The sequence below is a fragment of the Podarcis melisellensis genome (assembly GCF_964234715.1).
Source record: "Podarcis melisellensis genome assembly, chromosome: 10".
Taxonomy (NCBI): Eukaryota; Metazoa; Chordata; class Lepidosauria; order Squamata; family Lacertidae; genus Podarcis; species Podarcis melisellensis.
The window spans coordinates 17,429,350-18,582,782 of record NC_138542.1 but is presented as its reverse complement, the minus strand read 5'-3'; the positions used below and the strand labels follow the sequence as shown (position 1 = coordinate 18,582,782).

Here is a 1,153,433-nt window from a genome sequence, read left to right as displayed (position 1 = left end):
CAAGTTTTCATATTCACAGCTCCACACTGATTCTATGTAGACAAACTCGTAATCGTCTGATTATGTAGTGGACCACAAACAGAGAACAGGATGAACTCTGTGTGAGATGTCAGGTTGATTCGACAAATAGTTATTAATAAAACAACCAGCCATAAGGCTCAGCTGTGTGCATCAAGCCAACTGAAGTTATTCTGCAGAGCTAAATGCAGAGGCCACTAATTTGATTATGGTGCTTCTTGCTGTTATTACTTATGGGGAGCTCTGCTCCTGTCTCAGTGCACTGCCATTTTGAAATACCATTGAAATACGTCTCGCTTAAAGACGCATGGGCGTTTTCTGCTAAGCTTGTTTGGGTATCAAATGGTTTTAAAACTCCCTACAGAAATTAAATACCCCTTTTGGCTGTCAGAAAAAGCACTCATTTGAAACATCAAGCCAAGCGAATGATTTCTGGAAATTTGCGATATTCTTTCCATTTCTTAATGGGGAACATGTGGGAGATGGTAAATTATTTTTAAAAATCTAATTTCCAAAGCAGACCTGAAACACTTTTGGATACTCAAAATGGCTTTAGGACTGACCTTAGAGATTTGGGTCAGATGCAAGAAAGAAAGAAAGAAAGAAAGAAAGAAAGAAAGAAAGAAAGAAAGAAAGAAAGAAAGAAAGAAAGGAAGGAAGGAAGGAAGGAAGGAAGGAAGGAAGGAAGGAAAAACTACTTTTTGCATTTTATTGCTATACTACACCTGGAAGTCTTCTCTCACTGACATTTTTCTGAGCCCTGATGTCTTGGCCAAAAGTAGCATGTACTGGGATCCAATGGTGAAATGATGGTGAGATTGCTTTAATTGCTTTCAATGCAATAACATTTTTGCGAGTAACATTATCAAAAGCATTAGGGCTTGGAATGCATCACTTCTGAATATTGTTAGCATAGCAAAACACCCATTTTTAAACTGAATGCATGCTCAATCTACTGTAAGTTTCATATTTGAAATGACAGGTGTAGAAAATGCCGAGTGAACTCAGTGAGCAGTTTAGGGCAGTTTACATCTTTGGTTAAAAATACCTTTCCAGACTACTTATGTACTCATGAGTTTATAAGAAAACTACACGTCTCAAATGGATGATGACCCCAAACTTTTTTTTATTTCTTGAAAGCATTTATATTCATGGTGTATATGCTGTAATTGAAAAGAAATCTGCAGGGTGATTGTGTGTGTGTTTTGGAGGGGAGAGGGGAAAGATGATAAAAGGAGGAAATGATTAATTGGGGAACAAATAACCTTATTTAATGAAAATGCTAATGAGTCCCTAATTTAGTACATTTTTTTCCTGGAGGTTCAGGTACAATTAGCCATATTACCTATGCTTCCTAATTAAAAATGATCCAGTCTACCTGAGATGTACGTGTGAGACAGAATATGGTTTAAGGTTCCTAAATATCTCTGCATGGATAGCTTCAGGCTGATAGGAAGCTATTCCTTTTTAAAAAAATAATTTTTATTGAATGGTTTTATGTAACAAAAAACAATACAGCCATACTACCACTAAATATAATTAAGAAATAAAAATTACATACATCAATATTTAGTTTGTTATTTGTTATTTACCGTCTTATTTCCTTCCAAACATTGCATACAACAACACACATATATGCAGACACCCACACACCCACACCCGCACAGAAAATGATAATAATGAAAGTAAATGGTTTTTTTCCCCTTTTATCTTCCAAAATCTTTTCTTCAACTTTTACTTCATGTCAAGTCCCTTTGCATATATTTTATCTTACATTTGAATGTACACAAAACAATAAACCTTTCTATATAATGTTTCTAATACATTCTGAAAACATAATAAATCCTTAATTGTTGTCCACCTCCTTTTAGTTCCTTTATCACTCGAATGCTAGCACGGAAGCTATTTCTATGGCAATGTAACTTCAGTGAGAAGTTTTGAATCAACTTTCGAGACATCATTTTATTATGAGCCCAGATTAAGGTGCTGCTCTGATTCAAACAGTTGTCTGAGAAAGGACTCTAGTCCAGGAGGGACACTGTTGAGGGCCTTGGTTCCAGGTGGGTGAAATACCAATCAATTCCACAGCTAGGGTGGAAGGATTAGGTCAAGCTATGGTCAAATTAAAGCAATGACAAACCTAGACAGCATCTTAAAAAGTAGAGACATCACCTTGCCAACAAAGGTCCGTATAGTAAAAGCTATGGTTTTCCCAGTAGTGATGTATGGAAGTGAGAGCTGGGCCATAAAGAAGGCTGATCCCCGAAGAATTGATGCTTTTGAATTATGGTGCTGGAGGAGACTCTTGAGAGTCCCATGGACTGCAAGAAGATCAAACCTATCCATTCTGAAGGAAATCAGCCATGAGTGCTCACTGGAAGGACAGATCGTGAAGCTGAGGCTCCAATACTTTGGCCACCTCACGAGAAGAGAAGACTCCCTGGAAAAGACCCTGATGTTGGGAAAGATGGAGGGCACAAGGAGAAGGGGACGACAGAGGACAAGATGGTTGGATAGTGTCTTCGAAGCTACAAACATGAGTCTGACCAAACTGCGGGAGGCAGTGGAAGACAGAAGTGCCTGGCGTGCTCTGGTCCATGGGGTCACGAAGAGTCGGACACGACTAAATGACTAAACAACAGCAATGGTCAAATTCTGGAAAGGCAGATCAGGGGGAAAGCAATCAGATTCTAATATACAGGGTCAGGTGCAGGAAGAAAGTCAGGTTGCACGCTAGCAAACAAAGGAGAGGTCATAGAAAGCACAGGGGATCAGGGCCGTCTTTACCTGGGGGTGCAAGGGGTGCGGGGCACCCGGGTGCTGAATTCTGGGGGGCACCAGGCGCTAAGCTCTTAACCTATCTACCTGATATGAAATAATAAATAATTTTGATCAAGCTAGAAAAACAAAACACATATATAGGTATTACCGTTTCACTAAAGGACTTTAGACTTTGTGCGCTCATTTACCAAAGACGCACTGCTTGTCCTTCAGAACGGCGGCACTTGTCAGACTCAATGGCACTGTGCATGCAGAATTAACTCTTTCATCAAAATATTACGTTACGTATTATGTTATGTATTGTATTGAGCTGCTATGTGGCAGCTGGGTCAGCGGCACCTTTGACACGACTGATCTCGCTACCAATGTTTCTCCTAAGTAGGTGCCTAAGCAATACTTACAAGTTTAAGTGTGGTGGTGTTGTATACTTAGGTATAAGTGTATTGTAAATAAATGCGCAAATAAAAAAGTTTATTTTTCCTCCCTTCTTTTGTAAACAAGAGATCAGGTGTAAGCGTAGTGTCTGCCATAAGCATAACAAAAGTTAATTTGGGGGCTAAACTAAATTTGGGGGTGCTGGGCGGATCTTTGCACCCCGGCGGCGCATATGTTAAAGACTCCCTTGCAGGCGATGACTCATAGGGGCAGTTTCAGCCCCCCTAATATATACCGTATTGCCCCAAATATAAGCCGCACTTTCCCCCCAAATTCTGACCGTGAAAAATTAAAGTGCAGCTTATATTCATGACCTTACGGCAAGCAGCCAGGAGCGCAGGGCAAACAGCGCCAGGAGCGCAGTGAAGCAGTGCCTTTGCTGTGCATAGTTCCCTGTCCTCTCTCCCAAGGTCAGGAAGACAGAGAGCGAGGAAGGCAGGGGAAAGGCTGCCAGCAATGCAGCACGACCCCCCCCCCCCAGTATGCAGCAAGCAGCTTATATTCAGGTATTTTTTTTTCTTTATTTCTCCCCCCCTCCAATTTTAAGGGTGTGGTTTATATTTGGGCCAATACAGTTTATATATTTAGGAGGAGGGTCTCAATATTTTTCAATTTCGTTGTTCTGTTTAGGACAATGACAATAAAGATTATCGTATTCAGATGTGTGTCATCAGGTGTGTGACATCAGGACATTGTGTGACATCATCAGGATGTCGTGCAACATTGTGGCAGCCCCCTCCGTCCTCTGGAGAAGCGGGAACCTCTAACAGGAACATGGTCATGCAAACTCGAGTTGTCATAGAGCAGAGGTCAGCAACCTTTTTCATTCGTGGGCCGGTCCACCGTCCCTCTGACCATGTGGTGGGCTGGACTATATTTTTTGGGGGGGAAATGAACGAATTCTTATGCCCCACAAATAACTCAGAGATGCATTTTAATTAAAAACACACATTCCACTCATGTAAAAACACCAGGCAGGCCCCACAAATAACCCAGAGGTGCATTTTAAATAAAAGTACACATTCTACTCGTAAAAACACACTGATTCCCGGACCGTCCGCAAGCCGTATTGAAAAGGCGATTGCACTTGGATGTGCTTTTGAACTGTTAGGTTGGCAGGAGCTGAGACCGAGCAATGGGGGCTCACCCCGTCGTGGGGATTCGAACCGCCGACCTTCTGATCGGCAAGGCCTAGGCTCTGTGGTTTAGACCACAGCGCCATTATGAAAGAACCATTATGCAGCTATTAGAAGGCAATTTTTGTGCACATTTCTTTGACCACTTCACCTTGGACATTCTGAAATGCTTTTACTACGAAGCAGAAAATTAAGCATTTATTAGCTGGTTGAGAACGTAACATTCCGAGGGTAATCAGTCTCAGAACAGTGTTGTGTCACAAGATCATCCATTATGCTGCACAGAGCTTTTGGAAAATCATGGGTTCCTAATGCATTCTTTATCCCATCTACAGGCTTTGCATCATTTATTTTTGGGCTCATCTTTCATACTTCTGCCCCCTTAACTCTTCTGGATTATTTTCCGATGAAAAATACTACAGATATATTTTGTTGAGTAGTACCTTTACTGATGCATATACAACCACTTGCAATGATTTGCAGTCTAGTTCTGCTGTTCTCTTATAGCCACAGTTCCCACAACTCAGTTGGCCGTATATATTTACATCATAGACTGATGCAATTGGCTGCTTATATATAGCAAAGATTGATTTGATTCTCATGGTCTTCTATGATGGAAGTTATAACATGAAAGAAGGCAATGGGAAATTTGAGTTCTATCATCATTGATGTTGTTGTTGTTGTTAATTTCTTACCTGACCCTCACCTGACCCAGGGCAGGTTACAAAAATGCAAAGTTAAAATCATTTTAAAAGATTTACGACTAATAGAATAGAGTAGGTCCTAAAATATATATCTGTATCTATTTCTCAAGTGTCAAAGGCTAGGGTAATGAGATGTATATTCAGCATATGATGAAAGAGTCAGATGCATCTCTGTGGGGATTGAATTCCACAATTTAGGGGCCATCACAAAGAAATCTTCTCTCCTGAGCTCCCCCCCCAAAAAAAAGAACCTTCAAAGGGTGTAGGAAATACCAAGAGGAACCCCTTTCTTGATCTTAACACCTGACAGGGTCTGTATGGAAGAAGGTGACCATTCAGATAATTGGGGTCTAAAGTGTTTAGGTTTTAGGACTAATGTAAGTGTCTTGAGTCTTCAAGGCCCAGTTTATCCATTATTTGAGTTTGAAACAGTGGTACAATAAAAAAACAACAACCAGAAGGTAGACGTGTAGTATCAGGAACAAACAACCTTAAATGCCACAAACGGCCATTCAGGCTGCAGTCCTATGCATAAATTGTGTTGGGTTGGATTCAGATGGAGACGGCATACATATAAAGTACATTTAAAGCACATAATTCTTCCCCCAAAGAATCCTGGGAACTGTGGTTGCCTTACAGAGCTGCAATTCTCAGCTCCTTTAACAAGATTCTTTGAGAGAAATCAGTTGTTTTCAATGTGTGGTGTAGCCTGAGCTAGCAGAGCTCAGCTCCCACTGTAATCAATGGGACTTTGTTTTATTATTACTAACTTTTCACATTGATTTCAATGGGACCCAAGTTCAATTAACTTCCTCTGGATCCATCCCTCTGGGATAAGTGGAGTTTGCTTTTGAATAAGTGTGCATAGTTTGCAATGTTCACTTGTTTCTGCACATACATTTCTACTTGTAGAAATGACCGACCTTCTCTTGGTCCCATAGAATTCGTTTCCAAAGAAAGGTAAAGGTAAAGGGATCCCTGACCATTAAGTCCAGTCACGGATGACTCTGGGGTTGCAGCACTCATCTCTTTTTACTGGCTGAGGGAGCTGATATTTATCCGCAGACAGCTTTTCCAGGTCTTGTGGCCAGCATGACTAAGCTGCTTCTGGTGGACTAGAGCAGCGCATGGAAACGCCGTTTACCTTCCCGCTGGATCGGTACCTATTTATCTACTTGCACTTTTGACGTGCTTTCTGTTATGTACTGAAGTTCTCACCCTGGGCCAGCAGGGGTATACTGTAGATAGTTTTTACTCAGGTCCACATATGCAAATAAGGGATCGAAAGTGACGTTCAGTGATTGGATAGTTACAGAAAGTTGTTACAGTTACGTTGTACTAGAGCTCTATATAAGCAGGCTGGCTGAACCCTTCAGTTCAGTTCGGTTCTCACCTGTGAATAAACAAGAGCTGTTTGGAGAATCGCTGTGTCGTCTGATATGTTCACCCACAACTTAACACTCTCGAACTGCTGGGTTGGCAGGAGCAGGGACTGAGCAGCGGGAGCTCACCCCGTTGCAGGGATTCGAACCACTGACCTTCTGACCTAGGCCAGCCCTACGCTCTGTGTTTTAGAACTCAGCGCCACCCGCATCAAAAGAAAAATATGGCACAATTACACACAGCTCATTAGTACTTTCTTTTTGCAAAAACACACAAGAAACTTTCCCAGACAGATATGCAAACTCAGTAAAATAAAGCAACGTGCTTTATACCAATTCATTTTCTATGGCATTAACAACATTGTGCAACAAACAGTGTCATTCCCCATATATATTGTAATGCATACAAACGACCCTCTGATGACTTCTTCTGAAGTTCTTGCAGCGCAGGGCTAACTGGGATATAAAATGAAATCATGCATAGACAGCATAATGGATTAATCATTAGCACAGGGTGAATCATCACTCTATGGGAAAAAAGTTATCTTGGTTGGTGTGCTCAACACTGCAACGGATAAGTTCAAGGGAATGGCTGTGTGCTAAGCCAATGAAAATTAAGGGCAGAAGATGCCATTGGAAAGCCTACTTTTGAAACTTTACTAAAAAGGGGAAAAAAGAGATAAAAGAATAATTATTCTTTTAACTAACGTTAAGCCAGGTTGCCTACTGGAAAGCGTTGCTTAAAAGGTCTGACTGAATCAATGCATTCTTGGAGCAGGGCTTTTCTTTAATGCATGCTGGTGTGTGCCACATGGATTCATCACACACATTGCCATGCTGAGTTGTGCAAAACTTTCATCATTGCTTCAGGAGCTGTTTCAACACCTTTAATTGACCATTAATTATTTTATGGCACAAAGGCAAGCCTCTATAATAATAATAATAATAATAATAATAATAATAATAATAATAATAATAATTCATTTATATCCTGCCCTCCCCAGCCGAAGCCGGGCTCAGAGCGGCTAACAACATTAAAATGATACAACATTCTAAAATCATTTCATTATAAAATCAATTCAAATCAGATTAATGGCAACCATTGGGCTAGAGTTCTGTGCGGATTGCCAAAGGAGGGGGTCAGGCTGTGCCCTGGCCAAAGGCCTGGTGGAACAGCTCTTGTCTTGCAGGCCGCGCGGAAAGATGTCAAGTCCCGCAGAGGCCTAGTCTCTTGTGACAGAGCGTTCCACCAGATCAGAGCCACAGCCAAAACAGCCCTGGCTCTGGTTGAGGCCAGCCTAACCTCTCTGTGGCCCAGGACCTCCAAGATGTTTTTGTTTGAAGACCATAAGGTCCTCTGTGGGACATACCAGGAGAGGTGGTCCCGTAGGTACGAGGGTCCTACACACACACACACACACACACACACACACACACACACACACAGCAGGATTATGGACTGAACCAGAGGCCTATCCACCTCCTGGCAAGTGACCCATCTGCTAAGCTACAGTGGAGTGGCTCCATCCAACTTGCAAGCCATTTCTGAGTACCTTAATTAAGTTTCTCTTAATTCTCCTACGTTTGCTGCCATCGCCTCTGCTCACTTCTCTTCCTCCGTCCTGCCCATCTCCTCCTATGCAGCCAGGGGCTGACTCAGAGGCTGCAGGCTGCAGCCAAGCTACATGATCTATCACTTCCTGGATCATCACCTTGTTGTGGTGAGTGGGCTTGCATGTTCCTATGACCCTTGTGAGCGAAGCCGTCGGGAGCCTCGTACTCCCAGCAGGGTCACCCAAGGCGTTAAGGTCAAAGGGGAGGAGCTACACAAAGAAGGATCCAAAAAGTCCCCAACGGCAGAACAGGTGGACGATAACAAGTAGTATGTTGCAATGGCTGTGAAGGCAGATGAAGGCTACAGCAGATAAGAGTCTACTGGTTGTTGTGATTTACTCATGCCATTGAAATAGAGCTTACTGTTGGTCACCATGCACTGATCTACACACATAAAGCAAATCCACACACAGGCATCTTCCAAAAAACCATCCCAAACCCAATCCTGCATGGAAACCTACGTTCCCACTGTGGAAAGGTGTTTGGATCCAGAATTGGCCTCCACGGTCACTTACAGGCTCGTCTTTAAAACTGTGTTTATGGAAGACAACCTTACTCGGCTACGAGCAATCGCCAAAGACGAAGAAGACATCATCGTTGGTCCAGTTGTGTTTACACCAAGATGTGTTAGATCTAGTGAAGTACAGCAGTTGAGGCTGTTCCTGACTACGTCCCGGCAGTTAGGCAGAGGTGGGCTGTTGCCTGACATGCCAAACTGGGATCCAACCCACTATGATTTGTATTATATTGTTTGTGCTAAGTCAGGCCCTCCATCATGGAGGGCACATGTTGTGGTGAGATCACCAGAAACTGCCTCCCTGTTGTGGATCGGGACCGTTTGGATGGCCACAACACCCCATTGGTTGCCCCTCTGTTGCTGGGGCAGAAATTTGGTAAGTTGGGTTGGCTATTGGCTGCCGAGGGGCTACTTAAGCTGCTGCATGTCGCTGGAGAGTTTCTCTTTCTTGTGGCACGCAGTGGAGCACCTGCCCTCCTCTCCCTATATTTAGGGTTGCTATGCCTGTCTAGGGGTCGTCTGTTTTGGAGCAGGGGCCCGGTAGGAATTTTGCCATTGTGCTGATTGGCTGTTGCCACTTGGTTTTTGCCTACCATGTAGCAAATCTTCACAACTTTGTAAGGTTGGCGGTTAGGCATTTGGTTCAGTGTTTTGGGGAGGGGACGTGGTTGGCTGTGCCTGCCCCCCCATTGCTGCTGCTAGGGAATTCCGTTAAAGGAATCCAGGAGCTCTCCTTGCTTTTGTCCGAACCCTGTCAATGGGCTAGGGCCACGCCAGAGCCCCTGGGAGCATCTGGGGTGAGCTGCGAGATCGAAGTCAGCTTCTTGCTCCCCCCAGGTTGCTTTCCCTTACAGACATATGGTGGTGCCCAGTGTTAGTCCAGTTCCTGCCTCTGTGCAGGTTCAGGTAGTCTGGAACCAATGCCTAAGCAACCGCTCACATGCTGTAATCAATAAAGTTGTGCCCAAAATTTAATGCCAAAAACCTTAAGTTAAAATCTGTGTCTTTTATGTCTTCATTTGGGGGTGGTTTGGGGGGGGGGTCTTCACATGCAAGTGGGATGGACCAGCTGAGAGTATCCTGTTGCGGTCCTCTGCCTTAATTCCATGCTCCCTTTCATCATCATCATCATCATCATCATTTATTATTTGTACCCCACCCATCTGGCTGGGCTTCCCCAGCCACTCTGGGCAGCTTCCAACAAAGATCAAAAATACATTAAAATGTCACACATTAAAAACTTCCCTGAACAGGGCTGCCTTCAGATGTCTTCTAAATGTCAGGTAGTTGTTTATCTCTTTGACATCTGATGGGAGGGCATGCCACAGTGCAGGCGCCACTACCCAAAAGGCCCTCTGCCTGGTTTCCTGTAGCTTTGCTACTTGCAGTGAGGGAATTGCCAGAAGGCGCTCGGCACTGGACCTCAGTTTCTGGGCAGAACAATGGGGGTGGAGACGCTTCTTCAGGTAATGTTAAGCAGGATGTTGACCAACCATGGAAGCACCCCCTCATTTCCCTGTAGTCTAGGACCACCTCCCCCCCCCCCCAGCAACGAGGGCAGCAGCGGCAATTGCATTTCACATGAATCATATTTTGATTTAAGAAGCAATTTTCTTTTAAAGTTTACAACCATAAGAAATATTGGTCTTTGAAGGCATAGCCATGATTAAGATGCACTGGTGCCATTTATATAGACAATTAATGATTCCCATTTTGTGTTATCTCCTCCAGAATTATTATTTTTAATAAAACATAACCTGTACAAATAAATATCTTTAGGATATGTCACTTAATGTTAAAAGCAACGGAATTGAATAATTGGATGCTGTAATTAATCAAAATGCTATTAGCTTCAGAATGCATAGAGTTATTGCCTGAATGCCTGTAATTCTTCACCACAATTTTTAGTTTTATTTGGAGCAGGTTATACACCCCACCACACACAAACACCATATTATCAGCTGACACTCGAAAAACTGAAATGTTCTGAAGACCAAAGAATAAAACATCAGCTATTGATTTCAAACTAGAAACCTGAAAGCCAGAGGCCACTCTCCTATTTCAGGGAAAAAGAGCGAAATGAATGAAGCATAACAAGGGATATTGACTTCGTGACTGGTCTGCGGGCCATGAGAGCTTAGTGGCTTTTAATTCAAGCCCCAGTGCCATTGGTTCTATTGGCATCTAATCACAGTTCCGCAAAGAAGCAAGAATTCGGTTTTAACAGGTGTACATCAGTTGTTAGGGGAATACCGAAGTCACCGAAGGTGAAATGAAGCTGCACTATGCATTAGATTCTTTAAAAGAAGAAATTTTCTTGATGTAAAGCTTCAAACACTATGTCTTGGATGTTTTTATCAGTTTCAGCTGGTATGTCATCTGTGGCTATTCCTGGACTCTCCAAAGTTTTCCAGGGACAGACCTGAATTTACAGAAGCCATCCTGGTTTCTGATTTGATCCCAGAATGCCCTGCTTTTCCTTAAAGGTAAAGGGACCCCCGACCATTAGGTCCAGTCGCAGATGACTCTGGGGTTGCGGCGCTCATCTCGCTTTATTGGCCGAGGAAGCCGGCGTACAGCTTCCGAGTCATGTGGCCAGTGTGACTAATGCTTTTCCTTAGGACACCCCTATTTTCTTTGGAGAAATGTTGGAGGGTATGGGATACCTTGACAACCGTAGTACTGGCATTGGGCCAGTCTTGGAATATTGCAATGCACTCTTTTTGGGGTTTCCCTTGAGCTTGAAAACTCCAATTAGTGCATAATGTCGCAGCACAGTCGCTGACAGGAGTGAGATGCTATAAAAGTCCGGACTGACTGCTGATTTGTTATTGGGCCAAAGTGTTATTATTAGTATATAAAGCTCCCGACAGATCAGAACCAGTTTTCCTGAAGGATCGCCTTACCCTTTATGTCCATTTGACATGTAGAAGCGAAACTTTTACACGTACTACATAATAATTTTTACTACATAATGATATTACACGTACTACAGTCGGCACTTGCAGACCAGAACTGAACTTGGGGGCCAAAAGGAGAGAGAAGAGTTAAAGAGAGAACCAGGGCTTTGCACCTGATCAGCAGTGTGGATGGCAACATTTGGCTTGCCCACATATTACAGTGAACACAGGCACAAGCTGCCTCTACACATGTCCAAGTGTTTCACTTGAAATAGTGTACACCGCTGGATATCTATAGCTCACCTATTGTATGCACAAGTAGAGAGATTGTACACTCAGTGAATGTTACATGTGACGTTTACAAATCAGCTACATGTATACCCAGGTACACAGATTCTGAACTTGCTGAATGCAATGTTTGAACACATCTATTGTCGATAGATAAAGAGATGGGCACATACATATTTTACATTGCAGTCTGGTCAGTAAACCTCAAGGCGCGATGCTTTTATGCAGAACAGGAATGTATACAGAGTGACAGCACCGAAAAAAAGTATTCAGAAGGAGGTAAAGGATGAACAGAATGCATTTTGTGTGTTGTGTGTGTATGTGTGAAAGAGAGCTTTCTCCCCACATTAGATTTCCAAAAAGAGAAATGAAGACATTTTCGACATCAACACACCTATTCTCATTGTTTTCTCTGAAGTGAATCCTTTTGAATTTGGCTATGTTAACTTTCAAGATAAGCATGCTTAGGTTTGCACTTGTATTCTAATTCAAAGTTCATGATTCAGTTCATATATGCTTCTGAAAAGTGCCTCCCTTTCAAGTCACTGCTGGATTCTAGCAACAGGGAGGCAGGCAGCGAGCTACTTGTCTGGGGTTAGTTGTCCCCTTGTCCCTTTCTGGTACCACTTATGCATATACAAGATAAGAAGCAAATGATCCAGTCTCCACAGTCACTATCATTATGCTGTCTTTTGGAAAAAAAAATTCTATGCCAATTTAACACCTGTAATAGTTTCCAGAGACTGCTATTGTGAACAGGCCATTCTGTTCTTATCTTTCATACGTTTCGGTTTTGCATAAAAATGTCACAGACCTACCACAATCCATTGCATTTTATAGCCCTTTGCCTCTGTGTTTACAAAAGAAAGACTGCTCTTACATAATACTACTTTTGTATCACCTACCCCTTTCTTTCCATGGATATTTCCATCTTCCTACATGCTGGCATCACATGTTCAGAGCATTTATCGGCGGAAACAGATACGCTGTTTTCACAATGTAGCTCCAAAATCATTGTTCGGCATCACATGGAACTTAATTACCTGTGACAAGCTTAAATGCACATTTTTATCCGATTTACAACAAAGCACCTCTCTTATCAGTAAAATGCAGATCTGAATCTCCGTTGTACATTGAATGCACAATTGGATTTATTTGCCACCGTCTTGTAGAGACTGGACCTACCTGGAGGTACAAGGGAGTGAATCTGGAACAGAGCCATAGTCTCCTCCACTTGCCCCTTGCTGATCAAATTGTTCATCCATGACATTAGGAAGTAGCAAGTTGAATCAGAGTAATGGCTTGTCTAGGACTGCCTTTCTAGAACATTCCATGATGATGATGATGATGTGTGCAAGTTAGCAAACAAAAGAAAAATGGCTGGTGCCTGCTCTTTAAAACACAGGACTTGCACATAAAGATCATCAGTAGCAGAGTATGAATCCCTTGTTAGGCAGATTTAGTGAAGCATAGGAACAGGCTTTTAAACCTTCTTTTAATGTCTACCAGCTACTTGAGGCAACTGGCCCTCTTTACCACTCCTGCAGAGAAACAGTCTACACACTGAAGTAAGTTTAAAATATACTTTACTTACAGTTATGCATTGTCCTCAGCAGCAAATGCAGGTAAATGTTCATAGTTGAAAAATACAGCAAGGGCAGCCTTAGACGTATGTCTGAGGCAGAGAGATATGTTGAGGCATGCCTACCTCCTACAGGAAGAGAGAGAGAGAGAAGAACAGGAAATAAGCCTCACTTCCTCCCTCTCAGGAGAAGAAGGGATGTGACATCAGTAAGCCTACTCTAGCAATTCAAAACTCTGTGGTCCTTAACCCCTTCACATACTAACTAGCATTGGTAGGGTTGACTGGAAATCTCTCACACATGTCAAAAGCCCATTCAAACTGGATTTTCAGCCCATGGCACTGACTTTCTCATGGCCTGCTGTGCACATGTATCAGGGTGGCTAAAAGCTGCTATGAGCTTACTCAGAAGTGTAGCTTAAATGGCTGAGACAAATAAGCCTTCCCTATCAGCACAGTGTCTTCTTTTACCCATACTTAATAACGTAAGGCCACAACTGATGGGGCACAATTAGCAATCAACCACTTAAAACCTCCTCAGCCCATTGAATCGGAATCATTTAATGTTCCAGAACATATCCCCTTTCTTGACACAAGCTGAACTAATCTCATAACAGACTGGTGGATGGTTTGATGAGTACATTCACCACGGGTGCATCTCAATAGCTGCTTAAATATTGATCAAGATGGCCAGAACTTGGTCCAAACCATCAGCATCTTCCTTTAATTGCAGCACTGCACTTTCTTCCAATAACAGCTCTGAAAGTGAGATAATGCCTAATAGTGGTGCTGGGAAACATCTCTCGTTCTAATGAAAGGTCTGCAGACGAGATAAGCTAAATCTTCTCTCTCTCTTTCCCCCCCTTTTAACACCATTCCTGGCAATAATAATAACCACAAATCCCCAATGTATGTTGAATCAGATTTAATTTGTACTAAACTGAAATAAAAACTATTTACCATTGCCCCCTAATGAGTGCAATTTCCTTGCAAACTGTTACTTAACAGGCATTGCACACTGTACCTTTCTAAGCCTGCCTTCGCTGCATTTCCCAGCTTTTGAAGCCCACGGGCTCTCTGTGTGCATTTCTAATAACTAAATACAAAAAAATGGGATTTATTTATTTTTCAAAATGAAGAAACAAATATGAAAGACAAGAGCTGCCAGGTGTTGTTTTTTCTCCACCCCACAATCTTGGGTGGAAGGGATCTCTATTTATTTTCCTGCCCTGGACTCGGTTCCCAATATGTGTGGCTAACAACCAGATTACAGAAAACTACATATCACCCCCATCTCCCCCGCAGTGCCACATAATTCTATCAGGGTATTTGCACCAAACATGCAAACCATCAGACGGCTGTTAAACTGCTCATTTGCAGGGAGAGCCAAAATAGCTCCATTATGATTCCAAGTCGCTGATCTCTTTGCTGCCAGATGGTGCACAAATTGATCCGATCCCGGCGTTACAGATGTCACAGAGGCCTCGCTTCCTTCGCATTAGGAAGCCACATCCTTGCTGGGGATGCAGCTTCGGCGGCCTCCCACACTTCATCTTGAATTCACCCATCAATATATATTGAACTCCAGTCCCACAAAACAACAACAACAACAACACCCTGCCCTCGTTAGCAAATCAAATGAGCGTCTTTTTGTCATCACATGAATGCCTGGCTTCCGAGCCAGCAATAAAGCATGTATAATAACGGAGGCTATGTGTGAGTGAATGCTCATTGGAAATTAGATTAGCTGCCTTGCTCCTTTGATGACAGCAAGGCGAATTAGGCAGAGATGGCTTTGTGGAATCCGCTCCTCTTGGGCTTTGCCTCCAGCTGCAAACATTTGTTCACCGCGTAGGAACACTGAACTAATCATGCCAAATGGACCAGGATAAAAGATCAACACATTCACTTCTAATTGCTGGCCGTGCATGCTCTCCTCATCACCCACGCTCTTGGTTTCCATGACTTTTAAAGCTTCATTGAGTAGCTATTGGGGGAAATTTAAGAAGGAAGGAGACGGCATTAAATAATCAGGTCCATCTAGTCCAGCATCCTGTACTCACAGGGGCCAACCTGATGCCTGTGAGAAATTGAAATTGAAATACTTTATTGTCACTTGTACAACTTGTATACAGTGAGATTACACGAGCACCCCCCACTCAGCTCTCTTAGTCTTAATTCCCCTCGTTTACTGACCCACATCCACCAAACCTGAAAGTCAGTTACCCTGTTGTTATCTTTTCATTCAGCAGCCTAACAGCCCACAGATAGAAGCTGTTCTTTACCCTGTTGGCACGACTAATCATGCTTCTATATCTTCTGCCTGAGGGCAGGAGATCAAGAAAATGCCGGCCAGGGTGTGAATCATCCCTGGGAATTTTTCATACTCTTCTGAGGCAATGTTCTTCCGCTATTTCATCCAGCGGATTCACGGGACAGCCCACAATATCTTGTGCTGTATTCGCCACCTTCTGTAGGCACTTCCTATCAGTTGATGTCAAACCAACGTACCACACCGTGATGCAGTATGAAAGGACGCTTTCTATTGTTGACTGACAGAAGGAGATCATCAAATGTTGATTGACATTGTTCTTCTGCAAGACTCTGAGGAGATGGAGTCTCTGTTGGGCTTTCTTAACCACCTGGGTTGTATTGATTTTCCAAGTAAGGTGTTCACTGAGATAAACTCCTAGGAATTTAAAGGAAGAAACTCTCTCCACACAGTCCTCCCCGATGTACAGCGAGGCTAGTTCTCCTCTCTTCCTCTGAAAGAGAAACCAGTAAACAGAACATGAGCCCAAGAGCTCTGTCCTTTCTCATGGTTTCCAGCAACTGGTATTCAAAAGCATTGCTACTTCCAAATGTGGAGGTAGAGCGTTGGGCGTAGCCATTGATGTAAGGGGTACTAAGAGATGGTTCTTCTCCTTAAAGCTGAAGTCTCTTGGACTGAAGCTTAAGAGAAGTAGGGTTTTTCTTTTGTTTTCTTCCTTTTTTCTTAGCAGAATTTAGCAGATGGGGGGGAGGGGGGAGACTCTGTGCAACAGGATATTCTGCTGAAAAGGAGTTTTGATATTTCAGATCAAGTGTGGGAAACCTTTGCCCTTCCAGATGCCCATCAGACCTAGAGAACATGGGCAATGGCCAGGTATGATGGAAGATGCAGCCCAGCAAACATCAGGCAGGTCAAAGTTACATCACCCCTATTTTAAATGCTATATTTCATAACAGAGGTATTCTGATGCACTAAGGCAGGCTTCCTCAACCTCAGCCCTCCAGATGTTTTGAGACTACAATTTCCAGCATCGTTGACCACTGGTCCTGCTAGCTAGGGATCATGGGAGTTGTAGGCCAAGTTGTAGGAGGGCCGAGGTTGAGAAAGCCTGCACTAAGGGAATGCCCGCATAAATGAGACAACAGTGTTGGGGACACAGTGAGGATGTGTACACTAAAATGTGCCTCCACCAACACTGAAGTGAATAGAAACGTTCATGTTCAGAGAGGAGCATTGCATTCTCAGTGGAGCTTTCTGGCATTGAAGTGTTTAGGCTAGGAGCATGTTGTTGTGTGTATACAGTGGTACCTTGGGTTACATACGCTTCAGGTTACATATGTTTCAGGTTACAGACTCCGCCAACCCAGAAATAGTACCTTGGATTAAGAACTTTGCTTCAGGATGAGAACAGAAATCACATGGCAGCGGCATGGCAGCAGTGGGAGGCCCCATTAGCTAAAGTGGTGCTTCAGGTTACGAACGGACCTCCGGAACGAATTAAGTACTTAACCAGAGGTACCACTGTACAAGTAATGATATCTGCAAGTAATATAATAAACTGTGAAACTGAGCTGCACTTCTGACAGCCAAACAGCCACCTCTCTCTCCGTTTCATTTTTCTCAAACTTACCTGACAGTGGGGCAGACACGGCAATGATAAGTTTATTGACATATCTCCTTTCTTTCCAGTCCCAACACGCCCTTTTTGCTATTCTGTGTTGGTGGCAGGGGCCCAGGTGCATGGATTCCTGTGAAACTGAATTTCCCCAGGACCCTGTTGCACAATTCTAGATACCTGAAAGAAGGAAGGAGAGAGGTTTAAAGACTGTGTCAAGGCAAATCTAAAAAAAAATAGTATAAACACCGACAACTGGGAAACACTGGCCTGCGAGTGCTCCATTTGGAGAACAGCCTTTACCAAAGATGTCATGGGCTTTGAAGACACTCAAACTCAGGACGCAAGGGAGAAACGTGCTAAGTGGAAGGCACGCTTGGCAAATTCACACTGTGATCAGCTCCCACCTGGAAACCAATGTCCCCACTGTGGAAGGGCATGTGGGTCCAGAATTGGCCTCCACAGTTACTTACGGACTCATTGTTAAAACCGTGTTTATGGAAGACAATCTTACTCGGCTACGAGTGATCGCCAAAGAAAGAAGAAAGATAGAAACCTCCAGAAAAAGAGGAGGGGAGGGGAGAGGGGAAAGGGTGGAGAGAGAAAGAGATGGAGACAGAGAAGGAGACAGAGAGGTGGTTAGTGGAGTAGGTGTCACTCATATAACTTCCCAACATGGTTCTTGCTAGTAACGGACAAAGTAGCGGCAGGGTGGTTAGTGTGGTGTGGGTGCAGTGGCAGGCATGGACATAACCAGGATATTTTTTTTGGGGGGGGACTGGCTTTATGGGGGCAGAGCCGAGTTATCTGTGACACAATTGGTCAGTTAATTAAGTATTTTCATTTATTTACTTGATTTAGGAGAGGCAGCTGCCCCTCTGCCCCCTGGCTACACCCATGATGACAGGAGTGTCACATTTGTTCTACTGCTGTGCTTACATTGCACCAACCTCCCATGATTTTGTTCTCATTTACTGGCAGCAAGCTCCACATTGGGAAGCCAGGTGACCAATGGCACCCTGTTCTGTTGACCACTACTTAGAGACAGAGATCTTTCCATTATTGCTACTGCCCCTCCTCCTCCAGCTGTGGCCCTTGCGAGTGCTCAAAAAGATTCAAGTTTTGCTTTTCCACCACTCACAAGGAAAGAACACATTAAAAAAAGGACAAGAGGAAATTGAGATGCATCTAGGGGAATTCACCCATCACTAATACAGGCTGAGGTTCTGCATATAGCCAGAATGCTAGGTGTATACCACAGGAACAAGCCTGGTGATATAAAAATTTGGTTCCATCATCTAAACATGGATGCAAGCTCTGTTTAGGCTTCAGAGAAGATCTCCTCAGCAAAGCCAGTAAAATTGTGCCTGGCACTGACAGCAACTTCTTTTCCACTTGAAAATTATTTATGCCTTTGATTAATAAGCTACATTTCTGCAGCTCTAAATTTGAATTATTGCATTGTTGTTCTGTGATTCTTCAGCCTATTATATTAATTTTTCAAAGGTATTAGAATTTAGTGTGCTGGGTCACATTAGCTCTTAGTCTTTTTCTAGACTTGCGGACTACTTTTAATTAACTTATCGCTTGTGAGCAAGTTAGGATTTACAATGTTATGGGCTGATTTAGATAGTGTCAGTAAAGATAGAGCTGGGCAATATTTCCTGCACTTCCACGTGTGTCACAGCCAAAAGTAATTCATTGATATAGTTACCTGGAGAACCAACAGGCTGCGCAGAGGCAGAAGAATGACGGAGCAGGACCATCACAGAGGATCAGCCATAAATGTCACCGTTGAGAGCAAATCCTACTATCCTATAACTTGAGATGGCTTGACCAATCTAGTTCCACTCGATGTCATTTTCTCATATAGTCATTCATAAATCCTTTCCTTGTTATTTCCATATATGCAAATGCATGCAACATGAAAATTCATATTAAGAACAACATTCTTGTAATTAATAGGTAAAGGTAAAGGGACCCCTGACCATTAGGTCCAGTCGTGACCGACTCTGGGGTTGCGGCACTCATCTAGCTTTATTGGCTGAGGGAGCTGGCATACAGCTTCCGGGTCATGTGGCCAGCATGACTAAGCCGCTTCTGGCGAACCAGAGCAGCGCACAGAAATGCCGTTTACCTTCCCGCTGGAGCGGTACCTATTTATCTACTTGCACTTTGACGTGCTTTTGAACTGCTAGGTTGGCAGGAGCAGGGACCGAGGAACGGGAGCTCCCCTTCTGAGTTGTGCAGAACTCCTGAAAGGAACTGCTTGTGCTGGACTGTCTTTCTTGCCTAGAAAGCTGTAGGTTGGACTTCATTTCTCACTGGAGTTGATTTGAGAAGATTGGCAGTTGTGCCTTTGGAAGCTTTTATCTGCCATCTTATCAGCGGAGGTATTGTAGTTATAAATCATTTAAAAGCTTAAAAACTTCCTTCGCTGAGAAGTTCATAGTGTTACCTCCAAAGTTTGCCTAAAGCAAAATTCAAGGCAAATGTGGAGGTGAAAACATCTAAGCTATTGCTTGGGAAGCTAAAAGTGTTTTGATAAGACTAGGGACATTTCTCAGAGGACTTTCACGCCAGAAGCTCTTTAAGTACATAGGTAGATGTATGGAAGTTTCTCCAGTTAGTTCTTTACATCAGGTATGGGGAACCTTTGGTCAGGGATGGTGTTGCTGAACTCCAGCTCCCTCATCCTCCTTGAGCTTGTTCTCATGCTCCCAAAATCAAAATATGACCACCACCACTCCAGTACTAGATGTTCTCCACTGGGGCTGGCAGAAGGCGATTCCACCAATGGGATTGCAACAAGGAGCAGCAGACGTCTATCTGGTGGGTGAACTGGGTAAAAATTGGAGATGGCCAGAAATGGGTATCTCACCCAGAGCCTCCTAAGCTGGTCCCATCTAATGCAACCATCATTGCTTCAAGCCAGAGCTCTGCAGCTTGTTTTTAAACATCATGTGATGACTAACTGGCACAGTTTGAGGTATTTTGTACCTGTAGCAAGTTCAAAACTCACCCAGGTCATGGGGGTGGGGAATGGCTTTCTGAATCCTCTCTGGGAAATCCCCAATGCAATGTCGCCCCCTGCCCCCCAGAAGCGTGTTTTCCGTTACTTGACCAACCGCCCAAATAAGAAGATTTGTCAATGTGATTCACTTCTGCATGACTAAGCTTTGACTAAATCTATAGCGAAGCTTTGGAAGCGCGAATGTTTAACAGTTATAACCCTTCCATCATTTTGCCCAATGCATGTTCTCTCTTCCATTTTTTTAACACCTCCTTTAGACTTACAACCCATCTGTAAACATTTTTTCAAACCTAAATAAAACACCCTTATAACCATTTCTTCCTGCTGCTTAAAATCAATGTGTTTAACTTTTTTTATCTTCCATGCTACATAGCTTATCTCTTAAATCTTTGTTGATCCTCCGTAGTTCATAAAAACAGTTACTGTTCATAGTGAGGGATGGGGATTTACTGTATATAGGGTTACACGAATTCAGAATACCATCAAGACCTTAGCTCATATTTCTTCATACTTTTTACTCTGCTCAAGTGTTAGTCATGCATGTGTTGAATTTCTTGCACAGCCTGAAGTAGGAATTGCCACTTCCAAAAGCTCTGTATCAGCACTCCAGCCCTCATGAAGACTCATGATGCCTTTCCTTGTCTGCAACATTATAATGGCAGCAGGTGTCTTGCTGTGAAGAATAGCAGCAGCAGTAAATAGGTGGGGTTTGGTTTATAATGTTTTCCTCCCTCCTTGTATTATCCTTCTGTATTATAGTGTAATCACTGCTTCCCCGATATGCTCTGATTCCTCTGTATGTGGATGGATTGCTAGGTTGTTGTCTGGGAAGAAAACTAGCAATATCTGCACCTTGTGGGAGATGGCTATTACTGATTACCTGCCATAATATCTAGCACTGGCAAAATAGCTGCGAGGTTGACTTGATATATCTGGAGATGCAAGATCTGGGGGGGGGGGGGGGAGAGAGAGAGAGAGAGAGAGAGAGAGAGAGAGAGAGAGAGAGAGAGAGAGAGAGAGAGAGAATGAATCAAATCCCAAAGAGAATTATTATGGAGACAGTTGCAAGATGTCATTACTTTTTGGCCGCAATTTCCAATAGTTTCCAGTGCCCAAAGGAGTTATTATAACACCCAAATCAGGCTTACAAAGCGTGGGTGGATTCACTCTGCTGTAATCCACAATCTAGTTGCACTTCAACATTGTTTGTTCATCTATCACAATTCTAGCCCTGATTAAATATCACTGAAATTATTGAATGAGTATGGCAATTTATTAAGTGTGGTTTTATATTTGGTGCAATCATTTTAAAAAGACAAGCAGCCACCAAATATCAGTGAGTTGAGTTGTACATGGCTCTGTTGAAAACCTGTCATATTAGCGACTGGGATAAGTTTAAACTGCTAGTTTGGATGTATAAAACTCTATAGGTAAAAAAGGTAAAGGACCCCAAGACGGTTAAGTCCAGTCAAAGGTGACTATGATGTTGCGGGGCTCATCTCACTTTCAGGCCGAGGGAGCTGGCATTTGTCCACAGACAGCTTTCGAGGTCATGTGGCCAGCATGACTAAACCGCTTCTGGCACAACAGAACACCATGATGGAAGCCAGAGCACATGGAAACGCTGTTTACCTTCCCATCACAGTGGTACCTATTTATCTACTTGCACTGGTGTGCTTTTGAACTACTAGGTTGGCAGGAGCTGGGACAGAACAACAGGAGCTCACCCCGTCGTGGGGATTCAAACCGCTGACCTTCCGATCAGTAAGCCCAAGAGGCTCAGTGATTTGGACCACAGCGCCACCCAAGTCCCTATATAGTTTGGGATCAGAACACCTCAAAGCTCATTACACCCCTTATATAACCAGTGCAATACATGATACACTTAGTTGCAAAATATAGTAAAAATTAAAATAAATTGAAAAATATCAAGAAATAGAGGAAAAAATAACAATCCCCTGATTCGTGAGGCCTAAAAATAAGATGCAAAAACACCACCCCATGTTTATATATAAAAACATAAGCCCATTAGCAAAAATAACTCACCTCCTAAATTAAATCTTGACCCCAACAAAAGCTCTTAAGCAACACTCCACTCCAATAGTCTCCAGACACCTTGAACAGTGCTTTCCCAGATTCACAGCAAAATGGTCTCTGTAATATTCAGCACAGAAAGGTTTTGTAACCAGGATCAATCAGGATCCTGCCCTCCCAGGCCAGGTATGAATAGGCCAGCAAAGCAGGAAGTTGATCTTGCAGCTCTCACAGTCAAGAAGGAGAGAGGTGCCAGATTTTGCTCATATCAAAATTTAAAGCAAATTTCAAGGTACCCCCCCCCCGAAACTAAACACCTGGGATGGGTTTTAAGGGAAGGCAAAGTAATTTTGACAACTTTGTGGGTTTGCAGAGAGCTGGATAACCGCCACTCATCCTCTATTAGCCTCAGCTGTGAAATTGGCAAGAAACAGAGTAAATTCTTGGGCATGAAAATGGGGTGTGGGGGGAGGGAAATCCTGCTGAGTTTTTGACATTTTCCTGAAAAGAGTGACCCTAGAGAGGCAATCTATGGGGGGCTGGGAGTATCACCGTTTGCACCTAATCCAACACACGTGTTTCATTGACATGCTCAGCTTCCTAATTTGTATTAATTAAATATGTTACGCTGTATAATTAATGCAAGCTAATTTCTGGTACAGTGGTTTCTTTGAAATCTTCCATGCCGCTATTGTTCGCTGCGTAAAAGCGTAGGAGTAATAGATGTGCTAACCATGATATTTGAATAACTTAAAGAAAGAAAGATGTCGAAATCGCAGACAATTGGCTCTGTTGTTCTCGTCATGCTACCTTTTCGTTCCTGCAGTTTAGGGATTTGTGAGATAAAAGCTTGCTTCATGTTAAGTAAATATGTGAAAAAGCAAGGGGGGGAAATAGGTCAGCAATGTGGAGTTAAGTGTGTGACAAGGGGATTTTGAAACAGAAGCATGAGAGAGAGATTGAAGAGCTAATGTCGAGTGAGATTCATTCATTCATAATTACCATGCTTTTCGCTCTATAAGACGCACCCGACCATAAGACGCACCTAGTTTTTAGAGAAGGAAAACAAGAGGGGAAAAAATTCTGAATCAAATGCTGTTGAAGAGGCTTTGCGCGGCTATCGCTGAAGCCAGAACAGCAAGAGGGATTGTTGCGCAGCTCTCCCTCTTGCTGTTCTGGCTTCAGCGATAGTTGTGCAGCCTGCATTTGCTCCATAAGACGCACACACATTTCCCCTTACTTTTTAGGAGGGGAAGTGTGTCTTATAGAGCGAAAAATACGGTATATTTGTATGCCACTTTTGCACAAAAAGAACCATGCTTGAAGTGGCTCGCATAAAAGAAAACAGGAAGAAGGCATCTCGAAATCGAACAGTGCAAAAACAATTTCATAATAATAGACTAACAGCACAATGGCTTACAAAGTACAAAGTAACAACCTTTCAACATTTTAAATGTAGCAAGGTTACACTGAAAACACCCAATAGCAGAAATAACAAAGGCTGTAAGAATTGTGGAGCGTTTTTGACCCTCAAATCACCGTTGGACCTCAACTCCTATTAGCCCCAGGCAGCATGGCCAATGAACAGGGAAGATGGTAAATAGCAACATGGAGGGGTGGGTGTGTCATACCCATTTGGCACATCATGTTCCCCTTGAACTACCCTCTAATCTTCTTCTTTTTTTGAATTATTTTTTATTCATTTTACAATACAAAAATATAAAAACACATAACACAATTTTTCACAAATACATTTTTTTTGGAGTTCTCTCAGCTCTTCTGCAAACCCTCCGTTTTAGTCCTTCTTCCGCATTTCTTAATCTGATATTGCATTTTATTAAAAACCTCCTCCCTCTTATTCCCTTTTTTACAATATTTATGATATTATTTTCACAGAGCCTCTTGCAAACCTACAAACGTTAATTGTTCATCGCAAATACTTTTCAAATAGTCTCGTAGGCCTCGGGTCCTTCCTGTTAGTTTATCAAGTTCTGCGTATTCCATTCACTTCATTCTCCATTCTTCCATCGATGGTAATTCTTCTTGTTTCCATTTTTTGGGCTAGCAGTATTCTTGCCGCTGTTACTGCGTATAGAAAAAGCTTATAATCTTTTCTGTTTATTTCATTTCCTACCATTCCTAACAAAAATGCCTCTGGTTTCTTAACAAATGTATATTTCAACATTTTTTTCAATTCGTTAAATATCATTTCCCAGAAGCCTTTCACCTTCTTACATTCCCACCACATATGATAAAAAGTCCCTTTCTTTTCTTTACATTTCCAACATTTATTACACACTTTATACATTCTTGCTAACTTCACTGGTATCTGAAGAAGTGTGCATGCACACGAAAGCTCATACCAAGAACTAACTTAGTTGGTCTTTAAGGTGCTACTGGAAGGAATTTTTTTATTTTGTTTTGACTATGGCAGACCAACACGGCTACCTATCTGTAACTTCACTGGTGTTATATACCATCTATTGAACTACCCTCTAATCTAATTTCTCTCCCTCCCGTCCTACGCCCTGGCATCAGATGCATTTTTAGACAGCTTTAAAAATCCCAACCCAAAAATCCTCATTTTGCCCACTCTGCAGTACCGCTTCTCATACGCTGAGATCAATCTAATTGAAATGGTCATCTGCAGGTTTGAACAATTCACTCTGTCTTTCCCAAGTCATTAATGAATATTGTAAAAAGTGCAGGTCCTAATTTCAATCCTCGGGGCTCTTTTGTGTCCTAGAAATTTTAAATCAATTAAAATTAAATTAATGCTAAGACTAAAGCTAATCTACATTTAATGGGCACCCCATTAATAATATTATACCTTAATGATTGTCACCTTTATCATACATTAGCACAGATTTCATGAGGGCACCAAGATTCTATTTTTCTCAGGGTGGTGAATGTCTTGAAGCTTTGACACTTCTTAATTTTAAAAGCCGTTTAATAACATCTGTTAGTTGTCCTTTCCTTCCAGTGCTGCCATTAACCATCTAGATAGCTTTTTGCAGTCTGATGGGCCCGAAATTCGGAAACTGTAATGTGAATGAGTGGGAGCGGATGTGATCGGGAGTTAGGCTGCAATCCTAACCCCAGTTATCTGGGAGTAATCCCCACTTAATTAAATGGGACTTAAGTCTGGGTAAGAACGATTACAGCCTTAGCTAATTCTTTTTTATCAGATGAGCATATCTTCACCCACCCAGTCCAAGTGAGGGCGCAGCACCAATGCTTGTGGATTCTCACAGGATTCCACCCCATTGCCACGTTCAGGCACTCCACAGGCAGCACAAAGGAATATTACAAGCAGTGGTGTAGCGTGGGTTGCCAGTGCCCGGGGCCACGCAGAGGTGTGGGTGGGATGGTGTGAAACGGATAGAATATGCATGCATATTAAACTGCCTAATGGCATCCAGGGTATCGCAGCCACTGAGATAAAAATAGAAGAGTTGTTCTGCTGTCTGGAGAGGTTACTTCTTGGGTCGCATGGAGAACCCCAGCAATGGAAGTGCACAGCTGTATTGAGGCAGCCCCAGGTGGTGAAATTTTGCACCCCTAACAATTTTGCCCCTGGGGCAACTGCCCCTTTGGACCCCCATGCTATGTCACTGATCATAAAGGATGGGAGATCCATGTATTCATAGTGTCATCTAATTCTATCCCTCTGCACCATACAAGTAACTTCAGATAGAGCCAAAGCTATTTGCATGGTGTGTCTCTAGGGAGAGATGGATCTGAGAGGTCCTCGCACACCAATTTTCTGCAATGGTCTCTTGGGCAGCCTCTGGGCGTCCAAGCACGTGCCTGCATGGAGGAAAGGAATCAGGGCTTGCATTGAGCCAGCTTGTGTCTATATTCAGTGGCAAAGTTTTTACGGTGGTTGCAAGGACCAATGATCCCTATATTCTGAACAAAATGCTTGTTTAACCTGGAGGTAGGCTGTATGAATTGTGTATTGCTTTGTAACAATTTGTTGGGTCTCTGGACCATAATAAAGATTGTTGTTGTTGTTGTGACTTGCGATCTTGATCACACACAGTCTGTAGTCCGCTGGCAGTAGGAGTACAATACGGGCATGTCTTTAAGTTAACATCTTACATTAAAAACCTGACAGTACCAAATTATCGAAGGCTTTTCACCAAAGCCAGACTAAACGCCTTTGCTTCTGCAGTGTTGGATGGCAGGTTGAGAGGAGTTCCCTACCAGGACAGACTTTGCTCGTGTGCTCAAGACATTGATTCCATAAAACATATTTTGTTGCACTGTGCAAAATATGAGCAAGCCAGGGCTGAACTGATACTACCCTTGCTGGTACCTTTCCTGGGAAAATCAGAGGCTCACTATGTCAGGTTCCTATTGGAAGACCGGACAAATGCTAGAACATTAGCAGTGACCAAGTTTTTATTGGGGGTTGCAAGAACCAACAATCCCTATATTGTGAACGAAATGCTTGTTTAACCTGGAGGTAGGCTGTCTGAATTGTGTATTGCTTTGTAATGATTTGTTGGGTCTCTGGACCGTAATAAAGGGGGCGGGGCGGAATGTTCAGAAGGGATATACTCTTCAGAGTGTGGAACTGGGTTGGCCAAAAAACAGGTGCTCTCAATGAATACTCAGATGTGCACTGAACAAGAGAAGAGAGTGGGAAATCTCTGGCATTTCCTTTCGCCTCTTTGGAGATATTTATAAAGCTACACTTTGGTTTTAAATGTTGCAAGGGCCTCTTTTGGAAACACTACACACATTAGGTATGCCATGTTTATGCTTCCTTGAGTTCTTTCAACAGGTTCGCTCTATCAAACTGACACACTGATGTGCCTTTTTCATGCTTAACTCACTCCTCTTTCTTCTCTCCCTTACATGGCCCACAGTGTTCCATGCACAAAAATATTGATATGTTTTCCTTTGAAAAAGCTCGTGTCTGGCATCCCAACGTCCCATTGTTGAATTATAGATAGTTTATGGATTTTCCTGGCATCTCACCTCAGGCTGTGATCTTGTCTGTTCTCGCACAAAGTTAAACACCGTTGTTACTTACTATTTGACTTATTTGCCAGCTGTTGCTCAGCCGCATAACGCTGGGAAGTGGTGAGGGGGTATTTGGATAAAATATTTCCAAGGGCAACCAAGGTACAGTAGGAAAACACACTAGATGTTTTGCTTGATGTTGCAATCCTATACTCGGATCTGTACACAGTTACTGGGAACATATGATCGCAACCTCAGTCTTTTATCCTCCACCAGATCATTTGCTCTAGCTGTAAGAAGGGGTGGAAGGATCTGCCAATTTCAGTTATCCCCGTTTTTCATCATTCAGTCTTAAATTCAGTTCTCTACATTGCTGTAGCAATTTGGATTACTTGATTTTTTAAAAAGTGTCCTCACAGAAATGCATCCGCGTTTTAGTGTGAATTTCTCCCAACATGGAGGGAGGGCAGTTTTGACTAATGCACACATCTACCCCTGATTTGTGTTTCTGTATGTTGTTTCCCATGGACTGCAAGAAGATCAAACCTATCCATTCTTAAGGAAATCAGTCCTGAGTGCTCACTGGAAGGACAGATTGTGAAGCTGAGGCTCCAATACTTTGGCCACCTCATGAGAAGAGAAGACTCCCTGGGAAAGACCCTGATGTTGGGAAAGATGGAGGGCACAAGGAGAAGGGGATGACAGAGGACGAGATGGTTGGACAGTGTTCTCGAAGCTACCAGCATGAGTTTGACCAAGCTGCGGAAGGCAGTGGAAGACAGAAGTGCCTGGTGTGTTCTGGTCCATGGGGTTACGTAGAGTCGGACATGACTAAACAACTAAACAACAACAACACCATGCCTTCCAATGGCTATGACAGGGGTCTGCAACCTTTAAGACAAAAAGAGCCACTTGGACCCGTTTCCAAAGAAAAAAAAACTGGGAGCCGCAAAACTCGTCATTATAAAAATAACTTATTTGTCACTTTTTTATTATTTCTTTGAGGAGGAGAATTACTCCTCCTCATAGAAATAAACGTTAAATTAACAAGTTACCTTTTTGTGTGTGTGTATTCTTCACTCCCCTTCAAAACAGTGACCAGCATACATGCCCCCTTTCAATGCAGTGACCAACGTACATGCCCCTTACAATGCAGCGGGCGGGCAGGAAGGTGACGTCGGGACGGTGCGTGACTAACACACACACTGCCCCCATGCGACATCACAGCCAGTAAAGCACCCGCCACAGTGGGGAGTGTTGGGGCGCACAATGCGCCTCCTCCCCTCACTAGTATCTGCCCCAGAGCCGCGGCAAAGGTGTAAAAGAGCCACATGCGGCTCCGGAGCCGCGGGTTGCAGACCCCTGGGCTATGAGATAAGGCCTTCTGTTTCGGGGAAGGGTACAAAGGTGCCTACATTAACTGAGCATTGGGGAAAATGTTGGTGGAAGACAGAAGTGCCTGGTGTGCTCTGGTCCATGGACACGACTAAACGACTAAACAACAGACAATGTTGTTTTCACTAATCTATTCTTTTTAATTCACACTTTCCCCTATTACAGTCATACCTCGGGTTACAGACGCTTCAGGTTGTGCGATTTCAGGTTGCGCACTGCGCCAAACCGAGTAGTACTGGAACAAGTTGCTTCCCGGTTTCGGCACTTGCGCATGTGCAGAAACACCGAATCGTGACCTGTGTGTACACAGATGCAGTTGTGGGTTGTGGACGTTGCAAACATGCTTCCCGCACGGATCACATTCGCGACCCGAGCGTCCACCATATAGGCATTTTGGTAAACATTTGCTGTTTGGAAAACTGCACCATAAAATTCAGGTAAGTGCAATTTTTGAAGGATGCATCTGTTTTAGTTCACATATTGTTCCAGAAAGTGCAAATTCAATAGGGTAATGGGAGAGAGAGGGCAATGGGTCTCCCTGAAGCCAACTCTGAGAAAGGGCAATGCTTCCACTTCTTGGAAATGATATATAATGAGATTTAAAAGATGTTGAAATATACATTTATTAAGAAACCAGAAGCATTTTTACTTGGCATTGTAGGAGATGATATAAATAGGATTGTAAGTTGGTTTTTATATGCAATGATGGCAGCAAGAATATTATTGGCACAAAAATGGAAACAAGAAGAATTACTGACGAAAGAAGAATGGAGGATGAAACTGATGGACTATGCAGAGCTAGATAAACTAACAGGAAGGATTCGAAACCTGCGGGACCAGAGATTCTCAGAAGACTGGAGTAAATATATGAACTATTTGAAAAGTAATTGTAATGAACAGATTACACTAGTAGAATTGCAAGAAGTTTTGCAAGGAGGATTATTTGAAATATTGGAAAAAAGACTATGAAGAGAATTATTAGTTAATGATAATTAAGAGTAACAGAAAAACTAGGAAATGCAGAATAAGTGATAAAAAAATGGAAAATCACCAAAGGAGCTGATGGAAGTCACAAAATATTGTATAAGATAAGAAATTATGTTATATGAATGTTGGAAATGATATGTTTAAAAAAACCATATATATATATATATATATATGGAAAGGGCAATGCTTCCTGAGCTCAGTTTGGCATCTTGTGGGTTAAAAGGGGTGCCCAGAAAAGGGTGAGGGGGCATGGTTGCTGCTTGGTTGCTCAGTGCTTGGTTGCTCAGTGCTGGCTCAACTCTTGACTTCTGATTCTTCCAGTGTGGTGTAGTGGTTAAGAGCGGTAGTCACGTAATCTGGGGAACCGGGTTCGCGTCTCCGCTCCTCCACATGCAGCTGCTGGGTGACCTTGGGCCAGTCACACTTCTCTGAAGTCTCTCAGCCCCACTCACCTCACAGAGTGTTTGTTGTGGGGGAGGAAAGGAAAGGAGAATGTTAGCCGCTTTGAGACTCCTGAAGGGGAGTGAAAGGCGGGATATCAAATCCAAACTCCTCCTTCCTCTTGGTTCACCTCTGACGGCTGCCAACAGCTTAACCTTTGCCAAAACATGAAAGACCTACGTATTTATATATAATATATTCAAGGTTTAGAAAACAATACCTAAATTGTGTGGTTCTTTTCAGAGAGAGATTTTTTATTATTTTTGCTTTATTCATGAATTCAGAGAGAGAGAAAGATAAAGAGAGGGAGGGAGGGAGGGAGGGAGGGAAAGAAAGAGGCTACTTCTATTGCCTCAGATTAATTAATTAAAAATCTGGAACTGCAAAGAATAGGATGGAAATTAGAGACACAAATAAACAGGCCACAAATAGCAATGTTTTGATCCTGCAAATCAGTGAATCACCAAAACCTTCCTTACGGTTCACCCATGAAGCATTCATTCCAGAATGAGCACCTGCAATTCAGAAGCCCTTGTGAGAAGAAATATGCTAGATGGGGGGATTTTTTTTTTTTTAAGGAGTCATTGGTTTCAGTGGGATCTGAATTCTCATCCATTTAAAATGGCAATGTCTTGGAGCTTTCCTCCTTACAGCACTGGAGAGAAAATAGGAAAATGTCAGTGAGAGAAAATGAGCCGCTCCTATTATTGCATTTGCATATGAGGAAAATGTTAATACCCTATTATCTCCTCTTCCCTCTGAATCTGTGGAAATTCCATAAATCAGATTACTTTCTCTAATCTGTGTTAGCAGGAGGCTTTAAGGAAAATAGATAAAACAAGGGTCTTAAAGTACATCCTTCGTGTGGTCCTGAATTCTTAAAGCAAGTGCTCTCCAGGCAGTGATCAACTCAGTGAAAACTTGACAGAATATATATATATATATGCATGCTCTTAGCAATCAAATGAACGTATCAGAGATTTTTGTAATCTGCAAGCACTTCAAATCTGTACAAAGGGATTAATGTCTTTATTTTTATGGACTTCGTCGAAATCAAGGGAGCTTCTTTTAATATTCCCAAACACTCCTTCTCCCTTCCTTTTCCCCAATTATTTGCTCAACTTTGACAATCTGTGTCACAACCAGCTATAACTGCTACTTCGATGGTCTTCGAAAATGATTAAATAATACTTGTGGGGGGAAATGTAAATTGCGATTTGATAAAGGCATTGTCCTCTGCTTTCATCTCTTCTTTCAGATACAGGGAAATGGACACGCATTGTAAGCGGAGGGAAGATCAAACTCTTAAATCTACAATTTTCTTGTCATCTCTCGCACAAATGAATCTTAGAAACATATTAGTCATCTGACTCATTCGGCTTCCCTCCTTGGGAAGAGGAGGGAAGCCTTTTATCAACATATTTGTCTTTCTAAAAAGGAATGTTTGCCATTTTAAATGTGGTTTTTAGAAAACAGAAGTTTCGAATAGATTCCTAGTTGGTGGTACTGAACTCCTCCCCGAATGCACACAATGGAATGTAAAATTCATTTTTAAAAATTAACAGTGCAAAACATTTTCCCCCAACTTTATTGGCAGAAAGGGTATGTTGATTATGCCCACCTTTGTGGCTTCTGTTCAGAACCTCTGGCCTTGCTCTTGTACTTTGAAATTTGACTTCTGGGCTCTGTGCTTGCATGTCAGCTGAATATGTGGCATAACTGTGAAGAGAATGTGTCCCCTTCAAGTTCTGTTTTATTTATTTTTTAAAATCAAACCTTATTTCCTTTAAGCATGTTACTAGCAGCCTTTGCCCAGGGAAAAGCTTAATTTGGCATGCAGAACATGACCCGTTTTATCAGGCACAGTTAAATACAACGAATAATCCGTTTTTTAAAAGTGTGATTGTTCTTTTCTTACCCTCATTTCTGACTTACTCTGCCTTGAGCATAATACAATATCATAATTATTGTTAACAGCAAAGTCAGGATTTTCCAAAACACAGCTTTGGCACTTCTGAGCTTCAGACTTTTTACAATATTAATTAAGACTTTCATCTGTAACCTCCTGGGTTCAGGTCTCTTGCTCTGACTGAAACTAGGTTAGCAGTAATGAAATTTTGGTTGGTAATTTCATCTTTGAAGCATCCTGGTTTTTTAATAAAGCAGTGATTCACCAATGGTGGCTTGAGAAGGAACAGTCAGGCACATACAGCTTTATCAGTCTAACCCAGGATTCTAGTGCTCCTGGGGAAAGGATGCAAGCCCTTGGGGTGTACAGAGGAACAATGTAGAAACCAGGTGCTAGGGGGTGGAAGCAGGTGGCGCTGTGGTTTAGACCACAGCGCCTTTTGGGCTTGCCAATCGGAAGGTTGTAGGTTCAAATCCCCATGACTGGGTGAGCTCCCATTGCTCTTTCCCAGCTCCTGCCAACCTAGCAGTTCGAAAGCACACCAGTGCAAGTAGATAAATAGGTACCACTGTGGAGGGAAGGTGAACAGCATTTCTGTGTGTTCTGGTTTCCGTCACGTTGTTCCGTTGCACCAGAAGTGGTTTAGTCAGGCTGGCCACATGACCTGGAAAGCTGTCTGTGGACAAACGCCGGCTCCCTCGACCTGAAAGTGAGATGAGCGCCACAACCCCAGAGTCGCCTTTGACTGGACAAAGGGATCTTCTGAACACAGGACAGAAGAACCCTGTTTATAAACATTCTCCTTAGAAGACCAGCAGAATGTTAAAGAATAAATTAGGTTGAAAACAAAGATTTTAAAAATTAATTTGCTTGGCAATATTATTTTATACTTGTGGGCAAGGTTGATAACTCATTAATTTGCCATTTTACATTCTATTGACTATTTTTTTTTAATTTTGTATTCTGTGTTGTGCACTGCTTTGGCTAAAATGTGCTATAACAATACATTTTGCCTTACTAAGACATGTAGGGGAGGCTGCTTGCTTCCTTTTTTAAAATAAAAAATATATGTAATGTGCTTAGCTTTTTTTCCTGTAGTTGTTGATTCCATTTCCTTTTAATTTTGAGATAGCAGAATGAACATTCTGGTGTGTATATTTAAGACAGCATTCTGCAGCTCAAGCAGAAAACACAGCTTGACCTTTGCACCGGCATTCAAGACAGCCGATATAGATGCAAAATACAACGCAGCGCCTCATTTAAAAAGAAAGTCTTCAATGCATGTTGGTTAAATTATGAGTGCATGGTGATCTAAGTGTCCGTGTCTGGACCTGGCTTAGTTACCCACTGGGGTGTTTTTGCATCCAGATAGGTCCAGATTTTATGACTGAGACATTGAAAACTCATTGCCAGAATGATTTTCATTCTCATAATGAGATGCTGTAATTATCACTTGGCCAAAACTAATTCTCACTGGTGAACCAATTAAGACCATGTTTAATCGACTCGTATGCGAACCTGTGCCTGGTAGAATATTTCATACAGTAAATCCCAGCCACATGGTACACTGTTGACAAGCATCATGATGTAGAGAGTCACCATATGGAAGCCTTTGGCAACAGTTGCATGGGAGCTTTGTAGCACAATCCTAGGCATATCTACTGTACTTACAAGTCAGTCCTATTGTGTTCTGTGGAGCTTATGCCCAGGTAAGGTAAAGGTAAAGGGGCCCCTGACCATTAGGTCCAGTCGTGACCGACTCTGGGGTTGCGGTGCTCATCTCACTTTACTGGCTGAGGGAGCCGGTGTGCAGCTTCCGGGTTATGTAGCCAGCATGACTAAGCCGCTTCTGGCAAACCAGAGCAGCGCACGGGAACGCCGTTTACCTTCCCGCTGGAGTGGTACCTATTTATCAACTTGCATTTTGACGTGCTTTTGAACTGCTAGGTGGGCAGGAGCAGGGACCGAGCAATGGGAGCTCACCCCGTCGTGGGGATTCGAACCGCCGACCTTCTGATCGGCAAGCCCTAGGCTCTGTGGTTTAACCCACAGCACCACCCGCGTCCCTTTAGGGATGGACAAATTTGCCAATCACAGTTTTTCATTTTTCCCATTCTTAAGTTCAGTTCACCACATTTCCATTCCACCTCAGTTTGTTTTTTGTAAGCAATATAAAATTTCCTCCCTGAAATTCATCCACATTCAGCATGCATTTCTCCTCAAAGGCAGTTTTTAAGCATTTCCCCCCTAATATAATGTGTTTCTTTATGCTACTTTCACCAATACATTGATTTTTATGCACACTTTCCCCTAACACAGTTTTGTAGACATCATTGGTTTGGAGAAAGCTTGTTCTCCCTCATGGAGAGCACGTGTTGTGGTGGAGGATGACAAGACACCTCACTGTTGCTGGGCAAAAGAGTTTGGCCATCTTTAAGCAGGGGCGGGCTGTTACTGGGGAGATTTATATGTTGCCATTTAATTGATTGACAGCCCTGTTTGTTAAATACACTGCACACAGTGACGAACTTCCTCTTTCGCTGCGTGCTTCGGATCACCCGCCCCCCCTCCCTATATTTAGGGTTGTTCGCTTGACCTTGCTATGCCTGTCATGGGGTCGTCTGCTTTGGGGCAGGGGCCTGGTAGGAATTTTGTCCATTTGGCTGATTGCCTGGTGCCATTTGGTTTTTGCCTACTGCGTAGCAAATTGTCACAACTTGTAAGGTTGCGGTTAGGCATTGGTTTGGGAATTGGTTGGTGGAGGGATATGGGTTTGGCTGTGCCTGCCCCTCCAAAATGCTGCTGCTGCAAGGGTTTTCCATTAAAGGAACCCAGGGGCTCCCCATGCTTTTGTCCGATCCCCCTGGCAAGGGGCTAGGGCCACGCAAGCCCCTGGGAGCATTCTGGGGAGAGGTGAGGCATGGTTCCCAGTCCCGTCTCTCTCCCCAGGTGACTTACCCTTTCTGACTTCGCTGGGGGCACGAATGTCAGAGCTGTCCCCTTGCGGGGTCAATTAGTCGCTACCAATGCCTAAGCAACCACGCACATTGCTGTATTTTTAATAAAGTTGTGGCCAAAATTATGCCAAAAACCTTAAACAAAAATCAAGTGTCACTGTGTTCTTATTTGGGGTGTCTTGGGGACCTCAATGTGCAACTGCATCGCAACATTCAGAGGCGTGTGAATTTTAAAGCCTAGTTGCATTTTGGTGCATGAACTGTTTGGGGCAGTTAGAATCAGGAAGGGTGGGATGAAAGGGTGAGCCAAGCTGAATTTGCCCCCTGACCCCTGTACTGTAAGTGGGTATAGGATTGCAGCATTAATGTTTGTGTTTTCACTGCGGCATTTGGTCTGGAATAGGAATTTGGAGACAATTACCAGCTTGCCATAAAAGGGCATGCTGTGCCACATTCTGCATTGTCCGACTGCCGCTGTTCTCTCTGCACCCTCAAATTTGTCGGCCTCTGTCTTTCTGATAATGGAGTGACAGAATCGCAAGCATGGCATTTTCAAGGCTCTGTTGCCATGACAATAAAGGGGGGGGATTCTCTGCAATCTTATGAAAATATTAAGAATCAGAAGTGCAAGTGCCTCCTTGGAAATGTAGGTTATTTAAATTTCAATGGCCCAGTTAATATGTTAACGTTGTATTGCTAAAACTGTGTCCATGTGGCTTGAATCTGTGCAACACTGGTGACCTGTGAGCAAGGTGAGTTTCTTCGCAGGCCACTACTGTGATTCTCAAAAATTGCTACAGAAAGGAAGGATGGACATGACTCAGCCGGTCGAAAGAGTTTGTCTGTAAAGATCTTAGTAGTGGACACATTTCATACCCTGTAATGGAAAATTATGATGTTCTTCCAACTTGTTTGATTTCAAGGCTTACCGTACGAAAAACGACAATCTAATAGCTCCAATTAATATCATGATCATTAAGGTAAAACACATGGGCTACACTGCAATCCTAAACCAACTTACCTGTATGAAGTCCTATAGGTAAAAGTGTACTCAAGACCATCTGAGCAGACAGCTATGCTGTAATATTGAATTATATAGAGCATGTGCTTCTCCAGTGCTTATATTATAGAGACATCCGTATTAGCCTCATCTCCCCACTCCTCCATAAGTACCCAGGGCGCATGGCGCTGTGGTCTAAACCACTCAGCCTCTTGGGCATGCCGATCAGAAGGTTGGGAGTTTGAATCTGCACAACGGGGTGAGCTCCTGTTGCTCTGTCCCAGCTCCTGCCAACCTAGCAGTTCAAAAGCATGCCAGTTCAAGTAGATAAACAGGTACCCCTGTGACGGGAAGGTAAATGGCATTTCAGTGAGCTCTAGTTTCCATCATGGTGTTTCCATTGCGCCAGAAGTGGTTTAGTCATGCTGGCCACATGATCTGGAAAGCTGTCTGTGGACAAATGCTGACTCCCTCGGCCTGAAGCGAGATGAGCACTGCACCCCATAGTCACCTTTGACTGGACTTAACAGTCCAGGTGTTCTTTAACTTACCAAACTCAGGGTGCACAGGACAATTCTATACCTCCCTCCTGCTTTCAGATAACAACCCTGTTACAAGATGCAATGTTGCCAGGTTATTCATAGCAGTGTTCAAAATTTGTTGGTTGGTGACCTGCCCCACAAACTAGATTTAATGAACACTCCTATCAGAGTGTTTTGTAAATTGATAGTCATAGCCTTTTATATGCTCACCTTTTATGATCTTCCACATCCGTTTAATGCTCCTAACCCTTCTTTTAGGTTTTTAAAGCTTTTAGACTCTTATAGTCTTTTATATATACCTTCTGTTTTAATAATTTTAGCTTTCCAAAAAGGTTTTACAGATTTTAAATGATTGTACCCCACCTTAATTATGCTGGTCTCTGACCATAATAAAGATTTGATTGATGATTGATTGAGTTATAGTTATTATGCCATAATTCAACACCATAAAATCCAATCCATGCAAGAATATCTTCCAGAAAAAAATATTCAGGCTCTGGCTTTGGCAAATACGCAGGGGGGAAAAGGTAGGTTGGGCTACGCGAAAGCCTCTCAATGTGCCCTGACAGCACAAACCTAACACAGAGATGGCGTAATCTAGGGCAGGAATAGTAGGCCTGTGCCCCTTCAGACGTTGAACTTCAAGTCCCATCATCCCCAGCCAGCAAGGTCCGTGAGAAGGGATGGTGGCAACTATAGTCCAATAACTTCTGCAGGGCCACAGGTGACCCATCCCTGATCTAGAGACCTTACGCATCACACTGGATCACAAGAGCTTAAACCCCCAAAGTCCACAAATTCCCGTGTTTTCACTCTTGCACTTGCCTCTTCTCCATTCCACATGGTTCAGGAGGAGCCCCAAAGCCTCTTGAGAACCTTTCTGGATTCATAGCAGGAGGCAGGAGAAAGGTGTGTCTAGGTAACTCTTCTCCTTTGCTCTTCCGTTAAGTTAGTTCATTTTAGGATCCAAGTCTTTTGTAAGTTCAACATCATAAGACACTCCCTTTTCTAAACAAAATAAAAAAAAAAAATCCTTCCAGTAGCACCTTAGAGACCAACTAAGTTTGTTATTAGTATGAGCTTTCGTGTGCATGCACACTTCTTCAGACACACTGAAACAGAAGTCACCAGACCCTTATATATAGCGAGAGGGTGGGGACGGGTATTACTCAGAAGGGTGGTGGGAATGGGTGATTGGCTGATCAGTGTGGTAAACCCGTTGATGACTGTTAACGACTGCAGTTGGTCTTACAGGAAAAAGCAAGGGGTGAGATGTCTAAAAATAGCTATATCATGTATAATGACATGAGAATCCAATGTCTCTGTTCAGACCAGGACTCTCCATGGTTTTAAGTTTGGTAATAAGTTTCAATTCAGCAAACTTCTCTTTCCAGTCTATTTCTGAAATTCTTTTGTAATAAGACAGCTGCTTTGAGATCTTGTATAGAATGTCCTGGGAGACTGAAGTGTTCTCCTACTGGTTTCTCTGTCTTGTGATTCCTGATATCAGATTTATGTCCATTTATCCTTTGGCGTAGGGTTCGGCCTGTTTCTGAAAACATGGAATCTTTCCTCAAGTCAGGCCCTTGCTTCAGCATTATTTTGGACATCTGATCTCTGGAGTCCCTCATAGATTTTTAGATAAGGGTTGATAACTCTTGGAAGAAGAAATCTGGCTCCAGGTCATGGGAGAGACAATATCAAGACAAGTCCAGTGACGAAAATAAGGGACAGAGTGAAATAACTCATGGTGAACCCAGTAGAGGGGGTCGAAAGCAATTTTTTCCTTTCCCTAAAATCTACTGCTTTGGAAATTCATTTGCTACTCACCAAATCCAAACAAGTAAACAAACCTATGAAGTAAGACGACTCTGAACCCACCCAATCTTGTTTCCCCCCTGATATGTTGGCAACCGCAGCCTACATTTGTGGCCCCAATTTTCTTTAAATGGAGTAGAAAGAGAAAGAGTCTGCCTACACAGCTCCTAATAGCCTAACCTTCCTTTATCACAGCCACTAGGCTTGCTAATGATATCTATCTAGCTGTCCATTATTTCAGTAAGGCTTTTTAATGCTCTGTTGCTTTTCAAGTTCCGTCCCACTGAATAGTTGTATTTCAGTTTATTTTGCCTGAGCTACATTTGCTTGCATTTTTAAAGGATGAGCGATTCTCAATTTGTTACTTCCAGTACATATTTAAATTATGGTCCATTTAGTTCTCGTTGCGCATTATTTATATATATATATATATATATATATATATATATATATATATATTCAGTGCCACACAAATGGTTCTGTACCTTTTGAGAACATTCTTAATTGTTTCTTTCTCCCCGACTAATTATAATTTTAACAGAGGCACCCTGCATCATTGATCCTCCGCAAATGTCACTGCTCACTTCACGGGCTCTGAATTAGGACGACAGACTTCTAAGATGCCCTAAATCAGTTCCTTCTTCCAGATCCAGCTCAGGGGTATTACAGGAGTCTGTGTGTCTAAGAAGACGACAAGTGCAGAAAGTTTATGTGAGCTCGGGAACTTGATTCCACCATCTCCTTGCACATCACCTTTCGGCCCTCTAAGCAGAGAGCCAGTATGCCCTGCTGCCACTTAATCACTCTGTTAAAGTGATGAAATACACAGCTAGCTTGGGAATCACAGGTGAAGCCTCTTTCCTGAGTTGAACAACTCCACAGCAGGCTAATAATAATAATAATTTATTATTTATACCTCACCCATCTGGCTGGGTTTCCCCAGCCACTCTTGGAGGCTCCCAACAGAATATTAAAAACACGCTAAAATATCAAACATTAAGATCTTCTCTAAATAGGGCTGTCTTAAGGTGTCTTCTGAAAGTCAGATAGTTTATTTCCTTGACATCTGGTGGGAGGGCGTTCCATAGGGAGGCACTGGCAGAGGAAGAGGGGGTGGGGGGAGCGCAATCCTGGTAGGGTGCCATCGTGGCTGCCTCCCCGCACTGGGCACCACACTGCTACAGGTGGTGAGCCACGCCCCCGGGACCCATGCCATGCCCCCTGGATGTGCACCACACCCATGTGGGCAGTGTGCCTAGCCTCCGGGGTGCACGTCATGCCCCCAGGACACGCGCCAGCCACACCCCCGCCTGCTCTCTGCCCCCGGAGAGTGCTGCCTTCAGATGTCTTCCAAAAGTCAGATAGTTGTTTGTTTCCTTGACATCTGAAGGGAGGGCGTTCCACAGGGCTGGCACCACTACCGAGAAGGCCCTCTGCCTGGTTCCCTGTAACCTCACTTCTTGCAGCGAGGGAACCGCCAGAAGGCACTCAGAACTGGACATCAGTGTCTGGGCAGAACAATGGAGGTGGAGACAATATAGCTTCATGACCTTGTGGAAGATTAATTTTAGATGATGATGATGATTTAAAGGTATTAGAAGCTTGCTCTGGAAGTTCTTACTCAACTCCCTTATCGCTTTTCACCTGAAGCTTATGGTAATTGTTCAATCATTATACTTGGGCATTAAAGTTGATGGTTTATATCCAAGACACAGGCACACAGCTTCACACAAGCCCATAAAGAAGCTGCAAAAGTGACTTTTATTATCTCCCAAAATAGGACAGTGATGGTGATAACTAAAAAAAGAGGCCTGCTGGATTAGCTCGATCTAGTCCATCTAGTCCAACTTTCTGTTCTTACAATGGCCTATGGGAAACCAGCGAGATGGATTTGAGTTGAAGCCAACAAGGTTGGTAGCCAACATTGCTTCCTGTGGGAGAACATTCCATAGACTAACTGTGGGATTTATGAAAAAGTACTCCCTCTCCCGTCCTCAGTCTTGCAATATTCAACTTCACTGGATGTTCATGAGTTCTAATGTTATGAGAGTAGAAGAACTTTTCTCTATCCACTTCCACCAGTCAGACCCCAGACCCAAATACGAAAACTGGGGCACAAGACTATGAGAACAGTCTTGGCCTACTGTGGGAACAGTGAACGCCTTCTGTTCTTATGCCTTAATTCTGGATTTTAATTTTAATTTTAAGAGTTTGAGGACCCCAGCTGACAGTTGCAGCTTGGCACCAGCATACAGGTAGCTTCTCTCTCTTATTTATTGTTCAAATTCACTCAGGCCCCCTATTGAAGTTCCTGAACGAAAAAGAATATCATAGTCTCTAACTGACGACTTCATTTTCTGCTTTAGAATACTTCATCTGTCTGGAGCCAAAGGCACCTCATAAGTGCGTGCAATTTCAACTGTTTTCAACTTCAGCGCTCAAAAATCTTCCTTTTTGTCAGGCACATAACGAAATCTCAAAGACAGCCTCTTTTTGATTTAATATTGTATCAGAAGTCCTTCCATTTATGCGGCGCAAGTATTCCTAAATGGGCCTATCTGAAAAGCACATTTTGACAATAGATTGATCCCAATTGCATTTTAAATTGTCGGGTTAGGTGATGTAGGTTTAAAAATTAAAAAGACTCTCATTGCATGCTCACCAAATAGAGTTCAGTGCTTCAGGCATTTTAGCTTGTCTGAAAATGGTATCTGTTTGCTGAATGCTTTTCATAATAGAATGCTGAGTCGTGGTAACACAAAAGAAAAGGAAACATATGGAGAACAATAAAAAAACACAAAAGTTCATAATAAGATCAAAGCATTTTTGCAAAAAGCTTCCACCTCACAGAAGGGAAATATTATGTAAAGCCTGACCTCTTTTTCATTCCATGCATATTTTGTTTTGTTTCGTGTGGCAGTTTATTAGCAGCTTTTTAATTTTTAGACAATTTGCTGGGAAACTTTTGAAACAATTACCATGCCATCAAATCGAAGTGTGCTGTTATCTCTTTTCTCTCTTTCCTTGTGTTTAATTTCTTTTCTTGGCTGGACAAATTATCCGCTGGTCCCCTCAAGCCAACTATAATAATTTTCACTGACTGTCGTAATGGGGCCAAAACTGATTAAATGGAGGCTACCCTCTTTCTCAACTCAGCCAAAAAGCTGCCTTTCAGAGGCCTCCCCCCCACCCCCACCTTTCAGTAAATGAGAATTTTGTGATCTGAGCTTTGTCTTCCTGTCAAAAGCTATACGGGCAGAATAATTATCTTCAGAGCTGCTAATGGATGCTTGGGTCAAGACACCGACTTGAAACAGCTACAGCGGAAAGTGTGTCTGAGGAGAAAGAATCTTTGTATCTATTTAATCTTGTTTGGAAGGTTAGCTGCTTAGTATGATAAAGGATTGCAGTGTGTACAAAGCAGATATGTGAAGGACCAAGACCTTCTGCATAATCGGGGCTGCTGAGAAAGGGAAAAAAATGGGAAAAGATGCAGTGCAACCCTACACAGGTCTATCAAGAAATAAATCCCATTGAGTTAAGGACTGCAGCCTTCAGCTCATTGTGTGTTAGGAAGACATTTTGGTGCCTAGGTCTTCATTTATTTTAGGTTGAATCAATATAGTTGAGTTCAGCGGGTCTACTCTAATTGAGATGAAGTCTGGATCCAACCTTTTATGTATTTATTTCTGATTGACATATTATTTCCGATCACATATCTGGAGCTCAGAGCTATAATGAGAGCTGTTGCTTCAGCAAGGAGAGACTGAGCAGTTCCATCCCTTCCTGTCTCTCAATCAGGCCCTGATCCACATCAGTGTTGACATTTCCATTCCACCTTAAGGAGCAGATGTGTGGAATTGTTGAGTGTTACATGTCTGTTTATATTCCAGCACAGCTTGCTGGGTTTTGTTTTTCCTGTTCTCTCTGAGACAACGAGAGAAAGAGAGACGACATATTCCTTTGTCCTGATTTATGTTTAATAAACCTGTAGTTGTAGAATGCTTCCAGAAGCCTCACGCCTATTCTGTGTGCGCAGTTCAATCTGCTGATAGTGTGTCCTGGCTTTGAAGCCCGGGTAGCTGATTTACGTTGGAGCAGAGGTGGTAGTCTTCGCAGCGGGATGGCTGGAAGGGAACGGCCCAGCCTAGGGTAGCCAGCTAGCCTTCCGGCCCTCTGCATGTCGACAATAAGTGTTTCCAGAAACTCCCCACCTCCACCCCATCCATGAGTAGCTTCACTAACAGCTAGGCAGGCACTTCAATGGTGGCTCTGAAGTTCCTACCTGGGTCACCATCTCCTCTAATCCTGTGGTTTTGGAGGAGATGAATGGTGGTGATCTCAGAGCTGTGTGGGAAGCCAGGTCACTGGTATGGGGACCTCTAGTCCTGGGGAAGAAATGTCCAGATTTGATCCTCATGATCATTGGCCGATGGAGAACTGCCAATTTCCCACACAGGCATCTGGTTGGCCACTATGAAAAGAGGAGGACGTTCCACAGGGTGGGCGCCACTACTGAGAAGGCCCTCTGCCTGGTTCCCTGTAGCTTTGCTTCTCGCAATGAGGGAACCGCCAGAAGGCCCTCAGTGCTGGACCTCAGCGTCCGGGCAGAACGATGGGGGTGGAGACGCTCCTTCAGGTATACTGAAGATATCTTCTGTGATGGATATGCATCCCCTTGTCCCCACATACAAAAACTTGACGTGTTTTTGGTATAGTTCTGTAAACTCCTTGGAGTGAAATCTCTTTTATTGCTGAACTTCCCACTCCTCTCAATATTCTGGGATGTATCTGCATTGTTTTTAGTGATGCAGAGTATTTTGAATCACGTCTCTGGAAGCATCCCTTGAAATTCCTAATTTCACCAGAAGAGAAATCTCCCCACCCCACAATTCACTTTGGTTGCGGGTGGTGGGTCTTTCATATAAACAGCGACTGAAGACACCTCTGCTGTTAAGTCGCAGGGTCCTGGCAGAGAAGCAATTTTTTTAAAAGCAATGTGCGTGCTTCTGAAGCTGGTGTGGGATCAAACTTTGCAGGATGTGTGTGGGCGTTCTGCTGGGAACATGTCTTGCTTCAGGGTGTATAGTATATACTCCCTCTATTCACTGTCAAACCACTGCTGGCCATATCTCAAGAATGCTGACGGATGAATACAAGTCAGCATCCATAACGCTCAGTGTTATTTTACTTCTTCTTAAAGTAGTATGTGAGATTTCTGCTCCTGCTGGGCTCAGGGTGTCACTTGAGTTTAGACACATATTAAATATGGGTGCTTGTTTTTTTTAAAAAACAACAACTCCGTGATGCAGAAATACATTTTGTACTAGCTGGCAAAACACTTTCCTGGCCCCCTATGTAGCAGAAGTAGGCAACATAATCCATTATTTTATTTCCACCACCAGGGTGAGAGTGGAGGAGTCACACATGAGCTAAGGAAAGGCAAATACGCCTAAATAAATATAGCAGGTGAAGCCTCTCAAAAACAAAGAGGGAAAGAGAGAGAGGCTGAGAATTTGGTGTTGTTGATTTTTTTTAAAAAGGACAGACCATATGGCCTGTTTGTAGAGACGTACAAGGTCTCGCTGTGTTTTGCTTACAGCAAATAGTAACTGTTGTGTTTTGTGCAATGCCAGATGTCTAGTTAATCAGACAGCCTAATTTTTCTTAATAGGGCCAGACTAAAAATGGACAAAACCATGAAATATGACATCCTTTACAGAATAAGCGATCGAACCTAGGCCTTCCTCTTGTGCCAGCTAAATATATTGTATTTCATGCAAACACACACAATTGACTACCTCATATTCTTTACCTGTGCAAAAAAGTCAAGGTGGCATAGTAGTTAGTGTGTCAGACTAGAACTTTGGAGAACAGGGCTCAAATCTCCAGCTGGCCATGAAGCTCATTGGGTGACCGTTGGCTGGGCATAAAATTTCAGCCTAATCTACCTCACATAAATTTGAAAGTGTTACTTGAAGCTTACCTTTAGTCCTGCTTTTGGATTTTCAGCAAAGGAACAACCACGTTCCCAGTTTAGCTCCCCCTTGTTCCTCTGAAGCCCCTTCTTACCTGCTGCACACCTGATGTCATGTACGCCCAGTTTGGTCTGTGGTCCAGAGGTTCCCCACCCCTTGTGTATCCAGACAGTACGCTCATTGACCTTTGCATGCCAAGAATTGTATGAGGAAATAATAACATTTATTTATTTGTTTATTTATTTATACATACATACATACATACATACCCCTGCCCATCTGGCTGGGTCTCCCCAACCACTCAGAGCAGCTTGCAGCAAAATATTAAAATACAATTATTCATCAAATATTAAAAGCTTCCCTTAACAGGGCTGCCTTCAGAGAGTTGTTTATTTCTTTGACATCTGGTGGGAGGGCGTTCCACAGGGTGGGCACCTGCCGAGAAGGCCCTCTGCCTGGTTCCCTGTAACTTGGCTTCTCGCAGCGAGGGAACACCCAGAAGGCCCTCGGCGCTGGACCTCGGTGTCCGGGCTGAACGATGGGGGTGGAGATGCTCCTTCAGGTAATACGGATACACAAATGTACTGAGTGTACACTCGTTGAATGTAATGTACGAACATCCCTAATGTGAAAACTGACCCTTGTTAATTTGGTAAAGCCTTTGTTCCTACCTTCATGAAAATCTACACATGCGGCAACTGGGTCCAATATTTGGGGCTGTAAAGCTGAAAAAACCAAAACATACCTTACTAAAAACTAGGGTTGTCATATGTCTGGAATTTTCCAGATATACATGGTATACAGCAGTCGAAAGCAGTGTCCAGACGGAAATCAGTTATATGTCCGGGAAAATCTGGATGTACGGCAACCCATGTCGGCAGTGTCATTTTTGCCAATTTTCCTCAGAAATAGCAAAAAAAAAGGGTCCAATTTCTTTGTGATTTTGAAAAAAAAAGCGCTCAAGAACTTTGGCCAAAAGGAAAATGAAACATTTCAGGATAAACTTCCTGAGATTTACAATAGCCTAACCTATAAATCAAAAATCTCCAGCAGCATTAGGACATTACACACACACACACACACACACACACACACACAAACGAATGACATGGCAAAGATTAAGTTCTGTTTCTAAAAAACAAAACAAAAACAATCCTGTATTTTTCTTTATAATATAAATTAAATGTACTTGTGATGTGTGGCCTCCAGCAGTTTTTTTTAAAGAGATAGAATAATATGTAGATGCAAACATGCATACAGTGGTGCTGTCATTTGTACACAGTATGATGCTTGAATGAAAAATGCAAGTTATACAGCTGTGGATGTTCACTTTGTAGCCTGCCTCCAAGCAAATAAATCTCGTAAGTAACACCTTTCCATAACCCAGGCTGAAATCAGATAGAAATAAAGAATCGACTGGTGCTGTCTGAGGCACACTCTTTTTACTAGTCATTTTAAAGATTCCAGTTACTATTGGGAAAACATGTAGTTTAGCAGCACAGCCTGCACCTTGCAAGCAGACGGAAACAGTGTCTGGCCAACACCTTTTTCACTTTTTGAAACATGGCGACCCTGTTGGGATACTGCCAGGGAGACATAGGCCATCACTGCCTCCACGCTGACTCCGGACTCCGGGCGTCTATCAACCTCCCGTAGATACAGTATCAGCAATTAGTGACATGAGCTCCAGAAAATAGCCTTCCACATTCCAGAACTGATGCACGCTCTATCAGCAGATAATGCACAGCGAAAGTTGCACTCAGGAGAGCATTATTTAGAAAGTTTATTCAGCGTTTGGTCAGAACAAAGAAAAGATGTTAGGATATTTCCGTTCCACCTTAAAAGGGAGCAGGCTTTGTGAGTCACAGAGTCTGCGTGACTCACAAAGCCTGCTCCCTTTTAAGGTGGAACGGAAATATCCTAACAGACCCTACCTTAAAGGGACAAAGATTCGAAATGGGAATCTCAAGGTAGCATCCATCTTCTGAAAATTACATTGCAAGAAAATAAATTCCAGATTCAATTCTAAGCAATGGTTAACTCCTCTTTTCTGAGTCCTTAAAAGGTAAAGGTAAAGGACCCCTGGCAGTTAAGTCCAGTTGCAGACAACTCTGGGGTTGCGGTGCTCATCTCGCTTTACAGGCCAAAGGAGCCGACGTTTGTCCGCTTCTGCAGACGGTTTTTCCGGGTCATGTGGCCAGCATGACTAAGCCGCTTCTGGCGAAACCAGAGCAGCGCACAGAAGCACCATTTACCTTGCCGCCGGAGTGGTACCTATTTATCTACTTGAACTTTGATGTGCTTTCAAAGTGCTAGGTTGGGAGGAGCTGGGACTGAACAACGGGAGCTCACCCTGTTGCAGGGATTCAAACCGCCAACCTTCTGATCAGCAAGCCCAAGAGGCTCAGTGGTTTAGACTACAGCGCCACCTGCGTCCCCTCTGAGACTGCTAAAAAGAATGATTAAAATATATTTACAGGAGTAGGGAAGCAGCTACTGTTCCTTTGCTGATGGTATGCATTTCTCAAGGAGACAATGTAAAAATATTTGACATGTTGGCAAACCTACCCCCTTTCATGAATACCACCCATATTGTGTTCCGAGCTGTAAGGCAATATGGGTGAGCAATTTGAAATTACATATTTCAAATGCAGAACAGAAATGTCACCTTGATTTTGTAAAACTCCCCTCTCCAATTAACAAAGCAGGGAATGTTTGAGTGGTTAGATTTGCACCTGCATTAATGCTACAACTTACAATTTCTTGAAAGTTTTTGAAAGCCTATGAGAGACGCTTTCATTTTCCTGCCCCATTCTTAGGACACTTCAGAATTGTGTTAGAATTTTGGTGGGCTTTGGGCTTGTCTTGCAGACTCCCTGCCTGCCCATGCTTCTGGATCTGGAAAAGCCACACGAGAGGAGGTACCTTAGGACATCTTTCCTGGGTTTTAATTGAAGCTTGGGCAGCCAGGAAGGCTGATAACATTTGGGCTGGATCTACACAGAAAGAAAAAAATTGCTATAAACTAGTCCTGAATTAAATCGTTATAACGGGAAAAGACACACTATGTAAAATCTCATGGAAAAGTTTTGTGCTCTGCAGTGTCATCTGGTGTTGCTTGTTTATAATGCATTCAAAACGCTGTTTCTTTAATATTGTTGTTGAGTCCTAGAATGCATTTTTTTTTTTACTCATTAATTGATAGAGAATGGTTGGGGGAAATGCGAAAAAAACTTTCAACACAGTCCTAATCTGCATACTTATCTAAACATTGTGTGTGTGTGTCTTATTATCTATATCTATATCTATCTATATATATATATATATATATGCTTTCGTAGATTTTCACGGGTACAGGAATGCAGGTTTTGGTGTCCTCGGGTGTCTTCCCGTGTAAAAGTTGGGGTGTCTAGGCGACGTTTCGACGAGGTCTCACTCGTCATCTTCAGGCTGGTGCTTTCGGCTTCTTGTTACTGGAACAGAGCAGGATCTCAGTGTTTGAGTTCCTATAAATACTGTTGAGGGGGTGTGGTGTATAGCCTCCAATGTTCTGGGCAGAGAGGAAGTTCCCAGGCCACAAAACCACAGCTCGCCCCTATACACGAAGCCAAGCCAGAGCACAACTAAGTGCAGTACAGCCATCTTCTCAGAAAAACTCTTCACAAAGTTCAAGAGGTCAAGACACAAAGACTTTAGCAACTAATCCACACCTAATGACCCACCTAAGTGGTACTCAGGATATCACTCAAGAAATCACTCAAGATATCCCTCAAGTAATTAAGGAACAAAAGAAGAAAAGGCACACTAGCCTGGGAACTTCCTCTCTGCCCAGAACATTGGAGGCTATACACCACACCCCCTCAACAGTATTTATAGGAACTCAAACACTGAGATCCTGCTCTGTTCCAGTAACAAGAAGCCGAAAGCACCAGCCTGAAGATGACGAGTGAGACCTCGTCGAAACGTCGCCTAGACACCCCAACTTTTACACGGGAAGACACCCGAGGACACCAAAACCTGCATATATATATATATATATATATATATATATATATATATATATATATATTTGCTTTCGTAGATTTTCACGGGTACAGGAATGCAGGTTTTGGTGTCCTCGGGTGTCTTCCCGTGTAAAAGTTGGGGTGTCTAGGCGACGTTTCGACGAGGTCTCACTCGTCATCTTCAGGCTGGTGCTTTCGGCTTCTTGTTACTGGAACAGAGCAGGATCTCAGTGTTTGAGTTCCTATAAATACTGTTGAGGGGGTGTGGTGTATAGCCTCCAATGTTCTGGGCAGAGAGGAAGTTCCCAGGCTAGTGTGCCTTTTCTTCTTTTGTTCCTTAATTACTTGAGGGATATCTTGAGTGATTTCTTGAGTGATATCCTGAGTACCACTTAGGTGGGTCATTAGGTGTGGATTAGTTGCTAAAGTCTTTGTGTCTTGACCTCTTGAACTTTGTGAAGAGTTTTTCTGAGAAGATGGCTGTACTGCACTTAGTTGTGCTCTGGCTTGGCTTCGTGTATAGGGGCGAGCTGTGGTTTTGTGGCCTGTGTCAGCCAGATCTGTGTAGGGATTGCAGGGGGGTGCAGCATCCGGAGGTGCCACCATGGTTTGGCTACTGGATGGTGTCTGTAATTTATCTGTGGAGAGGGTCTGGGTTTGGGTCTGGTGTGGTTGATTGGTGATGGCGTTCTGTGTGCCTCTGGATCTGGTGTCAGTTTTTGTGGGGAGGGCTAATTTCCAGATGTCTGGCAAGCGGGATGTGTCGTCACGCTTGTTCATGTTGTGAGGGTGTTTCTCTATCTTGATGGCTTCCATGATTATTCTCTTGTGGTGATGTTCCATGTTAAAGAGCAATTTGGAATCTGCAAAATTAATTTCGTGTCCTGTTTCTTTCATGTGTTGGAAAAGAGAGGAAGTTTTTTCTTCTTTTTTGACGGCATTCTTGTGTTCTGCGATACGTGCATTTATTCGTCTGTTTGTTTGTCCAATGTACGTGGCTGGGCAGACTTTGCAGGGTATTTCATAGACCCCTTGGTTTTCCAACTGGATTTTATCCTTGGGGTTTCTGAGGATATTGGCTATTTTTTGGTTGGTGCAAAAGGCTGTTTTGATATTGTGTTTATGGAGGATTTTGCTAATTTTATCTGTAGTGCCCTTGATATAAGGAAGGAGGGCCATGCCATTGTTTTCTTCTGTGTCTTGGTTTTTGGGGGGTGTTTCTTTTTGGATTAGCTTCGTAACCCTGTTTTGCTGGTATCCATTGGCAATTAACACATTTGAGAGATTCTGTAACTCAGTTGTCAAGTGGTCTTTGTCAGCCAGGCGTTTGGTTCTGGAGATGAGAGTCTTGGCTACGGAGTTTATTTGTGCAGGGTGGTGGTGTGATTGTGCATGTAAGTAGCGGTTGGTGTGTGTTTCACACACCACACCTAATGACCCACCTAAGTGGTACTCAGGATATCACTCAAGAAATCACTCAAGATATCCCTCAAGTAATTAAGGAACAAAAGAAGAAAAGGCACACTAGCCTGGGAACTTCCTCTCTGCCCAGAACATTGGAGGCTATACACCACACCCCCTCAACAGTATTTATAGGAACTCAAACACTGAGATCCTGCTCTGTTCCAGTAACAAGAAGCCGAAAGCACCAGCCTGAAGATGACGAGTGAGACCTCGTCGAAACGTCGCCTAGACACCCCAACTTTTACACGGGAAGACACCCGAGGACACCAAAACCTGCATTCCTGTACCCGTGAAAATCTACGAAAGCATATATATATATATATATATATATATATATATATATATATATGGGTCCAAATGCAGAGAACATTTAATATTTTCTTAGAAGGAGTAGGAAATAAATATCATAATTTAAACTTTCACTTTTCGTGTGCAGGAATGATCCAGAAAATTCTTTATTTCCTACACCCTTATAATATTTTTACAGCAGAGCATGCAAAAACATGCATAACAAATGCATTGCATGGTGCAATCCTTCCTGTTTCCTGCCCTTATATTTTCTTACAACAGCTTTCTTTCGACACCTGCAACCCCAACGGCACTTAAATAATGTGTGTGAAACTACAAGAAATCCCAAGTTCTGACAACGTTAAAGGGAGAATTGATTAATCTTTATGATTCCCATATAATATGCATAAAGTTATACAAGCGGAACGCAGTACATGACTTTGCATAAAGTTAGCAGTAAATTTAACTTCCTCTTTTTCTTCTCTTTTTTAAACTTTTTGAAGCCCTTTTTTTCATCCTCCTGAAACGTTGCCAAAGAAATCCAAGCAACTTAACTGCTACTGGGGCATTTACCATACAGCGATGCAGCTCTCATCTGGGAATGCAGAGCTGACAGGAATGGGGCAGTGGCGAGATTTGGTCTTTGAGATATACTGAGAGGGTAGAATTGGATTTGCAATCAGTCACACAACCAGTTAAATCAATAACAGCAGCACCAATAATACGTAGCCTGTACTGTCTTTTTGAACTCTCATTAGGAAATTTTAATTGTACTTGCAAATGCCCTGTTTTGATTCATCACCGTGGAAGATTCCTAAGAGCCAACTTCTCCAATCCTTTCAAGAAAACAAATTCTGCCATGGATGCATCTTACATCTGTTGTTGTTGTTGTTGTTGTTGTTGTTGTTGTTGTTGTTGTTGTTGTTATGTAACCTTCCATGGAGGAACTCTGGTTGTTATATGTGAGAAATGCCATGTTGCATTCGATTCCTGATTGCAGTGACTCAATGGGGCAATTTGAAACAAGGCATTATGAAAGCTTATACTACAATAAAATCTTGCTTCTCTCCCAGTTTTTTATATAATCTTTCTTAGGGAAGTCAGTAAGGATCACACACACAGAGTACAGTGGTACCTTGGTTCTCAAATGCCTTGGTTCTCAAATGCCGAAAATCTGAAAGTAAGTGTTTCGGTTATTGAACATATTTTTGGAAGCCAAATGTATGATGCAGCTGTCAGCTATTGTTTCCGGGGCGCCTGCACCAATCAGAAGCTGCGCCTTGGTTTCCGAATATTTCAGAAGTCAAACGGACTTCCGGAACATATTATGTTTGGCGCTTTCGTTTTTGCTATTTATTTTGCATTTTTGTGACTTTTTCGTTTAATTTGTTTTTGTGACTGTGTGGAACCCAGTTCAGCTACTGATTGATTGATTCTGTAACGTGGACATGGATAAAAGCCCCCCATTCAAATGATGAGTATCATCAGTGCAGGTAAGAAAAAATAATAATTTAATAATTTTATCATCTACAATACTGTCTTATTTATTTTATACTACAGTACATTGATTATTGCTTTCATTTTATGGATCAATGGTCTTGTTAGATAGTAAAGTTCATCTTAAATTGCTGTTTTAGGGGTTGTTTTTAAAAGTCTGGACAGATTAATCTGTTTGAATTACTTTCTATGGGAAAATGAGCCTTGGTTTTGGAACGCTTTGATTTTGGAACAGACTTCCGGAACGGATCAAGTTTGAGAACCAAGGTACCACTGTACTCACAGTGTAAGTTTTGGCTGCTCACAGGTCTCAGTTTATTGTGTGACAAGCCTGTTCTACTCCGAAATACTCACTAATTATGAGGTGTTTTGAGTTAATGTCCCATTTTGGAGCCCACGTAGCACTTGTTGGTGTGTATGCTCAGAACAGATCCTTTGACCACTCACTCAACTTCACAGAAACCACATTTCCTTCTTTTAGACAGATTTTTAACTTTAGAATCCAACAACTCCATCTCCAACTTAGATTTTTCGGAAGCAAAACCATTTTTCTTATCTAGTTTATACAATTCATTAATCTGGTGATAATGTAGCTGTTATGGTTGTGAGCGGTTACTTGTGCGTAACCTTACTTCAGTTCAGTTAGTTTGCTTGCCCAACCATGCTTAGGGTCGGAGCTCGCCCTCCGTGACCTGTTAGTCACTTGCAGAATCCGAGAGTGGGCGTCTCTTGAACCTCTTCCAGCATAAAAGCTGTTTGACCCCGAGTCTCCTCCTATGTTCTCTGCGCGGAACGCGTCTGCGCAAGTAAGGGGAAGGCAGGGGCGTCCCAGCGCTCTCTCCACTAGATTCGGGGGAAGGGTCTTGGAGCCCTGTCACCAATTCCTCCATCTCCCCCTCTGCTCTATGGGTGTTACGCTGAAATCCTTCCCCCCTGCTCGTCCCCTCTCCGGCATCGCTGGGTAGCCCTGCCTCTGTTTCTTGCTCTGATGGCAGTTCCCTGACAGTATCCAATTTAACTTATCTTAGCCCTTTGAATATTTGGATATGGCTATCGTATTTCCTCTCAGTCTACTCTTTTCCAGGCTAAACATCTCGAGCTCCTTCAACCATTCCCCAGAAAGCTTGGTTCTAGATCATCTTTGTTGCCTTCCTCTGCACATGTTCCAGCTTGTCAGCATCCTTCTTAAATTGTGCTTCCCACAATTACTATAGATCTTACTATAGCTTTCCATATGTTGCTATAAAGATGATCACCCATACCTGTATAACATAAGAAGGTAAAGGTAAAGGCACCCCTGCCCGTACGGGCCAGTCTTGCCAGACTCTGGGGTTGTGCGCCCATCTCACTTAAGAGGCCAGGGGCCAGCGCTGTCCGGAGACACTTCCGGGTCACGTGGCCAGCGTGACATCGCTGCTCTGGCGAGCCAGAGCCGCACACAGAAACGCCGTTTACCTTCCCGCTAGAAAGCGGTCCCTATTTATCTACTTGCACCCGAGGGTGCTTTCGAACTGCTAGGTTGGCAGGCGCTGGGACCGAACAACGGGAGCGCACTCCGCCGCGGGGATTCGAACCGCCGACCTTTCGATCGGCAAGCCCTAGGCGCTGAGGCTTTAACCCACAGACTGCAAAGTTGTACCTTCCATTTCATTACCACAGGCCAAAATTCCAAATCTTTATTTCTTTCTCTGATTTAAAATTGTGACGCCCAGAACTGGCATGTGTCTGCGTTGGAGAAAATGGATGCCCTTTATAAAAGGAAGTGAAGCAAACATAGATATTTGGGAAGTGAATAAAGGGCTTATGTAGGAGTTCGATATGCTTACAGTATTATGTAGACACAGGGGTATGTTAGCTAAATTGAGCCATTCTGTAAGTGCAAGTCCCAATCAACCCGATATGCTTTGTATGGCATAAACATGCAAAATGGGCATATCTGTAAACTTCTGGGATATGACACAGCCAGTTCCAAAAGAATCTCAGAGAAGGGTAGAAGTGATTGCTCTGTGTATGGATGGATGTGTTTGGGGCTACCTTTGAAGTGACCCGGAAACTACAACTAATCCAGAATGCAGCAGCTGGGAGTGGCCACCAATACCGTATAACACCAATCCAGAAAGACCTACATTGGCTCCCAGTATGTTTCTGAACACAGTTCAAAGTGTTGGTGCTGACCTTTAAAGCACTAAATGGCCTCAGCCCAGTATACCTGAAGGAGCATCTCCACCCCCATCATTCAGCCCAGACACTGATGTCCAGCTCCGAGGGCCTTCTGGCGATTCCCTCCCTGCAAGAAGTGAGGTTATAGGGAACCAGGCCTTCTCGGTAGTGGCACCCGCCCTGTGGAACGCCCTCCCATCAGATGTCAAGGAAATAAACAATTATTTGACTTTTATAAGACATCTGAAAGCAGCCCTGTTTAGGGAAATTTTTAATGTTTGATCTTTTATCGCATTTTTAGTATTCAGTTGGGAGCTGCCCAGAGTGGCTGGGGAAACCCAGCCAGATGGGTGGGGTATAAATAATAAATTATTATTATTATTATTATTATTATTATTATTATACACAGCATACCTACATTTGATTAATATTCAAATCAGTCTTAAATTATAGGTGTAGTTCATATACAGTGGCACCTCGGGTTAAGAACTTAATTTGTTCTGGAGGTCCATTCTTAACCTGAAACTGTTCTTAACCTGAGATACCACTTTAGCTAATGGGGCCTTCCGCTACCGCCGCACCGCTGGAGCACAATTTCTGTTCTCATCCTGAAGCAAAGTTCTTAACCCGAGGTACTATTTCTGGGTTAGCGGAGTCTGTAACCTGAAGCATCTGTAACCCGAGGTACCACTGTATTATGGAGTACAGGAGTCAGGAAGGCAAGGGAGCTATCACCTTTCCTGTGTTTCAGATCTCAAGTCATTATTCTCTGGAAGCATCTATTTCCCCTGTCGGGTTGGAGATCTCTGGGTTTTAAAATGCATTCCCCAGTGGTGCACTTCACTGAAGATTATTTTCAGTCTGCATATATGCTATTGCTTACATTGTCACAAAGTAGTAGAATTGCGATATTAAGACTAAAGAGCAAGTCAAGTAAAATAATGCCAAGAGATAGAAAATAAAATGCATGGAAAAAGAGGGCTTGTCAAAGATGATATAGGGTCTAAGTCAACAGCCCAGAGAAAAGAATGGGAGGCACTTTTATGCTGAAGAACCTTAAGGGAGGAATCAATCAAGGTCGCTTGGATGCTAGAGGACAATGCAGCAGATCTGATAATAGGGATGACTGAGGAATGTGCCAAATGGTGAGAATGCTCTTTCTAATCGACCAGCACTTAAGAGTGTAGGAGCAGCTCTAGTATTACTAAACCTGGTTTTGAATTGTAGAAGCATCAGGTTACTAAAAAAAATTACAAAGCCTTCTGGAATGGGCGATGTCACTCTACTTCAGAACAGGAGAATAGTCTTATAGACATGAATCAGTGTCCAAAACCAACAGAGCAAAACAAGTGTTGGGTGCTTGGAATGCAATCATAACTTGTTCACTATTCAAAAAGGTAACAAGTTAGAAAAAAAGTAGCTATAGATGCATCTTGAGGCCACGTAGCAAAGTTTAAATCTGGCCTCATTCCTCATTCTGTTCCTATAGGGCTGCCATGTTTCAATAAGTAAAAATCAGGAAATAACAGTTGTTGAAAAAGTTGTTTAGCTTTTTTTCAGGGAAATGAACCTCAAAGTTCACGCTTCCTGGTTCTGTTGTTGGCAAAAACCCAGACATTTGGCCATTTTTTAAAAAATCCCCCCCTGACGCTAATTTTGCCGTTTGAATCCAGGAAATGTCCAGGAAAATCCAGACGTATGGAACAGTTTTCCTTATCTTTAAAGATCGGAATACATCTCAGCAGATTTCATTTATTGTTGGCCATTGAGACTGTGTTATTTTTTTCCTTAATAGAGTACGTTTATTGTTGAGCATTAAAACACAATAATTCTCTTAAGAATTAAGGTTGCAACTCACTTACCTGGGCAGAAGCCCTGTTGAATTTAATTTGACTTAGTTGTGAGTATTCATGGTTAGGATTGTGTTTGATGGCAGGAGAGGGATAAATCATTACATGGAATGAGAGAGGGAGATGTGGGAGGGGGTGCGAATCCTGCACTCCCAGCTTTCTTAACCATTTCCTAACCATTTTATAGGGTCACTGTGAACATCTTCACTTGTCAAGGGAGGAGCAGAAATAAACCAAAGTGCAGCAAGAAGAATACTGGTCTGGCTACACAGTAAATATCAAGATTACCCACAAATAATATAATACAATGCAAACTTTTCCAGCTTAATAATACATGGAGAAATTACTCAGAGATTGAACTCCCTGTGGTAGCTATTCTAATATACATTTGGATGATTATATGAGTACATATTTGCCATGTGGGGAGATGAAGCAATATATCCAGTCTTTTGGTTATGGCTCAGCTTTTTCATCAGCTGAAAGAGAGAATCAAAGAAAGGGAGAAAATGAAACATAAAAGCGAGTCCACTTCTCTTTGAATCATTAAGTGCAGATGCAGAGCTCGTATACGGCAACAGATGGCCAACCTCTACAAACAAATTAGCCTGTAGACAACCATTTTCAAATTCAATTAAATGTGAATCAAAATATTAATTAGGGTTTAAAAGCAGAAGCTTAAACACAATAAATAACATAGCATTGGAGCGCTGTGAAATCTAATTGCCGAGCCCAGAGAGCTCCAGTCGCTTTGATATGAGTGAGTTTTCCAAAGTCTTCTTGGCTTCAACTCAGAAATGATTTGAGTTCTTCTCATTAAACATGCTAAGAATCAGGATCATTTCTTTCAGCCAATTGGGGGTTTCAGAAAAATGCTCCTGCCCAACCCTACCAGCTGCCAAAGCCTTCTCTGGAAACCCTAGCTCCCCAAAAGTCACTTTCCCATTCCTTTTGTTTTTTACCTGTCAAGTGACAGCAGAAACAACATTTTAAAAGGAATAGAGAGATGGCGGGGGCAGATACAAAGGTACCAGTAACATCAGGCCTTGCTCCAGTTGAACTCCCCTCCACAAGGCCAATTGACACCATTTGCTCTGTGGGAAGGAAGAAGAGTGCAAGGAGATGGGCAAAGACAACATCTGGGCCTACCCCAATCAGACTGACCCCATCCCATCGCAGGGCTAAAGGACACCATCTGCTGTGTAGGAAGGAACATCTGGCACCAGCTCGTGCTTCATTGGGACTGGTTGTTTTGTGAGCGTGTGGCTCTTAGTGTATCTGTTGTGTCTCATAAATGTTGTTAATTAGCACCTTTTGGGACTCTTGCTGACAAGCAGGATCTAAATCTACTAAATAAATTTCCAAGGAATTGGGAGACTAGGGGTGGGGGGCAGCCCCAAAAGTGCAGGGATGTTGCGCTGTTCTCTTCCTCATGTTCATCAATGTAACAGGGCAAATAGCAGCACACTGGACACAAATCCCGGAAGGCTATAGGACAGGTAGCCAGTGGAATAGCGTGGGGGGGTACAGGGGTGGTTGACCTGGCCGCAAAATTGTTAGGGGCACAAAATTTCAACACCCAATGCTGCATGCTTCCATTGCTAGGCTCTGTTGAAAACGGCCTCTCCATACAAACCAGAAAGTGACCTCTCCAGACAATGGAATGACTCTTCTTTTCTTATCTCTGTGGCTGGGTGATGAAGATGCCATTAGGCAGTTGAATGTGCATGAATATTTCATCCATTTCCCTCCCTCCCACCCACCCCTCCATGTGGCCCCGGGCAGTGGCAACCCATGCTATGTCACTGGATTTAGCTGTTTCAGTGGCTGCTGCAATGGTTTAACAAAACTGAATTATAATCTCGTCAGGAGAACTTTGCTGGCATCGCTACAATCACATGCTTATACAGAATCACATTAAAGGTGAACTGCCCTGTGTGAACTGATTAGTATTAAGAATGAAGTGAACTTCAGCCAGTTGGCTGGAGGTCAGCTTCTCAACTGGACCAAAAGCAGCCAAAGGCAAAAGGCAGGGAGCATGGTCATGGACAGACCAAGTCTGCCTTACTACTCAAGCAAAACCTTGCTCAAATCAAAGAACTAGCTTGGGAGGAAAGGTTTTGTAGGGTCTCCTGTGTTTCCAGTGGCTTGTGAGATAAGCACACCATCTTCAAGCTGTGGGGGTCACCTGACAGCACACAGATGAGTGCATTGGTGTCTCAGGAAGTACGGAGCTAGCTTCTGGAAGTCCTGCTTTGAACTTGCCCAGAGGCTTTGCACAAATATGTTCTTCTCTACATGGTAAGAATTCCATCTCAAACAAATATGTAGTAGGGGCTTTATAGGGTCCATAACTGCTGAGAGCCACATTGTAACTGTGTTAATCCTGGTGCTTATCTCTGCTTGTCCAGATCAGGAGATTAGCCGAGCCGCATTAGAGGTACAGCACATACTAGGGATTATTCTGGGATTGTTAGATGCAGTTTTACCTTCCCCTGTCCTTTTCCAGGCACTTCTTCAGGTACAGCCAGCTCAGTGCTACACCACATAACTAGTTGGCACCTACATAGAGCCACATTATACAAAAGTTTTAATGTATTCTCAACTAAATGAAGGCAGCGATTTCTCTTTGTTCAGGGTGCTCCAGCAGAATCTAATAAATGCTTCCCGAATACTATATTTTAGTCAAGAACAAATCAGACGTGTTTCCCAAGACTAATGCTTCATTAAGCACTACATTAATTTGCAGAAGGGTAAATGGCAGTTTCCTCTGGAGTAGAGGCACAAACTATGATGTCTTGGCCACATTCCCAAGTGGTAATTACAGCCTTCCTAACTTCATTCTCTGTACTGATTACATGGCTGTGCGAGAGCGCATGTGTATTATGGTTTTGCACCGACCATGCAATTTGGCTTGGGCTCCAATTTGACAATTTTTATAAAAGCTCAATTTGGCTCAGAGCCCTTCAGCATCTGCCCAATTCGACTCAGAGAGGTCTGAGTTTCGCTTGGTCACCTCAACCCTTGATCATATGGAAGGGGGGAAACTGCTAAATATCTTTCACCCCTTCTGACAGAAGTAACCCCTCCAAAATAGAAAATACCTGTATAAATCACAGAGTTTTCATAGATTTCATAGAATCAAAGAGTTGGAAGTGACCACGAGGGTCATCTAGTCCATCTAGGGTTTCATTTCATGCCCACCCAATAAATGGTCAAGATAGGAAGTTTAGCTTTAACACTGATGTGGGGACTTCCTTTATAATTTCATTTTATGGGTTATTTTTCAAATCAACCTAAATGTAAATTTGAGGTCTGGATGTATGTTGTAATGAATGCTGGCCTGGATGTATCTTTTATCAGGCAAATTGCTTGTTAATGGCCAGAGAAGAAAGAAGGAAATGGGGGGAAAAACCTTGTAGCTTGAAAGATAGATTCAGAAGCAGACAGAAAGAATTTATGGCTGGAAGGCATCCTGGGGTGATGGAATTTCTCTTTGAAGATTTGTAATGGGGCAGTAGATTTGCTGTTTGTAGAAGTACTGTGCTATTTTTACTTCTATACGTATTTGCAAATCAAATATTACAGAAACAGCATACATCTCCAGCAATCTGGAAGAAGGGCTATAGCTCAAGGGTGAAGCATCTGCTTGCTTGCAGAAGGTTTTCCCCAGCATCTCTACATAGGCCTGAGGATGCTCATCAGCTGACACCCTGGAGGAGCCACTAGCACTCAGTTTAGATCAGAGGTAGCTAATGTGTGGTTCTCCAAGTATTTGACAGCATGGCCAAAAGTCAGAGATGATGGCAAACGATAGGACCATTTTCCAAGAACAGTCCCAGATTTTCAGAAGCCATCCTGGTTTCTGATTTGATCCCAGGATGTTCCTTTTTCCTGGACATCGGTGAACTAAAATGGATGGGAATGGGCGAATTCAGTTCGGATGACCATCCTATCTACTACTGTGGGCAAGAATCCCATAAAAGAAATGGAGTGGCCCTCATAGTCAACAAAAGAGTTGCGAGAGCTGTACTGGGATGCAATCTCAAAAATGATAGAATGATCTCAATACGAATCCAAGGCAGACCTTTTAACATCACAGTAATCCAAGTTTATGCACCAACTACTGGTGCTGAAGAAACAGCAAACTATGGCAAGTTCTTAAAGAAATGGGAGTGCCTGATCACCTCATCTGTCTCCTGAGAAATCTCTATGTGGGACAAGAAGCTACAGTTAGAACTGGATACGGAACAACTGATTGGTTCAAAATTGGGAAAGGCGTACGGCGAGGCTGTATATTGTCTGCCTGCTTATTTAACTTATACGCAGAATTCATCATGCGAAAGGCTGGGCTGGATTAATCCCTAGCCAGAATTAAGAATGCCGGAAGAAATATCAACAACCTCAGATATGCAGATGACACAACTTTGATGGCAGAAAGTGAGGAGGAATTAAAGAACCGCTTAATGAGGGTGAAAGAGAAGAGCGCAAAATATGGTCTGAAGCTCAACATCAAAAAAACAAAGTTCATGGCCACTGGTCCCATCACCTCCTGGCAAATAGAAGGGGAAGAAATGGAGGCAGTGAGAGATTTTACTTTCTTGGGCTCCATGATCACTGCAGATGGTGACAGCAGCCATAAAATTAAAAGACGCCTGCTTCTTGGGAGAAAAGCAATGACAAACCTAGACAACATCTTAAAAAGCAGAGACATCACCTTGCCAACAAAGGTCTGCATAGTTAAAGCTATGGTTTTCCCAGTAGTGATGTATGGAAGTGAGAGGCTGATCACTGAAGAATTGATGCTTTTGAATTATGGTGCTGGAGGAGACTCTTGAGAGTCCCATGGACTGCAAGAAGATCAAACCTATTCATTCTTAAGGAAATCAGCCCTGAGTGCTCACTGGAAGGACAGAACCTGAAGCTGAGACTCCAATATTTTGGCCACCTCATGAGAAGAAAAGACTCCCTGGAAAAGACCCTGATGTTGGGTACCAGCATGAGTTTGACTCCAGAGTAGCACCTATTTATCTATTTATCTACTTGCACTTTGACGTGCTTTCAGACTGCTAGATGGGCAGGAGCTAGGTGGGCAGGAACTCACCCCATAGTGGGGATTCGAACCGCCAACCTTCTGATTAGCAAGCCCTTGACTCTGTGGTTCCGCTTTTCCATAGGGCATCCCTATTTTCATTGGAGAAATGTTGGAGGTTATGCAAGTTAGCTAATTGTCTGGCTCATGTAGCTTTCTTTATTCCTACGATTTCTCCTTCTAGAGAAATCACACCTGAGGAAGCACTTCCCCTGGAAGCTCTCATCATTTGGGGAAATGGAGAGCATGTAATAAGATTATATAGTGCAATTAATGCCACATTATAGTGTAATGAGGTTGGGGAAGAGCTTTACCTTACTGCCAAGGTGTCTGCTTTGCATACAGTCAGGTTCAGTCCCTGGTATCCCCATGTAAGGGCAAGAAATATCTTCTGTCTGAAGCCCTGGAGCACTGCTGCCTATCATTGTGTAGGCCAATGATCTGACTCAATAGAAGACATCTTCCCATGTTCCAATGGCATGGAGTACATGTGAGGCATAGAGTAGATTTTGCAAATAGAAATGTTAATTCCAGGCTGAGGGCCTTCACAGTTGTGGCGCCCGCCCTGTGGAACACCCTCCCACCAGATGTCAAGGAAATAAACAGCTATTTGACTTTTAGATGACATCTGAAGGCAGCTCTGTTTAGGGAAATTTTGAATGACAGATGTTTTAATGGATTTTTAATATTTTGTTGGAAGCCACCCAGAGTGGCTGGGGAAACCCAGCCAGATGGGTGGGGAATAAATAATAAATTGTTGTTGTTGTTGTTGTTGTTGTTGTTGTTGTTGTTGTTGTTAATTCTACCATATTTTCATGCTGAAATATACTGGTTCACCTCAGCTCTAAATTGCGCCATGATCTGAAATGTTAAGCACATGTTTTGCACTGCACCTTGACTGAAAGTGATATTTCAGATGTATTTTTAGAACTATGTTTTACATATCTCTAGATGAAGGAGTTGTTGTTGTTGTTGTTTAAAAAATCATTCCCCTGATGCTTTGCTTCTCCCCTCAGTTAAATTGAACCACATTTTCTTGAGTGCAATGGTTAAACTGTACAATTATTCAAACTGGGTTTTGTGATAATCAGGTAGAAAATCTGTAATTGATTTGTATTTGGTTTACAGACTCCAAATAAACCCACTGCATTCTCTCGGTGTCTTTCTGCCTCACATTTTGTGTGTGCATTTTCTCCAGCCATTAAAGAGGCTATTGCACTTAAGTGGAAAATCAATAGGAAGCCAGAGGAAGAAACACAAACCAGGTGGAAGACAGAGCTGTGGAATCAATTTATGCAGCAATCTTTTTCCCTTCTTGTAGAGATGCAGGGATAGGAATGTCAAAGCGCGTTGGAAAGATCTTCAGAGATGCCTATACTTGCTTTTAATCCAACCAGCAAATGAAGGCACAGCATAGTCCTCTGTGTGTTTTACTCAGAATTAAGCTCCCACAATTAAATAGGGCTTGCTTCTAGGCAGAGGTGTGTGTTTGTGTGTGTATCTCAAGGATTGTAGCTGGGACTTAGCTAGAATGGTGAACCAAAAGCGTTTTGTATGAATTGTATATGCGATATAACACTGTGACACCAGATGGCACTGTGGAGTCCCCTCTTTCCCTACCGGATTTCCCTGTATGAGTTTGCAACGCGCTTAATCCGTTCCACTTCCCAGTGGGGAGGGGTTGTGGTGGACCACGTGGCCACCCACTCCCCACCGGGGGCGGGGGATGAAGTCCCACATCCCCTGGAGGTTCTCAGCCATGTCATTTGCCTGCCAGCCAATCCGCTGGCTGGAGGGCATGGCCGGGCTCCATTTAAACTGAGGCGCAAGCCAGAGAGCTTCCTCTTGGCTCACTTCCTTGATCTCCCACCCTCCCTGCCTATTTTCAGGTTTCGAATTTGGCCTTGCTATGGACCTCGGTTGGTCGCCGTTGAGGGGCTTGGTAGGAATTTTTCCACTTGGCAAACTGGCTTGGGCGTTTTGGTTTTCGCCTACCTCGTACCAATCATCACAACTTTGTAAGGTTTGGCGGTCATGCATTGCTTGATCTTATGATGGGAGAGGGGAGGTGTGGCCATACCTGCCCCTCCAAGCTTAAGGGTATTCCGTTAAAGGAATCCGGGGGTATGGATCTTGTCCGGGGCTGGGCTAGGGCCATGCCATGATCCCATCGGGAAACCCGGGATAGCCCGAGTTGGTTTGCATCGATGGGGCTCCCCCTACCGGTGGTTGACCCTTACTGACTCCCTGCATGTCAGACAGGAGTCAGATATTGTTGGGTCAATTCCAATGCCTAAGCCAATACCTCTCACATTCTGTAACCAATAAAGTTGAGGCCTAAATTTGCCCAGTAACATTAACCTAATATCTGTGTCCTTGTGTCTTATTCATCAATGAGGGGGTGGTCCTGGGGTCTCGATACGCAAACTGAATCGCTTCTTTGACGTGTCTAGATCCAGCCCTGGTGTCTGTCACTAACATTGGTTGAGTTTTGCTTATGAGACTTGGAGCAAAATGTAACTTACACAACCTGCAAAAATACTTTTAGTGCTGCAGAAATTCAGTCTAGACTGCTGTGAATTAAAGACATAACTCCAAAAGGAACGAGTGTGGGTTACAGAGGTTGCCAACTTTTATGGATCAGTGGGCACATTTGGAATTTTGAGAAAGGGTTGTGGGCTCCATTCATAAAATGGCTGACTTGGAGAGGGTATCATAACATTGTCGTGCCCACTGGTTTCCTCCTGCAATCACCACATGGCACTTCTCTTGCAATGTGTAGGCTTGCCCTTGGTACAATCCTCACTAAAGAAGTCCAAGAGTCAGCAAACTTTTTCAGCAGGGGGCCAGTCCACTGTCCCTCAGACCTTGTGGGGGGGGCAGACTATATTTTGGGGAAAAAAATGCCCCACAAATAACCCAGAGATGCATTTTAAATAAAAGCACACATTCTACTCATGTAAAAATACCAGGCAGGCCCCACAAATAACCCAGAGATGCATTTTAAATAAAAGGACACATTCTACTCATGTAAAAACATGCTGATTCCCGGACTGTCCATGGGCCGGATTTTGAAGGCGATTGGGCCGGCTCTGGCTCCCGGGCCTTAGTTTGCCTACCCATGGTTTGAACTCACAGTTCTTTAATTTGGGGTGATGAAATTCAGTGCTGCCATTCCATTCAGGGAACAGCTTTTGAGTCAATGGAGGCATCACGTAATGTAGAAAGAGAGGAGGTGATTTTCTCCAGTCCTCCTTTACTACAACTCCCCTGTTCATCCTGAAAATCAGTTACAGAGTTTTGAGGGACCCTCCATAACAGCATAAGAGGTGTTCTGGGGTCTGCAGAGGGAATGGAAGATAGGTACTCTCATCTCCTCTTATGTTAGCTAGGGATGGGAGAGAAATTCAATTTTCTTTTTTATTTTAATAACAAATGACTATATTTGTGCTTCTCGAATCAATATGGTAGCCAAAACACAATTATTTTTTTATATGTACACTTCTCCAATTTTTGCAGGGTAGTTCTCCAAACAACTGAAGTCTGCAAAATTCATACATTGAAGGGAAGTGGGCGTGAAAATGCATACATTAGTGAAAATAACATATAAATATGCATTACATTACGTAAAATTGCTTGTGATTATTAAGTCAAAAGTGCATATGAAAATACATATAAGGAGAAATGTAAACACTAAAATTCCAGCCAATTTTCATGAGGGTTTAGAAAAACAAACATGATTTTCAAATCACTGTAGAAATGTGGAGAAATGGATTTAAGATGGGGAAATAATAAACTGAAATCAGCAGACTTGTCCACCCCTAATGTCAGCATAAATACCTTTACTGGATCAGAAACCATTCCACAAATGGGATGGCAGCATTCAGTTTCACAGGCTGAGCCAATTTCATTCAGCTGGGTGAAAAATGTGTCAGACATTATTGATGAAATTGTGGGAGCTGCATGACGCAAAATATATGTGCAGGAAGCTTTCAGAATTGTATTTGATTCGGAATTCTACCTGACTATTTCTGGGGAAAGAGTCCTCCATGTGGAATTTCTTCCATGTAATCACAGGTTTGTAGGTTATGACTGAGGAAAGTTTGCTATAAGAAAGGCTATTTCCCCTGTCCCTCTCAAGCTAGGCGAGATGGTCTAGAGAAAAGTTTTGCCTGCTTCTTTGAAAATTGTTCTAATTTTCATTTCTATCTCTCAAATGAAAGAAATTGCATAAGCGGTCAGGAGCAAATGACACACAGAAGTGGCCTGAGTGAAAAAGCTTCATTATTTTAATGGCAGCTATACTGATGTGGGCATTCACACCAAAAAAACGTTATTCAGTGATCGCTTACATGGCAGTAATCTCTCGAAAGTCAACTGAAGTAAAAGTAATCTGGCTAGACAAGCATAAATACTGATTTGAAGCGGCCCTTAAGAATGTTGTGTATGCAATAGGGCTATTAGACATACTTCAATCCTCCATGATTTTTCTTCTAGAGATTATGCCCTCCACAGAAATAAATGGGCACAGGGGCAAGGTCCAATATTTTGTTGAAAGGTAGGTCATCCAGGGCTGTACCACTGCATTCGTCAACATGCAATAATGAAAGATCGTATTCCTGTCTCCATCATCATGAGGAATGTGGCAAGGGTTTCTTTTATTGCAGTTACTGGAAAATTTAGGTTTCAGGTCATAGCACAGCTGATCTGAAGACTTAGGGGTAATTCACATTTTACTTCCTGTGAGACCTAACTGCAAAATAATGCACAGTGTATCATTTGTGAATGATGCGTGCACATTGAAATTGTAGCTTTCCTCTGCAATAAATATGCAGAGTGGAGGCCTAGTCTTTTTGTATTCATTATACTGCAGAGAAAAGTGGTCATTTAAAAGTTATATTTGATGCTCAGCATGTGGACTTTTTATTCAGACATCCATACGTGAATACATGAACTGAAGTCTGAATCAGCTCAAAGATTCAAGGTGGTGACTCTCAATATTTTGGATTCCACCTTTCTTCTGTAAGTTTCTCCTGCTTCCCCCCGTAAATGCTGGACAATGTGTACAAATGTGTTATGTATTTATCAGCACACAATTTGCTTTGTTTTTCTTACTAGTTCCCAGAATTGTTCTTCTTAATATCTTACAGGCCATTATATAATTGTGAGTGGTCTTTGCATACTCCAAAAAAATTTACACATCACTTGGGAAGACAGGCGAACTAATGCCAGTGTACTGGAAGAAGCAAAGATCACCAGTGTCGAAGCAATGATTGTTCAACACCAACTTCGTTGGACTGGTCATGTTGTGCGGATGCCTGATTATCGTCTTCCAAAGCAACTACTCTATTACGAACTTAAAAATGGAAAGCGTAATGCTGGTGGTCAACAAAAGAGGTCCAAAGACTCTCTCAAGGCAAATCTTTAAAAAATATAATATAAACACTGACAACTGGGAAACACTGACCTGCGAGTACTCCAATTGGAGAACAGCCTTTACCAAAGGTGTCATGGGTTTTGAAGACTCTCAAACTCAGGACAAAAGGGAGAAATGAGCTGAGAGGAAGGCAAGTTTGGCAAACCCTCACCGTGACCAACTCCCTCCCAGAAGCCTATGTCCCCACTGTGGAAGGATGTGTGGATCCAGAATTGGCCTCCACAGTCACTTACGGGCTCACTGTTAAAACTGTGTTTATGGAAGAGAATCTTACTCGGCTACAAGTGATCGCCAAAGAATGATAATAATTGTGAGTGGTCTTTGCATACTGCACAATGAGCATTACAGTGGTACCTCGGGTTACAGACGCTTCAGGTTACAGACTCCGCTAACCCAAAAATAGTACCTCAGCTTAAGAACTTTGCTTCAGGATGAGAACAGAAATCCCATGGTGGCAGCGGGAGGCTCCATTAGCTAAAGTGGTGCTTCAGGTTAAGAACAGTTTCAGGTTAAGAACAGACCTCCAGAACGAATTAAGTTCTTAACCACTGTATATTCATAATTTGTGCATTGCTTCCCCACCCCTCTCTCTGCTCTGGCGTTTGGTTGTTAGCAGTATCGAGTCTGAATCATTCTATTCTACAACAAACACTCCTCTGGCTTTGATCTTAGGCCAGAGATGGGGAATTTGTGAGCCTCAACATGCTGGCCAACAAGTTTCTTTATCACCATGTCGCTCCGGTCTGATGTGATTTAGAGTCCAACAGTATCTCTAGAGTGCAATAAGTCCCCTACTGCTCTCTTTGGCACTTTAGTTTGGGCCCTAGAATGAAGCTTCAATTTAGGTAATAATTTCTTCCTCACTTAACAAGGTACCGTATTTTTCGCCCCATAGGACACACTTTTCCCCCTCCAAAAATGAAGGGGAAATGTGTGTGCATCCTATGCAGGCTTTCGCTGAAGCCTGGAGAGCGAGAGGGGTCGGTGCGCACCGACCTCTCTCACTCTCCAGGCTTCGCGCAGATCTCCGCAAGGCGTGGGAGCCTGGCGCTAGGATCCCACGGCGTGCGGAGAGTTGCCTGTTCCGGGGAATGGGGTCGGGGGAAGCTCAGGCTTCCCCTGTCCCAGCCCCGTGCCTGGAGGGGGGGGGAAAATAATTTTTTCCCCTTTATTCCCCCCCCCCCAAAAAAAGAAACTAGGTGCACCTTATGGGACGGTGCGTCCTATAGGGCGAAAAATACGGTAGCCACTATTTAGCATGGAATCCTTGTTGTTTATCCCCAAGAGTTGCCTGCAGATGCCAGTGATATGCACCTTCCTAGGTTCTCCTCTCAATTATTACAGCAGATATTTCAGGCTGTGTTCCTTCATGTGTCATGATGATGCTTAATGTACTGTATGTGCAATGCTTATGTGCGTGTCAACTTGTGTGTGTCATGCTTGTGTCCTATTCAACAATACCACCCCACAGCAGAAACAGAACCCAAAAAAAATTACGTGTGCACATTTCACATATACATGATTCTGGCCATCATGAAATACTTTTTTATGCCATTCTGATTTTAAAATAAATACTGATTTTTTAAAATAATGCCTGTACATCACATTTGGTAAAGGTCTCTGCGTTCAAAAAGAATATTCTTATTGTAACAGAGGTAAATGGTAAAATGTACAGTCTTGATATATTGTCATGGTGATGGGGTCAACGTTGGAGATGATTGTGTGTTTCTATTTAATAACCTCAGCTACATCCCAAGAAAAGTCCAATATACGTAGAACCAGAGAGATTTGGATACTTTACTCCTTGTCTAAATTGCGACAGCTTTCCCTATATCAGCAAAAAGCAAGCTGGAGTGAACTTTGGCTCCAGGATAATTGCTTTTGTTAAGCTTTAAGATGCCTACAAACTTGAAAATATTTTTTTTTAAAAATGTTTTCTTTCACATGGAAAAACATAAAGTGATATCAGTCAGTTTAGTCCAATTTATTTTGATAAGTATGATGTGTTTCAGACTACAGTACATAAAATACTACAGAATTTGGAACAGACCTGTTTGAAGCTCAAATGAATTCTTTTTTGAAATCTGCTTTGCCCCAAATAGTTTTCTATAAAAAACAACCCAACTGCCCTTTTATATTCCAGCCAGTTGCGTGGGTGTGGCCATTTATTCAATGTTATAAATTGTTTTCCTTAAGTAATGGGCTCAAAGCCTCTGGGCATCAGTCTCACTGTAAAAAGTGTTCTGTAGTTGTCTCAGACTATACCAGTATGACTGTACCTGTGCATGTCTTTGGATGACCAAAAGTAGCTTTTTGGACTGCCAGATATGACATTTATAATGTCTTGACAAGGATCAGCAACAGCACTGGTGCTGAGTGAGGTAGGGACCTCGTACATGCATTTTTGGAGAATGCAAACCATAAGCCCTTTAAAGCCCTAAACGGCCTCGGTCCAGTATATCTGAAGGAGCGTCTCCTCCCCCATCGTTCTGCCCGGACACTGAGGTCCAGCTCCGAGGGCCTTCTGGCGGTTCCCTCACTGCGAGAGGCCAAGTTACAGCGAACCAGGCAGAGGGTAGTGGAGCCCGCCCTGTGGAATGCCCTCCCATCAGATGTCAAAGCGATAAACATCTACCTGACATTCAGAAGACATCTGAAGGCAGCCCTGTTCAGGGAAGTTTTTAATATGTGACATTTTAGTGTATCTTTCATCTTTGTTGGAAGCCGCCCAGAGTGGCTGGGGAAACCCAGCCAGATGGGCGGGGTACAAATAAATTATTATTATTATTAGCACACGTTTCTGAGTCGTATTGTCCCAGAGGACACCCAGCTCAAAAATCTCAACCCAAACTTCACTTTTCCAAGTGAACTACTGTTTGTCAGAGCTGTCCTGAGACATTTCCATGCAATCTGCTTACTGAGCATTCATTCAAGTTTGCACAAAAATTTGCATGATGCTTATACAACAACGGCTGTTGGTTGAGCATTCATCTTGAATGCGCACTCCATTGTCTCCCGAGACAGACAAATGCAGCATATTGATTGCTTTGTGTGGAGGTTATGCAGCTTCCCATTAACTGATTGGAAGCAACCATGCTTATGAGTACCAGTTGCTGGAAACCACAGTGGATTTCCCACTGGCATCTGGTTGGCCACTGTGAGGACAAGATGCTGAACTAGATGGGCCATTGAAGTGATTCATCAGGCTCCTCTGATGTTCTGATGATTGCCACCCCTCTTTCAAGTGCATTTTCTTACTGCGAAAGACTACCAGGAGGGATGGGGAAGGTGAGGTTGGTGTGGTGCAAACACACCGGTGAAGCTAATCCGGCACTCCAGCTGGTGTGCTTGCACTGCACCAACCTAATCATGTCCTCTGCTCTCGGTAGACTACAGCAATGCTGGTGACCTGCCCTGCCCTGCCAAGTGGCTTTGTCGGACTCCCATGTTTTCCTGCTAATGTAGCCTATGTGAAGGGATGGAGAGAAACCAAAGGAGAGAAGACATCAAGAAGAGGAAAAAAAAGAAGGGATGAAATCTGGAAAATGCACAACAGTCCGAATAATAATAATAATAATAATAATAATAATAATAATAATAATAATAATAATAATTTTATTTATATCCCGCCCTCCCCAGCCGAAGCCGGGCTCAGGGTGGCTAACAAAAAAAATAATAATTTTATTATTTATACCCCACCCATCTGGCTGGGTTTTCCCAGCCACTCTGGTCAGCTCCCAACAGAATAATAAAAACACAAGAAAACATCAAGCATTAAAAACTTCCCTAAACATGGCTGCCTTCAGAAGTCTTCTAAAAGTGAGATAGTTGCTTATTTCCTTGACATCTGATGAGAAGGCGTTCCACAGGGTGGGTGCCACTACCAAGAAGGCCCTCTGCCTGGTTCCCTTTAACCTCACTTCTCGCAGTGAGGGAACCACCAGAAGGCCCTCGGAGATGGACGTCAGCTAAGCGATGGGGGTGGAGACGCTCCATCAGGTATACTGGGCTGAGGCTGTTTAGGGCTTTAAAGGTCAGCACCAACACCTTGAATTGTGTTCGGAAATGTACTGGGAGCCAATGAAGGTCTTTCAGGACCAGTGTTATATGGTTTCAGCGGCCACTCCCAGTCACCACTCTAGCTGCCAACTGGCCAACAATCTAGATGTTGTGGTTCCCCAATAAAAGGTTCTGGTGGATGGTGTACACGATTCTAAAATGTAGTATATCATTTTATTTCACACTTGTTAAGATGACAGACTTTCCTCCTGAAGTGAAGAGCAAATGTTAAAGCTTATTTGTGCTCTCCCTTACATTCTTTTGTTTAAAAAAATCTTCCTGAAAGCTCAGAGAAAAAGCTTCCCTTGACATGTGGCTAATGAACGAACATAAATGTTATTCCTGCCGAAAAGAAAAGGGATTGGAGGGAATCTAAAATATTAGAGCAATAAGAGCCAAATCAAATATTTAAAGTAATATGACAGTTTCCCAAGGAGTTGTAAAGTTGCCCACGTTTTAAACAACTCTTGGGGTGTGTGATTCATGTTAAATAGGCAAGCAGGAAAGGAATCACAGCACCATTAAAACAAACCCCAACTTTTAATAAATAAATTCATCTTGAACTTTTGTTCAAATTCTATTCCTGTCAAGGATGAGCCATAGATATATTCAAACTGTCTTACCTTATTAAAGCAAAGCCTAATTTGTCCTGTATTATATTTCCATCAGAAGCCTGTTAGATGCCACACATTGCTTGAAACATTTTTTTTATTAAGTTTTGGAAAAATCTCTGTCAACCTTGAGAAAATGTTTGGGGAGGGGGGGGCAGTTCACACACACATGTACATAGGAACACAGGAAGCTGTCTTACACCAAGTTAGGCCATTGATCCATCTAGTTCAGTATTGCCAGCACTGACTGGCAGAGGTCTCCAGGGTTTCAGACAAAGGTCTCTCTCAGCCTCACCTAGAGATTGATCCTGGGACTTTTTTGCATGCAAAGCAAATAATCATAGAGTTGGAAGGAACCACAAGGTTTATCCAGTGCAGGAATCTTTCACCCAACGTGGGTCTTGAACCCACATCCCTGAGATTAAGAGTCTCTACCACTTGAGCTATCCCTCTATGCTACGGAGCTACAGTCGTTCCTCATAGCCACTTCCTTGCTCAACACTTCATGACTTGCAGGTGAAATGAAAACATTCATTACATTCCCACAGGAGCCCATGACAGGGGCAGTGAGTGGCAGGAAGACCCTGGATGACTGTAACAGCTAACAATCCCAAGAGCTAGACTGAGAGTTGCAGGAAGAAATGGAGAAGTTTGAAGAGTGCAGTGACTTCCTTATTCCTCTCTTTCAGGGGACTGCCATCAGAACAGGGGAAGGAGGCAGGGAGGCCGTTAGGATACAGAGAGCCTCCAAAGCTCCTGAGGAGCAGCTCCTCATCCAGTGGTGGGAAAAGCCACATCTCCAGTGGAGAAGAGAGAGAAGGGGCCAGCCAAGCGAGGAAAGGGCTTGAGGATGCTGCTCAGAGCCCCAGTGCCTCACCTCGTCAGGCTGGCCAGGAGGGACCCACGCCCCTTCTGTCACCCAGCTTGCGCAGAGGGGTGAAACTCAAAGAGGGGGGGAGGAGGCTTGGGGTGCTGAAGTTCTTATGTTGGGGGAGAAGCCGGAAGGGGTCACTCTCGGATTCTGCAAGTGACTAAGACGAACATGAACTTTGTAGGTCTGCACTGTAAATATTTTGCACAATAAAACCTGTAAAAGACAGGTCGGAGTCCTTCTTGGTTACTCATGAGCAACCACCAGCAGCATTTGACACTCTCTGTTGGTCTGTGTCCAAGAAGAATCAAGCCCAATTTAGTCCAGCATCCTGTTCTCACAGTGGCCAATGAAATGCCTGTGGGAAGTCGACATGGTGTATATTTAATGCTGTGAACTGTCCTGAGATCTGTGGGATGCCCTCCCTTCAGATGTCAAGGAAATAAAGAATTACACAGTTTTAAAAAGACATCTGAAGGCAGCCCTGTATTGGGAGGTTTTTAATGCTTGATGTTTTTATTATGTTTTTAGATATGCTGTTGTGTAAGCCATCCGGGGTGGCTAGGGAAACCCAGCCAGATGGGTGGGGAATAAATATTTAAATTGTTGTTGTTGTTTAGTAAAGGTAAAGGGACCCGTGACTGTTAGGTCCATTCATGGACGACTCTGGGGTTGCGGTGCTCGCTTTATTGGCCAAGGGAGCCGGTGTACAGCTTCCGGGTCATGTGGCCAGCATGACTATGCCGCTTCTGGCGAACCAGAGCAGTGCATGGGAACGCCGTTTACCTTCCTGCCGGAGCGGTACCCATTTATCTACTTGCACTTTGACGTGCTTTCGAACTGCTAGGTTGGCAGGAGTAGGGACCGAGCAACGGGAGCTCACCCCGTCGTGGGGAGTCGAACCGCCAACCTTCTGATCAGCAAGTCCTAGGCTCTGTGGTTTAACCCACAGCACCACCCACATCCCTGTTGTTTAGGGTGGTATACAAATTTAATAAATAAATAAAAATGGCTTGGAGAACATAGAAAGGCTATAACTCCCTAAACTAGCCTACTGACCTCTGATGCAGTGGAATGTTTTACCTCATAGCATTGTTTACAGATAAGTCGGCAATTAATCTCCCCCACCCCCAGGTATACAATATTTGGAATCATTATTTCACCACTTTGGGGGATTCTGCTGTGAAACTGAGGTATTTGCACAGCATTTCAAAGTGTAAGCCCATATTCGAAAGTTCTTTTAAATTGAAACAGCAGTAGCAATGAAGAACAGCTTTCATATATGAAGCAGGCAAGTAAACACCACATCAGTAATCTCAATTTCAAGAGTGGAATACTGACCTGACAACACAAACCTATGCATGTCTAGTCAGCTTATGTCCCACTGGGAACTCATAAAGGTTTACTTCTCTAAGTAAACATGCTTAGGCTTCCACTGCACATTAGAATTTTCCCTTGGGCTAGTCTCACAAAAGCAACATCCTTCAGTGTTTACCTTTCAGGAATGCGTGTGAGGACATGGCTAGGGCTGCTTGAGAAATTTGTTAGTTCTGTATCTGAAAGTGCATGTTCCAAAGTAGAATGCACCTCCCAGGCTAATGCTGTTGTTGTTGTTTAGTCATTAAGTCGTGTCCGACTCTTCGTGACGCCATGGACCAGAACATGCCAGGCACTCCTGTTTTCCGCTGCCTCCCACAATTTGGTCAAACTCATGCTGGTAGCATCGAGAACACTGTCCAACCACCTCGTCCTCTGTTGTCCCCTTCTCCTTGTGGCCTCCACCTATCCCAACATCAGGGTCTTTTCCAGGGAGTCTTCTCTTCTCATGAGGTGACCAAAGTACTGGAGCCTCAGCTTCACAATCTGTCCTTCCAGTAAGCACTCAGGGCTGATTTCCTTAAGAATGGATCTTCTTGCAGTCCATGGGACTCTCAAGAGTCTCCTCCAGCACCATAATTCAAAAGCATCAATTCAGCCTTCTTTATGATCCAGCTTTCACTTCCATACATCAGTACTGGGAAAACCATAGCTTTTACTATATGTACCTTTGTTAGCAAGGTGATGTCTCTACTTTTTAAGATGCTGTCTAGGTTTGTCATTGCTTTTCTCCCAAGAAGCAGGCGTCTTTTAATTTCATGGCTGCTGTCACCATCTGCAGTGATCATGGAGGCTAATACGCAACTCTAAATGTTCTCGTTTGGAATCTGCTCTGACCTAGTTTTATAAAATGCTCCAAGGGCTGCTGTGCAAGTGGCTGAACTGGAAGGGGGAGGTGCTGCAACGGACTTGTCCTCTCGGTAACAGCACTGCTGCTGTGTACCGGGGTGGTGTGGTGGTAGGACAGGGTGCCAGCCGGGTTAGGCTGGTGCGGATGTACTGGGAGATCAAGTTCAGTGCTCAGACTGGTGTGTCTACTCCCATCGTAGTATGCAAGAGCAACAATGGTGCCAGAAGGTGTTCATTTGCTGAGATTCCTGCATTGCAAGGAGTTGGGCTCTAGGGTCCCTTCCAACTCTCAGATTTCTATGAAAGCTGATCTCTTCCCTATTGGACACTTCTTTGGTGGGGAATGATGTCACTCCTATTAGGAACACAATTAAAAGTGTTGGTGTTGACCTTTAAAGCCCTAAACGGCCTCGGCCCTGTATACCTGAAGGAGCGTCTCCACCCCCATCGTTCAGCCCGGACACTGAGGTCCAGATCTGAGGGCCTACTGGCAGTTCAATCACCGCGAGATGTGAGCTTACAGGGAACCAGGCAGAGGGCCTTCTCGGTGGTGGCGCCCACCCTGTGGAACGCCCTCCCATCAGATATCAAAGGGATAAACAACTATCTGACATTTAGAAGACATCTGAAGGCAGCCCTTTTTAGGGAAGTTTTTAATGACTGATATTTTAATGCATTTTTAATCTTTGTTGGAAGCCGCCCAGAATGGTTGGGGATAATAATTCATTCATTCATTTTGTTGTTGTTGTTGTTGTTGTTGTTGTTGTTGTTGTTGTTGTATTGTATGGGTGGTGGTGGTTGGGAAGAGGCTGCAATGGACCATAAAACAAATGAATCTGAAAGTGACACAAACTGGTATGAGACTGATTCCTCCATCCCTAGACATTCCACTGTTCCACCTGTCAGTTGTTCAAATGCACAAAGCCCAAAATAAAATTGTTAACACTTTGCCGTTGGGGACATTCCTCCCCCACCACCCGAGAAGTATATGGCTTGCTTTTGTCAAAAATAAACTCCTTTTGATTCCCCTGAATTAACTAGGTGCTTCACTTTCCTGTTGAAATAACGGGACTAAAGCACTAATGGGTGCTTAAGGAACCTATTTCTGTTCCTTTGTCCTTGCACAGAGTGTGTTCCATGCAGTTAAATGCATTAACTGATTACAGTGGTACCTCTGGTTACAAACTTAATTTGTTCTGGAGGTCTGTTCTTAACCTGAAACTGTTCTTAACCTGAGGTACCACTTTAGCTAATGGGGCCTCCCGCCGCCACCGCGTGATTTCTGTTCTCATCCTGAAGCAAAGTTCTTAACCCAAGGTACTCTTTCTGGGTTAGCGGAGTCTGCAGCCTGAAGCGTCTGTAACCTGAAGCGTCTGTAACCCGAGGTACCACTGTATAGTTAATAATCTGAAGATAGTAATGTAACATAATAGGTCAAATGCATAATTCTTTAGACTGCTGGCTGATTAAACCAGCTCTTGTTGGCGACGTTACAACAGTGTGTCTGCTTTCCACACATTTTTGCTCTCAAAGAGAAATGTTAAAGTTCATTTTTATCCCTTCCCATTGTAGTGGGTGGGGACAAAATATTATGGTTCGGATCCAGAGTGTTCCTTTCATGAACAAAAGGACTCCTTGGTGGTAGGGTCTGAGATTCAGAGGGTCACCCAGCTCTCTGTAGTAGATTTTCAGGGCACACAGGTGAGTTGCAAGGGAAAAGAGAAATGGGGGTGGAATGACTTGCCCCCATCCTTCATGTGAGCACCCTGTGAGCAGACTACAGCTTATGGGAAGTCTGGATGCAACCCGATGAGAAAAAGCCCACGGTTAAAAAATACTGTACCTTTCAAGAGAACCCTAGTCAATAAAACAATGCCTGAATGACGGATCCGAGGTCTCAAAAAGAGACAAAGAGGCGATCTCAAGTGTCTGACCATTTTTTGGTCCTCCCGTTCCCATGTATGAATTCCCCTTTTGTTCATTTGCTCGGCTTTCAGAAATAACTCTGAATACAGGCTTTGGCCTAAAGCTGCTCCCTTGTCAGGTTCCTACACTTTATTTCTGTAAAAGAAAAAAGGGAGGAAAAAACTTATCAGACAGCTGCAGCAGTTCAGCTTGCAGAAATGAATAATGTCATTTTCAAGGTAGGTCTGCAGCTGTCTTGCTGTCACTTAAAGTTTTTAAAGACAAGTCTAATTAAATGTCTACCTAAAAGGCTGACAGAATAATTCGGAGCATGCTAATGAAATTTGTCACAAGGCAGAAAAAAATGTACAAAGTGTGCTGGTGCACATTGCTCCTGGGTAACCTAACAATCAGAAGGCATTGCTGTACTCCTATCTCTCTCTCTCCAGATACAGACACAGATACACAAACGCTTTTTTGACCTAGGCATTAGTCTATCTCTAATTAAACTATGTTTTAGTTTTACTTCTCCACCATTCCCACAGCCTAACTGAGCATCCCTCAAGAATGTAAACTATCTAGGGCACATCTGAAAGAACTGGTTCTAAGGAGCAATGCACATGAAACATGGCTCCTGGGGAGGCTGTTTTACATTTGCTTTAAAGAAAAATGTATTTGAAAGCTCAATTGCATAATGCTTATTTGACAAGATAAAATGCCTAAACATGTTTCATCAAAAGTGAAATATGAAATATATATTAAACGATTAAAATTATTGAAATATTAATTGTTAGCATACTTTGTGGGATCCATAGTTATTATTAACATTAACATTATTTCTTGCTTGTTGTGTTTCAGGAACAAATTTCAAGGACCGTGGGTCAGGTAACAATCTGGTTCTAGGTATGGGGCCACCCATATCTATGCAAAGGATACGGGTGGAGCTGTGGTCTAAATCACTGAGCCTATTGAGCTTGCCAATCAGAAGGTCAGCGGTTTGAATCCCTGTGACAGGTTGAGCTCCCGTTGCTCTGTCCCAGCTCCTGCCAACCGAGCAGTTTGAAAACACACCAGTGCAAGTAGATAAATAGGTACTGCAGTGGCGGCAAAGTAAACAGTGTTTCCATGCACTCTGGTTTCCACCGTGGTGTTCCATTGCACCAGAAGTGATTTAATCATGCTGGCCACATGACTCAGAAAGCTGTCTGTGGACAACACTGGCTCTCTCAACCTGAAAGCAAGATGAGCGCCGCAACCCCATAGTCACCTTTGACTGGACTTAACCGTCCAGGAGTCCTTTACCTTTTTTACCTATCTATGTAAACAACATGGCACCATTGCATTATGATTCATAGTTGCAGCTGGACATCAAATGTGGATAGAGATTTTGGAGTATCAGAGTGTGTACAATACTTGCCTTGGAGACTATATACAGACCAGGCAAAAGTTGTCTGACTTGACAAACTTGTTGTCAATCTCTATTCTATACAAGAACGTTAAATTAGAAGGAAGTCGTGGGGTGGATGGTGGGAGAAGTGTTTTTTGTGACTCTGCAGTCTAGCGATAACACAACGGCTACAGGATATAAGCTACTTAGCGATGAAAAACTAAGAGCAGGTAAATGGAGTCTTACCCTAGCTAGTGCTTGGAGAGTTATTTAAAAGAAACCAGTGGCAAATTTAACAGCTCAGATTACTAGGAGGATTACTAAGGGAACAGCTCTACATTGTCAGCATTTTGACAAAGTTCACCTCAAATTCCCCTGAAACCCTCATGGGCCAAGAGATTCTTTTGCATAGAAAATAATTTTTTTCCCAAAGAAAAGAAGATGCTGATAACTTGGGAAGGCTTTAAATCCAGCCCTGAAGTATGGAGTTTGCATTGACTGTAAAAGCTCTGTTGCTTATCTAAAGGAATACCACCGGATTTGTGAAAGCTTTTGCACAAAATGCCTTTGGGAATTTTACACCGCACTTCGTTTAACTGGGTTATAATTGCTAATACCCTGAAACAAAAGGCTTAATGTAAAACTTGAACTGTTGCTACCAGACAAATGAAAGTGTCATTGAGGGCATGCAAATTGCAATTATATAGGCTTTAAATTTTAAAGAAGACAAATAATGGCTACATTGCAGAAAAATCACATTATTAACACCTTGGCATTCGCCGATTTGACTACCTCCTGAAATTACACATGTACATTTAACTCAAACACTTAAATGCTCACATGTCCGTAACTCACGTTGTAACTGTTACCATTCTGAAAAGCGCAATTCGGAAAAGTACCAGTATGGGTCATAAATAATTTCATTGCTGAACAAGATAATGGAAGCACAAAACCCAAATGCAAGTTGATAGGTGTCATTTAACAAAGCAGCGCAAATGATACATTCACAAAGTCTGCGTAAAACACTCATTTCTCTGCAGAATCCACAAGGAAGCATTGATAATTTCAAGTTAGGAGCACCAGAAAACTTATTTCCCTGAGTCAGAGATATTAAACTTCATTCTCTCAATCCTCCTGCAATAAATAAACAGAGTAAAAATAATAATACTCCAACTTGGGTTTCCCCAGCCACTCTGGGCAGCTTCCAACAAAGATTAAAAATACATTAAAATGTCACACATTAAAAACTTCCCTAAACAGGGTTGCCTTCAGATGTCTTCTAAAAGTCAGATAGTTGTTTATTTCTTTGACATCTGATGGGAGGGCATTCCACGGGGTGGGTGCCACTACTGAGAAGGCCCTCTTCCTGGCTCCCTGTAGCTTCACTTCTTGCAGTGAGGGAACCGCCAGAAGGCCCTCGGAGCTGGACCTCAGTGTCCGGACAGAACGATGGGTGTGCAGATGTTCCTTCAGGTATACAAAACAGAGGCTGTTTAGGGCTTTAAAGGTCAGCACCAACACTTTGAATTGTGCTTGGAAACGTACTGGGAGCCAATGTAGGTCTTTCAGGACCGGTGTTATATGGTCTCCCTCACTTATTCCTTATGACAGGTTAGTTGGTGGCATTACATGGCATTCCACTGGGTGGGTGAGGGGCTCCATCTGAGGTGGTATTTGCCTGTGTGTGTCGCCCTCTCTCTTGGAATCCTTCCCACAGGACATTTGATAGTAAATGGCACTGTAACATTAGGTTGGGGCATGGGAGGAATGAACATCTGAGGAGGTCTTCATCTGCCCCTGTCTTTAAGAACTGTTAGATTGATTCTAAAAAATCTCCAGCTTGGCTTCTGAAAGTCCATAGGGGTGGGAAGGGGCCTAGTGTTAGAGGACACTGTCTTATACCAAGTCTGCCTGCCTCAGGAGTGTCTATTCTGATGTCATGAACTGGCAGGACAATGGGGAGAATGAAGGGGAGGAAAAGGTGAGGGATGCAACTGGGATTGGGACACAGTGGGGCAAGCAGGGGATGGAGAAGGAAGTACTCACAGGTTGACAGGGGATGGGGGTCCATGCACAGGAACAAGACCAGCAAGACACATCACCAGAACCAGAGGGACCCCTGTCTCCACAAACATGGCGGGTTCTGAGGCATAGGGGGCAGGGTGCTCCAGGAGGCTGAGACAGCCCAGGGCCCACAGCCCAGCTCCCTAGCTGACCAGGTTGGGCTCACTAGCTCTGGGAGAACCCTGAGTCCTCAGCTGGAGTAGCCTTGGAACAGCTGAGGGTCACCTGCCTCATCAAGTACATATGCTGCAATCAGCATGGAAAGTACAAAAGGGAAGCAGGGCTGAGATGTTATGTCTGCTCAACTCCCCATGTTGATGGACCTCAGCTTGGATGCTACAGGAGCTCTGTGGGACTGGGCTTTGGTATGGACTTTGGACATGTGGATTGAGCCTCGGACTGTGGACTTGACATACTGATTTGCTGGTCTAAACAAAGGCTACAGGAGGGGCCGTTTCCCTCGAGGAATAAAGGACATTTTGGATTATCATATGCGTAAGAGTTGTGCTGGGGGAATTCATGAAAGAAAGCAAAAAAAGAACATTTGGAGGGCCCCGCTGAGATAATATGCTTGTATCTGAGACACGAGGTTCACTGAATGTGAAAGTGAGTTTTGATCAACCCCTTATTTTTTTCGTGGTATGATTACCTAGCAACAGGATAACCCTGGAGTAGTTGGTGTCTGAAATAATTGGGGCTGCTTTTGACATCGTAGCCATTCTGTGCTGTTGTCCTTCAACCTCTTTGTTCTTATACATTTATGAACATTTGTTATTCTCTGCCTTTTTTTTTTTTAAAAAAATGCCATTTTCTCTGTTCTGAAAAAGGAACAGAGGAAGCACAGGAAGCAGCTTCATAAATGCAATCCCGTACCTCGTACCTGAAATGGCACCATTTTAGTAGGCTGCAACTTTCCTAACTGGACAAATAAATGAATAGATTAAGCTGCTTTATACAAAATCATCATCATCATCATCATCATCATTAGTCCAGAGCTACATCAGCACCTGGTCTCCTTAGACAGCTGGCAGGGCCCTAGTGCTCTGACAGGGCCCATTGCTGAAAACTGCCTCAGGCCACCGTTAAACCCCCTGCCCGCAAAGTTGGCTAGGTCTGATGACCATTTAAGTTCCCATAATGCCCTGGAACAGAGGTTCCCAAACTTCTTTGGCCCATCACTCCCTTTTCAGAAAAGAAACCTCAGTGCCCCCTGGAAATCAATCTTCTTTCAGGGAACAAACAGAAAGGCGCACTGACAAATTTGCATTCTTTTACGTATCCATAGTTCTACCCACATCCTGAGGGCAGAATGAGGTTGCTGGTACGGTACTTGCCCTAATGAAAAAGTCTCCATGGATTTTTCCCAAGTCCAGGAATTGAATTGTTGGCCTGTTCTAGATGGAGTTGTGCATGGTCTGAAGGAGTAGGTAGTCTGGGTTTCAGATATTTCTTTGAGATCCTCTCTCTATACCACCCAACCCAGAATAGAGTCCTTCACATTGTCCCACCAGGTGGTTGTATGAGTGGTGGCAACATGGGATTGAGTCATCTGTGTGATGACACAATGACTGTGAAGTTCTTTCTTCCTTTAGGTGCAGACTTTAGGTGCAAATGTCTCAACTTTGATGGGGTTCAAACACCAGGATAAAACACGTCTAGAGCAGCCTTATTAATTTACACTGTATCTTGTTGCAACAGACACACTGAGTGGTTTCCACCATGTTCGTTTCAATATTCATAATGTTCCATCTTACTTCATCATCTCTCACACCCCTCCCTTAGCTCAGGCGACTGCCGGAGCCCCAAGATTCTCTGACTTTAACTGAGACATCCTGTTGAATCCTTTCTTCCTGAAACAGGAAATTCAGGAGCCCTCTCATCAGGCTTATGCTCACATAACAGATTTCTCCTCTAGACCCCATTCCTGAATCAAAAGAGCTGGCTTCATTCCTGGAGTTGAATGGAGCAAGTTCAAGGTTTTCATGTCCCCATTTCTTTCTCATCTTCCCAGCAGTCATTGTGTTCTGAGTCCTCCTTGAAGCTGTCCTTTCCGGTAAATGTAAGTACGGCACCAGTTTGCTGTGAGCACCTAACTCTGACCCTGACCTACTTGTGTTTACCTCTGCTTGGTTCAAAGACAGAGCAGCATAAACACCAGCAACTTCTGCCCTGTTATAATAATAGAAATCATATTTTCAGTGTTTTAGATATTAAGCTTAGTATGAAGACTGAGAGACAATATCACTAATCAGAATAGGCAGGATTAATCTACAGGGGCCAATGGCTTTATTCGCCTTATGTTAATATCTTCATAGATTCATTTTTAAAACAGACAATATTTTATGTAAGAGGCAGAACTCCAACATGTTAGGTGGGTGTAAGATCTCACATTGAAATTATAGAAATACTCATTTATCGTCTTGGATGTTCTGAAAGAAAGTGAGTCTCTAAGAGGTGCTGAGCTTTCCTGGCTTAAAAATATTCTTTGCAAAATGCCTCTTTTTAGAAGAAAAAAGAACACTGTGTGCAATTTAATGCTTTTTAATCATTTCTGCTGAATTTCAGGTCACTATTATGCTTTGGCAGTGTGTTAATCATACTGGAGCTATAATGAGCTCCTGTATATGCTTCAGCTTTGACTGTGGACATGTAAATTACAAAGACAAATAGACATGAGCAGATTTTTTTTTATCATCCAACTTACTCCATCTCCCCGAGTTGTTTCAAAATGGAATAGGGCAGGTGCTATGTAAAGGCTGACCCACAGCCATTGTGTTTCTACAGCACTGCAAAATCAGCAATGGCTTTTTGCCTCTTACGAAGTCATGCAAGAGTACCAAGGCCAGAACTACAGCTGAGTTGCGTTTCCCACGTTTGAACTCATTCAAGGACAGACTGCAGCGTAAGAGAAGCCGATAAAGGGAAGAGACCAAATGAAGAGGTATGAATACGGCACATCAAACAATGCAATGTGAAAAATTGGACGGCTCAAAAGCATGAAGTTGGCTAGTAAAGCATGCCAAGGCTCCCGGTGGTTAGCAAGAAAGAGAACAAAGGAAGGTGTTCAGCAATCTGTCAAAATAAAAGGAAAACTTCAAACATGTTGCTAGAGAAGTTACAGTTACAGTTAAGATAAAATCTAAGCTGAGTGTAACAATAAGCTGGTCTCACTCCATTTAAGGTGATAAGGTAGAAAGGAAGGACTACTAAATCCCGTCCTTGTTAAAACGAATGGTGCATTTTATATACTGTTAAAAAAGTTGGGTGTCTCCCCCTCTCTCTGCCAAGTGGTGGCAAGAGCCCATGGGATTCCAGGCACTCGCCCAGATGAGAATCAAGACAAGGTGGAGATTGTCGTAGCTTTAAGAAATATGCTTTATTCACCTATTAACACCTTCAGTCTTTGTGAAATGAGCCCAGATCTTACAGCACGGTCATTTCAAGAGGGGCTTGTCCCCTACAGCAGTGCGGCCATGCCGTCCAAGGCATCTCTCCCAGCCTGCCTTCAGCCAACCAGCCCAAGATGGATCCCAGTCTTTCTTCTTCCTCCTTCCCAGCACACCTTGCTCAAAAACTCTTTACCCGTCACCGCAAACACATACCCCACCACCTTGGCAACATCCGTCTCCCCGGGCCAAAGGGTTCCTCTCAGATGGCCCATCAAGCCCTTTTGTCAGGTTAACAGATGTGCTCTTCACTAGGCCAGCCAGATTGATTTGCATAAGCCGGCTCAGGGATTCCCTGTCTGGCAGAGCTTGTACTTTCACCCATATCCCAATTAATCAAAATCATGCCATTTCTTAATTTCTAGGGTTTGTAATGGAATGAAGATCGCCCTCTTCAGTCACCTGGCTAGGAGTGGGAAGGCAGTTGATTAGGAGCTTAGATCTGCTTAGCAGTGGGTATAGGCTCCTGGTAGGGTAGGTAGGTTTTCCTGAATATGTGACAGACAAAGGAACCCTTATCAGAAACATAGCAGAGTTATATTGCATGACCAGAAGGCGACAGCCGCAGGGAGCATTAGGAAGGAATAAAGACTCTGACAACGTGTTATGGAATTAAAATTAGGCCACAACTTTATTAAACTTCTGAATGTAGGAAGACCTTGGCTTAGGCCTTGGGCATGTATCCCTCCCAGCCCTCCAGCCAGGAGAACTGGGGCACATCAGGATGAATGGGATATTGGGGTGCTCTGTGAGACGTATGTGTAGCAGGCAGCCCAGCCCATATCCCCACATGCAAGTTAGCTCACTGACAGCCTTTCAGTGTATGGCCAGTGACACCCATTATATAACCCCTTTTAAGAGGAGACCCTGGAATTGCTGCAGGGGGATGAGTCACCATTTTATGCCCCCCCCTTATAGGGAAGAAAAGACTAAAGGATTCCACCTAAAGCCATAAACTGCCAAAGTTGTGATGCATTGCTACGGGGAAGATAAATCTGCCAATGCAGGAAAATTTCTTCCCGGTCGTTTAATGGTAACCAGTCAAAGACCACAGCAGTGCCCGCTAAACAGGAAGAAAAAGTTAACCTGCAAACAAGAAAACATTAAACTAAGGGAGGGGAGGGTGGGTGGGTGAATCTCCTGAGCCAACTGCCTGGCTACTGTCGGCTCCACCCCATATATAAATGGGACTGGCCCTGCCTCCCAGCAGTATAACTTGTCTTCTGAGGCTGGGCGTGAACCTCCAAATAATAACACTGAGAGGCAGGCCAGCCCCTGTTTGCCATTAAGTTCCCTGGGAACTGTAGCACCATGCGCAGTCCCACAAAGGGCACCCACAATGTAAGGTGTGGGTGCTCATTATTGACATCCCTAAGCTTTGCCCCTTTTCAAATAGACACACCTTACAAACCCTGAAGGAGGTCCTCCTCACAAAGGAAGGGGCAGCAGGACCATGCTGCTTTTACTCCCTCCAGAGACCCAAAACTGCCTTCTCTATGCCTGCACATTGAGTGTCAATGTCAAAGAATCAGAAGCTTTTGCAACTGGCGACTTTCTAGACACATAGTCTAGGATGCTGAGCAGTTGACGTTCTAGATCCCACAGGCACCAAGGCCCTTGCCCTTTCTCAGAAATCCATGGATGTCAGCAGTGGGGCGAGGAAGCTTTACAGTGGTACCTCAGGTTACATGCGCTTCAGGTTACAGACTCCGCTAACCCATAAATAATACCTCGGATTAAGAACTTTGCTTCAGGATGAGAACAGAAATCGCAGTGCAGCGGTGCGGCAGCAGCAGGAGGCCCCATTAGCTAAAGTGGCGCTTCAGGTTAAGAACAGTTTCAGGATAAGAAAGGACCTCTGGAACGAATTAAGTACGTGACCAGAGGTACCACTGTATATGCATGAAACCCATGAAGCAATTAACATGTGAAGCGGGCTTCTAATTTGCATTCAAGATATACAACGAATATTCTCTTCTGTGCGCAAATTCAGACACACAGCTGAATCTAGGTACCCAGAAATTTTAATTTCATCTCTATTGTGCGTATTTTATAATGCCCTGAATATGAGTTATGTAATAATATGTTCCACATTTCATAAGCCTTTTCATTGTCGTCATTGCCCGTTTTCCAACAGTGTGGCTTACAGGAAGCTGAAATCTCTGCAGATGTACTCAACAGTTAGCTGGTTCTCATTATTTTTTTGATGCTTTTGAATTATGGTGCTGGAGGAGACTCTGGAGAGTCCCATGGACTGCAAGAAGATCAAACATATCCATTCTGAAGGAAATCAGCCCTGAGTGCTCACTGGAAGGACAGATCGTGAAGCTGAGGCTCCAGTACTTTGGCCACCTCATGAGAAGAGAAGACTCCCTGGAAAAGACCCTGATGTTGGGAAAGATTGAGGGCACAAGAAGAAGGGGACGACAGAGGACAAGATGGTTGGACAGCGTTCTCGAAGCTACAAACATGAGTCTGACCAAACTGTGGGAGGCAGTGGAAGATAGGAGAGCCAGTGTGGTTAAGAGCGGTAGTCTCGTTATCTGGGGAACCGGGTTCGCGTCTCCGCTCCTCCACATGCAGCTGCTGGGTGACCTTGGGCCATTCACACTTCTTTGAAGTCTCTCAGCCCCACTCACCCCACAGAGTGTTTGTTGTGGGGGAGGAAGGGAAAGGAGAATGTTAGCCGCTTTGAGACTCCTTAAAGGGAGTGAAAGGCGGGATATCAAATCCAAACTACTACTCCTCTTCTTCTTCTTCTTCTTCTTCTTCTTCTTCTTCTTCTTCTTCTTCTTCTTCTTCTTCTTCTTCTTCTTCTTCTGGTCCATGGTGTCCAACAACAACAATGCAGCCAGTGTTCCATATGTGCTTCCTCCCCAGAATCTTTCCCTTATCTCAATAAGCACTAGATTGCACTGCTACTATCTTTTTTTTAGCCTAGAGAGTGGAATTCGCTTTACAATATTATTTGTTTGTTTTCTCAGGCTATAATGGTTCATTATCTAAAGGACTTTCTACTATTTTTTGCATATGGGAATACGTGAGACAAAGTAGCTCATATTGGGTGCACCATCATTAATTTCTACTGAGATCCATGAATTTAACATTAAATCTACAATGGGGAAAAATATATTTTGAATGCACAGTGCTATGGCAAGGTCCCTCTTACCTCTTCATTTTTATTGGTTGATTTCTTTGTTTTTACGCAGGTGTATGGAGTTTGGTTTGTCACAAATTAAAGCCAAGGGCATTTTTTCACCAGGTAGAGTGGTACCTCTGGTTAAGAACTTAATTCATTCCAGAGGTCCGTTCTTAACCTGAAACTGTTCTTAACTTGAGGTACCACTTTAGCTAATGGGGGCTCCTGCTGCCACCATGGTGCCGCTGCACGATTTCTGTTCTCATCCTGAAGCAAAGTTCTTAACCCGAGGTACAATTTCTGGGTTAGCGGAGTCTGTAACCTGAAGCGTCTGTAACCTGAAGCGTCTGTAACCAGAGGTACCACTGTATAGCGGAACCTATACAGCCTGCACCACCTTCCATCCTGTCTGGGCCAGCCAGATAGGTGACTATTTCAGGCATCAGAGGAGGTGAAGATTAAGCAGTCCCCCTCCAGTCATTCCCCCTGAGCCCCCCAATTTTCATTGAATCATAGAATTGTAGAGTTGGAAGGGACCCCAAGGGTCATTTACCTCAATCTCCTGCAATGCAGGAATGTCATCTAAAACATCCATGACAGATGGCCATCCAACCTCTGCTTAAAAACCTCCAAGGAAGGAGAATCCACAGCCTCCCATAGGGGATTGTTCCACTGTCAAACATCTCTTACTGTCAGGAAGTTATTCCTGATGTTTTGTCAGAATCTCCTTTCTTTGTACCTTGAAGCCACTGATTCGAGTCCTATCCTCCAGAGCAGAAGAAAACTAGCTTGCTCCATCTTCCCTGTGACAGTCCTTGATATATTTGAAGATGGCTATCGTATTTCCAGTCTCTTTTCCAGGCTAAACATCCACAGCTTCTTCAACCATTCCTCAAAAAGCTTGGTTTTTAGACCCTTGGTCATCTTGGCTGCCTTCCTCTGCACACGTTTGAAGCTTTTCAACATCCTTCTTAAATTGTGGTGCCCAGAATTGGACGTAGTATTCCAGGTGTAGCCTGACCCAGGCAGAATAGAGTGGTACTATGACTTCCCTTGATCTGGACACTATACTTCTGTTAATGCAGCCTAGAATTGTATTTCCATTCTTCTAGGCTGGCATTGATTCTTTCTTTTTTGTAGCAATATGTTGGAGGGTAGAACTGTCTGCACATCATGTCCTTTCCTGCACCCCCTAAGCCAGCCTGTTGCCCCAAAGAATTCTTTTGTATTGCCAGAGTTGATGCAAGCTTCAACTGCCACTCCAGCTGGTTTCTGTAAATGGTAAGAGTGGGCCTGACATCTTGATATTTCCTTTGGGCAACAAAGTTTATTGGGCAGATGTTCAAACAATAGACACCAGGCTCAACAATATCTGTTTCTCCCCCTATCCTTATTGTTCTTTGTTTTGATTATGGAAACTCCTGATTAACACAAAAGCTTGCTCTGTTTTTGGTGAGCCTTATTGGGACCTAACAAAGGAATTCTGGTAATGTTGCTTTAAATTCAGAACTCGAAAAACTGCATTAATGCAATCCATAGACTTGCTGTTTGCTCTTCAATGACAGTGGAAATTAGATTAGAAAAGTTGTAGGTTGTTTTCTTTTTATTGGGGGCGGGTATCCAGAGATTAACAAGCATAATATTTGCTTGTATAATATGTGTGTTTTAATATTCTTGAGTAAAAAGAGAAAAAAGAAAAACAGGAAAGGGGTGGAACATGTATAAAATGAGGAACATACAGATGAGGCAACTAAAGAGCTTTTCTTTAAAACTTTTCTGGGCATATTCATCACTCACTGTCATTCTAACTGTGTTTGCAAAGATCCCTCTGGGTTGTATTGAGATATTTAGTTATTTACTCTGCGGCATTTCAAAACCGCTTAGCAGTCTTGTATAAGAATGGAAAAGTTTTACGTCTGTCACTTCTGAGTTACACATTGCAAAGGTGTGTGAAAATGCACTTGTCTGGCAGGGAAGAGACAGACAGCGGCCAAGAAGAAACAGGAATCTTTCCAAGGAGGTAAATCACAGGGTTGGCTTTCTGAATAAAGACCATTTAGGCAGGGAGAGCCAAATTTGATTTAGAATAATGTGAGTAATATTTACAACTTGAATGGGCTATGAATTCTAGGAAGGAATTGGATAAACCAGCAGAAACCAACATGACGTCCTCCATATTTTGTGGACTACAGTTCCCATGAACTGCAGCCAGCAATGGATCATGAAGTTTGTAGTCCATCATTTGGAGGCCACCATGTTGACTATCCCAGGGATTTTGGAAAGGGACTCACTATTGTTCTAAAAGAACATCTGTTCACTAAGAATCTAGGGATGTGTAGATATCAATGAAAATATTTTGGCTTTGCTTGAAATTTTCCCATTGCTCAGCTAGCATAAATACAAGACAGGTCGGGGGGGGGGACTGGGCGGCTTAAAAATACTTTACCTGATGCAGAAATGACTTCAAAGCAATCCATTGAAATGGCACACAGGTGTTACAGTGCTTTCTTCTCCACCAGACGGAAGGGAACTGGAACAACCTCTCTCTGACTATACAAAAACTCTCTCCTGAGTCTCCACTGGACTAGGCCCATGCAACCCCCCTCTGACTCTGAGTCTCCATCTCCGGCCCACCTAAAATCCCCTCAAGAAATGGAATTGTGGATTTGTCCCACTTCTGAAGCCCACTTCTACACTATACTTCCGTACATATCTTCTCTTCCCTTGCCTGCAAAAGAAAAGGCATGAGCCACAAGCTAGACATCTATCGTGCGACATGCATTTTACATCTGGTTATTAAATGAAATGGGTTGTGCAAGCATTGTTCTTTGTGGATCCTCTTAAGACAGCTTTCGCAAGGAAGAGCTGCATGGACACAGCTGCAGATGAAATGTTTGCAATTTGCAACACCCTAACTTGTACCAGATGTTTTGGGGTTAGGCAGCAATACACAGATAATACACCATCCCCAACTATACCAAATACAGCCTGCATTTTAATAGACAGTTTTCTAAGGTAAAGGTAAAGGTACCCCTGCCCGTACGGGCCAGTCTTGACAGACTCTGGGGTTGTGCGCCCATCTCACTTAAGAGGCCAGGGGCCAGCGCTGTCCGGAGACACTTCCGGGTCACGTGGCCAGCGTGACATCGCTGCTCTGGCGAGCCAGAGCCGCACACGGAAACGCCGTTTACCTTCCCGCTGGTAAGCGGTCCCTATTTATCTACTTGCACCCGGAGGTGCTTTCGAACTGCTAGGTTGGCAGGCGCTGGGACCGAGCAGCGGGAGCGCACCCCGCCGCAGGGATTCGAACCGCCGACCTTTCGATCGGCAAGTCCTAGGCGCTGAGGCTTTAACCCACAGCGCCACCTGCGTCCCTTTTAGACAGTTTTCTACAGGATGATAAAAAAAAATGTCAAGGATGAGTCTGAAGTGCTTTGTACTTCAAGCTTTTCAATATCCCCAAGTCACAGTACTAGCTCAAATTACAAGTTACAGTACTAGCAAACTCAAATTTGAGTTACAGTACTAGCTCAAATTGCATGTTGCTGAGCACACTTTATAATACTTTTCATTGATAGATTTGAAAAGAAGAAAGGTTGTTCTTATGGTTCTTTTGGTTTCCACCTGCTTCACTCCCAGTTGCATTATTGATTATGACAGGAGTTATGATATAATAGATCCTACATCATAAGTTGAAGGTAGGAGATGGTGTATAAAACAGCAGTGCTACATTCTGAAAATGCCTCAACGTTTATTTGTTGAAATGATTAGGTACTTTTATGCTTATCTATGACACTAAACAATCCAAAGGCCATCATTTCCAACACTGGAAGTGGAAGCATCTCTCGTAAGTAATAAATAATGGTAACCTCATTAGTACTATCGTTAAAAGGGATTTCATGGAATCAAAGTTTCCTCACCGTTCTAGGTCAGCTGTACTAGAGGGAACAGAAACGAAGCCATTTGATATATTATTGTGTAGGATCTGCTGCACATGGCAAACCATAAGATGCACATTTGACACATGGAAAAACCCCAAAAATATCAAAGGGTTCTCTCTCTTTTGTCTTTTCCATTAGATGATTCCCATTTTATATGTGTGTTTACACCTATGGCACATAATAATAATAATAATAATAATAATAATAATAATAATACATTTTTATTTATACCCCGCCCTTCCCAGTTCAAAAACCGGGTTCAGGGTGGCTAACAACAAATTTAAAACACTTGATTGTAAAAGCAGCATAAAATACAGTATAAAAACATGAATAACAATAAAATTCAAAGTTCAGAAATCTATTTTGGGGAAATCCATCTAATAAGCATTAGATAATCCCCAGGGCTAGCTGGCTGAATTGGTCCTACTTGGGCCAGCGAGGAGGCCAGGGGAGAATTAGCTGTGGGGTCTCAGAGCGGGTAATCTTCATAAAAGGGGAGGGGGAGGGAAGAGAGGGGAAATAAAAGATCAGGCTGAATTCAAATTAAAGGCCAGGCGGAATAGCTCTATCTTACAGGCCCGATGGAAGGAGGTTAAATCCTGAAGGGCCCTAGTCTCATGGGACAGAGCATTCCACCAGGTCGGAGCCACCACTGAAAAGGCCCTGGCCCTGGTGGAGGATAGTCTGACTTCCTTAGGGCCCGGGACCTCTAAACTATAGCTATTCATGGACCTTAAGGTCCTCTGCGGGGCATACCAGGAGAGGCGGTCCCGTAAATACGAGGGCACTAAGCCACATGCCATACATGTGATCTCAGTTACAAATCTAGATTGATGGTCCTCAAACTACCACAGTAATAGTGTTGTATTGGCATCCATTTGTCTCGAGAGACAGTGGAATGTGCCTCCAGGGGCGAAGTCAAACCGCTGCTTTAGCAGCACTGAAGTGATCTCCTTGGGGGTGCAAACCTGGGGAGTGTGCATGGAGGTCTTGGGTTGCCCAGACAACAAAACCTTCCTCTCAGCCTCACTGATGTGGTCCAGAAGACAGCAGAGCAATACATTTGGCAGCAGCTTGGCTGCAAGAGTTGACAGAAAGAGGCATCCAACCACCTTAGGGACTCCACCCCAGATTTGTGTAGGGTTTCCTCCTTAGCCTTTTCTTCTCTTGAAGATATCCCACAAGGCAGTGGAGGTTTAGGATCAGAGTTTTCCTCCTCCTAGAAGGGCTACCTTTCTGGGTTGATGACCCCCATCTGCCCCTCACTTCCCTCTACAGCACTTGTAGAAACTGCCTTCTTGATCATTGGACCCAAAATTGATCTCTTCTGCTCAGTCCGCCAGAGCCTCTCTTCAAATGCAAAGGAAGTCCCTAACTCACTAGGGTTTGAGACCCGTCGGCTACCCTAACTTGGTTTAGACGCCCAATTGAAGTCATTTCTGAGGTGTGGCTGATGTTGCATGCTGAAAGCTTCTAGGAGCCACTGGTGATAGCTGAGTGCATGGTGGGGACCAAAGGGGACCAAACTATTCTAGAAGGAGCATGACATATCCCTCACCAGTGGTACTCCCCCTCTCTTGACACCCCATACACCCCACTCCAGTAATAGCTAACTGAACAATTGCCATGGCACAGCTCAGAAGCGACAGTGCTTAATCTTACACAGGCTTCAGCTTTTACCAAGTGTGGAGAAACACCTGATGTACTCTACTCCTTAATATGTGATTCTCCTCCTGTATCCTTTTTGCAATATGAATATGAAAAGTTCCTGTAATTGACCATATTTGGTTGAGAGAACTCCAATAACGCTTTTAATCTAAAAGTGTGCTTCACAGAATTTCTGGGCATTGCTACTTATTCAGCCTTAGGATTGCTTTTCTTTTCTTATATTTAAGCACATAAAAATATTAAAAGACCTTTGGAGCATAGTCTTTGTTTGCCAAGCTCTGATGAAAGAAATAAACCTGCCAAACAATTAAAATTGTTATTCAAGAAGATTAGGCTCTTTTCTTCTTTTCATAAGTTCCGTTGCCTGCTTTAGTTTGGCTTACCCTTTAGTTTTTATAGATAGTTCTTTCGGCTGTTATAATTAAATGTATCATTTATTGCCATATCTGTTCCTGTTCCTGTTTGGGGAACATTAAAATTTACATTTTGCACTTCTTTGATGAGAACCCTGCCTAATAACAGTGGCACAAGCTCATTAAGGTGTCTATGCCTCTGATATGAAATGAGTCACACTTTGAGGTACAGCTATGGGGGAGATGATACTGGTTTTCAATTCCAAAACACTGCAGAAGGACTGCAGAAATGCAAGTCTGCCGTTTAATTTTTAAGTGTGGGTACAATGATTGTGGTTCCTCCCAGTAGGAGTTTTGATGATGATGATGATGATGATAAACCAACTCTGGGCGACTCCCAACAGAATGTTAAAAATGTGACAAAGCATCAAACATTAAAAACTTCCCTAAACAGGGCTGCCTTCAGTAATCCAAGTCAGTAATCCAAGTCTTCTAAAAGTCAGAGAGTTGTTTATTTCCTTGACATCTGATGGGAGGGTGTTCCACAGGGTGGGCACCACTAACAAGAAGGCCCTCTGCCTGGTCCCCTGTAACCTCACTTCTTGCAGTGAGGGAACCACCAAAAGGCCCTTGGAGCTGGACCTCAGTGTCCGGGCAGAACGATGAGGGTGGAGACTCTCCTTCAGGTATACTGGGCCGAGGCTGTTTAGGGCTTTAAAGGTCAGCACCAACACTTTGAATTGTGCTCGGAAACGTACTGGGAGCCAATGTAGGTCTTTCAGGACCAGTGTTATATGGTATCGGCGGCTACTCCCAGTCATAAGGAGATGGTAGGTCACAAAGATAAGAAAACACCTAGCAAGCTACCTTGGCCCTATTCAGTTGTTTTTGTCCTTGTGTGCTTCAAGGGAGAACAGAGATGTACTTGTGCACTCATGTATTCCACAAGAAGGTTGCACACCTTCCATGCACCATACTTGTGCACTTCCAGGCTCCTGAATCACTCCGTCAGGTTCACCACTGAAGACTTATGCCATCCTACGTGTGAATCCCAACTAGTGGAACCCCACTCTCCCCGTATGCAATTCTAATTATGCATTGAATACGCAAGCATGGTGCTCTTGTTTTCTCTGTATCCATCAAATCAGATTATGCCTTGGTATTCATCCAATTAAATTGTTGCCTATTGTTATTGATCAATTGTCCTCCCTTCCTCCCAAAGGAGCCCAGGGTGGCGTAAAATTATATATAATCCCTGAGATTTAAAATGTTACTCTCCATTGTATCCACAAAAATTAATTGGTGAGGACAAAAGCATCCACACATTCCAGTTAACAGTGCTTGGAGAGAGACATTTTCTCTACCCTATGCTTTCCTACCCTATGGTCTCTGCCCTGCCCTGCCCTGCCACACACACCTTGTTTCCTTCATGATTCCCATTGTATCTGCCCCCAAACAGTAATGTCTACCCTTGTGGAAGAACCACTTTAGCTGTCATTCTGAAATTTGGCCTGCTTCATCTCCTCAGAAGCAGTTGCCATGCCTGCAAATTGCATCAAATTTTAAAAGTGCCAGTACAACCCTTCCCCACCCAGGATGTTAAAAAAAAAAAGGTAAAGTAAAGGACCCTTGGACAGTTAAGTCCAGTCAAAGGTGACAATGGGGTTGCGGCACTCATCTCACTTTCAGGCCAAGGGAGCTGGCGTTTGTCCACAGACAGCTGTCTGGGTCATGTGACCAGCATGACTAAACCGCTTCTGGCACAAAGGAAACACCGTGATGGAAACTAGAGTGCACAGAAATGCTGTTTGCCTTCCCGCCACAGTGGTACCTATTTATCTACTTGCACTGGTGTGCTTTTGAACTGCTTAGGTTGGCAGGAGCTGGGACAGTGCAATGGGAGCTCACCCCATCACAGGATTTGAACCGCCAACCTTCTGATCCACAAGCCCAAGAGGCTCAGTGGTTTAAACCACAGTGCCACCTGCGTCCAGAATGTATGCACTTCCTGTTTGGTAGGCATATTCCAATGAGAAAGTGTTGTCATGCTTGTAAATTTCATCTACTTCTGTGAAAAAAAGTGGGCAGTGGTGGTGGTTACAGCCGTTTTAACTTGTGCATTAGAGTGAATTTGGGGTAGATGGGACAAAGGTTTGTTTTCAAATTTGACCCCAAATAGCGAGTCAAATTGGAAGGGTGCTGAGTTGCTCTGAAACAGCTCAGACTGCATCTCAAAGCAACAGATACAGATGCAAGTCAAATCTTGTGGCCAGTGTACAGCCCATTGTAGCCATGGGTCCTGTAGTGAATTCTCCTTTAAAGCCAATCTAAGTCCTGATCCAAGCCAGATTGCTGCTTGTTTGTATTTTAAAACAAGAAGCACCAGAAGGATATTGTCGGGGACGTTGCTGAGGAGGGCTGCACAGATGGTGGGAGCCTCTCCCTCCCCCTGCTCGTGATCCAGATCCTGAATCTTCCCAGGAGTAGTGGGACAGTATAGATTTGGAAAAGCGGTTTGCAGAGGGACATAGTTCAGAAGACAAAAGTTGGGATGAACTGGGTGGTGAACAGCTACGAGAAGAAGAACCGGGAGAGAGTGAGTTAACAGTCTCTGGTTCACTGGAAAGTGTCCAGCTGATCAGTCCAAGATCACGGAGAATAGATAAGGCAGCTGCAAAGAAGGCCCAGTGGTTGCGAGATCAGGTTGCAAGACGAGGAAGTGACTTGGGGGGGGGGAGTGGGGGAAAACCTTAACTGGGAGCACCTTTACTCAAGAATGGACTCTTTGTTCTTTTGCTGTGATCATTAAAATCTCTTTAAAAGGTAAGAGACTATTTTTGCTTTCTTCAGCTTATCCACAGCCAAAGGGAGGGAGGAAGCCACTTCCCCGAAGCCTGCCAGATATACATGCATTCATGACAGACAATGCGAGCGTTTTGTAAAGATGTATCTGTGGAGAAGTCCTGAGGAGCAGCCCATTTCCCAAGAAACACACAAGAATGATTCAAAATAAACTAGAACAATGATTTCTGGTTTGCTTTCAGGGCAGAACAGGGTACCCAAATTATGTTTTCAAAAGCTGCTGTATGCCTTAATGTTATGTACTGAGTTGAATAGGATCCAAAAGGCAGCATTCTGATTGGTCCTAGAACAATAGGGTCCAGCATGCAGCAGTCTGATTGGTCCACAGGAGCCACCCAATCCAGCTCCAGGTGGAAGTGAATCTGCAACCTGATTGGCCTACAGGTGAATCCCGGAATTAGCCAATCACGTGGGGCCCATTGTGTAAATAATGTATATAAAGCAGACATACTGGGGGAACTTCCATTCCTCCTCACCACTATGAGCTGAATAAAGAGCATGAAATCCACTCTCAACTCCGAGTATATTTCAATTAATTTCCAGGCCTGCCATGTCATGGTATCAAGTGCTCTGGAATAATTCAGATGCCCAAATTAAAGTGCCTATATTCAAAATTCTGAAGATTATTGGGATTGGCAGGTGGATCTTATGTCCGTGCTGGCAAATGGACAGACTCCTTTATGTCATCCGAGGACACAGGCTAACATAGGGGGCACAGACCCAGGCTGCCTGGCACATACATCTGACTCCCACCAGAGGGGAAAAAATGGTGGGCAAGCACAGGAGGAAAGGCTGGGAGCTGCTGCCACTGTCCAACTGCATCTACCACCTGAGGCAGATCTGTACCTACTGTACATCTACCTTCCTCACCCTGACTGGTAGCAGGACTGACCTCCCTATTTGCTTGCCAGAATTTCTCCCTGTTCAGTTTTGTGCCATCTCTTTTAGGGTTACGTTGGCTGGTCTCTGAAAAGTTGGCCAATGCATAGGCATGGCAATGGCAGCTACGGCAGTATTTACATTGTACTTTGCTGGGAGATAATGTATCCCAAATGGTTTCAATAATAACCTTTATGGGTCCAGCTGTCACGTTATGGTGGCAAGCTTGCAAGCTGCTCCAGGGGAGGGGAATATTCTGTGCAGCTGAAAAACTTGAAATGGCACCAGCCTAGCTGGCTTTTATAAGAGTTACAATCTAAAGCAGTGGTTCCCAACGTTTTTCCACCACTTGAAAACGGCTGAGGGTCTTCTCAGGCCACTTTTCTGCCTTTTGTAGCAATTATAATGCACTGTGCTATATGCTGTATGATTTACAATTGAATTTTTATTGCTTCTTTTATTTGTTGTTACTTCTTCTGTTCCTCTCTGCCTGTCTTTCTGGTTCCTAATCCTTCCCACTCCTTTCAAGTCACTTCCCCTTGCTCTGTATTTTTGTGCTCCTAATCCTCTCTGCTCCTTTCAATTGCCTTCTCTCTCTCTCTCTCTCTCTCTCTCTCTCTCTCTCTCTCTCTCCTCCATCCTGCCACAGCTCCTTTCATCCTTTAGACTTGCTGGAGACTGTCCGAATGAAGTTCATGGACCACTCGTGGTTCGTGGACCACAGTTTGGGAACATCTGATCTAAGAAATACTTACAATCTTGGAAGAATACTGTAAAGAAAGTCTGCTGGGTCAGTTCAGTGACTCATCTAGTCCAGTACTCTGTTTTCACAGGAGTCAACCAGATGATGACCATGGGACACCAGTAAGCAGAACCTGAATACAGCAGTGCTTATCCCACCTGCAATTTCCAGAGCAACAGGCAATTCTATTTATTGTTATTTACTAAATTTATATTCCGCCCTATACCTGGGAGTCTCAGGGCAGTCCACAGAATAAAAGCAAGTTTTAAAACCACAAAATACATAATAAAAATAAAAAAAAAAACAACCCAATAGCCCCCCAAAAAACACATTTTAAAATGGCATAGGATGTCAATCAGATCAACCAAAGGCCTGGTTAAAAAGGAATGTTTTTGCCTAGCACCTCAAGGTGTATAATGAGGGTGCCAGGCAAACTTCCCTGGGAAGAGCATTCCGCAGAAGGGGAGCCACTGCAGAGAAGGCCCCGTTCTCATGTTGTCACTCTCCGTATCTCTCGAGGAGGAGGCACACGAAGGAGGGCCTCAGAAGATGATCTCAGGGTCTGGATAATCAGAAAAACTGGTGTCCAACAGTGGATGTAGAGAATTTAATGTGAAACTTATCTGCAAAAAATAGGGTTGCCATGTGTCCTCTTTTTCCAGGACATGTCCTCCTTTTTAATGGGTAACATTTCTGTCCTGGTGAATTTTTAAAAATCTGCCAAAATGTATTTGGCTATACTTTCTGGATGAGACATAGACATAACTGGTGGCTGAAGACATGCTTTTTCCTTTCTTTTCTCCTGCCCTACTCAGCAATATATCACAGCTTCTATAGCCTACATATAGTAGGGGTATTTAAAATTAGAGCCATCATAGCGTCTTCTTTTTTGCTGTTCAAAATATGGCAGCCCTAACAGCCCTTACACTATCCAACGAACAGCTCATTCCCTACCACACACATACACCTACTATCCAATTACCTTCCTTTTGTGCCCTACACTTGGGAAAGGATAAATTTCGTGTGTGATTTGATCTGTTTTCCTTATATTGAACAATATGTCAATGTTGACAACCTTAATCTATTCCATCCCTTACCATTATAGGTGACTTATCTCAATTTATTACCTAGATTTTCTGTGTGACCCAGCAATATCCCCATCAGATTCAATAGATCGTGTCCTCCCTAAAAGAAGGCACATGTTGCGGTGAGACCTGGAGACTGATCACCTGTGTGGGTAAGATTGGTCAGCCACAACACCCGAATGGTAGGTCCCTTGATGTTGGGTTCAATCTGGACAATGGAGGGCAGTCCAAACAGATTGAGGGACCTACATATGCCCATGCACGTAACACAGAGCTTCCTCTTTCGGCTCGTGCAATCAGAACACCCGCCCACCTCTCCCTAGTTTAGGGCATTTTGTGATTGACCTTGCTATGCTGTCGTGTGTCGTCTGTCATTGGGACAGGGGCACAGCAGGAGTTTCCCCACTTGGCTGATTGGCTGTTGCCATTTGGGTTTCGCCTGCCGCATAGCAATTTGTCACAACTTGTAAGGTTGCGGATAGGCTCTGGTTCAGGTGATAGGGATGGGAGATCGCTCTTGCCATCTCTAAGTGAAGGGTATTCCGTTAAAGGAATCAAGGGAATCAACTGGTTTGGTCAACCCCTGTGAGGGAGTTGTGCCCGTGCCTGAGTCCAGGGGGGCATCTGGGTGGTGAACATAGTCTGTTCCCGGCTTTTCACCTACCCAGGTGTTCACCCTTGGCTGACATATGCTGGTGCCCTGGGTCAGAGCTGCCTGCAAGGGTGCAGGGAGCTAGTCAAACCAGAGTCTATGCAACCACTCACCTTCTGTAATCAATAAAGTTGTGGCCTAAATTCTGCCAAAAACCAAAACTAAAATTTGAGTCAGGTGTGAATTTATTTAGGGGGGAGGTCTCTGGGGCTGAACATACAATACTCGATTCCCATTTATAGTCTTAAGGATTATCATGCCTTGTATCTGATAGTTCTTCATTCCTGGGCAAGACTACCAAGTATGAAGGAACCCTGCTTAAATACTAACAGATCTTCAGCTATCAGTTCACCCCACATCTGTTAGCATCCTAGGCGTATGAAAAAAAGTGTCCTGTGCAATTTAAAACTTGACACCATACCAGCACAGATGGTTTTAGGAAACCCACTGGCTTTTATCACCTACCAACTTTAGGTTCTGACTTCCCTGGGCTCACCATGGCAACTGCTTCCAGAATCCCTTTTTGTGTTCAGCGGCAGGCAGTACCTTTCCTGTCAGTCAGAACCAGACACACTACACTAAGCAGCCATCTAGCCATCATTTGACTACAAGAATGTATTTGATACTCTTTTAAAATTAGGGGTTGCTGATTGCCAGGGATTTCATTCTTCGAGTGGGAGAAGAGGTTATTGAACTGAATGTAATGTGGAGAGACATGATTTGGGAGAGATCAATGAACTCATTCAGCCGAGCTCACTTTGTCCTTGTGAAGATTTTATGCTAACCTCCTCCATCACGGTCTGGGAAACTGTAGCTGGAGGTCTGCAGAACATCACCCCAGGAGTGGCTGCATTTATATCTATTTTTAAATGGAAGGATGGAGGGAGGGGAAAGCATTCTCAATTATACAAGTCTCAAGAGTGCTGGTATTCATTAGAAGGGCTAACTTCTCCTGTCTTTGCCGTGAGTATCTAAAAATACTCGTGTGGCTGGTTCACAAATAAGCCAAATGACATAAGAGATGTAGTCTGTGCAGAACCCAATTAGCAAACAGTTTGATGTGTAGCAGAGCGTCAGGAAGCCGAGCCAGAAAATGAGTTGCAGGAACAGATGGAGCGGCGATTCGCGTATGTTGTAAAGACGATCATCGCAAGGAAAACATGAATGAAAATAACAGCAGTGAATGTCAAGCTAAACAAACTCAACCAAACAGCAGTGAGTTTCAGACAGAGCATTTCGGAATACGGGAAAGTGTGCAGAAAGAACAATGGAAGAGTGCGCAATATCATGAATATGAATGATTCTGTAGCATCAGGCACTCATACCAGTATCCAGGGAAAATTGGATTGGTTGCTTGACTCAAAAGTGAAGATGTTGTGCCACTTGTTGATGTTTATGCATGCCATTATTTTTGGTGTGCTTAGACCAGAGGTTCCCAAAGTATTGTCCATGGATCACCAGTGGTCCCTGAGCTTCATTCAGTTGGTCTGCAGCAAGTCTGTAAAGAGCAGTGGCAGGATGTGATAAGTGGGGAGAGGAGAGAGAAAATTCACTTAAGAGGAGCAGGGAGGAGCAGGAGCACAAAAATACAGAGCAGGAGAAAGTGACTTGAAAGGAGTCATAACATTCACAATAGGTACACTTCCCCAAGCATTTCAGCAAAGCAAAATGTCCTCTCTCTGACCCTGTGGAGTCAGAGTTAGCTGCCTGGGTCTATTTTCATGTGAATACTTTGATTCTATATGATTTTAACGCTTTAGTGTGGCTCCCCCCCCCCCCCGCAAACTGTTTTGGGATCCTAGTCCATAAAGTGGTCCATAATTTATTTTAATATTTATAAACAAATAGCTCATCATAAGCAGACCCTAAAAAAAGCAGGCGCTTTAAAAATTCCATGCTTTTAGTTCTTAGAACTATTTTGCCTTCTCCTCGCTCATGTTTAAGTGCTACCTACTCATTTTATGCTGGAGTAAAACACTGTGTTTTATTAATTTTGTGCTAGTGTCACTATTATATATGGGATATTTTTAGGACTGTTGATGATATTTGCATTTTATTGATTTCAAAATTATAAGCTGCCCAGAGGACAGAGTTGATTGGGTGGTAAAGAAAAGCCTAGATGATTAAATGAACCTTGCCATGTGAGCAACATTGTCAAGTCTACCTATATTTCTTTTCTTTAAAATCCTTTGGGCATGTGTGCAAAATATGGCTCTGGATAAGTATTGGCTCATCAGAGCTCTGTAATTCAAATAAAATATTGATTTGATATGCTTGACATTGGCCCTAGGCATGTCAGGAGGTATCTTCTCACCCCTCAGGACTTTACAGGTTCCTACATCAACTTAAATTGTCCCCCTGGGCCAATAGGCAGCTGCTGGGAAACCTAGTATGACTCAAGTTGATTCAAATCTCTTCACTTCGTGTCATGAGTGTCAAAATCTGCTTTATTTATGCTGTGAACATATTCTCATTGCTTCAACCATTGCTATTCCTCTTTGCCTTCACTGTCACCTGCCTCATTTGCTCACCTTGCTTGATTTCATCGTGGCAATTTTAAGGATGATGACCATGTGAAGACATCATGGCTGCTTGTAATCATGTGGGCAGAAGGAGCAGCCTATTCATTCAAAAAACACATGAATGGGATTCACTAGCATCCTGGTTCACCTTGTTTCCCTGTCCAGCCTGATCTGAATTTCTTCACCCCACTGACAGGTTTTGTTCTATTGCAGGGAGCTCTGGCCTTGTTTACAGGGTTGCACATTCTGTCTGAAGGTAACATATCTTGGTATCATGCATCCGCATGTGGATCTCTCTGATACTTGGAAGTGCTTGCCAGTGATTTCTAGAGACTATTGCTAAAAACAATAGTTTCTATTTCCTTTGCCAGCCACCTCTAAAATAGAGAATGAGAGGTATTGCAGCTAACCATTCTCCTCCAATTTATAAGAAATGTAAGACCATTCAAAAATTACTCAGGAAACCTGTGTGGAACAATTTTTGAATTGTTCTTCTGCAACGTCTCTCCTGATTTGAACCTACCTGGACTCTTAGATCTTTACCTGAGGGAGGCTTAGAGTGAGAGAACAACATATAGGGCCTTTTCAGTTGTATCCCTCTCTGTAGAATGCTCTGCCCAGTGAGGTCCACCTGTCCCTTTCATTAACATATTTTTGGTGTCAGGTAAAGGTTGACCTTTCCCCCCAGGACTTTGATGGCCTGAGCTGATGAGAAGAAATGCCATGGTGCATCTGCACTAGTGAATCTGAATGCTCCAGCCACAATAAACCACATCTCTCCTGCATTGGTCTCTACAGCCACAGGAGGCACTATAAGTTGCCAATGGTTTGACTTTACCCCCAATGTCTCACTTTCCATTGTCTCTCCGGACAGACAGATGCCAACATGATAGCAGAGTCATCTTGTTCTTTGACAGAACATATAATTTAAAATTAAATTATGACATAATATACAGTATGCATATTGTTATAGGAATCTTCTTAGACATACAGTGGTACCTTGGGATGCGAACGGGATCTGTTCAAGAGCCCCGTTCGCATCCTGAATAGAGCGTAAGATGTGACAGCGCATGATGTCATTTTGACCGTCTGCATGCATGAGCGGCAAAACCCAGAAGTAACACGCTCTGTTACTTCCAGGTTGCCGCAGAGCGCAACCCAAAAATACTTATCCTGAAGTATATTTATCCCGAGGTATGACTGTATTCAAATGGAACACATTAAATTTTATTAGGAGGTTTCTAATGGATTTCATGCTCCACTGTAAAGGTAAAGGATCCCTGGATGGTTAAGTCCAGTCAAAGATGACTATGAGGTTGCGGCGCTCATCTCGCTTTCAGGTTGAGGGAGCTGGCATTTGTCCATAGAAAACTCTCCAGGTCATGTGGCCAGCATGACTAATCAGCTTCTGGTGCAACGGGACACCATGATGAGTGCCAGAGCACATGGAAACACTGTTTACCTTCCCACCACAGCGGAACCTATTCACCTGCGCTGGTATGCTTTTGAACTGCTAGGTTGACAGAAGCTGGGACAGAGCAACAGGAATTGACCCCGCCACATGGACTCAAACTGCTGACCTTCTGATCAGCAAGCCCAAGAGGCTCAGAGGTTTAGACCACAGCACCACCTGTGTCCCTTGCTCCACTTTATAGTTAGCTTGTGGTGTAAAAATCCGTTCCGGTTTTTCCTACTGACCTCCTGCTTTCTAGAGGCCTACATTCTCCTTCTTGCAATACTCCACTCCAACAGAGGACTGAATAATATTAAATTTCATCATGTTGAAAGCAACTAATTATAATTCCGATCTCTCTGGGTCACCCACGGTTTGCATAAGTCCTCCAGTGTCCATGTTTGCTGCCCCTCCAATTTAGCTGTCACTGGAAAATTTAATCAGAGGTGATTTTCTACCTTCCATTAATGGGAGGGAAAAATATATCAAATAACGTTCTGTGTGCTGGCCCCAAAGTGCACCACAGAGAACTTACCATAAATGATTATTCTGTACCTGTCACTTTTTAATCCATGCCATGATATTTTTATCTGCTTTGGACTTAGTCAAGTGTTAAAAACGAGAGGTACAGTATCAAATGCCTCACCACGTTCTAAATATATCCACCGAAAAGAAAGTATCAGCCACAAAGAGTCTTGAACTCTCAATCTCCTGCTCCAAAGTCAGAGGCCCTATCGATTAGTCATCAGACAGTGCACACTGGGGGCATAATCCTGCAACCCTTCTGAAAGTGCTGCTATTGAAGTCATTTGTTAGAAGGCGATGTTACTTCCCAGAAGACCCAGGCTATTTTCTTTTTATAATACAGTGCAGTCAAATTTCTTCCAAGCTTCACATGCATCTTTTTGGGGGGGAGGCTTAAAAAAGTGAATCCTCCACCAAACATTAGGGAATAGTAAGAAGGCAGAGGATCAAACTATGGCTCAGCAGAACTCCAAATCTTCCAGCAGCTGTCAGAGCACTCGGGACACAACAGAGTGGCGTACCAAAGTACAAGTTCTAATGAAGTGTGCCATTATGCATGCCATCTGTTTAACCTTTCACAGATAAATGCTCCTATGGCTAATAATAGTGGCATGGTTCAAAATCAGAAGAGACTATATAGAAATGGAAGTTTATGGGCCAAATTCTGCAGGGCTTATGGTGAGCTTCGCCTGAGTTGCAATTTCAAAGCCAGTCCCAAATGGCAGGGCAGTTACCAAAGTAGCCCTGCCTTCCAAAATGGAAAGACAAAGAACTAAAGATGAATGGCTAGCAAAATTAAAGGATTGTGCTGAAATGGCAAAATTTGCTGTAAAACCAAGAGATCAAATGATGGGCTGTTTATGGAAAATCAGAGGCCTTTTTGGATTACCTGTCAAAGTATTTTAGCGATATGAAATTGTGAGCAGTATTTGAGATATGAGCAGTGGGGATGGGGAGAAAGAATGACAAGATACAGTTAGGGAGTTTAGTAACAAGTACAGTGGTACCTCTGGTTACAAACTTAATTTGTTCCAGAGGTCTGTTCTTAAGCTGAAACCGTTCTTATCCTGAGGCGCTCTTTCGCTAATGGGGCCTCCTGCTGCATATGCACCTCTAGCCCACAATTTTCGTTCACATCTCGGGGCAAAGTTCACAACCAAGAGCAGCTACTTCCAGGTTAGCAGAGTTCATAACTCGAAGCATGCGTAACCAGAAACATTCGTAACCAGAGGTACCACTGTACAGTCGTACCTTGGCTCCCGAATGACTTGGGAGTTAAACGTTCCGGCTCCTGAACGATCAAAAACTGGAAATGCATGTTCCGGTTTCTGAACTTTTTTTGGGGAAGCCAAGCGTTCTGCATGGCTTCCGCTATTGTTTCCAGCATGCCTGCACAATTGGAAACCAATAGGAAGCCACGCCTTGGTTTCTGAATGTTTCGGAAGTTGAACAGACGTCCGGAACAGATTCTGTTCAACTTCCAAGGTACGACTGTATAATGCAGCAATTAAAATCATTGGGGTGGGTGGTCAAAAAGAAAAAATATAACTGAATGATATATTGTATGTGAAGTAAATTTGTTAAAACCTCTGAAAAATCTAATGGAAATTAATATTAAAGCAAAGTAGCTCTGTTTTCCAAAAAAATGAAAAAGGCTTCTCTGGCTTCTGGCTTCTCCTTTGTTTCCTTGAATTTTCAGTGTAGATAACTGCAGAAAAAAACACAATCCTTAATGACAAATTTAGCAACCAAAATCAGAATTCAGGGGAAATGTGTAAAATAAATATTTTCATAATAATAGGTGAAAACACAAATCTAAGGGGTAAGCAACAGAAACCTAAGACCCTGCACAAACCCAAGGGGGGTGTCAATGGGTTGTGCTTGTGCTAGCCTTCTCCAACCTTGTGCCATTGTGATGTCACTTAGATACAACTTGTATCATCCCCACCATTTGCCTTGCTGGCTGGGGCTGATTGGATTTGTGGACCAAAACATCTGGATGGCACCAAGTTGGGGTACACTGTCTATTCTTTGCTACAGATATATCTAATGCAAAACATTCTGTAGATCCGCTAAGACATTTATTTCCTCATTTATTTGCATATGAGGTGGGTGAGCTTTCCTAATCTCTTTGGGATTAGGAATCTGTCATCTTCAGAGGGTTGGGGAACTCACATCATCAGTAGTCCTCAGGCACCTTGTGAGTCGGTGAACTCAGCAAATTGGAATATTCAGTTTGTTGTGTCCATCTGTCAGGCTTCAGGGAATCCAATCCCCCTCTCTCATGTCAGGCTGCCAGTAATGGAAAGACATAATGCTTTTACCAATGTCTTTTATTCAATATTCACAGAGAGAAGTGTAGAAATGCAGCCTCTCTGGTAATGGCGTTGCTTCAAGTAATCTCCTCCCCCCTTCCCTTCTCAGTCATCAACAGCTCCACACCCACCTTTATGGTGGCTGCCTAAGGCCAATTGTCTCATAGCCCTCTGCTCTCCTACTTCCATCACTCGCCGGGTACTGGGAGAAGGGGGGTCTGGAATGCTCTCTACTGATAACATGTCAGCAAGCTGTTTCTGCTCTGCTTCTCCCATTATTTCCCAGCTTTGCCCCTCTTCTATCTCTGAGCTGTGATCCTCTGCAAACCACCGTTGTAAATCTATACCGTCCTCTTCTTCTCGGGAAGGTTCAGGAGAAGGGGGAGGCAGTCTCCAACATTCCTCCTGCAACATCCAGTCCCTGACACCATCACATGGAATATATTAACTTGGCTGAAGATAAATAAAATAACTATGAGATAAATTCAGGTATTCAGAGGCTATGAGAGGCAATATAGCCATTAAAACTAGTCACAATTTATAGCTGCCTTGTCCACAAATTTATCTAATTCCATTTCTAAACTGATTCAACTTTTGCTCAAAGTTTATAAGAACCCCTACTGCTCAGCTGTCTAATAGATGTTCTGTGCAGACTACCAATTCACAATGGATTTTAGCATGGATTTACTCTAAGAATAAAGACGAATCAGCCAGATCCTCCTTTAATGCTATGTCTAGCCTACAAAGGACCGGAGAAGGTTCATAGCTCTTTCTCCAAAGGGACATTGGGCATGCCCAATGTCCCTTTTGCTATTCTGGATCACATATTTTTTCAGATGACCAAACTGGGACAGGGGACTGTTGGTACACAGAGAAAAAAGTGAAACAGCGGAACAGTGAAAAATTGAAAACAACAAAAACTATTATGTGAAGGCAATAGGGGTTACTTGCTTCCGTAGAGTAACATAGATTTATTGTGATGTTGAGGAGGAAGTGAACAGATCACACTGTTGACCAACTCTTTCTTCAAAGTATCTGGCGGCAGCTTTCAGTGTGGTGTAAGCGATACCATACACTGCCAGGCATTGTAGAATACACTTCTGTCATGCAATAATCTGCCAATTGAGATTTATCAAAGGAGAACATAAAAATTGAGCTGAAACTCATCTTTATTGTATTAAATTGAAAGCATTAAAATATCAATTTTTGTGACATTTTTATGATGAACAAAATATAGCTAAGTACACACAAGGTGTTCTCGTTTATTACTTGCCGAAAAACACAGCATTTACGTGGTTTCCTGATAGTAAACGGGGAGAGGTGCGATTTATGCCAGATGGCTAGACTAGTACATTCAACAAATAATCTAGCAAAATTTGCACTAGATTATTGCAAGATAATGCAGAGACATCACCTTGCCAACAAAGGTCTGTATAGTTAAAGCTGTGGCTTTCCCAGTAGTGATGTATGGAAGTGAGAGCTGGACCATAAAAAAGGCTGATCGCCGAAGAATTGATGCTTTTGAATTATGGTGCTGGAGGAGACTCTTGAGAGTCCCATGGATTGCAAGAAGATCAAACCCAACCATTCTTAAGGAAATCAGCCCCAAGTGCTCACTGGAAGGACAGATCGTGAAGCTGAGGCTCCAGTACTTTGGCCACCTCATGAGAAGAGAAGACTCCCTGGAAAAGACCCTGATGTTGGGAAAGATGGAGGGCACAAGGAGAAGGGGACGACAGAGGACGAGATGGTTGGACAGTGTTCTCGAAGCTACCAGCATGAGTTTGACTAAACTGTGGGAGGCAGTGGAAGACAGAAGTGCCTGGCATGCTCTGGTCCATGGGGTCACGAAGAGTCGGACACAACTAAATGACTAAACAACAGCAACAACATTGCAAGATGCTGTAAATTTGGCTGCCTTTGGAAATGTCTCTTGGTGCAAAATGCAATGGATGGACTCTTAAATCACATGGTCCATAGCTTGCCACCGTCAAGGATGCCCCTATTTGCATTAGAGAAATGTTGGAGGTTATGCAGTGTATCTCCAGTAGGTTCTTTAGAAGTGCTGGTTGCAACCTTTTCAAGCCCTTTACTGTTCCAAGTGGACATCCTACGGCAGGCGTATGTAAACTCAGCTCTCCAGATATTTTGGGACTACAACTCCCATCATCCCTAGCTAATATGACCAGTGGTTAGGGATGATGGGAATTGTACTCCCAAAACATCTGGAGGGCCGAGTTTGTCCATGCCTGTCCTACGCCCATATGGGTCAACCTAATAGTTAAAATATTTGAGGGCTTCTCTGCAGAGATTAGATAGGTGGAGACTGGGGACAGGGCCTTTGGTGTGTTGTTGTCTCAGTTCCCCAGGGACATTTGACTGGAGTCAGTTTTGCTGAGCACGGGTGGCACTGTGGTTAAACCACAGAGCCTAGGACTTGCTGATCAGAAGGTCGGCGGTTTGAATCCAAGTGACAGGGTGAGCTCCCGTGGCTTGGTCCCTGCTCCTGCCAACCTAGCAGTTCGAAAGCACATCAAAGTGCAAGTAGATAAATAGGTACCGCTCTGGTGGGAAGGTAAACAGCGTTTCTGTGTGCTGCTCTGGTTCACCAGAAGCGGCTTAGTCATGCTGGCCACATGACTCGGAAGCTGCATCCCAGCTCCCTTGGCCAATAAAGCGAGATGAGCGCCGCAACCCCAGAGTCGGCCACGACTGGACCTAATGGTCAGGGGTCCCTTTACCTTTTTGGATGCCACATGGACATGCCTTTATTTGCCTGGGATTTTAATGAATAATTCCCCTCCCCAATGTTGATTTTACTGCTGCTTATGATCTTTATCTGCTTTATTTTTCTTTTCTTTTCACTTATGTTTTTCTTAACATTTTCATGATGTTTCATACTGACCTTTTAATTGGTGGCTGCCTTGAGAATTTCATAAACCAAAAGACAGGTCATCAATATCTTAAATGTATATATTATAAATAAACCTATTTTTTTTTGCGGGTGGGAAGTGGGGGCATCAGAAATCTCCAGCAGTCTCTACTCAGGAAGAAATAGGCCCTATAGCAACTGCCTCAGAAACTTCCTACCACTTTGGGAAGTTGAAAAGCCTTTCCCCCCAAAATTATATTCTGTCACAGATGACACCATGTTGCTAATCTATATAACCTGGATCATAGGCTGCTGTACTTGAGAGAGGGGCAGGGATATTTTCATATGTATACAATTATTTCCTAACCTGCCAAGCCTTTATTTTATTTTATTTTATTATTTTATTTTATTTTATATTCCACATAATATTAAGATAGTCTCTATAAATAGTTTGCAAAACAACAAATACCATATGTATGTATAACAACCAACAAAACTGAAAAACGGCGGTATAATAGAAAACTGCAAGGCAATATAAAACAAGCAAATCCCCGAAGAGTGAAAACATAGCAGCACACATTGAAAAGATCATTTTAATTAATTAAAAAGGGGTCCAACAGAGCTGGTTTTTCCAGACTTATGAGGAATTAAACCTCTTTTAGCATGCCCCCAATTGCTGCTCTCTAAATGTATGAGCTGGCATGAATTCTATTAAACCAGTAACAGGAGCAAATATTTGATGGCTTCAGACACATTCCTGTGTATTCACCTTTCAGAATGTTTAAAAGATGCTTTGCTTAGATGCCTCCAAGATAGGTAGGTTCAGGTGTAGATTTATCTACAGCTGTCTTCGTTTGGGTACATATCTCAAACCGCATTCACATTTAAATGCATGCTATCTAGATGCCATTATCATTTTTCGACAGCTTAAGAGGACAGAACTGACACTTCCTTTATCCTAAGGAATGTATTCAGCTTAGGATATTTCCTTCAGTTTGAGGCAGTTTATTCTCTCTGGCTGTAGAGTAGCCATTTAAAAGAATTTCTGAAGAGCACGATGGAATTCTGCACCAACTAAAGAACCATTTCTTTCCATGAAAATGAAAACGTAATCGGGCCAAGAGCTTTTGCCCCCTTCCACTGGAATGGCTTTCTGTCATGGCATCGTTCTTTCCTTTTAAAACAACGTTTTGCATACCTCAGGCTCTCTCTCTGCTCAATGGGAAAACATTAAATAAGGAATGAAAAGACTGGTCTTTTAAAAAAATTCATCAGGGTTGCCATGAGTCACAATACAAAGAGAACCATTTCCACTATTCTCATGGAAATATATAGCCCATCAAAAAACACACATTTATAACCTAAATTTTAAAGTCTCTGGTGTCTGGATTAGCTGATGAAGCCAAGGAACTGCTGTTCTTGTTGTCGTTCCACCCATCAGAAATGGCTTAACAAGAGCCACTATGGTAGCTTTTTGGCAGACTGGTCACTGTTGCTTACCAGGAGGGAGATGTTCTGGGACAAGACTGTGGCAAGATTGGCATGGTGCACATGCACTGGTAGAAGCACCAGATTATCAGGATGCTGTCAGTGGCTCCCAGCTGGTTGCCCAGGAAAGTATAAAGACTATGAAAAGTTTCTAGCAGTCCTTTTTTATTTCAATCTTTACAGAAATAGGCTATAGAACCCAGCCTCTAGGATAATGGGATTGTTCTGAGTGAATCTCCACCCCCTTCTCTCCCACTTCCTCATTCATAATTCTCATCACCTCCTCTATGGGTGTGGCTACATGTCCTCTGTCTTTGAGCTCTTTGCTCTCCTATTTTTAAGGCTCGCCGGGTTCTGGGAGATGGAGGGTCTGGAATGTTTTCTAGTGACAACTTGTCAGCCAGGTGTTGCTCTGGCTCTCCCATGATTTCTCAACATTCCCCCTTGTGGCGATCACACAGGGTCCCCGGACGTTTAACGGTCTATTGATCCCTGTGCCACCACTGTGCTCGCTTCCCCACTGCGACCAACCCGTTACTCTCGGGTACACACTGAGTCCAGACAGTTGTTAAAATTGAACCAAATAAACAAGTTTATTTTATAAGTATTAACAAGTTTATGGTTTCTCAGATAATATTCTTGTCAGTTTCTTAACTTTAGTTTCTTTACCGGCCTATACCTTCCTAATACCTTCTGACTGATTAGATCAACTGTTTGACTGACTCCTCTTAACAGATTCTCTCACTCTCCAACATCAGACTAGCCCAACCCACAGACTTATCCTCTCCGTCTCTAACTCCAGACTGACTTCTTAACAACTCTAACTCCTCCCCTTGGGTTCCTATTGGTAAGTCATTTTACAATTAGTTAACCCTTTCCTTATAAACCCAGTATGATGTCACACACCTAGGAGGGCAAACGCCACACCCCTCATCTGCTTCTGGTCTGCAACCTCCCTCAAACCCCTGTAGTAAATCTATACTGTTTTCCTCTTCCTCCTCATTGGAAGGGTCAGGGTGGGGAGGTGGTCTCCACTATTCCTCTGCCCAGTCCCTGACACAGATTGATTCTACTGTTTACAGATAGGTAGCCGTGTTGGTCTGCCATAGTCAAAACAAAAAAAATTCCTTCCAGTAGCACCTTAAAGACCAACTAAGTCAGTTCTTGGTATGAGCTTTCGTGTGCATGCACACTTCTTCAGATACACATGTGTATCTGAAGAAGTGTGCATGCACACGAAAGCTCATACCAAGAACTGACTTAGTTGGTCTTTAAGGTGCTACTGGAAGGAATTTTGTTTTGTTTTGATTCTACTGTGCATTTGCACTGCACAAACCCACCTGCTGCTTTCCCCCTCACAGTGAGCAACAGTCTCCCATTAACCAGCAATCTAGTGTAGCAGCTCCCCTCTATTCTGTTGGCCATCAGTTTGTCATCCCCTCACTCGCTGATGATGACTTACTGATGTTCAACAGATACCTTATGGACCATGTTTCTGCCAGAAGGCTGTTATTTCTGAGCTCTTGGTAGCTCCAACTGGTCATCTTATTGCAGGAGCCTCTACAGGAACAACCTAGGAATGAACCTATTCCACCTGGATTTCATAATCCTCTCATTGGGTTTTTCCTTTTCCAGGACACGTTCTCTTTTTCAGGGGTAAAATTTACGTCTGGGTGGATTTTTTCTTTATAAAATTTGCCAACATGTTTCTAGCTATACTTTCTGGATGAGACATAGACATAACTGGTGGTTGAAGACTTGCTTTCCTCTTCTCTTCTCCTGCCCCCCTCAGCAACATATCACAGCTTCCACAGCCTACATACAGAGTTACCTTTGGTCATCCAAAGGCATGCACAGGTACAGTCATACTGCACAGGTACAGTCATACTGGTACAGTCTGAGACAACTACAGAACACTTTTTACAGTGAGGCTGATGCCCAAAGGCTTTGAGCCCGTTGTTGTTGTTTAGTCATTTAGTCGTGTCCGACTCTTCGTGACCCCATGGTCACGCCAGGCACTCCGGTCTTCCACTGCCTCCCGCAGTTTGGTCAAACTCATGCTGGTAGCTTCGAGAACACTGTCCAACCATCTCGTCCTCTGTCGTTCCCTTCTTGTTCCCTCCATCTTTCCCAACATCAGGGTCTTTTCCAGGGAGTCTTCTCTTCTCATGAGGTGGCCAAAGTATTGGAGTCTCAGCTTCACGATCTGTCCTTCCAGTGATCACTCAGGGCTGATTTCCTTAAGAATGGATGGGTTTGATCTTCTTGCAGTCCATGGGACTCTCAAGAGTCTCCTCCAGCACCATAATTCAAAAGCATCAATTCTTCAGCGATCAGCCTTCTTTATGGTCCAGCTCTCAGTTCCATACATCACTACTGGGAAAACCATAGCTTTAACTATATGGACCTTTGTTGGCAAGGTGATATCTCTGTTCCTACATACAGTAGGGGTATTTAAAATGAGAGTCATCATAGTGTCCTCTTTTTAGCTCTTCAAAATATAGCAACCCAGCCCAGTAAGGATTTGGGTAAGAGAGAGAGATGGCTAGGAGAGAGGGTTTGGTCATTTTGATAACTGTGAGTCATCCCCAAAAGTGAATTGAACGACAAGTGGAAATTTTATTTTCTTAATTACAGAGATGGACTTATAGGGGAACAAATGTGAAAGTGACAATGCCAGAATTGTGAGTAAACAAATGTAATAATGATGTAGACTGGAAATGGACCAATTTGGCTGTCCCTTACTAGTAGCACTAGTGTCAACCCCATCCAGATTCTTTAGCAGAGCATTCAAGTAATTGCAGCTCTTTACTTCTAAGTTCAGAAAACACTTTCATCTTTCTCTCTTACTCGGTTGTTATCAAATAGCTTTTTTTTTTTTTACAAGTGTAAATATGGAAGGAAATTTGAAGGATTCTGTAATTCATGCAATGCAAGAAAATCACGGGGTTCTGATTTTTATTCAAGCCATCTTCTAACTCTCTTGTTCCCAGCATTCACCGTGCCCCTGCACCTTATTCATACTTTTTTTTTGAAAAAAGGAAGAAAAATCATTAGGAAGCTGCCAGCTGAAAAGCACCATGTGAAGCGCTATTGTCAAGATATTCTTATGAACTATGTGCACACAGTTGATCCTCCACTTACACTGCGGGAGGTAGGAGAGATGAATGAAGTTATTAAGGATTTTGGACCAGCTACATCAACATATTGTCAGCACTTAATGCTCAGCAAATTAGTCACACTTTCTATTTAATTGCTGATGTTTCATAAAAGTTTACCATGTAAATCCATGTGTATTATCATTACAGAATTGTAGGCAATTTCGTATTAGTACTGTATTCTCATTAATCACCATTCTTAGTTGAGGATTATGATTTGCTGGATTTAAATACTACCCGGAGGGGAGGGCATTAAACAGGCTCATTAGAACAAAGTCTGAAATATTACTTTCTGTTGTCAATGCTTAGATTAGCATTCAGGTAAATTGGTATTGAATGTCCCACTATGGAACAGGACAGAGATCTTGTGTCAACTCTTTTCCTACCCAATGTACAAAATCCCTTCTTGAGTGGAGCCTTTTAAAGTGCTGAATTTGCACTTCTCATAGTCACCATAGACATTTTGCTCGCTTTCTTCTGCATTTTTCCTTGTAGATGAACCTGGTTAATTCGTGATTTCATATCTCAAGGTCTGGCCACGCTTTCTGGCAAAGTGAAGGCGGATTTATTTATTACTAGCAGCTTCGAACTTAGGGCCACTCAGGAATTCTAAAATACAAAATACAAAGAAAGAAAGAAAAGAAAACCAGTGCAGTTTTGAAATCAGTGGTTCTAATCAGTGCAGTTTTGAAAGGTTTCGTCCGCCATCTTGATTCAAAATGGCACCCGGATATTATCCGAACATAGATTGAAACCTGCTTCTCAGTCTCAGGACTTAAAAAATCATCTCATCCCTTATATACCCTGCCACTCACTGGACTCTGTAGGAGATGCCTCCTGCAGATACCATCTTATTGAAATACCCATTATGCACACTACAGTGGTACCTCGGGTTACAAACACCTCGGGTTACAAACACTTCAGGTTACAGACTCCACTAACCCAGAAGTAGTACCTTGGGTTAAGAACTTTACCTCAGGATGAGAACAGATATTGCGCATCGGTGGCGCGTCGGTGGCAGTGGGAGGCCCCATTAGCTAAAGTGTTTCCTCAGGTTAAGAATGGTTTCAGGTTAAGAACGGACCTCCAGAATGAATTAAGTTCATAACAAGAGGTACCACTGTATAGGAATCGGGGCTTTAGTGTTGCAGCACCTACCCTTTGGAATTTAGCAATCCACCTGCGAGGAAGCTAGCATGACAATCCAGCTCCACCCACCAAGCTGCTTCTGACAATAATCGAGCAACGTCTTCAGATGAAGTTCTTGCAAGAGGCACTGCTGCAGTGGCCAGTTGAAACATTAGCAGCCCTATTTTCAGAATCATAGCAGCTGGAAAGTTGTTAAGGTAAAAGGTAAAGGGAAAGGGGCCCTGGAGATAAAGGACTTTCAGGACGAGGGAGCCAGCGTTTGTCCACAGAGAGCTTTCCAGGTCATGTGGCCAGCATGACTTAACTGCTTCTGGTGCAACGGGACACCGTGATGGAAACCAGAGCGCACAGAAACACCGTTTACCTTCCCGCCACAGAGTTACCTATTTATTTACTTGCACTGGTGTGCTTTCGAACTGCTAGGTTGGCAGGTGCTGGAACAGAGCAACAGGAGCTCACGCCGTCATGGGGATGTGAACCGCCAACCTTCTGATCGGCAAGCCCAAGAGGCTCAGTGGGTTTAGAGCACAGCGCAGCCTGCATCCCTATAGGTATAGGTATGGGTGGAATTCACAAAGGTTCATACTGAGGCAGAGAAAGAAAAAAAAGCCAATGTGTAAGTAAGAGTGCAGCTCTGGATTCAGCCTCTCTTATATCAAAATTCAAGACGTCTCCTAATAGGCAGTCTAATGACATAGTTTTCTTTCATGACAGGCACTCCTCTGTCCATTTGTGATAGAATACAAACCACTTTATTACAGGTACTTTGGAAGCTAGCCGAGCATGCAGGTATCCATGGATGCCAATATTTTGTTGCAGAAATGTGAGCCTTAGCATTTGTGAAGAGCTAGCATGAACACAGTAAATTGGACTCTCTCTGCCCAGCACATGAACAGGAATGCATACAGATACTGTTAATTCCCCCCCTCCCCACCCCTCTTTTTTGGTTTCTTACTATGAGGTAAAGATTATGCATTCACTCACACCCCACCCAGTGCATACGGAATCTGAAAGGATAAAACTCCTGATTGGCATTAGAAAGTCTTCATTCCTGAGACTATTTAGAATGCAGCCAACATCTTAGTTACATTTTAACTTCTTTGTGGTAATTTCTTCAGTGGTTTGTTAAACTTATTTGCATGAGAAGGAAAGGCGATAAACTTAATAATCAGGTTCTTTCTGCAAGATAGCGGAGAAACTTAGACTTTATAGATGCATTATCATCGATGTTTTCCACAGTCATTTCATCTCAGCTTTTTACAGCCTATACGAAACGGTTCCTACCTGTCTGAGCTGCTGAAGAATTGAAAATTATATACACATTTTAGCTATAAGTTGTGGCCTTAATTTCATCCAGTTGCCTTGGCCATCCCGTCTTAAAATTCAAAGCTCAGCACAGATATAAAATATGATATTGTCTATTTTATCTTTATTAAGAATGTATTGGTCTTCATGATACACACTATATTTATCCCTATTACCAAAAGTAATAATTGATCAACAAAATACGGTAGGTAAATTTGAGTGGCAAGGAGAGAGGCTGATGCCTCATCTACATTCTACAGTGGAAGGAGTATCATACCACTTTAAACAGGCATGGCTTCCGCCCGAAGAATCTCAGGGACAGTAGCTTGTTAAGGGCGATGAGTGTTGTTCAGAACTCTGATTTTCCCCTCACAGAATTGCAGTTCTCAGAGTGGTTTCACAGTTAATCCCACTTCCCGGGGAACTCTGGGAATTGTAGCTCCATGAGGGGAACAGAGGTCTCCTAGCAGCTCTAAGCTCCAATTCCCAGGATTCTTTGGGACCTGCTCAACAGAATGAAGATCTGGGGAGCAAATGCAGCGGGGCTGATTGCATTTTGATGCAAGTGTAGCTATATGTAAAAGGTAAAGGGACCCCTGACCATTAGGTCCCGTTGTGACCAACTCTGGGGTTGTGGTGCTCATCTCACTTTACTGGCCGAGGGAGCCAGCGTACAGCTTCCGGGTCATGTGGCCAGCATGACTAAGCCGCTTCTGGCGAACCAGAGCAGCACACGGAAACGCCGTTTACCTCTCCGCCGAAGCGATACCTATTTATCTACTTGCACTTTGATGTGCTTTCGAACTGCTAGGTTGGCAGGAGCAGGGACCGAGCAGTGGGAGCTCACCCCATTGCAGGGATTTGAACTGCCGACCTTCTGATCGGCAAGCCCTAGGCTCTGTGGTTTAACCCACAGCGCCACCCGTGTCCCTTCCAATGACCATAGGGATGTCCTATTCCAGAATTAATATTATTAAATTATTATTATTATTATTATTATTATTATTATTATTATTATTATTATTAAATTATTATTATTAACAACCATTTATGCCCCTGTCCATCTGACAGGGTTGCTGCACCCACTCTGCGAAGCTACCATCATATATAAAGCATAATAAAACATTAAAAAACACACCCTTCCCTATACAGGGCTGACTTCAGGTGACTCGGGGGTCAGATAACTGCATACCCTCCAGCATTTCTCCATTGAAAATAGGGATGTCCTACCATAGCCTCCAATATTTCTCTGATGAAAATAGGGACATTCTAAGTAAAAAAACAAAAAACAACAGGGGACATTCTGGGATCAAATAAGAAAGTAGTACGGCTTCTGTAAATCCTGCACTGTCCTTGGAAAATAGGGATACTTGGAGGGCCAGGGATTAGAGTCAGAATGCTGAAAACTAGGGCCTGATTAGAAGTACAGTGGAGTTTTATAATCTTTATTGGTTTCTGCAAAGAGGCAAGTGTGCATTTTTGTTTTATGAATAGATCTCCAGCTGTAGGTGTTGTGGAATGGGTGCTGACTAAGAGATGGAGAGGATCTGTTGCTGTTTTAAGGTCAGAGGCCAAACCAAACTATAAATTGTTTTCTTCCAGAAGCTATGGCTTTGTGGGCTTATTCTGCTTTCAGCATGATCATTGCTTCAGCACTGAGCAATAAAACATCATCTTTGGGACCAGAGCACTGACATGGCACTCGTATTTTGCACGGGAGTTTGCTCTTTGGAGTATCAATTTCTTCTTTATTAAAGGGCAGAAGGGGGGAAATGGTGGCGCCTTTCATCTTCCGAAACATTATATTTCCCATGCAATTTCTTGCTGCCTGCAGGATAAAAAAAATCCCCCTCATTGTTCAGTCACTTGAAAAACTGTGTAGGTAGCCTTAGGTTAGGAGGGATTGAAATTAGGAAGTGGATAACACATTAAAAGTGTCCACTGATCTGCTGCTGCTCTCGACTAATTTGTAAAGTTTGAAATAGGTATTTTTTCATAATGGCAAGAGGATTTCAAGGTCACGGGTAGAAGCTCCTTGCTTGAACACGAGCCAGGTGGCATTTGAGAACAGTTATAAATAAATGCTTAGGAAAATGGGATGAATCCGTTATCCATTTTGGAGAATAGAAAGCTGAGAAGTATATTTGGAAATCTGAACGGGTTGGCAGGCGGATTATCCACAGAAGTACATAAATAATACAGGCTGTAAACTTCGAAAGAGGTTTAATTTGATCAATGGATGGCTAGTTCCTCTTATAAATGATGGTGCTGTGGTCTAAACCACAGGGCCTCTTGAGCTTCCCGATCAGAAGGTTGGCAGTTCGAATCCCCATGATGGGGTGAGCTCCCATTGCTCTGTCCCAGCTCCTGCCAACCTAGCAGTTCAAAAGCACATCAGCGCAAGCAGATAAATAGGTACCACTGTGTCGGGAAGTTAAACGACATTTCTGGGCACTCTGGTTTCCGTCACGGTGTTCCGTTGTGCCAGAAGTGGTTTAGTCATGCTGGCCACATGACCCGGAAAGCTGTCTGTGGACAAACACTGGCTCCCTCGTCCTGAAAGTGAGATGAGTGCCGCAACCCCATAGTCACCTTTGACTGGACTTTACTGTCCATGGGTCCTTTACCTTTTTCTTTTTTAAAAATAAATGATCATGTACTTTAAATAGTGGATTTCTTTCCTTGAGTTGAGATCTGTGGCCAGCATGTGTGTCTGCCCCACTCCTCCATCATGTATTCAGTGATTGCACAAGGGAATCTTGTCTAAGAAGGACTTGATTCTCCACACCCAGGGCTGTCTTTAGCATATGTGCTGCCGGGGTGCAAAGATCTGCCCAGGGCCACCCTCTATTCAAACATTGATAAATTATATTTAATCTGGTCCGCACAGCATCACCAAATTTAGTTTAGCCCCCAAATTAACCATTGGAAGAGGCCAGCCATGCCCCACCGCTGCCCCTCACCTGCCCCGCGCCTCCTGCCCCACAGACTTGTGTGGCGCCGGCAGCCAAGCCGCCAACACCATGGCACCCAGCCGGCCTAACCCTGTCGCTGCGCTCCACTGCCAGACGCCGGGCCCGAGGGAAGTGTCTTCCTGCTCCAGCCATGCCAGCAAAAGGCAGTGATCTCCCAAGTTTCACCTTTGAGGGGGAGGCCAAACTTCTAAGGGGGTCGGGAACCTGGCAGGGTTTGTTTCCATGGCAGCAACATTGCATTCTCTTGTGTTGCCACCAAGGGGTTGCCATTGCAGTTTTCTCATTTGCTCCTCTCAGCAGCGGGCGCCCCTCAGAATTTGGCACCTGGGTGCCCGCACCCCTTGCGCCCCCAGGTAAAGATGGCCCTGACCCCACCCCACATTCAGTTGTGTACAGTGGTACCTCGGGTTACAGATGCTTCAGGTTACAGACTCCGCTAACCCAGAAATGGTACCTCGGGTTAAGAACTTTGCTTCAGGATGAGAACAGAAATCATGCGGCGGCGGTGCGGCAGCAGTGGGAGCCCCTATTAGCTAAAGTGGTACCTCAGGTTAAGAACAGTTTCAGGTTAAGAACGGACCACCAGGAGCCAGTGTGGTGTAGTGGTTAAGAGCGGTAGATTTGTAATCTGGGGAACCGGGTTCACGTCTCCGCTCCTCCACATGCAGCTGCCCATAACCTTGGGCTAGTCACACTTTTCTGAAGTCTCTCAGCCCCACTCACCTCACAGAGTGTTTGTTGTGGGGGAGGAAGGGAAAGGAGAACGTTAGCCGCTTTGAGACTCCTTCGGGTAGTGATAAAGCGGGATATCAAATCCAAACTCTTCCTCCAGAACGAATTAAGTTCTTAACCCGAGGTACCACTGGATATAGAATAGCTGTACATGCTCGAATGGACCAGCCAAAATGTTGGCTATGGGCTTCTAGTTTCAACAGTATTACTAGTAGTGGGACTCCTATTTGTGTGCAGGACCTCCTGACAATATGACTCCCTTCAACTGATGGCGCATAGCGGCCAAACCAGAATTTATCCCGAATAAGTCTTTTCATTTTGCCTATTCATCAGAACAACAATCAGAGCCTCTTGTGAAGATATTAATGACATATGGATGAATATCTAGCGAGAAGGTTGCGTTTCCACCCTCCCCACTTCCCCAGGCTTAGGATAATGCGGCAACTTCTAAAGTCAGAGATTACAGATTTTCTGAATTATTAAGGAACTTCATCAGTACAAGTGTAGCGTTGTTCAAACACACTGACAATAAGCATTCCCTGTTTTTTTTATTATTATTTCCATTTCAATTAGCTTTGCAGCTCGCTTGCTTGCTTTTTAGCGAGATGTGCATTTCTGCTGTATTTCTAAGACACAAAATAAATGAATTAAGGAGATGCTTGGGTTTCATACTGGGTTGGGGATTTGCATACCAAAAGCCTCCTGAAATATATAAACTCCCTTTCATACCAGTGCGTAGCAATTATTTTTTATCCCCACAATTGTCCTTTAAAAGGGGGAGGGGGGACTGTCCGGTTCCATATCTCATTGTTTTGAATCAGATGAGGCACACATTGTGGCTCTGCTATATCATGACACTATAGACTATTTATCTGTGCATGTCTTTCTTGTTCTATGGTATATACTGAAGGTCCATTAATATGGCTTAGTTACTCTGTAATACCATGGGTAGGCAAACTAAGGCCCGGGGTCTGGATCCGGCCCAATCACCTTCTAAGTCTGGCCCATGGACGGTCTGGGAATGAGCGTGTTTTTACATGAGTAGAATGTGTCCTTTTATTTAAAATGCATCTCTGGGTTATTTGCAGTGCATAGGAATTTGTTCTTTTTCTTTCTTTCTTTCCAAAATATAGTCCGCCCCCCCCCCAGGTCTGAGGGACAATGGACCAGCCCCCTGCTGAAAAAGTTAGCTGGTCCCTGCTGTAATACTATTGGATGTCAATATTTTATTTTATTTTATTTATTATTTTATTTTATTTATTTTGTAAATAAACCCCATATGGTTAAAGTGAGACAAAAGCTTGCATTCTTTTTATTCTTACAGTGCAGCTAAAGTGTGAAGCACTTTACATCTGGAAAGCCTGATCCACAAACAAACAAACAAACAAACAAACAAACACCTCTGAGTCTAGGAAATGGAAGGGGCAAGCAGAATATAAAATGGAAGAATGGTATAAAGAGGTGGGGGATATAGTGATTAATGATAAATTAACATGTGCCATTAAGGTAAGACAGGGAATAGGCAGGAGAAATGATTTTGAGGAGATATGAAGGGTGTTTGTAGAATGCGTACTGTTAAAACGGAAAGGAGTCAAACCATCACAAGAGGTGTTGAAATTTTGGAAAGTTAGATAGTTACAATGGAATGGTCTTGGAGGTGGGGTGCACATTTTTATCCTTATTTATTTATTTATGATTATTACTTTGTCAAAAAAAAAAGTGAAACCTCTGGGTACAGAATTTCATATATGCTGCAGGGTGCTGTAGGGATATTTTATGCCTTTGCTCATATCCCTGTTGGTAACATGGTGACTGCATTGTTCTGTCATCAAATCCCTGATTTCAACAATATTTTGTGGCATCCTGACATAACACCAGTCCATATTGTAATGGTTCTAGGGGTTGCTCGTGCGTAAGTTGCCGCCACTCCTGGCTAGGTTACCTGGTTGAACCCTTTCTGTCTGGACAGCCTTTCACTTCATGGCTGTCTCAGTCGCTGGCAGAATCCGTCAGTGGGCGTTTCTTGAACTTCTTCCAGCAAAGAAGTTCTTTGACGCCAAGTCTCCTCCTACTCTCCCTGCGCGGAAGTCTTCTGCACAGGGAGGGTGTGGGCAGCGGAGGACCCGTGCTCTCCCCGCTGGTCTCCTGTGAAGAGTCCTGGAGCCTCCTCTCCGATTCCCCCATCTGCCCCCCTTCTCCACTGGTGTTACGCTGATTTCCTTCCCCAGCAGATGGGCTGCTTCTCTCCCTACTGGGACCCTCTCCGGCATCCCTCTGGAGCCTTCCCTCCGCCCCTAGCTCCGATGGCAGTTCCCTGACACATATGATTGGAACAGTGACGACTCTCAATCTCTCTCTCTCTCCTCTCTCTCTGTGTGTAATACATTATATAAATTTTATTAGATTTTATAAAGAGAGATACAAAGATTATTATCAACTATCCTTTTTGTCCAAACTAAAACATTAATCTTGATAAAATAAAAACATAGAATGAGAGGAAAAGAAAGAAAAAAGAAGGGGAAAGAGAAAGTAGGAAAGATAAAGAGAGAGATAGAAGAAGGATTAAATGGAGAAGATAAGAAACTAAGGAACTTCTGATTCTTTGTCAGCTGTATAGAAACATTATTCAACTCATCCACTCCAATATAGCACCCAGCACAACTACGTTCTATAAACCAACATTATCTTCAACCTTCAAACCCAAATGTCATTATTTCATTTTCTTTTCCATGCAAAATGTCTATGAGAGGCTTCTAATCTTCTGTAAATGTTGACAATGATTTTTCTCTGATTAAACATGTCAATTTTGCCATCTCAGCTAAGCCTAACCATTTTAACAACCATTCCTCCATCGTTGGTAATGATGAGTCTTTCCACCTTTGTGCGTAGAAAAGTTTGAGACCCGTCAGCTACCCTCACCTGCTTTAACCAGCCAGTAATTATTTTTTACTCTTCACCTCTTAAAGCAGGGATGGACAACCCGGGGAACCTCAGGACAAACACCCCCCTGAGGCACACTCTTCATGAAGCCCTACTTTGCACCTTCCATGAGTGTTTTTGCCAGGCTGGAATCATCCTTGTTGATAGATGATAGATAGATAGATAGATAGATAGATAGATAGATAGATAGATAATATTAATAAATTTTATTTATATCCTGCCCTCCCCAGCTGAAGCCGGGCTCAGGGCGGCTAACAACAATAAAATTATACAACATTCTAAAATCATTTCATTATAAAATTAATTCAAATCAAATTGATGGCAACCATTGGGCTAAAGTTCTGTGAAGATTGCCAAAGGAGGGAGTCAGGCTGTGCCCTGGCCAAAGGCCTGGTGAAACAGCTCTGTCTTGCAGGCCCTGCGGAAAGATGTCAAATCCCGCAGGGCCCTAGTCTCTTGTGACAGAGCGTTCCACCAGATCAGAGCCACAGCCGAGAAAGCCCTGGCTTTAGTTGAGGCCAGCCTAACCTCCCTGTGTCCTGGGACCTTCAAGATGTTTTTGTTTGAAGACCGTAAGTTCCTCTGTGGGACATACCAGGAGAGGCGGTCCCGTAGGTACGAGGGTCCTAGGCCGTATAGGGCTTTAAAGGTTAAAACCAGCATCTTGAACTTGATCCTGTACTCCACCGGGAGCCAGTGCAGCTGGTATAGCACCGGGTGAATGTGATCCCATTGAGGCATCTGATCAAGGCCTGTATTTTAAAATGAGCTTAAAGATTTGCAAATGTTTTTATGCCAGGCAGAAAACCAGCTGGCTAGGGACTTTGGCAGATGTTTATCCTCCTGGACAAGGGCCCCCCTGATTTATAGCAGGAGCCAAAATTCTCAAAGTTGTAAAAGGGAAATATAGGCTGGGAGCAAAAGGTTATTGACCCTACATATTAACAGAATACAATCAAGCTGCAAAAACACTAATTAAGAGTTAGTAAATAGTAGGATTTATTGTTTAACAGAAAATAATGCCATGTGCCTCCCATTAGAGGCTTTAGCCACATTTTCCTAAGGTTAAAGGGCAAGAGCTAATGGAAAAAGCAGCTGGCCAGGAAAGGGCGGTGTAAATTGAAGAGGTTTTACTTTGAAAAGGATCTATGTTAATGTATGAGATTTGTTGGCTTAAATGTAATGATGCAAAGAATTTGGAAAGTAAGAAATGTTAGATTCTTATGTTAGATTCTTATTTCATTGATGGTGTGTGAGAATGTGAACCCAAGATCTCTGATCTCTGTTTAAGACAGAATGAGCCATTTGTTTTAGCCATCTATTTTGGAATGGAGGGGCAACAAGGGCAAAAGGTGATCTGGTAATTAAGGTGCCTTGTTGAGGCAAATGTAAGATATATGGCTACTTGTTTGCCATTTATAGATAGAAGGAAATATGGCTCTTTGTCTCCCATAAAAGGTAATAGGAAATGGGTGTATCTTTTATGATTGGTTCTAGCAAACAGCCAATAGGAATTTCAACCAGGCTGATTGGACAGAGGCAGCCAAAGGAGGAGCAAGGGGGCTGGGTTGAGGAAATATAAGTTCTGGCCATCAGGGCTGGAGCATAGGCAGAGCTTTGGTAACCATATACCACTGTGCCTATCATTTATTTGTCTGACAAATAAATTATTATTTTAATTTCTCTATTGCTGCGTTGAATATTTCATTCCAGCTAAGCGTTAACCACAAGCAGGGTGCTACACCATGGCAAGGACCCTGTAAGAAGTCTCGCCGCGGCATTCTGCACCCGCTGGAGTTTCTGGGTCAGTCTCGAGGGCAGCCCCACGTGGAGCGAGTTACAATAATCCAGTCTGGAGGTGACTGTCGCGTGGATCACAGTGGCTAGGTCAGGGCGAGAGAGGTAAGGAGCCAACTGCTTAGCTTGGCGGAGATGAAAAAATGCTGCCTTTGTTATAGCTGCAATCTGCACCTCCATGGAACGATAGATAAACTTTATTCGCATTAGCCAACGGCCATAGCAATATAAAACAAGCAATATATACAATTAAAAAGATAACAATGGGTAAAAAGGGCCTTCAAATGACCAAGATTATAGTTCAGATCTCATTGCAGCCTCAATAAACCTAGCAGCCTTTGCTGTTGTCTGATCATTTTGGTCTGATAAAAGAAAGAACAATGTGGCCGCAGATGGGCGGCCTGGGATGGTAAGTAAGAGTGGGGTGATGATCTCATTCCTCAGATCTTTATAAAGGGGGCAGGACAGGAGAACATAAGCCTTGTTGATGCTTCGTAGTTGGTTGGCTGAATGGCAGGGAGGAGTGTGTGACTGAATAAATTATTTTTGTGTACAGAGGTACAAAACCAAGCCTCCATTTTTCTCTCTAGTCCCACTCACCTCTGAGATTTGGCCCACCCCCCAAGCCCGTCTTGAAACTGCTTTCATGTCAGGATCTGAAGCTCGTTACCATTTAGTCTGCATCAGGCACAGAGTCCTTTCTCCATATCTTTTATTATAAAATTGTACAGACTATAAGTTCCCATGGACTGCAAGAAGATCAAACCTATCCATTATTAAATCAGCCCTGAGTGCTCACTGGAGGGACAGATCCTGAAGCTGAGGCTCCAGTACTTTGGCCACCTCATGAGAAGAGAAGACTCCCTGGAAAATACCCTGATGTTGGGAAAGATGGAAGGCACAAGGAGAAGGGGACGACAGAGGATGAGATGGTTGGACAGTGTCCTCAAAGCTACCAAACTGCGGGAGGCAGTGGAAGACAGGAGTGCCTGGCGTGTTCTGGTCCATGGGGTCACAAAGAGTCGGACACGACTAAACAACAACAACATAGGTTCAAAAACAACATGTCTTCAGATGTTCTTGATCTCTCAGATTTGTTAGGTGATTCCTGTGATTAGCCACACCACCAATTTCTCTGCCCTTATCAAATGATCCCTTGATGGTTTCTAGATATCATGTAATGGTACAGTTCTCTACTTCCTATTCTAACTCTCAAAAATATGTCCATCATACACTTGCAGGGATGTAGGGCTGTGAAGGGAGGCTCAACAAAATGTTTCGAAATTGTTGAACCAAAATACAGCATGATTATCTGTGTTCAGGTAAAATGTAAATTTTCAATGCAGTAATAAAACGTTCAAAGCATTGCAGCGTTATTTGGTGGAATATCACATTTGCTGTACAACGGAGTGCTTAGCTTTGCCACTGAGCTATTGAGAAAGTGAATGAGTGGATTAAGTATGTCACATCCAATAGATTTATATTTAGCCTTCCTGTCTAAAGTTCTAAAATGAATGTTCTGGAATTGATTTGAATGAAGAGTTGGAATAAGCATTGGTACTATTATCCTTTTTGTAACATTCTTTCAAATCAAGGACAAGACAGATACCAGTGCTTAGCCACAAGAATCTTTAATGGAAATCAATTGGTTCTTTTCTGTTAAAGATCACCCACATAGAACTTTTTAACAAATGTAGTTAGCACATAATTATGAGTTTGGCATCCATGTCCTGATGATGGCAGAACAAAAGTCACCTTTGGTCTCTTAGTGACTTATTCCATTTTTAGCCATTTCTTGATGCCTATGGTAAAAAGAGTTTTAATCCGAAACACCATCTCCACTGTAGCAACAATTACTGGGATGGGCCATAGCTTACTGCCAGAGCATCTGTTTTGCATGCAAAACAGTTTTAATCAGGTGTAATCTAAACGGCCTCGGCCCAGTATACCTGAAGGAGTGTCTCCACCCCCATTGTTCGGCCCGGACACTGAGGTCCAGCGCCAAGAGCCTTCTGGTGGTTCCCTCACTACGAGAAGCGAAGTTACAGGGAGCCAGACAGAGGGCCTTCTCAGTAGCGGAACGCCCTCTCATCAGATGTCAAAGAAATAAACAACTATCAGACTTTTAGAAGACAACTGAAGGTAGCCCTGTTTAGGGACGCTTTTAATATTTGAAGAATCATTGTGTTTTAATATTTTCTGCTGGAAGCCACCCAGAGTGGCTGGGGAAACCCAGCCAGATGGGTGGGGTATAAATAAATTATTATTATTATTATTATTATTATTATTATTATTATTATTATTATCTCTGGTATCTCAAGGTACAGCGATACTGTAGAGCTGCTGACGGTCGTTATACTGAGCTAGATTGACCAATGGTTTGACTTTGCATAAACTGTGAAACATCAAAATAAACAAATCTGTCCATCTCCATATAGGAAATATTCTCTGTATCAGAAAATAGAACTAAAAACATTTGGATTTCATTTTGATTGGAGAACTTATTTCAATGTACGAAAAAGCAAAGGTATGAAGCATACCCCTCAACTGTCCCGGTTTTGGGTGCTGTCTTCTCGGACAAGATTGTGGCCCTGAAAGAAAAACATTTTTTGGCAGCATGCTCTAGCATGGGTCATGGGTCTTGCATGGGAGTGCAGCCCATGCATTACAGTTTTCCTCTGGGAAATGTTGGAGGATATGATGAAGTGGTGCTGCTACTGAGGAATGTTTCAGGTTTTATATAGTTGCACGCATGTGCTGTACTTCTGACAGTCAGTTTCTGGGAATGAACAACACAGAACAGCTATTCTACCATACAGTGATACTTTGGTTTCCAAACGCCTTGTGACTCGAACATTTTGGCTCCTGAATGCCGCAGGAAGCAGGGGCTTACGAAGCCCCGGAAGCAGGGGCTTACGAAGGGGGATCAGAGGGGGTGGGCCACCCCAGACACCACCCTGGGGAGTGACAAGATGGCCCACTGCCTCCCCCCAGCTGTAGAGCGACGGAGGGCGTGCACACAATCAGTGTGGGCGCTGCTTGCGCCGTGGCCACACTGCGTCCGTACACGCAGCCCTGTTTAGGGAAGCTTTTAATGTTTGATGCATTACTGTATTTTAATATTTTGTTGGAAACCGCCCAGAGTGGCTGGGGAAGCCCAACCAGATGGGCGGGGTATAAATAATAAATTATTATTATTATTGCACGGTGTTCATACGGGCTGCCGCAGGTGTGCAGTCCGTACAGACATCACGCATGCATCACCAGGCAGTTCGCCCAGCCCCTCGGTGTCCCACCCCGGGTGATGGAGAGGGTTCATACACCACTGCCCGGAAGTGAGTGTTCTTTTGCAAATGTTCTATGGAACCTGAACGTCCAATGTGGTTCCGCGGCTTCCAATTGGCTGCAGGAGCTTCCTGCAGCCAATCAGAAGCCATGCCTTGGTTTCCAAATGTTTTGGAAGTTGAACGGACTTCCAGAATGGATTCTGTTCGGCTTCCGAGGTATGGCTGTACATTGCTTGTTTCCTTCCTACAAGCATCTGGATACATTGTTTGATAGAGCACTCTAATCTTCATGTGTTGTGAGTTAGGGAGGTTCACCTTTACATATGAACTCCATCAAATATATCCTCTATCATCCAGCTGTATCGCTGTCTTGTTTTAGGAAGTACAAATTAAATTTGCCTTTAAATGGGAACTGATCCAAAATTGTCCAATCATCCCACATTTTCCTTCTTTTCTATCCATAGCATCTTCTGCCTTTGTTGCCCTCTCCTTTCTTGAAATTTATATTGTTAGCTCCTTTAGGCAGGCCTGGTCTTTCTGGCTGATGGTTTTGATGCCATTGCTACTCGTTCATACTGCAATGTGTTGAAGGCAGCTGACATCTGAAGATCCTATAGTAGTTACTCCAACCTTCTGTCTTTCTCAGGGGTAAGAAAATGAGTAAAGCGGATCACTTCCAGAGTCAGAATGTGGAACAGCAGAGAATTGTAGCAAACTGGTGTTGCTCCTATAATCTAAAGCCTTGATAAAATGATTCCTCTTAGGCCAGGTAGCAATTGTCCCAAGCAACTTCAGTAACTTGAATTCAGTCACATCTATAGTCAAGAAGTATTTTTTAGACTGGTTCCACAAACATTAATCCACCTGGGGTTTTTACAAAGATGACACAGTTCTTGTGCTTAGCAGATTTTCATTTGCTCTCTTCTTAATCTCCTTTGATGGAAGGTGTGTGGCCTTTGGCATTGAGTTCATTCTGTATCAGGGAAAGAAAACATCCTTGCATGGTTGTGATGACTGGATGCCGAACTAGGATAACACTGGACCAGACTGCTTTTTGTTTGTTTGTGAAGACCATTCTTACAGAAAATGGCATATTTAAGTACTGCTCAGGCCATGATAGAATTCTCTTCTAGCTGATTCTGGGCATAGCCATTTCCTACACCAATAGCCACTAAATGTGAAGATTGCAAATATAAGTATCAGATACAACAGAACTAGTCCAATCAGTTATTGAATTGTTGGAAATATTTTGAGTAATAGTCAAGCAGTCTTCATTCTTGATAAGAATGGGACACCACTTAATACGGCAATTGGAAGCACATAACTTGTCTGTTACAGGAATGTTTTTGGAGTGTGTATGTGTTTTACCAGCTCCAGACTTCTCTGAACAGCATGCCTCATGAGTAACAGATAACATTGAGAACCTGGCTTAACTGCTTTTGGGAAATGATATATAATGAATTGAAGAAAATGTTTAAATACACTTTTGTTAAGAAACCAGAAGCGTTCTTACTTGGTATTACAGGGAGTGAGATAAATAAGAAAGAAAGGAAGTTATTTTTATATGCAGTGACTGCAGCAAGAATATTGATGGCACAGAAATGGAAGCAAGAGGAGCTCTCCACACTAGACAAATGGAGAATGAAGATGACGGACTACGCAGAACTTGATACAGTGGTGCCCCGCAAGACGAATGCCTCGCAAAACGAAAAACGCGCAAGTGTTTTTCGGTTTTTGCGTCGCTTCGCAAGACGAATTTCCCTATGGGCTTGCTTCGCAAGACGAAAACGTCTTGCGAGTTTGTTCGCTTTTTTCTAAAGCTGCTTGAAGAGGTGCAGTTGCGACGGACCGTGCTTCGCAAGACGAAAAACATCGCAAGATGAAAAGACTCGCGGAACGAATTATTTTCGTCTTGCGAGGCACCACTGTAGATTGATGGGAAGGATCCGAAATCGACGAGATCAGAGATTTATAGAAGATTGGGTAAAGTTTACAGAGTATATGCATAAATTAAGTGATAATCAAATAATGCTTCTAAGCTTTAATGAAGCTCTGTAAGAAGAAATGTTAGAATGTGAGCAAAATAAGACTTAATCTATAAAAATAATGGAAGTAAGGTTTTAGAAATGTGTAAGAAATTAAGAAGGGAAGGAGTATCAGTCAACTTGAGGGAAGTCAAAAGGAGAACGGATATAAAAAAAGATGTATTAATTGTATAAATTTTGTATTGGAAAAATTGAATAAGAATATTTTTTTTTAAAAAAAAAGAGAACCTGGCTTAACTGAGAAGCTACATAAATATATTCTGGGAATGTCAAGAAAGGAGGTTCAGAACCACCCGAGATGTTTTGTGACCCTCATCAAAGCTCATATGGGCTGTCTCCAAATTCATTAGATCTTTCAGCTGAGCAGCAGTAATTATTTCACTTTAGGTGAAAATTCAATGATAACTCTATATTTAAATGTGGTGCAAAAATGTCCATGGGGAATCAGTTTTGAGCAACACTGCTGTGATATATTTGCTTCTTGCACAAAGGCAAATGGAGGGAGCAAACCATGGTTTGCAGAATTATATAAATCAGCCCACAGCACTCCCCCATTTTTTGTAGTACAGTAGTCTAAGAGCTAGTATACATTTAAAGAAGCAGAGAAATAAAATTTATGATTCGCATTTATTTCTCCATGTGAACATCACAACTCCATCACAACAATTATTCCAGAACGTTACACAAAATAATGATGATGATGATAATAATAATAGCATCTTCTTGACACATTTTCATCTTTCCTTCCTTGCAATAGAATGCTTATCTGAGATTCATGTGAACTGATCCTGAAAGGTATGCATGAGAATGATCCACCTTTACCTTGCTAACTTAGAGGGTCCTGCTTTGCAGTGCAGTCAGAGACAGATGTGTTCCCCTGATTTATGGCAGTAATTTAGCTTTGTTCTGCAACATGACTTAGAGAGTTCTGTCAGAATTATTGGTTTTATTTTCAGTTGGCTAACTTAGTTGTTCATTAGGTCTCAGGGCTTAAAGGTGACCCAAAGGGTTGTTATTTTTTAGCTGCATTAATTCCAGACCCATGTCTTCAAATTGTCCGTGATGTGTTTAAAGCATCTTCTGTGAAAATGTCTGTTTGTAATACAGGGAACAGACAGTAAGGGAGCCTCCCCTCTTTTCCCTATGGAAAATAGCCATGGTGGAATAATTTCCCCTCTACTAGGCTAAGAAACTGAAGAGGCAACAAGCTCCGCTTCCAAAATACTGAAAAAATGTGTCTAATTTGAGGGTGCACAGCAGGTACATTGACATTTACTGGTAGATAACTTTCAGTAGATCAGTCAGATTTTCTGACTCCTAACTGCTTAACAATAGCAGAATTCAAATGACCCCCCACTGCACAGAGACTTCTGCCCCAAATGACTAACTGTTGAACCGAAAAAAGCTGGGAAAGCTAGAGGTATATTTTATGCATAGGAGGACGGTGAGCTCCATTCATTTCTGTGCTAAGAACAAACTTCTGGGCTCAGAATTCTTTGATTCTAACTAAATGTATTTTATTCTTGGCTCTGGTTGGTAGATCTGGAGTTTCTGGGAGAAAACAAATCAGAACTCCACAGCCAGATCTTTGCCCACCCCTGGTCTATATCACAATTTAGCCAAGAAAATACACGGCTTACAAAGACCCTCTACTACATGTTTTTAAGATGTTGCTGTTGTTTTATCACTTGTTTGCCACCCTGGCATGGCAGGCCCAAGGTACCAAAAGTACTGCAGATTGCTATATGGGCATCTTTAAGTAAAATCACCTCAGCTAAAGAGAATGAACTTGGGTAGGCGCTTGAAATAACAATGTTCTTCGGCTCCATTCTGCAGGCAGCAAAGTCACACCTCTTCTCCTTTGACTGCTGTGAAAGGAAGAGCACATTACACAAGAAATTCCCCTCACTAGGCTGAATATCCAGACTCAGAAAGCCAGTTAAAACACAGAAGTTATCCTTAACTGCAATGCCAAAAAAATAAAAAAAAATAAAAAATTGCTCCTATCCAATATCAGTGGGAGGATATAATAGCCATGCTGTTTTTCAGACCTAAACTTCAGAGCTGGATCAAGAAGCTTTCATTTTCTCTTGAACTGTTAACAGTTGGTAACAAAAGACCTGAAAACTCCTGCAAGATTAAATTTGTGTTAAGATGAACTGAAATATTCTGTATATCTACCCACCTGCACTGTATTATACCTTCTCTTATATTTGCTATGCCCAGATATTAGACAATCTTAATAACTTATCCATAAAGATAATAATGATTTATAATCAATTATCTAAGAAGGGAATCATTGTATATTATTAGTAAGCTGTTCATAATATTTGAACTTCTGGGTACTAAACACAAAACTGTTTGGTTTTCCCCTCTGAATATCTTAGCATACTACTATCATTCCCACATCCTCACTAATCAGTCACATGTGGATGAAACTCTTTCAGGAATTACCTTGGTGTAATAGGATGAAGCAATAGATTGCCATTACTGGATATTGCATATAAAATGGGATATAAGATTTCGGCAACTATGGATGAAGATCTTGTAATGGCTAAACATAGAATTTTATTGCTACCTCATCTACTTCTTGAATTCTTCTTAGTCCCTATTGCTGCTGCTGCTGCTGTTGTTAAAATTTGTATATCGTCCTTCATCTGAAGATTACAGGGCAGTTTACAATATAAAAACACAAAAATACATAACATAATAACAAACAGAAACAACACCCACCCCCAACAGAGTTTAAAAGGCCATAGTTTGTTCAATTACTCAAAGGCCGGGGTGAAGAGGAATGTCTTTGCCTGGAGACAAAATATATTTAATGAAGGCACCAGGTGAGCCTCCATTGGGAGGGCATTCCACAATCAGGGAGCCACTGCAAAAAAGGACTATTCTTGTGTTGCCACCCTTTGGACCTCTCACAGAGGAAGCACAAAAAGAAAGGCTTCAGATGATGATCACAGAGTCTATTTTGTACCTTAAAATAATTAGGATGTGGTCTAGTGGTGTGCGTCCTGCTTTGCATAGTTTTAAAAAACTTTGCAGCTTCACGGGAAATGGTCTAGATGAACTTTAAATATGGATGGATGAATATGTCATTCTTAGCAATATCTGAAAGATGTCAGGTGGGGGAAAGCTGACATAAAGAATAGCTTTTGCTCCAGCATTTGATGTGGGTCACCTCAATCCTGTCAGTTTCCCCATAACTATTTGCCGCATTTCAAACCTCAACAATGCGCACTTATTTGTAGAGTGTAGCTGCACTTGTAAATTTCAATAGCGCACTGATTGAGGTCCCCGCAGCCTGTGTTGTTTCCCCCTCACAAAGTATTTTGTTATACTTCCCCAGGGGACTTCTTGGCGGATATATTGTATTGCTGCTCTGTCACTATTTTGTAGTGAACACCACAAAATGCTCTCCAGTACTTTCCCCAATGCTACTAAGAGTCTGAATCTAATCAGAATCAGAAATATTGAAAATGAACCGGCATGGAGACAGGAGCATATTGTTATTTCCAGAGGGTGGGAGGGAAGTCTGAGGCACAGAGGTAAATTTAAAGTTGGAAAAAATGTCTCTGACATATTCCCAATATCTAAATCTCATGTATTATGAATATGCCATTTCATTTTCTCCCAGCAATTGTTTATGGTAGCATCGAGAAGGGTTTGCCTTCATGTCTTGTGGGTGGGGGGAGGCATAAAATGGAAGGTTCAAATAATAGTCTTGCGACCCCAATATCTGAACTGTGCAAGATTCCAGATGTTCCAGGGTTTGGTTTCCTCGGAATGAGAGACAGTGGAGACTGTGGTGTCTTTAGGATTTATGGTTTATTTAAACATATATACAACCTGAGCAAGGGGACGCAGGTGGCACTGTGGTCTAAACCATTGAGCATCTTGGGCTTGCCAATCAGCGGCAAAGGAGGAGGAGGAGAAAGGAGCAGCCCAAAAGGACCCTCACTCGAGTATAAGCCAAGGGGGGCTTTTTCGGCATAAAAAATGTACTCGAGTATATACGGTATGTTATTATTCAAATCAGTAGTTTTTTATCTAGAATTGCATGGTGGCTTAACAAACACTTCCTACTTGTTGAGTCTATTTAATCTGAATCCCTCACCCCAACCCCAATTTCCCATAAGAAAGTACAGTGGTACCTCGGGTTATATACGCTTCAGGTTACATACGCTTCAGGTTACAGACTCTGCTAACCCAGAAATAGTGCTTCAGGTTAAGAACTTTGCTTCAGGATAAGAACAGAAATTGTGCTCCAGCGGCGCAGCGGCAGCAGGAGGCCCCATTAGCTAAAGTGGTGCTTCAGGTTAAGAACAGTTTCAGGTTAAGAACGGACCTCCGGAACGAATTAAGTACTTAACCCGAGGTACCACTGTACAAAGAGCTGGTGATTTCTTCATGTCTTAAATGATCATAAATGATAAAATAGTGTGTCAAAATGAAAGCAGGCTGAAATTCTACAATTCCTTCTCTTCAAGGTTCTTGAAGCCTATCACATATTCTGCATCTGCTTCTTCTATAGTGGCTCTCTGGAGTCAATGAATATTGTTATTTCCTCTTCAGAATGGCCATGGGACGTAGTCTGCAAGTTAAAACATTGCCAGAAGATCTTTTTTTAAAAAAAAAAATATCTGTTGATAAAAAGAAACACATTTTATCAGCAACATGCATCATGGTGTGTCCTGTCTAGCTTTGCAGAAGAGTATAACATCTGACAGTGACTCAGAGGGTAACATAGATTAATGGATCTGCTTTTTGCACCAAGGCTGTCACAAAGAGTGCTATTACTGGAAAACACAGCTGACTCCTTTTACTCCTCTTTGTCATCATCATAGTGAGAAAGTGAGGAGGAAAAGGAAACATCTGTGACCAGCTCACTAATGGACTACCAGAGCGCCTATTTATATACTGCAATTGTTCACTGTGGAAATGTGTTTCTGTAATGAAAGTTTATTATTTAATTTAGGAATCTTTATTTTGTTTTGCACATATCAAAACAATCCCCAAAATTCTTCTCACACATTTTTTCAATGAACATGGATGGAACATATGTAGAAGTCTCTCCTCTCACAGTATAATTCCCCTAATAGCATCCAGTGTTTCTGGAAGATGTTGTGTCCAGAATAGATTCACCAGTGCTATTTTTCTAGAACTCACCATGAACACCTCCCCTGTTCTCTTATAATGGCAATGGTGCCCACCTCAGAGGTGCCAGAACTGAGTTCTGGTGAGTTCTAACTGAAAGAAAAAAGCCCTGGGATTCACACCAAAGTGAAAACAGACTTTGTCACTATTCCACTATTCCACTATTCCATCAGGAGCCATCTTGGGTTGTAGTCAGTACTTACATGATAGCTAAACTATGCTGGTTTTGTGCCAAACATTCCTGTTTGGTTATATTTGCAGTATGCAGTTAAAAAAATAGCAAGCAAAAGAAGATGAGGAGGAGGAGGAGGAGTAATTTGGATTTGATATCCCGCTTTATCACTACCCTAAGGAGTCTCAAAGCGGCTAACAATCTCTTTTCCCTTCCTCCTCCACAGCAAACACTCTGTGAGGTGAGTGAGGCGGAGAGACTTCAGAGAAGTGTGATTAGCCCAAGGTCACCCAGGAGCTGCATGTGGAGGAGCGGGGATACGAACCCGGTTCACCAGATTACGAGACTACCGCTCTTAACCACTACACCACTCTGGTACAAACAGTATATGTGCAATATTCAGAGGCATTATGACAGTAACGTGTATTGATGGCATGAGTCGATCCCAGAGAATATATAGCCATTGTACCTTCTTCAGAGCATAGGGTGACATTGCTTCCCATTTTACAGAGGACAACCCTCCATTTGCAAACATCCTCTATTTGAAAGGCTGTCTAATCCAAGTTTCACTTTAAAGATAAATAACCTTAAGAAGGGAGAACAGGGTCCCAGAAGATTTCCTTCTGCAGTTACCATGCAGGCAGCAGGTACAGGTCACTGGGCCCCAGACTTTCCCAATCTGATGAGACACACTGTCTTTCCATTTAAATTATGTGATTTGTTTCTAGAAGTTCATATTTAAATATAGCATAGCATGCATGCATTTTATGCAAATTGCCATCCTCTTTTGTCTTCATTTGATGTAATGCATTTCCTTTTCTTTGACAAAGCGCAAGTGCCCATCCTAAAATGCCACCAGCTGCCTCTTTGCTGCTAGGTTCAGTCTGAGGTGTGGATAGCAATCTCAACACAAAATGAAAGTGAGCCAATGGCAGTTGTTGACAGTGTGGTGAGAGACTGCCACTCATCTGATCTCTTGTTGACAGTGCCGGATTTACGTATAAGCTAAGCAAGCTATAGCTTAGGGCCCCACTCTCTTGGGGGCCCCAAAATTGTTTAGAGGGGGGGACTGGATACTTAATTGTATTTCAGTTCAACAATTACTTTGATAAAATACATATTTTGTTATGTGCAAATGGCTTTAGATACCTCTTAGGTTATAGCATATATTCAACACAAAAAACATCAACAATTTGTTCTTGACAAAGGACAGCTGGACATATAAAGGGCCCCATTACCTTCAGTAGCTTAGAGCCTCATCAAACCCCTAAATCCGTCCCTGTTTGTTGATCATGTCACTGCTGCTTACTAGGAGGTAGCAGAGGAAGCATGAGGTAGGCGCAGTGTAAACGCACCAGCAGAGCTAATCCAGCACTCCTGCCAATGGGCTTGTACTGCACCAACCTCCTTGTTGCCTTGCCCCTCTACCTCCTGGTAAGCAGCAATGACAAAACCAACTGGTGATCAGGCAAATAGCAGTGTCCCAACATGTCTTCTGCTACTTACTACTAGTTGATATAATCAGAGGAAGCGGCCACGTACCATAGGATGGTCCATGAGAGCCCTACTTTGTATTTCTTTTCATAGACATATTAAATCTTTATTCAGATTGACAGTTACGGACGCCATGTGATATAATTTTTCTTCTATGTATAATCTTATGAGCAAGATTTATAATTTTATATTCTTTAAATGCATTTTTTTATTGTTAGCTGCTTTGGGCTTCTGTCAAGAAGAAGGAAGGGGATATAATTATATACAAATTAGCATGAATAATAAACTCTATTCATCCAGGAATGTTTCAACCTGGGCTAACACTTCTAGGCGCGATACTTGCATGCAAATGGCAAAGAGCCATCAAATTTTGATGAAACATTTAGAAACAACTCGATTAAGCTGTATGCCAATTTGAAGGAGTAGACAAGGAAAGGATCACAACCACCTCTGAAACAAAATACCCTAAAGTAATTAGTAGCAGCTTATCTAGTGAATTGATTCTCTTCATTTTGACTCCATCCCTATTTATTTCCATCATATAGACCATGCAGACCCACTTAACACAAGGGTAGAGGTTATTCTTATCCCCCATATTGAGGATGAGTGACTGTGTTGGACTGGGACTTGGAACCAGAGGAGTCTCAGTCCACACCAGATCCTCTGCCTCAGGTGACATCTGAATCTAGTCTGGAGCCTGATTTTGAAGAGCCCCAGTCTGCACAGGTTCCCCCTGCCACAAGCACCAGCTGGGCCAAGTCAGGGGCCTGAGCCTGCCCTGGCTCCAGATGCGGGAATTACCACGTTGCCCTCAGCTGGTCAATCACTTACAGCTGCTCCACTACCAGTTGGGTCAGGAGAGGCTGAGGCGGCCTCAGGGTCTAGTAACCGACTGACATCTCCCGAGCTGCAGAGACTTAGGTCGGAGAAAAGGTGAGACCTGAGTACTCGCAGGAGGAGTGCTTGCCTTTGGGTGAGACAGGGAGGTGAGTCACTGGGGGATCAGGACCAGCCGTTACCCTAACAGAGAGAAAAGGCTGTCGGACCCTGCCCCAGGTTGTGGGAGCAACATTGCTGTTTGTGAGAACCTGCTGGAGACCCTGTGCCTGACCTAGCCTGGTTTCCTGCCTTGGCCCTGTCGGATTGATGCTTCACAAAATCCTTGGATTCGGGACCGGACCTGGACTGCATTGCTTGGGTTAATCCCCGGGCCCAGCACAGTGACCACCACTCCCAAAACAAATCAAAGCAAAATTCCATCAGTCAGCCTGCACCGTATTCCACCTGAGCAGCATCATGTGACTGCCACTGAAATTTGCTGAACTTTGCTTGAAGAGACTTTTAGCATACTACAACTGCCAAAATACATACATTTACTAGAATTGAGGTTGTCTTGAGCTTGGTTTTCACCAGCAGCAGTCAGGGCCTAAGTGGGTTGCGTATGATCGACACATCCTAAAGGACCAAATATTTGGATGCTATTGTTCTTTGCCATACAAGATATTGCAAAACTCCTAGTCCTACCTCTGAGCGCTTCTCTACTTGGAAGACAAGCACTGTTAAATAACATGTCACCCTGAACACTGGAATATACCCCAGGGCATATTTATCACCTGATTCAGATCACATCATTAAGAATCTGGCTATCTGTCAGGTTTGGGAGTCAGGCTAAGGTATTCAAACTTTATGTATGATGAAATGTGAAAACCAGTGCTGTTTTTTCTAGAAAAAGAAGTGCCGGAACTCAACATGAACACTTCCCTCGTTCTGTTAGAATGGGAATGGCGCCCACCTATGAGGGGCCAGAACTGAGTTGGGAAAAAAGCCCTGGTGATAACCATGAAAGCACACACATATAACTAGACAAAAATAATGTAAGCCATACTAAAACGGTTGCTGAGTTGCATGTTGTTTCCTTGAACAGAGTTAATTCTACTGACAAGAGAGCCCTGTGTCTTCTGTGCTGACCTGAGTCTGAGATCATGACATCATGTGCATATACTACCACCTCGTGTCCCATTCTTTTGCCATTCCTCCCCACCATCATCCTGAATGTACCACCATTGGGAGCAGGGTCAAAGGTTTGGATCAACTCTAATTTTATTACATTGTTACTTTATTGCAATGGGTCAAGCATTGCCCTCCTTCTTTCCCTTCAGTGAAATTTCTACTGCCAGTAATTTCCCCCCATGTAACACCAAACCACACATCTTATCATTAACCCGTCAGCAATAACTGAAATGATACAATATGCAAGAGTTATTTCAATTAACCTTTTTTTCTCTGTGGCTTGACAGGGCCCATTGTATCTTCTCCAAGGGCATTGTAAGCTGCTCTTTCTATGTCATGGTTTGCCGGGAATGACCTATCAGATACTAATTGGAGATCTGGAGATAATGCTACTCACTCTACATGGGGCTGTCCTTGAGACTAACTCAGAAACTCCAGTGGGTGCAGAATGCCGTGGCGAGACTCCTTATGGGGTCCTCGCCATGGGATCACATTCACCCGGTGCTATACCAGCTGCACTGGCTCCTGGTGGAGTACAGGATCAGGTTTAAGGTGCTGGTTTTAACCTTTAAAGCCCTATACGGCCTAAGACCCTCGTACCTATGGGACTGCCTCTCCTGGTATGTCCCACAGAGGACCTTACGATCTTCAAATAAAAACATCTTGGAGATCCCGAGCCACAGGGTGGTTAGACTGGCCTCGACCAGAGCCAGGGCTTTTTCAGCTGTGGCCCCGATCGGGTGGAACAGTCTGGTCACAAGAGACTAGGGCCCTGCAGGACTTGACATCTTTCCGCAGGGCCTGCAAGTTGGAGCTGTTCCACCAGGCCTTTGGCCAAGGCACAGTCTAACCCTCTCTCTCCTTCTGTAATCCTCATAGAAATCTAGCCCAATGGTTGCCATTAATTTGATTCAGAATTGATTTTAGAATGTATTTTAATTAATTGACTGTGTGATTTAATGTACACTGTGCTATTTTTACTTGTTAGCCGCTCTGAGCACGGCTTTGGCCTGGGAGGGCTGAATATTAAAAAAATATTATATTATTACTACTACTACTACTATTATTACATGTGAACTGGGTGGGAAGCAGCCCAGAACGAGTGAGCTGTGCCTATATGTTTATAGATGAAACAGCTGCACTAATACCATTTTGAAACCTCTTTTCAGTAGACACACTGCTCCAAATGAAACAAATGAAGCAGACTTCACTTTGGAAGCAGTGTGACATCATTTCATGTGATACAATATTTCAGTATCACGAAAATAACCTCCTGATCCTAGATTGCTCCATATTGACCTTGTCTAATCTCTCCATGTTATCCTTCAAAATCCCTTCCTCTTTATTTCTCTTTTTATCTTTCATTTTTTTATCTCACTTTGGCAACTTTAAACATTTCCCCCATTTTCCTGCCTTATATTGAGTTAGATCATTGGTTCATCTAGCAGTGGGGTGTATGCCTGTGCTGCCGGGGGGGGGGCGTGCTCCCGAGGGGGGGCTGCGGAGGGTGCCCTTCCAGGTGCGGGATAGTCGCTCGGGTGCCCCGAGCCGCGTGCACACCCTGCAGCCAGGGGCGGAGCAAGCCACCTATGGCGGACATTCGGCACACCGCCCACCTGCGACTCCCAAGCCTCCCCCAAACTGTCAAAACGAAGGGGGAAGGGGGGAATGCCACAGGCAAAGTGGTGCAGCTCCCCCCTTCCCCCGGCGGGTTGGGAGTCATGGGCAGGTGGTGCTCCAAATGTCACCCCCCCTCAATGAGGGCACCTGGGGTGGACCGCCCCCTTCCTCCGCCCCTCGGTTCATCTAGCCTGTTAGTGGCTCCTCTGGCTGCCAGTGGCTCCCCAGGGAGTCAGAAAAGGGTTTCCGAACCTCGCTATATAACATGCATCACCTCCCCAATGCTCTCAAAAATAATGAAGCATCATCACATACTGTCACTCCCACAGACAATTGCACCTCATTTTCAACACACATGGTTGTGGTGTAAGAGATGATTTCCAGCTCTACATTTAAAAAATGATTATTTTTTTTAAAGCAGCCTTCAGATCTCCTCTTAACTGTAAGCTTTTTACAGGAACTTGCCCACAAACATCCCCCTCAAATGCTCCCAGTCTTTACATCGTTTGCGCCCTCCCTGCAAAAACCCACATTCTTGAGTTCAAGCAGAATTGTTCAGTTGCATCCATCGAGAGAAGGCCTATTATTTTTGATGATGATGATAATTTATTATTTGTACCCCGCCCATCTGGCAGGGTTTCCCCAGCCACTCTGGGCGGCTCCCAACAAAGATTAAAAATACATTAAGATGTCACACTTAAAAACTTCCCTAAAGAGGGCTGTCTTCAGATGTTTTCTAAATGTCAGGTAGTTGTTTATCTCTTTGACATCTGATGGGAGGACATTCCACAGGGCAGGTACCAACACCAAAAAGGCCCTCTGCCTGGTTCCCTGTAACTTCACTTCTCGCAATGAGGGAACTGTCAGAAGGCCCTTGGTGCTGGACCTCAGTGTCTGGGCAGAATGATGGAGGTGGAGATGCTCCTTCAGGTATATTATTTTTGAAGGGAACCCAACCTTCCTCCAGCCAGTTCATCACACCTGACCAGTACATGAGGGTTAGCAGTGCAGGGCAAAGTGGCCCAAGGGCTTCTTAATTTCTCATTTTTTCTGTGAAAAAGGGAACTACACCAACTGCGTGCTGATATCAAGAAGGTCCACTTTCAGGTCTCCGCCAAGCAATTGATGGGGATGAGAGAAACAAGGGTTTGCAAGCTACAGCTTGGCAGCTTTTGCTTGAAAGATGTAGTTTGTTTCTCCTATCCCCATCAAGTGAAGGAGACGGAAGAATCAGCCCTGGGTTTTGCAGACAAAAGCAGCAAAGTCTCTCTTGCTGCTGTTGCATGTGAATAGCCAGAACAAGCAAGATCTCTATTCCTTTGCATCAATCAAGGTGTGTGTGCAGGATCCTGCTTAGTGCTGGGGTTGGGTGCATGAAAGAGCTCACAGCAACCACATGCACCCTGGTCCAGCACTTAGCAGGATCAATCTCCCTTCTCACTGGCTGATGAGAAGGGAGAGCAATCCTGCTTAGTGCAAGGTTCCAAAAGGGCTGTTTGAAGCATCTGCCCCATTCGCCTTTTAAAGGAGTGTGGGGCTTCGGCTGCTTCAAACAGCACTTCTCAAAAGCACTGTTTGAAGCACATCACATGCTTCTTCTGTGAGCAGGCAGGCAGCTATAGTGGGGAGAGTCTTCTTCCCCACCCCCTCTGCTGCCACCGCTACCAGCTGGCCTGCAGGAAAAGTGCAGAAGCTGCTTCAAACAGAACTTTTGAGTAGGATTGAATCTACATTCATCAGTAGATGAGTAGAAATTGAACCCTGCTGCCTTGGCTGCACAAGTTTGTTCTGATGTCTGATGATGGGCAGGTGGATGTGGGTTGAGTAAAATGGTCTCATGCGCCAAATTGAACCCACTGGCAGGTCAAGACTGGCCCATGGGCAAGAGCTTCCCCACCCTTGAATTAAGGGTTGAAACCTGTATTAAATAAGTGATCAGAACAATGGGGGAAGGAGCCACCCACATGCACCTATTTCCCCACCCATTGCTGCTAGACCAACTCCTTTATGGCGGTTTCAGATTACTCTGGGTGGACATGATCTGACTTACAGTGATCCTAGGCTGCCTCAACAACCTCCAACTGAATGTCCAGTTGACCCAAATTGGCCTGATTCTATTAGCTATCTGGGATTCAGCCAGAGCTGGTGCATAGCCCTAGTTAAGCTAGTGCTTTGCATCACAGCCAGAAACAAATTGGAAGCCAGCGAAAATGAGGAAGAGCTACTGTAATATGTTCTGAGAAGCAAACACCCCAAGCCACCCTGATAACTGCATTTTGCATCAGCTGCAGATCCTGAAAGTTTTCCAGGGCAGCCCTTTGTGGAACACATTGCAGCAGTCCATTCTGTATGAGATCAGGACCTGAATGAAACTGGCCAAAGTTGCATGATCTAGTAAAAGGTGCAGCTAGGTCCATGAACATGGGACGCGGGTGGCGCTGTGGTCTAAACCACTGAGCCTTGGGCTTGTCGATCAAAAGGTCACGGTTCGAATCCCTGTGATGGGGTGAGCTCCTGTTGCTCGGTCCCAGCTCCTGCCAACTTAGCAGTTTGAAAGCACTCCAAAAAAGTGCAAGTAGATTAATAGGTACCACTCCGGCGGGAAGGTAAATGGCGTTTCTGTGCGCTGCTCTGGTGTCGGTGTTCTATTGCACCAGAAGTGGCTTAGTCATGCTGGCCACATGACCCAGAAAAACTGTCTGCGGAGTGGACAAATGCCGGCTCCCTCGGCCTGTAAAGCGAGATGAGTGCCGCAACCCCAGAATCCTTCACGACTAGACTTAACTGTCAGGGATCCCTTTACACTTTACCTTTAGGTCCATGAGCATTCCCCAAATGCAGACCTGATCCTTCAAGAGGAGTGCAGTCCAAGCCCTGATCACCCATCCTACTGCTGACCAACAACACTTTTGTCTGGCCTGGATTAAATCACAGTTTATTAGCCCGCATCCAATATTAAAGCTTCTTGGTTCATTAAATGAAATCTCTGCCTATAAAAAGTCCATGTCTTCTTTATGCATCAACATATATCCAAGGCCTTCATCTTTTAATGGTTATGTCTTCCCTCTGTTAATGTGTTTATTATGTTGTCAACATTTTGTATTTATAAAAGATCTGTACATTGGAAACAACTGCGTTTTACTATATGTATTAAACTTTACATAAACGGCTTGTTTTATGGGATGTAGTTATAGATTTGCTACTCAGTGTTGCAGAGAATCTTTGCGTGGGGAGCTTGTATCCAGGCAGATTTCTCGAACGTGTTCCTTTCTTAGAAATTCTAAATGCCATGTGGTGTCAAGAGTTAAGCGCTCCAGGGCTAAAGGGAGGATTAAGATGTTGGTGTGAAATCAGCGCTGTTATAAATCACCTGCTCGCTCTGGAATTCAATATAAAAGGTCTAGGAGGGACTTACAAAACCAAAATGATGGCATTGCTGTGTCTGAAGATGTGAGCCATATCATATTGGTCTCCCTTTGGGCCACGTAGTGTTATCCCAGGCACGCTAATAAAACATCAGTCTTTGGAATAATTGGGAATAATTCTGCCACTGGAAGTCCATGCAGACAAGTAAGGCGCAAAGGTTTCACATGCAATCATACATGCGAAGATCGTGATATGAAGATCAAGCCCAGGATAAGCTCAGACTCCTACTGGCATTAGACACCCATTCTCCCCATGTGGATTTTCTGCAGCCTAAAGGTAATTTTCAGGCATTTACCAGAACATCAAAACTTTGTACCAGGGAGGAAGAGTGGATACACAAGTCCCAACATCCTTGTGCATGTCATGTACTTCCTCAGTCCCTGATTATTTCTGTGTTGAGTAGGAAGGTCTGCAGGGGACTTCTGGACATAATTACTTGAACATGAGTACAATGCAATTATTTATTATGATTATTATTTATTAAATTTGTATATGGCCCTCTACTCGCAGCTCTCAGGGCAGTTCAGTGATGCCATGCATAATTGGAGACACTTTATCAGGGCTTCCAATCCTGCAAAGGGTTGAGCAAATGTGAGTAGAAGCCCTCTGCAAATCTCCCCCATTCAACACAGAGATAGTTGCAGACTGAGGCTGCACAAGCCTAGGAACATTAGGACTTTGGCCACCATCCATAAATAAAAAATAGGTCACATGGTCAAGCAAACTACTGAAAATAATTATGCCCTCTATATAACCTGTAAGTCTGTGTCTTCTCCCTGGAACTCCCCCCTTCCTTCTCCTTGTTTTCGGAACTCAGGCTTCTACTTGGCTGCTCCTCCCTCATTCTGCATTCCTGCCTAATTACCTGCTCCTATCTCTCCACGCTTGGACGTAGGTGGCACTGTGGGTTAAACAACAGAGCCTAGGACTTGCCGATCAGAAGGTGGGTGGTTTGAATCCATGAGACGGTGTGAGCTCCTGTTGCTTGGTCCCTGCTCCTGCCAACATAGCAGTTCAAAAGCACCTCAAAGTGCAAGTAGATAAATAGGTACCGCTCCGGCGGGAAGGTAAACGGCATTTCCATGTGCTGCTCTGGTTTGCCAGAAGTGGCTTAATCATGCTGGCTACATGACCCGGAAGCTGTACGCCGGCTCCCTTGGCCAATAAAGTGAGATGAGCACTGCAACCCCAGAGTCGGCCACAACTGGACCTAATGGTCAGGGGTCCCTTTCCCTTTACCTTTATCTCTCCACGCTCTCCTCCTCTGTCAGCAATGGGACACAACTGACATAGGGGTTGTTTTTAAAAGTCTGGAATGGATTAATCCATTATGCATTACTTTCTATGGGAACGTTTGCCTTGGTTTTGGAACACTTTGGTTTTGGAACAGACTTCCAGAACGGATTAAGTTTGAGAACCAAGTTACCGCTCTATCTCCAATAGTTCCATTTTTCTCTTCCTTCCCCTCTGCCTCTCTTTCTTCTACTACTGCAGGGATGGAGGGCCTGCATCAAGGTCAGATGTGGTTGGAAAACAACTCCCACCATCCCTGCTGGCTGAAACTGATGGAAGTCAAAGTCCAGCAACATCTGCAAAGCCACAAGTTCTCCATCCCTGTCCTAAAGTTAGGATGTCCTGGTGGCCTCAGAGGTAAGAGCAGTAAAGCTCATTTCATTTGCAACCCTGTGAGCACATCAGTGGCTTGTTCCATCTTCCACCCAAAGGCAGTGACTTTTCAGGAGAGTAGCTGCAGCAGAAGCCGGTTGATCAGAAGATCAGAATGTGCACCTTCAAGGTTCTGTGTTATGCACCCCTTGTTTCTCTTGTTTCAAATGTCTAGCAAGATTTTCATAGCTGTGGGGCAGTGCTCTCTGTTGGGTCTGCATAGTTTCAGATCACAAAACTCACTCACACTTCTCAGCCCCTCCACACAGCTCCAGTCATCATAATCTACTTTCTTTTCTGCAGACAACTCATTGCTGGTCTTAAATCAAACATCAGGGCAAAGGAAAAACACTTTCCAAATTAGGAATATTTGATTGTAAAGCGCAGGTGCATGTTAGTTCAGAGAACAATCCCAAATGAATTGAGAGTGCTCCTTGATTGTAAATGGTCTGCAGTAGACATTCTCTTCAGAGAGGTTTTTCCTTGACTAAAGTAATGCATCGATTAAAAGTCATTAAACCTGACAAAATTTGATTAAACAGACGACGGAAAAGGAGTGTGGCAGACACCATGCATAATTAAAATATTCCTTCATCCTGCACCAGAGAATCTGGCAAAAGGAAATATGAAAAAAATAATTGTCCTCCCAAACATTTAAGTGGTAGATCCTGCCGCCAAGTTCAGGGTCAATCTGAATAGAATGTGATTGAATTCAAATCCTACAATCGAGCTGGATTTCTGCAAAAAGTCATAGGAAGCAAACCAATAAAATAACAACAAACTCATCCACTGGTGATCCCGCCCCCCCCAAAAAAGTATAGTAGTTTCTATCTTTGGTGAACTGGCAATAGCCTTGTGTCAGGAAATATTAACAATTCATGACCATCGGTAATTAGATCCACTTTCTTCAAGTTGTCTGCTGTAATCTCTCAATGTCTCCCGTATAAGTGAAAATGGCATACGCTGTACTATTCAGACTGCTAATGGCTTTCCTCTAGGGAAACTCTGTAACATCTTTCTAAATGTATAAGGCATCTATAGACTTTCCATATGTATAGGAGCTGTCAGGATCCATTTGAAAGAGGCCCACAATTCTGTTTTTCCAAAAAAAAAAAAAATGACAAAGCAACTCAGAGGGCTTTGATGATTTTGCTGCATATGTTAAAGACTATGGCCAAAGTCATAAGCACTTCCAACCCTATCCTGAGTTTTGCAGCCATGTGATGACTACATTGCACTGCAATGGCAGACATTAAAATCACATTCTTCTGCATATTTCTGGTTTGTACCTAATACAAATCACTTTCCTCTGTTACATTCTGCCTCCCATTGTGGCTGGTGGGGCAGAATACATTTTGCCAGCATAGTACTTGTTACTTCAAGGGAAAGTAAATGTGCTTAGGCCTTCCTGCTTGAGTTAAAGCCCAATTTCCTTTTCCAGAGTTTATTTGAATCTGTCACAATAACAACTTGGTTGTTTGCAGGGAGCGACATCTTGAGAAGGAGCTCCCGTTGAGGCATGCTAGGGGTATTCAACAGGCCCCTGACAGAACAATGAAAAATTAAACTGTTTGGCCTGTAATTTGTTGTTACCTTGGAAAGTTTGTGTGTTAGTCATCTCGCTACAGGGCAGAAGCATATTTCTGGGGAGATTAACAAATTAATTCCAGGTTGGCAATTGAACTGAGCTGACAGAAAATGTGAAATGTTAAGGGCATTTCATGCATTTAAAAGGACAGGTAATGGCTGCCCTTGACTCTTCAAATTTTATAGGCATTATGAGTTATTCTTTCCCTGAGAAGACGGTGGCAGAGGTTATCATTCTGTCCCTAAGCACATAAATACCCATTGTCCCGAAATGCACCAAAAATAATACTCCAAGTCAAAATTAATTAAATGTGCTAGCATGCTAACTTTCTGTGTCACTTGTGGTTGTGGTTACAAAAATAAAAAATAAATACCGTACGTTGCTGGGTAGTAGAGAAGCCATTTTGTGAGTCTGGTTTCTTGTGAACATACAAAACAAAAACAGCACCATGCACATTCATGGGGGGAGGGGATATCAGTGGGATTGTCTGCAGAAAAACAAATATTTTTTGACAGGGTGGATGACCCTGGGATGGGAGAAACTCCGAAAACAGCTTCATGAGGACTAACCATGATCAGTGGCCACATAATGCTGACAGGCTCTTGGGGGTAGGGCTGAAATACCTGGTGAGACAGGAATCAAACAGAGCGTTGCGGAGGAGCAAACACTGTAGCTGACTGACTAGAATACAGAACAAGGAGACTTAACATGGCAGCATTTTCTTGGTGGGTTCACCATTGTTATGAACCTAAAATGCCATTGCAGTGGTACCTCGGGTTACAGATGCTTCAGGTTACAGACTCCGCTAACCCAGAAATAGTACCTCGGGTTAAGAACTTTGCTTCAGCATGAGAACAGAAATCGTGTGGCGGCAGCGGGAGGCCCCATTAGCTAAAGTGGTGCTTCAGGTTAAGAACAGTTTCAGGTTAAGAACAGACTTCCAGAATGAATTAAGTTCTTAACCTGGGGTACCACCGTACACAAATCTATGGTGTGATCACATTTTGAATACTGTGTAGGAATACTGTTGCATAGCAGCCAACTGCTAGGGGCCTTCACCCCCTTCCCAATAAAATATTTTAGGGGGCCAGGGGCTATCAAAGTTGATGGTCATTGCTATTCAAATGGGTGTGTGTGTGTGATCAGTTATGTGAGTTGGGGCTTACCTACCCTCCCCCCATATTTTGTTCAAGTTGGCCCCTTTGTCTGGTTGCCTCAACTTAGAAAGACTATTGAAGAGGTAGGAAAGGTTGAGGAAAGGGTAACCAAAAAGATCAAGGGGAAGGAACAACTCCACTATGAAGAAAGGTTGCTGTGTTTAAACCCCAAATGGCATTGGTCCTGTATACCTGAAGGAGCATCTTCACCCTCATCATTCAACCCCAACACTGAAATCTAGTTCCAATGGCCTTCTGGCAGTTCCCTCACTGTGAGAAATGAGGTTACAGGGAACCAAGCAGAGGGCCTTCTCAGTAGTCACACCCACCCCGTGGAACACCCTCCCATCAGAAGTCAAGGAAATATACTCTGGTTTCTCTTCGGATCGTATAAACCTTTCACCTTTTACTAGAAGTCAATGAAATAAACAACTATCTGACTTCTAAAAGAGATCTGAAGGCAGCCATGTATACAAAAGTTTTTAATGTTTGATGTTTTATTGTTTCTGCAAATGCTGGAAGCTGCATGGAATGGCTGAAGCAACCCAGTATTATTATTATTATTATTATTATTCTTCTTCTTCTTCTTCTTCTTCTTCTTCTTCTTCTTCTTCTTCTTCTTCTTCTTCTTCTTCTTCTTCTTCTTCTTCGTGACATGATAGAAGTATAAAATTATGCTCGAATCCTGGTGCTCAAATCCTTCTTGTGAGTTTCCCATAGGCATCTGATTGGCCAGCGTGAGAACAAGATACTGGACTAGATCAGCCATTAGCCTGAACAGCCATTGGCCTGATCGTCTTATGTTCTTATATTATGCGAAAAAGAAGACCATTGACACGTAGAGAACCAGCCAAAGAGGCAACTACCATACTCGGCATCACATCTGAGAGCTCCCAGCATGTTATGGCTATTTGTGCACAAGGATGCTCTGCAATTTTGATCAGCGAAATGGATCTGTGTACTAGAAGTGCATGCCAAATCATAAATATTCTTGTTTGTTTGTTTTTAAAGAGATGCCCCCGGCAGAATTCTAAGTAATCCCTATTGGTGAAATGTTCGTGAGATGGCAGCCTGTGTTAATTATATTATTAGTTACTATAGAACAGTCACGTCCAACACGTAGATCGTGAGCTACTGGTAGATCACTGGATGTCTGTGGTAGATCACTGGTAGATCACTGGCTCCCCCCAAAGAAGCTCAACAACTTTGGCTCCCTAAAAAAAGCTCAACCTGACCTGAATCAACTTTGACCTGAACCCCCCAAAAGGGGGTAGATCACTGACAGTTTATAACTCTGTGAGTAGATCGCAGTCTCTTGGGAGTTGGCCACCCCTGCTATAGAACACCCATAGAAAATAATAACAACACAAGGTCTTAAAATCATTTAATTTTCCATGAGTTGACTTTGAACATATGCAAGTCCAGCCTGTCAGGCCTTGCTGAATGGTGTGTTCCTGAATTGTACATGCCTCCAACTATTGTATTCTCTTGTTTCCCACTCCACCCCTGAACAAAACAACAATGGTGCTCTTCCTTTGGTTTAGGAACTCAGCTCCGGGCTTAATAAGAAACTCGGCTCTTTTATGTCAAATCTGCAAGCATATAGATCCGGTATTCTCTAGCTAGCTGTGTGCATAACTGCCGATTTTCAACTTTCTTGCAAGCCAAAACCTGACATTATTATAAACACTAAACTTTAGGGCCTAAAGAGACTGATGAAGCCTACACTTGGGTTTTCCAACTGTATCGCTTCTTTAGTATGTTTTAAGTATGGACAGCCTCGAGCCAATTGATGCAATAAACCTGAGCTTTATAAGGTCCCAAGAAGACATAACCAATTTGATTTACCACTGAGGCCCTCCTTCATATCGCATGCCCTTGTTACCAGCTCAGGTGATGTAGCTTTCTAATGCACAACAAAGGAGTCAGCTGTTCATAATAGGTCTTACAAAATTTCCAAGGTCTGCAATGAAACCAATAATTTTGTTTCAAAATATTATAAAATCGGATGAAGTCAAGGGGCGTTTTATATCTCGGAGCACTTTGCTGCGGTGGCATTGACACTTTTATAATCACCCAACGCTCTCCTTTATGCATCCTCCTGCATTTTTAACAGAAGAGGTTAGCCGAACCAGAAGAGCCAGCACTTGATTTGTGGCTTTGCCTGCGCTACATCCCATAAAAGATAATGCACTCTCAATTACCCCGGGCTTGTGTTTCATTATTTAAATGAACCAAATCATTGCTCTACCATGAGATGCTAATACCACGCCACATGCTCCTCCTGCCATCAGGTCCCATCAGCTGGCCTGCTGCCCATTTGCAAAGCACCATAAAAGGTTCTGATGGGCACCTGGGAGCTCTCTTTGTAGCTTCTGAAGTATGGTTTTCATTTAAGCACTTCAATGTGGGCTTTAATGTTCTCTGAGCAACACTGCTGTCATGTAAATGGGCAAAAGCAATCACTGTGGATGACCAAACGTGCCTGAGGATCTGTTATTACATGGGGACTGTCACAAAATGTGTGTCTGTAGAGTGATGGCGGGGGGACAATCTAAGAAATACAGATTAAATACAGATCATTCTTCCCCCCGTCTCTCCTTTCTCTTTTCCCCCAACCGTATAATGCATAGGACAACAGTGTCTCATACCAATTATAAACAAACTATGAAAAAGACTCTTACAAATCGAAAGTGGAGACACTACAGTGGTACCTCGGGTTAAGTACTTAATTCGTTCTGGAGATCCGTACTTAATCTGAAACTGTTCTTAACCTGAAGCACCACTTTAGCTAATGGGGCCTCCTGCTGCTGCCGCGCCGCCAGAGCACGATTTCTGTTCTCATCCTGAAGCAAAGTTCTTAACCTGAAGCACTATTTCTGGGTTAGCGGAGTCTGTAACCTGAAGTGCATGTAACCTGAGGTTCCACTGTATATGTACTTTTCTTTGTTTATTTGTTCGTCTGTTACACAAGAAAATATTTAATAAAAACTTTTAGAAAGTTAATTGTTCAGATATGCAAATTTTCGGAACTTAAAATTGTAACCCCCCCATTGTTTAAATTAAAAATCCCCAAATTATAATATTGTGGTTATGATTTAACAGATAGAAGATAGCGTGCAGCAGAAGTTACGCAGCTTCTAGTCTAAGACATTCCAATTAATCTGAAACCATTTAGAGCTGTCAAGTGTCCATATGAAAGATGGGCATGTTAAGTATTGGGTTTTAAACCTGAGGATTGGAAGAGTCTCTGAATAACACCAAGAAAAATGTCACCTTTATGTACTTCCATATTTCACTCGTTGCTGTTTTCTGGGCTGCTGTTACGTATGCCTGAGAAAATAACTGCACTGATTCATTCCCACCCTTAATTTGTTGCAAGAGGAGCACAGTGATGGACATGAAAATGAACCCGTCAACGTTTCTTTCATATGTTGTACAGCTGATTTAAGTGAGTTTCATCAATAGAGCCCTGATGAAACTACCTTATTCACCCCTGTACAGAAAACTCATGGGAAGGTGACAAGGGGACAAAAATTGTATCTTCATGAAAAATAGGATTTCTAACGTTTTATACTATAAGGAATTAGAAATCCTATATTTTATGAAGCTATCAAACTCCCCGCCTCTCTTAGTGCGACTTAGGACAAAGAACCACACTGTGGATGTCAAACCCGTTTAAAGTCATTGACTGGCTTGAAGTGAAAGGGATGCTCATCAGCTGAAAGTGAACTACGTAAGGAACACTGAGCTGACTTAAAAATAGTGAAAGGGTTCATGGATATCTGGGGCTGATAAAGAAGAGAGAGCAGGGACAGCAGCCCCATATATTTTAACGTAATAATTATAATTATGCAATATCATATAAACTGTTATACAACCCACGTGCGGTTTGCACCCAAGAGGAAAGCTAGAAATAGGCTTATAAATAAACCAATATATTCTGCCAGATGCTGTGACCCTATTTTAACCAGGAGTTCCTCAGAATATTAGATTTTGAGTACACAAGTACACACGTACTTGAATTGCGTTCACGAGCAAGGCAGAGGGCACTGATATTCAGGAAGAACTCATAGCTCAGCGATGGAAAACAGGAAGACGCGAGTCCATGCTTATTTTTAAATAATAAAAGCCCCACTGCCCTAGTTTCCTAGGTGACTCCTCCAACAATTGTGAATTTCACTCCCCTTCCCCACAAAAATAATAATCATAACCTGTTAAAGGAGACAGCCCTAGTCTGGGGCAATGTAATGAGTCTCTCTGCAGTTACTCTCTAAGGATCTTTCAGATGTACAAGTCATATTTTATATGGTGTTGATTTATCATACAATGGGCCACAGTATTTTTCAGTGAAATCAGTTCATGCTAGGGATGGGGGCAAAATCTGATTTTCTTTGCATCTTAATGTGAAACCACTAACCTGCACTTCTCGAACCAATTCATGAACCCAAAGCATAGCTGTTCTTTGAAATTTCACTTCCCTGAATTTTGCAATGCAGTTCTTCTATCTATCTATCTATCATCTATCTATCTCTATCTATCATCATCTATCTATCTATCTATCTATCTATCTATCTATCTATCATCTATCTATCTATCTATCATCTATCATCTATCTATCTATCTATCATCTATATCTATCTATCATCTATCTATATCTCACTTATTGAGGGAAAGTAGGCATATATATAGATGGAGACAACATACAAAAATACATTATAGTAGGGGAAATTGCTTGCAGAAATGTGCACATTAGTCAAAACTGCAGACGAAAATTTATCTATCAGGAGAAATTCACACACACACACACACAATAATTTTCATGAGGGTTAAAAAAAATGCAAATTGCTGTTGAAATGTGGAGACCTAAGTTTAATATTGAAAACAATGAGAAACAGAAGAAAAATAGACCGCCCCTAGTTAACAAACTCATGAAGTATTGCATGTACATATGTGAACAGACTACAAATTTCAGTGAATGTGAATGTGCATTGGAGACTTAGTTTCTATAATCTAGGAAATGATCACAAAAAGGCTGGCCAGCACTGATAAGATTTTCATTTGTGCCGCTATGTTCAGTTTTGGATGGTACATTTCACAAAGGAGGATGGAAGCCTGCTGAGGGTAATATAAAAGAAATCATAGAAGGCCAAAGGAATCAGACACGCTTAGCCTACAAAAATGAACAAGGCTGAACATGTTGACAGCTTCCCAATACATAGAAGGATGTCAGAAAGACAAAGAGGAACAATGGCTCACCTTATCAACTCAGGACCAGGCCAGACCAATGCTTTCTAGTTATAGGATAGTAGATTTGGGATGGGCAGTTCTAATAATATCTTCCTTACTGTGACAACAAGCTGTTGAGGGAGACTGTGATTTTTTTTTGTTCTGGGACATTTCACACAAAAGCTGCATGGTAGCACTGTGAGAGGTAGCGGCAGTTGTTTCAACCTGCACCTCAGAACTGCCGCCACAGTCTCTTTGGCCAGCAATAGAAGCAGTATTTATAGAATCATTGCTGCGGCCTCATTCTCCCACTAGAAGACTAGAAAGAAATTTAGATTTCCCCCGGGTCCTATTCCTCTGCTCACACAGCATGTGTACAGCAGTAGAAACTAGGCTTTTGGGGTCCATAGGAAGTTACTTTACAGTGGTATCTCGGGTTACATATGCTTCAGGTTACATACACTTCAGGTTACACACTCCGCTAATAAAGAAATAGTGCTTCAGGTTAAGAACTTTGCTTCAGGATAAGAACAGAAATTGTGCTCCAGCGGCGTGGCAGCAGCAGGAGGCCCCATTAGCTAAAGTGGTGCTTCAGGTTAAGAACAGTTTCAGGTTAAGAACGGACCTCCAGAACGAATTAAGTACTTAACCCGAGGTACCACTGTATACTGAATCAGACCATTGGTCCACTGAGCTTAGTATTGTCTACTCCAAGGGTAGGGAATCCATTTCAGTCCCAAAGCTATATTCACTTCTGGTAGAGCCAAAAGTAAAAATGGATGGAGCAACACAGGCAAGTCTTACCTTCATCCAGTAGGTTGCATTTCAGCCATGTACACACCAGCCATATCTACACATACATGCACACCCCTCTGTGTCAGTTTGTATTTCTTAGTGCATAAAGTATTGATCTTTCCTGTTATGGTTGATTCAGGAGGGTTTCGGTAGCTTCTCTGTGTGAAAGAAACAAGCAGAAGGTTCATGATGTTTGGGTTATTCCTTCAGAGAAGCTTCGTACAGCTGGCATAAACCGGTTCTGTTATCTTTTTCTGTCAAGGTCATTCTGACTATAATAGTGAGGCCAGAAGGAGCCTGGGCCTCACTTTCTCTTTCTATCTCTCTTCCTTCTGGTGTGGCGTTCTGTGTATAGTGTTAAAGTTTAGTCTTACTATAAGTTATTGTAAGTTTAAATTAAGTCTGCTGCAACTGGATTTCTTATGGCTAGTGCCAATCCTGAATGTATTAGATTTGTGACCATTGTGCTCATTTGCCTTCGGTAGCAGTAAAGCTCTGCTGGATGGAATACAATTGCCTCTGGTCTATTTTGGAGGGAATCCTGAAATGTGTTTAAATTTTGACTCTGCTAACTATACGTGGGAGTTCTGCTCTGGATCAATAAGAGTAGAATTTCATGACATTCTGTACTCCATCCAGGCATACAAGGACCTATTAAGAGGTAGGCAGCACAGGCCTGGTGAGGGGTGTGGCATGGAAAAGTCATGTGAGCCACATAGAGTGCTTTGAGAGCTGTATTCAGCTCTCAGAAGTTGACTAGTTTCCCCACTCCTGGTCTACCTTGACTGGCAGTATGTCTCCAGAAAGGTGTCTCCACCACCACCCTTCATCTTTGGCTGGAGATGCTGGTGTTTGAGCACAGGACCTTCTGCAGACAAATTGGTGGTTTAAGCTGCTGACCACTGAGCTATGGCCAAGGCAAGGATGCAGTAATTAGCCTGTGTGTGTGTGTGTGTGTGTAAGAGAGAGAGTATTTGAAAAAAAACTACACCTGTTAAAAATGCTGAAAAATTTCACTATGCTATACAGGACACTATACACTGGAAGGAAGGGACAAGCAAGCCAATTACACCATAGTTTCCATCAAAGCTCTTTAGTAAATCTCTAGCCTCTTGGAAATAGCAGGCCACTTATTTTAGTAGCTTCATGTAGCAAACCAATGGGGACAGCTCCTTTCAACTTGGACTTCAATGGCTGTTTTGCAGAGACCTTCTGTGGAGTGCCTAAAATAGATCCGAGAGCTCTGGCTTTAAGCAAGTGGAAGGAAAGCTTGCCTCATTCCCTGCATCTAAAAAGAAACGCAGGGGAAGAGTATTGGACTTGCGATCTCTGCTACTGTGCTGCTTCCCCTTTCAACATAGTCTGTAGCAGTAGTCTGCTCCTCAGGGCCACTAAGGGCTGAACTTTATGCTTATTGAGTCTCTTGACTTTGAATCATTATCTGATTCTGGGTGGGATATTGATTTGGTCTGAACCAGCTGAGCAATATATCACCGGTCCCTTTTTGTTTACTGCCTGAAAGCACAATGGTTCTATTTATCTCTAAAAGAGGTTTTAGTCTTTGTCATAGACCTTTATCCTTTGGAGCCCACAAACACACATCTTCCTAACATGAATCCAGACTTTCAGTAGCTTTCGGGGGCATTGTGCTGGCGTGACGCAAATGGAGTGGTAAGGTAAAGGTAAAGGTACCCCTGCCCGTACGGGCCAGTCTTGCCAGACTCTGGGGTTGTGCGCCCATCTCACTCAAGAGGCCAGGGGCCAGCGCTGTCCGAAGACACTTCCGGGTCACGTGGCCAGCGTGACATCGCTGCTCTGGCGAGCCAGAGCTGCACACGGAAACGCCGTTTACCTTCCCGCTAGAAAGCGGTCCCTATTTATCTACTTGCACCCGAGGGTGCTTTCGAATTGCTAGGTTGGCAGGCGCTGGGACCGAACAACGGGAGCGCACCCCGCTGCGGGGATTCGAACCGCCGACCTTTCGATCGGCAAGCCCTAGGCACTGAGGCTTTAACCCACAGCGCCACCCGCGTCCCACAATGGAGTGGTAGTCTTTCAGTAATTCACTTTTCTAAAAGCAGAGAAATGTATGAGATTGCAAAAGAGGCAGTGATGAGGACGTTAAATAAGAAGTCATGATTAGAGAAGGGCTTTTGCACGAACCCCCCCATACATTGAAATACTTTGACTAGCCCTGTCCCTTGACATCACCCCATTTCTGTGGGTTCAGCTGATGTCAGATGGGGTTCTACACACATATGGGTAGAGCTCTTCCCTGTAATGAGACATTAAACCAAACAATCTGTGGAACGCATGGATCTTGCGGGAGTGAACAGAGCTAGTCTGCATTGCAACAATCATGAATGGGGCTGGACTGCATTACACCCTCTGTGCATTCTTCCAAAGCATGGAGGACTTTATCTAAACTTCCCTACAATAGAACATCTTGGATATATATTAGGAACAAGAAAAAGATTTATAAGTTTTGGAATGCAAGTTCTGATGTTGTACTGTGGCATTACAATTAATAAGTATTGTGAATATTTTTTTAATGCATCTTATATAGTTCCAGTGAAGGAGGCTACCCATCTTTTCCCTAGGTAATACAGATTCTTTAATAATCAGTTACCACTGTGTTCATTATTCTAAGTCTAGACAGGTGAAAATGCAGCGCTGCAGTTTTTAGGGAGGATAAAAGTTGAGACACACCTTGCTTTTCAAAGCATCCAGTAGCGCTAGACAGAGCAGCCAGCTGTGGGCGAGATTCTCCTATTAAAATTATTAATATTGGGACATTCCACAAGGGACACACACAAGGATGAGCATCCTTGTTCTGCCCCCCTGCCTTTCATCCTATGTGAATTGAAAGGCAGCTGTCAGAGGTGGGGAGCCCCTACAAGTATTGCTGTTGTTGTTTAGTTGTTTAGTCATGTCCGACTCTTCGTGACCCCATGGACTAGAGCACGCCAGGCACTTCTGTCTTCCACTGCCTCCCGCAGTTTGGTCAAACTCATGCTGGTAGCTCCGAGAACACTGTCCAACCGTCTCATCCACTGTCATCCCATTCTCCTTCTGCCCTCAGTCTTTCCCAACATCAGGGTCTTTTCCAGGGAGTCTTCTCTTCTCATGAGGTGGCCAAAGTATTGGAGCCTCAGATTCAGGACCTGTCCTTCCAGTGAGCACTCAGGGCTGATTTCCTTAAGAATGGATAGGTTTGTTCTTCTTGCAGTCCATGGGACTCTCAAGAGTCTCCTCCAGCACCATAATTCAAAAGCATCAATTCTTTGGTGATCAGCCTTCTTGATGGTCCAGCTCTCATTTCCATACATCACTACTGGGAAAACCATAGTATAGGGCACTTCAAACAGTTCTTATTATAACATTCGCAAGGCAATAGGGATAGGAAGCATAGCTATCATGCTCATCGCCCCCCCATGTATGAAATTTCCTGATTAGCAGAACACTTGGAAAGGGCATATGTTGCACCTAGTGTAGCACATTCCGAGCATACAGAGATCAGCTCACTATATTTTCTGCTATAGCTCTAATGGCGGTGATGGTGAATGGTGATTGGAGAGCTAAGAAGAACACACAGCTAAGATAAATGTGGCTGGCCTGTGTTATGACAGTGTTTCCATAGGTGCAGCTTGAAAATATAGCTGCCTTTATTTTGAGCTAGAAATATTGGGCAAGAAAGGCCATAGTAAGCATCTTTCACAATAATCTTGAGCTTGATAAGATAACCTCACCTGTTGCCTGATTAATGAAAGTGCAGCATAGGTGTGCTTCCCAAATTAGTCTTCCTTGAACCTAGTCAATGTCTATTGAAGTCAACAGAAAAGCTTTCATTGATCCGGTAAAGTGTCGATTCAGCCCCCAAGTCTCTGGAGCGGCACTTGGCATAGTCAATGGAAAACTTAACAGACTTTAAAGGGGATGGTTGCCCATCTCTCAAGTGTAAAACCAAAATGGCTGCTTCGAAACAGGATATTTTTGAAAAGTGTTTGTGATCGTCATTCAGAGTCTAATGGTATAACAGAGGCATAGATCTGAAAATGTATGAATGATTTTTTTTGTTTTGTTTTGTAGTTTCCAAAGGAAACCCACCCGTTAATGAGATGAAAAATGAAAATTGCTCTTTTATGGAAGCACTGCATTCCCCCCTCCCCTGCAAAAATAAAAAATAAAATAAAAATGAATTTGGTAATATCAGCTAACTGGTTTCCACTAGAATAGTTGGCAAGGCACAAAACAAAATGGAGAATTAAAACCTGAATAAAATGAAAACCTGGAGAAATAAAACCAACATCACAAATCAGTACAGTAAATGATACCACCCTGGCTTTATCTTTTGTTGTTGTTTTTAATTACAACCTGATCATGAGTAGGTAGCTCAAAAGTAGAGATGGAAGAGAAATCCCTAATCAGCACTTTTCAAAACAAGATGCTAACTAAAACACCACCATCCCTCAAAATTCACACTTACTGAATTTTGCAATGCAGTTTTCTAGCCACATAATGTGTTTGAAAAAGCATGTCCCAGTGAAAATGACTCACAGAAATGCATCACATTTGGGGAAAGTGGTTTGCAAAACTGCAAATATTTGGCTAAATTACAGACAAAAATGTGTATATTTGGAAAAATGTGCACTAAACTGATGATGAATTTTCATTAGGACTTTTTTATATTAAAAAATGCAAATTGAGGTAGAAATGTACGTAAAATAATGGCCTCTGACATTACAAAACAGTTTTGTTGATGAAAAGTTGAGTAAAATAACAGTGATCTCTGGATCACAGGAGAATATTATTCGGGGGGGAAACTTTAATACCTTGAAGGGCAAAGTTATGTTGTTTATCTGAAGAGCACTCAGGGTACAAGTAAATTGAAAAGGTAGCTTAAGCCACATACCCTGCAGCCTAGATCTAAGCCAAGTTCCCTGGATTTTTCATGCATATTGGTATAGCATAAATATTTAGCTCCTGCTGTAGTTCTGGCTTTCCCCCCTACGCTATTGCGAAACTCGAATTAAAGATAAAAATGAGGCTCTGCATTGGGTTGGTGAAAATTGCTGCACCCTCCATCCACGGAAGCAATTTCACCTCAGTGATATACCAAAAGAGGTGTGCATTATATAGCAATGATGGTGCTGCAAATAGTCGTCCACGTGGTGCTCATCTCCGTGTAGCAGGCCTTAATTTCAAGTGCCATAATCATATCATGATCTTAACAGAGTCCCATTGCTCTCATAGTGAAGAAAGCAGCATTGTAAACTAGAGGCCATCAACTGTAATAAAGGAGATGACAAATTATTTTAATCAATTTTATTTAACAACAACAACAACAATTTATTATTTATACCCCGCCCATCTGGCTGGGTTTCCCCAGCCACTGTGGGCTGCTTCCAACAGAACACTAAAATACAATAACCTATTGAACATTGAAAGCTTCCCTAAACAGGGCTGCCTTCAGATGTCTTCTAAAAGTTAGGTAGTTATTTTTCTCTTTGACATCAGGTGGGAGGGCATTCCACAGGGCGGGTGCCACTACCAAGAAGGCCCTCTGCCTGGTTCCCTGTAACTTGGCTTCTCGTAGCGAGGGAACCACCAGAAGGCCCTCGGCGCTGGACCTCAGTGTCTGGGCAGAATGATGGGGGTGGAGACGCTCCTTCAAGTATACTGGGCCAAGAAAGTTTAGGTCATTAAAGGTCAGCACCAACACTTTGAATTGTGCTCGGAAACATACTGGGAGCCAGTGTAGGTCTTTCAAGACCGGTGTTATATGGTCTCGGTGGCCACTCCCAGTCACCAGTCTAGCTGCCGCATTCTGGATTATGATCCCCCCCCCAAAAAAAACCCCACAACCAAGGCACTTTAAATCAAATTTCTACCACGATAACTAGACCCATTCTCTCTCTATATATGTTCCATTTTGCTGGGTATTTGTTCAGCCACTGCCTGAACCATTTGCACAGTTGCACACCTTGGATGTGTAGCTATACCATGCTTATAAGTCTGGCTGTGGGCCAGGCATACTGATTGTCTTCCCTTTCCCCAAGAGCCACCCAACTTGCTACGCTTGTAAATTTTATTTGTTCTACTACATTAAAATCAAGTTCTTTTTATACTCGGCAAATGGATAGCATATGATTTGCCTTATTTAATTTGTTGGAATTTATTTATATAATGCACAATGCTGGCACTTACTTGATATACAGAACTTTCTCAATGGTAAAAAAATATACATATCTGTGATGCGGTAAAATTGTAAAACAGAGATACTGTACTATGAATCAATACATCAGTGCACTGTGTATTTTGTGTGTGTGTGTGTGTGTATATATATATTTAAAAAAGCAAAACTGATCTGTTGCTGCGTATTTATTTAATACTTGTAAGAATATCTCACTTGTACATTTGAATCAGAAATAAATGGAACAATGGCTTAGTGTAGATTTGGGCAGTCATTTCCCTTTCATGAAGAATTAGGAATGGCTTGAGTACATTACTTTCCTGCTCACACTTCTATATAGACTAAGTATCTATATCATGTCCATCAAATATCCTCCTTTTCATTGCTTAAAATGTGTTTTGATAAAGCTAAACTGTTCACTGGGATGTAAGGCACCTTAACCAATATGGGCGCCTCACAATTACTTCCACATCAACAGGGATGCACGTAAATATATGTTTTACTTGCTCATGAGATTCTTCACATTGACCTGCGTTTACATACAATACAAGAGGATGACCAGTTCCCTTGGTGATTCCTTTGTTTGTGTTGAATATATGCCCTGGTATAATTCATGAATCACATGGATGGATGCATTTAAATGTTGCTCACCCAGCGTGGGAGCAAGTGCAGAGACAGTAACGCACATACTCTTAGCAGTATGTGCCAAGAGAGGGGAGTCCTTCAATTTACTGGATTTGCATGGTTATTACTGACCACTTCCCACATACCCAGAGAAAATCCATAATCCCACACCCAGGGATAGGCAAAAAATACATGAGTTCAGAAAGTACGTTGGCATAATTAACTGGTTGGACTTTGACTGAGGAGTCAATGAGTTAACATCCCTTATGCTTTTACCTGGCTGGAATGTGTCATTCAACTGTGATAATGCCTCTTACATGCAGAAACTTCTAAGCTTTGTGTGACTGGGATGTACAATGGAAAGAGTCACATCCATTCTCCCAACCATGTTGGTCTTTGGCCTTCTCATCATTGCCATGTAGCCCATGGATGGTTCTCCACAAAGAAATAGGCCGAAAAATAACTATTGAATAATTTGTTTATCTGGATAACCTAAGGAGCATCTTCATCCTCATAGTTCAGGCTCGACATGAGGTCTAGTTCTGAGGGCCTTCTTACAGTTCCTTCATTGAGAGAAGTGAAGTTACAGCGAACCTGACAGAAGGTCTTCTTGGTAGTTTGGCAAGTTTTATGGCAAAAGTCCATCTTTACACTGTAGTGCCATTACAGAGTCAATGTAGCCACGAATCAAAGGTCAATGTGTATGCCAGTTTCCAGTTGTAACTATCTTTGCTCTAACTAACAACTAATCCAGAATGCGGCACCCAGACTGGTGACTGGGAGCGGCCGCTGAGACCACATAACACCGGTCTTGAAAGACCTACCTTGGCTCCCAGTACGTTTCCAAGCACAATTCAAAGTGTTGGTGCTGACCTTTAAAGCCCTAAATGGCCTCGGTCCACTATATCTGAAGGAGCGTCTCCACCCCCATTGTTCTGCCTGGACACTGAGGTCCAGCACTGAGGGCCATCTTGCGGTTCCCTCACTGCAAGAAGCCAAGTTACAGGGAACCAGGCAGAAGGCCTTCTCGATAGTGGCGCCCTCCCTGTGGAACGCCTTTCCATCAGATGTCAAAGAGAAAAACAACTACCTAACATTTAGAAGATATCTGAAGGCAGCCCTCTTTAGGGAAGCTTTTAATATCTGAAAGACTATTGTATTTTAATCTTTTGTTGGAAGCCACCCAGAATGGCTGGGGAAACCCATCCAGATGGGTGGGGTATTAAGAAGAAGAAGAAGAAGAAGAAGAAGAAGAAGAAGAAGAAGAAGAAGAAGAAGAAGAAGAAGAAGAAGAAGAAGAAGTTGTTAGACATTTCTTGCTAAACTTGATGTGTTCTCAGTGTTGCCTCTTTCCTATATAAATCACCCTCAACCGCTTTCTTACCTTGGAGTAGCAAAATGATTCTTGACAGCATCTAATGTGTAATCAAACAGCATACCTTCAATACTCACAGTTTCTCCCTCACAATAATTGTCACCTTCTGCCACCGCCCCCCCTGTTTCCATTCTTACAGTAAATTTCACAGTATTTGCATCTGCATTTCACTCATTAAAGCAAAACAAAACCCTACCACATCTCCACAGTAGGAGATGATGATTGAATAGCCTTTTGTATTCTTTGTATTTCTATTGATATTTGCAATTGTTGCTAATTTCCTTTCTTCTTGGCGCTTGCCTGGTGAGCCCGTTTACCTAACATTGGATCATTCAGAGGATTTTAAATAAGGATGTGTTTTAAGACTGGGAGCGCAAGTGTTTTCATAGATGCCCCACGCATTTGGTTACAGCAATTCTTTGCTTCTCAATTGATTAAAGGGACAAAAATGCGACATCAAATTTAATGCATTTGTGGACAAATTATTATTAGCAGCAGTACTAAATTTATTGCCCACCCTGCACCAGCAGGTCCCAGGATGGATTATAACAATTTAAAATTCTATCTTTAAACAGATTAGAATCACTGGATAGGGTGGGCCCTGCAAACACATCTCAGGTGTCAAATGCCATGGGACAGAGGTGAATGTTCAGTGTCTGCCAAAAGCTGTATAGTGAGAAGCCAGGTGTACCTAGGGCTGCCATATGTCTGGAATATTGACCTTGAAAATCACATCTGGGGGAAATTTCCAGTTCGCAACATAATGTCTGGGGAAACTTTGGCGTATGGCAACACCACTTTTTAATATTATTTTCAAAAAGCTCCCAAAGTGGTGAAAATAAGCTCCACAAAAGGCAGACTTGCCCAAAGGGTTTAGCGCACCTGTCGGGTGGTGGGGGCTGAGGCGAATGGCAGGTGGCGGTGTCTTGTAGGGAAGGGGCTTTGGGGGTGTTGGAATATTCTAGAAAGAACTTGAAATTGGTCTTGAACAGGTTGCTAGGCAACAGAAAAATCTCCCCAGGAACAGGTGCCCTTTTTTAAGGGCATGTGGTCAGTGAAGGTCAGTCAGTGTGTAAATAAACAGAAGCGTAAATGAGTTGAGAGTAGATGATCACCCGCCAACATTTGACTCTGGAGGGTGAGAATAGATAGGTAAGTGTCTGGTCAAGCAGTGAAAAACACCCCCAAACAACAACAACAACAACAACAACAACAACCATACCCTCAGTTTCTCTGGTCTGGGGGAGAGAGAAGGTGTGCCGAGCTCAACTCAACTTTCACACTTGGCTCTCTGAAGAAGGTGGAACTACCAAGAGGGTCTTTATGCTGATCTTGATACCTGGGAGGTTCTCCAGGGTAGGATGTAGCCTTTCAGATATGTGGGGCCTAGGCCATTTAGGACTTCAAACACTAACACAAGCACCTTAAATTGGGTCTGGAAAACCAGCAGCTAATGCAGCTGTTTTAGAACAAAGGTTGTATGCATTCCAAAGGTATCCCAAGCCAGTAATTTATACTCTGTTCTCTTGGCAAAGATAAGCTTGTGCCTAGGCTATGGCCAGCACCATACAGATCAGGTCCTCCTTGCTATCTTCATCCCCGGGGGCAATCAAGATATTAATTGGTGAGGATGGTGGTCAAATAGTCACACAAAGATCGAAGTGTTCTTGGAAAACGTTATGTAACTGCTGGACATGGCTTAAGGACATGGCTTAAGGATGATGTTCTACCTATCTTTCTGAAAAAGGTCCTTTCTGAAAGACATCTCCTTTGGATGCAGAAGGTCCCATGAGTAATCCCTGGCATCTCCAGGTAGGGTTGGGAGAGACTTTTGCCAGTCAGTGTAGACAGCTAGATGGAACAATGGTTTGACTCAATATAATGTTGCTTCATATTTTCCTAAAAGGATAATCTTTAAATCAGTTTAAATAGTTTCCAATTAGAGGAACAGGGTGGGTCCATATATTAGGTGTTTGAGTCCATGTTAAAGAGATGTATCTTCAGCATATGATGATAGCTATAAAATGAAGGGGATGCGGGTGGCGCTGTGGGTTAAACCACAGAGCCTAGGACTTGCCGATCAGAAGGTTGGTGGTTTGAATCCCTGTGACGGGGTGAGCTCCCATTGCTCAGTCCCTGCTCCTACCAACCTAGCAGCACATCAAAGTGCACATAGATCAATAGGTACCGCTCCGGCGGGAAGGTAAATGGTGTTTACGTGTGCTGCTCTGGTTCTCCAGAAGCGGCTTAGTCATGCTGGCCACATGACCCGGAAGCAGTACGCCGGCTCCCTCAGCCAATAAAGTGAGATGAGTGCCACAACCCCAGAGTCGGCCACGACTGGACCTAATGATCAGGGGTCCCTTTACCCTTTACCTTTATAAAATGAAGGTGCCAGACTCAACTCTACTTAGGGTATAATAGACGTTTTGAAACCTCTGATAAGACGTTCTAGGGCCCAGTTAAAAACACACAAAGAGATGAAGTTAAGGAACTCCAGAGACTAAACCAATACATCTTGATTAGGTCAAATACCTTAATGAATATTCCATAGTAATGCTCACACTGCCCTATTCATTCTGAGAAGCGTTCAGTGGACTGCTCATGTCTGGCAATCACTCATAGAGCCTTGACACTGAATTGCATTCAGGGATGGTTACCTAAACAGAGATTCTGTAGTGTTCTCAAGGTTTTTCTAAGTAGCTGAAGCCTTCAAGAATGAGCAATTCTGAGTACAGCAACAGAATGAAGCTGAGGAAAATGTTAAAAGAATATTTTTGTTTTTTAAAAAATAAAAGGAAAGAAAAACAAAATATAACACTCAAATGGAAGATGAAAACTATTGACAATATACCTAAATTTGCCATGCTGAACACTGCCTGAATGAAGATTAATCTCTCCACCTTGCACTGTGTTTGAGTTAAGAAAAGATTTTTTCAGGATAAAATGAAATTCTTCAGACTAAAAGTATAATATAGTTCATTGATCCTAGGACGGGACAGCAATGTATTCATGAGCTTACATTGTATTAGCATTTTCTTCTTCTCTGTACAAAGGATGCAGGACAACATCTGAAATATATATATCTCCCGATAGGAGACAGGGACACTTTGTATCCGTCCTGCCCACGGAAAATAAAATAATGAATGATCAGAGAACATGGTGCTTTTCACGGAATACATAATTCATTTATAATTTATACTTTGATTTCCTTTGCCACTGCTTTTATTGCACAATAATATTCACTCCAGCAGACATTATTCAACAGTTGCTCATGCATGGAAAAAACTAAATGATCTAAAACATTGAAGGTGTTTCCATTTCTTTCTCCCCCTCCCACTCATAATTTGCCTTTTACAGTGGAATTTATTTTGCTTTCCTAACCACAGGTATAAAAAAGGAAAGCAATTTCAAGCAGCATAATATCTTTGCATTAGGCCAGATCTTCTCTCCTGTCTTGATTTTTATTTAATGGTTACCAGAACAGACAAGCTTACATCTCTCTCCCCCCCCCAAAAAAAGTCCATTTGACAGCTAGTCGTGTTAGCCAAGTACTTCTCTGCAGCTTTTCATCTCAACATTGATTTTCCCCACCATCCCTGTCAATGGACAGTCATTTCTGCCTCATAGCCAGAATGGATTTATCACCTTATAAATCTCCTCTGGCGTTTGTTGTAGCAACAAATATACATGAAGACCGACATCAGGTGTAGCGTCCTGCCATAAGTTCTCTCTGCCAAATTTGGTATGTCCCCTTCCTCTGGAAGTGCCCCACTTTTCTTTCCCAACATTCCAGAAGATTCTTCAAGTTGCTCTTTGTTCCATACCATACCAAGACAAAAATTTAATCAAACGCATACCCTCCAACATTTCTCTAGTGAAAATAGGGGCATCCTATTCCATACCCTCTAACATTTCTCCAGTGAAAATAGAGAGACCCCTTCCAGCATTTCTCCGATGAAAACAAGGATGTCCTTTGGAAAAGCGGGACATTTTGGGATCAAATCAGAAACCAAGATGGCTTCTGTGAATCTGGGACAGTCCCTGGAAAATAGGGACACTTGGAGGGCCTGCAAACAAACATAGTTGTGCTTTGTTGACACACCACTGCTTCAGTTCTATAATCTTGCTTTGAGGTTTTGGTCAAATGGGAGGGGGGTGTCAGTTTTTGTTCTTAAAAAAACAACAACCCTGTTTATTTCTGGAAAAATAAGAATGGTGACGGCTATGGTCAAAACTCCCTTCCTACCATCACACTGCACCACGAGCAAAATAGCAGGGCTTTTTTTTTTTATCCAGAACTCAGCAGAACTCAGTTCCGCCACCTCTCAGGTGGGTGCCATTGCCATTATAAGAGAACAAGGGAAGTGTTCATGGTGAATTCCAGAACCTCTTTTTCTAGAAAAATACCACTGGGTTCAAGAGAGAGAGAGAGAGAGATTTTTCTCTGTTGGCCAAGCAGACCATGCTCCGCTACACGCATCACAATTTTGTCCTCCTTAGTTGTTACACCCATAAAAGGGCTACACAACTTGAAAAAGTGTGTTATGATGGTACCTTTAGTGCCGCCCTCATTGCCATGTGACTCTTTCTGACATCCCCATGTTCTTCTGCAATGGGAAGCCTTTTCTGTTTATGGAGGTTCTCCGTATAATGAAGAGCGGTACATAACCAGGATTCTAAGTTTCACAGAGAGCCTTCACAAGTACAGAAGTCTCACTACTGCATCCTGCAACATCTGGAAAGATAAGGATCTGGGCACTGTGAGGCGACAAAGCAGAGAGCCAGTGGTCTTATCCCCACCCTCTTCTCTCATAGGATGAAGATCACATGTTTCTAAATGTCCAAGGAGAGCTTCTGTTTATGCTTGATCTTTCCTCCTTTTGTTTTCTTTTTGAAATTCACTGTTGCAGAGGTGGCAACCCATGACCCACGTGTCACTCTGTCTTTTAACTGCACCTTCCTTCCTTCCACCCCGTAGCAGTATCCGGACAAAGAAAGTAACTGCCATTCTTCTGGCAGACAGAAGAATGGCAAGCAAAATTAATGGACTACACAGAATTGGATAAAATGACAGGAAGGATTTGAAACCCACGGGACCAGAGATTCACAGAAGATTGGAAGAAGTATACGAATTATTTGAAGGGCAACTGTAATCAACAAATTACGTTAGTGGGACCACAAGAAGTTTTGTAAGGAGAAATAGATGAAACGTTGCAAAGTAGAAAAAGGTATGAGATTTAAATGCAATAGGGAATGTAAGAAACGTATACTAACTTATTAGATTGGAAAATTTTCAGATGTGATTGATGGAAGTAAAAAAAATTGTATAAGATGTAAAAGTATGTTTAATTACTGTTGAAAATGATATGTTAAAAAACATATATATATATATATATATATATATATATATATATATATATATATATGGAAAAAGAAAGTAACTGGTCTGGCAAGTAGGCTCCTGCAGTGGCGTAGCATGGGTTGTCAGCACCCGAGGCAAGGCAAGTAATTTGCGCCCCCTAACCCGTGGATTTGCGCCCCCTAACCCTAACCCCCAGATGTTGCGCCCGGTGCGCCCGGCCCCCCCTGCACCCCCCACGCACCCCACTGGGCTCCTGCTCAAATTCAGAGCCCCAACCACAGTGGAAGGCAATATCCACCTGTCTCCTTGTCTCTCCCAATCTGGTCTGCAGTTCTTGAGCCATGGCAAGATATTGCACGTATGTTAGATGGCTGGTGGGTGTTTGTGAGTGTCCTTTTTTTTTTAATTCTACAACTCAGTTCTCCGGTGATCTGCCCTCTGCCTGAGCTTGCAGGACAGCTCATCCATGGTCACCATGGGGTTTTGAGGAAGTGGCTGAGAGGGTTGAAGACTTCCGAAGCAATAATGGAAGAGACAAACAGAACCTGGTCAGAAACTGAAAATATAAAAGATTTTGTCAAGCATCCTGAAAAACAGGCAGAAGAAGTCTCTCCCAGCCTCCAGGACAGGATTCAGGACAGCACTAATTTTGGCTCTCTGTGCAGCTGTTAAAGGAACAGAGTTTCCTCATAGGAAAACTGCTGTCTGTGGTTTATCACATCGGTTTGACTTCATCTAATCTATTGGATTTCCTGTCCAGCTGTGAATCGCAACAATAGGTATCCCAATACTGCCTCTGTTTCTGGTTTCTATATTAAGCTTGACAATTGACTCCTCTGCAGTGTTCTTGCCTGGCTTATACCAGGACTAAATATGACCCTGAAATATGGCAGTGAGGAGAGAGGGAGGGTGATGTTGCCAAAATCACTTGATTTAAAGAGCAAGGATTTTATCTGAAGGGCTGGGGTAGGGCCTTTGACTGTATAACAGCTCCCATCTTGCATTTATAAGGGAACCTTTCCCGAGAGCATGAAGAAATAATTGGCCTTGCCAAATAAATAAGGCGTTACGTGATAAGCAATGAAATGAATGAGAGTATCTGACCATCTCTACAAATAAACTTGATTAAGAGCCTGTTGGGAGGAAGCAAAATATGTCAAGACAATATCGGCTTGGAATTCATGTCGAAAGAGCAGTTTATCTCCAGAAGAAACCTGCTGGAGGAGACACCTATTCACACTGAAAACCTACATTGGGGAAAGAAAACAGGGGGGGGGGGGACCCGACCTCTCATATCCTGATTGCTTTGAAGCTTCCTTTGTTTATGTCCCTTCTTCTGAGACAGGCTTATGCAACGATTAGCTGTGGACTGCTAAAACAAATACTCAGAAAATCCAATTAATTAGATTTACTAATGTGCCTGGTAAGGCGTTGTGCTGTTTTCTACCCGATGCAGAGCGTACCCACCGCCACTCATCCGTACTGGCTGCTTGTATTATCCTACAAAGCCCTAAACATTTGGGTGTTAATAATAATAGTTAATGCAATTCTTCTCCTTTTTGTTTTAAGTCCCAAGGCCTCTAGATTTAAGAGATGGGATAAAAGAATCCACATTTTCTGCAAATACTTTCTCAATGCTGCTGATGTATGCCGTTTGGCAATTCTTCAGCATTTCCTTGGCAAAAGGAAACCCCCATATTCTTTGACATTGCACTCGCTCCCACTTGCCCCTCAGTGACCAAACTGATGGGTGAAATAGCAATGTGAAATCTCTCCTATCATTTGGGTGTAATTACTCCTCTAAGTAATTTGGGAAGGAAAGGAAAGCTGAAGCCATTGAATCATTGTGGCAGCTAGACTGGTGACTGGGAGCGGCTGCCGAGACCATATAACACCGGTCCTGAGAAACCTGCATTGGCTCCCAGTACGTTTCTGAGCACAATTCAAAGTGTTGGTGCTGACCTTTAAAGCCCTAAATGGCCTCGGTCCAGTATATCTGAAGGAGCGTCTCCACCCCCATCGTTCAGCCCAGACACTGAGGTCCAGTGCCGAGGGCCTTCTGGCGGTTCCCTCACTGCGAGAAGCCAAGTTACAGGGAACTAGGAAGAGGGTCTTCTTGGTAGTGGCACCCGCCCTGTGGAACAACCTCCCACCAGATGTCAAAGGAATAAACAACTACCAGACTTTTAGAAGACATCTGAAGGCAGTCCTGTTTAGGGAAGCTTTTAATGTTTAACAGACCATTGTATTATAATACTTCGTTGGAAGCTGCCCAGAGTATATATATTATTATTATTAATTGAACTGTAGAGCTGGAAGGACCTCAAGGGTCATCTAGTAAGGCTGCCATATTTCAAGAACTGAAAATCCAGACACAAAAGTTGTAGAGTCAGAAATTTACAAACAACAACAACAACAACCCCACAACATTTCCAATATGGGCTGCCATATGCCTGGGTTTTCCTGGACATTTTAACTGGCTTCCGAACATTCTGCCCAGGTACCATTTTTGATGGATGAATCATACCTATGACCCCTACAACCAAGGGAGGTGGAAGTGGCATAGAAAGAAAAGGAAAGTGAGACAATTGTCCTGACAAAAATGTTAATAAACATAGAAATCATAGAGTTGGAAGGGAACCAAGGGTCATCTAGTCCAACCCCCTGCAATGCAGGAATCTCAACTAAAGCATCCATGACAGATGGCCAACCAACCTCTGCTTAGAAACCAACCAAGAAGGAAAGTACCACCTTTCATGGGAGTCTGTTCCACTAATCTAAGTGTTCTTTTCTTCAGAAATAGTTTCTACCAGTTCTGTGTCTAAACCTGTTCTCTGATTTTTTTGAACTTTTGCTTTCCCATGAAATATATCCCTGTTTGGGAATTTGCATTTTATTTTTCTTTGCAAACTTCTTGCCTTCTTATGATACAATAATCTTTATTGTCATTGTCCCATATAGAACAACGAAATTGAAAAAATCTACATCAGACATTCAAAAACCAACAAGTCTGCTATCCCAACTATCCCAGCCTGGTTAGCCCCTAAAAACTCTGATACCCCATAATTGAATACAATATACTCCCATAGAGACTCCGTACACTGTGTTTAAAACCAAAATCTCATTTGGATAGAAACTGTTTCTCAGGTGGCTAGTCCTAGTCTTTAAAACCCTGTACCACCTTCCAGAAGGCAGAAGCTGAAAGAGATCATTTCCGGGGTGCGCACTATCCTGCACTATCTCTACAGCTTTCTTATGACACCTGGAAGCATAGATTTGATCCAAGGTGGGAAGAGTGCACCCAATTATTCTCTCCGCAGTCTTTACAACCCTGGACAGCATTGTTTTTTCCCTGACCGTGCAGCTCCCAAACCACACACACAGACCATAAGTTAATACACTCTCAACAGTTCAATGGTAAAATGCCATCAACAGGTCCTTTGAGAGATTATTTTTCCAGAGGATTCTCAGAAAATATAACCTCTGCTGCGCAATCTTCATCAGGTCTTTGCTGTTTTCTCCCCAGGTTAGGTCATCTCTCAACTCCATTCCCAGAAATCGAAACACCGAGACCTGTTCCACGCACTTCCCTTCAATAATAAGCGGCTGGGGGGGCCACCAGGGGGCGCATTTGAAGATGGCCGACAATAACATCTCTCCGACCCACACGAGGTAATTAAGAGGCTCATATGGGAGTATGCAGCCTCCCTTGCCCCCCAAGGGAATGGGGGGCACTGCCTTGTCTGCTGTGCCCATAATTCACCCCCAGATTCAAAAGAAGGGGGTGAGGGCACTAGGCACGAAGCGCTCGGGTGGGGTCGGCTCTCCCGGACGCTGTCTCTAATCGCGCACTGGTTTGCATCAGCTCGAAATATATAATTGGAAAAAGAAGCAAATGCAGATACTTCAAGTGAAGATCGGGAGTAAAGACTGATGATTAATGGGATCTCTGTGATGCGGAGTGATGGGCTGGACAATAAATTAAGTGAAGACTCATCATTAAAAGATCAGTATGTCGGAGCGAAACGGAAAGGGGGGAGGGAAAAACTTTTCTTTTTTTGTCTTATGTGAGTACCCAATAACCCTCCCCCCCCCCCGAGAGAAAGAATCGTTGCAAATTACTAATCACAAGCAGGAGATTAATAACTGTGTGGAAATGAATTACTGATCAAAGAGAGGACTGGTGGGAATCATCGGGAATGGAAAGAAATCTTTGTGACGCAGTTACAAATGGAGATTCATTAAGACAGGCCTGCCCACAGGAGGACGAGGGGGAGGAGGACCATGGTCATCGGAATGTGAATGTATGGTTATCGGAATGTGAATTTGACCTGGCAGGGTCCCCTGAGATACAGATTGGCAGGCCTGTGGAAATCAGCGGACAGACTGTGGGAATGTTCTTTACGGAGGTGTGGAAATGGCATCTGTCCTTTATGTGATATGACTCTTGGAGAGTGTAAAATCCACACAGGATATGTTTGTTTTCAACCCGCTTGTGAAGATTATCAGAGATCACAAAGAAAGGAATATATGATAATAACAAGAAGATGAGGAAAATAACAAAGAGACTATCTGGACAGAACTGGACAGAACTGTGTAATTAAAGCAGCAGCAAGAGTGATGTTCGGATCCCTTTCAGAGCTCGAAGTATGGGTACCCCCAAATTTTTTTAAAAAAATTTGGCTGTGTAATTTGGAACTAATGTGATTTGGAATTAATGTGATTTGATTGGCCTGTTAATAAAAAATATTTTTTAAAAAATAATAATAAGTGGCTGAATATTCGATTTACATTTCCTAAAGTCATGGATTCTGGCACCTTATCCATTGTTTGTGACCTGTTCAAGTTTCACCCACTGGATTCTGTTTCACATTCATCAAAAATCCATGCATTTAAGAGCTGAGAGTTTCCTCCTTATTGTAAATTTTGAATCTAAGGTAAGAATTCTATCTAGATCTAGAGCTTCCCTTCTGGTCTCTTCATTCTTCTTTTCTCTCCCCTCAGTCTTCCCATTTTTTTCCCCTCCCTCCTTCTCCTCTCTCAAAAAGATGGTTGCCATGCCACTGATGCTACTTCCTCTTGGGAAGCCCATTGACCGAAGAGCCATTGTCATTAGAGTCATTATAGCTTCATAACTTCTGGACCGGAATTCTGTAAGTGGCTATGTAAGTGTGTGAAAATTGACTGTAGTTGATAATACAGTTTTGTTGCCTGCATCCATTTTTTCTTCCTGCTTTTGTGATATTTCTGTGCTAGGGACTTGGGAATAGCATAGCTGAACATCCCAGAGGCATACTCAAATCCTTCATTTCAGGTCTTGGAACATTAGCTTATTTCACAACCAGTTGCATATATATACCAGATGGCAGGGGGGAGGGCGGAGGGAGGAAATCTCTTCTTCAACTTCATCAGCTGAAAAACATTAAAAGAATGCTAACATTTTAGCAATGCTAATTTATGTAACTCCATGTTGTCTGGCAGATGGATACCATGATCCTGTCTGAAAATAATTACGTGAGGAACTGCCAGATAATAAAATAGGAACTTAAGCCAGGAATAGGCAAAGAAGTACCCTCCAGCTGATGACCCATATCTGGGTTATAAACTAAGAGAGATTCAAAACAAAAAATAAAGTTTTTATTTTCAATCTATTTTTTTTTCATTATTATTTTTTTACTTCTCCCATTCAGTCCTTAACATGATTTCAGCAAAAGCACAGGAAGGAATTTTTTTTCAAATTATTTTTTTGCAGGGCCCCTAACATGAAAGCTGTGCCAGCAACCAGGCTCTGTTCTTTTGTGTGCTCACTTAAATATATGGTAAGCTACTTGTACCCTTCTGCCATACTTGTAAATTTTTTTATTCCTCTTTAGCTGCTTGATTTATCTCCACACCCACACAGATCCCCTTTATAAGAATTCCCATTGACTGAAGTGATACTTACTCATGTGAGCCAAGCTGATAAACTGCAGGCCCAGCTACTGCTGGGTGTAATGCTGTGATGATTATGACGCCACAGATGTTGTTTTCTTTGAGTAGGCAAAACAGGCTTAAAAAACAAAACAAAAAAACACACGACACAGGCCTTCCCTTTGATCCCTCCGAGGGTCCCTGCAGCCAAGTGGCAGCGATTCAACATCAACAAAGCAAAGCAACTCTGGCTTTTTGCTTGGTGATAAATCACTCCTAATGGCCGCTATTTCATCTGACTCAACTTGATCGAGAAAGGCTACCTGCTTCATATGGAACAGGATGGCAAGGTGCAGGTTTGTTTTCGGGATGACATAAAAGGTAAAGGTAAAAGGACCCCTGACCATTAGGTCCAGTTGTGGCTGACTCTGGGGTTGCGGCACTCATCTCGCTTTATTGGCCGAGGGAGCCAGCGTACAACTTCCGGGTCATGTGGCCAGCATGACTAAGCCGCTTCTGGCGAACCAGAGCAGCGCACGGAAATGCCGTTTACCTTCCCGCTAGAGCAGTACCTATTTATCTACTTGCACTTTGACGTGCTTTCAAACTGCTAGGTTGGCAGGAGCAGGGATCGAGCAACGGGAGCTCACCCTGTTGTGGGGATTCGAACCACAACCTTCTGACCGGCAAGTCCTAGGTCCGTGTCTGAGCATGGAAAGATAGGAGGAGGTAATTAGGCAGGAATGCAGAATGAGGGTCATGAGGATTTGAACTGCCAACCTTCTGATCAGCAAGCCCTAGGCTCTGTGGTTTCACCCACAGCGTCACCCGCGTCCCTTTCTGGATGACATAAATGGAAGCAAATGAAGTTCATTCATACAACTTTCCTGCCTTACAACAAAACTTTCCTGCCTTCTCCTTCCACCGCTGTGCCCCAGTGAACCCCCAGAACAGATTTAGGAGGGGGACATCAATTAGCAATAATCATGCCTTGGATGAATCTCATTGGCTCTGATGCCTATGGAAGACTTTCTACAAATGTTACTGATTGGGAATTTCTCTTTCTCTCTTTCTTTGGAAAAAAAGTATTGGCTTAGATCTTGGGCATCCTTTAAGGGAACTACCACTAAATGAAGAAGGGGATGTGATTTTTCACCAATTCTTCCACATCCAGAGAGCCTTCTCGGTAGTGGCGCTTGCCCTGTGGAATGTCCTCCCATCAGATGTCAAGGAAATAAACAACTATCTGACTTTTAGAAGACATCTGAAGGCAGCCCTGTTTAGGGAAGTTTTTAATGTTTGATGTTTTTTCATCTTTTTATTAATTTTTTGCAAGTTGACCAGAATGGTTAGGGAAACCCAGCCAGATGGGTGCGGTATACATAATAAATTATAATTATAATCATCCTCAAGATTCCCTTTACCTCCTGAAAAGCTGTTTTTTGGGGGGACCCTCTGTTACCTGATCTGCTTATGTGTCTTGTGAGCACATGCATGCAAACACATATCTTTCATTTGTATTCACTGAAAAGCTAATTTGGGGAGATTAGCAATACTGTTTTGTTATTACTAATATTTATTAAATTTGTATACCATCTTTCCTCTGAAAAACCTAGGATGGTTCACAACAGAAAAATACAAAATGAGAATACAAAATACATAATATAACGGAAACAAAAACCAACCAATACTGCTCCTCCCACAAACCATATTATCCTTGGGAACTTTACCTGAGACAACATCACACATACTGCATGGTTTGTGTTGGCTGTGATTACATTGCTTACTTTGGGGGATTAAACAATTGTGTATTAGAAAACAACATCTCTGTTGTTGTTTAGGTGCTTGTTGGAAACTTTCAACAAGACTTCTAAATAGAGATCGTTATGCCAGTTGCTATTGTATATGAAACTGATTTTATATATGAATCTGCTGTTTTTAAAATTGTTTCATATCTATTTTTGCTTTAAATTTTGTTTATACCTGCAGTTGTTTTAGCTGTTCTTATGTATGCAGTTATTTTATATGTGCTTTTATTGTAGATTGCTTCAATCTACATTGAAGCATGCAGATTCCATGTGCCTCACAGGAAGCGATTCATAAATGAAATGAAATAAGTAATAATAACATCAATGACTAAAACCAACACCAATAACACGGAAATATTATTTATGTGCTTCCTCTGGAGAGCTAAAAATAAACACTCCGCAGTTGCAATGACAATATTTCTTTATGGAAGAATAATGACTTGAATGTAAGAACTTCCCAATATAAAATGATATAAAAGCAGCAAAGTGGCTTGACAGCTTGAAGCACCACCACAGAAAAAAGACATAATATGAAGGGTTAATAATGCAGTAAATGAACTAACCCATCCATACATTGCCTGCAACATATGCTTAGTTACTATTTCAGGAACAGAGGGAAAGACTAGAGGCAGGAATTGCCTTAAGGTGAATTCTAAAGCCTCAGCTTTGCCATGGAGGAATGTGGAAGAAAGAGAACACTATTATATGAGTGAGATCATGGAAACAGAATACAGGGAGAGGTAAGGAGAGTGAGATGCATTTCTCCCAGTGAGGAAGGGAGAGAATGCTAAACCCAAGTTTCCAAATTTTTCAGTGACAAGTGGAAATACCATCACACTAAGCTTAGATACTTTGGAAAGGAGGAACTAGTTGATCAAATTAATCCTTCCACCTGTCAGAAATGGCAGGAACGTCTAATCAGAGTGGCCAGTTATCTGATCCTGTGGCAACTTCCCCAGGTTCTTGTGAACCCATCAAATCATCAGCATTTTGAATAAAAAATCTCCCCTTCCCGAAAAATACTTGTGGGTGCCTTCCTGATTGCTCCTGAAGCAAAATAACAAATATGGCTCAGAGGGAACAGGGACAGCCAGAGAAATGGAGAGTGTAGTGGATTTAATAAAAATCTCTAGAAATATATAAGAGCCAACTCCCATGGCCATCCGTGGAATAGAGTTCCTGAAAAAGCAGTACAACAACAACAATTTATACCCCACCCATCTGGCTGGGTTTCCCCAGCCACTCTGGGAGGCTTCCAACAAAATATTAAAATACAGTAGTCTATCAAACATTAAAAGCTTCCCTAAACAGGGCTGCCTCCTTGTTATTGTATAGAGTTGCCTCCTTGTTATTCAAAAAGTTGACTAAACCAGGCATGCAAAATTTGATCTGAATCTGAAAGAACGTTTTTCCGTAAATATCCAGGCTTGGACCAGAATGCCATTACTTAGCCAGAGACATTGGTGGTGAGTTCCTCAGTCTTGCCTATTAAGTGTCATGAAGAAAGGGCTAAAGCAAAGTCAGAAGAGCGTTTCCATCTATCCAACAATCTTATTCTAATAAGGGTATCTCACCCTTGGTAATATAACAACAACAACAACAACAACAATCCAGTTGCTCCAGCCACTCTGGGCGGTTTCAACAAATTAAAACACAATACAACATCAAAGATTAAAAACTTCCCTGAACAGGGCTGCCTTCAGATGTCTTCTAAAAGTCAGATAGTTGTTCATTTCCTTGACATCTGGTGGGAGGGCATTCCATCAGGGCGGGCGCGACTGCTGAGAAGGTCTCTGCTTGGTTCCCTGTAGCTTCACTTTTCACAGTGAGTAAACCACCAGAAGGCTCTCAGAGATGCATCACCAGGTCTGGGCTGAACAATGGGCGTGGAGACATTCCTTCAGGTATACAGGGCCAAAGTCGTTTAGGGATTTAAATGTCGGAACCTTGAATTGTGCGTGGAAACGTACTGGTAAATATTTCTATAAGGATGAGCTTGGATCTTTCAAGAAGTACAATTGTATGAGTTTAATTAAGTCAGGTTATGCTTGTTGCTGTCCCCATTCATTCACCCAGGATGGTTTTACTAAAAGCTGTTGCTCCCATTAGATGTGGCAATGAATTATAGAATTAAATAGGGCCATTTCAGCCTTCTGTTTGTGACTGGCACATTGGGACATGCTTGTGACTTGTACCAAAGGGACTTTCCCTAATTTACTACAATGTGGCATAAAGGTAAAGGTAAAGGGACCCCTGACCATTAGGTCCAGTCGTGGCCGACTCTGGGGTTGCAGCGCTCATCTCGCTTTATTGGCCGAGGGAGCTGGTGTACAGCTTCCGGGTCATGTGGCCAGCATGACTAAGCTGCTTCTGGCGAACCAGAGTACCACATGTAAACGCCGTTTACCTTCCCGCCAAAGCGGTACCTATTTATCTACTTGCACTTTGAGGTGCTTTCAAACTGCTAGGTTGGCAGGAGCAGGGACTGAGCAATGGGAGCTCACCCAGTCGTGGGGATTCGAACCACCAACCTTCTGATCGGCAAGTCCTAGGCTCTGTATTTTAACCCACAGCACCACCCGGGTCCCACACTGTGACATAGTTGAGAGCAAAACCAAATAATGCATACAGATATGGAGCATGTGCAGAGTTCCAGTTGAACTGAGTACAGTGTGGGAGAAGAGACAGGTGGGCTGCAGTGGGAATTGGCAAAAATCGCTTCCTCCAGCAGGAGCAGTCACTGCACCTAAGTCCGTTCCACGAGTGGAAAAAGCCATTCGTGAAAATGGCTTTCTAGACTCAATCTTCTCTGAATGAGTTTAATACATGGGTTGTTTTCCCACTATACTCAGAGTAGAACCACTGGAATCAATGAACCTGTTAGTCATGTCACATAATGCCAATGGGTCTACTCTGAGCAGGACTAGCATTGGCCACAACCCCACAGGTTGTATTCTGCTAATTTTACTCAGAGGAGATCCACTGAAATTAATGAACATGTCTAAGATAGGTCCATTAATTTCAAGAGGTCTGCCCTGATGAAACCACCCTATATATTTAAAGGCATGTTTAGAGTAACGTAATTATTTTGCATGGGATGCGGGTGGCACTGTGGGTTAAACCACAGAGCCTAGGACTTGTTGATCAGAAGGTTGGCGGTTCGAATCCCTGTAATGGGGTGAGCTCCCATTGCTCGGTCCCTGCTCCTGCCAACCTAGCAGTTTGAAAGCATGTCAAAGAGCAAGTAGATATATAGGTATCGCTCTGGTGGGAAGGTAAAAGGCATTTCCGTGCACTGCTCTGGTTTGCCAGAAGCAGCTTAGTCATGCTGGCCACATGACCCGGAAGCTGTACGCCGGCTCCCTCGGCCAATAAAGCGAGATGAGTGCAGCAACCCGAGTCAGCCACGAGTGGACCTAATGGTCAGGGGTCCCTTTACCTTTACCTTTAATTATTTTGCAGTTGTTCCACAAAGGTTTACTTCTCATGAAAATACTTCTCTTACTTCAGCAAGAATGCTGTCATATAGAAAACATTTTCTTGGGTTGCATTTTAATACTGGCAATATTACCATTAGGGAAATGTAAAAAAAAGTGTAGTAGCAAGATATTAGGCTGTGCTGGACAAAAAGCTTCCTGTCAATCTTGTATTGACAAGTGAGATGTATTGATCAGTTAGGTCTTTGCAGAAGATTAAGCTGCCAGAGCAGAGAGTAGGGGCACACACACACACACACACATTGCCATTCTTTTCCAAATTTATTTAACAAACTAAAATGATTAGCCTTTGAGACTAAAATCTCTCACAGTGCCTCTAAAATTGAAAACGTATCTGCGAACAAGTATGAAAACAGTTCGATCGCTTGGCAAATTAGCTGGTAGCAAGTTACCGTATCTTTGTGTGTATAACACGCCCCCAGTGTATAAGACGCCACCTATTTAGGGGGTTGTCTTTTTTTTGGAGGGGATTGCCCACAGTTTTTTAGCTGGGGGGGGGGTTGCCTAAAATCGCTCACCGGCCTGACCAACGATGACAACTGCACGGCCACCAAATGCACCAATCGACTGCCCACTCACTGCCCACTGACCGCCAGCCGCCACCAATCAACCGCACTATTGCTGCAGAGCCAGTCTATCAACAGCACCCTTGCCGCAGCCACAAATCACCACACTCATGGCAGCAACCAATTGTCAGTCCACCCTCTACACTACCTGTGTATAATACGACCCCAAATTTTTAACATTTTAAAATTAAAAAACCCTTGTCTTATACATGGAAAAATACGGTAGCTACCAGAATCAACGGTGAAATTTTCAGCTGTTCCTCCTCTTCCTGGTATATTCGCATTATAAATTATTTCTTTGGAAAGCTAGCTTGAACTTGGATCCCATCAATTTTAAGGCCAAACTACACATTACATTGGGACACAGGTGGCGCTGTGGGTTAAACCACAGAGCCTAGGACTTGCCGATCAGAAGGTTGGCAATTTGAATCCCCGTGACGGGGTGAGCTCTCATTGCTCGGTCCCTGCTCCTGTCCACCTAGCAGTTCGAAAGCATGTCAAAGTGCAAGTAGATAAATAGGTACCACTCCATCGGGAAGGTAAACGGCGTTTCTGTGCACTGCTCTGGCAACATACAATGTACATATTCTGCCTTTTGTTTTCCTGATAATAAGAGGCTCCCTTCCTCGTCTTGTTCCCTCCACACTCCAGGCAGTGGTGTTGACCTAGGTTCCATTTTCTGTCCTCTCAGTCCAAGACTACTCTCAGTCACTGCATTTTGGATCATAAAAGTTGGTTTCAGATTTTCAGACTAAGAGACCAGAGGCGACCAGGTGAGTTTTCATTCCAAAATTTTATATTTATTGATGGCATATGTGTGTGATACTGTTTTGAGCCTGGAGCAAAAACCTAGCAAAAACCCCTGCATTTTTCTTACCCTTTGAAATTGTACATATATGTTTCCTGGGATCAAACAAAGGTGAACAGTGATGAGCAGATCACAGTAGAGGGCCAAATTTAGGTGATCACATAAACAATGGAATTTCATGGAAGCTGCTGGATGAATAAAAATGGACGCTTGTACTGAAATAAAAATTATCCAGTCCGAAAACATGGCTCAAAACTCACAGAACTTAACTTCAATAAACAATAAAAATTACATTCGGTTAGTTGCATATTTCTTACGCTGATCCCAGCATAAGGCAAAATAACTTAATTGTGAATATCTTGTATTGTGAGCTAAAATCAAAGCTCTTCCTCTTCTCCATTGCAGCCGCTATAAGCCTCAGGCTCTTTGCTGGAGGCAGAGAGAAAACACATCCATTCTCTTCAGGAGCTTAGAACAAAGAGACACCACACCCAACATGGATGCCTACCAGATTAGCCTATGCATAGACCTGTGATACTACCCTTTTCATGTGATTCTGAGATAATCACCTTGTGACTGAGCCACAAAGATAGAGTCCCCTGATACAGCCCCATTATGATTAGCCTGGTAGGCTCTTCTTCAACAATACAGGAACATCATATATTTCCCATCTCAATGGACATTAAACAATTATACTTAACATAGACTGCGTCCTTGAAGTCTGACGATGCCTCTGCCTTGCTTGGAGGGTTGATTGAGAAGGGAATGGTGTCTAGGCATTTCCCTGCATGTCTGAGAGAGCTCTTGCTTTATTGCTTCAGCTAATGCATTAGATGTGGATACTGTTGTTGATCAAATGCTTGAAAGATACTTTGCTTATTATCAGAGTGATGAATGTTAAAAAGAAAAGTGCTGAATAAGTCTAGCAGGCCTCCAAGTGGTAATATTTCTCTCTCCTTCTGATTACTTTGAAAATATTAGAGAGGAGCTGAAAGTTCTCATGCACCTACAGGCATTGTTAGTAACCTCTGTTTTCAGGTTTTCTTTGCAGGTTCCTGTAAATATAACTTCAAAAGTCATCCATTTATAAGCTCCCTATATTTCAATTCATTATTATTATTATTATTATTATTATTATTATTATTATTATTATTATTAACCTCATCATCTTTCCAAGCTGAACTGACTAGTACATAATCTTTTTTTGTTCCTTATAACAGCTGAAGTCAAGTTCAGAGCCTGTGTAGTCAATAAATGGTGATCTTTGAACCATATTTTGAAGCACAAACAATTCCAATCTGTTCATGAAATTGCCCCATGTTTACTAGGCACTGAGTGAATAGATGTGCCAAAGAGGAAGAGGGAATATTGTGAGTTGTTTGAAGACGAATACTAGCTATGTGATAACGTTCCAGTATTGTTATTTCCATGCTGCTGCAAACTTACATTTAAGAGTTTACGGCAATACAGTAATTATTGGGATCTATGCATGGTGGGTTCGTCTTAACTCATACTGGACGGGGCTCTTGCATTTTAACTGGTGCTGTGCTGAAACTTGTTTTGACATTTCTTGTTGGTTCAGTTTTATGTCACACAATCCTATAACTATATCTTTGCAAGGTTCAAAATCCTGCATAACCCCCCCCCAAAAAAAAACCAACAACAACAATTGATGCAGAAAAAATGGAATGCAACATATTCACAGAAGCACAATATCGACCACCTTCAATAGAAGACTTGCTGGCACAACCAAGTCTTAAGCTATAGCCTAAATTGCATTAATGATGGGGCCAGCCTAACCTCAGTAGGCAAGAAAGCTCCATCATCTTGGCACCACAACACTTAATGCAGTCTTTTCAGTTGATAGCATAGCATTACAAGGAGCTGTCCATGGTACCTTAGTTATATATTGTAAAGGTCAGGCAGGGTATCACAGGTGAGCCTATCCTTGAAGTACTGCCTCCAAGTCTGAGTTATAGGATTTTGCCAATCTCCCTTCCTCCTTACAGCTGTCCCTCCTCCAGTGCACTGAGAGAAGAGAGGGCAAAAAACTAAGATACTCTGAGCCCGGCTTTGTCTGGGGAGGGTGGTATACAAATAAAATTTTATTATTATTATACTATGGAGGCATGGGTAGGTGTACTCAACAAGTGAGAGGCATGGAGCTTTGGGATGGGTGCTGTAATTTGGAAGTTATTTACTGGATTTGCAATAGTGGACTGAGGTAAGGAGAGGAAGAAAATGGAGGAGCAGTTGGTGCTTCTTTTGATTTTTGCATAACATATTTTATTATTGTATAGGATATTCCTCATATTTTGCATGGTGTATTGAAATGGTGTTCAGCCAGTGGATGGTGGTTGAAATTTTGGGCTGGAAGGTGGGGAAGGGGGAGGTGGGGAAGAGTCATGGAATGTTGTGGTATGAGTGTGTGAATTGTTAGTTGTGTGGCTTATGGGAATGTGCTTGCTGAGGGTTGCCTGAGCTGAGTGAGGTGTTGTTGTGTAGGATATGGAACCGAGCCAGAAATAAGGCATGTGTTGTTGTTGTTGTTGTTGTTGTTGTTGTTGTTGTTGTTGTTGTTGCTGCTGCTGCTGCTGCTGCTGCTGCTGCTGTCAGATTTATATACAGCCCTTCATCATAGAATCTCAGAGTGGAGCAGTTCACAAAATAAAATACAGGATAAACATGGTAACATGGTTTGGACACATGGCCTTTTAAAGTTACCGTATTTTTTGCTGTATAAGACTCACATTTTCCCTAATAAAAAGTAAGGGGAAATGTGTGTGCATCTTATGGAGCGAATGCAGGCTGCGCAGCTATCCCAGAAGCCAGAACAGCAAGAGGGATCGCTGCTTTCATGGCGCAGAGATACCTCTTGCTGTTCTGGCTTCTGGGATTCAGAATATTTTTTTTCTTGTTTTCCTCCTCCAAAAACTAGGTGCATCTTATGGTCTGGTGCATCTTATAGAGCGAAAAATATGGTACATTTTGAACTGATTGTCAAAGCTGTTGGATTATTTTTTTATTTTTTTATTGCTGTTATTGTATTTTCAACAAACCGCCTTGAAATATTTCCATAATAGTCTTGAGAGAGTTTGAAAACAGGCAGTATATAAATATTTAACTAAATAATAGTAAAATAGATAATTGGTGAATGAATATTCAGCAGAGCACTAATTTCAGCAAAGATTTCTTTCTGGTGATTTTGGTCGTGATCAGTAGCAGCTGATGTTTTTGTTTTTTTAAAAAACAATCTTTTCCTGTAGCTGATTGCACTGGTAATGACGCTAATAGGATTACTCTTAAGGGGCTCACTGTGCTGTGAATGTATATGTACAAAATATAGTTCAGTGACAGAGTGTATGCTTTGCATACAGAAACTCCCAAGACCCAGTCCTTGATGTCTCTAAATAGGGATAAGAAATACTTAAAACCCCTGGCCAGCTGCAACCAGGCATTGCAGGCAACCTTGAGATAGGCGTGGCTTGTAGAAAGAGGCTTCCCATGTTCCTAAATGTCAGGGGTGGCAAATCTCATGCCCAAGACATGTCTAGGCCTCTCTGTTGTAGCCCCATCAGAGTCCTGTTGCTGAGCAAGCAAGGGCAAGGGTCTCTGAGGAACTCTTGACTAAGAGCAGAATCCACATACAAAGTCAAGCCAATCCAGGGGTCAGGGAAAACAGATTCAAGGGTCCAGTCTCGAGATCAGGGAATCCAGATGATTACAGAACCAAGGGGTCCAGTCCAGAGGCCAGGGCTGGAAATTACAGGTGTTGTTTCCAGTATTTCACTGCTGCTGAGAGCTCTATTCAAGAAGCCCAGAGCCGGTTCTCATCAGTGCCAGCTAGTTCTCATCCGTGCCTTCTGTTCTGTGACCTTGAAGGCTGATCAGGTGCAGGTGGAGTCCCTATGCTGTCCCCCATTTTCTGTTCAGCAGGCAAAACTGACTCCTGGCTCATGACACACTCTCTCTGATCCCCAGAACTCTCCCCAGGACACACACCTCACTGGACCTACTTTGCGCCACAGGTGTTTCTGGCTGGCTGGAATGTGTCCTTGAACTTTGTTTTTTTTTTTAAAGAAAATTTATTAAGGTTTTTTAAAATACAAATGCATAAATAACAACCAACTTCATTTACATAACATACTTTCATCATTTATTTGGACTCCCTCACGTCTCCCGCACTCACTTACATCGTAAATAAATTTTTTTCAAACAAATTATCATCTTGTTTAGAATCTTATATCCCTTCATTTCAATACAATCTAACAGTTCTCTAACAAAAGAGAATATGTAATCTTCTTAATCTCACTTATCGTCAATTTAAAATCTAATTTAGTGGTAGACAGTTGTTTATGATCAGCATCCTTCTTAACATTCAGCCAAGTTACAATGTTTTTGTAGGTATGTCTTGAATTTCTTCCAGTCTTCTTCAACCCTCTCTTCTCCCAGGTCTCGGGTTCTGCCAGTCATCTCAGCTAGTTGCATATAGTCCATCAGCTGCATCTGCCATTCTTCCAGTGTGGGTAGATCTTGAGTCTTCCAATTCTTAGCAATAAGTATCCTTGCTGCCGTTGTTGCATACATAAAAAATGTTCGATCCTTCTTTAACACATTCTGGCCGACAATGCCCAGAAGGAAGGCCTCTGGTTTCTTGGTAAAGGTATACTTAAATACCTTTTTCAACTCGTTATATATCATTTCCCAGAAGGCCTTCACTTTAGGACAAGTCCACCAGAGGTGAAAGAATGTTCCTTCATTTTCCTTACATTTCCAACATTTATTGTCAGACAAATGGTATATTTTGGCAAGTTTAACTGGGGTCATGTACCATCTATATATCATTTTCATTATATTTTCCTTCAGAGCATTACATGCAGTGAAGTTCAACCCAGTGGTCCACAACCTTTCCCAGTCTTCAAACATAATATTATGCCCGATATCCTGAGCCCATTTTATCATAGCCGATTTAACCATTTCGTCTTGTGTATTCCATTTCAACAGCAAGTTATACATTCTTGAAAGTACCTTAGTCTTAGGTTCTAACAGTTCTGTTTCCAACTTCGATTTCTCCACCTGGAACCCTAACTTTCTATCATTTTTAAAAACTTCCTTAATCTGAGCGTAATGTAACCAGTCTTGCACTTTATCCTTCATTTTCTCCAAACTCTGCAATTTCCAATTGTCTCCATCTTTTTCTAGAATTTCCGAATACTTTGGCCATTTGGCCTCCATATTGGGTCTTTTTCGGGCCTTAGCTTCCAGAGGTGAAAGCCACCTTGGAGTTTTATTTTCCAATAAGTCTTTATATTTTGTCCAGACATTAAACACAGCTTTCCTGACAATATGGTTCTTAAAGGCCTTATTGATCTTAACTTTGTCATACCATAAGTATGCATGCCAACCAAAAGCATTGTTAAAACCTTCCAAGTCCAGTACGTCAGTGTCCTCGAGAAGTAGCCAGTCTTTTAGCCAGCAGAAAGCTGCGGCTTCATAATACAATTTTAGGTCTGGCAGGGCAAAGCCCCCTCTTTCTTTCGAATCAGTTAATATCTTAAACTTAATTCTGTGCCCTTGAACTTTGGTATTGCCCTTCCAAATGGAGAGCCTTCCCCAGATGGAGAAGGCTGTGTGAGTATCTGTATTTTGCCTACCATAGAAAGGCAAAAATTACATTTGTTGCTCCATCCCTGGCTCCCAGAAGAAGAAGAAGAAGAAGAAGAAGAAGAAGAAGAAGAAGAAGAAGAAGAAGAAGAAGGAAGAAGACGATGATGACAAGGAGTTTGGACTTGATATCCCGCCTTTCAATCCCCTTAAGGAGTCTCAAAGCAGCTAACCATCTCCTTTCCCTTCCTCCCCCACAACAAACACTCTTTGAGGTGAGTAAGGCTGAGAGACTTCAGAGAAGTGTGACTAGCCCAAGGTCACCCAGCAGCTGCATGTGGAGGAGCAGGGAAGCGAACCCGGTTCACCAGATTACGAATCCGCTGCTTTTAACCACTACACCATGCTGGCTCAGAAGGGAATCTGTCCCTCAGGCTGAAAAGGTTCCCCCACTTATGTGGATCCACTGCATTGATGTTGTTGAGCTAGGCAATTTCAAGGCAGGCCTGTGACCCACTGTGTTATGGGTGATGGAACTGTTAAATTCCCCTTTGACCAGAAGTGGCTTATGGTATGAAATGGAACAACTACACTAGCTTTCTGGCAGGTGGGTCACTGTTGCTTCCTGAGAGGGAGAGGGGAAGGGGGCAAAACACAAACCTCCCCACTGCCTCACTCCTCCTCCTCTCTCTCCAAGGAAGTAACAGTGACCTATCTGCCAGGAATGTGGTCATTCCACCCAATACAGCAAGTCCCTTCTGCCTTTTACAAATAAATAAGAAAACCCAACATTGCTCTGGCCCTGGCTTCCATGCAAATAGCTCATTGCATTGGCAGTGGGCAGAACTGTCCTATCATATTTTGCTTTCCAGACACAAATGTTCCTTCACAGCTGTGACATAGCAAGCCATTGTTTGCACAACTGAAACAAGAGCAGATGGTTGCCAGAATTTCGTAAAGGCTTCATGGAAAGAGAATTCAAGTTGCTGTGCACATAGTGATTTCCTTTTGCTTTCTTATGGGAGAAGACATAATATTGCACTGGATAGATAATAAATTAGGTTGAGGAACTGTTGAACATATGGGTCGGGGAATTGTCTCCATAACCTTCTCCTCTTGTGTTCTGTAAGTGCTTTGATCTAAGCTCTGTTAATGTTTTATTTCCCTTCTTCGTTGTCGCTGATGGACAGCTGTTTCTCCATAAGGCCCTCTTAGCTCTAATAATCAGGATGGGGGTGTTCTGGCAGAAACCCTCTACAGCATCTGACAACGATAGCACTAAGGTTGGAGCAGCTATGCAACAAACAAAATCTGTGTCACAAAATGTATCACCAGCCCATCAATAGCAATGTTAACATTAAACATTCAGATGAAATCTCTCAAAGCTTTAGATGTCACCATATGGGTTTCTAGCTATGACGTGGAGTATCAAAATAGGAACCTCGGAAAATTCAAATACAATTTCTGCCTATCAAGGTTGAGGACCTCAGGAGATTGTGGAAACTACAACACACACACATAATGAATGCTACCTACTTAAATCCTCACTTTGTTTACTTGTGGATAGTCCTTAGTTATTTTATTTTTCTCTTAGATGTGACTGCATTTCCTGGCATACTTTTCAGCTTCTTTCATGGTTTCAAGAATGTCCATGGGGTCTGGGGGGTAACAGGAGCAAGCCCCTTCCCCAATATTCTCACACCCAGCAAAATATGGGAACAGATCCTAAGTATACATGCATAGGCTCATCCATTCAATTGAGAATCCTTTTTTTAGGGCAACCGATAGTAAATATATACCCCATGGACATTCAAATTGTACATAAGTAGGAGTGATTGTAGACTACAACTCCCATACTCATTGGTCAGTGGCTGTCTTGAATTGATGGAAGTTGGAATCCAACAGCATCAAAAGGGACAAAGGTTTTCCATTTTTGTGTAGAGCAGGCATGGCCAAACCTGGCCCTCCAGATGTTTTGGGACTACAACTCCACCATCCTTAGCTAACAGGACAGGTGGTCAGGGATGATGGGAACTGTAGTCCCAAAACATCTGGAGGGCCAGGTTTGGCCATGCCTGGTATAGAGCCTGTTAACTAAACATCATTAGAATCATAGAATCATAGAGTTGGAAGAGACCACAAGGGCCATCGAGTCCAACCCCCTGCCAAGCAGGAAACACCATCAGAGCACTCCTGACATATGGTTGTCAAGCCTCTGCTTAAAGACCTCCAAAGAAGGAGACTCCACCACACTCCTTGGCAGCAAATTCCACTGTCGAACGGCTCTTACTGTCAGGAAGTTCTTCCTAATGTTTAGGTGGAATCTTCTTTCTTGTAGTTTGGATCCATTGCTCCGTGTCCGCTTCTCTGGAGCAGCATTAATGGAATAGATGTAGGTTAGGAGTGAGACTGGGTCATATAACCCCCCACCCCACCTTGCCCATACGTATTTACTTACTCTAAATGTGATATGAAAAGATCTATAACACCTGATGTACCCACACACCAGTGTTATGAATCCATGGGATCCAGCACTGCTAAATCACGGGGGAAGCCATTTTTAGTGGCAGCTAAATCAAGACTGCAGTCTCTTGTAGAAAAGAGAGAGAAACATCAGGTCAAGAATAATGAAGTTCAAATGAAACTTTGATGTTTACACGGTCTCATAAGTTAGCCATCACCTTTAAAGAAATCAAAAGTTGGTATAAACATAAATAAAATACGATTTTAAAAGTATTATTTTTAGATTTACCTTGTAAAATGCATATACATTTTTTATTTTTATTGCACGCATAATTTTCTCATCAGAATTATCTCTAATACAGCTAGCTTCTTTTTCTCAAAGATGATCATTTTGACCTTTTATAAAGCTTTCACATGTAATTGCAGAACATCGTGATAAATATATACTATAAATACTGAAGAAACGAAGTCCTTATCATATGATTGCATTAGCTGTTGCCTTCTATAGGAAGTGGATTATAAAGAGTGTCACTATTTGAATATGACATTTTCCCAATGGCTGTCTTCACTATATCATGTTCTTTTCAGCTTGCAAATCAAATGTACTTGACATGAGGCATGTCACTTATAGGCATCAAACTACCTTTCTTTCCTTTATCCATCACTGCCAACATGGGCAGATAACTAAAGAAGAGAAAAAAAGATCATGATAATAACCCTCTGTATTTCTATAGGAAAATATATTCATTTTCAAAAAGCTATCTGTTGCAGAGGTTACTGAGAATGGGAAACTCAATTATTTTGACTTGATTGAGACTCGCTTCAAAATCCTACAAAAAGAAAAGAGAAAAATTGGTGTCACAGACGTTGATGTAAGACACCCAGAATTGAGAGGAGTCAAATCCATGAGTTTTATTATATAAATTGCCTAAGCAGTGTAAATAAAAATATACCCCCAAAATACGATGATGCAGTTGATGAGAAAGAAGCATTGAGGTTTTCTTTCATTTTCTGTTTTTAACACTTTCTAGTCTCTTGATTGCTCACTGGAAGGACAGATTGTGAAGCTGAGGCTCCAATACTTTGGCCACCTCATGAGAAGAGAAGACTCCCTGGAAAAGACCCTGATGTTGGGAAAGATGGGGGGCACAAGGAGAAGGGGACAACAGAGGACGAGATGGTTGGACAGTGTTCTCAAAGCTACCAGCATTAGTTTGACCAAACTGTGGGAGGCAGTGGAAGACAGGAGTGCCTGGCGTGCTCTGGTCCATGGGGTCATGAAGAGTAGGACACGAATGAACGACTAAACAACAAGAACAAGTCTCTTGATTAGGGACGCAGGTGGTGCTGTGGTCTAAACTACAGAGCCTAGGGCTTGCCGATCAGAAGGTCAGTGGTTCGAATCCCCATGACGGGGTGAGCTCCCGTTGCTCGGTCCCTGCTCCTGCCAACCTAGCAGTTTGAAAGCACGTCAAAGTGCAAGTAGATAAATAGGTAAGCGGCTTAGTCATGCTGGCCACATGACCCGGAAGCTGTCTGCGGACAAACGTGGCCTCCCTCGGCCTATAGAGCGAGGTGAGTGCACAACCCCAGAGTTGTTCACGACTGGACTTAACTGTCAGGGATACCTTTACCTTTAGTCTCTTGATTGTCCTGTTTTTTCGGATGGAGCCTACATTTCTCTTCATTCTCTCTGATTGAGGACTTGAACCCCTCATGGCTTGCCTTGTAAACATCTAGCCCAGCAGCATAAGCATAAGTTGCATTGCGTATTAGCAATTCAGCCACACATCTCTGAAATATTGCTCTCAGCATCAGACACTAGCATCATCTATGTGACTAATGAGCATTTAAAACAAATCGCTATTGGCCCGTGATTAAAATTCCCAGTATGAATCTGTTTTCAAGATATACAGGACGTCCCACGTTCAATCTCTTGTTTGGCAGAGTAGCTAAATTACAGCTAGGAAGCCAGATCATGTGTGATACTGACTCTTTTTTTGAAATTTAAAGAGCGTCCAAACACTTGTTTAAATATTAAAAAAACCTTCTACTTGCAGAACATATAGCTACATTTCTCTGATGAAAATAGGGATGTCCTAAGGGACAGTGGGATATTCCAGGTTCAAATCAGAAACTGGGATGGCTTCTGTAAATCCGGGTCTGCCCTGGGAAAATAGGGACACTTGGAGGGTCTGTATATTACACATTTTAAAGAGCAAACATGTGTCCAAAGTGCTGCTATCACTCTTTAACACAGGAATCAATGAAATTATAAGTAGTAAGATTTTTATTGACTTTTGAAAAAGTACAAACTTGTTTTTTTAAAAAAAATAATCAATGAAAACCAAATGCAACTCTACAAAACTAGAGGCCAACAAAACTGTCAAACAGAAAAAAGGAAACCTATCTAAAGAAACTAAAAAAATATAATTTCTTTAAGTATTGCAGAAGCATGACACCAGCCAGTGGGACTGTTAGATGACAGAGGTGTAAAAAGAACATCAAGGGAAGGTGGGGAAATTGCCGAGAAGCAGAATTAATTATTTTCATCTGTCTTCACAGTAGAAGATGATGGAGAGAGATACAGACTTGAAGCAGTTGTTTTCAGGTGGTATATCTGATGAAGTGTCACAAAGAAGAAAGAAGATAAGAAGTTTAATAATAGGTGGTGAATTAAAAAGTAATGCATTACCACAGCTGGGTGGCATTTGCCTGGAACTTTGTAAAATGCTCAGACGTAAACTTGTAGAACCAACACATTTAATACCAAGGAGTATTTAATGCCAAGGAGTGTGGTGGAGTCTCCTTCTTTGGAGGTCTTTAAGCAGAGGCTTGACAACCATATGTCAGGAGTGCTCTGATGGTGTTTCCTGCTTGGCAGGGGGTTGGACTCGATGGCCCTTGTGGTCTCTTCCAACTCTATGATTCTATGAATACCAGCTGAAGGAAGGAAGGAAGGAAGGAAGGAAGGAAGGAAGGAAGGAAGGAAGGAAGGAAGGAAGGGACCGCCTTCCTCATTTTCTGCCACTCCGCAAACTGGCTCCTGCATCAGCTACTGCCATCATCCCTGGGGCAATAGCCAATGGCGAAAAACACACCAACCTCTAGCACTGGTCCAGCATGGAGGTTGTGGTCAGTTCTTATTTCTCCATCTTTCCACCCCCTAAGTCCTGGGGTTGCTTCTTGCTTCCTTCATTGCAGGGGTGCCAACCTGAATAAAATATGGGGGAGCAGGTAAGCCCCACCCCACATAACTGATCACATGATGCAGCACACACACACCATGTGAATGGCAATGCTCATCAACTTTTTTGGGGTGCTGGCCCCCTCAAATATTTTATTGGGGGGTGAAGGGACCTTGGCCCCTAGGAGTTCATTGGGGTCTCTATTTTCTTTGCAACTCCTTTTCAAGGGTCTGCTTCTGTAGCACATGCCTTGCTGGTAATATGCTGGCGAAGCAGACTGCTGCAGCTTACAGGATTGAACCCTCAACTCAACAGACTGAGGTTACAGTGGAACCTCGAGTTGTGGATGTAATCTGTCCCAGAGGCATGTTCACAACTCAAAGTGTTTGGATCCAGAAGCACTGGATCTGCGCATGATTTAGTGCTTCTGCGTATGCACGAGAAGCCAAACCCAGAAGTAACCTGTTCCGGTACTATTGGGTTGCCGCAAGACGCAAGACGAAAACACGCAACCTGAAGCAGACGCAACATGAGGTATGACTGTATACAAAAGCTTATACTCAGAACAAACTTAGTTAGTCTCTAAGGTGCTACTGGACAATTTTTTAAAAATTTTATAATTTATTTTGACTGCGTCAGACCAACACGGCTACCTACCTGAATCAACAGACTGAGGTTCTGCTCAGTCTGATTATGTATGCTGGGAACAGGTACACATAGTTAAAGCATAGTGCACAGGCTGTGAGAAAGCCTCTTGCAAATATATTCCCTGTCTCCAGTTCCCCTTTAGGACTTCAGAACTCCACACAACTGAATCTCCCAATGTCATTTGTGCCATCTGTTGATTGACAAGTGGGTAGCTCCGCCTACCCATCAAATTTGGCCCACAAGGCAGATTCTGATATGGATCGGGCCTGTGCAGCCAAAAAGGTTTTTCCACCCATGCTGTGGAATTAAAAACCATTCATATGGCATCATATATATATATATATATATATATATATATATATATATATATATATATATATTTGTCCCACTGCCCATCCCTATTTGAAGATGACTGAGCTTATGAAAGTGGCCACATGTTGATTGCCCAGAAGTGCACAGCCAGCCACTCCAATTATACAAGGAGCTAGTCGACTTGGTTACTGTCTTGCCCAGGGATGAACAAATCTTGATCAGAAATGGTCTATATTGTGATACAAATTGTAACAAATGGGAGAAAGCACCAACAATTGGTGCGGGGGGAGTAAAATCTGAAAGGTGGACAGCAAAGAAGGTTTATTGCCTTTCAAAGGGGGCAGTTAGATGCACAGTACTAGGTTTCAATGATGTCCTGCTGTGTCTTTGGACAGTCGCAGTGCTGTGCATCAGCCCCTGAAGAAGAATCTGCAAAATGAATCTTTTTTTCCCTAAGCACCGCTGAGATTTTATTTTCTTCCCACCACCTTTTGTCTTATGATAAAATTCACCACACCGTATGGCCATGCAATAGGGCCTTCTTAAAATAAGCTGCCACCACATAGCAAAGGGTTATCTGCTCTTTTCAGTGGGGAGGGAGGGAGGGAGGGAGGGAAGAAGGAAGGAAGGAAGGAAGGAAGGAAGGAAGGAAGGAAGGAAGGAAGGAAGGAAGGAAGGAAGGAAGGAAGGAAGGAAGGAAACCATACTTCCTGTTCCTCTGTGCTATTTTATAAATGACTTGATGCTCCACCACAGGAAAGCAACCCAGCCCAGCAGATGCTGGGGCCAATGGGAGTTGAAATCCAAGAACATTTGAAGACCTCAGGTTGCCCATCCCCTGATGTATCATATACTGACAGTAGAATCTTATAATGCCTTCTTAGAAGTAAATGCCATTGAGTTCAATGGGACTTACTCCCAAGAGTATGGGATTGCAGCCTGATTCCTTTGCTGTGAGCTTTCGGAGGAATCGTGTTTCTATTTTTGCCGGGCTGTAATCCACTCTATCAGGGACACTGGTGGTGCTGTGGGTTAAACCACAGAGCCTAGAACTTGCTGATCAGAAGGTCGGCGGTTCGAATCCCCGTGATGTGGTGAGCTCCTGTTGCTCGGTCCCTGCTCCTGCCAACCTAGCAGTTTGAAAGCACGTCAAAGTGCAAGTAGATAAATAGGTACCGCTCCGGCGGGAAGGAAAACGGCATTTCCATGTGCTGCTTTGGCTCACCAGAAGTGGCATAGTCATGCTGGCCACATTACCTGGAAGCTGTACGCCGGCTCCCTCGGCCAATAAAGCGAGATGAGCGCCACAACCCCAGAGTCGGCCATGACTGGAACGAACAGTCAGGGATCCCTATACCTTTGCCTTTTAATCCACTCTATCAGATACATTAAGGGTTATTCTGAATTATAAGTATGGGAGGGGTTGGCAGGGGGGGGATATAGCACATTACTTTTTTAGGGGGGATATTGTAAAAAGTGAGGCCAGAGGAAAATGAAATTCAGAAAATACAGACTGCGATAATTGCATAATTATCACTGCCTGTACTTTTCGGCATTTTGTTTCCATCACTCACTGTACTTTTTCTGCATGTCATTTCTTCCTGACCTCACTTTTTACAATCCCTCCCCCCCCACCCCACCCCACCCCCATGCATCTGGTGACATCGACTGTACTCCATGAAAGCTGATGCCATAATACATTTGTTCCCTTTCCCAGCAAAAACGAAGAAGAGTTTCATGGCACCTTAAAGACTACAGCTACCCCTCTGGGAATTAATTCATGTAGTATTCATCGAGTCTCTTTTTCTTTATCAAAGAAACTAAGCAGTTGATTGTGGTGTGTCTGAATACCAGGCTATGCTCCTAAAGTAAGCTTTTCTTTCCCTTCTCCGTTTTGGTGTCTATTATTCATTCTGTCTCTCTCTCTCAAAGTGATGCTGGGAAATAAAAAAGAATTTCTGTTCAGTATTTAAAACTGCATTTCTTGTTAAATTATCTCAGCTGAACACATGAGAGGAACAGAAATGTGAAGATTTAGAAAGCCTTAGTGTAGTGAATGGATTACTTTTCATATAAAGAACTCCATAAATTCTGCTTGCAACCCCCTTCTTCCAGGTGCCAAAAATCCCATTGATTTTTATAAAGATGGATTACCATCCTGCAATGACTTTTCATTTTCACCATGATTTCACTAGTGGCAGGACTTCCGCCTCCAACAGATAAAGAAAATGATTTTAAAACCTAATGAATAGTAATCAGATCAAGCAGCTCTCCTTTTAGCCAGATTCTTGTCTGTCCTTACCCCACCCCCCTTAATCTCCAATTTAAATGGAAAGGTGTTCGTTATTTAAACGCATTGCCTTCCTTTTGGTAACATACACAAGTCAAATACAATTGCAGCCCCTTTGCAGAGATCGCATTGTGGATTTGCCAGACACCCATAGAGAAGACTGCAGATGCACAAAGTATAACAAATTTTAGGATCTGCAAAAACAATCAACTGGATTAACAAAATCATAGGAGTCTGGGAAGGTGGGTTATCCAATAATAAGGAAGGAGATGATCCTCCTCATATTCTAGGCATATGTTCAGCCACAGACTGTGGCCACACAGCAAAGGACTGTAAGGAATTTCTCCCTCCTTGCTACTTAAACCTTAGGTATATGAACCTTAGCCTGACATAATGTGGAAGGACGTGTGGATCCAGACTTGGCCTCCACAGTCACTTACGGACTCACTGTTAAAGCTGTGTTTATGGCAGACAATCTTACTCGACTACAAGTGATCGCCAAAGAAGAAGAAGACAATGGAGGCATCAAAGTATGCCTTCACTGCTGCTAGGAGATTTCTTTGGTTACTTCAAACCTGTCATCAGTGCCAATCTGTCAGTGGAAGCTATGAATAACTTGTATATGCATATGGAATGGGTCCTCATCCCTGCAACTACCTTCCCCATACATGCCTTGGTTTCTACGTGTTATTTTACTTACTTTCAGAGAGCCCTTTCTGGTAATTTTCAAACTCTTGTTATTGATTTTAATTATTTGCATGTGGATGGGGAAATGGTACAACATATATCAACCTCTAAATATTCCCAGCACATTTCTCCTGACTTGCAAAACACACACCAGGAGAATAGCCCCGCAGCTTCGTTAGTAGGAGATCAGTACTGTGGTTTCCCCCCCCCCCCTGTTTGTTTTGCATATCATAGCTGCAGTTCTTAATGATCTGGGTCTGCAGTTGTGCTAAGGCATGAGATTAAAATAAAATAAAAGCCACAACATGATTCCTTCCCATTTATTGCCAGCATCCATATGATGGCTAAAGAAGCTTAACGTCGCCGCCACTTGCTGGCAGCTAGTGATGCAGGATAATCAAAATTAGCTCCCATTCTGTTTGTTTATTAGCCACATGTGTTGATAATAACTCCTGCATCTGAAGTGATTCTGGCTGCAATCCTATCCACAGTTGATACCCTTGTACAGCTCATTGAAGTCACTAAGATTTATGCAAGGCTCACTGAAATCACTAAGATTTAGTCACAATCCTTATGTAGGATTTCCAATTTGTTTGTAGTGATGAAAAGCTTGCATCTGGCAAAATGTACAAAAAACAAACAAACCCTTAATGCTTTGTTGTTCTAAATCACAGTTCTGTGGTCCTTTCCATGTTGGTTTCCCTTGAACTAATAGGTCAAGCCAAGTGATTGGTGTGGGATACGTAAATACAACTGTGCCAATGTGCCATTCCATAATGTAATATGACTTGGGAGTGGCCATTGTTTCAGGCCACAGTGTGTTTCAGGCAAAATGCACCCATGCAAGTGTGGAAGTAAGGGTAGCAAAATTGCAGCCAAGAAGCTCAGATCATATATATGACTGATTCCCTCCTTTGGAAATTAAAGCAATGTCCAGAGTTTAACATTCAAAAGCTTTACTTGCAGAATCTTATAGTTATAGATCAATTAAAACATATTTACAATCGCATGCTTATCCAACCATGCTTACAGTCTCTTCTTCTAAACTTCCAAACAACTGTATTTTCCTCTCTTTCCAGAGCTCAGCACTCAGCCTTATGTATTGAGATTAGGCTGTGTGCTGAGGTTAGGCCAGGCATAGGCAAACTCAGCCCTCCAGATGTTTTGGGACTACAATTCTCATCATCCCTGACCACTGGTTCTGTTAGCTACAGATTGTGGGAGTTGTAGTCCCAAAACATTTGGAGGGCTGAGTTTGCCTATGCCTGGGTTAGGCCATGCCTTGCATCTCCTATGAGAGATTTCCACTTTCACCTTCTCCTGCAGTTTTGCTCTCTTTCTCAGAGAAGTTGCACTCCACCACTCTATTCAACATAGCAGTATTCACAGTGGATTCTAAAACACAGTCATCTTGCTTCGCATAAAATGGAAACCTCTCCTTCCCTAGATATCTCCCAAGTGATGAGCACTACTAGAGAACCCAATCAAATTTAAACACATAGTAATGCATACAAATATTTACAGTTTCAGTGAATTAAATTACTATACTTAACAGCAAGTGTTTAGTGCTGAGTGTGAAATAACTACACTCAATAGGTGTGCATGACTTGTAACTTAAAAAAAGTTTAGATAGTGCTCTTGAGAGCTTCAGATCCTTGGAAGGCTAAGCTGTGGCCTTCCAGATGATTTTGGACACCAATTCTCATCAGCCCCAGTCAACAAGACCAATGGCAGGGATACAGATCGACAACAGAGTGAGGCCCCTAGGCTCCACATCTCTGCAGGAATAATTGCAATACAATTTAGTACTTTAGAACACAAGAGAAACCATTTTACATATTGGAAACTTTTTTTAAAAAAATAATAATTCTTGTTTAGAAGCTGGAGTTCAATGTTTTTTAAACTAATCTTTCATTAGCTGAAGTAAAACAGACAGCCCCGGTTGTGGAGAACAATCTTGTCTTAATGACATACGGAGTGCATTAAGTACACAAGCCAATTACTATCTGTTACAGGCATAATAGCAAATAACAAATGAGAACATCAAGCCCTTGTAGTGCTGTAATTATCTGAATCTTTCCCGACCCATGCAAGATAAGTTACATATAATTCAGAGTTGTTTTGTTTTTCTCCTGTGCAGACAAGATTGAGGCAAGCCCAGAGGGAACAGCTGAACTAACCAAACTCACTTCCAACAAACTTCCACTGATATGAAACTCCATTGAAAGGTCAAGTTATTAACACCACAATACCATACGTATCTGCTCAGAAGTACGTCACACTGAGTTTCATAGGGTCTACTTCTAAGGGAAGTGGGTGTCAGGCTGCAATCCTATGTACTCATACATCAAAGTGGGATGAGGGGGCTTCTTTGGTGATTTTAATCCAAACCTACATAATCTCCACTTCCTGAACCAATGCATGAACAACAACAACAAAGGCCATCCTTCAAGATATACACTTTTCTGAATTTTGCAATGCAGTTGAACTGAGCTAAAGGTAAAGGGAGCCCTGACCATTAGGTCCAGTCATGACCGACTCTGGGGTTGCGGTGCTCATCTCGCTTTATTGGCTGAGGGAGCCGGCGTTTGTCCGCAGACAGCTTCCGGGTCATGTGGCCAGCATGACTAAGCTGCTTACCTATTTATCTACTTGCACTTTGACGTGCTTTCGAACTGCTAGGTTGGCAGGAGCTGGGACCGAGCAACGGGAGCTCACCCCGTCGCAGGGATTCGAACCGCCGACCTTCTGATTGGCAAGTCCTAGGCTCTGGTTTAACCCACAGCGCCACCTGCGTCAACTGAGCTACTCATGAGCAAATAGAGTATGGGCCACAGCTTGTTCCAGATTAAGGTAACAATACCCACAAATTTTTTTGTTTCTCTCATGTTTTTGACAAATGCATCCTTACTTGGCTTCAGGCATATGGCTCATTATCTGTGGGTAGATGGGTAAGTTTTGATATATGACAGTATTTAACTTCTGTGGCCTTTTGTGGCAACTTTTAAACTCCCGGCGAAAATGTTTCCATTTCTGTTTCTCCCTTATACTGCTTTAATGCTGTTTGGGGAAAAAAAAATATATTCCTTGACCAGTTTAACTTCACCTAACTGAAAGTGCTGGACACATCTATGTTTGATGTTGAGTCATGATCCCCTTTCTTAGGCATATTTCTGTTCCATTTTACTGCTAAAGTAACTCAGCAGATCGCCTTTGTTAATGTGGAAATAGGAATAAAATCCCACAATGTATCCTCAGACTATTCCTCACATTACCTATAAATAATACAGGTATCTGGGTACTCAGCAACAGTGCTACTTCCTAGTCAACAATGTTCTACAAAATGCTGGAAACAGCTATACAAAACAGCATTTTTGGGAAGAACTATTAAGCCCTCCAGGAAATTCTATAAATCACTCTGTCCACTGATACACCTACAAAAGCTGATTGCAGATGGTAATGGACAAGTGATATGGAAAAAACATTAGGGGCTGCTGGGCGGCGGCGGGGGGGGGGGATGATAAAAACCCTGGAGGTATCCAAGTGGGAATGTAAACAACTTTCTCCATTGTGGAACATGAAAAGCAATTAAAAATATATTCTACCTTATCTATATCACCTTAAGTGCAATTAACTAAGTTCAAGTTCAGTCACACATATTATTTGTGTTTATAACTTCTGCAAGTAGATTCCCTATCAACAAATCAGTGTGATTCAATCTAGCCGTCTCATATTAGAACAAAAAACATCCACTAATTTCAATTATTTCCAATAATGATGTTCTCCATCCATTTTTTTCATCAAGACACCTGCCTTTTCTATATAAAGTTGGCATCTAGGGTTGGATTGAACACTATGGGATTTGGTTTCCTCAAGTTTAATTGATAAACTGTTTGTTAAGAAAATAATCTTTACAATGTTTTGGTGTACAAAAACAACCAAGATAAACACCAATTAAAATCAACCATACATAATAATAATAATGATGATGATGATGATGATGTCAGTATAAAAATATCCATCCTGTCCAAACATAAACTCAGCATGCTCTCAGCAGTTTAGAATTTTCCTATCTATATATGAGCCTCCTAGATGTATAAAGTACAATTTAAAATAAAATACGATGCTATCCTTTATAAGTTTCCACTCTCCTTCCAATTCCCTTGTTCCTGGCAGGACTAGAAATTTTGGTCCCATAACAGCAGAAAGGGAATTAAATCTCCTGTCCTCCTATATTTTGTCAAGTTATCAGATTTCACCTTTAAAAAAAAACCAAACTGCATCAATATAATGCCTATGTCCCCGTAGCCATTTTTAAGGAAGGATTGGTCTTTGAAAATGTAGCAGCATTAATTCTGCATGAATATATATGCACATGAAAATTTCAAAAATAAATTCAGAATACTCAATATGCAATTTGAAACTAGCAAGCAAAGCGTGATCACAGCATGAAAAATTAAGGAAGCGAGGTGCTACTTTATCCCTTAAAGTAATTTAACATGTACTGCGGCAGTGGGAGAAATGACAAATTCCATGTTATGGATTATTAGAAATGGGACAAAAAACAAGATAGTGAGGATCATAATGTTGATGTGTGTGTGTGTGTGTGTGTGTGTGTGTGTGTGTGAGAGAGAGAGAGAGAGAGAGAGAGAGAGAGAGAGAGAGAGAGAAATATATTTGGAATACTATACAGTGGTACCTCAGGTTACAGACGCTTCAGGTTACAGACGCTTCAGGTTACAGACTCCGCTAACCCAGAAATATTACCTCGAGTTAAGAACTTTGCTTCAGGATGAGAACAGAAATCGTGCGGCGGCAGTGGGAGGCCCCTTTAGCTAAAGTGGGACCTCAGGTTAAGAACTGTTTCAGGTTAAGAACGAACCTTCAGAATGAATTAAGTTCTTAACCCGAGGTACCACTGTATACAGTTCTGGTTTTCTCATCTAATATTTACACACATAAGGTCCGTATAGTTAAAGCTATGGTTTTCCCAGTAGTGATGTATGGAAGTGAGAGCTGGACCATAAAGAAGGCTGATCGCCGAAGAATTGATGCTTTTGAATTATGGTGCTGGAGGAGACTCTTGAGAGTCCTATGGACTGCAAGAAGATCAAACCTATCCATTCTTAAGGAAATCAGCCCTGAGTGCTCAGTGGAAGGACAGATCCTGAAGCTGAGGCTCCAATATTTTGGCCACCTCATGAGAAGAGAAGACTCTCTGGAAAAGACCCTGATGTTGGGAAAGATGGAGGGCACAAGGAGGACGAGATGGTTGGATAGTGTTCTTGAAGCTACCAGCATGAGTTTGACCAAACTGCGGGAGGCAGTGGAAGAGAGGAGTGCCTGGCGTGCTCTGGTCCATGGGGTCACGAAGATTCGGACACGACTAAACGACAACAACAACGTTTACACACATACATACTGCAATTATGTTTACCTCCATGCCATAGCATACCTCCATCCCATAGTCATCTGCTTGAACACTGTGAAAACAGGATGCTGGACAAGACAGGCCAATGGCTCGAAAAGCTTTATCTCTTGATTTTTTTTTTTTGCACACCAAACCACTGTTAAAAGCAGAGAAAAGAGGCCAGGCTCCTTAAGAATTATGGAAGGAAAAGGAGAAGGAGAAGGAAAGCTTTGAGCAACAGCACAATCCCGTGCATGTTTTCTTGGACTGTGTTCAATGAGGCTTACCTCCAAGTAAGGGTGTAAAGGATTACATACAGCTGGAAATTACTTCCAACTAATTTCTCGCTGTGCTTTGGGTCACCCTAATTTGACTAGAATGAATGTTGAAGTAAAAGATGGGGAATGGTGCTTTGCGATCCATTGTTGTCTCTGATATGTGTGCGTGCAAATGAATTAACTGAACTTAAATGCATAATTAGGCAACTAATAACACTGAAAATGCTGTTGCATGCTTAAATTGATAATTGTACCCCCAGGCACAACCAATTGTTCCTGAGCTGGCATGTATTAGTAATTTCATTGCTAATAAGTAGCAGCCACAGAAAGTCATGGAGCCCTTTAAGAAGTGAATTTGAATCACTGGGACGACTCATAGAAAAACAGCCCCTTCTGTGGGCAGTGCTGCTCGGTAATAATAATAATAATAATAATAATAATAATAATAATAATAATAATAATTTTATTATTTATATCCCACCCATCTGGCTGGGCTTCCCCAAACACTCTGGACAGCTCCCAACAAAATATTAAAATACAATAGTCCATCAAAGATTAAACAGGGCTGCCTTCAGATGTCTTCTAATAGTCTGGTAGTTGTTTTTCTCTTTGACATCTGGTGGTAGGGCATTCCACAGGGTGGGTGCCACTACCAAGAAGGCCCTCTGCCTGGTTCCCTGTTACCTCACTTCTCGCAGTGAGGGAACCACCAGAAGGCCCTCGGCGCTGGACCTCAGTGTCCGGGCTGAAGAATGAGAGTGGAGACGCTCCTTCAGGTATACTGGTCCGAGGCCGTTTAGGGCTTTAAAGGTCAGACCAATACTTTGAATTGTGCTTGGAAACATATTGGGAGCCAACGTAGATCTTTCAAGACCGGTGTTATGTGGTCTCGGTGCCCGCTCCCAGTCACGAGTCTAGCTGCCACATTCTGGATTAGTTGTAGTTTCCAGGTCACCTTCAAAGGTAGCCTCACATAGAGCACATTGCAGTAGTCCAAGTGAGAGATAACTAGAGCATGCACCACTCTGGCTTGATCCCGTTCCATTTAATGTTCTGCGGACGGGGCTCTGTATCATAGTTTCGTAATGGAAAAAAGAGTAGGAATTTCGAGGGCTTAGGATTTCAGCTCACGGGGCAGCCTATAAAGGCCCAGTCGGCTGCTCCCCACCCACATGTCCTCCATGGAGGGAGGAGTTAGCACAGGGCACAACAGCAGCTGCAACAGCAAGGGCAGAATGAGCACAAATGGCACCTTATTCCATTCATTTATTATCACGTGGCTTTGAATGCTTGAACAGAGCTAGTGTTAGGAAGGAAAGGTGATGTAAGGTCAGACAAAAGTTGCTTTGTGTAGTGAGAAGGGGATGGATAGATCCACTGCTCATTTTTCTTTTTTAAAAAATGTTTAGGGGGTTCTCTCATTTCATAGCTGTCAACGTTTTCCTTTTTTTAAAGGGAAATTCCCTTATTCCGAATAGGATTCCTCGTAAGAAAAGGGAAAAGTTGACAGCTATGTCTCATTTTGAATCAAGAAAATCACCATTTTATAGTTCAAATCGAGGGAAATAAATACAGTAAATGGACAAAAGTACAAAGATTCACAAAATGTTTAGGGGTATGCATAGCCCTGTATCCCCCCAGAAAAAAAGCACTGGGTAGATCAGTCTACTTCAGGCCTGCCCCAAATTTGATGTCTTCATCCATAAGTCTGTTCCATCTTATTTCTGTATCAATCAGTGTAAATACATACTTATATAATATTTTAGTTTAGTTTTTGTTCTTTTGGGGTTCAGAGGTTGATGAGTTCTCTAGAATTTGCCTGGGATCATCCCAGAAATCACCTGATCTTTTCTTGGGAAGGGAGAGCAGGAAAACTCAGGTACAGTGGTGCCCCACAAGACGAATGCCTCGCAAGACGAAAAACCCGCTAGACGAAAGGGTTTTCCGTTTTTCAATGCGCTTCGCAAGACGAGAACGTCTTGCGAGTCTTCCGTTTTTCCCCACTTCCCCCCTTTTTCTAAGCCGCTAAGCCGCTAATAGCCTTTTAGCCGCTAAGCCGCTAAGCCTTTAATAGCCACTAAGCTGCTAAGCCGCTAATAGCGCTAATCCGCTAAGCCGCTAATAGGGTTGCTTCGCAAGACGAAAAAACCGCTCGACGAAGAGACTCGCGGAACGGATGATTTTCGTCTTACGAGGCACCACTGTAGTATTATCAAGCTGATCCGAAAATACTGAACAAAGCCTTCTTTCCTCAGCCATGCAGCCCTTAATTTAAAAACAAAACACATATTTAAATATGCATTTTGTCACAAAACACATGTTTCAATGCATGTGTCCCCCCCCCAATGTACACATTTCACAACATATTTTACTCCACAATACACATTTTCAATGCATTTTGGTACTTTTCTGGGCCAATAACTACATTCCAACATTTAGAAAGGTGCAATTTTTAAAAAAAATATATCTGAGGGATAATTTTGTTTTTGTCTGCACATTAGATGCAAATCAGGCTGGTTGACATTGAAATTCACAGAAACCAGATTCCTCAAGCATCCCCACAAAGAAACAGATATTCTCTTTGAAAGACAAATGGAAGAAAATGTGTTCCTTAAGTCTGCAGAGTGATGGATCTCATTTCTGTCATATAGTGGGAATACTTGTATGTATCTGGTGCCACCTCCTTGGTATTGTACCCTAAGCAATATACAAAAAGGTTATTGAATCCATCAGTTGCGCTCTGGGCAATAATTCACAAAAGCTATTTATTTCCTTCCTTATACCCACATCATAAATTTCATCCCTATGGATTTTCTCTGCAGTTTATAGGCCAAAATCTATCATTAATGTTTAAGCAGGCTGCCCAATGAAATTGATAGGGAACATGGATTAATAATGGATAGATATGGATTATTATTATTATTATCCAACTACATTATTTCCATGTTACATGTAAGGTGTTTTCTGCGGCTCACTTTTTCAAAGACAGAAGACCTGTTTTCTCCTGACACCAATTTCCCTTAATGAAGTAATTTGGGATAGAGAGGTTGTTTACCCTATCAAACTTACCTGTCATTCCTTGTGTTTGAAAACAAGGTGGCATTTTTAGATGTCTGCCATTTTAATTAAAAGCAACTTAACTTTCAGCTAAGCAGTGCCAGCTTGTCCATTAGGACAATAAAACATTCTTAACACTAAGATCACAAAAACCAATTGCTAATGGCACAATTTTATCAGGCATCCTCTGCTTGGCAGCGCTATAGTCCTGTTATCTCCCTAGGTTTGTGTCTTTTGGGGTGGAAAACAACAACAACAACAAAAACCCCAAACCCATACATTCCAATTTGCAAGCCAATTTTTGAGAAGGGGGGCAGAGCTTGGACTTTCCCCCTTGAGAATTTGCCCAAAAGCTTGCAATGTCCCAGTTCGTGAAGTTGCTTCACTGCTGCCAGCCATCCTTTCTGGTATGCTGGGTTGAGGCTGTTTAGGGCTTTAAGGGTCAGTACCAACACTTCGAATTGTGCTCGTAAACATACTGGTAATTGTGTCAGCATGAATTAAACAACTGCATACAGAAGCTTGTGGCAGCAACGGACACCTCAAGTATGCTCAGACGTTCCACCTCTTACTGTATACATCTGAATAACAGGAGCTGGAAACTTGAAAACACTGTTGCCCTCAGGACCTGTTCCCAGCCATCCTATAGACATCTGGTTGACCACTCTCAGAACAGGATGCTGGACGAAATGGGCCTTTGGCCTGATCCAGGAGACTCATCTTATGTTCCTAAGGTATATTATTTAAATCAGAAGTGAGGACTTCTGCTTCTTACTGAGAGAATGTGTTTTGTCCTTCTCTCACTGGGCGATAGGGATAGGTTTGTCCCCTTCCCATTTGCATGACATTCACAAACAAAGGAAGCATTGCAAACATATGTGCTCCTTGCATTTGCACATATTTTGTGCAAACAACTTAGATATTTATTATTATTATTATTATTATTATTATTATTATTATTATTATTATTGTTGTTGTTGTTATTATTATTTGGTAGATGCACCCTCTTAATAATTAATTATTATTATTATAGTGAGGCATTTGATAAACTTCCTGCTGTTGTACTGAAGGCCACTGGTAGTTTCTTTATTTGTTAAACGACACTGAATATTTTACATAGTGGTGTTATTACAATATTATTTTAAATAAATAAAATTAACAGGAGCTATAGCTGGCACCATAAAGGAGCTGGGCAACACATAGAGTTATTTACCAAGCACCTCTAGAACTGTTAATATGCAGAGGAATAATAATTTGGAGACTACTTTTTTAAAAGTCTAATACAAATGACGGCAAGTTAAGGAAAAATGGGTCATGTGTTTTAATTAAGCTGCTTATGAGAAAGGGGAGCAAATGTAGATTAAATGACTATTAGGGATATAGATAATAGATTAGATAGATAGATAGATCAGGGGTCAGCAAGGTTTACCTCGCCTGGGCCGGTTCACTCTCATGGAGATTACTCCGTAGGCCGAACTGCATCTTCGCAGACGCGATTTTCGGTGCCGTGGAAGCGAGTTCCCACTCCGCTGGTTTTGCGCGGCATGCGGGGACTCGCCGAGCAGGCGGCTTGGTTTGGGGGAGGCTCGTGAGCCGTTTAAATGGCAGGTTGCCGACCCCTGATATAGATACACATAAACAAACACAGTGGCACTAGGTATATGGGGCAGAGGGGACTTCAGCTCCCCCAATATTTTTGCCAGGGGAAGTGCCCCCCCCAATATTGAGGGGCTTGTTACCCCCTACTCCTGCCAGGCAACCTCTGCATGCCCCAGCCTCTGCCCGGCAGTGCAAGAGCTAGGTGGCAGCTGGGACAAGTGCAGAGAGTGATCTCTGCACTATCTCATCCCAGCCACAGCCCAAGACCCAGGATCTGGGTAGCGGCTGGGGCGAGTGAAGCAACCATCTCCTGCACTTGTCCAAGCCTCCAGGTGTCCCGCCAGGCAGTGCCATGTGACTCATCACAAGACCATGCCCCCTCAATGGGAGGGGCAAGTCAGCACCGCTGAACACACACATGCACACACACAAACACAAGTTTTTCACATATCCTTGATTATCAAAAGAGCATGTCTTTGATGCTCATGTGGGATGCGGGTAGCGCTGTGGGTTAAACCACAGAGCCTAGGACTTGCCAATCAGAAGGTCAGCGGTTTGAATCCCCACAATGGGGTAAGCTCCTGTTGCTCAGTCCCAGCTCCTGCCAATCTAGCAGTTCGAAAGCATGTCAAAGTGCAAGTAGATAAATAGGTACCGCTCCAGCGGGAAGGTAAACGGCATTTCCGTGCACTGCTCTGGTTCACCAGAAGCCGCTTAGTCATGCTGGCCACATGACCCGGAAGCTATACGCCAGCTCCCTCGGCCAATAAAGTGAGATGAGTGCCGCAACCCCAGAGTCGTCCAAGACTGGACCTAACAGTCAGGGGTTCCTTTACCTTGATGCTCATGCTGAGTGTTATGCATAAGATGCACAGCTTGCATCACTTCCGAGCCATGGATGAAACTTTATTTGCATCAGCCATCGGCCATAACAACAAAAGAACATTGTGATATACAGAGAACAAAATAAAAAGTCAAGTATATAAAAGACAGTTTAGGGTCCTGAATGAGCAGGCGAACAGTGGACCTTATTCTGATTGCCCCAGCTAAGATCCTTGCAACCTTTGCTGTCATCTGCTCCTCTTGATCTGCTAGGAGAAAAGACACTGGGGCAGTGGTTGGGTGACCTGGAATGGACAATAAAAGAGGGGTGATAATCTCATTCCTCAGAACTTTGTAAAGAGTGAATGCGAGGAGGGCATGCGCCACTGATTCGGTACTGCCATGGACATTTTTTGTGTGGTATCTGTTGGAATCGTCTCTCAAGTACAGCCAAGGGCAGTACATTCAGTCTTGCAAGGGTAAAGGCATGTCTATATTTTGGAATTGCTAGGTTATGCAGATAGGGTGCCAGAGAGTTGAAATGGGAAGGTGGAAAATAGTCATACCATGGGCAAAATTTCCTTATTGTGGCCAGGTTGTTCTGATGCTCGATATCGTTTAGGCGTTGGCAAATTAGACTGTTTGCTTTACTGTAACCTACGGTGAGTAGCTGCTGTGGGGATAAACCACAAGAGTGAAGTTTTTGATCGACAATTTTAGACCAGGCACTCCGAGCCATGCATTGAATTTTGCATACATAAAGCTATGTCTTTTAGCTGCATTGGAAGATGTAGAAATGACTTAATTGTATGTTCTCCTCCCATGTAGCTCCTTCGTAAAAAAAAGAATCAATGCATTATTCAAGTGTTGCTAAATAAGGATTTTTAATGGCTTTTGTGGGGTATGAAAATTTTATGTCTGTATAGAAGGAAAGTACAGAGAGTACAGCAAAGTGTTATGTATCCAACACACTAAGAATGCCAAGTGTCAAAAGAGCCAGAACAGAGACTCTTCTACAATTTGAATCTTAGACCGACTGACAAGATAAAAATATATTTTTTTATTTTTTACAAAAATAATCTCTTGAGGAAAAGCACCTATTAGTTGCAACAAAGAATCAGTACATTACTAAAAGGGGTGTTGATCCTTGAATAGGAAATAAAACCTTCGAATGCAATTTTCTTCAAGTCAAAGTGGCTCCAAATATTGTCTTCTAAATCAGTGGCACTACTACTAAAAATAATCTCTTTTCATTTAGGCCATCTTTTCCCATATTCAGCTGGCATATTGACAGCCATAAACCAGTAATTAAAGTCTCTATATTATTGTTCATAATTGTCTGAAATGTAGCATAGTGCCATACAAAGCAGTGCAGAAGGTGATTTTTATTTTAATGTGATCTGTAGAGCTTGAAGGATTCCTAGAGTCAGATCTTCTGTAGAAAATATTAAGACAGCATATTCACAGCATGGGATATTCTTCATGCCACGAACCCTACAATCTCATTATGCAAATGAGCCTGCTCATGTTATTACATTTCCACATTCCAAGCTCAGTAGCACAGATGTTATCCTGCAATCGCATCCAGCTCAGCTTCTTCATTTTTTGCTGCCGCCTTCAGAATAGCCAACTTAAGGCATTATTATTTCACTCCGCTTTTAACAATCATGCAGTCTGTTCAGACTGCTTCTTTGCTGGAATGCTAAATCATCGCACATGTGACCTTTGACATCAGGTAGCAAATACTGAAATTAAACAGGATCAAGTATAGGCCTCTCTACCTGTCCTTAATTAAACAAAACCCATACAATTGTGCTGCACTGTAATATTCCCAAATGCCACAGCGAGTGAACTTGGAACTATGGGAAGAGTATGAGGGGAAAGGTATATTGCTTCCCAACCCTGTGTTGCATTATAAGTCATGGGGAAATTGTTAACCAGAGTGTAAAAAAAAAGAAAAGAAAAAAGCCCAAAATGATGGGAGCTAGTGAAGTGTTCTCCCCACATCTATACAGCTTTGTCTTTCCATTAAAAAAAAATCCTCTCACAATGTAGAAGTATGCAAAACTGGGAGTGACATTAGATGGGGAATGGAAGACTCTTTGGAAGTGAGTTTTGTAAAAACAGAAAAGTAAAATAATTATGAGGGGAAGTTACAGAACTCTGTTCTTTGGTTGATGTTCAATTGCTCCTACAATTCTTTAACATGGCATACTTGGAATTCCTTTTCTCCCCGCATCTATAAGCTTGACTTCAATAAAAGAAATCCTCTCACAATGTAGAAATAAACAGCACCTTGGGATGGATGATCTAAGGGTTTTCCCCCTCCTGAAAGGAGTTTTCCTGTAGCAGAGAAAGCCCTTTCATCCATAGGAGGTCTCCTTCTACCAAAGGAAGACATTTTCTATTGAAGCAGAGGAGCTTTGAGATCCAACATATTGATAAGAATCTATCTCAATGAACCAACAAACACAGACAGTTTCTTGATATGGTCAATAGTTACATGTTACTGGAATTGCTTATGCCAGACTAACACTATTGATTTGTGGCAGATTTATGGAAAAACCAGCACACAAAATCACTTTTTCCAACTCATTTGTAGTTCTTAAGCACCTTTCTCACCCAATTTGCCATTTTATGAGTGCTGAGTGGATTTTATAAAACCATCTATACACCAAGTAATATTTCATTTGGAAATCTATCTTTCTAGTGTGACCCACTTGGCTGTTATCATGATAATCAGCAAATTATTTCACCCCCCATTCTGTGATCCAGAGCACTCTGTCCCCAGGTTTTTATGTAGTGTAAGTATAGTTACGCAATCTCCCTTTACAATCAATTATACATGACCAAACACTGCTGAACAGACCCAAGTTTGGGTTTTATGCAGATATTGTCTTCCGGGGCAGATCCTGTTTTTAAGCTCTTATCTACTTTATCTTAGTTTATAAGACGTTCAACTCCTGAGAAAGCTAAAGGCTGGGCCTATTTACTTCATGGTTATCTCTGAAGAAGTAATGAATAGCGCAGGCATATTGGTGTATAATTAAGCTAGCTGATGGGTTCCAAAAAACTGTTTACAGTCTTATAAAATGGTGCATATAAAAATAAATGCAAACCGATCAATTTTATGTAGGCCTTGTAAAATATACTTCTTGCCTTTCAACTTACTGAGTTGCTAGTAGCGATAGGTTTTTTTTTTTACTTTTTCTTTTTTGGGTAGCATATTTTACACAGGGAAAAGCTTCTCTTTCCTTTTAGAATTTTAACTTGTTTCATCGAACAGCAATAACCGGAGCCTGGTTGTTTAACAATCCATCTAGGAATAGGATTGCTGCAGCCTTTCCAAAGTAGATTGGCTTGCGTGGGGATTATAAAAAAAAATGTTAATGTTAGCCTGCCAGCTATAAACAGATTTCATTATTAATTTGAAATGTCACATTATCTCAACTAAGTTATATACGTGTCATTAACTCAGAGAAGAGAAGAAACGTGCAAGTTTTACGATGCATTACCTCAAAATATTTCCACTATATACAGTGGTACCTCGGATTACATACGCTTCAGGTTACATACGCTTCAGGTTACAGACTCCGCTAACCCAGAAATAATACCTCGGATTAAGAACTTTGCTTCAGAATGAGAACAGAAATCGTGCTCCGGCGGTGTGGCAGCAGCAGGAGGTCCCATTAGCTAAAGTGGTGCTTCAGGTTAAGAACAGTTTCAGGTTAAGAACGGACCTCTGGAACGAATTAAGTACTTAACCCGAGGTACTACTGTACATAGATGGGAACTTTGATAAATAATTTTGCTATTGGTTTGTGGGGTGCCTGGAATGCTCTCCCCAGGGAGGTTTGGTTGACACCTTCATTATACACCTCTAGGCGTCAGGCCAAACCATTCCTCTTCAACCAGACCTTTGACTGATTAAGGAGAGCTTAGGGTGGAGTTTTTGCAGTGATGTTGCAGTCTGTATAAGTCTGCAAGCTGGGGAGAGGCTCAGAGGCACATTTTGGAGCATGTTTGGTTTTCTTTTTGAATCCAGGTCTGTGCAAGGAGGGAGTTCACAAATGGGGAGGCACCACAGAAAAGGCCTGTTCTTGTGTTGCCACCCTCCAGACCTCTTAAAAGGAGGCATGTGAAGAAGCCCCTCAGATGAAGATTGAAGGGCCTGGGGGTTCTCTGGCTGTCTCCTCTCTGTGAGGTCCCATACCCTTAAGAGCAAGTTAGTAGTGAGGTTTCCTTTAACAAGAATCTTCTAGGAGCCACAGGTGAGAGCTGAGTGCAAGGTGGACACCAAAGGTGGACAGACTACCTCAGAAAGAACACGACATGTCCCCCTTCATAGGTACGGATCCCTCCCCATACACCCCAAGCAGTTTATATAAAATATAATATATATATTAAAATTATGTAGGTTCCAAAATCTACATACAGTGGTATGTCGAGTTACATACGCTTCAGGTTACATAAGCTTCAGGTTACAGACTCTGCTAACCCAGAAATAGTACCTCGGGTTAAGAACTTTGCTTCAGCATGAGAACAGAAATCATGCTATGGCGGAGCGGCAGCAGCGGGAGGCCCCATTAGCTAAAGTGGTGCTTCAGGTTAAGACTAGTTTCAGGTTAAGAACGGACCTCCAGAATGAATTAAGTACTTAACCCGAGATACCACTGTATAAATATCTCTGCTTCAGATTGTCACTTTCCACAAGTTAGAAAGAAACGGAAGCAGCAATGGAGGGCATGCATCTAGAAACCCATACCTGGGTTTCATGGGTTTAATGCCTTAGTCCTGCGATGTTGACTATCTCCCAAGTAAGCACCATAAGATTGTAGCCCTGAGTGCTGGTTCTGATACATATCTGCTTGAAAGAAAACTCCAGTGAGTTGACTGTAACGCATTCAAACAAGTAAGTTTGTACATATACATCAGCCTCTCTTTTTAACAAGGAGACATAATTGCAGAAGGGTTTTAAGGTAAAGCGTGTGTTAGGTGTGTATTGCTAAGCTCTTGTCAGTATTATGTGTTTCAGGAGAGACTTGTTTTGTTCTCTTTGTTACAAAATGAACATGTAAAATATGCTGTACCTTTTAAATACGGCCTGTGTTTCTCTAGACTTCATTAGAAGTGCGTGAAGTCTCATTGCTAAAGAAACTGTAAGGCTGTGTATTTTTTATAATCATTGTTTAAATGAGTGTTTAGTTTGCAAAGCAATTCCCCCCCCCCTAAAAAATAAGTACAAAATATACATTTTCCTGGAGCAAATGAAAATGTCCTTAGAATATATCTCCCATTTGGGGGTTAAACTAATTAGCTGGTTTTGTAAAATGTTTTTACTCAGGAGAACACAACACATTCAGGCGTCTATTCCAGAATAGTATTTAAAATGGATTATATAATCTAGAAACAGCCGAAGAACCATTTTTTTCAGAAGGTTAGAAGGGGAATGAAATGAAGAGGAGTTGCATTATCCCATTACATTATGTAACGAGAAAAAAGTCATTATGATAAAGTGTTTTGTACGGAGGGGTGGTGTATTACTTTTGCGTGTGTGCGCGCACACACACACATACACACACGGACGCAGTGTATGTTATGTTGTAAGAATCTAGGGTTGCTGAGTGAAAATCCAGGAAGTGTACACAACAGTTGTGTCACTGACACTTACCAAGACAGTATCGCAACAGGGCAGCAAGCAGAGGCAACTGAATGCCCCAGCAGAGACAACCCAGTGTAGGCACCACTGTGCCATTGTTGTGGCAGAGTCTCAGCCTCACTGGTGCTGTGTCCCTGCACCATGCAGGTAAGCCACCATGAGGCCATTTTGGGAGGGCAGCAGCATAGCATTGCGCCGCCATGCCGGCTGCTCTTGACATTTCGTCATCTGTTCTCCCATGTAGGGAGCATGGAATGGATAAACAAAGTTTCGCCGGATATGTCTCTGTCCTCTTCGACTGCTGTCTTTCTGCACAGGGGAAGTATGAAACAAAAACAGCCTGAATTGTTTGCAGTCCACTTTGCTGTGGAATATGTTTCCAGCCCTGGTGAAGGGCCCAGGCAGTACTACAGGGGTGGAGTAGGGGGGAGGACAGGAAAGGTTCGATTCTAGACCAGAACTCCAGGGGGGGGGGGAGAGAGAGACTCAGTGACATATATTCAGGACCCTAGCAGACTTGGAATACTCAAGTCTCAACTGGCCATTTTCTACTACCTGGGACTATTTATCACAGGCCTCCCTCCTTTGATGAAGAGGGATGAACAATGGCTACTAGCGACAATGACTATGTTATGCCTCCATGGTCTGAGGCAGTAATGCTTTTGAATATCTGTTGCTGGAAACCACAGGAGGGAAAGTGCTATTATATTAAAATCCTGCTTGCTGGTTTCCCAGAGGCATCTGTTCAGCCACTGTGAGAATAGGATGTTGGACTGACTAGGAATAATATAATAATAATTTATTATTTATACCCTTCCCATCTGGCTGGGTTTCCCCAGCCACTCTGGGTGGCTTCCAACTATTAAAATACAGTGGTCTGTTAAACATTAAAAGCTTCCCTAAACAGGGCTGCCTTCAGATGTCTTCTAAAAGTCTGGTAGTTGTTCTTCTCTTTGACATCTGGTGGGAGGGCATTCCACAGGGCAGGTGCCACTACTGAGAAGGCCCTCTGCCTGGTTCCCTGTAACTTGGCTTCTCGCAGTGAGTGAACAGCCAGAATGCCTTTGGCGCTGGACCTCAGTGTCTGGGCAGAGCGATGGCGGTCGAGATGCTCCTTCAGGTATACTGGGCCGAGGCTGTTTAGGGCTTTAAAGGTCAGCATCAACACTTTGAATTGTGCTCGGAAACGTACTGGGAGCCAATGTAGATCTTTCAAGAGCGGTGTTATGTTGTCTTGGCAGTCACTCCCAGTCACTAGTCTAGCTGCCGCATTCTGGATTAGTTGTAGTTTCCAGGTCACCTTCAAAGGTAGCCCCACGTAGAGTGCATTGCAGTAGTCCAAGCGGGAGATAACCAGAGCATGCACCACTCTGGCGAGGCAGTCCGTGGGCAAGTAGGGTCTAAGCCTGTGTACCAGATGGAGCTGGTAAACAGCTGCCCTGGACACAGAATTAACCTGCACCTCCATGGACAGCTGTGAGTCCAAAATGACTCCCAGGCTGTGCACCTGGTCCTTCAGGGACACAGTTACCCCGTAGATGGGCCATTGGCTTGATCCAGTAGGCTCTTCTTATGTTTGTATGATTTCTTACCTGTGTGTTGTCTGCGTTGGTGAGAGAGGACTCAGTGGTGTATGAAGCCCTGGGGAAGAGGATGCCAGTTCCTTGATTCAATCTAACTCAAGGTCTGTAGTAGCTGGAGATCCAGGCTCAGTAGAATCATGGATGTTTGTATTGGATCAGGGTTGAGGTTCATTACCAGCTCAGTGTTGAGCCCTGAACTCTCACCCTCTGTATCTGTAAGACAGCTGAAAGTTGGGGCTACGACCATGAGAAGCAACTTCAGGAAAGAACAAGCGCGGGTACGGTAAATGAGCAATCTCTACATGCCATTTTGAAAATGCAGATGAAGAATCTGCCGGGTTTGAAAATAAAATTACTGCATATAATAGACTTCCTTCTGTCAGCTCTGGGAAAGTTGTTCTTTCAGTCACTTAAGTAAAATGCCACCCACACACTGAAAAGACAGACTTTTCAGGGTGAACTGAAAATAAGATCCTGGCATTTAGATTTTCATATGAGAAGAGAAGCACTTAATGGCATTTCTTGCCTGTCAGAAGACTAAAACAAGCCCTTGAACTAAGCCTCAGTTTGCTTGTACTTGAGCTACAAAATTATGCATCTTTTAAATGAAAAAAGTTTTGGACTTTCAGACCCAGAAGATAATCTTTTCCTCCGCTTTAATTTTTTAATATCTACATGGTGATTAAGTGCTAAAGTTTACATTGTTCCAACTCAACGAAACCATATATAAAGTTATAAACTAACAGATTGCCACACTGCTTAGATTCCAAGTATGTGAAATCTCTGTAATTAACCAAAACATTTGAGAGTTTTGTCAATTAGCAGCAGCAAGGAGAGAGATCAACCCACATCCAGCCACAAATTAAATTGTCTATTTTGCTAAAAAGACCCCAAACTCCCTTGGAGCAATGCCTCACTGAGCAATCACTCGTTAAGTGCCCAGTGTCTAGTGCATCATGCATGTCACCATACCCCATATGACATCAGAGCAGGTCAGCCAATGGCATCAAAGCTCAAATCATATACAGTGGTACCTCGGGTTAAGTACTTAATTCGTTCCGGAGGTCCGTTCTTAACCTGAAGCGCCACTTTAGCTAATGGGGCCTTCCACTGCCGCGTGATTTCTGTTCTCATCCTGAAGCAAAGTTCTTAATCCAAGGTAATATTTCTGGGTTAGCGGAGTCTGTAACTTGAAGTGTATGTAACCTGAAGTGTCTGTAACCTGAGGTACCACTGTAATAGCTCTCTTCAGGGACATGAAAATGTCTTGTAGGTGTGGGACCATGGGCACCAGTCTTGCACTGTCCACCTCTGGTCTTTGCGCATTGAGTGGCAGTGTCTGAAGGGGGCTTGTAAATGAGCTCACTTGAACACACTCCGAAGCTTCCCTGTGATCAGGAACCTTGATCAGGTTGAGTTGTTAGGAGACCCACTTCCCCAGAGCTACCATTCCCAAGGTTCCCTGGGAAGAAGGATTGGTTGTTTGAGAATGGGCTTTCAGTCTCTTCTAACGTCCAAACAATTGTATTTTCCTCTCTTTCCAGAGATCAGCACTTTGAGCCTTCTGTATCTCAATTAGGCCATGTTTTGCAGCACCTATGAGAAATTTCCACATTTACCTTCTCCTGAAGCTTTGCTTGCTTGCTTTCGAGCAGAGACAAAGCACCCCAACCCTCTATTCAACTTAGCAGTGTTCGCAGTGGATTCTAAAACAGTCATCTTCCTTCATATAAAATTGAGTCTCTCCTTCACTATGTGCCTTCTATGTGACCAGTGTTAGCCAATCACATGAGAACTACTGTAGAATTCAGCTACCAACCAACCAAATTTAAACAAGCATTGTTTAGTAATGAATACAAGCATTTACAATTTCAGTGAATTAAATTACTATACTTAACATGGCAGCACAGTTATATATGATTCTCTTTCTTTACGAAGCAGATAATAAGATTTATTACAAAAATATTTCCCAACTCAGTACAAATAAACATTGGCCATTAACATGCATTTTAAATACTCCTCTTTATAAAATAGCTATTTCAACCACAAGCCTTCCTAAGCATTGTAACGCTGATGTACTGGTATATCCGGTGAACCAAAAAATCTTGCTTATATAATTAATTAATTAAAACGAGGTTTTGAAAACCAGATGTACTTCTGGCAAGTATCATTCTGCCAATAATCTATGGTGCAGCCTGGTTGAATTTATTTCTCCCGTGGAAGAAATTTGTAAATGCCAATTACAATCTGTTAAGGTGTCAGTTCAAGCTCATGTACTACAAAGCTCATTAATATCAGCCGTTTCACAGATTTTAATGAAAAGGTCCACTCTGTCAATTTCACAAAATGAGATGTTAAATCACGCTGAGAGGGAAGTAACACACATTCAACACAATATGTGAAACACCTTATCTTCGCAGATCGCTCATTGCCTGCTTGACACCCATTCTGAATGTGAGAGAATGCGAGGAATGCAATGAGCTTGGCGAAGAAAAATAAATTTGTGTCTGCACATTCATACTCACAGAGAGGGTTGCAAAGGACAGGCTAAACTTTGCAATGGGAGATTCTGCCCCCCTTTTTTTCAAAAGGTCTAATTAGCATGTTGAGATTCCTTGGCAAAAGAAGGTCATGTTATGACAAATGCCTGTTATCATCGAAGGCGCATCTGTGAGACTGAGCGTCGCAGCTGGGGCTATCACAGAAAGTTGCATAATGAATGTGACTTTGTAGAACAATCTTAAAGTCAGCTTCCTGTGAACTAGCTTGATTAATGATTTTTATTGATTGGGAAAAAACACACAAAAAACGCTACTGCTATGATTCTTCTATAAGGTCATGCCATGACATTATTTTGTCTGTATCTCAATGAAAGTAAAAATAAATAAAATGGGAATGAAGCTAACTTGTAGGAACTGCTCCCCAGAGACGGCAGCTTTCTACTTGCCATATATTGGAAGAAAACATTATCCAATCATATTCGCTCCCCCATCGCATGAGGCGTTGGCCCAATTAAAACGGGGGAAGAGGTTGAGGACTGAATCTAATTGCTCTGGCACATGCAGATAGGTTATCCCAGATTCAATCCCTAACATCTCCAGTAGGGCTAGGAAAAATTATGTCTCCTTCCAGGCAGCTTCTTGTAGTCTTATATAAGGATACAGCGCATTCTGTCAGCTCATGTGTAGTGAAGTTGGGAAATCTTTTTTATATATATAAATATTTTATTAAGGGTTTTCTTGTTTTACAGAGGTAAGTGTAATGTCTCGTATTTTTTTTCTCCATGTAACATTTTTACAAATCCGTTTCATTTGTTGAGGCATTAGGGGGAGAAGAAAAAAAGAAAGAAAGAAAGAAAAAAGGGGGGTAGAGGGAGGAGAGATGGATGGGGGTGGGGTCGGGAAGCGGTGTTTCTATTATGCTTAATGTATGTAGATTTTGATGTCGGCGTGCTTGCGTTGTTCACTTGTGTTCCTTTGGTGGTGAGAGAGGTTGGGGTTGGCCTAGGGTGTGATTGTTTGTTTGTGATTGGCTGTGGTGATCTTTGTTTTCGTGTGTGAGTGAGGTGGGTGGGTGTTTTGGATCAGGTTAGCCATATTGATTTGTATGCTGTTGGTGGATTATTGTCATTGTCCTGTTGGGCTGTGTATGTGATAAAGGGGAGCCATACCGGGGTGAAGGTGTCTTCTTCTGTTTGTCCCCGTGTCAGTTTCAGTTTATTAGTTAATTTTTCTAGTAGGGCTGTTTCCCATACTATTTGGTACCATTGGTCCATGCTTACTCCTGACAGGTCTCTCCAGTCTCTGTTTATGGTGTTTCTGGCTGCTGAAGGTAGGTGGGTTATGAGTTCTTTGTGGTGTAAATGGGCATTGTTGTCTTGGAGGATGTTTAGTAGGGCCAATTCAGGGGTGAATTCTAATACTTGCTTGGTTATTTTACATATTTCTTGTATGGCTGTTGTCCAGAATAGTTGGATTTTGGAACACTCCCACCACATGTGGAGGTATGTGCCTGTGGAGGTGCACCCTCTCCAGCATTTTGGTGAGGTTCCTGGGTGTATTAGCGCTAGTTTCCTTGGTGTTAGGTACCACCTGTAGGTGAGTTTCAGTGTGAGTTCTTTTCTTTTTGTTGATATGGATTTGAAGGGGGTTTAGACCACATTCTGGTCCATTGAGTGGGGTTAATTTCATAGCCTATGTCATTCTCCCATTGTTTTTTGATTGCGTCTAGGGGATTTGCAGGATTTTGGAGTAGTATTTTGTATATTGCGGATACGGTCCCTTTACCGTTTCCCTTTGTTGTTAGGAGGAGGTTTTCAAAGGTTGTCAGGGGCCTAGTTGCTGCTGATTTTACTGTTGGGTTGTTTAAGAGGGCATGTAGTTGGTGTTGTGTTAACCAGGGCATTTGGGTGTCTTCTAATTTGTCTTGTATTTCTTGTGTTGACAAGGGTTTGTTATTTTTATAAAAGTCTATTAGGCGATATAAGCCTTTGATCACCAGGTTTTTATCTGGAGGTTTTGTGCTGCATGGTGGAATAATGGGTGGTACGCCAGGGGAATTAGTGGGGATGGGGTTGGGGATAGTTTGCCTATTTGTGTTTTCCATGCTTTGAGCATGGTCTGTGTGTACCTGTTATGTGTTGTGGGAATTTTCTTTAGTTTGTTTGGGAGGAGTGGGTATGTTGTGGTGCAGGTTAAAACTTCGGCTCATGCTGAAGAAGAGCATTGTGAAAGAGTCAAATATTGGAGAATTCTGGGAATGTGTATTTGCTTCTTAAAATTGCAGACTTTCGGTCTTTAGGTCTTTAAGCGTGTGAATAGGAATCTGAGAGAAAGGGAGTTTCTAGTTGATTTGTGGTTCTTGACACCTGGCTGTCCCAGACGTGGATTCAGTGTGAATGGGTTATCTTGTTAATTTACAACTCAAAGAATCTGGTTGTCTGTGGGAATGCTTTAATCTTCAAGGCCCCTCTGATAAACAGGATTCAGCTGTGGAGTCCACTAACAAGTTTGAGTTTTGGTTCGGCCATGTAACCACTGGCGAATTGCTAATTAATCTAAAGAACTGATTGGCTTTGGAGTTTTGAATCCACATGGGTTCAAAGGGGATAAAACCTTAGGGAACCAACTTGCAATTCGATGCAGCCCTTCTTACCCAGAGGACCATCTTGCCAAGCAGCAGCCACCTCACCTACTCTACTCTGAAATGTGAGACCTTTGTCATGCAGAGAGGGCCTGCCCTGATGTCGAGGGATGCGGAATCAGCATGTACTAATTCTTCTTTTCGTTCTTGTTGTGAGTATGTTTTGTAGCAAGTGATATTATACAACATTTTTATTTTCTGTTTGGGATTTGTAAGAGATGTGCTAACTTTTATGTTTGAACAATCTTGTTTGTTTGTTTTTTTAATAAATTCTGGAAAGAGGACTTTTTCCTGTTTCTGTCTTTTGTGCCTTCTGCCGGGGAAACTAAACCAGCACCTGACTACTTAGTCGCCTACCAGACCTGTTGGATTTCTGTCTGTGCCACGGTAAAGTGACGCAGGACGGGGCAGCCCAGTACCACTGAAGAGTAATCTCCTTCCTTAGGTTACTTTTCTGGGCTGTTCTAAGATAAGTGGTGGCAGCAACTACGGTTTCTGTTTGTTTTCTGTTCTGAAGAAAGCTTCTGAACACCCCTCTCTCAGCTGGGTCCTGCTGGACTTGGAGGGCAGGTGGGGGAGTGTGCACAAATGCTACATCATGATTCTGCTGTATAGGTGGTAAAGGACTTAAATCATTGGCTTTATTGCAGCCCGCAATGTTATTTTGATGCTGAACAGGCAATCCTTTTGGTTAGGCAAATTTCCAATGAAGTTATTTTTTTAAAGTGGCTAACCAAGTAAAAGTAAAAGGTAAAGGACCCCTGGATGGTTAAGTCCAGTCAAAGGCGACTAAGGGCTTGCAGCGCTCATCTCACCTTCAGGCTGAGGGAGCCAGCGTTTGTCCACAGACAGCTTTCTGGGTCATGTGGCCAGCAGGACCAAACCGCTTCTGGCACAATGGGGCACCGTGACAGAAGCCAGAGTGCATGGAAACACCGTTTACCTTCCTGCCACAGGGGTACCTATTTATCTACTTGCACTGGTGTGCTTTTGAACTGCTAGGTGGGCAGGAGCTGGGACAGAGCAATGGGAGCTCACCCCGTCACAGGGATCCGAACCGCCGACCTTCCAATCAGCAAGCCCAAGAGGCTCAGTGGTTTAGACCACAGTGCAGACAAATGTAGGACATTTTAAAAACAACAACAAAGGTTCCTGCTGCTACAGATAAGTTTCATGTTCTGGAGTGGCCCCCATTCATTTCAGTGGAGCAACACTCTTGAATGAATCGTACACACTCCTCCACAAAATTTCTATCCCCTTCTAAGTCCCCTACAGAGAAAAAATGTTTCCAGCAACACATGTCTAAAAGTCAATCTGGTTATTTTTCATATATCCTTCTGAGGAATAAGGAGCAGTGCAATTCTACACAAGTTTACTCAGAAGCTAGCCCCATTGGATTTACTCAAAGCCAAGTAGGTGCAGGATGGAAGTGTAAGAAAGCAATCCTAACCCCGGCCAGGCGTTTTTCTGGCCAGGGGCATGATGGAATGCAATAGCTTCCAGGCGACTGTAGCTCCACCACTCACATTGTGTGGGGCAGAAGGTAGGGGGCAAGGGAAATCATGTGCCGTCCTATGTCAGCTAGTGCTGGCACAGTGATCAGGCCCATATTAGGCTTGTTACCATCAAGTTGCCATCATTGCAATGGATCTGGTTCAGGATCCAGTGGATCACTGGCCAGCTCAACCCATCCCTACACTGGAACAATCCCATCTGGGGCTTTCTTCATACTATTGAGAGTGGAAATCCTGACAGTAGTCCTGTTGCCCACTTGTATCTCCAGTGGGCATAATGCAGACCTCCAGGCTGGATGAGTGATGCTTCAAGAGGGTTATTTTCAATATTTCAAGGCCTCCTATTCTTGAATATCTGTCCAATCTGACTCAAAAGAACTCCAATGAATTCTTTTGCCCTTCAACGGTGCATGGACCGCAAACTCAGCAAGCCACAGTTTTCCGGGGTATGGAAATATGAATTCCTATTTAAATTATAGTAATCAGTTTGCGTGTGTACATTTAATTAGTTTGGGTTCTGTGGGTTTTTTGGGGGGATTTCCCCCCCTTTCTGCAATACACAACTAGCCACCTTATTCAGAGACCTGTGGCAACTGCCAAGAATGACTTTGCCTGTACAACAAGCTGATCTTACTCAGGACCAAATAAAACTATGTGAAACTGTATATGGCCGCTGCAGAGCTGTGTGCAGAGGTGCATCTGCCATTGAATTCCCTAGAACAATGATTTTTAACCAGTTTGGCATGGCACCCTGGGGTGCCTTGAATGATGGTCATGGGTGTCACTGGTCTCTCTCCTTCCCTCCCTCTTCTGATGGCCTCTCACGTCTCTGCCTCCCAAAGGATTGCACAGCTGCTTGTTGCAGCAACTCTGGCTACAAGCTCCACAGGCGAATGGCGTCTCTGGGGCTGGTCAGGGGGTGCTTCCCAGGCCCTTGTGGGGCAGTATGAGGAGGCACCTCTCTTTGGGGCAGTGAGGGCAGCTCAGAGACCAGGGGAAGCAGCTGAGGCTGCCCAGAGCACTTCCAGGGGAAGGGGAGGAGAGAGGAGGCTAAGGGAACACAAGGGAGCGTGTTCAAAAAAGCATGATAGGCTGCCAGCTCTACAAGCAGTGGGGTGACAGAACTGAGCTACTGAGCCCCACAGGGGTGCCACAGAAAGAATGCAGTTGGTCAAGGGAGCTGTGGACCCAAAAAGGTTAAAAACCTCTGCCCTGGAAAGTAATTAGAGCATTGGAGACAAACAACTAAAATATCTGCCCCCCCCCCAATAAAATGATCTTAGGGAGAAAAGCCATTGAATGGAAGGAGGACCCTGTTTCCTCCTGTGGCCTATGCTGTGGTTAAAAACATCCTTACACCCACCCCATTTTGTAGGGAATTATCCAGGTCCGAATTGCATCTTGTTGTCATCACAACCAATAGCATCCTTAAAGGCAGACATTGACTTGACATCTACTGGTTCAGGGTATACTACTGTTGCATACATTCTAACTCGAGCCTCATTGATAAAAACAAACATTCTGAAGTTATCCTGGGACCGTATAGATTTCTGCTTGGTTTCACTGTACTGGTTGAAAAGTACCATGGTTGAACTTAAGATCTCAGTAAAAGGAAGCCTGGGGGAGAGAGATACAAATGGAAGGTCATAGCCATTGGCACTAATACTATAATACTCTACAATAACCATTTATATGGCAATTTAGCATGCAAGTATCCTTAGTTGCCTTACATGAAATCAATAGAACCAGCTGTGGATTACTGTCCTGCCTAAGGAATTTCTTCTAAAAACTACAACAAGAAACAAACAAAAAAAACAGTCCAACCCCAGGTTTAATATGGTCCACTGAAAAGTTAGATGCTGTTTTTGCAACATTACAAGAAAGACCACCCTTTGAGGTGCACAATAGTTTGGCTGTGTATAGAATTAATTATTTTAAAAGCTGAACAAAAGAGGAATGTTTCACGCTAGATAGCTGTTAAATAATAGCAAGCAGGTGTGCCAGGCTCTGAGATTTCAAGGATGTTTGTTTTGCTGAAATGATGGATCAGTGCTTGATACTCTTTTATATTTGAATTTAAAATGCACTGGTTTATCATTACGCAAAGTCACATTCTTGTTCATATCACAAGCATTGATGGAGGTGAGTATTCCACAGACTCTGTAAGCAGCATCGGAAATGGAGACCACAAAAGGGAAATGAAGTTTTACTGCATACAAATATAAATGTGTATAAACTCGATGATGAAATGCTCATTATATGGTGCACTGCTTGAATTCCTTCATATATGTACAGTCAGTTAATCAATCAAAAATACAAAGCAATCAACGTGTCCACAAGGCTACCACACACCACTTCAATCCAACTGTCCACAAGGATTCAACCACAACATGGTATAGAATTCAGTGGTGGAGGAAGGGGGGCGGCCACCCTGGGTGCCATCTCTAAGGGGGGGGGTGACAAGAAGATACCCCACAGGGGGCTTGCCCCGCTGACCCCAGCTGCAGCAGCGGCGGAGAGATCCCAGTGCCGTCCATATGGCGCTCAAGCAGTGCCATTAGCAAACCACCCCATGGCGCAAGCGTGGCGCCGCTATGTACTGTGCATGTGCATGCACATGCACAGTACGTAGCAGCAGCGTGCATGCGCCATAAGTACAGCGCACATGCATGCACTGCCAGACAGTTTGTCCCGCCTCCGACACCCTGCACCGGGTTCCATTTAGCCTTCCTTCGCCACGATAGAATTACCAGTGCTATACCAAAGTACAGTGGTACCATGGTTCCCAAACAGCTTAGTTGTCGAACAAATTGGTTCCAGAATGCCACAAACCCAGAAGTGTTCCAGTTTGCAAATGTTCTTCGGAAGCCGAACATCTGACGTGGCTTCCGTGGCTTCCAATTGAATGCAGGAAGCTCCTGCAGCCAATCGGAAGCCGTGCCTTCGTTTCCAAACAGTTTTGGGAATTGAACTGACTCCCAGAATGGATTAAGTTCAAATACCAAGGTACCAAGTATATCCTCTAATTTCTCAAAGGATTTCATCTCTTGCAAAAAAGAGGCATTCCGTTTTTTCTGCCTCATTCTTGAGGAACTTTAGAAGTTCTTTCAAATTTCTGTGGCTGTGGACTTTTGATGGTAACATGTTTCTTTTTCATCCCAATGAATGTTTCATCAGCACTCTGCAGCTCCCCACAGCTGCCCACACTTCCTGATCTGAGAGAAGCCCAGTGGGAGGATTTCCCTTGTGATGCCTTCCCCTGGGCTGTAGCAGAAGTGTGTTCACCCAGGGAGGCAGCTGAGTGCCGACGACCAGAGAGGTAAACTTTCTGAATGAGAAAAAAGACACAAACACACCTCAGCCACCTCGAACATAAGCAAAGTGTGGCAAAACGCCTACAGCCCACCCATGAGAATTTAACCCAACTCCTGTTTGATAACTTTTTAATGTAATCTATCTTCTCATTAATTGATGGAGGGAGGAAAAGTGAGAAGAAACATGTGTCCAGCTGATGTGGCTTTGCAAATAGGTCTGTGTGGGTTTGCTTTTCAATTGGTTATTTTCAAGGATTTTCAAGCATTTGGGTGAACATTTTGTAGCAGCAGATGTGAGGTCCCAGCTTTAGCCCTTAAAACTTTAAGCAAGATAGTGCAGGTGAAAAAGGCTACTTCCCAAAAACTGCTTTCCCCCAAATCATTACCTCTTTGCTCCAAGTCCTCCCCCTACAAACACTCCCTGCATCTTCCATCTCCCTCATTTAATAATAATAATAATAATAATAATAATAATAATAATAATATTTTTATTTATATCCCACCCTCCCCAGCTAAAGCCAGGCTCAGAGCGGCTAACAACAGTAAAAATAGCACAGTTTACATAAAATCACAGTCAATTAATTGAAATACATTCTAAAATCAATTCATTCTAAAATCAATTCAGAATCAAATTAATGGCAACCATCGGGCTAGAGTTCTATGAGGATTACAGAAGGAGAGAGGAGGTCAGACTGTGCCTTGGCCAAAGGCCTGGTGGAATAGCTCTGTCTTGCAGGCCCTGCTAAAGATGTCAAGTCCCGAAAGGCCCTAGTCTCTTGTGACAGAGCATTCCACCAGATCGGGGCCCCGGCCGAAAAAGCCCTGGTTGAGGCCAGCCTAACCTCCCTGTGGCCTGGGATCTCCAAGATGTTTTTATTTGAAGACTGTAAGGTCTTCCGTGGGACATACCAGGAGAGGCGGTGCCGTAGGTATGAGGGTCCTAGGCCGTATTGGACTTGAAAGGTTATAACCAGCACCTTACGTTGGTGCAGTGTGTCCCTTTATATTCGCCATCACCCTGACATTCCCCTTCTGACACACCCATCTCTGCATCAGGGCAACCTCTGAAAAGGACAACACAGCCTCTAGCTGCTGGAAGAGGAAAGCCCAGGCTTATGGCTTGCCATTGGGGTCACTTCCACCTCTACAATTTTATGATTCTATGTCACTGTGTAGAGGTGGGTAGGTGGCTAGATCTTACATGAGCAAGCAAGTGAAGAAGAACCAAAATGAACTTCAGGAGGAAAAGGACTGCTTGAAACCAGTAGGTTTTAAAACCATCGAATGCAAAAATAAATCTTGGGCATATTGAAATTCGCCATAACCTTCCTTGGGTGGGTAATTTTGCTGACTGATTTTCATTCTCCTGGGTATGACATGGGGATAATAAGGATTAGGCTCACAAGTTAATTGCAAAATTAAGCAAACAACAACAAAATAGAAAGCATTTTGGACCCACTGGGTCAAATTCAACTAAATGAACTATTTCCTTGGTCCTTGAATTTTGGGTGGAATTCCACATAGTGCTAAGGGAATTAGTGCAAGCATTGCTGATTGCCAGATGGAATGATCTCCCCTCTGTGCTGTTCTGGGTGGGTCTCTCGATACTTTCTTTTTTCTTTTTTTGGTCAGTGTGTGGTGATAGGAAGCCTTGTTGTACTATCAGGAATCTTTGTGCTAGCTTCTGCAAGTGGAATGGGTTAGTGAATGTGGTCCAAAGCCTACATTTATAAGCATACCTTCAAGCAAGTAGGTCCCACGGTTAGGCTCACGCCGTGAAATGGTAGTTATATCAGCATCATGTTCATTATCATAAGCCACAATATGGTCAGCATTTACCCTTTAGAATCACATTTTGTCTGTCTCCCGCGTAATATTTAATATTCACCGAGCAACACTTTGATATTCTTATTAAATGGAGCAGCCAGATACAGTTAGAGAAAGGGCATATGCATAAGGGAGCTATCAGCAGCCTTTTGTGAACAACTGAAAAACCAATTAATTTGACACTTCTTTTACTTCTACTGTGTAGTTATCCAGACAAGAATAGACAGTATATTCAGGACATCGTAAAGATTAAATATTCCCAAACAGGTTCTGCTACTGTCTTCACAAAAGGATTTAAGATATGTTTGGCATTTCCAGTTAATTGTTTATGTAAATCAAAATAAAAGGAGGCTAAACTCTTGAAGAACTTCATTGTTTGGCTTACTGTAGTCAAACAGGGGTTTTTTTTTAACAAATACTGATGGATTCCTCATTTGTCACACTTCACACAGTATTTTAGCTAATGATCTAATTCCCTCCTCACCATTTCTATCTGTTTCTGATATGCCACCGTAGATTGAGTGGCAGATGTGGTTCAATGGAATGAATTTCTGCATTCAGTAAAAGGTATGGATTTATTTTTTCTGCTACTGATGCTCACATGCACAGTTCCTCTTTCATACATTTCACAATTCACCTGATAGTCTTGCTTGCCTTAACTGCATTATTTAGCTCCCTTTCAGAATAGAGTAAAACTTATTTACACTGTTGAATTTACCTTAATGCTGCCAATGTTTTCAAATGTACACAATTCCCCGCATATATTCAATAAACGTTTTCCAGTCTTCTCTAAATGTATGTTCTTCTTGTTCTCTTGTTCTATATTTAAGTCCACAAGCTGCGCATATTCCATCAGCTTAAGTTGCCATTCTTCTTTAGTTGGGACCTCGCTTGTTTTCCATTTTTGGCCTAACAAAACACGGGCCGCAGTAGTGGCATACATAAATAACTTTTTTTGACACCTGGGAATTTCCGTCTGAATTATCCCCACCAAAAAGGACTCTGGGTTGTTGTTTTTTTGGATTATTTCCCAATACCCTTTTACCCTTTTACAAGTCCTCCACATATGAAAGAACGTTCCCACAACCTCATTGCATCTCCAGCACATATCTGATTCAGTCTTATACATCTTAGCAAACCTGAGTTCTCAACACATAGAAGGGGAATGGAGATAGAAGAAATGGACACTTCCCTGTCACACACTGTTTTGACCAAGATGAATGACTGAACAGGACTTTTAAGTGTTAACCCCTATTTGAAAATGAAAGCTATCTGGGCATTAGTCATACCCATCTGTAAATTGCTTTTGGAGATAATAAAAGTACCTGGGGAAAATAAGTTTTTTTTTCCAGGTCAAAAAATATATGACTCATTGAGTGCAATTAATCTTCATTCAGTTGTGCTTTCACAACAGTGTGAAAAAACCTGGTGTTCCTGAAAGTTCAAAAGATAACAAGTACTTCTCACTCTTAATGAATTACAAGAGATATTGGCAAAATATGTGTCTAGCAGCAGTTGTCAGAAGCAATTTCTTTCAAACACATTTTGCAGTTTAATCATGCCGCAATGTGTGCCTGAACTTTTAAACTTCTGGACCAACTAATATGAGCATGGCTTTCTATAATAAGAATATTTCGGGGGGGGGGGGAGAAACTAGAGCAAGATTAATTGTCACACATTAAGGCAGTGAATGGTACTTATGTCTCATTCATTAGTGTAGGTCTCAGAGTCCTTCAGGGAGTATCAAATCATCCCACAATAACCCCGAGTAATGAATCTGCACTCAGTGATCTGATTTAACCAAAACGCTTCATATCAGTTAATCGACATGAATATCTTGACATTTGCAAGGAGCAATTATGCAAGACAGCCTTCGACATGAAATCACACGATGTGCCACTGGTTGGTACCAATTTCTGCTCATGCAGCGTTGGAGATCTCCCTCCTATTGGCACCTATCAAAGTCCTCTCCAGTCCCGGTGTTAATTGCCACATGCAGGGGATGAGCAAATCTCATGGATATGGTCGCTGGGGAGGGAGTGATTAAACCTCCCCTCCCTGTGATCTCAATAACAATGCCTTCCCATTACAAACTATCATGTTCCATGAGTTGGTGACAAAAGGATGGTGAAGTTGAGGGAGGTAGCATCACAGAGTTATTGGATCTCACCCATGGAAGTGGCTTTAAGGCCCCATCTTCACTATGCAGTTGCCCAGGCAGTTACCCATGAGAGCAGCAAAATAACCAGACTGTACAATGGTGAGGGATTAAAATCAAGCCAAATCTTTATTGACAGCAGCAAGCAGGCAAGGGTTGGCATGGCATTGGGTCCCAGGATCAGTTCATCATTCCACAAGCCCCATGTTGATGGAATGGATCCTCTGGGATTGGATTACTCCAAACCTGTATGACGAAAGTCTGCCAGTGTTGAACCTTGCCATGGTGCAAGCCAAGGAAGCTATTTCTGTGCTCAAACAATGTTCTTCCACCTAACAAAGGAAAGCCATAATTTCGCTGAGGGAAAGGCAAAAGAAATCCCAACCAAGTGCCAATCAGGTTGAGAGAAATTTCTGGCCCTTTCAAACAATGACCCAAAATTGCTGTGTAGGCTCTAACCTGATAGTGGGCGGATGGGAAGCTCTCAGAGCAAAATGTCTGTGAGATCCAAGGAAAGCAACCTTATATAGGCTTTCCTGTCCCCTCTTCAGCAAGGGCTCATGGGACAGCTTTTTCCCATGAGCCCATCACACAGAGAAGATACTGGGCAAAACTTTGCGCAGTATTTTGCTGCAATCTACGGACCACAACGCCACTGGGCAAAGGCGTCCTGTGCTTATTGGGCATGGAACGGGTCTTAAAGTGGTGTTATACAGTCATGGCCTTTCCCCACAAATCCAAGGAACTGTTAGGATACCCCGATTCCCCCTCAAAGAGCTACAGTTCAGAGTTCCTTGGGCTGAGGGGTTGATTGTTGAACTACTGTGGGACTAGAAAATGACCCTTCTCTTGGTTTACTGCCAGACAGGATGGACAAAAAGGGAAAACAAAATTTTGGATAGTCTAAAATTAGTCCAAGCATGTGTTTTCATAGCTCATTTCTATTGGATGGAGAAGATATTCTCAAGGGAACAGAGGGCTAGGGCTTTGTTCTCTTCCATATGGGTGGGACTCATGATTAGATCCTAATATTCACCTTGGTGTAGTGGTTAAGAGCAGTGGACTCATAATCTGGTGAACCGGGTTCGTGTCTCTGCTCCTCCACATGCAGCTGCTGGGTGACCTTGGCTAGTCACACTTCTCTGAAGTCTCTCAGCCTCACTTACAGAGTGTTTGTTGTGGGGGAGGAAGGACAAGGAGATTGTTAGCCGCTTTGAGACTCCTGAAGGGGAGTGAAAGGCGGGATATCAAGTCCAAACTACTACTACTACCACTCTTCTTCTTCTTCTTCTTCTTCTTCTTCTTCTTCTTCTTCTTCTTCTTCTTCTTCTTCTTGTCTTTTTACCTAGACTGGGAGAACACAGATCGTATTTTAAACCTGTGAAAAATTATACATAAAATACAGTGAAATATTTCATTAAGACAGATATCTGTAAACAATTTACTACTGGTTATTTAGGCTATCTTTCACTGAAGTTTTTTTTTTTTTTTTTAAGAAAAAAATGGAATAAAAAAACCCCTCCCTTTCCTGCTTTCCTCTCCTTTGATTCCATGGTGCTTTCACATATAAAACACTTATCTGTCAGCATTCAAAAGTCACAGAGGTATTACAGGATCTAGCACTGGGAGATAAGATGTGACATTTAGGATATACAGGGAGAAACATGCTACCCATCCCCTTCCCTCCCACCCCAGCATTTACAGCAATAGCACAATGGCAAAATGGCAAATCAGTGGTAAATGAAATGAAGAAAAGGCAAATATTCAGCCCTGATGCTCAAAGGCTGAGCCCTTCTATTAGCTACCACTTTATTGTATGTCCTGCATTTCAACAGGCAGAAGTAAATGGGCATAAACTCTGTATTTATGTCTCATATTTCTCAATTCTCCATTAGGCGAAGGACTAGGGCTCCGTAGTTAAGTGCCTCCTTGCATGCAGGCTCAGTTCCTGGCATCTCAGGTAAAGCTTCAGGTAAAGCTGGGGAAGGCTGTCTGTCTGAAATCCTGGACAGCTGCTGCCAGTCACTGTAGAAAATACTAAGCTAGATGGACCAAGGGTGTGACTTGGTATAAAGCAGCTTCCTATATACTTATGTAGGGATGCGGGTGGTGCCTAGGACTTGCTGAACAGAAGTTCGGCGTTTCGGTCCCTGCTCCTGCCAACCTAGCAGTTCGAAAGCACGTTAAAGTGCAAGTGCAGTTCGAAAGCACGTTAAAGTGCAAGTAGATAAATAGGTACCACTCCGGTGGGAAGGTAAACGTGCGCTGCTCTGGTTCGCCAGAAGTGGCTTAGTCATGCTGGCCACATGACCCAGAAGCTGTACGCCAGCTCCCTCGGCCAATAAAGCGAGATGAGCACCACAACCCCAGAGTCGGTCATGATTGGACCTAATGGTCTGGGGTCCCTTTACCTTTACCTATATACTTATGTGAATATTGCACTATTCAATCAATATATTCCATTATTTGCAGTTCGTTCAGAATGCAGCTGATGTCTACAAACACTGTATGTTTTCTCTTCAAAGATGGACATTCCTGACTTATCAGGCCCTGAAATCTGCGAGGCCACACAGGAAGGCTCCATAACTGAACCATGGGCTGATAACGAAGCCATGCTTATTAGCAAATAATTCATCTTTTTTTTTTTCAGAGCAGGCATTGCCCTTTTGTTCCGACATCCAATATAATTAAATTTATGAGTAAATAAGCTTATTCAAGGCTTAATTAAAATGCAGGCATGCCCTCTGTCTCATTTATTCAATGTAAGTAGGCTATTAATTATCCAGTTAGAAAACAACTTAATGGCTACTGCTCTCTTTCAAAGTTAGCAGTTAGTACAAACAAGTGGGACCCACAACAAAGGTCTGGGGATTTTTGTCACTCCATAGCAGGAGTCCTCCTTTTCAGGGTTCAAACCGACCAACTAGCCACAGTTTCCCACAGGATCCTACATAAGTTCCTAACACCTCAAGCAGACCACTTCATTTCCCCCTGCTCCTGATTTTTCATTTTTTCTTTTCAGATCCCAATCTTTCTTATTTAGTCAAAGGTCATCAGTTGTGCAAAAAATTCTGGAGTGTCACTCAAACCACAGCTAAACCAAAATTAGCATAATCTTCTGCAATATCCAATATAATATAAAAACTACTCATTCCGAAAGAGGCAGAATACTAGCATTTATAATTTAACTCAGCACTTTGACACAAAATTGGTAGCTTCCAACTTGGCATTCTCCATCCACTTTTTCATTTTTCTAAGTCGTGCTGGCAGTCAATGATACGGGATTTGGCTTGTGTGTGTGTGTGTGTCTATACATCGAGAGAGAGAACTGCAACTAGGAAACCAGCTAGGTCAAATATAATCCTGTGTGTCTGGTTGGTTGACAAAAAGACAAATATATCCTCTCCTACCCAATTCCTTTGACTATAGTCTTCAGCAGTGCTTTTTTTCTGGGGAAACTCAAGGGTACGTAGTACCAACACCTTTCTTCTAGAAGAAAAGGTAAAAAGGTAAAGGTAAAGGACCCCTGGACAATTAAGTCCAGTGAAAGGCGACCATGGGGTTGTGGCGCTCTCTCACTTTCAGGCCAAGGGAGCCGGCATTTGTCCACAGACAGCTTTCCGTGTCATGTGGCCAGCATGCCTAAACCGCTTCTGGTGCAATGGGACTCCATGACAGAAGCTAGATTACACGGAATTGACTTTTACCTTCCCCTATTTATCTACTTGCACTGGTGTGCTTTCAAACTGCTTAGGTTGGCAGGAGCTGGGACACAGCAATGGGAGCTCACCTCGTAGTGCGGATTTGAACCGTTGACCTTCTGATTGGCAAGCCCAAGAGGCTCAGTGGTTTAGACCACAGCGCCACCCGTGTCCCTCTAGAAGAAAAGCACTGGTCTTGAGCGACTATATAACGGAATTGCAACACTCTAGGCTTGTTCACGTGTTGCACTGAACACAAGTGTAAGCTGGCTCTACAAATGTACATCTATGTGTCTGAAAGGGTGTACAGTTGCTTATTTGTACTGCTCAACTATTGCAGCCAGTGTGGTGTAGTGGGGAAGAGCGGTGGACTTGTAATCTGGTGAACTGGGTTCGCTTCCCTGCTCCTTCACATGCAGCTGCTGGGTGACCTTGGGCCAGTCACACTTCTCTGAAGTCTCTCAGCCTCACTCACCTCACAGAGTGTTTGTTGTAGGGGAGGAAGGGAAAGGAGATTGTTAGCCACTTTGAGATTCCTTAGGGTAGTGATAAAGCAGGATATCAAGTCCAAACTCTTCATCATCATCATCATCTTCATTAACAGCTACATAGTCTATAAATTCATTGAGCAACCCTTACATATTTAAGGGTTTCTGCAGCTGGTTGTCCACACTGACACAATTGCTTCTCCAGAGGAATCCCTCTAAACCAGCCTAACACAACTACAGAGGGTGAAGAGAGCCTTTGATATCCTATCTTGAGTTCAAGGGAGATGCTCTTTGAGCATTAATCTCTGCCAAGAACTTGTGAAAACCCAAACCCAAAATATGCTGCCTTACCAGATTGAAAGCTTTCTTTTCTCCCTGCATTTTGCAAAAAATAAAATAAAATATCAGATAAAATCTTATCACAGCTATTCATTTATGAACTGATTTAACCCAGCCACTAACTGAAACACGCTTTTCAAACTGACATCAACATCCTATAGCTCCTGAAGACCACTGAGTATGCTCAGTCCCTGCTGGGCTGTTTTGTGTCATTCTCTTTCTTTCTTCAGCTCAGAAGCAGCTTAGTCATGCTGGCCACATGACCCAGAAGCTGTCTGCAGACAAACACCAGCTCCCTCGGCCTATCGAGCGAGATGAGCACGCAACCCCAGAGTCGTCTGTGACTGGACCTAACGGTCAGGGGTACCTTTACCTTTACCAAAGCATTTATTTCTGTGTGTCCCAGTCCTTTCCCAAACTAATATACACTAATCACTTCAGTTTGTTATTAAAAGGAACCAGTGAGGCACTGCAACAACATGTTGCAGTGTGGAATGCTTCTGTTGAGTATTCCACCCCCTCCCTTCTCTGCTTTCTCTACCTGGGTGTTCCTGTCCCCCTTCAAGAAAAGCAAAGTCAGTCATCATTGCAACTGTGCATGCTCAGGCCCCATAGAACTTTGACTTGCCAGTTCTTCAATTTTTTCATTGATTTCTATGAGCAACTATCACTTTCTGTCCATGGGCATATTTTAAAATACCATGTGAATCAGGATATGACCAATCTAAACAATTAGATGACTCTCTTACCCCTTTTATATCAATGTATCTCTTCCTCCAACTTCCATTTCCAGCCACTCCATCCCATTCCTCCTTCTAGAGAGCCAGTGTGGTGTAGTGGTTAAGAGCCGTAGTCTCGTAACCTGGTGAACCGGGTTCGCGTCTCCGCTCCTCCACATGCAGCTGCTGGGTGTCCTTGGGCCAGTCACACATCTTTGAAGTCTCTCAGCCCCACTCACCTCACAGAGTGTTTGTTGTGGGGGAGGAAGGGAAAGGAGAATGTTAGCCGCTTTGAGACTCCTTAAAGGGAGTGAAAGGTGGGATATCAAATCCAAATTCCTCCTCCTCTTCCTCCTCCTCCTCCTCTTCTTCTTCTTCTTCTTCTTCTTCTTCTTCTTCTTCTTCTACTACTACTACCTGGTTTTCATGATTACTATTATGAAATAGTAATGGTGTTAAATGAGTACTATTATTTTGTATTTCTGAAAATGTCACGGTTCTTCTAAATTTGCTGATATACCCTTGTTTGTGACTGTGGCAGTTTCGGCTACAGAAGCAACAGCACACCAGGCATTGAATCAGAATGAGACTATTTATTTATTTTATTTTAAAGCATTTCTGAACTATGTAACATTTAAAAAATCTTTAAGTGGAATACAAAGATATGCCATAAAAACAATAAAACAGTATCATAAAAACAGAGGTACAACATAAAAATCAGTAAAGCAATATTATAAAAACAGAATTTCAGTAATAACAGGGTTCAAACTTATGGATCAGGGAGAGCCTGGGCAAAAAATATGTCTCTATAAGACATAGTGGAAGGCATTTTATAATGCAGGGCCAATATAGGATGGTGTGTTTTGTGGGTTCAATATACAGCAACATTATGGAGGAAAATGTAAGTGAAACATAATGAATGTGGTCTACTTCCATCTTGAGATTCCTATCAATATCATAGCTATCTTCAGGTGTTAGGAAGAGAGCCTTTGGGTCATAGCTCAATGATATAAAACCTGCTTTGAATGTAGAAAGTTATAGGATAAATCCCTGGTATTTCCAGGTAGAGTGGAAGAGAAGTCCACTGACAGTGGGCACATATCTACCAAGCCTTCTGCCAGCAGGATGCTTGGACTCTTAGCTTCCTTTCTGTTTTAAAAAGTAAGTCAACTGGACATCACTAAATACTGAGCCCAATGAGCCTATGACCTGACTCGGTATACAACAGTTTCCTATGTTATTGAACATGGGAGGAAGCAGTGGCAACTGTCCACAACAATCTGCACAGGCTCCTCATGTAGTTTTTGAGCACTGATTTTGTAGGGTTCAAAAATGTTTGGGGAAGCCTCCATGGATGTGGAAGTCTCCCTGGTGCAGACAGTTTTCATTCATGAAGCAACAGAGAAGCACTGACCAACTGACTTATCCCTGCTGCCCTTCCTCAAACGTTCACATAACCTTCTTCGTAATTCTGGAACAAGACTCTTGTCATTCTGACATTACTATTATTATTATTTATACCCTGCCCATCTGGCTGGGTTTCCTCAGCCACACTGGGTGGCTCCCAACAGAGTACAGTGGTACCTCAGGTTACAAACACCTCAGGTTACAAACACTTCGGGTTACAGACTCCGCTAATCCAGAAGTAGTACCTTGAGTTAAGAACTTTACCTCAGGATGAGAACAGAAATTGTGTGGCAGTGGCACAGCAATAGCTGGAGGCCCCATTAGCTAAAGTGGCACCTCAGGTTAAGAATGGTTTCAGGTTAAGAATGGACCTCCGGAATGAATTAAGTTCATAACCAGAGGTACCACTGTATTAGAAACACAATAAAACATCAAACATAAAAAACTTCCCTAGACAGGGCTGCCTTCAGATGTCTTCTAAAAGTCAGATAGTTGCTTATTTCCTTGACCTGCGATGGGAGGGCGTTCCACAGGGTGGGCACCACTACCAAGAAGGCCCTCTGCCTGGTTCCCTGTAACCTCACTTCTCGCAGTGAGGGAACTGCCAGAAGGCCCTTGGAGCTGGACCTCAGTGTCCAGGCTGAACGACGGGGGTGGAAACGCTCTTTCATGAATTCATGAACATCCCTTTATTTACCCTAACCCTCGGAGTGTTTCCGGAGGTGGCAGAGAGATATTTCCAAATTTGTCTGGCAGGGCAAAAAGCCCCGAATCAAGTTTAAGATATTAACAGATGCAAAGGAAAGAGGGGGCTTTGCCCTGCCAGACTTAAGGCTGTACTATGAAGCCGCAGCTTTCTGTTGGCTAAAAGATTGGCTACTTCTCGAAGACACTGATGTGTTAGATCAGGAAGGCTATAACAATGCTTTTGGTTGGCATGCATATTTGTGGTATGACAAAGCTAAGATAAACAAGGCCTTTAAGAACCATATTGTCAGAAAAGCAGTGTTTAATGTCTGGACAAAATACAAACTTATTGGAAAATAAAACTCCAAGGTGGCTTTCACCCTTGGAAGCTAAGGCTTGGAAAAGACCCAATATGGAAGCCTACTGGCCAAAATATTGGGAACTGTTAGAAAAAGATGGGGATAATTGGAAATTGCAGAGTATGGAGAAAATGAAGGATAAAGTGCGAGACTGGTTACACTACGCTCAGATTAAGGAAATTTTTAAAAGTGACAAAAAGTTAGGATTCCAGGTGGAGAAATCGAAGTTGGAAACAGAACTGTTAGAACCTAAGACTAAGGTACTTTCAAGAATGTATAATTTGCTGCTGAAATGGAATACACAAGACGAAATGGTTAAGTCGGCTATGATAAAATGGGCACAGGACATTGGGCATAACATTATGTTTGAGGACTGGGAAAGGTTGTGGACCACTGGGTTGAATTTTATTGCATGTAATGCTTTGAAAGAAAATGTAATGAAAATGATATACAGATGGTACATGACCCCAGTTAAACTTGCCAAAATATACCATTCGTCTGATAATAAATGTTGGAAATGTAAAGAAAATGAAGGAACATTCTTCCACCTCTGGTGGACTTGCCCCAAAGTGAAGGCCTTCTGGGAAATGATATATAACGAGCTGAAAAAGGTATTTAAGTATACCTTTACTAAGAAACCAGAGGCCTTTCTTCTGGGCATTGTCGACCAGAAGGTGTTAAAGAAAGATAGAACATTTTTCATGTACGCAACAACAGCAGCAAGGATACTACTCGCTAAGAACTGGAAAACTCAAGATCTACCCACACTGGAAGAATGGCAGATGCAACTGATGGACTATATGCAACTGGCGGAGATGACTGGCAGAATCCGAGACCTGGGAGAAGAAAGGATTGAAGAAGATTGGAAGAAATTCAAGATTTACCTGCAGAAATATTGTGATTTAGTGGAATGTTAAGAAGGATGCTTGGTTATAAATAATTGGCCATCACTAAAATAGATTAAGAATTGATGATAAGAGAGATTAAGAGAAACAAATTTGTAGGAGAATTATTTTATTGTATTTAAGTAAGTGGTTATAGATTTGGAAATAAGATGATAATTTGCTTGACAAAAATTTATTAAAGATGTAAATGGGAGCGGGAGACGTGAGGAAGTTCAAGGATATTATGAAATTTTGTTAAAACAAAGCAATAATGTTTATTACTATTGTATTCTTTTTTCTAAAAATTCTAATAAATATTTATATATATATATAAAAATATTTACCCTAACCCTAACCCTAACCCTATTAATGCCTTGTGAAAAGCAAATATGATCCTCAAACCTCTGCTCTGCAAATGTTGTTTTGAATTTTCAGTCATTCTTTGAATTTTTGATATCTGCATTTGACTCCCCTGATTTGCTGATTTCCACATCTCATATTATTTTATGGTGGAACATGCAAAGGAATCTGAGCATTTCACCATATTTGATGCCTGACAGGCAGAAGTATTCAGGAGAAGTCATTGAACTCCATCTACGATGTGGTTTCTGCACTGTTTGAGAATCTTAATTGACTAGCTGGTGTTTAAAAACCTCCCAGGCTTTGATTGCACAGTCATACTGAATGGGGGTCAAATTTTATTAGCAGATATACAGGTCAATAGGAACTACGCTCCTGTAGCCCACACTAGAATTAGTCCCATAAATAATAAATAGCTATATATGAGGGAACAGAATTAAGAAATACAAGGAAGGGAGAAAAAGCTTTGCCCTTGGCTGAAATGAAATGGAAAAGCAATGAGGCAGAGAAATAGACAAAGACCATCACTATCCAAAGTGAGAAGTGTATAATGCATTTACTTGATGATATGTCTTCTTCAGGCATATATAGATATACCAAGTTCTACATGCGCACCTCATAATATGTAGTATAACTTTAATTGGGTCTTTTCATCGTTATGCTGAGCATATCCCCGAATCCACAACTGGCAGCCATAGATGCTGAACAGTGGCAGCCATTGCTGCCAGGCCATGTAAGCTGTACTATATGTTACAAAGGAGGGGGAAAATCTGACATAGGGCAACTATTTTGAGTGAAAGGCCTATATTTATAAGTAGTTCTGCCCCTATAGTTAAGGGGTTTTGCAAGGGGTCTAGAATGTTTTCTAAAAATAGACACGCACACAGACACATCTGGGCTGGCCTGAACCATTTTGGCACTTGGGGCAAACCACAAAATGGTGTCCTTCTGTCGGGGAACAAGGTGGGAGTGAAGATCTACAACAGGAATAAGAGGCAAGTGGTGGTAGTAGGAATCAAAGCAACCTTACCCAACAGTTGAAGGAGAATCAAAGGCCATAATGGAGGTGGAGAAGGGGTCCTCTCTGAATCACACTGGGCAGGTGCAAAAACCCCAGAAGGCAATGTCTACCATTTCCTCCATAGGCATGGGAGGAGACCGGCAGTGCCTCCTAATTGCCAAGAGGGTGCTGTAAAGGCAGCATGGCGGAAGAGGCACTTCTATGGAAGTGGCAGGTTCGGCTTTCAAGGAGTGCACTGCTGCCAGTGCTGCAGCTACGGTGGCGGTGGCAGCTGATGCATTCATTGGAGGCTGGATCTGATGCCCCTGTGGACCCTGCCACCCGAGGCGGTTGCCTCACCTTGCCTCAAGGGTGAGCTGGCCCTGCCTGTCCCACAATTATCTCTCTCCTTGCTGACCTTGCTGGCTGTCAGATTCACTCACATCTCCTGCCCAAATCAAGCACTTACTAGGCTTTGGGAAGAGGGTGGGAAGGTGTCCTGTCCCAGCTTGGTGCCCTGTCTGGGAGAACCAGTCACACTGCCCTAAATCCACCTCTGTGGGTGGCATGATACTCATGAGGAATCCATGCTTCCTCTTTTCAAGCTTGTGAGGCAATAGATGAAGGGGGAGTAGTATGATGGGAATGTACACATTCCTTCTTCATAGATTGTATCAGAATCACAAAAGCCTATGTCAACCTCACTTCCGTTGCTCAGAGGTAGAGCATCTGCTTTACCTACAGAAGGTCCCAGATTCAAATCCCAGCATCTCCAGGTAGGACTGGGAAAGACTCCACCTGAAATCCAGAGAGCTGCTGTCAGTCAATGTGAAGAATGCTGAGCTAGGAGAATCGCTGGTCTGGCTCAGTAAAATGCAACTTCCTATGTTCCTTCTAGCATCCCCTGCTTGTTTCTGTCTTGTGGATTGGCCCCTAATCTAAAATCTGTAGAGAGCAGTCCTGTTTCCGTCACCAAATTAGTACGACTGCCATTCAAGCTGGTCACAAAAGGTGGGCTGCTCATTGAAAAGACATTGCCATTCTCAGGGTCAGCATCCTTCTCAAAGGCCACCTGTGTTGATTAATCTGTAATAGCCATGTCAACTCAGAATAGACCATGGATCAGTGGTAAAGGACATGCTTTGTGCATAGAAGGCCACAGGTTCGATCTGTGGTATATTTATTTAGGACTGAAAGCTCTTAACAGGAGCAAGGCTGTAAGAGATTGCCTGCCTGATATCTTAGAGATTTGCTGCCAATGAGGGAGCCAGATAGATCAGCAGTGAAAGGGCTGCTGGTTGTAGCCACAAGACATAAATTAGGGCTATAAAAGGAAAGGTTTTGCTTCTGGTAATCAAATATTAAGACACTTACCTATCTACATTATGAATGTTGTGTTTGTCGGGGTCACCAGATGTAGGAATGAAAATCACGGGAGACGAGTAGTAGGTGTCATGTGAGAGGCGTCTGCCGGGAAGTCCCGGGAACTCTCTTTTATTGAATATCACAAAGCATTGCCACAGGTGTCCTTGTGGCTGATTGGTTGTTACAAACACAAAGAAACTCATTGCCTATTGGTTAATGCAAATGCAAGGCGGGAATTACATGTGAGGGGTGGGAATTACATGTGAACATTTATCACTGGTAGATTAAAGGCTGGGAAACAAGGTTGGGACTAGACAAGCATGAAACCTCCTAATTAATTATAACTAAAGATTAATATAACACAGACAATTACTAATGATTGATCATAACATGAAAGAATATAATAATCAAGTTCTATAGATGTGGTCAGCTATGCATGGAGTACAAGTCACCATGAACTTGAGGTGAACTGAGCGATGAGGGAATGTCTTGGTGTTTGGAGCAGGTTCGTACAGTGTGTGCAGAAACAGAGAGAAGATTATAACGAGACTTCCCAGAATGCAAGAGGAAAGAAGCAAGACTTCCCATAGCAAGACTTCCCATAAGGCCACAGTTATGTGTAGAGGGAAAGCATATGTGCAGAAGGAAAACTTCCCTTTAGTCATCCAACCCATTACTTCTTCAGGAGGCATCTACTGATACATTTGGGATCTGCAGCAATCTGTAATCAATTTCTAATAAAGAGACATTTTTATTGCTTTATAATCACACAGTGTTATTGAATCATAAAACAGCTAATTAGTTTGGTGAATTTAGAATGCTGTGTTTGCACATGAAAGCTAATTAGTCATTATATCTGCTCCTGAATCATATAACCACTCTTCTACTTTACTGGTGACTGTAAACCTAAGTTCAGGAGTGCATGGTGGCCTTTTGACTCAAGACACAATAAGATGTTCTCATTTAGAACTTTACAAATAGTTTATTGGCTCTATGCCTGAACACCATTCATTGTTCACATACAGGAGGGAATAATTAGGACCCTGGAATGAATAGCACAACTAGCAAGTAATCGTCTCATAGGTTGCCTGATCCATCTTATGAATAATACTTTATCTGTATTCTCAGCGTAAAGTTAACTCAAGGGAGACCCATAGCTCAGTGGTAGAACACATAATTTTTATGTAGAAGGTCTCAGATTCAAACCCTGCCATACGTGGCTAAAGGGATCAGGTTGCAGGTGATGTGAAAGTTCCCTAACTGAGATCCTGGAGAACTGTTACCAGAGTAGACAATACTGGTCTAGATGAGCAAATAGGCAGACTTGGTATGACAGCTTCTTAAAGGTAAAGGGACCCCTGACCATTAAGTCCAGTCGTGGCCGACTCTGGGATTGCAGTGCTCATCTCGCTTTATTGGCCAAGGGAGCTGGTGTACAGCTTCCGGGTCATGTGGCCAGCATGACTAAGCCGCTTCTGGTGAACCAGAGCAGTGCACGGAAACGCCGTTTACCTTCCCACCGGAGTGGTATCTATTTATCTACTTGCACTTTGACGTGCTTTCGAACTGCTAGGTCGGCAGGAGCAGGGACCGAGCAAAGGGAGCTCACCCCGTCGCTGGAATTCAAACCACCGACCTTCTGATCGGCAAGCCCTAGGCTCTGTGGTTTAACCCACAGCGCCACCAGCACCCCTTGACAGCTTCTTACATCCCAGTAAACTCAATCCTGAAGGATATTCTTGTAGCGCCAGAGGAAACTAAAATCGAACCTCTGGGTGACATTATAATGTATTTAAGAACAGAGAAAATCACTTCAGTGATTCTGCTTCCACCAGCACTGATAGGAAATGATGTCATCTAGTTATGGGGTTTGGAACAACCATGTATTATTATCCTAATTATTATTATTATTAATCAGCAACTTTATACAAAAGAAAAAGTCTCAGAGCAACCTGACAAGCAAAAATACAACAAATGGACAAGAAAAAAATAAAACAATGAACAAAATACATAAAATATTCACCTAGTAGCAAAGCAATAAGGGCACGTGCTACTCACCCCACTATGATGATGAGCGCCATTGTAGGAGGCAACCAAAGGGTGAGTGAAATAAATAAAGAAATATGCTTTTCATCTACTACTGTAGTTAACCGGTGCAAAGCTCAGCACAGGGATTGATACAGTTTCTGGGTGGATGGAAAGTGTCAGAATGAGTAACTCAGTCCTCTTGACCTTTGATAACCTATTTGACAGCATCTTATGAATTCCTCTGTATAAGTGAGACCACCAACAACATAGTGTACTGTAGATTTGAGGTTTCCTCCCGCTCCATTCCATTTCCTTCTCCAACTCAGTTTTCTGGATTTTTTGCCCCATGAGCTCTGAGCCTGCTTAGTCCTCAGTGGGATGGTTTTGGGGGTTCTTCCCCTTTCAGGGTTTTATCTAAGGGTTTGTATTACTTCCTCACATCTTCCCCAAGTCTGCCAATATCTCCCCTCTTGTGTGTCGATAGTGCCAATTTGGCTACATAATAGTGTGCACTTTGAGAAATAATTCATTCCCAAGTTTTGAGCCAACATTTTGCTAACGTGAAGTCCTTACTCATGATGAGACTCTTCTTAAGAGCTTTGAAATATCTGATTAGATTCTCTGACCATGTTGGCTTCAGCCTAGTGTGCATCTTTTCCATTTGAGTCCACTGTTTCTTGAAAACATTTTATGTAATTGTAGCTCCCTATCCAGCAATGTAATCCTTTTTCTAGAGGGATGCATGTTTCAGGATGTGATTAGAATTTCGTAGCAGCTGTCCAGCATGCCTGGGTGCTGAAAAGGACCATTCTCAAAGGGGTAATATGATAATTCTGACATCCAATACTGTGGATGTCTTAGGGAGGAGAAAGGTCTCCCTGCCCCTTTGCTGAGAAAGCTCATAATTACTGAGCTGATTCCAAATTGAGCTGAGAAGGAATTTGTCCATCACTAGCTGAAGGTCACTTAACCCACAGAGATGTGTTCCAAGACACTAGTCCGATCACCCTCCTCTACACTTCAGAAATGCTGGTTACAAATCAAAGCGGAACAGTTTTTCTCACTACATTTCAGAAAATCAACAATCCTTCAAGCTGAGTCTGGCAAAATTGCTTGTGTAGATGTGTTGTAAAAATACATTAGACAAGAGAGGGAGGGGGGCAGGAAAATCTCATTTGGTGTCAGCATAATAGAGTGAAGCCACATTGCTCCTGAAAGAGTGATTGGAAAAGGCAGGGTTCCAAAGAAACACCGCCCACATCTGAACTTCAGCCATTTCAATTTTGCCATAGTGTAATAGATTCAAGCTAAAGAAAGCAGCACAGGGAATGAGATTCTTAGAGAGGTTTCCCCCCCATTCATAAATAGCTATTAGATTCATAGCGCTGTATTTGTATGTAATAGCAAGCAGACCTTTGTTCACATCTTTCACAGGAGGTCCCAAGATTGTCTTAGCATAGGGGTGACGACTCTGGCCCTAGACAGCAGACTGCCATAGAAGACAAAAACTGGGTGAGATGGACAAATAGTCTGAACTGCTCTGAGGTAGTTTCCAGTGTTCCTCCATGATGTCCACCTGCCCTTTCTCCTCTTCCAACTGCTGTAGAGCAGAACTCCATCATAAAGCAACGAGTTCAAGGAAATTATTGGTGTAACAAACCTCTCTGCGGAACACCTCCATGCTCTAAAGAAGTTAAGTGTTAGGAGATATTGAAAGATGAAGACATTAAATACGTTTTTCAGATCTGCTCGGGACCCACTTCAGTTACCTTTCTGTCAGTCCCAAGCATCTACAGTTGAATCACTGTGTTCAGTTATAGTAAATATCCCACCATCATAATGTCTTGACATAGAAACTGGTGCTAATGGTTTGTAGTTGTGTTCATCTGAACCTTCCATTGGTTAATTTTTTTCAACATTTGATGAACTGAAGACATGCGATCAGAAGGTTGGTGGTTCGAATCTCCGCAACGGGGTGAGCTCCCATTGCTTATTCCCTGCTCCTGCCAACCTAGCAGTTCGAAAGCACGTCAAAGTGCAAGTAGATAAATAGGTACCGCTCCGGTGGGAAGGTAAACGGTGTTTCCGTGTGCTGCTCTGGTTCGCCAGGATTGGCTTAGTCATGCTGGCCACATGACCCGGAAGCTGTACACCGGATCCCTCGGCCAATAAAGCGAGATGAGCGCCGCAACCCCAGAGTCGGCCACGACTGGACCTAATGGTCAGGGGTCCCTTTACCTTTACCTTTACCTCCCTTATAATGGCAGTAGAGCCCACCTGAGAGGTGCCAAAACTGAGTTCCTGCAAGTTCCGGCTGGAAAAAAGCTCTAATTGTGAGCATTTGGAAAGTTTATGACATGAAGCCAGCAGGACATTTTTTTTAAGAGTAAAAATATAAATGTTGCAAATGTTCTGAAATATGTTGAATCAGTGGCTGAAGACAGCTAGTGCTTTGCAAAGTGAGCAGATGATGCTACAGGATGCAGAACTAATGTGGGCACATATGTGTTGTGATTACACATATTCACCTTGATACTTAGCAAGACAGCAACTCATTTATTTCTGTATTTTGCAGAAGATGTGTGACTATTTTCAAACTCTATTGCATTTCCACTGGACTTCATGATCTAGTTTGCCAAGGGAAGGATTCTATTAATCTGTTCCTTCCATGTACACAGGCAGGCTTGTTCTTCTCATCCAATGCCAAGGCTGCTCTTTGGAGAGCACAGCTGCCCCATTCCCTTTCCACCAAACCACATATTGCTCAGACAACCTAGTTATTTATGGACATTTTTTAAAAAATTACTAAGGTGTATCATGTTAAGCTAAACTTCTTTATTGCAATTTAATTATAAATATTCAAGAGTAGAGCTTTGAACCTTGTGACATCTCCTCTTACATTTCTAATGTTTGATGTTCTTATTATATTTTTAGTTATGCTGTAAAGTGCCCAGAGTGGCTGGGGAAACCCAGCCAGATGGGCGGGGTGTAAATAATAAAAATATTATTTATTATTATTAAACGCTCTTGCCTGTCCATGTATTTCAGCATTAAATGACACCCATATCCATTGCACAATTAAGACTGAAGAGATTAAACCCAAACATTGTACATATTAAATCTAGACATTGCCATTCAGATGAATTAAGGACAGGTCCCCAGTCTAGGTTACAAACTCATTCCATGAGGAAAAGACTGAGGGTAAATTACAGATCATACTTGAGTGTTTTTATGTAAACGTATCTCCTATGTCCAGATCTTCTATGCTCATTTGATGTGATTTGCTGAAGGCCAGTGGTGTGTGGTGAATTTTTTTTTTGTAGGGGAACAGTGAGGGCCAGAGGTGCCAACTTGCGAGAGCAATGGAGGGGGGGTGTTGCACGTGTGATGTTGCATGTGTGAGCATTGTGCCTCCCTTCCTAAGCGAGGCAGGGAGTTTTTGGAAGGAGGCCCAAGGGGAACATTTAGGGTACTGGCCTAGTCCCCCTAGTCCACTGTGTTGAGAAGTCCATTCCTCCTGAGCTACAGATGTGTGTGTGGGATTGTCACATGTCTGTTTACATTCCAGCACTGATTGTTAGAGTATTGTGAGAGGAAATTAAGACACACTGTTTCTGCTCTGTATAGCTTTTGCTTTTGCAGTTCTCTCTCCGAGGAAGAAAGACAGAGAGAGGGGCCATATTTTCTTTGTTCTGTTACGTTTGATTCAATTTGTAATAAATGAGGCTTAGATGTTACTCCTCAAGGCTGAGATTCTGTTTTGAACTCTGCTTGTCGGGTGCTCATGTCCCTGGATATGGGCCGCATCAGCATGAGTGATGAATCCTGGGTGACGCTGCATTGTGGGGGAGGCACCAGGCCTCGGTGTTATCGCCCAACACACTGACCACACGCCACTGCTGAAGGCAGTGTTTCAGTAGCACAAATAACATTTCCAAAGTGAGGTACAGGGTCAGAATACTGAGAGAGAGGCAGAGAGAGTTCTTGTATGGAAAATCTAGGGTTGTGGTGTGTGCATGAGGTGTCTTCATGGAAGTGTGATCGTGATAGATAAAATGTCATGAATGAGACAGCTCCCAGTGAAGGTTTGCAGCCAACTGAAGAAAGCAGCCAGGAACAGAGAGAGTTAACTGTCATTAGCCCCTTTGAAGGAAGGGAGAGAGAAGGAAGTAGTCTGTCAGAACAGGCAGAGATTGGAGCTGATCCAATCCCTCCTAAGAGTAGGCTAAGGGGAGGGCTGTTAGACAGGAAGCAGAACAAGAGACATAAGATACACAAGTTCAATATCTTCTGCAAAACCCAGAAGAGGTCTTCAGAAGGGTCATCTTGAGTAATGGTGCCAGAGGCTTCGTTAGAGCTGTCCAGAGCTATCTGTTTGTTTTTGCAATAAAGCCTCCTTTTTAATGAGCTACACTTACTGTGTTATCAAGCTGGGAACCTGACATAAAAACACAACACTGACATGTATTAGAGCTGTCCATCAACACAGTGTGAAGGCTGAATAACAAGGGAATTGGGGTGATGGGAGGTTGACCTCTTCCAAGTCAAAGCACAGTGTCAATAACCCCCACATCCTTCACAAGGCCTAGAGGTATCCTTATAAGGATGAGTCCCGAAGCCAGATATTCCTAGCCTTGTCCCTTTCTTTTCTAAGTATTATGTTCCTCATGATGTGTACCCCCTGGAAACAATATCACAAACGCAGTTTTCCTTGCAGTTTTCATCCTGAGATGAAACACTGGGGGGTCCTTGATACCGTCAGATTCTGAAAACCCAAGGCAATTAAGCTTTGCTCAGTCCACTTACGAAGGACGGAGTGAGAAAATGTGAGGCACATTTATCCCTGAAGAATGAAGGAGACTGAGCTTCCCTTTTATTGTGCCATGATTGGGACTATAACATCCAGCTGTGCCTCATCATACATGAAAGGAAATATGTTCAATTGTTTGTGTACAGATTCTGTGCACGCTGAGACACACCGTGATAGGATTTTCCTCTCATTTTTTTAGTGTTCATTTTTAGAGCCCCATCCCTTAAGACCTCTTTGATTTATCTCACATGGATTTTCTGTTACTGTCTCCACCCCCTTTCCAAGATTTGTTTTCATGTATATTTATAGTATCCTGCCGCTGAATGAATTAACGGGGTGGTGTGGGGATTGCATGGTCAAGGAATACGGAAGCAGTTGCCAACAACAGGCGAGATTTTCAAAAAGTGATGGAACTTTCAAATGACTCGTAGGCAATCGCATAACAATTCCAAGGTTATGAAGAAAGATTACAGCATCTGGGGCTTTTTTTTCATTTAGAGGAAAGGTGAGTAAGATGTGTCATGAGAGAAGTATATAAAATTAGGCACAGTATGGAGATGGTGGATAGAGAAAAGTTTTTCTCATAACACTAGAATTCATGGGCAACCAGTGAAGCTGAATTTTGGAAGACTCCGGACTGCTAAAAGAAAGTAATTCTTCACTCCCAGAATAGACAGTGGTGCCAACCAACTTGGATTGCTTTAAAAGAGAATTAGACAAATTAATGGAGCATAAGGTTATCCGTGCTTATTAACCCTAATATCTATATTCTTTTTTTGGGGAAAATATTTTATTAAGTTTCAACATTTTTAACATATACGGTCAAAACAAAATTTCATCTTTTCTCTTATTTTTGTCAGCTTCCCACCCTTTCCCATAGAGTCCTACCCGTTGTTGTTACATACTGTCAGGGAACTGCCATTGGAGCCAAGAGTGGAGATAAGGCTCCCTAGCGATGCAGGAGAAGGGCCCAGCCGGGAGAGACGGAACACTTCCTCGGAGGAAGGAGATCAGCGTGACACCAGGAAGAAAAGAGAGCCGGGAAGGACGCCGGAGAGATGGCTCCAAGACTCTTCCACAGAGACCAGCGGGGAGAGCCCAGGACCTCTGCTGGCCACACCCACACTGCGCAGAAAACTTCCGCGCAGGGAGGCTAGTCGGTGACTTGGTGTCAAACAGCTTTTATGCTGGAAGAAGTTCAGGAAACGCCCACTGACGGATTCTGCCAGTGACTGACACAGCCACGGAGAAAGTGCTGCTCAGCCAGGGAAAAGTTTAGCCAGAGAACGTTGCCAAGAGCAGCGGCCACTTACTCACAAGCAACCCCAATTCCCTTTACACATACATAAAAAACTTTAACATTTTTTGTGTGAAATTTCTGACCCTATAATCCCTAACAGAAATGCTTTGGGCTTTTTAAATATATATATTCATTTTAAACATCTTTTTTATCTGATCATGTATCATTTCCCAAAATATCCTCGCTTTCTTGCAAGTCCACCACATGTATATATGAAAGATCCATTTACCTGTTTATACTTCTAGGAATCATTAGGAACCTTCTTATGCATTTTAGATAATTTGTTTGGTGTTAAAGACCATCTGCCCAATACAGGGGTTGGCAAGGTTTACCTTGCCTGGGCCAGTTCACTCCAGCGGAGATCCCTCTGTGGGCTGCATTGTGCGCATGCCCACAATTTCTGCATCTGCATCTGCGTCTGCGCAGGTGCGATTTCTGGCGCCGCAGAAGTGAGTCCCCGCGCTGCGCTGCGCTGCGCTGCGCCATTTTAGCACAGTGCGTGGGGACTTGCCAAATGGGCAGCTCGGTTCAGGGGTGGCTTGTGGGCCAGTTAAATGACCCCCATGGGCCGCTTGTGGCCCATGGCCTTAGGTTGTCTGCACCTGGCCTAATGGCTATGTTCTATCTCTATGTTCTAATTCCAAATATGAGTTGATGGAAACCACAGGAGTGGACTTTGGGCCTTCTCACAGACATCTTGTTGGCCACTGTGGGAACAGAGCCCTAGGTTGGATCCAACAGGTCTTCTACTTTTTCTACTTATTTTCTTAATCATTTGAAAACATGGAAGGGCTAATCTTGGTGCACACACTGGGTGAGCGCTGCTGAAAATGACAAGAACTGTGGTTTCCACATAAAATGGTTTGCATTCCTAGCTCACCGTGTCAAACTTTCTTGCAGAAAGGCTTTATTTGGAAGTGCATAGACACCTTCCTTTCTCATAATCAGAACCGGGGGGGGGGGGGAGTGGTGTTGAATCACAATGCCTATTGACCTATTCTGCTCCGCTACAATCATTAGGCTCTATTCTTTAGCCTGCAATCTCTAAGCACGCTTGCTGAGAAGCAAGCCCCATTGAAATCAATAGGATTTGCTTCCAAGACAATGGGGGAATATTCTGGGAGATGATCTATAATGAAATGAAAAAAAGTATTTAAATATACCTTTCTGAAGAAACCAGAGGCCTTTCTCATGGGCATGGTCGGCCAATTGGTGTCAAAGAAGGATAGAATTTTCTTCATGTATGCTACAACAACAGCAAGAATACTCATTGCAAAGTATTGGAAGACACAAGATCTACCCACCCTGGGAGAATGGCAGATGAAGGTGATGGACTATATGGGATTGGCAGAAATGACTGGCAGAATCCGAGACCAGGGAGAAGAGTCGGTGGAAGAAGATTGGAAGAAATTTAAATACTATTTACAGAAATATTGTAAAATTAATGAATGTTAGAATGATGTCGGAATGAAGTTAAGTGGTTTTTAGCAGTGATGCTATAAAAGAGCATGTGAAAATGGATTGTTAACAGGCGAGAAAGTAAAGTTATAATATATTAAGATAAAGGATTAAGATAAAAACAAAGAGGGAAAGGATTTGCTTAATTAACCAACTGAACTGGAGTACAAAAAAAGGGAGGTGTGAGGAGGTCAGGGAAACAAGTAAATGAAAGACAAGTTATGGAAAGATGGATTTACTTTTAATTGTTTTTATTTTTTCTGTATTTTGTATTTCTTTTTTGCTTCTTTTTTCTATCTTTTTCTTACTTTTGTAACCTTTTTTGAAATTTCAATAAATATCATTTTTTTAAAAAAGGACAATGGGGAAATATTCATCACTGTGCCAATGTAACTGTGATGTTTACATCCCGGGAGTTGCACGCCATTCTTTATGTATAAATCCCATGTCAACACATTACTTTATGGCAGGGCAATTTCAGGTTCATTCAGGAGTGGAGCCAGGGCAAGCCTGCCCATGGGGTGGGCTGGCACAGCCACATCGCATGGCAGGATCCCAAGAGGCGGCATGTCCATGGGCACCATACCTGCCCTGCCTCTGCAACCACCAGCAGAGAAGCGCAGTGGCGTCTGCTTCCAGTAGGATTGTGTGAGATCTCACTGAAATGTTGTGAGATCCCATGGAGCACATGAGCTCTCAAGAGATTTCATGAGATCTCAGCAAGATCTCAGAAGACCTTGCTGAAACCTATTGCTGCACAACTCTGGTAAGGTAGGCTACAGCAGTGGCAGGGTGGTGACAGCAAGGTGGGGGTGACACCTTCCCATTTTGCCTCAGGCGGCAAAACAGGATGCACCGCCCCTGAGTGGAGGCATAATCTCAGTCCTGCCCCTAACATCACACCAGTTTCCTTCAGCAACCACACGTTCCATCTGGTTGTCTATAAAGGAACTGCAATGTGCAAGCTCCTGTTCATGTGTAACAGCTCTGTGCAACTGAGGTAGCCGCCTGTGAAATCTACTGTGGTGAAATAATTTGTAAAAACTGCAAGGGGAAAATGAGTTTTAATGAGATTTCTTAGGAGAATCTACACACCTCTGTTGTTTTGTTGCTGGAGAGATGAGAGGGCCCCAGAAGCAATATCTGGCCTAGAGCACATAAGCAGACAACTGTCCAAAAATGTGGGGAAAAATCAGCCACATATAATATCTTTAAAAGAACTCCCAGGCTGAACTCATTTGCTGTTGAAGTTCACAGTCCTGGAATTATTTCTGCAGTAATTATGAAATTGTTCACTGAGTTTAGATTAACTAATCACAGTTTTATTAATAATTTGGCATTCTATTCATTATGTAAATACATCGGGGTGGCTGTTGGTGCGGCACATGAATTTCTAATAGGTCAATAATGAATTGAAGCTGCTCTCGAGATTGCTTGAGGTCAACATGCAACATCAACTTTGCCAGAACAAACATTTCAAATTATCTTTGGGGGGGGGGGGGAGAGAGAGAGAGAGAGAGAGAGAGAGAGAGAGAGAGAGAGAGAGAGAGAAACATCATGCTGCTTTTTAGGACTGGTGATGCAGTTGAAGCTTTCTAGCAGGGCTAAGATCTGAAAAATCAGGGAATTGGTAACCTCTTTGTGTTGTTGGACTTCCAGTCCCATCAGTCCCAGACAGCATGCCCAATAGGATGATGAGAGTTCCACACAGGTGGCGCTGTGGTCTAAACCACTAAGCCTCTTGGTCTTGCCAATCAGAAGGTTGGTGGTTCAAATCTCCACAGTGGGTGAGCTCCCATTGTTCTGTCCCAGCTCCTGCCAACCTAGCAGTTCAAAAGCACACCAGTGCAAGTAGATAAATAGGTACCGATGCAATAGGAAAGTAAATGGCATTTCCGTGCACTCTGGTTTCCGTCATGGTGTTCCGTTGTGCGAGAAGCAGTTTAGACATGCTGGCTACATGACTGGGAAAGCTGTCTACCTGAAAGTGAGATGAGCACCAGAACCCCATAGTTGCCTTTCACTGGGATTAACCATACAGGGATCCTTTCTTTTTTCTTTTTTACCCATCAAGATGAGAGCCCAACACCATCTGGATGCTGATTGATTAACCATGCCTGATTTATTCATTTATTTGAAACAGATTTTTAAATATTTTGGAAGCTCATAATGGTGTTCAATTGCTGTTCTAAATTGTATTGTTTTATTCCTTTAGTATTCGCTTCCCTTAGCTCCTTGGAAGGAAGAGCGAGAAATAAATAGAAAGGATAGAAAGGGTTGTCACATGGAAGATGGAACAAGCTAGTTTTCTCCTGCTCTCAGGGTAGGACTCAAAGTTTCAAGTTACAAGAAAGGAGATTCTGACCTAACATCAGGAAAAACTTTATGACAGTAAGAGCTATTCAATAGTGGTACGGACTCCCTTGGGAGCTTGTGGGCTCGCCTTCCTTGGTATCAAGCAGCAGAAGAACCAAGTCCCATGACAGATTGCCAGGAATGGACAAGACAAGGGAAAGTCCTTACCATCTGCTTTTATTCAGTATTCACAGAGAGAAGCTTGGGGATGTGGCCTTTCAAAATAAAGGCCTTGCTGAGTCTCCACCCCTCCTTCTCTCCTGTTCATGCATAATCACTATGGGTGCTGAGAAGTGCCCTCTGCCTCTGAGCCTTCTATTCTCCTACTTTCAATGCTCACAGGGTTCTGGGAGAGGGGGGTCTGGAATTCTTTCTAAAGACACTGTGTCCATCAGAATAGAATAGAATAAAATTTATTATTTATACCCCGCCCATCTGGCTGGGTTTCCCCAGCCACTCTGGGTGGCTGTTCCCCCTCTGGTAGTTATTCTTCCTCCTCTCCCATTATTTCCCAGCTTTCCCCCTCACCTGCCTCTGAGCTGTGATCTCCATCAAACCCCTGTTGTAATTCTGAATTCTTCTTCTTCTCTGGAAGGGTCATGCTGAGGATGTGGTCTCCACCATTTCTCCTCTCCCCAGTCCCTGACACTTGGAGGCTTTCAAGCAGAGCTTGGGTGGCCATCTCTCATGGATGCTTTAGCTGAGATTCATGCATTGCAAGGGGTTTGGAATCGATGACCCTTGGAATCCCTTCCAACTCTAAAATTCTATGATTCTATGATATGGAGAAAAGGAAGGAAGGGGAAGAAGGAAGATAGTTAGATTGGTTTGTGTTTTAACAGCACATGCTATCAATGGCTTCTAACCATGATGGCTTTGTTCTGCCTCCACTGTCTGAGGCAGCATGCCTTTGAATACCAGTTGCTGAAAATCACAAGTGCTCATGCCATGTTTATGGGTCTTCCATAGTATTTAGTTGGCCACTGTGAGAACAGAATTTTGGATTAAATGGCCCTTGGACCTGAGCCAGTAGGGTTCTGTTTGTGCTCTTCTGTCTGCTATTGATAGAAAGAAAGAAAGAAAAAATCAAATATTATACTAGGTATGTGAAAACACTTGGGTATCTCCGAGGTACCTTTCTTTGACTTCTTGCCTACGTCTTTCATGTTTCCATAACTGAAACCTGCAGTTCTCTTACTGCAGACCAGTAACTTTCCCAGCATCATGTATCCTGGGAACTTTGGGCTGAAAGGGTTTTCCTGATGATTCCAGGCAGCCACATACTTTATCCTGGCTGCATTTCGAGTTTCACTGGCTAACTCCACAATTACACTTGGAAATGAAAATGTAAAGCTATATCTCCCTGAGCTCATGGTGGGCCTGCTTCTTATTCACTAAGTCCTCCTTTCCTTTTTTGCCCAGATAAGAAATAAAACTGGGGCTTCACATTGCTTAACTTGTCATATGTTCTTGCTAAATTCCCTGATCAATCAATTTAGCTTCTCTCTCTGGAAATTTCCCCCCTCCTTCCTGCTGGCTTCAGCACCACATGTTTATGCTAATGGATATGTTTATCTTCTACCAAAGTCAATTACTCTTTTTCACTTTCCTCTTCTAGGGATACATATTATCTACACAGCCTATGTAGTTACTGCATGCGTACGCACACCGGGCTGCAGTGCTGCCAGCAATTGTTTTCGCAGGGAAAAAGCATCTCAAAGAAAGGCTTTCGCAGCACTGTGCTAATACACGCTTTGTGGTGAGCAGTAACCCATAGTCCCACTCCTAATAGAGACTAGGATGCTTCAGATCAATGACTAACGTAAGCCTTATTGAGTTCGATGGAACTACTCAGAGAATGACAAAGACTATATCCAACCCAACGACTTGTACTGTCAGGTGTGGGAGATTCTATCCTCCCCCAGTAGCCTCAAGGATCAAAGAAGAAACGAGAAAGTTCGTATTTATGGTTTCATTCAGTGATCGTGATGTGAGACAAGAATCCAGTCCTTAACTCCATAGTGTCATTGCTCACTCTGAACTCCTCCCCTTCTTTCCCCAGCAATAGCCTGTGGCCCTATAGATGGCCTCAGGAGTCAAACGTCTTTGAACCCTTTGCTCTTGAATTCTAAGTGAACGTCAAGTATGAGGGAATGGTGGCACTTCTGTGCTTTCCAAGGACATCACTGCTGGCAATTCTCTCACTTCCCCTCCTTCTCTTAATACCTCATAACTTGGCAGCTCTGGGTTCTGCTGCAATTCAAGCCTGTCTCCCTCTTCTCTTGAAACTACTGGAGATTGGGGGGGGGCATGAACCCCACTTCCCCTTCTCCCCCGAAGGAAGCAAAGGAGGCGTAGGGGGTGATTCCCAGCCTTCTCCTTCAGTCCAGTCCCTGACATGTACAGTGGTACCTCAGTTTAAGAACTTAATTCGTTCTGGAGGTCTGTTATTAACCTGAAACTGTTCTTAACCTGAAGCACCACTTTAGCTAATGGGGCCTCCTGCTGCCACTGCGCCACCGCTGCACAATTTCTGTTCTCATCCTGTTCTTAACCCGAGGTAATATTTCTGCGTTAGCGGAGTCTGTAACCTGAAGCATATGTAACCCAAGGTACCACTGTACTTACTTTATTTTCTTTTAAATATATGTCTCAAACCATCACTTGAGTGCACTTGAGGTATTTGGATTTGATCTTTGGAAAGGTTTCCCTAGTCTCAAAATTTATGCTCATTCAAAGAACTAATATGGCTTCTATTATTATTATTATTATTATTATTATTATTATTATTATTATTATTAATTTATATACTGCCCTTCATCAAAAGATCTCAGGGTATCCCTAATGAGGCATTCTTAAATTTCATCTGTGCAACAGAACATGAGGCATGCGTACCAGCCCTGCTGTGTTGATTGGGAAACTTTGGAAATTTCAGGCATGCTTGTATGACCAGTTACAAACTTACCATACTCACTGTAATCAACAACTCTGATTGCGCAGCACTTGTGATTACAGGGACCGTAACTGTGTTCAGCTGAACAGTTAAAAGGTAAAGATAAAGAACCCCTGGATGGTTAAGTCCAGTCAAAGGCAACTATGGGTGCAGCGCTCATCTCGCTTTCAGGCCGAGGGAGCCAGCATTTGTCCGCAGACAGCTTTCCAGGTCATGTGGCCAGCCTGACTAAACTGCTTCTGGCACAACGGGACACAGTGACAGAAACCAGAGCGCATGGAAACGTTGTTTACCTTCCAGCCCCACAGTGGTCCTATTTATCTGCTTGCACTGGCATGCTTTCAAACTGCTTGGTTGGCAGGAGCTGGGACAGAGCAACGAGAGCTCACCCTGTTGCACAGATTTGAACCGCCGACCTTCTGATCGGCAAGCCCAAGAAGCTCAGTGATTTAGATCACAGCGCCACCTGCGTCTCCCTCAGCTGAACAAACCCCCTGTTGAAAGTGAGAATCAGGGTGGAGAGATAAGGCAGCCCCACATCCCCTCTGATAGAAAATGCATGAATATGACTACGATCTCATAGATATTTGGTTTTTAAAATAGAAACATCACCACCTGACCCCACCCCCAGCCATCTTCCACCCCTCTCCCCCTTTTCTTCCTAATGTCTCAACAAATGAAACTGATTTGCAAAAATGTTACATGGAAAAAATACAAGAGAAAGACATTACACATACTTCTGTAAATCAAGAAAATCTTTAATAAAATTTATTTTTATTCTAGTTATTTTAAATTTATATCAATTATTTTAATCATGTGCTTCAAGTAGAATCATCCAGACCAGCTAACACTTTAATGATTTGATGTACAGTATACAACCCTAACAGCCACCAAAGAGATGTGTATAGGAAATCCAGCTCATATATATCTATATTTTTGTTAGGGTAATGTAAGTGACCTAAGCATATATATTTCTTATCCAGTATGGTCTACAAGATCCTGGGCAAAGAAACGAGGTTTACATCTTCATCTGTGCAACAGTGAGCTTGCTATCAGCACCTACTAAATAATAATAAGAGGGTTCTGTGTGTAAAGCAATTTACAGGCAAGTAGTAAAAGTTTAAATTTTATGCTCTGCTTAACAGGCAAGCAACCATCCTGTAGCTGGATGAGTAAAACTAAAGTGGCTGGCTCTTTTTTGTGTGTGTGGGCTGTTGATCAGATACAAGCCAGCAATCTTGGCCATATTTCTCTCTTGAATGCATGCAGGACATCTTGTGTACGAACATGGCTGTTCTGATTCCATTATCCTCTTGTTGTCTTAGGCTGCTACAAACTTATTCCCTAGTAAGTACATCCCAAAAATGTAATAGGACTTACTATTGAGAAAAGTTTCATAGGATTTGACTGTCGTTCGCAGCACACTTTTCCCATCACTAAAGTATCCTCTCCCACATTCGCTGTCTGCCACTAAAGCAATGTCTGCCATACTATTTCCAATCACTGTTGATCAAAGATGCGCTTCCCAAAGAGAAGTTCAGAGCAGCTCTGAGAGAATGAACAATGAAATAGTTCAGGGTTGTACATGAAAAGGTAGATGCATGTCATCACAAAAAGTAGACACATGCCAATTGCAATAAATCCCATTGGGAAAAATGTTCAAAATACATCAGCCAATTAGAGCAATCATTCATGCCATGTGATGTTCCTAATCTACCACCTAGGATACTTTAAGAGCTGAGCTGTAATCTATTCAAATAAAGCACTAGGTGGCAACGTCTGCTGACAAGTGTGTGAGCAAGATTTCCAACTTCAAAACGTGCCGCAGACACTGTAACAAATGAAGTTCTCTCATAGCCAAGAATGAGTCCCAAACTGAACTCTGTGTAGGCCTGCCTTAGGCTGAATACATGGTGTGAATGCTCAATCAGACCAGCAGCAAACACAATTATATGGTGCCTCTTGCATAATGAGAAGTACAGAATCCAATGCATTGTACTGTTTAAAAGCTGGATTTTTAATGGGTTGTGTCCGGCTCTGTTAAGTGCATAGCCTATACAGTCCAAGGAGGCTAAGGGGGAACCGCCTTGATTTCCCAAGTCTTTGGTCAATGGGAGGTTTGGTTCATCCCCCAAAGACTCGGTGTCCAGCCCTGGGTCAAGGAAGACAGACTAGCTCAGTAGTGAGCCCAGCAGAATCCACTGTTTCTGTTAGGATTCTTGCTCCGTGTTTGCAGTTATGAGATTCTTGTCTATCACATGACGGTGAATGTTTTTATTCCAGAAAGTGGGAAGTGATGGCCAATAAAGCAAGATGAGTGCCTCAACCCCAGAGTCATCTGCGACTGGACCTAATGGTCAAGGGTCCCTTTACCTTTTTAAGATTACTTGTAATTTTGTTGTGCGTCGAGGTCCCCAAGACACCCCCCCCCCAAGAAAAACACAATTGACACTTAATTTTTGTTTAAGGTTTTTGGCATAATTTTGGCCACAACTTTATTCAAATACAGCAATGTGAGTGGTTGCTTAGGCATTGGTAGCACTAACTGCCCCCGCACGGGGACAGCTCTGACATTCACACCCCCCGCGAAATCAGGAAGGGCAAGTCACCTGGGGAGAGAGACGGGACTGGGAACCATGCCTCACCTCTCCCCAGCATGCTCCCAGGGGCTTGCGTGGCCCTCACCCCTTGCCAGGGGGTTTCAGACAAAAGCATTGGGGAGCCCCTGGGTTCCTTTAACGGTAAAACCCTTCTGCAGCAGCAGCATTTTGGAGGGGGAGGCACAGCCGAATCCATACCCCTCCACCACCAGCAGCATTTTGGGGGGCAGGCACAGCCGAATCCATACCCCCCAGCAACCAATTCCAGACCAATGCCTAACCGCAAACCTTACAAGTTGTGACGATTTGCTACGCGGTAGGCGAAAACCAAGTGGCACACACTAATTAGCCAAATTGGAAAATTCCTACCGGGCCCCTGCCCCAAAGCAGACAACCCCATGACAGGCATAGCAAGGTCAAGCGAACAACCCTAAATATAGGGAGGGAGGGCGGGTGATCCGAAGCACGCAGCAAAAGAGGACGTCCGTTGCTCCGTGCCTTGTATTTAACAAATAGGGCTGTCAATCACTAATTGGCAACATCTATATTTCCCCAGTAACAGCCCGCCATTGCTTACAGGATGGCCAAACCATTTGCCTAGTAACAGTGAGGTGTCTTGTCAGCCCCGCCCACAACCTGTGCTCTCCATGAGGGAGAACACACTTTATAAATGGGTAATAGGGATTTAAATATGTTAACACATGCAGTATGTTGATAAATAATAGAACCAAGGAAGGGATTAGAGGGAAGTTGTTTTGTTTTTGTATTGCTGTTGTTTTTATTTTTGTTATTTTTGGAAAATCAATAAAATGTAGTTGAGAGAAAGAGAAGAAATGCCATGGTGCATCTACAGCAGCACAACCAGACACCTTCATTTGCCCCAGCTGCAACAAAACATGTCTCTCCTGTATTGGTCTTTACGGCCACAGCAGGCACTACAACCTTCCAACAGTTTGACCTCCTCTTCCAAAGGCACACCCCTCATTGTCTCTCCCAAGACAGAAGGATACCAACAATCAGTATTGCATCCATCCTAGCAGTGGACCTCCCTGTTCTTAAGAACTGGCTACTGTTGGGAAGGAATTTCCTAGGATTCTGTCATTTCACATACGCCAAACTATACATTTACAGAATACATTTGCACCTGTGTTAATATAGTTTCCCATGTACATATATGTATATAGTTGAATAGATGAGTATATATGCACTATATGATGAACAGCAGAAAGAGACGTTGAATTATTTCTAAGCACGCAGCTCGATCAAGTGTATATCATGGAGGCACATAAACATTATTTGCATGCCTCTTTCACGCTGTGTTGCTTTCATATCCCAGCTATGTCTCCATAATGCCGATATCTTTCACAGCAATAAGAACAGCCCAGATAACGTTTCCTTCTGTGTGGATTTCATTTTCAGCCATTCTAGCTGTTAAAACAGTGATGCTCTCCAAAAGCCCTCCAGAGAAGCAAAATCCCTGTTCAAATAAAGACAAGCTGATTTACTACATCCAAGGAACATGAATGATGCAATATGAAACATCCCTCCGAGGCTACAATCCCAAACATGAGTGCCTTCCTCCTGTGCTAAATACATATATGGCTAGATAAGAATTGCATATGGCTGATTTTCAAAGTCATGGGAATAAGCAATCTTAACTTCTTATCTCATCTAACACACGCTAGTCTCATTAATTTCATTTTACCTGCTGTGATCAGATTCTCTGCTATGTACGGAAACGACAGGAGATATATACGGGCTATTAGGAATGAATTATTAAATTAGATGGATAGACAGACAGACCCAGCCGCCCTCAGGCATTAATTCTTAAAAACATCTTGCATTTTCAATCAATATATACTAAAGCAATGGAAAGGAGAAATGCACACGAGCCACTCCCTAGAGCAGTCAGTAAAGTTAAGGCTGATTATTTACTACTGTAATGTCTGTTCTTATGAAAGTCAACAGGTCTTTTTTTAAAAGAATTGGGGGGGGGGGCAAACAAGGGTGTGTGTGCTTTTTTAAAAATTGTAACTACATAAAATACCTTTCACCAGGTAAATAGTTGTGATAAAAGGGCTTTTTCATTCTGGAAGATTTGTGGCGGAGAAAGAAGCTGTAGTAATCTAGGTAAAAGGTAAAGGACCACTGGATGGTTAAGTCCAGTCAACGACGACTATAGGGTGCGGCACTCATTTTGCTTTTAGGCCAAGGGAGCCGGTGTTTGTCCACAGACAGCTTTTCAAGTCATGTGGCCAAGATGACAAAACCACTTCTGGCACAACAGGACACCACGATGGAAACCAGAGCGCACGGAAATGCCATTTACCTTCCCGCCGCAGTGGTACCTATTTATCTACTTGCACTAGCGTGCTTTCGAACTGCTAGGTTGGCAGGAGCTGGGAAACAGCAATGGGAGCTCACCCCATCATGGGGATTTGAACAGCTGACCTTCCCATTGGCAAGCCCAAGAGGCTCAGTAGTTTAGACCACAGCGCCACCTGTGTCCCTTGTAATCTACCCGCAGAACACACTCAGCCTCACTTGAGCAAAATGCTCATCTGTCCTGACAACCATTTATGGTTACCCTATTTTCAGTAACATCAGCTGCTTCTTCCCATTGACGTGGTGAACCTGTATCTGAACTCTACCATGTCAGATTAGAGGGGTGTGTGATATTAAAAACAACCAGGGATGGGGTACCCATAGCCCTCCAGAAATTGCTAGACTCCAATTCCCATCAGCTGCTGCCAGAATGGCCAATGGACAGGGTTGATAGGAGGTAGTCTAGCATCATCTGACCTTGGTTCCCTATCCATGATAAAACTGAATGTGCCTCCCATAAAAATGAAAACAACAACAACCCACCTAATCTGCATATGATATGTATCCTATTTTACTAACATTAGCTACTATTAGCTCTTTTATGGATAAAGGTTATTCGCAGTTTTATTTGCAGAATAAAGAGAACAGAAGCATTTTGTTTCTATTTTTTTCCACAGTAATGTAAGTCTCAAAAGCAATCCTGATGGCTTTCTTTCCCCCTCCCTGCCACCACTGTTGATGCTGGGGGTGGGGATCGTAGCACGGCAAGCTGGTGGCCATGATTACACCTTGCAAATTCCATAGTATAACTGTGTGCTGTATAAAGGAGTACCGTATTTTTCCGTGTATAAGACAATATTTTTTCCTTAGAAATAATAGGTAAAAATTGTGGGTCGTCTTATACACAGATAGCAGGGGGCGGGGCGGGCAATTGGTGGCAGCAGCCAGCAGGAGATTAGCCGCGTTGATTGGGCATGTGATTGGTTGCTGCTGCAAGGCCTGTTGACGATTGGCTGTGGCTGCGGCAATTGGGCGTGCTATTTACGGCAGCGGCGAGGGGTGTGTGCAATTGGCTGTGGTTGCGTTGAGTGTTTAGGCGGTGAGCGTGCAGACAATTGGTGGCCACAGTGATGTGTGTGATTTGCATTGGCTTGCAGACTGTAGAGTGATTGTCAGCAGTGCACCCCCCCCCCAAAACTCAACTTTTCGCATTCCTCCCCCCCCCCATTTTTTGTTGCAGTCCCAAAAAATAGTGGTTGTCTTATACATGAGGGATATACATGGGAAAATACAGTACTTTCTTTTGTCTGTTCTGCATCTTCCAACATGCAGCTTCACTGAATGGCTCCAATTTTAGTGTTTATTAGAGAGGAAGACAAATGTTTTCCTGTCTAATTTTATCTACACGGTGCATAATTTTCTACACCTATATCATGTCCCCCCCCCCAACTCACCTTTTTTTCTAAAGAAAAATTTCCACATGTTGCAATCTTTCCTCATGATCCAGGCCCTTCACCATTTTGGTTGCCATTTTCTTTTCTTTTGAAGTCAGATTTTATTTAGACTTTTCATAATATGTTACAATAATAAAACAAACTAATTTGAACAAAAAGAAAGAATTTAGAGAGAAAGAAAAAATGAATATATAGTCCTTCTTCACAGGTAGGGCTTAACTTGTTCCATACAGAGAAAAGTGAGCCTTCCCTGCTCTCACCTACAATCATCTCCTAGCCTGGGAAATATCTTCCCTGTCTCTCACACAGGGTCAGTCAACAAACCACCACTTTCATCTGCATGCTAACCACTCCTTAGGTAAAGATAAAGGGACCCCTGACCGTTAGCTTATAGGTAAATCTGCCACTGGTGAGAAGTGAAGTTACTGGGAACCTGGCACAGGGACTTCTCAGTAGTGGCGCCCACCCTGTGGATCACCCTCCCATCAGATGTTGATGAGATAAACAACCATACGACTTTTAGAAGACATCTGAAGGCAGCCCTATAAAGGGAAGTTTTTAATGTTTGGTGTTTTATTCTGTTTCTGTATATGCTGGAATCCACCCAGATTGGCTGGAGCAACCCAGTCAGATAGGTGGGGTAGTAGTGGTAGTAGTAGTAAAAGGTAAAGGTAAAGGGACCCCTGACAATTAGGTCCAGTCGTGACCGACTGTGGGGTTGTGGCGCTCATCTTTTTTTATTGGCTGAGGGAGCCGGTGTACAGCTTCCGGGTCATGTGGCCAGCATGACTAAGCCACTTCTAGCAAACCAGAGCAGTGCACAGAAACACTGTTTACCTTCCCGCCAGCGTGGTACCTATTTATCTACTTGCACTTTGACGTGCTTTCGAACTGCTAGGTTGGCAGGAGCAAGGACCGAGCAACAGGAGCTCACCCCATTGCGGGGATTCGAACCTTCTGATTGACAAGTCCTAGGCTCTGTGGTTTAACCCACAGCGCCACCCTTGGTTGCCATTTTCTGAAACTCTCCCAGCTCTACAGTATCCTTTTTTTGAGCTGTGCTGACCAGAACTGCACTCAGTGCTCCAAATGTAGTCACATGGAGAACCAACCATGTCTTCTTCCTTCTCTGTACAGTAGGCCCTGGTTTCTATTATTATTTTGCTGTTGCAATGAGAAGCAATGATGGCTGCTGCAGATCACTAGCAGAATTTTTACTGAAGCCAACTCTTCCATTGAAGCTGCTAGCAGAATATTTACTGAAACCAAGTCTTAAACCAAGAGCCCCATGAACCCTTTCTGCAATGCCTCAAAGCACAAAGAGACACATTCTGAATCTCTTTCCATAGTATGCCTGCGTAAGCATCCTGAGAAATCTTGCACTTGATAGTAGTAATGTTCATCTAGGGCAGGTCACTATCAAGATCTCAGGAAGTATTCTACTATAATGCCAACAGAAACCCCAGGGTGTTCTTAACTCTGGTCCGGCTAAATAAATCTTCACGGTTGCAGCTGTTGCTTTAATTGTCTGTCCTAGATATTGTAAAACTCCTTTTCATCATCTTTCGAAGCTCCTTTGCCAGATGCAAAATTAGATGCTGTCCTACATCCCTGTGGCCCCATGTTCCAGAATTGTGGACCCATAACATTCAAACTCTTCCAGATGAAGCCAGGAGATATTGTAGCACCTCTGCTTGTGGTTAACGCTTAGCTGGAATGAAATATTCAACGCAGCAATAGAGAAATTAAAATATTAATTTATTTGTCAGACAAATAAATGAGAGGCACAGTGGTATATGGTTACCAAGCTCTGGCCTGGCCTCCTGCCATCCTGGCCAGCACTTATATTCCCTTAATCCAGCCCCCTTTGCTCCTCCTGTGGCTGCCTCTGTCCAATCAGCCTGGTTGGAATTCCTATTGGCTGTTTGGTAGAACCAATCACAAAAGATACACCCACAAAAGATACACCCATTTCCTTGCCCTTATAAGGGAGACAAAGAGCTATATATATGACATATAAGTAATAATATATCTTACATGGAATCTTAATTACCAGCTCACCTCTTGCCCTATTGCCTTCTAAAACAAATGTTTAATCTTACATTTTTATGTTCAACAGATGTCAAGGATCTTGAGTTCACATCAACATTGAAAGATTTCCTTCATTTAAGGTTTCTAAACAAATGCCTGACAACTATATATCAAGAGTGCTTGGATGGCGTCTTCTGTCTGGCAGGGGGGCTAGGCTGGTGGCTGACTTAATTTCAGGATAAATACAACTCTTACAACCATATGAAATAAGAATCTAGCATTCCTTAAATCCTTTGCATAATTACATTTAAGCCAATATATTTAAGCTAATATATTTCATACATTATCATAGGTAGCCTCTTAAAAGAATAAAGCTTCTCAAAGTAAAAAGGAAGGAACTCAGTAAAAAACAGCTTTTAAAAGAAGCCTCTTTAGTTTACACTCCTCCTTTCACCCCCCTTTCCAGCCTAAAAATAAAGTAGAAAGAAGCTTCTTCTCCAGCCAAGCCAGTTGCCTTTCCCCAACATTTTATTGCCCTTTTTAACTCTCTCAGTTTGAGAAAGAAACAGCTTTAGAAGATTTCCTAAAAATGTTCTCTTTTTTCTGTCAGCTAAATGTTTTTCCCATTTGCTTCTGGCCTTAGAGAATTCAGCTCAAGGTTTAACGTGAGGCCCATTGGTATCATTTTACTTATTTACCCATTCTTAATAGTGTTTTTTCAGCCTTGGGGCAGCATATGTAATTCTCCCTTTTTATGACTTTGAGAATTGTTTTTTCTACCATAAATCAATGGGGCCCTCTTGTCTTAGGAGAAAACCTCTTGCCAAGGTTTTTTCTGCCTGGCATGAAACATTTTGAAAATCTAAGCCCATTTAATTTAGGAACCTGATCAAGATATAAGCCAATATAAGTCTTGATTAAAAATGCAGTCTATATTCAGATGCCACATTCCCCCCTTTCAAGCTCAAGGACCTTCATCCCAAGTGTCCTTGATAGCTTGACCTTCATCATATTCCTGAGGTAAAGCTCTGTATAGGGCCATGATATGAGGTAGAGTTTCATTTGAAACCATCTTGCTAATTGTACTTCTAAAACATGAAATGATACATGGCATCATACATAAAACCATTACCACTACTGTCAAGAAAAACAAGCAAGACAATAGTATCCCTTTAAGTCCTGTGACATTAGGTAACCAATTGGTGAGCCATCCCATATCCCATCCTTCCCATGTTTGTACTGGGACATGTGCTATATTCTCCATCTTTGTAGCCAACACACGGATTGCCTCACCATTATCTGAAATGTTAAAGCAACAGGCATTCCCTGTCAAGTTCAAGACTCCACATAAGCCTCCCTGCCTGGCAAGTACATAATCCATTCCCATTTTCAGCTGCAAAATGGCGGCTCTACTTTCATCCAACTGTTGTGCAATAAGTCTCAAACTCTGGGCCGTTGCATTGGTTACAAGTTCCACTACTGCTTGCAATCGAATTATTCTATTTAGATTATAAATAGGATCCCGTGCCCCTTGTATGAGCTCACCAGGATTCCAGGAGGCAGGATCATAATAGGCTATAATGCGCTCTGGCGGCCAATCATCAGTACCGCTCCAACTTTGGGTACTTCCTCCTGCTATATGAGAAATATCAGCGTTTCTTCGTGTACGCTTGGCCGAACTAGTGGGCATAATCCACATTGGTGGTAATACCCAACCCAAGAAACAAGTCCCACTCCATTTGGAAGGGAGTTTCTTGTATGCCCATTCTCCACATATCCACCACAACCATCGGGTCTGAGGTTTTTGGTACGTGGAGTGCATAAGGCGAAATATCAAAAGGGGTAGAGAGTTCACAGTGCAGTATGTTAGATTGCCTTTTTCTGTCACAGTTATGTTCCACACCACTTTCCATGCATGAATAAAAGGAGGTGCACAGGGCAAGGTATTCCGAGTTCGATACGTAGTACCGTTTGCCCAGGTTTGACTATTCTTAATATAATCCCAAGTATAGTGGCAATGAGAAGAGCCTATCATGGTAGGATCAGCTGCATCTGATGATTTATGCACACAGATTTCCCCTTGCACAGGTATAACTCGTATTGGTTTAGTTGAGTTCCATCCGGGGAAATTCTGTACTTCTGTTTGGTGTGGCATTTCGCTTACCATACCAATGGCACTTAATGGTATTGGTAATAAGGGCATACCTCCCTCTGAATCATCTGGCCCAAGAGAGCAAACAAGGCAATTAGTCCTATTTGCAACATTGGCTACCATCTCAGCTAAGCCTACCCACATATTGTGGTCATGGCGGAATCCATATTTAGCAAATTTGGTCAGATTCATGGACCCTTCCCCTTCCCAAGGGATCAGGATTAATAATGAAATCATGTTGATGTCTAGCATATGCATTCCTTCCACAAAAGATTACCTTATTGTGATAGCAAATAATTATTAGCCCCAATATAATTCCCCCAATGACAGAAATGGCGAACCACCAAGACCAAAACATATATCCCGAGGATCCCCAATGAGTAATATCACTTATAATTGTTCCACAAGGGGGCAGTCAATCGATTGTATAAGAGAATCTTCCCGTTCACAATCGCTGGTTTAGACGCTCCTCAAGCTTCAGGCGTGCGCAGGTCAGCCAGCTTCCAGGTTGTGGCTGCAGCAGGCCGGTCGTCAAATGTTGCCCGTGACCTAGCCCGTTCCCGGTAGGGCTAGATACAGGGGTTTTTGGAGAGAGTTAGTTTTAAAGGATTAGAGGGGTCACCTTTGCATGTCCAACTGCCTTCGGACTTCTTCAAACGAGAGTGATGAATCCAGGGGGTCACCTCAGCTACCTTCACCGCTGTTGGAGTAGAGAGCAAGACGGTGTAAGGTCCACGCCATTTAGGTGCAAGTGGATCGCGTTTCCACTCTTTCACCCATACGCTATCGCCAGCCTGGAACTGATGAATCGGCTCAGCAATGCTGCACGGCGTGCGTTCGAGGGCCCACCTGTTAAGAGAAACAAAAACACGGGAGAGAGACTGCACTTGTCCCTGTGTCACATGGTCTCCTATTTGTTTAAGGTCAGCTGGAATATCCTGAACAAAGGAGGGCGGTCTCCCATACAGGAGCTCAAAAGGTGACAACTTAAGTCTTTTTGTGGGTGCACACCGAACACGAAACAGTGTTATGGGTAACACATCTACCCATCCCAATCCCGTTTCCTGGGTTAATTTTGCCAATTGGGTTTTCAGAGTCCGATTCATTCTTTCAGTTTTCCCTGAACTCTGAGGCCTATATGCTGCATGCAGTCTCCATTTTACTTGTAGGACTCGACATACATCTTGTACTACTTGATCAATGAACGCTGGCCCATTATCACTTCCAATGCATCTAGGTAATCCAAACCTTGGGATCAATTCAGTGAGGAGTCTCTTAGTTACCTCTCGTGCTTTTTCAGTTCGGGTGGGAAAAGCTTCAACCCATCCGGTAAGAGTATCTACAAACACAAGGAGATACTTGAATCCCTTAGAAGGGACCAGCTCTGTGAAGTCCACAATTAGGCTTTCCATGGGGACGTATCCCACATGCTGAATTCCAGGAGGTTGTACCGGTCCCTGCCTGGGATTGTTTTTAGCACAAAGAACACATTTCTGTGAAATGCAAGTTGCTAATTGTGATAGGTTAATAATATACAACTTCCGACTGAGACTCTCTCTGGTTGCAGTACCGCCAAGGTGAGTAGATTCATGATAATTTCTTACAATTGTGCCTGCTAGATGATGAGGTACATAAATCCTATTGTCCGGCAGGATCATCCAACCGTCCTTCACAACCGCTCCTTCCTGTTCAGCCCACTTCCTCTCTTCTGGGGTATAGTGAGGTTTAACTTCTTCTGGAACTACCTCTGGTATGAGGGCTGCTATAAATCCTCCCACAGGCTTTTGGGCTGCCTCTCGGGCTGCTTTGTCAGCAGCATGATTTCCTCTGGTTATTGGATCCCTTCCTCGTCCATGACCTTTGCAGTGCATTACAGCAATCTGTTCTGGAGCCCATACTGCTTCTAACAGGATTTCTACTTCAGGTCCATATTTCAAGGCCTTCCCGTGGGCTCCGATTAGACCTCTTTCTTTCCATAGAGCTCCATGTGCATGCAGGGTTAAGAAGGCATATTTAGAATCAGTATAGATGTTTGCCTTACATCCAGCTGCCAACTGCAGAGCTCTAGTTAAGCCTATAAGTTCAGCTTTTTGTGCTGAGGTGCCAGCAGGCAAAGCTTCAGCTTCCACAACTTCCTCATTGGTGACCACAGCATATCCTGCTCGTCTGGCACCTTCATGCAGGTAACTGCTACCATCCGTATAATATACAACATCTGGATTTTTCAATGGCTCATCTTTCAGATCAGGTCTACTGGAATAAACTTCATCCATTATTTGGAGACAATCATGTGATTCTTCATCATCTACCTCTGGTAGGGGCAGCAAAGTCGCTGGATTGAGCATATTCACTACTCGTAGATGAATCCTGGGATTTTCACACAATAGGCCTTGGTATCTAGCCATCCTTGGGTTCGTTAGCCAATAACTACCCTTATATTCCATGAGTGTCAGAACAGCATGAGGTACATTCACATACATCGTCTGGCCAAAGGTAAATTTATCAGCTTCTTTGACAAGGCTCGCAGTGGCCGCTACTGCCCTTAGGCATGGAGGCCATCCTTTTGCTACTGAGTCCAATTGTTTAGACAAATAAGCTACTGGACGGTTCCAACTTCCTAGTCTCTGGGTCAGGACTGCCGCTGCAATCCCATTCTGTTCATGTACATACAGCTGAAAGGGTTTTTCCGAATTAGGCAATCCAAGGGCTGGTGCCTCCATAAGTCGTTGTTTGATAACTAAAAAGGCTTGTTTCTGCTCAGGTCCCCATACGAATGGGTCCTTTTCTGCACCTCGAGTGCTTTCATGTAAGGGCTTGGCCAGACTGCTGAAATCAGGTATCCATAGTCTACAAAACCCTGCTGTTCCCAGGAATCCTCTAAGTTGTTTTCTTGTGGTAGGTTCCTTGATAAGGCAAATAGCTTCTTTCCTCTCTGGTCTCAATGCTCGTTGTTGGTGTGAGATGTCAAAGCCCAAATATTTGACCTTTTCTAAACATAACTGTGCCTTTTTCTGGGAAACTCGGTAGCCAGCTTCCCAGAGCAAGTGGAGCAGTTCCTCTGTCCCTTCTTTACAGGTATCAAAATCCTTTGCCGCTAATATAAGGTCATCTACATATTGCAGAACCACCTTTTCTCCCGGTATTGAGGGGTAACTTGTTAGATCCCTCGCCAAGGCAGTGCCAAATAAAGTTGGGGAATTTTTGAATCCTTGGGGCAATCTTGTCCAGGTTAGCTGGCCTTTTGTTCCTGTTAAAGGGTCTTCCCACTGGAAGGCAAATATAGGTTGGCTCTGTGGTGCCAGCCGGCAACAGAAGAATGCATCTTTCAAGTCCAATACAGTAAAAAATGTTGCTTCTGGTGGGATCAAACTCAGCAAGGTATATGGGTTTGGTACATTTGGGTGCAAGGTCTCGATAGCCTGGTTTACGAGCCTCAAGTCCTGCACTGGCCTGTATTCATCTGTCCCAGGTTTTCGAACAGGCAAAAGGGGTGTGTTCCATTCTGATTGGCAAGGCTTAAGCAGACCATATTTTAATAGGCGGTCCAAATGTTTCTGGATGCCCTCTGCTGCTCGCCGGGGTAAGGGATATTGCTTTACAGATACAGGGGTAGCCATAGGTTTTAGGGTTACTACAATTGGAGCTATATTCTTAGCCATTCCTGGTGGGCTATTTTCGGCCCATACTCCTGGTGGCACCTGTAGAGTTCGGAGGAGCTTGTTTAATTCGGTATCCAATGTGGGTTGGACTTGCAAGGCTGACATTAGGCGCCATGATTGTTCCTTAGGTACTGAGAGGGTAATTATTCCTGCTGCTTTTGATGGCAGTTTCATTTCTGGACCTCGAGGAGTGAAGGTGATTTGGGCCTGCAATTTGGACAGCATATCTCTGCCTAAGAGAGGTATTGGACACTCAGGTATATACAAAAACTGATGGGTTAAACGATGTCCCCCAATCTGGCATTCCAAAGGTTGGAGGAAAGACCTCTTAGCTGACTGTCCAGTGGCACTTTTAATGACTACACTTTTGGATGCCTTTTTCTGCAATAGTTCTGGGAGTACTGAGTATTCAGCCCCAGTATCAATCATAAAGTCTATTAAATGGCTCCCTAATTGAATCGTGACCGTGGGCTCCTGGAAGCCTAACTTTATGGAGTCCGGTCGTTCCTAGTCTTGGGTAAAATCCTCTTCTGCCAGTCCAATAAAATTGTCTCTACTCCGTCCCTGTCCTGGTCTCTGATATCTTCCATCTCGGATCATTCCCCGTCCCCGTCCCTGGTTTCTTGGGCCGGAGCCTGGGCCTGGGCCTGGGCCTGGGCCTGGGCGTACTTCTTCCAACCTCAAGGGTTCAGGACACTCCCGCTTCCAGTGACCCTCCTTCTTGCAATTTGCACATTGATTCCTTCCCAATGGTGGATTCCTTCCTCGCCCTCTCCCTCCATTTAAGGGGCGGTGGTCTTGCTTCACTGCTGTGGCTAGCATCACCATCTTTTCCTTCTGCCACTTCTTCTTCTCTTGTTTCTCAGCCTCATCCCTATTCCGATAAACTCGGCGTGCAATGGCCATAATTTGGCTCATCAGCATCCCTTCCCATCCTTCTGATTTCTGAATTTTCTTACGAATGTCAGAAGCACACTGGGCCACAAATGTAGCAGTAATCATTCTGCTGTTTTCAGGGGCTTCAGGGTCAAAAGGTGTCCATATACGATAGGCTTCCTGCAGCCTCTCTAAAAAGTCTCCCGGACTCTCATTTGGTTTCTGTTCTACTTCTGAGACTTTAGACATATTAGTGGGCTTCTGGCATGCCCTGCGGATACCTTGCACAAGCGTCTGGCGGTAGGTGGTAAGTCTGGCCAGGTGAATTGCATTGTTTGGATCCCAATTAGGATCTTCCAAGGGAAAGTTGTCTTGGAGATGACGGTCAATATTAAAAATATTTCCCACTCTGGCCTGCTCACGCAAATATATCTGTGCCTTTTCAATTATGTCTCTCCTTTCCTCAGTGGTGAAAAGAGTATTTAGGAGCTGGCGACAATCTGTCCAAGTAGGGCTATGAGTATTTACTATTGAAGTCACCAAGTCCATCATAGCCTGAGGTTTTTCTGCAAAAGATGGGGTGTGTGTTTTCCAATTCATCAGATCCGTAGTTGTGAATGGAATGTACTGCAGGGTCGAAGTTCGAGGTGGCCGTGGTCCGGGTTGCCCGTTAACCAGCGCAGGCTCCTCAAGTGCATCAAATACTCTTCTAAGAGGGGCTACTACGTGACCTTTCTCTTCACTTTGCTCTAGGGGCCTCAAATCATAAGGGATGGTATCTGTTCCAAGGCGTTCTTTTAGCAGCTTTATACGCCTGGCTGTATTGCTTGCTGACCGATTAAGGTCTCCCTGTAACTTCTGTAATATTTCTCTGGGACTTGGATGTACAGGGGTTTGGGGTGGGCAATCAGTTGTTCCACTAAGGGAGACTGTAGATGGAGGTCTATTAGGAGTCACAGGTGGAATAACCACTTCTGCTTGGGCTTTATTATAGGACTCCAATGCCTCCTGAAGATATTTATCATAATCTATCAAGGAATCAAGCTCTGTGACTCCACCCCCATTATTCATTCCACTTTCTTGCTTCGGGGTTACAACTGGTGGAGTGTTTGGATTAGGCTCCCTTCGATGTGGAGCATAGGGGGGAGGTGGAAGCACCTCTTCCTCTGGTCCCTCAAAAATGGGTTTAAGTTTATTTGGCAAGATTCCTTTCCTAGCTTCAGCTTTTACAGCCAATAATTTGCATCGTTGGACTTTGCATTCCCTTATCCATGGAGGATTTTTATTTAATGTGCTCAGCCAGGAATCTATATATGGAAATTGTTCTGGGCACCCTCCAGTTTCTTTGGCGATATCAGACCAAAGTTTGCTTACTAAATTTATATCAAAGGTTCCCTGGGATGGCCATTCAGTATTTTGTTTTGGCCATTCTAGTTCACATAACGTTCTCAAGCGCTCTGGCGTCATTTTGACTCCATATGCCCCTGAGAAGGCTTTCTTAAAATTATTTAACATACACTCAAGAGGTGTATTTTCCCCCTTTGAACCCCCAACTCCCATTGTATGGCCCTGTGAAGTATCCACTCAGTCACTCACAGACACGCTTTGTGGGTTTCCTTGCCTAGTGAAGTCGCCTTACTAGGAACCGAAGTACTGCCCACTCCACACTCAGGTCAGCTACAGATTGCTCTGTACTTTCTCACACATACAATGCGCTGGATACTTCACCACACTCTACCTCCCAATTTTCCCTTTTCCTCCACCAGACCACCATCTGATGTACCCAACCACCTAGCGTACTCAGTTTCCCCTTACTGAGACGCAGAAGTTTGATCAAGACTTCTCTTCCTCCTAATTAATTGGAGGGCCAAAAATCCCTTTGTGCACTTACCCTTGGTTGGTTCCCTGTTTCCCCCGGTTCCGTCGCCGCCAGTGAGCAGGGTATCAGACAGACGAGTCTTCTGCGTTCCCCCTGGAAAAATTTACCAGTGCGCGCTTTGGGTAAGCAGTTGTCCTCTCTCTTGTACCCTGCCCAGTAGGGCGAAGGGGCTGCGTTCCAGCAGACCACTTATCCGAGTCACAGGGCACCATAAAATGTAGCACCTCTGCTTGTGGTTAACGCTTAGCTGGAATGAAATATTCAACGCAGCAATAGAGAAATTAAAATATTAATTTATTTGTCAGACAAATAAATGAGAGGCACAGTGGTATATGGTTACCAAGCTCTGGCCTGGCCTCCTGCCATCCTGGCCAGCACTTATATTCCCTTAATCCAGCCCCCTTTGCTCCTCCTGTGGCTGCCTCTGTCCAATCAGCCTGGTTGGAATTCCTATTGGCTGTTTGGTAGAACCAATCACAAAAGATACACCCACAAAAGATACACCCATTTCCTTGCCCTTATAAGGGAGACAAAGAGCTATATATATGACATATAAGTAATAATATATCTTACATGGAATCTTAATTACCAGCTCACCTCTTGCCCTATTGCCTTCTAAAACAAATGTTTAATCTTACATTTTTATGTTCAACAGATGTCAAGGATCTTGAGTTCACATCAACATTGAAAGATTTCCTTCATTTAAGGTTTCTAAACAAATGCCTGACAACTATATATCAAGAGTGCTTGGATGGCGTCTTCTGTCTGGCAGGGGGGCTAGGCTGGTGGCTGACTTAATTTCAGGATAAATACAACTCTTACAACCATATGAAATAAGAATCTAGCATTCCTTAAATCCTTTGCATAATTACATTTAAGCCAATATATTTAAGCTAATATATTTCATACATTATCATAGGTAGCCTCTTAAAAGAATAAAGCTTCTCAAAGTAAAAAGGAAGGAACTCAGTAAAAAACAGCTTTTAAAAGAAGCCTCTTTAGTTTACACTCCTCCTTTCACCCCCCTTTCCAGCCTAAAAATAAAGTAGAAAGAAGCTTCTTCTCCAGCCAAGCCAGTTGCCTTTCCCCAACATTTTATTGCCCTTTTTAACTCTCTCAGTTTGAGAAAGAAACAGCTTTAGAAGATTTCCTAAAAATGTTCTCTTTTTTCTGTCAGCTAAATGTTTTTCCCATTTGCTTCTGGCCTTAGAGAATTCAGCTCAAGGTTTAACGTGAGGCCCATTGGTATCATTTTACTTATTTACCCATTCTTAATAGTGTTTTTTCAGCCTTGGGGCAGCATATGTAATTCTCCCTTTTTATGACTTTGAGAATTGTTTTTTCTACCATAAATCAATGGGGCCCTCTTGTCTTAGGAGAAAACCTCTTGCCAAGGTTTTTTCTGCCTGGCATGAAACATTTTGAAAATCTAAGCCCATTTAATTTAGGAACCTGATCAAGATATAAGCCAATATAAGTCTTGATTAAAAATGCAGTCTATATTCAGATGCCACAATATCTCTGCCTGCTGACATAGTAAACAACAGCCTCTAAAGCAATTTCTTTCTCCTGGGTGTTGGCAACTTCTGCTTTATTTATCCTTCGCTGTTATGGCACTCACCGATGCTTCTTTGGCTTCCCAGCTAGAATCCTGGCACAATCTTTCCATATATATTTTTCTCTCAAAGCACAGCAGCGTGGCCTACAGCATTTGTTAAACCTCCAGGACATCATGCTGCCTTTTGTAATTGTTTGGAAAGGAATTAAAACAACAACAACTTGGATTGGGAGGTGGTTGGGATGTGAATGGCAGAACTGGCACGATTCATCTCCTTGATAATCACAGCTTTGGGGCTGTCCCCGTCCACAGTAAGAAACTTAACAGCTCCATTAATTTCAAATCGCAAAATCTGGTGCCGTCCCCCTCAAAAAAAACCTTGCCAGAGTCTTGTGCCACTAATCTCCAGTGCAAGTGTGTGTTGACACATCAAATTGGGATTCATAGTATGCACAGAAATGGAAAGAAGAAGTTCCAAAAGAGGAGTGGACTTAAAACTATTGGACTATACGAAGATGGTGAAATTGACGGCAAAAATAAGCAACCTAAAAGAAGAAATTCTTTTGGAAGAGTGGAAACCCTTTTTGGACTATCTGAGAAAATACTATAGTCCAATGAATTCACAGGCAGGGCTTGAGATATAAGCAAAGGGGTGAGAATGATAGGGGAATGTAATGTAGGATATATGTTATAGGGGGGGGAAATGCATTTAAGGCAGTAGATCAATGATTTGAACAGAAATGTCATGGAAGTAAGGATGGGAAGTCAAAATGTCAAGGGAATACTGTATGGAAACTGAATTGAATTTGTTAAATTGTTGAAAACCAATAAAAAATTATTGTGGGGGGGGGGAGAGACTGTTAATCTTAGGGTTTGAGCCCCATGTTGGGCAAATCGTGTCCTCCATCAGGGAGGGCACGTGTTGCGGTGAGATCACCATAAACTGCCTCCCTGTTGTGGGGCAGGACCGTTTGGATAGCCACAATACCCCTTGGGTTTCCCCTTGGTTGCTGGGGTAGAAATTTGGTTGGCTGGGATGGCTATTGGCTGCTGAGAGGCTATTTAAGCTGCTACAAGTCACTGGAGAGTTTCTCTTTCTTGCGACGTGCAGCTGATCATCCACCCTCCTCTCCCTATATTTAGGGTTGTTCTTTGTCCTTGCTATGCCTGTCTAGGGGTCGTCTGTTTTTTGGAGCAGGGGCCCGGTAGGAATTTTGCCATTTGGCTGATTGGCTGGAGCCACTTGGATTTTGTCTACCATGTAGCAAATCGTCACAACTTTGTAAGGTTGGCGGTTAGGCATTGGTTCAATGTTTTGGGGAGATGTTGGCTGTGCCTGCCCCTCCATTGCTGCTGCTAGAGAATTCCGTTAAAGGAATCCAGGGGTTCTCCTTGCCTTTATCCAAACCCTGTCAAGGGGCTAGGACCACGCCAGAGCCCCTGGGAGCATCTGGGGTGAGCTGTGAGATCGAAGGCGTTCTCACACCCTCAGGATGCTTTCCCTTACTGACATATGGTGGTGCCCAGTGTCAGTCCTGTTCCTGCCACTGTGCAGGTTCAGGGAGTCTGGAACCAATGCCTAAGCAACCACTCACATGCTGTAATCAATAAAGTTGTGGCCAAAATTTAATGCCAAAAACCTTAAACAAAAATCTGTGTCGATTGTGTCTTTATTTCGGGGTTGGTTTTGGGGGTCTTCACACGCAAAAGATTTCTGCATTGGAGGAGGTTGAAATAGATGACCCTTGTGTTCTTTCCAACAATACAATTCTGTGATTCTATGATTCTGTGACACATTCCAGCCAGGCCAATGCAACTGAAGAGGGGTGTGACCTGGGAAGAATCCTGAGGGCCAGACAGAAAGTCTCAGGATCCGCATATCTGATGTAACGATTGCAACTTAGTAATGTACCTAGAGGAGGAGGAGGAGGAGTTTGGATTTGATATCCCGCTTTATCACTACCGGAAGGAGTCTCAAAGCAGCTAACATTCTCCTTTCCCTTCCTCCCCCACAACAAACACTCTGTGAGGTGAGTGAGGCTGAGAGACTTCAGAGAAGTGTGACTGGCCCAAGGTCTCCCAGCAGCTGCATGTGGAGGAGCAGAGACGCGAACCCGGTTCCCCAGATTACGAGTCTATCACTCCTAACCGCTACACCACCGCTGGCTTTGACCATGTGGCAGGCTGGCACTGTTAGCTAATCAGAACGTCGTTTTGATTTCTAAAATTGTATTGAACTTCACTCAGTCAATTACATCCAATACCACATATATAATTTTCTCCCTCCACCCTCGAAATGCTGTTTTCCTGTACGTTAAGTTGTTATTTACCTGCTCCCTGTAAAATAAATGTCTGGGTTATGTTTATACACACTGTGTGCTCTTATAAATCAACAACTTCAGTTTGTTCAGGGCTAGTTCAACACTGTTTCCTGACATTTCATTTATTTCAGGGACAAAACTCCCAGTTTTAACAGAACATTGCCTTATACCATTCTCACCTTTTCCTTTCATTTCATGCTGCCTTCCTCCCTCACCCACCCACCCACCCCTACAACATTACATTTTGTAAAAAGTGTGCCATCTCTTGGGCTGGATACGGCTGCAACCGTTCGGAAGAATTGCAGCCACGTTATCCACAATAGCTATGAAAATACAAAAACATATCCTTGAAAGATAAATGCCTTCCAGTTCATAATAATACAAGTAGCTGTGTGCCTAACTACACCATTCAGAGGAGACGATAATCTGAAATTCAGCAAGCAACAAAGTGAAAATGGCAGATAAGTACTGAAATCAGTATAAAGTTAAGACCAATTGCATCGTAAGCAATTTCACATATGCATTTATTTCATCCATTGCCTCCCTCTCTCCCTGCTTTGTAGTGTTGGTTTTGAAAGTGCCTTTTTCACGAGCCCTCTTGCAGTGCCAGATTTATGTATAGGCTAAGTAGGCTGAAGCCTAGGGCCTCTAAATCTAGGGGGCCTCGCCAACCCACCCGCTCCCCAGCAGGCAGTCTCCCCTCTCCCAAAATTGTAAACCCAAGACTTCATGCAAGGGCAGGGCAACTCAGACCCACCGACTATAAGACACAGGGCTAGCCAGTGGGGCCCAATTTGAAGCAGTGGGGAGCAACTTGATTTTTTTTTGTAGGGCGCCAGTTCACAGCCGAAGTGCGAAATCTTATAGATATAAATAAAATCCATCTAGATTGCCCTGGTGCGGGGGGGGGGCTTAGGAGCGGCACGTGGGGCCCAATTTGGCCCAATTGTTCCAATTGCCTTAAGGTCAGCCCTGATGAGTCTGTGCAGGGGTTGGACTCCCGCCCCCCAGGTCTTTACACTGCATATGCTTAAGACAGCCCTGCATGATGGCCTGACCCCTGGCTCGCAAGAAGGGGTCAAAGGGGGCTGAGACAGGCCTTTTCCACCTCAGCCCTGTTTTGCTCAGGTTGGCGCTATGACCTCCTGGCACATGTGGGGAATGGATTCCCCATGGAATTAACATATCACAACTTCTAGGGCAGCTTCCCCTTCTTCACTGTGCCACAGCAGCCGCTGTGGCCTGCCTGTCTTAGGACCTGGGAGACAGAAAGGAAAATAAAAAACAGAGGAAGTAACCAATCAGTTATTCACAACAGAAAATATCATCTGGGGACCACAGCTGAGGACCTGCCAAGCTATCAACAGCTGTGGACAAGTCAAGCTAGGGAGCCAAGCCACATGCACCAGTTTGGTTTAGTGGTTAAGAGTGGTAGATTCGTAATCTGGGGAACCAGGTTCGCTTCTCCATTCCTCCACATGCAGCTGCTGGGTGACCTTGGGCTAGTCACACTTTTCTGAAGTCTCTCAGCCCCACTCACCTCACAGAGTGTTTGTTGTGGGGGAGGAAGGGAAAGGAAAATGTTAGCCGCTTTGAGACTCCTTAGGGTAGTGATAAAGTGGGATATCAAATCCAAAGTCTTCTTCTTCTTCACCAGTGATGGGTGACAATAATAATAATGATGATGATGACGACGTTATTTCTATGCCACTCATCTCCTCTGGGCCTCGGAGCTGCTCCTACCTTCAGAGTTCCTTTTCATGGTCACTGATGGGCACTTGGTCCTACTGATGGACTAGTGATCCTGAAGAGCTGCCCAGCCCAGCTTCAGGTCCCCCACCAAGTGCCTCCCTTCTAGAACCTCAACCGACTCTCACCTGCCTCCCCCCCCAACATTCACTCTCACTTTCCAAGCCTCCTCCAGTCTTCTCTCTCCACCAGAATTCCCTCTCTCTCTCTCTTCCCCCCTCCCTCCCTGCTTGACATTCCCTTGGGAATTCTAATAGAATCACCTTAATTACCCTACTGCAAAAACAGAGGAAGAGGTTACAGATGGGAAATGTCTGGGGATCCCAAAGCCTGAACTCATGGACTGGTTTATTATGTCTCCCAGGAGGACTCAGGATCTAACCTGGAACTCAACCTTTCTCTGCCCCCTCCCTGTGTCAAATTAAAGATTGTAAGCCCCTCGGGGCAGGAACCTCTTTCTCAAGGGTCATATGCAGCAATGGTGCAAACAAATAATACAAAATAAATCTCGCTACGCTCCTGCCCCATGCAAGCTGAAGCCCGCCAGATGCCTTTCCCTGGAAACCAAAGGCTGTGTACACACCATCCATTTAGGGCTCATCCAGCATGAAAAGGAGCTAAGTCTGTAGACCTGCATTGCTGAGAGGCAGGGACTCGGACCTTAGAAATACAATGGGCAGAGAGGGCTCTTTGTGAGATCCTTTCCCCTGCTCTCCTGGAGAGAAAGGAGCATATTGCACTGCATGTTCCCCTCACTCGTCCTTTGACCCGCGTTGGATGCAGACCTGCCTCTTCCGCATGTTATCATGTAAATACCAGTCTTGTTACAAAAGTTGGGTGCCACCCCTACACTCCGCAAGATGCCGGGTGGGTGGTGGTCCAGGCACTCACCCAGGGTCCATGTTCTTTTGGAGAATGGGAACATGGCAGAGGCTGTCGTAGCTCTAAGAAATACGCTTTATTCCCCTATTGGACCTTTCTGTCTGCATGGAGGGAGTCCGCATCTGACAGCATGGTCCTATCAGGAGGGCAGCCCTGGAGTCCCAGGCATCTCTCACAGCCTCTCCAATGGGCCATCGACCCCTTTTGGCATGTTCCTGTCTCTATCCCAGGTGAGGCCCTGGCTTGGAAAGAAATCTGAGCTTGCACTTTCCCACTGACTTCCATCTTCCTTTCAATACTCCAGATCCTCAAAATCCTACCATTTATTACTCTAGGGTTTAGGGGTGTCCCCTGCAAATCCACCCCACTTTTTGCCTGCATAGTTTTTACTGCTACTGTTGCTATGAATCAACACGTGTGATAATAAAGTAAGGAAGGCTTGTTTTTAAAGTTCTCAGCTCACTGCCTGATTCTTTCTGAAGTGCCCTAAGAAGAGGGAAGGCAACTTTCTTCACAGCTGGACTTGCTGAAATCAGGTTTCACAGCCTAATTCCTACACTTTTAGTTTTGATGCCAAGAAGGGGATTTTAAAACTCTGTTCAACTCACATTTGTGGGTATCTGGAGGGATAGATTTCAATCAACGTATACTCTCCTTCCTGTTAAGACCCATCTCACACAGTGTCAAGATCCCAAAATTGGGCGGGCCATCTTGTATACCTCCAGCCTGCCCATGATAAGGTAAAGGTAAAGGGACCCCTGACCATTAGGTCCAGTCATGGCCGACTCTGGAGTTGCGGCACTCATCTCGCTTTATTGGCTGAGGGAGCCGGCGTACATCTTCCGGGTCATGTGGCCAGCATGACTAAGCCGCTTCTGGCGAACCAGAGCAGCACACGGAAACACCGTTTACCTTCCTGCCAGAGTGGTACCTATTTATCTACTTGCACTTTGACGTGCTTTTGAGCTGCTAGGTTGGCAGGAGCAGGGACTGAGCAATGGGAGCTCACCCCATCGTGGGGATTCGAACCGCCAACCTTCTGATCGGCAAGTCCTAGGCTCTGTGGTTTAACCTACAGCGCCACCCGCGTAAGCAATTCTTAATTATTGTGATTTTACAGAAGCATCTTGCTGGGTGGGGTGGGGCCACTCTGTTAGCTTCCTAACAGGTGGGAAAGGGAGAGGGTTGAGGAGGTACAAATGCACCAGCAGAAACACTGGATTGGCTCTGCTGGTGTCTTTGCACCGCACTGACTGTCTTATTTTTTATTTTTCCTTTGACACCATTTTCAAACTTTTATTCACTCTCTTGGATGACTATAAATAAGTGTTTCCACTATAGAAAAGAAAGTTTAGCACAGTACATTTTCATGACTGGGGAATGGATTTTTTCTGAAGATCTCTTCAAAAAGGGCAAAAAGTTAGCGGGGGGAGTGAATGTTGTAATACAGTTCTTTATAAAGTCCCTTGTAAAAATTAAAAAATTAAGAAGAAAATAAAACACAAGGCCCAAGATGATTTATTGCTTTTCTTCAATTTTCTCCTTGACTTCTTTAACCGATTCTTTGATCTCCTTTACAGAAAGTTCTTCTAGTTTCTCGGCAACTTTATCAGCACTATCATTTTTTTCTGTTCCTGCTCAAATTTATCAGTAATAATGAAGCACCTGGAATCATAGAATTGTGGATTGGAAAGGACAAAAATGGTCATCTGTACCAAGATCAATTGAAACGGACTTCCACAAGCAGGGAAAGTGTTCACAACATCCTGGATTACTCTAGCAGGCCTGACCATCTTGTTGCCTTCGAGCTCTCTCTGGGGAACAACAGAGCAGCTTCACCCCACCCGCCAAGTCACTTTTGCATATTTATTGTCATGAATATTCAGAAAGATCATGTCTAGTGGTGGCTTTGCACTAGCAGGATATTCTCCTTCCAGGTAAGAACCCGTTTCATCAATCTCCTTACTTACAGAAGCATTCCATGCTCCGATTCTTACTATTGCAGAAAACCCACAAGAGCAGAGAGACCCCTCAAGGGCCACTTGTGATTTAAGGAGGAGATGGGTGATCCACAGGATACATCCCAAGAATACTATTGTTTTTATAAGTTCAGACATTGCTTGAAATACTGGGAAAAGTTCAGCCACAGTGAAACATTTCCCCCTGCATTGCTTTGGGAGTGGGGAGGAAATAATAATGTAAAGATAATATAAAATATAATCAATTGTTTCCCTAAACTTGGAGAACAGAAGTTATAGTAGATTATTCTGCTACATTGCCTTCAGGAAAGAAAAATCTTCTGGTATAGGTTTTATAGCTCCATCAGTTATATTAATACAAATTGCTATATTGATTGTGGTAAATGGGGTATATAAGCATAGATAAAGAAGTCATTTCAACATCTTTAAAGCTAAATAGAGTCTGGGTGGAGCCAGATTTTTATCTTACCATAGCAAATGAGAAGACAGCCATTTATTTTTTTAGCAGATAAGCACAGCTATAGCCTTTGTGTATGCAAAGATAGTGCCAGAGGACTTTAACCAGGGATGGAGAACCAAAGGCCAGTGGGACTAGATGCGATCTTCTCTATGTGGGCCTCATGACTTCCCCCAGGTCACACATCCTCCTGAGCCACACCCTTCCCCAGCTGTGCTTTGCCTGCTCCTTGAATGTTTTTGTTTGGATGGAAGGTGTCCTTCAACCCTCATAAGGCTTCATATTGTCTAGATGAAGGAGAGAGAAGGATGGGCGAGTATGTGGAATGTACTATGCAGTGGTACCTTGGGTTACAGATGCTTCAGGTTACAGACTCCGCTAAGCCAGAAATAATACCTCGGGTTAAGAACTTTATTTCAGGATGAGAACAGAAATCAGAAATCGTGTGGTGGCAGTGGGGGGCCCCATTAGCTAAAGTGGTACCTCAGGTTAAGAACAGTTTCAGCTTAAGATCGGAGCACCGGAACGAATTAAGTTCTTAACCTGAGGTACCACTGTACTGCATAAATGTAAAATTCACATTTGTCCAGGCTGGTGTATTATGTGACCCATGACAGCAGCAAAATAGCCAGACAACAACAGTGGTGGGATAAAATCAGGCCAAAAGTCGAAGCAAAATAGCTGTAAACTCCAGGGGAAGCAACCTTATATAGGCTTTCCCCTCCCCTCTGCAGCAAGGGCTCATGGGACAGCTTTCCCCCATGAACCCATCACACAGAGAAGATACTGAACAAAACCTTGCCCAGTATTTTGCTGCTATTTTCGGGCTACAGAGCTGTCAGGAAAGGCATCTCCTGCTTATTGGGCATGGAACAGGGCTTATTGCTCTGACCACACTTGCCTCTGGCCCTGCCCATCACTGGCATTAAGCCCCTGGAAACATTGTCCAGAAGGGAATGTGTCCCTGGAAAAGTTTCCCACCCCTGACTTTAACTTTTCTTCTCATATTAAAGATGGGCATGGAGAAGACAAGGCTACCAAGTTTAGCTTTTTGGACACACCCATCAATTATTTAGCAGTTGACAGTATTCTGTAATGGATGCATTTCATTCTTGGGTGAACACTCATTTCAAACTGGGCATTGGCCAGGACTATTGCATATCACCTTGTCCTCTTGTGAAATTAGGGTGCAGTTTATAGTACCAACGCTTGAGGAGTTCAGCTACAAGCTGACCTCATCTGTCCCTCTTGGAACAATGCATAAATTGGAGCTCAATTTCCATAAGCATTTGCACTTCCTGGATATTCTGACGTCGTTCTCAGCTCAAAGTGCATTTTGAGTGAAAACACATTTTTAAATACATATTTAAATGCAGTGTGTGCGTGAAATGTTTTAAAAATTAAGAAACAGGATACAACAGTTCACGAATGAACCAAGGGACATGGACTGAAAATAGATTGATTGACTCATCCCTACACGAGAGAAGACCAAACATTCTTGGGAAATGCCATGTCTTCCAGGAAAACATGTCCATCATTACTCATCTTCTCATTGACTCGGTCTTGAGAAGGAACCCCAGGATTTCCAAGAAAAGTGTTTGAAAACCCTGATCTAGAAAATTTAGGTTGCATCATGGACCATTTCCTTAGTATGAGGAGGGAGAAACTGTGACTCTCCAGGTGTCAAACTTCTATCGACCCCAGCCCAAATGGCCAATGCTTAGGGATGGTGGGAGTTGTATTTCAGCAGGATCTGAAAGGTGACATGTTCCACATCCCTCTCTAGGTATGTTATTTTTCTGATTATTATATTATGCTTCTTAAATTATATTCTGTACTGTGGTACCTCCGGTTACGAACTTAATTTGTGCTGGAGGTCCATTCTTATCCTGAAACCGTTCTTAACATGAGGCGCGCTTTCGCTAATGGGGTCTCCTGCTGTGCGTGCCTCTGGCACACGACTTCCGCTTGCATCACGGGGCAAAGTTCACAACCAGGAGCACCTGCTTCTGGGTTAGCGGAGCTCGTAACCCGAAGCGTTTGCAAGGAGGACGGTTCATAACCAGAGGTATTACTGTATATTATAGCTGTATGCTATTTTTAAGGAGTTTCAGTTACTCATTTACTGCAATACTTCAGATCTGGAATAGGTGGCATTATAGTTACCTAGAACCCAATATTCTTACAGCATGAAGAAACAGGATTTGTGGAGCAGTTACCGTATTTTTTGCTCCCTAAGACGCACTTTTTTCTTCCTGAAAAGTAAGGGGAAATGTCTATGCGTCTTATGGAGCGAATGCATGGTCCCTGGAGCTGAATTGCCCGGGGGCAAAAAGCAGATCATGCTTTTTTTCTTTTTTCTTTTTGAAACGTGGGTGTTGAAACAAAGCTGCTGATCGGCAAGCGATGAGAAGTGAAATCAGGGGTGCTAGCAATAAAGGAGGCTGCCTGGGAGAGGGGAGATAAAAGCCCATGGATCCTCAGGTTTTTTGCATTGGGTCACCCCAAATTCACCATCAGATCACATAGCATGTCCATGGCTACAGCCTGCAGACACACACACAAAAAATGCATCCACTGTTTTGTGGGGCTGCAGTGGCGGAAAAACATGGTTGCAAAGCACGGATCCACATGGATTCTCAGGATTTACCCCAAACTCACTGTCAAATCACATGTCTGTGGCCACAGCATGAACCACAAAAATCATACATCCACTGTTTCATTTAGAATATTTTTTTTCTTGTTTCCCCCCTTAAAAACTAGGTGCATCTTATGGTCAGGTGCATCTTATGGAGTGAAAATCTACATTAAATAATATTCCATTGCCAAAAAAATCTGCCGTGAAAGGAAGTAAGGACATATGGACATAAGAGCCTGACGGATCAGGCAAATGGTCCATCTGGTCTGATATCCTGATCTCAAGGTAGCCAACCAGATGCCTGTGGGTTGACTAGCGAGTAGAACCCGACCACAAGAGCACTGTCTACTCCCATGGCTTCCAGCAACTGGTATTCAGAAGCATGCTGCCCCTGACTGTGGAAGCAGCACATAGCTATCCTATCTATCGATAATCTTATCTTCTATATATACATTTCACATACAAAACTAAATATTCAGAACAGCCCTTGCAAATAAGTGCTAAGACCTGTTGTGTTACAGTGTGCTGGGCACCTTGGATTGGGGGGGGCAGGGAAGGGTTTCGGTGTGTGTTCAGTCCCATGTTTAAGCATCACATCAACATGGCTTCAGTTAAAAGAAAAGGGGTCAGTTTTAGCTAAACATTTAGATTCAGCTTTATTTGCTATCTCTTCCACTCAGTCGTATCGATCTACTGATGGCCGATGCAAGAAAGGTACTAAAATGGCAATTGGTTAGGCTGTTAAATCACCCCAATTTTCTGCTGCTCCATATAATCCCATTCTCTACTGCTGAGTTAATACCTTAGTTGGCTGTTCTTCTGAACTGTCTGTCAGATATAGATTTCTATATGTTTCTGCCAGGATTTAGAAGCTAATTGTTTTACTTAAAAGCAAACTTGGATAGGGCGTTGCAGCAATTTCCCCTCCCACCCCTCACCACATGTGAATTTATCACGCACAGCGGCACAGCCATTTCATCTGAAATATTGGGGGAGCCCTGGCCCCCTGCCCCCCCACTCAGCGCCTATGGTCAAGTATACTAGCAATGTAGATAAGTGAGGTGCAGTGTGGTGTAGTGGTTTAGAGCAGTAGACTCGTAATCTGGGGAACCGGGTTCGAGTCTCCGCTCCTCCACATGCAGCTGCTGGGTGACCTTGGGCTACTCACACTTCTCTGAAGTCTCTCAGCCCCACTCACCTCACAGAGTGTTTGTTGTGGGGGAGGAAGGGAAAGGAGAATGTTAGCTGCTTTGAGACTCCTTAGGGTAGTGATAAAGCGGGATATCAAATCCAAACTCCTCCTCCTCCTCCTCCTCCTCCTCTTCTTCTTCTTCTTCTTCTTCTTCTTCTTCTTCTTCTTCTTCTTCTTCTTCTTCAGTGGACAGTGGTGGCAAACTGAGCGAAATGCCACCCAGAAGAATGAACAATTATTCATTAAGTTGTAGATTTTTCTTTTTCCTTTTAGTAATTTGGATGTGTTGAATATGTGCTAATTTTAAAGTGATTACCCAAATTAAGGAGTAGCAAAATACACACACGCACACCAAATTTAAACATGGAGGCCACAATATAGAAGGAAATTTGGAGCACTTAACTCTATAAACCGAGGCCCTCCAAAATTGATGATGGATTGAGAGTGATGAGATTTAGATAAAAAACAAACGCTTTAAAATGAAGGGTCAATTGCCACTTCTTAGAGTATCCTGTAACATTTCATATCTGGATTACTGGTAGATGAGGACTATAGCCGTAAGATGTAAATTGGCTTGTAATACAGTACATGAGCTGGTAGTTAGTAGAAACCACTATTTCCCTCTGGTTTTATTGACAGCTTAATAACACACCCACAATGCTATAAAGCTGATATACTGTACTTCATATTATTTTCAATAATGACATGAGGAAGTGATGAGAAGAGTGCAATCCAGGGAAAACTGGTTGTGTTTTAAGTTCCATTGTAATGAATAAGTATGTGAGAAGACATTAAGCATACTTGTGTGGAGGGAAATTTGGTGTACATAACATGCATATTATCTAAAACTACTGGTAAGTACTTCAATGGGCACTTCAACAGCAGTTATTATTGCCTTTCTCTGTATGCCAGACTGAAACCCCAACATTTGCAGCAGTTAGTTAAACATGTGAAATCTTCTGTATTCTTTATTTTGTCGGATTCACACAGATCGGCTGGAATTAATCTATGAATGAATAGGAGCAAAAATGTTCCTTGGCCGCTCTAACCCCATAATAACTGTGTTTAAATAGATTCCTCACACATGAAATGGAAACCGCAAAGTGAGAACCACTTCCCTGTGGAGTGACATTATGCTGCTGACAAATTGGTGTGAATATTCTGCCCTCATGGGTTGGGGAACAACCATGTTGGGTGCCTTTCATGCAATTGGCACCCAACTGTGAGCTAAAATGTTGATGGAGGCCAGATGGAGGCCATCAGCTCTGTCTACACAATAATCACATACACACATACACAGAAAAATACGCATATGCAGCGCAGCAAATATATATAAGATACTCCACATAGAATTGTTCACTACATGGTTTAGTAAGAAGAGTTTGGATTTGATATCCCACTTTATCACTACCCGAAGGAGTCTCAAAGCGGCTAAAATTCTCCTTTCCCTTCCTCCCCCACAACAAACACTCTGTGAGGTGAGTGGGGCTCAGAGACTTCAGAGAAGTGTGACTAGCCCAAGGTCAGTAAGTATGCAAAGAGCCCCTACATTTCATAGATCACTATTTTCAGACAGGGCTTAAATTTGGGCTTCCTGTGGAAGACAAAAAGGATGTCGTACAATGGCAACATTATATTTCTTCACAAACTCAAGAACTTCTTTGGATTTCTACACTGTAACTATAGGTGGCAGCTCCCTTGGGCCCTGGGTGCCCAAGAACCCAAAAAAGTTTCCCATGAAGGATCCAGGCACTCACAAATTTTGGTGCCAGGGCCATGCACGCTGCATGGTACCCATGGCCCTGGGCAATCATGGTCACATGGCCAAGCTGACACTGCTGACTGTAACCAATGACCAAAGTCCTTTAAGTAAGAATGGAGAAGTTTGGTTTGGTATGTATGTACAATACAAAATCAAAGTGCAACTATTTCCACTTTGCTGAATTTTGCAATGCAGTTCTTTAAACAAACAAAATGTCTGCCAAAATGCATTTGTCAGGGATAGTGTGCATGGAAGTGCTCATATTAGTGAAATAACATACAAAATACAGTGCATTAGGGGGAATTGTGTATGTGAGAAGCAGGGCCAGATTTAGGTTTGATGAGGCCCTAAGCTACTGAAGGAAATGGGTCCCTTTATATGTCCAGCTGTCCTTTGTCAACAACAAATTGTTGATGTTTTTTGGGTGTTGAATATATGATATGTGGTAATTTATGGACCTAATAGGTATTTAAAACCATTTTCATGTAACAAAATATGTATTTTATCAAAGTAATTGTTGAACTGAAATACAATTAAGAAGTATATTAATAGTGAAATACAATTAAGAAGAAGTATATGGGGGGGCAAGAGAGTGGGGCCCTAAGCTATAGCTTGTTTAGCTTATGGGTAAATCTGCCACTGGTGAGAAGTGAAGTTACTGGGAACCTGGCACAGGGCCTTCTCAGTTGTGGTGCCCACTGCAATTAATCCAGAATGTGGCAGCTAGACTGGTGCCTGGGAGCGGCTGCCGAGACCACATAACACTGGTCCTGAAAGACCTACATTGGCTCCCAGTTCGTTTCCGAGCACAATTCAAAGTGTTGGTGCTGACCTTTAAAGCCCTAAACGGCCTCGGCCCAGTATACCTGAAGGAGTGTCTCCACCCCCATCATTCAGCCCAGACACTGAGGTCGAGCTCCAAGAGCCTTCTGGTGGTTCCATCACTGCGAGAAGTGAGGTTACAGGGAACCAGGCAGAGGGCCTTCTCAGTAGTGGCGCCCACCCTGTGGAACACCCTCCCATCAGATGTGGATGAGATAAACAACTATACAACTTTTAGAAGACATCTGAAGGCAGCCCTATATAGGGAAATTTTTAATGTTTGATGTTTTATTCTGTTTCTGTATATGCTGGAATCCACCCAGAACAACCCAGTCAGATAGGCGGGGTAGTAGTAATAATAACAATAATAACAATAATAACAATAATAACAATAATAACAATAATAACAATAATAACAATAATAACAATAATAACAATAATAACAATAATAACAATAATAACAATCTCTCATGTTCATAGTCTGATAATGTATTTTAGTCTTCAGCATGAACTACCTACTGTTCATGAGAGCCAGTGTAGTGTAGTGGTTAAGAGTGATAAGACTCGTGATCTGGTGAACCGGGTTTGCGTCTCTGCTCCTCCACATGCAGCTGCTGGGTGACCTTGGGCTAGTCACACTTCTCTGAAGTCTCTCAGCCCCACTCACCTCACAGTGTGTTTGTTGTGGGGCAGGAAGGGAAAGGAGAATGTTAGCCGTTTTGAGACTCCTTCAGGTAGTGATAAAGCGGGATACCAAATCCAAACTCTTCTTCTTCTGGATAAGTTTTAAATTGATCAGCAGAAAAGAACATATCACAGCTTGACTAAAAAAAAACACATAAGGAGGATGTGCAGTGCAATCCTATATTTATTTACTCAAAAGTAAGTCCCACTGTGTATATAGCATCAAAGCCTAAATGGAGATGATATAAAAAGCTGTAGGCAAAGTGTCCCTGTGCTGAATGCTCTTAATTACTCAAATTATGCTGGAGTTATATAATAACAATTACTGGTTATTTTGCTATTTTTTAAATTTTGTTTAGCCTCACAATATTCAATTAGGATTGTTAACTCTGATATATTGTGATTACTGTTGTAATCACTCATTAGAAATAAATTTAAGAGCCATCATCTTTATTGTTGGCTTTCATCAAAAAGTTTATAGAAAGGCCTATACAAAGGATACCATTCAATGAAAGGATACCAAGGTATTACAAATAATTTAAAAATGGGTGGGGTAAGGGGAGCAACCCCCCCCCACAGGCTGCCCAAAATCTGCTCCAAAATGTCCCTCAAGAGAGCTACTATCCTTCTTTACAGTATTCACATTGCTGTGCCAAGTGCTGATGACATGCACTATGGTATATCTTAATATTGGTGCTATTTTCTAGAAAAAAAAAGGTACCAGAACTCACCATGAACACCTCCTTCGTTCTCTTAGAATGGCAATGGCATCCACCTGAATGGTGCCAGAACTGAGTTTTGGTGAGTTCCAGCTGAAAAAAAAGCCCTGTTTATTACCTTGTTATTTTATTCTGCATAACCTGTAGGACACACTTGTCTGAAGTTCCCTGCCTCATCTGGCCTAACTTTCTCATTTACTCATTTATTTACTTCTGGCTGTACTTCTTATGTCGGTGTGTGTACATGTGCACATTAACACACTCAAACGCATACAGATGTGTTGTAGGCTCCAAAGCATGAATTTGTGCTTCTGTACTTTTACTACCAACTAATTTGTTAGTTGCAAAGCTACATGATTCTTTGTTTTTTCCCCCTTTCTAAATGTTTGCACAATCTGCTCGTGTGTGGCTCAGGAACTTCAGAGAAAACATAGCTACATAAATGAGAAGTATGGTTAAAGAAAATAAGGTAAAGGTAAAGGTACCCCTGCCCGTACGGGCCAGTCTTGACAGACTCTGGGGTTGTGCGCCCATCTCACTTAAGAGGCCAGGGGCCAGCGCTGTCCGGAGACACTTCCGGGTCACGTGGCCAGCGTGACATCGCTGCTCTGGCGAGCCAGAGCTGCACACGGAAACGCCGTTTACCTTCCCGCTGGTAAGCGGTCCCTATTTATCTACTTGCACCCGGAGGTGCTTTCGAACTGCTAGGTTGGCAGGCGCTGGGACCGAGCAGCGGGAGCGCACCCCGCCGCAGGGATTCGAACCGCCGACCTTTCGATCGGCAAGTCCTAGGCGCTGAGGCTTTAACCCACAGCACCACCTGCGTCCCTAAAGAAAATAAGAAAGCAACAAAAAGTGTATTTGTTACCGGGGAAATGGGATTTTGCCTCTGACCGTTGTGTGTCAATCTTATCTTTCGTTTTGGCTGGTGTGCAGCTGTGCATTGAGTACATGAATGCACCACTTAGGAATGTGGTGTATTTTTGCTTCAAAGCTTGATATGGACATCTTTGATTTATATGGCAAATCAAAGTGACAATGAGTAAAAGTGTCAGTGGCAGAGGCTGCAATCATTTCAACTATTCAGGTCCCATTTCAGCTTTGTATTTTAGAATCTTTCCCCATACTTAAATAAATCCCCCTTTTTCTCTCTGCTTGAGAGACCAGTTCCCACAATTGGTCAATACATGCAATTGGCAGCAAATAAAAAATAAAATAAAATCCAGTTGTTGTATTATCCAGAAAACTAGGTCCCTGGTTTCTGAGAATTTGGTGTGGAAATCTATAGTAGTTGAGGATGCTGGCTGCTGAAATCAGCTCCAGGGAGGGGAGCAAATATATTTGGAGTGGGGGGCCCCAAATGTCCCAAAAGCATGGAGGTAAAGCACAGAGTTGAGTGTGGTGCAGCTTCAGTGGCTGACTCCTCTTGCTGCTGCTACAGAATGGAAGGAGGGTTGAAGCAGTCTCTCACTGGTGGTGGCCCAGGAGAAGCTGCTGGCCCATATATAATGGGACGCGGATGGCGCTGTGGTCTAAACCACTGAGCCTCTTGGGCTTGCTGATCAGAAGATCAGCGGTTCAAATACCCGCGATGGAGTGAGCTCCCGTTGCTCTGTCCCAGCTCCTGCCAACCTAGCAGTCCGAAAGGATGCCAGTGGAAGTAGATAAATAGGTACCTCTGAACAGGAAGGTAAATGGAATTTCTATGCGCTCTGGTTTCTGTCACGGTGTTCCATTGCGCCAGAAGCAGTTTAGACATGTTGGCCACATGACCCAAAAAGCTGTCTGTGGACAAATGCCAGCTCCCTCGGCCTAAAAGCAAAGACGAGCTCTACACCCCATAGTCAAATTCGACTGGACTTAACCATTCAGGGGGCTTTTACCTTTACCCTTTTCCTTTTTTTACTCAGGGCGGTTCACAAGATAAAATGACAATATAAAAACACAAAATGCATAATAAAGGTGTAACAGAAACAACCGAATAACCCCCCCCCCCAAAAAAAAATCTCATAAAAACATATCAATACAATTGATAACATTTTTAAAAATTTAAGAATACTTAAAAAGCTGTTTGAAGCTATGCGGCTGCCATGTTTGTCCCCACCCCCTGCTCTTCCCTGGGTCCTGGCACCATCTGTGTGCTGTCAGGACATCAACATTGCACACACGATGTTGGCGCTCTCAATCGCCTGTGTGAGCTGGCACTTCTGATACTGGAAGTTGCTTGGATGAGCCGAAGACAGGATAGTTAATGAGAGAGGCCTGTGGCATCCTTTATCTTTTTTGTGAGATTTACTAGGATGATATTTTAAACTGACACTGAAACAATAGGGAAAAGTAGGTCTCCAACTCTTTGGCATTAGCAGATATTGATCAAAGGATTCTCAGCGTCTTGCTCAGACAAAACATATTTGAGAGTTAACGTAACTGTATATAAATATACAGGGAATTGTCACTTCAGGATTGTTGCAATGCAGAATAATGGTGTGCATCTTCTTGGGTACACATCTTAATAATCGGCATTTGAGATCCGTGTAAATCATTCACCACTGAAAGACAGAAGCAGTTAATATTCAAATTAAGAATCAGCCCCAACTCCCATTGGAGCATCCAGTTTAGCCAATAGGTGGTCAGATGTTGACTTGGGCTGTAGCCCTAACTCACCTGGGTGGTTGGCTAAAGAAAGGAAAGTGATTGGCTATAGTCTGAAACTTGCCCAGTACAAGGTGTCTGGCTGACTTTGTCCTAAATAAGGCTAACATTAGTAAACTAAGAGAACGGCATTTGGTTGCAGAGAGTCTTGCAACTCAGGAGCAGCCCTCACCAATGCACTGGCATGACCGCCCCACTTTCTGGTCCAGTTTCAATATTTTCATAATGGCTTCTTCACGCCCACGTCCCATGTGGTCAAATGTGGTCAAAAAGCGGCCACGATTATTGGAGGACAGTCATGGCAGGCCTGAAGAAATTAGCTGTTCTAAACAGAAGAGCAGACACAGGTGTTTCCAGCACCAAACAAAACTGGAGCTGGTACAGCAGAAATTGGGATCATGTTGCTGTGGTTACGTGTCCGGTATGTTGCATCACCTGCCTGAACAGCACAATTGCACATTTGACCACATGGGAGACCTCCTCTTCAGCCTGACCCTTCCAGAGAAGAAGAAGACAGCTCAGAATTACAACAGGGGTTTGAGGGAGGACACAGCTCAGAGGCAGATGAGGGGGAAAGCTGGGAAATAATGGGAGACGAGGAGGAGGCAGAGTCGGAGCAGCTGACTGACACATCCCCACTAAAAAGCATTCCAGGCCCACCATCTCCCAGAACCCGGCGAGTCTTAAAAGTAGGAGAGCAAAGGACTCAGAGACAGATAGTCCCTTACCACCAACTGTAAGGGTGATGGTGCTGTTGCCGAATAAAGAAAGGGTTGGAGATTTACTCGGAGCAATGCCATTGTTCCAAGAGGCTGCATTTCTAAGCCACTCTCTGTGAATATTGAATAAAAAGCTGTTGGCAAGAACTTTCCTTGTCTTATCCGTTCCTGGCAACATACTGTGGGGGTTGGATCCTCTGATGCCTAGGAGGGGAGGGGAGCCACTATATTTCCCTCCTGGCATGTGGTTACTTACTGATGCTTACTGGGAGAGGGTAAGTGGCAAGGAGGACGATACAGTGGAAATATAGCATGATTACCAGATTGGTACTGCAGATGCATTTGTACCATGCCAACCTCCCCACCTCCTTGCTCCCCACTTCCCCATTCTGGTAAGCAACAGCACTCCCTCTTCCAGGAAAGTATATCTAAAACTGCAAGCAGCTATTTTGTTGTTTAGTCGTTTAGTCGTGTCCGACTCTTCATGACCCCATGGACCAGAGCATGCCAGGCACTCCTGTCTTCCACTGTCTCCCCCAGTTTGGTCAAACTCATGCTGGTAGCTTCAAGAACACTGTCCAACCATCTTGTCCTCTGTCGTCCACTTCTCCTTGTGCCCTCCATCTTTCCCAACATCAGGGTCTTTTCCAGGGAGTCTTCTCTTCTCCTGAGGTGGCCAAAGTATTGGAGCCTCAGCTTCAGGATCTGTCCTTCCAGTGAGCACTCAGGGCTGATTTCCTTAAGAATGGATAGGTTTGATCTTCTTGCAGTCCATGGGACTCTCAAGAGTCTCCTCCAGCACCATAATTCAAAAGCATCTATTCTTTGGCGATCAGCCTTCTTTATTAGACTAATAAATAAATAAACAAATCATCATTTGTGCAAAGTGTTGGCTTTTCTCTTCCTTTACTGTTTAATCTAAGGAAGACATTGAATTTCATATACTGCTACTGATCCTGGTGTGCTTGTTTGAAGTCAAGCAGCTAATTTAGAGAAGGAATTGATTAAATGGTCACACAGTAGAAATAATATGAAAGCATTTTCTCCTCTCATTTTCCCTAATGGTAAAGTTCTAGCAATGATCTAGGATGACACATTAACACTGAATAAAATAATCAATTGTGGGTTTTTTTATATAAAAAAAATACTTTCATCTTCCCAGCTTTGCCTTTTATAGTGAATTCTTTGTAATCTTATATTCTGCAAGGGGTTGACCTTTTATGGTGCAATGGCAGTTGGCGATTATATCATATGACAGATTAATATGGTCAGCACAGGAAATTAACATCAGAATCACAGCACACAGAGAGGTAAACAGGCAGACATATGACTGGAATATTGGACAGAAATACAGGTGCATACGTTTACCTTCTAGACCATTCAAGATATATACACCACATGCTTCATGTTTGGAAGATGTGAGACAAGCTTATGTTTCCATCTGCTTGACTTAGACTTCAACAAATAATAATAAATAGTGACATCACCAAGTTTCCTAGGTCAGAAATGTGAATCTCTGGGGCGAATGGCGCTTTCATCAAATATGAAGCAGGCATTACAGACCTCTTATCAATTTTAGACTTATCAATTTTAGATTTATTGGCTCTTAGACTACATTGCTTCTGCTGATACTGAATAATGCTATGATGTCCTTTTACACAGTTTCAGGTAGGACCCAATGATCAATGACTTTGAGTTGCCTTTATCTCTGCCAGTCCATTGGTCAACAGCTACAAACCAATGAGAGCCAATACAACATTAAAAAGCCTAGCCTATTGAAACTTGACTTTTTGAATCCTATTGTCTAGCGTAAACTGCAATGGCTGACTTACATTTTTGGGGCCCTGAAGCTTGAACTGTTATGGTGGGAGGCTTCGCAACCAGCAATGAGGCCTGGGTAACCATGGTTGCCTTCTTCAATGAGGTTGAGGAGCTAGGGCCATGACAGGCCTCTGGGAACACTGAGGAGAGCTACAGGAAGGTTCCCCCGATGTGGCTTCCTCTTTTGGTGGTTAACCCTTACTGACTTCCTGCATATGGGGCAGGAGTCCGATAAAGTCCTTTGCCCAGTGGCGTAGCGTGGGTTGTCAGCACCCAGGGCAAGGCAAGTAATTTGTGCCCCCTAACCCGTGGATTTGCGCCCCCTAACCCGTGGATTTGCGCCCCTTAACCCCCAGATGTTGTGCCCGGTGCGGCCGGCCCCCCTGCACCCCCCACGCTATGCCACTGCCTTTGCCAGTGCCTAAGCCAATGCCACTCACATTTGCAGTAATCAACAAAGTTGTGGCCTGAATTTTTGCCCATTAACATTAAACCAAAATTCTGTGGCAGTGTGTGTATGTATATATATATATATATATACACACACACACACACACACACACACACACACACCTAATTCTATATACTTGTTTTATCTTTGTGAAATTCTGCAGGCAACTGTTCACTTCCAGCCATATAATCTATGATGGACTATATCTATGTAATCTCATATTTTAGCTGTAAGTGTTTGATTTTACTCATAATTTACAAATCCCTTTGGGGAAATGTCTCAGAAATTGTTGGCATTCTGACATTCTGACAGCTAGGACAACTCCATTACATAAGACAATTCTCAAATTTAGGGCTGGTCAACGGATCTAAAATTGACAGCATAATGTCCAGTTCCTTGTAACCGCATTGGCAGCTTGTTATGTGCTTCATTTAATCCCCTCTAAAATGCTGCAAACCACTAAGTGTACTATACTTTGCATGCCATCACTATTAAACCCAGAAATGCTTTAAAAAGCAAGTTCAATAAAGGCAATTGAAGCATTAAGTCTCTCAAAGTTCATGAAGCATTGTTCAACATACTTAAAAAACCCAAAACTAACAGGTTCTTTATTATAGGACAGGCACATACATGAGTCATTATTGATCAGATCACATACTTCAAAAGCAAGGCTCCACCAATGGTGGACTGTTGATTCACAACCAATTATTATGCAAGTCTACCAGTTTTTAACCACACCACCATAAACTGCCGAAGAAAGGATAGTCAGCTATGATTTCTGTATGGGCTGTTTGCTTCATTAGAGTAATCAAAGGGTTTCAAGTGCTCCCAAGTTTTTTAATGACCTCTATATCTCAAATAATAAGTTGATTAGGAAAAAGCAAGCTGCAAGCAGCAGCATACAAGTTGTTCAATACAGCACAGAATTGTGTAATTTCATTTGACTCATTTAGTTGAATTAAATTGCTCCTGAATTTTTCTGACTTAAAACAATTTGCACTCGGTTTTATAAATGGGCACAATTTAGAATTTGTATATAATAAAGGTAGTGAACAGTGAGCACTACATAGCTAGGGAAAAAAACAAACATTTAATGGTTTTCAGCTTCTTAATGATGTGAGCTATTGACAGAGTGATTACAGTAATCACCTAGAACGGCTACATTTAAAGATAATTCCACATTTGAGAGATGGGTAACTTACTCCAGGCAACACAAACTCTAATTTCTGCCCATTACTTGGAAAGCCTTTCATGATTTAATTAAGTGATGATCTGCTATAGTACAATTGTGATCTGTAATTCTGAAATTTTAATCAGATAAATCTCTATTTGCCAAAACATTTTTGACTAATAAACTGATTGTTGCCAAAAGCTCATTTTCAGTAACCTGAGTCCTCACCAGGGTATCTTTCAGAATGTCATTAATTTGAAAAAGGTCAAGTAAAAACACAACACAGTAGAGGAATATAACAAATCACTGAACCAAGAAGACAAGATCAACGTGAAATGTTGGCGCTGACTCAATGACAGCAAACGATGCGTCTGCAATAATCCCATACTTTATGAGTAGTTGTTGTTTTTAAAAAGAGATTGGTTTGTTTCTGACCAAGTGATACTCTGAATAGGCCCATTGAAATCAATGTACTTAAGTTAGTCATTACTAATTTGCAATCCCATACATGCCTACTCAGAATTTCTGTTGAAGCCAATGGGCTTACTCCTAGGTAAGTAGGTCTAGAATTGTGGCCAAACTTGTCAGTTGATTTCCATGGGTATATTTTGAGTGTTATTTGCCTGGATACAACTGAGCAAGTCTGTCAGCACAAAAATGTCTCCAATTGCTACTGGAGAGTGCAGATAGTGGGTCTGTGTACACAACCGTAGCCAAGCTATTCCAATTCAGGAATTGCCGTAGCTGTCCTACCAAGTGAAGTTCGAAGAAGACGTTCCCAACCACCAAAGACATCAGTACCTCCAGTGACAGAGCTTTAAGTAGGAAAGCTCCCAAATTTGCTCCTTCAGGGAGATTGTGACCCCATCAAGGGTAGGTAATTTACCAACTTCCTGGACGTGGGAATCATTCACCCACAGACCCTCCATCTTCCCAGAGTTCAGACTCAGACTCATCCAGCCCAACACTGCATCCGGACAGATGCAGAGCCTGCTCCGCCATTCCCGATTCAGTTGTTACAGAGAAATAGAGTTGGGCATCATCAGCATACTGATGACACCATGCTCCAAAACTCCTAATGCCAGCTCCCAACGGCTTCATGTAGATCTTAAAGAGCATCAGACACAGTATAGTGCCGTGCAGGAACCCATAGTTCAAAAGCCAAGTGGCTGAGAAGCACTCTTCCAGTGCTTCCTTTTGGAAGCTAAGACTCGAACTACTGCAGAACAGGGTCCCCAGTAGTCATCTCCCATAGATGGTCCAGGAGGATACCATGGTTCAAGATATCAAAAGCCGATAAGAGAACCAGTAAGAGCAACAGAGTTGCAATCCCCATCCTCCTGATAAAGGTCATCCATCAGGGTGACCAAGGAAGGCTCAGTCCTGAACTTGGGTTTGAATCCAGATTAGAATAGGTCCTCCAGGAATACCTGTAGCTATATGACCTCAGAATCACATATCGCAGATGCTTCTATTTTAACTTGTGGTTTTGTTTTGTTTTAAAAGCATTAAGTACAAGTATGCCCCCTCTCTCACACACACTTTCTCTCTCTATACAAACACAGCATTGCCTATTATTTTGCCTTTTACATCCCCAACAGATGGATTAAAGGCATATCCACCTATAGCTCAGTTCACTGAAGACAGGCATTCATCCAGGGTGAGAATGATTTTTCACACCCATCATTTTCAGAGTCATATAATTTAGTCACAGCTTCTATTTATTTACAGATATAATAAGCTTGACTTCTATTTAATGCAGCTCTCTGTGTTATGTATCTTTAAGAATCACTCACATTTTCTTCTGTGAATTATCACCCAGTGTTTGGGTAATGAATGGGTAAGAAGTCTAAGAACGACTGGGGGGTAGAGCTTGCATGCCTTGTGTGTGGCTAGTTAATGCAAGCTGAGGGGTTTTTTGAATGCTGGATGCCATTTTGTTGCACGTGCTCTTGCAAACTTTGCAGTGCAAAGCCAGGCTGGGGAGCCATCTTAAGTTGAGGCTGCATAGGCCTTGTGGTGTATATGATTCAGATTCTATTCAGTTGAACCTCTGGTTACAAAGTTGGTTGGACAGTGTTCTTGAAGCTACCAGCATGAGTTTGACCAGACTGCAGGAGGACAGGAAGACTGGAGTGCCTGGAACAGGTGAGGCTGCAGGTCCTTTATTTTGACTGCTGGTCCCTTATTTTCAAGGCTGCTGGTCCCTTATTTTCAAATCTGTAAGTTGACAGCTATGATTCGTTTAGAAATGAGGTGGTAGAACTCCCTTGTTCTCTTATAATGGCAATGTCGCCCACCTGAGAGGTGCCGGAACTGAGTTCCTATTTCAAGATATACCATATGTTTGGAAATAGAGAGCACATGCTAAAAGCAAAGATTTAGCACAGACTGGGCACCTTTTATGAATCCAGAACAAACCTTGAAAGCAAACATTAATCTGCAAGAACCTCTGCAGGATTTTAGAATTCATAGAGACACTGCAGTTTAGTTGCCATGTGCATCCTCAGACATCAGCAGACAAGCTGTCTATCAGATCATTTTTATCCAGGAAGACTTCACAATACAGGAGATCCTCTTTCTGAATCAGGAAACAGAGATGTAACTTGATATCAGTGTCAGCCAGTCAGTCTGCTAAGAAAGATATTTTCACTAATTCTGGAGACCCAAGAGAGAAGTTTTGAAAAGTGTCTGTGGGAAATGCTGAATCCCACAATTATAATAGAATAATAATAGTTGTTATCAGAGTCAGGTGTCACCAAGTCAGCAACTGGTCTTCACACACTTTTTAACACCATGCTAGGGAGAGGGCAGGGACGTGGGTGGTAGAAGAAGAAGAAGAAGAGTTTGGATTTGCTATCCCACCTTTCACTCCCTTTAAGGAGTCTCAAAGCGGCTAACACTCTCCTTTCCCTTCCTCCCCCACAAAAAAACACTCTGTGAGGTGAGTGGGGCTGAGAGACTTCAAAGAAGTGTGACTGGCCCAAGGTCACCCAGCAGCTGCATGTGGAGGAGCGGAGACGCAAACCCGGTCCCCAGATTACGATACTACCGCTCTTAACCACTACACCACACTGGTTAAACCACAGAGCCTAGGACTTGCCGATCAGAAGGTCGGCAGTTTGAATCCCCACAACAGGGTGAGCTCCTGCTGCTCGGTCCCTGCTCCTGCCAACCTAGCAGTTCAAAAGCATGTCAAAGTACAAGTAGATAAATAGGTACTGCACCGGCGGGAAGGTAAACGGCGTTTCCGTGCGCTGCTCTGGTTTGCCAGAAGTGGCTTAGTCATGCTGGCCACATGACCCAGAAGTTGTCTGCGGACAAACGCCGGCTCCCTCTTCCAATAAAGTGAGATGAGTGCCGCAACCCCAGAGTCGGCCACAACTGGACCTAATGGTCAGGGGTCCCTTTACCTTTACCTAGGGAAAGGGCAAAACAAATCTAAGCCTAGCATAAAAATAATTATCATTTGCTGCCACCAATTTTATACTATCTTAAAAGATAAAAGGACCCCTGGCAATGAAGTCCAGTTGCGAATGACTCTGGGGTTGCGGCGCTCATCTCGCTTTTAAGGCTGAGGGAGCCGGCGTTTGTCCGCAGACAGTTTTTCCAGGTCATGTGGCCAGCATGACTAAACCGCTTCTGGCAAAACCAGAGCAGTGCATGGAAACGCCGTTTACCTTCCCGCCAGAGCGGTACCTATTTATCTACTTGCACTTTGACGTGCTTTCGAACTGCTAGGTTGGCAGGAGCAGGGACCGAACAACGGGAGATCACCCCGTCACGGACATTCGAACTGCCAACCTTTAGATCAGCAAGCCCAAGCGACACAGTGGTTTAACTCACAGAGTCACTCATAGGTAAAGATATTCATAGGGGTGTAGCAATGTCTGCCAGTGCCTGGGGTGAGTGTGAGCATACATGTGCCTGATGGTGGCAGAGCGCACTCGCCCAGCCTTCATTGCCGCGCAGGCACTGTGCACAAAAGGTCCTTTTCACCCTCCATGCTCCCCAGCCATTGTTACTGCCAAACGGGCGCTCATGCAGAGGGTGAAGAGCACCCTCTGCACCCCCCAGCCCTTGTCACTGATAGGTGGGCACTTGCATGCTGGAGCTCTGTGGGGGGCGCCTGGTTCACACATACCACAATGTGCGTCCAGGGCAACACCCTTCCAGCACTCCCTACACTACAGCACTGAAGGGCACATTTGTCAGGGACTGCACTGAGGAGGGCTGTACTGAGGAAGAATGCTGGTAGCCACCACCTCCCCCGATCCTGATCCTGAATCTTTCCAGGAGCAGGAGGACAGCATAGATCTGGAGCAGTGGGTTGCAGAGGGGCATAGTTCAGAAGGCAGAAGCTGGGAAATACTGGATGGGGAACAGGTAGCAGAAGAAACACTAGAAGAGTTAACAGATCCACAGTCTCTGAACAGCATCCTTCCCCAAAGTCTCGGAAAGCTCAGAAAGTGTTAGAACAGAAAGAACAGAGGCTACAAACTCAGATTAAAAAACGTAGGAGTGACGTAGATTAATAGGGATGGGTGGGAGTGAGCCTTAATTGGGAGCACCACCATTCTGGTTAGATGCTTTCTTTTGTCCTTCCCTGTGTTTATTAAAGAATCTAACTGGTAAGACATTCCTTTAGTTTGATCTCCTGGAAGCCAACGTGGTGTAGTGGTTAAGAGTGGTGGACTCGTAATCTTGTAAACCGGGTTCACTTCCCCACTCCTCCACATGCAGCTGCTGGGTGACCTGGGTGACTCTGAAGTCTCTCAGCCTCACTCACCTCACAGAGTGTTTGTTGTGAGAGAGGAAGGGAAAGGAGATTGTTAGCCACTTTGAGACTCCTTAAGGGGAGTGAAAGGCGGAATATCAAGTCCAAACTCGTATTATCATCATCGTATTATCATCATTATTATTATTTACTGCCACGGGGGAGGAAGCCAATTCCCTGAAGCCTAACAACATTCTTATACTTGAGGGAGACCATCTGAGGGACCACAGGATTTGGCAAAACTGCTGGCACACTTCTGGAACTGCCGATAAATTACTGCCATGAATTATTTATTTATTTGATCTTGAAACTGGTTTATTAAAATTGTTGGTTGGTATAATCAAAAACGTATTAGGAGATAATTTGTGAGAGAGCCCCCAAGATTTCAACTGCCTAGGGGTCTCCCACAGGGTTTAATCCGGCACTGCACCAAACTAGATAGACAGTAAGGAAATGATGATGATGATATAATATGAATGCATGCATATTGTATCACAAAGGATTAATCATATAGAAGAGGAAACATCATACGTTAATACACTGTGTATTTTGTGAAATTACCTCTCAGCAGACAAGCTGCCAGTATTTTCTAGAGTTCCAAGCTATGAAAATGGGTTTCATGGAAATATGAAAGGTATAGAATCTGATGGATTTTATGTCATCCATCAGGCACTAAAACATTTTCTGCCTGATATTCTTATAGGGTATTTTCTTTTTTTACGTACTGTACTGTGTCTGGTTGTAAACTTGGGTGATGAAATGGTGCGTGAAATTCCTGTTCAGCACACAAAGAATAGACATTATGATCACTCTAGTGCCATAGTGTCAGATTTGAGAGACTCCCAATTTCACATTGACAGGCTAAACACAACATATTCTTCGTATGGAACAGAATAAGGTAAGTCTGAAATATTGTGTAGCCTTGTTGATCTAATATATGCTGAAGGAAAAGCTTGCCAGGGTGAGCCAGCTTGAAAAGCCAACAAAAGAATCAGAAAATCATCCTTCCAACAAAAAAGACAGAGAGGATCATCTTTGGGAGACCTCTGTCAACATTCCACTTCTTCTTAGCTGTAGCAAAGCCACACAAATATTCTGCAACAGATGTGTAGCGCAGATAGGCTTTATGAATGTTTACTGGCATCTCAGCCTTGTATAACCAATGTGCTTTAGTAACAGTTTTGGGAGCTGTTCTTCTGCAATATAAGGAACTATGCAAAAAATGACAACAGTGTTAATAAATTATGTCTGCAATCTTGTACTCACTTACCTGAGAGTAAGCGCCATTGAACTCAAATGCATTCACATCTGAGTAGACATGCACTGTTAGTCATTAGTTGGGAATTTTTTACATGGCGAGTATTTCTGTGCATAAATTGCACAGAAGAAACTTAGTTGTGCACAATTAGAAACCTTCCCGTGACTGGGAACTCATGTCAGCCTCCATAACATATAGCTTTCCAGACATTCTTGGGTTCCAACATGCATCCAACTTCGCCCCAGCTAGCAAAGCTAATGGTCAGAGATGTTAGGATGCTTTGAGTTGTAGTCCTGCAATAAGTGGAAGGCCAAAGGATACCCCTGGTTTAGATAGTTGACCATGTCCATAAGATTTCCAGAAAGGAGAAACAGAGCTGAGACTTAACCCCGAAAATGATCCTTATTAAAAGGCAGTAAGGTACAAAACCATAGTCAAGTTACTGAAGACTGTCTCAGAAAGGAAGAAGGAAGAGAAGTGGTCACAAGCCAAGGACAGCTGTGCTAATCCTTCAGGAGAAAATGAAGAGCAGAGGAGGAGGAGGTTGTGAGTGGAAGGTATCCTTAGCTTGCTAGAATGAACAGAAAGGAGGAGAATGAATTGTTATTGGTAGATCAAATGCAACAAGAATAAATGACCAGCTATTCTCAGACCATGACAGTGCATTCACCATGTATAAACTCAGGAACTCTGAAGAACCAGATTTCCCCTCTGGTTAAAAACATTGCACCAAGATATAAATATAGGTATCTGGCTAAGAGCTGAGGGATAGAACCCTCAGCTCTTAGCCAGGGAGAGAACTATGAGAAACAGAGACTCTCCCAAAGGCACCAAAAACCTAGAATAGTCAAGTATCCCTAAGCTGTGGTAGGGCTTCCACAAGACAGGAGTGAGAGATGATGGATGGGCACCTCATGGGGAGTTTCAAGAACAGCCAGGCAACATGGCTGTTCCTATAAGTGCTCTGAAAAGCAGCTCAGGGGTCCAACAGCCTTAGTCCAGGGGTTCAAAAACAATTCTACTGTACTGCTTAGAAAACAAAAACAATGGGTTCTACTGGACTTATGGGGGACAAAAAGCGGTGGGGATAGTGGGGATACCCTCTGAAAAGAAGGCAACAGATGCTGGACCTCTAAGTCACAAAAGTGCTCCAGGCTTTTTATACTGTCAATCAACAAGCACCAAAGTGTCATCCTGATTGCATTGTGATGGGATTGCATTGTGAGACTGACTTAGCACATGCCAGGATTCCATGGCCTAGGGCATTCAGCTCTGGAGTTTTTCTCTTTCACTTCGATGGAGGGTGGAGGCTAGTCCTGACAGTCAAGCACCTTCGCCATGAGCTATTATCCTTTGCTTGTGAGAAGCAGAGAAGAGGAAAGTATGAGGACAAAATGGAAACGAGCTGGCAGGCTGTACATCTACAATATACAGTGGTACCTTGGGTTAAGAACTTAATTCGTTCCGGAGGTCCGTTCTTAACCTGAAACTGTTCTTAACCTGAAGCACCACCTTAGCTAATGGGGCCTCCTGCTGCTGCTGCCGCGTCACCAGAGCACAATTTCTGTTCTCATCCTGAAGCAAAGTTCTTAACCCAAGGTACTATTTTTGGGTTAGCGGAGTCTGTAACCTGAAGCGTCTGTAACCTGAAGCGTATGTAACCCGAGGTACCACTGTATACAGGCTATGAGTTCTGTTTTACAGAGTTGATGTTTAGTCAGAGAGGAGGTGTTGGGAACATGGAAATCACAGACTAGAGGAGACCATAGTCAGAACCACTTAAAATCTTGGCAGATATCCTTGAAACACCTGTCCTCTGTACTCCTCATTCAGCCTTGGACTGCCTCAATGGGATTTGTAATTTGTATGATTCACATGAAGAAAGAAGAATTGCTTAACTAGGGTGGTTCTGAGGAGTGGAAGAAATAGTCAAGTATTTTATAATCTCTTGTGGAAAGGAGATATTTAAATTTTGGGCAGAATCCATTGTGTAGTAATTGATGTGACAATTAAGCACATAATTAGCAGAAATGGACTGCATATACACATTTAAAGCATCCCCCCCCCTCCAAAAAAGAGAGGATAAAGCGTGTTCTCCAATAAATGAGAGCACGTGTTGCGGTGTGGGCCACCAGGCCAGGCCTATTGTTGCTAGGCAGGTTAATAGTTGTTGCCTGGCATCATGATTGGGTAACTGGGTTGCTGGGGCAAATTGTATGTTGCAAATTGGGTGGGTGGGACCATAGTCTTTAAATATTGGTGCACTCTGGTTTCTCTTTCTCTTTGCAGAGTGCATCGGATCACCCGCCCACCCGCCCTCTTTCCGGTTGACCTTGCTTTGCCTGTCATGGGGTCGTCTGCTTTGGAGCAGGGGCCTAGTAGGAATTTGCCATTTGGTGATTGGCTGTGCCATTTGGTTTTGCCTACTACTCAGCAATTCGTCACAACTTGTAAGGTTGCAGTTAGGCATTGGTTATAATATGCTGGTGGTGGAGGGGTCAGGCTGGGCCTGCCCCTCCTATTGCGCTGAAGGGAATTCCGTTAAAGGAATCCTGGGGCTTTCCACGATTTCGTCCAATCCCTGTTATGGGACCAGGGCCACCCAATCCCTGTTATGGGAATCCTTGTTATAGGACCGGGCAGGCAAGCTTTCGGGGAGCTGCTGGGGTGAGCGGCGTGGGTCCGACGCTTAGCTCAAATGACCCCCCAGTTTGACTTTCTCTTCTACTGGCTACCGATCGGACCTCGGGATGTCAGTTCTGTCCCAGGCGGGGGGACAGATAGTCATAACCAATGTCTAAACAACCACTCACTGATTTTGTATTTTAATAAAGTTGTGGCCAAAATAGTGCCCAAAAACCAAAACTAAAATTACGTGTTATGTGTGAAGTTATGGCCTGGGGACCTACACACGCAATGGAAACTGTAGAGATACAGTTCCCAGCACTCTTAACAAACTACAGTTTCCAGGATACTTGGGTGTGTGGGTTTTGCTTTAACCATTTCTAAATGAAAAAACAAGAGTTTTGTGAATATTCAACAATATGGGCAAGTGGCCCTGTGGTGAATTCTTTTCAGTTGCAGTACTTGGTATTGTCTTTTCAGTTGCAGTACTTGGTATTGTTTCAGTTCCTTAGGTACTATTAAGCTGTGGGTTCAAATAAGCACCATTTTTTCCGGGCACTTGTTCTCTGCTTATGGAATGTAGCCATCTGACATGCATAGAATGACATGCGAGAGATGATGATGATAATGATGATGATTTATACCCCACCCATCTGGCTGGGTTTAGGAGCTGCCCAGGGTGGCTGGGGATTATTATTATTATACTATTATAATATATATTATATATTATAAAATGGTTTCAAGCCCACCTTCACTGTACCCTCTGCCTTATTATTTTTAAGAAAGTTGTGATAGGGTGATCAATGCTGCAACGTATATTTATTTAGATATATTTGCACATGAGAATAGTTCTGTGACAGAGAAATGTTTGGCAAGCACGGCATCTCCCATCATGCATTCGGAAGAAAACCCACTACAACCACATTTGCTTTTACCATTTAGTTTCTGGAGGCCTGGGGGTCCCTTCAAGCCCAGGTGTTACAAAACCTGCTTAGAAACGGCACGGAAAATAAGAGCCACGAAGCAAACAACTCCTTTTAAATGAATTTGGCAAAGGAGGAAACACTTTATTTCATAGATACAGAAAAGGATGTTGCCCCACACTAGGGTCACATGAATAATTAAAGCCCATCTTTGTTCAAGAACACGAACAGAATGTGAAATAGATGCAAACTGGCATGTTATCTTTACTTCAGACCTTCATCCGTTGGCACGGTTTAACCACCGAAATGAGGTTTGAAGACGAAGAGAAGCACCTCTGCTTTTAATCTTTAATAAGCCATCTCCACTAGCGGAACTGTAATTCAGCAGGTTGAACCAAGCATGGCTCCCACTGTAAGACAACATTTACTTATTTCCAAAGAAAGCATTGCAACTAAAGAAAAAGATGAGCTGTCCAGATTATGTAAGGAGAAAGTATAATTTTACTTTATTTCAGAGGAATGGGCCTAGTACTAGACTCTAAACTAGCAATCCTATCTAGAATAATTGGGTGCACTCTTCCCACCTTGGATCAAATCTACGCTTCCATTTGTCATAAGAAAGCTGCAGAGATAGCGCAGGATAGTGTGCACCCCGGAAATGATCTCTTTCAGCTTCTGCCTTCTGGAAGAAGGTACAGGGTTATAAAGACTAGGACTAGCTGCCTGAGAAAAAGTCTCTATCCAAATGTGATTTTAAAAGCAGTGTAAGGTAGTCTCTATGGGAGTATATTGTATTTAATTATGGGGTATCAGGGGTTTTAGGGGGGTACCCAGGCTGGGATAGCTGGTATACCCGGCTTTTTGGTTTTTGAATGTCTGGTGTAGATTTTTTCAATTTCGTTGTTCTGTATGGGACAATGACAATAAAGATTATCGTATTATATCATATCGTATTATTCAGAACTTTGCATCTTCTTCTGGAATGAAGGGTTACGGCGACATCCAGCAATACAATACAATTTTGTTATGAGGGGCTCATCTTTACAACCATTTTATACAGTTCCCCATGCGAAGGCCTCACAGATCCTTGCAATGTCAACCTGGAAAGAGTCTGTCTCTGGTGCTTCCCTCTCACAGGTTACAAGAGTTGGAAACTTTGTGATAAAAATGGAGACAGATAAGCCTGTTAAGTGTCAAGCAGAGCATTGTGAAACTATAATATATAGCAGGGTAGGGAACTATTGTCAACTGAGGGCCGCATTCCCTCATAGGGTATCTTTGGAGGGCCATACATGCCAGGGATAAGTGGGGCAAGCAGCAAAAGGGGGCAGGGCAGTGGACACAATTCTTTCCTTTGTGACCATAGACTGCATCCCAGTCACGCAAAAGTCTGTGGTTTTGACACCTGCATACACCTTTTCCTAAGCGCCGTCCACACAAGCAAGAGGTGTTATCACAGTTCAAAAACACAGTTCGGCCAGGCAACAACACACGAGTGTGGAACAAGGAAATTGAGGAGCATGGTGTGTGTGTGTACTAGAAGGGCCATGTGCTAAGGAGTGTCCTGAAAGCCTGTTGCAGATATTGGGTATTTTGAAGTGAGCAGAACAGACTCCTTTGGAAATGAAACATTGTCCAGGCCCATGAAAATATTATTCAAACTTTTACCGGCAGAATTAAAACATCAGAAATATCTATGGGGTCTTGTGCTGTCCAGCACAGGCTCAACAACTTTTAAAATATTTCCATGTTCACTCCACTAAGTTTTGGAGACAAAGACTCAGAGGCAACTCCTTTCAAAATAGGTGAAAGAGGAGAGCGCAAAATATGGTCTGAAGCTCAATATCAAAAAAACTAAGATCATGGCCACTGGTCCCATCACCTCCTGGCAAATAGAAGGGGAAGAAATGGAGGCAGTGAGAGATTTACTTTCTTGGGCTCCATGATCACTGCAGATGGTGACAGCAGTCATGAAATTAAAAGACGCCTGCTTCTTGGGAGAAAAGAGATGGCAAACCTTGACAGCATCTTAAAAAGCAGAGACATCACCTTGCCAAGAAAGGTCCGTATAGTTAAAGCTATGGTTTTCCCAGTAGTGATGTATGGAAGTGAGAGCTGGACCATAAAGAAGGCTGATCGCCGAAGAATGGATGCTTTTGAATTATGGTGCTGGAGGAGACTCTTGAGAGTCCCATGAACTGCAAGAAGATCAAACCTATCCATTCTTAAGGAAATCAGCCCTGAGAGCTCACTGGAAGGACAGATCCTGAAGCTGAGGCTCCAATACTTTGGCCACCTCATTTGAAGATAAGACTCCCTGGAAAAGACCCTGATGTTGGGAAAGATGGAGGGCACAAGGAGAAGGGGACGACAGAGGACGAGATGGTTGGACAGTTATCTCGAAGCTACCAACATGAGTTTGACCAAACTGCGGGAGGCAGTGGAAGACAGGAGTGCCTGGCATGCTCTGGTCCCTGGGGTCACGAAGAGTCAGACATGACTAAATGACTAAACAACAACAAATCTCTCACATGATCCCAGATTTAAAACCCTCACATGTTAGCTACCAGAGAACAACTATCAGTTAGTTAATCATTAACTTTGCAAGGAGCTCAGAGTTCTTTAGAAAACAGTTTTGTGTTAGCAGTACACATTTAGCCATTTTCCATGTTAAACCTTCATTAATGCACAAACATTTATCATTTCTGTGTGAATGAAACTGTTATACTTAATGGGGCCAGATAGAAAGGCTTGGGTCCTGGACTTACACAAATAAACACAGACACAGTATATTGATAATATTTCTTTATGAAACTAAGCAGTTGGTTAACAAAAGCACTAGGAACACTGAATTCTCAGAATGTTCTTAAATATTTAAACATTTACAGGAAAACAGTATTGCATAACTGCTTACAAATGCTGATTAAACTAGAGTGTTTATTTTGGGAGTTTTTGAGACAAAGTTTCACATCTTTCATATTTCAAAAGTATGTCTTTCAATTCAGAGATATATTGTTGAGTCAGATTTCCATGTTAACTGGCACGAAGAATGAGTTAGGCAAAGGCTAAAGTAAATTAGAAGATAGAGCAGATAGGAAATAGAACCTTAAAATGAGGTTCACACTAATTCCCATTATCTGTCAAGTTCATGTTATACAGACCTATTTCTTCATTTCCAGTGCAATACCTTGTAATGTCCCGCTGAATTTTCACTTTTAAAAGTCTGACAAAATGTAACGTGTCATATATAAGAATATAAATGGTAAGCTCCTGATAAGAGGGTGAAAAAATGCTGTTCTTTTTATCATTTCTTTTTTAAGCTGGAAGCCCTGGAGACGTACACACAAGTCAGTGGAAGCATTTGGAAGGCTGTAGGAACTAAAAGGAGGGGGGGGAACCATCAAAATGAAATCTGAAAGGAAAGATTTAGGAATTCTTAAGCTTCTGAACTTCTGGGAATCTATTTCTTTTATAACTTGCAAGTTTCACAAGAAACAGGAACAACAAAGCCTTGTGGCACCTTAAAGACTAATATATTTATTATGGCATAATATTTTGTGGACTACAATTCACTCCATCAGATGCATGAAGAGTTTTCCTGAGATGTGTGTATGTTCATGAGGTTTTTGGAGAATGGGGGGAAGGGTCATAATCAAGACAGAGGGAAATTGAATGCAGAAAAGTAAAGGTAGTGATTCACCATTGATGACACAGGCATCCTGGCATCGGGAAGGCAATGAATACATATAATGTGCTAAACATCCTTTATTTCAGCTTGCAAGTAATGGCATAGACATTGTTGGCACCCATCTATCTCAGGAGAAAATGGAGGAGTGCGCCTCTGGGGGTGAGGTCAAACTGTTGAAAAGTTACAGCATCTGTGGGGAGACATGTATTGTTGCAGCTGTGGCAGATGAAGGCATCCAATTGTGCTGCTCAGATGGTGTTTGTTGCCTCTGTGCTCCTCCCAGTGTTCATAGCATGAGAAATGGGAAATGTGATGGCAATGTTGATAGAAGGGGTGGAGTTTGTATGCTCTTCCGCTTCATTGTTTACTTTCACCAGGAATGCTGTCAATCTTGTTCCTTCTAGTTTTCAAAAGATCCAAAACTAATAATCATCATAGGATACAGAAAAACTCCTAGGTACAGATTTATTTATTTTTTAAGGTAGAAAATTCTACATGATTTCTGATTATTAGTTTTGTTGCTTCCATGTGTTTCAGTTTCTATGGTAATTTGGTGTTGCTTTAAGATGAGTTTTGAGATCATGTACCTCCTTTGTTTCTGAGCACAACAGATAATCATTTAATTGCTTGTATACTCTCCACACCTCCACTCATTTTTGTGTCTTGTAGGAGGGCAATCTGTTTCAGAGCTGAAATCTTTTGCTGCTAATTTGCGTCTGTTTCAGAATGCCTAACTATTTCATAGTATAAGCTTTCTGTACACACAAAAGCATAGTTCTAACTATAGCCCCTTTCCACAGGCAGTCTGCTTTTGCTTGAAACGTATTTCTGAAGTGGGGTTTCATGAGCTGGTTGATTGTATTGAAGGGGAGGAAGATAAACACAGGGTCTAATGGAAATTAAACTACAAACACAGAGTATATTTCATGTAAGATGAACTAAGAGGTGGTTCACACGAAGCCCAGACTTCTGTGTACTGTAGGGTGCAGAAGCAAATGCCAGGCTTTCACACCCTCCACAACAATGGTGCCCATATACATACCATACTTTTCCATCTATAAGACGCCCCCATGTATAAGATTCCCCCTATTTGGGGGGACTCAGATTTAAGAAAATGGGGTGGGAGATGGCTCGGTTATTGAGCCTTTTTGGGGTGGGGGTTTGCACAGAGTTGTATAGCTTTTTTGGGGGGGGGGGTTGCCGAAAATTGCTCACCTGCAGCTCCCATGCTGACTACCACCGGCAGCCGCCAACTGACCACCCACTTCCCACAGTGACAGCCAGTCACCAACAGACCCTTCCACAGCTGAAAAGCACGGACCCGCCTGAGAAAAGCTATCCGCTGACAATCGCACGCGTCCCAGAACATCAGCCGCCAATCGCGGCAGCGGCAGCCAATCCAGAGCAGTCCTTGCTGCAGAAACCAATCACCAACCCAAGCAGCAGCAGCAGCAGCCAATCCAAAGAAGCTCTTCTAGCAGACAACAATCACTCATCAAATCATCGCTGACTAGCTCCTGCTCGCAGCTGCAGCCAATCACCTGTCCACCCTATTCGCTAGCCATGTATAAGACGAGGCACGTTTTTGAACATTATTTTAGAGTAAAAAAAACACACCTCGTCTTATACATAGGGAAGTACGGTACGTCGAGGGTAAGTGCAGGGCCAGAATGGTGAGGGAGGCAGAAGGCTGAATGCAGGGAAACCCCTTTCACAAAGAGAGGGAGAATTTTGTCTCATGAGAGTGTATGTGCCCCTCAATCCCTAACCCTTGGCCTGTCCTTTATTTTGCCAGCCCTGGCCTCCATTTTGCCCAACCAAAGGTGGCAAACCTATCTGGTAGCTTCCAATTGTTTTGGACCAGAATACCCATAGAAATTCAGCAATATTAAAGTGAGCTGAACTTTACCATTTAAATTAATGGGCCTCAAATTAAAAATGCTTACATTCTGCAGATTGGTGCCTTAGTCCCCCCCCCCCCCACACACACACCCTTAAGCTACAAACAACATTTCTCCTAGATTTGTCAGGCGTAAGCCAGGAAGTATCATTATCAAATTTCTCCTACAACATTCACGCATAAGACTAACAAATCTGTTTGTTCCCTTTCTTCATTTCTTTCTTTGCTGTTTTGCAGCGTGCTAGAGACTGAGTTACAAAACCGTGACTTTATTTCATGTGATAATTAATAGGCGCTCCTGATAGACACAGACCAGAGACGGAATGTACAAACAGTCAAGTTGTAAATTGGATTGTCAGGACTCATAAATCTGTTACCGTCCAAAGTGTGTACGTCGCACTAACAATGTTTTCCATTTGGGGTCTCAGGCGCAAAATTTACTTGCCAATTTGTCACGAAGGGAGTGGGGGATGATGTGCTGTCATACACTGATGGGGCTAATGAAAGCAATGGAAGACCTAGATTTGCTGCATGTTTATAGCCCATGCAAACTAATAATTATTAGTAGGTGTTGTAGTCAAAGGCATAATAGCACTTAAAGCCTGCACTTCGCCAAATGGTCCCAGGGCACGTTACAAAAATCACAGTGAAAACAAGTACAATTTATATTAGACAGGTAAAATAAAGCCAGCTCACCATGGTTAATTTATAATGCCCCTTCGAACCTGAAGAACTTGTGAATTAAAAAAACATTGGGTTTATGAACAGATTAGTCCTTATGGTAAGGAGTTCTACCTTCTTCCAACAAAGCATCTCATCCACCCATCAGCTGTCCTGGGAGCAATTATCACAGTTACCTTTGTGATTATTGGCATTAAGAAATAAAATATTCACTAAATAAATTATAAGGTGCAATGGTACATCAGGAAACAGAAATAGAATCAACACAAAGAGGACATTTTGTGTGTTTGTGTGTTGAGAGGAAGGAAGAATGGAAACTGCCATCACTGCCTGATAAGCCTTTATAACCCAAAGCCATTGTGGTGTAGGCATTAGAGTGTTAGACTAAGACCTGGGAAGCCAGAATTCAAATCCCCACTCAGATCTGAAGCTCACTGGGTGATCTTGGGCCAGTCACTGCCTCTCAGCCCAACCTACTTCACAAGGTTGTGGGGGTTAAATGTGAAGGCGGGGGGCAGGGAGGGCCAGGTGACCACCTTAAGCTTGTTGGAGGAAAAGGTGGGATATAAATGTAATTTCATTTCATTTCACTTTTAATTCATATACCACCTTCCTATATTACGATATATGGGGCTGAAGAAACGACAAAGATCCCTCAGCTTATAACAATCTGATCCAGTACAAAAATGCCATAATAAAAACATAACTTCAAACTGAACAGCCTCTATCAAATAAAGTAACAGCCAACAATCCATTAGAATGCAATAGCACACAATAAAATTAAACATCCACAAATAATAATTAAACAGAAATACACTCCTAATAACAATTACAGTAAATAATTTCTAAACTATAATCAATACAAATAACAGCAAGTCACTGCACATAATGTTACACAATACAAACTGAGAAGCAAAGACACACAACTTATAAAATTATTATTTTTTAAATCCCTAAATGCAAATAAATAATTCCCACCCACCCTAAAAATGTGTACAGGGGTTTCACACTCCCTCTGGCCTGTCCCACCACCTCCTAGATTTTGGCTGATTCCGCCCCCCCCCCCCCGGAGAACTTGGAAGCTTGAATCTAACATTACACTTTGCAGAACCACTGACTATGCTCATAACATTGAGTCAGATGGGGCACTGAGGCGACCGAGGTGCTCTAAAATGTGCACATTTCCATAAATCCACAAGAAAAGAAACATTTTCCTGACCTACCATGATGTAAAGCAACAACAACACTTCCCCCATATAAAATAGATTTCCTCTTTGGCTTCCAATCAGTTAGATCTGCAGGAATGCCAAAAGGATTACACCTTGACAGGCTGAGAGAAATTGCAGATAGATGCAGGCTACAGAGAAGAGATTTGACCTAGCAATTCAGCTGACAGTGAGTGAATTTTACGCGTGGAAGTCTGCTGGCAAAAATCATGCCGCTACAGAGTTTACATAAAACACAGCTCAAATCCTCAGACCTCTTATTCCTCAGTAATCCTATTGATTTATTTATGCCCCGAGCCGCATTGATTACTTGTAAGTAAGTGCCTTGCCACCAAATTGTTTTCCTCCAGCAACAATGGGCATGGAACATGGCTGTGGCATGGCTAGATACAGGGTGCCGGAGGAGTGATTAAAGGGAAACAATTATATGAGAATAGATAAAAGAGGAACAACAGTAGCAAAACAGTAAACAGTGTGAAAAATTTCTTTGCTTCAGCAGAACTGTGCGCGGGTGAGTGCAAAGACATCAATTAAGCTACCTCTTAAAGAGTTGCCACAGTTTTAACCTGATAAAGGCAAGAGCAGCATTTTTCAAAGTGATTAAACTAAGGTTTAATATCTTATGCTTCTTCCTTGGAAACAGCAAACAGCCGTAACAATCGTGTGTGAGGTTAACGCACCAAAAACCAAATCAAAACCTCACCCCTCCGTTTCTTCACTTGTTGGGACAGAGTGGACGGTCTGTGAATCTCATCTCTGGTCTTTTTAAACATCAATGCGTATAATAAGAGAGGAAAGTGATCTGGATTATTGTAGGGGAATGAGATTAGTGAATGGGCACTCATGGGGTCCTCTTGTTACTTAGGCCCCAATTTATTTATGCTTTTAAAGGCAAGCACTCTTGTTGTGCTCAGACAGAACACTTGCAAGTGGACAGTGCGTTTCATCGGTACTGTGGATTGTCTCCACCTCAAAATCCAGCCTACCACACTTTTCAGTATCTGAGATGAAAGTTTGCAGGATGGTGAATCTCTCATCTTGCCTGGGCTTGTTTGGCTTCCTTTCAGTTCACTTCAACCAGACCCTCCAAGTGTTCCCATTTTCCAGGGACAGTCCCAGATTTACAGAAGCTATCCCGATTTCTGATGAAATAGAATCATAGAACTGTAGAGGACCATCTGAGGACCATCTAGTGCAACCCCATTCAGTGCAGGAATATGCAGCTGTGCCATATGGGGATCAAACCTGTGACCTTGGTATTATCAGCGCCATGCTCTAACCAACTGAGCTATCCAGCTATTTTCATTGGAGAAATGCTGGAGGGTATGGAGTTATGCAGCTCTTGAGCCAAGGAGATAAGTAAAAATCCAAGCTTTAGAAGACATCTGAAGGCAGCTCTGTATTAGGAAGTTTTTTTTAATGTTGAAATTTTATTATGTTTTTATATATGTTGGATGCCTGAGTGCCTGGGGAAACCCAGGCAAATGAGTTGGGTCTAAATAATAAAATTATTATTATCATCATGGAATTGTTGTTGTTTAGTCGTTTAGTCGTGTCCAACTCTTCGTGACCCCATGGACCAGAGAACGCCAGGCACCTCTGTCCTCTACTGCCTCCCGCAGTTTGGTCAAACTCATGCTGGTAGCCTCGAAAACACTATCCAACCATCTCGTCCTTTGTCGCCCCCTTCTCCTTGTGCCCTCCATCTTTCCCAACATCAGGGTCTTCTCCAGGGAGTCTTCTCTTCTCATGAGGTGGCCAAAGTACTGGAGCCTCAGCTTCACAATCTGTCCTTCCAGTGAGCACTCAGGGTTGATTTCCTTCAGTATGGAGAGGTTTGATCTTCTTGCAGTCCATGGGACTCTCAAGAGTCTCCTCCAGCACCATAATTCAAAAGCATCAATTCTTCATGGAATAGGATGTCCCTATTTTCATTGGCCAGTAGTGATGGAAGTGAGAGCTGGACCATAAAGAAGGCTGATCGCCGAAGAATTGATGCTTTTGAATTATGGTGCTGGAGGAGACTCTTGAGAGTCCCATGGACTGCAAGAAGATCAAACCTCTCCATACTGAAGGAAATCAGCCCTGAGTGCTCACTGGAAGGACAGATTGTGAAGCTGAGGCTCCAGTACTTTGGCCACCTCATGAGAAGAGAAGACTCCCTGGAAAAGACCCTGATGTTGGGAAAGATGGAGGGCACAAGGAGAAGGGGGCGACAGAGGACGAGATGGTTGGATAGTGTTTTCGAGGTTACCAGCATGAGTTTGACCAAACTGCGGGAGGCAGTGGAGGACAGAGGTGCCTGGCGTTCTCTGGTCCATGGGGTCACGAAGAGTCCCCGACTAAACACGACTAAACGACTAAACAACAACAACATTTTCATTGGAGAAATGATGGAAGGTATGCTTCAATGACTTGTGTACTCTTTAGCATATGAAATAATACCACTTCAGATAATATACGTGACTGGTATCTCTTTTGAGATGAGTTCAAGTTCCCGTTTCTGTGGCTCATCTTCTTCCTCCTTCCCTTACCCCTCCCTTCCTGGAACAGTGTCATGTTTGAAAGGTTCTCCTGGGTCAATTTAGCCCCCTGAGCTTTTTTTCTGTTTGCCTTTTACGAATTCTCTTTTAGCTAGCTGCAGCTAAAGCCCCAATGGGTATTGTTAAAGTCTCGTAAAGGGAATTTTAAATCATTACAAATACATTACACTAAATGTTGCCACATTTAGCTTTTATTAGCGTAGGGTTTCATTTATCTGCTGTTTTTTGTGTGCACATAATATTGTGTAAATGCATTTCTGACACTTCTGTTTCCAAGCATGCTACATGTTTAGCTGTCTCTGAGGTGTTGATCTTGCAACGCAGGACAATGTTGAGTGTTTATTTTCATGATAATGGTTGCCATATGAAAGGGCTCACAACCACACCGCCACCATTACCTAGGATGGATGTGGAGGAGCCTTTACAGGAGCCAACATCTGTATTTAATTTTATCTATATGTATGATATTTATATCCCACCTCTCCTTCAAGGAGCTCAAGGTAGCACACATGGTCCCCTATCTCCCCATGTTACCCTGACAACAATCCTGTGAGGTAGGTGAGGCTGAGCGTTTGTGATCCAAGGTCACCCAGTGAGCAGAGTTTCTGAATGAATGAATGAATTTACTTTATTACGGTCACAGACCAACATGAGCAAAACATCTAAACAAATAGCATAACAGTATCTCTAAGCCGATGATTATTTAATAAATGGGAGCAAGAACCAAACGTAGATTAAAACATATACATAGAATACTTGATTAAACATAGGTAATGGATGAGTAAAAACTGATAAGAGAAATTAAAAGAGATCAGTTAAAAACAGCAGTATGGGGTGGGGCTTCAGAAGTGTGGATCTAACAATATGGGCCTTCAATTTAGGACTGATTTGTAGCATAGATCACCCTTCGACGGATATCTATCATGGCAGCGCAAAATCTGGCAACTAAATATGTGACAGGGTTTTGTCCTGTAGTAATAGGGAGATGTAGTATTGTTCTGAATGCCCAGGGAACTCATATAGGATAGGCTGGATAAACCTGGCTCGAATGTCTATGTAATACTGGCAAGGAAGAAGGGCATGCTCCGTTGTTTCCTGCTGCCCAGAGCTCCATGGGCATTTCCTCTCCTCGTATGGTATCTTCCTATAATGGCCTTCCTGGACTGCTGAAGGGAGGGCCTGACATCGGGCCAAAGTGAAAGCCCTTTTGGTATTTCAAGGTTAGCTATGTATGGCATTTGGGAAGTCAAGTATCTTCTAGGTTTTTGAACCGTTGTCCTCCAGGGTGCAGCGTCAAGCAGTCCTGCGGACAAACTTAGATAGGCTTAGGTTTTTCCCAAGCAGATCCCCATCACGGTCTCTTCCACAAATAATTTTGTACTGAGCAGAAAGAACAGCTTGAATGCTTATTCTTAGGGCATGAAACATACCTGGGCCATTCTTGGGTGACTCTGAGCACTGCATAAAATGTTTGAAGTGCTGGATTTTTGCTGCACTGACCCATAGAACAGAATCACCCTATAAATGCAGAAGCAGTAGCTTGTGCAAATCAGACTGTTATAGTGCAAGTTGAGCTCTAATTAAAGCAGTTGATTTGTGTGAAGCATATGACCTTGTCATTATTACAATTATAGTTAGCTGCCTTTCCCCCCACCCTCTCCTGTGTGAAACCCCCTTGCTTTGAAATATATTAACTAATTTGCATTTTATTCCGGTATCCTGATATTTGATCCTTCATGTACATATTTTAACTCCCACAGCAGACTCTACCAGATAATACAGGATCGTTGAGTCAGCAGCATAAAGGTAGCGCAGCATGTAATTACTCCGTTTCCTCTTCCCGTTTCTACTGGGGCAGACATCTGCTTTGTAGGCATGGGAAAATGACTCATACAGCAACAAGGTAGACCCCTGGATCCTCAGTGTAACCTCTGTACAATTCCCATTCTCAGCATCAGTATAAATGTTGTACTTGTAGGAATGTTACAGTCTGCTTCTCTGACAGTCAGCTCTATTAGGGACACTCGCACAGATTATTCATTCATAGATGAAACCTGGTTAGTCCGCTCCACTTCCTTGTGGGGAGGAGTTGCGGTGGACCACATGGCCACCCACTCTCCCCAGGGGCGGGGGACAAAGTCCTGCGTTGCCCTGGGGATCCTGGCCACGTCAACACTCAGCCAACTAATCAGCTGGCTGGTGGGGGCGTGGCACGAGCCAGAGGGCTTCCTCTTGGCTCGCTCCTTCAATCTCCCACCCTTCCTCCCTTGTTTGCAGGTTTTCATTGGCCTTGCTATGGACCTTGGTTGGTTGCCGTTGAGGGGCCTGGTAGGAATTTTTCCACTTGGCAAAATTGGCATGGGCCATTTGGTTTTCACCTACCTCGTAGCAATCGTCACAACTTTGTAAGGTTTTGTGGTTTGACCTTATTGTTTGCATTGTTTGACCTTATGATGGGGTAGGGGAATACCTGGGGGAGCTTGAGGTGGTCTGCATTGACAGGGCTTCCCCTTCTGGTGGTTTACCCTTACCGGACTCCCTGCGCAGTGGGCAGGAGTCAGATATAGTCAGGTCCATTCAATGCCTAAGCCAATTACCGCTCACATTCTGTAATCAATAAAGTTGTGCCCAAAATTTACCCAATAACATTAACCTAATATCTGTGTCCTGGTGTGTTTTATTCCTCAACGAGGGGGTGGTTGCGGGGTCTTGACATGCAAAATATGTTTCCTTGCTGCAGATTGTTTCTTTTCATTATTTGTTACTTTGTCATCACAATCTCGCAGTTTCTTCCATGGAGCTTCACAGCTCTTCCACCACTTGCAAGGGGCTCCTTTGCTGAAAATCATTCCTATACTTTGCAGAAAATAAGTCTGTATGTGGATTCCTTTGCATGCCCAGGCTTCGTTGCAATTAATCCATAAAGGTCTATAGAACTGGGTGAATATATATCAATGTTCCATTTTGCATTTATGAAGATTATTGTTTGCTTCTCTGTATCAAAACAAAACGAAACCTGTCCCATATACGAAGACTACGTCTTGGCATCATTTGTTCACTCACTTTTTTATAGAGTCCCATTTATTGTTCTGCCAGTTGGGCTCCATTCACTTCCATTTTCCATTCATTCCAAAACAAACACACATTGAAAGCAACCCTTAAATAAAAAAACTACAGAGTACACCAACATACAGAATATTTTAATAAAAATATGACGGGAGGACAACTACTTCTTCACTTCAGGGATGTGGGTGGGGCTTATAATCCCACATATCACTGAATCCATTTGGGAGCACAATCTTACATATGTGTCTAAGGAATGCTTTGTTGCTGAGTGAGGATCCAATACAGTGGTACCTCTGGTTACCAACACATCGGGTTACAAACATTTCGACTCTGCTGACCTGGAAGTAGTACCTCAGGTTAAGAACTTTGCCCCAGGATGAGAACAGAAATTGTGCGGCGGCAGTGGGAGGCCCCATTAACTAAAGTGGAACCTCAGGTTAAGAATGGTTTCAGGTTAGGAATGGACCTCCAGAACAAATTAAGTTCATAACCAGAGGTACCACTGTATAACTTTCCCATTAGAAACTTGCACTGGAAGCAATTAGTTAGACTTCTAACTTGCATCCAAGGTTTGTCCTACAGAAAATAGTTGCTGTGAATCTACTGGATTCCTTTAAACCACTTTAGACACATATTTAGACGATGTTGGAGACGGAATGACTATGGAGATAATCTTCTCTTGCCTTCTGTAGAGTTGTGTGGTGATAACAACCCCTTTGGGGAAAGAAGTTGCAGCATGCATAAATATTACTTTGAAAATGTCCCTCTCCTTGTCCATATTTTAAGCTTTGTTCCTAGCAGTCAAAACACCAGTTGGCATGGTTTCTAAGAGCTCATTTCCCAACCAAGGGCATTATCCTAAAACATTGGAAGTCCTCCATTACTCCTAGCACTGACCAACGGCTGAGGGATTCATTAGACCAAGCAGAGGTCTGCTCTAAGCAAGATAACTCTGGGAAATGTCATGCCATTTGGCAGAATGTTCTGGATTTGTATGGTGACTGGACTGTGTGGCTGTGAAGCTTACTTGTGTGCCTCGTTGATCGATTTGGCAACTGAACTGGAGTTTTATTTGGTTTTCAATCCTCCTTTTTCTGTCTTCCTCTACTGCATATTCACAACTCCCAACTAGAGAAATGAGTGTTGGGGTATAGGGAAATTGGGAGAATAATCCAGATATAGTACTCTGAAGAAGCAAAGACTCAGAAATACAGTGGTACCTCGGGTTAAGTACTTAATTCGTTCTGGAGGTTCATTCTTAACCTGGAACTGTTCTTAACATGAAGCACCACTTTAGCTAATGGGGCCTCCAGCTGCTGCCACACCGCCGGAGCATGATTTCTGTTCTCATCCTGAAGCAAAGTTCTTAACCCGAGGTAATATTTCTGGATTAGCAGAGTCTGTAACCTGAAGCGTATGTAACCTGAAGCGTATGTAACCCGAGGTACCACTGTATGCCATTCTGTCAGGGCTTCTTTTCAGCCAGGACTCACCAGAACTCAGTTCCGGCACCTCTCAGGTGGGTGCCATTGCCATTCTGAGAGAATGAGGGAGGTGTTCATGGTGAGTTCTGGCACCTCTTTTTCTAGAAATAAAACACTGTGTACTATCCATGTCTGTCTTTTACGTACAGATAGGTAGCCGTGTTGGTCTGCCATAGTCATAGTTTCTGACATCAGGAATCATAAGACAGAGAAACCAGTAGGAGAACACTTCAATCTCCCAGGACATTCTATACAAGATCTCAAAGTAGCTGTTCTACTACAAAGGAATTTCAGAAATAGACTGGAAAGAGAAGCTGCTGAATTGCAACTTATTACCAAACTTAAAACCATGGAGAGACCTGGTCTGAACAAAGACATTGGATTCTTATCTCATTATACATGACAAAGCCATTTTTCACCTTTTCACCCCTTGCTTTTTCCTGTAAGACCTGTTGCAGTTGTTAAGAGTCGTCAACAGGCTCATCACAACTATTACCCATTCCCACCACCCTTCTGAGTAATACCCCTCCCCACCTTCTCACTATATAGAAGGGTCTGGTGACTTCTGTTTCAGTGTATCTGAAGAAGTGTGAATGCACACGAAAGCTCATACCAAGAAATAACTTAGTTGGTCTTTAAGGTGCTACTGGAAGAAAAAAAAAATGTTTTGTCTTTTACGTACTTACACTTCTACACATGCATCTGTTGTGATAGGACCTAAAAGCAGTGGGAATGGAGAATAGATCCCCAGAAATCTTTGAATGAATGACAGTTTAATCCGGTACACACAGAGCATGATTGTAGCAACCGCAAACCTGCAACAAACTAATAAGAACTGTAATTATCCAGTCGATACACTATTCTTGGTATCCTACTAAAATATGAATGGTTTGGAGTGAAGGGCACGGTTTTATCATCCATCCTAATTACTGAAATTACCTTCGGTTATCTAGGTGTATTATGCAAAACTCACCATAAATTCTCATTATGGAAGATGCAGACTATGGAGCTGTGTGGATGAAATTACATCCGGAACCCCTAAATCAGAAAATATGAGTTTTCTAACCTCATTACTATGAAGTATGTTTCATCCATCAGAGAGGTATATTGGCAGGCAGCCATATACCTTTTATTCCATAAAAGCAGGGGTGACTACCCATTGGGGCTCCAGATGTTGCTGTACTACAGCTCTCATCATTCCTATTGGTCATGCTGGCTGGTACTGATGAGAGTTGGGAGTTCAACAACATCTGGAAGGCTACAGGTTAGCCATTCCTGCCTTATACAGTTTATCAGCTGTTCAGGGATAGCCTGTCTCAGCTGAACTCTTTGATTCACCTGGATTTTTCCATCATTTTAGAGTTTCCATGGCTACAGAACCCATTCCTGGTTCTGCTGAAGCTGCTTGCTATGGAACTTGTGAAGCCTTTAACATTCACAGAATGTAGTTACAGAGAAATGACACATCACAGCTAAGTTTTTTCAGAGTTGGCCCAGGCTCCATTTCCTTCTCTCTGCAAACTACCTTTTGTTCTGCTCCGTGGGACAAACCTATGGAGGATTTTTAATTCCCTTCCCACAGCATCACAAACTGCACGTCTCCCTGTCACCATCATGAGCTGGAGAGAGGGGAATGAAGGAGATAAAATCTAGAGGAGGTGGGCAAGTTGTGAGGAGATGGGAGACTGGGTGAGCTGCAAGCTGAACAGGAAATGTAAAGGGAAGGGGACCCAGCAGGGTTGGGGTGGCAGAGGCTGGTAAGCAGATGGGGTTGGTCAAGCTCATAATAATAGTAATAACACATTGTGTGGCGAGATCCCGCCTCCCCCAGGAAGAAATAAAGACACAGGACACCAAATATTAAGGTTAATGGGCGAAATAGGCCACAACTTTATTGATTACAGGAATGAGTGGTATTGGCTTAGGCATTGGTTCTAAAGACTAGCCGGCTTCAGCCCAATTGCATGAAGACCGGCAAGGGTTAACCACCAGTAGGGGGAGTCCTGCTGAGGCACGTCAACACCCCCCCCCCCGGAGTTGTTTATTGGACTACCCTTTGCTGTGTGGGGGGGAGACGATGGTGCTTCCTCGCCCCCATACTCTTAACCCTCCCTTACCAATGCCTAACCAACAATGCCGAAGTTGTGATGAGTTGCTATGAGGTAGGCGAAAAACCAATTGGCTGAATTTACCAATTGGGGAAAATTCCTACCAGGCCCCTTTTGGCGACCGACCGTAGTCCATAGCAAGGTCCAGGCGAGGCGAAAAGAGGGGGAGACTCGGCCGCGCCAGCCCTAAATAGGCTAGGCCACGCCTCCCCCCTCTATCATTCCTCAAATACAGAAGCTGATTAAAATGGTGACATAACTTGGGGGTCATGTGATAGCTGTTACTTTGCATACAAATAAGTACAATAATGTGTTTATTTACTGTGAAATATTTTCCTCCCCCGCCTCACCCTTCCTGGGAAAATGTGTGCAACGTTCCTATGAACTGGAGCTGGGTTTTATTTGAAGTTGGGGAAAAGAGATATGTAATCTTTCCTTTTGAAATGAATCGCAGAGGCACCAAGGTCTATTTGAGCTGAACCTTGACACTGCTTTGAAGTGGTGCAAAGCAAAGTGGAACACAAACACACACACACCTATTCCACTGGTTGGGAATGATATAGACTGTTTTGTGATGAATGGTACTGGCAAGCCATTGACTCAAAAAATGAGCAGCGGCTCCTGTGCTTTTTGATGGCAAGGGAGAGACTCACTGTTTGCCATCGGGGATGGCTGTTTCCAGCTGCCTTGCTCTGCCCTCCAAGTCCAAGAGCCTTCAGGTGGGAGCTGCCTCTAAAATAAATGTGAGGGGCGGGTGCCACCACACAGCTGGCCATGGAGTCACTGTCATTTCCCAGGTGGAGGATGAAGGAAGAAGAGGAGGAGGAGGAGGAGGAGTTTGGATTTGATATCCCCCTTTATCACTACCCAAAGGAGTCTCAAAGCGGCTAACATTCTCCTTTCCCTTCCTCCCCCACAACAAAAACTCTGTGAGGTGAGTGGGGCTGAGAGACTTCAGAGAAGTGTGACTGGCCCAAGGTCACCCAGCAGCTGCATGTGGAGGAGCAGGGAAGTGAACCTGATTCACCAGATTACGAGTCCACCACTCTTAACCACTACACCACACTGGCTCAGAAGCACCACACCAGATACACTGGAGAGAGACTTTTTCTTTGTCATCAGGCTGTTTCCACTTTCCTTGCCCTATCCTCCAGCCATGGGAGCTTTCATAAATGAGCTGCCTCCAGGCATACTCTGGGTATAACAATCCCTGGCAACAAATTGGCTAACCAGCAGTAAGCAGAGTCCCGTCAGTTCCAGATAGCTTTACAGTGCTACCTCGGGTTACATACGCTTCAGGTTACAGACTCTGCTAACCCAGAAGTATTACCTCAGGTTAAGAACTTTGCTTCAGGATGAGAACAGAAATCGTGCAGCAGCAGCAGGAGGCCCTATTAGCTAAAGTGGTGCTTCAGGTTAAGAACAGTTTCAGGTTAGGAACAGACCTCCAGAACGAATTAAGTTCTTAACCCGAGGTACCACTGTATTTACAGAAACATACAGAGCAGAGCTTCGCACTCCCTCTTAGCAGCAATAGATCTAATCTGAATCAGAGTTCCGCCTCCAACAGGAATGACGCCAGAACCTCGTATTTCTATCCTTCCCCTTCAGCTCCTCTTTGCTGCGGTTCCAGCGTCGAGACCTAGAACTAAAAGCTTGGACCAGCCCTTCCCCACTGTCAGTGGACAGAGTTTTCAAGCCTCTCATATCTGTTTGCAGCCTGGCCTCGCTTTGGCCGTCTTCCAGCTCTCCTCTTCATCTGAACTAGGAGCATCTACCTTGTAAAGGGAGGGCCATAGGCTGTCAACTTTGGAATCTAGCTCTTCTCTCTCATCAGGATAGTCAGCCTGTGGACTGCTAGTTCTGAAGTTTAATCCTTCTGTTGGGTCCTGGGGGGACATGTTCCTGACATGTTCTGGGCTTTGGGGTTGACTGCCTGCTGAGGGCCTGAAGGGCCCCGCCCTTGCCTCTTTCCATCTGGCTTCAGGTGGACAGGCTTCACAAGGACTGTGGCTGCTGCTTAGCACCGAGGACTGCCCTTTTAAATTGTTTTTAATTTTTATCTATGTTTTTTTAAATGAGACCATCTTGGCTGTCAGCCCTGGAAGACCTGCACCCTGCCTTACTGGCCTTTTCCCATCTGATCTGGGAGAGTGGAGTGCTGACTGACTCCAGCTACAAAAGCTGAGGCTGTTGAACAGATTATTGGGCTGGAATATTTGTTACAGGGGGTTGAGAGAGCTGTTGCTTTTATTGTTGTATCTTTAGTTTTAGATCTTATGATTTATGCAGAAATTGTTTCCATTAGGTTGTGTACTTTTTGATGTGATTTATTTATTGTTTATGACTTCTGTTATGTCTGTAATTATGAAAATCTTGTCATGTTGTGAGCTGCCTTGAGAATAGTTTCAACTATGGAAAGGGGACATACAAACAAAATGATGATGATGATGATGATGCATAAAAGATGGGGGTAATGCTGGGTACTAATGTCAGCAACATTTTTGTTACTTTTCGATGTGAAGGTATTGGGTATTTTTATTGATCTATTGATGGGCTTTGTGCTCACATGAATGCTGATGTATGTTAAATGAACTTATAATTTGAGAGTTTTTTTAGTTTTATGTTGTAGCAATATAATGATGTAGACTGTTTGTTGCTTATATGAACCATTCTGACCATATTTGTAGAAAACGTCGTATGTGAATAAATTGATTTTGACTATATCTAATGTGTATTTTGAGGAATCAGAAACCTGGGAATGAGCCTTGAACATGAAGGAGTAATTCTAAGAACATCTTTGCTGGAATCAAAAGGACTTATTTATTAATTAGTCAGATAAGCTCACAAAGAGACTGTTTCTAGGGAAATCATACGATTCAGAGAATTAGCCCAAAAAACCCACAACTTTACATTCACGGAAACATCGTTCTGTGTATGACAAATACACTATTCCTAATTGTTCACTAGAGCATTTTTAGTTTATTGTGTGCATCAAGGTTAATAGTATGTTGATATTATGCTTCTTAAATATGTGGCATAGGCATTTTGCGTATTATTATTTTTTAAATAGTGACACCCAGCTTTCTATGCAAAGGGAAACTTTTTTGTATGGACTTCTCATGTTAACTCCACCCAGTGCTATTTTTCTAGAAAATGAGATGGTGGAACTCACAATGAACGCCTCCCTTGTTCTCTTATAATGGCAATGCACCCACCTGGGAGGTGCCGGAACTGAGTTCTGTTGAGTTCCGTCTGAGGGGGGGGGGGAATCTCTAACTCCACCTGTAATTGGATATGGTACATCTTAAACAAACGTTTATTATCCCTCAGTGGATGATAACCCTGAAGGTGTGATGCAAGTCAGTTAAAACCAATGGGAAGAGATTGTCACAGTTTTTAAAAATGGCAAAACGAGAAATTTAGCATCGAGGAAATGACAAACTAAGAAATTGTGTGTGTTCTCATGTTCAGTCCAGGCACATGTTTACCACTAGAGAGCCATAGAGTGTAACGCTTTGGATTAAGAGTTGAAAAGACCATAAATATTGGCTGAAGACAGCAGAAATTGAAACATCAATTTGATATATGGCCATGAGCTGGAAGACTTGTGCCCTCTGCCACAATAACAAAAAAGAGAGAAAAGGGTAGGATTGGGAAAAGCAGGGAGTGAGCGAAAGACTAGCCAACAAAACTGATGTCCTGATCTTGAGTGATTAGAAAGTAAGAACCAATCAGAATGTTTTGCTTATCTGCTTCAGCCTTGTGCAAAAAGGCCTCATGAGGTAGCCTGGCTATTGGTGGATAAGTGCAAGTAAGTACCGTACTGTATTTTTGCACCATAACACTCACTTTTTCCTCCTAGAAAGTAAGGGGAAATGTCTGTGCGTGTTATGGAGGAAATGCCTACGGGTGGCATGCCTACGGATTTTCCTCCTCTAAAAGCTATGTGCGTGTTATGGTCGGGTGCGTGTTATAGAGCAAAAAATACGGTATATACAGTGGTACCTTAGTTCTCAAATGCCTTGGTACTCAAACAACTTGGAACCCAAACATTGCAAAAGCGGAAGTAAGTGTTCCAGTTTGAGAACTTTTTCCAGAAGCCAAATGTGCTCCATTTTGATTGTTACACTTCTGATTTGAATGTCATACTTCCATTTTGAGTGTTACGCTGAGGTCTGTCTGTTTTTGCTTTTTATTTTGTGTTTGTTTTGTGGCTCTTTTTTTTGTTTTGGTGATTGTGTGGAACCCAGTTCAGCTACTGATTGACTGATTGATTGTGTGACTGCAGTACATTGTTTATTGCCTTCATTTTATGGCTCAATGGTCTCGTTAGTAAAATTCATGTTAAATTGCTGTTTTAGAGCTTGTTTTTAAAAATCTGAAACGGATTAAACCATTTGGGATTACTTTCTATGGGAAAGCGTGCCTTGGTTTTGGAACACTTTGGTTTTGGAATGGACTTCTGGAACAGATTAAGTTTGAGAGCCAAGGTACCACTGTACTTGGAGAAGAGATTTGTTTCTCATTTTTCAGGTTTGTGAACAAACCAAGAAGTAACTTAGGAGAGAGAGAGAGAGAGAGAGAGAGAACGAACTCACACATGACTTCAATTTTCTACCTGAATTTTACTTAGGAGGAGAGAAGCAAAGATAATTAACACATTTTCAAAATGTGAGAGAGGTGGCAATTTTGAAACCAAATGCAAATTAAGTACTCTTATGTTGCTGTTGTTTTTCTCATGGGAACACTGTAATGGCCATCTCAGCTCTAAGAAGATGTCAGACAGGCTGCATTGGTGGGCTGCCATAATTTTTTTGCTACATCTGGAAAGTTTGCATCAGAGCACAGAAGGGAAATAAAGGCATATCCTATCTTGCACATTACTTAGCTGGAGAATTGCACTGCAAATTTCGGAGAAGTGCAAGTTTTGGAAGATGTCTGGGTTTCAGTTTGCATATTAGTTCAGAAAGTGCAAATTAGGGAGGTTTGCCTTTAAAAGTGAACCAATTGAATCTCCCCCTCCCTACTCTTGGCTCATTTTTCTCTCCTCTTCCTCCATTGACTTCCCTATGCTGATGCTTCTGTTGTGATCTCAAGACAAGGAAAAGTGCCCCTGAACTTCATAATGCATTGTGTGCATTGATCACGCAACACATTTCCTGTGCATGTCTATTTGGAGGTAAGTGCTACGGAGTTCAATGAGGCTTATTTCCAGGTAAGTGTGTACTAGATTGTAACCTACATAAGTCAATCAATCAAACAATATTTGTTCCTCATATTTGTGATCCCACTAGGCAGGTACTGCATAGCACCGTTGCTTAAGGTTGAAAAGTCAAAACCATCTTTACCATTCCTATGTAGTGTAGAAAATGTTCGGTTCATAAAACCTTTCTGCTCAGAGTCTGGGACTTAAATATATACTAGTGTAACCCAAGCGCTAATATGTTAAAGTGGCAACTTGTGTTTGTGACAAATGACTCAGAAAAAAATCATAAATGTCACCCCAAAATGCATCAAGCACAACCAAGGGGGGGAGGAATGTAACAAAGTATACTGTATAATAAAAGAACTATTAAAAAGTATTTTATTTAGTTACATCCCTTTAAAAAAATATTCATTTTTCTTTTTCATTCATTACATACATCTCATATCCATAACATTTACTATACATTCCTTCCCCCCTCCCCTCCTGGGCTTCCCCCAACTTCCATTTCTTGTTTATTTCTCCTTTCACCCATTTTGCTACCTCCTAAAAGAAAAAAAAAAATACTAATAACATATTTATACAGTAACATCAGTAACAGTAGCTTCTGCACATGTCCATACACTAAAAATCATACCTGTGCAGAAGTGATTTGCGGTGTCTGGACATTCACAGATGTAACTTCCAGTATCTGCACGTGCACAGAAACGATTTTACGGCGCCGTTCAACGAGTCCCCGCGCCGCTTTTCACTGGTTTAGTGAGGCGTGGGGGACTCACGGAGTGGGTGCTCTGTTGGGGGGTGGCTTGTGGGCTGGTAAAATGGTCTTTGTGGGCCGCATCCAGCCCATGGGCAGCACGTTGCTGACCCCTGATGTAAACCTGTGGCCTTCTGGATGCTCAGCTCCATCTCCCATCATCACAAGATGGCTTTGGCGGACAGTAGCTTGAGTCCAAGAACCCCTGAGGGCTGATTGTACTCAGGCAGTAGAGGAAATTATCAAGAAAACAAAGAATATAGTACACCGGCAAAGAAAACAACCTGTGTCTAGACAGGTAATTTTTGTTCTGTATGCTAGTAAATGCAGTCACATTTCCAGCCATCGACAGTGATCTATTAGGCAGCTCTGTATCATATCAAGCACTGAATAAAAAGAAAGAAAGAGGCAATTTTGCTGTGCTTTTGGAATTTAATATTCAGGTTAGTGGACTCCAACTGAAAACAAAAAAGGCAGGCTAGTGGATCTGATTGCAGAACTAGAGGCTTGCAGTGCACTAATGAGTGAGTTTTCTAGCCAGCGCCTCACAGGCTGCTTTGTGGTCTTCTCTGATTTCTCATTTCTTCCTGGCTCGCAGCAGCCTGCTTTCGCAAAGCAGATCTGATTGAGTCACGTGTCAAACCGATGGGTCTTTGCAGAAAGCAGTGTGGAAGTGTTTGAGACTGAGCATGGGGATTGCAAAGGCTTTGATGAAAGATGCATTGTGAAAGAGAGAGACCGAGATGTTATGCTAAAGGAAAAGAGCTGCTGGCTTGGGAAGCAAGCTGCTCTTTTCCTTTAGCACAGGGTGGAACATCATCATCATTTTATTATTTGTATCCCACTCATCTGACTGGGTTGCCCCAGCCACTCTGGGCAGCGTCCAACATATATAAAAGCATAGATAAAAAAAGTCAAACATTAAAAACTTCCCTATACAGGGCTGCCTTCAGATGTCTTCCAAAAGTCGTATAGTTGTTTATCTCCTAGACATTTGATGGGACGATGTTCCACAGGGTGGAGGCCACTACCAAGAAGGCCCTCTGCCTGGTTCCCTGTAACTTCACTTCTCACAGTGAGGGAACCACCAGAAGGAGCTGGACCTCAGTGTCCGGGCTGGACGATGTGGGTGGAGACGCTCTTCCAGGTATACAGGGCCAAGGTTGTTTAGGGCTTTAAAGGTCAGCACCAACACTGGATTGTGCTCAGAACCATAGTGGAAGCCAGTGCTGATCCTTTAGAACTGCTGTTATGGTCCTGGCAGCCACTCCCAGTCACCAGTCTAGCTGCTGCATTTCATGAAACCAAACAGAGGGCCTTCTCGGTAGTGGCGCCTGCCCTGTGGAATGCCCTCCCATCACATGTCAAAAAAATAAGCAACTATCTGACATTTAGAAGACATCTGAATGCAGCCCTGTTTAGGGAAGTTTTTAATGACTGGTGTTTTAATGTATTTTTAATCTTTTGTTGGAAGCGACCCAGAGTGCCTGGGGAAACCCAGCCAGATGGGGGGGGTATAAATAATAAATTATTATTATTATGACTATAGTGTGATCCACAAAGTTAATTGTGAGGACTAATGGTCTCTCAATGTACATGTACACCAGGTCTGAACGTCATTAATGACTCTGACCTTGTTTATGCCAAAAAAAGAAATGATGTCTTCATCACCAAACCTGCACTGGCCATTTGAAATAATAGAATTAAAAATGATAAAGTGGTTTTTCTTTTCTAAGCTACTCTAGAAACTGAAGGAATGTTTTGCATGTAGTCCAAACAGCTCAGAGAAATAGAAGAAATGAGGGGGGCTGAATAAATGGACAGATGATAAGTTAGTAAGTTTCCTCTGTGTGAAAGGGGCATTTGAATGAAAAATGCAGGCAAAATATTCACCTAGAAAATATTCAGGCCAAAGGGGCAGGTTATGCTTCTACAAAAGGTTATTTGTGTTGTTCTCTCCATTGCTTGATCACAACTCCATCATTCCTCCTTTGTCAAAACTGAAAGCAAAACAGGGCCTTTTTTTTTTTTTTTTGCTGAGGTGATTCTAGCCAATCATATAGGCTGTGTGATGAAGTCACTTCAGCTGGGAGCCAATCAGATTTTGCAATGCTATTATGCCACAAAATCACCTTGGTGTAAGATCCATGTTTCTTCTTCTGTTGCTCTGAATGGATAAACAGCATCATGCCATTTGGAACCATGGCCGGCTCCTAAAAATTACAGTTCTCTGCATTTCAGAGAAGCTTTTCATGAAAAGTAACCCTTGTTTCAGCTCAGCCCTTGAGATTAACTACCACTGTCCGGATCTAGGATATCCCTCCCTCCCCCCCCCCCGTGTTTTCTACTTTCTCCCCCTCTTTGCTTCACAGTTACATTATTCTTGTTATCTGAGCTGTTGATCAGATTCCGCAGTCCATTCACCCTTATCTACCTATGTTTGTCTGTGTTCTGCTTTGTACCTCTGCTGTTCTTCTGCTTTTCTCTCTCAATGCAACATCCCAGGATGCCTAAAAGCTCTTTGAGTCAACTTCCTCCCCTGAGCTCCCTAACAGGAGACTGACACTAATCTGCTTTGAACAGTGAGAAGGAAGGCACTAATTAAGGAGGCGGTCAAAAGCCTAAAGAGATTGTGTCAGAGATTATCTTGACACAAGTATTACATATTAATGACAACATAGACTTTCATGTCATGGTACTGCTATGTCGATAGCATTTACACAAAATACTGGAATTGATTTTTTTTGCTTTCTTTTTTTTACATTTTACACCATGTGTGCACTTATTGGTGCAATTATTTAGGAAATCTGCTTCTGAAGGAAGAGGAAAACAATTGAAACAAGCAAAACGAAACCATTTTCAGCACAGTTCTTGAAAGCAGGAATGTGGGATTGTCTAACAGTGGTTCTCAACTGACATTAAGATTCCCATTTGTGGAATTCAGCCATTTCCCATCCCCTGCACTCCCCTAAATCGACAAAATTTTCTTTCCACTCCATTCCACTGATGGAAGGATCAGTGTCAATTGTATGCTACTGTTGGATAGAACCTAATATCTCAACCCATAGGATTGTATCTAATGTAAGTAATACTTAGAGTAGACCCACTGATATTAATTAACACAGCTAACTTACATCTATTGATTCCAATGAGTTTACTTCAAATAGAACTTTGTTGGATACAACTCAGAGTCACTAACAGAACAATCCTATACACAACTACTCAGAAGTCCAACTTATTACAGTTAGACTTACTCCCAGGTATATGTGTGAAGAATCACAGCCTAAGGCGCAAATCCCATGCAAACTTGTCAAGGAGCAAGTCCCATTCAATTCAATATGCCAGATAGGACTGCATAGAATTGCATTGTCAGATTCCTATGTGAGAAGTAAAGGGTCTGTATTTGCACAACTGAATATCTCCCTGGCTTTCCATGTATGCAAAGGCATATGAAGAAAAGCAGTCTCTTTTGTGGCTGTTCTAGAATCTTGAAAATAGAATTTCTGTAGTGTTAGAATATATTTGTCTAACACATATGATTGATCACCAAAAGAAATGCCCTTTTTATAATTTGTCCTCAAGTAATGAAAAACAATAGCTGGGGATGTGCGATAGAATCTTTGATCTGATCAAAACAGAATAATTCTGACATTAATGAATGTACTTATACGCTGCCTGCCGTCAAGGAAGACATGAAATATTTAAACCGTCGTTGTGATACCATCGCTAGGCCACTGTAGCCTCTTTTCTAATATTGTCTCCGAGTAAATATAGAGGAAGTTAATGAGATCAAATTACCGAAATGATAAGAACACGATGGAAATTCCTGCAGTGAAAACCAATTTGTGTTTCTTCCCCTTCCACTAGAAGGAGGGGCAAGGAATTTGAAAATGGCAGGCATTTATTGTAGTGGCAAGCTAAACAGTAATGCTGAGCCACAGAAGTGGTGGTGGTGCTGAATTCACTAGCTTTTGTAATTTCAAAACTAAAGCATTCAAGGTGGCCACCCGAATTCAAACCGCCTTTGCACAGAGCTGAGAGGTACAGCAACTCCTCCTGAACTTCAGCAACTCCTGCTGCCAAGCTGGCAAATGTATTGCTCTGCTTTCCTTTGGACCACATGAGGCCACATGAGGCTATGAGGCTTGTTGTCTGGGCAGCCCAGGACCTCCAGAAACTTGCACCCTGGAAAGGTCACTTCAGTGCTGCTAAGACAGCAGTTTGACTTCATCCCCAGAGGGACACTACATTGTCTCTCGAGACAGATGGATGCCAACAATCTTATTATTTTTATTTTTATTATTGTTATTACAGTGGTACCTCAGGTTAAGTATTTAATTCGTTCCAGAGGTCCGTTCTTAACCTAAAGCACCACTTTAGCTAATGGGGCCTCCTGCTGCCGCCACGCCGCTGGAACCCGATTTCTGTTCTTATCTGAAGCAAAGTTCTTAACCTGAAGCACTATTTCTGGGTTAGCGGAGTGTGTAACCTGAAGCGTATGTAACCTGAAGCGTATGTAAGCCGAGGTACCACTGTATTATTATTGATTTAGTTGAGAGGCAATGAATTGCATAGTGTGGGGAGAGACAAGTGAGCATTAATGCTTTGTTTCTTAGGTAGGCATGAGGCCACAATCAGCATGTATACAGTGGTACCTCAGGTTACAGACACCTCGGGTTACAAACACTTCAGGTTACAGACTCCGCTAACCTGGAAGTAGTACCTCAGGTTAAGAACTTTACCTCAGGATGAGAACAGAAATTGTGTGGTGGCGATGCGGTGGCAGCGGGAGGCCCCATTAGCTAAAGTGCTACCTCAGGTTAAGAAAGGTTTCAGGTTAAGAACGGACATCCGGAACGAATTAAGTTTGTAACCAGAGGTGCCACTGTAATGGTTGAATGTTTTGGACACTCCCCTTATGTCATATGGCCCCCCCATGACATGGGTCATGGGGAAAAATGAATGAAAAGAAAAAAGAAAATAAAAAAATACATCGCCATGCATTAACATACAGGTATGTATATTCTTATTATCCCAATACAAACCTGATGAACATGTGATTAACACTAAATCAACCTGACAGCCTGGCAGTTGAAAAGATATGTACTTTTGAGAACCAGCTCTTCCTTGATGCATCTGACCAAATGGTTGCTGTCAACTGCCCCGTGATCTGGCTGGATAAAGGGCAGGGTGAAAATAAAACTAAATTAAAGTGCAGCCCCATATTTTCCATCTACAGAGAAGCTAGTCATTCTGCTATGTGTCATGGTGCCCCTTGCTGCGTAGATAGGGATGACCACCACTGCAAAATAAAAAATATAAAATTCCAACCCTGCACTGCAATGAATCTGTGCAAACGCAGAATTCATCAGTGTTATGAACTGGCAGAGGTCTATTCACTGGCAGAGGAAGGCAGTGCGGTGAATGCAGCCCAACCCAGGTGTCATCACTGGGGGGTGTGTGACTGTCAGGAGTTCATCCTACACTTAAGTAGGACCCTGGTAGAGACACATGCCCGATTTGCATGTTCTCTCCCTCCTGGTTGATCGTTCGGGAGCTTCAAAAGCTTTCTTCTGCCCGAACATCACAGCGACTGATGCCAACAGACATCAGCACACTTAGGGATCTGCAGAGTCTTCACAGCTTGCATGACAGACCTCAGCAACTCAGCATTTTGGCTAATCTACTTTATTTACATATAAACACACACAGAGCACAGCAACATGGCTCCCTCTCTCTCTAGCATCAGACAGCAAAGAGGAAAAGGACAAAGGACAATAATCCCACTTCACGGAAAACAGTAACACAAACATCCTGTCTCAGTCACTTCCCACTCTGTGGAGTCAAAACATACCATGTCATGTGAAAGACAACAATTCCATGACTGCAATCACGGAGCAGGAATTCTAACAGTGACATCGCCCCCCTAGGACACTCACAGTGGGCAGCGCCCCCCTAGGACACTTGCCCCGCCCCCATGGGCAGTTAGCCCTGCCCCCGGGTGCACAGCATGTGTGCTACTCCGGGTGCCAGATCCAGCTCTGCCACTGGATCTGTTCAAAAAGGAATAACTTTATATGAGTTTTGTCTATGTTGAGATGGAACAAATCTGTTCCAGTTTTCATTTAGCAAGATTTATATCCTTGCGAATAGTAATAAAAATGAATAAGCATCTTAATATATAAAACAGTACTATAACATATTCATTAAAAATATTGATAATAGCCCTAATGACATTATCAAAATACAGATAAAATCAACAAGCATACATAATAAAATTAGGCATCTGGGTAGACTCACCTGGGCAAATCTTTTAGCTGGCATTGGAAACAATGCAACGAAGGTGCCTGCATGAGATCAAGAAACAGGGAGTTCCAGAGATTTGGGGCTGCCAAAAAATCAATTCCTTGCAAGTGCAGAGCAAACACTATGTGGGCACTTGTAGAAGTGAGAATAATAATACTAATAATAATACTAATAATAATTTATTATTTCTACCATGCCCATCTGACTGGGTTTCCCCAGCCACTCTGAGCGGCTTCCAACCGAATATTAAAAACAATACAGCATCAGACATTAAAAACTTCCCTAAACAGGGCCACCTTCAGTTGTCTTTTAAAAGTAAAATAGTTTTTTATTGCCTTGACATCTGCTGGGAGGGTGTTCTACAGGGCAGGCGCCACTACCGAGAAGGCCCTCTGCCTGGTTCCCTGTAACCTCACTTCTTGCAGCGAGGGAACTGCCAGAAGGCCCTTGGCACTGGACCTCAGTGTCTTGCCTGGACGATGGGGGTGGAGATGCTCCTTCAGGTATACTGGGCTGGGGCCATTTAGGGCTTTAAAGGTCAGCACCAACACTTTGAATGGTGCTCAGAAATGTACTGGGAGCCAATGAAGATCTTTCAGGACCGGTGTTATATGGTCTCGGCGGCCACTCCCAGTCACAGGTCTAGCTGCTGCATTCTGGAGTAATTGCACTTTCCAAGTCACCTTCAAAGGTAGCCCCATATAGAGTGTATCGCAGTAGTCCAAGCAGGAGATAACTAGAGCATGCACCACTCTGGCAAGACAGTCTGCGGGCAGGTAGGGTCTCAACCTTTGTACCAGATGGAGCTGGTAGACAAGTGCCCTGGACACAGAATTGACCTATGCCTCCATGGACAGCTGTGAGTCCAAAATGACTCCCAGGCTGTGCACCTGGTCCTTCAGGGGGCACAGTTAACCCATTCAGGACCAGGGAGATGATAGGTTTTGCATTGTTACTTTTAACCAAGCATTTCAGGAAAAACCAGGGGGGACCATGATTCATAACAGCTGGTGTTTGTTTTGAAAGCAACTGGATGGTGGAATCAGGGTGCAGTTCATGGGGGAGTAAGTCAATGGGAGTTTAAAGTGAGAAAAATAAGTTTGTGCCTTCAAGCATCTCACACAGCTACCAAGAATGAATGAATGTAAAGTCAGCTTGACAAAATCTTGGGAGCACGAGATAAACTTCAGTTGATGACCTGTCATAAGAATATTCCTTTCCACAGTAAGATGTTCTTTTGAACCTGATAGAAAGAGATTAAGGTGATGGGTGATGACACATGGATTAAATAGTTGCAGACCTTATTTTTCTGGTCAAACATATAAAACACAAAGTCATTTGGAACTTTTAAGTAAAAGTACACGAAGCAATCATTTACATGGCTGAGACCTTGGATCATATTTCATCAAAATTCAAAACACTCCCACGGTAGAGAAGTCCATTTCTTTTATGTTCTGTGCCAAAGTAAGAACACAGTTCATCTGAAGTTATTTGAAAACGCTATAAATTTCTGAAACTGTTCCACACAGCAGTCATACAAATTAGCTAATAAGCAGGGCTCCCCCCCCTTCAGTTTGAACCTACCAGAACTCAGTTCTGGCACTTCTCAGGCAGGCGCCATATAAGAGAACGAGAGAGGCATTCATGTTGAGTTCTGGCGCCTCTTTTTCTAGGAAAATAGCACTGCTAATAAAGTCTACTTAATCACCTTGCATTTTTGTCTTATTTTACTTTTTTCTCTTTTTAAAAAACAAGATATTGAATCCTTTTCACTCATTCCCCCTCTCTGTTTCAAGAAAATAAGTGGGGGGAGATTGGAGAGTACCTGTTGGACCTACTGCTATTGTGTGGTTTATTGACTCCATCCCAATAACCACGGGGTACCCTAAACACATAAATCTGTTTGTACGTGGAGCTCCACAGGACTGGGAAAGTACCTGTTGGACCTACTGCTATCGTGTGGTTCATTGACTCCATCCCAATAACCACGGGGTACCCTAAACACATAAATCTGTTTGTACATGGAGCTCCACATGATTGGGAACCCAACACGCTCAGGGTTTTCATTAGAATGGTGCAGTTCTACAGCTTTCCCCAGCCCACCTGAACATACTCACCTTCAGAACTTCATCCACCCCTCCCCTTCACACCCCATTAAATTAATCCACTTACTCTTTCTATAAATAATTGAGTTTTTGAAAAGAGATAACATCTAGACAAACCCACCTTTTCACACACACACAGCTACAGCAGGGTGCAGAAGGAGATTTCTACTGCTGCTACAGATAAAGCTATGGCATGAATATATATATTCTCCCATGCACTAAAATGTTTTAATTAACTAAAGAGAAGTAATCTGCAATGGAAGAACCTGGCATGTTCAGTGTCTTAGGATAGCTGGCTGTTGTTCTCCCGGATTAAATGTGCGCTGTAGCACATATCTTTTGTTTCCAATGCCATTTTTTGGTGGGGTGGCATTTGTTCTTTTTAAGTATTAATGAAAATGCAGCCTTGTGAAGCCACACGAAACTATTTACTTCTAGCACTGCAAAGGATTGTTTTTCTCTGCAGCAACAGCTGTACTAGGGCTGACATAAGTTCAGAAAATCCTGGACATCACCAGGATTTTGATCCCAAAAATGGCGTCTGGGCAGAATTTGTAACATCCACTTTAATGTCCGGGAAAACCCAAATGTATGGCAACCCATGTTGTAAGTAAAAACTTTGAACTTTAAGGTTCCCTGGGAAGAAGGATTGATTGTTTGAGAATTGTAGCTCTTTGAGACAGGTAAGAGTCTCCTAAGACCTCTCAGCATGCTACAGGTCCCAGAATTCTTTGGGGGGAAGCCATGGCTGTTCAAAATGGTCTTCTTGTGCTTTAAATGTATGGTGTAAATGTGGTCAACGAAAGATAAGCACAGCTGTTAAGGAGAAGCAACACTTTCTTCTCACACGGCTTCCTAGGCAAATGTGAACATATGGTCTATTAAAAAGGCACAGTGTGGATTTGAAGTTTCAGTTCAATAGCAAGCCTGGTTAGGTTTTCAAACTCTGAGTAATATAAATTAAATTGGTCACAAAGTGCAGAATTCCCATTTCTTCCAGGTCCTTAGAGTTTATTATTACTGCACTCTTGTCTAGCAGGAAATCCTCTTTGAAGCCTGTTGTCAGGATTCCTGCTACTTGAAACACAGTTGCTTCGAAGATGCTCATTGGGGAAGATATAAAAAAAGCCCCCACAAAAATTGGCTGAAATTAATTCCCATTTTTACATGATCCTTGGGGGGTCATAGGTGAGATAATATCCATTCATTAACAATAAAGTTGATTGTGTTGCCTTAAAGTGGGGAGCTAATACAGTAGGATAATATTTAAATAAAATTATTGATATAGTTAATGATGACAACACCAATGTTCCTCAGTCCTTGTTGGACCATCTATCCTTTCAAGTGCTGTTTACTCTTTCCACTTGACTTTACATCTGATTTCTTATCTATCATAGTTTCTGTTGTTTTTTTTTAAAAAGATATTTATTAAAGTTTCAAAAAATTATATAAAAACAAAACAACAATACAAACAAAACGCAAACAAAAACAAGTATAATTTCAATCCCTTATTTTCTTATAATTTACTTCCCCGACCTCCTCATACCTCCCCTTTCTGTATTCCAATTTCTAATTATTAATTCAGCAAATCCTTTCCCTTATTTTCCATTTAATTTTTAACCTTTCTTTTCTTTTTACTTAATCATTACAGCTGAAAACCACTTAATTTCTACACCAACGTCATTCTAACATTCATTAATTTTGCAATGTTTCCTAAAATAATCCTTAAATTTCTTCCAATCTTCTTCTGCCGTCTCTCTTCTCTGGTCTCGGATTCTGCCAGTCATTTCTGCCAGTCCCATATAGTCAATCACCTTCACCTGCCATTCTTCCAAGGTGGGTAGATCTTGTGTCTTCCAATACTTTGCGATGAGTATTCTTGCTGCTGTTGTAGCATACATAAAGAATGTTCTATCCTTCTTTGGCACCAATTGGCCGGCCATGCCCAGGAGAAAGGCCTCTGGTTTCTTCAGGAAGGTATATTTAAATACCTTTTTCATTTCATTATATGTCATTTCCCAAAAAGCCTTAATCCTTGGGCACGTCCACCAAAGGTGAAAGAATGTACCTTCATTTTCTTTGCATTTCCAACATTTATTATCAGGCAAGTGGTAAATTTTTGCAAGCTTGACTGGGGTCATGTACCACCTATAAATCATTTTCATAATATTTTCTCTTAGGGCCTTATCTATCATAGTTTCTGGTTGTCATGTTTCACCACTGAGATTTGTTTAAAATTTAGGCTATAATCTCAGTTCACCTCACCCCTTTTTCTGCATCACTTTGCCATATTTAAAGTTCACATGAAAATTCAAAATGTGCGTATTTCCCCAAATGCATGCAATTTTGTATACAATTTTGCCCAGCCTATTATTTCTCCAAGCAATTTATCCAAATACAATGCATTTTTGTGCACGGTTTTCACCAGTGCATGCATTTTGGGTGCACACTCTTTGCTTGGAGAATGTCCTCACAAAATTTGGAGAAATACACTTTAGCTGTGCTTTGGTTTGTTTATTGGTTCAGAAGGTGTGAACCATTAAATGTAAACCCAAATAATTTCCCTCCCCACATTGCTAAAGGTAATCCCGTATTACTGATCATATTACAAGATGGGAAAGTGCAGAGGCTGAGAGAGAGATTGACTCAGCGAAGGCAGTTTATTGAATAAAGAGATTTGAAGTGATCATTCTCCATTTGCACCTGATTCCTTTTGGCACAGCTCTACACCATCTGTCATTTATCTCCATCCAATCATGTTTCAGCCACTGAGTTCTGGCCCCTCCTCTTCCTTTTCCTCCTCAGCTGCCCAACTGGGAAAGCTGTGATTGTGAAAAGTCGTGAACGTTAATGCTTATTGACAGATCATTTGATTGAACATGAAGCCATAATTGAACAGAAGCTCACAACAGCTGTATAGTGCGCATTTCTGCGTATGTGCCTATCCACTGGTATTACAGCACATTGGACGTCAGTGCGTCCACATTCAGCAAAACGAAACAGAAAAGGAATCAACATAAATTATGGACAAATTCCAAACCGTTTGAGAAAATCATCTTTCATGACTTGTTTCGAAAGAAAGGTTTGCCTGCCCCCACCTCTCCCTTTATTCTCTGTGGTGGACTTTTCAAACATTCTGTTTTCTGTGATCCTTCTCAATAAAAATGCAAGGAGGCATTTTAAATAAAACATGATTTCTGCCACGATTGGCTCTCCGAGATAAAGTGTTTTCTGCGAAGAGAGAGGCTGCACAATGACAGTTGAACCTTCGAGTCACAAAGGAGACGTGCGGCACTCTGCCAGGCAGGCAGTCCCTGATGAAAAAGAAAAGATTGATATCCTTCCTGACTCCAGTGCTCTGAACCCTTCAGGTATTATAGGGAAGAGTCTCATAGTAACTTACTTCAGCTGCGCTTGGAATGACCTAGACGCTATCTGCTAGTCTGATAGAACAAGCCATGATGTCAGGATTCTAACAGCAGCCAGCATTGCAGCAGAATTTCAATTAGTCAGGTGACAATCAACTGCAGCCCCCGAGGAATGAGCGACTGGATCAGATGTAGGGGAGCCCTTTAGCACTGGCCCAGGAAGCTTAATTGTGACACCAGTTACACTGATGGGCAGTGTGCTCTCTGTCACCACTTGGGGTTACTTCTTATATATTTTTGATTTCCCATTGCTGAATTTTTATTTCAAAGAAACGGCTCCACTGGACTGTAAATCGCTGAGTGTGATTTAGTTACTCTGCATGGCTGTAAACAAAAGAACGAGGGGAGATGCACTAGGACTTGACAAAACAGATCAGGAGGCAGGAGACTCATACATGCTGCCTTTTCTTCTTTGAAATCTCAAAGCAATCCTTTTGTTTTTTCATAGCATAGAAACTCTTGGATTTTAGAACTTGGGGTCTCTTTGGGGGCTTGTGTTTGCCCCTTGATCCTCCATAGGGTTTAACTCCATCTATCCCGGTGAGTTTATTCATTTGCCGGCCATGTGTCAGGGATAAATTCATTTACTCACCCCTGTATTTGTATGGAAGGGAAACCTGTAGTTGTGTCCAGTCTCTTCCTGCAGTGTTTGGACCCTCTGTGGAGGAGCACTGAAAAACATACTTAGGATGGACTATATGGAATTGGCGGAAATGACTGGCAGAATCCGAGACCTGGGAGAAGAGTTGGTGGAAGAAGACTGGAAGAAATTTAAAGACTATCTGCAGAAACACTGTAAAATTAATGAATGTTAGAATGATGTTGGATTGAAAATAAGTGGCATTAGCAACAAAGTTAATAAGAATATGCAAAAATGAATTGATAATGGATGAAAATATAGAGTTATAATATGTTAAGATAAAGAGTTAAGATAAATGAAAGAGGGTAAGGATTTGCTGACTTGATTGTGTAAATGGGAACACAAAAAGGGGAGGTGTGAGGAGGTCAAGGAAACAAGCTAATGAGTTTAAAGTTATAAAAAATGGATTTGTTTTTAATTTTTGTGTGTGTGTTTTTTGTCTTTTGTCTTTTTATTTTTTATTTTTTGGGATTTTTGTATTTATGTTTTTGTAAAATCTTAATAAATATTCTATAAAAAAAAGAAAAAGAAAAACATACTTAGGGCTCGAACCTATGGCTTCGAGTTACAAGGAAGGAGATTCCGGCTAAACACCAGGAAAAAACTTTCTGACAGTGAGAGCTGTCCGACAGTGGAACGGTCTCCCTTGGGAAGTTGTGGACTCTCCTTCCTTGGAGGTTTCAAAGCAGAAATTGGATGGCTATCTGTCTTGGATGCTTTTGTTAAGATTCCTGCATTGCAGAGGGTTGCACTAGATGACCCTTGGGGTCCATTTCAGTTATAATTCTATGGTTCTATTGATAACTTAGGCCGATTCTCTAAGTAAGGATGCATGAAACCTTGACACTTTCTTTAGTGCAGGCCTAGGCAACCTTCAGCCCTCCAGATGTTTTGGCCTACAACTCCCATGATCCCTAGCTAACAGGACCAGTGGTCAGGGATGTTGGGAATTGTAGTCTCAAAACATCTGGAGGGACGAAGGTTGCCCATGCCTGCTTTAGTGGGTGGCTTTACCTCCAAAATGGGACGCGGGAGGCGCTGTGGGTAAAAGCCTCAGCGCCTAGGACTTGCCGATCGAAAGGTCGCGGTTCGAATCCCCGCGGCGGGGTGCGCTCCCGTTGCTCGGTCCCAGCACCTGCCAACCTAGCAGTTTGAAAGCATGTCAAAGTGCAAGTAGATAAATAGGTACCACTCTGGCAGGAAGGTAAACGGTGTTTCCATGTGCAGCTCTGGCTCGCCAGAGCAGCGATGTCACACTGGCCACGTGACCCGGAAGTGTCTTCGGACAGCACTGGCCCCTGGCCTCTTGAGTGAGATGGGCGCACAACCCCAGAGTCTGGCAAGACTGGCCCGTACGGGCAGGGGTACCTTTACCTTTACGTTTTACCTCCAAAATGTTATTGCATATACCTTCAAGAGCAGATTGCAGTCTTCACAAGGGTACATAGGATGTTTTGGATGTGTAGTTATTTTGCATGATGGTGATTGTTGTTTATTGTATCCTGGTGTTATTTTGCATTTCCCCTCCTTTGAAAGACACACTGAAATAAGAGCTTGTACTTTTCACAAAAATCAGCCCTGAGTGCTCACTGGAAGGACAGATCATGAAGCTGAGGCTCCAGTACTTTGGCCACCTCATGAGAAGAGAAGACTCCCTGGAAAAGACCCTGATGTTGGGAAAGATAGAGGGCACAAGGAGAAGGGGGCGACAGAGGACGAGATGGTTGGACAGTGTTTTCGAGGTTACCAGCATGAGTTTGACCAAACTGCGGGAGGCAGTGGAGGACAGAGGTGCCTGGCGTTCTCTGGTCCATGGGGTCACGAAGAGTCGGACACGACTAAACGACTAAACAACAACAACAACAACTTTTCACACAGGGGCACACATCCTTCCCACTATTAAAACCTTAGAAAATTGCATAGGGAGAGATCCTTCCTCTTTAAAGATGACAGGCTAGCGATTTCACAATGCCCTGCTATGGCTGGTCTTTGTCCTCCAACAAGGCTTGCATTATAAAAGGCGCCAACAATCCCTGTTACTGCTTCCTCCCCCCGCCCCAGATCTGCAATAACCTTTCAGATCTGTGCTCAGGAGGCTTATTCACAGCTGCAAAACCACAGCAGTGATTTTCACCCCTGAAAACAAACAAAAACACACCATGCTATCACAAATATTTGTTATATCCCTAATCCAAGGCAAACATACTGGGAACTCTGCATGGGCTCAGTAAACTCATACAATGAATCTGTTGCTGGACTTTAATACTTTAGGTAGCATTTGGGGTTATAGCACAGCCTCCTAGCTAACCTGTTGCAGGTTTTTGTTTTTCTAAAAAAATGTGCAGGAAGGTGTTTCCTTGTGAGTTTTTTCTTCAAAGAAAATGCAGGGAAGTTTAAATTTTCATAATGCCCACCATCTGTACTGTACACATGGAAAAGGTTCAATTAATACACTCTCCTGAGCCCTTAAAAATATCTCTCGGTTGTCACCTTTTATTTTCTAGTTTTTCCACCTGTGTGACAAAGGTCCCTTACCCTGGGCCGATGGAGATGCCATGTCACAAAGCTCAGACCCAAGAGATTTGGGCTGAGGCTCACATGACTTGGAGGATCAAACACACAAATCAGTCCCTTTCCCTGGTTCCACAAGATTCAAATTATTTGAGGAGGTAGTGGCAAGCATTTTTCCTGAACATGTCACATGAAGCCATTGGGTATCTTCTCCTTTTGTTTCCCATCTCTTCACAGTGAGACAAGGGCAGCCACCATTCTCATGGGCCCTTTTTCCATGTGAGTGAGATGGCAGTGCCCTGAGCCCTAGATGGCTTGGAAGGGGTTCTGCTCCATGCAGCTAGTCACTTACTTTTTTATGGCTTATGCTATCTTTCTGTAGCCTTACTGCCATACTGCTTCATGACCTTCAAGGGAGAAGCATGGATGAGGCAATGGCCCTGTGACATGCCTTTCTCTCTCCTCCTCTAATTCTGCCACCCTGCTTGCCCCCTTCTCTCTACCATGAGTAGGGGGGTTACAGATAGGTAGCCGTGTTGGTCTGCCATAGTCAAAAAAAAAAAAATTCCTTCCAGTAGCACCTTAAAGACCAACTAAGTTAGTTCTTGGTATGAGCTGAAGTATCTGAAGAAGTGTGCATGCACACGAAAGCTCATACCAAGAACTAACTTAGTTGGTCTTTAAGGTGCTACTGGAAGGAATTTTTTTTGTTATGAGTAGGGGGGTATGCCAGGCCACCTCTTCTTGCAGTTTCAGGATGATTGCCACCTAATAAGCACAGTGACACCCACACACCCTACTGTTTGTTCCTCTTGGGGCTCAGGCATGAGGATGAGACAGCTGTGCAAAATATGGCAGACCTTCCTTCCCCCTTCCTTTGGCCTTTCCCCTCACCGGGATCAGCGAAGAGCGGTAAATTTCTTCTGCCCAGTGGCAGCACTGCCATAAATACACCTCTCTTGCTGTTAACTGTGTCAAGGGGATATTGAGTTGAATGGGTTTCCAGGGCCACACTGCTAGCTCCACCCTAACAGCATTCAAATTTTGCAGCCCCATCCCTCCATGTGCACCCATTAGGCATAGATGTTCCCTACATGGGAATATTATATGTGGGGAACTGGAACTCTGATCATTCAAGGTTCCAGTTCCTGCAAAACCCTACATTCATAGAGGGTACATAGACTTCCTCAACCCAAATGCAGATGTCAGGGGCAGGGAAATTGCAAGCCATCATCAGGGGCAGGGAAATTGCAAGCCTAGGACTTGCCGATCAGAAGGTTGGCGGTTCGAATCCCCACGACGGGGTGAGCTCCCCATTGCTCGGTCCCAGCTCCTGCCAACCTAGCAGTTCAAAAGCATGTCAAAGTACAAGTAGACAAATAGCTACCCCTCTGGTGGGAAGGTAAACGGCATTTCCGTGAGCTGCTCTGGTTCACCAGAAGCGGCTTAGCCATCCTGGCCACATGACCCGGAAGCTGTGCGCCGGCTCCCTCGGCCAATAAAGCGAGATGAACGCCGCAACCCCAGAGTTGGTCACGACTGGACCTAATGGTCAGGGGTCCCTTTACCTTTACCTATTAGTGATTAATCTGTTTTTCTTATGACACACATGCCTTTCCCTTCTTGTTATACCTCTCCTTCGTTGATCTTGATCTTGACACTACAACAAGCAGCAATCCTCATAAAGGAAGTTGCTGGTTTGAACTGCATGCAGAGCCTTAGGCTGATGGAATGATGGATGTGGAGAAGGGCTGTGTTGTGGCGACAAGAATTTCTGAATACGTACACCAATTCGAAAAGAGGATGTGGGCTGTAAATGTTCTCTCCCATAAAAGACCACGAAATGCAATGTTTGTCAAAGGGAATGAACGAACACATTTGTCTTGTGATTTTTATTTTTTTTAAAAAAATAAAAGCAACGCTAAATCCAACCAATTTTCAGCGATCCGCATGACATAAATTTGAGCTGGAGCAGTGAAGCAAATAAGCAAATATTTTAAGATCACTCATGAAAGGAAATGATTAGACGCAAATTGAAAAAAGGTTCCTATTTGAGCTACCTTCAGCATTCGTAAATGTTTCTGTAATGAGCCTGGAGCACCTAATTGGATCAGACTTATGGTCCATCTAATTCAGTGTCCCATTTTCTACCACAGCTTTCCCTGTTTTTTAGTTCTTTTGATTATGGGGACTCCAGCTAGCTACTCGGACTAATGGCTTTTTCTAGACTTCTCTCCACAACTTTGTCCAATCCCTTGTTAAAGCCTTCTAAGTGACCATTGCCACATTTCTGAGAGTGAAATAAGAGGAGTGAATGAGGTATAATAATCAGCACTATGATCAACATAAGGAGCATGGCAATTGTCAGGCTCAAGGGATCCTCTCTAGCATCAAGTATCAAGGATCAAAGCAGAAACAAGAAGGTTCGTAATTATGGTTTTATTCAGTAATAGTGGAGCAAGGCAAAGAATCCAGCCTTTCAATCCATGGTGACATTGCTCGCTCTGAGCCCCTCGCCTTCCTTTCCCCGCAACAGCCTGTGGCTCTACAGAAAGCCTCAGCAGTCAAATATCTTTGAGCCCTTTGCTCTTGAATTCTAAGTGACCTGCGTGTACGTGGGGAGGGTGGTGGTTTTATGCTTTCTAAAGCTGTTTCTGTTGGCAGTTCTCCAACTCCCCCATCTTCTCTAAGATCCAGTGCCGAGGGCCTTCTGGCAGTTCCCTCACAGTGAGAAGTGAGGCTACAGGGAACCAGGCAGAGGGCCTTCTCCGTAGTGGCGCCCGCCCTGTGGAACACCCTCCCATCAGATGTCAAGGAAATAAGTAACTGTCCTATTTTTAAAAGACATCTGAAGGCAGCCCTGTTTAGGGAAGTTTTTAATGTTTAATGCAGTATTGTGTTTTTAATATCTGATTGAGAGCCACCCAGAGTGGCTGGGGAAACCCAGCCAGATGGGTGGGGTATAAATAATAAGGTAAAGGTAAAGGGAACCCTGACCATTAGGTCCAGTTGTGACCGACTCTGGGGTTGTGGCGCTCATCTCACTTTAATGGCTGAGGGAGCTGGCGTACAGCTTCCGGGTCATGTGGCCAGCATGACTAAGCCGCTTCTGGCGAACCACAGCAGCGCATGCAAATGACATTTACCTTCCAGCCGGAGTGGTACCTATTTATCTACTTGCACTTTGACATGCTTTTGAACTGCTAGGTTGACAGGAGCAGGGACCGAGCAATGGGAGCTCACCCCATTGCGGGGATTCGAACCGCCGACCTTTTGATCAGCAAGTCCTAGGCTCTGTGGTTTAACCCACAGCACCACTCGCGTCTCGGTATAAATAATAAATTATTATTATTATATTCTCCCAATAGCTCATAACTTGGCAACTCTGCATTCTGCTATAATTCAGACTGGTCTCTCTCTTCTCTTGAAACCATTGGGGAAGGGGGAGGGATTCTTCCCACTTCCCCGCCTCCCCCAAAAGAAGCAGGGGGGGAGGGGGCGATTCCCAGCCCTCCTCTTCAGTCCAGTCCCGGACATTAATGAACTGTGGTGATTTTGAGAAGGGGTATAATAGGATACAGTCCTGGCCCATCCCAGCTCAGGAAGGCACACATCTGCTAGTTAAGTCTTTATTGATAGCAACTCCTGCAGTGCTTTAGATGCACCTGTACGCACATGCTTCTACCACTAAGCAGCTGTCCCTCAGATCTATGCTCTGGGGTGCATAGCAACAGTGAGAACCCACCCTTCTGCTGGTTTATATACCTTCCTCTGTGTGCCTGCAACTTGAGACTTTTCCTGCATAGAGGTAGCCTCTGCTCTTCCCAATTCAGGCCCCTCCTGGTTGCAGGAGACAGCAGGGCAGTGGAAGGCGGGGAGTCCATCAGCAGAACAGCTGCTGCTTCTTCTTCTTCTTCTTCTTCTTCTTCTTCTTCTTCTTCTTCTTCTTCTTCTTCTTCTTCTTCTTCTTCCACCACATCCTGCATGCCTTCCTCCATCTCAGACAGTCCTGACTCTTCCTCCTCCTCCTGCCCCAACTCCTGCCTCGTGGGAGGCACCAAACCCTATAAATCACTGGTCCCCTCTCCAGAGTCACTTCCCTGGTCCCTTCTTCAGAGCCCTTCCAGTCCCTAACAGGTACTCTCATTCCCAGCACTTGGCACAGAAGAGGCAGGGAACAATTTATATCTTTGGTAGCCATCAGAGGTAGGAATGGAAGGCTCTGCCCATTTCAGTTCTCCCCATTTCACTTTTCCTCCTAGTCTTGAAATAATTTCATCACATTTTGCAGCAATTTATGAATGTGGTTGTGATTATGGTTAGCAGATTTTTTTCAATGAATCTGGGGACACCTTTTTTTTTTTTTTAGCTGAGTTGCAATAGGGAGTCAGTAGTGGGGATGGTGAGGCAAAAGATCCTGGGCCCAAGCACACATGCATATTGTATAAAGGTGCACCCTGTGAAACATAAATGCGCAGAGTTTTAAAAAAACTGGGCAACAGCCACCCACCTGCAACTCCCGAGCCTTCCCCAATCAGTCAAAACAAAGGGGGAAGGGGCAGGAGATCTATACCGCCGGACATCCCTGGTTCCCCTTCAGCAGTGGCAGCAGCAGTGGCAGTCAGCAGCCAGGATCCAGCCTGGTAGTGCAGTTGGCTCTGGCTGGCTTCTGGGGCTGCTTGCTGCTTCCTGCCATGGCCCCTACCAGTTTGCCTCCTGGAAGTCCCCATACAATGTGTCTTGTGCGCAACACATCATATGGGGACTTCCGGCAAGGAAAAATGGTGGGCGCCATGGCAGCAAGCAGCAAGCAGCTCCTGAAGCCAGCCAGAGCCAACTACGCTACCAGCCTGCTGAGGCTGCCACTGCCACTGCCACATTTTTCAGGGACAGATTTGCAAATCTGGGGACATCTGAGGATGGAATTTGTCCAGGGACAGATTTGCAAATCCGGACACTGCCCCCAAGAACCAGGGACATCTGGTAACCCTAGTTGTGATGCAAGGCTAGATCACATCATAATGGGTGCTTGATGGCTTCCAAATGAAGTGTGTGTCAGGGAATGGTTTGGATCTGAAGATTGGGGAATGCAGTCGCAGGTAGATCAGCTCCTCTCAGAAGAGGAGGCGAAATATTTGGGGGGCTATGCCTCCAGCATTTTCAGAAGCAGAGAGAGAGTCAGCTTGCTGTACAGAAGCTGAACAGCTTGTAGAGGAGTTAACTAGCTGCGAGATAAGGACAAGACAACCAGAATGGAGGGACAGCTAGGAGATATGCCAAATGAGAGTGTGGGGGACCCCCCTCTCCATGGACTCGGCAGTCTGAACGTATCAGAGAACAAAGGAGGCAGAGGGAGGGAGGAACTTGCTGTTGGCGCTTTTCTTGCTGCGGAAGTTGGAAGGAGGGTTTAGAGTAGGAAACTCCCCTCCTTGTGGAGAGCTGTGTATTTTGTGCTTGCAATATGAAGCTGTCATAAAAGGACTATAAACCTATCAACTGCTTGTTAGTTCTTATCTGTGAAGTTACCAACATGAGGGGAGGACTCTCCGAGCTTGGCAGTCTGTGACTATTAAACAGAGGTCTTTGGCAAGAGCCAGAGGTTCAAGGAAGGTGACTCACACTTTCCAAGCCCCCATGATGGGCAGGGAGGGTTAACTAAGGGCAGTGTGTGCATATGAGCGAGAGATAGCAAGAAGGAAGAAATGAAACCCAGATCTCAATATTTAGGGAACTGGATTGCTGTATATCATCCTGTTTTGCGTATATCATCCTGTTTTGCATCCTGACATTTACATGCTTGTATATTTTGTGAGCCACACTGAGCTATTTGAGAGAATAGATAGGTCAAATCAAGCTACTTACACACTGGAGCTGTGCACAGACTCTGCAATCTGGCACTACAAAGTGGCCCTGATCAAACGCTGGATAATTCGCAGCCAACTCAACTGTACACAGACCTCCAAACCAATTTGAGGACCTTGCAGAGTCATGCAGCTGGAAGGGGAAGGCAGGAAACTTGCCTCTCCTTCTAATCCTCTCCCGGTAATATATTTGATCAGGAATTTAAACCTAGAATAAATATGTTTTTGTGAGAGGAGAGAATGAGACGCATACAGGCTACTTGGGCATCTCCTCCTCCTCCTCCTCCTCCTCCTCCTCCTCCTCCTCCTCCTCCTCCTCCTCCTCACTGCCAAACTGTTCTCCGTCTCCTTTTGACAATGCAATAATGCTTCAGGTGGCAATCCAGGGCTGCCTCAAACCTCATCTGGTCAAGTCCCAGATCAGTCCAAATCTTTGCAATCTGGCTTGGGATCAAAGATCTGGCCAGACCCAGTGAAAGCCCTTTTAAACACCCTCTTTCCATTATATGTTGCATTCATAGCCATTCCAATCACTACAAGTCTAAATTGAGATAATTAGGCTGAGTTAAAAATAAATAAATCATGCCAATCTATCCATGCATTAAAATGTTTTGGAAACTGGTGCTGTTGTTAGGTTTTGTTTCTTGGAGATTTCTCATGCTTGCTTAATGAGAAATTATAAATTATGAATGCAATGCTCCATGGTCACATTTGAATTATTTCCTTTTTCCCTTGTACTCATTATTAGGATGACAATAGGTCATGTTGTTCCATTTTGTGTTCTCATGGCAATTGATCAGAGGAACACAGCAGAGTTTTGGACTGTCAATGCTTAAATGTCTCTCTTCTCAATTAAAAGAGGTAGATCCTTTTATTCAGATTCCATGAATTCGTTCACTGGTTATTTCCATTCTCATTGCCATATAATAGCAATAACTTGCTTGGGGAGGATAGAAAGATTAGATTCAGCCTGTAATCCTTGTTAAATGTGATGTGTAAACACCTCTAATGAGATTGACCTCAGAGTGGATGATCTGGTATTGGCATCAGAGAGGTGTTTTCCCATGACCTGTCATTAGATAGAATATGGTCAAATTGACTTGCGCCAGTCAGGATCCTGGCAACTTTCTGAATGCTTTTCAAGGGCTGGGCCCTTGCAGAATGCCTTACACTAGCATAATCTCTAGGTAACATTAATGCAGGGCAAACAACTACTCAAATTATTGTTTTAACATGCAAATCCTTTTTTCTTATTATAAATTGTGTGACCAGGCCACAACAGCCCCAGCCTCCATGGACCACAAGAAAGGAATAAAGACTCTGACAACGTGTTATGGAATTAAATTAGGCCACAACTTTATTAAACTTCCAAATGTAGGAAGACCTTGGCTTAGGCCTTGGGCATGTATCCCTCCCAGCCCCCCAGCCGGGAAAACTGGGGAACATCAGGGTAAATGGGATATGGGGGTGAACTGTGAGACGTATGTATAGCAGGCAGCCCAGCCCATATCCCCGCATGCAAGGTAGTTCACTGACAGCCTTTCGGTGTATGGCCAGTGACACCCATTATATAACCCCTTTAAGAGGGGACCCTGGAATCGATGCCGCAGGGGGTTGAGTCACCACTTCAAACCACCACCCCCCATTATAGGGAAGAAAAGACTAAAGGATTGCACCCAACTGCCAAAGTTGTGATGAATTGCTACGGGGAAGCCAAGACCTGCTAATGCAGGAAAATTTCTTCCCGGTCCTTCAACAGCAACCAGTCAAAGACCGCAGAAGCACCCGCTAAACAGGAAGAAAAAATTAACCTGCAAACAAGAAAACATTAAACTAAGGGAGGGTAGGGAGGGTGAATCTCCTGAGCCGACTGCCTGGATACTGTCGGCTCCACCCCCCATATATAAATGGGACTGGCCCCACCTCCCAGCAATGAAACTTGACTACTGAGGCTGGGTGTGAGCCTCCAAATAATAACACTAAGAGGCAGGCCAGTCCCTGTTTGCCAGTAAGTTCCCTGGGAACTGTGGCACCGCATGCGATCCTGCAAAGAGCACCCACAATGTAAAGTGTGAGTGCTCATTGTCTCTAAATAATGCACTAGCATAGCTTCTGGCTTATTTTGGATGCCCCCTGACACCAGTGCATTGCTTCTGCCTCTAGCGAATACATTTTGCAGATTTGATAGTGCTAAAAAGAAAGTAAGAAGAGCTTATGATTCAGGGAGCATTCATCATACCTCTAGCTAAGATCCATTTCTGCAAGCATCAATCATTTTGTTCTAAGACACACATTCTGAAAAACTTGGCAGCTGAAAGACAACTTTTTTATATACTGTGGAAATTTGTATAAAGTCATCTCATCCAATCTTTAAAAAAATATTTCTCTGCAGGTGCTGTGCTTTCATCGATATTGGAAGAATTGTTACATGCAAATAGCATCAAGCCTAGATTATAAACTCCCACATAGCCCAACTGGGAGGCTACCATCTACTTCCAAGCCTATAATTTCTCCAGATAACTGCAGAAAATTAACCTGTGTGTGTTTCTTTCAGTTTGGGAAATGGGCATGCAGGGTGTTCCAAATGATTTGGCTCTGCAGATTCAGCTGTTTGAAAGAACATATTCTGTTTCTTTTGAACCACGCGGCTATATCATAAGCAACATTCTACTTGGAGCTATGTCAACAGTGAAGAATAGTCAGGAATCAGAGAACTGCTGTTGTTTAGTCGTTTAGTCGTGTCCGACTCTTTGTGACCCCATGGACGAGAGCACGCCAGGCATTCCTGTCTTCCACTGCCTCCTGCAGTTTGGTCAAACTCATGCTGGTAGCTTTGAGAACACTGTCCAACCATCTCGTCCCCTTCTCCTTGTGCCCTCCATCTTTCCCAACATCAGGGTCTTTTCCAGGGAGTCTTCTCTTCTCATGAGGTGGCCAGCTTCAGGATCTGTCCTTCCAGTGAGCACTCAGGGCTCATCTCCCTAAGAATGGATCAATTTGATCTTCTTGCAGTTCATGGGACTCTCAAGAGTCTCCTCCAGCACCATAATTCAAAAGCATCAATTCTTCGGCGATCAGCCTTCTTTATGGTCCAGCTATCACTTCCATACATCACTACTGGGAAAACCAGAGCTTTAACTATACGGGCCTTTGTTGGTAAGGTGATGGGTTCAGTTGCAAACAGGGGTGCGAACTTGAATAAAATATTACAAGGGCCAAGGTAAACTCTGCTCCGCAGAATCGATCACATGACATGGCACATTTGAATGGCAAGGTCCACAAACTGTGGAAGGGGCTGGCCCCCTGAAATATTTTAGAGGGGGCAAAGGGACCTTGGTCCCTAGGCATTGGCTCCTATGGTTGCAAAATATGGACTCGAGTCTGCAAGTTGTTGGGAATGCTATGCTGCTCCTTGAGGTGCTAACTGTTCTTTCTGGAAAGCTTCCATTTGATGCTCTCGCTGCTGCATCCTGGGTTGTATCAGGATATGGGTAGATAAATGCCCAGAGTAAAATGCTCCTTCGCTGTCAGTCTCATGTGTAAGCTCTGTAAGTAATGAAATAGTATTTTTTTAAAAAAATATGTTAAATCCCCCTCTTCATTCACATTTCCCCCCCCATATTTGAGCACAAAGGAAAAAGAAAAAGAAAAGACACCTTTGATTATTTCAGAAATTGAATTGGATAGTTTGCCGCTCTGAAACAATATGAGGCCTTTACATTTTTTTAAAAGCCTCATCCTATAGATGTATAACTGCAGTATTGGGAAAGAATTCTATTTTATTGTGCAGTGAAGGATTTTTCCCGCTGACAAAGTGAAGGAACAATTAATTTCACTACTAATAGCATATTCTAAATTCTGTTCCAGCTGAGCCACTCTGAAATAGCTCATTCTCATCAGGTGTTAAGTGCTCATCCTTCTTGAATTGTCAGCTGGCATATGGTGGGATATGCATCACCGAAATACCTGAATGCTCAGTTGAAAGGCATCTTTTATCAGGTTCTCACATGAATATTTTCTTCATGGAAGACTTAAGAAATTCTACTCATTTGGCCCTGCATTTCAGCTCAAGTTTTTTCCCACTAGAATTTTAATTTGGAAGCACGCTGTCCAAAGTTGGCCGAGGTGCAAAGATACCAAATCTTGACTTGTTGCTTCTTTTTGCTACATTGACTTTGGCTGAGACTTCTTATTCTTATGAATCCAAGCATTGTCTCTAAGAAGAGTGAAGGAAAAGCAGCCAATGTGTGGATCAGCTTGAAATAGAGAGGGTTGAGTTTCAAACAAAAGTGAACAATTCATTTGCAGTTTGTACAAAAGGGATGGAGGAAAGAAAAGTCTTCACTTGCCAACTTTTAAATTTATGTTTCATTGCTTAGAATTAAGGTAAAGGTAAAGGACTCCTGACAGTTAAGTCCAGTCGTGAACGACTCTGGGGTTGTGGCACTCATCTCGCTTTACTGGCCAAGGCAGCCAACGTTTGTCCACAGGCAGTTTTTCTGGGTCATGTGACCAGCATGACTAAGCTGCTTCTGGCAAAACCAGAGCAGCACACAGAAATGGCATTTACCTTCCCACCGGAGCGGTACCTATTTATCTACTTGCGCATTGGCGTGCTTTCAAACTGCTAGGTTGGCAGGAGCTGGGACTGAGAAGCGGGAGCTCACCTCATCTCAGGGATTTGAACCGCCAACCTTCCGATCAGCAAGCCCTGGGCTCAGTCGTTTAGACCACAGCCCCACCCGCAAATTAAGGTCACAGCAAATTTCCATCCTGTTCAAGAATGAAAGAAAGTGTGTTGGTAGTGATGTGTTGTATCCATTTGGTATCCCTTGAGGAAAGACACTTTGATCCAGTAGAACCTTTGGTCAGTGGAAGAGGAATAGGTATGGTATCTGGTGATTCCTCATCCCCTCTTTAGCGCTCGACAGCACTTCACATGCTATTCCAAAGGGTCCTCCAACACTTTGGAGAAGATCTGGAGTCATGCAGTAGGTGTAGGTGGGAAGAAAAATCAATTCAGTTGCAAAATAAGCTTGGGATGTGTTGAAATTTCTTGGAGAATAATTTTCTGACACATTTTTGAACATTTTCTTTTTTGAGTTCCTCCAGAACAGTTGGAGAAATCCACAATGGAGAATATTCCATTAAATGTTCTCTGCAGTTTTGCCACCCATGAATCCAGTGCTTACATTGTTTCATATTATTTCAGTAATGTTGAAATAGCCATGGGCTTGGCCTCAACTCATTTCAAATCTCCTTTCTTATCACATCACTTCCTTCATCCACCACTACAAACTAATCAAGTTTCAATTCCATGTTAAATGAGCCCAAATTTCTCAGATGGAAAGAGGGTTTTTTAAAAAATAGAAATTCTGTTAAAAAAATCCTCCGGCCACAAATATTTATCAAACTGTCCATCCCTAGAGAGCAAATAAGTTTTCCTTTAATCAGATCAAACTCTAATTATACCGATTGTCCAATATTATCTTTAAATTCTCTCTGGTTTTAGTTTCTTGTTGCTGTTGTTTTAGCAATTGTCTTTCTGTACATAAATCAATTTGAAGTATTACCCTAGAAGAAGACTGATATTTTTATTTAAGGCTTATCAAATTCTTAATGCATTCAGGTCACAGTTAATAGTGTTTCATCAGCCATCCACCTAATGAAAGAGTCTTCAAAGTCCCTCCATTATATCATGCGAGTGATATAATCTATGCAGACCTTCAGACTCAGGGCTAAAGTCTGTGACTGATAAGTAACACATGCTTTACATCAGATGATTATGAATGCCAGATTACCTTCCTGATTGTTTTCTTCTTCTTTAATTACATAAAGCCATGAAGAACCAAAAGATGATTGTAGCATGTTGAACGAAGCAATAGTAGTAATTACTATCATTTGGGTTTTAACGTGACATATTTGGAATCATTATTTGCAAAAGCTGCATAACTGAAGCAAGAAGGGCAAGGTTATTTCACTTTTATGTAAATTACAAGTGGATTAGAGAGCTGCAAAAGCAGAGATGCCAAATGAGGGGCAAGGTCTGTTAAGAGCAGATAGACTTCCTTCCAACAGGGGGAGCTACAGCAAAAATATCCCCTGATGACCAATATTAAGATTTGCAAAATAGGTCAGGAAACTGAGGGAGGATATAAAAGTCAGCAGAGTCTGTAGCATGCCCAAGCTTAAAAGTCCAACCTGGATGATGGGAACAAGCCTGTATGCTGACCAACCAGGACACTGTTAAAATTGGTGTGTTAAAAGGAATAAGTTGCATGGTCATTTTGTTGCAGAATCCTTCTTGCCCTCCTCCAGCTGACTCTCTACTGCACACATCACACCAGCCATCATTTCCAATAAGAGACCAGTAAGGAGACCACAAGTTGCTCCTGTCAAGTTGCTCCTGTCAAGTTGGTACTATACAGTGGTACCTCGGGTTACATACGCTTCAGGTTACATACGCTTCAGGTTACACACTCCGCTAACCCAGAAATAGTGCTTCAGGTTAAGAACTTTGCTTCAGGATAAGAACAGAACTTAAGCTCTGGCGGCGTGGCAGCAGCAGGAGGCCCCATTAGCTAAAGTGGTGCTTCAGGTTAAGAACAGTTTCAGGTTAAGAACGGACCTCCGGAACGAATTAAGTACTTAACCACTCTAATATGCAACTTGTCCCTCAAGTGTGGAGAGCACTGTCCTGTTTACAGGCTTCCCAAAGTTATTTGGTTGGCTACTCAGAGAAAAAAATGCTAGACTCGATAGGCCTTTGGCCTGATCTACTACGGCTCTTTTATCTTAAAGTTTATTTGCTAGAAGATAATTCCATACAATTCTGGGCTTTCAGGATGAAACACACTGCGTTCTTCTAGCTCCTTGATTAAAGTGCAACTTTCTGTATGCCCAGATGAGCATTTCTCTGAAAGTTCAGCTAAATGTCATTTCATTGTACGTATGAAATATCTTTTGTTTCCATCAACATATTTTCATTTCATGTTGGTGGAGATATAAGGCTTGTCTTAGCTTTCCATATCTTAAGAACTTCCCTTGGCAAGTTAGGGGCCGTCTAATCAACAGATGGTAGACATTAATGCCTCCATTCTCTATATATTTGAGCAAGCTCAATTCAATGTTAGTTCTTCTGGAGTTGATGTGTAAACTGGGTATCTGAACCATTTGGTACAGTAGTATTTATTTAGGGAATAGGAATGACATCTGCACATTAACAAATAAAGGAGGATTCTGCTCTCTCTCTAATCCTTGGTGTCGTATTTTCTCATGCATTCAGAAGCATCTTTGGAACTTTCTCCTACGTTCTTCTAATCTAAATTTATCAGCCTCCTCCTTGACAATCTGCAGTGGCTGATTCATCCAGCTATGCCTAGTCACACAACAATTATACCTGATAATAGAATTCAATCTTCTCATAGACTTAATAGGGGCGATACATACATCGTTCTTTTTTATCAGACCAACTCCTGAGTCACATCTGATTTATTTTGGGTGCCTGGTGCACTATTTCCTGTCTCTTTGTACTTCTGCAAAGAGAACACATTGAGGGAAAACTCTTTCAAGCTATTAAGAGGCCCAAGACTTTACCCAAGAAAATGGATTTTCAGAAAGCTACAATTGGATCATTCTCAGCACGTGCACAACTGATGAATGAACTTTACATTCACTGATATTTAACTGCATTAATAAGTGATAGTTCAGTTGTGTTTGACTGTTCACATTAAGTCCTTTCACAAACACATACCTTTGTGATTAAGGTGCAGATATTTTGCCCCTGATCTCTAAGGGTCCATGTACCCATAAGGGCAGATCTTGACTTGGCACTAATGCAATGGTATATTCAGAGAGGAACAAACAATATTGTTTTGCACAGCTTTGCCTCACAACGGTATCTAAGAATTTTACAAGAATGAAATGGGGAAGCAGGACAAAGAAAAAATAGCAGCTCGTTCTAAGGATGACTGGAATGACACATCCAGCCCAATGAGAGAGAGCTTTTCAATACGTATATGGATAGAGTAGGTGAAGCAATGGGCAAATCAGTCTCTCTCCAATCCAAGTCACTTCCACACATGTTTTGTCTATAATTGCATGTGATAATTTTGCACATGAGTCTGTAATTATCATTTCTTTTTTTTAAAAAAAAAAGTGGGAATGTTCAGGGTGGCGGGAGATGATATATTGTTTATTAATATCCTTCCTAACTTGCGCTAGCAAGTTCCTTTACTTAGCAGAGTTACATTCCCCTTTTTACATGCACAGCAGATAGCTGGTTGCAGGCTTATGTAAGCCTCTCACTATTATACAGTTCAATCTGTCTTAGATTGAATTGTACGTTCCTGGTAAGTTCCCTTGAATCCCTCTTAAAAGAATAAAGACACCACAATCTTATTCAAAGTCAATAAAAGAAGTTTACTTAACATCAGTTCACCCTGAAGGCAGACTTAATTACAAATATGTACATGTGGAAAAGACCCTGATGTTGGGAAAGACTGAAGGCACAAGGAGAAGGGGATGACAGAGGATGAGATGCTTGGACAGTGTTCTCGAAGCTACAAACATGAGTCTGACCAAACTGCGGGAGGCAATGGAAGACAGGAGTGCCTGGTGTGCTCTGGTCCATGGGGTCACGAAGAGTTGGACATGACTAAACAACTAAACAACAAGAACAACAACAACATGTGGATCTACCCTATAAGGGGTGTGTGTTTGTGTGTGTGTGTGTGTGTGATCCCAGTGCTTCTGCTAGCTGAGATCCTAACAGAGCAGTCCTAGCTAAAAGATGGTCAAACGAAGAAGGAAGTGAAAAATAGGAAGGTGTGCTGCATGACTCGTCCTTTTGTTACATGGACAGGTAAGGTCACACCCGCCTTTAGTCACATGCAAAGGAAGGATGCTCCAGCCAGGAGAAACAGGAACTTTCGACTGGCTGGACCAAACATTTCCCTGCATGTCTTCTCTAGCATTACTAGGAATGTTGGACTTGACTGCTCCCATTGGATTACATCCCACAAAAAATGCATCAAAATCTGCATTTAAAATCCTAAACATACCTTGAAATAAATATATATAGAGAGAGAGCAAACCAAGGAATGCATAAAAGAATACAGGAAGTGTGAAAGCCAATGGATAACTAAATTCCAATCTGTCAGTCATCTTTACAATCACCCACTATCTAACTCTTTTTCAGTAGCAGGGATTGAAGCTCGATGAACACAAATAAGAGTTGATGTATTTATGGTATAATGTACTCTGTCACAGTGCTGTGGTTCTTCTAGAACAGGCATGGCCAAACTTGGCCCTCCAGATGTGTTGGGACTACAATTCCCATCATCCCTGACCATTGGTCTTGTTAGCTAGGAATAATGGGAGTTGTAGTCCCAAAACATCTAGAGGGCCAAGTTTGGCCATGCCTATTCTAGAAGAACCACGGCACTGTGACAGAATACATTATACCATACAGTGGTACCCCGCAAGACGAACGCCTCGCGAGACGAAAAACTCGCAAAACGAAAGGTTTTTTCGTTTTCGAGTTGCCTCGCAAGACGAATTTCCCTATGGGCTTGCTTCGCAAAACGAAGCTTGCCCAGGGAACAGCGGGTCTTCTCTTTTGAAGCAAGGGGCAGCGGGGAAAAGCGATCTCCCCGCAGCCCCTTGCTTCAAAAGAGGTCCGGGGACAGCGGGAAGCGCTTCCCGCTGCCCCCGGACCTCTTTTGAAGCAAGGGGCTGCGGGGAGATCGCTTCTCCCGGTGCTCCGAAGCGGGGCGGGGGGGAGGGAACACCTGCCCCCACCGCCCGGCTTCGGAACGCTGCTCCGAAGCGGGGCGGGGGGGCGGGAACACCTGCCCCAGCCGCCCCGCTTCGGAACGCTGCTCCGAAGCGGGGCGGGGGGGCGGGAACACCTGCCCCAGCCGCCCCGCTTCGGAACGCTGCTCTGAAGCGGGGCGGGGGGGCGGGAACACCTGCCCCCGCCGCCCGGCTTCGGAACGCTGCTCCGAAGCGGGGCGGGGGGGCGGGAACACCTGCCCCAGCCGCCCCGCTTCGGAACGCTGCTCCGAAGCGGGGCGGGAACCTCGCACCCCGCCGCCGGGCATCGGAACGATGCCCCGATGCCGGGCGGTGGGGCGGGAACCTCTCCCCCCGCCGCCAGGCATCGGAACGAGGTCCTGGACCTCTTCTGAAGGCAGGCGGGGGCAAAAGTCTTTGCTCCCCCCGCCTGCCTTCCCAGGACAGCGGAGACTTCTCCGCTGCCCCGGGCGATCTTAAAATGCTGGCGGGCGGGAGCGAAGCGTTCGCTGCCGACCCCCAGCATTTTAAAATCTCCTCGGGGCAGCGGAGACTTCGCTCCCGCCCGCCAGCATTTTAAAATCGCCCCGGGACAGCAGGGGCTTTTAAAATGCTGGCGGTCGGCAGCAAAGCCCTCCTGTCCCCGGAGCTTGCGGGGCGGGAGGTGGGAAGAAGGGCTTTTCTTCCCACCGCCAGCCTTCAGAACAGCCTTCTGAAGGCTGGCAGTGGGAAGAAAAGCCCTTGTCCCCCCCCCCAGCCTTCAGAAGAGGTCGGGGGACAGACTGTCCCCGGACCTGGTCTGAAGGCGGTTTCCCTAGGAACGCATTAATTGATTTTCAATGCATTCCTATGGGAAACCGTGCATCGCAAGACGAAAAAACCGCAAGACGAAGAGACTTGCGGAACGAATTAATTTCGTCTTGCGAGGCACCACTGTACTTATATATGCCTGTTCTATAATCAGATCATACAGAAACCTTGCTCCAGTATAAATTACATTCAATAGGATAAAGTGATTATAGTGAACGAGAGGATTGAACTCTATTAATTTTTAGCACTGATTTCATCCCACATTGCTTTAGAGGAAATGTATGTAACAATGGTGCTCAAGTATTACAGTTCCAGATTGCTGTAATCAAGATAGGATGCAGTTTGAGCTAAAAACAATTAGTTTTTCTTAATTTCCCCTTCAGTTATGAGGCAGTTAACTTGATGGCTAGGTTCATATCCTCTTCATTGCCCCTTCTAGGGAAAGCTCTCATTAATTGCCGAATAAACATTGAATTTAGTTAATGAAATATGCAACATGGTTAGGCATTCATCAGGTACGCATGAATGATCAAATAACCTGTCCTAAAAACTATATTGTTACAGAGCTCGTCTTGATTTCCAAATGAGCCACTGTACAAATATATCTGCCTGACACAGTTTTCCTGAGGTATTACCACTCAGCCATTTGAAATGTATCATTTTTATTATTGCTTACACAAATCATTAATAAATAATTGCTTTAAAATGAAATACAGTCATTCCAAAACAAACATTAATCCTTATAAGCTGTTGGGTATAAAGTCATATCAACACACTGCAATTCTTTGCAAAGTTGAGCAAGCCTAAATCCATAGATTAAACTGACTAATTATATTTAGCCAGGACTGAGCTGATGATGTAAATGCACAAGTGTTATTCTGCATTAGAAAGTGGTACATATTATCTTTGTGCCCCTCTATATTTTGGGAGCTCCAAAAGCAATGATATAAGTATGTGGAGAGTTATCACACTTGGAAATGATGCTTCATTTCCATACTTTTAAAAATGTGCATATAGCAAAATCAAGCATATGAAAATTCATTACCATGACTTTTAAAAAGAAAACTTTCTGCATTGCTTCTATTATTTCGGCTGTGAGTCCCAGAAGACCTGCTCCCAGTCTTGCAGGCCTTTTTGTACCTGGCCAGGGTGGGCAGGGCCCTGACTGACACCAGCTAAAAAAAGCTGAGGTAACAACAACAACAACAATTTATTTATTTATACCCCGCCCATCTGGTTGGGTTTCCCCAGCCACTCTGGGTGGCTCCCAACAGAATATTAAAAACACGATAAAACACCAGACATAAAAAACTTTCCTATACAGGGCTGCCTTCAGACGTCTTCTAAAAATCAGATACCGTATCCCCCCCCATCTCCCGCAAAAGCCCACAGGAGCCGCACACCCTTTAAAGAGCGCGTGGCTCCTGGGGGCTTTTTGACCGAGCCTGTGGGGCTGGCGGTGGGGAGAAGTGCTGCTTTTCCCCGCTGCCAGCCTCAAAACCAGGTTGGGGAGTAGTGCGAGGGCTGCCCCCGAGCCTGTGGGGCTGGCGGTGGGAGGAAGTGCTGCTTCCCCCCACCGCCAGCCTCAAAGACCAGACTCTCCTGGCTTCAGCGAAAGCAATGCAAAGCCTCTGGAGCCTGCATTCACTCCATAGGATGCACACACATTTCCCCTTAATTTTTGGAGGGGGAAAAGTGTGTCCTATAGAGCGAAAAATACAGTAGTTGTTTATTTCTTTGACATCTGATGGGAGGGCATTCCACAGGGTGGGCACCACTGTTGGGGCATTGATTAGGGTGGGTTGCTGAGGAGAGGGATTGTTGCTCACCGATTGGAATTTATTTTAAAATGTACAGATATGTGGTGAATCTTACCCCTGGTCTGCATGCCTAGTGGTGAGCCTAGCACTCATTCTGTCCTTTTCTTCTTCATTTGTTTTGTGGCTATGATGAGATACCACCACATTCTTCGCCACCCGCGTCCCTTTTATCATAAGTAGGCAAACATATATAAATGCCTCTGGCTTTATTTTACACGGGAGTCGTTTCCCATGACTGAAAACCATTGAGCTGCTTGAAGCCCTAAGTTATTTCAAAAGTACTCCATTTGAGCAACAGTCCGGCTTTGAAAGGGCAGAAAGATCTCAAGGCCTATGGTGCAAAAGGAAGAAAAGGCCTATGCATCACACTTCACCCAGAAGAAAACATAACAGTAGAACAGGCAGGCAGGAAATGAAACTATTTGAAGATATCAAGTAAGATGACACAGATGGATTATTTAAGGACTTCTGTAGATAACCAGCTTCTTCTGCCAGATGACCATTTATCAGAATAGATTGGCTGAGTTTATAGAGCTCATGTTGAATATAAGGCAATGACATATGGGCCAATATACTGAAAAATGAGGCATACAATCAGAGTTTGATGCTCCCCTTGGGAGCCAGGAGATGGCATTTGTTTAGCTTCTCTCTGTTATTTTGGAAGTGTTTTGTCACAAAATCATTTGCTGGAAGATCGCTTGAGTTTTCAAGTGTTGATTGTGAAGAATAACATTTATTCAGTTGGATTGTCTTGATCCTTTGGTGTACTCCATCTATTTCAGTTTCTGCAGGTCAACGAAATACATTTTCTCCAGCAGTTTTGCATTGCAAGTAAAAACCAACAGCCACACACACACACACACACACACACACACACACACACACATTTTGTTATTTGCCCTGTGAATAACTCAGGAATTTTTCTAAAATATTTGAAAGATTGATTTGGAAAAGCTTATCAGGGCTGGTGACCAGAGGCCAGGGATGAGTCCTTGGATTACCAAGCAAGGAAGAAAGAAGGCAGCTAAGTGGGTGAAGAAGTATTTCAGCCGGAATTTGAGTGACAGATTGCTTAGATTGAGGAACAGGCCAGATGGGACCTTACTGGCTCTTTATTTCACCTGATTTCTGCTGTCTGGAAGCTATAATACTAGCTTTCCTAGCCATCTACAACAGCAGCCAGCAATACAACTGAGATCAGGCTAATGGCTTCAACTCTTCACAAGTTTCTGTGGGGCTACAAGGGAGTAAGGTGCTTCACTCCCGCTGCCATATTCCTTATTTTAGAGCTCTTGCGTCTTGCAAAGCTGAGGGAAATACTAGCAAGACAACAACTAATAACCATTATACCCCAATTCTGCTGTGGGATTCAGGGGAGAGAGAGAGATTCAAAGATCTGCTTACCGTGATGATGACTACTGATCTGGACACTGACTCTGCTAGTCTAAGAATTGCCAGTGGTATTTGTGCAATGAGGCTCTATCACCCCCATATAATAAAAATGAAGGTGCAGCATCAGTTGCTCATGCCATTGTGTATTCACACCCAACTAGGGCCAGTCTTGCCATAGAGCAGAGTGAGTCAACTTCCTTCATATGGCAGCATGTGGGAAGGGTAGGTGAAGTCAGAAGTTGGTGCCTGAATGGTGCAGCAACATTTGTTCTAAGTATTGATCCTAGCAGTGGTTGTGGTACCATGAGGGCTCTGCTTCAGGCAGCATTATATCTTAGCTGGCAAAGCATCTGCTTTATTTCATTTTTCCTGATTTACAAAAAAAAAAAAATGTAGGTCAGTAAAACATAGCACAATCAATGAGGGAGAGAGGGAGAAAATTACTCAGTGGAAGGCCATTGAATCAAATAGGTCCTTAAGGCCTTTGAAATTCCCTGAAGTGTATCTACTGGAACAAAGGAAGTTGGAGAATACCAAATCAGACCATGGGTCTGTGTGATGGCCTGGGAATCTGATTCAGAGGCTGAACCTGAGGAATCCCAGCCTGCCAAGGAGTCCCCACCTCCAGGGCCAGCTGAGCTGGGGCAGGGGCTTGAACCTGAAGGGCCCTCACCTGTGCCAGATCCTCAGGAGCAGACACCAGCTGAATCCGCTCTGGCTCCGGAGGTGATCGAGGACCCATTGCCTGCAGGTGCTCCTCTCCCAGCCCTGTCAGGGGAAGGTGAGGTTGCCTCTGGGTCCAGTAACCCTCCAGCCTCTCATGAGCTGCAGAGGCTCAGGGCAGAGAGGCAGAGGGAACTAAGTTCTTGCAGGAGGAGTGCTCGCCTCCAGGCCAGGAGAGGTGAGTCACCTGTTGCCCGGGGCCGCCCTATGCCTCAGAGGAGATAAAGGCCAGCCCGCCCAGTCCCAGGTTGCGGGAGCAACATCGCTGGTTACCTGTTCCTGCCGGCACCCTGTCCTGCTTTCTGCCAGAGTTTCTGACCACGCCCGACTCCCTGCCTTGGACCCCGCTTCAGCCTCGGACCGGACATGGACCACGCTGCATAGTAACCAATCCCCCCACCCCCGGGAGCAGCACAGTCTGTTAAACTAAGTACAGTGGTGTCTCGGTTTTCAAACATCTCAGAAATTGAACGTTTCAGTTTTCAAACGCCGAAAACCAGGAAGTAAATGCTTCCGTTTTCGAACGCGCCTCAGAAGTCAAACAGCTTCCACTGATTGTTTCTCATTTTTCTCAATTAAATTTGGAGACCGTCCTTTGCATCTCAGTTTTAGAATGTTTCGGAAGTCAAACAGTCTTCCAGAACAGATTACGTTTGAAAACCAAGGTAGAGCTGCAGGATTTCAGACAGGGATCCCACCCAGTCCTGCCTGGGCCTTTTGCATACAAATCAGATGTTCTACCACATAGTTGCTGAGCTCCCCTTTAGAAGGGAGTTCTAAAGTTGTGGGCCCAACATGGAAGACATTTTGTCTTTGTGGGCGCCAACCTTACAGACCTCAGAGCAGAAGCAGATTTAGGGAAGGATGACTGGTTTGGCCCTGGAGGCACCACAACTATGATTTAGAATGGAGCGAGAGAGACAAGGGGAGGGCGCTCTGAAATTTGAGACCCCCAAGCTCCCACCACTGCTCAGAGGTGAAATCAGCAGAGAGAATTCAGCAGAGATCTCAGTGCCCAGGAAGGACGGTACAGCCCGCCCAACATATAACTCAGCTCTAAGCTGTTCAGGGCTTTAAAGAGTTTAAAACCAGCTGTGTAAATGTCTGTGGTACCATCATTTCACAATACTACTGCATGCTGTGTCAGAAGTCCCTTTCGAAAGTCTTGAATTTCAGGAGTCATCACACAGATCGGGTTAAATGGATCTCTGTGTTCTGCACATCCTCTGTGGGCATCTGTAGAAAAGTATACATACTACATTTCTGGACGTGAAGCACGAACTCAGGTGTTTTGGCAACTTTTATACCAACATGCCTCTTTTGCTTCTTTTCCTTTTCTTTCAGTTAATTATAATGAAAACTAATTAACTATTAATTAACACTATTAATGAAAACCATATATTATTTGGATTTTACTGCTTCCCTGGCAGTGCACTCTTTTCATTATCAAATGTGCACCTACAGAGTTCTTTGCTTGCTTCTTTTGACTGTTTTGTTTATGCAAGACACCAAAAAGATTGTAATTAACATCTTCTCCACTCATTTCCTTTCATCTTGAACAAATATATGCAACATGGCCAGTGTAATCAAAGCCCAATTTTCCACTTACGTTTGACTTTTCATCTATGCCCTTATTTGTTATCTTAGAGACTGAATTTGTTGTTGGTGGTGGTGATTTTCTGCATATGCATATGTGTGCTTATCTGCTTTATTCTAAGAAAACACATTCCTTCTGGCTCCCATATTGCTAGGGTGAAACTTTAACGTCATCCCACCTCTTTGACATTGCTCATTAAAAGAACTTTGCACAAACAATTTAGGCTTGGGGGAATTGAGAAAAGTGTGTTAATCTTTGTATGCAGAGATGCAAAACTTGCTTTTTGAGGAATCCCTTGTATGTGACTATGTGTATTAATAGCAAAGCATGCACAGTGCCCCCACATTGTTGATCATGCCAATGGATTGAGGTTCAAATTGTGTGGCAGAACATCTAGTCTTCAGTAATAAATAAAATAAAATATGATGAAATGATAATCCTTATCAGTCATTTCATTGAAAGAATCCTCACCTCTTTACCACCACCTAATGGGAGCAAGCACGTTCTAATTATTTTTATTCTATTTTGATTTTTTTTAGGATGGAGTGGTTAATGATTGAATTGAATAGGGGTAGTTCACTAAAAGGAAATGGATTTGGGGGCAGGATATGGATCACTAGGAAGGTGAAATTAAATAAATAGAACCTGATTTGGGTGATCTACGGCAAGCTGCCAATTAAAAAACTGTGGTGATTTGGATGGGATATTAAAATTCTGTGAGATTTAAATTCTAAGAATTACATTGACTGATAAATCAGCTTATAGAAATTCAGTGAAAATTGCAGTCCTCTTTTGCTTTTAATAGCAAGTATCTCCTTTTGAATTATGGTGCTGGAGGAGACTCTTGAGAGTCCCATGGACTGCAAGAAGATCAAACCGATCCACTCTTAAGGAAATCAGCCCTGAGTGCTCACTGGAAGCACAGATCCTGAAGCTGAGGCTCCAATACTTTGGCCACCTCATGAGAAGAGAAGACTCCCTGGAAAAGACCCTGATGTTGGGAAAGATGGAGGGCACAAGGAGAAGGGCACGACAGAGGATGAGATGGCTGGACAGTGTTCTTGAAGCTACCAGCATGAGTTTGACCAAACTGTGGGAGGCAGTGGAAGATAGGAATGCCTTGTTGGTTTCTGCTTTCTTCTCTGTGCAGCGAAGTGCTTGTCACGAGACAGGTTGTTTACATTCCACAGAGTCTGTACTGTTGGAGGTTTTCTCACGGGAACGGGAGACTGGATATGACGTACACTGGTTTCCTGTTTTTCACTGTCTCTTTGCAGTTTCAGTTTGAGATTCTCTCCGTGCTTTAGAGGAGAGATGACGCTTTCTCTGCTCCGGCAGAGGGAAGATGTTTTTCTGTAACTTACCAGCTTTGAACTGTAAATAAAGTAGTATAGAGCATGTTGGCACATGCTTTTCATCATTCCGCTGTGCACTGGACACTGCTTATCCCCAACATTTGGTTCCGGGCCCAGAAAAACGCAGTGTTTTGAGGATGGACTCCAGAAGTCGGGCTCCTGGCAAAGGAACAAAGGAGCAAGAGACGAAGTGCCGGCAAAGCATCGGAACAGCGGCAGAGGCACGGATCGCAAGGTATCTGCTCTACGCGTCAAAATGATTGATGAAGGTATGTGCTACTGCTCCGGGCAGCCTGCCAGCTTCTAATTAATGGCTTTAAGGCTGGACTTTGAACTTTTAATAGCCGGTTTTGCCGTGGCACAGGCAAAAGGCTAAAAGAAAAGGATTTCCTATGCTGGGGGAAATCGAAAGTAACTTTTAGAAGTGCTGTTGTTTCACAGCAGCTGCAGATGTGACGCAGCAAGAATTAAAGGGCAACATAGAGAAAGCACTTTCACTTTTGAACTTGCTTTTGGAATGCAGTTTGAAGCAGCTGCAGATAAGCAAAGCAAATAAACAGAAGAGCGGCACAGGCTCATAGGCAGAGGCTGTTTTGATTTTGCTTTTGGATTGAAGCAGCTGTACACAAACGCAGCATGTATAAAGCAGTCTGATTTAGAGCAGCAGAGATGATGCAGGAGGCAAATGCCAGGGTCATGATGGCTAGCTGCAGAAGGCTGGATGAAGCAAGTGGGGGATTTGATACCACTGATCAACCAAATGCTCAACTCACAGTAGCCTGTGAAACTGCCATGATTCAGAATGAAGCAGATCGGCGGGGTGCTGGCTGCATGGGAAATGGGGAGACTTCACAGTCGTCATCCCATAGTGCAGTGGAACCACCAGATGGCGCCAAAGCTTTGAAGGCAGTGAAATGCTACTCGTGTGGACGTCTAGGCCATATGAAGAGGGAATGCAAATATCCCAAGGCCACGACAGAGCAGCGCAGCGAAAGCTCATCGCGTGGAAAAGGCCAGGGCAAAGGCAAAGGTCCGGTGTCCAGGACAACGCAGCACAAGGCAATGGTCTCACGCTACGCTCCAAAGGTTGCAGAGGTTGCAGAGGTCCAGAAGACGTCTAGATCTTTCTTCGTTGTTGATTCAGCTGCAACGCATCACATGTGCAACGATAAGAGACTGTTCGTGTCTTTTACACCGCAGGAAGGTGCGATTCACCAGGCGGATGACCACACCATCCCCAGTAAAGGCTACGGAACTGTTGTTCTTCACAGTTTGGACTTATCGATACAGGATGTGCTTTATGTGCCGGACGCCAAGCATAATCTGCTCAGCGTTGGACAGCTGGTTGAGAAGAAGATTGACGTTACCTTTAAGAACAATAGATGCATCATCACCAAGAAAAATGATTATCAATTGTATGCTGAATTTGTTGGTCGTTTGTTTGTTTTGTATTATGATGATGTTGTGCAGGATGACACTTGTTGCATTGCAGGTTCTAACAAAAGTTTGCATGCAGAATGTATTCACGATTTTCACAGGAAATTTGGTCATTTGCATTTTGAGGCAGTATCTAAAATGCCTGCCTTGGTTGAAGGTATGACTATTAAACCCTGCAGGTACCACATGAAGTGCAAGGCATGCGCAGCAAACAAGGTGAAAATGGCTGCGAAAGGTAAGGTGTCTAGTAGGCAAGCTACAGAACCATACCAAATTATTCATGCTGATTTGGTTGGACCACTAGCGCCCTCTTTGGGTGGAAATAGGTACTTCATGGTTCTCCTTGATGCATTTTCCAGGTATATTTATGTGTACAATCTCAAGCAGAAATCAGAGGCTTTTCCTAGGTTCAAGGAATTCTGTGCTTGGTTGGGAAATGTGCATGGTAAGAAGATAAAGATTCTTTTCACTGACTGGGGGGGAGAATTCACTTCTCAGCAGTTTGAAGCTTTTCTGGCTGAGAAAGGAATTCAACACGATTTGTCTAGTCCTCGCTCGCCATGGCAGAATGGACTTGCGGAACGAGCAAATCAGACATTGCTTCAAGGGTTAAAAACCTTGCTGCATGATGCAAATCTTCCAGAGAGTTATTGGGCCGAAGCTCTCTCATGTTTCACTTACAGTTATAATCGCAGGTTATCTTCAGCGATTGGTTGTACCCCCTATGAGAAGATGTTTGGCAAGAAGCCATACATCAAACACATGAAAATTTTTGGTTCGGACATGTGGGTTCACTCACCACAAAACTCCAAGTTAGACAAGCGTGGATTGCATGGTATCTTTCTAGGTTATCAGAAAGGGTCTTACAGAATAATGATGACTGACTCTAAGGAAATTAAGCTCACAAGAAGTGTTGAGTACAATGCCAAGTGGGGGGAGAATGTGGGAATTTTCCAATGTTATCCTGATGACAGTGATGAGACTGAGGATAATCAAAAGCAACCGCAACAACCCACACCCACTGATGAAGGTTCTGATTCTGAGTCTGAAACTGAAACTGAATCGGGTGATTCAGAGGATTTCAAGAGTGCGAAAGCCTCTATGCGACCCTCTGAAAGCTCTGATCAAGAATTGGAGGAACCATTGTTCACAATAGGTCACTTTTCTCCTAAGAAGGAAGAGGAGAGTGTTGAAGACTTAAGGCTAATTCGTAGGTCACAGAGAGCCACAAAAGGCAGACCTCCAAAGAGATTTGCTGATGAGTTTGCCAAAATAGCAGTAACAGCTGTTAAAAGCTCCAAGAAGGTTTTTGAACCTTCAAGTTTCCAAGAAATCCAGGATTTGGATTCAAAGGAAGCTGAGCCATGGTTAAATGCCATGAAGGCTGAGCTTGATTCCTTGGAAAGGAACAAAACATGGGAACTTGTTCCAGTAGTTCCAGGAATGAAATTGCTTGGAAGCAAATGGGTCTTCAAAGCGAAGACTGATCAAAATGGCAAGATAGTCAGACACAAAGCCAGATTGGTAGCCAGAGGATTTGCTCAGGTACCAGGTGAAGACTATCACGAGACCTACTCACCTACAGTGAGGTATGAGAGCATTAGGCTTATGCTCAAGCTAGCTGCAGAGGAGAATCTACACATTAGTCACCATGATGTGAATACAGCTTTTCTGTACGGATCTCTAAATGAATCACTTTATATGCTTCCACCTGATGGCGTACAGGTAAAACAGGGATTTGTTTGTGCTCTGAAAAAGTCAATTTATGGTCTCAAACAAAGTGCACGGTGTTGGCACACAAAACTCACTGAAGTATTGTTTTCTCTAGGTTTTAAGCAAGGGAAATCTGATCCATGTGTATTTGTCAAAGAGGAGTGGCAAAAGAAACTGTATTGTTTGTTTTATGTTGATGATCTTTTATTCTTTTGGAAAGATGTCACAATGTACAATAACGCCCTAGCTCAACTGAAAGAGCACTTTGACATGAAAGATCTTGGTGAGGTAAACAACTACCTATCTCTGGAAATAGAGAGAGATCAAGATGGTAACATTCTAGTACACCAGTCACGGAAAATTGCTGATGTGTTAAGCAAACTAAACCTGATGGATGCTAACCCTGTAGACACACCGATGATAACAGGTTATCAGGTAGAAGACACTGAAGAAGCATTTTCTGACACTACACTGTACAGAAGTGTGCTAGGCAAGCTAAACTTCATTGCCAGATGTTCAAGACCAGACATTGCTGTAAGCTGTAATTTGCTAAGCAGACAAGTCAACAATCCTACTGTTAAGGATTGGAAAGCTCTGAAACGCATAGCGCGGTATTTGAAAGGCACTATGCATTACAGACTGAGATTTAACAATCAGAAGTCTGGTGGTCTTGAGATATTTGCAGATGCAAGTTTTGGAAGTGACACTACAGACAGGAAAAGTACGTCTGGAGTTTGCTATAAGTACAATCAGGGTCTATTTGATTGGTCATGCAAGAAGCAAACAACAGTTAGCTTAAGTACTTGTGAAGCTAAACTGAATGCACTGTCTTATTCACTTAAAGATTGTGAATGGTTGTTACAATTGTGCAAAGACATGAAAATTCCTGTCAAATGTCCAATCCAGGTTTACCAGGACAACAAAGCATGTTTGGCTTTGCTGAATTCTGAAAGTTGTAAGCAAAGCACAAAGCACTTGCAATTGAAATTGCAACATGCTAGGGAACGTATTCAAAAGGGACTCGTAACGGTGTCCTATATGCCAGGTAATGAAATTCCTGCTGATGTATTGTCCAAGATTGTATCAAGGGATCAACACTGTACCTATGTGCAGAAGTTGGGTTTGTACTGATATTGTACGAACACGCTGCCCAGAGATGTTCACAGAAAGGGGGAGGATGTTGGTTTCTGCTTTCTTCTCTGTGCAGCGAAGTGCTTGTCATGAGACAGGTTGTTTACATTCCACAGAGTCTGTACTGTTGGAGGTTTTCTCACGGGAACGGGAGACTGGATATGACGTACACTGGTTTCCTGTTTTTCACTATCTCTTTGCAGTTTCAGTTTGAGATTCTCTCCGTGCTTTAGAGGAGAGATGACGCTTTCTCTGCTCTGGCAGAGGGAAGATGTTTTTCTGTAACTTACCAGCTTTGAACTGTAAATAAAGTAGTATAGAGCATGTTGGCACGTGCTTTTCATCATTCCGCTGTGCACTGGACACTGCTTATCCCCAACATGCCTGGCGTGCTCTGGTCCAGGGTGTCACGAAGAGTCGGACACGAATAAACAACTAAACAACATCTTCCTGTTGGCAATGTTTAAGTGGTCACCCTGCCTTAGATTGGCCTAGTGACAAAGCAAGTTGGGTTCATTTGTTTTCAAAGAACTTCACAGACTCAGTCCACACCTGGATCCATTCCAGATTGGACCAAGACATCTGAGTCTGGGATTAAACATAATTTATTGCCAGTATGCAGCAGTTATTTGGGATATTTCCCCACTGCCTCGCTCCTGTCAGTTTTTCAAATTGTCTTTTTTCCACCACTCCTTAAAAAAGAAGAAAAAAATGCTTCTAGTTTCCTGGTCTCCAGCTAACACTGCCAACATCAATATGACAAGGAACCATTTTAGCACAGATGACTAGTGCAATTCTAGGAAATCTGCATCCCACAATCCTGTATTGAATTTAAGACTTGTGTTTTGTGACACAATTGTTAGAGCGTGCATTTCTAGACCACTAGTTCCGTATTAAACAAATATATAATACTGGCCACTCTCTACCACCAGACCTCATTAAAATGCATATCTGTTGGAAATTGCATTAACATATCTAAATCTAGACTTAGTGAAGAGCTCAGCACTGTAATAAGAAAAATTCCCTTTAGCAACAAACAGTTGCTCAAGTATTAGAATGACCCCCCCAATTCAATTTAAGTTCTGAAAATACAAATAAAGAACTAGCTTGCTTATGTCTTAAATACACTGTGAGAATCAATCTAAAATCTGAAAGAAAAATTATGTAATCTTATTAGACAGAGGGAAATGAAAATGAAATTATTGGAATACATCAGGGAAACTAGTTGGAACTGCCTGGGCAAGGGTAAAATAATAAAAACAATATTTAAACCATGTCCTTGTTGCCTGGAGCTCCTTAATAAATGCTTCACTATTCAATTCAGTTGCACCCACAAATAATATAAGCAATTCTCGACCGGCCAAAATTTCAGCTTCATCTGGCCATTCTTGGCATTTTCAATGCTTGTTCCTTGAACTGCAATAGAAATTCCAGCCATTCTCCTCATTTGTGGAATGCTCTTCCTAGGGAGACTTGCCTGGCACCTTCTTTACATATCTTTAGGTGCCAGGCGAAAATGTTTCTCTTCAACCAGGCACTCAGCTAATGAACATTCCATGGCTCAAAAATGTGTTTGTGGGAGAAGGGTTTATTGACTTAGTTTCAGTTTGGTTTAAGCAGTTATCTTGTGTTCTCATTTTGTATTTTCAGTTGTGAACCACGCTGGGATCTTTGGATGAAGGGCAGTATCCAATTTCAATAAATATTAAAATAATAATAAATACTTTCCTCAGGTCTGAAGGATTAGGACACCACTGAATAAATGAGTCTGGATGACAAAGGTCTAGGCAGGGAACCTGTGGCCCTCCAGATGTTGAATACATCTCTCATATTTCCTGAACTTTGGCCATGCTGGTTGACTGGAAACCAACAACATCTGGAGGGCCACAGTGTAGTGCAGGGTTTCCCAAACTTGGGTCCCCAGTTGTTGTTGGACTACAGTTCCCATCATCCCTGACCACTGGTCCTGCTAGCTAGGGATGATGGGAGTTGTAGTCCAACAACATATGGGGAACCAAGTTTGGGAAACCTTAGTCTAGCAAATGGTCAGTGGTTCGGGACTGGCACGGGGATATATACCTGCTGGTGTTATGGAACAAATAAGTATATATACAAACACTTAACCGTTGAGGACATTAGTATAGGAGGCCATGGACATGAGTGTTGAGAAAATACCCTGAACAACATAATCTATGAAGAGGTGGCTTAAGATATTGCTAAATATTTAAATGCAACCATTGGCTATATTGTTTAACTTTGGTGAACCCATTAATTAGAATTCACACATTGTTCTGCTGATCTTGCTACATAGCTGACACCAATAGGTTGGTTTACTGACATCACTAAAATGTTTGGATGAAGTCAGTTTTTCAGACCAGCAGGACAAGCTGTATCTCCTGTACAGGAAAGCCAGTACAGTGGTACCTCGGGTTAAGTACTTAATTCGTTCTGGAGGTCCGTTCTTAACCTGAAACTGTTCTTAACCTGAGGTACCACTTTAGCTAACGGGGCCTCCCGCTGCCGCTGTGCTTCCAGAGCATGATTTCTGTTCTCATCCTGAAGCAAAGTTCTTAACTCGAGTTAATATTTCTGGGTTAGCGGAGTCTGTAACCTGAAGCATATGTAACCTGAAGCATATGTAACCCAAGGTACCACTGTATACTAAGGAGCAAGTAGCAGAGAGACACCTCTAACAGAGAACAATCTATCACAATTAACTCCAGCTACACTGATTTAAGACAAGATGATACTTAGGCTTTCAGAAAAGACTTCTTGGTTGGTTAATTCCAGAAAGGCCTGCCTGTTCCATTGGACTGACCAGAAAACGTCAGGGTTCAACTTTTGCCTGAAGATCAGAGGAACTGACTATCCTGCTTGAGTGAAGATTTCAAGAAGGTGCAGTGAAGCAAACGATTGCCATTCTGCAATGTTTATCCCCTGCTGTGCCAGTAATCTAGTGCATGAATTTATTGTAGTGAAGCATTAATAATAATAAATTTTATTTATACCCCGCCTTCCCCAGCCAAGACCGGGCTCAGGGCGGCTAACACCAGGTATAAAAACAATTGATTAAAATACAACATGAAAACAAGATTAAAATACAACATTAAAATGCAGCCTCATTTCAGTAGAAACTCAAATCAAAAACTTTTTGGGGATGAAAATGTCAAATCTTCACCAAGGCCAACTATCCAGACTGGTCCTACGTGGGCCAGAAGAAAGCCAGGGAAGTCCCCAAATAGGAGTTCCATCACAGAAGGAGAAAGGAAAGAGGGGAAGGGGATCAAGTTGATTCCAAGGCGAAGCATAAGATGAGTCCTGTGGGATCAGACCAAAGGCCTACCAGCACTCTGTTCATGGCCAGTCCAAAAGCAGGAAATGAGCACAACATCACTCTCCTTGTTGTGATTCTCAGCAACCAGTACTCAGAGGCTGAGGTATAATCTAGCCATCATGACTGATAGCCTTATTCTCTCCAAATTTATCTAAAACTGTTATAAAGCTGTCCAAAATTCTAGCTATTACTAATAATAAATAATTTTTTATTTATACCCTGCCCTTCCCGGTTCAGAAAACCGGGCTCAGGGCAGCTAACATCCAATTTAAAACACTTAATCGTAATACAACAAAGAAGCACATAGAAGGTACTACATCTTGAATTCCCTTTGGTTGGCTTTATTAAATCCATAACTGGTCATGGCCTATGTATGTACTTACAAGCCCAGCTGGATATCACTTCATAGAGCTGTCAGCACACATGAAATGCATTGATAAAATAATTGGGTTTACTTCTCCCCCATTCCTTATCCCATTGTTTACTTTTTGGTCTATCCTCCATCGACAGCATTCAGAACTCAAGATTTGCCTAGTTGGAAGAAGGGGGAAAGCAGGAGATAAAGAAATAAGCCATGGGGTATTCTGGAGGTACAACTTTGTCAGACTTTATCACAACCTGAAATAGCATTTTGGTATTTCCCCATATTTTGAAAAAGAAAAAAACAACAACCCTGGTTTGTTTAACCCTAATCTATACCATTTGTAGTCTCACAGACCACAGTTCTAATTCTACATTCGATTGTACACTTCTGTTAACTTCAGTTTTATAAGTTACTCGCTACTTTAGCAGTGCATCATCTGAATGCAGATGTTTTGTTGAGATGCAAGTGATAGTGGAAGAAAAAAAATTGTTTTCAGTGCTGGTTCAAAATGTTCTGCTGTCTGAGTCAGAGCCCAAATGTTGCTATCCTTTGCATTGTCTGTAGCACTTGGAAAGGTCTTTCTGCATGATTCAAGCACCAGTTTCTGCCTCCATCTATTTTCCCGGCTGCGTCCCAGGTGGCTATCCCATCTTCCCCAACAATACGTCTGGAACAGAGAAAAGCAATACATTTGAAACGGTGACTGTACTCAGCAAGCTATGGTGAAAACAAAGAAAATATTCTGAACTATCCACACAGCTCTTGAAAAGTGCTGCTCTGGGGTGCTCATAACCTCAACTGAATCCTATGGCAGTAGCTGATTAAAAGCAGTTATAAAAGCAAATGTCATATCATGAAATGATTGCTACAGTTCTTGAGTTGTGATTGCTCAGTGAATCATAATTGGTTAAGCAAAACGGCAAACATTGTTTGGATTTCCAAAGATGGGAGAACTAGATCAACTCTGCAAAACTGAAGGAATGAGTCAGTAAGAATTCTGGCAGATGTTTGACCTTACCAGCAGGATCATCTGCTGAAATGATGACTTACTCTTCATTACATATCCAAACTATCCATTAATAAGCTACCCACAGGACCATTACCTCTGGGACACTTCCCTCCCCCCTCCCCCTGCCCGTTCTGTCTCATTTCCTGTGTGTCAGCAATTAGCAGATTCACTGACAGAGACTTTGTAAATAAAGAGAAGCTCTTGTAATCAGCACAGCTGCTCTGGAGGAAGGTAGATGTGACAACCTCATATTAATGAGCCTGCGCTTTTGGTTTGCAAACATTAGACCCTTTGACGCATTCATTACATGGAGGGAATGATTGTTTTCAGGTTACGCAGCACTTGATGTGTTTTCAATGTGGACCAGTGCAAAATTAAGAAAATGGAATGCATTAGACAAGGAAAACAGCAGCTTAATAATTCAGACACCCTGGAGGATTTTGAAATTGCCTACAATCCAGATCAAATGTGTGATAGTGCCACACATACAGCAGATAAGCCAATTTACCATGTTCCAGGAAAGCAACAGAAATCAGTTAATGCTTTTCTGGGTTCTTGTTGTTTTTGAGATATAGCCATAATACTCCGCATGTGAAATTCCTTAGCATTTGATCACATTCTAAGTGTTTCACAGATATTATATCAGTAATCCTTACCAAACTGCTGCCCTGCAAGCTAACATAAACATAGCCATAATTATAACTAAAGCCTGTAAGCTTATATTCACTTACTTGGACTGTGCCCCACTGTAACCAACGTCCAAATTAACAATATTCATTCGTGTATTAAGATTGCTTACCTAACTTCACAGTAAGGTCCTTAGGTGGGTTACAAGAAGCAGGTAAAACTGTTCCAAATGGAATAGCACAGTATAGATTCAACATAAGTGAAGGGCACATAGGATTTGGCTGTAAGGCTATCTTGTCACCAAGTATCTATCAGTGACTACAGTGGTACCTTGGGTTAAGTACATAATTCATTCCAGAGGTCCGTACTTAACTTGAAACTGTTCTTAACCTGAAGCACCACTTTAGCTAATGGGGCCTCCTGCTGCTGCCACGACGCCGGAACACGATTTCTGTTCTCACCCTGAAACAAAGTTCTTAACCTGAAGCACTATTTCTGGGTTAGCGGAGTCTGTAACCTGAAGCGTATGTAACCTGAAGCGTATGTAACCCGAGGTACCACTGTACTAGTATAAGGCTGTCAAAGGCTACTAACCATGATGATTAAGTTTTGCCTTGACTGTTGCAGGTCATATGCCTTTGAATACCAGCTGGTGTGATTTGCAGGTGGGTGAGTTCTGTTGCACTCATGTTCAGCTTGCAGGCCTCCCAGAGGCTGGCCACTGTGAAAACAATGTCGGACTAGATGGGCTTGGTCTAGCAGGGCTATTAGTATTCTCTTACATAGCTAAACTTTTAATATGTGGTGGACCTGTAAAAGGGAAAAAGAGTATTGGGAAATAATTTATAATTATGTTTAAAAGCACTTTTCCAAAAGAAAAAACGGAGTCCTTTTTGTTGTTGACAATTCAAATGGAAATTCCCAGGTGTCAAAAAAGGGTTATTTATGTATGCTACTACATTGGCCCATGTTTCGTTAGCCCAAAAGTGGAAAATGAGCAAGGTCCCAACCAAAGGAGAATGGCAACTTAAGTTGACAGAATATGTCCAGCTTGCAGACTTAACATATAGAATATGAGAACAAGAACATATGTTTAGAGAAGATTGGAAAACGTTTATTGAATATATGGGAAATAACTGTGTACAGCTGTAAACACTGGCAGCATTAAGATAAATTCAACAGTGTAAATAAGTTTTGATGGATGCAATAATGGAATACTGAATGGTATAGTTTATATAAAATATTCAGGGATTTATGCTATGCAGAATGAACCATGGAAAGAGAAGAAGGGAAGTCACTGATATTTTAAGGTTGTTTAAATGAATATACTAAATTGTAAAACAGAAAATTTAATAAAAATTATATATATATATATAAAAATGTAAATAAACTGATAATTGAATGGAGTATTTTCCAACTCACTTACCAAAATGGCACTGTGCAGTGAAACAGAACACTGGTCCATCTGCTGTTTACAGTGACTGGTAGTAGTTCAGACAAGGGACCTTCCCTGAAGATTATGGTGATTGAACCAACATTTCGTTTTGCATGAAAAGCATGCACTTTTCATGACCTTAAGCCATGGCCCTCCACTCACTAGCCACAGCATGACAACAGCTGTTTATTAATAGTGCCACCCATCCTAGCATGTCATTGGTGGAAGGCTCTTGGCAGCACTAGACTGAGTACCTTACTGAATTGTTCCAAGTTGGACCAACATAAATGTTTGTGAATTCAGGAAGCAATACAACAGGAAAGGAGAACCTCCAGGTATTGTTGGACTCCAGCTTCCATCAGCCCCACCCAGCTTTGCCAATAGTCAGGTATGCTGGGGATAGTCGTCCAACCAGCTCTGGTGGACCTCATCTTCTCCATTCCTGAAATACAGGGTATCTAAGCCCAGGAGTGGCTTGCTTGGCAGGGCACAGCTGTAGCAATAGCTTGCTGGCAGCTGAATCATGGCTTCCTTCTGCGTGGGTTGAGAAGGCAGTGAGGTCAGACCAGTGGCAGCCATCCTACTCTCCTGCAGGTGCATCCATGTAACTCCTGACCTTTCTGCTGCCTGGAGCCTCCTGGTAACTAAGGCTATTGTTGCAGCTGCATCCCATGGGTGAGTTGCTCCTGTGTGAGTCTTAGGCCTCCTCATTACTCTGGAGGAGAAAGAAAACAGTAGTGGGGTGATTATGACCTTATGCAGAACTTAATCATGGGCCTCTTTTTATGAGATCATAGAATCATAGAGTTGGAAGAGACCACAAGGGCCAACGAGTCCAAACCCCTGCCAAGCAGGAAACACCATCAGAGCACTCCTGACATATGGTTGTCAAGCCTCTGCTTAAAGACCTCCAAAGAAGGAGACTCCACCACACTCCTTGGCAGCAAATTCCCCTGTCGAACAGCTCTTACTGTCAGGAAGTTCTTCCTAATGTTTAGGTGGAATCTTCTTGTAGTTTGGATCCATTGCTCCGTGTCCGCTTCTCTGGAGCAGCAGAAAACAAACTTTCTCCCTCCTCTATGTGACGTCCTTTTATATACTTGAACATGGCTATCATATCACCCCTTAACCTCCTCTTCTCCACGCTAAACATGCCCAGATCCCTTAGCCATTCCTCATAAGGCATCGTTTCCAGGCCTTTGACCATTTTGGTTGCCCTCCTCTGGACACGTTCCAGTTTGTCAGTGTCCTTCTTGAACTGTGGTGCCCAGAACTGGACACAGTACTCCAGGTGAGGTCTGACCAGAGCAGAATACAGTGGCACTATTACTTCCCTTGATCTAGATGCTATACTCCTATTGATGCAGCCCAGAATTGCATTGGCTTTTTTAGCTGCTGCGTCACACTGTTGGCTCATGTCAAGTTTGTGGTCAGCCAAGACTCCTAGATCCTTTTCACATGTACTGCTCTCAAGCCAGGTGTCACCCATCTTGTATTTGTGCCTCTCATTTTTTTGCCCAAGTGCAATACTTTACATTTCTCCCTGTTAAAATTCATCTTGTTTGTTTTGGCCCAGTTCTCTAATCTGTCAAGGTCGTTTTGAAGTGTGATCCTATCCTCTGGGGTGTTAGCCACCCCTCCCAGTTTGGTGTCATCTGCAAATTTGATCAGGGTGCCCTTGAGTCCATCATCCAAGTCGTTGATAAAGATGTTGAATAAGACCGGGCCCAAGACAGAACCCTGTGGCACCCCCCTAGTCACTCTTCTCCAGGATGAAGAGGAACCATTGATGAGCACCCTTTGGGTTCGGTCAGTCAGCCAGTTACAAATCCACTGAGTGGTAGCATAGTCAAGACCGCATTTTACCAGCTTCTTTACAAGAATATCATGGGGCACCTTGTCAAATGCCTTGCTGAAATCAAGGTAGGCTACATCCACTGCGTTCCCTTCATCTACCAGGGTTGTAATTCTGTCAAAAAACGAGATCAGGTTAGTCTGACATGACTTATTTTTCAGAAATCCATGCTGACTATTGGTGATCACAGCATTCCTTTCTAGGTGCTCACAGACTGTTTGCTTAATGATCTGCTCCAGAATCTTCCCTGGTATTGATGTCAGACTGACTGGGCGGTAATTATTTGGGTCCTCTCTTTCCCCCTTTTTGAAAATAGGGACAACATTTGCCCTCCTCCAGTCTGCCGGGACTTCGCCTGTTCTCCAGGAATTCTCAAAGATGACTGCCAGTGGTTCTGAGATCACATCTGCCAGTTCTTTTAATACTCTTGGATGCAGTTCATCTGGCCCTGGAGACTTGAATACATCTAAACTAGCCAAGTATTCTTGTACTATCTCCTTAGTTATTCTGGGCTGTGTTTCCTCTGCTGAATCATTTACTCCAAATTCTTCAGGTCAGGCATTGTTTTCTTTATCGGAGAAGACTGAGGCAAAGAAGGCATTGAGGAGTTCAGCCCTTTCTGTGTCCCCTGTTTGCATTTCACCATCTTCTCAATGATGCATTGATTACTTAGAATAGCAGCTACAGTCTTCATTTTCTCTCCAGACCCAGATACCATTTGGCTTTTCTCGGCACAATTTCTTTCCTCCCTCAAGCTCCAGTTCCATTTCACCCTGGAGAGAGAAAGAGACTTCAACCCACTTCCATCCTGATACAAGAGATAATTGAATTCACAGTTGTATGATTCCACAATAACTGACCTATAACTTTATGCAGCGTTAAAGCACCTCACACTGGGATGACTCAACGGGGTCCTCACATCTGTCACACCACCATAGCGAGCGTATATGAAGCACTGCTGATCCATAAATAATACCACTGCTGCAGATTACCCAAGTTAAAAGTCCAATTTTGCTGGGAAAGGTCTGTAAAGAAATTTCTGTCATATCCAGAATACAGAGTCTACAAGTCTCCCTTTGGACCAGCTTGCTACCAGCATCATCAATTTTACAAGCAACTATCGTGGTGACCTACAGTGTCACAGTTAGAGCAGGACAAACAGGTTCAAGTCATGCATCTGGCTGTATGGCTGAGGGAGAAATTCAATCCAGTTCACATTTAAAAGCAAACCTAACTAATTTGCACTTTCTGAAACAATGCATGAAGTGAGGCACAGCTGTCCTTCAAAATTTGCAGCTCTCTGAATTTTGCAGTGCACTGAATTTTGCAGTGCACTGAATTTTGAACTGGGGCAAAATGTGCATAAAAATGCACATATCAGTAATATACCAAGCAATTTCTAAAACACACACACACATAGCACACTATGCATAAAGGTAATAAAATATGATCAATTTTGATTACTGGGGAGGAAGTTTGAGACTTGTGAATAAACATTTGGTTGTTAGCTTATCAGCAAATTCCTATGTCTGCCATATTGTTAATATAATTCCCCCCAGAGCCCTCACAATAAGATATAAAACTGTTGGGTTTTTCATAACCAAGGTCAAGGTTAACCTGTCATCACTCATAGGAATTATTATCCATGAAAATCTGTCAGAAATATGTTTCAGGTTTTTATTTGCCCCTCCTTCCCATTTTAATCAATACTAAATTTCTCCTTTGTCACATCGTTGCTATTCCCTACACTACCCTCAGTGTGTCAGGCTATATGGATGATCCTAGAATAGCAGAAGTGGAAGGAAGATCTCTTGAGGTAATAGAAATGTATGAAGTGCCCACAACTGTCCTCTTAAGCGTGATGGTACAATCAAAGAAAGCAGCAACACACTGAGAACAACTTGATACGGCATTACTAATGCAATCCACAAATGTTCTATAGAATTTCCTTCAATTCACAGGGGAAATGCACTGAAATAACCCCAAAGGCTGCTTGGCGAATGCTTGATTCAAGAAATTCCCTTTCTGTTGGAAATGGTTTCAGTCTCCACAGAAGGATGCATGCAAACCACCTGAGGCCAAATGGTGTGTACTCTGGGTTTATGAACAAATTACTTTTTAAGGGCATATCTAGATTTAAACTGGTTTAATTGTCAGGCCCTGTCCACAGGAAAGGGCCTCTCCACAGCAATGGCGGGACAGGACTGGGAGAGGTGTCCATCTACCTCAGAAAGTGCTACTGAACTTGTGACTGAATAATATTCCCTGATTTCTTGGACATGCAAAAGGGAAAAAGAGTATTGGGAAATGATCCATAATGAATTGAAAAAAATGTTTCAAAGTACTTCCCCTCCCCCCAAAAAAACCAACAGAGGCCTTTCTGTTGGGGATAATTCAGACTGAAATCCCTAGGTGTCAAAAAAGGTTATTTATGTATGCAACAACTGCAACCTGTAAATGGAAAATGAGCGACGTCCCAACCCAAGAAGAATGGCAACTTAAGTTGACAGAATATGCGAAACTTGCAGACTTAACATATAGAATAAGAGAACAAGAAGAACATACGTTTAAAGAAGATTGGAAAATGTTTATTGAATGTAGGGAAAATAACTGGGTACAGCTGAAAACACTGGCAACATTGATAAATTCAACAGTGTAAGTAAGTTTTGATGGATGCAATAATGGAAAACCGATTGGTTTGGTTTTTGTAAAATATGCAGGGATTTAAGATATGTAAAATGAACCATGGAAAGAGAAGAAGAGAAGTCATTGATATCTGAAGGATATAAAACATGTATTTGAAATGGTAAGACAGAAACTTTAATAAAAAATTATAAAGCAGAATGGTATTCCCTGATTTCCCACAACATTTTACCCACCATATTGCTAAGTGAAAAGAGAGCAGCAATACATTGCTGGACTATGATAAGCACATTTACATCTCTGATAGACCATGTGTAACTATTTTGTCCCCACAGATAACAAAAGCAGCTGTTGTTGCTAGTTACATTCTGATGTAGAGATATTGCTGTGAATATAGAGAAAGCAACCCCATTAGTCCTATGGTTGCTGTTGATAACAGTTGTGGTCATTTTATAGTGGCCCTCGCTGAGCTCATTCATTTCCAGCATTTAATATTTATAGACTGGAGCTATTAGCATGGGTACTTATCTACCAGGATCTTGCCCTTAGCTCTGGATTTGCTAGGCACATAAAGCTAGCAGATGGCTAATGAAGTGCATCCTTGTTATCTTTAATGAATGATGTGGAACTGGTGATCTCAAAATTGAGGATACTGCTGTTTTTTCAAGGAGATGGGTTTGAATTTGGAGGGAGCATATTTTTCAATGGTAATTTGGGAAGTTTCCCTCTAACTCTGCAAATATTCAATCTGTTTAATTTCAATTTCTCAAATGCTGTACACCACACATTTCTGCCATTTTGCAGAGGGCAAAAAGAAGTTGCTACTAACATCCCATGCCCACAGAACTATTTTTACTGGTGTCCTCATATATGCCAGACTTTTTTGATTCTGAATTAAGGGAGATATGTCAGCATGTTAGCACACCCAAATTCCAAGGAAATAGGCAATATTATTTCACTAATATGTCAGCAGTCTGAAGAATTATGCAGAACAGAGGATTGAGATTTGAATTTCTGAGGAAATGGATCTTGCCAACTTTTCTGCTATAGAGCAGTTAAGATCATACTCAGTTTTAAAGTTTTGTGATATAGCTGTCTGCATCTAGATACAGTGATTTCATTGTGTACAGTAAATCCATGTTGTATTCCTGCACGTGGACCATGTTAAATGCCAACCATAAATTTCACTTGTGCAGCAAGTTGCAAATTGGCCCAAACATGAATTTCAGCTTTCAGCCATTTGAAAAAGTGAAAGCCATTTTTTCCCCTCCTCCCCTCCTCCTCCTCCTTCTTTTGTAAATTTTCTAGAGACTGCCAGTGTAGGAATCTCCTATATATACAGAAATTATCCACCCATCTATCTATATGCACACCTAGATTCTCAATAAGATCACTTTGGGATTTAATTTTAGTATGCAAACCTTCTGACACCCATATGTCAGCACTGAGGTCTAATATATATCTGTAGATCAGCCCTCAGACAGACACCTTCAAGTCCAAGCTTTTCTAACAGATTCATCTATGTAATGTTTAATACATATTTATAGTATGCTACACAGAAATAAGGGATGTGGGGGACGCTGTGGGTTAAACCTCAGAGCCTAGGGCTTGTCGATCAGAAGGTAGGAGGTTTGAATCCCCACAATGGGGTGAGCTCCCATTGCTCAGTCCCTGCTCCTGCCCACCTAGCAGTTTGAAAGCACGTCAAAGTCCAAGTAGATAAATAGGTACCACTCTGACGGGAAGGTAAACGGCATTTCCGTGTGCTGCTCTGGTTCACCAGAAGCAGCTTAGTCATGCTGGCCACATGCGAGATGAGCGCCGCAACCCCAGAGTCATCCGCAACTGGACCTAATGGTCAGGGGTCTCTTTACCTTTACACAGAAATAAAAGGCCCAAAGAGCACTGGATCAGAGATTTCTGCAGGTAGATAGTTCAAGCTAAGAATCTGTGTTCATGTGTTAGGCAAGATCAAAACTTAGTAGGTAATCTGACCCAGGAGAAATGTTCCCCTAATCCTAATTATGCTGATTAAATAAAACCACATCACAAGCTCTATTCAGTCCATTTGCTCACAGTGAAACTAACTTTCCTGTCTTGTTTCATGCAGATCCCATACATCCAGTGGTAGCTGGTGCCCATTGTGAGTGGTAGGGCAGGACACAGGGAGATCAACATTAGGTAGCGCCAGATCCAATGATAGAGGAAGCCAGAGCCAACGTAATACACAGCTAAGTAATTCCAGTTCTGTCCTTGTCCCCCTCCCTCCTTAGTTCTACAAAGGGAACATTGAGACGAAGAAAGATGAAGGTGGCACTCCATGCTGGTTGTAAGTAAGAAGGCAGGCAGGTGGGGGCCAGCTGAGGGCAGCCTGACATTATGGAGAGGTGCCCCATATGCCCCAATCCAGGCATCCCCAAACTGGGCCATCCAGCTGTTTTGTGACTACAGTTCCCATCATCACTTACCACTGGTCTTGTTAGCTAGGGATGATGGGAGTTGTAGTCGTAAAAAAGCTGGAGGGCCAAGTTTGGGGATGCCTGCCCTAATCCACCCATTGAACAAATTCGTGTCCTACACAGGCAGTCACCTAGTTCAAATGTCTCATCTCCTGTCCAAAGGACTATGTTTTGTTGGGTCAGAAATTTATTCATTTCCCCATTTCATTGTACATTGTACAATTTCATTGTACACAGATTGTACATTGACAATAAAGGCATCATTATTATGTCTGACTTCATGATTTAGTAAACCAGATTGCCATGGTTTCCCAACAGGAAAACTGTAGTTTCGGTACTCACAACAAAACCAGGATTATAAACCATGATTCATTCCTGATTTGCAACCCTGGTTTTTGTAGGAACTACTCATGTAACAGTGTCCTACTTCTGAAAGCAGGTGGGTGTTTGGAGTGTTCCTGAAAGAACAAAGTATAGTGTGTTGGACCAAGAATTTTACTTGTATGAAAATATAATGTATGAATAAGCTCTTAGGTTTAGGGTACAAAAGCAGGCCCTAGCATATACACACACACCGTCCACCTAATTCAATTTTTTCACAAGCTGACATCTTTAATGGCTCAGCAGAAATGCCTATAGCCTTCCTGTCTTCAATAGGCCACTATCCAAGCAGTCTGATGTCTCTCATGATGGAAATGGTACTGCCAAGTCCACAAATAATGAAAAGTGGTTTGACCTTTATTTCTTGCTAGTTTCAGGGGTGATTAGAAGATAGTGTTGAACAAGGGATGCGGGTGGTGCTGTGGTCTAAACCACTGAGCCTCTTGGGCTTGCCGATCCAAAGGTTGGTGGTTCAAATCCCTACAATGGGGTGAGTTCCTGTTGCTCTGTCCCAGCTCCTGCCAACCTAGCAGTTCAAAAGCACTCCAGTGCAAGGAGATAAATAGGTACCACTGCAGTGGGAAGGTAAATGACGTTTCCATGTGCCCTGGTTTCTGTTACGGTGTTCCATTGTGCCAGAAGTGGTTTAGTCATGCTGGCCACATGACCCGGAAAGCTGTCTGTGGACAAATGCCAGCTCTGAAAGCAAGATGTCGCCTTTGACTGGACTTAACCATATAGGGGTCCTTTACCTTTTTTTAAAAAAAAAAAATTAGGGGTATGTGAAATGCCCACAAAAAAATAATGGCTCTTCTTTAACATAATTTGGCTTCCCTTGGTCCCTAAAGTGAAACATCTAAGAAAGTTTGAGGAAAGTCCCCCCAAAACCCACACCTAAAAATATTTTGAACCACAAAGACTAACAATATTTTTCAAGGGTGTAAGTTGCAAAAAAACCCAAAAAAACCTACATAGCCATTCGAATGTGGAAAATGTTGAACAACTTATTTTTAAAGCGCCTGCTACGCTGAAAGCAAAGGATAGAAATATGTGTGTCATATTGAAAATTTACATTTTGCTGTGTCTGGATATATCTTCATTTTTAATTCAGCCTTTCCAGCCCTAAATCAACAATACTGTATTGCATCTATGTTCTCCGTTTCATTATTATGGATGCAGAGTAGTAAATGTAAAAAGAATTGAGGCTATAAAAAACCCTGAAGATTTTATTTTCTGAATAGAATAGAGGGTTTTGCCTGTATCTGGAATGAACACTATCTGTCAAAGTGAAAAGGGAATCCAAATCAGTCGGAAGCAGAAGCCTAACAACAAGAAATACTGTTGAGGATAAAGCAAAGTGATAACAACTGACCTGTAGTTAATGAAATCGGGTGTAGGAAAAATAGCAAACAAAGGAAGAAATATCACTGCTCCATATACAGAGGTTCAGAAATGAGATGGAAATGTTCCGTCTATTCATCTTCGTGTGCATGATAAATGCAGCATAAACTAATATTGTAGACAAAAGAACAATATCTCCTAAGTTCTCCTCTGGGATGCTATGCATATCCATTATTTTCTACGCTATCTGTTTCTGTGTGCACGCACATCTTTCAACTTGCGGGTAAGTGTCTCAAATAGGTAGCATGTCTGCCAATGTTAACAGTGCCATTGCAAAGAAAGAAGCAGCTTAATTATGCAATGTAGCCGATTGCAAAGGTGGCGCGCAGCAGTACTTCGGAACTGGATCAATGTACACTGCTACTTGTGCCTTAGCATGAGAAACAGATTGCAAATAATATAGCCACATAATGATCAAATGATGTGGATCTGCTTTGCAGAAATCACACACATCCGTTCTTGAAGATGAGTGTCCTGAACAGGGGCTGGCAGTGTGCAGGGAGATGGAAAATCCCATGCTAATCAAGAAACCGGTTTTGTATATCCATAATTTCCCAGCGCACACAAGAGTGGCTTTTCTTGTATGTACATTGCTCTGGTTTGTCAAATTAATTGTTTCCAAGTGTCAACCACCCACGCTTCAAAGACAGATGGCTTTAGGGCAGTATTATCACAAGGCTAATCTGCTGAGAGTGGAGGTTTGGAGAGCAGGGGGGAAGCGGTGTTTTCTACCCCAACAGCTGATATGTTCATCTGTTCAACTGGGAAAGAAAAAAGACTGGAATCTCCCCGTCCCAGCCTAACTGACAAGCATTGCCATGCTAGATTGCCTACAGGTGGTGCTGTCACAGTACTGATGAGAGCTGGACCGAATTCAGACGTCATTTCCCCCAGCAGTATTGTGATCCTTGGCTAGATGAGATGGATGGCATGCTTATCAGATGATCAGCATGCCATAATGCAGTGATACTGTCCCACTGCTGGTATTCAGAAGTATAATTACCCTAACCCTTAGGGGAAGTAGCATGAAGAAGAAGCATGGAGCCTTGATATGTCATCTAGCCGACTGGAAAGGGGATGAGTAACCAGCCTTGAAAGGCAAGGGCTTCTCCCATATTGCAGCATTTGACCGGCAGCAGCTGTGCCCAGAAACCCTCAAAGTCTTGCAGTATAGCTTTAGCCAGTCGCTGTTAGGCACTGAGTCAAAGGTTTGGAGGCTTTTTCCAAAATTGGGCTGTTTTTTACCTGCCTTACACAGCAGACAATTCCTGGCTAATCCCATGAAATATCTCTGAAGGAACGTTTCCACCCCCCATTGTTCAGCTCCGAGGACCTTTTGGCGGTACCCTCACTGCGAGAAGTGAGGTTACAGGGCCCTTTTGGTAGTGGCGCCTGCCCTGTGGAATGCCCTCCTATCAGATGTCAAGGAAATAAACAACTATTTGACTTTTAGAAGACATCTGAAGGCAGCACTGTTTAGGGAAGTTTTTTATGTTTAATGTTTTATCACTTTAACAACAACAACATTCTGTTGGGAGCCACCCAGAGTGGCTGGGGAAACCCAGCCAGATGGGCGGGGTATAAATAACAAATTATCATCATCATCATCATCATCATCATCATCATCATCTTTGGGCAGATTGTGTGGGTTGGCACATGGACAAAGGTTTGGTTTATTGAAGGGGTGGGCCTTTGACAAGCAAGCCCTCATTGGCTGCATTCCTGCTCAAAATGGGCAGCATATCCATTGCCCTCTCCTCTTTCCCTACACTGAAGATTGGGTGTGGAGCAAATGTACCCCTTGCCCAACAAGCAGGAATGGAGAATAACATTCTGCTCCAATTCTCTTCACTATTTTTTAAACAATTTCAACTCAGATATCTAACATATCAAGAGTATCATAAAGCTTTCTGCATGCAAAGGTATCTGTATTCTGAAAATTGTTAAAATGTGCTTTCCTCTCCTTTGTGTGAATAATTAACAATTGCATCGTGCCCACAGCAGACCTTCTCGGAACCTGACTAGCAGATCAGACTATAAACAATTACTTTGGTGTGTGGATTTCTGCTGTTGTGTAATTAAGGCAGCAATCTTGGCGTAATGATGCCTCTCTCTGTACAAAGGGTTAGGCTACACTTGAGGGACGTATCTCCTCTATAATTCGACAGGTGTTTCTCCTCTTTAATTCTATGGTTAAAAAATGAAGCAGAAATAATACAACTCGAACAACTTTTTACTTTTTCCCTCAAACCAAATTGATTCCACTTCTTTTGTAAAAACAACAACAACTGATCTTTTCTAACCTCTTGTGTCTTTGCAAACTCTGTTGTGAATACAATCACAATGGATCCTTTGGAAAGTAAGTTTAGAAGCAGGGTGGACATATCACAAAAGTTGACTTGGCTGTAAGAGCAGCCAATTTGAATTACCACCAGCAGCAGGCATAGACACTGAAATCCACATGGCTTTAATGTCGTATGGTCTTGGTGATATTACATCGGGATTTGAGGAGTAAATGATTTCTTGACACAGGGAACATATGCTGTCACCAGGTGTATAAAACTTTCAATAGATGCTAAGATTTTAAACAATTTCTGTGACAATACTTGCCCCAGTGGCTGCTGGGAAGCTAATAAAATTGCTGATGGAGCTGTCTTTTACATGCCTACTCAGTAGAAAATCCCATTGAATTCAGTGAGGCTTCTTCAAGGGTAAGTGAATATTTGATTACAGCCTGAGGCTGATATCCGAACTAACTTATAGAGTAGAACTGTCTCCTCTGATTTCAGTGGGTGTGTTCTGAGTATGACTAATTTTGGATACAACCCTGAATCTATTAAACTAAATCAAGGGTAGCTAATATAATGTCCCCAGCCAGCATTACCAATGGTTAGGGATGGTGGGAGATGTAGTTCATTATTTGTTTTCCATTTTTACATGGCAGTCCATGGCACCATCATTCCATAGTTAGTTAAGTATAATGGGGAGAGTGCTGAATGTTATTTTAAGCCTCTCCCCATCTCTCTTCTCAGCTTCACCTGTCTCCCAGCTGCAGTATGAATAAAATATATTCCTTCATTTTATGTTTTTATTATGTGTGTTCCCTGCCCTGGGATATTGCTGGGGGTGGGGTGGTTTATACATGTAAATAAACAATTTAAATATTTATGCCCCACCTTCCCTATGAAAGTTTGAGGTGGCTCACATGCAACCTACTATTAATTACAATATAAAGAGGATTCAGAAATCTAATACAAAAAATCAGAGTGACCTAAAAGAACAGCCAGAAGCAGCTCATAGCGAAACTAACCTCCTGGTAGGTACACTGCTGCTGCCTAATGAGAGAGATAAAGTGATGGAGAGGGAAGGGCAGGGCAAGTACGTAGGCAGAGCCAATCTGGCAGTTTTGCTGTTGTAACCGCACCCCTTCCAGTTTATAAGTGCTAATGAATTTCATGCCACGGAGCTAGCATTGTGGCTCCACACCATTGGGCAAGCCACATCTGGGAACAACAGATTGAGAAACAAACTTTTTTTAAAAAATTATTCAAAATTATAACAAGACATATTATCCAAAAACATATCATCCTTGTCCCCCCCATTTTTCCTCCCCCCTCCCACAAAACCCACCCACCCCCACACTTCCCTCAGTTCCAATCTTTGGTTTCTCTAAGAGTGCTGTTTTCTGCATGTTACAAAGTTGTATAGATCCTCAAACTATTTAGCTGATTATTATCAATAAAAGGTTTGTGAATGTTTATTCAAAACCTGCCAAGGAGTCCAGTTCGCTGTGTTGCATCTTCAGATACTTTGTAAAGGGTTTCCATTCATCCTTAAAGTCACAGTTATCCGTGTCCTGTAGCTTATACGTCAGTTTTGCCAGTTCTGCATAGTCCATCAATTTTTCTTGCCTTGATTCTTTAGTTGGGGAAACAAACTTTTTTTAAAAACAGGAGCAATCAAATACTACAAAACCCATCACTTCCCCACCACGAGAGTCTTAAAGGCCAAAGGCTTTTCTAAACAGCATCTTTTAAACACCAGGGTCAGTTCTTTTCTTTTCTTAGAAAAAGAGGTCCCAGAACTCACCATGAATTGTTGGTTGGGAACCTTGTTCTCTTAGAATGGCAGTGGCACCCACCTGAGAGATGCCAGGAACTGAGTTCCAGTGAGTTCCTGCTGGGAAAAAAGCTCTGGTTAATGACCAATAAATAGGATGGGAAGCAGATCCCTCTGGGAAAGAACATCTGAAGTCTGGGCGCAACAACATGAAAGGCCATCGCCCACATTCCCTGCATGTTTTTAACTGAAAGGAACACCTCTACAGGCGATATTCATGTGTGGGAAGGCTCAGTAATGCTAGATTATATTTCATCTACTCTCAGCAAAACACCACCCCTCCACAGCCTGTCTTTAAAGCACAAACCTATGTATATTTCTAGAGGGAAATGTGACAGAGTTAAATGGTCTGTTTCTTCCCCATTTTGATGTATCATTAAATCTCTTACTCCACCTCAGAAGAGGCAGTTCCCACAGTCCCTTGCACAAGCTAACACTGTCCTACATGAGTGGAAGAAGAATAGGTTTCCACACTTTCTCTTCTGTGCTCTTCTGTCGGGAATCTGCACTCACTGCAAAACTCTACCCTCCCCTTCGACTCACAGAGTCTATTTGAGTCAAGCGGGTATCCGTTTTTATCATGTATTCCCCATCTAGACCCTTCCCCTCACCTTCCTCCACAGTTTCTCACATGAGAAGTATATAGGGCAATTCAGAATAGTCACATAAAATGTCAAGCCATTTAAAAAACATCACCTTAAAGAAAATGGCTTCCCCTCTTACACATCTAGGAGTCTTTGTTAATGCTTTTGGTGCAGCAGTGTAGTGTCGGTTGTCAGTGCCCGGGCCAGGTGGTGTGTGTGTGCTAGCTGGGGGGGGGGCAACACAGTCGATGCTACCAGAGTGACCCCACCCATCCCGGCAGGCTGACACAGCCCTTGGTGGACAGGCTGCACTGTGCCAGGAGACCTGCATGGGGGTGTCTGGTTCACACACATGCACACACAAAATTGTGTGCACAGGGTCATAGCCCACCTGGCACCCCCACAGAACCCCCTGTTTTGATGCAATATAAATTTGAAGGTATTCAAGATGGATCAAGAGGCACAGGCAGCTGTGGAGCAAGCTGATCGGGTGCCTGGGTTGGTGTGTGTGCTTTGAGCCTAGGGGCACAGCTAGCCACCCACGGGGTGAGGCAAGCCAAGACAGGATGTTCCGCGGGGCATCCAAGGAGTCTGCCTGCCTCCTCCCACTCAGCTGCCCTACAGCTGAGGAGGAGGTGGAGGGCGGACCATTTTGGGCAGCATGGAGCCTGCGGGCACCCAAGCCACCGCGTCCTTCCAAGGAGAGACACGTGGCTTGGGCGTGCTGCAGGCCCTGCGGTGAGTGCCGCCCGGCATTTTGTCACCCCCCTCAGTGGTGACACCTGGGGTGGACCTGTCAGGAGCCCAGCCTACACTCGAGTAGGACCCTGGCAGAGACACATGCCCGACTGGCACGTTCTCTCCCTCCTGGTTGATTGTTTGGGAGTGTCAAAAGCTTTCTTCTGCCCAAACATCACAGCGACCTATGCCAACAGACATCGGCACACTTAGGGACCCGCAGAGTTTGCACAGTTGCGTAACAGACCTCAGCAGCTCAGCATTTTGGCTAATCTACTTTATTTACATATAAACACACATGAAGCACTGCAACATGGCTCCCGCTCTCTCTAGCATCAGACAGCAAAGAGAAAAAGAACAAAGGACAATAGTCCCACTTCACGGAACACAGTAACACAAACATCCTGTCTCGTCACTTCCCACTCTGTGGAGTCAAAACATATACCATCATGTGATAGACAACAATCCCTTGACTGCAACCATGGAGCAGGAATTCTAACAGGACTGCCCCCACCGCACCCCCTTCCTCTGCCCCATGGCACAGGTAGCTGCCTCCCAAAATGGGTCATGTGCTGCTCCATCTCTTGTCCTTGACAGTCACTTAACTCTCAGTAGAACCTATTAAAACACCTGTGTCTGGACTGAACACGACATCCTGTCACAGTTGTGGGGAAAATTTCTGCCAGTTATTTCCTATGTCAGTTTGCTCCATTGTATTGGTTTTGTCCGCTTATTTCATTTGAACTGCCCTATTCTGGATAGATGAAAGTAGGAAGTAACTATCGGGAGTGGCTCCCACATTGTTAATGTAACATAACAGGCTCTGAAGTCATTTGTCTGAAAGTATAGAAAGATCACTAGCAAATTGTTCAGGAAATCTCTTCTCTTCTCTTCTCTTCTCTTCTCTTCTCTTCTCTTCTCTTCTCTTCTCTTCTCTTCTCTTCTCTTGGGGATTGGGAACCGGGACCTGAATGCCCAAATTTAGACTCACCCACATTGAAGCCTTTCCTATTCTGCTGTATATGGTTCTGCCAGAAGTCCTGTCATTAAGTTATATTAAAAAATTGTTTCTTTTTAATTTCCCCCACCAGGTCTTTTTATAGCCATTTCAGCTTTAGCTAAGCCAGCTTTGCCAATTAGTGACAGACCATTTCCTTCTCTAACGGCTAATGTTGATGGAAAGCAAAAATCACTGTGCTTTCTCTATCCACTGACATAAATGGCCTACAGTATTTAAATGCTACGTAGGTTTCTTCGTGCTTTGCTGGCAACTGTTCACTGTGCTCCTTTCTGGTGGTTTATTGATACCGCCGCACCTGCCTTGGTATCTATTTATATGCTTTACGTCTCACATTAAATGAATATAGAGAAGTCTGGGCATGTTTTGTATGCGCTACAAATAGACTTCAGGTATGGCATAAAACACCAGGCCGGTGTTCCTGCTGGGCTTCTGCTCATGTTCACATTCATGGAAACATTCTAGGGTGGTGTTCACACTGCTGAAAATGTAACTTTGCTCTATTGAATTCTTTGCTGGTTTTTTTTTGGATCATGTCATGTACTACCTCCTCACGGGGAGCCCCAGTACATTCACTGCCACCAGTTTCAGTACACAAGGAAGCCTCACAGAGGTTGTCAGAGGTGAATGGCAATATGGTTTGAGCATTTTTTTAATAGTGGATTTTTCTACTTATGCTCCAGGTGGCTCAGAAATATTGCTAGTATTACAAATATAATAAAAAGGCTCTGGGTTCCTTCTGACAGCGCCAGGTTCATAGATCACTCTTGGAAACAGCCTACAGTTGTGAAATATTTATTTATTTTTATTTCCCTTTCATATCCTAGCTTAGAACATTCTTATAATTGGATATTGCTGTAGATGCTTAACAGAGTTCCTATAATATGAATTCTGATAGAAATCCATCTTTTCGCCTCCTTTCTTTCTTGCTGTATGTATTTTCTTTTTCTTTTTAAAAAAGGAAAGTCTTTTCAATCTGCTTCAGTATTCAGTCACCCTGTGATTGAATTTGCCTGACTTTTGCAAAGAAACAAGGCCACGTTTCTTGCTATCACGGTAACACTTGTATGTGGAATATAAATGAGGTGAAGGATCTGTCAAAGGCGCTTACATGGACAACAGGCAAATGAGAACCAGCCTTTTCTTATTGATGTGAATTCCAAAAGACTAATGCTTTTATGTTTTCAGTAGTAGCAGTATCAAGAGCCAAAGTTACAGCTAGATCCTGCTTTTCTTCTTCATTGAGGGGGGAAATATAACTATGAAAATATGCAGTTCAAGAATCAGCCTTATCGAAAAGGAGTTATTTCAAGTGGAAGTGTCTGAGGATGTGTGTATGCAACCCCTTTGCAGTGCACTGAAGTTGTTGTTGTTTTGGTGCATTTAACAGCTCTTTCCACCCTAACTGTTCCCAGCAGCATGATTTCAATAGTGTCAAATTTGTTTCTGGTTGTGCAGACACTTGCTCTAAGGAAGACACTGGGAAGATGAAGTCACTCCCCTCTGAGATGGTGTCCACATCTTGGCTAGAGATGAATTAGGAATTGCTTAAGGACTGCGGTCGGTGTGCAGCTGATTTGAGAAACAGCATATCAAACAATAATATGTTGTAACCAAGTACAGGGTACTTCTGTTCTCCACTATTGGATAGTCTGGCAGTTACGATTGAATTTGTTCCATTTGGCTTTTCTTTTCTTTTTATAAAAGAGGCTTTGGAAGATTACAAAAATAAAGGGGGGGAAAGAACAAAAAAAAACAGAAAAATAAAAACAATTTAAAAAAGACAAATCAATCCTTCCATAACTTATCTTTCATTTGCTTGTTTCCTTGACCTCCTCACACCTCCCTTTTTTGTGTTCTAGTTCAATTAGCTACTTCAGCAAATCCTTTCCATCTTTGTTTTTATCCTAATAATTTATCTTAATATAATGTAACTTTACATTCTCACCTATGAACAATCTATTTTTACGTAATCCTTTATAACATTTCTGCTGAAACCACGTAACTTCATTCCAACATCCTTCTAACATTCCTTAATTTTACAATGTTTCTGTAAATAAACTTTAAATTTCTTCCAATCTTCCTCCACCGACTCTTCTCCCTGGTCTCAGATTCTGCCAGTCATTTCCGCCAGTTCCATGTAGTCCATCACCTTCATCTGCCATTCTTCCCGGGTGGGTAGATCTTGTGTCTTCCAATACTTTGCAATAAGTATTCTTGCTGCTGTTGTAGCATACATAAAAAAAGTTCTATCCTTCTTTGGCACCGATTGGCCGACCATGCCCAGGAGAAAGGCCTCTGGTTTCTTCAGAAAGGTATATTTAAATACCTTTTTCATTTCATTATAGATCATCCCCCCAAAAGTCTTAATCCTTGAGCACGTCCACCAAAGGTGAAAGAATGTACCTTCAGTCTATTTACATTTCCAGCACCATTTGGCTTTTCTTTTTTCTTTTTTCTTTTTTGTCCTGCTGCTTTCCTCTGCAAAACCTCCTGTTTACTGCTGGATTGGAACAAGCGTCAAAGTTGTGACTCAACAACAACAAAAACCCTCTCAGACCATGACTGGAATATCTCTGGATAAACCTAAGTGTGACTGGGCCCTTACTCCGCAGGTGAAGGGGGAAGCAAGGCAGTGGAACAACTTCCCAAGTTGTACAATTGATAACAATTGTTGATATGGTTACAAAAGGGACACAGGTGGTGCTGTGGCCTAAACCACCAAACCTCTTGGGCTTGCCGATTGTAACATCAGCAGTTCGAATCCATGCGATGAGGTGAGCTCCCATTGTTTTGTCCCAGCTCTTGCCAACCTAGCAGTTTGAAAGCATACTAGCATAAGTAGATCAACAGGTATTGCTTCAGCGGGAATGTAAACGGTGTTTCTGTGCGCTCTGGCACTCGTCACAGTGTTCCATGCACCACAAGTGGTTTAGTCATGATGGCCACATGACCCGGAAAAGCTGTCTGCAGACAAAACACCGGCTCCCTCAGCAGAAATGAATGCTGCACCCCTAGTCTAATTTAACTGGACTTAACCGTCCAGGGGTCCTTTACCTTTACCCTTTAAAAGACATGACTGTTGTGACTGTTACTCTGCTACTGGTTTGCTGTTGTTGTTTTACCTGCTCATTTTAAAATTACAATTTGTACTATATTTAGTTTTAGTCATTCCCCACCTTGGGATCACTTTGGGATGAAGTGCAAATTTAAAATACTGTATTTTTCTGTGTATAAGACTATATTTCCCCCCAAATTTTTAAAGTTTAAAATTGGGGGTCGTCTTATACACGAAATGTTGCAATTAAATATATAAATAAATTTATTTATTAGTTTTGGGCTCAAAAAATAGGGGGGATTCTTATACCTGGGGTCGTCTTGTACATGCAAAAATACTTTAAAACAAACAAATAATCAAGTAAGGGCCCTGAACTGATGTGGTGGGGGTGTTTCATCAGAATCCTTATGCAAGACTGCCCTGCTCCCTGTCATGTTGGGTACAGGGCTGAGGCACAAAAGTTCACCTCCTAAATTTAACTGTCAGCTCTATAAAACAGGCTAGATGAATGTTCAAATGACTTTGGAACATAGTCTCCACAAACCTATTCATCATTCAGCCTTATGGAATGCCTAATATAACATTTCCTTAACAAATATAACACTGTCGTAAAAATGAATGGTGGCTTACACTCTTCCTGGCATTTTTTCTTTTCTCGTTTAATTTAATGGACCCAGTGTCCTCAATTCATATCCTAAAGTTTGTGGTGCTCAAGGGTAGAGAGAGTGAGGACAGGCTCTTCTTTCTCAATATAATGCACATCCCATTAGCTATTTTGGTACAGAAACAGGGGCAAGGCCAAACTGAAGAAGCCATTTTAAAACCCACCTGTATTCTTTTTTGATACAAAAGTGTGCTCGTATCAGGGCTTTCATTGAGCCTCAGGCATAGCCATTAAAAGATCGTCAAAATAACAATAAACACCGTTCCCTTCTGTAAAATGGGAATCAAAGTGTCCTACCTACCTCAGAGTTCTCTTATGAAAATAAATGAAATCAGGAAATATTGCCTGCAAGGCCAATTATCCTGATTAATAATACTCATGGAGTCAGATAAATGAATGTCACTATAGCAGGGTCTGGCTGCTAATGATGCCATGTATCAAACTCAAGTCAATTTCCCTGCAAGAAGCATTCATCAGACCCAAAAGACGAAAAGTAGAGTGGATCCTTAAGAGGCAATGGTTGTTTCATGCATATATGTGTTCTTCTTAAATCACTTCTGATAGAAAGCACTAGGAATGTGCACAGCCACCTCCCTGCTTGCCTACAGCAGTTGAGAGGAGCATTGATGGTGGGAAAGTCCCAAGCTGACTGGGAACCAATCCCAAGTTCTAGGCATGGGTGAATCTGTCAATTTCTGTGTCTCCCAGTTTCTCATTCACTCCCCCCATTCTGCATTCAGCTCTCCAAATTTCCTTATCAGTACACAATTTTTTTTAAAGTCATCGTGAGAATTCATCAGCATCTTAGTGCAAATTTCTCCCAATCAACACATTTTTTTTAGTGTGAAATTTTGCCTAATAATACATATTTTGCAAAGCAATTACCCTGAACATAATGCATTTTTATGTACACTTTACATCAGTATCTTCTTCTTCTTCTTCTTCTTCTTCTTCTTCTTCTTCTTCTTCTTCTTCTTCTTCTTCTTCTTCATACATATTACTTGCTCGGAGAACTTCATTGCAAAATTCAGAGAAGGGCAAATTTCCAAGAATGGCCACATATTCATTTGCTTATTGTTTCAGAAAGTGTGAATTTGGCAGATTTGGATACAAACTCAGTTGAATTTCTGTCCCACACCTACAAAGCCCCCCCCCCCCCCGTGTCTGGGTCAGGGTTGTCTACCCTTTCTATGCTAGGACTACGTCCTTAGGGCCAGATATACACACAAGTTGAAGAAAAAAGTTTCTCTTCAGAATTGACTTCTCTGTCTTTAATAAATCTGTTTTTAAACTACACTAGCAGCTTTCACCTAGAAAGACAATTCATTCTATTTTTTTCCTAGAGGTAAACAATTCTCTAAAGCTTATTAATGCATAATCTCATTTTTGTTGGGGGGGAAACAAACCATACGTGATATCTTGAATTTTCTCACAGCAAGAACTGGTATATCTTGGGTAGCCTTAAGTTTCATTTAGTGGATTTTGATAATTGCTTTTCATGTTCCCAGGCTAGCCTTACAATCTATCTTTGGAGATTAAAATAATAATAATGAAAGCTCTTTGAACACGAGCACAACTTGAAAGTTCAGGTATTCTAGAATTCAGGAGCTTCTATGTATTTATTTTTATAGAAGCATTATAACTAGCCTGGTAAAGAAAAGACACAGTTCCTTAACAAAATAGATGCATTATCATCACAGCTTTCTTTGAAAAAACTTTTCTTTCCTACTGTATGAAATGAAAAGCACGAAGACATCCTGCAGACCTGTAAGCTTTGTTATGAGTAAGCAGGTATGGAATTGCACTGCCAATGTGACAATTTCCTGTGTGAATATCATTCCCCTCAACACCACATTTGTGACTGTTTCACTATATGTGCAATTGTAGTGTTAAAAAAAGTGTAACATTTGCACAAATCACACATTGCATATACAGTGGTACCTTGGGTTATGGACTTAATTCGTTCCAGAGGTCCGTTCTGAACCTGAAACTGTTCTTAACCTGAGGTACCACTTTAGCTAATGGGGCCTCCTGATGCCGCCGCACCACTGGAGCACGATTTCAGTTCTCATCCTGAAGCAAAGTTCTTAACCCGAGGGACTATTTCTGGGTTAGCAGAGTCTGTAACCTGAAGCGTCTGTAACCCGAGGTACCACTGTACAGGTCTGACTTTGGATGTCTTCTAAAGGTTGTATAGTTACTTATCTCCTTGGCTCGCGGGTCATATAACTTCATACCCTCTGACCAAAATAGAGACATCCTACCATACCCTCCAACATTTCTCTGCTAAAAATAAGGATGTTCTAAAGAAGAGCAGGTCATTCTATGATCAAATCAGAAACTGGGACAGCTTCTGCAAATCTGGGACTGCCCGTGGAAAATATAGGGTCTGCTGCTGTTTTAAAGCTGAATAACTAGATAGAGCGGTCATTTGAAAATGAAGCAGGACTCCTGAGAAGGTTTGGGGAATGCTGTGAGCAAAGTGATGGACCTATCTGACAATGATCCCTTCTTAACCCGAGGTATTATTTCTGGGTTAGCGGAGTCTGTAACCTGAAGCTTCTGTAACCTGAAGCATCTGTAACCCGAAGTACCACTGTACACACAATCTGTATTGGAAGCCTAGGCCTGAGGGCTGAAGGCCTCTCTGCTCAACCTCCATGACTATCCATGAGTCAAGTCAGTCCATCCATAGTTCAGGGAAGGGGCACATAGCTCTATGGTAAAGCATCTTATTTGCACACAGAAGATCTCAGGGTCAACCCCCAGCAATTCCAAATAGGGCTGGAATACCCTCCATGTGTCAAGGGACAGTCCCAGAATTATGAAAGCCATCCCAGCTTCTGATTTGATCCTGGAATGTCCCTGTTACCCCGCCAGTGCTGCTGCTGCCAAGCTCAGGGAGGAGGAGTAGGAGGCGGTGCTTGTCTCAAGTGACAAGAGCATCCCATTGTCTCTCCAGGGCTGACACTGCTGGCCTCTTCTCTTGGGCCACTCATAGCAGCTGCTGGAGAGAGGGCAAGGAGGAGAGGCTGCTGTCACTGAGGTCCAGCCCCTTTTGATTCACTGGCTCTGAGGCACAGGGCAGACCCATCATGGGCAGGATGAAAGCGGGAGCAGAGTGGAGCACAAGGCATCTAGTTTTTAAACAATAAACAAGAAACAAACCCTTTGTGAATCCACATCCAATCTGGCACATTTCTAAAAAAATATTTAATGCTGTGTGTTTTTCTTTTTGTAAATCTACCAAAGAATAAAAATTTAAAAATGGGGATGAAAGGGTTTTCTGAGGATGGTGGAGAAGAAGAAAAAGAAGAAGAAGAAGAAGAAGAAGAGGAGGAGGAGGAAGAAGAGTAGTTTGGATTTGATATCCCGCTTTATCACTACCTGAAGGAGTCTCAAAGCCGCTAACATTCTCCTTTCCCTTCCTCCCCCACAACAAACACTCTGTGAGGTGAGTGGGGCTGAGAAACTTCAGAGAAGTGTGACTAGCCCAAGGTCAGCTGCATGTGGAGGAGCGGAGACGCGAACCCGGTTCCCCAGATTACGAGTCCATCGCTCCTAACCACTACACCATACTGGCTCTCCAGTGAAGGGTGTGTGTGCTGTGTCCTGTTTGTGTAGTGGTGGTGACATTTGTTCCACTTCTGACATAGGGTTGCCATACATCCTAGATATATCCGAAATACTGCAGTCGGCAGCAGTGTCCGGGCAGAAATCGTGGAAACGCCTGGGAAAATCCGGATGTACGGCAGCCTGTGTCGACAGTGCCGTTTTTGCCATTTCTCCATAAAAATAGCTCAAAACAGCATTTCTTTTCAGCGCTTTTGTCAAAAGCTCAACCACTTTGAAATATGGCAACCCTATCTGATAGGAAATGCTCTGCAAGGAGGGTACAAAAATGGGCGAGGTTGGTTGGAGGGGGAATAAGAAATGTCCCTATTTTCATCTGCCTGAAACCCTGGAAAGCTGCTTTTATCAGTCAGTGTTTTTTAAAACTGAGATAAATGGGCCATTGGTCTGACTCTGTATACAGTGGTACCTTGGGTTAAGTACTTAATTCGTTCCAGAGGTCTGTACTTAACCTGAAACTGTTCTTAACCTGAAGCACCACTTTAGCTAATGGGGCTCCAGCTGCCATCGCGCTGCCAGAGCACGATTTCTGTTCTCATCCTGAAGCAAAGTTCTTAACCCGAGGTACTATTTCTGGGTTAGCAGAGTCTGTAACCTGAAGTGTATGTAACCCGAGGTACCACTGTAATGCCATTTCCTATGCTCTAAGCCCCCTCCAACAGTCCACTGTGTTTTTCTACAGGAAACAGTCCTCAGCAACCTCTTCCTCGAGTGCTTTGAACTGTGCTAATGTCTCTTGCTTGTCTTGATGGAGGTGAGTGTATCTATATCTGCACGGCTGGAATGTAGCCTACTGTGCAGGATATTGGCATATAATCGTCCCCTGTGAAGTGGCCCTAATTTCAAAGTATGTTACATTATCTCCGATTATTCTCGCAATTTCTCATTGCCAGAAGGGAAGAAAGTTGAACTTACCTAAGGGCGGACTGATTTCCTCTGTTCCATTTCCTAATTTGGGGTTTTGCCCAGTCTTCTGTTCTCCTTTGCCTGTCAAACTGAAGTGGAGAATTTCTATAATTAATTTTGGAAACAACACGCACAGTTTGCAACACTTGCATTTTCCAGCTATGTGGTCCTTTAAGTGACATATTCCTCTCTTTCCTATTTAAGTAATACATGTGTAGATTAAAAAAAAAAGATTGTATTTTATTTAGTTAATAGAAAACTCCAGATGCCTTAGTTCAAAGGCTATTGAGAATCCTACTATATTTCTAGCTGTGAGAGACTGGCTTTTACCACCATTGGCTGTTGAAGTCCAATGTTATTATCTCTGTACAGATAATAACAGGACAGGAGATAATGTTGAGTTTCAGAAACAGCAGCTTCTACAACCCCCATATTCCAGGGCTGGGGCAGATTGCTTTAGGCTAGAATCCTGTACTATCTCCCATAGCATAAACACATTGCAAAAATGAGTAAGTTTTAAGAAAAGGCAGAGGATCTGTGAAAAGGAATGCAAAGCAAAAGCTAGAAGCAACTAATACTTTTTAATCATAGTCAGTGAGATGGGTTACACCATGTGTGCATGGGGAGAATAGTGGGGGGATTAAATTTTTTTCTACTAGTTGCAAAATTTGTCATCATAAGAATCCTAAATTTGGTATGGGACATTTTTCTAAGTTAGGGCGATAACGCTGTAGGAATCCAGCACAATGGAGTGTGGGTTATTCACCTCTGCAGCTGACTCATAGATTCAAATGCACACAAAGGCAAGTAGCACAATGAAAAAGAAGCAGCGTGCGGAGCTATCCATAATCGGAGGCAACAGGTGAACAGTGGGCTATTAATAATAGTGGAAATCCACATCATCCTGTACACTTCTATTTATTAGGACCTGGATTTTGGATACCCAGAGATGGCTGGTGTTGACAATTCTGCTTAGAGAAGGTAGAGTTGGCATCTTTGATGCCTCCCTTTCCATGGAGGTGCAGGTTGCAGCCACAGCAAAGGTGGCATTTTCCCATCTCCGCCATATCAAGCAGTTAGTCCCTTGCCTTTCTCGCCCTGATCTGGCCACAGTGATCCATGCAATGGTCACCTCCAGGCTTGATTATTGTAACTCGCTCTTCATGGGGCTGCTCTTGAAGCTGATCCAGAAACTCCAGTGGGCACAGAATGCCACGGTGAAACTCCTTACGGGATCCTTGCAGTGGGATCACAGTCATGCAGTGCTTTACCAGCTGCACTAGCTCCCGGTGGAGGACAGGGTCATGTTTGGACCGCCTCTCCTGGTATGCCCCACGGAGGACCCTAGGGTCCACAAATAAAAACACTTTGGAGGTCCCAAGCCACAAGGTGGTTAGATTGGTCTCAACTAGGGCCAGGGCATTTTCAGTACTGGCCCTGACTTGGTGGAACGCTCTGTCACAAGAGACTAGGGCCCTCAGGACTTGACATCTTTCCGCAGGGCCTGCAGGACAGAGCTGTTCTGCCTGGCCTTTGGTTTGGACTCAGTCTGACCCTTATGTTTCCTTCCCCTTATGGTTTTGATTTATGGGTTACTATTAAAATGAGGCTGCATTTTAAATTGTAATTTTACCTGTATTTTAATAAACTGGTTTTGTTTGTTTATTTGTTTGTCCCCCCCCCTTAAGTTTTATTGTAATTTTATTGGTGTTAGCTGCCCTGAGCCCGGCTCTGGCCGGGGAGGGTAGGGTATAAATATCATCATCATCATCATCATCATCTTCAGCTTAGGTCCCTTGGTATTGTATCTAGACATCTAGTGCAACTAACTAGACACCTGACAGATTTAGAACTGAATTTTAGTGTAAGGTATTCTGAGGGGAATCCTGAACCAAGGTCTGCAGCAGCAGGCATTATGCCCTGCAGCAACACCATTCTGGATCTTCAATAGTCCACACAGACCTGGCCTTAGGGGAGGCTTCCTCCACTCAGTGCCATCCAGATGTTTTGGAATTCAACATGATCAACTGTGGAGAAAGGATTGTCCTCTACCTTGCTTGAAGAGAGCCAATCGTTCTCCTTCCCTGAATACTGTCAGCTGTCTCTCCAAGTCAATTGGGACACATCAGGCCCTGTAGATGTCCTTGCCGTCAAACAGCTTTATTGATCTGAGGTTTTCAGTAGCTTATCAGTCTGCAAAACTTGTCTTGATTGGGATGATTCTGCCTATTGCTTATTTTCCCCTGACTTCTATCTTGGATTGCAGCCTCATAGCTGCTTCTCTTTTCTTCAGCTCTCTAATGCTGCCATAGAAAACAACAACAACAATAACAACAATTTTATTATTCATACCCCATCCATTGGCTGGGTTTCTCCAGCCACTTTGGGAGGCTTCCAACATAAAAATTGTCAAACATGAAAAACTTCCCAATGCAGGGCTGCCTTCAGATGTCTTCTAAAAATTGTGTAGTTCTTTATCTCCTTGACATCTGATAGGAGGGCGTTCCACAGGGGGAGAGCAACTGCCAAGAAGACCCTCTATCTGGTTCACTGTAACTTCACTTCTTGCAGTGAGAGAATTGCCAGAAGGCCCTTGGAGTTCAGTGTCCGGGCTGAATAATGTGGGTGGAGATGCTCCTTCGGGTATACTGGGCCAAAGCTGTTTAGGGCTTTAATGGTCAGCACCAACACTTTGAATTGTGCTTGGAAACATACAACCTGGATCCCAGCTACAGCCCATTGCAGAGTTAGACCAAGGCCTGCATATTAACAATGGCAGCAATGGAGCATTTCAGTAAGACAGCACCTTAGACCTCACCTATACAGTGGTACCTCGGGTTAAGTACTTAATTCATTCCAGAGGTCCGGTCGTAACCTGAAACTGTTCTTAACCTGAAGCACCACTTTAGCTAATGGGGCCTCCTGCTGCTGCTGCGCCGCCAGAGCACGATTTCTGTTCTCATCCTGAAGCAAAGTTCTTAACCCGAGGTACTATTTCTGGGTTAGCGGAGTCTGTAACCTGAAGTGTATGTAACCCAAGGTACAACTGTACATTCTTCTAAAGTATGGTTCTTGTGCTGCCCCTGTATGCCTGACATTTTCACTCATGTAATTCGGACAGTTGACATGGTTGTGTACTATACAAGCTAGACATTGCTACTGTGATGAATACAATCACACAGGGCACATTACCTCTGGAAGCATACAAATTTTATAACCAGGAACTGCTGGGGGGGAGCGTAACCATTGGTGCTTCTAAATATGCCTGTTAATGAAATGGCTCATGATTCAGAAATCTTGGACAGAGGTCATAGGTTAAAATGCATAAGCATGGTGTCAGACCTTGAGGTGATGGGTCTGTGTTTCAGTGACTTATTTCCACTCTACCAAGCTAGGGTTGGCTGGGCAGGCATTTGCTCTGCCCAGGGTCTCCTGAATTGGCTCTGGATACTTTACGCTGGTGCTTAAGATTGCTCTGTAACACACCACGTATTCACAGTGCAGGTGAACCTAATATGCTAAGTTTACGCAGCATGGGAGGCAGGGAACCATTTTATTTGGTTGGGGAATTTTTATAGAACTAGCAGAGGCTGATGGCTCCACATAAGTAAGCATCAAAGATATAAATCAATATATATTTACTGAAGCCACAGGGGGGACAGAAAAGGCGCAGTGGCAAAATGCCAGCCTCTCTCCTGAGAGAGCAGACTGTTAAATTATTGTTTAATGTGGGAAGAGGGGAAATTTGAAGAAATTAGTTAACGGCAGCATAACAGGAGGAATGGACTGTAGGGTGTCACCATGCAAAATAAAAGGATTACATATATTAAAACACTAATCTGTTGTGGAACTGGGATAAAGGACCCCTAAAGTCGAGGACAGAACTGTTAATCACTCTGATGTCTTCCTGGAAGCAAAGAAAGAAATGCATAAGAAAAACCAACCAACCATTGAAAGCCATGGTTCAGTCTTTCTCCTTTCACACACTACCACATTAATACATTTTCAGTGACTGGGGGGCTTTCCAGATACTTCTGTCCATCTCCTCCGCTTAGCCAATCAAAAGATAACTCACAGCAGATCCCATCCCCATCTCCAGGGAGCACAGGAGTCGAGTGGCACCCAGTCTTGGGGGATAGGGGCTGCATGTGATGTTACCATATATGCATGTGATGACTGTCACATTGGAATAGGCTGCCCAGCCATAATAATAATAATAATAATAATAATAATAATAATAATAATAATAATTTATACCCTGCCTATCTGGCTGGGCTTCCCCAGCAACTCTTGGCGGCTTCCAACAAAATATTAAAATACAGTAATGCATCAAACATTAAAAGCTTCTCTAAACAGGGCTGCCTTCAGATGTCTTCTAAAAGTCTGGTAGTAGTTGTTCTCTTTGACATCTGGTAGGAGGGCATTCCACAGGGCGGGTGCCACTACCAAGAAGGCCCTCTGCCTGGTTCCCTGTGACTTGTCTTCTTGCAGTGAGGGAACCACCAGAAGGCCCTTGGCGCTGGACCCCCATGTCCGTGCTGAACGATGGGGGTGGAGACACTCCTTCAGGTATACTGGACCGAGGCCGTTTAATGTAACATTTGCATGCCTGGCCACACTGGTCGGCCCGGGCTGACTTCATGCCAGACCAGGCTGCATTGGGGCAACATTCCACCAGGCCCCCTCTTCCCCCTTCAAGATTGGATGGGCTGAGCCCCATCCCAGCGGACATTGTGGGAGCTGTAGAGGCCTCAGCCCTGTAGAGTTGGTGTGTCTATCAGGGAAGGAAAACCCCTTTTTAAAAAACAGAATTCATTGGAGTTGGTTGGGAGCAGTGATTTCCCATTCCTCAGCCTTTGTTTTTAATCTCAGAAATGAGTATTAGGTATATTTGCCTCTAAATGCAAAGAGAATTGAATCTATCCCCACTCCCTAATCTTTTTTTTTTAATAGATATTTATTGGAATTTTTAGAAAAGAAATACAATAACAATAAACAGTGTTGCTTTGTTTTTACAAAATTTCATAACATCCTTAGACTTCCTCACGTCTCCCGCTCCCACTTGCATCATTAATAAATTTTTGTCAAGCAAATTATCATCTTATTTCCAAATTTATAACCACTTATTAAAATACAATAAAAAAATTCTCCTACAAATTTTGTTTCTCTTAATCTCTCTTATTACCAAATTCTGATCTATTTTAGTGATGGCCAATTATTTATAACCAAGCATCCTTCTTAACATTCCACTAAATCACAATATTTTTGTAGATAAATCTTAAATTTCTTCCAATCTTCTTCAATCCTTTCTTCTCCCAGGTCTCGGATTCTGCCAGTATCCCCACTCCCTAATCACAGCTTCCATCACAAATAACCCCACAGGTTTCAAATGGATGGATGAGTTGAGGCTGGAAGCCATTCAAAAATATAAAAACAGTTTAAAAAAAGTTAGAGAAAACGCAGATGTGAGACAAAGATGTGCCTGACAGAAAAGGTGACCATGAGCCCCCTCAAAAATGATTATGTAATCAGCGCAGGCTTTGCTTTTAGACATGCAAAGTTCAAAGTAGCAGGTTGCCGCTACCCCATGAGGTGCATAAATTCAGATATTTGTGCAGCTATTTGCCATTTTGGGGAACATGTGTCAATGAAGGTATTGACCTATTTCAGATCAAGTCCTGCGGGGAAACAGCTGCCCTGAAATACTCTGGGATGACTGTTAAAATCATTAAAATATACTGCGTGCCTCCTTTTTTTGTTGATTTTCTATAGAAAATGAGTGAAGAAAAAGAGTGTCTTCTTTCTTGAAAGTGTGAAGACCACAATGATCATTCTCAATGATGCTCAACAGCAAGAGAAATTTCCTGGGGCTTATTTACATGAAAAAGAGAAAAGTGAAGCTGAAGGAGGCAAGTCCAACGGACTGGATATAAAAAAGAGCAATAAAAGAATGCGCTATTGTAGTATTCTATGCAGAATAATGTAACCTTCAACAAGTCCCTGCAATATTAGGGGAGCTGTGAGGTGCACCATATTGTTGAATGAAATAATTATCATTTGCATGTTATGTAAATTATTATATTGTCTGTGTAAGATAACAACACAAATTGGTTCTCTATTTGATGCAATACAAAAAAATAAAAGGAAGGAACAAGGAAAACAAGAAGATTTAGGCACCAACTCTAAATGTACGTAACGTTACATAGAATCAGAGAATTGTAGAGTTGGAAGGAACCCAATTCCTTTGCACTGCAGGAATAAATCTTACAATAGTCAGGTGGGATGGCCTCCTCAAGATGGATTTTTTTCAGGTTTTTGTGTGGTTGGAACCAAACTACAGTCCAACCAAGATGATTTTTTGCCTTCTTCGCTCTCCCTCTGAGGCATGAAATGGGATGAATGATCACTAATAATTTAGGAAGAGGAGTCAAATGGCAATTTTTTTCTCAGCTGACCCAGTGGAGTGAGCTTTTCTGTTTCACCTCTCTGAAGCTGCCACAAGTCCGAGGTGAATGGCAGTCAATGGAAACAAGAGTTCTGTAGAACAGAGCTTGCTTAACCTGTTGATAGACTGCTGGACTGATTTGCATGTGTTGAATCAGAGTATACATGGGTTAGCCAGTGTGGTGTAGTGGTTAAGAGCAATAGACTTGTAATCTGGGGAACCGGGTTCGCTTCCCCACTCCTCCACATGCAGTTGCTGGGTGACCTTGGGCTAGTTACACTTCTCTGAAGTCTCTCAGCCCCACTCACCTCACAGAGTGTTTGTTGTGGGGGAGGAAGGGAAAGGAGAATGTTAGCCGCTTTGAGACTCCTTCGGGTAATGATACAGCGGGATATCAAATCCAAACTACTCCTCCTCCTCCTCTTCTTCTTCTTCTTCTTCTTCTTCTTCTTCTTCTTCTTCGCCCAGGTCCTGATTAGACTCAATATATCCTAACAAATCTTCAAAAGCTGGTACATTGAGTTATGAACTGGGTGTGCAACAGAGCATATACAAGACCAGTCTATCACGTTAAAAGCTATGGAAAAACTCGGCATAAGCTGGAGATGAAGTGATCAAGCACACTGGCCTTTAGATGCAAGAAAATGTCAAAGCAGTAAACATGTTTATCTTGAATGCAGTGTAATGTTCATTCACAAAACAGTACCAAGTCGTTTATGAAACTCATCTGCCAATCTAGCAAAATGTATTTATTTTTATTTATTTGATTTTAGTCAAAATCATGCGGAGAAACTCACAAGATCTTACCATCCTGTCAGGAATCGGACTGTCAGAGGGTGAGATGGAGGAGAAGGAATGGTGGAGATCTCCTCCTCCTCCTCCTGATTCTGCAGGAGAAGAGACAGCCTTGATTTACATCAGGACTTTGAGGGGTTTGAGGAAGGTCACAGCTCAGAGACAGAGGAACAGAAAAGTTGGGAAGTGTTAGAAGAAGGGGGGGGGACTGTGGCAGGACAGCCAGGTGACATGTTGTCACTGGAAAGTATTTCTGATCCCCCTTCTCCCAGAATGTGGTGTTCATTAAGAGTACAGGAACAAAGGACTCGTAGACATTTGTCCACCAGTGGCCACCATAAGGGAAGATGCTGTTGCTAGGGAGGAGGGAGGAGGAGCCCAGTTTGGAGCAATGCCATTGTTAAGGCCTGTTGGTTTCGTTTGTCTCTCGCTATTAGGGTTGAATAAAACTCATTAAAAGGACTCTACCTTGTTTTATCTGCTCTTGCTGCAACTGGGGGAGTAATAGCTTTCCCAAAGCCTTGACACATCCACAGCCATAAATCCCATTATGTGGCCCAAATGCTGCCATTTTCAGGTCCCTTGAAACCTCCTTGAATGCAAGTTCATAGGATTATAGAAGGGACACTGCCCTAGAGTTGGAAGAGACCCTGGGGTTCCCTGCAATGCAGGAATCTCAGCTAAAGCATTCATAGACAGCTGGTCATCCATCATTTAGAGCAGAGGTGCCCTCTGTATTTATTTATTTTTGTACTAAAACTCCCATCAACCCCAGCCTGCATGGCTACCACTCAGGGATCATGGGAATTGTAGTTCAAAACAGCTGGATGGACCCTCAGTGGCTGCCCCTCATTTATGGATTTCTCCTTATATGATTCAACTTGAACTTTATATGGTTGGCAGCTGTTACCAGAACAGATTTTTTGTATCAAAAGAGGCAACTGTGTTCTAGAAGCTTTGCGGTACAAGTTAACAGGAAAGGTTAAGCACAAGGATTTAACAATGTTGCTAGCTAACGTCATGTTTGTTATTGCACACCCTCAATATTGCAAAGGATTCTTCCCAAGGCAATGCTAACTGCTGATTTGGAATGGCACACAACTGACTTAAAAAATAAGAAAATAACATCAGTCAACACAAGTGACCTATGCACTGGGAATCTGAAATTTGTGAGGCAAATGCTTTTTGCTTCAGCAGGCATTCAGTGTATCACTGAAGGACACCGCCTAAGGCTAGTGTGGGAAGCCAAAAACACATGTGCTGTAAATGTGAATAGCAAAAAGAACTATTAGCAAAAAAATATGTATAACTACCCCATTTAATAATAAAATAAAATTTCATCCTTCTCTCCCTCTTGTTGATTGCATATGTGACATGCAGCGTATATAAATATTCAGCGATGACTTGTTCAAAGAGAAGCAATTGCTTTAGATAATCAGATAATGAAATCCATCATCAAAAATCTGCATTTTGATGATTATAAAATATGTGTCCCTGCTCTGAAAGAGGAAGCTACGTATTGCTAGCATTATCCCATGCCTTTCACGAGGCTGCCCATTATAAGCAGCAATAATAAATCTGGTACACAGACGTGTTAAAAGCATCATGATAGGGTCAAATGCGAGTAAAATGTCAGGGATACTCTTTATTATAGCCAAAAGATTGTCGCTTGTGTTCAGTGGCATATTACAGCGGTGGTCAGTCTTCTTCATCAAGGCTGTGATGGAATACTGATCAAAATGCATTTTAGTAGCAGGTCTATTCTTTTTTCTTTGTACAGGAAAACATTCCGTGTCATAGAAGCAGACCTCTACTTCCTCTCCTCGCCCCTTTCAGCCCCCTATTCTGCTCTGGTGTTCTCCCCGACCCTTCAGAGCAGATTTTGGGGCTGTGGAGAGACTGCAGGAAGAGTGGCGAATCTATTCCATGAATGGTATCCATTCTGGTGATGAACAGAGACGGCTCGCTTTCACCCATAATAACTCTGATAAACATTTTAGAGGTTCACCATGCCAGGACAAGAAAAAATTAGTTATTTATTTGTTTATGTATTTATTCCATAGAATCTTAGAATTGGAAAGGTCATATAGCCCAGGTCTCTGCAATGCAGGAATCTCAAGTAAAGCATCCAAGACATATAGCCATCCAATTTCTGCTTAGAAACCTCCAACGAGGGAGCGCCTACCACATCCACTCACATATAGGTAAAAGGTAAAGGACCCCTGGATGGTTACATCCAGTCAAAGGTGACTATGGGATTGCAGCACTCATCTCACTTTCAGGCCTAGGGAGCCGGTGTTTGTCCACAGACAGTTTTGCGGGTGATGTGGCCAGCATGACTAAACCACTTCCGGTGCAACGGAACACCGTGACAGAAACCAGAGCACATGGAAACACCATTTACCTTCCTGCCAAACCAGAACCTATTTATCTACTTGCACTGGTATACTTTCAAACTGCTAGGTTGGCATGAGCTGGGACAGAGCAACGGGAGCTCACCCCATCGCGGGGATTCGAACAACTGACCTTCCAGTCGGCAAGCCCAAGAGGCTCAGTGGTTCAGACCACAGCACCACCCGCGTCCCAGCTTCTCTCACATATTGTACATATAGCAATATCTTTCTGCTTGAGCTTCTGAATCAAGGAAATGCATGTTTACACAATATTAGAATGGAGTTAATTGAGAGTATGAGAAATTCTGGCTGTCCAGCATCAACATACGACCATAATTTAACAGGATAGTGTGAACCAATAACATTTCTTATGAATTCAGCCCTTGTGAGTTAAAAGATTTAAAGGTAAAGGTACCCCTGCCCGTACGGGCCAGTCTTGACAGACTCTGGGGTTGTGCGCCCATCTCACTTAAGAGGCCAGGGACCAGCGCTGTCCGGAGACACTTCCGGGTCACGTGGCCAGCGTGACATCGCTGCTCTGGCGAGCCAGAGCCGCACACGGAAACGCCGTTTACCTTCCCGCTGGTAAGCGGTCCCTATTTATCTACTTGCACCCGGAGGTGCTTTCGAACTGCTAGGTTGGCAGGCGCTGGGACCGAGCAGCGGGAGCGCACCCCGCCGCAGGGATTCGAACCGCCGACCTTTCGATCGGCAAGTCCTAGGCGCTGAGGCTTTAACCCACAGCGCCACCTGCGTCCCTGCATTATAAGATTTAGCATCACTTATTTGAAGGCATTTGGGCTCTGAATTGAGAAAGATCTTTCCACTGACTTTAATGGTAGATGTGCTATTCAGGAAATATGAGGATAAAACCTCCCCAGTAAAATCTTAATGTGGTCTTACATCCTAATTCATGACCTAAAATAAAAGGTTATAACATAGTTCATTGAATGTTTATGTAGTAGCATTTTATTTTATTCCAATAGTGGCCAATATTTTCATGATAATATGATTTTGCTGGTGACAAAGTTGCAAGTGCATTAAACCCCATCACACCCTCCCCAATTCAGCAATCTAAACTAGTGCAAGCAGGATGGGCTTTAAAAAGGGGGTGCATTGAGAAACTGCAAGTGAAATCCTGCTTCTCTGTGTTCCTGAAAAAGCAACTGTTGTTCTGAAAAAGTATCCCATTCTTCAGTATCCACAGTCACACAGAGAGGCGAGGGTGGGGGGGGGAGAGAAACTGATATTCTTTTTGTCCCAATCAGTATGTGTATTCAAGAAGACAAAGAATGATACACAACCATTGCCACAATCATAACATTCATTCATGGAAAGTCAAAACATTCAATTCAAATACTGAAAACTAATTATGCATGGCGTTTTGAAGGGGGGCATACCCTTCAATATTTCAGTGATGATGATGATGATGATGATGATGATGATGATTTTATTATTTATACCGCGCTCATCTGCCCCAGCGCTCATCTGCCCCAGCCACCCTGGGCAGCTTCCAACACATATAAAAATATAATAAAACATTAAATGTTTTTTCAAAATTTCCCTATACAGGGCTGACTTTGGATGTCTTCTAAAGGTTGTACAGTTACTTATCTCCTTGGCTTCTGGGTCACATAACTCCATACCGTCTGACCAAAATAGGTACATCCTACCATATCCTTCAACATTTCTCTGCTGAAAATAAGGATGTCCTAAGAGCAGGTCATTCTATGATCAAATCAGAAACTGGGACAGCTTCTGTAAATCTGGGACTGCCCCTGGAAAATAGAGAGTCTGCTGCTGTTTGAAAGCTAAATAACTAGATAGAGTGGTCATTTGAAAATGAGGCAGGACTCCTGTACCTTTAATAGTTGTGATTTGCAGAAAAAATGAGAAGCTTCAGCAAACGTAGCTTTACCCACAGCCCAAAGTCTTAAAAGCCAATGAGTCTGTCCTCCCTAGTTAGAGAAGGCTTGCGGAATGCTGTGAGCAAAGTGATGGACCTATCTGACAATGATCCCTAGTGAGTTTATGTGGCTGTGGTGTCAGTACTTTGAGAGGCTCGATCTAGATAATTCCCACAATGTCCCAGAGCAATATTGGGCCATAAGCATTGTGGGAAATTCAAAAGGATGGCTCGATCCATCCAAATGACCCTACCTGGAATGTTTAAAGGGATAATATCTTGGCATAGAGTCTATGCTGGGGATGTGTCTGTCAGGCTGCAGCCATAATAAGATTTAAAAATATATGCTTCAATAATTCTTTTTCTTTGGCGATCACTTGTAGCCGAGTAAGATTGTCTTCCATAAACACGGTTTTAACAGTGAGTCCGTGAGTAACTGTGGAGGCCAATTCTGGATCCACACATCCTTCTACAGTGGGGACATTGGTTTCCGGGCAGGAGTTGATCACGGTGTGGATTTCCCAAGCATGCCTTCCTCTTAGCACATTTCTCCCTTGCGTCCTGAGTTCGAGTGTCTTCAAAGCCCATGACACCTTTGGTAAAGGTTCTCCAACTGGAGTGTTCGCAGGCAAGTGTTTCCTAATTGTTGGTGTTTATACTACATTTTGTTAAAAAAAAATTGTCTTGGGAAAGTCTTTAAACCTCTTTTGTTGACCACCTGCATTACACTTTCCATTTTTTAAGTTCAGAATAGAGTAGTTGCTTTGGAAGATGATAATATTGTCGTATGAAATGGCAAGCTATTTATTATAGTATTTATTTGATTATTTTACATTTATCTCTCACTCCCTGATCTGGAGCATATAACAAAGCATTAAAAAGAGCATATAAAAACTGACTAGACTATCCCATTACAGCAGAATAAAATTCTATCCAACCAAAAACACATTAAATGCCCTGTAACAAATCCCTATATTGTATCCATTCACTGTACCATTTTTAATAGGTGAGCTTTCGGGTTTCGGTTGATCTCATTGTGAAATTACGTGCCAACATATTTGTTTTCCTGTTTCCTTCTTTCTCTCACTCTCTTAAGTATTGCCTAATGGTTCTTAGTTTATACAAGTCGACAGGGATGTTAGGTAGGAAAGCTACTCTGGTTTTTGTTATAATCAAAAACTTTCTGAATAAAACAGATTGTATATTGTATATTCACCTGATGCGGAAGGAATTCGTCCATGTCTCAGTGTGGAAATGTCTAAACCTGGCTCTTCACTCCTGCAAACCAGAAAGTGACTATAACTCAGGAAACATGAACTAGCATCCCTCTGGTCTCTTGGTTCTTCATGGTGAAACCTACATTTTGCTCACCGCTCTGGGACTTATTTGTTCTCCAAATGTTTCTTTGATTAAACATTTGAACTTCTAACAATAAGGCGCCACTGTCAAGAGAGGGCACTTATATAATGACTCCACACAACATTTTAATGTTACCACCCCATTACCATTTGTCAGCCAGTCATGTTCATCATCCATGTCAGGGTGGTTAATCTGTAGCCCGTCTGGTGCAGCAGCGCACCAACTCTCTATTTATTTATTTTTATTTTGGTTTGGTTTTTCAAATTAAAATTTTACAGAGATCTATCAAACATAAATAATAAAAACAAGATTCCAAGGAATCTCCTGGACTTCCATCCTCCCCTTTGTGGGTTCTATCAATAATCATTTTCTCCTGCATCTTTTATGATCATCTAAATATTTTACATCTCAATTGTGTCCAGAATTCACCATTAAACTACAAGCGATCCTACTAACGATTTTAACTGCTTATAATGGTCTTTAAGATAAGTTATAAATTTTCCCCATTCCTTATTAAAATTTTGGTCTTCCTGATTTATGATTCTTCCAGTCATTTTAGCCATTTCAGCATAGTCCATCAACTTCATCTACCATTCTTCTCTGGTAGGAACTTTATCTTATTTCCAGCTCTGGGCCAATAATATCGTGCAGCCGTGGTCACATCCATAAATAGTCTTTTCTGCTCCCTTAGGATTTCGGCACCAGCAGTGCACCAACTCTCATCAGACCCATTCAGCATGGCCACTGGTCAAGGGTGGTGGGAGTTGTGGTCTAGCAAAATCCAAAGAACCACAAGTTAGTCAACCCTGCTCTATGGGATTGGGTTAATACAATAACATAGATATTTACATGGGCTCACCACTATATGGACATGTTTTCGACAACCTCAGTATCAGGGCTAGAATGTGAAAATGAACTACGCATTAGAGCTATACAGGCTGCCTCTTGGATCACATCCACATCATGCATTTAAATAATTAAAGGTAAAGGGACCCCTGACTATTAGGTCCAGTCGTGATCGACTCTGGGGTTGCGGCGCTCATCTCGCTTTATTGGCTGAGGGAGCCGGCGTTTGTCCACAGACAGCTTCCAGGTCATGTGGCCAGCATGACTAAGCTGCTTCTGGTGAACCAGAGCAGCGCATGGAAACGCCGTTTACCTTTCCGCCAAAGCGGTACCTATTTATCTACTTGCACTTTGACGTGCTTTCGAACTGCTAGGTTGGCAGGAGCAGGGACTGAGCAACGGGAGCTCACCCCATCGGGGGGATTCGAACTGCCGACCTTCTGATCGGCAAGTCCTAGGCTCTGTGGTTTAATCCACAGTGCCACCCGCGTCCCATTTAAAGAATTGGCTTTTCCCCTAAGAATCCTGGGAACTGTATTCTGTTAAGGATACTGGGAATTGTAGCCCTTTAAGAAATAAATTGTGGCTCCCATGATTCTTTGGGGGAAAGCCATGCACTGTAAAAATACAGGGTTGATGTCACCTTAATGACATGGAGGAAACGTGGTTGATAGGATAGCTATCTGCTTTATTTTGATGCACTTCACTTCTGCTTTAAATAAATAGTTGAAGTAAATAATATTTTGCCTTGTGATTTAAGAAAAGCAAAAACTCTGTCTCACCTGACCTGCTCAGTTTCATGCTCAAAGAGTTGGGTGCACTTGTTTGAAAATATCAGTGATTATATACCACTTATATGACAAAATGGTGTCTAAGTGTTTACAACTATAAAATCAAATATAATTAAAATACCCAAGAACTATTCTGTCAGAGCATTAAAATGTCTTAAATCAAAATATACATAAAACAAGTCAGGTACTGTATAAAGCACAGCATTTAAAATATTTGAAAGAACAGTAAGATCAGTAGTTCAATTCAGGGAATCCTTTGCTAAAGAAGTGTGTTTTTAGAAGCTGGCGGAAGGCCAGTACAGATGGGTCATCTCACATTTCAGCAAGAAGGGCATTCCACTAAAATGATAAGTCTATATTATCCGCTTGCTAAAGACTCACCTCCCTGGAAGAGAGGGGAGTGGTTGTGGGTGGGAGCCCGAGCTCCGCCCCTAGCAGGGGGCGTTAGCCCCCTGCCTCCTCCCCCTCACCTGGCTGGTGCCCACGCCCCTCAGCAGGCACCCAACCTGGTGCCTCCGAGGGGGCGTTCACTGCAGCCTTTTGCTGCGGCGCCAGCCTCTCCTCGGCCTCATTGTTCTCCGTCATCCCGCCGAGAGTCACCCACCCTCCACTCCCTTTAGCTCAGGGTTTTAGTTCATTGGCCTTGCTATGGACCTTAGGTTGATCACCCTGGTTGTCCAGGGGGCCTGGTAGGAATTTTTCCATTTGGCATTAGGCTTTTTGGTTTTTTCGCCTACCTCATAGCAACTGTCACAACTTTTGTGGTATTGGTGGGTAGGTTAGGCATTGGAATAATGTGTTGTGTTGTGGTGTGTCGAAGTGCTAGGTGTGGCCATCGCCTATGCCTTCAATTTTTGGGTATTCCGTTAAAGGAATCTGGCGGTCGTGTACTCTGTCCGATGCCTCCTTGGCGGGAGGCCATGGCACGACCCTCGGTGACGTCAGGGGAGAGCCTATAGTTGGATTAGCATCAACAGGCTCCACCTACTGGTGAATAAACCCACTTGTTTTGGACATCCAATGCCTAAGCCAATACTTTTTCACTGCTGTAATCAATAAAGTTGTGGCCTTTTCATGCCCATTAACCTTATATCACATCTCCTTGCGTATTCATTTCACATTGCGGGGGTCGGGTCCTCGAACCACAACTTCTGGTTTTTCAGAGAATCCTGAGGCTTCTCATAGAACAGCATGAGCTTCTGTCTATTAACAGAGATGCCATCACAATTTTACTTTAGCATATGGACAGCACTATTAAAAATACCCCACTTCCTTCTCAATGCTCCGTCAAGATCTTTACAATTAGTTAAGAGTTTTTAAGTATATTAGGCTTAAGCCATTAGTTTGCAGGGAAGGGTTTTTGGTTTGTTTGCTTTTTTACAACAACAATCATTGTCAGCTATATTCAGTAACTTCATACATATTCCCTATTTATCAGGGTGTAATATTAGATCAAGGTTAGTTAACAAGAAAGGGTTACAGCATTTATGAATTTGTCCATAAAGGTTGTTTCATCTTCAGAAGACTGCTGGAAAGTCAAACTACCTTTGGCTGGGCTCAGGTTAACTGTGAGAAATAATTAAATTGGCCCAAATCTTGGGAAAATAGTAAGTTCAATGATTAGGAGTCACAGAAGCTTTGTTAATTAGGAGAGCCAAGTTCTTTGCCATTTATTTTATGTTTGGGGACATGCATGCTAAATTTTCAAATTAAACAAGAAAGTTGGGGATTGCTTGAATGGTGCTTCACAAAGCTCAGAATTCTGTGACTTGTTCAACATGTTCAGGAAAAGAAATACATTTTTTTTAGATTGGCAGAGAGATAATAAAAACTGGGAAGATGACCAGTGATAAAAGTCCTGCTGTTGAAACCAAGTATTTCTACAAAAACTATCTAGTTAAACCATTGACCCAGGGAAGGGAAAATATGGTCTGTGTTAAAGTAGGGGGGAATCTATTTTACTAGTAGTGAAAATATGTGCCTCTGTGAATATGTTGTTTGCTTGGTTATTTAGTAATAATATTTCTTAACCGGGCTTTACCTCAAAGTGGTTTACAACAATAGGATATGATAAAACAATTACAATTATAAAACTATCCCAAAGAGTGCAAACCAAATATAAATTTAGCATAAGAGGTGGGTCCCACAAAACAACCGGAACCCTTACATACCTGGGAGTCCACAGCCCACTTGTGTTAGGAGAACAGAACTAAAGAGGCAGAATACATGCTGGGGGTAAACTTGTTGTTTAGTCGATTAGTCATGTCCGACTCTTCGTGATCCCATGGACCAGAGCACGCCAGGCACTCCTGTCTTCCACTGCCTCCCGCAGTTTGGTCAAGATCATGCTGGTAGCTTCGAGAACACTGTCCAACCATCTCATCCTCTGTCATCCCCTTCTCCTTGTGCCCTCAATCTTTCCCAACATCAGGGTCTTTTCCAGGGAGTCTTCTCTTCTCATGAGGTGGCCAAAGTATTGGAGCCTCAGCTTCAGGATCTGTCCTTCCAGTGAGCACTCAGGACTGATTTCCTTAAGAATGGATAGGTTTGATCTTCTTGCAGTCCATGGGACTCTCAAGAGTCTCCTCCAGCACCATAATTCAAAAGCATAAATTCTTCGGCAATCAGCTTTCTTTATGGTCCAGCTCTCACTTCCATACTCTCACTACTGGGAAAAACATAGCTTTAACTATACAGACTTTTGTCGGCAATGTGATGTCTCTGCTTTTTAAGAAGCTGTCTAGGTTTGTCATCACTTTACTCCCAAGAAGGAGTCGTCTTTTAATTTTGTGACTGCTGTCACCATCTGCAGTGATAATGGAGCCCAAGAAAGTAAAATCTGTAACTGCCTCCATTTCTTCCCCTTCTATTTGCCAGGAGGTGATGGGGCCAGTGGCCATGAGCTTCAGACCATATTTTGCGCTCTGCTCTTTCACCCTCATTAAGCGGTTCTTTAATTCCTCCTCACTTTCTGCCATCAAAGTTGTGTCATCTGCATATCTGAGGTTGTTGATATTTCTTCCAGCAATCTTAATTCTGGCTTGGGATTCATCCAGTCCAGCCTTTCGCATGATGAATTCTGCATATAAGTTAAATAAGCAGGGGGACAATATACAGCCTTGTCGTACTCCTTTCCCAATTTTGAACCAATCAGTTGTTCCATATCCAGCTCTAACTGTAGCTTCTTGTCACACATAGAGATTTCTCAGGAGTCAGATGAGGTGACCAGGCACTCCCATTTCTTTAAGAACTTGCCATAGTTTGCTGTGGCACTTTATTGCTAGGGCCACTTTATTAACTCCAGTGTAAGAATATTAGAACTTAGGACCTCATCAATTTCTTGCTTCTGCATAAGGAGAATGAGGCCATGTGTCGGAAGCCATCAAAATGCTCCACCAGGCTTCTACGCCTCTTGGAACTGAGCGAGACTATCCTGCAGGTACTTCTCCCAGCCCTTATTCCCCCTGTCACACTCTTAATGTGAGGAAGGAGGTCTTCCTGATTCATGTCCCCTCCAAGCCACCAGATGATAGAGTGAGTAACACAGGTTAACCTCAGTGGTGACCCATGTCCTACCCATGGAGCACGAGGCCTGTGAGCAAGCCCCTGGAACCACCAATTGCCTGAAAAGTGCCTCAGGGTGCTCACCATTTCCTGTTGAACTTACCCCCTCTCTCCATTCCCACCCACCCACCACAGAAGATGGGCAAATCTCTGTTTAGTCCTGTTTCCTTTCTCCCCCTGACTGCTTCCAAAGCATCACTCTCATCCCCTTATGCAGAACCACCAGACCACCAGTAAAATAATAATTTCCTCAGCTGGATTCCATCTGGGTGATAGATATTCATCAATATAGGAGAGTCACTTCCCCCCTTATTGCAATGCTTTTCTTTTGTCCATAGAGCTATTAAATATAGAAGAGTACAAGGCCAGGTGCTGCCTTTTCTAGAGTAGGAACGTTGGCAACTTCTTATAAAAACATAAGCAGGCGTGGGAATTGCATCTGTTTACTGATTCATCCAATGCCCAGAATGGAAATCAACCCACTGGATATGATAGGTATTCACTGTTGTTGTTGTTGCTTTCTGTATGCAAACAATGCATAATTTATTATGCTTTTTCTCCCCATTTGAATTGCATCTCCTTTGCAACGAAATGAATGGGATGGAATACTGTAACGACAACATAACTTGGATGTTTTACGTAATGAATTGCATGCGTTAAGTAATTTAACCACAGTGGGCCGGAAGACGGATAGTGACGGAAAGATGTAGCTAATGGCAAAAAGATGAACTGCAGTGGAACAAAAGCAGTGCTGCATGTGACAATTACAGACAGAAAGAAAAGGATTACATCCCTAATCTAGAGCCCTGAGCCCAGCTTCTTTACTCTTTATCCACAACTAGAACTCAATCCAAGGAGAGACCATCCTTCTGCACCTCTGCTTAGGTTTTGTATACATTGAAAGCAACATGATCCTAATTCAAAGGCATTCCTCCAGGGTAATAAATTCAAGAAGTCAATCCCGCTTAGAATATATTTAAACACTTCCCCATCTAAACCGTTGATGGTGTACAGTGACCTTGAACCATCTTTGCACTGTAGAGGACAGGAGAAAACAGCTACCAGCTTCCTGTTCCCTAAAGTCTTAAATGCAGACTGGAGAAGGGGTTGTTATAGCGCCGAGCTGTAGTAAGTAACCTCCTACCTTATGCTGCTCTAATTGTAGGCTGCACAGAAAATTGCAAAATGCATCAGATGTTGTCATGTATGCCCCGAAGAGAACTGCAATTCAAATAAAACCGATATCCATCGGGTGGATGAGCCTGTCTCACTCTAAGGTAATGCTGAGATAAAAGTGTCTGAATGGTTCCCAGCAGATGCTAAATGGCATCTGTCCCACTCAAAAGGTACCCAATATAGTAACGGTACAATAACCACTAGATTGTGTTTGCTGCTAATGTACATTACTTGCACATGTGCAACTCCAGTGTTTAATTCCCTAACACAGCACCTTTGCTGGCTGAGGCATCTTTGTAACATAATGATCATTTTGCAGTTTGGTAATATAAAAAAGATTAATTGTCAGCAATAACTTCCTGCAGATTGGCAAATCATAAACACCAGGGAAGAAGAACATTAGAACTATGCATTGAGCCATGTAATGTATTTACTAATGTCTGGTGGCTCCTGGCAATGATTTTTCTTTATACATCAGTTACATGTGTACTTTCTGCCTGGCTTAGCTCAAACAAAACCAATGATTAATATGTAAGCGCACTAGTGCAGGTATGCAAATTCACCTTTTAAATAACATATATGGTGAAAACATCTTTCTCATTCTGCCTTTTTTTATTCTGATCCCAAAGCAAATGTGGAAGGAGAGAAATCAGCTTTCCTTCTCAGTTCCAAATCTATTATTATTATTATTATTATTATTATTATTATTATTATTATTATTATTATTATTATTATCCCTTCACCCTAAGAACCCAGAGCAGGCTGCAACAATTAAAACTAAAAAGTTCAAAGTATGTAAAATTTCCTACTGACTCCGTTTTTTTTCATTCTCAGAAGAGCAATTGTCTTTAAATGTTTCATTAAGTTAACAACCATGCAGCTAAGAAGTAGCAATCATCAGCAGCAGAAACTCATCTGTGCCCAACAGGAAGCTTCTAAGTAAAGGCACAGGAGCCTGGTTAAGTGGTTCTTTGCCTATTCACAGTGGACGGAGTGGAACAATAAGCGCATCTTTAGTGGGGGTGGGGACACACAAATCAGGTCTGCAGAAGACTGGGGAACAACACAGTAAAGCACTGGAATTTGATGGCCTCAATCTGGTGGGCTCAAGGGGAAAAGCTGTCCCACGAGCCCTTGCAAAGGGGAGGGGAAAGCCTATATAAGCCTGCTTCCCCTAAAGCTCAGGGCCATTTTGCCTTGAGAGCTTTCCATCTGCCAAACTTCGGATTAGAGCCTTCACTGAGCAATTTGGAGTTGCTGGTTGACAGGGTTGAAAATGACCCCCCCCCACCACCCGTGTGCCTCTTAACCTGATTGACACTTTCGCTGGGTGGTGTTTGTTTGTTTGTTTTGGTCTTTCCCTCAGTGAAATTATGGCCCTCCTTTGTTAGGTGAAAAATGTTGTTTGTATAAGGGCAGAAAGAGCATTGGGCAGGAACAACATAGTATAGGGGGGCCCCATAAGGGCCCTGAGGGGAGGACTGACCTGTCAGGAGCTCAGCTACACTCGAGTAGGACCCTGGCATGTTCTCTCCCTCCTGGTCGATCGTTCAGGAGCTTCAAACGCTTTCTTCAGCCTGAGCATCACAGCGCCTGATGCCAACAGACATTGGCATACTTAGGGATCCGCAGACTTCGCAGCTTGCATGACAGACCTCAGCAACTCAGCATTTTGGCTAATCTACTTTATTTACATATAAACGCACCCAGAGCACTGCAACATGGCTCCCTCTCTCTCTAGCATCAGGCAGCAAAGAGAAAAAGAACAAAGGACAATAGTCCCACTTCACGGAACACAGTAACACAATCCTGTCTTCGTCACTTCCCACTCTGTGGAGTCGAAACATATATTGTCATGTGAAAGACAACAATCCCTTGACTGCAACCATGGAGCAGGAATTCTAACATGACTATGGCACCCTCAAGCTCAGTGTTGGGATATCTGCCTGGTAGGAATTTGCACCCTGGTCACCCAGTCAGACTCAGCTTGCACCATGGCAAGGTTCAACGTTGGCTGGCTCCCATGGAACAGATTTGGGGCAGTCAAAACCTGGCAGGTCCATTCCATCAACACGGAGCTTGTGGAATGATGAACTCATCCTGGGACCCGATGCCATACCAACCCGTACCTTGTCTGGTGTTGTCAATAGAGATTTGGTTTGATTTTATCCCGTCACAGTTCTACAGACTTGTTATTTTGCTGATCTCATGAGTCACAAAATGTGCCTGTCTGGGCAGAAGATGAATCTTAAACACTGGCGGGGTCACACATAAAAATGTACATTTTTTTTGTTTTAATTTTTTTATTAAAGATTTTCTCATATTTTTTTCCATGTAACATTTTTACAAATCTGTTTCATTTGTTGAGACATTAGGGGGAGAAGAGCAAAAAAGAAGGGGTGGAGGGAGGGAAGATGGGTGGGGGTGGGGTTGATATGCCAAAAAAGAAACTTTGATCAATCTGTTTTGGTGGGAACGGTGGGATGTGGTTTTTCTGTTTTGTTTTGTTTTACGCTTCCCATATCTCCCCATATGTCGACATCTCCACCCTTTTTAGACTTTTATCTGTTTTGCTCTGAAAAATAATTTAGATTTCCCTGCTGACTTTTCTAGTTATCTCTCCTTTGTTTGCCTAGAAGAGATTCAATAAAACACTGTGGATATTAATTTTCTCCTTTTATGGCAGTTGAGTTGATTCTAAAAATAAAATGAAGGCAATCTCACATAGCCACTTCCAGGAAACATCTATTTGTTTTAATACCACCACCCCTTGCTCACTAGCTACAAGAGAGCCCTTTTGCATTTGAATTCTTAAACCTAGATACTAAACGTTATAATCTCTGATCACTGTTACACACCTGTGAACAGCTTTCATTCCACTAAGAAAACATTGTGCATGCATTGGCTGGTAGAGAAGAATATCCTGTAGCTCTGCTTGGTATGATCTTTCCACTCCCCCTTTGGCTATATTTCTAATGTGCCCACCAAGAATACTTGCAAAGAGAAATTTCAGCTTATTATTATTCAGATAAGGTCACAGGCGCCCCAGTGCAACCTTGTCTGTTTTAACCAAATTCTTCTCCTCATCGAACAGCTAGGTTTAGACAAGAGACAGTTTGCATACCCTCCAATATTTCTCCGTGGCAAATAGGGATGCCCCATTCCATAATGATAATTTTACTATTTATACCCCACCACAAATTATTTTTTCCCCCAGGTGTGGGGCTGGGGCGGGGCAGGCCCGAGCTTCCCTCAACCCCAGCCCCCAAACAGGCAGCTCTCTGCAAGCCGTGGGAGCCCAGCGCTGGCTCCCACTGCTTGCTGAGAGGTCCACGAAGCCTGGACGCGCTGATCTCAGCGCACGCAGGCTTCGGCATGCAGGCAACTCTCCGCAAGCAGAGGGAGCGCTCTCGCTGCTTGCAGAGAGGTCCGCGAAGCCTGGAGAGCGAGTGCGCACCGACCCCTCTCGCTCTCCAGGCTTCAGCGAAAGCCTGTATTCACCCCATAGGATGCACACACATTTCCCCTTCATTTTTGGAGGGGGGAAAGTGTGTCCTATAGGGCGAAAAATACGTATATAAAAACATAATAAAACATTAAACTTTTTTTTAAAAAGGAGATAAGTAACCAAAAACCTTCAGAAGATATTTGTAGGCAGCCCTGTATAGGGAAGGTTTTTATTATTATTATTATTATTAGTGTTTAATGTTTTATTATGTTTTTATATATGTTGGAAGCCACCCAGAATGGCTGGGGCAACCGAATCATATGGGCAGGGTATAAATAGTAAAATGATGGTGGTGGTGGTGATGATGATGGAATAGGATGTCCCTATTTTCATCGGAATAATGTTGGAAGGTATGCAAATCTGTCAATTATGGTTTCTCGGTTTCTCATTTTTCCAACCTTAAGTTCAGTTTGACACATTTTCTCATCAGTTTGCTTTACAAAAAACCCCAACCCTCATTAAAATCCGGCAGCATTTTAGCATGAATCTCTGTATGCAATTTTGCCTAATATACACATTTTTGCTAATCAATCTTCCTTAATATAACACATTTTTACATGGCATTTTCACTATCATGGATATTTATGCACTGTATAACCTAGTGTTGGCATTATTGAAACACGTTACTTGGCTGGAGAATAGCATTGCAAAAGTCAGAGAATGCTAATGCTGGGTGGCTGTTGGTTTTCTTATTATTCTTAATATTTATTAAATTTGTATACCACCTTTCATCCAAAGATCATCAGATGGTTCACGACATAAAAATACAAAATGAGAACACAAAATAAATAATGAAAAACCCCAAACCACTAACACACACACCCACCCAACAAATTTAAAAGGCCACAGAATGCTAATCAGCCAAAGCCTCTCCTCCTGCAATTGAGGGGAGGGGTTGTGGGCAGGAGCCGAGCTCCGCCTCAAGCAGGGGGCGTTAGCCCCCTGCCACCCACTTACCTGGCTGGTGCACCATGCCCACGGGCAAGCACCCAACCAGGTGCCTTGGAAGGGGCGTGGACTGCAGCTTAACTCGCTGCTGCGCCAGCCACATGGCCCTCACTTTTTGCTGTCCCGTCACGAGTCACCCACCCTCCACTCCCTTAGAGCTCAGGGTTTCAGTTTTCTCTTGGCCTTGCTATGGACCTTAGGTTGGTCGCCCTGGTTGTCCGGGGGACCTGGTAGGAATTTTTCCATTTGGCATTAGGCTTTGTGGTTTTTTCGCCTACCTCGTTGGAATTCGTCACAACTTTCGTGGTATTGGTGGGTAGGTTAGGCATTGGAATAATGTGTTTGTGATGTGTGGAAGGACTAGGTGTGGCCATCGCCTACACCTTCAATTTTGGGTATTCTGTTAAAGGAATCCGGCGGTCATGTATTCTGTCCGATGCCTGTGTGGCGGGGGGGGGGCATGGCACGACCCTCGGTGACATCAGGTGAGAGCTTATAGTTAGATTAGCATCAACAGGCTCCACCTACTGCTGAATAAACTCCCCTTTTAGACTCACCCCTCTCCGAGTGGGTGGAGTCAACTGACGTGATCCAATGCCTAAGCCAATACCTTTTCACTTGCTGTAATCAATAAAGTTGTGGCCTTTTCTTGCCCATTAACCTTACATCACGTGTCCGTGTGTTTTCATTCCACTACGCGGGGATCGGGTCCTCAAACCACAAAGGTCCAGTTGTAAAGAAACATTTTTGCCTGGTACCTAAAAATATGTAATGAAGTTCAAGGCAAGCCTTCCTGGGGAGAACATTCCACAAAGAGGGAGTCACCACAGAAAAGGCCTACTCTCGTGTTGCTGCCCTCTGGACCTCTCGTGGAGATGGCACACAAAGAAGGGCCTCAGATGATGATCTCAGAGTCCAGGTAAGTTCATATGGGGAGAGGTGGTCCTTATTCTTTTAGATAGATAGAATTAGATAAGGTCACATTTAAATGCAAACTGAATCTAATTTCTTTTGCATCTGAAAGTGACAGGCAATGTGGCTAAACCAATGTTTTCCAAATTTATGCTGACAGCAAGCCAAATTAGACAGGAAAACAAAACAGAGGGATCAATTTAAATGGGAGATCAAAATGTGCCAATGATTTAAATAAATACGCTCTTTTCATTAGAGACTGGCTAAGTTTAATACAGATGTAGACAAGATGCATGATGGTAAACTTGAATGGAGAATACCTAAGTTTACGTAGCCTGGTTTATTCTTCAACTACAACTAGATTTATCTTCCCACTGTCATTTTTCTTTTACACCTTTCTTCCAGTGTCTGTGTCAAATATAGCTGCTGAGCAACTTTATCAGCTTTTGTGTGAACTCTGCTGGAAGAGCTGAGTAAGAATTCCACTTTATCTAGTTTCTCGTAACAGATTTATATTAATTTATTTTTGTGTAATTATATTTTCCGTGTGTACGTCTCGCATTGGAGCATATTTTTCACAGTAAACTAGGACATGACCCAAGACAACATTAAACTTTTATTACTATGTAAATAGAACTGTTAATTGCTTCTCCAGGCACCAACTTAAACTTGCTTGTAAGGTCATAGCCAATTTTGTCTATAAAAGTTTGGCACGGTACAGAAATGGCATATTGATGGATTGTACGCCAAAGTGTTTGTGACAAATGTGTGCAAGATTTTTTCCATTTGACTTTGCTTTACTCAGAAAACAGCCAAAGAGAGTTAGCTATTGATAACACAAATACTTCCCCTTATATACTCAAATTTAATGATGCACAGAGATTTGGAAAACACCACGAGAGGCAGTCATCACTTTGGCAAGTCATTCTCTTGGCTACAAATCATCCTTTTGGCTACAGTCAGGACATCAAGGGGAGGGTTAGATGACAGGTTTTTGTTGCACCTTGTATTTTTTCTAGCCAGCAAACAATTGCTTAAATATCAGATTTATTATTACTATTGTTATTCTCTTGCCCTTCTGTTTATTCACCCTCATCCAACACATTACTGATTTCCAGCACCAATTTGGGGATTCCTCTGACTCACTGGGAGTTAAGCAGATGGAAATGTGCAATCGACTGTCAACAGCATGGTGATGTTACCGTACTTCAAATCCCCTGATATGCAACTCCAGTAGTTTCATGTAGATGATATAAAGCATAGGGGACAGAATGGAACCCAAAAGCTCCCATATGGTAGAACAGAAATCCCTCGGCATCACCTTGTCACATCTACCTGACAAGGACAAAACCATTACAAAGCAATGCCATGTACTCTGAAGCAGGTGCTACAGACTGACGGAATCACAAGCTATTGAGATGTCCAGCAAAATCAACATGGGTACATTTTCCTTGCCTCTCACTGAAGGACATCATTCAGAGTGGCCAAGGCAGTTTCATTTGGAGCTCTGACACCCCCTGAAGGAAAATATATTTAGGAAATGTCAGTTTGTGGTATAGTGAAGATGAAGCAGGCTTGTCCTGTTATTTATGGAGCTCTTGACTACCGATTGTCTCTTTCTCTTCTCTACTGTGAGTATTGTTTTGTCCTTGAGGGAGAAGAAAAGCCGTGTTGGATCAGACCAAAAGCTAGTCTCTTTTATAAGAAATGTAGAAAAGTCTTAGCAAAAAACCGTAAATGGACATGTGATGTGTAGGAAGAAGGGATGAAATTTTGAAATGAAAGTTGAAAATGTTATTGCACTGGAAGCAGCAAAGGAGTGAAGAAAATAGAAGGAACATCGCTCTCTCTGTGTGTGTGTCAGATTTTAAATTTGCACTAATTTTGTAACAATTTGTAAAAAGATTATGGAAAATCAATTTTAAAAATTGTGAAAAAGACCCATCTAGTTTAGCATTTCCCATGGATGTCTACAGGAAGCCCAGAAGCAGAGTATCAGGACAATAGCCATGTCCTGCTGTTGCTCCCCATCAAATGTCATTCAGATGCCTCAGATGGTTTTGAAGTGAGAATAAACAAATTCATGGAGGATAAGGTCACCAATGGTTGCTAGGGATGACGGCTGTATGCAACCTCCAGAATTAAAATTGATGACCAACAGTCACAACTTGTGGCAGCAAATTCCATAGTCTAGATATCCACCATGGAAGACTTTCTGTCCTGAATCTTCTACCACTCAGATTCATTGAATGACTCTGGAATCTACTATTGTAGAAGTGAAGTAGAGTAGATGGCAGAGTAAGATTGGTGGGTGCAAACAGAATTGAGACATTGGTCCTGGTAGCAGTGGTCTGAGTCTGCCTAAGGATTCTAGTCATAGCAATTTGAACCGGGGTGCTTGCGTAGTTGAACAAACATACCCTGAATGCTCAACCAATCAATCCCTAGAGATTGCCACACAAAGTTCTGCTAGATATGCTTCTAGTTGAGGAATTTGCTTTCAGAAGTGGATTTCTCCAACAGGCCATGGTGCCCTCGAGATGGTCCCTCGAGATGTTTTGGGCTATAACTCTCATCAGCCCCAAAGCCATGAACACCTCAACTACCACTTATAAACGCCATAGGAGAAACATGCTAAGAGGAAGGCACACTTGGGAAATCCACACTGTGATCAGATCCTACCCAGAAACCAATGTCCCCACTGTGGAAGGACTTGTGGATCCAGAATTGGCCTCCACAGTCACTTACGGACTCATTGTTAAAAATGTGTTTATGGAAGACAATCTTACTCGGCTATGAGTGATTGCCAGAGAACCAGAGAAGAAGAAGTATCTCTCTGTTATTCAGGGCAACAACAACAGCAACAACAACAATAATAATAATAATAATAATAATAATAATAATAATAATAATTATTTATACCCCACCCATCTAGCTGGGTTTCCCCAGCCACTCTAGGCAGCTCCCAACAGAATATTAAAAGCAGGATAAAACATCAAACATTAAAAATGTCCCTAAACAAGGCTGCCTTCAGCCTTAGTGCTTCTGTGCTTTCAGGATCATGTGATGTGACTAACCATTTTCACTTGTCTGTCTTAATATTTCTCATAGGTGCATGGCTCCAGAAATTTAGTGTGTGTTAGATAGGTTTTATACAGTTGATGGGCCTTAGCTTTGTAAGGTCCAGTCTGTGCAGCTGAGTAGCCCTTTCTGTCGGTATTCTAATACAGTGGTACCTTGGGTTACATTCGCTTCAGGTTACAGACTCCGCTAACCCAGAAATAGTGCTTCAGGTTAAGAACTTTGCTTCAGGATGAGAACAGAAATCATGCTCTGGCGGCACGGCAGCAGCAGGAGGCTCCATTAACTGAAATGGTGCTTCAGGTTAAGAACAATTTCAAGTTAAGAACAGACCTCTGGAATGAATTAAGTACTTAACCCAAGGTACCACTGTATCCTATTTGCACTTGCTGTTCCAGATGTAATAATTGCATCCCTTTGCCATCACTGATGGGAATTTTCGGGTGAGGAAAAACTCCCTTTTCTCACCATCAACTCTGCTGAGCTCCAGACACAAGATGAAGCAGTTTCCTTTGAGGAAGGCATATGGCTTCTGGAAGAAGATGGAGTAAGATCATACAGAGGGATGAAGAGTTGTTTGGTGATACGATTAGAGCCATCTGCCCATTTTATTAAGATGAGAGCTGTCCATCTGTGGCAAGGACTGATAACTTTGTTACTAGTGAGCTATTAATGTAGTGGTTTTCAAATCTAAAATATTTGCTTCGTGAAAAATGACCCTCCTGTCTCCAAGGAAAATTCATTTAGAGCATCTGTGACGTGCAGGGCATGAGAGGCAGGTGTGCTGGAGAGGGAGCGGAAATGAGGGGTCTTTAATAAGAAACCGGGGGGTGACAGACAGGTCCAAAGGGATTTTAGTGCAGTATGCTATTGCTCTCTTTTCTTTGTAATGGCATATGTTCATTAACTATCGTCAAACAAACTGGTGATTCAGGCCTCGCCTTTTAGGGCAATTTGTCAGACGCTGTGGAAAAAGCAAGATATGATGAGAGCAAAAGAGAGTGCACTTCGCTAACGAAAGTAAAACCCAGAGGGTGTCCATTAACACTTCAAACAGCTTTTGGAATACGAAGCAAATATTAAGGAGAGCTAGTCTCACTCCGCTAACCTGGATGGCCAAATGTGCTGGTCAGCATCTTCAGGAGTGCCTTCTCGTTGAGCACGGTTTCATGTCATTCTTCATAGGCTGTCTGGCTGTGACTCAAGAGCACTAAAACAGTGGAACATATTGTGTTACACCAGTGCTCTGGAATCGCCTGGTTTTCTGTAGACTTTGAGGAATCATTCCTGGTTATTCATGCTCCAAAGAGCTGAAGTGCGCAATAAAAAAATGAGGGTGTGGGGCTTTACACCAGTGTGGTGTAGTGGTTAAGAGCGGTAGTCTCGGAACCGGGGAACCGGGTTCACTTCCCCGGTCCTCCACATGCAGCTGCTGGGTGACCTTGGGCTAGTGACACTTCTCTGAAGTCTCTCAGCCCCACTCACCTCACAGAGTGTTTGTTGTGGGGGACGAAGGGAAAGGAGAATGTTAGCCGCTTTGAGACTCCTTCGGGTAGTGATAAAGCGGGATATCAAATTCAAACTCTTCTTCTCTTTATGGTCAGATAGAAATTAAGACAGGGGAGTCCCGTCCCCCATTTCCATCTCTTTGGCCTCTGTGAGAACAGAGTGCTGGACTAAATGGTATGATCCAGCAATGTTCCCCCCCCCCCAAAAAAGGGGTTGATTTCCACCAGTTCTGGAGCTCCTGGGTTTAGGGATATGTCAGGGGGCTGGGAAAACTGTGGGTGCTTTAGACCCACGCCGTTTTCAGGTCTGCCGCTGGCTTACCCACAGACCTCCCTGACACCCTTGTTGGCCCTTCCAGTGTCAGAACTCCCAGTGGCCATAGTATTGCATTCCTCAGTTTAGGAATGGGCCAAGGCATTGTGTTGCCTGAAGGGGAAGAAAAAATCCTTCCCTCCTTCCTACAAAACAAAGTGCAGTATATAGTATCCAAAGGTGGCCATGTTATTTTGATTCCTAAGAAAACCCAGAAGTCCATCTCCCTGGGAAGTAAAAATGCAATAATCGTAAATGAGAAACTTCTCGCTTCCTGCCCTTTCAAAACACTCCAAATCAGCCCCACTTTATGTAACAGTAGGGCCAAAGGGACGTGGGTGACACTGTGCTCTAAACCACTGAGCCTCTTGGGCTTGCCGATCAGAAGGTCGGCGGTTCGAATCCCCGCAACAGGGTGAACTCCTGTTGCTCAGTCCCAGCTCCTTCCAACCTAGCAGTTCAAAAGCACACCAGTGCAAGTAGATAAATAGGTACCACTCTGTTTCCGTGAGATGTTCTGGCTTTGGTGTTCCATTACATCAGAAACGGCTTAGTCATGCTGGCCACATGACCCAGAAAAACTGTCTGCAGACAAACGCCGGCTCCCTCGGCCTGTAAAGCAAGATGAGCGCCACAACCCCAGAGTCGCCTGTTGACTGGACTTAACTGTCCTTTACCTTTACCCCTTTTAGGCCCAAACAAAGTTCAGGGATTTTGGGTGTTGTTGCAAAGAAACTTGTAGAAGAATTTACTCTGAAAATGTATTCTTTCTGGCTACTCAAACATATATGAAACTCCCTTCACTTGAGAACTTTGAAGTCCAAGTCCTGACTTTTGTTTAAGGTTGCCATTTGATTCCCCCCCCCTATACTTTAGTGTGCTTTTACTGTATATTTTTGCAGCTTATACCCCTGGACTGTCAGGTTGGAGCAGGCTAGGAATCTAAATAATTAACAGTATGTATTCCCACTTGGCATGAGTTCCAGAATAGTGCAGAAAGCAGAGAGGACAGACATTTCCTCAGGGTAGTGGCATAATAGACTGATGCAGTAAGCAGTCTTTGCCCCCCCAAATAGGTTTATTTTCTTTCTGACACTAGCAAAATAGTGACTGAACTGTACAGGGAAAACACTGTCCTGATTTGGTATTCCTTAAGAATAAAACCTCAGCAAGATCTCCATAAATGCCTCTGTGCAGATACAAGCGCTGGCTCATTAAATATCAAACAAACATTCAATATTAAACAAACATTTGACACGGCAAGATTGTGGCTCCCCTCCAATGTTGTTCAACTCACATCTCATTACGTATCTGCAACAAACTAGATCATTCATGTGACCCATCACCATGCACTCACCACAGAGTGATGGGGGGAATCTAGATAATGAAAATTTTACTGCAGTTTGAATTACAATGTCTACATTTCTATGAGAGTCAGAACTGCTGGTTAACCAACAGAGATGCCAATTTTCCAAATGGGATGTAAAACATAGTAGCCCCAACATTTTATCAACAACAACAACAACAACAATTTTGCTATTTAAACCCCACCCATCTGGGTGGCTTCCAGCACATATAAAAACATAATAAAACATCAAACATTAAAAACTTCCCAATACAGGACTGTAATTTCAAATCAAAGCATAAATATTGTGTGTGTGTGCGTGCACACACACACACACACACATATCTGAATAATAATGTTTAAGTACACAACAGAAAACTGGCAGAAATTAGGTACAAATTCTTACAAGTTATTGTGCAAATAGTATACAGTAAATTTATATAGTATATGAACTGAGGCACATCTGTGCAATATCTATGGTTTATTATGCAAATAAACTTATGGTAAAATATTGATTGTGTTTCATATCCCCTTTAGAGCATTGACCTCTCTATTGGTCAACCAGCAGTTCTGACTCTGGGCATTGTTATTCCGTCAAGAGTCTGGTTGGAAAATACATTCTGAAGAGCACAGCTTTCTAAGACCCCAAGGATCTCAGTGTCAGGCCTGTGCTGTGGGCAACAGCATAGTGCAGGGGTAGGGAGCTTTATGGACAATCTTCTGAGACCCAAATACCAGTGGCAGTCATGCAAACGTCAGAGTTTCTACAGACACCACACATCTCTCCACCCTCCTTCCAGACAAGCAAAGGGCATCATCACAATTCAAGGATACTTTCCGGCCATGCAAAGGCACTCAGGGATGGTGAAGTCTGTGGATAGGTATGATCTGTGAAGCATTCCAAGGCTCCCCACCCCAGGTCAAGGATGAGCCAGGAACTATGGGACCAGCCAGTAGTTTGGACCAAACATGAAGCCAGGACTGGAGGACATATCAGGGGAAGGATTGAGGAGCAAGACAGAAGTCACGACCAAGACTACAGGAACACATCTGAGCTCAGGGTGACCTTGTTGTTTGAGCAAGTTACAAATGGAACTATAAGCACTCTTTCTCTCTCTCTCTCTCTCTCTCTCTCTCTCTCTCTCTCTCTCTCTCTTTCTTTCTTTCTTTCTTTCTTTCTTTCTTTTTCTCTTCCTCCTGTCCTGGAGGAGCCTCTGTTTGGTTTGTGTGGAAGAGTCAGTCCATGAGCTGGAGACAGTTCACTGAAAGAGATCAGATTTTCATCACATGGGATCTAGCAGCTCCTAAGTGTCAGTGGACTCTAGAGTGGCATTTCTGGTACTAAAGCAATGTGAACACAGTCAGTGATCTAATACCCAACACTAATCAAATGAAGCTTACACTATAGAGATGCAAGTGTGGATGATGCCAAATTTGCATTCGTGGGCCATCCTAGCCAGTAGTGACTTTCTATTCACTACTAGGAGTTCACAGAACGCACCGCTCTCTTATTTTTCTTAACTGTGCTAAGAAGGCAACGTGCAACTCCAGAACTGCCTATCTAGCTCTGAACATAGCACCACCTTCTGCTGGAAGAACAACATTGCTCCATTAAAGGTTCCCATTATCCTTTTATGTAATTTCAAATTAATGTTGCTCTTGTAGCTGAGCATCTTTAAATCCTAGCCTTAACTCTCTCCTGAATGTTTTATCCTTATTGGTGTCTTTGCTGAGATCAGTGATCTAGCTCAACACTCAAACCCAACTTTCATTTTTCATGCCGTAATATAACTCTAGAAACTTTATTTTAAAAACTACAAAGCATTTGAAATTTGAGTCACATAAAATGAAAGCCTTTGATCAACTGCAGTTCTTAAGTCTAACTGGATACAAGGCGTAGATAAAAGTCCAGTAATATGCTGTTAAACACAAAGAGCCAGGTAAGTTGAAAAATGCTCCTTAACATGTCTGGTCAAGTTATATATAGTTCTCTCAGAAGATTCGTAAGATGGAAGAATTCCTTTTCATTCTAGCAACTACTTTGATTTCAGTCACTTAATGTGAAAAACCTTCTTTTACGTTAAATATATAGTATTATTTTTCTTATCTAGAATTTGGTCTACAGTCCCTTGGAAACAGGAAGGTGTGATTAACTGCATGCATGCATGTATATATGTACTAGGGGGATGTAAATTTCCAAACTGCTTTAGGAATCAAAATGCAACTTCCATACAGAATCATGTTTTTACCATGTGAAAGGAATGCTAATCCAGTGGCGTAGCATGGGGGGTGCAGGGGGGCCCGGCCGCACCGGGCGCAACATCTGGGGGGTAGGGTTAGGGGGCACAAATCCACGGGTTAGGGGGCACAAATCCATGGGTTAGGGGGCGCAAATCCATGGGTTAGGGGGTGCAAATTACTTGCCTTGCCCTGGGTGCTGACAACCCACGCTATGCCACTGTGCTAATCATGACAACAAACCGTTAATCAGACCCCAGGTCCCTAATATTCTTTGCAGAATTTGCTTAGCTCCTGGTGAGTCTCATCTACCTGTTGTTTCTTTCAAATTTGCTGAAGTTACCCAGAAAACAGAGCTGTAGTTGCTTTAACTAAGTTAAAATATTCATTAGCATATGTCTCAATGTAAATTGTGTCATGCAGTTAAATCTTATGTGTGTTTACCTGTAAGTAAACCCTATTGAGTTCAATAGCATTTATTATAATGAAAGGGCACATAAAGCTACAGCTTCAGATTGCTATAAATGTAGTGGACACAGATGCTATTTTTCTTTGGAGTATGTCAGCTTATTATTTTCATGAGAGAGAACACAACATAAGCCTGTCACAGCCTGAGAAATTATTTTTTATTATTATCTCAGTTGAAAAAGATATGCCAAGGACTTCTTCTCCATCAAAAGATGCAATGAAAATAGTCAATGAACTAGGCCCTTTCGAATCTGCCAATAACTTGCTGTAGCATATGGTTTTGAGAATACTTTGGCCCCAATATCTGAGCTTACGCCTGCTTGAAAGCAAAACAAAATGGGTATGATTTGATGAGTTGGAAGAGCTTCACCCAAACACAAATCTTTTTGGTGGGCTATGTTGCTACAAACATCCCTGAAAGCTAGTCTATTGATTGCTCTGTCTTTCTGGAGAAAATCCAGAGCCGAAATAAATATTGAGCTCGAACAATCCCAAGAAAATGATCCTCTACCATTTGATCTCTTCATTTCATCAACCTTAAGTATGGAATTACCAACACAGTGCTCTGCAGATGCAAGCTGGGGTTCTTGGGAGTTGCAATTCAAAAAATATGGAGGCTACCACATTGGGTAACCCTATCTCAGGTAGTATCATGATACTGATGTACTAAAATTCCCCAGGAGTCCCCAGTCTAAGTACCATCCCTCTGAGAATTAAAGTGAAATAAGAATATTCAGTGTGATTTCCCCCATTCTGGCCTATTCATGCAGCAGAGTGGAGTGATATTCCTCAGGCACCATTGTGACATGGGAAAGGGCATACATGTAGGCAGGAATTTGTATCTGAATGGTGTCACAAGACTTTATCATGATCTGTCTCTAATTGGAATGAGGACATCATTTGGTCTCTATTTTAGGCAGCAAAATGAATTGGGCCAGTATGCTCTGAATCTCCATTGTTGAGTATCACAGGTGGAGAGAGTGTGATTTCTCATTCTTATGCCAGAAACTTCCTGTATTCTTTCAGAAGCTGTTGCATCTTTGTTTCATCTTGCTTGAACTAATTGGAGCTGGAGTACTTTTAACAATATTTATCTTGCTATTGTCTTGTTGTTTTGAGAGTTTTAAAGTGGAGTGTTAACATCATGTCCTCAACTGCCCTGAGTTTCCATTAAGAAAGAAAGGCAGGATATAAATTGAAGACGGGGAATACTGAATTAAATCCCAGGCCCTCTCCCCAAGACTAGAAGTTGTTTCATGCCTTAATGAAGGACAAAATTGTCTCCGATATGGAATCATAATTCACAACTCATTGTGTCTCTCCATAATAGGCCCAACTTGTGGGGTGGCTGCCATCATGGCCAAGGAAGGAGCCAATCCTCCTCAGGATCTTGAAGGGCCTCACAATCTCACACAGCCCTGCAAGATTTCAGAACAGGGGCATAGGAATTGTGGCTTGATTTCCTAGCCCTCCCTCTTGGTTTTATAGTTTTCCATTGAGGCATTATGTGGCTGCTGGCTTACAGGGCAAGAAAGAGATTTTACTCCCAATCACAACTGGCTCTTGGTTTTCACCTTGGATAGCAGGTTATTATTACGTATTTAACCAGTAATTATTATTATTCTATTGTCACAAATGGGGAAGAAATGACATTGGCCACCCTCAAGAAATTGGGGTCTTGAGGGGACACACCAGCTTCTGGCCCAACTCACCTCAGGTTGCCAGTGAGATTCTAGTTGCCAGTTGCAGTGTTCTGCACCACTCTTAGTCCTTTACATTGGTTAACTCCCACTGGTTTTCCCACTGGATGGACTGAGATGGTATATCAAACTTCACATCAGACGTATGCAGATTCCAAAATAATTCTAACATTATTCTTCAACCAGCATCCATGTGTGTGTACAAAAAGTAGAAGTATACTATGGGCCAATAGATGCTCAGACACATATGAAGGTATCAAAAAATGAGAGCAAACGCAGATGTGAAATGCCTGTATTGAGGACATTCTAGAAATGGCCAGCAAAGTGTGAAAATTGCAGTTTGCTCAAAACCAACGTAGAAAATTTCTAAATTGCGCATCAGCACATTCCAAAATGGAGTTTCTAACTTGCATGAAGACCCTTTCCCCCAGCTACCTGGAAACCCCTTAATGACAAGTGGTACTTGGCTTAGTGTCAAAAGTGCCATCAGCTACCAGGGCCAGCTGTTGCCCTCCTGTGTGTAAAGGAATTATAGCCAACATCTGCCTACAGTTTGAACACACACTCCCTTTCCATTGTGGGGATATATAACCGACAAAGCAAAAGATCTGGCCTTGGTCCTCATTCTGCTCAAACACCTCAGCTGAAAGCAATTAGTGATTTTATGCTTCTTAATTAAAAATTATGGCACATACCTTGTGTGCCTGCCAGACAGGTTGAATTAGGAATAATGTATTAATGATCTAACAGTGTATAATTACTGTTATGAAACCAATGCAGTACACTGTGTAGGAAGTGAATGCCACGGAATACTCACCCCTTGTCTCCCCTCCTTCTAAAACAAAACACTGTCAGTGCTTATATTGTGGAAATGGTCAGCTTCCCTCCTACATATGGATAGTAGTAATTCTTTGCTTGCATGACACACAATTGTACTTCAAGCAATCTAGAAAAGTGGCCTGTGCATTATAATGAAATGAAGTGCATTGATGCTGCAGAGAGCAGTGTTCTTGTCAGGGTCTGGGCAGAGACTGCCTCCCTAGCCTTAACCTTCCAGAGAAGAGGAAGACAGTTCAAAATTACAAATGGGATTTCAGGGAGGACACAGCTCAGAAGAAGATGAGGGGAAAAGTTGGGAAATAATGGGACAGGAGGAGGAGGCAGAGCTGGAGCAGCAGCTGGCTGATATATTGTCACTAGAAAGTATTCCAGACCCACCACCTCCCAGAACCTGGCGAGCCTTAAAAGTAGAAGAGCAAAGAGCTCAAAGACAGAGGGCACTTAGCAGCACCCGTAGAGGAGGCGATGATGAGTGAGGAATAGAGAGATGTAGGAGGTGGAGATTCACTCGCGACAATGCCATTATCCAAGAGGCTGTGTTCCAAAGTCTCTCTCTGTAAATATGGAATAAAAAGTGGATGGTAAGAAACTTTTCCTTGTCTTTGTACGTTCCTTGCAACCGGCCATGGGAGTTGCTTGCAGTCGCCTGACAGTGCTTTACGTTGGTGCCATACACCTTGCAGTTTAGTGTAAGCCAGAGAAAGAATTAAGTTTAAAAGCAAGGATACTGAGATCCAGTGCTGAGGGCCTTCTGGCGGTTCCCTCACTGCAAGAAGCGAAGTTACAGGGAACCAGGCAGAGGGCCTTCTTGGTAGTGGCGCCTGCCCTGTGGAATACCCTCCCATCAGTTGCCAAGGAGATGAGTAACTATGTGCCCTTTAGAGAAGCTTTATAATATGTAATGTTTTATTATGTTTTTATATATGCTGGAAGCCGCACAAAGTGGCTGGATAATAGATGGACAACAACAACAACAACAACAACAACAACACAACTATCTGTAATGGTTTCTTTGAGGTAAGAGACTTTTTAAACCACTTTTTTGGACAATTGTCTCACAAAGTATAATCAATGAAGAACACCAAATTGGTTAATGCAGCAATAAAATCCTTCTCCAGTTTCGGTTGGTATCACCACCATCATGGCAACTTGGGCTTTCCCATTTGATGGAGAGATTAGATGCTCACTCAAGGTGTGGATCTGAGCAATTAAGGATTCACTAAATGCCACTGTCTGAAACTGTCACTTTCTTCAGTGCTCACAACACCTCTGTCTTATTTGAATTAAGTTCCAGCTTGCTTACCCTCCTCCAGCCCAGAATACCCCAGGCACTGGTTCAAAAGCTCAACAGCTTCCCAGGGACAACCCGAGCTGAGTGTCATGGACATATTGGTGACACTTCAACCAAATCCTCTGGATGACTTCTCCCAGCAGTTTCATGAGGATGTTAAACATGGGGGACAAATCTTATGGCATGCAATAGGTCAATGACCCTCCTTCATGGATCCCTGTCTTGTGGTGAAGGGGCTTGAATAACTCAGACAAGCTATGAGCTATGCTGTGCAGGGCTACCAAAGATGGACAGGTCATAGTGGAGAGTTTGCAGTAAATGTGATCCACCTGGAACAGGAACAGGCAAGCCATTCCAGTATCACTGCCAAGAAAACTCCATGGACAAAAAAAAGTAGTGATGTATGGAAGAGCTGGACCATAAAGAAGGCTGATCGTCGAAGAATTGATGCTTTTGAATTATGGTGCTGGAGGAGACTCTTGAGAGTCCCATGGACTGCAAGAAGATCAAACCGATCCATTCTTAAGGAAATCAGTCCTGAGTGCTCACTGGAAGGACAGATCCTGAAGCTGAGGCTCCAATACTTTGGCCACCTCACGAGAAGAGAAGACTCCCTGGAAAAGATCCTGATGTTGGGAAAGAATGAGGGCACAAGGAGAAGGGGACGACAGAGGACGAGATGGTTGGACAGTGTTCTCGAAGCTACGAACATGAGTTTGACCAAACTGCGAGAGGCAGTGGAAGATAGGAGTGCCTGGTGTGCTCTGGTCCATGGGGTCACGAAGAGTCGGACACAACTAATTGACTAAACAACAACAACAAGGTCAAGGACCAAGGAGGAAAACAGAGATCACCCAGCACCATCATCTGGATTTGATCCTGCAGGAAGGACCTGTGCTACCTGTATGGGAAACACGCCTGAAGGCATATTGTATATGGAGGAGCTGTAGTTGCCTGTCACAATTCATCCTCCATGCCACTGACATATAAGGCCTTCACTGCTCTTTTGGGCAGCAGCTGTTGCTAAACAGCCTCAATTTGCTGATCATGTGTCTTGTTCATTTGCCAGCCTATGTATCTACAAGAGATAGCATACGGGCTGTACCATCTTGGGAACATAGCCTAAATACTTGGGAGAGATAGCAGCAACTGTACATGAGGAAGATCCCATGATTAATGGCACTGAAGGCTTATTGTTGGCAGCTGTAGCCCTAATCATGCGGTCTACCCCAGGTGTAGGCAATATAGTAAAATTTCACCAAGTCATCATGAGGTAGGTAATTAAGCCTATAAACCTCAGGGTTCAGACACAAGGGGAGCTTCAGCAGGGGCCTGCAGCCCTGGGGTGCTGTGTCACTTGGTGGCTACAGAGGGGCCCACTCCGCTGCTGCATTTTTGGGGCTCCTGGCATCTGTATGGAGATGTTGCTTGCTTGGTATGGTATATTCTTATGTATAAGTCCACTCACCTTTTCTTTCTTTTTTAAAAATCATTTTAATTAATTTTCCAATAAAAACATCCAATTAATATATCCAATCATAAAATCCAATTAAAATAAAAATCTAAAATAAAAAAGACCAAATTATAATCCAAATTATAATTTTTCTGAGCTTCCCACGGTCTGGACCTCTGAAGCTTATCTCCACATCTCAGTCCTGCCTCTCCACGTTGTTTCCATATTTCCACATCTTGATTTTAACACTTTAAATTTCTCCATCCCTAGTTCCACGATTCTCAATCATGTCAGACATCATATATCCTTTAATCCATCGAATACAGCTTTATTTTTATGTATATATTTTTCCAATTGCCTTTTTACCAGCACAGCTTCCTCTGACTCCATTCCAATCCAGGATGCTATACAAGTCCATGATCTGGAGGTTAATGACGCAGCAACTCCCAGTCATTAATTGTCCAAACCTTCCTTTTGAGCTTTAATGAACCAGTACCTTCCACGTTATCCACTCACCTTTTATCAGTGGGTGGTGTTGTGGCCGGGCAGCTGGGTCACAATAGAGCCCAACTTAGGGATGGAGGGTTCCTTCTTCCTCCTATATCATGCCAGCCATGTCATCCTTGCTGGGGGATCTGTGCCCTGTAGGACAGCCCCCAGCCAATCAGCTTCAGGAGTAAATGTGACCACAGGAGATTTAACCCACGGTGCTATCAGCCATCACCATCTCACTCGCCCCATTGCCGGATCCGAAAGGACGGTTCCATTGTTTGGATCCTTGTTTGCTGTGTTTTGCTTTTGTCCCTTTTTAAAAGTGGATTTTTGCCTCTGTTGTTCTCACAGTAAAGCCACAAGGACCAGCTGGACTGCTGCACCCCTACTTGCAGTGGCAGCAGTGATATTTGGCTTAATGACATTTCAGCGTGCATTAGAGATTGGTTGTAGGTGTTAGGGTGTTGGCTGTGAGCTGCTTAGACTCGAGTGGCTGTTAGGTATTGGGTAAACATTTGTTAGATTGCGGGGGAGGTTGTAGCCTCACCTGCTGCTCCTCAGTATCCTGTTAAAGGGATCCAGGGTGTGAATGTTGTCCGATGCTTAGACATGGGCTAGGGCCATGTCACAGCCCCTACAGGGACCCATTGGGATGCCCCTATTTGATGTAAGTCATAGGGTGCCCCCTATGAGTGGTTTACCCTTAAGTGGACTCCTTGCAGATGTGCAGGAGTCAAAATACAGCCTGGCTTCACCCCAATGCTTAAGCCAAACTGCTCACATCTGTAACCAATAAAAGTTGTGGCCTATTTCAACCCATACGCTGGTGGCGCTGTGGTGTAAAACCACTGAGCCTAGGACCGGCCGATCAGAAGATCGGTGGTTCGAATCCCCGTGATGGGGTGAGCTCCCATTGCTCGGTCCCTGCTCCTGCCAACCTAGCAGTTCAAAAGCACATCAAAGTGCATGTAGATAAATAGGTACCGCTCCGGTGGGAAGGTAAACGGCGTTTCCGTGCACTGCTCTGGTTTCACCAGAAGAGGCTTAGTCATGCTGGCCACATGACCCGGAAAAACTGTCTGTGAACAAACATCAGCTCCCTCGGCCAGTAAAGCGAGATGAGCGCCGCAACCCCAGAGTCGTTCATGTCTGAACTTAACTGTCAGGGTCCTTTACCTTTAGCTTTTTATTTCAACCCATAAACCAAAATACTTTGCATCTGGGTCTTTATTGTTCTCCTGGAAACTTTGGGGCTCGGGTGCCTTGGCTCACAATCTGTCTACTGTCTAATAAATCTTAAAACTTCTCAACCACTTGTGTTTCTTGCGCTGCTTTTGAATCCCAGAAAAAGAACCTCCTTGGCTTTGGCAAGACCCCACCATAGCACCGTGCATCTGATCCTCCAAGTTGCCCGAATCCAGGCAACTAGTTTAGTGGCTATCATGGTTGATGGTATACTTCAGAGGGAGACATGTTTTCCAACCAGACTTTGCTTCAGGTTCTCTGTCTTGGAAACTTAACCTGTCTACAAGTCAGAATCCACCATCTATTGTGACATTCACAGGCTATGCTGAAGATCACTTATAATTCAAACTTTCATTGCCTAGGACAAAGTAGGCTCGATGCAAAACTTGGTGATGTTTCTCCTACAGAGTCATATCCTACCTGAGGACAGTGTCATTTCCCATTGACTCCATTTCTTAAAAACACCAGACAGTCAAGCTGTGAGAACAGCCAGAGACTAAAAAAACACAGACGACACACTGCACTGAGATGATTCCTAGGTTAACTGCCATGGCTTTTACATTGCTGTGCCACTACTGATACTTTTCACAATCGTCTACTCTTGGTGTTGCTTTCAGTTTTAGGCAGAATGGTGCCTGTTCCTTGGATGGAAGACAACATGACACTGATTGTTAAAAATGATTGGTCTCAAAAGCCCCTTTTCAATGCCTCAGCTGACGTGTTCACAATAAATGAGAATGGGCTGGCTAGGTGAAAAACAATGATTCTGTCATTTGGCTTTTTAGGCCAAGCAAGAGGAAGCAGGTGTGTGTGTGTGTGTGTGTGTGTGTGTGTGTGTGTGTGTGTGAGAGAGAGAGAGAGAGAGAGAGAGAGAGAGAGAGATACTATGCATGCCTTCTCAGCAGCAACCCCACTGAATACAATAGAATTTACTTTTAAGTAAATGCACAGTCTTAGTTTTTAACTACACATTTTTAATCAAAAGTAAGTCTGTTTGACTACAGTGGTGCTTACTCCCAAGTAAATGGATAGGCCTACAACAATCCTATACTCATGCATCTGACTGTACATAGCAAATGACAAAAGATGGTGTATTTAAAAGAAATTAATCTTTATCACTACGTGGTAGGACAGACAGGTAAGTCCAATCGAATTCAACTATGGGGTGTGGCACTCATCTCCACTTTCAGGTTGAGGGAGCTGGCATTTGTCCGCAGACAGCTTTCTGGGTCATGTGGCCAGCATGACTAAACCGCTTCTGGCACAACAGGACACCGTGACAAGTGCCAGAGTGCACGGAAATGCCATTTACCTTCCTGCCACAGCGGTACCTATTTATCTACTTGTGCTGGTATGCTTTCATACTGCTAGGTTGGCAGGAGCTGGGACAGAACAACGGAAGCTCACCCCGTCACATGGCCTCGAATTGCTGACCTTCTGATCAGCAAGCCCAAGATGCTTGTTTATATTTATACAATATAAACTCTTCCTTATCAAGCGAATGCAATATAGACATAGCTGGGGTGATTTTAAAGTCTTCCTCCCACGCAACTTTCATTAACCTAAATGGGCAAGCCTTCAGTGGATTCTGACTTCTCAAAATAAGTATGAGTGATGATATAGTGAAAGCTGCTTCCCACATTGCATTTTGCAAATGCAGAATGCTCACTTCCATATCTCAAAATGTGCAAAGATGTCTTTTACAAGAATGAATATTGCAGCCGGCTGGCTTTTCCATTGATCTAAGAATCCATCAATAAGCTTTCTAGAACTTCACACTTATAGGGTGTTCCTATCATTTCCCATCTTGTGATGACACATACAGGGGTTTTTTCATCCTGTAAAAATGACCACTGAAACTGCCAGTTCTAAGGCTACTAGATTATTGAATGCAGGCACTTTATGATTAAGTTGTGAAGTCTTGAGCTTTCAAAAACACAGGAGCCAAGTGACTCAACTTTTAGTAAGTGCTTTACATGATGAGCACAGGAGAATGGTCAGATGTGTGGGGGGGGGTTATATTATGTAGATCTTCTTCTTCTTCTTCTTCTTCTTCTTCTTCTTCTTCTTCTTCTTCTTCTTCTTCTTCTTCTTCGGCAATCATTCGTAGCTGAGTAAGATTGTCTTCCATAAACACGATTTTGACAATGAGTCCGTAAGTGGCTGTGGAGGCCAATTATGGATCCACACGTCCTTCCACAGTGGGGACATGGTGTGGATTGGCCAAGCCCTCCCTGTGGAACACACACCTTCCATCAGATGTCAATGAGAAAGCTTTAGAAGACATCTGAAGACAGCCCTGTATAGAGAAGTTTTTTTAAAAAAAAAAGTTTTAAATTTAATTACATTTTTATATATGTTGGAAGCAACCCTGAGTGGCTGGGGCAACCCAGTCAGAACAGTGGGGTACAAATAATAAATTGTTGTTGTTGTTGTAAGGCAAAGAAAAGAACAGTGGAGGACAGGAGCTGCACAACAAAATTTGGGGCATTAGTATTCCATTAGAACTGAAAAGACCCACTCAGATATGGGACCAGAATCTCACTCACACATGATACGGATATTTGAGAGCCAGAGATGATTCACAGAGCTTTGTATGAGACTGTAAATGTCTAAGAGGCTCCAATACCAGGAACAGTACAAAATGCTTAAACCTGATTTGTTCAAAAATGCTCCAGACTCTAAGGGCATATGGATAAAAATAACAACTTTGGCCTTGGGGAGACCTATATCTAAAGGAGTAGGCATGCAGAAATTGCTTTCTGAATTATGTTCCTGTTCTTTTCCTCTGACCTTCAAACTGCCCATCTCTGGACATAGTTCACAATGTCAGCCTCCTTGTGTTTACTTTTTGAATCCTCTCTCTCGCCGAGGCTGAGTACAAGCTTGAACCACTGTTTAAACTCTTCTAAACAAAAAAAGTGACCCTTCTAGCAAACGGAAATGTTATGGGAGGGCAGATAATCTAATCTGATCCCCCCACCTCATCACTGTCCCGGTCCTAGCTACAGTATAACACAAAGTATATCTAACCACATCCTTAATTAAGATGCTAAGCTAAGAATCTTCCGTCTCATTTTCCTATGTTAATGTTGTGTAAATAACTACACACATCCTAAGTAATAACATATCCAGGGACCAGCTCTTAAATACCAGAATACCCTTGCAAATGACTAATGTGTGTATTGGTATTATTAAAAAATCGATATTCATTCACTCCCCTGTACATTGCTGTGCACTTAAAACATGATTACTACAAAACAATATTTGTTTTCAGGAAGAACAATACCACGTGAAATAATATATTAAATGGGAGAGATCAATACTTTATCACTGGTACAAAAGCATTAAGTTGTCAAGGTACTGAGAAGCAAATGATACAAGGCAGTATGCCCTCTGCGTGCATATTTGAAAACACACAAACGCATACACTTAAGAAACATAGAATCTCCCCGGTGTTTTGATTGAATTTACTTTTTTCTGTATCACTTTGTGTCGAGGGATCCATTAATTTATTCAGCTGAACTTGCAGCAGTCAAGCAATGAGTTGATGACAGGGATGGGGAATCTTTTTCAGCCCCAGGAAAACCTTCTACCTTCTGAGGGCTGTGTGTCAGGCGGGTGGGGACAGGAGCAAAACTGGGCAGAGGAATTAATGTAAATGTTACCTTGACACCATAGGCTATTTTCTACACCCATTCATTCACCTCTCTTTGTCCTCCAGTTGGATAAGCAACAGGTATTATCTGAGTTCAAGACACACTCTCGCCAGGTAACAATGCTTGGGGTGCAAAGCTGGACCAGTGAGGTCTGTAGCAAGGAGAAATAAGCTGTGGTCTAGGAGGAACTCTGAGAGCCAGATGGAGAGGACTGGAGGGCCACATTTACCTCCCAGATTCCCCAGAGAAGATGTCACCAGGCTGACAGGAAGTGCTAGGTCAGGAAAAGGCTGGATGCTTGGAACGCAATTGACTTTTATTTGCAGAAAACAATGCAGCAATGTCTTCCTGGATCAACTCCTTCAGCTTGAGATGTTGCTGGAAACTGAGTTCTGGTCCCACCTTTCCCCTCTAGCCCCTCTTTCTTGAGCCCTCCCCAATGGAGACTGTGATGAGGGTGAACTCCTCCTCTGGGTCTTTCTGGCCCTTTGCTTGACAACATACGGGGTGTGAGAGGAGGAGAGCCAGCAGGATCGAGACTGTCCTGTTGTGGAATGGCAGGTGTACACTCTGGTTCCTCCCTGTCTGTGTCTGTGCTCACACTGAGATGATCATCCTCTAGCCATGTCCTGGAAGGGCCTTCTATGTCTGATCCTCTTGATTGCTCCAACCTCCTGGTCCCAGCACCTTCCAGCTCATCCCTTCCCCAGATTCCTCCAGCACCACCAAGACCCAGGGTCTAAGTCCTCATTTTCCCTGTCCTCCTCCTCATCCAGCCTGTCCCAGACAGAGGCTGGATGCTGTATTGCACCAAATGCTGGTGCTATATTGCACCAAAGCCATTTGTTCTCATGATGTCTAACATAAGATAATAGGAAAGTAAAAAGGGACGCGGGTGGTGCTGTGGTCTAAACCACTGAGCCTCTTGGGCTTGCCAATCGGAAGGTCAGCAGTTCGAATCCATACGATAGGGCGAGCTGCATTGCTCCATCCCAGCTTCTGCCAACCTAGCAGTTCGAAAGTAGATAAATAGGTACCACTGTGGCAGGAAGGTAAACAGTGTTTCCATGCACTCTGACTTACGTCACGGTGTTCCATTGCACCAGTCATGCTGGCCACATGACTAAAAACCTGTCTATGGACAAACGCCAGCTCCCTCGGCCTGAAAATGAGATGAGTGGGGGTGTCCCCATAATCGTCTTTGACTGGACTTATCCATCCAGGGGTCCCTTTACCTTTTCACCTTAGCAGGCAAGTCATGAAACACCAGAAGTCTCCCAAGAATGCCTGCTGCCAAATGACCTCAGGCCGTCGATCAATGTCTATTTACATGAGAATAAGCTGAGCATGAGAAAATCTTCTTCACTTGATGCTAGACCAGTCTTTCTCAGTCTTGGGCCCTTAGATGTTGTTTGACTACAACTCCTAACATCCTTAGCTAGCAGGGCCAGTAGTAAGGGATGATGGAAGTTGTAGTCCAACCTTGCCACCACTGCAGCCCTCCTCTTCTCCATTCTAGGATGCTGCAGAAGCTTAGCCAGTTGGAGGTCACATAAGCATCACAATGGCACCACACCATCTGCTGTAGGGGCAAAGTGTCATCAGTGCACTGATGATATGCAGTTCTATGTTCCCCTAGCATGTGAGCCAGGAGAGGTTGAGCATAGTGTGGATCATTTTCAGGATGCAGTTGTGGAATGAATGAGGGCTACTAAACTGAACTTGGGAAGAAAGGAATACTGCTGGTGAATGATTCCTGTGTCTGGGAGATTGGCCATTTGCTTTTTCTGGATGTGTTTGTTCTCCACCTGAAATATTTGTAGATTTGTAGTTTGTTTGGTGCTCCTGGATCCATCTCTTTCACTTGAGATGCAGGTAGCTTCAGTGACTAGGAGTAGGTTTTGCCAGCTACAGCTGGTACTCTAGCTGTGGCTATTCTGGGACAGAAATAGCCTGGTCACAGTGATTCATGCACTGGTAACCTCAAGGCTTGATTATTGCAATGCACTCTATGTGGGACCACCTTACACTTGAACCAGAGGCTCCATCAGGTGCAATATGCTATGGATAGACTGCTGGCGGGAACAGACTAAGACCAACACATAACACTAGTGATAACAACAACTTGCACTGACTTCCCATATGATACCAAGACAGGTTCAAGGTTCTTGCATCAATTTACAAGGCCCTTAAGAACTTTTGTCCAGGATATCTTATCCCTTATATCCCTGCTGAATTACTAAGATAATTGGTAAAGTCTCTGTTAGCCATTTCCCATGATTCAAATGTATGGCTTGCAGCCAGTGTTATTTTTCTAGAAAAAGAGGTGTTGAAACTCACCATGAACACCTGAACACCTCCCTTGTTCTTTTATAATGGCAATGGTGCCAACTTGAGAGGTGCCAGAACTGAGTTGCAGTGAGTTCCAGCTGAGGAAAAAATTGTCCCAGGAAGTGAGATTTGGATAGTGTTGCTTACCAGAAGCCACACATTTAGTATTGTGGGTCCAATCTTATAGAACCCCTCAGGGTCTGACCATCTAGAACAGATTTCAAGGGGTCACTGGTGGCCGCGAAAACAAATAATCTACCCTTCTCTTTTGTAAGCAGATGCCTCCATTGTCGCAGTAGTGCATTTATTGCGATCAAGTCTGCCATGTGAAATGTCCTCTTAATTGCTTGGTATCAAAGCAAATAGGTCAAATGTTTTCAAGAATAACCAGTAAATAACGAGGCACAAGCTAATCTCACATGTGTGACCTTGAAACGTAGCACATTTTGTTCTGTCCTCCATTATATTGTAATTTTCAGAAACAGTAGAGTTGTGTGCGGCACTTGGAAGGAATCATATCTTGGTATCAGCCTGGATAAAATGTTGTTGCTGCTGCTGTTGTTTTCTCCAAGTACGAATCGCCAAGTGATTAGAGGCTAAAAGGCCTGCAGTGATACTGAAAGTTTTTTTCTTTTTTCAGACTGACCCTGGTGAATCACCTAACGTTTGGCAGATTTTCAAATAGCATATTGACTTGTTTTATCCAAGCGTTTTTCTCCCTCTTGCCTGGTGAAAGTCATCTACGAGTCAGCCAGAGCTGTTTTTCAATTATAATATGACACCACTCATTAGAGCATCTGAAAACAGCAGAGCAAACTGTGTATATTAAATGCATCATAAATTAATTAAAAACAAAATTCGGGAGTTGGGGGACACAATGATATTAGCCTGAAGACCATAGGTTTCAGAAGCAGGGTTTTTTATATTTAAAAAAATGCACTGTAGTTGATTTGCTTTTGAGACAATGAAGAGAAGATAGATGACTGGATATGCAGTCGGATGCTTACCTAATTTGCAGTTACAGTTTCTGTTAAGTGCACAGATTTCCTTCTCTGCGTTAGGGAAATTAAACTTCGGATTTTAAGAACTCTTTCAAAAATACATTCATACAAAATACATCCCTAAAAGAACTGCTTCATGATTCTTAATACTTTGCATCACTATGATAAATTTGACATATTATTGGCATGCTTCACGTCATCTTTGCAGTATGTGAAAAATTCAGAGAACATCTTCTACACGTTTACCTAAAAGTAAATTCCTTCAAATTCAATGGAGCTTGCTCATTAGTAAGTGGAGACATAGAAAGACAATAGTTGCCCAAGAATCTGAGACTTCTTTTCCATTTGTCATTCTCTTACAAGGGGAAAAGGCAATTCTTGAGTTCTTGCCTTACTGAAAAGTTCAGTAAGTAATAAATACTGGATATGAATATTCTGTATTTGAAATACATCCTAGTGTTTGAAAATACATCCTAGAGAGATTAACAAAGGCAGATGAGTGTTAGTTACCCTCAGTTATGCATTTGGTTGAAAATTAGGTTTATGTTTAAAGTTCCTGATTCAGCAATTGAAACACACCTGGAAGCAGATGGATCTTCTTAACCAGATTCGGATGTAACTATTGCTGCTGGTTTTCTCTTTGCTGATAGGAAAAGGTTGAGAAAAGCCAAAAGTAAGCTAACCTTTGATGATTGACCAAGTAAGACTGGATCACTCAAATTTTGGTTGTCTTGTTCATTTCTAAAAGCAGAGACAAGGGCTTTTATTTCCAGAAGCCATGCTGATTCTTTCCCAGCAAGGCTTGTTCTTCCATATGGTTAATAATCCTATCTTTAATAATGTTTCCTACTAATTTAAGGAGCAGGTGCCATGCAAATATGCCTATAATTTGTTTGCTTGTTTTTTTTTAAAAAAAATGTTATCCCAATGGCTACCTATGGCAAGCTGGTTGGCTTCAGTAACAAGTTACATATTTTTTGTAGAAGGTCAAGAATTTCAGTTTCTAAAAATTGTTGGGTGTGTGCCACCTTTACCCATTTTTAAAGAAAAAATTCAATGATCTGTCTATTTTCCCAAGAACTTTGTATCTTGTCACTTCTATCTGACACAGTTCTTCAGATGCCCTTCCAAAGAAAAGAAAAGATGACTCAGGTATGATGAATCTGTTCAATATATTTCACAATGAAGACCAATTTAAAGAACTCATTGAGCCTTTCTCCTACAGTAATTTTTCTTGCATTTGTTCTCTACATGGATAGTGCTGGTTTGTTAGGACCACACACCCAACACCACCCAGGTGGGCCTTCCATGGAAATTAAGACTGCTGTGGTTACTGCAGTTGCCTCACTCAGATTTCTCCGGTGGGCACTGTGCTCAACACCATCCTTGCCATCCCTTTCTACAGCTCCCTCCCTCAATAAACATACCAGTTCAACAGCAGGGTGGGCAATCGTGCTCAGCCTGACATTCACTCCAGATGTACTAGGAGAAGCAGCCACAGAAGCTGCTGCCATCTTTATTACCACAGAATGTCTCTGAGCCCCATGTGCAGAGCTGAAGGACATGCTGAAGTAAGATAGTGATGAAAAAGCTACCATTCGAGGACAAACCAAGTAAGTATTTTATTCTTGGAGGAACTCTGGTATGGCAAATCTGCATCCACACTAATAATAATAATAATAATAATAATAATAATAATAATAATAATAATAATATTTTATTTATATCCCGCTCTCCCCAGCCAAAGCTGGGCTCAGAGCGGCTAACAACAGTAAAATGATACAACATTCTAAAATCATTTCATTCTAAAATCAGTTCAAATCAGATTAATGGCAACCATTGGGCTAGAGTTCTGTGAGGATTGCCAAAAGAGGGGGTCAGGCAGTGCCCTGGCCAAAGGCCTGGTGGAACAGCTCTGTCTTGCAGGCCCTGTGGAAAGATGTCAAGTCCCGCAGGGCCCTAGTCTCTTGTGACAGAGCGTTCCACCAGATTGGGGCCATGGCCGGAAAAGCCCTGGCTCTGGTTGAGGCCAGCCTAACCTCTCTGTGGCCCGGGACCTCCAAGATGTTTTTGTTTGAAGACCGTAAGGTCCTCCCTGGGACTTACCAGGAGAGGTGGTCTCTGTGGCCCGGGACCTCCAAGATGTTTTTGTTTGAAGACTGTAAGGTCCTCCCTGGGACTTACCAGGAGAGGTGGTCCCGTAGGTATGAGGGTCCTAGGCCGTATAGGGCTTTAAAGGGTGGGAATGGCAATATATTCTCTACATATAGCACAATGTCAAACATGGGTCATTTCTGATCTTACTTGGGGGAGCCAGCGATTGCGTTCAAAGCAGATGTTCTTTTACTGGGCTACAACCCTTTCCCAACTTCTCAAGTTTAAGAATGACAGAAAAGGACAATTCCTCTATTAGTATAGGCTGCTCATGGAATTTCATGGAACCCACATGTTTTGGACGTAAAAATATTTTAGGATTCTAGCATGCTTTAAAATGCCACATTGCTTCTGTGTAAATTTCAGATTTCCTTGATATGCAGACCAGTATCAGTACCAAATCAGTATCAAACTTTAACTCGGTCACAGACAGGCATAAGATAAAGCATACAGATAAATTGAACACCTAAGACTTTAAACAGGTAAGGAATAAAAACTAGTAATTAAAAGGTGATTATATGATGCATACTTAAATAGATAGACACAGGGACCAGAAATCATGCTTCTTACAGGCAATCGAAGCAAAAGGCCGATATGGACTTACAATATGTTTTCATATACACAAGGATGGGACTCAAGGAGACAAAAGAACAGTGATCTAGGTATTAGCTTGCCAGAATCCTATCTCTCTTTACAGGTAATCAATAAAAAAGGCATACTGGATCCTGAAAGCAAAGTTATAGAAGGCTTCCCTAACTCTTTTCTCAAGGCACTTTTCTCTCCACAAGGAAGATTGATCATATTTTGCAAAACTCTGTTTGTTACATTACTCCATGTCCATATTTCAGTTTCAGTAGCAAGGCTAAATAGACAGTAATGTCTCCTAAGAACGTAACAACCACAATCAGCCAAGCCATGCATACTGAAGAATAATAACTGCAAATAGCCTAGAACTCTCTGAGACATCCTCATAACGTTTATGGACTCCAAGAGTAATTTTATGAATATTATTTCTTTGTAAACATAGACAACGCTACATCTCCGTTACATCCTACAGTGAAAGAGCCAATAAACTTGGCAAAGCAGGTATTTAGAGTAGGAATAACACCTGCTCCTGCATGGACTTTAAATTTGCTTTTCCACCCAGGGAAGATGCTTGCATGGCCACCCTAAGGTGTCTGAAATGTAATAATATCTGCATGTTAGACATTCGCACCCCAGGACAGAGGAGCATCATCTCAGTATGTTCTTAACTGCATGCAGAAAGCAGACTGTTTCTTCTTAATTACTGCAGGAGAGGATTATTTTAAACCTCTTCCCTCACATATTGAAAACACTACAATTGCAACCAACACCTGTAGTAAAATGAACCTTCTATTTTAGAAGTCTTGACTCATAACAAATTCAAATGGATTTCTAGGGCCTTCAGGACAAGACTATGATGGAAAAACTCAGCTCCTTCAGATGTTGTGGGATTCTAATTCTCATTAGCGCAGCAAGCATGGCCAATGGTCAGGGATGATAAGAGTTCTAGTTTCCCACCCTTGCCTGAAGGACAGAAATAGGGTTCTGTCCTACAGCCCTGCCTACTTCTTGAACAACCAAGTGAAGTAGGATGGCATGAATAGTAGTGAGTTAGGCAGAAAAAGGCTTGGTCAGCTGGTAGGCGTACACGTCACCAGTGATGACAAGCGAAGATCTGCAGGTAATTCCTTCATCAAGGAATACATAATGGCTACATGAGGTGTCCATGCATTTTATCTGTCAATGTCACCTTGGATTTTTTTTTAAAATGGTAAAGTGGGCTGTAAATGTAACAAGTAAATAAACAGTTTTGGAACCTCCAAACCACCTCTTTATCACTTTGTTAAATGTACAGCTGGATTGTTCTAGAAAATCTGGCTTTTGAAAAATGAAAAGCAAATATGATCCCGGTAATTGGCGGTCAAGTGGGCATTAACAAAGCAGCCAGAGTTTGTTGGCTCTTGGAGTGTGTGTGTTGAGAGAGAGAGAGAGAGAGAGAGAGAGAGAGAGAGAGAGAGAGAGAGAGAGAGAGAGATATGGATGCAAGGCATTTGCTTTCTTGAGAATTCTTCTCCTGGGCCCTGTTCAGTGCTATATGGGAGGCCTCCAGACTGTCAATAATCTTCAGAAGGGATTCACATTCATACCAGGTCTTTAGGTTTCCGGATGTAAAGTAGGTGAAAGTGCTCTGTCACAGCAAATACACTTTTTTTAATGGATTATTTTTTATTTTTTTGCATTTTGGGAAGTGGTAGGGAAATGCATTGAAAACTGTGGGGTGGGTAAATGGTTAATGGGAAGACGTTGCCCCACAAGCAAATCGGGAATAATGCTGATTGTCATATAACTGCCCCATAACTGAAACAGGAAAAATGCTCAATAATGACTAGACATAGCCTGCATAAACATTACCATTTACTCTGCTTCTAGTGTGCCCCCACCACTGGTGTTTGAAGCTATGTATACATGGCATGAGCCACAATCCATATCGTTTATAGTTTCTCGAGAAATGCTCATGTTTGATGTGTTTCCCCTCAAAACGGCTTCCACCCGGTTTTGAAAATGTGAGCCACATTTACTGAGGAGTTGAGCTGAGGTGTGTACATTTGCAGATAATAATAATAATAATAAAAATAATAAATTTTTATTTATACCACACCCTCCCCGGCCAGAGCCTGGCTCAGTAATATTACAATAAAAACATAATAGGGGAAGGGAAAAAAACACAATTTAAAATATGGGTTAAAAATAAAATTTAAAATGCAGCCTCATTTTAATAATAGCCCATAGATCAAAACCATAAGGGGAGGGAAACATAAGGGTCAGACTGAGTCCAAACCAAAGGCCAGGCGGAACAGCTCTGTCTTGTAGGTCATGCGGAAAGATATCAAGTCCCGCAGGGCCCTAGTCTCTTGTGACAGAGCGTTCCACCAAGTCGGAGCCAGTACTGAAAAGGCCCTGGCCCTAGTTGAGACCAATCTAATCACCTTGCGACTTGGGACCTCCAAAATGTTGTCATTTGTGGACCTTAAGGTCCTCCACGGGGCATACCAGGAGAGGCGGGGTTGCAGGCAGAGAAGAACCAAACAAGTAATATGCATAGATGAAGATATCCTTGCCTGCTCTCTGGTGTGTACAGCAACATGAGGATGTGTCTTGAAATGCAACAGGGGGACGACAACAACCACCACCGCCTCACTTCACCTTAAGCCACTAATTTGTACATGGCCCCAGTCTAACCACTGTTTAAGCTTTGCAAAGGAAAATAGGGTGATTGCTGAGTAAACAGGCCCTCTGGTGAAGCTCTGACTTTTCAAGTTTTCCTGCTGCTCTTAAGGAAAACCTTTGAATATAAGCACAGTTTTTCTCACATTCAAGAGGAACAGTAGGTGGGCGATGGTGTAAAGATGAATAAAGAATAACTTCTCATTATGTATGAGACGTAATTCCCGAGATTAAAAAGTCAATTTCCATTCTGATGTAGTACTTATTTACTATATAGACTCCAGACTATTTTCTTTTGTTTGCGTAAGTGCTTTGAGGTCTGCAATCACAAATACATCAGCCTGGAAAGAGTTGATTCCTCGCTGTTTGAAACTTGCGATTATTTTCTGGCAGAGTCTGAATTGTATTTTACCATCCCCTTCTATACCAGAGGTTTACATGCACCCAAAATATATAGTATTTAAGTGTTCATGTAGGGCAGCCATTTTTAAGCTTAAAATAAGCATTTATTATGGTTATGTGTCGGGCCTTTTATTTCTGTATAAGAAAACAGTATTATATGGTCAGTATTTCAGTGGGAACAAGTACAGTATGCGAATATTGCAGGTGATTCAGAGCCACCTAATATACAAATAGCAGTGGTTTGGCATTGTAAAGGTCTCCTGATCCAATATGTTGTGTTCGGCTAAATGTTACTCAGAGCAGAACCATAGAATTTAATGGACATCACCAGTTAAGGCCACTGGGTTTGAGTATGACTTAGATACAACCTTGCATGTACAGGCAATGACAATTTGTGCTGGTTTTTGTGTGGGGGGGGTGTTCTGTTCTTGGCTACCGTATGTGTTGGCAGAGTGTGCATAAGTCCACCCCGCAATGTCCCATTACACCCAATTACACCCCAGCTCAACCCCCATTATGCCCCGTCCCATTACATTATGTTCCACCACTGTCCCGTTCTGCCCTCTTCCAGATCCAAAAGGACTCGCACATCAGCAGTCATGCGTCAATTGAACACACACAAAATGGTCACCGCATAGATTATGAACCACACAAAAATAACCGCTGTTGGATATACTGAGCTGGACGTACCGCTAAAGGAGATCTATAGATGAAAGGTCGTATAAAAAATTAAAAAGAAGGAAGGAAGGAAGGAAGGAAGGAAGGAAGGAAGGAAGGAAGGGGTAAGGGTGGCAGACAGACAGAGAGAGACAGAAAGAGACTCTTCAATGTGCCACAAGATTATTTGATTTTTGTTTTTCAATAGCAAATAGTAATGGGAAAACTTCCATTAAGGATAGGAAAGGAATATTGCAAGCAGTGTTTCCAAAGCAGACACACTTTTTAAAAAATCATTTTTATTAGATTTTAAAGACATAAATTTATAACAAAACCACAAATGGCCTCAGCCCTGTAGACCTGAAGAAGCGTCTCCACCCCCATCGTTCAACCCAGACACTGAGGTCCAGCACCGAGGGCCTTCTGGCGATTCCCTCCCTGCAAGAAGTGAGATTACAGGGACCAGACAGAGGGCCTTCTCAGAAGTGGCGCCCGCCCTGTGGAATGCCCTCCCAACAGATGTCAAGGAAATAAACAACTATTTGACTTTTAGAAGACATCTGAAGGCAGCCCTGTTTAAGGAAGTTTTTAATGACTGATGTTTTAATGTGTTTTTAATCTTTTGTTGGAAGCCACCCAAAGTGGCTGGGGAAATCCAGCTAGATGTATAAATAAGTAATTATTATTACTATTATTACATATACATATACATAGATTTCTCTGAATCTCAAGACTTCCCCCATCCCCTCCGTGGGCCTATTGTCAACATTTTCAACTGCATATTATTTCATAATATATATTTTATATCAATCCATATTGTCCATGGTATTTGTTACATTACAAGTGAGATTAAAATCCTGCTAACACACAAAGCAGACACACTTGATCTTGATCTGCCAAGATGAATGTGGGGATCAGGGAACGGGTTCACTCCAGACTATGGGTATTGGTGGATTCCTACTTTCTTGTGAATTACCACACAAGCAGGTTCAAGGAATGTCTTTCTTCCTTCTTTAAAAAGTAACTTCAGCGGTCGAGGAGGCTAACCAGCATGTGCTGTTCCTGCTGCTGGGCACACCAAAATCAATTTTGCAATGGGCCTTGATGATACCAGCGTGGTGTAGTGGTTAAGAGTGATGGACTCATAATCTGGTGAACCGGGTCTGCGTCTCCGCTCCTCCTCATGCAGCTGCTGGGTGACCTTGGGCTAGTCACACTTCTCTGAAGTCTCTCAGCCTCACTCACCTCACAGAGTGTTTGTTGTGGGGGAGGAAGGGACAGGAGGTTGTTGGCTGCTTAAGGGGAGTGAAAAGCGGGATATCAAGTCCAAACTTCTACTCCTCATCGTTGTCCTCATCCTCCTCCCCTCCTCCTCCTCCTCCTCCTCCTCCTCCTCCTCCTCCTCTTCTTCTTCTTCTTCTTCTTCTTCTTCTTCTTCTTCTTCTTCTTCTCCTCAGTGAGAATGTTACATAATTGTGTACAATTTATTCATTTTACATACATTTTACATATTTTATGTACAAGTCTCCCTACAACTCTAACAGGGAATTAAACATAAAATATGCAATATGTACATAACATGCCCACTGAGAACGATAGTTATCAAGAACCATGGCTTTCTTGGTTTCAAAGCCCTCCGTGCTGGCTAGCCACTCTTAGGTAACTGAAATTCCCTTTGAAAAGAAAAATGACAGGTAGCCTTCAAAAATCTCTCAGTGGTGTACAGCATAAAAACAACAGACAATATTATTAAAATGTGGAAATTGTTCAATTTGGTTGTGTACTTTTTGATGTGTTTTATTTATTGTCCATGACCAGTTTTGTAATGAGCATGGCTTTAACTCTGGGAAGCATGCAAATAAAGTGCCATTGCAGATGAAATCATGAAGGGGCTACATATAATGGTTTTGTTTATCTTCCAAGGCCCTGAGCTTTGTCTGGAAGAACTCTTTTGTGTTGGATCTGAAACTGGGTGTTGTTGATATGCTAGAATTCAGATAACCTGTTTTCTTCTAACATAGTCAGTACTTGTCCTAGTGTGACATTTGGCATACATACATTTACTGGTCATTCCTGAGATAGATATTTCTCCCGGGCGGTTCCTCTAGGGAACCGGCTTGCTGTGGCAACTGTCTATCCTTGCAATTTCATGTCACCAAGCAAGCAAACCAAATCTTCTCTCTCCCATTCCTTCCAAAGTAATGAAGCGTGCAGGCAGGCAGTCTGGTGACTTGTCTCATTAGTTATATCGTATTGCAGGAAACAGAAACACCAGTCGCTCTGTCTCTAGCTAGTTGCAATTTATCGAACAAGCCAGCTCTATGATGTCAGCCACACAGCTGTCCCTTGGATGCCAGTGTTCCTTGCTGAGAAGTTGTGAAAAGGACAATGCACTTTGGAGAAAATAACAGACGGAGGGGCTTCTTCAAGAGCAAGGCTGTCATGTAAACCAGTATCTCCTAACAGCGGATATTACTGGAGCCAATTCACCCATGCATGTCATCACTTCTTCTTCTTTTCTTTTTTGACTGTAATATGAAGTGATCACTTGACTCTCTAAATTACCCAAATTATATGAAAAATAATAATCAACATAGATAGCACCATCAAGTGATAGATGTGCATGCATGGATCTGTCCTATTAGCATTTGCCCTCTAAGGCTAAGCAAAATGGCATTTGATGGAATGTCAGAGAATTTAGGGGGCAGAGACACTTAGATACATGTTTGTCCTGCTGTTGTGACTCTTGTATCATTGCTTACTTTATTGTGTTTTTAATATACTGATAAGTTGCCTTGAGAACTTCGGCTAGTACGTAGGGTAAAAATACTCCTAAATAAATAAATTGCCAGGGTTCCAAAAAACCACTCCCCCAACACTATTGTCTGGACTTTGCCCTATATGCAGGATGTCTGCCTAATGTATAAGAGCTCCAGGGAAGTCAGGAAGTAGCCAACAAGAGAGAGGATCACATACGTCCCAGACAGCTATGAACGGTAGTTTATCAACTCCCCCTTGCTGTGAGAATGACAGGAATGCAGAGAGTGTGCTAGAGAGAAATCTGTGTCACATACACAGGTGATGTCAGAAGGCGGGAGGGAAAGCAGTTCCGCCCCGGAAGGGGAGTTCATTCATCCAAGGAGCAGACATATGGGAAAGGTCTTAGATAGAAAACAAAGCCAGAAATGGATATTCTGCCATACCCTGAATTGTCCCCCAGAAGGGTCAACTGACAAATCACGGACGTGCAGATAGGCTGAGTGTTTGTATTGCAATAAATCTTCCAGCTAATTACAATTTGCTTGCTGTTTTATCAAGACAGCATCTTGGCTCCTGAAATAGGATCAGGATCACTGTAAAACAATGCCCCCAATACCCACCCCAAGGCACTGATCCAGGAGGCTATAACGATCAATGGTAATAAATACTCACAGAAAGATTGAGAAAAAGGAACCAAGTTGCACCTCCCTTGCTCCACTCTCAATAAAGATCACCCATGAGGGCAACCAAGGCCAATTAGATCCCATGATCACGAGTGAACTCAGAATGAAATGGGTCTAGATCAGGGTTTCCCAAACTTGGGTCTCCAGCTGTTTTTGGACTACAGCTCCCATCATCCCTAGCTAGCAGGACTAAGGGTAGGGATGATGGGAATTGTAATCCAAAAGCAGCTGGAGATCAAGTTTGAGAAACCCTGGTCTAGATAATCCATATCATCCAAGGATGCCTGTGGTTGCCCCACCATGACTCTCTCCACCACTTCCCTAAAAAGCAGTTTTGGTTACTGGAGATGCCAGGGATTGAACCTGAGACCTTCTGCATGCAAGGCAGATACTGTACCACTGAGCTAGGCCTCTCCCTCTCCCCACAAAGCATTCAGGAACCCTTTTGGTTCCATCAGTCTCTGCAGCGCGCCATCTTGTGCAGGCTTCAGGGGGAATTATTGCCATCAGATCAAACTTCACCAGATGGTGGTCAGATGGTTTCGGAGAATGTGGATTTAGTTAGTTAGTTAGTAAGTAAGTAAGTAAGTAAGTAAATAAGCTTTATTGTACTAGCCAAAAGCCATGACAAAACCACACAGACACTATCAAAGGGGGTGAGGAATCTATATTTCTATATATCTACATATAAAAAAAGAACCTCTGCCTAAACCATCATAAAATGCAGGTACATGCATAAATTGAGGGTCTCCACACAGCCTTGAATATTTTTCTATTTAGACCTCTGAATCTCCCTTTCAGTTTACTGGTGGTCAGGTGGTGTTGGAGAGTGTGGATGTAGTTGATTCACCTTTAAATGTGAACTGAATCTATTGCCTCTTCCATCCCTAGACTGGGAACAAAGAGAATGGTGCCTGTTGCCATCAGTGTATTTTTATTACTCATTAAACAGACACACTTTTTTCCTTTTAACTAGCCTCACTTGTCTCTGGAGACAAATCTCCCCATCACAAGTGCTCCTAAATGTAAATGTTGCTTCCTAAGAAAATGGACAAAATAAATTTGCCTGTCAGGAATGGCTGGCAGGGATAAATATGCACATTGTATACACATTCAATATGCTAAAAGAATCGAGGTGGAGAAAACTGCAGAAATTGCATAAAACCAACCCTTTAGAGGTGATGAGGAACCACATTTTCCCCCTCTGGTCAGGGCATAGTTGCAAATGTTAGTTGCCCCTGGAGATGGATTATATTATAGGTCACGTACAGACTCAGGCAGCATCTGCAAATGTCACCCTGCTTTAAACTGGTTTAATTCTTCTGCAGGAAAAAGTCTGTGAGACACCAGGGGATCTGAAAACTGCTCTTCACCCTTAGGAAACTGCAGCTTCTGGGATTCCTTGTGGCAATCTGTGAGAGATAAACTGGTTTGAAAACAGTTCACAATTTTGGAGCAGTTGGAACCTCAGTCAACAGTTCTCTTCACACAGTTACACACATGTCTTATTGATTTCGTGTGCCCAATTCTGCATATTGCCGAATAAGAACTACTCTGATTCACTTCAGGAAGATCAAACGCAAATGTAACATAATAAAGATGAAATCACAAATTTATTGGGCTTGTGGGATAATTAGCATGCTCAAGGAATGAAAAAGAATAATAATTACCTTGCATTTTCTTTGGTATCAGCTGCATACAAACTTCAGATAAACCTTATCTAAGTAATACAGTGAAAAACATCCTGATCCATTTATATCTAGCCACAAATAACACAATGAATATTGTAATGAAATATATGAAGTTGAAAGAGGAATTCCTTTTTTTAAAAAAAATCACCCAAGACAAACAAACAAAACATCAAGCTAAAAGTAATAATAAAAACATCATAAAAGCAAGAAGAATAAAATTACAAGGCAATAAAATGAAAATCATAATCATCACAGAGAGCTTTAAAATGAATTAGTGGTGTAGAAGATATTCCATAGTAGAATATAAGGTTCATACAGTGGTACCTCGCAAGACGAATGCCTCGTAAGACGAAAAACTCGCAAGACGAAAGAGTTTTTCGTTTTTTGAGTTGCTTCGCAAGACGAATTTCCCTATGGGCTTGCTTCGCAAGACGAAAACGTCTTGCAAGTTGATTTCCTTTTGATTTTCAATGCATTCCTATGGGAATCCGTGCTTCGCAAGATGAAAAATTCGCAAGACGGAAAAACTCGCAGAACGAATTAATTTCATCTTGCAAGGTACCACTGTATATGTACCACTCATACCAAATACAGACCCTCTGAGTGTCCCTATTTTCCAAGGACAGTCCCAGATTTACAGAAGCCATCCCGGTTTCTGATTTGATCCTGGAATGTCCCTCTTTTCCTTAGGATGTCCCTATTTTCATCAGAGAAATGTTGGAGGGTATGGAGTGGCCAAGGAGATAAAAAACTATACAACCTTTAGAAGACATCTGAAGGCAGCCCTGTATAGGGAAGTTTTTTTTAAAAAAAATGTTTACTGTTTTATTGTGTTTTTATATATGTTGGAAGCACTCAGCCAGATGGGCAGGGTATAAATAAGAAAATTGTTATTATTATGGAATAGGCTGTCTCTATTTTTATCAGAGAAATGTTGGAGGGTATGCAAGTAATCATGAATGTTGCCCTCTTAAACCCTCATATTTAGTGGAAATGTGATTTATATGTCCAAACAATCTCATTGCCACCGAAGGAGGAATATTTGATTCATTTCAAAACGATGCTGTTTGAATGATACCAGCCCAGCTTCTTCCTGTATTAACACCAATTCTGAATGTTTTTAGTTCAAACGCTGCAATTCAGCCGCACTTTCAATCAGCTTGAACTCTGTGCTCAGATAGTAGTGCAGGCAAGCCCTTGGGCAATCCCTGCACATCTTTTGATCCAAAGACTTCTGCACTTTCAAAATAAACAAGAGGCCTGTAAAGGTCAAGCTTCTTCACACACACCACACAGAAACAAGAACTAACATCTCTGGTGTTTGTTGTTAAATGATCACTACAGAAGACACTTGATAACAGATGAGGGCAGAGTCATGGAAGACAGAAAGAGGGGAATGTAAATGCATATCTTGCCCTCTGATTCCATAAGTTTGGGGCATTGCAGCCAGCTTAAAATGCTGCAAGCGAAACCTGTGCAATTTTGTTGAAATATTTTTTTGGGATCTTCACCTTTGACAGCCTATTCATTCTCATGAACAGCTCTACAACATGTCCAGTCCTCTTTTCTCCTTTCCCCAGAATAACAGCAGGGATCATGACTCCCAATTGACCCTATTAGGGAAAACCAATAGACCTCAGCCTTGGTTTCTCAAAGCCCACTTGCCTGCCTTCTCAAAGCCAGAGGTGGAGATTCTTGGGCCCAGGGAAGTTCAACGTGGAGGTCAAAATAAGATATTCCAGTTCTCAATTCCCTGCACAATCACTTTCCTCTGGTGATTTTACCTCGTGGTAACAGGCACTTGAATTATGACCACTCTTGTTGCCTGGATGGAGGCTAGACAGCAGGGTGGGTCTGGTATGGACAAATTTGATTCAGGTCACATTTTAAGGTGAAACTGCCTAGTTCACACTTCCTGAAATAAAATGCAGACCAAAATGCAGCCATTTGTCAAAATTCACACTTCTTTGAATTTTGCACTATGGCTCTCAAAAAGGCACTATGTGCCCCAAAAGGCATTTTTTGTGTGTGTGAAAACAGCATACCGACGCATTATAAATAGAAAAAGTGCTTTGTAAAGATACGTGTGTTTGGTAAGACTGCATACAAAAATGTGTACATTAGGAGAGATTTGCAGGAAAATGCTGCTGAATTTTCACAAGGATATATATATATATATATATATATATATATATATATATATATATATATTTGCTTTCGTAGATTTTCACGGGTACAGGAATGCAGGTTTTGGTGTCCTCGGGTGTCTTCCCGTGTAAAAGTTGGGGTGTCTAGGCGACATTTCGACGAGGTCTCACTCGTCATCTTCAGGCTGGTGCTTTCGGCTTCTTGTTACTGGAACAGAGCAGGATCTCAGTGTTTGAGTTCCTATAAATACTGTTGAGGGGGTGTGGTGTATAGCCTCCAATGTTCTGGGCAGAGAGGAAGTTCCCAGGCTAGTGTGCCTTTTCTTCTTTTGTTCCTTAATTACTTGAGGGATATCTTGAGTGATTTCTTGAGTGATATCCTGAGTACCACTTAGGTGGGTCATTAGGTGTGGATTAGTTGCTAAAGTCTTTGTGTCTTGACCTCTTGAACTTTGTGAAGAGTTTTTCTGAGAAGATGGCTGTACTGCACTTAGTTGTGCTCTGGCTTGGCTTCGTGTATAGGGGCGAGCTGTGGTTTTGTGGCCTGTGTCAGCCAGATCTGTGTAGGGATTGCAGGGGGGTGCAGCATCCGGAGGTGCCACCATGGTTTGGCTACTGGATGGTGTCTGTAATTTATCTGTGGAGAGGGTCTGGGTTTGGGTCTGGTGTGGTTGATTGGTGATAGCGTTCTGTGTGCCTCTGGATCTGGTGTCAGTTTTTGTGGGGAGGGCTAATTTCCAGATGTCTGGCAAGCGGGATGTGTCGTCACGCTTGTTCATGTTGTGAGGGTGTTTCTCTATCTCGATGGCTTCCATGATTATTCTCTTGTGGTGATGTTCCATGTTAAAGAGCAATTTGGAATCTGCAAAATTAATTTCGTGTCCTGTTTCTTTCATGTGTTGGAAAAGAGAGGAAGTTTTTTCTTCTTTTTTGACGGCATTCTTGTGTTCTGCGATACGTGCATTTATTCGTCTGTTTGTTTGTCCAATGTACGTGGCTGGGCAGACTTTGCAGGGTATTTCATAGACCCCTTGGTTTTCCAACTGGATTTTATCCTTGGGGTTTCTGAGGATATTGGCTATTTTTTGGTTGGTGCAAAAGGCTGTTTTGATATTGTGTTTATGGAGGATTTTGCTAATTTTATCTGTAGTGCCCTTGATATAAGGAATTTTATCTGTAGTGCCCTTGATATAAGGAAGGAGGGCCATGCCATTGTTTTCTTCTGTGTCTTGGTTTTTGGGGGGTGTTTCTTTTTGGATTAGCTTCGTAACCCTGTTTTGCTGGTATCCATTGGCAATTAACACATTTGAGAGAATCCATCTCTTCACACGTTCCAAACTCCTTCCAGTTCATAGAAACAATAAAGAAGCAAAACCTACATCCTAATGACCTACTTGTGAGCTTCGATGTTGTATCTCTCTTCACACAAGTGCCCATTAATGAAGCCTTGACAGCCATTCAAAACAAATACAATCCCCCCGAATACATCTTGGACCTGACCAACCACTGCCTAACCAACACGTACTTCATCCACAATGGACAAAGATACAAACAGATAGAAGGAGCACCTATGGGATCACCCCTCTCACCGGTCATCGCAAACCTGTACATGGAACACTTTGAAACCAATGCTTTAGACAAGTCAGAACACAAACCCAAACTTTGGCTCAGATATGTTGACGACACCTTTGTAATTTGGCCACACGGGAAGGAAAAACTGGATAGCTTCCTCACACATCTCAACAGCCTACACCCCAAAATACAATTCACTATGGAAATAGAAGCCAACAACCAACTTCCCTTCCTTGACGTCCTAATCTACAAAAAACCTGATGGCTCCCTAGGACACACTATCTACCGGAAAAAACACACACCAACCGCTACTTACATGCACAATCACACCACCACCCTGCACAAATAAACTCCGTAGCCAAGACTCTCATCTCCAGAACCAAACGCCTGGCTGACAAAGACCACTTGACAACTGAGTTACAGAATCTCTCAAATGTGTTAATTGCCAATGGATACCAGCAAAACAGGGTTACGAAGCTAATCCAAAAAGAAACACCCCCCAAAAACCAAGACACAGAAGAAAACAATGGCATGGCCCTCCTTCCTTATATCAAGGGCACTACAGATAAAATTAGCAAAATCCTCCATAAACACAATATCAAAACAGCCTTTTGCACCAACCAAAAAATAGCCAATATCCTCAGAAACCCCAAGGATAAAATCCAGTTGGAAAACCAAGGGGTCTATGAAATACCCTGCAAAGTCTGCCCAGCCACGTACATTGGACAAACAAACAGACGAATAAATGCACGTATCGCAGAACACAAGAATGCCGTCAAAAAAGAAGAAAAAACTTCCTCTCTTTTCCAACACATGAAAGAAACAGGACACGAAATTAATTTTGCAGATTCCAAATTGCTCTTTAACATGGAACATCACCACAAGAGAATAATCATGGAAGCCATCGAGATAGAGAAACACCCTCACAACATGAACAAGCGTGACGACACATCCCGCTTGCCAGACATCTGGAAATTAGCCCTCCCCACAAAAACTGACACCAGATCCAGAGGCACACAGAACGCTATCACCAATCAACCACACCAGACCCAAACCCAGACCCTCTCCACAGATAAATTACAGACACCATCCAGTAGCCAAACCATGGTGGCACCTCCGGATGCTGCACCCCCCTGCAATCCCTACACAGATCTGGCTGACACAGGCCACAAAACCACAGCTCGCCCCTATACACGAAGCCAAGCCAGAGCACAACTAAGTGCAGTACAGCCATCTTCTCAGAAAAACTCTTCACAAAGTTCAAGAGGTCAAGACACAAAGACTTTAGCAACTAATCCACACCTAATGACCCACCTAAGTGGTACTCAGGATATCACTCAAGAAATCACTCAAGATATCCCTCAAGTAATTAAGGAACAAAAGAAGAAAAGGCACACTAGCCTGGGAACTTCCTCTCTGCCCAGAACATTGGAGGCTATACACCACACCCCCTCAACAGTATTTATAGGAACTCAAACACTGAGATCCTGCTCTGTTCCAGTAACAAGAAGCCGAAAGCACCAGCCTGAAGATGACGAGTGAGACCTCGTCGAAACGTCGCCTAGACACCCCAACTTTTACACGGGAAGACACCCGAGGACACCAAAACCTGCATATATATATATATATATATATATGAAACTCATGTGGGAATGTGCAGAACTGATGACATGAGAGAAACTGAAATTGACAGATTGTATGTGGCCCCTGGAAGTCTGACCATGAAGCAATGTGGCCCTTAGCCTGAAAGAGCTCCTCACTCTAAGCTTTACAGTGGTACCTTGGGTTACATACGCTTCAGGTTACATATGCTTCAGGTTACAGACACCGCTAACCCAGAAATAGTACCTCGGGTTAAGAACTTTGCTTCAGGATGAGAACAGAAATCGTGCAGCAGTGGCGCAGCGGCAGCAGAAGGCCCATTAGCTAAAGTGGTGCTTCAGGTTAAGAACAGTTTCAGGTTAAGAACGGACCTCCTGAACGAATTAAATACTTAACCCAAGGTACCGCTGTACAAGGATTTCTTCTTAGCCTTTGGAATATGTGTTCCCAACATTGAGGGGAACATATACATGCTGAAAATCTGCTTTCTTTGGAGAGGTTGAGGTATAAAATAGTCAAATAACTCACTTGGGCTTTCATGTTGAAACCAACTCCTCAGTGCAAGGGGTACTTCACTCTTACGATTTGGCTCCATGTTCTTCTCATTTCTCTCTTCCTGGGTAGTGCTTTGTGACCTATGGAGACCCAAAAGAATTCATTGAAACAGTTTGCCTCCTCTTTCTGTTTTTCTTGAACAGCTTTTCAGTGCTGCAGAAAATAACCAGAAGAAACTCTTCTGTGTTTAACATCCCACTCTTCCCGTGGCATCCCCTGCACCGCTGCGCCTCTTGATACCTGTTGGTGCAGAAACTTTAATCATACCCAGCTGGTTATTGCTGGTTGGTTCTCACACTGACTTGACATACTCTATCAAACGTTCTTTGAAGTTGTCCATCTTTCTCTACAATTGTGTGGCGGACAATAACTCCACTCCATACCACAATATCCTCCCTCTTTTCTCAAACATATGCAGAAGCAAAGCTACAGGGAACAGGCAGAGGGCCTTCTCGGTAGTGGCGCCCGCCCTGTGGCATGCCCTCCCATCAGATGTCAACGAGATAAACAACTACCTGACATTTAGAAGACATCTGGAGGCAGCCCTGTTTAGGAAAGTTTTTAATGACTATTGTTTTAATGTACTTTTAATCTTTTGTTGGAAGACGCCCAGAGTGGCTGGGGAAACCCAGCCAGATGTGCGGGGTAGAAATTTTATTATTATTATTATTATTATTATTATTATTATTATTATTATTATTTCATTGCATTCTGCATATTCTTTTACATTTGTTGTTTCTAGTTCTTTTACAAGCAAAGCTCTTCGATTACCAAACCAGAAATCAATCAATTAACGTGTCAGGATCTGAAGGCCCTCTCTGAATATGTTGTTTGATAAAGATATACACCCTGTTCAGCTGTTCCAACCCCTGCACAATTATTTTCATGTGAGGCAAAGAGTGCTCTCTGGCCCCACCCACTCTTTTGCATAACTATTACCATTCTTCACATGTGCACACGAGCTCACATATGCTTGTGTGGTTGGATGGCCATCTGTCATGGATGCTTTAGCTGAAATCCCTGCATTTCAGGGGGTTGGACCAGATAACCCTTAGGTCTTTTCTAACTCTAAGATTCAATTATTCTATGCCTCCTCTTCTTCCCCAGGGAATAAATTCTCAACCTTTCCCCACCTACTCCATCTAGCTGACCATTCTGGGTTATGAATTAGCAGTAATCTTCCCAAGGAAAGGAGATGCAGTTCATCCAGTTGGATGGAGCTGCAATCCTATTCTCCCAATGACAGCAGAGAGGTTGGGGCTGTGTAGGTGGACCAGCAGAGTCAATCCATGGCTTTCCTGGTAAGTGACAATGGAAGGGATGCTGGGAGGCTAGCATTGTGTGTCCTTCCCACTGGTTGAACTCTTTCTGAACACAAACAATGGTTAGCCAGTAATGAAAATATGTTAGCTATTTTACATTCCGGTTGTTGACCATATCCAAATGCCAGCAGAGCCGTTTCCTTGCCACAGGAGGAATCGTGCAGTGGCTTAAACATGCATCTGATTCATTTGAAGGGTTCTAACAAACAATCAAGCAATCAGCTTGTGTAAAACATCACATTGCAACACTATAATTAGTTTTAGTCTTGCCAAAACGTGACAATTATGCAGCGGGAAGATGAAAACTGTGTGTCACATCTCAGAAGTGCATAAATGTAGGTAAATTTGACATTCATGAGCAAGGAATCATGACATTCTCCTTCCCTGGGTACCATATATTACCTAAAACAAGTGACAAACGAACTGGTAGCTCTGCTTATCACTAAAGACTTCAGACATCAAATACTATAGCAAATCAAATTATTTTATGGAGCACTCTTCAGGCAGGAATGTGCACACTAGGGCTGTGTGCTGGATTCAGCAAAAGCCTGTCACCTGAACTGAATTGCGCCGATTTGGATGCTTCACTTGAGATTCCTGAATTGCAGAGGGTTGGTCTAGATGACTTTACAATTCTATGATCTGGGCTTGGGCCAAGTCATGTTGAGACAACTACATATAGTCCTGGGTTGGGTAAGGCTGCCCAGTGTGATCTGAGGCTGCCAAGGTGTGGGAAAGGCTGCAGAGGTCTCCTTCACCAGTGTATTCCCCACAGTGAATGTGCTGGGAAATTAGGACCCAGCAGGATGAAATTCTCCACTCACCCACTGATAGGTGGGAGCATTCTCAATGTTCAGATCTAGCCTAACACAACCTTTCTATCCCTGCTGTAAGTGCTATGATGTTTCGTTGACAGTGCCCAGCAAGTGACACATACTCAAGTGCAGAGTAAAATTTAACAAGGTATATCCATCAATTATGGCCTTATCACTGTCCAAAGCCTATGAGAGTAAGCAAAAACAAAGCTAGAAATGAGTTAGACATGCACATCTGGAATGGGAGAGAAATTGAGCTTTAGCAGAGAGCAGGTCTGAGTTGCATTGCGTTTGGTACCAGCCAGAATTCCATGCCAGTTCCCTCCATATATCTGAGCTTTTTTGTGAATTGTCTGAGATAGCCTGAAAAGAAAAAGAAAAACTATTTCAATTGCAAGGAATCTGGAGAGGGAGATTTGAAGCATCCATAGTGGTGGGGAGATGGGGTTCATCCACTCATTGTTACTGCTAAGTGTATCTCTTTGTTTTCATTTATCCATCTCTCTATCACCAGCTTTCATCTTACCCAAGTATTTTGGAGAAGAGGAGATGAGAGTCTCTCATCTCTCCATTCCCTGTAAGGCCATAGCGGGGGGGGGGGGGAGAGAGACAGCCTTGTTTGTAATAATTGGTTTTGCTGCAATTTGGCTTGGAGAAACTTTCCCTGATAAATAAAGCTGCAAACCTACGCCAGCTCTAACGCAATAACAAAGCTCTCTTGCTAATGATGATTGTTCCTTCAGTAATTGTATGTATAGCTCCTGTAATTAGAACTTTATTTATTATGTTAATTTACTACACTATGCACACTAATTAATTATAAATGCGATCAGAGTGCTTGATATTTTCGGCAAGTGATGTAGCAAGACATGATGTAATCCATGTTTTAATTAAATCGTGGCATCTTGGCACCCATCCGGTTGGAGCTTTTAACTGAAATGAGCTGCTACTTGCCATAAAGGGATCATTTAACCCTCACAACACACATTTTGCCCCAGATTGTGAGCTGCGAAAATGGCCTTGGAGTCGCATTGCCATGTTGATCCTAGAAAACGAAAAAAGAATAAAAATCGTTAAGGTGGAAGTTACCGGATCCTTCTTTGTTGGTGATAATCCCTAAGCTTTCAAGCTCCATGGATAAGTTCATTTCACATAATTGTATCTCATGTTCAACATAATATAATAATAATATAGCTTCATGAGCTAGATTTTTTTTTTTAAAAAAAGCAAGATGTTCAATCCAGGACTTAACTATATTTCTGCTTTCTATATTTGCCCACATGCAAATATGGGCTCTGCCTCTGGGTCCAATCTGCCCCATAGAATCATAGAGTTGTAAGGATCCATGAGAGTCATCTATTCCAACCCCTTCAATGCAGGAATCTGTTGCCCAACATGGGGCTCAAACTCACAACCTTGAGATTAAGAGTCTAATGCTCTACCGACTGAGCTATCCCAGCAGTTGTTGGCAGATGAGGTAGTGTCCAGTACAACTACTGTTTCCCTCTCATAATGTACTGCCTCTTACTTTCTGAGCAAGACAAGAGTAGTTAATCAAGTGACAATTGTAGTATCATCATTATTATTACCAAGGACCAAAATACAACGGGGCCAGCCCTTGTTGGTTTGGCAGCAGCCAAATGACCTGAGTCTAAAACCATCCCCGCCATTCCTTACTACCAACCAGTCTGGGCTGAGAGATCCCCAGTACCGTACCTTAATGTTCATAGAAACTTTAGCTAAAAGTCACTCAAGAGTTTCAAGTTCACAAAGTTACTTAGCAGCAAAGTAACTTAGGAACTGAATTCAATACCTAAGGTATTATCCAAAGAAGCACACCCAGAACAGATGAGGTAGATTTATTCTAAAAATATTGAAAATAGCAGCATAAAAGGGAGTCCTTAAAACAGCGAGAAATACAAGTAAAAAGTGTTAGAATTCCTGCTCCATGATTGCAGTCATGGGATTTTTGCCTATCACATGCGGTGTATCTTTTGACTCCACAGAGTGGGAAGTGACGGAGACAGGATGTTTGTGTTACTGTGTTCCATGAAGTGGGACTATTGTCCTTTGTTCTTTCTCTTTGCTGTCTGATGCTAGAGAGAGAGAGGGAGCCATGTTGCAGTGCTCCGTGTGTGTTTATATGTAAATAAAGTAGATTAGCCAAAATGCTGAGTTGCTGACGTCTTTTACTCAAAGTGTGCAAACTCTGTGGATCCCTAAGTGTGCTGGTGTCGGTTGGCATTGGTTGTTGTGATGTTCGGGCAGAAGAAAGCTTCTGAAGCTCCCAAACAATTGACCAGGAGGGAGGGAACATGCCAGTCGGGCATGTGTCTCTACCAGGATCCTACTTGAGTGTAGGACAAACTCCTGACAAAAAGATGGCCCTGTTAACAATGGTACCAGGGCAACCTCCGGGCCCAATTCAAAATGCTGGTTTTGACCTATAAAGCTTTAAAGAGCTCAAGGCTGCAGTACCTGAAGGACCAGCCCTCCCCATATAAACAGTCCTGGACTCTGCATTCAACATCTGAGGCCCTTCTATTGTGCCTCCTCCATGTGAGGTCCGGAGGGTGGCAACATAAGAACGGGCCTTCTCTGCAGTGGCTCCCCATTTGTGGAATGTTCTCCCCAGGAAGGTTCACCTGGAGTCTTCATTACACACCTTTAGGTGCCAGGAAAAAACGTTCCCCTTCAACCAGGCCTTTGACTGATTAATATTCTACAGCCTTTTAAATCTAACAGTGGTAAGGGAGTGTTATTGTTTTGCTGTTTTGTTTTACTTATTTACTTGGACTACTGCAATGTGCTCTACGTGGGGCTACCTTTGAAGGTGATCCGGAAACTACAAGTAATCCAGAATGCGGCAGCTAGACTGGGGTCGGCCGCTGGGACCACATAACACCGGTCTTGAAAGACCTACATTGGCTCCCAGTACGTTTCTGAGCACAATTCAAAGTATTGGTGTTAACCTTTAAAGCCCTAAACGGCCTTGGTCCTGTATACCTGAAGGAGTGTCTCCACCTCCATTGTTCTGCCCAGACACTGAGGTCCAGTGCCAAAGGCCTTCTGGTGGTTCCCTCATTGCGAGAAACAAAGCTACAGGGAACCAGGCAAAGGGCCTTCTTGGCAGTGGCGTCTGCCCTGTGGAACACCCTCCCATCAGATTTCAAAGAGATAAACAACTACCTGACATTTAGAAGACATCTGAAGGCAGTCCTGTTCAGGGAAGTTTTTAATGTGTGACATTTTAATGTATTTTTAATCTTTGTTGGAAGCCGCCCAGAGTGGCTGGGGAAACCCAGCCAGATGGGTGGGGTACAAATAAATTATTATTATTATTATTATTATTATTATTATTATTATTATTATTATTTATCCTATATTTTATTCTGTAAATCACCCTGAGATCTTACAATGAAGGACGGTCAATAAATCTAATAAACGAAAAACTGCATCAGGGCATGCGCTCCGCAAGCAGGGAGCCACAACCAAAAAGGCCCAATCCATTGTCACCATACTGCAAACCTCCCTCAGAGTAGGTACTCAAAGGAGGACCTCAAATGAGGATCAGGTAAGAGGGGAAGCAGGAGTTGTGGCAGTCAGCAAAGCTTTCCACCCCCCGAGATGTGGGTCTTAGGAGGTGCCCAACAAGGATGACCCTTGGTGCCCACCATAGCTCAAGGACATGAAAATACTCCACCTGTTCTACCTCAATTGACCACAAGCACCCAGTTTGCATCCCTCCATCATGGGGTACCAGCTTCTTTGCTTGTTAGTTTTTTAGTCTTCAAACTGCTGCGAGGAAGGAAAACTTGGGATATCTATGTAAAATAACCATGAAGCAGGCAACATCCTTTTTCAGTGACTAACTCATTTTGTAACCGAACCGTTAATCCAAAGGATCGCCAGCAGATTATGAGGAACAGCAATAGATCTGTTTATTTTCTTTAAATACTTAAACACGTTCTAGTCTTTTGGAGATCACCTTAAGCCTTTTTTCCTGTGGGTTTCCTGAAGTGTTGACAATGTTCATCCATCGTATGCTATTATCACTTTAGCATAGTTGCTAACAGCATTTGCTTTTTTAAGGGCTTCATTTTTCATTTTCGAAATAAAGGGACCCGTTAAGACCGTCATTCAGAATATGAACTGTGAAGGGGGGGGGGGACATTTTAAAAGAACCAGAGAATCGATTGTGTCTTCTGCTTGCTGGCTTCAGCACATTCTTCAAGCTGTCAGCGTTTGGGTGTCCTATGGAAAGCACAGGCAAAGCCTCAGAAAGCAAACCTCCTTGGAAGGGAGAATGAGTTATAAAGAATGTATGCCTTTTTGATGCTGAAATATGAAGCCGCCGTTATCCAAATAAATATCTAGATGCACAGAAGCCATTTATCAAGATCAAGAGAGTGCTTTTTCAAAACCCCAATGAAATGGTCTTCTGAAATCTGCCTCTCAAGTTAAATCTGTTTTAAACTTGTGGTTAGTGGCAAGAATTCAAAGAGCAACTTTCTGCTGCTTCTTGCTGTTCCAGTACAGGAGATTTCCCAGCTCATGCTATTAATTGCTTTTGGAATGTAGCAACGTAGGAACAGATCCTCCAATCGTCCCTATTTTCCAGGGACAGTCCCAGATCTGCCAACCCTGCTGGACTGACACCAGCCCCAAACAGCATGGCTGTTGCACCCTCCTTGCGCCAACCTGCCCAGATCTGACCTTTGCAAGGCTGCTCAGGGAGGGCAGTGTGGGGATGCACCCCTGGATAGCCTCACACTATAAGAACCTCAGTCAGTCATACAATGGCTGCTTCACCTTGGTTGTCCAATACTCATTCATTCGTTCAAAGCATTTATATATCCTGTTCTTTAGTTAGAAAAGCTCCTAGAGCAGATTAAAGGTAAAGGTACCCCTGACCATTAGGTCCAGTCGCGGATGACTCTGGGGTTGCGGCACTCATTTTGCTGTATAGACCGAAGGTCATGTGCCAGCATGACTAAGCCGCTTCTGGTGAACCAGAGCAGTGCACGGAAATGCCGTTTACCTTCCCGCCAGAGCGGTATCTATTTATCTACTTGCACTTTTATGATGCGATACAATACAATATCTTTATTGTCATTGTCCCATACAGAACAATGAAATTGAAAAATCTACATAAGGCATTCAAAAACCCCTAAAAACTCTGAAACCCCATTTAAAATACAAATATAGTCCAACAATATCTAGCCACCCACAGGTAACACATCCATGTTGGAAGGGGTTCTGGAGGCGCCTACTCTCACTTCATTCAGGGACACCCTGTTGAGGAGAAGCACCAGGTCTACAGCTGCAATGATGCTCTATGTTTCCCAAACTTTCTCTCCTCCTAACCCCATGGACCACTTTAAAATTGTTGATGTTCTTGGTGGACCATTTAATGATTTTTCAATTGTCATAATTTGACCATGCTGTGCTAGGTGGTATATTCATTTTAACTGTATTGTTTTATTGCTGCTTTTGTTTCTTGTACACGGTATCTTATTGTATGGCAATTTGCATTCAAATTGTAATACATCAAAATACGATACGAGAAACAAAGCAATGATGATACGGCTGAAAATCAAGATGAATATTGAATGAGAAAGTGCCATGGACCACCAGAATGAACCTTGCAGACCACTGGTGGGAACCCATGTTATGTGGGATGTGCGTCCAAATTAGCACAATGGACATGTTTAATTTCATCTTGTGTGTGTGTGTGTGTGTTTGTAAGGAACTAGCAGGGGAGCACTAATTGGGACATGACAGCATATGCAGTGCAGCTTTCACAAGCTATTTGCATATAGACAGTTACAAACAGCTGGGGTAGACATAAGTAGCCAATTAGTTAATTACTGACCTCAGAATTATCACATAAAAGAGAGATTGGTCATTTAAGTGTCTGATTAGGGTCTATTCTCTTGCCGGGCTAAGATTTGCAGGTGTAAGCTGCCTCATGGGGGGGGGGACCACCTCATTTAATTCTATACATGAAATTAAGCAAAATAAAATAATGGCAGAAGCATATTGATAAGCAGAGGGCAGAGAAACATATTGATGATTTACTTAATGTGCTCAGTGATTTCTTTTAAATTGATTCATTCAGTATAATTTGTTGCAATCCATGAGTGCACATGATAGGGAGCTCTTCAGTGAGGTTTTTTTAAAAAAATAATAATAATAATAGCTTTTTTCCCATTTTCAAGGTTTCTAGATGTTAAACTAATTCTAAAAGATGCCATCCTGACACTTGAAAGCAGTGCAATATCCTGAATTATGTGTGCATTTAATAGCATTGCGTGTCAGTCACGAAAGACACAACCATGAATTGAAATATTTGACAAGGAACATCTAAGGCCAATGCACATGGCTACTTATTGAATTTCTGTTCAGCTCGTGCCAACCCCTTTCCTCTCCATTGCAGTGGAATGAGCACATGGGGTCAGTTCACACATTAGTCAGATGCTTCCTGATTTCTCCCTGGCACCAGGTGCTTTTGTCTACAGTCGGTAGGAAATGGCAGCTGATGCCAGAAACAGCGAGGAGTGAATAAAGCCTGGGCTCGAGTCTCCTTGCTTCCTTGCAGCAAATGGAAGCAAGTTAAGTTTCCATTGAGTGGAAAAAAATAAAGGTAGCTCTCTCCTTCCAATGAACTTCAAGCGAGAAAGAGGGCTAAAATGAGCCTCTCAGCTATGAGCTCCTGTATTGGCTACATGGACTGGCAGCAACTACAGGAACACGGAAGCCTCTGTGCAGATAATATCTCCTCTGAAGGCAAGCATTTGAACTGATCCACCCCAAACCCCACCACACACCAAAGCACAACTTACTGTACGGCTATCAATAATGTGTCTAAAGTGCTAGTTAAGCAATTTAAGAATTCAAACATTACAGGCAGAAGGGATTCCCCCCCCCCCATATGTGGTGGACTTCTGAGAAATGATACATAATGTATTTTAAAAGATATTCAAAATCGCTATTCCCCCCAAGCCTGAAGTATTCTTATTAGGAATAATAGGATTAAAAGCCCCAAAGGTGATGGTCAAAAGATTCCAATGCGGTGTACTGTGGGAATGTTCAGGGTGGCAGGAGAGGATATATTGTTTATTAATATCCTTCTTCTTAACTTGCGCTAGCAAGTTCCTTTACTTAGCAGAGTTTACATTCCCCTTTTTACATGCACAAGCAGGTAGCTGGTTGCAAGCTCATGTGAGCCTCTCATTGTTATACAGTTCAGTCTGTCTTCAGATCGAATTGTACGTTCCTGGTAAGTTCCCTTGAACCCCTCTTAAAAGAATAAAGACTCCACAATCTTATTCAAAGTCAATAAAAGAAGTTTACTTACATCAGTTCACAGTTGGACCCCTGACAGTTAAGTCTAGTCGCGAAAGGACCCCTGACAGTTAAGTCTAGTCGCGAATGACTCTGGGGTTGCGGCACTCATCTCGCTTTACTGGTCGAGGGAGCCAATGTTTGTCCACAGACAGTTTTTCTGGGTCATGTGGCCAGCATGATTAAGCTGCTTCTGGCAAAACCAGAGCAGTGCATGGAAATGCCATTTACCTTCCCATCAGAGCAGTACCTATTTATCTACTTGCACTTTGATGTGCTTTCGAACTGCAAGGTTGTCAGGAGTTGGGACCGAACAACGGGAGCTCACCCCGTTAAGGGGATTCAAACCGCCAACCATCCGGTCGGCAAGCCCTAGGCTCAGAGGTTTAAACTACAGTGCCACCCATGTCCCTCCTGAAGGCAGACTTAGTTACAAATATGTACATGTGGATCTACCCCATATGGGGGAATAATCCCAGTGCTTCTGCTAGTTTAGATTTAGCAGAGCTGTCCTAGCTAAAAATTGTTCAAAGGAAGAAGGAAGTCAAAAAGAGAGAGGTTGCTACATGACTTGTCGTTTTGTTACCTGGACAGGTTAGGCCATGGCCACCTTCTATCACATGCAGAATGAAGGATGCTCCAGCCAGGAGGAACAGGAAGTTTCGACTGGCTGGACCAAACATTCCCTCGCCTGTCTTCTCTAGCATTTCAAGGAATGTTGTACTTGACTGCCTCTCATGGATCACATCCCTCATGTACAACACAGGAACAAAAAAGTCCTGTCTGCCAATGTGGCAAGGTGAAACAATTGCCTTAGGGCAGCAGATACAGGCCTACTCACCACCCAATTCCTCCTCTGCCACTGATTCCTTCTCCTCCTTCACGCCACTGACTCCTCCCCTCTTTTTCAGCATCCTTTCTCTCCCCTTTTTATGTGGATGGGGGCAGGGGCAGGAATCAGTGGAGTCAATGGATCAGGGGAGGAGAAAGCAGAATTGTGGGGGGGGGGTATTGAGGTCAGGGGAGAGGCAGCCATCTCCAATCTTCTGCAGCAGCAAAATGTGCTGGGCCTGCCCTGAAAACAGTATTTTAGCCTGGGGTGAAATTGTGCTAGATTTGTAATTCACTTAACATTATGAGCTGGACAAATTCATGTTCTTATCCTGGAAATTGTTTCCTGATTTTATTAATAACGTAGAACAAAATCCACAGGAAAGCTTTGGAAAACACAGTTCAGAGCATATTTTTACACTCGAAAGGGAATGGTTGGTCTGAGCTTAGCGGTGATATCCTGAGTGGCAGGAGAGATAAATCACATCCTACTTCTGTAATTGCCTCTGAGAAACCACGGGAAAGAAAGGTTTTTGGCTTTAGAATCCCCAGTTTTAAAGTAAAATAATAATGCACAGTGCTGTTTTGTCTGTGTTGCAAAACAGAGGAAGAGAAGGGTGGATTGAAATATTTACGGTCATTGCTTAAGGAATATTATAATTGGTACCTTCTCCTGTGGTTTCATCATGGATAAAGGAACAGAAATCTAATAAATAACTTAACTGCTCATGACAGAACTGTAGGCCCAAACTACAGCTATTGACATAATATAGTGCTACAAAATAGGGATATATGGCAACGATGTTTCTTCAAAACACATTTCAGAGGAAGACCCAGGGAGCAATCATATGAGGCCAGGACAGGCAGATTTGAGACTCTAGGATGTCATGAAATTCCTTCTCCACAGGAAAGACTGTGGTCCTAAAAGGAGGTGCACAATTACATCCCTCCTCGTTGCAGTGCCAGTTCCATCATCAGTGCTTTGATACTGGAAAAGACAGAGACTGGGCATTTTAGGGGTGGATCAGAGGCATCCACAGATCTACAGAACCCAAAACCCATCCATCCCTTAAACACACTTTCAAACCATCAAAAAAACGACAACCAGCTATGAAGCTGGCATGGTTACTTTCCCCCCATTGCAGCTAAAAATTAGTATCTGGCTAGTACTCTTTACACTTGCATAAAGAAAAGGCAACCAGAGATACCAGCAAGAGATATTGGATTATAAGTGGCTACCCTCACTTCCTGCCCTTGCCCATGCAAATTGACAGGGCTTAGAAGGTCTCATGGACCAGATCATTGGCACATCTAGTCTAGCATTATGTTCTCATCAACCACATGCGTATGCCATGTCCACAAGCAGGACACTGACACCCCTGCACTCTTCCCTCCTGCAGTTTCCAACAATTGGTATTCAGAAGCATACTGCCTCCAACAGAGGAGGCAGAACGTAGTCATCAGGGTTAGTAACCAGTGTTCTGAATATAATTCTTGATCTTTGAGACCAGCTGGAATGTAGAGCTAGTTCATGGATGGGGGACTTGAATGGGGCCCTCCATCAGTCCCAGCCAGCAGAGCCAATGGGCAGGAATTATGGGAGCTGTTGCTCAACAAATATCTGAAATGTCACAATTCCCCCAACCCTAAACTGGATGACCTATGGAACTGACCCAACATGTCAATTAGAATGGGCCAAAGAGTAATCAACATTCTCACAGAATTCGTCCACAGCCTGTCAGATTTTGAGGTTGATTTCATTATCTCAAAAATCTGTACACACAATCCAGGTGGCTGTTGTTTGGACTCCTGAAGTTTGTAAAGACCTTGCCATCTACTTTTCTTAGACGTGCTTCTGCTCTTTCCTTATCCGGAAGCAAGACTTCTGAAAGAGCAAAGCCGTTGTCATCTTCAAGCTGCTTTAAAAAGCCTTCCCAACTTTCTGCTCCAGTTGAAATCTCTTCATTGGTACATGACTAAGGTGAAGTGACTGACACAACCCAATGTGGCACATCACAGAGCGACTCGACTCACGGGAAATTTAAAATGACAAGAGTCCCCAGACTCCGCAGTGAATGAAAATGCACTTTCAGTCCTAGCCAAGACACTTTTAGAAAGCAGTGGTCCCCTCCCTTCGTACCTGTTACCCCTACACCTGTGTTTAAATAAAAAAAGCCAAACATGAACAATTAGGGATGGCTACCAAGAATCCTGTGTTCATAGTGGTAGAAGATGCTTCAGATCCTCAGCCCTGAAGCATGCCCTGTTCTTCAATGAATGATTATAAGTGAGAAGCCAGCTTAATTGCAACATACATGAACAGCGATGGTCTGGGGTGATGCTTTAAATCATAGCTGAACTCATTCAAAAATGCAATTGTTGGCAAGACACTGGAAGAATTGTTGTTTAGTCATTTAGTCGTGTCCTACTCTTCGTGATCCCATGGACCAGAGCAAGCCAGGCACTCCTGTCTTTCACTGCCTCCTGCAGTTTGGTCAAACTCATGCTGGTAGCTTCGAGAACACTGTCCAACCTTCTCGTCCTCTGCCGTCCCCTTCTCTCTTTCCCAACATCAGGGTCTTTTCCAAGGAGTCTTCTCTTCTCATGATGTGGCCAAAGTATTGGAGCCTCAGCTTCGGGACCTGTCCTTCCAGTGAGCACTCAGGGCTGATTTCCTTAAGAATGGAGAGGTTTGATCTTCTTGCAGTCCATGGGACTCTCAAGAGTCTCCTCCAGCACCATAATTCAAAAGCATCAATTCTTCGACGATCAGCCTTCTTTATGGTCCAGCTCTCACATCCATACTAGAAGAATATTCTAGTCTAAATCAGTATGATCTCTTTTATGGGTGTAGTTAGAGCACAGAACAGTTCATGCTGTTCCTATGAACACTGCATATTGTTACGATGTGATGGAAATGACTGGACTCCCCCCCCCTTTTGCCCCCAGTCTTAGTTGCCTACTCCTACAACAGACTGATCTTTAATGAGCCACCAGGCTCCCATTGGCAAGTAAAATCTCCAGAGGAAAGCTGTGATGACTTAGACCTGGATTTGTGTAGTCCAGCATCTGCATAAGCCTAGCCCTTTAAATATGCATATTCTTAAAAGAACATTGAACTCTGCTCAGTTATCAAGTAAAAGAAACAGCCTTCCCGATTCCTTTGGAAAAGGTTCCAATCAACACACAGTAAATTAAGATAACACCAAGTAAGTGGATTGCCTGTGCTCTGTGAGTGTGGTCTTTGTCTGTGGAAGGAGCTGCTCTTATCTCCTTTTTATTTACATTTCCACTTTGTATTTACAGTTCCTTGCCCTGGGGCTGCGAAAGGTATGCAGTGAATTCTAATGTGCTGTTTGCAAAAGTTACAACTGTGTTAGCAAAAAGCCATCTGGAAACTGCCTTTAAAGTATGCCATCAGCTGTCAGCATCGTAGGGTAACCACTAGGGACCCAGTACCTCAGTAGGGCCTACCAGGATTGGCCCTGGCCCCTGACCCTCCCCATTGGGCAGATCGGTCTGTGAGCCACCACCTAAACTTCCATAGAGATCCAGAGTGACACTATGTCTGGCGCTCTGAATCACTGAAGAAAAGTAAAATGGCATCTCTCAACTGGAGAAGGATGAAATTAGTCTATTATCTGGTCCATGCCAGTTTCATATGTGCTCATTCTTAAATATCTTCTATCCCCTTTCCACAGCAATTTGTGATATTTTTAAAATATATATTCAAAATTTCATTTTTATATAATTTAAATATGTAATGCATCAGAAAAAAAAATTCAAGATAGCAAAAGAGTTCTGGCAAAACATGGCTCAAATCAGGCCTGGGGGTGGGGGAGAGGAGTGGAAAGAGGACATGAATATTCACCTAGAAAGCCATGCATGATATTGCTGCAAATAGCTCCCAGTTTGTGCAAAAAGTTGTCTTTGTTTCATTTTGGCACACTGGAATCGGTGAAAGGACTCAAGTAATGATTGGCTTTTGTTCTATGCAAATGCTGTTTATTGTTGTTGTTTTGCTTGAGTTGTTATGCGTTTTAAATACTGAAAGCCACGTTAAGCAAGATTAATGAGACAGTAGGATAGAAATACTGAAACTAAAATAAGCACAATCATTTTTGTCCTATATGCTCCTTTATGTTCATTTTGAAGTTACATCAAAGTAAAATTAAAAAGCGCATGTCTATATTCGGTTCGGTTTTCATTTATTTAACTTTTAACCTTGTAAAAGTAGAACTCCAAAACAGTGGGAGGTTTAGCCTGTTTCCCCCAATAAGGTTTGAAATTAGATCCTTTTTTAAAAATGACTTTTTAAATTCACATGCATATAGGCCATTATTTTTTTAAATATAACTTTTCCATTTGCAAGGCTATCCTGCATAATTCAACAAGGTGGTTTTTATCACCCTTTAGTTGGTAAAGCATAGCAAAAACTAGGAAAGTTATAGTGAGAGCTGAACCCATAACTATGGGAAAGTAGCAAAATGTTCATTTGGCCATCCTGCCTCCCAGTATACAGCAAGTAGATAAAAGTAGCCTGGCTAATGAGTGGCAATTTGGGCAGATTTAAACGGAGACTGATAAATAGATCTCGTTATAGTTCCTCCTCCAAGTTGCACCTCTGTTGGCTTTAATGGTGTTACTGTAAATTTATTTCATTGTAAATCAGAGCTGCTAATAGGCTCAGGTTTCTTAGTTTTGTATGTTTTATACCTTTTGAGCAAGAAGGCCCTGGAGCTTTAATTCTGAATGAAGTGGTTGGAATTGTGCCCAGAAAACACGCTTGCTAGTCTCATTAAAGGCAAATATTTCTGCTCTTTACTATTACCAAACTCGAAAGCCTATTGTGGGATGCAAAAGGGGCTGCCACTTCCCCTACAAAATGACTGAATACATTTCCAGCAGCTTATCATCCTTCTCTGAGGGTTCACTGAAGAACCTAAGACAAAATTATCGCAACTACTAGGTTCAGATAGCAAGGAATAGCTTACCCCAAAGAAGAGGGGGCAAATAATAACTAGGGGTGATGATCCAAATACAGCGGTACCTCGGTTTATGAATTTAATCTGTTCCAGAAGTCCGTTCTTAAACCGAAACCGTTCTTAAACCGAGGTGTGCTTTCCCTAACGAGGCCTCCCACCACCAGTGCCCTTCCACCATTCGGCTTCCGTTCTTAGACTGAGGTAAAGTTTGCAAACCGGGACACTACTTCCTGTTTTGCGGAGTTCGAAAACCGAATCATCTGTAAACAGAGCTGTTCTTAAACTGAGATACCACTGTACTTGAAAGGTAACGAATTTAGTAGAATTGCTATCAAAATTTGCAGCGCCTTGTGTTGTGTAATTTGTGTTGTGCCTTGGAAGCTCTTTTTGGTGGGTAACAATCTTCAGCTGCAATATTCAGCAATATTCCTGGTTCTACTCACCTCTGCCTTAGTGTGGTCCCAAGATGATATTCAATCACAATCTGATGCAGAAATATGAAGAACTGAACTTAAGACTTGCGGGGGAAATGAGAACCCAAAACTGGCAGATCTCTCTCTCTCTCTCTCTCTCTCTCTCTCTCTCTCTCTCTCTCTCTGATATTGGTTGAGATGACCCAGGTTCTGCTTGGAAATTATCACATGAGACTGATATGAAGATAAAGGCAATCAAGCCAGCACATCTTAGTTCTTCATTTGGACTTCAAAATGAAATGTTAACGCTATCATGGTTTGGCTTTGGGCAGAAGTTGGCTGCCTCTTGCAAGTGAGCGAAAGGGCAGGTTTGAGTTTGCAGGCTAGGAACATAAGACAAATCATTAGCATTTGAAGCATTGATCATGAAACAGTCCCTTCTATATTCCCATCCTATGGGTACACAAAGAGATGAAAATGTTGGGTGACCATTCAGTTGGCTATTTGCATAACTAACCATATTACAGCTTCAGGCTTTTTCTTTTTAAAACCATTCTTTCTGTGAAGGTAATGACTAGCAGTGTCGCAGCAGTTTTTGCAGAATAACAATCAATCCTGGATAGGTATGGTTCGTGCAAGGATTTTTGTCTCCCAACTGCAACATCCAGTGATGACCTGTATTTGTGAAGAAAGCAACAGAGACATAAACAGAGGCAGATTTTTTCATCTTTATTTAGTTATTTGCAGATTGATGCAGCTGAGACTCAGTGCTTTTGGGTGAAGTTCACACGTCCAATAGGCAGTCATGTAAAGAAATCAACTGAACAAGTGTGATATACAGCAAGCCCTGTACTGGAACATATTGAAATGCAGTTTATTTGGAAAACAATTGTATGTGGCATTTGTTTCATGTGCCCTATGATTTCTTTTACCACATCTACTATAGAATTCCCAGCAAGGCCAAGTATCTTGCTGCAAATGTCATAGGATTATCTAAAGGGCAGAGCTAGTCTTAACGTTAGGCAGAGTGCAACAGCTGCCTCAGGCAGCATATTTTGTGGGATGACAGTATGGTATTGGAGGAGAGGGCTATGTGTGGTGCATGCCTTGCCCTACCCCCTGTTAAGCTAGCCTGCTTCCCTGAAAGGCAGTGGAAGACCCCAGGGCTGTGCAATGGATTTGGCCAAATCCCAACTTCTAAATAGAAATAGACTAAACTGGGGGGGGGGGGAGTGGCAATAATAATAATAATAATAATAATAATAATAATAATAATAATAATAATAATTATTTATCATTATTTCTACCCCACCCATCTGGCTGGGTTTCCCCAGCCACTCTGGGCAGCTTCCAACAAAAGATTAAAAGTACATTCAAACATCAGTCATTAAAAACTTTCCTAAACAGGGCTGCCTTCAGATGTCTTCTAAATGCCAGATAGTTGTTTTTTTCTTTGGCATCTGATGGGAGGGCATTCCACAGGGCGGGCTTTACTACCGAGAAGGCCCTCTGCCTGGTTCCCTGTAACTTTGGTTCTCGCAGTGAGGGAACTGCCAGAAGGCCCTCAGAGCTGGACCTCAGTGTCTGGGTTGAACGATGGGGGCGGTGACACTCCTTCAGGTATACTGGACCGAGGCCGTTTAGGGCTTTAAAGGTCAGCACCAACACTTTGAATTGTGCTTGGAAACATACTAGGAGCCAATGTAGGTCTTTCAAGACCGGTGTTATGTGGTCTCGGCGGCCACTCCCAGTCACCAGTCTAGCTTCCGTGTTCTGGATTAGTTGTAGTTTCTGGGTCACTTTCAAAGGTGGCCCCACGTAGAGTGCATTGCAGTAGTCCAAGCGGGAGATAACTAGAGCATGCACCACTCTGGCGAGACAGTCTGTGGGCAGGTAAGGTCTCAGCCTATGTAACAGATAGAGCTGGTAGTCAGCTGCCCTGGACACAGAACTGACCAGCCTGGGCTTAGCTTGGGCTAAGTCAAGTTGAGCCAGCACCAGATGTTAGAGTTGCTTTAAGTGGAATCCCTGATGTGGACCTTGTACAGAGCAGAAATGAATTTTCTGTCCACTACAAGAATGAGTTTCAAAGCTTTGCTGCAGAACATTCTTAAGGCAGTTACAAATAATCATTGCAAGATACAAAATAAAACAATGCTCTTAAACAGGCAAGTTAGTCCCAGCTCCTTTTTAGTCCTCAGTTTTGTCCAAGAACTTTCCTCTCTCTTGTCCCATAGAGATCCTAAGCAACTTGCTTGTATTGCTTAGCTATTACTGCTACTGCTGCTGCCTCCCTCTGAGACAAGGATACATTGTTCTCAAGTTTCACCTTCATGCCATGAGACATATATAGCTTGGGTTTCCAGGATAAGTCATCAGTTACTCCAAAGACTGAAAAGAAACACTCAACCATTTGCGCGTCAAGGCCCCGCACACACTCCTTTGATCAATAAAACACATGGACACCAGTATTTTAGGTTAATGGGCGAAAAAGGAAACCACAACTTTTATTGGTTACAGAATGTGAGTGGCATTGGCTTTAGGCATTGGACCCAAACCAACTATATCTGACTCCTGCCCACCATTCAGGAAGTCTTACATGCATTACCCACCTGTAGGGGGAGCCCTGCTGATGTACATCAACTCGGAGCTCCCCCAGGGTCACTGGAAAGGTTGTGTCATGGCCCTAGCCTCCACCCGGGCTTCGGACAGGAACCACGACCCCCTGGATTCCTTTAATGGAATAGCCTTAAAGGGGAGGGGTAGGTGATGGCCACAACCTCCCCTCCCCTCCCATAAACCAAGCTTTTCCAATGCCTTAACCGCCAGAGGAGCAGCTTTCTGCTGCATTTGCCAGAGTGAAACCTCCCATGCCTAATGTAAACATATCTTTGCAAAATGTTTCAAACCCAATGCATTCAAACATTATATATTTTTTTTGCATATTCGGTTTATGCCTTTAACACCAGATCACTTCTGGTCAGGCCACTCAAGGTGATCTAGGGGTGTAAAGGGGCAGGGGAAGGCTTCAGGGAGGCATCACTAGCTTGTTCCCTGAAGAGATTGTGCCTGGGAAGCAAACCCCTTGCAGGATTGAATCCTCCATTTACCAGCTGGTGAGCAGATTTAATATTGTGAGAGCTCCTTTGAAGTGAGTGGCTCAGCACAGGCACACCTGTTCACCTAAGCAAAACCACCATCGGAGCATAAGCCATTACTAGTTGCAAATAACTAATTTCTAATTAAAAGCAGTATTTTGAATAGATGTTAAACTATTGGCAAAAAAGGTGGGGAGCTGATCAAGAGGAACAGGAAGTAATGCATATGATGTTTCATTTTATTACTTGTAAAATCCTTCTGAGATTATTACAATCTCAGCCCCTTATGCACTGACATTTGACTGTCGCTAGTACTTGGTCTCCCTAATCATGTGCTTGCATTCTTACACACTGCCTGAAATTCTCCTGCTTATTTTCTATATAGAACAGGGATTAGGTAAACCTTTGCTTGAAAGCATGACCTTTGTAGAACATACCTAGAAACTATTTTTATTCTTCTTTGGATTTAACCTTTCAAACAAAACCACCTTCTCCCCCCCAAACACCTTGGTAGCAAACATTCTTTACTAAGGGTTGCATTGTTTATGCCCTTTTCACATATGCTATTTATTATATAGATGGTTAGATTATTAACTAAAAATGCAGCAGACAGTTTCATGATGTTTCCTTTACTGCCCATCAAGGAATTACCCATTCTTTTTCTGAATGTTTACCTTCTGAGATAGAAAAATGCACCTTGCATGTCAATAAAACTTCTCCTTCCTTTTCAGATGTGCTGTTTGAATACATAGTAAATTTCCAAGAATTCCCTTCCCATCAGAGATAAAGCAGGACTATCAGGAGTCATGCTGTTGCTGTGGAGCTAAAAAAATTGATTCCATGCCCTTTACCTGGACACTGATTCTCAGCCAGAAGAGGAAGTACAACAGTTTCAGACCTCAGAGCCAAGGTGGCATTGGAAGGTACAGTGTACAGAACAATTTCTGCTGCTCCTCAGAGAAGGAAGAGACGTGTGGTGGTTGCAGGTGACTCCCTACTGACGGGAACAGAGGCAGCAGTGTGCATAGGAATGATTCACACTTTCAATTGTCTCTACCTAAATGCACAGAGTATGAGAAACAAGCAAGAGGAATTTGAGCTCTTAATACAGGTTGGAAAATATGGCATAATAGGCAATACTGAAACCCTAACGCAATGAGACTCATGAAAGGAATATAGAAATGTAAGGGCACAGCCTGCTCAAAAGTAATAGATGGAACAGAAAGGGATGAGGAGTAACATTATGTTTAAAGGATGTGGACACTTGTTGAGAGATCCATGACTTGGAGCACAGAAAGCAGATTGAAAATATATGGGTAAAAATTGTAGGAGAGGGAAACAACAGTGATCTTACTGTGGGTGTCTGATATAGATTTCCAAGCCAGACTGAAGACTCGGACGATGCCTTCCTACAGCAGATTACCAAACATTCAAAAAGGAGAGATATGGTAGTTGTGGGAGACCACAGGTAGCCTGATTTCTGCTTACTCTGCTAACAGTGTAAGGTCCAACAAATTCCTCAATTGCCTTGCTGACAACATTTTCCAGAAGGTGAAAGAAGCAATAAAGGGATAATCTGTCTTGGACCTGGTCCTCATCAACAGGGAGGAACAAATTGACAAACTGAAAGTACTGGGAACCTTGGGAAGAAGTGATCAAGTCCTCTTGGGTTTCCTTATACAAAGGCAAGGTAAAGTTGAGTGCAGTCAGACACACATAAGCTCTGGACTTTAAGCTGGTTTCAAAGAGCTTTAGGAAGTACTGCCAATAAACTCTGCCAAGAATGTAAGGTCCAGCAAATTGCTCAATTGCCTTTCTGACAATTTCATTTCCCGGAAGGTGCTGAGAACCAGGTCTAAGAGAGATGACCAGCTTGTTGCTGGTAAAATATGCACACACACACACACACACACACACACACACACTGCAATGAAATCATCTTTAAGAGACTTGCTGGATCAAACCCAAAGGTCTATCTAATTAAGCATCTTGTTTGGTACAGTGACCAACCACAGTCTCTGGGCAATCCATAAGAAGAAGATAAAGGCAATCATCTTTTTCATCTGCCACTGTTCTGCATGTTGTGACGTGGGGTTTGTGATTTCAGCTGTCTTGACATAATATGCTGGAGACAGTTCTCTAGTAACACTTCTTTATTAAAGCAAACAAGACTGAGACCTGAGGAGGGGAGAGCTACATTTATAGGGACAGGGAACTAGCTAGAAAGGATACATTTTTGAGGGAACAATATCAGGCAATCACAGTCCTGCCTTTTGGAGGAAACCAATAAGACAGAGGATCCAAATGCAGCAGCTTAAATGAACGAATAGTAGCTGTACCCTCTGGAACCAAAAGGCAGTTACTTTACCCTAATGCACATACAGACAATAATAATACAGATATAAAATCCTTTGACTCAATACACAACACAGCATTTGGTATTTAATGCCAAAGTGTTTTTGAACTGGAAGTTCTGTCCCCATTCTGCCCCTTTTCCTCCCCCCGTTCTGCTCTCTTCCGGGTCCAAAGGACCCACATGTCAGCAGTCGAGCATCAGTTGAACGCACACAAAATGGTTGTCGCTTCTATTTATATTGTTTCTGATTCTCCTGCTGAGCTCATTCCTTCTTTAAACTGGTGGATTCCAAGACAACAGTTTGAGTCCCTCTCTTAAGAACTTGTTCAATATTTAGTAGGGAAAGCTAACTTGTTCTGTAACCATAACTAATTACAGCAGAATTTCTCAGTGTTACTTTGTAGGCTGCTTACAATTTTCAAAGCATTTCCCACCATCCAAACATTTAAAGAAATCTGTGCCAGTCATCAAACGGTGCGCCTTACAAAATGATCTATGTAATCTATGGTAACTTTGGACGACATAGTTTAACTGGAGCACGCAGAATCTTTTAACAGCATATGTCGCACCAAAGCCTTTGATTCCTCATCCCTAGGAATAACAGGATAAGGGCATCATCAGAAATAAGCAGAACAGAAACCTCGGAAAAGATGCCACAAAGCCCTTTTTTTTATAAAGATTAGAAATATGCAGAACAGCCTAAGAGGCGATATTCTAAAAGCAAAATCACTGGAGACAATTCGAAAACAATCACAGGAGATGGCATTCTGAAGCTTTGAAAAAGAAATATATCTTGATAGACCAAAGGTATGTCTAGGCCTAAACTTCATTCTCAAAACTGATTGTTTTGAGTTGACCTGGGAACACAGGAAATTGCCTTATACCAAGTCAGGCCACTGATCTATTTAGCTCAGTATTGTATCCACTGACTGCTAGTGGCTCTCCAGAGACAGAAGTATTTCCAAGTACTTTTAGAGTTGCTGTGATGGAACCTGAGACCTTCTGCATATAAAGAGCTGTTCTCCCCTTTAGGTATTCTGAAGTCTTGGAAAAGAAATAGATTATAGTAAACAAAAATGTGTGTAGGCCTGAAATTCTCAAAATTCTATTTGCATATATGCAGAATACAGAAACGGGAGCACATGAAAGAAGACCCCACATGTATGTAGCATTATTCTTTCTTAAACAAGTTTCTTGAAGATGAAACCAGTTTCTTGAGGTGAAATTCCATCTCCATAAGAATGAAATTGCACCACAGAACTTCCTTCTCTGTGAAAGGAACCAAATGTCTTCAGAACACCTCTCTTGAAATAACAGCTGTCCCCCCTCTTCATTAAATTCTGCCACATGGATATAAATTAAATATTGGTTGTTTGTGGAGCAAAGGAATTTTTTTTATCTCTAGCACTCTTCCAATTAAAAAGACACATAATTGCAAAGCATGTGTGAGATATTTTGAGTAAGGAAGATCTGGCACAAGCAGAAGAGAAGATATACCCATGGCTGAAAGGAAAACATTCCATTTGATTTTGTTTGTCCTTTTCAAAAATAAATATGTTCCCTAATTGTAGAAAAATGCCACAAGGGAGGCAATAAAGGTGTTGTCACTGGCTCATAGGAACAAATGCCACAAAAACTAGGATATGAGTGCCAATAAAATACATACCAGTGGAGCAGTGGGAAAAGATCAGTGGAAAGGTTAAGATATAGAGTAGTAGAGAGCAGAACTGGCTTAATATTTTTTTGTGGGCACTCAGAGAAAGGGTATCTTGACCCCACAGTTATAGTTTTCTTCCTCTCTCTCCATCTCCACACATCAAGGCTCCATTCCATAAACTTCCTTCACCATCTGTCAATTTATTTATTTCTTTCCTTCTTTCTTTCTTTCTCTCTCTCTCTCTCTCTCTCTCTCTCTCTCTCTCTCTCTCTCTCTCTCTCTCTCTCTCACACACACACACACACACACACACACACACACACACACTGCTTTGTTCCTCCAGAGAAGCCAATGAAATAACCAGCAATCTCTTGATGAGAATAAAACCTAGAGGAGACAGTGGTTTGCCCTCCATTTATTTCATTGCCATGAATAGGGACATCTTCAAGAGTGGCACTTACAAAGCACTTTTTACGTGGCTGAAGCGATGGCTCAGTCGGTGAAGCATGAGATTCTGAATCTTAGGTTCATGGGTTTGAGCCCACTGTCCCTCAGACCTTGTGGGGTGCTGAACTATATTTTGATAAAAAATAATAAACGAATTTCTATGCCCCACAAATAACCCAGAGATGCATCTTAAATAAAAGGACACATTCTACTCATGTAAAAACATGCTGCTTCCCAGACTGTACGCGGGCCAGATTGACAAGGCGATTGGGCCGCATCCGGCCCCTGGGCCTTAGGTTGCCTATGCATGCACTAGGAGCTAATTAAAACACAAAGCAGAGCTAAGCTGATCTCAAGCTCTTTGAAACTCACAAAAACGGGATGGACAACAGGTGGTGTTTACAACAAGGATTGTGAAAAAGCACAGACGAGGCCAACAATCTCGAATAAGTCTTTGGCCCTTTCTCAGCTGAATGTACCGAAAAAAGGAGGCAGAAAGACAGGGGGAGAGAATCTTTCAAAGCTAATCAAACTCAGGTTTCTCTACCTCCAAGGTACGCTGTCCATTGGACGGCATCATTTTATCCCCCGTCATAGTGTAGCTTGTAACAACACAGATGTCCATGCAGCGATAAACTCCGAGAGGTTGAGGATGAAAACATAACACTGCTTTAGTATTCATGGCATGGAAGGGTGTCTAAAAATCGAAAGATCACAGGGCTCTCCATAAAGCCCAATGTGCTGGCGTGCAGTGCGTTTTCTAGCCATGTTATGGATGGTATAACTTTTGTGCCACTGCATTACTTCCCCCCTCAAAAACTAGTGAAGTTATGTTTGTGATCCTAAAATCAATATGAAGTAATTAGGGATCTTAAAAGCAGGGTTTTTAATGCATCTCCACCTAAGAATGAAGCTTACAGAACAGGAAAGGTCTGTAGCAGTCAGGGAACCTGCTGGAAAGAGTCATAGCCATGCTCTGGTTTGTGATAACTCTTTGAGAAGAGGTTTAAACCATACTAGGCAAAAACTCCTGGCAAATAGAAGGGGAAGAAATGGAGGCAGTGAGAGATTTTACTTTCTTGGGCTCCATGATCACTGCAGATGGTGACAGCAGCCACGAAATTAAAAGACGCTTGCTTCTTGGGAGAAAAGCAATGACAAACTGAGACAGCTTCTTAAAATGTAGAGACATCACCTTGCCAACAAAGGTCTGTATAGTAAAAGCTATGGTTTTCCCAGTAGTGATGTATGGTAGTGAGATCTGGACCATAAAGAAGGCTGATCGCCGAAGAATTGATGCTTTTGAATTGTGGTGCTGGAGGAGACTCTTGAGAGTCCCATGGACTGCAAGAAGATCAAATCTATCCATTCTTAAGGAAATCAGCCCCGAGTGCTCATTGGAAGGACAGATCCTGAAGTTGAGGCTCCAGTACTTTGGCCACCTCATGAGAAGAGAAGACTCCCTGGAAAAGACCCTGATGTTGGGAAAGAAGGAGGGCACAAGGAGAAGGGGATGACAGAGGACGAGATGGTTGGACAGTGTTCTCGAAGATACCAGCATGAGTTTGAGCAAACTGCGGGAGGCAGTGGAGGACAGAAGTGCCTGGCGTGCTCTGGTCCATGGGGTCACGAAGAGTCGGACATGACTAAACGACTAAACAACAAGGCAAAAACTCATCATTTGGTGGGAATGCATAGAGAGTGGATGTGCTGTTGCTCATGCTGCTGTATGCTCACATTTATTCTCCGCACTTGGCTGTCAAGCCAAATATCTGTGGCAGTCTGCACCCCTTTTCTTAATTCATGGTAGTATATGGATAGGTAAGATTGCTTCCTGGCATGAAGGAGCCCTTGGCAAATGCCTTCTGGTGGTCCCTCATCAGAATGGTAACTGCCACATCAACAGATGTTGAGATTTTGGTTTTCTAGCAGCTTTTGGAGTGAACAATTAGTGGGTTGGCAACAAGCCAAGTTAAACGGCGTACGTGAGAAAGTCTGCTTGCAGATAAGGAAGCCTAGCAACAGGTGGCGATTGGCTAAGTTCTTCCTTATAAGCAGAATGACAAAGCAGTTTTCTTATTGGAGTGTTGAAGTTTGGAAAGAAGTTTGGATCTAGTCTGTGTATATAGCGACTTGTACAAAGCTATGCTTTACTCTGCTGTATATAGTAAAGCTAACGAAAAATCAAGTTACTAGTCAAGACAGTTCCGTTCCTGTTTGTCATCCTGGAATTGTACGATTTGACAGCTGGTAGCAAGAGTTTTGATTGAGATCCACCAACAACAGATACATGCAAAAATGCTTACAGCTGTATAAAAATGCATGTATTAATATGATTATACAATTATGCTGCAGATGTAAAGCACAGTGTGAGGCTTGACTCATTTATGCTTATCATAAATATGACAGACATAATTTTGAATATAATTTTGCATATAATTAACTAGGCTTCCCCCACCTTTTTTAAACTGTACAATGTATGAGTGACTTTGACATAAATGGACTTTCAGTGGAAAGGTGCCTGAACAGTTAAGTCAAGTCAAAGGCAACTATGGGGTGTGGCGTTCATCTCGCTTTCAAGTCGAGGGAGCCAGCGTTTGGGCATAGACAGGTTTCTGGGTCATGTGGTCAGCATGACTAAACAACTTCTGGCACACGGAAGACTGTGACGGAAGCCGCAGCACATGGAAATGCTGTTTACCTTTCCGTACCTATTTATCTACTTGCACTGGTGTCCTTTCGAACTGGTAGGTTGGCAGAAGCTGGGACAGAGCAACTGGAGCTCACCCTGTCATGTGGATTTGAACTGCTGACCTTCCAATCGGCAAGCCCAAGAGGCTCAGTGGTTTAGACCACAGAGCCACCCATGTCACTGCAAGAGGTGGCCCAGTGCACAAAATGCTCAGTAAGGCTGGAGCAGCCGAAATCCATGTATGAATACCTTTAAAGCATCTCTACACACAGATGCTGCGCGCCACGCCTCCAGCCAACCAGAATGGTCGGCCTAGGGTGCGGCGTGGAGGGGACTCCCTATGACGTGGGGGCAAGCCACACCCCCACACAGGGGGCGGGATCATGTCCAGCCCGCAACTCCATTTCCCCGGGAAAGGGAAATGGCTATACAAAAGGGCTGGCTATGTGTAAACTGTGCTTGAGAACAGCTGTTCTGTTGGTATTGATTTATAAGAACCTAATAGAAACCTGATGGAACAGGCCAATGGCCCACGTGGTCCAGCATCCTGTTCTCACAGTGTTCATCCAGATGGTCCATCCCATAAGCAGGACCTGAGAGCAAGAGCATTCTTCCCCTCTGTGGTTTCCAGCAACTGAAATTCAGAAACATTACTGGTTATGATCATCGAGGCAGAGCATAGTCGCCATGGCTAGTAGCCATTGATAGGCTTATCCTCCATGAACTTGTCCCATCCTCTATTAGGATAACTCCAGATAGTGACCATGACTGCCTATGGTGGGAGCAAGTTCCATACTTTAACCATGTGGTATGTGCAGAAATACTTTCTTTTATCTGGGATTCCACTTTGTTGGATGTGCACAAAATCTAGTGTTATGAGGTGGGGGGAGCTTTTCTTTACCCACTTCCTCCATTTTATGCATAATTGTTTAAACTTCTAAACAACTTTCCCCCTCATCTGCCTCTGAGTTGTGACCTTGCACAAACCCCTGTTGTAAATCTATACTGTCTTCCTCCCCCTGCCCCTCCCCCTCACTGGAAGGGTTAGGATGGGGAGGCAGTTTATACCATTGCTGCATCCAGTGTGGTGTAGTGGTTAAGAGCAGTGGACTCGTAATCTGGTGAACCGGGTTCGCTTCCCCACTCCTCCACATGCAGCTGCTGGGTGACCTTGGGCTGGTCACACTTCTCTGAAGTCTCTCAGCCTCACTCACCTCACAGAGTGTTTGTTGTGGGGGAGGAAGGGAAAGGAGAATGTTAGCCACTTTGAGACTCCTTAAGGGGAGTGAAAGGCGGGATATCAAGTCCAAACTCTTCTTCTTCCTCCTCCTCCTTTGCCCAGCCCCTGACACCTACTTTACACCACTAATGTGGCATGCATAATTGTGCCTATTGTGAAGTTTGGGTTCAAACTATAGATATGGTGACAAGTAACCCACCCAGCTAGCATGTCATTAGTGTTTATCTGCACAAAGGAAACAGGTGACATTTTAAGGTTAACAAGGCTGAGGATGAGCCATTTGAGTCAAGTGTGACTGATTCATTTTGATTTCTTTTAATGCAGAGAATGCTCCTTTCTTAGATTGACCTAATTGTTAAGTGCCTGAGTAGGGAAGAGCTTTGATCTCTGCATGTATCTCAGAACACAATTATTATTTACATAGTACATCAGAGAAGAAAGGAGGAAAAGGATACCTGTAGGCAGATCTGACTAACAAATTCTTTTTGCAAGGGGGGACAACAGAGAACAAGATGGAGAATCGGAAATTACAAGAATAGTATAATGTATGTGTTTCTTCAATTGTGTGTGTTTGTGCGTGGAATACTTTGAAGTGAGTCCATCACTAGTATAGAGTTGAAAGATGAATCTAAGGCTGGGCAGACTTAACCAGAACAGACATCATAATGAGGAATAAGGTAGGTTTCACCCATTTTCTCCAAGTTGTCCTACAGTGCAATGCTATACATGTCTACTAAGAAGTAAGGCCCTATGAATTTAGTGGATCAGACCAATGGGTTCTCTAGTCCAGATGTCTATGTGAAGCCTGCATGCAGGTAAGATAAAGGTAAAGGGACCCCTGAATGTTAAGTCCAGTTGCAAACGACTCTGGGGTTGCAGAGCTCATCTCGCTTTACTGGCCGACGGAGCCAACATTTATCCGTAGACAGCTTTGCCGTGTCATGTGGCCAGCATGACTAAGCTGCTTCTGGCAAACCAGAGCAGCGCACGAAAATGCCGTTTACCTTCCCGCCGGAGTGGTACCTATTTATCTACTTCCACTTTGACGTGCTTTCGAACTGCTAGGTTGGTAGGAGCTGGGACTGAACAACGGGAGCCAACCCCGTCACGAGGATTCGAACCGCCAACCTTCTGATTGGCAAGCCCTAGGCTCTGTGGTTTAGACCACAGCACCACCTGTGTCCATTATAGTCCAGATGCCTATGTGAAGCCTGCATGTAGGACATAAGCACAATTGCCCATCTGTGATGCCCAGCAGCTAGAATTGAGAAGCATGCAGCCTCTGATACTATGGGTACTATAGCCACCGTAACTAGTACTCACTGATAGACTTACTCTTCATGAATATTATTCATGAAAGCCATTCAAGTTGGTGGCCATCGCTACTTTGAGGTACATGTGTATAGGATTGCAGCCTCAGGCTTCTGAATCCTAACACTCACAATCCTTCTAGCAGACCATTTTCAAGAATGCAGGGTGAGTGTATCAACCCTGGAACCCAGTGAAGTTGGTGGAATATGTTGCCAAGGGAGAACCTGAATCATACATTCATTTTCAAATGAAAAAGCTATTTGTTCCTTTCCAAAAACTTGTTTGAAAGAAAAAACCGAACTGTTCCGCAATTTCACGTTTAAACAATTGAGCAGCTTTACCACCTTCTAGGAATTCTTTCTCTGTCTCCTTCTCTGCTGAGGAATGCCTGCTTCTATATCACAGCTGCTGCAGAGGATCCCGGGGGCATTTTCTAGTGTGTATTCTCATTTCCTGCAGAGCTCTGGATCTCCTGTTAGATTGATCCATGGCACTACAGAAATTGTGAACCAGGTATATATTGAATTCTGGTTTTGAGAGAAAGGACAAGGAGTAAGAAAAAAGAACAGAAAAATGCTGAATCTGCACCATACATCCAAAACACTATCATGCCACTGTAAACAGTTAAGCCCCCCCCCCCCAAATCCTAGGAATTGTAGCTGAGAATTGTTAGGAGACCTATATTCCCCTCACAAAGCTGGTTTAACCACCAATCGCTCTACCCAGGTAACTCTGGGAATTGTACCTTCATGAGGGGACTAGGGGTCCCCTAAGATCTCTCAGTACCCTTAACCAACTACTACAGTTTCCAGGATTAATTCCAGGATGGTATGGCTTTTTAATTTATGTATGTGTGATAGTGCTTTAAATGTATGGTGTGGACATAGCCAAAGTGGAGAAAAATGGAATGGGGAGAGGAGAATAAACACATGAAAAATATACAAGATGTGTCTGGAAAGTTCGTTGAATGGTCACAGAAATAGGACAGTGAGAAATATTTGAACATACAATCGGTATCGGAAACCCACAAAATGCTCACAATTGTGTACGGAGATGAAGCTATAATTTGAAAGACAGTGTGTGAGTGGTTTAAGCATTTCCGTGAAGGGCGGCAAACCATTGAAGATGATCCTCAGTGTGGCAGACTGTCGACGAGCAGAACTGTGGCAAATATTGACAGAGTTTGTGAGTTGTTGACGTAGAATCTGTGTTTGTCCATCTGAATGATGGTGGAAGAATTGGATATTCCACATGAAATCGTTACTGAGGTTACTGAGTTGTCCCACCCTCCATATTCTCCCGATCTGGCCCCACTGGATTTCTTTCTTTTTCCAGAGCTGAAATCTGCCCTGAAAGGGCACAGATTTTCCAACATTTCGCATGTCCAAGCTGCTGTGATGAGGGAATTGAACGCAGTATGAAAAGAGGACTTCTCCAGAGGTTTCCAACAGTTCTACGAATGTTGTCAACGGTGCATTGTATCAGAGGGGGGCTACTTTGTAAGGTCTATGTTCGAATATTTCTCTCTGTCTGATTTCTGTGACCATTCAACGAACTTTCTGGTCATACCTTGTATATATATTGTGTGCTGGGTTAAAGATAAGTTCAGAGACTGAAAAGGCTGAAGACCACAGGCCTAGAACATAATTTAAAACTCTCTTAAGAGCTAGACTACATAAGCTTGGAAGCAGGGTGGACAGATGCAAAAGAGGACAAGACTCCTGCCCCTTTAATAGTTGTGCAGAAGAGTTGTGCGACACAACAAGACACACGAGCTGATATTCCATCTTCTGTAAAGTAAAGGTAAAGGGACCCCTGACCATTAGGTCCAGTCGTGACCGACTCTGGGGTTGCAGCGATCATCTTGCTTTATTGGCTGAGGGAGCCGGCTAGGTTGGCATGAGCAGGGACCGAGCAATGGGAGCTCACCCTGTCGTGGGGATTCGAACCGCCAACCTTCTGATCGGCAAGTCCTAGGCTCTGTGGTTTAACCCACAGCACCACCCGCGTCCCTTTCCATCTTCTGTACAACCCCTAAAAGTGCAGAAGTACTGTCCTCTCTCTTTTCCTTTTTTTACCGGGCCATCCTAGTTGGTAGCAATGGGCTCACTGCAGTTCAGGGAAGTTTGGTTGCATTAATGATCTGCTCCCTGAGGGTCGCTGATAAGCTTCAATGGGATATTAGAATTCCTCAGAACACAGTATAAAAGCCACTGAACACAAGGTCTTTCCCCACTGATAAGGTAATTAACACTGTCATAATATCAAATTAAACTCTCCTGCGAGCACTTCCCTAATAAGTGGTTGTTGCTGTTACTCTACCTCCTTCTTACGTATCCTGCCTGTTGGAAGGAATTAAGAGCTAGCTTTCTCTCTTTCTTTCTTTCTTTTCTGAATCACCATCATTCTAAGCTATATCTCCAGAATATACTTTCAGGGCATCTGTCCAAAACATTCCCTGCTTTAGGCAATAAACTACTAGCAGCCAGGCATTTGAAATAATCACATTTTTGTTATTTTATCTTGCAAATTGTGCACTTCATAGCTGCCATTCGGAGAAAAATACCCTGAATTTTAGATAAAACTAATCATCCTGTCATTCTCGGTTCAGTGTCACAGGAGAGATGATAGTGACAGATGAAAATCCACACAAGGAATGATAACCTCTGTATATCAAAATGACTGCAACTTGTTTTGCATTGTCAGATAACGGTGGTGACTATGAAATGAAGAAATTAGCATTTGGCAATAAGAAAAAAGAGATTCCCCTCCCTTACTGGTGAGTTACTAGAGGCATGTAGAGCCAGTTGAAAATAAATAGAGGCCAGGTGTCAAAGCAACCTTTTCTGAGCCTTCAAATGCCTGCCATGTGGCATCACATATATCCATGAATTTCCACATCCCGGACTGAGAACTTCATAGCTTCTTTTACAAGGAACTATCTGGAACATAGAGCTGATCTGAGTTTATTTTCACAAAACCCACAGAGTTTGTGAGTAAGAATGATAGTTGCCTGGTAATGATTCTGATCTGCTCTGACTCCTTGGTCCTTTCCGAAGTTCAATGACCAGTTTCAAGCTCTGGTTATTATTTGTTCGATTCCGTTTATGAATCCTTTCCTATAAAACATCCTGGAGCAATCTAACAATGAAAACACATCTAAGACCATTTAATATGCAAAAAAGCACCTTACCTTAAAGTATATATAAATATTCCTTATATAAATACCGTACTTTTCCATCTATAAGACGCCCCAATGTATAAGTCACCCCCTATTTTGGGGGACTGAAATTTCAGAAAATGGGGAAGATGGCAAAAAGAGGTTGAGCTTTTTTTGCGGAGGATTGCTCAAAGTTGTTGAGCATTTTTTCGGGGGGAATGCTGAAAATCAACCCGGGCATCACAAAATCCCCCTCCCATCTGTTCCCTCACCAGCAGAAGCTGCCAACTGCCCGCCCAATTGCTGCAGCATCAGCCAATCAACAACAACCATTGACACAGCAACCAATAACACGCACAATAGCCGCTGACAGCCATGGCAGCAACCAATCAAACCTACACCCAAAGCGCTACCCATGTATAAGACGACCACCACTTTTTTGCATGATTTTTAAGGGGGGAAACCTAGTCTTATACGTGGAAAAGTACAGTAATTTATTTATTTATTAAAAAATAAAATCCAGTACAGATGCAGACTGTGAGAATAACATCTCCATTTAATAGGCTTTTAAAGTCAGAGCTATTCCACCTGCAGGGTTTATCTTCTCCTGTGGAGAAGTCCCTTAATCCTGTCTATGCCCCCAGAATGTTTGAAAGCCAATACAGTACTATTAATGGGGCAAAGGGGTTGATAGGACATCAGTTTCTTACCTCCAGTACATTAGCAGCACACAGCTTGAATGAAACACTATAAAAAACCGCAAGTATTTGCAAAGCATTGAATGCCAATTGTGAACCCCAAGTTTACACACATTTGCTGCCCTGCAACTGATGCTTCAACATGCCACAAGTTTGTGTTCACCTCACATCTGTCTTCAGGCTCAGATTCCTTCTCAAAAGCCCTTAACCCTTCCATTCCCATCAAAAGGATCTGCCCACTTTATCTCCTGAGTAGCAAGACTGCTCAATATACTCTGATAGCATTCACTAAAGCTCAGAATTTGTCAGTGTTTGAAGAACGCAAAGGTTCTGACCTCCTTTTTTACTTCTTTGCCTTGTCCTCAGACCTTAGTTGCCACAAAAGGGTCTTTGAGAAAGTGTATTCTTGCAGAGTATTGCTGCTTTTATTCTTAAAAAGTCTTCTCTGCGACCCATCCCCTCTGCAGGGAGGTGGGACCGATTCGGATGGTCCGCCCCCGCCACTTAATGGATCCAAATGGTTTCCAGAGAGTGGTAGGGGATGCTTTATCCCATGTTGATGGCCTTTCAGCCGATTCCCTGGTGGCCCGCTGGAATGCGGAGTTAACCAGGGCTATTGACTGTTTGGCTCCGAAGCGCTCTCTCCGATTGCATGAAGCCCGGAGAGCCCCGTGGTTTTCCACAGATCTGAGGGCAATGAAACAATCGTTGAGACGGCTAGAGCGCCGGTGGCGGATAACTCATTCTGAATCTGACCGGACACGGGTTAGAGCTCAACGTCGAGCCTACCAAGTGGCGATAGCGACGGCGAAGAAGACTTTCTTCACCGCCTCTATTGCATCTGCAGAAAACAGCAGCAGGAGACTCTTTCAGGTGGTTCACAATTTAGCGGAACCACCTGTAACATCGGGGCCCAGTACGGGCCACATGTTCTCCTGCAATGATTTTGCAAATTTTTTTGCAGATAAAATCGCTCAGATTCGGGAAGAAGTAGACTCCACCGTGGGAGCAGGGCCAGGGCGGGAGAGTGCTAGAGTCCTGTCTGGTCAAGTTGTGTGGGATCAATTTCAATCTGTTACCTCCGAGGATGTGGACAGGCTGCTTGGACGAGTGAAGCCAACCACCTGTCTCCTGGATCCTTGCCCATCCTGGCTTATAAAAGCTAGCCGGGAAGGACTGGGCGATGGGCTTCGTGGGGTGGTGAATGCTTCCCTCCGTGAGGGAGCCTTCCCAGACCCGCTGAAAGAGGCGGTTATCAAACCGCTTCTTAAAAAACCATCTTTAGATGCGGCCACGATGGCCAATTATCGCCCAGTCTCAAACCTTCCATTCTTGGGCAAGATGATTGAGTGAGTGGTTGCTGAACAACTCCAGGCACGCCTGGAAGAAGCGGACCATTTGGATCCCTTCCAGTCGGGATTCAGGCCTCATCATGGGACTGAAACTGCCTTGGTCGCACTGGTTGATGATCTCCGGCGGGCTAGGGACAAAGGTGAGAGCTGTTTCCTAGTTCTGCTGGATCTCTCAGCGGCGTTTGATACCATCGACCATGACATCCTTCTGAACCATCTTGAGGGGCTGGGAGCTGGGGGCACTGTCATACAGTGGTTCCGCTCCTTCCTCCTGGGCCGTGTTCAGAAAGTGGTGGTGGGGGATGAGTGTTCAGACCCCTGGCCGCTCACTTGTGGGGTGCCTCAGGGTTCTGTCCTCTCCCCCATGCTTTTCAACATCTACATGCAGCCGCTGGGAGGGATCATCAGGAGGTTTGGGCTGGGTGTTCATCAGTATGCAGATGATACCCAGCTCTACCTCTCTTTTAAATCAGAACCAGTGAAGGCGGTAAAGGTCCTGTGTGAGTGTCTGGAAGCGGTTGGAGGATGGATGGCGGCTAACAGATTGAGGTTGAATCCTGACAAGACAGAAGTACTGTTTTTGGGGGACAGGAGGCGGGCAGGTGTGGAGGATTCCCTGGTCCTGAATGGGGTAACTGTGCCCCTGCAGGACCAGGTGCGCAGCCTGGGAGTCATTTTGGACTCACAGCTGTCCATGGAGGCACAGGTCAAATCTGTATCCAGGGCAGCTGTTTACCAGCTCCATCTGGTACGTAGGCTGAGACCCTATCTGCCTGCGGACTGTCTTGCCAGAGTGGTACATGCTCTGGTTATCTCCCGCTTGGACTACTGCAATGCGCTCTACGTGGGGCTACCTTTGAAGGTGACCCGGAAACTACAACTAATCCAGAATGCGGCAGCTAGACTGGTGGCTGGGAGCGGCCGCCGAGACCATATAACACCGGTCTTGAAAGACCTACATTGGCTCCCAGTACGTTTCCGAGCACAATTCAAAGTGTTGGTGCTGACCTTTAAAGCCCTAAATGGCCTCGGTCCAGTATATCTGAAGGAGCGTCTTCTCCCCCATCGTTCTGCCCGGACACTGAGGTCCAGCTCCGAGGGCCTTCTGGCGGTTCCCTCCCTGCGAGAGGCCAAGTTGCAGGGAACCAGGCAGAGGGCCTTCTCGGTGGTGGCGCCCGCCCTGTGGAATGCCCTCCCACCGGATGTCAAGGCGATGGACAACTACTTGACATTCAGAAGACATCTGAAGGCAGCCCTGTTCAGGGAAGTTTTTAATATGTGACATTTTAGTGTATTTTTCATTTCTGTTGGAAGCCGCCCAGAGTGGCTGGGGAAACCCAGCCAGATGGGCGGGGTACAAATAATAAATTATTATTATTATTATTAATTATTATTCTCCAACCACGACCGACAGCTTTTTACACACACCAAACGCAACCAGCTTTCTACCATCCAACCAACCCAACACCCAATGCTAACATTGACCACTCTATACATACAGGTACAATTTGGTGAAAGGTTGCATGAGTCATTTGTAGACTGCTGACTTGTGCTTACTTATTTCTTTTAGCATTAAAGAAACAGCGGCCAATTTTTAGTCCTCGGGCTGTGTGAAGTTACCGTATTTTTCGCTCTATAGGATGCACTTTTCCCCCTCCAAAAATGAAGGGGAAATGTGTGTGCGTCCTATGGAGTGAATGCAGGCTTTATTCCCCCCCCCTAAAAAATAGGTGCGCCCTATGGTCCAGTGCACCCTATGGAGTGAAAAATATGGTATATAGTAGATGTATGACAGCTAGGTTTTTGGGGGGGTTTTTAATTATTTTTTTAAAAAAATAAACATTTCTGTAGATCTTTTACCAATACATGACTTCATTCTCTACTTCTGAGAATGTGAATATGGGACACTGGGAGAAGTAGACAAAAACCCTCACCTCCAATGCCTGTGATTCCATCAAGAAAACACTAAATAAATAAATATTAGTACAGTGGTACCTCAGGTTAAGTACTTAATTCGTTCCGGAGATCCGTTCTTAACCTGAAACTCTTCTTAACCTGAAGCACCACTTTAGCTAATGGGGCCTCCCGCTGCCGCCGTGCCACTGGAGCACAATTTCTGTTCTCATCCTGAAGCAAAGTTCTTAACCCGAGATACTATTTCTGGGTTAGCGGAGTCTGTAACCAGAAGCATATGTAACCTGAAGCGTATGTAACCCGAGGTACCACTGTAAATACTTTAGTATCAGTATACTGACTTGTGTTACTTTACATAGTCAACCAACCATAAGGTTCAGTATAGACCCCGGCTAGTACTTCATGAAACAGCTTGATTCAGCTTCAACCAACTAAGAGGCTTCTTGATTTGGTTGTCGTGCTAGCAATTTTCAGATCAATTACCCACAAAATATGTTGGGATGGATGAGAAAGGAATCACTTCATCCAGAGAAGTACAGCAGCTACCATGTGTTGCATCCCAGTGATGTTACTTTTAGATATTTTCATTTGTTTATTCTAGTTGAATAGATGCTAAAAAATATGATCAGTGGATGACTTTAAAAAAAAACGCCTAGCAGCCATAAAGGGTTTCATAAAATTAAAAAAGAAAAGAAAAAAAATATCAATTTGTGTTGGGGAAATTCAGTTTATAATTAATAATGTATGCTGCACAATAAATAAAAAAGAATCACCTAGGAAAGATATATTCTCTACCTCACAGCAGGTGGTGATAATTTCAACTGAGGACACTCTCCCTGGTGACTCTGAAAGGGTTGCCAGATGTTACTAAATAAAAAGCCTGACAGGAGCTCATAGTCTCTAGACTTTCACAGGGAATACCAATACACTACAAACATGAACGGTTCAGTCAAAACCAGAAACCTCCAGGTCCTCTCTCTCTAAAAAAAATGAATATTTAGAAGTTTCTGGAACTCATTTGCCTTACACTCAATTTATAGCTATTTATTCCAGTCTAAAATAAATTGTTGCTTGCTTCTGTGTTGTGCCTCTAATATATATATTGGAATATATATGTGCCTCTAATATATATATATATTGGAAATATGTTTGTTTATCTGTCTTCTCTATCTTTCTGTTCTCTGTGCATTTAAACACCTGTTGAAATATGGTCACCTAATTTGGCATAAAAATTCCTGAGGGGGAAGGTCTAGTTTTTTTCTATGTTTGAATGCTGTAGGAAGCCATTTTGAATCAAGATGGAAGATGGAAAATTCACCAATTTGGATGTCCCTGAAGATATTGTCACCCAATTTGACATAACAGTTCCCAAGATGGAAAAGTGGGTTTTGGCCTATGTTTTAATACTGTCAGACACCATTTTGAATCCAAATAATGGAACAAACTGTTCCAAACTGTGCTGATTTGGATCCCTCTGCATATATTGGCGTGCTGTTTCCTGAGAGTGAGGAGTAGGTTTTGGTCTACATTTGAATACCGTCAAGTGCCATTTTTAATCTAGATGGAAGTCCAAACTGCTCCAAACTGTTTTCTTCACTTTCTTTCTGTTTTTTCCTTTGTTTTCTTGTCATGGTTAAACTTCAGTCAATTTGTCAGCCGCAGTACCTGTTTCATGAGTCATTACGTTTCTCAGGCAGAACTGAGGAAAAGGAGCTGTTGGGGTGATGCCAGACTGTTTTCCGTCTTATATTCTCCTCTCTTTTATTTTCACAAGTGTTTGCAATTAAAAGCTCTTTACATACTTTGCTGTATATCATGTGAGTTCTGACCCCCTCCCAAAAACGATATCTTACATCTGATTATGAGAAACCAAATGTTGTGAATCTTGCCCAATTTGCCAACATTGTTGATTTTGGCTTCAGGGGACCCTTCTGCTTGTCTTTTTATTTCTGTGTGCCACCTTCTGAAAAAAGCATACTCCTTGCAGCTAACCACCTGCTATCACACTCAACATGCCAACAAATCAGGTATTTGGTTCAGTTTCTTCTTTGCTGATTGAGGAGCACAAAAATATTTTTTATCCCAATCTGCATCAGTCTTGGATCTTGAATTATTTCGTATATGAACATGTTTTAGATATGCTTATATTGTCAGATGGTTTTGATACCTTCCATTGGAAATGTAATGCCTAAAAAGCCCCATATTGTTACAAAATTCATAGTTCTGACGAAGAATTTTGCAGAGATGCTTTATGTACTGAGACATCTGTATATTTCTTGCACAACTGATTTCTCTGGACCCAGGCTAATTGCGCTCTTAATTTCTCAGATGATTTCTTTGGCAGAAGATCAGATGTCTCATTTAGTATTGGTCTTCCCATTGTTAAACAGAAACATCACCCGCATACCTATTTCATGGCATGGGTACTCAACATGGTACCCTACAGAGGTTCTTGGACCAGAACTACCATCAGCCTCAGTCATTGTGGTCAATGTTCAGGGATGATGGGAGTGGTTGGACAACTCCTGTGTTGTTGGACTACTAGGAGGGCTCAGCATAAAATACCCTTGCTTCATGGAAAAGGCAAATACTCCTTTACTGCTCGGATATTCCATAAGCGATGCAGATTCCAAAGTCTGAAATGGGAAAAATAAAAAGGGAAGGAAAGAAGACCAAAAACTTTCTCTCTCTCTCTCTTTCAAAAAACCAGTGGCGCTGAACCCAGAAAACATTATTACCCCAGTCAAGAGAAAATAAGTTCTACAGTCAGTGGGTTGGAGAAAATAGACTACAGTGGTTCCTTGGGTTACATACGCTTCAGGTTACAGACTCCGCTAACCCAGAAATATTACCTTGGGTTAAGAACTTTGCTCCAGGATGAGAACAGAAATCGTGCTCCAGCAGCGCAGTGGCAGCAGGAGGCCCCATTAGCTAAAGTGGTGCTTCAGGTTAAGATCAGTTTCAGGTTAAGAACAGACCTCCAGAACGAATTAAGTACTTAACTTGAGGTACCACTGTACTCCCTATAAATATTTCCCTGGTGCCTCCTCTTCAAAGCCCAGGAAGCGTTCACCCAGCTTAGGGAGGGAGGAATGATACTCTGACAGGGCCCAGGGCCCGCTCAGCTTTAGGAAGGAGGCGGGTGGGCTCCAGCATGCTGTCAGAGACCTAGCGCCGCTTTCCCAAAGCCTGGTCAACTTCTGCCTGGCTCATGGAGGTGGGTGCAATGCTCACATGTGCAATGTCAAGGTGTTGCGATATCACCCACAATTGCCCTCACAATGCAGAGAGATTGCTTATCTGGAGAGGCAATCCGCCTGTGACTCTGGACAAATAGAAGCAACTGAGCATGTGCTTCGCCAGTGTCTTTATTAGAGAAACATTCGTACGAGCCTCATCTTACCATTACTGCATAAGTACCCATGGTGCACTGGACAATTCTATACCTCCCTGCTGCTTTCAGATACCAATCCTGCTGCAACATACAATGTTGCCAGATTCTGCACAGCAGTGCTCAAAATTCATCAGATGATGACCTGTGCCACAAATCAGATATAATGAGCGTGCACTGTAGACTGATAAAAAGGTAAAGGTAAAGGACCCCTGACAGTTAAGTCCAGTTGCAGATGACTCTGGGGTTGCAGCGCTCATCTCACTTTACAGGCCTAGGGAGCCGGTGTTTGTCCGCAGACAGTTTTTCTGGGTCACGTGGCCAGCATGACTAAGCTGCTTCTGGCGCAACGAACACTGAAACCAGAGCAGCGCATGGAAATGGCGTTTACCTTCCTGCCAGAGCGGTACCTCTTTATCTACTTACACCTCTCTTTTTTTGGTGTGCTTTCAAACTGCTAGGTTGGCAGGAGCTGGGACCGAGCTCACCCCATTGCAGGGATTCGAACTGCTGACTTTATGATTGGCAAGCCCAAGAGGCTCAGTGGTTTAGACCACAGCGCCACCCATGTCCCTTTTCTGTAGCCTGATAGCTGTGATCTTATATATACTAGCCTTTTGCACTCTTTCACGCTTGTCTCATGTTCCTAGCCCTTGTTTTAGACTTTCTTAGCGTCTTTTGGATTCTTATGCATATATATATATATATATATATATATATATATATATATATGCAGGTTTTGGTGTCCTCGGGTGTCTTCCCGTGTAAAAGTTGGGGTGTCTAGGCGACGTTTCGACGAGGTCTCACTCGTCATCTTCAGGCTGGTGCTTTCGGCTTCTTGTTACTGGAACAGAGCAGGATCTCAGTGTTTGAGTTCCTATAAATACTGTTGAGGGGGTGTGGTGTATAGCCTCCAATGTTCTGGGCAGAGAGGAAGTTCCCAGGCTAGTGTGCCTTTTCTTCTTTTGTTCCTTAATTACTTGAGAGATATCTTGAGTGATTTCTTGAGTGATATCCTGAGTACCACTTAGGTGGGTCATTAGGTGTGGATTAGTTGCTAAAGTCTTTGTGTCTTGACCTCTTGAACTTTGTGAAGAGTTTTTCTGAGAAGATGGCTGTACTGCACTTAGTTGTGCTCTGGCTTGGCTTCGTGTATAGGGGCGAGCTGTGGTTTTGTGGCCTGTGTCAGCCAGATCTGTGTAGGGATTGCAGGGGGGTGCAGCATCCGGAGGTGCCACCATGGTTTGGCTACTGGATGGTGTCTGTAATTTATCTGTGGAGAGGGTCTGGGTTTGGGTCTGGTGTGGTTGATTGGTGATGGCGTTCTGTGTGCCTCTGGATCTGGTGTCAGTTTTTGTGGGGAGGGCTAATTTCCAGATGTCTGGCAAGCGGGATGTGTCGTCACGCTTGTTCATGTTGTGAGGGTGTTTCTCTATCTCGATGGCTTCCATGATTATTCTCTTGTGGTGATGTTCCATGTTAAAGAGCAATTTGGAATCTGCAAAATTAATTTCTATCTACCGGAAAAAAACAAACACCAACCGCTACTTACATGCACAATCACACCACCACCCTGCACAAATAAACTCCGTAGCCAAGACTCTCATCTCCAGAACCAAACGCCTGGCTGACAAAGACCACTTGACAACTGAGTTACAGAATCTCTCAAATGTGTTAATTGCCAATGGATACCAGCAAAACAGGGTTACGAAGCTAATCCAAAAAGAAACACCCCCCAAAAACCAAGACACAGAAGAAAACAATGGCATGGCCCTCCTTCCTTATATCAAGGGCACTACAGATAAAATTAGCAAAATCCTCCATAAACACAATATCAAAACAGCCTTTTGCACCAACCAAAAAATAGCCAATATCCTCAGAAACCCCAAGGATAAAATCCAGTTGGAAAACCAAGGGGTCTATGAAATACCCTGCAAAGTCTGCCCAGCCACGTACATTGGACAAACAAACAGACGAATAAATGCACGTATCGCAGAACACAAGAATGCCGTCAAAAAAGAAGAAAAAACTTCCTCTCTTTTCCAACACATGAAAGAAACAGGACACGAAATTAATTTTGCAGATTCCAAATTGCTCTTTAACATGGAACATCACCACAAGAGAATAATCATGGAAGCCATCGAGATAGAGAAACACCCTCACAACATGAACAAGCGTGACGACACATCCCGCTTGCCAGACATCTGGAAATTAGCCCTCCCCACAAAAACTGACACCAGATCCAGAGGCACACAGAACGCCATCACCAATCAACCACACCAGACCCAAACCCAGACCCTCTCCACAGATAAATTACAGACACCATCCAGTAGCCAAACCATGGTGGCACCTCCGGATGCTGCACCCCCCTGCAATCCCTACACAGATCTGGCTGACACAGGCCACAAAACCACAGCTCGCCCCTATACACGAAGCCAAGCCAGAGCACAACTAAGTGCAGTACAGCCATCTTCTCAGAAAAACTCTTCACAAAGTTCAAGAGGTCAAGACACAAAGACTTTAGCAACTAATCCACACCTAATGACCCACCTAAGTGGTACTCAGGATATCACTCAAGAAATCACTCAAGATATCCCTCAAGTAATTAAGGAACAAAAGAAGAAAAGGCACACTAGCCTGGGAACTTCCTCTCTGCCCAGAACATTGGAGGCTATACACCACACCCCCTCAACAGTATTTATAGGAACTCAAACACTGAGATCCTGCTCTGTTCCAGTAACAAGAAGCCGAAAGCACCAGCCTGAAGATGACGAGTGAGACCTCGTCGAAACGTCGCCTAGACACCCCAACTTTTACACGGGAAGACACCCGAGGACACCAAAACCTTCATTCCTGTACCCGTGAAAATCTACGAAAGCATATATATATATATATATATATATATATATATATATATATATATATCTGTTTTTAACTCCTATTAGGTTTTTAAAACATGATTATACCCCTCTCTCCTTATGCTGGTCTATGACCATAATATGGTGGTGTTGTTGTTGCAATTGCCTTCACAAGCTGGTGCCTCTGGCCCTAACTGTTCCCCCATGAAAAAGTTCACTGCATGCCACTGTTGTACATGATTGGGAAAACTGGGGTGACTGACTAAAACCTCCTTTGTTTCAATAGGACTTAGGTTTAGCCTGATTTGTGGTTGGTTTTAAAACAAGTGCATACCACTAGATCTGAGTTGTCCTTGTATATTCATACAGGTGCACTGATCTGTGCACTATTCCCAACATGAATTGTGTTCTCTTCCAGACTCGATTGTGACTCTCATGGTACCTCAGACAATATGTGCCACTGAGTTTGGTGGGACCAACTCCCAGGTAAGTGTGTATAGCATTGCAGCCTTAATCCATGGCTGGTTTTCAAATATCCTCACTGATACTAACACTACTGCTGCAACCCATTCCATTCATCTAACTCTAGCTTTCTCTGCTTACTGTAAATTTCCTTTCCTGTGTTTGTTGTTATTCACTCTTAAGAGCAAACCTGAAGGCAGAGAGAGAGAGTGAGAGAGAGGGAGAACTCCCTTGAATACTTCCCTATATAATTTCTTGAAAAAGAATAATAATAGCCTGACCCCATCAATTATCCTTTGTAGCTCTTGTGAAGTCAGGGCAACTACAGAGCTGAGAATTGGATTTCCAGAGTTTCAGACTGCAGCCCAAGGAAACAAGGCTAATGCCAGGGCCATGATTAAGTTTTGCCACATTCAATTTTGAAGAGCTTGATGTATGCAGATCCCTACTTGTTGTTCTTAATCTGCCCCCTGGCATGCATCTTATTTGCAAATATGGTACCACATCAAGCAATCTTTCTAACTTAATGTCCAGCACGATAGCGAAATACGCCTGTCATATATGTGCACTTTAAAATCAGATCACAGTGATGGAACACAATAAAACAGGCATTTGGTGCCCCCACATCACACAGCGTCCACGGCTTTCTCATCTAGATTGCGAAATGAGGGATACATATAAACAAACAAGGTGAATGCATTCTGATTCAATAAGTCTTGCATAGTGGAAGGTTCGGAAATAATGTCTCCAGACATTTCTATGCTTGGGTTCATAACAATACCTTGGGTAGCTATTTGTCATTGTTTTTAAGCTATTGAAGTGCAAAATGGTAGTGAGTTGCTTAATAAAAGCTTAAACCGTTTTAACACAGCGGTCTCACAAATCTTTCAGATTGTGGCTTTGTGTCCAGATGCATTGCCATTCATTCAAGCCCAGGATGTATGGATGAACTGGTGGACATTCATGTATGGAATCCAATGGAAGTTGGCAGGCTGGAATCAGGAATGAAGTTGCCAGGCAGAAGCCTGGGTGATGCTGGCAGGTGGTAGTCATCCACTTCCCCATGCCTGCTTTTGCCTTGGAAGCTGGCAAAGCTTTTCCCAAGACACCTGTGAAAGTAATGAAGAGAACCGCACAACATAAGCCACCTTCTAATTCTAAATAAGTGTCTTTCTAAGTCAGGCTTCCTCAACCTCAGATGTTTTTGGCCTACAACTCCCATGATAATAATAATAATAATAATAATAATAATAATAATAATAATAATAATAATTTTATTTATATCCCGCCCTCCCCAGCCGAAGCCGGGCTCAGGGCAGCTAACAATAATAAAATAGTACAACATTCTAAAATCAATTCATTATAAAATTAATTCAAATCAGATTAATGGCAACCATTGGGCTAGAGTTCTGTGAGGATTGCCAAAGGAGGGAGTCAGGCTGTGCCCTGGCCAAAGGTCTGGTGGAACATCTCTGTCTTGCAGGCCCTGCGGAAAGATGTCAAGTCCCGCAGGGTCCTAGTCTCTTGTGACAGAGTGTTCCACCAGTTCGGAGCCACAGCTGAAAAAGCCCTGGCTCTAGTTGAGGCCAGCCTAACCTCTCGGTGGCCTGGGACCTTCAAGATGTTTTTGTTTGAAAACCGTAAGTTCCTCTGTGGGACCTACCAGGAGAGGCAGTCCCGTAGGTACGAGGGTCCTAGGCCGTATAGGGCTTTAAAGGTTAAAACCACCACCTTAAACTTGATCCTGTACTCCATCGGGAGCCAGTGCAGCTGGTATAGCACCGGATGAATGTGATCATGCAGCGAGGACCCAGTAAGGAGTCTCGCTGCGGCATTCTGCACCCGCTGGAGTTTCTGGGTCAGTCTCAAGGGCAGACCCACGTAGAGCGAGTTACAATAATCCAGTCTGGAGGTGACCATCACGTGGGTCACAGTGGCTAGGTCAGGGCGAGAGAGGTAAGAAGCCAGCTGCTTAGCTTGGCGGAGATGGAAAAACGCTGCCTTTGTTATAGCTGCAATCTGTGCCTCCATGGAAAGGGGGGTGTTGAAGATTACACCCAAACTCTTAACAGATGGTGCTGGCACTAATTGCACCTCCGCAAGAGATGGGAGTTGCCCCCCAATCCCATATCATCCCGTCCCAGCCAAAGGACCTCTGTCTTCGAAGGGTCTAACTTCAACCGGCTCCCACGTAACCATCCAGCCACAGCTTCCAAACATCCCTAGCTAGCAGGACCAGTGGTCAGGGATGATGGGAATTGTAGTCTCAAAACATTTGGAGGGCCAAGGTTGAGCCTGTTCTAAATACACTCATGGCACCTGTTCCCTCAAGATGGATAATGGGAAGCAGGCTCAGTAGAAGGAGAAGACAGCTTAGGGGAAATTGGGGCAGGCAGGGCCAGCTGGAGACCCAAGAGAAATCTGAGTTGACTGGCTTTTGTCTGCTTAAGTTGCCCACATTTTATGGTGAAAACCTGGGAAGAATTGTCTGGAATATCAAAAATTTTTGAATACCAGTGATGGTAGAGAGTTTGAATGATGGAGAGCCCCACGAGCAATTCAGTCTCAGGGAACTGGCAATTGAGGGCAGTAGCTACGTTGCCAGAGAAGGAATTTATAAACACAAGATATGACAGAGTATCCAGTAGATTTATGCCAAAAGGAACAGGGATTACTTTTTGTAAATAGACTTTCAACCTTCTGCAATTTATAAGCACTAGATGGTGAAAATATTTGTTCATTCAGACTGAGGGCAAACCCTCATACATCACCTGTGTTCTTTCACTACCATTCAATTGCCCTTACTCTCAGCTGGCCTGAGTAACATTATTACGTAGCCAGCTTGGACTGACAACATAGCGTCATGATTCTGCGTGATCCCTTTTTTGCTTGGGATCTATTCAGCAATAAGCAGTGCTTTTTTTCTGGGGTACTCAAAAGTACACAGTACCAGGACCTTTCCCCTTAAATGTTAAAAGTGTAACAACTTCATGGTGAGTACCGGCACGTTCCTTCCTTCCTTCCTTCCTATTAAAAAAGCACTGAGAATAAGTCTTGTAAAAGTTGCCAGAGCAAAAAGAAAGCAGTTGCTACAAACATCTTTGTGCAGAACTAGGAAAGAAAAATGGTAACATGTTTGTTTGCTGTGTGTGTGTGGGGGGGATTCCTGGGAAAGCTTTGATCACATGTGAATAGTCAGGGACAGTTCTAGGCCACACTGAATGGAGATGAGTATTTTTAGAATTCTAGATACTACAGACACACTCATCCAAACAGGTGGGGTATTTTTAGTGAATTTTGTGTGTGCTTCCTGGACATCTACTTTTTTGAATTTAAGGTGCCTCTATTGCTGTACCGCCATTGTATATTATTATTTGGTTGTGTGGAGTGTGAAGTTCTACTCTGAATGCAGAAGAGGCTTGACATATTCTTTTTATGATAGTTCATTAATGCTACACCTGTATTGGTTAATTTGGTTATTTAAAAGATGTATTCTTAGTTTTGATGAACAGTTATCTTGTGGCTGCTTGGCTTAAGTCTCTGGAAACATCTAGGACTTTGTGCATCTGCTTAGTATGACGACACTGGGTTCAGTATATGATTACCAGCCTATCAGGGTATCCATACATTCAAGACTGACAGCACAATCCTGTCAATGTCTACTTAGAAGGAAGTCTCATTGAGTGCACTTGGGCTTTCTTCCAAATAAGTGGGTATAGGATTGTAGCCTAAATACAGCCTAGCTTGGAAATAAGTGAATTGGATTATTTTTCATTCATTTTATAGATGGCAGGAAAAAAAGTGTCTAATATCCCAAAGCACACACTGACAGCCTCTATGCCAATCCAAATATTTCCAGCAACTCTGTATCTCCTTGATCTTAATCCTATATCAATACAGACAAGGAGGGAGGCAGTAAAATGAAGGACTTCTAGGCTGAAAGTCATTCTCTGTCTCTGCCTCCCTGTTGAAATAATTTGTTGATCTGTTTTGCTGGCTTTGGGGGATTTACAATTAGATCAGTTTCACAAACAACCTGGATTTGCACCTACCTTTTGAAGTAGGTGGGGACGCGGGTGGCGCTGTGGGTAAAACCTCAGTGCCTAGGACTTGCCTATTGCATGGTCGGCGGTTCGAATCCCCGCGGCGGGGTGAGCTCCCGTCTTTCGGTCCCAGCTCCTGCCCACCTAGCAGTTCGAAAGCACCCCTAAGTGCAAGTAGATAAATAGGTACCGCTTTATAGCAGGAAGGTAAAAGGCGTTTCTGTGTGCTGCACTGGTGCTGGCTCGCCAGAGCAGCTTCGTCATACTGGCCACGTGACCCAGAAGTGTCTCCAGACAGTGCTGGCCCCTGGCCTCTTAAGTGAGATGGGCGTACAACCCTAGAGTCAGACACGACTGGCCCGTACGGGCAGGGGTACCTTTACCTTTACCTTTGGAGTAGTTTATAGTAGTAAGGGTGGTTGTGGTTGGGTTCCACCCCTCCTTCCATATTAACTTCAGCAATAAAAGTTGTGTGCTTCCTTTCCTTTCTTTGTGGCTGAGAGCTGAATTAAAAGCACTGATACCAGTAGCTAGTTGAACTATAGCTCACTTTGGCCCATGTAAACATAAAGAGAACCAGCAGAGGAAAAGCTATCAGTGCAGGAGCTAGATAACCAAATTTCAGGCAAATGCCTACAGGTATGCAAGTGGTCGAGGGACGTGGGTGGCACTGTGGTCTAAACCATTGAGCCTCCTGGGCTTGCTGATCAGAAGGTCGGCGGTTTGAATCCCCATGACAGGGTGAGCTCCCATTGCTTGTTCCCAGCTCCTGCCAACCTAGCAGTTTGAAAGCAAGCCAAAAAGTGCAAGTAGATAAAGGGGTACCTCTCTGGCAGGAAGGTAAACGGCATTTCCAAGCGCTGCTCTGGTTTCAGGGTTCCGTTGTGCCAGAAGTGGCTTAGTCATGCTGGCCACATGACCCGGAAAAACTGTCTGCGGACAAACGCAGGCTCCCTCGGCCTGTAAAGTGAGATGAGCGCTGCAACCCCAGAGTTGTCTGTGACTGAACTTAATTGTCAGGGGTCCTTTACCTTTTTGTGCAGTTAGTCAGTTCCCGCAAGGATGGGTAGAACCAATTCTTCCTGCTCTGAGGGAGAGGAGGGAGGCATTCCTGCATGCCTCAACTCCAAGGGGATGAGGAGGTAAGATGGCCCTAATTCCCACCACTGGGTCCTGAAACCCAGGAGCTGCCCATCACCACCTGCTCAGCTGACCTACTTCTTCCCTGCCTGCCAAAGTAACCAGTTTAACCAATCTACTATTTAGCAGACCACCATCCAGTTCCATGCAGTGTGGAGTAGTTGACAAACACCAGTCTTCCGGGCTGACCAAAATTTCTACTATGCCCAAAGGTCACCACCATAGCCGCACCACGAAAGAGGAACTGTTGATGGGTGCAACCACCAAAAAGAGGTAAGAGAGTGGGAGCAGCTTGTACCTATATGCACTCAGTTACCTCGCTCCCCAAGTTGTCACACAGAGCACAGTGTGTCTGAGGGGAGCCCGCTTGCCCTTTAGGCAGGTGGCAGATGAGGTTTCCACCCTAACTCTTTTTTGGAAGGGGTGGGACCAGGCGGGAAAGGATTATTGTTATCCTTCAAGGAAGCAAAGTGTGATCTCTTCCAGCTCTTCACAGATTATAGCATCCATCTCCAGCCAACAGCTTCTAGGGACACTGGGGCAATTGACCAGTGAACTTATTTCACCTATTGCCCTATACCAAGCATGTTTGTGCATACCATCCCAAGAATCCCACCTGATTCTACAGTCTCCCACATTACAGCTGCAATTTCCCTAGCACACAATATCTATCCCCTTCACTGCAGGGGGGGGGGGAATTCACACCAGGCATTTGAACGCAGCCCTCAAAATGGCAACGAAACAAGTCTCAACATTTGCAAAACATTCCTTTATTAATAGAAATAAATTATTTTGTATAAAAATTTGCATGCGTCAACCATTGCATTTATCATTAGCACAACGCAGGGCTTCAATTCAGTCAGCCATCTTCACAAGGAACAAACTTCATCTTCTTATACAAGTTGAACAAGTGTGGAACGGGAATGGAAATTCTCACAATCACAAAAAAGTACTTACAAGTAGAACATCAGACATGGTTTTTTTTTTTTATTTCAACAGCATTTTTTTTTCACAAGCTAACATTTTTTGTTTTCCTTTTGTGATTCACCTTCTTTCATGAGTAAACAGTTTGGACATTTGACACACAGTCATATAATATATTTCTGGGCGATTTCTCTCCCAACCCACCCGCCCCTCCTGCTTTGGGCTCAAGGTTAGTCGTTGTCCTTTTACAGTTTAGACTATGGTCTAGAGACATCTCAAAGGCTGAGTTCTCATGATGCTATAGTCAACGTTGTTCTTAAGTTCGCATCCTGCAAGTCTTCAGGTATGTTTGGTTTCCTCACTCAGTTTCCATGATTGCTGTAGCTGACATAAGTCGTCTTGCTGGAGGAAGCTGCGGGCAAAAACAAGCAAAGATCAGCCAAACAGAGAAAAGCCCTTCTTATGGATACGGAAAGAAGCTTAACAACCCTGTGAAATGTTTCGTGCTGGTGATGTGCCATGTCTTCAAAGAAACCGAACAGAATTAGGCATGGGCGTTAACCAGGGCTGCTGACAGACACAGCAGACAGGTTGTTCTTTTTGCTCAAGCTCAGGGATCACAAAGACATTCTGGTCTCAGCAAAGGGCATCACGCAAACCCATTTCAACACAGTACTTGAACCAAATACACCTAGCATTGTGGGGCATTCCCAACAGTGGTGTCAGGGCTGGTTACTGTGGTGGTGGAGTGGTGGGGCAGGGTGGTGGTGAAGTCAAGGATGTAGCAATGTGTGGCAGCCACATGGGTGGAGCCAAACCAGCACTCCTGCTAGTATCCTGACCACATTGCCTTGGTAAGTGGCAGTAGCACCCCATCAGGAAGATGGCAACACAGCACCCTGATGACCACTTCCACCTGAACAGATCTTCCAGAAGTGACCTGGTTCATCTCAGGAAGTTCCACCAGTAGGGAATCTATGGGGAGAGAGAGCCTCATTCTGCTTCCCTCCAGCCATACTCCGTGGAATGGCTTGAGAGCTATGGGATTTGACATTACTCCCAATTAGGGTTGGAGGAGAAATTTGATTCATTTGCCATTTAAATGCAAATCTTTCAAATTCACACTGTCCAAATGTAAGAACTGAAAAACGGCCATCTTTAAAAATTCGTACTTATCTGAGTTTTGTGCTGCAATTCTCCAGCCAAGGCTCACAAATATTTTATTATTTAATTTATTTCATAAAGTTTATATACTGTAAAAAAAAAAGCAAAACTCAAAGCGGTTTACAAAAAAAGTATGCATTAGGGAAAAGTGTACCCCAAAATGAATATTGTACATTGGTACCTCAGGTTACATACGCTTCAGGTTACAGACTCTGCTAACCCAGAAATAGTATCTCGAGTTAAGAACTTTCTTCAGGATGAGAACAGAAATCATGCTCCGGTGGCGCAGTGGCAGCGGGAGGCCCCATTAGCTAAAATGGTGCTTCAGGTTAAGAACAGTTTCAGGTTAAGAATGGACCTTCAGAACGAATTAAGTACTTAACCTGAGGTATCACTGTATACAAAAATGCATTATATTAGGGGAAATTGCGTGCAAAAATATGTAGTCAAAACAGCATATAAAAACGTATTTCATAGGAAAGAGTTGCACAAAGATGATGATTAATTTTGATGAAGATCAAATAGAGAAAAGCACACCACTGCAGAAATTTGGAGAATTGAATTCAAGATTGGAAAAATGAGAAACCGAGAGAACCAGAATGAATATCTCAGGGTACTCCCAGAAGCAGCCAGCAGGGAGCTTTGCAGAAAACGGTGCACAACTGCAATCAGTGCAGGACATTTTTAAATAGTTAAAAAGCAAGAAAAATTGGAAAGCACTTCGCCACATTATAAAGTATATGTGAGGTAAGCAGCAACCTTCTCCTGAAAATTATAGAGAAATTTCTCCATCTTGGGATTTTTCAGAAAACTTAGTTTAACTCCACTTACCCAATGAAGGAAATTTTCTGCACTGCTTGTGTTCAGTCTTTCCATTTAAAATGTTATTTAAAAAAAGATGTAACAAGTCCTCCTGAGCCTATGGCTTCTTAGGGTAGTAATGAGCCTAAATTAACAGTACTCCTAAGAATTTGTGTGTGATATCTGAAAAGTTGCTCACATTCTTGTCAATTTCATTTCGCGGTTTTAAAAGGGAGATGAAGAAAACACTGACTACCAGTGTACCCAGCTTTCCTCTTCTCTCTTTATTTCATGAACATCTTCTCAAGCATCATCCACAATTTACTATAATGAGCTTACTGCTTCTGTTTGGGGATTTGAAAGCCTCAGCAGCTGGTATCTTGGTTTTAAAGACTGTGGGCAATTCACAGTTGAAATACGAATCACACTTGGCAAGCATAGGTGACCAGAGATGGCTGTATATTTGGCACAATAAACTCGAGGAACTAACAGACTTTTAAAAGATCCGTTTAGTCCTTTGGAATAATATAAAGACAAATCAAAATGACATGCAGCTCTCTTGAATTGAAAGCAGGCATTTCAATAATCAGGCTGTCTCCCTAGCAAGTGGGTAATAGGGGTGGTAACGAAGTTTTACTCAAGAATAGACCCATGGAGCTAACTTAGTAATGTTCCTTAATTTGAGTGACTCTGCTTTGAGTAAAGATTAGTTGAATAGCACCCTACGATTGCAGTCAGTGAATTGAGAACTTTATATATTGTACAGGAGTGACTAACTTGTAGCCTGCCAGATTTCACTATACTACACCAGCCCTAGCTAACATGACCACAGGTTCGACTTTCATGGTATAATATAGCTCATCTACACTTAAAATACACAGGGTGTCTGTTAAAGATATAAGTTTAATATTCATAAAATGTAATGTTTGTATGCACTGATGTTTGAACAATTCATGTAAAGCTTTACATTTGCAAAGAGAATTTTGCATTAAGGAGGAGGTTTCACTCTGGCAAATGCAGCAGAAAAGGGTGGATATTTCAATTTCAGGTTAATTGATGACTTATCCTAGAAAACTGCTGTAAATAAGAGTGTATGAATGGAGTCCCCTGCTTAATCAGTCAGACACCACAGCAGGTCAGGCCAGATTTCTAACAGAATGAAACTACTACTAGAACACGTTAAACATGTTGGCCATTTTATACACAAGAAAATCACAGGCCCAGTTTGAAGCTAGGGCTCATTGGATGCAACCATAACTGTTAATTAGTTCTGCACCCTGCACCTTGCTATTTCACCTACTAACTGCTTGAAAACTCTAAGAAAAGAAAAGAAAACCTTAGCCTAACCTTTTTGGAGCATTTACCTGTTGTCACTGTTCCGACAATGATAACAATACTATGAAGAAAGCAAGGATCCTCATGAGTTTGGAATAATCCCAGCCTCACAAAGCAGTTTGGGGAGGGCGACATGAGAACCTTTGATCCCAGCCTTGTCCTCAAGGAGCTGGGATCGAAGGGTGCATGGGGTGCTCACAGGCCCTCCACAGGCCACTTTGCGAGGCTGGGATCTGATCAGAGTCCAGCCTCGCAAAACATCACAGGGCTGGTTCAGGGAGGGTGGTGTGAGCAGCGTCCCCCCTCCCAAGAAAAATGTGCCCGGGGCAATCACTATGGCAGCTCCCCCCCCCCATGCTACAACCACAGGCAGTGGAGCAACTGTTGGGCCCAAGTGGTCTTGTGGGCCCCAATGCTAACTGCTTCAGGGCTGATGAAAATTAAGAAGATAAGGAGTCCAGCTGGGTCAGACCCATTGAGTCCAGAACCCTGCTTCCTGTTATTGGATTCCCCCACAAGCAAGACATGAAGGCAACAGTACTCTCACAGTGTTGCTCCCTGATGGAACTTAAAAGGCCTCTTTAGCAAATAGTTAGCATGTGGGCTGGGAAGAGCAAGGGACCAGTTGAACAACTGATCCAGGGTTTAGAGCTAGATGAGTTTATATCATAATCATCACTGCTCAGGGAGAAACACTGAGTTTCAAAGCAATTTCAAAATGCACTACATTATAAAAATGCATTGTAAAAGTGCTGTTGTGCCCTTTAGGTCGCGAGAATCACGACAGAGTCAGGAACTGAACCTAGAAGTCTGCTTAAGCACACCTATGTGCAACTAAGCCCCAATGCTATCATACCCCATTGAGATCATATTCCACTATAGACATGTTCTCAACCTGACTGTTGAGTTTCATTCCCTCCACGGCACCACGCTTCCCCTCGCCCCGTCATCGCAAATGATGTCATTGCCGCACAATGCTGTGACTGCCACTGCAAAAGTAATTTGAGACCTGAGGGTCGCCAACTGTTAGCAAGAAGGAATATTTTCTAGATGGTATTCTGAGTACTATTACAGCTAGCTGGTTTCAAAGAGCAGCTTTCAAGAAACTCAGCGATAAGTGTGCTGGTGCCTCTAAAAAGTTTCCGCAAATTATTTTGGCAGCAGGGAGTAAAGTTAAGATGGTCTAATAGCTACAGGATGACTTTTGAAAAAAGCAAGCGCCAATTCTGAGTTGCCTGTCTTTCAGCCAAGACAGCTCAATTACACCATGAAGGGGGGGGGGGGACTCCCGAGAATGGGGATGTGTTGCCTTTTCTAATCTTCCTGCTTCTCAAGCAGTAAACAACGAGGATCAACACCCTGCAGGCAGGCACTGAAGATGAGCTTTAAAATCATATCAATGTTTTGGGGCTGAAGCCAAGATAAGACTACAGTAAAACACAAAAACACTTTGCTGCTCATCAAGCTACTGGATGGAATAGGTTTGCTTCCAGTTGTCACTCAGAAATCACATTTAGAGAGTGCTTATACTAGATTCAGCCACTCCCATCTAGCATGTAGATAGGTAACTCGCTCTCTGAGTGTTGGTCCTCATGAAACCAAAACAGCACCATTCACACACAACAGGAAGGCTTTTAGAAAACTTGGGGCAATCGTAAGGTTTGCAGAAACACTCATATAATTTTTTTAAATAAAAATAAAATAAACCCAAGCCTTTAAAAAAAAGCTTAATAAGGATGGAGCATATTCAGGGGGTGTTCAACACTGACAGGCGGTCTCTTTTCCTTTGTATTCATTCTGGGCCTCTGAGACATTTCTGAGAGAAACCGAGACATTTTTACCTTCCCATACTGGCATATGGAATCAAGAAAGCTTAATGATTAGCAAGCGCATTGTGATTAACTGATCAATATTGTTGGGTTTCCGATTGCCTTTTCTTTTAAAAAGCAAACTGCTTTGAGGGTGGCTCCCCCCACAAAATAAAACAGTGGCCATTATTTTGATGAATAATAATAATGAAGATAAAAATCCTTTGCCAAGCATTGCTAGTTCCCTTGTTTATCTTTGGTGTCTGTAATTCTTCCACAGCATCCAAATGTCTGGAAGGTACGGCTGCTTCCACCATAGTGTACACATCCTACATTTCTCCCTGCCATGCAGCCATTGAAGGAACAAGAGCAAACTTCAAGATCTGCTGTTGCCAACTCCATTCTCTCTTTAGCCATTGCTCCCCCCCCACCGGCAAAACGCAATGGTAAGCAGCAGCACTACCATATTTTGTGGTGGGAAGGAGGCAGGAGGGCTCTCAAACCCCATCAGAGCATCGTGCCTCCTTCCCCAGGCCCTGGAAGCGTTTGGCCAGCTTAGGAATGGGCTTTGGGAAGGTGGATTGAGGGCTCTCAGACCCTCTCCTTCCCCCAGCCTGGGATTTTTTCCCCCAGTTTAGGAAAAGGGGCGCAATGCTCTGACAGGATCCTAGAGCCCTGCTGCCTCCATCCATACAGGACCGCCTCTCCCGGTATGCCCCGCAGAGGACCTTAAGGTCCATAAATAGCAACACCCTAGATGTCCTGGGCCCTAAGGAAGTCCGATTAGCCTCAACCAGAGCCAGGGCCTTTTCAGCACTGGCTCCGGCCTGGTGGAATGCTCTGTCTTATGAGACCAGGGCCTTGCAGGATCTGATTTCTTTCTGCAGGGCATGTAAGACAGAGTTGTTCCCCCTGACCTTTGGCTTGGAATCAACTTGATCCCCTTCCCCTCTTTCCTTTTTCCTTTTTCCTTCTGTGATGGAACTCCTATTTGGGGACTTCCCTGGGTTTTTTTTTTCTGGCCCATATAGGACCAGTCTGGATAGTTGGCCTTGGTGAAGATTTGACGTTTTCATCCCCATCTGGGCTTCCACTGAAATGAGGCTGCATTTTAATGTTGCATTTTAATCTTGTTTTTAAGTTGCATTTTAATCAATTGTTTTTATACCTGGTGTTAGCCACCCTGAGCCCGGTCTTGGCTGGGGAGGGTGCGGTATAAATAAATTATTGTTGTTGTTGTTGTTGTTGTTATCATCCCAAAGCTGGACAGGTCAAAGCCTCTTCACCTGGGCGGCAGCTCCCCAGTAGGTGGGTGGATAAGGGAGCAGCAAGCAGCTAACCTGCTCTCACTGCCCAGTCTTAGTATCAGGCCACACCCCTCACCCTCCCTTGACTACAGGAACTATATCTTTTTTCTAGAAAAAAAAAGCACTGTCTTTATCTGGTATGTTTATGGCTCATTTAAAAGAAAGATCATAATAAACATTATAATTCATGCTTCATGCTTCCATATCTGAAATACCGAGGGCTGTTTACTTTGTTTCAAAGCATATCCTTTTCTCATATCAAATTATGAGTCATTGCTAAGCCTACAAAATCCAGAGAACCGGAATTTTCAGATTTTACCAATAGCCTTTTGTGATTTGGGGATCGACAACACTGAATAATTTTTTTGTTGCTCTGACATTTGTAAAAGCATGCTATCGGAAAGAAACCTTTTGCATTAAAAAATACTTTTTTTTTCCTTTTATTTTTCTCTCTTTTACCAAGCATGCAACAAAACGCAGACTTCAATGTGGTGAAGGCCAATTCATCTTTTGTATTTAGGCCTTTGACTTTGCCCAGATCTATTTTGCCTTTTTAGATAAGTATGCAGGCAAATAAATGTCATATAACATGCTATGACAACATGCTCCCATAGAGTGCAATGACTAACCTACTTGAAAGAGTTATTTCGAGATGTGCCACGATTCATGAACCAATTCCAGAAGGGGAAGACTCAGTTTTCTAATTGCATATTTTGCTAGTTGGTGATGAAATTTGCATATGAGTACTTAGAAAATGGGACGCGGGTGGCGCTGTGAGTTAAACCACAGAGCCTACGACTTTCCGATCAGAAGGTCGGCAGTTTGAATCCCCGTGATGGGGTGAGCTCCCGTTGCTCGGTCCCTGCTCCTGTCCACCTAGAAGTTCGAAAGCGCATCAAAGTGCAAGTAGATAAATAGGTACCGCTCCAGTGGGAAGGTAAACGGCATTTCTGTGCACTGCTCTGGTTTTCCAGAAGCTGCTTAGTCATGCTGGCCACATGACCCGGAGGCTGTATGCCGGCTCCCTTGGCCAATAAACCAAGATGAGTGCCGCAACCCCAGAGTCGGCCATGACTGGACCTAATGGTCAGGGGTCCCTTTACCCTTTACTTTACTTAGAAAATAGACAACAGATGAATTTACAGATAGTCCCTTACCAATTGTTAACTTGAAATGGTGTGTGAATGTGATCACTTGGGAAGTTGGTTTTCTGTGTTATCCTACCAAGCTTTTAGAATTCCTCTGCTTCTCAAGATTTTTTAATCAGTTGTGGAACTGATTAGTCAGTGCTAGCCTGAAGGGAAATGCCTTGCTCAGCTGTAGTTTCCAATAGGTAATGGGAAGTCTGACTGAACAGTGTCACCAGCTCCATGCTGAAAACACATGAGTAAGGCAACATTCTTCAGACTAGTGTGTAGCACCATCAAGAGGGTTGATCTTGCATCTTTGTGTAATAACAATGAATGCCTGAAGGAGCATCACTTAGAACAGTGATCTCCAATCTTTCTTCCTAACACACAACACTTACAAATTTATGAGGGTCTTGGTGGGAAACTTAATGATTTTTATGTCTATTGTAGCAACTGTAATGTTCCATGTATGATTTTTAATTATAGTTTTGTAGCTTCTTTTATACCGCATTATATTCTAATACAGGCTTCCTCAAAGTGTTTTTGGCCTACATCTCCCATGATCCCTAGCTAGCAGGACCAGTGGTCAGGGATGATAAGAACTGTAGTTTCAAAACATCTGGAGGGCTGAGGTTGAGGAAACCTGTTCTAATACAATATGAATTCCATAGAATATATAAGAAATAAAAGAAGTTATTAAAATACAATTAAAATGTGAATGCTTCATGTGATAGATGTGCCATCTCCCATCTTCAACCACAAATCTATAGACATACTGTGGACCACTTGAATGAAGCTTGTAGACCACTGGTGGTCTGAGGACCACAGCTGGGGAGCCCCTGACTTAAGGAATTCTTGTTGGTCTTCATAACTCACTAAGCCAGCATTTTTCTTGTCATAGAAAGAAAAAAACCAGCTACTTATTGCAACATGGTGAAACCAAGGTTGCACTTAAGATGGTGGATTGAGGGAGGGGAAGATGATGCTCAAATTTTAGAATTTTTAGAAGGTCATAAAGTGACATTACCCACACAGACTTGTAAAACATATATGTATGGATAACACCACCAATAAATGGAATATTGGAATTTGAAAAGCTCTAGAGGGCGTTTGCAATAGTGAAATAAGAAGCCCATCATCATGATATAATCAGATCAAGATTAAAGCTTTTTTTGAAGTGGAGTTTTTTTCCTAAAATGGTCATTTTTAATTTCTTTTGTTACAGATTTTTTTTAAAAGCACCTTAAAAAATGGGTACATGACTTTTGGCACACCTCTATGTTCATGCAGGTCAAGCCAAGAAAAAAATGTGGTTTATTAAACATTCCTGTGAACGTACATCTATTAGGAAGTGCTGCCACTCTTGACCATGGTTAAGTCTACGGATGACTTACTGTTGGTTTCAAGACTTTCACAAAGTTCAGTTTTGACCTCGCCATTTGGTCTGTCGTTTCCCTTTTGGATCAGCTTGCTTTGCATTGTGGCTGCTGTGACTACAGCTTTGAAACTCCTCTTCCTTTTCTGAACATTTTGCTCTGGATGAAAAATGATAATATAAACCTTGGGCATGTAGAGCATGCCTAGAGACACAGAAGCACTTAAACTCATGGATATTGTAAGTGTCGTTGTCTGGATGTACATCTAGAAAAGAGAAAACATGATACAATTAGTGCCAGTTGGGCTAACAGAGGAGACAGGGAAACACAGAATTGTTCATGGGAGAAGACACTCCAAAACAAAACCATACAGGCCTAATAAGGTTAGAAAGTAGCACTCAGGTGTTATAGTGCTGCAATTTCATGGCATTGCTCAGATATTCTGCTACTTTCAATAAAAGATATTCTGCAGCTGTTCAATAAAAAGGAATGCCTTTAGGAGTCAGAACAATTTAACCTCTTGCCAGAAGCTCAGCTCTTCCCTCGCAGGTCCTGGAAGGAGCCTTTAGAAAAGTCCCGTACGCTCAGAGACTTTGCACCTGTCCATTGGGAGAGATAGGAAGCCCAGAACACTTGTTCTTTAGATGTCCCTTTTATGAAGAGGCACGTAGTAAGATCATTGATCCCCTACTGGTGAGGCTCGCAGACCTCCAACAAAAGCAAAAATTTGACCTTTTCCTGTTAGGCAAAGATCAGAAGATGACCTGGATGGTTGCCAGATTCTGTGTACAGATCTGTAGGCACAGACCATCTCCCAACTCAAACTAGTCCGTTAAGAAAATCCCCAAACTCAGTTCCATGGGTGACTCTGGGTCAACTCCCTGCGATAGTTTATTGTTGTACATTGTTTTAATTGCCTGTTTTTCTTCTGTGTCTGTACCCCCAAGTGTGTTTTATGAGCTGGTCTCCGACCGTAATAAATTATTTTATTCTTAACCTCTCCTTCGGCATGGGGCTCAAACATTTGTCATGAATTATTGCATAAATCAGACAGTAGAACAAGATAGATGCAATAGTCTCAACTGGTCCTAAACCACAGCAACAATACCTCGCTGAATATGGGACCTTTGAGAACTGCAGATGACATAACGTTAAACCTTGCAAGAGAAGAAGCTCTATGTTGGAGAGGATTGTGTAGGTGATGTGAGTATGGAGTGGCCAAACAAAAGTAGGATCCCTAACCTCAGTTGGGAGCAAGATTTGTTGGCTGTGCTACTGAGATTTCGAAATTCAATCTCTAGAAATCTGCGCTTCATTGTCCGGAATGCTTACAACAATGGGAGCATATGTAACGAGTCCAAAGATAGGCCAATGGTTTTAATTACATCTCAATGCAAGGTAACCATTGGGATTCCAATGAAAAATTAGGGAAGAGGGATCGGACTTGAAATGGAGACGTAGCCGCAATTTTTATAGTAGTGACGCATGGAAAACATTAAGGTTGAAAATACTCATTGTGTGTTGCCTCATATTGGAAACTTGTGACGTCACACCTTTAATTGACTATATTAGAGTTAGTATGGCATGGTTGTTAGATTGCTAGAATGACTTGGACCAGGGAAATCAAATTCCCACTCAGCTATAACTGGGCCAGTTATTATTTTTCAGCATAATCAACCTCACATTTCTGTTGTGTCCGTAAAACAGGGAGCGGGGAAAACCATGTATGCCACCTTTAGCTGTAATTTTGGACACCTCTCTCTAAGTGCAGAGGGGAAAACATCATCAGGGCTACCTCATGTATGTGGGTAAACACTAAGACTGTATAACAATGCTGGAATAAAAGTGGTTTAAAGCCATGCAGGCATCACTCTCCTTTTAAATTGTATAATTTCCTGCTGAATAACTTTTGCGATTGTAACTCATTTGGCCCCTTCTGTATCTCTTTATCCATGCACAATATTGTTTCAGTATTAGGTTTGTCAATGTTAGTTATTGGCGGCCGAATATTGATAGGTAATTTTGGTTCAACGTGTATATTTAGATTTACCTTGACATTTTTTGTTCATTTGGTAAAGCTATGAACCCCATTCACTCACTCTTCCCTTTCATCCACCCAATATTCCAGCTGACCAGGCGTATCTACCACTGGTACAACAAAGTGCTACTCATCTCATCCTGAATCACACGCTAGACTTGTCATTGTGTGTTGCTAATCATAGCAGCAATGAAAGAGCCAGTTTGAAACCACACAATTCTGTTTTATAATTATTTTTCACAGCTAGAAATGATGGAACATCTTACTATGGCTCTGCATGACTTAAGCAGAACTCCCTTAGAATTTCTGTATACCCTGTGAGTGAAAAGGAGGGTTATCATGAAAGCCATTCCATGCCCTTATTGATAAGGTCTCAATGATATTCTATCTTGTCTACTGTGTTTTATGGCACAATGAACACTCACACAGTAACCTAAAAGTGCTTTGTAGAGATATTCTGTCAGTAATAATCCCAAACCTTCTTTTCAAATGCTTTACTGGAGCTGGTGCTCTGTCAAAGTTAGACCAGAAAGAAAGATGAGGTGATAAAAGGTGTAATGTAACCCGAATAACAGTACATTTTTTTAGTGCTCTTTGTTGCAAGATGAACAGTTTTCAATTTCATATTTTATTTTTCATGACTATATAGACCAGGGTTTCCAGACTACGACTCCCTTCATCCTTTGTTAGCAGAACCAGTGGTCAGGGATGGTGGGAATTGCAGTCCATAAACAGCTGGAGACCCTGATATAGACCATTAGCAGATGGCAAGATGGGGCACTACTGCTCACCTGATCTTCGTTTGGTCGCCTTGCTGTTGCTTATTAGGAGGTAGAGAGAGAGGGAGAAGATAGTGATGAGGGAAGCGCAGTGCAAACACATCCATTTGTTCCGTCACTGCATTTGCACAGCGCTGACCTCACCACCATTCACCTTTCCCCCTCTGCCTCCTGGTAAGAAGGACAAACCATAGCTGTCAACTTTCATATTTGAAAATAAGGGATCAGCAGCATAGCTGTCAACTTTCGGATTTGAAAATAAGGGATCAGCAGCCTCACCTGTCCCGGAGACAGTCTACGGGATATCTAACAATCCGGGATAGCAGCAGGAAGCAGCAGGAAATGGCGCTGAAATCAGGGAATTTCCCACAAAAAAAGGGAAGGTTGACAGCTATGGGACAAACCTAACCAATCAGAGGTCAGGTGAGCAATGGTGCCCCAACACACCTTCCACTACTGTTACAAAAAAACAATACTTCTCATTTTAATATCTTTAGGTAGAAAGTCTTAAGACACTATAGTTTCACACATAGAGATAACCACTTACACACACATTCTCAACAGCTTCGGCACAGAGAATATGTAGATGGGCCTCTGCTTAGGTAAACTGCTGTGTGCTGAAACAGAATTGGAAACAGGGTAGCACTGGAAACGAAAGGAAGCTGTCACTTTATATCATGTTCTTTCCTTTGTAGAAAAACCTTTGCATAGATGTTTGTACTAGAAAGTGGCTTTCCTTAGCAGCCTGATGCAAAGTACCATGTAATTTGCTTTTAACATTTGATTGAATTTGTATCCTCTTTGATTGTTTTCTACCTGGCAGATGAAGCCAATGTTATGTTTTAAGCTTTTTTAATTACTTTGCATCGTAGGTGGTTTTTGTGAGTGCCTGCCTTAGCTTTGAAAATAAACTGTTTCAGCAAATAAGGTGGTTGTTGTTGTTTATAAAAGCAAAAAATCAATAACCTCAATGCACAAAGACAGTTCTATTTAATTCACTATTAAGCTCTGAATGACACACTCTGAATTAAGCTCCTTGCTGTGTCATACTGTACTCCATAGGCAGTAGGGTCATTGCTTAATTGAAACCAACCAAAATGTTGCAAAATGGTAAGCTAGCAGACCCTTCCTCAGCCAGGGTGTTAAACTAAGACAGGAGTAGGCAAACTAAGGCCTGGGGGCCAGATGTGGCCCAATTGCCTTCTAAATCCGGCCCACGGACAGTCCAGGAATCAGCGTGTTTTTACATGAATAGAATGTGTGCTTTTATTTAAAATGCATCTCTGGGCTTTGAAGGCACCTGAACTCAGGACACAAGGGAGAAACGTGCTAAGAGGAAGGCACGCTTGGCAAATCCACACCGTGATCAACTCCCACCTGGAAATCAATGCCCCCACTGTGGAATGATGTGTGGATCCAGAATTGGCCTCCACAGTCACTTACGGACTCATTGTTAAAACCGTGTTTATGGAAGACATTCTTACTCGGCTATGAGTGGTCACCAAAGAAGAAAGAAGAACACTTCGTGGTGTGAGTGGACCGCTAGATTGGCTCTGGCATTATGCCTGCACTTAAATCCCTACTATCTTCCCCCTCACAGAAAGCTCATCAAAGATGTTGACCAGCCGCTGACTAAAAGTATAAAGTAAAGGATTGGAGCTGCAATAGACTGCCTCAGGAGGTGGACTTGTCTTCAGTGAACTTATTTAAGCAGAGGCTGTCAGGGATGGTGTAGCTGCATCCTGCACTGGAGATTCTGCATCACGCATGGAGTTTGATTGGATGACCTCCAAAGTCCATCCACTTCTCTAATTCTATGAATAGTTTGAGACAACTTCACCTTGCCTTCGTATAATGAGACCCAAGAGGACATGATCACTTCCTCCCAATACTTCCACTTCATTGATTAGTTCCCCCTTGTTGTGAGGACCACGTCTAAGACAGATTATCCCCTTATTGCTTCTTCCACCTTCTGGGAAATGAAATTGTCAGCAAGGCAATTAAGGAATTTGTTAGACCTTACATTCTTGGCAGAGTATGCGTTCCAACAGATATTGGGGTAGTTGAGGTTTCCCATGACTATTGTATCTCTTCTTTTTGAATGCTTGGTAATCTGCTGTAGAAGGCATCACCCAAGTCTTCAGTGTGGCTTGGAGGTCTACAGCAGACACCCACAGTAGGCTCACTGTTGTTTCCTTCTCCTACAATTTTTACCCATATACTCTCAATCTGCCTTCCATGCCCCAGGTCCTAAACTAATTAGGATCTAAATAACAAAATGTACCCTCTGCTCATGTGAACCATCCTACCAACTTTTCGTCATTTTCTCAGGCCTGCATGAGATTTAGTTAACTGGCATGGAAATGACAGGGCCTTCTTACTAGTGGGACCCAGGTTGTGGAATTCCTTTGTCCAAGGCATTTGGAAGAATCATAGAATCATAGAGTTGGAAGAGACCACAAGGGCCATCGAGTCCAACCCCCTGCCAAGCAGGAAACAAGAACCTTTAGCCACTAAGAAATACTGTGATTTCAGGCCATTTGCTCTGAAATGGTTCATCTGTTTGAAGACATCTTCGTGTTGTTATTTTTTGGGTGCTTTAGTGTGTTTGCAGTTCTTATGACTAATTGCTTTGTTTTATTATAAATTTTGCATGACTGTTATGAGTAATAGAAGCCCTGGGGGGCTTCAGTTGTAGAATTGAAAGGCAGGGTATAAATATTTTAATAAACACAGAGAAAATGAGAAGAGAATTCCTCAATTACTCTTAGGGTTGTTCTTGTTGCTGTGTACTTGTCAGGGAAAACAATTAGGCTCAGATATTATTTCCCACTTAATACTAAGCAATTTACAAAACTTTTAATAGAGGACACTAGTTCTAATCTGCCCACATTCACATTATTAGCATGAACGTGTCCAATAACAATGTGAATTAATTACATTATCATTTGAGATTTTAAGCCAAAAATGCATTTGTACCCAATACACACTGTTAATTAATCCAGTCTGCAGGTACATGTGCTGAATGCTAATTAAAAGTGTTGCCCACAGAGTAAATCAACAAGGAAATTTGGCAGATGGGAAGCCTCTCAAAATAAATTCAAATAGACTGGCGAATCTTCAAATGCAGTGCACCTAAAAATAAGGGAGCTAACTTTTTGGAATATTCAAAAGCTGGGACATCAGCCTGGAAAGCTGTAAATTGTTGGTTTCATATTCACAAGCTAAAAAATATAGCTTGGACCTGAGATGCATTAATAAAATGAAGTTGGTGTAGAGTTTGGTTTCTCTGTATCCACATTTTTAAGAACATTCTTGTTGAATTTCATGGTTATTAATGAGTGCAATCTCTAGTAGTAGTGAAGGTAAAGGTGAAGGTACCCCTGCCCTTACGGGCCAGTCTTGCCAGACTCTAGGGTTGTGCGCTCATCTCACTCTATAGGCCAGGAGCCAGCACTGTCCGCAGACACTTCCGGGTCACGTGGCCAGCGTGACAAGCTGCATCTGGCGAGCCAGCGCAGCACACAGAATGCCGTTTACCTTCCTGCTGGTAAGCAGTCCCTATTTATCTACTTGCACCCAGAGGTGCTTTCGAACTGCTAGGTTGGCAGGCGCTGGGACCGAACAACGGGAGCACACCCCGCCGCGGGGATTCGAACCGCTGACCATGCGATCGGCAAGTCCTAGGCGCTGAGGTTTTACCCACAGCGCCACCCGCGTCCCAGTAGTAGTAGTATTGTTCAATTTATTATCCATCCTTCACAAGTAGGTCCCAGGATGGGTTACAGCAATCTAAAACTCAGCATTAAAAACAGTTAAAAGAAATCAAATTCAGAAGAATAGGGTGAGCCCCCAACATATCTCAAATGTCACAGGTGTGTGTCTTCACCATCTGATGTGCCAAACACACCTCTGTGAGATAGACAGCAGTTTCCTTCTTTAGCTATAAAACTTATGCATCTTGATTGGAAATGCTTTTTTAATATTCACTCATCTTTGCTTGTTTCTTACAAAGGCCCCCACATTAATATTAACTCTGTTTTTCTTCTCCAAACACTTTACCTGGGAGGAAATCCAGGAATGAATAATAAGGGCATGTAGAATACTAATACTATCAGAAACATCCTTTCAATTCTGTACTCATTAACCTGATAAGAGCTTTGGTTTGATGTGATGTCCTTGTTTATTTATTGCATGTTGCACTAGTGTTAAAGTTCAAGTGCTTGATATTGTATCCTATTAAATGAAGTATGTTTTTTTCACTTGGGAGGGGTAATTTTGTTGAGCATCTTCATGGCATAATTAAGCTGCTCTCCTGTGCAAAACAATGGAAGCTGAAATCAGTAACAGCCGGTTATCCCAACGGCTGGGTAAATGCAGGGCAGCTTCGCATTGGCAAAGCTGTGCAAACACAGCCAATATACTGTGTTAATGGTCATGGCGTCAGGCAGAAGGAAAAAAGCAGCTAAAATCAATCAAGAAAAAGAAAAACAAATAACACCCTTTGGCATTCTTTTCACTTTCAGTGCTCCCAAAGATCATGCTTAATTGCTGTTTTGGTGGTAAAGGAAGTGCTAAAATCACCAGTAATTTAAGGAAAGTGACAATGCGGGGAAAAGCAATATGTTTGTTCATATATGGTTCTTCTGACCCCCACCCCAGTGATGGATCTAGAACAGGGCTGCCCTCTGATTTTCTCTTCCAACTCTATGATTCTATGATTCTATATGGTGTTTCCTGCTTGGCAGGGGGTTGGACTCGATGGCCCTTGTGGTCTCTTCTAACTCTATGATTCTATGATTCCTCTCCAGATGTTGGTACCCTCCAGATGTTGTGGACTACAACCTCCACCGTCTTGGACTATTGGCTATGCTGCCTGAGGCTGATGGGAACTGTCTTAGAAAACGTCTAGAGCAAGCCTTTTGGGGGGGTGGGCTGGTTGACCGCACCACAAACCTCCTAGTGGGCTGGAGTGCGTAAGTGTGTGCACACATGCACACATGGCAGAGGGGGCTTCTCTCTCCCCCTCTCTCCCCCAGCCCCTTCCGTCCCCCTGCCTACTTAGGGTGCTGCTGAGAGGCAGAGGCTCGTGGCGGCAGTGGCGGCGGAGGAACGAGCAGCGCAAAAGGGCTGCTTTTGGGCTGCTCGTTCCTGCTCCTCCTCCGCTGCCGCCAGCCTCTGCCGCTCACAAGGGCAGGCACAGGAGCAGAGCTGTCAACGTTCCCCTTTTTAAAAGGGAAATTCCCTTATTCTGAATAGGATTCCTCGCAAGGAAACAGAAAAGTTGACAGCTATGCACAAGACCCACGCTTGGCAGAGTGGTGGCATGGGCGGTGGCGGCAGTGGCAGTGGCAAACAGCTTGCTCTGATGAGGAGCTGCTGGAAATGCACTTGGCCAGCTCAGCCCAGCCCTCTTCCTCCTCTCGGCCATGTGCAGCCGCCGCTCTCTCATTGGCCAGGGTCTCAAACCTTAGCAGGTGATTGGCTGGCAATCTGCTGCACCAGGAGGGAGGAGGTTCCGCCACGGTGGGGGGGGGGGAATGTCACGGGGGGGAGGAGGTGCCAGCACCATGAGAAAACAACAATCACTGAATCCCCACGCTGATCCACAGAACCGGCCATGGGCCTTAGGTTCCCGACCTCTGATCTAGAGGGTACCAGGTTAGCTACTACTATTCTAGAAACTTTGAACACCTTAAAACTCTAGCAAATGATGAAGATGCTATGTTGGATTGTTTCCTATGGGAGGGTTTGCAAAAAGTCTCCAGAACATTTCTTCAGAGTCCCGTCTCAGAGAGTTACACCAATAAAAGAGTCTGCAGGACAAATATTTGCCTATTTTTGTGCAGCAATCACTGATCACTTTAACGGCCCATTTAAAACAATGCTTTTGGCATTTCACACGCTCTTAGTCCAGGGTTTCCCAAACTTGGGTCTCCAGCTGTTATTGGGACTCCACTTCCCATCATCCCTGACCACTGGTCCTGCTAGCTAGGGATGATGGGAGTTGTAGTCCCAACAACAGCTGGAGACCCAAGTCTGGGAAAACCTGTCCTTGTCTTTTTCCTCTTTCCACCCATCTGGAAATTGTGTAGAATGAATGTGTGGATGAGAAGCACACACTTCTCCTGTCTCAGACCTCCCACACAGAGCTGATGAATGCATTGGAATTAGGTAAAGGCATGGATGCGATCCAATTCCCCTTCCACAAATTAGATGTGCACAGTTTCCAACCGTATGGGAAGGTCTAGTGCAGAGGTTCTCAAACCGTTGTCCATGAACTGCTGGTGGCTCCATCTGTTGGATGGTGACCAGCTCCATCCATCAGCACCAGATCTGTGGGAAGTTTGCAGAACAGTCAAGAATAACTTCTTGGCTCTCCACTTGATTCATTTTCTCCACTGCTGATTCTGGTGCTGATGGAAGATAGCTAAAGATAGCTGAAGGAGCTTCCCCACCCCCATCATTCTACTTAGACCCTGAGGTCCAGCGCCAAGGGCCTTCTGGTGGTTCCCTCACTGTGAGAAGCCATAACAAAAAAAAATTTCTTCCAGTAGCACCTTAAAGACCAACTAAGTTAGTTCTTGGTATGAGCTTTCGTGTGCATGCACACTTCTTCAGATACACTCACCTTAAAGACCAACTAAGTTAGTTCTTGGTATGAGCTTTCGTGTGCATGCACACTTCTTCAGATACACACCTTAAAGACCAACTAAGTTAGTTCTTGGTATGAGTTTTCGTGTGCATGCACACTTCTTCAGATACACTCTGAAGAACATGTGAGAAGCCATGTTACAGGGAATCAGGCAGAGGGCCTTCTCATTAGTGGCACCCACCCTGTGGAACGCCCTCCCACCAGATGTCAAAGAGAACAACTACCAGACTTTTAGAAGACATCTGAAGGCAGCCCTGTTTAGGGAAGCGTTTAACGTTTGATACATTACTGTATTTTAATCTTTTGTTGCAAGCCGCCCAGAGTGGCTGGGGAAGCCCAGCCAGATAGGTGGGGTATAAATAATAAATTATTGTTATAAATTAATATAATCAAGGTTTGGTCAAAACAGCCTTTAATGGGATAATAAGACCCTGTTCAAAGTAGTTGATTTTCACAACACACTACTGGTTTCTACAACAGTGCTTATCAAATAATGCTTATCAAGTAGTCCACTGAGAATTACTTGCAGGTGAATCTTGTGTAATGCATGTTACTGAAAATCATGTCAGGAGGTGGTCTATGATAAAGTGTTTGAGGGTGGGCTTCTTTTGGACTTAACATCTCAACACGCTTTCTTAATTATATTTATAACTTAACTTAAATAACAACATCTCAACATGTTTTCTTAATTATATTTAAAATGATATAGAACACATAAATGAAATGAAAATTTGAAAAATTTGAAAATGAAAAAATGGGTCCTAGGTTGACATTTCATTGAAATTACCCATATGCTAATGTTTAAAATGTTCATTTGAATATTTTCTATCCTAGTGGATTCTTCCTAGTAAGTTGATTCTGAACCTCATTTATCCATCATGAAACGCTGTTTCTAGAACGTATCCTGCACATCTTTGTTAAATAGATACATGAATTTCATTTTAAATGGTCTACGCGATGGAGACCTCTTAAAAAGCATGAAGCACCCTCTCTTCAACCTTCTTCCAGTTCAGACAAAGAATGCTTCTATCTGCCCTTGGTTCTGTGACTTTCTCTGTTATGCAATTTGTTATGATGCTCCACAAGTAGAACTTTTCTGTCAGGATTAATCCATCACAAAAGACTCAATTGTAAAGTGTCGCCTTAGTTCTTGGGCAAGCAAATCCATTGATTTAAATTGGCACTTTGGTTGAATAATTACTTTAGAGCTGAGCTTGTAGTTTTCTGAATATATTGTACATAAAAAGGTAAAGGTACAGGACCCCTGACCGTTAAGTCCAGTCGCGGACGACTCTGGGGTTGTGGCACTCATCTTGCTTTACTGGCTGAGGGAGCCGGCGTTTGTCCGCAGACAGTTTTTCTGGGTCATGTGGCCAGCATGACTAAGCCGCTTCTGGCGAAACCAGAGCAGCACACAGAAACGCCGTTTACCTTCCCGCCGGAGCAGTACCTATTTATCTACTTGCACTTTGATGTGCTTTCGGACTGCTGGGTTGGCAGGAGCAGGGACCGAGCAACGGGAGCTCACCCCGTCGTGGGGATTCGAACCGCCGACCTTCCAATTCGCTTCTGGCGAAACCAGAGCAGCACACAGAAACGCCGTTTACCTTCCCGCCAGAGCAGTACCTATTTATCTACTTGCACTTTGATGTGCTTTCGGACTGCTGGGTTGGCAGGAGCAGGGACCGAGCAACGGGAGCTCACCCCGTCATGGGGATTCGAACCGCCGACCTTCCAATCAGCAAACCCTAGGCTCAGTGGTACTAGGGAAGAAGCTACAACCATACTGAAGGAAATGACTTCTCATGGGAAAACAAGAGTACTTTTTAATCAGAAGCTTAACATTTAAGACAGGCCTGAACAACTTGTGACCAACAGCACAGAATGCCAGCCTTATATAGCAGATCATCAGAAGTAGGTTTATGGATCTCCTGTACTGTATTATTATTTTTACTGCCTAGGATTGCAATAATAGAGGATTCATCAAACACCAAAGACCACAATAATAGAGGATCTATCAAGGCCACAATGCAATGTCCACCTTGGCAGGTTACAAATTATGAGCATCTGGTTACAGGTTTGTTCTTTACCACATCCCATCACCTGTGAGTGAAAGTTGCTCATTCATAGACTTCTGTGCTTGAATGAATATATTTCTTAGACTGCTATAGAACTGGTAGGGAACTCTGACATGATGCTAAGTACATGACAGTACAATTGCAAGTCTAATGGGGATAATATGTCATTATAAATAATTAACAGTTATTAGAATGAGTACTTGCAGTTCTAAAGGAGCTTTACAAGGAATTTAAAAAGCGCTTTTGTATATTGCATCTCGCCTTTGAAGTTAGCCATTTCCCCTCAAGCAAACCATTTTCTCTCATCCAAGTCTTCTGTCTGCATTCTAGATCTTATAAATATGATTCTTCAGATTTATAAACCACCGCAGCCTGGTGTACAACAATATAGGAAAGTATGAAATACCAAAGAGTCAACTCTAAAAAATAAGATAAAATGCAGCTGATATCCCATAAATGGCTGGGTCATATTTCCGGGAAAGCCATATTAAACTACCAAAAAACTATCAAGACAACTGGCACGTGTCGGATTTCAGCAGGAAACTAATTCCAGAGGCTTGGAACTGCAACACCCAAAGACCGCTATCTAGAGCAAAGTAAGTACATTTTTAGAGCATGTGGTACCCATGACAATAACCCATCAGAGGAGTGCAGTTGCTGACAGAAATATATGGGGAGAGGCAGCCCCTTAGGTAACCTGAACCCAAGTTGTTTAGGGCTTCAAACACTAAAAACAAGATTTGGCATGCCCCGTCAGCAGATAACCAGACAGCACACCAAAATTCAGCTAAGGAGTCAGTCTTTCTTCATAGATTTCATCATAGCAGTTAAACTGCTATGCATGATCATTCACAATGCATAATAGTATTTCCCCATTTAATTATTTGTTATTTAACAAAATGTACCGGTATATGCTGATTGAATAGATATGAAAACAACCCTCTAGGACAGCGGTTCTCAACCTGTGGGTCCCCAGATGTTGTTGGACTACAACTCCCATCATCCCTGAGTTCAGGCCTTGCTAGCTAGGGGTGATGGGACTTGTAGTCCAACAACATCTGGGGACCCACAGGTTGAGAAAGGCTGCTCTAAGAGGTTTACAATATAAAATAAAACAAACAAATCTCCGTGCAGTCAACTAAAGACAAGCAACCACGCCCTGCCCCCCAACCTCTTTCACTGCCAAGGGAAAATAATGAATGAATAGAAAAAGAACCTACCCAAGTGGTGCTGAGGCAAAAACCTCACACATACACTAAGGAACAGAATGTAAGTTTACTACCACTCCTCTTCCCCCCCTCTCTTCTCCCCCAGCTTTATATTCTATACAACATGGATGTCTCACATCGGATGTACAGTGGTACCTCAGGTTACAGATGCTTCAGGTTACAGACTCCACTAACCAAGAAATAGTACCTCGGGTTAAGAACTTTGCTTCAGGGTGAGAACAGAAATCATGTGACGGCAGCAGGAAGCCCCATTAGCTAAAGTGGTACCTCAGGTTAAGAACAGTTTCAGGTTAAGAATGGACCTCCAGAATGAATTAAGTTCTTAACCCGAGGTACCACTGTAACTGATCTGTAGACCTGAAAATAGAGACGATAGCATGTACTTTTGTAACTCAAGAAAATCTTTAATAAAATTTGTTTTTTTAAAAAACTGTCAATGAAAACAGTTAAAAACAGGTATTAAAAATGATTAAAATCAACAGTAGCTTTTTAAAAAACAAACTGGCACCCGATAGTGTGGTGAAAAGGGAAGAGCTGTTTGACTTTTCTTTTTACAGCAGCAATGATGGTGACATCTTCTCGAATGCCCGGGATAACTGATGGGCACACCTTGCTCTGGCAACTGTATGTTGTAGTGAAAACAAAGCTCTCGGGTGTTAATGCTGTTTCTGACAGGTTAGCATAGAGAAAATGTTGGATACTTCTTTCACTTTCTTGTTTCACATTCTTATTTCTTATTTCATGTTATCAGTTACATGGCAAACCTTCTATGCAAGGTTGTTTACATTTATTAATTAAAAGCTCAAGGTGACATTTCAAGGGGCTGAGATCTTACATGGTGTGAACCTCTACAGCCACAAGTGAGCACTGAGGTCAATGCATCTGATTCCCAGTAACAACGCAAAGGATCGCATAATCATTCAGATTCTAATAAATTGGACATTATGCCACAGTGTATGTGGGGGCATGGCTACAGACTCTCAATGTGGGTGCAGATTTGTGGGCTGTTGTGATGTACTCCTGCACTTCAAAATGTGCTACTACACCACGGATGGCAAATAATACTCTGGTGCCACTGATTTACTGGCAGGTTCACACCTACTTTCTAGAGCAGCAGTATCTCCCAGTAAATTCAGCAACACAGTCATTCATCTCAGTACTATAGACACAACAAAGTGAACAGGTATTATTGACTGAACTGGCAGTGCAGGCAAAGCAGATAAGCAATTTACTATTAAAGTTACAGCTAGGGTATGCTATTGCTGCTTTGAGACTATGAAGGCATCTCACACCCCAAAACCATTCACTTCTGCTTTGCATGGTTTTGCTTAAGTTTCTTTTTATGTTTTATGGCAGAGTATGTTTTACCATTACAGTACCATGTGCAAACTGTCGTCTAGGTTATCACATGGTACATTGGACATTCTTTCATCTGAATATAAATTATGTGTGTACAGTGGATGCTCGGGTTGCGAACGTGATCTGTGTGGGATGCACGTTCGCAACCCACAGTGTTCGCAATCCGCGTCTGCGCATGCGTGGGTTGTGATTTGGCCTTCTGCGCATGTGCAAAGTGCAATTTAGTGCTTCTGTGCATGCGTGACCACTGAAACCTGGAAGTAACCCGTTTCGGTACTTCCGGATTTAAGTGGTCCGCAACCCAAAAAAACGCAACCTGAAGCGGCTGTAACCTGAGGTATAACTCTATTGCATTATTTGGGAAGGACATGCATGCACAACAATCACAGCTTTCCTTTTCAAAATACTCACAAGTAGTTCCAATTCCTGGTGCCACTTATATGTATTTTGGAGGCAGAAGTCATAATTTATATGCATGTGCACTTCTCTTAACAGATGCAATATTATATATAGACTATGAAAATTGGAGTCTGAATATAGTAGGTCACAAGAAGCAAATCCCTTAGTGCTGCTTCTGTAATTATAAAGCAGTCTAAGTCTAGAACTAGATATCTTTGAGATGGGACCAATTCAGACTGTGGGTGGGGTTAATATGATGGATTGCTTCTCACCAACACATTAAAATGCTCCTGAACATTGAAAACTGGTATGTGAGGGGAAGGCGAGAGAGTTCAGAACCATTCCCTCTGACATTTTGTTTGTTTGGGCAACCATTCAGTCATGTTAACCCCCAAGATATCCCAAACACAGATTTTTAACTTCTGCAACAGCTCTCGAATTCATTATCCCTCCGTTGTTCACACAAGAACCGCAAAGCAAAAGGCTATTCAAGAAGTTGAACGGAAGACATTTGGGGTGCAAGATGCATGCTTGCCAGGATGTGTGAGATAATAAGATTTGGGAAAGAAGGCTGGGGAAGAAATCTTTCAGAGCTACAAGCAACTGACAACAACAAGACAAGCAGATGCTACAAAGAACAGTGTCCATTACCACAACCAAGTCTTAAATTGACACTCCTGGGATTGTTGGACAACCTTCACCCTTTTAAGGGGGAGAATAAAAATAGATTTTCTCCGGCTGAGTTGAATGGAATCGTGCTAAGCCCATCTCCCAACTAGAAGATGCTTTATGTCAACTTTATGCTAAATTCTTCCCTGCAAAGCCTTACTAACTCTCTCTTACAGCATTACTTCATCTCATCCTTAGTCATGCTGATCTTTTTCTTTGAAAAAGAAAGAAAAGAAAAGAAAATCAATAGATATTAAATTTAGACTGAAAGACACACAGACCGAACATTTGCCTTCCAATGGAATAATGCTGCTTACTCCAATCCAGGCTAGCAATAAACCCAGTGAGCAAAGAAATGCCATAGCTGGATTTTACTAGCTACTTTAGTATAAATATAGTACAGAACAAATTGTTTCAAGTATCTAAGGAGTGACTGTTCAATGTGATTTAGTGCACTAATAGTTTGTAAAGCAATGGAAAAAGCAAATAAATCAAACCCTCTGGCAAACTATACCTGCAGATCTGTAGGGTAATATTTAGGATTTTAAAAATGTAGGATGTCCTGTGATAAAATATTTTACTGGTACAACACAGTTTATAAGCATATCTTGCCTGGCCTACCAGGTTACATTAAGAGATACTAGATGGCCCCTAAAGCAAGCATTAGTCCCATTGAGTCCAAGGCCTCCCCACAGCCTCGATTTTCAGGCATAATCACATAAAACCTACTTAAAACACAACCCTTACTGATCCCAGATGTCTTTTGATGTATTAATATTGTTGTGCAAGCTCCACTTGCATGAGTGGTGAGAAGTTCCAGGGGCAGCACTTGTCAGGTTTTGTTTCCTTTGGATGAGAGAGCACCGAAGACTTATGTTATCCTTGTAATATTTACAAGCAAGAAAAAAGTACAAGCAGAGCATCAGTAGAGACAAACAGGATACGCTGGAGATCTGCTATGCCACAGATCACTAGAGAAAAGCTCTTCTCCTTCGAGGTGCTTTTAACCTTCTAACACAGCTAGGGGAGGGTAGATGTGACCATTTCTGTTTCTCATTTTTCCAGTCTTAAATTCTGATCTCAGTTTGCAATTTTTTAAAAAAAATCCTCATGGAAATTCATCTGCATTAGGGTGCAAATTTTTATCCTAATATAACCACATTTTTATGCATTTTGTATGAATTTATCCTAATATGCACTTTGTTGTTCAATTATTCCTAATATTCACATTTTTGCAAAGTGATTTCCCCTAATATAATGCTTTTTGTATGTAAATTTCACTGGTATACGCATTTCTACATACATTTTACCCATGTATATGCATTTTTGTACACATTACTTGCCTGGAGAACTGTACTGCAAAATTCAGAGAAGCACAACTTTCAAAGGATGGCCACATTTTGATTTATTGTTTCTGAAAATGTGACTTAGGTAGGTCTACCTACCTACCTACCTAAGTACCTACCTACGGCCATCTATTCTGATTTGTTTGTGGAAAAGTCATCTCACACTTTCTGGTACATTTTCAAGTCCCTTTCGTTATCGTAAAAGGTTGAAACTTTGGGAGAAGTGCTTTTGTTGTGCAAGAACTCCCAATTAAGTATAATGAAGTGCCCTGATTTTGCAGGTATGTGATAGAATCCATCCCCCAAATAGCGATAGTCTAGAAGCACGCTCTGTGTCTTCCAAACATCAAACTGCTTTCCTTCTCTTTCTCTATCTGCATTTGGCCTTCCCTCTCATCTGGCGAGTGTGCTGGCATATCACCATTCCAAAGCTCTGATCAATATTTCATTCAGACACGGAGAGGTTTCAACAATCTCAGTTCTCCACAGCAGATCATTTTGGAGTATTAACCAGCAATCTGCCTGACAAAAGGGAAAGCCACCCAGCAGCTGTAAGCATAGTAAACGGGAGTTAAATCGTTCTTCCTCAGAATGCCCTTTCCCACATTACCCATATGCCCTTCTTTCTTATTTTTCCATTTTTCCCCTCTATCCAGCACCTGTGCAATTTGATTTCTATACAATGTAATTTGCCTCTTTAGTCACATGGTGTGGGCTCTGTGACGGAAAGCAAACCTGGCAGGATTCTTTCTTTCTCAAAACCCTCTGATTTTATGCAATTAAGGAGCAGCTACATGGGTCTTTTCTGAAGAACGGTTGCTAGCCTGCTCTAATAAACTACTGGTGGAATGTCTTAGACATTGGTCTGATTCAACATTGGGGGGCACTTGTATTAGCCAATGTATTGAACAGGTAAAGGTAAAGGGACCCCTGGCCGTTAAGTCCAATTGTGGACGCCTCTGGGGTTGCGGCGCTCATCTTGCTTTGTTGGCCGAGGGAGCCAGCATACAGCTTCTGGGTCATGTGGCCAGCATGACAAAGCCGCTTCTGGTGAACCAGAGCAGCACACGGAAATGCCGTTTACCTTCCCGCCGGAGCAGTACCTATTTATCTACTTGCACTTTGATGTGCTTTCGAACTGCTAGGGCAGGAGTTGGGACAGAGCAACGGGAGCTCACCCCATCTCGGGGATCTGAACTGCCGACCTTCTGATCGACAAGCCCTAGGCTTTGTGGTTTAACCCACAGCACCACCCACGTCCCATTGAACAATTGAACAGGTAGGTTGTGCTAAATCTTCCCATTGTATGTGACTCTTATCCTTGTATTTGTCTCTCCATGCTCCCCCCCCCCAGATGAACTCCAGTACGAAAAGTGAACCCACTTGCAAGAGGCATTATCAAGAGGCTGTTTTGTGGAAACCAATCAGGTAGTGACAGTTCAGGGTGGTGAAAGGGAGAGGTCAGTGGTCCCCTGCAGATAAGCCAATTAAAACTCTGGCTGCTACATTTTGTACCAGCTTCATTTGCCTTGACTATTTGCAGTGTCGAGCAAACAACAGTAGTCCGGCTGAGAGTTGCGTGGGCAGAGATAACTGCACTCAGGCTATCTCAGACCATATAGGTGGCGAGCTGCTCATTGTTGGAAAAAGGCTCTCCATGCCACTGAGGCCACCTGACAGAGTCAAATCCAGAAGTATCCCCAGACAACACATCTGATCTTTCAGAGGGAGTGCAGGCCCATCTATAACAGGCTGCCTTTCAATTTCCTGAACCTGGGAACCACCAATCCACAGTCCTGTCAAAGTTCATCTTCATTTTATTAGCCCTCATCCAACCCATTACTGCCTCCAGGCACTGGTCTAACACCTTTCCAGGTTCAATTGACTCAGAAAGCAAAGATAAACAGAGTCGTGACGTCTGCTCATTGATGAAATCTTGCTTCACATCTCCTGATGGTCATTCCCAATGGCTTCATGCAGATGTTAAGAGCACAGGGGACAAGATGGAACTTTGGAGGACCCCACAACACAACTCCCATGGGACCAAACAAATCCCACCATCTCTCAGCTGCTCTTTGAAACCAACCCTACGGATAGCAGTGGAAGCAATGAAAGAATGTGCCTCCAATGTCCGATCCACAGTTGATCAAAAATAACGCAATGGTCAAGCTTATCAAAAGGCACTTATGTAGGGATCAAAGATTACCAACAGGGTTGCGGATTGAAATGAGTTGAGGTAATCCGCTTTCTCTAGGCATGCCTGAAGTTGGACAGCTGCCACCACCTCTAAATTCTTGGTTTTGTAGTAAAATCATTTGTATTTAATACTGTCATACTGAGGATACAGATGTACTCTTCTCCAAAGAATGAAAAATTGTAATAGTACTCTTTACTAGCACTGGGTAATATACTAGGGTCTTATAAATGAAACTTAATCAGTTGAGCAAGCAAATGAAAAAAGCAGCATTGAACATGAAATGTGTTCTATTTCTTCCTAGGAAGAGACAGCAAATCACACTAATGCTTGCTGTCAAATGCAAACGCTGCAGGACCAATCTTTATGTGTAAAGTAAGAAAATGGAAATGAGGTGGCATTAAGAGGTATTTAGGTAAAGTGCATCTGGTAACAAGAATGGCATGATTTACCTATCTGCAATATTTACCATTTTCATTCCAGGGACAAAAATGATCTGGGATACATCTATTAACTGTTCACAAAAATGCATAAAAACAAAAAGAAAGAGTGTTGGAGATGTGAAACAGAAGGTACGTTCTATCATATGTGGTGGGATTGTAAGAAGGTAAAATCCTACTGGGAAATGATATACAATGAATTGAAGAACATGTTAAAAATAACTTTTGTAAAAACAAACAAACCCAGAAGCCTATTTATTAGGTATTTTAGGTCAAGACATACCAAAAGAAATGAGGAGTTTATTTATGTATGCCAATACAGCAGCAAGAATGTTGATTGCACAAAATTGGAAGACTGGAGAAATACCAACTAGAGAATAATGGTAAGAGAAGTTGATGAACTATGCCGAACTGGCAAAAATGACAGAAAGACTAAGAGAAAAAGACAACAGAGACTTTGAAAAAGATTGGGAACCATTCATATTATATTTGCAGAAACAAAGAAAGGCAATAGACTTGATGGCAGGATTTAAATAAACGTCCACATTATAAGCATCAGAAAATGCTTGGAAGATAGTGAAATAAGATGATGTATTTAGTTTTATTTTTATGTTTTTAAGGTTTGACGTTATGTTATTAATAACTTTTTCTGTTGAGAGATAGCAAAGCGAGTGAAAATGGAAACAAACCAGAAACACAAGTTGGGGGGAGTCTTGAAGGGGAGGGAGGGAGGAATATATAGTAAACGTTAAGAATTTGAGATGTATGAAAATGAAAAATGATTATTTATTTTTTTTAAAAAAGAAAGTGTAGCATCATGCTTTGCTTTAGAGAAAAGGTAAGTGGGGGGGGGGAGGGAGGGAGATATACAAACAGAACTATATATAGTTATTTATCTCTATCTCCATAAAGAGCGCCGTCGTTAAACTGCTGATGCCACAACAATTATGTCAAATTAGAGAATCTTACCTACTGTGGAATTTAAAAACCTCTATTACGGATGAGAAGTCATGCATTATGCATTTAAGAAGGTATCAAACACGGTGCCTTGCATGATCAGATGAAAGGAAGGTGGCAATTAGGAGAATCAAACCTGCAATAACATTCCTTAAGAGATGCCTTTGTTGGTATGCAACATGATGCAGGTCTCCTTGACTAAGAGAGCAAAACCATGGAACACCTTCAAGGAGGACCACCAAACAACTTCCTTTATTCCAAATATAGGCAAGGGATTTCTACACCGCCTTGATCTCATCAAACAGAATAACTGAGTAAATGACCAGAGCTCACATTTACAGCACACATTGCACAAGCAGATGGCACCTAAGTTGACAAGGACTGTGTGCATCAGAAGGCTGATCAGAAGCACAAAAACGGCAAGAAGCTGCCCCAGAGGCACATCGTTGTAAGGGCATGCTAATGTGAAGAGTGCAAGCAACCAGCAACACAGCAAAGCACACAATTACAGCATTTAAACACAGGGCTTTCTTTCTTTTCAATCCACACTAAAAACAATCTGTTAAAACAGCTATGCCTGAGGCACACACACCCCCCTTGGACTGCAAATCTGACTGCAAAGCTGAATGGATTTTTGGTTTGGTTTTTGGCATGTCTAGGGCTAAAAAAACTGGGGGAAGGACTTACTGTATAGGGATGGGGGAAAATTAATTCAGTGCGCATTTATAGGCAGGGCTACATAATTCACAAGTAGATAAATAGGTACCGTTCCAGCGGGAAGGTAAACAGCGTTTCCGTGTGCTGCTCTGGTTTACCAGAAGCGGCTTAGTCATGCTGGCCTCATGACCCGGAAGCTGAACGCTGGCTCCCTCAGCCAGTAAAGCGAGATGAGCACCGCAACCCCAGAGTCGTCCGTGACAGGACCTAACGGTCAGGGGCGTAGCGTGGGGGTGCAGGGGGGGCCGGCCGCACCGGCCGCAACATCTGGGGGGTCGCGCTCGCACTCGAGTGCTAAAATCCACGGGTTAGGGGGCGCAAATTACTTGCCTTGCCCCGGGTGCTGACAACCCACGCTATGCCACTGGTCAGGGGTACCTTTACCTTTACCTTTACATAATTCACAGCTTCTGAAACAACACAACAAAACACAGCCATCTTTCAAAATTCTCTGAATTTTGCAAGGCAGTTCTTCCACCAAGTAATGTAATGTGTCCTTCCTCTCGCTCGCTCTCCACACACACACAAAAGTGTGCACAAGAATACATTTATTCTGAAAACAACATATAAACATGCTGTATTAGGGGAATTTGCCTTGAAAAAATGTGTATATTGGGGAAATTCCATATAAATTATGAGAAATCACACAAAAAGCTACTGAATTTTCAGGAATATTTTTTTAAGGCAAATTTATGTGGAAATGTGGAAAAATGAGAAACTGAACAAAACAAAAATTGGCAGGTTTGCTATCCCTAGCAAGGGAGTCAAGAACCTGGCAGTCCACAACACTTTACTTATGGGCTGTGTTTGTCTTGAATAGTCATATGGGGGTGACCTGAACCAAAATATTAACTGCTCACCTCAGTTTTAGAGAAAACAAATGGAATTCCTCATTTACAGATATATACATTTGGATGAATCTATTCCTAAGGTTGTTAATACATTGTTTGGGAACTCTGACAGCTACATTTTCCTGCTGTAATAATGGATTATGTGTACACCATGTAGATTTATTATTCAAATATAACAGCTAGTGAGAAGCCACATTACTCCACTCAGACATTTTCCAGCATTGGGGGAGAGGAGTGTGGTAATGCCCAAACTCAATTTTCAGGGAAGAGCTTTCAGAACTTCAGATCAGGCTTGAGGACAAGGTAGATGAATTCTTCTCCATTCCCACCCTTGTAATAGAAAACTTCTTTTGGGGCATTAGAGACAGCCATCTTTATTACCCATGAGCATCTGTGAAAACAATGCTATGCTGTGATACATAGCACAGTATCAATGGGACATTCTGAAATGAAAAGGAAGTATGTGTCGGGCATGTGTCTCTGCCAGGGTCCTACTCAAGTGTAGGTTGAACTCCTTACAACTGAACTCCTAACAACTGTGAAACAATCATGTGGACCATGAGGCATGGCAGAGACGGTGACCCATTGGGAGACAGCACAGCTTCAGAGCTAGGAAAGGGAGCTGACTTTCACTGCTGCTCCAGGCAACCTGGTGGGGGCTCTACCCGTGCAGTGAACCCCCCCCCCGGATGCTCCAAACAGTCCTGGCTGTCCCTTCATAAGGAAGGCATTGGGTGAGTGGTGATGGGGCTGCAGTGACGTGGGTCTCCCCTCCTGGATGAGTTCAGAAATACTGAGCAGCTCGGAAGTTTGGCAAATCTGAACCTGCCAGATTACACCATGACAATGCTTCTCACACTGCCTAGATTGGTGGTGGGTGGAAACAGTGGGAAGGACTGCAAACAATGGGAAACCTTTTCCCCCACACCAACAAAAGGAAACACAACAGAACAGGGTGAAAAGCAAAGGGCAAAGATGCAACAACTGTGTCTGAATGCTGTAAGGGCACAGCTTATTTTCCAGATGTGTCTGGAGCGGCAGGTTATGGTTCAGTGCAATGTCTTTTCTTCTATCCTTGAAAAGCATTCTGCGAACAAGATGGATGCACTTTAAGCCATGGAGAGACTGCTTTCTCCTTCTCTCAGTCAAACAGAGTACTGTTGTTCCACACCACTCAAAAAGTGCCCCGGGGGTTACTCAGAAGAACTTAGCATGAAGTGTGGCAAACACACACCATTGGCATTGTGTTTGCTAAAGTATCAACAAGATGCAAACACAAATAGATAAGCAGAAAGTTTGAACTTCAGAGTAGAAAGACCAGGTAAGATGTATTTTCTAGAATGCAGCTATTGATTATCACCCCTCCTGTTTTGAATAAGTATTGTGCAGACGTCAGACCAGGGAGAGAATGCTAAAGAGTCAAGCACGGTAACGTTTAAGAATTTCACTTTAAAAATAAAGCAGCCAACCAAAGTCAGGGACACACATTCATTCATTTTCAGCCCCGGGTTTTAAAGCGCTGAGCTGCAATTGTGCCATTTGTTTTGTCAACTCTCTGTAGCCGACTAGGAATGATCATGTTCCAAGGCCACCGGATTTAAATGACAGCCATGTACTGCAACAAAGAATGACCTTTTAGCAGTTGACTACTAAATCTCTTTAGTGGTCCCCAAGTGTTCAGAAATGCCCTAATTTTTATGCACCCTTCAAGCTATGCAGCATCTGCTACGACCAGCCAAACTAGCAGTTCATATGGCTGTCTAAAATGGCAGAATTTGAGGACCTTTAAGCTAATTGAGGCAATGATTGGGAATGAGACATAAATACCATCATACCATGCCCTTAGGAAGACATGTTCCGAGGTGGTGAAATTCCTAACCAAGATTTGAATCAATTTCACCTACATTTTTAACTGATGCTAGCAAATTATTTTACTGGTGAATTTTTTTAAATAACAGTAACAACAACAACAATTCTCTAAACCAGTGTTTTTCAACCTTTTTTGGGCAAAGTCACACTTGTTTCATGAAAAAAATCACGAGGCACACCACCATTAGAAAATGTTAAAAATTTTAACTCTGTGCCTATATTGACTATATATAAAGTAATTCTCTTGAATAGGAATCAAATTTTTCCCGCGGCACACCAGGCAACATCTCGCGGCACACTAGTGTGCCACGGAACAGTGGTTGAAAAACACTGCTCTAAACAAAAGAACGACCACTTTCTTTGCTTTAAAATCAAAGGATGACAGATGTTTTCAGAGTAAATCACTGCACCGTTATGCACACAGTGATGAAGAGCCTGCAATAAAGTCTAACTGCGAAGGTTTGTAGTTTTATTTTTGGTGTGAGTCCAGAGATGTTACAAACTTGCCCCTATTTCCATTTGTATTTAGAGAGCATGCTATAAGGCATGAGTATTTTCATGAGTATGCAACAGTGAGACTGGTGACTGGGAGTGGCTGCCGAGATCATATAGCACCGGTCCTGAAAGACCTTCATTGGCTCCCAATACGTTTCCGAGCACAATACAAAGTGTTGGTCCTGACCTTTAAAGCCCTGAATGGCCTCCCCAGTGTACCTGAAAGAGTGTCTCCACCGCCATCATTCAGCCTGGACACTGAAGCCCAGCTCCCAGGGCCTTCTGGCAGTTCCCTCACTGAGAGAAGTGAGGTTACAGAGAACCAGGCAGAGGACCTTCTCGGTAGTGGCGCCTGCCCTGTGGAATGCCCTCCCATCAGATGTCAAGGAAATAAACAACTATCTGACTTTTAGAAGACATCTGAAGGCAGCCCTGCTTAGGGAAGTTTAATGTTTGATTCTATTTTTAATATTCTGTTGTGAGCCACCCAGAGTGGTGGAAACCCAGCCAGATGGGTGGGGTATAAATGATAATGATGATCATGATCATGCACATGCACATGCATGGACTCTGAAGAGGTCATGCTAATTACTTAGGCATAGCAATTAATAATTAGTGCCTATCATTTTCTACTTTTAGTTAATGACTTGTATCAAACTCAGAGTGGACCCACTGAAGTTAATGAACCTCAGTTAGTCAAGTCCTTTTTTTCAATTAGTCAAGGGTTAGACAAATTCATTGAGAATATGGCTATTGATGCTTACTAAACACAATGGATATGGTCTGCCTTCCACTGTTGGAAGCATTATGTTTCTGAAAGCCAGGAGCTGGGAATCACAAGTGGGGAGAGGGATGTAGTCCTTGAGTCCTGCTTTCTGGCTTCCAATAGGCATTTGGTTGGCCAACGTGAGATGCTGAGCTAGATGGATCATTGGCCCAATCCAACAGCGCTCTTGCATTTACTCTGCATAGGAATAAAACTGGATACAGTGGTTCCTTGGGTTACATACGCTCCAGGTTATATTCGCTTCAGGTTACAGACTCCACTAACCCAGAAATATTGCTTCAGGTTAAGAACTTTGCTTCAGGATGAGAACAGAAATTGTGCTCTAGCGCCACGGCAGCAGCAGGAGGCCCCATTAGCTAAAGAGGTGCTAGGGGTTAAGAACAGTTTCAGGTTAAGTACAGACCTCCGTAACAAATTAAGTACTTAACCCGAGGTACCACTGTACATCCCAACAAATCTCCTGGCATGGATATTCTAATTTATTGTGGCACTGGAAGTGTAAAACAGCCTCCCTTCTATGCAGGCAATAGTGGAGACTGTGGCATCTTTGTGATATATTGTTTATTTGCACATATATAAAGCCCGAGCCTGCGATGGAGGGGTTCACAGCATTAACACCCAAAAGGGTCTTGCTTCTTCCACAGCAGCAGCCTTGGATTCATCTTAACACCTGAATAATTTGTGCTGTTCTTTGGGAATGGAATTCAAATGTGAATTTGATGTCCAGTTCTGCCCATCAGAGCAAAATTCAGAGTTGATAACATTTACCCTGACAAGTGATTTCTGCCCAACAAACCAAACAATGAAAAAAAGGCCTAGGCAAACCGTGAGGGAGACAATTAACTCCCTAGCCAGATGTTTACCAGAATTCAATTAACTACTCACTTTTAAAAGCATGTTTAGTTGCTGGGATGGTATTGTAAATGTGTCTAAAACTAATTCTGTTTCTCTTTTATATAAAGACCTCCTATGAGGATAGTATGAGGAGTTATTCCTTAAAAGGGGGGTTATAACCGTACCACTCTCATAAGTTTTTTTTCTGCATGATTAACCCAGCCTAGCCTCTAATACACATCCCACAACCACTTGGCAGATGAAATTGGGATATGCTTGTGTACTTTTAATACCACTATTTTCACATCAAAGACCACAAACTTAGGCTGCATTCACACAACAGTTCTTTTTCTCTGTGTTTCCTTAACTGTCAATTTGTGCATTATCTGTCAATTTTCACACTATGCAATGTCAATTTTCACACTAACTGCTTCCAGAAGAAAAAAAAAATCAGTTTGCCATTCCTTTAACCTAGAAAATCACAGGAGTAAAGTTGCAAAATCTGGGGTGGTATTATTGTTATTGTTATCATTATTATTTATTGAATTTCCATAGTGCCCTATACCCACAGGTCTCTGTGAGGTTCACAGGATAAAAACAGAACATAAAAACATGAAATACACAATCAAAACAATAAATAAAATGGAAACCAACCCAATAACCCAATAACCCTCACCTAAATACGCTGGTGGCGCTGTTGGTTAAACCACAGAGCCTAGGACTTGCCAATCAGAAGGTCGGCGGTTTGAATCCCCGCGACAGGGTGAGCTCCCGTAGCTCGGTCCCTGCTCCTGCAAACCTAGCAGTTCGAAAGCACATTGAAGTGCAAGTAGATAAATAGGTACCGCTCAGGCGGGAAGGTAAACGGCGTTTCCGTGCGCTGCTCTGGTTCGCCAGAAGTGGCTTAGTCATGCTAGCCACATGACCTGGAAGCTGTACGCCGGCTCCCTCAGCCAATAGAGCAAGATGAGCGCCGCAACCCTAGAGTCGGTCATGACTGGACATAATGGTCAGGGGTCCCTTCACCTTTACCCTATCCTGCGCTACAAGTCTCTTAACCAGTTAAAGCTTTATGACTTATTATAAGACTGAAATCTTATTGACACTTTACTGCCTACATGGCCCTTAAAATAGTCATGTATCAATCATGAACACACAGCAATTCCCTTTCCTATGGGCCAGGTCCACCACAAGTTCGTTAAATATGTGTTCTGTTCCATTTCAGAAAAGGCTTTCCATTTATAATCAACCCTTTACTTATTTCCTGGGCATGACATTACTGAAACCGATTCTCAACAAGTCACTTCATGTTCCCTGTCGGCTACCATCACTTTGCAGCTGGACCAATATGCTCCACTTTTGCACTGTCCCAATATTTGCTCATTCGGCTAATTAAACGAGTGCAGATGTACTTAAGAACAAAACTTTAATAATTTATGCTGTTATGCATTATTGTGTAAACAAACATTTAATAAAAGTTTTATTCTTTTAATAAAAGAAAAAGGTTAAATTCCAGCCACAATTGAGGCCAAGACATGGCAGAGGTTACCAACAAACCTGGTTTTTTTTATTAAAAAAAAAGCAATATGATGAAGAGTATCCAGAATATTTGGTAGATTTAGGTTGTGTGCTTGAAACTGGGGCAACTGGAGCCATTCCAGTTCCAAAAGGATGGATTCCAAAAAGCAGCATGTCATCTCAAAAGAGAAACAGAATTTGGACAACCCCTTTTGAATTTAACAAAATCAATTATATCAGCAGAGATTCCTAAAAAGGACCATCTGGCGTTGCATCTTGACACTGCCAGACAGCAACAAAAGGAGGGAAGGGGAGAATCAGAGGCTCTGTATATCTTGCTTTCCCCATGGGGGGAACCCTGTATAGTCCAACAAGTTAACAAGAAAGCTTCTTTTGTTTTGTTGTTTTTTGGATTGGTGACATTTAGGCTGAGTTGAATATTCAAAAACTACAAAAAAAATTGCAGCCTTAACGAGCAGTACTTCATGAGCAGGATAGCACATATTGTCCAGTGAATAAATTAAGAAAGCAAATGGGGAAATAATATATCTGTTTTCCAGAAAGTTGCCATTGGCCCATTTTTCTAAGCTCCATTTTATTAACAAGATGAGGCTAACGACCCCCCTCTGCCTCCCCCCCCCAAATAAAAGAAAGGAAGTGCAGATCACTACTTATCCTGAGTAATACTGGGATGGCTACCTGAAGTGTATAGATTAACTCATCAACAAAAGACATGTCGGACCAGGAACCATAACCACAGCGGAATCGAATGCATCTCTAACAGAAGAAAGGTCAACAGCAAAATTATTCTCAAACACAGTAGTATTCTATCTTTTTGACCAAACTACCCTTGTTCAGCTCATCTAGGCAACTGGAGGCCCCCTTAATTTTTTACCACATATACCGGTATGTATTGTGATTCTGCTGCTGCTGTGGTGCTCCTTTAGGTCAGCTCGGACCCTAACCCAGCGGCCGAAGTCCAATTCTGCAACCATCAGCACATAAAGAACAAATTATGGGTAATACAAAACTACCTTAGCTTTTTTACAAAAGAGGCAACATGTTGGTGGAGATGTAATAAGGATAATGCTTCTTTGAAACATTTGCTTATGCAATGTCCTATGCTTATGAAGTTTGGGGAGAAAGTGTTAGCTTGCATAAATATTATATGGGGGGAGGAAACTGATATTGTCAGAGGATAATTTATTTTGAATTATGTACCTGCTATATGGAATTTGGCAACTGCCCAATGTAAATTGATTCTTTGCGGCCTCACCATGGCTAAAAGGCTGATATTGATCCACTGGAAATATAAATCTATGCCCCTTTAATCAATGGATAGAAGATATGACAACATATGAATGGATAGCTTCTAGCAAAGGTTTTCAACCTTTTTTTATTCCATGGCTCCCTTGACCAACTACATTCTTTCTGCAGCACCTCTGTGGGGCTCAGGAGCCCAGTTATGTCACCCCTCGCCTGCAGAGCTGGCAGCCTCTTACCCTTTCTCGAATACCCTCCCTTGTAGAGTGTTCCCTCAGCCTCTACCCTCTCTTGGGAGGCCTCTGGGCAGCCACTTCTGCCGCCCCTGGTCTCTGAGCTGCTGCCTCTGCCACAAAGACAAGTGCCTCCTCACACTGCCCCACAGGGGCCTGGGACTTGCCTGTCCATTCCCAACAGCAATGGCTGGTGGACTGGCTGCTGGGCTCCCTCGCCCGCTTGCTTGCTTACACCAAGGCTGCCTCAGCTCCTGGCAACCAGCACCCGCTGGCCAGCACCAGAGGCACCATTTGCCTGCAGAACTTGTAGTCTGGGCGGCTGCAACAAACAGGTGTGCAAGACTTTGGGAAGCAGAGATGCAAGAGGGCATCACAGAAGGAAGGGGAGGAAAGAGGGACAGAGGCCAGTGTTGAACACGGTACCCCTGACCATCATTCAAGGCACACAAACTTTTGGGAGGCTGATTCATGAGAGGGCATCAAAGGAGGGAGGGAAGCAAGGAAGGACAAAGGTCAGTGTTGCCCACAGCACCCCTGACCATCATTCAAGGCACTCTACGGTGCCACGGCACACAGGTTGAAAACCACTGACTTATGGATACAGATTGTGTATGGACACATATCATGACATTTGGAATGCATTTATATATATATATAATAGTAGGCTATAAATAAATGTATATATATTACAATAATAATTTCACTTATATGCCTTTGGATTAGACAAGCATGTACAGAATTATAGTACCAGTATTTTTCTCTTCTCTTCTTTTTTTTTTTTGTATTTTTATGCACTTTTTGTTCCCTTTTTATTTTTCCCTTTTTTGTTTAGTTGAAATATTTTCAATAAAATGTAAATATTAAAAACAGGACAAAATATAAATATTAAAAGCAGAACCAAAAAAGAGGAAACCTAAGACCTTGGAAAAGAGATGGACTGTAGGGTGTCTAGTACTCCCCTTACTTGTTGTTGTTCTTGTTGCTAATTTTCAAATGAAATTTATCCAGTGTTCTAGACCAAAAAGAAAATTAAGATTATTGGTCTTCGTAGTTTAGGGATTCTAAAACCTAAGAAGAAGCCGCAGCGATATGCAGCAGTTCTCTTAGTAGAACAGCAATCAAGATAGCTAGAGCATGAGGACCACTTATGAGGTTCAAATATTTTTCTCTCTAGCAGTTACAAGCATTTGTTGTGGTATTAGCATTGCCCTGAGCAGCATAGCATTTATCAGGGAGTTTCTAATACAGTGGTACCTCGCAAGACGAAATTAATTTGTTCTACGAGTTTTTTCGTCTTGCGAATTTTTCATCTTGTGAATTTTTCATCTTGCGAAGCACGGATTCCCTGGGTATTAACGGTTTTAAGAAAAAGGAAACAAACTTGCAAGACGTTTTCATTTTGCGAAGCAAGCCCATAGGGAAATTCGTCTTGCGAAGCAACTCAAAAAACGAAAAACTATTTTGTCTTGCGAGTTTTTCGTCTTACGAGGCATTCGTCTTGCGAGGTACCACTGTACTACATGTTGATGAGAATGCATCAGAGGCACAGGTGAATTTGTATACTTTATGTCACTTTTGCTTCAGACCGACTTTAAATGAAGACATGGCATATACCCCAACTCCAGTCTTCCATTCCCCCAGGCCTTAGATTTTTGCAACATTGCTGCATTAATTTCAAAGGATCTTTTTGATTATAGCAGTTTAAGACACAGATGCAAAAGCCTGCTTCTCATATAATTAGGAACCCATTTCCTGTGGTGGTGGTGGTTTCCTTCTTTCAAGCCATCTGTAGTTTCCTTTCTTCCTCTGACCTCAATAAAAGGCCATTTAAACAACTTTGTTGAACAACGGGGTGATGCTCCTGAGAAGCTGCTTTTCAAATTGTTGACTTTAATCAGGTCCAATTTTTTTGAGTTCATCATTTTCTGCAGCTAATTGCCTTACATAAGTTCGCCTTCCAAATAAGACTCTGTGGTAACTGCTTTTAGGTTATGTAACGTACAGCGGGGCCAAGTACTCTTAATGGCTTTTTTATGTAGCCGCTGCTGTGAAATCTGTATTTTTCCCTTCCTGTGTTTTAATGTACAGGACCTGTAAGCTCTATGAAACTTCTCCTCTTCAAGCAAAGGGTCAGCCTAAAAAAACCCTATAGTATTATGCATTTGGTTTAAAGTGAATAACATCCACACACACACACACACACAGGAGTACCTCACTTATGGCCACATGAACTTCATCTTGGGATAAGAGAACTGAAAATAATTATACAGTGGACACTCGAGTTGCGAACGTGATCCTTGCAAGGTGCACATTCGCAACCCAGCAATCGCAACCCGCAGCAGCACTTCTGCACACACACGGGTTGCAATTCGGCGCTTCTGCACATAGCGCGATTTAGCACTTCTGCACATGCGAGACCCCCAAAATCCGGAAGTAACCCGTTCCAGTACTTCTGGGTTTCGGCAGGTCTGTAACCCGAAAAAATGCAACCTGAAGCATCTGTAATCCGAGGTATGGTTGTAATCTATTCCACACCTGGCAACCAGTGTGCCCCTTTGGTTTCAGATAGTACATGGATAGATGAGTCTATGAAACCCAGGACACAAATTTTCACAGCTCTCTAGCAGCTATGGTGGCTCCCTTAACCAGAAGGAATGTATTTAGCATTAACTCTAGGAGTGTAGACTCGATTCTGTCCATACAAAGTGTCCTAGGAGGCTTTAGCACAACCCTCAGCCACCTCATAACACTAAAAGGTAAAAAAGGTAAAGGACCCCTGGACAGTTAAGTCCAGTCAAAGGTGACTATGGGGTTACAGCGCTAATCTCGCTTTCAGGCCGAGGGAGCCAGTGTTTGTCCACAGACAGCTTTCTGGGTCATGTGGCCAGGGTGATTAAACCACTTCTGGAGCAACTGGACACTGTGACAGAGACCAGAGTGCATAGAAATGCCATTTACCTTCCCGCTGCAGCGGTTCCTATTTATCTACTCGCACTGGTGTGCTTTTGAACTGCAGGTTGTCAGGAGCTGGGACAGAGCAATAGGAGCTCACCCCATCACAGGGATTTGAACTGCCGACCTTCCGATCGGCAAGCCCAAGAGGCTCGGTGGTTTACGTAAGCTCAACCCCACACCCATGAGAAGTCTAAAGTGCCCTGCAAAGGAGGAAGAAAAATGGAAGTGTATTTTTGTAGGGGTGGGGGTGGGGAAACTTTCAGGAAATTGAAGGACTAGTATTTAGATGAATTTTAAGAGTCAACTAATGAATAGGTCATCTGTTTTGCCAAAATAGCAAGTTACACAAGCATTGGTTTTGCTAACCACTAGCAAGTGATCACTGGATAATCATTTGGACATCCCTGAGACACTAAAAAATAATTTGCAGCTAGATGACTATCCATATATTATTATTATTATTATTATTATTATTATTATTATTATTATTATTATCAACAAATCTTATCTCGCCACCAGTGCCCCAGTGATGGAAGAAATATCAGTTTGTCAGAGTAGTGCAGAAAACTACTGACATCTTCCTGCCTCAGTAAGTTACATTAAAATCATTCATTGATTTCTGAGTGGTGGAAAACTTTAGTATCTCTGAGCCTCTTTTCTCCTATAAAAACTGAAATGCTTCCTTTCTTTTGAAAAAAAAAAGAAAGGAAACCAGTATAGTATTCATCTGTTCACTCAAAACAGAGCTGTTTTAGGCACTAATATAATAAATGATATCTTTATTATCTGTTGAATGAACATGATTCATCCACCTGTCAAAACTTGTAAGAATAGGTAATGCAAGGAAATTAAAGTAGTTCTTTTCAGCGAATAGGGATGTACTTTAGACAGTCATCTATCCTCAGCCAATTCTGGTGCAGCCTGCCATTGTAACTTAATTTTACCCAGAGGTTCATAAAACATCTGCTTTAATCATGCGGCCAATTTCATTCTTTACACTACAGAATGGCAACCATCATGACATTAAGGAAAACTCTGCTTCCAGAAGCTCCGAAGTTTTAATGCCTTGCTGTAGAAGTGCGAAGCCAAAGGTTATATATTGGACAGTCTGTTTTCTTACAGAAATGTTCCATTTCTAATTTCAGCAGCCTTCATGGCATTTGCTTATATGCTGGGGATATGCTGTTTGATGGCTTGGGGGCTTGCCCTCCTTGCCCCTATAACCAGATGATTGCAAAGTTCTGCACTGCTTGAATTGGATTCCTTTACTTTCTTTTCTTTCTTTTTTAAAAGATTTTTATTGATACAACAAGAAAAAAGGGGAAAAAACACAAATACCAACTTACACACAATAATAACCATAGACACATAATTTTCTTAGCAAATTTTTCTTAACACTAAAGACCCAACCTCCTGTCTATTCCATATTTCAGTTTCATATTACTTATTGCCAATACACACTTTTATCATAATTAAACTTATTCTTAATAAATCTAATTTCTTATATCTACCTTGCAACTATTACGGAAGTTCCTCGAATGCTGAATTAGGTTCCTTTTCTTGTTGCAAGAGGTGTAGCGAAAGACAGCATAGCCATGACAAAACAAGGAAATGGAAAAAGTAGCTGAACAATACAGGATTGTTTACTGATGTTTACTGATGATGATTTAGATGGCTCGTGAAACAAACTCACATATATTTCATTTATGAACACTCAATGAGTCCCACTGCCAGAAACTACCATAAATAAAGATGGTGCAGAAAGAGAAACAGAAAGAATTCAATAGTGGGTTCCTTAGCTTTTAATCTTATTCCTCATGCTGTTTAACATTTACATGAAACTGCTGAGTGGGGTTGTCTGGAGTTTTGGAGTATGTTGTCAGCAATATTTTTATGACACACAGCTCTATTTCTCCTTTAGACCTGCAGGTGTGGCAGAGGGTGTGCCAGACCAGGCATGGCCAAACTCCAGATGTTTGAGGACTACAATTCCCATCATCCCTAGCTAACAGGACCAGTGGTCAGGGATGATGGGAATTGTAGTCCCAAAACATCTGCAGGGCCAAGTTTGGCCATGCCTGCACTAGACCAATGTCTTGCCTCAGTAATAGACTTGATGAGAGCCAATAAACTGAAGATCATTTCAGGTAAGATTGAGGCATGGTGAGAGGGTGGTTCCATAGGCGGTTGGATGAGAGGTTGCTTGCTTGCAGGTACGCTCAGATCAATTGTTGTCATTTGAGGCTCAGGTGGCTTGGTGGCACAGTTGTGCCTCTATTTGGACAGGAATAGCCTGCCTTCTGTTGTGGATTTCTGCAATGCATTATACATGGGGCTGCCTCTGAAGATGGCTTGGAAACATCAGCTGGTGCAGAATTCAGTGACCAGCTTACTCACTGGGGCAAGATGGGGGGCAAGATGGTTACAGCATATAACACCAATCCTGGCCCAACTGAATTTGCTCCCAATTAGTTTCCAGGCCTAATTCAAAGCGCTGGCTTTGACTTGTAAGCCTTAAACAGTCCAATACCTCAAGTACTGCCCTCCTCATATGAACCAACCCAGACCCCACATCTGAAGCACTTCTTCATGTACCAGGGCAACAAGAGGTCCAGAAGTTAACAACAAGAAAATGAGCCTTTTCTGCAGTGGCTCCTCATTTGTGGAATGCTCTCCCCAGGAAGACTCACCTTACTCCTTCATTAAATATCTTTAGGCACCAGGCAAAAACATTCCCCTTTTGCCAGGTCTTTGGCTAATTAAGTCTTTTAAATTATGGGGGAGGTAATTGTTTTGCTTGTTATTAGGTCACATATTTTTCTGTTTCTACATTGTAAACTGTCTTGTGATCCTCAGATGAATGGTGGTATAGAAATATAATAAATAAATAAAATATTATAGAAAATGGAGAGCTTTCTACTTTGATATATGTAGGAGGTTGAATGCCAGCAAGCGGCACCTATAATCATTTTAAATTCCATGTATACATCCATCCATACAGTTGTAGTGATTTTGTATAGGCAACTAGATGGATTTTAACTCTAGAGTCAACTTGCAACTTGTACGGGGGTTACATTCCAGGGATTGCATGTAAAGCTGAAATTATGTATAGTCAGAACAACAATGAAACCACATCCCTACCTTTCAGAACCTGGCACACTATGTAGGTCTTGCTCCCTACCTTGCTTTCACTCCTGCCAACCTAGCAGTTTGAAAGCATGCCAAAGTGCAAGTAGATAAATAGGTACCACTCTGGTGGGAAGGTAAACGGCATTTCCGTGTGCTGCTCTGGTTCACCAGAAGTGGTTTAGTCATGCTGGCCACATGACCCGGAAGCTGTACGCTGGCTCCCTTGGCCAATAAAACGAGATGAGCGCCGCAACCCCAGAGTTGGTCACGACTGGACCTAATGGTCAGGGGTCCCTTTACCATTACCTTTACCTTGCTTTCAAGGGACTCGGGTGGCACTGTGGTCTAAACCACTGAGCCTAGGGCTTGCTGATCAGAAGGTCGGCAGTTCGAATCCCTGCGACGGGGTGAGCTCCCATTGTTCGGTCCCAGCTCCTGTCAACCTAGCAGTTCGAAAGCACATCAAAAAGTGCAAATGTTGTTTCTGTGCACTGCTCTGGTGTCGGTGTTCCGTTGCGCCAAAAGCGGCTTAGTCATACTGGCCACATGACCAGGAAAAACTGTCTGCAGAGCGGACAAATGCCGGCTCCCTCAGCCTGTAAAGCTAGTTGAGTGCCACAACCCCAGATTCATTCGTGACTGGACTTAACTCTCAGGGGTCCCTTTACCTTGCTTTCAGAATTCTGGGGGTTCTTGTGAGATCTTGGGTGGCCCCGTGAGACCTTTCAATAGTCTCCCCAGAGCCCAGAAAGCAAGCCTGAGAGCTTACAAGTTCTTTCCATGAAGGAAAAACCTGGGACAGAAATAACTTTTAAGCTCTCCACATTACGTGCATCTAAGTTGCCCCCAATCACATAAAGCTGTGAACATGCAAGGCAAATGCACACAACTGTATTATATTAGTCTATTCTATTTTACAATGTATTTTATCCTGCCCTGAGATGACTTGTGAGGAAGGGTGGGGTAAAAATCCTACACATAAAGAAGTAAAACATCTTTATTTTATCTGTATCATTTAGGGACAAAGAGATTTTACTTGTAGAAGACAGCTACTTATCCCTACAGAATGATGATGATGAATAACAGCTGCTGCAGTGATAGTGAAGAATAGTGTGCACAATTTGCATTATATTCTTTCCCCCCCCAAGTATACTAATTTTGCCATGAACTTCCCCTTTATTTATTGCAAGTTTTCTTTTGAAGAGTGTATGCAAATATTATAGAGATTCTAAGATGAACTGTAAACAAGTCTTGCAGACTTGTAAGAAGTGCTTCATTTAATTTCTTTTGCCATTTCCTTATCAGGGCATTGTTATGTGTATAAATTCCTTTTAGCATATTTTATGGTGTGTTAACATCATATAACATTTTCCTTTGGAAGTTTTATATCAACGCGGAGAACTCAAATAGCCTTGCTAAGAAGAATCATGATAAATTATGATATGCTTTTGTCAGGTACCTTAGAAAACAAGCAACGTACATAAAACTAAATAGCATTAAATATTGGCAGTTCAGTCTCCCAAAAAGATATTTCTTTATGGGAGTGCAGATACATAATTATATTTCTGAAAGTACGTTCTTTATTAGATGAGGCAAGGAACAATTCCACTTGATTCGCTCCCTGCTCCAGCGAGACATCTAAATTACAGTGTGAATGTGAAGGAACAGTAACATTGTAAGAAGAAATTTATATGTAAGAATGTTGTTCTGTTGTAAAAACAATGGTTTGTAACTAGCTAAGTAAATGAGATGGAAAGACCTGCATGTGGAAACAAAGCCTGGAAGATACAATGTATGGGGTTTTTTCAGTTGGCAGTCTCCCAAGACGCAGCTAGGCTGATACAGTTCACACAGAAGTGACCATGTGTCTCATAAAATGTACTGTTATGATAGCCAGCAGTAGCCTTTATATGGGCTAATAGACTTCAACAAGTCAAGCTGTGATAGATCCTTTGGTGAACGTTCTGTTTAAACCTATTGGTCCTCTCTTATGGTCCAAAGAGATGTGAAGTCTTTAAACAGAACCTTGTGATTGTTTAGAGTCCTGCTAAAGAGATACAATCCAAAATATTACAAGAGTGTAGGAGAACGTGAGAAGATGTTGAAAAGATATTATCATCAAGGGGCTGAGGAAGAGATTCAGAAGAGGCTAAAGGCAGGCTTGATTAGAATCTGGAGGTGACAATAGGAACAACCAAAGGAAGCTGCCCAAAGTCTGAGTGAGGCTGAGAGTTGGGAGAAACTTGTGGCAAAAGGCAGTGGTCCAAGCTGAAGAAGAAGCCAAAACACCAGAGATGAGGCTGAAGCTGAGATAGTCTGCAGGGAGAAAGAACCTTCAGCTGCAGTCCATTAAAAACAGCTTCTCCATTTGAACCAGGAAGTGACCTATCCAGACAATGGAATGGCTCTTTTTTCCTTATCTCTGCGACTGATTTCTCCTGGGTGACAGAGATGTCATTAGGCAGTGGAATGCACATGCACACTCCATCAGTTTCTCTCCCTCCGACCCAGCCACTCCGTGCAGCCCTAGGCATTGGCAAACCACGCTATGCCACTGGAGTAAAGTGTTGTTTTCCAGATGCTGTTGAACTGCAGCTTCCATAGTCCTTGACCATTGTTCATATTGGCTAGCACTGCATGGAACTGGAGACCAAAATGTGCCTTATCACATGACAGAAATTCTTAAGCATACCAAATACATCTGGTTAAGAAATGGAAGACAATGCATGGCTTATTTGGATGGGAAAGTAAGGTTTCTTTTTGGAGAAGAGATATGAATTTAAATACCTTTAATTGTATTACATAAATAATGTGTTTGGTTTACTTAGTTGTATCATAACAGAATTATGTATTTCAGTTTTAGGGTGTTGTAGTTGTTGCTTGTTTTGTTGTTTTGTTGTTTTTTGTTGCCTGTATGTTTTTGTTGTTAATGAAAACATTGCATCCTAAAAATAGCCTTGCCAGAGCATAGCTAACCAGTTGTATATACATGAGCATGACTTACTAAATTTTGCTCATTTAAAAGAACAATTAACTGGACACATGTTTGAACTCTTGTGGTGAGAGTCACAAAGCTGTGTGCGAACAGATTTTTATTTATAGCAGACAGCTCAAAGAAAATCTGAATTGCAAAATCGTTGAATTAGCATTTTGATTTAGGGGTTGTTTTCCTTCTTTTTTTTAAAAAAAAGTGAAATTCTTAATATGCTGCAAAAAATATATAACCCCTCAGATTTGACGTAAATCTACATCACTCCAGTCGGAGTTGCAGAGTATCTTATCTGTTGAATGTGGAAAAAATGATATAACCTGTCTTATCTCCAAAGGTTCAGGAGACATTACACTTTTAGGAAGACACTGGCTGCTTGAATTGTGAAAACTCGGAGCACTGGTGGTTGATCCTTATGTTGGTGACAGATAACATTGCTCGAAAGATCAACCTAAAAAATCTCCAGCCAAATAAAAAAATGTGTGTCTATATCTTGGGCCCTTAGTGTGGTGACATCTACCCTTTGGGCTCTTGTCAGATCTTTCCCCCCAATTCCAGGTTTCCAGGGCTGTGAATGCATTGTCACTTGTTAATTGAACACGGATAAATGGGGGGGGGGGGAGATGCCTGTACTTCTTGTGATAGACCACATAACTGAAAAAGTAGTGATTGATTGCACATTTAAGCCAAAGTCTGAATGTTAACCCAGATAAAGCAGCACACATATACATGCCCTAAACCAAAGGTAAGGAGCCTTCTGAAGACCAAGGACTGCAATCCTTTACAGACAACCTTTTGGGGTCCACATACATGAGGTGGGCAAAGCAAGAGACAAAAAATAGGAGCAATGGATGTGCCTTTGTACAGGAGGGTCCATTCTTGGCCTGGGTAAGTGAGACATTTATATACACACCCTACCATAGCTGTCAACGTTTCCCTTTTTTAAAGAGAAATTCCCTTGTTCTGAATAGGATTCCTCGCAAGAAAAGGGGAAAAAATTGACAGCTATGCACCCTACACATGCATAAATCTATCAATCCTTCAAGCACACAAGAGGCACTATCATGGTGGGGCTTTGAAGGTGACTCGGAAACTACAACTAATCCAGAATGCGGCAGCTAGACTGGTGACTGGGAGCGGCCGCCGAGACCATATAACACCGGTCCTGAAAGACCTACATTGGCTCCCAGTATGTTTCCGAGCACAATTCAAAGTGTTGGTGCTGACCTTTAAAGCCCTAAACGGCCTCGGTCCAGTATACCTGAAGGAGCGTCTCCACCCCCATCATTCTACCCGGACGCTGAGGTCCAGCGCTGAGGGCCTTCTGGCGGTTCCCTCATTGCGAGAAGCAAAGCTACAGGGAACCAGGCAGAGGGCCTTCTTGGTAGTGGCGCCCACCCTGTGGAACGCCCTTCCAGCAGATGTCAAAGCGATAACCAACTACCTGACATTCAGAAGACATCTTAAGGCAGCCCTGTTCAGGGAAGTTTTTAACGTGTGATATTTTACTGTATTTTTGGTTTTTATGGAAGCCGCCCAGAGTGGCTGGGGAGGCCCAGCCAGATGGGCGGGGTATAAATAATAAATTATTATTATTATTATTATTATTATTATTATTATTATTATGGTTAAGGAAACATTGCAGCCCTGACAAAGTACTTGAGGAGACAGCAGAGAATGTCTCACAGAATTTAATAGGATTGGAGAGTTGGAAGGGACCATAGGAAGGGATCATCTAGTTTAATCCCTTGCAGTGCAGGAATATGCAGCTGTCCCATACAGAGACTGATTCTCGGTAGTGGCGCCTGCCCTGTGGAACGCCCTTCCAGCAGATGTCAAAGAGATAAACAACTACCTGATATTCAGAAGACATCTTAAGGCAGCCCTGTTCAGGGAAGTTTTTAATATGTGACGCTGTACTGTGTTTAACACTTGATTGGGAGCCGCACAGAGTGGCTGGGGAAACTCAGCCAGATGGGCGGGGTATAAATAATAAATTATTATTATTATTATTATTATTATTATTATTATTATTATTATTATTATTATTATTATTTTCTGCAACCTTGGTGTTATCACCACCATGCTCTAACCAACTGAGCTATCCAGGCTGGTGAGTGGTGTGGCCTTAGGAAGGGGTGTGTCTTGGGAAAATCTGAAGGCCAGACAGAAAGGCTTTGAAGGCCACATTCAGTCTCCAAGATGGAAGTTACCCAGCCCTGTCCTTCAACAATATAGGTTTGACAATGAAAATAGTCCCTTAAAAGCAACACAAAGAGAAACTGGCCTGGCCTCAGGAGGATTTGGGGTGGGGAAGGGGGCATGGTGCTTTGAAAGTATCTGGATTCCCTTACTAGATGACATATAATCCTGTTTTTTTGTGGGTGGTTCCAGAAGGCTGGATGGCAGAAAAATCTCCAGGCACACAATAATCACAACATGTGTAAATGAAAAGGCAGCCTAGAAATGAATTGGATGTTTGTCCAAGATCACCTTTTGTCAACAATACACTTGTTTAACTCCTGTTTGCTTCCCTGGAACTTGCACAGTAGATGTTTCCATTAGATTTTAACCTCTGCTAGCAAAAATTTTCCGGATCAAATGGAAATAAATGCACTCGGGGCTCCTGCTGTGAGGGAACAATATGCATGAACACATCTGCTTTGAAAGTCATCTGTGGACTTACAGTCTGAATGCACTCCTTCCTGTATCTGTCCTAATCTTAACAGCCAGGATTCCTCTGCTGTGCCTAAGATACATTAAAGATTTCCCCTGACATACTTCCCATGGACTGAGACAAACTAAACTGGACACAGTTATTAGTTCTTCTCCACATAGCTACCAGCAAAAGTCAAACACTTCTTCCATCGCTTTATGCAGTTGTGGAGACCTCGTCTGTAGAAGTCAGCAGGTTGTGTCTGAAGCCACGACTTGACCTCAGAAATCAGCGTTTCATCGTCTGGAAAAAGCTTGCCCTTCAAAAATATCTTCATGGTTGGAAAGAGGTGGAAGTCTGATGGTGAGAGGTTGGGAGAATAAGGGGTGTGAGGAAGGATTTCATAGCCACAGGACCATGCTTCCTTCTGAGCAACATGTGAGTTGTTAACCAGGGTGTTATCCTGCAGGAGGCAGACACCATTGGTCAGCATACCACGCCTCTCAGTTTTGATGGCCTTCCACAATTTCTGCAGCAGTGAAGCGTAATATGTCCTGGTAACTGTGGTACCCATTGCCAGGAAATCCATCATCACTACTCAGCGCTAGTTCCAAAAGACCAGCCCACTGATGGTTGGACACGTGACTACTCTGGAGGTGGTGAGAGAGAGTGCTTCCATTTTCTGAACTGGGATTTAGTCTCTGGGTCATAATGATAGACCCATGTTTTGTCCTGAGTAATTAATCTGGAAAAGAAGTCATCATGGTTTTTGTGACACATGGCCAAACAAGCCCATGAGCATGTTACTCGTTCCTGCTTCTGGAAAGGCATCAGCAGCCAGAGAACCCACTGTCTGGACTCCTTTCCCATATGCAAATGGTCATGGATGATTTTTTCTACAGAGCCCACACTGATCTTGGCGAATGGTTATGCGGTGATCCTCCAGAATGGCGGCCTCCACTTGCCAGATGGTGTCTTCCTCAATGGAGGACTGTGGTCGCCAAGGAATGGGAGCCACACTTGAACTGATGATGCCAGTACTTGACTACATCATATGATGGGGTATCCTCCTCATAAGTCCCTTTCATCTCATCAAACATCTCCCGTGGTGTGTGCCCTTTCAAGTACAGGAACCTGATGACTGCTCTGCATTCAACTGGTTCCATTATCAGACGTTACTCCACGTTAGCACCCATAACAGAGAAACTGTTAGGAGTTCAGAGCTACAAATTACCACATTACCTATGGAGAGATGCATAATTATACATGTGCAATTTCATCTTCCTACAATAACCAGAAGTTGGTCAGGGGAAATCTTTAATGAATGACCCTCGTACATGACTACCTTTAGGGTTCAGTTCTTTATTAAAAAATAATAGCCTTTCACTTCACATATAAGAACACATCATCTTCATGCAGTGGAAGGTCACATATCTTAGTTTCATGGCAAACTGGGCAAGCATGGCCCACTTAGCATCTTTTAAGAGGTACAAAGGTACAGAAGCTTTACCCATCTGCAGCAGTGAAGAAAATAACATGCTGGTGATTGCTTCTTTCCTTGGAGGGATTTATGCCAGGCCAGAATTGGTGCCTGCTGTGCTCAAATCCACTGTAGGTTGGTTTATAAGAAAAGAACAAGCAAAGTGTCTTATCTACCTGCTGCATAATTTATCAGTACCAGGTTCTTTTATTCATTTTCTGATACCTATTTTTGGGGTTCTTTCCTAATAGAAAAAAGTATGACTTGGAAGAGGGATGGCATGCAAGACGGCGTTGTGACAAGTGTCTGTGTGTAAATAGATGCAATTTGTATCTGAATGCTGCGGCAAGACTTTTCAAGAGATTCACCCTTGAAAGCGGGATGCCTTTTGGGCTGTTTCAGGTGGCAAAAAGTCTGGGGACAGCACTGCATTTGGGGTGCCCCATTCAGTTGTAAGGCTTTATCCCAACCCAGGGGATAATCAAGGCAGCATAATATAGTAATTGGTGTGCTGGACTAGGACTTGAGATCAGGGGTCAAATACCCAGTTAGTCATGGAGCCCAAAGGGTGACATTGAGCCAGTCCACACTCTCCCAGTCTGACCCACCCCACAAGGTTGTTCTGAGGATAAAACAGAGAGTAGTAGAACCCTGTATGCCACCTTGAGCTCAATGAAAGAAAAGGAGATATAAATGTAATAAAGAAAACAATAAGTAATATTTGAAGTCTCATGGATTTCTATAGGAATGCTAAACTTAGCTCCTCCTCCCTGACATCAACAGTCCTTAAATAGCGCTTCACTTGGCTAGATCATGTTCACTCTTAGGGTGTAGCTTCATCTTAGGTTTATCCTTCATTGCGGCAGAACAAATGAGTGAGACTACTGTAGAAAGGTGAAGCTTATATTTACTGTTCTGTCCACTTTTTCCTTTGGTGCCTGTACACAACTTTCAAGTGGCCCCTAGAAGGGAATATATCCCTCAGATTGAAGAAGCTCCCTTGCCTTTGAACCAGAGGGTCTAATTAAAAAAAAAACTGGGTGCAATAAAGTGATTTTAAAAGCCTCCTTAAAGGTGGGAAAGGATGGGGTTAGAAGACAACACACCTCATTTTTTTTCTACTTCAGACCACAACTGAAAAGCCTCTCCCTTTTGTCCTCATCAGCTACATCTTGGCGTCTTGGGGAATGCTAAAATGGTCCTCAGAAACCAATCAATGACCTTCAGCAGAAACATGGGAATATCAGCAGTAGATGGCATGAAAAACTGCTAGTGTGGATAATCCTTTATCGATTGTCGAGTTGTATTGCTTTTGATTTAACTGACTAGACACCTTCTCCAATATCAGATGCAGGTAGGATCACACAGGTTATCTTAACGTCTCTGTTAGCATCTGGAATGGAAGCATTCAGCATGTTGACTATTTTACATACCTCCGTTGGATGAAAAGTAATAGAGTGAGACAATAACAGAACGCTGATCAACCCCGCCTCTCGCGATTACATCTGTAAATGTTTGTTGTCAATTGAGCAAGACAAGAAATGGCAGTTATAGCTGGAGCCAGGCTAGGGTTGCTGTCAGATTTGATTTATTGTTGTTCTGCTCTAGTGTGGACAAGTATCCTAGCTCCTCCTCCTGTCAATTTATATTCCATTTAATTTCTGTCTGGCAAAAGAATTAAATGTGGTTGGATGTACAGAGGAAGCTTCACTCAGAGTACTGCATGCAAAAGGTGCAACGAACAACCCTTTCACTTCTACAGTGAAATAACTTCTCTAGATTTGCTGCAATTGGCAAGAGGTGAGTCACCTTGTCTATATCACTGCTCTTCTTTACAGTCTTAGTAAAGGGGCAAGGTTATGTGCAATTAGCAGCCAAAATGTATAGACTGAATAGAACTGAACTTCTTTATAAATGATAACCTCCACTTTTACATTCCCTTCCTTATACCCATGTGTACATGTGCTAATTTAGGATTATGCATCATACTGAAGTGGGTTTTATGCTATAATACTTCGCTAAAATGAGATCCAACATAGCACAAACAGGCACCTGCTCATACAATTGGCTTTCTCCTTTCTCTCCTCCCCTCTGCAGCCCAAAGATATTAACCAAAATATTATTTTAAAGCCACTTCTGCCCTACGGAGGAGGTGGGGTTGCAGGCTTCATGGCCCCACCAAGCACGTGGTGGGTGGAGCCCAGCCCCCGCATGATTGGGGGGATTCACAGCTGTGTCACCCCCTGGCCGGCCAATTGGCTGGTTCAGGGGGTGTGACCTGACCTATAAAGGCAGGATGCGGCCAGGGATCTCCCTCCAACGCCTAAGCCAATATCGCTCATCACCTGTAACCAATAAAGTTGTGGCCCATTAACCTTAATAATTTTGTCATTATTTCCATGGGGGGGGGGGACTTGCCACGCAACTACTGCAAGATGATTTTCCAAATGATTCACACCTTTCACAGGATTTTGCTCTCAGTCACAGAAGCAGCTTGCCAGGTGGGGAAAAGCTGGCACCTCGGTGGTTGGATTGCTATCGATTTCCAGGAAGGAGAGTGGAAGAGTTGAGGTGCAAAGGCACCAGCAGAACCAATCCAGCACTCCCGCCACTGTGTTTGCACTGTGCTAACCTCTCCACTTCCTCACCCACTCCTTCCCAGTAAGCAACAGCAATCTACTTGATGGTAAGCTACCACAGTGGCTCCAGACTAACTGGCCACTGCTTCTGTGTCTGTGAAAGTTGTAGACATGAAGCATTGCCATCCCTGGCCCCATAACTCATGTGAAATGGCACTGTGGTGCCCATGTGATTTTTTCTGGAATATAGCCATAAGGGAGGCAGTAAAAATAATCTCCAATAACATGAACAAAAATTACTCAGAGTTGCATATTATTTCCCACATGGAATCCGTGTCTACTAGAGTTATGGAAGAAGTTGCCTCTGCTTCTATTGAACACTAAGGACTGTTGTTCAGTCCTGCCAGCAGATTAGTAAGAGTTTGCACCGAAACCAGAAATTTCTGCTAACACACAGGCAACAAATTCACTCCTCCAAAGTTACATCACTTTGCTTGAGCTAAATACACTCAAGCACTGGGAACCTAACCTATGAATTTGCATCATATCACCTACATGAGCTAAATACGCTCAAGAGCTGGGAACCTAACCTACAAACTAGGCTCAACGTTCTGACACCACAATTTTTCCCCCTTTGCTGGCAATGATCGTTGTCAAAATGCTTATTTCATTCCCAGTATTTTCATTCCTTTTTGTGAATGGAAATTGTTTGAAACCTTTAAAGAACCACCATGAAACATTGATTCATTGTTATGATAGCACACTCTTCCTGTCTCCCTCTTTCCGAGTTTGAAACACACCATTTGAGAAACAAATTTCTCACCATTTGAGAAACAACCAACAGTGCCCAGAATACATTTTCAAAAGTGAAGTTTCTGTCAAGATCAACCTAAGCTGTACTAGGAGACAACATTGTTGATTGTTCACTGCTAAAACTGAAAGAATCAGGAAAAGCCTAGAGCATGCTCTTGATAAACTTGCTGAACAAAAGACATGCAATCTGAGTCAAACAGTTACAAAGAGAAATTATTCTCTCACGCACAAACTGCAGGGACTTGGGGTCATCCAGTGAAGCGGAGTGGATTTAGGTTCAGACCAAGCAAGAATAAAATATCTTCACACAATGCATAATTGAATTCATTACCATAAGAAGTAGAGGTGTCACTGATTTAGAACTTCTTCTTTTTAAGAGCTTGGCAATTTCATGCAGAATAGACCTATTAGTGGATTTCAGCCATCATTGCTAAATTGAGACTTCATGTTTAAAGAAGCTATGCCTCTGAGTACCATATGCTGGGAGAAACATAGATGGTTGTAATTCTGATGATTTCATTTTTAAGACATCTGCATAAGCCAAATTTAAGTGGGCCAACATAATACACACATACACACACTATTTTTTTAGACAGTATATTTTATGCAATATACGTGAAAGTGGGGTTTTTAGGGTATCTGCATCGGGGAGAATATTCTATTTCTACTATTGCAAGAAAGGACCAGGTTCTGAACAAGCTGCGCCAAGCTCTTTCATTTCAACAACTTCATATAAATATTCAGAATGTCGATAATTTCCAGTCTTTTTAAAACCACCTTTTAATCATCCATTTTTAAAAGTAGATTATTTAATTCTAACGAATTATTTCCCCAAACTTAGAAATACCTAGATGCTCCATCCACCAAAGTGCTGCAAAGAAGAAAGATGATAATTTGGTGATATTAACAACAACAACACCTTTTTAATGACCAAATTACACAAAGTTGTTCTTAAAGCATTTTCCTTCTCTAAAAATATACCAGTCATTGTTTACTCTGCTGAAGTAGCTTCAATCGTCAGCACAGGACATCTATGAGTTGACATAAACGTGCAACTGAACAACAAGAAGAAGATGAATAAAGACAGGTCACTGCCACTCACCTTTTCCGCTGACTGTGCAGTTCCAAAAAAGATTGGAATAAAAGCTAACCAAATGATACAGGTGGTGTACATAGTAAATCCAATTGGTTTCGCTTCATTGAAAGTCTCTGGAACGCCTCTTGTTTTGATGGCATAAACAGTGCATGTTACCATTAACAGAATACTGTATCCAAGGGAACAAATGAGAGATAGATCAGAGATGTCACATTTGAGAACCCCACGAGCATTTTCAGGATCCAGAGTCCTCTGCTCTCCATAGTCCACGATGATATGTGGAGGATCGACACCAAACCAGATGAAGACTCCAAGAAGCTGCATGGAGATGAGGCTGAAGGTGATCACCAGCTGGGAAGCTGGGCTGATGAACTTTGGAGCGGTGACCGATTTTTTCCCTTGCTCAAATATTCGATGGATTCGGTTTGTTTTGGTGAGCAAAGCTGCGTAACTGAAGCACATGCCCAGCCCGAGGAAGATCCGCCGCAAAGAGCAGATGGCAGTGTCTGGACTCGCAATCATTAAAAAAGTGATGGAGTAACAGAGGAAAATCCCAGTCAAGAGGACATAGCTGAGTTCGCGACCCGAGGCCCGGACGATTGGCGTGTCATTGTGGCGAACAAACGTCACGATGACAAAGGTGGTTGCGATGATCCCAAAGATTGCTATGAAGACAGGCACAATAGCCCATGGGGAATGCCATTCCAGTTTGATGATGGGGATCGGCTGGCAGTCGGTGCGGTTCGCATTTGGCCTCTTATCGAATGCACACATTTCGCATGTGACCTCGTCCACTTGGTAATGGTAACCTTCGCAGCGTTCACAATGCCAACAGCAAGGCACTCCCTTGACCATTTTCTTCCTTTCTCCCGGCTTGCAGGGCAAACTACAGACCGATGTGGGATGAGTTCTCTCTCTGTTATCCCACTGCATGTCTTCTACCTGTGGTTATATATATTAAAGGGGGAAAATTAATGAGCCTTTCATTTTCTCCCATTCATAATATCCTAATCCTGGTCACAGGTTTGTCATAAATCACCTTTGTGCTGACAGTACAAATGCAGTTTACCTTGATAAGAAACCCGTTTTTCTCTCATATTGACTTTATGAAACTGCTAAATGATTGTGCCCAATAAATCATTTGTGCCACGGGCTTGATGAGTGCCATTAGTTTCTATTTACCTCTTTACTGCTGACCAAATTGACATTTGTAGAACGATTTATCGACTCCAGGCTAGTTTTGAAGCAAGACACCCTATAAAAAGGAATTTATGAGCCAATCACGTGCAAATAGAGTTCTCAAACATTTAATTAGGAAATAATGGCAGGTGGGTATGGAACTAATTTTTGCATTACAGTATAAGGAGAGAGTAAAAAAATCTTGGTGCACTGACCTGCAAAGAGCAAAAACTATTATGGAATTAATGGGTCTATCTTGATTTTAGAAGTAAAACCATGAAGCAATAGAGCTTTTTTCAAAAAAAGAGAGAAGTAGCAGCACTTTTCACCTTTGTTTCAGGCTCTGTTAATCCCACTACTGCAACTCCTGTTGCAGTCCTTCCTGTTTCACTACCTATAGCATTATCCCTTGCTATCCAGTGTATCAGTCTTTTTAGGCTTGTAAAGAGTTCATCTGTTCATTTAAAAGTACCTTTACGCTGCCCTTTCAAGGCAAATCCTTCCCATGCCAGCTTAACAACAACATTTAGAATATATACAGTATAGGTGCACATCTGCTGCAAGGGTAGGATAAAACGTGTTCTAGTTTTCATCAGCCCCAGCCAGAATTGCTAATGGTAAGGGATGATGGCTGCTGGAGTCTAATATCCACCATATTGGGCCCTATGCCTGGAGGGGATATTCAATTGGTGGTTCTGCTTGTTAGAATTCCTGCTCCATGATTGTTGTCCATCACATGACGGTATACGTTTTGACTCCACAGAGTGGGAAGTGACGAAGACAGGATGTTTTGTGTTACTGTGTTCTGTGAAGTGGGACTATTGTCCTTTGTTCTTTTTCTCTTTGCTGCCTGATGCAAGAGAGAGAGGGAGCCATGTTGCAGTGCTCCATGTGTTTTTATATGTAAATAAAGTAGGTTAGCCAAAATTGCTGAATTGCTGAGGTCTGTTATGCATGATGCACAAACTCTGCAGATCCCTAAGTGTGCCGGTGTCGGTTGGCATCGGTCGCTGTGATGTTTGGGCTGAAGAAAGCTTTTGAAGCCCCCGAAATATTGACCAGGAGGGAGAGAACATGCCAGTCGGGCATGTGTCTCTGCCAGTGTCCTACTCGAATGTAAGGCCAAGCTCCTGACACTGCTGCTGGTGCTAACTTGAGACAGGGCCATTGTAGTGACAGATCCCCATTTGTGGAATGTCTTCCTTTGACTCTTTCTCTAATTCTTACCTTTCTGGACAAATTATTTTTTAAAAAATCCTGCCTGAAAGATACAGTCTCTGGGAGCCTTGAGATGGTTAGCTGTGAGAGTATATGATAGTTTTACATGGGGATGTGGGTTGGGTTAGATTTGTTTAAAAATGTTTAGAAATGTCTTTATTTTATTTTTGTTGTTGTTTTAAATATGTCACTTCTCTGTTTTCCATATGGGCTCTTTTGGGAGGAAGGGAAGCTTATAAATTTAAGACATTATAAATAAAACAAAACATCTGGAGGGTTGCAAATTCCCCATCCCTGCCCTATAACCGATTCCAGAATCCTTTGAAATGTGCCCTAGTACCATCTTAGACAGCTAATTGCAAACAAAGCGTAGACCATTTGAAAATGGTTATTCTAAAGGGAAGTAAGAAACACTGGATCCTGGGCAATTCTATTGTTGGGTTGAATGAGAGGGCTGTGGTATTCCTTTAATCTTCTACTAGGCAGTATTTCACAGAATTTCATCCAACTATTGTCATTGCACTTAAAGTAAAGGATGCCTCTCAGAATGTTTGCAGTTGTTAAATACACTTTGAAATGTCCCACAGGTTACAGATTCCGGGGGCAGTAGAGGCTATAAATCCCCATCTCGAGAAGGTCAGTAGTAATGATTCATATAATAGTTTTCATTCCAGTGCCTCTGACAAATAAACTATGTAACGCATAATTCATATTATGACACCCTACTGGTACAAGCGCTGGGAAACATTCTGGGTGAACAAGATTGCTTCTAATTTCTGGAAATAAAGGGTTTCAACAGCCCTAGGCTGTTATGTCACAGAAAGATTAAAGACTAAAATGTGGTGTTAGGAACATCAAAAATGCTTGAATAAAAATAGGAGATATTTAATACCAATGACTGTATTTGGTAAAGGCTGCGTGAACAGTAATTTTTCATGCTCACATTCAATTTGTGTGACTTTATGAAGTCAGAGGCTCCTAGGACTTGCATGCTTTCTTTTGCCAACTTTCAACCAAAGCATAAAAGGATTTAACCATTTTTTTATGTAATGGGTTTGTTGAAAAGGCTGGCTCGGGGTTTCTTTTTTACATTTGAGAACTGAGCAGATAAGGTTGAACAGTTTCTGTACACAAGTAAGGAGAGGAGATGCAGGGTTGCAAGGACTTGTTTTTTTTGTTCCTTGTTTTTGCATTGTCCAGTGGTGTACTGGTAAAAATTGAAGTGCAGGAGGTCCTACACACATACCATGAAGAAGCAATTCATAACCTGAGGCTGAATTTATCAGCTGGCAGTCACGGAATAGTGAGCTGGCAAAAGGATGCTGTAGTGGTTTGGCGTGTTGCAATTCAACCTGTTGCAACTACAGTCCTATGAATAGTTACCTGGAAGTTAGCGCCATTGAACTTAATGGTGCTTACTTTCAACTGCACACAAAATGCTATAAGACAAAATGATCATCAGGCAATCGAAATGCAGCCCTTAAATTAGAAATGCAAGCAACCTTGAAAAGAAGCGCTACCATTTAAGCTAACAGCATTTCCTCCTTCTCAGACTTCCTCTATGCTAAACCCTCATGAATAACTGCAAAACTTGGAAGCATCAATTTACAGATTTGTTCATAGGAAAAAAACTACATGTAGAAGAAGTGCCAACGAATGAAAGCGCCATTGACTATGGTTGATGATGGTGAGGGGGTTCCATTTTTAGCTCCAGCAAACATGGGAAGTCTTCCACTGTGTAGAAAGGCATTCCCAGCCATCTTGAAGTCACGTTGACAGAAACCCCTCACCTTTCTTCCGAGAGCAAAAAGAAGTGTGCAGCTCCTAAATGGAAATGAGAACTAACCTGGGTCCCACTGAATAAGTATTTGAGTGTACATAACTTTGGCTGGATTGTGCCGAACCCCTCAATTTAATTTATTTCAGAAGTTTATTTGGATAATCCAAGGTTTTGCACAGGCTTGCATGCAAACAAGCTAAACACTGTTCCCTCTAAATGATACCTTTCTCCTTTTTTGGTTATCTTTAATTATGATCACTTCAGTGACCAAAACTGAACGATAAAGGAACACCTCTATATTTCTTTGTTTTTAGAAGTGAAATGAGGGCAAGTTTGCTGGCATGTGGTTTTCTCGCAGTTTGAAAAGGCATAATCACCACCTAAGTATTAGCTATGATTCATAATTTGCTCTAATTCATACCCCTGACATGTCATAAGCTAAACATTAAAAACATAGGCAGCCATGCCACTTAATGAGAAGAATGAGTGGACCAGGACAGGCCTTCTGAACTGAGTGTACCATTTGATCTTTAATGACAACACTAATCCTTCATGTTGCGAAAACTGAATTAAGATGAGGGGCATGGGCTCAGCATGTTGTGCATAGAGGTTAATAAGCACATTCACCTTCCGGGCTCTTGTACAACCATTAAATTGATTAGCAGTGTGGTTGACAACATCCAGTGCACAAACAATAACCCTAGCCAGTTAGTTGTAAATAATAATAATAATAATAATAATAATAATAATAATAATAATAATAATAATAATAATTCAAAAAACCGGGCTCAGGGCAGCTAACAACAAATTTAAAACACTTAATTGATGCAACAAAATACAGTATAAGATACAGTATAAAATACAGCATAAAATACAGTATAAAACGTGAATAACAATGAATTCAGAATTCAGAATCAATTTAGGGGGGAAATCCATCCAATAAACATTAGATGCATTCACCTTAAAAAATCTTTTTGGGTAAGATTCTGCTGTGATGAACATCTGAAGTACCAGGCTGTTTTCACTTCCTTTGGGTGGTTGATGAAATGGGTTACATAAGTGAAAACACCTATTTACTACATCTGTATCTGGTCATTCCTTCCACAGAATTCATGCAGGCAACACAGGCTTCCAGGCAGGACTGACTGGCCCAAGACAACTTGCTACCAAAGACAAAGTGCCAGATAGCAGCATTGCTCATGTTTCACATGCATAAGCTGACCAAACTGGAATCTGGATCTTACTCTGGCACTGATAACAGGCCAGCATCCTCCACTACATGATTTGCTAGTTTGGTGAGCACACAACCCTCTGGACTCCAGCAGAGGGGAAAGGCCAGAGTGCTGCCTTCCCCACATGCCAGCATCTGCCAGTTGGTACAGAGCTGGTCCTGGTTTTCTAGGTGGTCTGCCATTCAGACACAGATAACATGCCCTCCAACATTCCTCCAATGAAAATAAGGATGTCCTATTCCATCATCATCATCATAATCACCCTGCCCATTCACTCTGGGAGGCTTCCTACATACATAAAAACATAATAAAATATTTAAAAGCTTCCCTATACAGGGCTGCCTTCAGATGTCTTCTACAGGTTGTATTGTTACGTATCTCCTTGGCTCAGGGGTCACATAACTCCATACCCTCCAACATGTCTCCAATGAAAATAGGGACATCCTAAGGAAAAGTGGGACATTCTGGGATCAAGTCAGAAACCAGAGCAGCTTCTGTAAATTTGGGACTGTCACTGGAAAATAGAGACATTTGGATGGTCTTGCTGAACTTGCTGGACTCCAGAAGTCCTAGCCTCTAGACCATGCTGTAGGTTCTGACCAAGAGCTACATGTCTAGTGTTATTATTGCTGCTATTAGCCAAAAGTTTCATATGGCCTGCTTCAAGATCCCCTTGGCAGAGAATGCCTCTGCTCTATTCTGGCATCAGGCCCATTCCCAAAATAAGGCAATCATTGACTGCATGCATCTGAAGTAAATATTTATTGTGAGGTTTGATGTGCATTGCACCCAGATGATTTCAGAAATTAGGTGTGAATCGCCTATGCTAAAGCAAATGTAACCCATTATGAATCTTTTTTTAAAAAAGAAAAAGATAATTGGTTTCAGCTTTAACGTCTCAGGCAGCCTGTAGGTGCATGCTAAAATTACAAATATTTAAAACGAACTGTAGATAGGAAACAAGTCAAGGAAACAAGTCAAGGGCAACCAATGTATCAGAATGCAAACAGACCCAGAAATAAAAGCTGTCAAGAATCTGGATTGACAGTCAGTTTCATTACTGCATTTGCCAAGGTTCCTAAGAATGGCCTCAGTCCCTCCACCTAATGTATGCCTGCTGGCTGAAAAATGGTTGTGATGTGCTGGAATTTCCAATAGTTCATCTGTTTGAATATAACACCCCATGGTATTATTTTTGGATCCACATGTGGAGTAAATAATGCTCCATTGGTAAATCAAATATAAATGTAAATGATGCTGTTATCCAGAAGCTTCCCACAAAAACCAACAATATAGAAAATGTCTATATTTGGAATTTGGGGAAAAAGATGCTCAAGGAGTGTTCTAACGTCTCCTGGATGAGCAAAAGTTGAGGTCATCTCGTAGACGATTACCAAACTGGGAGTCAATTATTACTAGAAGCTTTGATCTAGATTTCACATGAAATTGCTGTAAAGAATCATGACTAATAATTGTTCTACAATGACCGCTCCCCGCATAAAATGGGGGGCACCCTTTGCGTGGACGCGCACAGCCCCTGGATCTCGAGCAGCTCCATCAGCATAGGCTTGGCTTTGTCTTCCCTCAGGTGGGATACCTGGAGGTCTCCACCTACTCCAGTCAGTTGTCCAATCCCACCTGGGGGAAGCGTTGCCAAGGAGATCAGGCCAGGTGGGGGAGGGATTACCTGCCCACACAATAGAGGGAGGATCTTACCTGGGAATCCTCACTTGGCTCCAGAGCTTCTCCCACCCTACCCACCCTCAGTTAATGTCTTATTTTGCAGGTTAACTTTTCTTCACAGGTTTCGCAGGTTAACTTTTCTTCACAGGTATGCGGGCGCTGCTACGTTAAGGTCGCTGTTAAAGGGCTGGAAAGGAATTTCCCTGCATTGGCAGGTTTCACCTTTCCCGTAGCAAAACGTCACAACTTTGGCGGTATCAGGCCTTGGGCGGAATCCTTTAGTCCATCTTCCTCTTTGTGGCGGCAGTACCAGGGTTCCCCGTTAAAGGGGTTTCTGAAGGGAGGCTTTGACCGTACGCTGAAAGGTCGTCATTGCTCTCCCCTGCAGCGGCAGTGTAACGGTGGGGGGCTATCTCTGCTTGAACATATGTTCTCCAGAGCCGGCCCATCTCCCCCCACACACACTGGATAACCCTAATGCTCCCTAGGTCCCCGGCTGGGGACTGGGGAGGGAGAACGCCCAATGCCTGAGCCAAGGTCTACCCACATTTAAAATTTAATAAAGTTGTGGCCAATTTAATCCCATAGGTCGTTGTCTTGAGTCATTATTCCAGATGACGGGGGGGGGGACCGCTCGGGATCTGGGGACTCCGCCTGTCCACGCAATTCTCCAGTCCACTAGAAAAACATTATAAACATCTGAAAAAATATGTTGTGTATCTTATTTTTTACTTTCTTCTTTTAATCTTATTTTTTGAACTTTTTTTTTTTTAAAAAAAATGACAGTTCAGTTCCTTCATATTCCAAGTTGCCATTGCTAAACTCTTGGAGCATAATCCATAATCTTCCATGTTTATTTTTTCATCTGTTTTCCCCCATTACTTCTATTTGGGATGTAACTTTACTTGGGACTTAATATTAGGTAATATATCATCTTAAAGTATAATTAAATAAGAAATGTAAGTAGCTTTTTCCTCCATCTGGAGGAAATTATATATCTGCTTCTATCTATAAATAAATTGGACATCATCATTATCTATGTATATGAAGCAAAACTGACATAGTACCAATGATTTGCATCTAAAATGATTAAGATAAAGAACTTTGTTGTAACCTTAAACAAAAAGAAGACATTCAAAAGCCAAACTTTGCAGGGGGAAAATCTTCTCAGTTATGTCTTTTGTTTGTTTTTTTAAGAAAAAGCAATACAGTTTGGCAATGACACAGCCGAGATTTCAGTGCAGAATGAAAATTATGTGTGGATTCACTTAGCATATCCATTCATCACCTATGCTACATGTTACCAGAGGGAATGCATAACAGAGTGTTTTGTTTTAGTTAGGTGTCTCTTGGTGAATTCATCTATTTTTCAACAGATCCATCAAGCGGAAGAGAAATATGCTCCATTGATGCCCATGTAGAATATACTTCACCACACTAATCTGTAGCCTCTCAATTGGTTTGACATTGGGGTTGCTTGTTGGTTGTGTGTTTTGTTTTGTTTTGAGTAAAGGCAAAGAGACAATACTTCAAGTGTTCTGCTTCCTGTATGGCCTTTTGATATGAGCAAAGGAAAGATTCATCATCATCATCATCACCACTTATTTGTATGCTACCTTTCCATAATTAAACTAGGCTCAAGGCAGCATGCAAAATGAAAATGTTTACTTAATTACAAAAATATTACATGAGGAATCACAGCTGTTGGCATGTATCTGACTTGAGTTGTGCCTCAGGGGTGAAGGCAAGCTACTGTCTTAGCAGCACCAAAGTGAGCTCCCCGGAATGCAAACTGGGGTAGTGTGTGTGTAGACCCTGGGCTGCTCAGACAACAAGACCCCCCTCTCAGACTCACTGATGTGGTCCAAAGGAAAGCAGAGCAGTATTTTTTAGCACAAGCTTGGCTGCAGGAATTGCGTGCCAAGGCCCCATGACCTGCAGTTCCCTAGTGGATAAAACACACACACAAACAAGTAGATTTTGGTTTATGGGTTCAGATAGGCCACAACTTTATTGGTTACAAATGTGAGCGGTTTGGCTTAGGCGTTGGGTGAAGCCTGACTATATCTCAACTCCGGCCAGTCTGCTGCGAGTCCAGCTAAGGGTAAACCACCAATAGGGGCCCCCTAAGACTTACATCAAATAGGGGCACCCCAAGGAGTCCCCATTGGGATTGTTACATGGCCCTAGCCCATGTCCGGGCATTAGACCAAATCCACACCCCCGGATACTTTCAACAGGATACCCATAATGATGGAGGGGCAGGAGGTGGTTACAACTTCCCCTTCATTCAAACAAAGCCTTAAAGGTAAAGGGACCCCTGACAGTTAGGTCCAGTTGCGCACGACTCTGGCGTTGTGGCTTATCTTGCTTTATTGGCCGAGGGAGCCGGCCTACAGCTTCCGGGTCATGTGGCCAGCATGACTAAGCCGCTGCTGGCGTACCAGAGCAGCGCACAGAAACACCGTTTACCTTCCCGCCAGAGTGGTACCTATTTATCTACTTGCACTTTGACGTGCTTTCAAACTGCTAGGTTGGCAAGAGCAGGGACCGAGCAACAGGAGCTCACCCCATCGCGGGGATTCAACCTTCTGATCGGCAAGCCCTAGGCTCTGTGGTTTAACCCACAGCGCCACCCGCGTCCCTTAAACAAAGGCTTACCCAATGCCTAACCTCAAAAAGTTGTGATGCTTGCTACGAGGTAGGCGAAAACCAAATGGCAGAGCCAATTTGTCAAGTGGGAAAGATTCCAGCCTGGTCCCAGCAGGTTGGGACGCTTCAGGAATTTGATCTTTGAGAATCCTCACATGAAACGACTTTATCTGCAACTCTTGGAATTAAGCTGTCAAGTGGATTTCACACTTCTTTGAATGTTGCAAGACATTGGCAGTTTCAAATGTATGCAAAGAGTCATTCAAATGTGTATTTTGAAATCAAGTACAAATTCAAATATTTTGGAAGGTTTTTTTAAAAAAAAAATGCAGATGAATACCAGAAACGAAATGGAGTTAAGGGTAAAAACAAAGAGAAGTGGAGCACACCAGAAACAGACGGATTTTCCAATTCCCTCTAAAGGGTGTTCAGGTGGTCTCCTTGCCAAGCACTAAACACCAGATACAAACCTGCTTAAATTTAGCCTGCTTGCCCTGGTATTATATGAAGCCAATTCTGATGTTTCAAAATACTTGCCAATGACAACTGCAAAAATATGAAGCCCTCGCTCTCTAATGAGTCTTTTGGGGGAAGCGCACCAAATTAAGACATGCCTGTGCTTTTTGCACCCTGTGTAAAGCATGCACATTTTGTATTTGGGAAGTAAATGCACACTGGTGAGATTCTGTCTTGCCAGCACTGATTAGAAACATCGTTATCCTCTCCACTTCCTTAGACTCTAGGACCGGCTGTCTCTGGGATTAAGTAAAGCTTTACTGTTTATCTTGTGCTCACAATAAGAAAGGGGTTTGATCTAGGGCAACAGTTGGAGATAACAGCAAGCGCAGAACGGAAGGAGAAATTGAGAAGTAGAGCCAGAGATGAATAAATATGTGGTTGCAAAGCTCTTTGCCTCCCAAACAGCAGCAGTGCGCAGGACTGTGATCTAGCGCTATGCTATTAAACTGTAGCTGAGCACTGCGAGGGATGAATTTGGAAGAGAGAGCACATCAGGCTACTGAACCATAATCTACACCAGCTGCCTATTAGCTTTCAGGTAGAGATTAAGTGCTTGGGTTTTGCATGGCACCTAGGAATTAATTTCCATTTGGCTCAATTAATTGCTTAGCAGTTGTACATTTTAATTGCCATTAATGCACTTAGAGTCCAGGCTGGGTGCATTCTTTTAAATGAAAAGAAATAAACAAACATTCTTTTTTAAAAAACAAAACAAAACACTACATTACCCTGCATTACCCTTTTCTATTTGTTTTCTTAATGGCATGTTGTTTTTTCTAATCAGGATCCTTCTCGGGGGACTTCAACAGAGGTTCCAGAGACCTCAATTTTCACCTGCCCAGTGTGATGAAAACACACCAGCAGATTAAAAGGAGGGGTTCTTCATCCTTGTAGCTTTGGAGAGGCAGGGGAAACTGCTTTCTCTAAACACTCAAAATTGGAGATGGACTATTTAGGGAGGCAAAGTATGCCTTCTGGCCAGTCTAAATATGTGCACTCTTAACTTCCTACCCTATGGCATGCTTAGATTTTCCAAAGCGATTCTTGAGGCCCATTTCCCACGGGGGGGGGGGATAATGCATCAAGGGAATCAAAATATCAGTCAGAAGAATGAGACAGATGGATCACTCATTGAATCAATGTAATGAGTACAGGAGAAGAAGCCAACCAGAACTGAGGCAAGCCAATACGTTTTCTCATTTCTTTACAGATGTGTCTTTAAAAAATAAATAAATCGGTATTTCCTCTATTTCTCTGATGTTTGTGTCAGGATTCTGAGCTGCAGAACTGATGTTTCGCTCTCCAGACTTGGACTGTTGGGGGCAGGGGTGGCACCAAAGGGAATGACCCTAAAGGGCACCATCTCTTTTGTGAGAGCAGCTTTGGGGGGAGGGGGGGCAAGGACCAACTGCACGACATCATCTTCTCTGGGGATGGCCTTGCTCCAATTGTTTTAAATTGCTATTTTGCTTGTGTATATTTTTATTTTGAATTTATTTTTGTTCCTTTTAATTAAGGGAGATACGATTGTATGAGAAGAGATGAGGTTTTGGCCAAGGAAAGCTATAGCATGGGGGTGGGTAGGGCAGAGCTGGTAAGAGGTATATGGCACAGGCAGTTAGTGGCTGTGACATGTGCCAGCCTGGGGCACAATTCCCACCTGGGGAATTGTGGTGGTCCTATCAGCCCTCAGGTCTGTGTCTGCCACTGTTGAATGCCATGATTGTGGATGAGGAGGCTGATCTGGTCTATATTACTGAGACTTAGGTGGGTGAGAAATGGGGAGTTGGTCTCACCCACCAGTGTACTCAAAAGCATCAGGGGTAGGGAATAGCTGTAGCCTATAAAGAGTCCATCTCTCTCTCCAAGCTCTCTGTTCAGTTGAGTGGGGGTTCCTGGTACTGGGTAATCGGGACAGATGAGGGATTGTGTCAGTTTACTGGCCACCTCGCTGCCCAACAGTCTGCCTGCCTGAGCTGACTGGTTTTGAAGGCAATGTTGAGGATTCCCAGACTGCTGGTATTGGGAGACTTTAACATCCATGCGGAAGGTAGCTTAGGACTTCATGGCTGCCATGATGACCATGGGGCTGTCCTAATATGTCATCTTCTCAACACATGTGACAGGTCACACTCTTCACCTTGTTTACTTAGGCAGGAACAGGGTGATCTGAAAGTAGGGGGTATTGACACCAGTCCCTTGTCATGGTCAGATCACTTCATGCTGAGAGGTAGACTCTCAGGAATCTTCTGTGTGAGGTTCCTCAGGGTTCAATTTTATCCCCCATGCTCTTTAACACTGACATGAAACTGCTGAGTGGGGTCATCCAGAGTTTTGGAGTGTGCTGCCAGCAATAAGCTGACGACACACAGCTCTACTTCTCATTTATATTTGCAGGTATGGCATAGGATGTGCTGGACCGTTGCCTTGGTAATGGACTGGATGAGTGCTAAAATACTGAAGCTCAATCCAGCTAAGATTGAGGCACTGTTTCCCTAGACTGGATTGATGGGAACTTGTCTGTTCTTAGTGGCTGTTCTCTGCAGGAACATATTGTCAGGAGTGCGGTGAAGACACCACACTGCAACATTTAGCTGCAGGTCACACCTCTCTCTATTTTCTATTATCCGGAGTAAGAATGACCATTTTCCAAAGCCTGGAAGTGTGTTTGCTGTTCAATTTAATCCCTGCCTCCCCATCATAGACGGTCAAGTTCTAAGGCTGAGTGGCATCATTTAAAGACAAAGATGCAATGTTATGGTACATGTGAGATTGGACATAGCCAGGGTATTGCATATAATGCCCCAATCTAGACTCTATTTCTCTGCCTCAGTTCAATTGTAAAATGAGCATTAGATGGCCTCTCTCTAGTGTGCGGATCGATGAAATAAGGCAATCAGGTTGGGGTTATAAATAGAATGGGATAAGCAAGGAGACTAATGCTTACAGGATGAGCCCTGCCATGAAGCTGGCTGATGCAGCCTTCTTCAGGGGGCACCATGAGGTGTAGGACAGAGGAGGGCAGGAGACTGTGCCTGAATGGTGCAACAAGACTTTGAAAAGCCTATGTTGGAATCTAGCTAAACGTCCCTGGCTTGTTCCGGATATTGGACCGAATTATGTCTACGAGGCCAGGAAGCAGCTCCAGGAAAACTATAATGGCTGGATCACTGAGCATGACATATGAGAAGACAAATTCTAATTAACTGACATGATAATAAAAACAGGTAAAAAAACAACAACCACCCAAAACATGGTGACATGTGATGCAAAGCAAAGCAGGAAGACATTGGGTTGTAATTTGAAAATGAAAATCTTATTCAGGTCCAATTTTCTTTTTTCCTGAGTGCCACTGTAAGTTAGAAACATTTCAGAATACCAGCCCATGAGGCATAAACTGGTATTATGTCTGTAATAAAAGTGAAACTACTCCCCCTTAAAAAAAAATAAAAAATCTACCTGCCAATTTATTTACTTTTTTTTGCATAGTAATTAGTTCCCAATCAGTCACGTGTAAACAGACCAAAGAATGTCATGGTGATTTTAAAAATTTGAGGGTAGGTGCAGTAGGTAAAATATAACCCATTGTATCTACTCACCCGTTTTTATAAATCAATATATCTAATGGATTTCCATGTTTGACTTTTAAAAGTAGAGAGAGGGATGTTCTGTGTCATTGACCATAATGTCAGACATCAAACATGTGTCCATTTGTTCTGCTGGCTTTCAGTTAAGTTTACCTGGGACTAGGGATGAGGGTGAAATTCAGTTCAGGTTACATTCAAAAGTGAACCTATGTAATTCACACTTTTGAAAACAATATGAAAAATCAAAACACTGCCTGCAAAATTCGCACTTCTCTGAATTTTGTGATGCAGCTTGCCAACCAAACTATGCTTACAAAAAATCACTTATTGGGGAAGTGTGAATAAGAAGGATATGATTAAGATTGTTAGTTGCTTTTTGCCATGGAAGCTCAGAGGTACTTCCAACCTTTTTAAACAAAAGATGAACATATACATATATTAAAAATAAAATAAAAACATCCCAGCCATGCAAAAAAGGTCATAGATGATTAAAAGCCAAAGGTCTGATGAAAGGGGCATGTTTTCACCTGGTGTCTAAAGCAGCCATTCTCAACCTTGGATCTCCAGATGTTTTTGAACTACAACTCCCATCATCCCTGACTGCTTCCCCTTCTCACTAGGGATGTAGTGCAACCATGTTTGGGGAGCCAGGGCTAAGAAAGGCTGGCCTAAAGATATGTAAGGATGGCACCAGGTGTGTCTCTCTGGGGAGAGCATTCCCTGAACAGAAATAACATACAAACGATCATTATATAAGGGGAAATTGCTTTCAGAAATGTGTAAATTGCTCAAAACTGCACACAAGTATGGGTTTAATGGAAGAAATTTGAACACAAGTGCTGACAAATTTCCATGACCAAACTAAGCTTGTCCTGATAAAAGTACTGATGAATGTGAACACCATCTTGGCATAAAGTTCAAATGTCAAGGACACTTCAAGTTTTCAGTAAATGCAGTATTTTGGCATTGCAAAGAATACTTGGCATTAGCTGGCTGCAGCTACTTCATCCACTGTTCATAGTAATAAAGACTTCCCCCAATTTCCTGACTCTGGGGAATTTCTTTGAAGTGTATGGACTTGCTAAGATGTATAAGACTGGATCAGATAAGTGCTGGAGATGCAATGAAGTTGAGGGAATGCACTTTCATATGTGGTGGACTTGTAAAGTGGTAAAAGAGTATTGGGAAATAATCCATAATGAATTGAAAAAAATGTTTAAAAGTACTCCCCCCCCCCCCAAATAAAACCAGTTGAAAATTCCCCGGTGTCAAAAAAGGTTATTTATGTATGCTCCTACTGCAGCCCATGTTTTGTTAGCTCCAAATTAGAAAACAAACAAGGTCCCAGTTAAAGAAGAATGGCAACTTAAGCTGATGGAATAAGTGCAGCTTGTGGACCTAACATATAGAATAAGAGGACAAGAAGAACACATGTTTAAAGAAGACTGGAAATGTTTGTTGACTATATGGGGGGGGGGAATTGTGTACACTTGAAAACATTGGCAGCATTAAGATAAATTCAACAGTGTAAACAAGTTTTGATGGATATAATAATGGAAAGCTGAATGGTTTAGTTTATGTAAAATATGCAGGGATTTATGATATGCAGAATGAACTACGGAAAGAGAAGAAGGGAAGTCATTGATATTTTAAGGTTGTTTAAATGAATATTCTAAATTGTAAAACAGAGAATTAAATAAGTGTGTGTGTGTGTGTGTGTGTGTGTATTTATATGAATGAAGTGCATGGACAATGTCTCTGCATCTTGCACTGAATGTAATTTAATACCATCTGTCCAATTGTATGGGCATTATATCTGTGTAAGATAAGCCAGAACAATACTGTGTTCTGTTTAACAATAAGCTGTGGGAAGCTTAGCACGATGAGATGTTCACAGTAAGCTTGTGGGGATTTAAGCCATGGTATGTTCAATTTTGGCATGAGATATTATTTACATGGGTAAATACAAAACACTGCCATAGGAGACAGTGCCAAATAAAATCTTGCAGAGGCCCCAAGGAAGTTGATATCTCAGGGGACCCCTCGCACTGAACTAAGAAAGCTTGATTGTTATTTTCTTTCAAAATCAAATCAATATTATTTTTATCCATTGTTGGGGGGAGGCCCTAAAAGGCTGGTTCCTACTCTGACTATTTAGCAATCTGGCACTGATAAGAGAAAACTCACAGCAGTGATTTCCCCTTGCACAGCCTAGGCTTAGAAAGTGTGGATGGGTTGTAATTCCTCTTCCATTCCAGCCCAACTGAATAATTCTTTTAAGTAATTTCCCCAAGCTATATGTATATTGACCTCTTGACGGGATTTTCAAAATAAAAAAATAAAAACGCAAATCAAAAGGGGTGGAAATCATATTAAATGTAAAACAGATAACAGTTTATTTAGGATGGGGTGTTATTACAGTGCATAAAAGAGCGAACATATAACTAGCTCTGTGTTGTTTGGGTGTGAAGTGCTTCTGTCTGTGCGTCAAGAATTCATGCATCATTAATTTTAAATGCACAGTGATAATGGGTTCCTGAGAAGGTTTCAAATAATAATTTCATTACTCCTGTCATAGATCAGTTGTCTCTCAGGCTATACCTGTGGCTGAATAGGACGAAAGCAACCTCAGTGAAGGATTGTACAGGTTTAACAGCCCAGCATTTGCTTTCAAATCACACTGAACACACTACCTATCGATGGGAATGTTTCGCAGGTTCACTTCCGTGTTGTCAGGTGATGAGAAATCAAATAGGCTACATTCATGTACATTCAGCACTACAATGTCCCTGCCTCAAATTATTTGTGTCCAGAGATCTTTCACACTGAAGGTCCTATGCATGTTGGCACGCTGTGTAAAAACTAGGCAAAATCGTAATTATTTTAATTACAAAGAGTTGCGCTTAACCCTGCAATGAAATCAACAGGATAAATGTGCTTAACATTGGGAGAATTGTGCTTTAGCCTAATGAACTAAGAATTATGTGCGGTTCTTCCTGTTATATATGCTTTATAGCCTACTGAAAAATCTTATTCTAGATTGCCCACTCCCCATTTAATGATTTACCCTGCCCACTCCCCATTTAATGATTTTTAATTTACTAGGAGAGCTCCAGCTACCGAAAGCACATTCAGAACAACTAAAGCTAATTTAACCAATGGCCAATTTTGGCACCTGAGTTGAAGTACAGTTTAATTTTCATTTAAAAAATAATGAACTAGCATCTTCAGTGGAATTCTCACGCCGTATTTCAGCAAAGACAATGGAATCTTCAATTTAATACGAAAAGGCTGCTGTTAAAACACTGAATGCTTGTGTGAAACCGGAATCCATGTTTGTACGTGACAGTTGCAATAATACTGGCAAAATCTTTACAGTAGCTTTCCTTGGATCGATGAGCTCCAATAAATATTACCAATGATTTAGTAGAGAAGGGATTGTCAACCTTTTGGGACTAGTGAACACATTTCAAATTTTGAGAGCGTGTCGGAGCACCAGGTAAAAACAGTTGCCATGGAGCAGGCATGGTGTAACACAAAATGGCTGCCACGGGGAACATGGAATAACATGAAATTAGAGAGACAACCACCCTTTACAACCTTATTCTTGGGAAGTGAGCTATGTTCACACACACACATACTGTTTCTGTTAGGGTGCATTCCTCAGCATCAGGAAAAAATATACAAGGTATCCAAACCATTCCCATTTCACAGAAATCACTTAGAAGTTACCTGCACATTTTGTCACATAACTTTCTTCCTAGTGAAGCTGGAAATTTACTCTTTGAACAAATGAAAGCTCAGAGTCTGGGGCACCTGCCCAGTGGCACTACTGAAAGCCTTCATGGGTGTTATGGCACCCATAGGCACTGGGTTGAAAACCGCTGACAGAATGTGGTATATAAATGTATTAAGGGCACTGATACTGTTTTTGTCAGCATGGTGATTTTGCCTTCAGAAATATAATCTAGTTCAAATTCAACTCAATGCTCCCCCTGCGTGGGAGTCACAAAAAGGGCATAGCACTCACTACTGGAGCCAGAACCTTGCTACAAATTTGAAGCTGAATTTTTCATTGCATTTACTTGCTCAGGATTGTCTGAGCATCCCTCATGCTTCATTTGAGAAACTCAACTCTCGTTGACCCTGGCATGATAAAGTCAAAATCTCTCCCTCTCTTTAGCAGACAGAGGTCAAGCTGCAATCTAAAATATTTCTATTTCTAATCATAACAACACTTCTTAGCATCTGCTTTTCCTACACATGTGCTTTTCCTGATGCTCTATCTGCTCTGTGTATGTGCATGCGCGCTGCCACTTGCTTAAGGATGGGAAATTGACTACAGAGCAAATGTGTCACTATGTAACAGTCTCTCTCTCTCTTCCTCTCTCATTGGAACCCCGAGCCAGAGGTTTCTCCAGCTGTTTAGAAAAGGAGGCTTGGGCATATAAGTATCAACCAATGCAGTTGTTCATATTTAATTTCAATATATTTTCCTGTAAGGGCAGCATCTTCAACAGCATGGTGAAAGGCATTCTCTTTGGGGTTTCAATTACCCTACAGTTTTTTCTGTCTCCTTTCTCCCGAGTCTCAATATTTTAACTACAGGCTGAACAATTACAAAGCCTTATCCCATCACGCTATAAGTGTTCTTGAAGACTAGGCCTACAGACCCCATCCTCTGCCTGCCGCTATTGATCAGGCTGTTAAGCCTGGCACTGGCACTTTCTGCAAAGAGGCTCCCTGATGAATTCAGACTCTGTTAGAGAAAGAGAACACCACATGAGTTGTGCTCTCTTGTCAGAACTATCAAACAACCACATCTGTCTGAGCAAAGGCTAGCAATCCTCCTCAGCCATCCAGCAATCTTTGCCTACTTGGCTTGGAGACAGTGGTCCTGTCAGGGCAGGGCTTTGAGGCAGGAGTCTCTGAGGGCCCGACTCAGAGAAAATGACAAAGAGGATTCCCAGTCACAGCAAGACTGGTTTGCCACATGTTGAGGGAAATCCAGTAAATAACATAGCCATCTAAAGAGTGGCTCTACACCACCTCTGTAAGTCCATGAAGTCCAACGTGTAAAAATTACCCATCTGCACCACTGCTTGTGAAATAGAGAATGCTCAAGGGAGTGCTTTCAGGAACAGATCTGTAAACAAGGAGACCACAGTGCTGGTATTCTTCTGGCTATTCAACTCTCAAGGAAACCCGAGCAATTTCTCAAATTGTTTTGTTGTTTATGCACACACATTCATACTCACACACAGAACTGCAAGCATTTTGCAATCTGGGTGTTGTTGGGTTTTTTTGTGCATCTTCCCCTCTCTCCTGCATAGATCTGTTTGTCAGTCCCTGTACTTGGGCCATCGAGGGTCATAACTGGACATTATGAAAGTCACGCATCTCCAGACATGAGGGAGGCTGATTAGCACAGACTTTAGCACCAACAGATAAAAATATGTTACTGTTCCTGGTGACCTCCAGATGATGTTGGATTTCAATTTCCTTAATCCCTGGTCATCAGCTATGCTGGGAAAAGCTGATTCAACTTGTGATCTATCAACATCTGGAGGACATTACACTGGCTATCCCCGATCTAAGTTGACCAATTCTCCATTCATGCAATAGAGAACCCCTCTGCGTACATGAAGCATTACCCTCCACAGAAAAGGAAGCCACTGCACAAAGAGAGCTTAGGATCACACTTATAAGATAACAAATGTACCAAACTTTATGAATTCAGCCAAAATAGAATGGTTCCCAGTGCGGCCAAATGGCATGCACACTTGGGTCTTAGAGGACCTTCAAGATAAATTCCTACAGTTGTGGGGCAATCTGTCATCTCTTCCCCATACCATATGAACTTGGTACATCCCTTGAATTGTCAAGAGAATTCCAGCATGCTCTTGACTGAATTCTAAGAGCCACAAAGCCCAACCTAGAGATATATGAAGCAACAAATACTATTGCTCTTCCTTCTCTCCTCCAACAAGAACCACAGAGACTCTCCAAGTTGGGACTGTAACTCCCTTCAGCCCCAGCCAGTATGACCAGTGATCATGGGAGTTGTAGTCCAACAACATCTCAACAGCCACAGGTTCTCCACCTCTGCCTTAAAGTATCCCAGGTCGCCTCTGCCTGTTGAAGAGAAACCAAAGACTTGAACCAATGACTGAGAAGAAAGGTGTTGGATATGCTCATAGAAAGTTTCCCCAATAAATTCTGCTGTCATGCCACTGAAAATATGTTTTGTATTCCACGTCCCTTTTCTCTTTATTGTTTACTTCAACATCTCCCCCTTCTTTCCATGGAAGCATCTTCCTAGTTACCAGAGGCAAGGTAAAACCACCACAATATAAGGGTATTTATTCATTTAGAGTGTAAGGACAATGTACGGGTATTTATTCATTTAGAGTATAAGGACAATGTAAGGGTATTTATTCATTTAGATTGGCTGGGGAAATCCAGTCAGATGGGCTGGGTACAAATAATAAAATTATTATTAGCTTCATTTTTATTATTATTATGAATCAGTAGCAGTCATATCCTGCTTCAGGTGGCTAAATGGTTCGGGTAGGCTTCCCTTGCAGCAAACAAATCATTTCTCTTGAAAAGACTTTGCATTTTTTAAAAAGCAATATTCACTGCAAACCTTCTCAGTGTGGACTGAGATTTTCTGACCCTTTCTATGAGGACATATGAAAGTCAAACGACCACATCAACTAGGATGTAGACCAACTCCTACACCATCCTAAATCCAGAAGTCAGTCTTTACCTTACTTTGACAATTTTTTGTCCTTTTCAGCTTGGCAGTAGCCTTTCAAAAGCATGTCCCATGAAGGAGGCAGAGCTGAACTTCCTTTGAAAATTAACAAGCACTCCAAATGTATTTCTGGCTGAGGCAAGGCATATGGTAGGCCATGCTGCTGAGGAAACTTGTCAGTCGGCAGTTTTACAGCACACGTGTATAGCATTCACTGGTAAATGACCCAATTCTAAAAGAAGATTCATTATTAATCACAAAAGGAAGTAGATTTCCTAATTTATAAATGCCAAGGACTGCACGCTTGTTCTTAACAGCTTTCCTCCCATGGAAATTATAGAGCTGAGAACTCAAATTTGCTAAATCCACACATTTGTCATGAGGCAATACATGAGACCGGTGCGCAAATATTGTAGCTAAATGAATAAAACATGATTTATTTTCATTCTCTTAGATGAAGATTCTAGTTTGTGTGCTTTGTACTCATTATAAAAATCAACATAATTGTTGATATGGGCAGGGACTTTTATCTTCCTGCACTCATTGTGAAAACAGTATATGAGGTGCTGCGAGGTTAAGGCGTGTCAAGAATGGTAACGCTTAAGATGCCTACAATGAGTTCAGCCATGTAGCTGACGTGAATAGAATTGATCTGGCTATGCAGTCGAAGAATGAAGAAACATCAGGGATGAGGGAACCTGTGACCCCTCAAATGTTGTCCAACTCCAGCTCCTATCAACACCAGCCAGCAAGGCCAATGGTTAGGTATGATGGGTTCTGTAGCCCAGAAACATCACATCATCCTATGTTGGGCTTGTGTCTTTGCCTGCCTGTTTGAGAGTCCAGCTCGTAAGTCCGCACAATAACCAAAGTTCATCTCCAGTGTCAGATCAAGCCTACTGCTGATGCTAGCAGTGAAATTTTACCTACAGTTAATGCACACAAACACACACTAACATTTTTAATGGCCTAAAGTGGTATTTCGAGGTGAACTTGTAGGCTCCTGCTGAGGGAAAACTTACATAGGGGTATGCAATGTAGCCACAGACAGCACTTTGGACAAGCAGAACAACTTCCACTTAAACTATAGTAAAGATTCCTAAAATTGTATCCATACATATAAACTAGCATATGCACATTTTATGCAAATCTGCACCCCCTATCTTCTTTTTGTGTGACATGCAGAGCTCTTTTGGGTCAATACAAACTTCCTTGCCATACCAGCTCTTATTTTTGATGTTGTTCATGACAGCCATTTTGTGGTGGCACCCATGACGATTTCATCAATAAATGAGTACCGGCACCTCATTCCCACCCCCACAAGAGAAACAAACTTCACTGGCAATATTATTAATTAAGTAACTAATTAACCAATTAATTAATTTATAGTCCACCTTTTTTCCCTGACAGGAACTCAAGGTGGCTTACAGATAAAATAATACATATCCCCCATATGATTACCTCTAATATACTGCAAAAAAAAAAAAAGATTAGAAGCTCATCTCCCCCCCCATGACCCCTGAATTTTTGAATTTTTTTGATATTGATGCTGCATTTTATGTTGTATTTTATGCTGTTTATGCTGTTTTTAAGTCACATTTTAATCAATGTTTTATATTTGCTGTTAGCTGCCCTGAGTCCGGTTTTTAAACCAGGAAGGGCAGGATAAAAATAAAAATTTATCATCATCATCATCAAGTGACTAATGAACCACCCAAAATAGTTATTGGGAGCATTCAGACTGGAGGCTCAAAAGGTGTTCAGGGGTTCTTCAGATTCATATTCCTTCTGAAACAATATGATTTTGGTTCCATGAGACAGGCTTTCCCCATCAGAAAGTTGCCTAGGAAATGGTGGAAATTCCAGTCTGCTAAGATAAGCCAAATTCTATTCCTTCATGAAATAAGGAAATTGACATGATTTTGTTCTCTTGCCCTTTCAAAATTCTGCTTTCCATCAACTGTTGTTTTAAACATGGCTCATTTAGTGGGAGGCAAAAGACCCACTACAACCCCGTGCAGCGCTGATTAAATAAAGTATATAAAATAAGTCTCTTCCTAGAAGCTGTGTTTGCTCCAGAGAGAATCTGAAAGGTTAGTGTGCCTTGAGGAAAGCATTTACATTACTGAGGACTAAAGGCAGAAAGCAATTTCATAGCTGGAGGGAACCCTGAAGTCAGTGGAGTCTGCTGACAGAGACAGCCTTGGGGACTTGACAATGTCTTTATCAGGCTCGAGTCAGCATTTTCTGCCCAAAGGGGAAGTCAGAATCACACCAGCAGGAGGACAAGTGGCGAAAGAGAGCCTGAGGAACTGGAGCAGTTGTCTGTAGAATCAAACTCTGAAGTAGAAGAAATCTAAATATCCAGTGCCAAGCCAAGCCAAGAACTATTAATGTTCTGATGGTACTGAAGAATCAGGGCTTAGAAACCTAGGTATAGGCACTCCTTGTCACTGAGATCAGCAGTGCATCCTAGAAAGTGATGTTTTCAGGAGGAGCATCCCTAAACTATGGATGCGCTCCTTCAAGGGAACTGCAACCCTATTCAAAACAGGCTATTTCATCAAATCTTGGAAGTGGCAACCACCTATTCAGAGAACCTGGATCCTATCTAAATTCATACTCAATTCATTGGTCCATATCCATTCCACTTCCACCTCCAGGCACGACCATCATTGTCTCTGCAGACCCTCCAACTGTTCCTATTCTCCAGCGACAGTTCCATATTTACAGAAGCTGTCTCGGTTTCTGATTTGACCCTGGAATGTTCCGCTTTTCCTTAGGAGAGCCCTATTTTCATTTGAGAAATGTCGGAGGGTATGGAGTCACGTGACCTCTGAGCCAAGCAGATACATAAGTATAAAGCAGATAAGTAAGTATAAAAGTTGTAAGTACACAAACTTTAAAAGACATCTGGAGGCAGCCATGTATAGAGAAGTATTTAAAGTTTTATTATGTTGTATTTTTGAAGGTGCATGGTGCAGGCCACACACATCTACTCAGAAGTAAGCACCGTTGAGTTCAATGGTGGGTACATGATTGCAGTCCTACTGCCTGTCTGCAGTCGTAACTCCACTTACCTGTAGTAAGCACCATTGAATTCAATAGGATTTATGTCTGAGTAGACATGGTTAGGACTGTGCGGTAAGTCCCATACTACCCTAGTTTTCTGTGCATTGTAAGTTATAATCCGTGAACCTATTAAACGGCAATATACAGTTGATCTATAAGTTCAACCTTGTTAAAACAAGACGATTTATACCCTTTGTGGCCACAGACAGTTTGATCCACTACCTTGTTAAAAGAAGGCAATTTACATCCTTTGGGATCACTGGTCCTAAAGTTTGGCTTGCATCCAAGGCACTTTGGTTTAAACAGGTTGTGGATCAGGCTCCTAATAGCACTGACAATCAATAAGATTCAACTGGCCCCAGTGCATTTTATATATATATAGCTGAAATGCCCATCATGTGATAAATTTCACAATAAATACCATGTGCAATAAACAAATGCACTCGGTTTAAGTAAATTGGCTCATTAAATGTGCATTTGCCTGACTGTAAGGTAGGTAGAAATCCACTGCTTTGCAAGAATGATAGCTGAAGTTGTCTTATCTAGCTACTCAGTTATATTTGGAATAGAATTTTCTGCAAGTGGGATCTAAATATGTTACGTTCTCTCTCTTTCTCTCTCTCCCACACATATGTAAAAATGATCCTTTTCAAGAGTTCTGCCAGCCTAGCCTAGCTCCATGCATGAAGCCAGCCAGTCAGTAAATACACTTTTCTGATTTTCTTTCCCAAATACCAGTAAACATTCAGGGTCATTGAGCATTTTTTCAATCATCATTGGGGTGATCATATTAGGGGAAGGAGCGTAGATCAGTGATAGAGCATCTGCTTTGCATGCAGAAGGTATCAAGTTCAATCCCTAAAATCTCTAAGCACTGCTGGGAGAGCTCCCTGCCTGAATCCCTGGAGAGTTGCTCTCAGTCAGGAAAGACAATATTGAATAATAATAATAATAATAATAATAATAATAATAATTTATTATTTATACCCTGCCCATCTGGCTGGGCTTCCCCAGCCACTCTGGGCGGCTTCCAAAAAATATTAAAATACTGTAATACATCAAACATTAAAAGCTTCCCTAAACAGGGCTGCCTTCAGATGTCTTCTAAAAGTCTGGTAGTTGTTGTTCTCTTTGACATCTGGTGGTAGGGCATTCCACAAGGTGGGCACCACTACCAAGAAGGCCCTCTGCCTGGTTCCCTGTAACTTGGCTTCTCGCAGTGAGGGAACCGCCAAAGGCCCTCGGTGCTGGACCTCAGTGTCCAGGTAGAATGATGGGGATGGAGACGCTCCTTCAGGTATACTGGACCGAGGACGTTTAGGGCTTTAAAGGTCAGCACCAACACTTTGAATTGTGCTCGGAAACGTACTGGGAGCCAATGTAGGTCTTTCAAGACCGGTGTTATATGGTCTTGGCGGCCGCTCCCAGTCACCAGCTGCCACGTTCTGGATTAGTTGTAGTTTCCGGGTCACCTTCAAAGGTAGCCCCAAGATCCACCAATGGTCTGACTCAGTATAAGGCTGCTTCATGCATTTTTTTTATGAGTAAGCCCATTTAATTAATGAGACATATGCAGAATTGCACTCTAGGGATGGGGGAGAGGATGAAGACTTAAAAACAAACAAACCACGAACAAGTATGGAATTGTGGAGATTGGGAAAATGATAAAGCGAGAAAAACAAAAAACTGACCGATTCATCTATCTCTATGCTGAGTAGACATGTATAAGGTTGCAATGCCCATGGCCCATGCTATCCCCACTTCTGGAAACATCCAGTCCCTGAGTATTTTACTAGAAGGAGCAATTGCTCTTGACGAGGGGTCAGCAAACTTTTTCAGCAGGGGGCCGGTCCCCTGTCCCTCAGACTTTGTGGGGGGCCAGACTATATTTTGAAGGGGGAGATGAATGAATTCCTATGCCCCTCAAATAACCCAGAGATGTATTTTAAATAAAAACACACATTCTACTCATGTAAAAACATGCTGATTCCTGGCCCATCCATGGGCCGATTTAGAAGGCGATTGGGCCGGATCCGGCCCCCGGGCCTTAGTTTGCCTACCAATGCTCTTGACCCCAGACTGCTGTTGGCAATCTGCTTCTTCGGGGGTTGTCAAGAGCGGGTCATTGTTTGGAAAGATTACTGGACAGCTGAGATGTTGACGGTATAACCAATTAAGGATTGCAATATGAAGCACACTTTTTGAAAGTTAGCCCCTACTGAACAAGGTACTTATTTGTGGCTGAGCCTACATCAGATTGTATTTCAATTGCCAAGTAACATAAAAAAACAGAAACAAAGTGAACTGATTCCTTATCACAGGAGACCCCTCTTTGTTCCAGAAGTGGAGAACCTGTGGCCCTCCAGATGTTATTGGAACTCCAACTCCTATCAGCCCCAGTCAGAATGGCCAGTGGTTTGGGATGATGGGAGCAGTAATCTAGCATGTGGGGGCCAGGGGTTCTCCACCTCTATTCTAAGGAGCTCGGGGGAGCATGAGCAGAATTATTTGATTTTATCATTACAACTTTACGATGACCATGACTTGTCAAACACCACTCAGTGGAGCAGCTTAATGGTTGAGGCGCAATCTGAGCAATACCTCTGATTCAGAGCTGAGCAAAGTGAATCTCCTAATTATCTACAACACACAAATTGTAGCAGAGTAATAACCTTAATGAAGCTTAATGAACCACAGAAATAAGTGCAAGTATAATAAAAAGGCAATGTCCAAAGCTCACATCTTAAGACTGGATTGGATTTCCAGAGGTATGTGTGTTATTAGCTTAATTCCTCAAAGGCAGGGATGGGGAACTGGTAGCCCTCTAGAAGTTCTTGAGGACCTGTGGACATTGTTGGACTACAACTTCCATCACCCCTGACCATCGGCCATGCTAGCTTGGGCTGATGGGAGTTGGACTCAACAGAATCTGGAGGGCCACAGATTAACCACCACTCCCCAAAGTCGTAGGATAAAAGTCAATAGACTACCATTAAGTCAACTGGTTCACATAATATGGAATGCATGTTTCATATTGGTATTGGGTATTGATTATTAGTGTGTCATTCCTTTTTTTAAAAAAAAACAAAAACCCACACCTCTAAGTAATCATACCATCAGAAATTGTAGCAATTGATAACTCATACACAAATTGAGAAGAAGGTATGGAGAGAAAAGCAGACAGAGGCATATATTTCAGTAATATCCCATAAACCCGGACATTTTTTAATTAATAGAGCACCATGTCTGCACATCACATCTAAACAGAGTATAGGCAGAAAAGCAACTATACAACTGGAAATACAGCAGAGCTGATTCAGTCAATCCTTTGGGGGACGGATGATTACATTCAAATAAACCTGAAAACAGTAATTTAAAATGCATTCACAGGGATAGTAGCACTGAATGGTAGCTGTACACAGAACCTAGAATTTATCAGGGGGGCAAAATGCCTGGAAACAAAGGATTTGTTCCTCTTAACTACAAAGATTCCAGACTGGAACTGCATCCCAAAACTGTCCCTTGCTTCTTCTTCCTTCCTTTCTTTTTTAAAAAACATGTTTTATATTAAAGATTTCTTGCTTCTTTTGTGTTCCTCTTCCTGTTTTCTTTTCAGCAGAGATTTATAGTTTAGGTGCGGACCCAAGACCACAGAAAAGCAGAGGAACCGATTCCAGCTTCTGAGCCAAAGACCACAGCTTTGCCTTTGCACCCAAGAAAGAGCTAGATGGCCTCTTGCCAGGGAGCAATAGAAAGAAAAGAGCAGATATGGTAAAGGTGTTTTATCACTGTAGCGGCTGGAAACGGGAAGCTATTATATGCATTACTGTTGGTAGCACACTGATAATTACTGCAAAGTAGTCTCTGAGGAACAATCATTTGTAAATACTTACACTGTTCTTTTTGTTATTGTTTATCATGGGCCTGTTATACTACGAACCAAAGCTATACGATGCCTGTTTGGTCTGTCAGGAAATACGTAGTGATAAATGAAGCCTTTAAAGGTTTGCACCCCTTTATTTGATACTTATATAGTATTTTTTTAATTTGGGGGAGGGGGGAAATAGCCAACTCAAAATCCAGCTTTGATTTTAGACCATGACTATGGCATTTCACTAAAAATATATATTTGCACGAGTCTGCTTCTGGGATAAAAGCCCACACTCACTGTAGCTCCTAGTCCAGCTTTTATCAAATAACAACACCTTCCCATTTCATTTGTTCTGTCAAAGGACCCCTGAGCACCTGCTGCAGAACTTTTCCATAATGGGGAGGATTTGGGGTGATATTATAGCTCAGGGTAGCCACCACAGTGCCCTTAATATGTCATTGGATTATAAGTGCCTTCATCCACAGTCAGCACAACCAATGGTCAGTGATGATGGGAGCTGTGGGTCTACAATATCTGAAGGGTTGTTCTAGAGACACATTCCATTCAACTCTATTCAAGTAGTGGACAGGTTTGTTGGGCTCCGCCACTGGCCCATGTGTAGAGATGGTAACACACCCAGTACCAATTTCTGATATTGGTAGGGAAGCTGACTTTCAGAAAAGCTTGTTCGCCATTACTGCATGCAAAGGTGGACAATGTAATATCCAGCACTACACAGAATAATTTGGACAGCTTTTCTGCTAACCCCATCATTCTCTGGAACACAGTTTCAAAACCACAGTCCTGACTAATCCACCTTGATCAGATGTACCTGAACATTTGATCTTACCTAATTAACCAACGCGTATTAATTGAATATTGATTCATCATGCAATGGTGGAACACCGTTTAAAGAAACGTTTTATTTATTGTTCTTATTTGTGAATAAATTTTGTTTTAAAAAGAAGACACGAAATAATAAAACATTAATCAAATGCTCATAAGAATTACGAAAAAGAAAAATTTATATTTTTTTTACAAAAGTGAGGAGTTATCCAGCATAAAACAGAGACGTGGGTGGCGCTGTGGGTTAAACCACAGAGCCTAGGACTTGCCGATCAGAAGGTCAGCAGTTCGAATCCCCACGACGGGATGAGCTCCCGTTGTTCGGTCCCTGCTCCTGCCCACCTAGCAGTTCGAAAGCACATCAAAGTGCAAGTAGATAAATAGGTATCGCTCCGGCGGGAAGGTAAACGGCGTTTCTGTGCGCTGCTCTGGTTCGCCAGAAGCGGCTTAGTCGTGCTGGCCACATGACCCAGAAACTGTACGCCGGCTCCCTTGGCCAATAAAGTGAGATAAATAAGAAAGCGCAACCCCAGAGTGGGCCACGACTGGACCTAATGGTCAGGGGTCCCTTTCAGTGGCATAGCGTGGGGGGTGCAGGGGGGCCCGGCCGCACCGGGCGCAACATCTGGGGGTTAGGGGGCGCAAATCCACGGGTTAGGGGGCACAAATTACTTGCCTTGCCCCGCGTGCTGACAACCCACGCTACGCCACGGGTCCCTTTACCTTTTCCTTTATAGCATAAAACAGTCCCTGCCCCCAACATGCTGTTTGACTCCGGTTCCCATCAATCCCAAGCAGAATGGTGAATTATCAGGCATAACTTGGAGGCAGTAGTTCTCTGAATATTAGTTTTGGGGAATCACAGATAAGGAGAAAGCTGTTGCACCCGGGTTCTCCTTATGTTTCTTCTCACAGGCATCTGGTTGGCCACTGTGAAACAACATGCTGGACTAGAGGGGCCTTTGCAGAAGAGGTCTCTGGTATTTTAATGATGACACTATTGTCCAAAACAACTGGATGTTTATTTTATATTAATCACAAACATTATGAAGCAACACCTGTGTCTTCTCTTTTGATACTTTTTAGTATTCTTTAAGAGGAATGGCTTAAGTTTCAGAAACACGTTGTGTAGAAGCTCTGAGGAAACAGTGCAAGGAGCATTCTGTTTTATTTTGCTCCTCTTAAGTAAGAGTAGCCAAATGAGCTAAACTGTACAACTGAAAATAACAATGTGCAGTGACTTACACTTAGATGAAGCTGGTTTGTCCAGTGTCCAATGATTTTGTATTCTGCGGTTCTGTTAGTTAGCTGATATTGAAAGATATCGTAGCGCCCAGGTGCATCTCCATTCTCATTGAAAATAACAGGTGTTCCAGCACTGCCTGTAAGAGATTGTAACACAAGGATTTCAGGTTTCTGTGTTGTCGTTTTTAAATTACGGCATAATGTGCTGAAAATCAATTGTGGTTGGAAAACAAGGCTTAGCAGTAATGTGATCACCATGGTAGCTCTACCACAAATCCACAACTTTCCAAGTTACAAACACTTTTCTTATGGTTTAAGGAAGAGGTTTCTACAGCGGACATGTCTTGCAGGGGAAAGTAATGCACATGAATTATGACAACTATGACTACACATGGCCGAAGCGGATTTGCATCACTTCCAGCAATACTGAAAAGAGAAAAAGAAAAGGGAAGAAACATGAAAAGCACTCCATCGTTCAGAAAAGAGAAGCAGATTTATCTAGTCACACTACTGGCTAAATCCTTTTGCTCTCTGGCAGATTGGCTTGGAGTTCAGATCAGTAAAGATTCACTGGGTTGCTAGCTGTGTTAAACAATTTCCTATCCAGTAAGGGACAAGGTGTGGGACGCGGGTGGCGCTGTGGGTTAAACCACAGAGCCTAGGGCTTGCCGATCAGAAGGTCGGCAGTTCAAATCCCCACAATGGGGTGAGCTCCCGTTGCTCGGTCCCTGCTCCTGCCAACCTAGCAGTTAGAAAGTACAAAGTGCAAGTAGATAAATAGATACCGCTCTGGCGGGAAGGTAAACGGCATTTCCGTGCGCTGCTCTGGTTTGCCAGAAGTGGTTTAGTCATGCTGGCAACATCTCGGTTAATAAAGCGAGATGAGCGCCACAACCCCAGAGTCGGCCACGACTGGATCTAATGGTCAGGGGTCCCTTTACCTTTTAAGGGACAAGGAACACTAAAACTTCATTAATGAGTGACTTGGGGCGACCCCAAAATCCCCCTCCACAAAAAACCCCACTTTGTTTCTTTTTGTCAAACCAGTGCTCTTGAAACAGACATGTAATTTTACAGTCTTATCGAAAAGAATAAGGCAACATCACTCAGTGACAGTAGGGTAAGGTGGGGCAAGGCAGGTGTAAGAAGTCCTTGCCTGGTGAGCAGAGAGTCCCATTTCTCCTCCAATTCTTTCTCTGGAAACAGCTCCCAGAGGCTGGAGGGTTGGGCAAGGCAGGTGGGGAAAGCCCTTGCCTGGTGGCTAGCAGAGTCACATTCCCCTCACCTGATAAGAACAGGTACCACCATCATTTTCTCTAAGTACCATGTGATAATACCACCATCATTTTCTCAATGTACCATGTGATAATTTCTGTTTGACACAAAGAGGCATTTGCCTTTCAAGATATCTATAGGGGAAGAGGGAGGGAGAGAATTGCTGAAAATTACATTTCCTATAGAATTTCTCTAAATATGTCCCATAATCACTTTGAGCCTACACTCCATTAGAGCCGTAATTAGTCAAGGAAATAACGAGGAGGGGGAGAGAATAAAAGAGAGAATACCATTTACTCTGTCCACAGTCATATTTATTTAACATACATTATTAGAACTATCTCCCTAAGAAAATATTCCTCCTTCACTCCTTGTAACAAGGAAAATGGTCAAATGGAGCAGCTTCGGTAATGAACAGTCACCTATGAGGCAAATATTTCTGAAAGACTGAAGGAGCTTGAACACACATGAGAGCTCAATTTAGTGCCTATTAGCCAGAAGACATACCTAGAAAGAAACATAATGAACTAAGAATGTTCACATACGGCATAAGAAATGAAACAGGAAGCGCTTCATCCTTATGAAGACCTTTTTATTCACTTTTTATAACAACTTGTGTTTTTTATAGATCTGGGATTCGCAATTTTACATTTTCTATTTTGCTGTAGATCTGCCAGAAAGAGCCATTTTAATGCTGCTTGTATGGCTTTCCGTTGCATTTTCAATGTTATATTTTATCTCTTTAATTTTGGGGAGCCGCCCAGAGAATGCATGTTATTGGGTCGCCACGCAAATGCACTATATCAATAAATAAATTCATTTCTATAATGTCCAATTGTGAAGCTGGGGGAAATCACTGGAGAGCGTGTTGGAGATGAATGAGGGAAACTCAGTTCCAAGTTTGTATTTGGCTAGAAAACTCACTGTTCCAGTTTGCACCTAATTCTCAACCACAGTTCAACACTGTGTGAGTGAGCTGAAAAAGCCTGAGCAAAGTCCTGAGCTTGCATGCTTACTAAGACAGTGGGGAGACAGACTCCTGCAGCATTCGGTTTCACTTCATGTGAATCCTGGCTTGCGTGGCAAGGCCCTGAACCCTCCCCCTTTGTTGGAATAAGGACACTTGGCACCAGTATTTTAGGTTAATGGGCTACAAAAGGCCACAACTTTATTGGATACAGAATATGAGTGGTATTGGCTTAGGCACTGGAACCAAACCAGTTCTGTAGACCTTTAAAGCCCTAAACGACCTTGGTCCAGTACACCTGAAGGACCGTCTCCACCCCCATCGTTCTGCCTGGACACTGAGGTCCAGCACTGAGGGCCTTCTGGCGGTTCCCTCACTGCGAGAAGCCAAGTTACAGAGAACCAGGCAGAGGGCCTTCTTGGTAGTTGCACCCACCCTGTGGAACGCCCTCCCACCAGATGTCAAAGAGAAAAAACAACTACCAGACTTTTAGAAGAAATCTGAAGGCAGCCCTGTTTAGGGAAGCTTTTTAATGTTTAATAGGTTATTATATTTAAATATTTTGTTGGAAGCCACCCAGAGTGGCTGGGGAGACCCAGCCAGATGGGCGGGGTATAAATTATTATTATTATTATTATTATTATTATTATTATTATTATTATTATCCAAGTATATATGACTCCTGCCCGCCATGCAGAAAGTATCAGAAAGGTTAACCACTAGTAGGGGAGCCCTGTTGATGCACATCAACTAGGAGCTCCACCAGGGTCACTGATAGGGGTTGTGCCATGGCCCTAGGCTTTGGATGGGGCCACGCCCCCCGGGATTCCTTTAACAGAATACCCTTGAAATAGGAGGGGTAGGTGATGGCCTCTACCTCCCCTCACCACCAACGGGATACTCCAATGCCTAACCGCCAAACCTTACAATGTTGTGATGATTTGCTATGAGGTAGGTGAAAAACCAGGGGACGCGGGTAGCGCTGTGGGTTAAACCACAGAGCCTAGGACTTGCCGATCAGAAGGTCGGTGGTTTGAATCCCCGTGATGGGGTGAGCTCCCATTGCTTGGTCCCTGCTCCTGCCAGCTAGCAGTTCGAAAGCACGTCAAAGTGCAAGTAGATAAATAGGTACCGCTCCGGCGGGAAGGTAAACGGCATTTCCGTGCACTGCTCTGGTTCGCCAGAAGTGGCTTAGTCATGCTGGCCACATGACCCGGAGGCTGTACGTCGGCTCCCTCAGCCAGTAAAGCAAGATGAGTGCCAGAACCCCAGAGTCGGTCACGACTGGACCTAATGGTCAGGGGTCCCTTTACCTTTACCTTAGGTGAAAAACCAAATGGCTGGTGCCAATTTGCCAAGTGGAAAAAATTCCTACCAGGCCCCTTCAGCAGGCTACCAACTGAGGTCCATAACCAAGGTCAAAGGATTAAGAGCCTAATCTTAGGGAGGAAGGGTGGGAGAACTGTGCGAGCAGGAACCAGAGAAAGGGGGCGTGTTCCCGCCCGTAGGCTGCTTAAATGGTGCGTGCTACACCCTCTGGCCGACCAGATTGGTCGGCCTAGGGCGTGTCACGGAGAGAACTCCCTATGATGTGGGAGCTAGCCACACCCTCATGCACGGGGCGGGCTCGCGTCCAGCCCACAACTCCATTTCCCCAGGGAAGGGAAATGGCTTTGTTATTACATACAAACCAAAGATAGTAGTTTGCAACAAGTTCTGTTTAATTCATCAGAGACCACTTGCCAGGAGACACCACACTAGGGCCCTCTCATGAGACTAGGGCCCTTCAGGATTAAACCTCCTTCTGTCGTGCCTGTAAGACAGAGCTATTCCACCTGGCCTTTAATTTGAATTCAGCCTGATCTTTTATTTCCCTTCTCTTCCCTCCCCCTCCCCTTTGATGAAGATTACCCGCTCTGAGACCCCACAGCTAATTCTCCCCTGGCCTTCTCGCTGGCCCAAGTAGGACCAATTCAGTCAGCTAGCCCTGGTGATTATCTAATGCTTATTAGATGGATTTCCCCTAAACTGAATTCTGAACTTTGATTTTTATTGTTACAGTCATACAGTTGAATGCGCTTCGGGTTGAGTGTGTTTGAGTTGCACTCTGCGGCAACCCGGAAGTAACGGAGCGTGTTACTTCTGGGTTTTGCCACTCGTGCATGCGCAGATGCTCAAAATGACGCCATGTGCATGTGTGGAAGCGGCGAAACACGACCTGCGTATGCACAGACGCACCGTTGCGTTTTGCGTTCCGTTTGGGATGCGAATGGGGCTCTGGAACGGATCCTGTTCGCATCCCGAGGTACCACTGTATTGATGTTTTTATACTGTATTTTATGCTGCTTTTACAATTAAGCATTTTAAATTTGTTGTTAGCCGTCCTGAGCCTGCATAAATAAAAAAAAATATTATTATTATTATTATACTAGCTGCCTAGCTGGTGGGTTGCTGTTGTTCACTGGGAGGGCAAAGGGCAAGGCAGTGGGGAGGTTAGCACAGTGCAAATGCACTGGCAGGAGTGCCAGATTGGCTCCACTGGTGTGTTCACACTACACCTACCTCCCCACTGCTTCCCCTTTCCCCCTCCCAGTAGGCAACAACAACCCACCTTCTGGAAAAGCTCATCATTTGGTGCAAAGGTAGGACAGAAATTTAGCTAATAGATCAATGGAGCTTCCAACTCCTGCTTTGAATAGGTATAAAACCACACACTTCATTGAGACTCACTTACAGGATCACAGCTTTAGCAAACTAGAAATTGTACATGTTTTTGAGAATTACTCGGCTCCGAGAAATTTGATATAGGCAGTGGCTGATAGCAACAGACACATATTGATTTATCTGCAAAGGTGCCTAACATTAGTGCATTGGTCAGCATTCTGTAAATGTAGGTAACCTTTTTTTAGAGAGAGAGAGACAGAGACAGAGAAAAACATGTCAGACTCTATCAACAGTCTATCAGCACAGTCCAACGCTGCATTTTAATTAATATACTGCTGTTCTGCTTTGGATGCTGGATGAAAGTGTGTCGAGGTGTAACACACTGCACATCCAAAGTCTCCTACGGCAACGGCATCCCAGAGCTTCCCAAAGTCTTTCCATACATTTCAACGGCAGCAACTGTATAGCAAATTGGGATGCTGAAAATGCTGGAATCCCAAGAATCGGGACGGTAGCAGCTGGCAGGATGAGGTGGCTTGGCTTACAGGACTTCCCCATGTAGAGGTCGTTGCTGTTAACCAAGCAGGGAGGCAATGCAGAGCTCAGCACAGTGTGGAAGCAGCAGTGGAAGCATCAGATTGGCTCTGTCACTGCACCCACCAACCTACCTGCCTGCCACTGCACCCCTCTCTGTCTTGTTTATTGGCAGCAGCTTCCACATGCCAGGAGCTCGTCCTACTCTCAAGTAGGACCCTGGCAGAGACACATGCCTGACTGGCATGCTCACTCCCTCCTGGTCTTTCGTTCAGGAGCTTCAAAAGCTTTCTTCTGCCCAAGCATCACAGCGACCGATGCCAACTGACATTGGCATACTTAGGGATCCACAGAGTCTTGCATAACAGACCTCATCAACTCAGCATTTTGGCTAATCTACTTTATTTACATATAAACACTCACGGAGCACTGCAACATGGCTCCCTCTCTCTCTAGCATCAGACAGCAAAAAGAAAGAACAAAGGACAATAGTCCCACTTCACAGAACACAGTAACGCAAACATCCTGTCTCCATCACTTCCCACTCTGTGGAGTCAAAACATACACCGTCATGTGATAGACAACAATCCCATGACTGCAATCACTGAGCAGGAATTCTAACACCACATTGGGAAGTCAGGGAAGGCATGTGACACCACCACACCAGCTACTACTGGAGCAGAGAAGGTAAAAAAGGACCCCTGGATGGTTAAGTCCAGTCAAAGGTGACTATGGGGTTGCAGCGCTCATCTCACTTTCAGGCAAAGGGAGCCAGCCTTTGTCCACAGACAGCTTTCTGGGTCATGTGGCCAGCATGACTAAACCACTTCTGGCGCAACGGAACACCGTGATGGAAATCACATGAAGGTAAATGCTATTTATCTTCCCGCCTCAGTGGTACCCATTTATCTACTTGCACTGGGGTGCTTTTGAACTGCGAAGCTGGCAAGAGCTGGGACAGAGCAATGGGAGCTCACCCCCATTGCTGGGATTCGAACTGCCAACCTTCTGATTGGTAAGCTCAAGAAGCTCAGTGGTCTAGACCATAGTGCCACCCGTGTCCCATGTTGGACCAGAGAGACATGCCCACTACAGGGTACATTTGCCCTCCCTCCACTAAATCTTCCACTGCCCAAGAGACAAGTCAAGCAAAGGCCTGTATTTCAAAGGGCAAAACAAATGCTTTGCATGAAAAAATCCTGCAGTTCAGTCCTTGACATGTCTTGGAAGAATTGAGAAAGGGTTCCCTGCCTAAAGCTCTGGAGAGCTGTTGCCAGTCAGTGTAGATGATACTGGTTTAGATGGGGCAATTGCATGGGGCAGTTTCCTGCATTCTCTGTCAGAGGAAACTGTTGTAATGAGAAAGCATGCGTAAGCTGGTTCTCTCCTTGATTCCTGGTGAAAGGTACGAGCAAGTAATCAGTGTGAAATAACTTCTAAAAAGTATTAAACACAGATCAGAAATACAATTCTTTAATAGCAGTGTTCAATGGCAGTGTAGACCCCCCCCACCACCACCACTTGCAAGACATCTTCTACCAAGGAGAAATTAAATATAGACTTCTGGGCAATCACGCTAAACAATTGTTTCATGATTGTCAATTTGTCAATAAATTTAGATCAAATGAAACAAGACGCATCAAACATTTTCAAAATATTGCCCGTAGTGGTGTACTGTGTATATGTCAACTTGTATAATGCTTAGTTTCGTCAACAAAAAGGAGCACAACTTTTGTGGCATGCTGCAATGGCACACCAAGAAGCACACAGAAACACTGCTTTAACTAGCATCTGTGTGAGGCAAAGCAGGTCTCCTACATTATGCTGACCGAATCACATTCTCACTAGGAAAGGATTCTGGACAAAACTGCTGACTCCACAGCATACAGCAATCCCTTGAGATGGTCCATTTCTCCTGAGTCACTCTCAGCTCTGTCATCTCTTATTTGTACTAAGTTTGGAAACTAGCTTTGTGATGTCCTAATGGGGGAGGTGGTGCCTTTGTCCATTGCATTGTGTCATTCCATGATGTGCTTAGAAAATTCAGGGCTCTTAATGTCTGTCATTGAGTTCATCCTACTGAGAAGAAGAAGAAGAGTTTGGATTTGATATCCCGCTTTATCACTATCCTAGGGAGTCTCAAAGCGGCTAACATTCTCCTTTCCCTTCCTCCCCCACAACAAACACTCTGTGAGGTGAGTGGGGCTGAGAGACTTCAGAGAAGTGTGACTGGCCCAAGGTCACCCAGCAGCTGCGTGTGGAGGAGCGGAGACGTGAACCCGGTTCCCCAGATTACGAGTCTATTGCTCTTAACCACTACACCACACTGGCTCTCATTTATCACACTGATAAAATAAACTCCAAGTAATGAGGCCTCCAAATACTTTTAATTCTAATATTCATAATCCACACCATCAAAAAGCCAGATGCCTAGATTTAATTCAGAGAAAAGCAACTCGGTTAGGCAGGGTAACTCCTTCAAAAGTAGGCAAGAATGATTTTGGACCAGCATGTGATCCTTGAATGCTGTGCAGATCAAAATAAAAATTGCTTCAAATATGAAGCCATATTGAGAGTCTGCTGTGGTTTATAGCCTCATCTGTCATTATCATTAATTTCTATAATCAGTTTGAGTGCCAGGGATCCCCCCCCACCCCGCAAAACCTGGATTGCTTACCTTTTTAATTAGCTGTTAAACGCAGCCACAAAATTGTCTGATGTAGATAAATTAAATTACAGTGGTAGATGAAACAGAAAAAAGAAGAACGCTGATATGAATGTACAGTACTAAGGTGCCCCAAAAAGAATCTTAAAAATAAGTAAATGGATGGTTGCTAATCTGCTTCCCTCTATTGTGCATTTAACAGAGACTGATATAATAGGTTTAAACGGAAAAGGAAACTTATAAAATTTAGAGCTCACTTTAAAGACAGAATGCCAAAGAAAGAATGGTAAACAACTAAGTGGAACTAAAGCATTCTAATTAGAGACTGGTACACTGGCAGATAAAAGTGTGCTGCGTCCAGTTTCGTGATAAATGAAGCTATTATCAATGCAAACCCACAAACAGAAGAATGCTTTTCAATACGGGATTGAAAATAGAAAATGATTGTCCTCCAACAGCTATTAGAATCGGCATAGACAAAGGCAGGATCTATTATCAGAACAGTGTAAAAGAGATGCTCATTTTGACTTGGTGGCTCTAAAAGATTCTTCTAGCATAGAATTCTAGCCCGCTCTCAAATGAGTGTGCCAGACATGGCAGAAAGGTACCTGCTTGGGATCTTATTGCACAAAAATCAATACAGCTTTGCTTTAAATAATTTCCACTTCTTTTTCATTTCATTTCTTTAACAATATCTGTATACTGCTTCACTGTAAATGAAACCTCTAAGCGGTTTACAGATTTAGGATTAAGATGTAAAGTAGATGATCTATGAAACTGAAGATCTTTCCTCCGACAATGACCAGTTCTGGATTACAGACAGGGACTTTGAAAGCATACATAATATAGAAAGGGGGTTTAGTGTACTTTTTTGCCACCTGTACAACAGTATTGTGCCAGATAAATGCCATGTCAGAGAAGAGGTCTCAGATAACATCCCACCCACTCAGTTAGTCCTGATGGAGAGAAAAACCAACGCTTGACTTCAAATCCTGCTGTCCAAAGGGTCTTTGTCAATGGTTTGTTGCTTGCCACAATCACAGTTGCCCTGCATGACATTTTTTGGGACTTCCAGCATCTTGTGCAGTACAATCGCATAAATCTTTAGTTTAGGGATTAACTGATCAATCTATTTTTGTCCCAGGTCCATTTTGCATCTGCTTTTATTCTAAGTCCATTCTGTCCTATTTCTGCACACGTATAATTTTTTTTCGAGTACACAATTAAGTTCCGTGTGTGCATTTTGAAACGTGTTTTACCATTAATCCATTAATGCACCTTGATGAAGTTTTGAGCTGGAAAATGTTATCACAGAATTTGGAAACGTGTGAAATCTAAAGAATAATTAATTGCACTCAATCTTTAAAGGTAAAGGTACCCCTGACCGTTAGGTCCAGTTGCGGATGACTCTGGGGTTGCGTGCTCATCTCGTTCTATAGGCCGAGGGAGCTGGTGTTTGTCCTCAGACAGCTTCCAGGTCATGTGGCCAGCCTGACTAAGCCGCTTCTGGTGATACCAGAGCAGTGCATGGAAGTGCTGTTTACCTTCCCCCCGGAGCAGTACCTATTTATCTACTTGCACTTTGATGTGCTTTTGAGCTGCTAGGTGGGCAGGAGCTGGGACCGAACAATGGGAGCTCACCCCATTGTGGGGATTCGAACCGCCAACCTTCTGATCAGCAAGCCCTAGGGTCTGTGGTTCAGACCACAGCGCCACCCACGTCCCTATTCAATCTTTACATTAGCCCAAATTAGACCAACACAAAATGCTCCTCCATGCACGCTCAGACACAAGCCACGCTGATTTCAATGTGCTTCACTCCGACGCAACTAAGCATGCGATTGCAGTCTAAATGCTCTTATTTAAATCAATGAAAGCATTGTTCTTTATTGATTTAAATAGGGAGATAACCGGGCTTTGCACTGGAGAAAACAGCAGATAAGAGATGAACAGGAAACTTGCAGCTGGATAACTTCTTAAAGAGCAAGACAAGAGGAAAGGCAAAAGATTATGTAGAGGCAGGGCAGCCCCAACAATCACCCGGAATTGATGGCCAACGCATGGGGAGGTGACTTGAAATCCTGCACTGCCGTGATTGGAAAATCCACTTGCAAAATATGGTGCCAAGGCAAAGCCAAGAAGATGATTGTACCACCTTGGTAACCCTTAAACCCTTAAACCTCACAGCTTTGTAAGGAAGTTCCAAGTGGGCCACAATACTCTGAGTGATCACCTACCTCTAATTTTAGAGCTTGCAGGTCGGCCTTTTGACTATTCTATTGCCGAGCCACAATATATACCTTCTGTAAATTTGGATATACCTGCCCCCAAAAGACTCAAATGGTCCCCAATACTGAATGAAAATCTAACCCTCCTTCTTCAGTCAGTGGAGTTAAAGCTTATTCGCTCCGCTATTGTATCAGGCAATTCAGTAGATACGATTATGGAACGCTTTAAATTACTTTTGGAAAGATTGAAACCCCATTTAACAACAGTGATACATAGCTCCGCTACAAAGAGGGCAAAGGACGGAGCTAGCTGGTTTGACCTGGAGTGCAGGCAAACAAGGAGACAAACGAGAACAGCCTACCAGAGATACAGGAAATCAGGGACTGCCCTCCTACTTAATGCTTATATTTATCTGAGACGGTCTTACAAACAATTACTAAGGAGAAAGAAACTGGAAGCTGAAAGAGCCGCATGGCACAGTTTGGTTAAGGCATCGCACGAGAAAGATACTACTTGCTTTTGGCGAACCATATCTGGTCTACTGGACCAGGAGCGTACTAATTCCATCTGTACAGTGGAACCAATGGAGTGGTTGCGCCATTTTCAATCTTTGTTCTATGACCAGGAAGCCCAACATTACAAACTATGCATTCAATTGGAGGACCTACCTCATTGGCCACCAGTAACTGCAAAGGAAGTTGAGAATTTAATCGCACAATTAAAGAACAACAAGGCCCCAGGGAATGATTACATCCCTGCCGAACTTCTGAAGTCCAACATTGGCTGGTGGGCCCCCCTGCTGGCGTCTTTATTTTCTTGGATCGACTCAACGGGTTTACTCCCAGATGGTTGGACTGAGGCAATAATTATCCCAATCTATAAAAAAGGACCCATGACAGACCCGGCGAGTTATAGACCAATCAGCCTTCTGCCTATACCCAGCAAACTATATGCCAAACATCTTTATATCAAGCTAACTAGCTGGCTGGAAACTGAAGCTATTCTAGCGGAAGAGCAAGCGGGTTTCAGGCAAGGCAGATCCACCATAGACCATTGCTTCACCCTAGCCTATTTAATTGACAAATATGCCAAAAAATCCCGTGGGGTGTTATATGCAGCCTTTATCGATCTAAAGGCTGCTTTCGATTCAATTCCACGTGTAAGACTCTGGGATAAATTGAGCACATCAAGTATTGACAAAAGACTATTATTTCTGATCAGCTGTTTATATAAAGACACGGTGCTGCATGTAAGAACTTCGTTAAATGGCCATCTTATAGGACCAGTTCCTGTCAGTAAGGGGGTCAAGCAAGGTTGCATCCTGGCCCCAGTTCTATTCAACATCTACATCAATGATATGGTTAACTGTTTGTCATCTCCGGACTTCCACGCCCCCAAACTGGCTGACAAATCAATATCAGTGCTTTTGTATGCTGATGATGCGATACTCCTATCTCGAACAAGAATAGGCTTAAATAGGCTCATAGGTGAATTTTCAGCATACTGTAGGAGAGAGCAACTTGCAATAAACTATCAGAAAACCAAAATTATGGTTTTTGCAAGGAAACACAGACAGTACAGCTGGAGGATGGATAACCAGACAATTGAACAGGTTAAAGCCTTCAAATACCTGAGTATCGTTTTCCAGTCGACCGGGTCCTGGGATGTCCATCAAAAATGTGCCAAAGAAAAAGCAGCTCAAAGTATCAAGATGCTGTCCCGCTTCTTTTACACGAAGGGGGGCAGATACATCCCAGCAGCCCTTGAAGTTTTTCAAGCAAAACCTCTGGCGCAGTTACTGTACGGGGCACAAATCTGGACGGGGAACCACTGCTCCAGTCTTGAAACTGTTCAGTCTAAATTTCTAAGGCAGATATTCGGCGTCCCCTCCTGTGTTCCAAACGCAGCATTACGACTCGAGGCCTGCCTTCCATCTGTAGAAACTCAGACCTGGCAGAGAACATTCAACTATTGGCTTCGTCTTAATCTAAATCCACCTGGTCTACTGCCTCTAGTAATGCAAGACCCTCACAAAAGCAAGTGGTTCAAAACTGTGCATCAAAAACTCCTTACATGCGGTCTGCATTCACAGTCCCTACTATCAATGGGCCTCATTAAAGCAAAGAGTCTAATAGGCCAGCGCCTGAAAGACATTGAACGACAAAACAACCTGATTATCTTAAAGAAACTGTGCCCATGGTATACCTACTTTCCCCCTTCTCATTTTGACTCTCCAGCTTCATATTTGTTTAAACTAACCATCCCAAAATACAGACGTGCCTTTACATTGGCTAGATGGGATGTTCTTCCCTCTGCTGTACTCGAAGGTCGTTACCAAAAGACTCCATTTGAAAAACGACTTTGCCCATGTGGAGATGGTAACACGGAAACAGTGTCCCACGTCCTTCTATCTTGCCCCCTTTACAAAGACCTAAGGAACGAGATTATTACTCCACTCATTCTCTCCAACCCCGGCCGTTCACCAGACATTACACTGTATTTTCTATTATCTGATACGGATAGTCAGATAACAGAGAAGGTCGCGAGGTACATCGAGAGAGCTGCGAAATTGAGGGCCACCATCTGAGTGACAGACTTGTTCATCTGACGGACCTCCTTTTGCTTGTTCTTTTCTTCCTTTTATCCCTATTTTCACTTTTAACTCTTGTATAGCTGTGGCCTGTTGGCTTTGCTAATAAAGTTTTGATTTGATTTGAACCCTTAAACCCTCACTAGCTGCTTCTGTGTCATACTCTGATAAATCTCTGCCCTGTGTGAAATGTACATTGAGTTTGTTTGTTACTATGTATTTTTGTGTTTTTATATTGTAAACCACCCTCTGGTCCCCTGATGAAGGGTGGTATAGAAATTTAATAGATAAAAGTAAGTAAACAAAATAGAAATAATTTCAGGGTATTTATTTAATTGCTTGCATTACAGAAGAGCAAGTTGTGAAAGTATTAATAATATTCAGTTTTTCTCTTTCTACAATTATTTATTAAAGCTAAAGAATGTCTTATATTTTTATTCTTATTTTTTAAAATCCTGTTTAGGTTCATGATTAGTCTATCATGGGCTTCCTCAAACTCGGCCCTCCCGATGTTTTTGGCCTACAACTCTAGCTGATCCCTAGCTAGCAGGATCAGCGGTCAGGGATGATGGGAATTGTAGTCTCAAAACATCTGGAGGGCAACGTTTGAGGAAGCCTGGTCAATCATTACCTTCAAGGAATCACATTGACTCATCCCTACCTGCTTTGCTTCATTATCATCAATTTCTTATTTATACACCCACCCATCTGGCTGGGTTTTCCCAGCCACTCTGGGTGGATTCCAACAGAATATTAAAAATACGATAAAACATCAAACATTAAAAACTTCCCTCAACAGGGCTGCCTTCAGATGTCTTCTAAAAGTCAGATAGTTGTTCATTTCCTTGACATCTGATGGGAAGGCGTTCCACAGGGCAGGCGCCACTACCGAGAAGGCCGTCTGCCTGGTTCCTTGTAACCTCACTTCTCACAGGGAGGGAACTGCCAGAAGGCCTTCGGCGCTGGACCTCAGTATCCGGGCAGAACAATGGGGGTGGAGACGCTGCTTCAGGTACATCCTTCAGTTACACTTCAGTTGTTGTAGCATTTCCATAGCAAAGCCATGCAAAGCATGCAATCTGATCTTACAAAGGGCTGCTCAAAAATGCACTCTACTGCATTCAGTGTGGCTTACTTTAAGGTAAGAGTACATTTGACTGTATCCGTAGTATCATTACAGTAACCCTTGCACCCTTTCTGCATAATAAATTGTATTAATTCTCAACCATCAGATAGGAAACACAGAGTCTGTAGAGAAATCTCATCCATAAGCAGCAAAACCATTAAAGTTGAGATGTTGGGGTTAGCAAACTATTTACAGATTGGAAATGGAGGGATAAGAAATCATTACTATTCTTTACTGTCTTAATCCTTGGTAATTAGAGCAACTATCAATGGATTATTGTTCAGTGTAACAAGAAAACTATTTGCTGTGCTTGTTGCAGGGATATTAATACCCAAAGTCATATGCAAACTATCAATAAAGCATTTAAAAAGACATCTTAATTTGCCATGCCATGCCTTCAAAGAACTTATTAGGCCACAGGTTTAAGCTTATCAATGGAAAACATTATCCTGTCTCTGATCCAAAACGAGAGATGATGCCTTGTGGCCTTTTCTGGAATTAAGCCTTTTGAAATAATTCCGATGAAGTTAATCCCATTGGGGATGGAATATTGAAATTAGCGCAAGATTATAAAGCAGCCACCTTGTTTTTTATTTAATTTATTTCAGTATTAAAAGCTTCTGCCTTCCAAGGTGGTTCACAACAAATAAAACCATAATGTAAAACTTCTAAAAACTACAGGTGTAAGGGAGGCAGTAACTGAAAACAGTGCCAGCATACTAAAACAAAACAAATACAGTGGTACCTCAGGTTAAGAACTTAATTCGTTCTGGAGGTCTGTTCTTAACCTGAAACTGTTCTTAACCTGAAGCACCACTTTAGCTCATGGGGCCTCCTGCTGCCCCCGCGCCGCCGGAGCATGATTTCTGTTCTCATCCTTAAATTCTTAACCTGAGGTTATATTCCTGGGTTAGTGGAGTCTTTAACCTGAAGTGTATGTAACCCGAGGTACCACTATACCATAAAAAGCTGACCAGAATTTTTTTTATTAAAAAAAACATAAATTTCAGAGTTTTCTAAAAACCAACAGAGAATTCTTCCTTAAGAGTGAAACATATAACTAACGGTCAAACGATATGTTGCATACAAGAATGTACTTAAGTCCCCTGGGCTACTGCTTCTAGGAAAAGGAGTTTCCAGGAGGCAAAATGGCCCTCCCTTCCCCAAAGATCTGGCCCATGCCCCTGTGCCCTCCCTGCCCCTGATGCACCCTCACCTCAGGAGGGGCGTGTGAGGCCCCACAAGCACTGCCCCAGAGGAAAGCACTTGCAGCGCATCACCATTGGGAGAGGGTATGAGGCTCAGCAAGAGAAGGATCTGCTGCTTTTCTGGAGCCTGCTCTCCTGAGGCAACTGCCTCACTTCACCTCATGGGCCAGCCCTGTGTTAAACCTTGGTTTAGTGCTAAGGTTATGAGCTGCAGCAAGATCAAACAATGCATTGGGGTCCATATATCTCCCTTCCCTCCTCCTCTACTTCTCCACCCCCATAGTTCAGCCCGGACACCGAGGCTCAGCTCCGAGGGCCTTCTGGCGGTTCCCTCACTGTGAGAAGTGAGGTTACAGGGAACCAGGCAGAGGGCCTTCTCGGTAGTGGCGCCCGCCCTGTGGAACGCCCTCCCATCAGATGTCAAGGAAATAAACAACTACAATGGTACCTCGGGTAAAGAACTTAATTCGTTCTGGAGGTCCATTCTTAAGCTGAAACTGTTCTGAACCTGAAGTACCACTTTAGCTCTTAGGGACTCCCACTGCCGCCGTGCCACCACTGCATGATTTCTGTTCTCGTCCTGAAGCAAAGTTCTTAACCCGAGGTACTATTTCTGGGATAGCGGATCTGTAACCTGAAGTGTCTGTAACCCGAGGTACCACTGTATCTGATTTTTAGAAGACATCCCTGTTTAGGGAAGTTTTTAATGTCTGATGTTTTATTGTGTTTTTAATTTTCTGCTGGGAGCTGCCCAGAGTGGTTGGGGAAACCCAGCCAGATGAGCAGGGTATGTATATATGTATGTGTGTATGTACAGTGGTGCCCCGCAAGATGAACGCCTCGCAAGACGGAAAACCCGCTAGACGAAAGGGTTTTCCATTTTGGAGGCGCTTCGCAAAATGCATTTCCCTCTGGGCTTGCTTCGCAAGACGAAAATGTCTTGTGAGTTCCTGCAATTTTTTTCCCTTCCCCCCCCTTTTCCTAAGCCGCTAAGCCGCTTATCAGCTGATCCGCTGATAAGCCGCTTAACAGCTGATCGCTAAAAGCCGCTAAACCGCTAATAGCGCTAATCCGCTAAGCTGTCAATGGGCTTGCTTCGCAAGACGAAAAAAAACGCTATACGAAGAGCCTCACGGAACAGATTAATTTCATCTTGCGAGGCACCACTGTATGTATGTATGTATGTATGTATGTATGTATGTATGTATGTATAAATAAATAAATAAATAAATAAATAAATAAATAAATACCACTACTACTACTACTAATACACAGCCAGCAAAAGAGCTTATGTGGAGGGAATTCTGGCTAAGATCTGTGGATGAATCAGATATCATGCTTTCAACCAAACATTGCTCAGACACACAAACTGCCATCCATATGTTATAAATCTACCTTGTTTAACAACACCAGAGTTTATCCTTAAGCAGGGGAGGCATCAAGCGAGTAGTGCAATACTGAATCGTGGTTTAACACTATGTGTGAATGCACACACTGGCTAGTGTCAAACAGGATGGAGTGTATACATAACTGGGTGGTCATCTATATGTTCTGGTGAAGAGGGCCGAGAAACCAGCAGATTGTGCCCAGGATGCCAAATTAGTCCAAACAGCTAATTAGTGATAGGTCTCTTCGCTTTCTGCCAGAAAGGAAGAAATGTGCGTCGAAAACGAGGCCCAGAAATTGGCCAACTCTGAGCCGATTTAAAAGGGCAAGGCCAAACCTGCTGAGTTAAAAGCAATTCACACCTACCTCTTGGTTAGAAATAGCACAGCGTGTGAGAAGCACACCCCACCAGGTGATGCAGCAACATATGTGAGATGCTCTGTTTTGAGAATCTCAAAGAAAAAAATAATATTTAAAGCCCTCGGAGCACCTGCAGTTCAAGAGAATTTCTGAACTTGGAAAATTGGGATGCCGAGCTTTGTGTGGCAAAATCCTACTTCCCCTCGCCGTTTCCTGCAGCAGCCTTAACGCTAAACCTTAGGTAGCAGGAAATAAAACAAAGGGATTGTGCTGATTCAAGTTTTAAGATGTAATTGTGCCAGATTGGGAACGTGAATATGGTACATTGTTACGGAACTGTATTATTTCCTGACTGGAGAGCGCTGACAGTCCTATACGCTGTGAGTTGTGATTATATCCATGCCATCTGCGTTGTATTATCTCTTAGGCTTCCCTCTCAGGCCTGCTCAGTTCCTTAGCAGGGATTAAAATGTTTAATTTATTCTGTTTTCTGAAAGTGTCACGATGAAAAAAACCTGACTGGTTTCAAACGATTAATTGCACCCACCTAAGGAAAAGTGTGAGGTATATACAGTGGTACCTCAGGTTACTTATGCTTCAGGTTACAGACTCCACTAACCCTGAAATAGTACCTCGGGTTAAGAACTTTGCTTCAGGATGAGAACAGAAATCGTGCTCCGGTGGCCCAACAGCGGCGGGAGGCCCCATAAGCTAAATTGGTACCTCAGGTTAAGAACAGTTTCAGGTTAAGAACGGACCTCCAGAACGAATTAAGTACTTAACCCGAGGTACCACGGTACATACATATTCCTCATCAAAAAGGAACTCGCTTTTTCAAATGAGAATTTTCACACCACAAAATTAAATTGCAGCTGAGTGGATTTCCATGTTTACCTGCCACACGTAATGCCACAGTTTTTCTCTCTTTATGCAATTGAGTCTGTGCGTGAGGTTTTTTGTTTGCTTTTTCTCCATGGTATTTTTCTAGAAAAAGATGTGCCAGAACTCACTACAAACACCTCCCTCTTTCTCTTAGAATGGCAATGGTGCCCACCTGAGAGGTGCCGGAACTGAGTTCCGGTGAGTTCTGGCTGAAAAAAACTCCTGCTTTTTATAATGGTGCTGGTTCTTCGTGACCCCATGGACCAGAGCACGCCAGACACTTCTGTCTTCTACTGCCTTCCGCAGTTTGGTCAAACTCATGTTAGTAGCTTCGAGAACACTGTCCAACCATCTCGTCCTCTGTCGTCCCCTTCTCCTTGTGCCCTCCATCTTTCCCAACATCAGGGTCTTTTCCAGGGAGTCTTCTCTTCTCATGAGGTGGCCAAAGTAATAACCATAAATAAATTAGAATAAAAAGTGCACCCCACCACGCAGACCATGCCATTGTAACTATCCAACATGCCAAAATTTCAGTACCTCTTGTGATGGTTTGACCCCTTTCCATTTTAACAGTACGCAGTCTACAAACACCCTCCATATCTCCTCAAAATCATTTCTCCTGAATATTCCTCATCTTACCTTAATGGCACATGTTCATTTATCGTTAATAGCTATATCACACACCTCTTTATACCATTCTTCCATTTTATATCCTGCTTGCCCCTTCTACTTCCTAGCTATAATAATTCGTGCAGCTGTCAATAAATTTGTGAGCAAGTCCTTCATAGCCTGTTAGCCTTCCACCCTATCGTAAATTGACAATAATGCTGCCTCTGGATGGATGCTGGTATTCTTGAGGACTGAATGGTGGTGGCCCCACCTCCTCCTTTTCTTCTGACAGCTCCAGTATTTCTGCAGTAGTTCGTGCAACAAAGGATCCTTCAAGAGGATCCTCAGGGCAAGAAGGAACCTGCTCCTCAAGGTCCTTGATCTGTGGGGTGTTTGCTTCATTCTCTGTGTCTGGTTCCAGCTCAGGGCCAAGCATGGCAATCTCTTTGTGCCTAAAAGCTCTCTCTACCAATCTCCCAAACATTCCTTTTACCTTCCCTGGTAAGCAGCCATATCAGGAGCAGTAGCACTCCCATTGTGAACATTTTGCACTCTTTGAGGCAACCCCTGAGAGGAGTTCTTTTCAGAGACACAAAAATCGTCCCAAAACTCAGTTCTCCTTTTGGCTCAGCTTTAGTTGCAATCCAAAAATCAATTAATCCAAAAGCAGCGCCGACTGAAGTCAATGTGTTTTGCTTTCCCTTTGCAGGGGATCTTTTGAGTATTCATGTTTTCTGTTGGGTTCCTAAATAAATTTCAAGCATGTTCCATACAAGCTAGGTCTGGAGCATCATTTAACACTGCTTAGTGCTGAAAATCGCTGCTTCAACCCCTAATCTGTCAACAGAGATAACAGCTGTCACAAAAGCAGGGGCTTCTCCAAGGTGCAGTCTCTCAGAGAGAGTGCCACTTCGCATAATAAAACACCATTGCTGCAACAGCACAAAACATTGTGAACTTCAGAGGCTCACAGGGGAACACCACAGTTCGGGAGCCAAGCCAAGCCAACCTGTGGCTATTCTGCATCTTCGGATCAGTATGAATCTGCCGCAATCCATTCATGAGTTTCACCCTGGAATCCTTAACAGATGCTAATATTGCTCCTGAATCTTTGTGCACAGCAAAGGGGATAATTTCTAATTTGTTTGCTCAAATCTGTACAGTGGTACCTTGGGTTACAAACACTTCAGGTTACAAACTCAGCTAACCTGGAAGTAGTACCTCGGGTTACAAAGTTTGCCCCAGGATGAGAATTGAAATCACACACCGATGGTGCGGCGGCAGCTGGAGGCCCCATTAGCAAAAGCATGCCTCAGGTGAAGAACAGTTTCATGTTAAGAACAAACCTCTGGAACAAATTAAGTTCATAACCCAAGTTACCACTGTATTTGCTTTCATTAAAGGATGCTTTAATAATGTTTATCTGCTTTCATGAAAGGAACTGACTTATGGGATCTTTAAAGGAAAGAAGCTAGTAGCCTATACAATATCAAGTATGGATCTGTCTCCCACTTTATCTTCAGCAAAACAAAAAAAAAGCTTCATTAAGCTTTACAAACAGTCAAGGAGTTTGTGTGCATGCGCACACACACACACACACACACACACACACACACACACACAGACCTTGAATTGAAATAAGATGAAATATTTCAAATTAGAAAAAAAACCATTTATTTCATTATACCTTCTGTGTCTTTGGTCGTTGTGGTGGTTGTTTTACAATGTCAGGTGAAGAGATGGCACAGGGAAGGCATGTGGAATACATATTGATAATTTCAATGACCTTTCAACATCTCACATGGTTCCCGCTCAGGGACTTCTTATGAGGCCTTGCTGAACTTTGGTTGTGCCAACACAGCCTGAACCTTCTGAGTTCCCTTTGTGAAGGAAAAGGCAGCTAGCTGTCTCTGGAAACTTGAAAGTTCTGCAAACTTTTTCAACCACTGCCAAAAAAACCCTCCAGACTCACCCATAACTGTTCACAGACAGGTTATACTGAAACACAGGGGACTGTTTCTTTTTACCCTCTCTTCCTTAGGACATATAATTATCATGGCACCTCTCCTTCCTATATCTGCAGCTGTCATTTTCCTAATCTAAATATCTTTCAACCCTCACAGTATCCAAACCACAGTCATTTGCATTTTAGCTTCCCTCCACCTTCTGTGCTTAAGGGCTCCGTTGTAACTGGCCTAGTTCGCTGGAACCCAAAGCCACTAATCTCTGCTCACCATCTATCTCTATCCCTGCATTAGAAGTTAAGTTGATGGGCCAAGCAGCATGGGCTTCAGCGGCCTGCATAGCAACTAATCATCTTGCTCTTTTATATTTCTGTACTGGCGCTTCAAGCCACAGAACCATTTTACTGACTGCCTGACATTTTGCACAAATAAGCATTTAATATTCATATACAATGGCATTTCATCTAATTATCCCAAGGAAGCAAGGCAATATGGATGTTTCTAAAGTAACCTCTGCGACACGCAATCATTTCCAGAAAAGTTCCCCAAAGTGTTATGCTCATGAAGACATATAAAAGCCACAGGTTCATATAGGACATATGAACAGATCCATCAACATATTTGTAAAATCTGCAATGTGTTATATGTAGGGCTGCTTCTGAAAATGGTTTGGAAACTTCAGAAAGTGCAGAACGGGAACTCATCCCATCGTGGGGATTCGAACTGCTGACCTTCTGATCAGCAAGCCCAAGGCCAGTGGTTTACACCACAGAGCCACCCGTGTCCCATTGAATAAGCAAGCAAACAAACAAATCTTCATCAGAATGCTTTTTATATATATATTCTCTCCAACCCAAAGTGAAAGAAAAAGAACTTCTATTCATATGTGCCCCTGTGAAAAGTACTGTATACTAAGTTTAAATCAAATGATCACTGATTGGGATTCAGTTTTCACTGAGGCTATTGAAAGTCTATCTGTTGGCTTTTGGAGGAACTGTGAATGGACCCCTGAGACCTCGTCTCAACAAAGTTTTGTGAATGCACCATGCCTTCCTGCTTCAATTCCAGACTGGCAATCGCATCTTTCACAAAATGTTGGAGCTTCAAGGCACTGCAGATGAAACTTCAGAAAGGATTTATTGATGGGGTTATGTTACACAAGTATTAGAGAGTGATCATCCCTTTAGGAGATGTGGGGAAGGATTCCACTTAGTAGCTTATATTTCATCAACTGAAGTATACATCAGAGAAAGTTAATCCAAAACTGTGATAGAACTTTACTTTCCAGACAAAGATAAATCATATTGTTTATTTTCTCCAGGTCAGTACCCACAAAGCTCTTCTCTCTCATGAAAGATGACTGTTGTAACATTATATAGTCCTTACACTGCACCATCTGGAAGCTAGTTTTTAAAAGCACATTATCAAGGAAAATTGATGTGTAACACAGGTATTTCCTTCCTAGTTAACTAATTCCATTACCTAACCAGTAGGACTGCAGACTGTAATGACTGAGTAAGCAGATCAATCAACCATCATGTTACTTGATTAAATAAGTGGACATTGCTTTTAATCAATGCATAGTGGGAATAACCCTACTTGTACTTATTATATGGGGTTGTTGGTTTTTTGTTGTTTTTTTTCATATTGCATTTGCTCATAGATTGCAGTTTGAATTTGGGATTGTATCCAACAAAGTCACGGCTTGAGGGTTCCCCTCAATCATCTGGAGCAGATTTGGGTATGGTACTGGGGAGCATGTAGTGGGAAGAGGAGGGGAAGTTCTGTTGCATAAACAGAAATTTTGCTCATGAAATGACTTAGCTGACCCTTTGCTTTTAATGTTGTATTTTATGAATACTCGTAGCCTGCCTGGGCACTTCTGAGAAGAAGGGTAGGATATAAGAATGAATAAGGCCATTTAACTGCCTTAGGGATTCAAGTTCAGATCTCTGTAGGGTTTACTCCTTTCTTCTCTAAAAGACGTCCCGCAAGGTGGCAGGTATGGATTTTTCCTCTGTAGGCAGAGAGGGTTAGGATCAATTTTCTTTCTCCTAGGTGGGCTACCTCCCTAGGTTGATAAGCCCCATCTCCCTGTCCTGTAAAGGTAAAGGGACCCCTGACCATTAGGTCCAGTCATGGAGGACTCTGGGGTTGCGGCGCTCATCTCGCTTTACTGGCTGAAGGAGCCAGCATCCAGCTTCTGGGTCATGTGGCCAGCATGACTAAGCTGCTTCTGGCGAACCAGAGCAGCGCACAGAAACTCCATTTACCTTCCCGCCGGAGCGGTACCTATTTATCTACTTGCACTGGTGTGCTTTCGAACTGCTAGGTTGGCAGGAGCAGGGACCGAGTAACGGGAGCTCACCCCGTCGCGGGGATTCAAACCGCTGACCTTCTGATCAGCAAGTCCTAGGTTCAGTGGTTTAACCCACAGCGCCACCTATATCCCTTTCCCTGTCCTGTAGGCACTGCCTAATTGGATGTCTTTTCGCTCTTCTAGCACCACCCTTCCACCCACAGCCTCTACCGGGTGCACAAAGGTCCAGCCTTGCAAACCTCAGAGCCAATCTATAATAAATGGACAGATTTGCAAGAAACAATTTGCAAGAAATCCCAACTGTTACATACCTCCAGAATTCATTTCTACTCTGGCTTGTTGAGTTATTGAAAATCTTACATTCCTCTCCTGCCTCACAATAAATGGATTATATCACCTTTTTTTTGCCTGATATAAAATATATAGTTGAGAATAAGCCCCATCCTGTATCCTTATATTTGAAGTAAGTCTCGTATCACAAAACTCTGAGGTTCGCTCATGAATAACTCAAATGGCACCAGGAGGCTTCAGGGTGTGATATTACTATCCCATGAATGCACATCTCTTGTGGATGAAGCTGTCACTATAATAAATGCATCCAAGGCATGTATTAATGGGCCATTAAACCATTCCTGTTATGACTCATTATATTAACTTACATTATATTACCTAGGATGTCATATGAACTTTACTTCTGCAGGAGTTCTTTAAAAAAAAACATGAAATCTAGGTTTCCCAGTACGAAGTGTTTTAAAGGCCAACAAAAATTACTTCTCCAATAACTGAAAATTCTGCTCCCACAGATTAAAAAGAAGAAGAAGAAGAAGCACTCTCCCTACTGCTGACATTCAGCCCCAATACATGGAAGGCAGCAGGAAAAGCAAAAGTGTCCATGTTTTCCTCTGCACATGATAGCAAACAAACAAGAGGGAGAATGGGCCCCTTGTCCAGCTGGGAAATGCGAATGGATAATGTTATACTCTTCAGCATCCCTCCAATATTCTATTCAATACTATTCAATACAGTGGTACCTCAGGTTAAGTACTTAATTTGTTCCAGAGGTCCGTTTTTAACCTGAAACTGTTCTTAACCTGAAGCACCACTTTAGCTAATGGGGCCTCCCGCACGAATTCTGTTCTCATCCTGAAGCAAAGTTCTTAACCCAAGGTACTATTTATGGGTTAGCGGAGTCTGTAACCTGATGCGTATGTAACCTGAAGGGTATGAAACCCGAGGTAGCACTGTAATCGTATTAATTATAATAATTTTGCTCTTTATACCCCACCTATCTGACAGGGTTGTCCCAGCCACTCTGGGAGGCTTCCAACACATAGAAAAACACAATAAAGCATTAATTAAAACTTCCCTATATAGGACTGCCTTCAGATAGCTCAGGGGTTGGAGAACTCCATTTCCTCCAACATTTCTCCCATGAAATTAGGGACGTTCTAAGGAAAAGTGGGACATTCCGGGTTCAAATCAGAATCTGGGATGGCTTCGCTAAATCAGGGCTTCCTCCGCCGCTGGATGGAAAGAGCAATAACAAAAAGGTGGAGAAAGATCTGTGGGATTTTTTAGGGTAGGGGAGGAAAGGCTTGAATTGGGAAATTCCAGACTCTGCATGACTTAAGGGTTCTCATGAAGCATTTTTTGTGCCAACCAGGGACTATGTGAATGTTTCTGACTGGCACCTAAAGATATATAATGAAGGTGCCAGGGAAAACTCTCTGTCTCCTTAGTGTGGCATGGATTTTCATAAAAAGGAAAGACAGAAAATTATTACCTGGAAGTGTCAGAATGAAGCATAAAGCATGTTAACTATTGGTGGCCTCTTTGGGGATGTGCAAAACCCCCCAAAAAACCCACCAGTTAACTGAAGGACTGGTAGTCTTTATGATGGCATCATCGCTGCATTTCCATCAAGAAGGGACTGTTGGCCTCAGACCCTCTTTTCTATCAAGGCCTGTTGCCGAAATAATTTATCCAGAAAATTGCTTCCTATTGTCATTAACCATGGAGAGATCAGGTATTATTGAGGGACAACAACAACACAATCCATGTTCATTTGTGCTTCGTAAATCAAATGAAAATCTCAAGGTTGTTAGGGCATTCACGAGGCATTAGTAAACACAGCTTGTGATGAAGTGAAATGTCAAGCTGCTCGGCAGAACATCGGGAACAGGAAGGGTTGAAAACACCAAGGGGAATGCTTACAGTGGAACTGGCACAATGTAAATTTTTTAAAAGCACAAAGTGCTTTTTCTATGCAATACCTGGAATTTAAAGCGTATGCTGTGGCATTTGCTTCTCGAGCCTTATGAACACGTTGCCTTCAGCGAGCTCACCATTATCCCATGGTTGATCTCTCCTTTACATCTCTGGGAAGATTATTCATATTACAAATGATGAATCACAGAGCCGAGGTGACAAAAATGTATATTGATAAAAGGGAAAGGGAAAGAAATTGCTGCTACCTCAAGCAACCTAAACTATCCTTCTGAGCATCAGCTTGCAATTTTATTTCGGGACCTGAACTTTTCTCAGCAAATGAGTTGCGCATTATCACACAGGAGCTGCATTGCAATGGCGAAGGTGGAAGAACGAAGCGATGCTACTGAGAAAAACAGTTGCATTTTGAATTCAGGCATGTAATATTTAGTTTAATGGCATCTCAGCTGGGTAAGAGTGATTGCAGTAGATATATAGTTTCTAACATTCCTTCTCCTCTGTAACAATTTTAAAAGGCAGGGATAGTTAGAAAATATACCTGCAAAAATAGATGAGGAGCGCTCAGGGAATGATTGGGACCCTGGTAACGTGTGTTTTGCAAGCAATTCGTAAATTAAGCTACTCCACTCAGATAAGAGCCCCCCTGCCCATTACAAAAGTAATGAATAAAACAACTGTAAGAATTGCTATGGGACGCAGGTGGCGCTGTGGGTTAAAGCCTCAGCGCCTAGGACTTGCCGATCGAAAGGTCGGCGGTTCGAATCCCTGCGGTGGGGTGCGCTCCCGCTGCTCGGTCCCAGCGCCTGCCAACCTAGCAGTTCGAAAGCACCTCCGGGTGCAAGTAGATAAATAGGGACCGCTTACCAGCGGGAAGGTAAACGGCGTTTCCGTGTGCGGCTCTGGCTCGCCAGAGCAGCGATGTCACACTGGCCACATGACCCGGAAGTGTCTCCGGACAGCGCTGGCCCCTGGCCTCTTAAGTGAGATGGGCGCACAACCCCAGAGTCTGTCAAGACTGGCCCGTACGGGCAGGGGTACCTTTACCTTTACCTTTACCTTTAAGAATTGCTATGGTGGTGGCTGAAGCCCACTTCTTGCTTTGTATGGGAACAGTAAGCATCTTCCACTAGGTGTGGGCCAAAATGTCAGTTCTCAGCTCGCCATCCTACTCAAAGCTGCTAAATGCAGAGCACCCATTTCAGTTTCATTATGAAGGTCATGGTTTGACCGTGAAATGACCTCCAAAGGGAATCAGCCTACAGTTGTGGTGGTCCCTTCCCAAATACACTTCGGGGAAGAAGGAATGGCAGGGGTGCCCAGAGCTCTGCTACTGCTGTCCACTGCTAATCCTGCTTTGGGGGATGACTAACATGCTAAATAGAAGGGGAAGAAATGGAGGCAGCGAGAGATTTTACATTCATGGGCTCCATGATCACTAAAGATTGTGACAGCAGTCACGAAATTAAAAGACACCTGCTTCTTGGGAGGAAAGCAATGACAAACCTAGACAGCATCCTAACAAGCAGAGACATCACCTTGCCGACAAAGGTCTGTATAGTTAAAGCTATGGAAGTGAGAACTGAACCATAAAGAAGGCTGATCGCCGAAGAATTGATGCTTTTGAATTATGGTGTTGGAGGAGACTCTTGAGAGTCCCATGGACTGCAAGAAGATCAAACCTCTCCATTCTTAAGGAAATCAGCCCTGAGTGCTCACTGGAAGGACAGATCCTGAAGCTGAGGCTCCAATACTTTGGCCACCTCATGAGAAGAGAAGACTCCCTGGAAAAGACCCTGATGTTGGGAAAGATTGAGGACACAAGGAGAAGGGGATAACAGAGGACCAGATGGTTGGACAGTGTTCTCGAAGCTACCAACATGAGTTTGACCAAACTGCGGGAGGCAGTGGAAGACAGGAGTGCCTGGCATGCTCTGGTCCATGGGGTCACGAAGACTCAGACATGACTAAATGACTAAACAGCAACAACAATGTGCTAAAGTCATTCTAGATGCTCCAAAGCTAGCCCACAAAACTAATATTTTAAGGCTTGTTTATGAATTTGCTCATCCTTTATGCTCAACTGCTGCATTCCTCTTGCATGTGCAGTTACCCTCTGAAGCCCATTTCGTGGCAACTCATGAGTGGGCTTTCACTGTGGTGGCAACCCATACATGGAACTCACTGCCCAAGAGATGAGGTCTCTTTAAACAAGTCTTGATTCTGCTATTGCTTCATTTAATGCTGCGGTATGAAAATTGCAGGCTTCCAGGTGTTGTTGGACTACAAGTCCCATCATCCCACCATTGTCAGGGATGATGGGAGTTATAGTCCAGCAACATTTAGAATGTTACTGATTCCCTGGTTTAATGCACTGATTATTAGTTTTTGCATTTTTTTTCTTTTTGCCCTTTTATGCTGCTTTTAGTCTAGCAATTCTGATTTAATGAGAGATTATTATTTTTATCCTTGTTGCTATGTTTTGCAAATCACTCTGAGTGGCTCTTTTTTGAGAGTGAAAAGGTGGATATTTTTGTACATAACAGTTCATAGCAAACTGATGCAGTGAGCTTGCAACCCTTGAAGAATATAGGTAGGCAGACTACCCAAAGATGATATGGCAGTACTTATATCTCCTGACACATACAACACATCTACCTCATTGCAGATGCAAATATAATCAGCTGACTTTTCCAAATATGAATGTTCATCCTGAAACTCTATACACTTGTTAAGTTGCCAAAAGAACCCCACCCCTTAAATATTAAAGTTATCATTTGGGATACATCACTGAACAATTTCCCCACCAAAATATGTTTTTGCATTTCCTAATTTCAGGTTTTCCTGTTCTTTGGCATTTTCATTAATGCTTGCACTATCACATTTATGTCATATATTGAATAGGTTCCTGATTAGTAACTCTAAATAAAATACAGATGACTATCACACAGTTTCTCCCCGTCTACTTCAGAACACAACACAGTATAGAGGACCTTGAATTCAGTACAAGTTGTGACACTTGGTAGTTATAGTCAATACAAACTGCACCTCAGAAGTGAATTAAATGCTTATATCCAGAGTGGTTTACACTTAAAAACAAAACCCACCCAACCGACTTTTTTTCACCCACTACTCTTCTCCTAAGTATCATGTTCCTCTTCTCCTTGAATTCTCTCAATTCCAGCTAGTTGTTACCAGAACTCTGCAACTTAAGAAATAGTGCTGAATTTGCTTTTCTCCTTCTCCCTTCCAAACTCTTTTCCTTTTGTGTCACATCTTTTTAAATCATAAGCCCAAGTGGAGGGACTGCCTTATCTTTTTTATTATTATTATTATTATTATTATTATTATTATTATTATTATTATTATTATTATTTATACCCTGCCTATCTTTTTTTAAAAAAAATATTTTTTATTGAGTTTTCACATTTTATAGACATACACACACACAAACACAAAACACAAAACAAAACATATATAAAGTTCATTACCCTCTTTCCTTGACTTCCCCACATCTCTCCTCCCCACATTCCAATTTCAGTAGTTAATTCAGCAAGTTATTTCCTCTTCTCTCTATTATATTTTTGTCCTCTGTTCTTAATATTTAACATCTCTTGTTAGGCTCGAGTTTACTTATCCTATTTTTACGCATTAGCTCCTTTCTCTAAGGTCGTCCTACCCTCTCTCCCACGAAATCCTCCCTTTTTATTAAACAAATCATATCAAAATTAAAAAAAAGACAAAAGTCATAAATTTTTACTATTCTACTCTCCCCCTCCCTCCCTGGCCCGGTTTCTGTCCCTTCCCAAATCACTATTCTAAAAGAACAGTTTCAGCCCGGATTTCTCACATCCGAGGCTCTCAAGCCCCAGTTAGTCTTTCTCCGTCTATTTTGTTGCTTATTGGCCTTCAGTTCTCGAAGGAGTTGTGTCCCAAATTCCATCTTCTTTCCTTCCACCAAGGTCAGTAGCTATTGCTGCCAAAGATCTGCCAGTCTCCCATGCTCAAACTTAAAGAAAGGGTCCCAATCATGCTTGTTCTTTCCTTCCACCGAATCAGTCAATAGCAATTGCTGCCAAGGATCTGCCAGTCTCCCATATTCGAACTTGAGGAAGAAGTCCCAATCATGTTTATTTGTTTTTTTGTATTCCAGTATTCCAGATATTCCAGGGGCTTCTTCCTTTATCCTTCTCTCCTTTTGCAGATTTACGGTCCACTGGTCCTCTTCTTCAGTTCCTTTATTTCCTAAAGCTGCAGGCTTTTGGTTGGTACTTTCCATCTGAACATCCTCTCCTTCTTCTTCTTCTTCTTTTCCCCCCATTTCCAAAGCTGTCTCTTCTTTTCCGGCTGCCAGGTTTTTTTCCAGTTTTGTATCGTCAGCAGAGTTGCTCAATTTCAGATTCAAGGTCACAAGTTGTTTGCTCATATCTACGGTCTGCTCTTGTAAAGTTCCCACGAGAAAAAACATCCTTTCTATCTCTGCCCATAATTTTCCTTCTGCAGCCATTGCAGTATCCTTTGTTCCCTCCAGGGGGATTGCCAGTCCAATAGTTCTTTTCCAGCAATTCGTTACTTTGTTGTTCAAAATACTTTGTTTCCAATCAGTTCAGATACAATATATCACCTTTAATCCAAATAGAAATTTCTAAATATCACAGTTCCAGCCTCTAATCGTCCATTTGACAGCTCTTTTGACAGCTGTCAAACTTTCTCTTTTTTTCCTCAGGCTCACACGCAGGACACTCCCGGGTCCAGAATGGGGGGGGGGGATTACACAAAAGCTTCTAATATTCCTCTCTCCTCTCCAGCACAATAACTTTTAATCCATTTCGTGCAAGTTGTTTTTCTAAACACAAACGTCTTTCCACCTTAGTGCTCCTCTCCTTGCTTGAATCTTTTTGTGGGGGGGGGGAGTGTGGACTTCCTTTTAGCACATCCCCCGGTCGTACTCCAATCAAAGGTAAAATTTTAGTGTCGAATTTTCATTTTACTCACGGGTTCTTTGTTTCAGTCCAAATTTCAGGAAGGAAGACAGCGCTCTCCGGCCATGGCTCGCGGCTTCGCTCCGCCGAGGTAGCGATGGACTCTCAGCACCGCGCCGCACCCCAGTCCACTCCGCAGCCTTTAAAAAGGCTCTTCGCGGGTCGGGGAGGGCGTTTAAGGTGCCCACCGAGTCACCAAGTCCGCAGGCTTCAGCGCCTGCGGTTTTTGAGGGTCCCCGTGTCGCCGGCACGGCAAGACCCGTCCTCTGCGGAGCCGATTCCCTCCGGAGCTTGGAGGGAATCCGCCATTACCGGATCGCGCTATCCCGGAAGTCGCCCGGGACTGCCTTATCAATGACAATCATAAGCCGCTCTGAGATCGTTTTCAGGCAGAAGAATGGATTAAAAGTACTTTTAATAAATACACACATAAAATCAGAGATGTTTAGCATAGGCATGTTGTTGTCATTATGTCAGCCACTTACAAGTTCTGCCAAATATTGGATTGCCATTTGGTAAAATTCTGTTTCTTGTAGCCAATTTCAGTACTTATCGACAAGGCCTTAATTATGAACCACAGGTGGTAAAAGAATTATCGCTGGATTCGTTTGGAGAAAAGGAAACTTGGCTAACCATCGCTGTTGTCACTGCTAATCTATTTTAGCACTCTGGAGGATAATAATGCCAATTTTGTTAGAAGCTAAAGAGAAATGGTTGAAGCAGAAAACTGAGTTCAGAACTCCCCTCGATTCTGTTCTGTAACTGTTCCATTTATCTTTTTTTGTATGGTGTCCTCTGCAGTGCAGACAGATGCCTAATTACTGAAGTAGCATGGTAAGAAAAGTTCAGGTGGAAGCCTGTTCCAACTCAGATAAACTGCAAATTCATGTGCCAAATCTTTTGCAAGTTCACATTTGTCAGAATGGAAGGTGATTACGATCAGAGAGAAAAGAACGGTCTTAGAAAGGAAGAGGTTTGCTCTGCGTTCCTCTATCTGGGGCAAAGGCAAGGAAGATCCATTGGAGACTGTTACTTGAACACATGGTGAAAAGCAAACATTAAGTTTCTGTCCTGAAGGACGAATGAGACTATAATAAAACCAAGTAAATGAGCACCATGCCACCACTAACGGCACAATAAAGTCTTGTGAGTTTCTGCTATCTACTGATGAATATAATTGAGCATCTGGTTTACACTTTTCCTTATCGGAACAGGCACAGTTTGACTGACCCAGCCTAGCCTAGTGCTTGGAAACATTTATTTACTAGAATAAATGTTGTAAAATGCATCACCTCATGTTTCTACCCCGTTCTTAGAGCTGAGTTCTTTTAGATCAGGAACAACCATCCACAACAAAATATGATGATCTGGAAAGTCACTAATATCTTGTGTATTCTGTTGCCACAAAACTAACTTTTATGAATATGGTGGATGCCAAACCCCTTTTGATGGATATATCTATGAAGCAGTTTCTTTCTGCAAACCAGTTGCCTAAACCCCTCCATTATGAAGCCTCACAGTTCGAAATTTATGGTCCAGTCTACTAAATTTATAACCACAAAATGAAGAGTTTTATCACAGGCCTTCCTTACATTTTCAAGCATAATATTGACTGGCACTTCTGAAAAAAGACTGGCTTTCACCTAAAGGAATTTCATGTTTATGAAAACACACACATACAACATATTTCCACAGGTCCATCTTTTCACCCATTTTATTAGATTAGATGGTAATCTAATCAGTTTATGCTGAATGAACTAGAAAACATAGAGCACTCTAGTATACATCAAGTCCAGAAGCAGAATCCATCTGGTCCAAACTCTGTCACATCTACTTCAGAATGTTATAGCAAAGAAGGGGAGTTTCCACTGGGCACAGTAGGATGTATGGGGGTTAAAAAGAATTTCAATTAACATTCGGTCTAGACTCTGGAAGGAATCTCCATTTTAAATTCTGTCCAAATTCTAGTTGTCAGCATACCAATAAGGATGGGGAGAAGAGTTCGATTCAGTTTGCATCTGAAGGCATTTAATTTGCATTTTCCAAAACAATATGCAATCCCAAACGCAACCATCCTTCATAATTTGCAGTTCTCTGGACTTTGTAATGCCGTTCTTGAACCAAGTAATGTGTACAAAAATGCATATACTAGGGTAAAGTGTGTGTTAAAGTGTCTATATTAAATAACATATATATTAGATAACATATAAATAACAAATTAAATAGCATTATATTTGGGGAAATCGCTTTGCAATTGCTTATCAACCCTCACCTTTTTCTCCCCGCCCTTTGCATCTGGGCAAACCTGCCCCCCACATCTCATGCTATATTTAATGGATGGGAGAGTGCTTTAAAGAACCGTTTGCCAAACTGCTCTCTGAAGTGCCTCTCAGATTCCTTTAAATGTTGCTCCAGTGATGTTTGACAGAGCATTCCTTTAAACACCGCCTCAGTTATGTTTAATCGGGGGGGGGGGGAAGGTTGCTTCAGAATGCAGTTTACCAAATCAATCTCTAAAGCACCTTCTACCCTCCTTTAAATATTGCTCTTTCCTCAGCAATTATTCCGGGCTGTAGGTGGCCGTGCATAATAGCCATTCTTCTTACAATGATAAAAGAAAAGGAGAGAGAGAGAGAGAGAGAGAGAGAGAGAGAGAGAGAGAGAGAGAGAGAGAGAGACTAGGCAGAAGTGCATAGAAACACATGCATATTTGGAGAAATTCTAAAATGCTGAGGTATTTCATGAGAATTCTTTTCCTAATTGCAAATAGATGTGGAAATGCATATGAAAAACTTAAAATTAGAAAAACTGAGAGAAGCCAAAATTGACTTGGCCATCTGTACATACCAAACATACGCTAGTGGCCAAAATTTTGGGAAAAGTGTATTTCTGAAGTTTGATGGCTCATAACACTTCCCTTTTTTTAGTAATACCATAAAATTATATATCAATGGAAAGATAATTTAATGAAGAATGTAATGCAACCATGTTTGTTCAATTATCTGTATTCTATGAAATGTTATAGCCAAATAACCAGAAAAAGGAAGCACAGCTTGCTTACGTTGGTGTGCAGGAACTTTCCTTCATTTGAACGTAGCCAATGAGCATGAGTGTTTAGAGCAGGCATAGGCAAACTTGGCCCTCCAGATGTTGTGGGACTACAACTCCCATCATCCCTAGCTAACAGGACCAGTGGTCAGGGATGATGGGAATTGTAGTCTCAAAGCATCTGGAGGGCCAAGTTTGCCTGTGCCTGGTTTAGAGAGCCTATCAGGTGTTATGAGCCATCAAACCTAGGAAATACACTTTTCCCAAAAGGTTTCTACAGTTTTGGCCACTACTGTATGCCTGCACACATACACACATAGTAATCTGACCCAGTGTTCCAGTCACTGGAGCCAACTCCAGGTGGCTGTAAGTGCTTTGGCACCCACAATAATATATTTGTGGGGCTGGGCTTTCACAAAGACAATGAGCAAAGTTGAAGCCCTTCATTGAGGGAACCCACAACCTTTGATGCGAGATGGAACCTATGGTTCCAGTACCAGCAGCCGTTTTGAGATGGCTGCAACCAAAAGTTACAAATGGACACCACTTGTACCATCTTTGTTTTATAAGTGATAAGGAAGTTAAATGCCTGGCTGTACAATTTGGTTGCTTGTGCATTCAGTACAATTCTCTCTTGTGCAACTCTGTTATTACAGACGCAGGGCAGCTAGGAAAATCAGCTCATTAAAAAAGGTTTCCTAGGTTTTGAAGCCTGGAGCAAGATTAATTAAAGTCAATGAGTGCTTTAAAAAAAAGGGAAAGGGAAAAGAAATTAACATAACATAAAGCAGGGAAGCAAAATAAAGCTAGTCATACACAAAACCCACTAATTTGTTTGAAATCTTTCCAGGTGACCTAAAAAGCACCTGATGTAAATGTTATTTGACAGAGGGGCATACGTTAAACCTAAAGAAGAACAGAACCCATTCAATAAAACCCATCTTCTGTTTCTTTGCTCCTGCCTTTCAGGGAGAATGACTATTATTGTTCCTGATTAAATAAATAAAGTTTGTTCAGCTTGGGCACAACCAAAACCCATTCAGATCCTAGGTTTGTACATTCCCACTGCAGGAACATAAATCATCGTGTCTCACCCGTAGTGATGCATTGTCGGGGCTGGTTCAGTTGCAGGTCAGCACAGAGACTGAGAGATGAGCAGTAAAGTGGATTCTTTATTCAAGGAAACAGAATACCAGCAGAGAAACCGACGGGCAAGACTGGGCCCCCAGTAAAGCAGTTTCCAGAGCTGGCGGTCTGGGCCTCCCATTTCCCCCTAAGTCTCCTTAAGCGGGATGTTTTCCAAGCAGTCTTAAACTCTCCTGGCAGGTAATCACATTGCTCCTAGTTCTGCTACATGCAAGGCCCTCTGTGCCCTTGGAGACAAGGGAGGAGAGCTTAATACTGTAGGACCGGCAGGCTCCTGTGAAGCTATTGCAGCCCATGTCCCCTCCCCGTCCCCCTGCTCCTCCTCAGCTGCCTGTCCCACATCTGTGGTGTTTTCTGCCTCTGGTTCCTCTCTCACACTTGTTCAGAGTCCAACCATCCTGCCCCTGCCCCCATCATCCTCTGACCCATCTCCAGTGTCCCATCACCCTGGCTCTGCTCCTTCCCCCTCTGAGGCTTCCCTGGGGGGTTCTCCGGTGAGTGTCTCCCATCTCTTTTCATTGTCCAGCCAGCCCCTGACTTGTATCTATTGAGTTTTCGTGATTGCAGCTGTGAAACATCTGGCTGAGCAGCCCCAATTTCACAGAAAGAGCAGATTAGGGGAGTAAGAGCTGCCTCTGGCTGAGCTATTCCTATACTAGAAAGTGGTGGCAAGGTCACCAAAGAGGGACAAGGTAAGCCCACCTTAGTTTATTGTTATCACAGTGGTACCTCAGGTTAAGAACCTAATTCGTTCTGGAGGTCCGTTCTTAATCTGAAACTGTTCGTAAGCTGAAGCACCACTTTAGCTAAAGGGCCTCCCTCTGCTGCTGCACCACCGCCATGCAATTTCTGTTCTCATCCTGAAGCAAAGTTCTTAACCCGAGGTACTATTTCTGGGTTAGCAGAGTCTGTAACCTGAAGTGTCTGTAACCTGAAGCATCTGTAACCTGAGGTACCACATTATTATTATTATTATTATTATTATTATTATGCATTCAACTTATGCACTGCCCTATACCCGGAGGTCTCAGGGCGGTTCACAACAAGACCACAACATATAAAAGCAAACCAAAAGCAATACCCCAATAACCCCCCTCCCCAAAGCCACATTCGAAAAGGGTGTTGGATATAAATAAAATCAACCAAAGGCCTGGTTAAAAAGGAGCATTTTTGCCTGGTGCCTAAAGGTATGTAAAGTTTGCCAGGTGCCTAAAGGTATGTAACTTCCCTGTGGAGAGGATTCCACAGACAGGGAGCCACTGCAGAGAAGGCCCCATTCTCGTGTTGCCACCCTTCGGACTTCTCGAAGGAGTGCCTCAGAAGATGATCTCATGGTCCGGGTAGGTTCATATGGGAAGAGGCAGTCCTTCAGGTATTGCTGTCCTGAGCCATTTAAGGCTTTATAGGTCAAAACCAGCACTTTGAATTGGGCCCAGAAACTAACTGGTAGCCAGTGCAGTTGGACCAGGATTGGTATAATATGTTCGAACCACCTTGTTGTGATGACACTTTTGGTGGGTAGGGAAGAGCTAACTGAGGTGGGGGAATGGGGAGGACACAGCCTAATACATCTCATCAAGCACAGCACACTAGTGTGAATGAGGAACATCAAGATACATTTGGGAGGCATCAAGTTTTCAGTGCTCATGTATGAACCAAGGTGCACAAGCATGCATGCAGGAACAGTGACTCATCTACACACTGAATGTCCTAGTGTGGACACAGCCTGAGAAAGTATCAGTTTAGTCCAAGAAGAGAGGCGCAGATGGTATTATTTTGGGAAGAAAGTGAGGGAGAGGAAAGAGGAGCTATTGCCCTATTTTTCTTTGCCCAAATTATTTTTACTGCTTCGTTATTTCTCTTCAACATTTATTGATTGCTTGGAAAAAAAACATTTGAGAAATGAAAAGGCAAATGTGAAAAAGCCTCATTCTTTAATTTAAAAGCTATTAGTGAGCTTTAATATCTTAACTTTAAATGACAGCACTCCCACCCGCTTCTTTCTCCCCCTTTCTTACCCTGAATCCACTTCTACATTATGCTGCTGTTTTGCTTGGAATTCCTGAAGCAAAGAATTGGCCGGGCCAGAGCAACAGACAGGAAAATGGACCAATGGGAAGAAATTGGATGAAACTCACCAAGGATGGGTTCATCTGGGTTCAGATTCCAAGCCTGATGAGAGCTCCTCCAAAGAGGATGAGCTGCATCTTAGAACTGCCACCTTCCTCAAAGGCTGGAACAATTGGGAGGTGGCCCACACTTCTCAAAGAACAGCCAGAGGCTGCCCTGCAGGTATCTCCTTACCCAATAAGGTTTCAATAGCAAGGAATTCAATGCCTTATGTCGATATTCCTATGCCAGCTCTCCCTGGTCCTTTCACTACACCAGAATACTACTACTACTACTAATAATAATAATGATAATAATAATAATAATAATAATAATAATAATAATAATAATAATAATAATTTATTATTTATACCCCGCCCATCTGGCTGGGTTTCCCCAGCCACTCTGGGCGGCTTCCAACAGAATATTAAAAACAATACAGCATCAGACATTAAAAACTTCCCTAAACCTCATGAGAAGAGAAGACTCCCTGGAAAAGACCCTGATGTTGGGAAAGATTGATGGCACAAGGAGAAGGGGACAACAGAGGACGAGATGGTTGGATAGTGTTCTCGAAGCTACCAGCATGAGTTTGACCAAACTGCAGGAGGCAGTGGAAGACAGGAGGGCCCAGCATGCTCTTGTCCATGGGGTCATGAAGAGTCAGACACTACTAAATGACTAAACAACAACAACAACACAAGGCCACCTCCAGTTGTCTTTTAAAGTAAAATAGTTGTTTATTGCCTTGACATCTGCTGGGAGGGCATCCCACAGGGCAGGCACCACTACCGAGAAGGCTCTCTGCCTGGTTCCCTATAACCTCACAGCAAGGGAACCACCAGAAGGCCCTCGGCGCTGCACCTCTGGGCTGGATGATGGGGGTGGAGACACTCCTTCAGGTATACAGGACCAAGGCCGTTTAGGGCTTTAAAGGTCAGCACCAACACTTTGAATTATGCTCGGAAACGTACTGGGAGTCAATGAAGATTTTTCAGGACCAGAATGTCAGGAGCAGCAACAATGGCCCAGATCCAGCTTGTGCAGTGCTCATTGGGTAGTCCACAGACTCTACACCATCAGCTGGGAAGGAGGCAGATCCTGACACTGTTAAGTTTATTTAGCATGTGAGGTGGCCTCTGCTTTCCATTTATGTTTCATCATTTGCATTTCATTCTGAACATGATTACTTACATTTCACAATCTTGGCTGGTCCCTATGCTTGAATTAATATGAATTTGCTCCTGACTCGAGGGCACAATTTTCCCTGCCTTTTTTTAAGGCTCTGCCTTCCTCTCAAATCTGGCTAACATGCTTCTCTGGGCTTTAGATGAAGAGCAAGTCTGTCGTGCAAATGGCAGTAAGCCCACAGGGGTCTCACTAACCAGAAATCCTTTCACTGAGAGCCTTTACGATATTTATCATAAGGAATGATAATAAATTAGAAACCCCTGAAAAATAAGAGGGGAAAACGCTGTTTTGATCTGCTTCTGCCCGCAAACAGTAGAGAAAGGAAGTCACTTATATATCTTGTTTGGGGATTGCAGCATTAGAAAATAGCCTGTCTCCTCCTATTGAAATAGTTAGCTCAGACGATGCAATGCAGACAAAAGGCCCATGTTTTACTTATTGCGACTGCTCCGGATTGACTACTCAATTATCAGGCTTGATGATGTTTTCCGAGTGCCTATTTGTGGGCAGTAAAACCTTACATCTGATATACAATTAGGGGATGGATACAAACCGAAGCCCCCATACAAGACATCACTGTTTTTCCATCTTTCATAAGCACAGTTCCGGCACACAGGGAATGGAGGGTGAACTTTACTTATGTAGCCCATATGCTGAGGGCTGTCTGGCTGTGAGGGAGTTTTCTTTTGGATGTTTAGCCTGCAACAATGCCTGTCAAAAAGGCAAAGCCGGTTGTTTCTTAAGTTATTTACTGCTTTGTTCAGTTCAGGAAACTTTCACTAAATTTTTCTCTGTGGACTCCATCTGTTTTATTCAAGTGCCTATGCTAATGCAGACCACAGGTGGGGGTTACATAACTGAATGTTGCTCCATACAGAGAAGGAAGAGGAGAATAGGCACATAGTTATGTATATTTGTGTTGTTTTTAAATGGAGACTATATTTATGCGAGCCCCACACTTGCACAGTCTCAAGTGGTATAGCTCAGACACAGGTTTGTCGATTAGAAGGTCAGTGGTTTGAATCCACACAACGGGGTGAGCTCCCATTGCTCTGTCCCGGCTCCTGCCAACCTAGCAGTTCGAAAGCGCACCAGTGCAAGAAGATACCAGGTTCCGCTGTGGTGGGAAGGTAAATGGAGTTTCCGTGCACTCTGGCACTCATCACAGTCCTCCATGCACCAGTAGCAGTTTAGTCATGCTGGCCACATGACCAAGAAAGCTGTCTGGGGACAAACACCAGCTCTCTCAGCCTGAAAAGTGAGATGAGCACCGCACCCCATAATCGTCTTTGACTGGACTTAACCACTCAGGAGACCTTTACCTTACTATAGTGAGATGTAGGCTTTAAACATTGGTACTATAATTTATCTACATCAGTGTATGTGGTGCTTTACACAATGCAAATAGGAATTTTCATCAGACAGAAAGCATTTGAAGTGACATAGGCCAAGATCCCAAGATCCTTCCACACACTGATAGGGGCTTTGCCAACTCTCATTTCTAATTCAGTTCCCTTGTACTAACTTGTATGTTGAGTCAGAAGAACAAGTAGCTGTTTAGAAGCCATGAGGAGTTGCAATAGTGCAAAAAGTTCAAATGTGTGTTCACTAGCTCCCACATCCAGTCCCATGGATTTCTAGTTCCATTTAATGGGCTAGCTTGCAGTTCTGAATCAGCAGTGGTTTAAATCTGGTTTCACTACATAATACAGATGGACTAACTGACTGACATTCTGGGCTACAGAGTACCACTCCATCTGATGGCTTATTTACTAAATCACCTTATCAGGTCAGTTAAACATGAACATGTGGAAATAGTTTCTTATTTACTAGCAGCCATCAGAATTCTGTATGCAGGGAAGTAGAGATATAATAAAACTCCAGCTATTCCAGAGTGGTCTAACAGATGCTGATTTCACCCTGAGGGCTAAGAAAGTACAGTGGTACCTCAGCTTACATACACTTCAGGTTACATATGCTTCAGGTGACAGACTCTGCTAACACAGAAATAATACCTCAGGTTAAGAACTTTGCTTCAGGATGAGAACAGAAATCGTGCTCCGGCGGTGCGGCGGCAGTAGGAGGACCCATTACCTAAAGTGGTGCTTCAGGTTAAGATCAGTTTCAACTTAAGAACAGACCTCCGGAACGAATTAAGTACTTAACCCGAGGTACCACTGTATTAAGAGAACAGAATAATAGGCAGTGCAACTTTTTGTTTAGATAGAATGCCTTTATTCAAGATTGTACTAAAGGTGTATTTTTGTTTTTGCCTGATATTAGTTAGGAGTTTATAACTGTTGAAATATGAGAATTAAGCTGTTCAATTATTTGGTAACAGATAGGTAGCCGTGTTGGTCTGCCATAGTCAAAACAAAAAAAATTCCTTCCAGTAGCACCTTAAAGACCAACTAAGTTAGTTCTTGGTATGAGCTTTCGTGTGCATGCACACTTCTTCAGATACACTGAAACAGAAGTTTCCAGACCCTTCTATATAGTGAGAAGGTGGGGAGGGGTATTACTCAGAAGGGTGGTGGGAATGGGTGATGGGCAGATAGCTGTGATGAGCCTGTTGACGACTCTTAACGACTGCAATAGGTATTACAGGAAAAAGCCAGGGGTGAGAAGGGGAAAAGTGGCTTTGTCATGTATAATGAGATAAGAATCCAATGTCTTTGTTCAGGCCAGGTTTCTCCATGGTTTTAAGTTTGGTGATAAGTTGCAATTCAGCAGCTTCTCTTTTCAGTCTATTTCTACATGCCTCTAGCTACCATCCCAAACATACCAAACAGTCCATTGTATATAGCCAGGCACTACGTTACAGCCGCATCTGTTCCAATTCTACAGACAGAGACTCTCACCTAAGAGATCTACAGCAAACCTTTTTAGAACTAAAATACCCAGCAGATGAAGTTAGACAACAGATCAACAGAGCCAGACTGATACCCAGAGAGAACTTGCTACAAGACAGACCCAAAAAAGAAAATAACAGAACACCTCTAGTCATCACATACAGCTCACAAGTTAAAACAGTACAACACATCATCAGAGATCTACAACCTCTCCTGAACAATGACAGTTCTCTTTCTCAAGCTCTGGGAGGAAGACCTTTCATTGCCTACAGACAGCCACCCAATCTCAAACAACTCCTAACCCACAATAATACTACAACCAGACCTAACACGGACACTGGCACCAGAGCCTGCAATAAACCCAGATGCCAACTTTGCTGCCACATACACCCAGACAACACCATTACTGGCCCCAACAACATCACACATACCATCTCAGGACTATTTAATTGCTCATCGTCTAACATTGTGTATGCCATCAAATGCCAACAGTGTCCCTCAGCTCTCTATATTGGACAAACAGGCCAGACCTTACGCCAAAGAATAAACGGACATAAATCGGACATCAGGAATCACAAAACAGAGAAACCAGTAGGAGAACACTTCAATCTCCCAGGACATTCTATACAAGATCTCAAAGTAGCTGTTTTACTACAAAGGAATTTCAGAAATAGACTGAAAAGAGAAGCTGCTGAATTGCAACTTATCACCAAACTTAAAACCATGGAGAAACCTGGCCTGAACAAAGACATTGGATTCTTATCTCATTATACATGACAAAGCCACTTTTCCCCTTCTCACCCCTGGCTTTTTCCTGTAATACCTATTGCAGTCGTTAAGAGTCGTCAACAGGCTCATCACAGCTATCTGCCCATCACCCATTCCCACCACCCTTCTGAGTAATACCCCTCCCCACCTTCTCACTATATAGAAGGGTCTGGAAACTTCTGTTTCAGTGTATCTGAAGAAGTGTGCATGCACACGAAAGCTCATACCAAAAATTATTTGGTAGTGTGACTGCCCACTTTAAGTTTAGGAATAGGGTTGTAAATTATTCCTTAAAGGTCATTTGGAGAGCTCTCAATACCCCCCCCCAAAAAAAAACCCATACAGTTGTAAAAAAGAAATAAAAATGTAAGTTTAGGGGGTAAAGTCTATTCTAACCCCCTGAAAGATGCTTTTCCATACCAAAAGCACTGGCACTTTGCATACTATCTATTTTGCATATACTGAATGCCAGCCAATATCAAATGTGTCCATGTGCAAAATATTACTCCATGCCAGCTATCTTATATTGGACGTCGAAATCCAATACCTTTGGGGTGTCAGCTAGAGAGACAAAATTTCCTGTAAGCATTTGATAGATATTTGAATGGCTAGAGAATATCTGGCGGAGTATTCGACATCAACATTTGCAGAGGAGCACATTCATTTCAGCTCACCTGCTAATGTAAATGGCTTCTTGATAGCGTTGGAATTGACCGATCTGAGGGCGCATTGAGCATTTATCCTACCCCACAGCTAGGTAAAAGGGACACATAGGTGCTGCAAGCTCCTTTGGAACCCAGCGCTTAAGTTTGGGGTCTGTAACAGCAAATTGAAATAGAAACCCTCAGACACAAAACACTTCCGTACACAAGGGAATGGAAATCTTTTGACAATGAGAGCAGGGAGAAGTAATTGATTCTGCTCTCCCTTAAAATTGCTTTACACAAATCTTGTCACATTTCCTTGCTGGTGATGTATCACATTCAGTTATATCACTATTGCTCTGTTACGTTGCATGACAGACATGATATGAGCTATCTTGATGAGACGCAGCATTTCTCAAAATATGTACCACAGGCTTCGTTTGCGCTTAGCTCTGCTTTCTGTCCAGAAGAAATATGCTTCTTCATTACTTTAAACTGATCTGCAATTAACTGGGATTAAATTATTTTCCTACTACCCGAGTGCAATTAAGGGTGACACATCTCAAGTAATTAATATTCCTTGATCTATTCCGACAGTTGGCAGGTAGCAATCTGCTGTATCCTTTGATTATCGATCTTGCTATTTGTTTTGACAATTCCCAGTTGGCATGATTCGGTTATTTACAACACAGGAACTCCACAGCCACAACCACCAAAAGCAAAGTGCAAGCGAGCATAGAAAAGCATCATGCACAAAAGACCTACCCCAAACTCTGGCTGTCGAAAACAGGAGCTCACATCTAATAATGAAGCCCAACCAATTTTGTCATGGCATTTGTGTGGCATCTCATAATATAGAGTTCTCTAGTCAACTTACAATCAGTACATACAAAATAAATACAAATAAACACATAAAACATGTTTCATGGGCTGTGCCACAAAACGCTCTCCACTTCTCGTAAGGATGCTCATGAAGGAGCATCTCCACCCCCATCGTTCAGCCCGGATACTGAGGTCCACTTCCGGAGGTCTTCTGGCGGTTCCCTCATTGTGAGAAGTGTGATTACAGGGAACCAGGCAGAGGGCCTTCTCGGTAGTGGCACCCGCCCTGTAGAATGCCCTCCCATTAGATGTCAAGGAAATAAACAACTACCTGAATTTTCGAAGCCATTTGAAGGCAGCCCTGTATAGGGAAGTTTTTAATGTTTGATGTTTTACTGTGATTGATGTTTTAATTTGCTGGAAGCTGCCCAGGATGGGTGGGATATAAATAAGTCATCATCATCATCAGTACTCCCACAAATCTGAAGGTGACTGAAACAGTAATGGGGAGGGACGTGGGAGAGAACTATCACACACTGGTGGTACCCCCACCACTGTGGATTTTTTTGCAGATTGTGGACTCCTGAAAATGATTCTAACTGTTGCTTAATTGAATGTATCAATAGTCTTTGTGCTCTTCCTTGTTGAGGCTGCTTTTATTTTTTTCAATTGTGCTATTATCATTTTCATGCTCTTTATATTGTGCAAGCGACTTTGAAAGACTCCTTTCTGGAGGAGAAATGTGTGGTATACCTTTTGGTATAGAATTGTAGAGTTGGAAGGGACTGCGAGGGTCATCTAGTCCCCGCAATGCTGCGATCTTTTGCCCATTGTGGGTCTTGAACCCACAATCCCGGAGATTAAGAGTTTCATGCTCTACTGACTGAGCTATCCCAGCAGAAAATGAATAAAAAATAACAAAGACTTGGCAGAAGAGACCTTCACCTTTTGACCCACTTACGGTACTCTAAATTGAAAACACAAAGCAAATGCAATGGAATCTGTGAATTAAGATACCTTGCTGGCATAGAATAATCTGCAAAAGACTTCATGAACTATGAGACTACCGTGAATAAGGGGAATGTAATAAAGTGCTGAGACGCAGAGCAGAAGCCCTGTAGAAAGGTTGTGGTGTGGGTTTTGGAGTTGTTGTTTTTTTTGCAATTAGTATACTAATATTTACTATTGAAGAGAAAAGGTCAGTTCCTTTTCATATGCTGAAGTTACAATTTGCATAATTGCTCTTTAATAGCCGTGGGCAGGTTGCATTGACCTCTGGTGATGTCATCAGCCATATGCTTATAAATACAGGTTCAGACCTTTCCAAAGCTCAGGAAAGCGATTAGCAGAGCAAATGGAAACAAATTCAGATTGGAGGGGAAAAATGAGTTTCCTCTTATGCTGCATTATTACATACACACAATTACCTGAGAGGAGTTGGGGAAGGAAAAACAGAGGGTGGGGGGAAAGTGGCAGAACTCCAGTGCCATCATTTCGGCAACAGAAGAAGAGGCCACCTATTACACAGGTTTTTTTCAGGCTCTTTTCTTATATATGTTTTCAGCATATGAAGTTTCTGGGAAAACAGATAAAATAAATCCTGTAAAAACCATTCGGCGTGAGAAACAAAGGCAGTAAAGGAATTTATTAATGGCAGTGGCAATCCCATAATAAAAATGCATCTGTTGCAAAGTGCTCCCTATGGAAATCCAGATATGTGTGTGTGTTTCAAAAGCCTTTCTTCCATTGCAGAAAAAAACCCCACCATTTGCTTAAACTGTCCATCTAAGAACAATTTGCTGCTCTACAGATTATCTACATAAAAAGAAACGAGAGAGTCAGCCCCGCAATTAGCCATTTTTGTTTGATTTTTTCTTCTCTGTTTTCAGTGCCATCTGCCTGAGGTCACCTCATTTGTACTGCACTTAGTTGTGCTATACACGAAGCCAAGCCAGAGCACAACTAAGTGCAGTACAGCCATCTTCTCAGAAAAACTCTTCACAAAGTTCAAGAGGTCAAGACACAAAGACTTTAGCAACTAATCCACACCTAATGACCCACCTAAGTGGTACTCAGGATATCACTCAAGAAATCACCCAAGATATCCCTCAAGTAATTAAGGAACAAAAGAAGAAAAGGCACACTAGCCTGGGAACTTCCTCTCTGCCCAGAACATTGGAGGCTATACACCACACCCCCTCAACAGTATTTATAGGAACTCAAACACTGAGATCCTGCTCTGTTCCAGTAACAAGAAGCCGAAAGCACCAGCCTGAAGATGACGAGTGAGACCTCGTCGAAACGTCGCCTAGACACCCCAACTTTTACACGGGAAGACACCCGAGGACACCAAAACCTGCATATATATATATATATATATATATATATATATATATATATATCATATCATATTAAATGCAAACTGTTGCACCATTAAACAGAAAACTTTTCATGTTCTACAATAGCAGTGTGCCAAGCACTGACTTTATGAGAGCGACAAGTTTGCACATACAAGTGCTTTATTAATTTACCTTTCCTTCCCATAGCAACAAATTGGTGGCTAGGCAGGAAAAATGCACTCAGAAAAAGCTTCCTCGGGGCCTTTTCCTCTCTCCCAACAATAAATAGATACATGACAGTCAACTCTTTGCTCCTGAAGTAACCATGGGGGAGACAACTGTATTCAGAGACAACATGCCAAGCTGTATACTTTGTAGAGATTGCAATTTGAAACAAATACACCCCATGAAGATAATACAGATCAGGGATGGGCAACCCGATGTCTTCCATATTTTGTTGGACTATAGTTGCCCTGAAGACAGGAGTGCCTGGTGTGCTCTGGTCCATAGGGTCACGAAGAGTCAGACACGACTAAACGACTAAACAACAGCAACAATATCTGAAGAAGTGTGCATGCACACGAAAGCTCATACCAAGAACTAACTTAGTTGGTCTTTAAGGTGCTACTGGAAGGATTTTTTGTTTTGTTTTGACTATGGCAGACCAACACGGCTACCTATCTGTAACAGCAACAATAGTTGCCCATCATCGTTGCCCACTGGCCATGCTGCCTTGGGCTGATGGGAGTTATAGTTCAGTAACATCTGGATGGCCATAGGTTTCCCACCACGATGCAGTTCATCTTTTTTAAAATAGAATATATTGGCTTTTCATAAATATAAATACTAATCCTTACACAGATTCAATCAAAGCATTTCATGGACTGATGCTAGGAGGCTTGTACAGATAAACATCAAATGGCATTTCAATGCTGATTCCCCCTTTTCCCTGCGCAACCAAAAAATAAATAAATATAATAATAATAATTTATTATTTATACCCTGCCCATCTGGCTGAGTTTCCCCAGCCACTCTGGGCGGCTCCCAATCGAGTGCTAAAAACAATACAGCATTAAATATTAAAAACTTCCCTAAACAGGGCTGCCTTCAGATGAACTATAACTCCCATTAGCCCCAGACAGGATGATGGGCAACTATAGTCCAACAACAGATGAGCTCGAGAGAGTTTGGGGAGCTCCAGAACAGGGTGGAAGCAAAGGTGTCTGCTAAATCAAAAGCCCTTCCACGAGTGGAAAGAGATCAGTTAGATTCTGTTCCCTGTTCCTATATATGTATTCAAACACATATTTCACCCATAATATTAAAATGAATCAATAAATATGTTCAGCAGCTATTTTACATGATTGACATTTAATAAATTGAATTAGATAATCTATATTGATTAGCTAATCTGTTTCTCTTAGCCTAAATACCCAATATTCACTTCAGAGATTAAGAAAAGGGGTATATTTCCTTCTCCAAACAAACAAATATGGGCAGGCCCTTATTTGGTTTAAAACCAGACCCTGTTTAAGCTAACATAATTTCCTGGTCTCACCCAGCCTTTGCTCCAATACTTGGATTTATGTGCTTGCTTCTACTGCACATAATACTGAGTACAGTGGTACCTCGCAAGACGAAAAGACAAAAAAACTCGCAAGACGAAAGAGTTTTTCGTTTTTTGAGATGCTTCGCAAGACGAATTTCCCTATGGGCTTGCTTCGCAAGATGAAAATGTCTTACAAGTTTGTTTCCTTTTTCTTAAAACCGTTAATACCCAGGGTGCATTGCTTGAAGAGGTGCATGGGCCTGGAGGTCACAGAGGAGGACATCAGCGAGCTGGTGGAGGAGCACGACCACGAGCTGACCACCCAGGAGCTGGTAAAACTGCAGGCAGAGGCTGCACAGGAGCAGGCCTCGCTGGAAGAGGAGGAAGCAACTGAGGAATGGCTGTCCTCCAAAGAACTGAGGGACATTTGCCAGAAGTGGAAAGATGTGCAGGCTTTTGCACAGCGGCACCACCCTGACAAGGACCTGACATGTGACCTTGCGAACACTTTTGATACGAGGGTCATGTAGTCTTTCAGGGAGGTGCTGAAAAGGCGGATGAAGCAGCAGACCATGGACAGGTTCTTCAGCAAGAAGCAAAAAGTGGAAGAGGAACCTTCTTCGAGTTGTCCCCCAGAGTCTTAGAAAATGTATGTACAGTACTGTACACTTTGGTGATCTTTAAATGCTTTTCTGTCATGTTTAGAAACTTAAATTATTGTTCCTTCAATTTTTGAAATGCTCTTTACAGTATGTGTGACTTTAAAGAGCACTTAATAAACTCTTTTTGTACCAAATTTGGCTTTGTTTGGACCTTTTTTGACCATAGGAACGCATTAATTGATTTTCAATGCATTCCTATGGGAATCCGTGCTTCGCAAGACGGAAAATTCGCAAGATGAAAAAACTCGCAGAATGAATTAATTTCATCTTGCGAGGCACCACTGTATTGTACAAATGCCACCTTTGGTCAAAGTCTCTTTTGGGGAATGAAGGGTTGTTGTAACTACCCTTCTGTAACTATTTTTCTGCAAGTTTAGAGAAGACTCTAAAAGTCCTATTTGGGCATTACAAATGTTGGGAAGTAAACATGAAAGCAGGGAAACAGGGTGGCCCAAATGTAGTGGCTCTACCTTTGCTCTGGCACCATTTTAATCGCTTTCCAACTCGCATGCCCCCTTGTGTTCTGAAGCCCTTGGAAATTCAGAATCTTCATCGATACAAAAGATTCTCATCTTACAGTGCCTTCCATGATGTTAGGAGTCCAGGTTCCCAGCTTGATAACACAGTAAGTTTAGGTACCGTATTTTTCGCTCTATAAGATGCACCAGACCACAGGACGCAGCTAGTTTTTGGAGGAGGAAAACAAGGGGAAAAAAATTCTGAATCTCAGAAGCCAGAACAGCAAGAGGGATCGCTGCGCAGTGAAAGCAGCAATCCCTCTTGCTGTTCTGGCTTCTGTGATAGCTGTGCAGCCTGCATTTGCTCCATAAGACGCACACACATTTCCCCTTACTTTTTAGGAGGGAAAAAGTGAGTCTTATAGAGCAAAAAATATGATAATTAAAAAGGAGGATTTATTACAAAAGCAAACAGATATCTCTGGAGGGCTCTGACAAAGCCTTCGGCCTCATTACTCAAGATGACACTTCTGAAGACCGCTTCCAGCTTTGACAGAAGATATTGAACTTATGACCTTTACGTCTTTTGTTTTGCTTCCTAGCTAGCAGCCCTCCCATTCGCCGACTGTTCGGACTTAGTGGATCAGCACCAACCTCTTCATTTTCTGAGAGGCTGTCTCTGAATCTCTTCATGACTATTTGTGCTTCCGGCAAGCTTTGGCTGTGTTCTAGCCTGCTCTCAGCTACTGCCTTATCAGTCAGCCCGTCAAGATCAGGTAGCGCCAAAGTCTGCAGCTGCCGGCTCTCCTCTGCCTCACTAACATCTAAGCCTCTCTGTTCCTGGCTACTTTTTGCAGTTGGCAGCAAACCTTCGCTTGGAGCTGGCTCATTTCTGACACATGAATTGGAAGGGGATGAGAATGGTGACACAGGGCCCCATTGCCTTTTAACTCCCCACACTTGTAAGCTACCATGCCAGTGTGTGCTTTGGACCTCCACGGTCTGCAGTCACGCAACCCTCTTTACAAATTTAGGGAGTGATGCATAATTTGGTCAGTGACAGACACTGGGCATTCAGATCTCAGTGGAACCCTGTGTGATGCCAAAATTCAGCACCTCTCTGCCTCTCTTGATAACATTGTTGTGGCACCCTTTCAGTTCGGCACACAGTGTGGACGAACCGATCACACTTCCCTCAATCTGCCTCTGATTTGGTGAACAGTTGGATTAAAATTGGCTTTGGAAGCTCTTGATGTGTCCTGGTACTATGTACTGGCAGAAAATTATGTATCTTCCAGATACAGAAATATACAGTTGCAATCTGAACCAGTTACTTCTATTATGTTAATTTTCATAGAATTATAAAACTGTAGAGTTGGAAGTAACCCCAGAGGTTACCTGGTCTAACTTCCTGCAGGAATCTCAACTAAGGCATCCATGACAGATGGCTTCCAACCTTTGCTTAAAAACCTCCAAGGTAGGAGAGTCCATCACCTTCTGAGGGAGTCCATTCTGCCATAGAATCGAATCATAGAATCATAGAATCATAGAGTTGGAAGAGACCACAAGGGCCATCAAGTCCAATCCCCTGCCAAGCAGGAAACACCATCAGAGCACTCCTGACATATGGTTGTCAAGCCTCTGCTTAAAGACCTCCAAAGAAGGAGACTCCACCACACTCCTTGGCAGCAAATTCCACTGTCAAACAGCTCTTACTGTCAGGAAGTTCTTCCTAATGTTTAGGTGGAATCTTCTTTCTTGTAGTTTGGATCCATTGCTCCGTGTCTGCTTCTCTGGAGCAGCAGAAAACAACCTTTCTCCCTCCTCTATGTGACATCCTTTTATATATTTGAACATGGCTATCATATCACCCCTTAACCTCCTCTTCTCCAGGCTAAACATGCCCAGCTCCCTTAGCCGTTCCTCATAAGCCATCATATAGTTCTTCCTGATTTTCAGTCTGAATTTCCTTTCTTGTAACTTGAATCCATTGGTTCACATCCTGCCCTCTAGAGCAAAAGAAACAAGATTGCTCCATCTTCCATGAGACCATTTTTAAAGAATTTTGCAATGATAGTGGATTAATGTCATCCCCCTTTCACTTTCCTATTGGAAATTCATTTCTCCTGCCTTGTTTCTGTTATAAGCCTTTCATGCAAAAGAGGTTGTGAGTGTTTTAAAATGTTTCTCCAAGATATGTAAGCATTAATGAGGCAAGTCCTGCTACCTAATGATAAGAATAACATTAATTACAAGTGTGGCTTTAAAATCATTCAGCACCTTTTCAAAAATAACTCCCATTACACTTCATTCTTCACACTCTTTAATCTAATTTTAGTTCTTTGTTCCAAGGATCTGAGATATACAGAGTATGATTAAGTCACCAGGGGAGTATTATCCACTAATGTGTGATTGATCAATAGAGAAAATTTTATTACAATGATAATAAAAATTGCAGTTATTATAATATCTATATTTCTATAGCTTTTATACGTTACATTTTAAAAGCTGCCTTGAGCTCTTTTGAGAGGTTGCAAACAATCTGAATAGCTTTGAGGGACACACATTGTCGCTTTTACCAAATTAGCTATCAGTACCAATCCAGGTCAGAGAACAGCCATATATGCATCTCAAACTCGACAGCTTGAGTTAGAAACTAAGTCTAAAGTTGTGTAAACAGAAGATACTGCACAGACAGCATGTCAGGGATAGAGAATGGCTGTATAGATGTTCTGGACCAAAATTTCCAACATCCTCAATCACTGGTCATGCTGATGGGAGTTGGAGTCCAACAACATCTGGAGGACAATTAGCAATATCTTAATGTTTACACCTGATCTGTCCAATCAAGTGGCTTCAGAAGTGAAAGGTCAATGATCTACAACATTATTCCCTTCCATGCCTGAAGTGTTGTGACCGCACTAGTCACTAGTAGAGATGGAAGGATGTGTCAACTTCTCTCAGCTTCTTGTTTTCCCAGTCTTAAATCCAGTTCTTCCCATTTTGCAGCAATTTGAATTTTTTTAAAAAGGGGAAAAATCCACAGAAAAATCCCTCACCATTTTAGTATGAATTTGTGCTAAATTTCAATATGCAGTTTTCACTAAGGTACACGTTTTTGCAAGCAATTTCCCCAAATATAATGCGTATATTATGTTCACCAATATATTACTTTTTATGCATACTTCCCTTGTATATGCATTTTTGTAAACATTGGTTGGAGAACTGCTTCACAAGATTCAGAGAAGTGCAGATTTTTAAGATACCTGTGTTTTCGTTTACATCTTTTTTCATAAATTTGAATTTTTCTTCCATCCCTTGTTCCAACCTAGCCTCAGTGGCTCCAGCAACAAAAGCATCCTTTGTTATCTAAGTAGGCCAGTTCTACTGTAAACTGTGATTTTAAGAAATTGTATTTTACTGTTTTATGTTTGCCACTCAGAACATTTTCTGGTGGCCTTGTGTAAATATAATAATGTAAACTTAAATAAACAACATACTGCTTTCTATTTTTAATCCCATTAGAAATACTTATTGCAGCTTCACTGCATGGGGAATGTGTGCCGTGGTGATGTGTAGCATTATCAAGGACATGTCAGGACCATGGAGAGCACCCTGAAATTCTGAGCTTGCAGCAAGCACTACAAGGTAGTGCTTCGTAGTGCAGATATTCCCAATTGGGAGAGTTGCTAGAGCTAGTGAGAGGCAGGACTTGGAGGCTGGATGAATGAGATAAGAATATAAGGCAGGAAAATCTGAGGAATAAGCAGAAGAGCAGGGGACAGGTCAGTGTTCTGTTTATCAAAGAAGAGTTAAAGGATAGGCAATTTAAAGGCTTCTCATTGCTAGCTAAGCAATTACTCAGATGATGAGCATCTCTGTTCCCGCTGAGACAATGTTCTGACACATGATCAATAGTGCCCCAGTTCATTTATCAGGCCAAGTTTCAACCTCCATCCCTATTTCTGTTGCTTGTCCCTCTATCTCCGCTTCCCTTCCCAAGACCTGTTCTCTGCATACATTTCTGCAACAAAATTTTATTGTGCCGGTATGCTTCATTTGGCAATGGTCGCCACTGCAGGAGTAGTCTCATTAATCTGCAGGACTAACAACCTGGTTTTGTTTGTAATGCCAGAGATGGTGACTTCATGCTGTGTCCTGCATCTCACATTGCTGTAAAGGAAGAGATTGGTCCCATCCAGATGGCAACCTCCCATACTCTCCAATTGGTAGACGGGCACAAAGCCAATGTTGGAAATGAACAAAAATCTGTTTGTCCCCTCGGAAAAGAACAATGGTGGGAAGAACTAGCAGAGCTGGCAGCAAAATAACAAACAGAAAAGGACTGGTGTGATTCCAGGTAACAACACACAAACATCATTCCTTGAGTGATGGGTGCCAAACTCATGTCCAAGAGTGTCAATATCCTTCTTAAATTGTGGTGCCCAGAACTGGACACAGAATTCCAGATGTGGTGTGTCCAAGGCAGAAAACAACAGGGCTATTACTTCCCTTGACCTGGACACTATACTTCTGTTGATGCAGTCGAGAATAGAATAGGGTTTTTTGCTGCTGCTGCATCACACTGTTGACTCTCGTTAAGCCTGCAGTCTACAAAAACCTCTAGATCCTTTTCACATGTACCACTGGCAATCCAGGTGTCCTCCATCTTAGATTTGTGCAGCCTGTTCTTCCTGCCTAAGTGTGGAACCTTACATTTGTCCCGATTGAAATTAATTTTGTTAGTTTTGGCCCAGTTCTCCAATCTGCTAAGGTCATTTTGAATCCCGATACTGTCTTCTGTGGCATTAGCTACCCCTCCCAGTTTGGTGTCATCTGCAAATTTGATGAGAAATCCCTTCAACTACAGTGGTACCTCGGGTTAAGTACTTAATTCATTTCGGAGGTCCGTTCTTAACCCGAAACTGTTCTTAACCTGAAGCACCACTTTAGCTAATGGGGCATCCTGCTGCTGCTGCGCCACCAGAGCACGATTTCTGTTCTCATCCTGAAGCAAAGTTCTTAACCCGAGGTACTATTTCTGGGTTAGCGGAGTCTGTAATCTGAAGCATATGTAACCTGAAGCATATGTAACCCGAGGTACCACTGTAAGTCAATTACAATGATGCTCAATAACAGCAGCAAACAGCTCCACTGGTTTTCTCAGAAGAGTTATTGGTTAAACATTTGTATTGCATGCAGGCTTTTCATGGCTTCACAAAAAGAAACCTACAATGTATGAAGCATGCAGGCTGCAATCTTCAGATTATATATTCCCCAAGAGAGTCCCAAAGGCTTCACTTGGTTTACTAAAAAGTAAATAATTGACTCATCTCTCTTCCCCCGGCCCCAATATACAATTCACGGAAAATGTAAATGAACAAACAGGATAACAAGGATATACCTTTTTAAAAAATGACCACCTCCATAGCTCCATCAAATACTGTGCTTATTAATTAAAATTTGGTGGTGTAAGAACCCAAACAGGGCACAAGACTAAAGCAGATTTGTATCGTTCCAGCAGCATGCTGCTGTTACACAGAATAATGTAAAGTTATTTGCCACTTCATTCTCTGTTTTCCTTTTCTGTGGAATGGTTTTTCAAGCCTTGAGATACAGATGCAAAGGTCTGATTTTATCTCTAGCAGAGTTGACAGAAGCTTCCCTTTTAGAAGAAGGGGGAAAAATCTCTATAAAGTAAAATAAGTAAAATATCAGCATTCTATAAAACCAGATGCCATCTATGCTACAAGTACTCAGAAATCACAGGGCTACTGACAAAAGGCAAGGGTACTTTTTATTAAGAGGATCACATGAAACGTGAAGCTTGGCAAATCTATATCTGCACATAGAATTGCCTATCACGATTTCTGCTGCTGCCAGGGTGTAGTTTATCTGCTTATGTTGAACGCCATGTTACACGAGATGCAAGTGTCACAACAGACTGGAAATAAGGTTTCATCTAGGTTTGTCCATCTAGATCAGCATTGTGTACACTGACTGGCAGTAGTTTTCCAGGATTTCAGGCAGGTGTTTGACCCTTTTCTATTGATATTTTTGATCCTCTCTCAGATCCCACTTCTGCCCTCCCCCCAGCTGCCTTCAAATTAAGCCTGGAAATGATCCTCTGAGAACCTTTGGCTCGGTTCTAAATTGTTCCAGCTTCCTCCACAAAGCCACTTCCGAGCTAGGGAGGAGGTGGGGTTGCGGGCTTCACGCCCCTCCGCACACACGCGGGGGCTGGCTTTCAGCCCCCGCGATACCAGGGGAATCCTCAGATGCGTCATCCCCCCGGCCAGCCAATCGGCTGGCCCGGGAGGCATGGCCCGCCCTATTTAGGGCTGGCGCGGCCGAGGATCTCCCTCTTTCCCGTGCCTCAGCTGATCAGGTTTTCCCTCCACTCCCACCCATTAGGCTAGGCTCTCTGATGTTGCTGTGGACTTCGGTTGGTCGTCGTTGAGGGGCCTGGTAGGAATTTTTCCAGTTGGCAGATTGGCACCAGCCACTTGGTTTTCGCCTACCTCGTAGCAAACCGTCACAACTCCCAGTATGGGCGGTTAAGCATTGGTAGGAGTATTGTTATGCAGATGAAGGGGGAAGACAGCGCCATCACCTTCCCCCAAAACAAAGGGTAGTCCAGTAAAGGATTCGGGGGGGTGGCTTTGTCCTAAGCCTATGGAGGTGTGGGCCCATGGTACGCCCCCGAGCGGTGACCCCGGGGGAGCTCCTAGTTGATGTGCATCAGCGGGACTCTCCCTACTGGTGGTTAACCCTTACCAGTCTTCAAGCAAACGGGCTGAAGCTGGTTAGTTGATAGGACCAATGCCTAAGCCAATACCACTCAATTCCTGTAATCAATAAAGTTGTGGCCTAATTTGACCCATTAACTCGAATTCTTGTGTCTCGTGTCTTTATTTCTGTGGGGGAGGCAGGAACTCACCATGCAAATACTTATATAGGTTTGGCACTTTGAAATTTCAGTGGCAATTCCAGCTGTGAGCACTGGACTACAAGGAACCTGAGCACGTGAGTACCGCAAGTGATTATAGCGAACTGAAAGAGTCAGAAAAGAGACACTAACGAACTGCTGCAATGCATTGTTGTCATTTGCTTGTATATTTTCCCCAACATTAATTAATATTCTAAAAGCAAAAGCTAAGAGCCTTGCTGGATTTAGCTAATGAGGAAGCTGTCAATTTCAATTTCTCATTTTCCAGAGGATGTGGAAAGGTCTGAGTGACCCTAAATTGGCCAGGTCGGTTCCCACAGGGTTGGTCACCTCAACCCAGGTGACCTCCTCGCCCCCTACCCTTGAGATATTCTGATCTGAGTCTCCTTCAGGTAAGGGTAGTGGAGGAAATTTGCTCCCACTAATGGCCTGACCACCATTTTCCAATGTCTGCATCATTTTCCCATATACTGCAGGAAAAATTCCCATATAGGCAGGGAAAATTATATGTCCTTTTGTGCACATATTCTTTTCCTACTATATAGACTGTTTTGTATATTGCTACCCAATATGCCAAATATGTGCCATTTCTTTTATTACTGTATACACTGTTGTGTACACATGCCTCTAATATACACATTCTTGTGCACATTCTTTGCACCACAAAATTAAGAGAAGTGCTAATTTCAAAGGATAGCCACATTTTGGTTTGCATCTTAATTCAAAAAGCACAGATGTGGTGGGTTTGAGAATGGCTGGGGCAATCCAGTCAGATGGGCAGGGTACAAGTATATGATGATGATGATGCAATGCAAAGCACATTTCTTTCACATCCCTAGCTGGATTAAACCAAAGGGCATTCTAGATCATTATCCTGTTTTCCGCAGTGAACCAGGTGCCTTCAGGAAACCCACAAACAGGACCAGAGGGCAACAGCTCTCTCCCACAGCAACTGATTCTATGTAGCCATTATCACTAGTAGCCACTGATACACAGAGCTGCCACCAGAAACTCTTCTCAGTCAGGGGTTCGCCTTCTCAATCTAATAGCTTTCCAAGATTCCAAGCATTCTGAAACATTCACTACCGAGAAATTGTCTTGGCCAAAGGTACAGCTTGCAAAACCAATCTGCAATAGCAGCGGAGACTCAAGCTTTTTGCCCACTTTCCAGTGCTGTTATAGAAGGCCATGGTTGAAAGCATGGGTAGGCAAACTAAGGCTTGGGGGCCGGATCCGGCCCAATCGCCTTCTAAATCCAGCCCACAGACAGTCCTGGAATCAGCGTGTTTTTACATGAGTAGAATGTGTCCTTTTATTCAAAATGCATCTCTAGGTTATTTGTGGGGCATAGGGATTCATTCATTTTTCCTCCTTCAAAATATAGTCTCGCCCACCACAAGGTCTGAGGTACCCCTGCTGAAAAAGTTTGCTGACCCCTAGTGTATACCAGGGATATGTAGGAGGGTGACCAAGGGGATCATTGCTCTGGAAATGAAGCCTAATGAGGAATGGTTGAGGGAATTGGGTATGTGTGGCCTGGTAAAGAGAAGAAAGTCTGAGAGGAGATATGATAACCATGTTCAAATATCTAAATGACAGTCACATCGAGGCCGGAGCAAGGTTGCTTTTTTCTGCTCTGGAGGCTAGGACCAATGGCTTTAAGTTACAAGGAAGGCGATTCCGACTAAAAATCGGGAAGAACTTTCTGACAGTAAGAGCTGGTTGACAGTGGAAGAAATTCCCATGAGAGGTAGTGGACACTCTTTCCTTGAAGAGCTTTAAGCCCATCAGTCACGAATGCTTTAGTTGAGATCCCTGCATTGCAGGGAGTTGGACTTGATGGCCGTTGGGGTCTCTTCCAACTCTACAATTCTATGATCATATGATTTGTAGGTGGCAAAATAGAAGGAGCATTTCGGCTTTAAAAGCAAAACACACTGAAGTTGGGGGAAAATACAATGTTTTCCATGGAAAACAAACAATCTGATTACATAAATGTGCACAGCTGTGGCAACATAAGGCGTAGCTTGCACCAACAAGCTTCAGTAGCATCTCTGTAGGACAAGTGGAACAAATCCATCCTATTATGCTGCCTGTAAATCGCAACCCCATTATAATTGCTTTCTATTTCTATAATGTAGCAAAGACACACAGGTGCTGACACAGGCTGCTAGGACTGCACATGAGTCAGTTCCACACACCCCCTCCAAGCAATTCTAAGCTATGTAACAGCTTTTAACATGTCTGCCATTCTATATTTGGTGAAGGATGTTTGCTACACCAGCAATTATCACTGGCTGGCTGTGTGAGGCACCAGCTGAGGAACCCCCAAGGGACAAAAGTGGTCAGAGGGAGAAGCCAGGGAGGAGGAAGTGTTGGAAGCTGAATAAGCAACAGGGTTTGGTGAGCAGGGAGATTCTGTGGCAGAGAGGAGTCTAGAATCAGAATCAGAGGTGGAAGCAGGAGAGGAAGGAGGCCAAAAAGGCAGATATGCTAGTGAAGAAGCCAGGGTGTCTCCCCCGCCCCCGCTGCAACAGGTATGCTAGCATAGTCTCAGGTTGCTTGGGTAGGACCCAGGGGGAGGAAAAGATTTAGGCAGTCTCCACAACTGCCTCATAGGGGCAAGACCTATTGAGAAAGGTTGCTGTGCTCATTAGGCCTGGCGCTCCTGATCTAAACATGTTTATTCCAATAAAGAGTTAACTTCACTTACTGCGTGTGATTTATTCCTGGCACTGTGTCGTGCGTAGAGAGTCTGCCTCTCCCTTTGCTAGCTTCACAGATAAGAATTAATGAGCAGTTTGTATTTTATAGTCCTTTTTATCCAGGCCTCAGGTTTCAAGCAAAAATCCACATCCCTCCACAAGGAGAGTGGTTGGCTACTCTAATTCTTCCCCCTTCCGTCTTCCGCAACATACTAGACACCAGCAGGAAGTCCCTCCTCCTCTCTGCATCCTTTGTTCTCTAATACGGTTGGACCTCCTAGTTTGTGGGGAGGGAGGGTTCCCCACACTCTCTAATGACATCTTTGCTATCTGTCCCCTCCCTTCTGTTTCTCTTGCCATTATCTCGTAGCTAGGTAACTCCTGTCTAATCTGCTCTGTGTCTGTGTCTCTCCCAGTTTATGAGACAGCTGTAGACAAGGGGGACAGGTGAATCTTCCCCCTCCAGCTCCTCTTCTAAGAGAAGCTGATCTCCCTGAGAATGCACCTCCCCACTCTTCTGCTGCAGACCATTCCCTGACACACTGGACCAGCAATTGCAATAAGGTGGCAATATGCTGGATCAGCTCATGACAGATTCTTCTTTTCCTTGTAGCCAAATCAAAATTCCACATTCCCTTGACACGTGAAGCAATCTAGACTGGTAGCCTGGATGGCACAATGTGCCATGGGGATATAGCATCATTGAACATCAGGAGAGATGGGAGAGTGGCTGGACTGGACTAGATTTTCCCTTCCTCCCTACATGTCAACTTCAGCCACCTCAAATTATTGACTTCCTATCCTCCACCTATATAACATCCTGCCATGCCCACTTTATACAGAGAAGCTAAAGCCAGATTTCCATTCTCCTACTTGATGTTTTATGAAAAGTTCATCATGGAGTGCACCCTTATGGTCAAAGCACTTGAGTTGCAGTAGCTAAGAATCAGCTACAAGACAAAGATTGTCCTTTAATTTGCTCGGGAGGATAATTGTGTACCGCCCGATGAAATAGCATTTGGAAATATCCTTTTCATAGTATGACCTTTGAGCAGTAATTATGCAGATCTCTGTGGAAGATCCATCACTGGCTATCTAGGAAGAATCGCGGCACCACTATGGTTATCAAGTATATCTGTAAATATAATTCATCTGGTTTCTACTGAGGATGAGATGCTTGAAGAATTTATTAAGAAATTAATTGCCATGCATGCTAGATGGTTTCGCTACAACAGGGAAATCTAAGAACCTCAAATAAAGTTGTGTGATTGCAAAACAAGAAATGATTGGCATGACATTTTTAGCAACAGTGCTAATTTTAGCAGTCTCGTATTAATCTAAAATTCATTTTGATTCCTCCAGATAATACATTTTAAATCACACTTGCCAACAGTAACTGCCAGCACTGAAATTAGTTCTTTTAGCAAACACTGACATTTTCCTCAGTATATTAAAAAGTGAAACGGGACTAGGTTGTCTGATGAACTATTTAGCTTGATGAAGCAAAAGCTCTTGCAATATGCTCAAGGATGCCTGATGTGAGCAGAAATTTGAGAAATGCTCATCTCTAGATAATAGCCTTAAAATATATTTGCCAAATGGCAAGACATTCCTGGCTCAACCCTACAGGTTTTACGTTTTCCTTTGGATGAAAGTGCCCTGAATTTTCAAAGTGTATTTGCAATATTCACAAACATCCAAATAAACTATAGCAAAAACAAAGGTACACTTCTACTTAGCAATGTGGGTGAATCCAAGATTCTCATTTCTCTATGCGTCCATATCAGTTTCTGGTCACCATTTTTAAGTCCTCATGAACATTTATAAGCATTTTGGTGTGAATTCACCTAATACGTAAATGTTTCTATGAAATTGTATTGCCTAATACACACATTTTTGTAGAGTTTTATTATAATGCATATCCGTATGCAATTTTCATGAATATGTATTATGCACACTTCAATGTAGAATATCCACTTTTCTCCATATTTCTTGGTTTAAAAAGTGCATTAAAAATTATGAAAAGTGTGGATTTTGAAGGATGGCTGTGTTTTGGTTCTCTTATCATTTCCAAAAGTATGAAATAAAAATCACCAGCATCTTATTATGAATTTATCCAAATATATGCATTATTGCATTCAAATCTGCCTAATAAACAACATTTGTGCAAAGCAATGTCCCCTTTTATAATGCTGCTTTCACTAATATATTTCTTTTTATGTTCCTTGGTATATATATTGGAGTCGTGACCGACTCTGGGGTTGCAGCACTCATCTCGCTTTATTGGCCAAGGGAGCTGGCGTACAGATTCCGGGTCATGTGGCCAGCATGACTAAGCTGCTTCTGGCAAACCAGAGCAGTGCACGGAAACGCCGTTTACCTTCCCACCAGCTTGGTACCTATTTATCTACTTGCACTTTGACGTGCTTTCGAACTGCTAGGTTGGCAGGAGCTGGGACCGAGCAACAGGAGCTCACCCCGTCGCGTGGATTCGAAGCGCCAACCTTCTGATCGGCAAGTCCTAGGCTCTGTGGTTTAACCCACAGCGCCACCCGCATCCCTTGAGCCCTCCATAAAATCCCAACTCTCCCAAAATAGTGCTAATGCTCCCCCAAAATGTTTTTCTCTGCTCTTTTTATTGTGTACTGTGTATCATCGACTGCAATGGACCTTACCTACAATAAAGCTCCTTTTCTTTAGCGAAAGAATGAAAATTGTGTTGCAAGTCAGAGCTGCTTCTTTATCACACATCTGTTTTGTCCCCCCTCGGGACCCTTCCACCGAAATCAATAACACCCAGATCAATAGAAGAAATGCTTCTTGAAAATGTAGATGGTTTCATCTTTATGACCCTGAATTACTAATAATGATTTTTTTAATATAATAATAAAAATTAATGACAACGAGCACAGGGCTTTCTGTGAATTATCTCATCACCACAAAGAAAAGTAAGGGAATGTGAAAAGACTGTCAGATAACAAAACCTGATAATAGCGCAGGAACTGTGGGACCAGCACAAAGCATGAGCCCAAATGGGAATGACCTCCACAAAACTACATCACCAGCTAGTGCTTGACCTGTGTACTTCTGGGCATATAAAAATGAAATAATAATGCCAGAAGGTTAGCAGCAAAATAAGCCTTTGGTTCAACAAGTGTGTGAATGTAAAAACCACAGGATAAACAAGGGTCACCTACGCAAAATTAGAAACGGCTCATTTGAAACTACGGAAAGTATACGAACTATTTGGCCTGTGTTGGTGGTGAGACATTTGCAGCTTATTTATTTATTTCTGCATTATTCAGGGAGCATGAAATTGATTGTTTTCACATGCCTGCATTTTGACAGCTGTCAGTCAGCATCAGCTAAGGGCTTTGGAAAAGAAAGCATTAGAGAAAGGAGGTGGCTATGTATTCTAAAAAATAAAATATAAAAAAATGTTCCACACTGGTTTTCTCTGCTTAGCATCACAAGTATGTGTAGAGTGATAATTCGTAATGTTAGTATAGCATTTTCAAGTGTTTAGAGTGCTTCCGTGTATATCTAATCCTTACAACCACCCTGTGTGGCAATTTGTTACTATTACCATTAATAATGTTTTAATAATGTGGTAGGACAGAGGCTGAAGCTGCGTGGCTTGCCTAAAGCTACCTAATGAGATCAGGACAGACGTAAGGCTCAAAATGAGAATTTTCCCCGATTGACAGCTCAGTCTTTTAGTCTCCATCCTATGCCAGCTAGGTGTCCGTTCTGAATGAGAACAAGCAGGGTGGAATTATGTAAAGTACTCATTCTTTTTCTTTTTCTATCTTTGATACTATGTCAGTGTTTTCCAGTTGGCTCCCCCCCACCCCTTTTTATTATTCACAGCCAGTATAATCATCTGGAACAAAGTTTTACAGCAGGCATAGGCAAACTTGGCCCTCCAGATGTTTTGGGACTACAACTCCCATCATCCCTGACCACTGGTCCTGTTAGCTAGGGATGGTGGGAGTTGTCGTCCCAAAACATCTGGAGGGGCGAGTTTGCCTGTGCCTGTTTTACAGGCTGTAATTGGTAAACTTTAAAGCAGCGTGCGTCAAATAAATAACCAATACCATGTGGGAGGTGGGAGGTTCAGTCAGACCCCAGTCTATTGCCAAGAAGGATTTAGATACCCTAATTTCTAACTGCAGGATTTGACTAACTGGTCCTATCAGTGGATGCCCATGCAGTGCTTTCTGCTTTCCCCCTCCTGCCATGCCCCCATTGCACCCCACCACCATTTGCCTCTAGTGTTTTGAGTGTCAGAAAAAACCCAGCATGCAGGACGAGGAGAAGGGAGCTCGTTCCATCAGGCAAATGTTTGCGCTAATGGAACATTTGTCATAGCTCAATGCTGAAATCCTCCCTACAATCTTATGCCCACTCACCTGGGAGCAAATCACATTGAAAACAATGTGATTTATTTCTGAGTGTGTTTTTCACTGTATTTATGTATGCCTGCATCTACAGGAACCGTATAATAATAATAATAATAATAATAATAATAATAATAATAATTATTTATTTATACCCCGCCCATCTGGCTGGGCTTCCTCAGCCACTCTGGGAGGCTTCCAGCAAAAGATTAAAATACAGTAATGCATCAAAGTGCAAGTAGATAAATAGGTACCACTCCGGTGGGAAGGTAAATGGTGTTTCTGTGCACTGCTCTGGTTTGCCAGAAGTGGCTTAGTCATGCTGGCCACATGACCCAGAAGCTGCCTGCGGACAAACGCTGGCTCCCTCAGCCTACAGAGCGAGAAAAGCGCACAATACTAGGCTCTGTGGTTTAGACCACAGCACCACCCGTGTCCCTGAAATATAATACGTCTGGTTGTGAACGGGATCTGTTCCGGAGCCCCATTCGCAACCTGAGCAGAATGCAACCTGCATCTGCGCGTGCGTGGGTCACGATTCACCACTTCTGCGCATGAAGTCATTTTGAGCATCTGCGCATGTGCGAGCAACAAAACCCAGAAGTAACCCTTTCCGGTACTTCCGGGTCGCCATGGGACGCAACCTGAAAAGATTTAACCCGAAGCGTCTTTAACCCAAGGTATGACTGTACCAATACTCATTTTTTAGACAATTCTTTTATGTTGTTTTTTTTTAATAGTCGCCATGAGTCCCTCTCTTCGTAATTGTTTTATAAAATTGTAATGTTAGATGTAAGCCGTCCTGCCCCAACTCTCAGTGAATGATGATTTTACACTAAAAGGGCAGGGTAAAAAGTGTTTTGAGAGAAGATAGGCATAAGTACTTGAAATGTTAATTACTGACAGTGTAAGATTTCATATGAGGGATAGTAATGAAAAACGTCAGAGCACAGATGCATGAGGGAACAAAACAATTCAGCTGTTTTGGCATTCTTTTTTGGCAACCCCCACTTCAGCACTCATACACGAACCCGATTAAATGCCGATTGCTGAATACATCTGCACTCATGTGTGCAATTTTCAGATTCGTGCCACACAGCACAGGTGCTCGAGAGACTTTATCATTTAAAAACTTATTCCCCAGGCTATTATGCAACATTACTTTTTACTGTGGGGTTTGTTTGTTTTTTACAATGCTTTTGAAAGGTTGTTGGTTTTGCTTGATAATTGTTGATGTTGTCGTTGCTTGTTGCTATATTATTTGGAATATGAGAGATGGGCAAAACAGTCTATTCATATTCTGTGTCCCTTTGTCCATTCTTTTGTACTATTTCTTCTGTACTATTTTGCAATACAAAAAAACAACAACAAAAAAGGAAACAGAAATCTGGACAAAAATACAAATTTGAATATATATTTATATATATATATTTAAACATGCATTCTCTCAAAATGCACACCTTTAAAGCATTTTTCTGTCACAAGATGCATTTCTAAACCTTTTCCTCCTCTCAAAATGCTTGCTTTTAAACCCGTAATTTGGCCAAAAACTGTATCACAATTTTCAGGAAGTGCAAAAAATCAGTGGTTGCACATCAATCCAGAAAGTACAGATCAGGTGCATTCATGCTGAAGATCAAATTTCTCAAGCATATTATTTTTCAGTTATTGTAAAATGAGTTCAAGTTTTCTAGGCCCTGCATAACGACTAGAAGCAAAAACCAAGAAACAAGACAGCCCTTACAATCTAAATGTCATCACACAAAAGGAAGAAAGGTACTGGATAAAAGAGAACAGGAAGCAAACACAGGCACTAATTCTTACCCAGGCTTCATTTTCAGCATATATGCTAACTCAGAAGTAAGGTCTGCATAGGGCTGAACCTGGAAGTTATATAATGTTCCTTATGATGACCTGGGTGAATTAAGACAACTGCACAAACCCAATATTTCTGCACATTCCAACTCCACCCACCCAGGTAAGTATTTTTTCAGGTCAGTGACACTATTGTCATACCCTTCAATCTTTCTGTGGTGAAAACAGGGAAGTTCTATTCCATAGCCTCCAACATTTCTCCAATGAAAATAGAGTACCTGTGGCTCATACCTACGGGACCACCTCTCCTGGTATGTCCCATGGAGGACCTTACGGTCTTCAAATACAAACATATTGGAGATCCTGGGCCACAGGGAGGTTAGGCTAGCCTCAACCAGAGCCAGGGCTTTTTCGGCCATGGCCCCGATCTGGTGGAACGTTCTGTCACAAGAGACTAGGGCCCTGCGGGACTTGACATCTTTCCGCAGGGCGTGCAAGACAGAGCTGTTCCACCAGGCCTTTGGCCAAGGCGCAGTCTGACCCCCTCCTTCTGTAATCCCCATAGCATTCTAGCCCAATGGTTGCCATTAATTTGATTTTGAATTGATTTTAGAATGAATTTCAATTAATTGATTGTGATTTTATGTAAACTGTGTTATTTTTAATGTTGTTAGCCGCTCTGAGCCCAGCTTCGGCTGGGGAGGGCAGGATATAAATAAAATTATTTTATTATAATTATTAGAGACACCCCCTCAAACATTTCTCCAATGAAAATACAGTGGTACCTCTGGTTATGTACTTAATTCGTTCCGGAGGTGAGGTCCGTACTTAACCTGAAACTGTTCTTAACCTGAAGCACCACTTTAGCTAATGGGGCCTCCCGCTGCCACAGCACCGCCACACGATTTCTGTTCTCATCCTAAAGCAAAGTTCTTAACCCGAGGTACTATTTCTGGGTTAGCGGAGTCTGTAACCTGAAGCGTATGTAACCCGAGGTACCACTGTAGGGACATCCTAAGGAAAAGCAGGACATCCCAGGATAAAATCAGAAACTAGGTTGGCTTATGTAAATCTGGGACTGGAAAATAGGGGCACTTGGAGTGTCTGCAGTGTCCGGAGGCCAACTCTGCTCTAGCATATGTGCCTTTACTGCTTTCCTGAAGTATAAATGTGCCGGCCCATCTGCAGTTAATTGTCTGGGAGTATATACAGCATTTGTTCCACCAACTATAGTGACTTCTGATATGCTGAGCCCAGTGCCCCTCTATCAACCTTCATACCGTTTCCATCCGTCAAATCAGGCCTCCTTAAGTCACTGTCAATCCCTATAATACAAACATTTGCCACAAAAAGCAGGGTCTTTACAGTCATGGCCCCAAGCTTTTCAAACCACCTCCTCCTGAAACTGAGAAACTACCACTTTCCTACAGAATGACTGTAAAACGTGGACATATTTGATCAGATTGCATTCATTTGAGAATGTACCGACATAAGCAGAAGTCAGTGTATTAGAAGTTGTGACTCTATGATACCTAGAAAACGCTTTTTAAAAAATCAATTTTGGGTATGGTGCCAAGAACCTTTTGGCTTCTGCCTGAACACTTAGCCAAAGAAGCCTCAAAATGACAAGAAAGCTAAGCAAGAAAAATAAGAGGTATCTTAAACCTAGAAGCAACTTTTAAAGTCCTCATGAAATCAGTGGGTCTCTTTTTTCTGTAGGTTTGCAACTGTGGTATAGTAACACCGAGACCACAATATAATATTAGGTCTCTTCAACACAACAGTATACTATTCACAACCATATGCATTTCAAAGCAAAACAGACATATGCTAGAATTCCTTTAATTTCTATTTCAGCTGAACATTTGTACCATTCAAAACCCTGAGCTTGTTTCAACGCTGAACTGGTAGTACAGGCATAGGAAAACAACAGACCTCCAGATGTTTGGGACTACAGTTCCTATCATCCCTGACCACTGGTCCTGTTAACGGATGATGGGAATTACAGTCCCAAACATCTGGAGGGCCGGAGTTTGCCTATGCCTGTGGTAGTATGTCCTAAAGAGGAGCAATTTTAAAATATTGAATGAAATGATTCCCATTAAAGACTCACTCAACTAGCAGTTCATGAAAACCATATATTTAGACAGATGCAAGGAATGTAGTTTATCTAATTTGTAGAACATTGTTTCACGAAGGGCAATATTCTATGGGGGGAAATATGTTCAGACATGATGTCAGTTGTATTTAAACCTAAGCACATAACTCCAATGTCTTCAGGTGTGCTCAGAACAGAGTCATTGGGATCAAACAGCAGGTGTTCTTCTCAGCTTGAAAGACACATTTACTGTTGTCTTCATAAGAAAGGCTTAGAAATCACACTTCAAATAAATCTTTATTCAACCTATTTTTTCAAGAATCCCTATCAGGGTTCGTTCTGATTTTATTGTGATCAACAAGGAAAAAAACCAACCCCACTATTATTGTTGGTTTGAATCTGAGTGATGGCTCATCAAGCAGCCTTCCATTGAATAAGGTGGTGTACTGTAACATTTAAATTATGCCAGCTTTCAAATAGCTGGGTATCCAGTAGCTCAGTTTCACTCAAACAAAATGAAGTGATTGACAGAATAATTAGCTGTCATTATTACTCAAGACAGCTCTGAGCGTATCATGTAATCTTCCATGGCTGCTATCCTCTCATTAAAAGTTTAAATTTCATTATGTAGCCAAACTCTTCAGTCCTTTTCAGAAGTTATCGCTCAGGCTTTCGAAAGATGTGAGTTGAGAGAGGACACCAGAGGACAGGCCTAATCAACATACATAACTTCGTGGTGGTAAATAGTCAGTGAGGTCCAACCAGGCCTGGTGTCAGTGGTTCGCCAAGTTGGGTACTGGTTGTGATCATATGGCGGTGAAGGGACATCCTTAGCTGACTCAGCCGCTCCCCCCGGAAAGCTCCATTTTGCAGCTTTCTGTCTGCCTGCACATTTGGGGGGCAAAAAGGAGAGCTCCACTCAGGCAGAGAGAGACACTGATATCATGGTATCACTAGTGAAGTGATGCAGGCAGAAGCCAGCAGGCCTGAGCAGAGGTGCACCTCTATCCAATCTTACCACACATACCCCAGTCAGGCACAAAATGGATTTGGATAGCTCTGTTAATCTAAAGGAAAAAGTAGTCTCTCTCATAAGTAGAGAAGTGTATGATTCTTACAATGGTATTTGCTGTCTGGAGTGTTTAAATGGTTTCTTTATAAACTTAAATTGCTAGCTGATTAATCAGGAGTACCTTTTTAGCGGATCAAAACATTTTTACATTTGGCTAATTTCATAATAGTGCCTGAATAGTAAAATACAACCACATTCTAATAAAAGAATAGTATCACCTGCAACCTGATTAAATGGACTTTTAAGCAGACATTCCCTACATAAAATTTATTTTATTTTCAAAACTTCTAATCCCTATTTTCTAAGGAGCTATTACAACGCTGAAACAATATTTCAAATACAAAACAACCCCCAAGTTAAACCCAATCATAAAAAACAAAGTCCGGTCATAATTTCAACAAAGAGAGACAGAGAAATAACCTCATTGCCATTTTTGAACAGTCGCATCTTCATCAGCCACCTGAAACCATATAGGGATGAATTCTGATTCAGCTTCCTGGCCAGAGCATTCCATAGGGTGGCTACCATCACAGAGTATAGCCTAACTCTGGTTCCTTTCAGTCAATTCCTCATGTAGTCAACTGATCCAGAGATGGCCTCAGCTGATGATCAGAGCATGCAGGGAGGAACACACTGGAAATGGCTTTACAAATTAACACCAGCAACTTGAAATGAGCCCAGAAACAAATTGGCACTGTATTATACAAATGTTTGCTTTGCTTATTTAATCAAATACACACGTTTTCTACTGTGATCCTACTTTCCCCCCAGTTAGCTGTAGTCTATTCAAGCTACTATGATGAAAATGTCGTGAAATTAGATTTTGACATTGTAAGGCAGCCTACCCTTCGATATGTTTTGGTTTTTTTTATACAATTTGATTTCAATTAGCACTGTGCCAAATCCAACCCTCCAGTTTTGGGAACTCTCCTTCCCCTGCCTACATAGACACATTTTTCTGCCTCTGTTGCGAGAGCGGAAATGATTTCCAAGGAGTTTTAAGGAATGTGGGGACACTAGCATCACAAGGTGGCTGAGGCTCTTTCTTTAACAAGAAGAATGCCGACTGAATCAAATTTCTCCCCCGTCCCTGGGATCAAAGGGACATCAGGGTAGAACAAGTCTACAATACGTTTCTTGGCTGTATTGAAGCTAACATTGCCTAAAGGGATTGTTGTTATTTTTAAAAGACACACAGTATCTATAAAAGAAACACAGTGCAATTCTGTGTATTTTTACTCAGAAGTAAGCCCTATTGAGTTCAAGGTGTCCTTTTCCCTGATAAATTTGAATAGCCGGGGTGAGTAACTTTTCTGCCTTATATTTTATTGTGACAAAGCTCCCGTCATCCTTGCCCACTGGTCATACTGGTAAGGGGGTGATGGGATCTGAGAGTCCAATAAAACAAAATCAGTTTTGTCTTCTGAAATGCAGGAAGAAAGTAACACTTGCCTTTATGTGTATTTTTTTTAAAAAAATAATTATAAATTTGTTTTCATAGGATGTGTTGGTTACCTGGTCTCCATTTAAGTGCAAAGCATATGAAAACATGCCCGGAACGTTATGTTAAATAGAGCAAATCTTGGTAGCGTACATTAGCATTCTGCTTCCTGGAGTGGCTGAAGATTGAATCTGAGCGACGCATCTGTAGGCTTTAAAATTCATAATAGAGTCTGGCAGATAAAGCTAAACTGATTATGCTTCCCTCATTCTCCTTTTTCCTGGATTTGTTTCAGATTTCTATGGGTAATCATGGTTTATCTTTTTCCCCTTTAATTATTCTTTTTCAAATGGCAACTGTGTGAATGGAATAATGAGCAACCATTGGGGGAAGCTCTCTCAAAATGACATTATTATTATTATTATTGTACTGAATCAAACAGCAGTCTCTCCTATTGCAGGGGTGACTGAGAAATCCACATTTTAAGACTGGGAGGAACAGTACACCTGTATTTTTGAGGAATGAGAAAACCACCATAAAATATCATTTTAGAGTGCATGGCTCAGTAGAAAGGGGGGGGGAGCTATTAAGAAAAATGTTCAAGTCCCTGTTTTAGCAATTTTTAGGAACTCACCATATGGGTGTTTGCATGTTATATTCAGTGTCCACAGTCTGTATATCTGTGTACACAATAGCTGAGTTGTAACTTATGCATTTAACCACATATAACATTCAATGAGTGTTCTATTTCACACAAGCATGTGTCCATATGTAGAGATAGCTCGAGTTCAGTGGCGTGTGTGAACAAGTATCATAATAGGATTACAAAAGTGCTGGCTTGTTATGTTGTTTCTTGTTTGGCTTTGGTACAAGAAGTGTTTCCTTAATCTAATCAGATTTAAATTGCCATCTGATTGGCTGTGCAGAATTGTGTCTTCAGCATATACCGTAGTTTTCCGTCTATAGGACACCCCCATCTATAGGACGAGCCCTATTTGGGGGGGACTCTGGTTTAAGAAAATGGGGGAAGATGGCACAGAGTTGTTGAGCTTTTTTGGGGAGGGAATTGCCTACAGTCTTTCAGCTTTTTTGGGGGGTGGAATTGCCGAAAATCACTCACCCACCACTGACGATCACACACGTCACCGAAGACCCACAGCCACAACTGCACTATTGCCACAGAGGCAGCTGGTTGCAAACAGCACTTCACACAGCCACCGATCACCCACCCTGTCACCACAGAAAATCTCCTGCTCACAGCTACAACCAATCACCCAACCTCCCTCTGCAGTACCATGTATAAGACGAGGGCAAATCATTAAGCCAATTTTTAAAGAAAAAATCCTAGTCATATACATGGAAAAATACGGTACATCCTGTGGTCCCTTATTAGCTGGGATTACTGGAAGTGAAGGGATGCGGGTGGCGCTGTGGGTTAAATCACAGAGCCTAGAAATTGCTGATCAGAAGATCGGCGGTTTGAATCCCATGACGGGGTGAGCTCCTGTTCCTCGGTCCCTGCTCCTGCCAACCTAGCAGTTCGAAAGCACATCAAAGTGCAAGTAGATAAATAGGTGCCGCTCCAGCGGGAAGGTAAACGGCATTTCCGTGCGCTACTCTGGTTCACCAGAAGTGGCTTAGTCATGCTGGCCACATGACCCGGAAGCTGTACGGCGGCTCGCTCGGCCAATAAAGCGAGATGAGTGCTGCAACCCCAGAGTCAGTCACGACTGGGCCTAATGGTCAGGGGTCCCGTTACCTTATTACTGGAAGTGAAATGAAACAGGATGGCACCAAAGCTGAAGCAGAGTTAAGAAACAGTGGCTGTGAAGTGTTGTAAACTGCCGGGGGGGGGGATGTAAAATTTAAAAGGTTTCAAGTCATAAAGCAAATCAGCAGAACATTCAGGTCAGCCATTTGAGAAAGTGTCATTCTGGACTCACGGCTATCCTTGGAGGCGCAGGTCAGTTCTGTGCCCAGGGCAGCTGTTTATCAGCTCGATCTGGTATGCCGGCTGAGACCCTACCTGCCTGCGGACTATCTCACCAGAGTGGTCCATGCTCTGGTTATCTCTCACTTGAACTACTGCAATGCGCTCTATGTGGGGCTACCTTTGAAGGTGACCTAGAAACTACAACTAATCCAGAATGCGGCAGCTAGACTGGTGACTGGGAACGGCCGCCAAGACGATATAACACCGGTCTTGAAAGACCTACACTAACTCCCAGTATGTTTCCGAGCACAATTCAAAGTGTTGGTGCTGACCTTTAAGGCCCTAAACGGCCTCGGTCCAGTATATCTGAAGGAGTGTCTCCACCCCCATCATTCAGCCTGGACACTGAGGTCCAGCGCCAAGGGCCTTCTGGCGGTTCCCTCACTGCGAGAAGCCAAGTTACAGGGAACCAGGCAGAGGGCTTTCTTGGTAGTGGCACCTACCCTGTGGAACACCCTCCCTCCAGACGTCAAAGAGAAAAACAACTACCAGACTTTTAGAAGACATCTGAAGGCAGCCCTGTTTAGGGAAGCTTTTAATGTTTAATAGGTTATTGTATTTTAATATTCTGTTGGAAGCTGCCCAGAGTGGCTGGGGAAACCCAACCAGATGGGCGGGGTACAAATTATTATTATTATTATTATTATTATTATTATTATTATTATTAATGATACAGTATTTATGATACTGATACTTGACCTATAAAGCCTTACACTGCTCTGGACCACAATATTTCAAGGACAGCCTCTCCCCATATGAACCGACCCAGACCCTGTGATTATCATCTGAGTCCCTTCTTTGTATGCCTCCTCTGAGAGAGGTCTGAAGGATGGCAACAGGAGAATGGCCCTTTTCTGAGATGGCTCCCTGCCTGTGGAATGCTGTCCCCAAAGAGCCTTGCCTGGAGGCCACATTACAAATTCTTCTTCTCTTCTTTTGATGATTAAACAATCTATGGCCTTTTAAACAGTTGTGATGGGCTTTATGGTTTTGGCTTTGTTATTATGGTATGCATTTTTGTATTTTTAAATTATAAACTGTCCTGTGATCTTTGGGTGTCTTTTGGAGTCAGGTGAGAGGATTGCAAATATAGAAAAATGATATCAGAAAAGGAAGGAAATAAGATATATGAAAAATACAAAATTTTGGTACATGCTAGGAACTCCTCATCTAGAGGTAAGTAATCAACAGCATAGCCACCAATATCAAATCGTCATATTGAAATGATCTGATGGGCTCTGGCAGCCCAGATAATTTGAAATGGAAAAGGAAGTGAATGCAGGACATGGCAAAGACAATAGTTGCTTAGGCAAACATTGACTCATGTTTTATGTATTTGGAGGAACCAGTCAGAAGGCTTTTCATGGAGCCAGACTCTTGAGTCAGCAGTTTTGCTGAATTTCCAGTTCTTGTGGATTTTGAGTATGGTTCCCACCTGCAGCCTAAATGATAGTAGGTTTTTTACAGCTGACCTTGACCTCTTATATACAGCTGTGTGGTTTTTTCAAATGCACATATACCACATCAGGTTTGAATGCATACACACACCACTTTCAAAACAAATAGAACAGAGTGCTATCACTTTCCTGGTTGCTACAGGTCCTTTCTATTTCCAACAATAACATTTAGAAAAATTCAGTCTCTCTACCACTTGAGAGAGGAAGCTGAGGCATCAAGAAAGGATCATCTCCATTTCAGGAGCTGAAACAAAACGTATTGATTAGATTAGACTTCAACATAATTATAAAAGTAGAGAAGAAATTATCATAGATTTTTTAATGTGAAAATTCACTGGTGCATGTAACCCCGATCCTCTAGTGCCAATGGAGATTACAATCATATAATATAATTTTCCAATTAAGAAGGCGATATGAAGGTTCAGGGAGAATATCCTTATTAACCAAACGAAAAAGACTCAGGTGTATCACCCTCACTGCATGCCAAATGAAACTTGGTAATTAATGCTTCTCCGTGGCTAGGCACGTAAATGGTGGTCACTCTGCTTATTACTGTGGGACTCAAACCTGTGCTTTTCATGAGTCACATAGAAATGTTTAATCACAAAATTAGTACAATGGATTTAGTCGGAAGCTTCTATTTTTTGTCGATTTACATATCAGATATCTGTATGTTTTTCTTTTCAGTTACATTATTATTTTTCTTTTCTCTTTTTTCTTTTCTCTTTTTTCTGTTTTTTATTCAGTTTTCTATTTATACATTCTTTTTTTATAAAAAATCTATAATTTAGTGTTTGATCGTTGGTATTATATGTATTTTAAGATCTTGTTTGTTGAATAAAGCTTTCAATAAAAAAGAAAAAATGTATTTTGCATTCAGAATACATGACAGGATTTCATAAAGGCGGGTCTTTGAAAGTAAGAAGAGCAAATCCTTTTCATTTCTGAATATGGAAGTTTAGATTTTTACAATGCATTTAAAAATGTTTATCAGTAGGGCTATGCATGCCCCTTCCCCCAAATCCAGCACTTCAGATGAACCCTGGTCCAATTTGGAGCCACCCCAACCTGGACCCAGGTCCTGAACCAAAGGGGTGGGTGGTTGTGGTTGCAGAGTTTTGTTAGGGTTCAGAACATCATTTAAGTGGGGGGGGGCAGATAAGTCCATCTACGTGTGTCTCTTTCCCCATCTCCTGCCCTCATAGCCTAACTATCATCTTTTGATAGCCCTGAATCACTTGAGGTGGACCTGATCTGTGTTTGGGTGATCAAAGGATGCCTTACTCACTCTAGCCGAATCATGAGTCAACTTAAAGCAACCCAATTTGTTTTAGGATCCAAGATTCTGACAGAACCAGTGCACAGCCCTGATTGTCAGTCTCCTGCAGTATGATGATGATGATGATGATGATGAAGAAGAAGAAGAGGAGGAGGAGGAGGAGGAGTTTGGATTTGTTATCCCGCTTTATCACTACCCAAAGGAGTCTCAAAGCGGCTAACATTCTCCTTTCCCTTCCTCCCCCACAACAAACACTCTGTGAGGTGAGTGGGGCTGAGAGACTTCAGAGAAGTGTGATTGGCCCAAGGTCACCCAGCAGATGCATTTGGAGGAGCAGAGATGCGAACCCGGTTCACCAGATTACGAGTCTACCGCTCTTAACCACTAAACCACACTGGCTCTAATGCATCTTTAGACTGCTTAATTATATAGTTTTTAGGAATTATTTTGAATGTTGTTGTGTCTTACTGTTTTCATGTAACCACTTAAGGTGTTTTTGTTATATTAAGCAGTGCGTGTGTTGATTCCTTTAAAGAGAGAAAAGCCAGAGGGTCAGCTGTTCAAAGGTAAGAAAACTGCAGTCTTGACCTGCTCAATAGCATTTTCGTCTAACTCAGTGGTTCTCAACCTGTGGGTCCCCAGATGTTGGACTACAACTCCCATCATCCCTGACCTCTGGCCTTGCTAGCTAGGGGTGATGGGAGTTGTAGTTCAACAACATCGGGGGACCCACAGGTTGAGAAAGGCTCATCTAACTTCTCAAGTTTCAGGATTGAAAGGAGAGTTCATAACTAATCAGACTTGTTTTGCACGCAGAAGGACAATGTTTAATCCCATAGGGGCAGACCTTGTTAATATGCCATCCTATGTGAGGGCAAAACCTGACTGCTGCCCAAAGCAGCCTTCCCAAAGCTGGGTAAGCAAAGTGTCAGGTTTTGGGAAGAGGAGGTGCAAGCCTCTGGTAGGGTCATATAGACCTCCCATCTCCTTTTCAAAGCAGAGTAAGCACTGACTACGCATTGGGAAGGAGGTGGGAAAGTGCCCCCTCGGTTCAGCGCCCATGTGGTGGAACTGGACACACTGTCCTAAATCCGCTTTTGCCAAGCATCTCCACAGGGAGATGTATGAAGTCATGGAGAGCCCTTGCCAGTCAACGTAGACAATAATGGCCTAGGTGACCAAATGGTCTGACTCTGTAGGCAGCAGCTTCCTATGAAGTTTATCCTCTGTGAATCCTGGCAGAAACTAATATCTGGTCTAGCATGGAGGTTAAGTGCATTTTTATGGATTTGCTCTAGTATGGACACACCCTAACTCATGCAACGCTCCTTGTCAACCTGTATTTTTCTATTAATTCCACTCATCATCCACATTTTCTCCAAGGACCTTGTCCAACATAAATGGAATCACCTCATTTCTCTCTCACACAACAATCCTATGAGGTTGGTAGGACCTTTCTGAAGGGTTCCCAGTGAGCTTCATAGCTGGATTGAATATAGCTAATGTCCAACACTCTGCCCATATGAAACACACCACACTCTCCTAGGAGATGATACTGAACAGTGCATGTCATTGCTCTGATGTGGCAGAAATGTTGCCCTGATGCTTGATGAAGGGTGTGTGTGTGTGTGTGTGCATGCATTTTAGATTTTCTTCACTTGGTTTCACAACTCACACAGTTATAATTGACTGTGAGGCCCAACATGCTTGGGCACAAATTTGAAAAGCAGTTGACTCTTTGTAAATGCCAAAATCCCTAGAGCACATAAATAATAACTAAATAAGCGTTCCCTAACAAAACAGGCAATGCCTGCTAATTATAAATTTATCCTCCCTGTAATTGTTGCCTTAGAGAATTGTGTCTACCTGAATCCTTTTAACGTTTCAGCAGCTGCTGATTTCTCTTCAAAGGAGGAAAGTAGACAATTTGTCACTGTTGGTGACCTGCCTGAAGAATGACTTTCATTGTTTTCTTGAGTTAGCCAGTAACTTTCCGTTTACATAAATGAACTGCAGATGAAGGCTCTTTGTACTAACAGTCACTGTCCTTTAAAGAACCTTCTGTAGTCTTTCTTCTGCCACATCTGCATGTTCTTTTCTTTTTTTTTACTTTATAATGAATATATTTTAATGAACAGAACACATGTAAGTGAGAGTCCCATGGACTGCAAGAAGATCAAACCTATCCATTCTGAAGGAAATCAGCCCTGAGTGCTCACTGGAAGGACAGAGGCTCCAATACTTTGGCCACCTCATTAGAAGAGAAGACTCCCTGGAAAAGACCCTGATGTTGGGAAAGGAGAAGGGGATGACAGGAGACAAGATGGTTGGACAGGGTTGTTGAAGCTACCAACATGAGTTTGACCAAACTGCGGGAGGCAGTGGAAGACAAGAATGCCTGGCGTGCTCTGGTCCATGTGGTCACAAAGAGTCAGACACGACTAAATGACTAAACAACAACAAAGGGAGCAGGATGATACAACATGCATTCACCCTTTATGGCCAACCCAATTGCCTGAATATGCACTGTCAATCCAACTTGGCAGCATTAAAGTAGTTAAACATACAGTAGGAGAAATATGCTGTCAAGATCCCATTCTGCCTGATGCAGGGACTGGGAGCTGACTCTTTGTTCAGAAGCTCACAAAATTCCATGCCAGCCACATGACTTTCTCCAAAGGTCACTGCTTAGTTCATCCTTTGCACATAATTATTATATCCACTGAAATACTTATTATGATGCAGGTTGTGCCACATATTAAAATTACAGTGGTACCTTGATTCTCAAATGCCTTGGCACTCAAACAACTCAGAACCCAAAGACTGTAAACCCGGAAGTAAGTGTTTGAGAACCAAGTTGCCACTGTATACTGTACTGAACTTGACACCCAGCAAATTAGTGGAAATGTACAAAAAAGGTCTAATTTATTCTAGAAGTGTGATGAGGGGACCCCGATTCATATGTGGTGGTTGTGTAAATACGCTACAGAGTATTGGGAAATGATTCACACAGAATTAAAAGAGATTCTGAAACTCACATTTCCCAAAACACAAGAGGCCTTTCGATTAGGGATGATAGGTGATGACATTCCAAAAAAGAGGCACTCAATATCTTTCTGTACGTGACTGCTGCAGCCAGAATAGTATATGCGAAAAAATTGAAAGAAGAGATACCCGCAAAGGAAATTTGTCAGAACAATTTGATAGAATACATAGAATTAATAACCATGACTGCAAAACTAAGAAATTAGGATGAGTTGAAGAGAAGAGAAGAAGGGAGGTGTTTTGGAGATTTTCTTAGAGGGTACAATATACAATTTAACCTGCAAGTAGGAGTTAACATATGAGCAGCGGATAATATCAAAAAAGGAAGACTTGAGGCGATAATGGGTGAAATATCAGGATATGCAGCATATTAAGATTTCCCTAGAATGCCACAGAGCGATGGACTGGGAAATCTTAGGAAAAGAGAGAAGCGATGGATACTGTACAATGTGTGTATAAAAGCTGTTAAAACTGCATAAATAAAAGTTTTAAAAATAAAATTATATTGTACTGGGCAGAACCACTATATTAGCTTCCCAGCAGGCAGGTTGACATATGAGCCAACTCCTAGGGGCCGATGTCCCTTTGGCCTCCCCAATAAAATATTTGAGGGGGCCACCTCAAAGTTAATAGGCACTGCCATTCAAATTGCGTACCTGCACCACTCTTGTGATGGATTATGTGGAGCGGGGCTTACCTGGACCCCTCAATATTTTATTCGTTGGCACTTCTGAGGGGTTGCTGTTACTTACTGGAATGGAGAAGGGTTAGGGTGAGGCAGCAGGGAGGTTGGTGCTGTGAAAATGGAGCCAACCTGCTGGTCCCACCGGTGCACTGACCCTGTGTTGACCTACTCTCCCCATTGCCCCTCTCCCTCTTGGTAAGCAATAATGACCCACCTGCTTGGAAGTTTGCATAGCATCTCCACTTCACCAGGTGAACCATTTCTGCTAACACATGAAAGATGCCACAGGTTGTATCTGCACCCATTTGTACTGGGTTTCATGCTAAGACAACTGCTTTTGCTGCCCACCATAATAAACAGTTCCAGGGACTATATTTTGAGAGATATCCCTTTCCTACTCAGGGCTAGCAAGTACAGTGGTACCTCAGGTTACATACGCTTCAGGCTACAGACTCCGCTAACCCAGAAATATTACCTTGGGTTAAGAACTTTGCTTCAGGATGAGAACAGAAATCGTGCTCCGGCGGCGCGACAGCAGCAGTGGGAGGCCCCATTAGCTAAAGTGGTACCTCAGGTTATGAACAGTTCCAGGTTAAGAATGGGCCTCTGGAACAAAATAAGTTCTTAAACCGAGGTACCACTGTAGGGGAAAACAAACTTCATCAGAAAGTGTCATGGGTTGGGGATCAGTTTGTTGGTGTGGGGATAGAGGAAATGGTGCCTGTGTAGCATAAATCGACTTTTTAAAACATTAGCCATAGCAGGTAGCTCCTGATTGGACTCACGGGGTAGCAAAATTTACTCTTAAACCACTTGGTGGTGTAGATATGCCTAGTGATTCATTATTTTCTATCTTCAGAAAACCTTTCCCCTGAAGGAACATAAAACAGATCATGATTTTTCAGTAAAAGGAACTATTGGTCACACAAGGTAATGATCTCTCTGAGTCTGAGCGAAAAGCTAATTCTGATGTATTTTTTTTTAAAAAAATATCCTCCACCTACTGGCAGCACACTTTAGCTGCTGATGTGTAAGGAAGGATGAAACCATTTTTAAAAGGTGTGTGAATTTATGAGCTTGCATATGCCTAGCACTGCTAAAATATCTGCCCTCAGCTACACGTTGACCTGATTTGAACGTTATTTTTGCAGTTGCAAAATCACTATCATGTGGTCTTAACATGTAGATTTTACATAGGGGAAGATTTCACTGGAGTGCTTCTGTCACATGGTGAGAGCTGGTATTGATGAAGAGTTTGGAAGGGAAAAACAAATGCCAGCTCTCACCATGTGAAACCACATGCATTTATGACTATTTGTTGGCAGTGTTCAGATGAGGTGAATTAATGTTCACAACGTTAGGTTTTAACCTTTAAAGCCCTATACGGCCTAGGACCCTCACACCTATGGGACCGCCACTCCTGGTTTGTCCTATGGAGGACCTTACGGTCTTCAAATAAAAACATCTTGGAGATCCCGGGCCACAGGGAGGTTAGGCTGGCCTCAACCGGAGCCAGGGCTTTTTCGGCTGTGGCCCCAATCTGGTGGAATGCTCTGTCACAAGAGATTAGGGCCCTGCAGGACTTGACATATTTCAGCAGGGCCTGCAAGACAGAGCTGTTCCACCAGGCCTTTGGCCAAGGCGCAGTCTAACCCTCTCTCTCCTTCTGTAATCCTCATAGAACTCTAGCCCAATGGTTGCCATTAATTTGATTCTGAATTGATTTTAGAATGTATTTCAATTAATTGACTGTGATTTTATGTAAACTGTGCTATTTTTACTGTTGTTAGCCGCTCTGAGCCCAGCTTTGGCTAGGGAGGGCGAGATATATATATATTTTTAAAAAGTATTATTATTATTATTATTATTATTATTATTATTATTATTATTATTATGACAGGCTCAAAACACTGCTTTCCAGCATTAAGCCTACTTCAGCTACTGAATTGTGTGCATATGCAGGAGAGAGAGAGAAAGAGGAAGGAAGGAAGGAAGGAAGGAAGGAAGGATCACAACCACACTCCCTAGTCCTCACTGCTATTCTTTCATTTGATCTTTACCACCTGTACAAGCTTTCTATAACACTTATATTACATGCATGTTCAAAAGGACACTAGTGCAAGTAGATAAATCGGCACCACTGTGGCGGGAAGGTAAACAGCATTCCTGAGTGCTCTGGTACTCGTCACAGTCCTCTGTGCGCCAGTAGCAGTTTAGTCATGCTCACCATATGACCCGGAAAACTGTCTGTGGACAAACACCGGCTCCCTCAGCCTGAAAAGCACGGTGAGCACCGCACCCCACAGTTGCCTTTGACTGGACTTAACCGTCCAGGTGTCTTTTACCTATCAGGTGTAGAAATCATATGCGTAGGCATAAGGCTATACAAAGGATGTCAGAGACAGCAGGTGTGATCTCTTCTCACTCATGATATTTTCAGTGATTGTCTGAATATCTTCTTCCTTTCACAAGCTATAGTTTTCGCCCTCTGCTTCGCACTAAAGAACCCAACAGACAGAAAACTGCATTATCTTCTGCAGGATGGTTTGCAATAACACCCATGAATCTTAAGATTTAGACCTGGAAACAATGTATTTCTCCACCACACTGCTATTCTAATTAGAATGCCAAAGCTGAAATTTACTACCCATGCTCATGTGCCACATTCCAATGAGGTGTGGAGCAGAGAAGGTGCTCCACAGCAGAGAATCCATCTGTGAATAAACAGAATTCTGCCTATGAAATGAAATGCCTCTACGGAAGGAAACACCCCTGCCGTTTATCACACTGATTTATCTCCTTTGAAACTTCACTCCAGTTTCCCAAACATTCAAGCTGCTCTTGTAATTTATACAATTGGAAGGGACCCTCGTCCAACCCCCTGTAATTCAGGAATCTCAGGACAGGTAGCCATCCAGTCTCTACCTAAAAGCCTCCAAGTGAGGAGAGTCCATCCACCACATCTTGTGGGAGTCTGTTCCACTGTCAAACAGCTTTTACTCTCAGAAGGTTCTTCCTGATGCTTAGTCTGAATCTCCTTTCTTGTAACTTGAAGCCCTTGCTTTGGGCCCTAGCCTCTGGAGCAGGAGAAAGCAGGCAGGTTCCATCCTCCATGTGACACCTCTTTCAATATTTGAAGATGACTATCATATCTCTTCTTAGCCTCCACTTTACCAGGCTAAATATACCCAATTTCCCTCAAATATTCCTCATAAGGCTCAGTTTCCAGACCCTTGATCATCATAGTTGCCCTCCTCTGCACATGTTCCCGCTTGTCAATATTCTTCTCAAATTGTGGTGCCCAAAACAGGACACAGTGCTCCAGGTGTGGTCTGACTGCACAGAATACAGTGGTACCTCAGGTTACAGATGCTTGAGGTTACAGATGCTTCAGGTTACAGACTCTACTAATGCAGAAATAGTACCTCGGGTTAAGAACTTTGCTTCAGGATGAGAACAGAAATCGTGCTCCGGAGGCCCCATTTGCTAAAGTGGTGCCTCAGGTTAAGAACAGTTTCAGGTTAAGAATGGACCTCCTGAACGAATTAAGTTCTTAACCAGAGGTACCACTGTACGAACAGGATATTATAGAGGTACTTCCCCCTCCCTCCCTTCCTTCCTTCCTTCCTTCCTTCCTTCCTTCCTTATGGGCTTTTCTTTCTTTTAGTTAATAATGTAATTAAAAGCTTAATGCAACATAGAAATGCCCATTAATACTTTGCCTTAGGGTTGATTCATATAGCTGACTGCCTTCCACAACTTTTGCATGCATCTAATAGGGCTTGCGAGTGGTCTGGCTCAGATGAGCCGCGAAATGCCGGAGGAAGGGGACGAAAAGCCACAGCAGTGGCTTTGTTGAGGAAGGGGACGAAAACTTGGAAATCTCCAGTCAGAAGCACAGAATAAGCTCCCACCACCCTATTAAGCCCCACTGAATGTAAACAATGAATAATAGAATGCATAAATTATACCACATTTATTTGTAAAAAATACTTGCAAACCACAATGTCATTAAAAATATCAAAGCAGTGTACAACACACACACACACACACACACAAATAAAGATCAAAATCACAGTTCAGCTAACTGCAATTAGAGGGGGGAGTTTTGCCTTAAATTTTATATGCATGAGCCTGCTGGCACAGAAAACTTTTCAACATTTATAATGATGATGATGAAGATGATGATGATGAAGAAGAAGAAGAAGAAGAAGGTGCCTTTGAATCTCTGTAGGAAGAACATTCCACAACTACCTGTTGATATCAGATGAGCATCTACCTGTTGGTATCAGATGAGCATCTGATATCACTCGAACAGATTATCTTCATGATTGAGGTAGGATGTTCAGTAAAAACCAGGATACTCCAAAGATGTTGAGCTTTTTTCCCCCAACAAAAACACCAAAAACTCATGATTTTTCGATTGATTTGTCTAAGATCCAACAAAGCACCACCTTTCGGAAATTTCACCCAGACATCAATTCCGCCTTTGGAATCATAGGAAAAACTAGTGCAGGTCTTTTCACAATGGTGTCCTATACTGTTGCCTGTCTGCTCCCATCAGCACAGTAGCCGCCATACTATCTGGACCAGGTCCAAAGGCAGCCTAACACAGAGTGCACTGTAGTAACCCAGCCTTGAACTCAGCTGTGGATGAACTACTGTGGTCAGACTAACCTTGTCCAGGAGCAGCCACAGCTGGAGAACCAAACTAAGCTGGCCTAAAACTCTCCTGACCACTTGAGCTTTTAGCGACACAGATGTACACCCCCCCCAAACTTCTGATTTTTGCTTGCTAAATGTATAGATAATAATTATTTTGTCGATAAACATGTAAAACAAGATCTGGAAAGCCTAACCAATTTATGTGAGAAGGATACAAAAGGTTTTGCAAAACACAGAAGCTACTAGCCAGATTTTTTTAAGGAGACCACTTGTAAGGAAAAAGACACGCCAGAAAAGTAATCAATTTCTAATGTGGTGCTGTAATGGATGTGAGGGGTTACTTGTGCGTAACCTTACTTCAGTTCAGTTATTTTGCTTGCCCAACCATGCCCAGGGTCGGAGCTCGCCCTCCGTGACCTGTTAGTCACTTGCAGAATCCGAGAGTGGGCATCTCTTGAATCTCTTCCAGCATAGAAGCTGTTTGACCCCGAGTCTCCGCCTATGTTCTCTGCGCGGAACGCGTCTGCGCAAGTAAGGGAAGGCAGGGGCGTCCCAGCGCTCTCTCCACTAGATTTGGGGGAAGGGTCTTGGAGCCCTGTCACCAATTCCTCCATCTCCCTCTCTGCTCTATGGGTGTTACGTTGAAATCCTTCCCCCCTGCTCGTCCCCTCTCTGGCATCGCTCGGGAGCCCTGCCTCCGTTTCTTGCTCTGATGGCAATTCCCTGACAGGTGTGTTCTGCTTTTTCCTACATTTCCAAGACAATTCTTAATGGATACCTGCTAGGGCCTATGTCAACCTGGAATCATAGCTTTTGGAGTTCTTCCTTCAGCAAAAGACTGCTAAGTATGTTTAGAAACCCAAAGAAGCAAGAGGACAGCATGCCCAGGTCCTACATGGAAGGACACTTATTTCAGCAGGAAAAAAACAGGTTTTCATACTTCAGGATCTCATACGCCAGTTATTGTGACCAGGTTTATTGACTGCTGGACACCTGTAGTTCTCCACTTCTATCTATAGGAGCTCCCTCAGGCTGGCTATAAGGAGGTCTAAATATTTTGTGTCCGTGGCCAATTAAATGTAGTCATTTACCGGTATTTCATCCAAGCCAAAACTATACAGAAGTTTGCATTGACTACAGTTTATGGAAACAACCCAGGATCATATACCATGGTTTGAAGTGAATTACAGTTTAGGAAAACTAGTCGCAGTTCCTCAAGGTTCCGGCATAACAAAAATGTCGGGAGCTGAAAATGGAAGGGCAGCAGCCTGATTTACATGCGGTTTCAACAAAGGAGGAGAAAGGAGGGGGAAGCATGTGAGTCCTGGGGTTTATGCACACAGCACTAAAACAGAGATAAGGTGAGGTGAGGTAAAAGGTAAAGGCCCCCTGGATGGTTAAGTCCAGTCAAAGGTGACTATGGGGTTGCGGCGCTCATCTCACTTTTCAGGCCGAGGGAGCCGGTGTTTGTCCACAGACAACTTTCTGGGTCATGTGGCCAGCATGACCAAACTGCTTCTGCCACAACGGAACACCGTGACGGAAACCAGAGTGCACGGAAACACCGTTTACCTTCCTGCCGCAGTGGTACCTATTTATCTACTTGCACTCATATGCTTTTGAAGTGCTAGGTTGGCAGAAGCTGGGACAGAGCAACAGGAGCTCACTCCATTGAACAGATTTGAACCGCCAACCTTCTGATCAGCATGCCCAAGAAGCTGAGTGGTTTAGACCACAGGGCCACCTGCATCCCTAAAACAGAGATAGGCTACTCTATTCTCCAAATGCTGCTGGAATAATAATAATAATAATAATAATAATAATAATAATAATAATAATAATAAATTTATTTATACCCCGCCCTCCCTGGCCAGAGCCCTCCCTGGCCAGAGCTAACACCAGTAAAATTACAATAAAAACATAATAGGGAAAAATGCCTCATTTTTAAAGTAGCCCATAAATCAAAACTGTAAGGGGAGGGAAACAGAAGGACCAGACTGAGTCGAAACCAAAGGTCAGGGGGAACAGCTCTGTCTTGCAGGCCCTGCGGAAAGATGTCAAGTCCCGCAGGGCCCTGGTCGCTTCTGACAGAGCATTCCACCAAGTCGGGGCCAGTACTGAAAAGGCCCTGGTCCTAGTTGAGACCAATCTAACCACCTTGCAACATGGGACCTCCAAAGTGTTGTCATTTGTGGACATTAAGGTCCTCTGCGGGGCATACCAGGAGAGGTGGTCCCGTAGGTCCATGGGTCCTAGGCCGCATTAACAGTTTCATAATCCCTGATCATTGTCCCTGCCAGCTGGCACTGATGGAAGTTGTAGTTTAACAACATCTGGCATGTCCCATGTTGGGTTCTCCTCCACTAAATGGCTAGGTTTTCAGCCTAAAGTCCAGAAATCAGAGACTGGCATCTTAGCCATTGCTTGACACCATTTTATTTGAAGAAAGCACATAAAACATAGGGATCCTTTATCTTGAAGTTTACAGATTACAGACAAATAATTCTAGTACTACACTTTGCTCCAGAGGAGTAGCTTTAGCAGTAGGCCGGCCAATCAATTCTATTGCCGCTTTGCTATTGCCCCAAGGAGGTATCTATTCCGTACACATTGCCTGCTTATCCTTGGTAAGGAAAGCGGTTGACAGCTTAATCACTTTATAAAGCTGCCTTGGAGCAAAATATGTCTATATGAATGAATGTTTCAGTTTTGCCTGAATCCACAGAAGTCCAACACCTTAGAAGAGAAATGCATGCTAAGGATCTCATAAAGTACAATGCTTAGGGGGTGGTTATGCAATATGCTCCCCTCTGCTTGATCAGCAGGCAGAAGTGTTGCGTGACAGCTGCATTTCTTTCAGGAGGAAGACTACTCCTGGGAAGTGCAGGGGAAAGCTCTATTAACCCCACTGATGCTGCTCTTGCAATGTACATTCAAGAATGGGAGAAAACCCATAGAATACATAGCACAAGCTCACTTCAGTGCCTAGGTACTCCCATGACACCCCTGCAAAAACCTGTGATGGCAGCTTGAGATCAACTATCCTGTGAGGCGGATAAACTGGGAGACCACATATTATGGGAAGTGAGCAAGTGTGTGTGTGTAAAATTTGGCTTTTAGTCCTGTTATGCTTGTAGATGTTATTTCATAGTTATATTTTGCATTGTTGCATTTCAGAAATCCGTACTGTGAAAGCTGCCTTAAGGGCATGCTTTGCTTGAAAAGTTGGCAGATAAATATTTGAAACAAAGAAAAATCAAACAAACGTGAGCAACATACAAGACCCACTCTAACCTAGTTAAAAGGTAAAGGTAAAGGACCCCGGTCAAAGGTGACTATGGGGTTACAGCACTCATCTTGCTTTCAGGCCAAGGGAGCAGGTGTTTATCCACAGACAGCGTTCGAGGTCATATGGCCAGCATGACTAAACTGCTTCTGACACAATGGGTCACCGTGACAGAAACCAGAGCACATGGGAACACTGTCTACCTTCCCATTGCAGCAGTACCTACTTATCTGCTTGCACTGGTGTGCTTTCAAACTGCTAGGTTCACAGGAGCTGGGACAGAACAACGGGAGCTCACCCGTCACGGGGATTTGAACCTCTGACCTTCTGATCAGCAAGCCCAAGAGGCTAGGTGGTTTACATCACAGAGCCACTCACGTCTAACCTATCTACTGTACTTTGGGAGAGGTAAAGACAGTGGCAAGACACTGGTGCAAGAAGTGACTGGACCCAATGCAGAATTCTAGTCTGATAAACATCTGATATAATGAATAGTCTGATATAATGAGGTCACTCAGATAGAAGCTGGTTCATTCAACTTATTTCCAATGTGGTATGTGGGGGGATATCTATCCAAAGGTGGATAATGCATTGCCACCCTACCAACACTGATGAAGTTGCTACCTTGATGGGTTGAGACCATGTGGCAATGAAGTCAGGGCCACACAGCTGCACCAGTAGGAGCACCACTGCCAATCCAGTGCCAGTGTGGTGGTAGTGGTTAAGAGCGGTAGTCTCCTAATCTGGGGAACCGGGTTCGTGTCTCCGCTCCTCCACATGCAGCTGCTGGGTGACCTTGGGCCAGTCACACTTCTGTGAAGTCTCTCAGCCCCACTCACCTCACAGAGTGTTTGTTGTGGGGGAGGAAGGGAAAGGAGAATGTTAGCCGCTTTGAGACTCCTGAAGGGGAGTGAAAGGCGGGATATCAAATCCAAACTACTACTACTACTACTACTACTACTATTCTTCTTCTTCTTCTTCTTCTTCTTCTTCTTCTTCTTCTTCTTCTTCTTCTTCTTCTTCTTCTTCTTCTTCTTCTTCCAAGCAGCCTCAAGCTTGACACTCCACACTTAGGCAGGCAGCAGTGTGGATGGTATCATGAAACTACTCTGCAGTTTTATCACACCACATACACCTAAACTGCATCTATGATCTTTTAGCAGCTCTGAGGATGCTGCTGTATGCAGCTTCTACATAGTGAGTGTAACATGTAGACCCTCCAAAATATTCAGAGGATTGCCTTTGAAGATTTGTGAAATTTTCATAACGATGTTCAGAGTCTACTGAGGTTGTATAAACATGCTCTCCAAAATCTGTGAAGACAAGCTGGTAAGTCTTATGGAAAAGGGAGCCTCAGAAGATTTGCCTTCCTGCCATTGTCCACCTCACCTGCTTTCCCTTCCGGCCAGTGACAACAACCTTCTGAAACACAATTGTGGCAGGATTGTGTGCAATCAAAGAAAACAAGACCTTCCACAGCACGTCCCTGCTTCTTCCTAACAGAATCATGCTCAGGTATGCTTATACTTGTCCTTATTTATAATTTTAGAAAACATGAAACACACAGATTTATGTACCAAATGACCAGCAAATGTTATTTATATTCTATTTTCCCCCACTCGCTACAAATCTAGGGCACCAGCAGCTAAATATATAACATCACAACAGCCTAGGTCCACATTTTACATCGTTCTACGGAGTTCCCATCAGTCACAAGTTTTATCATTCCAATAAAGCACTCTGAAATGTTATAGAAACCGAAGAGTCTCAGTTTTCCCTATGTGACTGGGTCAGTCACTGAAACACCTCTACATGGAAAAACCAACTGATTCTGTTTTCAATATGCCTTGCTTTCTGTTGGACTGCTAGATGTCTCAGAACCAAACAAAATAGCAAAAACTGCTGGATTATTATTGAGAAAATGACAAATAATCACTCTATACCCTCATCCCGTGACAAGTACTGATGTGTTACCCCCATTAAGATTGCACTGAGTGAAATGATTTTCCATGTTCAAATTGTAAGTTATGGAAACACAGCTAAACAAAATCCAATGTCATATCAATTATATCGGTTCACTGTGCTACAGAGAGTATGATCGCTCTGCTGCCATGAAAGTGTCACAGAATATTACATGGATGAAGCCGTTGGGGGAATAAAATTTTCCTTACGACACAAGCACAAGTAAACAGGAGACATTAAAGCAAGCCATTGTATGTTTGATTATTCAAAGATCAGACATTATCCCTTAAAAGCAATTTGTCCCTTCATACACTAAGGCTATATCTACAACAATTTTTCAAAGTTCACAAGTTAAACAAGAAACCAACTTAAAACTGTGACTATCCAAGCAAAGGGTCTTCATTTCAAAATAATAAAGGAGATAACTATTATGGTCCCTTCCTTGTGAAGGTTTGAGAGTTGCGCATCGTTCCCAAGGAAGATATTCCACAGCATAGGGAAAGAATATGTTAGCAAGAGGGAGAAAGATTACTTTTTCTAACACATGAGGTCTCAAAGCCTGGGCTTTTGTTTGCTTCACACTCACAGCTTTTCAACCCTGTTTTGTTTATCACTTGAAGCCTGGGGTTTCTCATATGGAAATTCCCAAAGAAAGAAAGAAACAGAAGGAGCGTTTATTAGGAGAGGAAACATTGCCTAGCACAGCAAACGTGCCTATCAACCCATCTATGCCTTTATTTATTTATTTCCCCTTTCTGGTGCATTACCTGAAGCAAAAGTAGTTTCCACTTGGAAGCTAAATTGAAAACGACCTTGTGCTTTTTTTTTTTTTTACAAAATGAGAAGGCGGCTGGCAGCTGAGGTCACTGGAGTATAGTGTGATCGACAGTGCAAGTCTTCCTATAGTTTGCAGGCATGTCTGGCAAAAGGAATTATACTGTAAAGAACCTTCTGTCATTTGCTTTGAAAGCAACATTTAAAAAAAAAAATCTAATCTAGCACAACTCTGGTTTTTCAGGAGCTTTTAGGAAATGTCTTTCACCCTCCTGTTCTTTTCCTCAAACTAATACACATTAAGCAATACTAACCATCTTTTCCTAGCAGGTAGCTCCCAGTTGCAAAATATTGTTTTTCCACATGAAGGTAAAGGTAAAGGGACCCCTGACCATTAGGTCCAGTCGTGGCCGACTCTGGGGTTGCGGCGCACATCTTGCTTTACTGGCCGAGGGAGCCGGCGTACAGCTTCCGGGTCGTGTGGCCAGGATGACTAAGCCGCTTCTGGTGAACCAGAGCAGCTCACGGAAACGCCGTTTACGTTCCCACCGGAGCAGTACCTATTTATCTACTTGCACTTTGACGTGCTTTCGAACTGCTAGGTTGGTAGGAGCTGAGACCGAACAATGGGAGCTCACCTCATAGTGGGGATTCGAACCGCCGACCTTCTGATCAGCAAGTCCTAGGCTCTGTGGTTTAACCCACAGTGCCACCCGCGTCCCTGTTTTTCCACATACCTCTATTTTATTTTATTGGGGGGGGGGACCTAAACACACAACCAAAACGAAAAGAAAAACCTGATACTCATCAAGATGTGGCCAAATTGCTGAGGTCAAACACAATGGCATTTTAAAAAGAAAAGTGATTTTTCCATTAGCCATCTTTAAAAGATGAAGCCAGTTTCAAATGCTGTTCTACTGCAGGGAAATCATTAAGCTAGTTTAATGGCAATTAAAGAGAAAGAAAGAGAGTTTGCTATCGTTCTTTTCCTTAATGAGCATGCTAACTATCACAGCCATAGGAGGTTAGCCAATAAGCAGGAGCTGCTTCTAGAACAGTCATTTTCCACTCCACTGTTGTGATTGACAGGGACATATTTTTAACTTCTATCTTTCACAGGCAAAGCTTAGGTGGGGAAAAAAATAAAATCAACGTTTCAAAGTAGGTGGGAAAACATGCTGTGTGTGTGTGTGTTTTAAGGGAAAGAGTGACTTCTGTGTTTGAAAGTGTCCTATATAGAGATGAAAACACATCTTGTCGCTTCTGAAGTATATTTAGAGAAGTTAAAAATAGTGCAAACGTACCATTGAAGTTCACAGCCCGGATGTAACTAAGCAGCTCTTTGCCATCGACGGTGCTCATGCGTGGACACAGGCCAATATATCCAGGACAAATATCTTTATGCATGTTGTGCAGTGCATATGCCATAGAGTACACAGCATCAATGACAAACTGGACCTTTCCTTCTTGTTCGTAGGAAGAGTCCCTTGCAATTCGTTCCAATCCTGCAGGGGGGAAAGGAAGTAAACAAACCAGATGATTAATGTGCTTTATTCTATAGCTTCTGCAAAGTTACTTACATGCACCTAAAATGTCACTGTTATCCAATTTGATCCAATCCTTGATCCAAGTAAAGCATGCCACATCGTAATATAGTCTCAGGTCTGGGAGTCCAAAACCTCCCCGCTCTTTTATGTTGGTTAATAATATTTGTTTGATCTGTGGCTTTTTGCCTTGCCATATAAACTTTGTTAGGTCCGTTTTCCATTTTTTAAAACAATCATCTTTACCTATTATGGGAATCATTTGAAAAAGGAACAGAAGTTTTGGTAAGATATTCATTTTAATAGCCGAAATTCTACCCCAGAGTGTTAATTTCAATCTTGTCCAAGTTTCCATTTCTCTTTTTGTTTCTTCCCAATTTTTTTAATAATTATCTTCAAACAAATTTATATTTTTCATTGTTATTTGTATTCCTAAATATTTCACTTTTTTTACAATTTGTAATCCAAATTTTTCTACCAGTTCCTTTTTCTCTTGATCTCCCATGTTTTTTACCATTAGTTTTGTTTTTTCTTTATTCAAAGCAAAACCTGATACCCTTCCAAAGTTTCCCATTTTTTCTAGAGCCTTTGCTATGCTTTCCTTTGGATTTTCCACCATTAAGACTAAATCATCTGCAAATGCCCTTATTTTGTATATTTTCTCTCCTAGGGATATTCCATTTATTTCTTGATCCAATCTGATTTCTTGATTTAATATTTCCAAAACCAAAATGAATAATAAAGGTGAAAGTGGGTACCCTTGTCTGGTGCCCTTCTGTATTTTAAAATAATCAGTCATGTCATTATTTATTATTATATCTGCTTCTTGTTGTTCATAAATTGCTTTTAGCCCTCTTGTAATTTGGTCTCCCATGTCCATCTGGTCTAATAATATTTTTAGAAATTTCCATGATACTTTGTCAAACGCCTTTTCCGCGTCCACAAAAACAAAGGCTACCTTCTTACTTGGTTTCATGTCTAAATACTTGATCATATCAATCACTGTTCTTATATTGTCACTCATTTTACTGCCCAGCAAGAACCCTGCCTGCTCTTTATTTATACAATCCTGCAAAACTGTCTTTAATCTTGTTGCCAATATTTGTGCATAGATCTTGTAATAATTATTTAGTAATGATATTGGTCTATAATTGGTTATAAACTCTTTACTTCGTCCTTGCTTTGGGATTACTACTATGTGCGCCTGTTTCCAGGTGTTGGGAATCTTCCCGTCTTCTAGTATTCTATTTAAGAGTGTCTTCATAGGTGATAATAGTGGTTCCTCTAATTTTTTGTAATGTGTTGCGGTAAGACCATCTGGGCCTGGGGATTTCCCCAGTTTCATCTTAATTATCGCTTGATGAAGCTCTGTCGTGTTTATTGGGGAGTTTAGCTCTTGAATCTTTTCTTTCTTAATTTTAGGTATATCCTTTCCACATAAATACTCTTTTATTTCAACCTCTGTCTCATTTCCTGCTTTATATAGTTTATTATAATATTTTGTAAAACACTTTTTAATTTCCTCAGGATTATCTAAAGTTCTCCCCTCTTCCACTATTTTATCAATCAGTTTTTTCCTTTTGTCTCTTTTTCAGTTGCTAGGCTAGCATCTTTACGGGTTTATTTGCACAAACATGATTGCAAAATTTAAAACTATTGCCAAAGATAAGTTTTTGTCTTCTAAGACTAGATACACACTGCCAGCCAAAACAAGGCCTTTTTTTTTACCTACAAAAATAAACTACACAAGACAGAAATATGACCCTCCCCAGTTATTGTACACTGAGCCACCCTTATAAACTCATTCTGGGATGGTAAATAATGAGAACATTTCAAGGAAGAGTGCCTAGCTACATAGACTGTTTCCAAAGCCTCTGTTTTCAGCTTAGTGACTCTCACTGAACAGCTGGCTAAAGTTATTTATAGGATATTTTTACAGCATTCTGTCAGTCTGTTTTAAATGAAATGGAGAGAATACCTTTATTTTTTTCCCCCTACATCTATTGTCTGATAAACATAACATGCTGGAAGGAAACTGTATTTCGTGCCAAGAGGTGCCACCATCTTTCACTGTGTTTAAGGCTGCCTTATGCTTCACTATTTTTAAACAGCAGCAGCAAAAGCATGGCAGACAGAAAACCAAGGTCGACACATAACCTATTTCAGTTTTTAGGGGGAATGTGAAGTTGCCAACATTCAGATTCAGCTGTCTTGGCAGAGCATAAATTTTGTTTTTTGTTGTTATTGTTATTGTTTGTTTGTTTTTTGTTATTGAGAAACCCTTGCATTTATTTTTTAAGCAAACCCATTAGATACTGACAAATATTGTGGGTTGCATTCAATTAAATCTTTTCAGAGTTGACCCACTGAAAGTTAACCACATACATTGTGGTCTTGTTGTGAACCGCCCTGAGACCTCCAGGTATAGGGCAGTGCATAAGTTGAAATAATAAGAATAAGAATAAGAATAAGAATATGCTCACTTCAATAGTTCTACTCTGAGTAGAAGCCAACTGCCCAAGGAAAAAGCCAACACATCACATATTACTTAACACAAAAAGTCACAATATATCTAATTCTTAAATCACTTATATTCTGGGTGTGTGGTTTTTTTTCATCCCAGTTCACTATTAAATGGATTGCATACAAAATCTGTCTTTAATTTATTTTGCTTCATATGTGCAAAAATTTAGTAAATTTGCTCATTTTAGGTGTTATCCATAATCTGCCTAATCACAGCTATTCAAAAGGAAGTCCCCCCCCTTTCAGCCACTACAAAAAAGCCACTTTCACAAAATCACTCTTATTTTAAGTGCACAGATGTAGCTCCTTCATTCCTCTCACTGGTCACAGCCCATTTACTTTTCAGCCATGGGCTTGCTGCTAATGAGATAAGAAAAACTGACACCAGATGATCTCCAGGTAAATGCATACTAATCATGTCATAACAAATCTGTTATTGTTATCCATTATTATCAGAATTAGTAAGAGAACAACTGTGGGCTCTCTTGTTTTCAAAGATGGAGTCCTGCTGAAAGTTCTTTCTAGTTCAACAATGAAATCAATGTAACAGTCACTTCTGGGTTTGCGACGTTCGGGAGCCAAAACGTTCAGGAACTAAGCTGTTTGAACTAAGCTGTTCAAAAACCAAGGTACAACTGAAGATGGACTGTATTCAGATTCTTTTCATGAGAAATTAGACAACAGTGAGAAACAACTGCACTGGTACCTTGGTTCTCAAATGCCTTGGTTCTCAAACACTTTGGTTCTCAAACGCCAAAAACCTGGAAGTAAGTGTTCCAAAAAACGTTCAAAAACCAGAAACTGAATGTCCAATGCGGCTGCTGGCTATTGTTTCTGGGGCACCTGCACCAATCAGAAGCTGTGCCTTGGTTTTCGAACGTTTTGGAAGTCAAACGGATTTCCAGAACAGATTACGTTTGGCACTTTGTTCTTGCTATTTATTTCGCGGGGGTTTTTTCTTTTAGGCTTTTTCAGTTAATTCATTTTTGTGACTTTGTGGAACACAGTTCAGCTACTGATTCATTGTTTGACTGTGTGACTGAGGAAATGGATAAAAGCCCCCCCCCAACCAAAGAATGACTATCATCAGTGCAGGTAAGGGGGGAAAATTGATTTTATTTTTTTATCATCTACAATACTGTCTTATTTATTTTATAGTACAGTACATTGATTATTGCTTTCATTTTATGGATAAATGGTCTCGTTAGACAATTCATGTTAAATTGCTGTTTTAGGGGTTGCTTTTAAAAGTCTGGAACAGATTTGTCAGTGATGCACTACTTTTTATGTGAAAGCGCGCCTTGGTTTTGGAACGCTTTGTTTTTGGAATGGACTTCTGGAATGTACAGTGGTACCTCAGGTTAAGTATTTAATTTGTCCCAGAGGTCCGTACTTAACCTGAAACTGTTCTTAACCTGAAGCACCACCTTAGCTAATGGGGCCTCCTGCTGCTGCCACACCTCCGGAGCATGATTTCTGTTCTCATCCTGAAGCAAAGTTCTTAACCTGAAGCACTATTTCTGGGTTAGCAGAGTCTGTAACCTGAAGCATATGTAACCTGAAGCGTATGTAACCCTAGGTACCACTGTATTAAGCTTGAGAACCAAGGTACCACTGTAATTGATCGATCGTATTTATTCTCCACCTTTTACTCCAAGGAACTCAAGGTGGAATATCTGGTCTCCCCCACCATTTAATCCCCACAGCAATCCTGAGAGGCAGTGACAGATAGCTTTTTGGACAAGTAGGAATTTTGACCATGATCTCCCAAGTCCTAGTCCAACACTCTAACCATTGCACCCCCACTGGTTCTAAATAAACACCAGAATGTGTTTCCTATATCAGGCAAGCCTATATTTTTATTGTGTTAAACATTTTTTTTAAAAAAAACTGTTTTTTCTTGAAAATTAATATCCAATATGCTCTTCCACCCAAAAGGAAAACATGTTTGTTCTTTAGCACTACTAAAAATATATGAGGTGTAAATGTTTCCTCTCTGACACATGCATATTGAGCACTTCCCTTCTTAGTCATAAACACATAATCTTGTAAACCTCACAGCTTCAAAACATCAGTAATATAAAATAATTGCAGAACTGTATCCCAATGTCATTAGCGGAAATGTCAAAAACATATTCAAATTATCTGCAGGAATGGCATGGGGGCAGTGCTTTTTTCTGGGGGATGCAGAGGTACGCATAGCCCTAAATATTTTGTGAATCTTTGTACTTTTGTCCATTTACTATATTTATTTTTCCCAATTTGAACTATAAAAAGGTGATTTTCTTGACTCAAAATGAGAGTACCCCTAAACATTTTTTTAGAAAGAAAAGCACAGGCTGGGGGGGGGGGGGAGAAAGAGAGAGGAAATGGGGGGGGGGAGGTATTCTTATGTTGAATTTACAGTTACTTCAATACCAAAACTCGTAACACAATGCAACAAGAACTTATACAAATATATTAGTCACCCCAAGCATGATGTAAATTCAGTCATTCCAGAAAGGGAAAATGGGTATTGTGCGGAAGGCACAACATAGACACAGAGTTGCATTTGTACACAATAGAGGTGAAGGCTGGCATGTATTAGCAGAGAAGAAGAGTTTGGATTTGATATCCCACTTTATCACTACCCTAAGAAGTCTCAAAGCGGCCAACAATCTCCTGTCTCTTCCTCCCTCACAAACACTCTGTGAGGTGAGTGCGGCTGAGAGACTTTAGAGAAGTGTGACTGGGCCAAGGTCAACCAGCAGCTGCATGTGGAGGAGCGGGGGAGCGAACCCAGTTCACCAGATTACTAGTCCACCGCTCTTAACCACTACACCATACTGGCTCTAGTCATAGAAGGGACAGGACTAAGAGGGATGGTTGGGACAGTTGCAATTGACTCATGTCTGATTGGGTTCTGAAACTGACTCACAGCTTATTTAACCCTTGCTTGGTACCTAATAAGGCACCTTTTTGGACTAATTACTGGAACCTCAGGGTCCCAAACCCACCAGTGTATTTGTTAATTGCATGCTGGTTAATTGGTGCTGGTTTGGCCACATAAGAATCCACATTAACAAATTAGGAGAAAACAGCACTAAAATGCTAATAAATTCACAGGAGGTTTTTTATATATAAAAAAGAAACTGATTTGGAAATGTGGAGAACAGAATTTGAGACTAGAAAAAGGAGACATTAATTGATCATCTAGATAGGCAGTTATTAAACACAGAAATTTAATAGTGAACAGATATGGCCTGATATTTATCACTGAGAGGTGATATGATAGCCATCCTCACGTACCTAAAGGGCTGTCACATGGGGCTAGCTTGTTTTCTGCTGCTCTGGAGGGTAAGCCCTGAACCAATGGCTTCAAGTTACAAGAAAGGGATAAAAATATGAAAATGAGAGGCTTGAGATTTGCCCATCCCTAAGCCGTCCCAATCCCTTGGCCTCTGGAACCAGATACCAATAAGAGGTTGTGTGGGTAACTATCCCCCGATAAGTGCTGTGCTTAAGAGTATCCTGCTGTGTTCTTGTGTAGTACTAGTTATTACCACAACACTAAAGTAAAGGTCTCCTGGATGGTTAAGTCCAGTCAAAGGCAACTATGGGGTTGTGGCGCTCCCCTCACTTTCAGGCCGAGGGAGCCGGTGTTTGTCCACAGACAGCTTTCTGGGTCATGTGGCCAGCATGACTAAATTGCTTCTGGTGCAACCGAACACCCTGACGTAAGTCAGAGTGCACGGAAACGCCATTTACCTTCCCACCACAGTGGTACCTATTTATCTACTTGCACTGGCATGCTTTCAAACTGCTAGGTTGGCAGGAGCTGGGACCAAACAACGGGAGCTCACTCTGTTGCAAGGATAAGCCCAAGAGGCTCAGTGGTTTAGATCACAGTGCCACCCACGTCCCAACAACACTTCATGCCTATCAGCCAGATACTTAATATACCCCTCCCGGAGTTGTGAAAAGTCTGGCGCAGGTAGACGAGGGGGAGCTCCATGTGGGAGACCTTCCCAAAATCCCTACTCAACCCCCTTCAAGGGGGCATCACCCATTCAAGCCCATATGGTAGGAAGCACAGATGACACACAGGAAGTGGAGAGGGGCTACAGTGTGGCCTGTCTTATAGAAGGCACACCAGGAATGTGCCCGTAATTGTTCAAGCATTCCACTAGTGTTGGCATGTTGGTGTGCCCAATCCATGCCCCCCTGGTCTCCCTCACACACATCCTTTTAAGCGGATCATTGTGACATTGCTTCTCCAGTATATTTCCATGGGAGCTGTGAAGTTTTGTCTCCTTTTGAAAAAGCAGGTAACTCTCCCCATTAATTTATCCTTTATATTCTGCCTTAAGATTCCATAGTCTTAGCATGGGCAGCAACATGTGACAAAAAATGCATCTCTGTATCCAATTGGTTCACAATCTAAATACTCATGATATTTTAGGATGCTTGTGTGTGAATAAGTCAGTTGTTTGATTCATCTAATCAAGAAACTGACTTATTACCTAACAACACCCCCACCCCATGTTATAGTTCTATTAATCAATTAAACCAATTTTTTTGTATACCACCTTTCCATAGTTAAAACCATGCTCAAGGCAGCTTGCAAGATGAAAAATTGTGCATAGTTACAAACATAACAAAAGTAATCATAAATTAAACTCATCAAAAAGTACACAGCCAAATTGAACATTTTCCACATAAATCTAGACAGATATACAAATAAAGATACAACAAATTATTATCAACAATAATAATATTATCAATAACAATAATTATTATCAATAACAACAATTATTATCAAAAACAGCAGCAACCCCTCTACCGACACCCCCCCAAAAAACAACACCCTTGTCCAAGAGTTTGTTCCTCTGGTCTGCCCCCCCCCCAATCCAGCACTCTAGATCTGCTTGTATCTTCAGAACTGTTCCATATCCATTTGCAATTAAACCTTCTACATTTCAGATTATATATAAAAAAAGAATTCCATGTAGGCATCTTCACAACTGTGTCTTTTTGTATAATCTAAACGTATTGCAAGTAGGCAGATGCATAGCTTTTCTCTCTTACGAGATCCAATTAAGGGGAAATATGTAGTCCAGTTTTCTCAGAGTTTTTCTGGTTCATACCAAGACTCATTATTCAGAGGTCTACTTTATTGCCAGTGCACATGAGAGTTAGAGAGATAACTTCTTATTTGCAACATAATCTTTCATTTTCATCCCTTGCAAACATGTCGCTCATAAATCACACTGCCACATAAATTAGAAACAAGTTTATTATTTTATTAGCACTATATGTCTCTTCCTAATTAAGTACTGAGGGAATGAGATTACAGTTTTCTGCATACTCTCTCTACCCTGCTTCAGGATTCCAGCTTTCCTGAAGTACCACAGCTATAGCAAAGACCAGCTTTCCTCTCCATCAATATATACATACAAAAAGGAACAAGGTTGGTAAGAATGTTCCCAATCTAATTGTTTCAAGATCTAAAACAGTAATTTACCCAGGTGACAGTGACTCATCAACTTAATTGGCTGTAAAATTTAATTATAGCTGTACTTCCCAAAGTAAATGTTAATGTATAGCTGCAAAATGATGCATTTCGTGAATGCCATAAATATAAGTCAACCACCCACCAAAATATGTCACACCTTTGGTATTCTCTGTTATGAATTATGCTTGCACTGGTCAATGGAAATGGAATCATGACATTTCCACAGTGTGGATTAAAGGCATATAAAATACCTCTGTTGAAATACCAACGTTTCTCTCATCAGTACAACACTACGATGGGGAAAGCTGTATCTGGTGAAAATTTACTCTTCCGCAGTTCTTTCAGCTACAGTTGCTTCTCTTTCTCAGCGTCTGGGTTCCAGGGTCTGGAAAAACCCCAAGTTCTTGTGTTGTCCACTACGAAGGGGCAGCAATTCCACAAAGTAGTTCAAACTAGCTAGCCAAATATGATGTGTAGAAAGAAAAGCAAAGTAAACCAGAATCAGGCTAGGCCTCAGTATACCTGATGGAGCGTCTCCATCATTCAGTCCGGACACTGAGGTCCAGCTTTGAAGGCCTTCTGGCGGTTCCCTCACTGTGAGAAGTGAGGTTACAGGGAATCAGGCAGAGGGCCTTCTCAGTGGTGGCACCCGCCCTGTGGAACGCCCTCCCATCACATGTCAAGGCAATAAACAACTATTTGACTTTCAGAAGACATCTGAAGGCAGCCCTGTTTAGAGAGGTTTATAATGTTTGGTGTTTTGTTGTGTTTTTGGTGTTCTGTTGGAAGCTGCCCAGAGTGGCTGGGGAGGCCCAGCCAGGTGGGCGGGGTATAAGTAAGAAATTATTATTATTATTATTATTATTATTATTATTATTATTATTATTATTATTACCCCAGGTGAGTGGGGCTGCCACCCCAGCAGAACAACCTGATCGGATAGATTGGGGGGTTTCTGGGTTGACTGCCATAATAAGTTCACTGGTCTCTGAAAAATACAGTCACACCCTCCCCCCCCCCAACACAGACTACTCCCTGCCTTGCTTTAGCTTTCATTTTTAATACATGAGCACTGGGCATGATGAGAGATGCTGGAAGCCTGTGCGAGTGGGAATAGCTCCAGTCTGAGTACGTAGCAAATGAATCTTGACCATACTGCCCAGGGCTCTCTTGTCTCCCAAGGAAGAAACCACCCATTTCACTCACTCCCAGTCCCTCACTACACTTTGGATAAACAACAGAGGTGAGGAGGGGAAGAAGTGACAAGGAGAAGTTGAAGTAGCCCAACTGATAGGTCTTGTGGCGGTGGCACTGATAGCAGTAGGCCTAACATGCCAGGCCAGACACTTTAAACACGATGGAGGTGTTGGCTGACTGGTTATGACGGGGATGCTGGTAACAGGGACCAAATGCTTGCTGCAAGTCTAACCATGCATCTTCCTGAACACACTTTTTCAAGGGTGAGGAACCCTTTTTAGCCCACTTTCCACCTCTTTGCATATCTGCCACACAACCCTTGTGGATTTGGGGCTCTCGCAGAGCACAGCACAGTCTACTTTGCCACTATGAAAGTTGGCACAACACACTAAAACATGCCCATCCCTTTATCAGAGGAAGTGCTGAGTGAGCAAGTATATTGCTGTTGCAGGTTTGCTCATTGAAAACCTCTGGAGAGTTCCTGAATAATCCCTGAATGCTGCATGGACATCACTACATCACAAGACTTGATACTTTCAGTGAAGAAGTTTCTGGACACATTGGCTGAGCAGCCATAATAAGTGACTCAGGGCAGGGCAGAAATAAGTCTCCACCAGCTGCTATTGACTGAGCTCCTTTGTTGTTTTATTTGAAGTGTGACTCACAATAGCCCTGTATTCATTTTCACTTCATCTGTAGACTAAGCACATGGATTGGGACTGGAGCTTACAAGGCGGGCTTCCCATTCACACTCCTGCCATTTAGTGGAAGATGAGAAGGGAACCATGTAGGGTCTGTTATTGTGACTGAGAAGTTGGATCCTCCTAACAGAGGGTCCATGTTGTGTTTGGCCCCTGAAACTCTTCCCCAATTGGCTTGTGGGCGGGGCTTGCCCCGCTTCAAGCCGGTGGTGTCACAGTTATGCCACTGGCCTTTAGCCAATCGGCATCATGGCAAAGGTTGGGGGTTGGGGGTATCTATTTGGCAGCGTGACATAGGGACCTCCTTTTGCTTCACGCTGCCGAACACCCGCCCACCCACCCATTAATTAGGTCGTGTTTGGCCTTGCTTCGGACTTCGGTTGGTCGCCTGTTTTGGAATGGGGGGCGGGTAGGAATTTTTCCCAATGTGGCAGATTGGCTGTGGCCACTTGGTTTTTGCCTACCTCTTAGCAATTGTCACAACTTTGTAAGATTTGGTGGTTAGGCATTGGTTTAGGGGAATGTGGGATGGGGAGGTGCGGCCATCACCTGCCCCTCCAATGAATAGGGTATTCCATTAAAGGAATCCGGGGGTCTGGATCTCGTCTGAAGCCCAGAGAGGGGCTAGGGCCATGCCTGGACCCCTGGGAACCCCAGGGGTGAGCACCAGTCAATATACACTGAGGGAGATCCCCCTGCTGGTTTTTTACCCTTCCAGGCTTCCTGCAGGGTGGGGCAGGAGCCAGATATAGTTTTGATACTAATCCCTAAGTCAATACCAGTCACATTTGTGTATTCAATAAAGTTGTGCCCAAAATTTGCCCATTAACATTTAAACTAAATTCTGTTTTCACTGTGTCTTTATTTCTATGAGGGATGGGTTTTGGGGCTTGGAGCACAACCTGGAGAACCCAGGGTTCCCATTGTCAGTATAAAGAGTTGCACAACATTGTCGAATCTGTTGTCACCTGCTGAACATATAGATGTTCTGGAGCAGTACTAGTGGGCACAATCCTGTACCTCCCACAATATGTTGAGTCCAAATGTGATAAGGAATTGACCAACAGCAGCAGGACAGACAGTAGGGCCTAAAAAGAGAATGAGAGAATAGGGAAACATGGAAGGGAGGGAATAGTTTGGAGCCTGATTAGAAGGGTAAAAGTTGAAGGGGAGATGGAAGAGTGATGGGTCCCAGCTGAAGAGGAAAGAGGATACAGTGGTACCTCGGGTTAAGTACTTAATTCGTTCCGGAGGTCCATTCTTAACATGAAACTGTTCTTAACCTGAAGCACCACTTTAGCTAATGGGGCCTCCTGCTGCTGCTGCACTGCCAGAGCACGATTTCTGTTCTCATCCTGAAGCAAAATTCTTAACCTGAGGTACTATTTCTGGGTTAGAGGAGTCTGTAACCTGAAGCGTATGTAACCTGAAGCGTATGTAACCCGAGGTACCACTGTACTGAGAAACCGAGACGGAAAGGGAAGTAGGTGTGCAAGTGAGAGAGCGAGAGGTCAAGTTCACATGCTCAGGAATGGCAGAGATGAAGAAGGCTGAAGTTCATATATGAATTTGAAATACCCATCCAAATATCTGACTTCCACAGAAGGTTCAGAGTTATGAAGTACTTTGAACAGAAGAGTCTGGAATAAATAGACTCCTGTACCACATAACTCCTGAGTGACTATGGATATCAGAAGTTGAACCTGCCCATAAATTGTACGCCAAGCAATAAATAGTGGCAATGACTTTCGAGTTAGTCCATTATTCTGCCTATAGACAAAATACCAGGGAAGAAACTTTCCTCAGACGTCTCATGAAAGAGGATACCTCTATGGGTGATTCATGTGCCTTTGCTGCCCAGTCTTTAGATACAACAAGCAGTGGCAGCCCTTAAGGGGCTTAGTCACTCTTTAGAACTGGCTACAGGAGAGGCGCAGAAAATGTTGTAGGAGGGGGATAAAGGCGATTGGGTGGCACTGCAGTGCCACTGTGATAGGAGGCTTTCACTGGTTTATATAATTTCATTCCAAACATCAATCACCAGCTCAAGCTTCATTTGTGATGCAACCCATGTCTTCTGCAGCTTTCTTAAATATTTACATAATCACTTAAACTCCGCAAAATTCCGATCTTGCATTTTCCATTCTCGAGCGACAAAAGACACTTAATCAGAATGGAGATATGAATCTCTGACTTAAGGGCTTTAGCATTTCTGATTTCTGTATCACAGGACATTTACAGTGCTAGCTCTTCATTGACTTTTCTTTAGCCTGGGGCTTAACAGAAATGGAATTTATTTGGGTGGCCTGAAGCTATTTTTATCATAACGCCACAACTCCGTAAGGCTCTAAGTCACGGAGGGGAAACCTTTTCGGCCCGAGAACTGCATGGACTTGTGGACTGGAGGCAAAACATGGGAAGGGCTCTAACCTTTGCACACAGTTACATTGCAGCCCTGCAAAAGTTGGGAGTTTCTTCACCCCAATCCATGTCTTTCCCTCTTACCCCAGACAAACAACAGGCATTATCATCAATGCATTGCAGCCAGGCAAAAGCAACTGAGCAGGGTGTGAGCAAGAGATGGGTATGGCCTAGGCAAGACCTAAAAGAAAGATGGAGAGGCTTGGACAGTGCTATTTTTCTAGAAAAAGAGATACCAGAACTCACCATGAATGCCTCTCTTGTTCTCTTACAATGGCAATGGTGCCCACCTGAGAGGTACCGGAATTGAATTCCAGCTGGGGAAAAAAGCCCTGGGCTTGGAGGACCACATTTGACCAGCAGAGTCAAATATTTTCAGCAGAGAATATTCTTCTGAACTATATACCTACTATAGAGAAGTTAACAACTGGACAACAAAAATGGATCTTACATGCTATAATGGTGGCCACGAGAGTGATACTGATGAACTGGAAGAATAAAGACATGATCTTTAATCAATATAATATGGTAACACTTGCCACCTATGAACTGTCTTCTTACAGACGTAGACTCTGCCTGGATAAATACGACAATATTTGAAACGAATTTGTACAAAATGTAATATTTACATTAGCATTAGGATAATAATATAACATTTAGAAAAGAATGTATGGGTTAGGACATTTTTCTATATGTTCATATAATTCCCCCCCCCCCTTTACACAGTTGTGTGTTTTGTTATTTTTTCTTCATCCTTTTTTTCCTTTTTGTATCACTTTATTGCTTTATATTTTAAAGATTTAGGATAATATCAATAATAATCATTCAGAATATTGGGGCCACAGGGGCTTCTGCAAAACCATCTTGTTCTGAGGGGAGTGGAAAGACGTATGTAAACAAGCAAGTGGTCCTTTCCATTTTATCTTAACTTTTCTTATTGCATCTTAAATGATGCTTATTGTAATCTTAAACAAACTACGTTGTGGGCTCCACCTGAAAAGCAGTGTAAAAAATATTGTAAATAAATAAGCAACACTTGTGTTTGGAGTTGCTCGCCACAGATGTGCCAATTTCTCTTTGATGCTCTAAAAAGCTTTCAAAAGGAGTGATGCAGCAACATCAGCAATTCAAGCAACATGGGAGAGACAAATACATCCCTTCTGAAAGGTAAAGGTAAAGGACTCCTGGATAGTCAAAGGCAACTATGGGGTTGCGGCGCTCATCTCGCTTTTCAGGCCGAGGGAGCTGGCGTTTGTCCACAGACGGCTTTCCAGGTTATGTGGCCAGCATGACTAAATTGCTTCTGGTGCAACAGAAGACCGTGATGGAAACCAGAGAGCACAGAAATGCCATTTACCTTCCTGCCATTGCTGTACCTATTTATCTACTTGCACTGATATGCACTGATATGCTAGGTTGGCAGGAGCTGGGACAGAGCAACGGGAGCTTACCCTGCCATGCAGATTCAAACCACCGACCTTCCGATCAGCAAGCCCAAGAGGCTCAGTGGTTTAGACCACAGCCAGCCATGTGGCCTGGTTGAGATGAAGTAGTTGAGATCAGAGATGTGAACATATGGGGGGAAACAGTTAAAGGGGGGGAAAGGGTTTTGACATTGGACACAATCAGATACATTGGATATAATTCAGGGAAAGAGGTGGTCATTTTGCTGTCACAAGACAAACATTCTCATCCATGTACAGTGGTACCTCAGGTTATATATGCTTCAGGTTACATACGCTTCAGGTTACAGACTCTGCTAATCCAGAAATAGTGCTTCAGGTTAAGAACTTTGCTTCAGGATGAGAACAGAAATCGTGCTCTGGCGGCGAGGCGGCAGTGGGAGGCCCCATTAGCTAAAGTGGTGCTTCAGGTTAAGAACAGACCTCCAGAACGAATTAAGTACTTAACCCGAGGTACCACTGTACCAGAAAAAAGAGCATGATAGGGATTAGCTCTTAAATTGTACAATGTTCATTTCCACCCCCCTCAGTACTGGCACATAATAAACTCTTCTGGGATGTAGGGCCAATTTTCCTCCACGCCACTATTTCTGGCCTTTAATTAATTATTTCCCTCCCTGCACCAGATTGAATGTGAAGGCTTATGGAATGTTGTTTAAGAGACATAATGTGATTATGCTAATGGGAGAAGGTACGAAGCTGTTTTTGGTTTACTGTACCAGTTGTTTGATTAATGCCTCCAATCATCATAAAGATCAGTGCATAAAATAACTATCACTTGTCGGATGGAACACACTCAAACTGCTGTATTTCAGATAATGAGCTTTATAGAATAAATTATAAGCCAACTGCAGAAATAATGAGCCAGGGCTGCAGTGAAATGCACACAGGTGCACATCTACGCCAGTGTACAATTTGGCCTCCAAAGCTGTGCTTTTCTCTTTTCCTTTTTAAAAACGTCTGTTAAAAACTAAAATAAATAAATAAATGTAAATGTAAACAGCAAAGGCTAATGCTTAGTTAGTCATTATACCATTAAGAGGTGGGTGGGGTGGGAATATTGAAAACATTTTCATGTCTGTTTTTGCTTTGCAGACGATTCAGAGGGGATTATGGGGAAAGGACATCTTGTTTGTTTATCATATTTACGGGTCACTCTGTAACAATCCTTCCTGGAGCACAGATGAAACGCTTCAATAAACTGATGCTGGGAGGAGGCGATGTCACGTGGAAGCACGTCCTATCAGGTTAGATTGCATTATACCTGAGTGAGCTTGTGGAGTCTCTAATCCATGACTTGTATCCAAATGGGCCCTTGGTGTGAGTGGAAGGTACATCTGCTCCCCCAATGGCATCTCCTAGTAGGAATCTTTCCTGATACCCTGGACAGCTCCTGCTCCCAGTCAATGTCAACAATACTGAGATAGCTGAAGCAATGATCTGATTCAGTATAAGGAAGCTTCCTATGTTCCATGTTCACTCACTTAAGTTTTTCTGGGGCAACAATTCCTCCAATATTCCCAATTCCATGTTTTACAGACCACCCACTATTGTCAGTGGGTGGGAGAGGCTCCATTGGGTGTAGGTGAAAAAGCTCAACTGGGCTAGTGCAGGGTTTCTCCAGCTCTTGTTGGACTACAATTCCCATCATCCCTGGCCACTGGTCCTGGTAGCAAGGGATGATAGGAGTTGTAATGATAATAATGATAATGGTAATAATTTATTTGTACCCTGTCCATCCAGCTGGGTTTCCCCAGCCATTCTGGGTGGCTTCCAACAAAGATACATTAAAATGTCACACATTAAAAACTTCCCTAAACAGGGCTGCCTTCAGTTGTAGTCCAACAACATCTGGAGACCCAAGTTTAGGACAAACTGGGCTAGTGGAACATGTACTTTCTCTCTCTCTCTCTCTCTCTCTCTCTCTCTCTCTCTCTCTCTCTTTCCATCTTTCTCCCCCCCCCTTCTCTCTCTTTCTCCACACACACACATTTGTAAAGTATTAAGCAGAGCTTTAGACAAGTCTGGTGGATCTGGACCTCATGGAAGGGCCAGTGGATTGCCAACACCTCCTCCTCTTCACTCTCCACTTTCATACAGATGCTGATCTCCACCTCCCACCTGGCAGGGGGGGATGCTATTTTTTTGGTTCACCTCAGATGCCAAAATTTTATTATTATTCTTTGGCCAGGGCACAGCCTGACCCCCTCCTTTGGCAATCCTCACAGAACTCTAGCCCAATGGTTGCCATTAATTTGATTTGAACTGATTTTATAATGAACATTTTAGAATGTTGTAATATTTTATTGTTGTTAGCTGCTCTGAGCCCAGCTTCGGCTGGGGAAGGCAGGATATAAATAAATTATTATTATTATTATTATTAATTATTATTATTATTATTATCCATAAGCCTTGAGGGCTCAGTACAGTGCAAGGACTGAAACCTGGATTTACACATCATCATCATCATCATCACCACCACCATCATCAACATCATCATCATATTTTATTATTTAAAGCCCACCCAACTGGCTGGGTTTACTCAGCCACTCTGGGCAGCTTCCAACAAAATATTAAAAATACAATAAAACAGCAAACATTAAAAACTTCCCTGAACAGGGCTGCCTTCAGATGTCTTCTAAAAGTCAGATAGTTGTTTATTTCCTTGGCATCTGATGGAAGGGCGTTCCACAGGGTGGGCGCTACTACTGAGAAGGCCCTCTGCCTGGTTCCCTGTAACCTCACTTCTTGCAGCGAGGGAACCGCCAGAAGGCCCTCGGCGCTGGACCTCAGTGTTTGGGCTGAACAATGGGGGTGGAGATGCTCCTTCAGGTATACAGGGCTGTGGTCAACAATCTTAATCCAGCAGTTTCTGTGGACAAGCTGCTTAACCTTCACTATTCCATGGATTGAGGCCACAGTTATTTTTTTAAGGCTACTTGTAAACTGAGATAGGACTGGTAACGTAATAAAAAGCTCAACAGAAGGAGAGTGAAAAAAGACAACATCACAGTAATTACTATTCAGGGTTGGGAAGCAGAAATATCTCCACATACCCCACCCCTGGCTACAGTCAGTTTTAATTATGACCCTGAAAACAAGGAAACACATAAAGAAACAGCTAAAAACAACCAGCGAGTTCCCATGTTATAAATTTATGGGTTTTGAAGGCTGTTTATCTTCAGTGCTGTGACACAGAATTGGAAATCTGTAGTTATTAGGCTATCGCTCTCTTCAGAAATAGCAGCATCCAGATGTACCAGTTAATGTTCTACAAAAGCTAATTTATTTTTTAAATAAAACTCCAGTGATCATGCCATAGAAGACAAGCTTTTTAAAAAAGCTATTCTACATTTTTAAAAGAAAGGTTTCCCTTTTCCAATTAGGCCTGTCGGGCTTCTCCCCCTTGGCCTGTGAGATTGTTTGGCCAAAAACATGCCCAAATGTCTGTTAACCCAACATCAGGCATGGGTCTGCTAAAGACACAGAGCCCCTTTTTAAAGGAAATTTCAGGAGCACACCTCATATTTTTCTTTGCTGTTGTGGCTTGAATTCTTCTTCTGCTTCCAGCCACAGTTGCAAACACTGAATCTTCCTTTGTAGCTCAAGAAGGGGTCACAATCATCCTTTGCAACCAGACTTGCATTCAAGCTGGGGGTGCAAAGAAATAATTGGGAGCGCACTCACAGTCCTTCCGTGAATTTTAGCAGCCCGGATGTCCTGTGATACGATGCCAGGTTATATGACATCATATCCATTTGTCAAAGTGGAGCGTGGATGGTCAGGCTGCCTTGGCATTATGACAACTTCCTATACAGTGGTACCTTGGTTCTCAAATGCCTTGGTTCTCAAATGCCTTGGTTCTCAAACGCCGAAAACCCAGAAGTATGTGTTCCAGCTTTTGAACATTTTTCGGAAGCCCAACATGTGATGCGGCTGTCAGCTGTTGTTTCCAGGGCACCTGCACCAATCAGAAGCTGCGCCTTGGTTTTTGGACATTTTGGAAGTTAAATGGACTTGTGGAACAGATTAAGTTTGACACTTTTGTTTTTGATATTTATTTTGCATTTTTGTTTTTGAGGCCTTTTCGGTTCATTTGTTTTTGTGACTACGTGGAACCCAGTTCAGCTACTGATTGATTGATTGTGTGACTGCGGAAATGGATAAAAAAAACCCATCCAAACAATGACTATCACCCATGCAGGTAAGAAAAAAAATAATTTTATTTTTTATCATCTACAATACTATCTTATTAATTTTATAGTACAGTACATTGGTTATTGGGGACACGGGTGGCGCTGTGGGTTAAACCACAGAGCCTAGGACTTGCCAATCAGAAGGTCAGCGGTTGCCAAATCCCTGTGATGGGGTGAGCTCCCGTTGCTCGGTCCCTGCTCCTGCCCACCTAGCAGTTCGAAAGCACGTCAAAGTGCAAGTAGATAAATAGGTACCGCTCTGGTGGGAAAGTAAACGGCGTTTCCGTGTGCTGCTCTGGTTCGCCAGAAGCAGCTTAGTCATGCTGGCCACATGACCCGTATGCCGGCTCCCTCGGCCAAAAAAGCGAGATGAGCACCGCAACCCCAGAGTCGGCCACGACTGGACCTAATGGTCAGGGGTCCCTTACATTGGTTATTGCTTTCATTTCATGGATCAGTGTTCTCGTTAGATAGTAAAATTCATGTTTAATTGCTGTTTTAGCAAGTCTGGAATGGATTAATCTGTTTTGCATTACTTTCTATGGAAAAGCGTGCCTTGGTTTTGGAATGCTTTGGTTTTGGAACGGACTTCTGGAATGGATTAAGTTTGAGAACCAAGGTACCACTTCATTCTGATGTTCTGTGTTCCCTCTCATGCACAGATTTCCCCACAAGGCAGGTGACTGCCCAGGCATATTCATAACAAAAATAAATATTGTATCATCTCGGAGTACAAAGGATAGATTGAATTTTTCCCCCCTGCTTTGACACCAACTGCTAAAAACCTGCCTTTAAGACATAGAGAGACACAAAAACTATGAATATTTCCTCTTGACCACTGGGTGGGTTTTGCTTGAATGCTCAGCGAAGATGAAAAACACTTGATTTTGGCAACCAAATTCACTTCAGAGGCGCTTCAGTTGTTAGTGCCCTTTGAGGATCAGGCTGCTTGTGAAGCTGTGAAATTTATTGGTGTACTTTGTGTGTAGCAGGCAGGTGCTACAATATAGCCCAGTGGGAGGCCTGTGAAAGTCCATTGATTTTAATGGGCTTAAGCACACCTAACTCTCTGTTGGGTTGTGGCCAAAGGGCAAAGTGGGACATTATAAATGAAAGCTAGTAAAAGGAAAACACAGGCTGCAATCCTATGGACAGTTAACCTGAGCATAATCCCATTGGCTTCGGTGGCATGTATATGCATACTGCTGCGCACAATGTCTTTATGTGGCCAGAAATGGGATACTAATTGTCAGCTCAAAGACTTAAAACGATGCTATGCTCAGCTTGTAAAAGAAAGGGAGACCTGGCTGCAGCCCAACCAGTAAGCGAGCCAATAAAATTAAATGTTGGGAAGGTGGGGGAGATACCCTGGCAACAGAAAGGAAGACATTTTTCAAAACGTATATAAATTGATAACTGAAGATCTTTCAAAAGTGCTTAATGATAGACATTCACCCGGACTGCAAACCTGGCTCATGCCTTAATGAAAAAGCAGAGTCTGAACGTAACCTCCCATTTCAAAACTGCGAACAGCTCAACAAGCAGTCTTGAAATCTGTCAGTTTTAAAGTGTGCCAATGTAGGCAGCAGCTAATATGTTGAGAGGCACAAGCTGCAGAATGCAATGCAATTTATATTTTATAAAGTGAGAACATTATTTTTGTCATATAGTGGATAAAAGAATTGTCAATCCAAGGTGGTGGTGGGGGGAGGAAATAGATTTTGAAAGAACACCCAACTTGTTGTATAAGCTGGCAATTTCACATGATATGAAGAATTTCAGAAAAGTTTAATGCACTCCAACACCCCAAACGTTTTCCATGCATTTACAACTTTCACCCCCGTTCCTCTAACGGGATATGGATGTAATGGGTCTCTCATTTCTGCCATCTAAAAGAATCATGGCTGGGAATCAGCAGAGCTTCTGCATGATAACATCTGAAATCATTCCAGATTGTAGTAAAGGTAAAGGGACCCCTGACCATTAGGTCCAGTTGTGGCCAATTCTGGGGTTGTGGTGCTCATCTTGCTTTATTGGCTGAGGGAGCCAATGTACAGCTTCCAGGTCATGTGGCCAGCATGACCAGGGGCGCAGACTTATAAAAAATGTTGGGGGGGCGGGGGCCCATACCGACTTATAAAAAATATTGGGGGGGCCCAAGACCTCCAAACTGCTGCTGCTGGGGGAATGAAAGAGGCGAGCCCCGGGCTGCCCCGACCTTAAGTGAACCTGTGAGGGCCCGCCCTTTGCGGCAGCCGATTGGCTGCCGCCGTGGGCAGTGAATATTAATGAGCTAGGGGGAATCCCCGCTTCTCGCGGGGCTGACGCCAGCCCCGCGAGATTGTTGATGGGTCGAGAGCCCGCAACCCCACCCCCTCTCTAGATCGGGAGTGGCTTTGTTTTAACTCATTACTGAATGTATTTTAAAAGGTGACTATCGTAAAACAAGGAAAATAAAAAATACCAACATAATTTTGTGATTTTACAAAGCATAATATAACTAATAATTTTCTTAAATTATTGGGGGCTGGAGCCCCCCCAAACGAATTTTTGAGAGGGCTCGGGCCCCCTCAGGCCCCATGTAGTCAGCGCCTATGAGCATGACTAAGCCGCTTCTGGCGAACTAGAGCAACACACTGAAAGGCTGTTTACCTTCCCGCCAGAGAGGTGCCTATTTATCTACTTGCACTTTGATGTGCTTTCAAACTGCTATGTTGGCCCGAGCAGGGACCAAGCAATGGGAGCTCACCCCGTTGCGGGGATTCAAACCACCAACCTTCTGATGGCAAGTCCTAGGCTCTGTGGTTTAACCCACAGCGCCACCCACATGCCTCATTCCAGATTGTACACAGTCCTAATTCTCACAGGCTTTCGTAAAGCACAGCATTGGCCACAAAACATCATATGAAGCTGCAAGGCTTTGCCATCATAGTTGTTGGGCACAGGTGGATCTGTTTTCTCCAAGGATGTTTCCTTAGAGCAGCAGCAGCAAGACTGGCATCAGGAATCAGCACTGTTGAAGAGCTGCCAACAGCTTGAGCCCTCACCACAGGCTCCAATGTCAGCCTCCTTCCCAGATCTGGCAGAAAGCCCCAAAGAGGCATCAGGGCTTGGTGGCAAAGGTTCCCAGGTGGTATTGGGTGATGTGGGGCTGCTGTGGCTCTGGGTACATACTGCTAATTGTGGCATATGAAACACAAGAGCAGTCAAGTACAACATTCCTAGAGTGAACATGTTTACACATGGGAAGCAATGTTTGTCCAGCCAGCAGGTAAAATTCCTGTTTCCTTCTGGGCTGGGGCAGACTTCCTCTGCATGTGACTAGAGGTGGGTGTGGCCTCACCTGTGCAGGTAACAACAAAAGCACAGGGCAGGACAGCCGTCTCTCTCTCTTTGACTACATGCATCAAAGAAGCAACATCTGCTTAGCCAAAGATGCTCTCTTGGCCTCCAGCCAAGAGAGGACAAAGGGACTGTCTCTTTATGAGATGGTTTCCAGGTGTATGTTACTTTTCTAAGCTAAGTCTGCCTTCTGGGATCCGATTGTGAACAGAATGTGAGCAAACTCTTTTTATACTTTTATAGAAGGCTGTGTCGTGTTTTATTTTTTATGAGGGAATAAGGGGGAAATGGTTTTAAAGCCATGGTTTTAAATGGTTTTAAAGCCATGGTTTTCCCAGTAGTGATGTATGGAAGTGAGAGCTGGACCATAAAGAAGGCTGATCGCCGAAGAATTGATGCTTTTGAATTATGGTGCTGGAGGAGACTCTTGAGAGTCCCATGGATTGCAAGAAGATCAAACCTATCCATTCTGAAGGAAATCAGCCCTGAGTGCTCACTGGAAGGACAGATCCTGAAGCTGAGGCTCCAATACTTTGGCCACCTCATGAGAAGAGAAGACTCCCTGGAAAAGACCCTGATGTTGGGAAAGATGGAGGGCACAAAGAGAAGGGAACGACAGAGGACGAGATGGCTGGATAGTATTCTCGAAGCTACAAACATGAGTCTGACCAAACTGCGGGAGGCAGTGGAAGACAGGAGTGCCTGGCGTGCTCTGGTCCATGGAGTCACGAAGAGTCGGACACGACTAAACGACTAAACAACAACAAGGGGGAAATACCAGAACAGTTATTATAGAAGCTTTAGCGAGACTGAGCAAACACATCCGCTGTGAGTTTAAAAAGGGGAATGTTACTCTGCTAAATTGTGAACTTGTTAAGACAAGTTGGAAAGGCTATAATCAAACAATATATCCTCTCCTGCATCCCTGAACATTCCCACACTAATGTCCTTTAAAAGCAGCTAGAAGCCATTTGCTGTCATGAAAAGTCTGGGACTATCTGACTTTATTGTATATACATGGAACAAATGATTAAAAGGGGGTTGTGCAAGACAATGCCTGTTTATTTGACTATCTGCATGTTTTGTAGTTAATTCAGATGAACATGCATATAGTGTATAAAACAGGGATAGCCAATGTAGTGAACTACAGATACTGTTGAATACAATTCTCATCATCCCTGACCTTTGGCTATGCTAGCTGGGGCTGATAGGAATTGGAGTCCAACAACATATGGAAAACTCTTCATTGATTCCTCTGCCCCACCCTGGCATGCAACCACTGAATGCAAAATCTTTCAGGGTCTCTGCCTAATTTGCTAAACCAAAATAAGTTATCAGACTGAGATATTAATACACATTGTGGCAGGGAGAAGAACTCAGGTTTGGGTGGGTCTCCGTTAGGCTCGGAAGAAAAACGAGTTGTGGAAAACAGTTCCTATCAGACTAAAGGATTAATAGCTTAAAGGTAGAACAGAATCTTTCTGAAAAAGGAAGTTAAGGAGAATGATATTTCACACAAAAAACCAACACCACCAAAACCTGGGTTCCTCTGTAAACAGTTTACTTCCCATAACTATAGAGAACCTCCTGTTGTTATGTGATTTTTCCTCTCCTGGGGAGTGAAGATGGGCTGCTGTGTTTTGAATTGAGGCCAATATGAGACCTGATTTCTCAGCCACACAGGAATTGAGAATTGTTATTCAAATAAATTATTTTGCTTTTCTGTTGTATATCCTTGCTGAGCTGTGTACACATGGAAGCAGTGTCAACAGAATAAATTTAGGCAGCCAAGGGGTCCGATAGCCACCATCTTCTCTGAATCCCAGAAACCAAGTACTGTACATTCTTAACCATTTAACTGCAAAACACACAATTGGGGTGTGTTTGTGTGAATAAATGTGTATATTATTAGACCCAGAATTTTTAGAAACAAAAATCCTGCCATCAAGGAGAAACAAAGATAGCTGAAAAGATTTATCGTTTTTATAATGAATCTTTTTAATTCCTTTGCTGCTGTTCTATTATTAAATTTTGCAGCAAGGTTTACCTCCATCAAGTGAATCTCTAATAACTTGCTATTCGGGGAATCTCAAAAGGGAGAGCCTGTCTAGTCTTCTCGTATTTTTGTTACACTGTCACTAGACACATAAAACAGCCAGTGGCACTAGCCAAGTTAATTATCTACATTTTTTTTCCCACATGGCCCACTGTCCTGAAGAACCAACACACATTAACCTTGCAGTGTGAACTGCCTCAGACCTTCTGCAATGAATGAGATTACTCCTAGTCCCAACTGGTCTTTGTCAATTTTCCTGATCCTATGGGTCGCCAAGTTCATGCTCCACAGTAGCTAATATATTAATTTTCCTTAGAGAGAGAAAGTAACTTTAAGTTCACATACACTACCAGGCAACTTGGAGACATCTGTGCTGGTATGGAGCAAATAACCAATTTACAAACAAGCATTGGAAATTGAAACATACACAAGGTGTTTAATAGATCCTGTGCAGAAACACAGTGGAATTTTTTGAGTTGCAAAATACAAAGCCATGTTTATGTGCTGGTGCTAGGATCTGTTATTTGATGAGTAGGTTATTAAATTGGTACACAAACACTGTTGCTCAGGAGGGTTCTGCTGGATGTATTTGCATTTCAATATAAACATCATGGTTCATAGCAAACCAGATCAGAAATCAGAGATCTAAAGAGACCAGGGAAACTCTAATGGCACCTGATTATCCATGGAACACAGTACAGGCATAACTCATTAGACAATAAAGCAAAGATATGAAATAAACAGACAGCATCACAGAGGAAGCCAAATGTTTGAGTATGAGAAATAAACAAGACACCTAGATTCAAATCCCAACATAGGTACTGCTTGACAGTGTGATCCTTTATAAGTCCACTCAGAATAGAGAAGAAATTCAGTTCAGTTTGCATTTAGAGATGAACCTACCAAAACAGCACAAGGACTAAAATACACCCACCTTTCAAAATTCACAAGTCCCTGAATTTCCCAATGCTGTTCTCCAGCCAAGTTATGTGTACAAAAATGTAGCCACTGAAAGTGTACATGAAAAATGCATATATGAATGAAACAAGCATACAAAAAGTAATTATGTTAGGGAAAACTGCTCTGCCAAAATGTGTATATTAGGGAAAAAATGTGCATGCATTAAGAGAAATTCACGCAAAATGCTGGTGAATTTTCTGAAGACTTTTCAAGCTTGTGGGAAAGTGTGGGGAACCAAACTTAAGATTTGGGGGAGATGTGAAACTGGGAGAAAATTAAATTAGCAGTTTCACCCAACCCTAGTCTTAGCCAAAGAAGCATAAAATGTAGGTGTGCACATACAGACACAGAAACACACAGAGAGAACAGGGCTTCAAGGCTTCTAAATTGTCTCATGAGACTTTGGACCCAACTTTCCTGCAGGCTGATTTCTTCCCTTTCTGTTGCACTCAGTTTAGTCATAGGTGTAGCAGGCAGCCCCATTCTTATCCCAGCAATTCAAGGAGCCTTCATGCATTCTGTCCTATTTCAGGCACAGCAACAGATCCCAACAGTACGAGCAATATCCCTAAGTGAATACTGGTATATACATAATTGGGAATCAATGTCTTCTTGAAAAGGATGCAATGCAGCCATGCAAACTAATGCCAGTGTACTGGAAAAAGCAAAGATCACCCATGTCAAAGCAATGATTCTTCAACATCAACTTTGTTGGACTGGTCATGTTGTGCAGATGCCCAATTATTGTCTACTCTATTCCGAACTTAAAAATGGAAAGTGTAATGCAGGTGGACAACAAATGAGGTCCAAATACTCTCTCAAGACAAATCTAAAAATATGTAGTATAAACACCAACAACTGGGAAACCTGGCCTGTGAGTGCTCCAATTGGAGAACAGCCTTTACCAAAGGCGTCATGGGCTTTGAAGATGCTCGAACTCAGGACGAAAGGGAGAAACATGCTAAGAGGAAGACATGCTTGGCAAACCCTCACTGTGATCAACTACTACCCGGAAACCAATGCCCCCACTGTGGAAGGACGTGTGGATCCAGAATTGGCCTCCACAGACACTTACGGACTCACTTTTAAAACTGTGTTTATGGAAGACAATCTTACTCAGCTATGAGTGATCGCCAAAGAAGAAGAAGATTCATTTCACCTGGTTCATTATTTCTGCCTTCATTTTGACACACTTTTCTTCAAGAACACATACCGTATTTTTCGCCCTATAGGGTGCACTGGCCCATAAATAATAAAAAAAATTATCCCCCCCCCAGCTGCGGGGCTGGGGCGGGGGAACCCCGAGCTTCCCCCGACCCCAGCCACCAGAACAGGCTGCTATCCAAAAGCCTTGCGAGCCCGGTGGCAACTCCTGCCAGGCTCGCAAGGCTTGTGGACACCTGTGCGAAGCCCTCCGGAGGGCACCCCATGCTTTGGGCTACAGGCTGCTGCCCACAAGCCGTGCGAGTCCGCGGGAACTCCCGCCGGGCTCGCAAGGCTTGAGGATAGCTTCCTGAAGCCTGGAGAGCGAGAGGGGTCGGTGCGCACCGACCCCTCTCGCTCTCCAGGCTTCAGCGAAAGCCTGCATTCGCTCCATAGGATGCACACACATTTCCCCTTCATTTTTGGAGGGGGAAAAGTGTGTCCTATAGGGCGAAAAATACGGTACCTTACAAATGATATAGTAAGTGAATGCTTGGTAGCAATTTGCCTTTGCAATGAGCAGCTTATTTGACTGTTACTGGATTACTGCTTTTAGCGTCTGATTTTTTCCCCCAGTTCTTCCATTTTCCATTAGAATCCTTTGGGAGTTCAATGACTTTGGTTCAAAATAAGGGGGGTGGAGAGGAGAAGGAAGGAAGTGCTGGATATTCTTCTAAGGAAACATTGGCATTAATTCACATGACATAAAGCACTAGTCAAATGTAAGGTTAACAAGGGCTTATCAGTATCCACCTCACAGCTCTTGCCCTAGAGTAAATCCTTTTCTGTCCATTCAATTCTCTTTTTTTATATATATAATATTTTTATTGAGTTTGTAAAATATAAAAACAAAGGTCAAATTACAAATTTCAATACTTAGACTTCCCCGCATCCTCCACCCCCTGCATTCTCTGTATTACCAAACATCAGCAATTTGTTAACTTGTTTAAAGAGCTTAATGTATCTTTCATTTTATCGTGTTACTTAATCGCAAAATGTTGTAACCCAAGTCTTAAAGGTTTTAATTTCAACACAATAAAATTATTTGATTACTCCACCTCTGTCTTCTTGTACCTTAATTTCCATTTCATTAAATTACAGTTACTGAAGCTATGGTTTCCTAAGGAGTGCATTTTTTAGCATTCATACAGCTTATAGTGTTTTTTCAGATAGTCCTTGAATTTTTCCCAGACTTCCTCCGTTGCTTCTTCTCCCAAGTCTCGGATTCTGCCAGTCATTTCGGCCAATTCCATATAGTCCATCAACTGCGTCTGCCATTCTTCCAGTGTGGGTAGATCTTGTGTCTTCCAATACTTTGCAATCAAAATCCTTGCTGCTGTAGTAGCATACATAAAGAAAATTCTGTCTTTCTTAACCAATTTCTGGTCCACCATGCCCAGGAGGAAGGCCTCCGGTTTCTTGGGTAAAGTAAGCCTAAGTACCTTTTTTAATTCATTATGAATCATCTCCCAAAAGGCCTTCACTTTCGGGCAGGTCCACCAGAGGTGGAAGAATGTCCCTTCCGCCTCTTTACATTTCCAACATTTGTTGTTAGACAGGTGATATATCTTTGCCAGCTTGACTGGGGTCATGTACCACCGGTATACCATTTTCATAATATTTTCCTTCAAGGCACTACATGCCGTAAATTTCATTCCGGTGTTCCATAACCTTTCCCAGTCTTCAAACATAATGTTATGCCCTAAATCCTGCGCCCATTTTATCATGGCGGATTTGACTGTCTCATCCTGTGTATTCCATTTAAGCAGCAAGTTATACATTCTCGAAAGTAACTTGGATTTTGGCTCTAACAACTCTGTCTCTAGTTTCGATTTTTCCACCTGGAATCCAACCTTTTTATCCCCTTTAAACACTTCCTGAATTTGAGCATAGTGTAACCAATCTTGCACCTTGTTTTTTAGCTTTTCCATACTCTGCAGCCTCCAGTTGTCTCCAACTTTTTCAATTATTTCCCAGTATTTAGGCCAGTAGGCCTCCATGTTAAGTCTCTTACGTGCTTTGGCCTCCACCGGTGAGAGCCACCTCGGAGTCTTACTCTCCAATAAGTCTTTATATTTTGTCCAGACCATCAAAATTGCCCTTCTGACAATATGGTTTTTAAACAATTTGTGGATCTTAACCTTGTCATACCACAAATATGCGTGCCAGCCAAAAGCATTATCAAACCCTTCCAGATCTAGGACATCAGTGTTTTCCAGCAAAATCCAGTCTTTCAGCCAGCAGAAGGCTGCAGATTCATAATATAACCTCAAGTCTGGCAGGGCAAATCCCCCTCTTTCTTTTGCATCGGTTAGTATTTTAAACTTTATTCGGGGCTTTTTGCCCTGCCAAACAAATTTAGAAATATCCTTCTGCCACTTTCCGAAACATTCCACCTTGTCCACGATCTGTAGGGCCTGGAACAGAAATAACATTTTCGGCAATACATTCATCTTTATAGCTGCTATTCGGCCCAACAAGGAAAGTTTCAATCTTGACCATGTTTCCAAATCTCTTTTGATTTCTGACCAACATTTCTCATAGTTATCTTTAAACAAATTCAAATTTTTGGATGTCAGATACACCCCTAGGTACTTTACTTTTTTAACCACATTTAATTCTGTTTCTTTCATGAACTCATCTGTTTCTATAGTTGTCAAATTTTTTGCTAAAACCTTGGTTTTTTGTTTGTTCAACTTAAAACCCGCCACCCGACCAAAGTCAGAGATTATTTCTAGCACTCTTTTAGTACTGGAGACTGGCTCCTGTAATGTTAATACCAAATCATCTGCAAATGCTTTCAATTTATATTGTTTCACTCCGACCACAATTCCCTGTACCAACCGGTCCTTTCTAATCATGTTAAGTAGCACCTCCAGGACTGAGATAAACAATAGAGGAGATAGGGGGCACCCCTGCCGTGTCCCTTTTTCAATTTTAAACTCCTCTGTCACCACGTTGTTTACTATCAGTTTAGCCTTTTGTTCTGAATAGATTGTTTCTATTCCATTTTCAAACCCCCGCCCCACTCCCATCCCTTCCAAGTTTTTCTTCATAAACATCCAAGAAATATTATCAAAGGCTTTCTCTGCATTGATGAAGATCAACACCGCTCTTGTGCTAAGGTTTGTTTGTAAAAATTCCAAAATGTCAATGATGTTTCTTGTGTTATCAAACAAATGCCTGCCAGGTAAAAAGCCTGCTTGGTCCTTATGAATCACTTCATTTAATACTTTTTTAAACCTATTAGCCAAAATATCTGCAAAAATTTTATAATCCACATTTAAGAGTGAGATGGGACGGTATTTTAAGTTGGGTTTTTTCAGTTTCCAATTTTGGTATCAACGTGATGAAAGCTTCTTTCCACGTTTCCGGTGCCTTCCTCCCCTCCATAATCTGGTTGCAGACCTCTAACAAAGGTTGTATCAAATAGTCCTTCAACGTCTTATAATATTTAGAAGTAAGTCCATCCGGGCCTGGAGACTTGCCCAATCTCCTGATCTCTTAATAATGTGTCATTCATTTTCCATCTAAAGGATCCGGTTGTACTTAGTCTCAATTCCATTTTCAAAGCATTATGGTCGGAGCAGGTTTTTGGGCAGATCTCCACTTTTCTGGTCTTAGGTGCCAGTCCTCTAGTTATCCATATTTGGTCGATTCGCGTCCATGTCATATGAGCTTCAGAGAAGAAAGTTCCTTCTTTCCCTAGAGGGTTCTTGACCCTCCATATGTCAGTCAGGTCCATATTGTCAGTCATTTCAAAAAAGGTTTTAGGTAGTCTGCCGTCTTTCGTTATAGTAGTACTTTGCGATTTATCCATGTTTACAGATACAACCCCATTCATGTCACCCAACATAATGATGTTGTTGTAGTCTAAATAATCCAGCATAGTCTCGTGCAGCTTCCTAAAGAATTCCGATTTTCCTTCATTTGGGGCGTATATTCCTAATATCAAAAAAATTTCTCCTTGTGTCTGAATTTCAATCGCCAAAATTCTGCCCTGTTCATCTTTAAATAAAAATTTAGGTGACAGGCTCTCCTTTGCATATATCACCACTCCTCTTTTCTTAACTTTGTCCGATGAAATAAATTCTTGGCCTAATCTTTAGTTGATTAACACTTTTCTATGGAGCCTTGTCACATGTGTTTCTTGCAAGCAAATAATGTCCAATTGTTCCATTCAATTCTCTACAGGAACAACAGCAAGATGTTTAGAATGAACTCTGACCATCAAGACAGTTGCTGTGTAAGGTAGGCTCAGTGTGTCATTCCATTTGAAAAGCTGCTAAAGCCAGTGATTTCAAAGACACAGCATTGCCAAAGGCTATGAACTGAAACAGAAAGGAAGCCCGTTTTCTATTTGATGATGGGGATTTTTTTTTTAAGGTTGCTTATGATGCAATTCTCCTCCATGGATTTTCCTCCACCTTGTCATGGTGAAGGGGCTTGAATAACTCAGAGAAGCTATGAACTATGCCGTGCAAGGCCACCCAAGATGGACAGGTCATAGTGGAGAGTTTTGACCAAATGTGATCCACCTGGAGCAGAAACCAGCATGCCACTCCAGTATCCATGACAAGAAAACTCCATGGACAAAGACAACAGGCATATGGTGTGCCTGGCGTGCTCTGGTCCATGGGCTCACGAAGAGTCAGACATGACTAAATGACTCCACAACAACAAGAAATGATGCAATTATATCAGACACTGACTTTTTTGAGAAGCTCTGAACTGCCAATCCTCCCTAGAGTACCCACATACAGAAATACCTCGGAAGTAGAACGGAATCCGTTCCGGAAGTCCATTCAACATCCAAAATGTTCAGAAACCAAGGCGTGGCTTCTGATTGGCTGCAGGAAGCATATTTAAAAACTCAAACAAATTTACCCCAACTAATCTAGTAAAAATGCCGTATTTTTCCGTGTATTGGACGAGGTTTTTTGACACAAAAATCATGTAAAAAAACTGGGGTTGTCCAATACACAGTTAGTGGCATGGGAGGGGGGAGATGCCATTGCACACAGGGAGTGATCTGGGGGCACTGGCTAGTGGCGTGCAGCTTCCCCCGATGCCGCTGTGCACGGGAAGCACTCCCTGGTTTGTTTCCCGCAGTCAGCGGCATGGGGAAGGTGCCCTCCGGCCAACCGGCTGGCTGGCTGGCTGGAGCGCAACTTCCCTTGATGCTACTGCACAAGGGAAACACTCCCTACCTGCGCATAGGAAATGATTTGGGAGCGTTTCCTTCCCGCACTGAGTGGGGGGAGAAGCTCAACAACTTTGGGCCATCTCCCCTCATTTGCTTAAAATTGAGTCACTAAAAATAGGGGGGGTCTTATACATGGGTCCCTGCACCCGTTGCTCGGTCCCTGCTCCTGCCAACCTAGGAGTTCGAAAGCACAAAGTGCAAGTAGATAAATAGGAACCGCTGCGGTGGGAAGGTAAACGGCATTTCCGTGCGCTGCTCTGGTTCGCCAGAAGCGGCTTAGTCATGCTGACCACATGACCCAGAAGCTGTACACTGGCTCCCTCAGCCAATAAAGCAAGATGAGCACCGCACCCCCAGAGTCGATCACGATTGGGCCTAAAGGTCAGGGGTCCCTTTACCTTTACCTATACATGGGGGCATCTTATAGACAGAAAAATACAGTATATATGAATTGCAGAGTTGGAAGGGACCACAAGAATAATCTAGTCCCATGGTTCCCAACATGGGGCACACGCCCCAAAGGGGGGGGGCAATATGATTTTTAAGGGGGCGTCTAATAGACGGGAAAGTACGGTACATGTTTTGGAATCCAAACTACATAAAGGTACAAGCCTTGTGATGATATGATGCAAGTTTTCCAAAAGGACCTTTAGAAATGAAGAAACCCAGAAGATTTTGCAATCCGCATGCTCACAGACCCTTCTCCGTGTTCCGTGTGCCATACAGAAGTCTCCCATTATGATTAGGAAACATGTAGCCACAGGAACTGTCAAACACTACATCAACCAGTGCTGGGGAAATGTGCAGCTTGGTGAGCTCCCGGCAAGCCGCCTTGTTAGCGCTGTCTGCTAATGAGCACTTGCTTGTGGAGGCAAGTAGGGAGAGCAAATGTGCAGCCATGGCGCACACACCCCCACACCCCAAACGAAGCAAAAGAGACCTCTACCCCGAAGCATTGTCTAAAGGAGGTTTGTAATAAGCTCACTTCTAATCTGGGGGGTGCTGCTGCACTAAAAGTGTTGCCCTCGCTAACAAGGGAAGAAGTTTAGATCTCCCCTTCATCCTGCCCACAGATGGCTCGCTGTCTCGTTTTTTCCTTTTGTCAGTATGCCATGTACAAATGCCTTTCCTGCTGACATTTCATCTTGTACAATTGCCGGGCTGTGGCTGGTGCAGAATATAGTACCCTTAGATTCTGATTGATTCTAAGAAGTTCAATTATCTGACCCTAATCCTACCTTGCTGCACTGATTACCACCAGTCAAGGGTTTGCATTAGTTATGAAGTGTTCTGTTGACCTAGAAGGTCCTTCAGAAACAGGGATCAGATTACCTTTGTGAATTACCGACTCCCGCTCATCTGATTGTTAATAGAGGTCAGCTAATTCCTTCGGTGGACAAATTTCCAGATATCGTGTGTTTATAAAGCCTATCATTTTTTGATCGGTAGTTAATAACAACGGCAGCATTGGAGAAATTAGAAGGAGCAATTGTACTTTAATTCCTCCAGTCAAGGTCTCCGCCAATAATAGACTTACCACTCTTTCTCTCTCTCAAGGAAAGCTCATTGCCTATTCATGGCAGATTGATCCCAAATTTAACCTTGTTTTAAATGCAAGCTGATGTGTTTTCATTCTGAATCATGCGACTGGGATTCTAAATGGTTTTAGAATGTACTGAAATATATAAAGGGGGGGATGAACGGATTGTCTCAGTGCACCTGAAATATACATGTGCGTGTATTGTGAGAGCTCTGTGAAAGTTGGAAATGTCAAATAATTCTGGCGCACCTTCGCAAATATGTTATACCCTGACCTTCCTGAAGTACCTAGCCAAACTTTGTTTGTTGTATTTTTGCTTTTGAAAATAGCAGGAAGGGAGCTGATTGGGACTGTTAATGCACAAGGAGGGAAGGAGTACAGTCCCAGTGAAAATTGCCCTCTCCTAAAACTGATATTTGCACCAGGATGAAAGCTACCAGTGGGAACAATCACAATCCACGAAGTGTGTCACTTGGCACACTTTTCAGAAAGTGAGGGGTGGCAGCAATACAGAGCCAGGGTTTTTTCTGTGGCTTGCATTTGAGCTAGGGAAGAATTTCAGGGCTTTTAAAGGCTTGGCTTTTATTTGAAATCAAAGTAGATCAGGGCTAACATTTCTGAGGCAGGCTTGGGAAAATATCAACAGCGTCCCCAGTCAACTCACAAATTCCATAAATCCCAAATCGCCAATGCTTTAATTGCACACAATTCAAAACCAAATAAGACCCTTGACCTTTTCTCTCTTTTTTTAATAGCTGGCCAACCAGGTAGGGATAAGGAAACTGAGGGAAAGATGAAGTTACAGAAAGAAGCCATCTCCGTTTAGGGTTTTGTGGGAGAGAGATGAGAGGCTTTAACTGAGGCTTTTCAATGTCCAGAACTGCTGGTGGTAGTTGCTGTGCTCTAACAGCCATTGTCAATCTATATAATTTGGTTTAAAAATCTACACCAATCCTAACTCCATTTACCTGGGAGTAAGACCTATTGAATTCAATAGGACACACTTCTGTGCAGGCATGGTTAGGATTGCACTGTCAGGCTGGATCTAGTCCTATCAAAGAAGCATTTCAGTTAAACACTTTGCAAACTTTGTATGAGAAATCGGGTTAGCAAAAACGGAACTCCACCGCGCCATCTGGCGTCACAGTGTTAGAATGCATAAACAATGCATACAAAGCGCTTTTTCTTTGCCAAGGTAGCTAAGTCCTTGGTCTCTTTCTCTCCACAAAAGTTGATTGAACTTCCCTCTAACTGGGAATGGAGAGCAGACAGTTTCAACAATCGTATTATCAATATTTTATTTTTGTTTCTTAAAAAAACCAAACACACGATGATGAGTGATAAAAGTCAAATGGTTGCCAACACTCAAAATCTCTTCCTTAGAGATGTAACTGTAATTTGACTGTCTAGCATTCAGGAGACACTCTGGGGTGTAAAGATTGTTTTATTATTTGTGATTAAACCAGCTAGACATCACAGGGGGTTAAACAATAGCTTCAAAATAAAAAGGGAAGAATATGTTTTTTTTCCTTTAAAAAAATAACAACAAAACAATCAGGCGACTGTGGTGATGAGGCTTAAAGAGAAGTATAACTCAGTAAATCTGACAAAAAGCCATCAACTTCTAAAGAAAGCATTGAAAACATGGTGTTTATTTTTTTGCATTTAAAAAAAGGTTTCAGGTGTTGTTTGTATGTTAGCGGCTGCCTAATGAAGATCAGTGGAAAAATATAACCAAAATGCTAAAATGCGCTTCTCTATCTTTGTGGATCACGATTATATAAAAAGCTAGGTGTTCTGTACTTAGTTTGGGAAGTATATTTTTGGTCATGTTTATGCCTTTTTTCTTGCTGCATGAAAAATCCTACTCTGCAAAACTCAGAGAGCCTCCTGCAAGGCGAAGTGACATTTGGTGCTTATTATTGTGAGTTTCTAGATACGCAGATGTGGATAGAAATAAATAAATGGGTAACTAGGCTTGGCAGGTCCTCTGGTTCTTCAGAGGGGGGAGAAATGGAATTCTGGGGAAGGGAGGAGAAGCACTGCTCATTCATTGTCTGCCCTATGATCCTGAAGAGACACAGCGCCCTATACCTTAATGCAAGCAGTTTTCATTAGTGCTTGAATTTATCATCTATGCCAGGAGTGCGAAACCTATGGCCCTACAAACATTCGGCACTGCTAAATTTGAAATATGGGGCCATATATGTAGATTTGTGTTTGCTAAAGTTTATTTACACATGCCAATTGTGATTTTCTCTGGGGTGATGTAATCTACACCTCAGCCCAGATGACCCAAGAACAGTTGAACATCAATGCATTTGCCATATGTCCTCTTTTTCCAGGACATGTTCTCTTTTTCATGGGGAGAGTCATCATAGCGATCCATAACAGAAGTCGGGAAATGTGTCCTCTTTTTTGCTCTTCAAAATGTGGCAACCCTAACGGAGCCTGCTGCAAATCCTTTTAATTGCCCCTGGGTTATCTCTAGATATAATTACATTATTCCTGCAAATTAATATGCTTTCCAGTAACCCAGATCACCCGTTCAATTTAATTTTCCTCTAATTTATTAACCACAATATGGGCACATAGGAGCTTAGAAAAAAGATCTGGGAGACCATATTCCATAGCCACACCCCCTGACTATTTCCCATGCCTCCAGACATTGCTGGACTACAACTCTCATCATTCCTGATCACCAGCCATGTTGTCAGGGGCTGATCGGAGTTGTAACACCAATCCTCTGGACCACCCTACTCTTGACTTAAAGGTAAAGGTAAAGGGACCCTTGACCGTTAGGTACAGTCACGGACGACTCTGAGGTTTTGGTGCTTATCTCGCTTTATTGGCCAAGGGAGCCGGCGTACAGCTTCCAGGTCATGTGGCCAGCATGACTAAGCCTCTTCTAGTGAACCAGAGCAGCGCACGGTAACACTGTTTACCTTCCCGCTGGAGTGGTACCTATTTATTTACTTGCACTTTCATGGGCTTTTGAACTGCTAGGTTGGCAGGAGCAGGGACCGAGCAACAGGATCTCACCCCATCGCGGGGATTCAAACCGCCAACCTTCTGATTGATAAGCCGTAGGCTCTGTGGTTTAGACCACAGCCCTGGGTCATATATAATTCACTCTCCTATCCAATTCTTAGAAAATATAGAGGGGGGAAACTAACTTGAATCGTTCAACTGGAGCAGAAATGAAAGCACCTGAGAAAAACAAACAATAGTATGGGACATGAACCTAACAGCTACAGCGGTCACTGTCCTACGCAATTTGGTTAGACATTTTCAGCATGATGGATGCCCTGAACTTTTGGAAATCATGGTTTAGAGGCCTTTCAGAACCTCGCTCTGGTTACCTGTCCAAACCTCAAACAATGTTGATGCAACAAATAAGTTTGATATGCAGAGTTTAAGAAATGGTTGGAATAAAGAACTGGAATGTTCACTATTACCTAGATAGTGGGGAAATGCCTTGGCTTCAGTATCAGACATATCAATGGATCATAAACTAAGGCTCATACAACAGAAAATACTATTTAGAATCCAATGGACTCTAAGTTTGTATAAGATAGGACTATCAAATGTAGCTCTTTGTTGGAGATGTAATATAGCCACTGCTTCCTTGAAACATGCTTTTACTGTGTCCCACAAATACTAAGTTTTTGGAGAAAGTTCTGGACTACATAAACAAGACACTATGGGGGGTGAATAAGATTTTCAGAGGTGAATATGCTCTTGAACTATATACCCATTGTATGGAAATTGACAACAGGACAACGAAAATGCATTCTACACTCCCCAGTGGTGGTCAAGAGACTGATACTGATGAATGGGAAGAATAGAGATACGATCTTAATGCATTGAGAACATGACTACATTGGTAGCATAGGAACAGATAGCTTATACACGAAGACTTTCTTTGGTTAAATACAATGGTGTTTGGAATGAGTTTATACAGAATATATTAGATTATTGAAAAGTATATGTGTATTGGGATAAGAATATACATATCTGTATATTAATATATGGTAATGCCAGGCTGTCGAGAAACCAACCCCCACGACAGATTGCCAGGAATAACCAAGACAAGGGAAAACCCTTACCATCTGCTTTTATTCAGTATTCACAGAGAGAGGCTTGGGAAAGTAGCATCTCGGAATAATGGCATTGCTCTGAGTGAGTCTCCACCCCTCCCTCTTCATGCATCGTCACTACGGGTGCTGAGAAGTGCCCTCTGCATCTGAGCCTTCTGCTGTCCTACTTTCAATGTTCTCTGGATTCTGGGAGAGGGGGGTCTGGAATGCTTTCTAAAGACACTGTGTCCATCAGCTGTTCCCCCTCTGGTGGTTATTCTTCCTCCTCTCCCATTATTCCCCAGATTTCCCCCACATCTGCCTCTGAGCTGTGATCTCTCTTAAACCCCTGTTGTAATTCTGAACTGTCTTCTTCTTCTCTGCAAGGGTCAGGCTGGGGAGGCAGTCTCCACCATCCCTCCTCTGCCCAGTCCCTGAGAGGTAATATAATTTATCATCATCATCAACAACAACAACTTTATAGCACTAGCCAAAGGCCATGGAATCATTAACAAGGGGGGGGGGGAGAAAAGCAACGATAACCATAAAAACATCAAGCACTGCAGATACAATAAATGATGATCCCGTCTCCTAAAAATTATTTGTTGCATATGTTAGAAGAGCAAGGGGTTCTCAGGTAGAATGTGCCAGCTTAAATGTCCGAATCACCTTTGCAACAGACCGCTATTTTATCTAGTCCTTTTCTCCTGATCTTCTTAGCTGCCAATGCATACAGTGATAATTTATAAGTTATGAAGTCACGGGTAATTTAATTATATTGTTTCTTTTTCTCATTCTCAGTGACCTTTTTCTTTTCTTTCTTTCTTCACTCAAAACAAAAAAAGAACAAAAACAACGTTGGTGCAGATGATGACTGTTGCATAGTGGCCACTTGCAACCACTCAGGGATCTAACTGTGTGAAGCATCGGTTCACATCAAAAGGATACCAAATGGATTGACAGCTGACTCATACCTCAACACTGGTACAGTATCCTCCACCCAACCAGAGGACAACAGGCTAATTTAGGGTGCACAATGCAGGTCTCATGGCATGCAAAGCTATGTTTTTCTATGGAAGGGAAAGGCCAGGAGGCTGTACCCCAGAGCCGTCCACCTGAGGTGCTTGTCTCACTTTGTCTAATGGTAGGGATGGCCCTGCTGGAGCACCAGTCATTTCCTTAAGATTTGTTTAAAGGAGAGATGGTCACAGCTTTTAAAGTACAGTGGTACCTCGGGTTAAGAACTTAATTCATTCCAGAGGTCCGTTCTTAACCTGAAACTGTTCTTAACCTGAGGTACCACTTTAGCTAATGAGGCCTCCCACTGCTGCCACACAGCCACCAAGCGATTTCAGTTCTCATCCTGAGGTAAACTTCTTAACCCGAGGTACTATTTCTGGGTTGATGGAGCCTGTAACCTGAAGCGTCTGTAACCTGAAGCATCTGTAACCGAGGTACCACTGTATACAGATGCATTAAAGTCTGCCAAAGACGCCAAATTATTTCCTCGTGTAATTTCACTGACTTCAACATGCTTTTTGATCTCTCTGCCTGCTTAGCGTTTTTGCCACAACTTTTAGAGAAAGATCATATATATATATATATATATAGTATACATTCAGCAAAATATTTGAATTGCATTTAGAATTCAGCGGCTACAGTCCATTAAAATTGAAATAGTTTCTCTCTCAGCATTATTCAAAGAGGCCAGCAGCGTGCTGCTGTCCATGATGTCATCTTTATTATCTCTGCATCCTTTGAGAAAACCTGAAGGAGGACTCTTGCTCTCTAATCTGGGATGGGTATTTTGTTACATAATAGGAGATGCATCAGAAGCTGTCTGAAGAATGGAGCTCAAAGCATGAGTACACAAAGAGTCACAAAACTGAACCGGGGCCTGGACGGGGGGTGGGGGGGATAGGAAGCTGCCTTCTTCTGTTGGTCCATCTAATACATTATTTGTTAGTTTCTGCCGGGAGTCACAGGACTCTGTTTACATTCCAGAGACCTTGCAGTATCATGGGAAAGGGAGACGGGATGTGACGTTAGTGGTTTCCTGTTTCCTTTGTTTCTTTGTTTCTGTTGCTCTCTGCTTCCATAGAGAGAGGATGTCTTTTCTGTTCTGCGTAGTTTAGAGATAAAACCTTTTACAATGTAGCTCATGCTGTCTCACCCTTCCCTGTGCTGGGAACTCTGCTGGGAGGAAGTGCCTTGGAGCCTCATCAAAGGCTCGAGGTTGTTATTCGTTGGAGGCGATTTCAAAGGCTTGGCTGGGATGAAGATGAGCCTTATCAGCTTGGCCGAGCTGAGATTCCGGCATTATTGTCCACACTGACTGGCAATGGCTCTCCAGGTGTCAGGGACTGGACTGAGGAGGAATGGTGGAGAGCGCCCCCCTGAAACTCCCAGAGAAGAGGGGGATAGTATAGATTTAGAACAGTGGTTTGCAAAAGGTCACAGTTTATAGGCTGCAGAGGGGAGAAGCTGGGAAATATTGGGAGAGGAGCAGGGGAGAAACAGCTGACAGATTCAGTGTCTTTAGAAAGCATTCCAGACTCCCCCCCCCCCCCAATGGCGGGAATTGAAAGTAGGAGAACAGAAAGCTCAGAGGCAGAAAGCACAGATGGGATGACGTATAATAGGAGAGATGGAGAGGATTGTTGGAAAGCAGCCAAGGAAATGGAGACAATTGGCAGGCTCCCAGCTGGCTCCAGCCCACTGGCCAGTGTGCCAGGTGAACTCCAGTCCTTGGTGCAGCATGAATCTGTGACTCGAGCTTCAGAAGCTAGGGCATGCTACTCAGCAGAGTAAACGCTGCCCAAACAGAAGTGACAGGACAGGCTGTGTGAGCATATTTACAAGCAGTTTATTCAGCGTACAGCAGGACAAAAGGAAACATGTCTGATCTCCTTCGTGTCCAAAGCAAAACGGCTAAAGCAAAATCTATACACAAACGGAAGTTCCCAGCAAGCTGTGCTGGAGTGTAAACAGGCATGTGATACACAACAATCATGCCTGTTCCTTAAGGTGGAACGGAATATCCCAGCAGGGACGGGATTCTACTCAGAGCAACACCATTATCCAATAGATGACATTTCTATGTCTCTCTGTGAATATTGAATAAAATATCTTGGTAAGAGCTTCTTGTCTTTCCTTTACTGGCAGCCAGCCATGAGGGAGGGAGATTTGGATTCCTTGACACCAGGCTTGCAGACAGCACTCTTTCCCAGCCCTACCTGGAGATATCAGGAATTGAATTTGAGGAATATCAGGAATTGAATTGAATTTGCATGCAAAGCAGATTAGGGCTGGGCAATATATTGTCCCAAACCGGTTTGAAGTCCATATCATTGGTTTGCCAGCTCAGCTATCCCCTGCCTCCTACAGTGGGCAGCAAATCACAGGAGCAGGCACTGGCAAAAATCGCAATGGAGGGAAAACCATGAAGCCAGCCAAAGCCTCTACATATTCTTATTTCAGATATATCAGTATATCTTGGTGGTGGCGCCCGCCCTGTGAAACGCCCTCCCATCAGGTGTCAAGGAAATAAACAACTATAAACAACTATCTGACTTTTAGAAGACATCTGAAGGCAGCCCTGTTTAGAGAAGCTTTTAATGTTTGATGTTCTATTGTGCTTTTGATTGTGTTGGGAGCCGCCCAGAGTGGCTGGGGAATCCCAGCCAGATGGGTGGGGTATGTATAAATAAATAAATAAATAAATAAATAAATAAATAAATAAATAAATAATATGTTCAGCTGGTGATATGCGGCTGGTGAATGGAGTTCCACTGGGTTCATATAGCTGGCCCCACAGGGTTGTTTAATGAGTAAAATAAAGATCCAGTGTTCCTATAAAAGATACAAGATACATCTTGAAATATATGTATTTTTTTAAGCCGTGATGGCACAACACACTTCAAGGGGTTGCAAAGTTATTTTTGTAAAGTAATAACAATGATCTTTAGTTTGTAGCACTAAAATCACCTGTTTGGGCCCTTGATGTTCTGACATATTGTCACATGACAGCTGAGCAATCTCACTTTTAGCACATGAGAGAAATTCTTTGCAAACTTGCTTTCTAAATGTTTTCTGGTGAAAACCAAGGTGATGAACTATTGAACATTCAGTTCATTAGTTGTCATCCAATGTGACACCTCCATCTTTCAAGCAGCACTGCAGAAAATCAAAGCTTCGCAGGACTGCACTTAAAAGCTGGATAGAGAACCATATTATCTTAAAGTAAGATGTCCATGAAGGCTACCTCTCAGTGGAACTTAAAAGGTAACCATTTTCAGACATCCATAAATTTGAGATACAGAGTGCATTGTATCTACACACCCTTATCAGAGAACATTTCTCCAAAGAATAATGAATCCCACATCTGCAAATATGCAGTCATTGATGTTTTTAAGTAGGATTTTTAATTTTAGAAGAGAGATGTATTTGCATAGGTATCAGATAAGTCTGGAAGCAATAATCCCTGATCTCTCTGAGTTAAAAAAAAATCTCTTACTGCTGTGGGAGCAGGGAAGTTTTCCCTCTACACAAAAGCAGGATTTTCACTCAAGCCATTCAACACTTCAAAGAGTTGTCATAGTTGCACCCTGGCACAATTAGGGAAAATCTGAGGAATTGCTAAAAGTATCTCTCTCTATCAAACATTGGCCAAAAAATAATAATATTTATAGCTAGTTGTATACACACCATCATCCACGGATGTCACGTAAGGATTTTTCAAAATTCCGAAACTGAAACCTGGTTACCGTTTTTAATTAATAATTACATTGACTTTAGTGGAATCATTCAAAAGATTTTTTCTTTTAAAACATCTTCATTGCTGGCTAATTGCTGCTGTCTTTCAGGGATTTAGTTTACAATCAGCTTTAACTTAAAGCTTGCTAATATTTAGATTGCAAAGGAAATATCTGTCGCAGAGCTATAATTAGGACCACTTCATGTGCTATGGTTTTTAGATAAGGTTGGTTTATGCATGTATCTGACAAAGTACGTAATCTATAATTGAGACACAGATGTGGATCATGCAGAAACACTCATAAGAAACCCAGGACTGGTTGCAGCAACCAATGAAGTATAGACACCAAGTTTGCTGCCATATGAAGTATATAATAGCCCTTTTGTTTCCTTTGCTGGGATGTCTTCCCCAGCAGCAACTAACTTGGCACACTTATTTCCTTAGAAGTCCATTGTTGTTGTTGTTTAGTCGTTTAGTTGTGTCCGACTCTTTGTGACCCCATGAACCAGAGCACACCAGGCACTCCTGTCTTCCACTGCCTCCCGCAGTTTGGTCAAACTCATGTTCGTAGCTTTGAGAACACTGTCCAACCATCTTGTCCTCTGTCGTCCCCTTCTCCTAGTGCCCTCCATCTTTCCCAACATCAGGGTCTTTTCCAGGGAGTCTTCTCTTCTCATGAGATGGCCAAAGTATTGGAGCCTCAGCTTCAGGATCTGTCCTTCCAGTGAGCACTCAGGGCTGATTTCCTTCAGAATGGATCGGTTTGATCTTCTTGCAGTCCATGGGACTCTCAAGAGTCTCCTCCAGCACCATAAGTTGATAACTCTTGGTGAATCGTGCAGATGCATATTTATAGACTTCAGTGAACCTCATGCTTGAAGCATCCATGAGGACAAGAAATAAGGGGCAGTGTTCAGTGGTACCTCAGGTTACAGATGCTTCAGGTTACAGACTCCGCTAACGCAGAAATAGTACCTCGGGTTAAGAACTTTGCTTCAGGATGAGAACAGAAATCGCGCTGCAGCAGCGGGAGGCCCCATTAGCTAAAGTGGTACCTCAGGTTAAGAACAGTTTCAGGTTAAGGACGGACCTTCGGAACAAATTAAGTTCTTAACCCAAGGTACCACTGTATGAGGATGAGCCAGGGATCAAAAGAAAATCTATGAAATTTTTCCTGCCATGCTGTGTCCTGAAACTGAAAGAAGCACCAGTTCAACAAATAACCAAAATGTCTAATTTTAACATATATAGATAGATATGTAACTTCCCCCCAGGAGCACAGATTCCATGAACTGGTTATAAATTAGCCACATAGTTTGCAATACAGCAGTAGCAAGCACTGAATGAAAAACAACTACAGTGTGTAGCACGGAGAATATTTTCATCTTTATTATTATTACAATCAACTGTCTTACGTGTTTTACAATCACTTGGAAGATAATTACTAATCTTATTATAAGATTGTCTCTTATTATGACAAGTTGCTTTGTGTATTTACTGCTTGTGTCTTTCCTTACCATTATATCTTTTCTTAAGTATTGACAGGTGTAGGTTAACACCATCTTTGGGGAAATATTCCCCCGTCCCCCCTGCTTCCTACTAACCCTGAACTGAATGCTACTTGCCAAGGGCTTTTCTAGGTCTTGTCACAGACTCATAGCACAAGTTTGCATAAATTTTGAACATGCTAATTAATGTATGTACAGATGCAGGGACGCGGGTGGTGCTGTGGGTTAAACCACAGAGCCTAGGACTTGCCGATCAGAAGGTCAGCGGTTTGAATCCCCGCGACGGGGTGAGCTCCCGTTGCTCGGTCCCTGCTCCTGCCAACCTAGCAGTTCAAAAGCACATCAAAGTGCAAGTAGATAAATAGGTACCGCTCCGGCAGGAAGGTAAACGGTGTTTTCATGCGCTGCTCTGGTTCACCAGAAGTGGCTTAGTCATGCTGGCCACATGAACCGGAATCTGTACGCCGGCTCCCTTGGCCAGTAAAGCGAGATGAGCACTGCAACCCCAGAGTCGGTCATGACTGGACCTAATGGTCAGGGGTCCCTTTACCTTTACCTTTTACAGAGGTAAGGCTTCTCCTTAAGCAAAGGAATTGAGAGCGAAAGCTGCTCCTTAAGCAAAGGGGTTGCTTCAAATAAGTTGTCCCATTTGCACAAGGATTTCTGCTTCCACAAGAAAACTTTCCCTTCCACTCCTCCATCCACATATATCCCAAATCTCTTCTGGGGATCTCCCCAGACATCTGGAGCAGATCTTGTGAGGGCATGGTGAGAGGAGAGGGAGGAGAAGCCCCATTGCACAAGAAGAAATCTTGCCCCAATGGGACAACTTTGTTGGACACCCCATCTGTTATATACTGAGTTGAATAGGATCCAAACTGCAGCAGTCTGATTGGTCCTAGAACAATAGGATTCAGAATGCAGCAGTCTGATTGGTCCTAGAACAATGCAGCAGTATGTCTGGTCAGCAGGAGCCACCCAATCCAGCTCCAGATAGAAGTGAATCCACAACCTGATTGGCCTACAGGAGAATTCCGGAATTAGCCAATCACGTGCAGCCCATTGTGTAAATAATGTATATAAAGCAGATACTTTGAGGGGACCTCAATTCCCTCCTCCCTCAAACAACACCTTCAAACAGACAATTTCTAAGGCAAATGGTCTTAAGTGAGAAGAAAAACTCTGAGGGTATCTTCTTGTAAAGGAAAGAAATGCAATCTAATATCAAACTGAGTGAGATTTGTGTTTGTTTGTTTTTCATTTTTCTCCCATTCATTTTCAATCGTATAAGACAGTACTCTGAATTTATATTATGGAGGGAATTACAGTCCATATATATGCATTTGATAATCAGGTTACTCAGGCAATTTCACAAGGAGAGCTTATATAACAGAGAGAGTTTATTTCATATTTTAGTGAATATGTGTTGATGGGAAGATTAAGAAGAATGGAAACGCATTAAAATGAGGGCCAGTGTTTTCCAGCCAATGAATTACCCGCTGGGTGGTACTGGGTCAAATAAATTTGCACAAGTGCAGATGGCCCGATCAATCCTGTCCAAAAATAAAACATCTGTTTGCTTATTTTCTAAGCAGCACATCAGCATGGGACGGATCAAAATGCTTCTGAAAACCCATGGTTCAAGCAGATGGACCACCTCGCAATGGGACATCTGAATCATTGCATGCCAACACTCTGTTGCAGCTGCAAATAAGACTGCAGAAATGGTGGATTAGAATGAGATGGGAAGATGTGCCCACAACCTGAAACCACACAACCTCACTGGCCCAACACTTGGCCACTTCCCCTGACATCAAAAATAAAATTAAAAATCCACTCCTTAGATTTAGGGCTAAAGTTCCTCTTATATGCTGCATCTCTGATGCACTGTGTCTATGAGAAGCATTTGCTCATGTGTTTAAGTAATGATGGAACAGCTTGGCAATGAGCAAGCACGGTGGTCTTTGGACTATTACTTTACAAGAATAAAACAAAAGGCTCAGCTACACTGTTAGAAGGGACACGGGTGGCACTGTGGGTTAAATTAGGACTTGCTGATCAGAAGGTCGGTGGTTCGAATCCCTGCGACGGGCTAAGGTCCCGTTGCTGGGTCCCTGCTCCTGCCAACCTAGCAGTTCAAAAGCACGTCAAAGTGCAAGTAGATAAATAGGTACCGCTCTGGCGGGAAGGTAAACAGCGTTTCCGTGCACTGCTTTGGTTCTCCAGAAGCGGCTTAGTCATGCTGGCAACATGACCCGGAAGCTGTATGCCGGCTCCCTCGGCCAATAAAGCGAGATGAGCGCCGCAACCCTAGAGTCGGTCAGAACTGGACCTAATGGTCAGGGGTCCCTTTACCTTTACCTTTACACTGTTAGAAGGATGACTGGAAAAAAAACAAGATGCTTTGTGGAATATGTCCAATTTTTTTTTTTTTAAAAAAAGGATAGTAAATATTTTTAGAGCAGTACACATATGGAGGGATGGGGATACTGGGTTTATTTAATGTATATAAGGAAATTTCAGAAAGTTAAGTGACTGGCAAATATATTCATCATTTAACTCTGATACATAAAGAGTCCTTTTGCCTGTCCTCAGCTTCCAACATTCAGATTCATTGAATGCTCTCAAGATCTAGCATTATGAGCAAGTTGCGGGTTTGGGGTTTCTGTTGATGATGAAGAGCTGAAAGAAAGCTCCTGCTGCTCCTGTTGTTACTTCAGACTCTGGAGTTGACCCTATTTCCATTTCCATACAGATTATATACAATATGCTACTGGATTCCTGTTTTCATGCTATGGTTTGACATTCTGGTTACTGACTGTTTGGGATATTATTGTAATTCAATAGGTAATACAGTCGTACCTCGGATCACAGACGCTTCAGGTTACAGACTCCACTAACCCAGAAATAGTAAGAACTTTGCTTCAGGATGAGAACAGAAATTGCACAGCGGCGGCAGTGGGAGGCCCCATTAGCTAAAGTGGTATCTCAGGTTAAGAACCGTTTCAGGTTAAGAATGGACCTCCAGAACAAATTAAGTTCTTCACTCGAGGTACCACTGTACACAGGCCTGCTTGTTGCCCAAGAGTCTATTCATCTGTCTCCCCTTCTAACTTAGGCAAAACAGAATAACTGAATCATAAAATTGTAGAGTTAAAAGGAGACCCAAGTGTCATCTAATTCAACTCCCTGTAGTGCAGGAAACTCATCTAGAGCAGCCATGGCAGATAGTTATCCAACCTCTGCTTAAAACCCTCCAAGGAAGCAAAGAAGGAGAGTCCACAACCTTGCGAGGGAGAATGTTCCACTGTCAAACAGCTCTTACTGCCAGAAAGTTCTTCCTGATGCGTAGTCGGAATCTCATTCTTGTAACTTGAAGCCATTGGTTTCAGTCCTACGCTCTAGAGCAGGAGAAAACAAGCTTGTTCCCTCTTCCACATGACAGCCCTTGAGATATTTGAAGATGGCTATCACATCTCTTCTCAGTCTCCTCTTTCCCAGGCTAAACATACCCAGCTCCTTCAACCATTCCTCACGAGGCTCTGTTTTCAGACCCTTGATCATCTTGGCTGCCCTCCTCTGCAGAAGTTCCAGCTTGTAAACATCCTTCTTAAAGTGAAGGATACTGAAATGCACTGGATGTTTAGCATCTCTCTCCAATGGAAGTTTTGGATTCTACAGAATCCGGGGCTGATTGCAGGGAAACTATACAAGGCAACAACATACCTAAAAGGTCTATAGATACTTCCCACTGGTTGTAAGGGAAAAGCTATTGTGGAAGAATTTTGAATTTCCAGGTTAATTGGTTTGTATGATTTTTTCCTCCCAATCCTATTGGCACTTCCCAAAGGGTTAAACTAAGAACAGATCTAGGAGGATACAAGGGGAGTAGAGGAATGGGAAGTTCAGTTGCACAAAGGGAAGTCCTTGCGCTACTGGGGCAACTTTGCTGGCTACAACCCTTGCCACACAAAGGCTGGAGTTCAGCATCGCTAGCAGCAAGCAAAGCTTTTAGAACAGGGATCAACAACATGGTGCCCACATGCACATATCTGCCCACAGAAGGCTTCCCTGGTGCTCAAAGTGTCCCCTCACCACCCCATCTCTGACTGAAATTATGTTTAAAACAAGCATTCTATCAAAGGCAAAGCTGTAGCCTTATTGGAGTTCACCGATTGGGTCTGCGTTGCTCCCGGACAGGAGGAAGGAAGTCAAATGACACCAAGGGTTGGTTCAGAGAAAGAGTTATTTTTATCTGCTCTCCGGAACAGCAGAAAGGCACTTGTGTGGTCAGTCCACAGCAAGTCCAAAGAAATGAGAGATTACATGCAGTATATATATCCTCCAGGCACCCTCTCACCCTTCCCCAGGAATCCAGCCACGTCAGCTTGTACACACAGGTTGACATCACAGATGTTCCTGCTCTGGCACTCTTAACCATAAAAGGATATTCCTTCCTATACTTCTGACCATAAAAGGATATTCCTTCCTGTACTTCTGACCATAAAAAGGATCTTCCTGTTCCTACTCTTATCTTGGAGCAAGAGGTCACCATCTCCAAGAACACACTCTGGCGCTGTTCCCAGACTAGGTCTGTGCATCTTTTGTGGTCAGGATATACGATAAGGCACAGACGTGTCTTCCCTGTTGTACTGGTACAGTGAAGGCCATTCTTGCCATCACAAACTGATAAAGGAGAGGGCTCTGAGCCCTTGTATATACAGCTGGGGTTCGGCTCAAGAGCTCAAGTTAAAGCATTTTAGCTAGGGAAAAATAGGGATTTTGGTGCAGTTTCAAACTGCCTGCACAGTCAGTTTTGGGTTTGGGAAACCCATTCCTTCAATACAATAGGTTGTTGTATGTGCTTCATTGCAGTCATGTGGTGCTCCTGACAGTTTATCTAGTCTGCTAAGATGTCCATAGCCCCCCAAAATATGGGTGACCCCTGCCTTGGTACTAAGGCAAGAGACTAACAGGACAGGTGAAAGGTCGTATCCTTCTGTGATGCATGACAAAAGACACTCCTGACCCTCTTTGTTGTTTTGGCAGATGCTGATATGAAAGTGCATATTTTACGTTTGTGAGGTAAATGCAGAAGAAGCCCTGGAGCAAAGACACTCAAAGTTGCATTTTTCCTCTGAGCTTTGAAAGCCAAGACAAAACACTATAAATATGCAGGTGTCAAGCGGTTTGAATGAAGCAGGAGGAAAGGAGCAAACATTATATATGTATGCATGGATGTATACATGGCAGCATGTGTGTAGGAATCTATTTACAGATGTATTCATATACCACCATCTCACAAAACATCAGGGCAGTGTACAACATTTTTTTCCAAAGCAATACGAAATCAATCATTTAAATGACTGGCTCTTCAAGAAAAATACAGGGTTATAGCCAGTAAAGTCATCTCATTAGTGCAAAGACTTCTGCTTCTGCAGTGCTTCTGCACTTCCCCCGTGTCCCCCCAAATCTATTGTGGGGTTTTACCGAACCTCACAGAGGAGTTTTGGGGAGGGCATTGGGGGCACACAAGGAGAGAAGAGGGAGGGGAGGTTCCATTGTACAAATGGAAGTCCTTGTTTTATATAAATATATAAAAAACCAATAATACACATATGGAGGGGCAGAGGATGTGAGTAATGGATAGGTTAGTACTGTACAGAGCTATTTTAAAACTCATGCCCCAAATCATAAAACTGGATAATCCCACATCTAATTATCAGATAGCTACTCATAACACAAGTACAGTGGTACCTCGGTTTTCGAACATCTGCACTGACGAACATTTCGGGACCTGAGTGCCGAAAACTCAGAAGTAAGTGTTTTCGAAAGTGCCTCAGAAGTCGAACGGCTTCCGCTGCGTGTTTTTCAATTTTCTCAATTGAATTTGCAGGCAGCCCTTTGCGCCTCGGTTTTTGAACGTTTCAGAACTTGAACAGTGTTCCAGAATGGATTATGTTCGAGAACTGAGGTACCACTGTATACATTTACAGCTATCACTTTAAAATGCACACTTACTTTTACTCTAAATATACCACTCCCTAAAATAAACATCCATATTTGGATGTGTGGTGGGGAGAGTGGGTTTTTAACTTACTATGAATTTCTGATGCGTTTTGTTTAATCTTGTTTAAACAAGACTCATTGACACTGAAGGAAAAACCTGTTAAAATGCCCCCCCACCCGTCAACATTTACAAAAGATTAATAGCTTATTATTTTTTTGTTTTTTACATCAAGATGCTAGGAGATGGCACCTTGGAAAAAAATATATATCTGTGGGGGTTTTTTTAACCGTAATGTATCCTCATTATATGCAAATTGCTCATTTTCACTTTTAATAAATAGTTCTTAAATTAGTTACTCAAAACAGTACTTTGCAGTGTGGTGGAAACTTAGCATGATCTGATATACTTTAAAATTAATCATCCAGTCTAGAGTCTGGCACCATTACTCATGAATATGTAGATTAAAATTCTGTATTCATTATAGATGAGGTTGTACCCAGCTAAATCATTGTTCATGTGGAATGACTTCTGAGACCACAACAGAATTTCCCCTCGTGCTCCGGCCCCTGGGCACCCCACGAATCTGCACTGGGGGTTTCCTTGACCCTTCAGAACAGATTTGGAGATGGTACAGGCAGACATGTTGGAAGAGGAGAAGAAGGGAGGGAGCACTTCTCGAAATTGTTCCACACATGCAATTATTACTTGGATACAAGCCACGGCAATTGACATCCTGAGCAACAATACAACATAGAAAACAGAATCGACAATTATTGATGCAATTTTTAATTTTGACCCTATGTTTTCCTGAATAGAGTTTCTGAGGGCAGGTGGGGTTGGCGAGCAAAACCAGCTGGGCAAAGCCCCTACTTTAAACGTATTAATAAACAAAATACTCAACAGAATGCAATGCCATAAAATGTTGGAAAAATACCCGTTGAAAAAGGTCTGGACCAAACACAAAATGCACTGCTGATACCACTCACTTGTCACATCCATATATCTAACCAGTTCAGATTAAAATGCCCAATAATATTTTAATAAAGGTTTCCAGTCACACAGGAAAAATTAACCAATGAGGTACCATCGAAGGTTACCAGGGAAAGCAATTACAAAACTGTGGTGCCATCACAAGAATTCTCTGCTCCAGAAATTACAAGGTGTAATCTATCAAAAACATAGTGCCTTGAGCAAGAAATTTGGCTACAGATCTCAATGTTCATATGGGAGAAGTCATTGCTGAAGATACAAAGAATGAGAATGACTGCTAGGGCAAAGCTTAGCAAAATAAGATGCATATATTTTTCATTTTGGTCTCCCTGAGCGGCACATAACCTAAGCTAACATCCTACATCAGAACACTGATCTTTTGGGCTGACATCAAGTAACATGTCATCTAGTGAATTTTTGGGGCACGGGAAGGAAAGCTAGTATATTCCTTGAATAAACAAACTTGCTTACATATCAGCTAGCAAGCACTTCATACAACACTTGGGTTGATAACCTTCTTTTTGTCAACCCACAAGGCACCCTGTTTATTTAGCATTCATCCTGATTGGATGACACAAAACTTAATAATAATAATAATAATAATAATAATAATAATAATAATAATAATAATAAATTTATTTATACCCCGCCCATCTGGCTGAGTTTCCCCAGCCACTCTGGGCAGCTTCCAATCAAGTGTTAAAAACAACACAGCATTAAGTATTAAAAACTTCCCTAAACAGGGCTGCCTTCAGATAACTTTTAAAGAGAAGATAGCTGCTTATTTCCTTCATATCTGAAGGGAGGGCATTCCACAGGGCGGGCGCCACTAACGAGAAGGCCCTCTGTCTGGTTCCCTGTAACCTCACTTCTCACAATGAGGGAACCACCAGAAGGCACTCGGCATTGGATCTCAGTGTCCGGGCAGAACGATGGGGGTGGAGACGCTCCTTCAGGTATACAGGACCGAGTCCGTTTAAGGCTTTAAAATGTCAGCACCAACACTTTGAATTGTGCTCGGAAACGTACTGGGAGCCAATGCAGATCTCTCAGGACTGGTGTTATGTGGTCCCGGCGGCCACTCCCAGGCACCAGTCTAGCTGCCACATTCTGGATTAATTGCAGTTTCCGGGTCACCTTCAAAGGTAGCCCCACACAGAGCACAGTAGTCCAAGCAGGAGATAACTAGAGCATGCACCACTCTGGCAAGACAGTCTGCGGGCAGGTAGGGTCTCAGCTCGTGTACCTGATTGAGCTGGTAGACAGCTGCCCTGGACACAGAATTAACCTGCGCCTCCATGGACAGCTGTGAGTCCAAAATGACTCCCAGGCTGCACACCTGGTCCTTCAGGGACACAGTTACCCCATTCAGGACCAGGACACACCCGCCCGCCCCCTGTCCCCCCAAAAGAGTACTTCTGTCTTCTCAGGATTCAACCTCAATCTGTTAGCCGCCATCCATCCTCCAACCACCTCCAGGCACTCACACAGGACCTTAAGTGGAGGTAAGACTATGTTTGGTCTTTACTAAGCATTCATCCTGATTTTGTTTGTGATGCTTGCACACCTTCCAATTTATCATTCATTTGTTCCATGCTTTTCAGTGCATTTCTCTGTCCACCAATGGACAAAAAGTCCATTGCTTTAATCCACTTTAACGACATGAACCCAAAGTTCTGGTATGCATTGAATCTATCCCACAAAATACTAGCATTCTGGAGGTGACTCCATTTTGTTTGAATAGACACACAATGGTCCATATAACTTGAGTCATTGTGTGCCAGGATTATCAGCCTGTCCTTCAGTAGATATCAGTTCTTGATGAGGCTACATGCTGACAAAAACCCCTCTGATTGGAGTGCTAGCCATGGTATACCTCTTGCCTCAACCAGTCACGGTGTGTCAATTCAAACTAGGCTGAGAAAGAGGGGGAGAAGTTGAATCAAATTGAGGCAAGGCCAATAAATGATTGTGTGAATCAGCCCTCAATTATAAAAGAGAACAGCCTCCTTGAGGACAGCATTTTGTAAAGTTTCTCCAATATTTTATACCTTGTTATTTCCAAAACTCTGTACACTTTTCTATAGGTCAATTTGATCTGTCAGACAGACCGACCATATGCTTCACTATCAATTACTGGCAACAATGAAAATCCCTCTGAAAAACTCAAGGGAAACTTCCAGATTTTTTGTTCAGTAAGAACTGCCATATCATCCTGCCGACTTCTAGCAGCCTAGATCAATCATTCAAAGCAATCAGCCAAGAGAAAGAACATGCACAGAGGCTTCCAACATAAATCTTAGTTATCTGTTAAGATGCACATATCAACTTTTATATTTTCTAGCAATGTATATAAAAAAATAAAAACCAATCTCACACAAAAGCCAGTCCTAGATGTCATATTTGTGTACATTTGTTTGATGTTTAGCATGACTTTCGTTTGCCAGTGGTATCTGCCTCACTCTATCACACACCCAAATCTCCATCTGTTTCAACAAAGCAAAGACATTCAACTCTTGTAGTTTTTGTGACAAGCTTAAAAAAAAGAAGAAGACATCTTTTGGAAATGAATGTCAGCTGAGCAGCAAAAGTGTGTGGTTTATTGTTCCCAGATTTGCTTGTGTGGTGAATTCTCTGACAGTTCCATTAGGCTGGTTTAGACGTAATATTTAGATGTGATGAGAATGAGCCTAGATGTGATTCTGACTCAAGCATTCCTCTTTCCCCAGCCCAACTGTGAGCAGAAGTCCACAATCTTTTGCTTCTGTTGCCTGACAAAATGTGATTAATCTTAGCTATGGTTGTTGAAACAAGTCAACTGCAAAAACATAGCGTAAGAAGATGGTTCCCCCACACACTAAACCATAGTTAAGATTAACTACGGCAAACCCGGCCCTCCAGATGTTTTGAGACTACAATTCCCATCATCCCTGACCACTGGACCTGTTAGCTAGGGATGATAGGAGTAGTAGTCCTACAAGTGGAGGGCCGAGTCTGCCTATGCCTGAACTATGGTTTAGGGTTTGGACATAACACAGAACCATAGGCCTATTCAGGTGTTCAGTAAACTCAGGTGTAAGCAGTCATACAAGGTGGAGGGGGTTTGCTTCCAAGCCTTGCCCATCCAGCACATCATTATTACAAGTTTGAGAGTAAAGGTGGCATTTTCCATCAGTTGGTCCCTTACCTTTCTCGCCCTGATCTGGTCACAGCGATCCATGCAATGGTCATCTCCAGGCTTGATTATTGTAACTCGCCGTACGTGGGACTGCCCTTGAAGCTGACCCAGAAACTCCAGCAGGTGCAGAATGCTGTGGCAAGGCTCTGTATGGGGCCCTTGCCACGGGATCACATTCATCCAGTGCTTTACCAACTGCACTGGCTCCCGGTGGAGTACAGGGTCAGGTGTAAGGGGCCCTATGCAGCCTAGGACCCACGTACCTACGGGACCGCCTCTCCTGGTATGTCCTGCGGAGGACCTTAAGGTCCACAAATGACAACATTTTGGAGGTCCCAAGTCGCAAGGTGGTTAGATTGGTCTCAGCTAGGGTCAGGGCCTTTTCAGTACTGGCTCTGACTTGGTGGAACGCTCTGTCACAAGAGACTAGGGCCCTGTGGAACTTGACATCTTTCCGCAGGGCCTGCAAGACAGAGCTGTTCCGCCTGGCCTTTGGTTTGGACTCAGTCTGACCCTTATGTTTCCCTCACCTTATGGTTTTGATCTATGGGCTATTATTAAATTGAGGCTGCTGTATTTTTAACCTGTATTTTAAATTGTGTTTTTTCCCCCTCCCCTATTATGTTTTATTGTAATTTTACTGCTGTTAGCCGCCTTTTTTATTATTATTAAATTGAGGCTGCTGTATTTTTAACCTGTATTTTAAATTATGTTTTCCCCCCTCCCCTATTATGTTTTATTGTAATTTTACTGGTGTTAGCCGCCTTGAGCCCGGCTCTGGCCGGGGAGGGCGGGATATAAATACAAATTATTATTATTATTATTATTATTATTATTATTATTATTATTATTATTAAAGGTCTGCAGCAGGAAGCTTCCTTTACTCATGGAAGCTCCTTATGCAATTTTGAACCCTGCACAATCAGGGTTTTGAGCTGTGCCTTCACAAGTAGAGGAGATTCCTCACTGCAGGTCTTCAACCTCAGACTTGTGGAGGCCTCTACATGGAATAGAGACAGCATGCCAAAGTGGGCAGAGTTTGGCAGTACATGTCTTCTACTCATGTGAGTGTGGTGACTGCCCAAATAGGGCTTGCATCTTACCTAAGAAGGAAATAGAAGCTTCTCACCTCATCCTCATGGCCACTCCAGGGAAGAAGCAGCGAACGGGAGCACATGAGCCACAGGCTGTCAGTGGTTCACCCTCCTCACATATGTTTTGCCATGTATGAACTGTGCCATTGAGTAAACAGGCTATTTAAGTGGTATATCCCAGTTTATAATGATGAAACTAAAATATCAGATATTACCTAAGAGAACCTTGCACCGACACTACGATTCGAAACTGAAAGCATTTTGGTGCTCGCATTGATGGTGGAAAGGTAGCAAACTGGGTATTGATGGTTGTTAGATTTCATTTGCATATTCAGATAGCTTTGAAAACAAATTCTCTCTCACACACAAATGGAAAATCCTATGCAGAAAGCTTTTACTCTGCTTTTCATACAAAATGATAAATGTGCTTGGTACGAATACAAATATATGTATCTGTTCCTGTTTTTTTGACTCCCATTCCATGGACTTCCATTGTTGACTTACCCAAATAATAAGGCATTGTGACCACGTTGTTACCATGGAGTCTAATTCATGCACTAATCAGAAGGGCATTTTGTAGAGCATTAACAACAAAGCCTGGGTCCAAATGGACTTTTTCCAGTTCCAGGGTTGGCGGAACTATTAAAAAGCTCCAAATGCTTTATTTAAATAATTAAACAATTGGGGAATAATTATTATTGAAACTTAAACTGTTAATTGGTCCTTTTCAGTGTTGGTAAACGTCGCTGATCAACCTTGCAAACAGAGTGAAGCCATGCCAATCAGGGCAAACAGAAGCATATTTCTGTTCTGTGAAGAATGAGATGGGGTGAATGCACATTCCCCAGCAGAGCAGAGAATTCTCAGCACCTTCATGAAAAGTACAATTCAACGCAGGGAGCCATGGCACTAAATTCACACAGCAGGTGTGCCCACAGAAGCATATAAAATCTATGATGGTTCAATGAAAGGCCTTTTCTTAGCTCATACTATGGTTCGTCAACAAAGCTCCACTTAGTCAATGCAGGCAGACTGAGCAGAGCAAAAGGCTTCATTTCTTCAGTTGACTACAGGCATCCACCAACTTACGTGGGTATTGTGTTCTGGGAGCCCATGCGCATAAGTGAAATTGCATAAAGTGGGGAGCACCCCGCCTTAATATGCTGGAAGGCGAGGAAAAGAGACTCACCCTGGAAATCACAAGAGGCCGCTGCCCAGCCTGTCCTGAACCTGCCTGCCTGCCCAAGGGGAGCCAGTGAGTGTGGTGGCGGAGGTTGGCATGGAGATCAAGAAGCAAAAAGAAGGGCCAACAGAACTGGTGCCAGGGTGGGGCCGTGGACATGTGGCAGAATGGTGGCAGCAGGGAGAAGGTGCTTCCCACTGGCCGATCAAAGGCCGCCTTCCCTCTCTCAGGCAGCAGCCCCAAATGAAGGCCAATATATTTATTTATTTATTTCACTGAGATCCGCATAAATGGGATGTGCATACGTGGGGGGGATTTCCTGTATTAGAAGTGCATTAATGGTTAGAGCAGTTTGGCGATGGATATGAGGTGTGCACTCTCCCCTCCAGAGGACTTCAAGCAGAGTCTGTTGGAGATCCTCTAGATCCGGATTTCCTGCACCGTGCAGAGGGTGGGTCTCTTTAACAGCTGTCAGGCTTCGGGGAATTGGATCCCGCCCCCGTTGGCAGTAAATAAGCAGATCAAATGAAAGGAGCGTTCTTACCAGTTAGTTTCTTTAATAATCACAGCGAGAGACAAAGGAATGAATATCTCTCTAGAAATGGCGTTGCTCCCCGTAAAGGTTCACTCCCTCTGTCCCCATTAATCTACATCACTCCTACATCAGGTAATCTGAGTTTGCTGCCACTGAGCTCTCTATTCTATCACTTTCAAAGCCCGTCTAGTCTTAGGCAAAGGGGGGTGGGTCAGGAATGCTGTCCACAGACACTGAAACTGCCAGCTGTCCCTCTCTCTCCTGGTGTTTCCTATTCTAGCTGTTCCTCACCCAGTATTTCCCAGCTTTCCCCCTCTGGACTATGCCCTTCTGCAAACCACTGTTCTAAATCAATACTGTCCTCAAGAGAAACAGGAGCTCCCACCAGTCCAGCCCCCGACATCAGCCCATGTTCAGTGTAGCAGAGGCCAACCCAGGAGCTAAGCAGGACCAGCAAACAGTCTCCAGTGCATTATGGTTTTTTGACATGATATTTGCTGAGACCCTTGGCTGGTGCAGTAGAATGGACTGCCACACATAATGGCATCCAGGAGCAACACATAGTGACCCCTGGACTATACGGTATAAAAGCCTCCTTCCAAATCAACTATTCTCTAATTTTATCTCAATGTAACTCAGTGAAAGGTTCTACTAGAAATATGAAATTGCCATTGTTCTTTCAAACAGAATACCACAGTAACAGCACCTGACAATTATCTGTGTCACTGCTCTTTGTAGCTAGAATTTCAAGAAAATTAGGCGCTAAGAACAAAGAGCATGACACAATGGGATCTTCTATGCAAACTAGATGTTATCTAGAAAAATCTAATTTAAGATGTTATCTTAAAAACCTTTATTGGAGGTTTCTAAGCAAACGCTGGATAGCCACTTGCCATGGAGGCTTAAGTTGAGATTCCTGCATTGCAGGAGGTTGGACTAAATGGCTCTCAGGGTCCCTTCCAATTCTACAATTCTATGATTCTATGAAAAATGTGTATATTGCAAAAATGTGTACATTGGAGGAGATTGCATACAAAAATGGACATCAGGACAACTAAAAGGCTGATTTCCATGATGATGTTTTCAATGCAACTGATGTGGAAATGTGGACAACTGAATTTACGATTAGGAAAAAAGAGAATTGATGGATTACCACATCCCTATTTACAGGGCAGGGCAGAAAGGAAGTAGGGTATTAAACTATCTGCCAACTTTCACTCCAAATGCCCCCTGATTGTTTCACTTTCAATGACAGTGACTGGAGGGGGAAAGACCCTTTACACTAAGAATTGGACATTTGAAGGAGAGAATCAGTGGTGAAGAGAAAGCTAAGTAACCTCCCAGATCCCACATTAGCACTGTGAGAAAAAAGTAAAAGTAAAGGACGCCTGGAAAGCTAAGTCCAGTCAAAGACAATTATGGGGTTGTGGCGCTCATCTCGCTATCAGACTGAGGGAGCCAGACAGCTTTCCAGGTCATGTGGCCAGCATGACTAAACCACTTCTGGCACAACGGAACACCGTGATGGAAACCAAAGAACACAGACACGCCATTTATCTATTTATCTACTTGCACTGGTGTGCTTTCAAACTGCTAGGTTGGCAGGAGCTGGGACAGAGCAACGGGAGCTCACTCTGTCACAGGGATTTGAAATGCCGACCTTCCAATCGGCAAGCCCAAGAGGCTCAGTGGTTTAGACCACAGTGCCACCCGTGAGAAAACAAGGGTTTGGTGGACGCAACATTTCTCTTGTAACAACTTGTACTGTGCAACTCATTAACACCTTGCTTCCTAACTTTCCATCTGATATGAGTGTTAAGATGAAACATCACTGGGCTAAAACTTCAGAACAAAATGGGGGAGGCCAGGTGTGAAAACCCCAACTGTGCTTTTAATTGCTTGTCCTGTGGCTGTCCGAAAACTTCACAGCTACAGAAGTGAACTGCAGAAGAGAAAGATGAGCAATCCAACTGATTAGCCAACTGGCCCTCTCCTCCCATGCCATACTATGGCAGCCACACTCGGCAGCACAGGGAAGGGAACCTGAGATCCTTCAGGAGCCCTCGCTAGAATGGGCAAAATGGGATTGTGGGAGTTGCAGTCTAAGAACACCTGGAGGATCACAGATTCCACATCCCTGGCCTAAGCAACCAGCAACTCAACTCTTCCCTTTCATAAGCAACATGTCCACAGACTCTTCAAGTGTCCCTATTTTCCAGGGACAGTCCCAGATTTACAGAAGCCACCCCAGTTTCTGTTTTGATCCTGGAACGTCCCACTTTCCTTTAGGACATCCCTCTTTTTGTCAGAGAAATGTTGGAGGGTATGAAGTCATCCAACCCCCAAGCCAAGGAGATAAGTAACTATACAACCTTCAGAAGACACCTGAAGGCAGCCCTGTGTAGGGAAGTAGTTGTTTTTTTTTAAAAAAAAGAAATCTAATGTTTTATTATGTTTTTATATATGTTGGAAGCTGTCTAGAATGGCTGAGGCAACCCAGTCAGATGGGCAGAGTATAATAACAACAGCAACAACAACATCCCCCCTATTTTCATCAGAGAAATGTTGGAGGGCATGTCATCATTACCCACCCCTATCCTACAAAATCCCACGGCAGTGTACAACAATCTAAAATTCAATATTTAAAACAGTTAAAACAAGTTAGTCACAGGAATAGGGTGGGCTCTGGAAACATACATCTTCACTAAACACTGGAGATGTGTTCATCTTGCTGAGGAAGGAATTCCACAACACAGGGGCTGCCACTAAGATTATCCTTTTCTGGCCCACCACCACAACATGAAGAAACTTCTGAGCATGGTGGAACAGCCAAGACAGCCCAGAATCTGCTCATTTCAATACCTGAGAGGGTCTGTAGAGAAGGTGGCAATTATCTATTTGGGGCCTAAGTCATTTAGGGCATTAAACTAGTGTGAGCACCTTGAACTTGAAATCCTGCTTCATCTTTGAAGGTTCCCCACCTCAAAGGGGAGGGAAGAAAGCATAAAAGCATAACATTTTCACAGCACATTAAAGCAGAAAGCTGCTTTAAACAATGATTTTGTTGATAATGAAGCTGCAAAACCAGGGCTATAGGACTGGTTCAATGCACACTCTGCAAAATAGGCCTCATTCTATCACCTGATTTACAAAAAAAGGGGGGATAAAATAAGTTTTTCTCATATCAACCTGAATTTAGAGCATAATTTTGCTCACCTCAAACCATGGCTATGCTATGGATGTGCTGTAATATCCATTTATTATTATTATTATTACTACCATCATCATTGTAGGGGGAAAGCAAACAAGAGGGTCACACAACCTCAGTGCTGAAAGAGGACAGTCAGGACAGTAATCAGCACTCAAAATGACTCCCCGCTTAGCACTCAATCATTTCTAGGCCTCTAGTGCTTTGTCAGCAACCTTTCAACATAACAATACATTCAATTTATGCGGTGCTTCACATTTTGAAATCAGTTAAGCGCTATTAATTGGTCCAATCAATGAGGCCCAAGGGAGCAGGCAAAAGGTGGCTTTAACGTGATTGACTCAGCCTGCATATGTTCTGCTACGACCAGCTGCTCAATATTTGGAGTCACACACATTTTGGGTCACACCTACATTTTCAGCTAGATAGTTTGGGTGCAGGAAGGTGAAATCAGCCCCTATGCCCCTTCAGTTTGGGACTGGGTACAAGCAGCAGTGAATTTTTTGCCACAAGCCCTTTGGAATTTGGAAATCTTAATATTCTCTCTCCCCACCCCACCCCACCCTCTAAGCTTATATTATGGCATTTCCAGACACTACGGCTTTTGTGTTCTTCTTCATCAACCTTTGACAACTTAAAGAACTCATGACCATGTCAGAAATCAAGGGCAAAACCAAAACTAATAATTGGAAAAGGGACCATCCTTAGGCATTGCTACATCTTCTATAAGAGGCTGGCATAATGCAGCTGTTGGTTGTTTCATGATGAGATATTATTGCCGTTGTCTTCTATTGGGGATGTGTTGCGATATTGCACCTCACAGAAAAGCATTCTGCTAGAGTAGCAGCTGCCAATCAGTATGCTTCACCACAGCCTTGTCACAGGTGCCTCAAAATGGAGGTTTATAGTTGCTCACTGAGCCATGGATCTTGCCTGTCGACCCTAGTAGACAGGAGAGAATGAACCATTAAATCGTCATATGTTGCATTTTATGTATACCATATGGACCTCCTTCAGCTAGATAGTTTCAATGTTTATAAATAATTGCTCTGAACAAAGGCACCCAAGGCTACAGAAAATGGAAAAAAGCCATAAAATAATTCAGCATTAACAGAATTTTGTATGTCCAAAATTCACTTTAAGAACCATTACTAATTCCTAGGACTCAGCTAAAGGTAAAGGGACCCCTGACCATTAGGTTCAGTCATGGACGATTCTGGGGTTGCAGTGCTCATCTCGCTTTATTGGCCGAGGAAGTCGGCGTACAGCTTCCGGGTCATGTGGCCAGCATGACTAAGCCACTTCTGGCGAACCAGAGCAGCGCATGGAAATGCCGTTTACCTTCATGCCAGTATCTATTTATCTACTTGCACTTTGACGTGCTTTTGAACATAAGCTCACCCCGTCATAGGGATTCGAACCACTGACCTTCTGATCGGCAAGCCCTAGGCTCTGTGATTTAGATCACAGCGCCACCCGCGTCCCTTTCAAGACTCGGCTACACAACTGCAAATGAAATGTTTTAAATGTGTTGTAAAGTGCAATATACAAATGTGGCACTAGACGGCGAGAGTGAGCTATGCAAAATTCAATATATTTTTCAAAACTTAAAAAAAACAAAAACATTCTCACAGCGTTTTCAATATGTGTGTATAAGATTCCACCCCAGTCTCATTTTAATCTGGGTTGGGGTGGCCAGATGTAATGTGGCTGGAAGAAGCCACGACTCAGGCAAAGGACTGTAGATCCATAGTAGAGGACATGCCTTGCATGTAGAAAGTTCCAGAGTCAATCCCCAGCAATCTCCAGGTTGAGCTAAGAAAGCCTCCTAATTGAAACTCTGGCATAATAATATGGAGCTTAATAGGCCGATGATTTGACTAAGTCTATGGCAGATTCCTATGTTCCTGTTCTGAAGTTTTACACATGGGAAAGAAGTGTGAGGAAGGCATACAGGATTCAGGCGCATAGATTTAGTCACACTTATATAGAGAGCCTCTACAGATACATAAGGCACTGCGGGGTGTAATCCACTGGGAGCAGTCAAGAACAACATCACCTGTTTTGCTAGAGTGGTCATGCAAGGGATGTTGGTCCAGTCAGTTGAACTTCCTGTTACACCTGGCTGGAGCATCCTTCTTTGCATGTGACTGGTAGGTGGGCGTGCCCTTTCCAGACCTGGTAAAAGGCCAAGTCACACAGCCACCTCCCTCTCTTCGATCTTCTTTTCCGTCCTGCGAACGTCCTGATTCACCCGGACAGTACTGCTGGCTGCCAGCCAGCAGTCTCCCCAGGTTATCTCTTATATGGGGTAAACCTGTTTTTACATGTATGTAACTTTAAACCTAAAGCCTGCCTTCAGGGATCAAACTGTGCTCTGCCTGATCATGAGTAAAACTACTTTTTGTTACTTATGAATAAGACTGTGGCGTCTTTACAGTGGTACCTCAGGTTAAGAACTTAATATGTTCTCGAGGTCCATCTTAACCTGAAACTGTTCTTAACCTGAGGTACCACTTTAGCTAATGGGGCCTCCTGCTGCCACCGCACGATTTCTGTTCTCATCCTTAAGCAAAGTTCTTAACCTGAGGCAGTGGCGTAGCATGGGGGGTGAAGGGGGGGCTGGCCACACCGGACGCAACATTTGGGGGTTAGGGGGCGGAAATCCATGGGTTAGGGGGCGCAAATTCACGGGTTAGGGGGCGCAAATTACTTGCCTTGCCCCGGGTGCTGACAACCCACGCTACGCCACTGACCTGAGGTACTATTTCTGCATTAGCAGAGTCTGTAACCTGAAGCATCTGTAACCTGAAGTGTCTGTAACCCAAGGTACCACCGTATTCTTTTAGGAGAGATCAAAGGGGTCTTACCAGGAATAATAGAACATATCTCAACCTGGGTGAGCCAGATTGAATTGTTTATTGTCTTAAGAGGCTCACACGAGTCTGCAGCCAGCTTTCTGCTGTGTAAGAAGGGGAATGCACTCTGCTCTATAAAGAAACTTGCTAGCACAAATTAGGAAGGATATTAATAATCAATATATCCTCTCCTGCCACCTTCAGCATATCCACAGGCCCCTTTCTGGAGATTTTCACTATAAATGCACACACAAAAAAGCAAGCCAGAGGAGTAGCACAGCTCTAAGGGCTGTTTTACCTGGGTTCCCTCTCCAGGTGATAATGCTAAAGTGCTTTAGGAGGATGTAATGAAGCTCCAGCATCATAGTTACGTGGCAAATGCTCAGTGCCAGCGTATGATCCAAAAATAGTGTTGGACTTGAGCCTGAACCATTTTTCTCAGTCATGAACCCACGAGCAGAAGAATATCCCTCAATGCTGGTTTTTCTATCTGCAAAATAGCATACTTCACTGGACTATTGTGAGTACGGCCACAGTGAGGCGGTTTGCAATCTATCTTGTATTCTAAAATGCAACGAAATTGGTAAGTTTCCCACGCCATGAGGAAAACAACAGTAAATGTCAAGACATTGCAAGCTGAACAGCTTTTGGATCACACGTCATATTGATAAACAGCAGTGATATATAGAAATATAGACACGCACAAACATATACAACTGGAGAATAATAATAGAATCATAGAGCTGGAAGAGACCACAAGGATAATCTAGTCTAACCCTCTGCAATGCAGGAATCTTTTGGCCAATGTGGGGTTTGAACCCACAACCCTGATATTAAGAGTCTCATGCTCTACAGACTGAGCTATACCAAGCTTTGTATTTGTATACCATTTGATTGCAGTAAAACCTCTAAATGGTTTACAAGAAAATACAAGAATAAGATGGAAGGGCTCACAGCATTAAGACTCCAACAGACCTTGTTTGACCATTGATTTTTCTGGAAAGTCCACCAAAGCTATAGGTATGGTTTCAGCACAGTAAGTCAGGTTGTGATCTTCCCAGCTCCAGCCTTCTCAGACTAGGTTCTGACCTATTTTCCCTCCTATCTCTAGGAGGATGTGGCATCCATCCAGGTGATGCAGGGTGGGGGGAAGCCTACTGAAAGCATCTCTAGCCAATTGTTTCCATGGCAACAAAGTCAACTCCTTAGATATGTAGAAAACAACAACAGTGTTTGTCAAGCTGGCTAACAAAGAGACAGTCTTGACTTTTTCAGCAGTTATTTTTGCTACAAACGCCAGTCTTAGAGATACAAAATCTACTGAAAGGGTCGCAAAGCATCATCCAAAACAATCCCCTTCATTCCTTAAAATAGATGGTAGATAAACAGATGGATATATATATATAGTTGAGCAACCCAGAATAAACCCTTGTATTCTTTAAGCTGAACAAGCAATTAAAAATCAGCAATGGGTTGGTCATCCATACATTGAGGAAGTTTATCCTAAAGAGAACCACGCAACTTTGAATGAACAAGTAGAAGCCTATGGAAACATGATTTATTCACATTTATATTGTATATGAAAAATGAGTGTGCCCCTTCCATATTGTGAAACAACAGCAGTTTGAGGGCAAGGATCAGATGGGTTTTTAACCATCTAGACTTGGAAACAACAACTGCAGTCACAAAACTCTACTAGCACCACTAACAGAGAAAGTACACATTTTTCATGCAGTGAACCAAATTGCTTTTTTGCTCAACACAAAACATCTGAGGTTCAAACAGCAGCAATTCTTGTTTCAGTGGCAGGATACATCTATTATACAGGTGTACCAAATAATGCCCCCTCCCACCAAAAAATATGATTTTGTTTACCTCCCGGGATTATCTCATCACTGAAATAAACGACTATTGCAGGGAATAAATAAACCAATTTGTCTAATAACCATTAATGTGCCCTCCTGCCTTGACTAATATTGGAAGTGGGAAAGGTCACATCTATCAAGCATTAATGTTTAGGGTACTGAATCCGAACAAGATATCTTGAAACAGGCTGCAGTTCTGTACAAAGTTATTTAGAAGCAACTGTTTGTGGCTCAGTAGAAGTTATCAAATGCAAAGTTGCAGCCACAGAAAAACTAGATATTTTGGAAAGTTACTTGTTCTCTATGCATTTGGACACCTCTTAAAATATCATAACTACATTTTGTGTACATAATGGTTCCCAATATCAAATAGCAGGTTTTCATCTATGTTTGGTTATGATTGAAAGCCATTTTGAATCATGATAGAAGGTTGGGCCTTTCAAAGGTGTTCTGATCTTAATCAGATCTTAAGGAGAAGGTTTTGGTCTATGTTTAAGACACAATTTTGAATGAAGATAGTGGAATGAACTTTTCAAAACTCCAATAGTTTTAACCACTGATTTCAAAACCACACTGGTTTTTTTTTCTTTTCTTTGTTTCCTAGCATTCCTGAGCAGTGCTGGGAATGCTAACCCAGAAATAGAACCTTGGGTTAAGAACTTTGCTTCAGGATGAGAACAGAAATTGTGCGGTGGCAGCGTGGCAGCAGCGGGAGGCCCCATTAGCTAAAGCGGTACCTCAGGTTAAGAACAGTTTCAGGTTAAGAACGGACCTCCAGAATGAATTAAGTTCTTAACCTGAGGTACCACTGTATAAAGGGGGGGGGTAAAAACAAGTACAGTGGTACCTCGGGTTAAGTACTTAAGTCGTTCCAGAGGTCTGTTCTTAACCTGAAACTGTTCTTAACCTGAAGTACCACTTTAGCTAATGGGGCCTCCTGCTGCTGCCGCGCCGCAGGAGCACGATTTCTGTTCTCATCCTGAAGCAAAGTTCTTAACCTGAGGTAATATTTCTGGGTTAGCGGAGTCTGTAACCTGAAGCATATGTAACCTGAAACGTATGTAACCATTGTACTGCGTATATTATGTCATATACAGTGCAAGGACTGAAGCTTGGATTTACACATCATTACCATCCTCAACATCAACATTATCATCATATTTTATTATTTAAAGCCCACCCATCTGGCTGGATTTCCTCAGCCACTCTGGGCAGCTCCCAACTATTTTTGGGTTGGCAGAGTCTGTAACCTGAAGCGTATGTAACCTGAAGCATATGTAACCCGAGGTACCACTGTATTGTTTGTACCAGGTATACTTAGACATATATAACCATTCAGATGGTGATTCTTTATCCTAAGCATAGTTGTTCTCACCAGAGCCCCAGTTCTCACTGTGACGCTAACACCTTTGTCTCAGCTGAACTACTTCAGATTGAAGGTGAGAATTCACATGACTGACTGGTCTACCAAACAAGAACTTCAAACTGCACAGAATCTGGATACCAGCATGCATCTAGTTTTCTTCTGTTGATGCAGTCAAGAACAGGATAGGTTTTTTGCTGCTGCTGCTGCACCTCTCAGTTGACTCATGTTAAGCTTGCAGTCTACTAAGACCCCTAGATCTTTTTCACATGTATTACTGGCAATGAGAGCGGGATCATAAAGAAGACTAATCACCGAAGAAATGATGCTTTTGAATTATGGTGCTGGAGGAGACTCTTGAGAGTCCCATGGACTGCAAGAAGATCAGACCTATCCATTCTTAAGGAAATCAGCTCTGAGTGCTCACTGGAAGGACAGATCGTGAAGCTGAGACTCCAATACTTTGGCCAGCTCATGAGAAGAGAAGACTCCCTGGAAAAGACCCTGGTGTTGGGAAAGAGAAGAAGTAGAAGGGGATAACAGAGGACGAGATGGTTGGACAGTGTTCTCTAAGCTACCAGCATGAGTTTGACCAAACTGCGGGAGGCAGTGGAAGACAGGAGTGCCTGGCATGCTGTGGTCCGTGGGGTGACGAAGAGTCGGACACGACTAAACGACTAAACAACAACAACTGGCAATCCAGGTGTCCCCTATCTTATATTTGTGCAGGTGTTTCTTCCTGCCTAAGTACAGAACCTTATATTTGTCCCTATTGAAATTAATTTTGTTAATTTTGACCCAGTTCTTCAATCTGTTAATTATCTCTTGAATCTAGATTCTGTCTTCTACAGCATTAGGTACCCCTCTCAGTTTGGTGTCACCTGAAAATGTGATGAGCATCCCCTCAATTCCTTTATCTGAGTCATTTATATATATAAAAAAACATTAAACAACAATGGGTCCAAGACAGAACCTTGCAGCACCCCACTTGTCACTTTTTTCCAGGATGGTGAGGAACCATTACTGAGCACTCTTTGGGTTGGGTTGATCAATCAGCTACCAACCCAGATAACAGTTCCCTCATCCAGCCCATATTTTACCAACTTCTCCGCAAGAAAATCATGAGGGACTTTGGTCAAAATCCTTACTGAAAACAAGATACACTACATCCACAGCATTTCCCTGATCTACCATGCTTGTAACTCTATCGAAAAAAGAGACAAGATTCATTAGGCATGATTTATTTTTGAGAAGCCCATGCTGGGTCTTAGTAATCACAGTATTCTTTTCTAAGTGCCTACAGACCCACTGTTTAATTATCTGTTCTAGGATCTTTCCTGGTATTTGTGATGTTAACATATGAGAGAGTGCTGGAGGTGAAATAGTTAAATATGTTACCCAATCAGAACCCAGGGGGTGGAGTCAGAGAGACTATAAAACCAGCTCTGGGAGGGGCGAAAGGGGAGTTCATTGGGAGTTGGGTGGTTGGTTGGAGTGGGAGTGAATTGGGGTAGAGTTTGTGGGTAGGTTGTGTTAGTGTAGTGAAATAAGTTGAGTCAGGAACAGCTCGGAGCTAGGAAGACAAGTAAATATCTGAGAGGTGATTTAGTGAGTGAGAGCAGGTAGCAGAATTTATAGGTCTGGATAGGCACCCTATGATTGTAATTGACCAATACCGTTTATGAAACCACACGTTTGTTAAACTGCAATAAATAAACAGAAGTTTATGTTCCAATTTAAACCTGACTGGATTCAGTATTGTATCAGGTAGGGCCTGAGTGCTGGCAGTGAGAAATAAAGTGGTGGCACAGGGATCAATAGACAGTGAAATGACCAGGGACCCTGTGTGATCGCCACAGTATTGACATTGTTGTTTGGCATTAATATATAGTAAATAACAGCCCCCTCAACTTGGTACCCTCCAGGTGTTTGGGACTTCCATCATGCCTTACCTTTGGCCATGCTTGAAAGGGATGATAGTTATAGTCCAAGGCACTGGGGAGGGCACCATGTTGGGGAAGGCTGGTATATAAGATATGACAGAGTTTAACCAACACTTCCTGTATGGGCCCTGGATAACTTCCACTTTTCTCTCAATGAATCCCACTACAATTATTTTCAATGCTGCTTTGTTTGTCCCTTGGCTGTGCTTGGACATGGGTCAGTTTCCTATTGCTTAGAGAATGCCTGATTCTTATCCATTCCACAGGGCAAAAAAGGGGGGAATATCTTAAGTTGTAAGGATATTGGGACCTAAACTTAAGGCTTTACAAACTCAGAATCCTCCCTACTGTCTCTTGGGAACTCAGCCAGCATGTAATCAGGTGCACTGAGATATCTGCAGCATTTCTTTTTGTCAATTTTTAAAATAAATCTATAGCGTAATTAAATCAGCAGACACATCCCTAGCAAAATGTAAATATTATTAAGGACAGCCATGTTTTATTAAGGTCAGAGAAAATGATCTGCAATGAAACTCAAATCATCATTCCCTGTTGTTATTTTTTTGTCATTTTCTTGCCCTTAAATCAGCTTATTTGGGGGACACACTGACATCTTGCAAATCATATACAAATTTATAAAGTGGAGACTATAAAGTGGAAGCTGCTGGGATATATCTCTCATATTTATTGCATAATCGAATCTGTAACTTAAATGTGATGCGAGTAAAACTAGCTTTCTTCATAATAATGAAGCGGAACTGAAGAGACAAATCTGCCTTTTTCTAGGGCATATCATCCATACAGACAACAGTGACAAATCTGGCTATATACATCATGGGTTTTTCAGAACATTTGACAAGAGTTAATTAATTAGTTTTATTCATAACTAATCAGTGATGTCACTGGAACTAAGTTTGTTTTATTAAGTTCTTGTATATAGGAATAGGTTATATATTGCATTCTGATGATATACTGGCTCCATACAGATAGCTCAAAAACTATGGTTAAGGAAGCGTAAGTATAATATGGTGTGATGTCTGAGTTAATGATGTGTGAATTCCCTCCAATGGAATCTAATTTAGGCCACTAATTAAGAGCTTCCTCTGTAAATTATCAAAGTAAAGGTAGCTCTTTTTTTAGGGAGGAAAAGATCTCAATTGGCTTACATGATTTTGGTGCCTGTTCATGTATCATATCCCAATGCCCTTACTGTTGGTTGGCTTCAAGGCAAGATGGCAATGCCAAGAGGTCCAGTGGCAATAGAGGGGGAAGCGTCACCCCAAAACTTTTGGATGACTACCATCTTAGCATAGGTGCCTGTCCCAGAGGTGGAAAGTGACAGACCCATTTTAACTTTTCCAAATGGTTAGGAAGGTTGGTTGAATAGGGCCTAATGCATATGATTTGGAACTGAGCTATAGTAAGGCAAAGGTAAAGGGACCCCTGACAATTAAGTTGTGAATGACTCTGGGGTTGCGGCACTCATCTCGCTTTATTGGCCGAGGGAGCCAGCATTTGTCCGCTTCCGCAGACAGTTTTTCTGAGTCATGTGGCCAGCATGACTAAGCCGCTTCTGGCAAAACCAGAGCAGCACACAGAAACGCTGTTTACCTTCCTGCTGGAGTGGTATCTATTTATCTACTTGCACTGGTGTGCTTTCAAACTGCTAGGTTGGCAGGAGCTGGGACCGAACAATGGAAGCTCACCCCGTCATGGGGATTCAAACCACCAACCTTTCGATTGGCAAGCCCAAGCGGCACAGTGGTTTAATCAACAGCGCCACCCGCGTCCCATAGTAAAGTACCCATTGTTTATATCCCAAACCTGTGGCAAACTTGTTGCCAGGGACTGGCTGAATGAGATAGGATGGTAGGTGCCTCCTGCCCAAGAACTGCCCAGGGAGGGCACAGAAGATGATGACTTAGGTCCCAGATCCTGGTGCTGGGACACCGAAGAGTAGTTTGTGGAAGTGATGAGTTGGGAATCACTAGAAACAAGGCGTTTGAGTGATCAAGAGGAGTCAGGAGAAGGAGGGTCTTCCAGGACAGGATTAGAGGCTGAGAGTCACAGTGTGAGTGCAGACTCAGACAGAAAGGAGCCCTGCTACCCAGCAGGAGCACAGTCCCAGTACTGATGGCTCGCCACCCCCTCTGACACCCCACTTGAAGACAGTTCTGCACATTGCTGAGCAACAGACCAGACAGGCCCAGAGGAGGAGCTCATCCCCTGGACGCAGACTTCATCTGCTTGGGAGGGATCCAGAATGAAGGCTAATGGGAAAAGGACAGAGCTACTGGTCAGTTTCAGCAATGTCTCAGACGGATTCTGAGCAGAGGACTTTGCAGTGTTGTTATTTTCTGTTAATAAAGAGCTAACTGCCTTCCAGGCCTCCTGCATGTATGCCTGCCCTGTGGTTGATCTGGCTCACTTGACAGCTCCTTGACACCTGCGCTTGAGGTGTTGTATTTTCATACTGTGCTTGACAGACCACTGTCCCCAGCCTTCGCAACCACCCACAAAGACCCTAAGCATAGAAAATGTGCTTGCCAGGAAGACTTGGCCCCTGATCCTTATGGCTTTCGGCCTGGAGCAGCAGTCAGACATCTGAACCTGGAACAGTATGCACAGACACAGGTTTCCCACCTCAGTATAATTAGACTTTACTCACAGTGCTCCAAACAACTTGAAAAGTAAGTGTCTTCTGCTTTTGTAAGTGAGCGTATAGATCTGGGGTTGATAGGATTCAGGCTGCATCTTCTGTCAGAGTAAGTGCATTACTGTTAAGATGGGAAGATAAACTGCCTTCCTAACACCCATGGGCTGGGGCATGACTCATCACATGGTGGTGGGGGAAAGCTACAAATCTAAAAGGGATGGGGTTAGCTGACAGAATCAGAGGCTCAGATTCCCTGCGGTGAATACAAATAGAACAAATACAACATAGTTAATTGATATGTTTTGCTTTCTTCTCATTGCATTTTCCTTATTAGAAGAAGCAACTAAAAGAAGAAGAAGAAGGGCGACATGGAAGTTGTGTTTTGTCTTAGCTTGAATGTCTACTTCATAGGAACCGAACAGAATTGTGGGTTTTCTCACCAAGATGGGAAAACAGAGGGCCTTCTCATAGAATCATAGAGTTGGAAGAGACCACAAGGGCCATCGAGTCCAACCCCCTGCCAAGCAGGAAACACCATCAGAGCACTCCTGACATATGGTTGTCTAGCCTCTGCTTAAAGACCTCCAAAGAAGGAGACTCCACCACACTCCTTGGCAGCAAATTCCACTGTCGAACAGCTCTTACTGTCAGTAGTGGCACCAACTCTCGGTAGTGGCACCAACTCTGTGGAACGCCCTCCCATCAGATGTCAAGGAGATGATATAACCTTTAGAAGACATCTGAAAGCAGCCTTGTCTAGGGAATCTTTTTAATGCTAATGTTTTATTATATGTTGGAAGTTGCCCAGGGTGGCTGGGGCAACCCAGTCAGGTGGACAGGGTATAAATAATAAATTAATAAATTATTATCATTATTATTATTCAGAAAAGCTTTGCAAGCATCGGTGACTTGCATGTGACTTTGCCTCCAAAGTGGTAGGTAGAACAGGAAGCAGAGTGTGAACCAACAGGTGATTAGCCCTGCTAAGGCTTACAGTTTCCAACTTTGAGGGTCTTTTATAGACCAATTGGCAACTTATGCAAATAAAAATAAAGTTTAAAAACCCAAGCCATCTTTAGGGTGGTTACTCATGTGCTCCTGCACCATTGGATAAGTTGGGTTGGGGGACAGGAATGAGTGGCTATTCAAAATAGGATGATCTAGTTACATTTATACTGTATATCACCACCTTCCAAAAATTCAGTACCATGACTACTTCCTTTGGCACAACCCCATGATGTCCCCTCTGCATTATATTAGCAGCAGCAGCAGCAGCAGCAGCAGCAGCAGCAGCAGCAGCAGCAGCAGCAGCTGTATTAATAGCTCTGTTGGCACACAAGGAGTCTCCAAGCAACTTACCAAATTTAAAAACATAAAGCATGGCGTAAAATAAAAAAGAACAATGTATTATAATAAAATCCACATTATATCCTATAAAACAAGCAGCAGCAAAAGCTCCAGCAGCAAAATGCACCATCAATAGACAGCAAAATCATCACAAAGGTATGGGGGATGTCTTTACTTTCTTTGTCTGCCATGCCATCATCATTTAAGCAACTATTCCGCTGTGAAATTAAATGCAGAAGAGACCATACATCACGTAAGTCATTTTGTAATGATAAGAGTGCTAGAGTTTTAACGTAAGACCTGAATGGGGCCTATTACTTGTGATTTGGGTGCTATGCCTCTGCTAAAGCGTGTTCTCCTTCACGGAGAGCACGTGTTGTGGTGGGGACCGCAAGGACACTCCAAAGTTGTGGGGCGGGCTAATTGACCGTTGGCCACTGATGCGATTGGGCTTCCCTTGTCGTTGGGAAGAAGTTAATGTTGCCATTTGTTGATTGACAGCCAGAAATGCTAAAACTTATTGCACAAGGCTAGGGCTTCCTCTTTTCGCCCGTGCATCGGATTGCCCGTCCCCCCTCCCTAGAATTAGGGTTGTTCGCTTGACCTTGCTATGCCTGTTATGGGGTCGTCTGCTCTTGGTGTAGGGGCCCGGTAGGAATTTTGTCCATCTGGCTGATTGGCTGGGGCCATTTGGTTTTTGCCTACTGCGTAGCAAATTGTCACAACTTGTAAGGTTGCAGTTAGGCATTGGTTTATGGTTTGATTGGTTGAGGGGCATGGATTGGCTGTGCCTGCCCCTCTAATGCTGCTGCTGCCAGGGATTCCGTTAAAGGAATCGGGGGCTAACTATTGCTTGTCCACCCTGTCAAGGAGGCTCGGGCCACTGCAAGAGCTCCTGCTGCATGTGGGGTGGGCTGAGGGCAGGTTCCCTGCTCCATAGCTAGCCCCAAGTGCATTCCCCTTTTCTGACTTTCGCAGGCGTGTGGAATGTTAGACTGTCCCCCACGGTGGGGGCAGATAGTCGCAACCAATGCCTAAGCAACCACTCACATGTTTGTATTTTAGTAAAGTTGTGGCCAAAATTATGCCAAAAACCTTAAACAAAAATTTTGGTGTGATGTGTGAGTTATTGGGGTGGCCCTGGGGACCTCGACACGCAATACATATCTGCTGCCTGCCTTGTAACTTCTGTTGCCGATGGACACACCAGTTTCTCCCTCTAATGCCTGCCCACCACCCCTTGGACTTAAGTGTCTACAACTTGCAAACCAGTCAAGATCTGGGTGCCTTGGGGAAAAATGATGATCTAAACTATCACACAGTAAATGCATATGGCTCTTTTTCTACTATCGCCTCCTGAGATATGATCTGTGGTCTAAAAGGCAGAGTTAAGTGTTCTAGACCCCCCATATATTACTTAAGAAAATGCTTTGATGACAGTGGGTTGATTTAATATTACATCCAGCAGTGTGGACCTCCTTGCTTTAGCTGAGTTTATCAAACACAAGTTATAAATATTCTGAGATGATGCCAAGATAAGAATAAGGCAGGGAAGATTAATTCAATCCATTACTGCTCTGAAACCCTTCAGTGTCCAATATAGCAAAAGCTGAGATAGCTAAACAGAAAAAACACAAAGAAGATCTCCATTCAGTTACTGCTGGTAATTAGAAATCGTTTACAGCCCCCAGTCCAGTTTGCCGCTTTGCATGTAGAGAATGACGTTCGATGCGGAGCAAATTTGTACATATCTCAGAAAGTGTGGGATTCATCCACATAATCTAGCCACACAAGATGGATCTCATAAGTGTTGTGTACAGGTATATAGGGTGGTGCTGTGGTCTAAACCACTGAGCCTCTTGGGCTTGCCAACTGGAAGGTCTGCAGTTCAAATCCCCACGACGGGGTGAGCTCCTGTTGCTCTGTCCCAGCTCCTGCTAGCAGTTCAAAAGCATACCAGTGCAAGTAGATAAATAGGCACTGCTGTGGCGGGAAGGGAAACAGTGTTTCCGTACACTCTTGTTTCCATTATGTGCCAGAAGAGGTTTACTCGTGCTGGCCACATGTCCCGGAAAGCTGTCTGTGGCCGGCTCCCTCATCCTGAAAGCGAGATTTCAAAGAGAACAACTACCAGACTTTTAGAAGACATCTGAAGGCAGCCCTGTTTAGGGAAGCTTTTAATGTTTGATGCATTGCTGTATTTTAATATTTTGTTGGAGGCCTCCCAGAGTGGCTGGGGAAGCCCAGCCAGATGGGCGGGGTATAAATAATAAATTATTATTATTATTATTATTAATATTATGAACACCGCAAACCCATAGTCGCCTTTGACTGGACTTAACCGTCCAGAGGCCCTTTACCTTTTTTCTTTTTTTTATATAGGTACCTACCATACCTTGCACTCTATGTGCTTCATACATCCATACCATGGAGTCATGCTGAAAAATCTTTCTTGTAAGAAATATGCTCCTTAAAAGACGTCTCGAGTTCTCCCAGCAACAGGAAGGATATAGTCCCCCAGCATTCATTGCCACTTATCATATGCAGCAGCAGCAGCTAAGTGGTGCTTTCACCTGTTCCTACGTGCACTGCTGTGTGGTATGGTATCAGGAGCACTGAGGATCGGGTCCGCCCTATGCCTCGGGGGAGATAAAAGCCAGCCAGCCCCAGTCCCAAGTTGTGGGAGCAACATCATTGGTTCCAGCCTGATCCCTGACCTGCAGCCCTGTTGGAGCTTCTGACCTCACCCGACGCCCTGCCCTGCAGACTGCCTTCTACAGACTTCTACAGACTGCCTTCACATTGCTCCATCGACCTCGGACTGGACCCGGACCTCGCCTCTCGGTTAGCCCCCGGGACCAGCACAGATACATAGGTTAAGCTCTCAAAACAGCCTATAGACTAACTTTCATAATGTTGTATCCACAGTAAAGAATCAAGAGAGTGAGAATTTCAATTAGGGTGACTAGTTTTCCTGAGGATTCAGGCTGCCTGAGTGAATTTTATCTGAGTGCCACTGAAGACGGCTTATGAAATGTAGACAGAGAGAGGAAGGAGACATCTCTGGAATACAGGGCCATTTCTACATGCCTATCAATATTCAGAGGAGAAGCTGAATACCAACCAGAAAGCTTTTAGCTGTAATCTAAAGTGGCTGAAACCACACAATCAAATTTGACCAGGACGATGGTTTACCAACTTAGACCAATATGTGAAATAAATGATATATCCAATTGGTGCCCTTGCATGAGGTCAAGGGCTTTTGATCCAGGGGAAATCCTTTATTTCATTTCTATCAGATTTATGACCCTGCTATAAAGGTTCAAAAGTGTGGGTATATATTGATATGCTAATATGATTGGATTCAAAGTAAGAAAACCATTTTTAAAAACCATGTTTTATGATACAAACACTCATCGAAGCTTATTCGAATGTTAGGAACCATTTGCAGGTGACTGATCAGTGCATAGATAGTTTGCTTTAATTCTTAAACCTCAAAAAAAAAAAATCCCTAAGAGGGGAACCCAAAACAGATAATTGAACTAAGCAGTTCCTATCCATCAAATATAGATTTTATATCTATTATAAGGCACCATAAATGTCTCTCAATGAAACAAATATTATGGCTTGTTCAAGACCTGCACAAATTAGGCAAATCTGAACTTGCTGTAGATGGCTCATGGAATCTCGTCTCCATCTCTATTTTTAACGCTGCAGTTAGTCATTATAGGCATTTAAAGGCTGATTAGGTTTGCAGAATAGTTAAAACAAAATGCTAACCATACAGAAAGATAAAGCTGCTTCCCTCTCAGTAAAAGGATATGCATGAAGGAATAATTTTAATTAACATTTTGGGTGATGTTTCAATGAGAGCATCTCTGTGCTCAAAAATTTAAACCAAAGCGTAAAGTAAGTCATTCGGGTCGGCGTTAGGTGAGTAACTCAGACTTGATCTTAATGGAGTTGAACCTTCTGTACCACCTACACAATCTGGTTCAAATTTTTCACAAAAGGAAGTCATATATTATGCTTGAGACAATGAAGTGTGACTGATATGCATACAACTGATTAGCTAGAAGCAAACCAATATTTAGCTTAGTCCTCGAACGTACATAATTCTAAATGAAAACATGCATTCTAGCTAGCTCTTCTGCTAGTCTCTCACTTTACATCTTCCACTGAAAGTATGTATAGTTCTCCAGTATTTTATCTACTGAAAATGTACTCCAACACATTACAGTTCACTAAGATTGGCAAGTGATTAAGTTTTTATCGATTAGCCACATACTTCTTAAGCTATTAATCAATAAATTGACAATATAAATATGCATATTACCATTTATCACTTAGTTCTAGAAGGTCAAAGCATCTTCGATATTTTCTATTTCACTCCATATCACAGCAACAAAACAAAGTAACTTCAACACTATCAATAATTAAACTTGGAAACCCATTAATCATCAAAGAAAAACTTGATTGATTAAACTTCCAGTTAAAGCAATTCAATCTCACATATGAATCCTGCATATCAATACATTCCTTATCTATATATATTAAATCCTAAACACTAAATTTTATTTATATTGACAGATATTTCACTGCAGAATTTCCCAAAAGGAAATGCCCAAAAAGAAAAGTGGCAATATACCTTTGGCCATAAGTTGTACTTAATCATCACAGGAAAAAGATTTGACTGAAATGTTAGTAAAATATTTCACTCACATATTTTGGTTGACCACAATCACATTCAATCCATTTACCCTATATAACTAATTAGGAAAAATATATAACCAACTACAGGCAACAGTTTGAGATTGAGCTCTACTGGAAATGAACTCCAAGATAGGGTTACATGATGAAATCAGTCACAAATTGCTTCTATAAATCTAATTAGCAGTCAATGGATCTTTTAAAAAAACTTGCCAATATATGAGTGAGATTGCATGATTCAGGTTAAGAATAGGTGTGTTCTGACCTGGGGAACTATTCAACTGCTCAGCAAATTTCAATTTCTTAACAAAGTCCTCTCAAGAGAGGCAGCAAGGACTATTCATAAATTTACCTGTGCATTTCTTTATATTGCTGTTCCTCTTTCCATGAGAACCCAACTTGCATCCAAAGTTTTCTTCCCAGAATTCTGCAAACCACACATTCCTTCTGTTATTTGCTAGAGTTCGGCTTCTAAAATATCTATCGAAACCTATGATGAAAAAACAAACACATACAAAAACAGGCATTAAAATTACATTTTACTATGCAAAGTGAAATGCTTGCTTTGAATTGAATACACACATATGTATATCACATAAAATATTTTAATAAATACCTAAATCCCTTTTAAAAAAACTATTGTATGTCAGGCAAAGAAAATCCTATACAGTGGTACCTTGGTTCTCAAATGCCTTGGTACTCAAACACTTTAGTTCTCAAACACTGAAAACCCAGAAGTAAGTGTTCTGGGTTTGGAACATTTTTCAGAAAGCAGAATGTCCAATGCGGTTGTCAGGTATTGTTTCCAGGGCACCTGCACCAATCAGAAGCTACATCTTGGTTTTCGAAAATTTTGGAAGTCAAATGGACTTCTAGAACGGATTAAGTTTGGCACTTTTACTATTTATTTTGCGTTTTTGTTTTTGTGGCTTTTTCAGTTAATTTGTTTTTGTGACTGTGTGGAACCCAGTTCAGCTACTAATTGATTGTGTGACTGCAGAAATTGATTTTTTATCATCTACAATACTGTCTTGTTTATTTTATAGTACAGTACATTGATTCTTGCTTTCCTTTTATGTATCAATGGTCTTGTTAGATAGTAAAATTGATGTTAAATTGATGTTTTAGGGGTTGCTTTTAAAAGTCTGGAATGGATTAATCCTTTTTGCATTACTTTCTATGGGAAAGCAAGCCTTGGTTTTGGAACGCTTTGGTTTTGGAACGGACCTCCGGAACAGATTAAGTTTGAGAACCAAGGTACCACTGTACATGTTTTTTCAGAAGTAATTCCCACTGAGTAAAATGAGTCTTACTCCTTAAGTAAGTATGCTCAGGATTCTAACCCAAAGTGTACATTGGTGAAGATCAGAGAAACCTAAGTTGCATTTAGCTTCCTTGGTGCATATTCATGTAGCACATGAGCATAAGTATTATAAATAATAAATTTTTAATATTTACCATTATCATCATTGTTATTATGATTAAGAATAATTTTTTTAAAAACCAGCATCCCTGATCTGGGGAACATTCATAAGTTGTTCCACCTTAATGCCTTTCAGGAAGGGTTACTGACCAAATTAACAAATGCCCCCCTTTTTGGACAAGGTCCTTAAGAGGGTGTGGTTGTTGACTTCCATGCATTCTTGGAGAAGACATGTTACCTAGATCTATTTAAATCTAGCTCCAGGCTTGGTTTTTGCATTGAGGCAATCTTGGTCAACCTGATGGATGATCTCTGTTGGAAGAAGAACTGGGGGGAGTGCAACCTTCTTGATTCTGCTTGATCTCTCATTGGCTTTTCATACCCTCCACCATGTTGTCCTGCTGGACTGACTTTGGGAGTTGGGGAAATGGGAGTATAGTAGCTTCATATCTACCTCCAAGGCCAGTTCTATAGGGGACTTCTGCTCAGCCTATGGCAGGTCAATGGGGGTTTGGAGAACATTTCTCCCCATCATTGTAATCAGGTGAGGGGATACAGATGCTGGAAGCAGTAATAGACTGGAGCCAATAAACTGGCTGGAGTGATGGGAACTGCAGTTCACCAACATCTAGAGAGCAACATATTAGCCACTCCTGATGTAAACTGACTAACAGGGGCACTGCAAGGTCTCACCAGAGACCCTTTCCATCACATGCAACACAATCCTTTTTCTTAACTAGACGTGCCCGAGATTAAACATGGGATCTTTTACAACTAAAGCATTTATTCTGTGACAGAACTTTGATCTGTCCCCAACACCAACAAAAATACATTACGAATATAGTTACCATAAAATCTTATGACCTATTAAAACCCTAGGTAGAAGCTGGATTATCATTCATCCATGACCCTCTGTCCCATATGAAATCCATTTGAAGAGCTTCAGCCCATGTGGCTACCCTACGGAAAATGTCCTTGTCTACTCTAAAGGTATTAAAAGACATGTTCTTTGCAACTCTTGCTTTTAGATCAGTTACAGGACTTCTGCCCATTATAGCACCGTTTTAGAATCTGCAAGTAAATAGGATGATATAGTCTGCTTCCCAGGCGTAAGCAACAGGCTCATCAGATAACACAAGGAAATTGGCCTGGAGGGTGGTGAAAGAGCACAAAAAGAGTTACGGCTGACATTGCAAGAAGGCGATGTGAATGGTGGTGGGGAACTGGGCATATATCACATACAGCCTATGGGAAACAAAATTTACAAATACAGCTAGTTGTAGAATGAAATTTCTTTGTATTTTGCAGAGGTTGCATTGGAAGTGCAATGAAATCTACATTGACTGATCCACACTACTGGTCTGAAAAACTATTTGGCTCAGTAATTATACATAAGGGAACCAAGGGATAATGCCGCTGAAGGAAAAACAGTGCACAAGTAAGTAAAAGTCTCCTTCAGTATACCATAAAGGAGTTTTAACTCCCTGCTGCACTGAGCTCTAGGAGATCTCTAAATTGTCTTTTAGGGACTCCATAGACCAGAGTTGATGGGATTGTCTTACCATCAATGGAAGCTCTTTTGGGCAATATGGTGACTGCACCTTCTGCAATCTCCTCTTGCTGGTAGACAGGTGCAATCTTAGACCCCCAACTGTCTGAGCCGATCCAAAGAAAATGTCCAGTTTGATTGGTTTTCTTTGCTGCTTCTAATATTCTCCTGCAAGTAAGTAAACAGAAGAAGTCATTCTTTTAAAATTGACACTGAAAATTGTTACACATAAGGCAATTGCAAAACTGGTTGCTTTTCTCCTGTTCATCAAGCATTCTTTCTGATAGAACCAAGTATTCCCCCTGAAAATTTAATCCTGTACATGGTAAAATTTGCCTTTAACCTTGCTTTCATGCTTCTTCGATATTCTTTTCTTTTTCTTTCTCACCACCCCAGGTTACTTGAGGTGCCAAGCTCAGATCAGAGACAAAACTCTTAAGGCTCATATAAGCCTACTTTAAATGAGAGTTGAGTTTTCAAAATCTCCAAATGCTTCTCTGGCTTGGATAAAAATCTGAGCCACAGTAGAATTCATGGCTTCCACCCTGTTTACTCCTGCGAACACTTGCTGTCACCCCAAAGCAATCCCTGCAATCCTTACCCCCAAAATATGTTCATCCTTTGCTTTACTCAATTGTCAAGAAATGGTGGAGCAACAGTGCTAGGAGCAGAAGTAGAAGCACTAGGTAGGGGAGACAATGTTGCTCCTGCAATTTGGTGGGGATGTGTTTTCTTCCACCCCTTCTGAGAGAAAGAGCCATGAGATCACTGCTGCTCCAGTAAGGAGGAGGGGAGGGAGTTGGTCACATGCCCACAATTGGCCTATAGAATGATGTTTGAGAGTGAGTAATTAAGGAGGTGCCTCCTCCAGACCTTACTCTAGGCATAGGCAAACGCGGTCCTCCAGATGTTTTGGGAGTTCCCATTATCCCTGACCACTGGCCCTGTTAGCGAGGGATGATGGGAGTTGTAGTCCCAAAACATCTGGAGGGCTGAGTTTGCCTATGCTGCCTTACTCTCTCCAGATTTGAAGTGCCCCTCTCCCTTTATGCAGGTTGAGATATAGGCTAGCTGCTAGTTTCACAGGGTTGAGTGAGAAATTTTGGGTGGCCACTTTAAAATCTCTCCCTTTTTAACTTACTCCAACCTGTTGGGAATATTTAATTGGCATTTGCAGAGAGGCGTGACTTTGCTTGCCAATTTGGCATTGAGTTTCGACAGGTGAGGAAGCAGGAGGAGAAAAAAATTTCTAGGTTGACTTTGGCAATATTGGGTTGGGGTGGTGCTGTGGTCTAAACCACTGAGCCTCTTGGGCTTGCCGATCAGAAGGTTGGCGGTTCGAATCACCACAACAAAGTGAGCTCCCATTGCTCTATCTCAGCTCCTGCCAACCTAGCAGTTTGGAAGCATGCTGGTGCGAGTAGATAAATAGGTACCACTGTGGCGGGAAAGTAAATGGTGTTTCCGTGCGCTCTGGTTTCCATGACAGTGTTCCATTGCACAAGAAGTTGTTTAGTCATACTGGCCACATGACCTGGAAAGCTGTCTGTGGACAAACACAGGCTCTCAGCCTGAAAGCGAGATGAGTGCCACACCCCATAGTCGCCTTTAACTGGACTTAACTGTCCAAGGGTCCTTTACCTTTTTTATTGGGTTGAGGCACCCTTCAACCATCTGTTGGTGCATTATGCCTGAAGAGCTTGGGGCAACCTGTGAAAGATGGCATGCACATTTGGGTGTACAATGAAGAACTAGGCATGTGGGGACCAGATGAAGGCTTATCTGACAATGAAAGTGCCTTTCTTTCTGGATTGTTAGCTGAGGAACCATATTTTAAGGCTGTAGCACATGCCATGGATCTGGTATGTGTGGAAGAGAGTGATTTCCCTATAAGAGTCTAACAAAGCTATCACCTGCCATCCCATTGAAATGCAATTTGTTGGATTGGATCAATTTGGTCCATTTGACCAGCAGGCCCCCCATTTCATGATATTTAAATCAATAAAACCCATGCCATCTCTTGAATTTTCTTTCAGCCTGGGGTGGGGAGAATGAAGGTTCCTGTCACCCTGATGTGATAGTTGGTTTCCACAAGAGCTCTTCCATGCTCCCATGGGCTTTTTGACCATTATCCAGCACATCACTGAGACAAAGAGAAAGGGAGGAAAGAGGCACAACATGTCTTCCTCCTCCTCAAGCTCTGCTGCTGTTCACATCGCTTTCACCCCTGCTTGAATGCAAGCCAAGTGAGTGCAAAGTATTTGGATGGCTGGAGATTGGTGGGGTTGATTTTAGGAAATAGCAAGATCATGGGTCCATTTTTTTCCAAGTTATTAAACTGGCTCAGAAAACTGATCCATGTTTTTTCTGATTTTGCTACCCTCCAAAACACACACACCCTTTCAAAGGAAAGCTCATCTAATTCTATATCTGAAGAAGTGTGCATGCACACGAAAGCTTATACCCAGAACAAACTTAGTTGGTCTCTAAGGTGCTACTGGACAATTTTATTTATATATTTCGACTAATTCTATATGTTAGGAACTACCAATTTGTCATTCTTGTCAACCCGAAGTTGTTAGTAACGCAGGGGTCCACTATGCGCCATAAAATTGCAACATCCCTCTCCCCACAGATCTGAAGATTGCAAGCATATCTGTCTTGATGTCAAGCCTAAAGCCATTTAAGGCAAGCAGCATGTGTGACTAAAAATATGACTTTCAGCAGCAAGTTGCCCATCCTGTGCAAGACAGAAATAGAGAAAGAAGTAAGCACCTGATATCATCCTCATTTGCAAACATGATCACCGCACGAGCATTCGGAGTCTCCATCAAGCGCTTGATGATCTTGTCAAATTCTCCCGGTCTAGGCTCACGGGGGATTTTTAGAGACTGAGCAATGCAGACACCACCTAGGCAGGGAGGGAAATAAAAAAAAAGCAAGGTGATTGGTGACAAGCTTGATAATATTGTTAGCATATAATCACCATATTCAGTGCACAACAGAAACAGCATAGTGGTTTCATAGGAAACTGCCAAGCCAAACTCACTTTGGAAGTGCAATCTTTCAGTTCCAATACGCCCACTGCCGTCCAACAAAACTGTAAAGGTAAAGGGACCCCTGACCATTAGGTCCAGTCGTGGCTGACTCTGGGGTTGCAGCACTCATCTCGCTTTATTGGCCAAGGGAGCCGGCGTACAGCTTCCGGGTCATGTGGCCAGCATGACTAAGCCGCTTCTGGTGAACCAGAGCAGTGGACGGAAATGCCGTTTACCTTCCTTACCTATTTGTCTACTTGCACTCTGATGTGCTTTCGAACTGCTAGGTGGGCAGGAGCAGGGACCGAACAATGGGAGCTCACCCCATTGCAGGGATTCGAACTGCTGACCTTCTGATCAGCAAGTCCTAGGCTCTGTGGTCTAACCCACAGCGCCACCTGCGTCCCATAACAAAACTGTAGGTGGTGGTAAATGCTCCAAATCCATTCTCCCTCCCCCTACCCTTTTGTCACAGACTCCCATCAATGCTAAAAAATGCCATTTGTTTAGCAAGTTCAGCCTCTCCCTTGAACACTGTAACTAAGCATGGCGATAAAAATGCAGTTCACTGGAAATATTGTGGTGAGTACAGTGAAAGTGTATTCTTCTCCCGGGAACCACAGTCGTATCTATTCCAGTTGCTAACCACAGCAGTTTAATTAAGTTGCCTTCGTTATTTAAACATCTAATTAAAGCAGTGTTGGGTCATCAATAAAACTCCCATGTTACTCACAGGTGAACCAGCAAAAGCCCAATGAGCAGAGGTATATTATACGCATACACAGATTTTCCTTACAAAATCTGGTTGTGCCTATTAGGAAAGCTGTATGCCCTCTATCAAATGTAATACTTAGGGTTAATGGAATGCCATTTAACTTATTGAAAAAGGTGGTACTTCAAGACTATGCCTTGTGAGGTTGTGGAAAGTTTGTCTTCTTTCTTTCTTTTTTCCAGCCCTGAAATGGGCAGGATGCAGGATTTATGAGAGCACCATTTAATCCTCTAGTTTAGGAATGATTTTCCCTGCCCTCCAATGCTGTGATTGTGCTGTCTTGCAGTCTTTTGATTGCTGATTGATCTGTGGGATTTTATTGTGATCTATTTTTATGTTTTGTTTTAAAAAGTTGAGTATTGGGGCCTTTGAGCCGAAATGCAATGCATAGCTAAGCTGTAGCAGTGGTAATAAAAAATAAATATAGTAACTATAGCATAATTATTAATGGCGTTTTAAGCTGACGTGTACTTTGTCAGATACCCGCAGTCTTTGTCCATATAACCCAACATGCTCTGAAGAAACTTTTAATACATTTGAAATGGTGAGGACACTATATTTCATGCTGGGGGGGGGGGCACTAGATTCATACCCAAGCACAAGGGAGATTCAGGGTTGCCAGAACTTCATCCTTGTTCAACAGCTAGTAAGTGTACAGTGGCAGTGCAAAATGAACATTTCATACTAGGGTTCTTCAGAAAGGGACTGACAGTAACATTGGCATTTATTTATTTATTTATTTATTTATTTAATAAAACCCTCTATAGAAAGCAGTGCCGGATTTATTTATAAGCTAAGCAAGCTATAGCTTAGGGCCCCATTCTCTCCCCCCCCCCAAAAAAAATGTAAAGAAAAAAACTGGATGTACATTTCCAAAATATAAGTTAAAAAACAAATAAAATCAAACCTACATATAGCAATGGTGTTTTGTGTTGTGTAGCTCCTATGATGTAAGTAATGGGCCACGCCTGATGGACTGCTCCCTAAAATATCACTGGTTTGCTCATTTCTATATCAATTAGTTTGATAAAATACGTTATTTGTTATGTGCAAATGGCTTTAGATACCTATTAGGTCCATAAATTACCATATAGCATATATTCTACACAAAAAGCAGCAACAAATTGTTGTTGACAAAGGACAGCTGGACATATGAAGGGCCCCATTACGTTCAGTAGCTTAGGGCCTCATCAAACCTAAATCTGGCCCTGATAGAAAGTGATGGTGCAACTGCAGTCAGAAAACTGTTGACAGATAGAATGCCTCATCTCAGCAAGATATCTTGACATAACAAAGGGAACAAGACAGGGATGTCCACTGTCCCCACTGCTATTTATAATGGTGCTAGAAGTTCTACTAAATTCAATAAGAGAAAACAAAGGAATAAAAGGTGTAACAGTTGGGCAGAACGAATATAAAATCAAGGCATTTGCAGATGATTTGGTCGTAACAATGGAAGATCCAACTGACTCATTAAAAGAGGTACTTGCAGAATTTGACCAATTTGGAAAGGTGGCCGGCTTCAAATTAAACAAAAGGAAAACAAAAATGATAGTTAAGAATATGAATATGGACAAAGTCGGAGAACTACAAAGAGAAACAGAAATAGAGGTGACTAGAAAGGTGAAATACCTAGGAATATGGGTAACGCCAAAAAACATAGATCTATTTAAAAACAACTACGAAACAGTATGGAAGGGAGTCAAGAAAGATATTGAAACATGGAGTAGGCTTAAACTGTCATTTTGGGGCAGAATAGCCACAATTAAGATGTCTGTGCTCCCAAGAGTACTGTTTTTATTCCAGAATATCCCCGTGATCAAAGGCAGGAAGATATTTAAGGAGTGGCAGAGGGTGATCTCAAAATTCGTCTGGCAGGGCAAAAAACCGAGAATAAAATATAAATTGCTAACAGATGTGAAGGAAAGAGGTGGCTTTGCCCTGCCAGACTTGAAATTGTACTACGAGGCGTCATGCCTATGCTGGGTAAAAACATGGATAAAACTGGAAGATAGGGAAACGCTAGATCTAGAGGGACACAACAACCGGTTCGGGTGGCATGCCTATCTTTGGCACGGGCGTAGGAAAGTACATAAAGACTTCGGAAATCACATCTTCAAGGGCCCACTGATCGAGGTATGGGAGAGGTATAGAGAAATGCTAGAGCCCAAAACACCGCACTGGCTGTCGCCACTAGAAGTTATGAGTGTCAAAAAGACAAACATGAGGGCTAACTGGGCTACCTATGAACAACTGCTAACGAAAGAAGAAGGAAAGTGGAAAATGAAGCCGTACGAGCAGGTTAAAGATCAAGTCTACGATTGGTTGCATTACTTTCAGACAAATGAAATGTTTAGGAAAGACATTAAAGACAAAGGATATATAGATAAAGCCTCCAGATTTCAGACTGAGATACTCAATAATAATTATAAAAACCTATCCAAAATGTACAGTATGTTACTAGATTGGAATTTAATAGACGAAGAAGTTAAGCCGGCAATGACACACTGGGCTAGAGACCTCGGCCATAACATATATTTCGAAGAATGGGAAAAGCTATGGAAACAACACATTAAGTTTACGGCTTGTGTGACATTGAAGGAGAACCTAATGAAAATGTTCTATCGTTGGTATCTAACTCCCGTAAAACTAGCTAAAATGTATGGTTCTTGTAATAAGTGCTGGAAGTGTAAGAAATGGGAGGGGTCTTTTTACCACATGTGGTGGGAATGCCAAAAGGTTAAAGGGTTTTGGGAGAGTGTTTATAACGAAATGAAGAAAATTTTAAGATACACCTTTGTTAAAAAACCCGAGGCTTTCTTGCTGGGATTGCTAGGAAGGGAGATAAAAAGGAAAGACCATAAGCTGTTCCAGTACGCAACAACGGCGGCAAGAGTCTTATTAGCCCAAAGCTGGAAATCAGAGGGTTTACCAACAATTGAGGAATGGAGAGCGAAACTGTTAGAATATGTGGAGATGGACAAAATGACAGGGAAAATCAGATACTTAAAGGATCAGAGGTTTATTAAGGACTGGGAAAGCTTTACGAATTACCTGGAAAACCTAAGTGAGGGACAAATAACATTGGTGGGTTTTAAAGGAGCTCTGTAAAGAGTAAAGGGTATTGTCTAAAGAGAAACGGAAGAATCAGATTGATCAACGACATTACAAAATAACAAATGCGAAATTTTATAAAAAGATTAGTACGGATGATTTGTGGAAAGGTTGAAGGAAGTCACATTCAAACCTGTGAAAATGAGTATTCAATTTTGTGTATTATGTTCTTGTATTTTTCTTTTATTATGAAAACTAATAAAAAGCATGCTAAAAAAAAAAAAGATATCTTGACATAGCTTCCATATACAGTAAGAGGAAGCAATATGTAGCAACAAATACGGGACAGAGAAAATGAAGTACCGTATCTCTCCACACATAAATAACTCAGCCTTTGCTCCCCAAAGACGTGATGATAGTCAAATGAACGGATATGCATCTATCAGTGTCTACTTGTCAGGCACAATAGCTAAATGGACCTTTCAAGTTCAAGGGTAGGATACCTCTGAATGCTAGTTTGCTGGGAGGCAGACAACACAGAAGGGTTTGGTATTCAGGCTATGGCTCTGAGCTTGCTGGAAGCATATAGCTGGTCTTTATTGGAACAAGATGCTGGACTAGGAAGGCCTTTGAACTGAGTATTGTTGCTGTTTCATGATTGATATATTCCAACAGTGCTAAATATTGGTTAGGATGGAATGTGAATTTTTTACAGCAGCTACGTTTCTAAAAGAATCAAGTAGAATTTGACAGTACAGAGGAACTGTGATAGCTAGAATGCATGAGCTAGTAAAACAACATTTATGAACATGACCCAAAGCTCTCCTGGCTGATGCACACCTTTCTTTCCTTACTAATCCATGTGGCTTTCCACCCCTACTGCTTACTTCTTTTTCATGCAAAGGCAAGAGAAATATAATTTCAATATATTGCAAGGCAACACAATTTGCACCACAGTTAAATCAGTTCAGGGGCAAACAGCAATCTATTAAATAAAAGTTAAGCTTCAAGGTCCGTATAGTTAAAGCCATGGTTTTCCCAGTAGTGATGTATGGAAGTGAGAGCTAGACCATAAAGAAGGCTGATCGGCAAAGAATTGATGCTTTTGAATTATGGTGCTGGAGGAGACTTTTGAGAGTCCCATGGACTGCAAGAAGATCAAACCTCTCCATTCTGAAGGAAATCAGCCCTGAGTGCTCACTAGAAGGACAGATCCTGAAGCTGAGACTCCAATACTTTGGCCACCTCATGAGAAGAGAAGACTCCCTGGAAAAGACCCTGATGTTGGGAAAGATGGAGGGCACAAGGAGAAGGAGACGACAAAGGATGAGATGGTTGGACAGTGTTCTCGAAGCTACCAGCATGAGTTTGACCAAACTGCGGGAGGCAGTGGAAGACAGGAGTGCCTGACGTGCTCTGGTCCATGAGGTCACAAAGAGTCGGACATGACTAAACGACTAAACAACAACAACAAGCTTCAATCAGCACTGCAGAAATTCTGGGGCATGAAGAAATTTAAAGTAACATGCAGCTAATAATGCATTGCCTTTGAATACATGCTAAATTTGTAGGGAACAACCATTAAGAGTTAATAAGAACCTACACCGTGCCTAGATTATGAAGATGGAGGGAAATCCTTGCTGCCTAGGGCTAGCAATGGGCATGTAGATACAAATTTGGTCAGTCAGAATAAGCCAAAGTTATTTTTTGTTGTGGAAAGAATACCTTCTGAAAGTGATGCCACTGCCCCACATGAGGAAATTAGCTCCAAAACATGTTGAGTATCTTGCACGATAATGTGCTACTTACACCAAATGCTGTTTACACAGTGTGTTGTTTTACACTATTACACAATGAAGCTGACCCAATGAAAAGACTAAGCATTTTAGAAATCTCAGCCAAGTGGCCATAAGTCTCAGGGTAAGTATGCATTTTTGTACACATTACTTGGTTGGAAAGCAGCATCATGAAATTCAGATAAGTATGAATTTTGAGGGACTTGTGTGTGTTGGTTCTTGTATTGTTTCAGAAGATGTGATTTTGGTATGTTCACCTTTCAGTGTGAACTGAATCAAACTTCTCTGAAATCCCTATGCATGCAATATTGTTTCATTTCCACATATGTCTGGCAACCTCTAAATCCTTGGCTGGATCAGCAAGCCTAAAGCTGACCCAATGTGACAATAAAATTTGCCTTACATCCAGTGCTGTTTTTCTGGGGGTACGCATACCCCTAAGCATTTTGTGAATCTAAGTCTAAGTCATTGAGGGGCAGTATTTCAATCTGAGTAGGAAAATGAGAGTACCCCTAAACATTTTTTTTAGGAGGGGGAAGCACTGCTTACATCAAGTCAGACCATTGACTTAGTTAGTTTTTTGGCTAGCACTGCCTTCTTCCCAGCCCTTATACAGTGGTACCTTGGTTCCTGAACGGCTTAGTTGTAAAACAAATCAGCTCCTGAATGCTGCAAACCTGGAAGTAAGTGTTCCAGTTTGCGATCGTTTTTTGGAAGCCGAACATCTGCCGCAGCTTCCGCTTGAGTGCAGGAAGCCAATTGGAAGCCGCGCCTTGGTTTTCGAACATTTTCGGGAGTTGAATGGACTCCCAAAACAGATTAAGTTCGAGAATCAAGGTACCACTGTAATAATAATAATAATAATAATAATAATAATAATAATAATAATAATAATTTATTTGTACCCTGCCCATCTGGCTGGTTTCCCCATGATATGCATCAGGTGTGGCCAACTCTCAAGAGACTGCCATCTACTCACGGTATTAAAGACTGGCAGTGATCTACCCCCTATGGGGGGTTCAAGTCAAAGTTGTTGAGGAAAGTTGTTGGAGGAGGAAAGCTTCATTTTTTTGGGGGGTGCAGCGCAAAATGGTTGAGCTTTTTCTAGGGGAGCCAAGCTTGTTGAGCTTCTTTGGCGGGAGCCAGTGATCTACCAGTGATCTACCACAAATGCCCAGTGATCTACCAGTAGGTCACAATCTACCTGATGGACATGCCTGGTATACATGATACAGTGGTACCTCAGGTTACATACACTTCAGGTTACATACGCTTCAGGTTACAGACTCCGCTAACCCAGAAATAGTGCTTCAGGTTAAGAACTTTGCTTCAGGATGAGAACAGAAATCGGGCTCTGGCAGCATGGCAGCAGCAGGAGGCCCCATTAGCTAAAGTGGTGCTTCAGGTTAAGAAAAGTTTCATGTTAAGTACGGACCTCCGGAATGAATTAAGTACTTAACCTGAGGTACCACTGTATAGGAAATGCCAATGGTTCTCTCTGGGAACTTATGCAGGAGATGCATGTTTTCCACCAGCAGGCGATGGCAAGACAACCCCCCATTTTGTCACTGGTCTTCGTGTGATTTCTTGTGTCATTTTTAAACTTTCCACCTACTAATATAATGTTAGATTATCACCAAAGTCTCTCCAAGTTAGCTTTGGTTGTTTTTGTCTGGCCCTGACTTACGGACCCATTGGGATTCTGCTGTACTTCTTTTTGCTGTTGACTCTTCCAAAGCCTTCAGGAACTTTGACGTGTGGGCTTTCATGGTGTCATACATTTTAAAAGACAGATTGACATGAATGTATTTAAATAATACGTTAATAACAACCTCACTTTTCTGACACACAGTCAATCAGATAAAGAGGCCAGCTATTTTTGAATTAATGGGGCTTCAAAGCTGACAAAGTATGCTTTGGGTTCTTTGGGAAACAGTGAACAAATATACTGTTATTTTTTGTTACCTGAGTATTCAGAGCTCTCGGAGTCTCTCTCTCCCCCCCCCTCTCTCTCTCTCTCTCTATATATATATATATATGAAAAAAACATTAAGCTTTCAGTCACCTCCTAAAATCATCCATGCACAGGAAGGAAAACTGATTCTTAAGGAAAAGTGACAAAGGAAGGACAATATGTTACCTCATAAATTTCACTAATAGAATTTTCAGCTCTTGCTAGTCATGCAGTGGCTTTTAAGAAAACCATTCCCCTTGCATGTAATAGACCCTGAAAAGTTACAAATGCTTATCTATTATATACTGCATTCTGCCATCCAGAAAGAATGGCTATCTAGGAATGAAGAAAGAGGGAGGGGGGAACCACACTGCAGTATCTGAATGGTTGTTTTCCTAGAGTTTAATGGCACCAGAGAAATGCCACTTCCATCATTACAATAGTTCATTCAATCATGACTACACTGGGCATCTTCACATCTCTGTGTTGAAGAATGTCTTTGACACTAATAGAAACAAATCAAAATGCACTTCAGCTTTGCCACGGCATTCATAATAAATTCCGCAAGCTATTACCTGACAAACGCAGCAATTGGTTTATCTCTTTATCTGTACACTACCCACCCTGCGCATTGGAAGCAAGGAGCTGTATATTGATTTATAGGAGCCAATCAACACTGGAAATAACATGACAGGGAAACTTTAAGCACCGTATTTAAACAGAGTTTGCAAACATAATCCACAAACACATCTATTATGCCTGACTGGCAATAGGAAAGTGAAATCATAAGAGAGGAATATTAGATCAATTTTTTTTTGGAATTGGGGCATTGGACTCAGTGTATGGCCTCCAACAGGTCAGCTTTTCTGAACTTTTGGCTTCCTAAGGACGGAAAAAAATAACGTTTGTATATACTTAAAATGTTGAAAGTTCTTCTCATGTGTTTTCAGAATATCACACCATATTGCAGATAGGATCAAGAGACTGAAACAGAAGGAATAATGGGTTGTCTATGTCAGTTGGATGAAGATGTCATCTATTCAGAGTAGAGCCATTGAATCTACCTTAGTCACATCCATTGACTTCAATGGATCTGTTCTAAGTAGTAGCACTGAATACTGCCTATAAAACAAGAGTGTGAAATCTGCGGTCTTCCAGATGTCAGCTTCGCCTTTGAGCCAGTGCCAACGACTGGGCTCAACCTCTTCAGCCCAGACTGGGCCAGGCGAGCTGGGAAAGCACTTCCAGAGACCTTCCACTGCAGGGAGCAGGTCTAGGTGCTGTGGACTCACAACTTAGAACTGTGAGCACCAAACTCAGTTCCAAAAGTCAGCGGAGCACAGCAGAGTATGAACCACACGAATGACAGCTCTGAAGTATAACTTCTTTTATTCTCTACAGCTACTGCATAAACTAACTAAAGACTAATCGGAGACGCTGGACTGCATGAGTGTTACAGCTTATTGAGCAGTCACCTTATCTATATACAGATAACACTCAGACTCCCACAGGCTGGAGCGGAAGAAGCGATGAGCAAAATCCGCCCCCTCCTTTCTGAAAAATTGTCAGCAGATTCCTGCAATGGGAGGGGTGAAACATCCTCACCAGGTGTTGCAGAATTAAACTTCCTACATTTCTGGCCATTGACCATGCCTTAGAAAAGGGTCCTGCTTGACCACTCATGTTATGTTAGGTATGGAAAGTGCTAATATACTCATTATGAGGAATTGGGGGAAGAGTTGGGGAAAGAGCCAACCAGATGCCTTTGGGAATCGGATCAAATTTCTCAGTGAAACAAACCAAGAATGTCCCATATATGATCTCGGTGCCAGTGGATCTTTGACTCAGAACAAGCCCTTTAAACTGCTTCTTCCACATCAGCCTCTTTCTCAAACCACTCAAGATTTTGAGCTTCAATTGACCACTCAAATGTTGTGATTTATTGCTGGAGTTCTTCATAAATAACCATTATAATTCCATTTGTCGTTTTTCAGCGAAACCTAATGCTGGTTATGAAAAAAAGCACATTGTAAGTGCTGAATGTGCAGATGATAAATAAAGGGTTGTTCTTCCCCCTTCTGAAGAAGAAAATGCTTTAAATGAAGTGTTCATTGCCATCGATAGCTTGTTTCCTTTCCATTCCAGCTGTGGGAAGTAGAATATCAACTTAATGCATTCAGGAACATTTGAGGTTTTGAAGATAATACCAATGAGATCGATAGCTTTTTTATTCTGCTTTGCTTATGAAACATCAAACAATATGGAAACTCTGATGTTACTTCCTCTGTCAGGTGAGCAGTAGAATGATAAATATTCATTGCAAGTGTCATGAGCACAAACAACAGTTCCCCCGTGCTGTTCTCTGGTAGTCATCTTGAACAGAGAAGCAGGACCACCATAGCACAGTGCCTCCCCAATTTCCAAAAATGCTCCAAAAGGGCATTGTGGTCAATGGTGTCCCTGGGAGATCAATTACAAGAGTTGCTGGAATACTTCTCCCATCATTCTTCACCATTGGTCACACTTGCTGGGGCTGATGGGAGTTGGAGTCTCGCAACATCTAGTGCAGGGGTTGGTAAACTAAGGCCCCCGGGCCAGATCAGGCCCACCTGGGTCCTAAATCCAGCCCACGCCGCAAAGCCGAGACTCCTGGTGATGGCGACAGGAGGAAGAGGCCGAGCGGCGGTGGCTCTGCCAATCAAACGCCGTGCCTGATTTACCTCAGTGGCGTTTGATTGGCAGAGACGTCCCTGCACCATGCTGAGGTAAACCAGGCACGGCGTTTGATTGGCAGAGCCGCCGTCACTTAGCCTCTTCCTCCCCTCACCACCGCTGCAGCCCTGGTGCTCCTGTGGGCCAGAGAGGAGCGGACAAGCTTGCTCTGCCTATTTGCTTCACGAGAAGCACCAGCAGCGGTGGTGGCGGCGGCAGCCCATGGGAAGGTAAGCGCAGTGCCTTCTTTCTCTAGGCGGGGAAGACCTACATTGGCTCCCAGTACATTTCCAAGCACAATTCAAAGTGTTAGTACTGACCTTTAAAGCCCTAAATGGCCTTGGTCCAATATATTTGAAGGAGCGTCTCCACCCTCATCGTTCTACCCAGACACTGAGGTCCAGCTCTGAGGGCCTTCTGGCGGTTCCCTCACTGTGAGAAGCCATGTTACAGGGAACCAGGCAGAGGGCCTTCTCGGTAGTGGCACCTGCCCTGTGGAATGCCCTCCCACCAGATGTCAAAGAGAAGAACAACTACCAGACTTTTAGATGACATCTGAAGGCAGCCTTGTTTAGGGAAGCTTTTAATGTTTGATGCATTATTGTATTTTAATATTGTGTTGGAAGCCGCCCAGAGTGGCTGGGGAAGCCCAGCCAGATGGGTGGGGTATAAGTATTATTATTATTATTATTATTATTATTATTATTATTATTATTATTCCGTTTCACACCACTGCCACCAGCCCTTTGGCGAATGAGGCAGGCAGCAAACAGAGAAGGCAGCTGTGGCTGGGGTAGGGTGGGGGGAAGACTACTTGGCCCCCTCACAGTGTGCATAGAAATTATATATATATATATATATATATATATATATATATATATATATATATATATATATAGTGAGTCATGGGTTCCCTTCCCCTGGAGTATAGGATTGTAAGCCAGGTAGATATATTGTGCTTCTGTAGTGGTTGCTGTTACTGTCTGTTCAAACATCCAGTCTCTTCACATACCTATATTTCCTCAGTGTTGTGTTTCTGCTGAAATGGGGCGGGGGGAGGGGTTCCCCTAGAAATGTAAAGGGGCCAAGCAACAAGAAGACTTTTCAGGACAAATGGTGAAATTGCTACACTGACAATAATCTTTCCAAGATTAATTGAATTTATTGTCCAATGACTTTTTTAAAAAGGCCATCTTATTCGCCTGAGGGATAGAAAATACTCTTTCGTCATCCCTTAAATGTGAGGAAATTTTTAGTAACTTTACATAGCTTATAGAAACTTGTTGGTGAACATTAAAAAAAGAAAGAGTAGCACCAAGTAGATATTTATTTTAAGATAATTTCACACCTCTTGAAATCTGCCATACAGAGTTATTTCATATTTTCTTCACAAATATACAAAGAAAGAAATATAAAGGATCGTATGTATTTGCTCATTCTTAATTTTAACCGCTAGCACAACGTTACTGCAAATATTGCCCTAAAAATAACTATAAGCCTACTTTTTTCTATATACTTTCTACACTACAAATGTATGTAGGGGGAAAATACTGATTTTATTACTTGCTGGACCATCTTCTTCCCTGGCCATGCTGGAAGTAGCTGCACTATGTGGCAAACGTCACCCTCCCAGAGCCCCAGGTGAACCATTATTCCAAGAGTGGCGTTCTCATCGCGTGAAACTTTAAATATAATGACGAACTAACAGTTAGGAAAACTTTGGGAAATCAGAACCAACTTTCATGCAGGGTGCTCACTTTTGCTTTTAATCCCATCATTCATTCAAATGTTTGCAATATCCTGACTTTGAAATCTTATTGACTTCAGTCTCAAAGTTAAGCACAAGAACTCCACTACAGGAAAATGACTATGGCAATGTAGCTGTAGTCTAAGGTGAGCTCAGTTCATCTGCTGCATCTGCTTGAGAAATTAGCCTCCAGCTGCCTCCTGTTGCCAGATGTAGAAATACCAATTTAAAAGGCTTTTGTTCCAATTATAAAAGCAATGTAAAGAGTTGCTGGTGCTATTTGTCTCACCATTAAAAAACAAATCCTCAGAATACGACTTAACCATGCATGGCTCAAGTTGCAGAATGCCGCTAATGGGGCTAAGTATATCTGTTATCATAGTATTGACTAATGTAAACTGCCCTTAATTTTCTCATATATGAACTTTTGAGTGTCTAGGTGTAGCCCATTACAACTGCAAACCAGTCTTACACCTACTAAATGCAGGCAAAAGGCTCTCATGCTGTGGTTCTTTAAAACATTCACTTCTATTTAAAAGCAAGCAAACAATATTTTGGCACAGTTCTCAAGCACTGTATATATCTCTGTGTCCGTCCCCCCACTGTGTCCATGAATAATATCTCTAAGATTATTACACCATGTTTACAATGCAAAGTTCATGTGTTCGTGGCATGGACAATGGGCTGTGCAAGCCAAGCACACAATAGAGGACCTACAGAGACCCCTTTGTATTTAAAAGCACACATTTCTATGGAAAAGACTGCAGTGGTTGAGCTCTCCGCCTACATTTCCTGGGAAACACAATACTGGCATATATTAGTTCCCTTGCTATGCAACTCCGGTATGACAGAAAATAACTCCCAAAACAAATATTTCCCATTTGAATCTCAGCAGGACGGAACAAGGCAAAGCCATCATGGTCTGGGATCTTTCATTCCCCCTTCAAAACCGAGAAGCATGAGGATAATGGAACTATATGATGGCACTGGCATGATAGATAGGCAAGGTATGAGCCTATTCAACTTCACAGGGAATTACTAGCAGAAAATGCTAGAGAAATTTGATTCAGTTTGCATTTAAAGGTGGTGAACCTTCCTAAATAATAATAATAATAATAATAATAATAATAATAATAATAATAATAATATTTTATTTGTAGCCCACCCTCCCCGGCCAAAGCCGGGCTCAGAGCGGCTAACAACAAATAAAACTAGCACAGTGTACATAAAACCACACAGTCAATTAATTAAAATACATTCTAAAATCAATTCAGAATCAAATTAATGGCAACCATGGGGCTAGAGTTCTGTGAGGATTACAGGAAGAGAGAGGGGGTCAGACTGTGCCTTGACCAAAGGCCTGGTGGAACAGCTCCGTCTTGCAGGCCCTGTGGAAAGATGTCAAGTCCCGCAGGGTCCTAGTCTCTTGTGACAGAGCGTTCCACCAGATAGAGCCATGGCCAAAAAAGCCCTGGCTCTGGTCGTGGCCAGCCTAACCTCCCTATGGCCCAGGATCTCTAAGGTGTTTTTATTTGAAAACCATAAGGTCCTCCGTGGGACATACCAGGAGAGGCAGTCCCGTAGGTACGAGGGTCCTAGTCCATATAGGGCTTAATTCAGCTTCCAAAGCAATACGCAAACCGAAACACAGTGATCCTCTGAAATTAACAAATCACTGACTTTTCCCAATGCAGTTCTCTAGCAAGTGATGTGTACAAAATGTGTATATTAGGGTAAAGTAAACACCTGGAACTTCAAAACATAGCATTACCTGATGTCAAATTTGGCACTCTAGGGGTGGGAGTGATATGAACCTGGCCTGCAGACCAGAAAAGATTTCCCACCTGTGCTTTACACTGTAGCTGTTACTGCAATCTGCTTCTCCTGGGCTAGACATCGATTTCGTCTGCCTTTGTAATGAAAGTTTTGGTTATATAGGTTGCCTGATCAAATGGGTACTCTCTGAGTCATCGTCTCCTCTTCATCTGGGGTCTTTTTATGAGAGTCACTGAATTTGTTCTTGAAAACCCTTTGGCAATCTGGGCTACCATACATAATACACTTTACCCACTGAATAGAAACATCCGTATGATAGTGATATGAATGCATGTATTCATTGGACCCAAAAACAGGGTATCAGCTGAAAACATCATATGCACAGCCATGTTTGGCAACAGTTAATAACACCACTGGTATATATAGCTCTCAAGGCAAATCTAAAAACATGTAGTATAACTAGGAAACATTGGCCTGCAAACACTCAACTTGGAGAATAGCCTTTATCAAAGGTGTTGTGGACTTTGAAGAAGCACAAAGTCAGGGGGGAAAGGAGAAATGAGTTTAGAGGAAGTCACGCTTGGCAAACCCTCACCATGATCAACTCCTGCCTAGAAGCATATGCCTCCACTGTGGAAGGATGTGTGGATCCAGAACTGGTCTCCATAGTCACTTACGGACTCACTGTTAAGACTGTTTTCATGGAAGACCATCTTACTCGGCTACGAGTGATCGCCAAAGAGCATTGTTAACTGCTTAACATGGGCATTATTATCAAGTATTTTGGAATGTAGCTATGGCTTTTGGAAACCAAGGGGCACATTCAATCAGGGAGAAATTGTTTATGCCAAATGGAAAGGGAGTTAAGCCAAAGATTGGTGTGTCCAAAGTCAAACACCTCTTTCTCATTATCCATTTCTGCAACCCTTTCTCTCTCCATCCTTTCTTTTCCCTTTCCCTTTCCTTCTCTTTCATAATCTATTCATTCCCCCCCTCTCTCTCTCACCATTTATCTACCTGTCAATTCATATTCTCTCTTTCTCTAACACCTTCACAAAATCACATATACATGAAGGTGCGCTCCAATCATCCACCATCTCTCTATCTGTTCATATATACAGTGGTACTTCAGGTTACAGACACTTCAGGTTACAGACTCAGCTAACCCAGAAATAGTACCTTGGGTTAAGAACTTTGCTTCAGGATGAAAACAGAAATTGTGTGGCGGCAACGGGAGGCCGCATTAGCTAAAGTGGTACCTCAGGTTAAGAATGGACCTCCAGAACAAATTAAGTTCTTAACCTGAGGTACCACTCTATCTGTCTATCTATCTATCTATCTATCTATCTATCTATCTATCTATCTATCTATCTGAAAATTCAGGAACTAGGACAGAGTGGCAAAACAGCAGCTGTCCTGCAATTTTAGAAAGCAGACCTAACAAGTTTGTCTTTATAAATTTTGCACTCCAATCATCCGCCATCTCTCTATCCGTTTATATATATTATCTCTCTCTTTAACAGACATACACAAACACGCGGACACAGAGAGACAAGCGCACACTCGATTCACCGATTCAGCCCATTCACTCTTTTCTGCTTGATCTTTCTTTCCCTCACACGCATGCACACTACAATAACTGTCAGCACTTCTAGTGTAGCATTAATGCTCTACTCGTAAAGGAATAAAAAATAGCTCTTGGGGAGTGGATAGGGAAGGTTCTGAATCAGTCCCTCCCTGGCGCTGTTCTTTATCTTCCTTTTTAAAAAAAAGTTTCTGCAAGATTTATTTTTCACTACAAAAACTCAAAGGCTTTCATACATCCAAATTATACCGCGAAATCCAATAAAAGAGCATTAAAATACATTACCAGCCAGAAATACAAGCTAACCAACCAGAAAGAAATCAAACACAGGCAGGGTAGCAGGATTCATGAATAAATACTTCATAGGAGGTGTTAAGTGTTGAGAGTTGTCTGACTATTTATCTAGAAAGGTTACAGGCATTAGCTGCTATCCAGCCCATGGGGTGGGGGCACGGGATAAGAGATATATACTCTGTGATTTCTTCTGTTATAGCTTTTGTAAATACAGTACATTTATGTTTTCTAAATATGAGCCCGAATCATAGAGTTGGGTCATCAAGTCCAACCCTCAGCAATGCAGGAATCTCACCTAAAGCATCCATGACAGATGGCCATCCGACCTCTGCTTAGAAACCTCCAAGGAAGGAGGTTCATAGCTGACTTATTCCCAAACATCCTTGAGAGTATTGTTCCCTGCACTTCAGCCTGCTTATTTGTGACTATTGGGGGTCTACCGGTTTTAGCTATATTCTGAGCAGGTTGTGTCAGTGGGATAATATCCAATATTCACCCCTTTTGCATTGAATCCATCCGGCTGCTGCTAAAGCAAATCTAACCCTTTGAAGGAAAAAGTAGTGGCCACTAAGGGCGGCTTGGATGTAACCATCTTGGCTTACGGTAAGGCAGGATCTGGTGGAGGGTGAAGAGCCAAAACTGCCACTTCTCTCTCTGTCGTTCCTCCTCCCCCTTTCTCTGTGCTTGCTATCTGCACAAAATTAAGCTCAAGTTAATCACTCCTGCTTAAATTCACAATTTTCCGTTACTGGGTATTGGTTTAATCTGGTTCTCCAAATCACAATACGAACCAAGGATCACAGCATAGCTTAGAGTTCAAGCATTACACTGGTTTCCTCATGCAGATATAACAGGAAACTATGGTATACAGAACCTCCAAGTGTCACTGTTTTCTAAGGACAGTCCCGGATTTACAGAAGCAGCCCCAGTTTCTGATTTGATCCCAGAATGTCCCACTTTTCCTTAGGACATCCTTATTTCAATCTGAGAAATGTTGGACAGTATGGTAAAAAGGTAAAGGGACCCCTGACCATAAGGTCCAGTTGTGCCTGACTCTGGGGTTGCGGCGCTCATCTCGCTTTATTGGCCAAGGGAGCTAGCGTACAGCTTCCAGGTCATGTAGACAGCATGACTAAGCCACTTCTGGCGAACCAGAGCAGCGCACGGAAACACCGTTTACCTTCCCGCCAGAAGTACCTATTTATCTACTTGCACTTTGACGTGCTTTCAAACTGTTAGGTTGGCAGGAGCATGGACTGAGCAAAGGGAGCTCACCCCGTCATGGGGATTCGAACCGCTGACCTTCTAATTGGCAAGTCCTAGGCTCTGTGGTTTAACCCACAGCGCCACACAGATATCCCTATTTTCATCGGAGGAATGTTGGAGGGTGTGGAGTTATGCAACCACCAAGCCAAGGAGATAAGTAACTATACCACCTTTAGAAGACATCTGCAGGCAGCCCTGTATAGGGAAGGGTTTTTTGTTTTGTTTTTTTGCTAAATATTTAATCTTTTATTAAGTTTTCATATATGTTGGAAGCCACCCAGAGTGGCTGGGGCAACCCAGTCAGATGGGTGGGGTATAAATAATAAAATTTATTATTAATTTGAGGAATAAACATTATATAGAATGCAAACAAGCCTCATGAGTGCTCTGTTTGCCTATTGGGAAGGAATAGAACACTGTAAAGGGAACTGGATTAGAGCAGTGCCTGGTCAACTGTAATTCACACTTTAGAAAACTGTATTTATGATGTTTGGAATGTTGCTTAGATATCTAGAGAGGAATATTCTTCCTCTGGCAGACTACCATTCATTAATTCTTCCTCTAGGTCAGCCTGCCCAACTTCGAGCCCCCAAATGTTGTTGGACTACAACCCCCATCAACCTCAGCTAGCATGGTCAATGTTCAATGATGGTGAGATATATGGTAATCCAAAATCTGAGGACACAAGGTCAGGAAAGGTTGTTCTGGGTCACACTTCTCAGACCTTTTCTTCCCTCAAAGGGTTCCATTTGGTACAGAATACACTGAATAATTCAACGTGAAAGGGTTAACATTGGATTTAGCTCAAGGCTGACCAAAACTGCCTCCTCATCACTAAACCAAGCCTGGGGAGCAAAACAGTAAAAGCGCCAAAGGCTTGCCTTCCTTGTTGCTGGTTGCTGGCTGAAATTACAGTAACTGATCAAAGACAGCGAAGAAAAATAACTAGGCCAAGAAGGGGGAACACTCTTAAGGGAGGAGTTAGCAAGCAAGCAGGCTGTTTCTCAAGAACCAGAAGCAGAAATTTAACAGAGAGAAGGCAACGGGACAGGATAACTCAAGTGGAACAATTTCCTTGCTGCAGAAGAGCTAGCTCACAGCCAGTGCAGTTATAAAGCTTCAAAATTATTTATTTTTGTGGCAGGGAGGGGAGAGATTATGTCCTGCCACTCTACAGGAAATATCTTAAGATGGTTAACAGCCCTGACCCCAGAAATCTACACCCACGCTAAGGGGGAATATCCACCCTGGGCAGAAGGGGAGACTGTGAGTGCAGAGCATCCATTTCTATCAGGAACTAGGAAATGATACTGAAAACATCTCCTTGGTACGAAGAGAATATGCAGCATCATTTTCCCATTGGGGATTTAGGCAATGGGCAAAGGTTTAATTTAAGCTGCATCACTACAACGTAAGTGATTCTCTCATGATCTCTCATAATGTAAGTGCAATTACTCAGTAGCCCACAACTTCCAGTAGCCACCCGCAAAGGCCGATTCTCACATTGCTGTATCCACGACAATCTGTAATTGCACCTTTATATAATTCCCCAACAAAGGGACTGGCTAACATCATGGTATCTGTTGACCGCACAGTTCATCAAGGCAGTGCTCTGGTGGAGTTAAATGGGAGGGAAAAGAATTAATAATTCAGCATACTTTACTTTGAAAGCATCAAGAAGCACTCAGGATCCAGGATACTGAAATATATTGGGTTCTGAGGGATGATGGACAGTACTGGTATCATTTTAAGATTTCAAGATAGTGCAGGACCTTGTTGAGTGAAAAAATCTCGCTGTCAAAAAGGTGTGTGCGCGTGTTTTCCAAGTATATAGCACATATACTAATTCTACACACACAAAACAAGTTTCCGAAAAAGATTTCATCTTCCTCTGAAGCAGCAGCAGCATAGGATGTGTCGCCATAAAGAACAGCATATGCTGAGACATAACCGCAAGGGCCCTTCTCTCACCACCAGCAAAGCTAATGACAAATATCATTTTTGCAAGTTTGCAGAAAAGCAAACACCCTTTTCATTCCTGTTTTGACTCCTCGCTGTTTGTGAAAATGAGAGCCGGCTTTCACAGCTTTGGAAGTGAGAGGCTGAAGAAAGACCTGATCGGCACAGAGAACCGATGTGTATGGCAAAGTGTAACACAAACCTGCAAAAAGCTCTCATATGCTGCTTCTGCAAAACAATGGCCTCGTCTGAGTTATGACATGACAGGCTCCTATGGAAGTCCTATAGCCTTCGTATATAGCAGCATTTCCAGGATGTTTGGGATTTTCATTTTATCATACCAGAATGGACTTTCCAATGGCTATTTCCCAGCCATCATACCTAGTGATGATGCCTGACCCCTATGCCAACTTCTTCCTGAAGATTGGCCTTTGAAGATTATGTTTCCATTAGTGGTGTTCAGGGAAGGTGAGAGGTGAACCAAGGCATTCATGAATGCAACAGTGCAGGGGTTCGCGAACTGTGGTCCACGGACCACCAGTGGTTCACAAGCATCCCTCAGCTAGTTTGCGGCATGCCCATGTTAAATATCCACATTGATTTTTAATTATATTTCTGTTGCTTCTTTTATTTCTTATATTGTGATTAATTGCATCGCCATTTGAATTCCATGCAGTGCAAGTTGCAAAAGGAAAAAAAATACAAGATAAGAAATAAAAGGAACAATAGAAACACAATAAAATAATGTGCAACCTTGTGTAGTTTGGGAACATAATAATATTTTTTTATTAATCTCCCTCCCTTCCCGTTTTAAAAACCGGGCTCAGGGCAGCTAACAGCAAAGACAAAACATTGATTAAAATGTGACGTAAAAACAGCATAAATACAACATAAAATGCAGCATCAATATCAATAAAATTCAAAAATTCAGGGGTCATTGGGGGAAAAGAAAAAGAAAAGAAAACCCAGTCAGTAGACATCAAATGATCACCAGGGCTAATTGGCCAAGTTGGTCCTACTAGGGCCAGCAAGGAGACCAGGGAAGAATTTAAATGTGGGGTCCCAGAAAGGGTTTCTTCATAGAAGAGGAAAGGGGAATGGGAATAGAGGATCAGGCTAATTCAAACTGAAGGCCAGGCGGAATAGCTCTGTCTTACAGGCCCTGCAGAAGGAGCTCAAGTCCTGCAGGTCCCTAGTCTCGTGGGACAGAGCATTCCACCAGGTCGGAGCCGTCACTGAAAAAGCCCTGGCCCTGGTGGAGGATAGTCTGGCTTCCTTAGGGCCCAGGAGCTTTAAGCTATGGACCTTAGGGTCCCCTGCGGGACATACCAGGAAAGACGGTCCTGTTGGTATGAGGGTCCTAGGCCGCATAGGGCTTTAAAGGTCAAAACCAGCACCTTCAACCTGACCTGATACTCCACCGGGAGCTGGTAGAGCACTGGGTGAATATGCTCCCATGGCAAGGACCCAATGAGGAACCTCGCTGCAGCATTCTGCACCCACTGAACAGTTTCTGCTGGGACAGTTTCAAGGACAGCCCCACGTAGAGCGAGTTACAGTAGTCAAGCCAGGAAGTGACCACCACATAGATCACTGTGGCCAGGGTGGGAATTCCTGGCAAATAACAGTGGCTATGAGAATGCAAGATTACCCAGACGCATGATGGATGGCATGGGAACTAGCTTTCGTTACCTTAATCCTACACTTTGCTGACCTAGACAGAATCCAGTATCAACATATCCATGAACCACATCCTAACAAGACCTTGTTTATCCTAACCTTGCTAACTGCCTTGCTTTTTCATTTTCTTAATGACATATGAATAGCCTTTCTGATGCAGACCAAAGTTCACGCTATCCAACCAGCATCCCATTTCCAGCAGGGGCCATCCAGATGCTTCTCTGAAACCCATAAACAGGGCCTGGAAGCAACACCTCTGCCCTGCTGTTTTCCTACAGCAACTGGAACTCAGAGGCATCTTGCCCCTGAATCTCAAGGTAACGTTCAGCTAGAAACCTTAACAGTGTTAGGAACATAGGAAGTTGCCTTACACCAAGTCAGATCTTTGGTCCATCTTATCACTGTACAGTGGTACCTCGGGTTAAGTACTTAATTCGTTCCAGAGGTCCGTTCTTAACCTGAAACTCTTCTTAACCTGAAGCACCACTTTAGCTAATGGGGCCTCCTGCTGCTGCCACACCGCCGGAGCACAATTTCTCTTCTCATCCTGAAGCAAAGTTCTTAACCCGAGGTACTATTTCTGGGTTAGTGGAGTCTGTAACCTGAAGCATATGTAACCCGAGGTACCACTGTATTCTCAATGCTGACTGGCCAAAGCTTTCCAAGCTTTCAGAGTGTTACCCGGCCGTAGCAGGAGATGTTTGATAGTGTTTTTTATATTCTGTTGGGAGCTACCCAGAGTGGCTGGGGAAACCCAGCCAGATGGGCGGGGTATAAATAATATATGATGATGATTCAATCTAGGACCTGCTATATGTCCCATCCACTAGAATTAGTCAAGCTTTCCTCGGTGAATCTGTCTAATCTCCTTTTAAAGACATCTAAGGACATCGGCAGCAGATCCTGTAGCGGCGAATGCCTTAAATTACTTAGGTAATGAATGAAGAAGTGCTTTCTTTTGTCTGTCTGGCTTCTGCTGTTCCTTAATTTCATTGGTTGAGCCCAATGTTAGTGTTACAAGGCATGAAGAAAGATAGATTTCACATGCATAACTCACGTAATCCCCAGCACAGTATTATTTGCACTCATATAAAACACGACAGTCTCTATCACACACAAAGTTGTACATTCTCTCTCCCACATTCTTAAAACTGGAACTATTCACAAGAAAACCATTGAGCCTGCTCTGTGGATTACTAGGTTGTACTCCTTTGTTGTCGCTGTCCCAATGTTTTTCTTCATGTCTACGGATTCCAGAATTTCCCTCTGAGTGATTCATCATTGTATAAGTCTTACTAGAAGCCATTGATTTGTGGTAACTGGCACTCTTAGTGGACTTTCAGATTGTGATTGTGGCATGTCAAAAAAAGCTCATTGTTTTGAAGTACAAAGATGAACTGGATTGCACTGGGATGCACTCCTACACACAACAAGTCTTGCTGAAATCAATGGGACTTACTTCTGAGTAGAAAATCCATGGGACTGTGCCATGAATTTTATTTAAGTCAATGAAACATTAGCACAGGTGTCGTAGTCTTTTGATGTGAAAATTATAAAGAAAATTAGGCAACAGGAGAGGGTCCTCTATTATTTAAGAACTACTTCCTTATGGCATCATTTTTAAAATATAATTTTAGGTGAAAAACTTCAAATGAAGGACTTTTCTTTCATGTTTCCATCCAATTCACTCCAGTTCTATTTATACCATTGTCCCTCCCTGGGATGGTACAGACCCTAGCGTACCATTATAAAATAAAAATCACCAGTACAGTCGTACCTCAGAAGTCAAACAGAACCCATTCCAGAAGTCCGTTCGACTTCCGAAATGTTCATAAACCAAAGGGTGGCGTCTGATTGGCTGCAGGAAGCTCCTGCAGCCAATCTGAATCCATGGAAGCCCCATCAGATGTTCAGCTTCCAAAAGAACATTCAAAAACCAGAACACTCACTTCCAGTTTTCAATCGTTCGGGAGCCAGAATGTTCGACTCCCAAGGCGTTCGGGAGCCAAGGTACAACTGTAGTAGTTATATAGTTGTCATCCAAACTACCACAGTAGCATACAGTCTAGTCATTGCAGAAACAGCTGCAGTAAGTGTCAGCAAACAGAATCTTGGGGCAGTTGCTTGGCTCCATGTACTCTGGCAGGGCCAACATGGCTAATGGCACCCATCCCACTACCCCAGGCATAGGCAAACTCGGCCCTCCAAATGGTTTGGGACTACAACTCCCATCATCCCTAGCTAACAGGACCAGTGGTCAGGGATGATGGGAATTGTTGTCTCAAAACATCTGGCAGGCTGAGTCTGCTTATGCCTGCACTGCCTCAAACAACACTGTGCTCCCACCCAGCACTGTTGCTGTCAATATTCGCTCTAGGCACCATGCTTTGAATTTTGAGGAGTCTAAGAGAAGAAGAGGGGACGCGGGTGGTGCTGTGGGTTAAACCACAGAGCCTAGGACTTGCCGATGAGAAGGTCGGCGGTTCGAATCCCCGCAACAGGGTGAGCTCCTGTTGCTCGGTCCCTGCTCCTGCCAAGCTAGCAGTTCGAAAGCACGTCAAAGTGCAAGTAGATAAATAGGTACCACTTCGGCATGAAGGTAAACGGCGTTTCCGTGCACTGCTCTGGTTCACCAGAAGTGGCTTAGTCATGCTGGCCACATGATCTGGAAGCTGTACGCTGGCTCCCTCGGCCAATAAAGCGAGATGAGCACCGCAACCCGAGAGTCGGCCACGACTGGGCCTAATGGTCAGGGGTCCCTTTACCCTTTAAGAGAAGAAGAGTTTGGATTTGATATTCCACTTTATCACTACCCTAAGGAGTCTCAAAGCGGCTAACATTCTCCCTTCCCTTCCTCCCCCACAATAAACACTCTGTGATGTGATTGGGGCTGAGAGACTTCAGAGAAGTGTGACTAGTCCAAGGTTACCCAGCAGCTGCATGTGGAGGAGCGGGGAAGCGAACCTGGTTCACCAGATTACGAGACTACCGCTCTTAAGCACTACACCACACTGGCTCTCCACCACAGATTGCACCTATCCACCACAGATTGGAGCTGAGAAGCCATTTGCCCAGAATTCAAATGTATTTCTGTCACCCACCAGTTGATGTCATCAGAAGGAAGAAAGCGATGGGTGGGTGGTAGCCATGCCAGGCATGGTCCAAGTCAGCACCAGAGGTGCATTGACAGCATCATACTGAGGGCCTTGAATATATTTCTTCCCACTATTTCCATTAACCAATCAAAAAGATTCCATTGGCCCACCATTTGGGGAATAATTTTAGTATACCAGCCCTGGAACATCTTAAATTAGGATTGATTGCAAGGTACCCCGATGCCATGGCAGATCCCAGCATAGGCTCTCGAGACGACTGACTGGAGTTAATGCACTTCTAAATTGCAAATACCCACAATCTGTATCCTAATTGGCAAGTTCACACTCTGTTATTTCATTCACTGCTTAAGCCGCTTACATAAAAAGAGCTGGAAGGAGAGCTCTCTTTGCTTCATGTGGGTCAGGTCATATTTATGCCCAAAGTCTTTTCACTGTAAATATACATTTTCTCCCTCCCTTGAACCACCCCACAAGCTAATCTATCCCCGGATGATTTCCTTTGCACAGCAGTTTCTTTTTTTAACTTCCCTTCTTGTTTTAGTTTTAATATTTAATTGGTTATATAACACACCTTTGTTGTTTTATTTTACAACTGCTTGTTAGTAATTGTCGTCTGGGTGACCCGTTTTTCTCTTGCAACGTTCCTTCTACCTCTGTGGTATTAAAAACTCGGCTTGAGTTCTAACTTTTAAACTTAAAAAAACTAAATACTAAAAGAGCATTCCACTCATAGAGGTCTGTGCCTTTCTGGTGCTATTTGGCTAAACAAAATTAAAGGCATTCTTGCTATTTGTCATTCCTTTTCCTAACTTTCTGCAAACTGCGACTGCTTTGGTATACAGTGGTACCTTGGTTCTCAAACTTAATCTGTTCCAGGAGTCCGTTCAACTCCCAAAACTGTTTGGCTTCTGAGAAACGTTCACAAACCGGAACACTTACTCATGGGTTTGTGGCATTCGGGAGCCAATCAAGCCGTTTGAGAACCAAGGTACCACTGTATTGACTCCTCTCTGTTTCTGAACTACAGGTTCCCCTCACTGAGGTCACATCCACCCCATACATTTTTGAAAAACCATTAAAGTGATATAATAGTCATGAAGAATCGTGGGAACTGTAGTTAGTTAAGGGCACTGTGTTTCAGTTCACTCAGTACACCACTATCAAAAATGTATAATGTTTGCAACAGGAGTGGGAAACCTGATTTTAAGAAATTGTATTAAATTATAGTAATTTGGTTTGATTCGCAATAATTTAGAAAATTAATAAAAATATTTTTAAAAAATGTATAATGTCGATGTAACTGCAATTGAAAGGAAAATTAAACTTGACACCTAAAGAAAAGGCATGGAAGTGTGGAAGAGAACTGAACATGAGGCCAGAAGTTGAACCTGCTGGTTTTGCTACAATACAAATGCCACTAAAAAACAGCAACTCTATTCAGCAGTGGGGACTTGTAACAATGAAACCAGAAGGCAAAGTCTCTGTAGTTATTTTCTTTGTGTGCCAGTCCCTTTCAAGAACCCAACTCAGTAACACCAGTCCAGTATTCTAATACCTGAATTCATGAAATTAATTTGGACATGGTAGCAGCAGCTAAAGAAGAACTAATTTCTGTTGTAAAAATATCAGAACGTGGGGCCAGCCACCTTAATAAAGGTAAAGGTAAAGGGACCTCTGACCATTAGGTCCAGTCGTGACCTACTCTGGAGTTGTGGCGCTCACCTCGCTTTATTGGCCGAGGGAGCTGGCGTACAGCTTCCGGGCCATGTGGCCAGCAAAACGAAGCAGCTTCTGGTGAACCAGAGCAGTGCAAGGAAACACCGTTTACCTTCCTGCCTATTTATCTACTTGCACTTTGACGTGCTTTTGAACTGCTAGGTTGGCAGGAGCAGGGACCGAGCAACAGGAGCTCACCCCGTTGTGGGGATTCAAACCGCTGACCTTCTGATCAGCAAATCCTAGGCTCTGTGGTTTAACCCACAGTGCCACCCGCATCCCAGCCACCTTAAAAGAAATGTTTAAAACTAGTTTACTCACACCCTTCTTCTCCAGCACTGGTTGTAGATGGTGTGATGGGGCTGCACCCTTCGCTTGACCTCCTTTCAGCTGAATCACTGATGTACAGTATTCCAAGATGGGAAGGAGGAGAAAGGGCCAACAGTGCAGTGGTGAGGTCAGTGCGGTGCTATTGCACCAGCGGACCCAATCTGGCGTTGCTGCCAGCATGTTTGCATTGCTCCAACCTCACTCCTTCCCATCTGCACCCAGGTGTGCAGCAACAATTCAGCTAGAGGGAGGTCAGCTGAATGGCAGTTTCCCCATGCTCTCTGTTACTGCCCCATGTTCAAGGTGCCTGCAGTGTTCGGGCACTAGCAGTGGAAAGGCTGAGTGAAAATGCCCTCCGCCAATTCTCCACACCATTTGTGGACATTGAAATGGGAGAGGGGATTTGACTGAAGCAAGGGGAAATTCTCCAATGCTCTTCGGAGGAGGTGTAAGAGAAAATTCTCAGAAATTCTTTCAGAACAGTATTCTCTGAGAAATTTCAGTTTACTTAGTGTTGGACACAATTCTGTTGCTATTTCATTTTGGTGAGTAAAGGAGGCAATATGTCGAGATAGGAGAACTTGAAAGGCTAGAAACTGGGGAGGTTGTTTTGCTTACTGGTCCTCAGGGTCACCGTGAAATCTAGCAACAGTTCAGGAAGAACTCAAAAGAGAACACCAGAAAATGCTTTTCTGAGACATTTTAGCCCAGCCTTCTGTACAGAAGTGGACATTTTCTTCAGACAGGGCATGATAAACTTACTACTATGAAAGGTGGAAATAAATTCACAGGGTATTATATGAAGAAATAGTTTCTATGTTCTTAAAAAAAAAAAAAAGTATTAGAGCTATAGGAGCTGGCCAAGTTCCAGAAGTGCTGAACAAATAAAAGGGATTGGCTATCACCATTATACTCAACATTATGTCTCATCTAGTTGTGTTCATTACAACCCTGTAATGTAAGCCAGTTTTATTGTTCCCAATACAGCAGTGGGCAGGATGGAACACTGAGTGACTTACCTAAGGCAAATTTTAGTGAGTTCCTGACAAAATTCTTACTAGGGACTTCCTGATCTGTTGCTCAGTTTCTTAGCTACTATGCTATACCAGCTCTCCATCATATGCTGCTTGGGATTCCCAGGAATGTATTCTAGATTGAGAACTGGACCAAATGTTTGCTTGGACTGATCCGTCAAGCTAAATCTTATAATCTAAAGTTCAAGTTAGCTCTTTGACACGGTAGCTCATCTCTTGCAAAGCTGATCTTATTTTCCAGGAATTCCACCGAGGTTAAGCTCAATAAATAATAAATAAAAGCTTTGCAATTTGCAAATGAAAGTTATCAACCCCAAATGCAAATTCCACCCGTACAGATAAAATTCTAATGTGATAAGGGATAAATCCATATCAAGACAAATCTTTCTCATTAATATCCTCAGACCCCAAGAGTTAGAGGGGGTGTATCTGTTGATTTGCACAAGACTAGAAATGCATTAGCGGCTGCTTCTTCTTCTTCTAATTCTTCTTCTTCTTCTTCTTCTTCTTCTTCTTCTTCTTCTTCTTCTTCTTCTTCTTCTTCTTCTTCTTCTTCTTCTTCTTCTTCTTCCTGAAAATAAGCTAAAGGATGTTCTAACTTCCTCCATGCTGACCTGCTCTCTTTTTAGCTCTAAGGTATGTGCAGATGGAGCGGCCAATAGTGAAATATGAACAGCTACGCTACGTTCATTGCAACTGTAAACAAAATATGTCTGGCCTAGTTTTACCTTTCAGGCCAGCAGCCAGCAAACATAATTGGCTCTCTATATATTCACAGTCATTTTAGGAACAGAGGCATTACTTTAGTGATTACGCAGATCAAGTATCATCTGAGCTAAATTGACTTTATCTGTCAATATTAGCAACTGGATAAACTCAATGGTTTTCATTTTGTGAAGGTGGAATGCTAATATTCACTGCCAGCTGGAAAGGGATGGGTTGGAGCACAAAGCCAATCCATGAAGTTCTGTGGTGTGAAGTGAAGGACAGGATGATTCCTTGACTGTTCCACAAATAGAAGCCAACTGTGAAATTTTGACCAGCTTCGGCCCATCTGAAGCTGATACAGGCTCGTCTTATCTTGAGCCCAAGCAGAGTAGTCCACACAGCAGAAGGATAAGCAGTATGTGCTACATTCTTTAACTTTATTTACACTCTATGCTGAGAGAATACAAACATGCAACTTGCCTCTGTGAGAGCAGAGAAGCTACAACTCTCGGGAAAAAAGACCACCAAGAGAACAGTGAAAAACAGGAAACCAGTGTACGTCACATCCAGTCTCCCATTTCCCGTGGGAACCCAACAGTAACTCTGGCTGTGGAATGTAAACAATTGTCTTGTGACAAGCATTTTGCTGCACAGTGAAAGAAGCAGAAACCAGCACCAACCAGACCGACAGCCGCCTCTGACTTCAGCACCTGATGGCAAAACAGCTTAGGGGACACAGGACAAGATAAGTGACAAACACAGCTCTGCCCTCCAACTGGAAACAGAAGGAGCTGCTGGTTTTGGTTCTCTCCATTTCTCATTTTTCCAGTTGTAAATTCAGTTCTCCACATTCATGAACCGTTTTTATTTTATTTTTTAAAAAACCTCCTCAAAATTTAAAACATCTTAGTGCAAATTTCTCCTGATACTGTAAGCACATTTTTTTGTATGTAGCTTTGATTGATGACATAAATTTATCGTGTTTTATTGTGTTTTTAATATTCTGTTGGGAGCTGCCCAAAGTGGCTGGGGAGGCCCAGCCAGATGGGCAGAGTATAAGTAATAAATTATTATAATATTATTATTTTTGCAAGCAATTTCTCCTAATATTTTTGCATGTTATTTTTTCGGGCAATTCTTTCCTAATATATGCAAATCAGGAAACATCATTTGGTTGGAGAACTGCATTGCAAGCTTTGGAGAAATGTGGATTTTAAAGGAAAATTGTATTTCGGATTGCATGTTATTTTGGAAAGTGCAAATTTGACAATTTCACCTTGAAATGCAAACCGAAATTAATTCCTGCCCCATCCCTACCTTCAACCTATGCTCCTTCCACTCCCTGTCCCTTGCTATTACATACAGGGAGCTTTTGGAGGTGAGGAGAAGAAGAAGAAGAGGAGAAGGAGGAGGAGGAGGAGGAGGAGGAGGAGTTTGGATTTGATATCCCGCTTTATCACTACATGAAGGAGTCTCAAAGCAATTAGCATTCTCCTTTCCCTTCCTCCCCCACAACAAACACTCTGTGGGGCTGAGAGACTTCAAAGAAGTGTGACTAGCCCAAGGTCACCCAGCAGCTGCATGTGGAGGAGCGGAGACGCACACCCAGTTCAGCAGATTACAAGTCTACCGCTCTTAACCACTACACCACACAGGTGTAGTAATGGGTCACCTTTCCATTAGATAGATTGATGCCACCTGAAGCAACCTCCTCACTTTGTTTAATGGTAGGATTGGTCCTGCTCCTCGCCCCCCCCCCAAATACATACAGACACACACATTAGTGAGCAAGCCCATCAGGATGAAAGTATTAGTCTTGACACTCTCACTCTTGTGCTAGCAAATGCCACACAAGAAATTTTACACAACATCTTAAGCAGCACAGTCTGGAACACAACACTGCCTACTAACTGCAGATATTCTGTTTAAAAAGCACAAAAAGAGGACCTAGAATAAACTAGGAGTTCCTCTCTCTCCTCCCCACTTGCTGAGAACAACTGAAGTCTGTCTGATGGTACAATGGAATGTTGTAGAAGACGCATAGCTTCTGCTGGCATGCCTTGTTTGCTTCAGGTAACTCCTAGAGAAACTCCACTTCTGTTCAACATGATGATCAGCTGCCACTGACAAGGCCAGGGCAATATCACATGGTACTGAAGTGACGGTGATGCTATTTTCAACAGCAGTCCCACATTGTCCATGTTCAGTTCCTCCCTAAGGCATTTGCTTGCAGTGAATTTAACACACAACATCCACCTGACGAAGACATCAGTGTACCTTCACAACCACATGTCATAACACTGAGCACTTCACTGGTGCACCGGATAAGTACAAACATTATTCTAGATAATTGACAGAACATCTTGTGCAGGAGGGAAAGATTGCATATGCAGCAAATACAATCACTTACCAGTGACACACACACACAATGCTATTTTTCTAGAAAAAGAAGTTCCGGAACTCACCGTGAACGCCTCCCTTGTTCTCTTAAAATGGCAATGGCGCCCACTTGAGAGGTGCCAGAACTGAGTTCTGCTGAGTTCTTACTGAAAAATGCCCTTTATGTGTGTATATGTGTGTATATACAGTATATATTCCATGACATGACTCACATGATGACTATCCCTGGAACAATTCTGCATCTATTGAAGTAATCATTCATAAAAGCCCCCAACAATCCTTCCACATTAGAATCCTGAACAATCTGTTCTTTTATTTAAACCGGGGTGAAGGATCTGGGCAGCGGGCCCAATCGTTATCTCCCCCACTCCTTGTAGGTCATATCTGACAGGTGGGCCAGGATACCCACCTGTCAATCACCTTGTGTCACAAGGATGTCAGGTCAGGTGACCCCTTTTTGCCTGCAGAGTTTGAAATCAAACTCTGCAGGCAAATGCACACCTTGGAGAGCTCTGTGGAGCCCTTGTAGAGTGTTTTGATAGGGACTTCACAAGACATGTCAATCAGCTGTTACAAGACCAACCATTAGCCGGCTAATTGGGCCCATGGGCCAGAGATTTCCCAGTCCCTGATTTATACCATGGCTATTCTACAGAAGTGCAGTTGTGTCGCTCCAGTACATGCTTTGCTTTTGGTTATGATTGCTGATGACGCCCGCCCCCCCCCCTTTACACAAAAGGATAGGGTAAAAATCGGAGCAAAAATTACCTTCAGGCTTGACGGCATTAGTACATTTCCATCTGCCCAATTCTCTTCCCTTGTAAAATATGACGAGAATAAAACTAAATCTTGTGTACTACTTCAGTTGCTGGGCACCATTTGAGAGTTTAGTGATATTAAGGCACTGCAATACTTCTTCCATAATGGAACAGCAAAAAGAGAAATGGCTTTAGTCAGTGAGCAAAGGAGTCATTTGGCAGCCCTTGCCTTAAATAATCCTACTGAAGTCAAACTTTTTTTTATAAAAAAAACCTGTAATCGTGGAGTTGGTTTTATCACTGCGGCAGCTTTAAGAGAAGCCTGGAGGGTTTGGTTATGAGATTTGGTTCAGAGAATCAGGCTTATGAAAATGGCCGGGTGTCTTTTAAGTGCTGAATGCCAAAAGGTGAACTATCTTTGGGGGCGGACAAAGTTTTAGGAATGGATCTGCTAATTATCCTTGACTGTGTCACGGAAGAGCAAACGATTAGCACAAATAATAAAAGCCCTAAGGAGCGCATGCAGAACCAGAGGAGCTGGGGGATGACAAAATGTGTTTCGGAAGGATAACGCCAGTCTCTCTGACTTAAGGGGGGAAATGCTCGAGCAGAGAAATGCACAGGAATTCTGCACATGGCATTTCTTCAAGAGCCTGGAGATGGGATGAAAGCGTGTCCCTGCGCTTTGAGGCACTATGTGCTCATTTTTTAAAAAATGGGCTGTTAAAGAAGATATTGTGGGCAGCGCATTTAAATGTGCAATAATACACTTCCATATTGACAGCTGAATCCTGAAGGTGCAAAGCACAATAGAAAACACATGACAGACTTTAACGGGGGCAGGGAGAGATAATATAGAAGTATTTTTAAAGTGGATAACTGCATCTCTGCTGCTCGGCAAATTCTCATCTCTGCGGAATCCTGTGGTGTTGTCTGGAATTTAGAAACTTACCTTTCCTTCTGTTGATGTCTGTTCCTGCACTCTGGTTTATGGAGAGCTTATGGGCAGCTGGAAACAGCATTCTGTCACTATTTCTCAACTACTGATTCTCATCGAAGCAGCGGCCCCCTTCTCTGTGCTTTATGTGTGTTGTACAGTGCTGCAGCTGCTATGATATGAATGGCTGGATATTGGCATGGGCAGCGATTAAAGTAATGACATGGCTTGCCAGGTATTCAGGGCAAGTAAGCATTGGTGACGTCTCTGCAGGAACAGAGCTGGTCAGGAGCCAGCAAGAACAACTAGGAGTAAATCTCAGATTCTCATTCCAATCGCCTCAAGTTCTGGACAGCATCACACCTTATCTCAAAGTCCACAGAAACACAGCAAAATTCATAAAGACAACCTTGTTAGGCCTACTTAATAAAATTGCAGGGCAGCTGCTGTTTTGCCACTCTGTACTAGCTCCTGAATTTTCAGATAGATGATAGATAGATGATAGATGATAGATAGATAGATAGAGATAGATGATAGATAGATATAGATAGATTGATAGATGATAGATAGATAGATATAGATAGATGATAGATGATAGATATAGATAGATAGATAGATAGATAGATAGATAGATAGATAGATAGATAGATAGATAGATAGATAGATGATAGATAGATAGATGATAGATAGATAGATGATAGATAGATAGATGATAGATAGATAGATAGATAGACAGAGATAGATGATAGATGATAGATAGATATAGATAGATAGATGATAGATAGATGATAGATGATAGATGATAGATAGATGATAGATAGATAGATAGATAGATAGATGATAGATAGATAGATGATAGATAGATGATAGATAGATAGATAGATAGATAGATAGATAGATAGATAGATAGATGATAGATGATAGATGATAGATAGATAGATATACTGTATATAAAAATACATAGATACAGGAACACATATACATGCTGGGTTGTTGTTGTTTAAAAAAGCATTCAACAGCACTTCACACAAGTTTGCTCCCTTTTGGGATTTAGCTAATCACAGATATAATAGATTATGATTAACCAAACAGATATTTAATTTCTGCTGCAGAACATTTTGGCTTCTGCCTTTGTCTGGTGAAAATGAAAGGATGATACTGCCAAGGTGGCCATTACAGAGTTATGAGGATGAAATGTTCAGGAGGACTTCATTTGCCAAAACTAAGTGATGCTTTGTACCACGCTCCAGGTTGACGCTACATGATGTTAATGTCTCGAGTATGGAACCAGAAGTTCTCTCTCTAAGCTAACATTGTAGGATCAGCTGGCATTTCTCTTGCCGTTATTGATAACTCTGACAGGCTGCGGTTCTCAGAATCGAAATGCTTAGCAACTCCACTCCTGCGGTTAAAAGGGCAGGTATGTGGTTTCTATCATGTGCACGTAAGTCAGTTGTAGTTTTACCTATTTACTGGATACAGCATCCTGGTTGTTTGCACTCAGTGATATGGACTACACTGCAGATGATGCTCTGTTTGATGTGTTAGGATTGTATTTTGGATTTGATATCCCGCTTTATCATTACCCTAAGGAGTCTCAAAGCAGCTAAGAATCTCCTTTTCCCTTCCTCCCCCACAACAAACACTGTGTGAGGTGAGTGAGGCTGAGAGACTTCAGAGAAGTGCGACTAGCCCAGGGGTCAGCAACTCGCGGCTCTGGAGCCGCATGTGGCTCTTTTACACCTTTGCTGCGGCTCTGGGGCGGATACTAACGAGGGGAGGAGGCGCATTGTGCGCCCCGACACTCCCCACTGTGGCGGGCGCTGTACTGGCTGTGATGTCGCATGGGGACGGTGTGTGCGTTAGTCACGCACCGTCCCGATGTCACCTTCCCGCCCGCCCGCTACATTGTAAGGGGCATGTACGCTGGTCACTGTTTTGAAAGGGGGCATGTACGCTGGTCACTGTTTTGAAGGGGAGTGAAGAACACACACACACACAAAGGTAACTTGTTAATTTAACGTTTATTTCTATGAGGAGGAGTAATTCTGAGGGGTCAAACAAAGAAATAATAAAAAAGTGACAAAAAAGTTATTTTTATAATGACGAGTTTTGCAGCTCCCAGTTTTTTTTTCTTCGGAAACGGGTCCAAGTGGCTCTTTTTGTCTTAAAGGTTGCAGGCCCCTGGACCAGCCCAATGTCACCCAGCAGCTGCATGTGGAGGAGCAGGGAATCGAACCCGGTTCACCAGATTACGAGTCCACCACTCTTAACCACTACACCACACTGGCTCTCAGATGTGGCATGTCGTACTCACCCATCCTGGTACTTTTGAAGGCAGCTGTATCCATGAGAGACCCGCAGGTTTAAGTGTTGTTTCTGATGCTTTTGAAAACAACCACCGTATTTTTCTGTGTACAGTGGTACCTTGGGTTAAGTACTTAATTCATTCCAGAGGTCCGTTCTTAAACTGAAACTGTTCTTAACCTGAGGTACCACTTTTAGCTAATGAGGCCTCCTGCTGCTGCCACACTGCCGGAGCACGATTTCTGTTCTCATCCTGAAGCAAAGTTCTTAACCCGAGGTACTATTTCTGGGTTAGCGGAGTCTGTAACCTGAAGCGTATGTAACCTGAAGTGTATGAAACCCAAGGTACCACTGTATTAGACAAAGTTTTTTGACTCAAAAATCATGTCAAAAAACTGGGGTCGTCCAATACATGAGGGTGGGGAAGATGCGGTGCATTTGCCAACCAGCCGGTTGGTGGGAGTGCAACTTCCCCTGATGCTGCTGTGGGGGGGGGGGTGATCTAGGGAGTGTTTCCTGCCCACAGCTGTGTGGGGAGAGAAGCTCAACAACTTTGGGCCATCTCCCATCATCTGCTTAAAACTGAGTCACTAAAAATATGGGGGGGGTCTTATTCATGGGGGCATCTTATAGATGGGAAAATACGGTATATATGAATTGCAGAGTTGGAAGGGACCACAAGAATCTTCTAGTCCCGTGGTTCCCAACGTGGGACACATGCCCCACAGGGGAGCAATTTGATTTTTAAGGGGGGGAGCAATTTGAGAATGAGTTATTAACAGTGAATGGCCTTTTAGGCTTCCTCCATGTGAATAGGACTTCACTCTTTGAATAATAATAATAATAAATTTAATAATATTTTTTTTTTATTTATACCCCACCCTTCCCGGTTCAGAAAACCAGGCTCAGGGTGGCTAACAACAAATTTAAAACACTTAATTGATGCAACAAAAAACAGTACACAGTATAAAACGTGAATAACAATAAATTCAGAATTCAAAAATCAATTTAGGGGGAAATCCATCCAATAAACATTAGATGATCACCAGGGCTAGCTGGCTAAATTAGTCCTATTTGGGCCAGCGAATTATATGTCACATGGGTGGGGCATTAGGATTTTAGAGATGCTTAGGTGGGGCATGGCCAAACAGGTTGGGAACCACGGATCTAGTCCAATCCCCTGCAGGGCAGGAATCCTTTTTCCAATGTGGGACTTAAACCCACAAGCCTGAGATTGTGAGTCTCAAGCTCTACTGACAGCTATCTCTCACCGGATGTCAGCGGAGCCGACTTGGGCCCCAGGTTACGGGTGCCCAGTGCGTGCCCCGGGCCTCGTGTGACCTCAGAAAGCATCTCTGAGGTCTTGCGAGGTCCCAGACATGACTCCTGGTGCTTCACAAGGCACCTAAAGTTGCATCAGGGAACCTGTGGTGTGGGTGCTGAGTACCCACAACAAAATTTTTGTGGGTGCTCAGACACCCAGAGCCCCCTATAGTTGGCGCCCCTGCCAGATGTGTTCCAAGCAAGAATCTTTTCTGCCACCTGCTACTTGATTCTTTTAACTGCAAGCATCAGGGACCAGACCTGCCACCATGTCATGTGCTCTGTTACTGAGCCCTAGACCAGTGTTTCCCAACCTTGTGCCTCCAGCTGTTTTTGAACTACAATTCCCATCATCCCTGACCACTGGTCTTGCTAGCTAGGGATGATGGGAGTTGTAGGCCAAAAACATCTGGAGGCACAAGGTTGGGAAACACTGCCCTAGACCATGACAGTGATGTTCAAACTGGCCATGGTGCATTCAAGCACTGTCCTTATTCTGTTGGTCCTCTGTGATATTCCTTCTTTGTAGGCAGGGCTATTACCTACTTTGCTTAGTCAAGTAAGCAGTGATGTCTCTCTCAGGAGTTTTGTTTCTCTCTCTCCACCTATTAGGAGCGAACAGGCTGCATGAGTCTTTCTACCCGCTCAGATATAATTTGCCAGATGATGCAAGTTTTTCTGCCTGGTCCACATCCCACCCATAAAGAAGGAGGCTGGGGAACGTCGCCCCCAATAAGATAATTGCCTCCTCAGGGAACATGGCCATGTTATCTTCATAAAGTAATGAGGGCAGTAAGTGTTGTGCTAGAAATATTGGTTTCTCCTGTCTGGAACACAGCATTTCAGGGGCATTTTTTTTTATTCAGAGAGGCCATGGCTGAGAAAAAGAATACAAGCCTTGGGAACAGAATGTCACCGATTCAAGCCCTAAAATCTTCAGGTAATGGATCATGTGAAGTAGGGCTAAGAAAGACCTATGTCTCAGAGCTTAGAGTCTAAGAAAGGCCTATGTGTCAGACTTAAGAAAGGCAAGGTAGACAATCAAGGGTTTAATAGTTTGACTCGATATAAGCTAGGACCATATATAACCTTTAACAGATGTGGCAGTGTGGATAGAATCAGTTTTAATCCTTTTTTCATGGGTGAATATTCCTTTGAACCTTGTCATAAGAACAATAAAAAAGAGAATCCGCTGGGTCAGGCCAATGGCCCATCTCGTCCCTCATCCTGTCCTCAAAAGCGGCCAACCAGATGTCTGCGAGAAACCCGTAAGCAGGATTCAAGCACAAGAGCACTCTCCTCACAAGAGCCAGTGTGGTGTAGTGGTTAAGAGCGGTAGTCTCGTAATCTGGGGAACTGAGTTTGCGTCTCTGCTCCTCCACATGCAGCTGCTGGGTGACCTTGGGCCAGTCACACTTCTTTGAAGTCTCTCAGCCTGACTCACCTCACAGAGTGTTTGTTGTGGGGGAGGAAGGGAAAGGAGAATGCTAGCTGCTTTGAGACTCCTTCAGGTAGTGATAAAGTGGGATATCAAATCCAAACTCTTCTTCTTCCTCCTCCTCCTGTCCTGTGGTTTCCAGCAGCTGGTATTCAGAAACATTGGTCCCTCTAAGTTGTAGAGACAGATCACAGCCATCATGTCTTGTAGCCATTATTTTTGTTTTTCAGCACACTTCCAAGGCATTTATTTTGTGCCGCTGATATCCAAGAGTTGTTAGGAGGCCTCTACAATTCCCTGGGAAAAGGAACTGATTGTTAAACCTCTCCAACAATTGTAACTCTGTGAGGGGACTAGCTTTCATCACTCTTAAGAAACCACAGTTACCAGGATTCTTTGGGAAAGGTATGGTTCCTTAAGGGACGCAGTTGGCGCTGTGGGTTAAACCACAGAGCCTAGGGCTTGCTGATCTGAAGGTTGGCGGTTTGATTCCCCGCGACAGGGTGAGCTCCTGTTGTTCGGTTTCTGCTCCTGCCCACCTAGCAGTTCGAAAGCACGCCAGTGCAAGTAGATAAATAGGTACCGCTCCAGCAGGAAGGTAAATGGCATTTCTGGTTCGCCAGAAGCGGCTTAGTCATGCTGGCCACATGACCCAGAAGCTGTCTGAGGACAAACACCAGCTCCCTCGGCCTATAGAGCAAGATGAGTGCTGCAACCTTAGAGTCGTCCACGACTGGACCTAATGGTCAGGGGTACCTTTACCTTTATGGTTCTTTAAAGTGGTATAATAAATGTATGGTAGAGATGCAGCCTACGTCTCATGGCATTTTAGCAGGCAAGAGTAAGGTGTTCAGAATATCCAGAAACACTGCAGGCTGAGATGCTTACTGTGGTACAGCTGTCTTCCAAATATCTTCCCCCCACCCCCATGAAGTGCACAATAGATAGATCAGGGGTAAGCAAGGTTTACCTCGCCTGGGCCAGTTCACTCCAGTGGAGATCCCTCTGTGGACTGGATTGCACGTGTGCTTGAGATTTCTGGCGTCTGCGTCTGCGCAGACACAATTTCTGGCACTGCAGAAGTGAGTTGCTGCGCCGGTTTAGCACAGCACACAGGGGCTCGCAGAGCAAGCGACTCGGTTCAGGAGTGTCTTGTGGGCCTGTTAACCGGCCCCCATGGGCCTCTTGTGGCCCACGGGCCTTAGGTTGCCTACCCCTGAGATAGATGAATATTTTGTGGGCTTGGTTAAAAAGATTACCTAGACTCTCTGTGCTTGCTTGTACTTCTAAATCTTTAATGGGAGAGTTTTGGAAAGGGAAGAAAGTGTCCAGTTACCCAAGATGAAGTTATTGTCCTACTCAAATACATACTAAGCTGTAGAAGAAAGGAAGAAAAAAATATGCTCTGGGGAAAATGCTGCAGAGAACAGCAGCGAAAGAGCTTAGTTTGAAAAGTACGTCTTTGCAAAAGTACTCTCCAACGTTTACTGGAAACGTTGTCTTTCTGAGGCAATGAGCTTAGATAAGGCAGCAGCTTCTGAAAAAGCCTGCAATTGCACAGGTATACAATTAACTTCACCACAAAATGTGAACACTGTGCATTAGTGGACATCATTATTCCTGTAAAACATTACCACAAAGAAGAGCGAGTTTTATTGTGAATCTAATTTCCTTGTAGATAATTTATCAATAACCTTTCTTTTATATCCGCATGATTGATAGACTTCTCAACATGAAGAATGCCGGCAGGTTTGTCCTTTTTTGATTATTTAGAAAAATGCTAGCTACGGTAATATGATGGGTCTTTCTTCCTTCCTTCCTTTTTTTTTAAAAAAGCTCTGTTTTTAAAAAAGTGACGCCAAAAACTATACCACACAAAAATCTATTATCCCTAAAACATTATAAAAGAAAAAAATATATATGCATGCATACATATTATTCAGCATCATTAACTTCACAACTGTATTAGTCATTCAAGCTTGGCCCAGGCGTAATGGAAGGCAAATTAAGCTATATCAATTGGTCTGAATAAAGACATCTAACAAAGCAACATTATTAGTCCAGTAGGCTCTTGGGAAACAAACTTTGGGTCTGAAACACTAATAAAAAGTACATGCTTTTCTTTCTCTGAAAAGCAGCTCTGTAAAGGATGACAAATGAGGCCAAGGATAGAATGGGCAGTGTGTCCCTGCTGAGTCTCTTGAGTCTTTCATTGACTTCTGATACTTGACTAAGCTACCCTCCTGAACTGCTGGACAGTGTTGAGAGGAGCTGGGACTGCTTTTCTCTTATCTATTGGTAGAATACAGAGGGCAGTGTTCCTATACTTGTGTGGCGAGTTCCCGCCTCCCCCCGGTGGAAATAATGGCACATGACACAAGTATTTAGGTTAATAGGCTAAAAATGGCCACAACTTTATTGGTTACAGGTGATGAGTGGTATTGGCTTAAGCATTGGCCCTACCGACTATTCGGCTTCAGCCTGTTTGCTTGAAGACCAGGAAGGGTTAACCACCAGCAGGGGGAGTCCTGCTGATGCACATCAACTAGGAACTCCCCCAGGGTCACCGCTTGGGGGCGTGCCTTAGGCCCTCACCTTCATAGGCTTCAGACAGGGCCATGCCCCCCAGAATCCTTTACCGGACTACCCTTCACAGTCCGGGGGAGGTGATGGCGTTTCCTCCCCCCATTCATCTACATAACAATACCCCTACCAATGCCTAACTGCCACTCGAGCAATCGCACACCGCCAATACCCTCAGACCTGCAAGCAATCCCTAATCCCAGCGAATACATCAGCCAACCAGACATCATTTCCCGCATTGGAAAGATGTACGCCATCGTCTCTGGACAGTGTTGTAAGGAGGTGGAACTGCTTTTCTCTTATCTATTGGTAGAATACAGAGGGCAGTATTCCTGTATTCCTCAAAGGAATTGTCCTCTGGGGTTCCACAAGACTTGGATCTATACGTCAGGTGTTTTCCAATAGCTACTCCATCAGGAGTAGCTAACATGACACTCTCCAGAGTGTCATGGTAAAAGGTAAAAGGACCCCTGACCATTAGGTCCAGTCGTGGCTGACTCTGGGGTTGCGGCGCTCATCTCGCTTTATTGGCCGAGGGAGCTGGCATACAGCTTCCAGGTCATGTGGCCAGCATAACTAAGCCACTTCTGGCAAACCAGAGCAGCGCACAGAAACACCGTTTACCTTCCCGCAAGAGCAGTACCTATTTATCTACCTACTTTCAAACTGCTCAGTTGGCAGGAGCTGGGACCGAACAACAGGAGCTCACCCCTCGCGGGGATTCGAACCACCACCCTTCTGATCAGCAAGCTGTAGGCTCTGTGTTTTAACCCACAGTGCCACCCGCATCCCAATGAGTGTCATGGTACTCTGTGTATTAGCTGTGCTGGCTGGAGCAGATGGGAACTGACCAGATATGTGCGTGTATAGAGTGGTATATAAATAATTTGGCCTTATTGAGGGACAGCATTTCAATATGAGTAGAAAAATGAGAGTACCCCTAAACATTTTTTAAGGAAAAAAGCACTGTAAATAATAATGGGACGCGGGTGGTCTAAACCACTGAGCTTCTTGAGCTGGCCAATCAGAAGGTCGATAGTTTGAATCCCCGCAATGGAGTGGACTCCCGTTGCTCTGTCCTAGCTCCTGCCAACCTAGCAGTTTGAAAGTACACCAGTGCAGGTAGATAAATAGGTACCGCTGTGGCGGGAAGGTAAATGGTGTTTCTGTGCGCTCTGGTTTCCATCACGGTGTCCCATTGCACCAGAAGCGGTTTAGCCAGATGACCCGGAACGGTGTCTGTGGACAAACAGTGGTTCCCTTGGCCTGAAAGCGAAATGAACACCACAACCCCATAGTCACCTTTGACTGGACTTAACCATCCAGGGGTCCTTTAGATTTACCATTGTTGTTGTTGTTATTCAGAAGCAGAAGAACAAGAACAAGAACAGTCCAACAACATCCCAAGGGTACCACCTGGCTACCCCTGAGCTATTAGCAGTTTTGTTTTGTTTTTTTCAGTTCCTTTCCTAATGATTCCATGGACTTCACCTTCTTCACAGCCACTGGGATGCCATCTCCATTGTGCTATCTACCATGCCCGATATGCATCACTTTACATTTGTTTATACTGAATTGCATTCATCATTTTTCTGCCCATTCTCTCAGTTTGAAGAGGTCACTTTGGAACTCTTCACAATCTGTTTTAATGATTGTGAGCAATTTAGTATCATCAGAAAACTTCATTTCTGCACTATTCACTCCATATCATTTATGAAGAAATTAAAAAGCATGAGTCCCAATACCTTTTTTGGGGGGGACTCCTTCTCTTCTGTCCATTCCCTCTTTGCTCCATGTAACTTAACCAATTTGTGACCCACAAGACAATCACACAGAATGAATTTCCACAATGATGAAGAACAAAATATTTGCCTAGTATTTTATTAAAAGCTCATTACGTGTAGCTTTTAGCACTAAGAGGCCAGCTACCTTAACCTTTCTTTCTCAGCCCTGACTTCAGCATTGCCTTCCTCCTCCTTCAGTTCTGGCTGTCTGCTTTGAATCTGATCATTAAATGGCACCAATTATTTTCCTCATTTAAATGAAGCCCAGCTTCTTCACGCTGCTTCCAGGCAGGCTGGCATGTTGACCTGCAATCCTGAAAAAGTTGTTTGTAGTAAACATTTATGAGGTGAGGGAACAGCTGTGGGTAGCAGAGCCAGCCTCAAGTCCCTCTCAAGCAGCCATGCCCATAAAAAGAGACCTCTATATGGATCTACACAATAAACATGTCGGGCAGATATTTATCAACCATCTGCACAGCCTCTGCTTGCATTCAGTTTGGCGAGAAATGGAGGACAGGAGAGCCAAAACCTTTCTGACAGGACCCTCCTTATTCTGAATTACTGTGGCCGTGATGCCATTTCTTTCTGTATATATTTGAGTGGCTAGTCTATTCTCGGCCTTCTGAACAAGACGGTGACAAATAGTGGGTGCGATAGCACGATTTAAACTAGTTGGGTAAAGCCTGTGACTGAAAAAGTGGATTCTGTGGCCAAACACAAATTTGAAAATATATGGAAGCTTTCCAGCCAGAATTCTAACATGGAATCAGTTAAGAGGAAGACAGAGAGCCAGGGAGTTAGCTGAATCATGAACTGAAACACGGATAAAATGTGAAGAGAAGTGATCTGTTTTTCCCCCCAGATTTAACAGGGTTAAATAATTTGTGTCTAGCATAACAGGGGAAGTTGTTTCTAAAAATGGCACGGGAGAGAACAATGGTTTGGACCCCTCAAAGTCATTCCATTACCTGAAAGAGCGTCTCCACCCCCATCGTTCAGCCCAGACACTGAGGTCCAGCTCCGAGGGCCTTCTGGCAGTTCCCTCTCATTGCAAGAAGTGAGGTTACAGGGAACCAGACAGAGGGCCTTCTCAGTAGTGGCGCCTGCCCTGTGGAACGCCCTCCCATCAGATGTCAAGGAAATAAACAACTATCTAACTTTTGGAAGACATCTGAAGGCAGCCCTGTATAGGGAAGTTTTTAATGTTTGGTGTTTTATTGTATTTGTAATATTTTGTTGGAAGCTGCCCAGAGTGGCTGGAGAAACCCAGCCAGATGGGCAGGGTATAAATAATATATTATTATTATTATTATTATTATTATTATTATTATTATTATTATTATTAATTAAATTAGTGCAAGGATTTCCATCTGTGCAACAGAACTTCTCCTCCCCTTCCCACATGCACACACCCCAAATTTCTTCCCAATGGTTGGGGGGGGGAATCCAGATCAGACTGAGGAGGGGGCATGAGCTGTTTGTAGGAAGAAGAATGAAATAAAGTACTATTGCTCAGGGTGCAGAGACTTGTGCTGACGGGATGACTTCATTGGATGCCACCCAGTATTTTCATAATCCTCTAGGCTCCCACAGCATGCTTTTCATATCTCTTCTGCCATACCTTTGAAGGTTTTTCAAAATGCTAACTTTTTTTGCACCGTTGGTTCTGGATCGGATTCATGCAACGAGCAGATAACAAAAACAATAGGTAACAGAACAATGCAATATGATTAAGGGGACTGATCCACTTTGCTTGAATGGCAAACGCATCTTGGGTGCTGAAATGGTCTGGGATGACTTCACAGCTGAAAAGAGGCTCAGTGAAGTTTTGGCGTGCATCAGAAATGAGAAGCACAGGATAAGCCCCAGCAGTCAGCAGGGAGAAGGTTGCTTCAGGCAGGAGAATTTAGGGGAACAGATACAGGCAGAGATTGTTGTCTGAATGGGGGAGCTTCAGGCAGCAAAACGTCTTGGACTGCTGCTGTCGAAGCTTGATTTGGGGCAATTTCCCAAAGCAGAAAGCTGGTCAACACCATTGAATTTTAGGGTGGAGGGATGGAATCACTTTTGGTATGAAACCAGAGAGGCATCATAGTTTAATATGAAGGCCTCCCCAATACTCCAAGGGTTTGAAATTCATGTCTTAACCCTATGTTTCTTCTGAAGAGATAAATTCAATCTACTGTTGGGATCTTGATCAAAGTGAACTTGCAGGACCGTTCCTTCGATGAGCTTATTTATACTGAATGGTGGTTGGTGTTTCTTGTTTATGACCAACAATTTAGCAACTGGTGTTGATTTAGTTCAATCTTTCAAGTGCTGGGGTTGGAGAAGAACGTAGCAGATTTATTTGCTTCACCTATGCATGGACTATGGAGCTTTTTGTTAAGGTTGTGTGTGAGCAAGCTGCCTTTCTTCCTAACAAAAGCTTTTACTCTGACATTCTGCATATACATTTATTTGCCTTTGCCCTTTTCCATTATATCACTTCCAGATTCTATTATTTCCAAACTCTGCTCTAGTAAACATTGTTTTCATGTGCCTTATCATTTGTATTTTTCTTCAGTAAGGGACAAGGTACTAAAATAGTTCGATGTGTATGCATTTGTACAAAATTTGACAATACAGTAATCAAGAGTTTACATGTCTATCTTCATGTTTCAATAATTAATTCCTATTTTCCTAATTTTCAATGGTTGAGATATGCAGACCATTTGGCAGAAGAACTTCAATGAGCACAAAGCCTAGTGCCTGAAGCTCTAAAGACTTCTGCACTCTGAAAGAAAAGAACCTCATAAACATGAAGAAATCCAACGACGTTTCTTGCTACTGTCACCACGGCTAGTTGACAAAGAAAAATCACTTCCAATAAAGCTTCAGATCCATACTTTATGGAGTTTTGCAGGCTGTTGCAGTTGCTTCTGTATTATGACTCTCTAGCTTTGACCTAAAATTCTAAGTCAAAATGCCCAGGTGAAAACTTCAGAGGAAAACTACCTGCCCTGTTTGTAGAGTAAGGGAGCTGGTGGCGTGGTGAAGTAATGCCAGTACTAGGCGTAGGATATTTAAAATGCACTCAAACCAACAATGCATGTATGCTAGATAGACACGTGATAGGAGATGAAGCGCAGAGTCCTGTGAGTTTCCTAGAGAGAGACACTCCCACTGTGCCCTGTCAGGGGGAAGGCATAGCCATACATATAATCTACACATCTGGCCAGGGCGTTTCCTCTTTGCTCTCTGCACTTTCACCTCATCTCAGCAATGTGAGAACATTTCCATTTTAAACTAGACCAATGGTTCCCAACCTTTTTTGGACCATGTCCCACCTAAGCATCTCTAAAATCCTGATTCCCCCAGCCCCGTTACGTATAATTCTTATAACTCACAAAGTAAATTCCTATTCACGTGGAGGAAGCCTAAAAGGCCCCATGTTGGGTACCACAGAACTAGACTAAAGTATGTCTTTGTAACTGGATTACCATGTTAAGCATGCCTGAACAAAGCTGCTGTATCTGTGACTTTTCAACAAGTATTCTAAGTGAGTAAATGTATTTTTTTTTTTACCTTTTACAAGATTGACTGTGTAATTTTTGTTTTATGGGGGGGAGGGAGGAAATAACAGAAGAATCCAGTCTGCCTTAAAGCATCCTGGATTACTTAAATTTAAAAGGCTAAAACTAGCCTATCAAAGCTTCCCCTTTAAGCTGCAAAGGGATGCACTCTGCTGAACTCACAGACGTGAGGAAGGAATATATCCTCTCCTAGTGTGTCTACATATGCCAGGGACGCAGTTGGCACTGTTGTCTAAACCACTAAGTTGTTCTGTCCCTGCTCCTGCCAACCTAACAGTTCAAAAGCACACCAGCGCAAGTAGATAAATAGGCACCGCTGCAGCAGGAAGGTAAATGCTGTTTCCCTGCACTATCGTTTCCATCACAGTGTTCTGTTGCACCAGAAGCAGTTTAGTCATGCTGGCCACATGACCCTGAAAGCTGTCTGTGGACAAACGCTGGCTCCCTCGGCCTGAAAGCAAGATTAGCGCCACAATCCCAAAGTCGCTTTTGACTGGACTTCACTGTCCAGGGGTCCTTTACCTTTTACCTTTTACATATCCTTACACTAGGGTGCAGGGACGCAGGTGGTGCTGTAGATTAAACAAGAGAGCCTAGGACTTGCCAATCAGAAGGTCAGCGGTTCGAATCCCCACGATGGGGTGAGCTCCCATTGCTTGGTCCCTGCTCCTTCCAACCTAGCAGTTCGAAAGCACGTCAAAGTGCAAGTAGATAAATAGGTACCGCTCCGGTGGGAAGGTAAACGGCATTGCTCTGGTTCACCAGAAGCGGCTTAGTCATGCTGGTCACATGACCCGGAAGCTGTACGCCGGCTCCCTCAGCCAATAAAGCGAGATGAGCGCCGCAACTCCAGAGTCAGCCACGACTGGACCTAATGGTCAGGGGTCCCTTTACCTTTACACTAGGGTGCTATGGAGACATTCAGGATATCAGGTAGGCAGTGAAGGGTAGGCAGGGAGAAACAAACCAAGCTTGGATGAAGCAACCCATGGTTTGTTTGCTCATCTGTGATTTGTTCAGCAAACCATGGTTAAAACAATCCACGGCTAAGCGCTATGTGTGAAGCTGATTCCCAAATGCTGTGCTTGGACAGAGTTATTAGTTGGGTGTTTAAACACAGTGGAGCATTCAAAAACATTTCCCCTTACTGCTAACAGTGTGAACTGGTACAAACCCAGACTCTACTACATTTTGCCAAATATGATGATCACCCTTATAATAAATTTGGAGTACTATGTGGTCCAGAAAGCACACATATTTTTAAGATTACATTAAAGGTTCTTTATGTATACATGCACAGCTGAACAAGAAATGTTAATTCTATTCTTTATTCCCAATGCACATTATGAAACTAGTAGAAAAGTTGTAAATTATCCACTTGCCGCCGTTTTAATGTGGAGCTATATAGATATATCACTGCGTCCAAACCATGAAAATGTTCAAATGTCTAAAAAGGTATTGATCTAAATTATTCCAGGCTCACATAAAATGAAGATAAGGAAAATCCTTTTTAAATGTATAAAGGTTAAGCATATAAAACATGTAAGATTATCTAGCTGGCTTTTAACATGCTTTGTAGGGGGGCAGATTACTCAAATAAAACAAAATTCATCCACTGTAGTTGCTGATCAAAGGATTTCTCCCCATTATTTTAGATCTAATAGTTCCAACAATGTCATTAGTCTGGCTGTCTTTTAAAAAAATTTCAAAGCTGCTTTTAATTTACTTTGCTATCATTTACACTGTGCATTGATATTTCATTTCATTAGCTTTTTGCACTGGCTTTTATTGAATTTCATACACAGCAACTGCCAAACCCAGGGGAGTTTGCCTTGGTGTCGTAAGAAGTACTGAATACAGACATGCGCTCTGACAGTTCACTGAGCAGCGCTGGTACGAGGAATATTTAAGTGAAAGCTTTGGACATACAAATATCCTGGTGGTACCATTTATGTAGAACTCATCTTGCTACCCTCTCTCATTTGCAAGGGAGGAATATAACAGAGCGGCTACATCGAGAACACTTTCCTTTCTCACTCTCTCTTTGAACACATACGTTTTCTGTCCAGCCTCAGCAAGATAAATGGAGGCTGCAGAAGCCTACGGGTTTTCTACCTCTGCAGGCACTCAAACTAATATGCGAGGGCAAAAACCTCACTGTGCTGCGAGCACAGGACCTGCCTGCCAATGTCCACAATACTCAGCTTTGCCCTCTCTGTTCTTCTGACCTTTAAATGCTGAGCAGAAAGGTCTGAAGGGAGGCTCTCAGAGTGTGCATGGAATTCATGGACATAAGGTCTTAAGAACAGCCTCCTGGGACAGGTCAATGGCCCATCTAGTCCAGCAAAGTCCACAACGGCCAACCAGATTGCCTGTGGGAAGATGGTAGGCAGGACCTGAGCACAAGAGCACTCTTTCCTTCTGCAGTTTCCAGCAACTGTTGGTTGGTTGAGTACTGCTTAGGCCCTTGGACTTGGGCTGTTTCTAGCATCCCAGTGCAGCTATCATGCTAACCTGAACAAAATCCAGACATGGGGGCGGGATCCTTGAGACATGGCCCAAGCTCTTAGTGCTGAATTTCACCCATATATATATTTTTTTCATATTTCACCAACACAGTTGTCATGCACTTCCATATTCTGAACTTAAAAATGGAAAGCGTAATGCTGGTGGTCAACAAAAGAGGTTCAAAGACTCTCTCAAGGCAAACCTAAAAAAATGTAGTATAATCACCGATAACTGGGAAATACTGGCCTGCAAGTGCTCCAATTGGAGAGCAGCCCTTACTAAAGGCGTTATGGGTTTTGAAGACACTCGAACTCAGGATGAAAGGGAGCAGGGCTGTCTTAGGTACAGTGGTACCTCAGGTTACATACGTTTCAGGTTACATACGCTTCAGGTTACAGACTCCACTAACCCAGAAATAGTACCACGGGTTAAGAACGTTGCTTCGGGATGAGAACAGAAATCGTACTCTGGCGGCGCAGCAACAGCAGGAGGCCCCATTAGCTAAAGTGGTGCTTTAGATTAAGAACAGTTTCAGGTTAAGTACGGACCTCTGGAACGAATTAAGTACATAACCAGAGGTACCACTGTATGTGTGGTGCCGGAGTGCAAAGATCCACCTGGTGCCCACAACCCCAGTTGCTCAGTCCCAAGCGTGCAGGAGGGCGGAACCAGCCAGTCGCCTCAGTGTCTCGCTGGCTCGGTTGCCTCCGAACTTGTGGCACAGCAGAAGATCCCACCATGGCACTCCAGCTGATGGGCGGGCTCTTCCCCAGACTCAACTCTCAGGCCCCGGACTCTCGCCCTGGCGCCCTTGAGAGCCTAGCGCCCTGGTGTCCCGCACCCCTAGCACCTATGGGTAAGATGGCCCTGAAAGGGAGAAATGCGCCAAGAGGAAGGCACTTTTGGCAAAGCCTCACCATGATCAACTCCCACCTGGAAACCTGTCCCCACTGTCGAAGCACGTGTGGATCCAGAATTGGCCTCCACAGTCACTTACAGGCTCACTGTTAAAACCGTGTTTATGGAGGACAGTCTTACTCGGCTACGTGTGATCGCCAAAGAAGAAGCATTTCCATAAAGAGTAGGAAAGGGACTGCATTTGGAGACTATCTGCTCTCCATCTCTTACCATGTGTTGTACACATATCTCACGAGTAATTGAACACCTTCCTGCTGTTCTTATAATACACATTCCACCCATTATAATGATGGCCATTGTGCTAGCATAGGAAAAAGGCCGTTGAAAATAGACATGCTTGTTTTGCCGCCCAAGACCTGCTTTGATTCGGGAACACTCACTTCTGATTTTGCTCCACAATAGGAACGGTAATTGCCGAGTCAAGTGTAGCCCTACCTGAAATTGTTAAGTTGCGGGAGTCTCTTATGTTACAGTACAGAGGGGAGGAAAACCACCATCGTGGCTGCCACCCCATCCAAGTGGCTGTTAATAATGTAATAATGCAAAGTGCTCACTTTAAAAGCTTTGTAGAATAATTGATTTTTGCATACTGTGTCTTAACTCATGTTAGCAAATTCCGACTGCAACCAGGCTTTTTACGTAAGTGCTTCGCTGAGAACATATAACAATTTTATCAGAATACCCGCAGTTAGAGCAAATCATGCCAACTACAGCAGCCTGCTGGGATTAGACCTACCATAAGCATTCCCATTTAAGCCTCTTGCATCCTCTGAGTTTCCTTCTCTGGATCTGGCAGGGAAGGCTGGGGCATTTGTGCAGCTACGGTGTAAACATGCAAGTAAAAAACATCTATTGAGAAGGAAAACAGGCAAGCATTTGTTCTTCGGTTGCTGCTGTTTCTCCCATCTTCTTTCTCTTCCCAGAATCTTGTTTGGCTCTAATATTGACAAATAGATGCTCTCTATCCAGGCTTCCTTGTCTAGGGGTTGTGGGGAGCGGGGCAGATGTGGGATATGAAGCTGTCAGTCAAGTCCAACATTCTGAGAGGACTAGCTGCCTCTATGTGGCAGGCAGTTTTGTCGGTTTTGTTGGTTGGTTGCTGCAAGGAGTGTTAACTGATAACTGCTCGGATGCAGTCTTCTCATGACTCACTACTATCTAGTACAGACACACCTCGGGTTACAGACAATTCAGGTTGTGGTTTTTTTGGGTTACGGACCTGCCAAAACCCGGAAGTACCGGAATGGGTTACTTCCGGATTTAGCGGTCGTGCATGCGCAGAAGCACTAAATCACGCTTTGCGCATGTGCAGAAGCACCGAATCGCAACTTGCACATGCACAGACGCGCCACTGTGGGTTACGAACGCTGCAGGTTGCAAATGTGCATCCCACACGGATCGCGTTGGCAACCCGAGCGTCCACTGTATATAGTTTATCTGTTATGTAACCTAAGCCTGCCTTCAGGAACAACTGTGTAAACCTGAATGAATCTGATAGTAAAGTAGTTTATGTTAATACGATTCAGATTCATGTGTGTTTTCTTTAAGAGGGACAGGAGGGATTATCAACCAGGAAGGTATAATTATTGATAGGACTCAAATGAGTTAGCAACCCGCTTGTCACTGCATAAACTCAATCAGGGGATCGTTTAAACTCTGCTAAATTATATAAACGTTCCCACAGAGTCACAAGAAATTACACCTGTCGGTCTGTCTGTCTGTCTGTCCATCTCTCTCTCTCTCTCTCTCTCTCTCTCTCTCTCTCCCAACATTGCAGGAAGCAGGAAGTGGGAAGGCCAATACAGAACAATGACTAATAGTAGGGGGATATAATTACACAGCTTAGCTATCAACACATTACATACTCCACAGCAGGAAATCAATGCATGTTGCCTACAGCCTTGCGTTATTTCTTCAGTCTGTCAACAGAATGATACAGAGTAGTAAGGCTTTGCCAATCTGACTACACTGGGGTTGCCACATTTTGACCTTATGGACATCGGTACCCTTCGACACATCAGTGGTGCAAGGGGGCCTTATTCCAGCCTTACTCACGGCTGCTACCCAATCACACCATCACTTTAAAGAGGTATTATTTAAAATATTAATCCAGCAAAATCAATAAATACATAAGCTACATAAATATAGGAAAATCCAATCTTTGTAAGCTCTAATGTCATAGTCAATATGTAATAAACACTCACTGTTTTGAGGAAACAAAGTCTCTCCATACTATTTCCCCCTTTCTTCTATGGTCAGAGGTTTCCCCCCATCTGAGCAGTCTCCAGTGCCTTTTATTAGTGATGTTCTAATCACTGGTGTCACAAAATCTTAATTATTTCAACTGTTTAATATTTCAACTCTATCAATGAATAATGTATTGATTAATGATATACATCATTACAGCATTTAAATGCATCAGTCACAAGAAATCACTAAGGTGCTCTTTTTAAGGAATAGTTCATCTTAATAAAAGTATGAGCACGCTTTATCCCTATTGTTGTTGTTGTTGTTTAGTCGTTTAGTCATGTCCGACTCTTCATGGACCAGAGAACGCCAGGCACCTCTGTCTTCCACTGCCTCCCGCAGTTTGGACAAACTCACGCTGGTAACCTCGAAAACACTATCCAACCATCTCATCCTCTGTCGCCCCCTTCTCCTTGTGCCCTCCATCTTTCCCAACATCAGGGTCTTCTCCAGGGAGTCTTCTCTTCTCATGAGGTGGCCAAAGTACGGGAGCCTCAGCTTCACAATCTGTCCTTCCAGTGAGCACTCAGGACTGATTTCCTTAAGAATGGATAGGTTTGATCTTCTTGCAGTCCATGGGACTCTCAAGAGTCTCCTCCAGCACCATAATTCAAAAGCATCAATTCTTCGGCAATCAGCCTTCTTTATGGTCCAGCTCTCACTTCCATACATCACTACTGGGAAAACCATAGCTTTAACTATGCGAACCTTTGTTGGCAAGGTGATGTCTCTACTTCTCAAGATGCTGTCTAGGCCTGTCATTGTCCTTCTCCCAAGAAGCAGGCGTCTTTTAATTTTGTGGCTGCTGTCACCATCTGCAGTGATCATTCTTCCCCAGTAGCATGTTGGACACCTTCCGACCTGAGGGGCTCATCTTCCAGCGTCATAACTTTTATATGCCTGTTGTCTTTGTCCATGGAGTTTTCTTGGCAGGGATACTGGAGTGGCTTGCCGGTTCCTCCTCCAGGTGGATCATGTTTGGTCAAAACTCTCCACTATGACCTGTTCATCTTGGGTGCCCTGCTCGGCATAGTTCATAGCTTCTCTGAGTTCTTCAAGCCCCTTCGTCACGGCAAGGCAGTGATCCATGAAGGGGTTTATCCCTATTAAGTTTTCTTAACTATATACAGGCGTAAACTATCCACAATCCATAACAATCATGAACGAAAACAACCCTGGAATACAACTTCTCATCATTTAGACCTGGTTAGTCAGCTGCAGAAGACATGATCAGAAGTAACCTGCTAAAAAGCCTAAACTTACAGAGAGAATCAGAAACAAGTGATGAGATCCAAGGACATCCATCTGCGTGTGCCACAGATTCTCCCTGGTGCAATAGGATTGACCCCTCTCCTTCTCCCCACTGTGGGCCTAAATTACATTTTATTATATGGTACAGTAATTGCATACCCTCCAACATTTCTCTGATGAAAACAGAGACACCCTACCATACCATCCAACACTTCTCTGATCAAAATAAAGGTAAAGGTAAAGGGACCCCTGACCTAATGGTCCAGTCATGGCCGACTCTGGGGTTGTGGTGCTCATCTCGCTTTATTGGCCGAGGGAGCCGGCGTACAGCTTCCGGGTCATGTGGCCGGCATGCCTAAGCCGCTTCTGGCGAACCAGAGCAGCACATGGAAATGGCGTTTACCTTCCCGCCAGAGTGGTACCTATTTATCTACTTGCACTTTGACGTGCTTTCAAACTGCTAGGTTGACAGGAGCAGGGACCAAGCAATGGGAGCTCACCATGCCATGGGGATTCGAACCGCTGACCTTCTGATCAGCAAATCCTAGGCTCTGTGGTTTAACCCACAGCGCCACCCGCGTCCCTATGATCAAAATAGGGATGTCCTAACAAGAAGTGGGACATTCCAAGATCAAATCAGAAACCGGTGTAAACTACTTTGTTTACACTGGACAAAACAACTTGCAACGTTTCAATTCATTTCCGTCACTTCATGCTGCTTTCATGGCCGCCGACAATGGGCTACTGTAATCAAGCTTTCCCTTTCTCTCCACTTCCACATACTACAAATTTCTGTCATGATCAGCCAGGTATATTTTAACAAACTATCATACCGAACAAAATAAATGGGGGGCAGGGGGCTTCTGGGATTCATAAGCAAACATGTAGCAAAACTACCTTCATGTAGCATGCAAATTCCAGCAATTTTTATTCTGCTGTTGCTGACCCTGACAAGCAGTTCACACTGAGAAGCAAATGCTAATGCAAACACCTGGGAAAGAACTTGTTTTCAGAAAGTAAATAATCTACCCTTCTTCCACTAATAATGCAGAATTATTTTCCTTGGCTGGGGAAATCCTAGAGGGGGAAAAGCCTGAGAGGAGAAGGAAATGAAAGGTAAGATCTTGAACTCTTGCTATTGCTGCCCTTGGGCAACATAGCAGTGGTGGTAGAATCACACACATAAAGAAGGTTGTTGTTTCTTTGCCTTATGCCATTATACTGAAGAAAGAGGCAGACATTCCTGTTTAGTGTAAATAAAAGTGGCTTGTGCCTAATTTAACAGAAAGGTATTCAAGACTGACTGGGAAATACAAACAGGGTCTCAAGAGATCTAGGAAATAAAAGCAGGAGTTCGAGAGATCAAGGGTGAATACAGACAAGCATTTACCAACATACCATAATGCCTCCAAATGTTCCTATTTTCCAGGGATAGCCTCAGGTTTACAGAAGCCATCCCGTTTCTGATCTGATCCTGAAATGTCCCACTTTTCCTTAGGACATCCCCACTTTCATCGGAGAAATGTTGGCAGGTATGGAGTTATGTGACACCCCTCCAAGCCAAGGAAATAATAATAATAATAATAATAATAATAATAATAATAATAATAATACTATTATTATTATTATTATTATTATTATTATTATTAATACCCCGCCCATCTGGCTGGGCCTTCCCAGCCACTCTGGGCAGCTTCCAACAAAATATTAAAATACAGTAATCCATCAAACATTAAAAGCTTCCCTAAACAGGGCTGCCTTCAGATGTCTTCTAAAAGACTGGTACAGTGGTACCTTGGGTTACATACGCTTCAGGTTACAGATGCTTCAGGTTACAGACTCCGCTAACCCAGAAATAGTACCTCAGGTTAAGAACTTTGCTTCAAGAAGAGAACAGAAATCGCGCGGCGGCAGTGCGCAGTGGCAATGTGAGACCCCATTAGCTAAATTGGTGCTTCAGGTTAAGAACAGTTTCAAGTTAAGAACAGACCCCTAGAACAAATTAAGTTCTTAACCCGAGGTACCACTGTGGTTGTTGTTCTCTTTGACATCTGGTGGGAGGGCGTTCCACAGGGTGGGTGCCACTACTGAGAAGGCCCTCTGCCTGGTTCCCTGTAATTTGGCTTCTTGCAGTGAGGGAACCGCCAGAAGCCCCTCGGTGCTGGACCTCAGTATCTGGGCTGAATGATGGGGGTGGAGACTCTCCTTCAGTGGACCGAGGCCTTTTAGGTCTTTAAAGGTCAGCACCAACAAATTTGAATTGTGCTCGGAAACGTACATATATAGATAAGTAATTATACAGCCTTTAGAAGACATCTGAAGGCAGCCCTGTTTAAGGAAGTGTCCCCCCCCCCCATTTTTAATGTTTTATCATGTTTTTAGATATGTTAGAAGCCACCCAGAGTGGCTGAGGCAAACCTAGTCAGATGGATAGGGTATGTTGTTGTTGCTGTTGTTGAATAGGACGTTCCTAATTTCATCGGAGAAATGTTGGAGGTTATGCATAATGTGTGTGTAAACCTCTTGGTAAACTGATCATTTCCCTTGTCCCATTGCTTTATGATGAGGATGTTAACCAAACTTTGTATTTTGCCTGAAATGCAAGGAAACAGGGAAGTGACAAGGTTCTTCTTAACACTTGGCAAAGCAATGTAGGTCCAGGCCATACTGGTAGCAGCCCCATGTGAGTGCCTTTGGAATCACAATACTTCTGGCTGAGCTTTTAGGCAGCATACAGGTTGAGGTGCTGTGTGGGAAAACTTGCACATCTGAATGTGCAACCCAAAAGGTTTTGTTTTCTGCAAACATCACATGGTGGGGCATATAGGAGTGGGAGGGGAGGGGAGGGGGTCAGCAGAAAATTGACATAGGGTGAGAATCTGGATCAGGGCCCCGTGACTGCTTTCCCTCAAATGTAAAGGATTCGGCACTGGGCACCATTAACATAAAATAAAATTGAATTTATGCCTAAGCATTGTTGGTCCCTGGAAGCTCAAATATCCTGACCTATTGCACTACTCAGGGACCGGTTCAATTGGAAGACACTTGGCCATGGAGAAAACATGACTGTTAAAAAGAATTACAACCAATCTTTCTGCATGCACTGGCCTCAAATGATCTCACTTCTCTGTGACTTTGCCCCAGTCCTATTGCAACACACACACCCACACACACCCACACACACACACACACACACACCCTACATATGGGTTGAGAACCTATTTAGTGGAACAGTTTAAAAAGTGTCAGTGCCCAAAGACAGCTGATAGGCTCAGTCCAGAGGACCTGGTCTAAGGTTAATAGGACAGTTGTTGCTGTTTTTCTCTGCAGAGATTCGAGCATTTCATTCTGCGCTATTTAGGCCTGACTTCTTGGTTTTTCTTTTACATTGCCCCCAGTGACTGTGTTTACCGAAAATGTGCATGATGGGTTTTTCAAAAATAAAAATAAGAGAGTCAACCTATATCCATGTAAAAGAAATGATAAGAAGCAGTTTTCCATTCACAAGTTCACACCTAAGAGCCCTAACACATGGATAACGAAGCTGTTTTCCCCAAAATTATATCTTGCCTTTCCTTTCTTCTGTTGAAAACGTGCAAGCTAAAACTGCTCCATTTTCATTCCCAGTTCGTGGTTTCCATTCATTTGTACTAAAGCTGTTTTACCTCAGCCACCCCTCTTCAATCATCCCCTTTCTCTCCTTTTGCACAGTTAGCAAGTTGCTTGAAATGTGCACAAAATCCTCGGAGAGCGAAAACCTTCACTGCATAATTTAAGAGCAGAGCTCATTACCCCTCTCCTTCGTTTGGAGCGCTTGGAAATTCTTATGCACCTCGAGGCTAAGGTGGGAGCTTCCAAATCATGATGCCTAACAGCCTTGCATACAATACTGTACACAACTCCTACAATGCACGTGCTCCTGGAGAGAAATGCCTTGATGCCAACGCTCTGGGAGTTAACACTAAAAACAATAATCTAGCAAACAAGGGTTCTGCATTTGTGAAGAATCCAGGCCGACTAAACTTGAAATAGTCACTGCTCCTGTCAGCAGGCAAAAGGTTCGAGACCCTATTTGCCATTTAATATTTTCATAGCCCACAGCAAATTGGAGATTTATGTGGTCAATGTGTGTCAGGTTCCATGGCCGCCGTCCCATGTGCCTTATTAAGATGGTCAGATCTACCACAAACAGAGAAATGAACTCTAGCCCCATAACAGGAAGGAGCCTGGGGAAAAAATCTAAACCTCTGACACCGTAATAAAATGTAACAAGGAGGTTACAGAACACTCACTATTGCCAATTAATTCTCCACTGCCAATGCCTTCTGTGGGTCATCTGTACAAGCATGGCCTCATGAGCGACTGAGGACACTTCGTGTTCATTAAAATTGTGATGTGAATGCTAAAAGATCAACACACGCAATCTTTTAGCATGTGGATTTTGAGCCTCTTCACTTTCTTTCAGCTATATGAACAATCCTCTACTCCAACTTTTTAAATCCATTACAGATCCCAGAACACACAAACAGGACCTCATTCAATGGCTTTGATCAATGGTGGCTAAATTTATTTATGCTCAATTGTCTGGTTTTTGTGCATTTTGCTGGTCTGGTCATGCGAAGGAAAATGAGAGGATTTGATATAAGCTGGGTTTGTTGGGGGAGGAGGGGTTGTTGTTCCAGGTGTAGCCTTATTGGAGTTCACCGATTGGGTCTGCGTTGCTCCGGGACAGGAGGAAGGAAGTCAAATGACACCGAGGTTGATTCCAAGAAAGAGTTTATTCTGCTCTCCGGATAGCAGAAGGCACTTGCGTGATCAGTCCACAGCAAGTCCAAAGAAATGAGAAGTTTCATGCAGTATATATATCCTCCAGACACTCTCTCCCCCTTCCCCAGCCACGTCAGCTTGTACACGCAGGTTGACATCACAGATGTTCCTGCTCCGGCACTCTTAACCATAAAAGGGATTTCCTTCCTGCACTCCTGACCATAAAAGGACCTTCCTCTTCCTACTCTTATCTTGGAGGAAGAGATCATCATCTCCGGGAACACGCTTCTGGCATTTTTCCCAGACTTTGGTCGGTGCGTCTTTTGTGGTCAGCACATAAGATAAGGCACTGACGTGTCTGCTCTGTTCCCCTAGACCAGCCAGGGTCATCCCTAGCCGTGACTGATAAGGGAGAGAGTTTGTTTAAACAGCTGTGTCCTTGTTACGCATTTGCTCAACAGCTCAAGTTTTATGCCTTTTAGAGTGTTTTCTTGGAGAAAGAAAAGGGGGGGGGTTAAGTTCAGTTTTAAACTGACTGTACAGAGACCCATTCCTTCACAGGTGTTAAAACTACAACAACAACAACAACCAATTGAAACTATGGGCTTGCCCGCATTTGAGCATTATTTAGCTTTTGATCCACTTGATTCCCCTATGCGCATTAAGTATAAATGGCCTTTAAGTAGAGTATTTCCATGGTCTCCCTTTCGCTTACGAAATGAATTCCAGGTTCCTCCAAAATTCTCAAGTCTATGTTACTCATATTGAGATCTCCCCTTGAATTCTCTTAAGGGTATTACCATGGTGATCCGGAAGAAAAATGAAATCAGACAGAATGAGATAGAGGAGACAAGATGCAATGGAGGATGGGTCTCGTTTGCCTTTCACGGTGGTGAAGAAATGGTGTATCGCAGTGGCTAAGAGACTGAACTATGAACTGGGAAGACACTGGCTTGAATCTTACTTCTGCCACGAACTTACTTAAAGACCTATTGTCTTTCACTCTCATTCCCCCCACCCTTGCTATGTACAATATGGAGGATAATGGAGGATAATGACATTGATTTGCAGGGTGTTGAAAGCACTTAGTGTAGTGGAGTCTCAGCAATAGCCTACCAGAATCAGCATTGTTGCCACTACTGGGAAGGGAAGTGGCAATGTGGTGGTGAGTGCACAGGCAGAGGTGCTCCTGCCTGTGTATCCATCCGGCCCCCTGTCACCCTGAAACCACAGTCCCTTCCTGGAAGCAAGTCTCATATCACTTTGGTCACATCCACACCATGCATTTTCTTCCACTAAGTTTTGTTCAAAGGAGACTCATTGAAAATAATGGATCTAAGTTAGTCATGTCCAGTAATGTCAATGGGTCCACTCTGCATATGACTAACACTGGATACAATTCCATGCATTTAACGGGCATGGCTGTCATGGAATTCTACTCAATATTGATCCAGAGTAGATTCCAATGTATAGTTAGCAGAGTAACAACTTAAACCTGTTGCAGGATTCCCAAACAATAGACCAGAGGCAATTGTATTTCATCCAGCAGAACTTTACTGCTACTGAAAGCAAATGAGCACAATGGTCACAAATCCAATACGTTCAGGATTGGCACTGGCCATAAGAAATCCAGTTGCAGCAGATTTAACTTAAACTTGCAATAGCTTATAATAAGTCTAAACCGTAACATTATATACAGAACACCACACTAGACGGGAGATAGAAAGAGAAAGTGAAGCCCAGGCTCCTTCTCGCCATACTTTTAAAGTCAGCATGACCTTGACAGAAAAAGATAACAGAACCAGTCAGTTTAAGCCAGCTGTACGAAGCTTCTTTGAAGGAATGACCCAAACGTCATGAACCTTCTGCTTGTTTCTTTCACACAGAGAAGCTTCCAGAGGCTTCCAGAACCCCTCTTGAATTAATTAGACTAGGAAATATCTCTACACATCAGATCAATACTTTCTGTACTAAGAAATGCAAACTGACAATGGCTTCCCACAAAGAATCCTATAAGATGTTTTTTACCCCTCAGTGAGTTACAATTCCTAGCACCCTTGCTAAACTATAATTCCCATGGTTCTTTAGAGGGCACCATGTGTTTTAAGTGTATAGCTGTGCTGGTGACACTTAAGAAAGTTCTTCAACATCCTCTCTCTCAGTCTTTCTGGTTTATCCACACACACACCTCCTTCATATGACTCAGAGCTTAAACTTTTATATCAAATTTGTTTACTGGAAATGTACAGAATGCTTCAATATTGAAGTTTCTCTTTTAGCAGCATCCTTGATTTTGTCTGCATAGTAAAAAAAAAAAAGGAAAGGGAAAAGAAAAGGATTCCTTTGGGGTGTTTTTTCAAGATCAATCAACATTAGGCACTTACAGCGCTGAAAAGGCTAGGAGAGTTAGTTATTTAAAAAAATCTGTGTAATTGACTGGCATCTTGCAGCATCAAGTACAAAAAAAATGCTGCTTTAAAACCACACCAGGCATCTATTTTAGCCCTGGATTTAGTCAATCTCGGTTGGCAGCAGGTCCCACTTCAAAGTTTCAGAGAGCACTTCATGGCGTCTTGAAGGGCTCTAACATAGTTCAGCTAACAGAGATGTAGAAGGTGGAGTAAGTATAGGATGGAGTTATATAGTGTGGATCAGGGATGAGGAGCCTGTAGCATCCCCCATCCCAATATATTGTTGGACAGCCAACTCTCAGCAGCCCCATCCAGTCCTCAGGGATGATTTGCCCCTGTTTATTTAAACACTATCTATGATTGAATGCGGGTGGTGCTGTGGGTTAAACCACAGAACGATCAGAAGGTCGGCGGTTCAAATCCCCACAAGGGGTGAGCTCCCATTGCTCGGTCCCTGCTCCTGCCAACCTAGCAGTTCGAAAGCACGTCAAAGTGCAAGTAGATAAATAGGTACTGCTCTGGCGGGAAGGTAAATGGCGTTTCTGTGCACTGCTCTGGTTTGCCAGAAGTGGCCTAGTCATGCTGGCCACATGACCCGGAAGCTATGCGCCGGCTCCCTCGGCCAATAAAGCGAGATGAGCGCCGCAACCCCAGAGTCGTCCGCGACTGGACCTAATGGTCAAGGGTCCCTTTACCTTTACCTTATGACTGAATTCCATACAGCAAAACCTTTCCATGTCCCTGTAATAGCCCTGCGGTCTACAGTCCAATTATAACAGCACAAGCAATATTAATTTCAAGAGGAATGACACACATAACCGGGTGCAGAGGTGCAGCCTTTGTTTCCTAGCAGAATAGGGAAATGTGGCATCAGCTGGCCCCCAGCAATGGCACATGTTTCATTCATAAATTTGTCCTATTCCTGCATTAATCTGCAAAATAAAAATAAAAAGTCTGCAGGCACCCAAAAAACGTATTTTTCTTTATTAGATCCCACTTCTCTTCTAAGGAGCTCAAGGTGGCAGACATGATTCTGCTCCCCCCAGTTTTTATCCTCACAACAACCATGTGAGTTAGCTTAGGGTGCAGTTCTCAACCTGTGGGTCCCCAGATGTTGTTGGACTACCACTTCCATCATCCCTGAGCTCTGGCCTTGCTAGCTAGGGGTGATGGGAGTTGTAGTACAACAACATCTGGGGACCCACAGGTTGAGAAAGGCTGGCTTAGACCATGGTTGAAAAGGTTTGCTGACCCCTGCCTTAGACTGAGAACCTGTATTTTAAAACACATTTAACAAATGTATTTCTAGACTTAAAAGACACATTTTGTTGTTCTTTTTTATGCTGAGAACCGCATAGCAAATTTCAGAAAAATACAAAGCCTGAAAGGTAAGTATGTTCCGATCCGCTGATCAGTCTAACAGGTTTGGGATCAAAGCAGTTCATATTAGAAGCCCTTGAAGTCACTCCACAGCAATGACTGTGTTCCCTATGTTAAAGGGAGAAGGCAACATTCGAAATTCGCCAGGCAGTAGGAGTATTTTCCACCTGGCTATCAGCCACTTGCAACCAAGTGAAGATGCCTGGGCGTCTCCCATCACCTGAAAGTGCCTGCCCGAGGATCCCCGGATCTTGCCTGTTTTCTTTCACACACTAGCAACACATCCTGTAGAATTCTATCTGTGATATTTTATCTGCACAATCTGGATGAATTTCAGGAACCAGAAAGCCGTATTGAAAAACGCAACTTTTGAGCTATCTGGCCCTAAAAATGGCAACTAGACATTCCATTTGGGCAACTGTAACCCTGGTTTAGCTTATATATCTGAGTTTATAACACTGGGAGAAGGGGGTCACCCAGGAAGTCAAAAGGGCATAGTCTTGATTGCAGAAGGTCCCAGGTTCTGCAATGGATTACATGGGATGTAATCCATTGGAGCATTCAAATACAACATTCCTCATTTTCCTAGAGTGGGCACAGGCAGGGGGATGTTACTCCCGTCAGTATATCTTCCTGTTCCACTGGTCTGGAGCATCCTCCCCCTGCATGTGACCAGGGAGATGGGCATGACCCTGGCTGACTCCATAAAGGAGCCGAGTCACGCAGCCATCTTCTCTCTTGATGCCATGCAGCTCTCCTGCTGCCATTTTGTTCTCTTGATGCAGTTCTCTGAATGTATTTTCCTGTCTGCTGGCTCTCAGCCAGCAGCACAGAGGCTTCAATTCTTACAATGGATGTAAGCTACACATTTTTCTCTGTATCTGTAACTACAGTGGTACCTCAGGTTACAGACACTTCAGGTTACAGACTCTGCTAACCCAGAAATAGTACCTCGGGTTAAGAACTTTTCTTCAGGATGAGAACAGAAATCACGCAGTGGCAGTGTGGCGGCACCAGGAGGCCCTATTAGCTAAAGTGGTGCTTTAGGTTAAGAACATTTCCAGGTTAAGAACGGACCTCCGGAACGAATTAAGTTCTTAACCAGAGGTACCACTGTACTTGCTAAAGCCTGCCTTCAGGGATCATACTATGAACTGAATGTGAGTAAACTTCTCACGTTTAAGAAAAGACTCTTGTGTCTTTATTCATTTTAAGAGGGATAAAAGGGGACACCAGGAATAATCCAGTCTGATCAAGCCAGACTGGATTGCTTAACTAAAGAGATTCAAACAAATCTGCTTACTAGCTTTCTGCTGTATTGAAGGGAATCTGCTCTGCTACATGACTCAATAGCGTGAGTGAAGGAAAGATAATATTTAATCAGTATATCCTGTCCTACCATCCTTAACATTCCCACAAGGCCTGGCAGGGCTAGGAGAGACTCCCTGTCTGAACTCCTGAAGTGACACTGCCAGTCAGATAAGCCAATAGGAAAGCTTCCTATGTTCCTAAATCGCTTCTCTTGCCTGTTTGGTACCATTCCTATCACTGCTACTGCATGAAGCTGCTGCATGCTATAACTGTGCAAATTCCTTCTGCCTTAAGAGCAGTTAGGCAAGTGGTTGTAGCATAGCAACTTTCAGTTTGCTACAGGCACATGTACATTAAAAAGCCATCTGAAGCCCATCGTTCTCAGTGCTTTGAGCCTCCGGTTGAGATGATAGTCTCAACCCTCGCTTATCTCCTTCGATGTGGAAAACTTAACAGGTGAGTACTTTGCATCCCATCTTAAGCAGGCCTGAAAATATTGTTTTGTGAATCTGAGCACGTATCTCAGTCAAGGTTGTAAGAGTTTAAATTTCTCCAAAGTGAACTTTGCCGTATTACACTGATGTACTGACGTGATTCCCACCCTGGGACTACTCTGCTGGTTGCAAACATGGAATCCAAATTATTTACACAGCATAAACATCCAAAAGTTTCTTAGGGAGAACAAGAGTGCATGCAGAAAGAGGCTACTCTGGGTGCTCTATAATCCCCTGAGTCCCAACAATTCCTTCATTTTGCTTAAGTAAGCAGTTTCTTTGTGATCCAAAACGCTGACTAAATTCTCTAATCAGCTTTTGTTCAGAAACTATTTATTTCCATCTGCATTACAAATGCTGGATTTTAAGCAACCTATCAACAGTGCATAATCCAGCAAGTGATCTTGTCAGTGTGCCTTTTTCCCTCTCTAGATGCAGCTCTTGCATTCTGCACTTCTGAAAGGGAGAAATAATAGGATTAGAGAAACACTGAGGACAGGAGCTATGTCAAACAAAAGGAAAACATGCTGCCATTCTAAAGCATTCTCATGGCGCATTGGGAATTGTAATCCATTCATTTGCGCTAAAGACTTGTGTGTGCTCATTATGCAAGGGACATAAACGCCTGGCATATTTTGATACTGTCGTCTCGCCTACTGGGACCCATAATTAAAACACATTCCAGGAAATGCAATTTTAAGACATCTAGTGACTGAAAGTATGGGCCGCTTCGCCAATACGCCATTGTCTGAGTATTTCAGAGTGCAGAAAAGCCAGCTGACAGCTAGTCTTTATAGGGTTAGGGTTAACAAACAACAGAATATGGGAATGGAAGATCTATGTCAGTTGCCTGGAGCAACATTTCAGGTGGTTTTTCACATCTCAGATGGGCTGGGGAAACTCAGCTCTTGTTTTCTCATCCTCTGTGTGCCCCTTCACTGCTGTAACTGGTGGGGCTCATGATTCTGCTGTTCAGCTTAGGTCTACCTAGGGTCCAGGATGGGCAAGGAAAACTAAATCTGTAGTCAGAGGAAGCATACCATTATAAGATTGTTAAGGATAATGGTTTAATTTCATGAAATGGGAATGTTGCTTATGTTGAATTGCTGTGTATTTTTAGCAAGAGTTTTTTTTCCTTTGGCAGTAGCTCTCTCATGTGATTGGCTGAGTGTGAGTCACATGAGAGAGGCATTCCATTCTGTTGTGACTGTTATTCAAGCAACTGTCATTTTTAACTGTTTTCTGTTCTTCTCTCTGTTGAGAGAGGTTTCTTTGGGTGCTGCTGGGGACAGTGTGTGTCAGTGTGGTCTGTCTGGGGTGAAGCAGACAGGGAAAGATCCCTAAATGTTTATAGGGAGGAGCCTGTGCTCACTATATGGGACAAAGTGAATTAGTATGAGATTAGGACAAAACAACTATATCAATACAAGGTGTTGCATTTTACATTGAAATATGGGACAATCCTGTGTTATGCGGGGAAAACGGCAACCCCAGCACTGGTTGAACCTCAGCACTCTTTATCACTGAGGCTGATTTTTGTTTTGGAATTTCCTATTACCGGAGTTAAACCCATGCACAATGGCAACGAATACCTTGCATCACACAGTAATAATTTCAAGGACACATTCTCGATATAAATAACTCACTTTCAACCTTAATAAGCCTTCTAAAAATTATTTCAGTAAATTCATTATATAGATGTCATCTTGGATTATGATTTTATATACTAGTGGGTTTTAACTCCTCTCTTTGTTCCACGCAGATAAGCACCATTGTTTTCTTTTGAAAACACTGCTCTTGGCCTTGCCACACTTTCGCTTACAAGAGTAAATATGCATGTCCTTAAAATATAAGGCTGTCCTTCAACCTCTTTTCTTAACTACAGAAAGCTGTCTCAACTTGAGAAGAATGTTAATATAAGAAGGGGCGAAAAATGTTCTTGACCCTTATGAAAAATTGTTTTCTAATTCAAGTCCGTTACAAGCCAAAAGCAAGGCTAAGATAAACCACTCACGTTTTCGCTCTTTTCTTAGAAATGTGAGGCACTGATAGAGGATTAAAAAGACAGCCAAACTACTCAATATCTACTTTGCTTTCATCTTTACAAGCAAGCACTTGAAAGTGTTTAGCAACGATACCCAAAGCGGAAAAAGGAAGAGATGATCGCTCACAATAAAAATGCAGCGTATTGACAAAAAATACTTTATAAAACGTAAATGAATTTGTGTCACTGAGGACTAACACCATTCTCCTGAGCTTTCTTAAATGAAAAATTTTCAGACCTACCGTGTATCTTGTCTGCGATCCTAATGAGAAGTTGTGTGATATCACAATATTGTACCTAGGTTTGGGGGTTAGGAGATTAATTTTACTGGTTATCACAGTCCCAATGGATAAAATAAATACTTTGCAAGGACTCTAAGGAAGTGAATATCTTACTAATACATTAGCATGTTGTTATCAAGGATAAACTGAGTCACATCATCATTGACCATGGGTTGTATCCAGCCTCATATAACCAACATGCTTAACTCTAATTATATGAAGGGGTTAAGGCTATAGAGCAAGCTGTCCCATCTGGCTTAGTTAGGTCACATCTCTCAGCTTGGGAGGAAGAGCTACTAAACTCTTTGTTATCCCTCTTTCCACCATTTTTTCCACTATGCGAACCAACAAGTACAAATGTCTAAGGTGAATGATTCAGACTTAGACCACATAGTTTTAGAAAGCCATATTTGTGTTTCTATACAAATAATTTAGAAATATTTGCCACTTTTTGTAACCTAAGTTTAACTGCCTGTCTTTTCTTGCTGCTGTGTCAGAAAGCGCATGAATCTGATCTTTGAAGAGTTTGTAAATAAATGATTTTTAATTTACCAAACATGTGGACAATTTCTACACTAAGGGGAAGTGGATAGCATTGGGATAGACTTAGAAGAGGATACAGTGGTACCTCGGGTTACATACGCTTCAGGTTACATATGCTTCAGGTTACAGACTCTGCTAACCCAGAAATATTACCTTGGGTTAAGAACTTTGCTTCAGGATGAGAACAGAAATCATGCTCCGGCGGCGCAGCAGCAGCAGGAGGCCCCATTAGCTAAAGTGGTGCTTCAGGTTAAGAACAGTTTCAAGTTAAGAACAGACCTCCAGAACGAATTAACCAGAGGGACCACTGTATTTTAAAGCTCTAGCAGCCTATATTTCCATGCTTGACTTTTCTACATGTTTTGCGATTTTAAATCTCTGCTGGGGTTGTCTCACCAAAGAGTACTTGCCCCAAACCTGAATCTATGCAGACAGGGAATTCTCCTTTTATTCTTTAAACAAAATCCAACATTATTACTTTCTTTCTTCAACAAATTAACTGGTTTAGTAGATTAGGGGAACAACTGATGTAATAATGTATCTGGATTGCATTATAATAAAGCTTCAGAAAATCAAATGAGAAAAATATACCACACAGTGTTATCAGTATGGTGTATTGGTTAGTGTCAAACTAGGACCTGGGAGACCAGGGTTCAAATCCCTACTGCCTCTCAGCCTAACCTACGTCACAGAGTTGTGGTGAGGATTAAATGAGGAGGGAAGAACCATGCATGACATCTTGAACTCCTTGGACAAAAGGTGGGCTATAAATGCAAAAAATAAAATAAATAAAATAAATTTTAAAAATGTGCGTAGTGCTCATCTGGTTGAAAAATTAAAATTTATAAACAGATGCTCCAGAGTAAGGTAAAGGTAAAGGGACCCCTGACCATTAGGTCCATTGGTGGATGACTCTGGGGTTGTGGCACTCCTCTCATTTTACTGGCCAAGGGAGCTCCAGGTCATGTGGCTAGCATGACTAAGCCACTTCTGGCGAACCAGAGCAGTGCACGGAAACACGTTTACCTTCCCGCCAGAGCGGTACCTATTTATCTACTTGCACTTTAACGTGCTTTCGAACTGCTAGGATGGCAGGAGCAGGGACCGAGCAACGGGAGCTCACCCTGTCACAGGGATTCAAACCGCCGACCTTCTGATCGGCAAGCCCTAGGCTCTGTGGTTTAACCCACAGCGCCACCCGTGTCCCTTGTGCTCCTGAGTAAACTTCACCAACCGGGTGCCTTCTGATGTTTTGGACGGCAACTCCAATCATCCCAAGTCAGCATGGCTAATGGCCAGAAATTGTCATTCAAGACATCTGGAGGCACTAGGTAGGCGAATATCAGTATTGGGTCTGGTGTCAATCAGTTATCTTTACTAATGAATTGGCTGAAGGAGTCAGCAGTACACTAATCAAATTCACAGATGATACAAAATGAAAAAGGGCTGTAGAGACTTCAGGAGTTGGGCTACATTCCCAACTTAATATCAAATTCTATATTAAATGAAGCATGAATTAATTCCCATAAATTTTCAGAAAAACCAGCTATGTTATGCTGTGCCATTAAAGTCTTACACAGTTTGAGACTGCATTAACAGAAGCTTCGTTTCCAAAACCTGGGAGCAAATATTACAATTTTATTGACCAATAGCTGAACCTCACCTGAAGCATTTGGATCAATTCTGGGCACCACAGCATACCAAAGAGTTGGAAAAGATTCAGAGAAGAGAGGGGGGAAAGGATCAAGAAAATGAAAAATACTTGGAAAGAATTTGTTGGAGGTATTCCAAAATGAGAAGAAAAGCAATTCTATCTTAGATATTCTATCTTAGAGCAAACAATTGGGATAGGTATGCCAACTTTCATGAGTCAACAATACTTTTCAGAAAGTTCATTGTGGAAGGCAAAGCTGCCAAATGTGTTTCTCAAGCATTCCAATAGGATCTTAGTGGCAACAAAGGAAGTCCCGTATTTTTCGCTCCATAAGACGCACTTTTTTCCTCTTAAAATCTAAGGGGGAATGTCTGTGCGTCTTATGGAGCAAATGTGTGGTCCCTGGGGCTGGGGGTGGGGACCCAGGCTTCCCCTGCCAGCCCTGACCTGTTCTTTGGGGCTGGTGGTGGGGGAAAGCGCTTCTGGGGTAGCCCGGGAAGCCTCCGCAGGGCAGCGGGGAGCCTTCATCCTGCTGCCCTGGGGAGGCTTCGCGTGGCTATCCCTGGCTTGTGCGGGAGGTGGGGGAAGGGACAGAGCGAGGCTCTCTCACTTCCCCCACCTCCCACAAAAGCCCCCAAGAGCCGCATATTTTTTTTCCTTGAATTCCCCCCCCCCCAAAAAAAAGTAGGTGCGCCTTATGGTCAGGTGCGCCTTATGGAGCGAAAAATATGGTAAGTGCATATACATGAACATACCGCCATTTACAGTATAGTGTTCAATGTAGGGTTGTATATGCCTCTTCCCCCTGAATCCAGTTTGGAGCCTGATTCAACCCAGGATAACCCTGACCTAAGCTGGCCTGATCTAGGGACTGACCCAAAATGTGGCTTTAAATCCAAATTAAACATGTGCTCTATGACAAGGGTGGGCAGAGAAGGACACACAGAGCCTTTTGCTAGCACTGTCTTCTCTCTTCTCCATATCACCTTTTTATTTGACATTTCAATCTCTAATTAAATATGGCGGCAGTGGCAAGGAGAGGGCGAAAGGAGAAAGAGGCAGAGATTTTCACTTGGATTTCGTTCTCCCTCCTCTGACCAACATGTTCAGCACCCTAATTAAATATGCAGTCAGTAGCAGCAAGGGAGGCAGGTAAAAAAGACAGTTTCTTGTCTTTGGTGATCACTCGTAGCAAGTAAGAGTCATTCTGCTCATGCAATAGCTTAGTTAGATACAGCCCCAAACCATGATGGAAGGTTTTCTCTTTGCTTCACTCACTTCATTCCATAACTAAAAGCAGATCAGCTCCAAAAGATAAAAACTATGAAAGTATCTCCTATACTGAGTTATGATGATGCTCCCATAGTGAGTTATGAAGTATGCTTTTTTAACAGCTTCTGATTTGAGCTATACATATTTTTATTTCCAAAGGCAACCTGAACTATGAATGTGTTGACATTTTGCTGTTACTGTTTGTTATCAGTTAAGAATTTGATCTTGCCATTGGTTATTAATTATGTCAAGAATGTGTCTTATGTCCTCTTGTCCTTGCCCTCACTGTGGCTTTAAACTAAAATAAAGAAAAGCAAGCTCATTTATGTGCAGAATCCCAGGCAACATGCATTCAGTGTGCTAATCCCTGTGAATGCACAACTCTTCCTCATGTATGCATATAGGCAAAAGATGTGTTCAATGACATCTGCACATAACCGGTCTGCAAATATGAGCTTCTATGTGCTTGAATCATTTTTGTTTTGTTTCGTTTGCTACTGCAAAATGGTTTCAGGCAAAGCATCCAGACTTTAGCTACTGTTTGTGAAGAGAAAATGTCCACTGGGATGAATAGGAGTTATGGCTTTGTCTTCAGGACTAGATTTTAGCATCAAAGGTGAATGCTGTCCTACCATGTCTAAGGTCCATTTGTTCTACAATAAACACATATTTTATTGAAGAATAAAAACCCACAACGATGCCCGCCTATTCGATTGTTAAAAGATTTTAACACACACTGGAGCATAGGTTCGGCATTGTAGCTCAATGATGTGTTATTCTTTTTCCCCGCTGCGTTTCTCTGTGTACAGAAGCCTATTTTTGAAAGTCCCCAATGTCTCTCTTTCACTTTCCAAGACATTCCTGTATCTAGGAGCCAGTTCAAAAAGTCAGAGAAAGAGTTGTGCTATAGCATAGATAGGACTCTGTTCCCCCCCACTTCAAAAGCTTTTTTGATCTGGAAAGCTAGGAAGAAACATTTTAGCATAACCTTCTTCCCAAATGTGCCAGCTTTCTTCATGTGGGGAGTGAGTGCTGTGCAGGCCAGAACCATTTTGGAGGGCTGGTGGAAGGCAGGCTAGGAGAGATGGCTGGGGACCCAATTCTGCAGTGCTGTGGGAAACAAAGTCACGAACCTCCTGGGTATCTGAGGATCTGAAGCCATCTTCTAACAAGATAATTATTCTGTGCAGCATATTTCCATGTATAGCTGTCTGTTTGTTAGAAGAAATGTGGAATATACATTTTTTGGATGAACAAGTCAGCAAATAAATAAAAAAAATGACTGTGGCGTTTGCCCTCTTACGTGTGTGACATCATACTGGGTTCATAAGGAAAGGGTTAACTAATTGTAAAATGACTAACCAATACGAACCCAAGGGGAGGAGTTAGAGTTAGAGTTAGGGTGGTTGAGAAGTCAGTCTGGAGTTAGAAGAGACAGAGAGGATAAGTCTGTGGGTTGGGCTACTCTGGTGTGAGAGAGTGAGAGAATCTGTTAAGAGGAGTCAGTCAAACAGTTGAGATAATCAGTCAGAAGGTATTAGGAAGGTATAGGCCGGTAAAGAAACTAAAGTTAAGAAACTGACAAGAATATTATCTGAGAAACCATAAACTTGTTAATACTTATAAAATAAACTTGTTTATTTGGTTCAGTGTTAACAACTGTCCGGACTCAGTGTTTTACCAGAGAGTAACGGGTTGGTGGCAGCAGGGAAGCAAGCACAGTGGATCAATAGACAGTTAAACGTCCGGGGACCCTGTGTGATCGCCACAATGACCAAAACATTTATTTCAACCAAAATGTGCAGGGGAACACAAAGATCCACAATTCACTGCTTAACTCCATAGATTATTCATTCATTACCCGATGGTCCTTACACATTTCTTCATCTTACAAGATTCCTGTTGACAACAAGTGTGGCTGAAAACTAACACGTTCAGCAGGAGAGGTGTCACATTTAAGGAATGTATAATAAATGTGTTTTATAAAACATATGCTACATTTCAGGCCAAAGCTATTTGAAGCCTGTATGTTTTAGAAGGGGGTACCTTTAATCGTAAAGGGGAGGGAGAGAGACGGGGAGATAAAATGAGCAGAGACTCAGTATGCCAGGGGCATCAGAGTGAACACTGTTGGAAAACTGCTGTTTTTTTGCTTGATCCTGCAAATCTGTTCCTATGTCTGTGTTAGAAGCACTGAATCTGTACTATTGGGTGTACATGAAAGCACCCTTCTGGAGAAAGCCAATGGCCCATTGAGTCCAGCATCCTGTTCTCAAACCAGATGATTGTGGGAAACCTGAAGGCAGGACTGTCTTGCCAAATCCAAGGTGGTTCTTTTAAAAGGAGATTTGGAAGTAATACAAAACACAAGTGAGTGCAAAAATACACTAAAATGCCACACATTAAAAACTTCCCTGAACATCTCTGAAGGGCTGCATTCAGATGTCTTCTGAATGTTAGGTAGTTGTTTATCTCTTTGACATCTGATGGGAGGGCGTTCCACAGGGCGGGTGCCACTACCGAGAAGGCCTCTGCCTGGTTCCCTGTAACCTCACTTCTTGCAATGAGGGAATCACCAGAAGGCCCTTGGCGCTGGACGTCAGCGTCCAGGCAGAACAATGGGGGTGGAGACGCTCCTTCAGGTATACTGGGCCAAGGCCGTTTAGGGCTTTAAAGGGCAACACCAACACTTTGAATTGTGCTCTGAAATGTACTGGGAGCCAATGTAGGTGTTTCAAGACCGGTATTATGTGGTCTCGGCAGCCGCCCCGAGTCACCAGTCTAGCTGCCACATTCTGGGTTAATTGCAGTTTCTGGGTCACCTTCAAAGGTAGCCCCACGTACAGCACATTGCAGTAGTCCAAGCGAGAGATAACCAGAGCATGCAGCACTCTGGTGACACAGTCTGCGGGCAGGCAGGGCCTCAGCCTGCATACCAGGTGGAGCTGGTAGATAGCTGCCCTGGATACAGAACTGGAAGCCCTCAAGAAGTGGTGAAGTGACTCCCATAGGTAGTCTCAGGTTGCACGGCCCCACGACCATCAATCCGTGCATGAGCTACTCTCAATCCCTACCCAAAACCATCCGATTTATAGATAGCTAGATAGCTAGCCCATGTGGCTTGCTTCACTGGCTACGTGCAGTCATACGTCACTGGCTACAAGCACATTTTTCATTAGCCACCCTCTCCCAATGCTTTTCTCCAAACACTGTCCAACATCAAAGAAGGTACTCATTACTATCTCTTCCTTCCAACAGATTAGGACATTAAAGGCTGTTCTCAGCCATCAAAGAGCTTAACAAAAGATAGGGGAAAGGAAAGAACAGGGGGCAGGAAGGATAACCATGTCAGATCACTAACTCCTCAAAATAAAAATATCTGCTAGAAAAATGCAACCTGTCCAGCTGACAGAAGTAGTACGACTCATGCAACACGTTGGTGACTAACATACACACAATAATTACCAAAATAATTATACATTCTTTATCAATCTTCTGAGAAAAATGCAAAACCTTGTGCAAAGCCACAGAAACTTGCGAACTACCCAGTCTAAGATGAACATATAATGTCTGATTTCAATAGATTTTTCAAATGCTTAACCCAGCCTTCTGTTTTCTTTATCTTTTTAGGTAAGTTCATGAAGATACCAACAAAAAGGTAAGTTTGGTGTTGTTCACAATACCGAGAGATGCTAGTGAAGTTGTAAAAAAGGCAAAGGGACCCCTGACCATTAGGTCCAGTCGTAGCCGCCTCTGGGGTTGCGACGCTCATCTCACTTTACTGGCCGAGGGAGCCCATGTTTGTCCACAGACAGTTTTTTTCCAGGTCATGTGGCCAGCAGACTAAGCGAAACCAGAGCAGCGCATGGAAATGCCATTTACCTTACCACTGGAGCAGTACCTATTTATCTACTTGCACTTTGACGTGCTTTCGAACTGCTAGGTTGGCAGGACTGCCTTATAAAATCTGAAGAAGTATGAATTTCTAAGGTTAGCTGTGTGTTGGTACTGTGCAAAATTCACAGTAAAATACTGAGTGAACCAAATTTCTCTCCCACCCCTCTTTGTGACTATGGGGAGAGAGTCCAGAACAAGCTCTCCCAACACATGCCATGTTTTACTGAGGTTGCCCTTGGTGCATGTGAAAGCCCTCGTAGTTCATCTACTTTCTGTTTCCACTTCTAGATATCTTTAGAATCTAAAACACTTCCAATTGGTTGCCTGTTTTCTAGTATTCCTCATATTAGACTTCCACTTTAGCACTCTGTCAGTTCCACTGAGCCCTTTATGATCTTCCCATCATAAGTAGGTACCTCAACACATCCATAACCATGTATCATGGAGCTTTCTAGAAGCTGGTTGCTTTTCCCTGATACACCTCTCCCAGCTCTGAAAGACAGAGGCAGTCAATCAGCTGCAGCAGAGGTGCCGAATTGTGCCCAAGATTGAGGGGGCCTGGCATGGTCTGCATGCATGTGGTGTCATGTGTGAAACACATGTCATGTGTGTGGTGTCATGGCATGACATGCATATGGTGTCACGTCATTGGGAGGAGGCTGAGCACAGAGCTCAGCACAGTGCAGCTTCAATGACCAGTGGCTCCTCCTCTCTCAGGCTGAGGAGGAGCTCGGCTCTGTGCACAGCCCCCTCTGTCCCCTCAACATTGAGAGGGTCTGGCCCCCTTCAAACAGATATTGGGGGCCCCAAAGACACCTCAGCTCCACTCAGTTGCCAACACTGAGCTGGAGTGATAATCACTGAGTGGTTGAGCAAATGATAACCTCAGCACTTCATGTGCTCCATCTTCTCCACCACTGATGGGGTTTCAGTTATTATGGAACGACTGCAGTAAGGCTCTGTCGACCGAATGAGTGGACTGAGAAGAAGCAGAAGAGGAGTGACAGTGGAGCGAAGGATGAAGGACAGATAAACACTGAAGTAGGTTGCTATGATAAGGACGCGGGTGGCGCTGTGGGTTAAACCACAGAGCCTATGACTTTCCGATCAGAAGGTCAGTGGTTCAAATCCCCGCAACGGGATGAGCTCCCGTTGTTTGGTCCCTGCTCCTGCCAACCTAGCAGTTCAAAAGCACATCAAAGTGCATGTAGATAAATAGGTACCGCTCCGGCGGGAAGGTAAACGGTGTTTCCGTGCGCTGCTCTAGTTCACCAGAAGTGGCTTAATCATGCTGGCCACATGAACTGGAAGCTGTACGCTGGCTCCCTCAGCCAATAAAACGAGATGAGCACTGCAACCCCAGAGTCGGCCACAACTGGACCTTATGGTCAGGGGTCCCTTTACCTTTAGGTTGCGATGGGTAAACATATGCCAGCCTTTCCCAGCCTGGGGTCCCCCTGATGTTCTCGTACTACAACTCCCACCATCCCTTACCACTGGCCATTCTGGCTGCAGCTGATGGGATTTGGAGTCGAGCAACATCCAGCAGCACCAGGTTGAGGAAGGCTGCATGTCTGCGGAAACCACAAATATGAATGAGCTCTATATCCCGCTATTCCTCAATAGGATTTATCATTGCTCAGGCAATTGGAGTAATATGATGCATTGGGGAATAGAGGTATTGGATTTTAAAGGTCCCTTCCTGCTGCCTTCTGGCTTCCTATCCCATAGTAGTCTGAGTCAGTGTGAGCACAAAGAGCACTATCTATCAGAAGCAGTAATATTTCTAGGAGAGCTGACTCATCATGGCAAAGAACTCAGAGGCTAGTAACAAGAGCAGGGCACTTTTAAAGTGTATTTAGTCACCAACTTTTTAAAATTAATAAAGTGAGCACACTTTATTCTACAGCTGGAAATAGGTCGCTGATAAAAGATGGGTTTTCATCTTTAACCGTGGCTCCTACTTTTATGTTTTCAAACATCCTGGCAACTCAGGCAAAATGTTTCAGAACATGTGCAGACTCCTTTGCCATTGTGAAAGGGACCAGATTAAGATTTTTAAAGATGTGGGCCCAAGAATATACTGCTTCTGAACATGCATAAAGGTAAAGGTAAAGGTACCCCTGCCCGTATGGGCCAGTCTTGGCAGACTCTAGGGTTGTGCGCTCATCTCACTCTATAGACCGGGAGCCAGCACTGTCCGCAGATACTTCTGGGTCACGTGGCCAGCGTGACAAGCTGCATCTGGCGAGCCAGCGCAGCACACGGAACGCCGTTTACCTTCCCGCTGGTAAGCGGTCCCTATTTATCTACTTGCACCCGGGGGTGCTTTTGAACTGCTAGGTTGGCAGGCGCTGGGATCGAACAACGGGAGCGCACCCCGCTGTGGGGATTTGAACCGCCGACCATGCGATCGGCAAGTCCTAGGCACTGAGGTTTTACCCACAGCGCCACCCACGTCCCACAACATGCATATTATAGCCTAAACATATGCCACTGAATGCTAACATTGACTGCCTGGTGAACTTTGGTAGGACTTTTATAAAGAGCAGAATGCAACAAGGCAGAGCAGTGCATATGCATTCAATTTCATGACATGGGCATGTTACCACGTTTAAAACAAAGTCCCCATCACCTTAGTGCACTTATATGTACTATAGCTACTCACACATATGTGCTATTGCCACACACTTAACAGAGAAAACAGCAAGGGCTTCCCCCCTCCCTGGCTTTGCGTAGCCCCTTGTTCTGGCAGCCACCAGCAATATTACATTCTTGCTGTAGTAGTGAAATTGTAGCTAGTTTGCAATTCTCTAAGGTTTATTTCCTCCAATTTGACTTACGGTTATACCAGGATACAGTTTTTTAAACAACAACACGGGGAATCAAAGGTCAGGCTCACTTGGAGATCTGCCCTAGGAGTTCTCTTCCCAGATTCTAGATCTGCAAGGGTGGCTGACTGTGGCTATTCAGCAATGAACTCTCTCCAAAAAGAAAAAGAAATAATTTATTGTGCTGAGTTTGAAACAGGATCCAAGGTGAACTTTGTTGCAGATATTAATACTGTACAGTTTGAAGAGACTGGAAGCCTAAGAACTGACTTCTTTTGGAAATGAACCATTGTCCAGACCCATAAAAATATTATTCAAACTTTTACAAGCAGAACTCAAAAGAAAACACAGGCATGAAAGATACAACCACAACATCCATACGATGTATTGTGCTGTGCAGCAGAGGCTCAGAATCTTAGAAAATATGAAACAATCCAAACAGACCTATAAACTCTCTTTCTCTCCACAGCCTGCATTCCAGCCTCCAGGCTGTTTACTCTCTCTTCAGGAGAGTTTCATTTGCAAAGACTGAAAGGCAACTCCCTTCGAAATAGTGATTTGCAACCCAGTACCTGCACCACATGATCTAAGGTTACAACACTCACATGTTAGCTACCAGAGAACAACTATCAGTTAATTAATAACTCAGAAAGAGCTCGAACTGCTCTCTTGGCTTTAACATCGCTCCATGGAAAATCCACATGTTAAACCTTTTCACCGATACACATTTAGGTGTCAATTAAACTCATTTCAGTGTCAATTAAACTTAAGAAACTTTGACTACAATTCTGCTTGAATACGATGGGAGTCTGTCTTGCAAAAGTCTGAAGCACCTCTTTACTTTCTGCAGCACTGACGATGACAGGAGCCAACTACTGTACTATGGAGAATTACTAAATATAAGGGAGCAAGGTAGATCAGGTGAAAACATTTGTCAGCATTGTGCAAGTGCAGAGTTGCACACCAAAGAAAGTTTCACATTTCTAACCAACACTCATTTCAACACCTTCTCTTAAGGTCCGAAAACTCATCCCAGTTTTATAATTAGTGATAAATATATATATTTAACAGCTCACTTTTTCCTACAAAATGAATATGGAAACTTGCTAATTAAGGTTAGGTAGGTACATACAGCTCTGGCTTTCTTAACGTTCATCGTGTTATCTGCAGTTAAGATGCCTTTCTGCAGAGACACCTAAAAGTCTATTCACCAGCAGAGTTGTAGGGACAATTTCTGGTTTCGAATGGGATCCTCAGCAAAACATAGCTTTCCCCCCACCCCATAAGATTTACATCAAAAGCACACAGCAGGTAAACAATTGTCTGCTTCCACAGTGCAAAGTCATTACAGGAGTTACTAGACTGCTTCCAGTACCAGGCATCAAAGTGACTTGTCACATTCAGCAGAAACTCTAGAAGTCGTATATGACATATTTTTACAGACAGTTCCAACCTTCGCAGGAGATCTGCTGTAGAGTCGCACGCATGAATTCACAAAAGCCAAAGCTTATAACCCACAACTCCTGCAGCTTAAAAGAACTGGAACACTACTTGATGAAATAACTTTTCATACTTGAACATCAAAAGAAGAAGAAATGAAGTACTGCTAATGACTGCATAGGGGGGGCGAAGAAGTGAAGCTTGGCCGGCCACTACCCACTGTTTCTTCCAAATCACCCACTGTCAAAAATCCGTTTTCTGACCTTGGTTCTTAATGTGATCATTTGGACCATTCCTGTTCTCTAGAAACACTTATGCAGAAAGCAAACATGGCTAAAATATAGGGATGTGGAATTAGCCACATGTCCTACGTCAGGATAGTTCTCTACATGAAGGGCTGTCCCATGACATTCTTCTACTGAAGGTGTCCTCTACTTGAAGGGTTGCCCAGTGGAAGATAAAGAAGCTTAAGAAGGCAGAGCAGGAGGACAGCAGGAGGACATTTAGCACTAACGACATTTAGCACCTGGAAAACAGACTGAGTGGGTATACACCTGCTGTGGTGAAATGGATTGCATTTCTACTGTAAAGTAAAGGTAAAGGTACCCCTGCCCGTACGGGCCAGTCTTGACAGACTCTGGGGTTGTGCGCCCATCTCACTTAAGAGGCCAGGGGCCAGCGCTGTCCGGAGACACTTCCGGGTCACGTGGCCAGCGTGACATCGCTGCTCTGGCGAGCCAGAGCTGCACACGGAAACGCCGTTTACCTTCCCGCAAGTAAGCGGTCCCTATTTATCTACTTGCACCCGGAGGTGCTTTCAAACTGCTAGGTTGGCAGGCGCTGGGACCGAGCAGCGGGAGCGCACCCCGCCGCAGGGATTCGAACCGCCGACCTTTCGATCGGCAAGTCCTAGGCGCTGAGGCTTTAACCCAGCATTTCTACTGAAATTATAGTAATTATTGCTAAATGTGTGCCTAGACCTATAAAGTAGCATATGTATAGGTTATGTGGATTGATGTCCTTTTTCATGATGCATAAGTCGAACCCCAAGATTTTGGTCCAGATTGGGGCCATGATACTAAAAGGTTTACAGTTGCTGCAGTACTTCCTGGTAACCAGTCAAGCGGTGTGCATGGTAAAAACAAACCATTTGTTACATGGTCTGGAAGTAAATACAGTGGTACCTCGGGTTACATACACTTCAGGTTACATATGCTTCAGGTTACAGACTCCGCCAACCCAGAAATATTACCTCAGGTTAAGAACTTTGCTTCAGGATGAGAACAGAAATTGTGTTCCAGCGGCGCGGTGGCAGCAGGAGGCCCCATTAGCTAAAGTGGTGCTTCAGGATAAGAACAGTTTCAGGTTAAGAACGGACCTCCAGAATGAATTAAGTTCTTAACCCGAGGTACCACTCTATAGTGGTACCTTGGCTCTCAAATTTAATCCCTTCTGGGACTCCGTTCGGCTCCTGAAATGGTTCAGAAACCAAGGCGCAACTTCTGATTGGCTGCAGGAGCTTCCTGCACTCAGTTGGAAGCTGCAGAAGCAGCAGTCGGACATTCGGCTTCCAAAAAAAGTTCACAAACCAGAACACTCATTTCTGGGCTTGCAGCGTTCAGGAGCCGATTTGTGCAGGAGCCACGCCGTTCAACTACCAAGGTACCACTGTAGTACAGAGGTGTCCTTGCCTGCTCTCCAGCTTGCTGAATAATTCAATAATGAACAAGCATTTCTTTGAATCACAGCCTAGTCAAGAGGAGCAGCCCAGCAGGCTCTGAGCAGCTGTGGACAAAGGGTTCTGAGGAGTGATCAAGAAGTGAATGAGTCCTGTGTGTCCTGTTCCTCCACGATGCCAAATTGTCCAAAATAAATTTCCTCATGTCCACTAACTACAAGCTATGAAAGATGTGCCAGTGCTGCGACTCCCCCAAAGAGGAGTGATATGGAAGTTGCTGACAAGAAGAAGCCCACTGGATAGTTACTCTTCCTGCTCATGCTACAGTGTCCCACATGCCACTATCTCAGCTACTTTGGAAGCAAGGTCTTTAAATGGACTGAAGGGCATGGCCTTGTAAACTTTGCCACAGCCTCTATAAAGAGTTAGTCAACCTGTTCTTTAACTGTCAAAGGCTGCATTCCCTCTGGAAATCTGCCAGAGGCTTCATGAAGAGTCAAAACAATGGGAGGAGCCAAAAGCATCTCTCTCTTTTCTCTCGTTTTCTGCTACTCACTCTTTTCTCTTCTTCCACTCCCTTTTTTCTCTCTCTCTCTCTCCCTACTTAGTGGGCTGTTGGGAAAAACACAGATTGCTCTTTCCAGAGAGCTGATCACAAGAACTGAAGATTGCCCATCTCTGCTCTAGGTCTGCAAGCGACCTCTTAAACATAGGAAAGGCGACTCATCAGTATTCAAGCTTTTATTTTTGCATCTTGCTGTAGGGCTATTATCTTCTGTTGCTTCATAGCACCGCCAGGGCTGTGAACTACAGAATACCAACAGCAATAAGGCACAATTAAAATTACAGAGAGAAGGGGGAAGGGGTTTATTAAAACAGAAATGCTACTGTACAATCATTCCACGCACTGGTGAAAATCGATAGGCAATGATTTTGTTGTAAACATGAGAAGTTAACGAAAAAGTTGTACTCTAACCAAAAAAATAAATAAATCCTAATCAATTTATTCTTTGTTTCCAAGGGTGATAAGAGAATACAATCAAAATGAAATACTCACAATATATCGAATGTACATGTTCCTCTGTGTATTATTTGTTCTTCATATCAATGCCCATGTTTCGCTTTAATGAGTTATTTTCATCCATCCATCTCAAGGCACACTGTGAATACTGTGCATTCAATTTGGAAGGCTATTGACTAATAACAAAGGCTGAGGTCCTATGTCTTACTGTTGATTCACAATTCCCACTGGAGTCAATGGAGCTAAGGTTTCTTAGTGGTGTGGGAGCCATTGTTCTTTCCATCCTCCCCATACCACTCCAGGAAAGCCAGTTGTCCCAGGATGGATGCAGCCTACCCTTCTTATACTAGATCTGCTCAAAATTCCAGAAAGGGCAACACTGGTGTCAGAATAATTTTCACTGCTGGCATCTCCAGTGTGGTCTTGAACGTTTATCACAGTGGTGCAGAAAGTACACGTGCTGGACCAACCACCAGCTCCCTTGGCCTGAAAAGCGAGATGAGGACCACACCTCATGGTCACCTTTGACTGGACTTAACCATCCAGGGATCCTTTAACTTTTTACGTTTTTTATTCTGTTTCAGTGTATCTGAAGAAGTGTGCATGCACACGAAAGCTCATACCAAGAACTAACTTAGTTGGTCTTTAAGGTGCTACTGGAAAGAATTTTTTTTTGTTTTGACTATGGCAGACCAACACGGCTATCTATCTGTAACTGGGTACTTGACCTTATTGCTCTGATCTAGGAGTTTTAGGTTCTGCACCAATTCAGGTTCTGCAAAACCCTATCCCAGCATGAAATCTAGTATGTAAATGATCAGCCAGGATTTAGAAAAACAGCTGTAAATTAGATTTCCAGAAGCATTTCTTTATCACATGAGCATTAAGTGAACTGGGTGGTCTGTGTGTAAGTCAATAATCCTGTGAAATCTAGTTAATCATATGTAAAAGGCTTACAGCTTCTCTGCTATTTCAAGGGAAATGGGAACATATGGACTTCCGTTATTACCATAACTAATTTATAGTCTTCAGGGCCCACTCAAAATGGTTAGAAATGAAACAATATATGCTATTTCCATCTAATTATCTAGATACTATATTTAGCACAATCCTTGTTTTATCTGCATGCTGTTTAGATGGCAAAAGAACAACAGTCTAAATAAATAATGCTTAGTGTAAAAAAAGGAAAGAATCTGTCATATTATATAAAATTACAGACCACACAGTCTCAAATTGATGTCACTCTTACCCTTGTGTGTTAAAATGGGATCCTGTCACTGGAATAGAACAGCACAAAGGTTTTGGATTTAACCAAAGTGCCTTCTTCCTGACAAAATCCCTAAAACAATACATGTGGCATACCTTCCGAGTACAAAGCAATGATGAAAAATCCTTGTAAAAGATGGATAAAAGCAACATGGAATTATGAAAATGAAATGAAATGAAAGCTGTTCTCCACATGAGGAACCTTCCAGCACCTCCTTGCCTTGCTCTGGTGACCTTCCTCATACCATTAGCAAAGGACTAAGTGGCCAAAATCTTGCATGAAACATAGTTCTTGCATAAACACATTTACAGGACTTAAAGAGTGGAATACTCTGCTTATTAATAAAACTGCTTATGAGACTTCCAGTCAGGCCTGGCATCCAGAACACAGCACACTGGGACATCCACTGTTTTAGTGTGTATTTTTCTTAATATGTGCATGTTTGTATGCAACTTTGCCTAACATACACGTTTTTGCAATGCAGTTTTCCCCAATATAATGCATATTCTCATCAATATATGCACTTTTATGCACACTTTGCCCCAGTATATGCATTTCTGTGCATATTATTTGACTGGGAAAAAATGCATTGCAAAGTTCAGAGATGTGCGAATTCTGAAGGATGGCTGTGTTTCAGTTTCAATACAGTTTCAGAAAGTGCAAATGATGTAGATTCGCCTTTAAATGTGCACTGATTCAATTTTTCCCCCCACCCCTACTCAGAAGTGACTGGTTCATGCATGAAGCTAACTTATGAAAATGGCTACAGTTGTTCTTCAAAACAGCCAAGCAGGGATTTGTATCCAAAGCCATCATTGCTTCTCACTCCTGCGATGCTTAACTACTGAATTAGATAATTTACGACATGGACCAAATTGCAGGGCTCATAAACTAAATTAATTTACTTGCAAGGGAGCTAAGTTGTCTGCCTTACAAGTACAAGACACAAACGTTCTTCTAAAGCAGCAGGGAAAGGATTTGTAGCTAATGCCACTGTCTTAAATTCTTTAATGCTCAACTATTGTATTAGATAACTGATGACATTAAGATGGGGTGATGGGGGTATAAACTTAATCTGGCTATAATACAAAATTCAGAAAGTAAAACCGTTTCTGCTAAAATTATAAAACGCTTAAGACAGGGTTTATTCCATGTATTGGATCCCCAGAGTAAAACTTTGCCCTTTCAGATAATTTCTTTTTAAAGTGCATGACAAAAATTCCTGCTGAAATATGCAAGTTATAAAAGAGCAGCACAATTAATGCAATGGCCTCTCCATTGATTATATACTAGTAATGATATTTCTGTATGTAGAAAGCCTGACAGAATTAACCCCTAGTTTAGTTCAAATTAATCAAAGACCATACTGCAAGGGGGGGGGGGGGAGACCAATATAATCGGCTAATAGACAAATTACATCTTTCAAGATTTCTATAGTTTCAGGAATTACTCAAAATCTGCACAATCTTGTTTACAACTAAAGAATGAATTGAACAGCTAACAGTTTCCTGAAATCACATCACAAAGAAAGATTTATGCACTCTGGAATGCATTATGGCGTGTTGGAATGCACTGATGTGCACAGAAGTGAGATCTATATGTTAGCGTCTCATTTCACATCCGTCCACAACCATATGCACAGATGCATAAACGACTCCCACAGCACCAGGCATTATATGGAAATGAAATGTACTCTGAATAGATTGACCATTTCAGTCCTGCTAGGAACCTATTTGTAAAATATAAACAAGATCTTGAATACTGCAACACGAAAGAGTTGAACCTTTGATGCTATGTGGCTGTGCTAAGACCAGTTTTATGAATTCTTATCTAATATTTAGAAGCTACCTTAAATGCTAATATCAAGCCATTGCTAGTAGAGGGACACATCTCAAGGAGGTTCATTAACTTAGGCTGCAGTCCTATAAACACTTACCAGGCCCATTTAATTCAGTAGGGATTGCTCCTGAGTAGACATGCAAAGCACTGCACTGTCACTGTATTAATTGGGAAATATCAACCCAGGACAATCACTACCTTTTTAAACTTCTAGCTGCAAAATTCCTTTTTAAAGCATGAAATATTCATTTCAGTTTATTAGGGACCACTTTAAAGTCTTGCCACCTGCTGTTCGCTGAACAAGAATCATGCAAACCTTTTAGCTGTTGGAAAGGCAGATTCTTTTGATTTGGGAAATAGTCTCAATGTTACTTTGTTTTTACAGCACAGTCTAGATATAAATATTGCATAACCAACAATACTGAACCATGTGGCTAACACAGTTGTGCATGTTCGAATATTCACTAAATTCAGTGAGCTTCCAGAAATCACCATCTGTTGCAGATGATTCTGCAGAGTGTTCTAGGGGTGCAGGCTCAGTTCATGCAGAGTGCTTCCTAGGCTTATTGGGTCTATTCCCCCCCCCCTTAACTGAAAGTGCACTACAGAAGATGCCAAAGCATTGCCAACAGCTGTACATTATCAACACTCATAGAGCACATTCTTTGCATGCAAAGAGACCAGATTGCTAGCATTTCTGGGTATCATTTCCTAAGAGCTGACAGTGTACACCTTGGGTCTGACTACAACTCCATAATTTCTTATCACTGTCCATGCTGGCTGAGGTTGATGTGAGCCACCTATAGCTGTCCTTTAACATGGCCAGGGAGACACATATATAGTCATACCTTAGAAGTTGAACACCTTAGTTCCTGAAAGTTTTGGCTCCTGAACATTGCAAAGTGACTGTTCCAGTTTGCGAACTATTTTTGGAAGCTGAACGTCCAGTGGGGCTTCCGTGGCTTCTGATTGGCAGCAGGAGATTCCTGCTGCCAATCAGAAGCCGTGCTTTGGTTTTTGAACATTTTGGAAGTCAAAGGGACTTGTGGGACGGATTACGTTCGACTCCCAAGGTACTACTGTAATTCCTGTAGCATTGGAGTTGTGTTTTTCTAAGTTGACTAGGCATTCCCAAGAGAATTATACACTGCTCCCCCAATGTCATGCACAGTTACACATAGGTAAAGGTAAAGGGACCCCTGACCATTAGGTCCAGTCGTGACTGACTCTGGGGCTGTGGTGCTCATCTCGCTTTATTGGCCAAGGGAGCTGCCGTACAGCTTCCGGGTCATGTGGCCAGCATGACTAAGCCGCTTCTGGCAAACCAGAGCAGCGCACGGAAATGCCATTTACCTTCCCGCTGCAGAGGTACCTATTTATCTACTTGCACTTTGACGTGCTTTTGAACTGCTAGGTTGGCAGGAGCAGGGACCGAGCAACGGGAGCTCACCCCATTGTGGGGATCTGAACCGCCGACCTTCTGATCAGCAAGTCCTAGGCTCTGTGGTTTAACCCACAGCGACATAGGTTGTCTCAATAAGTGACTCTTGCAGGGGTGGTCAGAAGTAAGGTCTTGAGCATACCAGACTGCAAGGAAATGGTAGGATTTTCACTTCCTGATGATCAGCAGACAGACCAATGAGTCCAGCAACATCTGCAGTCCAACAATATATGGAGGCAGAGACGGATTTAGGTGAGCATGACCAATTCAGTCACAAAGGGCACAGAGTCTTGGGGATGCCACAACTATGATGTAGAATGGAGGGTGAGATGAAGGAGCACTGAATTTGGAATTGCACAGGGTGCTGTGGAAATTTGAGACCCCACCACATTGGCTGTCCTGGAGTGGACTAAGCAGCCCAAAGATCTTGACTTAGTACCCAGCAGCTCCCATTAAAATCCATCTAGGTTCAGGATAACAATGATGCAAGCAGCTCTGTAGACCTTATTGTTCTTCCTCATCACCAGCCCATTCAAAAAGAACCACTTAAAAACATGCCGAAGCCACAGATTTTTGGGGTACAATGGACATCTTTCACTACCCCATTCTATCTGATCCCACTGTAGTATGTTTCAGCTGCTAGCCACTATACTGTTAGCTCTCTTTCATTGTGACTATCTAGGAATCAAAGAAGGGGCTTCTGAAAATACTCTTTGTTGGTGGGAGTCTTACCAACTCAACTCCTTGTAGGAATGGATTTAGACACTAGGAGAGGGTGTTTCTTATTATTCTTTGTTGCTCATGTCAGTGAGATCAGCAGAGTACCATCCTCGGCAGATTAAAGTTAGAAGCTAAGACAAGGTTGATTTCATCTTCTAGAAACACTAATCCATGATGTTTAAGGCAGACTGGATTTTCCTGGTATTCTCTTCCTCTTAAAAACAACAATCACACACACACACACACACACACACACAAGCTGAAGAAATAAAAGTAGTATCTACTTACATAATCTAGGTCTTGAAGCAACAGTTTACAGTGGCAAAATGAAGGCAGGTTTATAATTACTATAATCTAAGTTACAAAAATACAAAATGTAAGTTCAAAAATGGTTTCTGAGCTCAGACATGCACATGTGGTCAGCTTGGAAACATGATGAAGAAAGAGTGCTGGTGGTTTGACTGCAACAATGTTCCACACTCCTTCCTTCAGAATTTGCAAAATAGCCAGCCAGGAGCTGAAACACTATTGAAAGCAAGCATCTATTTGCACATAGCAATCTTTAATTACTCCTACACACCATCAGCTCTTGTCCAGAAAGGAAATGTTTGTGCTCCCTTGTCATGCTGAAGTAAGTTGGGTATATTAGCTTAACTGCCTGTGCGGTAGTTATTCACACATCTATCCAACTCCCATTTAAATCTCATTAAACTATTTGATTCAATTTCCCCGTAGGAGGGAATCCCACAGATTAATTATGTTGTGTGAAGGAGTTAGTTATCTTTTTCTAAATTTATCTACGGTAAATTTGCTACCGATCTATTCCAGTAAATGACCACTGATTTGCTGTATCCTTGTATTTCAAGACTGAATATAAGGGAACCAGCCATCTGTCTTCGCTAATTTCCTCATTATTTTACATTCTTCCTGTCGTGCCTTCTCTTGCTGTCTTTTCTAAACTAAATGATCCAAATCTGCCCTTGTATTTTATTTTATTTTTAAAAAACTGTTCTAACCTTTAAGCGTTTTCATTCCCTCCTTGTGAACCATTTCAAGGTCACCAGTATCCTATTTCAAGTGAGGTACGGTTGACATGAAGAATTCACAATCTCATTCTTTTTCAGTTTCACATTTCCGTTACCCTCTTGTCTCAAGCCTACACCTTATTAATTCCTGTTCTGACCTAATGCAAGATGATGCTGAAAGTAGATCTGATTATTGGTTTCCTCTACAATCTTGTCTTGCTGGGCTGCTTGAAACAGAATGTACCCCACTAGAATTTTTCCCATAGATCTCTTTACTTCCTACATCCACAATGCACTGCATTTCAAATTCTACCACAGAGGTGGGGAACCTGAGGTCATTCAGATGTTGTTGGCTCATGAATCCAATCATTCCTGACCATTGGCCATGTTGGCTGGGGCTGATGCGAGCTGAAATCCAAAAACACCTGGAAGACCATTCATGTTCTATCAACTTCCTACTCTTGTTTAAGCTTTTAAAAGTACTTATTTTTATTAGTATTATTCATCAAATTTATATACTGGCCTTCAATCCAAGGTTGTAAAGACTGCGGAGAGAATAATTGGTGCACTCTTCCCACCTTGGATCAAATCTATGCTTCCAGGTGCCATAAGAAAGCTACAGAGATAGTGCAGGATAGTGCGCACCCCGAAAATTATCTCTTTCAGCTTCTGCCTTCTAGAAGAAGGTACAGGGTTATAAAGACTAGGCCTAGCCGCCTGAGAAACAATTTATATCCAAATGTGATTTTGGTTTTAAACGCAGTGTAAGGTAGTCTCTATGTGAGTATATTGTATTCACTTATGGGGTATCAGAGTTTTTAGGGGCTAACCAGGCTGGTTTAGTTGGGATAGCAGGCTTGTTGGATTTTGCATGTCTGATGAAGATTTCTTCAATTTTGTTGTTCTGTGTGGGACAGTGATAATAAAGATTATCATACAGGGCAGTCTACAGTATGAAAACACATACTGTAAAAATACATACTGCAAAAAAATTCATTAATGTAATAACAAACAAAACAATAATTGCCCCACACAGTTTAAAAGGCCATGGCTTGTTCAATTCACCAAAGGCTTGGGAAAACAAAATTATATGCAAAATATGTATAGGATAATATAATGTGCATAGTATATTAATATAGATATACTCATATACAGTATTTGGAATATTCTATTTCAAGCAGTCATTTCTATAAGTCATCAACACTCTCATCACTTGTTGACTTTAATTTAGGGACAATGAACCTTTGGCACGCTGGTTGTTGTTGGACTACAACTCCCATCGTCCTTAACCATTGGCTATCTTGGCTGGGGCTGATGGGAATTGGAGTCCATCAACATCTGGAGAGCCAAGGTTTCCCCAGCCCGACTGTAATTCATGGGACTTTCTCCACTGCCTTTAACTAGGCATTGTGGGACAAGAAAGTTCTACCCAAAGTGATAAATCTGTCATGGCTCATCCAAGCCAACATGACAAACATAGAGGTGTGAATGGTAGAAGACCTGTCGCTTTCATTCTTAGAATGCCTGCCCAGATTTTCAACCAAGCTGCACGCACGCACAAAAACATCTTTACAAAATGCCACCAAGACAACTGAATCAGAAGTGCCCAGGAGCTGGCAGAACAAGGCCACGGCAGTAGCGTGCAGCGAGTTACATGTGAGGAAAATTGTACAGCGGACTCCATCTGTACAATAGGGATAAAAGAAGAAGCAGGCTTGTTTTTACGTGCATCAGTGGAAGTGCTTGCATTATTCATGACTGCAGCCTCTTTCGCTCCCCCCCCCCGGAAAAAACATTACAAATAAGGCATTTTCTCTCTCCGCAAAAGAAACCAAATCTGCAGTCCTTGCGCAGGCTGCTTCGGCTGTCATCTACAAACACTACGTCCCAAGAAACAGCGTGGGCTAGAAAGGCGCTGCTCATTGACAATCTGAGATAACCAAGGGCTTTATTGATCTTCTTTGTCTCCTCCTTTTCCTCCACTAAGTGAAAGAAAGAATGAATGGTATAGAGCCAGTGTCAAGATATACGGTATTCAAAAAAAGAACTAAAAGAACATGCAGGAAAAGCATCAGTCATGGAAACAGTGAGCACAGGGTTATTAGCTCTCTGAGCTGCTGCAAAAATGCATTTTCCTTTCTTCGTACTCTATCTACAGGTGAGTTCTCAACCTTCAAAATTAACACACACACACCCCAAAAAACCAAACCATATAGCTGCAGGGTGGGATTTTTTTTAGAGATAACAACACAACATCCAAGACTCAAACAGCCAAAAAGATTCTATCATTCTGCTATGTGTATAGAGTTCTCTTTGGAAAATAAACTGCCATTTCTATTCTTCAGCATTTTTCATTGGTATAAAACCACTACTGCAGGCAGGGAAGCTACACAGACATAATAAGAGGAGAATTATGTCTGGTGGCATTTGGAAAGTATTATTCCTTTCCCCACTCACCTTTTTCTTATTTTACTCCCTTCTCTTCCTAGTGTCATATACTGTATTTCTTTTTAAAAAAACTAATCTAGATGAAATAAATGCTGATTATACTCCATGCAGCCCAACCATAAGAACTCATGACTGGACAATTAATACTCAGTAGCATATTGAAGTGGCAGTTAACGACTGGCATTTTATAAGCTGGGAAATAAATGACTAGCAGCCAGTTGTAAGATTAATTTATTAGCAGACTCTTCTGGGAGTTTACAGAGAGGAAGTTTCTTATCTTTAGTGTAGCTCCTATTCAACACAAAAAAACGGCAACAATTTGTTGTTGATAAAGGACAGCTGTACATATAAAGGGCCCCATTACCTTCAGTAGCTTAGGGGTTCATCAAACCTAAATCCGGCCTTCTTTGTAAGGTAAAGGGTAAAGGGACCCCTGACCATTTGGTCCAGTTGTGGCCGACTCTGGGGTTGCGGCACTCATCTCGTTTTACTGGCCGATGGAGCCGGCGTACAGCTTCCAGGTCATGTGGCCAGCATGACTAAGCCACTTCTGGAGAACCAGAGCAGCGCACAGAAACACCATTTACCTTCCCGCCGGCGCGGTACCTATTTATCTACATGCACTTTGCCATGCTTTCGAACTGCTAGGTTGGCAGGAGCAGGGACTGAGCAATGGGAGCTCACCCCGTCACGGGGATTTGAACCGCCGACCTTCTGATCGGCAAGTCCTAGGCTCTGTGGTTTAACCCACAGCGCCACCCGTGTCCCGTGGCCCTGGGTGTACTCGAGTACAATGGATTACCATGTGTACTAAACCAGCTGCATATGAGTCCAAGACACACATGCCTCTGTACCCCACAGTTACTGTGATCTCAGGAAAGCCCCAAGGCCCAAAGATACAGGTCTAGAGGATCACATTTGGCCACTTGGCCTGCAGTTCACTACCTTAGACTTAATGCTATACAGTACACACATCCCTCCTCTCTGAACTCATGTACAGTTCTGGAGGTCCGTTCTTAATATGAAACTGTTCTTAACCTGAGGTACCACTTTAGCTAATGGGGCCTCCCGCTGCCTGCGCACCGCCGGAGCACAATTTCTGTTCTCATCCTGAAGCCAAGTTCTTAACCCGAGGTACTATTTCTGGGTTAGCGGAGTCTGTAACCTGAAGCATCTGTAACTCAAGGTACTACTGTACAGGACTGCACTGTGATAACTGTAAAGCTAGCTTCTTTGGCATCTTTTCTGAGAGACGAGCACCGCTGGGACTGTCCTTAAGGCTATGTGATCTTATAATGGCAGATGGCTCACTGCCCGGCTGATCCCGAGTGCTTTTGGAAAGATACCAATATCGGGAAGATTTATGCACCTCTTCCTTCATTCAAATATGCTTTGAATTATAATCAATCAACATGAGCAATACCGGACAAAGAAGGAAGCTTCTCAGGTTAAAGAAGGTAGTGAGAATGAATTATACAAATCTGATGTTATCAAATTTAGGCTGGAAATCAGACAAAGGACCTAAACGTAGGGCTACATAAATAAGCAGCCCCAATCAGCCAGCTGAGGCTGAATTTAAGGATTATTCTTATTATAAGCACTCATAAAATTTGCAGTAGGCAAATGCTATCTTTAAAGAAAAAAATTCTTCTTTTATTTCATAAAGGAAAGAGCCCAGCATCTAAGAACTCTGGTACAACACATACACATGTTCTCTAAAGAAGCAGAAAGGATGTCTCCTGATGTTTGGCTCAAAAACAAATTCTAATTGATTGCTTAACCAATTAAACTTCATTAATCAACAAAATAATTCTTTCACTGAGTGACTGGCCTATTTTAACTGTTAGATGTTTAATCCGTTGAGATCTTGCATGGCAAGACTCAGTGGCTGGCATTTATCTTCAGAGACAGCCCAATACCGATATATGGGTTTCAAAGTATTTGTTGGTTTCACTTCATACATTACTACCGTATCTTTTAGGGCAAGCACTCACAAGGAAAATATCAAAAGCAAAACAAACAAACAAACATCAGATTAAAAACATATCTGACCAGCCAAAAATAAAACAAATGAAAAGCTTGGTAGAATTGCAATAAGTCTTTTTGGACTACATAAAAACTACGAGGCAGGAGGTCCTAGAGTTCTAGGGGGGGGAGGAATTCAACAATTGTGGAGTCACAACTAAAAAGGCCCTCCCACAGGAAGCCACCAACAGAGGCAGATGTAGGGGACAGCAATTAGTACAACTGCACTGGGTGCAAAACCCCAGGGGTGCCACAACTATTCTGTAGAATGGAGTATGAGAGGCAGAGGGCAAGGAATTTTGGTGTTGCACAGGGCACTGCTGAAATTTGAGACTCCAGGGTCTGCCATTGCCACCAGGCTGATCAACCTTTAATGATCCTCTTTAGCATTCACATGCCTAAGCCTTGCATTTAGCCATTCAAACAAAGACAAAGCACTGTGGCCAATGTATTGCTGTAAATGTTGCTGCTTTTACAAGCACAGTCTTAATTAGCTTCCCAAGATATTGGCTATTCCCCTCCAATACATATGTACAGAAACAGTTCTGTGTGTCGTGTGGGCTTGTATTATATGAAAAACGACTACTTATCAAACTCATTTCAGGCAGGAACGAGGCACCGTTTCCTTTTTAAATTGATGTGTTTTTAATTAAACAACTAGCTTTGATCAGCTTCATCAAATGGATTCTCCCCCCTTTTTTTAAGAAAGCAAGGATTTAGTGAGGCAGACCAAATAATCCTATTCCTGACTAGCATTTCGCAGTGAGAACTCATGTTTTGCTTCTCATTAATATCGTTTGTGATGCTCTGAAGAGTGGTTTTTGTTTGTTAAGTGCTGCCGTGGAGCCAGCAGAGGAAAGCTAAGAAGTTTTTGCAGAGCCTGGTGCAAGAACACAAGCTGTGACCTTTCTCTCCCCCCTCTGAACAAAAAAAGTATTTGTGCAGTTGAAAGCACAATTTAGGAAACGATAAACTTGAGCACATGGGAGCAAATGTGTAGCTGTTTGGAAATAAAAACACTTCTAAAAACACCTGTGGTTTCCAAGAGCTTGCCAGACAAACCCAGTTGGAGCAATGCAAGTGAAAGACAAATGCTATACAAACATTCATCCTGCCAAGTGCGGCAGAACCACTGAGAAATGCTAAAACATGTGTCATGCATTCTGAATTTTAGCAATGGGTGCCTCCAGACCGTCCTCATTTTCTGTCACAGACTGACAAATTCAGGTTGTGCATTTATGGTTGATTAGGAGGTCTTGCACAGCAAGTCCGTTTCTCAAAAAATATCGGCCTTTTGTGATAAGCAAAGGACAGAGAAATGCCTGGGAAAGTGTGGAAACTGGAGGATGCGAATGCAAAATCCTCTAACCACCCCACAAACAAATCACAATGAATGTCATTCAAATAGGCAGAGGTGTCTATTCTCCTTTCAGACATATCAGGATCCTCAATAAACAATTTATTTGAAAGCATCCAATATTACATGGTGGGACACAATCAGGGCCGTCTTTGGCAGATACGGAGCTGGGGTGCAAGTATCCACCCAGCGCCCCCAAATTACCACAGATAGTGTTGGGATGGCAGCCATCTGGGGGGCACAACTCTCCCCCATGCCGCTGTGGGAGAGTGATCCCCACAGAGCCTTGGGAGCAAAGTTGCGCCCCTCCCCAGCCTCCTCGGGAGGAGAGTGATCCCTGCAGAGGCTTGGGAGGCAAGATGCACACCCGAAAGCCTTATGGCTGATTGGGCGCAGCTGGCAGGCATGAAGGGAAAGGGGAGGCCGCCGGCAAAGCCCCACAGCTCCCCCACTTGCTGGGGCACCCCTGAGAGGCTGGCGCCCTGGTGTGACGCACCACTAAGCCCCATGGGAAAGACAGCTCCAGACACAGTCCTACAGGGGGGCTAGCCATTTATTTATTTTAAGAAATCAAAATCCCACTAATTCTAATGCAAATTTTCTATTTCATTTGGCATTGTTTTAAGAGTCAGTATCTAAACAGCTTTAGCAGCAATGATAATTGGTGGCAGCTGTATTCTTCGATTTACATTCTTCAGCATGCAATCCATTCGTGACAGATCACATGTGGGTCCTGAGGCATTTTTCATGTGTTCAACTTAAAACTTTGAGAATTCTAACTCTCCTTTTCAAAGTTCCTAGCTCTCCTGCCCCTGTGAGAGATAACATGGCATGTTAAGAAATCAAAAGCAAAGGACGTGAGGCAGAGGGTCTGATTTCATTCATGTTCTTAAACCTCTTGGTTCCATAAATCAATACAAAGGCCATTTTCAGAAGTGCATGTTTTGCCTCCCTTTCACTTCTCCTCCCACTTTGGCAATGTTCCCAAAATGACACAGTCCAATGTTTACCACAAAAAAACCTGAAACTTGTGGCACCTTCAAAACTAAAATAGTTACGGTGGTATAAGCTTCCACTGAGCAATTCCCCTCATTTAATGGTTTAAATAACAAACCTAGGACCTTGTAGAAAGTATGGGCTCTACCACTGATAATCTCCAAAGTTTCTGCAGTGAGGAACTTTAAAAAGCACAGAAGAAGAGAAGGTATTTTTTTAATGCTTCACATTTCCAGGTAAAGCTGGGGGGAAACCCTTGTCTGAAACCCCGGAGTACCACTGAGAATCGGTGTAGACCAGAGATGAGGAGTCTGTAGTTCTCTGGATATAATTGGACTTCAACTTCCATCAGCTCTACCCAGAATGGTGAGTGATTGGCATTGTAGTCCAACAATATCAGGAGGGCCATAAGCTCCTTATCCTGGGTAGGCAATACTGAGCTAGATAAAACAACCATCTGATTTGGTGTAGTACAGCTTTCCCTGTTCCTATAGTTAATGTTTCTTCTTGGAGTGGGGTGTTAAATTTCCATGTTCATTGTCTTCAAGACATCCCATTGCCAAGGCAATCGAAGAAAGATTAAGGCTGCCAAGCACACAGAAGGTTATACCCAAAGTAGGGGCGAATTCAGTGAATAATTATTAGGGATAACACACTTCTGAAATGTATCTTCAGAATCATAGCTGTCAACCGTCCCTTATTTGGTGGGAAAGTCCCTTATCCCAGCGTTGTGTCCTGCTGCTGTCCCTCATTGATGATGTCCCTTAAATTTCCCGGGTTTCAAAGGAAGCAGCTCCTCTCCCTCCCTCCCTGCCGGCCAGGGAGGAGGGAGGCTCCAGCTGTGTTGCTTGGCTGTGTTGCTCACCCAATAAGGAGTCTAAGAACAAATGGGGGGTGGAGCTTGCATGCCTTGTGCTGATCAAATTGGCCGCGTTGCCTGGGGACTCGCCTTTGCTCAGCACTTCCCAGCGGAGAGGTGACGGTGGTTTTCCTTGCTGCATCCCCTTTGCCTGGTTGCTACGCTGTGGGAACCACCACTTGAGGCTTCGTTTGGCTGCTGCCTGGGCTTTCTGCCTTTGGCTTGGAGGGGCTCAGAAGTTGAACATACCTGTGCTTGGAAAATCCCTTATTTTGGCTACTGATCCCTTATTTTCGAGGCAGCTGGTCCCTTATTTTCAAATCTGTAAGTTGACAGCTATGTTCAGAATGCTAAGGTTAAGGAGCAAACCCTGCACAAATCTGGAGTGGCGTCAGATGGTCAGATGGTGGCTTGTACGCCTCCTTCCAGCAACTCCTGCAGCCAAGCTGGTGCCAAACATATTGTTCTGCTTCCCTTTGGCCTATATCAGTGAGGCCAAGAGGGAGTTCTTGTCATCTGGGCAGCCCAGAACTTCCAAACCCACTGTCCAGGTTTGTGCCCTGGGGAGTGTCAGGAGTTCAGCCTACACTCGAGTAGGACCCTGGCAGAGACACATGCCTGATTGACATGTTCTCTCCTTCCTGGTCAATCGTTCGGGAGCTTCAAAAGCTTTCTTCAGCGCAAACATCACAGCGACCGATGCCAACCAACACCAGCACACTTAGGGAACTGCAGAGTTTGCGCAGTTGCGTAAGAGACCTCAGCAACTCAGCATTTTGGCTAATCTACTTTATTTACATATAAAAACACACAGAGCACTGCAACATGGCTCCCTCTCTCTCTAGCATCAGACAGCAAAGAGAAAAAGAACAAAGGACAATAGTCCCACTTCGCGGAACACAGTAACACAAACATCCTGTCTTTGTCACTTCCCACTCTGTGGAGTCAAAACATATACCGTCATGTGATAGACAAAAATCCTATGACTGCAATCATGGAGCAGGAATTCTAACAGGGAGGTCACTTTGGTGCTACTAATGCAGTGGTTTGACTCCACCCCTGGTGGCACACTCCATTGTCTCTTGAGACAGACAGATGCCAACAACAACAAAATGCATTACAGAAAAGCAAGTCCTATACTCCACTAATGTTCTTTAAGTACCTTAATTTTGGGTCCTTGTAAATAAAAATAGACACATGAATATAGCAGTCCAAGCTCCTAAGTATGCATGAGCACAATACGTCTATGAAAATATATTAAAACAAACTAGCCTGCTATGAGTCAGTCCCTTTGAAATCAATTCTGTCCCCTGATGCCAGGGAAACATTTGAGGTTTCCTTCTTTCCTGAATGAAGTTGTTGTTGTTGCCTTTAAGGACAATCCTATGTATGTCTACTTAGAAATATGTCCCATTGAGATCAGTGGGATTGCTCCCAGGTAAGTCTAATTAGGCTTGCAGCCTGAAGCACTGAATATCGAGTTTGAAGATGGGGGACACCAAGTTTTTTCTACTTAGCAGGAGTGCAAGAATCCAAGCCGTGTGGAACCAATGGGATTTCTCTCTCTAAAGGGATCAGCAATTGCAGAAGCAGCAACCTCACCATCTTTGCCTTTTACGGAAGGACTGTAGCTCAATGGTAGAGCATTTTTCTTGCATGCAAATGGTCTCAGGTGTTTCCACATAGGGCTGGAAAGCCTAGAGACTCCTGCCTGAAACCCTGGCAGTCAGAGTGGACAATGCTGTGCTAGATGGACAAATGGTGTGACTCAGTATATGTAATCCCAATGTTAAGTAATTTCAGGAAGATGCCCCCAGGTGTCCCAGAGTTACTTCAGAGTTCACCTGGGGAATCTCTAATACTAAAGGGGATTAAAAGCCCGACTCATCACAGGACTCTTCAGGTCGGCTTTACACATAAAGTGAATTTACTGGCTCGCCACCAAGTTGACAACTCAGAAAAAGGTTGACATAAATGATAGTACACTCCCCAGCCTTCCCTTCAAGCACTCAGACACAGACTTACATTCCACCAACCCTCAAAGCTCAGTCCCCAAACCCCACACTAAGGCTGTAAATAGATTTGAAGCACTTTTGTCAATTAGAGTCTTTCTCGCTCTCCTTCTCCAGCTGTTTTGCTCCACAGTAGTCAATCCCACTCACTTTAGGGTGCCCACAACCCCACTTTAACCTAGCATGGTGCATCACTGAGCATTGTTTTAGAGCCACCACAGTGGTCTTCTTCTTCTTCTTCTTCTTCTGGCCCACCTGTCTTTGCATCCAGACAGACAGCAAGCAGGATGCAGCAGGATGTTGCTCCCTGTATTAGCTGCCCATGACAACTATTGTCATCCACTGGTCTGCCGGTTCTTTCTCTTCACACCCTCTTTCTTCCTGGCCAAACCCTCTCAACTCCCACTGCCATCATCATCTAAAAGGCCCAGAGACTGTTTGTTGTCAGAAAAGGCTCAGAAAAAGAGGTTTGACCTTTCTGAGGAAATAAAACAGAAGAGCAAAGGCTGAAAAAGGCGGCAAAATGAGAGAGGACTACATCCTGGAAACAGGTGGTTGTCTATATTAGCGAACTGGAAACCAAGGAAGCTTAGAAACTGTGACTAAACAAAGTGCCTGCTCTTTTAGGAGCAGTCTGTTGAAAAAGCCTTGCTTCGGCCTTGACTTCGTCTCCTATATGCTGCCCCCTAACTGGCTGCAAGCTTCCCAGTTGGACCTACCCTATGAAACCACCTGCTGTTGTTAACTACATTAGAGGAGGTCCACACAAACCCCTTCACATGTTAAATTATGAAGGGATGGTTGGATTGAGCCGGTGAATGGTGCACAGCAAGCACACACTCTTTATGTTCAGTGGCTATGAGAAGCAGTATTACACCTGTAGAGATGTACAGGCATAGAACTCCTCTACACAAAGGATTGGGCTAAATCCCCTCTTGTGTGGAGGAGCCCTATGTGCAAAGGGCCACAAAATACGCAGCTGGAAGTGGACATGTCTGGTGCAAAGATGGCTCTAGCTAATACAAACCAGAGAGCCCCTCACATGTGCTTCAAAGTGATTTTTGGAACCCACCTTAGTTAGCAGAGAGCTAACTAGCATGGCAGAACGCAGGTGGCACTGTGGGTTAAACCACAGAGTCTAGGGCTTGCCGACCAGAAGGTAAGCAGTTTGAATCCCTGTGATGGGGTGAGCTCCCGTTGCTCGGTCCCTGCTCCTGCCAACCTAGCAGTTCGAAAGAATGAAGTGCAAGTAGATACCTTCCAGCGGGAAGGTAAACGGCATTTCCATGTCCTGCTCTGATTCGCCAGAAGCGGCTTAGTTATGCTGGCCACATGACCCGGAAGCTGTATGCCGGCTCCCTTGGCCAATAAAGCGAGATGAGCACCGCAACCCCAGAGTCAGCCACGACTGGACCTTATGGTCAGGGGTCCCTTTACCTTTACCTAACTAGCATGGCATAGACATTGGGCTGATTCAGACCACAACCTGATCCTGAGTTCATGGCATGCTGTTGATTCATCCTCTCATTACACCAGGGGCCTTTGGTGAAGACAAAATGTACTGCTCTGTTGACCAAGCCCAGGTAGATAGCAAAGCTCCTAGCACTTACCCTTGGCCAGTCCAGCAGTTTCATATTGCCAGCTTCCCAGGGGCTGATATGGCACATGTTTATGCCCTTATGTCCCTAAAGAGAGTCCTGAAACCTCAGCCTGCACAGTCCTAGATAACCTATCAAGCTAGGTACAAGCCCCAGGCGAAAATTGTGCTCACAGCCCAATGGAGTTCCAGTTGAATGGAAGCAGCAGCCTCGCTGTGCAAGATTGCAGCTCAGGATCCACGGGGCTCATTCTTAAAGCCCACCACCCATTAGCTGACTGAATTCTTTAGAAGTGCCGCTGGTAATAAAATTCCCTTTCATCCCAGAATAGTTTGCTGGATGCTAGAAATTTCACTTCATAGGCAGAGCTGAGAAGACAGAGCAGCAAAGTGCATCTGGAGCAAGATCTCGACACACAAATATTGCTGTGCTTTTGCAAAAGCACAGCAATATTTGCGTGTCGAGATCCCGTAACCACCCCCTCGTCGATGAATGAGAGACAAGGACACAGAATTTAGGTTAATGTTATTGGGCAAATTTGGGCCACAACTATATTGGTTACAGAATGTGAGCGGTATTGATTTAGGCATTGGAATTGACCCGACTATATCTGACTCCTGCCCGTCACGCAGGGAGTCCAGTAAGGGTCAACCACCAGTAGGGAGAGCTCTGTCGATGCAAACCAAGGTTTCCTAATGGGGTCATGGCATGGCCCTAGCCCAGCCCCAGACTTCGGACAAGATCCACACCCCGGATTCCTTTAACAGAATACCCTTAAGCTTGGAGGGGCAGATGATGGTCACACCTCCCGTCTCCCATCACAAGATCAACCAATGCTTAACCGCCAAACCTTACAAAGTTGTGACGATTGCTACGAGGTAGGCGAAAACCAAATGGCCCATGCCAATCTGCCAAGTGGAAAAATTCCTAACAGGCCCCTCAACGGCGACCAACCGCTGTCCATAGCAAGCCAATGTCAAAACCTGCAAATTAGGGAGGGAGGGCAGGAGATTGAGAAAGTGAGGAGAGAGGAAGCTCTCTGGCTCACGCCTTTGTTTAAATGGAGCCCGGTCACGCCTCCCCAGCCAGCAGATTGGCTGGCTGGGAGATGGCATGACCGGAAGCCTCCGGGTGATGTGGGACTCTGTCCCCCGTCCCCGGAGGGGAGTGGGTGGCCACGTGGTCCACTGCAACTCCTCCCCACTGGGAAGTGGAGCAGACTTGCCACCTTTTTGCTTTTATTTGATCAGCCTTCACCATGCCCTGCCATTGGGATTTGTTCCTAGGACTGACTCCTTTTCACAGCACGTGCTTCTGGGCCCTTAACAGCTGTTTTACACCCCAAAATGTTAGGAGTTGAAGATTTTCCCATTCCCTATGCCCGGGTAGCAAACGCAAGGGGTGCTGAGCATCTAGGATTCAGACTGCGGTTAAAGACTCAGAATAGGGGACATTAGGAAGATGGCAGCCTTGCGGACAAGCTTATTTCTTCTTTCGCCATGTGTCAAATGGCAGGAAGGAAGGGAACTTCTCTAATCCTGGCAATGCACTTTCTTTTCATCTTGTTACTCCAAAACTCTTGGAAACAAATTAATCAACTCCCTACTGTCTTAATGCCTTTCTTAGGATTTTGGTGCATTTTGTGTCATAGATTAATTTGTATCATTTAGTTCTTGACTTACGAATCAATCTCTCTGGTTCCTGTCCTTTTGAGGAAGGGAACAAGGTTGTTCTTTGAATCTTAACTTTTTTTACTGTTATCATTTCAGAGCCAGCATTTCCATAAAATGTATGGAACTGTAGGAATGGCGGAGAAATTTGAATCCGTTCTCATTTAAAGGCAAACTTACCCGGTTTGCACTTTCTGAAGCACAGTGCTAACTGAGACACAGCCATCCTTCGAAATTTGCAATTCTCCAAGTTTTGCAATGAGGTCCTCCAATAATGTGTACAGAGATGCACGTACCAGAATAAACTGTGCATTGAAATGTAGGTATTAACAAAAATATCAAAAGCAAAAGCACGTATATTGTGGGGAATGCACCCCAAAAAATGTGTATTGCAGAAGAAATTCACACTAAAATGCTGATGAATAAATGACTTTTCTTCAAAAGGAAATCACACACTAACACAGAAATGCGTTAAGGGAGCTGTGTCTGGAGGAAGAACTGTGAGGGGAGAGACTTCATCAGGCAAGGCCTTCTTCCACCTGCCTTTCTCCACCTCCTAGTCTCTGCTTCTCAATTTGGATTGTATTATTTTATGCATTGTGGCTTGCTGTTGTTTTATTGATTGTAGTTTAGAAATTATTTATTGTAATTGTTAAGAGTGGTTTTCTGTTTAATTTTTATATGCTGATATTATTCTATACTATTCTAATGATTGTTGAATGTTACTTTTTGATGTAGGTTGCTTATTTTAAAGCTATGTTTTCTAATCACATTTTTGTATTGCATTAGATTGTTATAAGGTGTACATTCCTTGTTTCTTCAGCTTGTAAACCACCTTGGGTATTGTAAGATAGAAAGACGGTATGTATATGAATTAAAAGTGGTGGTGATGATGATGATGATGAAATGTGGAGACCTGAACTTTGATTTGGAAAAATGAAAAGCTAGCCATGCTAGTTATGCTCTGCCTATATGGTCAGAGGCAGAAATTCTTCTGAACACCAGTGGCTAGGGGCCACCAGAGAAGAGAGTGTTCTTGTGCTCCTGCTTGCAGGTTTTTCCACAGGCATCTGGTCGGCCACTGTGATAACAGGATGTCATTGGTCTGATCCAGTAGACTATAATGTTCTTACTGATCATGATGTGGACATACTTGAAGGAATTTTAAATGGAGGCTCCAGCATGAAACTGCTGGATTACAGTTCCACAACAAGTTTTATTTATTTATGCCATTTCCAGTGCTTTTTTTCTGGGGGGACGTAGGGGTACGCATGCCCCTAAATATTTTGTGAATCGAAGTTTGGCCTCATTGAGGGGCAATATTTCAATACGAGTAGGAAAATGAGAGTACAGTGGTACCTCTGGTTACGAACTTAATTCATTCCGGAGGTCCATTCTTAACCTGAAACCGTTCTTAACCTGAGGGACCACTTTAGCTAATGGGGCCTCCCACTGCCACCACACCTCGGCCACATGATTTCTGTTCTCATCCTGAGGTAAATTTCTTAACCCGAGGTACTACTTTCGGGTTATCAGAGCCTGTAACCTGACGTTTTGTAACCCAAGGTACCATTTTTTTTAGAAACTTTTTTTTTTTTAGAAAAAAAAGCAGTGGCCATTTCTAAACCCACCTGAAAAGCCCCAAAGCAGAGTAGAATGGGTTTCCTTTCCCACTCCAGATGTTAATTAGCTTTGCATTGCCAATTTGACAGCTTCGCAACTGATGACTGCTTTGTTTGCATGCCTTCTGGTTCCAATTGATTTCTCACTATCTTTTTTGTGTTTTGTTTCCCTTTGACCCCACTGCTTACTACTCCCTTCTTGTGGGTGGGTTTATATATTTCTGGAAACAGATGCTTACACTTCATGCATCTGATCAAAGTGGACTCTAGCCACAAAAGCTTACGGGATAATAAAAACGGTTCGACAACGAGACTGTTGTTTTCACCTGGATTCATCATAGACATCATAGACAAATATACCTACAGTGGTACCTCTGGTTAAGAACTTAATTCATTCCGGAGGTCCGTACTTAACCTGAAACTGTTCTTAACCTGAGGCACCACTTTAGCTAATGGGCCTCCCGCTACCACTGCACCACCGCCACACAATTTCTGTTCTCATCCTGAGGTAAAGTTCTTAACCTGAGGTACTATTTCTGGGTTAGCGGAGTCTGTAACCTGAAGCGTTTGTAACCTGAAGGGTTTGTAACCTGAGGTACCACTGTATTTAAAGAGGGGGGAAGGCAGATGGCAGAAGATGAACCTCACCCACTGTCTATGCAGGTTCTCATCCTCCTGCTCAGGAAACGACAATTTGTATCCTCTTGGAAAACAAGTACAGTTCTCTGAGGAACAGAATGTCCCAGGCCTGGTTTCTGAAAGTATGAGCAGATGCGATGGTACAGATGGAAGACGTGTCAGGAGTATCCTTGGCGATATCCTTGGGGCAAAGCGACCAGATGTCCTTGATTGTCCAGGATAATAAAGAAATAATGCCACCTATTCTGGGAAGATGGCAGACCGGGAGGTATCATAATGGTTATGCATTACAAAACATGACGGGAGCTACATTGCCAGCCAGGGCTGCACACTCCACACTAAAATTCTCATCACAGCCACTATTTGAAGAAGACGTACTAATGGTGGCCATGAATGATAAATAAATAATACGCCAATAAATAAATAATACAACAGCAAGGTTCAGTGTAGTTAAACATGAATGTCAATAGCAGCCATTCATCTTCTGCTTATTGTCTAGCTCATACCTTGCTTCACTTGGCAGTGGAAGAATTCAGCGATCTTATTCCCTATATCCATGCACCTGAGCAGTAGCAAGCGGTGACTGCAGGGGCCTAGAGACCTGTGCACTATGACTGGGTCAACCAAATGCAATAGGGCAGGGATGTCCAACAGGTCAATCATGATCAACTGGTCGATCCCCGGGAGGTTTCGGTCGATCACTGGCTCCTTTTCCTTTGAGGTGGCATGAGAGCATCTGGCCCCACCCCCTCGCCCCGTCCTCCATTTCCGCATGATCACTGGAATGGAAGACAGAGTTTTCACTGTGAGGCAGATTGATTCCTTAGCGATCATCGGGTGAGCAACTTTTGACATTTACCTCTGCCTAACTGGACTTTTCTCCCTAAAAAAAGAAAGCTCAACAACTTTGCCCTAACCCCCCTCCAAAAAAGGGACATTCCTCCCTAAAAAAACAGTCAACAGCTTTGACCTGAAACAACCCCCCCCCCCAAAAAAAGGGGTAGATCACTGCCAGTTTTTTATTCTGTGAGTAGATCACAGTCTCTTGGGGGTTGGCCGTCCCTGCAATAGGGGACAAGGTTTCTTTATATTTACATTTGCATAGCACAGCAAATGCTGGCAGATGCATTCCCTCCCTTCACCCTTTCTAGACATATGGTATTCTAGGCTCCACTCTTGCCTCTGTGCACATCTTTGAACATCTGATTGCCTTCAGCAACATAGTTCATGCTAATGAAATGGTTCCGAAAATTAGAAGCGCAACATTTTCAATTCCAATGTGCAAATGTTGCTGAGCCCAAATTTCTCAGAAGACATTTTTCAGAGGGAATTTGCGAGAATTTCCCCCTTTTTAAAATGGTGGCGACCATCGTTTTCTCCCACCACCATCCCCTGTACACACGCATGTGCACATGTGTGCACACGGTGCCCCAGAATGCCTCTAGGTCTGGGGACAATGTGGATGATGCAGGATGATGGCGAGGCTGCTAACACATTTGCTGCTAACACAGCACATACATACACACACACAAAATCATATGAAAAAGAAATAAGCTGTGCTAGGGAGCTCTTCTGGTGGTTAGCAGCTAATAAATACAACAACAATTTCTTGCTGCTTTCTCTAACTTCCTCAGTGTTTACTATATCAAAGCCAACCTGCTATTAAAATGATAGCATGAGTATTAACAGTATGATACATTTTTTATAGGCTGAGGGGGATGGGGACCTGAGGGATTCCAGATGTTTCTGTACTCAGCAGCTCCAATGAACATGGCCAATTGTCCCACTTCATGGAACACAGTAACACAAACATCCTGTCTCCATCATTTCCCATACTGTAGAATGAAAACATACACCGTCATGTGATAGAAAACAATCCCATGACTGCAAACACGGAGCAAGAATCCTAACAATCTGGAAAGACATAGGCTCTCCAGGTCTAGGACAATAGACAGACTATATATTGAATTTTCACTTCTTTTCAGCAAATGTCTCCTCCGTCAAACAGATCCTTTTCTTCACCACCAAAGGATCCACACAACAAGAGATAATTATGTTATTTATTGAGGATATTTCTTAACACCCCAGCTCTCATAGCACAAAGATGCTTCATGCACAAATCCCAGTAGAGTAGAACCCTCTGCAAATAGTTGTGCAGAATGTAGTATTCCACTTCATTGTTAATATCAAGTGTGATGCTATTCATTGTGCCCCCCTCCATTTTCTAACTGAGCCCTGATTTAGAGGATTTCTGTCCCCCATTTTCCAACCAGATTCTGAAAACAGTTTTGGATGTTACAGTAAGTATAAAAGGTAAAGGGACCCCTGACCATTAGGTCCAGTCGTGACAGACTCTGGGGTTGCGGTGCTCATCTCGCTTTATTGGCTGAGGGTGCCGGCGTACAGCTTCCAGGTCATGTGGCCAGCATGACTAAGCTACTTCTGGTGAACCAGAGCAGCGCACGGAAACATCATTTACCTTCCCGCTGGAGTGGTACCTATTTATCTACTTGCACTTTGACATTCTTTCGAACTGCTAGGTTGGCAGGAACAGGGACCGAGCAACAGGAGCTCACCCCGTTGCGGGGATTCGAACTGCTGACCTTTTGATCCACAAGCGCTAGGCTCTGTGGTTTAACCCACAGCGCTACCCGTGTCCCACAGTAAGTATAGGGTGGGATTAAAAAAAAAAAGAGTGATCCTTCCATCTTCTTTCTGAACTTCCAGAGTAACACACAAACCATGTTCAATAAGAAGTCCAAGGGAAAGGTAAATCTAGCCAATCTGCATGGACTATTGTTAACAGACAGGATTAGGCCAGGAAAGCAAACACCACAGAAGAAAATGAGATTTGGGCTTCCTTAATATTTTCACTGGTTTAGCCTATTTTTAAAAATTCAAATTGCATGTCACTTTCCTTCAAATCACAGCAGGTCTGCAACATCACATTTGTTAAATCCTCGTGACTTTAATGCAGCTACCTGTCTGTGCGAAAACCCAGTCACTCTAGTTTTTCTTTGCATGTCTGATCCAATCGCCATGGCCCTTATTCATTGCCCAGCTGCCTCTTTTAATAGTGTTCTTGTTCTTGCAAGTGCTCTTGGCAATAGTCTGTCTTCAAGGCAGTGGCTCCAAGGTGCACTGGTGAGGCATACGAATAACACCATGCATAGCTGAACTATGGAATGTGATACAATGGAATGCAGTGGTGGTTCCCAACTTGGACGAATTTAAAAGAGAACAAGACAAATACATGAAGCATGAGGTTATCCACAGCTACTTGTCATGATGGCTATATAATACCCACAGCATCACACCCAGTATTCTTCTGCATAGCAGTTGTGAGGGAAAGAGTGGTACATGCTCTGGTCATCTTGCACTTGGACTACTGGGGCTACCTTTGAAGATGACTTGGAAACTACAATTAATGCAGACTGGCGACTGGGAGTGGCTGCAGGGACCATATAACACCAATCCTGAAAGACCTACATTGGTTCCCAGTACTTTTCCAAGCATAATTCAATGTGTTGGTGTGGACCTTTAAAGCTCTAAAAGGCCTCAGACCTGTATACCTGAAGGAGTGTCTCTACCCCCCACTGTTCAACCTGGACACGGAGGTCAGCTCTGAGAGCCTTCTGGTGGTTCTTTCACTGCAAGATGTGAAGTTACGGGGAACCAGGTAGAGGGTCTTCTTGGTAGTGGTGCCCGCCTGTGGAATGCCCTCCCATCAGATGTCAAAGAGATGAACAACTCCACAACATTCTGAAGACAACTGAAGGCAGCCCTGCATCAGGAAGTTTTTAACATCTGATGTTTTGTTGTGTTCTTTTATATTCTGTTGGAAGCTGCCCAGAATGGCTGGGGAAACCCAGTCAGTTGTTGTTGTTGTTGTTGTCATTATCATCATCGCCATCAGCATTACAGGACATTTTGCACATACGCATTTTTCCTGCTGTTGCTTTTAGAGCAAGTTCTTATTCTTCAATCAAGTAAGAGATTGTTTTCTATGAGGCTTGGGTACCGCTGTGGCCCATGGGGTCAAAGGGCATGCTGACAACTGTAATTATTCTCTACAGGAATCCATCTTAAGGAACAGCATTTATTAGTTAATTTAGATAATCAAATGTTTGTCTGAATGATAATGAACTCCAGATAAATAACAGTGATCTGTTAGCAACGTAACTCTCAGGATCAAGCCCACTTCCCCTGTAGTCCCACTCTCTTAGCCAGTTTTGTCCTTACTTTCTCAACCAGGCAACCATCTCCATCAATCATACAAAACTTTCAATATGTGTCACTGGATTAATCCCAAGGGAACCACAAAGCAATCCATTCACGTAGCTCTGGCAGAATGCTGCAATATTTGCATCGTGGTGTTTTGGCAGCAAGAAAAATGGATGAGGAACTCATAATTCCTGAAGATGCATTTCTTCTGCCACTACCTACAGGAAACCAGTTTGCTACATAATATACTCCTCATTACTTTCATTTGTCTCAAGAGTGCACTCTCCATGTGGCTGTGGGGCACATGAAGGAACAGCATCCCACATCAGCAGAGAAGAGGCTAAGAAGATGGACTTCTTGATAGGAGAGACAATAACAGAGACAATAACAGTCCAAAAACAGCTGGAGACCCAGCTTTGGGAAACACTCTATTAGACTGTTTCTCCCATTGCAGCTGGCATGTAGGGAGTCATGTGTGCTGCTTCCACATGACTGGCATGTCACATGATAAGCTGTTTCCTGTGTGCTATCTCACCTGGCAAAGCATGCGTTTTCACGCTGCAACAAAACTGATTCCCAGAAACGTTTGGAGTGGAGGCAATCTACTAATTGGGGGATGGCTCACATCCTGTGCCAAACTACTTGGGCAGAAACACAGTTCAGTTGTGTGATAACGAGTACAATTATTGCACATTATTCTCCATAGAGGCTACGTACCATTTACTCCGTTTTCTGAAGGAATTTCCTCACATTTGAACACTAAACAGCAGCAGCAGCAGCAGCCAGCACTGTTGAGGGCCTGGTGACAGACGTTTCAAGCCAAACAGAACACATTTAGATACAGTAATAGAAGATTGCTCCTAAGGCTTGTTTGGAGGCGTGGCTTACAAGGAAATAACTTGGTGATTAAGGTCAACCCTATATCAGCAATGCAATGTGGAGTCCCAGTCACTGTGTAGAAGTGGCTTTGTGTTGTGTTCCAGATGAACCAGTCTTAAATCTCTGCTAAAGTCAATGGGCGTAGAGAGTCCTTTGTCTGGTGGTAGCTGATGCCCATTGGGACTTTTAGGGAGGAAGGTAGGGTGACCAACAGCAGGTGGAGACAAAGCCAATGACCAGCAGAGGCAACTAATTCTAGTTTTCTCCCAATCCTCCTCCCTGCTGAGTTCTACAACACTAAAACTCAGGAGGAGGAAGCTGTCAGGCTGTGCTTTCCCCTGGACTGGTTATCAACAACAAGGCAAGCAGATAGGGGCTAGGGCTGGGCGATATATCAAAATATCATCCAAAACTGGTTTGAAGTCCATATTGTGATATCGGCTCCATAATTTTTGACCTGGCAATATATTGCAAGTCATGATGTGTGTGTGCGCGTAGACGTGTGCGTATATACTATGCAAAAATCACAATGTGGGAAAACAGTGAAGCCAGCCATTGCCTCTACATAGCACCATCCTCATTTCAGACACTGTGATAGATCAGTATACCATGATGTTTAGCTGGTGATATATCATGAAGTTGAAAACCAGATATCGCCCAGCCCTACTGCTCGCCTCTACACACTTCCAATCTTATTTCAGACATTGTGATATATTGATATATTGTGATTTTCATCTGGTGATATATCACAGGGTTGAAAATCAGATGCTGCCCAGCCCTAGTAGGGGCTGGTTGAGATCAAACTGAAGTTCCTGAGGCAGCACCCTTTTAACCTTCATACACCAGCAACCAGTGGTTTGGCAAGCATTGGATTGCAACTCTTTTAAGAAGAACAATGTGGTGTAAACTTTACTCCCAGTGTAATGGAGTAAAAGTCACTTCACCTTTTTACCAGTTGAAAAACATATCTCTTACTCAACGTTCTCCTTACTCATCCTTCGGCTAAAGATGATTCCAGCTCAATCATTGAAATTATCTGCAGGAGTGATGCTGGTCATTCCCCGAATTGGCAAGGCTCCTTTGATAACAAGAAGAAACCTTTAGTGTCATTGGCCCAGAATTGTGGAATACTCTGCCAATAGCGACTCGGCTGGTGCTTTCTGTTTCAACTCTGTTAGGCTTATGCGGACAACTAAGAATACATTTTTCCATAATAGTTAGCTGATTTCTGATGTTAACTTTTTATATATTCATTTTTGTATGGTTTTATGGTTTCCTCGGCGCTTCTAATATTGGATAGCTTTGGCATACTCAGGAATCAAAAGCTTTGTGACCCTTTTGTAGGAAAAGTATACTTTCCGTTCAGATTTTTTAAAAAATAATAGTGGTATATAACTATTTTTTATAAATAAATAGTAAGTACTTCACCAGCCTTGAACTGAAGGGCTGTGCCTTTCTGAAACACAAACATTTGGTTAATACTACAGCTGTTTTGTTCTTTTTGTTGTTTTCAGAGCAACGCAAGGTAAATGTCATAACACAGAATTGTGCTGGTGGGTTTTGTCTCGGTTTTTGCTTGTTCATTGGGGGTAAATGATTCCTCCCCTGAGAAAGCCAAGATTTAGACATGCCATCTCAAGACTAAGGAAGACAAGGCACTGGAAGAGTCCCTGAGGAATTTAGCAGTACTGAGCTAATATGAAAAAATTCCAAGCCTCCAGGTATTTTAAGGCAGGAATTACATAGTTTTCAAGTCCCTGGGTGGCTGCAAGCCAAAACTGTAAGCTGGAACGATACTATATAGAGCAATACAAGGAAATTATTCGGCCACTGCAAGAGTTTCTTTCCCTTTTTATGCTCATCTCACCTCTACATGCCATTAGATGATGTATAAAGTAATTAGCTGGTGTGTGCAAAAGGAGTAATAATATCTTCTGAGGTTATAAAAAATCTCTTTAAAATTGCTTTACTTGAAGACCTGACAAAGGTAATCAATATTTCCTTGAGTCACCTGAAACAAGTCGTAATTCTCCTCTAAAACACTAAAAAATAATGCAGGAGACTGGCTAGATTTTTCAACAGGGGAAATCTTGCTAGTACAGCAGTGTGTTTTTACTGGACTTGAAGACCCTCTACTCATGTGCATAGGCATAGCATGGAAAGCAATCAACAATAGGCAAATACTAATAACTGTTTTCTACCAATGGGAAGAAATGACATTATGGTACTGTTTTTGACAGGGGAATGTTGCAAGAGCTGCCATTTCTTCATAGTGAATGCTTTCTTCTGAACACACAGGCTGATACATATATATTTACAACATGGCAGGCTTTAATTTTTCAATAATTTTCAAAAGCATGGTTTAACAGCAGTTGTACTACACAAAGGGTTATTCTGAGACAAAATCACTACTATGGGAGAATGAAGAGATACAATGCAGGTTGTGGCTTCATTTCGCTATCTGAAATGATTCCATGAGTTCATCCTACGGCCAGAAGTTATCCGATACACTGCCCATAATTCTATATTTATTGAATTTTTAATTGTTATTATTCGTAATGGTAACAATGACCAAGAGCTTCCTCGATCAAGCAATGTATAGGTGTTAAAAAGAGTTCTTCAGTGCAAGGTGTGGGAATGTTAAGGATAGTAGGAGAGGATATATTGAATAAGTATAATCCTTCCTTCACTCACGCTAGTGAGTGATGTAGCAGAGCAGATGCCCTTCAATATAGCAGGAAGCTAGTTTGCAGATTCGTTTGAATCTCTTTAGTTAAGCAGATTGGACTTTTCCTGGTGTCCCCTTTTATCCCTCTTAGAAGAATAAAGACACAAGAGTCTTTCCTTAAAAGTAACAAGAAGTTTACTCACATTTCAGTTCACAGTTCAATCCCTGAAAGGCAGGCTTCACTTAGTAGTTACATAACAAACTGTGAGTTCGTGTCACATGGAGATTGAGCTCATGTGCGGCTGGCTGGCTGACAGCCAGCAGACAGCAAAATTACAGTAAGAGAACAAAATGGCTGCAGGAAAGCAGCATGGCAGCAAAAGAGCAGCAAGCAAGAGAGGAGAGCAAGAGAGAGGAGGAGAAAGAAGAGTTTGGACTTGATATCCCACCTTTCACAACCCTTAAGGAGTCTCAAAGCAGCTAACAATCTCCTTTCCCTTCCTCCCCCACAACAAACACTCTGTGAGGTGAGTGGGGCTGAGAGACTTCAAAGAAGTGTGACTAGCCCAAGGTCACCCAGCAGCTGCATGTGGCGGAGCGGGGAAGTGAACCCGGTTCACCAGATTACGAGACTACCACTCTTAACCACTACACCATGCTGGCTCCCATCACATGCAGGGGGAGGATGCTCCAGACCAATGGAACAGGAAGTTATACTGACTGGAGTAACATCCGCTTGCCTGTGCCCACACTAGGGAAACAAGGAATGTTGGACTTGACTGTTCCAATGGATTACATCTCCCACAAGGTACTGTATTGTGACCAATGTCATCCAGAAGAGTGATTGCACCAGAGCTGTTTTTTGTCCACTATGGCAGCAACTGTTGTTTAAACAGTATTTCCTGAAATCATAACAAGGCAGCACAGGAGCTCTCTGTTACTGTACTACCTCAACCACAATGCCTCACTCTGAGGAACAATATCTCAGAAGGATGCATGTGGTAGACACTCTGGAAGGCACCTATTGGCTGGTGTGCAGGAGGAAGTATTAGGTAGTGGGACACAGAGATTTCTCCAAGTGGTTCTTTATAGTAAGCTGGAACTGAACTGAACAGCAAACAGCTCAGCCAGCCTGCTTTTATAGGCAGCCGGCTGTCAATATTGTAACAACAACAACCCAGGGTTTCTCACCTTGTGTAACTGACATGGACCTGAGTGAAAACTATATACAGTGGTACCTCAGGTTAAGTACTTAATTCGTTCTGGAGGTCTGTTCTTAACCTGAAACTGTTCTTAACCTGAAGCATCACTTTAGCTAATGGGGCCTCCTCCTGCTGGCGCGCTGCCAGAGCACGATTTCTGTTCTCATCCTGAAGCAAAGTTCTTAACCTGAGGTAATATTTCTGGGTTAGCGGAGTCTGTAACCTGAAGCTTATGTAACCTGAGGTACCACTGTACACGATACTGCTGGTGGCCAGGGTGAGTACTTCAATACATAACAGGAAGGGCACCAGGAAGTGGGTCAAGTAGCCAGTAGCAGCACTCAGGTGGCCACTCAACAGTGAGAGTGGGGTCTGAGAGTCACAAACTGTCATTCTACCTGATCCACCATGCTGAGCCACATAGTCGCCATTAGGCTTGGGCGATAACAGCTTTTCAACATTGCAATGTATCACCAGCTAAACACTGCAATATAGTGATACATCACAAGGTTGAAAAGTGGTGGGAGGAATATTCAGCCCGTGAGGAGCTAGGATGAAACTGGCATCACTCTATTGGGAAATGATCCATAATGAATTGAAAACAATGTTAAAAGTAACCCCCCCTGCCCGCGCACGCAAAACCCCAGAGTCCTTTCTGTTGGGGATAATCCAGACTGAAATTTCCAGGTGTCAGAAAAGATTATTTATGTATGCAACGACTGCGACCCGTATTCTGTTAGCCCCCAAATGGAAAATGAGCAAGGTCCCAACCAAAAAAGAATGGCAACTTAAGCTGACAGAATATGCACAACTTGCAGACTTAACATACAGAAATAAGAGAACAAGAAGAACATATGTTTAAAGAAGATTGGAAAATGTTTGTTGAATATATGGGAAATAATTAAATACAGCTGAAAACACTGGCAGCATTAAGGTAAATTCGACAGTGTAAGCAACAGTGTAAGCAAATGGTATAGTTTTTGTAAAATACACAGGGCTTTATGATATGTAAAATGAACCATGGAAAGAGAAGAAAGGAAGTCATTGATATCTTAAGGATTTAAGATGAGCATTTTAAATTGTAAAACAGAAATTTTAAGGAAGGAAGGGAGGGAGGGAGGGAGGGAGGGAGGGAGGGAGGAAGGAAGGAAGGAAGGAAGGAAGAAAGGAAGAAAGGAAGAAAGGAAGAAAGGAAGAAAGGAAGAAAGGAAGAAAGGAAGAAAGAAAGAAAGAAAGAAAGAAAGAAAGAAAGAAAGAAAAAAAGAGCCATCGCTCCCACTCCTGCCTCTGCCATGCTCAGCACAGGGAAGGCAGCAGTGGAGAAGGAAGATAAGGAGCAGGCAAGCCCCACCTGCGATATATTATGGGAGGCACCATCATCCTCTTGCCCTCAAACCAGCCCTTGCCCAGGCCTAGTCACCATGGCTCAGGAGGGAATCCTGTGTGGGCAGCCTGAGTTGAAAATGCTACTCAAAAAATACCCTTTAATGTGTTGGGCTCCACTTTGAAAGTGTGCCTGACAAATTTATCATTTCATAAAACATCTATTAAACATTCATTAACACTTTATAAACTATTTATAAATGTTCCTTTACTATATTGAAGTGTATTTCAGACATTTCTGCTCAAGGACTTCAGCTAAGCCAGCATTTCATCGAAGCTTCGCTGTAAACATTGCCATTCGTGGGGAAAGTACCTCGGATGGTGAATTACTTTATCACCGCAGTGTGGAGAAAACTCTTGTCAGCTCGGATGAGCTTCGCCTTCAGGGAGCCCTTATGCAAGACAAACACACACACAGTTCTGGCCCCCTGATGGAGAATGCAAAACTATGGAACTCCACTCAGGCAGTGCTCCCCTCCCCATTCAACCTTTCACCCCAAATCATCCACCTATGATCAGATTTATCTCTATAGGAAGTAAACATCAAATGTGGCCCTCCAGGCTTCCCAATGTGGCCCATGGAATTCTTCCTGGGCCACACAGCCATCAGCCTTTGTATCTTTTAGCTGCCTGTGGAGCAACCAACTTCAAAGATGTTCCTTTATTTCATCATATTCTTTCAATTCTAATTTCCCTCCTTGTTCTACTACCAACTTTCTATATGCCGACCAGTCTCCCTTTTTCCCCAATACTTTTAATGATAATGCCTCTATAGGTGATAGCCACCAAGGTGTCTTGGGTTCTAATAATTCTTTATATTTCTCCCATACCTTAAACAACGGTTTCCTTATTATATGATTGTGGAATCCTTTATGAATTTTCACTTTTCCATACCATAAATAAGCATAATAAAAAAAAAATCCTTCCAGTAGCACCTTAGAGACCAACTAAGCTTGGGTTTTGGGGGGTTTTTCAAAGGCAAATATTGATTTTCCAATTTTATATCAAACAAAAGAAAAGAAAACATCAAAAAACATTCAAACAAACAAAAAAACAAACAAACATTTATCCCTACAATAATAACTCCTTTTTTTTAACATTGTTAAATGACTTCCTCAAATCCCCCTAGCTGAGTTTCCATATAGTCCATTGTAGCAGTTTTCCAAAACTATTTTCACATAAGATTTACTTGGTCAAATTACATCTTTCTTTCTTTTCATTTTAACTTTAACGTAGTATTTTACAGCATCACATTTTTAAATCCTAGGCCTATTTGGTAAAGGTAAAGGGACCCCTGACCATTAGATCCAGTTGTGGCTGACTCTGGGGTTGCGGCGCTCATCTCGCTTTATAGGCCAAGGGAGCCGGCGTGCAGCTTCCGGGTCACGTGGTCAGCATGACTAAGCCGCTTCTGGCAAACCAGAGCAGCACACGGAAACGCCGTTTACCTTCCCGCTGGAGCGGTACCTATTTATCTACTTGCACTTGGATGTGCTTTTGAACTGCTAGGTTGGCAGGAGCAGGGACCGAGCAACGGGAGCTCACCCCGTCGCAGGGATTCGAACCATCGACCTTCTGATCAGAAAGCCCTAGGCTCTGTGGTTTAACCCACAGCGCCACCCACGTCCCTGGCCTATTTGGTACTTTCAAGTAATTCTATTTATGTTATCTTAACATATTAAGCTAAATAATCTTTGAATTTCTTCCAATCCTCTTGGTGCTCCTCCTCCCTCTGGTCATTGACTCTTCCAGTGAGGTCGGCCAGCTCCCAAAAATCCATCATCTTCATCTGCCATTCCTCCACTGTTGGGACCAACTAAGTTTGTCATTGGTATGAACTTTTGAAGAGTGGAGATAAAGTTTATCAGTGTGGATTAAGGATTTTCGAATATGGCTGTTCAACAATTGTGGGTTGTTGTTGTTGTTGTTTTTAAAAAAGCAGATTAGTCACAGTGGGCTGGAAGGAACTGTCATATTATTCCCAGATCTAAGAAGCAGCATAAGGGATGGCTCAGCCCCCAAACACATTAAAAGTAGAAAATGGGGGGAGGGAGGAACCATTGGGTATAGCTAACAGGGAAACATGGCAAAGTAGAATGTGCAGGTGAGAAAAATGAAACCTTGGGGAGGGCAAGATAGTTATGTTGTGCTGTTGATAAGAGATGAGAAGCTCATTAAAGGACAAGGTGGCAGACGAGTGACATCTCAGTAAAGCAACAAGACAGTCTCCTGGCAGAATGGGGGGGGGACAGGAGGGGGGAACAGCAAGGAGAACTAAGTATCTTCAGTAACTAAGACATATAATGGAGTGGGTGAAAAGGGAGAGGCTGAGTAAAGGACAAATGAAAGAGACAGGAGAGATGGTGTAATAGACACTAAGAGGAGGAGGAGCAGGTATGGGATTTCAATGAGAATGTGTCAGACTGGTATTTTTCACTCGTAATGGGCTACAGAATGAAGCAGCAGCCTTAATGCAGAAATGGAGCTAGCGGCAGATGAGCACTTTCTCACGGACAAAATAACAGAAAATTTTTAAAATAAACAAAATAGAGATGGGAATCCCAGTTGTTCATACGTGTGGGAAACAGAAGATTTCTTCTGCATTCCACGGACATGCTATGATTTGTCCTGGAATCATAGTGTTGGAAGGGACCCAGAGAATCATCTAGTTCGTTGGTAGGCAAACTAAGGCCCGGGGGCTGAATCCGGCCCAATCGCCTTCTCAATCCAGCCCGCGGACGGTCCGGGAATCAACGTGTTTTTACATGAGTAGAATATGTCCTTTTATTTGAAACTGCATCTCTGGGTTATTTGTGGGGCCTGCCTGGTGTTTTTACCTGAGTAGAATGCGTGCTTTTATTTAAAATGCATCTCTGGGTTATTTGTGGGGCATAGGAATTCATTCATCCCCCCCCCATATAGTCCCCCCCCCACAAGGTCTGAGGGACAGTGAACTGGCCCCTGCTGAAAAAGTTTGCTGTCCCCTGATCTAGTTCAACAATCCCAGCCATCTCTGGGTAGACTCAAAGCACCAACCTTCTGGTTAACCTGAGATAGTTCAGCACCATGCTCTAACCAGCACAGCTCATGGTTCATTTATTAGTATTTGTATGAAGCTTTTCCATATTCCATTCGGCAAAGTAATCAAACAGTTCATTCAAGAAAAACCATGAAATGCAAAAAGCACCTGCTTTCTGATGGTCAATATCCTAGGAAGTTAGGGCATAACCCAATAAACCACCCAATAATAAATTAGCTATCTTTGCAGAAGGGACACAAACTGCTCACCCCATGCAAAATGATGGACACCGTATTTAGACTCTGTGTGTATGTGTGTGTGTGTGTGTGTGTGTGTGTGTGTGTGTGTGTTGGCATTTTAATGTTTGAGTAGCTCCCTGTACTGATTCTTTACATTCTTGCAGAAAGGATCTGCTCAATGGTTAAACCACAGCTAGCAAGCATAAGTAGAATAGTGTGCCTTCAGGAATTGCATCATACAGTAATAACAGACCAGCTCTGCTCTGCTCCAGCTTGAAAATGCTGAAATCACTGCAGCACATGTGTTCAAATAAAATCACTAATGGAACAAAAGTTGCACAATGACGTGGTCATGCCACAACATTAACCCAGCCAAGGGAAGCCTTCCACCTGCAATTATAGCATTTGTTTTCATTTTACTCATCGACAAGGACCTGCATGAAATGCTAATTTACACTTCTGACAGAATTCTGCATTGAATCGAGAGTAACCCATTGCTGCCTTTCCAATCACACTGCTGTGCTGACAATTTACTTAGTGGCATTAAAGTTATGTTTGTGCAAAAGAGACGGAGCCAGCAAAATCTAGTCTTCCACCTCCTTTCACTTGTTCTTTTTTCCTTTTTCCTAGTTGAATATTTCAGAACAATACACCAACTGCTATGCCTGTTGAGCAGCAGCAGGTAAGCCATGCTGATGAAACCCTTCATCTTGTTACTTCCCAGGGGAGCTTCCTTACATACCGTTTTCTACACACACTATGGGAAACCCCATTGTATACTAGGGGCAATTAAAATTCTGGCATTTACAATCCGCAGCAGTTGGTTTTACTGTGGCATTTGCACAATCCCAGCCACTAAACAGAGAAGACAGGAGCAAAACACGGCTGGCAAGGTAAACGGAGCAGTAGAATAACTGCGGGAGCATTTCGGGGAGTGTCACAGTACACAGATGCTAAATAATTCACTGAAAATTAAACGTTGCACATTTCTTATACATTCCCACCCTCATTCATAACTGAGCTGGAGGCCAGAAACAGTCTCGCAACAGTGGTCCATGATGCCATACCCTCCCAACATTCCTCAGGGGGAAATAGGGGCATTTCCCACTCCCCCCCCCCCCAACAGACCCTTCCTGACCCTCCCCGTATTTGCCCCCCGCCTCCACAGAGCATTTCCTATCAGAAGAATAATGAGTGTGTACACATCCTCCATGGTCTTGAGAAAACCCCTTAAGCCCAATTTTATTTTATTCTATGGTGTGCGGGTGGCACTGTGGTCTAAACCACAGAGCCTAGGGCTTGCCGATCGGAAGGTCGGGGGTTCGAATCCCTGCAACGGGGTGAGCTCCTGTTGCTCGGTCCCTGCTCCTGCCAACCTAGCAATTCGAAAGCACACCAGTGCAAGTAGATAAATAGGTAAGGCTCCAGTGCGAAGGTAAACGGCGTTTCTGTGTGCTTCTCTGGTTTCACCAGAAGCGGCTTAGTCATGCTGGCCACGTGACCCGGAAAAACTGTCTGCGGACAAACGCCGGCTCCCTCGGCCAGTTAAACGAGTTGAGCGCCACAACCCCAGAGTCGTCCACTACTGGACTTAATGGTCAGGGGTCCCTTTACCTTTATGGTAGATTTACAAAAGAAAAACACATACCAATAAATAAATTTTAGAAAGGGGCAAAAATACAAAGTCTTATAAATATATGCACAGTCCCAGCTGCTAAATGGAGAAGACAGGAGCAAAACATGGAGCAAAAACATATACAAAAACAAGACTCCTTGCACTCCATTCTGCTCCCCCTTTCTTCCTTTCCAGGGTGGCCCTGCCCTCTCCCTGCCCTTCAGAGCCGGCGCATCACAATTGCCCAAGCCCAATTGTGATGAATGGGAGATGTGGCACAGTTCAATGAGTGGCTTGGTGGGAGACCGTGAACACTGGATTTAATATAATCCAGACTGCACTACCCACTATTATTTTTCATGAACCTGGGACAGCACCTGAAGGCCCGACCCTACCGTTAGGTAGCATGAAAGTGCTGCCCCAGACAGCTGGTTTTGAGTGTCATGAAATGGCAGCAAATTGTTGTCTATCTTTGTTGTATTTTTGCTGCTAGGGTGGGGGAGAAGCAGTAAACACCTCAATGTATAGCAGGTACCTCCATTTGGATGGAGTCTGGAGTCTGCCTCAGACTCCAGAATGTCCGAGACTGTTCTTGGTGCCATGATAATAATAATGGATCCAAATGTTATTTGAATGAAAACATCCCTGACTGTCCTCACAAATTGCAATGGTGTGAAGTGTTTTGGTCTCCCGTTTACAAATGATATCCTTTACGATGTTATACATTTATATTTCGGAGATGAAGCCATCTTTCTTTAGTGGAGTATCTGTCTTGATTCTTAAGGGAAGCATTCCTACCCTAGAATGGAGCTCTTATACTTTTATAGTAAATCACCCAGGTTCTCCATTTCCTTCCCTCTCTCCTGACAAAGACATTTCTCTTCTTTGTTTTGTCTGGATGAGAGCAATAAGCTGCTGTCTCAAAGTAAAGCTTTTAGTTTGCCAGGAGCCTAATGGCAGACTATATATGACACTGCATTTCCCCTCCATCTACTTCCGATAGCTTTCAAACAAGGAGATGTGAATATTAACAAGTGTCGTCGCCTCCATCTGAGCAACATTTGCTACATCAACGGTGAATGTAGAATAAAGCAGGAACTATATTAAATCAAGAGATATATAGCACCTAAAAATACCACACGCAAAAAGATTCTGTTATAAACTCTAATTTCATTAGCTGCGGATGCTGAAAAGGCGCATTCAGCAATTAACAAGATTAATGGACAAAAACAGCAGGTCTAGAAAAAAAAATGTTATTCAATCTTTTCCCCTCTTACGACTGTGTTTGATGAATGATCCCCATACTTCAGCTTTGTACTTAACCTATCACAAGTTCACTTTACTTATACAACAGAGGGAAGGGTTTAACAAATGGCCTGCCTACATTGCAGGAAAAATCTCTGAAAATTCCAGCTGTGGGTTTGTCTGGGGGAAATGAACAACGCAGTAGCTGAGATCATAATGCAACCCCACCCTTCAGGTGTTCCCCTGCGCAGGACCCACTGAAATGACTGAAAAGCACATTAATACTCTTGCATAGGACCCATTCATTCCAATGGAACTTAGAATCATAGAATTGGAGAGTTGGAATGGGACCCAAGAATCATCTGGTCCAACCCCCTGGAAGGCAATCTTCCTACCCACACCCATCCCTGGGTGGGCTCAAACCACCAACCTAATGGTTAACCTATGATAACTTTCTAGTAGATTATGCCTTAAATCAGGGGTAGCCAAATCATTATCCCTCAGCTCCATCACCTCTCAGGTGGGTGCCATTGTCATTCTAAGAGAACAAGGGAGAAGTTCACTGTCATGAAAAATAGCACCTTCTGGCTCCTGAGATAATATTTTTTGAATTTGAAACAACAGACAATGAGGAAGTTATGTGGTACACCAACCATATAGTCAGTCTAGAGGTTCCACAAGTGTGTGGTTTTTTCTTTGTTCCGATGCATAGATGACTACATTTCTAATTGCAGGAGAGTTAAATAGAAGGCTGATCGCCGAAGAATTGATGCTTTTGAGTTATGGTGCTGGAGGAGACTCTTGAGAGCCTCATAGACTGCAAGAAGGCCAAACCTATCCATTCTGAAGGAAATCAGCCCTGAGTGCTCACTGGAAGGACAGATCCTGAAGCTGAGGCTCCAATATTTTGGCCACCTCATGAGAAGAGAAGACTCCCTGGAAAAGACCCTGATGTTGGGAAAGATTGAGAGCACGAGAAGGGGACGACAGAGGATGAAATGGTTGGACAGTGTTCTTGAAGCTACCAGAATGAGTTTGACCAAACTGTGGGAGGCAGTGGAAAACAGGAGTGTCTGGCGTGCTCTGGTCCATAGGGTCACGAAGAGTTGGACACAACTAAACGACTAAACAACAACATTAAGTTTCACCTCTGACAGTGCAATACTATCTAGCTACTCAGAAGGAGAGCAGATTAAGGCTGCTAATCTGGGAGTCTCTCTCTGAGCTTCTGGTGCAGCTGCTATAGATCAAGAGAACAAAGAGGGTAGAGGAGGAAAGATACCTGCAGGTTCTGAAGAAAGATTTCAGCGCTGTCCTGTGATGTTTCTCTAAACAGAGAGAGAATGAACAATGAGTTTTCACTGTAAGAACTTTGCAGAACACAACCAGGGCTGAAGGGCAGAGGACAGCTGTAGCTGCTGGAAACTGTTCTTGGAGTTCCTTGTTGGCTATGATCATCTTGGAGGTGAGTCCTGGTAGACCTGCTTCCTGCCTTGTTGGTCTTTTCCGCCTGGCCCAGGGGGAAGGGTCGTGACTGACTCCAGCTACAAAAACTGAGGCTGCTGAACAGACTCTTCTGCTTGGGCATTTTTGTGAGTGGGGGCTTGTTGCTGTTGATGTTCTGTATCTTTATTTTTAATTGTAATTTAGGTAGAAGTGTTCAGTTCGGTTGTGTATTTTGGGATGCTTTATTTATTGCTTATGACTACTTTTGTTATGTTGCAGTTATATATTTTGTTCATGCTATAAGCCACCTTGAGCAGGGTCTGAACCAAGCTGGTGTCCTCCAAGTGTTGCTGGAACACAACTCTCATTATTCTTGGCCCCTGAATTTGTATTTGGGAGATCATCTCTACTACCAAGTTATCTGATGTTGTTAGCCATACAGAATTAGATATTGTTTTGGGGCCCTGAACACCAATTTGGCTTTTGTGGGGAAACTATCAAATGTCCCTAAATGTAAATTAGCATGTGTAATCTTAACAAGATTTGAATTCATTTTCAAAGGTGAAAGATCAGTGTATTAAGAAATTCATTATGAGATTTGTGATTGAGGGATTTTTAGGTTTAAAAAACATCTGAATAGAGATTAACAAGCAATCCAGCAGTGTATGCAACCAGGTCCTAATTCCTATCTGACCTATTTCCTTTGAAATTGCATTGATCTTAATAAGTGATTTCTATGTTATACTGAAAGATGTTCTGCTATATAAACATGTGGGGCCTTCTCATTCAGCAAACCTGTTCTGTGCTTGGGTTCTGCAGTTGCCAGTGCTAGTTTCACTGGTAAGATAAATGCATTTTCAAGTGAAAAGCATCATGTCTAAAGTAAATCCAGATTCAGTTATTTTTGCACAAAAATACAACAAACTCTGTTAAGGATATTCAGGACTAGTATTGACAGTGTCCAAAATGATGGTAATCATCTCGCTGATACTAAACAGAACAGAATGAAATATTAACTCAAAGGCTAGGTGATCAGCAAAATCACAATGTGCAGGCAGCGACCGATCTGCATGGGGGTTAAGTTCTGAGGTACCCATTGAAAATGCCTGCAAACACCCTGTTCCTCACACACGGCCCCCAACCCACTCCTTTTTTGGGACGTTTCAGTGACATTTTCAGGTCACTTCCACTTTCAGCAAGATGCATGGGTGTGTGGTCATTCGCATATCAGACCAGGAACAGTGAAGGAGAATTAAAAGAGAATTAATGGGCAGCGTTAAGAGAGACCACAGATAATACGTTGCCCAAGGACTCTCTATATCCGGGGTCGGCAAGGTTATCGGCCATGGGCTGGATCACCCCCACGGAGATTGTCTGTGGGCCAGACTGGCACAGCATGATGCCAGAAAGCACGTCTGTGCATGTCCACAGCACCGGAAATTGCTTCTGCGCATCCCCAGATGCTGGAAATCATGCCTGTGCAGAGGCAGATTTCCCATATCTGCGCATGTGCAGATGCGTTTTCTGGCCCTGCTTGGTGAGTCCCCGTGCCATGCTGCGCTGGTTTAGTGCAGTGTGAGGGACTCGCTGAGCAGGTGGCTCGATTCAGGCACAGCTCATGGGTTGGTAAAACGGTCTTCGTGGGCTGCATGTTGCTGACCCCTGCTCTATATCCTGAAGGCGGCACTATCTGGGACTTTGCCAAACACATGCATCTGATGACTTGCAGGCAACTCCCTTTGTAGCTACTTCTTATATCCCATGTTATAGTGGCTCTGAATTTCAGCTCTTTTATCCTCCCATTTTGCTGAAATTGGGGGGCAGGGTGACAATTTTATAGTCCAGTAGCTCTTATGTTCAGAAAAATACCGTCCATAAAAAGCATCTCTTTGATTGGAAAACAACAACTTGTGGAGACACATACTTCTGAAGCGAAATGAGAGCCAGAGTTGTTTACAGATCAGAATGTCGGTCTAGGGCTAGAGAGTCCCAGGCTTAGCTCTTCATTCAACTATGAACAGTAGGCCAGCCACAGGTAGAAAGGTAAAGGACCTCTGGACGGTTAGTCCAGTCAAAGGTGACTATAGGGTTGCAATGCTCATTCGCTTTCAGGCTGAGGGAGCCGGTGTTTGTCCACAGACCGCTTTCCGGGTCATGTGGCCAGCATGACTAAACCTCTTCTGGTGCAACGGAACACCATGATGGAAACCAGAGCGCACAGAAACGCCCTTTACCTATTTATCTACCTATTTATCTACTTGCACTGGTGTGCTTTCGAACTGCTAGGTTGGCAGGAGCTGGCACAGAGCAATGGGAGCTCAGTCAGTCACAGGGATTCAAACCACCAACCTTCTGATTGGCAAACCCAAGAGGCTCGGTTGTTTAGACCACATTGCTACCCACATCCCGCTAGGCCAACCATAGGAACATAGGAAGAGCACTGCTAGATCAGGCCAAAGGTCCATGTAATCCTGTTCTCCTGGTAGCCAACTAGATGCCTGTGGGAAGTCCATAAGAAAGGATGTAAATGCAGCAGCATTCTCCTCCAAACGCATTTCCCATCCACTGGTATCCAGGGACGAACTTCAGTTGACAGTGGAGGTAGAACATAGCCATCCTTATCTCTGAGACTAGCCTACTCATAGGGTAGCTGTTAGCAGAAAATGGCAGGAAGAAGAATCATTTCACTGCCTTGAGATCCTTAGACAAAAAAAACTATATATATACATGGTTGTGTTTTTAAAATAAGCAAATAAATGCTGATATGCATAAGTTGCACAAAACCTTTTGATGATACATGGAAAAGAATGAATGTTCATACAATAATGCTAGCCAAATCCCTTATTACCTGACGTGCCTAAAATCAATAAGCAAGCTTAATTTACAAGTCTCTGGTAAAGACCTCATTAGCTTCTAAACTTTGGTTGATATCCAGCATCTGTCATACTCAGAGCAAACCTACTGAAATCAGTAGATTTAAGTAGCTCACGTTATTTAACATACAGCAATTCTGCTTAGTTGGATATCGCCGGTTCTATTGGATCCATAGTCAACGAAGATCAATGAATTAGGAAGCCTATTTTTCGATTAGCGCCAGGGTGAAAAAAGGAAGCAGAGAACTCTCTAACCAGTTTGGGGGGGGAGGTAGAGGATAAATTCATTTGTCTCTGAACATCATGTACCGAGGAAACAGAGACTCCATTTCTGGACTTGAATCTAAAAATGCCTGATGGGAATTCGAACCAGCTATTATGGCTTTTTGTGAAAATTGCCTTGACTATTCCACTCATTTTTTCTTCTCCTTCCCACCCCCTTATTGAAATAAGCCTGGTAAAACGTGTGTCATGTGTATTTCTTTCCCTAAATCTTTTATATGTTATGTCTGCTTCTCTTCTTGATCTTTTTCTTTTTAGAACAAAAAGCAAGGCCTTTCTTTTCTTTCAGGAGCAGCATATGCTTTGAAAAAAGGCCTAGGTCTTTCCAAGATAGAAACACCAAGGGGCTTGTCACAGCAGGAAGGGGAGACAGCCTTGACTCTTCACTAGACTGACTCATCTCTGCCTCTTGAACTCCATCGTCCCACATGCCAGCTTCTGATTCTTGACTTCTCTCTGCCAAAGACTCTCCCAGCTCACTAAGCCCTGTTACCCCTTCAGCTTCCAATACCACCTCTTCCCAGTCTTCTCTCTCTGGCCACGCATTGTCATCCCACCACCTCTCCCCGGGCTCTGAGCTTTCTTCCCTTGGCGGTTCCCAAGCTAGTTGCTCCCACCATTCCTCTGTGTCCAGCCAATCCATGGCAAAGTTGTAGTCCTGGTTGAAGAAGGCTGGTGCTTTAAGGCAGGTGGTTAAGAAAGCCCAACGGAGACTCCTTCTCCTCGGAGTATTGTGAAAGAACGATGTCAATCAACATTTGATGATCTCCTTCTACCGGTCCACAATAGAAAGTGTCCTTTCATATTACATCACGGTGTGGTACGCTGGTTTGACATCAGCTGATAGGAAGTGCCTACAGAGGGTGGTGAATACAGCACAAGATATTATGGGCTGTCCCATGAATCCGCTGGATGACATCGTGGAAGAACGTTGCCTCAGGAGAGTAAGAAAAATTCTCAGGGATGATTCACACCCTGGCTGGCACTTCATTGATCTCCTGCCCTCGGGCAGAAGAAATAGAAGCATGATTAGTTGCACCAACAGGGTAAAAAACAGCTTCTAACCGTGGGCTGTTAGGCTGCTGGATGAAAAGGTAATAACAGGGCAACTGACTTTTGGGTTTGGTGTGTGTGTGTCAGTAAACGAGGGGAATTAAGACTAAGATAGCTGAGGGGGGGGGTGCTCATGTTATCTCACGTCATACAAGTTGTACAAGTGACAATAAAGTATTTCAATTCAGTACTGAACTTCATGGAGCAATGGTCAGACCTGGCAGCTTCCTATGTATTTTGAAAGCATTCCATAAAAAGTAAATGCATATATACTTAAGCAATTAAAAACCGTATCCAGGAGAAAACAAGTTTGTTTTCTTTCTTTGAAGAAAACCTTTGGGTTGATTTTGACCTCCCCACACGCTAGAGAGAACTGAAGACCATGTCAGCCAGAGGGGCTTCCCAACAAGCCTGAAGCACACAGACGTTCAGAAATCCCATTTTTGTCCTCCATCAGTTTTATAACAAGGATCATATTTCTCCTTTCAGAATTTAAGAAAAATAATTTTCCTTTACAAAGGCAATCCTGGAATTTCGCTGACCTTTAGCTTTCCAAACAAACTCAGAAGAAGAATTAGACATTTGGCCAACTGAACAGTGACCTCACGATCTTAAGCATTTTTTTTTTTCAGAAGGAGCCCCTCCAGATGTCCTTTTTTATTGTGCACCCACGATTATTTGTGCTCATGGCGGTATCAAGGCCAGTTGCACGCAATCGTGATCTGAAAGCCATTTGCACCTGCAAGTTTTGGGATGGCCGTATTGCTTTACTTCCAATCAGGAATGTCCCATAGCTTCCTGATGAGAGCCTGTAACTTTGCATACCATAAACGTTCCGAGAGGGAGGGGGGTGGTTCTTCAGCTTTTATTGCATTACAACACAAGATTGTCCCTCTGGACAGCAATAATACAGGATGCATAATTGGGGAAGTATTGTAGAACAGCTAATAAAGTGTAAGGGTGAACAGATGGTCGAGTATAAATACACCACTAATGTACTATCAGTGAGGCAAAAATACACCTGCAGAAAACAACCACCACCCAGCAACCTGGAGGGATCTTAGCTCAGTGGGCCTTAGCTCAGTGGGGCTTACTCCCTTCTAAAAGTGCTGCAGGGTAGCAGATGCAGAATACAATGGAGCTACAGCCCCAATTGTGCATTCATTCCCCTAGTGCAGGCTTCCTCAAACTTGGCCCTCCAGCTGTTGTTGGGACTACAACTCCCATGATCCCTAGCTAGCAGGACCAGTGGTCAGGGATGATGGGAATTGTAGTCTCAAAACATCTGGAGGGCTGAGTTTGAGGAAGCGAGCCCGAGTGCAATGGCAATCAAGTGAAGGGTGTTGGAAGTAGAACAGCAGGGATTATTCACCTTGTAATTTAAGAATTAATTGCATCAGTGTTGAAGTCAACTAGCAAAGAAGGGAGGTGGGGTGGAGGTGTTGCTTAGCAGCCAAGCAGAGTGACATAATATTCAGTGAGCTGGCATGTGCTCTCATTGGCTACATAGTTCTCTGGGGTTCCCCCCCCACCGCACTGTATATTTAGTTGAATGACTCCCTGCTATGTACAAAGGCTGAAGTAAGAAAGGCAAAACATCTCTGTCCATCTCAAATTATACACTGCTTTTATTCAGTTTGCTCGGTGAACTGTTATCAAGACTTTTCTCTCTGGACTCCTCCTGCGTGATTTAAGTGAGTTTGCTAACAGCGGAGGTATACTGGCAAGCTCTGCCCCCCCCCCATACATTGTGGTTTCCATCTTTTCAGTTCTCTGTGCGTTGAAAAGCATTATTCTGAAGCAGAGAGCTTCCTATGCTTGTGAAAGATTCTTGCATGTATAAAAATCCTGCATAATCAAAGGAGGGGGTCCCCACTTCAGATAGGGCCCCCCTTCAGCATGCCCCCACTCTCCCTACCATAATTGTCAGTACATAAAGGAAAATAATTCCCAAATAGGACTTAGAGCACTGCCAGGATTTTTGAATCATCGAATACAACAAAACCTCTAGATTATATACAGTGGTACCTCAAGTTAAGTACTTAATTCGTTCCAGAGGTCCGTTCTTAACCTGAAACTGTTCTTAACCTGAAGCACCACTTTAGCTAATGGGGCCTCTTGCTGTCGCCGCACCGCCGGAGCACGATTTCTGTTCTCATCCTGAAGCAAAATTCTTAACCCAAGGTACTATTTCTGGGTTAGCGGAGTCTGTAACCTGAAGCGTGTGTAACTTGAAGCGTATGTAACCAACTCTCCTCTTGAGTTATGGCAAGTTCCAACACTGGGGTTTTTTTTCCCCACTCGTTTTTCACCCATTTATTTTCCCATGTATTCCACCCATTTCTTTTCTTTCCCAAGCCTTTCCGGGCACTTAATATCGGTTTGTTCTTAATGTCTTGCGGTGGCTCCTTGTTTCTCTTATTATTGCAGTGTGTACACTGGCTTCCGTTGTGGTTTTGTTTCTGCGTGATACGCCACTTAATGATTTTAATGAAAAGCAGCCAAAAACATACAATCAATCAATCAATCAAATCATCCAGGATCACATGCCTACATGCACACCCCAAACCTAAGCTGTTCAGTATGGACTAATTAGGTGATTATCATTCAGCTCATCCACTGTGCTAGCAGTAACGATAACAGTGTTTAACTTTGGGGCTGTAAGAGAATTGCTTTATTTCCCGACACTCAATTGTGCTCAACACAGGTAGTTATGATCTACATGGAATTTATGATGACAAAGTGGCAAGAGCAAACGTATCAGTGTAGGTGAAACTGCACTCTCTTCTTACCGTTACTGAGTTGTTATGAAAGAGTGTGATTTGTAAGGCCAATTAGCAAAGGCCACTTCCTTCGCAGCAAGGACTAGGAAGCCGGTGTCTTGATCTGTAGATGCATCAATGTTACGAGAACTGCCCCCTCCCAACTGTGAGCCTTCTAATATTCCCCAGGAGCAGATCCAAGCAAAGCCCACAGACTGGGTTGAGCCTGCCCCCTAGGCTTGGCCAGCCCCCTAGCCTGCCTGCAAAAGGACAATTTTGCGGGTAGGCTTCCATCCGCAGCCAAGGTCATCAAGGTAGACTGTAAAGTCTCCAATGGCTGGTGGCTGCTACCAAATAGCGTCCCGTCGTTGCGTTGAATCGGTAGAATGGCACTGGTCCACAACACTGCCGTGCCTGAGAGGCCAAGTGTACGTCTCTGAAATAATTTTTTTGCACCAAGAAGAGAGCCAGTGTGGTATAGTGGTTAAGAGTGGTAGACTCAAAATCTGGTTAACCAGGTTCGCTTCCCCACTCCTCCACATGCAGCTGCTGGGTGACTTTGGGCTAGTCACACTTCTCTGAAGTCTCTCAGCCCCACTCACCTCACAGAGTGTTTGTTGTGGGGGAAGAAGGGAAAGGAGAATGTTAGCAACTTTGAGACTCCTTTCTGTAGTGATAAAGCGGGATATCAAATCCAAACTCCTCTTCTTCTTCTGAAGAGCCAAACAATAAATAGAGCAAAAATACTGTTGGGACTATGCTAATTTGGCTGTAGAGTCAAGATGCTCTACGACCCATATGCATGGAATCCTGAGAGGATTTCTGTCTAATCCAGCACTCATCACATGTAACAGGAAGAGGGTGAGTGACAACCTGAATGGTTTCTGCTACTATTGTTTGCTTGTTATATTTATATACCGACCGTCATCCGAAGTTGCATTACAGGACTAATTTTGACTGAGTTCAGTCTTGAACAGAGCCTACATGAAGTGCCAAGGCTCCATGGGATTGTAGTGACTGGTCCCAGCACCAGCAGTGGCCCATTATGCACTCCAACTCAATGGTGTAACTGGAAAATGTTGGTCACTTCTCCTACCTGAGCAGTTATCTTTCCACAAGGGCAGACACTGATGCCGAAATCTAGCATCACCTGAGCTCTGTGAGGGCAGCTTTTTCCTGATTGAAATGCAGAGTGTTTGAGGACCAGGACTTTTGCAGGAAAACCAAGATGCTTGTTTACAAAGCTATTGCACTACCAACCTTACTGTATGCTTGTAAAATGTGGACCATTTATAAACACCATCTCCAACTCCTCGAAAGATTCCATCAATGGTGTCTCCAAAAATTTTTACCCATCACTTGGGAAGATAGGTGAACTAATGCCAGTGTACTGAAAGAAGCAAAAATCACCAGTGTTGAAGCAATGATTCTTCAACATGAACTTCATTGGACTGGTCGTGTTGTGCGGATGCCCGATTATCGTCTTCCAAAGCAACTACTCTATTCTGAACTTAAAAATGGAAAGCGTAATGCTGGTGGTCAACAAAAGAGGTTCAAAGACTCTCTCAAGGCAAACAAAAAAAAATGTAGTATAAACACTGACAACTGGGAAACACTGGCCTGCAAGGGCTCCAGTTGGAGAACAGCCTTTACCAAAGGTGTTGTGGCTTTGAAGACGAACTCAGGACAAAAGAGAGAAACGCACTAAGAGGACGGCACACTTGGCAAACCCTCACTGTGATTAACTCACTCAGAAGCCTATGTCCCCACTGTGGAAGGACGGGTGGATCCAGAATTGGCCTCCACAGTCACTTACGGACTCACTGTTAAAACAGTGTTTATGGAAGACAATGTTACTTGGAGACGAATGATTGCCAAAGAAGAAGACCGGCCGGTGGCCCAACCTGCCATCCACTCATTCACTTACTCACTGCTGGGCCCAGCTCCCATCTGTGGTGGCCAGCTAGCCAGTCTCCTCCACCTCCCGGTCTTGGCTGGGATCTGGTCTAAGGCAGGCATGGCTAAACTTGGTGCTCCAGCTGTTTGGGGACTACATTCCCCATCATCCCTGACCACTGGTCCTGTTAGCTAGGGATGATGGGATTTGTAGTCCCAAAACATCTGGAGGGCCAAGTTTGGCCATGCCTGGTCTAGGGGGTCCTTCTCAAAGCCTGGTATTCTGGGCTTTGAGAACAGAGATCACTACCTTGTTACATTCCTATATTTAAGCCATCCTTTTCCAAACTGAAAGAACCCTCATGTTTCTCCTTTCCACTGGACACTCAACAGACTTGTGCATCTTATCACGGTAGAAATGCACAATATGTAGAAAGCATGAAAAGAGGAAGCAAAGACAGAACACACTTCCTGCCCCCTATTTCTGCGCGCTCTCTGAGGTAGTCCTTATTTTCAAAAGGGCCAATAAGAATTTCATGGGGAATGCCAATGTCTTAGATAGAATTTCAGCACCTGAAACAATGAGTTCTAAATGAATTTCAGTGAAACAGAAATCTTAAAATCCAGATCATTGTAGCACAGCACCAAAAGCAAAAGTGACAGAGAAGACACAGCAGAACTTCTAAGTAAAAGAGAAAGATCTCCATAACTGGAGAAACAATTTGTCTTCCAGCCAGGGATAAAAGCTTTTTTTAAAAAAAAATAATCTACAAAATATGCATATTGCTGCAAACTCAATTTATAGTGATTGTATCACAGCTTGTAATTTGCATTTAAATCAGGCATCTTTTTTGCAGAAAGAGAAAGAGAGAGACATAGCAGTCTTTCTAAGTATTACAGAGGCACAAACCAATGCATATTTTTCTCAAATGAGTAATGAAGAGTGGTGCTTTCAGTCTAGAATTAGCACTGATTTCCAGCAACTCTATAAGTAGTTCTCAAGGTAATGGAAATGCACAGAACATTTGGATAGGTAAGAGAGTAAGTTGTTATCACAAGTTTTAAAATGTTCCAGTTCTCAGCAGAAGTTCAGAAGAAGTCTTTAGCAAATCTGAAGTGTGATTTCACTGTATAGATGATCAACAGAAAAACAGTAGAATAGAATGCAAAACATAACATTTCCATTTTCTGCATAGATAGAATCTGGTCTATGTTAAGCAGTCAGCATGCCTAGGAAAATGTGTGCATGAAAATGTTAATGAAAATGACGTATGGAAAGTTGCTTGCAAAAATATGTACAAAAGTCAAAATTGCATATAAAAGTATATTTACTAGGAAATTTGCACTGAAATGCTGACGCTTTTTCAGGGGGATCTTTTTTTTATCTGCAAAATGCTACACAGTATAGAGAACTGAATTTAAGATTGGAAAAATGAGAAACAAAGAGGAAGATTGACAGATCCTTTCATCCCTAATGAATCGATCAACCATTTTCTGAAGTAGATGCTTTCAAAAATCAAGGTCTGTTTTTGTAAATTTAACCAACCTTGCAAAGTCTTCTAATTTCACTTCACTATTTGTGCACACACATGCAAAAAAAAAAAGGGTTTTCAGTAGAAGCCATCATTCCCCTCTTAAGAATAGCTTTTTCCTTCTCTCCCGAGGAAGAAAAGTCACAAGAAGTGCTACTCTCAGTATGCAGTATCCTCCTAAATCAGAAGCCTCACAATTTTATTACTAGGGAGTAATTTATCTTCTCTTAAACTCCCCAGGAAACAGATCACATTGCATAATTAAAAATGTATTAAATTTGCTAGGGAAAAAATAGCAGAAGATAATTCTGGCAAATCTTTGCACATATGAATGTCTCCCATTTTAATACATTTTGTTTCAGGTTCCTTTCAAACAGTGTTCCAGTTAATTATGTGAGTTGGCCATAAAAAATAAAGTATGGTTCGCCCTTTTATTTATAGAAGGAAATGGTTTAGTGCACAAAAAGCTTCAGTTAAAGTCAACAGCAATGTGCATCTTTTAGGAACGGAGGAATAATTTGTTCAGATAATGCACTCCTGGATTTTGCCATGTGGTTTTGGTGAACAAGACATGCCCGTTCTCCTGAACCTTCCTGAGAATAGGAGGACAGTATAGATTTAGAGCAGTGGTTTGCAGAAGGGCACAGTTCAGAGACTGCAGAGTGGAGAAGCTGGGAATTATTGGAAGAGGAACAGCAGGAAAAAGAAGAAGCACCAGGGGACAGACAGCTGACAGATTCAGTGTCCTTGGAAAGCATTTCTGACCACCACCCCCTCTCAGGACCAGGTGGACATTGAGGATAGTAGAACAGAGAGCTAAGGGGCACAAGGCTCAGATTAGGCGATACAGGGGTGAAGTAGAATAGGGATGACGTAGCGGGGTGGGACTTTACTTGGAGCCAGTGGCGAAGCTGCATGCTCCGATACCGGGGGGGGGGTGAGCAGGCGGGGGCGAGGCTGGTGCCCCCGCTCCGGAGCCATGACGCGCCTCCCGGGGGCATGGCATGCTGCCCGCAGGGGCATGACATGCATCCCAGGGGCGTGGTACACCACCCGCGAGGGTGTGGTGTGCTGCCCACAGGGCGTGGCATGTGTTCTGGGAGCGTGATGCGCCACCTGTGGGGGTGTGGTGCACGGCTCGTATCGGGGGGCCTCCACAATAGTACCCTACCGGAATAGTGGTGCCAGGGGCAGTCCACTTCCTCTGCACTCCCCTTCCTCCGCCAGTGCTCAGAGCAACGCCATTAGCCTAGATAGACTGCATTCTTTTGTCTCTCTCTGTGCGTAGTGAATAAATTACTTGGTAATAACTATTTTGTTTGTTTGTTTATCTGCTTCTTGGCTGCCCCCATGGGAGGGATCGGATTCCCTTGAGGCATCCACACGGAAGAACGTATTTTACAGATGAAATGCATATATAATGTGTATTTGACAAGAAAATGCATTGAAAAAGAATGAAAGATATGTATTTTTGGGGAAATGTATCCAAAAGTGTGCACAACGGGGCGTACAATTGGGGTGGGCAATATCTGGTTTTCAACAGCATGGTATGTCACTAGATAAATATTGTGATATATCATGATGTCTGAAATAAGAATGGAACCATGTAGATGTGAACAGTAGGGCTAGGCAATATCTGGTTTTCAACATCGTGATATGTCGCCAGCTAAACATCATAATATATCATGTCTAAAATACGGATGGAGCTATGAAGAGGCATTGGCTGGCTCCATGTTTTTCCCCACATTGTGAATTTTGCATAGTGCATACACACACACACACTATGATTTGTGATATATTGCCAGTCAAACCAATATCATGATATGGACTTCAAACTGGTTTTGGACAATATATTGATATATCGCCCAGCCCTATCTACAATGAAAAAAAATGCATAGAATAGCACAGAACAGACCTATGACTGGAAAAATGAAATTGGACAGACATAAGCTGATTTGTCTATCCCTAGCACCTATGGACAACTTTCATTAATGTCACTGCCAAAGACTATTTAGCTAATAGGGAACCCCTGGAAAATTAGAGGTATACTTAGGGAAACCAAAAGGTTTTCAGGATTAGAAAAAGAACATCTAAGGAGGTAAATATGAAGGGCAAAAAATAATAATCAAACACAGCCAATTTAGGCAAGCTTAATGGCCACAGAATCCTAGGTGTCTATTGCTGGCAGTGGGGGGAAATGGCAACTGGGAGCAGAGAAGGAATAAAGAACCAATCAAGAGAGCATTGATAGCACGCTGGAACACTGAACGAGAGCATTCTACACTGCAACATTTTATTGCAAGCCCCTTTTATAATTTTCTGTAAACATGCACTTCATCCAGGCAAAAACTGCACACAGAAGCAGTTACAGTAAAACAAACAAAACATTATCAGCGAAATCTTGACGGAAGGAATTCAGTGCCAAAATCCTTATTCCTTGAAGGGGAGCCAGGACTGTACAGATTCAGCCTTCCAGAATACCATCATCGGAAAGCAATTTAGAGTGAATACACACTTTATTTTAAACGTATTGGACCGGATTCAACTACCCCATTCCGCTAGCGGAAGCCAGCTTCAAAGATTCCTACTAGCGTAATGGGGTTTCCCTCCTCTTCTCCCCTCAGGCTTCTCCCAAATTAACTTTGGAGGTTTGGGAGATTCCCCCAAAATAGAGTGCAGGGGAGGAAAGGGAAGACCATTCCATTGGGTGGTTTTTATACTTAAGTTGACACATAAAATAAGTTTGCTGCTTGTTCTCTTGGGAGATGACATGCATATGGAAGTCCTCATGTTGCGGACTTTTCAGGGTATATACGGTATATAGGGACTTTTCATGAACTTTTAATGAAACATGTTCATCATGCATTGAAAAGTGGTGCATTAAAGAACAAGCAAACATATTGCAATCACTAAATTAGGGCTATAAGGCCTTACCAAAAAAGAGAGAGAATATCCCAATTTTGCCCTGTCTCAGAGGGTGAGGAAATCATATATTCTAATTAATTCCATTAATTAATTTTTAGATCTTGATCACATAAGCCGAGCTTGTCAAAACTATATTCCTTAAATTAATGGGAAGTGGGTATCGTCATTCCCTTAAGTGAATTTGAAAAATCTCAGCATTCAGCATTGCCACAAGGATGCAGAGGGAAATCCAATTAAACGGAACTGCAAAGTATAGTTTTGTGCATAGTTTTTAATGCAGATGTCTTACGCTCAAGTAAACAGTTTGGAGGGGAGGGCTGAACCCCTTGCTGAAGTAGCAGAACATTATATTTATTAACACCAGCAAGAGTAAGAAGTAAATAGCCCTTTTTTGCAATAAGATCCTGAAAAATATGTTGCACTTTTAACAGGTTCTGCAATAACTGGTGAAATTGCTTAATTCTTTCCCCCTGGAATTCTTTTTAATGTTCCTGCAATATTAATGCACTGGAGAGTTTTGTTTGGCAATGATTCACATGTATCTAAGCCTTTGTTGCTCAATTTGGGTATTTCATATTAATTACAGTTTGCAAGTTAAAATGCACTCATCGATGGAGTTCAGCTCCAGGCCTAACCTGGAGCAGACCCTGCATACAGCCAGTGTGGTGTAGTGGTTAAGAGCGGTGGACTCGTAATCTGGTGAACCGGGTTCGCTTCCCCGCTCCTCCACATGCAGCTGCTGGGTGACCTTGGGCCAGTCACACTTCTCTGAAGTCTCTCAGCCCCACTCACCTCACAGAGTGTTTGTTGTGGGGGAGGAAGGGAAAGGAGAATATTAGCCGCTTTGAGACTCCTTTGGGTAGTGATAAAGGGGGATATCAAATCCAACTCTTCTTCTCTTCTTTTATGTTTTATGGAAAGCAAGGCTATTCAGCAGCAGAAGCAGAACCAGGAGAATTCATAGAACCATAGAACTGTAGAATTGGAAGGGACCCCAAGAGTCATCTAATCCAATGCCTGCAATGCCAGAATCTTAGCTAAAGCATCCATAACAGATGGCCATCCAACCTCTGCTTAAAAACCTCCAAAGAAGGAGAGTCCACCACCTCCTGAGGGAGACCATTCCTCTGTCGAACAGCTCTTACTGTCAGAAAGTTTTTTCTGATGTTTAGTCAGCATCTGCTTTCATGTAAATTGAAGCCATTGGTTTGAGTCCTACACTCCAGAGGAGGAGAAAACAAGCTTGTTCCCTCCTCCATGTGGCAGTCCTTGACATACTTAAAGATGGATATCACATCTCCTCTCAGTCTCCTCTTTTCCAGGCTAAGCATACCCAGCTCATTCAACCATTTCCAGACCCTTTATCATGTTGGGAATTACTGACACAGGCTGCATCCACACCAAACATACACCACAAGAATCCTGAGAACTGTAGTTTACCTGTCCCAGAGCCACAATTGTCATGATCCTCAACAAACCACAGTAATATATGGCGCTTACTATAATTTTATCAGTTTTTTATTTAATAAAATGCATATATGTATTGACTAGGAGGGAAATACACACCTCAAAACTATTTACAAAAATAATTCAGCAATGAAAATAAACAGAAGCAAAGATAAGCCCCTAACCAGATTATGGAACGTGTCAGCATTCTATATATCCGAATGGGCTCACCTAAACTGAAATGTTTTTAGCAGGTACCAGGAAGAGTACAGTAAATGTGTTGGCCTGCTGTCAAAAGGCTGTGAGTTCCAAAATGTGCTGCTGCCACTCAAAAGCTGCCTCAGACGTTCAGGTTCCAAAGAACATTCGCAAACCGGAACACTCACTTCCAGGTTTGTGGTATTCGGGAGCCAAAACTTTCGACTCACAAGGCATTCGGGATCCAAGGTACGACTGTATATGTGGCATATCTAACCGTACCAGTTCCACAGTTTGAAGCTGTTGGGTGGGGATATATGGAATAAGGGGAATGTCAGGGACGCGGGTGGTGCTGTGGGTTAAACCACAGAGCCTAGGACTTGCCAATCAGAAGGTCAGCGGTTCGAATCCCCGCAACAGGGTGAGCTCCCGTTGTTCGGTCCCAGCTCCTGCCAACCTAGCAGTTCGAAAGCACGTCAAAGTGCAAGTAGATAAATAGGTACCGCTCTGGCGGGAAGGTAAACGGCATTTCCGTGCACTGCTCTGGTTCGCCAGAAGCGGCTTAGTCATGCTGGCCACATGACCCGGAAGCTGTACGCCGGCTCCCTCGGCCAGTAAAGCGAGATGAGCACTGCAATCCCAGAGTCGACCACGACTGGACCTAATGGTCAGGGGTCCCTTTACCTTTACTATGGCATGTGCATAGCCTTAAACTGGGATCTCGGAGCTTTAAATGTTAGGCAGCAGCCAATGCACTATATGTTCTATCAGTGAAGGAATTTCTGATGGTGCAACAGAATGTGTTCCCTCTCCTTACCTCTGTTTGCCCTGGGCCCTACCCATATCTGATCCAGAGGATTAGGGAAGACTTTGGAACAGATTTAGGGAGTGTCAAGGGGACACACTGGCAGAGGAGAAGGAGGGAAAGTTGTGTTGTGTAGCCCAAAGTCTCTGCACTGAAAGAACAAGTGTGTTGAATATTGAATTTAAAAATAAAATTACCTGCTTTAAAGAATGAAAAATTGGACAGTCCTAGCTACATAAACAGATTCTGCTGGCACAACAGCATTCATTGATTTGCTTTCCCAAAAGACAATCCTATATGAGTCAAGGCCAGACTGAGATTCTGGCCGACACGGTGACTTGGGGGGTGGAGATGGCTTTTCAAGTTCCCACTGCTACTGACAGACCTCTCTGATCCAGATCTCATACACATTCAGCAGGGAAAGAACGAAAGTTATAATGACACTGCGTTAAAATGCTTTTTCTTTGTGACAGTGTAAGTAATTGTTTAACTTCGAATTCAAGCACAACAAATTCATTTACAATTTTCCCAACACAAACGCCTCAGAAAAGAAAGATTACAAAGATCCCTGTTATCACCAGGGATTTGTCTATTTAAAGAAAAAGGCAATATTAGTCTTTAAAAACATTTGAGCCAATCGCCCACCTGTCAAACTAAAAAGAATATTTCTTGCTAAGTGCAAAATTATATCGTCTTTTCAGGTACATATCATAGTGGCAAGTAGTATGACATTTACAAATTTTGGAACGTGTATGGACTTTTCCCTCAGCCATATATTAATTTCAAACATTTCAGATGTCAACCAGCAGTACAGATGTTTAATGTCTTCTTGCATACTTTAAGTTTCCCAGGCACACATACTCTCAAGACATATTCTCCAAAATTCAAGATGATGCATCTCTCTCTCTCTCTCTCTCTCTCTCTCTCTCTCTCTCTCTCTCTCTCTCACACACACACACACACACACACACTACTAGCTACAATTTGGTTGCATTACCAAATTACTGTCTGTACATTTCCAAGGGTGTACAAAGTCTTATACAGGGCACAGAAGTGACACAACAATGTCCAGAGAGCCAGCCACTGTGTTGTTATAAATGGCTTCCTGGGATTGCTGCACTACACAACACATGCAGAAGGACCAACTCTCTCACATCACAATAGAAACATACAATACTGCCTTATAGGAAGTCAATGACTAATCCATCTACATTGTTCAGTATGGTCTGCACTGACCGGTATCAGCTCTCCAGTGTTTCAGATAGTACAGTCTTCTGCATCCGTAATAGATGCTCTTAACACTGAGCTATAGCACTTCTCTTCTGATCTACAGACCTTTCGTTTCTGCAGGGCCTCCTGCCCTTTTCTTGCTACACTTCCTTTTCTACTCACACTGCCAACCCAAACCAACATCCACATTCAAGACTCCCATCCATACATAGTACAGTGGTACCTTGGTTCTCAAACACCTTGGTACTCAAATGCTTTGGTTCTCAAATGCTGAAAACCCAAAAGTAAGTGTTCCGGTTTTTGAACGTTTTTCAGAAGCCAAATGTCCAATGCGGTTGTTGGCTATTGTTTTTGGGGTACCTGACCAATCAGAAGCTGTGCCTTGGTTTTCGAACGTTTTGGAAGTCAAATGGACTTTCAGAACGGATTAAGTTTGGCACTTTTTTCTACTATTTATTTTGTGTTTTTGAGGCTTTTTTGTTTAATTTGTTTTTGTGACTGTGTGGAACCCAGTTCAGCTATTGATTGATTGATCGATTGATCGATTGAGTGACTGTGGAAATGGATAAAAGCCCCCCATCCAAACAGTGACTATAATCAGTGCAGGTAAGAAAAAAAAATATTTTTTATCATCTACAATACATTCTTATTTATTTTATAGTACAGTACATTGATTATTGCTTCCATTTTATGGATCAAGGGTCTCGTTAGATAGTAAAATTGATGTTAAATTGCTGTTTTAGGGGTTCTTTTTAAAAGTCTGGAACAGATTAATCCATTTTGCATTACTTTCTATGGGAAAGCGAACCTTGGTTTTGGAATGCTTTGGTTTTGGAACAGACTTCCGGAACGGATTAAGTTTGAGAACCAAGGTACCGCTGTAACCCTGAAACAAACTGTTTCCCCATCTGGCACAAAACCCTTCCCACTGTATCTCTCGCTTCTCATTTCTGAGAACTCACACCAACTTCTTTCATCTCACATGGAAAGCTTTAGAACCGTGTAGAAGATATTGCCCTCAGCATGAGGATCAGCATTCCCATGGTGAGCTTTTCTTGCCTCCTAGCTGTAGCAATTAGTAAACTCATTATGCATGTCATGTTCCTGTCAGCTAAGTATTTCCCTGCCCACCAACCACAGCAGTGGCTAGTTTGCTAGCCGAGCAGAGAAAGCTCTTGCCCTACAGTTTCAACCAGCATGGCGCATTCTTCTAAGTCCATATGCTCCAACATTCCTCAGGTGAAAAAAGGGCCATTTCTCACTGACCCTCTTCCACCTCCACATTTTCATTCTCCCTGCACTCCCAACACAGAGCATTTCCTATCAGAAGAAAGGCAGATGCCACTATCATGACACCAATGGAAGACAACACACATGCCCTCCACCATCCTGAGAAAATCCCTTAATCTCAATTTTATTTTATTTCATTCTTTGGTAGATTCAACAAACACACATGCACACACAAAACAAAAAACAACAACACACCAAAAAATATTTTTTTAGAAAGGGGCAAGATTAGATATGGATGTACAAAGCAATTAAAAATAAATAAATAAAGACTACAGTGGTACCTCAGGTTAAGTACTTAATTTGTTCCAGAGGTCTGTTCTTAACCTGAAACTGTTCTTTACCTGAAGCACCACTTTAGCTAATGGGGCTTCCTGCTGCCGCCGCGCTGCCGGAACACGATTTCTAAGCCTAAGCCTAACCCTAACCCTAACCCTAACCCTAACCCGAGGTACTATTTCTGGGTTAGCAGAGTCTGTAACCTGAAGCGTATGTAATCTGAAGCATATGTAACCTGAGGTACCACTGTACTTGAGCTCCAATCGAATCCCCCCTTCTTCCCACAGGGAAGAAGGCAGCCGTGCCTTCTTGCCTCCCCTCAGAGCCAGCATGTGGAGCTGGGCCTCAGTGGTGGCAGCCTCTCCTCCTTCTCCTCACTCGCTCACAAGCAACCACTACAAGCTGCCCAAGGGAGCAGGCCAGTAGCAGCAGCCATGGAGAGGCAACGGGATGCTCCCTCGCCACCGCCACTGCTTGGTACAAGCTCCAGCTCATCCTCCTTCCTGAGCTCAGCGGCGACGGCATTGGCAGGGGAAATAGGGACATTCCAGGATCAAATCAGAAGCTGGGATGGCTTTGTAATTCCAGGACTGTCCTTGGAAAATCAGGCCTCTTGCAGGGTATGTAATCAGGGGTGGGAGAGCCCTTTTTGGCCTGAGGGTTTTTAATTTTTGATTGAAGTTTTTAATTTTTGATGTCTTGCAGTGGATGCTCGGGTTGAGAACATGATCTGTGTGGGAGGCACGTTCACAACCCTCAGCTTTCGCAACCCGCGACCCGCACACGCGCAGGTCATGATTCGGCACTTCTGTGCATGAGCACACAGAGAAACCCAGAAGTAACCCGTTCCAGTACTTCTGGGTTCAGCACAGCGCACAACCCAAAATCACACAAGCCAAAGCGTCTGTAACTCAAGGTATGACTGTAGTGTGTTTTAATTTTTTGGAAGCTACCCAGAGTGGCTGGGGTAACCCAGTCAGATGGGTGGCATATAACAAATTGTTGTTGACATTATTCTTATCACCATCATAATCCTCTTCTGGATAAACATCCCAGCGGAGATGGTGTGCACATGCCTGTGTTGGGCATAGCAAAAGTGAGAAAGCAAGTGTGGTTGACAACAAAAGTGGGCAGAGTAACCAATCTGAATTTCAGCTCTGTGTGATGTAAGTCTCTGTCCTTCTCTGTCCTTTTCTTTCTTTCTTTTCTTTTCACATTAAAAACCTTTATTATTATTGTTGTTTTTTTAAAAAAAATATTCAAAATTATAACAAGACATATTATCCAAAAACATATCATCCTTGTCCCCCCCCCCATTTTTCCTCCCTCCCCCTCCCACACAAAACCCACCCACCCCCACCCCCCGACTTCCCTCAGTTCCAGTCTTTGGTTTCTCTAAGAATGCTATTTTCTGCATGTTACAAAGTTGTATAGATCCTCAAACTATTTAGCTGATTATTATCAATAAAACGTTTGTGAATGTTTATTCAAAATCTGCCAAGGAGTCCAGTTCGCTGTGTTGCGTCTTCAGATACTTTTTAAAGGGTTCCCATTCATCTTTAAAGTCACAGTTATCCTTGTCCCGTAGCTTATATGTCAGTTTTGCCAGTTCTGCATAGTCCATCAATTTTTCTTGCCATGATTCTTTAGTTGGGATTTCTTCAGTCTTCCATCCTTGTGCTACCAGGTCTCTGTCCTTCTCTGCCAGGTAAGCAGGAGGCACGATGAGAGTTCAAGGGCACTTTCCAGGCAGGCAAAAACAGTCAAGGGGTGTTTGAAGCAGAAATGGTGAGAGGTGTGGCCTAGGTGAGGTGTTGTGGCTGGGGAGAGGACGTGGCTTGGGGACAGTCCCAAGAGTCTGTTGGAGAGAATTTCATTCTGCAGGCTTGAATTTCTGAATGTCAGATGGGGCGCAATGCCTGAAGGACAACGTGTTGAGTGTGAGATCTGGACTGGCTTGTCGTAGCTGCAGAATAACCCCTTTCCCAATTAACTCTAAACTTTCCCAACCGCAGAACAATTACACACACACACCCCACTCAACCCCTTCCCACTGACAGATGATCCGGCTTCTCCGTATTTTGAGCAGAGAGTAAGAGAGAGTTCAGAAGGTGCTAAATGTTTCCCCTTAATAATAAGCCAGAGCGTTCTGCCTTGTCGTTTTTTATTCTCTCCCTTAACCGCCTGTCAAAGGAGGCAGCTACTTCCCATCAAGACTCATGTTGATGCTTCACTGGCCACAAGCAGGGATAAAACCTATCCTCCAGCATTCCACACATCCCATTAAGGGGACGGATTGGATTTTGTAATAAGAATGTTGCAATAACCGAACCAAGCAAAAAAAGCCAGCACCCTAGAGAGACTTTGTTTAATCATTCTCCGCTGCCAGACTTTGAGAAATGAAAGGCCAGCCGCTGCTCTTTTCCCTGCTTGCGGCTCAGGCTCCCTGGCTGTCACTTCTCTGGGACACATGATGCTCAAACGAGGCACAAAAATATATATGAGAAAGATTAGGGAGAAGGAAGCCTCAATTTACCAACAAACATTTTGATAAACCGAGGAAAGGGAGGAAATACTGGAAAGGGAGCAGCGCTGGCAATCCGAGTGAGAGCTTGGTAAAAATGCCATTCGTCTTCAGGGATGTCTTGATCAAGGCAACTGTTCCTTGTTCCCATCATGTCAGTGGAAGAGAGATGGTCCTGATGGTGTAGCTCGCAGGATGCTGCATGCTGGATCTTCCTCCTTTGGCAAGAGCCATTGTGTGTGTTCCTGTGTGTGTATGTGTGTAATTTTTTCCCCATAACGTAAGTTACTTTTGTTACTCAATAAAAAATATTTTTAAAAAGTTGCTTTTGCTACTCAACCATTACATTCCAATTCAACAAAACTACTGTACTGACTTCCCATCTCACCCAAAATTGATGTTTATAACTCAAATTACATACAATTGTGTTTCATGGTTCCGTCTTATCTAATTTCATCCTCTCTAACAAGTCTCTTGATATACTCTGCTGTTTTCTTACACTTCAAACCCCGCTGTGGTTTTTGCTTATGGGAAATAACTTTTTATATGGGCTACAAAGGGTTTCCAGTCTTCTTTAAAAGGTTCTGAATTTGTATCTTTTGTCAGCGCCATCCATTTCGCCATCTCTGCATAATTGCAAGATTTTCACCAACCGTTCTTCCTTTGCGGATGTTCTCACCTCCTTCCATTTCTGAGCATAGAGAATCCTTGCCATTGTAGTCACATATATAAATACTGTTGAGGTTTTCTTTGGGATTTCGCTGTCTAGCAACCCTAGGAAGAACTATTCTGGCCTCTTGGGAAAAGTCACTTACCTACCCTGCTGTCCATTTTTATCCCCCACCCACTGTCCTGGCCCTCCAAGAATCACCAGAAAGCTCAGTCTAGTTCAGGGGTGAGGAGCCTTTCTCACACAGAGGGCCACATTCCCATCTGAACAACCTTCTGAGGGCCACATGCCAGAGATGGGCAGGGCCAGAAGCAAAAGTGGGTGGGGCAACCAATTTATTAAAAAAAATCTTTGTACAGTAGTGTGCAGTTTCTACACACACTCCTCCCAACCATCTATCCAGAGAAGCAGGAACCATTATCACAGTTCAAGGAGACATACCAGACAGGCAAAAATGCGTAGTATGAGAAGCAATGTGCTCTGCATGGGGCTACCTTTGAAGGTGACTTGGAAACTACAACTAATCCAGATTGTGGCAGCTAGACTAGGAGCGGCCACCGGGACAACAGAACACCAATCCCAAAGGATCTATACTGGCTCCTAGTATGTTTCCAAGCACAATTCAAAGCGTTGGTGCTGACCTTTAAAGCCCTAAATGGCCTTGGTCCAGTATACCTGAAGGAGTGTCTCCACACCCATTGTTCAGCCCGGACACTGAGGTCCAGCGCCGAGGGCCTTCTGTCAGTTCCCTCCCTGTGAGAAGTGAGGTTACAGGGAACCAGGCAGAGGGCCTTCTTAGTAGTGGCGCCCTCCCTGTGGAACGGCCTCCCATCAGATGTCAAGCAGATAAACAACTATTTGTCTTTTAGAGGAGACCTGATGTCAGCTCTGTTCAGGGAAGTTTTCAGTGGTTGATGTTGTATTGTGTTTTTAATATTTTGTTGGGAGGTGTGCAGAGTGACTGGGGCAACCCAATCAGAAAGGGTGGTGGTGGTGGTAGTGATGATGATGGTGGTGGTGGTGATTAGGATCAAGTGAAGAACGTGTCCTGAGGAGAGGAAATGTGGCCTGGGGAGAGGCCTAACACTCCACACCCCTGTTTTATTACATCTTCACATTTGGGCATTTTTAGAATCAGTACTTTCTCACTTCCATTTGCCACCACTGTCCCAGGAAATATTAATATTCAGCTCAGATGTGTACTACATGTGATCTTTGCAGATGCCTAATATAAACCTGTGACATGTTATTGTGGTACTGCGTTGACCTTTTCATTATGCTGCATTTCAACCAACAGTCCGTTCCTTTTTCTCTTCCGCATAGTTAAGGAAGTGACAAGGAGAAAGGACAGTCAAATGCATTTGCAAAATGTTTAAAGGCTCAGATTATCATAACCTAAAGTAATATGGAATTTATTCATCTTTTACTAAGAGCTGGGTTTTTTTTTGTTTAAGTCACCAGACCAGTCCTTCAAACAGTTCCCATTCTGTTCATCAGCAAGCTATTAAATACCTGGAAGATCCAAAAATCTTTCCAAAAATTGCATAGTGTTAAAGAAGGGGTGAGCAACCTGTTTTAGCCAGAGCTCTGCCTTCCTTAGTGGGCAACTATCTGGAGGCTGTTTGCCAGTGTTGGGAAGAGGGGAAGGAGCAAAAGAGGTGACTTTTGCCCTTGTACTGTAAGCTGTATTCCAGCCTTGCAAAAGTCAGGTGTTTGTTTCTACATGCAGATAAATGCCTTTCCATCTTATCCTCCACCCAGGAATCATCAAAGGACACATTGCAACCAGGCAAAAGCATACACGGATGTTATTGGCCCAGAGATGGAAAGAAGATAAAGTCCCGACCAGAGAAGAATGGCAGATCAAGTTGATGGATTATGCCAAAATGACCAAAATGACCAGAAGAATCAGAAATCAGGAAGACCAAAATTTTAATAAGGAATGGGGGAAATTTATAACTTATCTTAAAGACCATTGTAAACAGTCAAAATCTTTAGTAGGTTTGGAATATCACTTGTAGTTTAATGGTGAATTTTGGACACAATGGAGAGGTAAAAGTTTTGGATTATCATAAAAGATGCAGGAGAAAATGACTGACCATAGGACCCACAAAGGGGAGGAAGGGAAGTCCAGGAGATTCTTTGGAATCTTGTTTTTATGTTGTAAGTTGGATAATGTGACTGTAAAATTTTGATTTGAAAAACCAAATAGATAAATTTTAAATAAATATATAAGCAAGTGAGAAAGGCGAAGGTAGAGTAAAGCCAGGGATGGGTGTAGCCTGATAGAGAAGGTGCTGCCTGGACAAAAACGAGAGAGTCCAGAGAGAGCCAAAGTTTCCAACCCTTGCTTTTAAAAAGCACACTTTTCCAATAAGTATCCCAAGGAGTGTCTGCATTACTTGATAATAGGCTAAGAATTGTGATGAGAGAACTGTGTTCTTAAATCTGTGTATGAAGAAGAATACAAGTGACTGGGCAATCGAGATCTCTGAGAGCCAACTTTTTCAGCTGCCGAATCACATTTCGGCTGACTTCGACTCCTGTTTTCTTTGGTCGTGGCAACTTCAGTGATTCAGAGGCACCAACTACCCAACACTGCAGGGTGGTGGCAATGTCTGAGCTGTGTGGGTGCAACCATGGGATCAGTGGATAGGCTCCACCAGTGCACTCGCATGGCCCCAAGTTTGTTGCCCACACATACACACCAGAAACGGCACTAGAGGGCAGCTCTGCACTCCTACAAAACAACCAGCTGCTCCACCTTTGTTGGACCACCTTTGTTGGTTCAAATGCCCACCCATCCATAAAGGTCACTAAGTAACCTTGGCCTCTGGGCTCTCTCAAACGGGTCCACCTCACAAGGGATCTCCAACACCGTCACATTGAAGTAATTGGGGAAAGGGCAGCTTGCCCAAGACTTCCCCCACCCAATCAGGGGTGGCCCATCCCATATTGGTATCTGAGGCAAAACAGGAAGATGCCACCCTTCTCCACACACACACACACTGCCTAAGCCTTGCTTACTTGGGTTGAACAATAGCAGCTTTCAGCAAGATTTTGCAAAACCGTGCCAGAAGGAGTAATGGAAGCACTGCCCCACAGGATTCCACCACCCGAAGCAGGATGCTTCACTCCACCTCATAGGCCCTAGGTACTGTGGGTGGAAAAGTAGCAAGTATGTTGAGTGATTCTCTGTAGTGAGAGTTTCACTGAGAACAGGTTGCAAGAGCGACACTGAGCAAATTAAACTTCATGGCTGCATATTTCAGGATGCCGCAACCACCACACCCACCATTCACTGTTCTCTTTCATCATTTAATGGAGGCTTAAAAAATCCATTGTTCTTCAAGAAGACCCAATTTCCCAGACAAAAAGGAACAACTCTAATGAGCACAAGATAAAGATCAAAGAAATGGTGGAAGGGGGAGGGCACCTCATGCTAATGACTTAAGAACTAGGGTATGTTAGGAGTTAGTCACGTAAGGGGGCTTCATAAAATGCAATGGAACAGGTATACCAATTGTAGAACTTAAACACCTAAAATTATTGATTATCACACAATGCATATTTTTCTTCCTCTCCTCGATGTGTTGTATTGCCCAAAGAGTGTTTGAGATACCATTTGCCAATGTAAAAGCACTGAAAGGCAGGCTTACTGTGTGTGCAGAATGTGAGGCCTGCAAGTTCACAATTGACCTGTGGAATCCAGAAGACAACATAGTGTAGTCACCATGTCATGAGGGAGCCATATATCCTTGAGAACACTACATTCTTACACCCACCCTCTAGTATAAAAGTACTTAATGATCCTGTCTTATTGCACACTGAAGCAATAGGAGGTATATATATACACAGTCTACGTCACGGCTGGGGAACCTGTGATCCTTCAGGTTTTGTTGGACTACAGGCAGTGGCGTAGCGTGGGTTGTCAGCACCCGGGGCAAGGCAAGTAATTTGCGCCCCCTAACCCGTGGATTTGTGCCCCCTAACCCCCAGATGTTGCACCCGGTGCGGCCGGGGCCCCCTGCACCCCCCCCACGCTACGCCACTGGCTACAGGTCCCATCATCCTTGACCACTGCCTGGGTTGATGAGAATTGGAGTTCAAGAGAGAAATCGGAGACGCCACAGCATCCTCATCTCTTGTTAACCATCAAAGATTTAACTACCACTGCTACCTTCCAAACCAGGCCTAGGAATTAGCTTGCCTTTTGTGACTGCCACTTTTAATTGACATGGGTTCCTGGTCAAAACATTTCCTTCCTAACTGGGCGCAAAAATGTCACACTGAGAGACAAATGAGAAACAAAACCAGCCACCACATGCACAATTTCCCTCAAAAGGTATCTGCAGGGGCTAATTATTCCATGCAGGTCTAAGCCAGCAGAACCAAGCTCAACAGTTTACCAACTTGCCAGTTCTAAACACAGTTGTTGCTTTTTAAAAAACAAAACAAAACAAAACAAAAAACTGATGTCCACTTACCAGTTTCCCTCGAGATCTGTGTGAATGCTTCGACACCACTCTCTCCATAGTTCCCCTCTGAAGCCAGTGTCGAAACATAGTTCCATCCAAGTGCTGTCACAATATCAACCATGGCTTGGGCTTGATAAGAGTCGGGTGGGACCACCCGGGAGAAAAAGTCATACCTGGTGTTATCACTTAACTCTGGTGCTGTAGATGCATAGCTGATTTGAGGTATCTGCAGGGGGAGGAACAGAACAAAGGTAGATTTTACATCTCTGAAGCGTAAATTACAAGCCAAGTGTGATCTCCAATGCAAGTCATCCACAAAGGAAGTGCCTTGATTTCAACAGGTCTACTCAGGGTATCCCCTTCATGGATCACTGCCTTGTCGTGGCAAAGGGGATTGAATAACTCCAAGAAACTATTAGCTATGCCATCCAGGGCCACCCAAGACGGACGGGTCATTAGCCGAGAGTTTGGACTAAATGTGATCCACCTGGAGAAGGAACTGGCAACCCACTCCTGTATTTTGCCATGAAAACTCCATGGACATAAAATAGGAGAAGTTTTGAGAAGAAAGTGAGAGTTTCCAATGCATGCTCTGGTTCATGGGGTCACGGAGAGTTGAACACGACTAAGACGACTAAACAACAAACAACTCAGGGTATAAGGTAAAGGTAAAAGACCTCTGGGTGGTTAGGTCCAGTCAGACTTCATTATGGGGTGTGGCACCCAGCTCCTGCCAACCTAGCAGTTCAAAAGCATACCAACGTAAGTAGATAAATAGGTACCACTGCAGCAGGAAGGTAAATGGTGTTTCTGTGCACTTTGGCACTCATCACAGTGTCCTGTTGTGCCAGAAGCAGTTTAGTCATGCTGGCCACATGACCCAGAAAGCTATCTGTGGACTCCGGGTCTAACTAACATTGAACATCTGCTTTAACTAAAGTTAGCAATCAAAACTAAGCTGGAAATTATCAGTAAACCTTTTGAGGCACAAATACCAATAATAAACCTGTGATTTTATGGATACACATCAACAGACATGCAAACGTTTATACCCGATACGAAGTATCTTTTTATAATATACAAGAATAAAATAAATATTTTAAAAATCTAATCTAAAAAGTAACGGGAGCAAAGAGAAGGGAGACGGAAAAAAGAAACAGAAGAAAGAAAAAGAAAATTTGAAAGAGGGGGAGGATAAAAAGACTTCTGATTCCCTGTCTGTCAGCTAAATATAGTAACTTGTTCAAAGTATTCACTCAAATTGACAACCAACTATTTTCTAAAAACCAATATTATTTCAATCTTCAAATCCAGATATTACAAGTTAATTTTCTTTTTCATAGAAAGTGTTTCAGATATTCAATAACTGAGGTTTATTCATTTCAGTGGGGCCTACTCTGAGTAGGACTTAGTTAGGAAGGCTGCTTTATACCAAGTAAGATCTGTTGGCCCATTTAGCTCAGTTTTGTCCGCACTGACTGCTTTGCCAGGATTTCAGACTCGGTTCACTCTCAGTCCTACCTGGAGATGCAAGAGAACTGAACCTGGGGTGTTGTGCATGAAAAACAGATGAATACAACCCAAAGTACACATGTTTCTAAAGACAAAAAAAAGTGTTCCAAAGCTTGATTATTCCAAAGAGGAACCAGATTATTAATTTGCATGCAGGGTCCTCAAAAACATGGACATTATTTCACTCCTCCATTTTCTTTTTCTTTAAGAAAACCAAAACAGCTGGAAAACCCTGCATTCCTCAAAACTTAATATGATTCCTATATTGTTTCCAAAGGGAATGACTAAGTACATTTCAAGAAGGGTTTTTCTTTGGGGGGGGTGTCAATAATGTGTGCTGTCGGTAATGCTACTAAATAAAAATTACAACTTAAAAATTATGACTTTCGCTCGGAGCTGTAAATTTTATGAGTTTATCTTGACAGTAACAGTCCTATAAACCCCTATAAAATATTCCAGTACATTAATCATAAACCTAAGTGAATCAAGGGACCCATGAAAGTGTAACTGAGCACTGTCCAAACTGAGCAGCGTCCATAAATGAAATATATCAAACCTATACATGGTTCTTGATTTCTGGAACCCATAGTGCAGAACAAGGCTAGGGCACGTCTGACCTGACAGTTGAATTACAAAGCCCTTCTCACACACCCTCTCAAACCACGTCCACCTGCCCGACCCCGATATCACATGGGAAGTCAGGCGTGATGCAGGTAAAAGTTGTGAGCACCATCACTTTGAGGTTTGTTTGTATTTAAACTACTTTCCAAAGGCAAAGCCCAGTCACCTGATGTGATAATGACATCAGATGATTGGCAGGTGGGTAGCCTCATACAAATGTAAAGGTTGACATTCATGAGAGGAGGAGGTTGAGATCTGGCCTCACCCTAGTATAGAACCTGAAAAGTGCTGGGAAAGAAACCAGAGGCTAAGATGCTACTAAACCCAAAGAGCCTGTCATATTTTTCATGCATTCACGTTTGTTCACTACCAAGGGAAGGCAATAAAGTTTCTCCCGTTGGCTAGAAAGCAAACACCCGTTCCAAACCGTCCAGGTGCGCAATTGCCCTAACATCTCCATAAGGCCTACTTAACTGTGTCACAACAAGGGAAAATAATAGGAGTAGAAATATACTTTCGTAGGTCTGGTAGTCCCACACCTGCCATTGACATTGCATGACCTTAATCAAATCTTTCCTTTAGTGACTCATCTGTTTTCAATGCCCTTCTAAGGTCTGGTTTACTGTGTCAGCTGTTGTTGGGAGATGATTGTAAAGGGCATCAGGAGTCTACATTTTTAAAAAAATATAGGATGCTCTCAAAGACCCTTACTACCCACATGAAAAGCATGGGGTGGGAATCCATCATTAAGGAGAAATCATTTTAGGCTATCTCCTCAAGCCACAAATAAAGATTCCTTCAGTTCAAACACTGGATTATTACTTTATAGATACCAGCACCGAAACCTTGACATTTTTAGTCTTCCGAATGTGACATTTTTCCAAAGGAAGCAAAATTGTCCCCTAAACGCTAATTTCTGTCACGCTGGTTTCTCAGCATGTCACCCTGCAGTTCCTCAGGGGATGCTGCTATCTGGAACGCTAGCCTGGCGACAATGGTCACAGCATCCATAGAAGCTTATCCCTAGAGTTTTGATAATGGTTCCCTTGTTACAGAGGATGAGGCTCGGATGAATGGTTCCCTTTTCATTCAAGACTCAGACTTGACTAGGAACAACAGGTCCACGCAGATCCCCGCAAATAGGCCTGAATCAGGTGCCTCATAGGGCCAATAATGTCCTATGCATATTCATTAACCCACATGCCAAATGTTTTAAAACTGTCATCAAACATCCTTGCCCTTGTAAGAAGCTGTTGCAGGTGAAGGCCTGTGAGCAACGTCATTGGTGGGGTGTTTCTAGGACTAAGGTGAAACCGTGAAGTCCCCGAGTTATTTTTGCCACTAGATGCTGCATGCTGTTTAAGTATTCCTAGCAAACTACAGTTCCCAAGATACTTTGGAGGGAAGCCATATTTGTTAAAGTGGTCATAGAGATCATAGAATTGTAGAGTTATGGTCTGAGGACCATCTAGCCCATGGGTAGGCAAACTAAGGCCCAATCGCCTTCTCAATCTGGCCCACGGATGGTCCAGGAATCAGCATGTTTTTACATGAGTAGAATGTGTCCTTTTATTTAAAATGCATCTCTGGGTTATTTGTGGGACATAGGAATTTGTTCGTTCCCCCCCCCCAAATATAGTCTGGCCCCTGACAAGGTGTGAGGGACAGTGGACTGGCCCCCTGCTGAAAAAGTTTGCTGACCCCTGATTCTAGTCCAACCCCCTGCAATGCAGGAATATGCAGCTGTCCCATACCATGATTGAACCTTCAACCTTGGCGTTATCAGCACCATGCTCTAACCAACTGAGCTATCTAGGCCAATATATGAGTGCTTTTAATGTATGGTGTAGGGACGCGGGTGGCGCTGTGGGTAAAAGCCTCAGTGCCTAGGGCTTGCCGATCGAAAGGTCGGCGGTTCGAATCCCCGCGGCGGGGTGCGCTCCCGTTGCTCGGTCCCAGCACCTGCCAACCTAGCAGTTCGAAAGCACCCTCGGGTGCAAGTAGATAAATAGGTACCGCTTACTAGCGGGAAGGTAAACGGCATTTCCGTGTGCAGCTCTGGCTCGCCAGAGCAGCGATGTCACGCTGGCCACGAGACCCGGAAGTGTCTTCGGACAGCGCTGGTCCCTGGCCTCTTGAGTGAGATGGGCGCACAACCCCAGAGTCTGGCAAGACTGGCCCGTACGGGCAGGGGTACCTTTACCTTTACCTTTAATGTATGGTGTGAATGTGGCCTTGTATTCCTTATGATAGTGAAACTGAACCCAAAAAAGAAAATAAGAGTGGCCCAGAAACAGAATGGATTAAATAATAATAATGCATGGATACAGATTCAAAGTGAATCTTGGGGCTGTGTCCCCCCCAAGTATACTGTAACACAGGCATTAAATGCACCTAGAGGTGAGAAGATGGCATGATAGATGTTCCCCTATGTGCATTTGGCATAATGTCTATAAAACCCTAGGTAAAGTGACCCCTGACCATTGGGTCCAGTTGTGGCCAACTCTGGGGTTGCGGCACTCATCTCGCTTTATTGGCCGAGGGAGCCGGCGTACAGCTTCCGGGTCATGTGGCCAGCATGACTAAGCTGCTTCTGGTGAACCAGAGCAGCGCACGGAATGCTGTTTACCTTCCCGCAAGAGTGGTACCTATTTATCTACTTGCACTTTGACGTGCTTTCGAACTGCTAGGTTGGCAGGAGCAGGGACCGAGCAATGGGAGCTCATCCCGTCGTGGGGATTCGAACCGCCGACCTTCTGATCGGCAGGTCCTAGACTCTGTGGATTAACCCACAGTGCCACCCTCTTTCCATGTAATTGGGACCCTGCCTATTCAAAATTTCTCTGAACAGTCATGGACAGAACCTGCATGTGCAAGTTACTTGCATGAATCTTTTCCGACTTCACACCAAACATAATATCAGCCTCAAGCACAACCTATTTGTTCAGAAGAACATCTGAATAGTATCCATCTTCTTATAAAATATAAACCTATTCAGTGTGAAATTTGATAGCAATCAGCTATCAGGGGAAGGGAGGGGGAAATAACCAAAGGAAAACAATACAACATCGTGCGCATGGTAAGATCAAAAGAGTTACTCTCCCTATTTTGCTACAGTTTTCTTCATTATTTTAGCAATTAATTGGATTGGAGTCTCTCAAGGAAACACTTGGAGTGAAGGGCCTGAGGGAATGACAAAATAGCAATTTCTCCAGTTTTCAAAAAATGAAGGGAGGGAGAGAGACTTCTAGAGAAATGGGAAATAAGTACAAAGGGAGATCTTGCATCTGAAATTATGCCATTACGGTGCTGCTCAACTCAGATCTCTTGTAGGCAGCACTTTTTTTCCAGCTGGAACTCACAGGAACTCACTTCTGGCACCTCTCAGGTGCCATTCTAAGAAGAAGAAGAGGAGTTTGGATTTGATATCCCGCTTTATCACTACCCGAAGGAGTCTCAAAGTGGCTAACATTCTGCTTTCCCTTCCTCCCCCACAACAAACACTCTGTGAGGTGAGTGGGGCTGAGAGACTTCAGAGACGTGTGACTAGCCCAAGGTCACCCAGCAACTGCATGTGGAGGAGCAGGGAAGCAAACCCGGTTCCCCAGATTACGAGTCTATTGTTCTTAACCACTACACCGCACTGGCTCTCAGAAAGAGAATGAGAGAGGCATTAATGGTGAGGTCCCGGCACCTATTTTTCTATAAAAATAGCACTGCTTGTAGGATGGGTATGCTCTTCCTCAGAGCACTAAATGAGTGCACCCAGAACAAGCAGCAGTGGGCAAGTGTTGAGGGTCATAGAATGACTTTTCTTATCTCCTGGGTGACATGGACACCATAAGGCAGTTGAATGTGCCTGTTTCCTCTATCTGTTTTCTTCCCAACCTCTCTGCATGGCCCCGGATGTTGGCAACCTATGCTATGCCACCGGTTGCAGGGGCAAGCCTAAAATCACCCTTGAGCACTTAGTATTAGAGACAATGCACTTGCTTGGCAATGCTGGTAAAAGAATAAACAAACCCCGACTGCTGGTCTTTCTCTATCAATATCAGTGCCTCCTCACCCAGAATGAGAGGAACAATAGAATCCTCAAGGCTTTCACACTCAGAGAGCAGGAAAAGCATATTGCTTGTTTCACTGACTGGCTAAAGGGGGACTGCTCTTGCATGCAGCTACCTCTAAAAGAAGTGAAACTGATCTCTTGGCACTATCAGCAACACCTGCACCAGTTTCCCACCAAGGAGGGAGCCAAACAGCCACCAATTTATTGGGAATCTTTAGTAGATGCTAGTGTTTCCTCCACTACAGTCTGTAATCATCTATGTATTACAGTCTCCAAATGCCATCATTTGGATGACATTCCCTCCTGTAACATGGGACAATAAATTAGGAGAGGTTTTTTAAGGGAGACAATTAATCCTCTTTGCATCCTTGTCAGTTGACACAAATACAGAGGAATCCAAAAGCAAAGCTTTCATAAGATTATAAGATTTTCACAGTGCTCAAGCAGATTCTTATGGGATGTCTGAAGACCTGAGCGCAACAGCAGAAGATAGATTATTACCAGTGGATGGCATAAAAAACCCTTACCTAACATTGCTAACAGGGACTTGGACTGACTGGTTTATACTTTCACTTTGGGTGGGAATGTCCAACAATGTGGGTGTCCTGGAACATGGTTGCCAATTATGGCCAAGAATTGCCCTGCATTAGACTGTCTGTAGTCTAACTATAATAGGGATGCATGTGGCGCTGTGGTCTAAACCACTGAGCCTCTTGGGCTTGCCGATCAGAAGGTTGGTGGTTCAAATCCCTGCGACAGGGTGAACTCCTGTTGCTTGGTCCCAGCTCCTATCAACCTAGCAGCTTGAAAGCATGCCAAAAAATGTAACTAGATAAATAGGTACCACTCCGGCGTGAAGGTAAACGGTGTTTCCATGCGCTGCTCTGGTTTTGGTGTTCTGTTGTGCCAGAAGCAGCTTAGTCATGCTGGCCACATGACCTGGAAAAACTGTCTGTGGAGTGGATAAACGCCAGCTCCCTCGGCCTGAAAGTGAGATGAGCACTGCAACCCAGAGTCCTCTGCAACTGAGCTTAACTGTCAAGGGTCCTTTACCACTACCACCTTCTTCTTCTTCTTCTTCTTCTTCTTCTTCTTCTTCTTCTTCTTCTTCTTCTTCTTCTTCTTAACTATAAATGCTATGCTTCCTTGTCATATTATACCTATTGACCCTGGATTCCTGTATAAAGACCTTCCTAAGCAATTGTATGCAGCAGCAAAGTCATGTGTGGCATGGGACTGGGAGTTACTCTGAAGTAGCAGTAGTTGGTTGATAAAAAATTAGGGAGAATATGATAACTTTCAGATGACCTGTTCATCCTGATTTCTTCTCTTTTCTTTTTGCACAAATTGCAGGGAGGTTAAGACGGCATTGGCTATTTATTGAGAATTCTCTCTGATTTGTTTGCAGAAAGGTTAGTTGCATCAAACAGCTGTCAACCCACAGTTTCCAGTGTCACATTCCTTATCACCAACAGCATGATATTTTAAGGAAACGGGTTTATTGTACAAGAGTTCCAAATCAACTTCAATTGCACAACCTGAATTTGCTGGCAGGTGAATCCCACCCGAAAGTAGTGACAGTATGGAAGCCCTCCATGATTAGGTACAAACCTATTTAGCAAATCCAGCAAGCAAAGAATCATAGAATTTCAGAGCTGGAAAGGGCCTCAAGGCTATCTAGGAATCACAGCTAAATAATCCTCGGCAGAAGGGCACCCAATATCTATTTAAAAACATGACAACAGAATTTCCTGTTTGTTTTTTTGTTTGTTTGTTTGTTTGTTTGTTTGTTTGTAATAAGTTTGTTTGTAATAAGTAGTTATAGTGCACATTTTCTGTTTATCTCCTGTGTGGAAGCCATTCTGATTGCAAACAAACACATAGATGCACATTTTGCTTTTCTACCTGTGATTCAGCTACAAAACTTGCATATTCAAAGCCTATCAGCAGTGAATTTGCTTTCCCCCTTTTTCTCTTAATCGGTGACCTTGCTGTATTGTTATACAGTGTTTGTCCTTTTTCTTGCTGGGATTTTTAACTTTATTTCAAGATAAAAATTCAGTGTACAGATGGTGAACAGAAGAAAATGAATGGATGAAAACCAGAAGGAAGCACATCAGCCACAGGCTGCTAGAGAAAGAGTTAGCCACCATACTACCCCCCCCCCCAAAAAAAAATACATGCATATTTTTAAAAAACCACAACAAAAAACCCTCATGGTAGAGTCAGTCAGAATCTAGCCTTGTTCTGCAGTAGTCTATTCTCCAGTCGTCATCCCCCCATAACAAATTAAGCCAATAGTATTAGCAAAGAACATCGCCACCCTAAGGAATGAGAGAGCACATCTTCCTAGATGGGACAAAGCTGCAAGCACATTTCACGACAGGCTGTCCTATACATAATAAATGTTCTTATTTATTACAGGCTCAAAAGTAATCAGCTGGATTAAACAGATGATGCAGTCTTCTTCCAGTGACAGACAATTAAACATTTGTGCCATGTTTTGTCCATTCACCCTTGTTTGATGTTATTTCGATAGACAAAGGGATTACATGAACACATCGCCCATGATTCCTTTGGCGTTTAATGTGAAAATGAGAGGGGAATGAGGTGGTTTTGGAATGGACAATCAAAGGACTTCAACTGAGTACACATTGAGTAAGAAACCATGAAAGAAATTATGACTTTTGTCAAAATTCTTGACAATACTTTGTTGGTAAAAGGAGAAAAAATAAACCTGTTACGATTTACAAGCTCTGTTACATAAGGATAAGGAATTTACGCATTTGATTTATATGGCTTTTATATGAGAAAAAAACACACACTAAGTGCATTTTTATGTTTATGGAATATAATGCTTCCTAAGTAGAGTAACTGAAACAATCTAGTAAATTCGGTAATGTGTATTTTATTTTACTTTTTAAAAACTCACTAAATTCTGGCTACATACCCAATATAGATCTTCAGCTCTGAGGTATAAATTGGCACAGGGTTTGTTTTTTTTATTGTCATTTTAAAGGGGGTTTTTTTGGGGGGGTTACTGTCATTTTAAAGTTTTGACAACCAAATTTCACCTTGACAGTGCTTTTATAAAGTGTGTTTCTCTTATTAAAGCCTTGCTCAGCGTTCCTGATTTGAGGGAGGTTTCCAAGTATTTTCAACTGAACATGCCTAGAAACTCTCTGAAGACCTCTGTGTTAAAGACATGAAGGTCAAAAGAGGAGCCCAACACACCTGGGAATGTCAAGGAAAAAGGCTTCTGTGCGCACCTGTACAGTACCCCAATCCACCTTTTTATAAAGCCCTCTGGTGTTCAAGTCATAATCTGAATAGGTCTTACACATCTTCATTCTTAAAGGTGGCATCAAGGGACGTTGGAAAATATGGAAACAGGAGCAGCAATTGCCAATGTCTGCTTATTTGCCCCATCTCCACAATGGAAAGCAATCCAGTGAATATGACTAGTAATTGGTTTTGCTGTCAGTCCAGAAATTATGCTCAATTGATCCCTTCTCAACCTCCACTCAAGTTTCATTGTGTTTCCTTTGCACTGAAACAAATGGGTTGGGATGATGCAATGATAATTTATGTACAGTGGACGCTCGGGTTGCGAACGTGATCCATGCGGAAAGCATGTTTGCAACCCTCAGTGTTCACAACCCGCAGCGCAGTGTGTGCGCACACACACAGGTCGCAATTCAGCACTTCTGCACATGCGCAAGCGCAAAAACCCAGAAGTAACCCATTCCGGTACTTTCGGGTTCAGCGCAGTACACAACCCGAAATTGGGCAACCCAAAGCGCCTGAAACCCAAGGTATGACTGTACTTAATTGTGTAAATGATGCAATTTTGCTGCAGTACACCGTGAGATGAATAATGAAGTTTTTGAAGGAATATGAACTGTAGCAGAAAAGAAAAAGTACTGCATGTGAGGAATACAGAGAGTAAACAGTAAACAAACCCTAGCGACAGAAGTATTGACATAGGGCTAAAATTGGAAAGACACCTTTAAAACGTTCCCAATGTTTAGCCATTCTACCATTGCTTCTCTTTTTGTCTTTCTTACTCCTCTCACTCTTCCATCTTCTTTGGCCCAATTAATAGCGGTGAAATACCATTGACCTTATTTTAGTCAAGCGCAAGCCGACACAGGTGGAGGCAAGGGTGTGTGTGAGAGGAACTCTGCCTGAAGATTTACAGTACAATAGGCCTAGGATAGAATTTTTATACTCAATTTTCTTTCTTGTCAGAGTCTTGTAGTAATTTACAGCAGATTTTGTTGGGAAAGTTCCTTGGTATTTTTCCGCTCCCGTGGTGTGGGGTAACACTTTAAAAGCCCTTAAAGAGTTGGGCTTGCATGATTTGAAACATGTTTAATAACTCCCGGGGGGAGCAGGGCAATCTTGGCACCATATTAAAGGAAAGTCAAAGCAATAACTCCCTGACACCAGAAAAGGCTTTTTAAAATAATAACATAAAACAAAACAAAACACTGAGCTTGCAGTTACCAGTGTTTCAAAGGGTGAGCAGAAGTTTAGGCGGGCATTAGCATTCACAAAACAGAGCACTGGGGAGACGTTCTGGTGGTATAAATATCTGAGACAACCGTAGAAAACAAGAATGGGGAGTTCTCTAGAATGGGGAACGAGCTTTGTGTCACTTCAGAATTGTGGCACGAGGCAACTTCTCACATTGCCTGACCAGGCGGTGACAGCCCCAGCCCCCAGGGATCATAAGGAAGGAATAAAGACTCTGACAATGTTATATGGAATTAAAATTAGGCCACAACTTTATTAAACTTCCAAATGTAGGAAGACCTTGGCTTAGGCCTTGGGCGTGTATTCCTCCCAGCTCCCCAACTGAGGGAACTGGGAAACATCAGGTGTTATGTACTGAGTTGAACAGGATCCAAAAGGCAGCAGTCTGATTGGTCCTAGAACAAGAGGATTCAGAATGCAGCAGTTTGATTGGTCCTAGAACAATAGGGTCCAGAATGCAGTAGTCTGATTGGTCCATGGGAGCCACCCAACCCAGCTCCAGGTGGAAGTGAATCAGCGACCTGATTGTCCAGCAGGAGCAGCCAATCAGGCTACTGGAGGAGGTGAATCCACAACCTGATTGGCCTGCAGGAGCAGCCCAGAATTAGCCAATCACACGGGGCCCATTGTGTAAATAATGTATATATAGCAGACGTTTTGGGGAAAGTTTCATTCATTGTTGCTACGTGCTGAATAAACAGCATGAAATTCACACTCGACTCCGAGTATATTTCATGAACGGAGTCTGTCTGACTTCCAAAAACATTCGTAAACCAAGGCATGGCATCTGATTGGCGGCAGGAGCTTCCTGCACTCAATCGGAGGCTGTCGAAGCCCCATCAGACATTTGGCTTCCAATAAAAGTTTGCAAACCAGAACACTCACTTCTGGGTTTGCGGCGTTCGGGAGCCAAAACGTACAAGTCACAAGGCATATGAAAACCAAGGTACGACTGTACCTGGTGTGGTATAGCTACAATTGGCAGCTTTGCACATTCGCTCTGAACTCTTTTTCTTTAGTTCCTCTGCTGTATGGGGTTCCCCACCAGACACTAAAAGGAGTATACAAATCCTGGGATGCCAAATCTGCTTTTACCAGCATCCTTCTTTCAGAGAACGAGTGTGGAGCAGTCTTATAAGAGTCCTACAGAGTAGTCCTGAGGATGTAGCTTTGAGAAGCAAGTTGTTCCAGCACTATTTCATTTTCAATCTAGGTTTCCGCATTCAATCTAGGCATAAAGAGACTGTCGAAATATCCTGCATGCTTCTCAGCAATGTTTTCTCTGCCCAAAGCTATAACAGACCAGATACGAATTGCTAATAAGTCATTCCATATTTACGCTCGCCATCTTTGGAGACCAGTGCTATCTCCTCATTCATGCAAGTAATCCCACGATACCTTTTGTCATCTGATGGTCCAAAAAGGAAAATTGCTTTTTTTGTCTGAAGAAGCAGGAAACCAGCCAGTTTTGTTTTAATGTTTCAGGTCATGAATTTCCACTAGCAGGCCTTGGGGTAGAAATACAGGCTCTTTCTTGTGTGGCTGAAATGTTGCTTTATTACATATTTATCACCAATTATTCAGAGCCTTAGTCTTCTGAGATATTTATCACCTCCCCTTGCACAACAGCAAGTTCTTTGTGAAGATGAGAGCTTCGCTGGAATTAAATGGATCCTAAGGGCCTTGGAATGGAAGACTTCCATGGGGCAGAGTGCAGGTCACCATTCCCAACTGTTTGTTAGATCTCTAAAGTGCCATCTTTGTCTGCCTTCACCATATAGAGTTCAATAAGTGAAGTGATGTTTTAGTGCATGCAATGTAGATGGACAAAGATCAAAGCAAGCTTCTGATACTGTCATTTTAGTGTTGTGGTTCTAAGCATTAAAAGCCTGTGCTGTATTAACACTTTGCTTTTTTTAAAAAAAAAAGATTTCAAATTAAATCTTTGGCACTACAACAATTTGTACTGGTGGCACTAAGACTACCAGATTCAATACTCTTATAATTGATAGTATATTTCCATCAAGAATGTATAACATGATCTATATGTTCTCTCACTAAAGTGAGAGAACACCCACTTTGGAATAGTAATATTGCTGAGATTTAGAATGGAAAGGGAGAAGTAGGATTTGACCAATGTCCTTGCATGACCACATTGCTTGCAAATAATGAACTCTTGACGATACAAGACAAAATCCCTCTGCATTTTGGCTAGACTCATAAATAAGCTGTGGCCAATCCACAGCTGGTTCTGTTTCTTCCTTCACCCCAATACACTGGTACCTCGGGTTACAGACGCTTCAGGTTACAGACTCTGCTAACCCATAAATAGTACCTCAGGTTAAGAACTTTGCTTCAGGATGAGAACAGAAAGCGTGCTCCAGCGGCGCGGCGGCAACACGAGACACCATTAGCTAAAGTGGTGCTTCAGGTTAAGAACAGTTTCAGGTTAAGAATGGACCTCCTAAAATAATTAAGTTCTTAACCCGAGGAACCACTGTATTTAACATCCATGAGCAGCATGATGGATGGGCCAGGTTTTTCTAAACCTTTTCTGGGAATTCGCTGGTAAAAGTTCAAGGAGGACTATTTTTAAATGGGCCTTAAAGACCTGGGTGTTTCATGGCTACTTTTAATTGATGCCAATATTCACTTATTTTTATTTTACAGTTATGGTGTTACAGTTGTGTCTTTATTGTGATCTATAATGTTATTTTAATGCTTTTACTTGAGTTAGTAGCATTTGATAGACAGATATATAAAATATTACTATGCAGAGACCCGTTAAAAACAAACTAAAGCACTGAAATGATTGCTAACACAAATTTCTCATAGAAAGTGAGTTAAAATGCAATGGGTTGTATCTACTTGCAAATAGCTTGGCTCCCTCTGGAATGACAGGGAGAAGCTAACAAGTAATTGGGGTGGGGGGGAAAGAATTGTAGGTTTCAGAAGTTTTACTCAGAGTAGACCCATTGCAATTGTTGTTGTTTAGCCATTTAGTCACGTCCGACTCTTTGTGACTCCATGGACCAGAGCACGCCAGGCACTCCTGTCTTCCACTGCCTCCCGCAGTTTGGTCAAACTCATGCTGGTAGCTTCAAGAACACTATCCAACCATCTCGTCCTCTGTCGTGCCCTTCTCCTTGTGCACTCAACATCAGGGTCTTTTCCAGGGAGTCTTCTTTTCTCATGAGGTGGCCAAAGTATTGGAGCCTCAGCTTCATGATCTGTCCTTCTAGTGAGCACTCGGGGCTGATTTCCTTCAGAATGGAGAGGTTTGATCTTCTTGCAGTCCATGGGACTCTCAAGAGTCTCCTCCAACACCATAATTCAAAAGCATCAATTGCAATTAGTGGGGCTAAATTAGTCCTGCCCATTAAATTAAATGGGTCTATTCTAAGAAGAAGGAACTTGGTGCATATATTATTATTATTAAAGATTTTCTTGATTTGCAAAGGTACATGTCTTGTCTCTCTTTTCAAATTGTACAGTCTTCTCTACAGATCAGTTACATTTGTTATGAGACATTAGTGTTGAGTACATTATAAGGTCAGGAAGACGAGGGGGGAGAGGAGGGGTGGCGGTGAAATTTATATTTATTGCAGTGTACGTGTGGGATTTCGTATCAGCGTCAACTAGACAGGTTCTCTTTCCATTCGCTTGTTATGTTTCCTTGGTAGTGAGAGAGGTTGGGGGCCCAGGGTATGGTTGGTTGTCTGTGGGTGGCTGCAATGGGGTTGTTTGCCTCTGTGAGGGGGGGATGGGCTTGTTGCGTCAAGTAAGCAAGAGTCATCTGTATGCTGGTGGCAGGTTCTTGTTGTCTTATTGGGCTGTGTATGTGATAAAGGGGAGCCATACTGGGGTGAAGGCATCCTCTTCTATTTGTCCCCATGTCAGTTTCAGTTTATTGCAGGCTTCTTCAACCTCAGCCCTCCAGATCTTTTTGGCCTACAACTCCCATGATCCCTAGCTAGCAGGACCCGTGGTCAGGGATGATGGGGATTGTAGTCTCAAAACATCTGGAGGGTTGAAGAAGCCTGGTTTGCTGGTTCACTTGGTGCATATATAAAATAAAGAACAGGACCAAAAGAAAAAGCACTTAAACTGACAAAATCTCTTTACCAAATCTTTGTAACCATAAAAAAGAAAACTAGCAAGTGCTCCTGTTAATGTTTTGTACATTACCCAACAAGCAAGCCAAATGTCTCTCTGTGGTCCTGCAATTTCTGACCAGCCTCACCACCTTCTTTGTGGGATCCAGCATTGGACCCCAACACAACATATCCTTAGCCCAACATATCCTGCCAGGACCCACCAATGATGCTTTCTCTGGGCACCCCATTCATCCCTACCCCCCAGTTCACTGTTATGATGACCCCCAGGTGGATGAATCTAGTTTCCACACCTTCATTTTGGATATGAGTGTAGGAGTTCCACAGAGTTGGTGCTTTGAAGTAGATTGCAGCAAATTTAATTCCGGCCCAAGAATAGAGACAACATTTATCACCACATTCATTTTTATCAACATCATGTGTAATGTAGGGAACAGTTAGGCATGCCGACACGTTCAGCAACCATTGCTAAAAATACAAAATCAGTCCACTCCTATTCAAAGAAATGTTGCCTTCCGTTTCCTTTTTTTTGCAATGGAAAAGGAAAACTGACAAAGGCATCCATGTTCAATCTTAACTATCAAGTCAAAATACAGTCGCTGCAACGGGAGTTGAGACAAACCAGAGTTCTTGCAAAGCTGTTATCAGGTAGTGATTTAGGGCCAATTGATACAGCTTCTCATCTCAAATGGCTTACAAATTTCTACAGGCATGCAAGGCCCAAGCGTTCATGAAATGTGCTATCACTGTATTCCTTATGTGACATTGCTTCTGCTCCACTAATATCACATTTGGAAGGCAGAAAGGTGCAGATAACACCTCTGTTTTCAAGTTCTCAAAGAACTAGGTGATGAGACTATGAGCAATCCTAGGCTTTCCACCACAACCACCCCAGGAAAGGCAGGGATTTATGAGTACCACCTCTGCAGCCACGCCATTCATGGCAGCCAGGGCAGAAGGTGAGAGGATAGGCATGTCGCTGTACCAGGCCAGATCTGGTGGTCAGATGCCTCAGGTGATGCCAGAGGGCCATGACTCCAGAATTACCAGCATTTCATGGGCAGAAGGGGATGTGCCAGTAGAGTGACACTGGCATCACTCTGCAGCCAGCAGTTAGGGGGAGACTGACAGAGCCCGGTAGGGGTGGACAGAGGGACATCTCAGCCTAATCTCCCGACTCCAGTCTGTTTTCAAAGGGTGCTTGGATTGCTTCATCTAATACTGTTTATCCAAAGGAAAAACAATACTTTTCATTCCTGGTATCATAATCCAGGTTCATGGGGTGTACAGTGGTACCTCGGGTTACAGACGCTTCAGGTTACAGACTCCACTAACCCAGAAATTGTACCTTGGGTTAAGAACTTTGCTTCAGGATGAGAACAGAAATCGCGTGGTGGCAGTGCAGCGGCAGTGGGAGGCCCCATTAGCTAAAGTGGTGTCTTGGGTTAAGAACAGTTTCAGGTTAAGAACGGACCTCCAGAACGAATTAAGTTCTTAACCAGAGGTACCACTGTATTCCTAATGTTCCAAAATGACATTCAGAAGCAACTGGAAGCACATGTGAGCTTCCTCCTGTGGACACTGCTGTAACTCCTTGCTTATCGATGTAACTTCTTGCTTATCAAGGAACAGTTGGGTGGTTCATTTCCACCAAACCCTGAACCAGGTTTTGTGCAGGAACCCGCCACAAAATGATTTTGCAAGGCATGTGCATCACAGAATAAGATATCACTTGCTCTTCAGTGTTCTGCTCGGAACATTTTTATTATCATACTGCACAAAGAAGAGAAAGCACAGAGAGGCATATTAGGCTAGTTTAGTGATAATGCTAAGCCGTGGTTTAGCATTACAATATGAAGCCTAGCCTTTCCCCGGCTTCCGCATTTTGCTCTCCTCCTCCTCCTCTTCCATTTTAACCCATACCTGTCAACTTTTCCCTTTTCTTGCGAGGAATCCTATTCGGAATAAGGGAATTTCCCTTTTAAAAAGGGAAATGTTGACAGCTATGTTTTAACCACATCCATGGCATCCAAACTCAATAATAGGTGGCCTTAGCAAAGCTAAGCAGGGTCCGGTATGATTTCAAATTGGATGGGAGACCACTTGTGGAAATTCCTGCATTTCAGGGAGTTGGACTAAATGACCATTGGGGTACCTTCAAACTCTACAAATCTATGATTCCATGAACCTAGCACAGGATTGTTATTAGGACAAAACAGGGGGATCTTGAGATCTTTGAAGGAAAGGTAGGATATGAATGTCATGAATGAATGGATGGAAGGATGGATGTTTGGCTAGATGGATAAACAATTTTGAGCCTAATTGGGTGCTAAAATGTGGAAGCTTTTGAACATACAGAAGATCATTCTCCTGCAGTAACCCACAGCTCTCAGAGATGTTTGTCAGCAGCTGTGTTTTACTCCAATCAGCTCTTAAGTGCTAATGAGCAGACACTTCTCTAATCCAATAAGTGATCGTTCTCTATCACAGTATGTTAGTTTGCATCCTCTCTTGTGTCAATATACCAGTGTAAATGTAGTAAATTTGGAAAAAAAAGATATTGCGCACTGTGGGGTACTAGAAATTCAGTGTTGCTTCTTTTTTTTAATAGGGTAAGGGCATGTGAAAGACTCATTAAAAAGTCCTTTTTAATGAGAGCTGTTGCAAAGGAATGTAATCTTTGATTGCAGAATTTGGAATCTCATGTTAAGATGATGTGGGGTGAATGGAACAAAACGGAAGAAACATTCTGCTCTGTGCCCTGCAATGCTACACTTTATGGCAAAAAGACATTAAAAGGCACGGTATGCATTATGCAATATTTTGCATTTAACACTCATCTTGTCACACTGTGCACAGCTTTGGAAGTCTGGGAAAATGAGGCTGCACCTAAGGACAGCTTGGGCTGTCGGCACGCTTTTTCTCCACAAGGCAGCCAACTGATAAATGTTTAACAGTTGCCTTTTCCCAACAAGGGAGCTGTGCTATAATACTTCCATCACTTTTAAATCCAGCTTCTTGCTTCTCTCTTTTTTAAAAAAATAATAATTAAATAAACCAAACCAAACTCTCTGCATTAAAACAGCTGTACATTAAATTTCCCACCATCTGTAAGCAACTTTTATCTAAATATTTTAAATCCAGGCAAGGTCCACATTCTGCAATGGAAGATGAAGGAGCTAAAGATCAAATGAATGATATTCATGGGAAGAGTGGAGAAAAAGAGAGTGGAAAGTTGAGTTTGTGAAGGGCTTTTGGACTTTTCCTTTATAGTTTTAGAGCTCTCCCAATCAGCAGATCAAAAGGAGAGCAAAGATGATCAGACAGCCTAAGGGATTTCTTGAACCATTAAAATTCTGTTTCTACTTATTGTGGGGAAACTCAGATTTCATGACATCACTTGCTTTGCCTGGACTTGGAATCTTCCTCAGTCTCTGCATGTGTCTTCAAAGGTTCTAAAACACACCTAACTTCACTGCTTGAATAAAATAGTCTTCCCATTTAACTTGGCCTTTTAGGATCAGTTTGTAAGCTTCTTCCTTAATTGGTTGAAAGTTGACAGCTGAAGCAGCCCACCAGGTAAGGCACAGCCGCCATACTAGTTTCTCAGCAAGTGGGTTGATGTCACTTCCTGGCAGAGAGAGGGGAGGGGAATTGGAGAGGGCAGCATGGTGCTACTGCAATGGCAGGTGCACCGGATTGCCTCTACCAGTGCACAAACACATATTGGAATGAAATCTGGTGCATACATTCTAAATTTTCAGGAGCTCACCCTGTCGCGGGGATTCGAACCGCCAACCAAGAGGCTCAGTGGTTTAGAATCTTGAGAACTGTAGTTTGCCCATCACAGGGCACCATTAACAAACTATGCTTCCCCAGATTCTATGTCCTTTAAATATATGGTATGCATGCAGTCAAAGTGTCACATAGAGCTTTAACCAAAATACATGAAACCAGGGACACTCGTTACTGAATGCTAATTTCACTCACTGATTTCATGTTCAGGGGAAGTCCTTTTTTCTACCTTTTTTTATAAAAAAAAAAATAACCACTGGTTTCATTAGAAGTAAAGAAGAACTTCACTTGAAACAACGGCAATGAACAGCTGTCAGGTCGCTGTATGTAATTTCCCATCCTTACTGTGCTTACACAAAAGCCCGGCTGAGGATGCCATGGAGATTTCAGGAAAAGCAAGCACCCAGGAAGCCTGCAGAGTACTGGAGAGGTGATTTGTAAAACTGAAGAACGGTTCCTCACAAACACTCCCATGCAAATAAGCTAAGTGCAACAACAAAACCCTGCATCCAACACATGAGAATTTCTTCACTGTTTTGACACAGAGCTAAGAAAAGGCAGCACTGACTTCCAATAGTCTTCCCTCACTGTAGCATTAGGAGAGTCCACAGGGAGTACAGAATTGTCTTTCTGCCATTTTTGGATGCATATTTTTCAAAGAAAGTTTCTCCCAGAAGAGGGAATAGCTGTTTTCTGCTTCCTAATCCGCATGCCCATTCCTTGTTCGTCTCTGCACATTCTTTGCAGCCCTATTTGTTGTTGTTATCATCCTTAAATCTTAGAGTCATAGAGACGGAAAGGTTCAGGTGGTCCAACCCCCCTGCTTGATAAAGGAATACGAGAGTTAGAGGAATCATAGGATTAGAAGAGACCATGAGGGGAATCTAGTCCAACCCCCTGCAATGCAAGAATCTTTTGCCCAACGCATGGGGCTTAAACTCACAACCCTGTGATCAAGAGTCTCATGCTCTACCAGCTGAGCTACCCCAACAGATATTTAACAGATGGCTGTTCAGCCTTTGCTTGAAGACCTTCAGTAACAGTGAGAGGCCATCACCCTTGTACATACTTGGTCTTTGATTGATCTGCTCTTACCAGTGGCAAATGGTCCATAAGAGCAAACAGAGCTCTGTTCCACCAACCTCAGTTTGCCCTCAGTCATCCCCTATGTGCCTGCCTTCTTGCTTAAAACCAGTCAAGGGAATGGCCCTGGCCATCAGCTTCCTCTTCTTCCATCTCAGTGTTGCCCTCGTAAAACTCAGCAGGGAAGAGGATGGAAACTAAACTAGCCTTTCATTGGCTCTGGCACCAGATACTGTAGAGCTCCCTGTCTGCTGGTCTACCAGTCCCAATGGGCACCAGCTACCACTGGCTCTTACAATTAAGATGTTTCTCCAAATGTTCAACTGAAACCTAGCCTTCTGGGATAGCAGACAAGACTTTGTCGTGTTCCATGTAACAGTTTTCAGGTTTTTGAATAATATCATGATATCCCCATGGTCTTCTCTGCTCTTTTGTTGTTGTTAGCATCACCCTACCTCAAGAGACAATGGAGAGTGCCTCCAGGGAGAATCACAGCACCTGCTGTGGCTGCAGAGAGAGCTAACTTGTAACTGCTGCCTCCTGCATTGTTTTTGCTACATGAGCAGCACCAAAGTGACCTCTCTGGGGTGCAAGCCTGGGCTATGTGTATGGAGGTCCTGGGCTGCCCAGACAACAAAACCTGCCTCTCAGCCTCACTGATGTGGTCCAAAGGAAAGCAAAGCAGTATGTTTGACACCAGCGTAGCTGCAGGAATTGCTGAAAGGAGGCATACAAGGTATCATCCAATTGTCTTAGGGGCTCCACTCCAGATTTAGGTAGATTTTATTTCTCCCAAAGATGTCTCACACAGGCAGCAGTATGGATCTTTCCTTGGAGTTTACCCCCAAAGCCTTTCTCATGAATGAGTGGAAGTTTAGGACCAGAGTTTTCCATCTCCTAGATGGTCTCCCTGTTACAATATGGATGCAATGCTGCTGCAAAGTACTAGCTTGAAAAGTAAACATGATGGGAATGTTGGGACTGCCTGTGGGAAACAGAGGGACAGTCAATTCACAGTGCGAAGCACCGGAATTAGCTCAGAGTGTAATATGAGCTCTTCCGTTTGTTCCTGTCCTGGAAGTACAGGAAGTGTTTGTCCCTTCACTGCTGGAGTTTGAAGAGAGCAGTCATGTTTTTTGTAACACTGCAAAGACAGAAATAAAGGCATGTAAATACGTTTCTGTCTATCTCTTTTCCCTGCCAGGGGGCAGGAAAGAGGGTGGGTGTTCTTCTCACGTTTGAGAAGAATCGCCGATCGAGACCTAGCCTGTGCTTGCTAGGGAATGCAGCCAGGGAGGTCAACAGGGAATCAAGCCGGGTGCCTGGGATTGTTGCCAGTTTCTCTTGATATGGGCTTGAATTCCCGACCTTCCCAGGTTGATGAGCCTCATCTGCCTCTCACTTCCTTCTACAGTATGTACAGAAACCACCTTCTTGACCATTGGACCCACTACTGGTCTCATTGGCTTGATCTGCTAGAGTCTGTCTTTGCATGCAAGGGAAGCCCCTAACTCACCGAGGGTTTGAGACCCATCAGCTACCCTCAAACTGGTTTAGCTGGCCAGTCAAAGCTGTTTCCCAGGATGTGGCTGCTGTCGCATGCTGACAGCTTCTAGGGGCCACAGGTGAGAGAGGACCAAAGGTGGAGCACAATGTGATTTAAACCAGAGGTGCTACCCCTCCTATAACACCCCTTACACCCCTTCTCTACTCTAGGCTAAAAATAGCTAGTGACTTCAACCTCAATGGACCTAAATTAATCCTTTTAGTTCCTGATCCCTTTTTCCTGCCATTTTTAGCAGCCTTTGCTGGCCAGTTGTGAATCCACTCCTGCTATAAAGCATATTGCTACCTTAAAAATCCAGTGCCAGGTATTGTATTCCTGCTGTGGAATACCGAAGTAGGCCTTTCCAGCAAGTGAGTCAAGCAAGACCCCTGACTGTGTATCTGCAACAATTACTGCAGCTAACCTCCTTGTTTTCTCAGCTGGGTGATACAAAATGGTACTGCCCACTGCAAAAGACTGTGTTATTCTGTGTATCCTCTTGCATACATCTACTTTTTCCTGGTCACCCGGGTCATAGAGTCCACATTCAGGAGTAGCAAGAGATTGAAGGAAACTGGCTCAGAATAATCATGTCACAGAGTCCTTGTATGCTACTTCCCAAGGGAGAGGAAAATGTTAAGGCTTTGTTAATTTGATATTGTCACCTGCAGTAAGCTCTCTACTATTGCTCTAATGTGGCTCAGCTGGTAGAGCATGAGACTCTTAATCTCAGGGTTATGGGTTCAATCCCCATGTTAGGCAAAAGATTCCTGCATTGAAGGGGTTGGACTAGATGACCCTCATAGTCCCTGCCAACTCTACAATGCTATGATTCTATTATTCTATTCTTCCACCTAGAAATCATAGAATCATAGAGTTGGAAGAGACCACAAGGGCCATCAAGTCCAACCCCCTGCCAAGCAGGAAACACCATCAGAGCACTCCTGACATATGGTTGTCAAGCCTCTGCTTAAAGACCTCCAAAGAAGGAGACTCCACCACACTCCTTGGCAGCAAATTCCACTGTCGAACAGCTCTTACTGTCAGGAAGTTCTTCCTAATGTTTAGGTGGAATCTTCTTTCTTGCAGTTTGGATCCATTGCTCCGTGTCCGCTTCTCTGGAGCAGCAGAAACCAACCTTTCTCCCCCCTCTATGTGACATCCTTTTATATATTTGAACATGGCTATCATATCACCCCTTAACCTCCTCTTCTCCAGGCTAAACATGCCCAGCTCCCTTAGCCGTTCCTCATAAGGCATCATTTCCAGGCCTTTGACCATTTTGGTTGCCCTCCTCTGGAGACGTTCCAGTTTGTCAGTGTCCTTCTTGAACTGTGGTGCCCAGAACTGGACACAGTACTCCAGGTGAGGTCTGACCAGAACAGAATACAGTGGCACTATTACTTCCCTTGATCTAGATGCTATACTCCTATTGATGCAGCCCAGAATTGTATTGGCTTTTTTAGCTGCCGCGTCACATGATAAGGAGCAGAGCAGATCCATCTCTTTGCACTTCAGAGATGACTACACACTTCCATTTCCCACTGAAGTTTTTCGCCATGGGGGGTTGCAGAACCTCCTGGTGGTTTTTGCAGGATTTTGCTACCATTATTACACTGAATTGAATTAAATGTGCAAAAATCAGTGTCCTGCTTGAATTCCTCAACATTCTAAATAGAAGTGCAATTGATAAGAATCGTAACAAGCTGGACATATTGACTTCCACAAATAAAATGACACAGTGCCGCCACAACTACAGTCATGCTTCGGGTTGAAGTGGCTTCAGGTTAAGCATTTTCGGGTTGCGCTCTGTGGCGACCCGGAATTAACGGAGCGTGTTATTTCCGGGTTTCGCCGCTCGTGCATGCACAGATGCTCAAAATAACGTCACGCGCATGCGCAGAAGCGGCAAATCACGACACACGCAGATGCGCGGACACAGGGTTGCATTCACTTCAGGATGCGAACGGGGCTCCGGAATGGATCCCGTTCGAATCCAGAGGTACCACTGTATATAAACTAAAATGGTTCAGACACAAATGCAGTAATCAGCCTGCTTCAACTTGCTGCCCTCCAGGTGTTTTAGACAACAGCTCCCATCATCTCTGACTCTTGGCCATGGTGGTTTTGGCTGATGGGAGATGTAGTCCATGAGAAGGCTGCCCTATTTTATGCTAAATTTCCAAATAAGATCCAGTCGCAGGGGGAAATGGATTAATTTGTAACTGACATTGTTACAAATACATGCATTCCTCCAAATCTTTACAAATCCACATGACTGCTGATTCAAAGCTTTTCACTTTTTTTATAAAAAAAACACCCCACACAATTATAATAATACCTATCCTTTAAAGGGACTTAATTTGCCTGCAATACAGTGAAGCAACGATTAACACGAAATTGCTAAGAGAAGATTGAAATGCTGGCTTTATATGCACAGATGTCACAACAGTCGGAAGCTAACAAAAAGGCTGGTTGGCTTTAAACATACTTCTTAGCATTCAAGCTAACAGATGAACACAGTGTGCAGCGTGGGAGCATAAAAACAGGGCGATGTGGCACTAATCTCATTCCATTCACTGAACTGCCTACCCAGGATTACCTGCAAGAGATGAATAAGTCACTATTATGCATTGCGGACATTTAAACTATATTTCCTTGTGTATAATTAAACCTACATATTGAGGTCATTATGAGATTTGCCTCCTCCTAGAGCAATGTTTTTTGCACCAGGTTCCTGAGACATCTTATCCAGACAGGAAGGTCTGCATATTCTTTTTATTCAGATTCATGGTAACCTTTCATTAATTACTTGCCTGGGTCTTATAATAGTTGGAATTCAAGTATATATTAGAATGCATTGTATCAGTCTATCCAGTAGCAGCTCCCATGTTACCTCTTTAAGCTGTCAGATAAGGGAAGGAGGGAAGAGTTTTCGCAACTAGGGGGGAAGGAGGAATTCATCCAGCTCACATTTTAATGGAAACCTGCCAAATTTGCACATCCCACCTTGCGAACTGAAGAATGCAGCTCTCCTCTGAAATTCATACTGTTTCCAAATCTTGCAGTACAGTTCTCCAACCCAAGAATGCATCGAAAAATGCATAAATGAATGAAGAGTGGCTGAATGGGGAATCCGTGCTCTCTGCCCCACCCCCCGGAATACTGTTGGACTCCAACTCCCATCATCCACTGCCAGCAGGATTGGCTGGAGTTGTAGTCCCACAGCATCTTGGGGGCCGCAGGTGACCCAAACATACAGTAAAAAACTTTTACCCATAATAGCTCCTTTCAAGAAAGCATTACAACCAAGCCTATTCTTGAAACTTGGAGGTTGCATGGTGTTTAATGTAAAAGTTCTCTAAGACTTCGCATGGCAGTAACGAGTTATCCAAGTCTAGACTCTTAAATGAGTGTGCTCATATTGGTTCTAATCAGCGCTACTTTTCTAGAAAAAGAGGTGCCGGTACCAGTGGTGTGCGGTGAAATTTTCCGTAGGGGAACAGTTAAGGCCAGAGGTGCCAGCTTGAGAGGGCAATTGGGGGAGTTGATGTTACGTGCGTAACATCCTGCCATCGCTCATGTGAGCATCACACATGCTCCCTAAGCCAGGCTTTGGGAAGGAGGTGCCAGGGGAACATTTAGGAGACTAGCCTAGTCCCCCCCCCCCAGTCCACCAACTGCACACCATGGGTCGGAACTCACCATGAATGCCTCCCTTGTTTCTTATAATGGTAATGGCGCCCAACTGGTTGGTGCCGGAATTGAGTTTCGTCAGAGTTCCAGCTGAAAAAAAGCCCTGGTTCCAGTGCTCAAAATCTATCCAAACTTTAGTTTCTACTTCACAACGTATTAAAGTCCACGGGCTTCTGAAACTAAACTTCTCATTTTACTTTTGTCTTCCAAAATGTGAATTTTAAGTGCATGCTGTGTTTTGTTCAGATAAAACATATTGTATTTGCATATTATCAAGCAAGCCACATTCCCACCAGAGCAATTGTAAAATATGCTTCCTACCATCATGAGAATTTGTAAGCATTTTGGTTTCAAATGCTTTTTAGAAACAACAATTGTGGCATTTGAAATGTCCATGTAAAACTGGGCCATCTGTAATTCTAACAAAATCCAAATGAACCAATTCAATTTTCATGCTTCCTCTTTTATATAAACCAACGAATTGGAAGCCTAGAACAACCTGGCATTGTATCTAGAATATGTTCTTAATGATATATTACTTTCCTAAGACCATTCATCAAGGGGGTATAGTCAAAACAAATAACCTTTTTTTTTACTTCTGCAATTCCTTGGGGTTATGCAACAATTATTACCTAGATTTACTATGGCCTGGTTCAAACACAATGCTAAGCCATAATGTGCTTCATTTAACTATCATTTGTTTCAACTTATGAACCCAGCACAGCAGACTAATCATGGTTTATTTTCCACTAACAAACCATGATGTGAAGCCCAGTTCTGCTGCAGGTTTTCAAACCATTGTTTGTATTGCTGGCATTATGACAAACTTCAAAATCCTTGCTTTACCATGATTTTTTCAGCCACCCTAGACACCTGCCAAACTACAAAGCCTAAAGCAAGAACAGATAGGAAACAAACCAAACTTTGGAGGAAACAAGCCATGGTTAAAATAAACCATGGCTTGGCATTACGTATGAATGCTGGCGATAAATGTCATTTGTGACTACCCGCATCACCTCACCAAGGATACAGCCTAATTCAAGGGAATCTGCAAAGGATGTAGAATATCAACATTTTCATCAAAGCTACCATTTCTATTAAGGGGAAGAACTGACTAAACAGCATATCATGTTTCAGATATAAGGAATTAAAACTACCATCAAGCAAAGTAGCATTATTGTTAATTGGTTTTGGATACATGTCAACTGCTAGTTTTCCATTTTGACTGTGCACCATTAAAACCATATCTAAAAAAGAAATGGATAATCTCAGATGGCTGGAGTGAATTTATCCACCTAAAAAAATGTAATTTATTTGTATAACCCATGAAAAAAGACCAAAAGGTCATCTTCGGTTTACTATAGTAAACTACAATATCATATGTCATGACTCATCACCTAAAACTTGCAGCGTGTAGGGTGAGCTGTGATGAGGACAGTGCTCAGGCTATGTCCTTGAGGAGTAGGGGAGAAGACAACCACTAGAACATTATTTGGGCTCCTCCTGGCCAGAGGATACCCTGAATCAGTGGGTGACTGATTCGGTCCCCCCAGCCTCACAAAAGCCAAAGACTACAAAATAAAGCAGGGGGCCTTTAAGCAGGTGGAACCCAGCACACTCCAGTTCTTGGAAGTTTACATGAAGCTTCAGTTTGTTCCAGCTCTCTGCAGAGCATCTTCTCTGGTTGCAGCAGAAGGACAAAGCTTCAGCCAGCAGGGTCCCATTAGAGCCACCTACGAGCCTTTTCTTCTCTGAGCTCCACTTTGATTTGATGCAAACTAGACAAAGCTATGGTTTTCCCAGTCGTGATGTATGGAAGTGAGAGCTGGACCATAAAGAAGGCTGCTCACTGAGGAATTGATGCTTTTGAATTCTGGTGCTGGAGGAGACTCTTGAGAGTCCCATGGACTGCAAGAAGATCAAACCTATCCATTATTAAATCAGCCCTGAGTGCTGGAAAGACAGATGCTAAGCTGAGGCTCCCGTACTTTGGCCACCTTGTGAGAAAAGAAGACTCTCCCTGGAAAAGACCCTGATGTTGGGAAAGATGGAGGGCACAAGGAGAAGGGGATGACAGAGGACAAGATGGTTGGACAGTGTTCTCGAAGCTACCAGTATGAGTTTGACCAAACTGTGGGAGGCAGTGGAAGACAGGAGTACCTGGCGTGCTCTGGTCCATGGGGACACGAAGAGTCGGACATGACTAAACGACTAAACAACAACAACAGACAATGCCCACTTTGCCTGAGGGCCTCAAGCTCCCATCATTGCATCATGGTGTTAGAAGGTACTTCACCTCAGTGTTAGCATCAGCAGCAGACTCTGTATTAGAGCCTTCTGCAGTGGGATAGCCTTGGAAAATATCCTTATTTCCCCCCCATTCTGCTAACGCCAGCAAACAGTGCTGGAATGTAAACAGACATGTGACATATAACAATCCCACGACTGTAAATAAAGGTGGAATGGAAAATTTCCCAACAACCTCAACCTTTTCCATCAGTAAGGCCAATCTCAACAAAGTTCATCACATATTGTCACTGGAAGATTCCATTGAAGAAAGGGAGTTGCACTCATAGAGAAGTAAAAGGTAAAGGGACCCCTGACCATTAGGTCCAGCCGTGACCGACTCTGGGGTTGCGGCGCTCATCTCGCTTTATTGGCCAAGGGAGCCAGTGTACAGCTTCTGGGTCATGTGGCCAGCGTGACTAAGCCGCTTCTGGCGAACCAGAGCAGTGCACAGAAACGCCGTTTACCTTCACGCCGGAGCAGTACCTATTTATCTACTTGCACTTTGATGTGCTTTCAAACTGCTAGGTTGGCAGGAGCAGGGACTGAACAATGGGAGCTCACCCCGTCGCGGGGATTCGAACCGCCGACCTTTTGATCGGCAAGTTCTAGGCTATGTGGTTTAACCCACAGCATCACCCACGTCATAGAGAAGAGGAGGAGTTAAATTAGATATAGTGGAAAATCATTCCACGCCTTTGAGTTGTAGATTTATGTTGAAATCTGTGTCCTTTGAAGAGAATGTTGTTTCCTTCAACTGGCTCAGTACTCCCCACTTGAATATCAATGTTTGACCAGCCGAGAACAATCTGGGTTAGTGTCCATGCATCAGACACACAAAAACTGTCATTTGCTATTTACCAGATTAGCACAAAGACTAGCTAAGTACCCAGTGCCATCCATTTCTTTTTCACTTCTAAAACACACTCACACAATATTCTCAGGAAATGAAAGTCACTTGAGAGCCTCCTCAAACTGCATCAAACACTTAATTGAATCGATTTCCACACTTCACCCCCCCCCCCCCCACTTGTTCATATCTGTGATAGGAACAAACCAAAGAATAAATAAAATGTGTCAAAACTGTCCATGTAATAACCAGTCCTGACTACATTTATTCATTTTATGCAGGATATTTCAGGCTGAGATGGCATCAGGCAAAAGGATGTCAAATAGATTCTTTTGAAAAAGTCAGAATATTGCAATTATATATATTTTTCCCCTTACCAACTATTAAAATTGTCTCCGGGGGAATTGTGAAATTGCAATATTCACCCTGACATGAACCATGGGAGAGCCAAATGTGATTTTCTCCTGATCTTTGATAGCTGGTGCCAGTAACTGGAATAAAATATACATAGCTCATGTCAGTAATTCTGAAACCACTCCCTCTGTAGATCAAAGCCTTTTACATCTAGGGATCATTCGAAGGATCATTTCATCATTGCGGCCCACATATCTCACCAGTCCCAGACACCCTAGTTAAAAAACAAACAAACCCAAAATTGATTTTTGTAGAAAATTGAGTGCATTTAACTTTCTCTGGGAAGAATCTGCATTCTCCTCCACCCAATAATTGAAATAAATTAAACAGCATGTGGCAATTTCCCTAATGTGTGTTAATTTGCATGCATTCTGTAAACGTGGGCACTTTGGAAGATGTAGAATGCATACACAAGGGTGTAGATAGCAGGAGAGGGGGAGCTGGATGAGATTCACAGGACATTAGTAGGCATTAAGTATGTAAGTAGGGAGTGACAAACACTACCTGAAAGGAGATTAAGGAGCTGCGTGCTAACTATCAGAATTGTAGTAAAGTCAGTTGTTCATTTAGTTAATTTCAAACTCTGGACTTAATGTTCTTATGCAAGGTGGAGGAAGATGTTCTTTAGATGTTTCACTTCAGTTCCTTTGATGTGCTGTGAGTCAACCCTGTGGCATTTAGAGCCCATCCTGATCAATCTTGATCAATGGGGGATCATCCTGATCAATGGGGGCTGTAATGATCTCAGGCAGGCAAGCAAGCTCCAATAAGAATGAATGAGTCTCTGACAGTTTTATAGACATTTACAATTTACATCCAAAGAGGGGCTCCGAGCCTGCCGCCATTGCTGCAAGTTGGTCACTCTGAGTCTCCGCTCCTTTCACAGCACAAAGGGTGCCAGAGTCCAGTCCTTCCTCTCTTGTACTGCTGTTGCATTTTAACCCTTTCAGCTCTTCTAGTTCCGGGAGAAGGTGGGTTAACTTTCCCCATCCCCGCTATGAAAAGGAGCCTCTAAATGCTGCCTTTCTCCTGGTTGCATAGCAACACCCTCAATGCCGTCTGTCTCCTCCCCTCCCTCTGTCTGTGATAGTGGTACCTCGGAACTTAATCCGTTCCTGAAGTCCGTTCTTAAACCAAATCCGTTCTTAAACCAAGGCACACTTTCCCTAATGAGGCCTCCCACTGCCAGTGCCCTTCCACCGTTCGGCTTCCAGTCATAGACCGAGGTAAAGTTCGCAAACCAGAACACTACTTCTGGTTTTGCGGAGTTCGTAAACCGAATAGTTCATAAACAGGACTGTTCGTAAACCGAGGTACCACTGTATATATATTTAATACTCAATCTTTATTCGTTTATAGATGGCATACACACAAAAAGCACACAACATAATTCACAAATAAAAAGAAGGGGGGGGACTAACAAACAAAAACAATACAACTCAAAAACACAGAAAAAATTCAGCCACCAACTTCCACCCTGCTTAGTGTGGGTTCTTTGTTTCCTTATTACTTGCCTCTATTTTTCAATAAACTTGACCTGTATTAAATCTTATTTGTCTTCTTTTTACCTTATGTCATTCCGAGAGTTATTGAAAGCATTCTAAAGTTTTAATCTGGGGACAATGTTCTTTTAAATATTGTCTGTAAATCTCCCATTCCTTTTTAAACTTTTGAATCGGTCGATCCCTGATCTTTTCCGTCATATCTGCCAATTCCATGTATTCAGTTTAACCTGCCACTCCTCTTTTGTTGGAATTTTATCTCCTTTCCATTCCTTGGCTATCAGCATTTTCGCTGCAGTTGTTGCATACATAAACACCCTCTATGGGGACAGAGTTCCACAGTTTAGGGGCTGCTATAGAGAACGTCCTCTCCTGTGCTGCCATCCCCAACAAAGTTTCTGAGTGAAACAGAACTACCAGGGGAGCCTCCTTGGGATGAAAGTGGGCTTTCCAATATTTGGGGCCTAGTCATTTCTGGCTTTCAATCCCAATGTGAGCAAATGCAGTTCTTTGTCTTCCACCTCCCATGGAAGACTTCAAAGGCTCTTACGTCACACAGCTGGCACTAAAGCAATTTAAGATGCCTGGTTCTGTTCATTTCCAATCATTACCCTGGATTTTTAACACAGGTACCTCGGGACCTGTAATGAAGCTGAATCAATAGATCTCTTGTTTTCCTAACACAACATCTCAAACCTGCTCCGTTACAACAGGAACATATGCCTCAATCAATAATGCGTCCTTAGGAGACATATTTATATTGAATGATTGTGTTAATACACATCCTCAATGGAACAGGAAGAAACACATTTCTCAAAGTAGCTCTGGAATATGTAAGTAGTAACAACAGGACTTAGAATTTATATGGTGCTTTAGTGAGAAGAAAGGTAAGATTTGGTCACACCGCTCTCCACCTCACCTGCACACTCACATCACAACAGATTCAGATTTTCTGGGATAATTCTTGGTAAATGTTCAAGACCTTCCAAGGAAAACCAACATAGGGTGGTCCTCCTTTGCCCTTTCTGCCATTGCTTTCCTTTTTGCGAGTCAGGTTGACCCTGTAAAGTGGGTGAACCAATTGCCTGGAGAACTTTCTGGAGACAAGAGAGGTTTTGTATGTCTCTTCTGAATTTGCCTGGGTCCTTTTGGTGCATCAGCTTATTTCCTGCCTAGCAACATGAGAGATATAGTTGTTGTTTTGATGCTTCCTTGTACCATTTCTCCTGGTTCTTTGCTTCTACAGCAGGGATGGGGGACATGTGCCCCTCCTGGTGTGGTTGGACTTCAACTCCCATCATCCCTTGCTGTTTAGGTTTATGGATGTTGGAGTCCCACAACATCTGGTGAGCAACAGGTTCCCCATCCCTGATCTAAAGAATACAGTGGTACCTCGGTTTAAGAACAGCCCTGTTTACTAACTATTCGGTTTAAGAACTCCGCAAAACCGGAAGTAGTGTCCCGGTTTGCAAACTTTACCTCAGTGTAAGAACGGAAGCTGAATGGTGGAAGGGCACTGGCGGTGGGAGGCCTCATTAGGGAAAGTGTGCCTTGGTTTAAGAATGGTTTCGGTTTAAGAACGGACTTCCGGAATGGATTAAGTTTGTAAACCGAGGTACCACTGTATAAAGATTGACAGCACAGGTACGCTTAGAGGCGGAGACCTACTGAATGGATCTTCCAAGTATGTGTGTGTAGAATTGCAGCCTTAATCCTGGTCTGTAAATAAGAATATATATATAGTTTAGTCGTGTCCGACTCTTTGTGACCCCATGGACCAGAGCACACCAGGCACTCCTGTCTTCCACTACTTCCCGCAGTTTGGTCAAACTCATGCTGGTAGCTTCAAGAACATTGCCCAACCATCTGGTCCTCTGTTGGCACCTTCTCCTTGTGCCCTCCATCTTTCCCAACATCAGGGTCTTTTCCAGGGAATCTTCTCTTCTCATGAGGTGGCCAAAGTATTGGAGCCTCAGCTTCAGGATCTGTCCTTCCAGTGAGCACTCAGGGCTGATTTCCTTAAGAATGGATAGGTTTGATCTTCTTGTAGTCCATGGGACTCTCAAGAGTCTCCTCCAGCACCATAATTCATATATATATATATATAATGCTTATTGAATACTTTAGGCAAATTAACCTCTAAAAGTCAGCTTCTAAATTCTGCTACAAAGGACTATCAAGATCAAGTAGCCACAACTGATGACGAGAATCATGAGGATGTGAGAAACACACTGAAAAAGTGTTCCAGCGCAAAGCAGATCTACTCAGGGAACTGGGGTAAGTTCAGCTATGCTTAGCTGCAGCCCTAAATCCATTGACCTGGAATTAAACCATAGCGAACACAGCCAGAAGCATACAGTGGTACCTTGGTTCTCAAACTTAATCTGTTCTGGAAGTCCGTTCTAAAACCAAAGCATTCCAAAACCAAGGTGCGCTTTCCCATAGAAAGTAATACAAAATGGATTAATCCGTTCCAGGCTTTTATAAACCCGTAAAACAGCAGTTTAACATGAATTTTACTATCTAATGAAACCATCGACCCATAAAATGAAAGAAATAAACCATGTACTGCAGTCACACAAGCAATCAATCAGTAGCTGAACTGGGTTCCACACAGTCACAAAAACAAAACGAAAAGAGCCGCAAAAACGAAAAGGCAAAATAAATAGCAAAAACAGACAGACGTCAGCGTAACACTCAAAACAGAAGTTTGGCACTCAAAACAAAAGTGTGGCACTCAAAGCACAGCACGTTTGGCTTCTGAAAAAAGTGTGCAAACTGAAAGACTTAACTCCCGGGTTTGCAGTGTTTGGGTTCCAAGTTTTTTGAGTATCAAGGGGTTTGAGAAGCAAGGTATCACTGTATATGACATATATACAGTTGGGCTGCCTATGGGTATTTTGTTGAAGAAGAAGAAAAAAATCCTTTCTCCATTTTCCCATTTCAGCTAAAACGAACTACTAAATAGTTCCTTCCCTTTGTGCAAATGCACCGATTAAAAACAGTAGAAAGCCTAAATAACTCTAAGTCTTGTGTGTCTAGGTGGATTGCACAATTTCCTCCAAGAATTAAGGGTGAAAGTGGAATAAGAAACGGAAACCTTAGAGAAATACAACTCAGTGGTTCCAGAAGACAGGTGGTGGGTGACTCATTTCATGTAATTCTCTCCCATGTTTGACCATTAGTGCACAAGGCAAATGATAGCACCAGATGATGAATCCTTTGCAATTTCCGCAGCAGCACCAAACCGGAGCAAGTTCACCTGAAGTTCAGGCATGGCTTGACAAACTAGAATAAGTGTTTCATAGAAAACCCTCTGGAGGGACAAAAAAAAAGCCCACAGCTTGTCACAACTTCCTTGCCGGCTCCTTAACCAACAACTGTGTGACATTCATTATTACCTTGGTTCAGCAAAGTGGATACATATTCAGAAGCAGACTTAGACATAGAGATGTAGTTGTGAATGTGGATTTGTTTTCAGGATAACACACATTCAGATGCGACTTGTTGGATGGGGCCGAGCTGCTGGGCTAGCTTCCCGGCAGGTTATTCACTGTTGCTTGCTGAGAGGGAGATGGGTGAAGAAGCAAGGATGCATACATGGTGCAAATGCACTAGCAGGATAGCTGAAATGGCTCCACCACTGTTTTCACTGTGCTGACTTCCTGCCTCCTGCATTCCTCCCTTCCTCTCTCTCTGTAAACAACTGTGACTCACCTGCCAGGAAGCTAGCATAACAAGCCACTTCTGTTCACATTGGACTACTCAGTACGTTTCCGGGCACAATTCAAAGTGTTGGTGCTGACCTTTAAAGCCCTAAACGGCCTCGGCCCAGTATACCTGAAGGAGCGTCTGCACCCCCATCGTTCAGCCCGGACTCTGGGGTCCAGTACCAAGGGCCTCACTGCAAGATGTGAGGTTACAGGGAACCAGGCAGAAGGCCTTCTCAGTAGTGGCACCCACACTGTGGAATGCCAGAGGGAATAAACAACTCTCTGACTTTTAGAAGACCTCTGAAGGCAGCCCTGTTATAGGGAAGTTTTTTTTTTTTAAATAATATTTATTAAGGTTTTTCAAATTAAAACAAATTAAATCCAATTTATAATCTTTTTCCAATAACCAGGACTTCCCCTCCCCACCCCCTCTTGCATTCCAAATCTTCCAAATAAACAATTAAATTCAACAAATTCTTATCCCCAAATTACACTCATCATCAATAACCCAAATTTTTTCCCAAATTCCCATCCCCTAAGATCGATCCACTCCCTTCCACGAGGTCCCCCTTTTCAGATATAATGCAGATAAATATAAAATAAAGACAGAAAAAAAAAATAATTTTACAACTTTTGGATTCCAAATTTCCCTCCCCCCCCTTCCCTGCTGCGTTCCCCATATCCCTCCATTTCTAGTATCTTTCTGGGGTTCCCACATTTCACTAAACCCATACCCCTCTGATTCTTTGCCAGTCATTTTTAATTTCGAGTGTCCGATCATAGAAGGAGCCTATCTCCAAAAGGGGCCCATTTCTTCTATCCAGATTTTTGTATCCAGGAGTAAAAACTCCAATTTTATTTCCATGAGCTTGTCAAATCTGGATATCCCAAATGTTCCCACTTCCAGTTCGTTCTTGTTTCTTTGTTTATTTCCCTGTTCTCCCGCAGAAATGTTCTTTTTCCAAAAGCTTCTAGTTCCTCTGCAGAGGCTTGTTATTCAGGAACCAAATATTGCGTCATGTCCCTTTCATTTTTCCAACAGATAAATCCATTGTTTCTTATGGTGTGTAGACCTCTGTAGACAAAATAATGTTCCATTTCTGCAGTTTCCCAGGAGATTAAAAACTCTATTCAGCTATTCAAGTTTCCTGTCGAAAACACATGCAATAACCCTCAGCTCCTCTAGATGGACCACAGCGGCTGAGCTCCCTTCCAGATCACATCCACCAGTCCAAATAGCTTGTTGATTCTTATTTGAAACAATTTATGTCCAATTTATAACAAATGTAACAAATGTAACCGGCAAAGTCCTCATAACAAAGACTCCAATTTATTCTTCCGTTTTGACAGCTCTTTGACAGCTGTCAAAACCTCCGTTGCTCTTCTCCAGGCATTTTCACGAATCGCTCCAGGGATTCCGGGGGGGGGGGGTGTTACTTTTTAATACAAATTCCACTCTCTCCTCCAGCTCACTCTTATATTTTCCCCTCACGAAGTTGCAGATTCATCAAGATAAGGTTACTCTCGATCTTAGTTGTCAAGTCCTTTGTTTTGGCTCTTCTACAATTAAGGGGGGACTGACTTCCTTTTTCCACCTCCCCCGTTCGCTCCAAATTTAAAAAATTTATCCCTCTTTTTAGTCCATAGTCCAATTACTCACGGGTTCTTCTTTTGGATCCGAATTCTTAATAGAAGAAGCTAGCGCTCTCCACCGAATGGCATGCGGCTTCGCTCGGCAGGGGAAGCGGAGGACTCAAAGCACCACCCCTCCTCCTGGCGCCCGTTCTTTAGCCTTTACAAAGGCTCTTTCGCGGGCCGGGGAGGGGCGCAAAGGTGCCAGCCGAGTCACCATGTCCATGGGCCCCGTGCCCATGGTTTTTGAGGGTCCCCGCGTCGCCGGCGCGGTAGGACCCAACCCCTGCCGAGCCGGCTCCCTCCGGAGCACGGAGGGAGCCCGCCATTCGGCGATGGCGCCAACCCGGAAGTCCCTGGGAAGTTTTTAATGTTTGATGTTGTATTGTATTTTTCATATTTTGTTGGAAGCCGTCCAGAGTAGCTGGGGAAACCTAGCCAGATGGGCAGGGTATAAATTATTTATTTATACATACACACACACACACACACACACACACACACACAGATGTATGTAGGCTGATCGCCGAATAATTGATGCTTTTGAATTATGGTGCTGGAGGAGACTCTTGAGAGTCCCATGGACTGTAAGAAGATCAAACCTATCCATTCTGAAGGAAATAGGTCCTGAGCGCTCACTGGAAGGACAGATCCTGAAGCTGAGGCTCCAATACTTTGGCCACCTCATGAGAAGAGAAGACTCCCTGGAAAAGACCCTGATGTTGGGAAAGATTGAGTGCACAAGGAGAAGGAGACGACAGAGGACGAGAGTGTTGGACAGTGTTCTCGAAGCTACCAGCATGAGTCTGACCAAACTGCGGGAGGCAGTGGAAGACAGGAGTGCCTGGCATGCTCTGGTCCATGGGGTCACAAAGAGTCGGACATGACTAAATGACTAAACAACAACAACAACAATACATACATACATACATACATACATACATACATACCCCAACCATCTAGCTGGGTTTCCCCAGTCACTCTGGGCAGCTTCCAGCAGAATATTAAAATACAATTGTCAAATGATTCATCAAATGTTAAAAGCTTCCTTAAACAGGGCTGCCTTCAGATGTCTTCTAAAAGTCAGTTATTATCATCATCATCATCATCATCTAGGTCCTACTGAACTGGCAAAATGCAATGCATCTTTGGATGGGGCAAAGATTCAGATCCTGACCCAAGGTCGCTAGCCACGACGAGAGCTGCACCATAGTGACTGGATTTATTGAGTTTCATTCTTGGCTTTTATAACCCACTCAGTTCCTCCAAGCCTCTGAAGGTTATTCTTCAATAGAAAATATAAATGGAATTAAACACTGTTAAATCAACCCCATACTTACTCACAGCTATTATATTCCTAGCCAAGGAAGAGAAGAAGCTATGCCTGACATGAGCAATTAAATCTGCACAGAAGCACCTGGCTTTCTATTTGCCCTTCTCCAAGTCTTTTGCAATGGTAAGTGCATATGACTGGATCTCCCATCTGCCCGCAAAACCGCTGACCCTCTGCAAGCTGCAGGTGTGTCATCCTTTACGATTGCACACTCAGGACTTTAATCCGAAAGGGCATTTTCTCCCAAGTTCTTCCAGCGAGGCAGGAGTAAGTCAAATACGATTCAACAAGACATAATAGTTCTGGAAAGTGGGGGGGGGGGAGGAAGCGTAGCAGGTGCATTATAGCATGAATAGATCTCTAGACGAGACAGAAATCCGAGCTCTGCAGCCGTTTGCATGCAGCACTTAGCCACCCTGAACGAAATGTGCTTGTCAAAGGGAATCCACACGCAGAAGGATTCGGAGGGGGTGGGGAAAGGAGACCTGCTATTACTGTACTAGTCAAAGTGCCATCATTGCGACGGGAGGCAGAGAAGGCCAAATGCATTGATGCAGATGCAGAATTTCTTCTTCTTCCTCCCCTCCGATTCCGTAATTGCAAATGACAGCCTCCAAAGGCCAAACTTGCACCCTCAATTGCAGCCTGCTTCCCACACACAGCGTGCAATGTCTTTTCTTTGAGTTCTGTAGGATAATCTAGATCAGCTGCTTTCAGAAACAAGGTGGCAGAGGGAGGTAGGGTGAACCCTCTCAGACACAGAAGTAGTCTACTACCTCCTCAGCAAAGCCTGGAGGCTGGAAGCGGTTTTCCACAGGCAGAAGCTGCAACTGCTTTTCAATGTAAGGTAAAAAGGTAAAGGACCCCTGGACGGTTAAGTCCAGTCAAAGGCGACTACGGGGTTGCAGTGCTCATCTCGCTTTCAGGCCAAGAGAGCCGGCGTTTGTCCACAAACAACTTTCCGGGTCATGTGGCCAGCAGGACTAAACCACTTCTGGCGCAACAGGACACTGTGACGGAAGCCAGAGAGCATGGAAAAGCCTTTTACCTTCCTGTCACAGCGGTACCTATTGATCTACTGGCACTGGCGTGCTTTCGAACTGCTAAGTTGGCAGGAGCTGGGACAGAGCAACAGGAGCTCATCCCATCGCAGGGATTCGAACCACCGACCTTCCGATCAGCAAGCCCAAGAGGCTCAGTGGTTTAGACCACAGCGCCACCTGTGTCCTTGGTTATCTCTACACACACACACAGAGAGAGAGAGAGAGAGAACATCTTTTCCTCAAGGACTACCAGGTGTAGTTATATCTAATGTGTGCTCCTAGCAACTTTTTGAAATCTGCTAGGCCAATGAATTAAATGCAATGAGATTAGTCGAAGGGAAAGGAAGTTGGTGATGGCCCATTCTTCCCAACCCCAGTGCCTTGTTTCCTGGCGGTACATGCCAGCACACAGTACCAGCACCATTTCCCCCCCTAGAAAGTTTAAAGCTTATCGTGTTCATGTTTCATTAATATTCAGTCCCTATCGAGTCCTGCCACAGTCACCTCCCAGGTTCAGTTTTTGACCCTGACACTGTTCCTCTAATGCAAACAATTATCCCAAATCTTTTTTATGCCCAGTCCTATCTGATTTGGGAAACAAACAATCAGTGACACTAGTGCAAGCACAATGGAGAAAAACAACAGTTAGTCTGGATGCACTTCCAGGGACAAATTGGAATACACATCTGAGCTCATGTGCTCACCCGAAGCACATGAGCTCTGGCTTGTTAATATCGCGTGAATCAGTTGCTACAACTGCTTTCTAAGGGGAAGATGAGACCCTGCTTGGAAAACAACACTGCGGTGTTTGGCCTGCATGTTAGTTCATTTTGCTGGCTAATTCTGTGGCTTTGTTTAACTTTTATCTGCTGTTTGTTTGTTAAGGTTTTTTTTTATTTATCTGATTTGATTGTGTTGGTAGTTTTTTGTTTGTTCTCTATCTTGAGCAAATTGCTTTTTATGTTAGAAAGGCAGGCTACAAACGTTTGAACGAAAAGGTAAAGAGCATAGGAGAAATCACTGTAAAAATAAGGGACGGGTTTATGCATATCTTTACATCTTTTACTTCGAACTGAGGGTGTTATCAAAGCAGTGCTGGACCTGGCAACCTCTACCTCTGATCTTTCTCCCTCTTCTTCTTTTCTGTTACAGCTGGTCTGCTCAAAGGACACAGTGGCCATAGCCATAAAGGTTTTTCACAGCCCTTTTGGCTGCTTTGGTCTACCTGAGCTGCCATCAGCCAACAGTACTTAGGTGGCTTTTGAGATGGTGAAATTTGAATTATGAGGCCCTTGAGTGACCAACATGAATTCCTGTATTTGCTTAAGTACCATATTTTTCTGTGTATTAGATGATGCTTTTGGAGGGGGAAATGACAAAAATTGGGTGCCATCTTATACACTGACAGTGAATGCAGAGGGAGGACGTGCGATCAATGGCAGCAGCAAGCGGGAGATTGGCAACAGCGATTGGGCGGTTGATTGGTGTCTGCAGCAAGGCCTGCTGGTGATTGGCTGTGGCTGTGGCAACTGGGCAGGCGATTGGTGGCTGTGGCAAGGCAGGCAGGTGATTGGCAGCTGCAGCAAGTGGGCAGGTGGGCTGTGTCAGGAGCTCGTCCTACACTCGAGTAGGACCCTGGCAGAGACACATGCCCGACTGGCATATTCTCTCCCTCCTGGTCGATCGTTCAGGAGCTTCAAAAGCTTTCTTCAGCCCAAACTTCACAGTGACCAATGCCAACAGACATCGCACACTTAGGGATCCGCAGAGTCTTCACAGTTCGCGTGACAGAACTCAGCATTTTGGCTAATCTACTTTATTTACATATAAACACACACTGAGCACTGCAACATGGCTCCCTCTCTCTCTAGCATCAGACAGCATAGAAAACAAAGGACAATAGTCCCACTTCACAGAACACAATAACACAAACATCCTGTCTCTGTCACTTCCCACTCTGTGGATTCAAAACATATATCGTCATGTGATAGACAACAATATCATGACTGCAATCACAGAGCAGGAATTCTAACAGGCTGTTGGTGGCGGTGAGCAGGCAGACAATTGGTGGCTCTGGCAAGGTATGCAATTGGCAGTGACTGTGGCAAGCAATTGGCAGTGGCAGGCAGGTGGGTGAGCAATTGGCGGAAGTAACCTCCCACCCCCCCAAAAAGCTAAACCACTTAATTTCTTAAATTTTGGGTTTTTAAAAAATAGGGGTCGTCTTATACATGGGGGCATCTTATACACAGAAAAATACTTTGAGATGACACTGTGTTGGCACAGTTTGCATCACTGGTCTTGCAACCTTTAGATGGCAGCACAGAGCATTCAGTGTTTCTCTATATACTGTTGCACAGCAGCCCCAATCTCTGAGCAGTGCAAGATTCCAGGCACTTACCCAAAGTTTAGTTTCCTTGGAATGAGGGGCAGTGGAGTCTGTGGTTTATTTACACATATATACAACCTGAGCCTATGATAGTGTGTCTTGCTTCTTCCATAGCCACAGCCTTGGGTTCAAGCAGAAATCAGGCACACCTCTGACCCTCTGCCTTCCCAGCCTTACACCTAGCATCTACTATTATTAGCTCTGGCCTTTGTCTTTCTAACTTCCAGCCAGTTGAAGGAAAGGACCGCACCCTTGTGTTCTGGCACAGAGCCACTTGCTTTGTTACCTTAATGGCTCATACTTACAGGGCCATTAAGTCACCAGGAAGCTAGCTTGGCTATTCCAGAAATCCATGCTGAATCCAGGAATTAGAAGGGGGTTAGGCATACTGCCTATGCCCCCCAAAAAAGTCATGGAAATATTAAAATCCTCAAACACCATGATCTAGTAGACAGAATAGTTTGTAGGCATGAGAGACCTTGCTTCAAGTTCCCACTCTCCATTCTATAATACGAGAAAAGTCACTGGTCATTGTCTCTCAGGACTTCTCCATATGAATGACTTCTATTGCATTTTAGCCTTTGTGGGCTAGTCATGCAAATCCCAGTTTAAATGCAGTCCCATCCACACATACTGAGAAATATGGTGTTGCCAGGGGTGGAATAGCTTAGCCCACAAAGCCGTACAGACGATGAACTAGTCTCAATGATGTCTGGAGATTCACTAGGATAAAGCGTGTGAATTAAAAAGTCCAGTAGCTAGAAAAATAATCACAACTTTCCCAACCTAGTTGTAAAGTCCTGTGTTAAAGATGGAATGGACGTGATATATAAGTTTTTGTTTGCTTATCTATTCAATGCATAGTATAAAAACTAGTGCTGTAGCTGTGCGCTCCAAAGCTCTCCAGAGAATATTGTTTGAAGTATGATACAGGCATACACATTTACAAATACAGTCTCCATCACACAAACACCTTACACAATTATATCACCAATATGCTAGAAGATATATAAGAATCTGCAGTCTGGTCACAATGAGCAAAGGAGCATTAGCAAACCAACTTTCATGTTGATACAAAATTTGATCGATTTTGGTTGGCCTTGCAGAAGCCCTGCAGACCGGAATAGAAAATCATACAGAAAGTTCTTATCTTGATTATAAAGTAATTCAGAGGGAGAATACACAGTTCTCCTGCTGAAATTCTCTGGTATAGCAGAGATAGGTGTATGGTCGCAGATTTGCCACATCTAATTCTCAGAATGAATAGACCCTTCACTGCTTGTGATATGAAATAGCAGACATTCATTATGTTCCATGGAATTGTGGTGCTCTGCCAAATTATCTGCAGCCCAGATAAACTAAAGTAAAGAGGCCCAGATAAAGCATGACAGGTGTTCATGTGTTTCAGTGTTGTGGCTTACAAGTAAATGATCCTCTGCATTTTAACTGTCTTTTGATGGTGTTCCTATTCGAGATTGGAATAAGGCCACATTCACAACATACGTTTAAAGCACTGTATTATGCTACTTTAAACAGTCACGGCTTCACCAAGGGGAATTCTGGGAGCTGTGGTTTGTTAAAGGTGCTGAGAGTTGCCAGGAGACCTCTGTTGCCCTCCTAGAACTACAATTCCCAGAGTTTCCTGTGAAGATAATCGATGGGTGAAAATTGTAACTCTGGGAGGGCAATAAGGAGTCTCCTAGCAACTCTCAGCACCCTTAACAAACTACAGTTCCCATAATTCTTTGGGGGAAGCTATGGCTGCTTTAAGTGGTATCATGGTGTTTTAAATGCATGGTTTGAAGGGGACCTAAAACCAACAACCAGAAAAAGATCTACAGGATGCAAACATGGTCCCAAGCTTTGTTGTGTGTTTGTTTCTACCACATGCATTGTAAGTGAGAAGGGAGCAGGGAGGGTTCTTGAATTCCCACACCTCTTTGAAGTTCTACTAATCTTTTGAGGACCCAGAGTATTATCAATGCCATTTACTGGTGGCATCGAGGCTGAAAGGGGGCGAGGAGAGGGGGTGGGATGTTGAGAGAAACTTTGTAAATTGCAAATCCTGCCATAAAATTGATTGCTGGGGGGTGGGAATGAAAGGAAATTGAAACATTATCCACTAATGTGCTAGCACAGAAGGTCAAGCTTTTTGAAGGAGCAGTCAGATTGCCAGTCTGAAAAATCAACAAAGATTTCAGCTATTTCCATTCCTTGAGGAAATTCCATTAAAATGTCAAGTGTTAATTATTGTTGGTTATGCCTAATTAAAAGAGTAATTTATTAACATGTGGATTTACTGGTGCATAGTATATAGACTTTTTTTTTTTTTGGCCAGCCCATGGAACTGGACTTTGGCTTGTCCCAATAGTGAATGCTACTGGGCCATTTTTTTCACTTTTGAGAACGCCCTCCAGCTCATATTATGACCCTGGATAATTTGTCATTTATTATCCTGAAAGAGGTAATAAATACCCTAATAAGCGGCCATGGTGGCTGCATTTACACGGCTCAGGACCTCACTACCAGAAGAAGAAGAAGAAGAAGAAGAAGAAGAAGAAGAAGAAGAAGAGGAGGAGGAGGAGGAGGAGGAGGAGGAGGAGGAGTAGTAGTAGTTTGGATTTGATATCCCGCTTTATCACTACCCTAAGGAGTCAAAAAGCAGCTAACATTCTCCTTTCCCTTCCTCCCCCACAACAAACACTCTGTGAGGTGAGTGGGGCTGAGAGACTTCAGAGAAGTGTGACTGGCCCAAGGTCACCCAGCAGCTGCATGTGGAGGAGCGGAGACGCGAACCCGGTTCCCCAGATTACGAGTCCACTGCTCTTAACCACTACACCACACTGACTCTCCCCATACGAACCAACCCTGACCCTGCACATGTCATCTGAGGCCCTTCTCTATGTTCTCCATCCCAGAGAGGTTTGGACTGTGGCAACATGAGAACGGGCCTTTTCTGTGATGGCTTCCTGACTGTGGAATGCTCTCCTCAGAGAAGCCCACCTGGCGCCATCACTACATGTCTTTAAGCACCAGGTAAAAACATTTCTCTTTAACCAGGCCTATTGCTACTAAATAATCTATGGCCTGTGAAAGTGATAGGGGGAGAGGACTGTTATTTTATTATTTGTCTGTCTGTCAGTATGCTTTTTATTATGTTTTTCATTACTGACGTTCTGTAATGTGAGTGCTGGTTGGACAGTGTTCTCGAAGCTACAAACATGAGTCTGACCAAACTGCAGGAGACAGTGGAAGACAGGAGTGCCTGGTACTTCTCTGGTCTCCAATCTGGTCTCTGGTGCTCTGGTCCAGGGGGTCACGAAGAGTCGGACACGACTAAACGTCTAAACAACAACAACAACAACAACAACAATCTGAGTGAGGAGATTGCCGTTGTGTGGACTTCCTATTGACATCTGGGCTGGATCTGCACAGCTATAAAAAAAAAAAACACTGTGGAAAAAGCCCGTTTTAAAGCTCACAATGGAAATTATCATTGACTTTGGATTTCAGCTCTACATCACCATCTGGTGTCACATTGTTATAATGCATTTATAACGCTATAAATAGATTAATGTAGCTGAGTCCCTCTGTGAAAATGGAGAGCTGAACTAGATGACCCTTTGCCATGCTCCAGAAGGGCTCTTCCTGTGTTCTGATGAGCGTTATTTAAGTCTCGCTTTCAGGCCAAGTGATTGTGCTTCCTTGCGAAGCCCCCACTTACTCTCTTCAACAGGGAGAAGGCTTATTATCCACATGCAACAGACTGATCTTTTAGATACCTGAGTCATTCAAATATAAGCAATGGCAGGACCCAATCATATGTTTGGCTGACGTGTAAAGGGGACAGTTCATAATATACAGTGGTACCTCGGGTTAAGAACTTAATTCGTTCTGGAGGTCCATTCTTAACCTGAAACTGTTCTTAACCTGAAGCACCACTTTAGTTAATGGTGCCTCCCATAGCCGCTATGCCAGCACCGCATGATTTCTGTTCTCATCCTGAAGCAAAGTTCTTAACCCGAGGTACTATTTCTGGGTTAGCAGAGTCTGTAACCTGAAGCGTCTGTAACCCGAGGTACCACTGTATAGCACACAACCAATTTCCACATGGAGACAGCCTTGTCTCCCATCCCCACCCGTACAATATCCACTGAGAGCTATAGAATGTCCCCCAGGCCTGTATTCCAAACACCCAGCAACAGGCTGACCTCCTTTCCAGATTTCTAAAAAGAAAAGGGGTTTTATTTTTAACAGAGAGAAGCAGCCCTGTAGCCCTTGAACACCTCGTAAAGGGATCTGCAGGAAGTAGAATGACATGTCATTTATTCATATAAGGCAGGGGTGTACAACAGATTGCGACCTACCTGTCGATAGTGGGGTATACCTGATCCCACCCCCCAAGCTCAACAACACTGGCTGATTCTCCCCCCAGAAAAGGTGAAGAACTTTGGCTGATCCTACTCCCCCTCCCAAATTATGGGATGTGGGTGGGTTAAACCACTGTGCTGCTTGGGCTTGCTGATCGAAAGGTTGGTGGTTCGAATCCCCGCAATGGGGTGAGCTCCTGTTGCTCAGGCCCAGCTCCTGCCAACCTAGCAGTTCAAAAGCACACCAGTGCAAATAGATAAATAGGTACAGCAGGAAGGTAAATGGCGTTTCCGTGCGCTGCTCTGGCTTTGCCAGAAGCAGCTTAGCCATGCTGGCCACATGACCCAGAAAAACTGTCTGCAGACGTGGACAAACACCGGCTCCCTTGGCCTTTAAAGCGAGATGAGCGCCACAACCCCAGAGTCGTTCACGACTGGACTTAACTGTCAGGGGTACCCCCCAAAAAAGTTCAACAACTCCGATCAACCCAATGGGTAGATCACTGTCAGTTTATTTATAGCGGGAGTAGATCACAGTCTCTTAGAAGTTGGACACCCCTCATATAGGAGGAAGTCAAATGCTGTACTTGGGAACCGCACTGTGCTGATAATCAAATCCACCCCAAAGCCCTGGACAAGCAACACTCAGAGACAGAAGCAGTGGACTGGGCATTAGCTTCTCAGCACGGACATTAGCTTCTCAGCATGTGGGCTGCTGCAGCTTACTAGGAGGGTGAGGCAGAGGAGCCAGGCAGCAGGAAGTTCAGTGCGGTGCAAACACACTGACAGGAGCATCAGATTGACTCCACCAATGCGCTTGCATTGTGCTTGTCTCTCTCAGTAAGCAAAAACACCCCACCTATTAGAACAGCAGCTACACATCACCCAGCAAGCCACTTCTGTTTGCAGACACCCAACAGGTATGGAGAGAGATGCCATCAGAGATACTACTTCCCTTTATTTTGCATCAAACCCGTTATTTAGTACCAAGTCATTGTCATTTGCATTGGTTCAGTTCATTTCTTTTGTGGCTGCGAGGATACAGAGGCTGAAATTAAGTACAGAAAAGCTTTGCAATTTACAAACCCAGCAGATGACACTTAAAGGCAATAATTAAATGATCCCTAAAGGTGGGGGGAAATCCACTTGAAGTAATGAATTAAATATTTTCAAGCATATGTTTGTAATATAAGTACACATGTTCTGATTACATCGTCCTTCTGTTGACTCAATGCATTTTATATTTCTTAATTTGCTGGAATTATTCATCCATCTATCTTGCCAGCAATTTTAACCTGTATTCCTAGTACGCATCAAACTAAATTAGAAACAGTCAACTTTAGTGACTCACATTAGTGGCATTTCTCTTTATAGTTTCTCTAACCTTAAAAAAAAAAGTGGGGATTAATTTATTTGTGAGCCCATAGCCATTATCTCAAGATAAACATCAGACCACAATAATCACAAAGCAAATACCAACTTATTAAAAGCGTATGTCGTTAAAAGTCAAAGACTAATATATACCTTAGTGGAAAACACTGCATACTTAAGCTGCCATTAGGCAAACATTTCTAAAACCACTTTATGTTTTGCTGTTTCATTAAATTATTAACCATATAATAAACGTAAAGCTTCATAATTTGGACCGCATGTGGTGTGCTCATACTGGAATCAGATCTCTTTCATGCCAGATATGGAAAAAGGAAGCGCTGTAATCTATTTGCAGTGTGTGCCAAAACACATGGATACCCTTGGTATGTGGAAACTGTCAAAAACCTCAAGCAGCTTTCTATAAATCCCAGCACTTTATTGTGGCATTTACAAGAAAGAACAGAGCAAACAGCTACTGCAATCGGCAAGAGAAGTCGAGAGGGAAATGCAAAGCCTCTGTGTATCTTCACACTTACAGCGGCAGTGTGGGCCACACTGACTCATGCTGCAACCTAGCATAAAACTCTTCAGAAAACACTCTAATAAATTTCATCCAGTTACTCTCTTCATCGCAATAACCAGGCTCACTTGTCATGCTCAGTCAAACCCATGGCTTAGCATAAACAAGCAAGAATGTGGAGCTCACGGTCACTTCACTTCACGGTTGCTCCACTGCTGCGCTATATTGCGTTAAACCATACTTTGACTGCAATGCCATCCAAACCTTTGCTCCTGGTTTAGCTCTTTTCAGACTAACCATGAGCCATAAGCAAGGTTTGTCCTTGGCTTGTGACTAGCCAGGAAAGAACTATATCAGTTTAGCACAATGTGGCACAGCAACACAACAGCTCCCCCAAACTAGTGTTTCCAGAGAAGAGAGAGCAAACATACGCATGTGTGCATAGATGTAATGAAGACATGTTGAAGCAATGATTCTTCAACATCAACTTTGTTGGACTGGACATGTTGTGCGGATGCCTGATTATCATCTTCCAAAGCAACTACTCTACTCCAAACTTAAAAATGGAAAGCGTAATGCTGGTGGTCAACAAAAGAAGTTCAAAGACTCTCTCAAGGCAAATCTTTAAAAAATGTAGTATAAACACCAACAATTGGAATAAATAAATAAAATTTAAAAATTGTCCAGTAGCACCTTAGAGACCAACTAAGTTTGTTCTGGGTATAAGCTTTCGTGTGCATGCACACTTCTTCAGATACCTTCTTCAGCACATGAAAGCTTATACCCAGAACAAACTTAGTTGGTCTCTAAGGTGCTACTGGACAATTTTATTTTTATTTTTTATTTTGACTGCGGCAGACCAACACAGCTACCTACCAGAATCAACAATTGGGAAACACTTGCCTGTGAGCACTCCAATTGGAGAACAGCCTTTACCAAGGTGTCATGGGCTTTTAAGACACTCAAACTCAGGACGCAAGGGAGAAATGTGCTAAAAGGAAGGCACACTTGGCAAATCCACACTGTGATTAACTCCCACACGGAAACCAATGCCCCCACTGTGGAAGGATGTGTGGATCCAGAATTGGCCTCCACAGTCACTTGCAGACTCACTTTTAAAACCATGTTTAATGAAGACAATCTTACTCGGCTACGAGTGATCACCAAAGAGGAAGAAGAAGATGTAATGAAAGAATTAAACACATTTGTTCTGGATATAGGTAGGGTGCATTAAATCACTGAAACCAGATATTTATTGCAGTGGCTAAGAAAAACATCTTAAATTCTTATAGCAAAATGTTTTGGCTTCTGCCTTCATCAGTTGCTCAGATAAAAATGATGCTGTTTCAAAGGTGGCAGTTACAGAGCTTTGAGGATCTAATGGTCAGAAAGCTGCATTCTCTGAAGCTAAGTGATGCTGGTTTCTGTTTTGTTAGTCTCTGTAACACACACACACTTTAAGGCAAGACACCACACCTTATTCCGTCGAGCACATTATTTGGAGTAGGTTCTTACCCCCCCCCCCAAAAAAAAGATCCTCAAATATCACAGAGGCCATCAAAAGACGACTCAACATTACTCTTCCAAGTTCGGCTTCAAGTACCATAATCGTTATCGTACCTTGCCTCTTTCCGGCTGAGGACATACATTAACACCTTTCCGTGTTCATGAAACAGTCAGTGGTTACACTTTTACTTGCCAATGTCTTTACACAAAAGACTAATCCTGGCAAAGGAAGCTTAACAGCACCTGGTCCCGCTGTGTGTGCACCTGTGTCCTACTGTGGAGACTTAATAAAAAGCACAGTGGCATAGAGATGCATACTGAAGCACAATAATGCGCTATCCCAAATAGCACAGAACACAAGCACACACCCAGGTTGATGTAGACAATAGCATTGTGGCAAGCCGAGAGGCATGGAATGAAGGAAAGCCGCAATAGAGGGTCTACATTCAATGAGAGACAACACCAACTGTGGAAGTGAGGGGAATTCGCTTTAGAACGTGCAGATACATGCAGAAATGTACATAGTCTTTTCCAACAAACACTCAAAGAACCATATTCCAGGTTTTTTTATTGGGGGGAAAAAATCTAGTTTATAAACCTTCAAAATTCTAAGATACGTAAAACAGGTAAAATACAAAATCCACACTTGTCCCTGCGAGTAACTTTCTGGTCTTTTATATACTTTTTCTTAATGCGCATGGCAACTGCTAAAAAAATTACATTTTTTTCCTGTAACCTGGTTATCTGCATCAGCCAATAATAATGATATACAGAATGCTGAAAACCCCTGTAAGGAGCTAGCCAAGGGAATATGAATCACCATTGTAAATCCTTAGAGATTTACATCTGAAGGCAGCCCTGTTTAGGGAAGTTTTTAATGCTTAATGCTGTATGGTGTTTTTAACATTCGGTTGGGAGCTGCAGAGGATGGCTGGGGAAACCCAGCCAGATGGGAAGAGTATAAATAATTTTTTATTATTATTATTATTATTATTATTATTATTATTATTATTATTATTATTATTATTATTATTATTATATTATTATTATTATTATTATTATTATTATTATTATTATTAGCCTAATAATTCACGTGCCACTGATTCACCAACAAACCACCACATGGGCAGAGTCCATGTGAGAGGCAACACTCTTCAGTAAATTTCACAAATTAATTGCACAAATAAATTACATAAATATTCAGCTGCCTGATTACGCAACAGGCAGCTGTCCAGACTGAGACGAGCAACTGAATTTTGTCAATCAGCAAACATCTTTGATTCTTTGGACAAGGCCTAACTTGGCCATAACGTGACCTTTCATCCCAATTTATTGCATAGAAAAGCCAAGGGTGAAAATCTGATCATGTCCTGTTTTCATCCATTTATTTGTACATGAGTTCAACATAACCAAATGTCATGGAACATGAAATAAGGTTGCCTCAAACTAGTACTTAATAGTATATACCCAGCCATTTGCTTCCAATGAAATCGTACCAATTTCAATTCACAGGTGAGATGACGTACTAAAGACCAAACTAGATATTAGCTTAATTTGAACGAGGGCTCAAATCCTGACTCAGCCATGAAGCTCAGTAGATGACTTTGGGCCAGACACTATCTCTTAGCCAGACTTACCTTAAATGGTGTTGCTGTAAAGATGAAATGAGGTAGCAAAGAAGTATGCTCATCTCCTTGGAGGAAAAGTGTAATATAAATGTGGGAGATTAACCTATTTCTTTTGGCCTTTGTGTAAGATCAGGATGACTTAATAGTGACATATCATCACTTTGTGAGAATAGTGCCCTCAGTAATTTTCCAGAATCACCAGACTATCCCCTTCTCATTTCTCCGATTTGGTTACGTATATAGGCTGCAATAATTTGATAGCATGAGGAATAAGGCACACTTGCTATGGATCAAACAACATTCATATGAACGATGAAAATTCATTTGCTCCACATAACAAAATTAATCAGTCCTCTAGACTGACAAGAACGTCCTGATCCTAAGGACATGCGGGGGAAAGATTTGAAGTGCCTGACTTCAAACACTTTGAAGTGCATCTGAAAAGACTGTAAGTAGATTTGCTGACCATCGTTTCCACTGCTATCTCTAAGAGCTCAGTTGTGGTAGCTTGTTGGCTAAATCTTGATTCTAGAATGTAAGTGGCTTTAATCGGAACACGCATTAACAGCCTTGCGCTATTTCTTCTGAAAATCAAGATGTTCCACATCTTGCCACTTGAAAAATAAAATGGAGACCGGAACATTTGCTCAGTACGTCTGAATGATATGGGTTTTGATATAGTCAGTTAGGCAGCACATATAGAACTAGGCATCTCTGTTGTAAAGGAATCTGTAATGTAGAGGGTAACCTTCCAAACCTACAATTGTATTATTCTATTATTCTACTTGCAGGAAACATGCTTCACCTGCCCCTGCCAAAAAGAACAGTAAATTAAGGCATATACCCGTATTTTTCACTCTATAAGGTGCACCTGACCACAAGACGCACCTAGTTCTTGGAGGAGGAAAACAAAAACAAAAAAATATTCTGAATCTCAGAAGCCAGAACAGAAAGAGGGATTGCTGTGCAGTGAAAGCAGCAATCCCTCTTGCTGTTCTGGCTTCTGGGATAGCTGTGCAGCCTGCATTCACTCCATAAGATGTACATACATTTCCCCTTACTTCTTAGGAGGGAAAAAGTGAGTCTTACAGAGCAAAAAATACGGTACCTTACCTCCTGCACCCTGAGAAGACTAGTTTTTTTAAAAAAAAAAAAAATCATACACATTGCACACACTGACAAAACAGCCTCCATGCTGCCTCACTTTGTCCTGGCCTTTCAACTTGGACATTAGGCGGGACTGTGCCCTGGCAGAAATTCAACAGGTGCAGCTTTCCCTCACACTTGTTAATGCATATACTATATAGAGAATTTCTGCCTGAGACATCTGTAAAAGCCACAGTGCTCCCCAAAACAAGAGACAGCAACAAGGACGCTGAATGTCCTGCTAGAAATTCAGAGGTGCAACAGTTTCCTCAGTCAGTTGTGCATAGCTTCCTAAGATCTGCACAGTGTTTATTTCCATATAATCACTAGGATACACTCCAAGCAGCTCATGGTGTCTACAGTGAACCCTGCTCTTTTCTGATGAATGCTCTACTTTTGAATTTCTTAGCACGGAAGTTAATATCTCACAGATATGTACTAATCTTACTGAATTTACATTTCTCAATACCCATCATTCTAATTATCATCCTCCTAGTTTCGTTTCATTAAATCTGGTTTATGCATGCCATCAATCCATCACCCTGTTTCAAAATGATACATCAGTTTTCTCATTTCCTTGCTTCCCACTCCCCAATCTGATCAGCGATCCCACAGAGACATTCCCACTGCTTTCCATTTCAGTTAATCGGGTCCTCCCTTAAAGAGGGCACGTGTTGTGGTGAGACCTGGCAACCAAACACTGTGTTGTGGGAGGGTATGATCGGAGAGCCACAACACCCAATTGGTAGGTCCCTTGAGGCAGGGTTTAATCAGGCCAATGGAATGCAAGCTAAATGGTTTGAGGGACCTATTTATACCCATGTACATGACCCAGAGCTTCCTATTTCAGCTCGTGCAATTGGAACACCCACCCACCTTTCCCTATATTTAGGGCTGTGTGCTTGCCCCTGCTATGCCATCGTTTGTCATCTGTCAGTGGGACAGGGGCATGGCAGGAATTTCCCCCACTTGGCTGATTGGCTGGTGCCATTTGGGTTTTGCCTGCCATGTAGCAAATCGTCACAACTTGTAAGGTTGCAGATAGGCTCTGGTTCAGGTGATAGGGATAGGAGAATGCTCTCGCCATCCATATGTGAAGGGTATTCCATTAAAGGAATCCAGGGACTCGATGGTTTGGTCAACCCTGAGAGGGGGTTGTGCCCGTACCTGAATCCAGGGGGGCATTTGGGTGGCGGCGATAGCCTGTCCCCGACTTTCCGCTTATCCAGTTGTTTACCCCAGGCTGACCTATGCTGGTGCCCTGGGTCAGCGCTACCTGCATGGCAGGGAGCTAGTCGAACCAGAGCCTATGCAACCACTCACTTGCTGTAATCAATAAAGTTGTGGCCTAAATTCTGCCAAAAAACCAAACCAAAATTTGAGTCTTGTCTGAATTTATTTAAAGGGGAAGTTTAAAGGTCTGGACATGCAACTGGTGTCTGTGGGAACACAGACCTGTATTCTTGCTTTTTCTGGAGCTGTTTTTCTTACTAAGCTCAGGTTACAAAACAACGGACCTTCCCCAAGAGGAGGGACTTTGGGGATTGCAGAGAGTTTCATAAAGGCACAAACCCAAAAATAAAATTCTAAGGGTTGCCACAGAGGGTTCTCAGCACAACAAATCCATCGGCTCACCATAAGGTATTATGACTTAGAATGCCTTCATAGGACATTTGGTTATTGCATCTAACCATAAAAGCCATTTCCCAGTTGTGCCCACATTCCATCAATCTAGCATATAGAACGATGCCCGGATTGTCGCAGTCTTAGTGGTAGGGTGGGGGAAAGGGAATGTTTCCAAATACTGATCCAAATACTAGCCTGTCCCTTAACATCTTGGGCTTCTAGTGCAGTATGCCTTACTCAATGGACACCACTCATTTCTATGAACAAAAGTAATTTATACCAGTCCTACTAAAGGGCTACTCATAAGATATCACAACATCACAAACCCCTGTAACGGCAAGCTTCAATAATCAAATGCCATTCAGTTTGGAGAGAAGGAGCGTCACCCAGTGCTGGATTTACGTATAAACTAAAAAAGCTGCAGCTTAGGGCCCCCCCCCCCAAAAAAAAATTAAAGGAGAAAAACTGGATGTACATTTCCAAAATATAAGATAAAACTAAAAATAAAACCTACGTACAGCAACAGTGTTTTGTAGGCTCCTATGATGTAAGTAATGGACCCCGCCTGCTAGCCTGCTCCCTAAAATATCTCTCTCGCTGCGAGAAGTGAGGTTAAAGGGAACCAGCTAGAGGGCCTTCTTGGTAGTGGCGCCTGCCCTGTGGAATGCCCTCCCAGCAGAAGTCAAGGCAATAAACAACTACAGTCATACCTCATGTTACGTTTGCTTCAGGTTGAGCATTTTCAGGTTGCGTCCTGTGGTGACCCGGAAGTACCGGAAAGGGTTACTTCCGGGTTTCACCGCTCGTGCATGCACAAACGTGCAAAATGATGTCATGCGCAGAAGTGGCAAATCGCGACCCGCAGGTGCGGGTTGCATTCTGCTCATGTTGTGAACGGGCCTCCAGAACGGATCCCATTCGCAACCAGAGGAACCACTATATTTTACTTTTAAAAGACAATGAAGGCAGCCCTGTTTAGGGAAGTTTTTAATGTCCGATGCTGTATTGTTTTTAATATTCAGTTGGAAGCTGCCCGGAGTGGCTGGGGAAACCCAGCCAGATGGGCAGGGTATAAATAATAAATTATTATTATATGTCTTTTTGTGCTTTTATATTGTAAACTGCCCTGAGATTCTTGAATGAAGGGGGGTATAGAAATAAATCATCATCACCACCACCACCATCATCATCATCCCCCTGCCCGGGTCTAGAATTTGAAGCAGGATGATGATCTCCACTTTGGTAAGATTTGGCACTGATATGTGGCAATAGGCTCCAACGACAGCATAAATGTGCGAATGCAATCACCGTTTCTAACAGGTGCTGCGGAACGAAGTGAGAGCAGGTAAATCATTCCAACATCCTGTTGTCTATAATAAAGTAAACAAGCATGCCATTACTGAAACAGGCCCTGGAAAATTTGCAAAAATTATCACCGCGCACCGGAAAAATGACAATCCAATCTCCTTTTTTTCAAAGGCTATGTAGTGTATTACAGCTGCGGAAGCTACATTACTTGAGTTGGTCGTTCCAGGAAGGGGGGCAAAAAAGGAAACAGAGTGGGGAATCCATATGTACTCAGCTGAAAACGCCATCAAAAATACTGGCCATTGTGCAACAGCTTACAAGAGTGAGCTGTGACAGTTAGTCAGAAATGAACATCCATGTACGTAACTCCGTCTAACGCAGGAATTCAGCCCTGCCATCCTGTGGCTATTGGCCTGTTAATCAGAAAAGCAGGATGCCAGAACTGATAGAGCAAAAATAAGTACACAGTTCAGCCAGACAGAAAATGAAGCAAGGCAAACAAATCATTTATGTTACTGAAATCGTTGTTGCATTATGACACATTGGTTTAGTACTGGAGCAAGATCACTTCAAGTACAGCTTTCACCCCCTTGCATACCAAAAAGGTATATGATGCTTCTAAAGTGAAGTTCTAGCCCCATGTAGTTCACTTGACGAGATTCCAGCCAAAGGCTATGAGCTGTCCAGGTTCAAACAATGCATCTCTAGCTCAGAGATTATGACAACTAGAAGTTTAAAAAAGAGTGGGAATTGTTTTAGAAGACATCTGAAGGCAGCCCTGTTTAGGGAAGCTTTTAATGTTTGACGCACTATTGTATTTTAATATTTTGTTGGAAGCCGCCCAGAGTGGCTGGGGAAACCTAGCCAGATGGGCAGGGTATAAATAATAAATTTTATTTATTATTATTAATTATTATTATTATTATTATTATTATTTGCAAAAATACTGTAAACAAGTTGATACATTAGCAGGATTTTAAGTAAACCCTTGCAACTAGCACAAAATTAAATGAAATTAAGGGAAATAACAATTGGGAAAGTGTAAGTATGGAAATGCAGCAGAACTTTGTTTATACTGTATAAGGAACCAGAAGAGGGTATGAAGGGAAGTCTAGAGATTCAAAGATTCAACCAAGAGAAGACTTGTGAAACTGTATTTGTATAAATCTAGATCTGGTAGAAATGTGAGTTAACTTTTGTTTTTAATTGTGAAAACGTAATTGTGGAAAATTAATAAAAATTTATTCACAAAACAAACAACGCATCTCTAAGCAGTTGAATTCATTGGGGCTTGCTTGGCATCAATCCCTTGTGAGAGGAACATTGGAAACTGTTGAATATTGCAGATGCAATATTGCGTACGCAGACTATCTAGAAGCATTTCTTTGCAAGCTGGCAGGATGATCAGGAGCAAACGCTGTGGTCTAAACCACTGAGCCTAGGGCTTGCCAATTGGAAGGTCGGTGGTCCGAATCCCTGTGATGGGGTGAGCTCCCGTTGCTCTGTTCCAGCTCCTGCCAACCTAACAGTTTGAAAGCACATCAAAGTGCAAGTAGATAAATAGGTACTGCTCTGGCAGGAAGGTAAACGGTGTTTCTGTGTGCTGCTCTGGTTCACCAGAAGTGGCTTAGTCATGCTGGCCACATGACATGGAAGCTGTACGCTGGCTCCCTCAGCTTGTAAAGTGAGATGAGCGCCGCAACCCCAGAGTCATCCACGACTGGATCTTATGGTCAGGGGTCCCTTTACCTTTACCTTTAGTAACCTGGTTTCTTAGAGATTTATTATGTACAGCAGCAGACTCACAAGTTACTATATACAAGTTACAGATATGGATTTTAACTCTCTCTCAATAAATGTCAACTCACTCCAAAACTCTCCTGCACACAAGAAGAAGAAGAAGAAGAAGAAGAAGAAGAAGAAGAGGAGGAGGAGGAGGAGGAGGAGGAGGAGGAGGAGGAGGAGGAGGAGGAGTAGTTTGGATTTGATATCCTGCTTTATTACTACCCAAAGGAGTCTCAAAGTGGCTAACATTCTCCTTTCCCTTCCTCCCCCACATCAAACACTCTGTGAGGTGAGTGGGGCTGAGAGACTTCAGAGAAGTGTGACTAGCCCAAGGTCACCCAGCAGCTGCATGTGGAGGAGCCGAGACACGAACCCGGTTCTCCAGATTACGAATCTACCGCTCTTAATCACTACACCACACCACTACATGGGTCATTCTGTCTATATGGGTGACCTCATCCAATACAGTGGACGCTCGGGAGGCACGTTCACAACCCGCAGTGTTTGCATCCCGCAGCACTGTGTCTGTGTATGCGTGGGTCACGATTTGGCCCTTCTGTGCATGCATGAGCGCCGAAACCCAGAAGTAACCCGTTCTGGTACTTCTGGGTTTGGCGCAGTGTGCAACCCAAAAACACGCAACCTGAAGCATCTGTAACCCGAGATATGACTGTAGCAGAGCTGTATCCAAGGCCCTCATATCTCTAGACAGAAACTCCCCCTGGTCAGTCTCCCTGGCCTTTGGCCAACTTACTAATTGCTCACACTGCAAAGCTGCACAGAAGGATGTAGGCAATGTCCCAACAGAAACTGCCTTGAACTGAGTCAAAACATTGGTCCATGTAGTATTGCCTTCACTGACTGACAGAAGCTCTGAAGTTCCTCATGCATGACAGATGCTCTTCTATTGAGATACAGACCTTAAAACTTGATTAAAAAATGAAGTGCCTCCCCACATCAAACAAAGAATTAAAAAAAACTTTGTGGGGTGGGGCAATGTTCCAGTGGGTTCTTGCCTATGGATTAATTCCAGTGGAAAAAACAAATTTGATGGTCCACATTTGTCCTAGTAAATTAAACTGATTGCAACATCCGTCTCTAAAGTAAATCTCAAACGGCCTAGAGGTCAGTGAGGCCTATATATATATATATATATATATATATATTAATGAATATTAATTCTGACTTCCAATTTGTGTTCTTTCCTAATTAGGTTTTGTTTTCCAAAAGTGAAGGAAGTGGAGTGGACAGATTAGAGTATTAAGATTTGCTTAGAAGTGCCTACAACCTTACCACAAATAACTTCCATGTACGCAAGCAGAGAGAGTTGCCCATTCGCAGCAAAATGTTCTAAGACGGCTTCGACCAATTTGGACCAACAGATTGTCATCCATGGTACAATGCGTATTCTGTTTAATTGAGTACATTTTCTAATGTGCTGCAGAATTCACATTTTAAGGCTTGCCCGTTCTCTCTAAATGGCAGACTGCCTGTCCTTGGCCTTGTTTTTGATCCCACTGTCCACTTGGTTGTGGGAAACTCTCCCTACTGAAGTGCGCTGGTCTCCATCATCAGTAACTTTTGGGAGGAATTTGAAAACGTTTCTGTTTACCCGGGCATTTGATGGCTGAGGAATACTGTTCCTGGCAACCCCAAGATCATTAGAATATGTTTATATGCATGGATTGGGACGCGGGTGGCTCTGTGGGTTAAACCACAGAGCCTAGGACTTGACGATCAGAAGGTTGGCGGTTTGAATCCCCGCGACGGGGTGAGCTCCCATTGCTTGGTCCCTGCTCCTGCCAACCTAGCAGTTCGAAAGCAAGTCAAAGTGCAAGTAGATAAATAGGTACCGCTCTGGCGGGAAGGTAAACGGCGTTTCCGTGCGCTGTTCTGGTCGCCAGAAGTGGCTTAGTCATGCTGGCCACATGACCCGGAGGCTGTATGCCAGCTCCCTTGGCCAATAAAGCGAGATGAGCGCTGCAACCCCAGAGTCGGCCACGACTGGACCTAATGGTCAGGGGTCCCTTTACCTTTATATGCATGGATGCATATGTAAAATATAAATGAGAATAATAATTAGAAAGGGTTACAGTGGTGCCTCAGGTTACAGACGCTTCAGGTTACAGACTCCACTAACCCAGAAATAGTACCTCGGGTTAAGAACTTTGCTTCAGGATGAGAACAGAAATCATGCTCCGGCGGCGGCATGGCAGCAGCAGGAGGCCCCATTAGCTAAAGTGGTGCTTCAGGTTAAGAACAGTTTCTGGTTAAGAACGAATTAAGTTCTTAACCTGAGGTACCACTGTATAAGAGATGCATTATCCAAAGAATGCAATGATAATATTCAAATTTGAACCAAAAGAAGTAGAGTAGTGGTGGAGGGAAGTCACGGGGGTATGTAGGGTTTGTGTTTGTAGTATAGGGGGTATATGTATTTTTTCTTTTTGTATCACTATATGTTACTTTAGTTTATTTTCATTTTTTGTATCATTTATTAAGAATAAATAAATATATATATTTTTTAAAAAGAACATTTTTAACTGTAATGGCTTTCAGATGTATTTGATAGTAAGTTGTCAGTTTGTTCGCCACTCTGGGCTCCTTAGGGAGGAAAGACGGAGTATAAATTCAATAAATAATAATAATTAATAATTGGTGCCTGGCTAGAATGTCAACTCTGTGAAAAAAATATGAGTCACTTCTAGGGCTGGGCAATGTATTGATATATCATTCAAAACTGGTTTGTAGTCCATATCATGATATCAGCTTCATAATTTTTGACCTGAATCATGACCTGGTTCAGGTCATAATCATGACCTGAATTATGAATCATGGTGGGTGCCATGCAAAAATCACAATGTGAGAAAAACCATGAAGCCAGCCAATGCCTCTACATAACACCATCCTTATTTCAAATATTGTGATACAATATAGCGGTATATTACAATGTTCAGCTGGTGATAAATTGTGATGTTGAAAATCAGATATCACCCATCCCTGGTCAACTCTGTTGCTCCACCCACTTCTGTTTCTGGCTCCACCCACTCCTAGTACACAGCCCTCAGAAGGGGAATGCAACCTTTGGGCTGAAAAAGATTTCTTGCTTCTGAATTAAATGAAGAACTTGTGAAAAGCAACGAAGGAGCATGTGTACACTGGAATCCTCACAAAAAGGTTTAGCTCCTTTATTTCAAATTTCTTGGCGTAATGAAATTTTAACGTAGAAAACTGCGCTTCCTTCGTCAAAAGTTGTGATGTCGTAGAAGACTTAGCAGAGCAGAAGAGGCAGTCGCTTAATTAGGACCCAGCTCCTACTGCAATTCAATCATGCGGATATGAAGTGATGATAGGTTCAAAATGCAGGGTCAGCGCATTGCAGGAGCTAAAGCAGTGGCTGGTATATTTATGAGCCACAAAAGGAAACACCTGCATGTGAGCCAGAATGCAGGACTTTCTTTGTGTGGGTTAATGACAAGTTGTACTAAATTTATCCACCCTAGTATTTACTCATCACCTATTTCATAGCGGCTGTTGAGCTTACACAGTGAGGAGAGCACAAATACAGTTTACTGGGAATAATATGCATTAGAGTTTTCTTCTCCACTGGGCTAACTAAAGAATTTTTGAATTTTAGGGAAATTAGGCTCTGTCCCTATTAGAAAGCTCTAGATGTGCTCCTTAATGTGCATATAAAACTGAAACACCAAGATCAATAATAATATGGTTCCATTAAACTAGTTAAAGGGAATATGAAGAGAAATGGAAAAATTGGATAAGTCAAATTTTAGATAAATATGAAGTTAAAGTTTAAATTTATAAGGTCTGGGTAAAATTATCTGAAATTTGGGATATAACATTGGGAAACTTCAATATAAGAGTTGATACAAGTTAACAATTTGCTGAGTAAAGCTTGAGAAACTTGGAACGCAGAAACGAGAGATGTGAGGAAGGCCAAAGAAGCGAAGAAAATATGTTTTTTGTAAAAGTACATGTTATTTGGTTTGTTTTGTATAAACTATTGGAAAAATTCTTAATAAATATTATAAAAAATAAAATAAAATAAAACTGAAACACCAAAGAACTGCTGCCAGTCTGTGATGACAATACTGAGGAAGAGGAGGAGGAGGGGGAGGAGGAGGAGGAGGAGGAGGAGGAGGAGGAGGAGGAGGAGGAGGAGGAGGAGGAGAAGAAGAAGAAGAAGAAGAAGAAGAAGAAGAAGAAGAAGAAGAAGAAGAAGAAGAAGAAGAAGAAGAAGAAGAGTAGTAGTAGTAGTAGTAGTAGTAGTTTGGATTTGATATCCCGCCTTTCACTCCCTTTAAGGAGTTTCAAAGCGGCTAACATTCTCCTTTCCCTTCCTCCCCCACAACAAACACTCTGTGAGGTGAGTGAGGCTGAGAGACTTCAGAGAAGTGTGACTGGCCCAAGGTCACCCAGAAGCTGCATGTGGAGGAGCGGAGATGCGAACCCGGTTCACCAGATCACGAGTCTATCGCTCTTAACCACTACACCACAAGATGGACCCATGGTCAGGCAGCTTCCTATGGTCATTCTAAGCTCTTTAGCAAAGTTCATAATAATAATAATAATAATAATAATAATAATAATAATAATAATAATAATAATAATTTATTAAATCTACCCCGCTCATCTGGCTGGGTTTCCCCAGCCACACTGGGTGGCTCCCAACAGAATATTAAAAATACAATAAAACATCAAACATTTAAAACTTCCCTAAACAGGACTGCCTTCAGATGCCTTCTAAAAGTCAGTTATTTATTTCCTTAACATCTCATGGGAGGGCGTTCCACAGGGAGGGTGCACTACCGAGAAGGCCCTCTGCCTGGTTCCCTGTAACCTCACTTCTCTTAGGGAGGGAACTGCCAGAAGGCCCTTGGAGCTGGACCTCAATGTCTGGGCTGAATGATGGGGGTGGAGATGCTCCTTCAGGTATACTGGGCCGAAGCCGTTTAGAGCTTTAAAGGTCAGTACCAACACTTTGAATTGTGCTTGGAAATGTATGGGAGCCAATGCAGGTCTTTCAGGACTGGTGTTGTATGGTCTTGGCGCCCGCTCCCAGTCACCAGTCTGGCTACCACATTCTGGATTAGTTGTGGTTTCTGGGTCACCTTCAAAGGTAGCCCACGTAGAACACATTGCAGTAATCCAAATGGGAGATAACTAGAGCCTGTACCACTCTGGCAAGACAGTCTGCGGGCAGGTAGGGTCTCAGCTTGCGTACCAGATGGAGCTGGTAGACAGCTGCCCAGGACACAGAATTGACCTGCAAACATAAGTCATCATGGCCAATGATGGGAGTTGTAGTCCAGCAACATCTGGAGGGTCACAGGTTTCCCATCCTCAGTGTAGACAATTACTGGATTAGATAGACCAATGGTCTGGCTCTATATAAACAGCTTCCTGTGCGTACCTTTTGCACATCCCTGGTGCATTGCAATAGGCAAGGAAGAGCTGCTTTCAGAAAGAAATGTGCCTTCATGTAAGAGTAAACAGGCCTTTCCTGTTGATTGGTTAGTTTTAGCTGAACAAATTGCTAGGCTGAAGGCCACCAACTCCACTTGGCTGGCTGTGAATGAGCAAAACGGGTAGTTTGCATCCCAGATCAGAGTGATGCTGCTTTCTAAAAGGTCAACATCAGTGTTATTTCCTGGGCAATTTTAAATATGGCACGTCAAGTTTTGTGATAGTCACTGAGCAATTTTAAAATTGCATGCAATGAAAGGAATTAAATTAGCAGTATCGTTTTCATTCCTCTTAAACGTATGACAGCCAGAGACTTGCGTGCATGCTTTTGGCGTGGGGCTTTCCTTTCAAACATCACAAAGTGATTTCCGCTCAATATTTGTTTTTAGGGTTTTTTCTGGGATCCTGGGTAGCCTAACCCAGAGATCAGGACTGCCAGAGTTTGTTTGTGTTCCCTCCTAAGGTATTTGGGCTCAAGTCAAATCATGCTGCTTAAAAGTTGGGTGGAATTCAGCAATGTGAAATCTAAACATTCCGGCTCAATTCATTTTGGAATTACAGAGAATATCTGCACTTAAAACAGTCTGAAACACTTCACAAGAATCTCTGTTGAGATGCTGTCATGCAAAGGGCTGTGAAGAGGCCGTTGTTTGGTGATGAAGCAGACATTTTGCCTGTGAAAGGTGCTTTGCAGAGCTGGAAAAGATGCTTCCTAGCCACTTCCAGTAGATGGAGCAATCACTGGACTCAGTACAAAGAAGTGTTTGGTGGGTGCATCTGGTGGGTGTGTCCAGTGGATGCCCCTATAGTGAAAAACCGAGTTCTCAAGAGATGCTTCTTTTATCACTTAGCACAGAAAAGCTTACATGACGAACAGGCTTTAAAACAGCCTGATTGTTTTTTCCACACCTCCCTCCTTCCCTTTCTCTCTCTCTCTCCAGCTCGCTCTGCTTTCAGTTAAGAGTCTGCTGGGAAGGCAAATATATCTTATCTGAACTAAACCACTTGAAGGAGAATATAATTCAATGGCTTGCATACAATTTCCCTTCCGTTTCAGTCCCAGAGGGAAAGTCAAGTCAGTATTTGATTTGGAAAAGTTTGAGAGGCACAATAAGAAGAAAGACTATAAATATAGACTCAGGGAGAAAGGAGACATGTTTCCCAGCAAAGAAAAGATCCTTGATTTTGAGACAGCAGGTGCTTTCATTGTCCGGGGGTGGGGGGGAATGAGCTTAAGCAATTGGCACTTAGAGGAGTTTTTCATCTCCCAGTCTTGGCATTTCTTCTTGTGATCAATTGCAAAGTTTCTATTTGCATCTTCTCCCTTTCTTTAGCTTTTTATTTTGCATTGAGCGGCAGGAGCCGATTAGGCAACTTAAATGGTTTAGGAATTAACTTCTTAAGAATTAAGTTCTTAAGATTTAACTCCCTAAGACCACACAAATTTAGAGTCTCTCTGCTTTGACATCCCCCCCCCCCCGATAACTCCCTGAAACACAAACCATTTCATCATTATACAAAGGTGCACTCATCACCATTGCTATATATTTGTAGTTAGGAATCTTAAAAAAAAGAAAAAGACCAGGGATGTAATTCTTTCCCAAATCTCATTTGAGATATTTCATTCAGAATCTCCTTCTTATTAGCAAAAAATAACAAAGAGCCAAGCCAATGAGTTCTACGACTATCCCATCCTTGTTTCAGCCAAGCTCTAGACACTGGGTCATTAAATAATGAGAAGTGCAGAGTCAACAGACCCTTTCACTCCATCAGAAGTCACAAATTCTCTTTTAATCTGCCACTAGCATGCATATACCTTTGGCATGGAACTCCTTTAGATTTCTTACTAGACTATAAAAAAAATGCAAGCCCAGCAGAGGCTTGGATGCTCCCAAATGATAGATAAATTATCCCATGCTGAGTTGTTTTCAGTTGCAAATGCATCCAGCAAATTATATTTTTTTAAAGAAGTGCTTTAATTTCTTTTAGAGTCTGATTTGAAATTTGGTTTTTATTGCCCTGTGGATTTCATCTCCTACATAAGAAAAAAAAATTCTGCTAAGCTTTCTTGGGGAGCTGCCATCAACTCAATGGAAGTGCAAACATCTTGTTCAATCACTGGCACTGCTAGCAAAGGAAAAGAAGAGCCCAGGAAGCAGTGGGTTTGGAGGGTCTCTACCAGTCAGGAGGCAATACTGGGATAGGTGAACCAATGAACAGTTATCAGAGGGGTAACTTCTAACTTAGAGTTAAAAAGTAAAGGTATCTTGGGGAGCAGCTGATCATGGATTTTGCCTCCATTTGATGGTCATTTATTGGCTTATATGATAAGCCAATCACAGGGGTGTCAAGTCCCAATGAAATGTGGCTTTATTGGTATACAGAACATGTGTTCTATATTCTTCCCATATTAGGCCAGTTTTATTGTCTCATGAAAATGCAGTTTATTTCATCAGGTAACAGCTATGAACCTGTTGTTGCTGTCATCTTATACACAGTTTTCATCATCTTCTTTATTTATTTTAGTAATAATATTAATAATAGTTGAAATACTTTATTGTCACTTGTACAACTTGTATACAGTGAAATTACACTGTAATCACATGATGTTGATCCTGGAGCTGGTCTCCGACAGAGAGCTCTTCGTTTTCCTGGCTGAGAAGGAATTGCTGACGGAGGAGGAGGCCACACAGTTCCTCAAGCAGATTTTGGACGGTGTCTACTACCTCCACTCCAAATTATTATTACTATTATTAATTATTATTAATTATTATTCATTATTATTATTTCTACCCCGTGCATCTGGCTAGGTTTCCCCAGCCACTCTGGACAGCTTCCAAGAGAAGGTTAAAAATACATTAAAACACCAGTCATTAAAAACGTCCTTATTTTACTTTGTATTTCTCTCCATTGTTATTTTGACTTCATAATAAAAGTCCTGAAAATTTTAAAAAGCAAGGAGGGTTACCAGAGCATGCATTAAAGTAGTCAAATTTCAGTATTCAAGAAGGGGCATGTTTCATGTACTAATTGAAGTTGGTAGGCCATGTTTCTGGTCACTGGCTCATCCTAGGAATTTGGGAGGAATCCTGGACCCAGAAGCACTTCCCAATGATAAATGTGTTTCTTCTGACATAGTGTGGTGACCACATGTAGATCAATATCCACCACATCACCAGAACTGACATTGCCCACCATGCGTAACTCCCTCTGATCGCCATTGAGTTTCAACTTATACATCCTCAGCTAGTCCACTAGAGCAGTGTTTCCCAACCTTGAGCCTCCAGCTGTTTTTGAACTACAATTCCCATCATCCCTGACCACAGGTCTTGCTAGCTAGGGATGATGGGAGTTGTAGTCCAAAAACAGCTGGAGGCCCAAGGTTGGGAAACACTGCACTAGAGGCTTCAAACACAAAATCACCATGCCTGAGCCAGATAGCATTGGGGGGGGGGGAGATCTAGGTGTCTCATTCCAAAGCTCTGGATGATTTCCTCTAGCAGTTCATGTGATGCTGAAACGCATTAGAAACAGAATAGACCCTAGGGGCCACAGAAGAGAACTTCTCCTGGGAACAACTGTTGTTGCTGATATGGTTTTTATGATGCTGTATTCCTGCTGTTGTTTGTTTTATTTTATTGCTAGGAGCATTTAATTGTGCTGTGATTTATATATTTTTATTTGCAAGCTGCCTTGAGTTTGGTTTCATAACAGAAAGGTATAAATGTTCAACAAACTAAATAAAACCGTTCTCCGGCATCATCTTTCAAAACTTCCCAGTGAGAAACTTTAACCACTAGAAAACACAATGCCAGCAACCCCACAACCTTACTCTTCAGTCAATGGTCAATGATCTACACCAGGGTTGTGGAATCCTTTCTCGGCCCAAAGGTTGCAAGAAGCCTCTCGTAAAACTTCTGGTCCACAGATGTTGTTGGACAACAACTCCCATCATCCCTGACCACTGGTACTGCTAGCTAAGAATAATGGGAGTTGTAGTCCAGCAACATCTGAGAACCCAAGGTTGAGAAGTCTGCCTTATGCTCAACCTTCCAGGGACCACATACGAGTGACAGAGGCAGAGGCAGGCATGGCCAGAGGCAAAAGTGTACAGTAGACTAGTTTCTACCCCCTCCATCCTCCATCCAACCAAGCAAACAGCACTATAAGAGTTTAAAGACACATTCCAACTAACAAGGGTGCAGAACAGGGCTGGTGAAGAGTGTGCCTTGGGAGAGTCCCAAGGACCATGTAAAGAGGCTCTGAGGGGTCTGAGGTTCCCAATCCACAATATAAAAAGCTACTAAAGGGTTCAGGATTCCTTTTGCTCCTGGCAGGAGATCAAATACCTTCCTTCTGGTTCCAAAGGGATCCATTTTGTCTGGTAAAGGTACAGGAACCCTGGATGGTTAAGTCCAGTCAAACATGACTATGGGGTTGTGGCGCTCATCTTGCTTTCAGGCCAAGGGAGCCGGTGTTTGTCCACAGACAGCTTTCCAGGTCGTGTGGTCAGCATGACCAAACTGCTTCTGGCACAATGGGACACCGTGACAGAACTGTTTACCTTCCTGCTACAGCAGTACCTATTTATCTACTTGCACTGGTGTGCTTTTGAACTGCTAGGTTGGCAAGAGCTGGGACAGAACAATGGGAGCTCACCCCGTTGTGGGGATTTGAACCACCAACCTTCCGATCAGCAAGCCCAAGATGCTCAGTGGTTTTGACCACAGCACCACCTGCGTCCCTGTCTGTTAGGATAGCTTAAACAGAGTCTGGGCTCATGGTCTCTCTCTGCCAAATGAATAGATAAGACAATGATCCCAACCCACCACTCAGCTAGCATGGGACCTCTTCAGACTGTCAACACTCTACATGTCTGCAGCTCCACTCTCGTCAAGCATCATAGGAAGCTACCTTATACTGAGTCAGATCATTGGTCCATCTACTGTAGCTCAATAGTGACTTTCCAGGGTTTCAGGCAGGGGACATTCCCATCTCCACCTGGAGAGGCCAGAGAATGAACCTGGGACCTCCTGCACACAAGGCAGATGCTCTGGTGTTAAACCACCGTCCTATTGCCTAGTTGTGAAAATGCTGAGAAAACATGGTGGACACAAAGTACAGTGGTACCTTTGGTTACGTACTTAATTCGTTCCGGAGGTCCGTTCTTAACCTGAAACTGTTCTTAACCTGAGACACCACTTTAGCTAATGGGGCCTCCTGCTGCTGCTGCCGCGCTGCCGCCGTGCGATTTCTGTTCTCATCCTGAAGCAAAGTTCTTAACCGTACTATTTCTGGGTTAGTGGAGTCTGTAACCTGTAACCTGAAGTGTATGTAACCCAAGGTACCACTGTACTGTAAATCCCACTCTAAAATCCAAAAAAAGGAAGTTGTTGTCTAACGTCCCCATTTATTAATCAAGCATAGGGAAATGGTCTGTCTTTATGTGCACCTGAAATTGTTCTTCCAGGACTACCCTTTTGAACTACCAGCCCTGCCTCTTTCCACCCAGGTCTAGAATTGCCTTGGCATGCCAGAATTCCTCTGACTTTTCATCCCCAGAATCTCCAGATTTTCCAGATGCCTCCATCCCCCCCCCCCCCAAGTTTTTCAACTTCTCTTTTCCTAAATCCCCTAAAATTTCTGTGTCTTCTTTGTGCCCTTGAATTATGCCTTATCTGCTTCCCGGGCAGAACCATAAGCAAGGGGTGGTAACAGCGGTGGCGTAGTGTGGGTTGCCAGTGCCCGAGGCTGCATAGAGTGGAGGGTGGGAGGGAGGGAAAGGGACAGAGGACGCGTGCTCATTCAACTGCATAACAGCGTCCACATCACCTAGGAGATTGCAGCCACAGTGATAAGAAAAGGAGAGTCATTGTGTTGTCTGGAGAGGTCACTTCCTGGTTTGCTTGAAACCATTTTCAATGCAGCTCAGTGACAGAAGTGTTCAGCTGTATTGAGGCAGCACTGGGAGTTGAATTGTTCAGCTCCCTAACAATTATGCACCCAGGGCAACCATCCCTGTGCCCCCCCATGGGTAACAGTGCCCTTTTCCTCTTTCCCCTAAATCTATTTCCTGCTTTCTATCAATCCCACTGCAATTTCTCCCTCTCTCCACCTCTTCACCATGCAGACTTGCCACCTTTCCTTCTGCTACCTCTTTCTTTCTTTCTCTCTCTCTCTCTCTCTCTCTCTCTCTCTCTCTCTCTCAAGCCATTCATAGTTAGCCATTTACCTCCAACCTTGCTATATGTTTGTCAATAAAACTTATTTTTCCAGAATGCACCACCTTCATGGGTCTTTCAAGACTCTACTACCCAGACCTAACCATCTGGACACTGTCCATGCTTGGCTTCTATGCATTTTGTTTAGAGTGCTGGTTTTGGTCAGCTCTACCAGACTGACAGCAGTCTGTCCATGGTGGAAGATTGTTAGGAGTCATAGTGGAAAGCAGTTAGGAAAATTAATTCCTCCAAAAATTAGTGTTTCAGAATACCTCATTCCCTGATCAAGCAACTTGTAGACTAAATCCTAAATACCACTCTTAATGCTTAAGTTGCATGTGGACAACAACTTTACGATACAAAGCTTCTTGGATTTGCTAGGGTACTAATAGAAAGGCATCTATCAGAAAGGGTGAGAAAGAGCTTTAATGTTTTTTAAAAAATTAGAGAGTTAAAAATAACCGGCTTATTTAGAGATACACATACCAGATAACTGAGCTCGCAGTTATATGTGGAATAGTAATATAATTGAGAAAAAATGAAGGCTGAATATTTCAGTGATTAACTCTGAAATTCAAGTGATACCCCCCAACACTACAATATATTTCCAAATGTGTTATGTTTCATCTATAATTTTACTTTTTTAAAAGATAAGTGTAGTTTGAAAACCACTTTGGTGAGGAAATTATCTATTTCTATCAGACCAATTTCTAAGCGATTCTTTAACCTGCTAAAGAATCTTAGAAGCATCTCAAAAACTGACAAGAAATGTATGTATTATTATATGATGATCGGGCAGAAAGAAATTCTCTATCATTCTACTTGAGTTCTAAATTTCAAATTACATTTGCTGGCTTCTTCTGTGCCCTCACATTGGTCTCATTATTCCCACATGCCCTGGATTTCTTTCTAATTATCTTTCTTAGGCCTTCCCGGGTCTTCCCTTGCAACATTCACCAGTCAGCATGTAAGTTAATATGAAACAGATAGGATTTCAAACATTGCCCCCTTTCACATCTAAAAGCCACTAAATAGGGAAAGCTGTCTTTGACTTATGTGCCCTCTTGAACATTATCCTAAGCATGGTTCACTTAAGAGCTGAGGCTCACCAGAGCTTACTCTATGAACCTGGTTTTCATGCATGCCAGCACATGCAAACTGTAATCCATCTCCAACAAAGTAAATGACTCAGTACACTCGATACCCTCCGGTATTCGATAAACAAAATTAGATCCCCCCCATCACTAACTAAAAGATAATAGTTTTTATACACACCCCTCATATATGAAGAGTTGTGGGGAACGTCTCTGAAGAGTTTCAAACTTGTAAATGACATTAATCACAATAATTGTCCCATCTGCAGCTGATATAAGTAAAATCGAATGAGCTTTATCCCAATAGACTCAAAGGTTTGATGTGCCTTCACAGAAATCACAAATCATTAGCAACCTCACCTTTTTATTTTATATTTAGGGAAGTAAGTCTAAAATGGAGACCTGGATTCATGTATCCCTTTATTCATGAAGCTTACAGGGCTGGTCACTATTGCTCAGTTTACCCTACCTCATAGGGTTGATGTGAGCATAAAAAGGAACATAGGAACTTTGAGGTTGTTATAGGAAAGATGGAATACAGGTATATCCAATATGTTTCCAGACTTCTTACTCCTTCAGCTCATAGTCTTAAATTATGTAATTTTCTAAAATGATTATGCTCTACAGTGATTTTCATACATGATTAAACTCTTATGGTTGAATCTAATGTTTAAATCAAAGGTCATTGAGAGTGGAAAAATACTACTACGGCTACTGCAGTTAACTGGGCCCATTAAAAAAGCCTTTAATAACCCTATGTTTCTTTTAGGAAGACTTGTAAATAGCACATAAATTGCAGTATCTGATGGAACCCGATGTGTGAATCAAAAGATTAGACTGCCAAAAACATTCGTCTACAAAGGGAAAAAGTTATTTTGCATTTGAAAAATTCATATGATAGTGAAATGTATAGCATGCAAAAGAACTTCTAGAGTCGAGCTTTAGAGTACCGTTTACTAGTTTGTTCTGTCTCAAATAAAGAAACCTACTTCTTTATTTAAATAATAATAATCTGGGACTTAATATGAAGTATGTACATTTAGGTACAGTTAGCTCCACAAAATATCCCACCTCCCAATCATTTCCCCACAAAAAGTTCAAAACTTACTAAACACAATTAGATTTATGAGATCTAGCCTGGAAGTGGTATGCTGAGAAGCAGGTATACTTACAGCACAATCCTAACCATGGTTGCTCCTATTGGAATCAGTGAGGTTTCTCCCAAGCAGGTGGGGACAGAACGGTAAACTTCAATATTAGGTAGAAGCTGTTCACAGACAAGCAACCTTTGAGTATTCTCCAGATCAGCTACAGCTATGTGCAAATAGCACAATTTAAATAAATTCAAATGGCACCAATTAGCTGGGGGCAGGGATAAATCTAACCTCCTTCCACTCTCAGACCGGTGATCAATGCTTTCATTGATCATCTGTGTTACTGGGTCCAATTTCCATGCATGTTTGTCTCTAGTTGGATGACTGAAGAAACTTACATCTCAAAATAGGGAGGAGGGCCTGTTATTCCCACAATGATCTGTTCTAAAGGGTTAATAATTGGAAAGGACAGAGGTAAAGGTAAAGGACCCCTGGATAGTTAAGTCCAGTCAAAGGTGACTATGGGGTGTGGTGCTCATCTTGCTTTCAGGCCAATGGAATTGGTGTTTGTCCACAAACAGCTTTCCGGGTCACGTGGCCAGCAGGACTAACCTGCTTCTGGTGCAATGGGACACCCAAGTGCCAGAGCACACGGAAGTGCCATTTATCTTCCCACAGCAGCATACCTATTTATCTACTTGCACTGGTGTGCTTTTGAAGTGCTAGGTTGGCAGGAGCTAGGACAGAGCAACGGGAGCTCACCCCATTGTGCAGATTAGAACCGTTGGCTTTCCAATCAGCAAGCCCAAGAGGCTCAGTGGTTTAGACCACAACGCCACCCGCTTGCCAAACGAAAGTACATAGAACAACTAAAGTCCCTACTGCTCTTATTGTCTCCATTATCGGAATCTGTCTGGGGAGCCAATGTGGAAGTATAAAAAGCACATTGGACAGACTAGGAAGACCAGAGTTCAAATTCCCACTAAGCAAGGCATGAACTGCCTGTGGTTCATGAGAGGATGGAACAGGTTAATTCCATGTAACCTTTATCTGAGTTCCTAGGAGAAGAAAGGCTGGCTACACATGTAGAATACAGTCACCAATTGTGGCAAAGAGAGTGGTTTCCTTTTAGACCAGCCAGGTGGTTTAAACTACAACTCCTATCAGATGACTGGGACTGATGGGAGTTGCAACCTGCTGCCACGAGGTTGTAGAAGGTTGCTTTAGACCTTTATTTACTTAAATCTTCTTATCAGTGCTGTTTCTCATAAGCTACTGCCAGTCTCAAATGCTGCCAATTGTCAGACACCTTGTTTATGTAGCCAGTGATTCATTGCCCAAATTCAGAAATCACTTGATTGATATTTAGCCAAAGCAGAAAGGGGCATCATTATCTTCAAGTTAGTGGGAACTTGTGACTTTGGGATCTAACTTTCTGTGATTTGTTTGATTTGTTGTTGCTTCTGTTTAATCTACATCCATATGTAACCTGTAGGCAAGCACCCTTAAATAGGTTATGGGGGAAGAGCGGAGGTCACATTTGGCCTTAACCTCTGCTGGCAACCCTGACTAGTTGCTTGCTGTTAGCCAATGAAATGGTCCAGATACAGTCATCAATACGAATAGGCTTTTTTGCAGCTACTTAGCAGGTCAAGACAAGGGACACAGGTGGCGCTGTGGGTTAAAGCCTCAGCGCCTAGGACTTGCCGATCGAAAGGTCGGCGGTTCGAATCCCTGCTGCGGGGTGCGCTCCCGCTGCTCGGTCCCAGCGCCTGCCAACCTAGCAGTTCGAAAGCACCTCCGGGTGCAAGTAGATAAATAGGGACCGCTTACCAGCGCTGGCCCCTGGCCTCTTAAGTGAGATGGGCGCACAACCCCAGAGTCTGTCAAGACTGGCCCGTACGGGCAGGGGTACCTTTACCTTTACCTTTACCTAGCAGGTCAAGACACCTGTCAAGGTGGTTAGTTTAGGTTTCTTCAACATGCAGCAGAATCAGAAGCTCTCTTTGACTCCCTGCATCTTTTCTTATTTTTTTAAAGCAAACCTTGCACAGTCAAGAATAGAAGACTGAAATCAAAATCTGATGCTTGCTAAAGGGACTGGGGGAGGAATATAGCTACTTCCTTCTCTTTTCTTCATCCATGCAAGGCGAGCTGTAATCCATCTTTCAGATCAGATGAAAACAGCAGTAGTTGAAATATGGTGAGATTTTCATATGAAGCCGAAGTGAGTCAACAGTGTGCAGCTCATGTTTTAATCATTTTTTCCAAAGGCGCCCGCTATATTACTGAATAAAGCACTTTGCATTTTTGTACCTGCAGCAGGGGTTTAGGCGTTGCCCTCCAGTCTCAGGTTGATATGGTTAGTCTAAAACCAAACCTTTGTCAAGATCAATGCAAGGATACAGTAGGGCAGACAAACCAAGCTAGGGTGGAAAGGAACAGCCTGTGGCTAAACAAAAGGAAAGAGTCTGTTAGATCTAGTTTCTCTCTCACACTTGTCTGGTGCTTTTATTTTTTTTTAAAAAAAAATATATATTCATTCCTATGAATAACTGAGGAATACAGCCTTTCATGCCACTACAGGAGGGATTGCTAAAGATGAATCACAAATTAAGGCCTGTCCAGAGGCCTTAAGAGAGAACATATGGAGAGCTTTGCTGGCTCAGAGTAACAGTTCTTCAAGACCAGCCTTCTGTTTCCAACAGTGGATAGCCAGATGCTCATAAGAAGCCTACAAGCAAGGGGGAAATGTAAGAGTCCTCTCCCATTGTTTGTACTCCAGCAATTTCCCATAAACATTAAAACTACATTGAAAGCCATAGCTAACAGCTGTTGGGTGGCCTATACTCAGAAACTGTTCTAGACCACCATTCTCTGAAGCCATCTAAGTAATTGAGCATCACCACATCTTCACAGAAATCATAGAGTCAGAGATTTGGAAGGGGCTCTGTTCAACTACCTGCAATGCAGGAATACGCAGGTGTCCCATATGGGGCTTGAACCTGCAACCTTGGCGTTACCAGCACCATGCTCTAACCAACTGAGCTATCTCGTGACAGATAATTCCATAGGTAATTGTTGTGTGTTGTATGAAGAAACGCTTCTGAATCTTGTGTCAATCAATTTCATTGGGTGACCCAGAGTTTAAGTATTATGAAAGAGATAATGCATCTATTCTCTCCATTTCTAATTTTTTCCCCACTTAGTCATTCACCTCCTACACTAAACAAGCCCAGCTTAAATGCTTTAGCCTTCCCTCGTCGGGAGCGTGCTTCAATTCCCTGATCATTTTGTATTTGGTGAGATCCTCTGTGAGATGGGCAATCAGAACTACACTAAATATTCCAAATGTGGCTGCATCAGAGATTTATATAAAGACATTAGGATGCTTGGCCATTTTGTTTTCAGCCCATTTCCCAATAATCCCCAACATGGGAGCTGCCTTTTTTTCATTGCCATTGCACATTGACTTGACATTTTTAATTTGAGCTCCCTGTCCACCATGGTCACAGAGCTCTTTTCTAGATGGCCTCAGATCCCATTAGCCTACATATGAAGATGAGCTTTTAACTGTGTACATTTTCAAAATATCTGTTGCCATTTTGTTGTCCATTCACCCAGTTTAGAAATGCTGTTTTGGAATACTGCACATTCAGCTTGAGTTTTCTCCATCCTGGATACAGATCCTTGGGGGATCACCTTGCTTGCATCTCTCAGTTGTGAAAATTACTGCTATGTTCCTACTCTCGACTTCCTTTTAAACAAATTGGATCTGCTACCTAAATTCTTGTAAATTTCAGCAGTGGGGCCAAATCAGTAGAACCAATTCACCTTTAAGAGGAGCATGCACATTTTCACAAAACCCATAAGCATAGCTGTCAACCGTCCCTTATTTGGCGGGAAAGTCCCTTATCCCAGCACTGTGTCCTGCTGCTGTCCCTTACTGATGATGTCCCTTAAATTTCCCGGGTTTCAAAGGAAGCAGCTCCTCTCCCTCCCTCCCTCCCTGCCAGCCAGGGAGGAGGGGGGCCCCAACTGTGTTGCTTGCTTGCATTGTTCACCCAATAAGGAGTGTAAGAACAACTGGGGGGTGGAGCTTGCATGCCTTGTGCCGATCAAATTGGCTGCGTTGTCTGGAGACTCGCCTTTGCTCAGCGCTTCCCAGCGGAGAGGTGATGGTGGTTTTCCTTGCTGCATCCCCTTTGCCGGGTTGCTGTGCTGTGGGAACCACTGCTTGAGGCTTCGTTTTGTCTGCTGGCTGGGCTTTCTGCCTTTGGCTTGGAGGGGCTCAGAAGTTGAACATACCTGTGCTTGGAAAATCCCTTATTTTGGCTGCTGATCCCTTATTTTCGAGGCTGCTGGTCCCTTTTTTCAAATCTGTAAGTTGACAGCTATGCCCATAAGTGATATAGTGACACCAGCTATGGAGATATATGGGGAAGGGCATTCAGGCATTCAAACATCATGTGATCAGGGCAAATGGGAATGAGCCCATTGTCCCCACCCCTTTCATCCACATCACTGTTACTGGCCTCATCACATTCCATGTGTTGGGAAGGTGAACTTCTGCAATGGGGAGTCAATATGAGTCAATAGAGCTGGCCCATCCATGAGGCAAATTGAGGCAGCCAACTCAGGGGGCAGAATTTGTGGGCATGCCACCACTGCCACTCATGCAAAACCCACTCGGGCTCAGAGGATCAGGGGGCTGGATTGCTCTGCCCATGCCTACCATTGAAAGGTTTTCACTCAGGTCATATTATGCAACTGGACATTTGCTACCTATGTGGCTGGACATTTGCTATGTTTGAATACAATTACTGTAACCTGTTAATGTAAGCTCCTAAGAGAGGTGCCATCATTACCAAGATTTATGAGCAGAGCATGAAACATAAAACTGTGGTAATTGCTTCCAAACTGCTGGGCTATTTTGCCAGTTAATATACATTATATAATTCCAAGTCTAAGCCGCCAGAAAGGCATTATGCTTAATTCAACTCCTCACCTGCCTCTCTTGAATATTTCCACTATAAACATGATGAAGAATATGTTGTTCAGCAATACGTATGAGCACATATTTCTGGGAGGAGGTAGGATTTTGTTACCTCCAGCAGCCGGAACAATCTGTTATTTTGCTTTGTTGCCACATTACATTGATTTAGGACTGCAATTTTCAACTCTTTTATAGAACAGAAACTGATAATTTATTAATTTCCCCCACTACTAAAATTCCCACTTGTTCAAAATTCTAAAGAGAGTTAATCAAAATTGTGCTTATTTTACCTGAGACTTTTTTAGTTTGTTTAAGATACAAATAAACAAGAAATTAAACAGTTGTAAGCAGGGGGGGGGATGCAGAGTTCCAAACCCATATAGATTATGTATTGAAATAAAATAGCTGTGACTACTGAAAGAGATTTAAAAGCATTAAGAACATAAGAGTCTAAGAAATTATTATAAGCAAGAGTTATCATTTGCAACCCTATCTGAGTGCTGGCAGAGATGTTTAAACCTTTCTTCCCATCCTAGAGTTGTGAATACAGTGGTACCTCGGAAGTCGAACAGAATCTGTTCCAGAAGTCAGTTTGACTTCTAAAATGTTCAGAAACCAAGGCATGCCTTCCGATTGGCTGCAGGAAGCTCCTGTAGCCAATCGGAAACCACAGAAGTTGCATCTGATGTTTGGGTTCAAAGAATGTTTGCAAACTGGAACACTCACTTCTGGGTTTGTGGTGTTTGGGAGTCAAAATGTTTGACTCGCAAGGCATTCAGGATCCAACTTACAATTGTACTTGGATTTATTTTTTTCTGCCAGATCAGGCCCCTAGGGTACAGGTTAACCACTCCTATATTATGCTACATTTTATCACAGCTTCTCATTGTGGGTGCTGGAAGCAATGGGTCAGATCCAAACCAAGGAGGTGGGCACCTTGCTCACCATAAGAGATTCAGTCCCAGCTTTGGGGTCCAACTCAGATGCAATACTTCCAGGTTGCATGATGGGCCCACCATATCAGCTTGTGCTATGGTTTATGCAACTCACATCAAAGGTTCATGCAACTTCCATAAATGGTGTTTCAGTATTGGCCAGCATTTGGCTGCCTGATGACTGGGTCACTGACCCAACTTGGTGAGCTGTAAACAAGAAAAGTTGTGGCCATGTTGACCCCACTACATCTTCCATGTCATTATATCCTCCATCCACATGACACAAGTCTAGTACACACATATGCCCGTGGGCATATTTTCAATATCCCTCCCTCAAGGCAAAAACAGGGATCACAACATTTTACCAGGGACAGGCAGGAGAAACTAGGAACTGTATTTGGTAAACAGGAACAGTTGGAGTGCCCAAGATTCAGAAAGCTTTGATTCCATCAGAGATTTGCCTAGAATTGCACAATACCATTCAAGTGCTTTTTGCGTTCAAGGCAAATGGTGCTCAGATACTCTAAAATAAAGCACACCGCTCCAAGACTGCATATTGAATGGAGATTCTAGACACACTCATTGTGTTGGTTCAAGTTTAGACAGCTCATTGACAATATGAGCTTCAAAAGCATCTGAGGCCCCCTCGGCACTTTAAATATGATGTTATACCATTTCTGATGCTGAAGTGTTTATCACCTGAAACGTATCCTTTTGAAATGTTTCAAGTGTCACGTAGAATGTTTACTCATTCAGCGATCAAGGCCAGACATAGGACTTGTGCTTGAAAAACAACAGCACTGCCAATTCATTGTTCCGTGAGGGAGAATGGGTGATGCACAATCGCGACGCTGGAGATACATGCCCAGGAAACTCGCATCTAAAGTGCTGGTACATGCTTTCACATTATTCACTCAAAAATAAGCCATTTCCGTGTGACACTCTTGTTTTTGTTCATATGCACTCCCAAACAGCCTGTTGTAGTAGTATATTTTATTTCATAATAATAATAATAATAATAATAATAATAATAATAATAATAATAATATGCCCATCTGTCTCAAACTACTCTGGGTGACTTCCAGCAAATTAAAATGTCAAACACAGTAAAACATTAAAAACTACCCTATATAAGGCTGCCTTCAGATGTCTTCTAAAAATCAGATAGTTGTTTATTTCCTTGCCATCTGATGGGAGGGCGTTCCACAGGAAGGGTGCCACTACCGAGAAGGCCCTCTGCCTGGCTTGCTGTAACCTCACTTTTCACAGGGAGGGAACCACCAGAAGCCCTCGGAGCTGGACCTCAGTGTCTGGGCTGAACTATGGAGGTGGAGACACTCCTTCAGGTATACAGGGCTGAAGCCAAAATAAAGTAAATCCCAACACTCCCGGTGAGAAATCGGGGAGAGTTGTTAGACTCCGGGCCAGGAGGCTGCTCCTCTAAAGCCCTGAATACTTCAAAAGGTATGTGGAGAGAAATAGCCAAAATAGCCCCCAAAGTGTGAAGATGTTCAAGCCTGAGTGTTGAACTGCATACAGTGGTATCTCAGGTTAAGTACTTAATTCGTTCTGGAGGTCCGTTCTTAACCTGAAACTATTCTTAACCTGAAGCACCACTTTAGCTAATGGGGCCTGCTGCTGCTGCCGCGCCACCGGAGCACAATTTCTGTTCCCATCCTGAAGCAAAGTTCTTAACCTGAAGCACTATTTCTGGGTTAGTGGAGTCTGTAAGCTGAAGCGTATATAACCTGAAGCATTTGTAACCCGAGGTACCACTGTACTATGTGAACCAGCGTGGAGGCCCTTAGTTGTCATCAGGCATACAGCTGATACCTGAACAAAAATCACCCTTCTAGATAGAATTAGCTGAGGCAACTTCCACTGGGAGATTGTTGCAGGTGGCGGAAGGGTTAACCTGTGGTTCCCCCAGTTAAGATTGGGGCAACTAGAAAAACCTGTGGTTTTACTACTAGTTGTGCAATTAATTGCAATAAACAGAGCACATTGCTTGATGCTCGTAGGAACAATTCATCTGTTCCATGGGCTCTGTCCAGGGTCCTGAAAGGCCTTGCTTTGACAGGTCTTGTTTACTGGTGTTCAGATCAGAGATTTCACCCAGTGTACCAGACTTCCTCTCCCTCTGCCCCAGGCTGGTGTGACTGGACCTGTAACTTCCTGATCCATCCATGGGATTCACCCCATGAGATCTGGGCACTGGGGGGAAACCTGAGAGACTCTCAAAAGCAGATTGTGTAGTGGCAAAAGGAGTCTCTTGCTTGGTTTGTTTATAAACCATAAATCCCACTAGCTGTGCCCCACCTCTTTACAGTATCTGAAGTAGCTCTCTGGATCTTAGCCGGTGCTTGTTCCATGATACTACATTGCAAATCCTAATTCATATAGGTCTCGTGGAAACATAAGTACTCTCAACTATAAACCATTGTTTTCTAGATCAGAGGTGGACTACCTGCAGTCCAGGAGTTATATACAGCCACTGACAACATTTTGTGTGGCCTCTGATACCCCCTGAAGCTTCTACATTATGCAATCAGTGCTCCTTTTCCCTGTTCCTCTCTTTGTAATTTTCCCTGTCATTTTAAAACATTCCTTCCTTTTATGTAGATTCAGAACAATTGGAAGTGGCAGTATTATTTGATGGAAATAAATTTATGATGATAGTTTTTTTAAAAAAGAAAGAAAGAAAGAAACCCTAGTTTTATGACTTGGAGAAAATAAGTTTTCACACACAGATGTCAGAGAACAAATTGATAGATATTTGCACACTGACATCAGAAAGCAATTGCTTTATCTTGCTTTCCAGAATAATAGCTGCATTGGTTTAGTCTACTTTTTAAAAAGATCCTCTGTATATGAGTAACCCTATCAAACCTAGTGGGACTTACTTCTGAGCAGACCTTCCTAGGATTAGGAATTCTGCCCTGGTGAAAACTGAAGCAGGGCAGTCTTTGATTCTGGATTACTTAATCCATAATACTTTTATCTCTCGCTTTGCTGTCATTAGTTCAAGCTTTGGCCATGCCTGACATTAGACTTCCAACAGATTACCCCGAAGGAATGTGACCCTCAACAGGACAAAAAAGTCTGCCCCTGCTTTAGACATATTATGAATATGAATTTGTGATTCTCATAAAGAGTGACCCAATTCAGGCAGTACACCTGTAGCTATTTCACAGACTATGAACAAAAGGACCCAGGGGCGTAACTGTCAGGAGCTCGGCCTACACTCGAGTTGGACCCTGGCAGAGACACATGCCCGACTGGCATGTTCTCTCCCTCCAGGTCAATCATTTGGGAGCTTCAAAAGCTTTCTTCAGCCCGAACATCACAACAACCAATGCCAACCAACACCGGCACACTTAGGGATCTGCAGAGTTTGCGCATCTGGCATGACAGACCTCAGCAACTCAGCATTTTGGCTAATCTACTTTATTTACATATAAACACACATGGAGCACTGCAACATGGCTCCCTCTCTTTCTAGCATCAAAAAGCAAAGAGAAAAAACAAAGGACAATAGTCCCACTTCACAGAACACAGTAACACAAACATCCTGTCTCCGTTACTTCCCACTCTGTGGAGTCAAAACATATACTGTCATGTGATAGACAACAATCCCATGACTGCAACCACAGAGCAGGAATTCTAACAGTAATGGGGGGGGGCTGCCAGGGCAATGGCCCTGGCACATTTTTCTGGGGGGTGCTACTCATGCCACTCTGCCAACCCTGTGCTACTTTGTGAGTAGCAGGCGAATCCTTCAGATCAGGCCCCAGCATCACAAAGCGGCTCAGGGCTGGCAGGGAGGCATGAGAAGGATGCTCTTTGATCCCAGTGAGGGTGCGGCTGGGATCGAAGGGTGCATGGCTGTTGCATCCTTCTCAGGTTGCTCTGCCAGGTCCAAGTCACTTTGTGAAGCTGGGATCATTCCAGCCTCACAAAGTGGTTCAGGGCTGGTGTTGTTCTGTCGGCGAGAGTGGTGAAGGCTGGGCTGGGATTGCACAGTGGGCTCTGTTCACCCTCCGTGCCAGCCCTGGGTACCAGCAAACCCTGCTACACCACTGAAAGGACCCCAATCTACTGACAAATATGCAGGTGCTTCTGGTGATAGAAAATTCTCTCTACTTCAACTTTTTAAGGTGTATTTTTAAGGAACAGAAATGCAGTGGTTAATTCCAAAATAACTGTAAATCTGCTATCATTATTTTGACATGAAGGAAAGGAAAACAAGGCCAATTCATCAAACTTTCATAAACTGATTGCCCAAAAGCAAAACAAAATCTGTGTTGAAGTTCATAGGATTTTTTTTATAAAAAAAAATCACCATGACAATATCATTTTAACAAGGAATATTCCATCCCATTCAAACTTGTGGTGTGTGTAATTTCTTCATTAAGGACTGGGCAGATAGTGACATTGATAGATGATGCCCTTAGCTCTTGTGCACTGGTGGGAGTTGATTGCATAGATTATAGGAGATAGGAAATGAGCATGTTTTAAAATGAATTGTTATGCTGAGCTAAATTCCAGGAGTTTGGAGCTTTTTCAAAGTTAACTTTGTGCTGTGCAAACTGAACTACTGCAGATAATCAGAAAATGTATCCCTGTTAGATGTACCATTCATAGAAAAAGGAAGAGATATATCTTTCTCCTTTCTATATTTCAAAGGTTCTTTTTTTCCTACCATCTTCAGCAGAACTGGAATGCCTATTTACTCCCATGTTCTAAATCGTGCAGACAAGCCACTCCAGTCCCCAGAGTCCTCTAATGGAGCATTCCTAGGCAAAGCAAATAAGATTGTAGGCTACTCTGAAGATGGGATGAGGGAATCTTTGTGGACTGAAAAAGAAGCCCAGAGGGAGGGCCAGGAACATCTGACAGTCCCAAGAGCCTTTTCATTTAGTAAATATTGTCTGCAAGTGTTTAATATGTATTAAAATTACAGTTCTACAGTCTAGAAACTTGATTTTTCTTAAGGACTTTGCATTCAACTGCTAGGTTGGCAGGAGCTGGGACCGAGCAATGGGAGCTCACCCCATCGTGGGGATTTGAACCGCCAACCTTCTGATCGGCAAGTTCTAGACTTTGTGGTTTAGACCACAGTGCCACCCACGTCCCCATTAATAATCAATTTACCTCTGTGCGATGGCATGCCTACTTTTCTTCTCTCTTCAATCAGTTTAACCTATGTAGGAACCTCCTTGAATTCCCATTAGAACAAAGATACATATGTGCTATCTTGGGACCCAGTACTGATGATGAAATAAATGTCTTGATTAATTCCCTCCCTACCAAAAAAAAGCTCCTGGAGAAGATATGCTCCCTGGAGAATTATTCAAATCGAATCCCAGTTGGTGGTCCCCAGGCCTTGCCTCCTTGTTTACCCATGTCAATCATCATGGGAAGATTCCCCAAAGATGGGGAGTAAGTATAGTTGTCCCCACTCACAAAAAAGGTTCCAAGGCTGATCCAAAGAATTTCATACCAATTAGCCTACTGAGTAGGGGTCGGGTGGCACTGTGGTCTAAACCACTGAGCCCCTTGGGCTTGCCGATCAAAATGTTGGTGGTTCGAATCCCCGCAATGGGGTGAGCTTCCGTTGCTCTGTCCCAGCTCCTGCCAACCTAGCAGTTCAAAAGCATGCCAAAAGTGCAAGTAGATAAATAGGTGCCACACCGGCGGGAAGGTAAACAGTGTTTCCGTGCGCTGCTCTGGTTTCGGTGTTCCGTTGCGCCAGAAGCAGCTTAGTCATGCTGGCCACATGACCTGGAAAAACTGTCTGCAGAGTGGACAAATGCCGGCTCCCTCGGCCTGTAAAGCGAGATGAGCACTGCAACCCCAGAGTCATTCGCGACTGGACTTAACTGTCAAGGGTCCCTTTACCTTTACCTTTAGCCTACTGTGTATCATGTCAAAATTATACCCAAAGTATCTATTGGGAGTCATACAATGAAATTATGTGTGTGTGTGTCAGAATAAAAGCCAGCACCAGGGGGAGTCATGCAGTGCTATCCTAAACATGTTTACTCAGAAGTAAGCCCCACCATGTTTGGTAAGGAACAAGCATGTATAGGATTGTGTCCTTAGCAAGAATATAGGATATAGATAAATTTAGTGACATTTGTTATAAGAAAGAAAGATATTCCCAGATATTGTTTAAACGATGCTAAGTGTTAAAATGTGTGCCGTGAGCACACCCAAAGGAGAGCATCAACAATATTTATGTTCCACATCACTCATCACTGCTGGGCAATAAAAAAGCAAGAGAAATGCTTGTATGATTACATCTACAAAGAACAATTGAAATCTAAGTGCACAAATCACAAATGCGATCTTGCAGCTAGTTATTAGCTGTGACTAACTGAATGTGGGGTTGTACTCTGTGATTGAAAACCTACTCCTTCCCCATGCAAATGTGCAATCATTGACCGCTATCTACATATGCTTTATGTTGTGCTAATTTATACAGCTGCACATAAGAATGCCCCTACTGTGCATGGGGAAGAACATTGCTAATATTATAAACGTCAAAATGATTGCTGGTGTGTCGGTTCATGCAATGATCGGAGCTCTGGGTTGCATTGCTTAATATTTCTAAGTTTACAGCGTAGGGTTGAGAAGCAAATCATTATACCCATTGCTCTTGGTTCTAAACTCACAGCTACAGCGCCTGCATGACAGATGTTCAGTTGGCAAAAGCTAAATTGCTTTCGGGTATGAAACAAACGCCTGTACCTTTAAGAAACAATCCTGAAGTATAGGAAACCGCTGCTGCTGCTCTGAATTCATAGCCAAATTTGGAGATTGTGTTGATTAAGAAAAACAAAAGAGCATTCTTCAGCTAAGATCAGGGCATGGGTCAAGGCCAGAAATGTGCATGCACTTATTTATGTGTATAGGTGCTTCTGGATAAAATAAGATGGTAGACAGTAGGGAGAATCTCCACCCCCATCATTCTACCCGGACACTGAGGTCCAGCTCCGAGGGCCTTCTGGCAGTTCTCTCACTACGAGAAGTGAGGTTATAGGGAACCAGACAGAAGGCCTTCTCGGTGGTGGCACCTGCCCTGTGGAACGCCCTCCCACCAGATGTCAAGGAAGGAACTAAACAACTATCTGACTTTTAGAAGACATCTGAAGGCAGCCCTCTTTAGGGAAGCTTATAATGTTTGATGTCTTATTGTGTTTTTAATATCCTGTTGGAAGCCGCCCAGAGTAGCTGGGGAGGCCTGGCCAGATGGGTTGGGTATAAGTAATAAACTTCTTATTATTATTATTATTATTATTATTATTATTATTATTATTACCTTCCCAAACTACTGCCAGCACATGAGCTTGCACCGGCTGCCCATATGTTACCAGGTCAAGGTTCTTGTATTAATTTGCAAGACTTTAACAATTTGGGTCAAATTCCAACCACTAAGATCTTTGAGGGAGTCTCTGTTAGTGATCTCCCGTGGCTCAGATGCACCTCTTGTATCCCCCAGTAGCTGGGCATTCAGTATTAGGAGCCCAATTCTGTAGAGCTCCCTCCCAGCTAAGATCAGACAGGGCCCCTCTCTATCCAGAGTCTTGCTGGGTCAGGCCAATGGTCCATCTAGTCCAGCATCCTGTTCTCACAGTGGTCAACCACAGAACTGTAGAAGTTGGAAGGGACCCCAAGGGTCATCTAGTCCAACCCCCTGCAATGTAGGAATCTCAGCTAAAACATCCATGACAGATGGCCAACCAACCTCTGTTCAGAAGCCTCCAAAGAAGGAGATGTAACCATGGAGGCAGAGTATAACCATCCTGGCAAATAGCTGTTATTATATTCTTGATGGCTTTATCAGTCAGGAATTGAGCATCAGACACTTGATGCATTGTATGCAAACTGTGCAGGACAGAGGCGACGGCATGTTCACAACCTTTCTGTTTCACTGGGCATTTCAAGGAAGTTTTCTGCATTTCATGATTAATCTGTATTGATTCTACCCACTGTATGTGCTTTCTAATCTTTATGAACACCACTTAGAAGTTTGGGTAATTAAGCGGTATAGAAGCAGTTTAAAAATAAATAAACAAACTCCCCTTTGCAGTGTGCTAGGCATGCTAATCAAAGGAGAGAAATGAATAGGACGTCCAGAGTTTGACACAAAATACCAATGGACGTGGGTGGTGCTGTGGGTTAAACCACAGGCCCTAGGGCTTGCCGATCAGAAGGTTGGCGGTTCAAATTCCCACAATGAGATGAGCTCCCCTTCCTCGGTCCCTGCTCCTGCCAACCAAGCAATTCAAAAGCACATCAAAGTGCAAGTAGATAAATAGGTACTGCTCTGGCGGGAAGGTAAATGGCATTTCTGTGCGCTGCTCGGGTTCTCCAGAAGTGGCTTAGTCATGCTGGCCACATGACCCGGAAGCTGTACGCCGGCTCCCTCGGCCAATAAAGCGAGATGAGCGCCACAACCCCAGAGTCGGCCATGACTGGACCTAATGGTCAGGGGTCCCTTTACCTTTACCTACCAGGGGCTTTGGCCTATCTCTGATCTGAGTGCTGGGCTTTGGAGGGACTCAGAAGCCAGATGTCTTGCTGCCTCCAGAACTCGGTGCAATTTAAAAACAAGGCCAGAAACTAAAGCCAGCCGAAGCATACGGCTTCATCTTTTATCTGTGCTGGGCTTTGCAGAGAGAAAAATCAGCATCTTAGAATAACAGAACCATAGAATTGTAGAGATGGAATATACTCCAAGGAGTCGTCTAATCCAACCCACCACAATGCAGGAATCTCAACTAAATCATACATGACAGATGGCCATCCAACCTCTGCTTAAAAGCCTCCAATGAAGTAGAGCCTGCCATCTTACTGTTTCTGAGTGCCTCCACAATTCAGCAAACCACATTTTCAGAAATTCACTCTTACTAAGGATCTACACCTATCCTCTTTTGCCTCTGACCATCCAAGTTTTCTCTTTTCCTCAGTGGAACATGATTCTGAGTAAGCATGCATAGGACTGGGATTTGCATCTCAATTTCAGTGAAGTATCATAAATTTCAGCGGGAATTAAAGTTGCAGCTAACCTGTACTTGATTCCATCTATGAAATTTCTCCTTCTTTTTGCCAATCCACACTCCATGTGATTTCACATACTGTAACATACACTTAAACAACGTCTTGTTTTTCAGTCACTGGGTCTGAAAGGCATCCCTGGTTAATGTCGTAACTGTTATATACTTTTGTTAAGACCTTCAAGAATGTGTGAGTTTTGATTTTTCCCTCCAGTCTTTTGGAAGCAAAGGGGTGCCCTGGACTTAAGTTACAAAGGCCTGGTCACTTCTGCTACAGTGAAGGCTTATGAAACTGTCCATTCACTTTGTTTTATCTGTCCATGAGACAGTAAATACTATGGCTCATTTGGTCCATGTTTCAATATCTTAGTGTTTTTAACTTTGTTCCAGTAAGGAGCCTACAGGGCTGCAGCCGATAAGTGTCATAAAATGGAAAGTTATTTTCTATTATAATATGGACACCAAACTCAAGTAATGAATACCATTCATAATGACTACCAAGAAAGCCAACAATAAATGTCATTCTTAATCCCCAAGATATAAAACATGATAAGTTATCACGTACTGGAGAACTACTTATGGTTAAACAAAAACACAGCATATGTACATTCTCTCCCTCCAGACAAAAACTTATGACTCATTCCAAGACACAGAAAACATTACAAATGTCTACGTTTCTTTACGTGAACTGATTAGAGATGTTCCTTTAATTTATCCCCCACAATGCTTAAGCATGAATTTCATTACGGTCTTCACAAACACAGCCACAAACATCTTGCATTGAAGTGGAGGGCTTTTTTAAATATATATATATACCCACACTGACCCCGATTGCCAATGCTGTGAACAAGTTCAGGACTATTAAAAGAAACTTCAATCTATGGAACGTAGGGTTGCTACCTGGTGCTGAAATGATTTCAAAGCAATATCTGTTGCAGCCTAAAAGGATGGCCCCTCTAGAATTTGTCATGCACGCACACACACATACAAATGAATTTGTAAATCTGTCTGTGCTTGGCTACCCAGAGCTTAAATATATGACCTTTCATAGACCCTTTAAACACATGCATTTGGAGAGGATCCTTAACTTGGCAGAGAGATAAAGATAGAGAAGACCTGAAACACAGGACAAAACTGTATCAATACAGGATGCAGCTTTTTACATTAAAATACAGGACAATTTTGTATTATACATGACAGGTGGCAATCCTACATGGAATTGTCAGGGAGGGAGGCTTTGTCCTGCAACTGGACCCTGAAAGGAATGGCTATGCCATCCTGGAGCTAAAATCTGGGCTTTTTAACGTACAGGTGATCAAATTCTTGATCACTGAAATTGCAAAAGACAAGGGCCAACATTGATGCCAAAATCCAGCATCGCCTGAGCTCTGCAAATTGAGCTTTCTTCCATTTGAAGTGCACAGTGTTAGAGGACCGGGACATTCACGGGGGGGGGGGGGTTGCTTGTTTACAAAATGTTGGTATTGTATTACCAACATTACTGTATGTTTGTGAAATATGGACCACTTATAAATGCCATCTCCAACTCCTCGAAAGATTCCATCAATGGTTTCTCTGAAAAAATGTACACATCACTTGGGAAAACAAGCAAACTAATGCAGTGTACTGGAAGAAGCAAAGATCACCAGTGTTGAAGCAATTACCGTATTTTTTGCTCTATAAGACTCACTTTTTCCCCTCCTAAAAAGTAAGGGGAAATGTGTGTGCGTCTTATGGACCGAATGCAGGCTGCACAGCTATCCAAGAAGCCAGAACAGCAAGAGGGATTGCTGCTTTCACTGCGTAGCGATCCCTCTTGCTGTTCTGGCTTCTGAGATTCAAAATATTTTTTTTCTTCTTTTCCTCCTCCAAAAACTAGGTGCGTCTTGTGGTCTAGTGCGTCTTATAGAGCAAAAAATACGGTATTCTTCAACATCAACTTCGTTGGATTGGTCATGTTGTGCAGATACCCAATTATCATCTTCCAAAGCAACTACTCTATTCCGAACTAAAATTGGAAAGTGTAATGTTGGTGGTCAATAAAAGAGATTTAAAGACTCTCTCAAGGCAAATATAAAAGTGTGTAGTATAAACACTGACAACTGGGAAACACTGGCCTGTGAGCACTCCAGTTGGAGAACAGCCTTTACCAAAAGTGCCATGGGCTCTGAAGACACTCGAACTCAGAACAAAAGAAAGAAACGCACTAAGAGGAAGGCACGCTTGGCAAACCCTCACCGTGAACAACTCCCACCCGGAAACCTGTGTCTCCACTGTGGAAGGACGTGTGGATCCAGAATTGGCCTCCACAGTCACTTACGGACTCACTGCTAAGACCGTGTTTATGGAAGACAATCTTACTCGGCTACAAGTGACTGCCAAAGAAGAAGATTGCAAAAGACATTTTGCTATTCAGTAATTTGATGGGCTTGATGTTATCTCTCACCCATGACAGTCCTAGTCAGGCATTTGCCATATATGTGTGGGCTAGAGGTGGGCAGGAAAAGGAATATACACACAAACACTGCCTCCAGCATCCCCGTGGTTTCTAGATCTGCTTCAGACATTCCCATCCTGAGAGGCTGTGCTTGAGAGCTTCTGGGTTAGTAGCCTCCCTGTCAGGAATGGGAAGCCAGTGCAGAGTTTTTTTTCAACCAGAAAAAGTATGTTCAGAACAGTGAGTCCTGGTTAAAAAACCTCAAAAAGAAACCTGGCTGCTGTATTCTATGGGAGGTGATTATGTGAGTCATTGTATAGTTTTATCATGCAAGTTATCAGATGCTCTAAAGCAAGTTCTGAAGCCCTGCCTAAACAGTAATTACAGATTGTGTATCCTCAAGAGAACAGCGTGACAGTCAAAGCAAAAGAACTCCACATCCATCCAGGAGGAGGGGGAGTCAAAACTATATCCAGATTACCATCCCTTCAAGATTAAGACTGTTAAAAGTGGAAGCCCAAATCCATGGGAAAATGACTGAAGAAACAAACGGCTGTCATTATTGCAACAAAAGCCTGGTATTAAATAGTGGGTGATAAAAGAAGATTAAGAGAGGTGTGCTAGAAATTACATTAATTCTATCTAGGTGAGGGGATTATTTCCTCCTCCCCCCCCTTTAAATGCTTGAGAAAAATGACAGCCAAATGAGATTGGAAAATGACTTGCAGGAGGACAATTATTCGTTTTCCTTAATGCTTCGGGAAACTTTTAACACTGGATCGTATTAAAGGTTTACTGCTGCTCTTGTGTGCCTGGGAAATTAACTCCTGAAGAGAACTGAAAGGTATGGCATGTGAAGGTCAGTCAATTATCCCCTATCACATGCACACACGCCCCAATAATTTGTCAGAATGAATTGCAGCAATCATGGAGAGTTTTTTGTCTTTTTTAAAGGATTGTTTTATTGGTTGTTTCTGTCATACTTGTATCCTACCTAAAGTGTTCAACCAGTGTTACATGATTTCCCCCTTCCCCTATTTTGTCCTCACTGCAACCCTGTGAGGTGGAGCTAAAGGTAAAGGTAAAGGGACCCCTGACCATTAGGTCCAGTCGTGGCCGACTCTGGGATTGCGGTGCTCATCTCTCTTTATTGGCTGAGGGAGCCGGCGTACAGCATGTGGCCAGCATGACTAAGCTGCTTCTGGCGAACCAGAGCAGCGCACAGAAACGCCGTTTACCTTCCCACCAGAGCAGTACCTATTTATCTACTTGCACTTTGACGTGCTTTCGAACTGCTAGGTTGGCAGGAGCAGGGACTGAGCAACGGGAGCTCACCCCGTCATGGGGATTCGAACCGCCAACCTTCTGATCAGCAAGTCCTAGGCTCTGTGGTTTAACCCACAGCACCACCAGCGTCCCAAGGTGGAGCTAGACCAAGGTTATTCATGTCCTGTCTAAGAGAGGATTCCCTGCCACCACTCCCACAAACCCAGGCCTCGCCAGTTGTACTCCAGCTATTGGGGGAAATCAGGTGGAAATCTAACAGAAGATATGTCCTGGCAACTTTGCCATGAATCATTAAAGAAGTTTCAGTAGGCCATGTGACTTTTTTAGCCCTCAACTGTTCAGCCCTCCAACCTTTAAACAGTAAAAATTGTCCCTTGTGGGCAAAGGTGATAGGCAGCAAGTCTAGTCCTGTCATGGAACCCTAGTAAATGGTAAATCACAGGATAGGCTGATGAATTTGCCTGGGCAAAGTAGGTACAGTGGTACCTCAGGTTAAGTACTTAATTCGTTCCAGAGGTCCGTACTTAACCTGAAACTGTTCTTAACCTGAAGCACCACTTTAGCTAATGGGGCCTCCTGCTGCTGCTGTGCTGCCAGAGCACGATTTCTGTTCTCATCCTGAAGCAAAGTTCTTAACCTGAAGCACTATTTCTGGGTTAGCAGAGTCTGTAACCTGAAGCGTATGTAAGCTGAAGTGTAACCCGAGGTACAGTACCACTGTACTATCACAAAGATGGCTATCTGTATATATTGCGTTCCACAAAATAATGTATATATTGTGTTTTCTATCTGTATATCTGTATCTATCTGTATATATTTGCGTTCCACATAATAATGTATATATTGCGTTTTCACAACCATTTCTCCATAAGGTCATGCATGTGATTGAATGAAGACATTGAGTAGTGGGAAGTGTAGCCAGCATGGTCACTTCCAGGCGTTTTTGGACTCCACTCTCATCAGCCCCATCCAGCATGGCCCACGGTCAGAGATTATTGGAGCTTCAGTTCAGCAATATCCGGAGGACCCCACATTGGTTGCCCATGATGTAGTGTGATCCAGACTTTAGATAGAGAGCTTTGAGGACAGCAGCTTCAATACAGCCAGTTTGAGCATAAGGGAGAGGTCTTTCTCCATGGTGGCTCCATGAATTCAATCTCCAAAAAACCACCACATTTCAGAAAGGCTGGATATATATTTATTATTGCTGTTTTTGTTAACGTTTTGAGTTTTACAGAAGGTTTTTGTATTCTATTTTATTATTGTTGGAGAAAGTTTATTTTTATCTGTCATTTTGTACATAGCCGTGAATGGGTTCTACTCATAAAAGTGGCCTATAAATATTTTAAATAAATACAGAGTGATAAAAGAAATAAAACATATTGCCAGAGTAGTGGCAAGGAGTGGATGGGGCTCTGTTTCTAGGCAACCACAATGTGATTATTTCCTCACTTAACTGACATGGCAAAATGGACCACTAAAGCAGAAGAAAATGACCAGCAGGAGGAGGAGCTTAGCTAGCAGGGGCCACAAAACTGAAGAGGTCCCAAACCTTGGAGGAACTAGCTGTTTCTCTAATACTTAGGAATGGCACTGAACAGTGTGTTACCTTTTTTTCTTTGCTTGGGCAGGCTCTTAAGAATCACTCCCTTGCAATAAACCTCTAGAATATATTGAAATTTTCAATCTCTAGGACTGCCAGTGTGGCATTTTTCACAGGCGTGAAATTCCTCTTGCATTAAAAGACAGAAAGCGGGTAGCGAGGACTGTATTGATGAACTGCCAACTTGGGGTGGGGGATACAGTGCATCAATTTCACCATATACCCGGTAAATAAGAACATGATACAGGCATTTTACTGGGCTTTGTAAATAATTGCACTTAAATACACCCCACCCCACCCCACCCCAAAAAATCATACTGTGAATGATCTGCTGTTGGGGCAATGCCATACCTTTGAACTGCCTCGGAAAAACTGGGACCTCCCATTTTTCCCCACAAGACCACAATGGCCATTTTAGTTTACAGTTTAAGCTTAGTTAAAGTATGCTCTGTCCTCAGAAATATTCTGCAAAACCCATCTTCATTTGGTCCTCTCTTTTTTAGTGGAGGTAGTTACCCCCTTCAAGGGCAGGAAGCGGGTTTCGCTCCCATCACAACAGTACCCCAAGGGCAGCAATCTACTTTACATCGCAGATCGTTCAGTTAGATGGGATGCAAAGAATGGTGTATGTATTGCAGGAAATGGTTAAGAGTGCCACCTAAACCTGCCCTCTGCTTATGACATTCCCAGTTTCTTGGAGAAGTATATTCTGCTTCTTACTCTGTTGAAAGCTTCATCCTGTCATCTTTATCCTTTGGCACTCCTTAGGAGCTGCTGGCAGAGAGATCACCTTGCCAACAAAGGTCCATATAGTTAAAGCTATGGTTTCCCCAGTAGTGATGTATGGAAGTGAGAGCTGGGCCATAAAGAAGGCTGATCGCCGAAGAATTGATGCTTTTGAATTGTGGTGCTGGAGGAGAGTCTTGAGAGTCCCATGGACTGCAAGAAGATCAAACCTCTCCATTCTGAAGGAAATCAGCCCTGAGTGCTCACTGGAAGGACAGATCCTGAAGCTGAGACTCCAATACTTTGGCCACCTCATGGGAAGAGAAGACTCCCTGGAAAAGACCCTAATGTTGGGAAAGATGGAGGGCACAAGGAGAAGGGGACGACAGAGGATGAGATGGTTGGACAGTGTTCTCTCGAAGCTACCAGCATGAGTTTGACCAAACTGCGGGAGGCAGTGGAAGACAGGAGTGCCTGGAGTGCTCTGGTCCATGGGGTCACAAAGAGTCGGACATGACTAAATGGCTAAACAACAACAGGAGCTGCTGGCAACCAAGCTCAGTTACCTGCAACACTCAGTCCCTCTCTCTACCTCAGCCCCTGGGGATAAATGAAGCCCTCAAGGTCTCTCTAGCTCAGCCATTGAGCACTACCAGCCAAATCCTCTTGGTTCTGGTCTCACCCTGTTTTCGTCTGGCCATAGTGTGTCTGTGAACTCTGACAATGCCTCTGGGTTGCCAAAAAGGAGAATCAAGTGTGAGAGTGTGTGTAGAATCTAGCCTATTCTACAAAGGTGAAATTAAATTAGGCGATCTACCCAGTTTTGCCTCTGGCCTCACCAGAAGGAAGTGTAACCCACAGTGTGCTGGTCCCGGGGGGAGGTTACCGTGGGGCGAGGCCCAGGACCTGGGTCAAGGGTCGGTAGTCTGTCCTCCACGGGCGAGGTGGGGTCCAAAGCGAGGAGCCGAGCAAGGACAGGAACTCTGGAGGAACAGGACTGGGTGCTGGCTGAAACAGTTCTTCAACGACGTTGCTCCCGCAACCTGGGACTGGGCTGACTGGCCTTTATCTTCTCTGAGGCCAGGGGCGGTCCCGGCCCCCAGGTGACCCGCCTCTCCTGGCCTTAAGGCGAGCACTCCTCCTGGGAGAAACCAGTTCCCTCTGCCTCTCTGCCCTGAGTCTCTGCAGCTCAGGAGAAGCCGAAGGGTTACTGGACCCAGAGGGAGACTCCCCCTCCCCCGACAGGGCTGGGAGAGGTGCACCTGTAGGCAATGCATCCTCAATCACCTCCGGAGCCAGAGTGGATTCACCTGGTGCCTGCTCCTGAGGATCCGGCACAGGTGCAGGCGCTTCAGAATCAAGACCCTGCCCCAGCTCAGCCGGCCCTGGAGGCGGGGACTCCTGTGCAGGCTGGGATTCCTCTGGTTCAGTCTCTGAATCGGATTCCCAGGCCATCACACTCAGGCTGAAAAATGTTTCCCACCCCTGTTCTATATAGCCCCCTCCTGGTTCACATCTCCCAGTCACAGTGATTTTGCAGGGGTGGGGATAAAAAGGTAAAGGGACCCCTGACCATTAGGTCCAGTCGTGACCGACTCTGGGGTTGCGGCGCTCATCTCACTTTATTGGCCAAGGGAGCCGGCGTACAGCTTCCGGGTCATGTGGCCAGCATGACTAAGCCACTTCTGGCGAACCAGCTGGAGTTACCTTCCCGCTGGAGTGGTACCTATTTATCTACTTGCACTTTGAAGTGCTTCAAACTGCTAGGTTGGCAGGAGCAGGGACCAAGCAACGGGAGCTCACCCCGTCGCGGGGATTCGAACCGCCGACCTTCTGATCGGCAAGTCCTAAGCTCTCTGGGATTGTTAAATTTCATAGAATCATACAGTTGGAAGGGACCATGACAGTCCAAGCCCCTGCAATGCAGGAATATTTTTCTCAACATGGAGCTCGAACCCTCGACCCTGAAGAGTCTCATGCTCACTGAGCTATCCAAACCAGGGAACCAGGCAGAGGGCCTTCTCAGGAGTGGCTCCCACCCTGTGGAACACCTTCCCACCAGATGTCAAAGAGAACAACAACTACCAGACTTTTAGAAGACATCTGAAGGCAGCCCTAGGGAAGCTTTTAATGTTTGGCGGACTATTGTATTTTAAGATTTTGTTGGAAGCCACCCAGAGTGGCTGGGGAAACCCAGCTAGATGGGCGGGGTATAAATAAATCTATTATTATTATTATTATTATTATTATTATTATTATTATTATTATTATTAGCTGCCAGTTAGTGCAGCAGAAGCAAATGATATGTAATTGTAGACCTTGGAGGCATTAACCCTCTCTTGCTCTAGCTTGTGCATGTGCTCAGAGGAATAGTTGCTGGACAAAACAGATCTTCTTTAAACAGGAGCAATGTGACATGCAACACAGTTTGGTACTGGGATCTCTCCTCATAGAGAACTAGTGTTATACTTGACCTTGAAAAGCCTTTTGCTGATGGATGGGTATTGGATAGGAGAATGTCACAGGGCAAGTTCCCCAGGTCAGATGGAACGCTTCCAAAATGAGGCGACATTTTTAGAAAAGCAGGCAGCGTGAATGCTTTAAATACATATTGAAAAGGCGCTGAAATGTCATCTCAACCCCCCCCCCCATAAATGCAGAACAGTGCTATACTGCTTGAGAAAACAACTCCATCACATTTCTTTAAAAATGTAATGCGTGGCTAAAAGCTACAGAAGTCCCCAGACACAGTTCAACAGATGGAAAAATGTTTCGCTTCCAAATCATTCTATGTTCTAGCAGCAGCTCTGCAGCAAAAGTGGGGCAAATGGGTACAGCGTCCCCCTAGAGCTGTACTTCGCTCCACCATCACTCCCAGATTTTTAATTTTGTGTGTGTGTGTGTGACATGACAGGCAATAATCACCTTCCTTAAAAGGATAGATTGTTTTAAGAACTGGAGCAAATTAAGACTAGGACTGTGACTGCCCCACCTAACAAGGAAGGCTGGCTACAGGGCTGTCTAGTAGGCTAGATGTTTATGATCATAAGTTCCCTCCTGTCATGGCCAGGTAAGGACTGTAAGGTACAATACTGTTGCATGCCACTCCAATCTCAAAATGGCACAAGATTCCAGGGGTTCCAGGCGCTTACCCAGGGTTCATAGAAATGCGGCACAACAGAAACACTGGTGTTTTTATGATATGTTTCTTTACGCATCTATGAAACCTGAGCCTAAAAATGGAGGTGTTCACAAGCATCAAACCCCCAAAGGGTCTTGTTTCTCCTACTGGCAAAGTTCATGCTCTCTGCCTCTTTGGATTTCCAGCTTGTTATTTTCCTTCTGGTTCACATCACAACCTCTAAAGTCTGGCTTTGTCCTTCCAGCTAACTAAGAGCCGGATATATATACCATATATCATCAACACACCACACTGTCCACTGTGCCTCATTTTCAAAATGAGACACGAACCCTGGGTAAGTATCCATTTACCGTTTGGCACAGAGACCCATCTCCTTTGCTTTCTTAATGACTCATTACCTTAACTTTGTTCTCCTAATGGCCCTTCACCCAGGCGATTACCTGAACATAGGAAGCTAGTCTGGCCTAATTGGCTTCTAACACTTGCTGGGTCCATGGAATAGGTGTCTGGCACCTAGTTTAACACCCAAGCTTTGATTAAATTGTAACACTTGCTGGATCCAGGAATTTATAGTGGTCTGATATCCACAAATTCATAACAATACCCAAATCTAGACCTAGGGGAGTGTGTTCCTCAAAATCAGAGTCCTGGAAGTCACAACCCAATGAGGTGGAAGGAGAAAAGCAAGAAGGAAATACCAGGAGGAATCAAGAGGCCAGGCTCCTAATACCGACTCTAATGAGACTGACTGATCTGGAGCCTTCATACTACCTGCCAATCACAGAGGGGAATGTTATGCACCGTTATTCCCTCTTTGGGGTTCTTGTCCCAGGCCTGAACACCAAAGAGGCAACACCTTGTTGGAACCTCTTGTGCCTTTAGAAGGATTTGAAACAGATCCTGATCATCCATTATCGAATGCGTGATGCCACAGATGAGGTCTTTCTGAACAGCCAGTCCAGTACAGGTGCCTTGAGCTATTTTAACCCAGGCAGTTGCCATGGGTGCAGAATCACTGCTCATCATGTGCTACAGACACAGTCCCAAAATGAAGCAGTTCACATTACCACAATTTCATTGACAGGGCCACACTCCACATTTATACATAGCGCTGTCCTCCCACTGCACAGCTGACCTATTTTAAACTTGTTTTAGCCGTCAAGACCAAAGGAACACTGTGAACTGCAGTTATGTGATAATGCCATCATTCAAAGATGAGAAGCCTCCCCCCCATGAATTCCTGTACCATGGTTGGGGGGTGGGGTGGAGTGGGGCAAGCCACACGTGGCAATTAAACCAGATCAGCTTTAGACAGACCCTCTGAGTGTCCCTATTTTCCAGAGACAATCCCAGATTTACAGAAGCCGTCCCGGTTTCTGATTTGATCCCAGAATGTCCTGCTTTTCCTTAGCACATCCCTATTTTCCTCAGAGGAATGTTGGCTGTGCTACTCCTGAGCCAAGGAGATAAGTACTGTACTGTACTGTAACTACATTGGTACCTCAGAATGTGAACGGGATCCATTCTGGAGCCCCGTTCGCATCCTGAAGCGAACGCAACTCGCGACTGTGCATCTGTGCATGCGCAGGTCACAATTTGCCGCTTCCACGCATGCGCATGATGTCATTTTGACCGTCTGTGCATGCGCAAGTGGCAAAACCCGGAAGTAACACGCTCTGTTACTTCCGGGTCGCTGTGGAGTGCAACCCCAAAGCTCTCAACCTGAAGCATATTCAACCCGAGGTATGACTGTATACAGTGGTACTTCGGTTTAAGAACAGTCCTGTTTACGAACGATGTGGTTTATGAACTCCAAAAACTGCAAGTAGTGTCCTGGTTTGAGAACTTTACCTCGGTCTAAGAACAGAATCCGAATGGTGGAAGGGCACTGCTGGCAGGAGGCCTCATTAGGGAAAGCACGCCTCGGTTTAAGAATGGTTTTGGTTTAATAACGGACTTCCGGAATGGATTAATTTCGTAAACTGAGGTACCACTATACAACTTTTGGAAGATATCTGAAGGCCACCCTGCATAGGGAAGGTTTTTTTATGTGTAATGTTTTATTATGTTTTTATATATGTTGGAAGCCGCCCAGAGTGGAATTATTACAGAACAGCTACGCTTTAGAATGTACGGCAAATGCAATATTGAGTACAAATAAGGACTGAAAGTGTCTAAACATGCAGATATAAATTAAATTATAGTGTTAGGTTGCAATTCTAATGCCACTGACCTGGGAGTAAGTGCCACTAAATTCCATAGGACTTACTTCTGAGTAGACCTGGTGAGGCTAGGACTGGTAATGGTTGCAATGCTCCTGCTCTCTCCCCAGCTCAATCTTTCCTTGCCTTGCTGGAGAGAAAGACTGGGAATTCAAGCCCAAGGAGTCAAATGCCAGCTTGCATAGTCCCAAAAATTGGACTCCGTGGGCCACTTATTCCCTGCTCGGTGCAAACTGAGTATACACAAATGTAATTCAATTGCATTTTGTGGAGCAAGTGCCAGTTAACAGTGCAGAAAGCCTCAGAAACATCAGACTTCAAATTTACTGTGACGGGCTGAAATGAACAAATATATATATATATATATATATATATATATATATATATATATATGCAGGTTTTGGTGTCCTCGGGTGTCTTCCCGTGTAAAAGTTGGGGTGTCTAGGCGACGTTTCGACGAGGTCTCACTCGTCATCTTCAGGCTGGTGCTTTCGGCTTCCAGCCTGAAGATGACGAGTGAGACCTCGTCGAAACGTCGCCTAGACACCCCAACTTTTACACGGGAAGACACCCGAGGACACCAAAACCTGCATTCCTGTACCCGTGAAAATCTACGAAAGCATATATATATATATATATATATATATATAGCCAGAGACAGGAGCTTGGGGGAAGCTCCCTGCTGTGCTTCACTTGTTGTAGTCAATGGCTAGATTTGCATGGTAGGAAGGAGCTCAGCATAGCCCTAGGACAATATTAGCCTGTACTAAATCCAGAGGCACCTGCATTCATGAGCTTTATGGGCCCCTTATCTCTTTGCCTTTCTGCCACAGATAACAACTCATCTGTTGCTATGCGTTTGTAAGCCAGCATCTCAGACGCTGCTGCTGCTGCTGCCAGACTCAGTTGACTTTCCCAAAATGGAGAGAGGAACCATTGCTTCCTGGCTCCAAGTCAGGATTCTAGAGTTTGTCTTCTTTGAAGGACTCCCAATCCTATATTTCTCTATCAAATTAACTGATGGTCAGATATGCTGCTGTACTCACAAACAGGACTCACAAACATTTCCTGAATGAGGGCTGCAAGCACATGGAGAGGAAGTGGTCTATAGTTCATGGCCACATGGTTTCATGGCAGACATTTCCCTTTTGCATGGCCTAGGAGCCTAATACATATTGCACACCTGACAAGGATCTTATTTCCTGGATGGGGGGGAAAGAGCAAAATAATTGATGTGCTGCCAGACTATGTGAATTTCCTGGTTGGTGGAGATGTTGAAAACAAAACAAAACAAACAAGGGCTTCACTGTCAGAACAGTTTATGAACCTAGCAGTGTTCATTCTGAAATGAATGATGGAGAGCAGAAGTGAGCATCCATCTTTTTGTGTGTCAAAAGCAGGGTATGCGCAGGGTAACCAATGTGGTCCCTCTCAAATGTGGTTGGGCTCCAGTTCCCATCACTCCAAGCCAGCATGGCCAATGGAGAGCAGCACCCTTTTGGCTATCCCTGCTCAAGTCAACTGAACTGTTCATTTCAGGGTAAAGGTAAAGGGACCCCTGACCATTAGGTCCAGTCGTGACTGACTCTGGGGTTGCGGCGCTCATCTCGCTTTATTGGCCGAGGAAGCCAGTGTACAGCTTCCGGGTCATGTGGCCAGCATGACTAAGCCGCTTCTGGCAAACCAGAGCAGCACACAGAAACGCCACTTACCTTCCCGCCAGAGCGGAACCTATTTATCTACTTGCACTTTGACGTGCTTTCGAACTCCTAGGTTGGCAGGAGCAGGGACCGAGCAACAGGAGCTCACCCCGTTGCGGGGATTTGAACCACCGACCTTCTGATCGGCAAGACCTAGGCTCTGTGGTTTAACCCACAGCGCCACCTGTGTCTCTTTCGTTTCATTTCATTTCAGGGTACAGACCAACAATCCTGGCTTTCAAGAACAAGCATCAGACCAGCACATTCCTTCTTTTGTATGGTAACTTGGGAATTACTCTGGAGTTCACTTTTACTTTCAAAATCGGAAACTCTGAGGAACAAAGTGCGGTTTAAGGTATATCAACATTAGTATCATAGAATTGTAGAGTTGGAAGGGACCCCAAGAATCGTAATTAAACGTCCATGACAGATGACCATCCAACCTCTGCCTTAAAACCTCCAAGGAAGGAGAGTCCACAACCTCCCAATAGAGACCATTCCACTGTCAAACAGCTCTTACTGTTGGAAAGTTATCCTAAACTAGGGCTGAAATCAGGATTTCAAAGGCATCCAGAATCTTAGGCAAGGCAATAAAAAAATCATGGGTTTTTGGAGGGTTGGGGTTCCTAAAAAAGCTGAATAACATTTAGGGTGTCCTGGCAACACTATCTAAACCAGAGTTTCCCATTTCAAATAATAAATTCTTAGGCAAACCAGGACTAAAGAACCTAAGTTGGTGCATGAAGGCACCAAAAAGACAGGAGGAGGAGGAGGAGGAGGAGTGTGCAGACCTGACGTTAATTATCATTACAGGCAACTTTCAACTTGCGCACATTTAACTTTTGCACATTCAGCTTTACCCACTCAGCAAAAAAATTAAAATAAAATAAAAATTTAATGAAAAATGGGTGGGAAGGGGGCAGGCATGGAGAAGGCTTTGGCAACCCCACCCACCATTGAACCCAATGTGTTTTGTCTAAACTCAATTTTGGCTTCCATGTGCTATCCCCAGTATGTAACTGTAACGTTAGCGCATGAGAGTGCTGGAGGTGAAATAGTTAAACAGGTTACCCAATCAGAACCCAGGGGGTGGAGTCAGAGGAACTGTAAAACCAGCTCTGGGAGGGGCAAAGGGGAGAGTTTGTTGGGAGTTGGGTGGCTGGTTAGAGTGGAAGTGAATTGGGACAGAGTCTGTGGGTAGGTTGAGTTAGTGTAGCAAAATAAGCTGTGTCAGGACCAGTTAGGAGCTAGGAAGACAAGTAAATATCTGAGAGGTGGTTTAGTGAGTGAGAGCAGGTAGCAGAAGTTATAGGTCTGGATAGGCACCCCATGATTGTAATTGACCGATGCCGTCTATGAAACCACACACTTATTAAACTGCAATAAATAAACAGAAGTTTATGTTCCAATTTAACCCTGACTGGACTCAGTATTGTACCAGGTAGGGCCTGGGTGGTGGCAGCGAGAAATAAAGTGGTGGCACAGGGATCAATAGACGGTGAAACGTCCGAGGACCCTGTGTGATCGCCACAATAACCCCTGCATAAATAGAGTCGCCTGTGTTGCAAAACCAGCACTTGTTGTCATTAGGAGAGTAAAGCTTGTGGCTCAAATTATGCTCATGTATCTGATACAACTTCCCCAGATGCTGCATGTCCTGTTGCTATCATAATCTTTGCTAAAGAGGTAAGTGACACTGGGCACCCTCCGAGATCTGAAAGCAAGAGCCACATTTTTGTTGCCTGTCACCTTTGTCCAGCTGACAGATTGCTCCTCTTCTGCAGCGGAGGTAGGGAGAGAGAAATCTGCTTTGCTGCTACTGTGCCATGCTGGGCTAGGAGGAGCGGGTGGGGAATGAACATAAGGCAATGGGGGGGGGAGCTATTTTAGTTACAATGCGCTCGCCAGGGACCTGGTGTGGCATCTGTGGCTCTCTGCAGCACCAGCAAATAGAGGTTTGCTTCAGACGAACATTACACTTAGATGAAATGGTAATGAAGAGCATTTTCACCTTAAACTGTAACCCAGTAGAGGTGCTATTGATGGTTTGGCTGTGTGATGTGCAGAACTGGAGACTATGGGACATTTCACAGTGAGCATCAGTAACACCCAAAGTCCAAAATATTGCTACATGCCAACCCAATCTCTTTTTTTTTTAATAATAATTTTTTATTAATTTTCACAAATAAAACATACGTAACACATCACATTTTCAACTTTAACAAATTTTTCCAATTTTGGACTTCCTTCAGCCTCTTTGACAATCATCCAATTTTAAATTTTAAGTACACAGTTCTTGAGTTCACTATCACCTTTAGTAAACCATTTACAACCTATTTTCCTTTTTTGCAATATTTCTTTAGCTTTTACAGAGCTTCTTTGAGTGCCACCAATGTTATTTCTCTATCACTTATACTTTCCCAATAGTCCACCATCTTTCTCCAGTCCTCGATAAACTTTTGATCTCGTAGATATCTAATCTTCCCTGTCAGTTTGTCCAGTTCTGCATAGTCCATCAACTTTGTTCTCCACTCTTCTAGTGTTGGAACTTGTTCCTGTTTCCAATTCTGGGCCAGTAATATTCTCGCTGCTGTTATTGCATAAAGTAAAGGTAAAGGTACCCCTGCCCGTACAGGCCAGTCTTGACAGACTCTGGGGTTGTGCACCCATCTCACTTAAGAGGCCAGGGGCCAGCGCTGTCCAGAGACACTTCCAGGTCACATGGCCAGCGTGACATCGCTGCTCTGGCGAGCCAGAGCCGCACACGGAAACGCCGTTTACCTTCCCGCTGGTAAGGGGTCCCTATTTATCTACTTGCACCCGGAGGTGCTTTCGAACTGCTAGGTTGGCAGGCGCTGGGACCGAGCAGCGGGAGCGCACCCCGCTGCAGGGATTCGAACCGCCGACCTTTCGATCGGCAAGTCCTAGGCGCTGAGGCTTTAACCCACAGCGCCACCTGCGTCCCCTGTTACTGCATATAGGAACCCAATCTCTGAGCAGTGCAATATTCCAGGAATTCCAGGATCGTACCTGGGTGTGTATTTCCCTTGGAATGAGGCACAGCAGAGAAGGCAGTGTTTCTATAATATGTGCATACAGTGGTACCTCAGGTTACATACGCTTCAGGTTACAGACACTGCTAACCCAGAAATAGTGCTTCAGGTTAAGAACTTTGCTTCAGGATGAGAACAGAAATCGCGCGGCGGCGCAACAGAAGCAGGAGGTCCCATTAGCTAAAGCGGTGCTTCAGGTTAAGAACAGTTTCAGGTTAAGTACGGACCTCTGGAACGAATTAAGTACTTAACCCGAGTTACCACTGTATATGCAAACTGAGCCTATGATGGAGGGGTTCACCGCATTAAGACCCCCAAGAGGGCCTTGCTTTCTCCATACCCCCCAACCTTGAACTCGAACAGAAACATCCCTCTTACTCTTCATGGCTTCCCAGTCTGAAACTTTGCTTCTAGCATCTAGCTCACATCACTCAACTCTCAGCTCTTGCTTTTTGTCTTTCTAACTGCCAGCCCACTCGTTTGCTCTCTGGTACAAACCGCTCGCTTTGTTCCCATATTGGCCCATTAACCAGGCTTTCACCTCATCAGGAAGCTACCCTAATTATTCCAAGAATTAGAAGGGGGAGCAGAGATACATTTCCCAGCAGGGGAGAAGGGGTCATTAAAATCATAAAAATATAAGAAAAACACTGCCAAATCAAATAAAAAGTCCATCTAGTCCTACTATTCTCTTAGCAGCCAACCAGATGCCTGTGATCAACTTGCAAACAGGTCCTGACTACAACTCTATTGTATGATGGTGTTTCATTTAAGAAATATTAGGATATGTTCCCAAATCACTCTGTGCTCACTCTGCTTTAAACTGCCACAGGGTTCCAAGCTGCTTCGTATAATATGAAATTCTGTGTTCCCCATTCCCTATCATGGGGAATCAAAAATTGCTAATAACCTCTTCCACTTTGGGCCAAAGTTGGTAAAATTTACGGGCACAAGAGCTCACCTTGAGTAGATTAAGCCCTCCCAAAATGCAGACAGATAGGTTCATGGGCTTTTAAAAGTAAAATGGATTTACTCTGTGGCAAATAATTATATGGTTCAGCTCTGTGTTGATCTTTTGTCTGCCCAGAATTTCCAACATTCATTTGATGACTCTGGATTCTAGCTTTAAGAGAGACGGAGAACAAATTATGCCTATTCACTTTTTTCACACTGTGCGTAATTCCATACACCTCTGTCAATACACCCTTACTCAGTTTCCCCCTAAACTAAGCTAAAAAGCCCCAAATGCTATATCTTTAACTCATCCAGTGATGTCTGCTGATTGGCGGGGGGGGTGTACATCTGCCAACATTTCTCCGATGAAAATAGGGGCGTCCTATTCCATAATACAATGGGCAACTTCCAACTCATATAAAAGCACAATAAAATATTGAACATTAAAAAAACTTCCCTATACAGTGGTACCTTGGGTTACATATGCTTCAGATTACAGACTCCGCTAACCCAGAAATAGTACCTTGGGTTAAGAACTTTGCTTCAGGATGAGAGCAGAAATTGTGCGGTAGTGGTGTCATGGCAGCAGCAGGAGGCCCCATTAGCTAAAGTGGTGCTTCAGGTTGAGAAGAGTTTCAGGTTAAGAACGGACCTCTGGAACGAATTAAGTACGTAACCAGAGGTACCACTGTACAGGCCTGGCTTGGGGGATACATAATTCCATACCCTCCAACATTTCTTCAGTGAGTGCTCACTGGAAGGACAGATCGTGAAGCTGAGGCTCCAATACTTTGGCCACCTCATGAGAAGAGAAGACTCCCTGGAAAAACCCCTGATGTTGGGAAAGATGAAGGGCACAAGGAGAAGGAGACGACAGAGGACGAGATGGTTGGACAGTGTTCTCAAAGCTACCAGCATGAGTTTGACCAAACTGCGGGAGGCAGTGGAAGACAGGAGTGTCTGGCATGCTCTGGTCCATGGGGTCACAAAGAGTCGGACACGACTAAGCGACTAAACAACAAACAAAGGAAAAGCAGGACATTCCAGGATCAAATCAGAAATTGGGACGTCTTCTGTAAATCCAGGACTGTCCCTGGAAAATTGGGACACATGCAAAATAACCAATGCAGTTGATAGCCTTCAAATAAACTATCCATGTACATACATGAAATTCCCCATTGTGCCTAACAAGTGTTCCCTGATTCACACAGTCTGATCCTCACAAATGGCTGGCCTATGGCACTTCAAATTGTGGGTTTGAGTTCCTGTTACTGCACACTCTTTCTGGCACAAAGAGAGACAAATTCCTATGTACAGAAAACCAAATGTCAAGGAGAGGTTTTGCTGCAGCAAGCATGCCACATAGCTAATGCATAAACTGGGCCTCAGCCAGAGGAAATCAAGTTTCTCCTCTCCATTTGTGCATCTCCTTACATAGGGCAGAGTTTATTCTGCACAAAATAAATAAATTCAGCACCAAATCAATAACAATTCTGTGCCGAAGGAAGCTGAGTTCTGTGACCTGCATTACAAACCAAGTGCATTTCCAGAGTCCCTCTTATTTTGCATAAGCTATTTTGCATAACATATTCTGGTTTTGCTAGTACTGTAGAGAAGCAAGGAGCTATGATAAGCCCAAGTCCTGCCCCCAACCATGGGAAATTATATTCAGGCATCCTTCTAGTTTCTGAAATTGTCGCAGGCCTGGCCCACACACTTTCAAGAATAGCTTTGCAGCTGCTAAGGACTACAGACTTGATCTTTTTAAATTTTAAAAATACAAGACGTATGAAATGAGAGTTTGAGGTAACTGTGTCCCATTGTCTTGAACGTTCGCTTCAACCAGGATTTTAATTGGCTCCATCTCCACCTAGTGAAACCTTCAAATTAAAGCAAAATAAAACCACTAAGAAGAATGGGATATACTGGTTCAAGGGAAAGAAGTATAATATAATATATAACACTTCAGGATCAGTTATGACACCAGATACACATGAGAGTTAATTTTGGAATTGGAGATAAGTTGTGTGGTTTCCAATTTCATGCATCCTTTCAATTTTTCACATAATTTCACACTATAACAGTTTGGGACGCATCTGGATGTTTAACTTTCCTCTGAGTTTAAGTGCACAATAAAATCTGTTCACATCATTATGATAAGTTATCAAGCATCGGTTGCATCTGCCTGTATGTTCAAGCTCCATCAGTACTGCCATGAGCTGAGCAGAATCATATTGCCACGGACCTCTACAAAAAGGAGCAACTGGGACAAGACAAACTAGCACTCATGCTATGACTACAGCGCAGGTTGTGTGTTTTTACAGTTGTGCATGTGATGTGCAACTAATATATGGTGCTCAGGTTGTACAACAAGTGTGAGGAACCGTTGGCCCTCCAGATGTTGTGATACTGTAGCCCCAACCAGCATGGCCAATGGCCAGGAATGATGGGAGTAGCAGTTCAGCAACATCTGAGCCAGTGTGGTGTAGTGGTTAAGAGCGGTGGACTCGTTATCTGGGGAACTGGGTTCGTGTCTCCGCTCCTCCACATGCAGCTGCTGGGTGACCTTGGGCCAGTCACACTTTGTTGAAGTCTCTCAGCCCCACTCACCTCACAGAGTGTTTGTTGTGGGGGAGGAAGGGAAAGGAGGATGTTAGCTGCTTTGAGACTCCTTCGGGTAGTGATAAAGCAGGATATCAAATCCAAACTCTTCTTCTTCTTCTTCATCTGGAGGATCAAAGTTTCTCCAGACCTGTTGTATAGGCAAACCAAACTCAAAAAGACTATAGGAAGCATTAGCCTCTCCACTTTCTCTGCATAGCTCACCTGTGGCTGTAATCAGATTCTGAACCTGAGAATCCGGTATGTGTTTTTTCACTCCCACTCATAGCACAGAAACGTCCTCTGACACCTAGCAGACACCAAAAAGGGTGAATCATGTTCATGACACCTAGGGTGTGAAAGCCTACAATCTCCTGCAAAACCCCAAATTAATGCACTGTTAAGTTGACACTCCTTCAGCTCAAGAAAATTAACACAAATTAATGTTGATGCTAATCAATCCAAGCAATGTACATGGAATTTGAAAATCAATTATCTCTTCCAAGTGCGGTAAAATATTTAGTGCAGTGTTTTGGCACTGGGAGTTGGATTGTGCTCCCTGAACCCTTTGCTGTGTGCTCACCCCTCCGAAGAAAGAACATTAGTCTGCAAAACTACTCATATCTTGTTTGCAGTAACTCACAGGGAACTGACTGGACGTATTTCTGAGTATTCATGCACAGGAATGCGTTAGCTATTGCACCCAAGGCCCAGGGCTTTTTTTTCAGCCACAGCTCGCTGGAACTCAGTTCCAGCTCCTCTCAGGTGGGCACCATTGCAATTATAAAAGAACAAGGGAGGCATTCATGGTGAGTTCCGGCACCTCTTTTTCTAGAAAAATAGCACTGTCAAGGCCCATTGAAGTTCGTGGGGTTGAAAGTAATCACAAGTAACTTACTGCACTGGTTTCTTTAGAACTTTAGAACAATAACTTCCCATTAGCTTTGGACCACAGCACCTCTGATAGACCACTGATTGGATTATTCTTTATGATATTTAAATGTGGCATTGCCAAAATAACGAGCACTGAAGTAACTGGTGTATTCTCTCTCACACAAAGAACAAAAGCAACCAAGTAAAAACAAATGTTCCTACTTGCTAAAAAGAAAAAGAAAAGTCAGTTGCAATATACCAAAATTAGCAGCATGCAAATACCCAAATGCTGCTTACAGTTCATGCAATGTAAAACTTGCATATCCATCTTCACATCAAAAGAAGCATGCCTCCAGTTCAAAATAGGGCCAATGAACATTGTAATGTGGGTGGAGACATGTAGCTGGATTTACATCTTTGGCCCAATACACAGGATTCTGTTGTGATCAAGAAAAAGCTTTATTGTTGAGCCGTTCAACCTGGACTTCAGTTTGTACAGACCCTCTGACATGGCACTTGACACTTTCTCAATTTTGCTCAATTTTGAATTATCAACATGCACATACATCAAGATCATCTCAGACCAAGATCTCGGTGTCCCCATTTTTTGTGGTTACATGGGGTGTCAAGTGAGAACAGTACATTCTCTGTGGTGGCACCCCAACCATGAACTACCTTTCACCTGGTGCCTTCTTTACTATCTTTTAGGTATCAGGTGAAAACTTATTTTTGCAAGGCACCTTGCCAATGATGTCAGAAAGATGGAGCATTCGTTTCTTAACAAAAATAAATAAATATCTGCAACATGTCTCTCATTTAGCTTGAATGACGAATTAAATGTAATAATAATAATATTTTTTTATTTATACCCTGCCCTCCACGTCCAGAGCCAGGCTCAGGGCGGCTAACACCAGTAAAATTACAATAAAAACATAATGGGGGGGGCAATTTAAAATACGGTTTAAGTACAATTTAAAATGCAACCTCATTTTAACGGTAGGCCATAAATCAAAACCATAAGGGGAGGGAAACAAAAGGGTCATACTGAGTCCAAACCAAAGGCCAGGTGGAACAGCTCTGTCTTGCAGGCCCTGTGGAAAGATGTCAAGTCCCGCAGGGCCCTAGTCTCTTGTGACAGAGCGTTCCACCAAGTCGGGGCCAGTAGTGAAAAGGCCCTGGCCCTAGTTGAGACCAATCTAACCAGCTTGCGAGTTGGGACCTCCAAGGTGTTGTCATTTGTGGACCTTAAGTTCCTCCACAGGGCATACCAGGAGAGGTGATCCCGTAGGTACGTGGGTCCTAGGCTGCATAGGGCTTTAAAGGTCAAAACCAGCACCTTAAACGTGACCCTGTACTCTACCAGGAGCTAGTGCAGTTGGTAAAGCACTGGATGAATGTGATCCCATGGCAAGGACCCCATAAGGAGCCTCACTGTGGCATTCTGTACCCGCTGGAGTTTCTGGGTCAGCTTCAAGGGCAGCCCCGTGTAGAGCGAGTTACAATAATCAAGCCGGGAGGTGACCGTCGCATGGATCATTATGGCCAGATCAGGGTGAGAAAGGTAAGGGACCAACTGCTTAATATGGTGGAGATGGAAAAATGCCACCTTTGCTGTACCCATCAGCTGATGAAAATAACGGCAGGCTACAGTGGAAGGAAGGGGATTCAAACGCCCTGAAGTTCCTTACTGATGCCAAAGAGTCGCCATCAGGTTAGCAAGTCTAAATTAGCAGCCTTTGCAGCAGCATCCGCTTCCCCAAGATCATGTAAACACATTGTTTGGAGACAAATTTATACTAGGTACAATGTGGGTGTACAAGAAAGAGGCAAAATGAACAATTCCCTGCACTAATTGGAATGATTACAATCTCTTTCATGTGGATAGTAGGAGGACTGACTGATAAGAAAGGCGTCTTCAGAAGCAACCAGAGTGCGGCTCCTTTCCCCATGAAGCTCCAGTGTGTGTATAGATTAATCACAGGATTTAATCATTACTGGGCGGAGTAGGGAGTTCCCCGTTGCTGTTATGTTCTTGTTTAACAAAGATAGTACAGTTCTTGCCTAGCTGTGAGATTGGTGTATCTTCTAAGCCTTCAGGGACACTTGAGAAAGATCAAGGAAGCCTATACATTTTTGCCCATCTCAATGATGCCACTGGAGCAAAGCATTAATTTACTTATACCTACTTTTGAAACAAGTGATCCTCAAGGCAGCTTACATCAGGATGCAATAAATCAACACACACACACACACTCCCAAAAACACTCACAAAGCATGCATTACTTGTGTGATCAAAATCCTAGGCATTATGAGTGAGAGATGCCAAGTTTTCACCTTGTTATTAGGTAAAGGTAAAGGATCCCTGACAGTTAAGTCCAGTCGCAAACAACTCTGGGGTTGTGGTGCTCATCTCGCTTTAATGGCGGAGGGAGCTGACGTTTGTCCACATTTTTTCTGGGTCATGTGGCCAGCATGACTAAGCGAAGCCAGAGCAGCGCACGGAAATGCCGTTTACCTTCCCGCCGGAGAGGTACCTATTTATCTCCTTGCACTTTGACGTGCTTTCGAACTGCTAGGTTGGCAGGAGCTGGGACCGAGCAACGGGAGCTCACCCCGTCGCGGGGATTCGAACCGCTGACCTTCCTATCGGCAAGCTCTAGGCTCAGCCCCTAAAAGGTTGTTCCATGAGTGGCTGTGGCTAAGGAGACAGGTCTGTGCAATACACAGCAAGCAATAAAAACATAAAGCAGCAGTCATTATGTTTTATCCCTCTAAAAGCAGGATTACAGAATGACTATATGTGAACAGGTGTTATGCAAACAGCCACTTCTTGCAGAAGTGAGAAAAAGCAGCCTCAGAAAAGAGTGATTTGGAGTGGGAAAGCAGCAGTAGGCAGGTTCAATTTGTCGCTGCTCCTCTCCACCCCCCACTCTCCGCAAAAAAAACCTTCCTGCTTGCAGCTGCTCATCCTCCCCATGGTTGGGTAGACAGGGGGGAATATGTGTCTGAAGCCTTGGGAGAGGTGGTCAGAGGTGGTTTTTCAGCAGAAAATTGGCAGGCATGCAGAATCATTAAACATCTTAGAGACACCATTTCCCCACAGACCCAGTTGCTGGAAATCACAAGTAAGGAGAGTGCTATTGCTTGCAGGATTTTCATAAGAACCGGTTGGCCACTGGGGGAACAAGATGCTAGACTAGACGGGCCATTAGCCTAAACCAGCAGGGCTCTCCTTACTTTCTTATGACCCTAGCCATTGCCTGCATCCACACTCTGGGTGGCTTCCAACATATATAAAAACATAATAAAGCATGAAACATTTCTTTTTTTAAAAAAAAACCTTCCCTATACAGGGCTGCCTTCAGATGTCTTCCAAAGATTGTATAGTTACATATCTCTTTGGCTAAGAGGTTGCATAACTCCATACCCGCCAACATTTCTCTAATGAAAAAAGGAACATCCTACCATACCATCCAACATTTCTCCAAGGAAAATAGGACAATTCTGGGATCAAATCAGAAACCAGGATGGCTTCTGTAAATCCAGGACTGTCCCTGGAAAATAGGGAAATGTCCCTGGAAAAGGGGGTCTGTTTATTCCCCCTTTGTTCTTATATATCAGGCTTCCTCAATCTTGGCCCTCCAGATGTGTTTGGCCTACAACTACCATGATCCCTAGCTAGCAGGACCAGTGGTCAGGGATGATGGGAACTGTAGTCTCAAAACATCTGGAGGGCCCAGGTTGAGGAAGCCTGTTATAGATTTTCACTCATTCCTTTTTCCCTGGTAGGGGTCCACCATTTTGTGGTTTGTCTCAGTTGCCAAAATGCATTGGGCCAGCCCTGACTGTAAGCAATACTATGCATTGTGTTTGGCTAGGGGTTGTGGCTTGTAAGGGATAAATATACACGATATTGGGTTTGCAAAAGCATTTGACTGTGTCAACTATAGCAAACTATGGCAAGTTCTTAAAGAAATGGGAGTGCCTGATCACCTCATCTGTCTCCTGAGAAATCTCTAAGTGGGACAAGAAGCTACAGTTAGAACTGGATACGGAACAACTGATTGGTTCAAAGTTTGGAAAGGAGTACGACAAGGCTGTATATTGTCTCCCTGCTTATTTAACTTATATGCAGAATTCATCATGCGAAAGCCTGGACTGGATGAATTCCAAGCTGGAATTAAGATTGCCGGAATAAATATCAACAACCTCAGATATGCTGATGACACAACCTTGATGACAGAAAGTGAGGGCGAATAAAAGAACCTTTTACTGAGGGTGAAAGAGGAGAGCGCAAAATATGGTCTGAAGCTCAACATCAAAAAAACTAAGATCATGGCCACTGGTCCCATCACCTCCTGGCAAATAGAAGGGGAAGAAGTGGAGGCAGTGAGAGATTTTACTTTCTTGGGTTCCATGATCACTGCAGATGGTGACAGCAGTCACAAAATAAAAAGACACCTGCTTCTTGGGAGGAAAGCAATGACAAACCTAGACAGCATCTTAAAAAGCAGAGACATCACCTTGCCGACAAAGGTCCGTATAGTTAAAGCTATGGTTTTCCCAGAAGTGATGTATGGAAGTGAGAGCTGGACCATAAAGAAGGCTGATCACCGAAGAATGAATTATGGTGCTGGAGGAGACTCTTGAAAGTCCCATGGACTGCAAGAAGATCAAACCTATCCATTCTGAAGGAAATCAGCCCTGAGTGTTCACTGGAAGGACAGATCCTGAAGCTGAGGCTCCAATACTTTTGCCACCTCATGAGAAGAGAAGACTCCCTGGAAAAGATCCTGATGCTGGGAAAGACTGAGGGCACAAGGAGAAGGGGACGACAGAGGACGAGCTTGTTGGTCAGTGTTCTCAAAGCTACCAACAAACTGCAAGAGACAGTGGAAGACAAGAGTGCCTGGTGTGCTCAGGTCTATGGGGTCACAAAGAGTCGGACACAACTAAACGACTAAATAACAACAACATTGGGTTTGGATGTGATGCTAAGCTCTCTTTTTACTAATTTCTTCACACACTTCTGCAACAATTGAATATGGATATCAATCTTGCTCCTACTGGTATGCCAAGAGCCAGAGTTATTCTTGGTCACAGCAGAGTGTGACAGTATGTTGGGAAATGGCTTTGGGAGAATGTGAGAGATGAGGAAGAGGAGGCTGAGACAGTGAACTGCCCCAGGTCTTTCAGGGAATCTGGGCTTCACCTTGAACTCATGTGATAAGATTCGCCAATGACAATATTGTGAAGAACAGAACGTTGATTTCCTCCATTCCAAAGCAATTTTGTGTACTTCTCAGGGATTAACTCTCAAACACCTATATAAGCCCTAAAATACAAGTCCCTTCAAATATCATGTTCTAGGTTCTCCCCCACCCCACTCTCATTAAAATTATTTTGCATGATCCATAATTAAAACCTGAAAGAGATGTCGCCTCCTTTTGCCAGCAACTGTGTTACATCAATTAAATGGGTAAGTAGGAGCTTCCCCAGAGGGGGGCACCACGTGACTCTGTATTGATTAAGACTGCAGTGGAATGTTATTTGCAATCTCATTGCATAATGGAAATCAGGAAGTAGCTGTCATGCTTTCAGAAGACAAATTGCTGCTATCGGAGACAATTCATAGGCTCCCCTCCTTCTTGCTGTTCTCAATGTGCAGCTAATGCATGTTCTACAGGGATTAGTTTCTAAAATCAGTTGACTTTGCTGTCTCCAATAGTAAAAACGAGGGAGAACTGTAATCTAGTTGACCCTGCATTAAGTGACCAAGATGTCTATCACTACTTCTGATTTATGTATTATTTAACTGGGCTAGAAAAGGCTTAAGAAAAAGGAGCAGGCAATTAAAAAAGAGATGCATACAGAAGGCAGCATGATAGTTACCTGCAAAGACAGGAATGTAATCAAGAGTGGCTCAGATTTTGGGGGGATGGTGGGTTTAAACTACCACCCAGACAGATCATTTTCAAACATTCATTTCTATAGCAGCATTTTTAAGGTATGAAATAGTAATTCCCTGCAAACCTCTGAGCCAGTACTCACAACCAATGCTATAAAGAAAAGGAGTGTTTTGAGCGTGCTTAGATGCTTTTATTCTATGCTGCACTTTAAGTTATAAGATTTAGCTAGAGAGCATTTGGAAAAATGACTTGATGGTAAGAGCAGCTCAGGAATGGCAGCCAGTGCCCTAAAGGGGTGGTGGGTTCCCTCTTGCTAGAGGTCTATAAGCAGAGGCGAGTTAGGTGTGCTCTCAATTCTGGATTTCCTACATTAAGCAGCTGGTGTTATTCAGGTCCCTTCCAATCCTATGATTCTAAAACCACTTTCCAGAACTCTGTGGGCAATGGCAAGATACAAATATGAACAATATTTCTTATAAGCTTTCACTGATCTGATCCTTTTCACTCATCATGTCTGGCAGCAGCTGGAAAATTGCAGGCAAGTGAATTCACACCAGATGTGTTACTGCATCTCCAAGGAATGCCATGAGGAATGGCTGGGAAAAAAGCATCTCTTTCAAAACTATGTGTCTCAGTTAGGGATGTTAGAGATAGTCCGCATTTAAAGGCACATTTACCTAATTTGAACTTCCTGAAACGGGACACGAACCAGAAATGAAGCAGACCTTCAAATTTTGCAATTTGCAAGTTCTCCAGTCAAGTAATGTGTACAAAATATACTGGGTAATGTATGCATAAAAATGCACATATTAGTGAAGGCAGCACAGAACAATGCATTAAATTATAGGAACCTGCTTTGCAAAAACATCCACTGGGAAAAAGTACAAGACGTGTATTTTAGAAGAAATTTGGTGAATATTTGTGACTTACAAAAATTGCAAACTGATGTGGAAATGCGGAGGAAGGAACTTAACCGTGGAAAAACGACAAAATGAAACTGAAAGATTCGTCCCTATCTTGTCTCTGTGGTGTAAATATTCCTTTGGGTGACCAAGAACAGTTGCCAATGGAAAGTCAAACTACTCCTTTGCCCTCTGTAGCTTGACCATCCCTAAATGCTTAGAGCCATGTTGACCGCCAGTGTGGAGGCTCCATGAGACAACTGTGCTATCCTCCAAAAGGAGAGCTTAATTCTTGGCAACTTAAGGAAGCATTCAGCACTGTCCCCTGTCTCTTGTTTGAATCTTGTGGCTGAACTGCTAGCCAAATGCTAACTCCAGTTGCCAGACATTTTCATGTATGAATGAAAAGGATAGAACTTTCACAATGTTCAGCTCAGATACTTTGCAGCCTTTGCAAATGGAAGCGGTTCACACATCTGTGTTTGTGTGTGGTATGTAGGCTTCGTTATAAGCATGATCATTCCCAACAGAAGATGAGAAGAGAACTGGGATAATAAGTGTCACTCCAGATAAGAAGAGGCAGCATCCATGGTATGTACTGAAACCATCTAATGCACCATTATCTATTTACCATCCTGCAGGATTTAAAATTAAATGCTAGCTGCCTAATCAGTTCCAACTGAGTTTATTGATTAGGGCTCTGTCATCTGTCCACTGTGCTTGATGAGTCTAGAAGTGGCAGGTTTACCTTTCCACTGTTTATGCTCTAGGACATAATAAAGTATATGATGAAGGTAATCAATTACACGTCAACACAATTGTTGTTCTGAAGCAATCTGCTGGGACTCGTCTGGGAAAAATTATAACCTTGCAAAAATTAAGGAAGAGGCTAAGTTTCTCAGAGAAGTAATGACACTTCATTATATTTAATTTGGTTAGACATACGGATCAATATTTCCAGCATTCCAGGCATATTTGCCCATTTAAAAGATCCTCCCTGGTCCTCTTACAAGCCGATTTGTGTGTAAGACTTGCATCTGATTGTCCTGTAATTGTGTTGTCAGACAGAGGTAGTCTAGAAGAACTTACAATTAAATACAGAAATAGCCTGAGCCACAACAGTGAACACACTTCAGTATTGATAGTTGCATCTACCTCAATTAAATGATCCATTAAGTTCACAGGTGCATAGCCAAAGTTCTGCAAAACAAAAGTCTGCGCTAGCAATTGTTAAGCTCAAAATGGCTTCTCTTCTGCGCAATGATCCCGTTCTGGATCCCCCAAGCCAAGCACAATTCAGAGCACTGTCCTTAACCTTTAAGTGAGGAATAAGAAAACCTTTTTTTCAGACCGAGGGCCAAATTCCATCCTGGACCACCTTCCAGGGGCCACATAACAGTGGAGCACAGAGACAGAGGTAAAAATGGTTAGAGCAATGAGTGTAACTTTTATCTTTGTATATAGACTGACTTCTAAATTCACACATTCATGTGCTCCTCTCTATCCCCCATCCAGACAAACAAGGGTTCAAGACACACTCTAACCAGGCTGAAGAAAGTGTGTGCTCTGGGGAGAGTCCTAAAGGCCAGACAGAGAAGCGCAAATGGCCACATTTTGCCCCCAGGACCTAACCCCTGCTTTAAAGCAAAAATAGCTAAGGGTCTAAATGATTGCTTTTCCTCCCACACAAATCTGTCTGAGTAATAAGATCATCCTCTTAGGCCTGTCTGCAAGTCTGCATGCCACCAGGAGCAAGGTGGGAAGTGACCAGAGAGAGAGTTGATTCAGTTGTGACATCCCATCTTTGGTGTGGAATTCCCTCCCCAGGAAGGTTTCCCTGGCACCATCTCTGTTTTATTTTTATACTCAAGTGAATGCCTTTTTTTTTTAATGCCAAAGCCATTTATATTTATCAGTCTGTAACAGGATTTTTTACCCGGGAATTTAATCTGCCCTACTGAATTGGGGCATTACTTCTTACCCCATGTTGTAGTATTTTGTTATTAAGGTAAAGGTACCCCTGCCCGTACGGGCCAGTCGTGTCTGACTCTAGGGTTGTGCACCCATCTCACTTAAGAGGCCGGGAGCCAGCGCTGTCCGGAGACACTTCCGGGTCACGTGGCCAGAGTGACGAAGCTGCTCTGGCGAGCCGGCACCAGTGCAGCACACGGAAACGCCATTACCTTCCTGCTATAAAGTGGTACCTATTTATCTTCTTGCACTTGGGGGTGCTTTCGAACTGCTAGGTGGGCAGGAGCTGGGACCGAGCAGCGGGAGCTCACTCCGCCGTGGGGATTCGAACTGCCGACCATACGATCGGCAAGTCCTAGGCGCTGAGGTTTTACCCACAGCGCCACCCGCGTCCCTTATTTTGTTATTAGACCACTCTTAAAGTTGTTTGAATGGACTTCTGCTTCAAAGGTTTTGAAATAATATTACAGCATAGTCACACACTCATGTCTAAGCAAAAACTCCACATATGGTTTGTAATGTGATCTTAAACCACTGAGCCTGTTGAGCTTGTCGATCAGAAGGTTGGCAGCTCAAATCCCTGTGACAGGGTGAGCTCCCATTGCTCTTTCCCTGCTCCTGCCAACCTAGCAGTTTGAAAGCACGCCAGTGCAAGTAGATAAATAGGTACCACTGTGGCAGAAAGGTAAATGGCGTTTCCGTGCGCTCTGGTTTTCGTCACAGTGTTCTGTTGCGCCAGAAGCAGTTTAGTCATGCTGGCTGCATGACCCAGAAAGCAGTCTGTGGACAAATGCCAGATCCCTCGGCCTGAAAGTGAGATGAGCGCCGCAACCCCATAGTCACCTTTGACTGGACTTGTCAGGGAACTGACATCTAAAGCGCCGGAGGCGCAAAGGCTCACTGAGGGTGAGAGAGCAGTAGCAGCGGAAGAGGGAACCAGTAGAGGGCGAGCAAGAACTCCAAGGGAAAGTGAGTCGGAGGGATGGCTCAGAGACGCTTCAAGCGAAACCAGTGGGGAGGTCTCAGGACCTCCTATAGGGACACCCACACCTCGACGGAAACTGTCACGCCGAGAGGCCAGACGACGTGTTTCCGTTAAGGAGCTTTTATGTTGGAAACGTTTCCGAAAGCAGCCACTTTCGGATTCTACTAGTGATTGACGCAGCCATGCTGGAGGGGCTCCGTCACAGGCAGAGGTTTGAAAGCCTGATCAAACTCTGAGGGACTTGCATTTTACGCACAAGCAGCTCATCGTCCCATCACAGCAATCCGAAAGTCTCCGAAAGCCAGCTTGTGCAGGGAGAAGCATCATGAGCAATCCAGCCGGAACCGGGGAAGCAGGAGCAGCTGGAGGAGGTCCAAGCCTGGAAGAAAGGTACAGGGCGTTGGAGATCCAGTTGGCGCTGCAAACGGCGAGGCTTGAGGAGAGGAGGGCTCAGGATGCAGAAAAGGGAAAGGAGAAAACCACCCCGCTCGCCAGAAAGGTGCCAGGATTGGTGCAGAAATTCGGGGGGGATCCCAGGAACTATCATGCCTTTAGAACAGAGATGCAATACGCTCTAAACTTGCAGTTTGATGACTTCCCCGATGAGGAATCGCGAGTGGCGTATGTGATTGGCCATCTCGAATCCGGGGCGAAAGATTGGGTTAGACCCCTGATGGCAGCGAATAATGAGATCTTAAAGGACACGAGGAAGTTTTTTCGTGCCATGGACCTGATGTTTTCCAGCGATATTGAGCAGGGGGTGGTGCGAAGGCAGTTAATGGCTTGCCAGCAAGGAAGCAGATCTGTCCGTGAGTACTGGACTGAATTTACCATGTTGATTCACAAATTGGGGTGGGACCTATCGGCGGAGCCCATCCAAATGCTTTTCGAAGAGGGGCTTTCTTCAACCGTCAAAGATGAGCTTTCCCGGGGCCCCAGGGCGGAGTCTATGGACCAGTTAACCAAATCTGCGCTGGCCATAGGAGCGCGCCAGGAGGCGAGGGCTATGGAAAAGCGGGAAGGGAAAGGAGACCGTTGGAGGGAGTTCCGCATTCCAGACATTCCAGAGCCACCTCTCCCGCCGGCAGAGCCGATGGAAGTTGGAACAGCGCGGGCGCGCGCAGTTTCAAATCCCAGTGAAGGGCGGAAAAAGGAGGGAAAGAGCGCCAAGAGATGTTATCTCTGCCAACAGCCAGGGCACTTTGCCAGAGTTTGCCCACAAAGAAAGGAATGGCAAGGGATGGCAGGAGCTGTTGGGGGAAAGGAAGAGGAAGGCAAGGAGCAAGTAAAAGCCAACGCCTGGCTGCCACCGTTGGGGCACAGCAGCCAGGCCAAAGAGCAATGAAAGTGCCCATGCCAGAACCCCCCAGACCCGCTTTAGTGATAGAGGTGTTACTAGAACTGCCAAACGGACACCCACTAAAGGTCAAGGCGCTTTTGGATTCAGGCAGCTCCTGTAATTTCATGAGTAAGGAGTTTGCAGCTGAGCACCAGATACAGACGATCCCTTTAAGTAACCCCTTGCAGGTGACTACGATTGACGGCAGAGAGCTGTTGGGGGGAGAAGTTAGCCAACAGACTGTCCCGATGATAATGAGAGTGGCAAGGCACACCGAACAGATAGCGTTTAATGTGGCCATCCTGGGAGGAGCGCCCATCATTTTGGGGATGAGCTGGCTGGCGCTACACGATCCGCTAGTGGGCTGGCATCAGAGGGTGGTCTCCTTTGGGTCAGCGCATTGCCTAGAACACTGCAAGGAGGGGAAGGTTTCGGGAGGAGACAGAGTCACCCTAGCGGGGATGGAAGTGATGGACAAAGGGAAGGTGCCCCCGCAATACGCAGATCTGAGCAACGTATTCAGCGAAAGGGAAGCAGACAAACTGCCACCGCATAGACCCTTTGACTGTCAAATCAACCTACTCCCAGGGGCTCAACTCCCAGTAGGCAAGCTGTACGCCATGTCAGACAGGGAGATGCAGGAGCTGAGGGAGTTCATTGACAAAAACTTGAAGCGAGGTTTCATCAGAGAGTCCCGAGCGGTGGGGGGCAGCCCAGTGTTCTTTGTGGACAAAAAGAACACAGACAAACCGAGACTGGTGTGTGACTTCAGGGCCCTCAATGCAGTGTCGGAGCCCCTGGCTTTCCCTATGCCCCGAATTGATGACATTTTGACCAGAGTAAGGAAGGGAAAGATTTTTACAAAACTGGACCTGCGGGGGGCGTACAATCTGATACGCATAAGGAAGGGAGATGAATGGAAGACCACCATGTTTACCCCGTTGGGAGCCTTTGAATACCTCGTTATGCCCTTCGGTCTACAAGGGGGCTCCGCGTGTTTTCAAGCTTTTATAAACCACGTTCTGGGACCTTTGCTCTACAAGAATTGTGTGGCCTTTTTAGACGACGTGTTGGTGTATTCGGAAAATGAGGAACAGCATGTGAGGGACGTTCGAGAAGTGTTGGGCAGGCTGCAAGCCAACCAGCTGTGGGTGAAACTGGAGAAGTGCCAGTTTCATACCAAGGAGGTGGAATTCCTGGGGTACCGCTTGTCAGACAAGGGATTGGCCATGGATCCAGGCAAGGTCCAAGCGGTACTGGAATGGAAGACACCGAAGACCAAGAAGGACGTGCAAAGATTCTTGGGATTTGGGAACTTTTATCGGAAGTTCATCAAGAACTTTGCCCACTTGACGGCGCCCATCACCGACTGTCTCAGCAGCAAGAAGAAATTTGTTTGGACGGCAGAGGCGGATCGAGCCTTTGAAGAACTGAAAAGGGCTTTCGCCTCGGAAGAACAACTTCTGCATGTGGATTTACGAAAACCCATGAGAGTGGAAACAGATGCATCCGACCGGGCGGTAGGGGCGGTCCTTCTTCAACCGGGGAGGAGTGCGTCGGAGTGGAGACCGTGTGCCTTCTTCTCGCGGAAGCTGAATAAGTCCGAGAGGAATTACACGGTGTATGACAGGGAACTACTTGCCATTCACGAAGCATTCCGGAGGTGGAGACATTTGTTAATTGGGGCACAACACAAGGTGCAAGTGTGCACCGACCACAAAAATTTAGAGTATTGGAGAACAGCTCGAGTGCTCAACCAACGACAAGTGAGATGGGCACAGGAATTCTCCAAATTTAACTTTGAGATTTGTTATGTGCCAGGCCCAGAAAACGTCAGGGCGGACGCGCTCTCACGCAAACCAGAATATTGGGAAGGGGAGGGGGTGATCGAAGAGAGACATGTCATCCCGGAGGACCGCTGGGTGTGTGGGGCGGCGATGGTGGGGCAACGAGAACTGGTGGAGGAAACGGAAAATGATGAATATGCCCAGGATAAGCTCAGAGGTCTCAGGGGGGAGGGCGAGAGCCCCGGAGGTTTTGAGGAAAGAAATGGGGCATTGTATTACAAAGGGGCACTGTATATACCCGAAGGTGAATTGAGGGGGAGAGTACTCAAGCAGTTGCATGATAGCCCCACAGCGGGACATTTTGGGCAACACAAGACCATGTGGTTGGTTACCAGGGAATTTTGGTGGCCTAAGGTGAGGGAAGATGTAAGGGAGTATGTAAGAGGGTGTGACCAATGTCAGCGAGCCAAAGGGGAAAGAAGGGTGCCGGCAGGGTTATTAGAACCTTTACCCACACCAGAACGGCCTTGGGAAGCGATATCAATAGATTTTATGACGGATCTGCCAAGGTCCAAGGGGAAAACAGCCATCATGGTAGTAGTAGACCTGTTAACTAAGATGTGCCACTTTGTAGCATGCTCACATGCAGTCACAGCGGAAGAAACGGCGAAGTTGTTTGTGGAACATATCTTTAGGTTGCACGGGGCTCCCTCGAGGGTGATCTCAGATCGAGGCAAACAATTTACTTCCAGGTTCTGGAGGAAGCTCATGAGCTTGTTACACGTGGAAGTCAATTTTTCAACTGCCCGGCACCCTGAAACCAACGGGCAGGCGGAAAGGGCAAATGGCATTCTTCAACAATATCTTAGGTGTTATGTCAATGACAGAGAGAACGATTGGGTCGAAAAGTTGGCGTTGGCAGAATTTGCCTACAATAATGCGGAGAATGTGTCCACAGGGATGAGTCCCTTTTTGGCTAATTACGGGTGTCACCCCAGGGCATTTCCAGGGGAAGGAGGGGAGAGATGGAGCGTCCCAGCGGCTGAACATTTTGTAGAAGAGATGGAAGCCATCCATCAGCAGCTCCAGCTCAACTTAGAAAGGGCTAAGGCACAATATAAGAAGCAGGCAGACAAGAACAGAAGGGAAGGTGAAACCATAAGGGTGGGGGATCAAGTGTGGTTGTCAACCCAAGGGTTGCCGTTCAAAGGGGGTTGTAAGAAACTGAGGCCCAGAAGATTGGGACCCTTTGAGGTGATTCAGCAGGTCAACCCGGTAGCTTTCAAACTCCGATTACCCAATCACATGAAATTGCACCCAGTGTTCCACAGGTCGTTACTGTCACCATACAGGGGAGGAGGTGAAGGGGAGCACGTCAGGGGACCAGCCTTGGAAGAGAGGGAACGCCGCAACCATGTAGCGGAAATCCTCGATTCCAGGTGGAAGGGAAATCAGGTGGAGTATTTAGTGGCGTGGGAAGGGGAACCGGAGTCAGAAAACACCTGGGTAAGTGCGCAGGAAGTCAATGACGAGGTTTTAACAGAAACGTTCCATCAAAGGTTCCCGAGGAAACCTCAGCCGATAGCAAGGTTTAGGAGGGAGTATTTCGGCACCACCGATGAGGAAGAGGAAATGGAAGGGTTCGCGGAGTCGGAGTTGGAAGAGGGAGTGGACTCTGATGACGAAGAGTACCTAGAGAGTAGGAACAGCAACAAGTGGAAGGAAGTGTTCGCGACGTCGGAAGATGAGGGAGGTTCTTTCAAGGGTTTTACCTCCTCACCGCCAGTAGGAGAGGAGACGGGAGGGGGTGAAGGGGGCCCTGGAGGGGAGGTGGATGTCAGGGAACTGACATCTAAAGCGCCGGAGGCGCAAAGGCTCACTGAGGGTGAGAGAGCAGTAGCAGCGGAAGAGGGAACCAGTAGAGGGCGAGCAAGAACTCCAAGGGAAAGTGAGTCGGAGGGATGGCTCAGAGACGCTTCAAGCGAAACCAGTGAGGAGGTCTCAGGACCTCCTATAGGGACACCCACACCTCGACGGAAACTGTCACGCCGAGAGGCCAGACGACGTGTTTCCGTTAAGGAGCTTTTATGTTGGAAACGTTTCCGAAAGCAGCCACTTTTGGATTCTACTAGTGATTGACGCAGCCATGCTGGAGGGGCTCCGTCACAGGCAGAGGTTTGAAAGCCTGATCAAACTCTGAGGGACTTGCATTTTACGCACAAGCAGCTCATCGTCCCATCACAGGACTTAACCATCCAGGGGTCCTTTACCTTTTTAACTTATTTTAACTTTGGTAATAGTAATAAACATAGTGAAGTCTATTCACCCCCTACCCCAGGGGTAGGCAAACTAAGGTCCGGGGGCCAGATGTGGCCCAATTGCCTTCTCAATCCAGCCTGCGGACGGTCCAGGAATCAGCGTGTTTTTACATGAGTAGAATGTGTCCTTTTATTTAAAATGCATCTCTGGGTTATTTGTGGGGCATAAGAATTCGTTTATTTATTTATTTATTTCAAAATATAGTCCGGCCCACCACATGGTCTGAGGGATGGTGGACCAGCCCTCGGCTGAAAAAGTTTGCTGACCCCTGCCCTACCCCAAGTCTACAAGCCTACACTGTCATTCAACTCCTACCACTCTTCTCCAACATCTCCTCAAAGGGAGAAGATATTTGACTATAAACTTCTCAAGACAGGGACATTAGCATGTCCTGTGAAGTGCCATGTGCATTTCTACATGGCACTTGTTGATAATAATATACAGTCTACAACAATCTTCATTGTTTCCCCATTAGACCTCCCCCCTCTCTCTCTTTCTCTCTCTCTCTCTCTCTCTCTCACACACACACTTAAGATATGAAATATTGTCCTGAGATACCCCAAACCACAACTAGATTGCTTCTTACTTGCGTTCATTACATTTCACACATTAGATGAAGAATTAAAAGCACACCTACCTTAAAAAGTCTTAAAATATTAGCCACCATAATGGACACTGAACTTGCAGCTGCACCTATAACCCCTGTTATCTTGTCCGGCTTTGTGAAAATAGGTGGGTCTCCATTAGCACACTTCACGTCGGACCCGTCTTTCTCTATCAAGGCTTGCACAAATGTTAAAGACTGCTCCAAAGCGTAGGTGTCCCTGGAGCATGTGTCTAGTATCCGGACACCTAAAGTGACATTGGCAAGGAGGTCAGGGTCCTTGTTGATCTGATCGATTGCATATAGCATTGCCTCGAGCCGATGGATCCCCTTTTCCTTCTTGAGCTCCCCACAAGGTACTCCTCTTTCCCCCTTTGCGTGGACAGGGAAGAGTCCCCCCAAGATGATATCTCCATCAAGTCGGATGGAGTGGGCATATTCCTGGCCGTGAGTTCCTCGCATCATCGGGAGCATCCAACAGAATTTGGCTGCGAGTAGGAAGAAACAGTGGCCGGAGACTAGATGCTTGTCCTCGTATACCATTTTTCCGGAAGGTGTTGTTGCAATCCAAGACCCAGGTTCTTCTCTGGCTAGAGGTGAAGGTGGACGATTTGAAACTGCCCCTTCTGAAGGCTACCATCAGTGCCCAATGAATCAGAAGATAGAACCATGCAGTAGGTAGAAAAGGAGGGCAGTAGGGTGGTAGTTGCTTCTCAACAAAAGTCCTCAAGAAGCCTTTCACAAAAGGAATCCATTGGGATGAACTTTTCCATGTGTTACCTTTGCTTATGGAGTATTTTCAGCGATGGCAGACTGTCATTAGGGTAAATGCATCTGATACTGGGAGGAGATCAGCAGTTCACATCCTTGGATGATGTCCTGAGATGGAGACACTCCTGAAATATCAAGGGGGAAATATAGAAAACTGCTTAGTTCAGCTATCTTAATTTTGCTATTACACTATTATCATTTTCTGGAACAGAGTTTATTGCTGAGGTTTTACCCTTCATTTCCTCCAGAGATATTAACTGGTTGCTCTTTGTCAATATACACACATTCCATTACTTGGAAACATTAGTTTCAGGGGGCAACTGAAGGAGTGACTCAAACATCTCCTCTGCGGGAAGAATTTCAAGCGCAGATGCACTTTTAGCTCACGTGTCTCAGAGGGGAATGAAGGGAAATCTGCCGCTTCAGATACTACCCAGTATTCTGGAAAGATGCACAACTCATTCACAAGTCTCTTTTTGGCACAAGTCTACGATGTCCGACACTACAATTCTATGATTCCATGATTACCCCTGAGAGAGCAAGGCAGCGATTACATTAGCAGAGCTGAAGCGACAGCAGACGCTCAACCCAACAAGGTCTGTACCGACAGTTCCATTGCATTCTATTCTTTGCATTCTATTCCTTTGGGTTGCAGGTATATAAGCTTTGAAACATAGCGCTCATGCTGTTGAGATAATGCACATCCTTTATGTTTGCAAAACTGCATCAGCATAAGGGAATTTCTTCCCGATCATGTTCCTAAGGAAAAGACTGTATAATCTTATTGCTATTCTGCTGCATTGTCCTATACTTTCATTCTTCTGCCTACATCTGTTTTTTGTGAGGCAAAAAAAATGGCAAACATATCTATTTCCCAAAGCTTTGCCTGGCCTCTGACACCAATGGAATTATGATTACTGGCTACTGTAATTGAATTCATGGTGAATTGTTTTTATTGTATATTTAATTGGGGGAGGTGTTGAAATGGTTTTGTATTCAGTTTTTGTTTTTTACTGCACACCTTAGTATTATTTTAATGAGAAGTGATATACAGTGGTACCTCAGGTTAAGTACTTACTGGTAATTCGTTCCGGAAGTCCGTACTTAACCTGAAACTGTTCTTAACCTGAAGTACCACTTTAGCTAATGGGGCCTTCTGCTGCTGACGCGCCACCAGAGCACGATTTCTGTTCTCATCCTGAAGCAAAGTTCTTAACCTGAAGCACTATTTCTGGGTTATCAGAGTCTGTAACCTGAAGCGTAACCTGAAGCATATGTAACCTGAGGTACCACTGTATTATCAGTAATGTGATATTTATTATTAGTGTGGATTACAGAGCCAGTGTACCATAATAGTTAAGAGTATAGGATGAAAACCTGGAAGACCAAAGTTCAAACTTCCACCCAGTCATAGAACTCACTGGGAGGCCTTGGGCTAGTCACTCAATCTCAGCCTGACCTAAAGTAGGAATGAGGAGAATTATGTATTCCACCTTGAGCTCCCTGGAGGAAAGGTGGGAGGTATAAATGTAATAAATAAATAAATAAATACCCCCCAAAAAAGAAGAAATAAATTTCATCAGCGCTGCTTCACTGACCCAAACTGTTTCACTCATTCAACATTCCTGCTAGGAAATTTGTAGAAACGGCATAACTCCAAGACTTTCAACGCTGCCATAAAAACAGTACTTGATCCTGTCCGTTTCTTGTCCTGCATGGCAGATTAGAGGATCAAGCGCGATAAAAGCTAAATCTTCCATCAGGTTTGGGTTTTATGCTCACAGCTGAAAACTAAAAGCTACTTTTGGGTGGCTGTAAAGAATTAACTGTATATCATATGAAATTGTATTTGTAGTATAAGTGGATTGGACAAATTCCTAGAGGATAAGGCTTTCAACAGCCACCAGCTTATTTGTTCCATCTCCCCTGTCAGAGGCATTAAGCCTCCAGAGGCCATTTGCTGCAAATCACAAGGCCCACCTGACATCTTTGCTGGCCACTGTGAGAACATGATGCTGGACTGGCTGAGCCACTGGCTTGATGCGGCAGACTCATCTTTATGTCTACCTCAAGGGTTTGGGAAGGGGACTCACTGTGTAAAGAAACCATATTGAAACCACTGCAATATTACGGCTTCCCATGTGAATGGAAATGCAACATGGTTGAAGGAACATGGAAGCCATCTTGTATGGAGCGTCTCCACCCCCATCATCCAGCCCGGACACTGAGGTCCAGCGACAAGGGCCTTCTGGTGGTTCCCTCACTGTGAGAAGTGAGATTACAGGAAACCAGGCAGAGGGCCTTCTCGGTAGTGGTGCCTGCCCTGTGGAACACCCTCCCAGAAGATGTCAAGGCAATAAACAACTATTTTACTTTTAAAAGACAACTGAAGGCGGCCCTGTTTAAGGAATTTTGTAATGTCTGGTGCTGTATTGTTTTTAATATTCAGTTGGGGAAACCCAGCCAGATGGGCGGGGTAGAAATAAATTATGATGATGATGATGATGATGATGATGATGTATATGGCTACTAATTATGTTACCTCTATAGGTGATCTATAGTTCTTTGAGAGATATCACTCTCCTCACTTTACAGATAGAGAACTTAAGGTTGTGTTCTTCCACTGCCTTAATAAGATTGAGGTTTGACCAAACTGCGGGAGGCAGTGGAAGACAGGAGTGCCTGGCGTGCTCTGGTCCATGGGGTCACGAAGAGTCGGACACAACTAAATGACTAAACAACAACAATTGTTTCCGGTGGGTGAGCAGCACAGACATATGAAGAAATCATATTATCCCAAACCCTCCAATATTTCTCTGATGAAAATAGGGAGGTCCTATTCCATAGCAGCAGCAACAACAACAACAACAGCTTCTTTACTATTTGTACCCAGCCCATCTGACTGGGTTGCCCCAGCCACTCTGGGCAGCTTCCAATATATATAAAAACATAATAAAACATTAAACATAAAAAGCTTCCCTACACAGAACTGTCCTCAGACAGCTCAGGGGTTGGATAACTTCATGCCCTCCAATATTTCTCTAAAGCTCAGCAACTCTGGTCGGCCCTCATGCATTATTTATTTATTTATTTATTATTATTATTATTATTATTATTATTATTATTATTATTAAATCTTTATTATTTTAAAAAATATACATTTATACAACGCTCTTTGTTTTTGTTGGTAACAAAAAAGAAAATGACGGCAACTGAAGCAAAGATACTTTGTATACCTCACAATACACATGACACTACAATTTAAGAAAAAAGAAAAAAGGGGGGAATAAAGAAGAAAAAGTACTTGAGGTTCTAAAAAAGACTTCCACATTCTCATTGTATGTTATCTGTTAAATAAACTTTTACCTCACAGTTACTTCTTTCTTCTATTTTTTTATCATATTTCTATGTAAACTGTCAATTGCCTTTATATACAACAAGGCTCAGTCTAGGTCTGCCAGGAGATTACCCTTTACCCCATGGTTCTTCAAATATTCTTTAAATATTCTCCATTCCTTGTGAACTTTTTGTTTTGTTAGGCCTCTAACTCTTCCCATCACCTTTGCTAGCTGCAAGTATTCTACCATGAATATTTGCCAGTCTGCTATTTTAAGTGTTTTAGTATTTTCCCAATTTCTTGCCACTAAAATTTTAGTGGCCCTCATGCGTGTTCACTTCATCAAATATCAAATCTGGCCCTCTTTGGAAAAAGCTTGGGCACCCCTCTTATAGCATTGCTGCAGTGGTGTGATAAGGTGCTGTGTGGAAGCAACTGCAAGGCCTCAACTAAGGAAGGTGAATAAACTGGACAATACAATGTTCTGGGATTTCAAAATTGGCCAGAACTTTCTTGATTCCAGGTGTAGGTAGGATTCGGCTTAGGCATTGGGTGTACAGTGGTACCTCGGGTTAAGAACTTTCTGGAGGTCTGTTCTTAACCTGAAACTGTTCTTACCCTGGGGTACCACTTTAGCTAATGGGGCCTCCCACTGCTGCCACGATATTTCTGTTCTCATCCTGAAGGAAAGTTCTTAACCCATGTTACTATTTCTGGGTTAGCGGAGTCTGTAACCTGAAGCGTCTGTAACCTGAGGTACCACTGCATATTCTTCTCAGCCTCCTAATGGAGGGCTGAGACATGACAGGATCAAGCCTAGGATTAATGGGTTATCCGCAACATGCAAAGTGGCCAGCCAGGGAAATCCCCCAACTGCTGGCTAACTGTCCAGGGACTGGGGCCTCCTAAAATAGGCCACAACCACCGCCCACTGCAAGATTGGGTAAGCAGTCCTTTTTGCACTTCTTAGGAATCTAAGAACGACACCCAAATTTCAGAGCCAAAGCCCAGTTGATAGCCAAACCCAGGATGTAAACCTAAAGTATGAACCAAGCAACCAAAATATGATTGGCAAAACAATGTGATTCCATGCCCTGGCCCCACAGTTTAACCACCCACATGACCTTTTTCCCAGGTTACCACCTCTCAGTGAATCCTGTTTGGGTTTTGAATATTTCACCAGTTAAAACTTAATAGGGCATAGACCTAACAGGAGAAGTATAAACGGATAAGCGTTTCAAAGCCTGTGAAAATGAGTCAGGCTGAAATCTCCTGTGTTCACGGTAAAAATATCTCACTGTGATACCAAAATAAAGACTTGAAAATGAAACATAGGGAAGCAGTGTGAACGAGAGAGTGTACCTATTAGAAATATCAGGGATCAGGGCTGTGTGAAGCACAAGGCTTTTTTTAATTTTTAATTTTATTTTTAAGGAGAGCACCATTCTCCCTCCTATTATTTGGCTTAGGTTAAGCCTCTGTGAGTCCAAGATTTACAGGACACCAGATACCATCAAACTGGCCTTCTTGGCACATCTCAAGGTATAAATCTGTACAGACTCTGTTCTATTCAGGTTCCTCGAGACAAGCGACTAGGACACTCTCTGCTCTTAGTTCCATATAAGTAAGTCTAAAGTAGCTTCAGTGGCTTAAATATATATCCATCTAGATTTATGGCTGTGTAACTCAGAAAGCAGAATTTGGCTCCGCTGATTATGAGTCACCCTTAACCTCAAAACACTGGACATCAGCTTTACATTTATTGGATAGTGTCTCCAGGTAGAAAACACTCCAATAAAAACAGTATCTACAGTTAACAGTAATTCCCGGGTATTAGATTATTGCATGTGCTGAGTCATTGGTTCCTGCTTCAGAATTTTAACGCAGCTCTGGAAGAATGGCAAAAGTAGATCTTTCTATACACATCATTTAATGCACCTCATATTTAAATGTCAAAATCTGAAATTAAAGATGCAAGAGTATAGATGATGATGATGATGATGCATGTTTTGGGGTGATGCACAAGATCATGCCCCCCCCCCCCAAAGAGAGGTGAAATCATGTGAGATCACAATGCCCAAAATGGCTGCCATGCTCTCGCGAGAAAAAAATGGGATGTCCTGGTTTTTCTGGGACGTTGACAGGTATGCAAGTATGCCCCAAGCAGCAAAATATGATGCGCAAATGAAAGCTCTCGTATTATTTTTTCACTGAATGAACTTAGAAGTGACTGGAAAGAGGAACTTGGAGGAAGCAGGTTATTTTTCTAGCATGCCAAAAGCAAGACTCCTGTGACTTTTTGATGTCCCCTATTCCTTCAAGCACCCCCATTTTCTGTATGAATGTTAGAAACCAGGTGTAGGGCCCTGTATCAGCATGAGGAGTGTAAAAACCAGCAATATATTTGAAGGACCTCCTACACCCTTATGAATATTAGAGCCAGGCCTTAATATCAGCCTCAGAGGCTCTTGTTTGTAGGCCCTTCATCAGGATCAACGAGACTGGTAAGCATTTTACACAAAACCATCTCAGTGATGACCCCATACCTGCATACCCATCAACAGTCCCCAGAAAAACCAGGGAATCTCATTTTTTATCTCACGAGACCATGGCAGCCATTTTGGACATTGTGATCTCACACGATTTTGGGCATTGTAATCTCGCACGATTTCATGCTGCTTTTTTGGGGGGGGCATGATCTTGTACATCTCCCCAAAAACATTTTTGGACCAAAAGCACTTTGGGATGAATTGTGGAGTGAAATTGTACAAAATCACACGTCCAAAATGACCGCCGTGCTCTCATGAGGAAAAAACTGGAAGATGGCGTCACAGAGAATTGAGTCTTGGTTTCTGCCTTCAACAGGGTGGAGGGTATGTTAACTTGTGAAACTCCCCTCTGAGGAAATGCACATTCAGCCCCTCCCTTACCGATGTTTAGATGAACCTTTGAAAACCATTTTGCCTTCCTTGCTTTTTGTTAAAAGGCGCTGTGCCGGTTCCTTTATTGTTTATACTCTTGTCCTCTCAGTTTTAAATGGTTTCAAATTGTTTTATTGGACTTGCTGTGCTGGGCTATGGAGTGGTTTTAGACTGCTGCCTTCGGGCACAAAGCAAACCCCAACTGGGCTATGGCGGCGCCACCGCTGCTTCCACAGCCTCATCACTCACGCCAAGCCATGAGAAACAGGCTGCTCTGCTACTCCAGCTCCAGAGCTGGAAATGCAAGCAGGCCTCTATCCCACAAACACCACAACTTACAGCTCACTGGGCCAGTTTAGGATGCAAGTGTGCTGTTCCACCTCTGCAGCACCTCATATTGGGGCTTTGAGCTGCTTCCACCAGTGAGGATACTGCCAATGTGAGTGTCCATCTGTCCGTATTTTCAGCAGGCAGAGTGGTGATCTCTGCAGGACCAAAGCCTGAACAGCAACAGAGCCCAGCACATGTGAACAGAGGGAGCTGGAGAACGAGCCTCTGCTTCTTGCAAACACCCTCCAACATGTGGTGTGGTGGATCAGGGTTCTTGACTGCATAATCTTAATAAGTTTGATATTTATCTATATTCAAAGCTGTACATGCATACTGCTGGGGGAGGGCTTTGGTCTTGAAAGACAGCGCAGCACAGCAAAAACACACAAATGCACACACAGCCCTGTTCTTAACACACAGAAACTGTTCTTAACCTGAGGTACCACTCATGTACCAGGTACTCAGGAGAGCCAGTGTGGTGTAGTGGTTAAGAGTGGTGGACTCATAATCTGGTGAACCGGGTTTGCGTCTCCGCTCCTCCACATGCAGCTGCTGGGTGACCTTGGGCCAGTCACATTTCTCTGAAGTCTCCCAGCCCCACTCACCTCACAGAGTGTTTGTTGTGGGGGAGGAAGGGAAAGGAGAATGTTAGCCACTTTGAGACTCCTTTGGGTAGTGATAAAGCAGGATATAAAATCCAAATCCAAACTCCTCTTTAGCTAATGGGGCCTCTCGCTGCCACCGCACGACTTCTGTTCTTATCCTGAAGCAAAGTTCTTAACCCGAGGTACTATTTCTGGGTTAGTGGAGGCTGTAACCTGAAGCGTCTGTAACCTTAGATACCACTGTAATAACATGTAAAGTTGTGATTAGGATCCGTTTACTTCCAAAGACTTGCTCTGCATTCAGTTTTATTCATTATTTCTCTATTCCACCTTTACGTGGTGTCAGGGAACTGCCATCAGAACGAGAGGAGGAGGCGAGGCTCCCCGACGATGCTGGAGAGGGGCCAAGCAGGGAGGGAGGCAGGTCTCCTGTTGAGGAAGGAAATCAGCGCAACACCAGGGATGGAGGGGGCCAACGGGGGAAGCAGAGAGCAGGCTCAGAGACTCTTCACTGGACACCAGCGGGGAGAGCACAGGTCCTCCGCTACCCACGCCCTCCCTGTGCAGAAGACTTCCGTGCAGGGAGAGTAGGAGGAGACTGGGCGTCAAACAACTTTTATGTTGGAAAAGGTTTAAGAAACGCCCACTGTCGGATTCTGCCAACGACTGAACAGCCACGAAGTGAAGGGCTGTCCAGCCAGGAAAGGTTTAACCAGGCCACCTAGCCAGGAGTGGCGGCAACTTACGCACGAGCAACCCCATATAACCATTACACATGGCTCTCCTCCTCCCCATATTTTTCCTCACAACAACCACCACCCTGCCAGGTAGGTTAGGCTGAGAGACTTGAAACTGGCCCAAGGCAACCTTGTGAGCTTGGTGGTCGAGTGAGGATTTGAACTGTGGTCTACCAGGGTCTCATAGTCTGGCATTCTATAACTACACTGGGGAAGTATAATAAGCTAATCTCCAGCAGCTATTTCAGGGATTCCATAATATGACATTGTTGTCATACAGCCAGGATGGCCATGTGAGCAAAGCTTTTACTTATTTAATGACATAAGGGAGCTAAGAATAATTCAGAGGAATGTGATTTTCATTGCACTTGACTGTGACGTATTCCCAGAAACAATGCGTTGTAAGCAATTCATTTTCTGTTCTCCATACAGGTTTTCACCACCAGCAACAATGAATCACATGTCCCGTCTTCAGCAGCAGGCAGTGATCTAACTCTTTGATGTATGAGCATCAAAATGTGTATGTAGTACTTTATTCTGCTTGTGGGACTTCTTTATGCTTCCACACGCTATAAACGTAGGGACATTTATAGCGTGTGGAAGCATAAAGAAATCCCACAAGCTGAATAAAGTACTACATACACGTTTGATGCTTGTGTATCAAAGGGTTAGATCACTCTCCGCTGCCTAAAACAAGGGGACATCTGATTCATTGCTGTTAATGGCTAAAACCTGTCTGGGAAATAGAAAATGAATTGCTTATAATGCATTATTTTTAGACTACGTCACAGTCCAATGCAATGAAAATTACATTGCACTGAATTACTTTTAGGCTCTTTATGTCATTGAATAAGTAAAAGCTTTCATTATACTCCCTGGCTTATTCAAACCACATCACTTTTGCTCTATTGATTAATATTAAATATTACAGTAATACAAATGCAGTCATCTGAACTCCTGCAGCTAACAGCGAAATAATTTCATAAACATTTGTTTTCATTGTTATCAATGCACTTTAGACAAATGAAAAAATATTGACCTGCTGTGCTATAAATCCAGACAGCCTCCTTTCATAGTCAGAATTCTTATTCAAAATAAAACCTCACTCCTGTAGCTATAAATCTGAATTAATCTAACTGTATTCCCAAGTTATCAGAGTTGTGTGGGTTGTTTTTTATATATACAGTTTCAGCCAGTGTCCACATGTTAAATAAATACAAAAAGTATGCCTAGATTTGCATGTCACTTACTGAATGTGCATGATTAGAATACCTTGAGTCTACATAGTGGATCTAAATTACATTGTGTTGAATAAGCACTCAGATGCACTACTGCATTTATCTTCAGCTGGTATGTTGTGACCTACAGGCAGGAAGTGTCACCTAGGCCACATTCACACTATACCTTTAAAGCTCTATGATATCCCTTTAAAAAGTCATGGTTCCTCCCAAAGAATTCTGGGAACTGTAGTTTGTTAAGGGTGCTGAGAGCTCAGGGAACTCCAAGAATTAATAGCTCTCCAAGAGGAAGCGGACTCTTCTGACAGCTCAACAGACTACAGCTCCCAGAATTCCTTGGGGGAAGAAGCTATGACTGTTTAAAGTGGTATCACAGTGCTTAAATTGTATGGTGCAAACATGACCCTGGAGTGTGTTGAACCAGTGGCAGACAAGCATTTTAAGTTTGTTTCAGAAAGGAGAAACAAAAGAGGAAGAGTATATAAGTGGGAGGAGAAAAAAACTCACAAAGAGATGTCCTAATCCAACAGCAAGCTTCTGTATTAGGAACCACAAGCATAAACCAGACACACATTCCGATGCACATGGGATCATGCATATAGCTGTGGTGTTTGCCTTGGTGCATGGCATTGCTTTCAATGAGATGTGGATTCAAATGCACAGAACCACTCTGGAGAAATCTACTCATGTGTAAATGCCCTTTTAGTAGTAGCAATGGACAACCAGCCTAGGATATTTTAGCAGTTTGAGTGAAAGGTGGGCCTTTTCCCCAAACAGATTACAGACTGTTGCTCTAATGCTAGAAAAGCCATTGCTCTGTATATGAACAAAGGAAGAAACTAAATGGTGTTCTGCTGGAAGGTAAGAGCAGGTGGCTTCTGCAAATCTTGCTCTCACTGGTTACTGTGGACTGCAATCCTCATTGCAGTTCAACGTCTACAAGTTGTGCTTGGTGTCCGTTGGACTTAGGCGTGTCTAGTGATGCGCAGGAATGGCCTCATCGTCCCATACGTGGCCAGAGTTAAGTTCATGCTCAGCATGCGATTCCATGTTGACAATAGAAAGAGTAGGGAGAAAGAAGAGGCTAATGGGACTAGTCATTATTCTTATTACAAGCTCATTACTTCTTACAGAAGTCGCCAGTGTCAGCTGTAGTGTACTTTATATTAATGAACTCTAAATAATGCATCGCAATGCTAGTTCCGTGCAAAGTACCGGGTTCATTTTGGTAAGAAGGCTGCAGGGAGTTTTGTTTATAGCGACTGCACTCCGATGAATACAAATAGGGAGTGTTTGGCCCTTGCACAACTTGACTTGAGAAAACTCTGCACTCCCTTATGAGGGCTGTTAAAGAGGATTTGTTTGCTCATGCCTGTATTACTTGATCCCCCTAGGATGCTGCAAATCAAGTCTCTCCTTTGCTGAAGTTCTTGAAGGAGAGGATGGGCAGACATCTCTCAAGGATGCTGCAGTTGCAGATCCTGCACTGAGCAGGGGTTGGACCAATGACCTCCGAGGTCCCTTCCAATTTGACAATTCTATTATTTATTAAAATTGTATACTGCCTTCCATTTGAAGACCACTTGGCAGATCACAGTGTAAAAATACAGGCTAAAAACACCCCCAAAAACCAACATAAAAAACCACAACAAACCATTAGCACCCTGGGACTGGGCAACCTGGGGGGGTGGATATGCTTAAGTGCTGCATATGCTTAAGACAGCCCTGTATGAGGTTGTGGCACTCACCTCGCTTTCAGGCTGAGGGAGCTGGCGTTTCTCCACAGACAGCTTTCTAGGTCATGTGGCCAGCATGACTAAACCACTTCTGGTGCAACGGAACACCGTGACAGAAACCAGAGCACACAGAAATGCCGTTTACCTTCCCGCCGCAGCGGTACCTATTTATCTACTTGCACTTTGATGTGCTTTCGAACTGCTAGGTTGGCAGGAGCTAGGACAGAGCAACAGGAGCTCACTCCGTCATGGGGATTCAAACCACCAACCTTCTGATCAGCAAGCCCAAGAGGCTCAGTGGTTTAGACCACAGCGCCACCCGCTCTCATGGAGAGGGCACATGAAGAAGGGCCTCAGAGGATGATCACAGTGTCTGAGTCAGTTCATATGAGGAGAGGCAGTCCTTGTGGTATTATGGTCCTGAGCAATCTAAGGTTTTATAGGTGAAAAACAGCTCTTTGAATTGGGCCAGGAAACCAATTGGCAGCCTGTGGAGTTGGGTCAGGATCGATGTAATATGCTCAAACCACCTTGCCCCAGCGAACAACCTGGCTGCCAAATTCTGCACCAGTTTCTGAACTGTCTTCAGAGGCAGCCCCACGTATAATGCGTAAGCAACCAAACCCACCTTATCCAACTCCAAACAGATATGATTTCATATCTTTACTCTGTAAGGTATCTGGCACACTACCTATGCTAAATGAAAGTAAGGTGGAGACAAGAGTTACAAACCACTTCACACACATTATTTTTGATTCCGTTTCAAAGCAAGGTCAAGCCTGTTTGGGCAACACAGTTCAGCGATCCATTTTGTTTCTATACAGAATACTGAAACTGGTCGTGTTCTGACAGCTGATCTCTACTGGTTAAAAAAAAAAGAATATTGGGGCATTAAAACAACAACAATAACACCATTGTATTGTCATTTTAAATGAGATGCATAGAAAAGGACATAAAATGTAAATGTTTTGTTTTAAGAACGCCATTGCCCAGCACATTCTTATTTTGCTATCTCTCAGGCAAAGGGATAATGGCTTAAAGGAGGAAAACATATGTAAAAATACAACAAAATCTCAATGTCTCAAATGATGCAAGGAGACACAACATTTGTCCCAGCTTGCGAGACAGTGTGTGTGTGTGTGTGTGCGCGCGCAAAGAAACCACGTGGGGAATACTAATAGTATTCAGAATAAGAAAATAATTCACATTACAATTGCCCAGATGAACTGAGACTTAATTCTTAAGTCACACTGATCTTCCTATAGAAAGAGCTATAGAAAGCCCTCTAGAAATTGGGCTGATTGCATAGCTGAGACATGAAAAATGTGAATAAACATGCTTTGAGCTTTTGATTATAATGTGGTGATACAGGGTTTGCTTGTTTTTCTAAAGATCTTGTTATATTTTATGTAAACTGCTTAGCAATCTCAATTAAGCAGTATATAATTTTTATTAATTAATAAACAAGTACAGCCGAGCATGGTGTGCTGGAATAAGCAAATCCTGAAAGACCGATTTAGTGGTGACGAAAAGCGTTTTTTTTAAAAAAATTAAATGTTCTGGGTGATTCAAGTATAATTCCATTGCAGTTCAAAAACTTTATAGATACAGAATTGGAAGAAAAAAACTGCAATGTCTTTGTGTATTGGAGGCACAATTTTTTAAATACAAACTCTTTCCATTCCCCCTCCAGGCACAACCTGTCAACACATCGATATAGGTAGCTGAACACACTTTAGCTCAGAGAATCTAGCGCACAATTGACACTACAGAAAGTACTTCTCAAAGCAACACAGACAACTTTTCTGCAAGAGTCGCAACAGAAAGCCTTGGTGTCCAAAGGAATACTGTAATGCCCCACAGAAATGCGGGACGATGTGAACAACTTAGGCTGAAAGACAAATACGCCGGTCAATCATGGACACTTAGACAACAAATCTACCCAAGCTCCTTAAATTAGTCCCCAAATACTGCTTGCTTCTGGGAGAGTATCATGGCAGTGGTAGCAGTGTTATCTGAGAGGATTCCAGTAACGCTACTCAGCCTGGATTTGTCATCTAAATATACACAGCAAGTGGGAATGGTTGATTTCCCTTCTCCAAGCTCTGCAAAGAGAGAGATGTGAATTATTCATCCTAACTACATAGTTCACCAATATTTTACCAGCTCTGCTGCTAAAAACTTGGTGAATGCCAAACGACATGTTATATGGGTGTCTCGATAGGTGTGAGTACTCCATATTTGATCAAAGCAACGCCACTAAACACAACATAAGAACATATTGTTGCATGCCACCCCAATCTCCAAGCGTTGAAAGATACCAGGGGTTCCAGGCGTGCTTACCCAGGGTCTGTGCTCTCTTTTGGGGGAAAGGAACAGTGGGGACTATGGTATCTTTATGATGTATAAAGATATATACACATATACAACCTGACTCTACGATGAAGGGGCTCCCAGCACTAACACTCCAAGAGGGTCTTGCTTCCCCCATAGCTGCAGCCCTGGATTCGAACAGACCTCAGCTTCCAGCTCACATGGCTTCTGTTGCTGCTACCCTTTTCCACGCTAAGCTCTTGGCTTTATCTGTAGGGAGAAGCCCCACTCACTGGGCGTCTCCTGCAGAGTTCCTTTGATCTTTGGTTGTCCTAATGGTGCATTAAAAGGTAAAGGTAAAGGGACCCCTGACCGGTCTGGTCATGACCAACGCTTGGGTTGCGGCGCTCATCTCGCTTTACTGGCCGAGGGAGCCGGCGTACACTTTCTGGGTCATGTGGCCAGCATGACTAAGCCGCTTCTGGCGAACCAGAGCAGTGCATGGAAATGCCATTTACCTTCCCGCCAGAGCAGTACCTATTTATCTACTTGCACTTTGACGTGCTTTTGAACTGCTAGGTTGGCAGGAGCAGGGCCGAGCAACAGGAGCTCACCCCGTCACGGGGATTCGAACTGCTGACCTTCTGATCGGCAAGTCCTAGGCTCTGTGGTTTAACCCACAGCACCACCCACGTCCCGAATGGGGCATTACCCCAGGCTAAATCACAAGAGCTTTTAAAACATGCTGATTCCAGGGGGTTAGAGAGGTGTCTAGCACACAGCTTAATACACACGGGTCAAGCAATTTCCTGGTTTTAACTCCCCAAACATTTATTAGATTCTGACACTTGTTCAATCCGGAGATCATAGCAGTCTGCCACTCACAAACATAACAAGAGCTCTGCTAGATCAGGCTAAAAGCCAGACTTATCCAGCACTTTGTTCTCCCAGTGGCCAACCAGATGCATTTGGAAAACATGCAAGCAGGAGATGAGTGCAACAGAGGATGAGGAGAGGATGCTTAACCTTTTCCACATATCTAAATTCCTTGTCTAAATTGCTACCTGAGTGCTTTTATCCTGGCAGAGGGGGAAACAGAAGTATCCCTTTTTCCTCCCTGTGGTACTGCCAACAACTCTTGAAGTGGGAACAGTGGCGTAGCGTGGGTTGTCAGCACCCGGGGCAAGGCAAGTAATTTGTGCCCCCTAACCCGTGGATTTGCGCCCCCTAACCCTAACCCCCAGATGTTGCGGCCGGTGCGGCTGGCCCCCCCTGCACCCCCCACGCTACGCCACTGAGTGGGAAGGGGATTTTGATTAGGTAAATCATGGTACAGGGGAAAGGGTTGCTTTTGGGAGCAATGAGACACCCAATGTCATGAAAAGCTGTTCGGGGGGGGGTCTAAGAAAGCTGTTCTGGACAAATGGTGGCAACAGGTTTTTGTGGACAGCAGTGGTTGTTGCTGAACGCTGCTGCTAACAGGCTGGAAAACTGTCAGCAGGAAGTGTGGGACACTTTCAGCAGTGAATGTAGCAAACCTTACATCTCTTGGCTACATTAAGAATTTTGGCTGTTGCTACATCTAAGGAAATTTAGTCCCTGTGATCTAATGCTTGAAGTCAGCCAGGGTGTGTATTGCAGGTACAGTTAACTTACTATTACCAATCTCTCCATATCCTTTCTTCACACTGTGCTTATAACATCACCCCCCCCCCAAAAAAAAATTACAGATCTCCAGACATTGCAGCCTTTCTTCCTGGGGAACATATTCCAGCCCCTTCGCAATTGTTTTGGGTGCCATTTACTGCCCTGTTTGAGGTGCCACTTGGAAAAAGTATCCAGAGTTGTGTCCAGAAGACACCCGCTTATTTCAGTGGCTCAGCTCTAAGCCTGACCAAGTCTGAGAATTCAACTGCTGGCTAATACAGTTTCGTACCTCTGCACACACAACAATAAAAGGCAAATGATAAGTTATTGGCAAGATCCAGTCCTGGGACTAGCAGAAGGCACAACTTATCATTACAGGACCAGGTCTTTCTCAAAACCATCCTCAAAACCATAACGATTTGCAAGGCCAAACTCTCCCTCGCTCAGCAAACTCCTTATAACTTTCCCCCAAAGTGAGTAAACATTAGAAGCTTCCTAATGGCAAGAGTTATGTGATAGCAGGAAAGACTGACTTGGGAGGTGGTGGGCTCTGTTTTGCTGGAGATAATGAAGGAGAGAGGTTAGACAGCGGTAGTTCAGGGTTTCAGTAGTTGTACCCTGTTTTTTAGATCCAGCACTAGGCTGGGAGCAAGACTAAATAGATGTGTTTCTTCGTGGTCCTAATCAAAAACCTGGCGCCATGCTGACAGCTGAGAGTGTGATCTGGGAAGCCCCCAATTCACGTATCAGCTGCCATCCATTTAGTGGGTGACTGGAGGCAAATCACTGTCTCTAAGCCCCCGCTGACAATGCATTGAGAATTTAACTATCCTACATAATTCTTGTAAGGAGTGCTAAAAGCAGTGTAAATGCTAACAGCCACTCTTACCAGCATCAGTTCTAGAACATGCTTTCCATTGGGGGGAAAAACTCTTAAAATGCATCCACAGTATTTCAAATAAGCCTATTCCAACACTATCTGGGAAAATCAGCTCCTCACTGAACACAGCTGCATTCTCTTTTAAAATATTTCACACTGATCCTCCGCCCCTCTGGTTTTTGTTAAATTAAAGACAACCACATTCTGATGCCAGAAAAGGGGAGAAATCTTCCCAACGAGTTGAGAAACTGGGGTACAGAGAGAGAGAGCTACAATGCTCCTCTCTGTGCTTCACTGATCCTTCAACTGCAGCATCTTCCCATCCCCGGCCTCCTTTGTGAAATGCAAGCAGACTTTCCAAATCAGCCTGGAGGAGGCAATGCTCTGGCCAACAGATTGCTGCAGCTCCAGTTTATCGGAAGTTCCTGTTCTGCATCAGTGACCCAAAATACTCCGATCGGAAGAGTGGAGAACAAACGTGAAAAACAGAGGAGGAGTTTCCTCGCGCTGGCTGTCATAAATGCATTTGTCAGAGAAACGTGAAAGAGGGGGAATGGAACAGGGCACATATCTAACCTCAGGAGGCTGGGCCTCCTTTCACCTAACGCACTGGAGATGCTGGAGATCTGTTCGTCCAAAAGTGAACATTAATGCCCTAATGCTGCCAAGGTCACTGTCTGATCAGGATACTGCCTGTCTGGCTGCCAATTTCACCCAGCAAAAGCTGCCAAAGAGCAGCTTTCGCTGGCTCTGCCAACTCTCCATATATTTGGCTGAATCAAACATTGCCTGCCATTGTATTCCAGCTCCCCTTCCTCTCACCTCTCAGAGTCAGTTTCATCCCAAACAATCGGCCACACTTTCATTCCCGGCACTTATACTCATCTTCCATTCATATTTGCAGTGTATTCTAAATGTAGCCATTTGTTGCAGGGGATCAAGGTAAGTTCCCCTGACATCTATGGAGTGTCCTTCCAAGCAAACAGCTTTAAGACTGGGAGGCCCAGAAGTTCAATCAGCAAGCAGGATTTCACCACTTTGTTCCATTAAAAAAATCCCACAAAAACCTGCTGCTACCTGGATAGTAAATGCACTCAGGCGGGTGCCCTCTGTTGACGGCTGAGTTCTGTTTGTTTTTTTTTACTTGTCCCCATACAATTTCCTTCTGCACCTAAGGAATTTCAACCCTAATTGGAAGACTGCCAAGGGGAGGTGGAGTATTTTGCCGCCAAAGGGTGAGCAGCAACCCTTCCGCTATCTCTCATTGCAGTTCAGTCTTTTGTAGATTCTGAAACGTTAGAATGAAATGGCTTCATTCGTTCTCTTAAAAAAGCAGGTTCACAAGGCATGTAGCGTTCGAGTCTTCCCCAATGTCCTGTGTGTGCATATGTGCTCAGATGCAACTGCCACAGCCCTGTCTCCTTAAAAAGAAAGGAAGAACTGCAATTGCTTCCCTCTGCATAGAAATCCCTCTGTGCAAATGTAACATCCTTTTTAGTGAGGAATTTCAACCCCCAAGCTTGCTTGTAATGGCAAATGTCAGTGTGCTGGCTTGGCCTTACTGCTCTCCTAAATCCATAATTGCTCTTGATAGTTTGAAATGGTTATTGGGGGCATGTGTTTTCAATGTGATCCATTTACCTACTTGTCTTTAAAATACCTGCCTTAAAAAAAAAAAAGGACAGATTAGACATCTCCAAAAGGGATGAGATTCCATTAGCAGACATCTCATATTCTTTTCTATAAATAGCTTTTTTTCTTTCTTTCTTTTTTGGAGAGACATCAAGAGAGCTTCCTCTGTTCCCCCCTCCTCTGAAATACAAGTCTGGGGAATCAATTGGTGAGGGCTCCCAGGGGCTCTTGTCATGTCCTGCACAATCTGACAGCTAGGATACGCCCCCCCCCCGCCAGCTTACAATTTACACGAAGAGGCACACGGGTCAATCCTGAGCGATTTTACCAGCTTGAAGAAGCCTCAAGGGACCTCTCTCCCCCCCTCTCTCTCCACAGTAGGGTGGGCTTGCTGATCTCCAAGAGCCTTAAAAGCTCCACTTCCTTTCTCCGGGCGGCGGTGAGGTGGGGGGGTGGAGGTTCAAGGAGGAAGTGGATCAAGCTGCTTAAATTTAAATCCTGAGATCAGAGGAAGAAATCGCGCTGGGAGGACTTTCGCCAAGCTCCGCTTTGCATAGCTTTCAAAGGAAAGTTCGGGGGCAGCCCCCAAGTGCTCCCGCGCCCCCTAGGAATGGTTCATAACTCCGGATTAAACCCAGGGGAACAGGCTCGTTTAAAAAAGCAAATAATAAAAAAAAGTCTTCAGGACTAAAAGCCATATGCAATTTTTTAAAAAATCAGCTGATGGTGGTGAGGAGCCATAAATAAAAAGGGGGTCGAACCTGGTTTGTAAGCTCTGTGTGTGTGTGTTCGGATTTCATCCTTGCACCAGGCACAAGACGCCTATTTGATCACTGCCCCTTCACGCTGCCAATTCCGTTCCCAGCTCCCCATCAGGTGTCTTTCCAGATCCGAAAGCTCCACCAAGTGCTACAGAAACAAACCCCGGCAGCTCCCCTGGCCAGCAAGTCGGATTTCTCTCAACACCCCCCACCCAAAAACCCCCCCCACACAACTTGCATTCACGCATCACTCTTCTTCCTGCCCCTCCTGGATTGCACCCCTCCCATTTCCCTTGATATCATTCCTCTCATCCTCCCCTCCCACATACACACTGCATTCAGCCTAATAGATAATAATAAATAATAGTAATAGTAATAATAAAGCTACCTCGATTCCCCCAATCGCTCGGCAAGACTTGCAGCTCCATCGCGCGGGGAGCGGCGGGGGTCAGTGGTGGAATTAATAGACGGCGGCGGCGGCGCCCGAGTAGGGAGAGAGGATTAGGTAATTTCAGCCCGCCAGCCTCTCTCTCCAAGCGACTCCCCGCCCCCTCGGCCCACTCCCCGCCCCCCGCGGGAGATCCGGCGATCCCGGCAGGGCTGCAAAGCGCCGGGGCAGCGGTGCCAGCCTCCTCCATCGCCGCGCCCTCGAACTTCTCGGGAAGGAGCCGGAGGGAGACTCCGGGGCTTCCGGGGCGCCTCGGCCCCGGGTGGCTTTTGGCAGAGCGATCAAAGCAGCCGGGGATCCAGTCCCCTGGCTCCCAACTCCGGGTCAACTTGATGCATGCGCTCCCGTCGCGAAGTTGCAGACGGGGTAGGGTGCGGGGTCCCGGCTCGCTCACTCACCCGGGCTGGAGAGGAGCCCTCGGGGCGCCTTCTTGCGGCTCCATTTGCGCGCACGTTGCCTGGCTTTTCCGAGGAGGGGGAAGCAAAAGCGAGCGAGCGAGGAGCTGCACTTGTAGCTGTTCTTGGTGCTGAAAGAAAGGAGGAGGCAGCGATTCCCGAGCCTCTTACATGTGAATCACAAAATACTCCCACTGGCAGCAGCTATTGGTCTGTCTCTCAACTCCCCTCCTAATCCACCTCTTATCAGACGTTCAGCCTGGCCACGGGCAAAAGGAAAAGAGGTGGCGGCGAGGAGATAGTCGGGGAAGCTCCGACGCTCTCACAACACCCCCACCTCCCCCACCGCAGCCCAGCCCAATCCCGGCCAATTCTGCTCCCCGCCTCTTCTCTCTCTCGCACACACACACTCGGGGGGTAGTTTTCGAGCGCCCAAACCGAAGTCACTCCTGAAATGCCGCAGCCTTCCCAACACAACGAAAAGCTCCCAGAGCCGGTTGCATCGGAGAATCCTTCCTCTTTCTTCCGCGCTCTCTCCGCCCCCAATTTTTTTTTAAAAAAATGTGGATCGGAAAGATCACAGCAGGATCTACTCTCTCCCCCCCCCTTTCCCCTGCAAAGCTTTCCTGCGCACACGCTTTCTCTCTCCCGACCCCCCCCCCGCTACCCCCCCTTAATCTGGCACCACAAACGCTCAGGACGAGAACTGTTTCCACCAGGTTTTATTGGAAAGGAAGAGCCAGTTTAGGGCTCGGTAGCGGAGGTGGGGGCTAATCAGCAATGTGTGGGTATGAACTGCGGCTTCTCTTGAATGAAGGCGAGTCAGCCAAGGGAAGCGGGGCGGGAGGAGCAAGCGAGCCTCCCTTTCCCCGAGTTGTGTGTCTATGTGTGAGCGCGCGCGCGAGTGCACTCATTAAGCGACGCGCGTCGCTAGCGCTCCAGGCGTCACGCCGCGCCCAGGTCTTAAGCAGCCCCTTCTAGAACTCGCTCGGGGCTCTTCCGACGGGGGAAGCCCGACGGCGGACGCAGGCTGCCCGTCAAACTTTGCAAGGCCTCCTTTTCGCTGCCTGGAGTTGCCTCCGGCTGGCTGTCCAAGCCCAACCGTCCGAGGAAGGGGCGCTCGTCTCCCAACGCCGCGCGTCGGAGCCTTCTGCTCCGATGGCGCCCCCTCTCGTCGGAAGACAGCCGCCGGGTCGCCTCTTCCTCATGAATCGGATGTTTCCCTCTCTGGTCTCTCTGGAAAGCGGCCCTGGAGGGAATCCGCCGCCGCGTCCGTTTCCCATGGTTCCCGATGCGCTGCACTTCCCTCGCCCCTTCTGGGTGCATTGCTGCCTTGGTGAACAGGTTCCATCTGCAGGCATCTGCTTGCAACTGCAGGCTCGCCCAGGTTGCCCGGGCAGGATTTTTTTTCCCCCACCACTCTCTCGCTTCGGGTGACAGGATGAGTCACCGACGACGTCGTCCTGTCGCAACTAGAGCGGCGACGCAAGCGGGAGGGAGCGAGAGAAGACGGAGAGGGCGAAGGAGGCGCCCTGCGTTGGAGACTGGAGAGGAAAGGAGAAGGACGCGGCAGGTGCGGCGAGGTAGGAAGGAGCGTGGCCGGAGTCTGGACCGTCCAGGGTTACGGGGACCTCGCGGAACAGCTGGAGAGGGGAGTCCAGAACCTGCCACTCGCAGCTTTTATTACTCGGGGCAGCGATCAATCGGTTGATTTTAAAGCTGTGGATTAAAAGCCCTCCTCCCCTCCCGTCGCTCAGTGATTATTTTCTGCACAAATGCTTGCTAAACCCACAAGTTTACAGCAGCCACCTTCAAGGAGGCATTCCTCGCACCTCCGCCTCGAATTCCTCTGGTAAGAAGCTACCATCCTGGGTCTCATCCTGGAAAAGGTTCTCCCCACCCCACCCCCGAAGAACTATTGTTTTGTTTTTAGCTGCGCGTTTCTGCAGATTTGGGCTGCGTAGCCACACGATTCTTTTCCAGAATCAATGGAGACCGCGTTGTCGATACACGATCAACGTTTCCTGAAGTTAGGTCGCCAGCCGTTTTGGGGACTACAACTCCCATCATTCCTAGCCAGCAGGTCCAGTAATCAGGAACGGTGGGAATTGTAGTCCCAATTTAGCCGGAGACCCAAGTTTGAAAAACACTGTTTTTTCCAAGTCTACTGTATATACGATTTGCCCCTGAAAAGTGCTTCTTGTGAAAGTGGTTTCGCTCTGAAAATGAAAGCTTATCGCAGGTCCATTCTGCATGGCCCCGCAGTGTGTCCATTTGAAAACTGTTGAAAACTCAGGACCAAACCTGAGTTCAAACTCACGTCAGACAAAAACCTACTCTTGACTCTCCCTTCCCTTGCTAAGTTATGTTCATGTTAGCAACCTAATTTAGAAGTGGGCAGGCAGAGAGAAGCCTTTTCGCTGCTGCTATTGTTAAACAATTTGGGGGGGGGGGTCAGTCAGCTGTTAAACAATTCTTGCTGATCCCTTAGAAGTCTGCCAAGAGATCTATCTAAGCCTACTATAGTATACACAAATTTAATATACTGTGGTCACTTCTACAGCATACATGTAGAGCACATGCCTTCCCCCAAAGTATTCTGGAAACAGTAGTTTACCGCTGATGGAACTACAGTTCCCAGCACTATGGTTCCCATGGTTTTGTTGGGGGTTTTTTTTTGAGGAAGCCATGTGCTGTAAATGTGACCTTTGGCTGACAGCCAGTACAGCAAATGAGATAGCAAAAAATGAGGGGTACTACTACGCCTTGGTGTCTCTGAATACACTCTCTGCATTTATTCAAGTGCCAACTTGAATAAATTAGGGAGAGCAGGTAAGCTCCACCCACATAATCAATCACATGGTGCAGCACACAGACACCATCAATGGCAATGTCCATCAACTTGAGGAGGTGGTCCCCTCAAATATTTTATTGGGGGGAGCAAAGGGACCTCAGCCCTTAGGAGCTGGCTGCTATGACTGCATGCCTGTGTTGAGCATAAACTCATAGCATGGCCTTGGGTATTTAAGACAGTAAAACACTTGATTACCAGCTTGGGTAGCCCTAGATTTGTTGGAAAATGGGGCTCTTAAATTATACAGTGGTACCTCGGGTTACAGACGCTTCAGGTTACAGGCGCTTCAGGTTACAGACTCCACTAACCCAGAAATAGTACCTCAGGTTAAGAACTTTGCTTCAGGATGAGAACAGAAATCATGCTCCGGCAGCACGGTAGCATCAGGAGGCCCCATTAGCTAAAGTGGGACCTCAGGTTAAGAACAGTTTCAGGTTAAGAACGGGCCTCCAGAACAAATTAAGTTCTTAACCAGAGGTACCACTATAATGTTAAAGAAAGGGTTAGCATTTAACTGCTAACATGAAGAAACCCTCTACCACACATGCACAGATGAACAGAAAGGGCCATGGCACCCTGGGGGAAATGCCCTAAAAATCTGGGATTCTGGACGGAAGTCTTCCCCATTCATGTCTAGTTCTCCCATCAGTTACCTTGTTAATCTTGCACAGCCATGGCTTGCTCTATGCAAGCAGAGGTGCAGTAGCAACCTTCAATGGGTCCCTCAAGCCCGCCATTCTTATTACAGCCCATTTTATAACAATCATGAGATCATTTACAAGAGCACACTGCACATTCCAAAAGTGTAATCTGCATCTAGCTTGACGATGATGCCCTAATTAAGCACCTTTCCCATAAACCAGTTTTACAGGCCGAGATGTGCTTTACTCAGTTCTGAAATGGAATTAGAGGCAACATGGGATGCCTTGACTGTGCTAGGAAATTCCAAATGGTTGGCCAAAAGAACATGGCCTGATGCAGAGATTGTCACCAGTCATGTCCACATCTAGCCTACTGTGAAACTTGCCACCACAAGGAGAGGGCTTAGTCTTAAAGGTAAAGGTAACCCACAGCGCGACCCAGATGTCTTTAAATGTGATTAGACAAATGGGGCAGACACACTTGGAATACCAGTTGATGGTAGAAGGGGACAAGCAACACCGGAGGAGCCTTTATCCGTTTTATTCTTTGTTTACCTCATCTTTCCTCCAAGGAGCTCAAAATGGCATACATTTGATCTTCTCCCCTCATTTTAATCCTCACAGCATCCCTGTGAGGTGAGGGAGAGAATGGCTGAAGTTCTCTCAGGAGGTTTTGGGAATGAGTGGTGGCAATTGGAACTTGGGTCTCTCCAGTGCTAGTCAAACACTCTGTCCCTGTTGCCTTTATGTCCTGCTGTGGACTAACCACAGCAATTCAAAGTGCTGGTTTTGGCCTATAAAGCCTTAAACCTGCTCAGGACCGCATTACCTCAAGGACCACCTTTCTCCATATGAACTGACCTGGACCTGCTGAGGCCCTTCTTCATGCACCTCCTCCATGAGAGGCCCAAAATGTGGTAACACAAGAACCAGCCTTTTCTTTGTGGTGGCTCCCTGTTTGTGGAAGGCTCACAACAGAGATGTTTGACTGGCGTCCTCAGCCTACACCTTTAGGCACCAGGCGAAAACATTCTTCTTCAACCAGACCTTTAGGGGATGAACATCTGATACCCTATTAAACGTGTCATTGGGTGGGGGGGAATAGCTAGGGCATCACAGTCAGATGGGCAGGTTACAAGTAATTATTATTATTATTATTGAGGGGGTGTTCTTTTTATTACGGTTTTTATCTTGTATTTTTTATGTTGTGAACCGCCCTGAAATAAACGTGTGAAAGGCACTACTGTATACAAATTTAATAAATAAAAATAATAAATAAATCACCAGTTTTGGATGGCCACGGGTGCAAACAGAATGCTGAGTGAAAATGCCCCCATATACAGCAGGGCTATTTTCTTATTACCGTATTTTTCGCTCTATAAGACGTACCAGACGATAAGACGCACCTAGTTTTTGGAGGAGGAAAACAAGAAAAAAATATATTCTGAATCTCAGAAGCCAGAACAGCAAGAGGGATTGCTGCGCAGCAAAAGCAGCGATCCCTCTTCCTGTTCTGGCTTCTGGGATAGCTGCGCAGCCTGCATTCACTTCATAAGACGCACACACATTTCCCCTTACTTTTTAGGAGGGAAAAAGTGAGTCATATAGAGCAAAAAATAAGGTACTTTTGTGTCCCGACAATTTTTCAAGTTCCAAACGACAGCAGGGCAAAAGACATGAGTGTGTATATGCTTTACCTTCACAGCACCTTTATCTTCTCACTTGCACTATCTCTGCAGCTTTCTTATGGAACCTGGAAGCGTAGATTTGATCCAAGGTGGGAAGAGTGCACCCAATTATTCTCTCTGCAGCCTTTACAACCCTGGACAACATTGTTTTTCCCCCGACCGTGCAGCTCCCAAACCACACACACACAGACCATAAGTTAATACACTCTCAACAGTCCAATGGGTAAAATGCCACCAACAGGTCCTTTGAGAGATTATTTTTTCGGAGGATGGGATGCCAGGGATCTGTGACGGCATCTGCGTAGTCAATGACTTCAAAGCTCCAGGCACAGATAAGCAGCTGAAGGATACAGGGCACACACATTTCAAAGTGGCATCTGACCACATCTCCATCATTGCCAAAGCCACATCAGGTCTCAACTTAAATACAACTTGAAATATCTCTTTGACGCAACAATGAGGACATTAAGCATATGTTCCACCATGTGCTTCAAATCTGTAAGAATGACCCAGTCCAGAGTGCAACATGATGGCTAGAAGAAGCTGGATTTAGAGCAAAAGGCATACGCTAGTGATGGATCTGAAATCATGGTAGCTTTACTAATAATAATAAAGGTAAAGGTACCCCTGACCATTAGGTCCAGTCGTGGCCGACTCTGGGGCTGTGGCGCTCATCTCGCTTTAGTGGCCAAGGGAGCCGGCATACAGCTTCTGGGTCATGTGGCCAGCATGACTAAGCCGCTTCTGGCGAACCAGAGCAGCGCACGGAAACGCCATTTACCTTCCCGCCGGAGCAGTACCTATTTATCTACTTGCACTTTGATGTGCCTTTGAACTGCTAGGTTGGCAGGAGCAGGGACCGAGCAATCAGGGAACTGCCAGAAGGTCCTCGGAGCTGGATCTCAATGTTTGGGCTCAATGATGGGGCTGGAGATGCTCCTTTAGAATTATCTATAATTTAGAATTGTCTATAATAATAAAAGGCTTGTATACTAGTGGCCAAAATTGTGGAAACCTTTTGGGAAAAGTTTACCGTATTTCCAAGGTTTGATTGGCTCTCTGAACGCTCATGCTCATTGGCTACATTCACATGAAGGGAAGCTACTGCATATCAATCTAAGCAAGTTGTGCTTCCTTTTTCTGGTTATTTGGCTATAACTTTTGATAGAATACAGATAACTGAACAAATTTCATTGTATTACATTCTTCATTACATTATCTTTCCATTGGTATATAATTTTATGGTATTACTCCAAAAACAGTGGTGTTATGGGCCATCAAACGTCAGAAATACACTTTTTCCAAAAGGTTTCCACAATTTTGGCCACTAGTGTATATCACTATTTCATATTAAAAAATATATATATCAGTAGTTTACAACTAAACACACACAATAAAAACCTTTTAAAGAATTATACAAGATGCTTTCTTGGCTGTCTGCCTAAACCTGGGGACATAGAAAGGTTTTCAGTAAAGGATTAAAGCTGAATCTCTATTGGAAAAGCATTCCACAGGTCTGGATCGATAAAACTAAAAGTTCAATTTTGTGTTGACGTCAGATGAGCTTCACTAACTCCAGGGATGACCACTGATGCCCCTATAGATCTCAGTGATCAAGCTAGGATATAAGGGAGGAAGTCCATAAGGTACTCGAGATCAAAATTGTCTGGAGCCTTGCACATTAATGCAATGACTTTGAACCTGACACAGTAATAGACGGGCAGCCACTGCAGATGTTTTAACATTGGTGTCACATGTTGCCTGCCACCTGCAATCTGACCGCCACATTTGGCACCAGTTGCAGATCCTGGACCAGGCCCAAGGGCAGTCCCACGTAGAGCGTCTTACAGTAACCAAGCCTAGAGGTTACCAATACATGGACTGCAGCGGTCAGACTAAGGTAAAAGGTAAAGGACCCCTGGATGGTTAAGTCCAGTCAAAGACGACTATGGGGTAGCAGCGCTCATCTTGCTTTTCAGGCCAAGGGAGCTGGCGTTTGTCCACAGACAGCTTTTCACATCATGTGGCCAACATGACTAAACCACTTCTGGCACAACAGAAGACTGTGACAGAAACCAGAGCGCATGGAAACTCTGTTTATCTTCCTATTTATCTACTTGCACTGACATGCTTTCGGACTGCTCGGTTGGCAGGAGCTGGGACAGAGCAACAGGGGCTCACTCCGTCGCGCGGATTTGAACCGCCGACCTTCTGATCGGCAAGCCCAAGAAGCTCAGCAGTTTAGACCACAGCGCCACCAGTGTCTGGTCAGACTATAGCTAGTGAAATGGCCATAGCTAGTGAGCCAGACAAAGCTGGTAAAAGACAGTCCTAATAACAGAAGATTCTTGAGCCTCTTCAGACAGAGATGTATCTAGGAATACTTCCAAGCTAAGCACCTCAACCCAAACAGGTACCTTGTCTATCTCCCAGACATGGGGACTCACCGCCCAAGTGTCTTGGGATACCAGATGTCATGGGTAATTATTACATGCTACACAAAGTCTCTGTCCATCTTGATCTCCAGCCTAGGTAGCTCCTAGCACCCCCATGCTAATCACAGCTGTGAGTATTAGAATTTGGGGTGCTCCCTTCCACAGATCCTTAGGCGCAAAGCAATGGTACGACATATGTAGAAAAACAGGCAAGCTATGATAAATGGTGCTGGCAGACTGAGGGCATTTCCAAGCCACTTGAGTCTCGTGCCTGGTATTAGGGTTAATGAGTCTTGCCTTATTGTAGCTCACTCTTGTAGCCTAATGACTAGCAATCATAGATGGTGTAATTAGATCGGGTTTTATTCCAGAGATTTATTGAAGAGGCAGAAAAATTCTTATGCAATTGCAGAATTTATGATTATTAACTGCCAGCTCATCTGTCATCGTAATGGGATGCGAGCAAAATAATAATACTAATAAAAATTCCCCTGTTTTCTGTCTGATAACCGAGATAAATCCTATTGTAGGAGACTTCTTACAAGCCTTTCCCCCCACAGCAGAGCAGATGTTAATATTTGAGGCAAGATACACCCACAAAAATCTTTGGTTTTGCTGCTCGCTAACATGCTAACCATTTCCCCCAAGTAGGGCATTCCTGTCCTCACACCCAGAAGAGGAGGAGTGGGATATTGGGGGTGGGGGGGGGGGAGAGAGACTCCAAAGAATTAGACTTAGTTCTTCAGGGCCAGGAGATTCAATTTTTCTGCACATAATTCAATATCCTCTTAAAGCTTTTGTTCCTTGTGTAAGTTCAAAGAAGCATTTTGACACGGTCGTGCGATTCAAATTCTTTTCCTTTTCCTGAGTTGCAGTCAAAACCAATCCCTAAAGTGCCTATTCCCATTGAATTTACATGGCTTCCTCTAACTGTTTGAGGAGGGGGGTTCACAGGAGCTCGGATATGCAGTAATTCCAAAGAAAGATGCCCCAAACCACCAAAGTGATCAGGTCTAAGAATTTGTTAAGGGTACAAACTTACAGCAAAGGTCCAACAGCTCCCTCCTTGCCCTGAGCTCACAGCATTCCATGGGACAGACTCCATGGCAAGGAGATGGCTTTCCCACACCCAAGCAAAGATGCAATCTTTTTAGGCCCAGGTGGCTCCTATTAACTATTGCCTGGCATCCCTTGGAAACCCAGGTGGATGGTATTAACCATTGCCTGTCCCTCTAGCTATGCCTGGGGCCTGTGGATGCATCAAGGCATGTGAAACACAAATGAGCTCAGTGCTACAGCTGCAGGGGTCATCGTGGAAGCCCTGCTACAAACAGGGCTTCCAGACCAGCTCGCCTTGAGGGTCAACACACATAGGAAGCTGCCTTATACTGACCCAAGCTATTGGTCCATCACATTTGGTACTGTCTACACCTGCCTTCTTCAGCCTGGTGCCCTCTAGAGCAGTGTTTCCCAACCTTGGGCCTCCAGCTGTTTTTGGACTACAACTCCCACCATCCCTAGCTAGCAAGACCAGTGGTCAGGGATGATGGGAATTGTAGTCCCAAAACTGCTGGAGACACTGCTCTCCAATTCCCATCAGCCTAGGCCAGCATGACATGTAGTCAGTTATTATGTGAGCTGTAGTCCAACCACACCTGGAGGAAATTGGGTTGAAGAAGATTGATCTAGTAGCTCCCCAGATTTTCAGAGAGAAGTCTTCCTCAGTCCTGCCAGGAGATGTGATGGATTGAGTTCCAGACATTTGGGTTTCAAGGCAGGTGCTCTACATAGAATCATAGAATATGGAATCATAGAGTTGGAAGAGACCACAAGGGCCATCGAGTCCAACCCCCTGCCAAGCAGGAAACACCATCAGAGCACTCCTGACATATGGTTGTCAAGCCTCTGCTTAAAGACCTCCAAAGAAGGAGACTCCACCACACTCCTTGGCAGCAAATTCCACTGTCGAACAGCTCTTACTGTCAGGAAGTTCTTCCTAATGTTTAGGTGGAATCTTCTTTCTTGTAGTTTGGATCCATTGCTCCGTGTCCGCTTCTCTGGAGCAGCAGAAAACAACCTTTCTCCCTCCTCTATGTGACATCCTTTTATATATTTGAACATGGCTATCATATCACCCCTTAACCTCCTCTTCTCCAGGCTAAACATGCCCAGCTCCCTTAGCCGTTCCTCATAAGGCATCGTTTCCAGGCCTTTGACCATTTTGGTTGCCCTCCTCTGGACACGTTCCAGTTTGTCAGTGTCCTTCTTGAACTGTGGTGCCCAGAACTGGACACAGTACTCCAGGTGAGGTCTGACCAGAGCAGAATACAGTGCCACTATTGCTTCCCTTGATCTAGATGCTATACTCCTATTGATGCAGCCCAGAATTGCATTGGCTTTTTTAGCTGCCACGTCACACTGTTGGCTCATGTCAAGTTTGTGGTCAACCAAGACTCCTAGATCCTTTTCACATGTACTGCTCTCAAGCCAGGTGTCACCCATCTTGTATTTGTGCCTCTCATTTTTTTTTGCCCAAGTGCAATACTTTACATTTCTCCCTGTTAAAATTCATCTTGTTTGTTTTGGCCCAGTTCCCTAATCCGTCAAGGTCATTTTGAAGTGTGATCCTGTCCTCTGGGGTATTAGCCACCCCTCCCAGTTTGGTGTCATCTGCAAATTTGATCTACCAACAACCTTCCCCTAAGGTCATAGGTTATCTTCAAAGAAAGTGACTGGAGTGCACTTTAGATGCATCCAAGTGTTTGGGTACACTGAATGGAATTTTTATTTTATTTTTTACTTTGATTAATAGCCTCTCTTTCATATCGCTACCTGCTCTGCCTTGCCAAAATGATTTAGCACATGACTAGAGGTGGCTATTGTGCAAGACACACAAGCCCAAAGTGTCCTTTGGTATTATTATTATTATTCATTAAATTTCTACACTGCCCTTCATCCAATGATCATGAGGCACCTTACAAGGTAAAAACACAAAAATATGTAATATAGTACCCTCCAACATTTATCCGATGAAACTAGGAACAGCTTATTCTACATCAGAAAGCATCTGCCACACACACATATGTCATATACACATCTACATCGGTCACCTGGAGCCAATTGCAACCTCCCTGCCTTACCTACCTCACAGGGTTGTTGTAAAGAAAAAATGTGGGAAGCAAGGGAACTTGTATAACATATTCCACAGATAAATGCAATGAAATAAAATTGTAGTGGTAAGACGCTTTGAGTCCCTGTCAGGGAAAAAGGCGAACAACAACAACAACAACAACAATCTGCAATCAGAAGGAAGAGGAACATCAAGAACAATGGAATAAATGTAAAGATTATTTAGTTAAATATTGTAATATAAGACAAGAAGAAGCTACTTGAATGTATCAGTTTGGCTGAGGAACAGAATATGACTAAATTGTAAAACATTATGGGAGAAATTATGAAAAGAAGTAACGAAAGTAATTTGAAAAAGTAACTTTTGTTAGAAAGAAGATATTGGAAAACTGTTACAAGGGGATACAATGGAATTCAGTGAGGGGGGATTTGTGGAAGTCAGTTAACAATGAAAACTAAATTGGATTTTAGAAGGATTAAGTGTTTAGTTGTATGTTCTTTCTTTATTTTTATTTTTTATTTTCTACTTTTTTCTTTCTTGTATATTTGTTATAAATTTGGAAAATCAGTAAACTTTTTAGAAACAACAACATTGCAGGGTAAGGCTACCCAGTCTTGAGCCAGTTACCTGGGAGAAAGCTTAATTGAATACCATGGGACTGACTTCTGAGTAGACAGTGTAAGGCTCCATTTACAATAAAGGAATAAACATTCCCCACATTTCCTAAGAAATGTCTGGCTGCGAAAGTGTTGCAATTTAAAGAACTTAAAGTGGATTTTCCATCAAAATTGTAGGAAGGGCTTTGTAGGCCAGCTTCACCATTTCCTTCATTTGGTGTAGGGATTTTATTTTCCATACACACACACACACACACACACACACACACACACACAAACACACCTTTTAATTGTTTTCAGAGATGTGGAGGGGAGGAAAAAGGAAAAGTGGGACATTCCAGGATCAAATCAGAAACCGGGATGGCTTCTGTAATTCCAGGACCATCCCTGGAAAATCGGGACCTGTGGAGGGTAAAGGTAAAGGTAAAGGTACCCCTGCCCTTACGGGCCAGTCGTATCCGACCTCTAGGGTTGTGCGCTCATCTCACTTAAGAGGCCGGGGGCCAGCGCTGTACGGAGACACTTCTGGGTCACGTGGCCAGCGTGACGAAGCTGCTCTGGCGAGCCAGCACCAGCGCAGCACACGGAAACGTCGTTTACCTTCCCGCTATAAAGCGGTACCTATTTATCTACTTGCACTTTGACGTGCTTTCGAACTGCTAGGTGGGCAGGAGCTGGGACCGAAAGACGGGAGCTCACCCCACCACAGGGATTCGAACCGCCGACCATGCGAACGGCAAGCCCTAGGCGCTGAGGTTTTACCCACAGTGCCACCTGCATCCCTATGTGGAGGGTATTATTGTCATTATTAATGCCAGAAGATAATGACATGACAGTCACCAAGAAGCATCATACTTGGGCTGGGCATTGTTGAAACGCACAGCTTTCAACTGTATCCATGCTTACATTCTTTCTTCCCAGAAAAAATATCCCAGAACATACCTGCTTAATTTTTTTACCAAGCCAAGTTGGGTGGCTAAGGGATTAACACTGCTTCAGTGGAAAACCAATTTTCTGCTAGCATTACAGTGGCTCAAAGACAGAAAAGACCTATTGTAGACCAGGCATGGTTGACTTTCCAGAAGAGATGTGAACTGCATAAAATTTAGGAAATTTTGTCTGACTTCCCAGGCACTTTTAAGCTAAGCATTGGTCTGAGTTCAAAGACATGGCCCAGCCATCACTGCACCTCCTTACTCTTCAAACTGACCTCTATTTTTATATTTGCTCCCATAATCTCTTATAGCTTGCTGCTCTGTTTTGCTTTTTCAACTTCATAATAATAATAATAATAATAAGTTTTATTTATATCCCGCCCTCCCCAACTGAAGCCGGGCTCAGGGCGGCTAACAACATTAAAACAGTACAATATTCTAAAACATTATAAAAATGAATTAAAATCAAAATTGATGGCAACCATAAACTAAAGTTTTGTAAAGATTGCCAAAGGAGGGAGTCAGGCTGCGCCCTGACCAAAGGCCAGGTGGAACAGCTCTGTCTTGCAGGCCCTGCGGAAAGATGTCAAGTCCTGGAGCGCCCTTGTCTCTTGTGACAGAGCGTTCCACCAGGTTGGAGCCGCAACCGAAAAAGCCCTGGCTCTAGTTGAGGCCAGCCTAACCTCTCTGTGGCTTGGGACCTTCAAGGTGTTTTTATTTGAAGACCGTAGGTTCCTCTGTGGGGCATACCAGGAGAGGCGGTCCCGTAGGTACGAGGGCCCTAGGCCGTGTAGGGCTTTGAAGGTTAAAACCAGCACCTTAAACCTGATCCTGTACTCCACCGGGAGCCAGTGCAGCTGGTATAGCACCGGATGAATGTGATCTCTAAGCGAAGACCCCGTAAGGAGTCTCACTGCGGCATTCCCTTTTCTAGTTCCTACCTCTTCTTTAGCTTTCATTCTTGGAAGTCACTGAATTTAGTCCTAAGGTGAATTCCAACAGAGTATAAACATTTATTTTTTCAGATTCTGGAGAACAGAAATTTGTGTTGGAGCCAGCTTATCAATACTTTATCTAAGGATCATTTGTATTCAGTTTTGAGTTTTCCCTTTTCCACATCTCCCAAGTTCCTTATTACGGCGACACTAATGGCATAATACAGTTTTTGTTATATCTGTGCTTTTGATTAAAATATTCACAGCGTAAATTAAACTATAACCCTGGTTTCATTTTCAAACTATAGACAGAATTTTTCTGGGTCCATCCAGTAAGACGGTCAGTCCTCAGTGTGGTGCAATGGTTAGCATGTGAGACTAGGACCTGGGAGATCAGGGTTAAAATCCTCACTTGGCCCCATGAAACTCACCTTGAGCTCTTTGGAGAAAAAATGGGATAGAAGTACAAGTAATCAATCAATCAATCAATCAATCAATATCAATCATTCAGTCAATCAATCAGTGATTACACTTGCGTGTCATGGAAGTTTTGCATATTCTTAATAATAATAATAAGTTTTATTTATATCCCGCCCTCCCCAGCCGAAGCCAGGCTCAGGGCGGCTAACAACATTAAAACAGTACAACATTATAAAACATTATAAAAATGAATTAAAATCAAAATTGATGGCAACCATAAACTAAAGTTTTGTAAAGATTGCCAAAGGAGGGAGTCAGGCTGCGCCCTGACCAAGGCCAGGTGGAACAGCTCTGTCTTGCAGGCTCTGCGGAAAGATGTCAAGTCCTGGAGGGCCCTTGTCTCTTGTGACAGAGCGTTCCACCAGGTTGGAGCCGCAGCCGAAAAAGCCCTGGCTCTATTCTTCTATCCAGTACAGTCGTGCCTAGGGTTAAGAACTTAATTCGTTCCGGAGGTCTGTTCTTAACCTGAAACTGTTCTTAACCTGAGGTACCACTTTAGCTAATGGGGCTTCCCGCTGCCGCCGCCCCACCGCCCCACGATTTTTGTTCTCATCCTGAAGCAAAGTTCTTAACCCAAGGTACTATTTCTGGGTTAGCGGAGTCTGTAACCTGAAGAGTCTGTAACCCGAGGTACCACTGTAAAGTTTTTATTGATCAACAGTGGGTCACATATAAGAGTACATCGGCAGAGATTGAACCACGAAGTGCTGTGCAACCAGCCACATGCTTTCGAGCAGGATGTGAGATCCACATTCTGTATATGTCACATTTTTGGAGGCGTGTCGCACATCTGTATTGCAGCGGCTGCTCTCAGTGGCTCCTCTTCCTCCTCTCTGTGAGGGGAATCTGTGAGGAGACATGCCTGTGACACACCCTTTTCTGTGGGGAGGGGCTCGGACTCTGCCCTAATAAAGGTGACTCACTGGCTGGCTGCAGAGGGCAAAGCTGAACTGCTTCTCTCTCAGAGATAGCACCGCAGAGGCAGGCTGGCTGCCTCTCTCGGGCTTTGTTAATTGACTTTATGGGTGCCTGGCCCCCAGAGTGGGGGTGCCCAAGCACCCATGGCTCCCTGGAGTTGGCTCCTATGTAAAGGGCAAAAGCCTGGTTATAGAAAAACGTTTTCTTTTTTAAAATACATTTTTTATTAATTTTATTAATTGTATTAATTAATAAAAATTTAATTAATATAATTAAATTATATTAATTTTATTTTATAATTTTATTAATTTTATTAATTATAAAACATACCCACATATTATAATAAATACCTTCTTTTTGGACTTCCATCAGCACTTCCAATGATCTTCCGTCTTAATCACTTTTTATGCATTACTTAATTTTATATTGTCTTTACCTCTTTTAACCTATCATCTTCCCTTCTCCAATTTTACAATATTTCTGACAATACTCCTCACAGAACTTCTTGCAAACCTACAAACATGGTTTGTTCATCACAAATACCTTTCATATAGATCATAAATTTACTCCAGTCTTCGGTAAATCTCTGGTCCCGTCGGTTTCGGATCCTTCCTGTTAATTGTTCTGCATAGTCCATCAACTTCATTCTCCATTCTTCAATCGTCGGCAATTCTTCTTGCTTCCATTTTTGGGCTAATAATATTCTAGTATAGAAAAAAAACATTTTCATCTGGTGCTTAAAGATATGCAGTGAAGGTGCTAGGCAGGAGAGCGTTCCAAAAATGGGAAGCCACTTCAGAAAAGGACCATTCTTGTGATACGTCCCCTCCAGACCTATTGTGGAGGAGATAGTTATCCTTTATTAGGCATAGCAAACCACACATTATCAAAGAGACACTGTATACAAATTGTGCAAAATACGAGCTCAACATAACAAGGATGGTCCCGGTCAGATCTTTAAAGGAGGAGATACATGAAGAGCCGCCTCAGATCATAGAATCATAGAGTTGGAAGAGACCACAAGGGCCATCGAGTCCAACCCCCTGCCAAGCAGGAAACACCATCAGAGCACTCCTGACATATGGTTGTCAAGCCTCTGCTTAAAGACCTCCAAAGAAGGTCTTTAATCGCATGGTCCAGGTCAGTTCATATGAGGAGAGGTGGTCCTTGGGGTATTGCAGCTCTGAACCACAAGGCTTTATACTTTAAAACCAGCACTTTGAACAAGGCCTGGAAACTAATTGGCAGCCAGTGCCAATTTGCATCAACACAATGAGGATATAATATATATATATATGATCAATAGCGTAGATCAAAGGTTTTCAACCTTTTTTTGAGTCCACAGCTCCCTTGACCAACTGCATTCTTTCTGCGGCACCCCTGCGGGGCTCAGGAGCCCAGTTATGTCACCCCTTGCCTGCACAGCTGTGCAGCCTCTTGCCCTTTTTCAAACACCCTTCCTTGTGGAGTGTAATAATAATAATAATAATAATAATAATAATAATAATAATAATAGCAATTTATTATTTATACCCCGCCCATCTGGCTGAGTTTCCCCAGCCACTCTGGGTGGCTCCCAATCAAATTTTAAAAACAGTACAGTACATTAATTATCAAAAACTTCCCTGAACAGGGCTGCCTTCAGATGACTTTTAAAGATAGGATAGCTGCTTATTTCCTTCACATCTGAAGGGAGGGTGTTCCACAGGGTGGGCGCCACTACCGAGAAGGCCCTCTGTCTGGTTCCCTATAACCTCACTTCTCGTAATGAGGGAACCACCAGAAGGCCCTCGGCACTGGATCTCAGTGTCCGGGCTGAATGATAGGGGTGGAGACGCTCCTTCAGGTATACTGGGCTGAGGCCGTTTAGGGCTTTAAAGGTCAGCACCAACACTTTGAATTGTGCCTGGAAACATACTGGGAGCCAATGCAGATCTCTCAGGTGTTATGTGGTCCCGGCTGAGTGTTCCCTCAGCCTCCTCTCTCCTCTCCTTGGGAGTCCTCTGGGCTGCCGCTGCCATTGCCCCTGGTTTCTGAGCTGCCCCTCCTGCCCCAAAGAGAGGTGTCTCCTCACACTGCCCCACGGGGGCCTGGGACTTGTCTGTCCATTCCCAACAGCAAGGGCTGGTGGACTGGCTGGCTGGGCTTCCTCGTCCACTTGGTTGCTTACTCTGAGGCCGCCTCAGCCCCTGGCAACCAGCACTTCCTGGCCAGCCCCAGAGGCACCAGTCGCCTAGGGAGCTTGTAGCCAGGGCTGCTGCAACAAACAGCCGCACCAGCCTTTGGGAAGCAGAGACATGAGAGGGCACCAGAGGAGGGAGGGAAGGAAAGAGGGACAGAGGCCAGTGTTGTTCGCGGCACCCCTGACCATCATTCAAGGCACCCCAGGGTGCCATGGCACACTGGTTGAAAACGACTGGTGTAGACTATATTCTGAATTATACTTGGCTTTCAGTCTTGCAGACAAACTAGAAATTAAACTATGAGACCTGTGATTGGCTCCCTTAAAAAAAAAAACCCTCCTAAATGGAAATGGGAAAAACTGCTAATTTGATCAAGGAAGTAGCAACCCTTTCCCCTACATCAGAAATAGCCAACATGGTGCCCTCCAGATCATCATTTTTGACCACTGACCATTCTTGTTGGGGCTATAGGAAGCTGGAGTCCCAACAAGATGTTGGCGACACACACCTTATTGCCATTTTTGTTATTTAAATCGCACCTTTCTGTCAAGGCAAGATTTGCTGGACAGAGACAAACTATAGGTGCCTATCTCATGCTTGTATTTACACACACACACGAGAGAGAGCAAATGGGGCATTTAGTTAATGTAAACACAGAGAAAGATGATTAATAACCTCTCCTCTGCCACTGTTTTCCTGATCATATTAATTCCTCCTGATCAAATCAGCTCCTCCCAAGTAACTCCCTACACATTCCCCAGTGTTGTATTTAGATATGTATAAAAAGGAGGAGAGATCTCTTGGCATTTTGTGTATACTTTGGCTCAAGTACTATTTGAAATATGGCTCACTACAATTCAACAAACCACTGCATTATTTAGGAGAAAATGAAGAACCTTGACGAAATGTGTGTTGATTTTTTAAAAAAATTAAAATTGAAAAGCTTATAAATTCGTGATTAAATGTGAAACCCATATTAAATAATAATTAATGGAAGCTGTCTGAGAGACTTTAATTTAGCCTTTCAATATGCCAAAGCCTAAATTCTAATCTTCCATTGCCTTTAATAAACATATCAGCTGCTCAAACATAGATTAATTTTTCTATTTAAAAACAAAATGGCTTTTGGTGTGTTTTTTTTAAAGGCTTTTGATCAAAACATTCATTTTCTCAGAAGACATATATAAAAAAGCAAAGCACCAATGAATTAATTAAACTATACAGAGATGTTTTAAAACCTCTCTTTTTTTCTATCCAGGAATCTCTGGTGCATCCAGCGATTTTGGCTTAGCTACATAAATAGAACTACAACGGAGCAGCGCACATATTCAAGGTGGTTTAGTACACTAAAAATCTGTTCCTGTCCTCTAACAACTTTTTCACAAGGTGGGTAAGCAACCCCTGACAGTTAAGTCCAGTCACAGACGACTCTGGGGTTGCGGCGCTCATCTCGCTTTACTGGCCAAGGGAGCCAACGTTTGTCCACAGACAGTTTTTCCAGGTCATGTGTCCAGCATGCCTAAGCCGCTTCTGGCAAAACCAGAGCAGTGCACGGAAACGCCATTTACCTTCCCGCCGGAGTGGTACCTATTTATCTACTTGCACTTTGATGTGCTTTCGAACTGCTAGGTTGGCAGGAGCTGAGACCGAGCAACGGGAGCTCACCCCATGGCGGGGATTCGAACAGTTGACCTTCCAATCGGCAAGCCCTAGGCTCAGTGGTTTAGACCACAGTGCCACACCCGCCACATCCACGTTCACAAGTATACCTGTGAGTAAAGTATGCTGGATGGAATCCAACTAAAAGTAGAGCTAATGGAATGAATAAACTTGACTAACCTAACTCCATCGGGTCAGTGGATCTACTCTGAGTATGACTTTCTTGAACAGATACCATCCCTCCACCATTGGTGTGTAGTGGAGGCTGGTCCATGAGGAAAAATGGGGCACTGCCCCATCAACCTTAGTATGCCCTGAGCCAGCCCCTGGCTGCCTATCTTCTGACTTATAAATAGTCCAGGTGTAACGCCAGCAGTCAGCTTCATCCTCTTGCATTTGCAGTGGTGTCCATCCCTCGACAGGCAAGAGGGTGGGTACCAAACTAGAATTAGCATTGGCTCTGCCTCCATCTACTGTGGGACCTCTTTGCTGCCCACCCCACCAGTCCCCATGGGCACCAGCCAGCCCCTAGTGCCGGTGTGTTACAGCCAATCTACACATTCAGAAAGAAAATGTGGGTTTGGAAACCCCAGTCACCACTTCTCTGCTGGGGGGGGGGTGAAAGGAGAAGGTGCAACATTCTTCCACCATCTTCCACAATTGTCTCAACTGTGGTTTCCGAAGGTGTCTCTGTGCCAAGTGGAGAAAAACGTCCGCAGTGGGGAGGTCATTTTTTGGATTTTTTTTTATTAAAAAGTATCTTCCAAAACTTAATAAATTTTCACCTATATAATCAGGGTGATCTGCCATTAACTTTTGAGAGCTCCCCCCACCTTCTGTCATCCAGAGATTTGCCTGAGTGAGTGTGGGGCAGAAGCTGACCCCCATGTCTGGGCAGAGCTACTTTATCTGAATAGGATTCCCACTCACAGAAGGTACCTCTGCCCAATTTTCTGCAATCTGCACCTTAGCACCCCTAACTCCCCTCCGCCGCCACACCACATCCCACTCCAGCCAGCATGGTCCCCTGAGCATCCTCTACTTCAGGTTTCCTCAATCTCGGCCCTCCAGATGTTTTGAGACTACATTTCCCATCATCCCTGACCACTGGTCCTGCTAGCTAGGGATCATTGGAGTTGTAGGCCAAAAACATCTGGAGGGTCAAGGACGAGGAAGCCTGCTCTACTTTGTAAAAGAACAGCAGCATGGGAGTTTTCTGGCAACCTGACAACAGCTAATCTTCCCATGTACTCTTCTTCTCATACTGACCTCAGACAGGCCTAATAACAACTTTATACAGTCTCCTTACAAGCTCCGCATTTGTATTCATTGTTTTGTACTCTTCTTTCTTTCTTTCTTTCTTTCTTTCTTTCTTTCTTTCTTTCTTTCTTTCTTTCTTTCTTTCTTTCTTTCTTTCTTTCTTTCTTTCTTTCTTCCTTCCTTCCTTCCTTCCTTCCTTCCTTCCTTCCTTCCTTCCTTCCTTCCTTCCTTCCTTTCTCTTCCTCTCTCTCTTTCTCTCTCTCTCTTTTTCAAAACTTCTTCTGTTGTTAAAGGGGGGAATCCATTTCCCCCCCCCTCCCCTGGCCAGGACCTTAGCATCTTGTCATGAGGCATAAAACCACACTATTTCCCAGAATACAGCAGTTATTTGAAGAAACTAATGATATGAGGAGTACAAGAATGTGAAAAAGAACACAGCAACTTCATTCTATCCCTTTCAACCATCCACAGCCCTAACACAGTTTATAAATATGCAGTAGAAGCAAGATCCTGCATAAGCACACAGCACAGTCAGACCATAAGATACTAGCATGGCATAAGTTGCTGTTTCCTGTCACAGTGTCTAAAGAGGTCAGTGTAAGGGCCGGGGTGGCCTGGTGCATTTCACCACCTGAGGCAAAACATGAAGGTTATTGGGACAGAATGGCGGCTTCTGGGAGATTTAACCATTTTTTTTCCACAAGATATTGCCTGAAACTGCCTCTGGGGCAGAACACCCACAGGGGCTCTGCCTCATGGGATTCTGCTGCCCAAAGCAGCTGCTTCAGTCTACCTCCTGGGCGGGCCGGCGGGCCAGCCCTGCTAAGGGCTAAACAGATCACACACTCCACAAACAAGAATCTAGAGCACTAAAGGGAATAGACACAATTCAGTCTTATTCTACGGTTCTACAATAACTACCCACAAGGCTCCAACACAACAAGCAATAATTGCCAGTCAATAGCTCATTGCGCCTTCTTGACTGTTTCTATAAAGGGGGGTGGCACTTTTTCTGATCTGCAGGTGGAAGCAAGACCTATATTTGTATTGATTAGTTTAGAGCAAGGTCATCAAAGGAAGAGGTGGACTTTCCTAGAATCAATGGAAAGCCTAGCTACCGCCCTCATCTTTAAACTTCAAACCTGGAGAAATAATTGCTTTACAGGTGTTCATCTGCAAGCTGTTCACAAAGCTTAGGACCTTGGCCCCTAGGAATTGACTCCTATGCCCTCCCCCCCCAAAAAAGTGGTTACAGCATGGGGCAAAACCAGGGGTCAGCAACCTTTTTCAGTCGTGGGCCGGTCCACTGTCCCTCAGACATTGTGGTGGGCCAGACTATATTTTGGGGGGAAAATAATGAACGAATTCATATGCCCCACAAATAACCCAGAGATGCATTTTAAATACAGTGGTGCCTCGCAAGACGAAAAGAATCCGTTCCACGAGTCTCTTCGTCTAGCGGTTTTTTTGTCTTGCAAAGCAAGCCCATTGACGGCTTAGCGGCTTAGCGCTATTAGCGCTATTAGCGGCTTTTAGCAGCTTAGAAAAGGGGGGGAGGGGGAAAAACCCACAGGAACTCGCAAGACATTTTCGTCTTGCGAAGCAAGCCCAAAGGAAATTCGTTTTGCGAAGCACCTCCAAAACGGAAAACTCTTTCGTCTAGCGAGTTTTCCGTCTTGCGAGGCATTCATCTTGCGGGGCACCACTGTAAAAGCACATATTCTATTCATGTAAAACACCAGACAGGCCCCACAAATAACCCAGAGGTGCATTTAAAATAAAAGGACACATTCTACTCATGTAAAAACACGCTGATTCCCAAAGCGTCTGCAGGCCGGATTGAGAAGGTGATTGGGCTGCATCCGGCCCACGGGCCTTAGGTTGCCTACCCCTGGGCAAAACTCAGTACACACATCTATTTCCCCCAAGTGTGTGTGCTCGGAGTCCTTTGCTGTCTTGCCGCTTCCAAACACCACATTCACACAGAGTGATGTGCATTACAGTGGTACCTCGGGTTACATATGCTCCAAGTTACATACGCTTCAGGTTACAGACTCTGCTAACCCAGAAATAGTACCTTGGGTTAAGAACTTTGCTTCAGGATGAGAACAGAAATCATGCTCTGGCGGCGCGGCAGCAGCAGAAGGCCCCATTAGCTAAAGTGGTGCTTCAGGCTAAGAACAGTTTCAGGTTAAGAACAGACCTCCAGAATGAATTAAATTCACACTAAACTCAAACAGGAAGGGCATATGTAAGGAAATGGCTCCAGGAGTTATTTGCCTGAGGATAAACATCCATATGTAAACCAGAACAGAAAGGCCTCAGTTATTTCCACTTTATTTAGCACTGAATAAAAATGTTTTCACTGAAGAACTGTGATGTGGGTTCCAAAGGAACGTGACTTACAACACCTTTTTTGATACACAGGGATGAATTATTTGAAGCTTTTCCCTCAGTATGAAATACAGACTGAACGTATTCAATAGGAGGAACACTTGTTGGCAAAGACAGCAAAATCGGAGCAGTTGATAGCCTTTTAATCAAATTCATTCTTTCCCACAAGTTAAAAGTTAATGTAGGCCATCATTTCATTCTCTCCCACTCGGTTTGTGGGCAGACAGAAATCAGAATGAAGTCAATGCTGATTTATCTTTCAAAGAGAGTACAGGATTGCTCTTTCAATCAGCGCGGAATTGTCCCCAAGCCTTCAATAGAGCTACACCAAATTACACTGTCAGAGTATGTATGTCAGCATATAAAAAGATTTGCAGCTTTACAAATTTTATCACTTTGAGATGCAGCAAGCCTGATGAGTCTCCATGTGACACAAGCAAGGAAACTGCTGTTATCATTTCTTGGTAGCTATTTAAAACGTCATCCTTAAAATGCCCGGGGGCAGACCTAAACAAACAGCATCTCCTCCCGTCGCAATATGCAATAGTTTGAGGAGCTGCACCTGCCATTTCTGTCTATGCTACGGATGTATCAAAGCCAAATATTACATTCAGCGTCCCAAACCCTAGACTGTTGCTCCTCTTATCTCCCCCAGCTCATTCCAATTACCTGACCCTCCCTCCCTTCATCCTGCTCACTCCTGAATTGCCATTTCATCAACCGCTGAAGATAACCTCTTCCCGTTGCCCTGTTTACATCTTTGCAAACATGTTTTCTATTCCTCAACGGGCCCCTTTAATGAAAGGTGCTCTGTTGGTAACAGCATGATCCTTGGCAAATCTTGGCAGTTTCAGACTCTTTCTTCGCCTCTGATCATTGCCACGCTACTCTCCCTTGCTACCTCGGTTTCATTCATCAAAAGGTATGAAGCATTTGAAATTTGGCATTGCTGGGTGTGTGTTTCTTTACAATCAGGGAAACTATGCAGTACACTGCTGCAGCAAGGGAGCTTCCCTCACCCTTTAGAATTTTTAACTACCTATACTAAAGTTCTTCTTACATGTAGCAAACTTTATTCGCAAACATCTTAAATGAAGAAAGGATACCAATTTGAAAAACATAAAAGACCCATGAAACAACAGGGACATTGCTGTGGAGACAGGATATTACCGGGGGTTCGTCTCAAGAGGCACAATAGGAATAATTAAAAAAAAAATAAACCAAGCTTTGAAGAAGATGCATAAAATAGCACACGTGTAGAAAGGGAGGATGGGACGCAGGTGGCGCTGTGGGTTAAACCAGAGAGCCTAGGACTTGCCAATCAGAAGGTCGGCGGTTCGAATCCCCGTGACGGGGTGAGCTCCCATTGTTCAGTCCCTGCTCCTGCCAACCTAGCAGTTCGAAAGCACATCAAAGTGCAAGTAAATAGGTACTGCTCTGGCGGGAAGGTAAAAGGCGTTTCTGTGCGCTGCTCTGGTTCGCCAGAAGTGGCTTAATCATGCTGGCCACATGACCCGGAAGCTGTACGCCGGCTCCCTCGGCCAATAAAGCGAGGTGAGCACCGCAACCCCAGAGTCGGCCATGACTGGACCTAACGGTCAGGGGTCCCTTTACCTTTACCTAGAAAGGGAGGGTGGTGTAAACAGGCGCTAGTGACATGATGGACACTATCCAATACATGCCCATAAGGTTCCTGCAACCATAACACACATAAATATTCCAAAGAAGGAGTTGTAAGGGATGGAGGAAAATCACAGCCGTTCAATACTGTGGTTTGAGCTCTAGCAAATTAGTCCATGCAGCAAACCACATTGCAGGGTGGGACTGCCTGCCAAATACACTAATTCAAACTGGCCAAATCATGGGCACCTGAAGGGGCGGAGCCTTGCTAGCAGACCATGACATGAATGTTTCCACTCTGGTCGACCAACTACACTGAAAAGCTGACTTGTGGAGTCATCAAGGTCTTGGGTGAATTAGTGCATCACCCAGACCAAAGAATAGGTGCATACTCAGGATACCCCGTTAGGTGGAAGTCTCTGTCCAAAAGCCAAGCGTGGGGCAGATAGGCCACAGAGCAGGGGTCAGCAACCTTTTTCAGCCGTGAGCTGGTACACCATCTCTCAGAGCATGTGGTGCGGTGGACTATATATATATATATATTGCAGGGGGGCAGAGGGGAGGAAGGAACAAATTCCTATACCCCATAAATAACCCAGAGATGCATTTTAAATAAAAGGACACATTCTACTCATGTAAAACACACCGATTCCCGGACCATCCGCGGGCCGGATTGAGAAGGCGATTGGGCCGCATCCGGCCCACGGGCCTTAGGTTGCCTACCCCTGCCATAGAGCTTCCTACGATGACACCTCCCCCATCTTGGGGAGGCCCCAATCCTTGGCAGAACCCTGTAAAAAAAATTCAGCCCTATGTCAGGATGCTGAAATGGATAGATACCCAACGCCTTAGCCGATGTCCACCAACATCTGAAATCAACAAAGTTGCAACTATTTTTATCCCATATCGTTGTCTTGTCAAGTTTGTTCCTTTGCACCTTAGCTATAGCCTCCACACAGGGAAAGGTGGCGCTGTGACAGGGACCACAATGTCCTAGGGCATTTTTCTATGTCTGGTGAATATAGGATATATAGAACTCTTTCTAAATCGCAGGGTTGGCCAGCTGTTTTATGAGCTGAGATGGCAGTACATTGTGCGTGCGCACACGATAGCAGTCACTGTGAAAGCAAGGGGTATTAGAAGAGGCAGAAAAGGCACTGATCCTGTACCAGATTGCCCCAAAGCAACGGGTGCAGCCTTCCTACCCAAGACTCAAGAGCAGTTTTGGCTAACTCCAGTTTAAAACCAACAAGGCGCTCTCTCACACCTTTCAAACTCAGATTGCCTCTAGCTCTTCCTGTCCCGTTCTCAAACTCTGAGGGGCAACACATCCCAGGGACTGCAAAAAGACCCCAGGTCATTAAGAGCCATTCAGCTCCTTTTCTTTTTTTAAGTGACTCATAAAAGTGACTCATACTTGAAGAAAAACCATAGTACAGTGGCACCTCAGGTTACATACGCTTCAGGTTACAGACTCCACTAACCCAGAAATAGTGCTTCAGGTTAAGAACTTTGCTTCAGGATGAGAACAGAAAGAGCGCACCACTGGCGCGGCAGCAGCAGGAGGCCCCATTAGCTAACGTAGTGCTTCAGGTTAAGAACAGTTTCAAGTTAAGTACGGACCTCCGGAACGAATTAAGTACTTAACCTGAAGTACCACAGCAGCACTAATCAATAAAACCTTTAGCACGTCACAATGAACTAGCCCATCTGTCCATAGAAAAGCATCACAAATTTAGAAAGCTGTGAACTGTGTACAGGAAAAAAGCAAGTCTAGTTCAATCAGGGCCTCATTCATTCACCACAGACTGAAGCAGCTTACGTAAGCTTTTGTGACTACGTTATGCCCTACTTAAAACACACACATAGTCCACCACAACTATAAGCCTATGTACCATAGCCTACTGAAGTCCCCCGCTTTTCAACAAAATGTTAAGATAGAGCAAAGTATTGTGAGATGCTGCCATCTATTCACTGGATAATGTAATAACTGTTGAAACAGACAAAGGGCAGCAGTTTTTACTCACCCATCTATCCACTAGCAACAAACTCAGGGTTGTATTTGCACATCCAGGCCTAGGAGTCAAATCTTTTTTTATTTACAAGGGCTTTGATCCTAATATATCTTTCACGAGTGTGTGCTGCAACCTGGGGGAAGACGCACACCACAAGAAATATGTTCAGAATTTGTTGACATCACATTATCATCAAACATTGCTAAGCCTATTTGCTGAAGAGGACCAGCTCTGTAGAAGGTCCTAAATGTCCAGGAATGGTCCAGACTGCTTGTACTGGTTTACTGAGTGTTGAGGACCACTGAAAAGAGGGGGGGAAGATGAATTCTGTTGTAGTGTGGGAACGTATTTTAATACACAGTAGCATAGCCACAATGAACTGAGTAGATTATACATGCTATAAAATCTTGTCCTCTTTAATATACTTCCCAGAGCCGCATCGTGACTTTTTAGATAAGGTAAAGGACCCCTGGATGGTAAAGTCCAGTCAAAAGCGACTATGGGGTGTGGAGCTCATCTCACTTTTCTGGCTGAGGCAGCCGGCGTTTTGTCCACAGACACCTTTCTGGGTCATATGGCCAGCATGACTAAACCACTTCTGGTGCAACGGGACAGCATGACAGAAACCAGAGCGCATGGAAAAGCCGTTTAGCTTCCCGCCACAGCGGTACCTATTTATCTACTTGCACTGGTGTGCTTTCTAACTGCTAGGTTGCAGAAGCCAGGACAGAGCAATGGGAGCTCACCACTGTCGTGCGGATTCAAATTGTTGACCTTATGATCATCAAGCCCAAGAGGCTCAGTGGTTTAGACCACAGAGCCACCTGCATCCCTTTTTAGAATCCACATCCTACAAGGACCCTTCTGAAACATCATTAATTGAAGCCAGCTAGTTATTCCTATATAAGTAACTCCACCTAAGACATGGGTAGGCAAACTAAGGCCTGGCGGCTGGATCCGGCCCAATCACTTTCTAAATCCGTCCTGCAGATTGTCCGGGAATCAGCATGCTTTTACGTAAGTAGAAAGTGCCCTTTTATTTATTTGTGGGGCATAGGAATTCGTTCATTTCCCCCAAAAAATATAGTCTGGCCCCCCACAAGGTCTGAGGGGCAGTGGACTGGATCCCTGCTGAAAAAGTTTGCTGACCCCTTACCTAAGACATCTGAAAGGCCGATTCTTTGGTGCCACAGACACGTCTTTGGTGCCACAGACAGGAACCTACACATGTAATAATCTTTATAGTAGTGAAGGAGTCATACCTGAAATGTGAGAATAAGATGCTTATGTGGAAATAATAACAAAGAAACAAAGAAAACAAACCAATTGGGGATAACTAGGGCAGGATTTCTGGAGTCCAGTGATCAGAAATATTTGCATTGCAGGGGGTTGGACTAGATGACCCTTGTGTTCCTTCCAATGCTATGATTTTATGTCTTTGGAAATCTACACGCTCTATAGATTGGGTGGAGGGAGAGCAAAGCAATTACAAATATAGTTTGTTTGTTGGGTGCTTCAGCCACTTCAAAAGAATGGTGTTTATAGACTGTGGGATGAGCCTCATATAACCAACATGCTTAAGTCTAATTAATGCATGAAGGGGTTAAAACCATAGAGTAAGCTGTCCTGCCACACTTAGCTATGTCCACTTCCCCTACCTTGGGGGGGAAATAGGTAATCTATCCTGTTGTTCCCCCTCAATTTCAATGTGTGAAGAGGCTTGAGCTGGTTGCTCCACCTGAGACCACAAGCCACTCTTGAGTTCCTATACCAATAATTTAGGAACTTGCACTACTTTGTAGGTAAACTAAGTTTTACTGTCTGTGCAATTTTTTCTGATCACTGTATGGAAAAGCACATGAATCTGACCTTTGGAGAGTTTCTAAGTAAACCATTTTTAGCTTACCAAACGTGGTCTTTTTCTATGCTAGTGAAGAAGGAAGTTTTGGAACTCACCTGAAATGGCATATTTTAAAGGTCTAACAACACACATTTCCACGCTTTACTTTGCTCCATGTATTGTGATTTTTAATCTCTGCTGGGGTCTTCTCACCAAAGAATACTTGTCCCAGACTTGGCTCCTGAGATCCAGGAATTCTAAATTGCACCAACACAGACAGCTCTGAAAAATCTGTAATGTGACCTGTAATTTTCTTCGTGTATTTATATGCAGTGCTTTTTTCGGGGGGGGGGGTTTGCAACGCATAGCCCTAAAGGAAAATGAGAGTACCCTTAAACATTTTTAATCAAAAATGTTTATATGTATTTATTTCCCCAACATTTCTTTCTGTCAGCACTTGATTAAGCGACCTGGAGGAAATTTAGTAACAGCTTACAGAAGTCAGTAAACAGACTTGAAAACTGTTTTTAAAACTTGCCATTCTGCAATGGCCTGGATTGCCCAATCATTTGAGATCAGAAAACTAGATTATATGGCTTTCATCAGAGTGAACACACACACAAGTATCACTGTATCAACACTCAGATGATGGGACCATAAGGCTGTCTTTACACATGGCCCATTCCAGCTAAAAACAGGTTAATTACCTGTAATCATTATGCAAATAGTTGTCTAAGGTTCTCTTGCAGTTTCCTCCAGAGATGTCAGTGATCACCCCTGCATTAACTTTACTGTTTGGGTGAAGTTCAAGAAGCAGTGAATGTGAAAGAGCAAATGGACATGGGAGTCATTAAATAATCATTGACTAGGTTGATGGGAGTTTGGCTGTATCTTAGAGACGGTAAGTTTGACCCAGGAACCCACCACTGAACTGAGTTGGTCCTGTCAAAGGTGACTATGGGGTTGTAGCGCTCATCTCGCTTTCAGGCCGAGGGAGCCGGCGTTTGTCCACATACAGCTTTCCGGGTCATGTGGCCAGCAGGACTAAACCGCTTCTAGCGCAACGGGACACTGTGACAGAAACCAGAGCGCAGGGAAACGCTGTTTACCTACCCGCTGCAGCAATACCTATTTATCTACTTGAACTGGTACACTTTTGAACTGCTAGGTTGACAGGAGCTGGGACAGAGCAACAGGAGCTCACTCTGTTTTGGGGATTCAAACCGCCGACCTTCTGATCGGCAAGCCCAAGAAGCTCAGTGGTTTAGACCACAGCACCACCTGCGCCCCTAGCTCCAAGAGTACCTGGGTACTGAGATAAAGGCTAGCATAACCCATATTATTCTTGGGAGTTGTAAACATGCACAAATTCAACTAATAAAATCAAGTACAAACATTCGAGTACATTTACCTCAAATAACTTCCAGTCTGCTTTATTTCCAAATAAAGTACATTTCTCCAAGAAGCAAGTGTATTCAAACATAGAACATTTCCAGCAACAGTTACAGTCTATTTCCCATTCACAGTTTTGTTTTTTTAGTGCAAAGCACTAAAAGGCCAAACACTTACCTATCCATAAAAGAATATTTTTTTATTTATGATCAACATTTTTAGATATATTTTATACAAAAAAGTATATATGGACACAAGGCATTCCCTAAGCAAGGGAGTCAACCAATATTTTAAAAATGGCATTTCTTCATTTGTACATCGGGTTGGATCCAGAGAGAGTCCCTTCTGTGAACAGAAGGGACCAAGAACCAGCAGAAGCTCCCACGGGAGGAAGGTGAAGCGAGGTGGTTTTTGCCACTTCCTGTTTTCTCTCTAGCCCTTCATGCCACACCTCACACTGCTCTGGAGGCGGGAGAAGGAGGAATCAGTGAAAATAGCTGCATCCGCCTTCCTCCAGTAGGAGGATCCTGTGAGCGGGAACCTGTTCACAGGTCCTCTGGATCTAACCCATCATCTTTTAAACTGTGGCAATTTGACACAAATCACTAAACATTTTCTAAAAATTAAGAAAGCGCAGAAACCTGCCAAAAATTTCATAATGGTAGGTATACTAATGTTTTGCTATAGAATCGATTATAAAATAAGACAGGAAGCAAGAATTTCATAAACTTTACAGTGAAAGTCAAGTGCCATCTACAGTGGTCATTCAACATCTTGTGGGCAAAAAGAAAGAAAAAAAGTCCTTCCACTATCTTCCATTTAAAGAATAAGGAACTACAGTTGTATATGAATTGTCTACAAAACCCATCTACTATCTTCACATGAACATTAGTGTACTGTGTTTTAAAAAATAACTAAAATTTTAAACTGCATCTATTAAAGTGCTTGCGTATAATCTTTTTTAAAAAACAACAACAATTAAAATAGGGGAATGTGGGTAACTTGTAAACTTCCATATGAAAGACTGACCAATATGCTAACCATGCAAAATTACTATACATTTTTTTTTTGCAGCAAGTTCAGTACAGTCAAACTTAATACTCCCAAAAAAGTATTGAACCATGAATTGAAATTAGAGCCAATGCTAAAAAATATTACCATTCAAATTGCAGTTCATTCAAATTACGCTAAGAAACTGCTCATATACATTCATCTGTAAAAAAATATTTTTAAAGTACATCACACAACAAGTGTTTGCTTAGTAGTATATCACAATGGACGTACAATCTGTTCAGCAAAATTAGAATTAAGTAAGGGCCAAGTCTGGAACACATGCTCCAAGTTGATAACGTCCTTAAAAAGAATAGGTCTTCAAAAATGGTTTGCAAAATTTCCCTTTTAAAATGTTCATTTTTCTGTTACCAGCACTACTGCACACATGAAATAAGAAAGCTGGCTATTAATCCAAAGGGCTATTTTTAATGGAGTTTAATCGCTCTTGAAAAACTCAGACAAGACGTTACCTTTTAGGAACAATCAATACATTTACTAAGAAAATAGCTTATAAAAATATTTCCTCTCATAGAACTATTTCAAGATATTAGTGGTTCTAATTCCAAATTTTACCACACATCATCTCATGTTAAGGAGAAATACATATATATCAATATAATATTTAGCCAACTTAAAAAAAGGGGCTTTACTTGTAGGCAGCATGAACATTTTCCACACAAAAGCCAGAAGCACTTTCTGTGTCCAATAAGCTGACTGTGGTTTTGGTAAGAATAACCCATATCTTTATTATTTAGCCTTTAAAAGACAAAATGAAAAAAACCCACCAACTTCCCCCCAGCAACCTGAGGGTGGCTCCCAAGTATCTGGAGGCTTGTCTACATATAACCATTTCACATTAAAACCAGAATCCACAAGTGGTTTAACTCTGGAAAGATACCTTCACCTAATGGGAACTTTGGATCTGAATTATCAACATAGATATACTCTTAATAAACATCTGTTAGAGATTAATAATCTTTCGTATAAAGTAGTAATTAAAAAAAAGCCACCAAACTCTTCTCTCCTTGATGGCTGGTTGCCCAACATTTCAACTGAAGCTAGTTAAGACTGTTGTTTTGTACGTCATGTAAAATTGCCACTGAACTGTGGAATATCCAATATCCCCTCCCACAGGTGTCTAAACAGGGTAGGTGGAAACAAACGTTATGGTTAAAATGCTAGCTATAAAGGTCCAGGTACCAAAATTCTAGCTCAGGAAAAAACCTGAGATTTTAGTTTCTCTAAAAGGAATGGACATCTTGTGTCAAACAGAGAAACGGAATTTTAGCGCAAAAGTGTTGACTCTAAACTATATAGTTATATAGAGCTATGTACCCTAAATTTATGCTCATCTTAAGTATGCTAGCATTTATGCAAAAACTCTATATGCCAGAAATATTTGCTAACAGACTAAAACCACAGGGAAACACAGCACTAACAGGCTATTTCAAGCCCATCAAAGGCTTTCCTCTACCTGGTCAGTACCAACGAAGTGCAAAGTTAATTTAAAAAAACCTTTGGAACTACGGTCCCTACCGCTAAACATTATGCCCCAAACAACTTGTTACAGAATATTATTAAACTTTCAGGAACCGACCATGTACAACTGTGCTAGGGTCACTTTCTTGAACAAAGACAAATTCATACTGAATCCTATAAATACGGGGCTGAGGAGAATAAATGCAATATTCTTTTTATGTTCTACAGCGTCAGAGTCTGAGCTAGAAACACCAGCGGAAAATTCAGGCAAACGTTTTGCAAGGCACTCGTCGTTCCTCAGCAGACAAGAGCTTTAGATCTCGTGCTTCTGCCTTTGGTTGTATTGTTTTCTTCGGGCGAATGGGATGCATTCGCCTTATGAGTCTTCTTGTGATGTTCTAGGAAAGTCTTTTTGGCAAATGCTTTCCCGCATTTATTGCATCTGTGCAGAGAGAAATTCTTTGTGACTTTCACTTCAATGCCCACATCAGCCCCTTCGTACTTCTTGCTCGGCGAGTTAGAGGTGACGTCCGGCTTTGCACCATTTTGCTTACCTTCATCCCTCGGAGCGCCTCTTCTCGTCACCTTGTTTAAAACGCAGTCAATGGGTTTTTTCACCGCTCTGATTTCCAAGCTTGCCGTTATCTTGCCAAGGTATCGCGAAGACTTTTTGTGGACCACGGTTATATGTCTGATCACGTCGCGCTTCCGGCGGGTTTCGTAAGGGCAGAGCGGGCACCGGTAGAATTTCACAAAAATGTTATTTCCGTCCGTGTGCAACTCGATGTGCTTCGTTAGATTTTGCTTGGACGTAAATTGGCGTTTGCAGAGTTTGCAGTAAAGCTTTTTAAAGTCAAAGCCTACGGAAAGTCTTGGCTTCCTGGGCTTTCGGAGACCACTTGCAATGGACTGATTACTTGACTTAGAATTTTCAGAGCTTGGCTTAACTTTGTTTTTCTTTGTGGGTGGTGCGTTCTTCCTTTCAGTTGAAGAAGATGCATTCTTTCGTTCAGCGGACGATGCATTCTTTCGTTCAGCGGACGATGCATTCTTTCGTTCAGCGGACGATGCATTCTTTCGTTCAGCGGACGATGCATTCTTTCGTTCAGCAGACGATGCATTCTTTCGTTCAGCGGATGATGCATTCTTTCTTTCAGCGGACGACGCATTCTTTCGTTCAGCGGACGATGCATTCTTTCGTTCAGCAGATGATACATTCTTTCGTTCAGCGGACGATGCATTCTTCCGTTCAGCGGACGATGCATTCTTCCGTTCAGCAGCTGATGCATTCCTTCGTTCAGCAGATGATGCATTCTTTCGTTCGGCGGATGACGAGGCATTCTTTTTCTCAGTCGATGAAGATGCATTCTTCCTTTCATTCACATGATTTGTTCCCTTTGTTTCATTCTGCGGGGAGCTGATGATGGGAGGCACTGATTCCGCAGATTCTGCTGGTTCCGTTTTCTCTTTCACTTCTGTGCTAACTGCGTTATTGGGCTTCTTCTCTCTCTTAGCATTTTTTGCTGAAAGGGTGATCTTGTGAACAATTTGCATATGCCTTTTGAGCATTACCTGCGAACTGTATTTCCTCTTGCACAAGAGGCATTTGCAGGTGGTTAAGTTGTATTCAGCCTTAAGGGACTTTTGTTTTCGGGTCTTAACAGATTTTTTAGCCGATTCCAAGGACAAAGGTTCCCCAGGCTTTGTAGCTATGTCAGGAGTAATGGAATCCCTCCTCAGTCCCCTGTGAACTTCATCAAAATGCCTCCTTACATTGGCTTTTGTAGCAAAGGATTTATAGCATACAGGACAGCTCCTACCCAGTGTTACAAGAATGTTCTTATTGCGCCCCCTTCCAGATGTCTGATTTGGCCGCCTTTTAATTTCAATAAATTTCTTCAGTTCTTCCATCTTCTTCTTGTGTACTTTTCTAATATGCCGGCGTACACTGCGTCTGGAATGAAATTCTTTTTTACAGAGGCAGCAAATTAACTGGTGGCCCAAATCTGGTTTATCACGTTCCAGCTTAGGCTTTGTTGACAGAGACGGTTCTTCTGGAGTCAATATTACCTTGCTAGCAGCAGCAGCCGCAGGAATCTCTGCCGTTTCTTCCTGTGAGGGACTAGGAACCGCTTTAGGAGGTTCTGCGGTAGGTTCTGGCGTTTCTGCTACAGGAGCTGGTTCGGTGGTGACATTCATCTCAATGTTCTCAACTGTGCTATCCGCCTTTGAAACATATTGAAAGACAGCATTCCGGTTTGTCTCTATAGGTTCCAAACGGATTATATAGTCTTGCTTGTCCACTCTAGGATACATAGCTTCCAGGAGATCGCTTATGGCTTGGCTCTGCTTATCATTTACATCAGGAGAGTCTGTAGATTAAAACAAAAAAACCCACAATGTTTACATTATATTATTTCACAGGTGTCACTCTTTTATTATAGATTTTCTTGGTTTACAATATGCATTGTCTCTTTTTCAGGTTGTGGATTAGTTACATATGATGTGAGACATTAAGTGTTGTATACAGTACAGTGATACAGTGGTACCTCGGGTTAAGAACTTAATTCATTCCGGAGGTCTGTTCTTAAGCTGAAACTGTTCTCAACCTGAGGTACCACTTTAGCTAATGGGGCCTCCCGCTGTCACTGTGCCACCGCTGCGCAATTTCTGTTCTCATCCTGAGGTAAAGTTCTTAACCCGAGTCACTATTTCTGGGTTAGCGGAGTCTGTAACCTGAAGCGCCTGTAATCTGAAGCGTCTGTAACCCAAGGTACCACTGTACTTCTGTTTCCCCCTCTGCCAAGATAAAAGCACTCAGGTAGCAATTTAGACAAGGAATTTAGATATGTGGAAAAGGTTAAGCATCCTCTCCTCATCCTCTGTTGCACTCATCTCCTGCTTGCATGTTTTCCAAATGCAGCTGGTTGGCCACTGGGAGAACAGAGTGCTGGATAAGACTGGCCTTTATCCTGATCCAGCAGAGCTCTTGCTCTGTTTGTGGGTTACCAGACTTCCGCGGCTTCCGATTGGCTGCAGGAGCTTCCTACAGCCAATCAGAAGCCGCACTTTGGTTTCTGAAAGTTATGGAAGTCAAATGGACTTCCGGAACAGAATCCGTTCGACTTCCAAGGTATGACTGTATGTTGAACAAGAGACTTAAGGGAACAAAACTTACTGTCATCCATCCGGAGACTTGGAGGACAGTAGAACTTCTTGTGGGTTATTAAATTCGGTAGTCCTCTGAAGAGGCTGCGGCATAATTTACATTCGAAGATGGTGTCCACATCTTTCAGCAAAATATGTTTAAGTTGCTTAGTTCCTGAAACATATAAAAAGCATTCGAGGCATGATCCAGGTGAAGGTAAGTACTTTAAATGTTCAATTATGTTTATGGGGAAATTAATCAAACGCCAACATCTTTCCCACAGACATAAGTAAGACTAATGTTTGAATGTTACACATACCTACCCATACTTACCCCACTGAGTTCCATGAGACTTACTCGCATGTAAGTGTGTACAGGGTAGCAACCCTTAAGTACTTAGTTTTTGGCCCCTTGGGCCGCTGGAGGGCTTGCATGGTGGTCAATAATAATAATAATTTTAATAATTTATTTATTTATACACCACCCATCTGGCTGGGTTTCCCCAGACACTCTGGGCGGCTCCCAACTGAATATTAAAAACACAATACAGTGGTACTTTGGATTACAGACGCTTCAGGTTACAGACTCCACTAACCCAGAAATAGTACCTCGGGTTAAGAACTTTGCTTCAGGATGAGAACAGAAATCGTGTGGTGGTGGCGCCGTAGAAGTAGGAGGCCCCATTAGCTAAAGTGGTGTCTCAGGTTAAGAACAGTTTCAGGTTAAGAACGGACCTCCAGAATGAATTACCGTATTTTTTGCTCTATAAGACTCACTTTTTGCCTCCTAAAAAGTAAGGGAAATGTGTGTGCATCTTACGAAGCAAATGCAGTCTGCGCAACTATCACAGAAGCCAGAATAGCAAGAGGAATTGCTGCTTTCACTGCGCAGCGATCCCTCTTGCTGTTCTGGCTTCTGAGATTCAGAATATTCTTTTTCTTGTTTTCCTCCTCCAAAAACTACGTACGTCTTGTGGTCTGGTGCGTCTTATGGAGCGAAAAATACAGCAAGTTCTTAACCCGAGGTACTACTGTATATCATTAAACATGAAAAACTTCCCTAAACTGCCTTCAGTTGTCTTCTAAAGGTCATATAGTTGTTTATTTCTGGTGGGAGGGCGTTCCACAGGGTGGGCACCACTACCGAGAAGGCCCTCTGCCTAGTTCCCTGTAACCCCACTTCTCGCAGTGAGGGAAATGCCAGAAGGCCCTCAGCGCTGGATCTCAGTGTGCGGGTAGAACGATGGGGGTGGAGATGCTCCTTCAGGTATACTGGGCCAAGACCGTTTAGGGCTTTAAAGGTCAGCACCCACACTTTTAATTGTGCTCGGAAATGACTAGTTGTCAGTAACTGCTAGTCGTCACTGACAAACTTGCACCATGACAGCGAGCTGTTCATGTAATAATGACTCGCTAAAAAAGGCCTGGGGGGGGGGGAGTCCCTACAGGTGGATCATGAAGGGGCTGCAGAACAATCAGTATTGGGCACCACAAGGGGCATGCCTTGCCAGCTATTTATGCTAATAGTCTTTTACACTTTTAGTTGACTCCAGAATTAAAACTAGTTCATTGTAATCTCGGGCCAATCTTAAGGCCAGGGCAGTTTATTTTGGGTACAAGTGGTCCCTCAAACAGCCTGTTTAGGGCTTTAAAGGTCAACATGAATACTTTAAACTGAGCCTGAAAACCAATGGTACAGCACAGGGTGGATAAAAGTCAATGATATTTTTTTTATTTTAAAAAAATCAGATTTTTAAAATTTAAATCAGATTTTTTTGATTTAAATTGGATTTCTTAAATAAAGTGCTTTTGGAGGAAAAATCTTTCTAAAGATAGTTTTCTGTTTAAGTTACGTTACATTCCAAAGTCTATTCATCAGGAAATAAGGATTTAAGTTTTTCATGTGTGCTAAAACTCAGTCTAATTTTTTTAATGTTTAACCAACATGGATACATATGCTATAATGTTATTGTTTTAGTTAAATTATTATTAAGGAAATGATTGTTTTTCTCCTTCCAATAAAGTACAGCAGAAAAGTTTTCCAAATATAAACAGTCAACTTATTAAACCTCACAATAATTTCATGATTATCAGTCTATGCATTTCTAATAGTATAACCAAATCAGTAATTTTTGATATAACTGTAAAAACTACTCTGAAAATTTATTATTCCAGAAATAAAAACTTCATCTGGTTGTAAATATTAAAATTATACCAGCAAGAATGAGTCCTTCTATTTTAAAAATGATTTAAATCAAATCTTACTGACTAGTGATTTAAATCGTGATTTAAATTGATTTAAATCAATTCCATCCTGATACAGCATGTGGTGTGCCCTAAACAATGGCGCACATAAGCAAACTAGTGCTTGCATTCTGAAGCAGTTGAAGTTTCCAAATAATCTATAAAGGCAGCTGTAGAGTGCTCTATAAGAATATGGTCTGGATGTAAAGAGAGCACATTTAACGGGAGATTTGCTTTATTTAGATTAGATAGCTTGGATCGGTTCACCAACTTTGGCCCTACAAAAAGTCACTCATAGCCACCAGACTCAATATAACTAGCATCAAGTTCAGGAAAATCCCCTAACTTGGTTCTTTCAGCGACTGTGCTATCCAACCCAAGTCAGTTCTACTGGGGCATTTTGACTAGAGCAGGTAGAATAAAGGGATGGAACTATGGGACAACACTTTGATCCAAGCCTCCTCAAATGACTTCTTTCAGCAGCTTCATGTGAATGTTAAATAGCATGGGAACCTCAAAGACAAAACTATAAGATGGAACGGAAATCGTCAAACACCACCTTCTGGGTCCAAACCTCTGGAATGTCCTGGTCCAGAGAGACAGCCCATTGTTGATGGTACTTAAAGCTGTTTAGAGGCCCATCAGAAAAAAATTAGATGATTCGTAACAATATCCCAGCATAAATCATCCAACTGGGTGACTCAAAAACAGGCCAAAGCCAGACGGAAATCAGTTAGACCCTTGAACACAAACTAACATCAATCTTGAGTAATTTATTTCAAACCCTTCAACATCTAGTTACTGAATAATGAATGATACTTTCTATGATGTATTCTTATCCATATATTTCTCTCTCTTTTTTTAACCAAATCTGGACTTCAAGATGATGTAAAGTTCTGTTTAAAAGTGTGAATGTGGGTATGCCTCTCTCAACATGAAACAATATCAGTGTAGAGATCCAACTGATGCTACTAACAGCCTATTATTCCTATTACTCCTGTTGCTCTGTCCCAGCTCCTGCCAACCTAGCACTTCTAAAGCACACCAGTGCAAGTAAATAAATAGGTACCGCTGTGGTGGGAAGGTAAATGGCATTTCCATGCACTTTGGCACTTGTCATGTTGTCCCATTGCACCAGAAGTGGTTTAGTCATGCTGGCCACATGACTCGGGAAGCTGTCTGTGGACAAACACCGGCTCCCTTAGCCTGAAAGTGAGATGAGCGCCGCAACCCCTAGTTGCCTTTGACTGGACTGAACCATCCATGGGTCCCTTACCTTTATTACTCCAATACTGCAAAATTGTATATTTTTCACTAGCGTTATTTCTTTCAGATATAAGTTATATAAAATCAAAGTCCATTTCTCCCCAAAACACAAATTTATTTAATATTAAAACATCTACTGTATTAATTTTAATGCCACTTCTCAGAAAGCCTTAGTAAGACATTAATGAGGAAGTAAAAACAAACGAACAAAAAGATTGCTTGTTTTCAGCTTAACCTATACTGATAAAAACTACGGTTTCAAAAGCAAGGATCATACAATAGCACGACTGTACAATACTTATACTATTTTCACAGGCAAATATAATAGTTAAAATGGTACTAAATGGGCAATAGAATGAGGCTGCAATTCTGTGCAAAACTGTTATTTCGGTGTTTGAAGGGATCATCCAACAACACGCTTGGTAAATGGAACATTATTTCCATTTTCACAAGTTTATTTGCCTAGCACACGATCAGGTATCCAGATTGATCAGGTGTGACCTGGTAAAATATCCTAAAAGCTAAAGACAAACTTGGGCCCACAGAGCATCCCTTTTATAAAAGTTTCAGAGTTCCTTTTCAAAGCACTTCTATTTCTCTTATGTCAAACACCTGAGCAAAAAAGCCATTTGTAGTCCCATAAATTATTGCTGCTGCCATTTGACAGTGCCGGTGCACTAAGTAAATACTCGAGAACATAGACATGTCAGGCCATGGAGCTGACTTGCCATTTAAATTAGATTTACAAGGAAAAGGCTGGGGTGGAGGTGTGTTCAGAGATGAATGAACAAGGATATAGGGCATGGGGAAGCCAAGTGGTGGGCAGTACAAGGCTAAGGTAGTCCAGAAAACACTTTGAACTCATTGTATTGGAGAAGCAGGAAGTTGCTTTCCTTTTAAAAAGAGCTATACTAGGTACAGGGAGCAAGGTATGTAAGGCAAAAGTAAGAAGCAGCAATAACTACAGATGCTATTCCAGTAAGGAGTGAGAAAGTGGTGTGAGGGGAAACTGAGAAAATACATACAAGGCTTTAAAGCATAGCTGTCAACTTACACATTTGAAAATAAGGGACCAGCAGCCTCAAAAATAAGGGACCAGCAGCCAAAATAAGGGATTTTCCAAGTACAGGTATGATCAACTTCTGAGCCCCCCCAAGCCAAAGGCAGAAAGCCCAGCCAGCAGACAAAACGAAGCCTCAAGCAGTGGTTCCCACAGCGCAGCAACCCGGCAAAGGGGATGCAGCAAGGAAAACCACCGTCACCTCTCCGCTGGGAAGCGCTGAGCAAAGGCAAGTCCCCAGGCAACGTAGCCGATTTGATCGGCACAAGGCATGCAAGCTCCACCCCCCCAGTCGTTCTTAGACTCTTTACTGGGTGAGCAATGCAGCCAAGCAACACAGTTGGAGCTTCCCTCCTCCCTGGCTGGCTGGCAGGGAGAGAGGGAGAGGAGCTGCTTCCTTTGAAACCCAGGAAATTTAAGGGACATCATCAATAAGGGACAGCAGCGGGACACAGTGTTGGGATAAGGGACTTTCCCGCGAAATAAGGGACGGTTGACAGCTATGCTTTAAAACCAAGAGATTTCTGTTAAAAGATGTTAATTGCGCAATTTGCAACTCACTTAGCTGAAGTGAACCTGGAGTTCTTTAGCTGCTTCTGCATATTTCAAACTAAAATAAGAGTTTGCAATGCACGGACGTTTACTGAAAAGGATGGGAGGCTTTGAACACAGTCAAATTACTACCATCCTCTTTCCAACTCAAAACATCAGCCTCCTTTGTACTACACAACAGCAGTGCAAGTGTGTTAGTATGCTCAGTGCAATGTGTACAGGTGACTGAAGTACCCTCTACTGGAAACAGTAGAACAGATTCCCCCACCATGACTCGTCTTTCAGATTTTAAGCTTCTTGAGGAGAAACATCTTTCACTTTTTGCAGAACTCTGCAAAATACCCTACACTGATGGCACGATACAAATAAGAGGCCTAATAATTATTGCAATATATAGATAGATAGAGATGATAGATAGATAGATGATAGATAGATAGATGATAGATAGAAAGATAGATGATAGATAGATGATAGATAGATAGATGATAGACAGATAGATAGATAGATGATAGACAGATAGATAGATATAGATTGCTATTTCCTCTTTATAGCTTTCATTACCTGGCCCTTACCTGGCCCATTCCACAGTAGAGTATAATTATTCTAACTGGAAGGAAGCAGGGGCTGGATAGAAACTTATAGAAGTCCAGTACTGTCTTACCAACCATTTTGAACACAGTATTATTATCTTATTCTGGATATTTCTATACTGCCTTGCAACTAAATTATCACTTAGGTTTACATATGAAAGGAATTAGTATAAAACAATAAAACAGTGAAGATAAAAACCGCTAACAATTAAAACACTGAAAGGTAGAAATACAAGTAGCATAAAACAATAAACACCTAAAAAACCACCTTAAATGACTAGGTAAAGGTAAAGACCCCTGGACGGTTAAGTCCAGTTGAAGGCAACTATGGGGTTGCGGTGCTCATCTCACTTTCAGGCCGAGGGAGCCATCATTTGTCCACAGACAGCTTTCCAGGTCATGTGGCCAGTGTGATTAAACCGCTTGGCGCAACAGAACACCGTGACAGAAACCAGAGTGTATGGAAATGACGTTTAGCTTCCCACCACAGCGGTACCTATTTATCTATTTGCACTTTGACATCCTTTCTGACTGCTAGGTTGGCAGGAGCTGAGACAGAGCAATGGGAGCTCACCCTGTCGCGTGGATAAGAACTACCGACCTTCTGATCCGCAAGCCCAAGAGACTCAGTGGTTTAGACCACAGCGCCACCCGCTCCCATAAATGACTATAGTTAGCAACATACACATATCCATTCAATTGCTATCCTAACTAGAAAAGACAATCCAAATAGAAACAATATACTACACTCCTGCTTGAGAACGCCAACGACAATCCCTACTCCTTTTTTCGGAAAGCAACAAGACCACATCGGACATCACCATCATTTTTAATCTTTAACAAAGATCAAAAATACATTAAAATGTCATACATTAAAAACTTCCCTGAACATTCAACCTAAGCCCGAAATTTCTAAGGTCACAAAGGAGAAATTCCAAATTTCTGCAGACAGGGCAAAGAAATGCTTCTTCCCTACAACACAAAATAAGCATATGCAATTTACTAAAAGATATGGCAAAAGCCACTAATTTAGATGATTTTTACAAATGGAGTGGCAAGATTAACGTTAGAGTAGATTTATAGTTATGAGTTTTCCGTACCTAAATTTATTTATTTGTATTTTATTAAAATATTTATATGCTTTTTATATGGGCATCTCAAGGCAGTCAATAACAACATCATACATAATTATTATACAGTAAAATAAACAATAAAGCATCATTTTTATTTCATAACAGCTGTCACTCGTTGCCATCAAAAGCAATGATTTTTAAAAAAGTTTACTGCATGCTTCAGAACTACACTGCTATTGTAAACACATCATTTGTGGTGTACATTTTCCCAAAGGGGTTTTCAAAATTTGAAATGCTACAGTCTCAGCTACGATGTATGCAGTAAAGGTGTACCTTGGAAGTCGAACGAAGTCCGTTCGATTTACAAAACGTTCAGAAACCATAGTGTGGATTCTGATTGGTTGCAGGAAGCTCCTGCAGCCAATCACAAGCCGCGGAAGGCCCGTCGGACGTTCAGCTTCCAAAAATAATTCACAAACCAGAACAGTCACTTCTGGCTTTGTGGCATTCGGGAGCCAAAACGTTCGAGAACTAAGCTGTTCAAAAACCAAGGTACGACTGTACAACCAAAGAACATTACAACAGAAGATTTAAAAAGCTGAAACGACAACAACAACACCCTGTCTGATCAACATTCACCGCAGGACACCAGCAAAGGCCAGGAAGTACCAGAAGCATCTGACTGACTACTTACTGTTGGTAATAGAATAGCAGAGTCGGATAATCTTGGTTAGACCTATTTATTCATTTAGAAATTCTCCAAGTCCTCATCTTAAAATAGGAACCCAGGGTGGTATACTTACAATCAAATATCAATACAATAATTAAAACAAGCAATTCTTAAAACGTTGGGTAGCATCCAGCTGAACTTTCCTCAGCGCCAACCCACCAAAATTAATGGACTAAAGTTAGTCATGCGCATTACAGTGGTACCTCGGGTTAAGTACTTAATTCGTTCCGGAGGTCCGTTCTTAACTTGAAACTGTTCTTAAACTGAAGCACCACTAATGGGGCCTCCTGCTGCCGCCGCGCCGCCGGAGCACGATTTCTGTTCTTATCGTGAAGCAAAGTTCTTAACCCAAGGTACTATTTCTGGGTTAGCGGAGTCTGTAACCTGAAGCGTATGTAACCTGAAGCGTATGTAACCCAGGGTACCACTGTAATTTCAGTGGGTTGTATCCAGGGATATCAGTGTGAACATGAACTAACTTGCATGGGCACAAGAGAACTTTACTTCTTTCTCCTTCCACGCTCACCCCTAAAACTGCTCCAGAGAGTTGGGGGGAACCCCCAGAGCAGAATTTGGAGGTGGAGGAGGGAGAGAAGAGGTTCCATATTGCCTGCGGAAGTAGGCTTGCATGTGCAATTATTCTGTTGGTTACAACCCTGTGGTTCTACTGTGAATATGACTAACGTTGGATACAACCCAAAATCAAATCCATGAAAATCCAAGAGCGCCATTTTTCTTAAAACGTGAAATAATGATTTTAGATTGTTCATTAGATGTTATTTATGCCACCACTGAAGCATTCCAAACCTTCAAGGCAAAATAATATATAAAAAAGAACCTACTCATACCTGATCGAAAACATTCAATAATTTGCTGAATGCCGGATTTTGATGTCTGAAGAGGCTGCTGCAATAAAGGATGATCTCCAGGTTCCAGTATATGCACTGCAAAATAGTCACAATAAATAGTTAAAAAAAAGAGCTTAAGGTACATGTCCACACATAAATGTTAACTGCACTGAAGCTGCTCTATTAAAGTTCTATTAAAACATTGCAATACAGTCTGGACATCAAAAATGACAAATATGTAGGTTTTTTATTGCTATTTCCAAAACAACTGTAATGTCTGTGACTGTCTCAGTCAAGCTCAAAAAAGCATATTCACACACAAATAGAGGTACAGTGGAACCTAGGTTCTCGAACGAAATCCATTCTGGAAGCCCGTTCAGCTTCCGAAACGTTCGAAAACCAAGGCACGATTTCAGATTGGTTGCAAGAGCTTCTTGCCCTCAGCAGAAACAGCGTGGCACGTTCAGGTTCCAAAAAACCTTTGAAAATGGAATCATTTACTTCCGGGTTTTCAGCGTTCGAGAATTGAAACGTACGACAACGGAGGCATTCGGGAATGAGGTTCCACTGTATATATACAGCTTATCTAGAAAGCAGTTACCACTAGAAATGACAGATAACATTTCTGAAGGATAGAATACTAGAAATAATTGCCATAAGGTTTTACCAATGTTGTCTAGCAATTCCTACGCTCATGTACCTACATTCATATTAGGATTATGTTTGCTGCTCAGTTGCATTAATCTCAATTTAAGGAATGAATTATGATAGTGTTTGTTAACTCTGCTGAGTCAGTCAAGACACAACTGAACATCTTTGCAAGAACATTTATTTCAATCACAGTGTTTTATTTGTAGAGATTCCTAACGGACATGTCACCCGATTAAAGAAATCTGAGATGATTAGCCATAGACGGTATAGTCAAGTAATCATCTGATCAATTAATTCTATATAGATAACAACCCTATTTTGAAGCAACTTACTTTCTTTGGGTTGTACCCACTTAAGTCATGAGTTGATATTAATGGGCTTGAATTATTAAAATCCATTAATGTCAAAAGTTTACTCCAAGTGTGACTTAAAAGGATATAACCCTTTGTTTTTAGATGATACATACAGTATATACATTATAGTAAAGGTAAAGGGACCCCTGACCATTAGGTCCAGTCGTGGCCGACTCTGGGGTTGCAGCGCTCATCTCTCTTTATCGGCCGAGGGAACTGGCATACAGCTTCCGGGTCATGTGGCCAGCATGACTAAGCCGCTTCTGGCGAACCAGAGCAGCACACGGAAACGCCGTTTACCTTCCCACCAGAGCGGTACCTATTTATCTACTTGCACTTTGACGTGCTTTCGAACTGCTAGGTTGGCAGGAGCAGGGACTGAGCAACAGGAGCTCACCCCGTCGCAGGGATTCGAACCGCCGACCTTCTGATCAGCAAGTCCTAGGCTCTGTGGTTTAACCCACAGAACCACCCACGTCCCTATATGCATTATACCAAGGATCAATTTAAAAAGACACTCCAACTATATGAGAGAAAAGGGGGAACACAATTTTCTCCATCTTAAGATGGTACTTGCCATCTGCACTTGTTAGAAGTATTTCTTAAATACACATAGAAGCAGACCTCTATTTATGTGGCTGTGCATATTTAGTCAATTAAAATGTTTTTATACATGCCTTCTCAAGCTCAGGTAAGTAGGTTAGTAGGTATCCTATCTTAAGTTGAAGCACCTACTAATGTGTATTATCTCTTTTCATTTTCTCGTTCCTAGTGTTTTAGGTTACAAGCCATTTTTTTAAGCTCATGTGGCTATTACAGCAACGTGCCAACATCATTTGTATTTGTATATATTTATATCAAGCTATTTGTACGCTGAATAAATTTTGTTTTGCAGGCCTTGGAAACATAGTTTCCAGAAATGTTTATTCCCTGCCTTCTCCCTCCACCCAGTCTACAAAAAGGAAACATAGGTTTAAGAAGTACTCCATCAAAACCCAACCATTTTTAAAATACTGGCAATAGAACAATATTTGAAGATGTCCTAATTCCATAAAGGGAGCATAATATAGGCTATCTTTTCCCAACAGCGTCTCACTGCATTTATTTATTTCTTTTTTAAGGAAGGTAGATTACTAAAGCACTGTTACCTGGTTCACAGCAGCCATGGTGATGATGGTCAGTCTGACAACACTTGTCCCTTAGAGGCATTTTCTACATCAACGCCCTACTTTCCTTCTACATCTAGTAGCTCGTTTCTGCTAAAATAAGCAAATTTTCTATCATTTACCAAGGAAAAGAAGGTTCTGCAGCGTTACATGACTTCCCTGTAAAAACCACTGATCTAAGAATGAGCGGTGAATATTGAACATATATACAAAGAGCAATTCCACATATGAAAAAACTAAATCTTCTCAACTCCGCCATTGTTACGACATGGATAAATTTTGTTTTAGAAATAGCTATTGCAATTAGAGGCAGCTTAAGTTGCATCAAACGGGCTTGGAAACGAGGCAAGTCCTTCCCTCCCAAATCAGGAAAGTTCTTCACTCCTTTTCAGCACTAATTCAAATTAGCTGATTTAAGTTCTGTAAACCCCCAAATACCTTTTGTCCCACCTCAATCCCCAACCCTATTTAATCCTTCTCTCTAACCCCCCCCCCACCCGATATGTTTGAACCACCCTGTGATGAAGCAGGGCATATATGTACCATATTTTTCGCTCCATAAGACGCACCTTTTTCTTCCTAGAAAGTAAGGAGAAATGTCTGTGCGTCTTATGGAGCGAATGTGTGGTCCCTGGAGCCGAATTGCCCAAGGGCAAAATGCAAATCATGCTTTTCTCCTTTTTTTTCCTTTTTTCCTTTTTGAAAAAGGGAAGTGGGTGTTGAAACAAGGCCGCTGATCGGCAAGCGATCGGGAGCAAGATAAGGGATGCTAGCAATAAAGGAGGCTGCCTGGGAGGGGGGAGGTAAAGACAGCAAACTTGCAAGGAGAGGAGACAGGAAGACTAAAGCAATGAAGAGAGAAATTAGAAGAAATGAGGAGCAAAAAACTGCTCCAGCTAAGGAAAAGACACTAAGGCAAACAAGAGGGAAGGGGGTGTTGAAAGGAAGCAGCTGATCAGGAAGCGATCAGGGAGGGAGATAAGGGACGCTAGCAATAAAGGAGGCTGCCTGGGAGGGGGAGGTAAAACCCCATGGATCCTTAGGATTTTTACATTGGGTCACCCCAAATTCACCATCAGATCACATAGCATCTCCATGGCTACAGCCTGCACCAAAAAAATCACACACCCACTGTTGCCTGGGGCCGCAATGGCGCAAAAACGTGGTTACGAAGCACGGATCCACATGGATCCTCAGGATTTTTGCATTGGGCTACTCCAAACTCACTGTCAAATCACATGTCTGTGGCCACAGCATGAACCACAAAAATCATACATCCACTGTTTCATTCAGAATATTTTTTTTCTTGTTTTCCTCCTCTAGGTGCTTCTTATGGTCAGGTGCGTCTTATGAAGCGGAAAATACAGTAGTTACCTGGCTGGTCAGCTAGTTATACTGCTCCAAAAACAGCAAATAGCTATGGGATGTGTAAAGGGGGAAAGTTTCTCCAGTGCAGCAGTCTCTGGGAAATGTAGTTTTCCTGAAAAGCACTGCTGGAACTCTTTTTGGGAATCTCTTTTCTTCTCTTTCCCCCCTGGCTATTTGCTGCTTTCCAGCTGGGAAAGGGCTCTGGGACAGCAATTATTGTCTTAACTTGGATATTAATCCAAAAGGGAGAATAATTCTCCTAGATTCTTTCAGCCGAGCCTTAGAAGCCTATAAAATGCACATCCGAGTAACCGAAATAACAGTTTCGCTCAGCTCTATTTACAAACATTTTGTAATGCAAACTGACATTCACAAAGGATTTTATTTATCGGAATGAAATAATTCACGGGAGGACAGATGATGGCCTACTCAAAAAAAAGGGCTGTTTGTGGTTTTCAGCACTCCACCAGCATCCAATCAAAACGGGAGAGGCGGGAACAGCAGTGAGTTTTAAAAACTTCAGAAATACACTACTTTAGAATAAAGCATATCTACGAGCTTATGGAGTGCCTTTACCAATCCAGTATTTTTTATGCAACTTGTTCCTAAATATCCTCCAATACAGATTTCAAATTGCATGCATCCAGTCACATCACTGCCAACTTCTAAGCCACTGATCTCCTTTGCAGCCTCACACACATTTGAGGCTACATACATAGAACTGCAGAACTTTGGGCAGGTTCCCTCATGCTGCAACTGAAGGAGTTAAGAGCACTACAAAATGTCATTCTCTAAAATGGTCCAACTGTTTGCAGAAAAAGTATATGATGCTTGCTCCTTCGTAACAGCATAACATTTAATTCTGTTTCTACATGTACACACACCACATTGATGGCTTTGTGTTTTGAAGCAGTCTATAAATTGGTTTAATAATTGTGAACCACAAGAGCTCCTTCAGGAGTAACCATTGCAGGTCATGCCTTAACACATTTACTTTCCATTCAAAGGAAAAGTACTATGCTGTCCAGTTATACCAGCTATTACTCTATTCCCAGCATAACAATGGAAAGTGTAATGTCAATGAACAATAGGTTCAAAGATGCTCTCAAGGCAAACCTTTAAAAAGTGTAGTATAAACACCGACAACTGGAAAACACTGGCCTGCGAGTGCTCCATTGGCCTCTGCTAAAGGCATCATGGAGTTTGAAGACACTCGAACTCAAAATGAAAGGGAGAAATGTACTAAGAGGAAGGCACGCTTGGCAAATCCTCATCGTCATCAACTCCTGCCCGGAAACCTATGTCCCCACTGTGAAAGGATGTGTGGATCCAGAATTGGCCTCCACAGTCACCTACGGACACACTTTTGAGACCATATTCATGGAAGACAATCTTACTCGGCTACGAGTGATCACCAAAGAAGACGAATCATGGCAAGATCTACACACAACTCAATCCAAGCATGTTTACTCAATGAGAAGTCTCTTTCACCCCACAATGGGACTCACCCCCAAAAACAAATATGTAGGATTGCAGCACCAGCATCTAAATAAATGATCAAGCTTTGTGTCCTTGACGAAGACTATCTCATCTCCATGTGTGGACCAGTGTTAGAAACTTAAATATATCAGCTAGGCACCAAACGGCTCCTTAAACCAGATATGCATTATAACATGTAATATGTCAAATGTACCCAGTCAGGTAACAAGACATCCCAGAATACTAGTTCTATCACTTTTCATCAGCACCTGTTGCTTCCCCATGTATCCAGCAATACGGCTGGAAAATGTGTTTAACTGTTGGCAACCACAACTGTATTTGAAAACGCACATTTCTCTGTACAAATATCTCCATCAGAAAAGTCATCCTACCTTACATACCAAACTTGACACCTCCTCTCTCCCTTCCTCTCCATATATGCAACAAAACACTCCCTTAACAACTTAAGCCAGACAATTTTAGAACTATCTACAGAACCCATTTTGTTGTCTCACTTTCTGTGGACTGTTTTTATGCACACTGCTTATAAATGAAAATAATTAAGCAGTATATAAACATCATAAGTAAATAACAAACCTATTTTTATTGTCAGGAATCAATGACCACATACGGTTTACTGCAACTGAGGAGTCAAAAACAGTCCCTTCTTACCTGACAAGTCAAACCATGCAGTTCCACACTCTCCCCCCCACCAATCTCACATTTACCATAAATGAGGGATCAAGAACTTGATCCAAACCTATTCCCGAGCTAGGCACTCCCTTGTCCTCCAGTTGTCAAATATAAACCAAAATAAGACATGTCCTGTGAATGTAGCTTCAAACATGTGATGATGCAAAGGAGATCAGTGCACAGAAGTCAGCATTGCTGCACCTGGTAAAAGTCCTGTTGCTGGAGGATATGTAGGATCAATCTGTTGGCCCTATGGCAAGAGATGTTGCAGCCTGGCAGATGGGGAAGAAGGGGCAATGCACTGGCCCACTATCCTTGGCCAAATCCTCAGAGTGTCCCCTTGTCATGACTATCCAAGGGCGGACTTTGGTAATACAGTGCTGTAGCTATGCAAGAGCTAGCCAAGTTTTTTGCCCTGGGTGAAGCCTAGAGGTGTGCAATTGAGGCTCCCAGGCTGTGTGTGTGTGTGTGTGTTTGCACGGCAGTGTTAGAAACTGAGATGTGAAAACTAGGAGCTAAACGGCACCTTAAACCTAACAACAATACAAAGTTGAAAATGAATGAACAGCAGCTAAAATATTATGTTCATTTTTCACATGGTCTAGTCCTTTCCCTGCCTACCCCCTAATATTCTGGATTTCTTCTCCAGGCTTCAGAGAGTAGCTGGAAGTGGGGAGGCTGAAAAAGGTCCTCCTTTCCTTCCACTCCACAGTTTTAATCTGAAATCTTAGGCGCAGTACTGCGCCCAGAGCTCAAAAACTGCTCGTGTTAGTAAAATTTCCTGTCGCAAAACGCGCCTGGAACAGTGGGAGTTTCAAACACCAGCACCCACAAATGTGCGTAAGGGGCAGTGCCAAACTGGGTCTTTGACCCTTGTGAAGTAACGCCTAGTTTTGCCCCTGGGTAATATGGCACTGTGGGTGAGGATAAAATTTGGCACACCCCCCCAAATGTTAATTTGACAATAATTCATAAAGGGGGGAGGGGGTTGTTATTGTACTTCACCAAATCCTAACCTATTACAGGATTTGTAAGAATACTGGGCTTTTCCCCCTCCCCACCTTTATTTTCCCTTCTACCCAGGTTCTGTTTCTCTTTTTCCTTTTCTCTCATTTACTTACATCTCACAACGTTTAGTGTACATGTAATCATGTACTTTTTGAACTCTCAATAAATATGTTTTTTGAAATTGGCAATAACTCAATTTGGCATGGTTGCTTTTTAACCGATCTTCTCAGTAGGTACCCACATAAATATACCCACATAAATATAAGATATTATCATCATCATCCTTCGGCTCAGCGCCCTGTGATGTGGAACCGCCCGACACTGCCCTAAATCTGGCGCTGGGCTGATCCATGCCACACACAGGAATGCCAACCCAGACCATGCCAACCATTACGACCTGGCCACCCACCCCATCACTAGCCTTTCCATCAGCGATGCAGGAACAAAACAACAACAGCAAGCATTCCAATGCAGAACCCACATTCCCAAACACACACACACACACACACCCCTCTCCCTCTCTGGCACTCATCCCCCTCCACACAAGTTCCCTCTCCCCCGAACACACCACCTCCTCCCAGGTTACCAACTCCTCGCGCGCTCTTCCGGGGCCACCTGTCACACGGGTCGCCCGCTTCACACAACCCAGCATCGGCGCGCGAGGGGAGGGGGCGGGCACGCGCGCGTATACCCACACACGCCAGCCAAACCAACCAACCAACACGCATCTCCTCCGTGTTTTCCGCGGCGGGCGAGGGTGCCCGTGACGGAGGGAAGGCGGAGAGGCGAGTTTCAGCGGCGACCACACTTACGGGAAAGGCTCCTGCGGGAAACGCCAGCCCGGCCCGAGCGAGGCGCGTGGGGTGCCTGCCGGGCGGGCAGCGGCTGGGCGTGAGCGAAGCCCCTCTTCGCCTGCCCGCCACCGGCCGGCGGGACGCGCGCGGGAGGCGGAGAGGGAGGAAGGAAGAAGGAGCCCCTGGGCTTCTCCGAGGAGGCGCAGGCAGCAGGTGACAGCGAGCAGGGCGCCCGGAGAGGAGGCTCCGCGGAGGCGGGCGCGGGGGACCCTGCCACCGCCGACGATGCGGGGCCCGGCGGGGAAGGGCAGTGCGCTGTTGTCGCCGCGCCCCGACGCGAACTCGCCGTCGCCTGTCCCGCCCAAGCGGCCCCGCGACGCGACCCCGGAGCCGGATGGGCGCAAGGGCAGGAAGTGACTGCGGCCGCGGCAGGCCCGGGGCAGCGCACGGCGCATGCGCCGCACCCGGCTTTTTCCCTCCTCTCCGCCCCCTTCCCAGCCTCCTCGCTCCTCTCTCCCGCTCGCGCTCTCCTCCCACAAGAGCCCCGAGCGCGCAGGTGGCTGCTGTGCTCCGACGGCGACAAAAGTTGGCGGCGGGGGCAAAGTTGGGCGCGCGGCGGAGGGGTCCCCTGCGCGCGCCTCCTCTCCAACATGCGCCTCAGCCAATCAAAGGAAGGCACCTCGAGGCCCGCCGGGGCAAGAAAGGGCTCCTTGCCTTTTCCCCCTCTCTCTCTCCCCCAGGAGGCTCCGGCTGCGCTTGGCTCGCTTGCGCCCTTTGGAGCCGCCGTGGCGCGCGCCTTGGTGCCAGGGCGCACGGCTTGGCGAAGGGCGGTGGAGGCGCCGCCGCCGCGCCCGCCTTCCTGCCTGCTTTTCCGCGACGCCAGCGAGCTCGGCGTGGCACTCCGACCCGCGTTTAGAAAGGGGCTGAGCGAGGGAAATGCTCCGGCTGCGGCGCTTGGGTACGTCTGGCGCCCTGGAGCAGCCGCCTCGCCATGGTTTTTACGCACTCGCAGAGGCGCGCAGCGCGAAAGGAGTCGAGCGCGCGAAGGGAAGAGGAAAGTTCCTCCACGCCGCAGCGCCCTCGGAGGGGAAGCATCGGGTTCTCCGGGCGCGCTGTTTCCTCCACTGGTGGGAAAAAAGGCTCCATCAGTGGCGCAACGGTCGCTTCTCTGCCGTGCCATTGCTGGCTTGCCTTACTCGGGTTTCGCGACAGGCGCATCTTAGCAGGCTTTTAAAATCCCGCCGGCCGATCGACTTCGCGTGCCCGGTCTAAATTCTCTTTTTTTAGTTCTCCCTAGCAATCCAGCCGCCACGTCTGTGTTTACAAAAGAAAGAAAACGCCGCTTGTGGCTGGTTATACCGGTGCGCGGGGAACCCTAATGGCGAGGGACGTGTAGATTCTGTGCACATGCAGGGAAAAATTCTGAGAACCTGTGTCTTTCATTTACAAAACTGAAGTGTTTTTAATGTTTTGACCGCAAAGATGAAGTGGAGCAGGGAACTCCGAAGCTGGATGAGGGGACAGTGAAATATCCAAGCAGGCAAGGCTTTCGTTGCTATGCACCGAAGCAGAGTGGGCTGTAGAAAAATAAGCACATTCACGCTATTTGCATAATTTATAGAGATATTCTGCGCTTCTTTGGTGCAGATGTTTGAGATCCTGCCTCGCTAGTTTTACAGTAAAAGAGGTGACAAAACTTCTCTATTAAGTGAAGTTCTTTGAATGCTTCCAGGTCATTTCTCTTGAAAATGGACTGCAAATTAATCTGAGCTTGGAACAAAATATATTGCAACATCTCCAGCAGATAATTTAATATAAATAAAGTACTCTTGCATTTTATTTATTTGTTTATCTAATTTGTAGTCCACCTCATATTGCAACAGAAATCCCTTAACATTTTACAAATCCCCAAAAAGATGTAGAATACAAATTCCACATTCAAAACAGCAATACGACTTAATTATCATCAGCATCACAATTCCAATTTTTAAGTAACATAAAGAAATGTCCCTCAATGCAAACTTTAATTAAAAGAAGAATCCAAAATAAACCATATACAAAACATCAAGATACATAAAACTCAATGCAATATATATAGTTACAAATTTATAAATATATAAAAATTATACCACATGTCACTCCATCTATCTACTTCTCCCTTCAATAAACATTCCAGTGTTGAAATAACAAAAATCTAACCAATACACAAGACAGGTCCAAGAAGTAAAATCAATCAAATAGTAGAAAAGTCAAGAAGCATTCGTTTTCTCATCATCCCCCTCAACTGGGGCAATCCAGACACCCTCTCCCTACCCTCTCAACTATGGCGATTAAACCCTTCCCCACAAACAGGTTATTATCCTGTGGGCAGTTGGGCATGGCTACCACTATATAGAGGGATGCGGGTGGTGCTGTGGTCTAAACCACATAGCCTAGGGCTTGCCGATCAGAAGGTTGGCGGTTCGAATCCCCACAACAGGGTGAGCTCCCATTGCTGATTTCCTGCTCCTGCCAACCTAGCAGTTCAAAAGCACGTCAAAGAGCAAGTAGATAAATAGGTACCACTCCGGTGGGAAGGCAAACGGCATTTCTGTGCGCTGCTCTGGTTCGCCAGAAGCGGCTTAGTCATGCTGGCCACATAACCCGGAAACTGTACGCTGGCTCCCTTGGTTGTCTGCGACTGGACCTAACGGTCAGGGGTCCCTTTACCTTTTACCACTATACATGTTACTCACTGGCCCACAGTGAGCATCCTAATCAATCAGACCCAAAGTAAATAAACACAGTTTCATTAAAGAACAGCAGCCCAAGAAGTAAGACAAGTAAATAAAGAGGTGGCACTCTGAAGCAACAAACGAGGTTTCTCCTCCTCTGGGTCATTTACTTCAAATTTTTTTGTGTCCTGGGATCCGGTAGCAGATTTTGTGGGAAAGTCTCCCCTAATGCCCTTGGCTTGCTGGGAGATTGAAAAGGCATGGGCATGGGCATTGATTTACAGAAGCAGTAATTCATGCTGTGTCTGCCCAGATGTTTCAGTATAACACATTTCTGTTGCCATCCTGGCCATTCCAGCACAGCGAATAGCACGAAACCTGTCACCGTGTTTTAGGTTTGCATTGGTGATATTTGTAGTTATTGTTACAGCGTGCCTTTTTGCTACTGTAGGTGGCCATGCTGGCAATCATGGAACCGTTTTTATTTCATCGCTTCTAGATTTTATTCTTCCACTACTCTAAGCCATGTAACATGTGTGCCCATTCGGAACAAGCTGGCCTGTTTGTGTAATGGTGTTTGTATCTTTGTTGTATATCACCCTATGCTCTTTTGGAGGATGGGCAATTTAGAAATATGCTTTTAAGCAGTCCAATCTGGCTTTTAAAGGTAATTCACCTTGTCTGGTTCATTAATCCCCCTCCAAGGCTAAGAGGTCTATTTAATGCAGAATCGCAGCCAAGACTTTCCAGCTGAACTGTTTTGGAGATATAACTTGAAGAAAAGCTGTGACTTAGAAAGCTGTGGTCAGGTAAAGACTTGCTGTTGTGCTGGGCATGAAAGATCTTGGGTTCTGCTAATTTCTTGCTTCCCAAATACTTTCTCATTTTAGTTGTTCCGAGAACGGTCATTTCAGTTCTGACTACACCGACTCTTGTTATTGTGGTTTAGTCGTTTCCGACTCTTCGTGACCCCATGGACCAGAGCACACCAGGCACTCCTGTCTTCCACTGCCTCCCGCAGTTTGGTCAAACTCATGCTGGTAGCTTTGAGAACACTGTCCAACCATCTCGTCCTCTGTCGTCCCCTTCTTCTTGTGCCCTCCATCTTTCCCAACATCAGGGTCTTTTACAGGGAGTCTTCTTTTCTCATGAGGTGGCCAAAGTATTGGAGCCTCAGCTTCAGGATCCGTCCTTCCAGTGAGCACTCAGGGCTGATTTCCTTAAGAATGGGTAGTTTTGATCTTCTTGCAGTCCATGGGACTCTCAAAAGTCTTCTCCAGCACCATAATTCAAAAGCATCAATTCTTCAGCGATCAGCCTTCTTTATGATCCAGCTCTCACTTCCATACATCACTACTGGGAAAAACCATAGCTTTAACTCTATGGACCTTATCTCAATCATAGCCCAATGCAAATTGAGTGTGTCCCTTCCTTTCTACATATAGACAGTCATGTTGAAGTGGTAAGCCAGTCCATGAAGTCCAGGGACTCTCACTCTGCACTCAACTCCTAAGAAGACATGGGGAGCATTTTCTGCAGTCATATTGCCTTGAACGTGCCTGTCTGATCCCAGAATCTAAGAAGAGTTGGCCATGGCTGGTAGTGAGATGGGGAATCACTTGAGAATTCCAGGTGCTGTAGGCTTGAGGGAAGCTCCAATCTCTGGCACCTCCCAATTAGGGCTGGGGGAAATTCCCTTCCTGAAACCCTGGGCAGCTGCTGCCAATCAGTTTAGATAATACTGAACTAGATGGACCAATGGTGTGACTCATTATAAGGTGGCTTCCTACTGTCCTGCCTATGTTACTGTTGTCAGTTTCTTTTAAGGGGAGCCGTATCAGCAGATATTTTAAATACAGTGGTAACTTGGGTTAAGAACTTAATTCGTTCTGGAGGTCCGTTCTTAACCTGAAACTGTTCTTAACCTGAGGTACCACTTTAGCTAATGGCACCTCTGCGCAATTTCTGTCCTCATCCTGAGGTAAAGTTCTTAACCCGAGGTACTACATCCGGGTTAGTCTGTAACCTGAAGCATCTGTAACCCGAGGTACCACTGTACACAGGTGTACCAACCCTACATACCATTAAATTCTGATTAAATATTTCTAAAGCCATTTTAGCAGCGTATTCTTGTGGAAAATGACAAAGCGAAAGCACTTTTAACTTTTGGACTTGTTCCGCTCTGAGTTTCAGAGAGGCTAGGTAGAAGAATCACCTTGCAGCTAGCAGAAAGGGAAAATGAAACATGCGCTTCTGATAAAAAAATAGGACTTGGGCAAGGAAGTGTGCCAGCTCGTCTTTGCCTCCAACATAATCTAAGATGTGCCAACTAAGAGCAGAATGGAGGGGAGAGGGAGAGAGACTATTCATGGTGAATGTAATGGTTTTAGGGGTTGCTCGTGCGTAAGCAGGTGTCTATCTCCCCGGCTGGGTGCAAACACCTGGGTGGGTTGCCAAAGTGAACCTTCTCTGTCCAGACGCCACTCGCCCGTGCCTGACTCAGTTGCTGGCAGAATCCGTGAGTGGGCGTTTCTTAAACTTCTTCCAGCAAAGAAGCTCTTTGACGCCAAGTCTCCTAGTCTCTCTGCGCGAAAGGAGGGCGTGGGCAACGGAGGACCCCTATTCTCCCCGCTGGTCCCAGGCAAGGAGTCATGAGACCACCTCGCCGCTTCCCCCATCTGCCCCCCTTCTCCACTGGTGCTACGCTGATTCTCTTCCCCAGAAGATGGGCTGCTTCTCCCGATCCCTGGACGCTCTCTGGAGTCCCTTTGGCTTTTGCTCTCTCCCTCCGGCACTGATGGCAGTTCCCTGACATCCACCTCCTCCTCAGGACCCCACCCCTGGCGCGATCTTCCGATACATCCTCCTCTCTCTCCTTGAACGACGATGCAGGGAATCCCCTGAAAGAACTGTCATCACCTTCTGAGGATTCAAAACCAGCCTCCCATCCGCTCGGACCTCTTTCAGCTGGTTGAACCTCCCAGTCTGATTCTTCTCCCTCAGACACCTCCCCTCCCTCCTCTTCAGAGGCAGGAAAACGCACAAAGTCCCCTTCGTCGTCTGTGGGTCCAAATTCTTCCTCCCAGAATCTAGCTAATGGTTTGGGCTTACCTGGGAACAAACCATGAAACTCTTCCACTAGATACCTGTCAGTGATTGATTCAGCAGGGACCCAAGTGTTTTCAGACCTTGGTTTTCCCTCCCAGGCTACCAAGTACTCTACCTGGTGACCTCGCCACCTCGAATCGAGTATTTCCGCAGCTTCATTACAGTGTTCCCTCTCCTCTATCCGCGGGTGGGTGGTAACCCCTCCCTCCCGTCCCGGGAATTCCCGCCCCTCCCTGTAATGTGAAAGTAGGGACCTATGGAACACCGGATGTATCTTCATGCTGTCAGGCAACTTGAGTTTGAATGCCACTGGGTTAACCTGCTGTATTACCTCAAAAGGCCCCAGCCACCTAGGCTGCAACTTCTTGCACCCTCCCTTTAGGGGCAACCCTTGGGATGACAACCACACCCGGTCTCCCACCCGTATGGCCTCCCCCTCCCAACGGTGCCTGTCTGCCTGCCTCTTGTAAACTTCCTTGGCCCGCTCCAGTTCAGCCTGAGTTACTGGTGTAAGGCCTCCATTTCCTCCGCAAATTGCTCAGCCGCAGGTACACTCCATCCTTCCTCCCCCCGCCCCGGGAAGGCCCTGGGGTGACACCCGTAATTGGCCATGAAAGGGCTCATTCCCATGGACACGTGTTCAGCATTATTGTACGCAAATTCAGCCAAAGCTAATTTCTCTACCCAATCGTTCTGCCTCTCGCTGACATAGCAGCGTAAGTACTGCTGGAGTATACCGTTCGCTCTTTCGGCCTGTCCGTTGGTTTCTGGGTGCCTCGCCGTCGAGAAGCTCACCTCGACCTGCAGCAAGCTCATGAATCTCCGCCAGAACCGGGAGGTAAATTGTTTCCCGCGATCCGAGATTACCCTCAATGGGGTCCCATGCAGTCTAAAAATGTGGTCCACAAACAGTCTGGCTGTCTCCTTAAATGAACCACCAAAGTTTCTACCCTTCACTTCTCCAATGACACTTGGGAATCTAGTTGTCTTTATGTTAAATTAAAAGGAGTCTGGCATTGCATAATTAATTTTTTTCTATTTTTTTAAAGTTAAATTGTAGCTGTGAGGAATTGGGATTGAGATGTGGGAGGTATTTTAACCCTTGTTTCCACCCATACTATGATTGGAACAGCTTACCACACTGCCCCATTTCCATAATATGCACTGGGAACTTTTGGGCCAGTAGCTGGTTCTCTCCCAGTGAAAATGGCAGGAGCAGAGTTGTGCTTTTTTTTAGATTGAGGCACAAATTTACTAGCGGGGAGTGAGTTCTGTTCAACACAATTTGAAAAAATTCAAAATAACAGGCTACCTATAATTTCCTATGTAAACTTATGTAATTTCTGCAGGAAAAGTTAATCACAATCAAATTCCATGGACATCAATGGAACTTTTAAATGTTCTTTATTGAAAAGTACATACATAATTACAAGTGCACGGAATAAGATAATACACAAAGAAGATGAAGGAATAGTACCCATATAGAAAACAAAAGAGAACAGAAAATAAATAAAAGAAATTGTATACATTACAAAAAGGGGGGGGATTGTGGTTAACCAGACTTCAACCTAATACAGTAAAAATGGAACTTAAGTTAGGTATGACTAACTGATCCATTGGATTCAATGGGATATGTAGTGCAGTCCAAACTATATCTACACAGAAGTGAGTATCATTGAAGCTGAGAGAGTTTACACTCTAAAATGTGTGTTTAAAGGTAAAGAGACCCCTGACCATTAGGTCCAGTCGTGACCGACTCTGGGATTGCGGCGCTCATCTCACTTTATTGGCTGAGGGAGCCGGCGTTTGTCCGCAGCTTCCGGGTCATGTGGCCAGCATGACTAAGCCGCTTCTGGCGAACCAGAGCAGCGCACGGAAACGCCATTTACCTTCCCACCAGAACAGTACCTATTTATCTACTTGCACTTTGACGTGCTTTCGAACTGCTAGGTTGGCAGGAGCAGGGACCGAGCAACGGGAGCTCACCCCGTCGCGGGGATTCGAACCGCCGACCTTCTGATCAGCAAGTCCTAGGCTCTGTGGTTTAACCCACAGCTGCTACTAATTTTAGTTGGATAGGGGTTAATAGGCACGATTATTTTCCTGTGCCCAACATTCATTGGTTGGCTTGCTGTACTACTTTTCTTCCAAAAGTGTTTTCAATTATTCTTTATTATCTGTGTGCTTTGTCAGCTAACATTGATGTCTTTGTTCCCTTTGATTTTTGTAGGGTGGTTAATTAAACTAATAATAAACTAAAAAAGCTAAACAAAACCCCAAATCTCAGATCATCCTTAGATGTCCTTTAGGTGTCTCCTGGGTTATACTGGTGCTCTGTCTTGTACTGTACAAGTAGCTGCATAGTTTTCCTAATTACTATACTCTATAGCTGTAGGGACATGGGTGGTGCTGTGGTCTAAACCACAGAGTCTAGGGCTTGCTGATCAGAAGGTCAGTGGTTCGACTCCCCGCGACGGGGTGAGCTCCTGTTGCTTTGTCCCTGCTCCTGCCAACCTAGCAGTTCGAAAGCATGTCAAAGTGCAAGTAGATAAATAGGTACCGCTCCGGTGGGAAGGTAAACGGCGTTTCCGTGTGCTGCTCTGGTTCGCCAGAAGCAGTTTTGTCAAGCTGGCCACATGACCTGGAAGCTGTATGCCAGCTCCCTCGGCCAATAAAGCGAGATGAGCGCCGCAAGCCCAGAGTCGGTCATGACTGGACCTAATGGTCAGGGGTCCCTTTACCTTTACCTTTATGGCAATGGTGGGGAACCTGAGGACCCGCCAGACGTTCCTGCTTTCCAGCTCCCATCAGCCCCAGCCAGCATGGGCAATGGTCAGGCGTGATGGGAGCTCCTGTCCAGCAACAACTGGGCCCCAGCTTCCCCATTCCTGCTCTATAGTTGTGCAAATGAGAAGTAGCAATGAATCAAAAGCAACTGGCTAGCAAAGTTGTCCTTTTATTGAAGATAATCTTAACCTGTTATGTAAATGAGTCACTCGTCGTCAAGTTCATCAGCCTCTCACTTTAAATTTATCCTCTGTTTCAGATTTACCATTAGAAAGTTGGTGGGTGACAGGCACGGGAGTCATGGTTATCCTTTTCTGGCTTGGTAAGTGATAATGAGGGACGTGGGTGGCGCTGTGGGTAAAACCTCAGTGCCTAGGACTTGTCGATCGCATGGTTGGCGGCTCGAATCCCTGCGGCGGGGTGAGCTCCCATCTTTCGGTCCCAGCTCCTGCCCACCTAGCAGTTCGAAAGCACCCCTAAGTGCAAGTAGATAAATAAGTACCGCTTTATAGCGGGAAGGTAAACGGCGTTTCCGTGTGCTGCGCTGGTGCCGGCTCGCCAGAGCAGCTTTGTCACGCTGGCCACATGACCCGGAAGTGTCTCCGGACAGCGCTGGCCCCTGGCCTCTTAGTGAGATGGGCGCGCAACCCTAGAGTCGGACACGACTGGCCCGTACGGGCAGGGGTACCTTTACCTTTACCTTAAGTGATAATGTAAACAAATGCTCAGATGGAACCTCAGGCTGAGCTAAACTTAGGCTACACTACCGACTTGGAGGAATCTCATTAGGGTGTGCGTGTGTAACCATGCCAGTTGTTGTACAGGTGTAGTTTTGTCCCTAATATTTCAGGAATCCTCTGAACATTATAGACCCAAGTGTGCAAAAAAACCTCATTTACAGTGGTACCTTGGGTTAAGAACTTAATTCGTTCCGGAGGTCCGTTCTTAACCTGAAACTCTAGCTAATGGGGCCTCCCACTGCCGCCACCACACAAGTTCTCATCTTGAAGCAAAGTTCTTAACCCGAGGTACTATTTCTGGGTTAGCAGAGTATGTAACCTGAAGCGTCTGTAAAATGAAGCGTCTGTAAAATGAAGCTTCTAACCCAAGGTACCACTGTATAGTTTCTTGCACGCAAGTATTCCTTTTCAAAAAAATAAAATAGAACAGAAAGATTGCTCCCAATCAGAAGTTGCAACTGATATTCTGCTCAAACACACCCTTAATTTTATGGTTTCCTTCCATATTATTGATATTTCATTATTCGTCTCAAGTGATTTATTTGAATATTATGCCCAGTGGCAATCTTTATTTATTTTATTGCAAAGTGATTTTGGAAGCCTTCCCAAATGGTAGATGGCAAGTGGTTTCTGTTTTTTATGACAGCGGACTCTCTTTTGGCGTTCAGCTTTTATAAGAATTCTCTCTCCACGGTGAATGCAAATCGTGTCACCAGACACTCCGGAGGGAAAGAGATCCAAGGATGGAGCATGCAAAGCAACACATCTATTAAAATATTGAATACTGATGTAGCATCTTCATAGCAGTTAGCTGCAACTGGGTTACTTTTCTCCAGCATAATGTAGTAGCAGCAGTATGGTGACTGTGCAAAAATTCTGGCCAGCAACTTAAATTCTTAAAACGTGATTTGTTTAGTTGTTTGAAATATTTCTAACACACTGTTCTCGGGAGCACATAAATTAAGTACAATGGTACCTCGGGTTAAGTACTTAATTCGTCTTGGAGGTCCGTCCTTAACCTGAAACTGTGCTTAACCTGAAGCACCACTTTAGCTAATGGGGCCTCCTGCTGCTGCCGCGCCGCCAGGGCCCGATTTCTGTTCTTATCCTGAAGCAAAGTTCTTAACCTGAAGCACTATTTCTTGGTTACCGGAGTCTGTAACCTGAAGCGTATGTAACCTGAAGTGTATGTAACCCGAGGTACCACTGTACCCATTTTTTTAAAAAACGTGTCTTTTATTTATATCCTGTATTTTATTTATATCCTGAATTTCCTTATTAAAAGAAAAAGCAGAAACAAGAGCCACTATAGCAGCCAGATGCACAAAGGACATTCCAACTGATCCAAAACCCTTCAAAAAAATAAGCTGGCATTATGGAAGTGCTTAAAGCTTACGAGGGAGGAACACATAAAATTCAAGAAGCCTCCATTAGCACTGGCGTATCTCCTGCTCTTGAAGACACACCTGCTTCGACAAGTATTCCCTGACTGTCCTGGCTCCAACTTCCTGTTCTAATTGTTATGTTGTTTTAATGGGGTTGTTTATTGTACATTTTAATTATGGATGTTTATTCTATAATGTTGTGATGTAATTGTTTTCCTGTATAGTTCAACTATGCAAGGCTATCTTTTTATAAAGTTACAACCCACTGAAAAGTCATTTTGGCAAGTAAAGGTAAAGGGACCCCTGACCATTAGGTCCAGTCGCGGATGACTCTGGGGTTGCGACGCTCATCTTGCTTTACTGGCTGAGGGAACCAGCATACAGCTTCCGGGTCATGTGGCCAGCATGACTGAGCCGCTTCTGGCAAACCAGAGCAGCACACGGGGACACCGTTTACCTTCCTGCCAGAGTGGTACCTATTTATCTACTTGCACTTTGATGTGCTTCAAGGTTGGCAGGAGCACAGACCAAACAACGGGAGCTCACCCCATCGTGAGGATTTGAACTGCTGACTTTCTGATCGGCAAGCCCTAGGCTATGTGGTTTAACCCACAGCGCCACCCGCGTCCCTTATTTTGCTACCTATTTTGGCAAGTAAGTTTTAAATAATTAAGGCATATACTTCCTGGGGGAAATTGTTCACTGTCATTGGGGCAACCATGTTGTGGAGCACCTCAAGATGCCAATCCAACAGTTCCATAGCATCCATGGGATGAGTAGTTGCAAAAAAGAGATAAATTTGTGTACCATCTGTATTCTGATGATACTGCAGCACCAATCGCCACTCCCAGTGCTTTCATATAGATGTTCTATAACATGTGGGGCAAGGTAGGACATTGAGTCACCTAGTAAGCCAAAGGCCATGGGTTGGAACAGTAAACATCCAATAACATCTTCTGTTAACAAGCCACTGTTGGACCTCCCAGTCCAACCTGGCCAAGCGAATACCATAGTTAATGGTATTTAAAGCCTTTGAGAAGTTGAGAACCAGTTAGGCTGCATGTTCTTCCCCGCTCTGGTGACCACAAAAGTCAACCATCAGAATGACCAACAGCACAATGTCTGCTCAACAGCAAGTCCTACTGAATTCAGTAGGCCTTGCTCCAAGATAGGCTGGAAAAGGACAGCAGACCAAGACTGCTTTAATCAAAGCCTGGGCTCAGCCTGAACTGAAATAAATCCATATAATCAGTGCTACCATCCAACCTTGTGGTGCAGATAGAGTTCTGTTTTCCTGTGAATCTTCTAGACTGCCTTTTATTCAGCTCAATAAATATTATTACGGCCACCAAGACCGCATAACACCAGTCTTGAAAGACCTACATTGGCTCCCAATACATTTCCGAGCACAATTCAAAGTGTTGGTGTTGATCTTTAAAGCCCTAAATGGCTTTGGCCCAGTATACCTGAAGGAGAGTCTCCACCCTCATCATTCTGCCCGGACACTGAGGCCCAGCCCTGAGGGCCTTCTGGCAGTTCCCTCACTGCGAAGAAACCGTTACAGGGAACCAGGCAGAGGGCCTTCTCGGTAGTGGCACCTGCCCTGTGGAACACCCTCCCATCAGATGTCAGAGAGATAAACGACTAGCTCATGTTTAGAAGACATCTGAAGGCAGCCCTGTTAGGGAAGTTTTTAATGACTAATGTTTTAATGTATTTTTAATCTTTTGTTGGAAGCTGCCCTGAGTGGCTGGGAAAACCCAGCCAAATGGGCGGGGTATAAATAAATAAATTGTTGTTGTTGTTGTTGTAGTAGTAGTAATATATGTAGTAGTAATATAATGGTTCAGCTTAAGGTAGTTTACTGTCTTAACATTGGAGGAAACCTGGGAAGAAGTGATCCTGTCTTCCTGGGTTTCATGATACAGAGGCAAGGGAAAGCAAAATGTAGTCAGACATGCACTCTGAACTTCAAGAAGGCCCATTTCAAAATGCTTAAGGAGCTAGAGATCTCATTGTCAGAAATACAGAGAAGGGAGTCCAAGATGGATGGGAGTTTCTTAAAGATGAAATATTGAAAACCCAAATGAAGACAATTCCAACAAGAAAGAAAAGTGGGAGGCATCTAAAAAAACACCCAGCGTGGTAGCAAAAGTAGCCTACAGATTAACTGAAATTGAAGAAGGGCGTGTATATGAAATGGAAGAAAGAGGAATTCACAAAGGAGGAGTATACACAAGTAGCCAACATTTTCAGGGTGAATGTCAGGCAGGTCAAAGCTCAGAAGAAGCTGGAGCTTGCAAGAGAGGTTTGCCTAAAAGAAGAACAAGAAAGTGGTAGGTCCTCTGCATGGAAAAGACGGAGAAATGCTGTTGAGTGAAGGAGAGAAGGTAGAACTACTTTGCCTCTGTCAGAGAAATGCTGTTGAGTGAAGGAGAGAAGGTAGAACTACTTTGCCTTTGTCATCATCCAAAAGGAAAGCAGTGCCTAACCTGGCAATAACAAAATAAATGATGCAAGGTGGAAGCTGCAGCCCAAAATAGGAAAACGTGGTATGGGAACACTTAAGTACTTTAAATGAATTCAGATCTCCAGGGCCTGCTGAACTATACCCAAGGGTACTAAAGGAAGTTGTGGGTGTAATCCCAGAGCCTCTATAATCTTTGGGAATTTTTGGAAAACAGGTGAGGTCCCTGCAAACTGGAGGCCGGCAAATGTTGTCCCCACCTTCAGAAAGGGTAAAAAAGAAGACCCAGTTAGCTATCAACCACATGAACTTGACGTCAATACCAAGAAAGGTGCTTGAACAGATAATTAAACAGTCTTTGAGCTCTTAGAAAGGGATGCTGTGATTACTTAGACCCAGCATTGGTTTATGAAAAACAAGTCATGTCAGATGAATCTCATTTCTTTTTTTGATAGGGTTACAAGGTGGATCAGGGGGAATGCTTTGGACGTAGTGTATCTTGATTTCAGTAAGGCTTTTGACAAAGTCTCCCATGATATTCTTGTGAGGAAGCTAGATGAGGTAACTGTTAGGTGGATTTGTAGCTGGTTGACTGACTGAACCCAAAGAGTGCTCATGAATGGTTCCTCCTCATTCTGGAAAAAATGTGATAAGTGGGATGCCACAGGGTTCTGTCCTGGGCCCTTTGTTGTTCATTGCTTTTATAAATGACTTGGACAAAGGACTTGAGGAGATGCTCATCAAATTTGCACATGGCACCAAACTGGGAGAGGTAGCAGAAGATAAAATTGAGATTGAAGATGACCTTAGCAGATTGGATAACTGGGTTATGAAATTCAGTAGGAACAAATGTAAAGTTATACACTTAGGTAGGAATAACCAGCTGCACAAATATAAGGTGGGGGACACCTTGCTTACTAGTAGTACATTGTGAAAAAGTTCTAGGGGTCATAGTAGACCACAAGCTGAACATGAGTCAACAGTGTGATGCAGCAGCAAAAAAGTGAATGCTATTCTAGGCTATATCAACAAAAGTATACTGTCCCAATCAAGGGAAGTAATAATCCCTCTGTATTCTGCCTTGGTTACACCATGCTGGGAAGACTGTGCAGTTCTGGGCACCACAATTTAAAAAGGACATTGACAAGCTGGAACGTGCAGTGGCAGGCAACCAAGATGATCAAGGGTTTGGAAACCAGGTCTTATGGGGAACAGAAGATGATCTCAGGTCTGGGTAGGTTCCTATCAAAAGATGTGGTCCTTGAGTTCTTGCTCTTGAGGAAGCTGGGTGTGTTTAGCCTGGGGGGGGGGAAGGACACTCAGAGGCTGGTTGCCATCTTCAAATATCTAAAGTTCTATCACATGGAAGATGGAGCAAGCTTGTCTTCTCTGGAGAGTAGGGCTCGAACCAATGGATTCAAGTTACAAGAAAGAAGATTCTGATTAAATATCAGGAGGATATTTCTGACAATAAGAGCTGTTCAACAGTGGAATGGACTCTCAGGAGGTTGTGGACTCTTCTTCATTGGATGCTTTAGTTGAGATTCCTGCATTGCAGAGAGTTGGACCAACTAACGCTTCAGATACGTTTCAACTCTATGATTCTGCATCTAGTTTTTTGTATATGGACATCCCTGGAATTGCCACTGGCTGACTATCTGCCAGAAGGTGGAGATGAGCAAACTTGCTATACTCCGTTTCTTTTTCACTATGTTCCATAAGCCATAATGGTCTTTTAAGCGAAATCTGTTTCCCAACTCCTTTATGCTTCAAACATCTGGTACCATGGTCTATTTTCTAAGTTATATTGGTTCCAAGCTAAGTTCCTTCGGTCCCTACTACAGCTCCCAAACTGTGTCCCTAACTCAGTTCTATTGTTGGAAACAGGTGAATGCCCATTCTCCACCAAAGTGTGGTGGGCTGCCTTGAAATATTGGCTAAAGATCTCAGTATTGGGCCTGAGGAAGGGATTACTTTTACATCTAACCAATGAGGAGTTGTATCAGCTCATGGTTGAAAACTATGGACCGAAAAGCCTACTTGATTTGGTATTTCACCATCCTTTTTACATATCTGGGCTATGATATTGCCCTTAAATTCCTGGGGTAGAGCTTATGGGATACTTTATACAGCAATCTTCGCTCTAAATCCTATGTAACCTGTGGACCGTTTGCATCTGGAATCCACTATGGACATGATTTTCAGTTACTGTCAGAGCCACCCGTTTGGTCCCAGCTCACAAGAGACCCAACTCCGATCCGGTTTATTTACAGAAAGTCTTTATTGAAGATCATGGTTGCGTTTACATTCCATCTTTGTGACTCTACGTCTGTAACGTTAGACCGCTGAAGTCCCCTCTGAATCTGTCCCGCCGAGGCACCAATTTAAGAGGCCAGTCCTGGACCACCTCTTCCTCTCCTTCCTTTTCCGCAGGGTCTTTCTGCCCCCCTGGGTTCCCCCTCGCCGGGACTCACCCGAGGCTGAATCCTCTGACGCCTCTGCCCCCCTCCTTCTCGCTTTGGGGCCGGGCTCCTCCCCAGGGCTCTCCTCACTTCCGCGCGCCTCTACATTTGAACTTGGCGCGCGTACGTTGCTTCTGACCTTTCTCTCGACCGCTACACTGCTCCCGGTGCTGCTCTCCACCCCTTCCGGCTGAGCGCCCTGCTCCGATCTCCTTCCCCTGTCTCTTTCTTGCTCTGCTCCCTCTGACACACTGGTAACTCCACCCCCTTCACTCCGTTCCGGCTGAGAAGCCGGCTCCTGTCTCCAACTCCCACTGGGGCTTCTCCCTTCGCTCCCCTGCTCCTCACTGCTTCCCCCTTGTCCCCCCTTTGGTCTGACCAGGGGGGCCCCCTTTTGGGAGTCCTCTGACTCACTGGTCAGACTCATGGACGACCTTTGGGCATCGTCATCCTCCTCCTCATCTCTCTGGGATTCTTCCCCCTCGCTCTCTGTCTCCTCCCCCATCTGCTCTTCTCTCCCTGAAACCCTGACATCCACCATCATGTTTCATGAATCTGTCTGTATTTAACTATCACCGATTATTCACCAAAGCTAGACTAAAGGTATTTCCATTGGAAGTACTAAACGACAGACTGTCTGCCCATCAGAATAGGTTCTGCTCATGCTCTCAGGGTGTCGACTCTGAAGCATATCCTCCTACACTGTGAGCAGTTCAAACAAGCCAGGGATCAATTAATTAAACCCCTATTGGTAAACTTAACTGGAAAATCTGAAACCTTCCACCTCAAGTACCTGCTTGGAGATATGCCAAATGATACTACCCTGTCCGTGGCTAAGTTCCTCTTGGAAGTATTAAGAAACAGAAACCTACATGCTCTGGATAAAACATAGCAACCCCCTTGGAACCCTTTCCCTGTATTTCTGTTTTATTTTGCTTTTGAAAATGTTTGAAATAAAGAATGTGTGAATGTGTGTATGGACATTTGAAATTTAAAATACTTTATTGTCACTTGTACAACTTGTATACAGTGAGGTTACACGAGCACACACACCCCACTCAGCTCTCTTAGTCTTAATTCCCCTTGTTTACTGTTGCACGCACACCAAACCCGAAAGTCAGTTGCCCTGTTGTTATCTTTTCATTCAGCAGCCTAACAGCCCACAGATAGAAGCTGTTCTTTACCCTGTTGGTGCGACTAATCATGCTTCTATATCTTCTGCCTGAGGGCAGGAGATCAAGAAAGTGCCGGCCAGGGTGTGAATCATCAGAGTACAGTGTAGTAGCAATCTGAAGCACCTTTGCTTCTCAATATCCATGCAGTTGTGCAACTGCAAATGTGGCTTCTCACATTGAATTCTGGGAACTGCAGTTCAGTGAATGGGATAAACTCTGCAGCTTCTTTTGCCATTGCAGCCGTGTAGCATACAGACATCAGACTTCTGAGTTGTACAATGAATGGGATCAACTTTCATGAACCCTTAATATGCAACACATGCTCTCAAGTGGGGCTTGAGAACCCTTTTGGCTGTGGGGCCAGATCTTTTATCTGTCCACACCTTGCAGGCAACCCCCCTGTCAGTCATCCATGGGTTGCATTTGCTTCATCTGTCAAATCACTTGTGCTTGCAAAGTGATACTGGTACTGATCCTTTCCACCTCCAAAATTGGAGATGGAAAGAATCAGAGAGGGGCAGGCTTTCCAAGTCTCCCATGCGTCCTGCTTTCAGGCTTTGCGGTCACACACCAGGTGTAGGGCAGGAGGCATCGCTTCTCCAAATGGCAGGCTACAAGTTCCCTACTCCTGCGCTAAATCTCAGTTCTCGATCCTATGTTCTAGTCCAGGCATGGTCATGTAACGTGGAAATTATAAAGCTGATGCCCTTTAACTATTGTAGAGTGCAGTCTTCTCACCACTGAAAAAACATTCCAAGTATTGCTATTACTATTACTAAAATTATTTATTAAGAGGATGCATAGCTCAGCTGGTTAGAGCATGGGTTGCGGATTCCATCCCCATATGGGGCAGCTGCATATTCCTGCATTGCAGAGGGCTGGACTACATGATCCTCAGGGTCCCTTCGAATTATACTGCCCTTCATCTGAAGATCACGGGACAGTTTACAGTATCAAGTTATTGGGCACCCAACTCCTACTAGTCCCAGCCAGAATAGCCAGCAATCAAGGATGATAGGAGTTGTAGTCCAGAACCATCTTGAAAACCAATCCCATCATCCCTGACCCTAGCAATTTTAATACTAGGACCTAGCACTTTTAATTTCAGAATTTAGTTACTGGTTTTAGGGATTATTACTGAGAAACTCATTCAGTTAAATATATATATATATATATATATATATATATATATATATATATATATATATATATATATGCTTTCGTAGATTTTCACGGGTACAGGAATGCAGGTTTTGGTGTCCTCGGGTGTCTTCCCGTGTAAAAGTTGGGGTGTCTAGGCGACGTTTCGACGAGGTCTCACTCGTCATCTTCAGGCTGGTGCTTTCGGCTTCTTGTTACTGGAACAGAGCAGGATCTCAGTGTTTGAGTTCCTATAAATACTGTTGAGGGGGTGTGGTGTATAGCCTCCAATGTTCTGGGCAGAGAGGAAGTTCCCAGGCTAGTGTGCCTTTTCTTCTTTTGTTCCTTAATTACTTGAGGGATATCTTGAGTGATTTCTTGAGTGATATCCTGAGTACCACTTAGGTGGGTCATTAGGTGTGGATTAGTTGCTAAAGTCTTTGTGTCTTGACCTCTTGAACTTTGTGAAGAGTTTTTCTGAGAAGATGGCTGTACTGCACTTAGTTGTGCTCTGGCTTGGCTTCGTGTATAGGGGCGAGCTGTGGTTTTGTGGCCTGTGTCAGCCAGATCTGTGTAGGGATTGCAGGGGGGTGCAGCATCCGGAGGTGCCACCATGGTTTGGCTACTGGATGGTGTCTGTAATTTATCTGTGGAGAGGGTCTGGGTTTGGGTCTGGTGTGGTTGATTGGTGATGGCGTTCTGTGTGCCTCTGGATCTGGTGTCAGTTTTTGTGGGGAGGGCTAATTTCCAGATGTCTGGCAAGCGGGATGTGTCGTCACGCTTGTTCATGTTGTGAGGGTGTTTCTCTATCTCGATGGCTTCCATGATTATTCTCTTGTGGTGATGTTCCATGTTAAAGAGCAATTTGGAATCTGCAAAATTAATTTCGTGTCCTGTTTCTTTCATGTGTTGGAAAAGAGAGGAAGTTTTTTCTTCTTTTTTGACGGCATTCTTGTGTTCTGCGATACGTGCATTTATTTGTCTGTTTGTTTGTCCAATGTACGTGGCTGGGCAGACTTTGCAGGGTATTTCATAGACCCCTTGGTTTTCCAACTGGATTTTATCCTTGGGGTTTCTGAGGATATTGGCTATTTTTTGGTTGGTGCAAAAGGCTGTTTTGATATTGTGTTTATGGAGGATTTTGCTAATTTTATCTGTAGTGCCCTTGATATAAGGAAGGAGGGCCATGCCATTGTTTTCTTCTGTGTCTTGGTTTTTGGGGGGTGTTTCTTTTTGGATTAGCTTCGTAACCCTGTTTTGCTGGTATCCATTGGCAATTAACACATTTGAGAGATTCTGTAACTCAGTTGTCAAGTGGTCTTTGTCAGCCAGGCGTTTGGTTCTGGAGATGAGAGTCTTGGCTACGGAGTTTATTTGTGCAGGGTGGTGGTGTGATTGTGCATGTAAGTAGCGGTTGGTGTGTGTTTTTTTCCGGTAGATAGTGTGTCCTAGGGAGCCATCAGGTTTTTTGTAGATTAGGACGTCAAGGAAGGGAAGTTGGTTGTTGGCTTCTATTTCCATAGTGAATTGTATTTTGGGGTGTAGGCTGTTGAGATGTGTGAGGAAGCTATCCAGTTTTTCCTTCCCGTGTGGCCAAATTACAAAGGTGTCATCAACATATCTGAGCCAAAGTTTGGGTTTGTGTTCTGACTTGTCTAAAGCATTGGTTTCAAAGTGTTCCATGTACAGGTTTGCGATGACCGGTGAGAGGGGTGATCCCATAGGTGCTCCTTCTATCTGTTTGTATCTTTGTCCATTGTGGATGAAGTACGTGTTGGTTAGGCAGTGGTTGGTCAGGTCCAAGATGTATTCGGGGGGATTGTATTTGTTTTGAATGGCTGTCAAGGCTTCATTAATGGGCACTTGTGTGAAGAGAGATACAACATCGAAGCTCACAAGTAGGTCATTAGGATGTAGGTTTTGCTTCTTTATTGTTTCTATGAACTGGAAGGAGTTTGGAACGTGTGAAGAGATGGATTCTGCATAGGGCTGAAGTTGCTTGGCGAGAAATTTAGCGAGATTTTGTAGAGGTGAGCCTATGGAGCTGACTATTGGTCTGAGTGGTGTTCCTTCTTTGTGTATCTTGGGGAGGCCGTAGAGTTTGGGGCATCTGGATGATTTTTCTCTGGGGATGATTCTTAGCTGGATTTCTTCACTGATAGGAGAGGCTTTTATTTTGGATTTGGTGGTTTTTTCCAGATAGGTGGTGGGATCTGTTTTTATAGGTTGGTAGGTAGGATCTTGGAGTAGATTTGATAGTTTTGCTTGGTAGTCCGATGTGTTCATCACAACAGTGGCATTACCTTTGTCTGCTGGGAGAATGATTATGTTGTTGTCTTTCCTCAGGTTGGTGAGTGCTTTCTGTTCTTCTTTGTGTAAATTGCTTCTGGGTGGTTTGCTGGAGCAGAGGATGTTGGTGACTTCAAGTCTGATTTTATTGGCTTCATCTGGGTTGATTTTGGTTAGGCTAGCTTCGACTCCGCATATGATGTTTTCCGTGGGGATGCGTCTCGGGGCGACTGCAAAGTTGAAACCTTTGGAGAGTACTTTGGTTTCAGTTGTGGTGAGGATCCTGTCTGATATGTTATGTACTGTTTGTTTCATGGGTTTTTGTGGAGGGTGGCTGGGCTTCTGGCGTTTCTCTAGTTTGTGGAGTTTGTTGGTGTGTGTGTCTGTCTTATGTGAGGTCTCCGTTTCAGCTCTCCAGACGGCTAGTTGCTTGCATTTGTCCCAGAGTGCAGGGTGGATTTTGTTACAGAGTTTGAGGTGAAGAGTGAGCAGATCTTTGTTGGTTTGGTTTAGTAGGTATCTTTTCTTGTGTAGTTCGTTTCTGATTAGGGATAGTTCAGTTCGTTTCAGGATCCTTTCGGTAGCTGGGGTTTTAGAATGGAATTTAAGTTGGAAGCATGTGGGAATTAAGTTGTTGTCTCGGCAGTTGCGTAGGAACAAGAGATCACATAAGATGGTGGCTCTTCGGACTTCTAGTTTCTCGTAGGTTCTTGTCAGCTGGAAGGTTTCCTCCCCGTAGAGGTGAGATATTTGCTTTCGTAGATTTTCACGGGTACAAAAAATAGCCAATATCCTCAGAAACCCCAAGGATAAAATCCAGTTGGAAAACCAAGGGGTCTATGAAATACCCTGCAAAGTCTGCCCAGCCACGTACATTGGACAAACAAACAGACGAATAAATGCACGTATCGCAGAACACAAGAATGCCGTCAAAAAAGAAGAAAAAACTTCCTCTCTTTTCCAACACATGAAAGAAACAGGACACGAAATTAATTTTGCAGATTCCAAATTGCTCTTTAACATGGAACATCACCACAAGAGAATAATCATGGAAGCCATCGAGATAGAGAAACACCCTCACAACATGAACAAGCGTGACGACACATCCCGCTTGCCAGACATCTGGAAATTAGCCCTCCCCACAAAAACTGACACCAGATCCAGAGGCACACAGAACGCCATCACCAATCAACCACACCAGACCCAAACCCAGACCCTCTCCACAGATAAATTACAGACACCATCCAGTAGCCAAACCATGGTGGCACCTCCGGATGCTGCACCCCCCTGCAATCCCTACACAGATCTGGCTGACACAGGCCACAAAACCACAGCTCGCCCCTATACACGAAGCCAAGCCAGAGCACAACTAAGTGCAGTACAGCCATCTTCTCAGAAAAACTCTTCACAAAGTTCAAGAGGTCAAGACACAAAGACTTTAGCAACTAATCCACACCTAATGACCCACCTAAGTGGTACTCAGGATATCACTCAAGAAATCACTCAAGATATCCCTCAAGTAATTAAGGAACAAAAGAAGAAAAGGCACACTAGCCTGGGAACTTCCTCTCTGCCCAGAACATTGGAGGCTATACACCACACCCCCTCAACAGTATTTATAGGAACTCAAACACTGAGATCCTGCTCTGTTCCAGTAACAAGAAGCCGAAAGCACCAGCCTGAAGATGACGAGTGAGACCTCGTCGAAACGTCGCCTAGACACCCCAACTTTTACACGGGAAGACACCCGAGGACACCAAAACCTGCATTCCTGTACCCGTGAAAATCTACGAAAGCATATATATATATATATATATACACGGTGTATATATATATATATATATACACACACACACACACATACATATGCATATACATGTCCTGGGATTGAACCTTGCTCTGGCCAGCAAGCACAATGACACCGTCACTCAGTCTCAGCAAGAGCTGTGTATAAGTCACATCAGCAATTTCCAGAGGTTTCCACCAAACCTCTTAAGAGTGGCTGTTGTAGAGGGGAATTTCCCTGTAATGTGCATAATGACTCATGTATGTTCCCCAAACACAGTGCCCCATCTATTTCAGCAATTAATCATCTCTTTTGAAAAGTAGATCCATGCAGAAAACATTTTTTGTTTTGATTAAACCAAGTTCCTCTTGCATTTTGGGGGGGGGGGGAATTCATATTTCTTTAGCAAGTGCTGGGTTACCTTCTTAGATATAATCTGTTTGGCTAAGACTTACCAGTAATTGTGCCACAGTTCTGTGGCAGGAAATTTAATTGTTATGACTCATGACCTCCCTTGCCTGTGCCCTTTTATATGGCATTACCCTTTCCCATCCTATACATCAGTGAAAGCCTCTTTACAAATTCAGGTGAATGCCCACCGAAAAGCCCCTTCCCCACTTTGCCTGCCCAAGTGGTTCAGAATTTCCCAACACATCCTGAAGCCTGCTTCAGACTTCTCTTTTTCAAGGCAGTTTGACCCTGTTGGTCTCTGTAGGAGTGGGCTTGTCTTGTCCTGGAGCTTTAGTCAGCATCCTTTCCCTTGCATCTATTTCCTCATCCCTTGCCTCTGATCTGCAGTTGTTATTCTATTCATGCCTGATGTTAATCAGGCGTGATTAGAAGTTGAGCAACGAGAACCATAGGAAGGCACCAGCCAACGTCTTTTCAAATGGGAAGATTCTGAATAATGCAAAGAAGCCGGAGGAAACCAAGAGGCAAATATAGATAATGCCTGGGGTTTTCATGAACTGGTGAACTGGCAGGACTACAGGAAGGAAGAGGAGGAGGGTCCTGGCAAGGGGTGTAACCAGCACTGAGACAAGCTGGGGATGGGAAAGAAGATGTAGTAAGTACTCACGGGGTGACAGAGGATGGTGAGGGGTAATGGTCAGTGCACATCAAACCAGTGCAGTAGGATCCATCACCAGAGCAAGAAGAACCCCTGTCTCCATGAACATGGTGGGCTCTGAGGCATTAGGGAGCAGCGGGTGGGGTGCTCCAGGAGGCAAAGGCAGGCACGGGCCCACAGCCCAGCTCACTAGCTTGCTAGGTGGAGCTCACTAGCTCTGGGAGGAGGTGTGTGATTCCTCAAGTGGATAGGTTTGGAGCAGGTGAGAGTCACATGCCTCATCAATTGAGCGGGTGGTTGCCAAACAACTCCAAGCACGCCTGGAGGATGTGGACCATTTGGATCCCTTCCAATCGGGATTCAGGCCTCACCATGGGACTGAAACTGCCTTGGTCACGCTGGTTGATAATCTCTGGCGGGCTAGGAACAAAGGTGGGAGCAGTTTCCTAGTTTTGCTGGATCTCTCAGCGGCCTTTGACACCATCGACCATAACATCCTTCTGGACCGTCTAGAGGGGCTGGGAGCTGGGGGCACTGTTATACGGTGGTTCCGCTCCTTTCTCCTGGGCCGTGTCCAGAAAGTGGTGGTGGGGGATGAGTGTTCAGACCCCTGGGCTCTCACTTGTGGGGTGCCTCAGGGTTCTGTCCTCTCCCCCATGCTTTTTAATATCTATTTGAAGCCGCTGGGAGAGATCATCAGGGGGTTTGGGCTGCGTGTTCATCAGTATGCAGATGACACCCAGCTCTACATCTCCTTTAAATCAGAACCAGTGAAGGCAGTGAAGATCCTGTGTGAGTGCCTGGAGGCTGTTGGAGGATGGATGGCAGCTAACAGATTGAGGTTGAATCCTGACAAGACAGAAGTACTGTTTTTGGGGGACAGGGGGCGGGTGGGTGTGGGGGATTCCCTGGTCCTGAATGGGGTAACTGTGCCCCTGAAGGACCAGGTGCGCAGCCTGGGATTCATTTTGGACTCACAGCTGTCCATGGAGGCACAGGTTAATTCTGTGTCCAGGGCAGCTGTCTACCAGCTCCATTTGGTACACGGGCTGAGACCTTACCTGCCCATGCACTGTCTTGCCAGAGTGGTGCATGCTCTGGTTATCTCCCACTTGGACTACTGCAACATGCTTTACATGGGGCTACCTTTGAAGGTGACCCGGAAACTGCAATTAATCCAGAATGCGGCAGCTAGACTGGTGACTGGGAGTGGCCACCGAGACCACATAACAACGGTCCTGAGAGATCTGCATTGGCTCCCAGTACGTTTCCGAGCACAATTCAAAGTGTTGGTGCTGACCTTTAAAGCCCTAAACGGCCTCGGTCCTGTATACCTGAAGGAGCGTCTCCACCCTCATCGTTCAGCCCGGACACTGAGATCCAGTGCCGAGGGCCTTCTGGTGGTTCCCTCATTGCGAGAAGTAAGGTTACAGGGAACCAGGCAGAGGGCCTTCTCGGTAGTGGCGACTGCCCTGTGGAACGCCCTCCCAGCAGATGTCAAAGCAATAAACAACTATTTTACTTTTAAAAGACAACTGAAGGCAGCCCTCTTTAAGGAAGTTTTTAATGTCTGATGCTGTACTGTTTTTAATATTCAGTTGGAAGCCGCCCAGAGTGGCTGGGGAAACCCAGCCAGATGGGCGGGGTATATATAATAAATTATTATTATTATTATTATATCATCAAGCCCAGATGCTGCAATCAGAATGCATAGTATAAAGGGGAAACACAATGGTGGTGCTGTGTCTGCTCAACTGCATATGTTGAAGGACCTCAGTTTGGATGCTCCAGGTTCTCTGCAGGGCTGTGCTTTTGGTTTGGACTTTGGACAAATGGATTGACTCTGATCTGGGGACTTGACACACTGACTTGCTGCCAGGTAAGCCAGGGGTTCAGGACAGAGATCCATGATCACCACGGTTTGTGTGCATGTGTGTTTAGATAGGCACATAAGCAGATCTGGTGACAGTGTGGTTAACTATATGCAGCTTGACTTCCTGATGGTCACGTGTGCTCTAATCATAGCCCTGAATTCCACTAATTAAGATTGAATTGTTAATGTCCAGCTAGAGTGTCTCTTTGAATGGTGCTGGTGGGTGGCTAAAACATTTATTTTACTTAAGCAATCCATTGTTCTATCAAATCTACTTTCAATTCCATTATCCGTCCTCGTTAAAAAGGAGCAAAATGCTTTAGTAAGGAGCTCATCATTTTTGCAAAGTGGCTGTTGATTTTGGAAGCCCCACGAAAGGATGACAGCTCTGAAGTTTAGAGACGGTTGATTGTGCTTTTCTATTTTGCTGGAGAATGTTCATGGAATAAAATGCTGAAGCTTGGTTATGTTATTGCTACTTTGATCTTTCTAATATAATGGATAAGAATGTTAGCTTACTGAATGAAACCAAGATCTGTCTACAGCATTCCGTAATCTCCTTCCAACAGTAGCCAGCCAGATGGAAACTCACAAGCAGTATGATTTTAATGGCCATTCCTTATTGTCTGTCTGCAGCATCTCATATCCAGAGGTGTGCTTCTTTTGAACATGGCAGATTATTTTGGCTGTCATGGCTAATGAGCACTGATGTATTGTCACCCATGAATGTACCCAATCCATTTGTAAAGTTTCAGAATATTTTGCAACACGTGAAGAGAAAAAATGGTGTTTGCCGCTTACTTGCTAACAATCACTTTCATTGATGAATGGTTAGGGTATTGTTGGCACCAGTCTGTTTCAAGAGACAATGTAGTATGCCTCCAGGGGTGAAGTCAAACCACTGCATTAGCAGCACTAAAGTGATGTCTTTGGAGCACAAGCCTGTATGGAGGTCCTGGGTTGCCCAGACAACAAGACCCGCCCTCTCGGCCTCACTGATTATTGGTTATTGCAGATTAGTTGCGCTGCAGAAAGCATGCTGGGGAGACCATACATTCAAGAAACGCAAAATAACTTTTGCTAGGTTTTAATAATGAAATATACTCGGAGTCGAGAGTGGATTTCATGTTCTTTATTCAGCTCATAGTAGTGAGGAGGAATGGAAGTTCCCCCAGAATGTCTGCTTTATATACATTATTTATACAATGGGCCCCATGTGATTGGCTAATTCCGGGATTCTCCTGTAGGCCAATCAGGTTGCGGATTCACTTCCATCTGGAGCTGGACTGGATGGCTCCTGTGGACCAATCAGACTGCTGCATTCTGGATCCTATTGTTCTAGGACCAATCAGACTGCTGCATTCTGAATCCTATTGTTCTAAGACCAATCAGACTGCTGCATTTTGGATCCTATTCAACTCAGTACATAACAAATAACAAAAACTCCTTTTACACTAAATTACAATACATCAATAACCATGACCCATCCACCAGGGTGCTGAGAGCTACACGCTGCTCTTTATATACCATACCCAACAGCTTAATTACCACAACTTAACAGCACTGCTATACTGCTTCACAGCTGTAAAACTAGGTCACATTATTTGCTCTGGCCTTTAAAGAAATACAAAAATGAACCTTCAAATTTAAGGAGACCATTCAACACTGATGTGGTCCAAAAGAAAGCAGAGCAATACATTGGCACCAGCTTTGCTGCGGAGGTTGCCAGAGGGATGCGTACAAGGTGCTATCCAAGGTGCAAGGTCTTGGGAGCTCTGCTTCAGATTGGGGTATAGTTTACTGCTTAGCCTTTTCTCCTGAAGATGCCCTGCTAGACATCAGTATTTAGGGCAGGCTTCTTCAATCTCAGCCCTCCAGATGTTTTGGGACTACAATTTTCATCATCCCTGACCACTGGTCCTACTAGCTAGGGATTATGGGAGTTGTAGGCTAAAAACATCTGGAGGGCTGAGGTTGAGGAAGCCTGATTTAGGGGTTGAATCCTTCCGTGGACCCTGCTGGTATTCCTGGCAGCAGTACTGACCACAGTGGATCTTACTTCCAAGTAAACATGTAGGATACAGAGGTCCACACTATTAGTTTTGTGTTAAGTAGGATTTCTGGGTTGTTTTTGTTTCTAAACGATCTCCAAAATGTAAACAAGGTTCTCTGAATATTTAACCACAGTTCCGTGCCATTATTGCTCCATGTAAAAAATGCAAATGTCCTAAGCACAGCTATCTATAGAGCCGTATAGTGTGTATGTGTGAGCACAGGATTTTTCCAGATTGCCTTATCAACAGCCAGCAGTAGTGCACCAATTTTCTTCCATGGGTAGAACAGAATCCTAAATGGGTTCATTCCTTACCAATGCTTCCCAGTCCAATGTGGATGTCATTTAAATAAGCTACAGGCTGTTAATTATTCTGGCAAGTTTTCAGTTACTTTTATTTGTTCTAAAATGTAAATGTGTGAGGCGCATAACAGAGTATTTGTCGAACATGGTTTTTAATTGATTGATTTATTTTTTTCTTTTAAATCTCATTTACCTCTTTGATAGCTTGCTACAAACTGTGATTATTCCAAATACTTTCTATATGGATGCAAAATTTCATCACATTTCCCCGTGCTACCTTCAGCATCAAATTAAAACATTAAATTGCTCAAGTGAAAGCGTGAGGGGGAGAATTACTCTGCAACCCAAAACGAAATAGTAACAAAACACTTAGCAATAATGAATGCCTGCTGTTGAAAATTACGTGGAGTGCAATCACTATCTCTCGAGAAATTATATATTTTGTTCTTTTCCACTGGCTATGTTTACATTAACTAAAAGAAATGCTGCAGTACATTTTTATTTATCAAGTTAGTAAATGATGTTATTGGTGTTTTTGTGCCATTAGAAAATATTCCTACAAGTAAGATATTAAGAAAAGAAAAAAGCTGTATTATTATTTCAAAGATGTAATTTCTTTGACACTGGCCCCATCCATCTGTACTATACACTTAAAGCGGTATCATTCCACTTTAAACAGTCATGGCTTCCCTCAAAGAACTCTGGGAAGTGTAGTGTGTTATGGGTCCTGAGTGTTGTTAGGAATCTGCTATTCTCCCCACCAGAGCTACAATTTCCAGAGTGGTTTAGCAACCAATCCCTCTTCCCTGGGAACTTTGCGCAGATAGGGGTCATTGTTTCTTTGCAACTACTAATATTCAGTAAAGTGTTACAGATTACTGCAACTAAACCTAGGATATCAGTGTTAGGAGCTCGTCCTACACTCGAGTAGGACCCTGGCAGAGACACATGCATGACTGGCATGTTGTCTCCCTTCTGGTCGATCGTTCGGGAGCTTCAAATGCTTTCTTCAGCCCGAACAACACAGCAACCAATGCCAGGAAACATTGGCACACTTAGGGATCAGCTTGCATGGCAGACCTCAGCAACTCAGCATTTTGGCTAATCTACTTTATTGACATATAAACACACACGGAGCACTGCAACACTCCTTCTCTCTCTAGCATCAGACAGCAAAGAAGAAAGAACAAAGGACAATAGTCCCACTTCATGGAACACAGTAACACAAGCATCCTGTCTCCGTCACCTCCCACTCTGTGGAGTCAAAACATACACTGTCATGTGATAGACAGAAATCCCATGACTGCAATCATGGAGCAGGAATTCTAACAATCAGATGGTACATTACTTATAGTGGACATAGCACAAACCTGCTGGAATGGGGGGTGGGGGGCTAGTAGGATATGGTTATCTCAGGATATAACCTCTATACTAGGAAGGGCTGAGCAGGGTGCAGTGGGAATGAAGTACTTCTGTACATCAAATAGGGCATAGAGTCAAACAAAGTAGGGATCCCAAAAGGGGCAGATTTCACCCCTCCCATATCCAAGAATCTGCTGATGTGCTCTGCTGATTCTCCAGAGAGGAGGGGGCGGTTTCTGCTCTCTACTTATTCCGCTCCAGCCTCACATCAAAGTGTCGGAGAGAGAGAGACACTGAGTGTTAGAGAGAGATTGTGTGTATAGATATGATTGCTGCTAAGAGCAGCTGCAGACACTCAGTGCACTTCAGCATTTTCATTTAGACCTCATTTAGCTCTGCATATAATTGCGTATTATAGTTGTAGATAGAATAAAGAAGATATTCTACAGAGCTGCTCTCCGAGTCGTTTATGCTCTGCTGTACTCTGCTATAGTCTGCTGTGCGACGACTGTCTTCTTGTTAGAGTGAATCCGGTGCTCACAACTCTAAGCTGTGAGTCCACAGCACTTTGACCTGTTCCTGTCTAGAAGATGGTCTCTGGAAGTGCTACCCAGCTCGCCTAGCCCAGTCGGGGCTGAGTGAATGAGTCCAGTTGGTGACACTGGCTCAAGGGCGATGCTGACACATTAGTTATAGTGGACATAGCACAAACCTGCTGGAATGGGGGGTGGGGGGCTAGTAGGATATGGTTATCTCAGGATATAACCTCTATACTAGGAAGGGCTGAGCAGGGTGCAGTGGGAATGAAGTACTTCTGTACATCAAAGAGGGCATAGAGTCAAACAAAGTAGGGATCCCAAAAGGGGCAGATTCACTTTTACTGGCACTCAACTTTATTCATTATTAGATACATACTATCCAAAATATCTCTGAAAGCAACTGGTTGGGAAAGGTGTATGGGCAATCTATCCGGAAGATAATTGTATTTCGAGGAGATAGTGCTCTAGCATGGTTATCATTCCTGTGTCTGTTTGCTTCCCTCTCTCTAAGCTCTTTGATGGCTGAAGAACAGCCTTTAATTTCCTAGTCCTGTTGGAAGGAAGTGATAGTGCTGAGTACCTTCTTTTGATGTTGGACATTGTTTGAAGAACGTGAGGCATTGGGAGAGGTAGCTAATGAATAATCTGCATGTAGCTAGTAGTATGTAGGCAGTCAGGCAAGCCACGCAGGTTGACAGATTATCTATCTATAAATCGGATGGTTTGGGGCCGAGTTCTTAGACGCTGATACACGGACTGATGGCCACAGGGCCGGGCAAACCAAGGCTACCTGGGGGATCGCTTTGCTGCTTATTGAGGGCTTGCTATATATTGCTTGCTATTTAGAATAAAAATCCTTCATCATCTCTCTCACTCATGTTTCTATTGCCTCTGAATCTCATTTTGAAAGAACCACCTTGCATTTGGCAAGACAGGAAGGCTTGTGCAGGTGAGCCTGAGCTATATGGATCAAGGGTCTAACTGTCAGGGCTGGAGTCAGTATGAAAGACACAAGGCTCCATCGTCGGTGAAGTTCACTCTTTCTTCAAGGAAACAGGATACAACTTAGCAACCTTTCCCAGCAGTTCTTGCCCCTGCCTTCCACCCTTTCTAAGGCGGCTCCTCTCCCTGCTGTTTCCCAAGCATTCTCAAACTGCCTCTGCGCACCTGTCCTGCCCTCCTCATTATTCTGCACATTCTTGGGAGAACAGGGGGGAGTGGAGCTTGTTGCAGCAGGACAGAGAGACTCCCAGGATTCTTTAGCTGTCTCTTGCCCGCCTCCCCTTCCTCAGCATCAGCCTCTGAGTCTGAACTGCTCCCTATCACAGACTCCTCTTGCTCACTAAACCTTGTTGCCCCTTCAGTATACAGCATCTCTTCCCATGCTTCCCTCTCTAACCTCTCCTCAGTGTCCCACCACCAACCCCCCTGGCTCTGAGCCTTCCTCCTCTGGGATTTCCTTGGGGGGAGGTCCCAGCTGGTGCCTCCCACCACTCCTCCAGTGTGGTGTAGTGGTTAAGAGCGGTAGTCTCGTAATCTGGTGAACCAGGTTCAATTCCCTGCTCCTCCACATGCAACTGCTGGGTAACCTTGGGCTAGTCACACTTCTCTGAAGTCTCTCAGCCTCACTCACCTCACAGAGTGTTTGTTGTGGGGGAGGAAGGGAAAGGAGAATGTTGGCCACTTTGAGACTCCTTTAGGGTACTGATAAAGTGGGATATCAAATCCAAACTCTTCTTCTTCCTCCTCCTCTTCAGCCATCCAGCCAGTCCTTCCCTATTACACAACCTCCTCCCTGTTGGTTCAACAAAGGCAACACAGAGAATAAGGAGAAGGAAGCTCACACCCATTGTGACCCTCTGGACTGGTTGTAAGTAAGGAGGCAGCAGGTGGGAGCTGGCTGAGGGCAGACTAAGGTTGCTTGGGAAGTGTCCCATTCACTCTAATGGACCAGCCTCCAACCGCCTCCCTTGTTAGCCATTTGGTTCTCGCCCGTATGCTTCCTCTGAATAAGGGGGCGTCTGTTTTGACACCATTTTGTCAATAGTTGTTGGCCGGCCTGCCCTCCATGAATTTGTCCAGTCCTTTTCAGAAATAGTCTAAGGGCACTATCACCGACTTAGTGTTGCTGCCACTTTTTGCAGCAATGGATTCCAAAGGTCAGTTAGATACATTGGCAACTCCAGCACACCCCATCCTCGTTTTCGTTTCTTCTTGTGCACCTCCGCTACTGCACACCACCGTAGCTGGTTTTGCTTTCTCTTTTTTCGCAATGGAGTGGGGAAAGGACTTTATTCCTAAAAGATTGCGCCAATTTGCTTCGTCTCCAGGAAGCATCAGGAAAATAAGCTTCAAGACAGTTTTGCTGCAGTGGAATTTGTTCGCTTTCATTTGTTTGGGAGGGGAAGGATGCCATAATATTCAGGATGTCAGAACGAAAAGTTATAGGGAATGTAGATGGGAGCGAGGCTGAAAAGACTACTGCAAGACTGACATCTGTTGGCCAGAAAAACACACCCTCTGACTGTGAAATTGTTGTTAACCTTCCCAAATTTATGGGTTGTGCATTGTTGCAGAAAATTCTAAAATGGAGGTGGAGTGCCTGAAGATTATCACTTTCATAACCAAGAGAAACTGGTCCCTTGCTGAAAAGTGAGAATAGGTGTTTCAAGCCTCTGCCCAAAGGGCAGGGGGTGCGTATTGATACTTAGAAGTTGGCTCTGGCAGGCGTGAACCAAGTGAATCAAAGCTGTAAACCATGTGACTATAATAAATAATATTTTTTTATTTATACCCCACCCTTCCCGGTTCAGGAAACCGGGCTCAGGGCGGCTAACTACAAATTTAAAACACTTAATTGTAAAAGCAGCATAAAATACATTATAAAAACACGAATAACAATAAAGTTCAAAGTTCATAAATCAATTTGGGGGAAATCCATCTAATATGCATTAGATAGTCACCAGGGCTAGCTGGCTGAATTAGTCCTACTTGGGCCAGCGAGGAGGCCAGGGGAGAATTAGCTGTGGGGTCTCAGAGCGGGTAATCTTCATAAAAGGGGAGGGGGAGGGAAGAGAAGAGAAGGGAAATAAAAGATCTCTATTAAGCACAGTCCAACAAAGGTAGTTGGCCTGGTGGGGGAAATAAAGATCTACCCCACTGAGCCAAAAAATGTTGCCTGCATTTCTTCTGATCAGTTGAGTATTGAGAATCTTTGTTCGTTGGCAGGTGACACCATCATCAGGAAGCTAAGTCATTACATGTTAATTGTGGTCAGGAGCCTGAGATATTGTAGGAGAGCTTTCTAATTTTCTGCGCAGGGAGAAATCGAGGTTTTGTTTTTCTTTCGATTGAGGAGCACTGGGAACTAGCATTCCAGTTTGGTATCAGGGAGGAGTGAGATTCCAGGGTTCAGCCAACGGCCGTTTCCAAGCACTGCCAGCTGACTGGCCAAAGTCGGAGGTGAGGGTGGGTGTCCCCTCCCTCGCTCCCCTCTCCCTATTACAGTCAAAGGAAGGGATAAACTATACAGTGGTACCTCGCAAGACGAATGCCTCGTAAGACAAAAACGCGCAAGACGAAAGGGTTTTTCGTTTTTTGAGTTGCTTCGCAAGACGATTTTCCCTATGGGCTTGCTTCGCAAGACGAAACGTCTTGCGAGTTTGTTTCCTTTTTCTTACAACCGTTAATACCAGGGTGCATCTGTGCTCCGCAAGATGAAAAATCCGCAAGACGAAGAAACTCGCAGAACGAATTAATTTCGTCTTGCGAGGCACCACTGTACTGTACTGTACTGCAGGAGCAGCAAATCAGGCTTCTGAAGGAGGTGAATCCACAACCTGATTGGCCTACAGGAGCAGCCTGGAATTAGCCAATCACACAGGGCCCCTTGTGTAAATAATGTATACAGTCATACCTTGGGTTACAGACACTTCAGGTTGCGTTTTTTCAGGTTACGGATGTGCCAAAACCTGGAAGCGCTAAATCACACTTTGTGCCTGCGCAGAAGCACTGAATCGCAACCCGTGTTTGCACAGATGCGCCACTGCAGGTTGCGAACGCTGCGGGTTGCAAACGTGCATCCTGCACGGATCACATTCACAACCCGAGCGTCCACTGTATATAGCTAGACATTTTGGGGAAAGTTTCATTCCTTGCTACTATGAGCTGAATAAAGAGCATGAAATTCACACTCGACTCCGAGTATATTTCATATACCATCTCCAGAGTTTGTGGAGTTCAGGGCTCCCTTGAGGGGAGCATGTTGGGAAAATGAGAGGCTTCCCCAACGTGCCCCATTTCACACTCCCCCACAGCTGGGAGAACACCAGTAACAGAACAGATTTGACTGTGGAGCTTGCTTTGGGTGTACCAGGTACTTCTCCATTGGCAGAGCAGCACTTTAGGACTGCACCTTTATCATCTTCCTAATTGCTTACAAATATACAGGTACAGCAGAGTAGGCGCAAACAATTCCTTCAGCAAACAGCACTGCCACTGCCAGTGTGGTGTAATGGTTCGAGTGTTGGACTAGAGCCTGGGAGAGCAGAGTTCGAATCCCTAGTCAGACACTGAAGCTTGTTGCGTGACCTTGGGCCAGTCACCATCTCTTAGCCTAATCTACCTTGCAGGGTTGTTTTGAAGATGAAATGGGGAAGAGGAGAACCATGTATACTACCTTGAGATCCTTGGAAGATGATACCGCATTGGCCCTAATATAAGCCACACCCAAATATAAGACGCACCTTTAAAATTGAAAGAGAGGGGAGAAAAAAATACCCAAATATAAGCCGCTCCATTCCTCGCTGTTCCTGGCTGCATACTGGGCAGAGAGGTGGGAACTGCACTACATTGCCGGTAGCCTTTCCCATTCCTCGCTCTCTCCCTTCCCAGCCTTGGGGGGAGAGGATGGGGGACTACAAGTGGGGCAGGCACCGCTTTGCTACGCTCCCAGCTGCATATCGTAAGGTCGCAAATATAAGCCACACTTTAACTTTTCACAGTTGGAATTTGGGGGGAAAGTGAGGATTATATTCAGGCCAATACGGTAGTGTTACATAAATGAATATAATAATAATAATAATAATAATAATAATAATAATAATAATAATAATAATTTATTAATTGTACCCTGCTCATCTGGCTGGGTTTTCCCAGCCACTCTGGGCGGCTTCCACAAAGACCAAAAATACACTAATATGTCATACATTAAAAACTTCCCTGAGCAGGGCTGCCTTAAGATGTCTTCTGAATGACAGGTAGTTGTTTGTTTCTTTGACATCTGATGGGAGGGCGTTCCACAGGGCGGGTGCCACTACTGAGAAGGCCCTCTGCCTGGTTCCTTGTAGCTTTGCCTCTCGCAATGAGGGAATCGCCAGAAGGCCCTCGGCGCTGGACCTCAGCGTCTGGGCAGAACGATGGGGGTGGAGACGCTCCTTAAGGTATACTGGGCCGAGGCTGTTTAGGGCTTTAAAGGTCAACACCAACACTTTGAAATGTGCTCGGAAAATTAAATTAAAATAATAATCCTGCATCAAATCCACCCCTCCCCCCAAGGCCAGCTGCACCTAAAAAAAACCTCAACAATTTCTAGCTCTACACAACCACTTGGAGGTGGAAAATCTATGAAGCTATTTTTCTATATGGCTATATTTTTCTATACGGCTTCACATAGGTTTCCATTACCCATCCTCGTCACTTTTGTCACAAGGAGACAAGGAGCACCCTGACCAAATTGGATGTTTTCGCTGCACTTGTTTGTGTATAAACTTTTGTTAAAACAAGGACCACAAGAAGAAATGACCTTTATGCAGACACCTATTAAGGCACTAAAAGGCTTGGGCTACATTCATCTCTGCGGCATATATATAATGATCAGAACAATGACAGGATCAGCAGCTGCTAGGGGCTTGAATTGAATTCCCTAACAATGACAAAGTTTTTCCAAGCCCCAAAGACATTTTAGGAGTAGGGTGGGGGGCAGATAACCCCAAAAGAAAGAAAGAAATATGGGGGGGGATGCTAGCCAACTTTGCAGCAGTTAGCATAAGGTTACCATCTGAAACATGTCAGCTTAAGAGTGGGCCACTCTTTCATACAACTTTTTATACAACTGCAGCATTCAGAACTGGTTTCCCCTCAAATAATCCCAGATGGCGTGGCCACAAAATTTCAATTCTTTTTCTCCCTTTTTTTTTAAGCCTCCTTCGCCCGTTATTATGCAATTGAGAGAGTGCAAAAGCAAAGTTGCCATTCTCATGGCACTATTTGCATTGGCTATTATCCCCTAAAATCCCCTTTAAACAGCTACATTGTCAACCCAAAGGCCCCCATTTAGGACGACAAAAAGGCTCAGATTAATTTGATCAAAGGGACGGCCAAGTACAAAATGCACTTTTCAAACTGCATCAGAGTAGGTTCCTTTTACAGATCACTGCATAGCAGGGGCAGTGGAAGGAAGGGGGGAGGCGGGGAGAGAGCGCTTTAGTGGGTGTTTTTTGTTCCCATCATTTGTACCAAATATATATAAAATTGACTCGGTCAGCACCGAGGTATGAGAGCCACTTTTGCATATTTGGCTTTCTGCCCCTCACACACACCCCTCCCAATTCCTCCCAGAACGGGTTTTACCTAGCAGCAATTGTGGCACATCTGAAGTCACAGAGGACAAGCGCTTTTTCTGACTTGATGAAAAAATTGCTACAGAAAGGTCTGTAAGAAAAGAAGAAGGTATATTACGCCACCACCAGTTTTTCCTGTGTAAACCAAGTGGGCAGTGGGTGGCCAGAGCCATGTTACATCACATGCCAGTACAGTGGTACCTCGGGATACAGACATTTCATGTTACAGATGCGTCAGGTTAAAGGTAAAGGTAAAGGGACCCCTGACCATTAGGTCCCGTCGTGACTGACTCTGGGGTTGCGGCATTCATTTCGCTTTATTGGCTGAGGGAGCCGGCGTACAGCTTCCGGGTCATGTGGCCAGCATGACAAGCCGCTTCTGGCGAACCAGAGCAGCACACGGAAACGCCATTAACCTTCCCGCCGGAGCAGTACCTATTTATCTACTTGCACTTTGACGCGCTTTCGAACTGCTAGGTTGGCAGGAGCAAGGACTGAGCAACGGGAGCTCACCCCGTCGCAGGGATTTGAACCGCCGACCTTCTGATCAGCAAGTCCTAGGCTCTGTGGTTTAACCCACAGCGCAACCCACGTCCCTATGCTTCAGGTTAGACTCCGCTAACCCAGAAATAGTACCTCGGGTTAAGAACTTTGCTTCAGGATGAGAACAGAAATCGCACTGCGACAGCGGGAGGCTCCATTAGCTAAAGTGGTACCTCAGGTTAAGAACATTTTCAGGTTAAGAACGGACCTCCAGAACCAATTAAGTTCTTAACCTGAGGTACCACTGTACCAGGAGCTGCAAGTAGACTTAGGAGATCGGGAGGGCTGTAAAGTGTGAGTGGGAAGGTGGCAATAGCTACCTCCTGGGAGAGCAAATTCTGTAGAATTTGGCTATCCACTGTCTGAACAACTTCCTGGTGTCCATCCCAAACCTTCCAACATTCCACTTCATAGGATGGCCCCCAATTTCTGGTATTAAATGAGAGGAGAAAGCTTCTTCCTATCCACTTTCAGCAAGCCAATTACCAAAGAAAAACGAGGCAGCTTGAGTCATTCCTACCTGGTCCTTGAGATTATCTTCTGAGGTCCTTCATTGTGTGCCTCCTCCCTGAGCAAAGGCATAGCTAAGGAGGGGCGGGGGGCACTGGGTTCCACACTGCGGGGTGTGGCACTTATCCTGCCCGAGCCACGCATCTCTCCTGGGCATGACACAGTGGCTTGGGTGCCCAAAAAAGCAACCCAAACCTGCAGGGTGCTAGAGCAGAGCTTGGGCACTGGGATTCTGATGCGTCCTGCTCTGCAGGCCCCCTTGCGCCTGTTAGAATTCCTGCTCCATGATTTGCAGTCATGGGATTGTTGTCTTTCACATGACATGACATGGTATGTTTTGAGTCCACAGAGTGGGAAGTGACGGAGACAGGATGTTTGTGTTACTGTGTTTCGTGAAGTGGGACTATTATCCTTTGTTCTTTCTCTTTGCTGTCTGTTGCTAGAGAGAGGGAGCCATGTTGCAGTGCTCTGTGTGTGTTTATATGTAAATAAAGTAGATTAGCCAAAATGCTGAGTTGCTGAGGTCTGTCACACAAGGTGTGAAAACTCTGCAGATCCCTAAGTGTGCCAGTGTTGGTTGGCATCAGTCGCTGTGATGTTCGGGCTAAAGAAAGCTTATAAAGCTCCCGAACGATCGACCAGGAGGGAGAGAACATGCCAGTCTGGCATGTGTCTCTGCCAGGGTCCTACTCGAGTGTAGGCTGAACTCCTGACAACCCCGTCCTCCATGTGCAGTGTGCATGGTGGCCCGGGCACGCAGGTGGCTAGCTATGCCACTGTCCATGAGGGTGGCAAGACAAGAACAGGCTTTTTTCCAGTGACTCCCCACTTGTGGAATCCTCTCCCCAGGGAGGTTCACCCAGCGCTTTCATTATGCACCTTTAGGCGCCAGGCAAAAACATTCCTCTTTCACCAGGCCTTTGGTGGATTGCCATCCAATGCCCTTTTAAAGTGGTTTTATTTTTGTTTTGGTTTGGTTTTTGGAAGAGAGGTGTTCAGTTGCTTTTGTTTTGATTATGTGTTCTGTGTTTTTATATCGTGATTTTATCCTGTGAACTGCCCTGAGACCTGCAGGTATAGGGCGATGTATAAATCTTAACAACAACAAGAATAAGAATAAGAATAAGAATAAGAATAAGAATAAGAAGAAGAAGAAGAAGAAGAAGAAGAAGAAGAAGAAGACTAGCTCATGGAGTTGCCTGAATTGGAAGTACATAATGGAGTGTCTCTGACCTTGGTTTGGGTGGTGGTTGTTTTTGGATTGCCCTGTTGCATTCCTCAGCATCCAGACCTCCCTCCAAAAGAACCCCAAAACATCTGGGTTAAAAAATGCCAAGAGAATTTTCCTGAGTGTTTCAGTTCATTAGTAGTTTTTGTTGTTATTATTTATAGCAATGTCTTAGGGTGGTAGCAGAAAGCAGCTTTTGTTCACTGCTTATCTTCTAGGGAAGTATATCCCACCATCTGCCAGTAATGCCCTTCTGGATTCGACGCAGGAGAAACAGTCCCAACACTATGCAAAACGATCAATGGACAGGCACAAATCTGACATCAAAAATGGCAATATTTGTAAGGGGGGGTATTCAATCTATCAGGACACTCTGACACTGATCTTAAGGTGGCCTTGCTTGAACAAAGGGATTTCAAAAGGAGCCTCCAGCATGAAACTGGAGCGTGAAACTCTATTCATTTGGGTTTGAATAGAGACAATGTTTCCTTTCCCACTACAGATGTTAATTAACTCCGCATTGCCGAGTTAATTGTTTTATCACCTATCACTGCTGTTCTGAAGGGGCAACTGTGCTTATTTTGCATACATCCTAGCTCCAATTGAAATGTCACTATCTGTAGTTTTGCATTTCGTTTTCTGTCACGCCAAAGCTTTCGACTCCCACTTACTACAGTGCCTGTGTGTGTGTGAGTGAGTGTGTGTTTGTGTGTCTGTGTACAAACCCACACATGCATCTGATGAAACAGATTCCAGGCTATGAAAGCTTATGCAAAAATAAAATCTGTTAAACTTCAAGGTGCCACAAGACCCTTCGTTGCCTTTTCTGTAACAGACTTAACACAGCTGCTCCTCTGGCACCTTTCAAATGTGGATTTGAGGTCTTTTTGGGTGGCAGGTGTAATATCTTGTGTTATGTACTGAGCTGAATCCTAGAACAATAGGATTCAGAATGGAGCAGTCTGATTGGTCCACAGGAGCCACTCAATCCAGGTGGAAGTGAATCAGTGACCTGATTGGCCTGCAGGAGCAGCCAATCAGGCTTCTGGAGAAAGTGAATCCACAACCTGATTGGCCTACAGGAGCAGCCCGGAATTAGCCAATCACGCAGGGCCCATTGTGTAAATAATGTATATATAGCTAGAAGTTTTGGGGAAAGTTTCATTCATTGCTACTATGAGCTGAATAAAGAGCGTGAAATTCACACACTCCGAGTATATTTCATCTTGCCAGATTAACTTGCATCATTCAGGAAAAGGACCGTGCATTCTCCTCCCCTCACATCCCCCTGTTATGAGCAAGTCCAGTTGCAGCGAGCAATCTGCAAGTTTTGCTACCTGAGTTGTGTTGCTTGGCTTGCAAATCTGTTTTGAGGGCGTATTTGTCAACAACCTTCTAAAACTCAAAGTTTTCTGTCTGTCCTGGTGGGCACTCGGTGCCAAGGTCAGCGGGCAACATGAAATAAGACAGCGGGGTCCTGGGTGCCCCCCTTCCCAACATGAACAGCAACAGATGATTTGTTGGAGCCTTCCTGCATAGCAAGCGCCACAGCTGCTCACTCCTGTGTTTGTTTGTTTGTTTGTTTATTTATTTATTTATTTATTTATTTATTGATTTCCTGCCCATCTGGTTGGGTTTCCCCAGCCACTCTGGGCTAGTTCCAACAGAATATTAAAATATAATAACCTATTAAACATTCAAAGCTACCCTAAACAGGACTGCCTTCAGATGTCTTCTAAAAGTCTGGTAGTTGTTGTTCTCTTTGACATCTGGTGGGAGGGCGTTCCACAGGGTGGGTGCCACTACCGAGAAGGCCCTCTACCTGGTTCCCTGTAACTTGGCTTCTCACAGCGAGGGAACCGCCAGAAGGCCCTCAGCACTGGACCTCAGTGTCTGGGTAGAACGATGGGGGTGGAGACGTTCCTTCAGATATACTGGGCCGAGGCCGTTTAGAGCTTTAAAGGTCAGCACCAACACTTTGAATTGTGCTTGGAAATATACTGGGAAACGTACAAGCCAAGGTACGAATACCTAGGAGCTGAAAGGCCTAGAGAAAGAGTGCAATTCCACTGTCTTGAATTGAGTGGGACATCCAGGAAATTAGAGAAGCCATCCTGGCTTTTGATTGGATCCCAGAATGTCCGGGGTGGGTTTTTTGGTTTCGCGCTCTGTCGCAAATCAGCTGGCTCATGCCAGAGTGCTGGACCAACAGACATTGGTCTCCAAAAGAGACTCCCGCAAGAGCTCGAGACCCAAAAATGTGCATCCAGATTTTGATCAACAGGATGTATGAGAATAAAATTTGGACTGGATAGCTCAAATAGTGTGCTGCTGATAACAGCAAGGTTGCCTGTCTAGTCCCCGTATGGGACAGCTGCATATTCCTACATTGGGCTAGAACATGGGTAGGCAAACTACGGTCCAGGGGCCGGATGCAACCCAATCGTCTTCTAAATCTGGTCCACAGATGGTCTGGGAATCAGTGTGTTTTCACATGAGTAGAATGTTTGCTTTTATTTAAAATGCATCTCTGGGTTATTTGTGGGGCATAGGAATTTGTTCATTTTTCCCCCTTCAAAATATAGCCTGGCCCCCCACAAGGTCTGAGGGACAGTGGACTGGCCCCCTGCTGAAAAGGTTTGCTGACCCCTGGGCTAGAAGATGATCCTGAGGTTCCTTTCCAACTCTATAATTCTATAATTCTATGACAGTGTTGTTATGTACTGAAGTTCTCACCCTGGGCCAGCAGGGGGATACTGTAGATAGTTTTCACTCAGGTCCACATATGCAAATAAGGGATTGAAAGTGATGTTCAGTGACTGGATAGTTACAGAAAGTGGTTACTGTTGCGTTGTAGTGGTGCTCTATATAAGCAGGCTGGCTGAACCCTTCACTTCAGTTCTGTTCTGACCTGTGAATAAACAAGAGCTGTTTGAAGAATCACTGTGTCGTCTGATATGTTCACCCACAACTTAACAAGTGTGGCAAAGGCCTTTGCTGGTGGCCCCCCTGGGCAAGAAAATATGAACGAACCTTTTGCTTGTGTGCTGGCTTCCAGATGTCCTTTTTATTGTGCATTTATTATTTGAGCTCAGCATTGTATAGGGGCAGTTACATGCAATCCTGCTTTCAGTAGTGTTTTGCCTGCAAAAGTTTTGCTTCATTTCTAATTGCTTAAAATCCCACAGCCTTCATGCTGAAATCCTGCAGCTTTTTATGCCACAGGTGTTCCAGTTTAGCCTGTCTTTTCGGTCCCCGCTTTTGTTGCAAGAGTGCCTCTCTAAGTAGCAATAATGCAGCAACATTGGGGAAGCGTCAGAGAACCACTAATAAGGCAGAATGATGTTCAGACAGTCCGATATAAAGCCACCATTAATGAAGGATTTAAGCATCAATGACACACTGCAGAATATACTGGCAAACAGAGTAAGATCAGCTTCTGGGATGACAAATTGCACAGCACTGCCACTTAGTGGTGTCTGTTGCATAATGTTGCTGCAAGAAACGCTATACATTTTATGAGCTGTGATTTGCCGCCACTAACATCTGGCTCGAGCGCTTGATGATCCAGAATTTCCACAAACAGGAAGAGTTCAATGAGAGCTGCAATGTGATGCCAGTCGGAAAATAATTATAATAATAATATTTTTTTATTTGTATCCCGCCCTCCCCGGCCAAGGCTGGGCTCAGAGTGGCTAACATCATAAAAACAACACAATATGCATAAAAGCAGACATCAATTAATTAAAATACATCTTAAAATTAATTCAGACAAGTTAAAATCTGGGCAGGTGGCAATTATCAGGTTGGAATTGAGAGTGGTTAATAAACAGGACCAACTGTTTCCACTGAAAAGCATTTCCCACAAATAGCAGATAAGTTCATTATTTTTTCCTTCAGATGGAAGATGAATGATGGCCTGTTTAGAGATCAGGAGATTACCAAGAAGGCCCAAAAAGCTTTAAAGGATTATTTCGAGATCAATATGAACACCACAGTGGAAAAAAGAACTATCTGGGACGCAAGTAAGGCTGTGATGAGGGGGTTCCTGATACAACAGAATACGGTAAAGAAAAGGAAACAAAATGAAAGGAAAGATAAAATTTTGGAAAAAATTAAGGAGTTAGAGAAGAAGCTAAGATCCAACCCGAAGTCCCAGCCGATTCTGAGAGAAATTAAACTATACCAAGCACAATATTCTAAATTGATAAATCAGGAAATAGAATGGAAAATTAAACTAATGAAACAAAAAACTTTCGAGTCGGCAAATAAATGTGGAAAACTGCTAGCTTGGCAGTTGAAGAGGAGGCAAAAGTTAAATACAGTGACAAATTTAGAGATTGAAGGAAGATGTATCCAGAACCCCGGAGAGATTAGAAAGTGCTTCCAGAGATATTTCAAAAAATTATACACTCAAGGGCCACAAAATGAAACTGAGATTAAACAATTCTTAGAGACAAATGGACTGGCAAAATTGTCAGAAGAAAACAGATTAATCTTGAATGGCAAAATAACACGACAAGAGATTGAGCAGGCCATCCAGAACATGAAACAGGGCAAATCACCAGGACCAGACGGGCTGCCCTCCAAGTACTATAAGATACTGAAAGACTATTTGATACAACCACTGATGGAGGTCAGCAATGAAATTCTAGAGGGGAAGAAAGCGCCAGAATCGTGGAAGGAAGCTTTCATCACATTGATACCAAAATCGGAAACTGAGAAGACACAGCTTAAGAACTACCGTCCCATCTCCCTTTTAAATGTGGATTACAAAATATTTGCAGACGTTTTGGCAAGTAGATTCAAGAGGGTTTTAAACAAAGTAATTCATAAAGACCAGGCAGGCTTTCTCCCAGGTAGACATATGTCTGCTAATACAAGGAACATTATAGATATATTGGAGCTTTTGCAAACAGACATAAATACTAAAGCTGTTTTAATTTTCATAGATGCGGAGAAGGCCTTTGACAACATATCCTGGAAGTTTATGAAGGGGAATTTAAAAGAAATGGGAGTGGGCCGGGGATTTGAGAATGGGATTGATGCAATATATTCAGAACAAAAGGCTAAACTGATAGTTAACAATGTGGTTACAGAAGAGTTCAAAATTGAAAAAGGAACACGACAAGGCTGTCCGATCTCCCCGTTATTATTTATTTCGGTCCTGGAAGTGCTCTTGAACATGATTAGAGGGGACAGGTTGGTGGAAGGGATACAGGTCGGAGCGAAACAATATAAACTTAAAGCGTTTGCAGATGACTTAGTTTTGACATTACAGGAGCCAGAATCTAGTACGAAAAGAGTACTACAACTAATTCAAGACCTTGGTCGGGTGGCGGGATTTAAATTAAATAAGCAAAAAACTAAGGTGTTGGGAAAGAATTTGACAGATATTGAGTCGGAACGGTTTCAGAGAGAGACAGAGTTAACTGTGGTTAAGAAAGTCAAATACCTAGGGGTAAACATAACAGCAAAAAATCTGAGTCTGTTTAAAGATAATTATGAAAAATGTTGGTCTGAAATTAAGAGAGACTTGGATAGTTGGTCAAAATTAAAACTTTCATTGTTAGGTCGAATAGCTGCTATCAAGATGAATGTATTGCCAAAAATGTTGTTTTTGTTTCAGACATTGCAGATTGTAGACAAAACGGAGTGCTTCCGGAAGTGGCAGAAAGATATCTCTAAATTTGTCTGGCAGGGCAAAAAGCCCAGAATTAAGTTTAAAATATTAACGGATGTAAAAGAAAGAGGGGGCTTTGCCCTGCCAGACTTAAAGTTGTACTATGAAGCCGCAGCTTTCTGCTGGCTAAAAGATTGGCTACTTCTTGAGGACACGGATGTGCTGGATTTGGAAGGCTTTAACAATGCATTTGGATGGCATGCATATTTATGGTATGATAAGGTTAGGATTAACAAGGTCTTTAAGAACCATATTGTCAGAAAAGCAATATTTAATGTCTGGACAAGATACAAAGATTTATTAGAGAACAAAACACCGAGGTGGCTGTCACCCTTGGAGGCTAAGGCCCGAAAAAGACCTAATATGGAGGCCAATTGGCCAAAATATTGGGAAATACTAGAAAGAGATGGAGACAATTGGAAATTGCAGAGTTTAGAGAAAATGAAAGATAAAGTGCGAGACTGGCTACACTATGCTCAGATCAAAGAAGTGTTTAAGAATGATAAAAAGGTAGGATTCCAGGTGGAGAAATCGAAATTGGAAACAGAATTGTTAGAACCTAAGACCAAGGTACTCTCAAAAATGTATAACTTGCTGCTGAAATGGAACACACAAGACGAAACGGTTAAATCGGCTATGATAAAGTGGGCCCAGGATATTGGGCACAACATTATGTTTGAGGACTGGGAAAGGTTATGGACCACTGGGCTGAACTTCACAGCATGTAATGCTCTGAAGGAAAATGTTATGAAAATGATATATAGATGGTACATGACCCCAGTGAAATTGGCCAAAATATACCATTCGTCTGATAATAAATGTTGGAAATGTAAGGAAAATGAAGGAACATTCTTTCACCTCTGGTGGACCTGTCCTAGAGTGAAGGCCTTCTGGGAAATGATATATAATGAATTAAAAAAGGTGTTTAAGTATACCTTCACCAAGAAACCAGAGGCCTTCCTTCTGGGTATGGTCGGCCAGAACGTGTTAAAGAAGGACAGAACATTTTTTATGTATGCTACAACGGCGGCAAGGATACTTATTGCTAAGAACTGGAAAACCCAAGATCTACCCACACTGGAAGAATGGCAGATGCAGCTGATGGACTATATGCAACTAGCTGAGATGACGGGCAGAATCCGTGACCTGGGAGAGGAGAGGGTTGAAGAAGACTGGAAGAAATTCAAGATTTATTTACAAAAGTATTGTAATTTGGTTGAATCTTAACAAGGAAGTCAGAGTAGAAATAATTGTCTACCATTATATTACAATTTCATATCTGAGTTTAACCTAAATATTGGATTTAAGATCACAAACAAGATGATAATTTGCTTGGAAAAATTTGTTTGTAACGATGAAAGTGGAAGCGGGAGACGTGAGGGAGTCCACAATAGAATGAAAGGATGCTATGAAATTTATTCTGTTTGTTAAATATGCACTTGTATGGAAAAAACTTAATAAAATATCATTATTTTTTAACAATAACATTTTATGCTTTTAGCTGTGTGTATTTTATCTGTATTTGTTTTGATTTTTATGCGCTACCCTGAGTCCTGGTTGGGGGGGGGAGGGAATAATAATAATAATAATAATAATAATAATAATAATAATAATACAGTGGTACCTTGGGTTACAGACGCTTCAGGTTACAGACATTTCAGGTTACAGACTCCGCTAACCCAGAAATAGTACCTCAGGTTAAGAACTTTGCTTCAGGAAGAGAACAGAAATCGTGCAGCAGCGGCGCAGTGGCAGCAGGAGGCCCCATTAGCTAAAGTGGTACCACAGGTTAAGAACAGTTTCAGGTTAAGAATGGACCTCCAGAACGAATTAAGTTCTTAACCCGAGGTACTACTGTAAATAATAATAATATAATGGATATGGAGATTATGAACCTAGCCTAGGTCTGTAAAGAGAAACTGTCAATAAACTCTGCTTTTAGCATCCTGCCAACTCATTTTTATTTTTTATTTTATTTTTCTTGCATTAAGAGGGAAATTTGTCCAGAAAATGATAAACTCCAGAAATGTTATATTGAGAAAACTATTTTTAAAACAACAACAACAAAAACCATCTGATTCCTAAACAAATTAAACAATATTTGTTAAAACCTTCACCACCCTGGTCAGGTCCAGTTTTGATAGAGCTAGTAACTAGATGAACAGGGGAAAAAGCATGCTCATTTGACACTGGATTGGGAAACACTTGCCTGTGAGTGCTCCAGTTGGAAAACAGCCTTTACCAAAGGTATCATGGGCTTTGAAGACACTCGAACTCCGGATGCAAGGGAGAAACGTGCTAAGAGGAAGGCACGCTTGGCAAATCCACACGGTGATCAACTCCCACCCGGAAACCTATGGGTTGGACGTGTGGATCCAGAATGGGCCTCCACAGTCACTGACGGACTCACTGTTAAAACTGTGTTTATGGAAGACAATCTTACTCGGCTACGAGGGATCGCCAAAGAAGTCATTTACAGTTCTTCTGAGACCAAGGAATTTTTTTCAAATGTGCCAAAGTGAAATACATTTATTTTGAGATGTGTTCCCCCCCCCCTGCCTGCCTGTCTCCTTGCATTCATTATTTTGCACAATGTTAAGTTTCCTCAGCCTTCGACCTAGAGGTTGCTCACTTCAATGTGGCAGCAGGAGAGTGTTTTCTCTTTTCAGGGAACACACAACAATTCTCTGCTTTCTTGCAGGGCAACATTTGCCATTTCCAAGGAGCAAATGGCAAAAATGACGGCTTCTATTTCATTTTTTCTTTGTGAGCAATCTGCAGCTTCTTGGGCAAACATTCCTTACCAGATGGAAAGAGGAAATAATAAATCCAAGTTGAAATGAGTGGCCATTATTATGTTGCTGAAGAGGTCGAAGGTGAACAACCATTTCTGAAATTCTGCCTTGTAAGACATGCACTTTCTTTATAAATGAGTTCCAGAAAAAATAGTTTTAAAGGCTGTGAACAAGAACAGGAGGGAAAATCTACCAGGAATTCTTATTTGCAAAATGCAAAGTGGATTCATAAGATGTCTGATAAGTGTCTTGGGTTTGACTTTAGCTCAATATCTTTGTTCAGGGATTGGTAATATATGAATCTATTTTGGAGAGTATTGCAATATCCTGTCAGTAGAAACATATAGCTCAGTTCTAATATGGTACTTTACACCAAAGTACCTGCAGGAGTCATCAGCTTTCTGAGAGAATATATATATATATCGTAGTAAATGGGAAGGGTGCATATGTTACGGTTTAAATAGTAGCTCTATGTGGCACCTTTATTGCCACGCAGAAAGCCATTTTCTGTGCAACAATTCAACATTTGGATTAGGGTGCTCATCCGAGTACTGTCACAAACAGGACCTCACGAAGAGTAAGTGATAGTGAAGAGGCAATTGCCCAGTCCAAACAGCTCACCACAATTGTCACGCCACATTATTTACACTAAGACAGCGTGCCCAAGTCCAATTACTCCATGGGTTGGAGTATTTTCAGGGGGGAAAACCAGAAGTTATGAGAGAGACAGAAAAGTCTATTTGAATCCCATGTGTTGAAGCAAATCATTTTAAAGTAGTACAAAGGTTAAGACTGAATGATATCAAATCTCATTTCTGAATGACAGCTAGTGAATTTCTGTTCTCTGAAAGTATCTCATTTATTCTATTTTTAAAAAGTGATTGCCTATTATTGGTTTTAGTATGCTACAGGTTCCCATATGACTCCTCTAAACATACTGAAACCCACAGCAGCTTGAACTTGTTCGAAAAATGCCCGTGGATAAGATTTAATTTCATTTTTTTAAAGCATTATTCCCCTCTTCACTGTGTCCGACCACTTGTACTGCTTGGAGACTTGGATATTACTATTCAGTTCTAAGGATGTGGGTTTCTGAAAATCTCAGTGTCAACATTATCCATATGGCTTCTTCTGTTTCCTCTGTCTCTCTCTCCATGATCTCTATGGGAAGCTAGCAATTTTACCAGCTCCTCCAAAAATGCAAACAATTCTCACATATTATATGCATTACTATACTTATGCACCCGACACAGCATCTTTCCCAACAAAGGTCTGTCTAGTTAAAGCCATGGTTTTCCCAGTAGTGATGTATGGAAGTGAGAGCTGGACCATAAAGAAGGCTGATCGCCGAAGAATTGATGCTTTTGAATTATGGTGCTGGAGGAGACTCTTGAAAGTCCCATGGACTGCAAGAAGATCAAACCTATCCATTCTTAAGGAAATCAGCCCTGAGTGTTCACTGGAAGGACAGATCCTGAAGCTGAGGCTCCAATACTTTTGCCACCTCATGAGAAGAGAAGACTCCCTGGAAAAGACCCTGATGTTGGAGAAGGGGACGACAGAGGACAAGATGGTTGGACAGTGTTCTTGAAGCTACCAGCATGAGTTTGACCAAACTGTGGCAGGCAGTGGAAGACAGGAGTGCCTGGCGTGCTCTGGTCCATGGAGTCACGAAAAGTTGGACACGACTAAACGACTAACAACAACAACAACAATGTCATACTTATGCATTAAATAAATTCTTATATGTATATGTGCTACAGGATTCCTACAATATACAGATACTTGCAACAATGCATTCATTAAAATACTTATTAATACTTATAAAAATACACTGTGGGGGAAATAGCATTGCATGGGGCTTGGCTCGTATATATATTATAATATGTAATTTTTGGTGTATAATTTTGCATACAAGTAATCAGGTGTGCTGTCTCTCATATATATATAATTTCAATATGTATATAATTTCAATGCAGCTCAGATGTAAGTGGGCATGCCGCACAATGCAGGCAATGCTTGAACAGGTCAGAAGCACCAAATTCTGTGCATACATCCATTTAAAATAGTTTCCTCCTCCTTGCCTGTTAAGGATTGTAGAAAACATATGACTCTTAAAATAGGCTTATATTTGCTTTGTTAGCTGTTGCTATGGTTTTTTTCAACCGGAACTTGCTGGAACTCAGTTCTGGCACTTCTCTCTCTCTCTATAATTTTTATTTATTTTCCATTTTATAATATATACACTCCACCTTAGAGCCTGTCAACTTCCTTCCTCATGGCTTTCAAAATTAATCTTGATATCATTGCATCTTGCACGTTTTCCAATTCTAATTACACACATCACAAAATAACTCAAAATTTAAATAAATATAGAAAGGAAGAAAGTTCCTCATTACAAGTCTTCAAACAACCCTGCTAGTGATGTTAATTGCTTACAATAAACTTTCAGATATCATATAAATTTACTCCAGTCCTTTTGGAATGCTTTCTCTTGCTAGTTTCAGATTTTTCCTGTCAGCTTCACCAGTTCTGCAAAGTCTATCATCTTCGTCTGCCACTCTTCTTTTGTTGGTACTTCTTGTTGTTTCCATTTTGGGGCTAAAAGAATTCTTGCCGCAATTGTTGCATGCATAAACAATCTTTTCTCTTCCCTTGGTATCTTTTTGCCCACTATACCCAATAAAAAGGCTTCTGGTCAGTTCTGGCACTTATGTAGGCACCATTGCCATTCTAAGGGAACGAAGGAGGTGTTCACAGTTAGTTCTGGCACTGCTTTTTCTAGGAAAAATGACATTGGCAGTTGCTATAATTATCTGCACAACTTAACCAACCACAAGTTCAATGGAAGTAGTTCAAAGTATGCAATTGTAGTACGAACCCACTGGATGGCAGTGTAAGAGAATAATGTTGGCAGAAACAATATTAAGTGACAGTGTAATCTAGCTAGATACCTTGTATCTGAAACCGATCATGCATTGCTCTCTTTAAAAAAGTTTGAAATGCTGCCTTATACTATATAGTTGTGTGTGTGTGTGTGTGTGTGTGTGTGTGTTCCTGGACTTTACAAAAGCAGGTCATGTACTATATTGTACACATCTATAGGAGTCTGTACACATATGTAACAGTTCACCAGGGAGCTGGGTTACACAAGCCCTGAGCCAATGAGATAAATAAATATACAACCTTCTAGACATCTGGACAGGGAAGTCTTTTAATGTTTAATGTTTTGTTATGTTTTAATATATGTTGGAAGCTGCAGCAAATAATAATAAAAAATAAAAAAATTGAATAGGATGTCCTTACTTTCATCAGAGAAAAGTTGGAGAGTATGAAATCCCATATATACATATACATACATATATATGTATGTATGTATGTATGTATGTATGTATAGTGTGTGTGTGTGTGTGAGAGAGAGAGAGAGAGCGTGTTTTGCTATATTGCCATAAGAGGTCAGTGTGGAAAGAGCCTATATAGCTCAGATACAATGATTTGAACTTTGGATTTGACATACTTACTTGTCACCAGGCAGACCAGGGTTTCAGGACAGCTGGCATTTCCAAAAAGGACTAAAAAGTCTTCCTACCTCTTCCTACCACTGGCAGCTTTGTCCATTTTTGGTCAACCATGTTTAAGGAGGAGTGATTCTACCTGAGGACGTGGGTGGCGCTGTGGGTTAAACCACTGATCCTAGGGCTTGCCAATCAGAAGGTCGGAGGTTCAAATCCCCGCGACAGGGTGAGCTCCTGTTGTTCGGTCCCATGACACGGAAGCTGCTGCAACCCCAGAGTCATTTGTGACTGGACTTGGCGGTCAGGGATCCCTTTACCTTTAATTCAACCTGAAATAACTGCAATGTATTACTTTTAGGATTCTAGATCTTGTGTGTCTGAACTAGTTAACCTCCTGCTCCCTTCCAGTCTAAATCATTCATTATTTTTATATTCCCGAAACCATAATTTTTGATTATAAGTAATAGTTCATAGTTTGATTTCTTTCTTTTTTAAAAGTCTGCTGGAAACAGCAGGGTACAGCTGATTATTATTTTTAAAGTCAGTGCTTTTATTCACATCTAAGATTAGAATAATTGTAAGAAGAACTGGTGAAAGTGCTTTTTTACACAAATGCTAGCCATAGTTTCCTTTTCTATTAATGATTTTTACCATTTGCATAATATAGCTGAATGTATACACACCAGACTTTGAAAGTGAGATACTTTGGTTGCTCTGGTAGTTAATACATACAAGATGGAGCAATTACTGGATTTCCAAATATAGGAAGAAAGGATTC

At 43.2% G+C, this 1,153,433-nt stretch overlaps 2 protein-coding genes and 2 long non-coding RNA genes across 8 annotated transcripts; 2 read left to right on the top strand and 2 right to left on the bottom strand.

Annotated features, from left to right (window-relative positions):
* The first annotated feature begins 413,836 nt into the window (after positions 1-413,836).
* On the top strand, positions 413,837-422,828 carry LOC309379596. The gene is made up of 2 exons (XR_014172547.1): positions 413,837-413,902; positions 422,649-422,828. It is a non-coding gene; the product is annotated as an uncharacterized lncRNA (long non-coding RNA).
* An 89,356-nt stretch (positions 422,829-512,184) lies between these two features.
* Positions 512,185-1,052,475, bottom strand: GRM8 (glutamate metabotropic receptor 8). 4 transcript variants are annotated; one of them, XM_081928839.1, is made up of 11 exons: positions 1,051,963-1,052,475; positions 1,032,242-1,033,104; positions 911,523-911,739; positions 767,021-767,156; positions 764,259-764,413; positions 761,626-761,763; positions 685,449-685,649; positions 596,944-597,080; positions 567,306-568,241; positions 520,853-521,154; positions 512,185-512,380 (listed from the first exon to the last, which is right to left on the bottom strand). In XM_081928839.1, the coding sequence occupies exons 2-10, from the start codon at positions 1,032,749-1,032,751 to the stop codon at positions 520,858-520,860; spliced, it is 2,727 nt and encodes a 908-aa protein (XP_081784965.1). In that variant the 5' UTR covers positions 1,032,752-1,033,104; positions 1,051,963-1,052,475; the 3' UTR covers positions 512,185-512,380; positions 520,853-520,857. The 4 variants fall into 4 exon arrangements, with proteins under 4 accessions (XP_081784965.1, XP_081784967.1, XP_081784966.1 ...); XM_081928841.1 differs by having other exon boundaries at positions 520,908-521,154; XM_081928840.1 differs by lacking the exon at positions 1,051,963-1,052,475 and adding an exon at positions 1,051,505-1,051,639.
* On the top strand, positions 830,313-832,055 carry LOC309379595. Its single transcript, XR_014172546.1, has 2 exons — positions 830,313-830,604; positions 831,208-832,055. It is a non-coding gene; the product is annotated as an uncharacterized lncRNA (long non-coding RNA).
* A 28,490-nt stretch (positions 1,052,476-1,080,965) lies between the features above and the next one.
* On the bottom strand, positions 1,080,966-1,102,865 carry ZNF800 (zinc finger protein 800). Of its 2 annotated transcripts, none has more exons than XM_081928843.1 (5): positions 1,102,528-1,102,865; positions 1,097,150-1,097,260; positions 1,094,998-1,095,093; positions 1,086,666-1,086,809; positions 1,080,966-1,085,859 (listed from the first exon to the last, which is right to left on the bottom strand). In XM_081928843.1, the coding sequence occupies exons 2-5, from the start codon at positions 1,097,208-1,097,210 to the stop codon at positions 1,083,785-1,083,787; spliced, it is 2,376 nt and encodes a 791-aa protein (XP_081784969.1). In that variant the 5' UTR covers positions 1,097,211-1,097,260; positions 1,102,528-1,102,865; the 3' UTR covers positions 1,080,966-1,083,784. The 2 variants fall into 2 exon arrangements, with proteins under 2 accessions (XP_081784969.1, XP_081784970.1); XM_081928844.1 differs by having other exon boundaries at positions 1,097,150-1,097,257.
* Between the last annotated feature and the right edge of the window lie 50,568 nt (positions 1,102,866-1,153,433).

Bases quoted from the DNA above. Each gene is read 5' to 3' on its own strand.
- GRM8 (XM_081928839.1), bottom strand. From the start codon at position 1,032,751: ATGGTATACGAGGACAAGCATCTAGTCTCCGGCCACTGTTTCTTCCTA. The intron at 685,650-761,625 runs GTAAATTTATGA...TCCCCCCTGCAG, and splicing joins CAATATAAAGAAATGCACAG to GATTGGAACGAATTGCAAGG. The intron at 568,242-596,943 runs GTAAGTCACTGC...ATATAACCACAG, and splicing joins CAAACCAGCTTCATCTAAGT to GTAGAAGACATGCAGTGGGA.
- ZNF800 (XM_081928843.1), bottom strand. From the start codon at position 1,097,210: ATGCCTCTAAGGGACAAGTGTTGTCAGACTGACCATCATCACCATGGC. The intron at 1,095,094-1,097,149 runs GTAACAGTGCTT...ACTATTTTGCAG, and splicing joins CCATGGCTGCTGTGAACCAG to TGCATATACTGGAACCTGGA. The intron at 1,085,860-1,086,665 runs GTAAGTTTTGTT...TTTAATCTACAG, and splicing joins AAGTCTCCGGATGGATGACA to ACTCTCCTGATGTAAATGAT.